General features: G+C 41.6%; 7 protein-coding genes and 1 long non-coding RNA gene across 18 annotated transcripts in view; 4 read left to right on the top strand and 4 right to left on the bottom strand.

Annotated features, from left to right (window-relative positions):
• The window catches only part of LOC121283481 (coronin-6-like), a 304,125-nt gene extending 234,182 nt beyond the window's left edge, over window positions 1-69,943 (top strand). Inside the window, exons 4-11 of the mRNA XM_041198102.1 lie at window positions 16,125-16,254; window positions 28,814-28,995; window positions 36,839-36,958; window positions 43,564-43,668; window positions 45,560-45,705; window positions 53,510-53,567; window positions 56,829-57,059; window positions 62,915-69,943. Coding sequence (XP_041054036.1) covers window positions 16,125-16,254; window positions 28,814-28,995; window positions 36,839-36,958; window positions 43,564-43,668; window positions 45,560-45,705; window positions 53,510-53,567; window positions 56,829-57,059; window positions 62,915-63,037 — 1,095 coding nt within the window. The 3' untranslated portion in view covers window positions 63,038-69,943. The remainder of the gene's footprint in view (window positions 1-16,124; window positions 16,255-28,813; window positions 28,996-36,838; window positions 36,959-43,563; window positions 43,669-45,559; window positions 45,706-53,509; window positions 53,568-56,828; window positions 57,060-62,914) is intronic.
• Window positions 69,944-97,131: 27,188 nt separating this feature from the next.
• On the bottom strand, window positions 97,132-441,141 carry ankrd13b (ankyrin repeat domain 13B). 3 transcript variants are annotated; one of them, XM_041198330.1, is made up of 16 exons: window positions 440,945-441,141; window positions 221,181-221,316; window positions 191,855-191,979; window positions 190,628-190,673; window positions 177,245-177,388; window positions 162,604-162,793; window positions 158,588-158,654; window positions 152,823-152,904; window positions 151,206-151,292; window positions 147,410-147,474; window positions 146,224-146,354; window positions 129,639-129,796; window positions 126,915-127,067; window positions 113,244-113,404; window positions 108,697-108,773; window positions 97,132-100,500 (listed from the first exon to the last, which is right to left on the bottom strand). In XM_041198330.1, exons 1-16 carry the CDS (start codon window positions 441,041-441,043, stop codon window positions 100,305-100,307), a joined length of 1,917 nt encoding a protein of 638 aa, XP_041054264.1. In that variant the 5' UTR covers window positions 441,044-441,141; the 3' UTR covers window positions 97,132-100,304. The 3 variants fall into 3 exon arrangements, with proteins under 3 accessions (XP_041054264.1, XP_041054265.1, XP_041054266.1); XM_041198331.1 differs by lacking the exon at window positions 151,206-151,292; XM_041198332.1 differs by lacking the exons at window positions 191,855-191,979; window positions 440,945-441,141 and having other exon boundaries at window positions 221,181-221,300.
• On the top strand, window positions 101,073-125,098 carry LOC121283583. Its single transcript, XR_005944290.1, has 3 exons — window positions 101,073-101,146; window positions 108,721-108,802; window positions 124,873-125,098. It is a non-coding gene; the product is annotated as an uncharacterized LOC121283583 (long non-coding RNA).
• A 978-nt stretch (window positions 441,142-442,119) lies between the features above and the next one.
• Window positions 442,120-646,877, top strand: git1 (G protein-coupled receptor kinase interacting ArfGAP 1). 5 transcript variants are annotated; one of them, XM_041197198.1, is made up of 20 exons: window positions 442,120-442,277; window positions 518,493-518,626; window positions 531,790-531,902; window positions 532,559-532,664; window positions 540,149-540,235; window positions 541,809-541,939; window positions 544,344-544,438; window positions 551,419-551,461; window positions 572,993-573,044; window positions 577,229-577,301; window positions 598,412-598,509; window positions 616,429-616,540; window positions 619,166-619,317; window positions 623,657-623,809; window positions 628,855-629,058; window positions 630,592-630,702; window positions 636,762-636,838; window positions 638,646-638,819; window positions 640,412-640,475; window positions 641,839-646,877. In XM_041197198.1, the coding sequence occupies exons 1-20, from the start codon at window positions 442,226-442,228 to the stop codon at window positions 642,049-642,051; spliced, it is 2,244 nt and encodes a 747-aa protein (XP_041053132.1). In that variant the 5' UTR covers window positions 442,120-442,225; the 3' UTR covers window positions 642,052-646,877. The 5 variants fall into 5 exon arrangements, with proteins under 5 accessions (XP_041053132.1, XP_041053130.1, XP_041053131.1 ...); XM_041197196.1 differs by having other exon boundaries at window positions 442,122-442,277; window positions 628,840-629,058; XM_041197197.1 differs by having other exon boundaries at window positions 442,123-442,277; window positions 572,996-573,044; window positions 628,840-629,058.
• Window positions 646,878-656,881: 10,004 nt separating this feature from the next.
• On the bottom strand, window positions 656,882-693,300 carry tp53i13 (tumor protein p53 inducible protein 13). Of its 3 annotated transcripts, none has more exons than XM_041197974.1 (9): window positions 692,941-693,299; window positions 691,719-691,793; window positions 685,649-685,684; window positions 682,220-682,281; window positions 668,810-668,888; window positions 667,840-667,968; window positions 665,846-666,052; window positions 663,687-665,004; window positions 656,882-659,286 (listed from the first exon to the last, which is right to left on the bottom strand). In XM_041197974.1, the coding sequence occupies exons 1-9, from the start codon at window positions 693,052-693,054 to the stop codon at window positions 659,174-659,176; spliced, it is 2,133 nt and encodes a 710-aa protein (XP_041053908.1). In that variant the 5' UTR covers window positions 693,055-693,299; the 3' UTR covers window positions 656,882-659,173. The 3 variants fall into 3 exon arrangements, with proteins under 3 accessions (XP_041053908.1, XP_041053909.1, XP_041053910.1); XM_041197975.1 differs by having other exon boundaries at window positions 682,220-682,278; XM_041197976.1 differs by lacking the exon at window positions 667,840-667,968 and having other exon boundaries at window positions 692,941-693,300.
• A 13,682-nt stretch (window positions 693,301-706,982) lies between these two features.
• LOC121282910 (armadillo repeat-containing protein 10-like) lies at window positions 706,983-708,152 on the bottom strand. The gene has a single exon (XM_041196721.1). The coding sequence runs from the start codon at window positions 708,150-708,152 to the stop codon at window positions 706,983-706,985; it is 1,170 nt and encodes a 389-aa protein (XP_041052655.1).
• A 56,806-nt stretch (window positions 708,153-764,958) lies between these two features.
• Window positions 764,959-777,115, top strand: LOC121282909 (protein ABHD15-like). The gene is made up of 2 exons (XM_041196720.1): window positions 764,959-765,767; window positions 776,593-777,115. The coding sequence occupies exons 1-2, from the start codon at window positions 764,959-764,961 to the stop codon at window positions 777,113-777,115; spliced, it is 1,332 nt and encodes a 443-aa protein (XP_041052654.1).
• Window positions 777,116-798,061: 20,946 nt separating this feature from the next.
• taok1a (TAO kinase 1a) lies at window positions 798,062-967,452 on the bottom strand. Of its 3 annotated transcripts, none has more exons than XM_041196835.1 (20): window positions 967,232-967,452; window positions 870,671-870,894; window positions 868,220-868,291; window positions 854,988-855,089; window positions 854,383-854,428; window positions 852,607-852,703; window positions 850,972-851,085; window positions 847,306-847,397; window positions 846,993-847,086; window positions 839,308-839,389; window positions 835,495-835,662; window positions 834,809-835,015; window positions 831,793-831,927; window positions 828,617-828,853; window positions 821,167-821,295; window positions 817,353-817,556; window positions 813,305-813,544; window positions 811,803-812,015; window positions 807,344-807,526; window positions 798,062-805,228 (listed from the first exon to the last, which is right to left on the bottom strand). In XM_041196835.1, the coding sequence occupies exons 2-20, from the start codon at window positions 870,800-870,802 to the stop codon at window positions 804,767-804,769; spliced, it is 3,009 nt and encodes a 1,002-aa protein (XP_041052769.1). In that variant the 5' UTR covers window positions 870,803-870,894; window positions 967,232-967,452; the 3' UTR covers window positions 798,062-804,766. The 3 variants fall into 3 exon arrangements, with proteins under 3 accessions (XP_041052769.1, XP_041052768.1, XP_041052771.1); XM_041196834.1 differs by lacking the exon at window positions 967,232-967,452 and adding an exon at window positions 966,993-967,124; XM_041196837.1 differs by lacking the exon at window positions 967,232-967,452 and adding an exon at window positions 961,392-961,411.
• Between the last annotated feature and the right edge of the window lie 74,388 nt (window positions 967,453-1,041,840).

Here is a 1,041,840-nt window from a genome sequence, read left to right as displayed (position 1 = left end):
CCCTAGTTGGCCTTGAGAAGCTGTTGGTGAGCTGACTTCTTAAACCGCTGCAGTCCATGCGGTGTAGGTACACCCACAGTGCTGTTAGGAAGGGAGTTCCAGGATTTTGACCCAGTGAAGGAACAGCGATTAATCCTGATGATTACCATGTACCGTACCCCCCCCCACCAAACTGATGAATAAGTGCTCTTCCATGTTGAACACTACTTGGAGGAAGCACTGAGGATGGCAAGGGCACAGGATGTACTCTGTGTGGGGGACTTCAATATCCATCGCTATGAGTGGCTCGGTAGCACCACTACATTCTGAGCTGATCGAGTCCTAAATGACATAGCTGCTAGACTGGGTCTGTGGTAGTGAGGGATCCAACAAGAGGGATAAACGTACTTAGCCTTATCACCAACCTGCCTGCTGCAGATGTATCTGTCCATGACTGGGTTGGTCGGAGTTACCAACGCATAGTCCTTGTGGAGACCAGGCCCCATCTTCACATTGAGGATACCCTCCATGTTGTGTGGCACTACCACCGTGCTGACTGGGAATGATTTTGAACAGATCTAGCAACTCAAGACTGGGCAACCATGAGGCACTGGGGGCCATCAGCAGCAGCAGCATTGTACTCGACCACTATATGTAATCTCATGGCCCGGCATATCCCCCACTCTACCATTACCATCAAGCCAGGGGATCAACACCAGTTCAATGAAGAGTGCAGGAGGGCATGCCAGGAGCAGCACCAGGCACACCTAAAATTAAGGTATCAACCTGGTGAAGCTACAACACACGACTACTTGCTTGCCAAACAGCATAAGCAGCAAGCGATAGACGGAGCTAAGTGATTCCACAACCAACAGATCAGATCTGAGTCCCGCAGTCCTACCACATCCAGTTGTGAACGGTGGTGGACAATTAAACAACTCACTGGAGGAGGAGGCTCTACAAATATCCCCATCCTCAATGATGGGGGAGCCCAGCACATCAGTGCAAAAGATAAGGCTGAAGCATTCGCTACAATCTTCAGCCAGAAGTGCCGAGTGGATGATCCGTTTTGGCCTCCTCCAGAGGTTCCCAGCACCACAGATGCCAGTCTTCAGTCCATTTGATTCACTCCACGTGATATCAAGAAAGGCTGAAGGCACTGGATATTGCAAAGGCTATGGGGCCATGACAATATTCCAGCAATTGTACTGAAGACTTGTGCTCCAGAACTTGCCATACTCCTAGCCAAGCTGTTCCAGTGCAGCTACAACACTGACACCTACCCGGCTATGTGGAAAATTGCCCAGGTATGTCCTGTACACAAAGAGCAGGACAAATCCAACCTGGCCAATTGCTGCCTCATCAGTCTACTCTCGATACCAGCAGAGTGATGGAGGGGATCATCAACAATGCTATCAAGCAGCACTTGCTTAGCAATGATGCTCAGTTTAGGTTCTGCCAGGGCCATTCAGCTCCTAACCTCATTACAGCCTTGGTTCAAACATGGACAAAAGAGCTGAATTCCAGAGCTGAGATGAGGGGGACTGCCCTTGACATCATTTGACCAAGTGTGATATCAAGGTGCCCTAGCAAAACTGAAGTCAATGGGAATCGGGGGAAAACTCCCCAATGTTTGGAGTCATACCTAGCACAAAGGAAGATGGTTGTGGTTATTGGAGGTCAGTCATCTCAGCTCCAGGACATCACTGCAGGAGTTCCTCAGTTAGTGTCCTAGGCCCAACCATCTTCAGCTGCTTCATCAATGACCTTCCTTCCACCATAAGGTCAGAAGTGGGATGTTCACTGATGATTGCGCAATATTCAGCACCATTCGCGATTCCTCAGATACTGAAGAAGTCAATGTCTAAATGCACCAAGACCTGGACAATATTAGGCTTGGGCTGACAAGTGGCAAGTAGCATTCATTTCACACAAGTGCCAGGCAATGACCATCTCCAACAAGGGAGAATCTAGCCATCGCCCCTTGACATTCACTGGCATTACCATCGCTGTATCCCAACTATCAACATCATGGAGGCCACCATTCACCAGAAGCTGAACTGAACTAGCCATAAAATACTATGGCCACAAGATCAGGGGCTAGGAATCCAATGGCAAGTAACTCACCTCCTGACTCCCCAAAGCCTGTTCACCATCTACAAGGCACAAGTCAAGAGTGTTATGGAATCCTCTCTACTTGCCTGAATGTGTGCAGCTCCAATAACACTCCAGAAGCTCGACACCATCCAGGATAAAGCATCCTGCTGATTGCCACCCCATCCACAAACATCACTCTCTCCACCACTGATGAATAGTTGCAGCAGTGTGTAGCATCTACAAGGTTCGCTGCAGGAACTGACCAAGCTTCCTTAGGCAACACCTTCCAAACCCACGAGCACTGCCATCTTGAAAGACAAAGGCAGCAGACACATAGGAACACCACCACCTGGAAGGTCCTCTCCAAGCCACTCACCATCCTGACTCGGAAATATATCACCGTTCCTTCACTGTCGCTGGGTCAAAATCCTGGAACTCCTTGTCTAACCGCACAGTGGGTGTACCTACACCACATGGACTGCAGGGGTTCAAGATGGCAGCTCACCACCACCTCCTCACAGGCAATTTGGGATGGGCAATAAATGCTGGCCTAACCAGCAATGCGCACATCCTGTGAATGAATAACTTTAAGGGCTTAAGGCAAATTGCAAGTTCTTTTCACTGTTCTGTTATCTCCCACTCTTCTCCCCCTGCCCCAATACCTGTCAGCTTGGTTGCCTCTCTGAGTGATTTCCACGATATGTCGATTATGTGTGGTCTTGTGCTATGGATATATTTGGATGCAGCCTTGAAACAATTCAAATTAATTTCGCTCGGGACACTTGCTGCTGGGAGAGGAGACACTGATCCCATTAGTCTAGACTGAATTCAGACTCAGGTTCCAGGTTTGAAAGGGGAATTGATGAATCAACTATGCCCCAAGGCTCCCTCTGGCATTTATTGGATCCTGATTTAAATTGAGCCCCTGCTTAGTAGGATACTTAAGCAAGCTTTCTTATGTAATAAAATCCAACATTACTGGAAATACTAAGCGGGTCTGGCAGCATCTATGGAGAAAGAAATGACTAAGGTCCAGGTTGGTGATGTGTCTTTTTGAAGTTTTGTTGTGAGTTTGATCTAATGAGTTTTCCTTTTCTTCCTCTTGCCGGAGTTCTCTTGAGGACAAATTGATCTTATCCATCTCATTTTCCTCTGCCTAATCTTTTTGTCTTGTATTATGGATACATTTGGTTGCAGAAATTAAGCTGTTCAAACCCTTTTCACTTGGGACCCTTAGCTGATCTTGTTAAAGTTTGAAATCTCCTAATTACCTGATGAGAGACCAGTTACAAATTACAGCTTTTAGGCTTCCCACTTCTAGAGACACATGAGACAGGCAAACCACATGCTTGTGTCTGTTTTCTGTAGCTTGTTTTGCCTGGGAATAGGTTGCTAGCCCAGAGGCTGTAGCTTGAGGGATCAAACCTAGCTGACCAGGTGCCTCTCTCACTCTTACCACCTGCCATAGGCGTGTTGGAAGGGTTTGCAGGTTGAACCAACATCCTGAGTAAGCTCACTAACACAAAATGGGGAGCAAGCTGGAAAACATTGCAAACCAGCGCACTTGCTCTTTGCTATTCCACTGCCGAATACGCCTGCCCTGCATGGGAAAGATCTACTCATGCTAAGAAGATGGATGCCGTTCTGAATGCAAGCTGCTGACTTATCACAGGTTGTTTAAAACCAACAAACACCAACAGCCTATATATCCTGGCAGGTGTCGCTTCCCCTGATATAAGAAGAACGGTAGCCAGCAAGAAAGAGCAACTCCATCGAACATCAGATGAGAGGCACCCTCTACATGGTCATACACCTACACCCAGCCGCCTAAAGTCAAGGAAGAGCTTCATGAACAGTGTTGTTCCATTACAATCAGCCCCATCTGAAGCCCACCAGTCTCTAACAACCCCCAGCGATGGAAATTCTACCAGATGAAAGCCTTCCCCCAGGAGCTAATTGCAACTGGGCAACCTGGAAGTGCCTGAACAGACTTAGGACTGGTGTAGGTCGCTCAAAGGTGTCACTAAGCAAATGGGGATATACAACCTGCCCGACAACTTGTGAATGTGGAACTGAGCCACAGACTATGCAACATCTCCTGCAGTGCCTGTCGCTAGAGGAACCCTGCACTGTTGCAGATCTTGCCGAATTCAACAACAAGGCGCAGAAAATGTGCCCAGTTCTGGCTGGGCCACGTATAGACTGTCCGTGGACACGATAAGAAGATCAGCCTGTTTGGCTGTGTTATGCACGTACTTCTTGTGGCCATCGAGTCCTAGAGTGGGTCCCAAACCCGAGCTTCTGGCTCAAAGTTGGGGACGCTACCCACTGTGCCATAAGACACTAACCCTGAGGCATTTTGCCAGAATGATAGTTATCTGTGTCAATCTCACAGCCATCCTTCAAAAGATATCCTGACATTCACCCATGAAACAGGCTTTGTAATCTTAAAGTAAACTCATCACAAAATTAATTCTTTTGGAAAAAAAAATTCTTTTTTGAAGTTACTGTGCTTTTTACTTGAAGCCCCTGGGTAATTTAAATATCAAAGTAAATTATTCTGTGCCTTGGATATTTCTTCTGTAATTGAATCTTTCTTTATGCTCCCCTGGTGAATATTATTGACATCTTGTTGTGTTCCTTTTAATGAACATCTCACTCAGAATGTTACATAAAAGCCCTGTTGTCCTGACCAACTTCTAAATCCACCAGTGTGGACAGTGGTGCTTTAATGAGGATGAATTAGTTGGCAGATCATTGTAATGTGCTCTTGGTACTTTTTTGCACAGCCAGTTCCCAGCTGCAGCCCTCAAACTGGCTGACTGCAGGGAGTACATGTGCACTCTTACACTGGCTGAACGGAGGGATTGAACTTGGAGCAGATGTAAAGTACTGGTTCTGATTAGCATATGACGAGTTACATAAGTGATAACTGAATAAGTGCCATTCTTCATGAGGCAGGCTTATATGGTCGCTTTTTTTTAGATACTTTTTGATTAGAAGTGTGGCTCTCAATTTCACCACCTTGCTATTTCTAGTGACGGTGCTGAAACTGAAACAGGGCAAAGTATGGATGCTGCTTGCCTGACTGGTCTGTCTGAGCGTCCGTGTTCCTGCTCCTTACATAAAGAAGCACAACAGTCATGCCTAATGCCACCTGGATCTCGTAGTAGGGAGGGGAGTGAGTTGAGATTTTTCTTTGGATTACATGTACACCCACGCTATGCTCACTCAACATATTGTTTTCTCTAAGAAACTTAAGTTTGTTGGAGGTTCAGAAGAAAGAGTCTCAGTACATGGGGGAAAAGGGGAGCTGGAAGAGTGGTTTCACCAAGAGGTCAGGTGGTTGCCATGGTTTTTTTGAGATGATTCTGTCTGTTGGTAATACTGCCTGCTTTTATAACTGGACAGCTTTTAACTAGTTTGTGAGAGAAAAGCTTGAAAATGCTCTACTGAAACTCAAGTATTGGGCTATAAGAGACTTGCTGCATCATGTTGGGACCGACCATTTGAGGTTAATTATCATGGTTTCTGTAGTCTACAGTGCAGGGTAAGTTATCACCTTATGATTCATGGTCTGTAGGTAGTATATACTCATGAGAAATAAATTAGAATGCACTGAGGAAAAAGGGATTTTTCAAGTCTTCTAAATCCCGTAAAGTTATGGAAAAGATTCCGGATAATTAACCTGTTTCAAGTGCTACTGTTGTCCTTTTGATGCGTTTTCAGGGAAGCAGTCCGCTGTAGGAAGTGCGTCCAAAGGTCACAGCATCAATCAGCAGGACAAGTTAAACTCGAACTTTAAAAAAAAACAAATGGGCAGGGCTGGAAATTCCCACCAAAAGTCAGTGGAATTTTGGCTACCTCTCCAAATCTTCCATCCCACCCGTGACATTTCCCACCACGCGCAGTACTGGCAAATCCCAGCCTATGTATGGGAACTGGTGTGATGACAGACCACAGTGACATGATGCTGCCACCTCTGTTTTGTTGTGATCTCTAGGAAGACCGTGGACTTTTAAAAAGAAAGTCAAAGTCCCAGTTATCAACTGAACGAAACTAAGCCACAAGGCTTCATGTTTTAAACAAAAACTTGTACTGTATAAGGATTAAACAAAATGAGCATTACTAATTTAACACTATATTTTATTCTTTAAAACCAAGTACCTTAGTAGACCACTTTCTGTTTTGTTTTAAATTCAGTTGACAAGTTCTCTATGTTGTCCAGGATCCCAAGTGTTCTTTCACTTCTGCTGGGACCAAACCAAGGTATTGCTGCTGCTTTGAGGAATTCAGTTTGATTCTCCTCCGTATTCCTGCTATTCTCCGAGGTATGAGATTCCCTAGGACCCTTCCGTTAGCATTAGGTTCTCCAACTCTGTTTAAGCATCTAATGATGTGGACACCCCAGCTCAAGCCTGGGTTTCCCTGCCTTCCTGCAGAGAGGTCCACTGCTCCCGGCAGATTTCTCTCTCTGCTTGTCTCAAAGCTGTTTCCAGACCTCTGAAAGAAAAAAAAACGCAGATAACCCCAAAACAAAGGACTATCTCCCTGTACAACCTAACTCCATAGCCATGTGGCATACTTTGGGATGCTCCAAACAAAAATATAAACTAATTAAAAAACCCATTGATTCTGTGACCCACATGAATAATTTATACCTCTTAGGAAAAATAATGCTCCTCTTTCCAGATTTCTTGGCTCCATCAAGAACCTGCCCCTGCTCCCTCTGCCCACCCCAAAGGTACAAAGGTGCTTTTAGCTTCTTTGATCTGGGAACTACATGAAGAAATTCCTTAATGAAATAACTGTAGGCCTCCTGTCCTTATCAAGAGCTCAGGGTCGGGCCATCCATTGTTCAAGCCTTCTCACTCGGACATTATTAAACACAGGTTACCCTTTGAACTGTAATTACCCCAGGTTTGTTTACCCATTTCTCAACCAAGAGTTTCCATTTATTTATGTTTAAATTCGATTCTGAAACCAGAAGTTATTTCCTAAATCAATATTTTTTTAATATAGGTGTGCCTTCACATGCACGTTTTTCCCTTTGAGGAATAGTGGGGAGGTGATGGGAGGATTCCGGGCTGATTATCAGCCGACTGAACTGCTTCATGAACGCTCCTTCCAATGGCCAGCAAGTCCTGGTGTGGGGTTTGAACCTGGAGCTTCTGGTGTAAGTAAGGATGAGGGGATTTTGGACGAGTTTGCTTACTTAGGGTGGAAGATGGGAGGCTGGCTAGGAGACCACAGAGTTAACAAAGGTATGGATGAGGGTTTCAGCAGCAGATGAAATAAGGCAGGGCCAGAGTTAGGCATGGCATAGAAATTAGAGTCAGATCATTCAGGACTGTAAGAAAGAAACACTTATATATGCAAAGGGTAATAGAAATTTGGAACTCTCTTCTATGAAAGGCAATTGATGCTTGATCAGTTGTTAATTTTAAAACTGAGGTGGATAAAGTTTAGTTAAGCAAAGGTATTAAGGGAGCGGGGGCAAAGATGAGCAAATGGATCAGCCATGATTCATGAACAGCGGAACTGGGTTGAGAGGCTGTATGGCCTACTCCTGTTTCTATGCTACAGAAGCATGTGGTCTTGGTGAGGGAGTTGGAAATTCATTTTGGAATTAAATATAACAAAAAAATTGTGAACAATCCTTTAAACCATGTTATAAGCACTGTGCAGATAATACAACGAGAATAATTGTCTCTTTCTTCCCAAACGTACGCCTTTTCAGAGAGAAAAGAGCAATCTACATGAACTCGGGGTGCTGCCATCATAACATTCCTATCTTTACTTGAAGCTTTCTTATCTTTACATATTTTAGCTTCATGTGGTAAAATTTCTGCTTAGCTAAGACAAACACTTGCTTTTCCAGTAGGTTCTCGCTCAACAAGTAAGGACAATGGCCTGGATTTTGCAGACAACAGTTTCTGGCGAGTTAAGCTTAGAAATCGCTGTCCAAGTTCTCCTCTTCTTATTCGTCCATGGGATGTGGCCAATAGTCATTGCCCATCTCTAATTCAGGGGGCATTTTTAAGAGTCAACCACATTGGGGTCTGGAGTGAGGACAGCAGATTTCCTTCCCTGAAGGACATTAGCCAGCAACAGTCGACCATGGTTCCAGATTCTTATTGAATTCAAATTCCACCCTCTGCCGTGGGCGGGATTCGAACCCGGTTCCTGAGATCATTAGACTGGGTCTCTGGATTACTAGTCCAGTGACAACACCACTATGCCATCGCCCCTTTTAGACACTTCACTGTGACAGTATCTCATGGACAGACTTGACACGTAAATACATGGAATGCCATAATGTTGAGGTATTTATGCAATAGAAAACATGCCCAAAAAGTTTAGGGATTGTCCATTTTAGTGTGAGTGAATTTTTAATAAAGCCTTAATTCCTGCCAAATATCAGCTCTGGCACTGAAAATTAACTTTTAAACATGCTCTGTCTCGTTCCTTCAGACTTCAATTATCAGAGATATTTTAAAACTTTAATTTTTAACTTTCCTTCTAGCTCTTCTCTCTCTCTTAACTCCATCTTTCTTGCCCTCTTTATTCTGCTTTCTATACATAACTTTACGTTGAATTCAATATTCTAACTTCCTGTTCAGACTCTGCGTGCTTCAGGAAGGTTTCAAACAGGGATGTGAAATAAGTGCAGCATCCATTACCTGGAGTGAGCTGCTGGGCAGAGCAGTAGACAGACACTATAGTAGGATTTGAGCATCTTTCTAGATGGATGAATAAAGATGGGCCGAATGGCCTTCCTTATCCATAATTATTTAATGACCTTGTAATGGCTATTCATCAAATCTATCTTATTGAAAAAAACAATTGAAAACATTGTCTGTAGCATGGCTCTGCCCTGCCCTCTGCTGTGTGTGACAGTCTGTTGCACTGATTTGTCTCTTTTTTCCATGCTTTTAGTTTATGTGAAATCATGGAGTCGCTCAGAGCGCCTGAAGATTAGATGGTTTCTGCTCCGATCCTGTCACCCTGCACTCTCAACATGATGAACAAAATGTAATCTACAGGAGCTCTGACTAAATGCAGAGTATAAAGGGGGAACAAATTATACAATTGAAAGGAAATTAGCATACAAGATAACCTAATGGGTATCTTGTAGCAGTAAGCAACCATTTATAACCCTTTTATATAACTGTGAAAGATGAGCATTTCATATTGGTACAGACTGATTTTAAGAAGTTAACCAGAGGTTTGTTTACCATAACCTGCTCATTGTGGGTAAGTATGATGAAAGATGGAGCTACACCAAGGTCTGCTCCATTGGTATTTAGAGATGAACCAACAATGAGTTAGATCCCAAACCTCATATATTCCATGACTGAACTACAGCTCCTCTTTAGATTAGCTTCTCTTTAATCCACTTCATTTTATCTCCTTGTTATTTTGGTATATTTTGTCTCTTCAACATTCCTTGGTTGAGGAGATTGCCAGATGATCTCCCCTACTGCAGCCCGCACCCCCTCCCAACGCCAATCCCAGCCCAGCCTCTTTTTTATTTATTCTTTCACGGGATGTGGGCATCACTGGCTAAGCCAACATTTGTTGTCCATCCCTTATTGCCCTTGAGAAGGTAGTGGTGAGCTGCCTTCTTGACCACTGCAGTCCATCCAGTGCAGGTACACTCACAGCGCTGTTAGGAAGGGAGTTCCAGGATTTTGACCCAGCAACAGTGAAGGAACGGTGATGTAATTGGGGTGGTGTGTGACTTGGAGGGGGAATTTCCAGGTGCTGGTATCCCCATGCATCTGCCTTTATTCTTTTAGTTGATAGAGGTTGGGGGTTTGGAAGGTGTTGCTGAAGGAGCCTTGGTGAGTTACTGCAGGTGCATCTTGTAGATGATACACAAGGCTACCACTTTCCATCTGTGATGGAGGCTGTAGGTGTTTGAAATAACTGTTGTCAAATTGTTTGTAAGTAATGGCTAAATAGTGCAAGAGAAGGCCCAGCGGCACTTGTCATATTGAATTTTTGGCTCAGATTAGGTCCCAGTTTGTTTTGTGGCCTTGACCAGTTGAGGAAAGCTAAGCAAACCTTTGCCGTTGAAAGACAATTATCTTAACCCATTGACCAGGTAGTGTGCAATACTGGATTACACTGAGTTACCTGGTAGTTTTCCCTCCCTTAGGAACAATACAGATAAGATGTGAGGTAATATATTTTGGTAGGAAGAAATAGAGAGGTCGCTTATTACTTGAAAGTTGCAAGTCAATGTGGGAAACAGTAACAAATGGATCTTGGGGTACAAATACATCAGTCAATAAGTGTTACTCCATCATTTAGCAAGGCCATAAAAAAGCAAACCAAGCACTAGGCTTTATTTCTAGAGAGATAGAATTGAAAAGTAGGGAAGTTATGACAATCCTACATTGAAGCTTGGTTGTGGTACCGTGTGCCATTCTGGTTGCCATATTATAAAAAGGCAAAAGAGGAACTGGGGAGGTTGCAAAGATTTGCAAGGGTGATACCTGAAATGTGTGGTCATGCATATCAAGAAAGGATTGAAAGGCTGGTTCTATTTTCTCTTGAAAAATAAAAGGCTGAGGGGGTGACCTTTTAGAATTATGAAAGGTTTTGATAGAGATAATGTTTCCTCTTGTGGGGAAGAGCATAACTAGAGGCCGTTAATAATCACCAAGAAGTCCAACAGGGGGCAGAATACAGCGTTCATTGGGCGGGCGCACACTGACCCGAATGAGCGTAAAATGACACGCGATGATGTCAGGGGAGCGTCCCGACGTCATTGTGCACTTGCGCGATATTTCGGTCGGTGGGCGCACACGGTAGTCGGCAACGCGCCCGCCGACAATTAATGAGGCAGCTCTGTGGCTCGGGGAGTTTTTACCAAGCGCGTGCGCACACTTCCGCGCTTGCACTCCTCCCACCCCCACCCCGGCAGGGCCGAACGCTGCAGCGCGCGTTTCTCGCTGGCTGGCCGTTAACTGGACAACCAGCCTGAAAACCACGCCGGGGCCCGATCGCGGCCGGGGTTCGGCTTCCTGACCTCTCCTGGGCCTGTCCACAGCGCCCGCCCAACAAGGGCAAAATTCTGCCCAAGGAGTTCAGTAGAAACTTCTTTACCCAAAGAGTGGTAAAAATGTGGAACTCACTCCTGACAGAGTGTGGCTGAGGTGATTAGTGCAGCTGCATTTAAGGGGAATGTGGACAAGTATCTGGTGGAGAAATTGGATAGAGGTTTACAATGGTAGATTTAGCTGAGGAAAGATGGGAAGAGGCTCAACTGAAGATAAACACCAGCACGGACTGATTGGGCCAATGGCCTGTTTCTGTGCAATATTTCCGACGTAATCCTTATCTTGGCCTTTCCATTTGCACGATAAGTTAAAGAAGGAACTCCACGTAGAAAACATGGCGTAAGCCCATATGGACTTTTCTTGGAGCATTTAATAGTTGCCAACTAGAATGGGCCCCTGGAGTGCATGGAACTAAACATCCAAAATTTCAGATGAATTACAAAAAATAAAAATCTAAAGAAAATCGGGGAGTTCCCATCGAGAAAGGGTCATTGGGATCTGCTGCTCTTAAGTTATGAAGGAAGCTAGTTTTGTTCTTGTCCAGCTCTCATTCACTTCATGGACAACACTTGTTTCCCCTTGTGGTCCTGCGGTGAAACCTTTTGAACAGCCCGACTCTAACAGTGAAATAAATAGGTTCCACCAGTAGCTTGATTGGGTTATAGATTTTTTTTTAAAAAGGACCTGAGTGTTTTGTTTCATTCACAAAATGGCTTCGTTTTACTGAATTACTTCAGACTGATCATAAAGCTGAAGAGTTGCAATCATTTGGGTTCATCAGCTGAACTGCGGCAAGAGACAGTCTAAGTAAATAAAGCTGCATAGGCCAGAACTGGTAACTGGTTAAAGGCAGGTCATTTCACACAAGTCTTCCTTTGTTCTCCCCTCATTTAAGAGATACTGTAGGAATTGTAAATCTTTTAAAAGCCATTTCATTATCTCCTTCCTTTTATAGAGATTGTCTTATCACTTTGTACAGACTGATGCACAGAATAATTGTCTCTAATAAACAGAGGACCATTTTATTACTAAACTCTAATCATGTGTTGTGGATTGCATATTTACAATTAGCATTGACAGCATAATAACTAGTTAGTTGTGTTCAGTCGTAAAATTGCTGTTCTGTTTTTTGACCTACAATGAAAACCATTGTATTCTACTCCAGATAAGTCATTTATCATGCTTAAGGGTTTGAATTATACAATAATTTGAACTGAGTGAATTTGAATTTGAAATAGATGGTACCAGTTAAATGTCCCTTGCACTTATTGTTACTTTGAGTATATTAGAACTATTCTTAAAATGAGGAGCTTGGGTAATATGCATTAAGGATCTTTATCATCAGTGTTATCTCCAAATTTGCAGATGACACAAAGCTGGGTGGGAGGGTGAGCTGTGAGGAGGATGCAGAGATGCTTCAGTGTGATTTGGACAAGCTGAGTGAGTGGGCAAATGCATGGCAGATACAGTATAATGTGGATGAATGTGAGGTTATCCACTTTGGTAGCAAAAACAGGAAGGCAGATTATTATCTGAATGGCTATAAGTTGAGAGAGGGGAATGTGCAATGAGACCTGGGTGTCCTCGCACACCAGTCACTGAAGGTAAGCATGCAGGTGCAGCAGGTGGTAAAGAAGGCAAATGGTATGTTCGCCTTCATAGCGAGAGGAGCAGGGTGTCTTGCTACAATTGTACAGGGCCTTGGTGAGACCACACCTGGAATATTGTGTGCAGTTTTGGTCTCCTTATTTGAGGAAGGATGTTCTTGCTATAGAGGGAGTGCAGCGAAGGTTTACCAGACTGATTCCTGGGATGGCGGGACTGACATATGAGGAGAGATTGAGTCAGTTAGGATTATATTCGCTGGAGTTCAGAAGAATGAGGGGGATCTCATAGGAACCTATAAAATTCTAACAGGACTAGACAGGGTAGATGCAGGAAGGATGTTCCCGATGGTGGGGGAGTCCAGAACCAGGGGTCACAGTCTGAGGATATGGGGTAGACCATTTAGGACTGAGATGAGGAGAAATTTCTTCACCCAGAGAGCGGTGAGCCTGTGGAATTCGTTACACAGAAAGTAGTTGAGGCCAAAACATTGTATATTTCCAAGAAGGAGTTAGATATAGCTCTTGGGGTAAAAGGGATCAAAGGATATGGGGAGAAAGTGGGAGCAGGCTATTGAGTTGGATGATCAGCCATGATCATATTGAATGGCAGAACAGGCTCAAAGGGCTGAATGGCCTACTCCTGCTCCTAGTTTCTATGTTATTTAGAGAAAATAACCTAAGGTAGCAAGTCTCTTTTTGAAGTCATAATGTGATCGTTTGAGATAATTTCAGTGTCCTGGAGGTAAAATGGTCAGATCAGAGACAACCATATAGGAGTGAAAGTGCAAACAATTGCTCAGTACAACATATGAAGCAAAGTTTTACATTGCCTTGTGTAAGGACAATAATCGCCCTTCAAATAATTCATTTGTATGTTTTTAATTCATTCATGGGATGTGTGCGTCGCTGGCTAGGCCAGCATTTATTGCCCATCCCTAATTGCCCTTGTTCAGAGGGCATTTTTTTTAAGAGTCACGTGTAGGTCAGAGCAGGTAAGGACAGCAGATTTCCTTCCCTAATGGGCATTAGTGAACCAGATGGGTTTCATAGTCATCATTAGATTTTTAATTCCAGATTTCTTTTATTGAATTTGAACCCAGATCGATTTCAGGTCCCCAGAGCATTACCCTGGGTCTCCAGATTACTAGTCCAGTGACAATACCACTATGCCACTGCCAATGCTGTGAAGCGGTTTGGAAAGTTTCCCATTCGATATTATGTTAATGCCACATGCTTTCATTCTCTTCTTTCTGCATCAGCATTGATTGGTAACCTCGAAGTGACTGAGCATTTGGATTCCCCTGATCCTTCCAGCTAAATTTGATGTTCCATCTAAGGCTGAAACATTGAGAGCACACTTTGGAAGAGCACATTTTACAACGGCTTCAGAAAGGACTTTGTAGGAAGTGGGACTAGAATAATGGAAAAGACACAGGCAGCTATTTTAAGGTGGAACCTCTAAGGAACAAAAGCACAGCACATTAAGACCAAAAATGCAATTGCTAAATAAGGAGATGAAAATTGACCTCCTAACCACTTACATATAAAAAAATAGTTTAAAAGAATGCAGGAGAACAGGAATGGGAGATCTACAATATCCAGTTGGGGATAATTAAAAGGAAGAAGCAACCAGAAATGTGGATAACAACAGAAGCAGAACATGTTTCTGCTATGAGATAATGCCTGATCTCATGTGGCATTGCTCCCAGACAGTTGGAAGCTATGTTGTCAGTGGGGGAGGTGGTGGGGGTTGGGGGGTTGGGGGGGTGAATTACAGGGATGGTGGTTGGGTGCACATCTCCATGAGAGAATTTGGAAGCAAATTTGTATAGGTACATTTAGACTGTGACCTTGATGTCAATGTGAAGCAGAGGGTTTACGCTATAGTTGCAGCATAAATCTGGAGCCTGGGGCTTGACTGAATCTGGAGAGAAACTGTATGAGGCTATGTGGGGATGTAGTCCCCACACTGCCTGCACTTTAATAACAGATGAAATGCAACTCTAGTGCGGGTGTAATACTGTTATTTTCAGCTAGCATTGGCAAAGAAAGTAGAAGTTCTGTCATTTAAATTTGCGACTGATAGAAAATATAAAGCTAAATGTCCACAAGGTCACTAAGCAGTATTGCATCTATAATAAACTACACCTGGTAACTATTCTTAGGAGTGTTGAATACCTGAAGATGAGCAATATATTCCAATATTCCAGAAAGGAATGAAACCTGAACCAAAACATAATGGATCAATAGCCCAACATCTATAATGGCAAAAATGCTGATATCAGTGTAAATAATGTTACTGATGCTCTTCGAAAGACCACAGAAACCAGGCAAAGCAGTCAGCATGTAACAAGGAAGCTATCACTGATATAATGGAATTCTTTGTAAAAATGTCATGCTAATAGATGAGCGTTTTTTAGTGAATACAATTTACTTGAATTTTTGGGGTAAAGTTCTGCATGAGAGTTTAAGGAAGGAAATCAATGGATCACAAACCTGCTCAGCAGGACAAGGAGTAAAATGATCATGAATATGAAAAGCTCTGTTTGGCAAGGATCTCTTCTCCTGTTCCTACTATTCATAAATTACTTTGGTGAGAGCATCTCTTGTACCATTATAACATTATAACATCAAGTGTCAACTATCAGGGAGATTATAGCATTGGCGTGAAGCAGTTTTCCTTCACATCAGCACTAGAGTTGTATAAATCCAGAGTTAGGCCCCAACCTACCTCTGGAGGAGGGAGTTTCTCCACTTTGCTTCAGTCAAATTAGCTTCTGACCATGGATTTATACCGCAAATCTGGCAGAGTAGTGGAGATCAAAACATCTTCACACAGACTGTAATGTGAACAGGTTATAATGGTAAGTACAGCCTAAGCCTAGATGCTGGGCGAAAAGACATTGTTTTTCAGGATTACTGAGCTGATTTATTAAACTGATCTTATGAGAGAGCTGATGGCGCAGTGACCCTTCAGAAATGACAATTGTCACTCAACAAGCATGACTTTGAAATGCTTCAGCTGCATTTTCACAATGTGTTTCGAGCTGCAAATTGTGCGATTTTTAAATATAACTGAAAGAGCAAGCATTTGTGTAATTTTTCACAGGTAATTTTTATAAATGTTTTGATAAATTATTTCCCATCAATATACCCTCACTGTTTAAAGTATGGTGCAATTTGGGTTTGTTGCCTGATATCTAAAAATAAATTGTTAAACTCTTAAAATATTTGATAATCTGGTTCGACACGGACAGGACACTGAGATTAGGATTTGGTTTTTCTTCAGTCAAATTCACCAGATTCCCCAGCTGATAAATTAAGTGAACTATTTCTAACCAAGTCTTGTTTTGTGCTCATCTTCCCACAGGTTTGGCAGATCCCAGATCACGTAGCACTCCGGTCGATAACAGATCCCATCGTTGTTTTGGAAGGACACTCGAAGAGGGTCGGGATTATTTCATGGCATCCGACTGCCCGGAATATTTTACTTAGTGCAGGTAATATCATCATCATGGACCATTTTGTTCAAGCTGTGATAAATTGAAGTTGCCTGTGGGCAGTGCAAGTGGCCATTAGCTCCCAGTGTTTCTTTAAAGCGTAAGGTGGTCGTGATCCCTTTTCATTTGACACATGGAAAGATTTAACTTTAACTTATCTACAATGGATATTTTTGTTGTTCCTCTCCCCTGGCAGCTTTAGACAATAAGATGTTCCAAAATCTGCTGCTTTAAGAAATAATAATACTGGGGAGGGGTAGGGGGGAGGGGGTGCATTTTGCATGATTCGTGTTTTCACTTAATATGGAGGAACAGCAGGTTGCTACACACAGCTCACTCTGTATGGAAGGAAAGTTACTCCCAAGTAAATGCTACTTCTTAGGGCAGTATTAAACATCAGATTTGCCCCTGAGCCCGAGGAGAGCGGTAAGTGGTATTTCCAAACAAGAAGGCAGCAATTTACAATGTGAGTCCTTTCCGGCTGCGATTGTGCACCTCGGGTTGGTCAGTTTCACAATGGCAGGGAAGCTAACATCCCAGTGTCCCAATGCGGGGGTAGTGCACTGAGTTACTGGGGCAATTTGAACCCCACTAAAGAACAGGCGAATGTGGATCGAGCCGGATGTTCAGATGTTATTTGACTCCCCAATCTGCTTGCTTCTGGTTTTAAAGGGGGAGTGCTGGGGGCAACGGGCAGGCAAACAGCCTGCTCGCAATTGGCAATTTAAGTACTATAAATCTTTCACCTACAACACATGTTCAGCTCACTGGCCTGTGTTTTTGTATGTCACCCCTGCGCCACATTTTAAAGGCTGTTGGTAGGTTAAGTTAGTGTTCAATTTTCAGGCTATGACTCCAGTTTCTCATGATTCTTCAGAAATGCCGGTAAGGATATTATTAATATCATTAACCTTCTGGTTTGAGCTGCTGTTTCTGAAGCCCTCCTTTTACTTGTTGCAGCTTTTCTTCCGTACAGAGCAACCTGCCATTCCTCCGCATTAGGTGAAAACATAAATTACGCAAATGCCCTTTGCTATTATTATTTCTTGAAGCAAATTTCTCAACATTTTACCGTCTGAATCTGCTAGGGAAGGGGAAGAACAAAAATATCTGTTGTAGATAATTACAAGGTTTTTTTGTCTTTAATTTTTTATTAGTGACCACCTTAAGTGAAATTACACTTTCCTTTAGTACTTACCAATTCCCCGCACCCCCGTGCCACCATGGGAATGTTACTTCCAAGTTGGTTGTGTGTCTGGTGGTTAATCAAGGGCACCAGCAGCAAAATGACTGATGGCTGCTGTTCAATTAAGTGGAGCATCACTCTGGAAGGTAAGTGTCGTTCAGAGAACAGGAGAGCTGTTAATTCAAATACGTTCCGAGAAGATTTGTTTTGAATGAAGCAGACTTGACGAATCCAGGGATGCTGTCATTAACAGGGTTTCCATCGCTCTGTGTTTTGCCAGCGACTGTTGTCCTTTCATGTGAAGATATAATAAAACCTCTGTTGAATGTGGTGCATCTACCTGTATCAACAGGTGATTCTGCTGCACAGGATATGCTGGGATGCAGTTGCTTGCATTCACAGCTACAAACATTAGTCTGTTCAATTTTGGTGATCAGCACTAGTTTAGAAGGACTTGCATTGGTGCTGATCTATCCAACAATCAGTGCTGACGTGGAGTATCTCTGCTTTCAGTCAGGGCTGTGGGCACACAAGTTCAATCCATGCCAAACTAGCAGATGAAGACAATAACCCAACTGAAGCTTTACTCACTGTCTGAGGACAAGCAACATGGCAGCTTTTCTATTACTTCTCCAATTTAAGGTTCGATCCTAAGGTGATGAAATCAAGTTAAGAAGATCTGATGATTGCCCCTTATCGACAATTAATGTCTCCAACTGATAAATTAACTTGCAAGACCAATTTAATAAATAAAGAATATGGTGATCTCGAAGAAATGGCGATGGTGCTTATTAGGTTAAAAATGGCTTCACGTTACAAATTAAAAATTAGAATTAAAGCTACGGAGAAGTACTGAAAGCTGTGCGCCAACCTTCAGAATACTGCAGAGATGCAGCATCCACCATCCTGTAGACTTTCCACGACTCTGGCATAATTGGGAGTCTCACCACTGGCTTGTTTCTCGTATTTCAATGGAGTGAGCCTGCCACAATACGGCAGCAAATGATGCCAACAATAACAGCCAATTGCATTTACATGTTACATAGTCTTTACCGCACAGAAACAGGCCATTCAGCCCAGCGGATCCATGGCTTGAACTTTCAGCTTGGCGGGCAGGCGCGATCGGCAGGCCCAGGAGTAGCCGAGAAACGGACCACTGACCGCGATCGGCCTCTGACCATGAATAGCTCAGCGCTGCCGGTGTGGGGGACGGGTAGAGGGTGGGCGATGACGTTTCTGCGGGCGAGCGCTGAGAGAAAGCTCCCTGGAGGCCGAGAGCTGCCTCCGGGAGCTGCAGACCCGAAAACCATGAAATAAAGTTTAGAAAGTCAGGAAAAGAAAAAAAATGCCCAAGCATCACAATCAGACACCCGAACATACAGATGATAAAAGTGCTGTCCACAGGTTTTTATTTTATTTAATAACGGAAACCTCATCCCACCCTTGGACGAGGCTTGATGAAAAATGCAAAGGCTGCCTGGCCGATTAGCCCATCAGCCTCCTTCTACCCTTCTTCATCTAACCCTGTCAATGTATCCTTCAAGCTTTTCTCCCTCGCATGGTTATCCAGACCCGGCTTAAACCCATCTCTGCTAGTTGCCCCCACTACCACTTGTGAGCGAGGGTTCTACGCTTGTAATGACTTGACGTACTGGACAGGTTTCTGCTAGAAACAGATAACTTTATCGCAGAGAGCTTTTCAGATGCTGCGTGCATGAACCAGGGCCTTGACGAGAAAGCCCCAACCACCCGGATTACCCATGCTTGGTCCTCATTGGTCGGAGCCTCCAAGAGCAATCATGTGACCTCCTGATAGGCAGCAGGAAAGGCTGTATCTTCAGTTACTACCTCTCCTCCCCTCTTTGGTTATTTTTTTACTGTTTCTATTTACAGAGAATATTTGAATATTCCACAACATATGTGTATATATCCAGCTCAGGTGATTAAAAATGAAGTCTCTGAGGTGCTTTTTCTTATTTGCTTAGAGCGATGTAGCTCTACCACTTGAGGTTCTTCCACTGGATCGACATGTTAATGAACTGCAGCACCAGCCACATCATTAGAAGGTGGAATTTCAGGGTTTGGCAACTCTACGGAGACATCGGGCCTGTCTGTTCTAGCGTAATCTGTCACCACAGGGATTAATGGTTCAATGTTAATCACAGACGGAACAGCTGGTTGTTGGAATGTCTCTCTATTCCGAAGATGATCCACATGTTTGCAAATAATTCGGTCTTCCACTTCCACCTGGAAAGACAAAGGACCAGTCCCTGAGACAATTGTACAAGGGACTCAACAAGATCCCCTTCTAAAATTCTGCATGAAAACTGTGTCTCCTACAGTGAACCTTTGAGCTTTGCTATGAATATCGTGATTCAATTTTTGATTACTCTGATTCTTCTCTGCCTTCCCCTCTTAAGTTTGGAACAACCAGATTTAACCTTGTACATTTCGTCAATAATTCAGACGGCATTGAACCTGTAGTTGAATGAGGCATTATACGATAATTGAGAAGAAAGCGGAAAAGTCAAGTTTCTAGAGTAGCTTCTGATAACCTCTTCATTCCAGATTTGGAAGTTTGCGCAGCTGTCTCAGCTAAACCATTTGATGAGGGATGGTATGGGGCTGTTTTAATATGTCTGATTCCATTTAAACCCATGAATCTCTGAAACACTGTGCTGGTAAAGACTGTACCGTTATCAGAAATGATGACTTCCAGTAAGCTTTCCGACATGTGCGCTCAATGTCAGTGATCTGACTTCATTCCCATCCATCTATTTAGAGTGCGCATCTCCGATCAATAAAAACATGGTACTTAAGAATGATCCTACATAATCAATATGTAGTCTACCAGGGTCGACCAGGCCACTCCCACGGATGCAGTGGAGCTGAAACAGGCAACTTCTGTTGCTGCTGGCAATGGAGACAGTGCTTGGCCATGCTTTGAATGTCACTGTCTATGCCTGGACACCAGAAAATGCGTGAGCATTTTCATCTTTGATATACCTGGATGCACACTGTGAAGCCCTGTCAAGAATGATTCCCTCCCTTGTGAAGGGATGACAACTTGCGATCCCTACAGCAAGATTCCGTCTTCACAACTCGACCCTGCTTTTTGGGCATGGAATGGTGTCAACTCTTCAGACACTGGTGAATTTGACCACCCTTGTAATACAAAGCCTCTGACTTTTGACAAAATTGGATCTCTGTTCGCCCAATTCCTAATTTGCTTCATGCACACAAGCAAAGAATCCAAGAAATTCAGCACAAGCACAGCTACTTGTGGCACTGGAGTATGTACTATGCTATCTGGTAACACGAGATTACTGAGTGCAACCGCATTTGCAATATACAAGCCAGGACGGTGCATAAAGGTATACTCATACACAGATAATATCAAAGCCCAACATTGAATTCTTGCTGATGCTATTGGTGGAATGGCCTTATCCTCACTGAATAAGCCCATTAGGGTCCATGGTTTAGGGTCCAACACAAAGGTGAAATGTCATCCATGCAGGTACTGTTGGAATTTATTCACTCCAAATATCACCAATAAACCTTCCTTTTCTAGTTGGGAATAATCCTTGTTGGCTGTGGAGAGTGTTTTGGAGACACAGTCAATTATCCTTTCGGATCCATCTTCCATTCTATGTGATAACAGCCTCCACACCATAAGGAGATGCATCACGTGTTAATACCAATTCTTTCGATAGGTCATAGTGTACTGATATACGTGATGAATGTAATAGCTTCTTAACTTTCACAAAGGCTTCTTCTTGTTGTGAATTCCACAACCAAAACAAAAGCAAAAATACCTGGAAAAACTCAGCAGATCTGACAGCATCTGCGGAGAGGAATACAGTTAACATTTTGAGTCCGTATGACGTTCTGATGAAGGGTCATATGGACTCGAAACGTTAACTGCATTCCTCTCTGCAGTTGCTGTCAGACCTGCTGAGTTTTTCCAGGATATTTATCTAGTTTGGCTGCCTTGCTCACGGTTAATATATAGTCCCCACAAATGCAAATAGTTTGATCAGGTTTCGCCACTGGGACTATGGGCCCTATTGGACTGGCTGGATGATGTCCAGCTTTTCTAACTGGCACAGTTCTGCATCCACCTTCTCCTCTAAGGCATAAGGCACAGGTCTGGCCTTAGAGAAACGGGGAGTTGCCTGAGAATGCACATATATTTTTGCTAGCAAGCCTTTTAACTTCCCTAGTTCATCAAGAAATACACTGGCATATTTCCTTAGCAGCTCAGGAACTCCACCTGTTCTCAAGTGAAATATTTCCAGTTGAGCTTGATGTTTTGTAAGACTAGGTCCTTCACCTGTCCCTATGGTCACTGAAAGCTGGGCTGTCTGTTGCCTATAGGACACAAGTACTGTGGCGATGCCTTTTACCTATTTGGATTCTCCAGTTTATGTCTTCAATTGAGCCGTTGTTCGCTCCAGATTCAGTGACTGGGTACCTTCATTAACTTGGATTGTGACAGTAATGGGTTTGGTGTTTACCGCTGTGACATTGTACAGGGAACAAATGTTGGTATTGGCAGCTTCAGGTTCTGTTGCATTATTCAGTTGCATCATATTGGGTAGCTGCCTTATAGGGCTGTTTCAATTTTGCCCTGCATTGCTTTATTACATGAACTTTTTAATGGCAGTAATGGCATTCTGCCTCCTTGAATCTGCAGGTGTCCGGTATGTGGTCACCCCAAATATATAACAGATTAACCTTGGAGTCGCTGCTGAAATGTACCTACTAGGCCTTTCTCAATTTCTAACAGCAGAGACTGCCTCTCACTTTGCTGCTGTGTCTCTGGTTTTTGCGCCACGCCCGGCGATAGGCTCCCGGCCCACATGAAGGACAGCGCCATGTTGTACATGTTGTAAAGCCTGCGAGTCTCTCGCAGCACTTGCCATAGCTAGCGCTATTTCCATGACGCACTTCAAATTGATGTTGACTTTGAGTAAATGGCGCCGAACTCCCCAAACTGCGGCATGTTACTGTGTGTGTCTCCAAAGTCTCAGTGCTCTGTCAACTGCTTCGACTTCACGATATAAGTTGTGATGGAATCTCCTGGGCCCTTGCTCTGGAATTAAACTTAAACTTCTGCATTATTACGGATGGTTTTAGCTGGTAATGCGTTTTTACGAGGTCTACAAATTCATTAAAGGACTTGGAATTAGGCGCGTTCAGGGCCATCAGGCTGCAGATGAGATTGTATGTCTTGCTACCATGTAAGCACAAAAGGATTGCCTTCTGCTTCTCCTCTGTGGTAACTTTGTTTGCTATGAAATAAAAATCAAGGAGCTTGACATACTGGCTCCAAAGCCGCATTGCAAGGATTAATTCTGCCAAAGAGTGACGTGACTGGTGAGTGTTCTTTTCTTTTCTCCTAAGATTTGATGTATGTTATGACACAGCAGTTGGTAAAGCTGAATTATTTAAAAATCTCAGAGGGAAACTTTAAACAACTGTCATAACCGATAATTTGAAGTGGTATGTTTGAGATGCGGTTCTAAATTTAGGAATCCGACCGCCAGTCCTCAAGAGGATTTATATTAAACTAAATGAAACGTTTTATTAAGTTATAACACATTAAACACATACACATGGCTACAAATTACTACTATCATAACTTTTAACAAATTCCCAGACTAATCTCCACTAAGATAACAGCAGCCCATAGACTTTGAGCAGACACCAGGCAAAGCAATTTTACCTTACAAATTCGCATTGGTTCCTTGCAGATACACTGGTAGGCTTAGAGGCTTTGAACTTACATTGTCTCTACCCTGCACATACACAGCTGCTTTCAGTTATACCTAGCACATCACATTGAATGTAAACTCTCATTGTATCACCGGCCTCTTTGAACTCCACCTCTTCTAACAATAAAACCCCTTACATAGTGCCAATTTTATTAGTACTATAAACATTGCTTGGCCTCTGCTAGCTAGGTGCCAGAATTCACTCCCCTTCTTGAATGCTCTATTCAACAAAATGGAAATGTACTCTATCTCTCATACATCTCAAAAATAGTATACATCAAAGCACCCAGACTAGCTGCCTTTAATCCAATTAGCATACACCCACAGACTCAACCTCTATTTTAAAAGAAAAATATTTTCCAATAATATTAATAGCTTCATGACAATGTACTCACATTAACAAGGTGAGGTGCAGTGTTGGAACTATTCCATCCTCATCGCCAAATGTAATGACTTGACGTACCGGACAAGTTTTCTACTAGAAACAGATAACTTTATTACAGAGAGCTTTTCAGATGCTACATGCTTGGACCAGGTCCTTGACAAGAAAGCCCCACCCTCCCAAATTACCCACGCTTAGGCCTCATTGGTTGGAGCCTCCAAGAGCAATCACGTGACCCCTGACAGGCAATACGAGAGGCTACACCTTCAGTTACTACAACATTCTAACCACTCTCCTGTACTTATGGCCCCTACTTCTGTGTTCCCCTTCGCTCCCCCTAGTCTATCAAACCTTTTCATAATTTTAAAGGCCTCTGTCAGGTACCCCTCAGCCTTCTCTCTTCTAAAGATAAGAGCCTGTCCTGATCAATCATTAACATAGAAAAGTATCCCAAGATGGTTCACAGAAATATAATGAAGCAATAATTAATGCCGAGCCAAAGCAGGAGATATTAGGGGATTAAAAACGTGGTCAAAGGGTTGGGCTTTGAGAAAGGGTCTTTAAGGAGGAGCGTGATGGAGGGTTACAGGGTGGAAATTCCAGAGTTTGGGCCGTTGTGGTCAATGGTGAGGCAGCTAAAGTGGTTTCAGGATATCCAAGAGGCCAGAGTTGGAAGAACACAGAACTCTTAGGGTCTTATAGGTTGAGGAATGTTCCAGTGAAAGATATTTGAATGTGAGAATCAGAGCTTGAACCTGGCTGAGCAGCACAACGGGTCACAATGGGTAGGGGAAAGCTTTCGTCCATCAATATTAAACCAGTAGCTTCAATTTCCTTTAGCCACTCTAGTCTTGGTTGCTCAGTGAGATGAATAGCCAAATAATCTCCATTTTGTGATGGTGGTTGGGGGCTGCATGTTGAGTTGGATACTGGGAGAACTTCCTATCCTAGCTCTTTTGGCTCCTGAGCAGGTAGATATGGTCCCTGTTTCGTGCCTGATTTGAAATACCTTCCCTTGTGTTGGGGTTGGTTAGCTCATGGCCTAGGTGGCTAGAGTCTGATTCAGAATGACGCCAATGGCACATGTTCAATGTCCATTCATGGAGCTCTGCCTCCTCATCTTGCCCCATGATTGCGGAGTGGGGCCCCTCACGCTATATATAACCAATTGTTACTCTTTAAGAAAAAGAGTGGACCAGGGTGAATTACCTTGCCTCCCTTCTTCTGTACTGCATTGCAGTATCAACCTGGATTATACGTTCAAATCTTGAACCTTCAGACCCTGTTGCTAATGTGCTATTGCTGGGCTGAGCCGACTCTTGTTACTGACAGCAACAAAGACTCTAAAACTAATTTGAAGCTAGATTTTCAGTCTCGATTTGGGGGAGAGAAGGGTGTTGTTGTGTTCAATGGTAAATCCCATGTGTTCTACGACAGCTGTGGAAATAAGTTTCAAGAGACAGAAGTGACTTGTAATCTGTGCTCCTGTAACTGTATTACATAAATGGCTGCTGAATGAAGAGAACGAGGAGAATTCAGCCATATGAACATATATTACTCATGTACAATCCTGTCAATTTACTCCTGTGCCACCTCAAGTCTGTTAAAACCTTCTCAATATCAAATCTTTCCATGTTGGCTAGTGAATTCTCATCTCATTTTCTATCTGCAGGAGTGGGTAAGTAAATATCCTTGGCTTATCAATCAGTACATCTGTTAAGAGCAGCTACCTTCTTCAGTGACAATACAATGTCCCTAAAATAACAGAGGTTCCCCACGTCCCTTCCCGTAACTCCAGAAGAAATGGCTGTCTTCAGCTACAGAAGCAGGAGTAGGCCATTCAACCCTTCCATCCTGTTGTGCCATTCAGCTGGATCACCAACACCTCAATGCCATTTAACTGCCTTTACCCCCCACCCTTGATGCCCTTAACCAACAAAAAAACCGACCAACCTCAGGTCTTGAAATTTTCAATTATTCCAACATGAGAAGTGTGCAGATTTACAATGATTTGCTCAACATGTGCCCAGATTTCCTGAACCAGGCAGTTTGTTCTGGGTCTTTATGACAATGCATGAAAATCAGGAAAATGGCTTACATCACTTCCTGTTTGGGGTGAAGCAGTGCCTCATAGTCGCGTAATACATTTCTGTAAGTCATGGGAAATGATGTAAAGGGAAGTGTTTGTGTGTGGATGTTGGTGAGGATGGGATCAGGCTTGATTTGGGATGTTCTCCCTGCTAGTATGAGCTGCCAATGTCAGCTTTCTCTGTCCGCCTAGCAGAAATGCCGCCCTGGGCGAGAATTGCTGGCATTGAAGGCAATATATTTACTCCGACAAAGAGCTTCTCCTTTTCAGGTGCTAGAACTGGCCAGGAAGCAAATTAGGAAGAAAGTTAAATATGATCCAACTGGCCTTTACAACACACATCCCCTGGGCTTGTCTAAAGCTCTTGTCAAATGTGTGAACACTGGTCGAACCACGGGAAGGCTGAGACCCAAGTAGAGGGAGTGCTTTGCCAATGCCAGAAGTCTGAAGTAAGTGGCAGACACGTTTCTGACAAATCCCTCATTTGAGTTGGACACAGTGTCCTTTTCATATCACCTTCAACGGTTCTGCTGCTGTGAGACTGTTAGTGTTGAAGACTGCCAGTCCCACCTGTTAAATACTAGCAGCTGGCATCCAAACAGAATGAGACAAGTGGCTGCATTTTCTCCCCTGACAGCTGCTGGGACACTTTAGACTGGTTTCAACTCTAAGAGAAAATGTGCAGGGACAAACAACAGAAGTACCCAAAGGGCTTTTACTCTGTCATTCAAATTCTACATCTACAGCGGAATCACTTATTCAGATCCAGAGGTATGTTTAGCTTAGTTTTAATAAACTGAGCAATCTGTCCATCTAGAACAGATGTAGACTAGGTTTTATAAAAAAAAAATGTATAAAATATATTTTGTTCTTTTCAAACTGTATCCTTCTCCTCTACTCCTCATGTAAACTGAATACTGACTACCAGTGCAGCCAAATGGTCATAGATATCTCTACCAGTTCTGCCTGTCAGCTAGCAGTCATCTGGATACATCAGTATTAATGGTATGTTAATTATACTGTTAAGATACACCGGTGAAGAGCATTGTTTAATTAAGTACATAGAGCACTTATAAAGAAAGACTGCTGGGACGCTGTGGGTGATAGGTAGGGAGCAGATGTATGTAACGCCGCATTCTGTAAATAAACCTATTATCAAGAAAAGTATCAGTGTCTAGTTCCATACTTCACCAACTGGCTTGCGTGTGAATTAACAATCAGAATTATAGTCCTGTGAGCATTTACGTTCTCCTGGGATTTGAAAGTACCCCTTGTCCATTTCATGGGAAAAGTCAGTTGAAATGCAAATTAAAGAGAAATTTCAGCTGATTTCCCCTGTTTCCTGCCAGCAAGTGGCACCTTGTCTCCATTTAATTTTTGTTGACACGTCAAATTGTTATCAGTAACCATGGCGCCATACACACTTTCTATACTGTTCTGATTTCTATAAAAATACACACTTAGTGTTAACTCCGTCTGCTTTTTTGTGAATTGAGACATGTCTTTGTAAGGAGGGAAAGATTTCACTTGACACTCTCACACTGCACACAAATGCATTCTAGCCTTTCGTTTTTCCTTGTTTGATTAATGTTCAAATGCACCGGCATTTTACAGATCACTCCTATACCCTTCCAGATTTCTTCCTGCTTCATCAAATTCAATCATCCCATTTATAATCAACGCATCATTGTGTATTGAGTGTTCTCAGATTATGAGTACTATTTCTCAACCATTATCACAGCTACTGCAGCTCCCCAAACCTTGTGAACAGATTCTATTTCTCTTGTACATTCTGCTGCTGTTCCACAACAAATATATAGATCGTGTGTTACGACCGGGATGGGAGAAGTACATGAATTATTGAGCCCCAATACTCCGCAGGCTGTACCATTAATTTAAATGTTTAGGTTTCTCACTAAAATGGTCAGTTGTGTTCCTGTACCTCTAGTATCAAGAAGAAAAGAGACTCTGACCAGACTTCTTTAATTTATTTTAAAAACAAACCTTTTAATAGGTTGCAAGTACTAGTTAATACACCATTGCAATTGGGGAGTATAACTATCTATCTCTTCCTAAAGAGTTCCCCCAGCACATGCACACACACACACACAAAGGACAAACAGATAGAGTCTCTCTGCAGAGATGGGCTTTGGAGGATGGGCATTCTAAAATAAAGGATAAAGTTCACAGGGTCTCGACGCTGTCGAGCTGGAGTGCTCTCGTGTGAAGATGGGCTGCTAGTCCCGGTGGATGTCTGCATGTTCTCACCACTGGTCTCAGCTTTGCAGGTTCAAATGCAGACGGGTTACATGTAGATGAGGGTTCTCTGGCTACAGGTTGATAGCCAAACACAATTTTAGGCAAGGTAGAGAGAGAGAGGGAACAAGCCAAGGTAACCTTCTTTCCTCTGCTTATTTTCCCACAAGACTGCCTTCAAAACAAGCAGGTTCACAACTTCCCTCTCTCTCATGTGACTGCCTCTTTTGTCTCCCAGCTTTTCATTAAGTGTTTTGCAGTTCAAACAAACAACTCCTTCTCAAGCACCATATAGGCCAGGTGATTTCTTGGAAGAGGCCTGCTTGTTGACAGGTGAACTGATGGCCTTTGTTTTTTAAAAAAAAGCCCCAGGTTAGCTTCCAGGTCATGCCAGGCCCTTCCACTTTGTAAAGGAATACTTCAGTCTTGAGAGATATGATACTAACGCCTGACAGCTCTTGCAGCCAGTTGCTAGGCATGGACATGCTACTGGAATAAAGGGAATCAGGATGCAAGCAGTGGTGCAACATCTTAAGACTCCTGTTTGCTGTGTAATTAACCCTGGTGGAAAGTACATTTGTGTGAATGTGGAGAAGAGGAGAGTGGGCTTAACGATGATGCCTTCCGTGGTTTAATAGCTTGCCTGCCCTCACTGTCTAGACTCACACATGAAGAATGTTGGGGGAGTAACTGAATGACTGGCAGTGCCTATGCAACTGTAGTCTAAGGAATAAGTTCCTTCAAGAACTGAGAGGAAATGCTAAATAAAACGATCGCACAAAGAAATGATTGATTCCTTTAGAATTCGGCCCTTCAGAAGTTGATGCTGAGTATTGACGTTTTACAATATCTGGTTGTTTCTGTTGCAGGCAGTGATAATATGATAATCATTTGGAATGTGGGGACAGGGGAGCCCCTGATAACTCTCGATGACCTGCACAGTGACCTGATTTACAATGTCTGCTGGAACCGCAATGGCAGCCTCATCTGCACCACATGCAAGGACAAGAAAGTGCGCGTCATTGATCCAAGGGAGCAACGCATCATTGCTGTAAGGTTTCCCACCGGTTTGGGACATGTTTGTGCTGCACGGAGTTTGAAGTTCCAGTATTTGATTTTGCCTATTGAGCCTCTACTCAAATGCACACTAAATTGCATCATTTGGAAAGCTCACCAGTGCTATTATAAGCTGCGATCCCCTAATTCAAATGAGTTTTGTCATGATGAGGTAGAGGCCTGTTAACACCCTGGGAACCTTTTGAAAATAGTATAGAACATTAAGATCGGGAAATTGTTGGATACAACAACAAAAGAAAAGGTTAAATGAAGGTAGATAAAAATTAATAGATTATTGGTGAGAAAAAGAGACATGCTATTGAAGTCCTTCACCTTGCACGCATCAGGACAGACACAAAAATGCCTAATTTCCAAGGGAGTAACAATTTATACTGCATGAGGTAAGAGTGCTGATTGGTTGGCAAGTTGATTCTGATTGGTTGAGGCATTGCCATGGCGAATGCACCAGGGAACTATTGCCCCCCACACTTTTGTTTAATTGGGAAAAGGCACAATGCCTGGACATGTTTCTTTTGCTTGCAGAGGACAGGTCCCTGCTTATGAATATAAGTAGCTTTTAGCAAATGCAAATGAGTTACATTGTGAGCCTGACTGATGATTTTATAGGGAACAGCCTAGCGCGCTCCCTTTCCTCGATGTGCTAGTTGAGAAATCCCCTAATGGATTCTCTACTACTGACTACCACAAGCCTACCTTCACTGGTCAATATACACGTTTGGATTCTATATCCACGCACTATATGATTGGCCTTCACAGCAGTATCATAAGTAGGGCCCGAGCCATTTCTTCACTCTGCAAAAATAGGACACATCAAAGCTATCCTGTGGGATAATGGCTAATTCAATCATCTCATTGCCCAATGTGTATCGTGCAAGCTTATGAATGGGCCTAAGGCCGCCACTTTCAGACCTGAAAAGTGCCCAGTCCACCTCCAATTACCCTGGAATGGCAAGGTATCTCGAGCAATTTGAGCAATAGGTGAAGCCAGCTGTTTCACACTGCTACTGTGCAGTAGCAACAGGAGTGGTATTTTCCACTAACAGGATGCTGCCATCAAGTCAAAAAGACATTCTGCCACACAAATGAGTAATGTGGTATATGGATTTCAGTGCTGGTGCGAAGGCTGGTACGTAAGCCATACTCCCTGATGACTGGCAGTTCCTATCAATAGCACATCCCTTCAACGGTTTGCAAAAAGACAGAATACTGACCATACTCAATCAGCACGTGCTTGCAAACCTCAGAACACAATGTCTTACGTTAAATATGATTCTGCGATTCAGTAGCACTTGCTGAACAATCCCGAGTGTGCTAAGAATTACACTAAAAACCAATTTAAGATTATCTTTTGGGCTCACTTATGCTTGTTAGAAGCTACATATATTCTCACACAGGGCCCTGTCCTTTGCAAACAGAAGCAAAATGTGCACACTTTGCATTTTTTTTTATCTAAACAAAAGCTTATGGAACAGTCATTCCTTGGTTCATTCCCAAGGGCAATGCATTGGCCAGTCAGAATTGACCTGCCTGGTTTGAATTTGAAGAAAGCTGCAGAGCTCACTGCTCCATCCTGCATTCTGCATGGCAATGCCTCCACCTATCAGAGTCTACTTGCCGACTAATCAGTGCTCTCTTCGCATGCAGTATAAATTGTTGTTCCCCTGTTACAGTTTGTGAATTTCTTGCGAGCTATTCTGATGAGTGCAAGACAAAATGTTTATATAGCCTGTCTCTTTTCTCAGCATTACTAAAGCTCTGTACTACTAAACAACCAATTAAAAGATTGAACTGGCTAATATTTCTAGTGAAGAATATCTCATCTCTATGTGAACATTCAGTTTAGAAGAATTAAGCAAAGTAACTGAAAGGTGGTATACAGTGTGTTAGAGTGATAGGTTTTTAATTTTTTTAAAAATTTCATTCATGGGATGTGGGCTAGGCCAGCATTTATTGCCCATCCCTAATTACCCTTGAGAAAGTGGTGGTGAACTGCCTTCTTAAACCGTTGCAGTGTAGGTACATCCACAGTGCTGTTAAGGGGGTAGTTCCAGGACTTTGACCCAATGAGAGTGAAGGAATGGCCATATATTTCCAAATCAGGAAGGTGTGTGACTTGGAAGGGAACTTCCAAATGGTGTCTGCTGCCCTTGTCCTTCTAGATGGTAGCGAGCGTGGCTTTGAGAGGATCTGCCTAAGGAGCCTTGGTGAGTTCCTGCAATGCACCTTGTAGATGGTACACACAGTTGCTACTGTGCATCAGTGGTGGAGGGAGTGGATGGGGCGCCAATCAAGTGGGCTGCTTTGTCCTGGATGGTGTCAAGCTTCTTGAGTGTTGTTGCAGCTGCACTCATCCAGGCAAGTGGGAAGTATTCCATCACAGTCCTGACTTATGCCTTGTAGATGGTGGACATGCTTTGGGGAATCAGGAGGTGAGTTACTCACTGCAGGATTCCTAGCTTCTGATCTGCTCTTGTGGCCACAGTATTTATGTAGCTAATCCATTTCAGTTTCTAGTCAATGGTAACCCCGAGGATGTTGATAGCGAGGGATTCAGTGATGGTAATGCCATTGAATGTCAAGGAGCGATAGTTAGATTCTCTTTTGTTGGAAATACTCATTGTCTGGCACTTGCTTGGATCAAATGTTACTTGCCACTTGTCAGCGCAAGCCTGGATATTGTCCAGGTCTTGCTGAACTTGGACATGGACTGCTTCAGTACCTGAGGAGTCATGAATGGTGTTAAACATTGTACAATCATCAGCAAACATCCCCACTTCTGACCTTATGATAGAAGGAAGGTCACTGATGAAGCAGCTGAAGTTGGTTGGGTCTAGGACACTCCTGCAGTGATGTCCTGGAGCAAAAATGATTGACCTCCAACAACCACAACCATTTTGCTCTGTGCTATGTATGAATCCAACCAGTGGAGAGTTTTCCCCCTGATTCCCATTGACTCTACTTTTGCTAGGGCTCCTTAATGCCATAATTCTCTATTAATAAATTCCTGATTTGAATGGCACTGCTGTAGAGAAATGCTGAACAAGGACCACACAGCAGCCCATGGGAGATATTGATCCAGCTTATAGCAGCTATGTTACTGGGTGAGCTCCTAGTCACGTACCCATTTAGTCCAGAGAACAGGAGAGGAGAAAAGTGCACTTACACTCTAACAGCAGCTTGGGCCTGTAGAAGCCTGTGCTTTTCCCAATGTTATAAACTGAACCATCTTTATCATTTCAGTTGAAGTCAGCTTCATTATTATGCAGGTTGGAAACCCCCAGTTGGTGTCCTCTACTGAATCTTCTGTACCTGTGGCTATAGTATGGTAGGGAAAATAGGATAGTCCCTGCAACTTGACCTGCAGGTTTCTAGTCCAAAATGCTTTGAATTTTAGTGCAGTGTGGTGTAATGTTAACACCACATTGACATTCCTCAGAATTCGGCACTCTGGCACCACTGGTGAGACTATCATGATCAGGTGGCCTTCCGATCTTGGTGCTGCATGTTGTTGGCAGAACAAGTGATGTGGATTTTTTTTAAACCTGTAAGTTTAAAGTTTAATGAGAGTTTACTGGTGTGTTGAATACATTTCTAATAGGGAAAGAAAGAGCCTGCATTAACATAATGACTTAACCTTGCTCTCAGGACATTTCAAAACACCTTACAAACAATTTGTCATTTTTGAAGTTGACCAGTGGGCAAAAATGGAAGCTGATTTGCCCAGAAATGTTGAAGTGGGAAATGGTAATCAAAAGAAGAGGATTCCATGTTCTCCTTTGAACATATCAAACCACCGTGAAATCTTTTACATCCACCTGGATGATAAAAGGGCCTCATTTAGCATCTCATCAAATAAAGAGCACATCTGACAGGAGCATTTGAGAGGGAAAAGACAGTTATATGACTGAGAAATCATGAAAACAAATCCTTCATTCAATGATGAGGCTCTTTAGGTAATATCAAATATTGGTACTTTATTGAATATAGAAGCTACGAATGTCATAATAGGGAGGGTGCATGGATGAATATTTGCTGTTTTAGGACAAATGCCCACATCTAAATTTGACATTCAGAGTTAAAAATAGTTGCCTCCTAATGTTAGCTCAGATGCTGGTATTTTTTTTTCCCAGTGGGTGCAGATTAGTTTAAGCTGCTGAAAAATATCAGAAAAACATATGATTAAGAACGGTTCCAGTTGCACTGTGCAGTGACATAGCAAGTGCATCACTATTTCCTCTGATATTTCTTGTGAAATGGTAGATTTGTTTGTGTAGAATGTGTTTGCAATGTTGCCACACATTGTGACTGGAAGTGTTCATAGCACCCACCCCCTCATAAATTTGGAATCTGCAGAGGAAAAGTGAAATCCTTTCAAATATTCACAGATGATTTACATACCTGTTTTCTTTGTGATGGTGGGTTAACGTTTTGAGACATGAGGGAAGGTTCTTGGCTATGGGCGAACAGGCATGGATTTATACACGTTTGGATTTTTGTTTGTGAACTTTGTGTTCCTACAGTTCCCAAGTCTAGTTATATAACTTCTATCTTCAGAGATAATGCTAATTCTTCAGTACTTAGCTCAACAGTGAAACTTAGTTCACTGTTGTGCCTGGCAATGTTGGTAGCTTTGCATTGTTTATAAATCAGTGAAGATTGTGCACTTGAAGTGAGATTGAAAATGAGACATATTCCTGGCATAGAGGGCTCCAACTTTAGTTGCCGAGTTGTTAAATCCATAGCTGCGTTTAAGGGAAAGCCAAATGCACAGATGAAGGAGAAAGGAATAGAGGGATATTGATAAGGTTAGAGAAAGAAAAGTGAGAGGAAGCTTATGCAGAGCATAAACACCAGCATAGACAAATTGGGCTGAATGGCCTATTTTTGTGCTGTAAATTCAATGTAATTCTATGTTTTTCTTTATTCTTTCATGGGATGTGGGCGTCACTGGCAAGACCAGCATTTGTTGCTCATCCCTAATTGCCCTTGAACTAAACAGCTTGCTAGGCCACTTTGTGGTGTCTCAAAGCGCTTTACAGCTATTGGAGGAAATGTGGCAGCCAACTTACGCACAGCAAGCCCCCACAAACTGTAACATGATACTGACCAGATAATCGGTTTGTGTGATGTTGATTGAGGGATAAATATTGGTCAGGGCACTGGGGATAGCTCACCTGCTCTCCTTTGAAATAGTGCCATGGAATCTTTTACCTCCACCTGAGAGGGCAGACACCTCATCTCATCCGAAAGACAACACCTCAGAGTGCAGCACTCAGTACTGCACTGGAGTGTCAACCTTGATTTCTGCGCTCAAATCCTAGAATGGGACTCAAAGGCATGACCTGAACCATAGTTAATGCACAATAAAAAATAACAACTGCCATCCAAACAGTTCAGATTGCAGACAAAAACCAATCACTGTTGTTGGATTTAACACGCTGTGTAGCTGTGCTGATTACGGTACAGGGAATAAATGATCAGTAATAACTACAAAACCAGATGCCTCACAGCTCAGCTGATCCAAAGTTGATCAGTGCATGCCAGGGTTCATATCACTCCTCATAAAGATCTTGTAGCAAAGTTCTCTCTCAGTTGGATAGCCTGCCAATGCTGAATGTCAGGCAGATACATGGAAAATTGCCATGGGCACTGTTATTGCTCTTCACATTGAGGAAATCAACACAATCATTTCTACAAGTATGATCTTTACAATGAAGTAATGAAGCATTACTGTTCAGTGACCTGCTGAGAGGTGCATGATAGCAGCTTGTCAACAATTCTCCATCTGGGTTCTCTACCTTCTTTGAGGATGCAGCTTCCTTGTTCATCAAGCCTAATGTTCCTTACCAGGAACCCTTGCTCAAGAGTTTGGTAATTATACTTAACTAGAGAATACATCTGGACCGTTTATTACCTTGGAACAAAAACAGAGCATATTGAGCTGATGTCCCATCAGCCAATTGCAATCCACTGCTGAGAGTGAAGTCTACAAACTCAGTTAAACGTCTAGAGCATCCTTACTGACAAAGCACAAAATGGGTTAAAAATTCAAAACTAGTGAGTCTTACTTGGAATGAATGTGGCTTAGCAGTGGTAATTTCCACCACAATTCTATCTGACCATTTTAGGGACTAGTTATAGAACGGTGACTGAAACCTGGCTAGGATTAACCTTAAGTGGATATTTTCCAAGGATGCGAGGGCCCAACTCCCCTTTTACCAAGGATTATTAAACAGATATCTTGCCCATTGGCTTGTGTTCAGGAAGGCTCAGTTCTCAAATCTCTGAAATGTCTCTCAGCATTGGCTGCCGGTGTAAACCTATGCTGCAGCGTGAAGTTTTGTCCATTTGGGTATTTTTGGTATTTTTGATCACCCATTCCTTAGGTGTTCCATGACGGTTTCCCTTGGCGACTCAGTTGTGGATCTGAAGTCGCAGAATCTACCTCTGATCATTCCTCCGGTTCAAAACCCGGTAAAAGTGTCCTTCAGGACATGTCAATGCACACCAGAGTATACCTTTTAAATTTGCAAAAGTTGTGAATCTATTGCAGTACAGGACATCTCCTTACAGCTCCCTTCGCTGACCACAGAGACCATACTGTGCAATTTACTGCAAATCCAGGGACAATTCCATACAAATTTACATAGTATTTTATGAGAACCTTTCTGATTACAGATTTCTTAGGTCCTACTTGCACAGGCATCAGAAGAACAGCAAAGAAAAGTAGCTACCATTCACAGACACCATTTTCCTCCCAGTAGTTAAACCAGATGAAGCTTATTATTATTTTGCAGGTATGTTGTCCTATTTTCCCCTGATTTGCTCCCCTTTCTTTTGTAGGTGGGAAGGGGGAGAATGGCCAGGCACAAAATTCTCCCACGTGGCTGTCCGCTAGTTAGCAGTTACCAGGAGATACCTAATAGCAGCCTGGTTAAAAACTCTCCATTCAACTTTGCCTGGCCTTGAGGGAGACATTGTGGTGTGGGCACAGGGTGAGCCTGTGTCCTAACCCTGCTTGGTGCAGTGCCCTGATACTCCAGTGACACACAGCCCTGCGCACGCCCCCAAGAGAACTCTAATATTAAAGCCATATGTCAGTCCTACATATGGTCACTGATCAAGTAACATCCCTTTTTTTTTATCTGTTTTTGTTGACTTGAGAAATGGTTTAAATGATGATTACATCATCGAGGGAACTAGTTTTAAGGGAAGTGCAGGCCTTGCCAGAAATAGACAGAAAACTACTGCAGAATTAATCAGAATTCCCTGTAACTTGGACTGCGATGCCTTCTTGTGGGATAGGTGTGCTCCACTCTTAAGTTCAACTCATCTGTTGTGGGACACATTAACCAGACAACCGGCACATCAGAATTTGAGCAGGGTGCCCTAGTCTCTTAAGCCGAGACAGGTTTGGACACTCCATAAGCCATCAGAGCCCCACCTATTAAGGCAAAATGCTTACGTGTAGGAAGTTGTCAGCACAAGTTTGAGTCCAGGGCTCAGATACGGAGAGGCAAAAATCCAATTTGATTCCATCTTCAGCAAGTGATGGGGCTACTTCTGCATCATGTTGGAACGTTACAGCTGGTGTTACAGGTCGGTTGTGTTTGTTTTGCAAAAGGTAATTCTGGACTGGGGAGGGGAGTGGGGGGTGGGTGGTGGGTGTGGGGTGATGACGCGTTCTGTGCAATGGGTGCTTTCGGGATTGATGTGATGCATGTTGTGTGTGGTGACTGCATGTTCCTTTTTTTTTCTTCCTGAATGCATTTTGCTCTTGTGTTCCTGTGTTGCTTTCTACTAACCAACCAAATAAGGAAAAGAACAAAGCGCATGAAGGCGCTCGCCCAATGAGGGCCGTCTTCATGTCCAACGGTAAAATCTTCACCACCGGATTCAGCAAAATGAGCGAACGGCAGCTGGCCCTCTGGGACCCGGTAGGAGGTGTTTCACCATCGGGTGGTGGGGTGGGGGGTGTGGGGTGGGTTTTTGGGGGAGCAGGTGACAGCCTGGTGCACAACACAAGCGAGGGGCAAAGCTAAACATGTCAAAGTGGCCACTCAGCAAAACGAGAGAGAGAGAGAGAGAGCTGAATATGATCAGACTCCCTGAGCGGAATCTCTTGTATGGTTTTAATTTCACTTCTGAGAATGAAGGCTGGGGGTAAGGAGTGTCACTGTATTGATTAGTGAAATAAAATCAACATTTTGGTTACCAGCAGACCTATTGTGACTTTGGTTGGTTTAATTCTTCCCGTTTTTGCCTTCATTGATCCACTATGCAACCTTTGATGCAGAATTCTTGATCTATTTTCTTCACCCCTAATCCCTGCCCATCCCTCCCACCCAACCCCATTCCCTTCCCCACCTTCCTAGCTAATGGTGGAATGCAACCACTTGGAATGAAGAGGCCCACAGCCTCTGGCTGGAATACTATTTGGATACATCCCAATCCAAACCAGTGATGTTAATCCTCATCTGGGACTGTGAATTCTCGCTCCCCTTTCCTGGAGGCTTGCTTGACGCACCTGCTCCAGGAAGGGAAAGCTGACTGATGCCGCAGAGCAACTAAGCCAGCAACATTGTCCTGCATTAAGCCAGATAACGACGGTGACTCCAACAAGACCTGGAACCATAGAAATTTGCAACACAGAAACAGGCCACACAGTCGTTCCTTGTTTCAGCAATCCTCCTTGAAATTAAATTTCTCCTAACTTCTCTTCATGGTCTCTTAATGACTGTGTTTTAAATTGATGATCCCTTGTCACTGATTCCTCAACCAGAGAAAATATTCTCTTCATATTCACTCCACCAGAACCATTTCGCAATTTTGAAAACCTCTTAATTCTCCCCCTCACCTCTGCTGCTGCAGTGGAGATGGTCCCAGTGTGTCAAACCGTATCCCATAACTACTTTTCATTTCTAAGCATAGCAACCAGTTGATGTAAGCAGCGCTACTTGTATCTAATCTCCAGGGACCAAAGTAGATTGCTTCAACACTTACGCAATCATTGCTTCCAATACACACACGTGCATAGCAACAATCCCTATATACAAAAATACTCGAAAGCCATCACTGTGCAGGCAAAGTACAAAATAACTGCACAAGACACGTATGTGCATGCATTAAAATTCTTGAAAATAGGAAGTTTTTCTCATTCTTAACAATTTATGCTAAGATATAAGCCTGAGGCAAAGTATGCCAGGCAGCCATTTGGCAACCATTGCGATGGTTCTTTGAGATGAGGTAGGACATTTTGATCTTTGAAGTTACAGAGAGCAGTAAAGGAAATCATCAAAAGAAAATTCTCTGGAAAAACATAAAATATGCTTTCCATATTTAATGTGTTGATCACTTCCAGTTATAATCACTGCTCTCAAATTAACACAAAAGCCAATTTTTATGGGTGTCTTTTTTTCAATTACTGGTGTGCAGATTTACCCAGTCAAAATGGATATTGGAAATTTGGGTTTGCACATCACAGGGAGCACAAAGTCAAGAAACTCCCCGTGTAATTTCTGGGGTGGCTTCATGTGTGGGAGCATCAGAGATTTCAGAGCTGGGGTCTCCAGGATCTGGGTTATCTGAACACTGTCACCGATTGCGTCCATCTCCTGGCAATTGTCTGAGGCTGAACCAGATTGCTTGCAATCTTAGTGTTTTACTTGGCCCTGAGGTGAGGTTCTGACCACCTAACCCCACCATCACTGATGTTCCCTCTTCCGTGACATTGCTGGACTATTTTCGCCCAGGTCTCAGCTCATCTGCTGCTTATCCATGCTTTTTTTTTAAACCTTGGCTTGACTGTATCAACCCACTGCTGGATGGCCTCTCATTTACCACCTCCCATAAACTTGAGGTCATCCAAAACTGCCCATTTCCTCACTTGCGCCAAGTCCTGTCTGCCCTGTGCTCACGGACCTACATTGGCTCCTGACTAAGTAATGCCTTGTTTTAAAATTCTCATCCAGGTTTCCAAATTCCTCCTAGGCCTTGCCCCTCCTTACCCCTTCCACCTCTTCCAGCTCTGCGACCCTCTGCGCTCCAATTCTGACCACTTGAGCACCCATGATTTTAATCACTCCACCACAGCAGCCATGCCTTCAGCTGCTGGGACCCTAAGCACTGGAATTTCCTCCCTAAACCTTTCCACCTTTCCATCTCCTCTTTTGTCCTTCAAGACACTCCTTAAAACTTATGTCTTTGACCAAGCTTTTGGCCATCTGGCCTAATATCTCCTTATTTTGCTCCTGTGCCAAAATTTGTTTGAAAATGCTCCCACTTTGGGGCATTTTACTATCTAAAGCCGCTATATAAATACAATTTGTTGTTGCTGATTACATTCTGATAAATGTTGAGCGATTTTGGAACCTGACTCTAAAGGAGGTCAGTTTGACTCGGAGGTCAGTGTGTGTGCGATAGGGTCCTCCATATCACCAGTTATAATCTTCTCAATGCAGTGGCCAAGCCTTGCCTCACAAAAATCTACCTCACTGAGATAATGATGGCTTTCAGTGAAAGTAATGTCATGGGATTTATTTGACCAACCAATGAAATGTACAATTGTTTCAAACCTTTGGCATCATGAAAACATTTCTATAATTTATCCTAATGGTTAATAGCTCTTTAAAACAGAAAATCACTGTGCTACAGATACAGACCAAATTGGCTATCCCTTGTAGACCCATTCTGTAGCTTCTTATTGGTGGAATAGCTACTGTGAAGGTTGCTTCCTTCTTATTGACCCATGGTCTGATGATATAAGTTTGATCATATTCAGGATTTATTTTGGCAGACTCCTCAAAACCAGGTTGTACTGCTAAAGAAACATTAATGAATAAGTAATTTGTTATCGGATCAGACAGTTTGGCCATCAATGTGGTAAGAGATCTGTGTTATGTGCCAACTAGCCACCTTGCAAAGAGAAAGTGTTTAAACGGGAAAGGAAGAGACTATATCTGTTTCTATCCCAACCAGAATTCCTCTCCACAGAAAAACAATGCAAACAGGCCAACTAATCCACTTTGTTTAAAAGAATAAAATTGATCGCAAGCAAATTTCTATACATTGGGTTGTATGCACTGTGTACTTCTCCGTCACAGTTCACTCATATCAACATATAAGGTAAAAACAAAAAAACTGCGGATGCTGGAAATCCAAAACAAAAACAGAATTACCTGGAAAAACTCAGCAGGTCTGGCAGCATCGGCGGAGAAGAAAAGAGTTGACGTTTCGAGTCCTCATGACCCTTCGACGCAAGTTCTGTCGAAGGGTCATGAGGACTCGAAACGTCAACTCTTTTCTTCTCCGCCGATGCTGCCAGACCTGCTGAGTTTTTCCAGGTAATTCTGTTTTTGTTCAACATATAAGGTGGTATTCTTATGGTTGGCCAGGAGGAGGAGTTCTAGGCCTTTCTCACTTCTCACAATGGAAATATTTGCTTCAGACCTTCCTAAGGATGTAGTGTTGAAAATTAATCCTTTGACTTAGTCTGAAATGAATATTCCCCATGTGGAATTCACTTGTTCTCTTGTCTTTTAACTATTGCTTTCTCCTTCAGGAAAAACTGGCCCCCCATGAAGGCATGAGGCCGATGAGGGCAGTTTTTACACGGGAGGGAAACATCTTTACCACAGGATTCACCCGAATGAGTCAGAGGGAGCTGGGTTTATGGGACCCGGTAGTATTCAACTACAGCATAGACTCTAGGCCAACGTGCATCATCCATTAGCAACTTACTTAAAATATGAATACTCAATAATAAATGTTTGAAAATTATACCATTTTTAAGCACAACCGCAAAACCAGTGAGGGACTGAGGTGAACGTATGTGATGGAAGATAAGACAAATGTTGATTAAACATCATTAACTGTGCATTGTACTTTGCTAATTAAACCAAATTTTGGTGTCGTACAGAGTGGAGTAGATACAATGAAACTAAGAACTGAAAGGTTCGGCGGGGGGTGGGGGGGGATGATTGATGTGTCTCGCTCTGGTGCCCCTTCTAGTATAATCGGGAAATGCTGTGATTTGTCTTAGGAAATTCATCAAAAGAAAATCCAGACGTTTCTTTTTTAAATTGTGCTGGGCATAAGAATAACTTTGGTGTTGAAATGTGCTCCTGTGCTAGCGCGCTGAGTCCTTTCTCCTTTAAAATCTGCTGACAGCCGATACTTTTGTTAAGTTGTGCCCTTGAAGCTTAAACCTGACCACACGGAACCTGCTGGAGTCTCAAGAGCAGGGCACTGCACTAGAAAGTGTCTGTCAAATTAACATAAATTAATATTAATTAGGGAGCACTTGATATCATCAAATTAAATAGAAGCCTCACGCACTGGCACTCGGTAGCATTGACACAAGTAGGAAAAGCTGTGCCTGTTAAGCTGTTAAATTTCACAGCTGATTTTGCTGGGACTGAGTTTGTGTTGCTGTTCTAGTCCAATGTTCCCTTCCAGGGTTGTTGCTACCTGCAGATTGAACATGGTCCCATAGGCTTCAAGGCAGAAAGTACTTTATCACCTCAGTTTCTTCCACTGAACAGCCATTTTGCCAGCGCAGGGTTTTCATAACCACAGGATTGGACCCTATTTTCATATGACAATCTTTTTTAATAAAGTGCAAGATGTTGGATGCCTCAGAAGCTCTTTTCATAAAGAGCACGCACGCACACACACACACACACCTTTTACTTAATCCTAGCCTTTCTAACAAAAAATAGCTGGTATGGTCAGGCTATACCTGCTCTTGCAGTTCAGATGAATCAGAAAGTGTTAATGGTGAATTGCTATATGGGTGATGCAAAGGCTTAGTCTCTACAGTGAAGTGTGGATTGCATGGGTGTGCTTCTCTTGAGAAAGGGTAAACTGGCACAGGAGTATGAGGGTAAAGCGGTACATTACCACCTCTAACATAATGGTAATATCAAAGAAATAATATTTCAGCTAAACCATGTTTTTATGCAGTCAATTGCAAACTAAAGAATGCAGCTAAAGTATTCATATGCTTTGTTTAACAAAACTCATGATTCAATAGGTAGCATGGAGTGGTCTAGAGTTAAACCTTTGATATTCTCCTTGAGAGAGGTGGGCAACCAGCTTGGTATGAAGAGTTATCAGCCCTGGGCTCCATCCCCCAACCCCTTGCACCTTCTAGTATATGATGTCCAATGAGAGTTGCTGGGAAGAGACTACCTGACCCCTCTGGCATGGGTGCATCACCTTCAAAAATAACAAATCATGATTAAAATCCTTCTGTAAAGTTGAGACACTCATCTAATTAATAATAAGGCAAGCAGTTTTGTTAGACGAGGTCAGCTGAGTGGTTTTCCATCGAGCTGACCAGCAATCTGCCATTGTGAATACCATTTATTTCGAAACTACACATTATTAAGAAACAAAAACTTAGCATGCAAAAAAGAGCTTAGAACAAAAGACAATATAGAACTGGTGCTGGGGCTGTCAATATGGTGCAGTGATGGTGCACCACTGCTTATTGCCATAGTCCAGGGATATCACTTCAAATCTCACTCCATTCTGAGCCTTGTTAAATAGGGATGCATTGAACAGAGAATATGATATCTCACAACTGGAAAGGAAATGGGCCGCGTGTATTGCGGATGGCCAATGGTTCCCACAGCCTAGCTCCTGGCTACACAGGGAGGTTGAGGAGGGTGGGCAGGGTATCGGTGGATGGGGTGTTTGTGGCACTCTGGGGGAATTGGCCATGAAGCCGCCTGTCAAGTGCAGGGAGTGTCCTGGGCAGCTATAGAAAAAGGAGTAATACAGAAAAAAAATAGGCGGCAATTTGGTCCGATCACTCAATGAAACTGGCGCTCAGTCAGTTTGAAACCAAGTCATTGCACCCATGTGCCTAGTGGAATTCTCTCCACTTGGCTGCACTAATGACCGGCTGTGCTCCACACAATAAAGTGAGAGCTTTTTTGGGTTCTGCAGCTGAGCTGGTCAATGTGTAAATATACCCCAGTGTCATCACTCGATTTACTGGTGTGACGCCTCACCTGCCAAGACTGTTCCATCTTTTCCCACCTGTTTATTTTAATGGATGAGAAAATGACTGAGAGCCCACATCCCCTGATTGAAATTGGGCTCGTGGTGGGTGAGGCTCTGCACCAGGAAAGGGCATCACATAAAACTCCCCCTTGACGCAGAGGCAGCTAAATTGGAGTCAGGTCCAGCTCCAATTCCAGATACTCACTACACAAGTTTACCGTAAGTGATGAGTGGAGGCTGCTTTGAACCAGTACCATAATCATAATGAGACATGACTGCAGGAGCCTTCTAATCTGCATGTACTTATTTAGTATGTCAAAAACTGCCAAATGATTTTTATAGATTATTAGATGTCAGAAAGGCAGTCATATTCACTGGATAACACACACAAGTGTTGACCACATCTCCCCTCCCAACTCTCTTGCCTGTTTTGTAGTGAACGGTTTACACTAATAACTTGTTGCATGCAGTACTGGACAATCAGCGTGGACAGAGTTAAAATTTAATATATTTCTCCCCCTATCCCATGTAGAAAAACTTTGATGAACCAATAGCACTTCAGGAAATGGACACCAGTAACGGAGTGCTTCTGCCATTTTATGATCCAGACACCAACATAGTGTACCTCTGCGGAAAGGTGAGACACTACTGATGTGTTAGTAGTTCATTCCAATGATTTGATATAAACAATTAATTGAGCAGATTAGCTGATTGCTCATCTCATTGCTATTTGTGCTGTGCTATCTTGCTGTGTGCAAAAAGCTTGCCATAAGAAAGTAAGACTTGCATTTATCTAGCACCTTTCATGACCTCATGACATCCCAAAGCACTTTATAGCCAAAGAAGTGCTTTTGAAGTCGCAGCAAGCCCCTCCGAGTCATTCAGGTCAATGTTGCCGCGCTTCAGAGTGTCTTTGAAGCATTTTCTTTGCCCTCCTCTGGAACACTGGCCATCTGAGAGTTGGGAGAACAGGACCTGATGGGGTAGAAAGTTTTTGGTCATCCAGACACAGTGTCCAAGTGTCCAGTGACGACAACTTGTCCATCAAACTGCATCTCGCTTTGAGCCACAACACCTTAATGATTGAGGCAGAGCAGCAGAAGAGAAAGAAAGAAAAGGAAGCAAATCCTGCACTCTGGATCCCCCTGCCCCACGTGCCCAAAGAACAGTGTGTCGAGAATCGGCCTATTCAGTCACAGGAAGGCCATGGCAAAAACTCACAACCCTGAGTAGATGTCAACCTTGAATAGAGGGACAGCTAACACTGACTTTTGAAATGTAATCATAAATGTGATGTAATAAACATTAATTAATGGAAGAACAGTCATTGCATTTCAAAGCAATTAATTGTGTAGAAAGCATTTTGAACCCTATCTGAAAGTGTGCTAAAGCTTTACTGGAAATTGTTGCTGTTTTAAAAATAGTTCCGCCTGTACTTTAGCAAAAATACTTCCTTTTAAAAAGCATATTGCCTTCATGATAATTGATTTGCTAACGTTTATGAGTCAGCATATTGACTCTTAGTGCATTAAACACATCACTGGTACAGGATGTTGCCTTGATGGAAATGGCCCTCAAATAAACTAAGGTTTGCTAATGTTTTGAGTGGAGTCATCTCCCTTTTAATGCCCTCTCCATGGGTGGAATTTTACAGCCCTCTTGCAGTGCCGAGCCACTCAAAAGCCCATTGACTTCGACAGGACTGGAAAATCCCAATGGCAGGAGGGACTGTAAAATCCCGCCCCATCATTCTGACGGTCCTGTGTATGGGTGGGTCTTTAAGATCGCATCAGATTGTTATTTTGTAGATGTGCATTTATTTTCATCACCCAGGTAACGGTGGAATATCTTCTTCATGCAGTGGATCCTTTGACCATAAATATTGTTTATTTTATGTTTCGTATACAGGAATGGGTTCATAATATTTTATACTGGAAGTTTCCCTAAATGTAGATGAAGAAAACTGGATAGTCCATCTTGCCTCCTCTATCCCCAGGAGAACCTAGTTTCCTCATCGCTGTATCCAACTGTGCTTTAAATAAATCTCAGGATTCATGACCCCGTGATCCCACTTGCAAGTCCACTCCATGTTTTACTTGCATTTTGTGAAGACCTTCCTGACCCCTCATTTTAATAAAACAGTTTTTGCACTTTCTCCTGCTGATGTGTAGCGCTATTTAATAGTGCTTATAGCATGGCTACGATAGATGCACTCCATTGCCAAGGGGAAAAACCCAAAAAATAATTATCTGAACTGAAATAGTGCTTGTCGATTCCAGTCTGGGAACTTTCACCCCCTGAATTAGAAAGGTCACCACTGAGTGTTTTTTCCCTTCTATCATGCTGTTTATTCTGCATTAGATCTTGAGCCGAAGTCTTGAGATACTATTCCTAAAACCTATCTATTGAATGGTGAAGTTTACTACAATAAAACCACAAGACATGCTTTGGAAAAGCGAAATTCTTTTTTTTTTACTGTAGTCAGCCTTCTGTGCTTTCTCCTTCGAGACTAATTTCTCTGTGCGCAGGGCGATAGCAGTATTCGATATTTTGAAATCACAGATGAAGCTCCATTTGTTCATTACATCAGCACATTCAGCAGTAAGGAGCCACAGAGGGGAATGGGCTTCATGACAAAGAGAGGCTTGGATGTCAGCAGATGTGAAATTGCAAGGTGAGCGTTTACTTTCTGCCTTAATAAGGGAATTAGAGGCAAGTTAGCAAGATTACGACTGACAGTGTTGAAAATGATGTTGTTTTTAAAAATGTGCTCCTCAGGTAAAGACCTATCTATCACTGAAGGCAACCAGTATACTCCCTCCATGCTCAAGCATGTTGGTTCATAGCCATAATTACCCGCCTACACTGAGTCACTGGTCTATGGTGTCGCATCAAGCAGTGGCACTAGTGAACTTTACGCTGAGAGGGAGAGGAAAATGGGCTGCAAAGCTAATCCAAAGTTAAGTTTACCTTTTCTGGCGGTGCATTTGAAAGATCCAATGGCATTATTCAAAAAAGAGTAGGGATCTCTACTGGCCAACATTTTCCCCTCAAACAACAAAACCAAAGAATGGGATTGACTTATCATTGTGGGATGTTGCTGGTGAATAATGGTTGTCGCATTTGCCTCTGTGACCATGGATAAAATCAACTTGGTAATTTATTGTGTGAAGCATAGGAAGTCCTTGCTTAACACTATGTCGCTTTGCATTAACCGTCACCGTCCAATTAGAACCCTGTATTCGCATTGCATTGCTGCTGTTTTGCATTAATGTTGCCCTATACCTGGGCATTCTTGTGTAACTCCCACCTTGAGTGATTAAGGTGGGGAGCAGCTTATGAGGCTCAGACAGACTGGAAGCAGCCCAGATTTTTATTTGTGCTGGGTCAGGATTGTCCTGTAATGGTCTCCAAACACTGATCACATACTTTTTTTTAATTAAGACTAAGGTGGAAGTTCAAACATAGAGAACCATGTTTGGTCATGGGTGGTTTGCAAGGTATAAAAAATGTGCTAACTTGCATAACATTGTTGTAAGTGGGGGAAGTTGCCAGTATAATGTCAATGTATATGTTTGCATGGAAATAAATTTTCCAAAAGCCTTCCCCCAGGAACCTAACCCCTGTTTATTAAATTGCTGTCTAGACTTTGCATAACATCATGTTTTCCAAGAGCCAATTAACTATGTTAAGCACGGACTTTCTGTGCTTTGAAAATGTTGAGGTATAATAAAATACTTCATAAACATGGTTATTATGGTTGGTTTCAATGGAGAGCAAATTTGATTTTGATCATAGTAGATCAATGACACGGCAATCAATAATCCTGCAAGTGTCACCGAAGCTCAACATGCAGATAAAAATAGCGATATCAGTAGTAGCTATCGCTATCTGGTAAATCCACTCCACCAAATTAATAATATAAAGCCTTGCAGTTCCTCTTTTGGCATAATCCGTGCCAGAGTGGCGACTTACGAGTTTTTGAGAGACTGAAATAGAGAGGGCATGTTTGTACCCATTTTCTACGTCAGCTCAATAATTCTGTATAACTTCAGGTGTATAATTTTGCAGGGTATGGAGAAACACTCGTGTTGGTGTTTGCCGGGGGCTGGTGATTGCAATAGTATTGTATGTAAGTGAAATGTAAATAAATGGTGACACTTTAAGGGGAATGTCACAATAAGGGGAGAAAAATATTGAAAAACTTTCCAGTGGCTTAAATGGCTGCTCAACCTTTATGAAAACTGGATGGGTAAGAGTGAAAAAAAGACCTGCAAAATGAATGGAAAGGGAGAGCAAAGTGCAAGCATTGAATTTGGATTGGACAGTCCAGTACCTGACATCTTGCATGATAACTACTGAAGTTGAAGTAATGCTGCATAAGGTGTAACTCCAGGACATCATCCCCATAGGTCTGCATTATAGGAGAGGGAGCCGAGTTTCAGTCCACAACGATTGTTACTGTCACTGAATGTTGCAGTATAAGGGACTGGCACATATAGGGCTAATGTAAGACTGAGTATAGTACCGCCCACACAGTGATGTAGAGATCACGTGACCAGCACCTAGGGTTCAGTTTAGTGTTGGACAGAGCAGCATGCAGATCTAAGAATAGAGACAACTCCTAGCTTGTATCCTTTACTGTATATTTGTAAATAGTTCTAGTAGTTAGTAAAGACCCACAGTTAACCTGCTAAAGACTACAAAGACTTCCTCAAATCTACTGAGATGTAACCAACACCCCACAACATGGTGGCAGCAGAAGGTTAAGAATCTAGAACCTCACTAAAGTACAGAGACAAACTGAAACACTGGAAGACTGATAAAAATTCAACAAAGCATTCTGACCTGAAAAGAAGCTCCAGAAACAGAGGTGCAGAGGACAAATTGCCAGGGATAAGCTCCATAGAGAGGCTTTGAAGCTGAAGACAGAGATTTGAAATTCCTTACGGCAGTGTAAGAGAAGACTCCATGGAATCTGCTTTGGAAGTGTAGCTTCCGAGTGCAGAGTCAGCAGATGCAAGGTGAGCTAAATCTTTTAAAATTCCAGGCTGCAGCAAGCCCTGAGAAATCTTTAAAGTAATTTTGTGTCAGAAGTGTAGTTTGAAAAAAAACCCATTGCCAAAACCCAATTCCCAAGTTGAAGCATGGAAATCCCTTTGCCTCTAAGTGAATGGTGATGCCATCTTGAAATCCATAAAACTCTTAAAACAGAATATACTTTTAACATTTTGAACATGGATCAAACTTCCACACTTCCAAGTCAATTCGGAATAATCCAAGGCCCAGATCAATCACAAAATTAGGGACTTTGGAAGAAAAGCTTCTTAAGATACCGTATTGTTTCAGGTTTAAATAAAACATCAGAAGAAGAACAGGTGAACACGCAGTTTTACTCAGTAGGCCTTATTGCAGATTACATTTATTGCATGACAGGGAATTAATGCATCCTCTGCAAAATTTGAAGAAGTACTAAATTCACTCTTCATTTATTTTAATCTAAGCAATAAAATACTCAAAAGAGCTAAATTCAATAAGAGAGTTTAACAACCAGACAAAACTGTTGGTTCATTCATTAATGATCTGGCAAGGGTTGCAAGTATGGGGATTTAATATCAAACTGATCAGAGTCAGAATAGTGGTAGGAATAGCAGATGACACACTCTCTGACCTCATGCAAGCAAAGGAAGATCTAACCCTGGAAAAGGCAATCCAGATAGTTAGGCAGTCAGAACTCCGTGAGCAGCACAGAACTATTTTAAGGGGAGAAAATAAACCATGGTGCAGAGGGCCACCCACAGTTCAGCTAGTTAAGCAACAAGACACCGGAACACTCCAGGCCAGGGAAAGCAATACACAAACCGGCCAGCAGAGTGACCATGCCAAAGCTATGGAGCAAAGCGCCCCCACTGGTGAGACCAATAGACTGCAATTTTAGCCCAATATTTCAGTGCAACAGGATTGGACCATATGGCAAACTGTGCAGGACTAAAACTCTGAAACATGCAGATGGCCCAAAGATTATCCACAAAGTTGAGTTTGCAAACTTGGAAGAAACACAGCCATGCTTCTTGGGTGAGGTCAAAGATGATGAGGTCAAAGATCTTGGTTTCTCATTTTGGAATGTGGACATTTCAATCAATGGCCATTTAACAAATTTTAAATTAGACACAGGAGCTGGGGTAACAAAAAGGCATGGCTAAAAGACCTCTGGCTTTGAACAACAGACATACCGCATTATGGGTCTGGAGGAATCCGGTTTCCAGTCAGTGCTATGACTGGAACCATTAACGTACTGTGGCAAACAAATCATCGAGCTGATGTACGACATCCATAACAGGCTTTTCTCTCTCCTAAGCAGGGATGTCCACATTGCCTTGGATCTCCTCAAAATGGCAGATGATTTCAAAACAGCTACTGTCTTTAACCAAGCTGAACTGCAACTTCCTGAGCACTGGAACAAAAAGTGTCCAGACTAGGACTTCAGCTCTGAACTGTCTTCTCTCTTTGTGGAGCAGAATTGTTCATTCCTGTTACAGGTGCTGGAAAACCTACAATGGTCAGTCCAGCCAACCACCCAGGAGGTAACCACAACGCCTCCAGTGGAGGATGTAAAAGAAGTGACCAGCAGTCCGATGAGCCTCACACCCTGGCTCTGACGACAGTACAGCAGGTCAGCGTTGCAACCACTGAACATGCTCTGCAGCTCCCAGCCAGCATGCCAAAGCCACAGAAGATGCTGGAATCTGGTAGCAACTGTCCTTGGCTGATAGCATGTGTGTGCCACATTCTCCTCACCGCAATTCTCTTCCTCAGCCGCAGAGGACATCGGGACAACCCACATGACGATGGAAGAAGCGAGAGATGCTACAAGCAGACAAGCACAATGTTTATCCATCCCGCAGGAAAGAGTTAGAGTAGCAACCACCGATCAACGCAACAGCTAAACCGACCAAGGGCAGCCAATACAAAGGAATAGAAGAAAAGGATGGAAAGGCACCCAGACGCCAGCTGAGCCTCCAAACCAACAAAAAGAACCAGCAAAGACAGAACCTACTGTTATGATCCCAGCTGATGTTAATACTGGGCAAGTCAGGTCCCACAGTGAAACCTGGCTTGATAGATCCAAACTTTTTTTTAGAAACTGTGGAGGAAAATTACTGAACAAGCTCACAGAAGCCTAATGAAAACTTTTAATACAAAGAATAAAATATTTATTAAAGCAAGAAAAGTGAACTATATTACGCTAGACAAGAAGGTTAGAAAGATCTCAATACAAACACAAGAAGACGATTCAAATTTCCATTATGCAGTTACCCCAGAAATCATTTTATAGAGACACAAACCATTGAAGAGTTACCGCTAGCTTGACACAAATGCTTCTCGCTTGGGATTGGCACAGTTGCAAATGATTTTCTTTTTCTGGTGAATTCCTGAGCATTCACCTGATGCTTCTCACCCAACTCCTATCTCTCCCTGAGACAGCCAAAAATCGTACTCTAATCTCACTGTTTCTTCAACTGCAGAGCAAAAACACCTCAGCCTGAGTCCCATAAATTGGTTATTCAGTTAACTACTCTCCCACTAACCTTGCATTTATTCTTCTCAGAGATCTTAAAATTTCCTGTCTTCTCTCTCTCTCACACACACTCACTGAACTCCTGTCTTTCCTGTGTCTGTGTCCCTGGATCACTGTTGCTAGGCAACAGTAACGCTTTTCTACTTTGTTTTTTTTTAGAATCACTGAATTTTCAACCCCTCTTAACACATCTCTTCCACTTCAGGGGTTGTAAAACCTCATTTAATATGTAGAAATACAACAACACACTCAAAAGACCTGAAATCTTCAGCCATAAGTCTATCTACACACCCTGGCACCAAGGTTCATAAACAAAACCTAAGTGAAACCAAAACCGTTTTTACCTTTCTTAGCACAAAAATATACATATAAATTCAACTTAAAATTATACATTTTTACATTGTTAATGACTGCCACTCCTCTAGCAACAGTGTGAACGAGATACGAAAGGGTTTTAATAGGGAAGTGTTGTTGCAAATGTGCAAGGCATTGGTGAGACCGCACCTGGAGTACTGTGCACAGATCTGGTCCCCTTACTTGCGGAAGGATGTAGTTGCACTGGAGGCGGTTCAGAGGAGGTTCACTAGATTTATTCCAGAGATGCAGGGCTTGTCTTATGAGGAGAGATTGAGCAGTTTAGGCCTCTACTCGCTAGAGTTTAGAAGGATGAGAGGAGATCTAATTGAGGTATCTAAGATGCTAAAGGGGACAGACAAAGTAGACGTTTCCCCTTGTGGGGCATTCTAGAACGAGAGGCCATAGTTTTAGGCTAAGGGGTGGTAGATTAAAATCAGAGATGAGGAGGAATTACTTTTCTCAAAGGGTCGTGAGTCTGCAGAATTCACTACCATGGAGTGCAGTGCATGCTGGGATGCCGAATAGATTTAAGGAGGGGATAGACAGATTTTTAATTAGCAATGGGTTGAAAGGTTATGGGGAGAGGGCAGGAAATTGGAGTTAATGCCAAAATGAGATCAGCCATGATTGTAATGAATGGCGAGGCAGGCTCGAGGGGCTGAATTGCCTACTCCTGCTCCTAGTTCTTATGTTCTTATAAGGCCTCCGGGCAGCCTGTACCTTTGAATTCAAGGACCTAAGTGGGAGAGATGGGGTAATGATAATGTAATAATAGTGATAACTTATGAGTACTTCAAATGTAGTCATAACAATGTAAGACCTCAAGTAAATTAGTACAGCATTAAATACATGGTATAAAGACTTGTGTAAAGGTGTAGAATAAGGTCTGGCGCATAAAGGGTCAATGCCAGAATGAGTATAGTACTCCCCAGACAGTGATGTAAGAAAACACATGACCCACATCTAGGGTTCAGTGGTGATGTTGGACAGAGCCATGTGCAGATCTAAGCATGGAGACGGTTCCTAGCTTGTATCCGTTACTGTATACTTGTAAGTAGTTACAGTAGTTAGTAAAGACTTACAGTTAACCTGCTAAAGACTATGAAGACTTCATCAAACCTACCAAGACATAACCAATACCCCAGATGTGCCATTCCATTGTGGCACACTAGTAATGATTGTCTCTCTCCACTGACCCTGAGACAATAGTTCCACATGGTCATTGCCAGGCAGGTTTTCCGGGGCCTGCAGTAGTTGTTGGGGACTTCTTGATGGGCATATCCAATCAGGCTATGCTAGCTGTTGATTGCCCCAGGATATCCTGATTTTATACTTTACCTCCCTGCAGTTGGAAGGAAGAAGCATCGAGCATTTTGATAGTTAGGCTTTAACACATACTCATTGTGCCATTAGCTTTCTTTGGCTAGTAGAGCCTGCACCAGAATTATACCTGTTCAAATAAGGGCTGGCTAGCTGTCTCCAGATATGACGGAGCAGGTTATAGAGGCCGGGCATGAAATATCTTCTTGTAGCTTGACCTACCTGGCATCCCACCCTTAATTAAGGTTCTCCTCTTCCAAACGGGCATTCCCTTTGAATAACCCTTTAGTGCCAGTAGTGGTGTTGGGGAAGGAACTTTATAAATTACAGGAACAAATTGAAGGACAACTAAGAAATGGTTGAAACTTTCCTACCTCTACACTGCTGCATTCTTTCCATGTCCTCCAGCACACTTAGTGTTGCCGGCATCCAATATCACCCATTTCAGATGGATGTCATTAAAGCTTGGCACCTGCATGTATTAACGTGCTTGCTTGTTGGAGGTGGGTACTCAGGGTGCTGCTGGACCCAATTACTGGAATATACACACAAGACACAAGAATACGGCCCACTTTCCAACCCTACCTGTTTGCAAATCAGGAAAACTCCTTTCATCTTTAGGAAAATTGTGGAAATTTGGAACTGTCACGGGGTTCAGGTAATTGCTATAAATCACTTGGAAGTTCAGCATTGCCGTCTCTGCCTTCAGCTGAACCTTTGACTTCAACCCAGTCCTTGTTACCGCTCCTAGTTAATTTATTCTTTCATAGGATGGTGCGTCGTTGGCAAGGCCAGCATTTGTTGCCCATCTCTAATTGCCGTTGAACTGAGTGGCTTGCTAGGCCGTTCAGAGTCAGTCGTGTTACTGTGGGGTCTGGATTCACGTGTAACCAGACCAGGTAAGGATGGCCGATTTCCTTCCCTAAAGGGCACTAGCAAACCAGATGGGTTTTTGTGACAACCAATGATGGTGTTAGTAATGGTGATCATGAAGCTAACAGATTTTTATTAATTTAATTCAAATTTAGGCTGCTGCTGCGGTGCAATTTGAACCCATATCCTCAGAACCTGGGCCTCTGGATTACTAGCCCAGTGACATTACCACAACACTATCATCTCGCCTATCACTCCCTGTGTAAAGTTTGTGACAGAACCCATTTTGTTTTGCAGTTTCTTTGCTTGTCTAACAGAAGCTGATTTGTGACTTTTTTTTTATCTTTAGGTTTTTCAAATTACACGAGCGGAAGTGCGAACCTATTACAATGACAGTACCTCGGAAGGTCAGTGCAGTGAAAAAGCCCGTTATGCAAGCAATCAAAAGGGACATGGAGAGAAATGCAGAAGTTGCATCCATAGAACTGCAGAAAAATCAAGGCACAGAAAGAGGCCATTCAGCCCATCGTGTCTGTGTTGGCTGAAAAAGGAACTAGCCACCCGTTCTAGTCCAGCCTGCCAGCTCCCAAACTGTAGCCTTACAGATTACAGCACTTCAGGTGTAGATCCAGGTGCCTTTTAAATGAGTTCAGAGTTTCTGCCTCAACCCATATGGCCTCATTCGATGATTCATTTAGTATGTCACCCTCCTCGCAGCTGTAATTAATTCTTTAACCAATAATGCTACACCCTCACTTTTTTTTAGCCCCTTCTCTATCCTGTCTGAACACCTTGTATTCAAGGATGTTGAGCTGCCAATTTTGCCCAGTTATAGCAATGCTATCATGCTGCCACGTGTCTATCTATGCCCTCAGCTCATTGGCTTTGTTTGCTATACTCCGTGCATTTAAATATGTACCTTTTAATGCTGCCAAATCCCTGCGTTGTACACTCTTTAACTTTTGCTTCTTCTGTTTTGCAGAGTCATTCGCTAATTTTCTGTCACCCACTCCGTGCTCTGAATTTGTCCAATAATCTGCTATCCGGTTCCTATCCCCCTGCCAATCTAGTTTAAACCCTCCCCAACAACACTAGAAAATCTCCCTGCAAGAATATTTGTCCTGGTCTTATTCAGGTGTAGACCGTCCGGCTTGTACAGATTCCACCTTCCCCAGAACTGGTCCCAATGTCCCAGAAATCTTAAACCCTCCCTCTTGCACCATCTCTCCAGTCACACATTCATCTGGTCTATTCTCCTATTTCCAAACTCACTAGCACGTGGTCTTGAGAGTAATCTGGAGATGACCACCTTTGAGGTCGTGCTCATTGATCTCTTTCCTAACTCTCTAAGCTCAGCCTGCAGGACCTCATCCCTTTTTCTACCTATATCATTGGTACCAATGTGGACCACAACCTCTGGCTGTGCACCCTCACCCTCCAGAATGCTCTGTAACCGTTTCGTTATATCCATGACCCTGGCACCAGGGAGGCAACATACCACCCTGGAATCATGTCTGCAACAACAGAAGTGCCTGTCAGTTTCTCAAACTAACGAATCCCCTACCACTGCTCTTTGCCTCTTCTTCCTCCCCTCCTGTACAGCTGAGCCACTCGTGGTGCCACAAACTTGGCTCAGACTGCACTCCTCCTAGGAACCAACATTGTCCAGCATCCAAAACAGAAAATCAATTAGCGAGCTGGACCTCAGGGGACTCCTGTGCTACCTGCCTGGTTCTCTTGGTCACCCATTCCCTTTCTGCCTCCATGCTCCTAGCCTGCAGTGTGACCACCTCTCTGAATGTGCTATCCACATAGCTCTCAGCCTCGCAATGCACCACAGTGACTCTAGCTGCCGCTCAAGCTCTGAAGCCCGGAGCTCAAGTTTCTGCAGCTAGTGACCCTTACTGCACATGTGTTCATCTAGGTCACTGGTAGCGTCCACAACTTCCTACGTACTACAGAACACGCATTCCGCGCAACCGAGCTGCCCTGCCACATCTTAACTTTACTTCATTCACTTTAACTTTATTTCACTTTGGTTTACCTATATTAATCTTACTTGGCCTTAACTTCATAAAACTTACAACTATTGATAAATCTTACGAGCAAACCTTACAATAAACTTTAATAAATCTTACAATAAACCTTACTTAAAGCATCAACAATTATCATCCAAAGGTTAGTCAGTGTTTGGAAACTAAACCCAGATTTGGCTCAGTGGGTGATTTGATAGCCGGAATAATATTTTGACAATTGAAAAGTTGCTGAATGATTCCAGTGGATGATATCTTGCCTGCATGTGAGTTCTTTTAATGATTGAAGTAACAGCGCTTGGAAATGCACATTAGATCAATCAGCTTCTGCCAGAATAAAAATAGATCAAGGTTTGAGCTTAGAGCCCTTCATTACACTTGGCATCCTGAGTCTGGGAAAATCATATCTGACAAAAACAGAGAGTAGAAGGCAGAACAGCCAGTCCCTGGCAGTGCTGATTTTTGACATTTATTCTTACCCATATTTAACCACGTGTTAACTTCTGGGTGCAAAGAATAAATTGAAGCCAACACATTCCTTTTAAGTTAAAAGGTCTGTTCACCTTTGAAGTACTAAAAAGAGCTTGCTGTGATTTTTAAATGGTTTTGTTCAGCATCTCTCTCATCTTTGGTTGCAAAGATTAAATGCTGATCCCTGTGCTGTGCTGTTTGTGCCGTTTACTAAAGCAGAACTCTGCAGTATTTCCATAGCAGCGCATCTCAAGACAGTGCACGATCTAAAAGGCATGGGAACTTTTTGTTAAAAGCTCTAAGGTTCAGAGCAGAAATTTAAAGAGCTCCAGTGTAGTATTATGAAATTGTGCTCCTTGTGTGGAAGCATACGAACGTACAAACACATCTGAATTAGGAGGAGGAGTAGGCCACTCAGCCCCTCGAGCCTGCTCCGCCATTCAGTAAGATAACGACTGATCTGCTGACCACGGCTGGCTTGTGCGGCCCGAGCGCAACCAATGAATTTGGGCACATGTGGCATGCCACTATCCATCCGTTAATCTTAATGCACATGAAATTGAGGGAGGGGCAGGCCATGCTTCTTGATATGTGCTTCCAATGTGAGAGGCTGTACTTAGGGAGTGTGGTCTCCTATAATTCCCCTTGTGGTCTTTGAGCAAGAAATTTATTTGCTTCCATGTGTGCATCGGGTATCCTGTGATCCATTGTACAGACAAGATGGGCCAAATGACCTCCTCCTAAAGGCCTTAAAATTTCAATGTTTCTATGTGTGGAAAGGACTTTTGTACATCTAGACCATCAAGAGGCAAAAGTACTTGAGAATGGCTATCAAAATTAATCTGAGGAATGTAAAAAGGCAGGAAAGGGTAGGAGTATTATTTATTTAAAAAAAAAACTCAACATTTTAAAGTCCTTTGTAATTGATCATTCAGGACAGATGTACAATGCTGGGACTGAACTACACCTTCTAAACTTGATTCTTTCTTAAAATGAAGGCCACTAAAACAATTGGTTCATATCCCTGACACCAAGTAACTGGTCACACTGGCCAAAGGTTTCAATACTGTGGAATTGAATAAGGAGCATTTTATGACTTGAATATAAATCTCTCGTGGTCACTACAACTGAAAATATATCTTCTTTCTCCTGTGCATTTTGTAGTCAGATCTTTTCCAAGACGACTTATACCCAGACACACAAGGCCCTGAAGCAGCATTAGACCCTGAGGAGTGGATGTCAGGGAAGAACGCTGATCCCATCCTCATCTCATTGAAAGACGGCTACATTCCGCCTAAAAACAGGGAACTTAAATTTGCCAAGAAGAACATTCTGGACAACAAGCCACCTCTTGGACCTCGACGAAGTTACTCCACTTGCGAATCAAATTTTTCTGTACGTGTGCTTAAAGCATCATTGCCTTTCCAACCTTTCTAGTATAAGGTCTGTCTATCCCCCTGCTTCCCACCCCATCCACCACACACACACACACACACACACACTGCTGCTATTGAAGTTGTGTGTTAAAGCCGATATTCCAGTCTATGAAATATCATAGGCCTGTAATCCATTTCAAACGGATACAAATAGTGTCAACTGTCTTAGCCTAAGCCTGTTAGCCAAGGTGACTGCATTCACTTTGCAAAGAAGCAGAAGTAGATGCCTTTGAGCTTGTACCCCAAGGGAGAGGAAGAGGTGCCTAGTTTCTTGTCAGAATCACTGTTGGTGGGCCTTGGTGAGAACATCAGAGTCACAACCCTCCCGGTGAACAGGAACGCAGAGAGCAAAAATTGAGCAGGCGGGCACTCAGTCAGCTTATTAAATAAGAAGCCGAAAGCTGCAAGTTTGGAGGTGGAAGCTGAAATGCAGCAAGTGAATTTTTTGCAGTTAGAGGAGTTGTGTAGAAAGCAAGATCAGGTAAAAAAAATAACAATGGCACATCCTCCAACTGGAATAAGACACCTGGTTTATTATTTTTCCTATTCTTCAAAAAGCAAAACGAAATTGAGTAACACAAGCAGAGTTAGCTTTGATTCTGCATTCTGTAAAATAAAATTTAAATTCCAGACTGGTGTTGCCTCATTGTGTTTTGGTCCATCTTTAGACAGTTTGGAGAAGTACACATGTAGACATGAAAGTCACAATATCCAGTTCAGGTCACAACTGAATTCTATTATTATACCCCTGGGTTACACTGTCATATAATTAGATATTGTACAGGCCAGGAATTCTCCTGGATGCAAGATGGGAATCGCTAACACTGATGTGTCTGAGAATATCTAAGACAAACTAGCTCACAAACAAAATCCACATCCACGACTTGTAGAATGAATGTGGTGTTGCCGGTTGTACATTAGATAAGATTCAGATGGTCTAACACCAGCTGTAAGGTCTGAAAGGACTTCCGAGGGTACTTTAGATTGCTGGAAAGGTGTAGAAAGAGTAATTACGTAGAAAGAGTAATTCTGACATTAGGTTTGATAATTCAGATAATTTAATTCAACCTGAAAGAAGACACTGACCCTAAATCAAATTAACTCACTATCGTGGTCTACCAATGCTCTGATATCTAATGTTGTGATAAACTTGGAATGCAGGGCTGATTTCTTGTAAGAAACAGTAAACTTTATTTACCGACTCCAGTTTATGTTACATGCTTGTTCCAAGGCCAAGGCTAAAAGCTCCACCCCTAAGATTCCCCATGCTTAGGGCTGATTCGTCTGTACAGTCACGTGATTCCCATAACAGTAAGAAAAGGTTTAACTTAGAAGTACTACATTCCCTCCCCCTTTAATTTTGTTTTACCCTCTTATTTACAAAACGTCTTAACCCATATCTTATACAATTATAAACAGTTCACACAATTATAAATTTAGTCTTTGAGGAGGTTTTTGGATTCAGGTAGAGCGGCGCAACTGTACAACTGGAGGATCTCCCATTGGATCAACTTGAATAGGAACTGCAGCTTCGGGGACATCCCTAGACAATGGCAGTTCAGAATTATTTACTTCGATAGGGACATCAGGTATGTTTATTCTTTGTCCATCTGGCACTTCAGGTGTCGAAGTTTTGACTTTGATTTCAGGTGGATTAACTGGATGTTGGAGGGTTTCTCGACTTCTGAGATGATCCATGTGTTTCCTAACAACCTGTTTTCCAATTCTACTTGATAAAATAAAAGTCCTGTTTCAGAGACGATTGTACCAGGGACCCACCTCGGTCCACTTGCAAAATTTCATACAAAAAACTATCTCTCACACAGTAAACTCTCAACCTTTACTGTGAACATCATGATTCACTTTCTGACTCCCCTGGTTTCTCTCCACCTTCCCCTCTAAATTAGGGAACACTAGACTCAATCCTGTATGAAGTCAGCGCTTCATTAACAATTCTGAAGGTGTTAAACCAGTGGTCACATGAGGAGTTGTGCGATAGCTGAACAGGAATCTTGAAATTCGTGTTTCTCATGTTCCCGTTTGTACTGCTCTTTCTGCTAACCCGTTGGATGAGGGATGGTACGGTGCTGTTCTGACATGTTTAATCCCATTTACGTTCACAAATCTTTGGAATTCAACACTAGTGAAAGCAGTACCATTGTCTGACACAGCAACTTCAGGTAAACCATGAACAATGAAACTCTGGAGCATTTTTTCAACGGTTGCAGATGAAGTGGGTGATCTCACTTCAAACACATCCATCCATTTGGAACGTACGTCGATAATCACAAGAAACATGGTACCAAGAGATAGACCTACATAAACTATATGTAGTCTAACCCAGAGATGACCAGGCCACCCCCAGGGAGGCTGTGGAGCTGAAATGGGCAACTTCTGCTGTTGCTGGCACTGCAGATGGTGTTTAACCATTTTTTCTATATCACTGTCTATACCTGGCCATCAGATATAACTTCGTGTGAGTATCTTCATTTTCTAAATACCAGGATGCGCACTATGAAGTTCTTCCAATAATGGTTCTCTTCCTTGCACAGGGATGATGACTCTTGATCCCCATAATAAGATACCATTTTTAACAACTCAACTCAGATCTACAGGCAAAGAACAGTTTTAATTCTTCAGAGACTTGTGTATTTGACCATCCTTGTAACAGTTGTTTGCGGACTCTTGCTAAAATTGGATCCTGATTTGTCCAATTCTTTATTTGTCTCACAGACTGGTGAGGAGTCCAAGAAATTCAAAACAAGTACTACCTCTTGAGGTACTGGTACTTGTGTAATACTATCAGACAAAGGGAGACAGTTGAGGGCATTTGCGTTTGCCATGTGCACACCCGGAAGGTGCATAAAAATGTACATGAATGCCAACAAAATTAAAGCCCATCTTTGAACTCTAGCAGAAGCTATCGATGCGATTCTTATCTTCACTAAACAAACCTAACGGGTTTGTGATCTGACCCTATGGTGAAGTGTCGACCATGCAAATATTGATGGAACTTCTTCACTCCAAATACGATAGATAAGCCCTCTTTTTGAATTTAAGAGCAACCTTCCTGGGCTGCAGACAGGGTTCTGGATATATATCCTATCGGCCTTTCAGATCCATCTTCCATCTTGTGTGATTATACTGCTCCCACTCCATAGGGAGATGCATCGCAAGTGAGTATGAATTCCTTAGACGGATCATAGAGCACTAGCAGACACGATGAATGTAAAAGCATCTTGACTCTTGTGAAAGCTTATTCTTGCTGTGCCTTCTAGGACCATCTATGGTTCTCTTAAATAATAAGTGTAAAGGCGCTAACACTGCAGATAGATTAGGCAAGAATTGACTGTAATAGTTTACCATGCCCAAAAAAAAACTTGAGCTCCATGACGTTAGTAGGAGAGGGCACTTCCTTGATTGCCCTGACCTTCTCCTTTAATGGATACAACACTTGGGCATCCACTCGATGACCCCGATATGCAAATTCCTTTGCTTGGAAAGGTGCACTTTTTTTTTAAAACAAACCCCAGCCTCTAAAAATCTCTTCAGAGCCTCTTCCAGGTTTGCCACCTGCTCTGAATGGGGGTCCTGTGATTAGAGGTCATCCAGGAGACTATAGCTCGGGGAAATCCTTGTAATAAGCTTTCCATGGTTCTTTGGAAAATCGCACAGACGAGGACTCACCAAAGGGTAGGTGTGTACATTGGTACAGGCCCTTGTGCTTGTTTATGCTGACTAACTTCTTCATGTGTTGTTCAGCTCGAGTTGCTGATACACATGACTATGCCCAATTTAGTACAGGGCCTCCCTCCAGCCAGTTTAACATAACAGACCTTCAATCTTTGGGATTAGGTATTTGTCTAATTTCGCAGCCTGTTCACCATTAATTTATAATCGCCGCAGATTGAATGGTTTGGTCTGGTTTTAGCACAGGGACAATGGGTGCTGCCCATTCTGAAAATTGGACTGACTATTATTCCTAATTTTTCCAAATGGCATAATTCCGCATCTACCTTTTCTCTCAGAGCGTAAGGCACAGACCTTAAAAAACCAGGCTGTTGCATCAGGTCCATGTATACTTTAGCTTGCAGATTTTCCCTAACTCATCTTGGAATACCCTGTCATACTATTTCAGCAGCTCTGGAATTCCTCCTGTCCTGACCTGAAAAAATTCTGACCAATGTGGTTTGATTTACTTCAGCCAATCACAGCCCCAAAAGGCTAGGTCCTTGTCCAGTTATAACAATTATTGGCAGCTGAGCTGCCTGTTGTCTGTATGATACAGGTACAGAGGTGATGCCTTTCAACTGTATTGCATTTCCTGTATATGCTTTTAAAAAGCAGCTGTTTTCTCCAAACTTAATGGCTGGGTGCCTTCTCTGAGGTATTTAAACATGTGTTCTCCCACCACTATGGCTGATGCTCTTGTGCCAACTTCCATGAGTAGAGGTTTTCCATTTACTTGAAGTGTAACAGTGATTGGTTCAAATTTTCTGGCCTTCAGATTGTGTAGGGAATAAACATCAGTCTCAGTAACTCCTGGCTCTTCGATTTTGTGTGCTTCATTTAACTTCATTTAACTTGACCTGATGTCTGAATGGCTGCCTTGATCTAGCCCTGCACTGTTTAACAACATGCCCCTTTTTGTGGCAGTAGTGGCGTCCTGCCTCTTTAAATCTACAGACTGCGAGTGCATGATTTCCTCCACAACGGTAACACTTTAACTTCTGGGTTACTGGTGAGCTGCTTCCGGTATTTCTTTTTATTTTTCTAGTGGTAGGGACCCTGACCTGCTTTGCGTTAGCCTCCCTGGTCTTTGTGCCAAGCCCGGTGGTAGGTTCCCTCCTTAACTGCAGAACGGCGCCATGTTGCACACTCTGCAGAGCCTGTGAGTCCCTCTCAGCGCTCTCCATTGCTAGCGCAGTCTCCATGGCGCGCTCCAGGTCTACCTCAACTTCTGCAAGCTAACGGCGCTTAATAGTGTCGTCGTTTATGCTATAAACCAAATGACCTCGCAACATCTCGTTTAAAGTATCACCGAAGTCACAGTGCCCTGTTAACTGTTTCAACTTCATGATGTACATTGCGATCGATTCACCTGGGGCCCTTACTCGAGAGTTAAGTTTGAATCTCTGCATAATCTCTGAGGGTTTAAGCTGAAAATGGCCTTCCTGAGGTTGACTAGCTCGGTGAAGGATCTGGAAATCTGGCGTGTTCAGAGTCATCAAGCTACAGATCAGGTTATAAGTTTTACTCCTGCAGACGTTTAGGAGAATTGCCTTCTGTTTCTTCTCCGTTGTTATTTCGTTAACCACAAAGTAGAAACCTAATTGCTCATTGTACTGACTCCAGTTCTCAACGGATGAGTCGTACGGGTCAGTTCTGCCAAAGAGAGGCATTGCTGGTAAATGTACTTCTTTTCTTCCCTTAAAATATCAAAATACTCACAATCATGAGGCGAGGTGGCATTATTTATCCTCATCGCCAATTGGAATGCAGGGCTGGTTTCTTGTAAGAAGCAGCAAACTTTATTTACAGACTCCTGGTGAGGCTACAAGCTTGTTCTAAGGCCAAGGCTAAAACACTCTGCCCCTAAGATTCCCCACGCTTAGGGCTGATTCATCTGCACAGTCACATAATCCCCATAACTGTAAGAAAAGGGTTAGCTTACAATTACCACAGTTGACTACACAACAGGGTTGACATTCGATTTGGGCGTTCATTGTTCTTTACGGGAGACTGATCTTCTGTAAGCAGGCTTCTCTTTAACTTATATAAGCTTGTTATTGATTTTCTTTTCTTTTCTTTCAGCGTGTAACCATGGAAGAACTAATGGATGAAATTAAATCACTGAAGGTGGTTGTCCAGTCCCAGGAGAGACGCATTACTGAGTTAGAGAACAAGCTCTCAAAGTTCACCAATGGCACTGCTTAATTCGATCTTCTGCTCTAGCATGCACTCCAAGGTATCCTGCCAAGCCAATTCAACTCATCATTGCCCACCCTGAGAACTCTGGTGGCAAATGATAGTAGCTTTTATAACAATCTACATAAAAGTATGCGCATTCTCAACTCCAGTGAGACAAGATCATGTGGAAGTATTTAATGTTTTGTTCTGGAGTTTAATTGAAGAATTCACAGGAAATATTAAACGATGTTTGGGAACTACAGCGAACTAAAGTCGAGCCACACCTGATCAGTGTTCCTACACATGGTCGTGGACTACTATTGTTAGTGAGCATTAAGGTCTCCATGAGCAGATATCCTCAACGTAAATGCCAGGACTTCTCTTTGGACTGAGGGAGGGGGAGGGGAAAGGAATGACCTCAACATGACCTCTGGTAGACCAGTAGGTCATGTCAAGGGCATCGGCTGGATTGTGGGATAGTCTGAACTGCAATTTTTTCAAGTATATGATTCGTAAAACAAAGTAACTTTTAAACAATCTCCAGGCTAATATTCTTACAAAGCTCTTCAGCTTGTGGCTGCATTGTTTTTTGGCAAATGAGTTCCGCTGAGGTGTAATAAAACACTATTTAATACATCTAATTTTAAGCTAATGATTTGCACTGTATAAAGTTGTGGCAGTATTTGGCACTTGGCAAAATTGATATTTTATAGCATCCGAAGATAGACACAGGTTAAAACGAGTGGATGATGTGGCTTCTATGGTCCATTGTAAGGCCAGTGTACTCATTCTGAGTCAGTTCTGAAACAGTGACATACAATGCTAGCAAACTCCTAGGGTGTTCTCTGCTATTTTCTTTACTTTTATAAATAAAATGGTTTGTTTCAAGAACTTTTCACCTATCAGAAATGGAAACCTTTAAACATGATGACTTATAAGTGTGAAATTTGGCGTATGCGCTGTGTATTCTGGTAAAATAAGTGCTATTTTAGTTTTGTTGTGAGTTTATGTCAATTTTTTTCTATATCCCAGCTCTAAATTACAATTGTTGCCCAGTGCTAGGATTCCTTTAAATGAGTTTCTTTTTTGATCAGTGATGAGCACCATGTGTATAATACTGAGTCTTGTACCAAGAGTAGTGACTTCATAGTGTCTTTAGGCATTTTTGCTGTATGAAAATGCAGATGATGCAAACGTGCACTTCTCCCATCATTGGCCGCACTAGGAAATATAACATGGGTGCTTAATCATGTTTCAATATCAGAAGAGATTTATTTTCCCATGGGACTTATTGAATATGGTTGCTGTCACAGTCCCTGCTTCTATCTGGCCTATAGCATTGGTGAAAAAAATAAATTGAGTTGGGAAGGAGACAAAGCGCAAGGGTAACAGGGTGACCCAGCAGCACTCTTCCCCAGTGTCTGTGCCGTGCCTAATGTTCATTGTAATTCTCCACATATAGAGAGAAAGAGAGTGAGGACTGATGGATCTCATGGCTGTTGAGACCTCAGCCACTGAGCCAACTAACAGACTGCTATAGTATCTCTGTGTTTTCCTCTGCTAAGAATGAGATTCAAGTCAAAGCTGCAAGTGTACACAACACACAAGTAAGAGGGAAACTACACACAGTACACAGTGAACAACACAATCCTGTTTACAATGATAGTCAAACCTCCTCTAAGGAGATTCTGTGTAGAGCTCAATGGTTGACTAACAGTAGTAGTCTACCACCTTAAGACGTTTCCAACTCTTGTGCCCTTTCCACATTAAGCAGAGTTCACTGTAAGAATTCATGAGCGTGTATGCCAAATTAACTGTTCTGTCAATCTGTTTGTGCCATGTTCTGTGCTCATTCGTGCTGTTTTAAATTTTTTCTGTGCACCGTAACACCAATCGTAAATATATTAGTGTATCGTAGTCCAAAGGTAAACCTGTTTTCTTTTTAATGCAGTGTTGGTGTGCTAAAGAAAAGTAACCATCTGGGAGCTGAATTTTTTTTTAAAAGTTCTAAATGCAGTATGTTCAAAGACTTGATGTTAATAACCTGCTTCTTGTTGTTTGTTTTATTGGAGCCATGTTAAGTAAAAGTCAAAAAGTTACACAGCAGCCTTTTGAAGAACAGCAGTGCATATTATTTAAGAACCTGAATCATTGCTTTGCCTTATATCATATCAAACTACCAGACTCCTCACAGAGTTGAAGATAAGAGAAACATAGAAACTAACTGAAGCAAAATACAACTTTATTCAGTTTCTGGACATGTTGGTTCACAGGTAGTTATTAGCAACTTTTGATCATCTGCTCAAAGATTTTTAATACCGCCAATCCAAATCTCTTCAAATCTCTCAAAACATTGTGGCCTTGTTTAAATAGTAACAGATCTCTGTAACAGAGGCAATGCCGACATATGTTTAAAGAACAGGAGGCTCACTAGAAATATAAATAATGTTGTGATGCAGGGGGGCATTTATCTTATGGACTAATTGGCTGTGCCTTTTAGAGTCTTAATGACAGATGAAAATTAGTATTGAAAGGACATTAACTTCACAAAACTATGTGGTCTGAAGAGGCTAATGGAGCTGTCCAGGAATATGAGACTATTTTGTCCTTGGGCATAATATATGAAAATGTCTGGAGATGTCATTGTGCCTTGTGTGTAACAGGCAGTTGAAGGTTAGATGTGTATTTTAATTTTTGTTTTCACCTTAATAGAATCAGAGGAAGCTATATTCAGCTGATTTTCTGACATCCCTCATCTATTATCTAACATCTGTGTTTGGTTGCAGAGTCAGGCTTGGTTTTAGTCTCACACTTGGGGCCACTGAAATGGAACAGTTAATAGAAAAGTAAGGCACTAGGGAAGCAGAATGAAATGTCTGCCAAACGTGAATTTTTCGACAAAGGTCTTTGTCTACAACCATGGCATGTTCAGTAGCTTTTACTACAGAACATTTTGTGCTTTCCTCTGCTCTCGCCACCTCCACCCCCCACCCTGCTCTACCGCTGTGGACCTGATGCTCTCAATTGAAGTCAAGCTTGATGACTCTTCAGTGTTTATAGCAGCAGTAATAGAATCCATCGTCATAGGAAGAAACATTGTCTAAACCTTTCTTTTGAGAGAATCTTAGGCCTCCAATCCCCATGCTACTTTTAGTTTTCATTTGAGAGCTAGTTTAGCTCACTTTCCTAATAGGGGTAGCTATAAAGACTTTTGGCTGATAAGTAATACTTTCTTGGCCATGGGAAAGACCTAAGACAATCTGGCTGACTTTTCTTCTGCAGCCAATGTGATATAAGTGAAGACATTTTCTTCAGCTGCTATTTATTTGATTGCATGACTTAGTGAAATGGTTTCCATCATACTTGAAGCTTTTGTTCAGGTAATTGGTTCCCTTCCTTGAAGAGATTCACTTTTTTTACCCAAGTGCAGCTTTGACTTCCTTTAAATGTTGCTTATTGCACCATTTGACCACTTAGTGTTACACAATATTCAAACATATTTTGAATGGTTTCTTTGAATATAATGTCACATATCTGAGGAATGTATCTGGTTTAGAAATAGGATAAGGAAGTTTAAAGATAAAAAGGAAAAAATTGGAAATCTGAAGTAAAACCGCAAAATGCTAGAGATGCATAGTTGGTGAGTCAGTATCTGAAAAGACAGTTTAATATTTCAAGTGGATACTGCAGAAAACAGAAGATGGTAGCAGGTGATCATTCTTCATTCTGGTGATCAAAGCACAGAGGGGAAATGGAAGAACTGTATATGAATCAAATCATTCTGGTAGTTCTGCAAAGAATGGTTTAAAAATTGTGAACACATTATTGTTGTTTGAAATGTCAGAGTGCTGGATGATACACAGATGGCATTTCAATCAGATCGTGCAAAAGAATTAGACAAAAAGGGAGAAAATTGGCAAGGGAACAAAGTGGAATGTGGATGAAAGACCCTGATAGAAAAATCAAGAAGAGATGAGTGTCCAAATAATCAAATATGACAGTTTGTTAGATTAAAAGTTATTTCTGTTTAAATGAGCCAAATAAGCAAAAGGAGATTGCTAGTTATATTTTAAATTGATGGGATTAATGGGAGGGGTGTGCTGGTAGATGAGATCAAGTTGGCTGAATGATTTTTTTTTTGGCTTTAGTTACCTACTAAAGTAACAGAACCAAATTGTAATTCTTTTCTGATCCACTTAAAAACTGAAAAGTAATGGAAAATGATTGCAGCTTGAAATATTCCAACTTGCAAAAGAATTTTCAATTTCTTAACACAACCTGGGTTGTAACATAATGTTGGCATCTCAAAACAGACAAGAACTGAAGTGCTAATACAGAATTATTAATTAATTTATAGATATGAATATTGTGCATCCTGATTATTTTTAAACATTGGTTTTATGTCTTACTATCAATTCATTTAAGCTTTTAAATATGTTATACATTATCAGCATCACAGATTTTTTAGCTCAAATTTGCTATTGTTTTCTTGCCACGGTAGGTTTGTTGTTTGAAGCTCATTATATCCAGGGTTAAAAAGAGGCTTTTGACCTCACCTATAGTTTAAACCAATCTGTCCTATTTATATATCTACTGACGGATCAACTAACGGTGAGTTTGAAATAAGAGTCTGGAATTTCTTCTATTCGTGTAATGATGTTTCAGCAATTTGTCATCGATTGTAACTAAAACAAAAAATAGTTGCTGTCAAAAGATATTTAAGATATCCTTTGCACAGGCCCCTCATGTCCCTTCCTCAGATATGAAACACATCTGCCAAGCTTCGAATTTTTGGATTCCACTTCATGATGGCTATTATTGATGGTGGTTTTCACAGTGACCCTTCTAGCGGATGAAAACTGATGAAGAAATCTAACGTATTTAGTTAGATTTACGGGATGCTTAATAGCTGCGAGTGTAGCACTAATGTAAAAGCTCAAATTCCTCTTGTTTTGCAGCAGCCAGTGGACAAATTTATCTTTATTGAACTCAGTGACCTACTTTAAGAGGCATCCCAAGTAGACATATATGGCATGATTGGGAGCTGCTTACCAGCAAGAATACAATTTTACAAGACACAAGCGCTGTCTTAGGTCATGATCTCGACAAAGACCATTTTTAAATATCACAGGCTGGTTATCATGTCACTTGTATAATATGCACAGTGTGTTCCAAAATGTCCGAAAACGAAATGCCTATATGTCTACAATTAGTGTAGGTGATCTGAAATTACTTGGCGCATTGTAAAGACTTCACTGGCATTTTACATTTATCGCTATCTATATAGTTATTCCTGTAACCGTATAAGCTGACTTGGTTGGGGGTGTGGCCTGTGAGAAATACTTCCCACCTCCCAAAAAAATAAATGACCAGAAAGTGTGGCCTCTTTACCAGTTAATACATTAACCCTTCGATGACCGAAGGACTTTAAACCAACATCTTTCATCATATTTTTCTAAAATGACAGAGCAAATTTTGGGTAACAGAATACAGTGAGATGGTATAGACACATTAATCTGGGCTCCCTCTATCCTGGATATAACCTTAAGTAAATGGACAGCTCTAACCAGCTGACTGGGGCAATGATAGCACAATCTTCAAAAGGTGCTGTGGTTTATTTTCAGAAATCGTGAAATCTTTAAAAATGAATGTGTATGTGTGTTTCTGTGCATTTTTAAAACTTATTCCACTGTAATTTAAAAGAATGACTTATCATATCCCTACTGGACAGTAAATACCTGCTCTTCAGTTACTACTCTTTAGCACTACAGTCCAGCCCAAAGTCCATGATACTAGTACTGTGTAAGAATTTGATGTAATACAGTTACCTTTTGCATGAGAAACATCACAAATGTAATCTGCCATCACTGTAAGCAATCTGTAACAATTGTGACATATAAAGGTTGCCAGGCCATGCATTGTATTGTATTATAAAAGTAATGTAAACGTTGCTCAGCTATTGAATGTCACCTCACTTGCCACATTAAAGGTGACATCTACGCATTTTGTTAGCCTAAATAAGGCGCATCAATATTCAAATCAGCAAGAGCGCAATATGTTTAATGTCTCTCTTCTCAATAGGCCTGTGGCCAGTGAGTTCAATCAGTGAAGATCAACTCAACAGATTTGTAAAATAAAAATTTATATTGGTTCTGACTTTTTGTTTAAAAAAACCCTTTATTGAAACCGAACAGTTTTTGCCGAGAGATTTGATATACAATATATTAGTTATGTATATGTAGTCTTTGATTTCGATTTATTAGAGGGCTAAATGCCTTGAGCAGGTTTTAAGAGATTTATCTGGATAAAAATTCATGCAATACTGATTTACGACCAGTAGGTATTGATAATGGCTTTATAACAGTAATAGTAGGCTGTGAAAGCATGCATGCTAGAGACACCTACTAGTATTAAATAGACTTTGCAAGGGAGCAGATACTGAAGACATCAGATGGATGTGTTGAGCAGCCTCTGCATGTTGGGAAGGACAGAAATTAACATTAAATGAGCATGGATGAAAAAAATTAAAATCCAAAATTTGACCACAAATATGATTTGATGATTGTGTTGTGGCAAAAGAATAGCTTTGGGCCTCACTAAACAGGGCTTGATTTTAACAGAGTGGATCTTAAGAGGATTCCAATGTATAGCCTGTGTGGGTTGACGAGCAAGATTACTTTTTCTTCCAATTAATTAAAAATGTAAGTGGAATCAATCATAATGTGATGCTTTGCAAGTCTTCTAATGATCTTTAAAGAATTTTCCATTTGAGTTTTTTTAGGCAGTATCACTTTCCAGCATCCTTTCCACCAAATCGATTGCCTCATAGCTACACATGTATGTCATACATGATGGACAATCCAATACTGAGGCCTGCATCTAATCATTGGCATTGACCTGTATTTTCAGAAGGCAATATAAAAACAAAAATTACATACGTGTGTGACTTGGTTTATTTTCCGTTCAGAGGTCTGGTTCTAAGCTAACCAGGGAGGACTGCAAACCAGGTTTACTAAGACAGTATAGTGCCACTGAATTTTAGTGCGCTTAGCACCAAAGTGGGAAAAGAATGCTGGATGTGAGTTATGAGGAGAAGCTTATGAAACTGAGGATGTAGCATATCCTAGCCAAAAAGAGGAAAAATTGGAGGCGAGAAGCATACATGGCTTTTCTATTATGGCTACTAGTGGTGAGCTAAGGACGCTGGTGGGGGGAATGGGGTGTGGACCTGTTCTCTAATTTACAGAAGTGTGATTCCAGGTTAATAAGAAAAGATCACAGAAAAAATGAAGCTTGTCGCTTCAAAATATGCTGTCTATATATCCCTATTACAGTTAACTGGACCCATAAAGTTCCAGTGTGAATTTTATAGCATGTGACAGATGCGTCGATCGCAATCAGCACAATGTGTTGGATGGTTTTTCAACTAAGCAATGGCTGAATAAGGCAGTGCTCAAAAGCACAGGTTTGTTCCAGTAACACACTCTGACATCAGAACATGAAAACTACGGTTTGAGAATAGGAATATCTGATGAGGTTTTTCAAAAACTTTTCTCCCCACCCTTGCCCTTTACTCCCCAAAGCTAATACCTTCCCCAGTCACACTGTTGGTCAGGAAAGTGCATTGCACATCTGTTCCTGCGCACACACACACATAGTGTTGTTCCTTGAGCCAACATGTCTTGAGATGCACTTAGATGATACGAGGAAGAAAGAACTTCTTGCCTCTCCCTCATTAAGATGAGGGGCCATGGCAGAGGTGGGGGGGGGGATGGATTGGTGGGGTGAGACTTGATGGAAATAGTAGGTGAGATTCAATCTCTAAAACAGGAGTCTCCAGAGCTGCTGTGCAAGTGCACTAAATGGTTGTCAAAAGAAACTCCTCTTCTGGCATGTCACTTTGTAATATTTAGGGACTCTATGTTAAAGGAGGCCTTTAGTAGGGCCATTAATAGACGCAAGGGAATAGTGCACTACAAAGGCACAATATTTAAGAAATAACCTCATCAGTCAAAAGTCCACTGAACATATTGAACTCAAGTTGCACAAAGACATTTGCATTAAAAAATGTTACCCCCTGTCTAATTTGTAACAATTTATTTGACAGGAATTATATATATTTGTACAAAAAGCTTATATGATCACAATGGCTAATGCTATGCCTTATATTCTGCCAATTATTATACCTGAGTAGGAGATGATGGATACCAATGTCCTGTTTCACCCAAAAATGGGATGCTTACACTTAAAGACTCAGTTTCAAGACTTCTGTAATTTTTCTGTGTGAATTAGGAATAATCATTTGAATAGGTTGTAGTGGAGCTTCTAACACCCAAATCTAAAGTAATATCAACAAGATCCTTGATCAAAATGGGAGATATTAAATGTAGTGCAGCTAGAAGGTAGCTGAGCTAATCGAGAGAGTATGGATTACAACATTATAGCACCAGTTCTCCGATCAGTGATCCCGTTGAGTGCATCTCTATGCTGGAATACTGATTTCCAAATTTGTCCTATGCTTCCAGGTGAAAAAGATCAATTCAATGTATTGATGGACTTATCCTGTCACTTTTAAATAGTATATTACTATATTAAAATGTATATTTGAAAAAAATTACCTGTAGAGCCTTGTAACAAAATTAGCTTTGGTCATTTTTCTCAACGGGAGAATGCACTGCTTCATTATAGGAGCACTCAAAACTTTCTCCCACCTGAAGAATATTGGTCTGGCCCCATGTTGCTTTTGGTTTGCAAGGGGAATTTGGAAATTATTGCAATCCTGAAAAGAGGGATTTAGCAGTGTAAAGGGTCTGTCATGTAACATTTTTATGGCTTGGAAAGTACTAACTGAACTAAGTTATTTTGGATATATGGAAAGTGGTAATGTCAATTCATGCAACACATCCTGAAAGATTAAGCTTGCATTTCTTTGTAAACTGTAAGTACTATATTGGTCTGGTGGTTGTTTTGTAAGTACACAATAGATTAGGCAGTTATTTATACATTGCCATACATGAATCGGTTTTTGTTCTATGAAAATATATAATTTGAGAATAAAATAAATCAAAACTTACATATGTCTTTTAATACATTTATTCATTGATTCTGATGTGACTTAGCACATTCAGCAATCACTGGTATGTCTTTAAGGCTTAAGGTGGGCTTTAATGTATGGTACTGGAGTAGGTCAGGTGACCAAAGGTTTGGTCAAAGTGGTAGGTATTAAGAAATGTCTTGAGTATTGCTGAAAAGAGAGATGTTGCCAAGGCTTTTGGTCTTGCAGACATCAAGGCAAAAGCAAGAATGCCAAATTTGAAACAATCACAACAATTTATACTACAGGAGAAAAGGGTGCTGATTGGTTGGCAAGTAGACTTTGGCTGAGGGGTTGCCGTTGAGAAAGCAACAATCAAACATCATGTTCCTTCGGTTGTTGTAATAGAGAGATTACAGACTGTACTCAACCAGCCCGCGCTTGCAAAACCCAAAACAAATGTCTATTGTTAGAGGTGATTCCACAATTGGGCAGCACTTGCTGAACAATGCTGAGTGCGATTATAGGCTGTGCTAACAACCAATTTAAGATAATCAGTCATGCTCATAACATGGCTCATTTACACTTGCTAGAAGTGACATACATTCACACACAGGTCACATTCTCTGCAAACAAAGAAATATGTTCAAGCCTTGCATCTTTTTTTGAATTACCCAAGAGCGTGGGGAGCCAAGAGTTCCCCACTGGTTTCTCCATGGCAACACCTTGGCCAATCAGACTTGACTTACCAACCAATCAGCACCATTTTCTCCTGTAGTATAAATTGTTGTGATCATTTGAAATTTGGCATTTTTGCTTTCTTTGCGATGAGTGCAAGATGAAAAGCTTCAGCAACATGTCTCTCTTTTCAGCAATTTTTAAGTTCTATTCTGCCAATTGTCTTAAAGGAAGGAAAGCGAAGTAGAGACAGGGATGTAGGGAGGGAATTCCAGAGCTTGGGGCCTAGGCAATTGAAGGCACTGCCACCAAAAGTGGAGCAATTATAGTGACATCAGTGGTGGGAGAAGCCACATTTGTGCCGGTGGACAGAGTAGGGGAGCTGTCTTCCTATTCAGTGGCTGGAGTTAGTGTTGGGCATTCATGTCATTCTTCATATTAACCAACAGCATTGAACCTTCCTTCTAATTTTCTCTTCTGTGAGTGCAAACAGAATTCACCTAAAGGAAGCTGAACCATGTTTAAACTTGTATTATGATTTAATTCACAAAAAAATCAGCAGATGCAACAACTGCAGGTTTCTCGAAATTAATGCTTGGCACCTTTTCCCTCTTCTGCTATCTCAGGATTGTTTCCTACTCAATGTCATTTAAACTACTCATAACAAAGAGACCACCTGGGCTCTGAGAATACATCTGAGATAACACAATCAGTTCTAGGGCTACAATTATTAATTATAGTTCTCTGGCCCTCTAGAGAGCTTTGTGAAATTCAAACAGCTTGACATTTGGTGCAGCCGAGCAGAATGCCTGTGTCCAAACTAAAGTTTCAACCATCTGCATTTAAATATAGATAAAAGGAGGAGGCAAAAACAAAAATACCTGGAAAAACTCAGCAGGTCTGACAGCATCTGCGGAGAGGAACACAGTTAACGTTTCGAGTCCGTATGACTCTTCATCAGAACTAAGAAATATAGAAATGAGGTGGAATATAAGCTGGTAGAGGGGGGTGGGACAGGTAGAGCTGCCCACATGTCTGTCCTTGGCTTGCTGCATTGTTCCAGTGAAGCCCAACGCAAACTGGAGGAACAACACCTCATCTTCCGAGTAGGCACTTTACAGCCATCCGGACTGAATATTGAATTCAACAACCTTAGGTCGTGAGCTCCCTCCCCCATCCCCACCCCCTTTCTGTTTCCCCCTTCCTTTTCTTTTTTTTCCAATAAATTATATAGATTTTCCTTTTCCCACCTATTTCCATTATATATTTTTTTTTACATCTTTTATGCTCTCCCCACCCCCACTAGAGCTATACCTTGAGTGCCCTACCATCCATTCTTAATTAGCACATTCGTTTAGATAATATCACCAACTTTAACTTTAACACCTATGTGTTCTTTTGTACTATTGTTGTTGACATCTTTTGATGATCTGCTTCTATCACTGCTTGTTTGTCCCTACACCCGCACCCCCACTCCACCTCTCTCTCTCTCTCTCTCTCTCTGCCCCCCCACACACACACCTTAAATCAGCTTATATTTCAACTCTTTCTTGGACTCGAACTCAAGTTCTGTCGAAGGGTCATGAGGACTCGAAACGTCAACTCTTTTCTTCTCTGCTGATGCTGCCAGACCTGCTGAGTTTTTCCAGGTAATTCTGTTTTTGTTTTTGTTTTTGGATTTCCAGCATCCGCAGTTTTTTTGTTTTTATTAGAGCTGGATAGAGGGCCAGTGATAGGTGGAGGCAGAGAAGAGATTGCCAAAGATGTCACAGGCAAAAGGACAAAGGGGTGTTGACGGTGGTGATATTAGCTAAGGAATGTGCTAATGGTGACATTAAGGGTAGAAAGCAGGACGAACAAGGTACAGATAGACCTAGTGGAGGTGGGGTGGGGGGAAGGGGTCGAAATAGGCTAAAAGTTCGAGATAAAACAATGGGTGGAAATACATTTAAAAATAATGGAAATAGCTGGGAAAAGAAAAATCTATATAAAAAATATATATATAAAAAAATATATACATAAAAAATTATAAGCTATTGGAAAAAAGGGGATCAGTAAGGGGATGGGGATGGAGGAGAGAGTTCATGATCTAAAGTTGCTGAACTTAATATTAAGTCCAGAAGGCTGTAAAGTGCCTAGTCGGAAGATGAGGTGCTGTTCCTCCAGGAGGAGGAGGCATACTTGTCTGCAATTATGTTTTTAAAACAAAGAAAGAACTTGCATTCTCAGGACATCCAAAACCACTTTAATAGATTACTTTTGAAATGCAGCCACCAGATAGTGCTTCAGATTCACACTGGGGATTATTTTCATACAGGCGATGATTTGAAAAGGGTGATAATGACTTGACAGCTCATACAACATCTCCCCTGATTTATATTTCCAGTGAAGACATGGGCTGCTATTTCACTATTACCTGTTCTACACTAAAGTCAGAATTGCCCAAATATGCCTAAGAAGCTTTAATTCACTGGTGAAGATGGGTGAGGGGTAGCAGGAGATGAGTTTCACAAAAATATTCAATGGTTTGATATGATAATGTGAGTAGACCCTCGTAATGTGTTGGGATTTCCAAGCACAGTAGTGCTGGAGGTCCATTATTGCTGAAATGGGTCCCTATTGTAACTCAAATTCAGTGAATGGACAAGACAAAAAAGTAACTAGAAATGTGACAGTATTGAATGCACATCCACATGGACTCCAGTGAAGTAGACAGAGCTCTGACAAAATGATCCAAAAGTTAGGTGCAAGAGACAACAACAGCTGACCAACTAATACACCGACAGTCTTTATTCTTACTCGTACGCTGTGCAATGAGAATATTTCACTCTCCATTTAAGGGATGGGTGTATGTTTGTTCTGATCTTTGTACGTCTGATGTTTTGGAACTATTGTTGGGGCTTTGTGTATTCTTGTATTTACATAGCCGAGAAAGTACTAAGTCGCTTCTGTAAAAGCATTGTGCAGCTTGACATTAGCCACTAGACGTTGAGCATTCCAATTGGGTGTAGTGTTATGACTCTCTGAGTTTTCCAAGCATAATTCCTGCAGAACACTGCAGGAAATTCCTCATGGAGCCACTCCACTAGATACCCATTGACCTCTGTCACTTCCATGACTTACTGAGGGAAATGATGAGGGGCATAATACACGCACTCAAATATAGGTGGGCAGATGGCAATGGCATGCAAATAGTGTACAGCTTGCAATGCATTTCCTGTGATTTGTATCCTCTGCAGAGTTGCTGTAGCAACAGTGAGATTTAAAAATTAAACAGCAACCTTAGTATGTAAAATCAATTTATGTTGAAAGGGTTAAAGCCCTAAACTAATCTCCTTGATCTTCGTTTTCACCATCGGATTTATGATGATCCTCCTTGACATATGTTCCACGAATGACATGGATTAATTTTAACCATTCCTGCAGCACTATCTATGACCCACAAAGAAAGGGAATGAGCCAGACCCCTCTCATCACACCAACATCTTCCATACCCCCAACTAAAAAAGGACAAGAACAAGACTCTTTTTCTTTTGCTTAAAATTGCTAGATCGAATTGCATTATAAGTGAGAAGATATCAAACCTCACTATCAGAGTAATTTGATATGTAAAACTGAAGTTGGGGCAGGGGGGTGGTGGTTGGCACTGGGAAAATTAACATCCAATGCAACATCCCCAGTGAGATCCATCACCACATTAGTCATTGAATGCACAGAATACAGGAAAACTGACATCAAACCTATTGTTACATCAAAAAAGGAACAAAAGAAATCACAAGAACACCTTGGAAAACAGACCAAACAATCAGATAATGACAGGAATGGCCCAATTTGTATTAAATGACTAGCAGAAGATACCTGAAAAAGAGAAGTAATGCAGCTTTTGAAAGAGGAATTTTGAAAATGTCCACAGTTTACAAAATGGAGCCACACAGCAGACAGTGGTGCACATTAGCAAAGTGGCTGTGCATGCATGATGCTTTTTACTTTAATGGAGTCCAACTCTGATCAGAATTAATATATATCTTTCAGAAATGCATTTCGGTCTCATCGTTTTAGCTCCAGACCTCACGTTGCTCTTTCCTTTGATGAGGAAAGCATTTTTAACTGCTATTTTGGGAACAATTACTTTGGATAAATCTGTCAATGGTTTGGAGGTGGATCTTCACCCTGGGGAGAGATTTCTGTGAGGAAGGTGGCAGGTTTATTGCAAGATTTATGCCCTAATTTCAATTCTTCATTTTCAGATACTAATGGTGATTAACTCATTCTCAATTATCCATTTCCTTGATGCACGGCCTAACGGTGGAAAAATTCAATTCGCAAATTGTAATTTTTCACTGAGGGCCAGGATTATTACTTTAAGTTAATGGGGGTGCTATATAAACATGAGCTTCATATTGGAATATGATGCTATTTTCAATGGATAATTTATATTTATATTTTTAAAATCTAGAAAAAGAATATAACCGGGCTTTTACTGTTAATTTGTGAAGCAAATTGACTTACACAAAGATGAAAGCAAAATACTGCGGATGCTGGAAACCTGAAATAAAAACAGAAAACGCTGGAAAAGCCCAGCAGGTCAGACAGCAACTGTGCAGAGAGAGAAAGAAACAGAGTTAACGTTTTGAGTCCGTATGACTCCTCTTCAGACTTGCACGAATCACTGCACTTTTACCACTAGCCTCAAATACAACAGAAGCTGGAATTAATTTCCACCCTAAAGAAGTGTTGAATTGTTTGATCATAAGCAGTTGATTCTTTCTCCCCCTGGAAACTGAACATGGGATAGGACCTTTTGGAGGCACGTTTGAAAGCACTGAAGGCATCCTATCTTAGATGGACACTTCAGATGAAATGGTACCAGATATAAAAGCCTGTTTAACTGGTTGCACTTGGTCTTGCCAAGTATTGGGTATATATTGGCTCGGTGATATGCTGCATGGTGGAGTATATGGACTTGGGCTCTACACATGTGCTTGCAATCTTGGTTTGGTTGTAAGGAGGGACTAATGAGTCAGAACAGGAACAGGCCATTCAACCCCTCAAGCCTGTTCCGCCATACAACTGTGATCATGTCCGATATGCGCCTTAATTCCATTTATCTGCCCTTGCTCCATAATCCTTAATACCCTTAAGGCAGGATTCTCCCCTTGGCGAACGGGCCCCACCTCCCGATCGCTGACGCCTAAAATGACACGCGGTGACATCGGGGAGGAACTCTCGATGTCACCGCGCCCCACTTAAATTTTCCAGTAGACAGGGGTGCAGCAAAATCAGCTGAGGTCGTTGACAGAGTCATTAAACTAATTAAAGGACCTGCCCGTCCAACCTTAAGGTCAGCGGACAGGCCAGGAGCCCCGGCAGGAACTAGAAAAAGCATGTAGGTTTTTAAAAGTGTAATTAAGGTTTTTTTAAAAAAGTATGGACATGTCCCAACTCATGACTCAGTGTCACATGAGGGGACATGTCAGGGAATTTTTTTTTTCTCTATTTGTAATATTTTTGACAATGGAGCCGATCTCCCTGAGGCAGCACTTAGCCTCAGGGGGATGAGTGCGCTCTTTTGTGCGCATGTGTGAAAGATCGTACTCTCGGGTTTAGGGATTCCCCCAGCGCCCGCAAAGGGGTTGCATAGCACTTCTGTGCAGACGCCTCTGCGCGCCCACACTTCAACTTTGCCCCTGATGGGGGGCATAATCCTGCCTTTTAAGTAACAAAAATCTGTCAGTCTCAGTTTTCAATGGATGTAGCCTCAATAGTTTTTTTGGGGTAAGATAGTACTGATTTCCGCTACCATTTGTGTTAAAAATGTTTGTTGATCTCATCCCTGAATAGCCTCGCTTTAAGTCTAAGGCTATGCTGCCTTGTTTTGGGCTTCCCTACCAGAGGACTACAAGGACTAGGGGACACAGACTTGAGGTTTTTGGACAAGAGACACAGGTGTGACAAAGAACAAATTTACACAGCGAGTGATAATAACCTGGAACTCGATGTCTATGATGGTGGTGGGAGTGGAGACAATGAATGACTCCGAAAGAAAAATGCATGGGCCTGAGGGAAAACAACTTACAGGGCTATAGGTTGAGAGCAGGGCAACAGCCGCATTTGACCGAGTGTGGCATCAAGGAGCCCTAGCAAAACTGGAGTCAATGGGAATTAGGGGGAAAACTCTACATTAGTTGGAGTCATACCGAGCACAAAGGAAGATGGTTGTGATTGTTGGAGGTCAGTCATCTCAGTTCCAGGACATCACTGCAGGAGTTCCTCAGGGTAGTGTCCTAGGCCCAACCAACTTCAGCTGCTTCATCAATGACCTTCCTTCCATCATAAGGTCAGAAATGGGGATGTTAACTGATGATTGCACAATGTTCAGCACCATTCGTGAGTACTGTCCACCATCTTCAAGGCACATCAGGAGTGTGATGGAATACTCTCCACTTGCCTGGTTGAGTGCAGCTCTAACAACACTCAAGCTTGATACCATCCTGGACAAAGCAGCTCCGCTAGCACCCCATCCACAAACATTCATTCCCTCCACCACCGACGCACAGTAGAAGCAGTGTGTGCCATCTACAAGATGTACTGCAGGAATTCACTAAGTGTCCTTAGACAGCACCGTCCAAACCCACAACCACTACCATCTAGAAGGCCAAGGTCAGCAGATAGATGGGAACACCACCACCTGGAAGTTCCCCTCCAAGTCACTCACCATCCTGACTTAGAAATATATCACTGTTCCTTTACCGTTGCTGAGTCAAAACTCTGGAACTCCCTCCCTAACAGCACTGTGGGTGTACTTACACCACATGGACTGCAGCAGTTCAAGAAGATATTTCACCACCACCTTCTCAAGGGCAATTAGGGATGGGCAATGCTGGCCCAGCCAGCAAAGCCCACACCAGTGAATCAATAAAAAAATGGGACTGATTGGATAGCTTCACAGAGAGCGGGAGTTAACTTGATAGGCTGAATGGACTCCTTCTTTGCTGTTATGACTGTATGACTCTATAAAATCCTTTAATTATCTTAAAGACTTCAATCAGATTGCCCCTTAATCTTCTATACTCAAGGAAATGCAAACCCAGTCCGTACAGCCCAGTTCTCATAATTTGACCCTCGTAGCCCTGGGATCATTAAGGTGAATCTGCCTTACGCCTGACCCCTGCCATGCACCCCTCACCCCCAACCAACCTTCAGGCCAATATATCTTTCCAGAGGTGTGGTGCCAAGAACTGAATGCAGTAATCCAGTACTCTCTCTTACCATGCTGCTGCTCTGCACAATGCAACTAAGCATGAATATACAAAACAATGAATGAGAAAAGACACAGCCTAGCCTTTGCAGTCAGTGACAACCTCATACATCATTCCTGAACCATGCTACCATCTGGGAGAAGCAAAATGCTAGACCATTCAAGAAATTTGCTGCCAAGTTGCTTTCTGATTCCCACGAGATGACAAAACAGCAACTTGCATTGATATAGCACCTTTAACAGAGCAAAACGCCCCAAGGCACTTCACAGAAACAATATCAAACACAATCTGACAGACAGCTGCAAGAGATATTAGACAAGCTGACCAAGAGCTTGGACAAAAAGTTAGGTTTTTAAGAGTGCCTTAAAGGAAGAGAGAGAGAGAGGTGGAGAGGTTTAAGAAGGGAATTTCAGAGCTGAGGCCTTAGGCAGCTAAAGGCAGACTGCCATGAAGCAAAGAAACTTGGATATGGGAAAGAGGCCAGAATTAGAGGACGGGGAGTGATCGCAGATGGTTATGGGCTGGAGCAAGTTAGATCTAGGGGAAAGGTTATGGAGAGATTTGAAAACCAGGATAAGAAGAAAAAAATCAAGAGGTTGCCAGGCCAGTAGCCGATGTAGATCAACGAGAAGAGATGATGGATGCATGGGACTTGGTGTGATTTAGCATATGGGCAACTGAGATGTGGATCAACTCAAGTTTACAGTATGCATAAGATGGGAAGCTGGACAGGTCAGCAGCAGATTAACTGAGATAGGGGAGGAGACCTGCAGGATTGGGAGTAGGTGGTCTTGGTGGTTATGGAGATATAGGTTCAGATGCTCTGCTGAGGTTACCAACAGACAGGGGCCAGGAAGAAGGATTGAGACAGTGGCTAGAGAAAAGAATTTGCGGTAGGGGCTGAAGGTAATGGCTTTTAGTCTTCCAATATTTAATTAAGGAAAATTTTTGTTGAATGAATAATGTGACAAATTAGAGTCAGTGAAGGAGTGGAACAGAGGCTGGTGAGGTAGAACTGGGTGCCATCGACATACATACAGAACATGACATTGGCCTGGATTTTGTAGTCAGTGGCAAAGTGATGGTGCTCAACATTCACCTTGCTGACAGCTCCCCGTAAACTTTTTAGGGGCTTCACAGTGGAAATTTGTGCTCTCCACAGAGGAACCTTTGGCATCTGTGGGTTGGTCAAGAATCAGTGAAGCTCTTCGGATTGAAGAATCCTCATTGCGATGTGCAGAGTCTAAACCAGGAAGATATAATAGGAAATATAAATTAAATTATAATCACATATAGAAGGCAAAATAAAGATTGAGGCAGACAATTGAGTTTGAGAGGAAAGATAAAAGTAACGCAGAAAAAGTAAAAAATAAAAATATCCAACATTTATTCACTTCTGAATGAATGAGACTCCACCATTTGTAAAACAATTCTTTCAGGGTCAGAATATTTATTCAAAGGTAAGTATCACTTATCGTACTATTAAAAATTCACTTAATATTGTATGCACTGGCTTTAACTTTTCCAGCTATCTTTAGTGCAATAGCAGTAGGCAAGCACAGTAATTTCTTGTTATTGCATTGATTTCACTGCTGGATCTATCAATGAGAACTGCTACCCTGGGAGGAGCAGGGAATTTCTGACAGCAACCTCGGATTTTTGACTGTGCATGTCATTTATGTCACTGAAACGTCCAAGATTCTAAAGAGGCTTTGATAGGGTGGGTGCTGAGAGATTGTCCCCACTGGCTGGGAAATCTAAAACACAGGGACACAGTCTCAGAATAAGGGGCCGATTATTTAGGACTGAGATGAGGAGAAATTACTTCACTCAAACGGTTGTGAATCTTTGGAATTCTCTGTCCCAGAGGGCTGTGGATGAGCCATTGTTGAATACATTTAAGGCTGGGATAGACAGCCTTTTGGTCTCTCAGGGAATCAAAGGATGTGGGGAATGGCCAGGGAAATGGAGTTGAATTCCAAGATCAACCATGATCGTTGAATGGCAGGGCAGGCTTGATGGTCTGCTCCTGCTACTTGTATTCTTGTGTTAATGTCTGGATGCCTCAAGTTGCTGTCTGGTTTATTCTATAATAACAGTGAGTGTTGTTAGCCTCACCCTTATCATTAATACAAAATCCAGGTCAAAGCGTTTTCAGATGATGTCACCCAGGGCACCATGACGATGAGAAAGAGGAGGCAGCCAAGGACAGGTCCTTGAAGGACTCCTGAGATATTGGTGTGGGAGTGGGAAGAGAAAGCATTATAAGAGATGGAAATCGAACAGGGTGAGGACACTCCCACCCAGCTGAACAATGGAGGAGAGGCATTTGATGGATATCTTATGGTCAATTGTACCATGGGCTGCTGAAAGGTCGAGAAAGGTTAGTTGGGGGATAGTTTATGATGGTCATAATCATATGGGATGTCAGTTGCGATTATGATGAGTGCCATTTCAGAGCTAAGGCAGGGACAGAAACCTGATTGGAAGGGTTCAAATCTGGACTTCAGGGAAAGGTGGACACAGAATTGTTTAAGGACTTTGGAGAGAAAATGGAGGTTGAAGCAGGGGGCAGCTTGCAAGGACTCCATATAATCGCAACAAACTAGGAACTTACCCTCTATAACTGAAAAGTACTTCTTCCTCAGGAACTTGTCAAATTCCCTTTTAAATTATTCTGGCAATTCCATAATCAGTGTCTCAGCATTTATTTTCCCAGAAAGGACAATGAACCTTAGCAAAAGGAAGCACGTCCTGACATCAAACCAGACTCATACATTCATATTTATTAGCATGAACTCTAGGCCTGTTACCTCTATCCAACTTAAATAACCTATCTAATTGGAACAAATCCAATCTGTTCACCGTTGTGTATTTTTGTCAATCACATCCCACTTAGCTGACTTCTCCAAAGTAAATAACACTAACTCTTGCAGCTTTTCCTCATAACAAAGAACTCTAAAGTTAGGCATCTTGCTGGCTGTTCTTTCCTGCATCCTCTTAATATCGTTGACCCAGTGTTGAAGCATCAATTCTTATATAAGAGATTTATAGTACTCGTTGTTTTGGAATCAATGGTCCCTGTCGTTTTAAGGCTGAAGGGAAAATTTAATTGCTCATTAGCTTTCTAGTGAAATTCCTCCCTTATTAATTTATTGAGAACTCAGATTGAATGCACAAGATCCAGAGACTTGACATGGCTGAAAGGAAGAGAGAATCACAGCTAAAATAATCCACAAGCATTTTTATTTTTATGAAATTTGACTGAAACCTTTGGAGTTAAAATAGCAGAAAGAACTATTTAACACCTTATTAAACAATTACACTATATCACGATGCACAGTCACTTCCAGGCTCATGTCCTTCCTAAACCATGGGGATTATAAAATTCATAGCACTTAGCTCATCGTATGAGATAAGATGATTTCAGCCAGAACTGTAAGGAACAGAATCCCTGTTAACTTAAACTTAAAGTGAATTGAAACTCAACTGTTACACTGACTCAGTGTGGGGGACTGACTGGTGGAGACATATTCCAATCGTCACTGTTGGGGGCAGTTGCAAGGAAAGACTGGTGGGGGGTTGAGAAACTGGATCGAGAACACAATCATGAGTTTTGGAGCAAGAGTTTTTTCCTGAGTTACATAATCTGCTGCAATTATGATTTTACACGATAATTCCAATGGGGACACAGTTATTTCTGAAACATTTGGAGCCAGATGGATTATTACACTTTAGGACAAATGTCTGAATCTGTGATAGTTTAGATAACAATATGGGCTGAATTTTCCCTTTGGCGTGCAGGGGCTGGCCTTCAGGAAGCCTTCCTTTAGCCTGGGAATGGGAGCTGAACTGTCCACTGGAGGCAGCTCCTCTGAGGAGGAAGGGTGGGCTAGAAGGGGGAGGAGGCCAAGAGTTCACATTCAGCCTCCGGGCAGCCACCTTTGGGAGGTCAGGTGCAGGCACAAGGGGCGCAGAGCCAAGAGGTAGTCCAAGGTGGAAGGGGCTGCAGAAAACGTCACCATCCTGCTGCCAGTGTATACAGGTGGTGAAGCAGCTACCTCAATATGTCTGAGGTGCAGTGCCGAAGGAGGCTCTGTCTCTCAAGGGCGACAGTCAACTATATCTGTCAGATGATTGGGCCTGAGATCTCCATGAACTGTGTGGGTGGACACCCCATGCCAGTGGCTCTAAAGGTCACAACTGACCTCAACTTCTATGCCTCTGGCTTCTTCCAGGGCTCGGTGGGTGATCTTTGCGGTGTCTCCCAATCAGCTGTCCACACTTGTGTCAAGCAGGTCACTGACGCTCTGTTCAGACGGGCATTGACCTTCATCCACTTCCGCTGGGACGAGGCCAGCCAGACACAGTGAGCCAGAGGCTTTGCGGCCATTGCTGGCTTCCCCTGTGTCCAGGGTGCTATAGACTGTACACATGTGGCCATCAAGGCACCAGCAGGTGAACCCGGTGCCTTCATCAACAGGAAGGGCTTCCACTCCATGAACGTGCAGATAGTGTGTGACCACAGGATGCTGATTCTACAAGTCTGTGCAAGGTACCCAGGCAGCTCCCGTGACGCCTACATCCTCAGACACTCCCAGGTGCCGGGGCTCTTCAGTGCTCCAGCCCGGCTGGATGGATGGCTGCTGGGTGACAAGGTCTATCCCCTCAGAAGGTGGCTCATGACGCCTCTCCACCATCCAAGAACAGAAGCTGAGCAGCGGTACAATAGGAGCCACATCTCCACAAGGGCTGTGGTGGAGAGAGTCATCGGTCTTCTCAAGATACACTTCTGATGCCTGGACCACTCAGGGGGCGCACTCCAATACCCCCCAGATCGTGGGTCGCTGATAGTGGTTGCATGCTGCGCTTTCCACAGTCTGGTGTTGGAAAGGGGGGACGCAGTGGACGATGAAGATGTAGATCCACATATGGATCTCCAGGACAAGCCTGGGCTGTATGCTCAATGCTCGACACCTAAGTGCAAAATCTGCCAGGTTAGGAACAGTAACTAAGGGCCTTGTTAATAAAGCTGAAAGTCCAACCAAGCACTCATTACAGTTTTGGAAACCATACACATGCAGAAGAAGCACCCTCAGTATTGGTGATATATCTGAATTTATTCTGTCAAGCAAACCAACTTATTCCTAAATAAAAAGAGAACAGTGTTATCAAACAAAACAAATCACAAAGACTTCATCTTGGGCTAACACAAAAGCACCAGCGAGAAACCCGTGGGTGCCTAAGGTGCCTCATGTTTATGTTTCCGGGTGCTGTGTCTTGGTGCTGCCCCATCGCTGGGAGTGGTATCTGAGACAGCCTGCTGACTCTGCTGTCCTGTAGGCCTCGATGACCTTGGCGGGCATCCTCTGACCCGTGGAGCCTGTGCTGGCCCCGCCTGGGAGGGAGCGGCCAGTGCCACAGCTGGCACCTCCCCAATCGCTGCAGCATCATCGGATCCCACGGTCACTGGGAGAGGGGTGGAGGGGTTGCTGCCCTCATCCGGAGCGCCCTGAGAGGTACCAGGCAGCTGCTGCGCAGACAGGAGGTCACTTTGGACCTCCCTCCTCACCGGGGATGGATGGGCACTGAGCTAGGAAACTTGGCGCCCAGACCATCTTCCACACTGGCACTGACCAGCCGAGGTCAATGCTGATGTGAGGGCTTGCTGGTCAGAGCACATCCCCAGGGAGCCCTGATTGTTCTCCTGGAGGAGCCTCTCCAAGAGAGTCACCACTCTCTCCTTGGAGGATGCATGGCGCTTGGACATGAGGCTCACTGCTTCGGCGATCGTCCGCGTAGACTCCTCCACCATGGAGACCATGCCAGACAGAGCCTCATGTATCTCCCCCAGATGGTCCCACACACCCGGCCACATTTCCTGTCTCTGCTGCATCGCAGACGACTCCAGAGGGACATCATCAGGCACCGACTGAGCATGTACCTGGCACCTTGCAGCCCTCCATCTGCTGGCGCCATGGGCACTCTCTGTCTCTGCCAGCTCCTCCAGGGACTGTGAAGTGCCCTCACCGCTGTGCCCCGGGACACTAGCTGATCCCATTGAGGTGCAAGTATCTGTGCTGGTGCCTGCCTGGCACAGGTAGTGTGACGCTGGTGAGACTTCAGGTCCTTCAGGTGTGAGAGGGGGGTCTCTGCTGCTCCTCCTCCCAGCCCTGCTCCAGGGATGGCGGGGAGGAGGGTGGGGGGGAGGGGGTTGGTGACGGAGGTGGGTGGCAGCAATGACAGCAGTGGGGTAGGCCGACCTGCTGGGTATCATGACTAACGCTGACATTTTCCTTACCCTGCCAGAGTGCAACAAGTGGTTGAAGTGTTTGTGACACTGGATCCAGGTGCGCTGCATCTCATCACAGGAGCTCACCACCTCCACCACCTCCTCCCAGGCACGTTTCGTCATGTGGGGGTGGGGGGTGCCCTCCTCCTCCTCCCATCCTGGTTAACCACCACCTCCCCCCGTGCTGTCACCTCCTCGAGGAGGGCAGCAAGGCACTCATCAGAAAAATGAGGGTCACACTGACCCCCCCCACCCATCGGCCTGGCCTGTCCCCCTGCCCTACCCTCCGGCCTGGCCTGCCCCACTGCCCTACCCTCCTGACAGGCCTGCTGACAGAAGCCCTCTGGTGAGCCCTCCTACTTGACATTGTGAGCCACCTTGCAAAGGCGCTTCTGATAAACAGGCTGCCGGGTCGCTACTGGTCTCGGTGGCCAATGCACTCCCACCGCTGCCCGCCCACTCCTGCTATCCTCGGGAGTCGGGCATTATGCTGGGCGGGCCTTAATTGGCGGCGATCGGGTCTGCGCCCAACCACTCCCTACCCCCGGGCCAAACAGAAAATTTAGCCCTATATGTTTCCTTCCCATCACTTGTTGTGATAATTCCTGTTTGGTAGCCCACTGTTCATGCATGACCAGAGGTGCACTTTCCTTGGGATATCTGAGTTAAACACAGGATATATTTCACTTGAGACAGTCACAGATTTTATACCCTCCCCATGATTTAACAGGGAGAGAGTTAACAAGTATTGGGCTCGACACTTTGCTCACCTTCTTGATTATAGTACAGAGCAGAAACTGGCACAGGCTTGCTCTTGCCATGTGTTCTGTTGCATAAAGCAACACACCCCATGTGAGTCCTTGTAAATAGCAGCTGCCGCCTTTAAGAGCTGTAGCTGTGTGTTATGTTACTACCCAACCCTGTCAACAAGTTCCCAGCCATCTGAGAGAGTGTCTGATCAGCATTGATAATAATATGATTTACTTGGGAAACTTCCCTTTGCTGTTGTTGGGACTTGTTGCTCCTATTGATACCTTTTGGTTTAGATGACCATCTTAAACCATGGGCTGAGTTTTACAGCAGCAGGATTTTACCTTCCTGCCGAAATCAATGGAGTTTAGAATGGCTCACCGCATTGTACCCCCCACCCCCATCCCCACCATGATGGAATATGTTTCTTTCCCATATTAGTGCTGCCCTTAAAAAAAAAAGGGGGTCACTTGTTTCGATGATTCCTGTTTGGCGGCTCAAGAACCAACTCATTGCCACTATATTGGCCCATCAAAAAAGGCCCAGTCACCTGGTCCTGGGATCTGTCTTTGCAGCATGAATGGGTTGCTTTTGGAAGATCCCACAACGGTTGGGTCATTGCGCTGCTGGTGAGTAACCTCGGAGGTCCTGCTGCTTGAGGACTGGGATCAGAAGATTCACCCTTGGGAACGCACATTAAAAATGACCTCAAACTTCCCCCGGAAGACGAGTCTGTAAGGGTTTTTCTACAAAAGTGGAAGGTAGTGACATGCCCTGATTTTCTTTTTGTTTTAAATATTTGCTGTTGGTCGTTATTGAATGCAGTAGCTCTGTACTGGAATGTGATATAGCACTGTAGCGCTACAACCTTTCACCTGCACTAATAATGTACAGCCTTCGGTCAATATTCTGCTATTGTGCATCTCACAGGATTTAAATCTTCACCCTCGAACCTGATTTGCAAAGACTTGGGCCTGGGGCCTGAAAACGCTTACTGGTGTTGAAGTAGGCAAGATCAGCAGGCAGTCACTCGTATCGTTTAAATATGAATGGTGGACGGCTGCGCCATTATAGTTCATCAGGATGCCCCAAAATGTATCCTTAAGTGTCCAGGTGGCGAGAGGAGGAGGCTGTCTGCTCCCCCAACAAGGAAACACTTATTTTCAGCTGCTCTCTTTGTAAAGGGGGCTGTGTTAAGCATTGGAAAATAATCACATGGATCTTTGTGAGTCCAGGCCACTGCCCAGGCTTGGACACGTTATATAATTCCCATATCCATTGTGGAAAACACGGGCGTGCCTTTCCTCTCTGTGTGTGTACCCACCTCCGAAAAAGCTCTCACTTCCATTTTAGGTTGAGGCCATGGAAACTCCAAATTGGAGGGTGGAGGGGTGGGGGGGGAGGGGGGTGGTGGGGGGGAGGGTAAAAGTGTGTCTTGGGCAGCGATTGCCCAAGCAGCATTGCATTGGCTGCTCATTATATACAGTGCCTGATATTCTATATTGCAATGGCATTGAATATCAGGTGCTGTGCGTAGTGGGCAGCTGATCTGATGCCGCCTAATTTGCACCACCATCTGAGACAATTTCCTATCCCGGAGAGTCCCTGTTCGCTCCACATCTCCGGCTCTGTATGTTTACAAGACTGAGCAGAAATTCCTGTGTGAATCCAGGAAATGCCATTTCCATATTCCAAAGGAGTTTGCAGTAATTGCACCAGATTCCCACCATAGTTATCATGGAGGTCTGTCAAGGCAGACGGGCAGTTTGGTGGCTCAGTAATTTCAGAGCCCAACAACCCATATGTTGTTAAAATATCTTAAAATTTTATTACATGCAATAGATTCAGATAAGTAAATTATTACAAGATTGTGACTTGGTAACAATTGGTAGAGATCGGGACAATGACAAGAATGTGCTTTGATCCTGGTTGTATAGGGTGTGCCAGAGTGTGAATTTAGCCACATATTAGACATCCAGAGAAATAAAAACTTTGCTCCGATATAAAATTGTATTTCAAATTTTATTCAACAGCACCATAAAGATTACACTAAAACCTTAGCTAGTTGGTCTCCTGTCAGCCAGAAACATTGGTTATCAAATAATAACTCAAACTCAACAAATCATGTAAACATCTCAATTTGATAACTTACATGTAAAAATGTTATTGGTTGTTAAGAACATGAACAGAAATATCACACACAATAAATGAACAGTTTTGGGGCCTGTTGTTGTATTCGAGTAAATCAATCTCCACATTCACCAAACATTAAAAAAGTTGCATTCTTTAGAAAGTAGGCTGTAACTGCAAATACCTCTACTGAAGAGTTGAGAGTATGAGTGTTGCCTTGCTCGTGTGCAGTTTACCTGCCAAGTTGTTGGCAATTTACTGGGGTCTCATTTATTTATGTTCTTCCGTGTCTCTGGTGTTGCAGATAAAAACTGCATGAAGTGCAGTCCAAACCATGCACTGCAGTTGTACCCTACTCATTAGAGTGTTGTACTTAAAATACCAGGCAAATGGACACTGGTTTCTCTCAAATGGCTGCACCACTGGCTTGTGGCCATATAATTTATCCAGTTTACAACACACAGGTACGAGAGACAAAATTGGGACATACTTAAGCCATACAGTGTCAGATTAGGATTAATTGACAGAATTTACTTGTTTATGCCAGCCCCTCACTATAGCAATCTTGAGATACTGATCATCATTAGCACAGCACAGACTGTTTATGGCTGCCTTCCTAATAAAGAAATGCCCTTCTGGAAGGCCCAGTGGTGATAGAGGTAGAGTACTGGACTCACATGCAGGGGGAACTAGCATTGAACTCTAACCCTCAGTGACAATCAGGCCTGACTATCCATTGGGCTGGGCTTCAAAATGGGGGGTGGGGGGTGGGGGGAAGCAGACACTTCACTTGGAAGCTAACAGGCTCCATAAAATACCAACTTGCATAACCCCATGTTGACAGCAACCATGGAAAATCCATGACTGATGCTGTCCTGGTGCCCTCAGTGCCACAGGGGTAATGTGGAGGCACAAAAGCAGCAGAGGTGTGCTATGACGTTTAATGATATTAACAACAAACCCCTCCAGCACAGCCAGACAATTACAATAGCACACCGTATCGCTTCTCAGTGCTTTACAGAAAGTCGAGTGTATGTTATTTTGCCATCAGTCCAGTACAAACAATAATGAATGGCACTGGAGCTTACTGACCTTTTCTCAGCAGCCTGTACCTTTGTATAAACTTAAAAATTAAACAGCTTCGAAACGCAACACCATGTTCAATCCTCACAGCCTGAGGGACTTAGTCATTGTTAACATTGAAACAAAAAGTGGGGACGCCATTATATTTTTACAAGAAATGTTGGTGGGTGATCAAATATTTGGAGATGATGTAAGGCCCTTTGGCCCATCCTTAGCTCATGCATCTAGAAAGAACCTTTAGTTTCTCATTCGTCTGTCGCTCTGTAGGAATTCATAGTTTTTACCCCAATGCCCTATCTAGACAACTCTGACATTGGTGAGAAAGTTAAAGCAATTTTGTTTATGGTTTCAAAGTTTGAACTAAGCACCATTTTCGGGATGAGCACGGGGGGTAGCACATAGGCTGAACCAATTAAGTCAGATTTACACCTTTCTTAGTGAATAGGAACAAAATCTGTGGAGTTACCTCATACACAAAATGCAGTAAACCTCTTTATTACAAACGCATGGGTATATTGTGCTTTGGAGATCAGGGCACATCTCAGTTCATAACAGAGTTTCTTCTGGGGCCGGGAAACAGGTAAGTTATTTAACAAGAACCTTTTAATGACAAGATTGTTCTCTGGAGTCAAATGCTTATTTTCTCAACGGGAATAAGATTTCTAGTCGCTAAACAGTTGCCATGGGCATTATTAATCAGGATCTCAAAATGGTATTTATTGGAACCAGATGCAGTGCCAATATTCTTGAAGAGAAAATGTTAAGAACATTACAAATTAATAGCATAACAATGTATTTGTTTAGAAAAAATGTTATTATACTTAGAAAGCACCGATCAAATCACAATTTTAGTCATGGCTTAAAGCTCCTTTAAGTGGTTAGGGGTATCCAAATTGTTAATGCTAGAAAAAAAAAGTTATGAATACAAGTTGAGGAAAAACATAAATTTATAATCACACTAATTTTCTAGCTAATTTTAGTGAGTGGAAAATATAGCTATAAGTAATTGGGTTCGAAATTGGCAAGTTCAGGTTGTGCATGGAAGGCACAGCTATCAATATTTCCTGCGTGTTAACAGTAACAAATCTGTAGATATGTTGTTTGCTTTAATTTTAATATTTGTCAACATCTTTACATAGAGGGACCTTTGGAAACTTAACCCAGCAGTAAATGTGTCAAAGTTTTTTTTTTCTCATCAATAGAAATGATTGGACATAGAATCCACTTTTGCTTGAAATTGATGTAGAAATGCCATTTCAAAGCTGTATTCCAGGGTGGTGAAGAATGAACCAGTGACCCCTTTCAGGTTTGTCAATTATTGCACTGAATAGCCACAGACTGCAACCCTGTAAGGACAACAAGCCTCATCTGACCTACAGCATGGCCACATTTCTATATGTGAATGGAAACTCTTCCTCAAATTATCTGCACCTAACCATGAGTTTTGCTGACTGGCTGCTGGAGGTGGTGGGGTTGTTGGGGGTGTTAAGAACATCTGGGTATATAAATAGCATTGGCAGCCATGCTATACAATGATCTAACTGAGGTACTTAAGATCGTAACAGGTGGGGTATGAGGCACCTATGGCACCGGTTTGATGAATAGTAATGGTCTTGTTTGTCAGTAATGGGCCAGTTGGTAGAACTTTCGCCACTGGGTCACGAGGTTCTGAGTTCAAGTTCCACTCCAGGACCTGAGCTCAGGAATTAAAATCGACACTCCGGTACAGTACTGAGGGAGTCCTGCACTGTCAGAGGTGCTGCATTTTGGATGATGAGATGTCAAAACAAGGCCCCATCTGACCTCACAGGTGGATGAAAAAGATCCCATGGCACCTATTTCAAAGAGGAGCAGGGGGGTTATCTCTGATATATTAGCTAATTTTTATCCCTCAATCAACCAGGTTATCTGGTCATTATCACGTTGCTGTTTGTGAGAGCTTGCCGCATGAAAATTGGTTACCATATTTCCTACATTACCACAGTGACTACTCTTCAAAAAAGCACTTCGTTGGCTATAAAGCACTTTGAGGCATACAGTGGTTGTAGAAAACGCTATATATGTGCTTTTTTTTTACCATCCATGTTCGTAAGGACAACAGTTCATAATGGAGGGGGAGAGGGATGTTAGTTGACCATGGCTGGGATTTTACAGCCCCGCTGTGGGGATGCGGTGGGCCAGCCAACAGTCCGTGGACTTTCTGTGGGACTGAACGATCCCAGTAGTGGGCAGGGCCGAAAAATCCCGCCTCATGTCTTGTGCTGGATCATGTGCAACTACAATGGTTTGCTTTATGGCACCAGGTATTCAATTCCAGGGGTTAACATTCCTTGTGAGTGGGTTGAGGGGTGTGCAAGGTTCCACTGTCAAATCGGAAGAGCATCACTGGGCCTCATAAACTTTTCTTTTTTTCATATGTATTCAGAAATAACATCAGTTTCAGGGTGGAAAAACCCTACATGGTGATCATTCCTTAAAACCGTGAAGAACAGAAAGTATTAACTTTGATTGACCTGAATGTGATGGCAGATCGATAACACTGAGATAGCAGGGTGTTTGTGTTTGTACACCTGTACTTGTGCTATAAAAGATTTTTCAGTGAGAGAATGTATATTGTAAACATTAGTTAAAGGGTAAAAAGTGCTTGGAAATACAATGTATAAAATGAAGGCATGCTTCTAAAAAAGTAGGAAAACCGAGAATTTGAAGTCCCGGACACTGACGTGCCACCAATGTTCAAGAGATCAACCACTGGACTTCCAAAACATTTGATAATTGCATGGCTCAGGTAATCTTTATAATGCTAATAGCAGAACAAGATAACAAAAAGAGTTTTGGGGACTCTTTACACTAAAATTCATTAACTGTAGTGAACCACTCTTCACACACACAAACTCAGTGCTGGACCTAAAGGACAGCATAATGTTGCACTTTCCCTTTAGCACTGTGAAAGCTCCCTCTGGTTTACAGAAACAAAACTAGAGGAGATTCGGGAAATGGTTCCACTCAATAGTTAATAAACTGGGCCAGAATAGTTTAGTAATCAGCAGCATTGGGTGGGACATTTTAACTAGAGTTTCCACTTATAGACACTCGTTTTTTTAGTGGATTGTCCAGAGCTCTCACTAATGTAACCTGGACACACACAGTTTTTAAAAAAGTCCATTTTTTTTCCCCTCTGGCTTTTGAGTCTTCTGGTTGGACTTATCAACGTTTTTGGTAAATTCTGATCAACAGCAAACAAAAACGCTTGGAATATGCAAGCTCTTATCACAGTACCTGTTCTAAACATCAATCCGCCTCGCAGATTTTGATGTTGAAAACCCAGACATTGAACCCTTGTGAGCTTTGCTCTGTAATTTTTAAAACAGTTGTGTATTCTGCTATGCAATGTCAACTTTAACACAAGATTTTAGTTGTGCTGTGTTTGCACACTTAGCAGGTAAGTATTTTAATTTCTATTTGTGTTTTAGGTTCTCCTACTCCTAGACACACATTGATGAGCCGGTATTGGGTGAGTGACTTTTTCTTTGCTGATGCCGTTGTGTGTTTGGTTATCAGGTGGTATTTGAGAACAGCTGGGGGTAACCTGACAATAATTTACTTCCCTTCCTGGGGGAAAGGGCCAAACTCCCCCAGTTACAGAGGCACGACCACCCACAAAGAATTGGCTGCGGGTGAAGGGAGGTGGACCCTAATCAGAGGGAGTTCTAGGATTTGACATGAAAGGGAGTGGAAGCAAAGGGTCACAACCAGCAACAAAAAAATTGTTCGGGATGGAGACATGGCTCTCTCATCCTCCGCTGATGTATGTGCCCGTGCCAGATGACATGGCTGTGATCTGGAAGTCAATATGTGAGGAATGCCTGGCTTAAACTCCTATTCCACCACTATGCATTGAGGTATCGCCTCATCAAACTACCATATTTGGATAAAAGCAAAGTACTGCGGACACTGGGAACCTGAAATTAGGACAGAAAATGCTGGAGAAACTCAGCAGGTCTGGCAGCATCAGTGGAGAGAGAAACAGAGTTAGTGGGCCAGCATTTTATGACCCCGACCACCTGGCGGGATATTACAGTCCCGCCGAACTGAATGGAGATTTAAATGGCTCACGCCGCCTCAACCGGGCAGAGACACACTATGGTGAGGCCGTAAAATCCTGGCCAGATGGTGCCAGGCCCGCTGAGTTTTTCCAGCATTTTCTGTTTTTATATCATATTTGGAATTATGTTCTGTTTGTGCTAGCAGCTAAAAATGTTGTCTATGTTATTCAACAATTTCTATAAACTTGCTCTTTAATGTCAAATATTTTTCAACCTAAATGCCAACTTTGAAATAACATTTTGGAACTTATTGTATTAATTTTCTAACATTACTTTACTGAAGTGAATGACATTCAAAAATATTTAGTTAGACCTCTCCATCGTTCAGTGAAATGAATAGAACCTTCTTTACTTGGCAAAGCTGAAACCTCAAGGAACAATATTTCTGATACCTGCTCCACTTTACTGAATTATATGTTCTAGAGAAAACTCTATGCTCATAAATAATAATATGCCAACAATGGTGACTAGTGAAAATATCCCTTCAAACCCGAAAGCATTACAGGCATTAGGTGTTCCATTCATATAATGAATCCTTGCATCAAAAATGTGATTCCTCAGGATTGTTGTATAGTTTCCTCGAGATATCTGCATCAGTTAGACTAGTGCTTATTGCAGCTTTAAATCCCAATGGATGTAAAGTACCAAATAATATACTCCACATAAATCTGGCAACCCAAAGCCTATTCATTCTCAAATGGCAGATATAACTAGGATTCTCTTATTTTCAGAATTAATGCTTGTTGCGTTGATTGACACTGAGTGCTTGATTGACAGTGTCATTACTTAGAGCACTCTACTCAATACCCATGTCCTTCTTCCTTAACTCCTTTGAAATTTGCATATAGAATTGCTCTCTCGCACTTGCTTGGGCATGTTCATTTGTCTCGCAATATTAAAAGAGTGATGTCTTTTCTGAAGAAAAATGTTTGTAGAAATCTCTCATGAAAACAATCCTAATTTAAAGTTCTAATTGTACAAGTGTAGTGTTGCTGCTGCACACGCTATGATGTGGAAAGGTTAAGGCCAAGCAGTCCTCACCTTATGATTCCCTACTTGGGCAGAGAGGTGAAAGAATTGCTCTGGTCATCATGTAAGAGTTTTGTGATGATTTTGAAATGTTTTGTAATGTTCTTCCAGATATTTTACGAATAAGGTATATTTTTCAAAAAAAAGTGTAAATGCATTCTTTTTGAATTGGTTTACAATGTCATTACATATAGCAACCAGAATAATTCTTCCTACCCCCCTGCATGATGAAACTACTGATTGCAACTGTATTATTTAATAGGATAAGAAGATACTGCATGCTAAAAGTGTTGGAGGCAGAAGGCTTTTTTGGGCCTAGGTAAGAAGCATAAGCCTACAGATTCGGAGCCCTCCACACTGCATTTTCTAGCCTAAAATGCCTCATTTACATTTTTAATGTAACACTGCCGCATAACTGCAATTGCACTGTAACTGCTTTAGGCTTTGTGCCCCTTCCATTAGGTATAAATCAAATTGTGGTCTCAAAGCGTTAATGAACATTGTCTATCTACATCCATCATTGTGCAGATATCCATCAAGCTAGTCTTTCACACTGACATCTTCAATTGGGAAGTGACACTTTGAAGCACATCAACAGGAGTACCTCAGGGACAACATGAAGAAGGTATGAGTTGCAAAGTATTCCTTGGGGCCCTATGCCGAGGATTCATCACGCAGTTATTGTATTTTGCCTCCTTTGTGGAATTTGAGCATTTCAACTAAAGAGGTTTTGTTTCTTCTGTTAAGAGACATTGGCCTTGAAATTGGATCACAGAAAACTAATGGCACTAACAGCTTGCTGGTATTATCCTAGTGAGGCTGGTCGATCATTTTTTTTTTGTATTTCTGCCACCTGTCTCATTGGTTTGCATGGAGTACATCCCAACTTAGGCATAATCAAATTTCTAGGCCAGTCTCTCCAAATTCCAAATAAGTTCAGGTCATATTTACTCAGCACTGTTACTCGACATAGAATAAGAGATTCATCATCCGAAATGGCAAAGAAACAGGTATGAATACAGACTTAAGAAAACAATTAAATATAACCCTTTGAGTACTGATTGTCTATTGCGGCTTTCAGAATGTTTTTTTTTAATTATACGGTATCTGCAGAAATGAGTTTCTGTAAATGATGATCCTTTTGTAAAGGAGATTTAACACTATGCCACCATGGGACCTCTCTCCAACTGCAGCATTCCCTGAATCAGTGAAAATGCTGCATTATCATGGAGCAGCTGTGAAATAGATCCAAAACAGAAGCTGCAAATGGAGATATTCACTGGAACATCAAAGGGCTTTTTTAAGAGGTGGAAGCACGCATCATTTAAATCAGCACAACTCAAAACCATATATTAATTAGGATGCAACTTTATTCCACTGTCTTGTTTTAAGATGAAATTTAGTAAGTTAAATTCTGTCCAATTTTATGTATCAAACAATGAACATCTGGAGTAATTATATCAATTTTGCTGCAAATTTAGGATTTTGAGAAGAGCTTTGGTTCCAACTAACCTGTTCCTTTCTAATATATCCCTAATCCATCTACTCAATTTCTCAACAGATCTAGAAACATTCCTAAAATCTTCTTAAATATTCTTAAATCTTCTTTTTAAGGTTTCTCCACAAGTGTAAAAACATGGCGCCTTCCTTTCCTACTGCTAATTGGCATATTTTTCACATGTGTCTCCCCTGCTGATCATGGCACAAAAGTTTACAGCCATTCTTCACTAGACTCTGAGAAGAGATAACAGCCTTGAAATCACTTCCATTGAGCATTTATTCCAACTGGGTCATTTTCTTGCAGTCCAGGTGTCATGCAGATGTTGATGGGCAGTGCATCAACGGTCACTGATAAAAGTGTTCACATCCTTGTTAGTTATGATTCGATCACTGCAACCTTATGATGCGTATTTAGAAGTTTATTATTGGGAGGTGCCAGTCACTCGATGCCACAGTCAGCACACCACTGGTTGATTAAACTCTTTGAATCTTGCAGTGATATCATCATTAATTTAACTTTTCACAGAGGATTTTATCATGCATTAACAGATTGAACATTCTGTGTCACCCATGGCATCCATTGCTAAAAAATAACACATCCTTCATAGCAACTCTAGATAAGACTCCTTATTCTGATGGTTAAAATAACACTGCAATAAATGTACTATAAAAATAATAGTGCATGGTGAGTTCAAATGACAAAATAAACTATGATATTTATTCTTATATTTTATATTATCTGAGCTCCCTCAATGAAATGTTCATCCATTGTTCTCTATTTAGTTGACAACATGTTCCAGAACTATACGATAATATTCAAAGAGACACAGGAATATGAGCTGGAGTAGGCTATTTAGCTCCCTAAGTTTGATCCATCATTCAATGAGACCATGACTACTCTGCACCATAACTCCATATATCCACCTTTGCCCCGTCTCCCTTGATATCTTTGGCTAAAAAAAATCTGTCAACCTCTGTTTTAAAATTAACAATTGATCCAGCATCAATTACCAATTGCAGAAGAGAGTTCCAAACTTATACCACTCCATGTGTGAAAAGTGTTTCTTAATTTCAATCCTAAAAGATCTGGCTCTACTGTTTTGACTATACTCCTGAGTCCTAGATGCCACAAACTGCAGAAATAGTTTCTCTATAGTCCATCCTATCTATTCCTCTTAATATCTTGAAAACTTTGATAAAATCACCCCTGAACCTTCTAAATTCTAGCGAATACAATGCTAATTTGCATAATTTTTCCTCATAATTTACCCCTTGGAGACCAACTATCATTCTGGTAAATCTATGCTGCACTCCCTCCATGGACAATCTATCCTTCCTAAGGTGCCCTGTGGAGAGCTGTGCACAGTACTCTAGGTCTGGTTTAATCAGGGCTTTGCATGGCTGAAACATGACTTCTAATCCTTGTATTCTATTCCTCTAGTTATAAAGGTCAGCAAGCAATGAGCCTTTATGATTATTTTGTCTACCTGTTTTTGAAATATTAAAAGATCCCATGTAACTGGGCCCTAAAGTCTCTTTGAACCTCCACTGTTTCTAGCTTTTCAGTGTTTAGAAACTATTGTGTTCTATTCCTTTTAGGTCCAAAGCGGGTGACCTTAGGTTTGCCTGAGTGAAAATCCATTTACCACAGTTCTGTCCGTTCACTCAATCTATTATCTCTTTTTGTAATTTGATGTCACACTGCTTACAATGCCGCCTAGCTTTGTGTCATCCGTCAAATGGGAAGATTCAAAAAATCTCCAACGGATAAGACCAACTGCTTTCCTGTCCTCTTTTACTTTCTGTTGCTGTGTATTATTCCCATAGATTCACTCAGTCTGCAGAGCTGACAATACAGCTCTCAGCATTTTCCTAATGAGCAAAGTTGTGATTAGCTAGCAAAACCACACTTTTCAGATACCATGTTCCTTTGCTGTTAACAAAATCATCTAGTGGCCCTGCCAAGAACTGCTGAGGCCAAAGTGTCAGTCAAAGCCAGGTCTGATACTCAGTGACCTTCTGAGGTGCGAATGAACTCACCACTATGAAAGCTACATGGCACCATGCCTCTAAATGCTTCTTTGAGAATGAAGAATCAATATTGCTGGATGAGATCTGATGATCAGCAGGAATAGTTTACGTTTTAGTGTTAATATAGTTAGTGTCTATTTGTGCAGTAGATCAGATGCCACAACAGGAACATATGTTCCAACAATTAGGAAAACCAACATGAGCAGCAAAGGTGGCTGAAAAAAAAAATCTTACATCTGCTCATCGTGCGCAATACAATCTGGAGGCTTCGGTATGTAAATTTAGAAATTTAGAATTAAAGAATAGAATTATGGAACATTTAACCTAAATTATTATGAAAATTGATATTTGTAGTGTTGGAGCTAAGATGTTTTAATATTTGGTTCATTTTATCATCAGTGACTTATGGAAACCAATTTCTCTCTGCAGCACAGGTTCAGTAATTTACCCCTACAGCACGTAACCATTCCAAGCAAGTCTATTACTTTCTGGTTTGTCAATGCTGGAAAGCCTAAGTTATTGTTCACTGAATCAAGGCATGGCTAACATAATAGGCTGGACATTCCTCTTCAAATCTGATATAAATCTAGTTCTTAAAAGGTTCATTGGTCCAGTGGTCTACATAGGACTTTGAACTCACTGCTTTAGTGTTAATATAAATTAAGATATGGTCCACTTTATAACCAACAGTTACATAAAGCTGTTTTCAATCAGGTCTTCCCAGTATGATGTGTAGTACACAGATTCTATACTATCCTGATAATGTGCATGAATGCCAACCACAGTAGCATCCTCCTCTACTGCACCACTGTAGCATTTCCTATCACATCTGAGAGTTTCCTTGGCAGAAAATGTGCTATACAGTTTTGTATGTAGCTGCTGGAAATTGGATTCAGACTACCTATTGTTTTATTAGAGACTCTTATTAACTGGCGAGTGAGATAGAGGGGATCTTAAAGCTTTTTATGAGTTCAGCTCAATTCTAAGCCCTAGAGGTGAAAGAACAATATTCCAATATAGTAGGCCAGTTCCCTGTAACAACTCAAATTTAAGTAACCAAGAATCTACTTGCCTTTTTTCACTGAGAGAAAATTTAGCTGTCAGCATCTACCAATCAATATTGGAAACAAAGGAACCTGTGGTTACTATTATTCTTGAGCCAAGTGCAAGAGTTATGTGAAAGACAGTAGAATAAAGTATGGGCTGTTCAGGTATTTTTCAATGGTGCACTTTCAATGCACAATCATGTGGCTTTAAATCAGCCTTGCATTCTGATTTACTGTTGACACTCTTTCATGCCCAATAGTAATGCATGGACTGGTGACCTTACATATTGTCTTTTACTTTTAACTTTTATATCGAAAAAAAAATTCTGTTGTGAAAGAACGTTTGAGTGGTGATATTATTTCTCAGTGAGTGAAAGTTGAATAATGCGTTCCAGTTCCTCCTCCTCCTGCCTTTTACGTTTCTCTACTTCCTCTTGCTCCTTTGTAGAGAGTTCCATAGCCAGTCGCAGCTGCTCATCATAGTTGGGGTACAGTTGGTTGCTGGGTATGTGCTGGGTGCTGGGCTGACTGAGGATGTTGTGTTGTGGTGTTCTGAAACAATTATTGTGCACAGAGTTAGAAACAAATGATAAATAACTGCATGTGAACTCTCTTCTGGAACATCCTAACTGGAGGCAGACCTCTTATACTGTTAATATTATGTTCTCTGAGTCTAAGAAAACCTTTCAGGAACCTGACAATATTATGCAATCATTGGAATGCTAATAAAATGCAATATTACAAACATAGGCCATTCTTTCTCATGTTTTTGGTATTTTTAGTTCCCTTATTTCACTGCAGGTCCAGTATAGCATTTGGAGGCAAGGAGGAGGGGTATAATTTTTTTTTTGAACAATGGATCAATCCTATGATAAAAACAAAAAAACTGCGGATGCTGGAAATCCAAAACAAAAACAGAATTACCTGGAAAAACTCAGCAGGTCTGGCAGCATCGGCGGAGAAGAATGCTGCCAGACCTGCTGAGTTTTTCCAATGGATCAATCCTGTCTGAAGTCACTTCCTGTACCATTGTAGTCAGCTACCTATAACCGAGGAAGCACTCGCAACAAGAGCCTCCAATCTTAAGTTTTATTTGCTCCACTTGCAGTGTCAAAGGGCATAATCCTAAAGGGGGTAGGTAACTGGAAACTGTTTTGTGATCCTTCTTCAAAGAGAAACAAGACAAAATACAAAACAGGTATTTTAAAGGTGCCTAAAATTTAACTAATACTTTAAACTCAAGGAACCAGTCATTTTAAAAGTGTTGCAAACCACTGAACGTGTACAGGCAAGATAACATCGACAATGGAATGTTTATCAATTTACTGCACTTAAAAATCTGGCGTAGAAAAAAATGTTGGTGATTTTGGGTGTCAGTCTGTTTATAAGTAGTATTTAACATTCACAAATAATGTGAGATAACATGGGCTGTAATACCAGGAAAAAGAGCGTATTTCGGGCAACATACAGCATGCATACTCCTTGAAGCCAAGTGTGACAGAGCTAGGAAATGGAATCTTCTTCCAACCATCACCGATTATTATATCAAATAATCCCAGTCTTAAAGTGAGTTACAGAGCTTAGAGCCTTCTGCAATTCTGTGACAAAAAGAGTTGTTTGGGAAAATGATAGATTACTCCAGCCTTAAATTTTCAGGCAGTGTTTTTTTTTGGAACTTGTAAAATGGACTAGTGTATTTGAAGTTGCATTGAAATGCAACTGATTATGAGTTTTAACAGTTAGTCATCATATGAAAATTAAAACCAATAGCAATAAGAATATTATCAAGTTATGTAACCAAATTGTGGGTGGGATTTTCCACACTCACTCACCGCAGTGATCTTCTGGTCCCGCCGCAAGTCAATGGACTTCTGGCTGGGGCACCACCTCACCCACAACAAGGCCGGAAAATCCGGGCCTATAGGTTAAACTAATTTAGCCATAGTTACTGGTTGTACCTTTGTTTCAATGTATGTCCATTGTTATAGAAACAGTTTGATCAATCACTAAAACTAAAACCCAAGTGTACGCAAGACTCAATTATGCCAATAACATTAGCAAGAAGACGTGGAAGACTTAAAAGAGGTACCATCAGAATACAGGTTCAAAGCCACCTCAACCCATCATGACAAAGCACCCACAGAGTGTAGAAAATCAGGACTACAGTGCTGTGATAGAGAATGGTACTAATAACACCACTTTGATTTGGCAATATGCTTATTACTGGCCTTAAACAGGTGATCCTGTTTACCATTCCTCATTTTACTTGGGGTGCATCATTGGGCCTGTAAAGACCATATTGCCATAGGACATAGTGATGTTACTGCATCTGGCCCCAAGTTTCAGCACCAGTGGCTGAGAGCAAAGGAATCACTTCAGAGCTAGAAAAAGCCAGAGGCTGCCATCTCCATCCTTACCTTTAACCCTTTGAGCACTGAAGGACTTTATTTTATCTTCTGAAAAACAAACATGTTTACCATCATATGTACCGATAAGCTCACATTGCTATCGCAAGAATGAGAATTCTGGCGGGTGAAATATATCGAAAAACATTGAAGCAAAAGTACAGCAAGTGTCAAACAGGTCTCTCTTTACAGGATATGCGAAAGCATTGGAAAGTTGTACCATTGTATCTTTTTTGGATATCTTGCAGTCCTGGTCCCTTACAGTCCTGAATGAGCAGATGCAAGTGGAGGCTATTACTGAATATACCTTATATATTCCTTGGAAATCTGTTGCCAGAAAAACTAATATTACTATATTCCCAGACACATGACACTGTTTGCCTTCAGGGCCTGTGTCACAATAAACTCCATTTTATCTCAAACAGCTGCTCAATCCTTTTGTTTGTTGAAGAGTGAGAAAATCCCATATTGATGACTTTTAAAAAAAAAAATTAAGTAAACTATGCAATGTAAACACCAGCAAATCTCTGGCACTGTTTAAATTGAGCAGCTTGTGTGCTTTTCTTTCAAGAGTTACGATGCAATTTGAACTGCCTAATTCAATTGCTGCCTTGTACCTCACTGTTAGATATCTATTAACTGCTTTATCTGACAGCCTCAGCACAGACTGCAATCAATCTGCAGCAGACTGCTCACCATGCTGCATCTGTATAAGGCAGGTTAGCTCACAGGCTCACCAGAATGCATAGTAAGAGGGTAGCAGGCTTCCATTATATGATTTGTCCAAACCAATTGCAAGGATAAGCAGAAGTGCCATCACAGTACATGATACCGCACTGCTCACAATTCATCAGCGGGGCCACATCAGCTAAAATTCTGCCTGAATTGCAGCTCAACAATAAAGCACAGCAAACGATCAAAAGGCACCTAAATTAATTATTGAACCAGCATCACAGCTAAAAAGCAGCATCAGCACTTATACACTGACAGCAGTCAACTAAATGTGGACTCTGCCCCTACTGTTGGCGTACTCTGGCTAAGATGAAATGCTGCACTGACCTAAATAGTACAGGAGACAAGGCTACTGGATAGCTTTTTTCTAGCTCTGAATCACTGCAGAAGTGATGTGATAAATTAGCACTGTCTACTATTGCATAATCCAGATCTGGGAGCAAACAACAGCTTTAAAATGTGTAACCTTCCTGTTTTGCTATTCAGTCCAATACTCCATACACATAGATCAATTTTAGCTATGCTACCTTGTGGGCTTTTGATTTGTATGATCTGATTTAAGACTTTATCACATATATATTTCATTTATATTTATCCTCCTGATAAATGACTCACTCTTTCATCTAACTCTTTGTGTGAAAATCCCTATTTTCTCATGAATAATTTAAAAGCAATGTGCCGATTTTATGCTAAGAGGGCTGACAAGATTTAACCATGTTTCCAAAATATGGATACTTAGGCAGATGTCATGGACTCTGCATCCCAAGCCAACCTGAGTACAGGAGAGGGCCATTCAGCCCCTCAAGCCTGCCCCGCCATTGAATAAGATCAGGGCTAATCTGCCCCGGGGCTCAACTCCTCTTTCATGCCACCTCCTCATATCCCTCAACTCCCTGATATTTCAAAAATCTATCTACCTGCTCTTTAAATACTTCCAGAGATCTAGCCTCCACAACTCTCTGGGATAGAGATTTCCAGACATTCGCTACCCTCTGAGAGAAGAAATTCCTTCGCATCTCAGTTTTAAATGAGTGTCCCCTTATTCCGCAACTATGGGCAACATTTTCTCCCCATCGGGGGGGGGGGGGGGGGGGGTGGTAAGCGTAGGAGCGGCCTTCCAATTGGTGCCCCCAATCGGGGTTGGTGGGGGGGGGGGGGGGGGGGGGTGGGGGGGTTGCCGCCATTTTGTGTGGGCGGGGCCGATTAAGTTAAACTTTTGTGGATGCTGGGAATCCAATATGAAAACAGAAAACGCTGGAAATATTTAGAGGACCAGCCAGTTCCTGTGGAGAGAGAAATAAAGTTAGCTTTTCAGATTGACGAGCTTTTCAAAGACCTGAAATGTTAACTTTGTTTCTTTCTCCACAAGTAGCTGTTTTGACCAGCTGAGTATTTCCAGAATTTTCTGTTTTTATTACTCCGTTAAATTTATCTTGTGATGGAGAAAATTTGGGTGACTTAATGGTACATTCGCACTAAAAGTTTGAAAAGAATCAAGCTATATGGGGATAGGGTATCGAAGCTGAGTTGAGGTAGATCAGTCGAAATCTTATTCAATGGTGCAGCACGTTAATAGGCTGAATGGCCTAACCCCGCTGCTATTTCTTAAGCCATAATTGGCATTGGTGAAAAGTAGTTTCAACACCAAAATAATTCCAAAGCGAAGTACAGTGCAACGTCTTCCACCAAGTATGATTCAGAGGTTTTGGTATGGGTTTGAATGAATTGTAAAATCTCTGCGCGGCTATTCACTTATTTTGGGAGATGCAGACCCAACAGCAGGGTAATTTTGTAATCACCATTATCACCTTGTGAAGTTATTTGGGAGGTGAATACATTGGTGTGAAGGGAGATGCAATGACATTTCTTGTGGCACCAGGTCTGACTGCCTTCTTCCAATTCCGATCTAGCAAGAAAAAGTAATGCATTTAACCCCTGCTTCTGTATAATCCCAATACAGCAGTTAACATGTTTGAAGTTCAGTTAATCTTCCAAAGCAGGCTATTTTTGATCGTTACATGTGCCTTAACATAGCCAAACATTCACTAAACCAGTAACATGAGGCTTGTTAAAGGCTGTATATAATTTCTGAGAGAGCTTTGGTACCCTAGAGTTGTTTCTGAAGCATCCGTGAGTAGCACAGTATTGGTAAGCTAACATCCACACTGGACACCAATCTTACTGCATCATAAGCGCATTATCTGCTGTAGTGTACTGCCTTATGAATGAAGAGATGTAAGACACCTTCGCAAATGATTTAAGCCCTTCATAACGTGCTAATATGTGCTTTAACAAATATTAACTCCCACCTTTTTATTGCAAATGATTCCCACTTTAAAGTTTTAATGTTCATGAATGAGGCGTAGAGATTTGTCAGATATTAATAGAAATTGTAGAAACATTTTGGGAATTCCCCAATGTGTCGTATTAAAGAGAATAACCTGAATTCATGATGTTGGGATAAATAATTCATTTTATGACTAACTTTAATGAATTTAACAAGGTAAATAAATTGGGTTTGTGGTTATAGTAGCAGGGGATTTTTTTTTTAAAAAAAGGCCTCCAGTTGTACATAATAAATGCTTTAAATTAAAGCCAATTTACAGTTACGAATCATAAAGCAACATACTGCATTGTGGAAATATTAATATAAAAGGATAAAGTTAGCAAGTAGATTGTTAACCCTTTGTAGACTGCCAGCACTTTCCTGCACTATGTCCAAAAATAGCCCAAGAATTCTCCATTTCCACTTAGAGTGAACTGCAGCATATGTAATGATACTTACAATATATTCAAAATTAGATTGTCTAAGTCTCATTTTTGGGAAGACAGGTGACTGAAAATGTATGTTTCTCTGAAATATTGAATAAAAAGGAAAACAAAATAAGTCCTTCAGCCCTCAAAGGATTAATTATAAAGGGGTGGGGAGCAGTGGTGGAAAAAATTGCTGCCTTTACAGCAATTCTGTTTTTATTCTCTGCCTTTCTCTGCTCTGAAATTTGAACAATGGACCAGATTTGGGCAATATCAGTGGAGGTTTACAAACACTCATTCAGTTTTGCAAATTCAACCCCGTACAAGATAATCAAGTGTCAGATTCAATCAGTAAGATGCAATATTTCATTTAATCAGTGTTTGCAGTTAGGTGCAATACAGTGAAGCACTTACAAGTGACTTGAAACGACGAGCCTTGCCTTGACCATAACTTGGTGTTAAACCAGGGGTTGTTTGACAGGGGACTGGGGTGGGGTTGGCGAATGGTGGGGTTGGGGGGGGGCAGGGAATGCTGTCTGATCTTTAGATTTTCTCCTAACTTATTAACTTGCGATGGATGTAAAGCACCCTAAGTTGCCTCTATTTTGTGCACGTTTGCTTTTGGCTAATCAATTGCCAGCATCAATGTGATGCCAACTCCCAGCCAGTGGCATTAAAGCAACCATTTCAATATTACCGGAGTTACAATGGAACGAAATGCACAGTCAGTGATGTTATTAGAAGTGTCACCTTGGATGTTTACCTTGGTGGTTTGAGCTCCCACAGGCAACTATGTAAATGTTAGACGATTTAAAATTTTAAGGTATTATTATATTTGCCTACACTTTAATTATTACTGACATTTAGTCTATGCTTACAGTAGGATTCTAGAATTCATATACTGTAAAAGCTTTACTGGGTGTCGCTCACACAGAGAATGAACATGCCCTCAAAGGATATCATTCTTTTAATTCTTGACATCTCAAATTAACTCACAAGACGGGTTGGGGGCTGCATTGGAGCTCTTTAAATCTTCACTAACTGCAGAATCAATGAGATCTTAACTGTCACCCAGATCAAACTGGTAAACCTGCCAAAAGATTTTGGAACAGCTGCCCTTGTTCAAATTGCCTCCATCAGGAATCCTGGCAGCAAATGTGATAGTTATCCATTTTATCAAAACTCCCTTCTGTAAGAAACAGACAGCTTTTCGAGAATCAGCTGGCCACAGCAATCTGGGAAATATCCAAATGTCCACTCAAACCTTCCAAAGCCCATTGTTAGGTTGGCATCATCGACATAAAGAGAATTATTTTGTTATTTATGTAGCCTTCCAACAAATAAATATGATTGACAACTATATGTTTATCTTTTCTATGTATGTAAGGGGACAAGAGGTTTTTTTTATTATGTCCTGCGATCTATTATGGAACTTCCACCTGCCACTTGTTCCTGTGATAGCATAGAAGTCAACTATTCTGTAGAGTGATGTGCTGGAATAGGTTAGTATAAAGCAAGGGTAAAGGTCCTGGGAGAGGTTTGATGTACTGGCCTTTCAAGTGAAGGATGGAGACCATTGTAGCACTAAGTTCGGGAGCTAATCACCTGCCTGAGCTCAGCAACTGGTAGGTCTCTTACAAACTTCACATTGCATTGTCTGTATCATTTATTCTATTTAATCTGTTAGTAAGTGAGGGGCTCAACATCTAGAACTTTTGTTCCTGATACAGAGGCAACATGCTCCAAGTTTTGTCTCCAGCTGTATTTATCAACAGTAATACTTCTGTTGGAGGAGCAGGTGAGTGTGTTACAGTTTTCTTGCATTGAAACTGGGAGTATTTAGAAGTAACAGATAGCAAACCACATTTGGAATGGCTTTCTGTGGAGTCAATATGACGTTTTGATCAGGAGGAAGGCGAAATCAGCTGTATATTTTATTTATCCTAGGCTGGGATTTTTGTTTAGATTTCCGCACTGTGTATTAATGGGAACAATGCAATTTGCTTCGAAGTTCAGCTTTAAATTTTACTTTGCATGTCCCAAGTTTCGGTTTTCATGGTGTCCTCGCTCACGTTCTTTAGTTCTTTAGACATAAATCAGCTCGTAACCTACTCAAGAAAGTATGAATAAGCGTAGCCACTATTGTACATTGCATTCCATGATCATTTAGGTGTACTACTGCCCAGTGTCATCCAACCCTTAGATGATCAGGTGCACAGTCCACTGGAAATATGATCTATGCTCCTGCCTTCCAGACATGTAGCAACAAACAGGTAAGGTGTTATTTTGACCTTGAAAAATAAAAGGCACTCGAGCCTCCTCCTTTTTTTTTCAGTCATCCCATCATTCCTGCTTGATGTGAGTCAGGCAGTGAATGTGGGGATTCTGAACATCTCTGGCATGTTATTGGATCTTCTAGTTAAGCACTGAGCCAAATTCATAAAATGAGTGAACCAACAAAAAGTATGCGGTAGGTTAGCTATATTTTAAAAGTTAACCTGTTTTAGGTTGATACACCAATGCCAAGGGTTAGGCCACATGTTGTAAAGTCTTTGCAAATCCATCAGATATAAATGCTGCCCTTCACGCTGCCAATTGAACATAACTTACCAGAAGTTATTTATGACTATTTTTCTGAATTGTTTCTCTGTGGTTGATCTATAAAATGATGCTTTGACATAGTTCATTGAGGACATTTGCAATAATGTCCTCTGACAGGTTTGTTCCATCTAATGAATGTGTTACACTAGAAATGCACTTATAACAGTAAACAATGAAATGCCTGTAATCCAGGTGTTATCTAAGATCCTGAGGTACTATATACCAGAGTTAATGAATCTCTCCAAATCTGCACTACCTTTCTCCTTTCCTATCCTCACAGGTCATCGGGCGTGTTCCTGGCTTGCTGTTTGTCAATGCTTCCCAGATGGTCACCTGGAAAGAAAATATGAATAGTAACATAGGTGAATACCATTGAAAGCATGGTAGCTATCCATAATGTCATTAATTTAAGTTTCTTGTGATTAATGGAAACAAGGCAAAACTCCAAATGTAGTTCCAGGCCCGAACTGGTCTGAAACAGGCAAGTTGCATCTGTTTTTTTTTAAGATTCTCCTCTACCCACGTGTCGGTGTAGACTCGATGGGCCGAAGGGCCTCTTCTGCACTGTGATTCTGTGATTCCCTCCTGCCACCCTACTCCTTTGTGCATCCTAGATAAATGTAGTAACCAGAGTTATAACAGCGGCGACACCTCAACCCACTGATAAAATTAACCAAAGTCCTTCTCCTGGTGAGTGATCAATGTGTGAAGTGGTCTTTTAAGTGGAGGCAAAACTTTGTAGTCATTTAAGAGGTGGTTGGCTGGTGTGAATGGAGGCCTGCATTAGGCTTTGTCTGGAGGAATGAACTGGGATGGGCTGATTGGACTTTTGCTCCTTTGCAGCAATTTTTTGATTAAGAAAAGCGAATGACTTAGGCTTGGGCAATTGAAAAAACAACACATTGGAAAAATCAAAAGTCAAGATTCTGAAAGTTCAAAGATGATAAGGCTGATATTAGATGTGCTAAACCTTTGCATATCGTGAAACCCAAAGTAGCAATTGCCTCAGAATTTCCCTCATCACCCTGCGTCTTGAAGGCCCACCATTGGCTCTGATTGAAAATAGTGTTACAAAATGCACTGCTCCTTGACATGAGAAAAATCCTGGTCCTAGATCAGGATGAGGTTGATGGAAAATGTACCACTTGTGTACACAAAAATACTGTTAGGAACTAGAGATAGATTAAGTAAGTTATATTTGTATTTGTGGCTGTTAGGAATGAGTTTTAGCTTTAAGTTTAATTTGTGTTTCTGTATTGAGGGGGGAACTTGAGTTTTAGATTCGCTTTAAAAGATGCCTGCATTCTAATGAGGCTTTATGACTCCTGGAGGGGAGTTAGAACAAACACAAGGTAGAAAAAAAACTGTGTTGTTGACTAGGAACAGGGGTCCAGAGAGAGTGAGACAGAGAAAAACAGAAATGCAGTTTCAGTTCAGTTGAAAGGAGTTGCCAGCAGAAGTAGCATTGGAGAGGGACAAATAGCAAGTCCCAAACTAAAGTTGAAGCCAGGAGAGGCTGGACATAGCAGAGGGAACTGTAGAGAGAGCAGATTTCCCATAAGAACAGGAGATAGTCCCAGAAATCAGGGAGCTGGTCCTAAAGGAAAAGAGAAAGTCCCAAGAAGACCTTCTAGTCAAAGGAAGAACTGGAGTCTGGAAAAGGCCCTGTTCAGTGGAAGTGGAAGTAAGGAGCAGAGAGAAAGACTCCAAGCTTAATAGGAGAAAGCTGCAGGACTCAGACTTAAAGCAAAATAGGCTCGCGAGAAGCCAGAAGATCCGAGGAGACAGTCAAGGTTGGTGACTCCTTACTATGGGCATGTGAAGCAGTGGGTGCTCTGTTGGCATGGCTGGGTATCTGAGTGTGTGTGGAAGGCAAAGCTTAAATGCAGGTGGCGATCCAGGGGAGAGGAACATCGGAAGGAGAGTTTGAAACTCTGGAGGTGGACCCTTATGGAAGGCCTCCAAGAGAAAATGTCATTTGGGGGAAGAATCCAAAGCAGGTTCTTTGAGAGTGGAGATTGGAAACCCTCGTGTGAAAGAAGGAGTTCAGTGAGACTGGTTGGCTCACGGTGTAACAAGTGCCTGAGGGGAGTTGAGGAGAGATCCATAGCATCTGTTTGGGGTGGCATCTGTCACTTGGTTTCAGAGTGTGGTGTGTCTGACTACAGGTCGCCTATTGGTTTACATGGACCGTGTACTTACTGTGAACAGGCAAGTTTTTGTAACTTGTGTTACCCTTACGAATCTGTATATATCTGTAAAGGTATAGTTGTGGGTGAAGGAGTACTGTAATATAGTTAATCTTTTCTTGTCTAATAAATGTTTTTGTTGGTTAAAAATTCATCAGATGACTCCTGTGACACTGTTCAGTAGCCACCCTCCACGTTTCTAAACAAAAAGTAAAAGTTAGGATCTATCAAGCCGGATTCCAACCTGGGATCTGAATTGTCCAGTAGTAATATCAGCTGAGATCATAACAATACTTTGATAAGTATTTTTTGATTTAAGGCTGACAGCTCCAGGAGTTAATCCCTGAAACAGAGTTTGGAAAGTCGGGATTAATGGGAACATTGATGTTTTGTTCTGAGAACATAGGAAAAAGATTTGTTTTGTTCAATACTTGTAACCGGACCATAAATATGCATTTAAGAAAAATCAACATATTGTTAGCTATACTAATTGAAACACAGTAAACCCACTTCTAAAATTGCCATTACACCACTGATAGTAAGGTCATTTAAAAACAGAAAGAACTTTGAGCTACATCACAAGCTTTAAAAAGACAAAGCTGATGGGATGTTTCTGAAGAAAATGCAGCTTTGCAGAATGCAACCTTGGTTTGTGAAATAGTGTACAAATGAAATAAGTTGTCTGAATCTAACTGAGATTACTCAACACTGTTTAGTAAAATTAAATTACAATTATTGTAAAAGGATACCGAGACACTGGAGGAAATGCAGAAAGGTTTCGCAAGTATGATAGCAGAACCAGAGATTATAACTATCAGGAACGACTGAACAGACCAAGTCTCTTTTCTTTAGGAAAGAAAAGGCAGAAGGATGGCCGAACAGAAGTCTTAAAGATGTGGAAGTGGTTTGATGGGGTAGATTTAGACATGTTTTCACTTAGGGGAGTCCAAACCTAATGTCATAAATATAAGATAGTGACTAATATATCCAATAAGGAATTCAAGGGAAACTTATTTATCCAGAGAATGATTAGGATGTGGAATTTGCTACCACATAGAGTAGTTGAGGGAACAACATAGATGGATTTAAGGGAAAGCTACTTTAGTACATGTCAGATAAAGGAGTAGAAGGAGATGCTCATACGGTTAGACAAAGTAGGGTGGGAGGAGGCTTGTGCAGAGATTGAATATCCCCTAGACTGGATGGCCAAATGGCCTATTTCTCTGTAACTTCTATGTAATTCTATGAAGCGTGAAGAAGGGATGTAAATACTATTTGCAATAATGACCAGATGTGCTGGGGTTTGATGATGGATTACCTTATAAGGAATTAAAAGGATGTATTGATGAGACATCCCTTTAAACTTGACTTCACAAAGGCTCAAGCTAATTTTTCATTTGTTGCTGATGATCAATTCAGGCAAATGCTCCTTGAGATTATTACACTCTATTGGGATTATAATACAGCATCATAGTTAAGTCCAGTAATTTCTAACAATCACACCTGAAAGATTGAATTCCAAAATTGGGATAAAACTCAGGAGCACTAGCACACTGCAGTTTGTGTGATGCATTCAACTACTATCTTTGATGTTAGGAAGCATTTCACATCCTCCCTGTTCCTGTATTCATGAAGACCACTCCCACCTCCCTATTCATAGTCCCCAACATCGTCCTGGTGGAGGAAATGCACACTGTACTGTAATGAGCTCTAACACTGTAATGAGCTCCTTTCAATATTATACCTTGTGAAGACAACTGTGAGCATTTATTTATTTGGGGCTGGTGGAGGTATGGTGGCAGGGAGGGAGCACCTCTAGGGAAATTCTCGGCTCAAGTATTTCATATTTCTTTGTCCTGCCTTCTAATTATGAATCTTTTAGCCAAAAAGTAGTTCACACAGAATTGTTTTTTGATCCGGATTCAGGAATAAATTAATTCAAGATTTACAAGACCTAATCAATTTATTATTATTATTATTATTATTATTATTATTATTATTATTTTTATCTAATCAATCATATTGTGCTGTGGACTAAAAAATGCATTTACATAGGATAAGGCACTATCGTCAGGATATTCTGGATGTAAAATTATTTCCCAAGTAATCAATTCAAATAATTATGTGGCAATAAGATCCCAGCATTCAATCCTCTTGTACGAATTCACTGTACATCAGTAACACTTTGACCTTTGGGAATTATTATTGCACTGACACCAGCTGTCAGCGCAAGTATTAACCGTATGCAGAATAAATTCACATCTAAAATTGAACTAATGGACAATATCAGCTTTCGTAGTCACAGGAAGTGATTTCAAGGCTATACCCTCATTTTGGGGATTTAAATAACAGTTACTAACAGCTCAAGCTTCAATCTTATGGCATTATTTGATTTGCTCAATTAGGTTACTTCTAATCACATCCAGATTTTCATTATTCTTTACATAATTTATTATTATAGCACATCTGAAGCTTCAACTGAAGGTCCCAGAGGATGTACAGATATCCTCACTCTTATTCGGTACTCAGTCTTTAACTTATTTTAAACCCTGCGTGAATTTAACATGCAGTTCCTGTCCCCAGCACCAGAGGGGAGCTCTTTCCTTCCCCCTACCTGATCATATTCAGTGCCTGCTTCCAGCAAACTCTGCTGAATAGCAAACTGCAAAAGGTCGTCATCCTCCTCCCGCAAGGAATCCCGGTTGCTGCCAACTACAGTGTAGCCTCTGGGCACTTCAAAGAGCGCCGGGTCCATATCACAGCCACGACACGAAGCTGCCAAGAGAAACTTGAAAATTTAACTGAAGTTTCCTTGTAAAACAAATTCCATCAGCCATTTTATTACCTTAGAAAAATACTACAGCTGTCAGCACCCATCAGTCAATAGTTATGTATGGAATAGTTAGGCATGGAACTTAATCATGGAAACTATAAGGCTTCTATTACAAGTTTTTTTTTAAGGGATGCTGCTTTTGTACAAGGGAGGTTAGAAGCTGGCTAAATTCAAAGATTTGGCAAAGACATGAAGGGTCAAATGGCATGAAGCTTTCCTGTACGATTGTATGATTCCAAGTTCATTGGAAACTAAGTAAGTACTGTTTCAGGGACTGAGCTAAAGATCTGTTGTGCAAGCGCAACATCCTTTGCAAACGTATTTAATTGAAATAGGAAATTCTCCATAGACTGGTAGAATTAGTGGTGTTGATAACCTAATGACTCCATTGATTACACTATCACATAAATCTCAATCAACAGTCCAATATAAGCATTTTATAAAGACACTTCGTTGATTGCAGAGTTAAAATCATACAGCACTGAAAATGTCAACTCAGCTCATCATACCTATGGTGGTTCTTTGAAAGAAGTATCCATTCAACTCATTCCCCTACTTTTTCCCCTAGACCTGATTTTACTTTTGTTTTCAAGTGTATATGTAATCCCTTTTGAAAGTTGTTGTTAAATCTGCTTCCATGACCCTTTCAGGCAGCACATTCCCGATCATAACAACTCAATGCACAAAAAAATTCTCCTCATCTCCACTCTAGTTCTTTTGCCAGTCTTCTGTGTGCCCTCTGGAGTCTTGGGGTGGGGGGGAAGGAGTCCCAAGAGGGGAAGGAGCCCCAGGGAAGGGGGGGAGGAAGGAGTCCCGAGAGGGAGATAAGTCCTGGGAGGGGGAGGAGTCCCGAGAGGGGGAGGAGTCTGGGGGGGTAGGGAGGAGTCTCAGGGGGAGGGGGATGAATCTGGGGGAGAGGGAGGAGTCCAGGAGGGAGGAGGAAGAAGGAGTAAACTTGGAGGAAGAAGTAAGGCTGAGGGAAGGAGTCAGGAAGAGGGAAGGACTAAGTTTGGGATCTCTGGGGATTGGTGGGTGGGTGGAAGTAGTTCCAAGGGGGCAAGGAGTCCATAGGCGGGGTGGGGATGTCCGGGTGAACATGCAAGGGAGGGCTCTGCTGAGTCCACGACTGCCTCCTGGGGATCGAACTGGGGACAGGCGTGGGAAGAGAGAATAGTGAGAATAACTGAGGGCAGAATGAGATGGTAGGGTGGGAGGGTCAGGATGTGATGGTATTGGTAGAAGGGACGGTGAAGGTGGTAGGTGAGGACTCGGAGGCAGGCACAGATCCTGGAGGTGGGAAGGCGGAGGTCGGGGAAGTTAATGTGAACGGGGGTGGGATTTTCGGGAAGAAAGGGAATGTGTTCATCTGGGCATCCCCCGAAGGAAAAGGGTTGCGGCTGGTAGGTCAAGGAGGGGAGGTGGAAGGTGATGCCTGGGGGGGTCAACAGTGAGGGAAGAAAGGAAATGGGTGACTGGGGGAGAGGAAAGGATGGGGAAGTGCAAGAAAAACAGTAGCACTGCCATGCTGGCTAAATTGTGAAACGAGAGTCGTGGTGGGTGAGATCAGGTGCTGCATGGAAATGTGAACAGTGGGTGGGCGGAGATACAGGTCAGCTCAGATGGACAACTGAAAGCAAACCCCAGCAGGCAGCATTGAGAATGCTCAGGACATTGAGATGAGTGTGATGAGGGAAGGTTGCGTGTGCATGGGAGAGTGCTTACACTCGAGAGCCCTCCGCACACACACTTCCCGCTTTAGAATCACTCGTGGACCAGCGGTGTGCAGCTGGACTGTTAGTTGGCAGGAGGTGGGATGCAGGGGGAGGGCTCGTGAGGCCTCTCAATGAAGCTGAAAGACACCATTATACATTATTCAGTGCAAGCGAATATATTTTCAGATTGTAAAGTGACAAAATGTGTTCACCCGTGCAGCCAACTGTGATCAGAATTTGTTAGCTTTTGAACGCCTTAGACTTCCAGGTGTTCCCCTGACAGACACAGCAGGGGTGGAGACAGCTTGTGCAATGGTTAGCCCTGTTGCCTCTGATGGCTTCGGTGTGGGTCCTCTGGAGAGCCGAGGCCTTGGGGGCGGTGGCTTACTTTGGCTGTCCTCCTGCGGGTCATCTGCTCCCTGTATGCTGACAGAGGATGAGGTTGAGCAGGACAGCCTCTGAGATTCCTGGCTGGATGACCCAGGGGTGACCAGCTGTCGCTCCTCCTCCCTTCGGGTGCCCAAAGGCCCCTGGCCTGACTCTGAGCAGAAGGAGCACCTGGAGGGACATCAAGGTGCCCCGTTTCCCTCTCGAGTTGCCACTGCAGGAATTTACCCATGGCCAAGGCAATGGAGTGCAGTGTGCGCACATCTCTGTGTTCTGCTGGACAAGGGTCTCCATGGTGTCCGCCATCCTCCTCATGGAGACCTCCATACGCACATATGTGGGCACCACTTTATGAGAGAGCAGGCAGATGTACTCCTCTAGCTCATGTGTCACACTATTGAGGGTTTCCAACACCTCTGCGTGATGTTCCCCTGTCTTCTGCTGACTCTGCGATGAGTTGGGAGGCCAAATCCAGCAGCTCATCATCTGGCTTGTGGCCCTCACAGATGCTTCTTTCCCAGCAGTCCTCTGAGTGCCAGGAAGCTTGGCTGAACCTGTCTCTTCCTGCTGCAGACATGTGTCTCTGTGGTGATCACCAAATTGTGAACCCGAGTCTGCTCTAGATCTAGATCCCACCCAGGTGTGTGTCTCTGCGCTGCTGGAGGGTGTGGGTAAGCACTGTGATGGGTCTTCCAGGTTGCTTATTTCCAGCTTTTCATTGGATGAGGTGTCCTCTTGGCTGGGCTGAGGACGCGGATGGAGCTGAGGGACTGGCTGATTGAGGGTGTCAGTCACTTGGCAGAGCTCCCTGTGAACTAGAGTAGAGATAATTAGTGCATGGCAGCAGAGTCAAAAGCAGGAGAGAGAGAACTCACAGTTGCGTTGAGAGAGGGATGATGTGGCGCAGGATCCTCACGACAGTGTTTGCTGCCGACCTTACCGTCATCCTCATCGATCACGCTCCTCAAAGTGAGTGAGGGGCCTAATGTGGGCCACTCCACCCCCTGGTCTGAGACCTCTTCCTGCTGTTGTGAGCCAGCTTCTCCTGCATGAAAACAGATGGAGAGATTGTGACCAGGACACATGGCACTGAGTGGGGTGTCTGTGTGGTGAGCGGAGCCATGGACAGAATGAAGATGTGAGCTCGAGAGGAGATGTGAGGGTGTGTGTGGGAGTTAGTGGTGTTGTCCCTTGAGGTGCGAGATCCCTGTGGATGTGTGATGGGCTTGTCAGCGTGCAAATTGAGGGCGATGAGAAGAGTGACTTACCCTGGCGGAACGGATAAGACCATTCATCCCGCTGTGTCCTCTTTTACAGGGCATTGGTGCTGACCACCACTGCCACCACCTCTCATCCCCTCTGCTGGATTAGTGCCACTGCTGCCCACCCTGCAGTCAGAGTGGGGGGGTAGACGACATCATGGCAGGCCTCCATTGTGTCCAAAAGGCATCAATAAATTGGGGTTTGGGGTGGGGTGGGGGACGCGGCTGCTGTCTTCTTGCCTTTTGGGGCCATACCTTCATTGCAGCAGTCGTGAGCCGGAAGCACTGAAGGGTGTGCGTGCGGCTGCACTTTTTAAATATGGCGCCCAGCGTGAGGAAGCGGTGAGGTGTTGGCGCGGCGGGCGAACGAGAGCCGGCCTGCTATTGAAACGGCGTGTTTCTTGGGAATGCATAATGAACGAGGCTGTATGGGGACGACACAGGCTGACACAATGGAAAAGCCCCCATTGCAGCCGGCGGGTAAAAGGTCCTTTTTAGCGTCCGCTACCCCACTAAGTGTAAATCTGGAACGATTCCACCCAGTTTCTTTGTATTTATTCTACCAGACCCTCTTTAAGCTCCTTAAAAACTTCTCTGCTTTAGGGACTGACTATGTCCAGGTTGTGGGTCCACAAACACCATCAGTTCTCTAGCACTCACCCAATTGTACATTGCTCCCATTGTGGCCTCAGCATAGCATTCAGCTATCATCACATCCCAAGCTTGTTCTAACCCAATGTCTACGCATATTCGCTTTCTAGAATGGGAATACTGCCTGATTCCACCCCCCACCCCCACCCCCACCCCCACCCCAACCCCCCGCCTTCCCGGCCAGACCAGAATCTTCCAGTCCTGCCAGCAGCAGCAGGTAGCTTGGCAGGTGGGGGAGCTTAACTTGGCGGAGTTCAAAAGTCAGTTTCCCGACAGTGGGATGAACTTTCGGAATTAAGTTCTCGAGAACACAAAAGCGGATTTAAAGGCGGGCTGAGCTTCCCGACAGACAATGCCAGGGAGCCCTTTTGCATGCATTAGCATGCTCATTATAAGGCCACCTCACTGGAATTAAGTCAAATTAAGGGCCCTGACAGCGAGTAATTGGAACGTTCACATTCACAACGGCACCTAAGCGGCGTGCACCTGGCGAGGTAGACTTCTCCCACGATTAACGGCGAGTTGCTGCCGAATTGTCCTCTTTGGAGAGTGTCTGTCAATGCCAGCCTATGCTCAAGACCACCCCCCCCCACAACCCCCCAACAAAACCCAGGCGGCAGCTCTGCAAGTTGTGTGGAGGATGACTAAGGAAGAGGGGAATGGTTAGTGGGGATGGGTGGAGCAGTGCTCGGCCAAAGATGAAAGGGATAGTGCAGGTCTGTCCGGGTGCCCATTAGATACGGTGCCCAGACTTTCAACCCTGTGAGGTAACGACTTCCTAGTCTGTCCCCTGCCATGAGAATCGGTGAGCTCCTCCTGGATGCACGTATAATGAGTCGACCAGCGCAAGATCGTGTGTGGTCAGTCAAGCTGCAGGAATCACTCCCACTTCCTTGCCTGACCAATCTTAGACTCCAGAACAGAAGAGATTCAGCCCCAGGAGCATTAAGGCCAACTGCAGTGGCCTAATTGTTGTGACCAGCCATTACTTAAGCGAACCTTGTAGAATTTATAAATGCAACAATGGATAAGCATGCATTCACTTTAAGTGAAGTTTTTCAATAACAGACATCTGATTAGCTGCTTTTATTAATTTGCCTTAGTGCTGTGTTAGTGCCACTGGCTTCCGATAATGTGAATGTTGCTCAGCTGTTGGCAATGCGAAAGTAAAGTGGTCAGATTTGCGATGGTTTATGGTCAGGAAGATCCAGTTACTTAAATGAAAGGGTTTCTCCCACCACAAGCCTTAAAGAATCCAGCACATCTATGCTGGTGTCACCACTAACTGTTTAAAACCCACAAGCTAGGAGCTAGCAGGAGGATCACTCACTGGAAGCCAGCTGTACCATTACAATGTAAGAGCAGCAATTATATATCACCACATGATAAAGCCAGTGTAATTATACTGTATCGCCTGTGCCCAATTTAAAGCTAATTCATTTATTTTACTTACATGGTTACTAAAATGAAAAAAGAGATTTTGTGAATTCATAACCCCATGACTGTCTATAAAACTGTAGCTCAGTGGATCGCACTCTTACTTCTGAATCAGCAGGTGTGGGTTCAAGTCCCACTACAGAGATTTGAATACAAAAATACAGGCTGACACTACTGTGCATTACTGAAGGAGTGCTACACTGTCACTGGTATGGTCTGTCAGATGAGATGTTAATACCAAGGCCCTGTCTATCCTCTCAGATCCCATGGTACTATATTGAAGAACAGGGGAGTTATCCCAGTGTCTTGACCAATCTTTATCCCACAATCTATATCACAAAGTCAGATTAACTGGTCATTATCACATTATTGTTTGTGGGAGTTCACTGTGCGCACATTGGCTATTGAGTTTCCGATATAACAACTGTGACAATACTTCATTGGCTGTACAGCCCCTTTGGATCATGGTGAATGGCACTATATAAATCCGTCTTTTTTCCCCTTGGTGAATCACATATAATTTCTACATTTTCAGAGAATGAAGATTAATTAAAATGACAGCATACAGCTCAAGTCATATAGGTTCTCTAATTAAACACCCACATTTTATGGCGTCAATGTTAGGTTAGACTTTAAGTATAGTAATAACCTAAGAATGACTGATATTAGTGTTGACTTTTCTGGGTTTAACATGTAGTGATAAATCACTGCCACTGTTATTATTGCTGTAGTTCAGTTTCCCTCAGATGCATGACTCTTCTGAACAACCAGCCTGTAAATCAGACAAGTTTATTTTGCTGTCGCCACTGACTGTGCAAGACACAGAGCAGAAGGCAGTTGAACAATGCGAAGCAATTACTTATTTGCTTCCTGTTGATGCAAACTTGTATTTAAATGTGTATTGTGCTCATTCTGGTTTATTTTCTGAAAAACAGCACTTCATATTTCAACTAAGGTGTTAACCCATTTAAAGTGAACAACTTCATAAACCTATTAAATTATTGGAAAAAATAATCATAGCAACAGATTAATTGTTCATGAGAAAATAAGTCACATGACAAATATCTAACAACTTCCAGCAACGCGGTGCTAAATATTTCCTCTGCCTCTGCTTTTAGAGTGTTAGGGGTCCAATCACCAGCAACTTTGGATTTAAGATAGCATTACATGCAATAGAAGAGTGGTATCCACTAATGGGGCTTATAGAAGGTTATCTTTTACAATAAAATAACACCTCATTCTAAAAGAATCATGCAAAGCCCTCCATTGCTGTTTTCTGTTTTTTTAAGGGCTCCATATCTGAATGAGAGGTGCCTAGTTTAAATAAGAGTCTATTTTTTTATATCTCTTTGTGTTTCTAACCGTCTGCCAGTATTTTTATCTGTCTTTGTCTGGCCTTATCTCTCTCAGTTCCACCCCTCCATTCCTGAATGTGCTGCTATGATATCAGTTACATTGAGCAACACCACACAATGTTTATACTCACTTAGTCAGTGGAAAAGGGGCAAAATAACCAACCCATTCAGCCTGTTGCTATCACGTCATGGATTAAGAGAACTCAAATCCAGTAGGCAAAGGAAAAGTTGTAATGACTTTGAATAACACAATGAAGGTTTCAGGATTCATTCGTGAGTGTTGACGTGATTTACATCACTGGCATCGAGCATATTGGGACAAATGAATAGCCAAAAAGACCCTTTTCCTTAAGGATCTCAGCTAATAATATAAAAAACAGCTACTTATGTTTACTCTCCAAATGCATTACAATCCTCACATCTTTTGATAAGAAAATTTGTCAGCGTTCTTTAAAATAGCCCCATTCATTGAATTTGTCTATTCTCCCCCACCCCCACACCCAATCCTTTAAGGTTCTGGATTATGCAATGCGCCATTACCTTGGTGAGAAGCTACAAGAGGCAAGTTCCTTGAATTGCCCAATACCCTAGCAGAGCCCCAAAACTTGCTCTCTCAGATACCATGTCTGTCATTCCTGCCAAACTGTGGTCCTCAATCAATATTTTACAAGGAAAATGCACTTTTGTTTACACAGAATTCGGGAAGCAAAACATAGGGATCAAAATATGCAGTGTAGTTATTATTGAATCATTATATTTTATTACTGTTGCTGCCAACAATTACTTCGCCTGGGTTCCGATTCCACAGTCAGAAATGGCGCCAGCTTTCCTATTAATTTATATTTCTCTTTAGTGGTACTCTTTGGAATTTTTGCACTGGACTCTTGGTAATCAGGAATCAAGCTTTCCTGCAACATTAATAGTAAGTCAGAAGCACAGCCAAAACAAATCTGCAATACATCAATTACTAACATCCCATAATTACAGTAGGTCTATCAAAATAATTACTGCAGCCTACTCTATATGAAGCATTCATAAATCCTAATAATGCAATCACTCCTTATTTATAGTATAAGGTTATATTTAAAGGTAAGCTCTTTTCCCTCCTCCTCTTCTGACTTGTGTCAGGGCATGGTTTACAACTGCCAACAGGCCTTAGCCCAAGGGCATATACCCAAGTTGGCAATAATTCGACTGGAAGCATAGACAGGAACAGGCTACAACCTACACAACTGTATAGGAAACATCATAGTCCCATCCTGTTGTCACTCAATGATGCAGGATAGCAATCAAGAACAGGAGTCCTGGCTGTGCTTTTTACCGTAACCTAGCAATGATGAGGCTAACTGTAAAATCCTATCAACTGTCTTTGCTGTGATCAGTTTTTAAAAGACGTCCCAGTAACAACAATTTCTAAAAGCTAATTTTCATAGATTTGAGTGTGCTAGGTGTCTTCAGTGGGTGCAGTTGTCAAGGCGGCTAAACATTCTGTATCTTAGAGCCACACACCGTAATCTTCAGACATTCGAGAGCCACAAGATACGGACAAACTTTACAGACATGTTTTTATTACTATTGCACACACTTCTGTGAGGAAACCTTCAGCTTTTTCCTCCCTTCTCTCCCAAACTTCCTTTACACACAATTCAGATCGTGGCAAAAACAAGTCTGCTTCACTGACACGTATCAGAACAAGCACATGCTCACTGCTTAACTGATGTTGGCAGCCTTGCTCTTCCAATGTGGAAAACCAGTCCAGAGGTTAAAAATAGATTTATTTTACTTGGGGGAAAAAAAAGTTGTAACCACCGATTGATGAGAAATTTGAATCAGAGTACCTGTGTCCCAGTACAGTAGATTCTTACGTTCCTCTTCTGTATTAAGCTGTTTCCTCTCTTTCCAGACAGAGGTTCAAGTTGGAGGTTCAGCAGCGAGAGGGTGGGTTACGGATAGGGTTGCCAACCCCCGTGGAATGACTGGGAGACCTCCAGATTCACCCTCAATCTCCCAGCGGCTATTAAAAGCAGTCTGAGAGATTTTAAAACTGTAAGATTCCATCAGCCAACTCTGGTGACCAGAGAGTCCATTTAACTGAATGGTAATGGATGATTGCTTTTGTGCAGCATGATAACATAGAACGTTTATGTCACACCCATGCCCAAGCACTCACGAATGTTGCTGCTTGCTGCCCAGTCTGTTGTTTTCTCTCACTAGCCACAGGCGCTGAGCCTGAGAGCGAGTGAGCCTTGAGTCGAGACAGAGTGTTATAGATTTGATTTTACAAACATGTTTCTCATGAGAAACAGTGAACTTTATTTACAGGTCTTCAGCAGCAGTTAAATGCTTTCATCAAAAATCGCAACAAAAAGGCACAAACACCACCCCTAAGGTTCCCTGCGCTTAGGGCTGATTCATTCACACTGTCACATGATACTACTCAGTACAATAAGTCTTAAAGCTACAGTCACTCCATTCCTTAAAGCTCCAGTTACTACATTCCACCCCCTTTAAATTTTTTTTACAATTTGTGTTTTCAAGAACAACTACATTCCTGACATTAGGAATATATACACGGGTTATGAAATTATAAGCTCAGTCCCTCAGGTGGTTTCCTGATCTGGGTGGAATGTTGTAGCTCCATGGCTTCAGAATCTTTAATGAATCTTCATTTTCTGGAACTGCAGCAGCACCAGGTACCTCCTTAGGCCCAGGTAGTTCGGTGTTATCCACTCCGACAGGGACATCTGGTATGTCTACCTTTGGCTGATCAATCACAAGGGGGACCAATGATTACAGGTGAAGCATTGGTTTGTTGGGGTACCTCCCTTCTTCTAAAATGATCCATGTGTTTTCGGGTGGATCCAGCCCTCTACTCCTATGCAGTACGACAATGGTCCAGTCACAGAAACTATTACACCAGTAACCAACTAGATACACCACTGAAGTTTTGCACAACTACTGTTTCACCAACAGTAAATTCTCACTCTCGACAATGCAAATCATGAGTCACTTTTTGATTCCCTTGGCTGTTCTCTACCTTCCCCTCCAAGTTGGGAAGTACCAGGCTTAATCTTGTATGAAGGCAGCGCTTCATAAGTAATTCTGAAGGTGTTGAACCTGTAGCAGTGTGGAGCGGTCGTTCTATAGTGAAACATTGAACGTGAAATTTAGTCTCCAATGATCCTCCCAATAATTTGTTTATCCCAACTTTAAAAGTTTGGACTGCTCTCTTGGCCATTCTGTTAGAGGGCGAATGATCCGATGCTGCCTTTAAGTGTTTGATACCATTTAGGCACATGAATCTTTGAAATTCAGCATTAGTAAATGCAGTATCATTGTCTGAGACAATGACTTCTGTAATCCGTGTATTGAAAAACTTTGGTGTAACCTTTCTATAGTCGCACCTGATGTTGGAAATCTAACTTTGTACGTGTCTAACCATTTGGAATATGCATCAATTATTAGTAGAAAAATGTTCCCTAGAAATAGACCTACATCATCTATATGCCCGGGGTCGACCAGGCCATTTACACGGGTGTACTGGAGCTGTAACAGACAACTTCTATAGTTACTAGCACTGGAGACTGTGTCTAACCATTTTTTCTATATCGCTGTCTGTACCTGGCCACCAGATATAGCTCTTTGCAAGCATTTTCATTTTGGAGATTCCAGGATGTGTGCTATTCAGTTGTGAAGGAACAACAACTCGTGCACCCCATCATAGGATACCATCATGACTACTCGATTCATTCTTCTGAGTGAAGAATGGCTTCATTTCTTCGGGGACTGGTTCCTGGGACCATCCTTTCAACACTCAGTCTCGTATTCTAGATAAGACAGGATCACGGTTTGTCCAGTTTCTTATTTGTCCTGTGCAGACTGGTGAAGAATCCAGGACATTCATTGCTAATATGATCTTTTGAGGAGTTGGAGCACATTCAATGCTCTCCCACAAAGGAAGGCGACTTAGGGCATCTACATTGGCTCTATGCATCCCTGGTCTGTGCATAAAATTGTATTCATATGGTGATAAAATCAAAGCCCTTCTTTGAATTCTTGTGGAAGCTATGGGAGGGATAGCTTTTTCTTTGCTAAACAGACCCAAGAGTGGTTTGTGATCAGATACCATACTATACTATGGAACATGTAGGCCACGCATATACTGATGAAATTTTTTTACTCCAAAAGTAATAGATAATACTTCTTCCTTGATTTGTGAATAACCCTTCTCAGCCATTGAGAGGGTTCTGGATACATAGCCTCCTGGCCTTTCTGAACTGTTGTTCATCTTGTGAGATAGTCCCGCTCCCACACCATAGAGAGGAGACATTGCAAGTTAGCACCAATTCTTTTGTCAGGTCGTAGTGTACTAACTGGTTCGAAGAGTGCAAGAGCTGTTTAACTTTCGTGAAGGCTTCTTCCTGAGGTTACTTCCAAGGCCAACCTTGGTTTTTCTTTAATAATGGGTGTAGAGGGGCTAGGGGACCGTTGAAAAGTTGGGTAGGAATTGACCATAATAATTTACCATACCCGAGAATGACTTGAGCTCTAAGACACTTGTAGGTGAAGGTGCCGCCTTAATAACTTTAACTTTTTCTCCTACCAGATGTAACCCTTGGGCATCCACCCAGTGGCCCAAGTAAATGACTTCGCTTGCCTGAAAGATACACTTTTCCTTTTTCAAGTGCACTCCTGCTTCCAAGAACCATTTTAAGACTTCTTCCAAGTTAGTCAAGTGTTCCGCTTCTGTTAACCCAGTTATTAGGACATTGTCCAGATAGAACACAACTTGAGGTGGTCCTTGCAGCAAGGTCCCCATCATCCTCTGGAAAATCGCACAGTCTGAAGAAACACTGAAAGGTAGGCACGTGTATTGATGCAACACTTTGTGTGTGTTTATGGTTACAAATCCTCTAGGTGTATCATCCAGTTCCAGCTGCTGATATGTGTGACTCATATCTAATTTAGTGTAAGTTCTCCCTCCTGCTAATTTGGCATACATATCCTCAATCCTGGGGATATACTTGTCCAACTTGGCAACCTTGGCAACTTGTTTACTATTAACTTGTAATCCCCATAAATACAGATGGTCTGATCCGGTTTCAAGACAGGGACTATGGGTGCTGCCCATTCTGGAAATGGAACCTGCTAAATAACACCCAGCTTCTCTAAATGGCTTAATTCAGAGTAAATATTCTCTCTCGGGGCAGAAGGCACAGGCCTGGCATTAAAAAAATGAGTTGTTGCTTCAGAGTCAACATAGATCTTGGCCTGCAGGCCCTTGATTTCCCCAGTTCCTTGCAAGAGACCTTGTTATTTTTTTTAGCAGCTCTGGCAGTTCTCCAACTCTTAGCTGGAAAATTTCAGACCCATTTGGTTTAATTCCTTTTGACCAATCATGACCTAGAAGGCTTGGTCCTTCACCTTCCATTACAATCACAGGGGGCTGTAATACCTTCCACTTGTATGGCTTCACCAGTATACATTTTCAATTTGGCTGAAGTCTGCTCCATATTCAATTGTTGAATCGCCTTGTTTAAATATTTGAATATGTGCTCCCCCACTATAGTGGCTGATGCACCAGTGTCCACTTCCATAATCAAAGGCTTTCCATCGGCCTGCAGAGTAACAGTGGTTGGCTCTGTTTTCCCTTCTTTCACATTAAATAGAAAATAAACATTGGGATTAGTGGTTTCTGGTTCTTCCACATTACGTACTCTTATTGGTAGAGCTGTTGTCATGGAAAATGCGCCAGGGAACAGTGAACTACCATGCGTTTGTTTAAATTCAAACCAGGCAGGTCAATGCAGTGCCTTGACCAATCAGAGCCCACTTGCCAACCAATCAGCACCCTCTTCTCATGCAGTACAAATTGTTGTTCCCTTTGAGATTTGGTATTCTTGTGAATCTGTCCTGATGAGTGCAATTCGAAAAGCTTCGATAGCATATTTCTTTTTCAGTAAATGCAATTTTGTTTTTATATTACAGTAATGCAACCAACAAAAGACACACAGGTCCCCATAGTAACCCTGGGAGCCCACAGCCTAATAGACCTTCACATTATGTCTACAAATATGTTGCCTGGTTCGGAAAGCCAGTTTCATTTATGTGGGGAAGGGAGTCAGTCCCCTTACTTACACCCTATTAAGTAACTGGGTCTTCACATTGTACACTGGAACCTAATACAAATGGCAGCCAATTCAAATGAAAAGATGGAGAGGTCTGCACAAAGATCACTCTGCAAATGGAAAAGGTGGGAAACTGAAACATTTTAAAACGTGGATCAGATTTCCATAGACTTATTATGATAAAAGGATACAGTTAAGTATTTGCTTTCATGAAATATGAAATATGTCCGTGTTTTAACACAATGGGGTAAATTTGAATTTACACAATAGTGTAAAATGGCAAATTGGTAACTTGTTTTACATCTCCTGATTTTTATTTCCATTGCCTTTAATAGGAATGCAAATCGGGAGAGATGTAAAATGGTTTTGCAGTTGTTCATTTTATGTTATTGCACAACATCAAAATGACTCTGATGTGAGTTAGTGAGCAATGTTTAACACTGGAATATCATGTGTTTATCTGCAGTTAACTGTACTCACTATAGATAATTAATCACAGACTGGGACTCTTAACACATACTCATGGAGCTGGAGCTGCTCACACTGGACGTATCACTGCTGGGAGATGGGGCCTCACTGGTAGGACTGTTCCTGATGGAATTCACTGGTTCATCGCTGCCATTCAGATTCACAAAGGTGATTCGAGCATTCAGGATGTGAAAAATTGGAATTTCTGCAGAGAAGATTTAAACATTGCTGAGGTCTCCAATGCAAGGCTAAAGACAATGCAAGTTCAAACCAACACGAGAATCTAAGAGACCTTTAAAGTATGTTGAAATAATTGGATTCAAAAAAAAGAAATAGTTCATCCAACACCCTGTCACACTCTCAAAGGATCTTAAAAGCTGTGACTATTGTGGATCAGTTGTCAGGTAAGCCATGCTAAACCAGAAAAATCCAAGTTCATCTGGTTTATTTTGCTAACACTAGCTGAGGGACATTAACTAGGATAATTTCCTTCTCTTCCTTGTTATTGGGGCAGATCTGTTACATTTTAGGACTTTTAAGCCAACACACAGAAAGCATTTGATACGATTTATGTTAATTTGTTGCTTTTAGAGTGAAATCCCAGCTAGATAAGTTTAAAATTCACTTGCTGGAGGCACTTGGCCAAAGAGGAAGTTAATATATTGATAAACTCCCTCTTGAGAGAGAGCGGCCATTGAAAGTTGTGTTCATGACATACATCAGTTAGACTGTGGTTTGTTAGAAACTAATTGTCAAAGGTCTTTAAATAAAATATTTCTCTGGGCTCCCAGCAAACATTTTACAATTATTGGACTCTGCAATCAAAGCCATTTTGAAGGCAGAGGATGCAGTAGCTACTGACCAATTCTTGGAGGGGGGAGGGATCACGAATCAAGGCTTCAACTTCCTGTTGGACAGATGACAAAGAAAAGATGTACGTGTTTCCTCTCCCTCAGAACATTGCATCAACTGATATGCAAGTAAGGCCTAGGCAGTTTACGTTAAGAATATCGCTAACCAAACCCAAAGTTAAGCCTTGATCTGATGCAATCGGAAAAAAAATCAAATATATTTAGTCTGTCCCAATATGGGGGTGGGTCTTATATTTCTTATCTATGAGGGGGTTCTGTTGTGAAAGCTTTGAGTCGTGCTGTTGCATTACTTGGCATTCAGCAAACTCCTGAGCATTAGGGAGTGACAGCGACCGGTGTCGCTGAACTTCAAAGATGCCTAAAACTACCTCAAAACTTGTAATAAGGGGCAGGATTTTGCCCCTGGCGGGGGCGGTCAGGAGGTTGGCTGTCACCCGCGATCGGCATCACACTGCGATTCCACGCTGGCCGGCCAATTCAGGTCCGCTCAGCGTAAAACGCAAGCGGCGGCGCTGGACACTGCCTGTGGCCGGGGTGGGCTGGGGTGGGTGGGGGGTGGGGGGAGTGCGAGCAGGCTCAGCGTGAACTTTGTGCATGTGCTGCCTCAGGGAGATGAAGTGCAGTTAAGAAAAGAAGATGAAAAAAGTACAAAGTGTAATAAAACGTCCCCTCGTGTGACTCTGTCACATGAGCAGGGGTCATGTTATTGAATCAATCTTAAAAAAATTTTATTTTTAATTTGCTTTTGGAAACCTCATCCCGCCCGTGGATGAGGTTTCCAAAAGAAGGCGAAGGCTGCTCGGCCTTTTTGTCTGAGGGCAGCGAAAAACTTTGAGTTAGTTGATTAATTAACGGCCTTAATAGGGCCTTTTAATTGTTGGTGGGTGTGCTGCTGGCTCCAGTGCACGCCCGCCGACTGAACTATCGTGTGATTGCGCGTAAATATCGACATGATCGGCCGACACTGACGCCCGTCATTTCACTCTCCAGCAGGTGGGGTGCACACTTGCCTGCCGAGTGAAAATTTCTGCCCCAGGTCTTTATCGTTTACCGGAACAGGCAGAAAGGATCTCAATCCCCAAAGGGTGACAACTCTGACAATGCAGCATTCCTTCAGCACAGCACAGAAGCATCAACCCAGGTTAACCATGTAAGGCCCAGTCGGGGTGACAACCTCAAAATCTATTTGACTGGAAGCAAGAATACTAACTGAATTATACTGTCAAAAGGTCACATGGTTATATATAATGGCTCTGAGCTTTCGGGGTTTCCATAACGCTTGAAGTCTTGTTGAAGCCATTAGAAAATGGCAGCGACCTGGCTGTGTCTACGCAAACTCTGGTGGGATCAATGTTGGGAGAACCGCTGCAAGTGACCCCAGTGTAACCACTGAGATCGTGGTCCAGGCAATTTTGGGGACAACAAGAGAACATCTAGCATTTCAGATGTCAAAGTGTCAAAAAGATTATTTTAAAAGGGAAAGGAATTCAATCATTTTCTGCTGTTTTTTGTTTACCTTGATACTCTGAACTTTCCTGAGGTGAAGAATTGGAAATTAATATCAGTTGCTGATCTACTGGACATCTCCAAGCAATTTACCTCTACCCGGCCTCAGGGTATGCCTGTTTTGGCCTCTTTCCCAGAGGGAATGCCTGGACAATGGCCTTAAAGAGACAGGCTATGTTAAATGCAGTTCCATCTTAGCAGTTGTGTTGCATGTCCCAAACTACCGTAAGCAATAATTCAGGAACTAGGCTAGTTTTTTTGTAAAAGGGCAACGCTAAGCTCTTAGGAATTTACAATTCACTATTCTCCTTAATATAATAGAGTTTGGTTGTCTTTGGATGCGACATGCAGAAGGCAAAGTGCATGTGAAAACGCAGAGCTTCTTTTCGGTTGCTTACCTATTTTGACTGGAAATCCTGGTGGGAGCCGTAGAGTGATGAAGTCCCTAAGTTTAGCAAAAAGTGCGTTGCTTATTGCCATGAGGTCAATGATGGGAGCTACCTGCTCAGAGAGGGACAGTGGGTGGTCCTCACACAGCCAGAGTTTTGCTTTAAACCTTGTCAGAGAGATAAGGAAATACACAGTTAGCGTGTCAACATTTATTTCCCATCACATGTACTGTAGAAGCAGCTTTAATGGGAAGAGCCTTGTGAAAAGAAAAATCTTGCTTCTATTGAACTGGTCTTAAAAAAGCAAACTCTATGGAATGAATAAATCCCTTGGTTAATATTCAGATTAACAAAGTACTTATTATTTGGAATTGAATGAATCATATGCGTTATTGACATATGGAAAAATCTATTCTTCCACTGTAGAGTTACACCTAATGTAGAAATGTTACAGCATTGAATATAAATTAGTGCACATTTGTATAATCATACTTCAGATATATTTGAATAATGTAAAATATCTAGTTACATTCCACAGGTCCACAGACATCAATTGATGCAGTGTGTCAACCTTAATTACTCACAAGGGGAGCGAACCTTAACCAGTCTGTAAAATGCCAGTACCATAGACTCAAGCACCTGAAGTGACCTACCAGTGAAACTTATAGGAGAGAAACAAAAACATCAATAGGTGTTACTGTTCTTTCCATTTTAAAAAAAAATTGCAGATATTTTGTGTTTATTAAAATGAGATAATACAATGAAAGGGAATAAAATACTACTGACCAGTCAGTGCCGGCCTCAATCTACCTAGGGTAACGTAAGTGAAGAGAAAGCTCTCCCTTCAAAGTGACAAAACCAATACTAGAACAGCAATACATTCTTCAGCTGTATAACAGTTTCCATTTTTGGTACAAGTCACTTTTGTGACCTTTGATTGCTGACCTTGTGCTTGTTACTGATGAATTTGCCTGAACCTTTGCCCACCAGCAATGAAGTTGAAACTTCTCAGCTTCGGTTCGGTTAAGACCCTTATGGTGGTTGGCAGACAGGAGACTTTCCACCAAAGTGTCTGGCAAGCCAAGAGGTGAGACTATAGTGCTGGCCTATAGTGTGACGCATATAAACCTAAAAGGGAGGGAAAATCCACAGGGTTGATTTTTTTAAATCAAAGGGCATCCTTATAAGAGAAAATCATAAACTTTTTTAAAACCTTACCCCAGAAAGTTAACTTATTCAAGCTTGTCATGATAATAGCCAATTGTGGTTGTGTACTCCAGTATTAGATACTATACAGTACTCTGTGCGCTTATATGGGGTCACCTGACCTGGAGGTTGAAGGTCAGATAGTACATGTTTGAGCCTGACTTGATAGACTTCAGACACTGCAGATATGTGTTCATGTTAGGAAAATGTGTTATCAATAAAGTTAGCTCAGCTACAATGTCGATGGCCTGTGTGCATCATTAAGAAATAAGAAACAAGACATGGTGTCAGAAGTAAACTAAATGCGACAATGGAGATTCTGAAACCACTGACAGAGCTCAGTTTGAAGGGAAGTCTCGCAAAAACTGGAGGTGGTTCTGGCAGCAATTCAAGCTGTAACTCACAGCGAAGTGATAAAAAAGACCCTCAGGTACAGTCTTCCACCTTTCTTCATGTAACAGGGGAAGAAGCACTAGAAGTCTATAACACATTCACATTTGAAAGTGATGAGAATCAAAATGACTTGAAAGAAATGATGGAAATCTTTGAAGCCTACTGCAGCCTGAAGAAAACATTATGTATGAAAGATATTGATTTTTTAAAACATGCACGCAAGGCAGTGACAGCATTAGTCAGTACGTAACTGAGTTGAGAAAACGAGCTAAATCGTGTGAATTTGGAGAGTTTGAAGAATCACTCATCTGAGATAGAATAATTTGTGGGATTGTAAATGACTCTCTGAGAGAATGGCTTTTCAGAGAAGTTGATCTCACGCCGGAGAAAGCAATAAATATCTGCAGAGCAGCAGAGACAACGAAATGCCAGATTAAACAGATGACAGAAGATGGTAAGCCACACACGGTCAAGCATTTTAGATGCAGTTAAACAGAAACAGCCCCGGGAAAGAACAAATAGACAACCTGAAGGTAAAAAGAACAAAACTGCGATTAAAATATTTAAATACAGCTAATGCGAAACAGTGCATTTACCACGTTGTTGTCCAGCCTATGGAAAGCAGTGTAAGAATTGTGATAAACTAAATCTCTTTGCTAAGATGTTTAAATCGAAGAAAGTGCACACAGACAAGGAAACTGAACTTTTCGTTGGTGCAGTAACAACAAATTCCAAAGTGGAAGGTTCATTTAAAAATTGCCAAAGTATGGTGAGTTTCAAGCTTGACACAGGTGCACAAGCAAATGTCATTCCTATACACCTGTATCGTAAGATAAGCAAAGAAAAACAACTAATTAAAACAAAAGTGAAGCTGTCCACTTATACAGGTAAAAAAATTGCAGTAGAAGGCACACTTAAAGTGAACTACAATAAACAGTCTCAAGTACTTCCATTCACAGTGGTGAAAACTGATACATAACCCATTGTTGGAATTAAAGTTCATGAAAGTCTGAAGCTAATCAAGAGAATAATGACTGTCACCACTGATGACCCCCTGAGCGAGTTTAAAGATGTGTTCCAGAGAATTGGTTGCCTAAAAGGAGAACACACCATCAAGGCTGACAAAACTGTGACACCCAAAATACACTGACCCAGGAAAATACCAGTATTGCTGAGAGACCGACTGAAAGCAGAGATGGACAGAATCATCAAGAAAACTGAAGAACCGACAAAGTGGGTTAATCCAGTTGTAACTGTAGAAAAATCAGATGGGAATCTGTGAATCTGTCTGGGTCCCAGATACCTAAACCAGGCAGTGCAAAGAGAGCATTAGCAGCTGCCCACAGTACAAGAGATCATGTGTAAGCTAGCTGATGCTGAATACTATTCAGACTTGGATGTGAGTTCAGACATCTGGCAGGTCAAGCTAGATGAACGCAGCTCCTATCTCTGTAGCTTCAACACACCATATGGGCGATGCAGGTTTTTATGCTTACCTTTTGGTGTTAATTTGATTCCGGAGGTGTTCTACAGAACAGTGGAGCAGTTGTTTGAAGGGTTAGAGAAAGCTATATCAATGATGTACTGGTCTGGGGAGCCTCACAAGAAGAACGTGACCACAGAATGAGGCAGGTACTGGCCAGAGCTAGAGAATTGAAGCAGTCGCGAACGTGCCACTTACCACCCCCCCCAAGAATGTAAGAAAGACTTGGAGAAGTTTTTGGGAATGGTGACCTATCTTGGGAAATTCATTCCGAACATGTCAGATCGGACAGCAGCTATCTACAAAATGATATGGAATGGGACTGGGAATAAAGTCACCAGGAAGCTGTGACCAGTCTGAAGAGAACACTGACCCAGATACCAGTGTTAAAGCATTACCATGTCAGTCAGCTGGTCAAGATCTCAGTAGATGCTCCAAAGACTGGCCTGGGAGCTACTCTCCTGCAAAGTAAGGCAGCAATGGCATACGGTTCAAAGGCAATGACTGAAACATAGCAGCCGCATATCCAAATAGAGAAAAAAATGCTAGCAATTGTGTTTGGCCGAGAATGTTTCCACCCGTTTGTCTATGGCAAAAGCATGGAGGTACAGTCTGAACATAAACCTTTGCAGCTATACTTAAAAAGCCCCTGAACTGTGCACCACCAAGAATCCAAAGATTACTAATGAGTCTGCAGAAGTATCAGGTCAGAGTTAAATACAAACCGGGCAAGGAAATGTACATCACAGACACTCTGTCATGTCCATACCTACCCATCACAGAGGAAGAGGATAAAGAAACCCAAGCACAGGTCCACATGCTGACAAAGAACTTACCTGTGGCTGTAACCAAACTGGATGAGATCAGGGAAGCGACCAAGAACGACCCCACCCTGAGAAAGCTGCAGCAGATTGTGCAAACTGGCTGTCCCACACACCGGAGCGGAGCCCCTTCTGCTGTACAAGAGAACTGGAACTTTCATGAGGAACTTCATGTAGCAGAAGGAATACTTTTCAAGGGAGAAAAGATCATAATTCCTGCAACACTGAGGAAAGAAATGCTGCAGCGCGTACATGAAAGTCACCTCAATGTACAGACATGCAGGAGAAGAGCCCGAGATGTAATGTGTTGGCCTGGAATGGGAGCACAAATCGGGGAAATGGTGAATGCATGTGCAGTGTGCCAAAAGTACAGTAAATCACAACAAAAAGAACTACTTCAACCACACAGTGTTCCAGAGAGACCTTGACAGAAAATTGGAGTGGACTTGTTCACATTTGACAACAGTGAGTTACCTACTAACAGTAGATTATTACTCAAAGTTTTTTGAGCCTTTGCTGATGAGAAATGATAGTAGGAGCATCACTGTAATAAATTATTTAAAACCAATTTTTGCCCACCATGGCACACCTGAAGTGATCATCACAGGCAACGGTCCATAATTCTCAGGCACTGAGTTTCACAAATTTGCACAGGACTTGGGAGTTTTTCCCACACTATGTCCCAAATATCCACAATCCAATGGAATGGTAGAATGTACCGTGCAGACCCTAAGACACCTGTTGAAGAAGGCAAAGGTGGACGGAAGAGACCCCTACCTAGCTCTGCTGGATTTCAGGAATACTCCATTAGAGGGCTTTGGATCATCTCCAGCACATGTCCCGATGGGGAGAAGACTAAGAACTAAGCTTCCAACGGTGCCCCAACTGTTATTTCCACAGCCAGTGAGCTACAGTGTTCAGGACCTGCTCAAACTGAGACAGCAGAAGCAGAAACAGTACTTTGATCGAGGCCCCTGAACTCTGCTTGACCTGAACATGGGAGAGACGGTGAGGATTCAGCATGTAGGGATCTGCAATCCTGCTGTTATCACAGGAATCACAGGAGAACCAAGGGGTCTTACATAGTGCAGACGCCAAACGGACAACAGTACCGGAGAAACTGGAAAGATCAGATAGCACACGTTGGAGCCTGTCTTGATAGAGTTCAGAGACTGCAGATATGCGATCATGTTAGGAAATGTGTTATCAATAAAGTTAGCTCAGCTACAACGTTGGGTGCAGCATTAAGCAACAAGAAACAAGACAAGCTCTATACTTTAATAGTTTTATTATTTCATTTTCATTGTTTCTAATTTGGATGACTTTTAAATTTCCCAACGCCATCCCACCAAAAAACGAGTTTATTTCCTACCCACTTCAAGTTCCCTCAGGCTAAGAGCATAGACTTGCGTATAGACGTATACCAACACCAGCTCAAGCTGGGCGCTCGGGAACCACCTGAGAGAGGCCGGTAAAGGTTTCTCTCTCTGCCTTCTGGAGAGTTTCCAGGGTTCCCCTTAGCACCTTGCCAATGGCATCACTTGCCCTTGAACTAAGATTTTTCTTTTGGTCCATGGAGCCTCAGTGGTATAGTTTGTCCCACCTGTATATTCTCCTGTTTCGGAACTCCTTTTCTATCTAGGCAGAACAGTAGAACACTTGGATCATTCATTCGCTGCCAGTAAAAATGCCTCCTCGCAACATGTGCTTCAAATGATGAATGGCTTTGTGTGCAGTGACTGTTAGGCATACAACATGTTGCTCCAGTTGAGGAGCCAGTACCAGTACAGGCACAATGGCTGAATGGCCTCCCTGTGCACTGTAAATTCTATGGTGCTGTAATGTTGAAAATGCTAAAATGGACCAGCAAATACATTTAATAATATATTCCAAAAAGCTAAATCTATCTGCCTAACTAATGAATATGTATTTAACAAGGAGCACGACAAGGGTAGTGCTACATTGTTAGAATATGACATGAATTTATTCATAGTTGTAGTCATTACTAGTTGAATTTTAATTTACCTGACGTTGGTTCCTTGTGGACTTATTTATGCAGATGCCAGGGTACAGACATGCTACCTGCTGTTCAATAAACATTCTCTATTAATTGAGTAAAATAAACATGGTTTAAAGAGGCAATCAATCATTCACCAGGATTGACTGAAATTACTCACGTGCTGTTATGATTAACTGCCTTTGGTCATTGTTCAATAGCCAAGTAAACAAAAAGCGGCCACTATGCAATAAATAATTGCACCAACAATGCCCACAAACAGCAATGATACAACTGCCCAGTTAAACTACCTTTGTGTAACATAACTGAGGAACAAATATTGGCCAAGGCATTATTCGAATTTCCTGCTCTTTATCAAATAGAGCATACCATAAACATCCTCATTATGCACTAAAGTACTATTGAACCAGAGCTAGAAAGGCATAAAATTGGCCAAACTGACGTGGGCGCAAACAAGATTTTACTGATCAATTATCCTATTATGATTTTTGGATATTGTGGTGGAAGCCACAGTTGGCAGGCCAAGCAGGAATCATGTGCAAGCTGTTGTCTTAACAGATGACTGGTTGAACGTACTGACCATGGTTTCAAAACTTGATTTTTGTTTCTTTTGTCAGTACCTAACTGAAGGGAAAACTGCAACTTCAGGTTCCCGGGAAATGAAGCTGTGACTTCTGGATTCTAGGAAATGAGGCTGTGACCTCAGGTTTCAAAGGAAAAGGAAACTAGTTGAAAACAGCCAAAGGCACAGAGCCATAAAAAAGTTTAGACTGCCCATGGGTGCAGTGCAGGCAGGATGTGGAGTGCTGTGTGTAGGAGCTTACAGAAAGAAACCTGAAGGCTGAATCCAGGAGTGGGGATAGGAAAGTAAAATTACTGCCACTGTGTCAGTTTTATTAAAGGAATGGATTAACTGGACCCAGCCATTTTGGTGAAAACTATGCCCATGGGACTTGGGTTGGTTGGAAGTAGCCAAATGAATCAATGGACATTTCCCTACACTAACACGTATGATAATTGCAGTGGGTTAATTGAAATAATTCAATATTAAGATTGATATTAAAACGTGCATTAACAGCTTTAAAAGTAGACAAGTGTCATTATGAGAGCTCTTTCCAGGCATGATGGGAAATATAGCCAATACTGTGGGAGCCCGCTAAGAATCACAAACCGTAAACCTAATGGCCTTCACAGCTTGGGTAAACAAGGTGTTAACGGGTTAAGGAAACAGGCAGGGTGTCATTAAGACCCAGGCACGAACAAACTCCTGCAGAGGCCAAATGCTGAAACTGTTGAGATAACAGGGAACATCTGCAGAATGAAGTATCCCTACTCTTGGGTGATGTGCGTGTTAAGGCAATGCCAGTGATGGGTGATGAGTGATGTAACAAACTGTTTTGCTATGTGAGAACCAAGGACTATAAAATCGTGACACTGACTTTATATTGGGGAGAGATCCTTGGGAAAGGAGCCAAGATGATCTCTCCAGCAAATGCTTGAATAAAACCTTTGCTGACTGGAAACTCACAGACTTGAGCGGTCTCATCTTTTTACCACAACACAATCTAACTCATCAACTGCCTTGATGATTGGGTGACCTGGTGGAAGGGAAATTGGTATGGCATGTTGGATGACAGTGCAAGATACCATTAGAGAGGCTCAATATTGCAGGACTTAGTACAGTCACCTACTCCACCATTGTGAGAGCTGAAAGGGTATTCTAAACTGCCATAGAATATAACCACAGTAACAGCAAGATTAGCCCCTTGATCCATTTGGCCTGCTTAGCCACAATATTTGCTGGGTGTATTTCTAATGCTCCTGAATACTATTTGTTGACAAACTCGTTCAGTTTCTTTGTGAAGGTATCTTGTTCTATCACGGTTGGTAATCCGTTCCACATACTTACCATCTGTTTTAGTTAAAGAGAATAATTTGTCATGCTCTCTAAGGGCATGTACAATGATAGAAATGATGGCAAGCCTGTTGTGTCATTCACACAGTCAGAAAGGCAGGAGGGGTGGGGAGTTGTGGGGAGCGATTTAGTCGCACCGACAGGTGCAAGTCTATGATTGTGGACGTTTTTTGTTTGTTCTTTTATGGGATCTGAGCGTCCCTGGCAAGGTTAGCGTAGCTCACATTCCATGGTGGAATAAAAGAAAAACATTCACAATCCTAAGGCTGCACCTGTTGGCAGTCAGAGCTCAAAATAAAGGAGAATAGGGCTGAACGAAAAATTGGTTTTAGTAAAAGGCCATTTTCGTGCAATCTTTTCAAATGTCCCTCACTCGTATCGTGTCAGTGTCGTATTTTCAAAACATGAATGCCTTTGAAAGCGGTGGTTTTCATGCCCTTTCCTGAGCTGCAGCTTAAAACAAATTCCCCCCTATGGGGCACAAGGGAGGAGCAAACACAGGGCAACTTACCGTATTACTGAAGGAAGAAACAACATGAGAACAGAGGCCACGGTCGCAGTGAGAATGGGACCATTGAATGTTATTTATTATTAGTCTTATCTATAACTGCCTTTTAAATGGATGTAAAAATATCTCATTGTACTCTTAGAAGAGGAGTCAGGAGCTCTGGTGTCCTGGCCAACAGTCATCTCTCCACCGAAGCCACTAGATCATCTGGCCATCCATCTCATTTGCTGATGACCACATCTTGTGTGTACATTGATGGCTGCACCTGCCTATTTAACAACAGTGGTTATGCTTCAAAAGTCATTACTTAGCTATGAAGTGCTTTGGGACATTGCGAAGATGTGAAAGGCTCTGTATCAGTGCAAATCTATTTGTTTTCATCTGTCTTATTGGTGGATTAACAGAGTCCAATTCACCAGCCATTATGAATAATGCAGATTCAAAGAACATAGCAAATACATGCTGTGAACTTACATAAAAGATGCAAAGCTTGTTGAATTCTTTGATTACAGGACTCATTAATACTTTTTTTTGAACTAAATCCACTTCACTAGCAAATTCTGCATTTTTTTTGTCTGTGAGATAAACTGAAAGCATCTGTGCCAAAAATGGAGATTAATCTATACTGCGGGCATTTAATTTAAGGTGAAATATACTTTGTATAAAAAGTTTAATCATTAACTTCATTATTCCAAATGCTTTAATGTAGGGACTATTCTAAATTTGAAAGGAAGCACCTTTAATGCAGTGTATTTGTTTTTACCCTTCATTAAAAAAAATTATGGATATCAAGTAGACTTTTTAAAAAGTGATGATTCATTTTGGTAGAGTAAACTCAGTCAATTTGTTCTCACAAAATAAAGTGTCCAGTGGTTGAAAAGCAGCTAGACAGCAAAACACAAAAATGAGCAAAATGCTGCTAAACTCCTTCGGAAACGCTTCCTATTATTATGATGCATTTAATGCATTTGGAGAAAACAGCTAAAGTGAATATTCAGCGTAGATAAAAACAAAAAAACTGCGGATGCTGGAAATCCAAAGCAAAAATAAAAATACCTGGTAAAACTCAGCAGGTCTGACAGCATCTGCGAGTCCGTATGACTCTTCAACAGATGAGGAGACTCAAAACGTTAACTGTGTTCCTCTCCGCAGATGCTGTCAGACCTGCTGAGTTTTACCAGGTATTTTTATTTTTGTTTTGAATATTCAGCATATTGTTTATTGAAGTTTGGGTAAGAATTGGGGATTAATTGACGATTGACTGAGTAAACCCTTAGGGGAATAAAAAACTCTAAACACAGAGCACTTGTGAGATGTAAAAGAAAAAGAACTTGCATTCATATAGCACATTGCATGACCTCAGGATGTCCCAAAGCGCTTTACAGTCAACTAAGTACTTTTGAAGTATAGAAAACATGGCAGCCAATTTTCTCACGGCAAACTCCCATAAACAGCAATATGATAATTGCCACAGAATCTGTCTTTTCACTGAGGTTGATTGAAGGATAATATTCGTCAGGACACCAGAGAGAGCTTCCCTGGTCTCCTTTAAAATAGTGACATGGAATTTTTTACATCCACCTGAGAGGACAGACGGGGCTTTGGCCTATTGCCGCATCTGAAAGAAATCACCTCCAGCACTCCCTCATTCGTACGCTGCAATATCAAACAGATCAGCGGCTCCCAAACTGTGGGTCACAACCCCCAATGGGGTCACGAGCCCCTTCTCCTCTGAAGCTGCAATAGTGATTATGGAGAGGAGACGACCCAGTCGAGAGGCACTGCCGGGACAGCCCTGGACCCACTGGATCAATTCTACCAAAGACAACAGGGTGGATCATGAGCCCAAAGTGCTCTTTAGCTTCAGAAAACACTTTTAGTGGCAAGGTCAAGTGGGCCGGAGATGTTTGTGGGCCAAATTGGTGTCGACCCTGAGTGTGACCAGAGTGTGGGAGAATCCGGGAGGTAATGCAGGTGAGTTGAGAAGGTTAACGACGGCTTCAGTCTTTACTATATTTCTGCTCCTGCCTGCCTGTTGCACAGGCTTCTTAACCTGGCTCAACGACTCTGCTACACAGGCAGTGGCAACTTGACCCAAAGCGGGGGAAGGGTAGAGGGGCTGATGAGTGAGTGAATGAATAGGGTGAGGGGCTAGTTGTTAGGAAGAGGGGCTGCTAAGTGAGTAAGTGAGGGGGGGGGGAATTGGGAAAGGGGCTGGTGTGTGTGTGTGAGGGGGAGGGGTTTTGGGAATGTGTTTGTGTGTGTGTGTTTGTGCGATTACAATGTGTGATTACAATGTGTGTGTGGGCGTGGAGGGAAGGGAGAAATCACTGAGTCTTCTTTCACCAGGGAATATGGAGAACTTGGCTGAATCCTACAGCAGTACATAATAAAAGTAATAGTTTTACAAATACTCTAAAATAAGATATTCATATTTATATGATGTATTATTATAATAGTAATATGCAAACTTCAATAATTATACACTGGATATTACAATATACTGCTTTATTACTGTTTTGTTTTTGCTGGCATCTGGGGTCACATTAATGTTCAAGTGTAAAAAAGGGCTCACATTGGAAAATAGTTTGGGAAGCACTGGCTGAGAATTTGTGCTCAGTCTTTGGAGTAGGGTTTGAACACTCAACCTACTGACTCATTGACACGTCCCATAATTAAGTCCACGAACAGCCCAGAAGTGGCTGATAAGGACAATGCCTTCCTGAGATCTAATAAAGCTGTTAAGATATTGCAAAGCACTAACATTCCTTGTTCCAGTCCAACTCCGGCCCCCCTCCACAACTCTTTCTCCGGTACATCGATGATTACTTCGGTGCCGCTTCATGCTCTCATCGGAACTTGGAAAAATTTATTAATTTTGCTTCCAATCTCCACCCCTCCATCATTTTCACGTGGTCCATCTCTGACACTTCCCTTCCCTTACTTGACCTCTCTGTCTCAATCTCTGGTGATAGACTGTCCACCAATATCCATTACAAACCCACCGACTCCCACAGCTATCTCGACTATAGCTCCTCACACCCCACTTCCTGTAAGGACTCCATCCCATTCTCTCAGTTCCTTCGCCTCCGTCTCATATGTTCCGATGATGCTACCTTCAAAAACAGTTCCTCTGACATGTCCTCCTTCTTCCTTAACCGAGGTTTTCCACCCACGGTTGTTGACAGGGCCCTCAACCATGTCCGGCCCATCTCCCGCGCATCCGCCCTCACGCCTTCTCCTCCCTCCCAGAAACATGATAGGGTCCCCCTTGTCCTCACTTATCACCCCACCAGCCTCTGCATTCAAAGGATCATCCTCCGCCATTTCCACCAACTCCAGCATGATGCTACCACCAAACACATCTTCCCTTCACCCCCCCTATCGGCATTCCGTAGGGATCGCTCCCTCCGGGACACCCTGGTCCACTCCTCCATCACCCCCTACTCCTCAACCCCCTCCTATGGCACCACCCCACGCCCACGCAAAAGATGCAATACCTGCCCCTTCACTTCCTCTCTCCTCACCGTCCAAGGACCCAAACACTCCTTTCAAGTGAAGCAGCATTTCACTTGCATTTCCCCCAACTTAGTCTACTGCATTCGTTGATCCCAATGTGGTCTCCTCTACATTGGAGAGACCAAACGTAAACTGGGCGACCGCTTTGCAGAACACCTGCGGTCTGTCTGCAAGAATGACCCAAACATCCCTGTCGCTTGCCATTTTAACACTCCACCCTGCTCTCTTGCTCACATGTCTGTCCTTGGCTTGCTGCATTGTTCCAGTGAAGCCCAACGCAAACTGGAGGAACAACACCTCATCTTCCGACTAGGCACTTTACAGCCTTCCGGACTCAATATTGAATTCAACAACTTTAGGTCGTGAGCTCCCTCCCCCATCCCCACCCCCTTTCTGATTCCCCCTTCCTTTTCTTTTTTTTCCAATAAATTATATAGATTTTCCTTTTCCCACCTATTTCCATTATAAAAAGAGAAAAAGGAAAAAAAAATTTAAAAATTATTTATTTATTTATTTTATTTATTTATTTTTTTTTACATCTTTTATGCTCTCCCCACCCCCACTAGAGCTATACCTTGAGTGCCCTACCATCCATTCTTAATTAGCACATTCGTTTAGATAATATCACCAACTTTAACTTTAACACCTATGTGTTCTTTTGTATTATTGTTGTTGACATCTTTTGATGATCTGCTTCTATCACTGCTTGTTTGTCCCTACAACCACACCCCCCTCCCTCCACCTCTCTCTCTCTCTCTCTCTCTCTCTCTGCCCCCCTCCACACGCCTTAAACCAGTTTATATTTCAACTCTTTCTTGGACTCGAACTCAAGTTCTGTCGAAGGGTCATGAGGACTCGAAAAGTCAACTCTTTTCTTCTCCGCCGATGCTGCCAGACCTGCTGAGTTTTTCCAGGTAATTCTGTTTTTGTTTAGCATTTCCTTCTGGTTGAGGGTTTAGATCTGGCAAATGTTGGGGTGGCTTTGGTGAGGAGAGGTGCTCCAAATTGAGCAATGAAAAATCAGCAGTTCAGTCAAGCTTTGTCTCAGAAGGAACGCATTATGGATCATTATAGGCAGCAGCATCTCATTAGCACTCAGTATATGCCTACAAATTGCTAAGTGATGGACTCTTTCCATTTGAAAAATGCTAATCATTGGAGTTGATTTTAGCACACACTACTTCAGAATTTAGCAATTTGTGAAACATGGTTGTCTGACAGAACAGTACATTCCCAGATAACATGAACAAAACTGTAATATCCTACTTATGTCTCATCATCATAGTACTGATTTTATAATTAACTCCATTATATGCCATTTGCTTTGCTTTCTGCTCTGTTTCCTACCCCATTTTGTGTGCATCTCACTGCCCAGAAGGGAAAAACAGTAAAAACTGGGAAATAAGAGTTACTGGTCCAAATTGTTCTTGTATACCTTAAAATGGAATACCAGTAAAAACTGGGAAATAAGAGTTACTGGTCCAAATTGTTTTTTTCCTTCTGGGTAATGAGTCCTGAGTTTTTTTTGTTATATTTATACTGCATTACAACCACGACGACACACCAGAAGTACTTAATTAGCTGTAAAGCACTTTGGGATATCTGGAAATCATGAAAGGTTTTATATAACTGTTAGGTTTTTTTTAAATTTGATTTGTGCAGTGTTGCCTTCTATCCACTAGTGTTCACTGGCATGGATAGCGAATGTTATATCATACATTAAGAAAGTGTTGCAAACATAAATAACTGGACAAAGGGACAGCTGCTATCTTCCTTTTAGTGTTAAATGAACTCTGTATCTCACTGTGAAAAAGACTTGTTGGATTACAAGCCTACACCAAGGATTTTGTTTTAATAACTTTCTCTCCTCTTTCTTTTCTGAAGGTTTTGATTTCCAATGGGGTAAAATTCCATGAGTGCAGGTCACAATCGAGTGGATTATGGCCCCGTGGAAAGTCTGGCAGCTTTAGTTACATTGGCTGGTGTTGGGCCAGAGGAGTGGGCCACTTTTGGGGGCTACCTGGGCCCATCTCAGGCACTTCCTGTAAGATCATTCTGCCCCCCACACCCCCCCCCCCCTCCCCACTTTAACACTCCACCCTGGCCTCTTGAACTCGGCACCCCCACCTGCCTCACTCACCCCCTCATCGAGACTCCCGACCCCAGACTTACCTGTCAGTCTGGGCTCCTCAGCACTGGGGACTGCTTGTAATCCCAACAGTGGCAACTGCTCCCAACTGGTGCTACTGGGACTTTGAGATGCCAAAATCATCCAGGACTTCCTCCCGAGAAAGGGGCGGAAAATTGCTGCAGGGTAGCGGTGGGAATCATGGGTAGGCCCTGCCCCCGAATTTTTATCCAGGGTGGGGAGACTACGGCACCCTGTAAAATTTAGATGTACGCTGTGGATTATTATTCTAAGTCTCTGGATTACTGGCATAGCAACATAACTACGACTACACCATCATATCTCCTACACAATCAAGTTGGATAAATGTTTATTTCTCTAACATGAGGACAATAGGGATTTTTGTAATATTACTGTCAGCCACATGGGCTGAGATCAGACATAATACAAACAGAAAATGCTGGAAATGCTCAGCTGGTCATCGACAGACCTGAAACGTTAACTCCGTTTCTCTCTCCACCTTCTTGCCTGACCTGCTGGGCATTTCCGGCACTTTCTGTTTTTATTTCAGATTTTCAGCACATGCAGTATTTTGCTTTTATACTAATGCTGAGATCAACTAACTCAGGAATTAAACCTAAGGACTCTTGGTCTTAATGGTGTAATTGTTCATTGCCCTTTATCATGTCAGACTTTATGGGAGCCTTAGTTCTATCACCAACGTATACACATGGAAGATCATTAACGCAGTAACCCTTTTTCTTCATTTTGAATCATTAAACACAATATTGACCCCTGGAGATTTGCTCATGAGAGTCTAAATGAACTCACTGATCTTGGAATCGTAGATCTAATGTTCCTTGGAAATGAGTTACAAAGTTGCACTCTAAAATCATGGTTCCGATATTGTCTTAAACCATGATGACAGAGATTGAGACTGCCTACAACACCTCCATACCATGTCTTGTCTCCATACCTAGCTCATCCCATCTGCTGCTGAAACCCTGAACCATGCCTTTCTCACCTCCAAACTCATCCATAGCCTTCCGGTTAATCCAAACACTGCCACCCTAACCCTGACCCGTCACTTCTCTGCTTCCTGACCTACATCGCCTCCGGATTTCCTAATTCCTTCAATTTATAATTCCCATCCTCATGTCCAAATCCTTCCTTAATCTTGCCCCTCCCTATCTCCAACTCCTTGTAGCCCTGAAACTCTCTGCGAACTCTGTGTTCCTCCAACTCTGACCTCTTGAGCTTCCACAACTCCCTTGACCCAGCCACTTGCTACCATGCCTTCAGCCTTCTAAGTTCCAAACTCTGGAATTTCCTCCCTAATTCTCTCTGGTTTTCTAACTCCTGTTCTCCTATCTTCCTTAAAACATATCTCCTTCACCAAGTTTTCAGTCACTTCATCCAATATCTTTTTCTTTTGATTAGTGTCAATTTTTCTCCAATTATATGGAGGGACAGAAACAGGCTATTCGGCCCAACTAGTCTGTGCTGATATTTATGCTCTAACTTTGCTGCATTTCAGCCTTACTCCATTTTGCTGCATTTCAGCCTTTCAGCATATCTTTCTAATCCTTTTCTGTCATGTCCTGATCTAGTTTCCTTGCAAAAGCATCCAAGCTATTTGTCTCACTCACTTTTTGTGGTGGTGAGTTCCACTCTAAGTTAAGGAGAGGATGAGAACTGTGTGGGCTGACCAGGGTCCTATCTGAATTTAATATAACTTTGTTACTTTTGAATTCCATACCCTTTGAAATAAATCCCAGTGCTTTTGAAGCACTTTTGATTGCTTTGCTAACCTGCGGTGTTCCTTTTAATAATTTTTTCACTTGTATCCCTACATCCCTTTGCTCTTCTATCCCATTCAATTTCTTATTTTCTAAGGTATAGATAATGTTTCCATTTTCCCTACAGAAGTTCACCGCCTCACATTTATCAATGTTAAAGTTCACTTGCACTTAACTGCTAAGTGGACAAGTTTTCTAATGTCTTCTTGTTTTATGTTGCATTCATCCTCAGTCTATAGCACCCAGTTCGTAGCATCTGTAAATTCTGGTGTTGAGAGTCTAAATCCAAATTATTAATGTGAATTATGAGTTATATTGGTTCCAGCATGATGTTTGTGGAATAACCTGCTCTACTTTCCTTCAATTTGTATCATTCCCCTTAACCTCAACTTTCTGCTTTCTTTTTTAACCAATTTGTTGTCCATGAAGCAACTTGACTCCACATACCCTAACCTCTGCCATGAGATTACCATGCACATCCTTATTGAAGGCCTTTTAGTTACTGTGTAGCAACTAGGGATGTTTTCCTATGTCAAAGGCACTATGTAAATGCAAGTTGGTGCTGCTGCTTATAAACCTAATCCCAAACCTGAGGTTAGATTTAACCTGTCTGCCTACTTGAATCTGAGATTTCAGCTTTGGTGTGTTTCGTTGTAGGAAGAACATGGCATTTCAGTTTGTTACATCTACTTAAGAGGATCAGGGTCCTTCTTATGCATTCGCCGTGTTAAGACCACAGCAGGATACAGGAAATTACATCATATTTATTAGCAATCACAGACAACGAAAGAGGCTTTTAGCTTACTTCTGTGTTTTTGTGGTGAGCTCCATGGGGCGTCCAATATCTCGGCTTCCCAGCTCAAAGTTCGAGTTGAAGTACTCCTCTGGAGTAATAGATGTTGGGTTTGTATTGCTGAATGTCTGAGTAATGAATGCCTAGATCACAAAATGATATGACCTAATTACAGCAGTTCTAAAATATGTTACAAAGGGTTGGGTTTAACAGCAACGAAACAGCAATTCATTATAACTCAGTCTTGTTGAATCAATCCGAAGTACAGTCAGATCATAATATAGGGCCACTGATTTGCAGTTTTCATGGGAAAATGAGAGAATCGGGGCTGTTACCCACTGAAACAGTGAAATCCCGAGTCCCAGGTGAAACAGAATGTGACTTATTTGGTCACTGTAAGCCAGTGGTCCTCAGTATAAATAGACAGAGTCACAGAACATGACTTGCAAAACTCCAGTGAAAATCCTTGAAACCCCTGTAATAGAAACAAAATCAATCACTGCGAACAAGTGGGCCTTCATATAGTCTAATACAAACTGGAGGGCAGGCAGGTTTTTGAGAGCCTGAGTGTTCGACTCATTTGCTAATCCATTGGCACTGCTTTCTATAAATGGTTACATTTTCATTGGCCAGTCAAAGTTTGGTGAATTGGGCACCCAATTAGGGTCAGTGAGTTGAATTTTCACAGGGGTTTTCCCAAAAGTCCAGCATAGATGTGGTGGATGGTCAGCAAAAATCTTGGATGCTGCTTATGCTGCTTATTGAGGATTTCCACTGAAGGTATGATCAGGAGAACCTCCAATCCTTTCTCTTCTTTAATCATCCTTGTCCTGGTTATAAATTGCATTCAGTTCTTAAATACTGGGCATGGCAAAATGCAAACCCAAACTCAGCACCACTTAATCACTACTTGATTTAGCTCATCTTCTTTCCTATCTTTCAAACTTGGATAGTGTTCTGCACTTCATTGAATGCATTTTAAAACAAAACATCTTTCCAGCATTTGTGTTTCACCAGGAATGACAGATTAAGAAGCACTTTGATGCAATATACTTCTGAAACACTGTAAGCATGAACAAAAAGTCAGTTTATAGTATCCTGTGACAGAGAGCAGACTTGAACTGAGTTAATATCACGTGATCTATAAGCTATAACAAAGTTCTGACTGAGGTAACAGAACAAAATTTCCAATACAAACCCCATTGTGTGGTCCAACATGTTGCTCTGCAATGCCCAGGAAGGACTGGAGAGGCGTTTTACTGCCTGCAAAAGACAAGTGGTGCTTTTTCACTACAGTGTTGGTTCTAAGGTAAGTGTGTTTACAATGATTGATCTCTTCATTAAAGATGTAAACCTGCTGAGTTAGAACTGTTTGAATTTAATTCATTCTTTTGAGAGGCAAAATCTCTAATGAGATTGCCTTCCTTAAAAATTAACAAAAATGATCAATGAGAGATTCCGTTTCTACTTTATTCAGAATGAAGCTATCATGGAGAAATGTATGCAGAACATTTTGATCTATTGCCTTAAGTCTTCAGATTTTGGTTCTGTTAATTAAGCTATCACATTCAACTTAGTTTTTCCTGTGTATGAGCTATTCATTTTATCATCATCCCCGCCTCAACCTGGTGAATAGTTTTGTCACCAATTTCCACTACCTGTGCTCTAAGTACAATGATTTGAGCTGCACATGATCCTAGTCACAGACTGATTACTGTTTAGCATATTCATGATGAACTTCAAGGTCGGTCCAATTGACTAGTCATTAAATATGAATTTGTACTGATTTATACTGATTGCTCTATGGAATTATTAAGTGTCAAATTGCTTTATTTTTACACTGCTAATATATTTTTCAGAAGTAATGTCACTTTTTTATGTCTCCTTTCACTCAGTTTATAGATGAAAGTTCTATAGCTTGAATGAGTTTAACCATCTGCCAAAAATTGCATCTAGCTAGAAATGGCATCAGAGGAAACCTCTTCAGTCCCAGGGATCATGGTTACAGTTACAATAGCCATCTTAGATTTACAAGTACAGACCCAACTGCATATAATCCCCAAACTTGTCAATCACTAACTGGACCATAAAGCAATTCTATGCAAAATGCATTACATTAAGGATTGAAAGTGTGAATTGGGAATGGTAATGATTTCAGCTGCTCATATTTGAATTGTATTTCTTTCAATGATTAGTTGAACCACAGTGATGTCACACACAAGGGAGTCAAGACTGACTGATGTGGGGTTAGAAGGCCGGGAAAAATTGGATAAAAGCAAAATACTCTGAAGAAGAGTATTTTAGAGCTTTGAAGAAGAGTCATATGGACTCGAAACAAAAGCAAAATACTCTGAAGAAGACTCAAAACATTAACTCAGTTTCTCTCTCCACTGATGCTGCCAGAACTGCTGAGTTTTTCCAGCATTTTCTGTTTTTGCTGAGGAAAAACTGGACCAGGGTGAGCCCATGTAATTTGCTCCCCATTTTAAAAGTCATGCATTCTGTCCATAGAACTAAATAATCCCTTCATTTTATCATAATTATAGTTAAATATCAAAATGTGTTGCAATTTGAAAAGCAGCGATGGGTGAAGCAAAAGAGTTTCTTTGCAGTGGAGCCTAAGGAATACAAAACTAAAGATCTACTGGTTGGAGGGTATCATTACGTGGTAAGTTTACATTTTCCATTATAGAAGTTGACATGGACACCTAGGATGGAAGAAGGTAACATAAAAAGTGACAAAGTAGCAAGAGGATGTAAGATACAGAATTTTTAACAGGTTTATAGTTATGACCAGGTAGAGCAGGAACACTTTGTTTTAAAATGTATTTATCTTTTTTTATTATGTTGGGAGTATGCACTCCCATTCAGAATAAAATATACTTTTCCCATCTGTAAAGGGCACCATCATCAAGAGTACCTAACCAGATATTCCTGCTTTTAAAGAGTGGTGTGTTATCAATGGGCTAAATTTCTTCACCCCCGCCCCCTCGCCCCCCACCTCCAATTTTTTTTCTACCTCTCTTGAAGGTTCTTAGTTCAGCTGTGGTATGGCTGTATCAGTGCAAGCCTGCTCTGTTAACCCCTGAAGTAATCGTTCTTCATCAATAAGGGGAGCAGTCCTGTTGACACATAAACACACACACACACATGCACACGCACATACACACACCTTCCTAGCAGGTATCACTGATGTAAGAATCCAGGCTGATGTTTCCTTTCACTAATTGAGGTCAAATGTCACTCCGCCCCCCCACTGCCACCATGGCTGGGATTTTCCAGACCGCCGTGATGGGACCCCCCGCGGGGGATGCGCCGGCCAGGCCAAAAGTCCATTGGCCTTCGGTGGGACCAGACGATCCTGGCGGAGGGCGGGACCGGAAAATCCACTGAGATCAGGAATTGAATTTTTTTGTGGCTCAGTTCTAAACTGCATATTATATTTACCAACTGGAATGTGCAAGAGCTTTCCAGGATGACTACTCATCTGTAAATGCCTCCCTTATTATGAAGAAGCATCTGGCCTTTGTTAGGTGCATGAGGTATTTTTAAAAAGTTAAGCAGTTCTCTTAACTTCTGAATTTAAGTCGGGAGACCAATTTGGGAGCCTTGCCACCCAGTAGGACTCTGAATATGTTGAAATTCATTGTAAAGTTCTACGCCTGGAATTTCCACAGGATTTCCCCAGCTGGAGGTCAGATGAGTGACCTGAGAACACGTTAATGGCTATAAACAGCTGCACATGCTTTGTCGCCAAGGCTTTTGCCAACCCTTTGCTGAAAATATGGCAAAAGATTTGAAGAGCCCCATGGAAATTCTCCCCTTTATGTTGTACTCCAATTTTACTCATACTGGCAAAATTATTGCCAATTGGTTCTGTACACTTGCCACTCTTCTGCAGACTAATTTGATTGCTTACATTCCATTTAAATGCAATTTCAGACATACCAATGAACCCTATATGGTTGCCTTCAATATCAACAGCACCATTGCAGAGTGTACTGCAGTATAAATGTCCTTGGTCTTCTTATGCCAGAGACAGTGATACTATCCTGAAATGGGATTTCAATCTTTGATGAAAACTATTGATGGTAGAACACCTAAACGGTGTGCTCCAATAGCATCTAGCATTAGCTTCCCATATTGTGACTGTTCAAAGCCCCACAGGCCAACAGTGCACATTTAGCATTGCTAGCCTATATAGACCTCTCCGCAGCACCAGGGATGGTCCTGGTCAGGCTAGTAAAGTCTCCAGATTTGTATACACACCACAGTATTAAAGTAGCATTTGCAATATAATGACAAATTTTAGCACAGCAGAGATCAAAACACGTTAGTGAACCATTCCCAATGAAAGATATTCAGTAATATAGAACAACATAAACACCAAAGTTGTAATTTTGTGGTCTGTGATGAGCAGCAATGGCACTGAGGGACATTGTTAAATTATAATCAGCCTACTTTTCCTTTGTTCCATAGTTCTTCCCTCCCATTTTCAATTAAAACCCATTGAGACAATGGTGTCTTTTACTGAAACTTAGTTCTTAGGCTGCCAACGGCTTCAGGGAACTCCAGGTCTCCCAGGTTATCAATTTTTCATATAGCTGAACGAAATGCTATGGAAGTACAAAGGAAACTCCATTATCCACCAGATGGAGTGGATTATGGAAATTGGTGAGTAATTGAGAGTCTCCAAATCTGATCTTCTAACAGCACAGCAATACCCTAGGCACAGGAATGAAGAGAAGCACGATACAATTAACAATAAGTGTACTTTGATTCGGTAACAAAAGGAGATGAAATACAAGCAACAAAAGGGGCAGGGTAACCTGGTGACATCTTACATAAAGTTTTTGTCCTGTGAAATATCCAGCGGATAATTGGCATGAAAAGCTAATTGGAATATGGATAATGGAGGTTCCACTGTAATAAGCTTACTCAGAGGTCACTAAAATGAACACGTTGAAATTTAAACAAATATAAAAACACTTTACTTCTGATCTTCTGGCTGCTCGATGGGGTAACTCGTTGGTGGACCAACAGAGTGGACGCTGGTGAAACGGGTTTGTGTCGTCGGTGCCCTAGAGGTTGAAACAATTTAAAAAAAACACAATCTGGGGTTGAGAAATGCAAATGGGTGGTGTAGCACCAGCTCTTTGCCCCCAGATAGCAAATCCTAACAACATCAGCATGTAACACAATTATGGTGCTGACTTTGAGAAAGCCCAGAGCTGTCACGACTGCCTCAATCACGGCATTACACAAAAAAATATTTCCATTGCAAATATTTAGTTTTGAGTTGGAAATCATTTTGCCCTGACATTAGATCTCTGTTAAGTCATTCAAATTGAGTGTCTAGCTTCACCCAACTCACTGGTCCACCTATAGGGAGCCCAAATAACACATTATTAAGAGGCTTACCAGCCCTTATCTCAAATGATCACCCAAAAGTCTGTCTTTTTAGTCAGATTGCTTTGCAACTCCATATTAAATACCACAACTAATTAACCTCGAAATGGGCATGCTTACATTAGAGTCTTTATAAGCCATTTATTTTAAAGAAACTCATTTACAATATTTGTACCGCAGTTAATTAAATTATTGCGAAAGCAAGTGAATCTAAATTAAATCTTTAGCTGAGTGTTCTTAGTCTAGTGAAGATAACTGGCACGTGTTGGGTTGAATGCACTCAGTATTCCCAATAATGAACGTATAAATATTTTAATCTTTAATATTATTCTACTGTAAGATAAAGTCGTAATTTTCCAGGAGATGAATCAACTGGTATTACTATTGGATCAGTCATGTGATGCTACACATGTTTAGCTCCTACACCATTAGTTTCTTTTTTAAGCTCCTACGTATTTCATGATTCATCTACTATCTCACTGTGGTTTGCTTTTTAGCACTGCAGAAAGGTTTCATAACCAGGCTAGCCATCAATACCTCAAAGCTTTGCCATTTTGTTATCCTAAGGTAGTCTCCAGATGAAGGTAAAATAATGTTGCCAGTATAATACCTGCTTGACATTTTGAGTTTTAACCTTTTGGTTTATAATCTCATTAAAGCCTCCCAATTGGATTGTAGCTTTCAAAGCCCTGTCAAGCACCTAATTATCATATATTTAATGCTGTGCCTGCCATGTGAAATCTGTACCCTAAGAATAAATGAGCAGTGATATAATATACAGGAACTGGCATTGAAGCTGGTATGAAATTCATCTTGTGTCAATTATATTTTTACTGGAGTGAGAACCATGTATTCAACAACAGGGTGTGAATATGGGGAGAGAAGCTTTCCCAGATTAACATTATCCCCCCACCCCCCACTCTGCCACCCCCAACAGATGTTCCACAGACAGAAGATATTGGGTATATTTAAAGATTTATTAACTCTTTTCAAAACTAACGTTTACCTCCCCACTTACTGCTCACCTTGAGAGACTACCCCTGCTCCTGGCACATTTGCAGTTACTATTGTCTATAAGGAATAGAATGCTTCAGCCCCTTTTCATTGTTCCTTTTTTTCCAGTGTCGGTGTTAATGAGCTGTCACTGTTCTACCTGTTTACACATGCTCAACGCAGGCCCAGTAATGCACTCCTTTACTTACCTTTGCTTTTACTCTTGTTCTGGTCCGAGAGGTGCTCTGTTCTTGTCCTAGTAACTAGTTCCACATTTGAAGCTCCATAAACCTATGAGGATGCATGAGAGGGATTTTTATTTTGCAAGAAAACCATTGAGTTACATAGAAAGTACACTGAAATGGGCCACTGAGTCCAACTTGTACATGCCATCATTTATTCTGCACATGAGCATCCTCTCACCCTACTCCCTATCACATTTACTTCTGTTGCTTTCTCTCTCACGTGTCATTTTCCCCTTAGATACTCTGGTTCTATTTGCCTCAATTACTCCTTGGGGTAGCCCATTCCCCATTTCTTACCACTCGTTGGATAAAGAGTTTCTCCTGAATTCCCTTTTGGATGTATTAATGACTGTATTAAGCTCTGTCTAGTTTTGGACATCCCCTCAAGTGGAATCATCTTCTCTGCACCTATACTATCAAACACTTTCATTATCTTAAAGACCTTTATCAGGTTTCTGCTCAGCCTTCTATTTTCAGAGAAAAGAACACCAGCTTGTTCAGGCTTTGCTGACAAGTGCATTCTCTCAGTTCTGGTATCATCTTTGTGTATCTTGTTTGTGTAACTTCTCCAGCGCCTGTATGTCATTTTTATAATATGGAGACCAGAATTGTGCATAGTACTCAAAAGAGTGTACTAACCAAGGTCCAAGGCAAGTTTAATATAACTTCTCTATTTTTCAATTTTAATCCTCTAGAAATAAAATCCTTTGCTTTCTTGTACGATCGTATTAACCCGTGTTGCTTTTTCTAGTGGTTTGTGTATCTGTACCCCGTGATTCTTTTGCTCCAATATCCTCTTTAGACTCATTTTTTTTAAATTATCCATTCACAGGATGTGGGTGTCATTGGCAAGGCCAGTTTTATTTCCCCTTCCTAATTGCCCTTGAGGAGGCTGTCGCCTTGCCAGGGCCGCTTCAGGGATTTTGAACTCGTGGGCAGAATTCTTCGCCCTGCATGTTGGGCGTCCGCCCGACCCGAACGGAAGTGAAATAGCGCGCGACGATGTCAGGCGAGCATCCCGAAGTCTCGCGACCTTTTGGTCGGCAAATGCGGTGCCTGCTGCCTCTCTTATTAATTAGAGTCCCCGGTTGTGAACGATACTGATCCTCTGTGGAACACCACTTCCTACCTTTTAGCAGCCGGAGTACTGCAGCTACCCTTAACTCTTACTCTCTGTTTTCTGTTTTGTAGCCAGCCCCGCTATCTGTTCCCTGATTCCCCCACGCTTTGGCCTTAGTTATGGTTCTACTATACGGTACCCTGCATGTGATCTTGCCTAAAGCAAGAAGTATAAAACATGGTACCAAAATACTTAATCATAGTATCCCTGAAATTAACACAGAAGATTAGAAATTCCATTAATGATATTATCAATACTTGTTTTTTAACCAAAACTGCTTGGAAAAACAAAAAGTCAGAAATAAAACTATAAGAGATGTAGAGTTAGCTTTTAGAAAGAGCAACGAATGTTGTTGTGCCAATTCACAAAGCAGCTATACAAATGATCAAGTTGGGATCCAAAGAGACAAAATGAAGGCGATGATCATCAAATAATATACTTGACACAATGTCTTCTGTGCTACTTAGACTGGGAAGGAAGGGTAGGTGGGGACATGAGGGTGGATAAATGTTCTAAATTTTTCCTTGATTCATCTTTGAAGTTATGCAGGACGTTCTCCTGGGAGATTAAGTAGGGGCATGACAGGATAGGTTTTATCTGGCTAATGAAGTAACAAGTCTAATGAGCAGAAGGTCCTTTTCTTGCACCATACTTTGTTGTGTCCTTGTAAGCTCATAAGGTGCGTTGGGTTGCTAGCTGTGATTAAATGTATTCCTGGAGGTTTCATCACAAGACTTGTCCCCACACTTATCACAGAATCACAGAATTTTAGTGGCACAGAAGGAGGCCATTTGGCCCATTGTGTGCCTGCACCAGAAGTTGACCAACATGTCCATCCTTGTGATACTTTGCCTTCCTACACAGATTGGAAAGCAAAAAGACTCATTATTCAACTGGATGATACTTTACTGTCAGCCAAACAGCCCTTTCCACGCCCCCCCCCCCCACAACCCCCACCATTTTCAATATCCTTTGGGCAGAATTCCGAGTTTAGCGGGCTGGTACGATCGGCAGGCCTGGGAGCAGCTGTGTTCGGCCCCCCTCCCCCCACTGCGATTTCACACTGGCCGGCCAGCGTGAAAAGTGGCTCCATTGGTCGGGAAGGGCGAATGGAGGCTGAGGCCTGCCGGCCACCGGGTCCAATGGCAGCCCAGCGGCCGGTTTAAAAACAGCCCAGGCAGCCCCTTGGAGGGCGGCCAGCCAAGGGGACACCTTCCGTGTTGTCAACAGGGAATTATGGCTCCCAGTGCGGCTGCAGACGCCAGGCGGGAGGGCAGATCAGGTGGGCACTCGGGCCCTCTGGTTTGCTGATGCCTCGTGGTCTTCCTGGAAGAGGTGGCTGCCAGCCGGAACATTCCCCAGGGTTGGAAGGAGGAGGCCATTGCACTTTACAAAAAGAGCTTGGGAGGAGGTGGCAGTGCTGGTCAGCAGCCATGATGTTGTGTGGCGCATCTGGGTCCAGCGCTGCAAGAGGTTAAATGACCTACTGCGCTCAGGAAGTGTGAGTACTGTGTTGGCATGGATCTGCGTGTTGAAGTGTTAAGGGCTGGGCGCGTCCCTGTGGAGCTCAGGGGTGTTAGAGCCTGTGTGCTAACTGTCACTGACGCTGGAGCTGGCCAAGGGGGTAAGCCCTAGCTGCTTGGACTGAGTGCCTTGTGGCTCGAGATCCATAACTCAGATATGCCCGGCCAGGTGCTCCTCAGGTGGGGTTGGCCAGAATGCAATGGCGCTGCAGGTTGTGGATGGACTAATCAATGCTCCTCCATCCTTTCAGGAGAAGACAGCCCATAGCAACATTGAAAGGTTGTGGGCCGGTGGAGGCCCCATAAGCCTCCTAATCCTAACCAGATATGAACCAGGATGCCTTGGAGCTGGGGAGGCATTGTGCACCTCAGTCAACCGGCAGAGGAGGGGCTGGGATATCAGACGAAGGTAACAGTGCAAATGCACAAAGTTGAGAGTTTCGGATGGTGCAAACATTCTTGTGTAGCCTCATCCATTGATGGGAGCCTCAAAACTGGATTCCCCATTGATCATTGAAAGACGAAGCTGGTGCCAGCGAGGGGGGAGCACCAAGACGGACCACTGGCAAACGTAAGTTTAAGGCACCATGAGCACAAGAGGGACTGGTCACAGGTGATCTCCTGATGTGCAATATTTTGTTTATGTTTGCTGGTCTGGGGTTGAAGACCAGGGAAGGTTCTGTTAATTTGTTTTGACTGTCAACATGAGATAAATTTTCTTTTGTTGTAATGGCCTGGGTATGCTTCACCTTTTTTATTTAATGGGGTGCAGGGTACGCCAGTATGTAACGCTGGACGCGGGTGGCTCGAGACTTTATTGCGCAGGCACTGAGTAGACTTTGGGGTCAAAGGAAAGGGTCACTGCAGATATCTGGGATGGAGGTGGCAGCCCTAGCATGAGCTGGTAGCGCTTATTTAGTTGAAGGAGTGTTGGATCAAGGTGACCCTGGTGTCCCTGCCTCCTTGGAGGTTACAGAGGTCTGGCTCCATGCCCTTAGTGTTCTCCTCACCGTGCTCCTCTTCTTACTCACTACTGGACTCATCATCTGTGGTTTGTTGAACTGCCTCAAGATCCTCTTCCTCCAGTGAGTCCCCCCTTGCCAGTGCCAGATTGTGGAGTGTGCAGCACATGATGACTATCAGTGACACCCGCTCTGGGGGGTACTGTAGTGCACCTCCTGAACAGTCCAGGCATTGCAAGCGAATCTTCAGAAGATCTATGATCTTCTCTATCACCGCCCTTGTGGAGGCATGACTCCTATTATACCGCTGCTCTGCCTCTGTTCTTGGGTGGCCGAGAGGCACCTTTTCAAGGGATAGCCCTTGTCACCCAGCAGCCAACCATCCAGCCGGGCTGGAGCACTGAAGAGCCTCGGCACCTGGGAGTGTCTTAGGATGTACACGTCATGGGAGCTGCCTGGGTACCTTGCACAGACTTGTAGAATCAGCATCCTGTGGTCACACACTATCTGCACGTTCATGGAGTGGAAGCCCTTCCTGTTGACGAAGGCACCGGGCTCACCTGCTGGCACCTTGATGGCCACATGTGTACAGTCTATAGCACCCTGGACACGGGGGTCCCCAGCAATCATGGGCAAAGCCTCTGGCTCACTCAGCTTGGCTGGCATCGTCCGTACGGTAATGAATGAAAGTCAATACCCACCTGAACAGAGCTTCTGTCACCAGCTTGATGCAAATGTGGACAGCTGATTGGGATACTCCCACACAGATCCCCCACTGACCCCTGGAAAGAGCTGGAGGCATAGAGGTTGAGGGCCACTGTGACCTTCAGGGCCACTGGCATGGGGTGTCCACACACACAGTCGGAGCTGACCCACCCACCTGCTTAGTGAAAAGTTCTGGCTTTAGAGAAATGTACAGAGAAATGTTCCAAGAAAATGTCCCAACAATTTCCTCTAGGACTGTACACAGCAATTCTTGGAGACTCCAGGCCAATCCTTGTGGGTTGACAACCCTCACCTCATATCCCCAGCAAATCCAAATGACAGCTGGGGATCAGGGAAATCATGGTCATAAATCTGCACAAGCCATTGCCGTAATACTGGGCTACCAAGTTATCTAGGGACAAATGTTAACATTTAGTGAGTTGCTGGCACAGAGATTCACATGGCAAAACACATACTGGGAATTTGGATGCAGAGGTCAATAATATCATTTTCCAACTATTAAAATTAGGCTGTCAATCAAATGCATTAACCTCCAAGCTTCCAGTTCCTGATGTGTGGTAATGTCACACAAAGTTTCATATTGGGAATGCTAAATTATAAATGATACTCTCTCTTGTTTGCATAAGAACATAAGGAAGTGGACTAGGCCATTCAGCTCTTTGAATCTGCACCTTCATTCAATAAGATCATAACTGATCTACATCTTTTATTCTTTCATGTAATGTGGGCATCGCTGGCAAGGCCAGCATTTGTTGCCAATCCTGAATTGCCCTTGAACTTAGTAGCTTCTTAGGTCATTTCAGAGGGTAGAGTCAACGACATTGCTGTGGGTCTGGAGTCACATTTGGGCCAGACCAGGTAAGGATGGCAGATTTCCTTCCCTAAAGGACATTAGTGAACCAGATGGGATTTTACAACAATTGAAGATAGTTTCATGGCCACTATTACTGAGACTAGCTTCATATTCCAGATTTTTCTAAATTAACTGAATTCAAATTCCACCAGCTGCCATGGTGGGAGTTGAACTCATGTCCCTGGGGCGTTAGCCTGGGTTTCTGGATTACTAGTCCAACGAAATTACCACTAAACCATTATCTCCCCATATACTCATCACCCACCCCCACACCCCACCCCGCATCCTGCCATCTCTCCTTCAAAACCATTTTCCTGCACTATCCCTTGATGTTTTTAATATTTAGAAATTTATCAATCTGAGTCTTGAACATCCTCAATGACTGAGCCTCAACAGCCCTCTGGAGCAGAGAATTCCAAAGATTCGCCACCCTCTGAGTGAAGAAATTCCTCCTCCTTTCAGTCCTGCATGGACTGTCCCTTATGCTGAGAATAATCTTGCAGCACATAATAGGGCACCCTTGAGTCGTTAGCACTTTCCTTTACCTTGGACTCATATCCGTTAATTATCTCAGTCTTCTCACTCCTCCAACCCAGGATTCCAGATTTATTTCTGAGAAAGGTAAATTGAAAAAGAAAATAGCAGTGAAGGCATCTTCAACACATTCCAATTACTGAAAGCTGTCAGACCCGATACATTATTCAGTGTTGTGCAACAAATCAGTTCAAATCATGTTACTTGGGGCATTTAAAATTAGCACACATGAAGGCTACTTCAAGGAATGGTGGGAGAAGAAAGCAGTATTTGTGAACCATTTTTTATTTTAGCTTATAGTTTAATGTTTGTTTTATGCCCTATCTACTTGGTAAAAGCAGATACATTTTGCTCAACAATAATTATTAACTGAGTAAAGTAATCAAAACAAAGATGTGCCACTTTGTCAAACTCCAGCTATTAGGTTCTCAATATGTTGGCTAGTCAAAGCTGGGAAGGCTGTAAGGTGATAAGTTTCCTTGTAGGAGTTTGGAAGGGATAACAGGACCCCTTGGACATGAACCTGAATCCAGGAATGATGGGATGAAGATAAGAATTTTACGTTAAATATTTGAGCAATTTCACCTTGATTCCTAATGGGTGTGCAAAAATTGGCCATCTTACTTAGAAAAGTTGCAAAGATGTCTAGTGTGGGGAATGGAAAATAAATCATAATGGTACAGTAGAGGTTGTTCTTCCCAGGCAAGATTAAGGCATATTGTTGTGGCTGATCTGAATACAATGAGCTGTATTCCACATCAAGTATTAGTGCTGACATTGGACTAAAATGTAGGCAACTTCCCATTCTCCAGCTTCACCTCTATGTCAAATGCTCAGATGTTGAATTTGGATCCCAAATTCATACCTCCCACACTTTGGGCCCAATTTTAACCCTGGTAATTGAATGGATTTTGAGTGAGTTAAAATTTCACCCAAATGTATTCCTGGACGTCCAGTGGTTTCTGCCTTGTCCTTTCGAGTTTGATGCACACAAACCATTTTGTGTTCCCTTTGCGTTAGCTCAACTGCCAAGGAATGTCATGAACTGGGCTTAATAATTAACCTTCATCACCAACATGCTGTTAATAAATAAATATTCATGTGGCATTGTAACGTAGGATAGTTGCAGGCTGCAGGCAGCTTGTCTGAGTTCAGTAGAGTCCATCAAAAATGCAATTGAGCAACTGGATCACCCCTACATGGTTGAGATCCGTTAAGTCCACACAGGCTAGAGAAAGAACCTGAGATCTTCCTGGTCAATATAGTTCAGTACATTTATCTACTTAGCCTCTGAAGGCAGCAAGAATAATATTAGAGCTGTGATATATTGTGTAATTTTAACTGTTTCAATTTAGCAAGTCATCTGTACTTAATTTAATATTTGTCTTGCCACCACTTTTATTTTTTACTTAGCACTAAAATGCACTTTTGTATTTTAGCAAAAACCTGTGTATTTTAGCACATTTAGATAATATTCAAAGAAGTGCTCCTAAAGCATTGTGTACATTGCTTCACCCTTCATACTATAACTCACTGCGTATCAAACATCACCCAGTATATGCAATGCTATCTATATCATTAAATACTACTGTTGGCTTTGACCCGTAGAGTACTGAAAAATTTGCCTGCTATTATATCTAACCAGAAGTGTGTAAAGACCTGACAACTGTTGCAATGTATTGTCAAATATGTTCAAGTTAAATGAGTTTTTGGGAGCTATAGTTAAAGCAAGTGTTGAAAAATATCTATTCTGTCAAAAATATTAATTTAACATTCTGATACAATTGAATTAGATAGTGATTAGGTTACTATGCAAACTAGTATAGGAATGCCAACTGGAAATAATACACAAAGAATCTACTGTAAACCTGCTAGTTAGGTTATGGTAGGAATTATGGTTATTGTACAGAATTGGAAGAGGCAGCAAATAACGAGGATTGATCTGTCAAGAAAGAGATGACAGAAATATCTGGCATGGAGAGGATATTTTGGAAACTAAGCATCTTATGCCTTTCAAATAGAGGCTGTAAGATGGAGCATGATCATTTATTGAAAAATGAATTACTGTGTGATTCATTCACATGACTCACATCAAATGTTACGCCAGAAAACCTCACAGTCATATATATTTTGTGTTACATATATGTTACTTATGTTGTCTACCAATTATCGAATTTAATGATTCTTTGTTCAATTCTTGGCACTGTAGAGAGAGGAGGGTGCATTACACAAGCCTAAGGTCAAGTGACACAACCAAAGAGAAACACTAATGAGATGAAGCCTTGGTTCCATGTAGCTTCCTATAGCCTTTGTAGTTTGAAGACAGATCCAAATAGGAAAGAAAGGAAGAGGAGTCAACATGGAGGGAAGGAAAGAGGTTGTATGTCTGTAATGGAATTTGCATTTGTGCACCCGAGAACTTTGAGGAGAGAAAGAAAAAAGCAACAGAGAGGTAGATTGTGAGAAGAAGATGACAAGAGGCATAAGGCTGAGCAGAATGGCGCCAAGATACAGATAAGAACATAAACAAAAGTAGAAAATCAAGCAAAGAGTGAGCAAAGCAGAAATAATTTCAAGAGATGTTGTTAGTCAGCCCTTTAATGTAAAACCAGGGGAAAAAAAACTTCCATTCAAAAATAACAAGAATAGTACAGAAGACCTTTGAGAAATCAATATTTGTAAAATAAAGAGTTAGAGTGAATTTCTTCAGGGGGATCTGTGACTAACTTTGGCAGAAGGCCAAGGAAACTCTGTTTAGTGCATAACAATCCTCCAACAAAGTTACTGTGGCCAATCAGGATGACCGACAAGAAAATGCCTTGCATAGAAATCAGGATGGGTTCCGTGTTTTAGAGATAAAAGCAAAGAACTGCGGATACTGGAAATCCAAAACAAAAACAAAAACAGAAATACCTGGAAAAACTCAGCAGGTCTGGCAGCATCGGTTGATGCTGAGTTTTTCCAGGTATTTCTGTTTTTGTTTCTGTATTTTAGAGCATCAGTTCTGGGGGGAGGTGAAAGACTAGTGGAAGAATCTCACAAATACAACAGTAATATTGGTGCTGCTAATATTCGTGTTCCTCATAAACCTTAGTAAAAATAAATTCCTATCCCATGTATCCATGAGCTTGCTACTATAATTCATTTACCCGCTTGCAGATATGTAAGGAAACATTTTCATGGTTTTCATTTTTCCTTACTTTGCCTTTTGACCCAAGTATTGGGAACATCAATTTTAATTAAAATGGTAAGATTGTTGAAGGGAGGGGGACCTGAGTTGCGGTGGTAGCATCCCTACTTTTCGGCCAGAAGCTCTGAGTTCAAATGTCACTTCAGGACTAAATGTCCATGAAAGCTGCGTGCATAATGTGGCCATACACAGTGATTATCAGCCTGTAAACCCTTCCAATACCTGATGGCAGGTGGAAAGACCAGGAGAGTTTCCTGGTCAGCCATACTGCAGAGGACTAAGGCAAACCACTGTGGTATTTTGCCAAGCATAATCATGCACCAATCCAATGGGAGTCCATGGTTGCCAATGCCCTCTTAGGGCAGGGGACTTGGAGGAGGAGGAAGATTGTTGAATGTAAACAAAGCATTTCAAACTTGTCCAGAAAATAAACCCTAGGTTTGGGTTTGGATTCAGATCTCAGATCAAAGGGAATGACCAGACTCAAGAATTTGATCCAAACATTAGATTTTTTTTTTGCTTTTCTTAGAATTTTAGAACAAGATTTCAGATCCAAGAAAGGTCTGAAGGATTTCTACTTCAACCTCTGTGAATTCAAATCCAAAATTCTGAAGCTTAGTCCTGGGAAGCACAAATGATCCTACCGGGACCTTTGCCCCATAGTGCCTACCTCTTTGGCCAAGTGGCCGTGTTTCTTTATGTCTCTTATCTCTTTATGTTGCCTGGTGCCAAATGCTGGTTGATAGTGCTCCTGTGATGTGCCTTGGGACTTCTTATTACATAACAGATGCTAAATAAATGGAAGTGGTCGTTCAGCTGGAACCCAGCGACTGTTACCTTTCAAATGAGATGTTCTTGGTATCTAGTTGGGTGGTAACGATGGGAGTGGTGAGACGACTCGCCACCTGCTCTTCTGAGGGCTGCATGGCAGCCAACAGCATGTCACGGTCAAAATTAGCCAGTGACAGAGTTTCTGAATATACCATTTGACGATCATGGTCAATCTCCATTACAACTGCGCAGTTGTCTAGTGGAAACAAAGAAATGACAGAACATTAATAGTACCATCTCCTTCATTTAAATGATGTGAATATTCCTCCTGTGGCTTCAGTGTACCAAAATCATAAACACATTGAAAAGGAATTGTTGGTGAATTTGCTACATCTAATACACAATTTCAGTAAAAAAAAAATAAAGAGCAACATGGAATCTCCATGGAGATCCTTTGACTATGGTGTTCAGTATTTTCAATATTACTTCATCATAACTCAACAGTACATAACAGTATAATAGGTGCTCTGTTTATAATTTAAAAACCCTATATATATAAAATACCTACTTGGATATTACACCGTTGATGTAAGGCTGTCAAAGATAGTCATTGGGTCTTCTTAAATGTAGCTGTAACTCAGTGGTAGCACTCATGCCTCAAGATCAGAAGGTTGTGGGTTAATGTCCCATTGCTGACTGGACTACAAAACCTATGCTGACATTCTGCTCGGTGAGAGTGCTGCACTGCCAGAGGGGCCATCTTTTGAATGTGACATTAAATGAAGACCCTAATTACCCCAAGTGGACATAAAAGACTCAATGCCACTATTCACTGAAGAATTGGGAATTCCCTGAGTCCTGGCCAACATTTATCAGTAAAACAAATTATAGGAACATAGGAAGCAGAAGCAGGAGGAGGCCATTTGGCCATTCAAGCTTGTTCTATCACTCAACTAGATCATGGCTGATCTTCTACCTCAATGCAATTTTCTGCACTATCCTCATACCCCTTGATATCTTTAATAACTAGAAATCCATCTCAGTCTTGAACATACTCAAAGACTAAGCCTCCACAGCCCTCTGGGGTAGAAAATTCCAAAGATTCAGTACCCTCTCAGTGAAGACATTTCTCCTCATCTCGGTCCTAAATGGCCTACCTCATATTCTGAGACTGTTTCCCTGGTTCTAGACCACCACCCCCCCCTACAAAAGAGAATTACCTAGTAATTATCAGATTATTGTTCCTAAGACCTTATTGTGTGCATATTGGTTGACACTTTACCAACATTTACAACAGGGACTATACTTCAAAAGTACTTAATTGGTTTTAGAGCACTTTAGGATGTCCTGAGGTCATGGAAGGTGCCATATGAGTACAAGTCTTTCATTTCCTTTCTGCAGCACTTAGGAAAAGGGCACAGGATCTGTACCTACATGTTTCGTTCCTTTGGGGCACCCAATCCTGGCAGGCCAGTTAGCAATATATATCTGGCCCTTGCCAGTGTAGCGCCAGGCTTTACATCTGGTGAGCAACATGTATATGTATCAGTGCCTGGCTGTTACTTGCAGAAAAAAAACATTTAATGGTTAGTGAGAGATGTGTCCACATTCTCTTCTGGTCTGTATGCAGCCAATTGATTTTCTTGGCTCTGCTATAAACCACTGAAAGCTAGGTCCCTCTGTTGGTGTATGGCATTGCTGTGTAGCTGTGGCCCTCAATTCAAAAGTCACTATGTTATTGCATTATCTTTTATTTCCTTTGGGTTTTTTGTTCTGCCTATGATTCCTGGCATGACACTGCCTTTAGTGCACTCCTTTATCTTTACATTCATTTTCAGATGGGTGTCTGCTAGCTACATTCTTTACAAGAGGTCAGTACTTTTGTATGGAGTTGCCAATGGGGCTGCCAGCTAGATACGTAAATTGTCCAGCAAGCACAGGACAAAAACAAGCGAATATCCGAGTCTTAGGGCAGAATCTTGCAGTCCTGCCAGCAGCGGGAAGCTTAGCGGGGTGGGGGGACTTAATTTGCCAGCAGGCCAAAAACCAGTTTCCTGATGACAGGACAAACTTAATTCCTAAAGTTCTCGGGACTTTAAAAGCAGGTCAAGCTTCCCGATGAACAACGTCGGGGAGCTCTTTTGCATGCAGTTTCCTGTCAGTGAGAAATTAGAATATTTACTTTTACCACTGCACATAAATGGTGTGCACCTGGCAAGGGAGACTTCTCCCATGACTAACAGTGAGTTGCTGCTGCATTGCCCTCTTTGGGGAGCGTCTGTAGATGCCGGCCTATGCTCAAGACCCGGTGCCGGCAGTGTAAGTTGCGTGGAAGCTGACCGAGGAAGGGTTAGCAGGAAAGGGCAGAGCAGTGGCTGGGCAAAGGTGGAAGGGATAGTGCAGGCTGTCCATGGGGCCTATTAAATATGGCACCCAGAGCTTCGACTCCCCCCGCCCGCCATGAAATAACAGCAGGGACAGTAACTTCCTGCCTGCACCCCCATCATAAGAATCGGCAAGCTCCTCGCAGATGCATATTTAATGAGCTGAACAGTGTAAGATCACGCATGGTCAGCCCTCCTGCACCCCCACCACCGCACCCCCCACCCCCCCCCACTACCCCAGCAGAAACCACTCCCACTTCCACATCCAACACCAAACTTAGATTACAGGATGGGGGGATTCCACATTCAGTAATCCCACTGCTTGTTGCAAGCAAGAGGTGGTGACTGTGAAACTCTGTTTTGGGCTTAAGCCTCGGCCTTCAGTTACGCTGCCTGTTGATGAGACCGTTCCGCTGGTCGGCGTAAAAATGCGGAGCGTTTGCAGTTGTGAGTCAGAAAGAGTTCATTAAAAGTCCAGTTACTGGTGACCTAATGGTGGCCTGGGTTTATCTTCAAATTTCCTGCAGAGCTTGAAATTTTGCCCTGCCAAGGCCTTAATGATTTGGATTACTTATAATGTCAGCTTTATATCAGCCAAACAAATCGCATTCCTTCAAAACGCACACACATATAACCAAAAATCCAATAAACGAAGCACATTACGGCATGGGTGAGTAAATTCAATTACTGTGAGCCCACATTTCAATTAAAGTGACAATAAGTTAATAGCGTTCTGCTTTATTCAATGATCATTCTTTTATTGCACTGTCCGTCTAATCAATTACTGGATAATCAGCGGCTCCATTAATAAAATATATGGACAAATTGATTTGCCCAAGTTGGGAACCCATCTAACAAGTTGCATTAATTAATCACCAAATGATTTAGGGGTGTTAAGCTGAATGGTACAGGCTATTTGGTGGATCACACACAGGGCTAAGGGATGCAGCCAGATAATATGCATCCCAGGCACACTTAACATAGAACTGTAATTCCTCCCTTTGCTAATTTTTGGAAAACTAAATTGGTAACAATTGTGGCCGGAGTTTAACAAAGCGATGAGTGGTACCCATTGTAGATGGGGCATTATGTTATCATCATTATTATATTATATTATCAGATTCCATCTGATCTTCTGCCCTATTCTCAAACTCAGACCTCAAGGCACTGTCTATAATCTGCTTAAAATTGGTGCTTTCAATTAAAATGGTGCCGTGGTGAGTGCTAGAAGCGTTTGTAGCAAATAGCAAATGATAGCCATCCCACCCCCACCTTATGCAGGACAGGCAAGAAGGTTCCAGTTTTAATCTGCGACTTGTGTGGAATTAGCTGATTTTAGCCAGAGGAGCACCATAACTAGCCTCGCAGTCCAAGGAGAAGAAGAAAACCAATTAGCTCGGGTTCCGGCTTCCATACAGTGATGGCTGTTCAAACTAATTGTGTGTGGACAATGGGTAAGGGCAGCGATGGGCTTAGTTGTGATGTTTCTGCCCTGACTCTCAGTCGTTAAAAACACCAGCTGACACACAGTCTCATTCACAAATCAAGAATAGTCACTTGGGGATGAGCTTCAAAAGGGCAGCCAATCTACTTATTCCTCCTTGGGAATCAGCACTTTCAGGGAATTATTTATAGATATTTATAGACATTTCACTTCCAGCCTTTTACTTGCTACTTTTTTTGCAATGGACCATGGTCATTGGTAGCAATCAGCTTGAGAATTATTAATTATCATTTGTCCATACTCTTTTTTTTTACTAAATTCCTATTTGCTTCAAATTCATTATAAAGGAAAAATCATATTTTGAGAGCAAATTGAAGCAATAATTTTCAGCTTGGCATTTAAACAGCTTTTTTTGCACATTCCTCTTTAGGCTGACTAGCTCCTTGACAGCACATAATGAATTGACAAGTGGCATGCACTCAGTATTAAGCTTATTATTGTACCTGACATAGAAATGACAACAACTCACCAGGAAACCAAACAGATCAACAGTGTGCAATTGCACCACTATTAAAACTGAATTTAAAAAAAAATCTTTTCCAATTCTCTCTCCTAGATCTGTCAGCTCACACTGGGCTCCAGTTCAATAAAATATTCGGAGGTGGTCCCTTAGCCAGAGTGGAACTAAGAGTAAATTAGCTCTAGTCAACAGGATGACCACCTTCCCCAGTTTCTGCCACAGTGGTGGGTGGGAACATAGTGGTGGTCCCAGCAGTGGTAAATGGAGGGAAATTGCTGCAGATGGAAGCAGTCCCAGTTCCCTCTCTCCAGAAGCTTTTTCATTGACTTTGCTTCTAAACAAATCTGTAAATGTGGACCGGTTCACTCAGGGTTACAAGTTCGTGTTTCAACTTGATGAAGGCACTGCAGGTCACACATTCCAGAATACTGCCTGCACTGTTGAAATGTTGCTGCAGAAGAAAGGGTCCCTTTAGAGATAATCTGTAGCTGCCCACTTGCCAGAAAACAGTCTGACTTTTGGTGAGTTTATATATGCTTTGGCCTTATTGATTTTGCATATGCAAACTGTTCTGTGAGATAGCAGTGCATGGAGAAATCTGATGTTAAATAAACAATTATTTTGCCTAATTTATTTATTGATGTGGTTAACTCTACACAATCCCCTCAGTTTTGCTCATCACAGATAATGGTTAGTAGGGAGCTACTTGAGATAGACATTCTCAGGTCTCAAACCTCCCTGCCATGTCAAAATTCTGACAGGCACAAAGATGCACCAAACAGAAGGACTCAGAACCTCATTCTCTCCTCTGTAATCCAGACCAATTTCAGGCAGGAGAATCCCACAGAGTTTGATAGCATTTTGGCTAAGATCAAGTGTAGTATCTGTTCTTATCAGTTTTTAGCTGGCTAGGGAGAGACCATGGTCATGGTTGCTTCTGAATGTGTGTAAGTGTTGTTTTTGTGGGTATCATTTCTTTTACTGGGGGGGTTTCAGCAAAGGCTTTGGCCTTTTTGCCCTTTGGTATTGGAAGCTCTTCTGTGGTTACGTGAAGGGGCTTCAGTGCCTAACATCGGGAGCTTAAAGAGGTGATGGCTGGAACCAGTGGAGCCCCAAACCAGGGGTATGTAACACTGTTAGGCTGGCGGTGAAAGACAGCAAAGGAGTTACACCCATTGACTGTGTCTTCTTCATTAAGAGAATCCTTTTGGAGTCCTGTGGATTCAAAGTTGCAGAGATCTACTGTCCGCAGGACTTCCCGAGCGCTGGATACTTTGATGTGACCTGCAAGAATGTTGCTGCCTGCATCAAGTTCCTGAAGGTGTTCAAGGAGAAGAGAGACCAGTCATGGATGAGAATCCTCATGGCGGAGCCACTGTTTACTTTGCCATCACAGCGGGACCATGTGGTGACCATGTACATCTTCAACCCCCATGTTCCTGTCATTGATGTGCTCACCTTCCTCGCCAAGTATGTCGACAAGGTTGGGAACTGCAGAGAGGTCAAAAATGCCTTTGGGATTTGGACTAGCAAATGCCAGGTCAAGGTCACACTCAAGATGGATGGTAAAGGACGAATTCTCCACTCTCCTTCCAGCTTCACTGTCGGGTGAAGCCGTGGCTACTTTTTCTACGCTGGGCAGCCCAAAGCTTGTTGCTCATGAGGTAAGTCTGGTCATGTGGCGGCCAACTGCAGGGCCATCCTCTGCAAAAACTGCAAACAGGAAGGGCACCAGACAAAGGACTGCAAACAGACTAAGTGCTGCAACCTGTGTGGCGAGGCAGGTCACCTCTACAGGACCTGCCCCAAACGCTGCCCACTTATGCACAAGTGGCCAAAACCAACGAGGGGGGAAGCAGACAAAATGGTCAGTGTTACAATCGCCAAGGACACTAGCAAACCTCCACCACCAAGGCCTCCAGCGAACACAATGGGACAAAGAAGGACACAGAGAGAGACAAGATGAAGGAAAAGATTGAAGCAGCAGACAGCCAAACGACTGCACCGCCACCCCCTGAACCTCCCACTCCTCAGCAGAGCGAATCAATGGAGGAGGAACCAGCAGACAATCAACCGGGTGAGTGGCAGCTGATTAAGACGGCCAAAAAGAAGAACGGGCTAAGAAGGGACCACACCATTTCCCAGACGAGTGGCAAGAGGCTACTCCCATCTGAAAAGGTTGACAAGCGCTGCTGTTCATTGGATGAAGACGAGCAAGGGCGGCATCAGCAGAGAAAGTGGCAAAGCTCTAGGGAGCTGGGGGAGGAGACACCAGAGCACTAGAACACTGGAGTCAATGAAGAGGCCAGCGCACTCCAGCCCCAGGAAGCTGGGAGAAGTGAAGCACTCAGTGCACCCCAGCTCCGGGAAGCTGGAGGGGGAATGGATCGGAGACACTTCTCCAACAGAGAACAATTCAAACCTCGCTCCTTACACGAACCCCCAGATGCCACCTGAGTGGAACATCGCCAATGGGGAGGTTCAGGACAGTTTCCTCAGCCCATCCAAAGTGAGACAATTTGTGAACACTATGGGTCTGCAGGAGCAGACCAAAGGACTGGAATCTTAGAGACAACAGGTTTGGTAAGCGACAAAATGCTTTAAAAATGGGGATAAAGATTGCATCCATAAATGTGCGTAGCATTAAATCTACTACGCGATGTGTTGTGACCTTGGATTACCTTGCCAAGGTCAAAGCTGACCTGTTGTTTCTGCAGGGGTGTGCGATACCGCACCTCAGCTCCTACAGGCAATGGTCACGATGGTGATCCCATGGGCCATCGATCTGGTTGGGAGGAAATGACTCTCGTTCCTCCGGCCTGGGGATTCTGCTGCGGGGAGGCAGCTTCACCGTCTCCCAGGTTAAGGAGGTGGTGGGCGGGCGCCTCCTCGTAGCAGACGTAATGTACAAGAACGATCCACTCCGGGTAATTAACGTGTACGCCCCGGCACAAAAGGCGAGCGGCTGGAGGTTTTACAGCAGCTCCCACTGCTGCTGGCGACCTCCAGGCCGGTCATTCTGGGCGGTGACTTCAACTGCATCATCGATGCAGCTGGACGATCCGGCAGGGCCGACTGCAGATTGGACACTACGTCCAGATCCCTGATGGAAACAGTAAAGGATGCCAAGCTGCACGACGACTTCAGCAACCCTGCAGACAGAGCGCAGTGTAGATACACCTGGTCGCGGCCTGACGGGTCCATCTGTTCCAGGATAGACTTCCCGTTTGTGTCCCGTGCATTCACAGTCAGATCCACCGACGTCAAGCCGGTGTTCTTGTCTGACCACTGCCTCCTACTGGCTGACTGTCACTTAGAGGAAGACCAGAGGGCGGGCAGGGGGACATGGGAGCTGAATGTGCAACTGCTGACCCCAGAGAGCACTGAGGAGCTCAAGAGGGATTACAAAGGTTGGAGAACTGTGAAACCCCTCTTTGAGTCCCTGACTAACTGGTGGGAAATGATCCAGGAGAACATCAAAAGGCTTTTCATCCTCACAGGTATCCAGAAAGCTAGAAAGGAAGAGAAAGAAATGTCCAACTCCAGAAAAACATGCAGAAACTGCTCTGGCTACAGTAGATGGGGATCGATGTCAAGGAGGATCTCCAAGAGGTGAAGAGTCAGCAAGCCTCACTCTTTGCCTCAGAGGCCTCCAAAATCATCTTCTGTTCCAGAATCCGCTCCTTGGAGCAGGATGAGACGTGCTCACGTTTCTTCTTCCAAAAGGTACACAGAGAGAGCTCTGTGATCAGCAGCCTGAAGGAAGAAGACGGTTCAGTAAAATCATCACAGTCCGACATTTTGAGGATCAGCAAATCCTTTTATGCCGGATTGTATGACATGAAGCCCACAGACAGCACGGCCTCCCAGTTCTTCCTGTCCTCTATCACGGAGGTCTTAGACAACAGTACATGGGAGAGCCTGGACAAACCGCTAACTCCTGACGAACTGACTAAAGCCCTTGAGTCCTTCGAGAAGAGTAAAACTCCCGGAAGCGATGGTTTAGCGGCTGAGCTGTATTCAGCTCTGTGGGGTTGGATTGGCTCAGACCTACTAGAAGTGTATGAGGGTACGGTCTGGCAGCATGTCAGAATCCATGAGGAAAGCCATCATCACCCTCATCTACAATTAGAAGTGGGAAAGGGGAGAAATTAGGAATTGGTGACCCATTTCACTGTTGAATGTGGACTATAAGATTCTGTCCAAGGTCATCGCCAATCGGGTCAAGTCTGCTCTGGAATTGGTGATCCACCCTGACCAGACCTGCACTGTGCCCGGCAGGAAGGTCTCTGACAGCCTTGCGCTACTCAGGGATACGATTGCCTATGTACAGGACAGGGGTGTGGACACCTGCCTCATCAGCCTGGACCAGGAGAAGGCCTTTGACAGAATATCGCACACCTACATGGTGGATGTACTCTCCAAAATGGGGTTTGGGGAGAGAATCTGCAACTGGATCCAACTGCTCTACAGAAACATCAATAGCACAGTTTCAATCAATGGGTTGGAATCAGAAAGCTTTCCAATTAAATCTGCAGTCAGGCAGGGCTGCCCTCTCTCCCCTGTCCTGTTTGTGTGTTGCATAGAACCCTTTGCTGAGTCCATCAGGAAGGATCCAGGCATAAGAGGAGTGATGATCCCAGACAGTGGAGGCACTCAGATCAAAGTCTCCCTGTACATGGACGATGTCATTGTCTTCTGCTCGGATCCGCTGTCGGTGCACAGACTGATCAATATCTGTAACCAATTTGAACTGGCCTCAGGAGCCAAGGTAAATCGTGGCAAGAGTGAGGCCATGTTCTTCGGGGGCTGGGCTGACCGATCCTTTGTCCCCTTCACTGTCAGGTCAGATGGCCTGAAGGTGCTGGGGATATGGTTCGGAGGGACCAGGGCATGTGTTAGAAACTGGAAGGAGCGAGTGGCTATGGTGGAAAAGAAACTGGGCATGTGGGAGCGACGCTCCCTCTCCATTGTGAGTAAGAACCTGGTCATCAGGTGTGAGGCACTCTCGCTGTTGCTGTACATGGCGCAGGTCTGGCCCATTCCAGACTCCTGCGTGATGGTGATTACCTGAGCCATCTTTCGCTTTATCTGGAGATCGAAAATGGATCGTGTTTGCAGGGCCACAATGTGCAAACCTCTGGATAAAGGGGGCAAAAAGCCTGCCCAACATCACCCTCATCCTGATGGTCATGCTTCTATGTGGCTGCATCAAGCGGTGCGTAGACCCTCGGTACACAATCACCAAGTGTCACTACGTGCTGAGGTTCTACCTGTCCCCAGTGTTGCAAAGGATGGGTCTGGCCAAGCTGCTGCGGAACGCTTCAAGTAGTTGCACCATGCTACACCACCTGTCCATTGTGGAAAAATTTATGCAGAGAAACACCTTTGACCACAAGTCCATCAGGTAGTGGTCAGCATGTAATGTCCTAGAGGCCCTGTGGGAAAAGGAGGGGGTGGACCCGGTGGGATGGTTCCCTGAGCAGACTGTCAAAGTCATTTGGCAGAATGCCTCATCGCCAGAACTTTCCAACAAGCACCAAGACGTAGCTTGGTGAAGCTCCCTATCAGATCCGTCCTACACGCCAGGAGTCTCACCCCCTCTGCAGGTTGCCCTCGAGGTGGCTGTGGTGGGGAGGAGACTGTTGTTCACCTCCTTGTGGATTGTGTCCTTGCAAAGAAGGTCTGGAGAGAGATGCAGTGGTTTCTGTCGAGGTTCATCCCGAGCAGAGCTGTGACACAGGACTCTGTGCTCTACGGACTGTTCCCAGGGACACACACCGAGACAAACATCAACTGCAGCTGGAGGATCATCAACTCAGTTAAAAATTGCTCTTTGGTCTGCCCGAAATTTGTTGGTCTCCCAGCGCAAAGAGTTGTCCCCGACTGAGTGTTGCAGACTGGCACATTCTAAGGTCCAGGACTACGTGCTGAGGGACGCACTAAAGCTTGGGGCAGCTGTTGCAAAGGCGCAATGGGGAGGGGTCGCTGTCTAAGACCTTCCTGCCATAGTGCACTGAGAGGCTGGGAACTGTATAGACCCCTCGGGCTGCATGACCCACACTGAATGTATGCAATGAATATTACATGTGTCACAATTGTATTGAAGCACCTCACAGTGCAACATGATCAATGTAGATAACTTGAATACCACTGCATTGTCTGACTGTTTTGTAATGACCATGTTGAAATGTCTGTAATGTTTATTGATTGTATTGAAGCACCTCATGATCTATGTGGAAAACTTGAATATGATTTCACTTTTTGTGATGGCCATTTTGAAATGTCTTGTAATGTTCTTTCAGATATTTTATGAATAAAGTGTATTTTTCCAAAAAAAATGCATGATTAGGGATAACTGTTGATTCCATGACACACTATCTCACTAATTGAATGCATAAAGGTCAGTTCACAGGAGAGTCAGTCCGCCTGTGTAAATTGCATCCTTACTACAAGCCAATGCTGCTGTGGTGAGAAAGACAATGAACTGTAACAAATGTGTAACTTTTTTGAAAGTTTTTTTCAGCAACCTTCGTGCCACACAGAGGCAATGACTATCTCCAACAAAAGAGAAGCTAACCACCTGCCCTTGACATTCAATGGCATTACCATCGCTGAATCCCCCACTATCAACAACCTGGGTGTTACTCATTGACCAGAAACTGAACTGGACCAGTCATATAAACATTGTGGCTACAAGAGCAGGTCAGAGGCTGGGGATTCTGCGGCGAGTAACTCACCTCCTGATTCGCCAAAACCTGTCCACTACCTACAAGGCACAAGTCAGGAGTGTGATGGAATACTCTCCACTTGCCTGGATGAGTGCAGCTCCAATGGTACTCAAGAAGCTCGACACCACCCAGGACAAAGCAGCCCACGTGATTGGCATCCCATCCACTACCTTAAACATTCAGTCCCTCCACCATCAAAGCACAGCGGCAGCAGTGTGTACCATTTACAAGATGCACTGCCACAACTCACCAAGGATCCTTTAACAGCATCTTCCAAACCCGCAGTCTCTACTGCCTAGAAGGACAAAGGGTAGCAGATGCATGGGAACACCACGCAAGTTCCCTTCCAAGTCATACACATCCTGACTTGGAACTGTATTGCCCTTCCTTCATTGTCATTGGTCAAAATCCTGGAACTCCCTCCCTAACAGCAGTGGGGTGTACCTACACCACATGGACTGCAGCAGTTCAAGAAGGTGACTCACCATCACCTTCTCAAGGGCAATTAGGGATGGGCAATGAATGCTGGCCAAGCCAGTGACACCCTTATCCTGCGAATGAATAAATAAAAACACTCTTACACTGGATGGGAATGTCACTGGAAAGGCCAGCATTTATTGCCCATCTCTAGTTGCCCACCAATAAGAGGTGGTTAGACACGTTCTTCAACAGCTGCTGTCTGTATGGGTAAGGTACAGCCAAGTGCTTTCAAGGAGGAAGGTTCAAGATTTTGATCCAGCGATGATGTAGGAATGGCGATGTATTTCTAAGTCAGGAGAGCTCGAAGTTGGTGGTGTTCCCATGTGTTTGCTGGACTTATCCTTCTAGGTGGTAGAGGGCATGGGTTTGGGAGGTTATGTAGAAGAAGTCACTGCAGTGCGTCTTGTAGATGGTGCACACTGGTCCTGAAGAGAGTTTAAAGTGTTGGTTTGATCAATCATAAGGCTGCTTGGTCCTAGATGATTTCAATCTTCTTGAGTGTAGTTGGAGCTGCACTCATCATGGAAAGCAGAGGACGTTCCATCACACTCCTGGCTAATGCCTTGTATCAGGTGGAAAGACTTTGGTGAGTCAGGAAGTGAGTCATTCACTGCAGAGTACCTTTGCCAAGTGGTCTGGCCAAATTCAGCAACTTGTTGCAGCAGGTGTTAGGCATGTCAATGACAGCTGGTCCCCCTGGCAGATGGTGCAATGCTTCAGTGCATTTTTAGCAGTAAGTTACTCGCATTTGTTCCATTTTAAGATTGATCTTAAAATCTCCTAAAAGACCAAGCAAAAGGAAAGCTACAATTTTACTGAGTAAGTTCAATGAATTCCAATGAGCGTGCTCACTTGATTACCATGACAGCGACATATCATGTTGCTCTATCTCCCTTTAGGTTAATGCACAGTCATTTCTGGGGATAGCTTGATGACTTTCTTTGACATAATATTATGAGTTGACCATGAAACAAAAAGCAGCGATACATTATGTCACTGACAGATACCCTCTTAGACAATAAAGGAGCCAACTCACTGTTTTTATTTGTGTTTACTGACTGATTTGCAGTTATAGATTCCACACTCATACAGAGCTTCGGAATGTGTTGAGTGACAATGAAACAACAAGTCACTAAGAGTTACTAATGAAAAGAATGAAGAATGGTCTTCAAGCTTGGTGATAACTATTTTCTAAGAAACAAAAGGATTGACTTTGATTAGCAACAAAGATGGCCACTGGTTAAAGTTCCAAAAGGAGCCTTTCCAAGGCAAAGAAAATTGAATCAACTGAGATTTCATTTTGGTCCATTGGTTTATATTAGTTTTCTATTGTAAAGATAAAAAAAAGAAAGACTTGCATTTATACAGCACCTTTCACAACCTCAAGTCATCCAAAGCTCTTTATAGCCAATGACGTACTTTGGGGCACTGAAGAAGAAAATTGGCCAAGTCAGTGGGAGAGCTCCTTTGCTGTTCTTTGAATAGTGCTGTGGGATATTTTACATGAATAGACAGATGAGGCTTTGGTTTAATGTCTCATTGAATGGCGGCACACCTTCAACAACAATAACTTGCATTTATATAGCCCATTTAACTTAGGAAAACTTCCCAAGATGCTTCACAGAAACAGAAAAAAATGGATGTCAAGCTAAAGAAGGAGAAATTAGAAGGCTTGATGAACACTCTCTTCTAAGGAAAGAAGGAGAGGGAAGTAGAGAGTTGGAGAGATTTCGGGATTGAGTTCTGAAGTATGGGCCTAAATAGTATAGACATATAATGTTGGGAGGTTGGGGAAATGCTCGAGGTCAAATTGGAGGAGTGCAGTTCACAGAGGTTTGTGAGGCACAAGTGCCAGTCTAAATTTTACTGTTCAATGCTTGCATGGACCTTGACCCCACAGCTCCTCAATGTGGATATGGGAGTTGGGTCTACATTGTTTTAAAACATGAATAGTTTTCCCTTTCTAAGACCGATTGGTTGTTTTACTCGCCGTCCTGTTTGTGGGATCTCAGTTGAGATTTTCTGTTTTTGCTTCAGTTTTCTTTCTGCGATAAGTCTCAAACCAATGAATTTCGAGTTCAAACTGAGAGTGTCAATCTTGTGTAAACCTCCCTGTGGTGCTTGTACGGTAGTTAGGGACAGCAGAACTGTACGTATCTTCAGGGGACTGACAAGGAGATTGGCAAGGAGAACGCAAATGTGTATAAAATAAAATAAAGGGTACAATTTTAAAGGGGATGCAGGTGTAGGAGTACCTGGGGTATATGTGTGCAAAATGTTTGAAGTGGCAGAACAGGTTGAGAAAGCAGTCAATAAGCTATACGAGATCCTGGGCATAGAGTACAAAAGCAAGGAGGTTAATGGTGAACCTTTATAAAACACTGGTTTGGGCTCAACTGGAGTATTATGTTTAATTCTGGGCACCACACTTTAGGAAGGATGTGAAGTTATTGGAGGGGGTGTGGAAAAAATATATGAGCTCCAGTGATAAGGGACTTCTGTTTTGAGGATAGATAAGGGAAGCTGGAGTTGTTCTCTTGAAAAGAGAACGTTGAGGGGAAATTGGAAGAGGTATTCATGATCTTGGGACGTCTGGGCAGATTAGATCGGTAGAAACTGTTCCCACTGATGGAAGGATCGAGAACTAGCGAACACTGATTTAAGGTGACTGACAAAAGGAGGAAAAGCTTTTTGCGCAGTGAGCATTTAGGATCTGGAATGCATTACCCAAGAGTGTGGTGATGGCAGATTTAATCACGGTTTTCAAAAGGAAATTGGATAATTATCTGAAGAGAAAGAAATTGCAGTGCTACAGGGACAAGACAGGGAAGTGGGATTAGCTGAGTAGCTCCTACAGAGAGCTGTGTGAGTAAACATCCTATGATTCTATGAATAACTCCAGACTCTATTATTTGACCTTTCCTTAGAGCTTATAAAAAGACCAAATATTAAGAGCAGGGAGCATGTTAAATGATTCTATGTTGAAAGAGGTAATCTATGTGTGTGGTAATCCCTTACAGAAGCACACCATGTTGAAGGGCTACCGTATCTACTCCTGAAGTGATTTTTTAGAACTAAGAAATTGCCCACATTTAATGGCTCATAAATATTAAGCCAACACGGTAAGATGAATTTTATTTAAACTGACCTTGTCCTCTGAAGACAAAGCTGCGGCTCCCCCGCTGCCAGGTCATGTGATCAAAGCCGAGCAGTGTCGTGTCAACCCGCAGATTCTGTCCACTTTTCCAAACCCTGTAAGTGTCACTTGGGCAGATTTTGGAGACTAGGGGCACTGCAACAATCAGGCGAGAAAATCATTAGCATTCGGACTGGTGTAGACAATTCGCTCCCGCAAAAAAATTGACGTTTAAGCACCCAGTTAGGATGCCAGCAATACAGGCAACTTTGTATGTTGAAATGACATAGATAATTGGATCCAGTAGTATTATTCATGTTATGTCACATGATCACCAGCACAATGGATCACATCTGGTATCTCAAGCCTGGTATAGCCTGATAGGTTAATTGAATAATCTTTCTTCTACATCCTTAACATTAAAATTGCAATTATTTAAAAACAATTTTTGATAAATATTGACATTCAAGGTAAATGAAGCTCACCGGCACAACAGAAAATTGCCAGTTTGCGCACAGTAGGAACCGGCAGCCCAACAGGCTAAACATTTATAATCACGCATCATTGGCCCAGATTTTGCAGTCAGCAGCCAAGCAAGGGCACCTCTTGCTGGCCTCGAAGACAGCTTCACTGAGAGGTCTACCAATCTGTGGTGAGAACTTTAACCCTTCCAATGTGTCTTTAATTGTAGCATGGTTTAATGGGGATTTCCAACGTCGAGCTGCGGTAATACCACTGAGCTGTTTAAGTAACCTATCACATTAAAGAATTCTCATAGATAGCCCATCAGGAATTAGAGAACACTAATAACCAAATCACTGTTTAAAATTTTATAGGCAGTGAAATAAAGATTGGGATAGATACATGGCATGAAAATAGCAGCTGAAGTATCCTGAAAAATCTCGTAATTTTTTTTTCAGTTATATTAAAAAATCTAATAACTAATCATAATGGAGACATTTAACAGCACTCCATATATTATTCAGGGCTGGGTCAGTTGTTCAGCAGTAGTTAATATTCAAAGTACCATTAAAAACCTAGTTATACCTCACTATGCAGGACTTAACTTTTTATGGGGTTTCTATTAGTGACATGAGAGTTCCCACCAGATCAATTGATTTCGCTGAATGCCAGCTCTGGGTAGGAGTCCATATCATAGCCAGTGGCAGTGGTGTGAATGAAAACCACAACTTCAGGATTTCTGTTTTAATCTGGGCTTGTGCTAAACATTGAAGTTGAGGTCAGATTCAGAGGGATAATCACAGTGCACGCTGACAATTGTCAATCAAAAACACCACAAATTCCGAGCCATTATATACAGATGTTGTTCACAATGCTTCTCCTACTTGATGGGGAATTGCAATCTTCTTCTGCTCTCGTGGATACTATTTAGTCATTGCAATGTTTGCAGAATAATGTCGTAGGTAACCTGAAGGGATTTGCATCATTATCTTCCATATATCCACCTATTGATGGATGGATAAATGAGAATTCATAACTGTGCTGACAGTATGTCTCCAGAAAGCACTTTGCACAGCAGCAACAATTTGCACTTATTTGGTGCCTATTATTTAGAAAGATATCCCACTGAGAGAGACGGTGAGATTAGTCTAGGTGACTTATGTGGAGTCAAATTCGAGCCAGCTGATGGACCACATGGCTATTCCAGTGCTGTAATATTCAACGCTTCTACACACTGGGAGGTTCCCTCGCCAAGGAGTTCATTTTGACTTCCTTCTCCTGGAATTAACGGAATGTTAACAACCTGAAACTGAGGTTGTAACCTTACCAATGCAATTTCACTGGCGATGCAGTCAGTTCCATTTTGAAAGGGCCTGCCACTGAACATCCAAAATGCTTTGGGCAACATGTTAATCGGAGTTCTGTGATGTAAATAGAACTTCGATTGGCCATTCTTGGTTGGAACTGGTTGGAGCCCAGGCCGTGCACTTCCACAATCGATGGAACCAAAGAGACTTCTTTGTGAAGCTAACCAAGGATGGCAGTGTACCAGATTGTATTTGTGGACCCCGGGACAAACCCTCCGCACAACACCCCCTCCCCACTAACAAATGTTGATGGAGGCTGCCCCACCCATTCTTAAGGTCTCACTCCAGCAAGCTGCCTCTGAGATGTATGCCAAATTTAAATGAGGACAAGGCCTCAAAAGTGAGGAAACCTTTTCAACCCCAGAACAGACATCGAGTCAACACTTCCATTGGTCGCCCAAAAGTTAAAATCACAGTGCATGAGCATTTTGACCCCAGCTGATGTTGAGCATACACTATACCAATGTTTTAGTCCTGGATGAAGTAGAGTCAATATTGGAGTTCACAATATCAGTGTACGTTTAGGGACCAGATGAGATTTGAGTATCTGCGTCAAGGAAGTTTTGGCAGCAGGTGAAGTTGGCTGTGTTTGTGTTGCTCCACCTAAGGTGAACGTTTTGGCATTGATAAGGTTGAGTCTACATCAGGGTTTATTATGTCAGTGAATGTTTTAGCTTGAAAACTCCTGCCTCACTTTCTCTTCTTTATGACTCTTAGATGTTCCTTCTTAACCTAGTACGATAAAAATGATAAACAAAATCAGGTAAATGAGATCCATGAGCTGGCTTTAAATCTGTAATAGCCGTCAGCCACAGTAGATCTATTTTACATCCAGAAATGCAGGCCCCATTTCAGTTCAGTCTATAGGCTTTTTTCTTAATGGAATTGGTGGGATGAATAAAGTTGCTTCAGGCTCTTATCACATTTCATACAGCTCCAATGAACAATCCAGCTCTGACACGCTCCCAATTTGCAGCCCAGAGTTACTGAAGCAATAGCATCCCATCATTCAAACCCAATCCACTGCTACAACCTGTTCCAATCCTGCAAATTGATTCCTCTTCACATTGTCAGCACAGAATTGGTTTCAAATACTGCTTAGAATTCACACTTCTCAACGTGCTGAGCCTTGCTCCATGGCAGGCAGAGCCTCCTGTTACTTAAGACATTATTAGCATCCACTTATTAAACTTTTGGGCAAGGATGCGTAACTATTAAGATGTTCACTTCTCACAGATGTTACCTCCAGAGCCCTGGGCACTCTGAGCTGTCAGTTTAAATTCCAAACTGCTTGATGGGGAGTAGTGGTGTGTAGAAAACTGTGACAGCAGGTTAAATAATTTTCGAGTATCACAGGCATTAATATCCTAGATCTCTGATGTGCTGCTCACAATGTAATTGCTCCTTATCTAATGTACCTCATCTATTGTTTTGTTATGGCATTTAATTTGTATATGGATAGATAATACTCAACATCTGTAAAAGATATAGAGTTACTAATCATTGAATAAATGTGACCTTCCATGACCATCAAAATTCATTATCTTTCCATGATTTACTTCCCCTGAAAGTTTTTAATTAACTCTTGTGCAGTCCCACTGGTGCCTAGTTGGGAGATCATTAAGTGTCCATTCTTAGCAGTACACTGGATGTCAGCAGATATTTTAAGATGGGGGTCATGAAACAATGCCTACATATATGTATTTTTCAAGAGAGGCCATTGGACAGCAACCTGCGGGCTTCTGAACCCCACTGTCAGGCTGAAATATCAGTTAAAAAAATCACACTGTGAGAAGCAGTCATTTATTGCAATTTTCCCTGGGGTGACCAATTAATGGCCAGTGGGTTGGCTCAGCGTCCAATTAATGGCCAGTGGGTTGACTTGCCATCCAATTAATGGCCAGTGGGTTGGCTCAACGTCCAATTAATGGCCAGTGGGTTGGCTCGCCATCCAATTAATGGCCAGTGGGTTGGCTCACCATCCAATTAATGGCCAGTGGGTTGGCTCGCCATCCAATTAATGGCCAGTGGGTTGGCTCACCGTCCAATTAATGGCCAGTGGGTTGGCTCGCCATCCAATTAATGGCCAGTGGGTTGGCTCGCCATCCAATTAATGGCCAGTGGGTTGGCTCACCGTCCAATTAATGGCCAGTGGGTTGGCTCACCGTCCAATTATGGACAGTGGGAGGGCTCTCGAAGCTGGAGGGCCAATCAGAGGACTTCCAGCTTCAAAGCAGCAGCAGATGCAATGGAAAGTAAGTGAGGGAGAGGGAACTTCAAAATGGCGGTGCCCTCTCGCTAACCTTTTTAAAATTAAACTAAAAATTGGATTTAGCAGCTAGGCCGCCACAGTGAGTGGGAGCCCCCTCTACACGGTGGCCTGCACCCAGACAGGCGAGGCCCTGTAGGCAGCTAAATTGGCCCTTCTTGCCTGCAGGAAAATGGAGGGAGACTGGGATTTTCCAGTCTGTTACCGGGGCTCAATATGCCTTTAATCACTTGTATTGGCTGCTACCCAAGTGACTCAGCTGCCTGTTCTGCCACCCAATTCCAGCCTCTGCAAAAAAAGGTGGGACAGAACCAAGGAAACATCATGCTGGCTGGTGGTGTTGCCCACCCACCTCCAATCCTGGACCCGGCAGGGCCTAAAAATCAAGCCATTGGGTTGGAAATATTAGCTGTCTTTTCCTCCTCTCTAGCCTCAAGATATTGGGTGACATTTTTACTCACTGAAAACGCATCCACCTTTACAACATTAAAATTGGGCCCATTGGGCCTGAAATGCCAGTAGGACTTAAATGGTCAACACAGGGGATCACCTAGAGGGGCTGGAATTTGTGCCAGAATTTGGTTCTGCTAGGATGTGTTGCTTCGAAGTCTGGCATTTCTTCATTGCAAATGTTTCTACGAGCAAGTTTCTGGGCCAGATTTTTGTCTCCAAGTGGAGGCGGGGATCAGTTTGCAAAATGCTGACAGTAGTTTTTTTTAGGCAGGAGAAACAATTTTCCTCTGACCTCCTGATCCTGTGCCATTTTCACCTGGCCTTTTTGCAGGCCAGGAAGGCTTTGGGTGGCAAACGCATACGCACCTCTTCTTCAGTTGGAGGCGCCATTGTGAGGACCACAGGAAAATTGCATGTCCTTCCGCACACTATGTTCATGTACTGGTGCAGGTTTTGGAAGCCCTAAAAAATGGATCTCCTTGGAGAGTTCATGACCACTGCGGGGGGTGGGGGGGGGGGGGGGAACCTGTTGAGGATTTGGGAACACTCTGATAGGTAAGTGTAAAATGTTTTGACACTTTCAAATGGCACTGTTGGATGCTGTATTGTAATGTAGAGGTGTTTTTAATGCAGTGATTAATCATAGGGATCTATCCTGCAAAGGTAAGTTGACCATTAAATTGACCAACATTGTATAAGTGTTGACATGCATTACAGTACATTTTCCATGAAGAAAGTGTCATAATGCATTCTAAACTATAGAAAAATATGCTGGGAAGCTTTCTTGTCATGTTTGGTACTGTAATTTGCCTTTGAAAAAAGTCCCCTGCTGTTGAAAGTTTAAGGAAATCTAACCACCTGCCCCCCTTCCATTCATTGACAGACAATCTGCTTTGTAATAGAATTGTGGCACCATCTGTTCTTTCAGTTTCAGAGCTAATGTTTTGACAACTGTGGTCATTGTGAATGCTTGGCTGAGTTCCAAAATCTACATTTATGCCTTGATCTCTGCAGATACTCCAAAATATGGTAATGTCTTGAGCTCAGCAGGTATTGACATAGCAGCTCAAGGGAATGATTGACAGTTTTTAGAGGCTGTAATAACATAATCCGCCTTTGATGTGGTCTCTGACTACATAGTTGTTTGTTTGCACAACTTAATGACCACTTACATGACTGAGCTTTTTTCAATAGGAGTATGTTTTCTTTTCTTTGCAGTATCAATGACAAATGTTTGAATGAAAGTCTTATTAGTTTTTTCCAGGTTTAATTTTTTTACACCTGCATTTAAATAATTTACATTGCTATTGTTTGGTTCCTGAGGACAGTGTGTAGTTCATAATGGGTGAATGACTCTGGGGAAATATATGGAGGGCATCAAGTGGGCATGGGGTGGTGTGGGAGATTTGAAGGGGTATGGGGCTCTGAGGAGGCATGGGGGGGCATTGGGTTTGGGCGGGTGGGTGAGTAGGGGGTGAAATTCGGGGGGCATTTGAATAGTATTGGGAGTGGAGCTGCTGGGTGGCCTTCTAACCCACGTTCCTCCTGCATTCCATCGCGGCAAACTGCACCGCAAACCCAAACCCTGCAGGAGAAAACAAAAATCCCAGGCAAAGTCAGTCATGAGTTGTGTGTGTTTTGGAGGTCAGGTCCCAACTTGCATTTTGCACACCCCTTACAAAAGTCCAGCCCTCTAGCTCCACGTATGTGAATACCAGCCGATAATAAACGTCCCTTGTAAGGTTTTCCTGAAGGTAAACCCTACTCATCCTAACCTAAAAATTCAAGTTCAGCCTTCACCTTGCTCGCAGAATTGTTCTCTCGATCTTCTGCCCAAAATAAAACATCTAACAAGTCAATTTAATTGAAGGTCAGATCAAACAAGTTAGGCTGTCAGGACAATTATCCCATCATCAATATACTCCTTTAGGCTCTACTGGGAGCGCAAATGAGTTGACAAGATGAACTCTCATGGTCAAGTTATGCTGCAGTCTGTGTATTGATGAATGTAGCTTTTTGTTATGAAGGCAAATACCACAGGCTAGCTGGGGAGTGATCTAACAGTGCGTTGGATTTTGTCAAGCAATTAAAGATCTTTGCTTTCACGTCCACTGTTCAATGTTAGCCAAGGGTCAAATACATGCAATGGCTTTTTGCCACTATTGAAGAAATATGGTGGTGGACTTACCATAGTTTTCCCCACACAGATAGGACAAGGTGTTGCATAAGAGAGCATTGTGATGTCATAGATATGGAGAGAGGGATCTGCAGTGTCGGAAGCTCTAAATTGTGGTAGAATTGTGCAACTGCAGATATGACTATGCATCACAGAATGATACTCCCCAAATAAAAAATGCCACAACTTACATGGCAAATTTAATGTATTACTAGTTAATCTATCATGATGTTGCACATGGCAAGTGAAGGTCAACTGTAGCCTTCAAGGAAAGCTGGGTTAATTGCTTAAATGGTGGGGATAACAGAGCACAAATGTAATTTAGTTTCCGTTTTAAATTAAATATTCTGTCCTTATTTTATATTTCCATCTAAATTTCCTATGTCCACTTTTAAAACGGGAATTGCTTATGTAGGACTGTCATGCTGAATTTACACCCTGCTATCAGTCACGGTGTGGCAGTGCCTTAAATAGGTTAAGGGTGGGGGGCTAGTAATTACAGCAGGACAAGTGTATTTAAGACCGAGATAGATGGGTTCTTGGTTGGTAAGGGGATCAAAGGTTACGGGGAGAAGACGGGAGAATGGGGTTGAGAAACTTATCAGCCGTGATTGAATGGTGGAGCAGACTCGATTGGCCAAAAGGCCTAATTTCTGCTCCTACGTCTTATGGTCTTATGGACAAGTTGATTGTTGCCATTATGAATATAAATATAGGAATTGATAGTCCAGAGAGATGGCAGCATACAAACTGATATAAGATGCTTAATATCGAAAGAAAAGAAAAACTTGCATTTATGTAGCACGTTCCTTGCCTCCAGACATCTCAAAGTGCTTCACAATCAATGAAGTGCTTTTTTGCAGTGTGGTCACTATTGAAATGTGAGAAATGCAGCGGACAATTTGCACACAGCAAACTCTCACAAACAGCTCTTGGGACGTAGGATGATCTTGGAGTAGTAGATTATTTTGGCAGAGAGTGCGAGATCCATCAGCATTTGGGGTGATCAAACCAGACCTGGTGCTGAATGGCTAAACCAGTTGTCTGCCAGATAGTCTCTCAAGTTTGCACCCCTGGTGGGAGTAAAGATTAATGCAATACCATGGCACGACCAGGATTGGGCAGAGGTCTTTGCTCAGGATGAGGCTTTCAAAGGTAGAAGTGAGCAAATGGTTGAGCAAATTGGCAGTAAAAGCATGGAAGGTCAAAAGCTATGCAATTGGGAGTTTGAAAGTGACTTGTGGAAGACCTTTCCAGGGTTGAATGAAGAAGGAAATGAGGTTGGAAGGTAGGGAGGTGTGGGTAATAAGGCCTGGATGGAAATGGCTGAAGATGATTATGTCATCTACTTTTTGCTTAGTCAGTAAGGACTGCTCTCTAAATCAATGGCCAGGATTTTCCATGTCCGCTGGCTTTGGGCGTGAGTGGACAATAGGGTGAGAAGGCCAAAAATTGGTTTCATAACGTTGTGAAACCAATTTGCGATCGTCCAATCAGCCCATCGATGGCGGGGTCACATTCCCTGCCACTGGGTGTCAGGAACCTCATAGTAATACATCGGCATTTTATTCTAAAGCCAGGCTGCTGGACTCATCCAGCCCCCCCCCACCCAGCGCTGGATCGTCCGCCCACGTCGGCGGAAAAACACGCCAATGTGTTTTCACAATAACATATATAAGGCTTGCACTTTGGCGGGCTTCACTTTGCTCGGGACTTCAAGGTTTGTTTTCCTACCTTGCTTCAGTCAACACTCACAGTCATCAGTGCCAGGCTTCACAGACAGCACCACATCACTTTTAGAAGGGCTCACGGGCAGGTCTCTACCTACCAGACCAGCCATTTATGGGTGGCTTTTCAACGGCTGCAGGGCTAGGGCTTGCTTAGGGAAGGGCAAGAAGTGGCCTCAGGCTGCAGGATGAGGGTTAAACTGCGGAGAGAGGGGATCCCAGGGTGTGTGGGGGGGGGCACATGTTGATCTGTGCAAGTGGCCTCAAGATGGTGAGGGCTGAGGAGGCAGTCTCCAGGGGAGATGAGGCCAGATGGACATGTGAGGGTATGTGTGTGAGAATGGGGTGTTGATTTCCCTTGAGCTGGCAGTGAGTGAGATGCCAGTAAATGTGTGATGGGTTTGAGTACATGAGTTTAGAGTGATGAGATGGTTGCCTTACCCTGGCAGCATGGATGAGATCATTCATCCTCTTTCTGCACTGGATGACCAACCTCTTCTGTGCGACATTGGCACTGACCACCACTGCCATCGCCTACCAAGCGGGCGTGGTAATATTGCTGCCATTCCTGTAGCCAGAGCAGGGGTAGTGGACATCACAGCGGACCTCCATGGTGTCGAAAAGGCACTCGAAGGATGCAGTCTTCTTGCTTTTCGTGACCATATCTTCCCTGCAGCAGTCCCTGGGCTGGAAGCACTGAGCGCTGCTGTACTTTAAACATGCTGCCTGGCGTGATGAAGCAGCGAGGTGATGGCATGACAGGCGAATCAGAGCCCACCCGCTATGGACACGGCGTGTATCCTGGCAATGCATAATTAACGCGGTGGGTTTGGGAATGGTATGGCGTGAAAAGCCGCCATTGCGGCCGACGGGTAAAGCGTTGCTTTTCCTGCCCGCTACCCACAGCGCGTGCAAATCTGGGACAATTCCGCTCGATATCAATGCTTTACTCTGCATGTGACTCTTGACTCAGGAGGAGGTGCTAATCTCTGGGCCATGCTGATGTCAGGAGTCTGTAAACACATCAATAACAATTTTTTTTTTCCACTGAGGGATGATTTGGTTTGTGCAGTTAGTTAATTGGATTGATTTTTACAACTACTCAGCTTTCAAGGTCAGCATGTAAACAATTGTTCCAAAGCGAGCTGTCAGTGGAGTTCCTGGCAGTTTGAAGTCTCAACAACGCCAAGGGGAAAGTGTGTCACAGGTGTGTTGTGAAGTTCAGCACTTTGGAATGTGTCGTGTATACCGAGCGGCCTCAGCAGAATGACAGAGATCTCTCACCGAAGGTGCGGGTTGGCAGCTCTGTGTAATCAGAGTACAAAATGAGCTCTCCAGACACCTGCCCACACCCTTAGGATGTTTTAATTCCCTGCTCCTTTACCTCGATTTTGGCTGAACTGAAGTAACAGATTGCTCATCTCCAGGAGTCTCTCGGAATAGCCAAGTTACATTATTAAAAGCTAGTGGGGGCTAATGGAAAACTGTTATTCTTATCTTCAGCACGTTTTATCAATATTTGAATTATTTCGCCAATCGCAATCAATCTTTTAAGTCTAAATAAATTCTATTGAACAAAAATGACTTTTTGAGGAATTTGTTTTTACTCTGTTCGCCCAGCTGAGAGATGCTGAGATGTTAGAGTGCTGAGTTTTATAGTGCTCTTGTAGATTCTTGCTGTTGAATGCTCAAACACTTTTAATCTACACTCTTGGCAGGGCTTTCTGCTTCTGTATGCCTTAGCCCATGATTTACCAACAGTTATTTTAATGCCTTGGGAAATTGTGGGCTGGTGAGAGCAGGAGCGTTAAAAAGAACCTCAGTTCCTGTCTCTTCTCATTGAAAGATTTCCACCCATTCAGACTGGATGAGAATTTAAACCCGGATTCCAGGGGTGAGACATCATTGTGGCACACCCCTATTCTATACAGGTGGATGTAAGAGCTCCCATGACACTGTTTGGAAGAAGAGCAGGGCACTTAGCCCTGGTTTCCTGGGTAAAATATATCCCTCAACCAACATCGCAAAAAAAAAACTCTATCTGGTCATTACTACATTTCTGTTTGTTGGGAGCTTGCTGTGTGTAAATTGCTGCTGCTTTTCCCACATCACACCAGTGACTACACTTCAAAAGAATTTCATTGGCTGTAAAGTGCTCTGAGATGACTGGAGGCCTTGAAAGATGTTATATAAATGCAAGTTCTTCCTTCCTCTCACTAGAAGCCGACCATTTTGTTTTGGATCCTTGCGCTGTAGAATGTGCCAATTTACATTGTTAATCTTCTCATTGGCGACAAAAAGGAAGTAACTGCAGTTTTTGGGCTCAGTTTATTTATTTTGATGGGGATAGGAATGAGAGGGTTGTCCCATGGAGAGAGATTAAACAGAATAGGCCTAAATTCTCTTCCATTTAGAAGAATGAGAGGTAATCTCCTTGAACCATGTAAAGTTCTTAGAGGAGTTTACAGGGTAGATGCTGCGAGGTTGTTTCCCTTGGCTAGAGAGTCTAGAATTAGGGGACTGGGGTGACCAATTTCTTCACTCGGTGGAATTTGGATCTTTGGAGTTCTCTACTTTCTGGAAGTTCAGTCGTTAAGTATATTCAAAACTGAGATCAATATATTTTTGGATGCCAAGGGAATTGGGGCATGTGGGGATGGGCAGGAAAATGCAGTTAAGATAGAAGATCAACCATGATCTTATTGGATGGCAGAGTAGCCTTGAGGGACCACGTGATCCTGTTTCTTATATCCTTATGATAGAGCAAGGAAGGAGAAAACTGTTTCTGATGGCAGGAGGACCGGTAACCAGAGGACACAAGTTGAAGAAAAGTGGAGATATGGGGAGAATCTGTTTATGCAGTGAGTTGTTATCATCCGGAATGCACTGCCTTAAAGGGTCCAGGAAGAAGATTCAATACCAATTTTCAAAAGGAAATTAGATATATATTTGAAAAGGAAAGTTTGCATGCGTGTGGGAATGAGTGGGCGGACAGTGGCGGAGGGGAGGAAGTTTGCATCAATTGGACACCTAGCTCTTTCAACGAGTGTATCCATTTAAAATAAACAAGTTAAGGATTAGTCCATGAATATCCCTATGTCAGGCCAATATTTTTAGCAGCATTCAGTAACAGAATGGGATACCCACTCACAACCCAACCAGGTCAGACAAAATCTGAGGCAAGTCTAAAATTATTCATTAGGCTGACACAAAAGGCCATAACACATAGGAATGGCAGGACCTTGAAAATCTATTGCCTTACAGGGATTGTAAAACTTTGATGCACACTAATTTTAAAAATTACCATTTTAAGGATAAGAACTCTCCTAATAGATTAGGGATAAGGGCTGTTACTTTGAAGAAAGTTTGACTCTCCTGTCAATGAGTTTAAATTTGCCTTCATTATCATTGCCAAATGATGCTGGATCTACAAGGTCAGAAAACAAAATCACAGGATAAATATAGAACAGGGAACTCATCAATCTCGAGAAAAAAACATTACTGTCCCCCACTGCATCATTTAATTGGATCTTGAGTGATGTTTTCTCCTCCACTCTCTACGCAAAACACCATTCTCAATGTCAATTCCTTTTTTGATGAAGAAATTCCTGACTTTGACAATGAATTTTTACTGAATTAAAAATAGGGCCTTCCTTCTTCTGATTTTTATACTTGCTGGACTAGTCATATGTTCCTTTAAACAACTTTTGTGGACTTGTCTGTCACAGTGGCATAAAATATCTCTTGTTACGTCCTTAATTCCTTTTCACCTTTTCAGCCTGCCCGTGTAATGTATCACACCTGGCAGAGAGGAAAGTTCTGGAACAAATTATTATTACATAAGGCTGCCATCTCAGAGATCACATGATAAACATAGACAAGGATGGTTCTTAGCTTATAAGTTTAGGGAAACAAATCTAAGGGGATAATTTTCCCGGGAACATGCCGGCAGGAGGGAACTTTGCCTGCCCAGCCGCATGGCTCAACGAAACAAGAGTCCAAAAATCTGCATTACCCTGCTGGTGAGTGGTGTTCCTAGCACGCAGAAAATGACTGCATTAGTCGTCCCAGGAACTGCATTGTGAACAACTCCAAGGCATATATATCTACGGCTTAGTGAGTAGCTTTCCTGCCTCAGAGGTAGCAGGTGGTGTGTTCAAGACAGGGAGTTGAATGCAAAAACCTAGCACTGAGGGAATGGTGCACTGACGGATGTCCCAGCTTTGAGCTGCACTGTTAAACTGAGACCCCCATCTGCCCTTTCAGATTAACATAAAAGGTCCCACGGTGTTACTTTGGAAAAGAGCATGGGAGATGTCCAGGTCAATGTTTGTCTCCCAATCAACATCACAGAAACAGATTATCTGGTCATGGTCATATTGCTGCCTGTGGGAGTTTGCAGCAAGCAAATTGGCTGCTGTGTTTCCTACATCAGTGACTGCACTTCAAAAATACTTAATTGTCTATGAAGTGATTTTGGGTGTCCTGTGGCTATGAAAGTCTCTCTATAAATGCGAGCTATGAAAGTCTCTCTATAAATGCGAGATCTTTCTTTCACCTCTACTACACTACATGGGAGACCATTCTAAGTATCCTCTTTGACATCAGCCCTGACCTTGGCTAGGATTAGCCTTGTTCTACCATTCTGGCCTACCTTGCAACAGTGCTCTAATACTGTCTAGTAACTGACATACCTCTTTAAGATCTACTCTGCGTCATCTCCTATTAGGGATAAAGAGCTGTACTTTTTCAGTCTTTCTTGATTCCTCACTGTAAGGGTATAAATATTAAAATGCATCAGCCCTCTAAAAAGGTAAGGTGCAACCAGGAAACATTGCTGCCCATGTGTTTTTAAGGTTTCTAAAAACCCGAATGTGGTCAAAATGATACTTTGGCAAAAACTTCTCAAAACCTCCACAGAGCAGATTGGATTGAACTTACCCCAGCTTGTAAACTCCCATTTCATTTCAACATAAAAGTCTTGTGCCTGTTGGATACAAAAGATTGAGGGTTATAGAGATATTAACAGAAATGCTGGATTTTTTTCAAAGGCTGGAGGGAAAGGAGATTACCTATCCTTGAAGAAATGTTTGAGTAAATGGTGAGAATGCAGGGGTCTATATTGGAATAATCATTCATAGATCCAGGGTAGAATAGATTTGATGAGCTGAATGGCTTATTCTGGCTTTAGACTTCCTTGCATTTTCATGATTGCATTCAAAGCCTCTACTTTTCAAGCTACCAATGTATTCAATCAACCAAAGGCCTCTTACTGTTGACTTCTGAGCTGTCTCTTTCTTCAGTAAGGATGCGATTGGCAATTGTTTTCTTATGTTCTTGCACAAGCGCTCAAACATATGCTTTGCGAATGTGTGAATTTCTTTTCAATTTTATGTTTTATAAAAGAAAAGTGCACATTATTTACTTTCCTTTCACTGTCTCCCCACGATAGTTACCTTCCCCAGTATGAAGGAGAGTTTGGAGGAGGACTGGTCCCAGACCATTGCCAGCGGCAGTTTGCATGTATAGGTTTGGAGGGTGAATGGCCCAGAGTAACCAGGCCTCTGATCTTCCCTTCAGTGTGGAGACGCACATGTAACTGCCAATGATGGCACAGCTAGGGCCTCAAAGTATGAGTATTCAATGGTGTGAGCACATATCCTGCAACACAGGCGGTGGTGGTGTAGTGGTAGTGTCACTGGACTGATAACCCAGAGACCCAGGGTAGTACTCTGGTGACCCGAGTTTGAGTCCCACCACAGCAGATGGTGGAATTTGAATTCAATAAAAAATCTAGAACTTAAAAAAAAGTCTAATGATGACCTTGAACCCACTGCTGATTGTTGTAAAAACCCATCTGGCTCACTCATGAAATTCTGCCAGCCTTACCTGGTCTGGCCTACATGTCACTCCAGCAGTGTGGTTGACTCTTAAAAAACGCCCTCTGAAGGACAATTAGGGATCGGCAATAAATGCTGGCTTAGCCAGCGATGCCCACATCCCATGAACGAATATTAAAAACACATGCTATGTCACCATTCACCCAGGGAAGGTGGAACACAAAAACAAACACAATATAAATGCCTTTTCCCCCAAAATTCAGCATGAGAAATTTCTACAACAAGCCTCACTGACAACAGAAATGTTCCGAGAATGCTGCTGCTTTACCTGACGGAGTTTTTCTAATAGGCATGGGATCCCTGACAGTCGTTTAATAGATCTTTGGTAATCGCGATATCGAAGAACAAGTTGCACCAGCTCCAGGTCCCCTGTACTTATAGCCTCCTGGAGACCTGTAAGTCGAAAAGGATGAGCTCATAGATGAAAAGACCAACAACTGCTGAATTCTGTCGGTGAAAGCAAGTGATTCATTTCCAAAGTGCCTTCATAAAAATTTCATTCAGATTTTGATAGCTGCTTTAACAAAAAGTATTTGCCACAATTTACAGAAAGCTGTGTCTGAAGAAAGTGACATGGCCCCCTGCCAAAACACTGCTGTAATTGGATCAATTGGTACATTGTTGAGACAAATGGGAAGAATTATCCTGAGATTCTACTGCACCCCCACCACTCATACACAGTGGAAAATCACAGGGGCATTGCCCATGGATTGTCCAACCATTGATACAGCCCGAAACACAGTTGCAATATTTAGCTGCTTTTTCCCTTTTAAGATCACCACTTCAAATATTCCCGATGGGAAAGTGGCAAGCCGAAATAATTGAAGCTGCTTTTAACGTCTAGGGAGTCAATCACAGGGTGATTGTAATGGTTTTTACAGCTCTGGTTCCAGGTCAGTAAAACTGATTGTAAAATAAATGTCAGAGATCACATATAAAATTTAAATCCATATCCTATTATTTTGCAGGCATCTCATGTTGTCAACACTAATAGGTCTTAGATCTCATTCATGCCTTTTTTAAAGGCTCAACTATTCTGACACCCTCCTGGCTGGTCTCCCACATTCTATCCTTTGTAAACTATAGGTTATGCCCATGTCTTAAATCCTACTCACCTATCACCTCACTGATCTACATTGGCTCTCAGTAAAGCAACGTCTTGATTTTAAAATTCTCAACCTTATTTACAAATCCCTCATTGGCCATTTCCTGCCTTTCCTCTGTAATCTCCTCCAGCACCACAACCTCTGAGATCTCTGTGTTCCTCTAATTCTAACCCCTTGCGCATCCCTAATTTTAATCACTCTCCCATTGTTGGCCATGCCTTCAGTTGCCTAGGTTATGGAATTCCCTCTCTACATTTCTCCACCTATCTACCTCACTTTCCCCCTTTAAGACACTTCTTAAAACCTGCCTCTGTGACAAAGCTTTTGGTCATTTGACCTAATATTTCCTTATGCAGCTCAGTGTCATACTTTGTTTTATAATGCTCCCGTGAAACACCATGGGAAGTTTCATTACGTTAGAGGTACTATATAAATATAAGTTGTTGCTGTTCTGATTTCGAACTTGTATAGCAACCAGTGCAACCATGTTTTCTGGAAAAGTCTTTCCAAATCAGAAAATAAGAACAAAAAGTGTAGCTTTTCTTTGACTTCAAGGGCCAGATTCCTGGATGCAGCAGCCTTTGACCCTGGGACTTCCGGTCAGATATGTCCAATGCAATAAGCAATGTATTATTCCGCTACAGTGAAGCTGTGCCCCTTTAAGCTAACAAAGCATCTTTGCTGTTAAGTAAGCACATACTCAGGTAAACAGAAGTGTAATTTGTCGGAAAACTGTTATTTCGAATACCTGGTCAGTTTCAGGCTGAAGTTCAGAAACCGATCATTTTTGCACCTAACGTGGTTCTCAGTGGCTTGCTCACAAAGTGTATCATTTGAAATGTAATACTTGGGAGTGTGACATCTGAACGCTTAAAACGTATGTGATTGCAGATAGTGCGATTGATTTTTGTCTTCATGACCAGGAAGTATTTTATGTTGCTGGTTTTCTCCATGTGCCTCATCCTCTTTTTCTGCCCCTTCCTTTTTTTTCTATTTGTCATTCCTCACTTTTTGTTTCTCTCTTTTTCCCATCTTCTCTCCTTCCTGATGGGTGATGAGGGAGTGATATGGCTTGGCATGGTGGGGAAAGGAGCTACCAATGTCTGCAGGCTGCACTGAGGTGGAAGTTTTGTGTGGGGGGAGGGGAGAGAAAGGGGGGAAGGGGAATGGTTCTCAGTGGCTCTCTTCCTATCTCCTCCCTTAATCATATGCACCTTCCTTCACCCACTTACTCTTATTTTGGTCCCCACCCTTGTATTTACCTACTGCCTGCTCCCTTTCTACAATCCTCTCACTCCCATCACTACTCCTACACTCTATCACTTTGAGCCATTGGCTTAACACCTGCATCCTTGGTCCATTCTCACTCACTTGGCTCTTGACTCTTTATCTGCCCTCTTCTAACCCCACACGCTCCCCAAGAGGTCAGAGATTAAAGGCCACCATCTGACCTAATCAAATGAATTACTGTCAGCTACCTTTTTATCTATATCAAATCTGATTAAACCTTGCATGGGTTTAGGTGGTACTTCTAGGTACATATTGAGTATTAGCATTTTTTATGTCAGAAGATTTGTTCCAAATCATTTCACTTCAGTAGATGTTGGTTCTATAGGTCCCAGTGTAATCAGTGATAGGACTGCAACACCGGAGCCCTGATTCTCTGTCCTCTACTCGTGACAGCGAGAGTTTCTTCCCACTGTTAGCACAGGATCACAGCTCATATTCGCACCGAAAACCACATGCCTGATTCAGAACTCCACCAGACAGATGTTGAGTGGTCCTCATTGTGTAAAAGTAAAGCAATGTTTGCAGTCCTGTCAATGTTTACTGCAAACACTGAACATTATCGAACAAAGCATTATTGGAATAGCTACATATCTAGACCTTGAAATGCAAATGCTTATTAGATTACAGGCGTGAATTGGGTTTTTGACCATTACTATGAACGGCTGTGACAATGTGAGAGGTAATTACAACCCTGTAAGTTATAAGCAACTTAATGTGAGAAAAATAGCAGGAATCTCAAGCCTGCAATGCTTTCTTCATTTAACTGCAAAAATCTGAAATTAAGTTTGATTATAATTGATTTTGCAGCATAATAGAAAGTTGAAAAGTGTCCCTACATATAGAGTCAGGTCCTCCAGCACTTCCTGCACTGCCTAAATATGATCACATTATTGTACTGTCAATATCCAATTGATATATTAATGTCACCTCAGCTGTACTCACTCAACAAAGTGATTCCGCTGCAGAATTGTGGGAGGGGAGGAAGGTGGGGGTGGGGGTGGGGGTGGGGGTGGGGCGCTGGTTGTAAAGGGAAGATGGCGGTGAAGTGGTAATGCTAATGGTTAATGCTCTGGGGGACATGGGTTCAAATCCCACCACGGCAGCTGGTGGAATTTAAATTCAATTAATTTTTAAACATCTGTAATATAAAGCTGGTCTCACATCCCAGTGACAGACATCATTGATTGTTGTAAAAACCCATCTGGTTCACTAATGTCCTTTAGAGAAGGAAATTTGCCACCCTTACCTTGGTCTGGCCTACATGTGATTCCAGACCCACAGTAATGTGGTTGTCTCTTAGCTGCCCTTGAAATGGCTTAACAAGCCACTCAGCTCAAGAGCAATTTGGGATGGGCAACAAATGCTGGCCTTGCCAATGACACCCACAACACATGAAAGAACAGAGAGGAAAGAAAATGAGTTAGGCCAAAAGGTGACTTTGCTGTTATAATTTAATATAACTTGCTTCATTAAAAAATGAGTTTCTTGTCAGTTTAAACCTTTAGCATTTCAATATTAGGTCATAAGAGGCGCAAGAATTGAGAACAAAGTAATATAACATAACCAGGCTTTGAAATGTTCGAGGCTCAATGCCCAGAGATAGAAAACAGGAATTATTTGACCCGGAGTTTGGTCTCTGTGACTTTAGAAAGTTGGGGATGAGAAACAGACTGAATTATTCTTTATTGGAAAACAAAAGACTTCTAATGCTAGTTCCTACTGAAATCATTTAGATGTACACTGTTGCTGCTCTGCAACTGTTGCATATATTCTGTTTGTTTCACTGATTCTGTGAAAAGTAATGTAACCTGTTCCTGCATGAAAAGTTATTTAGTCATCAGATTTCATTTGATTTGCAATCTGTCTCCCAGTTTTTTCTCCTAAAATATGCTGTTGGAATTTCCAATTTTCCTGGTAATTGTCTGACCTTAGGAGCTACGTGGAATGCATACGCACTGAACAGATCCTTTCAGCAGTAGGATAGCTATTGTTTGGGAACAATCTAACCAGAAATTATAAGCATTATCCTTCATCACAATGGTTTGCATAACTATAGTATATGTAAGCAAAACAATTACACGGCTGAATGTGTTCGTTGAAGAATTGGATGTTGAGTGGGTTTGATTTGTCTCCTCTTTCTTGTGGGCTAGGCATGCCTGTGCATGAATCCATAGCACAACACCAGCCCATGAATTAGCACTAATGGGACCTGAAGTGGTCCCACACACTGGTGTTGAAAGGGGTTTTCTTCTGAGAGTGATATTATGGGATGTTTTTGGGACAGTGATCGAGACATTTTTTGCACTGGCATTCTTTACCAAGAGGCTGAATTTCTGCTGTACGTTTAGCAAAATCGATAATGATTTCAAAAGGAAATTGGATAGGTAATTGAGGGAAATAAACTTGTGGGACTACAGTGGTAGAGGGGTTGGGTGGAGGTGGGTAGGGGAGGGTGGGAGGTGAGTGGACCTAGTGGATTGCTCCACAGAGAGCTGACATGGACTTGATGGGCTGAGTGGCTTTCCTCTGTGCTGTCATGACTCCTGACTCTATAAGGAACAATTTTAGAAGCTTATCACAAATACTGCAGTAAAATTCCATGGGGTAAATCATGATTTTTGTGTGATCATGTAAGAATAGGCTGCCTACATCCTAACCTAGTCATATTTCCATTGGCTTTACCTGTATCCATTAGCAACAACTGAACAGCTCTACCAATGCCTGTGGAAGCTATGAACTTAGCAAAGATTGCAAACAGATGAAAATGAAAGGGGATGTAGTTGCAGAGAGCCTTGTCTGTCAGCAATGTAATTCAAGAATTCAGGCACATATTACTCATATTGTTTGACCACAGGGCTGAATATTGTGGGCAGTATGTGCCCAAATTTATGCTGATAATGCAAAAGGCTCCTTGTTGGCACCAAGGATTCCTAAACTTCTGCTCTTTTTTTCATTCATGGGATGTGGGCATCACTGGCTGTGCCAGCATTTACTGCCTATCCCTGGTTGCCCTTGAGAAGGTGGCGATGAGCTGCTTCCTTGAACCGCTATAGTCCATATAGTGTAGGAACTCCCACAGTGCTGTTAGGGAGGAAGTTCCAGGATTTTGACCCAGCGACAGTGAAGGAACGGCCGATATATTCCCAAGTCAGTATGGTAACTGACTTGGAGGAGAACTTCCAGGTGGTGGTGTTCCCATGTGTCTGCTGCCCTTGTCCATCCAGATGGTAGTGGTCATGGGTTTAGAAGGTGCTGTCGATGGAGGCTTGTTGAGTTCCTGCAGTGTGTCTTATAGGTGGCATACACTGCTGCATTGGCAGTGGAGGGAGTGAATATTTGTGAATGGGGTGCCAATTAAGTGGGCTGCATTGTCCTGGATGATGTCAAGCTTCTTGAATGTTGTAGGAGCTGCACTCATCTAGGCAAGTGGAGATTATTCCATCATACTCCTGACTTGTGCCTTGTGGATGGTGGGCAGGCTTTGGGGAGTCAGAAAGTGAGTCATTCACCACAGAATTCCTAGCTTCTGACCTGCTCTTGTAGCCACAGTATTTACATAGCTTGTCCAGTTCAGTTTCGGGTCCATGGTAACCCCCAGGCTCTTGATAGTGGGGGATTCAGTGATGGTAATGCTATTGAATGTCATGGGGCGAAGGTTGGTTTCTCGCTTGTTGGAGATGGTCATTGCCTGGCACTTGTGTGGGACGAATGTTATTTGCCAATTGTCAGTCCAAGCCTGGATATTATCCAGGTCTTGCTGCATTCGTACATGAACTGCTTCAGTATCTGAGGAGTCGCAAATGGTGTTGAACATTGTGCGATCATCAGCAAACATCCCACTTCTGACCTTATGATGGAAGGATGATCATTGATGAAGCAGCTGAAGATGGTTGGGCTGAGGGCACTACCCTGAGATGAAACAATCCAAACCTAGTCCATATGTTCTAAACTTACACCATATTCCCAGCTATTTGATATTTTTCTTATAATGGGCTATATAATTAGATTTGCTTACACCAAAATATAATTTGGCAAAAAATGTGACATAAAGAAATAAAATCTGGCATCTCCAATCTTTCAAGGACTCTGAAGAAAGAAGTTCAATTTTCATATTTAATACTGTACACGCTTCATTAATTGCATTTTAAAATCCTCTAAGCAACCTGAATTCAATAAGATTAAAAGTTTAACAACTTCCTCAATGATTCAGTGAATTTATCCTCAGTAACTGATTCCAGGTTTTCAAGGTATTGATGCCAGGTTCAAACATCAGTCTGTATTGAGTTACCTTATCTAGATGGGCCAGTGGAAGAGTTACTATAGTTAAACTCAATGTCAGTGGATTAGGAACAAAGAAGGGAAGAGACCCCTGATGGAAGTTGGATAATGAAGGGATCATGCTCAGCAGTAATGCCCCCATGGTTAGATAGCCTCCTGACACTCACTGTAAAAGCTAACACATGGATCATGATCACAAGGGTATGGTAGTAGAGGGCAATAAATGCCGATGAAACTAACTCAGTAAGGAGTCAACACTTCCAGGAGAGGAGCTAGGGAGCAGGAGAAAACAGTGAAAATCTTGAACAAGGAGCCTGTAGTCTTTATCGTTAAAGACTATCATTAAATTATATTATTAATGTAATAAAAGCAAAATATTGCGCATGCTGGAAATCTGAAATAAAAACAGAAAATGCTGGAAAAACTCAGCAGGTCTGGCAGCCTCTGTGGAGAGAGAAACAGAGTTAACGTTTCGAGTCCAATACGAATCTTCTTTGCTTCCAAGAGGCTGCCAGGCTTGCTGAGCTTTTCCAGCACTTTCTGTTTTTATTTCAGTACAACGTAACATTGGCGACAAGCTAAAATGGAGCATAGATTTTACAGCATTCCGAAATCACGCGTGTGTGTTAGGGGAATAGGTCCTTCAACCCTTGTCCTTGAATGTATCCAAAACCGGCTCATGCTAGTCTATGGTGGATCAAACAGTAGTTTTGACGTATTTTGGGAGAGGAGGAACTTTGACATTCAGTTAACAAAGAATTGTAATTAAATATTGATTTAAGGAGGGGATGTGTTAAAAAAAAAATGTTCAATTTGTTGGGCAAAGTATTCTGAGTAGCCAAATGCCTTGAATTCAGTGGATTGGGCTAAATCAGAGCTGACCAGCAATACTATTACAGGACATGCTAATCTATAGGTGGGTGTCAACCAACTTCCCCTTCCGCGCACATGCAGCAATGGCGGCCAAATTTGTTATGGTTTCAGCACTGACAACTCTTAAAACAAATTGTAAAACAATTCAAGGACTTTGGCCTCTTTTTATTGCGATTGGTGAAGGAGAATGCCTCCATGTTGAAGGTGTGAGAGACGGGCGGGAGATGGTATGATAACTTTTCCCCTTTCTCCTCACCCGTTGGTTGTCCGCAACAAGATATGTATTTTAGACGGAGTGTTTTAAATCTTTTGAGTATCGTGACTTTTAATAACAGACACAAGACGGGCTTTCGGGTAAGTTTAAATCAGAAGAAAAAATAAACATTTATTCACACAATATCCCGAAAGGTAAATGCAATAAAAGCATACACTCCCTCAAGCACACAGACATGCGTATGCAGGTACAGGTGCATTCTAGAGACGGGGCATGCATTTAGGCTGTTAACAGAATAACAAGAAACAAATCACATGTTCAAAATAGTCCTTTAAGATGCATACATTCCAGGCCTGGATGGGTTCTCTCTCGTGGTTCTTTGGAGATAAATGGAAGTTGGAAATCTCTGGGTTTCCAGATGAACTTGTAGCCAAGTTTCTGCAGAGATGAATCCTTGCAGTTGTGGACAAATTTGCCCCCTCTCACTGTCTGCACTGACTGGTTGTTTAGACAGGGTTCTGTTCTTCTTCCTGAAGGTATGGTCCCTCTTGTCCTGTTGGTTTCCAGACTGACTGGTTGATTCTTGGAGGAACAAAGTTTGTTATCCGAAGTCAGTTTAGATCTTGTGACTATTTGATTGCTACTTCTATGGTCCACACAAATGAAGCCATTGCTACACACTGGGTGATGAATGGCAGCAGTTCACACCTGCTTGTGATGAACTGGTTTCTTCGCACTTCTCTTTGTTATGTTTCAAGCTTGCAGACACTGAGTATGGGGGAACCACTGAATTTGAGTATCAGAAAGTACCCAGACAGTGCATAGGAGGTATAAATTCACAAGTGGTCACACATTTTAAACATCTTTTCAAAGGAGGGTCTTCCACCTATGGACATTTACATTTTAATGACTTTCTAGAAGCATTTTTGGACATGAGTTAATCCTTGTCAATCTAGAAACCACAAAAGTTGACCTGAACTTTGGAAACCGTCTTTGCAGCGCATTGTCCACATTTAAAGTCAATTTCAATAAGTTCACATTGAATAAAATCTGTAACTCGAAAGTTAGGAATATGATGTCTTTACTGGGCATGACAAAGTGCCCTCTCAGTTACTTAGCTTTTTTTCCAGCCTGCTGATCTTCTCAAGCCAGAAGGCCCTCTATTTCGAGAGCCCATTGCCCATCATTAATTGGACAGTGAACCTGGTTCCATGCCAGTCAAGGGGGCATCTCAGTCAAAATTTCAAGGAACAAGTGTTCCCCACTACCCACTCACCACCTCTCCCCGACACCCCCCCCCCACCCCCTGCCACCCCCAGGGGAGGGCTGGAATCTGGAAACAGACCCAACACCTGTTTCCCACCCTCAGAGCAAAAATTCAACCCTATATTTCACAGGAAAGCAATATCAGGGCAGATTTAGTGAAGTCTTTAGCAGAACCTTGCTGGACAGAAGTGCAAGTTGAAGATAGAGTTATAGGATCGCAGGAATTGCTTGGTAAGAAAAGGCCAAGGACCATCCAGCTTGCCTTCTACCATCTTGGTGGCTACTTTTTTTCCTTCCATGGATGTGGGCATCTCTGGCAAGGCCAGCATTTACTGCCATCCCTAATTGCCCTTCAACTGAATGGCCTGCCAAGTCATTTCAAAGGGCAGTTAAGAGCCAACCAAATTGCTGTGGGTCCAGAGTTACATGTAGGCCAGACCAGGTAAGGATGGCAGGTTTCTTTCTCTAAAGGGCATTAGTGAACCTGATGGGTTTTTACAACCATCAATGATAGCTGTCATGTCTAAGACTAACTCTATATTCCAGATTTATTGATTGAATTTAAACTCCACCATCCGCCATGGTGGGATTTGAAGGCATGTTTCCAGAGCATTGCCTGGGCCTCTGGGTTACAGGCCCAGTGATTTCACTATTACATCACCATCTCCCCACTTGCTACAACAATAATGGAGTAGTTGACTAATGTTAGCAATCAGTCTCTATCGATGAGTCCACAGCAGATCTGGTTATGACCTGAGGTAAAGCTCCTGAGTTGGAGAGCTTTGGAAACCATAAATCCAAAGCTGCCTTTCTTCCCAAGCAAACTTCACTTACCAAATGCCTGTTTCAAATTACTCATGTACTGTACTAACCTGATTCTTCAATTCATGTACCCATCTCATGAGGAGTGCGGCCACCCTGATGCGTATCAAACATAAACACAGCATTGTATTCCAATTTTGGGATTTTAGCCAGTCAGAGTCATTTTCTAGAAGGCACAAGCATTCAGCACCCAAATTGAACTGTCCCTTCATGGAGATGAACTGGTAGTCTCATTCAGAGCGGTCACAACGTGGGTTTAGCGTCATAGTCTTGGGGTCATGCATATCAAAGGTCCCCTGGTTTAATTCCCTCCCTGTGCTGACTTAACTGATTTCCCCTGATACAGTAGCTACAATTAGCTACAGCACCTTTGAGCTCAGGAGAAGTGAAAATCAGCCTGGCTGATTGCTCTTCAGTGACCTCTGCGGGAGAGTGTTCGTGTATGGACATCAAGAAACAACTTGTCTGTGACGCCGTTCACTGCCAAAAAGCTTATTAACAGCTCATGTTTCGGCTCTTGCATGGTGACTAACCGATAGGGTCATGGCAGCAGCTGTAGTAGCACTACCCCAGAAATAGCCTTTTCAATACAAATTGGAGGAAAAACTGAAAGTTAAATAATTGGATCCCCACACAGTCGTGCCATGCATATGTAGCGTGTGTTTCTGTAAATGCACAAAACAATCATAATTACACCTATGGGTTGCTCCACTGGGTGGCTAGCAGCAGAAGTGAAACAGCTTCACTCGATCCACCTACACACACTAACATCCTTTGCCATGGTTATAGCAGTGTGGTTGAGTATAAGTACTTAACGTTGTGCTCACTATCCATACGACATAAAAGCGATTCAGTCTTAAAATAAGATGAGTCCCAAAGGTGGTCATTATTGGCAGCTCTGTCTCTCTCTAGCTCATTGCTGAACAATTAGACATGGGTTTTATTTACTCATATAAAAAATGTTTTCATTACAATATGCAGCAGAATCAGAATGGTCCTGTAATGGTGCAGAGTATTTAGTGATGATTTAATGATATTGTTTTACATTCAAATTAGAATCTTCCACTCAAGACCACACTGAAATACATCAATTAACTATTGGTAAAAGAGAATTTAAAAATAATAGAAATTGGTAAAAAAAAATACTTTATATTAATCTCCAGTGCTCTTAACTTGCTTTACTTGTTAGAAATTTACAACTTATTCTTTCTAATGACCCAATTATTTGTACTGTAATTTATAAAATTTGCACTGCCAAATAAACCTCACCATATTCTTACAGGTGCTCACAATGCTGTATTTTATTTGACAGCACTAAATTCTCAATTTACCTTAAATTACTGAATACATTGAGATCTGGATAAAATCCTGTTTCCGTTTTGTCCACAACAGTATTATTGCCCTGAGCTGTAACAGGTTTGTAGCAATGTTTATGAAGTAGTCCAGAATTGGCTGAGAGGCAGGAAGCAGAGTGTGATGGTAAAGAGATGTTTCTGTGACAGGAAGCCTATTTCCAGTGGGGTTCTGCAGGGCTCGGTGCTGGGGGGTGGCCCTTGCTGTTTGTGGTGTACATAAATTATTTGGACTTAAATATAGGGGGTATGATAAAGAAGCTCGCAGATGACATGAAAATTGCTGGAGTGGTAAATAGTGAGGAGGGTAGCCGTAAACTGCAGGAGGATATCAAAGGACTGGTCAGGTGGGCAGAGCAGTGGCAAATGGAATTCAACCCAGAAAAGTGTGAGATAATACACTTGGGGAGAGCTAACAAGACATGGGATTACACTAAAAATGGTAGGACCCTGGAAAGTACTGTAGATCATAGGGACATTGTTGTGCATATCCATAGATCCCTGAAGGTAGCAGGGCAGGTGGATAATGTGGTTAAGATGGCATATGGGATACTTGCCTTTATTACCCGAGGCGTAGAATACAAGAGCAGGGAGGTAATGCTGGAACTGTATAAAACGCTGGTTAGGCCACAGGGGAGTACTGTATGCAGTTCTGGTCACCATGTTACAGGAAGGATATGATTGCACTGGAGAAGGTGCATAGGAGATTCACCAGGATGCTGCCTGGGCTGGAAGGTCTGAGCTATGAGGAAAGATTGGATAGGCTGGGGTTGTTTTTCTTGGAGCAACAAAAGTTGAGATGGAACCTGATAGAGGCGTATAAGATTACGAAGGGCATAGATAGGGTAGATAGGAAAGCACTTTTTCCATTAGTAGAGGAGTCAATAACCATGGGCCATAGATTTAAGGTAAGAGGTAGAAGGCTAAGAGAGGAGTTGAGGAGAAATTTTTTCACCCAGCATGTTGTGGGAACCTAGAACTCACTGCCTGAAAGGGTGATTGAGTCAGAAACCCTCATAACATTTAAGAAGTATTTAGATATTCACTTGCGTTACTGTTGCCTCCAGGGCTATGGGCTAAGCGCTGGAAAATGGGATTAGTGCAGTCAGATCTTTGTTGACCCAAGCAGACACAATGGACTGAATGCCCTCCTTCTGTGCTGTAGATGTCTATTAGTCTAGAGCTGTTAGTAAAGGAATCAACCTCTATTCAGATTAATGACCCCACGTATCAGTTACAGAAAAAACAGGAAAAACTTGTACCTCAAAAGAAAATGTCTAAAAAAAAGACCTGGTGGAGGCAAGTAAGATGGTAAAGGGACCTGGAAATATTTATTAATTTTGCTTCCAATCTCCACCCCTCCATCATTTTCACATGGTCCATCTCTGACACTTCCCTTCCTTTCCTTGACCTCTCTGTCTCAATTTCTGGTGATAGACTGTCCACTAATATCCATTACAAGCCTACCGACTCCCACAGCTACCTCGACTACAGCTCCTCACAACCTGCTTCCTGTAAGGACTCCATCCCATTCTCTCAGTTCCTTTGCCTCCGTCACATCTGTTCTGATGATGCTAGCTTCAAAAACAGTTCCTCTGACATGTCTTCCTTCTTCCTTAACCAAGGGTTTCCACCCACGGTCGTTGACAGGGCCCTCAACCATGTCCGGCCCATCTCCCGCGCATCCGCCCTCATGCCTTCTCCTCCCTCCCAGAAACATGATAGGGTCCTCCTTATCCTCACTTATCACCCCACCAGCCTCCGCATTCAAAGGATCATCCTCCGCCATTTCCGCCAACTCCAGCATGATGCCACCATCGTCCCTTCACCCCCCCCCCGGCAGCATTCCATACAGATTGTTCCCTCCGGGACACCCTGGTCCACTCCTCCATCACCCCCTACTCCTCAACCCCCACCTATGGAACCTCCTCATGCCCACACAAAAGATGCAACACCTGCCCCTTCACTTCCTCTCTCCTCACCGTCCAAGGGCCCAAACACTCCTTTCAAGTGAAGCAGCATTTCACTTGCATTTCCCCTAAATTAGTCTAACGCATTCATTGCTCCCAATGCGGTCTCCTCTACACTGGGGAGACCAAACGTAAACTGGGCAACCGCTTTGCAGAACACCTGCGGTCTGTCCACAAGACTGACCCAAACCTCCCTGTCGCTTGCTATTTTAACACTCCACCCTGCTCTCTTGCCCACATGTCTGTCCTTGGCTTGCTGCATTGTTCCAGTGAAGCCCAACGCAAACTGGAGGAACAACACCTCATCTTCCGACTAGCACTTTACAGCCTTCCAGACTGAATATTGAATTCAACAACTTTAGGTCTTGAACTCCCTCCTCCATCCCCACCCCCTTTCTGTTTCTTCCCCCTTCCTTTTGTTTTTTCCAATAATTTATATAGATTTTTCTCTTCCCACTTATTTCTATTATTTTTAAATCTATACCTTTTATGCCCTGTTAGTCTTTCTGCCCCACTCCCACTAGAGCTGTACCTTGTGTGTCCTGCCATCCCTTCTTAATTAGCACATTTGTTTAGATAATATCACCACCTTCAACACCTCTTTGTTCTTCTGTCTATTTGACATCTTTTAATTATCTGCTCCTATCACTGCTTGCTTGTCCCTACAACCACCCCCCCGCACTTCTCTCTCCCCACACCCCCCCACCTTAAACCAGCTTATATTTCACCCCTCACCTAATATTCACTCAGTTCTGTTGAAGGGTTATGAGGACTCAAAACGTCAACTCTTTTCTTCTCCGCTGATGCTGCCAGACCTGCTGAGTTTTTCCAGGTAATTCTGTTTTTGTTTAAGATGGTAAAGCATGTTTAAAAAGGCAAATTCAGAGCATTGTCATGACAGCAGGTCAAAGATTCAAACTGCCAAAGGCCTAATGTAGGTCCGATAGCAGGGAGTTCCTCTTCAAGCAAAGACTGAGCAGTACACGGACTTCAGGGCAGAGGTGAGGAGTAAATGCAATGATTACAGACTCAGTTTTCTCTTGAGATGTGAACGAAAGTTGGCTAAATGACTTTATCCTCTACACCTTTCCTACAATCCTGCAAACTCTATGTGGTTAAATTTGCGACATTCCCACGTTGTGATTTGGCACCCCTTGCCAACTGCGTGTGAGGCCCGAATTCGGCTGCATAAAGCTTACCCTTGTGTATTGGAGGGATAAGATTAAACAGATTCCATCTAAAATCCTTTCAAATATGCATCTGTTTCCTCTTGATTGTAGGTACAAGATGCAGACTGACGTGTGAGACATCTGTGAGTGCAGCTGAATAAATGGGTGAAACCTCAAAGCTTCCAAATAATTTTTGCTGCTGCAAAGTTCATCCATAGCAAGAGGCATGATTTAAAGAAATTCAAGAGTGTCCAAGAGTGCTGGCAGCCTCAGGCGATGTGGAAGGGTCTTTGTCCGGTATTCCATTTTGCATTATACTTCAATAGTAATAGAAATATAAGATGGATCTTCATAATAATACTGTGAGCAAGCTTTAGAGTTCATTTTTTCTGGAAATAGAATTGTAGAGTGATGCAGCACGCAAGGGAGGCATTTGACTCATTGTTGCCTGGGCACAGTCTTTAAATTGTTATCCAACTAGTCCAGCTCCCTTAATCTTTCCCCAGAGCTCAGCAATTTTGGTTTCCTTTTCAAGTAGTTCAAGGTGCAGCCTCCAGCACACACTTCAGTCCCTAACCACTGAGTCCATCCCTCTCTCTAGCAACCATCTGAGGCTGAACTAGACTGTACACAACACTGGTGTCACATTTGTCCCCACGATGAGCTTCCAACTGCCATCTGTTATGATATGGCAGGTGGTATTTGCCAGGCTGACCAAATCCACAAGGGAAACTTGGCCAAGCTTTCACAACGATTTTGCTATTTGTATTTATTACGAGAAGGCTTGTGCACTGAAGTCAGAAGTAATGAGTCCACCACTACCACCTTTAGAGATTTTAAAGATTAAATTAAAACATTTATTAACAAAAGAAGAAAAAACTTAAACACACACAAGATTACAGTTACACAGTTATAACACGTTCCCAGAATTTCTACCTAAACAGCCTCCCGACTACCCACTTTAAGGCAACAGTCCAAATAGTTTCCAAATTTATTGTCATCCAGCAATTTTACCATAAGCACCCGTTGGACAATGGACTTCCAAAGGCTTTTAACACAACTTTGGTCACTGGAACAGCAAACTTCTGCAGGGTGGCTTTTCCCCAAGTCTGTTTCACACACCTTTCAATATCTCACATAGCCACCCCTCACACAGCATTCCATCCTTCTTTAAATATATTTCTCCCTTTTTGATATGTAATTCCCATGGTTTCAACTTGTCTTTAGAAGTTACTTTTCCCAGAACATAAATATCTTTTATGTTCTCATTATGGCCAGCACTTTTGGGAAAAATTAAGGTAATAACCTTGCCTTATTTATCTTGTAAGTTGTAAACATTCTCCACGTCCCTTTGAAAATCAAACGCTTCTCCACTTATCTAAAAATGCAAATTTCATTCACACCTAACTGCTGACCTCACTCTAGCTTTAGTCATCTCCATTTCAAATGCTTGTTTTATGCCTTATTCCTTTGGTAATTTAAACTTTGCAATCTAATCATCGCTATTTTAATTAAATTAGCCCCAGGCATAGAACCATACACCCAGACACATGTGTAAGCCTGCTTTAAAATATCACACAATAATATTAGGAAAAATACTATAGTTTCCTGACAATCACCATGATTGCCTATTGCTCCAGCCTCAGGTCACTTGCTGCTGAAATCCTCATCCATGCCTTTGTAACATCGATACATGATTTTTCCAAAACACTCCTGGCTGGTCTCCCATATTCTACCCTCCTTAAATTTGAATTCATCCAAAACTCTGCTGCCCATGTCCAAACTCACACCCGTGTCCAAACTCACAATTCACCTATCACCCCTGTGCTTGCTGATTTACATGGGCTCCCAGTTCAGTAACTGCTCAATTTTTACATTCCCATCCTTGCTTTCAAATTCCTCCAAGGCCTTGACCCACCCTATGGGCAGAATTTTGCCCTTGATGGGCGGGCGGGCCCAACCAACTCGGCGGTAGGCAAGCAGGCAGCCAATTGCCACCGCCGAAAGGGACCCCGCCCCCATTTTAAGTAGACGGGCCAATTAAGGCCCATCCAGCAGGCACGAAAGAGCGCACATCGCCCTGAGGCTAAGTGCAGCTTCAGGGAGATCGCTGAAAGGCTGGCAAATATAAAAAATAGAACAATAAAAAATTCATTAACATGTCCCCCTTATGTAAAAATGTCACACGAGATGGGGCATGTTAATGAAATGAACAAAAACTTTATTAAACGTTTTTAAAACTGCTATCAAACCTCATCCCGCCACTGGATGAGGTTTGTAAAAAAAAAATCACCTACCCGCCTGTCCATTGGGCCTGTGCGCCGAGCCGAAGTTCGCACGGGCCCCTCAAAATCGTCCACGATTGGCAAGATAAGGGCCTTAACGAGGCCTTTAATTAATGGCGGGCGCGCATCCTGCTGCATTGTGCGCCCGCCAACCGAAATATCACGATGCCGCGCGCTGATGTCAGGATGCTCGCGCAACGCCAGCGCGCGACATTTTAAGCACTGCGTGTGGGCTCCCCTACCCTCACACCAACCACAAGATTGTGCCCCATATGTGTAATCTCCTCGAGTCCGAGATATCTGCAGTCCTCTAATTCTGGCCTCTGGAGCATCCATGATTTTAATCACTCTATCATTGGTGACCGTGCCTTCAGCTACCAAGGCCCAAAGCCCAGGAATTCTCTGTCTAAACTTCTCCACCTCTCAACCTCAGACTCCTCCTTTAAGATGCTCCTTAAAACCTGCCTCTTTGACCAAGCCTTGGGTCATCTGCAGTAATATCTCTCTATTTGGTTCAATGTCAAATTTTGTTTAATAATGCTCCTGCGAAGTGTCTTGGCACATTTTATTAAAACAAAGGCACTACAAAATATAAGCTTTTGTTTTTATCCAATTCCATTTCAAAAGCTATTATTGAATCTGTGTTCACCATTCTTTCAGGCAATGCATTCCAGTTCTGAACAATTCACTGGCTAAACATTTTTTTCTTCATTTCATCTCTGGTTCGTTTATCAATTACCTTAAACCTGTGTCCTCTTACCAATTGTTGTAATATGCCTTTAAGGGATAGCAGCATGACATCACTAGAAGGGAAATGTGCCATGTGATCCAGTCTTAGTTTCACTTTTGATTTGAGCAGAGAGCACACACACAGCACTGATATCTTTAAGCTTTATACCTGTGTATATCTGTTCTCATGTGCCTAGTCTTAATAAATGAACTCACAATGTGTTTACCCAATCCTGTATGAGTGATTGGTGCCATGTGTCTTGTGCACTAAATAAGCCCAAGGTATTATATCATTATAATAATATGACACCAGCCCTTATGCCATTGGAAACAGCTTCTCTTTATTTACTTTATCAAAAACCTTTAAGATTTTGAATATCTCTATCAAATCTCCACTTCACATAACCCATCAAATCACCCCTTCATTGAGCTAAAGAGAACTATTCCCTTTTCTCTATATCCCCACATAACTGAAGTCTTTCATCTTGATCCCATTCTAATAAATTTCCTCTGCAGCTTCTCTAAGATCCAAGAAGATGATATCTCCCACCACTTGCCCCATCAAAACTGTTGCAGTGCTCTTTTGGCATTTATCTCCAAATCACAACTTGACCTGACCTGCTACTCCTCTGACAGTTTCTCTTCCTTTGAGCATCTCACCTCGTTCCATCCCTCTCACCTCTCTTTCAAAATCATCATTCTGCACCGTGCCTTCTCAAAAGATTATCACCGAGATATCTTCACTGCTTTCCTCCCTTGGCGTCTGCACCAAATGACTTTTCTCTCTTCAGGTGTTGTCCTTCTCTCTTTTTAAATCTGTCATCATCATCTCTTTCCTCAAAAACCAACCCCTGATTCCACATCCATGCAAACTATCATCCCATCTTCAACCTCCCTTTCCTCTCCAAAGTCCTCGAACATGCAGTCATCTCTCAAATCCATTTCTATCTTTCTCGGAAGTCTATGTTTAAATCCCTCCAATTATTATTCTATCCCTCCATAGTGAAACAATCAATGTCACAAATTACATCCTGTGTAACTGTGACAAAGGTAAATAGTTCCTCCTCATCCTTCTCGACCTGCCCTTGACACTGTTGACCACACCATCCTCCTCCAACCCCTCTCCACTGTTGTCCAACTGGGTGAGACACCTCTCACCTGGTTCCATCCTTATCTATCTAATCATAGCCAGGGAGTTACTTGCAATGGCTCACTGCTCCTGCACTGTTACCTCTGATGTCCCCCAGGACCTATCTTGCCTGGTCTCCCACATTCTGTCCTCTGTAAACTTGTGGTCATCCAAAATTCTTGTGCCCGTATCTTACCTCGCAGCAACTTCTGTTTCCCTTTCAACCCTCTTCTCGCTGTCCTACATTGGCTCCCAGTCATGCAATATCTAGATTTTAAAATTCTCATCCTTGTTTTCAAATCCCTCACCACTCCCTATCGCTGTAATCTCCTCCAGCCTCACAACCCTTCAAGATATTTGCGTTCCTCTAATTCTGGCTTCTTGTGCATCCCTGATTTTAATTGCTTCACCATTGGTGGCCATGTAATCAGTTGCCTATGCCCCAATCCCTGGAGTTCTTTCCCTATACATCTCCACCTATCCAACTCACTTTCCTCCTTTAAAACACTCCTTAAAAACTCTTTGTCCTAGTTTTTGGTGATCGAATTCTCCTTATGTGGCTCAGTCTCAAACATAATGCTCCCATGTAACACCTTGGGACATTTTATCATGTTAACGACACTATATGGAGGGAGGTCACTTGACGGGAATGGAGCAAGGCGTGGCTGAAGACCACTCCCACGATTTCTGTAATTTATCCCTATAAAAATTCCTGATGTTGGGTTAAAAGTTTCAGCTTTTTGACTGTCAGTGTTTTGGGGTTTACTCTGATGCTCAACATACGTTTGAAATGTCTAAACCCAGAGACAAACGCAATCTGAATGAAACTGGGCCTGGTGCTTTACCAGCTGCCGTGTCTGATATTACAACTGGTAACAACATGGTGGTTTCCTATGCCGAATTTAATTCTGTCAGCTCACTTACTGACTTACAAAGCACTATTCTTGCTGTGTTTTCTGGACTCTGTTTGGAACTCAGTTGCTGTTCTACAAGCCTCTGTCACCTCCTTCAATCATAGGCTGGGGGACGTGGAACAATCAGCTACTGACTCGAGTGACAGAATTGCAGCTCGGGAACCCCTCTGCACCCACCTGGAAGGCCAAAGCACTAAATTATTGGCGAAGTAGGTGACCTGGAGAATCGCAGCAGAAGACAAAAATTTAAGGATTCTCTCATTGCCAGAGGGTGCGGAACAGGGAAACCCTACAATTTTTACTGAAGCACTTCTTTTGCAGGTTTTCGTCAAGGAGAGTTTCGATTCACCGCCGGCAGTGGATCGAGCCCATTGTTCTTTGGTGTTGTGGCCACAGCATGACAAACCCCCAAGGCTGATACAACTAAGAATACATCACTATAGAGTGAAAGAGCAAATTATACATCTGTCTAGAGAAAACGGTCAACTGTTCTTTTGTGGAAGCAAGATATCCATCTACCCTGACCTCAGCGTGGAGCTCGCCTGGCATCATGGAGAATACAAATCTGTTAAAGTCCAACCTTGTGAAGCCAGGCTTAAGGATGACCTTCTCCACCCTGCTGGCCTGTGTGTAACTTTCAGCAGAGTGAATTAGATTTCCAACATGCCACAAGGAACTTCAGCCTTTATCAAGGACACAATTGGATCTTCTCTTAATAAGTCATATCGTAACTTCACTCAGGACAAAATGGTGCTCAATGCTTAATTAGGTAACTATGCCTGATGGTTCTGTTACATGATAAGTTGTATTGCTTATAACAATCTTTGTATCTTACGTCCAAACCCCGCACTAATCGCGGGAAGTTTTACATAAATCCTATAGGTGTTTATTTTTTACCTTTTACCACATGTGCAGTTGAACTCTTTGAGAGTTGAATCTCTCTCTCTATATTCTCCCTCTCTTGTTGAGTACTGTATTACAAAACTGCTGCTTCTGGACAGATTCTGTACCTTGTTTAGCATATGCTGAGCTTTACAATGCTTTTGTTTGGGATATTTGATTGTATATTGCTTTAATGTGGGCTGTCTTTTCAAGACACACTGGTAAGATAGGTTTGAATAGTAGACTAGCTGTGAGGGGTAGTTTGGGGAGGTGATATAAGCTTTTCTTTCCTTCTCCGCCTCTTCTATTTTTTCTCCCTTTTCTTCTCTTTTTCTTGTTCCTTTTCAAATATAAATATATACTTTCCTTTTGGTCAGTTTTTACCATTCTGCAGGTAGATGAGCGCTGGTCCAAAAGTATTTAATCTTTTATTTGCAATGGTTAACATATGGAGGCCATATGCTTAGATATGCTTTTATTATAATAATGTCCACTAATATTAAAGCCTCACAGGGTGGTTGTCCAATCCATTTTATCACCTGGAATGCGAAAGGTCTAAATCACCCAGTTAAAAGAAGTGAAGTTCTCTCTCATTTACATAATTTAAAAGTGGGCGTTGCCTTCCTGCAGGAAACTCACTTTCGTACATCCGACTACTTTCCAATGCGGAAGGATTGAGCAGGGCAGATATTGCATTCTAATTTTCATAGCAAAGTGAGAGGTGTGGCAATTCTAATCCATAAAGACATTCCCTTTGTTCACTCTCAGGTTATAGCTGACCCTAATAGCCATTATGTTATAGGGCAAGGCAGACTTTTTAACTGTCCTTTGAGCCTAGTTAATGCATATGCACCCACCTGGGATGATCACCATTTCATTTCAAGCTTCTTATTTTCCATACCTAATTTAGACTCATATCATTTACTTCTTGGAGGAGAATTTAACTGTGTTCTTAACCCAAATTTAGATCACTCATCCCCAAAATCTGTTCCAATATCAAAATCAGTGTCAGCCATCAGCTCTTTTCTGGATACACATGGATTGGTAGACTCATGGCATTTTATATACCCATCAGCAAGACTACTCCTTTTTCTCTCCTGTTCACGCAACCACTCATGTTTTGGCTACTTTTTCTTGACAAGAGGCTGCTCCCATTTATTCAACCTTGCACAAACAATAGTTTTGTGATCTCTGATCATGCTCCCTTAATTTTAGCAATATGATTTCCATGATCAACCTGTTTGTCGTCCACTATCTTCTTCTGGCAGTGCCAGAGTTAAATAAATTCATTTGCTTGCAACTAGAGCCTATTCCACTCTTTATATCTCAGACTCCTTTTCAGGTCCTGGTTTATTTCACCATTTTTTCGATAACATTGACATCCCATCTCTAACGTCTGACTCTATGCATGTGTTAGAAGCACTCCTTTCCCAAGATGAAATACTAAAGGCAATTAAATCCACGCAAAGTAATAGGGCACCAGGACTGGATGGATTTCCAATAGAATTTTATAAAAAATTCCCATCACAACTTTCTCCATTATTACTGTCTCTGTCTTCAGAATGGTTTTTCTTTAAAATGCTCCATCCTCATCTTTGTCTATTCTTTTAAAGAGGAATAAGGATCCTCTGCATTGCAGTTCATACCATCCTATTTCCCTTTTAAATGCGGGTGTCAAGATACTAGCTAAAGCCTTGGCTCGCCGTCTTGAACCTGTCCTTCCACCTATTATCTCTCCCGACCAGGCAGGTTTTATACAGGGCAGGCAATCCTTCTCTAATTTAAGATGTCTTTTCAATATTATTTATGTGCATTCAACTACTCCTCTCCCTGAGGTTCTGATAACTATGGATGCAGAAAAGGCTTTTGTTAGAATGAATGGGACTGACTATTCTTCACTCTTCAAAAATTTGGATTTGGACACTATTTTATAAAATAGATAAAACTATTGTATTCCTCAATGGTTACTTCAGTACATATAAATAATATCCACTCCAAACTCTTTGACCTCCATCGAGGTACCAGGCAGGACTGTCCCCTTCCCCTGCTACTTTTTGCTATTGCTATTGAATCCCTGGCAATTTCACTGCAGATCTGTGGAGATATACAGGGTGTTATACGGGGTGGAGTCGAGCAGAAACTCTCCCTATATGCTGATGACCTGCTTCTTTACATCTCTGATCCGGCCTCATCTCTCCCACATATTTTCTCTATTCTTGAGCGATTTGGTCATATTTCAGGTTTTAAAATTAGTTCGCAAAGGAATGAAATTTTTCCTATTAACTCTAATGCAAAGAATTACCACCTTTCTTCCCTCCCTTTCAATGTCTCAGTAAACAGTTTTAAATATCTAGGAATTTTAATTACTCGATCCCTTGGAGACCGTTTTAAGCTCAACTTTGACCCTTTGTTAGAATGTACGAAGCAGGACTTAATGCAGGATCTAGCTTATCCCTTTCTTTAGTTGGTCCCATAAATTCTGTAAAGATGAATATTTTGCCAAAATTTCTATACTTATTTCAGTGCATTGCACTGTTTATCCACATTAAGGATTTTTTTGTTGCAACAGACAAATTAATTTCTTCCTTTATTTAGAATTAGAAAACACCCAGAGTTCATGAAGTTTTTCTGCAAAGACCCAATCATTTGGGTGGTTTGGAACTTCCAAGTTTTCAGTTTTATTTTTGGTCTGCACATATCCATAATATTTCTTTTTGTCTTCAGTTGGACTGGGCTAATTTAGCATGGGTGCAATTGGAGGCAGCCTCCTGTTAATTTACATCTCTGCCCGCTCTGTTGTGCTCCTCCATTCCTTCCTCAACCAGTCACTTTTCTTCAAGCCCTCTCATTGGACAGTCACTTAAGATTTGGACCACCCAGTTCAGAACACACTTTGGGTTCAATCTCTGTTTATGCAGCCCTATTGATGCAAACCATTTATTTCCACCTTCTATACATTGATAATATTTTTGCTTCTTTTGACTCTCTAACTTGGAAGTACAATCTACTACAATCCACACACACTACTTTTGCTACTTACAAATCAGAGATTTTGCATGCAAAATAAATCGCTCAGTTTCCCTTATTGCCCCTTAAATCACCAATAGATACTATGTTAGAACTAAATCTTTCTGTTAGGGAGTTTATTTCCAAACTGTATTCTCCAATTTTTTCACTACACTGCTCTTTGCTATCCACCTTTGACTCAGACTTATCAGAAGATAACTGGAAGTCTATTCTCTCTCATGTACATTTCCCATCTGTTTGTGCAAGGCATGTGTTGCTACAATTTAAAATCTTACATCGTCTCCATCTATCCAAAGTGAAATTATCTAAGATTTATTCAAATTTTGATCCAAGCTGTGATAAATGTCATACTGCCCCAGCCAGTCTAATTCATGTGCACTTGTTGTGTCCTAAATTGGCTTTATTTTGGGCAAAAGCTTTTAGAACATTCTCCCATATTTTTACTAGCAACATTGAACCTTCCCCTATTACAGCATTCTTTGGAGTGGAACCAAATGGCTTCCCTCTTAGAAAAATTCAGACTAGCGCACTCGCCTTTTCAACATTATTTGCTCGACGCATTATTCTATTAAATTGGAAACAGTCTGCCCGCCTTCTTTTATAAATTGGATACGTGATCTTATGCAGAATCTTAAACTTGAGACAATAAAGTACACTATAAGAGGCTCCACTGATGGATTTTATGTAGCTTGGCAACATTTCTTAGATTATTTTGAGGAACTACAGCTCTCTACTTTCATACAACTAACCCTAATTAGATGGTTTGTATGATATCTGACCTATGATTGTTGTTGATTTTCTTCTTATTTATTTTTGGGGGGAGCGGCTGGGGTGGGTTTCTTTCTTTTTCTTTCTCCTACTTCTCTTTCTCTCTCCCTTTCCTTTCTCTTTCTCTTCCAAGTGTAAGTGTATTAAATTATTGCTGTCCTGTAAGCTTTTCTTGTACTCATTATGATTGTCGTTAAAGCGTAATAAACAGAAATTTTTAAAAATGCTATATAAATATATTTGTTGGCATTGTCATCTTGTCAACCTTCCTAAAGTGCGTTGCTCAGAATTAGCTGCAATATTCCGACTGGGGCCTAACCATGTGTCTTATAAAGGCTTAGCATAGCTTGTTTTTGTACGCCTTTTAACAACCTTCTCAACTTCTCCTGACACCAGCAAAATCCTGTGGACCCCTCAGATCTTTCTGACTCTGCATCCACCCTTTAATACCTGAAGCACAATGGACTGAGTTCATGAAATGTGAGAATGTCGGATTTCTGATGTTGAGGTGAGGTACACAGGCCTTTGGGGATGTAGGGTTAAATGAGAGTGCCATAATGGAAGGAATTTGATTTGCCTTCTCAACCTTTTATTGAAAGCAATGACCAAAACATTGCTGCCTCCTCCCTTTGGCTATGTTCTATTTTATACCTTGTTTCCATCCTGCGCAATCTCCTCCTGATGTTAGGATGGAAGTTCATCACTCTCTCTCTCTCTCTCTCTCTCTTTCACACACACACACACATCATCAGCTCCTACAGCTTTAGAAAGGACATTATGCAGCAAGCTAACATAATTCTGGATGTGCTTCCTGTGCTACATTGCAAGGCACTGCCAGATTTGTCCAGGCACCAAAAGCAAGATTTCATAATGCTATTGGTCTCCTCCAACAAACCTCTTGTGGTCCCAAGGGCCTCATCCTATTAGTCCTCTCCCTGTGTGTGTCGAAGGCATACTAATGTCATCAGCCATGACTTCAGGAGATATACTGGATCACTAGTTGACTACCGAGAGGCAGAGTTTGAGGTCGTCTAGGCTGGTATGGTGGATTGCCACTTGGTAATAGTATCCAGGCAGATTCCTGGGAGCAAGCATTCAGTTGCAGCATAAGGTGATGGGCATCACACACTCGCTTTATCAATGAAATCCATTCCTGATAATGAAATTGAGAGGGTTGTTGCTTGGATCTTTCAGGGCCATGTACATTCTGTTAATTATTCCCTGTTCCTGTGGGAACTCTGCAAGACAATAGAATTGGGTGTCTATAGAATGCATGACTATAGAATTGGGATCTGGGTGCCCTCGTGCATGAATCACAAAAGGCTAGTATACAGTAGAGCAAGTAAATAAGAAAGCTAATAGAATGTTATGATTTATTGTGAGGGGATTTGAATACAAAAGTAGGGAGGCTATGCTTCAACTGTACAGGGCACTGGTGAGTCCACATCTGGAGTACAGTGTACCGTGTTGGTCTCCTTATTTAAGGAAAGATGTAAACGCGTTAGAAGCAGTTCAGAGGAAACTTACTAGACTAATACCAGGAACGTGAAGCTGTTTTATGAGGAAAGGTTGGATAGGCTAGGTTTGTATCTACTGGAGTTTAGAAAAGTAAGAGGTGACTTGATCAAAACCTTTAAAATCCTGAGAGGTCTTGACAGTGTGGATGTGGAGAGGATGTTTCCTCTTGTGGGAGAATCTAGAACTAGGGGGGGGTCACTGTTTAAAAATAAGACGTTGCTCATTGAAGGCAGGGATGAGGAGAAATATTTTCTCTCAGATGGCCGTGAGTCTTTGCAACTCACTTTCTCAAAAGGCAGTGAAAGCAGAGTCTTTGAATATTCTTAAGGCAGAGCCAGATAGATTCTTGATTAACAAGGGGCTGAAAGGTTACTGGGGGTAGGTGGGAAATTACAATCAGATCAGCCATGATCTTATTGAATGGTGGAGCAGGCTTGAAGGGCTGAGTGGCCTGCGCCTGCTCCTAGTTCATATGTTAATATGTAATTGGTTTACTTACTCTCTTTGTTTTTCAGATAAGACTGAGAACATGATGAACTATGAGGCCCATCCAAGTAGAGCATCAGTTACTTTTTTTAAAACAGTGTTGAAGTGTTAGTTGACAAAGTAACCACCACCTATGCGAGAACAATTAGGGATGAGCAATAAATGCTGGCCTTGCCAGCAACACTTGGACCCCAATGTTTTGAATGTGAGATAATTTTGCACTTTTTCTCACCTCTTGACTGAACACAGCAAGATGTATTTTTTTATGAAAGAGTGTTTTAGCCCTTTTGAGTGCTGTGACTTTAAAGAACAGATAGGAAAAGCTTTCTTGTAAGTTTAGGTCAAAGGAAAGAATAAATGTTTATTTCCACAAAACCCAAAATGTAAACACAACAAATACCCACTCTTCAGACACACATTTACACACATAAGAAAAGATGATTTCTGCTGATGTAACATGCACTTAGATTACTAGTAGGGTAAAACAGAAACAGTTTACTTCTTTACACTGTCCTTGAAATGGTGGTTGAAAACGTTACAGGCTTGAAGGATTCTTTCTTGGTTCCCTAAAGACAAATGGAGGTTGGAAGTTTCTGGCTTCTCAGTCAAAATTGTGGTCAAGCCTCTGTAGTGAAGAAATACAATATTGCAGGCAAAATAAATTAGCCCATCTTCACTGCCTGAGATGAATTTCTTTTCAAGGCAGGGTTTTTTCCTTCCTCTGGATGAGATCTTTCCCCCTAGGCGCTGGTCCCAAACTGCCTTGCTTGGTTGTCCTTGTGGATAAATAAGGTTTTGGCTCCCCCTCCAGCCAGTTTCTGTCATCTGGTGACAGTATTGATGTATTACATTACCCACACAAGGGGTTGAAGTTGATGTGATTGACACACAATGGGGAAATACTTGTTTTCCCACCAACATTCCAGCTATGATCATTCTCACTGAGTGGCTTTATTTGAAATCCCATCTTCGTGGGGCTGGCAGGTCTAGTAGCCATTGTTGTTATAAGCTTCTTCCATTAAAAATGATGAGGGGTAATCAATCAGCAGCTAGGAGGGCCATTTGCATTTAAGTAGCTTCCCAGAGATGTGTTCAGACCTGTCTCTCTCTGTCTGTACCGAACCCACAAAAGAAATCACCTGATTTTCTGCAGTCCATTTTGTGAAGCTGCAGTGTCCATATTTCATGTTATTTTTTTTCAAAGTAAAGCATCCATCTCCCAAGAGCATTAAGGGCATATGATGTGACCATGACACCAAGGGCGAATAGAGACAAAATGATAAGGATTTCTTAGGGCCACTTAGAAGGCAAAGTTTTGGTGGGTCAGTTTTTGGGCCGAGATTTTGGTAGTCACCACACTGCCCAATTTCAATTTTAGTGCTTCACGGTAAAATAAAGATTCAGCCCAGTATGTCACAAATGCATGGATTTGCTTCTAGCAGTTTTAGTCAAAGGTCAAACAGTGCTTATTATTCAAGCTCCTTCGCCCCTTGATAAGATTAGTTTGTTGTTTTAAATTGATAAACAGATGGTAGCCACAATGGTATCTGTTTTGCTCTCAGTTAAATAAATGAATGGTTTATCCACTATGTCTAGACATTTGAATATTAAGCAAAAGCTTTCTGCACAGAAATAGATGATTTTATGGTGGCTTGCCTCTCAGTACAAAGCAGTACTGCTGTTTGGATCAGTAAAATTCTCTTGAGTTAACAATGTGGATATATTAGGATTACTGAAAGGATCATTTTTCTACCTTGAATTTGAATCTCATCAAGTTTGACTAATAAGATGAACATAAAGGAAAATAACTGGATAAGAACAGAAACCTGTTGCAGTTCTTCCCCATTCTGAGATTTGGGGACAGGAGCCCCATAATATGACGCTTGGGTTACACATATTATGATTGAAGGTCAATTGACACAGGCCAAAGGGGTACAGATCATCAAAGATGGGCAGAATTTCACAAATCAGACTGTGGCATTTTCCAAAAAGTTTTTTTTTTAAAAAGCTAGCTATCCACTTTGCTCATCTTTTCTGCCATTAACATCTGTATGTTGCATTATTTGATTACATTTGATCATGTTTCCACTTCCTCCTGAATTGTGAATTATTATTTTAGTTGCTTTGACTTTATGATCTCTGTAGAGACTAATAACTTTTAAAGAGCAATTTGAACTTCCAGTTATTAGCTGAAAGGAGGACACACAAGATTTCACATTTTAAAAGTTTTACTGAGACAAATGCAAAAAGAACACTATGAACTAAACACTATTTTTATTTTGTAAGCAATGTATACTTTCAATTAGTGAACAGACTGTGTTCCTTTGTAATTTTAGTTACAACTGAAAACCCCAATTTTGTTACATTATTGCTATCTTAGGTAGATATTTAATTTTCTTGAAACCAGTGATTCACAGCTCCCAAGGGTTTACTTCTGTTCTGTTCCTTTTGCAATACTATCTTCCACAGTGAACGTTTTCCTGGTGATTCTTCCTCTAGCTCCAGCTAGGAAAATCCTCCAGCCTTGTTTTAACTTCTCACGAACTTGGTTTTCAAACTGCGTGCAGACTCCCACCCATGTTCTGCACGATGAACTATAGAGTCAGCATTTTCTCTGCTTAAGACGCACGCCTGACTAAATTCTATCTTTTCCTTGCTCTCCTCTCAGTTGGCTGCAGTTTACAGGCTACACAAGACTAAAAAAACTGCAACTGCCGTCAGCTTGTGATTTTTCTGGGTTTATAGGGAAGCCGGAAACCTGATCTCAAAATGGCTTCCTCCATCTCCTTCTTCATGGCAACAAGAAACACATTAGCTTTGTATCCAAGTAGAAAGGCTAATCAGTTACCTCTAGTCACATCTGCCTTTCATCTTAGAGATAAAGTGACAAGTTCCAGCAACTTGATATTGATAACTCTTTTCTGAATCTTAGGATACTTAGGGTCTTCTCACTGTGGACTTAGAAACAGTTGCCATTATCCCCAAACGTAAATAACTAGCACCTCCCTCTCAACAAAATAATCTGAGTCTTCCATTTGATCTTCAGCAATTAAACCACCCAGGTTTACATGCCTGGCAGACTTTAGCACATCACATGATCCCTTTCATTTACCTGAAATTTAAAGATACTGTCCCAAATTTTAACACTGCTATAAACCAAAAGATATGGTCCTAAAACATAATAATCCTATAAACCACACAATTGTAACAATTTGTACAAATGCTGGTTCAACAATTTTCTGTTGCTGAAGAGAGTGGAATAGTTGCTTGAGATTATAGTTAATCCAATACAGGGACAGCAATAGGTTAAACATGAATCACACAATTCTGAAAGAGCAAATTATGGAAAAGGTCTAAGGTCCTCTCACAAGGGGGCAAGGCCCATTCATGGAGACCAGTGGGAGTCTATGGACAGCGAAATGTTTCCACAAAAGCCTAAATTAAAACATGGTAAAATTCAACAGTACTTCAATAGAAAATTTGAGTCTACCAATGGTGAGTAAGGGATTACTGTACCTGTCCATCCATTACGATTCTCTTTACTAACATCAGCGCCATGCTTTAGCAAAACTCTTGTGCACTCCAGGTATCCAAGCGTGACCGCAAGGTGCAATGAAGTCCGACCTCGTGGGTCAAGCTGTTCAATGTCAACCTGCCAATCAAAGGACATGTTCAGCAGTTGTTTTATTTCACCTGTTTGCTACTTGGATTTATATATAAGTATGGAAAAGCAAAATTGGTCACATCAATGACAGGGTCATCTCCAATGGAACTTACGGTTTGGACATTTCTGTTAAAATCTGAGCTAGTAGCAATTTTAAGCCAGGATTTTGCCGCATTGTGTGAGATATCTGAGCCGACAAACCTTCGACTGGGCTCAATTCTCTTTTTGCTCCCAATTATTTCCTTTCCTTTTCTCAAGCCACTTGACTTGCACTGGGTGTTCATCCACCACCTCACTAAATGCCCACTTTTCATGTGTGAGACTAGACAATGGATATTCAACTGTGAGAAGCATCACATTACAATCTCACCTAAAGTGCAAATAAACCCACTTTCCAAAAGTCTGCCAGCAGCTCGCAAGAGAAGCATGACTGAACCTGTTGTTGTCACGGTGATTCTCAGCTAATGGAAGCAGAGGAGAAACTGGGAAGGGGGGCAGCCAGACTGGGGAGTAGGCCTGACCAGAGGGTGGAGGTGACCAGGCAGAGAGGGTGGTGGCGATGTTGATTGGGTGGGGAAGTAATGGTTAAGAGGTGGGAAGGTATTAGCGATGATCAGATGGGGAGGCAGTGGCGATGATCAGATGGAAAGGTTTTGTGGTGATCGGGTGTGGAGGTAGCAGTGATGACCAGGTGGGGAGATAGTGCTGGTGAACACATTGGGCAGTGGTAGCAATGATTGGGTACGTTTGTTGTAGATCTGATTTTCCTACTGCTGCCTGCCTTAGGATAAATCAGTCTTTGAGTGGGGGCCTCAAACAGGTGTTCGGCTCCTTATTTACATTTTCAAAGGGCCTTCCTCCTCTTTGAGGCATGGGACCTGCAATGATCTGCTGGTCTTTCCCACTATAGTGGGTGTGCTTTTTTTGGATCCTATTGAACTTAGACTACCTGGTCTCCATATTAGAGGCTTAGTGGGCTGTTTGGCCTCTGGTAGTGCTACATGACTGGATTTATAAGCCTTGCCCTTTCAGTTACACTGTTCGTGGCATTACCCCTCCTGCCTCTTGTGACTCCGACTAGCTGTGATAACAGGCATGTGTCCGTCACCTAAAATTGTAAAAGTTATGACTGCAAGGGGCCACACTGGCATGGAATAAGCCATACCTTAAGCTCGAACAACAGGTCTGGATTTGCTGCATATATTTCCGCTAACTGGGTAGATTTCAAATCTATTATATCGATTCAGAAAACCACAGCAAAACTTGAGATTCATCTGTGTCAGAACATAATTTAATAACTAGGTATGATTAGGAACTAATGCTTTATGATTGCAATCTTTATTCATGCGTTATTGTTTAGTGAAATAGTTGAAATAACTGGTCTTTAGTATCTAGGAAATGAATGTTCCCTTGAAAAATTGGCCTGTCAGATACTTGTGTTTCAAAGCGAGAAGCTATATGTGCGACATTTATTGGCTGCACTGATGAAGCTTTTACTACAGATATTATTAAGCATAATTGAACTGTTATAATGGATCAAAATGCTCACTATCAGAACCTTAATAACCTTTGTCTTGTAGCCAAGCCCCTACAAATACTGCAGAAATTCCATAAAGGAGATAGGGAAGACCAACTTTTGGTTTTGTTTCGAAGTGCAATATATCTGGCGCTGAGCTATAAAGTCTTTGGCATTTACTCCATTGGTGCTGACTAGACGGTCTCATCATGACTATTTATCAGTTCATTGAAATAAAATGAGTCACCACAAAATGCTTGGCAGCTCTTTTCATTATGATATATAATTTTCAAGCTGCAGTTTCTTTAAGAGGCGCACCTTCTGTTACACGGAGGGAGAAATCCAGAGGACGAATGTACCATTTTCACTATAATGTCACAAGTGACACAATATGGTTTGCATAATTGCCTGTCCTTCGTGAAACCAAGTAAGCAGACATTATAGGGCGAATAAGCTCAAGGCTACTCCCCCAGTGGCTGAGATGGACCAGAGGTTTGGCCTCATACAGGCCATCCATCTTTGCTCTTGCTTGCAGTTGGTGCGTGGCCTGTGCTAAGGGGACAACACTCTTGGGGAAAGGATAGAAAGAATGGGAAGGAAGGAAGGAAGGAAGGAGGGGAGGGAGGGAGGGAGGGAGGTAACTTGCACTTATATAACTTTTTTCATGTCTTAAAGTACTTTCCTACCAATTAGATATTTTTGAAGTGAAGTCACTATTGTAATGCAGGTGATGCAGTGGTCAATTTGCTCACGGCAAGCTCCCACAAACAGTGATGTGATAATAACCAGATAAATTGTTTTTGTGATGTTGATGGAGGGATGAATATTGGGCAGAACACCAGGGATAAGTCCCCTGCTTTTCTTTGAACAGGGCTATGGGATCTTTTACTGAGAGGGCAGGCAGGCCCTCACAATTAATCCAAAACAGCAAAATTTTATTTTATTCTCATCATTCAATGATAGATGGAGCCTCCAGGGATGAATCACAGCCTACCATAAACCCTTGGGAGGCATGTCTGAGTACAATGGGCAGAGTTGGTGCCAGCACGAGTATAGGGCCACCTGCCCAGATATCTAACTTCAAGATGTTATGTTTGAAGACAAAACCAGAAAGGCTGTAAAAGAACCATTTTCTTGCAGCAGAGAAGAAGAACAAATATTAAACATTTCCACGGTTTCAATAAATGATCATAAAGTAAACGTTGACAGGAAAACAGATGTGTTCCCAAGGTATATTGTCTTTCCTGGAGTTAGATTAGAGGGGGTATCAGGATGGTGTATGTTGCGCCAACCACCAAGGTATTGGCTCTGAAGAAGAGACATACAGACTCGGAATGTTAACTCTGTTTCTCTCTCCACAGATGCTGTCAGACCTGCTGAGTTTTTCCAGCATTTTCTGTTTTCATACCAAGGTATTCAAGCTACTTAATCTGGACTCAGGAAGAAATCATTAAAAAAACTTACAGCATATCAAAAAATGGAATAAGTGAGTTACATTCTAATATGAGTATTTTTAACTGATTTTTTTCCACATGCCTTTAAGTGATGATAGCTTCTCAGCAGCTTCATTTGTACCAAAGAAGGTGATGTGTACAAAAGTTCACAGGTCTTGTGGATAATGTTAGCACTGGTTCTAACTTTCTAACTTCTATTTAGGTGTTATGTGGCTATGGGAAAGCACTGGGGTTGCTGGGGATAAACTGCCACTGCCATTTTAACTGCCTATTTAATTATTCCTGCCACAGGCGAGCAGGTTAAAACCTTCTTTATAATTCAGAGATGCCTGAATCTGGACAGCTGAGAGTCTGGAACTGCCACCATCGAAAGGACATTCACAAGAAGTATGTTTAATTACCATTCTCCTGTATCTTGTATACCAATCACTGAAATTTATATTGGTATTTTTGCTCCTTTGTATGTCCTGAAACAACTGTCTGCCTCTTGATCTACATATTATTTAAGCCCAGGGAGCTACCCTAGACAAATACTCTTACAGTAATCATTTAAAAAGAGGGTACTAGGCCAGTGACTGTGATTTACAAGGCTATAATTCAATTGAATGATATTGTTGATTATATCACAAATGCTATGGGGAAGTGTGTTGAGACTGAATTACAGCCTTAAACTGGAGCATGATAATACTATACTTTGAGTATATTATGAAGTAACAGGATGTTAATATAAGAAACTTAAATACTTGACATAATAGAATCACATGTTTTCAACTCTAAAATAGTGAAAGATACACTGCACGCTATACAAAGTGCGCCATTGAGGGATTACTATTCAGCAGTGACTCAGTTTAATACAGTTCATTACTAAATTACATGGTTTAAAAACATACCATGATTAAAACGGGAAACTGTGACTCAGTGGCAGCACTCTCACCTCTGAAGCAGAAGGCTGAGGATGTAAACCCCATTCCAGTGACTTCAGCAAGTAATCCAGACTGATACTGCAGTGCTGCATTTTGGAGGTGCTGTCTCTGGGATGAGATGACCTCTCAGGCAGACGTAAAAGATCCCATGACACTATTTCAAAGAAGGATGTGCTGGCCAATATTTATCCCTTATCAGTAAAAAGTACATCAACTCGTCATTATCACATTACTGTTTGAAGGAACTTGCCTGGGTGCAAATTAGATGCCACATTTCCTACACAATCACTGCAGTCCAAAAGTACTAATTCACAGTAGGCTGCATTGAGACATCCTGAGGTCATGAAAGGCATCATTCTCTCTTCATAGCTTGAAAACAAAGGGTGCAAATGATCCATGTGTATATTTCCACTGTTTTTTCTCTTATGATTGTCAAAGTAGGTTTGATGGTTGTGCTGTCAAGAAAGTGTAGCTTCTACATTCCTTTGAATAAGATCTTCTCAGTACAATATAGTTAACGTGAAGAGCCGTTCTCAACTAACAGCGAGGTTTGAGGTGAAACTTGTTTTAAAATGAAAGGGGTGTTCTCTTAAAGTAAGTCTGGCGAATTTTGTGAAGGAAGTAATGTAGAAACAATAATAACCATGGACTTGGAAGCTTGCTTTGCAAGTCGAGCTATTTCATAGCTCGCCAACTGCGCACTCAACTGACATGTGGTTTTGCCCAGATTTTTTGTCTTTCCCCACAGGGTTCAGGTTTGCACTGCAGTTTGTGAGCCATGAACCAGTGTGGGAGGGATGCAAGTGCTGAGGCAGGCTGGTAGGAAGGCCTATCTCAGTTCTCGGTGACAGCAGCATGACTCCTAACATTGTTTAAAGGCCCCTTAAACCTCGCTTCTCACCCCCTCACTCCTCTTATCCCCACCCCTACACCCTATGTTCCCTCCATGAGCCCTTATGTATCCTCCATACCCAGAATCCACCATCTACAATCATGAAATTGCGTGAAATATCAATTTAAAATATTTTACATTCCTTGGGAAAAATATAAACTCCTCACCATCTAATAAAAGTTTCCATCAAACAGCTGTTATTAATACTGAGAAACAAACGCATTTTGCCATGTGAAGAAACCCTTCAGATACTTGTATTATTTTGTGTTAGCAAACCAGAAACCACATCAAAGGCACAATCTGTTATTACAACCACTTAAAACTGGCATTTGTCCTCAGCTGAATGGAACACCTACTGTGCTGAAACCCATCAACTGAAACTCAGCCAAGCATTCATAATGGCCACTCTGTAGTTGGACAACTGCTGGGAAGATCTGAACAAGGAAAGGGAGAAAATAAGTTTTAAAAAGAAAGAAAGCGTGTATCTTCCCCAAAGAGAACTGAGGCCTAGGACCAGATTATTGTCCAATAAGTGAAACTATAAACCTTAGAAATAAGGGACTAGGAGGGGATCAATTCCTTGGCTGTATTGTGATAACAACATTATAAATATAGTGACAAGGTTTCTAAAAACAATTAAATTATTTCAGAAAGATGCAATTAGAATTTTGTAAAAGTAACAATGAGGGAAAGACACCCCACTGGATGTACAATGGTTGGACTTGCTCTGAGGGTGAGTGGGTGGGGGAGGGGAGACGAATGAATGGCACTCACTGATCACTATAGTTACACTTGCCGACAGACTTTCTATGGACTATTGTACTGGAGCTTATTGTAAATTAGAGAGCCAAACTGGCAATGTGGGTTCTGCAGGGGATCAGAGACCTGTGTGAACAGGGCAAACAATTGTGCATTTCTTCAACCAATCAGACTGAGGAGCCATTAATGAGCAGCGCAGTCAGAACCAGGAAAAGTCATTTAGAATGGTGAATTTGATGCCAGATCATGTACAGAAAGCGTAACAAAGGCCAGAATCTCACCAAAATCCAGCTTGTCCTGCTGCCGGGACCGAAAGCAGGCCTCAAGCCTGCATGGATGGGCAGTGGGACCCCAGGCAGGGTATTATCAGTGGCAGTCAATTGAAGATGCCACCACTGGGACTACCATCCAATTGAGGATAGCAGTCCCGCCTCTCGCAGCTGCTTTCCCAATTGAATGACAACCAAGCCAGCTAGCTGTTTTCCCTCACGTTGTTTTTAAACTGTGCCAGGGCCCTGATTGGAGGGGTGAAACCTCCAGTGGTGTCATCGGAGCCGGGGGCTGGGGCAGCCATTACCATTCCGTAGGGTTGGGGGGGCACTCCCATGTGCTGTGGGAGTGCCCATTACGGAATCTGCCCAGGACCTGCTGAGAGGCCATGCTCAGCGTGGCCCCTCCCAATGCTGGTCAAAGTTTGGCAGGGGTGGAAAGAAGCTGTTCATTGGCCAATCGGTGGAGTCGGTGGGCAGTCCACTGCGGACGTTCCCACCGTTGAGAATATGGGAAGGCACGAGCCCCCCTCACAACGCCTCCTGCCATCATTTTACAAGCCCTCACATCTCCCAACCCATCTCCAGGCGGTTGGTAAAATTCAGCACAGAGGGAAGGGGAAGAAAGGTTGCATTAAGGGAGGGAGGTAAACCTACAGGAAGTTAAAAAAAAAATGCATTTTCTTTATTTTCCTATTAAAACTTCCACCAATGATTAAAATCTGTGGGAGTGTGACTTCACATTTGTAGAAGATAATTTTCAGTGCCAGAGAGGTTGTTGGTAGTAAGCAGGACTTAGCATGACGTTAAATAGCTGTATATACTGAAATGGACAAGCCCTAATTTTTTCTGATGCATTTAGTCCTTTTCTCTGCAACGTCACGCCATTCCCTGTATTTGAATGCCGAGTCTCTCAGCAAGATCCTATCATTGGGCAGCTTTTGGAGCAGCACGCTGTTTTTAACTGCACATGTGTGGGCGCTGACAGTTAGCTGCCTGATACCCACACAGATCACAGCAAGCGCTTCTAGACTCACTGGTATTTCTAACCTCAAAATCTGGCCCAACGTGTTTGCTAAACACTCAGGGGAAATCTTTCTCCTACATTTTTAACATTACTTAATGAAATCCAATAAACAACAAGTGAATTCATCATTATAAAGCACAGCAACACAAAACACCACAACATTGAACATCGATCTGCTCCCGTTGATTTGGTTGGGATTAATGCTGCAACTTACACAATGAGAAAAAATGGTTCTAAATAGATGCCGGGAATGTTCTGAGAGCAAAATTTTACAAGTGGAGTCGTAAATCTTAATAGTATTAATGTGTACACGCAGCAGCTCTTTGACCTGACATCTCTTGAAACTTATATTGGAATATTGAATGATTGGGCTCAATCTGCTGAATGTATTCTTTTAAAGTAACTATGATGCTCAAGCAATGTTCTCTGAATGAGAAATATGTCTGCCAAAGCAATAAAGAGCTCTGGAATTGATTTTTTAAAGATTTAAATGAAGTCATTTTTTTCATCAATTGGGAAAAACTAATCTCAGCCTAAGTTCCGATTTCCAGCGCACAGCTATTGCCTGCAGATGGCCCTATTTCAATTATTGTCAGACCGTGTACCACAGCACTGATTCTCACCAATGCCATTGAGTTCCTGACCTCGGTCATATCATTGAAAAGAGGCAAAGCAGTGATCCTGGCTAGCTGCTCAAACTTAACGGATGGCTCAAGGCACATCATTCACCTCAATGTGCTGTCATTGAACAGTATAAGGAAACCAAAGCTAGAAACACACAGGTAGTTATGCTGGGGGAATAAATTAGAAGAGATGGTCTGGTTTGGAAAATGACATGCCCAAAATTGTCATTTTAATAATATGCAGTGAGAAAAAAAGGAGCTGGGGGCAGGCAACGAACCAGGAGAACCTCTCTTATCATTCATGTGTGGACTCAAGATGAATATCTCCATTGAAGAAGAGTTATTGCATTCCATATTGATAACAAGAACTCTAAGCGACCCTGAAAGCGATCTTCTGCAGCAGTGCTGTGTGACATGACCCCACTCCGACCAATCTTGGAGTGAATCTGGACTGCATGCAAACCTCCTGCTGCCACTTTGAAGAAGGTCATCACCAAGTCGGAGACAAGAGTTAGCCTGGTCCAGAAGCTGGAGACTCCAGGCTGGTGCATATCAGCATCAGTGCTTCGGACATCGGTGATGGTCCTTGTGTACACTGTAGCTGAGTGCAGTGCTCTGGTATGGAATGGAAGTAGCCAGACTCGACTTGTTACTGTCCAACAATGCGTTGTAACACTGAGGCACTCATGTCGACCCCAACACTCTGACTGTGCTGTCGCACGTCACTCCCCTTTTCATTCACCTCTGGAAAATCCAGCAAATCGAGGAAGTGAACTTCTCCCCACACACCAGCACCTCAACAACATTCCTGTACAGTGCCTGAAGTCACGCAAGGCCTTTTGGACCCAAGTGCCTAATCTTTAACAGTGCAATTTCAACCTTCCTGATGAAGCTTGGAAAGTAGAACATAGTTCACAGGAAGTTACAAACGAATCATTCGTGAAAGATCCAACTCAGGAGACCCCTAGCTGTGATCTTTTGCAAAGCTCATGGTCAACCCTAAACCGCAACTTCACAAACCATGACAGATACAGATGCTTGATGCACAAATGGAGACCTAAAAACTCTCCAGACCGTTGGTACCCAGAACAGACCATGGAACATATAACAACTCCACTGCCCACTCACAATTATGAAGGAGGCATCACAATGATATATACTTCGTTGGCCACTGCCATAATTATCTGAATTAAGAACTGAATGCAAAAGATACAGTCATTGCCATATACCAGCCATAAGAAAGGGGTTTTTCATGGAAAACAAAACATTTCTAAATTCTTGATCCATCCTAAATGAACCTGAACTTGATAGATTAGCCCAGTGATCTGATATGTGTATGGTACTGCAATGCTGCAATACAATCTTTGCACGAAAGGGCCTTTATATCTATCTCATTCAAAACTTCATTGAGACCAAATGTTTCTGTGAAGTTTGCTGTTTAATAGCGATGGGTGATCAACTCCCTGGCATCACAGATAATATCTGTGGGACTTAAATGAGCATTTGAAATATTCCCTGATCAACGATGAGTGTTTCATAGTACAGCGTGGAATTGGAATAAATGACACTTACCAACACAGCCCATCTATATTTTTATTGGAATTGCTTGAAATTTGTTCAGATAGATGGGCTACAATGCAAGATGAAGTCACAGGGCCTCCATGTTACTCAGATCCCTTGTGGCTTTTTGGTAGGACACAAAGCTTCTTCTAAAGAATACTGCAAGGTAAAAGTCGCTCCTTGTTGCAGACATCTGCCAGGTGGAAAAAGGCTGCACAGAAAAATAATAATTTCACAGGGCTTTGTCCCTCTCCCCAAGCCCCTCTGTAATAAGTCTAGCCCTGTATTGGTCTGGTTACCTTAGTGACCAGGCATCAAGCACCTTGTTCAATTATTGCATGTCCCAACATTGTTTTAATATTGATTTCCAGCTTTCACACAGTTTTGTCTGTGAGGTGAGGTCAACAATTTTGCCTTAGAATAAAAGGAAAATTTCCAACCAATGGAGGAAACTGTAAATTGCACTATTTGCTGTGGTCTAGTATATTTCTCCAGTTTGCATAACAATACCTAACAGTAAAATTCCCTCGGATATCATTTAGCTGTAAAGAGTTCAACAAATGGGGATTCACTGCCTGTTTGATGTAGAAAGAATCTGTCCACACGCCAGGAAAATCGTCTTAATAGCATTCATGCGTCTGAGCCAGGTATGCCTATTGCTGAGTTAATTAGTATTCTATCTGATGATGGACACTAACAGAGCTCCATATAGTGACACCACTATTCCTGGTCATTACGCCTGCAAATTGTACTGCTATAAATAACTGGGATTAATTTTATGCACATAGAATCATAGAAATTTACAGCACAGAAGGAGGCCATTCAGCCCATCTTGTCTGTTGCAACCAAAAAAGAGCTATGCTGCCTAATTCCTCTTTCCAGCTCTTAGTTCATAGGTTACAGCACTTCAAGTGCATATACAAGTACTCTTTAAATGTGATGAGATTTTCTGCCACCACCAGCAGTCAGTCTCAGATCCCCATGGCTTCCCGGATTTTTATCCCAGGCCGGAAATTTCCAGCCCCATCGACGCCAGGTGGGTGTCGGGAGGGGCAATATGGCAAGAAAGTCAAAAATCGGTTACACTCCGTCATGAAAACCAGTTTGCGATTGTCTGTGCCACCTGTCAATGCCGCACGCCAGGAACCTGATTTCAATACTTTAGCATCGCATTATAAGCCCCCCTCGCTGTGATCATGCTCCCTCCCCCCCAACACTGGATCCTCTGGGCATCACACCAACTGCACATAAGCGACGTGCACTTGATGAGCTGCACTTTGCTCAGGACTTCGAGGTTTGTTTGCCTGCCTTGCTTTATGCAGCACTCAGTCATCAGCACCAGGCTTCACAGGCAGCACCACATCACTTATAGAGGGGCTCATGGGCAGCTCTCTACCTACCAGACCGGTCATAAGGCTGAGGTGGTTTTCAATGGCTGCAGGGCTAGGGTTTACTCAGGGAAGGGGGAGAAGTGGCCTTGGGCAAGGGAAGAAGCTGTACTGGGAAAGGAGTGTATCCCAGGGCATGGGCAAGGGCACAAGTTGATCTATGCAAGTGGCCTCAAGGTGGTGAGGGCTGAGGAGGCAGTCTCCAGAGGAGATGAGGCCAGATGGAGATGTGAGGGTTTGTGTGAGAAAGTGAGTGGTGATGTCCCTTGAGCTGGCAGTGAGTGAGATGCCAGTGAAAGTGTGAAGGCCTTGTGAGTGTGTGAGTTTTGAGTGAAGAGATGGTTGCCTTATCTGGGCAAGTGGAGAGTATTCCATCACACTCCTGACTTATGCCTTGTAGATGGTGGACAGGCTTTGGGGAGTCAGGAGGTGAGTTACTTAAGCTCACCTATTCCCTTTGGGGAATAGTAGGGAGACGGTAGAGGATTCTTGGGCTGATTATCGGGTACTACTACAGTGCCACAAGACCTCCCTACTTATTGGGGTGAAAAACCTTCTCCCCAGGTCACCTCAAATTCTTCTGCCAATTAACTTAAATCTTTGTCACATGGTTATTGATCTGTTTATTAAGGGAATCCTTCCAATCCACCCTGTCTCAGCATTTCATGATTTTATACACTTCAAGTAAATCTCTCCTCTTTCAAATACGACAATGCCAGCCTATCCAATTTCCCCTCATAGTTAAAATTCTCCAGTCCTGGCAACATTCTTGTGAAAAAATATATCATGGCAGCAGGTGCCCAGAGCTCATCCACCATCCACAATGCACAAGTCAGGAGTGTGATGGAATACTCCCCACTTGCCTGGATGAGTGCAGCTCCCACAACACTCAAGGAGCTTGAAACTATCCAGGACAAAGCAGCCTGCTTGATTGGCACCACATCCACAAACATTCACTCCCTCCACCACCCTCACACAGTGGCAGCAGTGTGTACCATCTACAAGATGCACTGCAGGGGAACTCTCCAAGGCTCCTTTGACAGCATCTTCCAAACTCACGACCTCTACCATCCAGAAGGACAAGGGCAGGGCATGGGAACATCACCATCTGCAAGTTCCTCTCCAAGCCCCAAACCATCCTGACTTGGAACTATATCACTGTTTGATCACTGTCTGGGTCCAAATCCTGGGACAGCCTGCTGAAGAGCTGTGGGTTACCTACCCCACAAAGGCTGCAGCGCTTCAAGAAGGTGGCTCACCACCACCTTCTCAAGGGCAATTAGGGATGGGCAATAAAAATGCTGGCCTAGCCAGTGAGCCCCATGAATAAAAAAAGTGCGTGTGTATGAAGAGACACTAGGGCTAGAATCTTAGGGTTGACGAGCAGTGGTGGGGCCTGCTCACCGATGCATAACATGATGCGTGGTGATGTCGGGTGTGCATCCCAATGTCACCGCGCGTCATTCGGATCTTCCAGCTCATCCACCATCCACAATGCACAAGTCAGGAGTGTGATGGAATACTCCCCACTTGCCTGGATGAGTGCAGCTCATTCTTGGCGGGAACGCACTAGAGTCAGCTGCGCACCCACCGAACTGTCAAAGGCCTGTTAAGGCCATTTAGATAGTGATTGAAATACTTCACAGAGCTGCTCGCCCAACGTTAAGGTTGGCGGGGTGGGGGGGGGAGGGCAGGCAAAGAGCCCAGGCGGCCTTGGCATTTATCATGAAACCTCATCCACGGGCGGGATGAGATTTCATGAAGTGTTTAGAAATTGAATGAAAGTTTTAATTAAAGTTCATTGACATTGTCACATGGGGGGACATGACTTAAAAATTTTCTTTTTCTTTATTATGATCTCCCTGAGGCAGCTCTGTGCCCCGACTCAGCCTACTCCCTCCGCCCCCGCCCACGCCCACGCCCACGCCCACATAGGGAGTGCTCAGTGCTTCCAGGTGTGTGTCACGCTGGGCGGGGCTTAATTGGCCCGCCCACGTAAAATGTCGGCGCTCAGCTATTGGCTGCGCCTGCCCACACCCGCTCCTGTCCAAACCCCTCCCCCACCCCCCCCCCACCACCGGGAGAAAATTCTCCCCTAGGAGCTGGATTCGTCCCAGATTTGCACTGCGTAATTTTCTTTTTTGACATTTCACAGCATTTCTATTAATGCACTTCATTTTTTTTATTGCAGTATGCATTTCCACAAGGCCGGTCTGTGCATTTTGACATCTTCTTTTAAAAGCAAGAGAAAAAAAAAAACAATCTTTGAGCGAAATAAACCTGCACAATGGCGAGGCAGGATTGGTACACAATCTGAATTATGCAGATTTTTTTTGTTAGATACATAAAACCTTCACTCCACTGGGCTTGTGATAGCGGGCGGGGAGAAAAGCCATTTTTACCCGCCGGCCGAAAAGGCAGGTCTTTGCACCGTATCATCCCATTCCCGCCTCATTTATTACGCAGCCATAGGAAACATGCCATCTCCAGTTTTCCTGCTAACTCAGGGAGGGCGCCATATTTAAACTGCAGCCACACGCACACTTCTCAATCCTTCCACTCCAGGACTGCTCCACTGAAGACATGGCCCCTAAAGCCAAGAAGAGTGCATCCAGCCCCAACGATTCAGTGATGGCAATACAAATAAAACAAGTCATCATAATTCACAACCTAGTTGTAGACAGTCATTCAAATAAAATAAAATAGAAAATACTGAAACAATTGTACGATTATGAACATTTAATTATACAAGTAATTACAATTCGTTGCAAAATGCAGGTCTCTTTAATTTGCAATAGAAAAATGAAAGATCTGCTGTAATCTGCATTTTGTACTTAAGTCCATAAATCAAATGTTGTCAGCTTGAGTTCATTAACTTCTCAATTATTTGCATACTATTTATGAGTTTCATAGAGGGAATTGGGCTGTCGCATGTTCTATTCATTCTATATCTTATTTGCAGAATGGTGACTTCCTGTAATACATCCTTCCTGTAATAATATATATTATGCAGCCATCCTCCACTCATTATATTTTGCTGAAGAAGTAAGTCTGCTTTTACTGTAAGATGCTGCTGTAGTTCTGGTTATGAGTTCTGTTTGCTGGTGGTTCATGGAGAATCTTTTCAAGTAGACTCTGTAGACTGTTTTCTGTACTGTGCTGTTTAAACAGAATTTGTTTGCTGACTTCGCTGTTTCCTATTGGTGATGCTGTTCAGACAACAATGTTTCAACCTGATGTACAAATTGGACTGAGAGTTGGTTACTGCTGTTTGCACCAGATATGTCATTTAGTTACAGCTCAGCTCTGATCAACACTTCTGCACTCTAAATCCCAGCATAGACACCAGTATAGACTGGTTCATCTGAATAGCCTATTTCTGTTCTGTAAATTCAATGTAAAAATAGTCTGATTCCAATCTTTGTGATGTCAGGATTTTGAACCTTCTTTAAATCAGTTGGTGAGAATATTTCAATCCTGGGTCAAGAAAACAAGAAAGTAATATTTTTCTTCTGGTAATAACACTGTCATATTTCTTATGTACTGGAAGATAGGCTGTTGGGGGTTGTGAATGTGGTAATTGGAGTAAGAGCCAGAGTGACTGCAAGAGTTTAAAACCTATAGTAAGGAATGGTTTTGATATGTTAATGAACCAAGAGGAACTGCAATCAGAATTTTACATAAAGCAATAAGAGTAGTTTTGAATTGAGTTGCTTTAGTTCAAAGACGGATATATGCAGGTTGTAAAAGGTGTAAGTAAGTAAGGTAAAGATAGGGTAAGTTTGTTTTTGTTAAGTCTAAGAGCTAGGGTAAGAAACAAATTTCATCAATTCTGGGAAGAAAGCATTTCTGAAGAGACTGGTTGAGACAATAGAGATCAAAGGGAAGGGTAATTGTGGGTATTTTGTTTTGCTTTTTTAAAAAAAAATAAACATTTAATCTACTATAAAATCATCACAAGTAGCCAGAGACATCATTTCTTGATTTCAGAACCTCTCATCATAACATACAAATTGCAAAAACCATTTTGGCAGCTGTTCCAAGTATCCCTATGGGATTTGGATAGCTCAGCATTTACCATCAGCTGTGCCATAACAGTTACTAAGTTTGTGAAAGATGATCCTTTTTGTTAATTTCCATTATTTGGTTTTCGCACAAATGATCTCCATGTAGTTTGCATTTGTAACTGGTGATTCAGCAATGGTCCAGTCCGTATAGAGAGAGTGGGTTGACAATAGAGCGACAATATGATCATCCTGATGCTCTGACCCATGCTCCCTGTGATTATGACTTTCCATTGGAAGAGTGGAATCGCTCTTTAAACATATTATATGTACATTTCACAGGTGGTGTCCCTTGCACTTCAAGGAGGTTCCAGGCTTGAACCCCAACTCGTCCTAGGCTGGTTGTTGTCAAGTTGGTCAGCAGAGAGAGCACCACAATTTATCTCAGGATCCCATGACCTGAATGGGGAAAGTTAATCAGCATTGATACCCTAGTTGCTAATTTAGTTGCTCCTGTTGAGTGTGTGTGAACATCAGGGAGGACAGGTTCAGGTTTGGTTGCTAGGCTACATATGGTGGAATGTCACCTGCCTAGGCTCAAACATGAAGAACTGACACTGGGCTAGTTTCTAGAAGGTTGCTGGTGTCTATTGAATCACAGTCCTGTATCAGACAGGGGATGGGGGGGAAACATATCTTACAATTGAAGGACAACAGTATTAGCAACAAAATTAAATATGTTTATGGAGAAAGTGAAGAAATAGCCTAAATTCTCCTCAATAGAGTGTATAATCATAAACAAGTTTAACAGGAAATAACTTTTGCATGATTTTAAGAAGAGATACCATTGGGTTATATGAGAAAATCTGGTGCATCGTTAATCCCCGATTTGTAATGTAGTGCAAAAGGCAGACTGTCAGCTGTGATCTGCCTGATATCTAAAGGAGAACAGAAGGCAACAGTGTCATGGGCTTTAGGTTTCTAGAATGACTTTGACTCATAAGCAGTGTATACAGCTGCTGTGAACTCAGATTTATTGCAGACTCACAGCCATTTGGATTTAGTCCTCCAGCCTAACTTACAAGCAGCCAAGGCAACCAGACAATTCTCTCAGTGCATGCGGATCTGAAATAAAAGCAAAAAACTGCGGATGCTGGAAATCGAAAACAAAAACAAAAATACCTGGAAAAACTCAGCAGGTCTGGCAGCATCTGTGGAAGGGAGCACAGTTAACGTTTCGAGTCCGCATGACTCTTCAACAGAACTGAATCTGAAGATCTGAAACTGTATTGTCAGAACTGCTTTGCATTAGCTGAGAAAATTGCTCTTGTACTGCCACATAAACTCTAGGCCTGGGCTGGTGATCCAGAAAATATAGGTTCAAATCCCACCGTGATTTGAATTCACTTTAAAAGATTTGAAAATTTAAAAACTGGTATCAGTAAAAGTGAAGCTGTTGAAAAATTGTAAAAAAAAAAAATCCTCAAGTGGTTTATTAATGTCCTTTAGGGAAAGAAACCTTCCACCTTTACCTGTTTATGGTCCTATGTGTGACTCCAGTCTCACACCAATGTGGTTGACTCTTAACTGCCCCTTGCAGTGACTTGGCTAGACACTCAACTTATCAGCAGTGACAGCAGTTCAAGAAGGCCTGCCACTTTCTAAGGGCATCGAGGGAGCCGCAATAAATGCCAACACTGCAGGCGATGTCCACTCCCTGAGAATGAAAGAAAATGTATTGACGATGAAAAAAGGGTAACCTGGGCCCTGTCAGCTAATTCCATCTCCACATACTGGCCTCCCCTCTCACCCCGTCTCCCAGGGGCTAAACAACAGGGACCTGTGGCCAATTCAGGATCCTCTGTCAGAATCTACTCTACAAACCCACATGAATAAGCAGGCAGGTCTGCTAATAACCTCAGCCTCGTCAATCCAAATATCCAGCATTTTGTGCGTGGGTGAAAAACTGATTGATATTCTGATTATTCTCAGGTTCTTAAATTGAAATTTGAGGCTGATTTATCAAATGAACTGCATATAGGTTTGGGTAAATCTGTGATATTTAAACTCTGTGCTGGCTTCCTGAACCAGTGCGGGGGGGGGGGGGGGTGCCGGGGAGAAAAAACATGGCTACCATTATCTCAAATTCCCCCAGCCTCCTAAAAATTAGGAACAGAAGCAAATATAGAAGAAGGCTACCAGATCCTTTCGTTCCACAGAACATGTACAATTTATCCTATCTCAGGTTCTATCCAATCTACACAAACTTTTGTGGGAGAGCACAGGCAAACTGCTAAGGGGTATGTTAAACTAATGGGTTGAAGGTCTTTTCTTTCTGCCCAGCTGTGAGGGTCCCAGTTGACCTGTGGCCGCACATTTTCAAGGGGACATTCGCCTGCAGCACCAGACAGGTAATGCAACATAACCTGACACAATAATCTCACTCACGGAGACTATGGTGCTAAATGAGCAAGCAGAAAAAGCCACGAGGACGGATTAGGTGATATTCTTCTCGGGTTGAGGCTAGGATACATTAACCAGAACTTCAGGTGCCAGCTAGCAGTGCAAACCCTGCTCGGGGAGTGTGTGCCCAGAGAGCCAACAATGGAAAAAGTGCCCCCTTCCCCAGCACTGGCTTCCTTTACCTTGACAAGCTTTCAATTCCTCGCACACCGACACACTGCCCCTAACACTTTTGACGCATAAGCTTCAAATAAATACTCAAGCCTTGAGGTTGCGCCAGCAATGTTTGTCAGAACACCTTGATGCAATTCAAGATATCAACAAATTTGAATTTTAGTTTGTGGAAAAAAAAATTGACTATGACCACAAGGTGTCATCAGTGAACACGTGTAGCTTACACGGGCAGTTCACACGCTCGGAGATACATAAAGCGAGAGTGAAGTGCCAGAATAGGAACAACATTGTAATTATGTGTGGCTGAGGCAGTCATCTATTCATAATATATTAATCTGTCCAACTAGATCAGTTGAGCACTGTATGACAGTAACACTACCAAACCAAGCTGTGAACTACCCTGATTCTCTTGAAATTCCATCAATTCTTCCACTAGAGTTGCAGACTTCTGTAAAAGAACATTTGCTAAAAAAGACTTACTCAAAGGGTAATTTTTCAACTTCGCATTCCCAGCAGGGACCCCTGCCAGGAGCGTACATCAAAAAAATCTTGGCCCAGCAATGCCCAGGATTTTCCAACTGTTAACAAATTTCTGGTGTGCAAGGCTCATTCATCTCATTAATACTTTATGGGATGATTCAGAAAGTTACTGTCTCCTCCACCCTCAGCTATTATCACACTTAAAAAAGATACAGTAGTAGAGCAGTGCATTGCCATGGTCCATAGATTGATAGGGGATGGGTTTTTTTACTAGCCCCAAATTGGTTTAGTATCTACTCCTCCATGCTCCTGACCTTTGCCTTCCCTGCAAATGTGGAAGGAGTCCCTGTGACAAGTCTCCGAGTCCTGACAGACTTCAACCTAGGGTCTTAAAAGACATGGCTAACGAGATAATAGATGTGTTGGTGTTAATTTTCCAAATTTCGCTAGATTTTGGAAAGGTTCCATCAGACTGGAAAGTAGCTAATATAACCCCTCTATTCAAGAAGGGAGGGAGACAGAAAACAGGAAACTATAGGCCAGTTGGCTTGATGTCTGACATGTGGAAGGTGTTAGAATCAATCATTAAGGAGGTTATAGCTGAGCACCTGGAGAAATTCGAGTTGATCAGGAAGAGTCAGCATGCTTTTGTGAAAGGGAAGTCATGTTTAACCAATTTATTAGAGTTCTTTGACGGGGTAACATGTGCTATGGATAACGGGAGCCTGCAGACATGCTGTAATTGAATTTCCAGAAGGCATTTTATAAGGTGCTGCATCAAAGGTTATTGTGGAAAATAAAAACCCATGGCATATTAGCATGGATAGAAGATTGGCTGGCTGGCAAAAAACAGAGAGTATGCATAAATGGGTCTTTTTCAGATTGTTAGGATGTGATGGGTGGAGTCCCACAAGGGTTTTTGCTGAGGCCTCAACTTTTTACAATTTAATTCAAATACTCAGATGAGGAGAGTGAAGGCAAGATAGCTACATTTGCAGATGACACAAAGATAGGTAGGAAAGTAAGTTTTGAAGAGGACATAAGGAGGTTGTAGATGGATATGGACAGGTTGAGTGGGTGGATTGATGGAATATAATGTGAGAAAATGTGAAGTTGTTCACTTTGGCAGGAAGAATATAAAAGCAGAGTGTTATTTAAGCAGAGAATTCTGAGTTCCGAACTGCAGAGGGATCTAGATGTTTTAGAGCATGAGTCACAAAAAGTTAGTATGCAGGTACAGCAAGTGATTAAGACTAATGGAATGCTATCCTTTACTACAAGAGGAATTGAACATAAAAGTGAGGATGTTATGCTTCAGTCATACAGGGCATTGGTGAAACCACATCTTGAATATTGTGTGCCGTTTTGGTCTCCTTATTTAAGGAAGGATGTAAATGTGTTGGAGGCGATTCAGAGGGGGTTTACTAGATTGATACCTGGAATGAATGGGTTGTCTTATGGGGAAAGGTTAGACAGACTGGGCTTGTTTCCACTGGAGCTTAGAATGAGGGGTGACTGGATTGTAGTACATAAGATCTTGAACAGCATTGACAAGGTGGACATGGAAAGGATGTTTCCTCTGGTGGGTGAGTCCAGAACAAGGGTCCATTCTTTTAAAATTAGGGGTCACCCTTTTAGGACAGAGAGGAGGAGAATTTTCCTCTCTCAGAGGGTTGTGTGACTTTGGAACTCTCTGCCTCTGAAGGCAGTGGAGTGGGACCATTGAATATTTTTAAGCCTGAGGTAAATAGATTTGCGTTATGCAAGGGAATCAAAGGTTATCGGGGTAGATGGGAATGTGGAATTTGAAACACAGACAAATCAGCCATAATCTTAATGAATGGCAGAACAGGCTTGAGGAACCAAATGGTCTACTTCTGCTCCTATTTCGTATGTTCATATGCACATTAGGGAAGTTCTACAATCTTAGCAAGACTGAAAGCGAAGATAAAAACACACCGTGTCCTGACCAGGGAACTCCTCTACACTGACGATGCTGCACTAGTCGCCCACGTGTCAACTCAGCTAAAAAGAGTCATGGACTGTCTCTCTCCTATGCCTGTAACTTGTTCTCTCAAGAAAACCACAGCCATGGAACAAGCTGTTGCATCTCTGCCCCTGATCGTACTAAATAACACCCTGCTGGAAGTAATTAGCAAATTCTACTACCTTAGGTTCACGGTGACAGAGAATCTATCCCTTGATGCAAAGCTTGATACACATATAGGAAAGGTGACTATCACCTTTGGCCAATTTGTGAAACCTGCATGGAGTAACACTAAGCTGACCCATAGGACAAAGCTGATGATTTATAAGGTTACTTTTCCAACACCTTGACATGTGGTTGTGAAACATGGGCAACTCAAGGCTATCAATAATTTCTATCTTCACTGTCGGTGCTGCATTATGGTATATCCTGTCGGGACAAAGCAATGAATACAGCAGTCCTCTCAAAGGCAGAGCTCCCAAGTGTGTTGGCCATAATCAAACAGAGGTGGCTTCATTGGCTCAGGCACACCTGCAGGATGGAAGATGGTCACATACCCAAGGACCTTTTGCAATGGTGAGGTGGCTGGAGCTACACGACCAGCGCGGAGCCCAATGCTCCACTTCAAGCGTGGCATGAAGGCTGTAACCATCGACTATCACATCCAGGAGTCACTCCCTGGTGAAAGAGGGAAGTGGCGACACCTCCTGTGGGCTGACATGTATCATCATGACAACCAGTGGGCTACAGTAGCTTGGCAAAAGGCACCAATACCAAAAAACAAACCAACAACATGATTTGGCAGCTTCAGGTGGCACAAACAGCCTCTCAAGGATTGACCTTGACAGCCATCAGCAAAGGTGGACCAAATGAAGACGCCCCACCTAAATGGATTGTTTGCTGTGTGCCCATTATCTCTCACAGATTGGCGGGGGGTCTTTCTTCATAGACCATCATGAGGTAAGGTTCAGAGTGTGGGGTTGCTGCTTTCATACCATTAATGGTTCCCTCGAGGAAGCCCTTGAGAAAGAGCCTTGCAATAAGGTTCTTGCCTGACCTTTCGGCCTGTGGAAAACTGCATAACAAAGTGGGGGGGGACCTGAACCGCTCACCATCCTGACTTGGAACTACATCGGCCGTTCCTTCACTGTCGCTGGGTCAAAACCCTGGAACTCCCTCCCTAACAGCACTGTGGGTGTACCTACACCACACGGACTGCAGCGGTTCAAGAAGGCAGCTCACCACCACCTTCTCAAGGGCAATGCAGGAATTGCCAAAAAAATCTGGCCTTCCATCGATGCTCACGTCGCAATAACAGATTAAAAAACAAACATAGTTTTTGTCAGAATAATTTGCACGATACTTGAAATATTACCTGGAAGTGAACCAACTGTGTATCAGTGTGGCTATAAAACCCAGGCCTTTTTCTTTTGAGGGTAAACTACAAGGGGCGGATTTTATGCCACACATCCCCAAACCTCACCTAGCTGGGTGTGTTTTTGGCTGGGGCGCATGTAAAATATAAGTAGCTAGCCCACTGCCTTCCCACCCATCCCTAACCCGATCTCCATAATATAGTAAGAGAGTAAGCCTGCCCACCCTGAGGTTGATTGAGGCCTTTAACAGCCCAATTAAGGGGCAATTAAAAGCCTAATTCCGTCTCTACCATCGTTACATGGTTGCTGGTGGAAGGCAGGTGTCTGCCCCATTCCCCCCACCCCAAGCCTCCCAAACCTGACCCCTTCCCCACCAAACACCCAACTGGTCCAAGGGTGCCCAATCCCTCCCCATCCAAAAATCCCAGACTTACTTGAGTCCGGTATCCATGCTGTCTTCTTTGTGGGACTGTTTGCTGTCCCAGAACCATCCACTACTGGTGCTGCTGGGACTGCAAGAGCTTCTAGCCAATCTGATCAGGCCAACAGCTCTCGAGGGCAAGACCTACTTCCACTAAGGGGTGTAAGTCACATGCTGAACCTGTTAAGATCACCCGCAGCATACTATCGCTGCAATACAGCCTTTTTGCAAGTCGATCGGTTCACGGCTGACTTTTCTAACAAAGAAGGGGACCTGGGACGACCAATATACTCCCGCCATAAAATTCACTCCCAAGCCTGTGTGCCTGCTACCTTGTGTGAAACAGCCCTTTCACCGCCATAAGGAATGCTTCCAAACTCTGTGGTATAGGCAAGATATTCTCTGGTTCATGTTTTCCCTGTTTTCGCCTTGTTTATATTTGTCTCAGTTGGTTCTGTTCCCAGCCCCTTTTCAGCATAGAGGATGATTAGGGGCATTTCCATGACAACCAACAGTGCTGGTCCATTTCTACACAAAGAAACCACTAATGGTGATGTGGTTCAGGTCTAATTTGTCCTCTCTCACTTCCTCTTGTAACCTAGCACCTTAACCTCAGCATAATCAGCTGCTTCCTCCATCAGCTTGACCAAGAGATGCCAGAATTCGTCTGCTATGCATTGTGGCAGGTGTAGCTGACTGGCAGTATTGACACAGAGACATGCAGCTTGCTATCCCCCCCCCACCCATTTGATGCTGATATTTTTGCATATTTCTATTCATTAAAAAAAAACTTAAGTATTCGATATCTTCCAATAATTATGAAAATTTAGGGAGGGAATTCCATTCCCCTTTGGGATCAGATTCCTAGCTGTAGGTAAATGCTAGTTTCATAGAATTGTTGTGACGTACAAGGAGGCGTATTTAGCCCATGGCGCCTGCACCGGCTCTCTGAATGAGCAACTTGCCCAGTGCCATTCCCCATTCTTTTGATTGAACTAAGTGCTTTGACTCTATCCTCAGAAATCACCCCATACTGCACTAATGTGACACTTTCCCCTTCCCCGTGCAGCACTTTGGGGGCTGCTTGTGCAGAAATGGTCAAATCAGCGCTGATTTAGAGCTGGTTTGGCACTGGCCACATTCAGACAACACAAGCTAATGTCACGGAGGATCCTTACAGTGGAGCCTTTCATCCTGCCTGTCTGGATTTAGACTCAGAAGTAAAAGGCCCTCCTGTCCTGCCCTGTCCCCTCGATTGGTTTCTGATAATGAGTGACCTGCTTCATGGATTTGAAGCCATGTTGACAAATCAATTCAACCTTGGATCGTTGTTGGGTCAGGAGCGCTGTCACTATCCCGATGCTTTAAGAATAATTTCTTTTTTAAATTCCTGTATCATACCAACAGGTAGCACAAGAAAATATTTCAACTCATAACCTTAGAAAACCTACAGGATCAACGTCTTCATAATCTTCCTAAGAGACTTTTTCCTGCCTTCCTTATTCTCCTGAACACTCTGACTCCGTACAATGGCCCAGATAAAATGGCGAGGCCATCAGTGCTTACCGGTACCGAGGAGTAAATCTGACAGCAACAGTCACTAAAAACAGGGGAAAATTGGATGATGCGTAAGAAGGAGCCTGTACCTTTAATACTGTTCATTGCTCATCTGTAGGCTTTTTAGTCCCGGAGTAAATCAAACAGATTTGTCACGCTTTATTGACCTTCTTAATTAATGCCTGTTGATTCTGGCAGCCTTCATCAAATAGCACGGAAGTTCAATGATAGCCGTGATTACCTGGAATGTCTTGTCAAGCCTACTTAACATTGGATTACTAAGCAAGTCATTCTGAGTCCCACCACTGTCACCAGCAGCATCCAGGCCTCAAAGTTTTACATTCGCAATTCAGTCAAATTTGCTTATTACAGATGTATGATTGTATAATGCTCAGCAGCAGCTAATGTATTATAAAAGACAGCCTGTTAAATACTTATTTTTCAATAATGAGCAGATTATTCTCTCTCTGTCAATCACAGGCCTGGAGGGTGCTTTAGGGATATGAGCTGTGTAAGGCTAAGATGGAAATTCGTATGAGGGGAGATTGGTAGTGAATGAAAAGCTGGGGCATTCAAATTCCTTTCTTGAGCAGCGTAGGGAGCCTGGGAATATTTGACTCATGGCAGAATCTGAGTTCCACTGTCACTTTGGGCCAAATACCATGGCCGTTATTTAACGCAGTGGTCAGAGGTCTCGCCCACTGGCTCAAGAACCGGCAAGAGCCCCGTATCGCCCCCTTTTGGGAAGGTCAACTCTATTTAGAGACCATCGCGCACTTAAATGGCCAGCGGGCTTTCCCCTGGATCAAGGGCCCTAAGGGTGGAAATCCAGCCCCCTGCCCCCGAGAACTGCTGACCAATCGGAGGCCGACAGCTGTGCACTGGAGGTAGCGCCAGTCAGAGCAGCAGCAGCTGCCGGCAATGCACCCAGCAGAGTCGCCGAGATCGCTGAGCGACACCAGAGCAAATGCGAGCGAGGGCAGGATTGGGGTTGCAGGGGAAGGGGTCGGCTGCAAGGGCATGAGGATGCTTCTCCCCACCCCCCCTTCCCAATGCCAAATCTCTCGATCGGGCACTGAAGGCCTTTGAACGATGGGTGCCACCCGCCCCCTCCTCAGGAGCCTGTGAGAAGGATTTGCTTTTTGGGCTCCCTGCTGCTGGTTGAATACCAGCGGAGACAGAGTGAGTGGGCATTAGTTGCCCACTTCAGGGCTACAATTGGTGGTGGGACAGGAAGGTCATCCATAGTCCTTCGTGATGGAGTCAAGGAGATGGTGGGTTCCCCAACTGCCACCCTCCTTCCCAAATAAGTAACACCCGGCCTCCAAAATTACCTTGGCAAGGGAATTAAATTTACCCCTTTGAACTGCTGGTGTAAGGACACATTTGCACTGTTTTCTCATTACCATATGGGCACCGCCCTGGCAGCACACTTTACTTGCTCACAAAGGCAAGGGAGTGGTGAAATTTCTGGAAAGACTCTTGAAAGTACCTCAAAACTGCACAAACACTTCTTTTTTAACCTAGAGTGGTGTAGCCGTTTGTTCTGGAAACGAAAAACATCCAGCCACCTTATCCAGTTCCAGCAATTTGGCCCATCCTGATTTGGACAGCAGCTTTGGGGAAAGCGTTGTAAAAATGAGTACTAATTCTGGCAATTCCCAGGGTACAAGCAGGAATGTTGCCTGAATGAGTCTGCCTGGGAAGTCATGTTAAGGACAGGCAAGGAGCCACCTCATCTTTGGATGTGAGGGACATCCCCTTCGCCAAATATAGTCACAGCTAAATACGATGAGGTGGCAGAGCAGTTTTCTGCAGTTTACAGTTGGGAGGACAGCCTTCTAGATGAAGGAGAAAGTTTCTCAAGAAGCCGGCCAGGTACATCGGTCTTCCACTTATCTCTTTGAAGTACACTGCAGAGTCATGCCTGAAAAAAGCACATGCATTTTCACTTCCTCAGCTGCTTGCTTACATGGACCATTATTTGCCTTTCTAATCCCTGGCAAGGAGTCTTCAATAGGTCTGGAGACTCCCTCACTACCATTTTATGGTCCCAAACTGGTTTTGCAGGAACCAATGCCCTTTGAAGGGAAGCAGGTTTTGGATTAATCTTTGCGCCGCTGTTCAAGCAATGCCAACACTTCCACATGCTGTACATCACGTTCTGGTCCCTTTCCCCTTTATCTTTCACCTCAAGAAAAACAGAACACCTAAAGGGATGTCCATGGTGTGGACCAATTTATGTTGGCCAGATAAAAAGACTGGATGCTTATTAGGGGAGGCAAAGTCATATTCCCAAATAAATTGCTGCTCCGCTCCACAATAAAAAAAGAACAAGCTCAGCAGAATGGGACACCGAGATCTGAGCGCTGGATTCTACCCATTGCAGAGATCGCCTGCAAAAGTTAAGGCAGGACTTCAATGGTTGTGAATGTTGAAGCCTACGAATTCACCCTTAAGAGATCTTGTGATCTGCTGCACTGGAAGACCCAGTCTCTGCTTCAACGTTGCTTTGGCAGACCAGGATGGTAGCATAATTTCTGGTGAAGCCTGCATTCTCCACTGGAATGCCTCTGAAGCATAGAACAATGATTCTTGGACGTGGGACAGTGCAAGTCACTTGTTCCCCCTGCACAAAGACCCAGCCTAAAATCCAGGCCATTGTTTATCCAGCTCATGTGTTTTCCTCCCTCTGCTCGATCACGCAGATTAGCAGCACAAAGAATCACAATTTCAAGCCCCTTATTTTGATCCTCGGTTTCAATTGGTTAATAAAGGTGCAGCACAGTTATGGTTCCTGTTGGTATTCAAGTTGATATTGCCAATTTTCTCCCTTCCTGAAATTGATGGGTCTTTGCTGAGGCACTGATGTCAAGCCAACATTCTCTGGCATTCATCTGGGCTCTTTCATATGAGGTTCTAATCACCCAGCTGCTCACCACAGGATTGTGATCTCTCCATCTCTGGACGCTGCTGCCATAAGCAATAACCCTGTGTAGCTGAAGCATCCCTTCACTGCAAAATCCATTTATGGCAATGAGTGACAAGCTGCCTAGATTGCGTTGGACTGTAGACAATGTGTAGGTGGTATTAATGTATTCTTCTCTCCTCTATTCATAGCCTTTTTCTCTCTTTATTATTGTTCTCTCTCCTCAAGAGATTTACAAGTATCTCTCTTTATCACAATGGAAAGTGAAGGAAATTGTTATTGAGGTGAGGCTATGAAAATTGTTGGGTCTTTATTCTTGTGTATATTTTTATGTACAAAACCTAGATACTCTCAGAGGTGCCAGAATCAACTCTCAGCAGACTGCTCAGCACAGCAACAGTCAATATTGGTTGAAACTCTGAAACAGCACACAATCTGCTGCTGAATCTGAGGATGCTAGAGGGATGTATGAAGGAATCAAGAGAGCAACAGGCCCAGCAGCATCCAAATCAGCCCCCTTGAAGACAAAGGCGGGGTGACTATCACTGAACCGAGCAAGCAGAAAGGTGGATGCAGCACTATCTCCAACTCCAAGCAATGGGGAACGTTGTCAATGAAGAAGCTCTCAGCGCCATTCCAGGCTTTCCTGTCACGGGAGAGCTGAATAGCGAGCCCGCCATAGTAGAGCTCAACACCACTTTCTCAACGGCAACCAGGGATGGGCAATAAATGCTGGCCCAGCCAATGAAGCCCACATCCCATGAATGAATAAAAAACCGCCATTGACAGTCTTGCTAGTCATAAAGCCCCAGGCATTCCAACTGAAATCATCAGACATGGAAACCCAGCATTGCTGCAGCATCTCCATGAACATCTCTGTTGGAAGGAAAGATTTGTGCCTCAAGACATGCATGCTGCAAAAATAGTCAGCTTGTTCAAAAATAAAGTGGATCACTGAGACTGCAACAATGACCAAGGTTTGTTAAGTGTTGTGGAGAAGGTCTTTGCCCATGTTGCTCTGACCAGATTGCAGCCCCTGGCATTATACATCTACCCTGAGTCTAAATGAAGCTTCAGAACTGGCAGATCAACAGTTGTCAGGATGTTCTCACTTCGGCAGTTACAGGAGAAGAGCAGTGAACAGCACAGACCGCTCTGCATTGCCTTCATAGACCTCACCAAGGCCTCCACCTTGTCAGCAGAGATGGACTCTTTAAATTGCTGCAGAAAATAAGCTGCCCGCCTGGACTCCTGGACATCATTTCCGTCCACGAGAACTGGCACCGTTTAATCAGTTACAATGGGGGGTCATCGGAGACTTTCAAGATTGGCAGTGGGGTAAAGCAGGGACCAACTCTCTTTGGCATATTTTTCTCCATGAGGCTATAGTGCGCATTCGGTGACTCAAATGAAGTTGTCTACCTGAATGCCAGACCTGACAGCGAGCTGCTCAACTTGGCGAGTCTGCACACCAAGACCAAAGTGCATAATGTCCCGGTCGGTGAGTTGCTGTTTGTTGATGATGCCGTGTTGGCATCCCAAACAGAAGTTCACTTATGACAGCTTGTAGATCGGTCCTCCTGGGCCTGCAAGGAGTTTGGACTGACAATCAGTGTCAGGAAGGCCAAAATGAAAGGCCAGGACGTAAAGTCCCCAAATCCCATCAACATTGACAGCCTCACTCTGGAGATTGTTGACAGCTGCACATACCTTAGATCAGCAATTACCAGCAACCTGTCTCTTGATGCCAAAATCAGCACCAGGATTGCCAAAGCCGCAGTCATCATGTTAAAGTCGAGAGGTTGAGCGTGGACTGTTATGAAACACAACTTACCTTAACCTTGAGCGTGGAGGTTGGGAAATCCAAATCCCAGCCGGCCTCAGACCCCCTGCGTATGCTCAGTGGGAGGGGGCTGCACATGGGCAGATCAGCACTTACATCTTCGTTGGGGCCCAGTGCATTTGTGCCTAGAAAAACAGTGCAAAAAACCCAGATCAAGTAACTGGGTGCAGAGTGCCACAGCCAGCAAGTGTCCCAGATGGGGGACAAGGGAGAGGGGACAAGAAGAGGTCCCAAAAAGAAGTCCCAGGTATGGGACAGAGACAGGGGACAGCAACAGGTTCAAATTAAGCTAGGGAAAAAGAGAAGAGCAAAGAAACAGGCTCCAAATTTGAGAAAGGCCGACGGGGAGCAGACTTTAAGTAATGAGAGCTCAGGAGTAGCCTCGGTAATTGAAGGGGGTCACTGGGGCAAAAGTTCTCCTCTGGGGCATTGGCCTTCTGTTTGATGCAGTCGAAAATCTGAACTTGTGTCTGCAATTAGTCCTTGGGGAATCCAAGGGAATGAAATCTTGGAAGGCGAGATTGAAACTCTGCGAGGTGGGCCGTTGTTGATGCCATCTGAGTCTGGCAAGTGGAGGGGGCTCAAGAGCAGCCCTGAATATCCAAGAAGGCAACCAAAGGTTGGTGAATCCATGCTGCAGGCCGTTGGAGCAAAGGTATTCCCATTGGGGCAGTAGTGTTCTGCTCAGCGTGGCTATAGAGCTGAAGCTGTGCTTGTGAGTTAGCGCTTGGGTGATTGCACAGGAATCCTGGGGAAGAAATCTTGGGAGATGCGATTGAAACCCTGCCACCCGAGTTGGAGCGATTTTGGAGTGGATTCCAAGGTGAAAGCTTCAAAGGTGAAGATTGGAAACCCTCGTCAGAGAGACAGAGTTTCAGTGAGACTGGCTGACTCACAGTGTTACAGGCATCGGGGTGGGCTGTTGAGAAATCCATGGAATCTGTCTTGGTCGCATTTGTCATTTATTGTGTAATGTGTTGTATTTGACCAAGGTTTGCCCGTTAATTCACATGTACCTTACACTTACCCTGAATGTCAGAAAATAAGATAGATATTATAAACTGTTTTCTCTTTCTGGCCATGTACAGTAAAGTTTATTTTTGTTTGTTCAAAATCCATAGAGTCTCTTCACTGAGCAGGTGCCCAGAATCTCAAACTTTGTCTACTTTAACCAACATGTCATTGGTCCCAAACCGGATCTCGCCAGCGACTTTGGGGTCTGGCCGTGGATCATAACAGGACCAACAGCAAACTAACTGAAAATACCAAGCTCCGTGTGTACCAGTCTTATGTTCTCAGCCTCCTCTTTTACAGCAGCAAGGCACAAAAAGAGGCTGAACAGCTTCCACCTCCGCTACCTCAGATGAATATTGAGCATCTCCTGGCAAGACAGAGTGCCAGCGTGCAGGGATCTCCCAGCATGTTTGCCCTCTTGTGTCAGTGGTGGATCCGTTGACTGGGTCATGCCAGCCGAATGGCTGACGGCCGCATCCCAAAGGACATTCTCGATGGTGAGCTTGTTGCTGGCGTGAGGCTAACAGGTCACCCATGTCTGCAATACCAGGATGCCTGCAAGTTGACCGAGATCGGAGTCGGTGCTTGAGGAGTCCTTGCCGCTGACGGTGTGCCTGGAATCGAGCAGTCAGGGAAGGGTGTGAAAAAAAGCAGAGGACAAAAGAAATGACCAGATGGCAGAAAAGCGAGCCTGCCACAAGGGAAAAACATCAGTTGACCTCAGGCCAATGCTATTCATCTGTGCCAGAAGGAACTGCTACTCACGAATCAGCCTCTACAGCCACAACAGATGATGTTCGATACACCCTGGGTGTCAACGGAAATGGATTAATGCCAATATACATCCTTATCACCCTGATTCTGGGAGACTGTCGAATTACCTTGCCACACAATTTACATGACAATCACTCAAACTCCTTGAGTTAATGATCCTGTGTTGACTCAGCTCTCATACAATTTTCATTTTTTGTTGATCTCTCTATTTTGTATTATCTCCATGTAGCTTTCATAATTGGCATAATTTAGTGTTGTGTGTTGTTCCAATTAGGTTATAACCGAAAGGCAACCATTTAGGATCACTGATGGGCCCTTAATTCTATTATATTTGGCCGCAGTGTTTTTTTTCCACACCAGTCAAACTGCAGATTGACAGGGAAAGCTTCTGAGGTTACTTTTGAAAAATGAGACTGTGGGAGGATTCTCTACTCCTGGCAGGATAATGATGCTATAGTGTAGGCCTAGATTCAGCACAGGTCCAGGGCTTCATTTATCAACACTGATGAATTTAGCACTTAATGGTCAGAAGGGATCAAAGAGGCTAATGGCTCAGAAATATCAGGGACATGAGAGAACAGTTAACCTGTCTTTTTATGATATCTTAATGGAATTATCATCGATTATTGAGATTCACTCAGTGAATAACATAACCACAGCAATTCCAAATGTAAATGTGCAGTGATATATTGGTAGCTTTATAGCTGCTGTGAACTTATAAAGCTGTGTTTCAACCTTAACAAGAATCTTTGCAGAACTTAATTTTCTAGACAGAATTATGATTAACCTTGACACCATATTCCTTTATTATTTCTCTCGACTGTTTCAAAAGTATTCTTGGCACCTGCAGCAGAGCTGGTGTAGAGGGGACACATGAATGGGATCAACTTTTACCTTAACTATAGTTGCAAACAGAGGTGAACAAATGGCTCAAACTCTCTTGTGGCGTGTTTGGAGGTGGGGAAAACATTTAATCAGGTGGGAGACAGGCCTGTGAGCACCACAGTACCTTCCCACGTCTGCCAAAATTAAGCCCAGGGCAGGAAAGCCCACGGTCAGCCTCCCCGCACTGCTGCCAATGGAGGCCCTAATGACCACTAACGGGCCTCATCCCACTGCCATTAGTATTAACCCACCTCGTCACCACACAGGGAGCATGGGAAGCAAACCTGTGTGGGCTGTTTGTGGTCTTCTAGGGGTAGGGGTTGGTGCCTGACTGAGGGTCCCGGCATCAGGATGGGGGAGGGACCCGCAGTGAACCACCCTCTCTGGCCGTGCTGCCGACCCACCTACACCCTCTTCCCCGCGAAACCCCTCCCACCATTATTTACCTGTGGTCACGAGTCTCTCCTCACTCTTGGGCCTTCAGCGGCTGTCATTCCAACAACAGCCACCACAACCCCCGCCAGTGACACTGCTGAGCATAAGAACCGCCAGCCTCTGATTGGCTGAAAGCTCTCGGCGAGCAGGACTTTTGCCCCTGAACTCGAGGCACTTAATAACGGCAGGTCTTCCCAAAGGGGGCAACATGAGTCTCCCGCTGGCTGTGCAGCTGGCAGGCGACATTCCCAATGCCTCCATAAATCCTTCCCCGAGGCTCTGCTCGATGTAGCTTCAATGATTTCCCAAAGGTAGAATCGGCAACAGCAGCATCAGCAAAAACAAGGGCAGCCCACTAAACATGGCAGCAATGTGTCTGACTGCTCCGCTGCTCACTGTGCCGCTTCATGAAGCAAAAGGCCAGCTTGGCATTGTTGTCAGTACTTTCCACCATCCCCCACCACCCCCCCCCACGCGCGCGCTTCACATTGTAGGTTCCAGCCCCATTTCAGCACCTGCGCACACAATCTAGGCTGACACACTGCAGGATTGTTGCACGTGCTGTCTTTTGCATGTGACAAAGTCCCAGCTGCCTGTTCAGGTGGATGCAGAAGAACTAGGGTGGCCAACTGTGACTAAACGTATTCCCAGAGCTTTCATCACATGACTTGCCCCACATTCTAGCCGCTCGTCAGCCAACAGATCCACCCTTGTGGTGCACCGCCTTCCTACGCCAATTAGAAAGCAAAAACACTCATCAGCCAGTTGGATGATGCATTACTTAGCCAAACAGCCTTTGACCCCCATTTTCATTAGTTTTATATCTGCTAAAGAGAAATGTTCAAATAAAATAACGGAAAAAACAATCCTTTTTTAATGCCCTGATGGTTTTTCTCCAGGGTTGCACACAACAGTGTCCTGGGGACAATCTTCAATCCCTGGAGACTTCAGGCAACCCTAAAATAAAACCCATGGCACCTTTCAAAGAAGCGTAGCTGTCATGGTCAATATATTTCCCTTAAGCCACATCACCAAGAAAAAACACGTTAACTGGTCATTCACCTCACCTGCTGTCTGTGGTACCTTGGTGTGTCCAATTAGCTTCCATATTTGTCTACGAAATAACAATAGTGATTGCACTTTGCAAATAATTTAGAAACATAGAAACTAGGAGCAGGAGTAGACCATTCAGCCCTTCGAGCCTGCTTCGCCATTCATTATGATCATGGCTGATCATCCAACTCAATAGCCTGCTCCCGCTTTCTCCCCATATCCTTTGATCCCTTTCGCCCCAAGAGTTATATCCAACTCCTTCTTGAAAACAAACAATGTTTTGGTCTCAACTACTTTCAGTGGTAGTGAATTTTACAGGCTCACCACTCTCTGGGTGAAGAAATTTCCCCTTTATTGGCCGTGTTGTGCTGGAGATAGCCTGAGGACATCAGTAACATCTTCAACAGTTTGGACTTGTTCGGCCGACTGTTTCTGAGCTGTAAGTACTTTGCAGGTGTTTTCTATGGGGCGTACCTACACCACATGGGCTGCAGTGGTTCAAATAGGCAGCTCACCACCACCTTCTCAAGGGCAATTAGGGAAGGGCAATAAATGCTGGCCTAGCCAGCGACGCCCACATCCCGTGAATGAATATTTTTAAAAGTCTTCACAGTTGTACAATAAAAATATGTAACTTAAAAAAAATAGTAATCTCCCCTCAACTCTCTTCATTGAACACTTCCAGCAAATGACAGTACTGGCATCAGCGGCTACTACTGGAGTGTTAATAGCTCAGAGAGGAGTGAAAAGGTTGAAGGCAGGATCATCCCAGATAAGGGCAGTGGCAGGGGGGTAAAATAACGTTTTACTTGCCAGCTGCAATGGTGGGCTTTCATGCTGTATTATCCCAAACCCACCGGATTATTCATGCATTCCCGGGAAACATGCTGTTTCCATGGTGGGTGGGGTCTTATTCGCTCGCCACGCCATCACCTCGCTGCTTCATCACACCGGGCGCCATATTTAAAGTCCAGCCACATACACACATCTCAGCGTTTCCAGCTCATAACTACTGCAGGAAAGATGTCCACAAAAGGCAAAAAGACTGCACCCCCCCAGGTTTAGTGACGCATCACTAGAACGCCCTTTGGACACCATGAAGGCTCGCCGTGATGTCCTTTACCCCCACTCTGGCCACAGGGTGGGCAGCGGAGTGACCAACCAGGCTTGGTAGGCAATAGTAGAAGATGGTCGATCTCATCCATTCAGCTAGGGAACAGCAACCATCTCATCACTGCAAGCTCTCACACTCAAGCCCATCACACATTCACTGGCATCTCACTCGCTGACCGCTCAAGGGACATCACCACTCCCTCTCTCACACACACACCCTCACATCTCCATCTGGCCTCATGTCCTCTGGAGACTGCCTCCTCAGCCCTCACCACCTTGAGGCCACTTGCACAGATCGACATGTGCCCCCAACACACATACGCACCCTGGGTTATCCTCCTTCCCCGGTACAGCCCTCATCCTGCAGTCTCTTCCGCCCCACCCCCCTTCGCCAAGCAAGCCCTAGCCCTGCAGCCATTGAAAAGCCACCCACATGTGGCTGATCTGCAAGGTTGAGACCTGCTGTGAGCCCCCCTAAAAGCGGGCGGCGATCCAGCGGGGGAGAGGGACAATCCCAACGGGCAGGCCTCGTAATGATATGCTGGTGCATTACAATGAGGTTCCCGACATCCGATGGTGGAGAACGTGACCCGCCATCAGCAGGCTGAGCGAACGATCACAAACTGGCTTTACGCCGTCAAGAAATCGATGGCGCCATATTGTCCGCTCACGCCACTAAACATGCCCAATACCAGCGGGCATGGAAAATCCCAGCCTGAGTTACATATTTGTTTCTGACTAATGGTAGAGGTGAAATGAAACTTCCAGGACTGGAAGGATGTAGCAAGTGAAGTCCCTCAGTGAAATGTGTTGTGCTACCTATATTTACTATAAATATAATACAGGGGTAATCAATGGCAGTCAGCACAGGTTCCTAAAAGGCAAGTTGCACCTTAAAGAATTCCTTCCGTTACAGAAGGGACAGTTCAAGGCAATGCAGTGAATGTGGCTCATCTGGATTTTTCAAAATGTATTTGGTAATGTACCGTGTAAGAGATTTATGGCAAATGCAATGGCAAAAAGAATTAAGGTGAATGGTTAGAGAACCTTTGGAGAGCAGGAAGTAAAGGGTATGAGACTGTCTCAAAACATTTCGCACACAATGAACTTCTTAGGGAGGGCAGACCCATTACAAATGCTCCATGTTTTATGGAACTGTATCGACGATTTTACGTCAATCTCTGGAAATTGATGTTGCCTCCTGAGATGTGGAACCTATATCCAGCCAGTGATTTTCCCATCACGCAGGTGTCTGCTCCATTGTATTAACAGTTGTTCTATTCGCAATTATCTGTATTATGGATTCTCATGCTGCTGGACCACTGCTTTCAAACTGCTGGATTATTAAACTCCAATCAGATTGCCATGTTAACACAACTAATTCACAGTTAAATTAGATGAAGTGAAGCATAAGTATGTGGCAGCAGTGCAATAATTGAACATCGAAAACACAAGTAAAGGATCGCTGTGGGTTAATTACCCTTTTTAACAAATGTTGCTGGGAAGTAATAAGTTTAGGTTTGGCAATATCTGCCGCCATTCATCTTAAGTCCATTTCTGATATTGTTGTCGAATAGAAATTGGATTGTGACGTGCATATAGCGGTATCCAAGCATCGCAAAATCAATCTTTCCAGCATGAGCTCAGAATTACAGCAAAAGTCCAGATTTTATCCACTTATTTTCCATCCAACTGGATGCGATTATCATTTATAAATAAACTACGACAGTACAACCAACACATATACAACTGCAAGTCTGGAGCATAATCTAGTTCACATATATTATGGCAGAAAACAGATTTGTACAGCTGCCATTGCTGTTGCATTTTTTCCAGATAAAATAGTTTCACAGCTGGGTGTAGCAAGCAACTTTCTCTTACAGTGCAGGAGCTCCTACTATTTTCATGAAATGTCACTTAAAAAGCAATTCTTTGTTTTTATTCGTTCGTGGGATGTGGGCTTCGCTGGCTGAGCCAGCATTTATTGCCCATCTGTAGTTGCCCTTGAGAAGGTGGTGGTGAGCTGCCTTCTTGAACCGCTGCAGTCCATGTGGTGCAGGTACACCCAGAGTTAGGAAGGAAGTTCCAGGATTTTGACCCAGTGACAGGAAAAGAACGGTGATATATTTCCAAGTCAGGATGGTGAGTGGCTTGAAAGGGAACTTCCAGGTGGTGGTGTTCCCATGTATCTGCTGCCCTTATCCTTCCAGGTGGTAGTGGTCGTGGGTTTGGAAGGTGCTGTCTGAGGAGCCTTGGTGAGTTCCTGCAGTGCATCTTGTAGATGGCACACACTGCTGCTCCTGTACTTCAGTGGTGGAGGGAGTGAATGTTTGTGGATGTGGTGCCACATCCTGTTCCTATAACAAAGACCATTTTGGATGCCAAGACCTGTTGGCACCATGTTTCGTCTTAGATTTTGAAAGACGATGAAATGCCTTCAACATTCATTGCAAGCCCTCCAGAAGCTCTTAAACTGAGCTCCAACTGAAGCACGGTCCTCCAGCTTTCCCTTCCAAGTGGGAGTGAAGATGAGGGATACATAATCGTTGAACAATTGCTCACACAATGCTTTCTACAGCCGCTGCTCATAGGCTGATGAGAATACGAAGGAAACCAGAAACTTGCCTTGAAATAAACGCTTGCAGTGTTAAGAATTCAAAGAGTTTTGGGAAAATTTAGGGCCAAAATTGGTAACGCCTAAAGAGACGGGATGGTACACAGTGAAATATTAAATCTTAAACATAGATGCACCTGTCCGCATAAACGTAGCTGTGGCAAAACCACACTTGTATTATGTTTGGTCAGGTCTGCTCAATGTTTCAACATGATGTCACACGTACAGGTTTAAGCTTACGAAAGGCAAATTTAGGACTGATGTATGATGATCACACACAGGGGCCGTCTGAGTTTCCTCAAAATTGCTGCCAACCTGCCTTGGAAACTTCACTGGAAATGGTGACACAGTAATCGTGCATCATTGACTCCCCAATCCAGTGGGAGTCACTGGATTATGATCCAAAGCGAGACCCCCCTAGTTGGTTTTTCATTTCCCAGCTCAAGGAATCTGAGACCAATTGCAGTGTTTCTGCTTCCAATTTGCCTGAGCACAGCTAACTCAGCATAGACAGGGGATGCCATTGGGGAACTTTTTGTCTGCACAGCTCAGATTTTGAAAATCCCACTGGTCAAACATTAGGTGGGTGTTGAATGTAGGTTTGAATTAAAATGCCTGACTCTCTAGATTCAGATAAGAGAGGGTTGTAACTTGTCATTGCAACTTTCCTGAGATGTCACTTTGAGACATTATTTATGGTGTAACCTTTCCATGTCCCATCTCTATTTAATTTGTGTATCTATTTGTTATAGTTCATGTAGGAGAGCTGGAGTTGCTAATGGCAATGCAAATGGGATATAAGCCAATGATAATATTTCATGTATAAGGACAGCAGTGCTTTGTCAGTATCTGTCTCAGTGAGAGGCTTTATTGAAATGAAGAGAAATGGCAGCCTACAGTCAGCTTACTTCATGGCAGAGCCACATCACTATGACAGGCCAGGTAGTGTATTTAGTAAAGATTGCATTTCCAAAACTCCAACACCCCCTTTTTCCTAGTAAACAGAAGACACATTTTCATGCATGATCCTGTGTGATTGTGAGTTACCCAAGTTACCCGCTATATACCCATTGTTACTAGTCAGTCTCTGCACATGCTATGCACACATAGTCTTTAAACCATGCAGGTCTCTTGAATGTGTGCATTTATATTGGCTGTACATCTGGGTGATGTGCCTTGTTCAGACAGTGTCATTCCTGTGGCCCTTGTTTCCTTGGTGACTGTTGTTGTTTCACTGCAGTTGTTGGGGACAGGTGGACCTCTGGGATTGATGGTAGTTTTGTACTCAGTACAGCTGACCAGCTGATTGTGGTGAAGGAGCAGCTTCTCTAGTTGATCACATATGCCTGCAGTTGCGCCTGTAGATCTGGCTGAGTTTTTTCAACTCCTGCTTTGAGTTGCCAGCTGTGGAATTGAGGGTCATTATTTCCTCCTGGTCCCTTTGTGCTGTGTCTGACATTTGAGATCATGCACAGCTTGGTTCATTGAAGTCTTCAGTGTATTGTGAGTGCTCAAAGGTGTATATTCAGCTAGAATCTTGCCCTTCAAATCTTCCAGTTTAGGTTTGATGTGAACACTTTCCTGTAGAACGGCTTCTCTTACCTTTGACTTGTGTGCTTCATTGCACCAATGTGGTCGGCAACCATTTTGTGGCTTACCTCACTCTGGAATCTTTTGTTTCCCTCACTCTGGGGTCTTTTGTTACCCTTTCTCGGTTGGCATGTTCAGGGTTACCAGCCCAAGCTGTAGGCTTGCTCCAGTTGAGTGGCCGTTGCGTCCCATCTATGATCTGGAACTCGAGATCTTCCTTCTTGCCATTGCATTGGGCTCACAGGCTAATTTGCCCTCTTGGTCAGGCCATCATATGGCCTGAATCTTACTTTCGAGGGCTTCAATTTTGGATCGCCGTGTTTCTATAAATTCATTCACAGAATGTGGGAGTCACGTACTAGGCCAGCATTTATTGCCCATCACTAATTGCCCTTGAGAAGCTGGCGGTGAGCTGTCTTCTTGAACCGCTGTTGTCCCTGTGGCATAGGTACATCTGCAGTGCTGTTAGGGAGCGTGTTCCAGGATTTTGACCCAGCAACCATGAAGGAACGGCGATATATTTCCGAGCCAGGGTGGTGAGTGGCTTAGAGGGGAAATTCCAGATGGTGGTGTTCCCAATTACCTGCTGCCCTTGTCCTTCTAGATGATAGCAGTCGTTGAGCCACTTCACACAGGCCTGTGAAGGTCGTTATGCTGCATGATGCACTATTGTCTATTTGGCATTTCTTGTTGGCTTGATACTCTCCCTTTGTGGTCCTCATTGTAACAGTCACAAACCATTCATCTCCTATAGGTTTGACTGAACCAACCAGTTGTATTGTGAATAGTTCTTCATCAGACTCTTCTGCTGATATCTGTCCCGTGGCCATCTGTGTAGGTTGTTTTCTTCTTTCTAGCCAAACACTTGTATGCAAAATGATTCTGCTTCTTTCATGAAAACACTTCTTTCCCCATGCTGGACAATCCTTAATTTCCTTTGTATGCTGCCCTCCTCAGTATTTGCATCTTAGCCTTTGTCTGTGATTGCTCTGCTCTTTTGGCTTGGACTGTGTCTCAGCATAATGTACCTCCTGAACTTCTCTGCCATACCTATGCTCTAGTTGACGTTTCACAACTTCCGCATTTTGACATATGTCTTTCTTTAGCATCAGTTCCTCATCTTTCAGTAGGCTTGCTCTCACCGAGGGGTCCCGTCTAAGACTAATCTATCTTCAATCAGGTCATCTTTTACCTGTGTGAATTCACATGATTCTGCTAACCATATTATTGCAGTCATGTACTGTTCAATGGTTTCTTGTGCTCTACTGCTGAGTACATAAAAAACATTCACTCAGAGTTCAAAGCATTTGTTCAAGGCTTTAAAAATCCCCGTCATCTTTTATCTTTGTTCATTGGTTAGATTTAGGGTGGTATAGACTTTGTAACAGTCCCTCCCCAGCTGTGTTAGGAGTGTAGCTACTCTTATTTGTTCTGGCTTTTTAATTAAGTCCATTGCAATCTCATAGTTTTGCCATTGTAAGTGGAAAAACTGCCAATTCTGCCACGTATCACCGTTCATTTTGACTGGACCTGGGTTTGGAAAGTTTCCAAAGTTGGCCTTGTATTTACTTGCAGCCTTTGATGTGTGTTTGCTTGCCTTCTGTCCTTTTGTGTTTGCTTTTCCTTTGTCAATATGTGTTTGCTTGTCTTTTGTCCTTGTTCTGCAGCTTAGTGCTTTTCTGGAACTCCTTTTTCAGCAGCTTCTTTCTTTCAGATTTCAACATTTTTGTGCGCCTTTCTGGGCTGCATCTTCTTTGCACCATTTCCAGAGTTCAAAAATCTACTTTTCTTCACTTGCTGACACCATGCGTCATGTATAAGCACAGCAGTGCTTCTTCAGTGTCTGTCTCAGTGAGAGGCTTCATTGAACTGAAGAGAAATGGCAGCCTATAGTCAGCTTGCCCCATGGCAGAGTCACATGACTATGGCAACCCAGGTAGTGCACTTAATAATGATTGCATTTCCAAAACCCAAACAGATAATGCACAACCTCGGAAAGAAATTAATTTTATTCCTCAAGTAGAAGAATTTGTGCATTAAATAGTTTAACTTTATGTCTTGGCTGGTTCTTTATTTTTAATTAATTCACAAGAAGAAAATTCAATATTTTCTTACAGTTCAAAGGGAGCCCATTATCACCCCAATAATCGATATTTTAGCTCCATCGTAAATACAAATGAGCACTGTCCATTGCTTTTAACATTACATGTGGAATAAGTGCTGAGAATTCTTATTTAAATGGACTAACAAGCGTCTCTGCATTTATACGAGTTGTTAAATCAGCACTTTACATTTAATCAAATGTTTCCTTCATAAAAAGGCAGAATTATTTAGGGGATACCAGAATGATTGAAGGGATTGGATAATGAGAAGTGATTATGTAAATTGGATATGTTCTCACTGGAAAAGAGAGGGTTGACTGGTTTGATAAGATTGTTGCTTTTAGGATTCTAAAGGGGCAAGTTAATGTAGACCATGACCAACTACTTCACTTTGTCTGCAACAGGAGAACAATTGGACATCATCTGCGTTCGAAGAGTGAATTTGAAACTAATCTGCCCCAATTGTCACTCTCTTCTTATTCCCCACTTAACCCCAATCCAGAGCTCCCCTTCCCACAATGCTAATTCTCTGCCCTCACATAAAATTGTTAAGGGACTTATGGGGTAGATGGGACTTGCTGGGAGGATGGTTCCCTTGGCTGGGGAGTCTAGAACTAGGGGCACAGTCCCAGAATGGGTCAGCCATTTAGGACTGAGATGAGGAGACACTTTTTCACTCTTTGGCATTCCCTAGGTGGTAGGAAATTGATAGCTAAGGGGATCAAGGGATACGGGGATAGTGCAGGAAGGTGGTAGAAGATCAGCTATCATTTTAGTGAATGCCTAGAGCAAGCCCAAAAGGCCAAAAGGCTTATTCCTGCTATTTCTTGTGCTCTTATGACAGAGATTCCGGGGGTGGTGGGAGGGTGAAGTTTAAGAATCTTAAGAGGGCAGTGTATCCCCATCCTGCCACATTAACAACCAGGTGTGTGTAGTATGACATATGAGGTTTCTGCCCTACCACAGTGCAAGAGCCATTGCTTGGTAATGCAGAAGATGAATATTACTGAAAAGAGAGACATGTTGCTGGAGCTTTTTGTCTTGCACTCATCCGAACAAATGCAAGAACACCAAATTTTGAATAATCACAACAATGGTGTGAGATATAATTCCAGGATTGGGCTGCACTTGCTGCCCAATCCTGAGTGTGCTAATAGCTACATTAACAAGCAATTTAAGATAATTGGGCTAATAATGTGGTTCATTTATGCTTGCTAGAAGTGAAATTCATTCATACACATCCGTTCTCTGCAAACAAAAGGAATATGTTCAAGCCTTGCACCTTTTTTGAATTACCCAGGAACTTCAGGAGCCTATAGTTCCCTGTTGCTTTCTCCATGGCAATGCCTTGGCCAATCAGTGAAGAGTGCAGGAGGGAATACCAGGAGCTGCATCAGGCATTCCTAAAAATAAGGTGTCAGCCTGGTGAAGCTACAACACAGGACTACTTGTATGCCAAACAGCAGACGCAGTATGCAATAAGCAGAGCCAAGCAATCCCACAACTAACTGATCAGATCTAAGCTTTGCAGTCCTGCCACATCAGTCATGAATGGTGGTGGACAATTAAACAACTAACAGGAGGAGGAGGGTCCACAAACATCCCCATCCTCAATTATTGGGTGAGCCCAGAACATCAGTGTAAAAGACAAGGCTGAAGCATTTGCAACCATCTTCAGCCAGAAGTGGCAAGTGGATGATCCATCTTGGCCTCCTCCTGAGGTCCCCAGCATCACAGATACCATTCTTCACCAATTCGAGTTACTCCACGTGATTTCAAGAAACAGCTGCAGGCACTGGATGTTGCAAAGGCTATGGGGCCTGGCAATATTCCAGCAATAGTACTGAAGGCATCAAGACTCTTTGGCTATGGTAAACCGGAAAAGGTTTATCAATGTGTAATACACTAAAGGTCCTTTTTGTGCCTTCATGTATAATATTTACTTCCTGGAACATTTTGTCAGTGATTCTTTTCTGAAACACAATTGCCCTTTCTATTCTATCACACTTCAATATTACATAAGGCTGTGATGCAGTTTCCCAGCTACGTCTCCAAAATAGGGGGCGCTGTGATGCTTTTCTCTTGGCTTCCACTTGCCCGAATTGACTGACTGGATCATATGATCAAGTACAGCCATAGTCTTCCCAGCCCCAGCACCAACCCTTTTTCTTAATTCAGTATAGCACTTGGGCCTGCTGAAGAAGTTAAGGGACTGACAGGTACTTTATTTTAAAGAAAATTTACTCCCGTGTGGTGTCCCTGGCTCTTGATGCAGGAAAAATGGTTTTGGCCAAAAACAGTATTTAGAGATTGTCTTTTTAAAATATGTATAATTAATCAGTCAGCTTCCCGTCCGTGTGACACTGCATAAATACATACCTGAGATTGGTTATGTTAAATGTAATGGTTATTTTATGCTCAAATTTGCACTGATTCCCCTCTTGCACAAGCCAAATTGCTTCACTCCAATATCAATGCATCTGTTTCTGGATTTGTAACAAGAGTAAAGCGCTGAGTGGCTAGAGGAGTTGCATTGGAACACGTTTTGTTAGGGCCTTCTCCCTATCAATGTTACCAGACCATTTTTTGCCCAATTACTTCCAACCTCTCCAAAAGTGCCAACCCCAATCCCTTCCTGGCATCTTCAAGACTCTTTTTCTCTCCCCCCATGAGTACTAAGTCCAGGTTTCCAGAAATCACACTGCCACACCACCCCCACCGGAAATGCAACAGGAGTTACATTTCCAATCATCAAAGAATCTGGTACCAATCCCACTACTCTAAGATAGAAGCTGAAAATACCAGAAATACGGGGCACTCCAGTCCACATCTGTAAAGGTAAAAGAAAAGTTATAATGTTTTGGATCTGTACCTTCATCAGACCTCATGGCTCCAAGAATCTGGCATATTTCCCTCCCACACTGATTGACTACTTCCCCATTCATTCAAGATTATGATGCTAGTCCCATTATTCCCACATCCAGGAGCCTTATTCCCAATCCTCGGAACTACCCATTGATCACTGAAGGACCCCCAAATGTTGCACCTCTGTCAGACCCTGATATACCCAACAATTCTCACATCTCGCATGATCCCACGCTTATTATTTCCATTTTCATGCCTTGTTAACTGCTTATTCATGTAGACCTAGGAATCACCTTCCCTATTGCTTGCACGATACAAACACCTGTACCTCATTCTTCCAATGTCTGGATCACTATCACTTTATTTTTTTTTTAAATGTTAATATTTAATTTATATGGATATGTATTAATTATTTACACAGATGATGATTCAAATCTGATGCCTTTGGATTGCTATTACAAAGATACATACAGGGTGGTGTCTTTTGCATTCTGCCAAAAGGAACACAATCTATCAGGTATTTAAAACATAAAATTTCAATTCTAAAGAAAAATAGGTAACCAGGGTCAATGTCATGGGTGACATGTTATCTGATTGTGCAACTTACTGAAGTGGAACTTACTGAAGTGAGGTTGCTGGTGCACGATGGTACAGAATTGAATAGCGATAAAGAGGACAGCTCTGAGAGATAATAGCCAAGTTTAATTATCCCTACACAGCTTGGATTAAAGTAACGTGTGAGGTAAAAGTGGAGAATAATCCAAGTCTAATCAGTATGAGAATGAGGAGAGATATTAGGAGAAATTTCTTGGCATTGTTGGTGCTTCACCAGAAGTAGGTGGTTGAAGCATAAATCCTGCAACGTGAGAAATGTAGAAATACTAAAAGCAGAGGAAGGTACAGGGCTTATGTGATATCTCATGGAATATCTGAGCTTCAGCTCGGCTGCATTGCTCAGTGAAGAACTGACAGTGAAAAGATGGGCTGAATGGCCTAATTGCACTGTAACCACCCATGTTTCTGTGGTTCCGTAGTTACTTTGTGTTCTCAGTCTGGATTTACTGAGCCTGCAAGAATTTAGTCACTTCATTATGAAATAGTATAATTGTGCCATAACTCTGAAAGTGCATTACCATACTACTTTCTTCATTACTTCAGCTTCGATTTTTTTAAATATTTAATATTTGGCTTTGATTCTCATTATTAATTGCTTATATCCCACACTTTTTAAGGCTTTATTAATGTAAGCAGTTTCAATTCCATCATTGGTTTTTACACTTAACATTAAATCTGGATATTTCAGAATTTACTTCAGCAAAATTATGTGCCTCTCTGCAAAGTCTTATAGATATATTGGGAAAGAACTGTGCAGATATCGCCATTTTAAAATGGACATATGAGTCCGTTTACAGCTGCCTTAGGAATAATATTCTGGGGGCTAGATTTTTAGGTTCTGCCAGGGCCAGGGACAGAGGTGGACAGGCGCTGACCTTTGCATTCCTAGCTCCGCCCAGACTCCACACCATTTTCCTGGGGGTATGATGGAGGCAGCAGAGTTACTCGCCAACGCATGGCATGAGACGATGGAGCACGAAGGGACCCAAGGTCCTTAAGGTCAGAGGCCGACTGAAATTTTCCAGTTTGCCTCCGGGTCCCTATAGGAGGTGGGTTGGCTGCTGGGAGGCTGCACACTGTACATGGGGCTAGCCCCCCAGACCTGCCTTGGAGGCCTGGGCTCAGCAGCAGCCATAAGACACCCTGTTGGAGGGGGGGGAGGGGGTGGGGAGGTGCCGTTTCGCACATCCCCACTCCCTCAATCACAGTTCCCTCGTGATCGAGCAGCATGTGCCACACAGCAGCGAGAGCTGCCCCTGCCAAAGGCCCTCTACACTAAACCATCCTCCCCACCCCCCCACCTCTGATTCGGCCCCAGCAAGCCAAAATTTGCAAGAATGTGACAGTGGAAAACAAATTTAAAGTGAACACCATGTCATTGGCATGGAAATGGTAAATGTGTGGCACTGATGGCACGCGCACTGGGATTGAATGGAAGTCCCTTTATCCGGTCTCCATGAATGATGTTGGTCTTGGCAGCAATCCCGGTCTTACACCGGCTGCATTGGTCAGAACCCTGGTTTTGCTATTGAACCGAGAGCCGCTTTCCTCCTGAGCAATGTTATATGGGATGTAAATATTTGGGCAATAAAGGTCTGGCTATGCTCACCACATGATCCGGTCTTCTCGGATGTCAAGTAGTAATGATTCACTCGCTCTCCTCTCGGCCTCCAGCAGTGCTCCTGGCCCTGGGCCTAGTGCAGTACCAGTGGTGGCCACCGCTCCTTATGGCGCTATGAAACCGAAGAGCTGCCGGTCCTCTGATTGACCGACAACGCCTTAGAAACAGGCTCTTCGCTTCCAGAGGGCCAGGGATCCCATAGGCAGGCACTTAACTGACTGACATTTAATTCTGTCGGGAATCTCGGAAATAGTCACGGCAGGATCGCCACTGGTGGATGGGGCCACTGCTGCACCTATTAACATCAGCCTAGTGTGGGCTTCTGACACCCCCTTTTGAGCCTGAAGATGGGGTTCAGAAGCCCACAGGAAAATCCTGCCTTGAGATTCTGTCCATTTGTATGCATAAAGTGTGAACGCTGTGTAAATCAGTGGTGTTGAACTGAGTTGAATTTTTTACTGTCTGTTACAATAACTTGTTATATTGGGATGGGAAGAGATAAAGAAAACTTTCGTACCACGCATTCATAATAACAAACTTTTATGTTCTAGTGCCCACCTAAGTCCCAAGATAATTACTTATTCTCTGTTCAGTTGACTGAATTTGGTAAATATTCATATACTCCATATTCCAAGTACCTACATACAAGTATTCAGATTTTTACGTCCAGGACATTCACAGAGTAACTCGTATGTTGCCTTGCGGACTATCATTAAAATACAAGTCCTACTGTCGAGGGAATAGGGTTCACCTTAAATGGAAATGGTGGCTGAAAATTGTACCCGATGTGAAAATAAATAATACTTGAGACTGATCCGTTGGCCAAAATGTTAAAATAAATAAATGTGCTGTAGCTACCAATTGATTAATCGGCTCTCACTGACTAATTTGTGCTAGTTTGCCACAGAAGTTTTTAAATAAGGTCCAAGCTATGTAAAGGCAACATGACTCACTCACACAAAATTAAATGTTAATTGTTCTGCAGGTGTCAATCAAATTATGAAATTGTGAAAAGCTCAATGTTTCTGCTACCATATAATTCGCTTCACATTGAAATGCTGACGTGAAAATAATTAATTAGTTTAGGCAGATGCCTGACCTGGTGGCCAAACCAATGGGTACTTTTTCTTTCTGCGTTATCCTTTGTCCAAGTCCTGGTTCCTGCTCTGTTTTGCTTTTAACTCTAACCTTTGTTTTCCATGTCCTGTTATTTTCCTCAGTCCTTTTTTTAAACAAAATATCACAGTTGTTTTTAAAAGCCAGATCCCCAGCCTTTCTTCCCCACCACCCTTTTTCTTTTCAATTCCTTTATCTTTTTCTGCAGACATCAACCAAAAACCCTAATATTTCAGTCTGCGCAGCCAATTCCTCACTAATTCAGTCCCTCAGCTACTCACTTGCCCTCTTACACTCCCCACCTGACAAAGCACTAGATCTCTTCCTTCTCCTTCACTACAATACCCCAGCTATTAACTATCTTCAAAAGTACTCAATTGTCTCCTACCCAATATTCCCTATCCACTCCCCCTCACAAGTCCTCAATTTTGCAAATCCAATTGGTTATTCCTGCTCTGTTGTCAAATCTTTGCAAACCAAACAATAAGCTCTCACAAGCCACTTGGGCTCGCCCAGCGTCGTAAAACCTTCTCTTATAAAGGAGTGTATGTTCTTGCTTCCCAAGAACAACATTGGAGATAAAATATATTATATATATATAAAAAAGTCTCCCATCTAGTGCGTGCTTGTATCTGACACACCTTGGGTGTCACATTTGTCATGCAAATTATTGGTTTTACATATGCATTTGATTAGTAAGTTGCCATAAAACATGATAGCCTTGATAAATTTAGTAACTTCAGACTGAAATGAAACAGTAGCACACACAAAATAATGCAAAGTGTAATATTAAAACATACCATCTTTTAGTAATATATTTGCATTTTAATTTCAACAAAATTATCTACCAATTTCAATATGTAGCGTTGTCAAAATATGACGTGTTTTATTATGGAATAAATTAAATGTCACAAGTCATTCTCCTGAATTATTTCATTTCACAGCAGCTTGTTCCTGCAATGCCCAGCAAAAACATTACATTTACAGCATAACTCCTTGCAATCTTCCAGCTTTCAAAATCTGTAAGTGGCTTTTTCCAGCCTTGCAGAATAAATGAATGCACAAACATTATAATCAAGCCTGCTTATTAACATATTGCTTCATGATATAATCTATATATTATCATAAACTGTCAACCTGACAAAACAGATGCATTTGATTTTCTGTATTTGTGTGTTCTGTAATATAATGTCTATATTATAGTTATCAGACCTGAACAAATTTAAAATTCAGCCCAACAGGGTTAAGGGAGAATTTGCTTGCTTTGTTTTTTGCAAGTTCTTCTTTCTATCTTACATTGAGAAAAAGAAGCTCCACTGGAAAAGAGGGCCAACTGTATCTAAATGAAGAGGTTAAGAATAGTAGAATATTGGATTAAAAGAATAAGCTTATAATATTGCAATGGAAAATAGTACGTCTGAAGATTGGTCTTCAAAGATTGCCCAAGAAATTGATGAAGAGGGAGAAAATAGAGTATGAGCGTAAACTAGCCAGAGGTATAAAAACAGATTGTAAGAATATGTAGAAAGAAAGTGAGTAGTGAAGATAAACATAGGTCCCTTAGAGGCAGAGACAGGAGAAATTATAGTGGAGAATAAGGAAATGACAGAGACAATAAACACATGTTTCGTGCCTGTCTTCACAGCAGACGACACAAAAAATACCAAAAATAGTGGAGAACCAAGAGCCTAAAAAGAGCTCTTGAAAAGAGTGAAGAACTTAAAGTTATTAACATTAGTAAAGAAAAAGCATCATGGAACACAGGACATGATGGCCTATATCCGAGCGTTCTAAAGGAGGCGGCACTGGGGATAGCTAGTGGTGCACTGGTTGTGATCTTCCAAAATTCCTTAGATTCTGGAATGGTCCAGTGGATTGGATAGAGTATCCATTCATCTGACTTTTAGCTGGTCTGTCTGGCCACTGTGTGGTACTGGATGGCTTTATGTCTGGTGTTTTGTGCCTTAGTAGTAGTGAAGCCTCAGCAGGGGCCTAGGCTCTCTCTTTTCCTTGCCTGCAGCAGCCTCAAAGAGTCTGGGACACAGAAAACAGGCTGGTTTACTTTTTTTTTCCGCCAAATACCCACCCCCACCCTCCAACCCGCACCCCCCCATAAACACACACACACACACACACACACACCCCTCACCATCTCTCACTTGCAATTGGCCGTTTTCCATCTTGAACCGCGAAGGGTCACCATACCTGATGACATCATCTCCATACGCAATTATGTCATCTCCATGCATGATGAGGTCTTTGTGTGTGATGATGTCATCCCCATGCCAAAGCAGTGATCAGAATTCGTGGCCTCCAGCAGAATGGCCACCCTACGATTGGAAGCTGGCAAATGTAACACTGCTATTCAAGAAAGGAGGGACAGAGAAAACAGGAAACTACTGGCCAGTTAGTCTGACGTTAGTCTTTCCCATAACCTATAATACTCATAATAAGGTCCATGGAACAATTAATACCAACTTCCCCTACAATTTTGACCTTGACAGAATTGCTGCTTCACATGCTTAAGGGCCTTCATTCATTGGCCTGCCTAACTGTGGCATGTTGATCAAGTTGGGATTCAGTGTTGTTCCTCTTTTCTTCTTTCTCTTCGGAAAATGAAGTTGAGAGTATGTTATTACCAGGTAACTTTACCCTTACCAAGTCAAAAAGTCAATCAAATACTTTTGGAAGGAAGCATAATCCCATCAGGTCAATATTTAAAAAATGAACAATTCAGTTGAACTGCTTCTGGTGAGGAGAATTGCCTGTTATTCAGCTGGTAACTGTCTGCAATGCTTGAGTTAATCAAGATCTCATCGTTTGGAGAAACTTGGGTGCACACCTAACCCTAACCCTAACCCTAACCCTAGTCCTTCACTCCGTGGTAGAACATGTTTGCAGCTTTCCACATAACAGTAGCTTTTGAACGGGATGTTAATGGAAATTCTGGCTGTCAGAAATTAGTTAGGAGCTGTGCTACTACAACCTTTGCAGGAAGTAGAAACAATGGGCAAAGGCAAGATCAAACCTGGCTATAATCCCAATCGTTGATTAGTTCACCAAGTTACTTGGGGGGCTTAATGGCCTTCTCCAGTTCTTATGTTCCTAACCTTCACTGATCAGTCTTCAATACATGAAGAATAAACAGTGGGTGAGGAACAAATTGGGCATCAATACCTGCAGAACTGAATCTTGCCTAAATCACCACCTTCAGAAGAGGGTGAATAGAGGAGAACATTGCCGAGACCTAGATGGAAAAATTAAATGCTTAATCTTTGTGTAAGTTGGCAATTGAATTGGATAGTGGAGCTACCTTTTCTCTGCCCTCTCCTTGATAGAAAAGAGCAGAAAATATCCCTTGGTTGGTGCAAAAAAAAAGTCAGCTAGGATTTTCTCTTGGGGACAATAGTTGTTTGCAGGATCGTGGCTTGTCTCATTGTCATGCTTGAAAAATTGACTAAATGTTGAGTTATTTTGATCTAATTTTTTAAAAATATGCTTCAAGGGTAATGTAATTGGGAATCAGCTGTAGAAGGGAATACTGTCATTGACACACCTTTCATCCAAAAACTCTTGTCAATTTTGCTGTCAGACTTGGATGTGTCTAAAACTCCCTTCAAACTTCCCAATTATTGTGAAAATGGCAGATACTTGGGATTGGTATCAAAAGCAATGTTGAAATGGGTTACAGTGCCATCTGAAACCTTCATTGAGAATTATACTGTGTTATCATTCATGGTAATGTGTTATTCTCTCTCTAATGTAATGGCAGTCACCCAGCATCAATGTTTACAGTCTCTTGTTTTATTTATGGTTAACACAATGGCTCCAGTCACTTTATGTTGGACTTGGCATGCTTCAAGTAAAGTCAACCTCACACAAGGCAAAATACTAGAAAGCTCTATCACAAAGGATAAATGTACTCATCATGGTTTGAAAATGTTACTCATAGCTCTACCAAGCATGAGTGATGACCACCTTTCCACTGCTTCACTTCCATGTGATCTATGGTCCCCAATCAGCAGTTGGCAACTGTAATCTAGCTCATGAATACTTATGTGCAAGTCCTTAATGTCATTTCAAGGCTCTCTTTCACCATGTGTAGTTAATACTTTATGCTGTCATATACAACCTCAGCCAAAGCAAGTACACTATTATTTAACTCATCCAGGCTAATCAACATTTTATATTTTGGTAGTGCCTTCAATGTAAAAAAGAAAGTCTCAATCTGATTCACAGAGGTGGAGGAGGAAAAATAATAAATAGGAATACACGAAGAAGCACACATTGATTCATGGAGGAAGCAATTAGGAGAGAGAGGAGGAGGGCTGGTGACGTTCTAAAAAATAGGACCATTTTATTGTTCCAGAGCACTAAGGTTCACTCTTACACTGCCAACTGCTGGCCCAACTGAGATTGGTTGACAACGCAAGGCATCCTGAGCTATTTGCCTCAGTTCCACACAATGAGTCAGATTTTTATCGTTGAGCCATCAGGATCATCCCTCTGTTATTTGCTAATCCATGGAGACTCCACTTATGTCAATATGAATGGATCTTTGACCCTGCTGTACAAACACACTGACGTTACAACTTTATGATCTAAATATGAATTCCAATAACACCCAAAAATTGATCTCTTAAAGGCCAGTCCTTAAGCTGTGAACATGATTGACTAAATGAGGGACTGACCATGACTATAACTCTTTAGAAATAAGCCCATTTCAATACTCATGTTGCAGTTTCTTGCCATCATAATTTTATCCAATCACGTCCTGTCCTTGATGTCCTAATATTGTCTATAAGGCCCCATCAAGCTAGGATGCCTGTACTTGGTGAAACATGATGCTTATCTGCACAGGGGTATTTCCTATCTGCTGGTGCACACGCACGGCACTGCTGCTGCAGGACTGAGAGGGTCAAGGTACAAACAAGTTTCAAAGTAGATCACAATATATCGTACTCAAGCAGCTACACTGGGTCCAAGGAAGCAGGCTCACCAACTGTGAATTGCTCTCTACAAATATGAGTCTACCACAGTGAGTACCATCTGGAAACATTAAAGTACATTTTTTCTTTTTTATGATAAACGTAGAGTACCATTAATTATTGAAATGTCCATTTGCAGTCGACCCACAGGTGGATTGTATATGTACACAGCCAACTGCAGATGAATGCATAACTGCTTCAAGGATAGTATTCCAAAGCAACTGCCACCTCCATTTCACTCTCCTTCTCAAAAATTCCAATTCCACCCACTCAATATTTTTCCTTCCCTCTTGTGAGGGCGCTGACTCTCATTGAAATGACGGCTCTCCTGTGCCTCATTTTATTGCCTAGGCAACATGGTGCAGACTTTGCACTGCTGAGGCGCCTACCTTTCTGTGGATCTCGAGCAGGCAGGGGCAGAAATGAGTTGCACGCTGGCACATCCCACCACTGTGCAGCTCCTCTTTTTCTCTCTGTAATATCCCCCAAGGTTCCCGGTTTTCATGTGGGCAGGAGTATGTAAGAATGGTGCTAATAACAGAAATAGGTCTTCTGCTTTGTATTGTCAGGAAGCTAGACACAAAGGCCCAGGTGCTCAGCACTCGGTGGTAGGGAGGGAAAGTTGTCAGGAAAGATGGGACCTGTCTAAGTGCTCGCAGAAGGTGATCCTGCATAGGCTGCAGAGTGAGGAGTTCACTATTTTAAAAATCAATTCTAATGTGTTATTGGATCGGAGTATACTGTTAAGTGGGCAAAGTCATTGCATTACATTATCACTCCAAATGTCAGACTTGTGAGATAGTTAGTCCATGGTCAGCATTCCCACAGCTGATGAACAAAATGGCAGTGGTTAAATCCATGGCATAAAGCATCACCTTCAAGTGTGGTTAAAAGTAAATAAATAATTTGTAAAGGTACAGCTTCCAAAACCTGCACCAGACTATCCTTTGTTACTTTTGAATTTTGAAAGTCTTCTTTAAAGGCTTGCTCTTAGAGAATCTTTCAAAGAATCAACTTGGAACCATTGTTAATGGGTCAGTGAAGCTCCTGCCTGTTTCTGACGGTATCTTCCTGTCCCTATTTCAATAGTCATCAGAAACACAAGTCAGGGAACCAGCGGCACTGACCTCTGTCCAGTTTTATTCTCTGTAACACCTCCTGTGCATGTCGACTGCAATGGAGAAGGGGACTCATCTCCAGGTTCTGCATACACAATCCTTGATTCTGCTTGCCTAATTTAGCTGAGTTCAGGACTCAAAAGCTGCTTTTTTATATTGTTTTTCCTTCAGTTTGGATTCTGGGAGCCAGCTTTTCTTGCTGTATGGTTGAAATCATTCTTTTGTAATCCAGCAGTAGACTTGCTGGACCCAGGTCAGTGAACATCACCATTATTTCCAAGACTTCATGTCAATACTGCTATTAAGAATAGCCTGTCAGAGTAGCCTCTATATTATCACATGAATAAAGCATTGTGTATAGGCTGGTTACAGCAATTAGACCTATAAATAGAACCATGGTTTTCTTGTTCACAGGCAAACATAAACTTTGACTTGACAGATAATCCTTGTCGCCTTTTCATTCTCCACATATTTCATTTGCCGTTCATGCAGTTGCGTTTTATTATCCTTTGGTTTAAATTTAACTCTTTCTGCTTATACAAGAAGGAAGTACCTTTCGGCTTGTTTCCCACTCCCGAATTCTTCCCATGTCTCTTTTCCAGGGTAATTCTGAATTATCTTGCCTGTTACGAGAATGCATTGGCAATAGGCAAGCTCATGTGTCTGGATCCAGGAAGAATAGTTTGAAACCTGGTGCCATTGATCTGAGTTTGTCTTTAACCCTTATGTGGGTTACGCATTGGCAGTGGGGAACAAAGTACTGATAATTTGCATAATCGGAAAAATCACAGGAGAGAAAATCATCCTTGTTTTCAAAACCCTCTGTAGCCTGGCTCCTCCGCCTCTGTAAACATGTCCGACCCGCAACCCTACGAGACATCTGCGCTTCTCTAATTCTGGCCTCATAAGCATCCCTGCATCTTAATTCTTCCACCAATATGATGGCTGGTCCTTCTGCTACCTGGGCCCAAGTTGCTGTTATTGTACAGGAGAGATCCCAATGCACCAAGCTGGACTATGAAAATTAACAAGTTCGATTCATGTAGCACCTTTAACGTAGTAAGACATTCGAAGAATTCCAGAGTTTAGGTCCATGACAGCTGCCAATGATGGAGTGATGAAAATCAGGGATGTGCAAGGGGCTGGAATTGGAGAGGGACAGAAATCTCAGAGTGCCATTAAGCTTTTCTGCTCCCAGTGTATTCTGATATACTGTCAAATTCCACCGCCATAATGCCATTAGTTCAACTTAATTAGAGCACAAGATTTGACTACTTTTGCTCCTGCAATGCTGTAGATGAATTAATTTCAAATCCTCATTACACATCACAAAGTTTATCATCAAATTCTCTGATGATAGGATATGATTCAATCTAATCTATCAAACATAGGTCAATGAAGTGTTAACAATGCAATCTGAGCAGGTGCTGTTCCCCAGTCACTGAAGTGTGCTGACCTCCATCTCATTCGAGTGAAGCATCCAGAGAAAATCAGGGACGGAAGAGAAGCGAGAGGCTCCTCAGCCTCTTTCCACACACCAGGCAGCAGCTGGATAGGGAGTGGGCAAAGGAGGAGGAATCTTGCCTGTCACCTAGGCTGAGGATTTAGGCATGGTAAAAAAAATCCTAAAGCAGGAAGATAGATAAATGCACTGCTGGTATATCGATGAGTCATTTCGACTGAGAAGTTTGCAGGTACATTCTGAGGGAGCTGATCTCGGCTGAGGTGACAGAAGGGGTTCTGCAGGTGACCTCAAGAAGGGAAAAATCAGCCAGGGCGTCTGTTCCTGTTTGCAGTCCAAGTGAGGTGTGTGGCTGTGCAGTGAATTTAGAGATGATTTCCTTGCACTCCCAACTGAATATCCTACTGACATTCACAGTAAACATTTGCACACAAAAAAATAAACATCGGACCATCCTTATCTCAAAAGCCACTCAAGCCGATTAAGGAAGGTGGGAGGAATCCAGTGTTGCTATGGCACCAGAAAGGGTCAAGGCAGGCTATTTTGCATCTGCAACAATTGGCTCAATGCAGTTTCTGAGACTTGTGCTTCTTCAAGGTACTGAATATGTAAATTTAAAAATTCTTTAGTTGAGCTCACTGTCTGCATGCTAACAAAAAAGAATTCAACTTGTAGATTCTGTGAAGATGGATTTTTCTTAATATTTTGGGAATATGATGGTATTCTAAAAAGAAGGGTCTGTGTGTGTGTCCATGATTAAGTAAACTGGGGGAAGGTTAATAAAGACAGCTTGACTTTGAGAGGTGGGAGATAAAAAGGTAAAGGTGCTAGATGAATGCATTTGCGATGAGAGGCTACGGTGAAGTTGGATTTATAAGTAAATAGGTTGGGTTTTTTAAATTTGCATTTGGAGATAAGTAGGGACTTGGCTTTTCAGCTGTTAAATTTTAAGGGGGAGGTTAAGGGACTTTGACAACTTGCAATGGTTTCATAAGTAAACAAGGGAAGATTATTACATTTTATTTAATAGTGGAGGCAATAGGAAAACATGAAAGATTTTTATATTTTGGAAAAGTTCAGTTCAAAGAGGTGCTGAGGGCAATGGAATCTGAGATGAAAGGGGAAAAGGCTATTTAAAGAAAGATGTTCAACTGATTGTGGTGGCTGTATGGGGGAGATGTCTTGAGACCAGCTCTGTGCTGAGAAAAGGTGTGAAATCTGAAACAGCCATCTGGTCAAACCAGAAAAATCTTTAATTCAGAAAGCAGTTTGGGTGCTGAACTGTCTTGGATTTACACAGCAGAGTAGAGGAATTTGAGAAGTCATGCAGTATACCTTTATTAAAATGACAGCAGTTTTGCCTAGGGGTAATATTACTGGATTTTTCTAGCTAAAAATCTATAGAGGGAGTTGTTGCTAAGTAGTGCTTTCTGACCAAGTGGATTTTTTGGATGAATTTTTTGTAAGATTGTTTCAACTTTGTAACTTCAGCATTTTAAAATCCTAAAGGCGTTATTGGAGTTCTATGATTCTGGGATCAGTAATGTTTCCTCCTCATTTTCAAAATACCAAAAAAAAAGGTTATGATCAGTAAGACAGGCTGCCCTCAGGGATTTGGCTTGCTCAGCAAATTACATTGGCTGTGGTTGTAACACTTCCAAGGAGCAGAGGTCCATGATCCATTCCCATAGAAAGAGGTAGCCTTGGCAGTTAATGAAGGAAGACCAACGGAGATGTCATTCCCATCTGCCAGATTCTCTTTTTAAAAAAGAGCAGTTTGTTTAAAAACAAAGCCCTTTCAAGAGACCTTTTTTAACATTCTTGTAAATACTTTTAAACTCCTAAGAAAAACTTTTTAAAACTTAAGGAACGTTATTAACATGTTGCAAAGCTCTTTAAATGCTAAAAGCTCATGAAGAAACAAATAATACATTTTTAAGATTTCCTATCAGGCTACTCTGGGTCCGATCTCTCCTTTAAAATGAAGCCTCATACAAGCAATCCCACAATGCCCTTTCGCTTGGTATGTTGACCACTGCTGGAAGCTGGGAGATAGACGAGGGAACAATGGCTTTCAGTGAATCTTGTCCAGCTGCCGCCATTTGCCTGTGGTGGATCCTCAGTGAAGTTGGATGAAAATCTACTCGTATGTCCATGCATGCAGACCTACCACAGGCTTCAATCCCTTCCAATACAGCCAAAAATTGGCTGCCAAATGGAGTCAATGCCCTGTATCCAGCAGCTTTTGACTGCTCTGAACATTATCAATAAAACGGGTATCCCCTGTTGATAAAATATATTCCCACTTTATTGCTTGTATTCCCATTTGATAGAATATATTCTCATTTTATCCCATCAATCTCCATGTTACAATACACTCTGATCCTATGCAATTCCCAGTTGATACAATCCATGCCAATTCCAAATGAATTCCTACTTAAATGGTTTCATGTAAACCTTCAAATATATTCACAATGGAAAGAAGGTATCTGCCAGATTATTCGGATCCAAGGCTTATTCACCATGCTGGTGAAATGTGTTACTGCAAGGGCATAAATCCAGAACATCAGGACCGAAGGGCACAGTGGATTAGAAAGCAGCTTTTCATTACTGGAATTCAAACCTAGCCCAGACAGATGGAACATCAGTGTCCTCTGTTAGTTGCAAGGTACAGACTAGAGGGAGCCTCATCTGCAATCTAGCTATACTGTACCAGACCTAGGAGCACTTGACGCTGACATTAGGACCCTCAAATGGAAAAGTGCTCCATCGCTCAGGGACAGCTACCCCCCACTTTAATGAGCATCAATAATGTTACACTGAAGGAGAAACCAGGTAAGAATGCTGGGCAGCACAGAGCTTATCCTTAAGGTTCTAATCAAATTTCCGTTTGATTGTACAACTGTTTCCCAAAGGTGTCATTACAGCGATATAAAACCAGAATAATAGCTGTTGATGTTTTAAAACATCTGTTCTGTGTCACATACATGTAGCATCCCTGGAGAGAAATCTGATCAACGTGGCATCTGAAACAATTCATTGGTGTTCCTCACTAATGAGGACTTTAGCGGGAGATACTAATTGTTATGACCCTGAGACGGCTTTCCTTTTCCCTGTGGTTTCGCAGTTGAAAAGTCGTCTAAATGCCAGCCTTCACTCTAGAGCACATAAACAAATGAAATTAGAAGAGCAAATTTTGGCTTCTCTCACATTTTCATCTTGTAGTGGCTGGTTGTTTCTGTCAGGTTTGAAGCATATTTTTCAAGAAATGCAAATTAGTTAGTATTCTATGGCTATGCCTTTTAAGTCATTAATCCTGATAATTTGAGTATATTATCTGTCTTCACCGCATTAACATATTGAGTGGGTAAGCTGTACACAAACATTCTACTCTGTCATTTAAAGCACTGTGACTTCATCTCAGTTATATTAAAATAAAGCCAGTTAAGGGCCTACTCGGTAAATGATGCAGAATTTGAACTTAAAAGGCAGGCATTTAAGAGTTGGCCTGTTCAACATGAATATTTGAAGGATTTTAGAATAATCTATATTATATTAGGACATGTTACTTCATCAAATGGAAAAGATTATCATGCATCGATGAATAATCAAGCATGGTAACTAAAGGCATAATAAGTGGCCATCAGTCAGGATGGAAACATATTTATTTTGTGATTGGTATGCCAATATAGCTGAATCCAAAATTCTGTTAAATCAAAGTTCCTTGGCCATCAGCATTCACACAGCTCTCTTTAGCTCTGTGCATGCCTGAAATGTTGAGTGAATACTGCTTCTTTCTCCTTCCCCCAAACATAGTGGAATAAATGGAGTTGGGAGGGAAGGGGTTGTCAAGTGGAACAATGATACAGGATTCCAAGCCAGAACCGTACTGTATTCATATGTGCAGCAGAATAGTTTGCTGGCAGTGTGTTGTAAAGTGTAATTCAATCCAGGACTAATGACAACCGATGCTCAAATACATTGTGTCAGGCCGCAGGGCCATGGGATTGAGCTCTTGCCTTGAAGCCACTGCTATCTATTCCTTGCACTTTATACCATAGCCCTATTTAGAAATTGTGTGTGTTCTTGCACATCTCTCACTGTTAAGTGCCATTTTGTTGAGATCACTGGGGACAACATGAGATGGATGATCAAAGATAAAATGCAGAGCCCAAACATATATGGGGCTTGTTCAACTGGTACTGATGTGTTTTACAGGAACCGGTTAATCTATTATAAACAAGGCATAATTTTTGCACTCTCTTACATCACTTATCAAGTTGCATCTATGTGTTTTGGAGTACTTTCTGTGCTCTATGATGGTTTAAAGCTGCTCAGGTTGGGTTCGTTAGTCTCAAAGACTAGATGCCCATCTTACTGGCACCTTGGTCATATATCTGTACAAATCCTTGAAGGTTGCAGGACATATTGAGAGACTAGTTAGGCTTCATAAATGGAGGTTTTGAGTACAAAAGCATGGAAGTTATGTTAAACCTTAGTAAAGCTCTGTTTAGGTCACAAATAGAGTATGTGTCCATTTCCGGTCACCACGCTTTAGGAAGGTCCCTGAGAGAGAGGTTTACCACAATGGTTCCAGGGATGAGGGATTTTAGTTCCAAGTTTAGGTTGGAGGAGCTGGAGTTGTTTTCCTTGGAGCCAAGGAGATTAAGGGGAGATTTGATAGAGGTGTACAAGATTATGACAAGTTTAGATAAGATAGACAAAGAAAAGCTGTTCCCATTAGTTGGTTGTACAAGGACTAGGGGACACAGATTTAAGGTTTTGGGCAAGAGGAGCAGGTGAGATGTAAAGAAGATTTTTATGCAGCAAGTGATAAGCTAGAATGTGGTACCGATGAGGGTGGTAGAAGTAAAGATGAGGAATGATGTCAAAAGAAAATTGGATGTACACTTGAGAGGAATAAACCTATGGGACCCTGGGCGTACAGCAGGGCAATGGGACTGAACGGATTGCTCCAAAGAGAGCTGGCATGGACTCAAAGGGGTGATTGGACTCCTTCGATGTATGCCTTTATGACTGTATGACCTGGGGCCACAATAGTGTTAATAAAGTGCTTTATAAAAGTTGTTTTAAATTCATTAAAATAAATCTTTAGCTTACTAAAGATCTGTCATCAGTAGATCACTGAGGCGACTGATTATTAAATTTAGTAAAAGAATGTAAAAGAGTAGTCTACAATAATTATAGCAAGTTAGCGTTTTAGTGTGCAACCTGAGCACTGCAGTTTGGGGAGGTAACCAGTAGGGAAGCGTCAGTCGGTAAGTGAGGAAATAACGTTGTGCAGGTCAGCTGGGGGTGGAACTGGGACATCCTATCCTTCGAGACAAGCCAACCAAACCTGAGCGGATTTGAAGCTCTATAGGGCACCGAAAATACTTCAAACCACATGGATCCAACCTGGTAGGGAATATAAGGGATGTTATGAAAACTAAACTTAACCTCGCTGAGAGTGGAGGTCAGGAACTTCAACTCCCCATGGACCTCGGAGCTTTAACATATACATAGACCGGGAGTGAGCTGCACGTGTGCAGTTCTGCAATTTTTACGTTCTTTGGGCCCAGTGCAAGGAGGAAAGGAACGACGTGACCAACAGTGTCAAGTGGCCAAAAGAGGATCGGCATAGAAGACCAGTGCCCCAGTCAGGGAACAGGGAGAGATCCCAAAGGGAGAGGGGGCAGGGAGAAGTTCCAAATGAAGAGTCCCAGAGAGGGGAACAGGGACAGGAAAAGGACCCAGTTCCATTAAAAAGAGAGGAGCAGAGCAACAGGCTCCAAACAGGAAAAGGGCTGCAGGGAGCAGACTTTAATTGAAGAAGGCATCCGAAGGTTGGTGACTATGTGCGGTGGGGGGGGCGCTGTAGGGGCAAAGGTACCACTTTGGAGCAGCAGTGTTCTGCTTGGCATGGCCGAAGAGCTGAAGTTGTGAGTTGGTGCTTGGGTGCATACTTGGGAATCCAGGAGAAGGGAATTTCAGGAGACGAGAGTGAAACCCTGTGAAGTGAGCTGCCATAGATGCCGTCTGAGTCGGGTAATTGGAGAGGGCTCAGGAGATGCCCTGAAAATTTAAGAAGGCAGCCGAAGGGTGCTGTGGGCTGTTGGATCAAAGTTACTGCTTTGAAGCAGCAGTGTTCTGCCTGGTGCAGCTGAAGAGCCGAAGTGGTGCTTGTGAGTTGGTGCTGGAGTGTATCCTAGGGAATCCAGGGGAAGGGACTCTCAGGAGATGAGATTGAAACTCTGTGAGGTGGGCTCTTGTTGATGCTGTCCAAGTTAGAGCGACTTTTGGAGAGAATTCCCAGGTTAGATCTTTGTAGGTGAAGATAGAGAAAGAAGTTCAGTGAGATTGGTTAACTCAGTGTTACTGACATCTGGATGGGTCGTTGAGAAATCCATGGTCTCTGCTTTGGTCATATCTGCATTTATTATGCAATGTGCTGTTTGACCACAGTTTGCTTGTCAATTCACACGTACCTCATACTTACCCTGAATGTTAGAATGTAAGATAGATATTGTAAATTGTTTTATCTTTCTGACCTTGTAGTAAAATTTATTTTTGTTTGTTCAAAACTCGTGAAATCTTGTGGCTTTATTCTCTTATCAAGTGTCTTGATTCTCAAACGTTGTCTACTTTAAACAAATCGTTATGGGTCCCTAACCAGATCTTACCAACTTGGGGGTCTGGTCTAGGATCATTACAGGGAAGACACAAGTTATGCCTTGTTTATAATAGGTTAACCTGTCATAGTCAAAAAAAACAACAGTACCAATTGGACTAGCCCCATATATTTGAGCTCTGTATTTTAACTTTGTTACTCTATCTCATTTTCACCACTGATCTCAAGAAAATGGCACTCAACAGTGAGAGAAGTTTCAAATATTTTCCCTTCCCACTGAAAACACTGACCTCTTGCCTGTCTTTGGTTCAGAAGGTACCAGTCACCTCTCAGTGACTCACTCAATAGAGGCCATGATTCATGTGTGAGGCTTGACAGTGTTCCTAGGCTATTCGTCAGTGCAGGGCACCGCAACCTAATTATCCTGTCCCCATCCGTGATCCATTCACAAATGGTCTGAGTACAAGTCACTCGAAATCAATCAGGAGCTTGGAGTCTTGCATGACCCCAACTCCTCAGGTTTGGTGATGCCACCAATGGTGCCCTTGTCGCTGTCCCACCACAGATCAGGAATCTAACCTGGGACTTTCCCAGTTTGTATGATTCAAGTCGTCATTATGTAAACCTGCTGATCTATTGGGTAGCTAAGAAACAGAAAGAACTAATGCCACATTTATCCGACATGGTGACAGTTCCAACTGTCCAGGAAATGCTCCAAGGTAATACTGAGGCAGCTGTGACTGCTGGCAGGGGGCCACCAGGTCCAGTGGTGGGTGACCCCTTGTAGCCGATAACATTAACATAAATGGTTCACGCGTGCATTGTTGCTTTTATATTGTCGCCAGTGCCCTGAAATCTAATCTGCCTTGTGAAAGCAGCAGCCAAGAGAAAATAGGTGTGTATAATAACATAAGCCTACTAATGTGAACTACTGTGATTAAAAGGACAGCAACACTCCAACAGCCAGCTAGGGGGTACAATGCCAGTTTCCACTTCCAGACTCAGTTGGTGACATTCTGTTGCTGGCGATGGCAGCAAGTGCATGCTTCTTTAGCATGTCCTTTAAAAACTCTGTCTTAGTTTCCATTAAAACTGATGAGGCCAGAAGGAACGATAGCAGGCACGATCAGATTGTGTCATCACTCTGGTTGTCGGGAGGCACTTTTATTTATTAACAGGAAGAAGATCTTTCATCATCCAAGCTCTCAGGATTCAAAACTATCTCTGGACTGACTCATAAAAAGACCAAAGATTGCCTGAGGGAACTCATGTAGAATACTGACAAGCTTCTATAAATGCACTCTCTGTGAGAAGGAATAAAAACATGCAGACATTTGATTTCAGGATGAACTCGCTGTTGAACATAGTTTGAATTTAAGTAAAAAGAAAAAAAATGTTCGCGTTTTCTCACATCTCTGAGAAATGTCTCGAAGTACTTCACATCTGATTTTGAAGTACACTGGCTATTGTGTGGAAAACCAGCAGTCACATTATGCAGAGCGCAATTCCACATCCATCAATGAGGTGAACAAGCAATTAAATTATCATTAGCATTGTTGGCTGAGGGAGATAATATTGACCCGAACCATCAGAACAAACAGATGAATCTTCATTTTAATGTTTCACCCACACTATGACACTTCAGACACTGCAGCATGTTACAAACACTGGACTTTATAAGATGGTTATGTTTTAAACTGTCTCCTTTAATTCAAGGTAAAATGGAGTAGTTTGGAGAGGGGGATGTGACCTCCTGCACAATCTGCTCGAGATAAGCCCATGCGACCAGGTTGCCAAGGTGAAAACTCATTGAAATATGGTACAAGTTTTAACACTTTGACACAAAGGGGGTTTGGCAGCTGGCCTTGCCATGCAATCACGCCAACGTGAGCGGGTGATCCCGCGTGGGTGGGAGGATTCTGGTGAGCTGGGCTTATAATGATATGCAGATGTATTACAATGAAGTTCCCAACGTGTGGCGGTGAGTCCGCCATTGATGGGCACAGTGAAGGATTGCAAACGTGTTTCACGACGTTGCGAGTTTTGCCCTTCCCACCAGGTTGTCCGCTCATGCCCACCATGACTCCTGATGCCAATGGGTACAGAAAATTCTGCCCAATGTCTTTCGCAAATCCGCAGCTTCAAAGAGTAAAGATTATGTGCTTGTGATGCACCTGGCTGATCACGTTTCACACAGAAAAGACTGATGCTGTTTTTACAATGTGAAATGAAGAACCGAGAGCCAGAGTGAGAAAGAATAAAATAGAGTCAGAACTGATGTAATTAAGTCTTGATTTCAATCTGGAAAGGATGTAAAATTGGCAAAAGAACGAGATGCTTTGAGGAAGCTTTGAGGAACAGGGAGAAGACTTCACTGAAATGTAGAGATAAAAGAAAGTTTGCAGCAAGGAGAAAGTTATTTTGGATTTGGATCTGTGAGATGGGAAGAGCCTCCAAAATATGGGAGCAGTATTTAAGGATTGAGATGATCTTTACTTTAGGAATTCAGGGTTGTTGAGTGGATCAGCGTCTTGTCCTTTACATCTGGAACCTGAGTTTGAACACAGGACAGGCTGAGAGATCTTTTTGGTTTGCTGGCTGCAGAGATCCTGAATGAGATGAATTTGAATGTTCGCAATAACAATCTTAGGGGAGAATTTTCTCCCCATCAGGCGGGTCAGTTGGGAGCGAGCACAGGCGGGCGCAGAGCCGATCGCCGCCCGTGATTGGCTGCGCACCACTATTTTATGTGGGCGGGCCAATTAAGGCCCACCCAGCATGACATGCGCCCGGTAGAGCTCAGCGCTACCTATGTGGGTGGGGGGAGGAGTCGGGGCCTGTGCTCTTTCACGCATGGAGATGCCTCAGGGAGATTAAGTTGAATTTGAAAGTTGAAAATAAAAAAAAGTTAAAAATCATTTACACACGTCCCCTCATGTGACAGAGTCACATGAGCTGGGACATGTTTATCAAATGTTTAATAAATATTTATTAATTAATTTAATAAACCCTTCATGAAACCTCATCCCGCCCGTGGATGAGGTTTCATGAAAAATGCAAAGGCCGCCTGGACTCTTCGCCTGCCCTCCCCCCCCCCACCCACAACCTTAGGGTTGGACGGGCAGCCCTGTCAAATTGGTTAATTACTTCAATAACGGTCTTAACAGGATTTTGACAGTTTGGCGGGTGCCCAACTCACTCGGGCGTGCGCCCGCTGAACTGAAAATCCGAATGATGCGTGGTGACATCAGAACGCACGCCCGATGTCACCGCGCGTCATTTTACGTGTTGACCAGTGGGCCCCGCTCACCAAGCCGAAGATTCTGGCCTTAGTGAACGGAAGGTATCATTATTGCTCCATTCGATGTTTTAAATTTGGGTAAAAAAATTATGACCTTGTTTATTTTTGACTGGTGCTAAAATATCACTGAAGCTTTTTAAGAGTTTACTCCCGGCTAAACAAATTGATTCGTGCTGATTTCAGGTCATTATGTTATCAGGCCTTTGTTTGCAGTCAGCTGATTCTGAATAGCGATTCCCTCCAGGGAGAAACAATCCTACAGTGCACCTTAATCTCAACCCAACTGCATATACTGATAACATTGGGATTGGGAAAATTTTAGAAACCAGAAAAGGAAGACTTAAAAAAAAAAGAGGGATAAATTGGAATATGAAAGAAAACCAGTAAGAAATATAAGAACTGACAGTAAAAGCTTTTACAAGTGTATAAAAAGGAAAAGGATAGCTAAAGGAAGTATGAATTCCTTAGTGAGTAAGACTGAGGAATTAAAAATGGGAAATGAGGAAATGGCAGAGACTTTGAACTATGCTTTGTATCTGTCTTCACAGTAGAAGACACAAAAAGCTATGATCTTATTGAATGGTGGAGCAGGCTCAATGGGCCTGCTTAGTCCTGCTCCTATTTCTTATGACCTTATGATCTGAACAAATATTGCACAATCTTATTTGATCATTGAAGTACAAACCAAAGGTTCTTATCCTTAGCAATGTAAGTGTATTTACCCCCTCTCCTTTAGTTTTATTCACAGAAGTTATCTTCCTAGAATATTTATGTGAGTGTACTCATTCTTTTCATATGTCTGTGTGTACACTTTTTGAGAATGCAATTTAAAAAGCAGAAAGAAAATGTACCATCCTTCACCTAAGACAACCTGCTTCCAGGCCTCTATAAGCAGCTTAGGGTACATGGCATTGGGCTTTACCTCCTTTTCCATGAGGAACCCACAACTTCCATTTTCCATATTTCCCTCACAACAGGGTCAAGACTGTAAACTTTTACTGTACCAATTGTGCCAATTCCTAAGATAGTAACATGTTGTATGTCAGTGCAGCAGCAACAGGTTGCCAAGGAACACTGTGCTCCTACTTAAAGGGTCCCTGATTCCCATGTTAAACTTTTCAGGAAATTTCAAATCGAGAGAGGAAAATCAGGTTCAAAAAATGTGCTCAGTGCAAAATTCAGCTTTAGTGTCTTTGCAAGCACAGACCAGTTGAGCCAAATGGCCCACTTCTGTACTGTAAATTCTATGTACGGAAGTATCCCTATGAGAAGTTTGCATGTATATTTCTATTCTGTTGTCCTGTGATGTGCTCACAGTATCCAATTAACTTAAACTTGGAAGCTATCTTAAGAAAAATAAAAGAAAACTGATAGGCTGAAGCTCTATAATCTATTTTCAATGGGAATCATAATGATCGTTCATACCCAGTTGAAATGCAAGAGAAAAATTCTTTGTAAAAATTAAATGTTTGGTTTTGATTGTTCTTTAATACTTTTTGAGTAGAAGTGTTTACTGTCCAACTTTACATTAACCATGCAATGCCTGTGCAGTTAAGAAGATAATTTGTTGCTTCATATGGTATCGATCAAGATGAGGTCACACACAATGAGATGAGATTTTGTGATCTCATTCTGATCAGAATCAGCATAAATAATGCTATTACAATGTGAATTAAATGTACTCAGATTGTTTACAAAACAGAAGAAATAACATTAAGTTACAGAAATGATGACCATTGCAGCTGGAGTATTACAGCAGCTCTGAGCAGAAATTGTTTGGGGGTGAAATGTAGTTCTTTGTTGTGTTCTGAGATAGCCAAAGTCAATATGTAGCATCATCAGATAAAAAACCGGATAATGAAGACTCAAACTGTTGTGCTGGGTAAATCAACTGCTTTAAATGCATCATCTAGAAATCTACAATAACATAGCTGTCTCCAATCACATCCTCAGTGCACACACGTAGGACTGCTGGATTAGGATGCCAAGCAGGATGTGTTGATGGGGTTTAAATGGCTGTTAGGATCAATCTAGATTGCAATTATTCTGAAAGTGAAGAAAGGGAAGACAGATCTCTAGAAAATGTGCAATTTATCATTCAGCCATCCTATTGTTCTCTCAACAGTTTGTCATCCCAGGGCTGCATTCAACCAATACAAAGTAAAGGGAGTTGTTTGAGCTAAATATTTGCAAAATTATCATGATCAAATTGTTTGTCCTGAAAAACACCCATTATTACAGACACAATATATCCTGTCTCAAGCATACTCTGAACTGGGTCTGGAAGGGATTGTCCATTGCTGTGATTATCCCCACTGCTAAATAACTTGCTGCCTCTTATTATCTGGGCTCATGCACCAATACTTGGGGGAGCTGCTGGAGACTGAACGGTACCTATGAAAATAGCTTCACGGAGAAAGCACACAGTTTCAGCTTTCCAGTATATATCATGCTGCTGCCTGTATTTATTATATCTTCACATACACCAATTCATCTGAATAATCTTATCCACGTAATTGATTTTAAGTGTTCATTAATTGCAGCCACAGAACATTCTTTCTTTCAAAGATGCACAAAACCACACAGACCAAAGTGATGAAGCCTGCCTTATGTTAAAAATACAAAATGTATAACATTGTTACGCTTTGGGACTGTCTCTTTAATTTAAGATAAAGATGGAGGAATGAAGGGGGTCATGTGACCTGTTCTAAATTCTGCCTCACAACAAGCCTGGTTGGCTTGGTTATTAAAAGTTAAAGGGGGCCCAGGCTATTGTACTGGGAAGAAGGTGCGAGATGTTTACACCAGTAGACAATACCAGAGTAGTTGTGCTGACTGTGTGGGCTTTTAGTCTCCAAGTTTCACAGGGAGGTATTAGGAGTGTCAGGTTTTATAAACGGTTATGCTTTGAACTGTCTGTGTATTCCTGGATAGAAAGGAATAAGGGATCTAGAGAATAGCTAATTAGCGCTTCTACCCAGACACAGGGTGCATGTAATTCACTTTGCCATCAAGATGGGCTTGGCGAAGGGAAGAGTCCAGAGGAAGCCATTGTAGTACGGAGTTACGGGGTTTCTAAGAGATCCCTGAACCTCTCAGACCCAAGTCAATGTGCAAGAATCTGACAGAAAGCAGGAGATGGAGGCAGGTGCTCTTGCACCTGAACCAGAGAGATGCTAACCCTATTGTGGAAATTCATGCTCAAATTGAAGAGACCGAGTTTGTGAGAATTTAAAGGAGGCTGGAAGATTTGCCTAGCCTGGGCTAGAGTGAAGGAATCTCCAGTGTAACCCTCACAGTGAAAATCAGTTCTGGGATTAGAAATTACTCAGCTGGGAAAGGAAAAAGGAAGCAGACTGTCAAGAGCTTTGGACTAGTTCTGGAAGAATAAAGTTTAAGGGACAGCATAAAGTATAAACCTTGTGGGGGATGGTCAGTTGTGCTAAAAGTTACATGGGGGATCTTTTCTATAATTTAAAGTAAAAGTTGCCTGCTAAATAGTGGTTAATCAAAGTTGCTTTTAGTTTGTTAATATAAACTTGAAAACTTGATAAAACTTGAAAACTTGTTCTGTCAGTCTTCTAGTCAGTCACTGGAAATTCAAATATATTTGAAAAGCTCGTGGTGTGTATGAGGATTATAACACTTCCAATGCACTGAGTTTGTTCAGCAGGAGATCCATGCTGTCATTAGGCACAGCACAACACATGGAAGCGGGGAGACACTGAGCATAGGACCAGATGGTTTGTCATGGGAGGGAAAGAATATCTGAGTGCAAGTAAATTTGATGAACATTCCTATGTATCTCATCCTCTTTTTGCCCCCTGTTTTTGCGTCAGCCAACTCACTCTTGCTGTACCAGTCAGATCAGCCAAGCCTGACCCTGTTCTCATTCACACATACACAGAACACGGGTTACAGAATGGTGTTCAGCACTGACAATCCCGATTGATTTGTCCCTCCATCCCTTAAGGATGCTGAGATGAATTGTAGCAAAACTGCAGGTCTGCTCTGTTCGGCCACCACAGTGCAGACTGGGAAACAAAGCTGGGATCTTCTAGCCTGTATAGCTTAAGGTTGCAGTGTGTAATATTGCTAGGTCACCAGGAACTCCATGGAAATATATTAACTTGGTACTGAACAGTAGATGCCATCCAATTAACCTATTAACTGGGGAATAGTGGATGCTGTGAGGGTGGGCGGGCGGAACAAAAATAATTGATAATCTATTTTAAAGTGTGTTTGTGGGGAAGGAGAGAATGTAACTTTGAAAAAATTAACTTATAGGTAGTGACTACATCCACCTTTAAAATATACTTTGATAGGCATTAATCTTCATGGAGGTTAAGGTTTCACAAATATCCTGTCAGAAGCATAAGTCATTTGATAATTTACCTTTGTTCATCTGTATCATTTCTGAGCCTGGTCTTTGAGTGTGAAATTGTGTGACAGTCCTCTATAATCATGATTATGTTGGATATTTGTCATACACAGTTTATGGTCATAAATATTTAACTCCCCTCAAGAATAAAAGCTAAATATAGCCTACAGTCATATGCTTCAATATCTGTCAGTTTAATGAGAAAAACAAGTCTCCAATCAAATCAATCCTCATTTCCGAGCTAAATGAGCAGCCCCCTGTCTGGACACTTGGGATGAATCCTATAGTGAACAATCATGTTTCTTATTTTAGATGTTATTCACCATGCATGTGGCTGCAAATATTGGCAAAAGAAAGCAAATCACATAATGTGCTTTCCCTCTCCCGTGCCCCCTCCCCACTCTCCCCAGCTACCTGCCCCCCTCCCCCCAGCCACATCCCACCAAAGAAACACGTTTTCAAGTGGTTCACAAACAGGGGTCTGAGGACCCTTGGGGATCCATAGAGACTTTTCAGGGCAAAATGATGTAAAAATGCTTAAGTTGATGGCCGGAGCAGACTTGTGTAAGAAGCAGAGAGCCGCTGTACATCTCACCTAGGAGGCTGGGGAGCATGCATGGGACAGCATGAATATCTCTACACCTGTAAGAATCATTAAAACAGTCTTTGCATATAGCACTTTCATATTATGACTATCATATAGTACTATAATTTAAATGGGGGGGGTCCATGATTACTAATCCATTTGAAAAGGGGTTCTTCAACCCAAAATGTTTGAGAGCCACTGCTGTAAGTGGTAATTTTCTTGTAGTCAAGAGTCATTGTTCTTAAAATTAACATTTAACACTATATTTGAGATCTGAAATGAAATATGGATACTGAACTATACAGGCATTCTAAACTAGTTGCAAACAACTGGCTGTATATTTTCAAAAATGTTCTTTTTTTATTTATACTGTTAGATTTACTCACACTTCTTTCAGGAATGCCAGCCTTGAAGACATTATATTGACCAGCGCTCCAAATACTCCTTCCATTGAAGACAGCAACTTACAACTACTTCCTCCAATTATCTAGTACACTGTACGCATTGTTCACAGTGTGGTGTCCTCCATGTTAGGGGAGAACAAACATAGATGGTGCCTGCTTTGCTGAACAGCTCTTTCTGCCCAGAAGTCTAACCCTCAGCTCCTTCTGGCTCACCACTTACATTATATTTCAGTTTTCAGTTCTGAAGAAAAACCCGACCCAAAACAATAGCTTGTCTTTCCTCTCAACAATTTTCATTTATGTAGCACCTTTAACTCATAAAAATATCCTGTGACATTGCACAGAGGAGCGAGGTGAAAATACATACTGAGCTGTAGAATAAATTAGGACCAGGTGACCAAAAGGTAGGGCAAAAGTTGGGCTTTCAAGCGGGACTTCAAGAAGTGGAGGGGTTTCAGAATTCCAGAGCGTAAAGCCTAAGTAGCTGTAAGCCCCCCAGCCACTAAAAGTGCGGTGATGGGAGGGAGGCATAAGAGGCCCAAGTCAGAAAATAGAGAGTCCAAATGAGGTGTTGATGAGTCACAAGGGAGGGGAAAAACGGAAGGATTTAAATACAAGGGAGCATTTAAATTTGAGTCTTTGGGGGACTGGGAACCAATATAGGCAACAAAAATAGAGTGAAAGTGAGTGGAAATCAAGTGGGTTGGGATACAAGCAGTGGAATGTTGGATGAGCTGAGATTTCTAGATGGAGTTGCACAGCAGGTCAGTCCTTAACTCAACAGGTACTGACTGACCCTTTTGTGTATTGCCTAGATATCCTGTTGTTCGTTTCAGGAATATGGATGTAGATAAAACTTTTTATGTAGGAAGGTTCATGTCGTGGTGAGCCATTTAATTCCATAAATATCTCGCAAATAATTGGATGATGTCATCAGCAAATGGCAAATGGATAGATTATACTGATAGATCATGAGCAGGGTCTGAACAAGATGTGTGTTTTTTTCTTAGAAAAGCTGGCAAATTGCTTAATGCAACCCACAGAACCCTGGGAATGCTGGAATCCCATGTGATTAAAAACAGGATTTGACTTCTGCCATTATGCAATCCAGTGCCTTTAACAGTAACCGGACAGTCTTGCAGAATGCAATCTTCAAAACACTTGCGAACTCAGAAGCCCATGAAAATAGAATTTAAACTAATTCGTTCACCATAGACAACGAGTCATGAGTTGACATTGGTATTCATCAGCTTCCACCACATAGTCTATCAATGTCATTGAAATACAGGCCAATGTCAACATGTTTCATATTAATCGGGGGCCTTCCTCATCTATGTGTTGAACTACTCACTGAATGAACTCACTGAGCCACCAGGGAAGCTCTAGGCTTCTTCAGGCTAACAGCTCGTTTATCTCATTTGTCGTCTGCGGAACTGTGTTGTGCACAAATCGGCTGTTATGCTTGCCTTCAAAATAAGTGACTACATTTCAAAAGCAATTCCGTGGCTGCAAAGTACTTTGGGATGCCCCGCAGGTCACGAAAAGCACAATAAAAATGCAAGTCTTTTTCCTGCCCTTTGCCACATATTTTTGAAAAAAGAATTCTAATGTAGCTGGAAGGTGGAAAGGATTTAATATCCAAATGGTTAATGAATAACGAATGATGAATTAAGTGACATAATTTCAACATTTAAACAACAATTGAGATCCTGGCCAAATCACAACCCAGAAAGCTGAAATTTAATAGATAGGTTGAAGGAAACGATAATGTCATCCTTTGGGAATAGCAGATTCCGACAGCAATTGAACTTCAGTGACATTCTTTGACACACGGTGCTTTTGAATTCTTAATGTTGGTCAAACGTGACTTTGGACCTGTGTGTCTTCATCTTGCTGCAAAAATTCAGCCAATTTACCACAGCTGAAAAGAGTAGTTTTCAACTCGTGTCTGGCAACTGCATCTTTGTTGGCTCCATAAACATCTGAAACTGCTAAAAACTGTTTTAACTCATAAGAGACGTTCTGTTTAATTCTAATACCAGCACGATGTCGGTGGTAGGAAGTACCACCAACAAAATTCTTAAAAGGACCTGGTCCTTTAAAAATTTTGAGAGAAAAAAATAATGTATTTTTAATGCACTTTATACTCTATCTCTAATTTGTAATTTTATTGTATGACAGAAGCAAATACAGTTATATATAGAGTCTTGTTATTAATAGGCATTCAACAGTCTGACAACATGAAACCAGTGTTTCAAGAATGTCTGACAGCATCTGAGTAAAGAAACTATGAAAGGTATAATTTTGTGGAAGCATTTAACCTATCGCATTGTAGATGCAAGCACTTGAGCAGAAATCTAGGCATTTACTCATGTACTTTCTGTACATGGTTTAAGTTGAGTTTGGTAAGGGATCAATTTTATAGTTATAGAAATAACAACAGGGTTGGAGGCCATTCAGCCCATTCTTTCAATAGCCCATATATCAGCATTGTATTCAACTGAGGGGTACACCAGTGCAAAGCTCAAGCTAACGAGGGTCAATTGAAATATAGAAGCTTCAGAACAAAAGGGCACATTAATCATAATAGTGACAGGAGACATCATTGGGAATTCTGACTGATTTTCCCCTTCAGTTATGTGGTTCAGTTGAAATCAGGTAACTCAGCGCTGTCCAAGGATTAAACCTGGAACTTTCCGGTTTTTATAATTTAACAACACAGTAATGCCTTTACCTACTGGGCCACCAGCAGATTTAGCACAGACTTCTGAACACCGTAGTCAGCCTCAAATGGGGGGTCAGAAGCCTGCACCGTCTGAGAAACAGTCACTTACCTGTGGTTTTCCCTGTGGATCAACCGATTAATGACCAAAGGGCAGTCTCAAAAACTGCAGAGCCAAGCAGAAGCTTTCCAACTTGAGAGCAGCAACAAGATGCCGTGGCAGGTTAGTGAGGGAGGGGGTGCTCCAAAATGAAGGCACCTTCTCTCCAACCTTTTCAAACTTAAAGTAAAAGACAGATTCAACAGCCTGGCCACCATTGTCGGTAGGGGAGAGGTGTGGGGGTGCGGTGGTCTCTCTATCCACAGGGAGACCTGCAGATGCAGCTAGGGAGGGACTGTAAGCTTGCCTGGAGCACTTCCCGACCTCCCCACACCCACAACCCCATCCCCTCGCACCAACGCACCCCCCGCCCCATGGTCTGCTACAGGAAGGACGCCCCCCCAGACAATTGAACCATTCCCCATCGCCTGTGGGGGAGGGGACCTGGATGCCAAATGGTGAATCTTAGTCAGTGTCTGACAATTGGCCGTAAGTGGTCCTTAATGAGCTCAGTTGGCTATCCTGTCTGCTGCCGCTCCATCCTGCCTCCGGAACCTGACCCAGGGGAGAGATGGATCTGGGAAACAGGCACATTGACTGGTGGCACAAAATTCCACACCCACCCACCCACCTCTGTTCCTGGTCCTACCGGGGCCAAAAGTCCCCTTTAGTTTCATTGAAGAAAAGGCACTTTGAAGGTATCACCAGATATTAAAACACTGCCAGCTAATGTGGATTATCCACATTAAACCATAATGTAAAGCTCACTTTGCTATCATGATGCATCATGTGTATGCATTTTAATGGTAATGCAGTTGAACCAAGCAACAATGGTAATCCATTTATGTGACCATTATGTAAGCTTCCATCACACTTCAAAGACCAACAAATCCCAACTGAATATTTGTTAAAAATACAAAAGCCAAAAGGAACCCAGTTTTTTCCCACTGTTTCTTTTCACAACCCAGGAAAGTTGCTGAGATGAGCAGAGAAGCCAAATAATGACCAATCTACTAAAATTTCCAACAACAACGATAATTAGCTTCTAACTGATCTCGGGGTATTATTGCCCAGGACGTACCTAAGAAGAGTCATTTTATAGGGAAAGGGCAGATTAGCAGCTAAGTATTACAACCATACCCGAAACCACAAACTAAAATGCGAGCCATGATATTCAGCTAGTGTTTTTTTTGGAATTGAGGGCAGTGTAATATTTTCTTACAATTATATCATCTCTCAGGGCCATGAACCAACTATGCTGAAGATGGGAGGTAAGGTAGTATAGTGGTTCACCTCATTTCTATATTTCGTCCGTTCTGATGAAGAGTCATACGGACTCAAAACGTTAACTGTGCTCCTCTCCGCAGATGCTGTCAAACCGGCTGAGTTTTTCCAGCTGTTTTTATTTTTGTGAATGGTTATGTGGCCGGATTAATACTTCAGAGGCCTTGACTGTTCTGGAGACATGAGTACAAATTCTGTCATGGAAGCTGGGGAACTTAAATTTAATTAATTAAATAAATATGGGATGAAAAGCTAGCATCTGTAATGCTGACCATGAAACTACTAGATTGCAATAAAAATTAATGTGGTTCACTAAAGTCCTTTCGGGAAAGAAATCTGCCATCCTTACCTGCTCTGGCCTACTTGTGGTCTCAGGCCCACTGCAATGTGGCTGACTCTTAAATGCCCTCTTGAGTTAGCTTAGGCAGCCACTTAATTTTATTCAAGGTGGCAGCTCGCCACCACCTTCTCAAGGGCAATTAGGGATGGGCAATAATGTCAGCCTTGCCAGCAACACCCAGGTCCCCCTGAATGAATTAAAAGCCAGTTTCCAACTCCATTGTTACCACTCTGAGCATCGTCACTAAGGGATGTGGATTGACTTTTGCTCTGTGTTTCCCTCCCTATGATAATGCCTGGTTTCTGCCCATCACCTGACCACAATCACATAGCTGAGCCCAGCCATGAACCAGGAAAGGGGATTACTAACCTTTCACTGCGAACCAAATCACAGTTCAACAAGACAAGGGCCATCAATGTTCACCATGGCCATGCCTATCAGCTTCAAGTTCGAGTGAGCTTACGGAGTTAAGAGTATCAACTTATAACAAAAAATGAATCCCCTGGATGATCACAACACTGCAAATTCAGATTGGGATTCCAATAAGGATTAGAAACAGTTCAAACTTTGCTTTTGCAGTTTGCAATATCTTCCGCAAAAGTTGTACTCTGACTGGTAGAGATGTTGCCATAGAGAATGCACCAGTGATGGTGACTGACAGTTAACTGCCAAGCATTGTTTGAAATTTTAAATAGGCAAACAATGCTTGGCAGTTAACTGTCAGTCACCATCACTGGTGCATTCACCATGGCAATGCCTCTACCAATCAGAGTCCAATTGCCAACCAATCAGCACTTTCTTCTCATACAGTATAAACTGTTGTTTCCCCCTTTTATTCATATTCTTGCAAAGTGTCTTTGATATGTCTCTTTTTGCAGCGATACTCAGGTTCTGTGCTACCAAGCGACTATCTTCCTAACCCTGAAGCTGGGATGATATCACTGTAGGTGTTGCTATTCTGTATTTAGTTTAAGACACTGAAGTAATACTTTTAGTTTATTAGAATTATTTATTCTTTTTGCTCTTTTACTTTGTATTTTATGTTTGAATTTCACAGGCAGGGATTTGGAAAATTCTGTTCTCAATACTATTTCCTCGTTGGTTTTCAAGGTCAAAACCTGAACATTTTACAGCCTGGGAGAGACGTAAATCAATAAAAACATAATTTTAAACTTGTATATCTTGCAGACCTCTAGTGGTACTTGTGCAAAGATTTTACAGAATAAAATGTCCCAAAGTACTTCATAGCAATAAAAAGCAACCAGAAACTGAGAAATGAAGGATGAAGGACTGGGGCCTTGACCATTTGCAAGCAGAAAGTAGGATTTGAGGAAATTTTGAAAGTAGAGGAGAAAGATTTTAAGGCCTTAGGGAGATCGGAGTGCCAGCTTGATGTTTCTGCAGATGATAGTTGAGTAGTGGAACAAGGAACAGAAAAGGAGGCCGATCAAAAGAATGGAGGGCATATTTAGGAACAGGAATGTAGAACTGGAGGAAGTCGTGGAGTTGGGGAGAGGCAAGGCAAGGTAGATGAGGGAAGGACTTTGAAATTGGTGCATCGTTTAATAGTGAATTAGTGAGAGTCAATGAGAATGGGGCAATGGGGACCAAACCAGGATATGATACTGTCAACAGAATTTTGTAAGAGATGTAGTTTGTAATGGCTTGGATTCAAGAGGTCAGCAAGATCACTGGAGTAATTCAGTGTCAAGGTGATAATGGGCATGGAGAAACATTTCAGCAGCAGCAGTTAGAGAAAAGGGCAGAGGTAGGAAGGGAAGTTTTTGTGGGTAGCGTCCCTGCCTCTGTGCCAGAAGCTCCAGGTTCAAATCCCAGTCCAGGACTTGATAGCCAAGGAAGGTGTGTTCACAACTTGGCCAAGCAGGTTGATTATCAACCTGCAATTCCTTCCAACATTCCTATGGCAGACGATAAGAATGGGGGAGACTCCTGGTCAGCCATACTTGATGCAGAATGGCTCCCCTCAAGCTTTAGACTCTGCCCTCAGGCTAGCGATCTTTTCCCGAAAATGTGACCTATGGAAACAGACACAAGCGTGTGGTTCATCTGCCTTATGCGTCCCTAGATATGGGAAGCCTTGTAAGTTAGCGGTGGGAAGGGTTGCGGAGGTGGTCTTCGAGGTAACAAAGACGTAGGGATTGAAGATCATCTCGAGTCAAGTAGGACTGACAAATATCCAGGATTGTTCTGGAACCTCCTGGAAATTAACAATAATCTCCTGGTCACTACTACAAGCAACCCAGGAGAAAAACCCAGGAGAACATTTTTTAAAAATGGGGTTTTCTTAGAACAGTGTTGTTTTAGTTGTAAAAAAAATATTGGGAGATGGGGTGAGATTATTTGGCTAGAATCATCTAACATCCCCAAAGTTCAAGAGAGTCGGGGGGCAGAGGTGAGTATGGTGGCCATTGCCAAGGAGAAGGTGCTAGGAAAACTGAAAGGTCTGAAGGTGGATATATCACCTGGACCAGATGGATTACACCCCAGAGTTCTGAAGGAGATAGCTGAAGAGATAGTGGGGGTGTTTGTGGTGATCTTTCAGGAATTACTGGAGTCAGGGAGGGTCCCAGAGGACTGGAAAATCACTAATGTAACCTTCCTGTTTAAGAAGGGAGTGAGGCAAAAGACGGGAAATTACAGGCCAATTAGCCTGACCTCAGTCGTTGGTAAGATTTTAGAGTCCATTATTAAGGATGAGATTTCAGAATATTTGGAAGTGCATGGGAAAATAGTGCAAAGTCAGCATGGTTTCATCAAGGGGAGGTCATGCCTGACAAATCTGTTAGAATTCTTTGAGGAGGTAATGAGTAGGTTAGACAAAGGAGAGCCAATGGATGTTATCTCCTTGGACTTCCAGAAGGCCTTTGACAAGATGCCGCACAGGAGGCTGCTCAGTAAGATAAGAGCCCATGGTGTTAGAGGCAAGGTACTAGCATGGATAGAAGATTGGCTGTCTGGCAGGAGGCAGAGAGTGGGGATAAGGGGGTCCTTCTCAGGATGGCGACCGGTGACTATTGGAGTTCCACAGGGGTCAGTGTTGGGACCACAACTTTTCACTTTATACATTAATGATCTAGATGAAGGAACTGAGGGCATTTTGGTAAAGTTTGCAGATGATACAAAGATAGGTGGAGGGACAGGTAGTATTGAGGAGGCAGGGAGGCTGCAGAAGGATTTGGACAGGTTAGGAGAATGGGCAAAGAAGTGGCAGATGGATTACAATGTGGGGAAGTGTGAGGTCATGCACTTTGGTAGGAAGAATAGAGGCATAGACTATTTTCTAAATGGGGAAAGAATTCAGAAATCTGGAGTGCAAAGGGACTTGGGAGTCCTAGTCCAGGATTCTCTTAAGGTTAACTTGCAGTCGGTAGTTAGGAAGGCAAATGCAATGTTGGCATTTATTTCAAGAGGACTAGAATATAAAAGCAGGGATGTGCTACTGAGGCTTTATAAGGCTCTGGTCAGACCACATTTAGAATATTGTGAGCAATTTTGGGTTCCGAATCTCAGGAAGGACATGCTGGCCCTGGAGTGGGTCCAGAGGAGGTTCACGAGAATGATCCCAGGAATGAAAGGCTTAACTTATGAGGACCGTTTGAAGACTCTGAATCTATATTCGATGGAGTTTAGAAGGATGAGGGGGGATCTGATTGAAACTTACAGAATACTGAAAGGCCTGGATAGAGTGGACATGGGGAAGATGTTTCCATTAGTAGGAGAGACTAGGACCCGAGGGCACAGCCTCAGAATAAAGGGAAGACCTTTTAGAAAAGAGATGAGGAGAAACTTCTTTAGCCAGAGAGTGGTGAATCTATGGAATTCATTGCCACAGAAGGCTGTGGAGGCCAGGTCATTGAGTATATTTAAGACCGAGATAGATAGGTTCTTGATTGATAAGAGGATCAAAGGTTACGGGGAGAAGGCAGGAGAATGGGGTTGAGAAACTTATCAACCATGATTGAATGGTGGAGCAGACTTGATGGGCCGAATGGCCTAATTTCTGCTCCTATGTCTTATGGTCTTATACAGAAGGAATGACTGGAGATCAGATGATGCAGCCACTAAGAAATTATCCACCCAGTGTTGGTAACCTTAGATTCTAGCGAGTCAGAGGCTTTGCACGTTCTTGATCTAACTCATTCAAAATTTGCAACCAAAACTTGCACTTAAATAGTTCATTTAAATTAGTAAAATGTTTCAACATGTTTCCTAAAGGTGAGGAACGGACATTCAGCAAGATTAGGAATAGGACGGAAGTGATTGCCGAACAAATAAATGTTGAGAAAGTTCTTGAAGCTGGTGGTGTTGTACAATAAAATTCATAATTTAGAAACACTTTTAGTAATAAGTTGGTACAGTATTTAGTTCTGAGTATAGGGTTCTGATCCATATGTCAGAAAGGGCTAGCATGCTAATTCACCGGGGATTTTCATTTATGTTTCATTTCAATTTAAAGCTTGTGCTGATTGAGCTAGTCAAAGTAGCTTGGAGCCATTTTACGTGACAAGCTAGGTGATATTGATTAATCAACATTTGAGGTTAGAATATTCTCCGTGCTATATTTAACAAATTGGTTAACATGTTCAATTGGAATTCTTCTGTTCACGAAGCTTTTATCAAAAGCTTTATTTATTAAAAATAAATAAACTTTTAAAATATCTCTCGGAGTGAGACGTTGTTACCCCTTGATTTGAAATTGCGACTCTCTCTCTCAAAAGGCAATGATTTTTGACTAGAGCAGTTTGCTTTCCAATTCTCTCCTCTCCTCTCCCTAAGCTGTTGACAAGGTAAGTGCGAAGGAAATTCACTGTTCTCCAAACCTTGTAAAGGACCATAAAGATGGAACAAAAATCCTATTGGAAATCGGGTTTTGCCTTCATCAATTTCGCAACCTTCCTTTACAATGAAGTAAATTCTCTGAGCATTGCAACAACCAAGATCCTAACCACTGTTTTCCTATCTTCTTCTGTTGGTTTACCAGTCTAGTGTGATGGTACAAATTGGTCCTAATTGGTAGCAGAGCATCACATGAATCAAATTGTGTTGCACAAAAAGCGACATTTGGCTCTTCCCTGTCTCAAACGATTTTCCATTGAAAAAAAATGCCCCTTTAAACATAATGATAATGCCTCCTTGCCCCTGTAACCGTTTGTGCTGTAATGCTGAAATGTACCACATCGGGCTCTAAGTGACAGTGCTAATGTGAAATCCTTTTACTTGGGAGGGAAAAATGAGTCTACGGGTTGGAAAAAATGAATGTGATGTGAGAGAAATGAAGTGCTGTCTTAGGTAATTATATACGTCAGAAAGTAATTGGTCTGAGGCCAGCTGGAATATCGTGAACTTTTCCAAAATCTATTATTTAACCTTTTGAGAACTGTGGGAACAATCCTACACTAGAGCTCTTTAAGTTTCCCACTTAGGGTAAGGGTAAAATGTTTGGTTGATTAACAGGACTGGTTTTTGCTCCATTCATTGGTTCTGATAGTTTAGATAGCAAGTGGCTGAGCAATGTCCACTAGAGCTTTCCGTCAGAGGTCACTTTGAATAATTGCCACTTGGACACCCTGCCAGAGGGAGCCTGGCACCCTTAAAACTGCACCCCCAGCAAAAAAATTAAAGGTGGTTGGCTCATCAAGTGGCTGCAGAACTGAGAGATGCGAAATTGAGTTGTTACATACCATTGATCGCAAGGTGCAGTTACAACATGACCAGTTTACATGCCCAGTTTCCATTATGAATGCGAACATAGGAATTTCTGATGGGGAATACTGACTGAAAAATATGACAATGGGGAGTATGTTTGTAGATATGATGTGCCCCCAGTGGCTTGGGCCATTTATTTGAACATCTTGCACTAGACTCAAATTGTCATTTTGCAAAGATTGCATCTTAATTAAAATACTTAGCAAACAAAAAAACACCTAGTAAACAACAAGACTTATAGTTGGATATTTATGGCGGAATTATAATTATGCAAAACATGATGTCACTGCAATGACCAAATAGAAGTCTAAGACAGTGCGAGCTGTAAAAACCCAACTTGAAATCTTAGACAGCAATATTCGAGAAAACTAGAAGGGCTTATTTTATTGAAATAGGATCCTGTTTTAGAGTGTTACTTTGTTTTTCAATTAATGTGCATTCACAGAATCACACAGTGCAGAAGACGCCCTTCAGCCCATCGAGACTCCACCGACACATGAGAAACACCTGACCTACCTACTTAACCCCATTTACCAGCACTTGGCCCATAGCCTTGAATGTTATGACGTGCCAAGTGCTCATCCAGGTACTTTTTAAAGGATGTGAGGCAACCCGCCTCCACCACCCTCCCAGGCAGCACATTCCAGACCATCACCACCCTCTGGGTAAAAAAAGATTTTCTTCACATCCCCCCTAAACCTCCTGCCCCTCACCTTGAACTTATGTCCCCCTTGTGACTGACCCTTCAACTAGGGGAACAGCTGCTCCCTATCCACCCTGTCCATGCCCCTCATAATCTTGTACACCTCGATCAGGTCGCCCCTCAGTCTTCTCTGCTCCAACGAAAACAACCCAAGTCTATCCAACCTCTCTTCATAACTTAAATGTTTCATCCCAGGCAACATCCTGGTGAATATCCTCTGCACCCCCTCCAGTGCAATCACATCCTTCCTATAATGTGGTGACCAGAACTGCACACAGTACTCCAGCTGTGGCCTCACCAAGGTTCTATGCAACTCCAGCATGATCTCCCTACTTTTGTAATCTATGCCTCGATTGATAAAGGCAAGTGTCCCATATGCCTTTTTCACCACCCCACTAACATGCCCCTCCACCTTCAGAGATCTATGGACACACACACCAAGGTCCCTTTGTTCCTTAGAACTTCCTAGTGTCATGCCGTTCACTGAATACTTCCTTGTCAAATAACTCCTTCCAAAGTGTATCACCTCACACTTTTCAGGGTTAAATTCCATCTGCCACTTATCTTCCAATTTGATCATCCCGTCTATATCTTTCTGTAGCCCAAGACACTCAACCTCACTATTAACCACCCAGCCAATCTTTGTGTCATCCACAAATTTACTAATCCTACCCCCCACCATTTACAACTGGATTGTTAATGTATTCAAAGTTATTTGTTGTATAATTTTGGCCAACATAGATGGTGGATGAAAGAAATGGATGAGAAGCCAGAGAATGGAAAGTCTGCTGTACTATATCAAAGGGAGATGAGTTCATTTGCCACATTAAAAAGTCTGAATTGTTTGTTCCAAGTTAGTTCCAGAATAAACATGACGCACCAACAGTATGGCCTCATTATGCTGTAGTTGGGAGCATTTCCCATCATTAGCATTAGGAAGCCTTGATCCTAGCCTCACCTGCTGTCACCTCCTGTAGAAAGACTGGCCCATTTCCCCTTTACGCGTTTGGTATTAAGTATGACAAATTATCTTTGATGAAAATTGCATAGCTGAGCACCAACTAAGGACTGAAGCTGGGCCACTCCTAATCTGCATGATTCAGGAACCACGCTGTGAGCACTCAGACATATGGGAAGCTGCCTTCCTCTGCCATTCATCAAGATGTTTCTGTTTCCGGACATTTTCTACATTCACCATAATTACATAATGCACTTTGCATTTCTGCTCTTTAATTCTTATATCAATCCTTTCAGGTGATAAACTGAAAAAACATGATCATTTCCAACTGTTGACTGACTTGGGAAAAAAAGCTCAATGATGCCAATAGATAGATACATTTAGCCAGGACAATTCTTTCATGTTACAAGGCCCCCTCTGACACCAATGGAAGCAGCTGTCACAACTGACTCAACCATACAGTAGGTTTAATGTGGAAGCAGTTTTCTTAGGGTTATTATTTGGGATGCAGGATGTTAGTTAAAAAAAATGACCTTGTGAACAAAATTTAATAGATTGTTGGTTAATAGGGACATCCGTCCATGAAAATAAACAGAAGGCATTGGTTAGCAATGAGATTTATATTCAAGGATTGAACCTAAAATCTGCTTCACACAACTGCCTTAATGTATCATTTTTATTTCATTGAGTTTACTCAAGGATTGCTGCCCTTATCATTTATTCATCTTCATACTGAGCTCTGCCACTGACTGGGCCTCTGGCTAAATCAGGTCTGCACACATCATTTACAACTTATTAAAAAATCGTACATTGGCTTCTATTCCAATCAGCAAACCTTAGATCTGTCACCATATTTTTCTCTCACTCCACATCAACTTTTCCCAACAATGTACGATGTTAATTTCAATGTCATGCCGCACATCACACCATTTGGCTAGTTGTGGTGTGATGTGTGATATGGCATCATTTTGAGCCGCCCGGTTTCAATTAAATCTACTCCCTGCTTCCAGAATTGCTGTACCTCTTGCAGGTAGTTGTCGAAATACCAAACGAAAATAGGTAAAAATAAGGATAGAATGTATGATGATATTATGTATTATGTAAAAATGTGGAAGCAGTCTGAATAAAAATTTTCAAAGGGAAACTAGATAAATACTTGAAGGGGAACAACAGGCAAGGGAGTTATGCTACAGGGAATGGGAAGGGAGTGGGATTAATTGGATAATTCTTTTAAAGAGCTATCACAGGCATGATAGCCCAGATTCCGTTCCATATCACTCTATGACTTTAAAATAAAAACTGAGTTACACCTGCTCATTCTGGTCCAATCATCTCCCCCCCCCCACCCCAACCATTGTCTAACCCTGCCTTGCCTGAACACCACACTTGATCTTGACTCTCCACGTGTAACACCATCGGAGAATTACGAGTTGGTTCATTCAAGCAGCAAATATACAATAGGTCTGTCAGGATCTAAAATGAAAGAAGATGGGTGAACATTTTTGTAGGAACTATTCATTAGAACTAGAAGTGGACAGTAGTGAGTCACGTTAGCAGGCTGATCAAAACAGAGGCGTGACAAAAGATAAGTGCCATGAACTAACATAGGCTAGGCCATTTTTATATCTAAACTGTGTTCAGATATTTTTTTTTTTAAATGAATGGATTACTTCCCCCACAGGTATGGTTGGCCAACCTTCCTGGTTGTGTCATTGTCTACTGTCTCAAAAATTAGCTCTCGCCCACAGAATGCCTTTACAGAATACAGACATGTAAAATCCTCACCACTGCCTCCTTCGTTGCATCAGTGCAGAATACCATGAGCAGTCCACCTGAGGGTCTTCCCACATGATGCCAGCACTTTAGCTGATAAATATTCCAGCTGATTCGTATTAATTAACTGTGCAGCTGCATGGACTCGCAACCTCACGGTGGTGGTGGTGGGGGGGGGCGCAACTCGTGGAGTACAAGACAACTGCTCATTTAAGCAAAGGAGGTTTTAAATTTTAAAACAGATAGGCTGGTGATTGTCCAGCACAATCCGCATTTAGGCTCTGGGCATGCTGCAGCTACCTTTTTGGCACCTTTAAACTTGTGCAGCTTTTCGGTGAGGCAAAGTGAATTTGAAGTGACATTTAACGTAGTTGGTTAATGATTTGTGATGAGGCTGGCACTTTTTGTCAGAACAAGGCTGGGTATGGAACGAAACGATAAAAGTGTCTAAAATTACGAAAGGATGGCAAAGCGTGGTTAGAAGTAGACTGTTTCCAGTAGTTGAGGGGTGGAATGAGGGACCATCAACACATGGTTAAATGCCCTTCCAAGTTTTGTTGCAGAGCAGGAGGCAGAAGGATGCTCGGGCATACAGTGCTATTGGGGAGGGAGTTCCAGGGTTTTCACCCAGTTGCCATTTTGTACTCTTGCACCCTATTGCCTGAGTGTCAGTCCCATTGGCAGGGGACACCCCCACCCACTTGTGAATGGGCATATGCAAATTTATAGATGTCCAGCTATTTGTGCTATTTGGAATGTCGGACGCAAGGGCAGCCCGTGATCCAGTGTTCATTACGTGGCAGAAGAAGGTGGAAAAACACTCCTGGCAACTAAGGCCTGTACTCACAGAGTGTATGTTCAGTGAGATCAAAAGGAGTAAACATTTTTCATCAAAAATCCTTTTTTAGCAGGCATTACGGGGGATTTTTAAAATTCATTTATGGGATGTTGGCATCACTGGTTAGACCAGCATTTCTTGCCCATCCCTAGTTGCCTTTGAGAAGGTGGTGGTGAGCTGCCTTCTTGAACCGCTGCAGTCCAAGTGGTGTAGGTACACCCACAGTGCTGTTACGAAGGGAGTTCCAGGATTTTGATCCAGTGACAGTGAAGGAACGGCGATATATTCCCAAGTCAGGATGGTGAGTGGCTTGGAGGGGAACTTGCAGGTGGTGGTGTTCCTTGTCCTTCCAGGTGGTGGAGGTTGCAGGTTTGGAAAGTGCAGTCAAAGGAGCCTTGGTGAATTCTTGCAGTGCATCTTGGAGACAGTACACACTGCTGCTACTGTGAGTCAGCGGTGGAAGAAGTGGATGTTTAAGGTGGTGGATGGGATGCCAATCAAGTTAGACAAGTGTATCAGGAAGAAATGAATAGAAGGATATGTAGATCATGTTAGCTGAAATTGAGTGGGCGGATGCTCATGTGGAACATATATCAGTCAGGCCAAATGGCTTGCTTCTGTGCTATAAATTCTCAGTAAAGGCAGTATATAAATGCAAGTTGTTGAGGCTGAGGGTGGGGGTAATTTCAATGGAAGGTAGTCACGCTGTCCTTCTCCCTCCCCACTTGAAATGTGCCCTAACAGCTGGATGTACTGGGGGAATCGGAAAGCTGAGGCCAGCGTTGTTAGGAGAGGAGAGTGAAAATTGGGTGAGGGCAGAAATTCAAATGCAAATTACAATGAAATTGGCAGGAGCTATTTATTACATTTCATGATATTTAAAGAGGCAATAATTCTCATGAAAAGCTATTTGTTTATAAATATCCAATGCAGTGGCAAAAATTACCTCAAAAAAATCACCATGTTACTTGCGTGTGCTGCGTTGTGTCAAAAATCATTCTGGTCCTTTTGATTCGCTCGGGCAAACTGTGCTTTGCCAGCACCTTTCTCATGCCGATGATAGCTCTTTAAATTAGTTCTGTTGAAGGGTCATGAGGACTCGAAACGTCAACTCTTTTCTTCTCCGCCGATGCTGCCAGACCTGCTGAGTTTTTCCAGGTAATTCTGTTCTTGTTTTGGATTTCCAGCATCCGCAGTTTTTTTTTAGCTCTTTAAATTACCTGTTGCACATTAGCAAACGTTCTAGTCCATGACATGCAGGTAATTTTTTTGTAGTGAACTTTGTGTAGAATTCCCAGGGCTAAGATAATGGGACACAGGCTTTCTTAAGCTAGCGCTTGTCACTTCGGCCCCTGGCTCCAAGCAGGTTTCCTGCTGTTTCTCTCTCTCTGCTTGATTCTGTGCCCAAGTAAACCTCCAAGATTAGTAACCTGTTATCTGGGGGAGGCCCGAGTGCCTCACATTAACTATCAATTTCACCCACGCTTTCAGGGGAGGTACTGAGATAAGGCTAGATATTGACTCACGGTCAGGATGCGACACACCATAAGGTAAGCTGATCTGAGGCGCTCTCATTGTACTTTTAATGGATGTATAGGCGATGGTCTGGGAACAGCCTAATTGCCCATCTGCTCTCTCAGCTAAGGAAAAGTGCCTGACACAAGATAAGGTTGAGAAGATGAAAAGAGTAAGTTGTGAAGAAAAAGCCTCTTCACGATCCCACTGCAGTGTGTGAGACAACCATGCTTGAAATTAGTTTTGAAAGTTTAGGAATGGGCATATGAGAAGTCAGCCAAACAAGGAGCTTATGTGCACTGAAATCAAAGAGAGCGTGGCCTTCTTATCTCTTCTACTCAGGGAAGAATGAAAGGAGCTCAGAGTTTTAGGAACTAACAAGGAGGCGGAATGCACAGAAGTGCAAACAAAACAAGTTTGCCATCCCTCCAATAATCCCTCTAGAATCCTCCATCTATCGCAGGCTCCATCAATCGATCGTATTTTTATTATACTCTAAGAATTGCAGAACAATATTCTGTACTTTAAATCAATATCCAAACAGATTTCAACCCTAATATATACCCAAATATACAGTGAACTAAAAACGTAGATGCCAATGTAGACATTTCTCGGCCGCCATTTTGAGAATGATATAGAACATTAGTTTATTGTTTTCTTTGAGACTCAGTTGCAATGCTGGTGAGGCAGACAGACCAGGAGGTTTTCGGGTTCAGTCCCTGGGCTGTGTTATGTTAACTCATTTCACCTGTGTGGGTGGCACAGGTATGAACCCCCAACAACGGCATAAACACCAACAAAATGATGTCCGGGCACAGGTCACCTGGTCAGGTGTTCGCATCTGGGACAACCATCTCACCTTATTGTAACAAGGTATTTTAAAATATTTCTTGATGCCCTTCCTGAACACTGTTACTGAATTTTGTGGAATCTCTATTACTTCGCTTCCATGGAAACATATTATAGAATCAATATTTAGTTGCTTTTGAAGAGTGGTTTCTGAACATCATTTTGATTTGAGACCATTTTATTAACATTCCTCACAATTATTACAGACGTGGTTGACATTTATTCACTTCTTGTGCTTTACACTGAACAGTGATCGCTTGGCTAATGCATTTTGCTTCTTAATTTCAATACAGAGAAAATAATTTCATGCAGGCTTATGCAATCTGTCGCACCCACTGAAACCATTGAATTCTGATATTGATTTAACCCCAGATTCACCACATCACACCTGCATACTCTACCACCTAGACCGGAGGTGGGCAACCTGTGGTTCTGGGGCTGCCCGCAACCCATTAAGGACTCGTGCTGCTCTTGACCTCGATCGATCAAACCCATTTTTTCTCATCGTCAATTTTCAGAAAAAAGCTATCTAAATGTGCTTCTAATTTAAAAAGATTATCAGAGATCTAAAAATCTCCTTGGTCATGAATAACAGATAACGAGTGGAACTTGTGAAATATTTAACCACAAAAATATGAAATTCTTTTGAAAACTTGCTGGATCAAAAGTCATAAGTTACAGTTGTACTGTTTGGCCAACCAAAATGATGTTGTGCACCAGTGCATTAATGGTTTACCTACCATCCACTAGGCGATCACGCGTCGCTCGCAGACATAAACGTATACATCAATAAAATAAATAATTGTGACTAAAAGCAAAATGCTGCAGATGCTGGAAATCTGAAACAAAAACAAAAACAGCTGGAAAAGCTCAGCAGGCCTGACAGCATCTGCGGAGAGGGACACAGTTAATCCTGCGGACTACAACTGTTATTCATCTCCGCAGATGCTGTCAGACCTGCTGAGTTTTTCCAAATAATTGTGGCTCTTGTTTTGCTGCAAAAAAAATTTAATTCATCACAGGAAATAGCAGTTAATGACATTCATCAAAAGTACTGTGTGAAATATTAAGATACACAGGGTTTTTAAAAAAAACCTCATTAGCATTTGGATTTAATTTGAAAAGATTGACACAATTGGAGGGGTTGAAATGGCTACAATGACTTTGAGGGGCAGAATGATGAAGCTAGCCACAGATATCACCATTCAGCAGATTAAGGATATAAATTTATCTCCAGGCTTCTCCCTTGCTTGTGTGATGTTGATGACATTGCACAGATTTCTCTTCTCTGCAGGAATGTGAATGAGTTTCAATAAAAAGATTTTACATAGAAATCCATAAATGTGTCTGTCTTATTTTTCATTATTATTGGCATTTGAAGAACAACATTGTGACCCTTAAGATATTGCATCTTTGGCTAAATCTTTTAAATGGCTCTTATTATTAAGGTTGCTGACTCCTGGCTTAGATTAACAACGGCAATACCAAGTTACCTGCCAAGCACATTCTGACTTGCATATATATTGCTATTCCATTATTTTGTTGGGTCTAATACCTGAAACTTCTTCCCTATCAACATTGTGGAAGTATCTTCACCAGAAGGACTGCAGCGCATTGCAGAGGGAGTTTCATTTAAACAGTCCTGATTTATCCTCTCACCACCTGTCCGTAAACAGAAATGTGTTTGATTTTGATTTCCCCCTTTATAAGCAGCGGCGTACTTCCCAACCCCTCAGTTTTGGTGTGATCCGATTTCTATTAATAACTGCAAAGCAAACTTGAGATAGGATAAACTCAGAGGGTTAGCTTATTTGCACGCACTCAAAACACAGGAGGAGGGTCGCTAAGTAGCCCCATGTGTATTCATACAATAAAAGAGGGATAGAGGAAGAAACATTTATAGGGAAAAGACCACAGAGCAAAGAATTCTTGTTTCACCTGAGTCCAGAGTCTAGAATCAAAGTCCAATGCTTTATTCCTTCAAAAATTCATTCTGCCCTTAAGTAATTCGTGGCTGCAATCGGATTTTCATGACAAATGTCACATGACCCCCACCTCTCTAATTTGGCTTTAACGAAGGGTGAATATCCCTTAGTCTGGGTTCCTAAGATTGTTAATGTTCCAACCATTAAATCTTAATGGGAGGTTGCAGGATCCTTTGTCCTAGCAGATGACTCTGCTCCAGTTGGCCAGGCGTGGCCTATGAAGTATAGATGGCCTTTGTATAATTCCCTTTGAATTTGATCTCTACAGCCCACAGGGGTATCTCTTCAGAAATAACAAGTCACAAGTTTCTGCAATACTGTCAAAGAGCTTATATTATATCCATGATTAAACATTGTTGGAAAATGCCAAGCATTTAGTGGACTGTCTCATCTCCCTGACTGACAGGATAGTGACTATTCCAAGGTGTGAAGTGGACAGGGTAGTCAATCTTCCCCTAAGGACACTATCCTGATATCCTGCTTCTCCCATTCCATTAACATAAGAAACACAGTCTCTTCCCGGTTTTCTTAGCTAAATGTGTTCAAAATAAAGGAGGAACTCTCAGAAAAATGATTCCAAAACCGAGAAGTTTGTAAAGGTGAAATGAATTTTGTAAGGTTAAGCTTTGGTAATTAAGGCCTATAAATGGTAATTGAATCTCTAAAAGCTCCTGTACATTAGCGCTGACTAATGAATGTGCTGCCGGCTTTAGACACCGTAGCTTCTTTATACTGGGCAAGATCTCTAGCGATGTGGCACACAGAGACTGCATCACATCCTGGTTAAGTCTGCAGTTTGCATTCTGTTGGTATCGCTTGGCCTCTTATTTTAGGTAGATGTGTGCATCAGTTGTCGGAGTGACCAATTCTGCGTTTCAGTTTATGGCCATTCAAATAACGTTGACCCTGTTTGCTGGAACAGGGCTGGAGATCCTGAGTCAGATATGTCAAGGACACTGGGCATTCCCTTCCCATAGTGCTATCCTGCCTAAAGGGCATTTCAATATGCGTTTGATTCTTCATTTCAATGCAGGTCGGGTCAGATTCATGACTTTGTTTCAGATATTTTTCTGCCAATCTTATCAACAGTTAAAAACATGACTTGCTGTGTCCACTTGATAATTAAAACTATCTACGTTATTAATAGTTTTTGGAGGGGGGAGGGATTAACCGTTTGTCACATGGATGGATAGTAAAGACTAACTAGGCTATAACAGGGTTCAATCAGCTGGTAATTAGTCATGAGGCAATTATCAAAGGTATTCAAGTCCTCATAAAAACAAAAAAACTGCGGATGCTGGAAATCCAAAACAAAAACAGAATTACCTGGAAAAACTCAGCAGGTCTGGCAGCATCGGCGGAGAAGAAAAGAGTTGACGTTTCGAGTCCTCATGACCCTTCGACAGAACTTGCGTTCGAGTCCGAGAAAGAGTTGAAATATAAGCTGGTTTAAGGTGTGTGTGTGGGGGGCGGAGAGATAGAGAGACAAAGAGGTGGGGTGGGGGGGGGGTGTGGTTGTAGGGACAAACAAGCAGTGATAGAAGCAGATCATCAAAAGATGTCAACGACAATAGTACAATAGAACACATAGGTGTTAAAATTAAAGTTGGTGATATTATCTAAACGAATGTGCTAATTAAGAATGGATGGTAGGGCACTCAAGGTATAGCTCTAGTGGGTTTTTTTTTTATATAATGGAAGTAAGTCCTCTACTGTCTTCAATGATGTGTGATATTCAACGTGAGACCAGAGATAAACGCGCTTGAAGTATACCATGACTATGGTTTTCCAATGCTCTGCTGATATGTCATTACTAAAACTAACATTAAAACAGAAACACCATTTGCAATAATCAAAAGACAGATTAAATGATGATTGGGTTCTTGAGAGGACCTGAGGGGACAAAGAGAAGAATGGAAGTCAGGTCAAGAAGGTCAATGACCCACCCCCATGGATATTTGATGATAATCCTTTAACCATTGCGACGGCACGCTGCTTTAGTGAAGAAGGCTCATGAGATTAGAGTTTCGATTGGTGTGTGCATACATGGCTCATGTGGAGAGGTCAACCCCAGGTCCCAACTCCCTCATCCTGCAGTGCTGTCATTTTGCCACTTGCACTGTTTTATTGCTGCATCTGCGATGTGTTTGTCACTGCAGGGCACCTCCTATTGAATTCCAGCGAAGTATTGACAGCTTGCGCCTGCAGGACTTGTAGGGCTTAAAATTACTCTCATAAATCTATCGCTAATTGGTTTTCTCCCACTGTCTTAATTATAAGGTTGAGATTCCCTCCTCTAAATTAACAGATCCCAGATCAAAAATGGGGGATTGATCTCAGATTTAAGAAACAAGAGTCGTTAGTGTGTAGCACTGTGTGTCCCCCATCTTACTGTAGTGCACACTTTGCTTCAGAATTGAATTCTTCCTACTCGCACAGCTTGAGGTCCATTGTATTGACATGTTTGCATCATGACATCTCCCTGCTGGTCTCCAATCCACTCACCAACTACCCATTGACTGGATCCTATGCTGTCTATTTTAAATTAAAAAGAGAGCAGCGTTGTAATACTTTACAGTATATATCACACTTCCTTCCACTTGCATATCATGCATTAGAAATGTATCCCATAACTGAATAACAATGTGAAGCCACAAATCTTCGCACTGGATTTTGTTCAAGAATAAAGCCCCTGCCTCCTCCTGCATTGCACTGACCTGCAGTATTTTGCTTTTGTTTGATTAATAGAGTTCCTGTTAAAATTATACAGAGGGCAGTAAAATGGGGGAGGGGAGAGAGTGGGTGGTGGTGGAGGGGAGGGACAATGTGGCGGGAGGGCGTGTTGGGGGATGGGGGGAGGGGGTATTGGGGGATAGGGTGAAAGGGGGAGGGGGTGTGGTTGTGGGAAGGGAGGAGAGGGGGTGGTGGGGAGGCAGGAGCGGGGTGGTGGTGGGGAGGAGGGGGTAGCGATGGTGGGGGTGAGGGGTGGGGAGGGCGGCAGTGGTGAGGGGGAAGGGGTAGTGGTGGGGAGGGAGGGGCTGGTGGTGGTGGGGAGGGAGGAGGGAGGGAGGAAGGCAGGAGGTGGTAATAGTGGGGATGGAGAGGGGAGCGGTGATGGTGGGGGGGAGGGGGAGGGGGTGGCGGTGGGGAGGAGGGGGGAGGTGCTGATGGTGGGAGGGAGGGGGATGGGGGGTGGTGATGGTGGGTGGGTGGGGAGGGAGGGGGAGGGGGTGGTGATGGTGGGTGGGTGGGGAGGGAGGGGGAGGGGGTGGCGGTGGCAGTGGGGAGGGAGGGGGAGGGGGTGGTGATGGTGGGTGGGTGGGGAGGGAGGGGGAGGGGGTGGCGGTGGCAGTGGGGAGGGAGGGGGAGGGGGTGGTGGTGGCAGTGGGGAGGGAGGGGGAGGGGGTGGTGATGGTGGGTGGGTGGGGAGGGAGGGGGAGGGGGTGGTGATGGTGGGTGGGGAGGGAGGGGGAGGGGGTGGTGATGGTGGGTGGGTGGGGAGGGAGGGGGAGGGGGTGGTGGTGGCAGTGGGGAGGGAGGGGGAGGGGGTGGTGGTGGCAGTGGGGAGGGAGGGGGAGGGGGTGGTGGTGATGGTGGGTGGGGAGGGAGGGGGAGGGGGTGGCGGTGGGAGGGAGGGGGATGGGGGTGTGGTGATGGTGGGAGGAGGGGGAGGGGGTGGCGGTGGGGAGGAGGGGGGAGGTGCTGATGGTGGGAGGGAGGGGGATGGGGGTGTGGTGATGGTGGGAGGAGGGGGAGGGGGTGGTGGTGATGGTGGGAGGGGAGGAGGGGGAGGGGGTGGTGGTGATGGTGGGAGGGGAGGGAGGGGGAGGGGGTGGTGGGTGGGTGGGGAGGAAGGGGGAGGGGGTGGTGATGGTGGGTGGGGGGGAGGGGGAGGGGGTGGTGATGGTGGGTGGGTGGGGGGGAGGGGGAGGGGGTGGCGGTGGGGAGGAGGGGGGAGGTGCTGATGGTGGGAGGGAGGGGGATGGGGGTGTGGTGATGGTGGGAGGGGAGGGAGGGGGAGGGGGTGGTGATGGTGGGTGGGTGGGGAGGGAGGGGGAGGGGGGTGGCGGTGGCAGTGGGGAGGGAGGGGGAGGGGGTGGTGATGGTGGGTGGGTGGGGAGGGAGGGAGGGGGTTGGTGATGGTGGGTGGGTGGGGAGGGAGGGGGAGGGGGTGGCGGTGGCAGTGGGGAGGGAGGGGGAGGGGGTGGTGGTGATGGTGGGAGGGGAGGGAGGGGGAGGGGGTGGTGATGGTGGGTGGGTGGGGAGGGAGGGGGAGGGGGTGGTGGTGGCAGTGGGGAGGGAGGGGGAGGGGGTGGTGGTGATGGTGGGAGGGGAGGGAGGGGGAGGGGGTGGTGATGGTGGGTGGGTGGGGAGGGAGGGAGGGGGTTGGTGATGGTGGGTGGGTGGGGAGGGAGGGGGAGGGGGTGGTGGTGATGGTGGGAGGGGAGGGAGGGGGAGGGGGTGGTGATGGTGGGTGGGTGGGGAGGGAGGGGGAGGGGGTGGTGATGGTGGGTGGGGAGGGAGGGGGAGGGGGTGGCGGTGGCAGTGGGGAGGGAGGGGGAGGGGGGTGGCGGTGGCAGTGGGGAGGGAGGGGGAGGGGGGTGGTGATGGTGGGTGGGTGGGGAGGGAGGGGGAGGGGGTGGCGGTGGCAGTGGGGAGGGAGGGGGAGGGGGTGGTGATGGTGGGTGGGTGGGGAGGGAGGGGGAGGGGGGTGGCGGTGGCAGTGGGGAGGGAGGGGGAGGGGGGTGGTGATGGTGGGTGGGTGGGGAGGGAGGGGGAGGGGGTGGCGGTGGCAGTGGGGAGGGAGGGGGAGGGGGTGGTGATGGTGGGTGGGTGGGGAGGGAGGGGGAGGGGGTGGCGGTGGCAGTGGGGAGGGAGGGGGAGGGGGTGGTGATGGTGGGTGGGTGGGGAGGGAGGGGGAGGGGGTGGCGGTGGCAGTGGGGAGGGAGGGGGAGGGGGTGGTGATGGTGGGTGGGTGGGGAGGGAGGGGGAGGGGGTGGCGGTGGCAGTGGGGAGGGAGGGGGTTGGTGGTGGTGGGGAGGGAGGGAGAGGGAGGGGGAGGGGGGTGGGGTCCACGTGGTTAAAATTCTGTTTCAGTAGAGGCGTAACAGTGGTGGTAGCCAATCTGCTGCTTGTTATAAAAACAGAAAATGCTGGAAAAACTCAGCAGGTCTGGCAGCATCTGTGGAGAGAGAAACAGAGTTAACATTTCAATTCTGTATAATCCTTCTTCAGAGCGGATTCAAAACATTTACTCTGTTTCTCTCTCTGCACAGATGCTGTCAGACACGCTGAGTTTATCCAGCATTTTCTGTTTTTGTTCCAGATTTCCAGCATTTGCAGTATTTTGCTCTTATCTTCTTGTTTGTTACACATTGCTGGGTTTACCATTCCATTGACTTCACCTGATTGTATCTGTTATCGTACAAGTCTTATATCTTAGTACAGTAAAATCTTTATTATCCGGCATCCATAGGGAATGGGTGGTGCCAATTAACCAAAAATGCCAGTTAACGGAGAGTTCCATTTACCAATAGAATGCAGCACAATTAATAATTGTAGCTTGAATTAGTATGCAAGTAGGCAGTATTCCTTTTACTTTTAATCTTTAACAGTACATTAAAACATAAATTAAAATATAAAGTAATACACTATACAGGTATGGGTTCCAGAGAACTTCATAATTGCTTCCGGTTGGGATTCATATTAAGGGGAACATCCCCAGAAATTCTGGTCACAAAGAATTCCAGTTGGTGGAGTGCCAGATAACACAAATTGAACTGTACTATGTTAGGCTACTGGTAAAACAAGATTTTGACCAAAAGCATTTTCAAAAAATGTTTTTGAATGATTTCTGTGGTTTTTTTGTCCCGGTTAGTTGTTTTGTTAATATTCCTTTGCTGGCTGTTCATCCATGTTTGGTAGCTTCTTAAGTGTCAGTGTCCATCAGAAGGTTCTTTACCTATTTGGTGATATTCCAAATTTATATGTGCAGTTAAATTATGTTTCTTTTTAATTATTCATTCATAGGATGTGAGCATCGCTGGCTGGGCCAGCATTTATTGCTCATGCCTAATTGTCCTCAAGAAGGTGGTGGTGAGCTGCCTTCTTGAACCGCTGTAGTCCATGTGGTGTAGGTACACCCACAGTGCTGTTAGGGAGGGTGTTCCAGGATTTTGATCCAGTGACAGTGAAGGAATGGCGATATATTTCCCAAGTCAGGATGGTGTGTGACTTGGAGAGGAACTTGCAGGTGGTGGTGTTCCTTGTCTTTCCAGATGGTGGAGGTTGCAGGTTTGGAAAGTGCAGTCAAAGGAGCCTTGGTGAATTCCTGCAGTGCATCTTGTGGATGGTACACACACTGCTGTTACTGTGAGTCAGTGGTGGAAGAAGTGGACGTTTAAGGTGGTGTATGGGATGCCAATCAAGCAACTGCTTTGTCCTGGCTGGTGTCGAGCTTCTTGAGTTTTGTTGGAGCTGCACTTATCCAGGCAAGTGGAGAGTATTCCATCACACTCCTGACTTGTGCCTTGTAGATGGTGGACAGGCTGTGGAGTGTTAGAAGGTGGGTTACTTGCCACAGAATTCCCAGCCTCTGACCTGCTCTTGTAGCCACAGTGTTTATTTGGCTGGTCTAGTTCAGTTTCTGGCCAATGGTAATAACACCAAGGATGTTGGTAGTGGATGGCCATTGCCTGGCACTTGTGTGACACAAATGTTACTTGGCACTTATCAGCCCAAGCCAGAATATTGTCCAGGTCTTGCTGCATATGGACTTCAATATTTGAGGAGTCACGAATGGTGCTGAACATTGTGCAATCATCAATGAACCTTATGATGGAGGGAACATCATTGATGAAGCAGCTGAAAATGATTGGACCTAGGGCACTACCCTAAGGAACTCCCGCAGTGATGTCTCAGAACTGAGATGATTGACCTCCAACAACCATAACCATCTTCCTTTGTGCTGGGTATGACTTCAACTAGCGGATAGTTTTCCCCCTGATTCCCATTGACCCAGGTTTGCTAGGGCTCCTTGATGTCATGCTCAGTCAAATGCTGCCTTGATGTCAAGGGCAGTCACTCTCACCTCACCTCTTGAGTTCAGCTCTTTAGTCCATGTTTGGACTAAAGCTGTAATGAGGTCAGGAGTTGAGTAGCCTTGACGGAACTCAAACGGAATGTCAGTGAGCTGATTATTGCTGAGTAAGTGCCACTTGATAGCACTGTCAACAACACCTTCCATCACTTTGCTGATGATTGAGAGTTGACTGCTGGGACATTAATTGGCCAGGTTGGATTTGTCCTGCTTTTTGTAGACAGGACATACCTTGGCAATTTTCCACATTGTTGGGTAGATGCTAGTATTGTAGCTGTACTGGAACAGCTTGGCTAGGGGCATGACCAGTACTATTGCCAGAATGTTGTCAGGTTCTATAGTCTTTGCAGTATCCAGTGCCTTCAGCTGTTTCTTGATATCATGTGGAGCGAGTCAAATTGGCTGAAGACTGGCATCTGTGATGCTGGGGACTTCAGGAGGAGGTTGAGATGAATCATTCACTTGGCACTTCTGACTGAAGATGGTTGCAAGTGCTTCAGCCATGTCTTTTGAACTGATGTGCTGGACCTTGCCATCATTGAGGATGGGGATATTTGTGCAGCCTGCTCCTCTTGTTAATTGTTTCAATGTCCACCACCATTCACAACTGGATGTGGGAGGACTGCACAGCTTAGATCTGATCATTCGGTTGTGGGATTACTTAGCCATCTATCACATACTGCTTCTGTTGTCTGGCATGCAAATAGTCCTGTGTTGTAGCTTCATCAGGTTATTACCTCATTTTTAGGTAAGCCTGGTGCTGCTTCTGAAAATGCCCTCCTGCACTCTTTATTGAACCAGGGTTGATCCCCCAGTTTGATGGTAATGGTAAATTGGGGAATATTCCAGGCCATGAGATTACAGATTGTGGTTGAGTACAATTTAGCTGCTACTGATGGCCCACAGCGTCTCATGGATGCCCAGATTTGAGTTGCTAGATCTGTTCGAAATCTATCCATGGTGGCAGTGCCACCCGACACGATGGAAGGTATCCTTAATGAGAAGGATTAATGTGAAGCATCTCCACAAGGAATGTGCGGTAGTCACCCCTACCAATACTGTCATGGACAGATGTATCTACACCTGGTAGGTTGGTGAGGACGAAGTCAAGTAGTTTCTTCCTTCTTGTTGGTTTGCTCGTCTAGCAGCTATGTCCTTTAGCACTTGGCCAGCTTAGTCAGTTGTGATGCTACCAAGCCATTCTTGGTGATGGACATTGAAGCTCCCCCACCCAGAGTACATTCTGTGCCCTTGCCACTCTCAGTGCTTCAACATGGAGGGGTAGTCATTCATCAGCGGCAGGGAAGCGGTAGGTGGTAATCAGCAGGAGGTTTCCTTGACCATGTTTGGACTGATGCCATGAGACTTCACGGGGTCCAGAGTCAACATTGATGAGTCCCAGGACAACTCGAAATAGTTGTCTCTTGACTGTATATCATTGTGCCACCACTTCTACTGGATCTGTCCTGCCAGTGGGACAGGACATACCCAGGGATGGTAGTGGTCGTGTCTGGGACATTATCTATAAGGTGTGACTCTGTCAGCCTGCTGCTTGACTAGTCTGTCGGACAGTTCTCCCAACTTTGGCACAGGCCCCCAGATATTAGTAAGGAGAACTTTGCAGTGTAGACGGAGTTGGGTTTGCCATTGTTGTTTCTGGCGCCTAGGTCGACGCCAAGTGGCTGTCCAAGTTAATTCCTTTTAGACTTCGTCGCATACATTCCAGAGGAATTTTAAGAGTCAATCACATTGCTGTGGGTCTGCAGTCATATGTAGGCCAGACCAGGTGAGGATGGTAGATTTCCTTCCTTAAAGGACATTCTTGAATGAGATGGGTTTTCATGGTATTCAACAATGGTTTCACAGTCCTCATCACAGAGGCTAATTTCTAATTTGAGATTTTTATTAACTGAATTTAAGTTCACCGGCTGCCATGATGGGATTTGCACTCATGTCCCCAGAACATTAGCTTGTGCCTCTGGATTAGTAGTTGAGTGACATTAGCAGTACGCCATTGCCTCACTCTTTTTATAGCTAAGTTATTAAGTAGAAAGAAGTGTGGTATATACTTGGCTTTTGAGATGGCTTTGAGATGTGATAGATGTTTGACATTTTAAAATGGACTGCACATCGATTCAAGACTTATAATTCTACAGATAGCAAAGTGTCCCCTAGTTAAGAAGGGACCTTGAAGAGGTTCGCAAGACATCTCATTTGCAAGCAGAGAAACCATCAATTTAAGCAGAATTTGAATTCATCGCAAGTTACCTTGAGTGGTCTCTAGTACAGCGATCTGAAATCAATTCAGACAATATTAAGAATGGAAGTAACATATTGCAATATATCCAGCTTCCTCTCTGCAACACTGTCCAGCATTAAATCCAATACCACAGGATATGAGGGCAACAACTTTTGTGATATGCTAGAAAACTTCAAGAAAATTCCAAACTGTTCCGAGCACAATAAGTGCACAGGAAATTGCACTTCAACTAATCATCAGGAAAATTAGCACAGGCACCGAGGGTTGTTATAGCTTGACACACATGAGACTGGAGCAGATGGCTTCCATCTACAAGTGACTTTTGTCCTAGAAATCTGCATTTCCCTTCATATTTTTAAGTGGGCACTTTTAAAAATGATTATATTGTCAATTCTTGTGGCTGGAATGATTTTGTTTTTACTTTTCTGAAATACTCTCACTTAGTCAGGGATGCATTTCTATTGTCGTCATGAACTCTGCTTTTTGCCTCAGACTCAATGGTGCTAGTCTTGAAAAGAGCAGTTAAACATTCTTCAAACATATTAAAAGTAACTGTACTCAAATGGTATCTCACTTCATCATCACAGCAGCACTAGAGGATGCCATTCAGCCCATTGAGTCCATACTGGCTCTCTATGGAACAATCTAGTCAGCCCCGTTTCCCCTAGAGTTGTTAGGTGTTTTTGAATTATTACTGAAGTATATGGTACACCTTTGTGCATCATGTAAACCATGCAGTAAGTAACCCTGGGGATGATTATTTTACACGAGTTCATATTTGACTTTCATGAACAGAATATGCCTCTATGCAACCATGAAGAACTTTAACACATACAGTGCCAAAACTGACTGGGGCTAGAACATAAAGCTACCCCTTATGCAATCAAGGACTTAGGAATATGCCCTTGTAGTATGTGGGAACTAAACCGACCTGAATTCCCTAAGTGGACCGAGTTGGGCACCTTAAATCATTTTACACATTCTGTACCAGGCCACAAATATAAACAATGGAAGCTAAATCTGAACCGATAATTAGAACTGATCTTAAATTGGGAGTTAGTTTAAATTTAATTTTAAATAAAGTCTGCATTTAGGTCCTTTTTGAGTCTGGATATAGAAAGCCCATGATCTCAAATGTTGCAGCAGAAGTGGAAAGAGCCATGAACGTCTCTATATCTCTGCGTAGCCAGTTCATCCTTTCCACTTGAAGTTTCCTAACAGCCGTCAGAGGACGAGTTGTTCCCCGCTGTAATAAAAACTGCAGCAGCAGAGAAGCATTTTGGCATAAGTCTAGATTTTGCTGAGAGACAACCTGATCTTTAATGCTGTAGAGGAGAAGAGTGCTCATTTTCCCTTGTCGACTGAAGCTGTCACATTTGATCTTTGATAGCCTGGAATCTATCCCATTTCACCAGAGTCTCGTGGAATATCTGACATTTGAAGCATGCATCTAATTTATTTTTGCAGTACGCTACAGGATTAGAGATCCATGGGTTCAGCTTTGCACATAACCTGATTTTGACTTCTGAAGTTAAATTCAAAGCTAAACCCAGAGCAAAATTTTGAGTTTGCCCAGAATCTAGGCCTCTCTGAATCTAAATATAAAGAAAGAGCTAATTCAGGATCAAATATTTAAAATTAAATTTAAATTACTTCCTAGTTTAAGGAAGTTCCAATTACCAGTTCAGATTTAGCATTCATCGCTTATATTTGTGAACTGTTACAGTATGGGGAAAATATAAAACAGGCAATACAAACAGTTGCTTGGTAGTATAGAACTTGAGTAATACTGAAAAGAGAGACATATTGCTGAAGCTTTACGTCTTGCACTCAATAAGACAAAAGCAAGAATGCCAAATTTCAAATGATCACAACAATTTATACTAGAGACAAGGGTGCTGATTTTTTAAAAAATTATTCTTTCAGCGGTTGTGGGTGTCACTGGCTAGGCCAACATTTATTGCCCATCCCTAATTGCCCTTGAGAAGGTGGTGGTGAGCTGTTTTCTTGAACTGCTGCAGTCCATGTGGTGCAAGTACGCCCACAGTGTTAGGAATGGAGTTCCAGGATTTTGACCCAGCAACAGTGAACGAACAGTGATATATTTCCAAGTCTGGATGGTGAACTTGCAGGTGGCAGTGTTCCCATGCACCTACTGCCCTTGTCCTTCTGGAAGCTAAAGGTCGTATGTTTGGAATGTGCTGTTGAGGGAGCCTTGGTGAGTTGCTGCAGTGCATCTTGTAGATTGTAAACACTGCTGACACTGAGAATTGGTGGTGGAGGGAGTGAATGTTGAAGGTGGTGGATGGGGTGTCAGTCAAGTGGGCTGCTTTGTCCTGGATGTTGTTGAGCTTCTTGAGTACTGTTGGAGCTGCACTCATCCAGGCAAGTGGAGAATATTCCATCATACTCCTGACTTGAGCCTTGTGGATGGTGGACAGGCTTTGGGGAGTTGCCACAGAATTCCCAACCTCTGACCTGCTCTTATAGCCACAGTATTTACACGGCCATTCCAGTTCAAATTCTGGTCAATAGTAACCCCCAGGATACTGATAGTGGGGCTTTCAAGGGGAGATGGTTGGATTCTCTTTTTTTGGAGATGATCATTGTCTGGAACTTCTGTGGCGCGAATCTTACTTGCCACTTATCAGCCCAAGCCTGAATGTTGTCCAGGTCTTGCTGCATTTGGACATGGACTGCTTCAATATCTGAGGGGTCATGAATGGTGCTGAACATTGTGCAATCATCAGCCAATCAGAGTTTACTTGCCATCCAATCAACACCCTTTTCTCCTGTGGTAAAAATTGTCATGGTCTTTTGAAATTTGGCATTCTTGAATTTGTCCTGATGAATGTAAGATGAAAAGCTTAAGCAAAACATCTCTCTTTTCAGCAATGTCACAGAGTCAATATGATAATTATCATGGAGGAACGGAAAAGTGAGAGGAGGAAACTACAACAAAACTGCTCTTGAATAAATCACATTACAGAAAAGACTCATTAAAAAAGATAAAAATGCAACATCTCTTGACAAAAACAGAGAGGCAAGAATCCAGAGGAAAGGAAAATAATTTCCACCCTCAGTACACAAATGGTAGTTTATTTCAAATTTCAGTTTTCTTGTCTCTGCTCTTGAAGGTGCTGGGATACGTTTTCCCGGGTGCTAGCTAGCTACCAGTATGCCACCCAAATGGACCCACTTCATATCTGAGCCAAGCAGAGCTTTTCTGTTGACAGTGAGTAAGCCATTATTTAATACACTAATAGAGCACCCCAGATTCATCACAATTAAAGACACTCAAGGATTGATCAGATTTGAGGAGTCCGTGTAACACATTTTACATCCACAGTCCTGCACCTGTAGCTCAGCTTTTCTCCTTGCACATGACTGAATGTTATGCTGCAGCAAAACTTCCATCTCTGAAGCTAGCCTCCAAGGAATTGAAAGCAGGTTTTCCAAGTGCTTTAACCTGCTGCTTGACTTTTTGTGCTGGATTGATAAGTGCATCTTTTCCATGTACATTCTGAAACTGGTGGAGAACCAGATGATAACACATTTCAGTGACCTTGGGGAGGAATGAGAAGTTGGAAATGGGGTGGTAGTTTGTAAGGACACAGGAATCAAGGTTTAGTTTTTTTTTGAGGAGGGAGGTAAAGATGACAGATTTGAAGGAGAGAGGGCCAGAACCTAAGGAGAAAGAACCATTAACAATCCCAGCTAACTTGTGAGACAGAAAGGAAAGTTGCGTAGTTAGCAGTTTAGTGGGAATAGCATCGAGAAAGCAAGAGTGGGTCTCATGAACAAGGTGAGCTCAGAAAAGGCATGAGGGAAGATAGAAGAGAAAGTAGAGAATGACACACATTCAGGGCTAGTATGAGGGCAGCCTTAGAAGATGTTTGGCCAGTGGGCTAGAAGAAGGGAGGAAAGTGATAGAGGCAGTTTATGTAACCTTTGGAATTAAGGGAGCAGAAATGAGGACTGTACCAGGGGAAAACAGCCAGAGTGAGAGAATGTAATAGTTTTAATATGAATGAGGGCATCAAAAGTGGAGTTGAGGGTCTGGTCGAGCAGATTGGTAACCACAAAAATGTCAGGGTCAACAGAAAGCCAAAGGTTAGAAAATTGAGATTTTGAAAGTACAGTTGTCAATAAATTGGGGGATAATTGCTTACAGGGGCAGATACAGAAGGAAGTAAGGTTTGAAGAAGGAAACAGGATTTGCATGGAGTGTGATACAAGGAAGGGATCAGAGTTGGTCTTACCTGTGATTGATATTATGGGACATGTGAGATGCCAAGGTCAAAGGGGTGGTCATGAATGTGGATTGAGGAGTTTACATGGAGAGAGAAATTAATGATGGAAACAGTGAACTCAGAGGAGAGACAAAATGGTTTGAGATAAAGGTTAAATTCACCTAAGATGAGGAGTCACATGATGCAGAGGCTGAGGGAGGAATGCAGTGAAGATATCTTAGTGAGAAAATTGTCACGGCACCTTTATGGGGACAAGGATTTTAAATGAGAGCGGAGAGGAGTGAAAGAAGGTAAGATGCTCAAAGGAAGCGTTATGGCCCCCAGTGGGTGGTAAATGCTGAGCTGCTCAAATCCCAGAGGGAAACTTGAAACAGCTGTCACAACTATTTTGCAATTTGTATTTTTATTTCGAGATGCGTGCCTTAACTTCAGTAGTAATAGGCTCACCAAGTCTTAGAGATTTTTTACAAAACTAAATTAAACCTTTATTAATAAAAAAAATGATTTAAGCACATACATAAGTCTACAAATTACTACTGTGATAACTCCTACCTCCCCTAATTAATCTAACTCCCAGTTACAGCCCATTAAGGCAACAGTAAAACAAAATAGATTTCAACAGACCCAGGCCAAGCACACAATACCATGGACAGTGATATTCAAAGTGAATTCTCTTAGCTTCAGTTCCTGGACACAGCAACTTGATACCTTGAGGCTGGAGGCTTTTCACACTTGTTAGATCTTGGAATGCCTTCTCCTTACACATAACCTCATCTCCTTTACACAGGTTTCTCAGTTTTTAATGTAAATTCCATTGTCCCAATATGTCTTTGCAACTTTACTTTTTCCATAATATAAATCTTCCGTGGCACTCGTATTATCAGTAATCTTTGGGAAAAATAAACACACTGTTTGGCTTAGCTTCTTATGGCTAGGTGTAACACCTCACCATCTCTTTGAAATTAATGAGTCTGGTTTATCAAAAAACACAAATGTGCTTCACACCTCACAACTAAAGCTTCAGCCATGTTTACACATTTAGCATTTCAAACCTAGTTTCCCTTCTGATACATCAAAGCACCCAGACTAGCTGTCTGAAATTCAGTTAAAACCCCCACACACACCCCGCTACACACAGAAACTAATCTAAACCCCACTATTAACCTACCTTTACAATAAACAACAATGATATTATGAAAATTATGATATTTTCATGACAGAGAAGGAAGTGCCAGAGGTATCAAAGCAAGGTGTAATTTGGTCATAATAGCCAGGCTGCCACCTTGACAGTCTGGATGAGGCAAGTAGTGGAAGGGAAGGAGGCGTCAGTTAGTGGGGTGGTGTTATGACCCCTCAGCTAGGTTTCCAACAAGACCATCATGTTGATGCAATCGTCCATAACCAGTTCATGGATTGCAAGTGCTTTGGTCACAAGTAAACGGACACTCTGGAGGGAGATGCAGAGAGATCTGGTGAGAGCTGATCAGCTGGACGAGTCCACAAGATCAACATTGGGAAGGGTGAGTTGGAATAGACAGGAGATTGGCATGATCAGGCCCCTCCCACTGTGCTGGGTGAGAAGTTCAGCGAGGGAGTAGGATGGGGTAATTGCGGTTGCTGCTCATAAAAAGGCAATGACAAGTGCCTCAATGGTCCCTCAGGAGGATGCCAAGAAAGGCACCGAGGGAGGCTGTTGGCTTATTTCAAAGGGAGGTGAAGCCTGGGATGGTGGCAGGAGAGTAGAAAGGTTGAGGGGCACTGAAAGGGTGGGGTAGGGATTTGGGGGAGCAGAGTACTTCAAAAGGGAGAAATGAAAACAATAAACAATATAATGAAATACACAGAGTGTTTCACATTATCAATGGCAACTTTGTAATGGATTACAATGGAAATGGGAAATGGTTAATGTCAATTAGTCGATTTTAACAATTGCCTAGTTTAAATAATAGTCTGGTTTCAATACAGGCATCTTAAGTGGTAGAGGCTGTATTGGAAAAATGTGAGGTTGTCGGTACTTTACTCATGACTAGTGCAGGCATTTTAGATTTTATAGGAAAATCTATAGTGATATTTTTTGGTAACAGCCAAAGTATTTTCAATATATCTTGCAAACAATTCAGGCCAAGGCACTCTTGAGGAAATTCCACTCACCAGGTACCAGCAGAAAGCCTGAAAATCAAAACAATTCACCAGCGCTTACCTCACTCTCTTTCTGATTGGTCACTGCTTATCCCGGTGCCACTTTCCTATCACATTACAACTATTCTCTTCTACTGCCTGATTTCCACTTCCTGCCAAAGGTCTAGTTTGTCATTTATGAAAGAACTTCTGTCAAAGCAGCACTGTTGACATTTTGGGATGGAAAGATCACAAAAGGGTTGTGCAACATTCTCCTAGCATTTATTGTAAGTAACGCAATGTTTTCCACTTCAAATGGCATGGTCAAATTGCCTGTTTATAAAAAGTGTTACAGGAAGTGACAATACCACTAAAGAATGGGTGAAGTAACGTCTTGCCGATTAACAATAACTTCTACAAACAAAGTCAAGTGGCAGGTGAAGTTCAATGCATGAGAAGTATGAGGTAATGAAGAACTGTGGCTATGAGGATAGATTGGAGAGGTTGAGACTGTTTCTCCTTGGAGAAAAGAAGGCTGCGACGAAACTTAATATAAGTATTCAAGATCCTGAGGGGTATGGACAGGGTAAGTAGTGAGAAACCATTCCCACTAAAGAGAACATCAAGAACTAGAGGGCACAGATTCAAAATACTTGGCAGGAGGAGTAACAGTGATGTGCGGGAAAAAAATTTCACCCAGAGGGTGGTTGAAGTCTGGAACGAACTTCCTGAGAGGGTGGTGGAGGCAGGTTCGATCAAGGTATTCAAAATGGAATTGGATTGCTACCTGAAAAGAAAAAATGTGCAAGGTTATGGGGATAAGAAAGGGGAGAGGAACTAGGTAGAATGGTTTTTCAGAGAACCAGTGCAGACTCGATGGGCTGAATAGCCTCCTCCTGCACTGTAAAGATTCTGTGATTCAGATGAATTTAATGAAATACGATTCTCTAAACTTCGTTCAGAAGATTTCTTCAAGGCGGCTCTCATACTGGGAGCCACTCAATTATTCAACCACCGCTGTGCTCCCATTCATCGCTCACTAATTGACGTCCGCATGTAATTTTCCTTGGTGAGCAAAATCAGTAGGCTGTAATCTTTAGTCAGTGACATTAACAAGCAAAAATCAGCCAGCGCTGCCCACTGACTTTATAAAACAAGTCAAAAGCTTCTTTAACATTTGAATGTCAGTGATAGGATATTGTGATAAAAAATATTGACAGCACTTCTTTGACAGTCAGCTAAACTATTTTATTGTTCATTCACAGGGTAAGGGCAAGGCCAGCATTTATTGCCATAACTAATTGCCCTTGATAAGGCGGTGGTGAGCTGCCTTCTTGAACCACTACAGTCCATGTGGCAAAGGTACTTCCAGAATGCTGTTAGGTAGGCAGTTCCAGCGATGATAATTTCCAAATTAGGATGGCGTGCTAATTGAAGGGGTACTTGGAGGTGGTGAAGTTTCCATGCACCTGCTGTCCTTGTTCTCCTAGGTGATAGAAAGGAGTTGCTGTCAAACAAGCCTTGGTGAGTTGCTGCAATCTTCTTGTAAATGGTATACACTGCTGCCACATCGTGTCAGCGGTGGAGGCTCAGTTGCACTCAACTTGTATGCAAGTGAATAGCAGTTTATCTATGGACACTGCATTTCAGCAACTGTGGATTTCTTCCTTGAGTGCTCAATTTGTGTTGCTGTAAATTTGGGTTGCAGTTAAGCTGTAATAGACTGTAATAGACTTTCAGGTGCATTTTAGATGAATTAAGACTTTAACAACGCCATCATTTTACAGCATTGCAGAAGTGAATAAGGTGATGAGACACCTTTTTGAGCCACTGTAGTTTCGATAGTGAAGGCTCTCCCACAGTGTTGCTAAGGAGGCAGTTCCAGGCTTGTAATCCAGTGATGATAAAGGTATGGCAATATATTTCCAACTCAGCAAACGTAAAGGTGGCGATGTTCCCATGTATCCGCTACCCTTGCCCTTCTAGGTGGTAGAGGTTTCTGGTTTGACAGAATATAATTTGCTGTATCTTTTTTAAAAACTTATTCTATCACATGATGTGGGCATCGCTGACAAGGCCAGCATTTGTCACCCATTGAACTTGAACTGAGTGACTTGCTCGGCCATTTCAGAGGGTAGTTAAGAATCAACCACATTACTGTGGGTCTGGAGTCACGTGTAGGCCAGACCAGGTAAGGACTGCAGGATATTAGTGAACCAGATGCATTTTTATGACAATCATTGATATTTCATGGTCACCGTTACTTAATGCTTTCAATTCCAGATGTTATTAATTTAATTCAATTTTTCAAAAATTGTTAATTCCAAATGTTAATTTAATTTAAATTACACCAGCTGCCAGGTGGGATTTGAACCTGTGTCCCCAGAGCATTAGCCTCTGGATTACTAGCCCAATGATGCTACCACTCTGTCACCACCTTCCCGGCACCATCTGCTGCACAGCTGAAGCTGAATAGCCTTTGTAATGCACAGAATCTGAAAGACCCTTGTTTTTTTCTCTTTAAGGAGACAACCGGATTTGGCTTGGGAGGTTCACAATGCTGCCTCTCAGTCAAGGTTGTGGATTTGTAATCTAGGCCAAGATTCCTTGCAGTACTGAAGAAGCGCTGCATTGTCTGTCGGTTGAGACATCAAGGTTGATGGCCTTTCTGGCAGTTTAGGTGGGCTTTAAAAATCCCATGGCATCACTCAGAGAAGAACAGGGAGTTCTTCCAGTGTCCTGGCTAGCATTGCTCCTTCAAGCAACATCACTAAAGCTGATTCATTTACAGCTCATTCATAGTATTGCTGTTTGTGAGACACGGCCGTACATAAAATGGCTTCCGCTTAGCTCAAGCAAACAAAATTCTCTGCAGTTTGTTGTGTGTGAAGTGTTTGGACATGTTTCAGAATGCTTCATAACATCAAAGTAAAAGCAAAATACCACGGATGCTGGAAACCTGAAACAAGAACAAAAATTGCTGGAAAAACTCAGTAGGTCTGACAGCATCTATGGAAAGGAACCTAACAGCCACTTTCATACACTTGCCAGCAGAGATCACTGACCAGTGATCAGGAGCAGGACCACTTCACTTAGTTTTGTGAATGGGTAAGGGATCGAGGGCAACCAGCATGTACAGGGCCTTTTGGAGAAGAGGGGAGAAAAGAGGGCAAATATGCCATTTGGGGGTGGAGTCACTAAGATATGCAGCTATGTGAAAGAGTTGGACACAGAAATGGATTTGAATCTCTTTTACTCTGCAAACACCTCGTAGAAAAATAGATTGATGCTTTCGTTTAGACTGTTGGGTTTCTGATTATGCCCTGCCCAGTGTAGTAGGGGCGTGGAGGGTGAGGTTTTTGGAAGATAAGGTGTGTCATGTGTTTTTTTGCTCTTAAAGTTCTTCCTTAATTTCTGATAGCGTCTAGAGAATCTGATGAAGCGTCCTGATGAAGAGTCATACGGACTCAAAACTTTCACTCTGTCTTCCTCTCCACAGATGCTGTCAGACCTACTGAGTTTTTCCAGCAATTTTTGTTTTTTGCTTCATAACATCAACTCTTTTCTTCGTCAGTGTTCAGTTTACTATCCAGATAAATAAATGAACGAAACTTCCCTCCCCCATTTCCCCCTAAACGCTTCTGCCCTCCACTTCTGAAGGCTCACGCTGGTGTAGGGTTCAATGATAGGGTGACCAGGACAATCAGGGGTTTTCGTTAAATGTCCCAGAGCACCAACAGTTTCCTAAAAATAGTCCAAATGTCCTGGTTTTCACCTTTTTCCTTTATTGTCAAATATAAACTGGGCCTGGAGGAAGGAAATCTGTGTGAAATTTTGTCCTTCTTCCTGTTAACACCTATCACATCACATTGCATTGCATGCAGCAGTTCTGTATGCTCCCTGCTCCTTGATGTCGCCAAAGAAGTTGTCACTACCTTTTTGATGCCGACGGCTTGATTGCTGATGACACCTTTTAAATGAGCTATGGAATAGGGCTGCCAACTCTGACTGGACATATTCTGGGAGGTATAATCACACGGTGTCCTACCTTCAATTGACCCTCCCCCTGACTCCTGCCATTGGTTGCCCAACATGTCAATCATCATGGAGCCCGTCCTTCCCATAGCTTTTCATTGTGTCCCAGATTTTGACTTTTGAAAATCTGGTCACCCTGTTCAGTGACTCCCAGTGCACTTTTCTACCATACCCAAATAACTAACCTTTATATGAGCCTAGACATTGAGTTGGCAGACCATTGAGTTGTATGGTATTAAATCTGTGCCTGATGCAGTCCTCATCTAACAACTTCCATGTACTTGTCAGCAGAGGTCACTAACCAGTGATCAGGAGCAGGACCATTTCACTTAGTCTTGTGAATGGGTAAGGGATTGAGGGCATTCAGCATGTACAGGGCCTTTTGGAGAAGAGGGGAGAAAAGAGGGCAAATATGCCATTTGGGGGTGGAGTCACTAAGATATGCAGCTATGTGAAAGAGTTGGACTCAGAAATGGATTTGAATCTCTTTTACTCTGCAAACACCTCCTATAAAATAGATTGATGCTTTTGTTTAGAAAGATTCGGTTCATTGACTGTTGGGTTTCTGATTATGCCCTTGCCCAGTGAAGGAGGTGCGAGAGCTTGTAGGAGGGGCATGGAGGGTGAGGTCTTTGGAGGATGAGGTGTGTCATTTTTTTCTCTTAAAGTTTTTCCTTAATTTCTGATAGTGTCTACAGAATTATTAATACTGTGAACTTATCATAAATACGCCAATGTCAGTCAGTGCAACATCTGATCTCTGTCGGTGTTAATCTAATGGTGTTAATCTATATCTGGCCACAATGTAGCTGACAATGGCCTGATAACACAGCATTCTATCTGATTCCCAATTATCAGTGGACTGCACACATGTGATGCCTGACCACTGGCGAGAGCCTAAAGGCTGTGCAAGCATCTGATGCTTGGTTATCTTATAATGGATTTTATATTGATTGCAATCAAATAGGCTCACATACTAATTGATATCAGTGGGATAGGCTTCTAGTTTGTGTATATCCACATTTTAGGAATTCTGTTCATATACACCCCTCACTAACATTCATCGATAATTATTGTATAAACACAATAAGGGTTTCATTAGATTATCTCTAAGGAGTTTTCACCTTGTGAGACTGTACAGATCTGCAGTTAAACAAAATATTCCTTTTGCCATTACAAAAACTGCACAGAAAGCCGCAGATAACAGATTTTCCATTTCCACTGCCAGTTTTCATTGAAAAAAAATACATAAATGCATTCAATTTTATTTTAAATAAATAAAAATCAGGTCAGATGCTCCAAGTAGGTTAATCCTATATCAATGTCTTTCTTTCATTGGGTCTGTTAATTTTAAAAGGTTTCACAGTGGAAAAGGGCAGCTAAAGAAATCATGCGTTCAATCAGCAACACAGTTACCTGATCCATTTTGCAAAAGGAATTTAAGTATTTTTCAGACAGCAGTGCCAAATCAAAATCCAGTAGCGAGCTCTAAAGTTTATTAATTTTCTGTTCCTTCCTAATTTACTTGTCTCCTTTCCTGAAGGCCTGCGCTCCTGCTAAGCTTTGGTTTCAGAGTAGCTGCCGGTTGTGGATAGGTTGCTCATTTATTAAACGCAAGGCTGGACATGTCAGGCTATTCATCCATCAGGAGCATCACAGCCAAGCCTCATCCTGCAATCAGGAATGGGAAATCTGACTCATTTTTCCCCCTTCTAGACCGGGCCAATGATAACACCATACTTCCAGCCCTGACTGAGATAAATTAACTCTCCACAGACAGAAAATTAATCCTGGGACCTTCTGGCTTGCTATTACACTGGGGAATGTTTTTACCGATACACTATCAGGATAGCTCCCTGTTCCCTGGATGTGAATCAATCAAAGTTCCAGAACATTCACCAAACCTCATAACACACAGTATTTAACCCTTAACAGTTGCCTATGAAGAAAGAAAACTTGCATTTATATGGCGCCTTTCACAACCTCAGGACATCACAAAGCTTTTTACAGTCAATTAAGTATTTTCAAAGTGTATTCATGTTGCTATGTAAGAAATGCAGCAGCTAATTTGCATGCAGAAGAGTTCCTCAAGCAGCAATAAGTTATTGACCAGATGATCTGTTTCTAGTGGTGTTTGCAGAGGGATAAATACGACAACACTGGGTGGTGGGGAGAGAGCCACACCGCTCACCTTTGAAATAGTACCATGGGATTTTTTTATATCCAATTGAGGTGGCAGATGGAGCTTTGGTTTAACATCTTATCTGACGGACAGCACCTCTCAGCACTGCACTGCGAGCGTGAGCCCATATTGTGTGCTGGAGTGGGAGATGAACCCACAAACTTTTAACTTGCAGGTAAAGTTGCTGCCAAAGACACTAAGGGTGGAATCGGCTCAGATTTGCACTAAGTGTGGTAGCAGGCGGGAAAAAGAACGTTTACCCACTGGCCACAATGGCAGCTTTACACACCGTATCATCCCAACCCCACACCATTAATCATGAATTCCCGGGAAGCACGCCATGTTGATGGCGGGCGGGCTTGTATTCGCCCACCACGCCGTCACCTCGTGCCAGGCACCACGCACACACCTCTCAGTATTTCCAGCCAATGACAGCTGCACGGAAGACATGGCACTGAAAGGCAAGAAAATTGCAGCCCCCTCCCCCCCCCCACCCCCCAAGTTTATTGACGCATCTCTTGAGCACCTTTTTGACAATGTGAAGGCCCATCATGTTGTCCTCTACCCCTGCTCTGGCTGCAGGAGAGGGAGCAACATCAACAATCTGGCTTGAGAGTTGGTGGCAGTGGTGGTCAGTCCAACGCCCTGCAAAAGAGGACAGCCACCCAGTACCGCAAGAGGATGAATGATCTTCGTTCCGCCAGGGTAAGTCAGTCATCCCACGACTCTCAACTCTCACACTCAGAAACCCGTCAGACGTCCACAGGGGGATCTCACTCACTGCCAGTTCAAGGGACATCACCATTCACTCTCTCACACATACTCATTGTCCTCATCCCATCCATGGCACCACTCACCAACCACATATGCCAGCCATACTTATCATCTGGACTGGCAGCATTCCACTTATACACTGTAATCATGATCTGTAATCATGCAGGACAAGCTGGCTCACAACAAAAGGGAGAGGTCACAGACTGGTGGAGGAATGCCTGACATCAAGCTCCTCACAGACTTTGAAAACAGAGCCATCCAGCTGGCCGGTGATGACTGGGTCTGGTCCTGTGCCATCGATGAGGTCAGCGCTGCTCTACCAAGTGAGAGTCCAACAGTGCAACATCCATCAGACACCATGCTGTGAGTGATACGTCCTGTTTCACAGGCCACTGCCATGCACTAATCATCTCTCCTTGCTTTCGTAGGCACATCTGCCAAACAGCTGAGGGAGTCCACGACACACAACCTCCAGTCAAGCCCCGAAGACACCTTGGAAGAGGAATCTGAAGGCACCCTCACTGAAGACCCATCACAGCGCTCACCCACACCCTCCACCAGTGCAGAGACACTCACCTCGGTGGGACCTAGTTCTAGAGTAGCCTCGGAATCACAACCTGGTGAGCACACCGCACTGTCTGATCCAGAGCAGGCTGGGGCAGGGACTCCCCGGGTTTCCGGCATTCAGAGCGCTGCTGGCGATCAGAAATCTGCTGAGCCTGAGTCAGATGATGAACCTCTGGACTCAGTCATGCCTCAGTTGCTTGAACTGCAAATGCAAGCTTGAAAACACCAGGAAGGGATGTCCACTGTACTTCTCAGATTGCAAGGCACGATGGAGGAGTTCATCTACCCTCAGTCTGAGGTGATAGTGCCGGCACGCTAATGCACTGGGGTCAACACTGGTAGGATGGCAACCACCATGGAGACCTTGGTCCAGGACTTCTGTCCTGCTCTGCTGAACTTCATTGCTGACGCCATAGTTGGCCTCCAACAGTGTGTGTGCGAGAGTGGTGCAGGGCAGCTCGATCTCACTCCAGCTTCCCCTTCTCCTCAAGGTGTCAGCCAGGAGTCCTCTGGCACCCATAGGGAGGGAGGATCAGCAGGTGCACACCACGGGGCCATCCACCCAGGTTAATCCGGGAGTGTCCGGCCCATCCAAATCCCCTCTTCCTGTGACCCAACAGTTCCAGATCCACAGGCCGAGGAGGGAGCCACTGCCACACAGCAGGACCCCAAAAGCAGGTCGTGACCCTCGAGGTCTTGGTCGTCCAGAGGATGCCCGCCAAGATCATCACAGGCAGGGCTTGGCAGTCAGCAGCTGCCTCCACCTCAGCTGTGGATGTTGGGGGAGCACCAAGACAAAGCGGCAGGATTAGTAAGGTTAAGAAGGTGTAATTCTTTTGAGTCAAAACCAATTGAACTAAATTAACAAATCAGGGGCAAAGTAAAAGGCAGCCCCTTAAAGGGAAACTGCAAAAACGTTGCACAGCCTGGAACATGGGTGTTAATCACTTGTACAAAATCTTCACTATTGTAAATAAGCTCCCAAGAATGTCTCCCTGCCTATGGCTCCTTGTTCTGATGAACAGTGTTTGTGTCAGTCTGAAGTGAAAGGTGGTTCCTGCACAAGATAACGGCAGGTGTCTCAGTCCAGGGCCTCTTCCCTGTGCTCTGTGCAGCCTTTGGACCAAAGGGATGGTCCGGCCTCACACTCCCTGGACACATTATCGATGCCTGTACCTCATCGGTGCTTGTTGTGGCTGTCCGAATGTCATGGACAGATGTCACAGAGTTCCATCATTCTCTCTGTGTGCTCTCAGCACTTTTGAGCTGGGGCCAGCCCCCATCGCTTCAGCATGTGTGACCGGTGACACTGTGCTCCTGAAGGGCTCAGGTGCTGAAGCTGACAAAGGATCAGTCGCATTTCAAGTTTCATGGCTGTGTCTCCATGTTATGACCCTGATCACAGAGCGCAAGTGAGCTTCCCCCGGCCGGACAGGAGTCAGACATTTGCAGAGGCAGTGTGAAGTCTATGGAGTGTCCTCACTGCATGTTGTCATCATCCTCCTGCAATCGAGTGACTATTAGAAACTCCACTGCATCTCCATGACAGGAGCATTATCACAGAGGGTATAGCCAGACTGGAGTCAAGTGTTCACAGATGCAATGTGAGGATCTATGGTGTCTCCTCATTGCATGTCGTCATCATCCTCCATGAATACGACAGTTATGAGGGTCTCCCAAGCACGCGTGCCTCGTCTGGTCAGTGCGATGACCTCATCGCCATCATCCTCGCCTCCTCCCCCTCATCCCCATTGACATCCTTCTCATCAGAGGAAACCTCCAGCTCCTCCATCTCCTCCTCAGCCAGCTCCTCTCCCCACTGCAGCGCCAGGTTGTAAAGGGCACAACAGGCGATGACAATCCGTGAACTATATTGTGGATTCTCTGCGGACTATGTTGCAGGGCTCTGCCAGACTGGTCCAGGCACCAGAACCTCATTTTCATATTCTGATGGTCTGCTCCTTTCAGCTGCGAGTTGCATCATGAGCCTTGCTGAACCTTTGCCATCAGCTAAGTCCTCTGCGGATAATGCTTGTCCCCGAGGACCCATCCCTGCAGCCTCTCTGGACCATGGAAGATGCCAGGGATCTGAGACCGACTGAGAATGTAAGAGTCATGGACTCTCCATGGGAACCGGGTGCTGACCTGCAGGATGTGTTTGTGGTGGTCACAGACCAACTGCACATTCAGCGAATGCAAGTCCTTGCGGTTAACATAGTTGACCACTTGTTGCGACAGGGATCTGAGCGCCACGTGAGTGCAGTTGAGGGCACCCTGCACCTGTGGGAAACCTGAGATCTGGGCAAACCCCAGCGCTCTTGCATCTTGGCTTTCCTGGTCCTGGGCATAATTCAGAAAGTTGTGTACCTTCGAGAAGGTGGCATCAGTGGCCTCATGGATACATTTGTGGTTGGTGGTTTGCGATGTCCCACAGAGGTCACGTGTGGAGCCCTGAAAGGAGCCACTGGCGTAAAAATTGAGCGCCATGGTCACTTTCACAGTCATGGGCAGTGGATGTCCTCCATGCTTCTGTGGCTCGAAATCCTGCAGCAGCTGGCAGATGTGACTGACCAGTTCCCTAGACTGGTTCTTGGTCATCTGCAGGAATGAAAGCCGGCGTCTATAGATCCTGGGTCTAGCTAGGAGCCAACCAGCAACAGCTCGCTGTGGCTCATTAGCAATGTGTGCAGGATCCCCAGCTGTCCCTACTTCCTGAAGGTGCTGCTCCTCCATCTGTCCTGCCAGGTGCTTCCGTCACTCTCTTCTCCTTCATCCATGCTCTCTGTAAGCCATGAGGCATACAGTTACATCACCAGGGTCCATGCAGGATGAAGGAAAGAGACGCATGGGTTAGCTTGGGTGTTCTAAGAACCTCTCTTGGTTAAGTCTGAAGGTTCCTTAATGCATCCAGAGGGTGCTGGCCACCACTTGGATGCCAGAGGTTAGTGCACTGCATGGCTGCCCGAAACCCCACCCACCTCTGCCCCACTCCACTTGACCGATTGGCAGCAGCTTTGCCCATTGGACTGCAGGCTGTGCTCTCAGCTCAGGCGCAGGCATTCTCCTAACCCGCACTGCAAGGCTGTGCTGTTCATTTGAACCATGGGGAAGACTGGTCCAAACCAGGATGCTGACTTTGCAAGGGGCTGTGAGCACCTCCACCAGTGACTGCTCTAAGGCCAGCTTTAGCAAGGAGATTGTACAATGTGCCCAGTCGTCCAACTGTTCTGCAGCCCACTAAAATACTCATTAGTTTGCAGTCTGTGCCTGAGGGTGAAAAAATCTGGAGCACTTGGTGGTACTTTCATGCCTCTGTGTTGCTTGAGTGGGCAGACAAGCTAGAGGCCCAACCCCAAGCATGTCAATGTGGCTGCGTCTGCACTGTCTCAGCTGCAGAGGAATGGTCACTTCATACAAGGTTTCCCTGATGTGTGGCCACTTCCCTCCCCACGACCCTGCATGTGCTTGTGCACCGCTATCAACCGCAGGGCAGCCCTTACCCTCTCCCCACCAACCACCCCCTCCCCCCCAACTCGCCTCAACCACGGGGCAGCCCTTGTGACCCCACCACCAACTCACCCCAGCTGCAGTGCAGCCCTTGCCCCTGCACCGCACTGTCAGCCAGCCGGATAAAAAGGACCGGGCCTGTGCCCTTGCCTGAATGCGCGACGCCTCAACCTTGAGGTCCAGCGGGTAACCCTCACGAGCGCTGCGCAACATTACTGCGCACTCGCCTCCCAGTTCCTCTCGAAGTGCAGCTGACCAGCGGCAAGCCTTATATGCTCTGCGGTGAAACATATCGGCGCGCAATCCTGCCGACGAGCTCAGATGAGCCAGTGTTCGGGGGGAATGATTCCGGCGAGCTGGGCTTATAGTGATATGCGGATGGATTACAACGAAGTCCCCAATGTCCGACAGCGAGGAACCCAGCCCGCCACTGATGGGCAGAGTGGACGATTGCAAAGGTGTTTCACAACGTCGCGAAAGTGATTTTTGGCCTTCCTGCCAAATTGTCCGCTCATGCCACCCCGCACCCCCCCCCCCAACCAACCCCACGCCATCATGGAAAATTCCACCCTAGATCTCAATGCTCTCAACGACCATGAGGAGCTACTTCTATTCCTCGTTACAGTCACTAACATCTGCACCTTGTTGTTTTTGCCCCCTAAATGCGCTAGAAAAACACCATCAACACCGAGGGAGTTTTAAAATTCCCCTGATTAAAGCTGTTGGTTTCCAAGAGCCGTAAACTAGGTGAAAGAAACCAATGTCTTAACACCCAGGTTGAGGTGGGTTGTTTACACTTACAGCACCGTCAACCTGGGCTTGATTTTCCCCAAGGGCTTCAGGACCTCAAAGTCAAGGTCAAATGAATGTCGGAAAACCGGATTGTGCGGGAAACTGTTACCTGGCATCGATTTTCCCTGAATTGGTCAAGTGACAGCCAGAGGGCGGGGCTCACTGTAACATTACTTACAGCAGGCAGGCTTCCGGCCCTGGAGGGTCAATAGGAACCCCCCCCGCCCCCAACCCAGTACTGAAGAATCAGAAGCTTGCCTTTCCAGGTAAGAGAGAGTGGCGGGGGTGGGGGGGCACCTCGAGATGGAGACGCCCTCCTCTCCAGCCTTTTAAACTTTTATATTTGAAAAAAATCTCCTCAGCAGCTGGACCACCATCATAGAAGGGGTGCCTGGGGCTGCAGCTGAGGTCTCAGAGCCTGTCTGGAACACTGTCAGAGCCGATTAATGCCGGACACCAAAAATATGAAACTGAACTGTGCGTTCAGTGTGCCAGTTGTTCTGAGGCTGCTGCAGATGGGGAAAGGGGTGAACACAGACCCCCCTGCCGGTGCTACACTGAGGTAAGTGTGCTAATGTACAAAATACAAAGCCTAAAGCCACTAAGCACCCCGATAGCGGCCAGACTGACAAAAAACCCAACTGCCCAGTACAAAACTACAACAACTTATATTTATATGTAAATTACGAATGGCACTCCTTGAATTGGAAGTAAGAAGAGAGGCAGTCCCAGTCATGAATACTTGTGTGAGGTAGCGAGGGTGCCTAGTGTTTCTGGACCTCAACTCCCAACTGAAAATCTATCTGTAAAGAAGAAACATGCCTTTATATAGCATTCCTCTGGAAGTCTTATAGTACTTTACAGCCAATGAATTACATTTAAATGGTAATAATTTTTCTAAAGTAGGGTAGGTAAAAGCCAACTTGCACATACTTAGATCTGTCAAACAGCAAACAAAGTGATTAACTAATCTGCTTTGGTGGTGGTAGCTGTAAGATGCCACAGGAATAATGGGGCGAATAGTCTCCTTCTGTGCTCATATCATTCTACGAATGTAGGCCAGAACACTGGCAGAACTTCCCTGCTCTTCCTCACATAGTGTCATTGGTGGTTGAACATCCAGCTGAATAAGATCAGACCTCAGTTTAATATGTAATCTGAAAGATAGCATCTCCAACAATGTGGCATTCCCTCAGAAATACACTGAATTTGATGCCAAGCTGAGGCGTTCAGGTCCTAGACTGGGACCTAAAACCATGGTCTGGGAGATGGTGATGTAGTGGTAATGCCACTGGACTAGTAATTAGTGGCCCCAGGCTAATGCCCAGTGGACATGGGTTCAAATCCCACCACCACAGCAGCTGGTGAAATTTAAATTTAATTAATAAAATCTGGAATTGAAAGCTGCACTCAGTGACGGTGACCATGAAACTATCATCGATTGTTATAAAAACCCATCTGGTTCACTTATGTCCTTTAGGGAAGGAAATCTGCTGTCCTTACCTGGTCTGGCCTACATGTGACTCTGGACTCAGAGCAATGTGGTTGGCTCTTAAATGCCCTCTGAATGGCCTAGCAAGCCATTTTGTCCAAGGGCAATTAGGGATGGGAAACAAGTGCTGGCCTTAGCAGTGACGCAAATATCCCATGAAAGAATAAAGAAAAACATTAACAAGTTTACATAGGTATCTGCCAGTGATACCGTTCAAAGTTGTTCCTCTATACACCCGGTTTTTTCAGTGTACAGTCCCTTTAAATTGTTTTGCACAGCCTCACATACAAATATTTATCATGGGATAAGGCCTGTGCAATACCTTCCAGGCTCCTGTGGGTCCCACACATGTGTACAGCTTAGCCAATACATAGGTAGCTACCGTTATAAATGTGAGCAAAGGTGTTTATACAACAGCATTTATATAGCACCTTTAACAGGGAATGATGTCCTAAAGTGGTGGACAGAAATATCTGTAGATAAAAATGGGTAAAGAATTATGAGCGATTAAAAGTTTGCTCAACAGGTTAGTTTCACTGAGGCTCTTAAAAGCAGAAGCTGAAGAAATGGAGGGAATTAGAGGGTGGGACCTAGAGAGCTGAAGGCACGCCCGCCAATTGGGCAAACTGAGGATGGAATGCAGCAGAAGTTTTGAAACACAGTCTGGAGGGTAGCAGATGGCTACAAAGATAGGAAGGTGTGAGACCAAGGATAAGAATCTTAAATTGGAGGTGTTGGGGGACCAGGAGTCAATCAGTGTAAGTGATGGGTGAGCAGGACCTGATACGGATAAGACACAAGGATCAGAGTTTCCATTCACCCATCACAAGTGTGTTCAGTGACCTACATTGGTCCTGGTCTGGCAATACTCAGTTTAAGAATTTTCATTCTGGTCCTCCCCCGCTTCCTTATTTCTGGAACCTCCTCCAATCCTCCAAGGTCTATGTGCTTCATCAATTCTGGCCTCTTGTGCATCCCCAAATTTAGCAGTGCACCATGCTTTCAGTCACCTCGGCCTGGATCTCTGGAATTCCTTCCCTAAACTTCTTTGCCTCTCTATCTCTTTTTCTTCCTTTGAGATGCTCCTTCAAACCTACCTCTAACCTAATATTTCCTTATGTGGCTCAGCGTCAAATTTTGTTTCATGCTCCTGTGAGGAGCCTTGGGCTGTTTGCTGTGTTAGTGGCACTATACAAATGTAAGTGTTGTTCTGTAAGCATTTCCCTTTTCCTTTATCTGACACCTTTGTGTTTTATTTGGTGATACAGATGAGAACAGCAGTATGTGAACATTATCATTATTCACTGTTCCTTTGCTTCTGGAAAGCTGGCTTAAATCCAAGGAGGTGAAAATATGTTCACTGGAAAAGCTGTCAAGGATATTGAGTGAAATGGAGTTGGACAGTCTATATACAGTCCCTGGTGGGCATACGTCCGCAGCCTAGCAGCTGCTGTGAACAATTCACCAACAGCAACCTCACCTAAAGTGTCACAGTATGGGAAATGAAATGGTTCTGTTAGTGTTGTTTTCTGTTGCAATGGAGATGAATTGAATGAGGAACTTTGCATTACTAAGTGAATGTGTCACACATGACCTGTTAGCAGAGATTGTAATTACTTCTAAAATCACAGGGCTGAGTGCGCTGAATAGTCACTGAAAAATGAAAAGTTTAATTCATCAATATTGTCTCCCCTTAATCATTTGTGATTACATCCACAAATCCACACTGATTCTAGAAACCCTGATATCTACAGTTCTGTTGGAACTATTGTTCCTTTGGAATTTTTACAGTTTTATTTTTCTGATTTCCTCCCCTCTCTCCTGAAAGCAAAGACTTTCACTGTTGTACAGCTCAATGCACGAGGGACAATTTTCCAAGTTTGTGCAGTCGGGAAAATACTGGGAAGCAGATTTCCTGATGCCCACAGCTGGCTGGCTCCCTCCCCACCCCCCACCATCAGTAGAGCCAACTCAGAACCAACTCACCCTATGAGGAGCCAGCATTAATGTCCCAATAACCATCTCTATCCTCCTCCTTCAGTTCTCTGTCCAATGACAGCCCCAACCCACAGCTCCACAGCCTTCACCACGGGTAAGGCAAGGAGGCAGACCCCAAATCACCCCAGCCGGGACAGGGATCAAAGCCCGCGCAGTGGCACCAACCTGATCCAGACTGACTGTCAGCCAGCCGCTCCCCCACTCTCCCAAGGAGTCTAAGTTGCTGTGGCAACCTACACTTTTACATGCATGTTGTATTCTGGAGCTATGGAGAGTGATGGCAAAGGCTCCAATTTCCTTCCATCACATGGCTGATCAGGAATCTCCCCCACTCTTACTGAGTGTTCAAAGGCAGGGACGCTACCCACTGTGTCACAAGACTTCCGGCTCCATTCTCTATATATGAATTTAAACTGTAAAGATCAGAGCACTACCTGATGATGGAGAGGATGTCAGTCCTTGTCTCTCCCAACATCTACACACCGTACACTGCCCAGCAAGATGAGATCAATGATCAAAGTGCTGATTTCCCCAGCCCCAAGACTTTAATGACCTGGATTTTGGGATCAACAACGGTCCTAAACACTGACCTTTTGGTTAGGTGTAAACTTAGCTAACAATGGTGGAGGCAAGAATTTCACTTGCAAGGAGGGAGGAATCCCTCATATCATGGGTCTCACTGTGGCTCTTGAACCCCTAAAAGGCCACATCACACAGTGCAGTCAATACAAGGCAGGGCCACAGAATCTCTCAATAAATGGCTGCAGTATAGAATCACGTCAAAAAGCCATGAGAACAATGGAATAAATTTGAGCAGAATCGTTTACAAGAATCAAATTTATACATTTGTTAAAGGCCAGATAAATGTCAGTCATTTAAAAAAAATCATGCTTATATTTTTAAAAAGTTAGACTAATGATAGTTATTAAATCATAAATGTATACGTATTTTAAAGATCAGATAAATCTACCTGGTCAATAAATCAGGTATCAGAACAATATTTAAAAAGCCTTCAAATCAATTTAAAAGTCAGATCCCAGAGCCATTTTGAAAGTTGAGATGCTTTCCAGTGCTAGGGTTGCCAAGCCTCCAGGTTGAGTCTCTAATGCATGCAGTAACCTTGGAGAAAATCATTAGGACGTTAAAAAATGATTTTTTTTGTCATTTTCTTTGAATATTTCTCTTTACCAGATATAAAAATATTGAAAATGGAGGGGCGTGGAAAAGCTGTTTGGCTGATAACCGAGCATCATTCGGACATACGAGCAAGGAGCAGAAGTAGGCCATTTGGCCCCTCAAGCCTGCTCCACCATTCAAAAATATCATAGCTGATCTGATAGTAACCTCAAATCTACATCCAGCCTACCCCCGATAACCTATCACCCCCTTGCTTACCAAGAATCTATCCACCGCTGCCTTAAAAATATTCAAAGACTCTGCTTCCACCACCTTTTCAGGAACAGAGTTCCAAAGAGTCACGACCCTCTGAGAGAAAAAATTTTGCCTCATCTTCGTTTTAAATGGGCGACCCCTTATTTTTAAATGGTGACTCCTAGTTCTAGATTCTCCCATAAGAGGAAACATCCTCTCCACATCCACCCTGTCAAGACTCCTCGGGATCTTATATGTTTCAATCAAATTGCCTCCTACTCTTCTAAACTCCAATGAATACAAGCCTAGCTTGTCCAACTTTTCCACATCAAATAAGCTGCCCATTCCAGGTGTTAGTCTGGTAAACCTTCTCTGAACTTCCTCCAACACATTTACATCCTTCCTTAAATAAGGTGACCAATACTGTAGACAGTACTCCAGATGTGGCCTCACGAGCGCTCTGTATAACTGAAACATAACCTCCCTACTCGCAATAAATAATAACATTCTATTAGTTTTCCTAATTACTTGCTGGACTTGCATACTAGCCTTTTGCGATTCATGCACTAAAACACCCAGATCCCTCTGCATCTCAGAGCTCTACAGTCTTACGCCATTTAGATAATATGCTTCTGTTTTATTCTTCCTGCCAAAATAGACAATTTCACACTTTCCCACATTATACTCCATTTTCTCAATCTTTACCCACGCACTTAACCTATCAATATCTTTTTGTAACCTCCTTATGTCCTCTTCACAACTTACTTTCCTACCCATCTTTGTGCCTTCAGAAAATTTGGCAACCATTCCATCCATCCCTTCACCCAGATTTAGACGCTCTGAATATTTACTCAGCTATGTTGTTTGTTGTATCAGGGCAGCCTCTAAATGTGGAGTTACAATTCGCCTAAACATTTTCTCTTCAACATGTAATGTACCCTTTAGCCTGACAAAAAAACCCGTCAGTCTCTCACCAATGGAATATTCCTCTCCTGTCCTAACCAGTAAACCTCTAGAAATTCAAAGTCACGTGCCTCCGGTTTCCCAAGGGAGAAGAATTATTGCACTCCTATACCCAATATCAAATAACTGCACAGGTAGTCACGTTCTGCAGGGGACCTGATTATAGGGAATTAGATTAAAGGACTCAACCAAACATGCTTCAATCTCGGTTGAATTCCCCAGTAGAGATTCTTAATGATTAATTAATGACACACATAAGCGCTCTGCAGTGCCGTATTGCCGAATCTTACAATCAAATAATAGGCACCTGTAATTAACATAAATGGCCACAGATGTGTTCATGGAACATATAATTCTGGAGCACATTAAGCTTCATGAAAGCTGCCTATTTTTAGCAAACAGCAGCTTAATTCATGATAAGAACAATACACATCAACAGAACACTGTGGAGGCTGGAAATCTGAAATAAAAAAAACACTGGAAATATTCAGCTGGTCACGCAGTCTCTGTGGAGAGAAACAGAATTAACATTTCAGGTCGATGACCCTTCATCAGAACTGAAGAAAGATATAAATGCAAGAGTTTCGGAGCCGTTAGAAGGGGGTAGGTGCAAGAATCATGGGTATAGTGATGAAACAAAGATGAGGTGTGATTGGCTACGTAGCAGTCATCTGAATGCAACATGAAGGGATAAAGAAAGAAACAAGCCAGTAACAAAATAACACATGGAACAAGATGGAGACAGAAGTTATGATCTATACGGCTATACAGAAAAGCCAATCTTCCTGGATTTTACAGGATCATATCATAATTGAGGCGATTGTCCCTTGTCCCAGGCCGTGTGTTGTCAGGTCGCTCTTTTTCCCTTGTTCCACCCTTATATTTTAAAATAGGCATTTACGCGTTTCCACTACTTTGACAGGTTCACCAGTAACTCCCAACCCCTCACAGCTTCACCAGTAACCCCCAACCCCTCACAGCTTCACCAGTAACCCCCAACCCCTCACAGGTTCACAACTCCCAACCCCTCACAGATTCACCAGTAACTCCCAATCCCTCACAGCTTCACCAGTAACTCCCAACCCCTCACAGCTTCACCAGTAACCCCCAACCCCTGACAGGTTCACCAGTAACTCCCAACCCCTGACAGGTTCACCAGTAACCCCCAACCCCTCACAGCTTCACCAGTAACCCCCAACCCCTCACAGGTTCACAACTCCCAACCCCTCACAGGTTCACCAGTAACCCCCAACCCCTCACAGATTCACCAGTAACCCCCAAACCCTCACAGGTTCACCAGTAACTCCCAACCCCTCACAGGTTCACCAGTAACTCCCAACGCCTCAAAGGTTCTCCAGTAACCCCCAACCCCTCAAAGGTTCACCAGTAACTCCCAACCCCTCACAGGTTCACCAGTAACCCCCAATCCCTCAAAGGTTCACCAGTAACCCCCAACCCCTCACAGGTTCACCAGTAACCCCAACCCCTCACAGGTTCACCAGTAACCCCCAACCCCTCACAGGTTCACCAGTAACCCCCAACCCCTCACAGGTTCACCACCAACCCCTGTCTACTCATACAGTCCACCCACGACAAAGCACCCCTTCATTCTTTCCCCGAGAGTTGATCACCCTGGACTATGAGGTTATGACAATACACTTCAAATTATGTTTGACTTTAAATACAGGATAAAACTGAAGCAAGATAACTGCTGCACTTAGTATGCATATCTCAATGAGCTCTCATTTGACAGGCAGAAGCTGGATGACAATGAGCCTTCAGAACAGGTGTGTTCAGACTCAGCTGGGAATATGACCCTTGCAGCCCAGGTAACGCTGTTCTGTTTGATTTTATAACTCTTATTTGCTGGCTTGTCCTGTTTGAATTTTCTCAGCCTGGGAACTTGAAAAGGGTTATTATTCTGCACTTTTGGACATTTGTCATAACGCAAGCTTTAAAACAAAAAGTGTGTTTGACTTTGAAACTGTGCCAACTCGTTAGGTGTTTTCCCCCCCTCAGATTGGTGGCTGTAGGAAAATAGACCCACAAGTGCCATGCTAAACAGCATTGACTGTTAAGCTTCTATTGGTTCAGTTACTGATGGAGGAAGCCCAGCAGAATATGGGCATGTCATTGTCACTGCACTACTGTCAATACCAACGTGTTGGCATTTTCATAATACATTCTAATATACTTAGCATCAATTATATTATAATAACTGGAGTGAGCCTCAGTAGAAGTATTCCCTCTGAATTAGAAGGTGTACGATTCAAACCTCAGTCTAGACAATCCCAGTAAGTGGAGACTGTAACTTTGTCTTTACATTCTGGGTTGACATCCAGTGGGATACTTGCTCCTGGCAGATGTGGGTGCTTACCCCCGCCCCTCCCCCTCCTCCTCCTCCCCCACAACCCCCCCCAACCCCGCCCCACCCCCCACCACCACCCATCATTGTTTGGGTTGTGGAAGCCCATAATCTCTCCAACGGTATAAGACTAACCAATTTATTCATTAGTATGAAGCTGGTTATGGCTGTGGAGGGAATGGTCATGCTATGCCCAGCTAATCAGCCTGCAAATCTTTCCATTACTTCACACAAGGGGAGAGTGTGAAGGTATTCCAGAATGCATCGCATGGAATCAAAAGAATTGCAGTCTCGCTGGGGGTTAAAAAAATGCAACATTGCAAGTGGTCCCTGTAAGCTCAAAGTAGATGGGCCAGTATATGTGCCATGGAATTGTGTAAATTTTTAAAACAATTTTATAAGTGTGATTAATGATGCTTCATCTATAAAAGGTGAGTTTTTGATCCAAGTAACTCCATTGAGGCTTGAAATGATTTAATTGTGTTGTTTTCCATGCCTCTCAATTTATTTTTACTGACTTCCCCACTGGGGGTATGACACCGCTGAACCATTCATTTTGCAGTACCTCAACCAAATGAGCAGATTTTATGTATGAGCTTAGACTGTACTTGCATGTTAACTCAGAAAGCTAACATGCAGGTTAGGCAAGCAATTAGGAAGAGAACTTGTTTGTTTCTCTTTATTATGAGGAGGGTTGGGATATGAGAGCAAGGAAGTCTTACTGAAATTATGTCAGGCTTTGGGGCAATCACATCTCCTAGAATGCTCGGTGCAGTTTTGGTCTCCTTTCCTAAGGAAAGGAATATTTGCTTTGGAGAGGGCGCAACAAAGGTTCATTGGATTGATTCCCAGCATGAGAAGATGGTCCTCGAGGAGAGATTGCATCAAATGGGCCTATGTTCTTAGGAAAAGAAGAAGTGATCTCACTGATACATAAAATTCTTAGCGGGGATGTGACAGGTTAGACACTGAGAGGCTGTTTCCCCCGGCTGGAGAACCCTGAACTAGGGATCACAGTCTCAGGATAAATGGTCGGCCATTTAGGACTGAATTGAGGAGAAACTTATTTGCTCCGAGGTTTGGAAATCTTCAGAATTCTCTACGCCTGAGGGCTGTGGACACTCAATTGTTGAGTAAATGCCAGACTGAGACTGACAGAATTTTAGGCACTAAGGGAATGGAAGGATATGGGGATAGGGTGGGAAGGAGTCGAAGACCAACCATGATCTTGCTGAATGGCAGCAAAAGCTGGAGGGTCTTTATGGCCTCCTCCTGCTCCTATTTCATATGTGAGTCTCAGTGGGCGATTTAGCTCTCACAACAAACTTGACCCGTTTTTACTCCATATCTGCACACGCGCCCACATTCATGTACACACACAAATACATATTTTTCTATAGGGATCGCTGGATCTCCCCTCTCCTGCAGAGTCATTTGGTCCAGCTGTGAGAACAATTCACTATCAGACTATGGAATGAAGCTGGAACCTCTGTAGTCCATATGATTCAGGATGAAGACTTTACTAGCTGTGCTTGTGGAAGGGGGTGAGGGGACATAGGAACGAGAGAAGGCCATTCAGCCCATCGAGCCTGCTCCGCCATTGAATACGATCATGGCTGATTGAACACATCAATGCCTTTTACCCACACTATCCCCATAACCCTTTTAAGTTATTGTTGATCAGAAATCTATCAATCTCTACCTTAAACATACCCAATGAATGAGCTTCCTCTGGGGTAGAGAATTCTAAAGATTCACATCCCTCTGAGTAAAGAAATTTCTCCTCATTTCAGTCCTGAGTGGCTTCCCCCTTATTTTGAAATTGTGTCCCCTGGTTCTAACATCTTACCTGCATCTACCCTGTCTATTCCTTTAAGTATTTAATAGGTTTCAATGAGACCACCTCTCATTCTTTGAAATTTTAGAGATTACAGGCCCAGTTTCCCCAATCTATCTTCACTCCCTCTATGGCAATAATATCCTTTCTGAGGTAAGGGAACCAAAACTGCACACGGTACTCCAGGTGTGGTCTAACCAAGTTTCTATACAATTGAAGCAAGACTTCACTACTCTATACTCAAATCCTCTTGCGATAAAGGCTAACATTCCATTAGCTTACTAATTACATGCTGCACCTGCATGTTAGCTTTCAGTGACTTATAGACAAGGACATCCAGGTCCCTTTGTACATCTACACTTTCTAATCTCTTACCATTTAGGAAATACTCTGCACATCTGTTCCTTCTACCAAAGCGGATAACCTCACATTTTTCCACATTATATTCCATCTGCCATGTTCTTGCCCACTCACTAAGTCTGTCCAAATCCTCCTGTAGCCGCTTTACATCTTCCTCAAAACACACATTCCCACCTAGCTTTGTATCATCCACGAACTTGGAAATATTGCATTTGGTCCCCACGTCCAAATCATTGATATGTATTGACCCAAGTACTGACCTTGCGGTACCCCACTAGTCACAGCCTGCCAACATGAGAATGATCTGTTTATTCCTACTTTCTGTTTTCTGCCTGTTAATCCATGCCAGTATACTGCCACCTATCTCATGTGCTTTTATTTTGCTAATCAACCTCCTGTGGGGGACTTTATCAAAAGCCAACTGAAAATCCAAGTATACTACATCCATCGACTCTCCTTTACCAATTTTGTTAGTAACATCTTCAAAAACTCCAACAAGTTCATCAAACATGATTTCCCATTCACAAATCTATGCTGACTATGCCCAGTGGGATCTTGATTATCCAAGTATCCATTTATCACATTCTTTATAATAGATTCTAACATTTTCCCTACTACTGATGTAAAGCTAACAGGTCTGTAGTTCCCTGCTTTCACTCCCCTCCCTTCTTAAGTAGTGGGGTGACATTTGCTACTTTCCAATCTTCACGAACCATTCCAGAATCTATGGAATTTTGGAAAATGAACACCAATGTATCCATTATCTCTATAGCAACCTCCTTCAACACACTGGGATGCAGAATATCAGGTCCTGGGGATTTATTAACTTTCAGTCCCATTAATTTCTCCAATACAACCTTCTTAATCATACTAATTTTTTTCAACTCCTCATTCTCCCTAGTCCATTGGATCGCTAAATCTTCCTCAGTGAAAGTAGACACAAAGTGATCATTTAGCTTCTCTGCCATTTCTCTATTCCTCATTATGAATTCTCCTGACTCTGCCTGCAATGGACCCACATTTATCTCAGCCAAATGCTTCCTTTTTACATATCTTTAGAAGCTTTTACAGTCCGTTTTTATGATTTTTGCATATTCTTCCTTTACCAGTTTCTTGGTCTTCCTTTGCTGTATTCTAAAAACCTCCCAATCTTCAGGTTTACTACTGCTTCTGGCAACTTTATAAGCCTTTTCTTTCATTCTTATACAATCCTTAACTTACCTTGTCAGCCACGGTTCACTGACTTTTTTGGGGGTTTTTGCACCTTGAAGGAATGTATAGGTGCTGTAAGCTATGTAATAGTTCTTTGAAGACTATCCATTGCCAATGTATGGTCATACCTTTTAATGTATTTTCCCAATCCACCTCAGCCAATTTGTCCCTCAGGCCTTCATAATTTCCTTTATTCAACTTTAGCACCCTTGCTTCAGAGTGAACTACCTCACTTTCAAACATAAAGTAAAATTCTATCATTTTGTGGTCACTCGTCCCTAAAGGTTCTTTTACAACAAGGTTATTAATTAGCCCTTTTTCATTACACAATACTAGATCTAAAATAGCCTGTCCTGTAGTCGGCTCTTCGGCATACAGCTCTAGAAAACCATCCCTAACACACTCCAGAAACACGTCTTCCACAGCATTAGTGCACGATTGTTTTACCCAGCCTATATGCAGATTGAAGTCACCCATTTTTACTGTATTGCCCATGCTACATGCTTCTCTCATCTCCTGATTAATACCATACCCCATGTTACCACTACTGTTTGGTGGCTGATAAACAACTCCAACCAATGTCTGCTGCCCTTTGTTGTTTCTCAGCTCCACCCAAACAGATTCCACGCATTGTTCTTCCAATCTGAGATCCTCCCTTACTAATGCACTCACTCTATCCCTTATTATCAACGCAACTCCACCTCCTTTCTCTTCATGTCTGTCCTTCCTAAACGTCGAATATCCTTGAATATTCAGTTCCCAGTCTTGGTCACCAAGCAGCCATGTTTCCGTAATGGCAATTATATCATACCCAGTTACCTCTATTTGTGCCTTTAGATCATCTACCTTATTGCAAATGCTGCGCACATTCAGGTAGAGTGCCCTTAACTTTGACATCATTCCACTTTCGAAGCATACTCAATGCTCTGTTTTGTTTCTCCTGCCTTCTAGTCTCACTAATACTTCCTGTGGCCAACTTTACGTTCTTCCAATTTGGGTCACCCCTCAGGTTCCCATCCCACTGACAAGCTAATTTAACCCCACCCCAACAACACCAGCAAATCTCCCTGTGAGTATATCAGTCCCAGCCCTGTTAAGATGTAACCTGTCCAGCTTGTACAGGTGCCACCTGTCCCAGAACCGGTCCCAATGCCTCAGAAATCTGATGGCCCTTCATCCTACATCAGTTCTCCAGTCACGTATCTAATCAATCTATCCTCCTATTCCTGTTGCTCACTAGCATGTGGCACTGGGAGTAATCCTGAGATTACTACTCTTAAGGTCCTTTTTCATTTCCTTCCTAACTCCCTAAAATCTGCTTTTAGGACCTCATCCACCTTCTTCCGTAGGTCATTGATACCAATGTGCACCATGACTTCTGAGTGATCCCCCTCCAGCCAAAGGATGTCCAGCAGCTGCTCCATGACATCCTTGACCCTGGTGCCAGGGAGACAACACACCATCCTGGGGTCACGTTTACTGCCGCAGAAATGCCTGTCTGATCCCCTGACTATGGAAGGCCTATCGCTTTTGCCCTTCTATCCTTCTGCCTCCCCACCAAACACTGCCCCCACCGACCCCCTCTCCCCCCCCGCCACCAACACCCCCACCCCACCCCCACCGCCCCCCCACCCGCCACCACCCATACAACTGAGCCGCCAGAGACTGTTAAAAGGAGTTTATCAGATTTTGTTTCAAGTAACTTCCTCACATTTACCGAAACTTTCAAACGAGGCATTTGTGGCTCATCTTAGAAAGAACAGAAATTTACAACATGGCCGGAGACCCATTGCACCAGCTGGTAAGGAGCCATCCAGCCTGATCCCACTTTCCTGGGATCGCTTTTCTTGGTCCGTAGCCTCGTAGGTTACAGCACTTCAAGAACATTTTCAAGCACGCAATCCCTGGGTCAGAGATTCTCACAAATGTCAAGTTGCATCTGTCATTGCTACCTTCCTCCTTCCTGCACTTGTAGATTTACTTAAAAGGTTATCAGTCAAAACAAACCAACCTCAGCAGGGAAAGAAAGCTAATTGGAATGAGTGAATGGCAGATAGAGCACCTTAACCAATTACTGATTATCTGAGAAAGGTCACCTTGGCATTGACCAGACCTCCTGGGAGAGGAATTCAGCCAGTACATTCAATGACCAAGGAAGAAAAGGGGTCAGAACGAGGCATGTTGCCAGTGAACATTATTTTATCGAATGCATGCTATGCATTGCAAATGGCACGGCTGAAATTACTGTTTCTCTTTCAACAAATATGTTGATACAATGGACCATGATCCTGTTTCACTGGCTAATGTTCGTGAAAACGTTGTAATTTAACCTGCGTTATACTGACCTTTCACTAATCTTTGTAAATCTTCCACTGAAAATTTCAAACTGGGATAATGGAGCAAGGAAGAATAACTGAGGGCCAAAACTCTCCTGAACATGCCACCTCATAATTGGTGTTAATTTTAAGAGTTTAGGGAATCCCTCAGTATCTTGTCCATGGCCATGCTGCATGTCTGAGCCTGGACTAGGTGTACCACTCTGTTCGACTATAGGAACCTACACAGCCCTGACTAATCATGTCCTCACCCACACTACAAGCTCTTGCAGTAAGGAGTATAGGATTAAGAGCAGAAGCAGCAAGTCATGACTGATTCTTATTTTTCCATTCCAAGGCCAGAAGGAATTAAGCCAATCGTGTTGCCCACAGATGTCATCAGTGAGATTAGACCAACCAGCACAGAGCAGTGAAGAAATCTGAGACCGCTGAAGTGCCTCGATCACTCTTGTACTGCACAATGTATTTACCCATTGAGGTGTTGGGTTTTACAGTGCGTTATGTTATGTTCTTAAATAGGAACAATTCACATGGACTGAGCTAACCATACAATACTGTTGTACACTATTATTTGGTGGTGATCTGAAAGTCATTAAGGAACCTCAATGATATGAAACTTGTTACAGATTTCTGTTAACCAGAAATTCCAGTTGTTTTATTCAAATGTTTTAACAGGACAAAAGGGAATTGAATAAATACTTGAGGGGGAAAGAGTTATGAAGCAGGAGAAGAGAAACGGGGCTGATTAGATCGCTCTTTCAAAGAAGCAGCATAGGCTTGATGGATTAAATGGTCACCTTCCATGTTATAATTACCATTTTATTAAAAATGAGGCAGGCATATTTAATTTTGTGGACGAGTTGGCCATTTGATGATATGAACAAGGCATCTATATTTTAGAAGTAAAGGGTTTAACAACATTCATTCCTGTGTTCCTTATATGTTCTTTATAGCTGCGGCTGAACATTCATATTATAAGAAAGCTTTTGCAGCAGTCAACTCTGAGAATTCAATGAAACCATTTTCACTGAAGAATTACTTCCAGACACCTAATAACTTGAGATGTTGATACAACTTGGAGTGCAATTCATTATTCTACCCAGCTGGGCAGCAAAATTAATGCAGCAAAGGCATTAATCTCAAAAAATCGATTAATTATAGGTTTTTATTAAAGTAAAGGAAATAAATGAAACAGAAAATAAGAGATTCTGAACTACTGTGGTATTGTAAAAGTACTGCAGTATTGTAATATAAATCAGCATGGGCATACAATATATTGCCCTGTACCAAATGTTCTGAGCATTTAATTAATGCTTCCATTTTCCCCAAGCAGGATTTTAATGGGCTCTGAGATTTGTTCAATTTGTGCTGAATTACCAAATACCTGTATTTAGATCAATTTCGACACCATTTTTCCCTCACTCACGTTCTTTCACCAGAAACACATTAGTTTCCACATGTATGCTGACAGCATCAAGCTCTCCCTTGCTACCAACTTGCTCTACTCCTCCAATGTCTCTAAATTATCGGACTGCTTGTCTGACGTTCAGTCCAAGCTGATTAGAAATTTCTACAAATTAAATATTGGGAAGACTGAAGCAATTATTCAGTCTCCACCACAAAATTTGAACTCAATCTCCCTCCCTGGCAACTGTCTCAGGCAGAATCAGACTCTTTAGCAACCATGGCGTCATATGCGACCCTAAGAAGAGCTTTCAACCACATACTTGCACCATCACTGCAGTAATTATGGTTTATTTAGTGTGTAATGTACCTTTAAAAATAATACTTGTTAAGGAAGATCACATGATCTGTAGTAATCAATAGGAGAGTAACGTGGGCTACCTCAGCAGTCAGTGTAGAGATAGAGTTGGAGTTGAAAGCGTGTGTGTAGTAACTGCTGAGTGTATAGTAAATATACTCAATTTCTCCACCCCAAGAAGTGTCTACAGATCAACTCTATCATTAATAGTACAACTTGGCCACCCTACAGCAATCACTAAAACCACATATTTCCACCTCCATAGCATCAACTCCATCCATGCCATGGCTCATCTGCTCCTGAAACTCTAATCCATGCCTTTGTTACCCCTAGACATGATTATTCTGTTGCACTCCTGGCCGGCCTACAATGTTCTACCCTCCATAAACTTGAGCTCATCCAAAATTCTGCTACCCGCCTCCTAACTCGCACCAATTCCTGTTTATCCATCAACCCTTTGTTCGTTGACCTACACTGGCTCCCATATAAGGAATGCTTCAATGTTAAAATTCTCACCCTTGCTTTCAAATCCCTCCATGGCTGTGCCCCTCCCTATCTCTGTAATTATCTCCAGCCCCAAAGCCTTCCGAGATATCTGCATTCCTCTAATTCTGGCCTCTTGAGCATCGCTGGTTTGAATTGCTTCAGCTGCCTCAGCCCTAAGCTCTGGGATTCTCAGCCTGAACCTCTCTGCCTCTCTACCTTGCTTTCCTCCATTAAGACACTCTTTGACCAAGCTTTTGATCATCTGTCCTAATGTCTCCTAATGAGTCAATTTTTTTATTAGTATCGTTCTTTTTTAATCGTTCTTGGGACATGAGCATCACGGGCAAGGCCAACATTTATTACTGATCCCTAATTGCCCTTGAGAAGGTGGTGGTGAGCTGCCTTCTCGAACTGTAGCAATCCATGTGGTGTTGGTACAATACACCCACAGTACTGTTAGGGAGGGAGTTCTAGGTTTTTGACCCAGCGATAGTGAACGAATGGCAATGTAGTTCCAATCATGATGATGTGTGGCTTGGATGGGAGCTTGCAGGTGGTGGTTTTCCCAAGTGTCTGCTGCCCTTGTCCTTCTAGACGGAAGAGGTCACGGGTTTGGAAGGTGCTGTCAAAGGAACCTTGGTAAGTTGATGCAGTGCATCTTGCTACCACTGTGCACTGGTGCTGGAGGGAGTGAATGTTTAAGTTGGTGGATGGGATGTCAATAAAGGAGGCTGCTTTGTCCTGAATGGTGTCGAGCTTCTTGAGTGTTGTTGGAGCTGCACACATCCAAGCAAGTGGAGAATGTTCCATCGCACTTCTGACTTGTGCCTTAGAGGTAGTGGACAGGCTTTGGGGAGTCAGGAGCTGAGTTGCTCACCACAGAATTCTGAGCCTCTGACCTTCTCCTGTAGTCACATTATTTAAACAGCTGGTCCAGTTCAATTTCTGATCAAAGGTAACCCCCAGGATGTTGCTGGTGGGGGATTCAGCAATGGAAATGCTGTTGAATGTCCACAGGTGATGGTTAGGTTCTGTCTTGTTAGAGATGGTCATTGCCTGGCACCGGCGAATGTTACTAGCTACTTTTCAAACCTGAATGTTGTCCAGATCTTGCTGTGTGCATGCACAAACTGCTTCAGTATCTGCGAAATTGTAAATGGTACTGAAAATTCAGCAGCGACATCCCCAATTCTGACCTTATATTAGAGAGAAGGTCATTGATGAAGTAGCTGAAGATGGCTAGGCTGAGGACACTCCTGCAGCGATATCTTAGGGCCCCTGTGAAGCATTTTGGGATATTTTATTATGTTAAAGATGTTATATAAATGCAAGTTGTAGTTTCTGGCTGAAGAGGTAGTTGTTTTTTCTAACGTTGTCTCATAACATGACTCACTAAGATGAGGGTTTGCCTCATGGCTTTGCTTTGCATTGCTTCCAGAATTTAGATGGTTCCCTTGGTGACTAGAGCTGAGCACATAACTCAAGGTATAGCCTGAGCAGACCACTACACCACTTCAGCGTAATGGCCTCAAACTTGCGCTCTACTGACGTTGTCAGCTTAACTAAGCATTCTGTTTGTTTTCGGTTCCTCGCTGCTGCCAAAGTGCCCATTATTCAGGAGGGAGAATAGGGAGCCTCTTGTGGCTCAGCTGGTAGTGCTCCTGCCTCTAACCCAGAAACTCCAGGTTCAAGCCTGACTCCAGGAATTGTTGGCCAGAGGAGAATTAGCTCAACAGATTGGTCATCAGCCTGCTAATGCTTCCAACACTTCCCCCACTATTCCCAAAAGGAAAGGGTACGTGACAATATGAATCAAGGAGATGGGGGATTGCCAGCTGATTCTTTCCTCCAGAACTCAAAAGGAGCTGAGATAACTAGCAACAACCAATGACTGTTCTAGTTGAGATCAGCTGATTCAGCCCAAACTATTTTTGAATCTATTTAGTATGATTTTTCTCCCATTTTTACAATCCCCTGCATCATGCATCATTGAAGAGGGACAAGGGCCTTGGATCCATTTCTCTTCTGTTGTTACTCTTCGTACAGTCACTATCAGTGGTGAGACAATGCCCATGCAGACAGATTCATCTGCTCATTTGTCTTTAATTGAAATTAAGAATTCTTTTGGGATTGTCAAACAACTCAACTAAAGAAATAATCTAGTGTAGCAAAAAAAGTATTCTAATGACCTGGATGAAAGGACTGACTATAATGTAGCCAAATTCCCAGATGATACAAAGAGAGGTAGAAAAGCAAGTTGTGAGGAGGACACAAAGAGTCCGCAGAGGGATATAGACAGGTTAAGTGAGTGAGCAAGAATTTTGGCAAATGGAGTATAGTGTGGGAAAATGTGAGGTTGTCCACTTTGTCAGGAAGAATAGAAACTTAAATGGAGAGAGACTATAGAATGCTGCAGTACATGGATCCTCAGATCACTCTGTACATGAATCACAAAATGTTGGCATAGGGTACAGCAAGTAATTAGGAAGGCAGATAGGATGTCAAGTTTTATTGCAAGGAAATAGAATAATAGGGAGGTCTTGCTACAACTGTACAGGGCATTGGTGAGACTGCACCGGAATTATTGTGTACAGTTTTGGTCTCGTAACTTAAGGAGAGATATACTTGCACTGAACGCAGTTCAGAGAAAATTCACAAGGCTGATTCTTGGAGTAAAGGGGCTGTCTTATGAGGAAAGGTTGAGCTGGTTGGGCTTATACTCTTGGAGTTTAGAAGAATGAGAGGTGGTCTCATTGAATCATAAGTTTTTAGGGGGCTTGACAGGGTAGATACTGAGAGGTTGTTTCCTCTCATGGGGGAGCACTGAACTAGGGGGCCCAGTTTAAAGATAAGAGATCTCTTATTTAAAAGGGAGATAAGGAGGAAATTCTTCTCCCAAAGGGTCACTAGAATTTGGAATTCTCTTCCACAGAGAGCAGTGAAGGCTGGATCATTGAATATATTCAAGGCCGAGTTAGACGGATTGTTGGTTGACAATGGAATCAAGGGTTATGAGGAACAGGCATGAACTTGGAGTTAAGGCCACAGTCCGATCAGCCATGATCTAACTGAATGCCAGGCCAGGCTCACTGGGCCGAATGGCCTACTCCTACTCCTATTTCTTATGATCTTACAATCTGTTTTATCTGATTAAGATTGGTACTTGTTTCTTTTTATTTCTGTCTTGCTATGTAGAAGTGAAAAAAAATCAGCTTCACACACAGAAGAATGGCCCACATCTTCCAGTCAGCACTGGGACGCTGTGTCCAACACTGATCAGACAGAAAACTACCCACTTACCTGCACACGATTGTTCTGTCCAAACTTCCATTGGAGGGTCCTGCAGAACTGTCTCAGCACAGGGATCCACAGAAAGAGCAGCAAAGAGAGTCTGTGTTGAAGCCTTTTTTTTAACGGCACTAGCTGCCATATTCTAGTAAGTGTTTAAATGACCCAGAGCTTCTCAGTGTGTTAATGTATGAGTTAATGGGTAAGTGGGTGGGGTGGCAGCTGAGTGGGGTGGTAGATGGGTGGGGTGGTAGGTGGGTAGAGTGGGTAGATGGGAGGAAAGTCAGGGGTTCAAGGGGGTAGTCAGGGGTTGGAAGGGAGTCAAAGGTGGATCAGTGTGAGTGATTGGGAGTTCAGCTGTGCAGTTACCAAGCAGTTAGACTAGGATTTTTCTGTCTCATATTTCCTGGTTTACTATTCAGGTAAGTAAGTCGGAACTGTCTGAAGTGTCCAACTCTAATTCTGAGTCAGAGTCTTTTTCAGAGGGTCCTGGCGATCAGGAGCCCACTGAAGGCTCAAACTTCCTGGGCAATTCCCATGGAGTCAGTACGTCGGGACTTCCGCAGGATCTCAAAGTGCATCTTAGGTCATACATCCAATCTCTGATGATTCAGGGGCCAGAAGATCTGAGTCATTGTACCAGGTCGTTTTGTTGCAATAATTAGTTTGTCTGAAAACATATCTGGGGCGGAGTGAAGCCTTCCTATTCAAATCAAATCCTGTGTGATTTTGTTCAAGTATAATTGGCAGCCCCTTTTTAAATTCAACATATTCCTTAAAGTCCTGGTAACCTTTTTGAAGATATTTACTTGTACGCATTCTGCCCTTTTCAAATTAATAAGTCTATCTGATGCTTTCGAAAAGACAAGCGTCCATCTGTAGCCTCAAGATAGTGTAGCTAGAGCCTCTAGAGTTAATTAAGAAAAATAGCTTCCATTGTGCTGAAAGCATAATAAGAGAAACCTGAAAGGACCTGACAGGAAAGTTTTGACATGTCTTACATGCTTCAAGCTTAAAACGGCATTGAAATGTTGCTGTCGTTGAAGAAAGAAGAGAGATGCTACTGAGTCCTTATCCCCACCTTTGTGACCTAAAGTTAGACTGTCCAGTAAGATCCAGAATATCAATATTAATCAACTGTGAAGACTGACATTCTTTGAATCTTCCATTCTACATTCTTCTGAATGATCTCCAATGATTTGACAATGTTATTACAATTTAATACATCAGCAAGACTTATTAAAGTTACATGAAATTGTATTCAATTAAATGAAACAGCAGCTATTTATTTAAGTAAACTCATCAAAGTAACACAAAATATTTTATTTTAATGGAAGAATAACATGTTAGATCAAAAACAACTACAGAACAAATGAGGGAAATGGAAACATAATCTACAAACTCTAACTGAACCCACTTCGAATGCTCACTTTATATTAAACTCAAATGCAATTTTCAGACATGTATTTAGCTTTGATTACAGTTGATTAACACCCTCAGCATTACATCCAAACGCACAACAGAAATACTGCAGTAAATGAAATATGGGGAGGGATAAAAAGTCATCAACTGGGAGAGTGGTAAGGTTAGTGATGTTTGCATTTATTTAAAATTCAAAAAACTAAATAATATTTCCTTCTCAATTTGTCCTTCGTAGTAACATCTGATTATAAGGCACTTTGTGCTTCAAGGGTGCTCCATGAACATAACCACTTGCAAGATCTACTGCATTACACCTCACAGGATATACAGTGCACTCCATTGATGGTACTTCTAGGAAGTCTGGGTTAGTTCATTATTCATGATTCTCCTTATCACCACCAGCTTTCTGTAAGGTGCTCAGTTATCTCATTTACTATAAAATTTATTGTGATTGAGGAAATTTTGATAGGCCTTGTGCTTTTGGTGTCTGTGATTCTATGACATGTGAGATTGCCTCCCAAAATTTATCATGTTAGATAATCTTATTTCGTTCCCATGCTTTGTCTATTTTTCTTCTCTCCCTACTCTCCTGAAGGAATTTGGACAAATAAGAGATGATCAGAGAATGCCAGCATGGATTTGTTAAGGACAGGTCATGTCTAGCACACTAACCTGAATTTTTTGAGGGTAACCAAGACAATGGCGTGTCCATCATTCTTATTTACATGCACTTCCAGAAGGCATTCGAAAGGTTCCACATAAAAGTCTGTTAACAAAACTGAGCATGCATGGAATTGGAAGCAACCTATTGGCTTGGATAGGGAATTGACCAGGAGGTAGGAAGGACAAGGAAGGGTAATGGGTATATATTCAAATTGGCAGGATGCCGCTATTGCTGTTTCCCAGGGGTCTGCCCTTGGGCCTCAGTTTTTCATGATGTGAAGGAATAAAGAACTGTATAATCTAAGTTTACTGACAACACCAGGTTAGATGGCACAGTACATAGTGCAGATAGGAGGAAAAAGTTGAAAACAGAACCAAGTCAGTAGATGGAGTTAAGCTACAGATCATCATCTAATTTAATGGCAGAAGAGACTCGAGGGAGTTGACTGGTCTTTTCCTGTTCCTATATTTCTGTGGGTGCCAAGTACCAAGAAACTGTTATTCATGTGTAAGTCCTGACGCTTAGAATTAGAAAACAATTTGATTGTTTGGGAAAATCAGAGTCAGGCCTAACTTTTATGGAATTCTGGGGTGGCTGATCAACATGGAGGTCATCACAGCTGAGCCTGCTCCTATTCTCATCAGGGAACATTTGCATTTTCCAGCAGACATCACAGAATTGTGATCAGGTCTCGCAACCCAAGCTGATTTTTTTTACACGCTATCCACTTAAGATCAACTAACACCATACCTAACGAGGTTCAAGCCTGAAATCTGATCTGTATTGCTTACTTTTTTGCTGCCTTTGACAGTTGAGGTATTGGCTGAGTTTACAATGAGTGATGTTGAATCTATAAGCATCACCAGATTTGTCTCATTTTTGAGAGTGGATGTAAATCCATGTGCATTCTGGAACACTACCATAATACCCATTCTGTCAGGGTGCCAAAATGTGATGTGAGTTTGGGTCTGTTGGTAACCCCTCTGTCTCAAATCGGAAGGTTGGTTGATCAACCCCACTTTAAGACTGGAGATCCGAACGTAGGCTGGCAATTCAATGCAGTACTGAGAGTGCTTCAGAGATACTCTCTTTCAGAAGAAATGTTAAACATAAAGCCACCTGTGCCTGATGTAAAAGATCTCGTTAGATCTATTCAAAGAACTGGGGGAGTGTCTTAAGTCAACATTTATCCCTCAGCCAACATCATCAAAACATACAGATGAGGTGTTTGGATGGTTGTTTGTGAGAACCTGCTGTTTCTCAGATTAGCTGTCAACTAAGAACACTTCAAAAAGTAATTATTAGATGTGAAGTTGTGTCATGAGGGCTTGGAAGTAACTATTTAAATGCAAGTTCTTTATTTCTGTAATAAAAAAACACATTTACATGGTAAAACCAGTAAGTGTGTTGCCCATTTATTTTGTAGCGAAGTTTCTATCAAAACTTATGAAAACAACTGCACATTTCCAAGATTGTGCACTTACGGTTGTTTCACCGCTGTGTAACAGGCCTGGGGATGGGGAAGGTTGGGCTCTGCTGGTCTGTGCCATGGGATAAATGGCTCAGGCTGATGGCTGTCAAAAAGTAAAGCTACCTCCATACACAAGCCTGCTTGTGTATTTTTTTAAATTTATTAATTCATGGGATGTGGGCATCACTAGCTAGGCCAGCATTTACTGCCCATCCCTAATTGCCCTTGAGAAGGTGGTGGTGAGCTGCCTTCTTGAACCGCTGCAGTCCATGTGGTGTAGGTACACCCACAGTGCTGTTAGGAAGGGAGTTCCAGGACTTGCCCCAGCGACAGTGATGAACAGTGGTATATCTCCAAGTCAGGATGGTGTGTGGTTTGGAGGGGAACCTGCAGGTGACGGTGTTCACATGTATCCGCTGCCCTTGTCCTTCTAGGTGGTAGAGGTCGCGGGTTTGGAAGGTCTTGTCGAAGGAGCCTTGGTGAGTTGCTGTGGTGCATCTTGTAGATTGTACACACGGCTGCCACTGTGTGTCGGTGGTGGAGAGGGTGAACATTGAAGATGGTGGATGGGGTGGCAATCAAGCTTGTCCTGGATGGTGTTGAGCTTCTTGAGTGTTGTTGGAGCTGCATTCATCCAGACGTGGAGAGTATTCCATCACACTCCTGACTTGTGCCTTGTAGATGGTGGACAGGATTTGGAGAGTTAGGAGGTGAGTTACTTGCCACAGAATTCCCAGCCTCTTACCTGCTCTTGTATTCACAGTATTAATATGGCTGATCCAGTTTAGTTTCTGGGTATTGTCAAATGGGGTAAGTGCTAGCTGCACTAATGGAAAACATTTTGTTGCTGTCCATGCCACCTCATCCCACCTTCTTTGCCTCAGTGCTTATTTCTCTCACTTCTCCGTGGAGTACCTCGGGTCTCTTTGTATGTTAATGATGCTATATAAATGCAAGTTGTCATCATTGTTGTTTATCACCTGCTCCAGCAGCATCAATGACACCTTGTTTATGTTGTACAGGTACAAAAATTGCAAACTGGCAATGCACAGTCAGCACAGTTAGTGGTAAAACTGGTTTGGGCTGTTAAATGTACAGGGTGAATGAAGTAGGGTGTTTGTTTGATAGGAACGTCTTTATAAACAAAGTTTACTGCTGTTTACTTTTCACAGAGGTGGATCTGAAGACATATTCCTCAGTGTTAGATGTTTTGTTTGGACATAACCAGTTTCACTGAGGTTTTTCCCAAGTTGCTTTCATACCATTGGCACCATACATACAAGTCCCATGGAGCTAACAGCAGCACCAAAATTGCCTTATTCTCTAAGACTGGGCAGAACAATGTTTGTAATGTTGTACTATGCACAATTCAAAAGCAGCTCAAATATCATCACAATCTTATCAATGCAGACCTCAGCACAGTCAGGAGGTTTGCCCATTTAGATCAGGGTCATTGTATCTTATGACTTTAATGCAGCTGAATATTTCCGATGAGGGAGGTGTATAAAGCAGCAACAGCCCTTGACATCAGGCGTCACTGTACTTAAAGTTCAGAATTAAGTGAATAAGTTCTCACATGTGCAATCAAGAACTTTAATTAGGTCATTTATCTCCAAATGCCTGTTCTGCCCTAGAGCTGGAAAAGATCGAGTGTTTCAGAAACACCAGTGACATTTGAATAGTGGGAGGTGAAAATATCCTCTTTTCACAATAACTGGAAGAATGACTGTTTTTCTCCTTAGTTATTTACCTACCAATAAAATCACGTTCTCAGCTGTTGCTTTGCAGCTGTGGACTGCCATGGTTTTGTTAGCTGATCATTTATGATTGAGGAAAAACCTCTTCATTAACATGAATAAAGCCCACTTGATTGGTACCTCATCCACCAGCTTAAACATTTATTCTCTTCACCATGAGCATACAGTGGCAGCAGTGTGCATCATCCATAAGATACACTGCAGCAGCTCATCAAGCCTCATTCAACGGCACCTTCCAAACTCATGACCATATCATGACCATAAACATACTTTTTTTTTAAAATGGTCTTTGCTGGATCAAAAACATGGTCGTGACAGGTCACATGATTTGCAAGTTGGCTACAGCTCTTGAAACTTCCAATAGTAATTGCAGGACAAAGCTCAACCCTCATCCTTGCGAAATCTCACACCTATCATTGTGTGGACCCATTTTAATCAATGAAAAAAAGGGAGCAGCAGACAGCCTTTCTCGCCAGCCTGGATTTATAACTAAAAGCCACTGAAACTCGTTATACCCATGGAGGCGCTAACAGCCACCATGTATTTTGTAAGTTGAACAATGGATTTTGATCAGAGACTTAGAAACTGATTGTTTACCTGAAACTGACTCATCACATGACCTAAACTTCTCTGGCTTTGGAAAGTTTTCATGTTACACTCCTGGACTCCCAGAGCAGTCTGCTGTTTAACATCCAGCCTGTCAACACCAAAGCAGGAATCCAGGCTGACAACAAAGCCTGCCTCAAGTCTAAGCCTCCCCAAATCCTGGTTCTCAAGAAGATTCCTGCTATCACCTGTAGAGCAGACCAAGTCTCTGTATACCAATCTCATCTTGCTACATCATCTTTAAAGGAATTCTGCAACTCATGATTTCAGCTAGCTGAACCGGCTTAACTTTAGCTCCTACATGAAGGAACACTCACTGGATTCTAACATTCACATGAATTAATATCCATATCTTTGATTTTTTAAAGTTATTCCTACTTGTAAAACTCTTTTCCTTCCTTATGTGCTTGTGTGTGTGCATGTAGTTGCGACAACCATCTCCTGGATTTGAATGTATGAATAAACAATACTTCTGATTTAATCCTATATGCAATTTGTGGTGAGTCACTTTAAAATTGATTTCACAGATAGACGGTCTGGGGAAACACACTACAGCCTATTTCAAAAATGTAAACACCTCTGCTTATGGACAGATTGCAAGAAGAACAAAGGAGTTCAGTTTGCCTCTCTCCCCTGTCTGTAACAACTCATACCATCCAGAAGAACAAGGGCAACCGACATGTAGGAACACCGCCACCTACAAGTTCCCCTCCCATCACACGCCATCCTGACTCGGAAATATATTGCTGCTGTTCCTTCGTCACTGGTTCAAAAGCCTGGAATCCCCTCCCAAACTGCACTGTAAGCAGACCTATACCACACAGATTGTAGTGATTTAAGAAGGCAGCTCACCAGCACCTTCTCAAGGGCATTTAGGGTTGGGCAATAAATGTCATGACATCATCCCATGACAAATAAAACGATTGACCCCATTGTGTGTTCAAGGCCTCGATTTCATTGGGGACTCGATTAAATTGCTAGTGTCATTTTTGACAAGCCATTCCTTTAATTCTTAACTTTAAAGTTGCTGTCAACTTGAACTATTGCAGCTGTCAGGACAATGCAATTAAAAAGAAATTTGCACCAGCTTTATTTCCTCCATATTCCCCCATACAATGTCTTCAGTGTGGAAACCCTGGTGTCTATGCCACAATCATTTCTCTAATAATGTTTCTATCGGAGTCAGTCTCTGTGGCAACTGTCCAAATGATTCTGAAATTTTGTCAACTTGAATTAAATAGCTACTGTGATCTTCATTAAATTTTGATGCTGTATACCTATTTAAGGAGGATCTCTCGTTCACCATTGAAAACTTATTATTGCATTAAAGGTATTGTAAATCCTTTGAAAATTTTTACCCCTTGTCTTTAGCTTTTTATTGGTTCACTAGCGTTACTGACAGATAAATGTTTTGCTACTTTTTAGTGCATTTCAAATAAATGATAATTTCAGTCCCTTGTGTGCAGACCTTTTAATAGTAAGAAGAGATTCATTGCTGGAGCTTACCCTGTTTGACTACGGTAGGGGAGTAAGTGTAGCTTTGCTCATCTTCAAAATATTGGCTCTTCTTTTCTCTCCTGCTTGGCCTAACAGCGCTGACTTAAACTGGGATATTGTGCCAACCACCTATCAGAACCTCAGCCAAGTAGCAGTTCCTCAAGAACAATTATTCATTTCTAATGACCGTGGAGTCCCACGGCTCAAGATTCTGCTGTTAGCAATGTGTGCACATTAATAGCTATCTGGATGATCTGGCTGAGAATTTTAATACACATTGATTGCCTTCAGCTGCAAAATTGCCTGTTTGTTAATTATTGATGCAAACCAGAATAAGATCTTAAAGGGAACACACATAAACATAAACCAATACTTGAGTGCAACAAACTATTTGAGTCACAAACAAATCTTCACAATCTACATTGTGTGCAAGTCTATTAAATATAACATTTCTATATATGTTGTGCGGTCTTTATTTAGACATGATGCACTCCCGGCTGACCTCCCAAATTCTACCCTCCGTAAACTTGAGATTATCCAAAATTCTGCTGCCCATGTCTTACCTTGCATCAAGGCACGCACACCTTTCACTCTTTGATGACCTACATTGGATCCCAGTTAGGCAACATCTTGATTTTAAAATTCCAACTCTTGTTTACCTATGCCTTCATGGCCTCACCCCTCCCTCTCTCTGTAATCTCCTCCAGCCCCACAATCTTTCAAGATTTCTGCACTTCTCTAATACTGACCTCTGGTCCATCCCAGATTCACTCCATTATTGGTAGCCACACCTTCAGCTGCCTAGGCCCTAAACCCTGGAACACCCTCCCTACATCTCTCCACCTCTCTTTCCTCCTTTAAGTTCACCTCTTTGGCCAAGCCCTTGGTCTTCTGATGTAATATCTCCTTATGTGGCTCTTTGTTTTATGATATGAGCCTGTGAAACACCTTGGTGCATTCCATTGCGCTAAATGCACCATAAGCATAAGTTGCTTTTGTTGTTGACGGTCGCATCTCCAATTTCAGAATCTTGACAGTAGAGGGAGCTTCATAAGCATCAGAAGCTGCGGTACCTATAACCAAAGCATCACCGGTGAACTCTGAAGGAAGTTCATGTAGTCTGGGCTATCATCACCAAAGCCACAAGAGATCCAATGGTTGATTTTAAAAGGGCATAAAGTATAGAGCTAATGGGGAATTTGATCAACTTTTGGATATTCTCCAGTCCTTGACTGTTCTTCCCTTAACATATTCACATCAATTCAAACTAATTTGGGGCATGTATCAATGCAAGAGGTGCAATGTAACATTTGTAGTCAGGCTCCAATCTAGCATTTGGGTGCAGGGACGCTGAGACATGTCAGATCACTCGTGTAGGTAGACTGACACCATTTGGGTCTTTTACTGGGTAAAGTGCAGTTATTGCCCACTATGGACCATTGTTTAAAAGTACTCAGCGAATCCATTAGTATTCTTGGAAACTTGGCAGAGAGTCATCTTAACATTACACCATAGCTGCCACTCCTGCCAGTCTTACTTGGCGCTAAAAATGATCGAGTGTGGAAGCACAGCTTTGCATATTTGTCCAATGTTTTCTAATTGAATCTACTGCAACCAAGCTACACATCATGCTGTAGAACAATTAATCTGAGTCACTGAGCTTAAACTCCAAAGAGAGAGAGAGAGAGAGAAAAGGAGCACTGGAGAAAAAAGCTCTGCAATTAAATTCATTAAGCCAGGTTTTCCAGTGATTACACCGATGGTAACCTGTACATTTTAGTAAGACCAATAGACATAGGAGCAGAAATTAGGCCATTCGGCCCATCGAGTCTGCTCCACCATTCAATCATGGCTGATAAATTTCTCAACCCTATTCTCCCACCTTCTCCCCATAACCTTTGATCCCCTTACCAATCAAGAACCTATCTATCTCGGTCTTAAATACACTCAATGACCTGGCCTCCACAGCCTTCTGGGGCAATGAATTCCATAGATTCACCACTCTCTGGCTAAAGAAGTTTCTCCTCATCTCTGTTCTAAAAGGTCTTCCCTTTATTCTGAGACTGTTCTCTCAGGTCCTAGTCTCTCCTACTAATGGAAACAGCTTCCCCACATCCACTCTATCCAGACCTTTCAGTATTCTGTAAGTTTCAATCAGATCCCCCCTCATCCTTCTAAACTCCATCGGGTATATAATGGATTGTTATTAGCAATTCTTTATCGAATATTTTCACACAATCCCTTGGATCAGTTAAATTTTTTGGGGGTTTTGTGGTGGCATACAAAAGAATCCATCTCAGATCATTTATCTTTCCGTATCACAACAACACTGTGCCAGCATCTATTAATAATTCCTTTAAGTATAGGAGGAATTTCGGTTCAGTGATGGAAATAAGTTATTTAGGAACAACTGATCATTATTGGTAACAAAAGGATGAGTAAAGTGGAACAGTACATGCATCAGACTCTTTGGGAAACCTATGGGGGAAAAAATATTGTAGTCTTTACTTTGACTCAGGTCAGCCACATGTGTACCTCTGCAAGTAGGCTATATCTGAAGAGGCTGCCTAGAAGTCTTTCATCAGTGCATACTGGTAAGGTTTATTAAAGTCAAACACTGCTGGTTGGCAAACCCACACTGCCTGTATTTATATAGTGAAATTAATATTTAATTTCAAATGAATTTAAATATAATTACATTTGGCAATGCAGTTGGTATGTATGATTGATATACCAGAAAGATTAATTTTGTGCAGAGTATTGCTGCGTAATAACCACTTTTTAAAATTCTCATGACTTTTAGTTGTGAAAAATGGAGTGCCATCTGAATTGATATTTGTTATTGTAGTTTGGACTGGGGAATACTTTCTACATAAAATCGATAATATTCCATCAAGAGTAAATTCTTTTTCGCAAACCTTTATTACTACATCAAATTGTTAGAAAAAAAGTGGGTTGATATTGGAAGTGAAATTCTTCGTGGATTGTTATCATAGTGCTCACACTGTACTGACAGGAGTTCCTAATGATGGATCTAAATTTCAAGGCTGTTAGCTTAGAGCACAGTTTCCTTCTGACAATTTTCTTTTAAATGCTATTGTGTCTGTGAAGGCATTGTTTATGGGAAGTCAGCTTTACAACTACAGGAGGGTTATTATCATGGATTATCCTGCTTTTTAAGGACCTCAGTGTAATCTTTTAGAGCGGGCACATCCTTAGGTCAGTTGAGGATTAATTGCATTTAGATACTTTCTCAAATCAATAAGAGATTAATCACATGTAGGAAGGTTCTGAGATCAGTAAGAGAGTATGTTCTTTGCCGAGCTTATTTTTCTGAATCAAGAGGGAAATAATTTTTCTTAAATGCTTTTCTAATATGACACAGTTGTGACTAAGTCTAACACTGAACTGTGCAAGATGTGTCTCACAAACTTGCATATAGAATGTGATGGATAATTTTATATCAACCTAGTGTCTGTCAGTTCCAGTGATCCTGACTTTAGTTCCTTGCTGCTATGTAATGAGGCAATGCTTTTGTCTCTCGAGGTTTGTTGATCCACATGAAAAAGTGACTTCCCCAGGTGCCTTTAGAGGTAGCAGCTTTTAAGCATCAAGATGCCATTATTTCTAGCTATGATCTGGCTCGCTAATGTTTTTTCCCGACCTTAAACGGAAGCAGATCTACCATATATATGTCATGTAAATTGCAGATGAAAGTCAAGGCTGTTGGGTTAACAAGGTCAAGACTGAGCAGTGTAATTTCAGGAAAAATGCAGCAAATTGTGTGTACTGCAGCAAACCTGAATGCTCAGGGTAGTGGCTATTTTAGGTATTCAATCATTTTATTAGGGTGTTAAATTGCCTAGACATCACAGGACTAATGTGAACACTGGCCTGTGGACACTGCAGATTCAGAGCAATAACAATTACTTTTACAACAGAATGGTGTCCCAACCCATTTCAAACGTAACAGCCTGATACACATCACTATACATCCTGACTCGGCAGGCTTTTATGACAACCATGGAGGCGGCCTTATTTTCATTTGCAGACGCATTTGCAGTTAGACATTTTAATGTGCTGTCTCCAGCAGAATTCAAATAACTGCAGCACTATCTTCTCCTGACTTGCACCCTCTGCACTTGCACCAAATCAATGAGCCTTGTGACTGTTAGCAAAAGCATCTCCACAGAGAAAAATCTGTGTTGCATCTGACTACACTTCTGTACAGAGTTGAAACAAATGATTTGACGTCAGGGAGGATAGCTCAGGAATCCAGGCAAAAATTGAAGTCAGTTCTCTGATGGTGTAAAATACACCTGGCATTGCAGGTTTAATGATTGCAAATTATACATTCGTGGCTTGCTGAAAGGAGAAGGACATTCACTTCTCTCAACCTCACTCACCCTTCACTTCATTTCTGCTGCTATAGGATTATAGGCATTGATAGTATAAGGCCCATATACAAATAAGGCCACCTTTATTTTTGCTCCTCTCAGCTTCCCTCTGATTTCCTTACTATCACATCCTGCTTTCCTTTCCTCCTCTGAAGGTAACAACTCATCAGATAGAGTCCCATTGGTGGCAGTCTGCTGGCATCACACACAACTCTCCGTCTTTCATGCGACTGCTATTGAAGTAACTGAAGCTGCATTTCTTAGTGATATTAATAAGTATACAACTAATCTCAATGTGATTTTGGAATCAGTACAGGTAAGGTCCAACACCTGTAAATACAGTCCAGCAAGGTCAGGATCAAAGATATGAAGGAAGAACTAAAATGGAGATAAAAACAAAAAAAACTGCGGATGCTGGAAATCCAAAACAAAAACAAAAACAGAATTACCTGGAAAAACTCAGCAGGTCTGGCAGCATCGGCGGAGAAGAGAAGAGTTGACGTTTCGAGTCCTCATGACCCTTCGACAGAACTCAAGTTCTATCGAAGGGTCATGAGGACTCGAAACGTCAACTCTTTTCTTCTCCGCCGATGCTGCCAGACCTGCTGAGTTTTTCCAGGTAATTCTGTTTTTGTCCTGGTAATAAACTCAGAGACTGCAGGCCAAGTTCTTTGTTAACAGTGAATTTTATGAACAGACTCCAGATGAAACTACAAGACCAAGGCTAAAAAGCTCCGCCCCTAATATTCCTTGTGCTGATTGGTCTATATAGACACATGATCCCCATAACAGCAAGAAAAGGTTTAACTTACAATCATTACATTCCTCCCCCTTTACTTTTGTTTTATCTTATTTACAAAACATCTTAACCTATATTATACACAAATATAAATTCAGTCTTTGAGGAGGTTTTTGGGTTCTGGTAGAGTGACACAACTCTAGAACTGGAGGTTTTTCCATTGGATCAACTTGAACAGTGAAGCCCAACGTAAACTGGAGGAACAACACCTCATCTTCCGACTAGGGACTTTACAGTCTTCCGGACTGAATATTGAATTCAACAACTTTAGGTCGTGAGCTCCCTCCCCCATCCCCACCCCCTTTCTGTTTCCCCCTTCCTTTTTTTTCCAATAAATTATAAAGATTTTCCTTTTCCCACCTATTTCCATTATGTAAAAAAAACACCCCCACTAGAGCTATACCTTGAGTGCCCTACCATCCATTCTTAATTAGCACATTCGTTTAGATAATATCACCAACTTTAACTTTAACACCTATGTGTTCTATTGTACTAGTGTCGTTGACATCTTTTGATGATCTGCTTCTATCACTGCTTGTTTGTCCCTACAACCACACCACCACCCCCTCCACCTCTCTCTCTGTCTCTCTATCTCTCCGCCCCCCACACACACACACCTTAAACCAGCTTATATTTCAACTCTTTCTTGGACTCGAACTCAAGTTCTGTCGAAGGGTCATGAGGACTCGAAACGTCAACTCTTTTCTTCTCCGCCGATGCTGCCAGACCTGCTGAGTTTTTCCAGCTAATTCTGTTTTTGTTTTTGTTTAAGAACTAAAATGGGTTGACCGAATAGAATGATCTGTTTAACGCCTTAATTTAGGATGCACCGAGCAGCCCTAGCAAGCCTAAGATTAAGAAGTGCATCTGCTTAAGATATTACCTCAAATGGGTCAAGAAGACAATCAGAAACAAGATATGAAAGAGAAATGAGTTTCACAAGGCTTACAGTGTAGGTGAAGGACTGGCTGTGAGGGGAAAAAGGCACATGCTGGGGGGGAGTGAAGTCAGAGTGGGTGAAATTAGTAATCACTACTCTCTCCTTCGATAGCGCCTTCCAAACCTGTAACCTCTACCACCTCGAAGGACCAAGGGCAGCAGATGCAACGGCACACCACCACCTGCAAGCCACACACCATCCTGATTTGGAAATATATCGGCCGTTCCTTCACTGTCGCTGGGTCAAAATCCTGGAACTCCCTCCCTAACAGCACGGTGGGTGTACCTACACCACATGGACTGCAGCGGTTCAAGAAAGCAGGTCAGCACCACCTTCTCAAGGGCAACTGGGGATGGGTAATAAATGCTGACCTAGCCAGCAAAACCCACATCCCGTGAAAGAATTTTTAAAAATCAACTCTACCTGTATCCCATGCATAATATAGAAGTAGCAAAAAGGAAAAACAGAAAGGGAACTTAAAATGATATTAAGTTTGACAGTTAACATGTCACATATTTGTGTAACAATAAATAAACAGAAGCTGAATGCTTAATTATATTTTGAGATCCTTTGTATTTAAGTAGAAGAAGCTATGAGTAAATTGTACAGTGATGTGGTCAGACTGCAGTGTTCAGGCTTGGTCAACACAATGGAAATATTGAAACCAGAGCACAGGTCCCAGGCAACTGAAGGTATAAGTGTCTGTGGAGGGGTGAAAGCAGAGGAGAAATGCACAAGGTTGATGCATTGCTCCAAAGATTTTAGAAAAGACTGAGAACCTAGGACTCTTCTTTTTTAATATATTGTTTACACTGATGGGAAGTTTTATAGATGCTAAAAAGCAGAGCTAAGATTCATTTGGTACACAAATTCAGGATCCATCTCGATAAGGAAAGGGCATAGGTTGAAACTGCTGAATTGCAAGTTCAGGATAGATATTGGCAAGGACTTCCCTACACACAGTTTATCAACCCTTGGAATGAATTCCAGATAGGAGATTGGGGTTGAAAATCTTACATGAGCCAATTTGCTGATGTGATGGATGGAATGTAATTCTATTAAATAAATGAGTTATCTTTTGAATCCAATTTTACTGTCATCTGGTATCTGCACATTACTATTTGGGTGTAACTAGTTCATTTTTTGCCCTACCTTCTTTACCCTAATACCAGCCTGGCTGAGATTTACACTAGTTATGGGTTCTGAATGATCGGTATGGCAGCTGCTTCCTTTAACTTCTTTGTTGGGTAGAGGTGGAAAGGAGTGCTGCAAATGGCCCTTTAAATTGCCATGGGACAATGTTGTCACTCGCCCTCCCCCATTCCCATGTGGTCTGATGGGAAAAAAATAGCACAACAAGAACTTATGTAATTTCCTAATTACCATATTCATCCAGCACCAGTCACTACCACATCACCCCACTGTATGACATGTTCCTTTTACACCATGAGATCACTGTGTCATTACTGCTCTCAATAACAAATAAAGAATTGGGCACCTGTAACTTATTGCCCTAACACATGTCAAGCCATCTCTACTTAAGGGTTATTTTTCAGGCAAACCTAAAGGACAGGTAATAGGCCTACTTTATATTGTAATGTACGTATATAAATGACTGCAAATTCTGTCTCTTTTTATAAATTATTTATTTTGCTCTTCTCGTGTCTGTAAAAACTTCTTCCTGCTGCAGAATAGCAATTCTTTCCTGGGGCAGTCTATGAAGCGGATCAGCTGTCTGTTTCACAGAGGTGGGCAGTCAATTAACATTGTTAAGGCCAAAGTTAGGGGCAATTTTGCTGCCCCACCAGCATTTTGCCAGTGGCAGAGCAGCCCCCACCCCACGCAGATGCCACAGGCGCAAGGAGGTTGCCTCCTTGTGGCAGTTGGGGGACCACTGGAGCCTGAGGCTCCAGGCCCCAATGACGGGGCCACAAGTAGGAGAGGCCACGATCCACCCAGGGGGCCTTTCGCCTCTGCTCCAAGGTGTCAATCAGTTTCGCCCCTCAGAATTTGTATTTGTTTCCATGTCTCTCAGTGTGCCCTCGCTGTCACCGACACGCAGCAGCCACCCCTCCCTTGGGCCTGTCAAGAATCTAGAGCTGCTGGCCTCTGATTGGCCAGCAGCATTAGGAGCCTACCTATCCTTAATCATGAGCACACACAGTCTTTAATCAGACGGCCAGCGTGGAGGCTGTCATGAATTAAGTCCTGACATCAGGGACCCTACAGGTCCAGAGCCCGCGGCAGGAGGGCAGCAGTACCATGATAGCACTCTTCTCGGTGGCAGGCTCTTAATCAAGGATGGCCGGCTGGCTCTTCATGCTGCGGGCCCAATTGGAGAGCCAGCAACTCTACACCTCTGCAGTGCCACTGATAGAGGCTGCAGCTACTGGGGCTGCAAGGGGGACAAAGAGGGCACCTCTGTTTTGAGCTGCCTTCGCAAGCAAGTTGAGAAATTTATTTCCGTGCTGGGGCCAGGCAGGCAGGCTCCAGGGATCAGAGGGGTAAACCCTCCAGTGGCAGCATCGGGGCTGCAAGGGTGACCACTGCCACCAGGGGACCCCTTCTCAGGGCACGAAGCCTCTGCAAACCACAACCTCCGTGGGAAGCCGCCTCCATGCATTTGGCGGCTTCCGTACTTGGCAAGGGGCCGTGCCTCCACTGGCAAAATACCAGTTGCCTGGGAAAAGGGCAGTCAATTGCCTTTTAATTATGTAAATTGGTTGCCCACCTCTGGTTGGTGGACAGCCAAGTGCTGCTGGTTCCCCCACTGGGAATATCTCCTAGCAGTGTAAGCACATTGGGCTTCACTCCCGGTGCCTTTCGTTGCCATTTTCCTGCCCTCGCCCAGCTCCTAGCGCCTCTCCAATGGGTGGGTAAGAGCCCGATTGTAGCACCATAGAACAGTTACAGCACAGAAGGAGGGTATTCACCCCATCATGGTGGCGCCAGCTCTCGGCAAGAGTTATTATCATTCATTTGTGAATACTTAAATTTTATTGTAACTATCTGTCATTATAAATAATAAATATAAATATTAGTTGCAAGTTACAAACGTCCAATTGTACTTGAATTCAAGTAGCAAGGGCATCGATAATTTAGCACTCAACCGGGATAGCAAAAATGACTTGTCTGTGATTCTGTACTTGATGAAGTATCCCTGCTGTAGCAAATAAATCCGTGCCCTAACACCGCTTACAGTGCCCATTTCAGCCTTTCAGATAATCCCTTGTGTAATCCATACATTTCCTCTACAATTCATATTGTTGAATTCTCCTGTCCTGATTTTGGCTAACTTTAAACACTTCCATCTGTTCTCATATCCTCCAATATCCTGTCCAAAGTGTCCATTCTTTGTTTGTGATTTTAACCATGAATATCTGCAGGTTATCACTGGGGTAGAGGGAAATCATAGCCAATTCTGGCTGCTCTGTCACCAAAGCCCACACATGTTCACTGACAACAGGGTCCTAGTTAATGATCAGGAATATAGCCAGTCGTTCCCCAGCTGGGGGGACAATAATTCTAAACGCTAACCGCCATCACAAGATTCAGAAGCTGTTCTTCGTGGTGGTTCTCCTTGTATTAGCAAGTCCTGGAAGTTTTGCATTTGGCTCGCAGCCTGCACTTGGGGAATCAGCAGAAATAACACAATATGAAAGAGCCTATTGTCTGCCAGGGGAAGTGGAGTGTGCTGCTGGATAGGAAAGAAGCTAACACAATATTTATATTTTACAGAGAAGTGACAACCTAATCCAGCAAACGGCAAACCCATTAGTCTTACATCAGTAACAGGTAAAACAATGCAATCAATCACCAGGACCAGGCTGGAGGACCTTGGAACTGAGGTTGTAAATAACATACAAAAAGGCTTCAGGAGGGAAAAGTCCTGGCAGACCAATTCATTTGTTTAGAGGAGGTGGCATTGCAAGTGGACTATGCAAAACCTTATAATGTCCGATATCGGGACATTTAGGAAGACTTATGTAAAGCTCCTCATAATAAGCTGCTATACATAAACATGAAAGTAGAGGATATTCAGATAAATCCAGGAAGTGAAAGAAAGACTTGCATTTATATAGCACTTTTCATGAGATGTGGGGAGATGGTGACATAATATCACTCGACTAGTAATCCAGAGGCCCAGGTTAATGCTCTGGGGACATGGGTTCAAATCCCAGCGCAGCAGCCGGTGGAATTTAAATTCAATTGATAAAATCTTGCCTCAGTAACGTTGACTATGTAACTATCATGAATTGTTGTTAAAAACCCATCTGGTTCCCCTTACGGAAGGAAATCTGCTGTCCTTACCCAGTCTGCTTACCCAGTCTGGCCTACATGTGACTGCAGACCCATTGCAATGGGGTTGACTCTTAAATGCCCTCTGAAATGGCTGGGTAAGTTACTCAGTTTAAGAGCATTTAGGGAAGGGCAATCCAGCGATGCCCACATCCCATGAAAGAATAAAAACAACTGATCACTGGACATCTCAAAGTGCTTTGCAGCCAATGAGATACTTTTGAAGTGTAGTCACTGTTGTATTGTAGGGAATGTGAAAGCTCAATTGTGCACAGCAAACTCCCACAAACAGTAATATGAGAATGATCAGATAAACCTGTTCTTGTGATGTTAATTGAGAGAAATATTGACCAGGACATCAGGGATAACTCCCCTGCTCTTCTTCAAATTAGTGCCACCTGATCTACAAATCATTCACCTGAGCAGGCAGATGGGGCACCATTTTGACATCTCATCCAGAAGAAGGCACTTCCAACATAGCAGCGCTCCCTCAGTACTGAGAAGCTCAGCGCTCCCTCAGTGCTGCACTGAGATGTCAGCTTGGACTTTTGTACTCAAGCCCTGGAGTGGGACTTGAACCTAGAACCTTGCGACTCAGGCGAGAGTGCTACAAATCAAGCCACAACTGACACAATGGATAAGAAACTGTAGCTGGCATAAGGTCGGTGCAAGGTCATCCATCACAAGTCTCATCTGAGGTTTATTTCCCTCTGTACCAAAATGAAATTTACCAGAAATAAGTTAGAAGAGAAATTATGGGATATACATTCTCTATGAATGATGGAGAACAACCTGCCAGTTTGAACGATTAAATTCACTGGTCCTGCCTGATATAATATGAGCTCTTTAGATGGTCTCAATGATGAGATCTTGAGACTCATATTTAAACATGAACCCTTTATTGTTAATCTTTAACTATTTACAGATCCCAGGTTACTGCCACGCATGGTGCTGTTTCCTCCATGCAGGCTGGTTCCAGGATGTTCTTTCTAGACTGTTCTCTCTGATTCTATGCATCATACCATGGGCGGTGCTATGCTCTACTCCCACGTTATTCCTTGCTCTGCTGAGCACCTTGACATTACAATGGCATGCAGGCACATACTACAACAGTGTCTGCAGCAAGCAGCCACATTCACAGGGATTAGGGTTTAACATTGCAGTACCCACTGCATGACCCATACTCCTTTCGAAAGCAAGGCCACGCTAATATGTCAAGTTAATGTGTGCAAAAATGGTTGAAAAGAAAGCAGATCTAAAAATGCAGATGCTGGTTCATAGGACTGAAATTAAATGGCACCAGCATAAGAGGAGCTAATGACTAATTCAATACGGCTCAGGGATTAAACATGAGACAGGACTCAGTAACTCATCTTTCCTAATTTAACGTCCCTAAAATATTTTGCTGTTTCTCATGGAGATTGCTCATCTTTCCCTTGATGCATAATGTTAATCAGATTCACCAGAAAACTACAGCAGTAGTGACTGGAAGAAGTGGTTTATTTCATGGAAGTTTCATCACAAATAACTCTTCTTGAATATGGTTTTGAGGGCAATTTCAGGCCTATTACCATTATTTCATGCTCCTGTTATCTTTTATTTGACAATGATTAAGAAACTCAATGAGCAATTTTAAAGTGTGATTCTGAATTGAGTTCTTAAATATTTTAAGGGATTCTTGCACCAAGATGATTTTTGTAGAGTTCTCTTTGATCATCTCTGGCATTGCAAATGGGTAGTCAAGGTGCAGTGTAGTCATCAGTTAAAACAGGAATTGGGCATCATGCAACCACAGCATGCAGATACAGTATAGCTCAGTCAATATTTTACAATTATACATTCTGTATTTATTTTGATAGCTTTACTATAAATTTGGATGTTCACATTTATAATGGAAAGTATCCAAGTAAACTTGTCACTTAATCACAGAATTGTTACAGTGTAGGAGACCATTGGGCCCATCATGTCTGCACCAGATCCTGGAGCATTTTAACTTAGTGCCAATCTCTTCCTTTTCCCCGTAACCCTGCACGTTGTTTCTATTTAAATAATATTCCAACGCCCTCTTGAATGCCTCAGTTGAACCTGCCTCCACCACACTTTCAGGCAGTGCATTCCAAACCCTAACTACTCGCTGTGTGTAAAAGCATATTGTAATTACACTCTCCTGCCAGTCAAGGTTCTGCAGCACCACCATTGAGGGGAGGCCAGAGTTACAACATGACAAGTTTACATTTAGCAGTTTCCATGTGCAAAAGGCTCTTAACAATGGAAAAGTTGGCAGGAATTGCGTGCAAAGATCAGATTGTTGATATGCTGCAGATAAAAGGGCTCTGTTCTTTGGGCAGGGTGTATTGAAGTGTTTGTATATCTCGACTATAGGCTGGTAGTCATTCTGTTGGTTTTTTGTAACTTGTCGAAATATTTTTCAATGGCATTTTCCTTTTATTTGAGTGTACCAAGGTGAGGGATTATTCATCAGTTCCCACTACTTGAGCCCATGTACAGAAAATAGACATTGGTTGAAGTCCTAGAGAGACAAGTGCAACCCAGCAGGAGTTAGCATCTTCAGAAGTTTAGAGGAGAAAACTGAGAGGAAGAGAAGAGACAACTGAGGTGGCTTAATGGAGGACAAAGAGTACAATATAACCTCAGCAGCTTTCACTTTGTGGCCAATGTTTTAAAAAAATCACTTTCATAAAATAAATGTTTGGCAACCTTTTTTTCATTTTTTGACAAAGGTTAAGACAGGATGGCATCAGTCAAGTCACCTGTTCAACTGCACCAGAAAGTGGCAAGTGATAATGCATAATCGCCACCAAAACAAATTAGTTTGTTTGTGCAGTGAGGAATTGATTTCTCCAAGTTTTGTGTTCAGAAAATTAAACAGAAGATCCACGTTTTGTCATCACCCTTCAATTTGTTTTAAGGCAGCAAAAGGCTCCCAAAATAACAGCGTTTGAATTTTGTGCATGTAGTTAAAGCTTCAATTAAAAAAAAACAAGCTGTATATTTAAAAGCGCAATACAGTTTATGGGTCAGAAGGCACTCACTGCCTTATTCATAGATGAATAACTGACGGAAGAATATGTTAAAAGTAGAGAAATAAGTGTCACTGACCCACAGGTTGTGCATTTTATGTAGTGCCTGTAATACAGTACCGTTTTGTAAATAAAATTACACTCAACATTATACAACATAATAGCCTATCACTGAAATAGACAAAGGGTAATGTTAGCTTTTAAATAAGCTAAACTTAGAAATTACCATTGCTGATATCTGTGGACGAATCTTTAACAGGTCTGTGTTGCAATCTTCTGTCCACTATTTTAGCATGAGTGTTAAGCAATTTAAAATAAATAGTTTAATATATGTAATATAAATCCTAAAATAATGGAGCAAGAATATCTTTCAAAGGTATTAAACACTTGTCAGCTGAGTTGATTAACTTTTCCACATGTGCATTCATCTAACCAGGGTATTGTATTCACTTAAACAATTCTTCACTCTGCCTGTTTTTTCTTCAAACTACTCACTCAACGTACAGTAAAAATGTCTGCAGCAAAGAACACACTCAGTAATGGAGAAATTAATGATTAGGTATGAGACAGATGGATGTAATTGATGCAGACGTTTTCCAAAAGCTAGCAAAATCAATAAGAATCAAAAACACCCAAGTTTCAATGAAATTCACTCAGGGTTTCCCCACAGAAGCTGCTAATAGCTTTACAGCTAAAATTCTACTACCTCTCAAACTCATTGGAGATCAGTTTGACTTTCAGTGACGGCAGAAAATTGTCATTTCAAATATGTATGGAAAGCTGAAATAAAAACAGAAAATGCTTGAAATGCTCAGCAGGTCAGGCGGTATCTGTAGAGAGAGAAACAGGGTTAACGTTTCAGGTTAGTGACCAAAACGTTCATTGACCTGAAATGTTAACTTTGTTTCTCTTTCCAAAGATGCTGAAAGTATTTCCGACATTTTCTGTTATCAATTCAAATATAGTTATTCATCTTTCCAAATTTTCACTGACTTTACTGACTTGAACTAAAAATCGGAAGAGATGTAAAATGGGTGGCTGAGTTGATATCATCTGATTTACACTGTCAACTAAAGTCAAAATTATCCCCAGTATAGCTTTGACTTAATGCTGCTATTTAAAAATTGCACATTCAAAACACATTATCAATAAGCAGACCCATATGTATAAGATACCTTGTCATCTCAAATTGCGAGACATGATCTATAAAACAAAATGATCAATACGTAACTCAAGATTATAGCAGCAGCTATTATAGAAGGTAATGGGGTATCAAGGGATGAGAGTCCAGTGACCATCGTCTTCTGGAACTTAAGTGGTCACTTTTGAGGGTTAGGAAAGAATTTCCCAGAGTATTTTTTCTTAAATTGCCTGTCGCAGGAGATTAAATAACTCGTGTGTGTCTAAGTGTGTTTGTGTGAGAGTGTGTATGGAGAGGAGAAGGGGGAGTGGAGGGAGGACAGATGGCAGTGATGGTTTACAGGAGTTGCACTATGACAATGCTGGACTGGCTCACTGCACCACCTGGTCTTTTCCTGCCCTTAATTTTTGTAATTGGATTATGTAAGGTAATGAAATGGTGATATTTAAAGGAAAAGAGGGGAGATACTCCATTCAGCTTGCCTGCTGCTGTCTCCTCACTTTGAACTTTCATTACTTAATCAATGAACATTGCAATCTTGTTCTCCCAGCCATCCCAATCAAGGCTGTATTTTCTCTGCACTAACTATTCCAGTCATGACTGGCCTAGTTGTGCCATTACAAGTTATTTGATAGCACGTTACAAACCAAGCAGCTTGTGCTTTTTGGTTAGGTGACCCTTTGGGAAATCAACTCATTTCCCAATGGATTCCAGCAGGTGATGCCATAATACATACTTGTCTGCAGCTGATGGTATTCTAGTTTATGTTGCTCAAACTCACCAGCTGAGTTCTTTATGCATGGGCTCCCTGGGTTATTAGGTAGTTGAAAAACTGTTCATACATTATACACAAAAGCAATGGATCCATGAAGTGCTCATCAATTTCCAGGGTAAGGTACAACGACTCCCCGACACAAGGTTTAGTGTTTTTGTTTCTGATGCACTCTATAATTGTATGCAGAGTATCAATGAACAGCCATCCCATTTTATCAACCTAATGCATACATTGTGACTGGTCTCCTGTATAAAGAATGGCAACTTAACAGGTCATAGCAAAGGACAAACAGAAAACTTGAGTGAAATGCTGCTGAGAGCATGAATTTTCTTGTTTAAAATATTGGCCTGGATTTTGCAATGAGTGATGGCACTTGCTGCTGGCCTCAAGAAAGCTGCCCTCAAAGATCTTGTGAGCTCTGGTGTGGATTTCACCTTTTCCAATGTTCTTTTCATCCTGGTTCCAACTCAAGGCCATCTCTAAAGGTGTCTAGCAGTGATGTCATCAAGAAAAATAAGCAGCCAATCACATTGAAGAATTCTCATAGACCAGCAAACCAGGAAATTTTCAGCAGATTTTATCATTCACTTTTAGGAATATTAGAAAAAGCAAATTAAAGATTGGGACTTACATATGGGATTAAGGTAGAATCTGAAATATAATTATCTTTTGTTAAAAAATATATTTTCATTATAAATATCAATGGAATTTTTATCACAGAATGGAGAGATTTGACATTCTACAAATACAAAATTAGTTTCTCAGGGCCAGACATGTTGTTCAGTAGTAATTAAGACATAGAATGTTTTTAAAAACTCAATTACATTTCATTTATCAAGGCATAACCCTCATCAAGTGTTTGCCAAATGATGATAGTGTAAAAAAAGTCAACATTCCTATCAATTTCCAACCGCGAGGGCTTCAGCAGTGCACTCCATAGAGGAACATGGACATATCAATGACAACTTAAGGATTTCTGCACATGTGCAAGACGCCAGGAATTCCTGTCGGTTTCATAGAACGATGATGCCGAACACTGACAGTTTCACTGGCATTACAACGACAGAATCAAGGCCATTAAGTGTTCAATACTAGTAAAAGAAAACTCTTCTCAATGTTTATTCTGCACATAATGGCAGTAAAATCAATTTTCAGTTAATTATGCGCAGGGACATGTGCATCCCACAGCTCCCATAGACATTTACAGCACAGGGGGGCATTTGATACATCCTACTATGCTAGTCCTTTGCTAGAGGAATTCAAAACTATTCCCAACACCCTATATTTCCTCTGCTCCAAGAGTTTATTTACTTTTCCCCTGAAAAGATGGAATGGCCTCTACTCCCACTTCCCTCAAGCCAAAGCATTTCATTGGCTAACAACTCTGTGCAAAGGAATTTTTCCTGACCTTGCTCCTTGATTAATTTTAAGAGTGTGCTGCAAGTCTGTCAAATTAATTAGTAATTCACATGTTGTGTTACGTAGATTCAAAATGCCTTTAAGTCAAGCCAAATAAGAAGTTCGGGTCCAAGGTTACCTGGTCCTTCAATCCCTCCAACGGAAATGTGTATCTGGTTTATGAATATTATGTCAGACTCTGTTTGATGCAAAATACCACAAAAAATCGATTTTTGTTTTCAAACAAGCAAGTCCATGTTTTCTATTTCTGTGCAATTAGAGGGTCTCAGCCTGAAGGATTAAACTGCATCTATTCACCTGGCGTTTTATGGAGTTGGGGGATCTTTCTTGCTGCTGAATGTGCGTCAAGAGATGGCATTGACTGGAACATTGTGCTCTAAAATGACACCACTGATGCCAAATCAGCATTGCACACTGATTGAACAAACGGCATATTCTGCAAGCTTCCGGCAGATGTTTACTGCAATCGCACTAATGCCTGCACCAACATAGCATCCAGTGCAATTACAAACATACGAACATATGAATCAGGAGCAGGAGTAGGCCATCCTTGGGCCTGCACCACCATTAAAAAGATCATGGCCGATCTGATTGTGGCCTCAACTCCACATTCCTGTCTACCCCCGATATCCTTTGATGCCCTTGTTAGTCAAGAATCTATCTACCTCTGCCTTCAAAAAAAATCAATGATCCTGCCTCCATTGCTCTCTGGGGAAGAGAGCTCTAAAGACTAATGACCCTCTGAGAGGAGAAATTGCTCCTCATATCAGTCTTAAATGGGAGACCTCTTATTTTTAAACTGTGCCCCCTAATTCTAGTCTCTCCCACAAGGGGAAACATCCTCTCAGCATCTACCCTGTCAAGTCCCCTCAGGATCTGATGGGTTTCAATAAGATTGCCTCTCATTCTTCTAAACTCCAATGGATACATGGCCAACCTCTCCCACCTTTCATCATAAGATAAACCCCCCATCCCAGGAATCAGTCCAGTGAACCTTCTCTGAACTGCTCCTAATGTATTTATATCCTTTCTTAAATAAGGAGACCAAAACTGTACACAGTATTCCAGATAGCCCCATACATGGGTGTGTGTGTGTACACTGTGGACCCCATTTTGGAGTCCTAGGGGTACTTGTGCTACACAAAAATCGGCACTATTGAGCCAAATTTCTCGCCCACTCCATTTAAACACATTGGTCTGGTACTTTGCCATCTGGGTTGCCCTTTCAGTAATTCTTTTTTTTTAACTGGTGTCCACCTTTTTCGGAGTATTGTATGATGATATTCCGCTACTTCCTTGCACCTTGTCGATTGTTTCATTTTTATTTTCCAGGTCCACGAGGCAGACCAACGGCGCATTTGCTTTACAGCGCCGTTGTCTATAGTAACGGTGACTTCAGCAGCAGGATTGCTGGGTGACTGAGGTGCTGATACCTCCAGAAAGAGCTGACTTTCACTGAAGCCTGCAGAGGAAGTGGTACAGCAGCTGCAGTGTAAAGACAGTGTCCGAAGCTGCAGCGGGCCATCTTTTCTGCCATTGTCACACTAAATAATGAATCCACCTGTGAGATTTTTTTTCTGAAGGCTAGTAATCAGAAAATAAGACAATTGTGGCTTTTGAGCAACACAGCATCGGTGTTCGTTGCTCCAGGACTGTAAAATCTGATGAGAACAGGATCCATTCCGTCTTAAGGAGAGCCCCCGAGAATTACAGAAATACTCCTTTTTTAGTTACTATATAATACAAATCCTTACTAATGGCCCCTCACCTCTGTTCAGTGGCTGGAGGCTTTAGCCATTAGTAAAATAATGTCCACTAGGATTGCCCCAACTTTTATGTGAAAGTATTTGTTTTCCATGTTATGTTGGCTGCTCATATGCCTGAGTTTGTTTGTGAGGTTAACCAGATGAGTTGACTGTCAGCAATCCTTGCTGGAGAATGATGTATTTGATCTTACTACTGGTTTTGTACATCTTTCTCCCAATTTCCTCCCCTTCTCTCCCAAAAGTAGCGTCTTATATTGGATTTGCAGTGCTGCAGCTGTCGTCCCATTTCTGAGGTTAGACAGTGGGCTTGGGTATTTTTGGGTGTAGATTGGTTGGGCACTAGGTGCGGCCATTGCTCTGCCTTGCCTGTTCAATGAGGACAGCAAGAGACCGGATCAGATTTGGCGAGTGGCCTTCATTTAAATTTAGTGGGCTGTCAGTGAAAGGGGTGTGTGGAGGTGGTGGGGGGGGTGGGGGGGGGTGGGGGGGGGGGGGGGGGGGGGGGGGGGGGCTGGGGAGGAGGAGGAGGAGGATGAGGAGGAGGAGGAGGAGGTAGAAAATCCAGCAGCCCCTTTGCAAGATCAAACAGGCGCATTCAATCAAGGGGAGGGGACAGGCAATCAGAGGGGGGTTTGGCTAATAGTTTTTCTGAGGGGAACCCCACACTTACTGAACTGCCTCCAGCAACATTTACTAGGTCGCTAGTTGGGCCATTCTACACTGAACTCCACAGTTCGGGGCTTGCTCAGCATGCCTGGTGTCAACCGGAGCACCAAAACAGCACTGGGGTCTTATGTATCTCATACATAGCTAGATTAATGAAGTTCCTGTATGTTTATAGCAGGAGGGGTACCTGCCCAAATCAGAAAAACTTAGGCAGCCAATTACCAGTTAACTTTTTTTCTATTTTCACCTCATTCCTGCGCCAATCGATCTGATAAACATGGCGATAGTGAGGCATGTCACTCCCAGGGATTGCTGGAAGGCTATTCTGTTGGGAGGAGAAACATCACAGCTGAGCCCAATCTTGTCTCCACTCTTAACCATTCTTTCCAGCCTGAGTCATGAGATAAAATCATGAACATAAACCTTGGCTGATTATTTTTCCCATCCTATCTCCATTGTCAATCTGCTCAAGATCAAACTCACTTGCCACAGAGATTGGGACCTCAGATCTTGATTCTGCTCTGTTTGAGTTCAGTGATACACTTGGTTGTATAGTTAGCCACTGAGATATCTCGATGCGGCAGTGTATTTAGATCTGAGTTTAGATATCAATTTTAGACAGGTTAGATCCTGTGAAATGAAGAGAGCTCACAGAAAACAACTAGCATGCTGTATGGCCGAATCTGGAACATGATGTCTCATCATCTTTTGTGCTGATTAGTGTAGTTCCAGTGATGTCTTGGCAGTCTCCCGAGACCTGGTCTTGTATCCAGATATTTCCTGCTGTTTTGGAATTTTAGTTAACATTTCCTTAAGTCAGAAGATAAAGGAAATTCACAGCCACTCCACACATTTGCAACTGAACTTTTGGGTTCACTTTGACATAGTCACTGCCACTTTGTATTTTAAATGGACTTTTATTTTCTTGCATTCACAGCATTGCACATCTAGCTTTTAATAGAAACGTAACCATAATGTTACCATTTAATTCTCCCAGATTAATAATTAAAGTGCAACTCACTTTCAGAAGAAAAACAGCTATAGACTGCTTCAGTGGTCAGACTGACTGATTATACGAATGGTTAGTGTCTTTCATGAAATTGCTTTCAGTCACCTCAGGCCTACACTTTGGAACTCCCTCCTTAAATCATTCCATCTCGCTATGCTCCATCCTTTAAAACTTATCTTTTAACCTAGGTTCAGGGGGGTGACTGAAAACTTTCTCTGTGGTTTGTCGTCTGTTCCTCTTCATGTTTCCCTGTGAAGCACTTCACCAGTGGGCTGTTTTTACTTTCAGACTGGCACTTGCACAATACCAACCGTGTTGAGATGAAAATGTTGAACTTCGTGGAGCCACCAAAACAACAGTGCAATACAATGAGACAAGATGGCCACACCCACTAGGAGCCTCAGGCTCCCAGCCTCCAGAGAGCAATAACCTATAGTGCCAGGAGACTTGTGCTCCGGAACTTGCCTTGCCCCTAGCCAAGCTGTGCCAGTACAGCTACAACACTGGCATCTACCCAGCAATGTGGAAAATTGCCCAGGTATGGTACTGTACACAAAAAGCAGGACAAATCCAACTTGGCCAATTACCACCCCATCAGTCTACTCTTGATCATCAGTTAAGTGATGGAAGGGGTCATGAACAGTGCTATCAAGCGACTTTTGCTTAGAAATAACCTGCTCACTGAAGCCCAGTTTGGGTTCAGTCAGAGCCACTCAGCTTCTGACCTCATTACAGCCTTGGTTCAAACATGGACAAAAGAGCTGAACTCCCAAGGTGAGGTGAGAATGACTGCCCTTGACATCAAGGCCGCGTTTGACCAAGTGTGGCATCAAGGAGCCCTAGCAAAAATTGGAGTCAATGGGAATCAGGGGGAAATCTCTCTGCTGGTTGGAATCACACCTAGCACAAAGGAAGGTGGTTGTGGTTGTTGGAGGTCAGTCATTTCACCTCCAGGACATCACTGCAGGAGTAACTCAGGGTAGTGTCCTCAGCCCAATCATCTTCAGCTGCTTCATCACTGACCTTCCTTCCATCATAAGGTCAGAAGTGGGGATGTTTGCTGATGATTGCACAATGTTCAGCACCATTCACAATTCCTCAGACATTGAAGCAGTCCATGGCCAAATGCAGCAAGACCTGGACAACATCCAGGCTTGGGCTGACAAGTGGCATGCAACATTTGCGCCATACAAGTGCCAGGCAATGACCATCTCCAACAAGAGGGAATCCAACCATAGCCCCTTGATATTCAATGGCATTACCATCACTGAACCCCCTACTTTCAACACCCTAGGGGTTACCATTGACCAGAAATTGAACTGGACTAAGCAATATAAATACAGTGGCTACAAGAGCGGGTCAGAGGCTAGGAATCGTGTGACGAGTAACTCACCTCCTGACTCCCCAAAGCCTGTCCATCATCTACAAGGCACAAGTCAGGAGTGTGATGGAATACTCTCCACTAGCCTGGATGAGTGCAGCTCCCACAATACTCAAGAAGCTTAACACCATCCAGAACAAAGCAGCCCACTTGTTTGGCACCACATCCACAAACATTCACTCCCTCCACCACCGACGCACAGTAGCAGCATCTACAAGATATACTGTAGGAATTCATCAAGGCTCCTTCGACAGCACCTTCCAAACCCACAACCACTACCATGTAAAAGGACAAGGGCAGCAGATAGATGGGAACACCACCACCTGGAAGTTCCCCTCCAAGTCACTCACCATTCTGGCTTGGAAATATATCACCGTTCTTTCACTGTCTTTGGGTCAAAGTCCTGGAACTTCCTTCCTAACAGCACTGTGGGGGTGCCTACACCACATGGACTGCAGCAGGTCAAGAAGGCAGCCCACCACTACCTTTTCAAGGGCAATTAGGGATGGGCAATAAATGCTGGCCCAGCCAGCGAAGCCCACACCCCATGAATGAGAAAGAAACCTATATTGGTGCTTCGGGATGCTTTGTATGTTAAAGGTGCTGGATAAATGCAGTTGTTGATGGTGGTGGTCAAGTGAATCCACCTCACCTTGCAAGGAGGGCAAATTCAGAGCAAAGGCAGACTCACCACAAAGTAGGTGGTGGGCTTTTTCTTGTCGTGACATCATATAAATTGGAACAAAGGGACTCAGTTCACAGCAGGAAACAGGCCATTATCAGATCAGCATTGCTCCACTCATTTTCATATAGTGCATCATAGAGACTTACTGTGCAAGTCTGGACCATTACTCAAGAAAGTATTTCGTAAGCAATGTTTCACATAAAATCTCTACCTTTATTTCAATTAAATCCTTCAAACCTATTCATGATAAAATAACAAATCTTGAATCACGCATTAAATGTTCAATACTCTACATTAATATGTATTCTCCTTACAATTAGTTACCGTGGTTGGCAACCAGCTCTGTCAGAAAGTAAGGGTTCTGTGTACATGGGTAGCCAGGCAGTTCTTGCATCAGCTCGATGGGATGGTAACTAAAAGCGTAGAACATTTGAATGTTATCCCCAATTGGCGTTCATACCTGACTCATAGCACCAAACAGGGGCTGAATGAACTTGATTCAGCTCCCATTAGCCCTATTTACAGTGGAAATCGAAAAAGAATGAAGTTCCAAAGGCCATCTTCCTATACAGGTCTTGATTTGAAGACTGTGATGAACAAAAGCTTTTGATTGAAATGAAAATCTAACTTCTTTGGCAGCAAAGGAAACTTCTGAAGCATAAAAAAAAGCAATCTCATCACTGCACGGTCAGGCTGCAACACAGTAAACACCTATATATACTTCAATTTGAGGGCATAATATAAGTTTGATTCTTGCTCTTCCCATTATATACTGTATCAGTTTAAAGCAATATACTTACTGCAATGTACTTAAAACAAATAACATTGGACATCCCCCAAAGACTCAGGGAGTAAACGTATTGTCTGGTATGCTGCCACCTATTGCAAGGGTGTCCAATGCGTTATGTCTTTATGCACTGCAAAATTATGTACCATGTGATCTCGTGAGCTACACATACGGCTAGAGTTACCCCTGGGATTCTCTAGTGGGAGATTGATGGAATTCTTGGAGAAATGGTGCCAATGGCTGAAACAGTTGTGTGTGGCATTTCTCCTGGGGTTTCACTGCTTTGCAATTAAAGTTGGAGCAGGAGATTGGGAGAACCCTTTGGAAATTTAAATCAATGTTCCCATTAATGTGCATAAATCACAAATTATGGATGTTAACAGATTTTGCAGTCCTGATTTCATGGTTATTCACCAAGAGGGCAACTGTTAAGACAGTTTCATTAATAAAACAGGTGATGGGCATTGGCTCACCCATAATCCATACAGCTGTAACACTCCTGGGGTGGGGGTGGGGGGAGTGGGGGGGGAGGCAAAGGGCAGAGGAGGAACTGGGAATCTGTCACTCTGTTGAGCTGGCTAAAGAATAAACCTGCTTGAAGTAAAGGACCATTTTCAGACTCATTCTTCCCTTATATACAATTATTGGAGTTAACATCCATGACCAGAACATTCACTTTCAAACAGAAAGAACTAGCCTTCTAAGAAATATAAACACAAATAGAACTTTGTTTGGTCTTCATGGACTGGATTGTCCTTTTGACATTGTTTGGATTCCTTGGAGCTATTGAGATGTACAGACCAGGAAAGCCTCAAGCTTGATCCTCCCCGTGCCTTAACTCGTCTAGCCAGGTTGGTAGTGGAAAGTGACAACTGTTCCAGTGAAGGCTGGGGAAAAAAATCAATACTGTTGTTTCTTCTTTAATCCCACTGGATGCAAGGTGCGTGGATTTTGGCTGAGGTCAGGATATGGCTCAGCCCCTACTAGTTAACCTGACAACACTCAATGTCTCAGTTGCAAGGCTGTTAGCATCATACCTCATTATGAGTGACTGTATTCAGTAAAGGGCAAGGTGAAGGAAAATAACTGGGAGGAAAAGCATGGCCTAGTCTTGTCCATGTATATGTAGAGGGCCCCTTAGCCATCTTCATCACTACTTATGTATCATGTAGAAATTAATGTTGACAATAATTGTAATAATTAATGTTGGCCTGGGGAGGCAGTGGCATAGTATTCCAGAGACCCAGGGTAATGCTCTGGGGACCCAGGTTCCAATCCCACCATGGCAAATGGTGAAATTTGAATTAGATAAAATTAATCTGGAATTAAAAGTCTTGAGGATGACCATGAAACCGTTGCTAATTGTTGTAAAAACCCACCTGGTTCACTAATGCCTTTTAAGGAAGGAAATCTGCCATCCTTACCTGGTTTGGCCTACATGTGACTCCAGACCCACAGCAATGTGGTTGACTCTTAACTGTCCTCTAAATAAGGGCAGAAAGGGATGGGCAATAAATGCTAGCCTAGCCAGCGATGCCCAGATCCCCATGAACAAACAAACAAAAATAAATGTTTGCAGGTGAATATCGAATTCATTTATATGATGTTCCCCCTGTCCACTTTAGCAGTGATTTAGCAGTTGTTTAAAATAATTTCTCGCTTAACATTGCTTCAGTTTGTTCACAAGCAGTTGTGCCAAATTAAGGAAGTGGATCCTCTGATGAATGTATTTTTCTGGTGATTTTTCCAAGACCGGATGTGCCTCCTGACAACCCAAGAGGATGTGATTTTCCTTCCCCTAGTTAGCAATGGCTCCACTTTGTTCTCATTGTGGTTGCACTCCTGTGTAATGTGTTAAGTAATTAACTGAATGCACATCTTTAAAGAGAACGTATTAACATTAGTGCTTCTGAAAAAAATAACAAATGGAAAGAATTGTGATTATTTTTAATATATTTTGGAGATTTTTTTTCCTCTACCACTGATTTAAAAGGACATCATCATTATGATAAGTAGACAACAAATTTAAATTTAGTTTGCAAAGGTGATTATATGAATCATGCCAAAGAATGCCATTTCTTCACTGATGCTTCATGTTTTATGTGTTTTCTTCAGATAAAAAACAAAATTGCCATTTGCAAATCACCTTACACAAATATGGTATACTAATAAAAAAAATCAGCAGCACACAAGGGGGCTAGCAGTTAAAAGTGAGTTTAATCAACGATACAAAGAGGCCAAATTAATGGGACCTTACATTACCTAAAAAGATGAGTCATCTCCATGTGGAAGCCTTTCCATTTAAATATTCCATTCCGTAACAGTCCCTGTCACCCTGCTGGACTCTGCTGCAACATCTTTGCTTAAATTTAGGAGGAATTGAATTGTTGGGCTGAATGCCCTTCCTTTTCTGTAATAATCTCATTGACTTGTGAAATGGAATGTGAAAACAGGCACCAGCCTTTAAAAACCACCAGACCCATCTGTAGCTCCTCTTTCATCTCCAAGACCCTTGAGCATAATGTCACCTGATGAAAATGTGCTCAACTTTCCTGCAATATGATATTTGAATCTCTCCAATCAGAGTGTCTGCCCGGCCATAGCACCTGAAACAGACATAATCGAAGCCACAAATGACATCTCTGGGGTTTTTTGACCTTGTCCTTCTTAATCTTTTTCAGCTTTTGACACAGTCAACCCCACTATCCTCTTCCAAAGCCTCCCATGCAATGTTGAACTCAACCCTTACTTCATTCTGCTATTATCTATCCAATTATAGCCAAAACATCTCCCACAATGCCTTTTCTCCCTGCCCCTGCACCACACCCTCAGTAGAAATATTATCATATTTTACAACACACAAGGAGGCCATTCAGCCCAACATGCCTGTGCAGGCTCTCTGAAACAGTTCTCCAAATAAACCCATTCTTCCACTCCTGCCTTGTAGATTTTAAAATGCTTCTTTGTGAAATATAATCCCCCTTAAACGCAATTCTGAATTCTGTTATCCCATCTGATTTTCGTTTGGAATTCCTATGATCTAACAACCCTCCAATTAAATAAAGTTCCCCTTACCTCTCCAATGATGCCTTTAAATTGATGCCCTTGCATTACCAACCCACCAAAAGAGTAAGGAATAGTTTTCCCAGCCTCCCATTTACCTCATCAAAACCCAATTCCAAAGCATTTGCAAGAACAGCAACTTGCATTTGCAACGCCTTTAATGTAGCAAAATGCCCCAACGTGCATCACACCAAGTTTTTAATCAGACGAAAATTGACACCAGGTCTCATTAGGAGATATTGGGACCAATGACCAAATGCTTGGTCAAAAACGTAGATTTTATGGAGTGAGATAAAGAAAGTACAGAAGTGCAGAGGTTTAGGGAGGGAATTCCAGAGCTTAGAACCTAGGCAGATGTAGGCATGGCTGTCAATGGAGGAGGAACAAAAATCAGGGATGTGCAAGAGGCCAGAATTGGAGCAGCACAGCCCTCTTGGAGCACTGTAAGACTGGAGGCTACATAGATTGGGATTCATCCCCTGACATGGATTTGCCATTCCACATTTACTATAATGGGGGTAATTGTGATCATTGGCATTGGGTGCATTGATGTACAAAGGGACCTGGGTGTCCTTGTACACCAATCACTGAAAGCAAGCATGCAGACGCAGCAAGCAGTTAAGAAGGCAAATAGTATGTTGGCCCTCATTGCGAGAGGACTTGCGTACAGGAGCAAGGATGTCTTACTGCATCTGTACAGGGACTTGGTGAGAGCACACCTGGAATATTGTGTGCAGTTTTGGTCTCCTTACCTAAGAAAGGATATACTTGCCATAGAGGGAGTGCAGCGAAGGTTCACCAGACTGATTCCTGGGATGGCAGGATTGTCGTATTTGAAGAGATTGGGGCAACTAGGCCTGTATTCACTGGAGTTTAGAAGAATGAGAGGGGATTTTATTTGAAACATATAAAATTCTGACAGGGCTGGACAGACGGGATGCCGGGATGATGCTTCCTCTGCCTGGGGGGTGGGGTCTAGAACAAGGGCCTGAATTTTTCCCTCGTTGGGCGGGCTCGGCAGGGGAGGTCAGGAAGCTGACCGCCGCCCACGATTGGCTCTGCAATGCGCTTTCACGCAGACGGGCCAATTAAGGCCCTCCCTGCGTGTATCGCGAGCAGCAGTGCTGAGCGCTGCCTGTGTGGGCGGAGGGAGAGCCAGGTCTGGTGTGCAGGTCACGCATGCGTGTGAAAGAGCGCTTCAGTCTTCCCTGACGCACGGAGCTGCTTCACGGAGATTGAAGCACTTTTAAAAAAAATTAATAAAGACAGCTAAAAAAAAATTAATAAAACATGTCTCCTCATGTGACTCTATCAAGTGAGATGAGACATGTTTTTAATTGCAAAATAAAGTTTTAGCTTTAGGAAACCTCATCCCGCTCGTGGATGAGGTTTCCTAAAAAATGTAAAAGCCGCCAACCATTACTCTCAAGTTAATGAGGTTGTTAATTTTAATAGGCCTTTTACTTATCGGCGAGTGCGCAGCTGACTCCGGCTTGCGTTCGCCAAATGAAACATCGCGAGACTGTGCAATGACATCGGGACGCACGCCCGACATCATTGCATGTCATTTCACGCTCAGGCGTGTCGGACGTGCACCTGCACGCCCAGTGTAATATTCTGGCCAAGGGGTCACAATCTCAGGATACAGGGTGGGTTATTTAAGACCGAGATGAGGGGAAACTTCTTCACTCAGAGGGTGGTGAACCTGTGGAATTCTCTGCCACAGGGGTCTGTGGAGGCCAAGTCACTGAATATATTTAAGAAGGAAATAGATTCATTTCTACACTCTAAAGGCATCGAGAGACATGGGAAGAGAGCGGGTGTATGGCATTGACATAGAGGATCAGCCTCTATGGAGCAGGCTGAAAGGGCTGAATGGCCCACTCCTTCTATTTTTCTATGTTTCATTTTGTCTGCAAAGGCAGGATATGAAAAAATACAGCTATATTGTCTCCTCACAGGGACTGATTGGAAACCAGAGAGGGAAAAACGATTTTAAAAGTATTAAAGGTATGTTGTAATTGGAACAGATAAAAAAAATATATTTTTCTATAATGACATTTTCAAAAAGCACACTTTTCAAAATTGTTCATCTGCATTTTATTACTGAGCTGCAAAACTAGCATTTCTCCCATTTTTCGTTATAGAATTAAGGAAAGTCTTGCCCCTAGACAGCATTCCAGTGGGTTATCCAACTGTGCAGGCTAACAGCATCAAACCTGATAACGTCTTATGTGATGAACTTTCCATCAGAGGTCAATCATGGAAAACCCTGTCTGATTTTTTTTCCAGTTGCCAGCCCTGGGACTTTGGGACCAATTACAATGTACCAGCTGCTCTGTAGCAAAGATGAAGTGAAACTAGGCAGAAAGTAAGAATAAAAGCCTCAGGATCTTCCTTGTGTGTATTTCTTAGCACCACCTTGGGTGTTGCCTCCATCCACACAAGGCACTGGGGGAACATCTGGGAATCACTTGCCTTTGTCTTACTTGTTACCTGTCTTTACATTTGCAAATGAGGAACACAAAATAGAATGGTGTAATTAGGTTTCTCCAGTGTTGAAGAGGGCAATACATATGTGTGATAATTTATCTATACAGAGCCATTATTTTTATAGCTGTGCATAAAATCGAAATCATTTTCTTACATTCCTGCCAAGCTGCTTCAAATAAATTTATGTGAAGGTATGCCCCCCACAATTCAATTTCAATGTAATTACAGACATTTGATTAAACTTTTAGAGGAACACAGTGTCAGAGGTAAGTGCAAGGTAAAAATATATCACTTTAAACAATTTTAATATGGAGACCCATGAAAGATGCATTGTTCACCTCTAATAAGCAGTGCCAAGAGACCAGCTAGGGCTGCTTCCAAGTTAACTCAATAGCTCAGTCCATGCACTTTTAACGCTCAATTGCATCAATAAGAGAATTAACACATGTTACTTAAGGTGAGTCTGAAGGATATTAGCCAAGCTGGTGCCAGCAGAAATGCTGTTATGACCTCAAGGGAGACTATTAACTTTTAGAAAAAGAAATCCAAACTCCCAGTTATTAACTGAAAGAATTACGCCGCAAGGTTTCACATTTTAATTTATTTTCCAAACAAGAGTTAAACAAAGCAAGTACCTTAACATTATACTCAGTAAACATTTATCCTTCAAGCCTGAAAATCACAACAGAACACTTTCTGTTCTACTGTTATTCCCACCCTCTAGCTCCCCTATACTTTCCAGGATCTTGAATGTTCTTTCATTTCTCCTGGGACCAATCCAAGGTGTGCCACAGCTTTTAGGAATTCACTTTGATCCTTCTTAGTGGTTCCTGCTATTCCACTGAGGTATAAGATTTCCACTTCCATCATTTTAAGCAATCCTCCAATTCTCTTTGAGCACCTCGTGCTTATGGACACCCCGACTCAAGCATGGGCCTCACTGCACTCTTGCTCAGTGACTGCAAAATCAGGCAACACCCTTTATTTCTGACAGCCCTTTTGCTACTGGTTGGCAGTTTCTGGCTAATTCTATCTCTGGAATTCTCTACTCCAGAGGGCTGTGGGTGCCCCATCGTTGAATACATTTAATTACAAACTTCAATCCCCAAACTAAAAGTTATATTCCTACAACGTAGGAATTGTTAAATTAGACATTTTCACAACAATACGTTCAAAGTGCTACTAATTTAAATATTGTTTTATCAGATTCAGGAGTTGCCATTGCTGAAACTCCCCACCCCTCCCAAACAACACCCTCGACACAGGAAACAGTTTAAGTTTTGTGGAACAATCACCTAGAAATTTGACATTAAACAAATAAGAGGTTTGTGAATCTCTTTACCTTATCTTTAGTACAGGCTCTCTGTTTGGTGTTCCAATGATGGTTTAGAATAACAATAATATTTAGTGAAAGGCAACAGAAAAGGCCATTACAGCATTATGAAAAATACAAATTCATGTTTTGATTTTAATTAAACAGCAGACTGGAGGATGAGGGGTAAATAATTTATTTCTGAGGATTTACTCACTTAATCCTCACCGCAAAATTTATAAGATGAAAGTAGTCTTAAAGTCCAGACACCAGCAAACTGCCTTTAGTTGGAGAGTTTATTTCTGCATGTTTCCCAAATGCATATGTTTAATTTTTCAAGTCCATCTCTCATCTGGAAAAACTGCTCACTGCATCCCAGGATCAGCCTGGAATAAAGGTAACACCCAGCTGCTCTTCTCTACCGCAAGCCATTTTCTTAAATCCCTCTCCCCTGTCTCCTCCCTCCTTGCCTCCAACAGCAAGTGCAAGGGGCTCATGCACTTCTTTGTCACCAACATTGAGACCATTTGATCAGCTGGCCTCTGCCACTTCCCTCCCCCCAGTCCCCCAGGCCAAACCTCCTCTGAGCTCCCCCGTCCCACCTCTGAACTTGCATTTTTCTCTAGTTTCTCTCCTATTCTCCACCATACCCTCCACAAGTTCACCTTGTCCATGAGACCCACCTCCTGCTTTCTCAACCCTATTCCTACTAAACTACTGACCACCCAACTTCCCTTCCTGTCTCACATTTTTGCTTGCATTGCTAATGGTTCCCTCTTCTCCAGATCGCTCCCTCTCTCCATCAGGAGTTCAGCCTTCAGGAGAGAATGAAGGAAAGTGCAGAGGGAAAAGTCAACAAATAGTATAAAGCTACTAGGTTCATCTATGTTCTGCCATGTTCCCATTCAATTCCACATCACTCAGTTCCTCGTAAATATCAGCATTCAGCTGTAAACTACTGAAGTGATATGAGTACTCGGAGCCTTTGTGTTTCTTACCCCATTCCATTCCCCTTCTATTAATGGCCCTTAATCACATATGAAAAACCTGAGGTTGTGTCTTAGAAGGATTTTCTTAAAAAAAACAAATTGCATTGAATGTAATTTTGGGTTTTTTTCAGTGTGCAACTGCATTGCAAATATAATCTGAGCATGGTCCTAAAAAATATTCTTGATGCTGTTTTTGTACAGGGTCTTCTGCATGAGCACAGTGCTTTACAAAAATAACTTCTATGTCCATATTTTTTATCCTCACAAACACCAATGGTGTGCTATCCAGTGAGGAGAGCCAAAGGCTCCAGTCCAGAGACAACTCTATGGATGCTGTCAAAGTTGATCCCTTAGAAACTGTCAAGAGGCAGTCAAGCAATGACAAAGGCCTATCTCTGAGGCTTATTTTCCCTGCCGCTAGCAGAGAGAACAGCTGAGGCTGTCAAACCTATCCACAAGGCTGTATAGATGCCAGGCTTGGATCCAAATCCCTGAGCACCAATCCATTTTATTTTAGTTTGCAGATATCCCAAAGTTTTGAAAAGTATTACAATGTTTAGCTATGCATCTTGTACTTATTTATACACTTTATTTAATGTCAATCTGGAATGTAATCTCTAGCTGATTTTTTAAAAAAATACATTCATGGGGTGTGGATGCTGCTGCCGAGGTCTGCATATATTGCCCATCCCTAATTGCCCTTAAGAAGATAGTGGGGTGAGCCAATTTCTTGAGTACAACTGAAGGGTTATCTAGGCCATTTCAGACAGCAGTTAAGGAGGGGCTAAGAGTTACATGTAGGCCAGACCAGGTAAGGACAGAAAATTTCCTTCCTTAGAGGACATTAATGAGCCTGATGGGTTTGTACAGCAATCCAGTAGTTTCATGGTCACCATTACTGATGCTAGGTGTTTATTCCAGATTTATTTAATTAAGTAAATTTAAATTTGACAGCTGCTGTGGTGGGAATTGAACTCATGTCTCTAAATTATTAGTCCAGTAAAATAGCCTCAATGATACGAAACCCATTTCGTGGGTTTCCCTTCTTTGCTAACCCAGACGAAATAAGATCAGCTATTATGTCCCAACTGGAGCTTTAATTAAGATTAGCTAATTCAACACAGGTCAGGGCTCAAAACGGGTGCACTTCCAGTTTGTATAGTTCAGGTACACACTAAAAAAACCTCGCTCTGCTACTGGTAAATTGAATTTTTTAAAAATTGCTAAATAAGCACATCGTTGTTTTAAGAGCAATAAACCTCCCTGCGAATGACAATGAGCCTCATTTCAATTTGTTGTTCACTGTTTCCTTGACAACATTTCAACTCTTCAAGCAGTACAGCAGTTATTTATATTTTCAAAAAATGATATGAATTTGAATGTTATAAAATAACAGAGTATGTGAAAAATAACTACGTAATAAACCAGGATTATTTTGATGTTTACAACAGAATAAATTAAATGATGTGACCTATACTCCAGCATTCAGCACAATCATTTCACGATAAATCCAATCATTTTGCTTTTTAAAAAAAAAGTCTTTTATTGACAATCAAAAATGAAAGCAAATCCCTATCGTGCAACCACAAAGGCTAATATGGGTGAAAGAGAAGAAAAAGTAAATTTGGAAGTTGTCATTAATGGATGCCACATTTGGGTTTTAAAGGCCTGCAGTTTGCAAGAGGAAACAGAGCCTAAGGACATTTTGAAGTCTTGGCAAAACCTGGAGCAGAAGATTGGGTGTCTTGATTTCAATGTAGTGGGAAGATTGGGAGATTGTATGTATTTATCAAAGTATGTTTGGAGAACATCAGGAACAAAAGAAGGTTGAATGAAAAAAAGAACAACAACTTGTATTTATATACCATCCTTAACACAGAAAAATATGCAGGGATATAAAAACCCACATTAGCAGCAGGAGATATCTGAAGGCATAATAGACAAGATAGGCTTTGAAGCTGGGGTGAGAGGAGTGTGTTGAGTTTAGAGGAGATTTTCAAAGTGTAGGACTGAACACAATAGAGCAGAAAGAAAGGGACATGCACATACAGTCCGAGCTGGAAGAGCTAAGGGCACATGGAAAGCTGAAGGACATTCCAAAGGTAAGATAGGGTAAGGTCACTGGCTTGCAAATGAGAACAAACATCTAGGCCGAGGTTTTCTGGCCCCATCGCGGTTGGCGCCCAAGGAAGAAGCCCATTGGCTTGTGGCGGGACCAGAAGATCCCGGCGATGGGTGGGTGCAGAAAATCCCGCCCTTAGAGTTTGGTGCATTGGGATACAGAGAGGTCGTGGAAGTCTGAAAATAGAGAGTGATAATTAAACAAGTGTTAATGAAATGTATGTTGCAGGCAGTAGAGTCTTATGTAGGATGGAACTTAGTGGACTGTTGTGAATTGTGCAGCAGCTGGGTGTAGAGGTAGCAAAGGAGAGTGGTGGTGAGGGCAGAGATGAGCAATGTTGCTGATGCAGAAATGGATGATCTTGATCTCAGGGTTAAATACAACACCAAAAAATTGCACATCGATGGGGGTTTAGTTTCAGTGAGCCCCCAAAAGGAGGGTAGGATCAGCAGCCAGGGTGAGGAGTTTTAAAAGAAAGACAAATAAATTATTTCACTTCCAAATATTAAATCGAAAAAGCTGTAGCTCAAATATCATGATGATAGGCAGTTGATGCTGTGGAATCTAAGGTGGTGGAGAAAGACGTTGTTGGGTATGGTCAACAAGTATGCAGAGAAAAGCTCACCATGGCCATATCGATGAAAAATAAAGACACATAAGGTTGCAGTGCAGGGAGAGTTTGGAGGTTAAGAGCTGAGTAATGGACCCCCTGTTAGGTGATAAGCTGTTTACTCCACAGTGCCCAGGTATTAGGGAGAGATCCTTGAAGAACCTCCCACATGTGAGATCTATTCAGGCAGGAGGTGATGGTGTAGTGGTATTGTCACTGGTCTAGTAATCCAGAGACCCAGGTTCAAATCCCACCATGGCAGACAGTAGAAATTGAATTCAATAAAAACCTGGAATTAAAAGTCATTAGAAACCAATGTTGATTGTGGTAAAAACCCATCTGGTTGACTAATGCCCCTTTAGGGAAGGAAATCTGCTGGCCTGGCTTACATGTGACTCCAGACCAACAGCAATGTGGTTGACTTATAAATGTCCTCTGAACAAGGGCAGTTAGGGATGGGCAATAAATGCTGGCCTAGCCAGTGATGCCCTAAAAAAATATTCAAACTAGCAACACCCTAGTTGCTATTGTGTGGGAGCTATCAATTTTGGCAGAGTTTATCGAGTTCTGAGCCACCCAAGGGAAAAGAGTGGAAATTTGGAGACAATGCAGGTGATATAGAAGTTCCATTTAAATTCAGAGGAGATGGTGGAGCCAAGAATTTCCACAGATGAAGGAAGATTAAGAGTTGGATTATCAAAAAGAGTGGTATTTGTTAGAATTGTGAGAAGCTAAGGAACTTTATCTTTTATTAAATAAACAAGCTTTTCATTCCTCCACTGAAAGGAATGATGGAAATTTAGATGCATAGTTTCAACCACTGCATTTAAAAAGACATGGAGATAGAGAGTACCAAGGGAACACGGTGTGAAGGAAATTTATGAATGTAGAGTCAATTTTCAGTATGAATAATAGGATGACTAATAATTGGAGATCAGTGATCTGAAGAAGGAACAGAAAGCACTCTTGAGTCAATGGGAAAATAGACATCAACTACAGCAGAGAGAGTGTTTTCAGAACAATAGCCCTGATGCTCGTTTCAGTGGGAGGCTGTAGAAAGTGTACACTCTTCGACCCCAGAAAGGTTTTGGAAATATACAAGACAGTGGTGGATGACCAACTTAAGTGTTCAATAATATAAATTCAGAGGTGTGAACTCTAGTTTACAAGAGGAAAGGCCAAGCCAAAAACCAAACTGTTGATTGTGGTTTAAACTGGAACTTTTCCAGAGTTTTCAAATTTACCAAATTACTTAATTTATTCTTGTAATAGATGACATTAAGATATAAAATTATTTTTCATTCACCTCTATCATCCAGAACACTGAAACCTAAGAAGCAGTTTGAATTTTTTTCTACTATTCCCTCCTTCATGTCTTTCTCTTTTCTCCTGATGTCAGTGAATCATGCTAGGGTGGTGTAAATTTCTCTTTTGGTATTGTTTGAAGGCATCACAGTTGAATACAATCCTGGCTTCACTTGATAAAAACAAGACCAGGAAACCTGGCCGGTTTCCCCTTTCCTTGATATCAGACTGCTAGTTCTTATGCTCCCATTGCTCCCTTAGCTGAGATCAATTAACTCAAACCAGATGAGGGATTAGCACTTAGTTCTGTGTGTCTGAGATTCATCTAGCCAGCACAGACACAATGTGCTGAATGGCCTCTTTCTGTGCCATAACTTTTCTATGGTTCTATGAGAGCATGATAGTTAGCATTTTGAGAGTGTAGCCCTTGTATGACCCTCTGGTCAGCTTGGCACACTAGTAGCACTCTTGCCTCTGAATCAAGCTGCAGGTTAAAGCCCTCTTCCTGGGATTTGTGTGTATAAACTAGATTAACACTTTAGTGTGGTAGCGAGGGAATATTGCATTGATGAAGGTGTTGCCTTTCAGATGAGAGATGAACCAAGGTCCTGCCTACAGCTGGATGTAAAAGATCCTATGGTACTATTTGACAAAGAGGAAGAGGGGAGTTCTCCTGGTATCCTGGCCAGTGTTTACAATCAACATTGTTTAGTTTGTTGGGTTTATATTATTCAGTACTTACCTTTGTTCCTGTGCATACAGTTATGCTGTAGTTTAAGTGTAAGACACAAATTTTGGGACTTTCAACTACTAGCACATTTCTCTTAAATATTTGGAGGATCTGGACACAGAATAAACTACAGGTGGACATTATGTTAACTGCAATGACAACGACTCGCACTTATATCACAGCTTGAACATAGTAAAAAATCCCAAGGTGCTTCACAGGAAGATTAAATAGATTTGGCCTTTATTCTCTGAAGTTTAGAATAATGAGAGGTGATCTAATTCAAATGTACAAAATTCTTACAGGGCTCGACAGGGTAGATGCAGGAAAGGATATTTCCCTTGGCTGGGCGGGTGGCAGACGACACAGTCTCAGAATAAGAGGCAGGCCATTTAGGGCTGAGGTGAGGAAGAATTTCTTCACTCAGAGGGCGGGGAATCTTTGGCATTCTCTGCTCCAGAGGGCTGTGAAGGCTCAGTCGTTGAGTTTGTGCAAGACTGAAATCAATAGATTTCTACATCAACCGATATGAGGATAATGCAGGAAAATGGTGTTGAAATAGATCAGCCGTGATCTCAGTGAATGATGGAGCAGGCTCGAAGCACTGAATGACCCACACCAGCTCCTATTTCTTATGTTCTTATAATCAGACAAAATCTGACACTGAGCATAAAGGCGGAGGAAGAGTCTAAAACTCACTGATTTACAACCAATGGGGTTACTTTCTATCCGATATCAACCAGGTACAGTGTGACAGATTGAGTCCTGCCTCCTTTGTCTCTCATTACTGATACTCTGCGTGCCAAATGTTGGTGGGTATTGTGGGATAACAATAGAGCATCTAGGTGTGTAGTGTACTTCCACTATTTTTAGCCAAAAGAGTAGGTATGTGTACAAGAAGTAGAACGCAAGAATATTACTTTACATTTTTTAACTGAAGCAGTAGCCAGAGGAAAGTACATCTCCTTGGGATTTTATAAAGCAAATTAAAATCTAGAGTATTCCTTCAAGCTGAAAGATGATTGCTTTTTTCAACCAGTATATTTGTAATTTGGTGATGTGGAATTGCACGTTCACATAGGTGCATCGTATTTTCTACCATCGGGCAAGCTCCACAAGATTTTCTGCAGAGAAAAATTGAACCATACACGTTGGAAATCTGAAATTAAAATAGAACATGTTGGAAGTGCACAGCAGGTCTGACAGCAGCTGTGAAGAAAAGGCAGGTTACCATTTTGTTACCTGTCTTTCTCTTTCTGATGCTGACTGGCCTGCTGTGTGTCTGCACTGTTTATTTCTTGTCTTCACTACCTGACTTTGTGCCTTTATTGTCAGTTATGCACATACACAGCGTGTGATGTGGGTGACTGTTCGGGAGGAATGGGAGAGAGGGGAATGGACCCCTCTGTTTAGTCAGTGTCGATTTATACTTCTTTTGCACAGCTTTTGTTATCCATGTCAGACTGTACACAGCCACTTTGAAATGCTCACTGTTTTAACTGCTGAACTAACTGCGTGTCTGTCCATCAGCAACAGGGCCTATAATATGGAAACTCGAAATTAATAATACAACTGAGGAATAATGAATTATTGAGGAATTGCTGCACACATTCATTCTTCTTGTTTGCATAAACAAAGCACACTCCAATGCACACACACCTCATTTGCATGTCTGTTTAATATTCATTAGCACCAAGCAATCATTAGAAAAATGTATATTTCAAAGTTATTTATTGGATCATTTGTTTTGACCCCTATTTACAAGATGAACATTCAATCCACAAATTTCAAACTGCTACTATCTTGCTTTCTATTTGATGTCATCCACATCAGATCTTATATTGCAATGTCATCCTATCTACCAGCCTTCCATCATTACAGTCTACAAATAAATGTTGGCAGTATTAGTAGACCCTCCGCAGCTGTTTTAATGCAAACAATAACCCATTTATTTTAAAGCAGCTAATGCTTCTTCTAAAGTAATAGATAGAGGAATGTCATATAAATATGTTAAATGTTTGGCTACAACATCCCCAACAATGGACCAGAATTTGCTGTCAAAATAATGGCAAAGCAAATGGCACTCACCTTACGTATGGGTAAATGCTACAGAAACTTCAGGTGTGTGGTTAAATCTGAATATACAAAGATTGCTGTCCAAGTTGCACCTCTCCACCATTAGTTTCACAAAAACAGCATCTTACCCTTAGTGTCCCCTTTTTTAGGAACTTGCTCGATTTGTCCATTAATAGCCCATTAAACTTGCCACAGAAAGTTCAGATTTGACATTTCAAACATATTAGCCCTTTAAATGACATGTTAATTGGTAATGATCATCGGTCAACCTCTGTGGCACTGAAAATTATTACAACCAAGATGGGCTTCCTGTCTTACATCTGGAAAAAAAGGGATGAAAGTTAAAAATTATATTTGCAAAATAAGATAAAGACATTTTTTTAATGAAGTAATAAGCTGAGATAGTCACCCTATAACATACAGACTGAATGGGATTGGTATTAAAGCTGAAAATCAGACAAAAATAATTCTATTAAGTAATTTATTTGAAGCATTCTTATATCCAATAGATTTCATTCAAAATTCACTTATCACCTTCTTTCACACAATTATTTTAATTAATAATTTTAATCCCACAAAAATGAAACACAAAAGCCTAAATTCACACAAAATTATTATTATACTCAAAAATATTTGACAAAAATATTTCTTTTCACAATTAATTTATCTTTATTTGCTTTACTTGGCTTGACTCGAGTTTAATTAGATTTAAAATTTTTACTTTTTTGCAAATCATTCTCTACTCACTGTGGCATTCTGAAAACCCTCAGGATCAAAATTTACATTGACACCTATTTCCTCAATGCCTGTTATTACTCTGAGTATTTCATCATCAGTGTCAAAGGCATCATCTGTAGTTTCACTCTCTACATTCTCAGTATCACTGTCTGCATTTTCAGTGTTTAGTAACACATTAAATATTTCATGACAACCCACGTTAGAAGCTCTTCCTTCATGAGCCAAAATAAAGATATTTCTTGGTGATCCCACTCAGCTGTTATATTTTCTGATCATTTTCAGGAAGTGTTTTGATTGGGTCAAGTGGCTCACTTAAGGGTGGCAATCACACCTTATCATTTGTGTAATACATTGGAAGTGGTTCTATTTTTGTTGCTCCATAATATTCCCATATTTCTGAACCACAGCCAATATCATATATTGAATCTGACTCATAATTATGATGAGGATCACATATGAAAGCTTCCTTAAAGAGTAAAAGAAAGCTTCTCTTACTTGCAGCATTTGTTCTTCTTGCATTCTGCTGCTCTCTGTCAACTTCTCGCCCCTTGCTCTAGCCTCTTCATCTTCCTGTTCTCTAATTGCTGCCTGTTGCTTTCCCTTACCAAATAATAATGTGTAGCTTTTCAGAACATAACTTGAAACAAATGGAACATGAGAAAAAAAACAAATGAAATATGCAAGAAAGTTGGGGATTTATGACATAAATTCATCTCATTCTTTCTTGGAACAGATGGTTAAGGTTAGTTAAAGCATGTCTGAGTTACTTGTCAGTGGGGACACAGTGTAGGTAGGGCAGTGGGATCCCCTGCTAGAAAGCCAAAGCCCCCCTCAGTGGGGATGGTTAGGTGTCAACTTTCCTACTACATGCCTTCTTGATCCAAAGTGTCATCGGAAATTTTAAACTTGATTATATTTTCTATCTGTCTCTTTCTGCTCTCTCCCTTAATGCAATCTTTCTTTCCTGCTTTTTATTTCTCTTTCGGAGCCTGATTTGGCTTTGAATTCAACTCCTCCCCAGTCCTTCCTGTGTTTATTCTCCAATCCTTAAATCCCATTGGTTAAGGAGATACATTTGTGTGCCCTGGTTCCCTCACTGCACCGTTATCAGTTACACTTTCGGCAACTTAGTGGGCATTTATTTTTTGATCTGAAGGGCGCAGAGACAAGCCTAACTAATGACAGACATGCTGTTAAATGCTCTGCTGCAGCAAAATCTGGCCCAATAATTTCTAGGTTTATATACTGTTTAGTATTGCCTCAGTAACTCTATGGGACATGGGTAACGGGATATCTGTATGTGAAAAGTAGTGCGAGGATTGTAAGTTTCTTTCATTAGTATCTGCGCTAAAGTCCAGATGTCAAGCTACCGTGACAAAAATTGGCACAAAAACTGCATACCATTTTTTTCATTTGAATAATTAGTGTAAGATTCCAGCACAGTGTTTGCCTAGCCTTGATGGCTAGTTTAGTGGTAATATGGAAAATCTGATTTTCAGCTCAAATTGAATGGAATATAGCGATTAAGCACTAATATAAATTAAATATAACTTGTAGGTATAATAAGGTTTGCAACAGAACTTCCAAGCTGGCATTTTTCTTCACTGATCTGTATGCTTGACTTTCTGAGCTGTGCTCAGCCTTAGTGGGGCTCAGTTTCTCATGCCGGAGCCTTATAAAATTGGGAGTGCAAAGGACTGCAGTTAATTTGGGTTGTAAATGTAAATGTGCATTATAATTATCACGGGCGGATTGCCATTCTCACAGTTTGATAGCACTCCCACCTCAGAGTCTGAAGTTTATGCAATCAAGTCCCACTCAGGAGACTTGAGCACAAAAATTTAGTACTGAGGGAGTGCTGCACTGTTGGAGATGCTGTCTTTCATATTGGAGGTTAAACTAAGGCACTGTCTGTGTTCTTAGTGGAAGTAGGGAATCCCAGTGTACTTTTTCAAAGAGCAGGGGAGTTATACCTGGTGTCCTAGCCAACATTTACATCAACATCACAAACAAAGGTTATGTGGTCATTATCACTTTGCTGTTTGTGTGCAAATGGCTGCTGTATTTCTTACATTACAACAGTGAATACCTTTCAAAAATACTTCATTGACTGTGAAGGACTTCGGGATGTACTGAGATTGTGAACAGCGCTATAGAAGTCCAAGTCTTTCCTTTTCCTTTTCCATCTTCTAACAAACCACCAGAAGCCTATTGAACTAAATATTTATAATTCATCCATTTTCTGTGGACAAAATGTATGATAGTCACACCAAATTTACTCACTCCCAGCATAAGAAGCATGAATGCTGGGGAAAAAAAAAACAGAAAATACAGTAAATGTACAGGATCTAAAAGAGGGAAATTAACCTCCCCTTACACTCTCAGACAGAGTGTTTTGATGAAGTAGCACACATAAGATGAGAACTCATCTTTAACTTTAGGTGTCAGCTGACCTGCTGTGCAATTCCAGCGCTTTTTACTTTTATTTCATTACTTATCCATTCTTTACATTGAGCATAACTTGGGGGAACTGCTATCTACGCGGGGCTCCCACGTGCAACAGATCAGATCAGTCCTGTAACACATTCACATGACTATGAAAACTGGCTATACAGTTAGAAACTTTGGATTGAACATATCAGAAAATTGACATTACACAAATCCACAAAGACTCTTAATTTCCACGTGAGGCATTATTGATTTATCTGAAGGCAAAAGCTTACGACTGTAGAGCATTTTGAGGCATTTATCACAGTGCTATTGAAACTCCCAGGAACAACCTGGAGTGTTTCTAATAGCAACCGTGTCTTTTTTATGTCAATCGGAACACAAAGATGCATTTGCCCATGTATTAGCACAATATGGTGACATTGACATTTTGAGTTGTTGAATGACTTGATAATTAATAACATTTAACAAGGCTCATATGACTGCATTATCACGAAGTCAGAGTATGTACACCTTTGTTCTTTATTTTTGTGAACATAAGAAAATATAGAATCAGGGAAGGATCATCTCTTCTACCCCTTCCAAAATGAGGAACAACCAATGATGGTGGAATGTACTAATTTCACTGTATATTATCAGAGCACCATGAAAATCACTAGTTTTTAAAACATTTTCATAGGATGTGGGCATCGTTGGTTAGGCTAGCATTTATTGCCCATCCCTATTTTTGCTTGAGAAGGTGATGGTGTGTTGCCTCCTTGAACCGCTGCAGCCCTTGTGTTGTACGGACATACGCAGTGCTGTTAGGAAGGGAGCTCCAGAATTGTGACCCAGAGACAGTGAAGGAATGGCAATATATTTCCAAGTCAGGATGCTTGTGACTTGGAGGGGAACTTGCAGGTGGTGGTGTTCCCGTGCATCTGCTGCCCTTGGCCGGAATTTTCCCTGAATTGCACTAAGTGTAGTGGCAGGCGTGAAAAAATACATTTTTTTCCGTCAGCTGCAAGGGCAGGCTTTTGCCCAGCGTGGGTGGGGGGAATGGTTCCAGCAAACAGGGCTTATAATGAGATGCTTAAACCATTGAAATCACCTTCCCAACGTGCTGCTGTGGGGAACGCAGCCCGCCATTGACGGGTGGCGCAGACGATCGCAAACTGGTTTGACGACAACGTGAAACTGATTTTTGCAATCTCCCGATATTTCCCGTTCCCGCCCACTTATGACGCCCGTTGCAAATGGGAGAGGAAAATCCCGGCTCTTGTCTTTCTAGGTGGTAGAGGTTGTGGTTTTGGATGATGAAGGAGCCTTGGTGGAAAAGAGTTGAAATATAATCCTGCGACCTGACAAGTACTAAGGCTGCAGTTATACTGACACTATCGTGTCAATGCATAGTGACTTTCCACCCACAGTTCATGTCGCACTGTCCTTTCTCTTCCACCCTCTTCCTTACTTAAAGCTTCTCGTTCCATGCCAGTATTAGCTGCAGTCTCCTTTCTTTATCTCCCACCTTGCTTAATGTGGAACTTTCTATGCTCCCTCTTCCCATGCCCCGCCCCCACCTCCAAGTTAATGCTGGCGGTGTTTTTCCCCATTCACCGTCCTTCCTCATTCCCAACTGAGTCAATGCTTACATTTCCGATCTTCCCCCTCCATTAGTGAACGCTGACATTCTCCTCCCTTCCCTTCTGCCAATTACTGCTAGCACTGCTCTCCCCCTCCAAGTTTCATTCCCAAAGTTCTGCTCTCACCTTCTCCCACTTTATTGCCCAAATAAAAACTCCTTACAGCTTATCCCTCCCCTGCCCCCATTTATTCTCCCTCCCAAAACACCACATCTGGCTTCCACCCTCCACATCAAAGTGCTGCTCCTGGTTAATTCCTTCCTTCCCTGAAAGTGTCACTCTGACTTTTCTTCCCTAATGTGTTGCTCTACAAGCTGAGGGGAAACTGGAGCGGGCATCCTTTACTCGGAACGCCTCTCCCAATGGGGAAGGTGCCCTGGTACAGGGAGAAACCAAAGAAATCCCCCTTATGATACACATAACAGACAAGGGTGTCACAGAAATTCATAGGAGCTGGGGGGTTTTGAAAGCCATAAATTAAAACTTACTTTTTTGTACAAAAAAGGCTATTGTGGTATTATTTAAACACAAATTTCTCTCACAGGCACTACTGATCTTAAAGCTGTTTTGTTCTTCCTCTGTGCTTTTGTTCTTTGATCATTAATCTGCACATTTAAATTGTTACCTCTGGTTGCAGCAGCAGAACAAACTGACAAGCTGAACTGAAGCTTCATCTATTAAACTGGCATGTAAGAGGCTTGAATTTAATGATTAAATGCATAACTGGTTACCAAAGTTACCAATTACTTTTTAGCTATAAATGGTAAATGAAAGAGGCTTACTATATCCAAAAAATAGTGTACCACACTATTGTGTAGTCCCTGGTGACAAATGAGCCCTGTGTTACTGTAATTTAACCCTGATAAAGTTTGGTGCTACATCAATGATTTTTTTGCCCTCATTGGCACTGTGTCTGTTCATACTGCAGAGACACTTCCAAGCAACGATTCTGCAGTACCAGCCCTGGATCTTGATAATGTGGAAAATGTTCCCTTTATAGTATAAAGAGCATTCCACAACACTGGAACAAAAAATCCATATCCGCACACACCCAGTCGCTTTACCATCACAATATTTGAGTTTGTATGTGACAATGAATGATGCCTTCATCAATCACTCAAGTTGTTTGGTTCACAGTGAGTGAAAGGCACTGGTGGAATCTACCACTTAGGAGGGACAATGAGCCTCTGCAGGCAGCAACACCACCTTGTTTCCTTTGCTATGGCAGCTGCAAAGTAAGGGCTGCCATCTGCAGCAACACAGCAAATTAGCTGACGTTCAAATGAGCTCTCTGTGCACTGCCACATAAGAAGAAGGGTGCATGACTGCAAGCACAGCATCGCATGGCACATTTACCAAACAAGCCATTGGGAGAACTGAGCACAGTAATTTTGCACAGGATTCAGATGTCATTTGCCCCTGAGCCACAAGCGAATATTCTTCCCCAAACATAAAGCTAGCTGAATGCTTATTAAAAGTTACTTAGTGCAGAAAGAGTAGCAATGAAAATATAATCACTCAAAGGAGCGGCAGGGCCAATTGTATTTGACAGAAATTGTTTCCTGTGATTTATAAACAGCTGATCTGTGACTAGGTTTGCAAATATATCTTCTATATTTTTGTCACTGTAATTACTCATTCCAGTCATTAAAAATGACCACTTGTTACTGAGATCATGATCTGAAAGAAAATCTGTTGAAACTCATGGTCCTAATGCAGTGGCTTCCCTCTTGTAGTCTGATTGACTGTCTGATCATCGTTAATGAATACCAGTGAAGTCGTCAGCAATCTCCACGATGATTGTTACTAGAATGGCACTCATTTTCTTGCAAAGTTTATAAATGGACAGAGTCATATTTGTCATATTATTCAATGGGAGAGTGGGTACTTGCACCTGAACCCATCTGCATCATAAAAAAATGTCTAGGCATGTCCACACGTTACAGTAAAGTGTTCCAAATGGGAACAAAGTTTGTGGATTGACTCAAATATCGTATTAATAAAAACCAATTAAAAATCACTATCTACAAATTGCCTGAGACTTCCTGTTTGTCATGCTACTTCCTCCCATCACAATTTAGTGGTGTAACTTGAAGTTAGTTCCTGAAGTATAATGGTGACACTAGATCCTATTATTTTAATAGATAATATTTAAAAATTACTAATCAGCTCTCTGGCTACTGGTGACACTAACTTGCTCTGGTCCACCCATCAATCTACCCTGTTACAGGAAGCTAAAAGATGTATCAATTGCTTAAAACTGTGAGCAAGGCCACAAGGGAATCACTAGTCTGTAAAAAGAATTCACTCTTTTCACAGTATCTGGTTATTTAATTGTTATCTTATTATTAAAAGAATTCACTCACACATAACCAAGCCTTGAGCCAATCCTTCGAAATGTTGCTGGGCCCAGCCATTTCCTCTAGGTCCTTGATGGCCCATTGCTCTCCCAAATCCTGCCTGAGCCCCAGCCTGCCCATTCCATCCTGCCCTCCATTCTCTCCCATCAAAAAAAAGAGAACACAAATGGAAATTTGAAATTTACAGAAAAACACACCATGTTCTTTAAAGTCAACCTTATTTCCCGGAGCTGAAGGGTGAGTGTACGCTATTTTACAGGTGGGAGAATGCCATTTGAGGACATGCATTATCTCATTACACTCAAGATTAAATGAAAGAAGTGCATTTTCTGAAAAGTTGAGCAGATTTCTAAAAAGATACTGTAAACCATCCTATAGATAACATACATTCCGAATTTCAATAATTCAGCAATCTCTAGACAATTGCTACCTATACATAGGAGCAGTGTGCCTGCGGGGGCCTCATGTCAAAGTTTGTTTTGGGCCCTTAAGCACCAGACAATGACCCTAAGTACTATCTAAGTAAACTGATCAATTTGATCATGATCATGAAAAGGCATGTTTGCAATAAGTAATATAAAAATAGTTGACAAGATGCTCTGGGACCAGCTAATATAATTATATCAATGTCATATCTCTGGATCCGTTTGGAGGCCCTGAATGGCTCAGGACTTAATGTAGTAATATGGTCCAAAAAGTTGCTAATTAGTAATCCAGAGACCAGGACTAATGCTCCATAGATGTGAGTTCGAACCCCACTGGGGCAGCTGAGGGAATTTAAATTCAATTAATTAATAAATCTGGAATAAAATGCTTGTCTCATTAATAATAACCATGAAACTACTGGACTGCTGTAAAAACCCAGGTTCACTAAGTACCTTCAGGGGAGGAATGCCATCCTTACCTGTCCTGGCCTACACTTGACTTCAGATCCACAACAATGTGGTTGGCTCCTGACTGCCCTCTGAAATGACCTCACAAGTCACTCAGTTGTTTCAAACCACTACAGAAAAAAGCACGGTGGATGTATTTACATCACATGGACGGCAGTGGTTCAATAAGACGACTCATCATCACCTTCTCAAGGGCAACTGGGCAATAAATGCTGGTCTTGCCAGCAGTGCTCACATCCCATGAATGATTGAGAAAAAGTAACATACCATCTTATTGGATCAATTCATTGTTATTCAGGGAATGTCATCTAATAATTTGCTCTTCTTTCCTATCAGGCGCCAGCCTCCACTAATGTTATATTTCCATCATCATTTTCTTTCCAAAATACAAAACATCAATTTTTTTCAAAGGAGGGATGAAGCATGAACAAGTATCTTGAATAAGGTCCTTCATACCAAATTGGGTTCTGATATTATATACATCAGCATTACAGGTAGTATTTAATTAGGTTGATCAAGTTTAAACAGTCCCTATACAATCACATTCATCATTTCTTTGTAGCTATTTGACAAGGACATGTAAGTGATGACAATCTTTTTCACTAAATGAAAACATACACCTTTATTACCACAAATTAAACCTTCTTGGCTCCTTTAGTCTTCAAACAATACAAAATCCCAGGCAAATAGTTGACGACAACAAAGACTGCAGAAATTAAGTACAAGTTATGCAAGACTTAAGAATCAGACTAAAATTTCTATGTCTACATTGTGACAATCTTGAGGGGAAAAAAATTCTCTGCTTATGCAAACTTTGTTACACCATCAAGGGATTGGGATTCAGGATAGATGGCAATGGGAGAGTATCTTAGGGAGGCAGAGGACTGGCATATTAACACTGCACCATGTGGTGGTAGGATGAAGTTATTTCCCTGCAAGTCAGCAATCTTAACCCAAAAATCTGGGTAGGGGCCAAGTGGAGATGTTTCCCAAGGAAATGAAGAAGGAAAAACTTATAGCACAATAGAGGACAAAAATAAAACATTTAAAAATATATACTTACATTTAATTCCATTTTTTGATATCACATTTCATGACACAAAGTTACATTTATTTGAAGGGAAAGACAGATTTGAGAAGTTCAAGTTATGCATGACCTAACTTATATGTCCTGATTTACCTTATCACCTCTCCAATCCTTTCACCCTTGGTGGTGTTGTTGCACCTAAATCTTTATCTACAGTTGCCAATCATCTCATATGTGAGATGCTGTGTATTTGAGTCTAAGAAGTTAACTGGAGAATTTACATAAAACTTGTACTGAGGACATGAAGTACCTAGATGCCTTTACCCGGGGATATGCTAAATTATACCAATTAAATGTATTGCTTATTCACTTTCATCTGACATCAAACATGAAATTCCTGATTAAAACTGAACTGGAGGCAAATAGCCTTTGTCTGAAAATACTGGTTAAAATTACACCGAATATGTTTAACTGAATAGCTTTCTATGTTAAGATTTGCTTCCAGTTAAAGTTTATATTGTTTAAGGTTTCTTCAAGCAAAAGTTATTTTTTTTAAATATATACCAATAATAAATAATGCTATGATTAATGAAGATCATTTTATATCATAATCATTCTGTTGTCCCTGGCCACATAAGTCACATTATAAATCCCCAGGCACTCTGGTACAGCCTTTGTGAGAATCTTTAATACATGGAAAGCATGAGTAAAGTCTTTTTTGGATTGACTTTCATATAATTGCTGGATCAGATAAACAGAGGTATACACCTTACTCAGCTGGGTATACTCCAAATCCCAAGATTCAGTGTCCTCTGTGGCCAAAACCTTGTTTACAATTCATCTCCATTTACTGAATTGTTAGACACTAATTCAGCTCTGAATTAGGTAATGTTGCAAGGACCTAAAGATCACTTTGTTCTCCATAATAAAAGGGCTAACCGTTTCTATTCTTCTGGATCTATGCTACTTGCTTGGATTATCTCAACTCCCCTTCCATACTTTATGACCAAGGCAGTATTCAGCTGGATTTTCCACTTAGAGAAAACGATAAACATGGCCCTATCACAGCACCCAGAACTAAAGTAATCTTTGTTTTATTTTGCAAAGAAATGTATTTAAGTCTGACCTCATGGTCTTTGACTGTGAATGTGGCAGTCACAAATGGAACTTCAATGTGGCAAACTGGTCATACCTACGGCACCTCCCCATGCACACGCAAAAGATGCAACACCTGCTCCTTCACTTCCTCTCTCCTCACCGTCCAAGGGCCCAAACACTCCTTTCAAGTGAAGCAGCATTTCACTTGCATTCCCCCAACTTAGTCTACTGCATTCCTTGCTCCCAATGCGGTCTCCTCTACATTGGAGAGACCAAACGCAAACTGGGCGACCGCTTTGCAGAACACCTGCGGTCTGTCTGCAAGAATGACCCAAACCTCCCTGTCGCTTGCCATTTTAACACTCCACCCTGCTCTCTTGCCCACATGTCTGCCCTTGGCTTGCTGCATTGTTCCAGTGAAGCTCAACGCAAACTGGAGGAACAACACCTCATCTTCCGACTAGGCACTTTACAGCCTTCCGGACTGAATATTGAATTCAACAACTTTAGATCTTGAACTCCCTCCTCCATCCCCACCCCCTTTCTGTTTATTCCCCATCCCTTTTGTTTTTTCCAATAACTTATATCGATTTTTCTTTTCCCACCTATTTCCATTATTTTTAAATCTATACCTTTTATGCCCCGTTAGTCTTATTTCACCCCACCCCCCACTAGAGCTGTACCTTGTGTGTCCTGCCATCCATTCTTAATTAGCACATTCTCTTAGATAATATCACCACCTTCAACACCTCTTTGTTCTTTTGTCTGTGACATCTTTTGATTATCTGCTCCTATCACTGCTCGCTTGTCCCTACAACCAACCCCGACCCCCCCCACTTCTCTCCCCTCCCACCACCCCCCCCTGCCCCACCCCCCACCTTAAACCAGCTTATATTTCACCCCTCTCCTAATTTTACTCAGTTCTGTCGAAGGGTCATGAGGACTCGAAGCGTCAACTCTTTTCTTCTCCGCCGATGCTGCCAGACCTGCTGAGTTTTTCCAGGTAATTCTGCTTTTGTTTTGGTCATAGCTTTCATCAGAGCAGATGTTACACCTCCCCGTGATGCATTGGCAAGCCTTGGACCATATGCAATAACAAAAATTAAAACCTTGTCAACCTTTTGCTCATCAAAATACTCTTAAAGCTTTCCCCAAGTTCCCGTCATTTTTTAAGCTGGTAGCTGGAGCAATTTTTTCACATGATTTTGGTTTGAACTACAGTATATCATGGGTACACAAGGCAGGAAAATTTAAAGAAACTAATATTCCTAGTTGCAAATCTTAAAAAAAATGAGTAAATTAATGCGAACATTAGAGGTTTAGGGTTAGGAACAGGATCATGCCCAAACTGAGCAGCAGTGCCAGTGTAGTCTGTTCTTTTAAGGACTAGCTTGATGTGGTGAGCCACAAACAAATTTCACAAAGGGCCTAAGGCCTCTGAATTGCATATACAATTGTCCAAATGCCAGTTCCAGACAGATGCCCTGACAGGGCAACTTAGCCAATATGTTGTGGTGTATTTATGACTTAGAATAAGCAGGCACATTCTGCCCACCGTATTAGGCTGTTATGCCTCTCCTTTACGCCTGTAAAATGGATGCAGTGAGATCGAATATCGAGGCCTTAATCTATTTTGATATATGCTATGTTGTTAATCATGACTCTGTTGCACTCTTGCCTCTGAATAGGTTCAAGTCCACTCCAGGACATCAGCACAAACGTTAGAGCTGACAATCCGGTGCAGCACTGAGGGAGCGAAAGATGGTGTGACATTATTTCAAAGAAGATCAGGGGAGCGGTCCCTGATGTCCTAGATAGTCAATTTTTCTCCCTCAATATCACACAAACAAATGATCTGATGGCTGTCACATTGCTGTCTGAGGGAGCTTGCTGCCAACTTGCCTATCTTACAGCAGTGACTGCACTTCAGAAGTACTTAAAAACAAAAAAACTGCGGATGCTGGAAATCCAAAACAAAAACAGAATTACCTGGAAAAACTCAGCAGGTCTGGCAGCATCGGCGGAGAAGAAAAGAGTTGACGTTTCGAGTCCTCATGACCCTTCAACACATCTTCCCTTCACCCCCCCCCCTATCGGCATTCCGTAGGGATCGCTCCCTCCAGGACACCCTGGTCCACTCCTCCATCACCCCCTACTCCTCAACCCCCTCCTATGGCACCACCCCATGCCCACGCAAAAGATGCAACACCTGCCCCTTCACTCCCTCTCTCCTCACCGTCCAAGGGCCCAAACACTCCTTTCAAGTGAAGCAGCATTTCACTTGCATTTCCCCCAACTTAGTCTACTGCATTCGTTGCTCCCAATGCGGTCTCCTCTACATTGGAGAGACCAAACGTAAACTGGGCGACCGCTTTGCAGAACACCTGCGGTCTGTCCGCAAGAATGACCCAAACCTCCCTGTCGCTTGCCATTTTAACACTCCACCCTGCTCTCTTGCCCACATGTCTGTCCTTGGCTTGCTGCATTGTTCCAGTGAAGCCCAACGCAAACTGGAGGAACAACACCTCATCTTCCGACTAGGCACTTTACAGCCTTCCGGACTGAATATTGAATTCAACAACTTTAGGTCATGAGCTCCCTCCCCCATCCCCACCCCCTTTCTGTTTCCCCCTTCCTTTTGTTTTTTTCCAATAAATTATATAGATTTTTCTTTTCCTACCAATTTCCATTATTTTTAAATATTTTAAAATCTTTTATGCTCTCCCCACCCCCACTAGAGCTATACCTTGAGTGCCCTACCATCCATTCTTAATTAGCATATTCGTTTAGATAATATCACCAACTTTAACACCTATGTGTTCTTTTGTTCTATTGTTGGTGACATCTTTTGATGATCTGCTTCTATCACTGCTCGTTTGTCCCTACAACCACACCAACCCCCTCCACTTCTCTCTCTCTGCCCCCACCCAAACACCACCCCCCCCCCAACACACCTTAAACCAGCTTATATTTCAACTCTTTCTTGGACTCGAACTCAAGTTCTGTCGAAGGGTCATGAGGACTCGAAACGTCAACTCTTTTCTTCTCCGCCGATGCTGCCAGACCTGCTGAGTTTTTCCAGGTAATTCTGTTTTTGCTTCAGAAGTACTTTGTGGGCTGTACAGTGCTAGATGACGTCCTGAAATTGTGAAAGGCGCTACTTAAATGAAAGTCTCTTTTCTTTTCAAAATGTAGGTTACTGGTTCATAAGGATGGAAAATTCTGCTTCATGTCTTTTCATCCACTGCTCTTGAGCAAGGTGCTAAGAGGCAAATCTGCTTCTGATTTCCTTTACTACCCCCTACTCAGCACTTCCTCTGATGGAAGATCTATATTTCATTCGCTAAGATAGAGAAATATCCAGCATTCCATCAAACTAAAGACACTCTGAAGCAACACTGGGCATGATATTAAGGGTAATCACAGCTATACTCACAGATATAAGTATCATTCACCAGATATAACTGCCAGTATCATCTTATACATGTGCATTATTTTTCACACTGCACTGTGGAAATAACCATTAGCTAGGTGCAAATTCACATTGATCATATCCTAGCAAGGCCTGATGGAGTAGGCTGCTTTGCCATATTGTCTCCAGAATACACTTAATTTACTGTAATAGCGCAGTAGCAAATTGTGATGTTCTAGGAAATGTAATATTTTATTATGGATCAAATTAATTCTTTGCCTAACTACTATCCTCGCCTGACAGAGAGACTGCTATTGTGCACAATGCTATGTGAGTGCCAGGTCATTAAAAACAAGGCAGGGATGTTTCCTAGCCAACTATGATTTAATGGGAGATGTTGTCCTGTGGTCCCAGCAGAATGTTAGAGAGCCTACAGCAGGGTATTGTGTACAATTATGTACATCCTCTGAACAAGGTTCCTGGCCAAAAAAAAAAATCTATTCAAAAGTTTTTAAAAAATCCAGCACAACATTAATCGATGTCTAATGTATTGCCTCCTGGGTCTTCTCATAGTGATTACCCCCATGGTGATGAGCAAGTGCTAGGCAGTGCATTGAAGTGGCAGCAACTAGAAATCTCCTCCCCCACTCTATTTAGATCATTGAATCACGATATAAAATCATCTAATCTGAAAACATCATGTACACACTGAGGTTAAAACACAAGAACTTCTCCAAAACATGGTCCTTGCTTCTGGCTTTCTACCAAGAATATTCTGGCATATCAGCAACCCTTCCACTCCTCCATATTTCAAGCAGCATAGAGGAACACACTGCAAGCCATCTGATGGAACTCCAGAACAACACCAGGCATTGGTACTGTGGGCAATCTCAACCATACATTCAGATATAACTACCAGTTATGAGATATAATGGCCAGGATTGTTCACCATCCTGTTTCCAAAGGTGTTGGCCCCTTCATTGATCATTGTTCCACAAGCACTGGGGTGTCCTTCAGAATTCCTTCCAAGCGACCACCTTCCTGTGTGCCCCTAAAGAGTGAATGTCGGTGTGCCATTTACCATGAGAAATATTGCAGCCTAGTCCTATAGGAGCAGGAAATCTGGTTTTCTTCCCCACCTCTCCCTCAGCACCACGATTGAGGAGTACAGTGACAATAGCTAACTCGGTACAGATCAAGATTCCAATAAAGGACCTTCTGTTTTGTATTGTTTTGTGTCATATTATGATGCATTTCCCCAGTAAGTTATCAAGGGAACTTGTGGAGTGGTTCTTAATAGAAAAATTGTAAAATGCCTCTCAAAAGTCTGACATGACACAATATCTGATAGATCCGATATTTATGCTGCTCTCATTAACAGAGAACACTTTCTGTTGGGCTTCCAATTGCAGCATTGTGTCAAACCTCAGAAAACAAATGTCATTTTGATGTATGAGTGACGCTATATGAGCTGGCACTAAGCAAAAATTCATGGAAGCTCCTCTTTTCCAGGCACTTGAAGAATTACCAGTCTGGATCCTTACAGATCTATTTATCAGAATACGTAAGCTCCTCTTTCAGTACCTTTTGCTGCCAATGTGAACCATGGGTGGAATTTTACACCAACAGGATTTTATGGTCCCACCAAAGTCAATGGACATTTGAACGGCTCACTGCATTTTACAGCTTCATCCTCACTGCGGCAGGTGTGTAAAATTCCACCCCCCCGCCCCACCCCCCACCAATATTTTACTATTGCTGCTGTGAATGGAGTATTGACCCTTTAAGGGAGCAGGAAAGAAAGAGAATTCCTTTTCGAATGATGCCCCTACTGCATCATTTTTGAGGTGATGTTTCTCAGAATTATTCCAGGCAGAGCAATATCCTATTTGCCGTTGTTGTTCACAATTCGGCAGTGTACAGGGGGTTTTACTTCTGCCAGGGTTTCACTGACACAGGCATTTATAAATGTATTTTTCTTAGATTTGTTTCTAAAAGAAATGTGCACTTTCCTACATGAGCCCACTTTTTATTCATTGTGATAAATGCCACCTCTGTGAAACAGATGGCAGCATTTTACTGTGAAATTTGAGACTAAACAGGGATCCAGAGTCCACACTGGCTAGCAGCGAGACCAACTTGGTGACTTTCCCAGAGGCAGCCTCCTGATTTGGCCACCTTTGCGCTCACCAACTTGTTAAGCTTGGCGGGCAGGCTCCTAATGCAGCCGGCACTATCAGATGGCCGGTAGCTCCACTATGAGAGGTGGGCGCTGCTGTAGGCGGGTCGACCTCGAGGGCAACACACAATGGAGGCACCCTCAGGGGGGGCAAAGTTAAATGAATTAATCAGAGGGCCAAGCCAGTATGCCTCTCGGGGTGGAGGGAAAACCCCACGGGATGCATCGTTGGGGCCGCTGCCTTTCGTGGCCACAACCCCATCTTTGGAGCGTGGGGGAGCTTCAAAGATCCCCCAAATTGCCACGGGGAGGCTGCCTCCATTAAGCTGGCAGCTTCCACATGCCACAGGCCACCTCTCCACCAGTACAATGCCAGTGAGGGTCCAAATTGCCCCCATTGGCGACTTAAATGTACAAATTGGCTGCCCGCCCTCTTTGGTACAGACAGCTGACCTGTTTCCTAGGCTAACCCCGGGAAACTTCCCTGGCGGCGGGACTGCCTTGGGGGCCTGTCCCACATGGCTTTTGGCTCCCCAATTTTTCCTAGCACCACCCCTCCCCCAACCTCAAAGACCACCACCTTGGGGCCAGTGAAATTCAGCCCAGGGTGCAGAACTCTTAGTGAGATCTCTTTTGTTAGCTGACCCTATTTTAACCTTCGTTTGGTGTCACTGCATTGTAAATCACTCTTCACATAACAGAGCTCCACTGAACAGCTTACCATCCATAATTGTCATGGTTGACAGGAATGTGAAATACAAACTTCAACTGGAAAGCTTCAAAAGGTTTTTAAAAGTTAAATTTTATATCTAATTCAAAAAGCAATCTTTGGGAGTCTGTCCAAGGCTGTAACATTCATTATGTATTTGAAGTCTGCGAGAGATGCTTCCAGCTTTGCTCTTGTGGTTTAAGAAATCCAAACAATGTGAATATATAAAACCATTGTACATTACCTATATTACATTGCATCTCAATCTGCAAAATAAGAGAAAACAAGTTGTTTATGGGTCTTTTTAGTTGTAGTGAATATATCTGGCAAATCTAGTGGATCTCCTGTTGCAATGTTTATCATAAGTGAGGATTGTGAAAACCCCCAACATCAGCAGGGAAGCAGTCTGCAAGAAAAGGTTGTAGAAGGAGAAACCCAGAGGCTTATATAGGAAAATAATGCTTGCACAGAGATCATAAATCCTGTGGCTACAGGAGCAGGTCAGAGGCTAAAAATCCTGTGACAAGTAACTCACCACCTGACTCCCCAAAGCCTATCTATCATCTACAAGGCACAAGTCAGGAGTGTGATGGAATACTCTCCAATTGCATAGATGAGTACAGCTCCAACAACACTCAAGGAGCTTGACACCATCCAGGACAGAGCAGCCCGCTTGATTGGCACCCTATCCACAAACACTCACTCCCTCCATCGCTGGCACACAGTGGCAGTAGTGTGTACCATCTACAAGATTTACTGCAGAAACTCACCAAGGCTCCTTAGGCAGCACCTTCCAAACCCACGACTGCTATGATCTAGAAGGACACGAGCAGCAGGAACATAGGAACACCACCACCTGGAAGTTCCCCTCCAAGCTATTCACCATCCTGGCTTGGAAATATATCACCGTTCTTTCACAGTTGCTGGGTAAAGATCCTGGAACTCCCTCCCAAATAGCACTGTGGGTGTACCTACACCACATGGACTGCAACGGTTCAAGAAGGCAGCTCATCACCACCATCTCAAGGGCAACTATAGGGATGGGCAATAAATGCTGGCCTATCCAGCGATTCCATATCCCATCGATGAATGAAACAAAAATTGTAGCAGAGAATTAGCATAGCAGTGTAACAATAAAGCTCTCCTAAAACAGAGCAGAAGACAAAGTCAAGGCTGCTTAGAAATGGAAGACTTTGAAGATGAAAGTTTCCTGAAGGTATGGTAAAATGTTGTGGGTAACTGTATTTGTAAGTTATGCATTTATTATTTTGGAATTCTTTAATGTTGTATGTTTTATATAATCTGTTAAACTATCGGTGGTGTGGCCCACAGTCAGTTCTTAAATTTAAGGTTTTTACATACAAGATAGCAACAAAGATGAGAGAGATTTCAATAACTCACTCCCAAGAGCTATCTAGTGACCAGATCCTGAACCTACGCTGTGACAGTAAAACGGGATGAAAAATGTTTACGTTGCAATTGCAAATGCGAGTAAAACAACTAAAAATGCTGACAAGAGGAAGTAAGGTGCATGGACAGAATTGGATGTCTTACATAAGATTATTACTAATGCACAGATATATTTTGAAGGTCATTTGTAGTGGTATGTAGAATAGTAGGTGAGAAAAAACGTGGCCGTCACCATTGGTGTATTTTCTTACCTGTATGGATGAGCAAATCACTGAATTTCTGAAGTGGTAGAAGGATGGGGACAAGAGGCGGCAAAGATTGTCCCATTTGAGGATGCTGTCCTGGAGAATTGGTGGCACTGGAATGAATTTCTAATATCACATAAATCTTGGTGGTTGCAGTCACAAAGCACATTGCCACCTGAGGATACTTTCATGCTATTTTTGCATGCATTCTCAGAAGGTGCCATATAGGTTGGGTACTGGTCTTTCAGATCATAACACCCGCATGTTTTGTAACTGCTTATGTGAAAAGTTTGCACAAAATAGACAGGAACAAGTTTTAACATTTGCCTCCACAAATCTTTGGCTAAAAGACCATAGTCAGAAAGGACATAAAAGTGTTGGAAGCTATTGCAAAACTCACGACTAATAGCACCCTTTTCTTCTTTTCCTCCTACTAGCCATTCACCAACAGAGACATAGATTATTCATCAACTACATGTCACAAAGCATTTCAACATGTCCCCTCTGTTGGAACAGATTCCTTTCTTTCGCAGTGCTTCTTTACCTTTTCTGAAAATAAAGTGTCAGCTCTGGTGTCAGCAAACAAACTAGTACCTGACAGCAGCATCCAACTGTAAGCTACAGCTCAATGAAAAACACTTTTGCCTCTGAATTAGAAGGCCATGTGTTCACACACCCCTCCAGAGACTTGAGCACGTAATCCAGGCTGACACTCCATTACAGTACTGAGGGATTGCTACAATGTTGGAGGTGCCATCTTACAGATGAGACATTAAACCGAGGCCCTGCCTACAGCCCCATCTGCTCTCTCAGATGGATGCAAAAGACCCCATGGCATTATGTTGAAACAGCAGGGAAATTATCCCTTCATCAATATTTACTCTTTAAACAATATCACCAAAAAGAACAGATTATGTCTGATCAAATATCATATTGCTGTTTATGGGGGCTTGATGTGTACAAACTGGCTACCATGTTAACTATAAAACACTTTGGGACATCCTGAGGTCATGAAAGGCAATATATATGAGAAGGTCTCATTCATTCCATCAGATGCAGGCAACAGCACGTTTACATTCACCCTGGAGGATTTATCATCCCCAGTTGAGAAAAGTATATTAGGTTCATCAGGAGGAGCAACTGGAACCAAGTGACCAGAGGAAAAGCTTAAGCTGTTCCTTTGTTGCTGAGGCCAGGATTTGGCACTGTAGATCTGTATAAATAGTGAGGCTGTTGGCTGAACACCAAAGTTTCAAGTCATTTAATAATGTTCAAAACTGCTTGCAAGGTGACAAAGTCTACTAGTGACATCTGTGGTGTGTTTTTTGATGGTTTTTCCAAGGTCACCATGGAGCACAAACAACTCCATAGCCAGGGACAAGCAGTCAAGTTTCTTTCCTGAATCAATTACAGCTTTTGACACTTTGGGCTCCAATATACATGAGGTAGTCAGAGGGTAAACCCTAATTTAGATCTTCACCCTCCTCAGTGCGAGGCAACCATCTGTTCTCATGCATGTCCCTGGAGATGACCAACATCTGGTCTAAGGCATGAGGCACAGATGAGGTTTGATCTCCTTCCTTTGATACTTCTCTTCCTCATCAAAATCTCAGAGTGACAAAGGAATTCTAAAATATAGTTCTCATCTCAGAGATGGCAATAACAGGCTTATGACAAAAGGGGTGGGGTGGAGGATTACTGAAAATGCCATTAGAAAACACAAAAACAATGAACACAATTGATCAATTTTTTTTTGAAAGGGCTCTAGAAAGCCCTAGAGCAAACGACTCCTAATGCATCAGCAAAAAAATGTTAATGCTTCTTCAATAATACAATACTCAAAGGTCAGAATATGCCTTTGTTCCAATGTGGATTTTATATGGACTCATGACCCTGTCAGTACGTTCCCGGTGGAAAGGACAGGAACTCATCCATGATAGCTATAGAAAGAAATTTAGATGAGATTTGTCCCCTTACTTAGCCTCTCGGATCATTCCTGCAAAAGTTCACACAGAGGGAGGATTTTATGGAGCCCACATCAGTGGGAAACTTGGCAGGCTGGGTGATTTAATGAGGCAGGATGTGAAATTTCGATTTCCCAATGGTGGGCTGAAATGTGGCGATAAAGTCAGTGGCAGGTTTACAGCATGTTTGGTATAATGCCCACCTGTGGTTGGTTCATACTCATAATACGTCTGCATGCTATGAACATATATTAGGATGAAACAGTTTTTAATAAAGTCCTACTCTTGGGATAAAGTCAGTGGAACACGAGTGTCAGCTTTGTACAGCTGTGTGTAAGGTCAGTGGTCTTCCTTGTTTAATTCTACAGCACAAGGGAGGGGAGAGGGAGAATGGCAGATTGCATGGAGGCTTGGGACTGGTAAGGGTAAATCAGTGATGAGAGGGATTGTGGAGTTGGGTCAGGAGCATGGGGGAGTGGAAGAGGAATCTAGGGCCGAACAGAGGGTGGGGTGGGGCATGGAGGAGTGAAGTGGGAACGGCCTGGCGTCTTGGCTGTTGTGCAGTGTGTGCTGGGGACAGTCAGTCAAGGAAAGAAAATGTGTGCCCATCTCAGGTTGTTGGCTGATAGAGTTCTTGCAGAGTTTGAGTTCACCTACAACATTTCATTTTTCCCCGCTGAGAGTGATTGAGGACAATGTCCTTCACAATGCATAGAAGGGTGGGCCAGTTGAACCTGTAACTTCAGCCATGTCTGACAGAGTGGCCAGTACAACACTGGACACTAACATGAACTTTCAATAAAGAGTGAACAAAAGAAACACACCATTGTTTCTTCCACAATAAAGGACGTGTTCCTAACTCCACTCTAACCATCAACCATGAGGTGTGCCAGTCCATTTAGCGCTCTGACTAAGCTGGTCTCAACAAATAATGATGATACATACATGAATAAAGTGAAACCAATACAATGTGAAATATTTTCAAATGAATTTTAAATTTGAAAAACAACTTTGTGCTCTAGTCTTCTGTTAATGGCAGTGCAGTTGGACAGGAGGATTGTGACTGTGATGCAAATCCTCCCTGTTCGACCAGGAGGCTCTTTTATAGCCCATCTTAATCTGCTATATTGGTGAAACCCACCATCAGCTGACAATGAAAAGCTTCCCCCCTCTGCTGAATCACATGTATTTTCCATGCACATCACCAGCACTTCAAAATGTAATTGTTATCACATGGGAAAATGGAAAAAAGAGAGCGTAAGAGGCATACAATTCTAATTACAATATGAGCAATGGCACACTGTTGACAAAATCCTGGCCAGTAAGTCCCACCAGAAAAGATTGCAAGATTGGAAGCAGGTGAGCTGCAGATCTATAAATATTTGTCTGATTCCTGGCACTTCTGCAGCAATCATTATATCCAACCTAACAGACCAATTCTACAACAAGAGTTCATGCACAGCAATTAGGAATGGGGATCCTGCTAATGTTTCCCTTACCTAAAAGGTTTTCCAGTGAGAAACAATCCCATGCCTGTACTGAGTTAATGATCTTGGCCAAGGTTTGATATGGATACTGCAATTAATCTCACTAATTGGGTTATAGATTGGTCAAAATCAGCTAGGGTTTCTACTCCTAATTGTTATCCAGTGAACCTTACTAGAAGTGCATGTGTGGATGTTGGATAAGTATAGGATCAGATTCAAATTTTGACCTCATGTTTAAATAACCTGCTAACGCTCACTGTCTCGGTTCACACATGAATAATAGATTCATGTGATTGAGCTCAGCTAACTCAATGCAAATCAGGAATCAAACCAGGGACCTTCCAGTTTGCATAGCTCAGCTACACACTGGGGCAACAATGTAAGTTAAAGAGTTTTAGGCAGCTTTTTGTTTAAATGCATTCAATTCATGTAAGAAATGTTATTTAAAAGAGAGTTTGCTAAAATCACTCTTTTATTACATTCTTGAGTCCATTGTGAACATTCAAAATATTATCTGAAAATTAAGGAATTCATACCTGATAGCAATGTTAGTTTTTTTTTAATTCTCAAGAAGTGGACAATACTGGCAAAGTTATATTTCTACTTTATTTACCAAAATGTCTTTAGCATGGGGAAGCTCAAGATGTTGGTTTATGAACTTTTCTAGAATTTTACATTAAAACAACTGCAATGACTAAATTGAAATGATGGCAATAATACCATTTAACATCTGAGTTTAACACCTGTTTCTGGTAAATCTAAACACAATCTCCACTAATATTCTTCGATTTAAATAGTTAATAAAACAACCTTTCATTTATTCAGCAACAATGTGCTGTTTAATATCTTAAGTCTGAATTATCAAAATAATTTGCAGATCTCCCATAGCCCGACTTACAGATATGCTGGTACCTGAAATAGTTACTGATGTTTATTATGATTCCACAGCAGCCATATAACAACAGCAATTTTACCATCACAAATGCAAAGAAAGAAGATTGACTGAAGGCCAAAACATTGCCTTATTAATACGCAAAGTTGCACATTTTCACAGATACAATATTTGAAAAATCAGTTTTATAAAAAGTGCAAGTGACTTTCTTTCTTTCTCCCAGAAACAGCTTAATCCCAGTATTTTGAATTATGTCAGTTACATAGAGACCAGTAAAATTATTAACCCTTTGAGTGCCTAATTTTCTTTAGTAGCTGTATTTTTATATTTCACTTAAGATTTAGACCTCAATAACTTGATTGTGAGTGAGTTATTTAATCTAATGTTACTTCCACACTGTTGTGAATCCTCTACCTATTGGAATAGGCACAGGGCCAAAGTGTTCAGTTGAATTCAGCATGTGTCAGGCACTCAGCTGGGGCAGGTCCAAGGGAGTAAGCTGATTTCCAAACACATCTGTCTATGCAACGTTATTTACTGTGCTTGTTTTTTTCACAAAGATTCCCTGCAGAGCTCTTGTGGTTGTGATTTATTTTAAACATTGGCTCCCCTGAGGGTTTTGTGGCTGAAATTACCACTATGGATGGTACTGACCAGGCAAAATAAGAAAGGCCTAAGATTAGCCAAGGGCGCTATGATTGTTCCCAAAATTATTGTGGTGAAGATCAGGGCTGCCAGTCCCAATTGGCGTCCAGTGACTCCAATAAAAAATGTCTGTTGATCAGGTGAGGACAGGGTTGAGTTTGACTCTGACATCTCCGGTAGGTGGAATAGCTTTACTCACAGTTTGGGTTTGTACGTGAGTGAGGTATTGAGTCAAACTCCACCAAGAAAATCACCATTAAGAGAAGAGTTCAATCTTTTAAAGAAATGAAATCAATCAAAGCAACTTTGCAGTATTACCTTACCAATGTGACGTCACACCAAAATACATACATTTTATCATTTCTCCGACGTTTCTCCATAGAAGTGCTTTAATCATGATTAGCAGTTGTAATTTAAGATGTATTGTAATTTTATTTAATGTAATAGCAAATCACCACCTAATGATAAGACTGAATATCCTTTCAATGTTGACTGAGGGAAATTTGGTGAACAACCCATGTGACCCTGGTACCAGCCAACTACATTTCAGTCAGGAGCACCATTTATTTTTTAAGGGTAGGGATGATTTTCTGCCAAGACACCTTGCTCATTTTTCATGTTATTTAATATGCTGCTAAGAAGCATATTTTTGTTATGCCTTTGTCTTATTTCCCATTTTTCATCACTGATTAGAAGATAATGGGGGTGAAATTCAATAGCCCCAAAAGCAGGGAAATGCTGTGCACGATTAAATTGCTCCCATTGACTACAATGCAGGAAGTGCCTCATGCTGCCTGCTTTTTCAAACAATTTTAGCATCCAGCCGGTGCTAACCGTGCTGTTAGATGGTTGGATGCCTGAGCAGGGAGCTAATACTGTGAGTGGCCAGTATCAGTAAAAGTTAGCCTATAATTCTTAAAAGAGAGGTGTACTGTGGCTGCAGGTGCTGGCAGTTGTGCAGTGTGAATCCAGCCTGTGAAACAGTGAAGAATTGCACAACATGGGGGAAAGTGAGCTCCAAGGTTCTTAAATGCTGCTCTAGAGACCTTGGTGGAGGGGGTGGAAAGCGGAAGAGATGTCCTGTATCCACTGGGTCCAGGAGGCCCTCCATATATGTGATCAGAAGGCAGTGGGTGTTGTACACTGGTTGTGACTGGCTAAGGAATGATTGCAGAGACATAGATATGTCTGAACAATAATTGGTAAACATTGTTATTCCTCTCTTTCATTAATGGCCTTGTGTGCGAAGATTCTCTTGTTATCTTCCGTGTATCTAGAGATTTTCGTTCTGCACACCTTTTCAAAGAATCCAAACCTTTTACAATGTAAGCATTTTGCAGTGCTTGCAGGACACTGTTCATGCCTGTGGGCTTTTTAGTGTCACAGTGCTGGCATGATTTAGCAGCATCTAGAGCTTTTGTATCATAAGGTGTCTTTTCCCCTGGAGTGCCGGTGACATTCTTTTATTTAATAAGTTGCACTGTCATTGGGGCTTTTTTGATCCACAGTTTGCCTTCTCTTAGTACGTCTCTATTTTATGTACAAACCTCCATTTGTCTCACCAACTGTATCGCCTTCTCCAAAGTTAAGTCTTCTTTGGATTGCATAGGTCAGATAGGGGGTCATCACTGCCACCAACTATGATGGGGTCTCAGATTAGCTCAGTTTTAAGATCACCATATTTGCAACCTTCAGCCAGTTGATACAGGTCATTGATAAAGGTATCTACTGGTTCACCTGGTTTCTGGATTCTTTTGCTGAACTTGGCTCTTGCTAATATCATGTTACTCTGTAAATAAAAACAATTATCAAAGGCTTTTAAGACTTCTTCGAATTTGTCTGATGTTTCATTGCCAAAATGTCTTGCTATAATGTCATCAGCAATTGCTCCAATAGCATACAATAATGTATTGACTTGCTTAGCCTCAGACTTGTTCAATCCGGATGCAATTCTGAATCTTAAAAATGTTTTCCTCCATAGTGCCCAATTCTGTGTTTGGTCTGGCCCTTCAATGTGCCCTAAACAATCAGGCAAGGTGAATTTGGAATCCATAGCTTTTTAAAGCTTTTTTAGAAGGTTTGCCTTGATTTTTTAAAATTCTGTTGTAGTAGTGGAGTTTCCCATGCTGATCAGCCTTTCACTGATACCCTCCGTGGTCACTCATCATTTTTTGGTAATTATTCCTAAACTTCACAGAATTTTTGAAATCATCGCTGAAGTTACGGTTAAGTTTTGTTAACTGCTTTCCTGCCATTGGAAAATCATGTTTAAGCAGCTGAAATTTTTTATTTCCATTTTTATTCTATTTTATTTCCACTGCTGCCTCGTGGTCGCTATATGTAACAGTGCCATTCTCGGATCCAGACTGTGGAGTGTATTGAAACCCATACTTGCTAAAAATGGACTTTTCCCAGTGATGCCTGCTTACTGTGCCATTAATTTGAGTATTTTGTGTCTTCTTCAGGGTTTGCTCACCCTTTCTCAATTGTCACTAGGTTCTTTGGCTCTGCTGTTGGATTGGGGTTTTTCCACGGATCAACACGTGCTACAGTGTCACCTTTGGTAAACCGAACAGTTGATTTTTTTTTTTTCTGCCTCCATGTCTTCAATGGAGCTCTTTTGGAGATTTTTAAACTGTCTTACCGAAGTCTTCAGTTTTGGCACCTTTTCTCAGGTCAGACTTACAAACTTATTTAAAGTTGATTTTTTTTAGAGATTTTGTTCACAGCTGCCACCATGTTGTTTGTTGGTTGTGACAGGCTAAGGAATGTTTGCAGAGACATAGATACGTCTGAACAATAACTGCTTTATTGGATGAACATAACTATATACAGATATACAAGACTACAGGTGTTACTCAGTCTAAGCCATAAGCTTTCTCCTTCTCGACTCTTGGTCATGTATCTCTCTCTCACACCATCATGTGGGCAGTACATTAACTCTTTCAGCCCTGAACACCCTAATACTACAGTGGGAGATAGCCATAGAGATCAGTGACAGGGGTCATGGCACGAGGAACTGGATGCAGTGCTGCGTGAGGTTCAATGGCCTCACTACAAGTGGTCAGGTCAGTGAATGTTTCTTCAAATGCCATATCCTACAAAGTGCACCACTAGCCTCACACACTGACCAATTCACTCTCCATCGCTCACCTACCAATAATCTCTATGAATCCGGACTCATGCCTGATATTCATATGCTCCACCACACCATCACATACTCAGCACTGCTGAAAGCCCCTCACCCAAATTTCACAGCATGCACACACTAGCAACTATTCAACCATGACAACTTACAGGTTCTGATGAAGAGTCATACGGACTTGAAACGTTAACTCTATCTTCCTCTCCACAGGTGCTGTCAGACCGGCTGAGTTTTTCCAGCTATTTTTGTTTTTGTTTCAGATTTCCAGCATCCGCAGTATTTTGCTTTTACAACTTACAAATCTTAGTTCAAGTCTTCACCCTCCTCAGTGCTGGGCAACTATCCGTTCTCATGCAGATCCCTGGAGATGTCCAACAGCTGGTGCATGGCAGGAGGCACAAATAATTTTGCAGCTTTCTATTATTCTTTTGATACTCCTCTTCCCCGATACTCCTTTTTCTTGTACATAATCCTATCTCTCATGTCCCACCTCTCCCTCATCTCACACTCTCCTTTCATTTACAAGTTGCAGATAGTGTAAGCATGCACCTCTTACTTCTCCCCTCCCATCATGCACCACAACCTTACCCTTTCTCCTTTCAGATACCCATGAAGTGCAACCTGGCCCAGCAGTGAAGATGTTGATGATGAAGACAAGCCATAACTTGATTTCACACTTGCAGCTACCAGCACAGATACTAACAATGCACATAATTTCAAGGATAGCATACAGGCAGGATCTGCATGTGGTGAGACAATGGGCATGAGTGGGCTGCATCCAGAATAGGGTACAAGGATAAAACAGATGCCAGCTCACAGGAGGGCAAGGTCATGGCATGAGTTCTGCAGCAAAGGATTCAGATGAACACTTGAATGGGATAGCCTACAGAGAATGCTGATGAGTATGCATAACAAAATGCTTTGAGAAGCCTGCCAGAGGGTCTGCAATCAATGTCAAGGAGTATCAAAGAGTCCTGCACCAATTTGACACAGGAGTTTGCAGCCCAGTCTTTTTCAGCGTGGAAATAATGGCCAAGTCCATCAGCACAACTATGGGCCTAACCATGTGCAATGCCTGATGGTTAATGTCTCAGCCTCCATTGCAGCACAAACCGCTTCCACCAGACAGCTGAGTGCTGCAATGGAAACTGAAACTGAAGTCATGCAAGCTCAGACAACTGCCATCATGGCGAGGGGTTACAGTGTTCAAAGGGACCTCCCAGCAGTCCAGAAATCCGTTCTCCAACAGATTACTAGGATTGCTTGAGGCCCCATTGCGGGGGGAGTGGCTCCATGTAGCACAAACCTGCTGTCTTCTCTCAGGAAGACGGCATTTGTCCATTCACCCCTCCCACCCCATTGCCATGCTGTTGCCTGTCAGCCAGCTAGCCCAGGTTGCTGCTGAGATGATGTAGTCCACAACCAGGCCTCTGAGGCTCAGCTGCTTGATGTCATCCTACAAGGCATTCAGCAGTCTCCTCCACTGAAAGTCAGCAGCCTTCCACTTGCCAAGCTGCAGGAACTGGGGTAACACCGAGTAGGAGCACCACGACATGCAAAGACACATGGCAAAAAGGTATATAGGGAATGGACCAAGGTGATTAGTTGACTTTTGTATATGGCATGACTTCATCTATGAATTTGGTATGGATTGTTTATTTTGTGGTAGCTTTTGCTTTTGCATTGTGACCGAGCCGTGGTGGCCAGTGTCAGAAGAAATGTAAGGAATTGGGACCGTTAGTGAGTGGGAAATTGGAATTGTGCACAAAAGCGTGTCTAGGTTGCCTTCTTCCACCTCCTACTGCTCCTCCCCTTCATGCTCCGGTTCCTTACTGCTCACCATATAGCTGGGACAAGGGCTGTACCCTGCTAATGACAAGGTTGTGCTACACACAGCAGATCACCATAAACCTTGGTACCCACTGTACCAAGTGCTGCAGGGCTCCTCCAGATTGGTCCAGGCAGTGCAAGGACTGCCTCAGCACATCAATGTTCTGCTCTATCACGTTTCACGTAGAAGTATGGCTTTCATTGTGCGCATGATGTGTACATGTGTGTGGGCTGCATCCGGGGGACATCAGTCATGTCTTCAATGATTAGTCCTTGATGTCCAATAGTCATCCAATGATTTGCCACAAAGCTCAAATGCAGCCGGTACAATGGATTGCCATAGAATTAAGGTATTATGATTGCTGCTATGATCCCAGGCATTGACCAACATGACTCAGCGCCTATGGACACACCAATTGGATCTTGAGGAATTGGATGTTGCTGATACCTCCAGCTCCAGCCTGGAAGGAGCCGGTGGCAAAAAGTTATTCAGCACCAGCACCATCACCTTCACAGCCGCTGGAAATGTTGTACTTTCCCTGCTCTGATGTTGCAATTTTGGCGACAGCAGGGACAGATTTCAGTGAAGTATTCTTATTGAACGGCAGATGTCTCACTGATTGTCCCCCATAAACGCTCAGGTATGAGAATTCTCCCTGAACTCCCTGGGAAGATATGCCCTCCTCCTTAGAGCCCTTCTCCCCCTCCCCCTCCCCCTCCCTTTTCAAGCAGCTTGTCCTGCCCTGAGTGTCCTCTCCCTCCACTCAAAGTCACACTTCATTCAAAGAGGAATGACTACAACTGCACCCATGTCTGGGAGCAAATGGTTTGTGCAGAAACTTTGAAGTCAACAATAAGTCCTTCAGCACCTGCCACACCACTTCCTGGAGACTTCTGCAACTTTAAACTACTGTATAAAGAACCAAACATTTGCGGAATCAAACCAACAAGCAGAAGAAATCAGCCTGTGACAGTTGATGGTCCCTTTAAATAGCACCATCATGTCACATGCAATTTCACAGTCAAGGTGTAGATCTTGATGTAGCTGTACATCTACAGCTGTGCAAGCTAAAGAGAGGGTGTTAGCTGAAACACCATCACCAAATTAGCAATGCATGCTGATTGGTGTCATCATCTGCCTGCTCCAGCAGCTATTCACTGTGCATAATGATAACCCCTCCACCAATATGGTGCCCGGCATGACTCATCCCAAAAGTATGCTTGCGTGCTGCAGACACCAATTTGTTCCCCTAACGACACCTATAGTGTCCAAACAATAGGCACTACCAACCCCAATTCCACACCAAGAAGCTACTGAAGCTACCTCTTTTGTTTGGTTATTCTATGTAAGAATACAAAAGTTGGAGTAAAGTGAGTGCAGCAGTCTTTTGGGATTTCAGTGCAGGAACAGATTTTGATAATGATGCTCGTTTTTTTCCCCTTTGAAATGATTTATGGTGTTCTGGTTTTGCATGAAATTCTAATAACTATGGCGAACAATGAGTGGATAAGATTGATTGCAAGAAAATAACCTTGTTAAGTTTTCAGACCGTATCACAAATCCAAACCTCCAGCAAACATTGACCGATTTATTACAACCCGAGGCCTGAGATGGGGTTATTTTCATTGAAATCATTCCCATCTATTATCCTTAGGAAATAATCCTTAGGCATTATAAATAACATCATTGAATCTTCCATGGCAATGCTGAAGGATAAAGAAAATTGAGCAGATAACTATCAAGTGTATTGCACACCAGCCACAGGGAACTAAATGAATGTGTGACCATCACATACTTCAGTGATCCACAAGTAAATAAATCTTTGCATGTAAAATGGTGAGTTATGTTTGAAGTCAGTTTATTAATATAAGTTAACCTTGTATTCTGTAACTATGAGAAGTTGATATCAACGAAATGTGTCCTTCCATTCTTAACTCTCTACAATGTTATTTTGTGAACTTATTTTTATCATTCCCAGTTTGCTTTCCTGGTTTGCACCTTTCACGGATTGTTGGGAATGAGGCCAGGAGAGCAGAGCAGATGTGTGGACCCATACCAGGAAGAGCCAAGGAAAGGTAAGCCTTTGAAAATAGTGTACAACAGGTGCGGGCCTATGGGCAGAGAATGTGACAGAAGCAGGATTACAGTTGGGAGAACCAGGCACATAGGCTGTAGAATAGAAGTTAAAGACAGCAAAAAGCCAAGGTCAGAAGTGCCTTTATCTGCTGGATCAATCTGTGAAACCTGAGTCCACAGCAATGATAGCGGTGGGAGCAACAATGTCAAAATCCCAGTGTTGACGGGGACTCTGTAATTATTGCTGATGACAGTGGTCAAAATCATTAAGCTGGTTGATAATTTGGGGTTGTAGCAGTTTGCACCTGTCACACAATGCCTTAGAACAGAGCCCACACTGAGACCAGAGCTATCATTGATGTATAAATCAAAAGCTACCAAGCCTCTGCCTGTTTCTCTGCTGCCCATACCAGCTTGATACTCGCATCATCCAATAACCACAAATGCCATTTTCTGGCAGGGTCACTCGATAGGAATAGGATGTGGTATTCTCTCCCTCTTCACTCAAAAGGGTCTCTTTCTATCCCACACCCTTGAGGAGGTCTCTCTACCTTTCTTTATTTTCTCTCCCTCACTACAGTATTTCTCCACCCCCCTCTCTATCCCATCCCCTGAACAAGATTTTGGTCTCCTCTCTTCCTCCCCTGTCCATAGTAGGGTTTTCTCTCTGCCTCCTTCATTCTATCTCTCCCGCAAACCGCCCCCCCCCACCCCCCCACCACCACCAACCCTTCCCCTACCTTCACAGACCCCCAATTAACAGCTTTTCTGCATTTCTTCTACCTCTCTCAACAGCAGAGTTTCCGTCTACAAAGATTTACACAGTGGAATTGAATGCTACATGACCTCAGGAGCTTCTTCTGGATCATACCTGAGCATCCTGCAGCACTGAGCTGCCAGGGTATACAGGTTACTGGAGGAACACCTCATCTGCGGGGGGCTGACAGAGGCATGCCCTACTATAGTCACATCTCAAGGACCTGCCTCCCCCATGCTGCCAGACATTCCAGGGCTTGGCTGCCTCATAGGCAATAGGAACGTCCAGGCTCCATTCCATTCCTTTTGTGCTACTGTGTGTAATTGGGTCAATACAAATATTTCTGAATGTTTTCCCCATCTTCTGGATGATTTCCCTAGCTCGAATGCTCCTATTGGAGTCCAGTTCCTGTAGATAATAAGCCTAATCTCATCAGGTGCACTGGACTCCAGTCTCATGTTATGACTTGGAGAAATAGGATAAAGGAATTCCTTCCCCTTGGTTTCACTTCCTCAGACATAGCCGGCCTCATAAGAGTTGGACAGAGACTCCACCCATTAAAAGCCCAACTGTGAATTCGCAATCCTTTTTTTAACAAATCATTCTGCCAGACTCCCACTGCGGTTCTGGTGGAACAGTGAGGGCATCCCAGTCACCTATCCTTGTCCTTCAACCTGTCCAGCAACTGGTTTCCAATCCCTGTGTGAGCCTTTAAATAAATAAATAATGGCAGGCAAATTGTTATATATAGAACTAACTGTTCCATTGTCTTTAGTTGTTTGAATCATTTTATGGTGAATGAATGATGTGTGATGTCAACGTTATTATAATGATACATTGTGCTAACGACGTGATGTAGGTTTTAAGACATGTTCATCTGAAAGGAGAGACATCGGCCTGACCTTGGATTTGGGCATTGTACAAGCAAATGTTTTGAAAATGACTTTCCAAATAGTAGTAAAACATTTGCCAGCAAAACATTTAACAAGTATGTAATTTATTCATTTTGAAGAGAATTTGCTGTGTTTTAATTGTTGTTAATTCACTCAGCAATTTATTGTAAGCAAGATAAAAAGTTCACTCTCCTCTCTTCTTCTGAAGGTAATGATTCATACAGCATAGATTGATGGTCGATGGCAGACCTCCAGTAACTCATCTACACAACCATTCTTCATGCATGAGACTAAACATTAAATGCTGGCAGATAGTTCAACTGTGGGAGGTATTTCAGTCAAGCCCAAACCCATTGAGTTTCTTCTTCAAACATAGAACCATACAACACAGAAGGAAACCATTCAGCCCATCAGGTCTGAACTGGCTCTTTGAAAGAGCTATCCAAGTAGTCCCACTGCTCTGCTTTTTCCTTATTGCCCTGTAAATTATTTCTTTTCAAGTGTATGTCCAATTCCCACCCACAACAGGGACCAGTAGATAAACAATCAGAAGCAGAAACCTTTATTGTTCTTGCCTCTTTAGTTCAGAGTCCAGTCATGTTACCTATTGCATCTTTTCCACTAACATCAACTCACAAAGCAAAAGGTATGAATTGAAATGGGGCCTTGCTCATCTGAAAGGCTCTGTACTTCACCATAAAATGTATTTACATGCTGAACTAATAGTGAAAACCAGTGTCTGTGTTACAAAAAACAGCTCTGGATCTTGTATTATAACAGGACTGCAGCAGTGAAGTGATTAGGTTGTACTCAGAGTAGAATTACCTGAATAGCAGTTACTGTGAAAAAGCTTGAGAGAGGGACTGTTTGTGACACTATGTATGAAAGACAGAACTATATAGGAGTATACCACTTACATATAATTAATTTCTATTAAAGAGCAATGTAATGTTCATATTTTATAAATTATCTTGAATTAGTTATTCTGCAAACAAAAACACTAATTGTCATCTTTTAGATAAGGTATTACAATTTTGAGTTTTTGTGGAACCATGTTCTCTGTACAGATTCATAACAGGTCTTGTGTGGCAGCATTGTTTCAACTGAGCCAGAACATATAATTGCAGCTAACAGAGTAATGTGACCTGTGAATTTATGATTTCCTTGTTTGCAATAATCTGGTTACTGGATTAAATTTTGTCTTGCGCACTATACTGCGCACATACTTTAGATACATAGATGTTACTCACCAATTAAGAATTTCTTTTAGCTAAAACTATTATATTTACAACTCAATTTATAACAAATATACTATAAAGTTTAATATTCAAAAATTAATATGATCTAACTCCATAATATTTAATGATACTTTTAAAGAACAAGAATACAAGTAATAGTCTTTTCTATTTGAAAATCAAAGTTGGTGTTACTAGTAAGGGGAGTTTAATAGATTTCATCTTGTACTACCTTGCCGATTGGAATCTAAATATAATGAACATAATATAGGCTTTAGGTAACGGAATATTTTATCTAGCTAAATTCCAGAGTTTAGAATGGTTTAAAGAACTGTAGAAAACTTCTATTTTCACCCATTTCGTTTTTTGAAACTAAATTACCAACCGAACACAATATTGATGTTTTGAAATTAAAACAATATCACAAGCACTCGTATCTAATAAATATGTTTATGTATCTATTTATGGAACTTGGCTAAATTTTCACATGATACATCTGAAAACATACTCCTGTCTGCACACTTACCTATTCTATCACGTTTTTCCGGGTATGCAAGTTTGCTAGTCAAGTATAACAAAAGCTCTTGAATGGTGGACAACAAGCTCATTCTGGGTGAAAGAAGTTCCGCTGTTTACATCAAATTCTACACTTCACCATCTTAAACCAGGATTTCCAATTCCAACTAGAATCAAAGCCCACTTCCACTTGTTCAACTCAGATATTTCATCTCTCAAACAACGTTGCCTGTTCTTTTGGTAGAAGCAATCTGCAATATATGATGGCAAGTAGAAAGGAGATGATGCATAGCAACTGCTTCAGGCAGACTAAATTCTCAGCATTACAAAAAGAAACCAGAGATGTGTATAAAAGACTATGGAAATAGAAAATTATTACCATCTTAAAGAATAATGTCCCTGTAGAAAATAAAAGTGTAACCTTCCTCAAAAATAATTACATTAAACCACTCCATAAACATTGGCTGCAAGGCTTGTTCATTCACGGCCATCTTGAATATTAAAACTTTTGTTCATTTGCATACACTCTTGTTAGATGTAAAAAAAAAGCCCCAATGGCACGCGATTAATATTTGAACTTCAATTCTTTAAATGAATCAGAATCACTACATTTGCATCCAATGAATTTAGCATGAAGGTAAGAACTCTCACAGTTACATTGTCTGGGCTTCAAGACTGGATGAACAATGGATATGTGATGATGAATAATTACCATTTGTAAAGGTGAAAATCAGAAACAATTTAATTCCCTGCTTCATTAATGCATTGTGTGCAGAATATAAAACAGCATACCTTTATACCCTTATAGGGAAAAGCATACCGGGCAAGGACAGTTCTGCTTCCAAACCATAATGCTGTAAGCACAGTACATGGTTAATGGGAGCAAGTAACTAATTTCATATCATAGAATCGTAGAATGGTTATAGCACTGAAGGAGGCCTTTTGGCCGATCATGTCTTTGCGGCTTCTCTGCAAGAACAACTTGGCTGATCCCACTGCCTCTGCCCTTTTGTGTAGCTGTGCACTTTTTTTTCCTTCCGATGCTTATTCAATTCCCTTTGAAAGCCACAATTGAATTTGCCTCCATCAAATTCTCAAGTAGTGCATTCCAGTTCCTAACTACTCGCTGCATAAAAATACTCCTCCTTATGTCACTGTTGATCCTTTTGCCAATCAGCTTAAACCTGCTTCCTCTGGTTCTGACACTTCTGCTGTAAATGGGAATTATTTCTCTCTATCTACTCTGCCTAGATCCCTCATGATTCTGAATATCTCTATCAAATCTCCTCTCAACCTTCTTTTCTGTTAGGAAAACAACCTCAGCTTCTTCAATCTGTTCACTTAACTGAAGTCCTCCAAACCTGGAACCATTCTTGGTAATCTTTTCTGCACCCTCTCGAAAGCCTTCACGTCATTCCTAAAGTGGAGTGCCCAGGATTGAACACAATACTCCAGTTGAAGTTGGAACTTTATAAAGATTCAACATAATTTCCTTGCTTTTGTACTCCATGCCTTAGGATCCTGTGTTTTAGCCACTTTCTCAACCCGCCCTGCCACCTTCAACAATTTGTGTACAAATACCCCAATGTCTCTCTATTCCTGCACCCCCTTCAGAATTGTATCCTTTACCTCAGATTGCTTTTCCTCATCCACACTTCTCTGCATTTTAAATTTCATCTGTCATATGTCCATATTCCACCAGTTTGCCTATGTCCTCTTGAAATCTATTACCATCCTCCTCACAGCTCACATTACTTCCAATCTGCAAATATTGAAATTGTGCCTTGTACACCCAAGCCTTGGTCATTAATATAGATCATGAAAAGCAGTGGTCCTAGTACCTATGCCTGGGGAACCCCACTATATACTTTTCTCCAGTCTGAAAAACAACTGTTCACCATGACTCTATTTCCTGTCACTCACCCAACTTTCCTTAATTAATCCATACTTGTCCAAGTAAATGTTAATTTTGTCCCAGATTATCAGTTTGAAAAGTTTTCCCACCATTGAAGTTAAACTGACTGAGTTGTAGTTGCTGGGTTATCCTTACATCCTTTTTTGAACGAAGGTGTAACATTTACAATTCTTTGGCACCACGCTGCTTCTAAGGAGAATTGGAAGATTATGGCCGGCACCTCTGCAATTTCCACCTTTACCTCCCCTAGTGTTCTTGGATGCATCCCATCCAGTCCTGGTGACTTTTCAACTTTAAATACAGCCAGCCTTTCTAATACCTCCTCCTGATCAATTTTTAGCCCATCAGGTATTATATCTCCCTGCTTTTTCATTACAACTTTAATAACATCTTTTGCCTTGGGAAAGACAGATGTTAAATACTCATTTAGTACCTTAGCCCTGACCTCTGCCTTCAGACAGATATCCCCCTTTTGATTACTAATCAGTCCCACCCTTGCTCCTACTACCTTTTTACTATTTATGTGCCAATAAAAGACTTTACATACCGATTATGTTAGTTTCCTGTCTTTTCTCATACTCTCTCTGTGCCTTTTTTATTCTACATTCAACTTAGCTATTACTCGTATTGTCAACCTGACACCTGTGATCTACACCCTTTTTGCTGTTTCATTTTGCTCTCTATCTCTTTCATCATCCAAGAAGCGCTGGCTTTGGTTGCCTCTATATCTTTCCCACAAGTTTATACTTAGAATATACCTAGTAATCTAATGGCACCTCTGTTGTTGCTTTATTCTAACCAAGTAGATTCTGTCCTTTACCCCCTCCATGACATCCTCTGCCTACTGTAACATAACATTCTCCTTAATCAATATTGTCACCCCTGCTCCTTCCTACCTTCCCTAACTTTCCTGAAGACTGAATCTAGGAATATTTATGACCAGTCCTGCATTTTGGTGAGTCGTTATTTCCACAACATCATATTTCCATGTGGCTATCTGCACCTACAGCTCATCAACCTTATTTATTGCATCTTCAGTAAAAATGTGAATTAATTATTCCAATAAAATATCTTGGGTATATAACTAAAATGATAGAACTACTTAATGCATTATTAATTCCTATTAATAAAGAGGGAATTAGATAAAAATCACAATATGCTCTGTTGCAACAGAAATACACTATTAGAAATAAAAACAGGAAGTGCTGGGAATACTCAGCAGGTCTGGCAGCATCTGTGGAGAGAGAAACAGAGTTAACGTTTCGAGTCCAATATGACTAAGCGTGCATGGGGGAACAATAGCTCTCTGGTGCATTTACCATGGCAACATCTTGACCAATCAGAGCTGACTTGCCAACCAATCAGCACACTTTTTCTCACGCAGTATTAATTGTTGTTCCCTTTGAAATTTGGCATTCTTGCATCTGTCCTGATGAGTGCAAGATGAAAAGCTTCGACTGCATGTCTCTTTTCTCAGCAATGTTATTACATCTTGAAGTAATTTGCAAATTTACTGTAACTTGAAACAGCAAAGCCCTAATTTCCTTTAAATATTTGGGAATATACTGCACAAGAATATATAAAGTTTGATATGGATTTACAGTGCTGTGCATTAATCTCTCTGGTATCCATTTTCCCCTTCCCTGCAAGCAACACTTGCATTGGCAGAAAAAGTCCCACCCCACCTCATCAATGTCAGCTCCATGTAATCTATGCTAATGAATAATGCCCACTTCATTTATCCTGTTTGGGTGATATGTTATTCTTTGTTTCCTTCAGAGCTATGGGTTAGATGGGCGGGGGAGGGCAATTTAGACCACAGGTTGCTGGATCCTGTTACTTTATGGCTAAGCCAAAGCTGAAACGGACAGCAAACTTTACACAATACCTTAGTAATGGGAACAGGCGGCTGCGTATGTTTTACATTAGAGGCAATTCGGAATATATTTTGAAATTATACATGAAACCTGACGTTGCACACAGCTCGATTGAGTTGTCCAAAGACGCTATCTATTGTGCATGGCCAGTAGAATGATTTTTCTAACGGCCTGGTGTGGGAAGGGGAAGAAACGACAGGATTGTTGGCAGAGGGAGAAACACAGAACGATGCCCGGTCTAATCCCTTAGATCCAGCCCTTTCATCGCCAGCCGAGATGAATGTAGCGGATTCCCCCACCATCTGAAACTCCGCAGTCACTAGATTAGCTGGAATCTCAGTGCACCCAATTCCTGACATGTTAATCGTCCGATCTAGTTCCGAATAATTGACTGTAATATTTCAGATGCTCTCGGACGACATGGAACGTTTGGAGCGTTTCTCTGTTTCCGGGTTCGAGGTGAAGCCACATTCACCCACAGTCACAGGCTGCCCTTTCCTACCATTCACAAAGAGATGCTAGAAATGTATCTTGCTCCGTTTACTGCATTTCCGGTCCAGAGTTGTGCTTATCTATTCTCTCTGGATATTTTCACCTGTCAGTGGCGGATTGTGGCGGGGGCCCAGCTCAGTAAACTATTATCACCCAATTATGAAGTGGTGCGGTACGTGAAACGCTGCTTCGCTCAAATTTACACACTGCAACGGGCGTTTGTGCGCTGGCGCAAATTTCCACAAAATGGATCCAAAGAATTCATTTGCAGTTCATCCCATGTACGGAAACACCCCAGGGGTTCAGCTGGTTGTGGGGTGGGATAGTTTTGGTGCTTCCCTCTAAAGAGATCAAAGCTGATTCTTGGAAATCCCGGGGCCATATTGTAGCGGATCTAACACCAAATTATTACCGCGCCTCAAGTTAAATATGGGCAGAAGCTAACGCTGGTTGCAGCGGCCTGGGAATTCAGGCAAGTTTAATATTAGCACAGATCCTGGGTGGAAAAGGTTGTATTTTGTGATGTAAACATTTATTCCGACCCGGCCTTATTGTAAATCTGAACTGTCGTTGAAGTTGCAGAGATCTAGACGAAACTGGAATGTTTCTAAACCTAATTCGGAACCGCTGTGCTGCAAGTTCTTGTCAAAATCAACTTGTAAATGAGAATATGAAAATTCTCTTGAAAAATATAATGGGCTCCAGCCGTTGCTTGTGTCCCCCAATCCCTGCCAGCCTTTAATTCCAGACGTCGCCTCCACAGTTCTTTCGAAAATAGTAACTGCACAAACCCAAGAATCTATTCATTCAGATGCATTCATTTTGTGGGAATTACTTATGTTTTATCAACTCGTTGCATCCAATCAATTAAAAACAAGCTGCGATTTAGCCCATGTTGGACGAAATCGACCCTGGGGCACCTTATAGACCGAGCTATGTAGATACGGACAATTCCGGGATTCGGTTTGTATTCCTGCAGGCGTTATCTTGCGAGCATCTGTCAAATGTTATTTAATGTGGTAGGAAATGGCCATTTCTAATGATCAGTTGAAATGATGGTTAAAAAGAAAACGATATTGACACTAATTAATGGAAGAATTTTCCCTGTTGCCTATGTTACATTTATGCCATATCTCAAGCAATTTACACCGTCTCAAAATCGGCTTTGACTGTTACAGAGACCATGCTCAGTAAAGCGATGTTACAGCTGGATAGTACAGTAGTGGAGGGAGCGGAGTGGCGCCTGCGCGATTAACTGTGCATCGAGCTCTTTAAACCGTGCAGCTGTGGAACGACAGCCGATACTGAGACTACAGCCCTCCATCGCCCACCCCCCGCCCCCAACCCCACCCCCCCAGACCTTTTTTTTGGTTCTTGTATCAAGTGTGTATCGGAGGCATTGTACACCAGAGAAACTGTGTCAAAACGACACCCAAAGATTTCTTGCAGTTGTTCATCAAACGTGACTTGATTCTAGCCAGAAAGCTACATCAGACAGTACGTCAGAAAATTAAACGATATTTATCACTATGATAGGAAACAGGTACAACACCATGGGAAAATAGTTTTTGTCTCTGCATAGTTTAGAAATAAATTGAAATGCCGGATCTTCGCAAGGAATAATTATTTTAAATGGACTTTTGTTGTACAAACCAGCCTCATTTAGTTTGTGGCTTATTTTGAATGCAGGTGCAGTTAGTTGCAAGCTTTTTGTTGTTTTTAATTCCGCAGAACGCTTAATTTGCTAAAACAACAATGCTTATTTTTTCATTTGCCACACTATAACAACTTCCTCCCTTTGAAGAATTCCTGAAATTTGAAACCATTTCGATTGTGGAAAGTTAAATGTGCAGCAGAGTTTACGGGGATATTTCAAAGCACTTGGCGTAATCTCCTTTCCACAACACATTTGGTTCCCGTTTTACTATGGATGCCTCATTTCCATATAAGATAGTAAAGCGGAGAATAGTAAACCTCACATTTCGTTTTTAAGTGGCCGAAGAGAATTCAGACTAAAAGTAAATACATAGTGGAAGCGTCGCGATCGGGATTTTTTCCTTATTGGGAGAAACACATTGAGACAATACCTAACCCAACGAAGGAATCAACTCATTATACAACACGAGCACAATTCCGTCAACCCAACGCCTGCTCACGGACATTGTCACAATTCGAGTTCAAGAGTATTTTTAATGTAGAAAGAATAAATAATCTCCAATCTTTCTTCTAAATGACAGCATTTAATTTCCGATACATAATTAAAGAGCGATTTGCCGGGTGCCACTGCATCTGACAGCATTTAGATAATTCCACTTGCATTGCACCACCCCAGTCTCACACACACACACATACACACACATGACCCACCTGCTTGGTGCTAAGTTCCTTTTCCAGCTCCTTGTATTTATTATGCCAAACCAAATAATGCAACGGATATTTTTCTGCCACCCTTCTCGCAGAAATCATTCTGATATCATTCTTCTCTTCCAAATATCATACAAACTACCTTTGCAGCAGACAGTCAAACCCCTGGCAACAGGCACCAATCCTATATTGCTCGGCTACTGAATATCAGACGATAGGAAGCGCTGTAATTCTTGCTTTCCCTGTATTGGAAAAGAGGAAGTGGGAGAGAATCGAAGGGTGAGGAATTACCACCTTACTGTAGGGGAAACTTACATATTGAAAATATGTATGGAGCGCAGACTACGAATAGTATAAGGAAAAATCTACAAGGTGGCCATCTTAAATAAACCATGATTTTTTGTGCATTCAGCCTGGATACTGATTGGGGGAAATATACAATAATTATGCATTTAATTTTTTGGTCAACCCCATTACCTACAATATTGGAGGTGCGTGGTTGTAAAACCTCTTGGGAGCTGTAGTTCATCCGCTGAGGTTGGGATTATTGATGACAATTTATAATTTAAAATGAGCTACAGTTTCTTAACCAACTCCGAGGCAATAATTCTCATATTTATAAATATTGCCATGCAAGTCGATGTGCTCCAGTCTGCCCAATGACATCACGCTGGCCCCAGCTGTCCCGGGAGAACTACAAATCCCAGCGCCCCTTGCGGTCGTGGCCCCGCCCCCCAGAACGGGCGGGGGGGGGGGGGGGGGGGTGGGGGTGTGGGGGTGTCTATATTCGGAGTCGACCAAACTTTGGGGGAGGAAGGGAGGAGGCCGATTGGCGACCAATGACGTAATGCAGGCTGGCCCGCCTGCCCATTGGTGGGGCCGAGCTGTCAATCGGTTGACGGCGCGTGGGAATTCCACCAGCAGGTTGAGCTGCGCGCGGGGCCCGTGTCGTCATTTCCCGCTGGCTCTGCTAATGGGGGCGGGTGCGGGGAAAGCTGCGGTTTTCCAGCAACTTGTCTCGAACCGGATGCGTCTGCGCTAAACACACCGGCCCTGGGAGATTTAGAGACTTGGTGGTGTCGGGTGGGTGTGTATGTGTATGTGTATGTGTATGTGTATGTGTATGTGTGTGAGTGTGAGTGTGTTGGGGGGGGGGGGTGGTGGGAAGGGGGGAAAGAAGGGGGTCAAGTGCTGGATATAAATAAACAGAGAAGGGAGTGAGAATAATAATTATCCCCAAAAAAAATAAAACCCCTTTCCTTCCCCCCCCCCCCAAAAAAAAAAATGTCCCGAAAGCTGAGGCCCAACGAAGTGTGCGCCGACTGCAGCGCCTCAGGTACGTGACTTAGTGAATATGTGTGTGTGGGGGTGGGGGGTGGGGGGTGGGGGAGTGGTCGGTGGTCGGAGAGCCCGGGCATCAGGGCCGCCTCTGGCTTTTGGTGGGTCGCGAGGGCCGGGCGGCGACGTTGGGGTTGGGGTTGGGGTGGGGGTGGGGGTGGGGGTGGTGGGGGAGGGGAGACGGGGTGTGTTGGTTCGAATGGGGTTTGACTTGGGGTGGGGGTGGGGGTGGGGGTGGGGGGGGGGGCGGCCTGTCAATTTAACTGGTCAGTAGCCAAACACCCCCTTCACCCACCACCCCCCCACCTCACCTCACCTCACCTCACCTCACCCCAGCAGCAACGGCTGGAAGGCGGTGGGTTTACGGTTGAGCCACTTGTGGAAAATAAGCTGAAGTGGAAACCACCACCCCCCCCCCCCCCCCCACCCCACCGTTTGTCGTTGCATGTGGAGAAGATGGGTCCCGTTGCGCCCGGTGGTTTATCTTCTCAGTGCCGGCGGCCGGTTTTTTATATATATATATATATATATATATGTGTGTGTGTGTGTAAAAAAAAAAAAGTCTTTTTATTTTGGAAACGTCAAGTTGCCCTGAGTGTGGTCCTGGCCATTGTCCCAAGGCTGGGCAGTGGATGCATTCGATGCTGCAATCTGTTTTGACGAATTAAACCCCCCCCCCCCCCCCCCCTCAACACACACACACACACACACACACACACCAGAAACCCGTTAAGAAACCTGTCTTTCTTTGTGACCCACGTTCCTGATATGCAACGCGACTCCGATTCTGTTGATCCCACCCCCACCGAGAGCCTTTTAATGGGATGGACGAAACTTTTCATTGGTGTCGCCGTTTGTAGATTTCAAACCTCGAACCGCGGCGTCTTACCGGGGAGAGCCCGCTGTTTGTTCGACCTTTTTGTGTTTTTTTTTAAAAAAATTGAGGTGGTGGAGCGTTAAATATTCGTCATTTTTTTTTTAAAAAAAAAGAGACCCAGTTCGTTTAAAATGTTCTATTTTGTCATAGTCACTCCGGTTACATAACAGCTGAGGCACAAATGCGAGTTGGTTTTCTGCCAGTTGGGCTGTGATTTTAAGTCTGATGTAGGAGATATCAGATCTGATTTAGCAGATATCAGATTTGTTGGAGCGAAATCCATGCTTATTTTTTTTTAAAAAAGTAGGAGTTTGCAGTAATTAAGGGATTATGCCATTGGAATGCTTTAGTTATGTTACCTTCAAATTTTGAATTATATTTAAGTTTATGCAGTATGGTATACTCAGTAAAATGCATTGTTGGTTTTCTTGTGGCTTAATTTGGGATTCTTATCTATCTTGTAGTTTTTGTCACACTTTTGACATTTGAGTGTTGTTCCTGCTTTCAAGTGTGTGAAGAAAACGTAGACATTTTTATTTCTTGAGATTTCTTCTATGCTTGGCATCCTCTCTGTGCATATTTGTATTTAAAAAATAAAATGCACCTTTGAATGGTCTTCCTGCCAGCCACTGCATTCGTCCAGGGTCAAGCAGAGAGTCTCTTGTTGTGGTAAGCAGGTTGCACATGTCTCTACTCAAGGTCCCGAGAGAGTACTTGGGTCTAACTGCATGGGGAGGATTGTACAGCTTGGACTCCCTTTGTGCGCTTGTAAAATGTTGGGTTGGTGCTCTTGGTGTTGCCTCAAGATTTCTAAAAGGCCAATTCTTGATAGCATAATTTCTACTGTTCAGAGCTTTGTATACATGGGTGGTGAACCTTTTAACTATATTTACAGTCACTGTCGCTACATTTGTGAGGCTCAGATAATCGAGAACAATATTGTGAAATGTTTTTTTCGTGATTTTTTTTAGAACTAAGGATTATGTCATGTTCTATATACCCAAAAACTAAATTTCTGTACATCTTGAAGCTGCCTTTTCTTTCTCCAAATTAAAAGGTGTGCGCTTTTAAATATGGACTAATACTGCTAGAAATTGGTCAATTTTGCATGTCACGTATTTATATTTGTAGCAATGTATGTCTTTTGGATGGTGGAAGAGAATATTTGTATGATTCAGTCTAAAATCAGGGTAGGGTTGGTGGGGGGAGGGGGGGGGTGCAAAAAAGTTATCGATGCAAGTTTACTGCACTATTAGTGCCACCAACTGAACAAAGTTCCAGATCATTGACAGAGATGGGATAATCTATTAAAAAAAACTCTGAATTGAAATATTGGTAATGTCAAACAAAGAAAGTTTACATAGATTGGCCAATTTACCAAAATGTCAGATATCAGTTAAGATCTCCAGCTGAGGTTATCCCTAGACAAGCCTGATCCCAGAGTGGAACACAGCTTGATAGATCCTAATATTTAATTTGTTTGTTTAGATCTGTGCACAGTAGCTATTGAACAGAGTCACAGGAGTCAGCTGGTGAACTTTTAACAAAAGAATAAAACATTTATTCAACAAGAAAAGATGAACTTTATTACAATGCTCCTTCACCCACAGCTATACCTTTACAGATATATACAGATTTGTAAGAAAAACATTAGCTTTAAGATAGCTTTTGTAACTTATGTCCACAAAGTACACAGTCCACGTACCAATAGGCGCCCTTGGTCAGACACACCGCACTCAGAAACCAAGTGACAGATGCCACCTCAACCTATGCTATGGATCTCTCCTCAACTACCCCCCCCCCCCCCCGCCACCGACGCTTGTCACACTGAGCCAACCAGTCTCACTGCACTCTATCATGCACACAAGGGTGAATCTCCACTCTCCAATCTCCACTTATCAAGAGCTCTCCTTGGAATCTTCTCCCAAATCAACGCTTTCTCTCAGACACCTTCCGCAAGGGTTCACCTCCAGGGTTTCGAACTCTTCTTCTCCCAGGGTCACCACATTCGTTCAAGTTGTCTTCCATACACCCTCTTTCATTGACTCAGCTGTCAACAGTACAGCACTGCTTCACATGGCCATAGCCAAGAGTTAGAGTTTCAGTTGTCTCTTTGGACCTTCTTGCCTCTGTTCTTGCTTTAAATGTTTTCTGCAGCTTTTGTCTCTTTAAATCTGAAGTTTGGGGTCTTTCTCTCTGCCCCTCACAATTAACTTAATTAATAGGACTTCTCCAGGTTCCTGTCCTTCCTTTGACTAGAAGGTCTTTTTGTACTTTCACCCCTTCACTCCCCTGGATTTTTGGGGTTTTTCTTTAGCTTGGGACCGGCTATCTGTCCCCTTTGTTCCAGCCTCTCCTGGCAGCAACTCCAAAACCAGCTGAACTCCAACAGTTTCCAAAACAAACTGCTGTCTTTCGCTTTTGTGTGTGTCTGTGGGGAGGGACCAGCCTCTCTGGCCCCACTGTTGCTAGGCAACTGCCCAATTCTTCTACCCTTTGTTTAACTTAGCTTAGCATAAAAAACCTCGTTAGAAATGCAAGCACTCTTTTAAAGTGAAACTAAAACTCAATTTGACCTTTCTTAATGCAACAATACAGAAATAAAAATCAAACTTAAATCTTAAAGCTAAAACTCATTCCTAACACCTACAAGTGCCAATATAACTTAAACTATCTCTATTTCCTAACACAATTTCTCTAGAAATCAAAACCTTCTAACTCTCCAAGAGGAAGAAGTAAATCGGAGAACGCCCAAACCGTATGTGTTAAGCCAGAGACATAAACGCACACCTACACAAATAGATATTGAATTTGAAAGCACACAGCAATGGACTGTGCTGTTTACAATAGACGCCGAAGAGGGAAATGTTAGCAGATTGCACTAGCTGATTGATCTCAAGGTATTGAAGTTTGTTTCCAAAGATCACTAAAGTACATTTGCTTTCTGGACAACCAATTTGTAAATCTTTTACCATTGGTTATAATTTAGGATTGTTCACACAATCCAGTGAAGCATTTTCAAATGGGTAAAGGCTATAGGTCGCAGTCATGGTATGAAAAGTAATCCCAGCCTTTACCAAAATAAATGAAGTCCAAATCCTCAGTGCCTGAGAAATTGATCTATTGATTCTCTTAAACCATCGTCAAGAGTGTAATGAAATGCAAACTTCCATTCTGCGAAGCATGCTTAAAATCTTAGAAAGTTATAGCATAGGCTATTTAGTCAATCAGGTCTGTCCTGGTACTCTTGTTACATAAACCATTGGTCTAATCCTACTCACCTACTTGCTCCTGTACCCTGAAATATTCCCCTCTTTCAAGCAGCTCTCTAATTTTAAAATAATTTACTGTGCTTCAACAATGGTTTGTGGCACAATTCGGATGAGGTCAGTGAAGGACCAACTTATGCAGGAAGAATAGAAAAACTTGGGCTTTTCAGCCTCAGAAGGAGATGAATGGGATAGGCCCTTGTTGAGATATGAGGGAGTGTTTTGGATCCTTATTTTTTTTGAAAAGATAGATCTTCAAACAGCTTTAAACCATAACACAGGACATGGGTTCATAGCAAAAAGGCAAATGTAGGACTTTTGCCAAGAAGCTTTTTGCAAAATGACCGTCTGGAATGGGAAGTTGGGGACCTATGAAATGATTTAGGAAATATAATTGAATGTCATGGACGAGTGAAATGTTGCGTCGTTCTTGGTGGATAATTTAAGATGTGTTGACTGATCTATATACAATTGTAGAACGGTACAGCAGTAATGGAAGCCATTCAGCCTATCAAGTCTGTGCTGGCACTTTCATAGAGGGATTCAGTTAGTTCATTTCCTCATATCTCCACTATTTTTTTCTCCAACTATTTTCCAGTTTCCTTTTGAAGGCTGCTATGGATCTGTATCCACCTCCCCAAATGGCATTGCATTCCAAATCCTAATCACTCTTGCATAAAGTTTTCCCTGATATCACATCTGGTTCTTTTGGCAATCACCATTCTATATCCGTCTTGATAACAATCATGAGGTGGAACCCTGGCTAATTTCTTTTCTTATCCCATCTCTACCCAGAGATGCTAAAATTTTGTGCCTCAGTGGTTCTTTGGCTGACATTAGGTAACCACACAATGTGGCACATTTACTATCGGGAGTTTAAAAAAAAACACAATTAGTTCTGTATTTAAAGTAGATTTGTAAAATTTGTCAGATGTCAACAACAAAGACTATTCAATGTCTTGAGAATATTTTCCCAATTGGCTGCTTGAAAATAAACCAATTGATCCAGTTTTTTTTTGCGATGTTAATTCATTTTGTGATGTCAATTTTTTTGGCAAAAGCTTTCTTGAAAGTTTTTTTACTTGGTTTTTGTGGCAAACTTTAAATCTTGCTCCTTCAATATGCTAGTAAGAGGTAATAAATACACTGCTCAGTGTGACTTGCACAATTCTGTTCACAAGATCCTAGCCTTGATGTGTGGTTGGCTGATCTAAATGAAACAGTACAGGGTCAGTAGAGACGTGTCCCTGGGTTAGGAAAGGGAAAAATTGGCCAGGGTGCGGTTCTTGCTCTTTTTCTATTGATCATTGCTTTGAAGTGTTTGTGAGAGAGTGTCAGGTGAAGACTAGATTTGATCATCTTTCAGGATTGAAGAGCTTATCACTAGGCTTTACGGATTTTATAAAATTATAGCAGTTCATTATCTCTGCTCGGTCAACTTCTATTTTAATCAGTCAAAATTTTTAAAAATTTAAATTTAGTTTCTTCATGTATGCGTCGTGGTAATTTATGTAGGTTAGTTTATAATTGGGTGGATTTGCTTTTGAATCCACTTAATCATGGCTGCTTTGAAAACTACATGTTATGGATGGCCTTTGGAGCAAGTTGGAGAATGTGGTCTTGCTGCATTTACTTCTAACCCCTCACATTTACCTCAAACACCATTGGTCATCGACTTACATTCAATGCAATGTTCTCCCTTAACTTTCCATGATTGTGGTACAGGGATTGCTTAAGAAAAGTAAGAACCATAGAGCCATAGAAAAGTTACAGCACAGAAGGAGGCCATTCGGCCCATCTTGTCCATGCCTGCTCGAGGACACCCAGGTGCCCTTTCTAATCCCACCTTCCTGCACCCAGCCCACAGCCCTGCAGTTTACAGCACTTTAGGTGCAGATCCAGATACTTTTTAAAGGAGTTTAAAGTTTCTGCCTCTACCACCAACTTGGGCAGCGAATTCCAGACACCCACTACCCTCTGCATAAAAAAAGTTCTTCCTCATGTCCCCTCTACACCTTCTGCCACTTATCTCAAATCTATGTCTCCTGGTTCTAGGATTCTCCATCAATTTTATTCTGTCCACTCTATCTATTCCCCTCATAATTTTGTACACCTCAATCAAGTCACCTCTCAGCCTTCTGTGTTCCAAGGAAAATAACCCCAGCCTATCCAATCTCTCCTCGTAGCTACACTTTTCTAACCCTGGCAACATTCTTGTAAACCTCCTCTGTGGTCTCTCCAGAGCTATTACGTCCTTCCTGTAACGTGGTGACCAGAACTGCACACAATACTCCAGTTGTGGCCTCACCAGTATTTTATACAATTCCAATATTAGATCCTTACTTTTATATTCTATACCTCTGCCAATGAAGGAGAGCATTCTATATGCCTTCTTTACAACCTTGTCTACTTGAACTGTTGCCTTCAGGGACCTGTGTACTTGTACGCCAAGATCTCTCACTTCATCCACCCCTCTTAGTATATTCCCATTTATTTTGTAATCCCTGTAACTGTTTGACCTCCCTAAATGTATGACCTCACACTTCTCTTTGTTAAAATCCATCTGCCACTTTACTGCCCACTCCACCAACCCATCTATATCGTTTTGGAGATTATGGCTATCCTCTACACTATCCACTACTCGGCCAATCTTTGTGTCATCTGCAAATTTCCCAACCGTGCCCCCCACGTTCACGTCCAAATCGTTAATATATAACACAAACATCAAGGGTCCCAACACTGAGCCCTGTGGAACACCACTTGAGACAACTTTCCATTCGCAAGGGCATCCATCGACCATTACCCTTTGTTTCCTGAGGGAGATGTTTTTTAAAAGTCGATGCAAGTGCCAAATTTAATCTCAACTATATACTTGCATTTTTAGACTTGTTGGTTGTTTCTTTGCTATTGTTATTCTCTTGCTGCTAATGCAAAAGATCATAGTTTGATGAAAGGTCACCAACTTGAAACATTAACTCTGTTTTTGTCTCCGCAGATGTTGCTGGACCCGTTTCATATTTTTAGTACTAATATTTTCTGTCTTTATTACCTTTTGAGGTGTGTTGAGACCAAACTTTCATTTTTCCCAATTATATCTATATATAATGGATTTGACATCATTTTAAAGCCCCATACCTCACAAATGTGCAAATACATGTATATTGTTTGCACTTTTATTAGAGTTCAATTTTACCCTGCAGAAAAATGATCACTGGCATTGTAAGTGCTCTTCTGAGAATTGGCATCATGACCGGTGGAAATGGCTGGAGGGGCTGAATGGCCTGCTCCTGTTCCTGTGTTCTTGATCCTGTGAAACAGAATCAGACGCTTTGCATTGTATTTTGGAATAAATGTACCACCGAAGCAAACTGAATTAGTTTTGAGCAACTTCACCCTGATTGTCATTGCAAGGTAAGTGATCTTGCAATTTTTAGCATAATTGTGAATTTCTTAAAAAAAAAAATCTTGTTAGGTCCCCTATCTTATACACAGTTCCCTACACAATAGAATGGGAAGGCAACTTTCTAATAAGTTTATTTTGCTCTGTAACTGGGCCCCTGGAGTTGACTGGTACTAAATCATCAACAATGGCTTCTCTTGCCACACCTGCACTGTTTGTTACCTCTGGTGTCACCCAAGGATCTATCCTTGGCGCCTTCCCATTTTATATCCACATATGGCTTCTCAGTGGCATCATCTGAAAACACATTGTCAGCATATATGTGGAAACTGATAGCACACCTCTCCAATTAAAGATTAGGAAGACCAAAGCTATTATCTTTGGTCCCCACCCTATTCTCTGCTCCCTAGCACTGATTCCATCCCTCTTCCTGGAAACTCTGAGGCTGAACCAGACTGTTTGCAAAGTTGGTGCCATATTTAGCCATGAGATGAGGATAGATCCTTGGGTGACACCAGAGGTAACAAACAGTGCAGGTGTGGCAAGAGAAGCCATTGTGGATGATTTAGTACCAGTCAACTCCAGGGGCCCAGTTACAAAGCAAAAGAAACTTATTAGAAAGTTGTCTTCCCATTCTATTGTCTAGGGAATTGTGTATAAGATGGGGGACCTAACAAATTTTTTTTTTAAGAAATACACAATTATGCTAAAAATTGCAAGATCACTTACCTTGCAATGACAATCAGGGTGATGTTGCTCAAAACTAATTCAGTTTGCTTCAGTGGTACATTTATTCCCAAATACAATGCAAAGCGTCTGATTCTGTTTCACAGGATCAAGAACACAGGAACAGGAGTAGGCCATTCAACCCCTCTAGCCGTTTCCACTGGTCATGATGCCAATTCTCAGAAGAGCACTTACAATGCCAGTGATCGTTCTTCTGCAAGGTAAAATTGAACCCTAATAAAATGCAAACAATATACATGTATTTGCATATTTGTCAGGTATGGGGCTTTAAAATGATAAAATTATAGCTGTACCAACTGAAGAAGAAGAAGGGTTCCGAAGAAGAGTTATACGGGCTTGAAACGTTAACTCTGTCTTCCTTTCCACAGATGCTGTCAGACCTACTGAGTTTTTCTAGCAATTTTTGTTTTTGTTTCAGATTTCCAGCATCCGCAGTATTTTGCTTTTATGTAACTGTACTATAACTAAGATTGCCTATTTTTAACTTTGTAACATTGCCCAACACTTCCTTTGTCGCAGCTCATATGCTGAAAGCCCCCCTTCCATGTCTTTATCTCAGCTTGGCTAGTCCAATGCACTCTGGGTTGGTCTCTACCCTCCGTAAGCTTGAGGCATCCAAACTCTGTCTGTGCCCTAAGTTACACCCATCACCTCTGTTCTCACTGACCGACATTGGCTCCCAGCATAGCAATGTGTTTTTTAAATTTTCATCCTTGTTTTCAAATCCCTCCATGGCCTCGACCTTTATCATCTCTGTGACCTCCTTCCCAGTCCTACAACCCTCAGATCTTAGATCTCTACATTCCTACAGTTCTGGATTCTTGTACATTCCTGATTTTAATCGCTTTACCACTGGCAGCAGTGCCTTCAGCAGCCAAGGCCCTAAGCTCTGGAACTCCCTCCGTAAATGTCTCTGCTTATTATCTGTCTTTCATCGTGTAAGGCACTCCTTAAAAACCTACCCCTTTGACAATGCTTTTGATCATCTGCCCATACATCTTATGCAGCTTAGTGTCAAGTTTTGTTAGATAATGCTCCTGTGAATCTCTTAGGGATATTCTACTACAGTAAAGGCACTATGGAAATGCAAGTTGCTGTTGCTTTTGCTTGCCAATTATAGTGACAGTCTGGGAGTGAATATTATTGAACACATGGATTTTGTTTGTTGCCCTATTTCTCCCAAATGAATTATTTTCTTGTATCAGTGAGAGAGAAAAAAATCATCCAAGTCATGTTCACTCATGAAGTAATTTGTTATCCCCCTTGATTTCCAACCATTCATTTACCAGTTTAAACCTGGGTATTTTTACCTTGAATATTCATCAACTGAAGAAGTGAGAGAATTTATAATTTATTCACACATTCCTGACTAATCCACTGCCTATTTACTGTGTGGGATGAGTTGAAAGAATACTCTTCTGAATATAGCCTGTATCCCATAGGAAAAGTAGTCATAGAGATCTACAGTACAGAAAAAGGCCCTTTGGCCCATTGAGTCTGCGCCGGTCAAACAAATGCCTTAACTATTCTAATCCCATTTTCCAGCACTAGGCCCATAGCCTTGTATGCCATGTCATCACAAATGCACATCCAAATACTTCTTAAATGTTATGGGGGTTTCAGCCTCTACCACCCTTTCAGGCAGTGAGTTCCAGATTCCCACCACCCTCTGGGTGAAAAAATTCTTCCTCACATCCCCTCTAAACCTCCTGCCCCTTACCTTAAATTTATGCTCCCTGCTTATTGATCTCTCAATAAGGGGGAAAGCGCCTTCCTGTCTACCCTATCTATGCCCCTCATAATTTTATACACCTCAATCATGTCCCCCCTCAACCTCCTCTGCTTCAGGGTAAAGAATAACAGTCTATCCAATCTCTCCTCATAACTAAAACTCTCCAGCACAGGCAACATCCTGGTAAATCTCCTCTGCACTCTCTCTAGTGTAAACACATCCTATAATGTGGATTCCAGAACTGCATGCAATACTCTAGCTGTGGCCTAACCAACATTTTATACAGTTCCAGCATACCTTCCCTGCTCTTATATTCTATGCCTCGGCTAATGAAGGCAAGTATCCCATATGCCTTCTTAACCGCCTTATCCACCTGTCCTGCTTTCTCAAGGGACTGGTGGACATGCTGACCAAGCTTCCTCTGATCCTTGGTACTTCCTAGGGTCCTACCATTCGTCGTGTATTCCTGTGACTTGTTTGCCCTGCCCAAGTAAAATCTACATTTTCAGCTTTTGGGCTTCAGCAGTAGAATGCTGTATATTATTATCAGTAAATGCCAATTCAACTATCATTGATTAATGGATGGGGATGCTTTTATCATAAATTTTGTAATATGATTTCTGAACCTGGGACCAGGGTTCGAATCTCGTCACAGCAGATATTGGAATTTGAATTTAATAAAAAAATAGTCTGGAATTAAAAATCTAAATGATGACCATGAAACCATTGTCGATTACTGTAAAAACCCATCTGGTTCACTAATGTCCTTTAGGGAAGGAAATCTGTTGTCCTTATCTGGCCTGGCCTACATGTGACTCCATGTGGCAGCAATGTGCTTGACTCTTAAGTGCCCCTGAACAAGGGCAATGAAGGATGAGCAATAAATGCCGGCTCAGCCATTGAAGCCCACATCCTGTGAATGAATAAAAAAATATTCCTAGCATTACCTGCAACTCAGATTTCGATGACCTGAATTTTTTCCGGGTGGGCTCGTTGGGGGTGGCCACCCGCGAACAGCTCGGCACCACGATTTCATGCCTTGTTTGGCGTGTATCGCGAGCAGTAGTGCTGAGCTCTACCAGTTGCAGGCAGAGGGTGGTTCAGCCGGGTCCAGCGCTCTTTCACGCATGCACACGAAAGAGCGCTTCAATCTCCCTTAGGCATTGAGCTGCCTCAGGGAGATTGAAGCACTTTTTAAATAAATTATTAAAAACATAAAAAATTTAATGAAACATCCCCTCATGGGACTGTGCCACGTGAGATGGGCCGTGTTTTAATTTTTCAAGAAAAGTTTTTATTCAATTTGTAAAAGCTTTAGGAAACCTCATCCCGCTTGTGGATGAAGCTTCCTAAAAATTGTGAAGGTTGCTTGGCCTTTTCGCCTGCCTGCCAACTGCTAGATTGGACAGGTAGAATACATTCCAAGTTAATGAGGTTGCTAATGACCTTAATAGGCCTTTTAGTTATCGGCGGGCGTGCAGCCAACTCCACGCGCCTGACAAACGATACGTGGCGAGACTGCACGCCCGATGTCATCGCGCACCGTTTTACATTCCAGTGTGTTGGGCCTGCCCCCGCTTACCGAATGTAAAATCCTGGCTCATGTGATATAGCACTTGCTGGGTGGAGTTATTCTGGATCAACCAGATGTTTAATAAATAATGTTATAATGTTCAGTAAGCTAAAGTTTTCCAAGGTTGTTGAGTAGTTTAAAATAATTCTGATTTTATACAGTACTGGAAGTTTGATGTCCTGTTATCTATATTTCAGTGGTTTTAAGATTCTGGATGTAGGTATACACAATAGGTGCAGATTTTGGAATGAGATTTTAGGAGCTGCTGGGCATCTGGAACTGAAATTTTGGTGGTATTCATTAATATCTTTTCAAAGTGTAACTAGATTTGCCATGCTACTATATGCTCCGATCAGAAAATTAATAAGCTGCCTATTCTTCCTGTAATGTTCTAATATTGCTCATTTCTTATTACTACAACCAATGGAAACAATCTTTCATTGTTCACCCCCTCCAAAGCTTTTATAATTTAAAAAATCCATTGGAGCTCTCTTACCATTCTCAGTTCCAGTTAAAGTTATGAACTTTATGCACCTTCATAACCATTAATTTTCATTCTTGATATGATTCTAGCATTCTGGGATGCATACCACCCAGTTTTGTTTAGTACTTTTTAGCCAGGAGTATTTTTAGTTAGGAAGAGTTAGGCCCTCATCAAAAACTTGTTTTTTATTCGGCATCTTTGTTTTAGTAAAACATCCTAAGATGCTTCTTAAAGGCTGGATGGTGAGGGTGGAAAGAAATCTAACACCAGGAAAGGTGTGGATTGAAGGTGTGGTCGAAGAGGACTGTTTTGAAGATCAAAATGCACACAACAGATGTGTTTAAGAACTGAATCCAAGTGTGCTGGGAAGTGATGATCACAGGTTTCACCATCTGTGGTGAAATGTAGGCAATGAAAGCCAGTCAATTATAATTGGCCAAGAGTGGAGGAAGTAATTTGGAATATGGGCTGGTAGAGATTGGATATGGACTGAAAGTTTGTGGAGGTAGGATGGGGCGAGGCAAATTAATTTGTAAATGATTTCAAAATCCTTTTCCTCCGTGAACTAGAGGATCGTGAGGCAGTGTGAACAAGGATTGAAGAGCAGAAAATAATAACACCATGTGAAACTCTGGGTATATTAGTGCTTGTGTGGGTTGGAACTGAGGAGCCTGGTGCACAGGCTTTAGAGATGAGACAATTGGGGCCAAGATGCAGATTTGTGTGTTGGGCATATAAGTACTTTCCTCATCTGCTTTCTCTCTTTCCAACTCATCTTTTGTGTGTGGTATTTATTGTTCTTCCAGCTCCTATGTTTTTTTGTTATCTCCCTTTTGTATCCTCTTGCCATTTCCCTTGTGAGTTCCACTGATCTTTTCTAGGCCCTATTCTGATTTGTTTGGAGCATTGATGATATGAAATAGAATTTTGTACAGGACTAAGTTGGAAGATATACCCCAATAAAGCTAGCAGATCTTTGTGGGAATTAGTGTGGGAAAGTGGCAGAATGAGGCCGGGTGCGAAAAACAAGAGGATTTGAGGCCAGGGAAAGGAAGCTGGTTAAGTTGTTGCTGTGCTGGGAGCTAGCTGCAGATCTGGTATCTGATTGGTCCCTAAAGAGACAGACCAATCAGGTTGGACAGGTTTATCAGGATGGATTGGATCCCAGAAAGTGGGGCTTCAGCTGGAAAATTGATTTTTCAGTTGATTGAACAAATGCTTGCACTGTAAAGTAAAAGCAAACTCTGCAGCTCCTTTCCTGTACAGTGTTGGGGACAATATTGTACTTGGTTTACTCGGTGTATGGCCAAGATACACACATTTTGAACAATGGCACTGAAGTAAGAAACTAGATATTTAACAGTTTCTCTGTTCCTATGCCTTGAATATGTTCCATTCCCTGTGGTTTTGTGGCTGTTAGTTACTATGAGGCACACATTTCTAAAAGCAGCTTTCAAACTTAATAGGCATCTGGAATATAAATGCTTTAAAATGATAAATGCTTACATTTAGAATTTTTTGACCATGTTTAATAGGCTAATGCCACAAAACAAGCATTGAAGTCTGAGATTGACTTGGTGCTCCACTGCAATGAGTGAACAATAAATTGCTTTTAATGCTTTTTATATTGGGAATATTATATGAGAGCCTGCTTTGCTTCCTATAAAATCTTCCTTGAAAGATTTCACATTCTGAGAATCTGTCTCTGTGCCTCCAAGGTCAGTAGATTTGTGCTGGTAACTGGACTAGACAGAAGAAAAAGGTTCCACACTGAGTGCTCAGTTTTGGACAGTGTAAATAAGGGCATTTAAGCATGTTATATGGTAAAGTTTTTTTAAATTCTCCCTTTCAATAATTATGTAGTGATTCCTATAAACTACTTGGGCCTTTCTGAATCTACTTGGTATTTTAAATAGCGCGATGCATTGACTAATGCATCTGAATCTAATAGTTAACTCACTGTGGTAAATTCTACAATGAAAATCACTTACAATGGCTTTGCTTCCTGCTGCTGCAGCAATACTTTTTTATATTTATTTATGGGATGTGGGCTTTGCTGGCTCAGCCAGCATTTATTGCCCATCCCTTGTGGCCATTGAGAAGGTGGTGGTGAGCTGCCTTCTTGAACCGCTGTAGCCCATATAGGGTAGGTACATCCATGGTGTTGTTAGGAAGGGAGTTCCAGGATTTTGACCCAGGATCTTGCGTCCACCTTAGCCCCCTCCTATTTTTCATCTGTAAACTACCCTTCAGCAGTATCTTTGAAGGCACAGCATTAGTTTTCATTTGTATGTTGACAACACCCTTTCTACCTCACTATCATCTTTCTTGACTCCTCTACTGTTGCTAAATTATTGGACTGCTTGTCTGATGAGAAGTGATCTTATTGAAGCATATAAGATCCTATAGGACTTGACAGGGTAGATACTGAATGGATGTTTCCCCTTTTGGGGGAGACTAGAACTAGGGCACAGTTTATGAATAAGAAGTCTTCCTTTCAAGACTGACATGAGAATTTTTTTCTCTTGGAGAGTCGGTAGTGTGTGGAATTCTCTTTCCCCAGAGAGCAGTGGAGGCTAATTGAAGTTATTCAAAGCAGAATTAGATTTTTGATAGACAAGGAAGGCAGGGGTGATAGGGAACAGACAGGAAAGGAGTTGAGACTACAACCAGATCAGCCATGATCTTTCTTAATGGTGGAGCAGGCTCGATGGGCTGACTGGCCTACTCCTGCTCCCAAGTCCTATTTCTTATGTTCCATTATTCCTGACATACAGTACCGGATCAGCAGAATTTTCCCCCAATTAAATATTGGAATGACCGAAGCCATTGTTTCTGGTCTCTCTTCAAACTCCATTGCCTAGCCGGTGACTCCATCCCTCTCCCTGACAACAATCTGAAATTAAACTAGCTTGTTTGCAACCTTGGTGTCATATTTGATCCTGAGGTAAATTTCCAACTGTATATTCATGACGTTACTAAGACCGCTTGTTTTCATCTTTTTCAGATTGCCCAATTTTGTCCTGTCTTGGCTTGTCTGCTGAAACCCTCATTCGTGCCTTTGTTACCCTCTAGACTTACTCCTGGCTGCTCTTCCACATTCTACACTCTGTAAACTTGAGGTCATCCAAAACTCTACTGCCCATGTCTTAACTCGCAGCAAGTCCCATTCCTCTATTATCTCTGTGCTCACTGACCTACATTGTCTCCTGGTCAAGCAATGTATTAATTTTAAAATTATCATCCTAATTTTCAAATTCCTTCATGGCCTTACTCCTCCCTTTATCTGTAATCTCCTCCAGTCCCACAACCTTCTGAGATATCTGCACTCCTCTCATTCTGGCCTCTTGTGCATCCCTAATTTTAATTGCTTCGTCATTGCCTTCAGTTGTCTAGGCTCCAAGCTCTCAAATACCATCCTTCTCTACATCGTTTCCCCATTTAAAACCTACCTCTTTGACCAAAATTTTGCACATTTGACCTAACATCTCCCTATGTGGCTTGGTGTTATACCTTGCTTTATAATGTTCCTGTGAAATGCCTTGGGGTGTTTCATTATGTTAAGGGCGCAATATAAATATAAGTTGCTGCTGTTCTAGTTCAATCTACTTGGGTAAGCTGGAAATTTCAGAAGCAGGGCCAGACTATTGCAAAACAACAGCCATATTTATTTTCACGTATTTCACATGTGCAGTATCTTAATTTAATATTATACACCATATTTAAATACCACAGGAAAGCTTTTAACACACTCAGCCTCTAGTCTAAGAAACAAATCCATACCAGTTTCAATGGCTCAATCAACCCAATAAAATCCACACCAGTGTTTTAGTTTCTTGAGGCTGTAATGTTAGCTTGTGTTAGAGTTCTTCTTTCCTTCTGACTTGCTTAGATTAAGGAATAAACTGCTGATGGCTCAGTTTTAGGGAAGGATTTATTTGATTTATTACGAAGGGCTAATTGCTGTAAATTGCTGGTGGATCTTTTACAGTACCAGTGGTCTGCCTTGCTAAGCAATACTGAAATGCATCTTATAGTAGAAAAAGGGTGCATTTACTCTACAAGTTTAAGATTGGTTCCAAAGTGCAGCCTAAATCGGATATTATGACCAGAATGAACCTGAGCTGAAATAGTAAGCGATTCCCTCTTCAGGAATTCTCTTTTTACTTCATTTCTTCATCATTTCCCTGACTTGGAATTTAGCTGCATTTACACGATAATGTAGCATCGGTATTAAGCAAAACCGCTTCATGGTGGTGTCAGTGAGCCCTTGGTGTTTGCTGAGATGCTGCCACTGTAACCTTCGTCTGCATTTTAAATACACCAGTCAATCACATTCAGATCAAAAGGTTTTTATTTTAACCAGAATAATGATCAAAGAATCTTCCTGCATTCTTTTAAATTTGGGGGGAAAGCAGCATCCATCTTAATTTGGGTTACATTCTTAAAACTTAAAAGGCAAAATTTCTAATTTTGATAGTGTCACCTGGAATAACATGATAGGTTCCTGTGAAAGGGTGTTGATGTTTAATTCAAGTCCTATTTTATTCCAAGATACTAGTTTGCTACTTGCTTACAACAAACATGTAGTGACATTTCCATAACTCATTTAATTCCTGTCATTTTTAAATGGGTCACTACTTGATGGTTTTCGTCAGATGTAGCTGAGTTTGGCTGATTTTAGAAGAAGCCAATTTGGATGGATGTGTTTGGACTTGGAATAATGATGACTAGTGTGACTAGACAGTGCTAAATGTTGAACCAGCATTGTTAATTCTATCAAACGTACAATGATCTGTGTAAATCCTATTCCTATCACATTTTAACTTTTTAAATGACTTCCAAAACACTATTGATTTTGTTTCTTAATTTGTGACAAGGTTTTTCCTCCTGCTGCCCCCCTCCCCCAAACCCAACCATTCTACTTGGCAGTTTTTATTTATTCCTTTGCAATGGAGTTATCTATTCTCATCGTGTTTCCTGATATATCCTGTACTCTTTAATATTTGATACTTATGTTTATCCAATTCCCTCTTATATGCTGTGCTTCAGTAGGTACTTATTGCTGTGTTCCATATTCCAGTGACACTGTGGAACACCCTTAAATCCATTTCCCCATTTTTGATTCACCAATTGCTGGAAATATTTCTCTAAAACAAACGCAAAAGAAATGAATGCTGGAAATCTGAAATAAAAATAATTTTGAAAGACAGCATCATGTGAAGGGAAGAATCGAGATTGTGCAGTTAAAAACAGTCAGGGGAAAGGGCGGCTAGGGAGGAAAGTACATAAGGAAATGTCTGTGATAGGGTGGAAGGCAAGAGAATTAGATTGCAGAAGTTGACGATTGCGCAAGGCAAAATGGCATGGTAATATGACAATTAAATAAATAAAAAGATGAGTACAGAGGGGGTGTAAATGTTCACAATTGAGTAGCATAAGGAGAGAGACATGGAAAACCTGGCAAAGAGAAGACTGTCATGGCCCAGGAATGTGGCGCAAGAAAGATAGGTGCACCATGAGGGGCACCTCGCCCACTATGTGCCAAGCGGGGATCCCAACTTCAAGCACTAACCCTCCCCTTCCTGTAGCCCTGCTGAAGCTTATCTTCATATAATTCACTGTTGTCTTAAACTCTGACATTTTGAAAGCTTTTACATTTGCATGTAACAATTTGTGTTGTATCGAATGAGTCCCTAGTTTGTCAACTCTCACACCTATATTCGATGGCCTTGTATATTAAAAAAAATACCCATGCATGCATCCAGAAAGTTTTGTGCTACGGCTGACTTCATGACCATGTCTGGAAGCGGCATGGCATTAAGCTGAAGACTAAAATCTCACAACCTGACTGTTGTCCTTACCATCCTGCTGTATGGCACAGAATCCTGGGTCTACTGTAGGCACCACGTAAAACTTTGGAACACTTCCACCAAAGGTCATGAATAGGAGCAGGAGTAGGATCCCTGAGGTCCATCATGAGAATTCGATGGCAGGACAAAATCTCAAGCAATGGGGTCCTTCGTCATGCCGGGCTCAACAGCATAGAAGCCACGCTCCAGCTTATATGTTTATGCCACATCTCCTATATGGATGACTACAGAATCCCCAATCGGATCTTCTATAGCGCACTGTCTCAGGGCAAACGACATCAAGGTGGTCAGTAGAAACAAGATAAGGACACTCTTTAAACAAAAAAGAGCCTTACAAGCTTCTGCATTGAAACCCCCTCTCTTGTGAAAACATTGCAGCTGACCAGCCCATGTGGATTCAAACACTGAAATTTCAAGTGAAAACAAAAAATGCTGGAAAAACTCAGCAGGTCTGACAGCATCTGTGGAGAGAGACAGAGATAACGTTTCGAGTCCACATGACTCTTCAGATCTAAAGGGAGGTAGAAATGTGGTGAAATATATACTGATTAAGTGGGGTGGAATGACGCTGGATAGAAGGCCAGTGATAGGTGAAGGCAAAAAAGAGATGGCAAAAGGTGTCAAACAAAAGGTCAGGGTTGTTAATGGTGGTTGTACTGGCTAAATGAGGTGCTAATGGTGACATTAAGAAAGCAAAATGTGATGATGGCCGGACCAGGGTAGGCACTGTAGAAAGTGACAGGTGGCCCTAGTGGGGGTGGGGTGAGGGAAGAAAGATCAAAAATAGGCTAAAAGTTGGGGATAAAATAATGAATGAAAATGGAAATAAAGTTTAAAAAATAATAATGAAAACAAGTGGGGAAAAAAAATTAATAAATTTTAAAAATAAATAAAAATGAATATGGAAAAAGGGGGTTGGGGATGGAGAGTTTTATGCCCCTTTTCCAGAGACTTCCAGGACTACTGTAACTCTAGGGTCATGCTCTTCTCTCATGGAGCTATGTACAAGCACATCGTCCAAATGGCATATTACTCCTCTCGTGTCTTCTAGGGTTTGAGACATTGTTCTCTGGAAAATTTCAGGAATGGGCGCAATTCTGAATGGTAATCTATTAAAGTAATAATGAGCGAATAGTGTTACAAAAGTGGTCAGCAACTGGGATTCTTCTGAAGATAAGCATGCAGGTGCAGCAAGCGGTAAAGAAGGCAAATGGTAAGTTGGCTTTCATAGCCAGAGGATTCGAGTATAGGAACAGGGATGTCTTGCTGCAATTGTACTGGGCCTTGGTGAGACTACACCTGGAATATTGTGCACAGTTTTGGTCTCCTTATCTGAGGAAGGATGTACTTGCTATCGAGGGAATGCAGCGAAAGTTTACCCGACTGTTTCCTGGGATGGCGGGACTGACATATGAGGAGCGATTGAGTTAATTAGGACAATATTTGTTGGAGTTCAGAAGAATGAGGGGGGAATCTCATAGAAACCTATAAAATTCTAACAAGACTAGACAGAGTAGATGCAGGGAGGATGTTCCTGATGGTGGGGGAGTCCAGAACCAGTGGTCACAGTCTGAGGCTATAGGGTAGACCATTTAGGACTGAGATGAGAAATTTCTTCACCCAGAGAGTGGTGAGCCTGTGGAATTCATTGCCGCAGAAAGTAGTTGAGACCAAAACATTGTATGCTTTCAAGAAGGAGTTAGATATAGCTCTTGGGACGAAAGGGATCAAAGGGTATGGGGAGAAAGCGTGAGCAGGCTGTTGAGTTGGATGATCAGCCATGATCATAATGAATGGTGGAGCAGGCTCGAAGGGCTGAATGGCCTACACCTGCTCCTAGTTTCTATATTTGTCCAGATGCAACTGCCAAAATCTACTGTTTGCATCTAATTTGGTGAATAGAGTACCCGTGGCCAATTAGACAATACTCTTATCCACTGAGGCACACATATTGTAACTCAGCCATTTGGCTTTGGGACCATGGCCATTGCTGAACACCATTTTGTGGCATGGTTACTGGTGAGACTTGCTATCGCGTATTGTCAGTTTCATCCTTGACTTGCCCAAGAGTGGATGAGGGACTTTCTTTGGTGTAAAGAGGCAAATTGTTTACATTTGTTTAGCATTAGCTCTTATGTTAAAATGGCACTGGGTCTTCAGTCTTCCCAAGCCTGTAAATAATCTTGGAAGTTTATTCCTGAATGTATTTCTGTAATGCTCATCAGCAACGTCATTAACTTTGTAGATCAGCTTCAATAAACAAGCCTTCCTGCTTAGTGAAGAAGGTCCTTGATTCTGGATCGCATGTAGAGGTTCAAAAATTTCTCTATATTTGTACTTCATTTTTGCCATGTGTTGGCCTATGACTTTCAGCATGGCCTCACTCGGACCCTGTAAGGTGATAGTTGAAGGCTGTAGTGTAATGCGCTTAAGCCACTTCGTCTGATAATACAGAAACTCCTGCCCCGGTGTCTAATTTAAACTGTTGGGTGTTCATCCACTTCAAGTTTGATATTCCAGTATTTATTTTCTGTTTCATTTAATTCCCCTAGGAAAGTTATTTCCTATTTCTGTGGTTCTTTCACTTCTTGTATTTGGCTTGGCTTTAATATTTTTTCCTCCTTTTTGCAGGCTCTGTGTTTTAGGTTGGCAGACAATTTTAAAATGTCCTCTTTTTCCACAGTTGAGGCACTTTGTTCTCCCTGCTGGGCAGTCGGCTTGCTTATGCAGGTTTTTCCCCACCACACCAAGAACATTTCAAGATGGCGATTGGCACACTTTTCCCTGTTTTTATGGACTTCTGCTTTCCCTCTTCTGGCCTACGCACTGAACAGCCTCACTCATTTGTTTCTATGAGGTCTTACCTTCCCCGTAAACACTCTTTTCCTTTCTTAACTCACCTTGTCTTGTAAGTTTTACTACCTTAATTTGAGTCAAGTCTTCTCTCATTTGCAAGAGATCTGATAAGAGTTTCACCTCAACTCTTAAGACCCTAACTACTGTTTGATCATGAATCAAATCTTCCCTCAATATTCTGTTGTCACAGTTTTCTGCCAGTCTGTGTAGATCATTGATGAACGAATCCATGCTCTCGTATGGTCTTTGTTTTCACTTGCTAAATTCTGCCCTTTCATTTAAATTTTTGCAAACACTGAAATATGAATCAAATGCTTGAAGGGCTTCTTCATGAGAATTTATGCAATAGTGAGGCAGGGAATTGTTGGCAATAGCTCTAACTACATAGATTAAAGCACTGACCTGATCCTTTCGCCGTTATTTGTGCAAACCAGAAGTGGTTCTACATCTAAACCTCTTTTTCTAGTTGCCCCAGTATTGAGCTGTGTTGCATGCCTCAGGACTGCAGATTGGTTCTGGGAGTTGTAATGTGGATTCCATGCTTGTACCAAGCCCTGGAATCGTTGCTACTTCACTGGTGTTATTCATTGATTTTGGTCTGCCTTCACTGCTGTCCGGACTCTGGGTCTGTGTCTCAGCTTGCATCTGCTGCACCTGCAATGCTCCAACATTTTTGTGAGTTTTGAATGCTTTCCTTTCATCCTTTTAAGGATCTCTTGACTTGCCAGGTCTGTAGCTGCTTCATGGAGCTTTTCCTGGATCTTTTACTTAATATCTGCTGCCACTATATTTTGTCATGTGTTCAGAGTCTAGACCGAGTTCTTTGGAGTTTGTCTGTTTTTCCATAGTAAGCTGCTTCAGACTATCGTTTGTTAAAACCATTAGTCTTTATTTATAGCTACAATATACATATTCAGTACTCTGCATGAGGTTGGAACTTCTGCTCCCCCCAGATCTCTGTTACACAATCATATGGTGTTACGTCATCATAGCATTTGCATCATGCCTCTGAACCCTTAACATGGTCCACCTAAACAGTCCTTAGATTGCTGTAGCTAATGTCACAGCTGTTACCAGTATGTTTGTGCTGTGGTGTTATACTTGTGTTAAGTGTAATGGTGAGCATTTGAAATTTTCATACTTAGCCCACTGGAACTTCAAGTACTAGCCAGCAGTTTAGATTCTAATACTTCAGACTTGGACAGTGAGTAGACAGAACATTTAATATTTGCATTTACAGATTTTGCAAGTGTGAGCCATATGAGTAAGGATATTTCATATTAGCTAAGGTACACAGGCTTGTGTGTTCCATTGCCCTATGTTCTTCCTCCCAGCTTTCCCTCCTTAAGAGATAAAGTCCTGGTAGCCACATTTATAGCAGCCACATTGTAAGAAATGCTGTGCATGTTGCGGATGCAAATGAGAACCAAGATGTTGAAAATGGCTCCTTTTGTTTCATGTAGCCCCTTACCAAAAACCTTTTGCAAGCAAAATGTTTTGTGTTTGACCTACAGAAGTCTTCCGGATCATAGCCATACTGTCATGGTACTTTTCGAGGAATTTGTTGCTAAGCAAATCATTAATAATACTTGCAGTTGCTGGTGCAAGCTCAGTTGGCACTAACTAGTTGATTCTTGTTTTAAAAGTCTTTTGAATTATGTTGATATCAGCTAGCTTTCATAGTGCTATTTTTATTAGCAGTAATCCTTGACTGTGAAGTCATGTGGTAATCTAGGTGTCATAGCAGCCCGAAACCTGTGATATCTGCTTTATAGGATGACTTGACAAAACTTGGCATTTTACCAAGAAAAATTTGGACTTGGTAATTGTCAAGCTTAAGGTGTGAGTGGGGATCGTTAGTCAGTTTTTGCTGTCAATTTAAAAACCCCAGATTTTATCTTTGTTTTATTTAAAGGACAACATTAACGAGGAAAACTAAATTAAATGCAAATAAATCCATTTTTAATTTAAAAAATGAACATCACTAAAATTCAAAACAAGGAAGTGACAAGTGTAGTCAAGCTAAATGATAACCCACAATTACTTACAGCTCATAGACATTTCAATGGGGTTCATCATCAAATTCTTGCTAAAATCCTACATTTAATTTAACAAAAATATTGAATGCATATTGTTCCTCCAGCCACTTACTGTTGTGATGACGACGGAATAAAATTTGTTGGACGTTATGCATAGGGAACCATTATGATCATGCTTATAGTAAGCAGCTTTGCATTGTCACCTGAATCAGCCTCTGGTTTAATGATGTTTTTTCAGGGGATTACTATCAGTGTGGTAATTATTTAGTGTATTGCAGTCCTTAACTAACTAGGAGTAAATGACTGATGTCTGCTGCAGTAAAAAGAATATTGTTCTTAGAGCAATACCCAGATGGTCTAGGTCCTCTTTTTCATATATCAAAAAAGCATGCAAATTGCACAGCTTCAGTTTATTTCCCCATGAAAATTGAGTCCAGAGTGCGTGGCCATTGTAATTTCTTCAACATGATATCAGATGAACATAGTTTTTCTTTGCCATGCTGCAGGTTTTGGCATAGTTGGAGTGTTGGAAGAATAAATTATGAAGGCTGTTGGATGAAAATGTCTCATATACTGGATATTGGTGTCCAGTTAACATACATATTCGTGGGTGCCTTGCTGGGAGACTGCAGAATGGGGACAATAAGCTCATTCGAGTAAGAAATGGGCAAACCTGGATTGATGCAATGTTTTCAGAGAGTAACCAATAGACAAATTAATTTCCCGGTTTAAAGTAAGTGTGTGGAATGAAATCTGTTGTTCAGTGTCCTGAATTTAGTCGCGTTCTTTCAGATTTTCCATTAGCACACTGTTTATAGGTTTTCAAACTGTGGTCTGAAGAACTGTAGTGAGTCAGTGTGGGGGTCCTCAAGGGTAGTAGATTTCTTCACAGCTCATCAAATTTCTGAATTTTTGACATTGCTAATATATTGCTTTGGTAGCTGGCATTCTTTTTAAAAATTCTGACAAGAGGTCAAGGAGTACGTCAGTATTTATTTCATATGGTGTCAGGGTTGGATATGGGTCTTGCCCCATACAAAATCATTGCTGTATTGCCCTGTGGCTGCAAATAAAATCTGTTGTGAGTTTGCAGCACAATTGTAGCAACCAATTGTATCAGCATGGAGCTATTTACTACTGTTCAGTATCAGAAATTAAAAATGCTAACTGAATTACCCAGGGCTATGTAGAATTTGAGTCGTGTGGTTGGTGTATACATAAGGTAGGAAATTTAATTTTTTAAAAATTGTAACATCTTATGGACAGGTCTGACTTTCATGTAAATGCTGAACATTGATTGCAGTCTGGGTCATCCTGACTTTGATTCTATGACTGAGGTAAAAATTTTCACTGGACTTGAAAGTGAACTGATATCAGCTATTGCTTTGACATGAATTTTTCCTAAGTATTACTCATCACTGTTCTTGCCAACACTGGAATCGCAAGTGCAGTGTAATAACTTGGTGTGATTTTCAGCCTTGCAATGGGTTTGCACCCCAATTTGCTGTTTTAAGTACAAAGTTACGTCTGTATGCTTTGATTAAATAAATGATTTGTTGTCTTACCAGCCCTGCAGATTATGCTATTTGGCTTAAGTGCTTTGGAGTTCAAGATTGCATGATAGAGATGAAAAAGGTCCTTTGGCCTATCGTAGCTAAATAACCCAAAAGGATTCCAGTTTTTTTTTTCTTTCCCTTCTCCCATCATAACATGTAATTGTTTCTTAAATGATTCTATTTATTTGTCTCCAGTACTCTACCCAGCAGTCATTCCACAAGTTGCTCATAGTTTGTTTGAAGAGCCTTGTGATATGAGTCCTGAATTTGTCTTTCACCTGTTGAAACTCGTACTCACTCTGTCTGATTAATACTTAATTTGAAGTAGTTTCTTGTACCAATTATATGAGCATGGAGCTGTTTACTGCTGTTTAATTTCAAAAATTAAAAATGCCACCTGAATTGTCCAGGGCTCTGTAGAATGAGTCAAGTTCAGCAGTAGAAATTGCCAAATAGCCCTCGCTCTGGCTAGTGTGATGCGTTTTGACTACATGCACCAATTTTGGCAGAAAACACCTGACGTACAGATAAATGTACTTGACACACACGATTACTTAGCAAGCATCTATTAAAATTCAGTCACCTGAGAAATAAAACATTCAGAATGAGAAAGTAAATACTCTCACCTGTCTTTCGTCTTACTGTTCTGTGACTAAATGCATAAAGAGATGAAAATATGCATGACTATGCCATACTAATACGCAGATCGACACACCTGGATTTTTAGTCTGCTATATGTGGTTAATGGCTAACATATTGGAAAATGCTCCTATCCAAGTTTTCTTAGATTGAAACCCAAGTTGTTTCACTCTTAGCATTGATTCAAGGGATTATTAGTCTTCTATGCAACATTTCTGAAGTTTGAATCTGTCCATAGTTTTTTTTGAGCAGGGTTGGAGACTATACTCAAGCAGTGGTCTGGCTAGGGCTTTGTATGGCCTAAACATACCTTTGTACACCTTGGGTTTCTTCCACATTGGCTATTTGCCATTCTAATTTCTTTAATGATTGCTGCTTTGTGGTGATTAGACATATTCAGTGATTAGTCTACCCACATTCCTAGGCCCTGATCAGCTTCACAGTTTTGCTGTTCAGTATCATTCGGTGATAACTTCTGTGGCTTCCTGTTCTTATGTGTTTATATTTCATATTTATCCATATAACTTCCTCTGACCACTTAGATAATGTTCCTCAGCTGCTGCCTCAGATTCAACTACACTCTCCTAATCTGGTACAGTGACTGAATTTGACCAGTTTGAATTGAGTTTCCTATCCATTTTCATGATTTTCCCTTGAGCATCCATTAGTATAATTTTCTATAGAACTTCATCTGTTGTTGGTTCCCAATGCTGGTGCTGTTAGATGGATATCCTCTTTTGCAGACTCTGTCAAGTAGGAAATTATACCGTGTTAATAACACCTTTATTGACACGTTCTTGAATTCAGTAATGGTTATTTTCTAAGATTCTTGTGTACGTGTTCAGCCTGCTGGCAGTGGCTGGAAGCACTTCTAACTAACTTGGGTATGGATTACTATCCAGGTTTGCTTAATAGCTGAAAATAAAGCAAGCTGCCAAATTAACATCAATGTGTTAATATCTTTCTCAAATGTTTCCTTGTGTTTCTGGTCTTCCAAAATCCTAATCCCACTTACCTGAGTACCAAGGTATGTTGTACTTTCTAAAGAATGTTCCTTTAAAGTTCAATGATAGTTGGGCACAGTGATGACATGAGGTAGTGTATCAATGGCATATTTTGTGTTCTGCCTAGGATATTGGGGGCATTCCAAACACAGCCAGATCTTTCATGAGTGAAATTAGAAAAGACATTTATACACACATGTTAGAAGTTTGGAACTTTTTGTAAATAGAACTGGATGCCAGGTCAGTTAATTTTAGATCTGAAATTGATGGATTTTTGTTAACCAAAAGGTATCATCTCTGTCCTATAAGGGGACCCCTAATTTTAAAACAGTGCCCCCTAGTTCTGGACTCAACCACAAGAAGAAACAAACTTTCCATGTCCGCCTTGTCAATACCGTTCGGGATCTTGTGTGCGCTTAGCCGTGCGCTTAGCCGTACATATACTTCAGTCAAGTCACCCAAATTAGCACATAGCACCTATAGCAGGGAAAATTAAAACTCTGGCAAACCTATGACAAATTTATATAGTTTTCTGCAAGCCAGAAATCCACTCACTTTTGAAAGAATAAATAATTTTGAATTGCAGAATTTACACCAGTTTGGCTAATTGTAACCTCACGAGTGAGGGGACAGCTAACAGCTTCAATTTTCATAGGAGCTTTTTTCATGTTTTTAATATTAAAGGTTTAATATCATGACTTTAACCACCATCAGTACCTGGTTTGCCATGCAGTGATGTAAACTCCCGGCAGGTTCCTTTTATCTGTTTGCCCAGGTGATTTTAATTCATGACACAATTACTATTTCATTGTAATGATCTGTTAAGCTCGAGTTCTGAGGTGCTCAGTTTGAGGCTCTGGTCCAGACTTGGTTTTGGTAGGGGCTAGTTACCCTCTTAAACAACACTATTTTAAAAATAACTGACTGCTAGTTAATTATTTGTGTTTTTTTAGATTTCGCTGTGCAAAAATTAACTGCCATCTTTTCAGACAAAATGTTGCTTGTTGACTGTGAAGCACTTTAGAATATTCTGAAGATATGAAAGGCACTTTTGTTAGACGCAAGATATCTTTCTGCAATAACTGGAAATGCATCTGGCCACATCTACACTTCAATCATTTTTTGACTGTACTTGCCCTGAGAAATAATTTTATTAAAGCTAGGATGTTGAGACAGTCTGGATAATAATTACACAAAGTTTGACTGGCTACTTTAAAATCCAGTTGAAGAAAATGAAGATCAACACAAGACTGAAATAAACTATTGTTTTGGCTCTCTTTATATTAGTATATTAACCAAGTTATTGAATTTAGTACATTCTGAAGAAACTATTTTGTAAATTGCAAATGCAATATTTGTAAAATAACAGCTTAGAAACTTGGTGCCGTGCAGTTTTTCGGGCTCAAAATGGGCACCCAAGCACTCTGTAGTGGACAGGACGTGCATGCTTATTAAATGTAGGAAGTGTGCCACTCACGATATTGATATTGACAGATGAAGGGCCTGTGCCTGAAATCAGGTAAAGTGTTTTCACATGCATATAGGGGTCCTAACGCCTGATTGAGGCTCTCCCATTGCAAAGTTGGGCTGTCCAAACACAGGCAGCACAAGGCTGGCTTGGGGTGGTCATTCTTCTGGTTTTAGACCAAACCATCTGGTTTTCAGCTGGTCTGTCCCCTCTCTGGCACCAGATGCCTTATGTCTGGTATTTTCATTTTGGGGTCAGGAACAATGCAAACAGTCGCTGCCCTGAAACGGGATCTTTCCTGTACTTCACACTGACCACTTGGTCATAAGAATAGAGAAGCAAAATATTTTTTTAAAAGGTGTGTAACTTGTAAATGTTGATATTCGGAGAGACTTGGGTGTGCTTGTACAAGGAATGCAGAAAGTTAGCATGTGGGTACAGCAGGCAATTAGGAAATCAAATGGCATGTTGACCTTTATTGCAAGAGGATTGGGGTACAAGAATAAAAAAGTCTTGCTTCCAATGTAGGCTTTGGTAAGACTACATCTAGAATACTGTGCAGTTTTGGTATCCACATTTAAGGAATTATATATTTGCACTGGAGGTGGTACAATAAAGGTTCACTAAATTTAGACCCTGGGATGAGGGTGTTGACCTATGATAAAAAGCTGAGTAAATTGGGTCTGTATTCTCTGGAGCTTAGAAGAACGAGAAGTGATCTCATTGAAAAAAACAAGATTCTGAAGGGGCTTGAGAAGGTAGGGTAGGTGCTGATTGATTGTTTCTGCTGGTTGGGGAATCTAAAACAGAGGCACATTCTCAGGGTAAGAGGCTGATGCTTTAGGACTGAGATGAGGAAAAATTACTTCACTTAAAGGGTTGTGAATCTTTGGAATTCTCTATTCCAGAGGGTTTGGGTGCTATATTGTTGAATACATTTAAGGCTGGGATAGACAGAATTTTGCTCTTTCAGGAAATTGAGGGATATGGGGAGCAGGTAGGAAAATGGAGTTGAAGACTGAGATCAGCCATGATCACACTGAATGGTGGTGCATGCTCGACCAGGCACGTGGTCTTCACCTGCTCCACTTGTGTTCTCTGCCACAGCGAAGCTCTGGCTGATGCCTGAGCTTGTCCTTTCCCAGCCGACCTGCCACACTGAACTCCCTCACCTGTCCGGATCTACAGAGACTTTGCCCTGTTTGTGCTGAAGGCAATCGCTGATGCCTGCTCACCAACCTTCCTTGATCACCTTTCTGCTTTGGATAGTATTTTAAGATGCTCCTCTGATTTTCTTTCCTAATCTCTTGATAGTGTTGGCCTTTGCTGTTCAACCCCAGTCTCTTAGTTCCTCATCCAACTGACTAGTTTTCAGATTGAACCTGACTGGCTAGCTTTTCTGGGAGGGGCACCACAGTTGAACCTGATAAGGCCTCTGGACATGTGCACAAATCTATACTTTTCACCATGAGTGAAAAGAGATTGTGAGAGAACCCTGACAACTTTTATCTCCTCAACCCAAGGGCAATAAAACCATTTGTAGCACCCCTGCTACCATCTTGGCTAAGATTAATTAATTAACAAGGAAGCTGAGACCTACTGTTCTGCACAGCTCTGTTTTACATTGGGCGGTGAGCGTATTAGTTTTGCCACTGGAGAGCTGAGATTAATTCTATTTGATTCCACTTAAATGGTCAGTTCTTCATTTAAGAACAGTATTCACAGCATTATCTGGTCTTAGCAGCCAACCCTATTACCATAAAGTAGAGACTTTAAAAATGGATGAAGCAAGCTGCTAGGTGAGAGTCCAAGCTTATTTTTAATAACCTGTTTGAAATAAGTGCTAATATGTGTTTCAATTTTCAGAACCATCTTTGTTTCTGACTAAATCCAAATGCCTGTTTTTCAGGTGCTGTGTTTGCTGTACTCCATTTGGGTTAGTTCAAAATTGTATCAAAGCTTCATTCAAATCATTTCCGTCATAACCACTTGAATTAAATTTGAGCAATATGGTTCACACCCAGTTTTAAGATTAATCCTGACCAGCTTTCAGGTAGCATGATGTCAAGAAGTTTGGATCATAGTGAGGCTTGCCTGGCACAACTGCAGAGTCTACCAAGATTCCTTATTTCTTTTCTACAGAACACAAATTGTCAATACAAGAACGTTAGTAACTAGCAGAATGGTATTGATATTTTCCAGCTTGTCCTGCAATTTTTGATTATTTTGCTGGACTTGCATGTAGTCCCTTTTGCAACTGTGCTAAGAATGTATGTATCCTTCTATTTGCAACCAAATGGGGAGTCTGTCCTTTTTTATCTTTTTAAGAATGCTTCAGTGGAATCCTTATCCACTACTCTGGTGCGGAGGGTGGGGGTCTTACTCTCGAGAACTGACAAACGTGTTTTAGATGGTGCCTGTCTTAACTATCTTTGGTCTGTTTAAATATCATCATCTTTGATTTTTTTTAAACAAAAGACTAAGCTGGCATGGTGGTATTCCAATGCCCTAATCCATAGTTATGGAAGAATGTGAGTCTGCTTTCACAGTTTACAAACAGCAAGTTTCAATATTTGTTGTGCCAGAGGAAGAAATAAAACACTAATAGCTCCCTACAGAGAAGAGGGAGAACCTAAAGCACTCATTCTTGCTGGCATTGTGACATTGGCAGGTGCTTAAGTAGAGATTGCCTGCTAATCATCACTTTGAACAGTGCAGGATGACCGGTGAAAATGGAGAACAACTTGTCAAAACAAAATAGGCTGTTTTGTTCTGCTTTCAGTGCACAACAAATAATTTCCTATGGAGAAATGATTAAATTCTCTGAGCTCCTTTGTTAATCAATGACTGTGAACAATTGTTATTTTGTGAATTTGTTTCACTGCTTCATATCATTTCTAAAACTGGACAAGTACAATATGCATTGACATCACTTTTTTGAACTTGCCTTTCACCTGCTTGACTTAGTTTTCACAAGTTTCCAAATTAGGATTTCACTTTTTTGAATTAGCTAAAATTCTAAAACAAATTTGAAGTCCAATGAAAATATATAAAACTGTTTTAACAATATTGTTGCCCATAATGGTGCAAAATAATGGGCATCACATTAAGTCATGTTGTTATGTATCTTGTTCTGTGGTGTTAGCATTGCAGGAACTGTTGCACGTTACAGCCAATGCACTGCACATACATGAACATTTAATTAGGTAGTCATTGATCAACATGCAGAAAGCAAGTTGCAGTCAGCTAGAAAAAAAATGTGGTGACTAGTTTCTTGCATTATTATATGTTGCGCTGGTAATCTGACTAAGATGAGTGTGATGTATAAAATACTATGATGAAACTAATCAGATTTATTGCATAAAATGAGTTTCCTTGTTTTGAACTTGATATTAAATTTTACAGAAGGCCTTCTCAGGCCTATGTGAGAGATCCAGGGCCAAGTTCTGGTGGTTTTGTGGCTAAGGGAAGCAGTTGTGGCAAAGAAGTCATGTGTTGCTAAGTACCCTTAAGTGGGGAGTCAGCCTTATGGCTGCATGCCTCTATGCACAGCAATTTACATGAAGTCTTGCATTAAGTGGCATGTGATAAGCAGGTCTAGTACATGGTATTGGGCATCGAGAACATCAAGGTACCACTTATAGGTACTCCCATTATGCTGAAGTTACACACCATATATTTTTTGGGCTTTATGTCTACTAAGGTTGGATTGCAGAGAAATAGACTGAAGCTGAATATCCAGCTGGTAAATTTGCCACCTAATGGAATATGGTGTGTCTGTCTGTCTTCAGGAGCATGCTGACACCACACTTTATGATCGGTTGTGTGGTTCATAAGTAACTTCTGCTACCAGCTGTTTACCTATTCACTGGTCAAACGTGAACTTGGTTCCAGGTGGAATCAGTTGGTGTCCAGGTGACGCCAAGAAAATAGGCTTGGTGATAGGAGTTCAGCAGCAAGTCAATTCCAATCCAGCATTGATAATTTGCTAGCTGAATTGTTGTAAACCCTGTAAGGTAGTGTGGGAGTCTGTTTCAAAATTCCTGTGGTGATCCTGCAGAATTAATTGAGTTAAGTAACAATTTTGAGTTAATGGTTCAAGGAAAGCCATAATAGGGCACAGTACTCCACAATTGAAAAACAAGCAGGACTGGTTTCTTGAAGTGTTTTGGGGATCAGCTCTCTAATTTGTGGAATATAAAGTTTTGTTGTTGGAGAGCAGTGTGGTGACCAAGGAATTAGGAGAATTGCAGCTATTTTTTTTAATAGTATAATGGGATCTTTAATATCTACCAAAATAAGTGTTTTGCCTATCATACTATCCATAGGGCAGCATCTCTGATGATTTGGCAGTTCTTCAATACTGCACCAAAAGTCAGGCTAGATTGTGTACTGAGGTCCAGGAGGGAGACTTGAATTTTGAGTCATAGAGGAGTGTTTTACTAACTGAGCTAAGCTATTTGAATTCTGTTTGAAAAGTGATAAATCGTGTCCAATTCATTTGATTCACTTTTATGCTTTTGCATTAGATATTCTTGAATTGTCTCCTTTTATAATGACCTGGTATCACTTTCCTACAATAGGTGGCTATTAAGCTAATAAAGATGTAGTTGGAAGGAATATACTTAACAGAATGGCATAATCAGTATTTTCAAGTTTTCCAGAAGAGTCTCCATGTTGAAAGATTTACAGATGTATCAAGCACATTGAATAATGCTTCCCTTTCCCTGCCCCCAATTTAATTTTCCTTGGGCGCATGGCGCTAGTTTTGGGACTACTTGGATGTGCAGTTTTCTTGCATTTTACTGATCGATTCAATGGTAAAGGTGGATGCATTACTCAGACCTAAAGCCTCTAGGTTCAGGATGCAGGCACTTATAAAACAAAACCATGTGAAATTTGTGTTCTGAAGCGCATTTTACTTAGAGTATTCATGGCACAAAGCAATCATTAATATCAAAGTGCCATCCAGAAGAGCCCTTACGTTGGAGTTGGCTGCATCGCTCTAAAATGTTTGAAGAGAAGGGAGGTTGAGTTAAATACTAGAAAAACTTTAAAACCTGTTTGGACAGCCACTAACTTACTATAGTATCTAAGTAACTTCCTTTCGTGGTACTTTTTACTTCTTGTATTGGAGTGGTGCAATGCAGTACTGAGGTGTTTTGGATCAGATGTTAAACCCAGTTTCCGTGTGCTCTGTTGGGTGGAGGTAAAAGATCCTATGACTATTTTGAAGAGAAACAGGGGAGTTCTCCCTGCAATATTTACCCCTCCTCCATCATCACTTAAAAAATTCAGATTATCTGGTCATTTTCTTATTGTTATTTGTGGGATATCACTGTGTGCAAATTGGTTGCTGCATTTCCACATTACAACAGTGATTTCACTTCAAAAGTACCGAGTTAGTTATAAAGTGCTTTAGGACATCTTGAGATCATGAAAGGATTTTTTTCCCCTCTTTCGGCTTTACCCCACATTACATGCGATCACCACAGTTGATCAGTCTTCTCCATGTCCATTCATATCAACCATCATTTTTGGGATTTGGCAGTGTATTTTACAGCCAGATGCCCTTTCTGCCTCACCCTGTTTATCTGGGCTGCTGACCAGCACCAATACACGCTGGCTTACCTGAATCAGTGGTTGAGTTGTGAAGGAGCTATATAAATGTAAGTATTTCTTTTCATTCACTGATTCAGTCATGAAGACTATTGGTAGGGTGTTCAGCTGTCCAGCAGTGTATGTTTTCCAGTGGCATCATCTTGATAGAGATTGAGACAAGAGCTCTGATTGATCTTATTTGTTCCTACCCTATTGACCAGTACTGCCCCAAACATGAGCATTTCAATTGGCACAGCACACACTAAAAATTGATCCTGGGAGTTTTGGATCACTGTGGTTCTGTTATATGCTGGCATTTATTAACTCTGTCACTTTGGAAGCTCAGCTTGATTGGAATTGTAATTGGCTAATAAATTTGCAGTTGGTACTTGCAAAGGTATGAGAATCATTTTAGTCCCTATTATATTAACTTAATGGTTTCAGTGTTGTGTAAGGATATGTTTTTCTGCCTAGAAGGATTACTTAACTGGTGAGCAGGCTAGATTTTAGGGATAAAAAGATCTTTTTATTTTAAAAACTTCATTAATCAACCTAGCTATGTCTGTCAGAAATAAGTGCAGATCAGTTGAAGTTGAAATTCAGACCTAAATTATCCTTCCACAGCTAAATGTCAATGGACACTCAGCTGCAGCGCTAGTGAGTAATGGGAATTTTTTTCTGGTTAATCACTGCCCTTGCGTTCCAAATAGTCCTGCTTTGATGTGTGTGTTGTGATAAGGCAGGTGACAGTTTTGCAGATTGGTAACTGAATGAAAAAATTAATTGAAATCCTCCTTCACATCAGACAGTGAGGGGTGCTGGTATATCAAAATTCTCCACTGTTATCATGCCTTTACTCAAGCAGCTGCTATATGGGCACACATTTATTAAATGGCACAGGGTATCAGACAATGACATACTATACAGTAACCCTGAAAACTGGTTGTGCATCTGTCAATTAATTTACAAAAGTGGCTTTGTGATCATATAGTAATACTAGCTGATGCAGCTGCTGGTTAAAGAAAGCAATGTTTGCCTACATTTTGTTTTCTGATTCTAGTGCCCTTTTCCAAAAGGGCAAGATATGTACAGTAACTTGTTTGACATCTGCTACCAGGTTGCCCTGTAATTCAGCATGTTGATGTAATATGTGGTCCTATAATGTAGGGCAGAGCATTTGCTCTGCTGAAAAATATTGCTAAAGCTAATGCAGTTTTTCTGAAGTATTTCAAGGATTCTTTTCATGCAACTCTTTGGATGCTGAGAGCCTCAGGGACTCATCCAGTTTTACTAGGACTGAGGCTGTTTGTGCAGGGGGACAAAACCATTTATCTTGATGACTGAGCTCCTTAACCATGATAGTTGATGCATTTACTCAAATCCTTCAGTTAGATTTTTCAGAAGGGTGTCTGTTCCTCCCCCTCCTTGATTTAAATATTTCCTTTGTGCCAAAGCTAAATTGAAGGCTAGAAACACAAAATTGGTTGACATGGCACAGAAACAAATAATTATCTAAGTCAATTAATGAAGCAAAATGCCCTATTGACTACGCCACGTGCACAGCACATAACATCCTAGGCTAGCAACTTGAGCACTAAAGCGATAGCTGAATGCAAGAGAAAGTGTGCAAGGCCAGGAATAACATAGGCAAGCAGATAGCGATCTCATAGAAGCTTCCACTATCTGGGAAGAGAAACAGCAGTTAGCTGAAGAGGGTGGAGTGCATAGAAGAGACTGATGCTGGTTCTATGCATTTGGCACACTACATGACTAATATAATGGCTAATTGACAGTTGTGGAGATGTGGGCTGGGAGATTCGAAACTAGGAAATTCTTGGCAAACTTTGACAGCATATTCTGATTGCAAAAGGCTGCCTATTCTTTCAGTAGTCAGAAAAAATCCACTTTATGGCACGAAATGCAAATATCAAAGTAATGAAAATTACTGAGGAACTGAGCAGTACATTGGGTAACCACATTGTCCTCTCCATGAGAAGAGGAAACTTTACTCCCCTGACATGCAGTTTGCCTCCTGGGAATGCCAAATGCTAGCACAAGATAACAATAGTGCAAAAGTAACCTAATCCCCAAATGCATCACCTTTTGTCTCAAAATATTAATTTTAAGGATACTGGCAGTCACTTGGTGGTACAGAACTTGAGTATTGCTGGAAAGAGAGACATGTTGCTAAAACTTTTTGTCTTGTACTTATCAGGACAAACACAACAGTGCCAAATTTCAAACAATCATGAGAAAAGGGTGCTGATTATTTTACATTGGTTGTTGGTGAGCAGAATCACATCCAGCAAGTAGACATTTTGTTTGTCTCAACAATTGGCTGATTGTATCCAACGGCATGTTCCCTTGATTGTTCAAAATAGGCAGAGTACGGACCGTACTCAACCAGCTCATGCTTGCAAAAGCCAAAACAAAGATAATCAGTCGTGATTGTGACATGGCTCACTTATGCTTGCTATCTCTGCAAACAAAGGAATATGTTTAAGTCTTGCACATTTTTGAATTACCTCAGAGCTTAAGGAGCGATAGTTTCTTGTTGCTTTCTCTATGGCAACACCTCAACCAACCAGAGTCTGCTTGCCAGCCAACCAACCAGCACCCTTTTCTTCTGTAGTATAAATTGTTATGATCGTCTGATATTTGGCATTCTTGCATTTGTTCTTTAATTGCAAGACATAAAGCTTCAACAACATGTCTCTCTTTTCAGCAATTTTCAAGATACTGGCATTAAGGTCATTATTTTAGGGTGAACTTCAGTTGCCTGCCTATGGCAGCCTGCTGGCTAAATCTATCCAAACCTGTAGCTTCTCTGCTCCCTGACTGTTTAAATACTCATTTTAAGCCGTACAGAATAAGAAGCTCCCAAACTTGATCTTCAGCTCATGCTGTTAGCTGATATAAGCTGGCAAAGCTGAAGAGGTGATGCAATTAATATTTACAGCGCTGGATTAGAGGAGAAAAATATCATGCCAGGACGTTATACCTTATCATGTTATGATCCCCGTGGAGGTTGATGAACTGAAAGAACTAAATTTGATGAACATACTCAATAAAAAACAGATGGACAAGGTTTTACTTTTTCATAACTTTAATTTATGTTGATTTGGGTTTGATTGTTAAACATGAATAACAGGCAAATCATGGTCAATATAAATTATACATTAAGTAGCAGACACAACAAAGATAGGTCTCAGATTTATCAAGCAGCCCACTCAGCATATATGGCACCAATTTCAGCCACAAAGTCCTTCAAGATTTTAATTTTCCTTGGGTAGATTTCCAGCTCGTTTTCTTCAAGGATTTAGCCACTGATTCTCATCTGACAGCAGTTCCCAATCAACTTGAGTTCTGCAGGTATAATCTTTAGCATATTAGTGCACTTCTCCAGAACTGTCTCAGCTACGTGCCAGTTGGCGTTGGTTTTGGTTTTGTGAATCGCCTTTATCTGAACCGTTTGTAAAAGCTTTGTGTGCTGTGTGGCTGATTCTGATTATTCAATGCCTTAACTTAGAAGCAGCAGCAGCAACCTTACTTTGCTTATTGCCCACTCCCGGGTACAGCATTGGGGTTGTCCTTCAACCATATCATATTCTTTCTCACAAAACCTAGTCAACCCGTTTTCACCCCCAGGTAACAGGATTGTGGGTTTTTGAACTTTTTTGCCTTGTTACACCAGGCACTTCACTGTGCTGAACCACGCCAGACCATGCTGTGCCAGCTAGGGTCACACTGGAAGAGGTCACATATATACATGTGGGCTGGTGGACTGTTGGAATCACATGGCATGCACGTGTCCAGCAGCACAATCATGGTGAGCTAAGGAAGGAAGTGCATCCCAAAAGAGGGGCCCAAGCAACATGCTCCATCTCCCTACTCTGCTGCTTGCTGAGCCCTGTACAAGCAGCTTGTACTCATGATGTACCATTACAGCACGCTGCTTCTGCTGACCTGGAAAGGATTTGCCCCCAGTGCTGTTCAGGGCCACCTGGCTGCTAGCAGTTTCACTGTTGGCACAGATGGGCTTACCCCTTGGGTTTCCTTGATTCCTAATGCTCCATTACTGTGGAATCCATCACAATCGCTATCCTGCAACCTCCTCCGAAGCCCATGACTTCAAAATTGAAATTCAAATCAATTCAACTGGCATAAATCAAAACATTTAATGAGTGGTGTGGCTCATCTTGGATAAACTAATGTATATTTTCCCAATGGGAATGTGGTCATCAATAATTATCCAACACATGCTGCAGGAATATTTAAAATAAAAGCAAAATACTACGGTTGCTGGAAATCTGAAACAGAAAGAGCTGGAAAAACTCAGCAGGTCCGACAGCATCTGTGGAGAGCAATACAGTTAACATTTCAAGTCCGTTTGACTCTTCATCAGAATTAAGGAAAAATAGAAATGAGGTGAAATATAATCTGATTGAGGGGGGAAGGACAGGTAGAGCTGGATAGAGAGCCATTGATAGGTGGAGGCAAATAAGAGATTGCCAAAGATGTCATAGACAAAATGACAAAGGGGTGTTTGACAGTGGTGATATTAGCTAAGGATTGTGCTAATGGTGACATTAAGGGCAGAAAGCAGGACGAGCAAGTAACAGATGGCCCTAGTGTGGGTGGGGTGGAGGGAAGGGATCGAAATAGGCTGAAAGGTGGAGATAAAACAATGGATGGAAATAAATTTAAAAATAATAGAAATAGGTGGGAAAAGAAAAATATATAAAATATATATTTTAAAAAATTATAAATTATTGGAAAAGAGGGAGTCAGAAAGGGGGTAGGGATGGAGGAGAGAGTTCATGATCTGAAGTTGTTGAACTCAGTGTTAATTAAGTCCAGAAGGCTGCAAAGTGCCTAATCAGAAGATGAGGTGCTGTCCCTCCAGTTTGCGTTGAGCTTCACTGGAACATTGCAGCAGGCCAAGGATGGACATGGCATGAGAGCAGGGTGGTGAGTTGAAATGGCAAGTGACAGGGATATTTGTTGCTTTACTGTTTTGCTTGTGCCAAAAATTCTAGTTATCAAATTGGTTACATGCTCTGCTTCTATTTGGATTTTGGCTTCACAGGCTTTTGATCAAATTAGATCAATGTTTTTAGCACAAATGAGTGCTATGAGACCTTGAGTTAGATTGAAAATAAATATAGTAACTATCACAGTCTCGTGCACAAAATCATTCAGAACGGGTTGTTTAATTCGGGTAAATCTGTCCCAGTGCTCATCTTTAAAGTGAAGGAACTGAGGTCAGTTTGGCCATATATTAACCAAAATTTCACTATTGTCTTGATCACTGTATACACCTCCTCAAACTGCCATTTACATAAAATCGACCTATCCCTGGGAAGGCATCGAGTGGGTGTCAATTTAGATGCCTGTGAAATAAATGCACCCAGGCCAGATAGGTTGCAAGCCAGTGTCAATGCAGGTGTATGTGAATTAATTGGTAATAGGACTCAGCCTGAATGCTTGGATATGTCATAATCAAATCTACTATATTCCCAGCAGTATAAATTAAAGCAATCTAATGCTGCCCTTGGATTATAGTCCTCTGTTTTATGAAATGTAATTGCTGTGTCAGTCAGCTTGTTTACATTAAGGGAGAGATCACTCCTTCATTTGAGTATACCGAACCAGGTATTTTTTTTAAACATCCAGGTCATGTCTATTTTTACCTATCTGACAGAATCTAAATATATTAGTGTGTTAAGGATAATGTTGTGTAGGCACAAGCATAGATTGCTGGCAAGTAACAAGGTGATGTAATGACATATTAAAATGATCAGCCTAACTTGTCAATTATTTTAATCCTTGAAATTTGGTGGCGAATGCACTACTGCAGCACTCGGTGATGCAAGAGATGAAGAGGGCCTTGGAAAGTGTGCAGAGGGGTTTTTACCAGAATGACACCAGGGATGAAGAACTTCAGTTATGTGGAGAGAGACTAGAGAAGATAGGATCATAAGACTTAGGAGCAGGAGTAGGCCATTCAGCCCTTTGGGCCTGCTCTGCCATTCGATAATATCTGGTTGTGGTCTCAACTTACACTTTCCTGTCAGCACCCCATAATCCTTGACCCCCTTGCCTATCAAAAATCTGTCCAACTCAGCTTTGAATACATTCAATGACCCAGCCTCCGCTGCTTTCTGGGGAAAAGAATTCCACATACTAATGATCTTCTGAGAAAATTTCTCAGGGAGACATCTTATTCTTAAACTATGTCCCATAGTTCGAGTCTCCCCCACAAGAGGAAACATCCTCCCAGTATCCACCTATCAAGTCCCCTCAGGATCTTGTATGTTTCAATAAGACCACCTCTTATTCTTCTAAACTTAAATGGGCATAGGTCCAACCTGTTCAACCATTCTTAAGATAAGCCCTTCATCCCAGGAATGATTCGAGTCAACCTTCTCTGCCCTGCTAACACAATTATATCCTTTTCCAAATAAGGAGACCAAAGCTGTACACAGTATTCCAGATGTGGCCTCACCATTGCCCTGTACAGCTGCTGTAAAACTTGCCTACTTATATATTCCATTCCCTTTGCAATAAATGTCAACATCCCATTTGCTTTTTGAATCAATTACTGTACTTGCACACTAAGTTTTTGTAATTCATGTACCAGGACACCCAAATCTCTCTGTCCAATAGAGTTCTACAATCGCCCTCCTTTTAAATAGTATACTGCTTTTCTATTCTTCTTGCTAAGGTGGACAAATTCACATTTTCCCACATTGTATTCCATCTGCCAAATTTTTGCCCACTCACTTAATCTATCTTTATCTCTTTCAAGACACTCTACCTCCTCTTGACAGCTTACTTTCCTACCTATCTTGGTGTGATGGGCAAATTTAACTACCATACATTCGGTCTCTTCATCCAAGTCATTGATTATAGATTGTAAATATTTGAGGACTCAACACTGATTGCTGTGGCACTCCACTAGTTACAGCTTGCCACCCTGAAAATGACCCATTTGTTCCTACGTTTTACTTCCTGTTAGCTAAGCAATCGTCTGTCTGTGCTAACACGTTGCCCCCTACACAATGAGCTTTTATCTTGTGAAGAAACCTTTGACACGACTCCTTATCAAATGCCTTTTGGAAATCCGAGTACACTGCATCTACAGGTTCCTCTTTATCCATGGTTGCTTGTTATATCATCACATAACTTTAATAGATTAGTTAAACACTATTTCTCTTTCACAAAAGCATGTTGACTCTGCGTGATCACATCGTAATTTTCTAAGTATCCTGTTACAACCTCCTTAATAATGGATTCTAGCAATTTCTCAATGACAAGATGGTAGGCTAACTGGCCTGTAGTTTCCTGCTTTCTGTCTCCTTCCTTTCTTGAAAAAAGGTGTTAGGTTTACTAAGTTCCAATCTGCTTGGACCCTTCCAGAATCAAAGGAATTTTAGAAGATTATAACCAATGTATCTGCAGCCACTTTTAAGATTCTAGGATGCAGGCCATCTGGTCCTGGGGGCTTGTCAGCCTTTAGCCTATTAGCCTTCCCAGCATCTTTTCCCTTGTGATGGTGATAAGTTCCCTTATCAATTCCCCAAACTCTCACTCTAGAGATCCAACACTAGCTTTAATTGCTCTTTTCCTATTTAAATACTTGTAGAAACTCTTATTCTGTTTCTATATTACTAGCTAGTTTTCTCTTATATGCTGCTTTCTCCCTCTGTCATTTTTTTAGTTATTCTTTGGTTCTTAAAGTCAGTCCAATTTTCTGACCTACCACTAATCTTTGCAGATTTGTACAGTGTTTCTTTCAATTTGATTATAATCCTTATTTAGCCACAGATAATGCATTCTTCTTAGAGTCTTTCTTTCTCACTGGGAAAAATCTTTGTGAATTATTAAATAGCTCCTTAAAAGTCTGCCACTGCATCTGTACTATTCAACCTTTTTAACCTAGTTTTCCAGTTCACTTTTGCCAGTTCTGCCTTCATACTTGCACTTCTCCCCTTCAAACTGAACATGAAATTCTATCATGATATGATCGCTGTAACCTAGATGCTCTTTTATCATGAAGCTGTTGATTAATCCAGTCTCATTGCACATTACCAGGTCTGGAATGGCCTGCTATCTGGTTGTCTGTAGAACATACTGCTCTAAGGAATTGTCTCGAGTACATTTTCAGGCTACCTTTCCCAATCTGATTCGTCCAATCTACATGTAGATTAAAGCCACCCAGGATTATTGCAGTACTTTTCCTACACTCCCATTTATTTCTTCCTATATACTCTATCCTACAATGCAACTACTATTGGGGAGCCTATAAACTACTCCCACAATTGACTTAAATAAAAACAAAAAACTGCAGATGCTTTTTCCAGGTAATTCTGTTTTTGTCCCACAATTGACCTCTTACCTACCTTATCATCTCTACTCAAACTGATTCTACATCTTGCCTCTTCAAAGCTAAGGCCACTCCTCGCTACTGTACTAATGACATCTTTGATTAAGAGAGATACCCCAGCACCTTTTTCTAGCTTCCTGCCTCTTCAAAATGTCAAATACCATTTAATATTCAGGTTCTAGCCTTGGTCTCCTTGCAACCAAATCTCTGTGATGGCTATCAGGTCACATATTTATTTCTATCTGTGCTAACAATTTGTTTTGTTATGAATGCTGTGCATGTTCAGAGAGAGCGTCTTTAACTTTTACCATTTTTGCAATCTCTGGCCTTATCTGTAGGTCTGCTGGTGCATTCTTAACTTTGTATGCTCTGACCCTTCCTGCCACATGTTGGTTATCATTACCCAAATTGTTGCCCTGCTCTATTACCTCTTTGCTTCCCTTTGATTTACCAATTCTCCCTTTGATTTACCAATTCTCCCTTTGATTTACCAATTCTCCCTTTGATTTACCAATTCTCCCTTTGATTTACCAATTCTCCCTTTGATTTACCAATTCTCCCTTTGATTTACCAATTCTCCCTTTGATTTACCAATTCTCCCTTTGATTTACCAATTCTCCCTTTGATTTACCAATTCTCCCTTTGATTTACCAATTCTCCCTTTGATTTACCAATTCATTCCTTGCATGACCCTTTCCTCCCTACTATTTAGTTTAAAGCCCTCTCTACTGCCCTAGTTACATGACTCAGCAGTATAATAGTCCCAGTATAGTTCAGGTGAAGACCTTTGATGGAATTGTTCTCCTTGGAGCGGAGAAGATCAAGCAAAGATTTAATAGAAGTCTTCAAAATTATGATTTTTTTTTATAGAGTAAATGCAGGGGAATACTTTCCTTTAGCAAATGGGTTGGTAACATGACACACATTTAAAATATTTGGCAAAACAACCATGGGGAGATGAGAACTTTTTCACATAGAATTATGGTCAGCTGCCTGAAAGGATGTGGGTGGCAGATCTAAAAGTAACTTTCAAAAGGGAATTGGATAAATACTTGAAAAAGAAAAGTTTGCAAGTCTATGGGGAAATAAAGGATACTAATTTGATAGCTCTTTTGACGAGTTGGCACAGGTAGGATGGACGAAATAGCCACCTCCTGTAAGACTCCATGGTTGTGAATGACAAGTTTTATTTCTGGTATCCAGTGCACAAATGAACAGAATATTTTTAGGACCATTGTATTGATGGGCACTACAAATTCCTCTCGGTCAATATTTATGATGTGGTTAATTTATAGCTCTATATTAGTGGAGAAAGGAACAGTGCACCGGTCATGTAGAAATTTGATGGACATTGATAAAGATTATGTTGACTATAGCAACATAAAGCCAAGTTGTCTTCAATCATGTGATTAACCACTAAAATGGTATTGGACGAGTGAACTGACTGTTGAAAATGTATTGCTGCTTGATAAAGTTACCTATTTGAATGGTCCTGCGCATGATGGACCACACTGAGATTTTGCGGAGTATTTTAAAGATGTTTGTTTAACTCTGGGCTGCTTTTATGCGTTTTATCATTAATAGCAGTTGAAAAGAACTGGAAATCATCAATTGTCACTTGTAAAATTGAACATCTCTTTCCCTTTTTGTTGATAGGCATTTATGTAAACAACATTGAATACCTGCATATTTCTGTAAAGGTTTCTGGTTAATGGTTTCTATAAATCATTGAGAAGTAAAATCTCAGTTCAGTTATGCTTACTACCAAAGTAACATACCACATGCTGATTCCTGCAAAGTGCTCTGGTTTTTCCTCCATGTGAGTTGTACTTGTGCTTCTACTTTAACATCTGACATTTTTGATTGCCCCTTCACTTGTCATTTGTAAGAAGTTCCATCCTTATAGCAGCTTGATGGTACCAATCTGAGCCACCACGTCAGTGATAAGTACTAAGAGTATGTGTATGCATTTTAAAGTGGCTTGTGAATACAAAGGCAGAAATTGCTTCCCATGGTTCTGATATTATTATGGTTTGTGGTCTCTTTGGAGGCCCTTGATTCAGCTACTGTCTTGTTTTTTGCTGCTTGGCCATCTGTTATCCTATGGGTAATTTTTATTGCATTCAGGTTACCCTTTAGATGTGTCAGCAGGATTTGCATGGTTGACTGCAACATGTGTTCAGACAGCCTTGTTCTACCCACATTTTTAACAGACAGACACACACACTCGCTGCCAGTGTGTATATTTTTTAAAAAAGTATTAAATGTCTAATTATTTAGTGAAGCTTTGCTGACTGAAAGGAAATAGTTGAAGGATTTTTCTATTCCAGTTGAGGCATGCTACTGAATTGGTGAAAAATCATGACATCGCCAGAGTGTTTCTTGCATTTAAAGGAAAATAAAAGTGGCTTCACACAAGTATGACTGGGCTGAAACCTTGTGGACTTTTGCAATGGAATTTTGAGTGATTAACCCCATTAAGATTTACTGTAATTGCTGATGATTTTACAATGCACTTTCAAAAGAATGCCATTTTAGTGCTAAGGTAGAAGGATGCTTATTTTGAATCTGTTTTGATTGCATAGCCATTATATTTGTACCTGAGGAAAATTAGCTTGGTTTCTTAACTGAAATGCAGCAGAAAGCATAATCTAGCCTGTGACTGTCAGTGGTGTCAGTAACGACAACTTGTATAGCATCTTTAACTGAATGAAATAACCCAAAGCACTTCACAGGAGAATTATAAAATACAGTAATGATGCCAAGCCACATAAGGAGATATTAAGTCAGATGACCAAAAGTTTGGTCAAAGAGGAATGTTTTTAAGGAGTGTTTTAAAGGAGGAAAGTGGGATAGCAAGGTGGAGAAGTGTAGGGAGGGAATTCAGATTAAGGGCCTGGGCAACTAAAGGCATGGCCATCATTGGTAAAAAGAGAGAGAGAGAGTGTAAACTAGTTTTAGCGTTTTGAAGAATGAGTGATGACCTCATTTGAAACAAAACTCTTAAGGAGCTTGACAGGATAGAAGCCGGAAGCATATTTCCCTTGGCTGGGGAGTATAGAGCTAAGTAATGCAGTCTCAGAATAAGCAGTTGGGCATTGTGAACTGAGATGAGAAGAAATTTCTTCATTCAGTTGTGAACCTTTGGAATTTTCTACCCCAAAGAGCTGTGGATACTCAGTTGAGTATATTCAAAACAGATTTTTGGCTACTATGGTAATAAAGCAATATGGGGATGGTGCTGGATGGTGGAGTTGAACCATGATCTTATTGAATGGCAGAGCAGGTATGAAGGGTGCTACGGCTCAATCTTGCTCCAATTTCTTATGATCTTGAGTCTCCACTCCACTCTAGCACATCTGCTGCTGAAACCCTCATCCATAACATTGTTACCTCCAAACTCAACTATTCCAATGCTCTCCCATCTTCCACTGTCCGTAAGCTTGAGCTTATCGAAAACTCTGCTGCCTGTATCCCAACTTGCACCAAGTCCCATTGATCTGCCACCCCTGTGTTCACTGACTTGCATTGAGCAACGCCTCAAATTTTAAATTCTGTGTTCAAATCTTCCATGGCCTCGCCCTATTTCTATAGCCTCCTCCAGCCCCAGCTCTGAGATCTGTGTGTTCCACCACTTCCGGCCCCCTGTGCGTGCCCAATTTCTTTGCCCCACCATTGGTAGGAGTGCCTTTAGCTGTCTGGGCCCCAATTCTGGAATTCCTTCTCAAAGCTTCTCTTCCTTAAAAGATGCTCGTTAAAACCACCTCTTTGACCAAGCTTTTGGCCACCTTTTCTACCATGTCAAGGGATCATATTTTGCCTGTGAAGTGTTTTGGGGTGTTTTACGGTGTTTTATTTTGTTAAATGCAGTATATGAATGTAAGTTGTTGTATAGTGTTGAAGCCTTCCAGACTTGCCATGGTAATGTAGCTCGCCACCTAAAAAGGTAATGAGCTCATTGGTTAAATTTCAGCGTAGAACCTTCTATACATTGAAGGAAATCATGGAATTTCTATCCTCATTATAAAACCTTTTTTCCCTGAAATTAACTACTTTGGAATAGGTTAGCTTTCAGAATGAATAATCTGCTTGCATTTCCATGATGGCATTGAGCTCTGCCCCTGTCATTTTTTTTTTGAAGCATGCTCAGAAAGCTATACAGTATATATCTAGTTACAGGCTGGCATAGTCTTTTCCCTATGTGAATAAAATTGAGCAACATCGCAACACCTGCAAGATGAATTGAAGAGTCTTAACAGTACTGTTCATAACTGTACAAAAACGAAATACTGCAGATGCTGGAAATCTGAAATAAAACACAAAAATGCTTAAAAAAATTCAGGACAGGCAGCATTTGTGGCGAGAAGAAAAGAAAGTTAACCTTTTCAGGTTGATGACCTTTCATCAGAACTGGAAAATGTTAAGCCACATATCAGGTTTTCAGCAATTTCAGAAGCAAGGAGAGGGAGGAAAGAGCAAAAGGAAAGGCCTGTGATAGATTGAAAGGCAGAAGTGATTTAAAGGGATGATGGTGCAAGGCAGAAGAGGGTGGTAATGGAACAAGTGAAACAAAAGGTGGGTCAATAGTTGTAAATCACAACAGAATCATTACAAACAGCTGCTATCATGAAAAAATGGATGCTAATTTGAAATTGTTGAACTTTGTAGAGTTTGGAAGGCTGTAAAACACCTTAATAGAAAAATGAGGTGCTGTTCATTGAGCTTCCACTGAGCTTCATTGGAACTGTAGGAAGCCAAGGATGGAGAGATCAGAGTGGGAGTTAAAATGATGGGCGACCGAAAACCTATAGTCACACCTGCAGACTGAACTGACATGTTCCTCCTCAAAGCAATCATCCAATCCGTCTCCCTAATGTAGTGTAGAACACCTCTGTTAAGTCTGAAAGCATAACCCTGAGCTTCAAATTACTGAAGCAGAAATTGTGTTTTTAGTGATGTTGATTGAGGGATAAATATTGGTCAAGTCATCAGAACATCTCTTTCAAATACTTAAGCAGACAGATGGATGCTCAGTTTAAAATCTCCTCTGCAAATGGTGTCTCCGACAGTGCAGCACTCCCCTGTTATCGCATTGAAGTGTCATCTTAGATTGTGTGCTTGAGTCTCTGGAGTGGGACTTAGAATTTTACAGCATAGGAGGAGAACATTTGGCCCATTGTGCCAGTAGTGGCTTTTTGGTAGAACCCACAGTCTTCTGACACAGGCATGAATGCTACCACTGCATTTTTACAAATGGTTCCATGGCTACTGATCTATATTTTTCAAAGAAAAATGGACAATTTCAGAATGCAGTCATAAAGCATTGGTTAAAAAATCTGTAATTCCATGCAATAGGTACTTTGACTTATTCAGCTGCTACAGATCATTAGCCTAAAATATAAACTGGCAGGATGCAATGACCAGAACACCAGCCATAGCCCCAGAATCCCATGTAATAAAACAAAATTTGACTGACTTGATTTAATCAGTCACTGCAAACCAGTAGCCCTGCTCATGTTCCATCTTGTGGGCTGTTCACCACTTGCCCTCACTTTCCATCTGCTGTGTTGTGCTGCCTAACTGTGTGATCAGCATTAATAGTCAAAGCAGCTGCTTTTTAGGAGTACTGATAATTTGATACATTTATACTTAAGCCAGTGAACTCACTGTACACCTTAATTCTAATAGCAAGAGGCCACCTATTACCAATTTCTGACAAAGTACAGGAGTTTCCCAGATACCTGCAGTCTTTCAGCATCTCTTACATCTTTCTGTTCATCGCATTAGCCTAGTTGAGTGTCACAGCCAAACTTGTCTGTTGTTGCAAGAGAACACCACCATGTTGGGAAGAACAGTCAAGAGCAGGAACAGTTATTTTTTTAACTTTCTCATTGTTCCATTTGTGATTAACTAATTCAAGTTAGATTGGAAATCGTGCCAGGAAACTTCCAGTCTGTATTAATTAATACTACGCTTGCCTGTGTACACTCATGGAGTAGGCAGTCGTAGGTTGAGTGACTTGAAGCTGTAAAGTTAACGGTAAAAGGCAGCTGCTTAATTGACCCTTTTGAGCAGTTTCACCTGGCTAAAATTTAAAATTTCACTTGATTTGAAGAAAGCATAGTTTGGTTAAAACCAGTGGCTATTTAGTAGCCAAAGAGGCAGTTGCAACAATAGGAAGGCTATAAATTAATGGTTAGAAGAACAGTATTTCATTGGCATTTGCACAAATGGCTTTTTCCAACCACGGTTAACAATATATTCATTTTATCTATGGACAAAGGCCTCTTTCATGAAACATAGCTTTATGTTTTATCAAATGAATGTTAAGTAGTTTAGCAAGCTTCAATGCTATGAAGGCCATTCGTTTTGTAAGTTACACTACAGACAGTTTTTGTATTTACAGTCTTCACTGTCAATGGAATACATTTTTGAAAGTGCATACAGTTAATAAACGTGTAAAACAAATTGAACTCTCAGCGCTGATGTGAAATGACTAGCATTAATGTATTTGGTGTTTTACAATCAATGTAAAAGAAAATGAAAAGTTGCAGTAAGTCTAGAGCAGACTATTTTGCAACCTGGGTTGTTATACTCCAATGAGAACATGAAGCAGAGAGAACTGTTAAATTGATGAAATTAGTTAACACTTAGAAAGGCTAATTAGATGCAATCAGCACGGATTTGTAAAAAAAAAATTGTGCTTGACTATTGTAATTGATTTTTTTGAGGAAATCTCAATGCACAGATTGAGCGAATGCAGTGTCTAATATGTTTATAGATTATTTTTAGACTTTTGATTAAAGTGCTACATAAAATTACTTGTTTGGAAAATTAAGTTGCATAATAAATGGTATATAACTGTGGATAAAAACAGTTTAAGGATGGAAAGCAGAGAGTAGAAATAAATTAATGAGTTTTTGGATTGATGTGATGTGGTTATTGATGTGCCACGGGGATTGTGCTGTGATCTTTATTTACCACTTTTTGTATAAAACAAAAATTGGGTGTAGACATTTGCTGCTACCAAATTGGGGGCATTGTAAACTGGGGAAGACTGGAGGGAAATATTGGCAGGAGTGGGCAGGTAATTTTTTTAAAAAAGTGAATGGAAGTATGCCCTAATTGTGATCTAAGTGTTATCTGGTGTACAAATACACAAATTGGGACTTTTTTTCACTGGGTCAGAGGGATGGGGGTGGATGGGGACGTTGGGCAGCCAGGGGCAAGGGAATCTAATGGTTGTTTTTGAAATAATGAAAAGTTTTGAGACAGTAAATATGATTGTTTCTACTGATTGGATTTATGTCCTTTGTTACTGATTCACCAGATGTTGCTAAAAGGATGAAAGGAGCAATTTAAAATTGTTTCATTCAGTGATGAGGATGTGAAATGCTTTAGCACAGATGCCTGTGCTATCATTCCTTTTTTTAAAAAAAGGATTTGGGGCAATAGTTGGAAAGGAAAAATATAAAAGCAGGCAAGGATACCTCCAGTTCAAGAGCCAGCAATGGTATGGGTGTGCGAGGTTGAATGGCTTCTCTCTCTAGCTGCTTAAATTTTATGCAAGTTATTTGAACTAACCGCTAGCTTGTGCTTGTGATGCCATAAACCATTTTGGTGCAATAAATTCCACCTCCATTTAATTCACAGTCTTTCATGGTGAGTAATCTTAATTGGTAAACAAAGTTCAATTACGGTCTTTCGAAACTATTTTATAATATAGACATTTCATCCAAATGATATGTTGGGTGAGGTTAATGAGGTGCTGCTGCTTCCTCATGAAACTAAGCATAGCATAATCAAAGCTGTTCCTAATAAAATAGGAGTGCAACTTCAGATCACAGCTTTCTGTTCACATTTTACAGCAGGAAAGCTTTTGGGATCATAGGGTAGAAAACTAACCTGCCCCAGTTGAAACTACAACCATTTTCTCTGAATTTATACATTGAGACCATATCTTACCTCCCTTTACATATATTGTTGGTAAGCTCACAATTCCATCATTATTTAAATTTGTAAAAATGTTAATAAAACAATAGATAACTCAAATACAAGCAGAGTGAATTTGACTTGGCCCAATTTATTTTTGCTCTTGGGATTTTTAGGAGAATGCTTTTGTTCTGCTAATAGTATGTTGCATGCTATTGCTGTTAAGCAGTTACCCTCATCTTTTAATATAAAAGTCACTTGACAGTATTTCCAGGTCAAATTAAATGTCCAGCCTGGATTATCCATATGGAATTCTAATATCCCACTCATTGTACCAGCTGCTGCAGTGTGATGGTGCATCTTGAACAATTGTGCAACTGGGTAGCACTTTATTAATATTTCCTGTTTGGATTAGTATTGAATAGGAGCCAGGATGCAGCTTTGTGCACAGATTTTCTTAGAACTTCACTCATTGGCTTCAGGCTGCCAATGAATTTTCTAATGATTGATGCAACCATTGCCCTTTTAGCTCTTCATAGTCGGTAAAAATGGGAAGTAATTGTATCAGGCATCTGCTGAGTTTTGATACATGGAATTTGGGTGTAGATCAGCCATAATTTTATTGAATGGCAGGACAGGCTCAATGGGATAAAGGACTACTTCTGTTCTGATTTTCCTACAATATTGTTTAGTGCCAATTATACAGTGGATCTTCCAATTTGTGTCCCTGGGATTATGGGGCAATGTTTTACAAATAGCCTGTTATATGTAGCTATCAGGGATTGTGGTTGATGGAAGATCCTTGCTATGATTCAATTTCCTGGGCAATATTTGATCCCCTTAGTGTTTAATCTAAATATGTGTTAAAATCTCCAGAGAAGCAGTAAAAACAAATTGAGCAGTATGTCAATTTGACAAAATACTGTCTTTAAACTGCTTATAGATTTTTTTAAAAATAAAAATTGGGAAAATTATAACCCTAAATGAATTCCAAGAGCTCACGGTGGCCGTCTTAGCATTTGGCTTTGGTCAATCCAGCTAACTCAAATTTCACACTTGTATCAATTTGAAAGGGGTTCTTATGAATTATGGAGGTAGAGATTCCACTAAGAGGTGGGAATACTGGAGATGAAAACCAATGTTAAGGAAATAATAGTGTATTAACATACCGTTTGACAACTTTGCAAAGAGCCTTGTTTACAGTGCAGCTGCTGTCAATGATAATCACACTTGGTGGAAGAATTGTAAAGAAGGCAGTGTACCTGGATCTGGCTTTGGCTGGGCCTCCATAAGGAATAGCAAACTAGCATCAAATATAAATAATGCCAGAGGAGGGAGTGGCTACTACCTTTTCTATTGAGTTATCCAACCCAAGTGCACTTAGTTGCTCATTGATCTGTTTGGGCCTTCCCAAACCTTTAGGGAAGATTTAGTGACCTGAGAATTCAGTGCTGTGGAATTTGCCTAATTCATCAATTGTAAATGTGGCACAAAAATGCTCTTATAGTGTAGAGGAGGCATAGCATTCGTAAATTCAGTAATGCTCTTCTTAGAACCTGCAATAAACAATGAGTGGTATCCTGGATTTGACATAATGGCAATGAGCCTACTTTGAAAAAAAGAAATGGATTAAGGATTTTTGGCACAGATAGCCCTGCTCCCATGATATCCCCCTGATTAAAAATGACTATGGTCCCAGATTACTGATCCGCTCACCCCCCCACAATAATTGATGTGTAGATTATGGTCACAATTCTACTCTTGCCAGATTATGATGAGCAACCTGATGCAATTACTTAAATTATTTGTATTTGCAGTATACAGCATGTAGGTTTTGTACAGCACAATTTCTGACCCAGAGACCAGATTTGTATTCGATGCACCAATTGCTTTTCCTTTGGCACAGTTTGTCATTTGTCAATCTTGTCCTTTTTACTGACCCCTTGGATGTCTTTGAAGTAGCACGGAAGGGACTGAGTGCTCCCTGACAGCACAAACAGTTTAAAGGAGTTGTATTTAATACTAAGCCCTATAGATGAGTAAAATGCCAGATTAGTTCCCTGGGTTGTGTTCAGTTATCATGCTGCACTTGGTGGTGGCACTATAATTGGTTCTGACATTCCTTAGCCAGGAAAAAGGAGAAAAATGTATACTTTCTGTACCACATTGCTATCCAGTGACTTTCTGGTGGCAAATGTGTGGACAGGGTTGTGTTTGGCTATGGTTGACTAAACTTCTAATCTGTCTAGACTTGTCTTGAAGTATAGTCACTTAGGCAAGGCACCTGAGGGCTACTGGTGCTTTGGAACATTACCCCAGCATTAGCTGCTGCCTTCAGGAGAGGGGAACAATTGATTGGAAGGGAAAGAATGAGCTCAAAGCCATTGATTATAATGTTTCTCTGGAAGAACTGCTTTCTGTTGTAATTAGAGACTTTTCATTTTGTTAGTACTCCTACTGAATTGTAACACTATATTTGAACTTCCACTTACAGGATTATTTGTGATTTCTTAGGAGTACTACAAAGTAGAAAAACTGCTAAGGAAGTTCTAGTTTATTTCCATGTACTTATTTAGAATAAATGTGCCAAATTTGTGATCTAATATAGCTTTAAGCGTGCCAAAGGAAACACCGTGGGCAATTGTGATCAAATTTAGCTCTGGAAGGCTAATTTTAAAAAAAAGTGTGCAAATTCCATCTTCACAAGTGTTTATGAACTGAAGTATGAATGTGCAATTTAACCTTTATGCTTTTCAGCAACGTTATTATAGAGCTAAGATACTGGATTTTATAAAAAAGATTACTTTAAATCTGCAACTGGAAGCAAGACCTAATATGTGTCTAAGTCTCATATTTGGCGTTTTTTTTTTCTTAATGCTAATCTGCTTTGCTATTTAAACTTAATTTGGTGGCAGGCATGTGGCAACATGTACCACAGCATTTCAAATCACTGCTGTTTTCTTTCCCACCACCTGATTGTAGGACCAGCTTAATTCTTGCCTTGACCACAGTTCGTTACTGAATAGAGCTATTTGCACAGCACGTATGTGGCCTAATACTATCAGTACTTGGCAAAATTCTCGAGGCTACCACGGGAATAACAATGGCTAGAATCTTTTACATGGTGGATCTGGATGATTGGGATTGATGTTTGAAATTCAAACTAGTAGAACTCTTAATGTGTTTGCATTACATTCAAAAGGCATGAAATCAGTGAAATTATCTAGCTCATGAAGACTGAGAGACTGGGGTGGTTGTAATGATTACACTTAAAAGTATTAAACTTCTTGTTCTCTTTTAAAATATCCTCCGCAGATGCTATTCAGTGGCAAATCTGTATGCAGCATTTTTAAATGGAATGACAAGCAAATGGAACCTTATAAACTAGATAATCTACAGAACATAACCTTTTCAAGATTTCTGATAGTACTATATAACTAAAATTTGTCTTATCTACCTGGATTTCAAAAGGTTACAGAACATGATGAATGCTGATTTTACTTTATAAACATAGTTAACAATTGCTTTGTAAAAACAGAGAGATATAGATAGACCTTTATAATGTGTAACTGAGTATGGTGTATCAATTGCCAGATTCAATAACTGAAGATTTTTTTAATGCATTCTCAAAATGATGAAGAACAAACTAGGAATTTCAGGTTAGAGATTATCACTGCATGTACAGGAGTAATCCTGTACTTATGTTCATAATCTGCTGCAATATGAATCTAAATGCATCATGGCATCTTTAAGTAATTGTAACCGCTAAAGCAATTAGATTGTCCACAAGAGAGGAGCAATGGCATCTACACAAATACTTCTCACATAGTTTAAATATGAAGAGCAGGCTGATCTGTAACTCTTGCACTGCATTATCATTTGTGAATTCCATTCAATGCTACAAATGAGAGAGAATTCATATGTTATTCATATTCACATTATCATGGTCTCTTTTGAAAGAATGAAAAAGGCTGTAATGCACTTTCCTGTTTTGAGTCACAACAACAACTTGCATTAATATAGTATTTTTAACATTAAAGAAATCCCCAGACACCCACAAACAAATAAATATTGAACTTGCATCGAAATAACCTCCCAGAATTAGGCCATTTCACCCAAACTGGTTTGTGCTCCACAGGATCCCCCTCTCGTTGTACTTTATCTTGCCTGATCAGCAAATCTTTCTATTCCTTTCTCCTTCATGCACTTATTTGGCTCCCCCTCAAATGCATCTGTAGGATTTGCCTCTTCTGCATTTCATAGGAAGGTCCACATGCTAATTACAATCTAGGTAAAGAAATTTCTAATGGATTTTGATAAATGTTTAAAGGATCAGGAAGGCAAGGAGTTTTAGGATGTTTTTTGCATTCAATACAACTAGCTTTACTCAATGAGAGAGAGATATATGTAGGAGCAAACATTTTGCAAAGACATTATGGGTCTTTGTTTTTTGAGGTGGGTAATTTCACTCTGGGAGCGAAACTCAAGGACATGAGGCTTTTGACTATGTCACAAAGGCCTGTTTCTCTGAGCAGTAGTGGGGCTGAATGAGCATAACTATTATCAAATTCTCTTTGAGGTAGTGACTTGAAATTACGCAGACATTAAATTGTAAATATTTGCCACCTATTTCTGATTGAAGGACATACGTATGCTTTTTTCATATCTCTCTCTGAATGATCCTAGTTTTAAACATTTATCGTTTGCCTCAATTTGTTGGGATAGAGGCCAGATAGGCCTTAACTTTGGCAGTTTAATTTCTAAAAATTCATCTCGGAAAGGTCAATGTAAGAGACCAATCAGGGAAAGGGCAAACAAGCTGGGTTACTTTTCTCTTGAAAAGGCTGAAGGGTGACCCAATAGAGGTCTTTATGATTACGAAAAGTTTTGATGGAGTAGATAACGGTATTTCCAATTTTGGGGAAGAGCAAAACTCTAGGCCTTCAATATAAGATAGCAAGAAATCAAATGGGGAATTTGGAAGGAACTTTAACCAGTGAATGGTGAGAATGTGGAACTCAACCACAGGGAGTAGTTAAGGTGAATAGTATATATGCATTTTAGAGGAAGCTGGATAAGCATGTGAAGAAGAAAGGGACGGGTGGTTGTTTTGCTGATAGATGAGGAAAGATGGGAGAAGTTTCGAGTAGAATATAAATGCCAGCAGGGACTGGTTACACTACATGGCTACGCTGTATATTCTGTATAATTTACAATATAAGATTAAGGTCAGTGGATTGTAATTGTTTGACTTGAAACCAAATAAAAATCCCAACAATAAGTGATTTCCTTACAGGGACTGTAGAGTGCCCTGATTATACCTCACGCTAGGTAACAATCAAAAGTTATTAAATATATACATGTGCATTATATTCATTGCCATTGAAATCACTTCAATGATGTGAACTGTCCTTTACTCCCTTGGCATTGTCTGCTCAGCATTAAGACTAGAGATGAATTTCAGCTACATGAAATCATCCTTGATGGAATAATACAGAAATATTCAATAATTTTTCACGGGGAAAATCCATTTAAATACAAAAGCCACTCGTATAAAAGGGCTGGAGCTTCAAATACCCTGACAATTCAAATGCACTTCAAATAAGTAAATTCTCGTTTTGAGTGTCGCTGGCTGGACCTCATTTTATTGTCTCTCCCTAGAGAAGGTATTGATGAGCCAACTTGGATCACTATACTGTAGTCTATATTTCAAGGCTGGAATTGCATTACTGTTAGGTAGGTAGTTCAATAGAGACGGTATGACATTGCATGGGTGCCTGTTTTTATCTTGCTCAAATGGATGCACCAGCAGACGACTATGAATAATTCAGATTTTTGCAGTAAAAAATTTAACTATATGCTTGATTTTAACAAGCATATATAAACACAGTAAGATGGAAATTTAATGCAAATAAATTAAGTAATTTGAATTAAGTGACTTTGAACTAAGAGGATTAAACTGTGATGGCAAACACTGGAGATGCAAACATGCAAGAATCACTGTTTTGTGAACCTGTCTCTAAAATGCTTAACCTCCATAAAATACTATTTTGGATAATGAGTATGTCAGTGAGAAGAATGGAATCATAATGAAATCTATCAATCAAATTAATTCTCTTCAGTGCAGTGCAATGCCAGTAATGTGGCAGCTCTCTTCACATCTGGGACCTTGGTTCAAATTCAGTTTAGATAGATGGGATGCAAGTTTCTTTGACAGCTGTTAAAGGTGCTCTGTGAAATTTATTTTCTTCTGGCTTTGAATCTGCATGGAAAGTTTCCTTTGTGGCACCTTAACTGATATAAGGGGGGAAAGCAGATATCACAATGGTATAATTGGGGGGCACTTGTTTGAGGTTTGGGATTAGACACCTTGGTGGGGTAAAATAGATATGACAATACTGATCTTTAACCCACACTTTTAGCTGACCTGCAAGAAGTAGTAGAAATTGTAACATTCCCTAGATTTTTGAGGAAGACACAATTAAGCAGAAACTCTAAAAGGAAGGAAATGTGTTTAAACCAGAACAATTGTGATCCCATATTTTAAGTATAAGAACCTAAATGTATTCTAAGGATGCTTTATTTTAAACAGCATTTTTTTTTTCAAATTGCTTTGGTTAGGCATGCACACAATCCCTGTGCTGAAATCTGGAATCTTCATTGTGAGGGAAAAAAGCACTAATCCTTAAAACTTGTGACCAGAAGAATTGTGCCTCAGAGATCCATATGCATGTTGCAAGTGGTGTCATTAAGTTAAACTTTTGACAAACATCAGCTTGATTTAGTCTCTGGCACTCTGGTCTCTGATGCAGAAAATTTGTATGGAAGCCCACTGTAGAAACGTCTACATAAGTGCAGGTTTGAGGGAATGCTGCATTTTCAGTGATGCTGTTTTTTCTGAGGAGACACTAAACCTACATGCAAAGATGGATGTGAAAGATACAATGGCACTGTTCAAAGTGAACAGTGTATACCTTAACAAACATTCTTCTTTTAAGCAACACTATAAAAAGCAGATTATCTGGCTGGTCACTCATTTGCTGTTAGCAGAATCTTTCTGTGAAAATTGGGCGCAGCATTTGCTTATGAGTGACTCCACTTCAAAAGTTAACTATTCGAATGTGCTTTGGGAGGTCCTGACAATTTAAGTTGTTATAGAAATGCAGGTTCTTTTTGCTTTCTTTCTTTGTGAATAACTTGGCCAATCTTTGTACTTGAACAGATAATTGTTCACCTTCACTTGTCCCATGATCTAGTTATGCACTGAGAGCAAGAGTAAGGCATTTGTTTCTTTCAAGAATACACGTTCTCTTTATTGGAGAGGGAAGAGCTGAACTCGCCTCCCCTGTTTTCTTCCTTTGTCCCTCACCTGAGCTGAAAAATTGGATATTTTACCCCTACAGCTCCAGCCAGTAATTCCATTCTGAAAGCGGTTTTGTGAAGCATGTTAGAGTAATAGTAATCTTTGAACTGTATCTTAATGTTTGACAGTTGAGCTGAAACCTACTTTCCTGCCCCTGTTCTTTGTTTTTATATGGATCGGAAAAACAAAATTAAAGTTTCTGCAGCAGAGGTCAATCTCAACAATGCAGAGTTTCCATTTTGCAAATCCCCTCCCTTTTGGCTCTGACTAGCGGAAGCAGCATTGCATCAGCGATGTGAGAATTCAAATGATACATTCTTGAATTCGATCAGCACAATTTTTATTTGGGTATTACTAGCAGGGCTAGGGAGAGAAACCATGGGTTCTGATGCTTGGCTGCACCCCCCCCCACAAACTTTTAACCCTTGACAGCTTCTGCCGAGCACCTTTGTGATGTGCCTTAGGTCCTATAGAATAGGATGATGCAGCGCAGAAGGAGGGTTTTCAGCCAAATGAAATCTGCACCAGTTCTTTCAAAAAGAAATCCTGTCAGCCCCACCACCTACGCTGCCCCACCACCACCACCTTTCTTTCCTTTTATTTTTCTTTCCAAGTATTTATACAATTTCTTTTTGAACACCAATTTAAGTCTGTGTTCCCCACAAAATCAGGGAGGGAGTGCACTCTAAATCTTAACTGCACTGTGCAAAAGTATTTCATTGTGTCGCCTCGGGTTCTTTTGCCAATCAACTTGTGAAATTAAATCTGGGCCATCTGATTATCGATCCTTTGGCCATTGGACACTGTGTTTCTTTTTATTTTATCTAAACCCTTCATAATGTTGTACACCTCCGTCAAATCTCCTCAGGCATCTTGGCTCTAAGGAGAACAAACCCATCCTCTTTGTAATCCTATATCCCTGACTCTCGTAAATCTCTTGTGGACCCTCTACAAAGCCTTCACACTCTTCCGGTGCCCAGAATTGGAAACCATTGTCACAGTGGAACTCAATTTTTTTTACATAGGTTCAGCAAAGCTTCTTCACTTTCGTATCCTCTGCCTCTATTTATAAAGCTCATAGTGCAGCTTTCAGTATGATACACTTTACAATCATGGCTTTGTCAGATAATTACACACAACTTGATTGTTCATATTATGCAGCCAACTCTGCTTCTTAACCTGGCCCTATGCAATGTCCAGACAGCACATCCAACAGACCCAAGAACAACAGGCAAATAATCCCATGTACAAATGAGAATATCTTGAACTCAGTGACATACTTGATTGATGCATGACTCCTGGTTTCAGTTCCAAATTTAAAAATAGCCAGAGCTTCCAGTAAATTAGCACCAACCAATTCACCTGCAATAATGTGCTTTTTCTGTCCACACAAGTGGGCTTTAGCAGAAAAATTACTCTTTGCATTGAATGATAAATATTTGCTCATGTTAATTAACACTAACTGTATTTGCAGGTGCCCAGCATAGCGCATATAACAGGAGAGCAAAGTACTGCAGATGCTGGAAATCTGAAATATAAAGAGAAAATGCTGGAAATCAGCATGCCAGGAGGCATCTTTGGAAAGAGAAACAGAATCAACTCAGTTCCATGATCTGCACTAGTTCAGACAAAGGGACACAGACCTCTGTTTCTCTGTACAGATGCTGCTAGACATGCTGAGCATTCCCAACACTTCCCATTTCTATTGGAGCAAAAATAACCCCTTTTGTGAATCACAATCTTTATAGTGCAGAAAGATGCCATTCAGCCTATCAAGTCTGCACTGGCTTGCTGAACAAGCATTCTACCTAATCCCACTCCCCTGCCTTATTCCCGTAACCTTGCACGTTCTTTCTTTTCGGACAGCAATCCAATTCCCTTTTGAATACCTCGATCGAACTGCTTCCACCACTCTTTCAGGATGCTTGTTCAAACTCCAACTGACCTCTGGGTAAAATGATTTTTCCTCACATCACTTCTCCTTTTGCCCATTATTTTGAAGCTGTGCCCTCTAGTTCTTGACCTTCTCAAGTGGGAGCAGTTTCTCAGTATTTCTCTGTCCATACCCCTTAGGATCTTGAATACCTTTATCAAGTCTCCTCTCGGCCTCCTTCTCTCCAAGGAAAACAGACCCAACCTCTCCAATCTATCCTCATGCCTACAGTTGTTTATGCCTCTAATCATTCTTGTGAATCTCCTCTGCAATGCCTTCACAGCCTTCCTCAAGTATGGCGCCCAGAACTGGAGGCTGGACTCCAGATCAGGCCCAACTAGTGTCTTATACCAGTTTAACATGACCTCCTTACTCTTGTACTCAATGCCCCTATTAATAAAACCTAGGATACCATATGCTTTATTAACTGCTGTCTCAACATGCCCTGCCACCTTCAATGATTTATGTACATATACACCGAGGCCCCTTTATTCTTGCACCTCCTTTGAGCTGCCTTGAACTACTGCAGTCCATGTGGTATGGTGCTGTTTGGGAGGGAGTTCCAGGATTCTGATCCAGTGACAGTGAAGAGACAATGATATAGTTCCAATTTAGGATGGTGTGTGGCTTGGAGGGGAGCTTGCAGGTGGTGGTGTTCCCATACACTTGCTGCCCTTGCCATTCTAGGTGGTAGAGATTGTGGGTTTCGAAGGTGCTTTCAAAGGAACCTTGGTCAGTTGTTGCAGTTCTTCTCGTAGATGGGACACACTGCTACCAATGTGCATTGGTGGTTGAGGGAGTGAATGTTGAAAGTGCTGGGTGGGGTGCCAGTCAAGCAGGTTGCTTTGTCCTGCGTGGGTGTTGACTTTGATGAAGCAGCTGAAGATGGTTGGGCCTAGGACATGACCCTGAGGGACTCTAGCAGTAATGTCCTGGGACTGAGATGATTGACCTCCAACAACCACAGCCTTCCTTTAGGTATGACTCCAACCAGTGGAGAGTTTTTCCCCTGATTCCCATTGACTCCAATTTTGCTTGGACTCCTTGATGCCACACTTGTCAAATGAGGCCTTGATATCAAGGGGACTAACTGTCACCTCACCTCTGGAGGCCAGCTCTTTTCTGTCCATGTTTGGATTCAGGCCATAATGAGGTCAGGAGCTGAGTGGTCCTGGTGGAACCCAAACTGAGCATCAGTGAGTAGGTTGTTTAAGTGCTGCTTGATAGCACTGTCAGTGACTCATTCCATCACTTTGCTCATGATCAAGAGTAGACTGATGGGGTAGTAATTGGCTGGATTGGATTTGTTCTGATTTTTGTGGGCAGAACATACTTGGGCAGTTTTCCACATTGCCGGGTAGATGTCAGTGTTGCAGCTGTATTGGAACAGCTTGGCTAAGGATTTGGCTAGTGCTGGAACATGTCTTCAGTACTTCGCTGGGATATTGGCAGGGCCCATAGCCTTTGCAGTATCTAGTGCCTTCAGCTGTTTCTTGATATCACTTGGAGTGAATCAAATTGGCTCAAAGCTGACATCTGTGATGCTGGGGACCTCTGGAGGAGGCTGAGATGAATCATCCACTTGGCATTTCTGGCTGAAGATTGCTGTAAATACTTCAGCTTTGTCTTTTGCACTGATGTGCTGGGCTCCCCCATCATTGAGGATGGGGATATTTGTGGAACCACCCCCTCTTAGTTGTTTAATTGTCCACCACCATTCATAACTAAATGTGGCAGAACTGCAGAGCTTAGATCTGATCCATTGGTTGTGGGATTGTTCAGCTCTTTCTATTGCGTGCTGTTTGGCATGCAAGTAGTTCTGTGTTGTAGCTTCACCAGATTCTCATTTTTAGATATACTTGGTGCTGCATCTGGCATGCCTTTCTGCACTCTTCTTTGAACACGGTTGGTCCCCTGGCTTGGTGGTAATGGCAGAGTGGGGCATATGCCAGGCCATGAGGTTACACATTGTGGTTGAATACAATTTTGCTGCTGCTGATGGTCCACAGCATTCCATGGATGTCCAGTTTTGAGTAGCTAAATCTGTTTGAAATCTATCCCATTTAGCATGGTGGTAGTGCCACACAACATGATGGAGGGTATCCTCAGTGTGAAGATGGGACTTTGTCTCTACAAGGACTGTGCAGTGGGCACTCCTCCCCATTCTGTCATGGAGAGATGCATCTACAACAGGTTGGTAAGGATGAGTTCAAGTAGGTTCTTCCCTCTTGGTCCCTTCATCATCTGCTGCATTTCCAGTCTTAGCAGCTATGTCGTTTAGGACTTGGCTAGCTTGGTCAGTAGTGGCACTATCAAGCTACTCTTGGTGATGGACATTGAAGTTCCCCACCCAGAGAATATTCTGTGCCCTTGCCATCCTCAGTGCTTCCTCCAACTAGTGTTCAACATGGAAGGGCACTGATTCACGAACTAAGGGGGAGATGATCGGTGGTAATCAGGAGGTTTCCTTTACCATGTTTGACCTTATGCCATGAGACTTCATTGGGTCTGGAATCAATGTTGAGAACTCCCGTGGCATCTCCCTCCCAACTGTATACAACTGTACTGCCACCAATGGTGAGTCTGTCCTGTCAGTGGGACAGAACATACCCGGTGATGGTGGTGTCTGGGACATTGTCTGTTAAGGTATGATTCTGTCAGGATGAATGTCATGCTGTTGCTTGACTAGTCTGTTGGCCAGCTCTCCCAATTTTGGCACAACCCCCATATATTAGTGAGGAGGATGTTGCAGCGTTGACCGGCCTGGGCTTGCCGTTGTCATTTCTGGTGCCTAGGCCAATGCTGGGTGGTCCACCCAGTTTCTTTCTTTTTGTAGTGAGTGAATGAGCGCTGCATGCCCAGTTTGATACAACTGAGAGGCTCGCTGGTCCATTTCAGAGGACATTTAAGAGTCAACCACCTTGCTATGGTGTTGCTATTCGTGACCTATCGACACCCATGCAGATCGAGGTGGAGGAGGCCATGCAAATTTTATCTACCCACTTCATCTGCATCATTGACCCAAAGCAGTTGTAATGCTAAATCCTCTTCATCTGAGCTGCTAATTGTGGACTCTCAACATAGCAGGGGAGGGCTGGTGTAGGCTCAAGAGAGGGGATGTACTGGCACTGGTGCACCTTTTAGGTAGATCTCCCTGGAGGTGACCAATTAGGACGCCACATCCAGGAGCTCTGAATTGGCTGGGTTCTGGATGAGGTGAAGCCTGTGGATATGGCCATGTGCCACCTGCAAGAGCTGCAAGTTGTGCTCGGGGGCCCTGGGCACACAGCGCTCATTCACTCACTGCCCCTGGGTTGAGAGTTTAGCCACTTGAGGGAGGGGCAGTGCTGTCTCACTCTGTCTGATGGATTTTATTATTAGAGAAGTATAAGTCCAAAGTACCAATTTTACCAGGAATCTTTGGGGAAAAATAAACGCATTGTTTCTCAACTTCTGGCTGGGTGTCATACTTCACTCCGTCTTTTTGAATTCAAGCTGGTTTATTTAAAAATGCAAATGTTCTCTTTACATCTATGTTTACTTGCTTAACATTTCAAACCTATCTTTTCTTCTGTTACATCGCTGCCTTTAATTAATTTAAGTTTCCAACACCCCGCACTAATACTCTATTTTACAATAAATTCCAACAACATGAACATTATTATATCTTCCTGACATTCCCCCTCCTTATTAAAAAATGAATCGTCATAATTTAAAAAGACTTCTTCATTTTCTGAACCCATCTTATATTACCTCCTATACTTATTACGCTATTACATTACTAGATGCATGCATTGACATACCAAGGATTTTAATGTATATTATCAACAGAAATCATTCCAGTCCAGTGTACAGGTTTTAAATGTCCAATTTTCCCTTTAAGCTTCAAACTCTTGACAATGCATCAGCAATCAAGATTTTATCATTCCATCACATGTATAATCTGTAGATTAAATGGCTGCAGTAATATGCTCCATCTGAATAGCCTTGCACTCTTGTCTCAATTTATCCAGAAACTTTAAAGGATTGTGGTCTGTATAAACAATTGTTTGATGAATTCTAAGATAAAAGCAAAAAACTGCGGATGCTGGAAATCCAAAACAAAAATACCTGGAAAAGCTTTTATCTTAGTGTTTAATTGATTGCCACTTCTCTTCAATGAATGCCTACCATGAAGAAGTATTGCTGTTCTCTATTTTTACTTAGTTCTGTTGAAGGGTCATTCGGACTCGAAACGTTAACTGTGTTCCTCTCCGCAAATGCTGCCAGACTTGCTGAATTTTTCTAGGTATTTTTGTGTTTCTGTTTGATGAATTGTTTGCAATTTAAATGCAATGCTAACACTAAACCCAAAGCCTCCTTTTCAATCATTGAGTATCTCCTCTGTTGTACATTGAACTTGCATGAAAAATACCCTATCGGTTTTTTAATCCCTGTGTCGTCATCTTGTAACAGTACAGCCCTAATGCCTATGTTGCTTGCGTCAACGGCCAACTTAAATTGCTTGGCATAATTGAGTACTACCAAAACTGATGATGTAGTTAATACAGTTTTCAAACTGTCAAATGCCATCTGACATTCCTGTCTCCATTGAAACTTCTTGTTTTTTTTTTAATAGTTTAGTCAATAAAGCAACCACGCTACTAAAATTTGGTACAAATTTCCGATAAAACCCACCCCTGCCCAGAAATCTCAAAACTTCTTGTTTTGTTGTAGGCACGGGGAAATCCACGATAGCCTTGACTTTCACACACCTCTGAGTCACCTCAGCATGTTCAGTCGTCTGGCCTAGATACGTAACTTGCATTTCTACAAATTCATTTTTAGCCAAGTTCATCACCAAATTAGCTTCTTGTAATTGAGTAAATAATTCTTCCAGCTGTAAATACTGCCCCCCATGTCTGAATGAAAACTATCAAGTTGTCAATGTAAACAGCACAATTGCTCAGACGTGCAATTACTTCTTGTCAGTCTTTGAAATGTTGCAGGTGCATTTTTCATACCAAACGGCATGGCTTTAAACTGACGTAGTCCATCTGGCATCACAAAAGCCGATAGTTCCTCTGCTCTCTCTGATAATGGTGCTTGCCAATATCCTCTTAGCAAGTCGATCTTAGTGATAAATTTTGATTGTCCCACTTTCTCAATACAGTCTTCCAACCATGGTATCGGATATGAATCCACTTTTGTCACCGCATTCATCTTTTGATAGTCCCCACACAGTCTGTGTTCCATCCTGTTTCAGTACCAGCACAATAGGCGAACTCCAGTTCCTGCAACTAGACAAGATATCATTTTGAAGCATGAATTCAATTTCTTTCTGCACTTGTGATAACTTTGGTGGATTTAATCTGAAAGGATGTTGCCTTATCGAAGATGAAACTTCTACAGGCACATCATGTATAGCTAAATCTATCCTTTCTAATTTAGTTCCACAAATATCTTTGTGTGACTGCAATAGCTTGTCCAAATCACCTTTGACATTTGCTTGGAAGGCAACTCGATATTTCATTTAAATTTTCAAGCCCCCCCTTCATTATCCAATTTGATTAGAGGAAAATCAATTTGAGTCCTGCACCTCTTTCTCATCATCCACCATCACTAATACCTTTTTGTTCCTCTTCCCTGTCAAAGTACTTTTTGAAGCATATTTACATGACACACCCTCTGCTTCTTTCTTCTATCTGGAGTATTTATTAAATAATTTAATTCACTCAATTTCTTTTCAATCGTGTAAGGCCCACTAAATCTTGCATTTAATGAATCACCTACTACTGGTAACAAAACTAATACTTTCTCTCCAGAAATATAACTGCGAGCTTTAGCTTTCTTGTCTGTCTTCACTTTCATCACTTGCTGCGATATCTTTAAATGTTCCTTAGCTAATCTTTCCCTGAAATTTGATCTGTATTCCAAGAGAGTAGTTTCTGAATTTTGACCCACCCATTTCTCATGATTTAATTTGTGGCCCCCTTACCTCATGACCATAAACTCCTACAAAAGGACTAAAACTAGTCGATGCATTAGGAGTGCCTCTAATAGCAAATAACAAGAACGGAATTCCTCTATCCCATTGCTGTGGATAATCCTGACAGTGTGCTGTCATCGTGGTTTTTTAAGTTTGGTGCCATCTTTCTAAAGATCCTTGTGACTCTGGATGGTAAGCTGTTGACTTAAACTGTTTTATCCCCAAACTGCTTATTACTTCCTTAAACAGCTGTGACATGAAATTTGATGCCTGATCTGATTGTATTTCCTTAGGTAAACCATATCTTGCAAAAAAATTTGATTAACTCCTCCACAATCATCTTAGTTGTAATATTTCTTAAAGGTATCGCATCAGGAAGCCTGGTAGATACATCCATTATTGCCAGCAAGCACTGATTTCCACTTTTAGTCTTAGGGAAGGGTCCTACACAATCAACCGTGACCCTAGTAAAACATTCTTCAAATGCTGGAATGGGAATTAAAGGTGCTGGCTTAATGACTGCTTGTGGTTTCCCTATCACCTGACATTGACGCGTTCTACAGAATTTGACTACATCCCTATGCAATTCAGGCCAAAAAAATGGTTTCGCATTTTCACCTGTGTTTTTCTAATTCCTAGATGTCCCCCCATTGGAATTTCATGAGCTATGCTCAGAGTTTGATTTCTATATCTAAATGGTATTACAGTCTGATGCACCTCCCTCCCAGTTTTCCTTTGCTGAAATATGATAAGGCCTCCATTTTCTCATTAAAACATTACCTGTAAGGTAATAACATTCTGGAATATATTTTAGCTCTGTTTCTGAGAAAGCTCTCTGATATAAATGTTTTATTTGCAAATCCTTTTTCTGTAACTCCACAAAATGTGTTGAGTTAAACACTTCAGCTGCATTGCTTCCTGAACAATGTTATCAAAAACAGTGCCAGTTAATTGGATTTCCACACCTCCTCTCTGCCTTTGAACTTCCTGTTCTTGTTTCAACCTATGAGTCTGTGACCGTATCACAAAATCTGGAAACAATCCAGGATGGTCTTTCTGCAGCACTTCTGTTGAAACCACTTATACAGGCTGCTCGGCTACCATAGGCATCACCCACATCTGGGACCCAGCTATATCATTACCCAAAGTAAATTGAACCTCTGCAATGGGCAATATTTCCACTACAACAATTGCCTCACCTGTTTTCCACTTACTCTTTAAATTTACCTTCCACAATAGAATAGGTTAGCACCTCCATGAACCCCACTTATTATCACCTGTTCCTGCAATACTCTCTCTGAACAACAAAAGTCACTATCCCACAATATTGAGGATTGACTAGCCCCATGTCTCTTTAAAATTTGAACATCTTTACCTATACCACCCTGTATACACAGACCTTCCCTTCACACACAAAATCTTTAAACATTTCTGCAACCTGCTCCTCAATTCTCTTGGGTAAATTGTGAACACATTCCCACTTCTTTACCTATCACTGATTCTTCCTATTTTACCTGTACAAAAACAACTGTTATTTTTCTGTGCCTGAACCTCAGAACCCACTGTACTTTTACTTCCAGAACTTTTCTGCACCCCTATAATTCCAACAGATTTTCCCTGCAAATTTTTCAGCACACTGACTGTGTGCCCCACTTAATTACAATGAAAACACCTCAACTTTTGAATGTCACTTCTACCCTCAGTACCTTCCTTTTTATCCTGAGAAAGAACTTCCTGCAAATTTCCACTTACTCCCCTTCCCTGACTACCCACCTTCCTTTCACCTTCCCATTTTCCATCCTTTTCTGATTTAAAGGGGTGACAATAAAAAAGTTAACCTCTATGAACTAACTCATAATCATCAGCTATGTCTGATGCTTGTCTTACCATTTGAACCACATGTTCCCCCACATGAGTTCTCACTGTCGAAGGAATTGAATCTTTAAATTCTTCCAAAAGAATTGCCTCTCTAAGAGCTGCATATGTCATCTCTATCTTTTAATGCCTGTATCCACTGGTCAAAATTACTTGGATTTATTCTCTCAAACTCTAAGTTTGCCCAGGCTGTTTTCTCATATTCCTAAATTTCTGCCTGAATGCCTCAAGAACCAACTCATCTGCACTCAAAATAGCTTTTAACCACATAGTTCACCAACATTTCTTCTGACAATGAAGCATAAAGCTCATGTGCTCTACCCACCAACCTGGATTGTAATAACAATGTCCAGTTTTCTTGTGGCCATTTCATCTGTTTAACTATCTTCTCAAATGAAATAAAGTATGCTTCCACATCTTTTTCCTCAAACTTTGGGAGAGCTTGTACAAATTTAAACATCTCCCCACTGGGTTAAAGGTTTTTTCATCATCAGAATTTTCCTCAATCTGAGATCTCTTTTTTAACTTCCAGCCTTTTAAGCAGGTATTCCCTTTCTCATTTCTTCTCTCTCTTCCTGGCCTCGCTTCCTTTACCCTTCTCTCTTGCCTGGAATTCCGGTTCCAGCTTCCTTTCTTTCTACTGCTTTTTCGCTTGCTCTCTTTGCAATGCCCGTTTCCTTTTCCTTTTTCTTTTCCGCCCTTTTTTTCCCCCAGCTCAAGTTTTTTCACTTCCTTTGCTTGTTCAAGTTCAAGCTTCTTCATTTCTAACTGAAGTCTCACTACCCCCAGCTGTGATTCACTAGTGTCAGGTATTACTTCCAACTTTAAAGGCTGTGCTATGCCTTCAATTATGTCTGCTTTCTTTGTCCCTGCAGGTAATCCCAATTGTAACTTCTCTGCCAATTCCATTAACTTAACTTTAGTTACCTTTTGTGAACCAGCCAAAGTTATAACCTCAACTCCCAGTCAAGTCTTAGTAACTGCCAAAGCCATATTGTAGTCTCACCACTTAAAAATAAACCTCACAGCAACTCCTGAATTCAAAGTGCTTCTCATACTCGTAATCTTAAGATTCACCAACTCCAAATCAATCAGAAAATCTCAAATATATCCCACAAAGAGCCCCTAATTTCTGTTATGGCAGATGGATGATAAATGCCGAGCTGCTCAAATCCCAAAGGGAAACTTGAAACAACTGCCACAATTGTTCTGCAATTTGTATAAATTTTTGAGATGTATGCCTTGAATTCAGTAGTAATAAGACCACTGAGTCTTAAAGGTTTCTTACAAAACTGAATTAAACCTTTATAATAGAAGAAATGATTTTAAGTGCACACACACACTTACAAATTATTACTAGCATAACTTCTAAATGCCCTAGTTAACCTAACTCCCAGTTACACTTTTGTCAAGGCAACTGTAAGACACAGATTTTAAAAGACCCAGGCAAAGAAACACAAAACTCTGAACAATCCAATTTAAAGTGAGTTTTCTTAACTTCAGTTCTTTGTAGACAGCAGTTTGAGGCTTAGATGCTGGAGGTTTTTCACACTTGTTAGGTCTTAGAATGCCTGCCCTTACACACAGCCTTCTCTCCTTTATATGCATTTTCCCTTTGAAAGCAAATTCCTATTGTTTCACTGTCTTTGGACTTTTAGCTCTCTAATAATAAAATCCATCAAAGTACCAATTTTACCAGTAATCTTTGGGAAAAATAAACACAGTTTCTTAACTTCTCCTGGATAGGTGAAATATTTCACTCCCTTTTGAATTCAAGCTAGTCTGATTTATTTAAACATGCAAATATTCCTTTGCAAGTATGTTTACCTACTTAAAATTTCAAACCTACATTATCTTGATTGTTTTGGAGTTGGTGAAGCTTAAGGTTATGAGTTGCTGTGAGGTTTATTTTAAGTGGTGAGACTGCAATATGGCTTTGGCAGTTGCTAAGACTTGTCCGGGAGTTGAAGTTATAACTTTGGCAGCTTTACAAGAGGTACCTAAAGTTAAGTTAATGGAATTGGTGGAGAAGTTTACCTACTTAATATTTCAAACCTGCCTTTAATTCAATTAAGCACCCCCCCCCCCCCCACACACACACACACACACACACACACACACACACACACACACACACACACACACACACATATATACACACACACACACATATATACACACACACACACACACACACACACACAGACCCCACAATTACTCTACAATAAATTCCAATAACATTATGAAAATTATTATATCTTCCTGACATTGCTGTTTGTAGGAACTTGTGCACAAATGGGCTGCTGTGTTTTCTACATGACAAAAGTGACCACACTTAAAAGTACTTCACTGGCTGTAAAATTAATTTGGACGTCCTGTGTTTGGAAAGTGCTATATAAATGCAAGTTTTTTTTAAGCAATTGAGAGAAACAGCTAAATTTAAACTGAGGCTGAATGGTTACTGCTCCAGGAGAGTAGCTTTTACCAATAATGAGCTTGACCTGAAATGTTAACTCTGTCACTCCAAACATACTGCCAGACCTGCTGAGTATTTCCAGCAGTTTTTTGTTTTTATTTTATATTTCCAGCATCCACAATATTTTGCTTTTACCTTTTACCAACACTTAGAGTAAAATTAAATTTTTGATATTAACAGCAGCAAGAGTAACGTTTGTTCTAATGCCTCAGGGCCAGTATGGACAGAAAATGATTGACCGTGAATCAGATGTGATCATTTGAAGGTGATTTGCTTGATCTGGGATATTGTCTTAAATACTTTTGGCCAAAGTTGTCTTAATCATTTGAGTATGTGGTGGAAAGATATTGTTCTTGAATGGGTGTCAAGATAGTATTGGCGTATGACCTAGTTTTCGGCATTACCCATAGTGGTGAGTTTTGGCGCTTGAAATATTACCGTCACGTAGCCTTAGTTGATTTCTGGTTGTAGTTTGGAAAAGAGCTGCGTTTGAAGTTCTCGTATTAAAGGGGAGTAAAGAAGCGCAAGCATTTTTCTCCTTTATTATTGCACTAATGTAGCACATTCTATCTTTCAACTACCTCAAAGCACATCATGTCCTGTGAATTATCCTGAAGCACAGGCACATAGAGCAGCCATCATCTAATGCTGTAAGATGCCAGGAACAGCAATGGCAGATGACAAGTTTATTTGGTTTTGGCAGTATTAATTGAGGGGGCTGCTAGTTGGGTAGAACATGCCTGGGAGCTCCTGCATGACTGTGTGAATAGTGCAGGTGATCTTGGTCCACCACATCTCACAGGTCGGCGGGACTATGGATTAAAATGCGAATGAGGCAGCTCAAATCTGATATCCAAAATTTGATTGTATTTTCATGCAAAATATTTGTTGAAAATGAATTTTTTTAAAATGGGAAATGGGCCAGTTTCTTTTTAATTCTACGTTTAATGTGCGCTAACCCCAAATGATTTAATTACCCAAACTTGCCACAAGGAAGACAGTCCTTGAGGTTGCTGGACTCTTAAGGGCAGCATATGCTGTAAAATTTCAGGTTAGATCTAGTTGTTGTCCCAGGCCTGAGGATTAATAAGTTGTGATTTATATTGATGCTCTTAGTACAAACAGCTACAGATAGGTCTGTTGTTTGGCTTGCAGAGTACGCATTTCCTTAGTTAGAAATCAAGAGAGTGGTCGTTCAGAATGTTTGATAGAAGTTTGGTGTTGTGACCTGGACTGAATTTCTGTAATGTTTGCAGCCCCCATGTGGCCAATAAATGAAATTGCCATTCACTTCAGAAATGCAGTTAACAGATCTGAGTTTTTTTATTGCCCGAAAAGCTGAAAAGTCATAAATACGATATACATGTGTACGGTTATTTAAGATTTGAATCGAGTACCAAACCTAAACCCGTTATGCAAGGTGAGATGAGATATAAGCGATGAGGAGCAAAATCAACTGATTTTGGCTAAAGACAAGCTCTTGACCTGGCTAAGATGATGTGTGAAGGTGGCCCAATGACTTAGCCATTATTTATTTTCTCTCTCCTCCATTCCACCAGCACCCTCCCTCAACCTCCACTCAATATGGCAGAATATGGCTGATTTGAAAACTGCAATGTATTATACTGTTTTCTAATATAAGACATTGCAGTAGTGAAAATCCCTTTAAGGACCTTATTGAAATTGAGGCAATGCTATAAAGTTGTGTCCCACAGTTGCATTGCAATCTTCTTTTTCCTTCTGATTTACATTTGAGACCTAAAGCAATTCTATCAATTTTTACCAGCACCATCTGTTCTAAGGATATTCAGTTTTTTGCAGCTGTGATAAATTTTAGGAGTGCACAGTTTGTATTTGCAGTTCTACCTTCTGGTCTCTGCTTCGATGCCTGTGCTGGTAATTAGCAGTTTGTCCAGCCGTGGAATTGAACTAGGTTGTTTTGTAGTTGAAATTCCATCAGAGCAGCATTACATGGCTTTTTTTTTATTAATCTTGGAAGTTAATTCTGCAATTTGATTTGTTTGCTGTCACTGTGGGAAACCAGGGTGATGGCCATTTGACTTGGGCAGCATGGCCTCACACCAGGCTTCTATTGTCCAATCTCAAACCATATATCTAAATCTGCCAAATTTGAAATTGATCAAATTTCTTTTTTTAATTAATCAAAAGAGTTATTATTTTCTGCTTGTGGTGATGATCTTCCCAGAAGTTGAATAGGTACAATAGAGTACTAACTTATACCAAGATGGCCTTTACTGCTACGAAGACTAAGGATCTGTATAGACTCATTTTCCTTATGTTGTTAGAACTCCTTAAATTCAGTCATGATCTTAATGAGTGGCAGATCAGACTCGATGGGCCAGTCCTCCTGCTATTTCTTACGTTCCAGATGTTTAAAAAAAAGATTGCCTGCCACTCAGCTGCATAGGTGAAACTTCTCCCTCGCTTTGTGACCAGTTTTTCTGTGTATAACTAACTCCCATGTTGCTGCACCCAAAGTGGGCAAGAGGGGTTAACCTGAAAAACCTTGTCTCTTGTATAGCAATAAGTGCTGAATTTAAAAGGTTTTTATTTTTAAAAGGTGTATTTTTTTTTCAAAAAGCATGGCAATTCTCCAGTGGCACTGCAAATGGTAAGTCAGAGGAGATTCTGCCTCAAGAAAGCTATGCCGTGAAATGCAGAATAAATTGGATAACCTTAGGTGATGGTGCTCATGGGCAAACAGTTTTGTCTTTGGGTTGTTTTTGTGTAGTTCTGTTTATCTTTGTTTTGCCTGTTCCTATTTCTGTTTTTTTAACACTGTGTTTTGGTAACCGGTAAGCTGCAAGTTGAAGGGTGGATATAATCATTTTTATGACTGCTTTCGGAGTATTTGTTTTATTCATTCATGGGCATGGAAGAATCACTGACAAGGCCAGTGTTTATTGCCCCATCCTAAGTTGCCCTTGAGAATCATAGAATGGTAACAGCACAGAAGGCGGCCATTTGGTTCATTGTGTCCATTCCAGCTCTCTGTAAGAGCTATTCAGCTAGCCCCACTCCCCTACCTTTTCCTTTATAGCCCTGAAAATCTTTTTCTCTTCTGATAATATCCAATGCCCTTTCAAAAGCCACGATTGAAGCTGCCTCCATCCTAGGTGGTAGTGAGCTGCTACAATCCACATGGCGAAGTTGCTTCTACAGCAGAGACATTGAACAAATTTTTACATATGTCTTTTACAGTAGAAGATGCAAATTACATACCCTTGGTTACCCTCCATTTCAGGTAATAAGAGTGAGAACCTTTTAAGTAATTAATATCAGCAGAGAATGAGTATTAGAGAAATTTTAAAGGACTAAACACCAACAAATCCCCAGGATCTGATGGCCTACATCCTAGGGTTCTAAAAGAGGCAGATGAAGAGATGGTGGATGCATTGGTTATGATTGTTCAAAATTCCCTAGATTCTAGAATAGTCTCAGAGGATTGAACGATAGTTAATGTAGTTCTGCTATTCAAGGAAAGAAGGCTGCAGGCCTCCCAGACCCAGTGCAGGAAGGTGGAATTAGGTTGGGTAACTTTGCAGGCAAGCATGGATATGATGGGCTGAATGACCTTCTGTATCTTAAATTTTGTATGGAGGAGAGAAAACGGGGATCATCTCGCCAGTTAACCTGTCTTCACTAATCAAAAGCGCTGGAATTTATTAACGAAGTCTTAGTGCATTTAGGAAATCATAGTATGATCAGACAGAGTCAACATGGTTTAACAAAAGGGAAATCGTTTTTGACAAATTTATTAGGGTTTTTTGAGGATGTAATTAGTCGGGTAGATAAAGGGGAGCTAGAAAATGTTGTGTACTTGGATTTCCAAAAGTCATTCGATAAGGTGCCAGATGCAACCCCACTATTTAAAAAAGGAGGGAAGGAGAAAACGGAATTACAGATCGGTTAGCTTAACATCATTGTAGAGAAAATGCTAGAGTCTATGAAAAGCATGTGATAACAGGACACTTAGAAATATCAATGGGATTAGACAAAACATAGATTTTTGAAAGGAAAATTATTTTTGACAAACCTACTGAAGTTTTTTGAGGGCATAACTAGTTGGTTAGTTGAGGGAGAACCAGTGGATGTGGTGTATTTGGATTTTCAGAAAGTTTTTGAGAAAGTCCCATGTAAGATGTTAGTGTGTAAAATCAAAGCACATGGGATTGGGTGTAATATATTAACGTGGATTGAGAATTGATTAACAGATAGGAAACAGAGTAGGAATTAATGGGTCTTTTTCGGAGTGGCAGGTGGTTACTCGTGAGGTACCGCAGGGATCGGTGCTTGGGCCCCAGCTATTCACACTGTATATTAATGATTTAGATGGGGGACATAATATTCCAAGTTTGCTGATGACACAAACTAGATGGGAATGTGAATAGTTAGAAGAATGCTAAGAGGCTTCAAGGCGATTTAGATAAGTTGAGTGAGTGACCAAGTACATGGCAGATGCAGTTTAACGTGGATATGTGTGAAGTTATCCACTTTGATAGGCAAAACAGAATGGCAGAGTATTATTTAAGATTGGGAAATGTTGATGTACAAAGGGACCTGGGTGTCCTTGTACACCAATCACTGAAAGCAAGCATGCAGCTGTAGCAAGCAGTTAGGAAGGCAAATGGCATGTTAGCCTTTGTTGCAAGAGGGTTGAAGTACAGGAACAAGGATGTCCTGCTGCAGCTGTACAGGGCTTTGGTGAGAGCACACCTGGAGTATTGTGTGCAGTTTTGGTCTCCTTACCTAAGAAAAGATATACTTGACGTATAGTGAGGGCAGCAAAGGTTCACCAGACTCATTCCTGGGGTGGCAGGGTGAGGAGAGATTGGGTCGACTAGGCCTATATTCACTGGAGTTTAGAAGAATGAGAGGGGACCTCATTGAAATGTATAAAATTCGGACACGACTGGACAGATTGGATGCAGGGATGGTGTTTCCTGTGGCTGGGGTGGGGGGGGGTTCTGGAAAAAGGGGTCACCGTTTCAGGGCCATTTAGGACTGAGATGATAAACTTCTTCACTGAGGGTGGTGAACCTGTGGAATTCTCTATCACAGAAGGCTGTGGAGGCCAAGACACTGAATATATTTAAGAAGGGAATAGATTTCTAGACTCTAAAGGCATCAAGGGATATGGGGAAAGTGGGGGAATATGGCGTTGAGAGAGAGGATCAGCCATGATCAATCATATTGAATGGTGGAGGGCCAAATGACCTATTCCTCCTCCTTTTCTATGTTTCTAAATGAAAGGTTTATAGGTAAGATAAGGGCTCATTGAGTTGGAGATAATACGTTAACATGGATAGGCAATTTGTTAATAGATGAGAAGCAGAGTAGTGATAAACAGGGCATTTTCAAGTTGGTTGGCTGTAACTAGTGGGAGTCCTGCAAGGATCAGTGCTGTGGCCTCAGCTATTTACAATCTATATTAATGACTTGGGCAAGGAGACCGAGAGTAATTAATCCAAAGCTAGGTGGGAATGTAAGCTGTCAGGAGGGCACAAAGAGATTGCAAAGAAATATAGACAGGTCAAGCGAGTGAGCAGCAATTTGGCAGATGGAATATAATGTGGAGAAGTGTGAAGTTATTCACTTTAGTCATAAGAATAGAAAAGCAGAATTTTTTTTTAAAGGTATGGAATTTGTAAATGATGTTCAGAGGGACATAACTGCACTCGTACAAGGAATACAGAAAATTAGCATGCAGGTACAGCAAGCAAATGGCATGTTGGCTTTTATTGCAAGAGGATTGGAGTACAAGAATAAGGAGGTCTTGCTGTTAAAGTTGTATAGGTCTTTGGTGAGACCACAACTGGAATACTGTGCACCATTTTAAGCTTCATATTTAAGAAGGATATACTTGCATTGGAAGCAGACAGGGGCGATTCACTAGATTAGTTCCTGGGGTGAGATGGGGAGAGACTGAGTAAATTGGATCTTTACTCTCCAGAGTTGAGAAGAATGCGAGAGAATCTTATAGACGTGCAAGGAATGATAGATGCTGAAAAATTGTTTCCCCTGGATAGGGAATCTAGTACAGTGGGTACAATCTCAAAATAAGAGGTCGATCATTTAGAACTGAGATGGTGAGAAATTTCTTCACTCAGGGTTTTGAATCTTTCGAATCCTCTGCTGCAGAGGTTTATGGATGCTTCATCCGTGGCTGAAATAGACAGACTTTTTGTCTGTGAATCAAAGGATATGGGAAAGTTGATTTGAGGCAGAAGATCAGCCATAATCTGAGTAAACTCGAGGGTCCTTATGATGTTGTACTCCTGTTTCTCATATTCTTATGTAGCCCTGTTAGGAAGTGAGTTCCAGGATTTTGACCCAGCAAGATGAAGGCATGGCAATATATTTCCAATTCAGACTTGGAGGGGAGCTTGAAAGTGGTGCAAGTAGAAGTTGCTGCCCTTTTTTTTCCCCAAGTAGTAGAGGGTGCAAGTTTGCAAGCTGCTGTTGAAGAAGACTAGGCAAGTTGCTGCAGTGCATTTTGTAGATCGTACAAACTGCTGCCACAGTGTGCCAGTGGTGGAAAGAATGTTAAGGTGATGGTGGGGTGCCGATCAAGCTGACTGCTTTGTCTTGAATAGTGTCAGGCTTCTTGAATGTTTTTGGAGCTACACTCACCCAGACATGTGGGTAGTATTCCATCACACTCCTGACTTGTGCCTTGTACAGTTGATGATGGAAAGGCTTTGGGGAGTCAGTTGTATAACTTGCTGGAGAATACCCAGCTTTTACTTGTTCTTGTAGCCATAGTGTTTAAATAGCTCAGAGTTAATTTTCTAGTCAATGGTGATGCCCAGGATGTCATTAGTGGGGGAGTCCACGATGGTAATACTCAGAGTTTCCTCAATTAATCGTTCAGTTGTCCACCAACATTCCTGACAGCATGTGGCAGGACTGTAGAGCTTTAATTTGATCCATTGATTGTGGGGTTGCTTAGCTCTGTCTACAGCATGCTGTTTCCAATGATTAGCGTGCATGTAATCCTATAAATTGCTCCTCCTGTAAACCTATTTCAGTTTCACTAGCTCAACAAGGATTAAACATTTACATTTACGTTGTTGTTTAAAAACTGATTCCTTAATTGTAGTGCATATCCACTAACTGCATATTGTAATCTGCACAGATCCTGGTTGGGCATCGATTAACCGTGGAGTACTAGTTTGTGATGAATGTTGCAGTGTTCACCGTAGCCTTGGTCGACACATTTCAATGGTGAAACACCTCCGGCACAGCTCATGGTCTCCAACTCTCTTACATGTGAGTAATGTGTGAAAGTGAGATTTGTCTCAGCTATTCTCACTTATGGGTTTGTAGAGTAAAGATAGTTTTAAAGGGTGTATTTTCTTGAACTTATCTACTCTTAACTTCTCGTAGGATGAAAGGATCTCATGACTTTGATTGTATAACTGAATGCTAAAAGGTTTAACTCTTGTCTTTCAAATATTAATAGATATGTAAAGAGAACAAAATCTTATGGTATCTATTACATTGTTATGCTTGTGTATGAGTGATAGAGCACAAATTAATGTTGGTAATTTTCTCAAATGAGTTAAAAGCAAAATACTGTGGATGCTGGAATTCTGAAACAAAACAAAAATAGCTGGAAAAACTCAGCAGGTCTGACAGCATCTGCAGAGAGAAATGCAGTTAACGTTTTGAGTCTGTATGATTTTTTATCAGAACTAAGGAAAAATAGAAATTATGTGAAATATAAGCTGGTTGAGGGGGGTGGGACAGGTAGAGCTGGATAGAGGGCCAGTGATAGGTGGAGGCAAAGAAGAGATTGCCAAAGATGTCATCGACAAAAGGACAAAGGGGTGTTGACGGTGGTGATATTAGCTAAGGAAGGTGCTAATGGTGACATTAAGGGTAGAAAGCAGGACAAGCAAGTAACAGATGGCCCTGGTGGGATGGAGGGGGAGGGATTGAAATAGGCTAAAAGGTAGAAATAAAACAATGGATGGAAACACATTTAAAAATAATAGAAATAGGTGGGAAAAGAAAAATATATTTTTTAAATTATAAATTATTAGGAAAAGGGGGTGCGGATGGAGGAGGGAGTTCATGATCTGAAGTTGTTGAACTCAATGTTAAGTCCGGAAGGCTGCAAGGTGCCTAATTGAAAGGTGAGGTGTTGTCCCTCCAGTTTGCGTTGAGCTTCACTGGAACAATGCAGCAGGCCAAGGGTGGACCTGTGGGCATGAGAGCAGGGTGGTGTGTTGAAATGGCAAGCGACAGGGAGGTCTGGGGCATGCTTGCGGACAGACTGATGGTGTTCCGCAGAGTGGTCACCCAGTCTGCATTTGGTCTCTCCAATGTAGAGGAGGCAGCATTGGGAGCAGCGAATGCAGTAGACTAAATTGAGGGAAGTGCAAGTGAAGTGCTGCTTCACTTGAAAGAAGTGTTTGGGCCCTTGGATGGTGAGGAGGGGGGAAGCAGGTGTTGCACCTTCTGCGGTTGCATGAGAAGGTGTTGTGGGAGGGGGTTGAGCTGTAGGGGGTGATGGAGGAGTGGATCAGGGAGTGCCGGAGGGAACGGTCCCTACGGAATGCCGACGGTGGGGTGAACGGAAGATGTGTTTGGTGGTGGCAGCATGCTGGAGTTGGCGGAAATGGTGGAGGATGATCATCTGAGGATGACCTTCAAATGAGTCGTTGATTCCAGCAGTGAAGTTAGAACAGCATCCACTTAGCAATGGTCCGGCAGTGTTCCCATAGGAATTCGTAAATTTACTGAGACCAGCTGTGGAACAGAGTGGCAGGTATAAAGCGGGTGGCCATGCTCCATTTTCTTGAATGAGCAATGAAGCGTGGCATATAGAAGTAGTTCAACATCAAGGAAGGGGGCAAACTTTGAGATTTTGTGTACAAGAGCTCAAAGCCCTTCTTCCCCTTCGCATTTTCTCTCAGCTATTGCTTCTTCAATTAAGGACCTCACACCCCATGTTAAAGAGAGCATTTTTTTATGGCTTTTTGGTTGTATAGAAAGGACGGTTAGAACTGCAGAGAGTTGCAGCTTTTATGTATTCAAGGCTCTAGTTTTTTTTAGAAGATGGTGTTCAAATTGTAATTTTATTCTATATAAAGTGTTTAAAAGTAAATACTAGGGGCAAAAGGAAAAAGTTTAATTTCTATTTAAGCATGAACTTGTAAATACTAGGTTATCCACGTAAAGCTCTCTTTTTAGCCCAGAAGGCAAATGACATGTAAATAAAAGTTGGAAAATGATCTATTCCAGAGTATACAGTTTCATTTTTGTTGCTCTAGAAACTCATTGGGCTAAATTTCTCTTATTCTGTCCTGCATTGAATGACCTGAGTGTCCTTTTTCTTGGTGCATGAAAAATGTTCCCTTAAGTGACATTTGAGGGCCACCAGAGCCATATGGCTGTTGCTGTGATTTTCCTGCTTAAGTATTTCCCCTTCCTTTCATGTAATCTTAAGCTTTTTAATTGCTACTTTGCTCTGGCTTCACTCGGAGTGAAGCAGATCTTGTAATGTTGTAACAAGTTGAAAATATGTAGAAATTATTATATTCCTATATATATTATACTCCCCGCCAAATGAGATTAATTGTGTGGATAATGTCAAAGCTCTGTGCTACGTTGCAAGAGACGCTTCAGGGACACACCGATTCAATTGTAGGAAAGGAATAAATAATTAACTAATTTCCCTCTCTGCTAAACCTTTCAATTCTGTTCTCCAGCACAGCAGTTATACTTTAAGAACCTATTGAAATAACAACTTGTATTTATATCACATCCTTAATGTAATAAAATGTCCCAATGCACGTCACGGAGCATTAAAAAACAAAATAAGGCACCAATACTTAGTATTATTAGGGCAGATGAACAAAAGCTTGATCAAAGAGGGAGGTTTTGAATGTCTTAAAGAAGGAAAGCGAGGTAGAGAGGCTTGGAGAAGGAGTTCCAAAGGTTAGGACCTGGTGAAGTGAAGGCAAGGCCACCAGTGTTGGACAGTTAAAATCAGGAATGCTGACGAGACCAGAATTAGAGGAGTGCAGATATCTCTGATGATTGTAGTGGTATATTTTGGCAGATTTTAGAAAAAATCTTTTTTTCAGGAGATTGATTTTGAGAGCTCTTAGTATTTTTTTGTATGAAATAGGTAACTGGTCTGTGAATGTATTGTGCAGAGTACTGAAATTATAAACTGGTTAAATGTGATGCTGCAGTAAAATAAATCTGGCTAAAGGCATAATGGCCTTAGAAATAACATAGCAGCATGTACATGACCTGCTGTGCTGATGGAAAGCTGTATCTTTACTATGGTATTTTGAGTTGCAAGCTCTAAATGGAAATATGCTATTAACACGTCAGCATGTTTGCTATAGAGGTTACTGATAATTAACCAGATGTTTTGGTGGTTGGACCCCAAGTATCTAGTTGGTCCATGAGAGCAGAAAAGGATGCCAACACTCATTAGGTAAAAGGCTGCTGATACACTTCTGTATTTTCATTGATGACTAATGCATTGACCTTTTGACTAACTGATTGTTCATTCTGCAGGAGCCTGTTCCTGTAATATTCTAATTAATTTTTCAGTCAATCTGGTTAGGTTCCTGAGGTTCTGCTGCACTTGACCTCTTCATACATGTACCTTAGTCAGGATCTCAGACTGGGATCATTTTATTTTGCAAGACCACTAGACTGTCTTTATATAGTGAATTGTATTCTATATTTAATTGTCCTAATTAGATTTATTCATATGTTAGTAGCTGAGAGCCCAATGGTCAGTTATAAATTTGGTTTATGGTTTTCAATGAATAATCAGATGTTGAATACCCAAGGCGCCCCCTCCTCTTCCCTCTCAGTCCAATAATTGATCAGAGATGTGAATTTGCAAGCACAAGTTCCCCTATGGCCTCTCTGGGTTGCAACATGTTGGTAAATCAACGGCTGTTACCAATATTATTTTTAACTGTAATTCCTTCCTTGGTCAATTCAATATATTTTTTATTTGTTCATGTTCATGTGGGATGTGGGTGTCACATGTGGTCAAAGCCAGCATTTGTGGCCATCCCTACTTTCCCTTGAAGATGATGCTGAGCTGCCATCTTGAACTGCTGTGGTTAATGTGGCACTGATATGTGCACAGGGAGGGAGTTCTAGGATTTTGATTCCCAATGAAGGAATGGCATGCAATATATTGCACATCAGGATGATCTGTGACTCGAGAGTGAAACGATGGTGGATGGGGTGCCAGTCAAGCCCATGTCCTGATCATGTTAAGCCCATGGAGTGGTGTTGGAACAGCACTCATCCAGCCAAGTGGAAAGTATTCCATCACACTCCTGACATGGGCTTTGTAGATAATGGACAGGTTTTGGGAAGTCGGGCATGACTTCCCACAGGCATCCCAGCCTCTGACCTGCTTTTGTAGCTGCAGTATTTATTTGGCTAGTCCAGTTAAATTTCCAGGCAATGTTGTTGGTGGGGCATTCAGTACTGGTAACGCTATTGAATGTCAAGAGGAACTAGCTGGATTCTCTCATGTTGGCGATGGCCATTGCATGCCATTTGTATGGCATGAATATTATGTTGCACATTATTTTGCAAACAATAATGGATACTGTAGTTAACCCATAGAGGAAACTTAGATTGTAAAATGTATACGTAAAATGTATGCTTTCACTCAATTAAATCTAAATATTCTTTCAAGTAAACCTAAAAATTGAGTTTTTATTCAGTATAGTTAAGTAACTAGTTTTTGGAAAAATAATGAAGTTTATTTAATTATTTACTTCATGTCATGCCTTAAAGTGAGCATCCTGCAACATTAGTGGGAGAAAAATGACATGTGAATTGAATGCTGATGAAGAATCCATGTGTCGGACATCTTGAGTAATTTTTCATTCTCCTGTTTTCAAATAAGGATTTGAGTTATTTTCCTGGGGTTAGATGCTCCTTTTTGATTGATTTGCTTTGTTCGTGCCTACTGGGTGCTGCTTGAATTATCAAAGGGAGTAGCTTTCTTCTTCATTATTCATCCTCTATGACAGTGATCACATTTATTCCAAGTTGAAGCATCGACTGTATAAGAGAAATTAAACATGCAAAGAGACAGTCCTTTATGAAATACAGACTTTATAGAAATATATTGAAGGATTATAGGAAGTTTTGAGATGAGGAAGGAGGTACCAAGATTGTAGTCTGGAAGAGAATGAGGAGGGGTTTGCTAGCTGTAAGATTGGCCTCTAATAAAGCAAAGAATGAATAATGAAGCATTGTCATGGGCAGGTGCATGCAAGGTACATAGTTGAAGATGATCATTTTATTCAATTTATTTTTTTCTTAAAGGAGTTGGCTTATTATGGGACAAGGCTCCACAGGACCCATTGCTACATAATCCAATGGTTACTCCTGAAATATTTCTGTAATGCACTCATTCTCCTAGAATTGTAGAGAGAGGAGAAACGAATGTCAGAAGACCAGCAGGAGCACTACTCTTGAATTAAAAATTGACTTATTGTAGGAGTAGTCATGTAGAATTAAAATGATCTGCTCTGAATAATGTGTAATAAAATAACAAATGATCCTCCTTCACTATTCTGGAGTCCAAAGTAAGGAAGACAAATTGAACAAAGTAAATCATTAGAGATGTTTATTGATGGTGCAGATTAATTCTAATGTCTTGGTTCATATTGACTTACTCGTGGCAACAAGGACACTGCACCAGCAGAGATGGAAGTACTTTTAATATGAAAAAAAAGGCATACTCCAATCTTCCGACATTATCTAGGACTACTTTTCCAGTGTGTTGAGCATGTAGACCCGAGGTGTAGAATGTGAAGACATTCTTCCTATTGGCTCTTCAAAAGGTCTAATAGTGCTCATTAATACAGTGGTGAATGAAAACCAGGAGAGCATGCTCAGAAATGATAAGTCTACAGCTGAGCACTTCTACCTTGGTGCTTTTTGCAGCAATATAAAATTGTTTTAAGAACCAAACCACCTCCCATTATGTGAAGGCCAAGATTGTATTTGAAAGATTGTGTAAAAACAAGTCAACTTCGGCAAACTTTGTTTCAGTTAAACTTTGGGTCAGTTCCTTGTAGTTCATGTCATTTTTGCCCGTAAACAGCTTTATTTATCCTTGAAAGAGAGTTGAGTTAGCAGAGTTCATTCTTTAAAATATCTTTGAAATGTGTACTAGCAGGCATCAGTTATGTGTGTATAGTCAAGTATCTCATTGAAATCAGGTACGTCTTGTGAAAGTAAGCTGTTTGTAATTTCAAGGTGGATCTAAAATGAAATTGTACTTTTGTTGCATGCAAGCACATGTTCACAACTGAAATGGAGTTGCATCAGTTTTAAAAATAACTTGGGTGTGTGATTTTCGGTTCTGCATTATTCCATAACGTGGTAAACTACTAAAAAGAGCAGTGGAGAGAAATAAATTACATTAGATTAGAATTGTTTCACCAAAATTTTAGGATTGGTAGGGAAAAGTAAATAGTTTGTCAGCTCATACTCTTTTTAATGGATTGTAACCTGCTTTATATTCAAGGGCGTTTTTGAAATACCAAAGGCAGGGTTTTGGGGTGCACCTTCATTAGCACCACTAATTAACTATGATGGCTTGTGAGCTGATATATTGAATCCAATCTGCACTTTTTTCCAAACTATTTGTATAAAGCAAAGCTTAAAGTATTATTAGATCTTTACAATTACTATTTGGTAGTGTGCTCCTTGTCTTTGTGAACGTATACTTCTGATGCCTGGTAGAATTTGGATTCCTGGGCAAGCTATTGGTACGTAGTACATAGTAGCCAAAGGTTAACTCGCTGAACCCTGCATTGGCTTGCCTACACCAAAAAAAAATGGAGAAAGGTCCGCCAGCTTTTCAAAAATCCACTTGTTAAAATTGTTTTAGGAAATTGTGGCAGTGCATTTAAGAAGCAAGTCAAATGAGGTTGGGAAAAGTACACCTTGCATTAATTAAGCCCTGCTCAAGCTTTTTAAAAAGTCTGATCAATTGACAAGGCTAAACTGTGAGGACTGATGAGCAGGGGAGGAGACTAAATGTTAGGTGAAAGAGATGAAGGCTTTTAAGAGGCTTGAAGAAAGGTAGAGAAGTAGCAAGGTGGAACAGTTTTTGAAGATAAATCCAGAAAGCAGAAAAACAATGGCTGAAGGGGTTGCCTGCAATGGATTTTTGAGATGATGAACAGAACAAGCAGTAACCTACTGACCCTGGGACAATGTATGGGTTGTGACATGTTGCTGCAGAAATTTCCCAAAAGGGTTGGAGAGGGGCTGTGGATAGATTTGAAAATTAAAATGAGAATTTTGAAACCTATTCACTGAAGAAGAGTCTAGCAGAGATGGACAAGGCCCAGGTCATAATGCAGAATTTCATGCAGTGAAGCCTGGGGCGGCAAAGTTGAGTTAGCAGAACAAAAACAAAAATACCTGGAAAAACTCAGCAGGTCTGGCAGCATCTGTGGAGAGGCATACAGTTAACGTTTCGAGTTCGAATGACCCTTCAACAGAACTAAGTAAAAATAGAATAGAGGTGAAATATAAGCTAGTTTAAGGGGGTGGGGGGGGGGGGTGTGGTGGGACAAGTAGAGCTGGATTGCAGAAGTTTGTGATGGCTGGGTTTGGGGAAATTGTGGAGAAAAGCTTTTCAGAAATCCCATCTTGGTGAATTTTTGCATCAGACTGGAGGAGGAAGGGACGGAATTTGGTGGTATTGGCAATGGTAGGCTTGAAATCTAGTTTCATACTTAAGTAGAATGCAATACTTGTGCACTTCTGAGTAAGCAACACTGGAGGTCAATGGGAGTTGGTCATAGAGCCATGGATGGCTTCAAGGCTTCCTGATAGATAATTGGATAGTACACTGGAAACCAGCCTTTGTGTTTTGAGAAATGACATTGGCCTATGTGCAGACCGGAAAATCTATTCAAGTTATGCCTGCTTATTGTAGTCAAATGTTCTTGACAAATTTATAATGAGGAAGATATGACATTAACAACTTCCTAAGGGCTTTTAAAAACTCTGAGCGATCATCAAAATGCAAGAATAAGAACAAGAATGGAAGAGGAGTAAATAATTCATCACAGTAGCATGAGGAATTTATTGAAGCATTGTAGAATTCAATTCCAAGAAGCATTTGAAAGAAGGGAAGCTGAGGAAAAATTCACCCACCTGCTTGTTCTTTGTAACCTTTACTATATATTTAATGGTCTTGTTGGCTTACTATGTTGTCTTACTGATTAGACATTCTGTTCGCATTGTGTGAAGACAATTCCTAACTTTTTGAGCATATGTTAGAAAAGATTTATGGAATAATTAATAGTGGAAATTAATTGAAGAAAAGAAAATGTTCCAGTGACTTGTGCTTTAGGTTGGAATTTTTGATGAAATGCCCTTTTGTAACCTCATTTAAAAATATAACTTCTATGATTTGAGGATTTTTATACAATATTGATCTTCTAAACTGCATTTGCATATAAGCTGCACATTTAAATTACAGCACTTCCAAAGGCCATGGGGGAAGAAAGAAAATTAGTTTGTATGCGCACTGAAAATATACTTTAGAAAATGTCCTCCTTGTACATTTGATTTAATATAAGATAGGCATACTTTTTGCCTTTGCATTCTTTGAATGTTTCTTCTTCGAACAATGAATAGAGATGAACTTAATAAAGAACCTACAGCTTAAGAGCCTAAAACAGTTTCTGTTTGAAATGAAGCACTTTGGCTAGATGAGGCTCTCCAGATAAATTTAATGAATTCTCTCCTTCCCTTGTATTCCTCCCCCATCAAACCCGTGCTGGGCTGGGGACACCAGTTGCCCTCTATTCCTTACTCAAGCAACTGCTATTCACATTTAAACTTTAACAGGAAGTGTCAGGCTATTTTTAGATTGCAAGAGCATAAGAAATAGGAGCAAGAGTAGACTATAAGGCCCCTTGAGCCTGCTCCACCATTGAATACGATCATGGCTGATCTTCTGGCTCAGCTCCTCTTTTCTGACTGCTCCCCATATTGCTTGATTCCTTAAGGGACTAAAAATCTATCCACCTCTCCCTTAAATTATACTCAACAATGGGGCATCCATAACCCTCTGAGGCAGAGAATTCCAAAGACTTACAACCCCTGAGTGAAGAAAATTCCCTTCCTCTTAGTCGCAAATGGCCAGCCCCATTTGGTGAGACTGTGCCCGGTTTATGTTTACGCATATTTAATATGCAGCTTATATGCAAATGCAGCTTAGAAGATCAATATTGTATAGAAATCCTCAAAGCAGGAGTTATATTTTTAAAAGAGGCTACAAAAGGACATTTCATCAGAAATTCCAGCCTAAAGCACAAGTCACTGAAATGTTTTCTTTTCATCAATTAATTTCCACTGTTAATTATTCCATAAATCTTTGGGCTGCTTTTCTTGAATCACCAGCTATGGGAAACAACCTCTTTGTGTCTACCTTGCCAAGCCCCTTTAAAGTATTATGCATTTCAACTAAATTGCCTCTCATTCTTCAAATTCCAAAGAGTAGAGGATGAATTTACTCGTTTCTCATCATAGGCTGACCCTCATCCCAGGAACCAATCAAGTGAATCTTTGTTGTACAGCCTCTAATACAAGGATATCCTTCCTTTGATGTGGAGATTAAAAAAAAACTGGGCACAATACTCCAGGTGTGGCCTTACCAAAGCTCAATACAATTGTACTTGGGACAAACCATCCCCACCCCGATTTCACCTCATGTCCATGGTTGCATACTTCCATTGGAGGGTTGCTTAATGGTGGTCAGAACTGGGATTTGTTCCTGTTTTTTTTTTTACCCTCTTCCCTCAGTTGAGGTACTGAATCTGATGGTAGACTTATTGCCTTTCTAGCTGAGATCTAATTCAGCACAGATCTCCAGGTATGTTTGGCTGAATGGCCTCCTTTTGTGCTGTCATTTTATGATCTGGGAATTTCTTGTCTCTGCAAATCAATTGCTCGTTGGGTAAATTTGCTTAACTAAAAAAACTGTACTGTCATTTTGGCTTTGTCAGTGAAATCCTTGACAAAGCAGCCAGCCAGTACCTGCTGTTGAGTCTCATGTGAATAATGGTCACTGAGTGAGGTAGCAAAGTGTGACCATTGCATAATGAAACTCTAGCCCAGCAAGGGGATGATGCCTTCAGGAAGGGAGAGTAGAAATTTGGTGAGGGCCTGTAAAATAAACTGGAAAGCATCTCTTGTGTTGTATTTATGCTATTCTGTCCTTACAAATAAAGCATCGTCACTGCTGGTTATGGCAAATACAAATGAGCTGCTGGTGATGTGATTGGTTTGTTTGCTTTCATTTGTCTCCGGTGAGCTAAGAGCTCAGCCCTCTTGCCTAGGGTAACAATGTACTTCATTTTATGAAGAATTACCTGCATCTCCCAGCACCTGGAGGTTCTGTGATTGGAAAATTTAATGTTGCAATTTTAACTTTGAATCAGCTGCCCTTGTATTTCAGATGCAAGTGCCATCGATGCTCTGAAACCCTCCACACAATGTAGATGTAAATGGACTGAATTCTAGAACATGAAGTACCAGCAAATTACAGTACTGCTTCAAATAGAAACGTTTCAGCATTTAAGGGGAGACGAGGCAAGCATATGAGGGACAAGGGAATAGATTATTATGATGGTAGATTTAGATGAGAAAAGATGGGAGGGGTCTCAGGTAGAGCATAAACACTAGCATGGACTGTTTCAGCTGAAAAGCCTGTTTCTGTGCCCTATGCACTAAGTATGTAATGCAATGTGAAGTGGATATCATTCAAATATACTTATAGGGTTTCCCCATCTATTTTAAATTATTCTATCCTTGATAACCCTGATCCTGTTTATTTCCCTTTGCTGGAAAGGAGTTCTTCATCAGTTTTAAATATAGTGTAAACTTTGAGTTGTACCTAATGTGTTGAAGACATTTTTGCTTCACCATAATTGCATAATTAAAGTGGTCTGCTGTATTTTCTAATTTTCAAATGGGATAGATTTAACTAACCAGATTAGTAAATCTAATTTCTTGTATCAATCTGCTATTTTGTTTGGTTTCCTCTTCTCTCTTCTAGTGGATCTTTTCCAAAACAAAGCCTTGTTTTTTTCAGGGGGAGAGGGGAATTGGAATACAATTGATTTGAGCAGACTACTTGCAGGGACTGGCAAAGATTTTGATTCATGATTCGATAAGTAGGGATATGAGATTCTTCCTTCTTCCATCCATCCTAAAATCAGCAAGGTGTTGTCCTTTATGATGTGGCTGTGTGTATGTGTATGTGTGTGTATATGTATGTGTGTGTGTGTATATAGTATATACATACTATCATAAATTTTAACAAATTCCCAAACTAATCTCCATTAAGGCAACAGCAACCTATATACTTAACCAAAAACCAGGCAAAGCATTTTCACCTTACGAATTCAAAATGAGGTTCTTTTCACTTTGGCTCCTGTGGAGCCAGTTTTATTTTTGCAAAAATATACTTTATTCATAAAATATCTTCAACCACATTCCAATCCATTTCAAAATCACCATTACAAAGGTATAATCAGGTTCAACTTTTACAACATGTATCACAAGGTGGAGCCAGTTAGAAGCTTGAAGCTTGCCTTTTGATCTCACATTGCCTCTGTTCTGCACACCCGAAAAACTGCTAAAGTTATATCTACCTCTGCCCATTGAATGTTAATTCTCATTGTATCACCAACCTCTGAACTAAACCTCTTTAACAATAAAAACCCCTCTCATTGTACCAATTTTATTAGTAATATAAACATATGGCTTGGTAGCTGCTAGATAAGCATCAGTTTTCACCCCACTTCTTGAATGCTCTATTCAAAAAATGCAAATGCACTCTACCTCTCTGTTTACATCTCAAACCTAGTACATATCAAAGCACCCAAACTAGCTGGCTTTAATCCAACTACCACACCCACAGACTAAACCTCTATTTTAAAAGAAAAATATTTTCCGATAATATATATAGCTTCATGACATTCTGTGAATGAAATTAGCATTCTCTCTTTCTCTCTCTTTCCATCTCTGAATTTCCTAGTTATATATCATTCCCCACTTAGATGCATTCAGCTTTTATATACCAGTGCTGCTCTATAGCTTAAATATATATATAAAAAAAACAAAAAACTGCGGATGCTGGAAATCCAAAACAAAAACAGAATTACCTGGAAAAACTCAGCAGGTCTGGCAGCATCAGCGGAGAAGAAAAGAGTTGACATTTCGAGTCCTCATGACCCTTCAACAGAACTGAGTGAATATTAGGAGAGGAGTGAAATATAAGCTGGTTTAAGTTGGTGGGGGGGGGCGGTGGGGGGTGATGGTGTGGTTGTAGGGACAAGCAAGCAGCGATAGGAGCAGAAAATCAAAAGGTGTCACAGACAAAAGAACAAAGAGGTGTTGAAGGTGGTGATATTATCTAAACAAATATGCTAATTAAGAATGGATGGCAGGACACTCAAGGTACAGCTCTAGTGGGGATAGGGTGGAAAGACTAGCAGGGCATAAAAGATTTAGAAATAATGAAAATAGATGGGAAAAGAAAAATCTATATAAATTATTGGAAAACTCAAAAGGAAGAGGGAAGAAACAGAAAGGGGGTGGGGATGGAGGAGGGAGTTCAAGATCTAAAGTTGTTGAATTCAATATTCAGTCGGGAAGGCTGTAAAGTGCCTAGTCGGAAGATGAGGTGCTGTTCCTCCAGTTTGCGTTGGGCTTCACTGGAACAATGCAGCAAGCCAAGGACAGACGTGGGCAAGAGAGCAGGGTGGAGTGTTAAAATGGCAAGCGACAGAGAGGTTTGGGTCTTTCTTACGGACAGACCGCAGGTGTTCAGCAAAGCGGTCGCCCAGTTTACGTTTGGTCTCTCCAATGTAGAGGAGACCACATTGGGAGCAAGGAATGCAATAGACTAAGTTGAGGGAAATGCAAGTGAAATGCTGTTTCACTTGAAAGGAGTGTTTGGGCCCTTGGACGGTGAGGAGAGAGGTAGTGAAGGGGCAGGTGTTGCATCTTTTCCGTGGGCATGGGGAGGTGCCATAGGTGGGGGTTGAAGAGTAGGGGGTGATGGAGGAGTGGACCAGGGTGTCCTGGAGGGAACGATCCCGGATGCAGGATGTTTTGACAAGTTGGGGTGCACTGATCTTAGGAATTTACTGTGTGGTGACAAAATTTGTGGGTGAAACTTCTTGTTCCTTCACTCCATTCCAGCATGTTGTATTATTGGCACTCCTATGCCTGGCTATTTACAAAGTTTCTAACACGGGTAACATTATCCATCATCAGACAAAAGTACTTCAGCTTAAAAGTTAATGGAATATCTGGCCACAAACATATAATCTTTATCTTTAGAAGCAATTTTAAATGGTCATCTTTATTTCACCTTGTTTTAGATGGTGCAGACCTTAGCAAGTAATGGAGCCAACTCAATCTGGGAACACTCACTGCTTGATCCAGCCCAAGTGCAAAGTGGACGGCGCAAACCAAACCCTCAGGATAAAGTACAGTGAGTTCCATTTACCTTAAAAATGCAAGGCTGCTGTATTGGAATTATATGTAACTCTTTCGAGTACAAACACTTTTCCATCTGTTCCTATTCAGATGAAGTTACATTGTTTCATAGTTTGCCATTGTGAGATTTGAACTCTTGATCTTGGGGTTACAAACCCAGTACCATAACCACTTGGCTATTTAGGCACATCATCCTCTTTTCAGTGAAACCTGTGCTCTTTTTCACTTTTCTCATCTAAGTAATAGTCTCTAGTAGATGGTTTGGTTTCAAAAAACCACTGAAGTGATTAGTCCATTCAACAATTTATTCTTAAACAAACAATCCAGGATGTGTACAATTTACATAGAAGCTTCATCTTGTCAAGCCTCAGATTTCATTATTACATCTAAACTATTGGAAATCATAGTTTTGGAATTATAACTAATAGATAAATAAGATTATAAAAACAAAAAAAACTGAGATAAAAACAAAGATAAAAGCTGGTGATCTTTTTCCCATTGTCCTTGAAATAGTGATTGCCAGGGTGTACAGTTATTATTGTGGTAGTGATAGGTCTGACGTTGTAATTGACTGTGAAATTGTTGTAGACTTAGTGAGACTGCAATTATTTGGTTATTAAAATGTGCCTTTTTATGTTTGTTAAACTGCAGCCCTACCAAGGCAGAATTCATACGAGCCAAGTATCAGATGTTGGCATTTGTCCACAAACTGCCTTGTCGTGATGACGATGGTGTTACCACAAAGGACCTGAGTAAGGTGAGATATCTTGAACAAGTTTTATTTACAGCTGTGATAGCACAGTGATGACAAAGTTAAATCTGTTTTTTTGAATTTAAACTAATTTGAATATTAGAGGAGATTTGCAGTTTGATATTGTCAGTTAAGATATCAGATCACTTTTCTTGGTTGAACAATTCTCTTTTTTTTCTTTGCAAATCTTTGTTGGCACAAGCTTTCTGGAGTGACCTATGAATAACTTGGGAACGAGCATTTTTGTTCTCTATGATGATTCCTGCCTGCATAAGAATCCCATTTAATCACTTATGACTTCATTAAAGCACTTGCTGGTTTTATCCAAAATGCAAGTTAATTATCTCAGGTTCCATAAATGCAAAGAAAACCAGTCATTTAGAGTTTGTGTAACAGGCTCCCATGGCTTTTAATGTAGTAATCTAGCCTTTGAGTGAGCAGGTTTAAAATATAAAATTCTGGCCTTCTGCAATGTTTTCACCCAAACGTACACAAAATCACTTTTAGTTATTTTCAGTACTGGGCAATTGCCACTTCACCAGTATTCGATTACAGTATATTCACTCTGTTTCCTTTTTAAAATGTCATCATACAAATTTAACTCTTTCAAGGCCATTTTAACTTGGGTTTAAAATTGAGTAGGCTTGTACTAATACCATGCTTTTTGTAATACTGCTTTGCCTCAAATGCCACAAATGGTCCAGTGGCATTTATCGCCCAATGATTTCACGCATAAAGCATGTCATCATGCTGTACGCGCTGTCTCGGTGCAGTTATTGGAACGATATAGTCACTAGCAAAACACACAGAAACCCAATAAAAAGTTGATAGCCTCCTGACATCCATCTTTATCACCTTTATATGCAGTACTTCAGTTTCACATTCAGATCTTTGGGAGACTTTTCACAGCATCAGGATTGCAAGCTGAAGTATTGCAGTGGTATATCGTACCCTGGGGCATTGTAAGAAAATTGCATTGTCACTCTGCACAAACTCATGGGAGTAGACCTTGTTGAATGCTGAAAATCTCATTAAAATGTCATTATTCGGCAATGAGAACATCTTGACCAATTTGTGAGGCACAGGAAAATACCTTCATTTACAGGAGAAGATTTTCTTAGCCTTTAAATAATAGCCCTATAACTAGTGTAACTACTGCGCTAGTGAAGGTTTAATGTGATGTGTACATCGGGTATGCAAAATGTATTGTTTTTATTTACAGTTCAGTGGTGAGGATAATCTCTTAAACTCACCTAATAATCTCTGATCCTTATCAGCAAAATATAAAGGAATTGTATATTTTTAAATATAAATTGGAGGGAATGCAGCATCTGAATTTTAAACACTTCGGTCATCAGGGAATTGTGAAGAGTGAAATTTTGGCTGTGTATGTGTGCATGTAGGAAATGTGTATGGATCTTCTATCCTGTTGCATGGTGTGATTCATGACAAAAAGGAGACAGTTCTCTAAAGGGTGGGTAAACTGTGCCCCCAGATAAAAAAGCAAAAGTGAGCTATCAGATACAGTAATTTTTAAATAAAAATTATGGCTTCAAATTTGAAAGTGAAAGTAGTTATCCAAATAGAATATATAGATGTTTCACCATTGTAAATATTTCTTGACTAAAATAGATCTGTAAATGGTATCGTCAGAGAATTCTGAAAATAGTGTAAAAGCAAAAATAAAAGCAAAATATTGTGGATGCTGGAAATCTGAAACAAAAACAAAAATAGCTGGAAAAATTGAGCAGGTCTGACAGCATCTGCAGAGAGGAATATGACTCCTTATGACTCTTCGTCAGAACTATGAAATATAGAAATGAGGTGGAATAAAAGCTGGTTGAAGGGGGGTGGGACAGGTAGAGCTGGATAGAGGGCCAGTGATAGGTGGAGGCAAAGATGAGATTGCCAAAGCTGTCATAGACAAAAGGACAAAGGAGTGTTGAAAGTAGTGATATTAGCTGAGGAATGTGCTAATGATGACATTAACGGTAGAAAGCTTGACGAGCAAGTGACAGCCCAAGTGGGGTGGGGGGGGAGGGATCAAAATAGGCTAAAAGGTAGAGATAAAACAGGGATGGAAATACATTTAGAAATAATGGATACAGGTGGGAAAAGAAATCATTTTTTTAAAAAATTATTGGAAAAGGGGGGATTAGAAAGGGGGTGGGGATGGAGGAGAGAGTTCATGATCTGAAGTTGTTGAACTCAATATTAAGTCTGGAAGGCTGTAAAGTGCCTAGTCGGAAGATGAGGTGCTGTTCCTCCAGTTTGCGTTGAGCTTCACTGGGACATTGCAGCAGGCCAAGGACGGACATGTGGGCATGAGAGCAGGGTGGTGTGTTGAAATGGCAAGCGACAGGGAGGTTTGGGTCATGCTTGCGGACAGACTGAAGGTGTTCCGCAAAGCAGTCACCCAGCCTGCGCTTGGCCTCTCTAGTGTAAAGGAGACTGCATTGGGAGCAGCGAATGCAGTAGACTAAATTGAGGGAAGTGCAAGTGAAGTGCTGCTTCACTTGAAAGGAGTGTTTGGGCCCTTGGATGGTGAGGAGGGTGGAAGTAAAGAGGCAGGTGTTGCACCTTCTGCGGTTGCATGGGAAAGTGCCGTGGGAGGGGGTTGAGTTGTAGAGGGGGTGATATAGTGTATTTCTTTATTTTCTTTTGTGAAGAAAGCATTTAACCTGTACTGTGCACCTTCTCTCAACTAAGATCAGGACTTGTTCATGGGGAAACATGAGTTGTATAAATCCACATTTGCCATTCTGGAGTAATACCCTGTTTTGTTATCATCCATTGTTGGCAAGGTCAGCATCTATTGCCCATCCCTGATTGCCCGTGAGAAGGTGGTGGTGAGCTGCCATCTTGAACTGTTGCAATCCGTGTGGTGTAGCTACACCCATAGTGCTGTTAGGAAGGGTGCTCCAGGGTTTTGACCCAGCAACCGTGAAGGAACGGCAATATATTTCCAAGTCAGGATGGTGGATGGCTTGGAGGGGAACTTCCAGGTGGTGGTGGTTCCATGTACCTGCTGCCCTGGTCCTTCTAGATGGTGGCAGTCATGGGTTTGGAAGGTGCTGCTTAAGGAGCCTTGGTGAGTTTCTGCAGTGCATCTTGTAGATAGTACACTCTGCTGCCACTGTTTGTAGGTGGTGGAGGGAGTGAATGTTTGTGGGTGGGTGCCAATCAAGCGGGCTGCTTTGCCCTGGATTTTGTCAAGCTTCTTGAGTGTTATTGGAGCTGCACTCATCCAGGCAAGTGGAGAGCATTCCATCACACTCCTGACTTGCTTTGTAGACAGGCTCTGGGGGGGCAAGTTATTCACTGCAAGATTCCTTGCCTCTGACCTACTCTTGTAGCCACAGTATTTATATGTCTAGTCCAGTTCAGTATCTGGCCAATGGTAACCCCCGGTGAAGGATTCAGTGATGGTAATGCCATTGAATGCCAAGGAGTGATGGATAGATTCTCTCTTGTTGGAGATGGTCACTGCCTGGCACTATTGTGGTGCAAATGTTACTTGCCACTTGTCTGCCCAAGCCTGGATGTTGTGCAGGTCTTGCTGCATTTGAACATGGACTGTTTCAGTATCTGAGGCGTCTACAATTGGTGCTGACAATTGTGCAATCATCAGCAAACATCCCCACTTCTGACCTTATGGAAGGAATGTCATTGATGAAGTAGCTGAGATGGTTGGGTCTAGGACACTATGCTGAGGAACTCTTGCAGTGATGTCCTGGAACTGAGATTATTGACTTCCAATGACCACAACTACCTTCCAGCGATGAGTTTTCCCCTGATTCGCATTGACTCCAGCTTTGCTGGGGCTCTTTGATGTCATACTTGGTCAAATGCTACCTTGATGTCAAGGGCAGTCACTCCCACCTCACGGCTGAAGTTCAGCTGTTTTGTTCATATTTGAACAAGGCTGTAATGAGGTCAGAAGTTGAGTGACCTTGGTGGAACCCAAACTGAGCGTCAGTGAGCAAGTTTTTGCTAAGCAGGTGCTGCTTGATAGCACTGTTGATGACCCCTTCCATCACTTTACTGATAATCGAGAATGGCCTGATGGGGCAGTAATTGGCCGGCTTGGATTTGTCCTGCTTTGTGTACAGGACGTCCCTGGGCATTTTTCCACATAGCCGGGTAGATGTCAGTATTGTAGCTGTACTGGAACAGCTTGGCTATGTGCGCATCAAGTTCTGGAGCACAAATCTTCAGTACTATTGCTGGAGTGTTGTCAGGACCCATAGCCTTTGCAGTATCCAGTGCCTTGAGCTCTTTCCTTATCATAGAGTGAATCGAATTGGCTAAAGATTGGCATCTGTGACACTGGCGACCTCCAGAGGAGGCCAAGATGGATCATCCACTCGGCACTTCTGACTGAAGATTGTAGCAAATACCTCAGCTTTATCTTTTGCACTGATGTGCTGGGCTGCTCCATCTTTGGGGATGGGGATATTTGTGGAGCCACCTCCTCCAGTGAGTTTAATTGTCCACCACCATTCACGACTGGATGTGGCAGGACTGCAGAGCTTAGATCTGATCTGTTGGTTGTGGAATTGCTTAGCTCTGTCCATCACTTGCTGTTCTTGCTGTAGTGTGTGCAAGTAGTCTTGTATTATAGCTTCACCAGGTTGGCACCTCATTTTTAGGAATGCCTAGTGTTGCTTTTGGTATGCCCTCCTGCACTCTTCATTGAACCAGGGCTGATCCTCTGGCTTGGTGGTAATGGTACACGGCTGGATCTGCCAGGCAGTGAGGTTACAGATTGTGGTTGAGTACAATTCTGCTGCCCATAGACCCCATGGATGCCCAGTTTTGAGTTGCTAGATTGCTTAAAACCTATCCCGTTTAGCACAATAGTCATGTCACACAACGTGATGGAGGGTATCCTCACTGTGAAGATATGATTTCGTTTCCACAAGGACCCTGCGATGGTCACTCCTACCAATACTGTCATTGACAGATGCATCTGCAACAGGTAGGTTGGTGAGGATGAGGCTTGTTCCCTCATCACCTGCTGTAGACCCAGTCTAGCAGCTACGTCCTTTAGGACTCAGCCAACTCAGTCTGTGGTGGTGCTACCGAGCCACTCTTGGTGATGGACATCAAAACCTACACCCAAAATACATTCTGCGCCCTTGCACCCTCAGTGCTTCCTCCAAGTGGTATTCAACATGGAGGAGTACTGATTCGTTAGCTGAGGGAGGGTGGTATGTGGTAATCAGGTTTCCTTGCCCATTTTTGACCTGATGCCATGAGACTTCATGGAGGCTGGAGTCGATGTTGAGGACTCCCAGGGCAACTCCCTCCTGACTGTATACCGCTGTGCCACTGCCTCTGCTGGGTCTGTCCTGCCAGTGGGACATGACATACTCCGCAATGCTGACGGTGGTGTCTGGGATATGATCTGTAAGGTATGATTTCTGTGAGTATGACTGTGTCAGGCTGTTGTTTGACTAATCTATGAGACAGCACTCTCAATTTTGGCATAAGCCTCCAAGTGGACTTTGCAGGCTCGAGAGGGCTGGGGTTGTCAGTTCTGGTGCCTAAGTCGATGCCGGATGGTATGTCCAGTTTCATTCCTTTATTTTGACTTTTTTGTGGTTTGAGACAACTGGTTGCTAGGCCATTTCAGAGGGCCTGGAGTCACATGTAAGTGAGATCAGGTGAGAATGGCAGATTTCTCTCCCTGAAGGACATTAGTGAACCAGATGGGGTTTTTATGACCATCAGCAACGGTCCCATGGTCATCATTGGACTTTTAATTCCAGATTTTTATTGAATTCAAATTCTACCATCTGCCCTGATGGGATTCAAACCTGGGTTCCCAGAGTTTTACCTTGGGTCTCTGGATTACCAGTCCGATGACAATGCCACCACGCCACAGCCTCACCCTGTTGGCCTTTTTTAAGAGTTGTTGACTCTTTCAATTTTTGAGTCGGATATTTCTTGCAATTAATCTGATTTAATATCTATGCTCGGGAATGACTTGTATTTTTTGTATATTTGTTTATGGGATGTGGGGGTTGCTGGCTGGGCCAGCATTTATTGCCCATCCCTAATTCCCCTTGAGAAGGTGGTCGTGTGCTGCTTTCTTAAACCATTGCAGTCCATATGTTGTAGGAACACCCACAGTACTGTTAGGAAGGCAGTTCCAGGAAGTGGGGATGGACAACATTCAGGCTTGTGCTGGTAAGTGGCAAGTAACATTCACACCACACAAGTGCCAGGCAATGACCATCTCCAATAAGAGATAATCTAATCATTTCCATCTGTCATTGAATTCCCCACCCTCAACATGCTGTGTTTAGTACTGACCAGAAACTGGATTGGACCAGCCATATAAACACTGGCTACAAGGACAGGTCAGAGGCTGGGAATTCTGCAGCAAGTAACTCACCACCTGACTCCCCAAAGCCTGTCTACCATTACAAGGCTCAAGTCAGGAGTGTGATGGAATACTCTCCACTTGCCTGGATAAGTGCAGCTCCAACAACACTGAAACTCAACACCATCCAGGACAAAGCAGCCTGCTTGGTTGGCACCCCATCCACCATAACAAACATTCACTCCCTCCACCACCAATGCACAGCAGCAGCAGTGTGTACCATCTACAAGATGGAACTACAGTGAAGGAGCAGTGATATTTTTCCAAGGCAGGATGGTGAGTGACTTGGGGAACTTGCAGGTGGTGGTATTCCATGTATCTGCTGCCCTTGTCCCTTTAAGTGGTAGAGGTCGGGGGTTTGGAAAGTGCTGTTGAAGGAGCCTTAGTTGCTGCAGTGGGTCAAGGGCAGTTACCCTTACCTCATCGTTTGGGTTCAACTCTTTTGTCCACGTTTGGGTCAAGGCTGTAATGAGGTCGGGAGCTGAGTGGCCCTGGCAGACCCGAAACTATTTCCTGTGGCACACAGTTCTGTCATTTGGAACACCCAAGGTAGAAAGCAAGGCTCCCTCTTCTCTGCCCCAATTGACACACTCCCCATGTCAAAAGCACCACCTGCTGTAGCAGAGTAATATCTTCCACAAAGGCTTTATGGTCTCTGCTCCAGTGACTAATTGAGTTGCAACAACTATCAAATTACAAGTAGCCTTGTGTGTGACCTGTGCCCACTGGAAGTTTGGAATTGAAACTGCTTATACTAATTTCAAGTAGCACCTTTGCAGCCATTGACGGAATTCATAGATGTTTCAGTCTGAGCTGGAATTAAGCAAAATTCTTAGTGTTAAAGCTGGAATGGTTGTGGGAAACTAGGCCAATTCACCATTGCCTAGTTCCATTGCTCCTTCCTCACTTTAAAACCACATTTCAAGGTCCATTCAAACATTTGATAGAATTGGAGACATAAGTAAAAGTCGCAATATAAGACATTGAGGAATACATCGCACATGCCATCTGACTGTTCCAAAATGTATGAAATATTATCATTGAATTGTATTAATTTTATAATTTTAGCTAACATTTATATTCTCTTTTCTTACAACAGCAACTGCACTCCAGTGTCCGCACAGGGAATCTGGAGACATGTCTCAGGCTACTGTCCCTGGGGGCACAGGCCAATTTCTTTCACCCGGTAAAGTATCATGGAAAAGTTTTCCATAATTTGGAGCGTTTCATAATCTATTTTAATTAAATAGGCCAGTCAGTAGTACCAGCGAGAGAGCCATTCTGATGACCTTTCTCTTTCAGATGCTGACTAACCTGCTTCACATTTTTTTTTGTTTCTACTGTGTTCAGTTATCACACCTCCAGTATCTGGATTTTAGGGGAGAGAGAACAGGAAAATTGAGATATTCTTTCATATCAACAAACTCAATTCCTATTTTCCAAATTGAAAGTTGATTACAGCAGGTATCTTAAGATTTTCAAATGCAATTATGCAGATTATACACACTGCCATTCTGTGCTATTTTATTTTTCAATAAAAGTCATCAGTGCACAGTATTTTAATCCCAGCCGAGCAGCATAGTCTGAGTTACATTGTATAAAAACTGTGATCAGACAGCAGAAAAAGCTATTCTGTTGTGAACAAAATCTGAACAAAAATTTGCCTGCTCACTGGCGCCATTATATAATGAATTAAAAAATAGATGCATGTTCAAGGCTGCCACGTACTCAAGTCTTGGATCATAATTAGTCGAACTCTGCTCCCAGCTCAAGGTGTTGACCAAAGTTTTTTTTAAGGCATTGTACTCTCCCACCCATCTGTTTGTTCTGTCATATTATTCAGTGTACAAACACTTCATTTTCATGATTCCATTTTCTGGACGTTCTACATTACCTTCACGCACCACCATGTCAAATATATTCTGAAACTGTGAACTGAGAGATTAAAATAATAAGCTGGAAAGCATTTAATGCCATGGAATACAATTAAAATGGAGTAGTTTTAGTTTGCATTCCAAAGGTCAAATTCATCTGAATCTAGATGATATTTATAAATGGCTTACAGCACTGAAATGTCTTAAGTGTTTGTCATTGTAACACCTGAAAACTGGGCTATTGGTTATTCAATGTATATACACTCCCACTCATTTCTTCCCTTTTTTTCTCATCATTCCTTTCCAAAAAGTGTTTGCATGCAGTTCCACAGGTTTGCTGTTTTTTTTAAGACAATGAAGATTGGTGGGCAGTTCTACCATCAGAGGGCATCACAGCTAAATTTGATCCTGTCCTTAGCAGATGTCCACAAATAGAACTCTCAGGCTTCTAGATTGAGGTGAAATATAACCATAAAGTCAGAGAATGATAAGCACAGAAGGAAGCCATTCAACCCATCATTCCTGTGTCGGTTCTTTGAAAGAGCTCCCAGTACTCCATTTCCTGTAGCCCTACAAATTGATTTTGCCCATGAGTATTTATCCAAGTCCATTTTGAAGTGTATTATTCAATCATCTTCTACCTTTTCAGGCTTTGCATCCCCCCCAACACTGCCACACTGTTTCACCCTACTTCTTTTCATAGATTCACTATTGCACCTACCAGTGCTCCAGCTAAGACTGGTTAACATAATGCCCAAGATTGACTCTGCCACTTGCTTGTGAAGTGCTACTGCATCATAAATTGAGTTCTGTAAGTAAGCTAGTGCACTAGGGTACATGTAATTTGCTGGGTTTATTGAATGTTTTATATTTTCCATTCATCAGGAAAAAGGTACCACTCCCTTGCACGTAGCTGCTAAAGCGGGACAAATACACCAGGCTGAACTTCTGGTTGTCTATGGTGCAGATCCTGGAGCACCTGATGTTAATGGCAGAACTCCCATAGATTATGCCAGGTTAGTGGGGGAGGAAAGACCCTAAGTCATTTTGTACATTTTTGTTTCATTTATATTACTGCTGCAAATCATTGCACTCTTTGTGGTTACAGCCATTATTATGGTAGCTGACCTTAAAATGTGTGGGCAAGTAATAGATCTAGATTGTTTCATAAAAATGCATATCTTTGTTAAGGGCATGTACTGTTGTGTATATTTTGATATTTGTTTTGTTTAATGTTTTTGCTATTGAAATAGTTAAGCAAAATTAAAGCATTACAACAAAAGATTGATGCAAGCTTTTCTTATGAAATGTTTAAATCTCTGAAGTTTTTGCCCTTGGCACAACATGTTCAGAGAAATGCATATTGTTTTGATATGATAAAACTATGCATGTCAGCAATACAAGCTCATCTGAAGAAGTAATTTTGTGTTATAAAAAAGAAACCAATGCCATGGGCATCCAGTTAGTCATTCACACTTAATATAGCCATCAGTATTTTCTTTTAAAAAGCCAATGTTTAATGCAACAGACCTTCAACATACATGGAGAAAGTGGCAACAAGTGAGAATCTATTTAGTGTAGTCACTAAGTTTTCCGGAGTGAGAGTTCAATGTTTTGTCCAAAGAGATCTCGTGTTAATCATTTTTTTTTAAACTTACATTTACATAGAATTTTACAGCACAAAAACTGGCCATGCATCCCAACAAGCCAAAGCATGTCATCATGCTCCACATGAGCTTCCTTACACCATTCAAGGAATGAAGGCCTCGCTGGCTCAGTCAGCATTTTTTGCTCATCCTTAATGCCTCTTGTGAAGATGGGGGTGAGCCACCTTCTTGCTGCAGTCCTTGTGGTGTAGGTACACCCACAGTGCTGTTAGGAAGAACATTCCAGGATTTTGACCCAGTGCCAGTGAAGGAACAGTGATATAGTTCCAAGTCAGAATGGTGAGTGGCTTGGAGGGGAGCTTGCAGGTGCTGGTGTTCGCATGCATCTGCTTCCCTTGCCCCGACAATAGACATCACAGGTTTGGATGGTACTGTCTGACCCCTTGGGGGTTAGAGTCATGCAGAAAAAAAGCTGTTTTCATTAAGCAACATTCCAAAAAGATGACACAAATTTGTGTTTGCAAACCTTCTCTTGGGAACACCAAGTTGGAAAACAAAATTTGGACCTTCCTTCACAAAGTTGTTTTATTTTTTAAATAAACCAGCATCTTTCCCGCTTGGGGCATCTGCAAACACGACCTAACTGGGTTCATTTTCAGAACGCTCGAGAACTCCAAAATGACACTAGTTCCGAACTTGAAACAGTTACTTCCCAGCTCCAGTGCTGAATGCCATTAATGTTTGACTGAGAGTGCACTGCCCTTCTAGCAGGCAACCATTACCAAAAATGCCTAGAAATATTTCCTGTTGATAGGGCATGTGCTCCCACAATAAAATGCTGTAGGAGTTATATCATGAAAATGTGGTTGTACAATTCTACCAACTGGATGAGAGCCAGCTTAAGTTAGTAAAAAGTTGTGAATTGTTATACATAGATCTCCAATTAAAAATAGGGCCCGATCACTTAGTGACCTCTGCTGATGCTAATGAGAGCACTGCACAAAGGCCTCCATTCAAACTATAAAAGCATCTTGGAAAGATCACATCCCAAGTCTTGCAAGGAGTGGCAATCACGGTCGGATTGCTGTCCACTCCTACTTTTCTGGTCCACATTCCTTCCGATCTTCTTCAGAAATGTGGAGCAGCTTTCCATTGAACTGCTTCCTCATAGCGCTGGATTGTCGGGGGAAGAGAAGTTACATCCCCTTTTTACAGCACTAGCTGCTATATTCTGCCAAGTATTCACTAAAACTGAAAAGCTTCCAAATATTTAAACAGCTTTTCAGTGTGTTAGTGAATGGGTGTATGTGTGAATGGGTGAATGAATGGGTAGGTGTGTAAATGCGTAGGGTGGGTGATGTAAGTGGGTAGCGTGGCACCTGGTCGGGTTTTGGGGAGTCCCAGGGAGCAAGGGAATTGCCCATTGGAAGTTCAAACATCCCATGCAATTCTCAGTCAGTGCGTCAGGACTTCTGCAGGGTCCCAAAGTGTATCTTGGGAGGTATGTTCGGTCTCCAATGATTGGAAGTCCGGAAGATCTGGGCTAATATGTCATCAGATACCTTTCACGTGACAGTAGGAATCAAATTTGCCTATCAGCCCACAACTGAATAAAGAAGCCGGGATGGTTTGATTAGTGTTTTGTGACTATTCTGCTAGTTATCTAAATGCAATTTTTATTTTTAGTGTCTAAAATTAAAGACACAAATATTTTGTGTTACTAGAAGGGACTGAATCTAGAATTAAGTGATTGCGAGATGGGTTAATTTTTTGTTCTCACCTCCATGCAATCTTTATTCTTTAATCTTGGCAGGCAAGCAAATCACCATGATCTCGCTGACAGGCTGGTGGAGTGTCAATATGAACTTACAGATAGATTGGCATTTTACCTTTGTGGACGGAGGCCAGGTAAGTGTTTTCTGCCAAGGCACCTGAAGTATATTTCTGTTCATACTTTGAATATGGCCATTGGATAAATGCAAGCGTGATAGAAAAGGATCACTGCTATTAACTATATAGAGGCTCAATTACTTGTATTCAGTGAGATGGCCAAATTCTCCCTCTTTCCCAAACCTAAAAATTAATAATGAATACAATTTTTAAGCGTGAGCTTTTAGTTGAAGCTTTTTCAAAATAGATGTAATTGTCAATAGCACTATTCGAGGAGGGAATTGAATATGAATGCTATTGTGTAAATGTCCTCCTCTTGGTGGTCTACTTGTGAAGTTGTGATCATGTAATTTCAGTTGTATTTTTCACACTCCTGCAATTTATCCTGTGTATTTTTCACACTCCTGCAATTTATCCTGTGTAACTACTTTATTTTTTCATGGGATGAGAGTACCGTTAGCAAGTCTGTATTTATCGCCCATCCCTCATTGCCCTTGAGAAGGTGGTAGTGAGCTGCTTTCTTGCATCGCTGCAGTCCATCTGATATAGGTACACCAACAGTACTGTTAGAGAGTGAGTTCCAGGATTTTGGCCCATCAACAGTGAAGTAACAGCAATATAGTTCGATGATGTGTGGCTTGGAGGGGTACCTACAGGTGGTGGTGTTTCCATGCATCTGCTACCCTTGGCCTTCTGGGTGTTGGAGGTTTGTGATGAAAGTATAATAATTCGCACATTTTTCTGATTTAATGTGAAGTAGGTTTATATGAGTAAGTATAGTTGAGTCTGTGTGTGATTTAATTACATCTTGTAGTCAAGTAGATTGCAAGCCTTAAATCATCAAAAGAAGCTAGCTGCTTGACATGATAATGGATGCTTGACATGGATGCTGGTATAGCATGTAAGGTGTGAAGGGAATTTGCATTTTTAGATAAATGAAGGAGTATTTGGATTTCAAAGGGATCTTAGTCTGTTTATAACTAGCCAGATAAGCAAGGCTAAGGAATGTGTTTATTATCCCAAAGGTTACTGACAATATATAGTGGCAACATGAAAGTTTTAATATTATGAGGGAGATACAGTTTCAAAGACATATATGGAACAATAGAATTTACATATTAAAAAGAGAAAAACATATATAAGAGACAATGAAAGGCTATGTGGCAGAAGGCATGTAAGATCTAATAGGTGTGTGTGAAATAGCCTTAATGAGGCCTCCAGCATTCATGCATAAGTCTGCTATCTAATGAAACTGAAGTTGGGGAAAAGCCATTTGGAATTCCACTGTCTAAGGTGTTGTGTTAACTTGCTGAGCTTATTTTAAATTTAAAATCTATTTCGGACCATTGCTTTAAAGGGAGTGTAACTGGAGCTCAGGTTAAATAGGAATTTTAGGAGTTGTTATAGTAGTAAGTAATTTGTAGTCTTATGTATGTGCTTGAAATCATTTGTTAATAAATACTTGAATTTTTAAAAATCCCTAAAGGCCTTGGTGGACTTAATATTTCTGAATTCAGTGCATACATCTCATAATAAATACAAATTGTGAAACTGTTGTGATAGTGCAGCCAATTTTCCCTCGTGGATTTGGTCCGCCTGGAGCATAACATCTGCCACGTCATAACAGGCTATGGGTTTGGGAGATGCTGTTGGAGAAAGCTTGGCGAGTTGCTGCAGTACATCTTATGGATGGTACACACTGCTTCCTTTTGTGAACCAGTGATTTGAAGGAGTAAATATTTAAGGTGGCTGATGGGGTGTGAATCAAGCAAGCTGCTCTGTCCTGGATGGTGCCGTGTTTCAAGTGTTGGAGCTGTACTCATCCAGGCATATTCCATCACATTCCTGACTTGTGCCTTGTAGATGGTGGACAGGCTTTGCGGAATCAAGAGGTGATGGTTTATAGATGATTCTCAAGTTGGCATCATAGCCCATGTATGTTTTCAAGCTAACACGTTGTTCTAAGTTTCAAAACACCCTCCATGTTTGGCTAAAACATAATACCTGGTTTTATGCTGCCAGCTTGGAATGGAGCTTCATTTGGTTGACTGCTTCAGGATTAGTATCCCAGACTTAACATACTACTGTTCCTTTTTAGTGCCAGCAACTTTCTATAAACATTTTTTTTATACCACTTTATCTTGCCATCCTCCCTCCAGCCAACAGAAATATTGGTTATCAAAGAACTAAGCTACCATAACTGTTCATATCTCTTGTCCAAACCTTATTTCCCAATTCAAGAGATTCTAAGCCAGCCAGAGCCATATTGCAATACTGCAACATGAACAAAGGATTTCATGACTTGAGCAGTGTAGGCAAAAACTTTCCAATTCCAGAATTTTATTACAGCCTTATGTTCCTCAGCATTCACTTTGAGGAATACTTGGTTTCTTTATCCGTTAAGTTCCCATTTTGGCATTCAAATGTTCATGTTTGCTGAATTGTGCCAATGACCTATTCATTATCTCATTGTAACATAGTGACAATAATAGAAGATAGGGACACAGAGCTGTGCAGATGCAACTAATGGGTGAGACTTAGTGAATAAAGATGAACACCTCATGCAAGAGACTTTTATTTTCCCCCACAGTTACTAGTCCTGTTCATTGTTGTGGTACTACATCCTGTACCCATATCAGGACTTGGCATCAATTTTTTTCCTCTGGTGCTTCTCAATCTTAAAATAATAGGAGAAAATAATGGGATAATATGTAACAGTAAAATGCTAGAAATGGAGAGGACAGGGTAATACAGTGGATTAGCCCACTATTTTTTTTCCAAGCAATGCTCAAATTAAAGAGATATGTTGTCGAAGCCTTTCATCTTGCACTCATCTGGACAGATGCAAGAATGCCAAATTTCAAAGAGAACAGCAATTTATACTGCATGAGAAAAGGGGTGCTGGTTGGTTGGTAAGTTGGCTTTAATTAGTCAAGATGTTGACATGGCAATCGTAAAAGAGTCAGGGCGCCAGGATTTCTGCAGAAGTTTGTCTTGGTGGTGGGTGCGGGTGCAGGGGTACGTCCAGTCTCCTCAGATCTGGAGACCAGAAGATCTAAGCCAGTATGTCATAAGAGATCTTTCAGGTCACAACGGGAACCTAGTTTGCCTATTAGTCCAAAAGTGAATAAAGAAGCAGAGCGTTGCTATGACATGACAGATGATGTGTGCCAGGCGGATCAAACCCATGAGGGAAACTTGATCACACTTTAAAAAGGTTTTACAATTTGTATTTATTTTGAGCTCCGTGCCCTGAATTCAGAAGTAATAAGTCCACCAAGATTTCAGAGGTTATTTTTAAAAAATTAAATTAAGCACTTATTAACAAAAAAGATTTCCAGCACATACATAGGTCTACAAATTGCTACTATAATAATGCCTAAAACCCCTAATTAATCTGGCTTCCAGTTACACCCCTGTTAAGGCATCGGTAAAAAAAAATAGATTTTAAACAGATCCAGGCAAGTCAACACAATACCCTGGACAGTAGAATTCAAAGTGGCTTTTCCCAGCTTTAGTTTCTTTAGACAGCAGCTTAATGCACAAATACTGGAGGCTTTTCACACTTCTGGCAGATCTTACAATGCCTTCTCTGATATGTAGCCTCATTCTCCTTTATAAATGTTTCCCCCTTTTAATGTAAATTCTATTGTTCCCATATGTCTTTGGGACTTTAACTTTCTCATAATATAAACATTTTCATGGTGCTAATATTGTCAGTAACCTTTGGGAAGAATAAACACACTGCTTAGCCTTGCTTCTCTGGCTTGTGTAAACATCCTACCAGTTCTTTGAAATTCACACTGCCCTGATTTATCAAAAAATGCAAATTTTCCTCATCTTATATTCTAAGACTTCAGCCACGTTTACATATGCAGCATTTCAACCCCAGCTTCTTTCGATGAATCAAAGCCTGCAGACCAGTTGTCTCCAATTCAATTTAATTCACCCCCACACACGCAGAGAAACTATCCAAACCCTACTTTTACAATAAATCACAGTAATACTATGAGAATTATGATACTTTCATGACAAGCATGAAATTCACGACAGGTCTATCAGCATCTGAGAAAAGATAGATTAACATTACATGCTAGATCTGATATTAACCTATCTTTTAGATTCTGACTCTGCATTTCCAGCATTTTATTGTTTCAGATTTTCAGCATTCATGCTATTTTTGTATAAAAGGTGGTTTGATTAGTGCTTTGTGACTATTTAAAGTGATGCCTTATTATGCCCTATCCTCCCCATGACTGGTTCTGCACAACATGAATTGGCCAAATGGCTGAGCGAGTTGCTACAGCCAGTTCTGAGTGAGTATTCCACATATATGATGAAGGATCCCTTCACTTTCACAAAGACTTTACATGAAATGCATTTCGGCAGCAATGCAGTGTCTGTGCTTATTTGACAAGCCTATTCACTAATGTGCCACTCAAGGAAGTCATGGACATTTGTGTCACATCACTATATCTTGACAATCTAGATGTGCTGCCATATTCTGAATCTGTATTCAGTGAAGTTATGAACTTAGCAACTTGAGCAGTTGAATTCAGCTTTAATGACACCACTTATTTCCAAATAGATGTGTTGCCATGGTTTCCCCTCTAAGGCCAGCTCTCATTAACATTTTCGTTGGCTTTCACAGAACACATGTTTTCAGTGGAATGACCGCTGGCCATCTACCCATTGCATATTTCTTATACGCAGATGAATCTGCAGCTGTGTGTAGGAACTTCCTTACACACCTTACTGCACTCCATTTCATGCCCAAATTCATCTTTGAAATGAAGCAGTCTATAACTCCCTTGAAGTGCTAGTTGAGAAATCTCTAAATGGGTTCTCTACTACTTGCAGGATAACGGGTAGCCTGATCAAATCATTGCTCGTTGTCTATCATGCAAATTCATGAATGGGCCTAAGGCTACCACTTTCGGATCGGAAAAGTGGCCAATCTACCTCAAACCACCTGGAAGGGCTAAGTATCTCAAAAATTTGAGCAACAGGTGAAACTAGCTGTTTCACACTGCTTCTCTGTCGTGGCAACGTACATGGTGTTTTCGACTAACAGGTTGCTCCCACCAAGCTAGAAAGACGCTCTGCTCTGTCTGCCACACAAATGAGTAATGTAGTATATGAATTTCAGTACTGGTGCGATGCCAGGTGGATTGTATGGAACAGCATGCCCCTTTGGCAGTTTGCAATAGGCAGAGTACTAACTGTACTCAACCAACCCGTATCTGCAAAACTCAGAGCATAATGTCTAACCTTAGACATGATTCCGTGATTGGGCAACATTTGCTGAAGAATCCTGAGAGTGCAATTCTTAGCACACTAAGACTTGCTAGAAGTTGGAAATATTCATAAGCAGGGACTTAACCTTTGCAGGCAAAAGAAAAATGTCCAGACATTGTATCTTTTTTGAACAAACAAAAGCACAGGGGACAATAGCTCCCTGATGCATCCACCATGGCAACATCTCGACCAATCAGGGCTAATTGCCAACCAATCAGCACCCCTTTTCTCATGCAGTATAAATTGTTGTTCCCTTGAAATTTGGCATTCATACATCTGTCCTGATGAACGCAAGACGAAAAGCTTCAAAGCATGTCTTTTTTCAGTAATATATAATTTCCTGGCACTGCATTTAATTTATTCCAGGCTCTTGAACATAGTATCTGCTGGTTGTAGAAAGTACTAAATTTGGCAGATGATTTCAGCAGACTCAGTGCAGTTCCTCATGAGGATTGAGCTGTAATTACCAAACTTTTGTAAGTCGGTGCTAAATTAATTGGCCTCACTTAGACTATAGGATGCAAAGTATGTCTAATGCCTAGTTTATAATGGAAAATTAGCTATTTATGAATACAACAGCGGTACAGCAGATACTCTGTAACATGTCCTGACCCTCTAAAGCTGCTTCACAAGGATCATGAAGAGTGTGACGGAAGACTTGCCAGTCATCACCATTTTGTAACAGCAGCAACATTCTAAAAGCTTGCACCATCTTGGGCATCAGTTTACGTCACTGAGATAACTGCTGCTAGACTTGAGATTCCCACCATCACTACCATTGGTTGACTGTGGCTGGAGTACATATTATCTGCAAAAGGCACTGCAGCAATTTGTCATGGTCACTTTAACAGCACTCACCAACCTCACAACATCTACCACTAAGAACGATAAAATCAGCAATATCATAGGAATTTCATTACTTCCGTGGTCCCCATCAGTTTGCCATTCTGGTTTAAGCTTGCCCTGCTGTTCCCTATTGACATTGGCTCAATATCCTGGAATACTCTGCATAATGCCCATTGTGGGTGCACCATTAGCACAAGGACTGCAGCAGTTCAAGGAGAGAGTCTATCAGTGACTTTTTCATGGCATGATGAGCAGTACTTGTAGCTTTGCCTGCATTGCCCACATCCATATTAGAACAATTTTTAAAAAAAAATCAAACTTTGATCATTTGGCTTCTGTTTACTGCAGTAAGCTTGGCTAATGTATCCATATATAGTGAAACTTGCTTAATTGCATCCACTCAGGACATTCCTCACATTGCGATTAAAACTGGAATTTTTATAAAGCAGGAAACAATAATAGCAACATGAATCAAGGCTTGCTTGGTGCATGACAGCCTTTATTTGCCTAAATTTTTCCAATACCAGGCAGCAAGTGTGAATACAATGTACTAAAAATTGTAACATTTGCATTATCTTCAGGTAAATACAGTAGAAAACATTAAAAAATATATAATTTACTGTAGCTGCAATTTTTAAAAATGTATTTAATATCTAATAGTATATGTATTGGGCAGACTCCTTTTACAGCACTGGGAAATGCTGATTGCTTTCCACTGAATCTGAAGCCTGGAATGTTCCTCTAAGGATTGTTCACTTGAGTTAAGAGCCACAGAGTCTCCCTTCTGATGTAAGCCATGCCCCTTTGTGGTTTATTAGCATTACACTGATGTTTTTATTCTCCTCCTTCCACAGATCACAAAAATGGGCATTATGTCATTCCCCAGATGGCTGACAGGTGAGACTCCACCTTGTTTCACATCAAAGCTGAGGGATTAACAAGTTAATAAACCAGTATATTTATGTTTGGTTTAACTGATACAGATTTGCTCATTTTCATTGTGCTGAGAATGCATTTCTGTTTGAAAGGTGGTTCTTTTCCCAATTCTCTAATTTGTACTTTAGTTACAGTGATGTTCTTGCTTTAGAACTTCACAATACAAAAATCTGTTCCAAATCTTAACTTTACTTTCATTCTAGTCCTAAAAGTGGGTTTCTCAAATATACGTTGTGACTGATGCAGGTAATCTATTTGTAGAATTGCAGTAAATTAAAAACTTTTTGTCCAAATTGGTTTATGTTGGAGTCTGCAAGACCACATGGTTGTTGGTCAATACAATAATCACTTTTCGACGAGTGCTGAGAAGTTTGAGAATCAGTCCTCTTGATTTTGGCATGATGATTGCATCTTTTTTCAAAAATTGGGAAACATATATTTGTTGTATTCTGAAGTTAGTGGTGGTAGTAGAAGGTTTTTATTTTCTGCATTTTAAAAATTCTGGTGGTTGGCCATATTTCAAACATATTTCTTACCATGCTGATAATAGAAAGAAAAGGGTGTCTAATAAGCACAGAATTAAATCTCCAATGTTGTTTTGTAAGTGAACTCATTGGTGGGTTCGACTGTTTTTAAGATTCATTTGAATGGTGTTCTCCATTTAATGTTGTATTTGATTGACTTGTTAGGACAATAAACTATAACAATAGCATGTTTTAAAACTTTCTAATTGTGTAGTAGATATTGGGTACAATTATGAATTCAAATTTATAATATACACCCTCTTTGGATTCCATTTTTGAAGGGTGAATAAAAAGTGATATTTCAATGCTTGCAATATATAACTGTGAAAGTACCTAGTTGAACTTCATTTTTCCAACTGTACTCCAAGCTTTAAGGAATTGTGTGTCATCAGTGACAGCCAAAATATAAGCGGACGTTTATCACAAATACAACTTTACATCTCCACTTAGCATTCATTCTGGATCATCTGTGTGCATTTGTAATGAATTTTATCTCTATTGATAATACCAGTGGTTCTCTATTCAGTCCCACTCTGACTATTCTCAATATGAGTGCTACACTGCCTTCCATTCTTATTGCTTTGCTGCTCCTTCATCCCTTTAAACACTTAGATATGCAATTTTTAGTTATGTAACTATACAAATACCTCTAATTTGTCAGTGGCTCTCTTAACAATTTGGGGCAGTTTATTCACCTCACTCAAGTGTTCAGATGTTTTAGAAATACCTTTTCACATGTTTTCTGTGCTTTTTCAGAGCATGCAAATTATACATATTTGCTAGAACACTGGAAGGAGATGACTTCTGTAACTACATAATGGTCTCTCCTGCAAAGTGGGACTTGATGTGTTAGACAATTTTTCACTTCACAAGTACAAAAGCAAACACTGCTGGAAATCAAATGGAAACAGAATGCTGGAAATACTTAGGAATTTGCGCACCCCCCCCCCCCCCCCCCCCCCCACAAAAAAATCATACAGTGGATTTTTTTTTAAACCCATCTCCAGTATTATTGCTCCACCTGGATTCCTCCCTCTGCCCTCCTACCACCTCTCGAGTTCTCCTTTGAGAAGTGGCAGTGTGATATTGCCATCTTAATTTCTCTGTTCCCCTCACTCACTCTAACCTATCTCCCCTCTGAACTTGCCGAACTCTTCTCTTCGATCCAACCTTGACATTGTCATCAAACCTGCTCACAAGGGTAGTGCTGCTGTTGTCTTACGAACTGATCTCTACCCTGCAGAGGCCAAATGCCAACTCTGTCACTTCCTGGCTTTTGATAAGGTCTCACATAAGAGGCTAGTGGGCAAAATTAAAGCACATGGGATTGGGGATAATACACTGTCATGGATTAAGAATTGGTTGTCAGACCGGAAACAGAGTGGGTATAAATGGGTCTTTCTCCAGGTGCCAGGCAGTGACTAGTGGTGTTCCGCAGGTATCAGTGCTTGGGCCCCAGCTATTCACGATATATATAAATGACTTGGATGAGGGAACCAAAAGCAATATTCCCAAATTTGCTGACGACACAAAACTGGGTGGGAATGTGAGGAGGGATCAAGGAGGCTTCAGGGCATTTTAGACAAGTTGTGTGTGTGGGCAAGCACATGGCAGATGCAGTAATAATGTGGATTAATGTGAAGTGATATGCTTCGGTGTGAAAAGCAGAAAGGCAGAGTATTATTTAAATGGTGATATATTGGGAAATGTGGATGTACCAAGGGACCTGGGAGTCCTTGTACACCAGTCAATGCAAGTAAATAGGGAGGTGCAGCAAGCAATTAGGAAGGCAAATGGTATATTGGCCTTCATTGCAAGAGGATTTGAGTTCAGAAGTAGGAATGTCTTACTGCAGTTATACAGGGCCATACCTGGAGCATTGTGCACGGTTTTGAGGTCCCTACCTAAGGAAGAGGATGTACTTGCCATTGAGGGAGTGCAGCAAAGGTTCACTAGGCTGATACCGGGGATGGCAGGATTGCTGTATGAGGAGAGTTTGGTTCGACTGGGCCTGTATTCACTAGAGTTTAGAAGAATGAGAGGGGATCTGATTGAAACATATAAAATTTTAACAGTGCTGGATGCAGGGAGGATGCTTCCCCTGGTTGGGAAGTCTAGAACCAGGGGCCGCAGTCTCAGGATATGGGGCAGGCCATGAAATGAGGAAAGATTTCTTCACTCAGAGAGTGGTCAACCTGTGGAATTCTCTCCCACAGAAGGCTATGGAATATACTGAGTATATTCAAGAAAGAAATAGATAAATTTCTGGATATTAGGGGCATCAAAGGGCATGGAGAGAAAGCGGGAATATGGAGTTGAGATATAGGATCAGCCATGATCGTATTGAATGGCAGAGCAGGCTCGAAGGACCGAGTGGCCCACTGCTCCTAGTTTCTATGCTACCTGGGCCTTGACCTCACTACCAAGCATCAAGCTATTGTCTCCAGGACTGACAGTGACCTCATCTCTTCTGGCCCACCATGATCCAAACTTATAATCCCCCAACTCCCAACAGCTTGCTTCTATCTCCTTCCAAAAATCCACAAGCACAACTGGCCTGGTAGACCTATTGTTACAGGCTGTTCTTGCCTGTTGAACTGATCACTTCCTATCTCAATTTTAACTTTTCTCCCCTTGTGTTAAGACTGCTGGACTTTATAAGATAGTTCTGTTTCAAACTGTCATCTTTAATTCAAGGTAAAATGGAGTCGTTTGGTTAAAGGGGGGATGTGACCTTCTAAGAAATCTGCCTGGAGACAAGCACACGTGACCTGGTTGTCATAGGTACAGTGGTCCAGGCCCAAATATATTGAAAATAAGGCACAAGTTTTAACACCTGGGCACAGAAGAATTGATTTTGCTGCACACAGACTCAGGCTGCCAGAGTCAGTGAGACAGAGATTTGGGGAAAAAGACTGAAAACAGGTTGTGTTAAACAAAGAAAAGAACTGTTTTCTGGTTAACCACCAAACAGAGAGCTGATGAGGACTGATTCCCTGTTTGAGGAGATGAGGCTTGTAGAGACTTAAAGACTGAGGAATCGTCAGAGGGTGCCTTGCTGCTAGAAGTCCATTAGATTATGCTCAGAAGATTGAGTAGAGGGAATCTTTTTTGAAAAGGCGTTGGATGATTCACTCTGGTGGGACAGGAAGAAGGGATCCTATTGATGCCATGAGGAGTTTGGGATTTTATAAAGAGGACTAAACCTCTTCTGAGAGTGCAATGTAATGTACAAATGTGGTGTGGGTTTATTGGTTATGTTGATAAATTAATAGAGTACTTTTTCTGTAGTTTAGTGTATTAGTTTCTGCTAAGCTTTGTTTAGTCTATGTTGATTTTAGTTTTTGCTAAAGTCAAAGTCTTAAAATGTGAAATCTTGTGCCAGTCTTTGCACGGTCAATGGGAAATTCATATATTTATCGGCCTTTAAGGGGATCATAAAACCTTGTACAGTCTCTTCCTACCTACATCTGTGACTCTTTAGGTGCCTCTGTCACTTTAACAGTTTCAAATTTCTTGAACCTAATCATCTCTTCATCATGGACATCCCCTTCCAGGACATTCAAAGTGCTCTCCGCTTTTTCCTTGAACAGAGGTCCAACCAGTCTATCATCAATTACCGCCCTACTCTGTCTGGATGGACTTGTTTGTGCAACGAACAACTTCACCTTTTAACTCCACTCACTTGCTCCAAAAAAAAATGTTGCTGTGGGCACCCATATATGTCCCGGCTATGCCTGCATTTTTGTATGGTATGTAGAACATTCTTTGTTCTAGTCTGGTTCAAGTCAGCTCCCTCACTACTTTTTCTGTTACATTGATGCATATTTTGGTGCATTTCTGCTCTCTCACTGAACTGGAAATTTTTTTTATCAACTTTGCTTTCAATTTCCACCCTTCACATGGCCAATCTCTGACTCTTCCCTTATTTGACTTCTGTCCAATTCTGGGAATAGGCTATCAACAAATCACCATAAACCCACCAACTCCCACAGCTACCTCAACTACACTTCCTCTCACCCCGCTTCCTGTAGGGAAACCATTCCATTCTCCCAATTCTCTGTCTCCCCATCTGTTTTGATGATGCAACTTTCCAACTGATATATCTTCCTCTTTCCTCAACAAAGGCCACAGGGCCCACGACCGGGTGTACTGATTTCCCAAACTTCTGCTCTCATACGTAGGAACATACGAATTAGGAGCAGGAATAGGCCACTCGGCCCCTTGAGCCAGCTCTGCCATTCAATAAGATCACGGCTGAGCTGATTGTAACCTCAACTCCACATTCCCACTTACCCCTGATGACCTTTAACCCCTTACTTATAAAGAATCTGCCTCTGTGTTAAAGATATTCAAAGACTCTGCTTCCACTGCCTTTTGAGGAAGTGTTCCAAAGACTCTCAACACCACCCCCCCCACCCCCGAGAAAAAAATTCTCCTCATCTCTGTCTTAACTGAGCAAGCCCTTATTTTTAAATAGTGACCCCTAGTTCTAGATTTTCCCACAAGAGGAAACATCCTCAGGATCTTAAAGGTTTTGATCAAGTCACCTCTTACCAGATACAAGCCTGCCCAACCTTTCCTCAACTCTCCCATTCCTGGTGTTAGTCTACTAAACTCCTCTGAACTTTTTTTTTAATATATTCAATCATGGGAAGTGGGCATCGCTGGCTAGGCCAGCATTTATTGCCCATCCCTAATCCATTTAAGAGTCAACCACATTGCTGTGGGTCTGGAGTCACATGTAGGCCAGACCAGGTAAGTACACCAGTTAGTTAGTGAATCAGATGGGTTTTTACAACAATCGACAATGGTTTCATGGTCATCAGACTTTTTTAATTCCATTATCTACTGCGGCGGGATTCGAACCCTGGTCCCCAGACCATTACCCTAGGTCTCTAGTCCAGCGAGAATACCACTACGCCATCGCCTCCCCATGCTTCCAATGCATTTACATCTTTCCTTAAGTAAGGAGACCAGTACTGTACACAGTACTTCAGATATGATCTCACCAATGCCCTACTGAACTGATGCATAACCTCCCTACTTTTATATTCAGTTTGCCTCGCAATAAACGATAACATTTATTAGCTTTCCTAATTACTTGCACCTGCATACTAACCTTTTGTAATTCATTCACTAGGACACCAAGATCCCTCTGAATCTCAGAGCTCTGCAATCTCTCACCATTTAGATAATATGCTTTTTTATTCTTCATGCCAAAATGGACAACTTTGTTTTCCCACATTATATTCTATTTGCCAGATCTTTACCCACTCACTTAACCTATATATGTTCCTTTGTGGCCTCCTTACATCCTCTTTATATATTTTTGTCCTACCTATCTTTGTCATCTGCAAATTTAGCAACCACACCTTCTATTCCTTCATCCAGGTCATTTATGCCCTTCCCTTCCCCTCCCCTCCCTCCCAGACACATGATGAGTGACACCACCACTAAACACATCTTCCACTCTCCTCCTCTTTCAGCATTCCAAAGGAACCATTCCCTCTGTGATACCCTAGTCCACTCCTCAATTAGCCAAACGTATCATATCCACCCCTTCCCACAGCACCATTCCATGAAAGCACAGGAGATGTAATACCTGCCTTCTTACCTCCTCAGTCCTGACCACCCCAAACACTTCCCAGGTGAAACAACAATTTGTGCTCTTCTTTCAATTTAATATGCCGTGTTTGCTGCTGTATGCAGTCTGACCTACACTGGGGAGACCAAACAGGGTGACTGCTTTGGTGAACTCTGCTGTTCAGTTTGCAAGCATGACCCCAGCTTCCAGGCCCCTGTTATTTTAATTCTCCACCCTTGCTCTCAGCTGACCTTTCTGGAGCACTGTACAAGGCAGAGGACAGTGAAGTTCAACATAAGCTCGAGGAACAGCACCTCATCTTTCGATTAGGCATTTTACAGCCTTTCGGACTCAACAATGGGTTCAACAATTTCACACTGTAACCACTGCCCCCATTTTGTTTTTGTTTTCTTTTACTTTGCAGATTTTGCTTTTAACTCATGTTTCTCTTATTTTGGCTTTTGGATGGCAGCTCTTCATCATTCTGCCATTCACACTTCCTCCAGATACATCTTGTGTTTCTTGTTGCGTTACCACACCATCAACACTTTTATCATTTAACCTGTCCTGCCTTCCACCCTATTACAGATCTTCCCTTTTGTTCTTTTACCCTCCCTCCCTGTCTTTCACTTGCTTAAAACCTATTACTCTTCTAACTTTTCCCAGTTCTGGTGAAAGGTCATCGACTTGAGGCGTGAACTCTTGTTTCTCTCTCCACAGATGCTACCTGGCCTGCTGAGTATATCCAGCATTTTCTGTTTTTATTCTCAGTTGACAACCTTGTTTGACCTCCTATGTGATCTTACAAAGTAATAGGCCATTTCGCCCAGCAAGTTTATGTCATTTATATTCCAAACAAGCCTCATCCCACCAATTTTCATCTAATTTCATAAATGTAACCCTTCTATTGCTTTCTCCCTTGTGTATTTATCTCCCTTTTCCATAAATGTATCTGTGCTGGTTACCTCAGCTACTCCTTGTAGGAACAAGTTCCAAATTCTAACCACTCTTTGGGTAAAGAGGTTTATTCTGAATTCCCTTTTGGATTTATGAATGACTATCTTGTGAGGGAGACCTGACTAGGGATCATAAATACAAACATCAAATTTCTGTCTACTCTACAAACCTTTTCATGATTTTTTATCGAGTCACCGCCATTATTACACCCCTCGGCCCCTAGCTTCAGCCCCCAGACTTCTCATTTTTAGAGGAGTGTCCCAACCTGTACAATCTTTCCTGATAGTTATAACCTCTCGGCTCTGGTGTCATTCTGGTAGTTTTTTTTTGTATCTTTTCCAGTGCTCCTCTTTCATTTTCTTTTTTTATTATGGAGACCAGCATGCTTCACAGTAGTAGTCCAAGTGAAATCTAGCCAAGGCACCATGCTGGTTTAACATAACTTATGTGCTCTTCAATTCTGTACTCTAGAAATAAACCTACTTATTTTACTATTATTTATTTACCATTATTTATTTACCTTTTATTTAGTTATTTTACCTTTTTAATGACCTTACTGTATTTCTAAATTGTGATTTGTGCATCTGAATTTGAAAATGCGTTTTATTTTGATGTATTTTGTGTGATGAAAGCTTAGTGTGTCCTTGGTCGCTTAGACTGGCCACTTCCTGCTTTCACCTTATTTGATGGTAGGCTTGGTGCCAGTCATGTTGTTTGGGTTGGGAAGTCTTTTGCAGGAGGGACGACATCAGGGAGAGCTGTCCTGAACTGTTGTCCCTGCCGAGTAGCTGTCTCAAAAACCACATTGCCAATGCCCTGGGACAGAGAGTCTGCTGATGAGATAGGGATTAAAGTCCATCATGGAAAGGCATAAAACATTAGAATAAGATTAATTAAAAGTAAGGTCTAAAACACCGAATACAGATTCTCTTACTTAATCTGAGTCACCGTCTCCTCTCCAGCATGGCAGTTTATTTATCGGCATACCAAAAGCTTCATTCAATCTTGTCCCATCTGCAGTTGTGATGGCCGGATTCCAAAAAAGAAATGCATTGGTTTATTATGGTTCAGCTACAGGGTACACGGATCTTTTCAAAACACATCCCAACAGCTTGCAAGCACTGTTCAACATGGAAATTACAGTGATTAAATTTGTAACACTGTAACCTCTGACTCTCCTGGCCTCGTTTACTGGAGCTCAGGTAATGCAATGCTTCAGCTTTTGCAATGCCACTTATGGTATCTAATCTTGTAAACTTGCCTCCCACAGCATTAACCTTTATATTCTCCCCATTTTATCACTTTCTCACGTTTGGACTGTTGAGAACATTCTCTGCAATTATATCATCAGGAGGAAGCTAGAACAGCAATCATTTCCTTTCATCCTGTTGTTTGTCTTACAACAGACTACTATTCACTGGTTCTTCTTTCCTTGTCAGGCTGGTACTGTATAAAATTCTGTGGAGTTATTGTGGTGGAAATATTTAATATATAAGTCTCCTTTTAAAGGCGCATTCACATAAAGTAGTTGAATTAAGTTCTGAAGATGTTGTAACTATCTATTATAGCTATCTAAGTTGATATATGGAACATGTTTCATTATTCCTGACAGGCTTTTTCAATGTTAAAGGTGTTACACTAAGTGACACAATAGCTGTTATTTTATGGTGGGAGTATATCACTGTGATTTGTGCAGTTTGGTTACTTGGTCTTTAGACTGCTCAAATTGCTCTCTGCAGTTATTTTTCAGTTGCATTTTTTATTCTCTAAATGAAGTTCCTAATGTCCAGTTTGAGGATTCAAGTTAAGTTTAAAAAATAAGTTACCCATTGCATTACCTTTGTCTTTTAATATCCTTATTAAATATTTTATTTGAAGGCCTCAGCCATTTGCCCCCCCCCCCCCCCACCCCAAAAAAAAAAGTCGGTGAGTATTTTTGCTAAAAGCTGGGATCCTTGAGCTGAATTGGATTGTGCAGTCTAAACATGTATAGTGCTCCTAACTTCCCTGGACCTAACAGTATTGTATAGTCACCTGCAACAATGGAATATTATTCCTCAGCTTCTAACCAATGTTTCCAGTTGCTTTTCAAATCGTTTTGAAGATGCAAAATTATATTGAGTGAGTTTTTAAAAAAACACACTTGAGAGGCTGTGTGAGAGAGCAAGAACTTTGAAGCCAGCTAATTATCTCCACCTGACTGTTAGAAAAGGCCAGTCTTAATCTCTGCTTTTGTCTCATAGGTGTTAGAATCTGGCATTGATTTATCTCATCTGATTTAATTTGGAAAGATTGAGTTAATAATACGTCAAGCTTCTTTGAGGAAAACAGGGGAGAAGAGGAACTCACTTATTTTCCATGTTACTATTGTGGTTAAGTAGTTGTGGTTAGGGTTATATTGGTTAAATGTAATAAAATTAGTTTCATCTAAAGCTTGCTAAATTATGGACCAAGGTTTAAGTATTATTCCACGTGTAATAGATCTGTGGATATATGAATATAGCTATTATATATTTAAAAGATCTCAGCAGTTTTAAGGTGAGGGGGGTGGAGAAACCCATTTGAATTGGAAACAAGTTCTTGTGGGAACACAGCTAAATGTGTCAGTGGAAAGGATGACACTATTAACTGCACATGTGAATGAGGAACAGAAGTAGAAGAGAACAAAGTTCAGTAAAATGCAAATAACAAGGGCCACTGTACTTAAAGGCCAAGAACTGAATGGGTGTGGGCCCAAAAATGAACAACAAAGAAAGATAGAAAACTAACGCAGAAGTAGCTTACACAGGTGCTGGCATGTGACTGAAGCAGGCTGAAAGTGCAACTATAAGAAATCCCCACCACCACTCCCATGTACCAATAGGAGCCAAATGAAATAACCCTCTTCCCAGCAGAGATACAAAGTGGTAACTGGAGCCCACCCCTCCACTCCCAGTGGTTGGCAGATGAGCACCACTTGTGCCTGAAGGAATAAGACCTATTCTCTCTGTTGAGTCATGTTTTGGTGACCAAGACTATCTTTTCCCTATTTCCTCTGCCATCTGAAACACACAACCCCAAACGCATTCCCTTCCTCTTGCTACTTCGCCTCCCTTCAAATCCATCCTTTTGTCTCCCCTCCTTTCTCCTTTCTGCTCCTCCTCACCTCCCTAATTTTTTTTATTCATTCATGAGATGTGGGCATCTCTTGCTAGGCCAGCATGTATTGCCCACCCCTAATTGCCTTTGAGAGTCTGACGGTGAGCTGCTGCCTTGCACAACTGCAACTGGAAACTTTGGCTAGAAGCTGAGGAATAATATTCCATCATTGCAGGTGATTATATGTGGTGCAAGGAGGGAGTTCCAGGATTTTGACCCAGTGACAGTGCAGGAATGGCATTATACTTCCAAGTCATGATGGGAAGGGAGCTTCCAGGTGGTGTTGTTCCCATGTATCTGCTGCGCTCGTCCTTCAAGAAATTAGTGGTCATGAGTTTGGAAGGTGCTGTCAAGGAGCCTTGGTGAGTTCCTGCAACTCCTGCCACTGTGTGTTAGTGGTGACGGGAGTGAATGTTTGTGGTTGTGGTGCTACTCAACTGGGCTGCTTTGTGCTGGATGGTGTCAAGCTTCTTGAGTGTTGTTGGAGCTGCACACATCCAGGCAAGTGGAGAGCATTCCATCACACTCCTGACATGCTTTGTAGACGAGCTTTGGGGTGTCCTAGCCTCTGATCTGCTCTTGTAGCTACAGTATTTATATGGCTAGTCCAGTTCAGTTTCTGGTCAATGGTAACCCTCCAGGATGTTGGTAATGGGATGTTCAGCGATGGTAATGCCATTGAATGTCATGGGGAGATGGTTAAATTTTCTTGTCTGAGATGGTCGTTGACCGGCACTTGTATGGCACGAACTTTACTTTCCACTTGTCAGCCCAAGCCTGGATATTGTCCAGGTATTGCTGCATTATACATGGACTGCTTCAGCATTTGAGGAGTCGTGAATGGTGCTGAACATTGTGTAATCATCAATGAACATCCCCATCTCTGATCTTATGATAGATGGAAGTACTTGATGAAGGAACTAAAATGGTTGCGTCTAGGGCACTACCTTGAGGAACTCCCGCAGTGATGTCCTGGAACTGAGATGATTGGCCTCCAACAATCATAACCATCTTCCTTTGCTAGGTATGACACCACCCAGTGGAGAGGTTTCCTTCTGATTACCATTGACTCCAGTTTTTTTTTAGGATTCCTTGATGCCACACTTGGTCAAGTGCTACCTTGATGTCAAGGGCAATCAGTCTCACCTCACCTCTAGAGTTCAGTTGTTTCATTCATGTTTGAACCAAGGCTGTAATGAGGCCAGGTGCTGACCAATCCTGGCAGAACCCAAACTGAGTGTCAGTGAGCAGGTTATTGATCCACAAATACCACTTGATAGCACCGTTGATGACCCCTTCCATCACTTTACTGATGATCGAGAGTAGACTGATGGGGGTGGGTTGTAATTGGCTGGATTGGATTTGTCCCGCTTTTGTGTACAGGACGTAGCTAAGTAATATTCCACTTTGCCGGGTAGATGTCAGTGTTGTAGCTGTACTGGAGCACAAGTCTCCAGTACTATTGCCGGAATGTTGTCAAGATCCATAGCGTTTGCAGTCTCCAGTGCCTTCAGCTCTTCCTTGATATAATGTGGAGTGAATTGAATTGACTGAAACTGACATCTGTGAAGCTGGGGACCTCTGGAGGATGCTGAGATGGATCATGCACAGCACTTCTGGCTGAAAATTGTTGCAAATGCTTAAGCCTTATCTAATGGTACCTTTTTATCTTGACTCCTTGTGTGAAATGGTGCAGGCCAATGGTGATATTGACTATTACATCCATTAAAAATGGAGAACGGTTGTAACATTTTACTGGTATTATTCCCATTGACCATCAAACTTGTTTTTTCGACAATGTCTGTTCTCCTACTCCTTCACTCCCTGTTCCTCCGTTGTTCCATATTTCATCCCATCCTTCTCCCCTTCCTCACTACTCCTGCCCCCTTTGCCCCTTCCTGCCTGTTTGCCACCTCCCACCATCACTTCCCTCTTCTGTGAAAACACTTTTTTTTTGTTTTCCCCGCATGCTTGCTTTCTTTCCAAGTGCTCAATAGAATCTATCATCAGTTTGAGTCATACTTTCTTTATGGGTAAAAGAACCAAGTTCGAGATTAAAAATCAAGATCAGTTTAAAAAGTACTCTCCAAAACCATCAAAATAAAAACCTATGGTTTTATTTTAAAAGTGTCCCAGTAGATTGCTGTTTCAGAGACTCAACGTGAGCATGATGGATCAAATTACCTCCTAATGTGTTGTCAGATTCTAATTCCAAAGAAGCATGATCTTTCATTTGGAGAATTGACTTAAATGAAAACTCACCCCTGTTTATTTGATGTTGAAGAATTGATTGAACATGTTAGGAAAAGGTGGGCAGTTTGGAGCAGATCCTAAAGCAAATAGCTGCAGATGTTGGAAATCCAAAGGAAAAATATTTCTAGTATTTACTTTTTTTGGAGGCTGAACTGCTTGAGCGAAAGACTCAACCATTCTCCTGTCTGATGGCTAACTGCAGTAGAGGCATGGAATGAGGTACTAGAATGCTCAGGTTGTGGAAGTGACATTATTACCCAGTTTTAGCTAGTCATCTAATATGGTTTTCGCTGTTTTCTGCAAATTCTAATGAATCACTTATTTTGCGGTAACAAGGGTATAATAAATTTTAGAACTACATTCACACCATGTTGTCTACAATTGGACCCCCTTCAGTTACTTAAAGTTATCCACTTGTAAGCAACCACAAGGTGAAATATATACATGCATTAAATTAGCAATGGCAGTAACTTTTGTGGAAGACCGGTACATCACAATCCTGACTAGATCCTCCATTTCCTGAAGCCGTTCAAAAATCCAGTGAAATTAGTGAAACCAGTAAACTCCTTTGGGCTTATATTTTCATTTGTACCTTAGTGGGTTAATAATTCTAGAAAGCTAAACTTCAGATCAAAACCATAATTTTCTATTGCCATGCTAAGTCACTAGAGATCAAGATGTTTGTAGCTGCAAACACTGTTTGATGGCTTGAGAGAAATTTTCCACTCCTGTAGTCTGTAAATTTATGTCCACCCCTTGCTTGCAAGTAAAATCACAGGCTGGCAAACAAAATTCAAAATTCTCAGCCAATGTCTGAACATAAATGCCTCAATTGGATTTGGAAAAACATAGTTGACCTACAAAACAGCATTTGGTGCTTTTAGCACGATTTGAACTATTCTATAATTGTATTTATAGAGCAAGGTAATATTGAGTAGTATGCACAAAATTTCTGAGTATTGCATTAAGAAAGCTATGCCATATATCGCAATCACCATATAGACTGATAATTTGTAAAAGATATTTCAATTTCTAGTGACTGATTGAAAGGATCACACAACAAGATTTCAAGTTTTACGACTTTGCCTGTAACAAACAAACTAAAAGCAACAATGTCTAAACACTATTCGGTAGGCAATTTATACTCTAAACGACAGTAAAGTTTCCCCAATTTAACTTTTAAAATGACCGAAAATACCCCACCCCACAGCTATATTTTACTCTGTCCCTTAAGTAGACACTTTATTCCCCTGGAACCAATCCAAAACTATTCTCCGCTCCCACTGGCCTGCGTTTTTCCTTTCCCAGCTGAGTAACTTCTAATCTCTGAACTGACGTTCATAGCGAGGTTACTCTGGAGATTGCTGACTGCAACCAAAGCTAGGCACATCTTCCAGCCTTGTTTAAGTTCTCACAAACTTGGTCTCTTCAATCTGAGCTTGAGCTCCCACTCACATTCTGCACAGTGAATAATAGAGTCAGCATTTTCTCTGCATCGGTTGCTCCGCTCTCTCCCTTTCTGATTCTTATAGACTAATCTGCCTGAGGGGTTCGGGGTACCTTAAGAAATCTGTAGCTGGTACTATACTGGCTTGCTATGGACTTTTTCCTTCCCAAAGCTCATATCCATTTCATCATAGAATCACATGGGTCTATCAAGGTAGAAATGTTTTAACGTAAGTAAAGCTATAATTTTCCTACGCAGTATGTGTCCTGTATGTGGCTTGAAAAGGATCTTTGAGATGGCTGGGCAACTGAAATTTCCCCAAGGTCAATAAAGTATCCTGTACTTGAGACTACTTGTAAAGAGAAGGGCTGGTGTGAACATCCAAAAGTTGCTGTCTTTGTTGTGTTGCTTGGCCATTAGCCTTGCAAATACTCTGTCTGCCTCGACATTGAAATACATTGATCAGTGTGAAGTTGCTGTATTTACACAGTAGATAAGAACTCAATTTGCCACAAAGTTATGTCTTGTCCATACAAGTCTAAGTACCCTTTTAATTACATAAATGTTAATTACTGCCACTCAATCTCTTGCACTAAAACATGTTACAATTGTGGACTTTATTCTTTCAGATAATAATTGATGGAGATTTTAAATGTCAAATTTAAAAGTAAACTTTTTTCACTACTTGTTTCTCTCTATACCTGATTTAACACTGAATTCTTCCACTCTAATTTTCACTTCCTTTTCAATCTGCACTGTTTACTTTATAACCCTTCAAACTGGCTAAGGAATACCCAGTTGCATGCCCTGCTCACTCCGATTCCACATCCTGTTTCTCTCACTGCCACATTGCAGTCTAAAGCTGCTACAGAAAAAATTGAAAACCTAAAAGTGCAAGGGCAAGTGTGTCTAATGGCAGACATTGTGACAGCAAAATATAGATCACTGTGAGAGAAGATTTTTCTACCCCTTTTAAGAAGTCCCATTTACACTAATTAATTTCTTTATGAACTAAAACACATCAAGTAACAATTAGTATTTTGGAATTGGCAAAAGAGATGTATGCCATGCACAAGTTTTGATTGTTTTTCTAACTTGATGCAGATTTAATTTAACTCCTGGAGTTATTGCTGCAGAAAAAAGTTGAGTTTTATAATCTTGTCATTCTTATGCTTCATTATTTGTAATGTTGGCCACAGTTTCCTATGAATCATAAATTTCTCTGTCTGACTGTTAAAAGCTTTATTCATTTAAATAGCTTTGAAAATCTCTATACTGTAGTCTGACCTTGGGAGCACATTGCTACAGTATACTTGAGTTGCTTATAAACTTGAGCCCCATGCAAATGGTTTGAGAGTGGGTGACTACAATTGAGTGAGTCTATATTGCACTTCATTGACCTGGGGTATAGTTGCAATGGATGATGAGCTCTGAGTATATTTGTGTATTATTTTTAAAACTTGAAGCATTGATACAACAAATCAGACAGTTATTCTTTATTGAAGTTCACTATAACTTACACCCTTATTGTTTTCAGCATTAATGCAACATTATTGTATTGATTAAACCATTTTTTATTGTAATCTGTCATTGCCTCATGAGAAAGGGTTGTCTTAGGCATGAAAGTTTCAAAGTAGCCACATATATTCAAAGTCTGGTGGCATCTTAGCTTATTAGGTTGCTTGTTCTAACAAATTTTCCTGTTTTTCCTCCTTTGCATTCCTTGGAAAATAGAACACGGCAAAAATGCATGACTCAGAGGTATTTTTTCATTTAGATCTTCCATTTGTTCACAAATTATACCAATATTATCTCCACTTAGAACTGTACTTCTCTGTATTTCATACCTGTAATTTGTTTGACAAAGTACAGCATACAGAGGTCAACTGGAGCCACATTAGCAATCGTTCAAATGCTCATGTTTGAATTGATTTACTGTAACTAGATAACCTAGTAATCTGAAGTACACAAGTGCATTGTACTGCCTCCTAACTTTGACAGTTGCTTCCTCTTCCATTTTTCATTACCTCACACAAAATGATCATAATATCTTTATAGATATTGTTGCATTGTGTTCATCCTGTTAGAATGTGAGATTCATAAGCTAATATCTGCCATTTCTTGTGACGTTAAACAAAAGTTTGTTCAGTAGAAAAATTAGGTCCCTTGAACACATTTGCCTTTTGGTAATTTTTTTAAGCAAAACTGCAGTTAAAATTATATTCAAGTCCTCCAGCTAATTCTCAGGAATCCCTCCACTGTTTTCTTTCCTGCTCACCCCTTAAAAATAAACAAATTATATTCACTTTCTGTCCTTTTTTTTAATGCCTCCATGGCCTCTGGATGCATTTGTTTCTTTAGCTGGAAAATTTGGTAAAATGTTGAGTTCACCTATATTTTGGCACCAATGATTCTACGTGCTTTGAGTGATAACATGCATACTTTTCCTACTTGGAGGAAGGACACTGAAGCGCTGTCAATGATCTTGTGTGTGGTTGGTGTCAAAGAATTGGGCAGTGGTAGGATTTGAACTTGTGTCCACAGGCTGTGAAATGTAGACTTGTAAAATCTACTGCAATAGCAGCTAATACAGATTGTGCAACTGAAATAGAGCAGTGGTTGTCTTTTGTCCACAGACTTCCCTGAATGCCTATGCAGGCTACCAGTGCAAAAATTGTCATCCATATTCAGGAAACCAATGATAGCTGCTAACGTTGCTATTTAGCAATGGAAAGGGAGAGATGGCATCTCTTGAAATGATGCTCTGCCGTTGCTGTCTGCAAAGCCATCTCCTTAGCATTGTTACTGCTCAAAGAATAACTGCTGAAGGTGACAGAAACATAAATTTAAATGCATACTCTAATGTTCATTTAAATGTGAGAGCATAAACTTTTTGCATTTTGAGTGTAAAAACCATCACTTGATTAGGAAGCATAATTGAACTTACACCAAAATCTGCTAAATTCAAAATGAAGTGTGTGGAACTTTCAAAGCTGCAACTTGGCCCTTTTTTATATAATGGGATGTGATACGGCAGTGGTAGCCATTTTAGTGACAAATCTTTTAGCAGCTTTTAAACAAACCTAAGTGCCTTCCTTATTAATTTTGAAAAATACTTTCTTTGCAGGTATGCTTCACATCTTCAATTTATACTAGTAAAATAGCCACAATAACATTTGGAGTGAAGATGCAGGGTTGGAAAGAATCTCTTAATTTTTTTGCCACATTTCCTTAATCACTCTGATTGGTAGAAGTAACATTTGGTGAATTTAAAAAAAATTAATCTACAAACAAGTGAAGGTTTAGGGTTGATCAACTTAGTGAAGTAAATTGTATTACTTGACATTAAATTAAAGTAAATAAGAACTGAATTTGGAAATAGTAATTTGGTAGTACAGAACTTGAGTATTGCTGAAAAAAGGCATGTCTAAGCTTTTCATCTTGCACTCGTCAGGATACTTTGCAAGAATACCAATCTAAGAGGAAAACAACAGTTTATACTATGTGAAGTGACTGCTGATTGGTTGTCAAGTGGCGTTGCCATGGAGAATGCACCAGTGATGGTGACTGACAGTTAACTGCCAAGCATTGTTTGAAATTTGCACTGACAGCCAATTTCAGTCAGGCTCGCAGTCTGGCACACTTAAGTGTACTGGAAGCTACATGTATCAATACAGAGGACCCTGTTCTTTGCAGACAAAGAACACACATACACATTGCACCTAAACAAAATAAGTGACAGCCACTCGTTGACTCGTTCCTCGGCAATGCCTTGACCAATCAAGGTCAAGCCTGGTTTAAATTTCAAACAATGCTTGGCAGTTAACTGTCAGTCACCATCACTGATGCATTCTCCATGGCAATGCCACTTGCCAACCAGTCACTCTCTTCGCAGACAGTATAAATTGTTGTTTTCCCCCTTGGATTGGTATTCTTACGAAGTGTCCTGATGAGTGCAAGACAAAAAGCTTAGACATGTCTCTTTTTTTCAGCAATACTTGCATTTAGAAATGTTATGGCAAATATGTATGATTGGGAGAGAGTGCAGGAGTGTGTGGTCAGGAGAGGAAAGAAATGCACCAATTTAAATGTGATTGCGTTGCAATCTATCTAGGGGGAAGCAAGAGTTGTAAATGATGCAGTAGGTACCAGTGCTGTATTACCTGACATAATGTTGGAATAGATTGTAACCTGGCCAAAGCTCTTTGGAAGAATGTTTTTTTTAACGATAAGCGTTAACGTATAATGTTAATTTTAACTTGAGAATGTGCTGTTGAAGGGTTAAGTCAGTATATTAAAGCTAAGTGGTCACTATGTAAACAACAGTATAATCACTGTAAAGGGTTGCTATGTCATTAGTGGATGCTGCTCATTGCTATTGTTGGCCCCTACCAGCAGCTGGTCTACTAGTAACAGGACCAGTATGTGGGCTCACTTTTGAAGGCTGGTGGAGCAACTCGGAGCTCTGTGAGCTGCCCCCTGTATATCTTCCTCAGACATTGGGGAAGATACAGCTCCCAGCCTGTATTTCAGATTCAGGCTTCAAGATGGAACCTCTGTACAAACCATGGTGCAATATAAATGCTACTTTTTACAGCATCCAGAAATCAGAGTTGTTGCAATTCCATTTCTCTAAAGGAGTATGCATTATAAACGGGCAGCTTTCCTAGAAAAATTGATTTCCTGGGTTCACTACTTTTTAAAAAAGAATTGGAATTATTTTCAAATAACCACAGAACACTGAAAAATATTTAACATTGAGTTTTTTAAATTTAAGATATTAACTTCAAAAATCTTAACACTTAAGATCAATTATGTAAATATTGGACAGATTTATTTGACCTTCAAAAATAGATCAAATTTTTAAAGACTGAACTTGACTATAACTGTATATATTTTTAAATGTTGATATTTTACAGCTGAGAACGTGGAATGTGATGCATTTTGGAGTTCCGCTACAACATTCCTTAACTACAATTCCTTAATTAAAATCATTTTCGCTGTTAGATCACCCTTCTAGTTTTGAGTGCTTGATACATTAGGAACCTATAACGCACTCTGATGCTTACCCCGAGTTTAGATCAGGGGTTTGGGTCTTCTGCGCATGTGCTGGCTGGGAAAGGGCTGCAAATGTGCAGCCCATCCGCTTTCACATCTTCAGGAACCAGCCCTGCACACATGCACAGAAGTAGAAGAAAATTGAAACCCTGCTAAACTGCAGTCAGGTGACCTGAAGAGCACCATTTGGCAGGTGTCACAGGGATCAGGGCACGGGGAGGGGGACAGGGAGAAGGTCCCAAGCAAAAAGGAAAATCCCAAACCAGGGAGTGGGGCAGAAACAGGTCCCAGAAGGTGGTTCCAGATAAGGGATGAAGACAGAGATAAGAAACATATGCTGTTAAGTAAAGTTGAGACAAAGGAGGCATAGGCTCTGAATTAAAGAGCGCGCGCTGCGGGGTGCACATTTGAAGCAAAGTTGGCTTGAGAGAAGCCTGAAGACCTGAGACAGCAGCCAAAGGTTGGTAACTCCTTACTGCGGTCCTTTGGAGCAGTGGTGTTCTGCTTGGCATGGCCAAAGATCTAAAATTGTGCTTGGTAGGTGAAGCTTGAGTGTATGTGGTGAACCATGAGAAAAGACTCTCCAGAAGATGGGATTGAAACCCTGGTGGTGAATCCTGGTTGAAACCATCCAAGTGAGAGCGACAAATGGAAGAGAATTCCCAGGCAAATTTCAAATGTGGAGATTGGAGAAAGACAGTTTCATTGAGACTGGTTGGCTCACATTGTGGCAAGCACCTGGGTAGATTGTTGGGAAATCCATAGAATCTGCTTTGGTCGCATCTGCCATTTTGGAGTGTGGTATGTCTGTCTGCGATTCACCAGTTGGTTCACATGTACTGCATACTTACCCTGAATATTTTATGATTAATTATTTTATCTTTCTGAATTTGTACGTGTCTGTAAAGAGATGGCTAGCTGGGGTGAACGAGTTGTGAACAGTTATGATTTTCTTGTTTTTGTATTAAGATCATTCCAACCTTTTTGCCAAGTGTAATACAGCTCATTTTTCTTGTTTATTAAATGTTTTATTCTTTGTGTTAAAAATTCATCAGCAGACTCCTGTGAACTTGTTCAGTAACTTAGCTCCACAGTTTAAAAAAAATAAACTTTAAGATCTATCAAGCCAGATTTCACTCTGGGATGTGACTTGTCCAGTTTTAACATCAGCCGGGGGTTGTAATAAATCTGATCGGGTCCTTCCATAATCCTCCAAATCCTTGCAGTCTCAACTTCAGATTCTTCTCGCCTTTTCAGTTGTACCCTTAATGCACAGTTATTCTCTGCCTTCTCTGGCAACCACCCAGACTGCTGCTCAGATTAACAAGGAAAGATTTCCTAGTCAAGTAAACAAAACTCTGAACTAAAGTGGAATGAAAACTGAAAAAACTACTCATTTCAGTTTTTTATTTGAAACATCTTCTTTCAACAATTCCATTTGGTATATAATTATTTTTGTTACACTTGTGTGCATGTTGCCCTATAATTCACCAAGGATACCACCTGGATACTTCAATGGAAAATAAACACAGACCAGTATTAAAGTAATTCCTTTAATTATTTCATCCCATTTAATTTTGTTCTGATTTGTTTTTTTCCCTCTTGGTTAGAACACTGTGTTCATTGTTTTGGCAATCAGGATTACTGTGGCATATTTTCCAGTTAAGAGTTGCACTAAATTGGATAGCAGATCAACATAGCTTGTTTACAGAATAATCTATTTCCCTCCCTTTTTCTTTCCCCTTCTCTGGAAGAATTGAGCAATACATGACAACTTGGACACGGCTTTATTACGAGTCTTTGCCTTGTATAATTTACTAACATTTGTACAAAAATACTCTCAGTAGCCCAACTGTTTTAAAATAATAAACACTTTGGATAAAGAATAACAATTGCACAAGAAGGTTCACAATGAAAGAAAATGCTTTACCACCTGGATATATATCCCTGTTGCCTCAGCATTGTATTTACACAAAAGCTAATTGAATCTTGGACACCACTAACTAAATGCACAGGAAATTCATAGTACTTTAAAAAATATATATTCATAATTACAAACTGTTTCTCATTTCAGTAAGTATAAAGTTGATCAATTCAATTGGGCATCAAACCAGTGGATATTTAGCGGGATATTATTGATAGCTGCTGTTCTGATGATACATTGTTGTTGGTTATCATTTAAGTAACGTTACTAGGGAGTAGCACTATTTCACAGTTAATTTCTACAACCATGTGGTAACAATACTACACCTCTGTTTTAAGTTACATACTTTATAATGACCATTTAAACTGCTCCACCACAAAACTCGCGTTTTATGTGGTTTTAGGATGTTGCTGTACTTTAACATGTTTTCAGTCATTTTCCTTGTATGCTAAATTTATAAAAGCAGTGATAAACAGAATTATGGAAACATCAGTTCTTCAAGGGTGTTTTTACCAAGCTCCATGTGAAAGTGAGAATATTTTTCTTATGCATGCTTTCTTTGATCTGGTGCCTGAGTTATGGTTTCTTTCATGTTTCTCTTCAGTAGTTTGGACTTGTCAGAACTGGCTAAGGCTGCCAAAAAGAAACTTCAAGCAGTAAGTTATGAATAAACAATTGCTTTGGTATTGTTACAGATAACATTTTTTATTCCAGAGAATTGAAGTTCCCTTGTAAATATGCAGATTGAGTTGCCTTTATGTATTGCAATTACCTCTACGCATAGATAAATATAGAAAGCGGAAATAAACTCAGAAAATGCTGGAAATACAAAACATATCGGTCAGCATCTGAGAAGCCAAATTAACATTTCAACCACAGACTGCCTTGTCACAACTGTTGTATTTCCATAACTTTAACCTTTTAAACATGCGAATGCCTTTCTTGGCCACAATGTAAACTCCCAGTGTTTGCTAAATTAGCTGCAGCAATTTATTTCATTAACCTGAATTAATATTCAATAATGAAGTAATGGTATAATATGTTAAAAAAATAAATTTGGAAAAAGCTGCAGTGAATATTAGCTTGCTAAAACCAAGAAATCTTTAGAATAAAGAAGTTTGTGTAAAATCTAGTTCAGCTTGATGCAATATACTTCATTTGGACATATGTCACAAAGTATTGCATGATGCCACAAGCTTCTTTTCAGCCTCTATGAAAATTAAATATTGTGTTCTTCTATTACGCTTGAACTGTTTTGTGCAGTGTTGTTTCTTCATTGAATTTTATATTGTGTGCTATTTGCTGCCTTTTGGTAATGTAGTTCAAATAGTTGTCTTAACAGAAAACCCTAAAGGGATCTGTGATAAATTTGACTGCCTTTTGTATTCATTTGAATCTAAGTATTTGCACAGTAAAAACTTTGCCTTTCACTTGGTCATTGTCACGGAGTTTAGGAACCAACTTTAGTGGCTGCAATGTTTGAGTTTCAAAGGCCACAGTTTCTTCTGAAATGATCTAGAACCTTGAGTTTTAGCCGATCCTAGCCTCTCAAGATTCACCTGCTTTTCTGGTAGGGGCCCACTCGAGTGTGACCAGGAACCTTAGAACCACACATTGAGGTGCAGAGGCAAATGGTATAGCATCTTTACCACCACAAGAGATGAACATATGAACAGTGATAAGTGCTTTCGGTCCCACTAATCTGATTTGTAATCATCAACTTTTTGAAAAGCATTAAAATTTAGAAGACAAACTGAATATCTCATATAGCTCTGAATGTTAAATTAACTTAAATCATGAAAATACCTGTAAAACGTTTTTGAAAAAATTCTTTATTCATGGAGGACTAAATGAAGCGATTTATGGTAGTAAATTCTTATGCTTATTTGATTTTAAGATATGATTGAATCATAGGTTGAAATAACAGGATAGTTTTGATGGCTAGGTGATTGTTGCAATTTTTAATGAAAAATTAAATTGACATATGAAACAGAGGAAGATGCATAGAAATTAGATCAACTCTGATATTTCCTGTCAAAAAGCCAATGTGCACTGAATGCTGTGCTATGAACTTCTATTGCTTTTCATGGGCTATTCCTGTCTTTTATTCTTGCTTTCTCTTTTTGGTGCATCCCCTGTTGATAGTTTCATTGGGTAGCTTGGCATAAGAGGAAAAAGTGGATACATCTGTGCTGTACTTTCCATAGCACAGTACGATGGTACATGATGCTACCTATTGGCTAAATATTAGGTTCTTTGTAAATTTATTCAAAAACTTGTAACAAGTTTTGCCTTGTAAAAAGTTTTGCCTTTTAAAATGTACCAGAATCATGATTCTGTACAAACCTTTTGAGGTAGAAGGCCAGATCCATGTTCCATAACAAATACATGGACCACAATACCCTTTTCAAGTCCAAAACAATTATGGCCATAGGTCTACAATGATTAAATCAGTTAGCTTCCCTTTTCATTGCATGAGATTCAGTGGATTTTACTGGAGATCTGTAAATTTCACTCTGGGATTCTCTTAATTATTCTGTGAAGCCAGTGGTTCTTGTTCAACTCCTGGTCTATCCTGTGCTTTGAGTGATTGAGCCACACCATTTCCAACTCCTTTTTCTGTGTGTCTGCACATGAATCTGTCTATATCTTTTCTAACTACTTTTCACTTTCCCTTTCTCTTATTCCTCTTTCTTTTCTGTTTTTACTCTTTGTATCTGCAACCACAGGGGGAGGGAGACAGGAGAGGCACCAGCATGGAAATTCAGGCAGGTGGGTTAGAGGCAACAGAACTGGGACTTAGGCAAATCCCTATTAGGAGATGCAGGCAAAGTGCTGGCATATTCATGCTCTGTGTGAGCCTATGTTAGGCCTGTTGTGCATTCCTTCAACAGCAACTAAAAGCAAATTGTGACAAAACCTGTATATCTGAAACTAAATAAAGCTGCAAACACACAGCAACCTGGCAGCAACCATCTTCTAGCTCTCTGCACCAATCCACAGCTGAGGGAGCACAAATGAAAAACACTCCCTTTGTGAAACCTACTGGCAGACAGACTAATCTTTGGAAGAAATGGAATAATAACATAGCTTTCACAGTGGGAGGTGAAATGCAACCCAACCCACTGCAGCAGTATCTGTTTTTAGCTCCCCTACCAGCAGATCAGTTATGTCTTTCAATGAGCAATTGAAACCATAAACTGGAATTGGACAACCCCAACATAGAGCATTTTCCAAAAAAAATGCTGGAAATACTCAACAGGTTACGGAAGCATCTGTGGAGAGGAACAGAGATTATGTTTCAGGCCTGTGACCTTATCTTAGAATGGGGAAAAAGTTAGAAACTGCAAGCCTGTGGTTCTTGTTCAGCTGCCAGTCAATTTTGTGCTCTGAGTTATTGAACCACGCCATTTCTAACGCGTATGTGTGTGTGTGGGGTGGGGGGGTGTGTTTTGAGCAAGGAGTATTAGGGCAAAAGGGCAAAAGGAAGGTCTGATAGGATGAAAGACAGGAGAGATTGAATGACAGAAGACTTAGTCTTCCAGGGCCGAAATATGGACACTGAGATTATGGTCAACAGGGTTTCCCTTGTCCTTGCCTTCCAGCCTCCATATTCAATGTATAATTTTCTGCCACCTGCAGTAAACACCTCTTCTCTTACCCTCCCCTTTTAGCAGTCCAAAGGGACTGTTCCCTGTGTGTTATCCTGTTTCACTTCGCAGTCACCACCAACACCACCTTCCCCTCCCATGGCACCTTTCCATACAAACGCAAGAGATGTAACACCTGCCATTTTACCTCTTCTCTCTCCACTATCCAATGTCCCAAACACTCCTTCCAGATGAAGCAGTGATTTATGTGAACTTTTTCAATCTAGTCCACTGCTTACAATGTGATCTCCTCTACATTGGAGAGACCAAATGCAGATTGGGTGACCACTTTGAGGAACACCTCCGTTCAGTCTGTAAGCATGGTGCCAAGCTTCCAGAGGCCTATCATTTTTATTCTCCACCTTGCTCTCTCACTGATATTTCTGTCCTACTGCACTGTTCCAGTGAAGCTCAACATAAGCTTGAGAAACAGCACCTCATCTTTCAATTAGACACTTTACTACCTTCAGGACTTAACAGCAAGTTTAGTTATTTCAGACCATAATCTCGGTGCCCAGTTCATTTCCTTTTCTTTGCATGATTTGGTTTTTCTCTCATTTTTTGCTTGAAGTCAGCAGCACACCCACTTTTTCCTTGCCCCATCACCATTTACTTTGGCCCTGGAAAACTGGTTCTTCTGTCATTCAATCATTCCTGTTTTTCATCTTGTCACCCTTTTGTCCTTGCACCCCTTGCTCAAAATCTATTACAGTCCTGATGAAAGGTCACAGGCCTGTAACGTTAACTCTGCTTCTCTTCATTGATGTTGCTGAGTATTTCCAGCATTTTCTGTTTTTATTTCAGATTTCCAGTATTCTGCTTTTCAATAAAGTATTTCCAGTTGCTCCTGAATTATGAACTAGAAAACATTGTCTAATATCTTTCAGACCTTTGTGGCAAAGTTAAATACAGTAATTAAAATGTGGCCTGTACACACAGGAAAAAAGATGTTGTGATTTTTAATTTTCCCAAACAGAAATGGTGTACACCTAACACTTTTTTTATGTATGTTTTCCCTCAGTTAATTATGTGTTAGCACATGGCTTTTTTAGCATAAAGATAATACAGGTCTGTGCAAGCCTGCCTTTCAGCTGCATCAATGAAGTACAAACCTACTTGCTTTCAGTTTGGACAATACAAAAGATGCTTGAAGTTTATAAATTGATGTGCATTCCATTTTCTATGCGCAGCTGAATAACCGCCTTTTTGAAGAACTTGCAATGGACGTTTATGATGAAGTTGATCGACGTGAGAATGATGCAGGTATGTGGAAAGCTCATGCATTTTTGCTTTAAATATGAAACTATGGCCCTTTTTCATACTTATGAACGGTATGAAGAATGGTGTTTGTAACCTGCTTGCTAGAAAGATTCTACACGTAATGAGGCTTAGCATTTTCACCTCATTTCCTACTAGGAGCTCAAACTACCCATAATTTAATACATTGCATTGAATTAGCAAATTTACTGAAGACAATAAGCATGGCTAGTATCAAAAGTGGAATTATTGTACTAACAAGTTCTATCTGAACTTGAGTTTAAGATGCACTGTTGCAGCTGAAATTTACCTCAGTTTACGATGCAGAATCTAATTGTTAGAGAAGTGTTTCTTTCTGCATTGTTCCCATCCCCCCCCCCCCCCCCCCCCCCCCCCTTTTGCAAACACTCAAAGTGGAGTGTGAAGCAAAGCAACTACAGAAACCTTGTGTGAATCTTGCAATCTCGATCCGTAATCCCACTGTAACCTTTACTGTTATAAATACAGATATTCTTTTGTCTACCTTGATGTGGGTGAGAGGATCATAAAGTAACTCTTGAAGTTAGGCCTGTTATTGACAATTGAAAATGTGAGAGTAGTTTCCTGGTCAATTTTCTTCTGTTATTTTGAAAGCATGGCCTCATTATTGGGTTATGGTTCTCTGCCAGCATCATGGTCACCTCTGTCCCCCAGTGATATCTGGATGTGATCTTCCAACAGGGGTTACTGAGTAGCCATTCAGAATGGAAACGTACATTGTGGCAAAAAGTGTCTTTGTTTTTGTGAAATATTTGTAATAGTTGCTATTTCAAAGTATGACCTACATTTCCTGTCCAATTAGTTTCTCACAGAAATATGTCTTCAAAACTGAAATATTTTTACTAGCCAAATTGCAGCAAATTTAATGTATTGAAGTCTGAATTGAATTGCTATATATATATATTTAAATAACAACACTGAGCATTCCATTTCCTTAATGCTTCACAATATTTAGCTGTAGAATCATCTACAGGATGGCCTGCAGACAGGAGGCCCTTGTCCCATCATATCCTTGCTGGCTCAAGATCTACCCAGTTTGTCCATAGTCCTGCAGAATTGGATTGGTTATCTGACAGTGAGGCATTACTTTGGCCCTAACTTGTCACAGAATAGCCTCCCCATGCCTCTCTTTGTGCCGCATGTTTTCTTCACTGATGTGGACAGTTTTTATGTCCAGTTTTTGTTAAATCTAGAGGAGGCAGCAAGGTGGCTGCCAACTGACAACAAGATCTGGTGAGGACAGGCTTTGCAGAAGCTGGTGCAACAGATGAGAGCCAAACTGGGCTTCATCGTTTTATTGCTGCAGAAGTTAAAATTTGAAGTTTATTAAAGGAGCAAGTAACATAAGCTGAATGTTTTAAGTATCTGTAAAATGAACATGCAAAAGTTTTGTTTTGACAGTCTGCAAGTGTTAATTTTCTCTTCGGGCCTTTAATCAAATATGTCAAAATAAAAAATATTTCATAGAGGTATCAACATCTCAGTTTTCAGCCCAGCAGTAAAATCTGTTCTCCCTCTGAATTTTTGGCTGTGTGACATGCAGTTAACAATCTTGAGAGCCCATGGGAACAGCTTGGAATTTTGTGTTGACAAAAAGATGCAAGATTGCAATACAAGGTCATATTAGTTTCAGCAGGAGATACATTTTAACCTCTCAAACGAGCAAGTGAAAATTGAGATCTTTCCAGCTCTATACCATCTGGTATACGCTATAGATAGATTTTAGCCCTGTGTTTTTGCTCTTTTAATTCAGTATTTTTAGTTAATAGCCCATACTTGCTGCTTATGCAGAACACAGTCAATATCTAGATAAATAGCTTATACTTTTTAAATAATTGATGGCTGTACAATAACGATTGCTTCATCATGGAAGGCATTTTTCCAGATTCCTATCTTTCCCCATTCTCCTTTTCTCTTCCCTCCTTCCTTGTACTAATCCCCTCCAAAACTACTATTCTTGTGTGAATATTTCAAGCTACTCATGTAGGAAGGATGTCACCCAGTACAGCTTGAAATTGTCCTCTCAGAGGATCTGTACGTCTGTACGTACACACATTCAGCTATTTGGTTATCTTGCAGGGTGTAGGAAGAAGAAATGTTGACAGCTGCCATCTCCATGTCATAGCCCACAGGTTCTGAGGCCAATTGCAACATCTTTTCCCCCAGTCACATAGGCCAGTGAATGAACTTGGGATCTTTAGGTCTCTGCTATTCACACAAGTCACTAGCCAGCCCACTCACTAAACAAGCCATCAGAACTCCTGTAATGCACCATTGAATATTATTTTTGAGCAGTATTACCAAATTCTTTAGGATTGAGTTATTGAAAAGTTTACAATCTTCTATTTTTTTCAGAAATGTCAGAACAGATCAGCAATTGTTTAAAATCACTTTTGTCTCAAATTAATCTCTTGAAGAAAGTGAATAATGTAGTGTAATATTGGAACCAATTGCATGATAGCCAACAAACACAATTATACAATTTCAGTAAGGAAATGTGATTGGAATGTGCTTACTGTGGGGAGTGCATGTTATTGCAGCCAGCAGACTTTCAGTGACTGAAAAACCTATCCATTTTTGGAAAAGTTTTTGGTTGTAGCGCTTTCCCATTATCTGATGAGGATAAAGAACATGTGGGTATTTAACTGTGTGTATACTGCAGGGAAGGGGATTGACCGTGCAAGAGTAGAAAATGTGCTGTTTATCTCTGCCAAATATGGACCAGGTTCAATTCATTTGTTGGTCATCATCCTATTGGTTCTTTTGACACATTTCCTAAACGTAGTTGCTAGCTACCAAGACAGGAAAAAAGATTTAATACCAAAGCTTATTCCAGTTTCATGCTTGAGAGCAGGAGGTACAAACAACGCACAAGTGCTTTAGCTTGCTACCTGAACTGCAATACATAGAAAAGTTTAATATCAAAGAAGGTAAGAATCATTTTTAATTTTTATTGTGGCTACTTGTGTTAACTGTGTTTGGTCTTGTTTCAGCTAGTTGATCTAATTTCACAGCCATGAAGATGCATTGAACTGTGTTTGAGACAAGGGCTGTTTAATTTCCCATCAAATTTGGTTGTTTTACTTTGTGCTGGTTCTTAAACATCCTTTTCAAGAGTGCTAATTATTTGGTATATCGAGTGCTCAGAATCTGGCCTATTTTAATTTGGAATTGAGGTCTTTGTTTAAAAAGTGGATATCTCCTAAGCATGATTGTTGATTACTGGGTGCCTGGTCTTTTGTTGTTTTTAACTGAATTTTAAAAGGTGAGATGAAAATTTGAGGTGACTTGTGAAAGCTGGCTAGATTGGAACAGAAAATTAAATGAAAAAGTTGCCTTTTGTATAAAATAATCATATTGTTAATGTTTATTTCCAGAATTTCTCCCCTTCCCCACTTCAAAGTGCCCTTACAGTGTTGCAGTTTTGCAGATGCTCAGCTATCTTATGACCCAAATGGCCAATTTACACCTCTGAGCTTAGACAATGAATGTTGGTAGGCTACATTGCAACTGGGCCTAATCTTTATTTTCCCTGATGTGCATGCTTTCCTGCAGGGGCCTCTGGATAGCTAATAGAAATAAGAATACTGGCTTTTTAAAATTCTTCCTAGCTCAGTGCAGTGAATATTAGTTGTACATCTTGACTAACTCGGCACAGACTGGGTGTCGAACCTGGGGCCTTCCTGCTCTGTATGTTTCGGTGTCACACTGGACAGTGTGATTATTCACTAACCCACTGGGAGATCTGTTGAAACGCAGTAAGATTTGTAGCACCCTGATGTTTGAGAGACACCTCGCTAAATTCAGTGAAATGCTGGTGGCAAACTCAGTTGCAGAGAAGAAAATTGAAACTTATCATGTATAGTTCTAGTTAAGTACTGTGGAATCTTAAGCAATTGATATTTTACAAAGAGCTATAATTTAAGAACATAAAAAATAGAAGCATGAGTAGAGCATAAGGCCCCTTGAGCCTTCTGCACCATTCAGAAAATCATGACTGTTTCTGCCTCAATTCCACTTTCCTGCCTGATCTCCACTTCCTCTGGGTCCTTGAGAGATTAAAAATCTACCTATTCCAGCCTTGAATATAGAAATTGAGTATGGCTGAAAAAGGAGACATGTTGAAGCTTTTTATCTTGCACTCATCAGGACACTTGCAAGAATACCAATCTAAAGGGAAAACGATTTATACTGTATGTGAAGAGAGTGCTGATTGGTTGGCAAGTGGATTCTGATAGAGACGTTGCCATGAAGAATGCACCAATGATGATGACTGACAGTTAACTGCCAAGCTTTGTTTAAAATTTTGAACACAGGGCCTTGTTCTGTGCTGCACCTGTTTGCGCTAAACAAAATAAGTGAGAACCATTCGCTGACTCATTCCTCAGGGCAATGCCTTGACCAATCAGGATCAAGCTGCTTGGTTTAAATTTCAAACAATGCTTGGCAATTAACTGTTAGTCACCATCACTGGTGCATTCTCCATGGCAATGCCATTTGCCAACCAATCAGCACTCTCTTCACGCACAGTATAAATTGTTTTTTTCCCCTTAATAATGCTATTCTTGTGAAGTGCCCTGATGAGTGCAAGACAAAAAGCTTCGACATGTCGCTTTTTTCGTCAATACTCAAGTTCTGTACTGCCAAACTAATATTGAAATAGGTCTTTCAGCCCACCCGACCCATTTTGGTGCTTATCCTCTATTCAAGCAGAAGTCCTAGTTTCAAGGGCTTGCACTGTTCCCATGTTCCATCATTCTCTTTACTTTCAACCACTGACCTAACCTTATTCTTAAATGGTCTCTGCTTCAATCACTAACTTCAGTAGTGAATTCCTTAGCCTCACAACTGTTTTGGTTTTTAAAAAATTCTCCTTCCCTTGTTCTAAATCTAGCATAATGTTCCCCTGTTCTGGGCCCCTCAGCCTCTCAAACAAGCCTGTTACTATATATTCTGTCCCATCTTTTCATAACATTAAACAGCTCTACCAAACACATCATAACCTTTGTTTTCACAAAAACAATCTTTCAAGTCTTCCTTTATAGTTGTAGTGCTCATTCTAAGCCAAGAATGTGAATCTGCACTATATCCTCTATTGCTTCAGCACCCATCCCATTGCACGGGGCTCAATCTGCACACGCTTCAGGTGTAATCTTACTATGGTTAAATTCATATGAAACATTGCAGCTTGATTTTAGTATTTTATATCTTTTTTAAAACCTACTTCTTGTAACCATGTGCCCCTCATTCTTTTTTCTTTCACACCCAGACTGTCCCCATGCCAAGTATAATTTTATTTTTTTAACAAATATGTACCATCTTGCATTTATTGGCATTATTGACATCTGCAATTGTTTTTTCCTATTTCACAATTTTATCAATTTCCCCTTATAACTTCCTTTGCTCAATGGTTTAATATGTCTCTTATTTTTGTAACTGTAAATTTAGCCACTACTCTCTAATCCTATATCAAATCAATGATGTATGCAGTGAACAAAACCCTGCGGGATACACTGCTATATGCAACCATCTTGAGAAATTGCTTTCAACTCCTAATTTGTTTCCTCCGTTCTAACCAGTTTTTAAAGAAACATTTGATATCGCTTAAATGTTCTTCACCAGTCTCCTGTTCAATGCTTTCTGAAAGACTGGATTTTACCTCATCTACATTTGTCACCTCACCAAAGAACTTTTTCAAGGTTTTTCAAGTATGGTCTTATCTTTCTAAATCATGCTGAATTTCCAGTGTGTCCTGGAAACTCTTTGGAGCAATGCTTTATCTGAAAACATAACCAAAGTTAATTTGAAACAAAAACAGAAAGTGCTGGAAAAACTCAGGTCTAACAGCATCTGTGGAGTGAAAGACAGTTAACGTTTCGAGTCCGTATGACGACTCTTCAGAGTCATGTGGACTCAAAATGTTAAATCTTGTCTTTCTCACCACGGATACTGTTAAACCTGCTGAGATTTTCCAGCATTTTCTATTTTTGTTTAAGATTTCCAGCATCTACAGTATTTTGCTTTTATCAAAGTTAATTTGTTCATATCGTTTTATTCTGCAAGTTTTCTTTGGTGTGGGGGAAGGGGTTGCAGGCATTGGTCTTGTTTTCCTATATGCTCTTCGCCTTCAACTTATTTTCAACTAATCATTTGTTCGTGCAATCATGTGTTACAAATGAGGTAGGCTACAAAACCTGCATTGTAATTTGGCCTATATTTTATCCAGAACAAGTATATCACTATCAAAACACAATTAGATTTGCTTCAGAAATTCGAGTATATTGTATGTGCATTTATCGGAGTTTGTGGCATCCAGTCAGAAACTGTCTGAAATACTTGCACTAACCAGTTGCAGATTGATTTATATCAGAGGATAAAGGATAATGCCATAAGTAATGGTCACTTTGAATAGTATAGATTCTGAATGATGTACGTTTCCCTCTTTCATGCATGCTATACAAATAAGCAAATATTGCTATGTCAATAGGATTAAGAGCCTTGATATATTCATCAAATGTAGCTTTATACCTGACAGCTGCATTTGTCAAGTGCCTGCAAGTCTAAATGAGCAAAACATTCAAAGAGCTGTTTCATTTTTTTCAGAATATCTTCTCTGAAAATGCTTTAGTGATGTGAGCACATGTATTGGTAATTGGACCAAGGCTGACTAAACTTGTAATTCATGGGGACTTTTTAATAGTGCAGGGAAAGGAACTGCTTCACTCCCCTTTCTGTCTATCAAATCTGGATTCAGATCAGAATGCAGAAATGAATAGATAGTGTTTGACCAAATTCTGCCATGTTATTGTCAGTAGCACAATTTTTGGTGAGGGTGTCTAACTGAAAAGAAAATGACAAGACTTTTATTGGATTTGTATGCTATCTTAAACCACGAGTCAAGTGCGAATGGTCACTTGAACTGAAGTTGTATTACATCTGTGCTATTCATTTCAGACTAACAAATGAGCCCTTCTTTTGCTTCCACCCCTACCCTAATAACAGTCTAATTATCAATATCTATAACATCTGAATTGCACATTAGTGCAATGAAGGTATGTTGTGGAAAATGCGGTTACAAGGGTATTCGTGGAACTAAGTCCTATGCTAAGACGACGCTCCTACATCCTGTATTTCTATGAATAAGCCATGGATTAAGCCATTTGGACCTTTGGGCCCGCTCCACCATTCACTATGGTCATGGCTGATCTAGTTGTGGTCTCGGCTTCACTTCCCGGACTGAACCCTGTGACCCTTGACTCCCTTGTCTAACAAAAAATCTATCTAACTGAGCCTTGAATAAATTTAAAGACCCAGACTTCACTACCTTCTGGGGAAGAGAATTCCACACCCTACTGACCCTCAAAGAAAATTTCTCTTCCGCTGTTTTAAAAGAGAGGCATCTTATTCTTAAACTATGTCCCGGTGTTCTAGTTTCCTCCAGAAGAGGAAACATCCTCCCGCTATCCAGCTTATCCAGTCCCCTCAAAATCTTATGTTTCAATAAGATCGCCTCTCATCCTTCTAAACTTCAATGGATTTAGGCCTAACCTGTTCAATGTTTCTTCATAAGGTAAGCCCTTCATCCCAGGAATGAGCCAAGTGAGCCTCCTATGAACTGCTTCTAAAGCAATTGTATCTTTTTATCAAATTAGGAGACCAAAACTGTACACAGTACTCCGGATGTGGTCTCACCAAGTCCCTGTGCAGCTGCAGTAAAACTTCCCTACTTTTGTGTTCCATTTCTCTTGCAATAAATGCCAATATTCCATTTGCCTTCCTATATCACTTGTACCTGAATACTAACTTTGTGATTCATGTACCAGGTCACCCAGATCCCTCTGCACCACCAGGTTCTGCAATTTCTCTCCTTTTAAATAGTATACTGCATGTCCATTTTGGCTGCAAGTACCCAAGTTATACTCCATTTGCCAGATTTTTGCCCACTCACTTAACCTGTCTTTATCCCTTTGCAGACACTCTCTATCTTCTTAACAACTTACTTTCTTGCCTATCTTGGTGTCATAGGCAAATTTAGCTACCATATATTTAATCCTTTCCAAGCCATTGATATAGATTGTAAATAGTTGAGGACCCAGCACTGAGCCTTGTGACACTCCTCTAGTTACAACTTGCCATCCCAAAAAAAGACCCCATTTATCCCTACACTCTGCTTCCGGTTAGCTCACCAATCCTTCATCCATGCTAATAATTACCCCTACACCATGAGCTCTTATCTTGTGTATAAAGCTTTGATGTGGCACCTTATCAAGTGCCTTTTGGAAATCCAGTTATTCCACGTCTACCAGTTCCCCTTTATCCACCTGGAACATACTTAGTCAAAAAATTCTAATAGATTTGTTAAACACTATTTCCTTCTCACAAAGCCATGTTGGCGCTGCCTGATCACATTGTGATTTCCTAAGTATCCTTCCATAACCCCCTCAATAATAGATTCTAGCACTTTTGCTATGACAGATGTTAGGTTATCCGGCCTATAGTTTCCTACTTTCTGCCTCCCTCCTTTCTTGAATAAAGGTGCTATATTAGCTATTTTCCAATCTGCTTGGACCTATCCAGAATCGAAGAAATTTTGGAAGATGCATCTACTATCTGTATCGACACTTCTCTTAAGACCCTAGGATTCAGGCCATCCTGTCCTGGTGACTTGTCTGCCTTTAGGTGTAATAGTTTTTCTAGGACCTTTACTCTGGTGATGGTGAGATCAGAACCAGCGCAAGTGTGGGGAAGCTTCAAAAAGTGATGTCAGCACAAAGGTGAGAGCTGATTGGTGAGTAGTGGGTAAATGTTTTTCTCCGGTTTGAAACAGATTAAGCTAAGGAAAGGTAAGAATTCTAGTTTTTATTTAAAGTTCATAAATTTTTTTACTGTATTTAACTTTAAGGTTTTTTTTCAACTAGAGGCATGGCAGGGCAGCTCAATCCTGTGTTATGTACCACCTGCAACATGTGGGAAGCCCTAGATACGCCTTGTGCTCTGACCGACCACGTGTGCACTTCTGGTGCCATGCGCTAGCGAGTATAGAAATAGGAGGTTAGTCCAGATGAATGCATGGCTGGAGAGATGGTGCAGGAGGGAGGGCTTTAGATTTCTGGGACATTGGGGGCGGTGGGACCTGTATAAGACGAACAGGTTGCACCTGAACTGGAATGGGACCAACATCCTTGTGGGGATGTTTGCTAGTGCTGTTGGGGAGGGTTTAAACTAACTTGGCAGGGGAATGGGATCCTGAGAGGAGGTTCAGCAAGGGGAGATGCACAGCCAAAATTAGAAGAGAGAGCAAATGAGCCTGGAGGGCGTAGCAATTATAGACCAGTTAAGGCACAAGGGAGTTTGACAAGGTTGAATGGTATTTATTTTAATGCAATGAGTCTGATGAATAAGACAGATGAGTTGATGGCATAAATTAACACATGGAAGTATGATGTAATTGCTGTCACAGAGACATGGTTGAGAGAGGGGCAGGATTGGCAGCTCAATATTCCAGGATATAGGGTCTTCAGGTGAGACAGGGAAGGAGGTAAAAGAGGAGGAGGTATTGCAATATTGATCAAGGAATCAATTACAGCAGTAAGGATGGGTGACATCTTAGAAGGCTCCTCAAATGAATATGGATAGAACTTAAAAACAAAAAAATGAGCAATCACATTGCTTGGAGTACACTATCGGCCCCCAAACAGTCAGAGAAACAGAAGAGCAGATATGTAGGCAAATTTCAGAGAAGTGTAAAAATAATAGGGTAGTAATAGTGGGGGATTTCAACTTCCCCAACATTAACTGGGTTAGTCATAGTGTGATAGGTTTAGAGGGAGCGGAATTCTTAAAATGGATCCAGGACAGCTTTTTAAGCCAGTACGTAGAAGGCCCAACAAGAGAGGGGGTGGTCCTGGACTTAATTTTAGGGAATGAAGCGGCAAGTGGTAGAGGTATCAATGGGGGAGTATTTTGCAAATAGTGATCATAACTCTGTTAGATTCCATTGTTGTGGAAAAGGGCAAGGATGGGCAAGAAAACATAGTTCTAAATTGGGGGAAGGCCGACTTTAATAAAATCAGATATGATTTGGCCAGAGTGGACTAGGAGCAGCTACTTTTAGGTAAAACTGCATCAGAGCAGTGGGACTCATTCAAGAAGGAAATAGGGAAGAGTACAGGGCCAACAAATTCCAGTAAAGATAACGGGTGGGACCAACAAATCCAGGGAACCCTGGATGTCGAGGGATATACAGGATTGGATAAAGAGAAAAAGGGAGGCTTATGCCAGATACTGAGGGCTCAAAACAACGGAAGCCCTAGAAGAGTATATAATGTGTAGGGGAGAACTTAAAAAGGAAAGGCAGGATAGAGAGGGATGTAGAAGAGGTGGGGGAGTTGCACTGCTGGTTAAGGAGAATATCACAGCTGTACAACAGGAGGACACCTCGGCGGGCTCATGCAGCGAGGCAATATGGGTAGAGCTCCGGAATAGGAAGGGTGCAGTCACAATGTTGGGAGTTTACTCCCAATTGCCGGTGGGAGATTGAGGAACAATTATGTAGGCAGATTTTGGAAAGATGTAAAAGCAATAGGGTTGTTGTGGTGGGTGATTTTAACTTTCCCTATATTGACTAGGAATCACTTAGTGCTCGGGGTTTGGATGGTGCAGAATTTGTAAGGTGCATCCAGGAGGGCTTCCTGAGACAATATATAGATAGTCCAACTAGGGAAGGGACAATACTGGACCTGGTATTAGGCAATGAACCCGACCAGGTGGTCGAAGTTTCAGTAGGGGAACATTTCGGGAAAAGTGACCATGATTCAGTAAGTTTCAAGGTACTGGTGGATAAGGATAACAGGAGTCCTCGGGTTAAGGTGCTTAATCGGGGAGAGGCTAATTATAACAATATTAGGCAGGAACTGAGGAATCTAGATTGGAGTCGGATGTTTGAGGGCAAGTCAACAACTGACATGTGGGGGGGCTTTCAAACGTCAGTTGATAAGAATTCAGGACCGGCATGTTCCTGCTAGGATGAAGGATAAGTATGGCAAGTTTCAGGAACCTTGGATATTGAAGGATATTGTGAGATTAGTCAAAAAGAAAAGGGAAGCATTCATAAGGGCTAGAAGGCTAGGAACAGATGAAGCCCGTGGAGAATATAAAGAAAGTAGGAAGAAACTTAAGCAAGGAGTCAGGAGGGCTATAAGGGGTCATGAAAAGTCATTAGCAACCAGGATTAAGGAAAACCTCAAGGCCTTTTATACATATGTAAAAAGCAAGAGGGTAGCTAGGGAAAGGGTAGGCCCACTCAGGGACAAAGGTGGGAATCTATGTGTGGAGCCAGAAGAAATGGGAGAGATACTAAATGAGTACTTCTCATCAGTATTCACCAAAGAGAAGGACTTAGCGATCGATTTGTCTAGGAAAGAGTGTATAGATGGCCTGGATCATGTTGAGATCAAAAAAGAGGAGTTGTTAGGCGTCTTGAAGAATATTAAGATGGGTAAGTTCCCAAGGCCAGATGGGATCTACCCCAGAGTACTGAGGGAGGCAAGGGAGGAGATTGCTGGGGTCTTGACAGAAATCTTTGAATCCTCACTGGCTATGGGTGAGTCCCAGAGGACTGGAGAATGGCCAATGTTGTTCCATTGTTTAAGAAGGGTAGCAGGGATAATCCAGGAAATTACAGGCTGGTGAGCCTTATGTCAGTGGTGGGGAAATTATTGGAGAAGATTCTTCGTAACAGGATTTATTACCATTTGGAAGCAAATGGACGTATTAAGTGAGAAGCAGCATGGTTTTGTGAAGGGGAGGTCATGTCTCACTGACTTGAGCGAGTTTTTTGAGGAAGTGACAAAGATGACTGATGATGGAAGGGCAGTGGATGTTATCTACATGGATTTCAGTACAAGGTTCCTCATGGCAGACTGATACAGAAGGTAAAGTGGCACGGGATCAGAGGTGAACTGGGAAGATGGATACAGAATTGGGTAGCAGTGGATGGGCGCTTTTCTGAATGGAGAGCTATGACTAGTGTTCCGCAGGGATCAGTGCTGGGACCTTTGCTGTTTGTGGGATACATAAATGATTTGGAGGAAAATGTAACTGGGCTAATTAGTAAGTTTGCAGACGACACTAAGGTTAGAGGAGTTGCAGATAGTGAAGAGGATTGTCAAAGGATACAACAGGGTATAGATCGGTTGGAGACTTGGGCGAAGAAATGGCAGATGGAGTTTAATCCGGACGAATGCGAGGTAATGCATTTTGGAAGGTCTAATACAGGTAGGAATTATACAGTAAATGGCAGAACTCTTAAGTGCATTGACAGGCAGAGGGATCTGGGTGTGCAGATCCACAAGTCACTGAAAGTGGCAACGCAGGTGGATAAGGTAGTCAGGAAGGCATATGGCATACTTGCCTTCATCGGCAGGGGTATTGAGTATAAAAGCTGGGAAGTTATGCTGCAGCTGTATAGAACCTTGGTTAGGCCACACTTGGAATATTGCGTGCAATTCTGATCGCCACATTACCAGAAGGATATGGAGGCTTTGGAGAGGGTGCAGAGGAGGTTCACCAGGATGCTGCCTGGTCCGGAGGTTATTAGCTATGAAGAGAGGTTGGAGAAACTCTGATTGTTCTCACTAGACGGAGATTGAGAGGTGACTTGATAGAAGTTTACAAAATTATGAGTGGCATGGACAGAGTAGATAGAAGCTTTTTCCCAGGGTGGAAGAGCCAATTACTCGGGGACATAGATTTAAGGTGAGAAGAGAAAACTATAGAGGAGATGTGCAGGGCAAATTTTTTACGCAGAGGGTAGTAAGTGTCTGGAATTCGCTGCCAGAGGAGGTGGTGGAAGCAGGTACAATAATTGTGTTTAAGAGGCAGCTTGACAAATACATAAATAGGATAGGAATAGAGAGCTACAGATCCCAGAAGTGCAAAATGTTTTAGTTTGACAGGCAATATGATCGGCACAGGCTTGGAGGGCAGAAGGGCCTGTCCTGTGCTGTATTTTTCTTCTTTGTTCTTGAAATTAGGAGAGCAAAAAGGGGGCATGATAAAGCATTGGCAGGTAAAATAAAGGAAAATCCAAAGTTATTTTACAAGTACATTAAGAGTAAGAGGATAACTAGAGAAAGAGTAAGGCCCATTAAGGACCATAGTGGAGCTGGAAGATGTAGATAGGGTTCTAAATGAGTACTTTGTGTCAGTGTTCACAAGGGAGAGGGACGATGTAGGTATGGAAATCAGGCAGAAGAACTGTGATATAATTAAAGAAATTAGCATAGAAAGGAAGGAGGTTCTAAATGGTCTGGCAGGCTTAGAAGTAGATAAATCTCCAGGCCTGGATGAACTGTATTCCAGACTGTTGTGAGTCAAGGGAGGAGTTGGAAGGGGCGCTGGCAATAATTTTCAATACCTCTATGGCCACAGGAGAGGTGCCAGAGGACTGGAGGACAGCCAATGTGGCACTTTTATTCAAGAAAGGAGAAAGGGATAAACCAGGGAACTACAGGCCAGTCAGACTAACCTCAGTGGCGGGGAAACTATTGGAAGCAATTCTGAGGGACAATATTAATCTAAGCTTGGAGAGGCAGGGATTAATCAAGGATAGTCAGCATGGTTTTGTTAAGGGGAGGTCATGTCTGACCAATTTGATTAAATTTTTCGAAGAGGTGACCAGGTGTGTAGATGAGGGCAGTGCATTTGACGTAGTCTACTTGGACTTCAGCAAGGCTTTTGATAAGGTCACGCATGGGGAGACTGATAACGAAGCTAAGAGCCCATGGGATCCAAGGCAATTTGGATCCAGAATTGGCTGAGTGATAGGGAGCAGAGGGTGATGGTCGAGGGGTGCTTTTGTGACTGGATGCCTGTGTCCAATGGGGTTCCACAGGGATTGATGTTGGGTCCCTTGCTGTCTGTGGCATATATAAACGATTTAGACTTGAATGTAGGAGGGTTGATCGGTAATTTTGCAGATGACATGAAAATTGGTGGGATGGTAAATAGTGAGGAGGAGAGCCTTAGATTGCAGGAGGATATAGAAGGGCTGGTCAAATGGGCTGATCAGTGGCAAATGGAATTTAATCCGGATAAGTGTGAGGTGATGCACTTGGGCAGGACAAACAAGGCATGGGAATACATGATGAATGGTAGGACCCTGGGAAGTACCAAGGATCAGAGGGACCTTGGTGTGCACGTCCACCGGTCCCTTAAGGTAGCGGGACAGTTAGGTAAAGTGGTTAAGAAGGCACATGGGATACTTGCCTTTATTAGCTGAGGCATAGAATTTAAGAGCAAGGAGGTCATGCTGGAACTGTATAAAACACTGGTTAGGCCACAGTTAGAATATTGCATGCAGTTCTGGAATCCGCATTATAGGAAGGATATGATTGCACTAGAGAGCGTGCAGAGGAGATTTATCAGGATGTTGCCTGGGCTGAAGAGTTTTAGTTATGAGGAGAGATTGGATAGACTGGGGTTATTTTCCCTGGAGCAGAGGAGATTGAGGGGGGACATGATTGAGGTGTATAAAATTATGAGGGGCATAGGTAGGATAGACAGGAAGAAACTTTTCCCCTTGGTGGAGGGATCAATAACCAGAGGGCATAGATTTAAGTATGGGGCAGGAGGTTTCAAGGGGAAGTAAGAAAGAATTTTTTCACCCAGAGGGTGGTTGGAATCTAGAATTCACTGCCTGAAAGAGTGATAGAGGCAGAAACCCTCATAACATTTAAGAAGTATTTGGATGTGCACTTGCGATGCCATGGCATACAAGGCTATGGGCCTAGTTCTGGAAAATGGGGTTAGAATAGCTAGGTACTTGTTTGACTGGTGCAAACTTGATGGGCCGAAGGGCCTTTTTCTGTGCTGTAGACCTCTATGATTCACTATCACCTCTTGATTTTCAATGACCTTTGGGAAATTTTTTAAGTCTTCTACCATGAAGCCAGACACACAATACCTGTTCAATACCTCTGCCATTTCTTTGTTTTGCATTATCAGTTCCCTAGACACTCTCTAGAGGACCATTGCAAGCTAGCTTTCGCTTATACTCTGCTTTCTTCCTCTTTATTACCATTTTAGCCATTCTTTAGTTCTTGAAGTCTGTCCAATCCTCTGACCTACCACTTATTAACAGATTTGTAGTGTTTCTTTGAATTTAATGCTATCCTTGGCTTCCTTATTTAGCCCTGGATGATACACCCTTCTCAAAGAGCCTTTCTTTCTCACTGAGATAAATCTTTGAGAGTTATTTAAAAAGCTCCTTAAAAGCTTGTCGCTGCGAGTCTACTGTCCTACCTTTTAACCTAGTTTTCCAGTTCATCTTTGCCAGCTCTGCCCTTCATACCCTCATAGTTACCATTATTTGTTTAAAACTCTAGTCATAGACCCACACTTCTTACTTTCAAACTGAAGATGAAATTCTATCATCTTGTGATCGTTGTCAATTAGAGGCTCGTTTACCATGAGGTTATTGATTAATTGTTGCATATTACCAAGTCTAGGATACCCAGCCATGATAAAAGCAAAATACTGTGGATGCTATAAACCTGAAATAAAAACAGAAAATGTTGGGAAAATCCAGCAGTTCCAGCAACATCTGTGGAGAGAGAAGCAGAGTTAACATTTCGCGTTCTGAAGAAGAGTCAGACGGACTCTAAATGTTAACTCTCTCTCCACAGATGCTACCAGACCTGCTGAATTTTTCCAGTATTTCCTGTTTTTTTTTTGGGATACCCAGCTCTCTGACCCTAGATTGTTTTGCTTTAAGTAGTTATCCCGAAAGCACACTATGAAGTCATTTTCCAGGCCGCCTTGGCCAATCTGATTCTCCCAATCTACATGTGGATTAAAGTCACCCATGATTATTGCAGTTGCTATTGGAGGACATGTATATGGCTCATTATTCATTCACTTCATGGTAATTGGACATGTTGTCAGAAATAAAAAAAATATTTTTTAATTTTAATTTTTAGGCAAGTTAGGTACTGTGGCTTTGCATACTTGCAATCTGGGTTCAAATCCAGCTAAGACTAAAGGAATAGAAGTCTGCGCTGTCTATGTAAGCCCTGCTAAGTGCTACCAAGCTGCAGTCTTAGTAAGTTTAGCTACATAGTGCAAAATCACCCACGTTTTGGCTAAATTGGCATCCCCACTCAGACCAGGAGAATGGTTGCTGTGGGAAATTGAAACCCTCGCAATGATGCAGAAGAGGGAGTGGGTTTGAAAAATTGATTTTGTGGCAGATTAGAGCAGGGGACAATAGAACCTGAATTATTGCTAGTTTTGGAGTGGTGAATGGTGATTGGGAACAAAAGTGCAAGGTTTTTCTATTTTCCAGCACTCATGGCCCTTACCATATAAACACTTTAATGAATTTAAAAATGAAAATACATAAGTTTTGATTGTTGCAATGCTGTAACTTTTAAAGTATTTTCCTCCTTAAGAAGCAGGAGAATTTCATTCTATAATATGGCAGGTGAAAATGTGTAATTACACACTTAATCATCCTGTGATTGAATATCATATGGATTAAAACATTTTTTTAAAATTATGTTTCTACTTTAGTGTGTGATTAAAATGTTCATTAGTTTGGCACATTATACAGTATTTGTAGTACTAAGTACAGCCATTACCTGTTCCATGCTCTCATTTGTGAGCCATTGAATATTCAGAAGACACTTCTGTAAATGCTTTAATACATTCCATTATTGAGCTTAATGTACCCCACAGAGCCTTCTTGACCTTTCAAATTTACAACAGAATAAAGATGCCTTTCCAATAATGTGTATAGATCGGTAATCTATTGATTACTTGTTGTATTTAAAGCTACCATTGATAAAGGTTCTATTTTTGGCTTTCACTGATTTTAATAAAAATTAAAAACATTGATTTGGCAATGTAGCAGAAAGCAAATTCTGAAATTGAATACCCAGTGTTCATTATGCAGCATGAAAAGGGTCCATAACTAGTTCCGTTAATATAATTTCTAATTTTTTAAAAATCAAATTATTTCTTTAAAAAAGTGCCTGTCTTCTCCTTTCTAAATATTTTTCATGTAAATGTGATGTCATCCCAAGAAGGCTGTTTAGGGAGAGATGATTGAACCTGATGTGTAAGAATTTAATTAATACTGAAAGATACTGTCACCAGCTGAATTGCTTTTGACTGTCTTTTTTCTTGTTGTCACAAAGTATGATTTGACAGTTGCATAGTATTGGATACCATGTCTGCCCTAAATTAGACCATTCCCCACGTCCTCATTACTGTCTGTTCAAACGAAACTTGATTAAAACAGATTTGTCATTATTAACTTTATGCAGAGGTAATGGTGAAATGCTAAGTGTTTATAAACCCAGCAATTTGTTAGCAAGAAATAATATGGTTACTTTATATGCATAAACTTGCAAAAATAATAGCTTTATTATTTAATAGCATAAATTGTTACTTTTTGTCCCTTTCCACAAAGGAATATATATATAAAAACTGACAAAGCATGTAGACAAAAATGATTATTTGAATTCTGGAGTTTTAAATAAAAATAGGATTAATTAAATTTCATGTCTTTATATGTATATTTTATATCGTATAGTTCCATACAAGTTCACATTATAAACTGAAAGCACATAATCATTCTTGGAATCAATTGTGGATTCGATGACTAGGATGTAGAGCTAGAGCTTTGCCTAATGGAGGAATTAAGTAGATGAGTGGCAGTGCGGTTTTAACTTGTGCACTTGCATTTCAGTTATACTGAGTTTGTCATGAAGTACTAATCTGGAATGTTTCGCACTTGGTCAGTCAATGCTACTGAATAAATATTCGGATGCAATTATTAAAACGTTGGTATAGTTTATGTATTTTCAGTTATTAGAACTCCATGAACTCTCTAGGCTTTCAATGTAGTGTAATCATGGGCCTGTGACATTTTGTGGCATTTATATTTACACTTGAGAAACAGAACAGCGCAGGTGGACTTATTTTCCAAATCTAAGCTTTTAAGTACTTTCAGCTGCAGAACACCAGGATAAATTCCTGTTGATGAGACAAGTTCAAAACAATGGGGCCATGTTGCTCAAAAGCATTGAAGTAAATCAGCTTATAGGTTATTTCTCCGATATGGTAGTGTTAGCAATGTGTTAAATCCAGTGACAGCACTCAACTGGTGAGACAGCAACTGATTCATGTGCAAAATATATTAAAGCTTTCAACTGTGTAACTTGTTTTGATGCTTTTGATTCAAGCAAGCTAGTCAGGTTGAATGAACAACCTACTAAAATGCAGATAAGACCAGGATTCTTAATAAATCTCTCATTTGATTTTTAGGTTCTCAAAGTACATTTTCACATTCAATTTAGCTATTGTACTTTTGTGTACATGCACATTATATTTAAACATGAATTCACCTATTTGATGAGGCTATTGTACACCTATTGTTTTAAATCATAGCACAATTGCAATATGTAGCTATACTCTTGAGTTAGTAACTTGAGTGTATAAATTTAAATTCATCGCCAAAAAAACTGAAGGATTGATTAGGAGAAACATTTTTTATACATTGTTAGGACATCCCATAACATGAAAAGGGAAATGGACAAACACTTGGAAAATAAATATTTCTAAAAGTGAAGGGGATGTCTCTAAATGGATAACTCTTCGAGAACTAGCACTGACACGATGAGCCAAATTACATCTGTTTTGTAAGATTGTGTTTCTAGTTAAAATCCCAAGTTTCTACTCTAGTGGCACTACATGAGCCTAAATTTGAGAGGAATACATCTGAAAGAATGTCAAATATCCACAATGCCTTTGCATTTGTCATTTTAAGGTTCACTGTGCTTTTCACCTATAACACATTGTAAAACTTTTTAGTTATTTATAAACAAGGTTTTGCATTCAGACACAGACCAGGATTTTGCTGTGGTACTGACAGTGAAACTGTCAGTGCTAGCAGAAACAGCAACATCTGGAGTCCACACATCAGCTAATTATGGAAATTCAGAAGTTGCTGTCAGTGATTCTACGCTTTGCCATAGGGTGTGTTGTTGATGTCCCCCCACAACAAACCTTGACTGTAGTCTAACAGAAACCCCGAACCACCTGATGAGAATTTTCCCTTTTGTGCTCTTAGTCTCACTGTATAAACTGTTGAAAAAGTTGCATATTGTTGAATGAGGTGTAACTAGGTTTTTAATGGTATATGCAGTTAATCATTACTGCTGAACAACTTCACTTGCCCTGAAAAACTAAGTTTATATTGGCAGAATGTCAAATTTTTCCAATGTGACTAAATAAAACCCCATTTTAAAACTTGTTTTATAAAAATTTGTGCATTTCAGCTTCCACCTTAATCCCATGTGTATGTCTGGATCATTTATTTTGCTCTCTTTAACAATTTTAATTAAAGGAGAGACAGTGACACATTGGATTATTAGTCCAGTGACATTGCCCAAGGCTCAAGCTAATGTTCTGGGGGCACGGGTTCAAATCCCATCACAGCAGCTGGTGGAATTTAAATTCAATTAATGAAAAAAATCTGGAATTGAAAGCTAACATCCGAAGTGGTGCCATGAAACTATCATTGATTGTCATGAAAACCCGTCTGGTTCACTAATGTCCTTTAGAGAAGGAAATCTGCCATCCTTACCTGGTCTGGCCTACATGTAGTTCAAGATCCACAGCACAGCAATTTGGTTGACTCTTAAGTGCCGTCTGAAATGGAATAGTAGGCCATTCAGGTCGGGGCCAATTAGGGACGGACAACAAATGCTGGCCTCGCCAGTGACACCCACATCCCATCAAAGTATTTTTAAAAATTATGAATGAAAAATTCAGTGCATTTTGCTTCCTGGTTTAACATCTGAGAATATATCAATCAGTGTAATTGGCTGCTTACCCTGAATGATGAAATCACTGTTGCTGGATGACTTGGTGCCAGATTTAAACTGATGTTGGGAAAAGTGAAATGCACGCTACAGAAATCGCTAGATACATGTGGGCAGCTTTCTTTAAGGTCAGTAGTCAGCACCTCACTTCGCCACTAACTGCAAAACCTGGGTCAGGATCATTGAGGAAGGGGGGGGGGAATCATAAAGTTTGTCTTTTTGTAAAAAGTCAAATTAAAAGACGATTTAACACGTCTGATACATAACATTGTGAATTATGAACAAATTAAAGCTATTGACAACTTTTGATAGCTCTGCTACAAAGTGGATTTTCAGCATGGGCTGCTTTAAGCATCTGCTTTAAATCTCTGCAGGGAAGGCAAATTACCAGGCTGGTAATTTCATGGTCCACTATCTTCTAAATTATATTTTGTGAAAGCCCCAGTTAGAGTAAATGTGGAATAACGTGATGAGATGCATTGTATGTTTTTCACCACTAGAGGATGCTGAAAATGCTGGAGGATCTGAATGTTTGACCACAAAGTACCAAGTGTTTGCAAGAAATTGAGTACAGATGGGCTGGATTGCTAGGCTCATGGCTTCCAATGTACAATACACTCTGTATATTGGTTCTCATAGTAAATCAGTAAATTATAGAAAAAAATATATTTTTACCTTCCACCAAATAACTTGAGTGTTTTTGGAAGGCCTAATTACATAAATGCAACAGTGTGTAAATTTAACCTTATAAGTCTGTATTTGAGTCCCTCTAGATAATTGCATTTATTAACCTATTGATTTAAGAAAGTCATAACTTGCACAGTTCCATGCTATGCTCAGGACAAAACTAGCATTGTTAGCTTGCAATTATGATAGTTTGTTTTTTTAGCTTGCACCTTACTAGACCAAAATCTACTCTTGTTCCATAGTAGCACCCTTTAATGGGGAGGGAAATCACGAAGTTTTAGGGTTAATCTAAGATAGTAAAATGAAATGATCTCCACAGTTGGGTCATATTGTTCAGAGTAGCTTGGTGTAGGACAGTAGAAGCATGAATTAGCCAGTTAACAACTCCTCTGGCAAGCTTCTTTGCTTAAAAAATACACACTGGTCACAGGAACTTGTAAAATGTTATTTTCAATGAACAGTTTCATGCTCACTAATACTATCATCTTGCTGTATCTGCAGTGTGGCTGGCCACCCAGAATCATAGCACATTAGTGACTGAGCGCAGTGCTGTGCCCTTTCTTCCAGTCAATCCAGAATATTCTGCAACTAGGAACCAGGTATGTTGAAATACAAGTGTCTATTAAATGTTTTTGCTTGTGTTTATTATGCCTGAGGTAATGTGTGTGTGTAAAAGTTTTATATTTATATCAAAACATTGTATATATTTTGTGCACATTATAATGTGTTAAGCATAACAGGAAAAAAATGAATGTTGGGTAAAAGAGAAGCTTGTTCAAGTCTTCAAATATTTGATGGGGTGGTTTCTTTGAGTTTTGCCCATCCTGCAGCATACTGTTACAGTGAAACTGGCCATAATGAAGGTGCCTGAGAGTGAGGTCTTGAGATTTTGATAATGTTTGCTCGGCCCTCCTGTCAGTACAGTTGAGATTAGGGATGTTCCTCTGTTCAGAATCACAGGCTTAAAGCTATATGTTATAGCAAACTGGACCGCTTGCTCTCCTTAATGAGGCTGCTTCAGACTATATTTTATCTTGATGCCGCCAAACTTGGTTGAGTGCCTTTGCCTAAATTCATCTTTCTAGGAGGAAGTGAGATGGTACTGTACTGAAAATGTTCTCAACATGGTGACTGTACAGGCCCACTGTGTTAATGGGCAATCAATGACTACAACCACCGTTAAGATGCAGTTCTTGTTTATAACCAAAAAAATTGTCCCTAATGTTTCAGTTGAATATTAAAGCAGTTACAATAGGATGCATATACATATATCTCAATCTTCATTTTGTTTTTCCACTTACTTACTTACATCTACTTGAATATGAAATATTTCATGCTGTAAAGGTGTCATTTTTAGCTGTTCTCCAGATTTGATACCCAGCTTTGAGTTTTTTTCTATATAAACCTACTTTGTAAGTTATATCACCGTTGTCTGGTATCTGACAGCATTTCTACCTAAGTGTATTGCTGCTAAATTCTTAACAGGAAGTAGACCGTGAGAAATTAATATGTTGTGTGCTTGACCTTTGTGCTGCTTCAGATATACTGCAGCAAAGTAGAGTTTCCTTTCATTCTTCGAATCGATTGCATATCTTTCCCACAAGAATTCAAGCCATTGGGCTCTTGTCACTTCATTTCACACATAGCTGCAGAAATGTGCTGATGTTTGAACTTGATTAGCCTTTTTAAAAAAAATAGGCTTGGCTCCGGAATGCTTAAAACAGTAAAATATGAGCGACCTAATCGTCAAAAGAAAGATAAATCCAACAAGTGTGCACAGGTGTTTTTGCGTTCTATTTGAGTCTAATTAAATTCCAATAGAAGCTAGAAGTTGAAGGTTAAAGGACTCAAAAGTAGCTCCTTCAGTATTGTGTCACCCTCTACTGAAAAATGGAGTCTAATTGTTCTATTTTGAAGCTACAAGTATCTCATATGTCTATTCTGTTTAACACACATTTTTGTTGTTTTGTGGGAGAGGGAAATGAGGGAATTTGGGGAGGAAGGATGAGTGAGGAAATTTCACTCTCATACCAGAGTTTATTTCCTAAGATTATGGTTAGGAGGTAGAGTGGTTGGGTGGATAGGGCGTAAAATCTGTTATCCACCATGGCTGTTGTCATCTCAATTTAGAATCTTCCACGAAGTGTCTCAATCTTGATGACCACACTATAATTTTGGGATGTGGTGCATGTCCTAGCAAAGAACATAAAGAAAGCCATCCACTTCTCTGTAGCAAAGAGCGAGAGTCCAGGTGGCTGTGTTGCCTGCCCAGAGCCAGGGCTCGGGACATCTGCTCAGGGCTGGAGAGGGAGGATCCCGTTGTCATGGTCCGTGTAAGTACCAATGACATAGGTGGGAAAGCGGTTCTGTGCAGAGAGCAAGAGTAGCTTGGCACTACGTTGAAAAGCAGAACCTCAAAGGTCATAATCTCAGGATTATTACCTGAGCCGCATGCAAATTGGCATAGCGTGCATAAAATTAGAGAGATGAATATGTGGCTCAAAGACTGGTGTGGGAGAAGTGGGTTCTGGTTTGTATGGCACTGGCACCTATACTGGGGAAAACGGGGGCTATATCGTTGAGTGTCTACACCTGAACTAGGCTGAGACCAGTGTTCTTGTGAACCACATAACTAGGGAAATAGAGAGGGTTTTAAGCTAAATACTGGAGGCAAGGAATCAAATGTGGAAAGGTGTGGTATTTCAAAGAGTAGAGACAAGGTAAGTGAGGAAAATAATCATATAGGAAATGAGGGTCGGAGAATGGCAGGAAGGGACAGAAAAAAAACTAAGAATGCACAAAGAATCAAGACCAGATGCCACAAAGGTAATAAAAAAACTAAACTATAGGCTCTGTATCTGAATGCGCATAGCATTCATAACAAGTAAACAAATTGATAGTGCACATTGAAGTAAATAAATATGATCTGATGGCCATTACGGAGATCTGGCTACAAGATGACAAGGATTAGGTCCTGAATATTGACAGGTATATGACCTTCAAGAAGAATAGGAAGCTAGTTAAAGGTGGAGGAGTAGCACTTGTTAATCAAGGCTGGTATTTGTGCAATAGTTGGTTCAGGAGATCAGGATGTAGGATTGGTTTGGGTGGAGATGAGGAATGGTAGGGGAAAGAAAGAAGTCAAATGTAAGGGAAAGCATATAACTGCAGAAAGATATGTGGCAGGTCAGATGATTGGTCAGAATATAAAGAATAACTAAAAGTTTAACCAGGAGATAGAAATTAGAGTATAAGAGGAAGCTAGCTAGAAATGTAAAAACAGATAGCAAGAATTTCTACAGGTATTTAAAGTGGGTATTGGTCCTCCAGACAGTGAGAGTTAATAGTAAATAATAAGGAAATGGCAGATGAAATGAACAAATATTTTGCTCCTGTCTTCACTATCGAGGATACCAAAACATTCCAGTAATGGCTGCAAATCAGCAGGAGAGGAACTTGGTGAAATTACAATCACTAGAGAAGTCGTCATGAGCAAACTGATGGAACTGCAGGCTGACAAGTCTCCGGGTCCAGATGGATTTCGTCCTAAGGTCTTAAAAGAGGTGAATAATGAGCTAGTAGATGCGTTAGTATTAATTTTCCAAAATTCCCTAGATTCTGGAAAGATTCCATCAGACTGGAAAGTAGCAAACATAACCCCTCTGTTCAAGAAGGGAGGGAGGCAGAAAATAGGAAACTATAGGCCAGTTAGCTTGATGCCAGTTGTGGGGAAGGTATTCAAGTCAATCATTAAAGAGAATATAGGTGGGCACTTAGAAAAGCTCAAGGTAATTGGGAAGAGTCAGCATGGTTTTGTGAAAAGAAAATCGTGTTTAACCAATTTATTAAAGTTTTTTTGAAGGAGTAACATGTGTGGATAGAGCCTGTAGACATAATGTCCTTGGATTTCCAGAAAGCATTTGATAAGGTGCCACATTAAAGGTTATTACGGAAAATAAAAGCTCATAGCATAAGGGGTAACATATTAGCATGGATAAAAGATTGGCTGGCTGGCTGGCAGAAAACAGAATGCATAAATGGGTCTTTGTCTGATTGGCAGGATGTGACAAGTGGAGTCCCACAGGTGTCTGTGCTGGGGCCTCAACATTTCACAATTTACATCAATGGCTTAGGTAAAAGGAGAGAAGGCATGGTAGCTGAATTTGCAGATGACGCAATGATAGGTAGGAAAGTATGTTGTGAAGAAGGCATGAGCTTGCAGATGGGTATAGATAAATTGAGTGAGAGGGCAAAAATCTGGCAGATGGAGTATAATATGGGAAATTGTGAAGTTGTTCACTTTGGCAGGAAGAATAAAAAAGGAGAGTGTTACTTAAACAGAGAACGACTGCAGAATTCTGAGGTGCAGAGGGATCTAGATGTTCTCGTGCATGAGCCACAAAAAGTTAGTATGCAAGTATAGCATGTAATCAAGAAGGCTAATGAAATGCTATCCTTTATTATGAGAGGAATTGAACATAAAAGTGAGGTTGTTATGCTTCAGTTATACAGAGCATTGGTGAGACCCCATCTCGAATACTCTGTGCAGTTTTGGTCTCCTTTTTTAAGGTGGGATGTGAATGCGTTGGAGGCAGTTCAGAGGAGGTTTACTACATTGATACCTGGAATGAGTGGGTTTGAGGATAGGTTGGACAGACTGGGCTTGTTGCCGCTGGCGTTTAGAAGAGTGAGGGGTGACTTGATTGAAATGTTTAAGATCCTGAATGGCCTTTATAAGGTGAGAGTGGAAAGGATGTTTCCTCTTGTGGGTGAGTCCAGAGGTAGGGGGCACTGTTTTAAAATTAGGGGTCGCCCTTATAGGACAGAGATGAGGAGAAATTTCTTTAAAGTTTGTGCAACTTTGGAACTCTCTGCCTCAGAAGGCAATGGAAGCAGGGTCGCTGAATATTTTTAAGGCAGAGGTAGATAGATTCTTGTAAGGCAAGGGAATCAAAGGTTATTGGGGGTAGATGGGAATGTGGAACTCGAAACATAAACCGATCAGCCCTGATCTTATTGAATGACAGAGCAGGCCTGAGGGGCAGAATGGCATATTTCTGCTCCTATTTTGTATGTTCTTATCATGTCATCTTTTGAACTATCTCAAAGCATTCATGCATGATTGATTACTTATGAATTTCAGCCACTTAGGTAAGTAAACACAACGGCCAATTTTATTACAGCAAGAATCCACACAGAGCAGCATATCAACAGACCTATTTATCTGTGGAATTTAAGATCACTTCATGGATAAATACACATTGATACTGAGTGAGATTGATGTTCAGGTTTGATGTCTAGTTTTTACTAAGTTACATAAGATCAGAGAACACTGGTGGGGGTAGTTTTATAGATCCCCTAACAATCCAGTAAGAGTATAAATCAAATTAGAGGACCATAAAACAAGAGTCATGCTGTAATTGAGCAACTTTAATTTTCATATAAAATGGGCAAAAGTAGCTTGGGGGATGAGGTTGTTGAATACATTCAAAACAGTTTTTGAGAACAATACATTGAGGAGCCAAATAAGGAATGGACTATCTTCTATCTAGTGCTGTGATGAGACAGGGTGAATCTGCAATCTTGTAGTAAAGCACCCTGTTATGATCTCCGTGGGGAAACTGTAAATCAAAACAACTAAATTTACTGAATGACCCCCAAATGAAGAAATTACTGATAAGATTCCACTTTTTGTAGCTTTTAGTTTAACGTGAATCGGAACCAACACAAATTAAACGTGAATTAACAGGTAAATGATACTTCAAATAAAAGGATAAATTTCACTTTAAATAGTCAACACAGCAAAGATATATCTTCGACCAGCACAAACATCACTCCCTCCATAAATGTGACACTACGTGTAATCTCAGTCCTTACGACTGAATCAGTTCGGCCAGTGAGTTGCACTCACTGGCAGGCATATTCCACCTGAGGTTTCTGGATACAGTTGCCACCCAAACAGCGCACTCCAGCAGAATCCCTTTGGTCAGGTTCACAACAGTCTTGATGGCAGAGATTCGCCAAGGGCTCCTTTTATCATTATCCTTTAATAAACCCCATTAAACGGTTTAGTTGGCTCTGGCAAAACTGAAGCAGCAGCAGTAAAATTGCCCGATTCACAATCCCTGCTCTAATCCTGTCTTCAGCTTTCTGCCTTGTTTAACTATATCACACACAGCTCTTTGTAGATGTGCCTTCTCTGTGCTCTCCTTTGCTGGACTTCCTTTGTTCTTTACAGCAGTAGGTTCTTTGTCTTCTCTGTGTCTGGCCACACTGTTTCTTTTTCTATCCTAACATCCTTTCTGTCAAAAGTCCAGGTCAAAAGTTGCCAGATAACATGGACCAGTGTTCCTTCTTGGGTAATAAAATTGTAATTGATCCATTTATAATTGATGCAAAAGCCCTTTTCAGATATTCTTAAAAACATTTGCAGATTCCACAGACATTTTAAAGAAATTACAAATGTTCCTTACTATACAGCTTCTAAGTCGAAATTTGTCACAATCCCCTGGGGAAAAGTAATCATTATATGAAAATTCATAAGTTTCAGAGTGATGTGATTTAAGTCCGGAACCTGATTCTTAAATTTGAACAGGGTCAATTGTGGAGGTATGACAAGCAAGTTGGCTGAGGTAGAGTGGGAGATTAGATTAAAAGTTTGATGCTAGATAAGCTATGGCAAAAAATTAAATAATAAATATGCATCCCCTTGAATAAAACGCCATAGAAAAACTGATATGACTGTGGCTGACTATGGAAAATAGGGATAATATTAGATGAAAAAAGGCTTACAATGTTGCCTAAAAGAATATTAGCTTTAGGATTGAGCTAGTTTTAAAAAGCATCTGAGGCTAACCAACGAGTAGAAGGAGAAAATATAGTGAGAGTAAACTACTGTCACAAAACTATCATTTTTCATAATGTTATTGGAGGTTATTGTAAAGTAGGCTTATGTTTGTGTGTGGATGGTTCTTTCTACTGTGGCTGATTTATTTGAATTATAGTTGGATAGACTGCCATCTTGAAATTATCAAGAGTTAGGTGTAAAAATATTTAAAATGCTCATGAGTGAGCTAGGGTAAAGTCAGTAGGTAGGGTGTGAATTAAATTTGCATTTTAAGATAAGTGGAGAAGTGTTTGGTTTTCAAAGTAACATAATAAAGCTTTACAACTGACAGGATAAATAGGGCAAGATTATTACGTTTATTTTTCCCAAAAGGGAAAAGCCATATTGACAACATGAATGATTTTTATAGCATGAGAAAAGTAAGTTCCAAAGACATATGGACACAATGGGATTTACAGGTTAGAGGGGAGGGAATATATTTAAAGAAGGATAGAAGGCTATATCAGGGGTGGCCGTGTAAGAGCGGAGAACCTAAAGCTGCTCCTTGGGGACAAAGGCTGCCCCCGTGCACATGGCTAATGATCCCTCCCCCCAACTCAACCCCCCCCCCCCCCCCCCCCCCATGCCACTGTGATCAATTCAATGATCATAATAATGAAATAGTTAACTTTGATCTGCCAGGCCTCATAGGGAGTGACTGGTCAGGCTATATTTTGACAAATATGTCCTGAAACCTGCCACAGAGGGGGGAAAAAGTGCCTCAGATTGACACAATTTGACTACGTGAGGGCAGGGGCCCTATAATAGCCACAAGAAACAATGTGAAGCAGACATTCAACCTGCTTAAACAATGGTTCCACTGCCTTGACCACCCTTTATTGCATCAGGATTTCTGAACTGCTAGAATTAAGACTGAAGTTTTGGAAGGATTTGGCATGGTCTGGACATGTGGATGCTAATCTGGGATTTTTTTTTTGAAAAGGTCAAGTTTGCCTTGGAACTGTACACAAGCAGGGCTCTTCCAAGAAATCACTTGACCTATATGGTACTTGAGAAGGAATTTTGTTTGTGTTGAGCTGCAAAGCACTTTACTTAGTGAAAAGCTGGGAGACAAAAAAAAGCAGTCACATGGGAGAGAGGGGAAAAAACTTAAGTTGTGAACCTGCTTGCTTGGAAGGCAGTCTTGTTGGAGAATATGCTGAGCAAAGAAGGCTACCTTGACAGGCTCCCTCTCTTTCTACCTTGCCTAAGATTGTGTGGCTATCAACCTGTAGCCTGACAATCCTCATCTGAGTGTAACCAGTCTGCATTTGGACCTGTGCTGATATCATCCAGGCATCCACCGGGACCAACGGCCTGTCTTCACACGAGAGCACTCCAGGTCGACAGCGTCAAGACCCTGCAGACTTTATCCTTTATTTTATAACGCCCATCCTCCAAAGCCCATCTCTGCAGAGAAACTCTCTATTTGTTTGTCGTTTGTTTGTCTGTGTGTGCTGGGGGAATTCTTTAGGAAGTGATAGATAGTTATACTTCCCGATTACAATTGTGTGTTAACCAGTACTTGCAACTTGTTCAAAGAAGTTTTCTTTTAAAATAAATTAATTGTTCTGAGTTTTTGAAAGAAGCCTGGTCAGAGTCTCTATTCCTCTGGGCACTAGAGATATAGGTACACAATTGGCCATTTTGTTGAGAAAATTAAACAAATTAATGGTATGGCCTGTGGAGTAGTCGGCCTTGATAATTCGCGTACTTCTCCCATTCCGGTCGTAACAGTCATAATATACATTCTCCGTAACATTGAGGCACAGCCATTGCCTCCGGGAACCTGAAAGCGGAGGAAGAGGCAAAGGGGATGCACCCTGACTCCCTTCGCTCTGAATGGGCTGTCAGAGTGCCCAGACTCTGCTTTCAATAAATTTAGCTCCTTTGACCACTATCGATCCACCATTACATCCCATCATAGTGTCCCCTTAGCCACTATCCAAGAATATAAACTGTGAAAATCTTGTCATTAACATCTTTATTCAACAGCATATCCAATTATACAAACAGAAATTAACTGTCCACCCTTTTACGTTCCCTTAGTGCCCATCTTGGGTGAGCCTTTGCCTTTGCCCTGCTTGTACACAGTGCTCCCCAGTGGCTGCAGCATTACTGGTGGAAGGTTGTTGACTTACACTGCACATGGCCTTGTGGGATACCTTGGAGCAACCCAGGACCATGAGTGCCTGGCTTCAGACAGGAGCACCTCAGTGTAGATCACAGAAGTCTGGGCTTGGCGGTTGAGAGGCAACAGCAAAGGCACTGGTGGAGTGGTAGTAAAGGGAGCATGAATGCTGTCATCCTGAGAGAGGACAGCAGGCTCAGGCTCACTTCCATTCCCATGGGGAGGCATCTCAGCAATCCTACTAATCTGTTGGAGGACAGGTTGCTGGACTGCTGTGAAAGCCTGCAAATCCCTTTTGAGCACAGATTCACAGCCATGACGGCGGAAGTCTGAACCTGCATGGCAGCAAGCATGGATCTCATGACCTCCATCTGTACTTCCATTACAGCACTCACTGGGTGACTTTCACCTGTGCTGCAGTGGAAACTGAGACAGCGGCCACCAGACACTATATCATGGCTGAATCCACTAGTGTGGTCATGGAATTGGCCACCATTTCTACAATGGAAAAGATAGGCTTCAAGCTCTGCGTGATGCACTCTGCCACATGAGACTCCACATGGCCTTTCGGGATGCCTTTGAGCAGCTCTGGGCCTTGAGTGCCTGGCTTCAGACTGCACCACCTCAACATAGACAGCATAAGTCTGGGCTTACTGGCTAAGAGGCAACAGCAAGGGCACTGGTCAAGTGACAGTGATGGGAGCTGGACTCCTCCATGCTCCTTGAGAATGACTGTCTGAAATTTGCCATTGCACTAAATGTTTCAGTGTGCATAGTCGTCCACATTCTCCTGAATGCCATCCTGCTCAGGACCTCATTAGAATCCTCTGTAGCCTCCCCCGCATCCCCAGCCTGATGACTGCCCACATGCTTGGTGATTCATGCGTTTTACCTGTAGCTTACTTTTCCCATTTCTTATGCTCTTATCCTGTTTCTTATGTTTTTTATGATCTCAGCTGATGAGGCTGAGGAGCTGCAACCAGCCTCAACAAAGCAAAGTCAGAGAGGATGAAGGCTGGGGTGAAAGTTAGTGTTTCCCCTCTCTTCAGAGCGTGCTTACGCCACAATCCAGTGCAGCACATAGCTTCCTTTTCAAGTGGCCTGCCGATACTCACCTATGAAGGATAAATGTTTACTGGAAGCTCCTCTGCTGCCTATTGAACAATACACCAGCATGAGGAGATGAGAGTGCAGGTAGAAAGTTAGGGAAGATTTTTTATTTTCCAAACCAAACCACTATCTCATCCAGCTGTTGGGAGTATACCGTGTTGGTAGCAGATAACTTCACAACAGTTATTGGTGGTGGGCAAGATAGTAGTGTCCCTGGGAATGTTAATGACAGTTTTGAGGAGGTAAATAACCAACCTGGATGGAGGAAGGGAGTACAAGTAACCAACTGGAGGGAGGAAGGAAGCACAGTTATAATAGCTAACTATTGGAGTGAGGCATTGGTGTATTAGTGGCATGAGGGGGATATGCTGTAGCTGCCCTGTTATTGAACCTTAGTATATTGTTACTGACAGCACACCATATCATTTATTCTATGATAAAAACAAAAAAACTGCGGATGCTGGAAGTCCAAAACAAAAACAGAATTACCTGGAAAAACTCAGCAGGTCTGGCAGCATCGGCGGAGAAGAAAAGAGTTGACGTTTCGAGTCCTCATGACCCTTCGACAGAACTTGAGTTCGAGTCCAGGAAAGAGCTGAAATATAAGCTGGTTTAAGGTGTGTGTGTGGGGGGCGGAGAGATAGAGAGACAGAGAGGTGGAGGGGGTTGGTGTGGTTGTAGGGACAAACAAGCAGTGATAGCACTGCTTGTTTGTCCCTACAACCACACCAACCCCCTCCACCTCTCTGTCTCTCTATCTCTCCGCCCCCCACACACACACCTTAAACCAGCTTATATTTCAGCTCTTTCCTGGACTCGAACTCAAGTTCTGTCGAAGGGTCATGAGGACTCGAAACGTCAACTCTTTTCTTCTCCGCCGATGCTGCCAGACCTGCTGAGTTTTTCCAGGTAATATCATTTATTCTGTTCATCATTTTGGTGGTCGTTGATGTTGCTTCCAAAATTTCTGTTTCTAAGTAATAAGTTACAGTGAAGGGCTAAACATTTGTGGGTGACTCCCAGTAGATGATTTCTAAAACATTTGAATGCACAATGCGGTGTAGGAATAAACAGTGAAGTGACATGCAACAAACGCTACAGCGTTTATATATCCTGTTTATAACTCTCTTCAAAATGAAAGTCGTAACTCTGTGCTTTAGAAAAACAAGTTTCTTTCATGAAACTTTAATATTCTTTAAGCTTCATGGTTTCTGCTTTCAATATATTTAGATTTGATATTTAATTTTTTCCTCAGTCATGGAGTATTCCATGACCTTCACAGCTTTCAAAATGTATATGTTTTTTAGAACCCTAAGACTACAAAAATGATTTTACCCAAAGTAGTAAATTTTAATAATGAAATGCTGTTCTAAAACTAATAATAAAGAAGCTCCTCAAAGTAAAACCAGCTGCAAGTGAGGATTTTCTATTTTTAATAGAAATCAGCTGATTCGGTTTTATAACATTATTGCTGATTGCTTTTAATTAGCCGAGATACAAATATTGTTGAAGATAGATAGAAATATTGGGCATTCAGCTTTCATAAAACCACAAGAAATATGTGCAGGAGTAGGCCATTCAGCCCATTAAGCCAGCTTTGCGGTTCATAGCATCATAGCTGATCGGATTGTGCCTTAATTCCACTTTTTGCCTGTCCCCCATAATCCTTTTAACTCTCTTGTCAAAAATATGTACGTTTTGAAAAATGTGTCTCACTCTGCCTTGAATATACTCAATGACCCAGCCTCCACTGCTTTCTGGAAGAGAATTCCAAAGGCTAACAATCCTCAGAGAAGAAACTCCTCCTCGTTTCCATCTTGAATGGGAGGCCCCTTATTTTTAAACTGTGTCTGCTAGTTCTAGATTCCCCCATGAGGGGAAACATCATCTCAGCATCTACCCTGTCAAGCCCACTCGGAATTTTACGTGTTTCAATACTATACACAGTCCAAAACTATACAGAGCCCTTCAGATGTAGTCACACCAATGACCACAGTTTTAGCAAGACTTTCCTTGTTTTATGCTCCAACCCCCTTGCAATAAAGACCAACATTCCATTTGCCTTCCTAATTGCTTGCTGTAACTGCATGCTACCTTTTTGTGATTTCATGTACAAGGGCAGCCAGATCCCATTGTACTATAGCATTCTGCAGTTTCTCCCTATTTAAATAATATTCTGCTTTTTCTATTCTTCATGCCAAAGTGGACCACCTGACATTTTCCCACATTGTACTCCATTTACCAAATCTTTGCCCACATCTATCATCCCCAACACCATGAGCTGTTATCTTGTGTAGCAATCTTCTATGTGGCAAATCCAAATACACTACATCTACTGGTTCTCCTTTTATCCATACTGCTTGTTACATCCTCAAAGAACTCTAATAAATTTGTCAAACACAATTCCCCTTTCACAAAACTATGTTGACTCTGCCTCATTGTATTATGATTTTTTTATTAATGCCCTGCTGCTTCCTCCTTAATAATGGATTCTAGCATTTTCCTAATGGCAGATGTGAGGTTAACTGGTCTGTAGCCTGCTTTCGGTCTCCTGCCTGACTTGAATAGAAGCATTACATTTACAGTTTTCCAATTCGTTGGGAACTTTCCAGAATCTAGGGAATTTTGGAAGATTACAACCAGTGCATCCACTATTTCTTCAGCCACTTTTTTTTTAAGACCTGAGGATGCAGGCCATCAGCCTACAGCCTTTGTCCCACTGGTTTTCCTCTAGTAATGTGATTATTTTAAGTTCCTCCCACCCTTTTGCCTCTTGCTTTTCTACTTCTTCACTAATGTCCTCAGCCCATCTACTTTAATTAGGTGGGATCAGTTGGAGAGAAAAACAAGCATCTTGAGTTCTTTCCGTGTCCATCTGTTCACTTACTCGTAGTTTCAGAACATTCTGCATTGCAGTGTGATGAATGTCTGACACATGTTGTACAACTTTATGGTGTAAACTAACTGGGTAATTTGTTATTTCACAGAAAAAATGCAGTTTTTTAGTGTCCAGCTATGCGAAATTGCAAGATAAAAACAATTGAGGGAGACTATTCAGCTCATCTATCCAGAATGTTTTCAAACTTGGCCTTTCCCCATTACATCCTCTAACCATATTTTGAATGAATCTAGGTTTATGTCTACTCGACACAATCCAAATGACTGCTGCAATGTTGATTGTTCTGTGCTTGAAGTTCTTGCGAAGATTTGTCTTGTCTTTTCACCACATTTAGGGTGTCCTATTTTATGTCCTATCCCAGCTTCTTGTAATGTTCTAGATTTGCCGAATATAAGGTAATATTTTGCATTTTTCTATAAGATCATCAATCTGTCTTCTTTCAAACAGTGTCCGACTTTTCTCATCTTTCCTCTTAACTGAGTCCTTTGCACCAAGAGACTAATTTATTGCACCATGGCTTTGATGTGATTAAAACTAAACTAAGTGTTTGCTCAAAGTGCAGTCTGACCAAAACGGCATGCAATTCCTGACTTGTACTGTTCTGATCTAGTAATATTTTTCCGTATTCTGTTCATCCATTGTTGCTCTGCAGCAATTTGATGTTATCAAGACTTGAATCTATCACCACCTTCAGTTTCCCTTCTATATCTTTAACTAGCCTTGCATTATTCGGAGCGTACTTCTGTCAGCATTTTTTGCTGTAATGTATGGTACCTCTCACTTTTGTGTTTAATTCCCTGGGCATTTATTCATATGCAGATTCTAACTCCTTATGGCAGCTGTAACTTAATAGCCTTTCTTTCCTTCACTACTCTTCTCCACCCCACCCTACCCCACCCATTCCACCTCTGTTTAGTACCTTCTGCTGATGTAATCATTTTGCGTTGGATTTCTGAATCCAAGTTATTTAATGTTGTTCAAGTACTGAACGAGCTCCAGGACCAAACCTTGACACCCACCACTCGATGTGCACATTCCCATCAGTTCTCCCCTCTGCCAATTGCTGATTCGTGTCTTACCTTGAATTCCTTCTGCTGTTTCTATGGCAGTCCCTTATGAGGAACCGTATTGCAAACTTCCTGAAGATATGAACTATCTAGTTTTCCTTTGTCTTTCTAGGATTACAACTTTGAAATGCCTTGGGGCATATCTCCACATTAAGAGCAGTGTATAAATGTAAATTATTGTCCACTTGGGATTTCACTTACTTGAGCATAATCTGTAAGTTTAGGGCCCGGCATATCACTTACTCTGCCATTATCATCAAACCAGGGGACCAATCCTGGTTCAATTGAGGAATGTAGGAAAGAAGCCAGGACCAGCACGAGGCAGATCTAAATAATGAGGTCCCAGCCTGGTGAAACTGCAACACAGGACTAAATGCATGCTAAAAAGTGAAAGCATGTGGTGGACAGAGCTAAGTGATCCCACAACCAGTGAATCAGATCAAAGCTTTTGCCCTGAACCTGAATTTTTTTCCTCTGAGCTTGTTTTGTGCCTGAGGCTCACTCTGTCGTCTCTGAATGCATTCCATCAAGACAGCTGACCTACAACTTCCCTTCCCCAGGCCCCATGCTAACAGATATTGTAAATGGCTCCCTCTCCCCAAGTGCTATTTTCCGCACCCTCACTTTCAAAACTGCTGTCATCATACCCTCCTCAAAAAAAAACTTGACTTCAATCTATGTCTTTGCACATTACCCTTTCCCCTCAAATGTTGCCAACTCCCAAATCTGCATCCATGTTTGAATCTCTCTGATTAGTTTCCCACCCTGTTGCAGAACCAAATTAATAAAGGCCAAAGTCACAGATTATATTAAAGCAAAAAAACTGCAGATACTGGAAATCCAAAACAAAAACAAAAATACCTGGAAAAACTCAGCAGGTCTGGCAGCATCTGCGGAGAGGAACACAGTTAACGTTTCTAGTCCGAATCAGATCAAAGCTTTTGCCCTGAACTTGATTTTTTTTTTTCTCTGAGTTTGTTTTGTGCCTGTCGTCTCTGAACACATTCCATCAAGACAGCTGACCTGCAACTTCCCTTCCCCAGGCCCTCCAGGACATCCTGGTCCACTCCTCCATTACCCCCGACACCTCAACCTCCTCCCATGGCACCTTCCCCTGCAACCGCAGAAGGTGCACTACCTGCCCCTTTACTTCCCCTTTCCTCACCGTCCAAGGGCCCAAACACTCCTTTCAAGTGAAGCAGCATTTCACTTGCACTTCCCTCAATTTAGTCTACTGCATTCGCTGCTCCCAATGCTGCCTCCTCTACATTGGAGAGACCAAACGCAGACTGGGTGACCGCTTTGCAGAACACCTTCGGTCTGTCTGCAAGCATGACCCAGACTTCCCTGTTGCTTGCTGCATTGTTCCAGTGAAGCTCAACGCAAACTGGAGGAACAGCACCTCATCTTCCGACTAGGCACTTTACAGCCTTCCGGACTGAATATTGAGTTCAACAATTTTAGATCATGAACTCTCTCCTCCATCCCCAACCCCTTTCCAATTCCACCCCCCCCCCCTTCCAATAATTTATATAGATTTTTCTTTTCCCACCTACTTCCATTATTTTTAAATGTATTTATTGTTTTATCTCTACCTTTTAGCCTTTTTTGATTCCTTCACCCCACCCCACCCCACCCCCACTAGGGCTATCTGTACCTTGTTTGTCCTGCTTTCTACCCTTAATTAGCACATTCCTCAGATAATATCACCACCTTCAACACCTCTATGTCCTTTTGTCTGTGACATCTTTTGGTTATCTCCACCCATCACTGGCCCTCTATCCAGCTCTACTTGTCCTCCCCCCCCCCCCCCCCCCTTAAACCAGCTTATACTTCACCTCTCTTCTATTTTTACTTAGTTCTGTTGAAGGGTCATTCGGACTCGAAACGTTAACTGTGCTCCTCTCCGCAGATGCTGCCAGACCTGCTGAGTTTTTCCAGGAATTTTTGTTCTTGTTTCACAAATTATATTCTCCATGATGCATTTTCTTCCTTCGTCCTGCACAACTACTAGGCAGCTTTTGAGGTCAATCACACCATCCTCCTCCTGCAGTGTCTATGCCTCAGGACCACTGTCCTCATTTGGTTCATAGCCAAGCATATCCAGCTATGGCTGCTCTTCCATCCCCTTGCCATTATCCATATACGCTGGTGGAACCCAACTTTACTTCTCCATTACGTGACTCCGCTGCCTCTGTTTTGTCGGACTGCTCATCAGGAGTCTAGTCATAGATGATCCACAATTTCCTCTGTTTAAACACTGAGAAGTCTGAAGCCAGCATCTTTAGCCTCCTGCTGCAAATCTTGTACCTTTGCCACTAATTCCAGCCTCGTTCCCAGCCATTGCCTCGGGTCGGCCCAGGCGGCTTGCAGTCTTGCCATTTTATTTGAACCTGTATTGCATCCTTTCCATGTTAAAGACTGCCTACTTCTACCTCTGTAATGTCATAACTTGGTGCCTCTATCGCAACTTATCTGCTGCTGCAACCATCATCCATGCTTTTGTCACCTCCAGTTGTGACAATACCAGTGCTCCCCTGGCTACCTACAATCCCTCCACACACTGTAAACTTCAATTATCCTCAACTCTGTTGCCTGTATTGTATCCCGCACCAAATGCCACTCTCTCACCATCCATTCCTGGCCTCAGTGACTGACTTTGGCTCCTCGTCCCCAGCACCAGCATATAAACACGCATCCTCAGGTTTAAGTGCCTTCATGGGCTCACCATCACTGCCACCCGCACCCTTCCCAACCATCTGTATACATTCCACCTTTGGATAGTTGTGCCATCAAAGTTGTTAGGCCCCACGCTCTTAAATTTCCTTTCTTAAACACCTCTGCCTTTCTACCTCCCTCTAATTTAACACCCTCCTTAGAACTCACTTTCTTGATCAGCCATTTGTTTACCCCTCCTCTATCTCTAGCCAGGCTCGGTGTCCATTATTTTCGGACTACCATGGGGACTTCTATCAAAAATACCATATAAAAGCAATTTCTTGTTTTGAAGCAGAGTAATTCCAGGTTCCTATCATCTGAAAACAATTGTGTAGCTTGGAATTCAGGTGGCCACTGATTGTATTTTCAAGAATGACAATTGATATCTGACAGTGAAAAAGATGGTTGCCATTTTGCCATTTTGATTTTATACTTAAGTATTACTCAGAGCTACATTTCAGAAATTTCCTGATGGTCCTGGGCACTTCATACACTTATTTTTCATTACTTTAATAATGGGAGACAGTGGATACTGCTGCCCAAACTCTCAACAGTAAACATTAGCTGGCTAGAGTGCAGAGCTCAGCACATGTTCAAGCACAAGCATGGAGCTGCTCATTGTTGAAATCAATGTAAGATGAACTGACAGTAGAACCTGGATCTGTCAGCTGAAGATTGTACTTCGCATATGTGTAGGACCTGGATCTGTCAGCTGAAGATTGTACTTTGCATCTGTGTCTGAATCTGGTGGTTGCACTAAAACTGCAACACTAGAGTATTATCCCTGTCCTGTCAGTTAACTCCGGCTATTATATTTATTTATGCACATTTTGGATGTACCAGGTTGAAGTTGGTTTGCGTTTCTCTGGGTCCTGCGCTTCTATGACAGCCTTGCCTAAATCCACATCACAGGCAGCTGTCAGTGTAAATTGCTTAAGGTAACAATATTCTTCCACTTGCATTTTGATGTGTCATTTTTTTTGTGTTTAAAAGCTTTGTTCGTACCAGATGCCGTATATTACTTTTTGAATGCTTCTAGGCAGCTCATATGTGCAAATTAAGTGCTGCTGTGGTAGAATATGGAGGATGGTTTTTATCTAGTGTCTGCAAAGATGTTTTAAAACTGAGGTCATATTTTTTTTAAAGATTTTGATACAAGGAGAAATGGTCCTGTTACTGTTCTGATTGGAATTGTATTGACATAATGAATAGCAGCAGGTCAGCAAAACCTGTGGAAGATTACCGTGACTGTGCGTTCCGTTTTCTGTCCACATTCCTCTCTATGCCTGTATGCTGTAAATGAGGAAAAATCTGATCTATTTTTAACAATGAACAGTTTATTCCTTGGCGTGTTCTGGCCCTGTGGTCTCTGTCGAATTTTTGGTATTTTTTTTCCCTGCTTTGAAATCTTTTCAGTGTCTTTTGATTGGCTTAGTTGCTGGCACGCCTTGCATATTTCCCCAGCTGGGTTCAAGTGATCCCAGTGATCATTGGTTACTTTGGCTGTGTGGTTTAAAAACTATTTGAAAGTGGGTCAGCAGACTGTGGCCAGACAAGGGGCAAGAGAAAAACATTAGCAGAGAAGAAAGCCTCTGTCTTCAATTCGAGCCGAAGGACTTGTAACAAAGAAGACCTCTTGTCAATAGCCTTGCAAATCTCACAATTGACCATTGATAAATTCACAATCTTCGTTATTATTATTTTCAGGGACGACAAAAACTTGCCAGGTTTAATGCCCGGGAGTTTGCAACCCTGATTATTGACATTCTTAGTGATGCAAAGAGAAGGCAGCATGGAAAGACACTAGGTAGTCCAATTGGTAAGTGAATTTTTAAAAAAAAACTTTCAAGGTAATATAAGTTAATTTTTTAAACTGTTAAAGTTTATATATCTATATAATGGCTTGATCACTAATTAGCTTAGATTTCATGCTGTCAATAATTACATCGTGTAACACAAAAATAGGTATGTTTAAAGCTTGTTAATGGTGGCACTTAACTGGATAGGACAAAATAGAAAAGTTTTGTGAAGATGCGAGTATTAACCAGCCTAGGATATTTTCTTTGACCCGGTATATTTAGTGAGGAGTGAAGGAATAATGATGTAATTTGTTTGGTATTTCTGCTGCTATTCCGGTATCTTGAAAGGTTTACTCAAGTTATTTGTTTTTTCAGCCTATTCAGTTTAAAATCATTTCAGATGCTGTAATAGATTGTAATGCGGTGAGACACTTATTCACTACGCTTTTATGTAGCACATTTCCAATCTTCAGAATATCTTTGTGGGGTGCTGTGGGGGGGGAAGCGTTGCCAAGTTAGATGACAACCTTTGAGCCCCCTAGTGGCCACATAGTGACCTTCTCCTCATGCCCCTAGTCCAAGAGAATTAATGTAAGCTTTAAATATAAGTATGACACAGTTCATAAATATTTAGGCATATTGGACACAAAGGAGCCTAAATGGCATTGATTTTGTATATTAATGCTAAGCTAAGACACTATTTTAAGGGTACTTAATTCCCTCACCTCTCTCGTTTTTGCTCTCTGACTCAAAAAAGGCAGATACAGTGGACAAATCATGTTCTGCAGCACTGAAAATCCTTCTTTAAACAAGATGCCTGTAGGCATGTATAAATACCCTAAAGATGACTCTGTTCTCTGCCTTCCCCACACAGTACGTTTCCACACTAATTCATCTGATGTTCGGAACTCAGTGGTATACTGTGAATTGCAAATATGAGAACCTTTGAGTATGAGGCCAAAAGTTTATAATCGGAGGCAGCTGTTCATGAAGTCAATCACCGTATTTCCATGCAAACAAAAAGCTACAAATTGAAAAGTTGGAAATGCTACATGAGCAATTTTTATTCCACGGTATCATACATCAGTATTCTGAGTAATTCATTGTGTGGCATTTTGTTTATAAAATATGTAGCTGTTGCTAGCTCTTGACCTTTTTAGATATCCTTGCATGTTCATCCAGCAGTGCCACTCTAGAAAATGGCCAAAAATAGGAGCAAAACTTATTTCAAGATTCTTCTTCCCACCCCACCCCTGCCATACATCTCCCTTCCTCCCTGTCCTGCTGACCACTCGCAAAGACCAGGAATACTGAGGCCAAAAATATGCATGAAGAATGTGTCTTTCCCAAAAAGAAAAGCTGAGCCATCACCACCACTTCAGTGATACCACCACTGCTGTGTCACCTAACATCTTCAGCATCACCATTAACTAGAAACTTTACTACACCTGCATATCAACACCATGGCAAGACAGGCTAGGCACTCTGAGCGGCTTACCCCCGAATCCTCAAAAGACTCTCCACAGGTCACAAGTTAAGACTGTGACAAGATACTCCCTGCTAGCCTAAATAGGTGCAGCAACAACACTCAAAGGTCAACACCATTCAGGATACAGCCTAGTATGCTTGACTGACACCCTGCCGTTGGGCTTGATATTCAACCCTCCACTACATTGTAGCTTGAGCATGTGCTAACAAATGATCCACTGCAGCACCTCTCCACTTTACTTTAGCAGCACCTCATAATTTTGTCTCCTAGCCACAAGCCTTAGCCACTGAGAAGAGCAAGAGCAACAAGGTCAGGGAGTATTTTCCTCTGCAAGTTGCGCACCATTCTGATCTGGACAAATATCATTGTTCCTGCATGGAAATCTAATTCTCTACCAAGCAGCATTGTGGGAGCACCATCGCCACAAGGACTGCAGTGATTCAAGAAGGACACCCAGCCACCACCATCAAATAGGCAATAAATATGCCCTTAACCACATCCTGAGAGCAAATTTTAAAGAAAATGGAGAAATTCACTTTTAACGATGTCTTAAGTGCTGAGGGAAGATATTTTGTATTGAAAGTAGCTCTTGCCCCATGCCACTCCAAAAAACTGAAGAGCATGCAGTCATCATAAATCACACTGCTGCTTTTGACCAAAGATTGTCAAGATTTAACATTTTTAAACTTTAAGAGATTTTTGTGTTGCTTTCTTTTCTGACAGCCTCTTTCTAACTTTTGTACAATTTGTTAGAAGAAAACTTAATGTTTGTTTTAAAACAACCATAATTTCTCACCAGACTTAGGTATTTTGTTGTTCTGTTGCTCCCCTATGTTCTTTGAGAAGGCCACTAACAACTACCATTGCCTTGCATCCTGTGTACATTTTAGATTCTCTCAAATCATTCCCCAGATTTGTGAATTGCTAATGTGTTGCTGGACCTGTGTAATGGGTTGCTTGAGGAGCATTGACTGGAGCGGATAGACTGACAGATTTTCCCATTCTGCCTGTGGGACATGTCTACTCAACACCTCCAGTAGTACAATGCCAATTTTTCTTGTACGCATCTGTGTGTGATTATTAACTTAGCCATTTAAACACAAGTCAAATAATTAATGCTGTAAATACAAGCCTAAGCTCCCTTGTTTTAATCCAGAAAATATTGACTATCTTCTGCGGAACCAAAATGATCGTCCTGACAGTGACTTTGGTGATGATCAGCATGATTACGATAGTGTAGCTTCTGATGAGGACACAGACGCTGAGTTGCACCGAAACGCATCATCAGCCAGAAACAACCGGGCAAAGGTGAGAAGTGTGATCTTAGCAGCTTGCATGATTTTAAATTGGATAAGTTAATGGGGGACTTGAATTTTAAAATTGTGTTTTGTACATTTAGTTTGTTTCTCGATTGTGAACAACAGCAGCAATATATTTTTAGCCACATCTATTCCCAATGCCTTTACATGCTCGTTACTTTTCAGAAGAATGAACTGGACGCCTGATTGGATATCCTTGCTATTGCAGCTGTTGTTGCAGCGACTGGCCTTTCAATGTGTGTACTCTTGACCCTTCATAGCATAGCTGAGATAAAATCACATTTTGGACAATCTCTGCAAGTCTATGCCCTCCCATTATGACTTAGCTCATGATACTCCTACTTTCTACCTCAGTATGCTATCTTGTAACACGTGCATCAAGTGAATTGTTGGGGAAAAACCAAGGGAGGCGACTGAATAGTATAATGTATATGGCTGTTTTGTTAGTCAGTGATCGATTCATTCATAATCAAATTTTATAGCCTCTTTTTCTTGTCAAGAATTTTCATTGTTTTTTGAGCAAGGAGCTTCATACAGACTCAATAAATACCCCTTGTTACATAGTTCGGTTTAATGTTTAGTTTCTGATACTGTACAACCTAAAAGTGTTGGCACAGTCTTCATTCTGTTTATGTTGGAACTAAATGTCGGCAAACTAAATGTTGGCAAACTAATGCAACTTTGATTTTATATGATATAGATTTAAAGTAAAGTTTGGGTCATGCATGTCTTACTTTTCAAACCTCAGTTAAATTATTTTGATGCAAGAGCTGAAAGATTGCCTGTTAGATTTAATACATACCTTTGCACAATTTGTTAATTTAATTTTCAAGTTGCAGAACCTAGAACAACTTTTCCTCAAATTTAGTTGATGCACGTTCTAAATTTGCATTAATTAGATGAGTTATATATCAGCAGATCTGCTGGAACTAAGTTTATAAAAAAACAAGATTGGCATGAATGGTGATTTATACCAACTTACTTTCAACTGCATTTCGCCTCAAACCTTCTGATCCTGAGTATCTAAAGAAATCTGCAATGAATTCCTTCATTCCTAGTAAAGAATGTCACTTCTATCACTGAACATCTATTACAAATCTTCAGAAATTTTGCTTTCCATCAAATATTCTTTTCTATTTTAAATTTTGTAACAGCAGCTGAGATGCAGTGGCAGGTTTCCCTGTGGACTTACTGCACTTTGTATTACAGTTGGAAGCAAGTTGTAGCCTATCTGAGTACTGGTAGCATAACTTTGTCTCCAGTTGATTAGTCTTGAACAAAGTGGAAGTTTCCAAATTGGGTCACTTTTCTAGATGAACCAATACTTTGAATTAACATTTGTGTTAAAAACTTAGAATAATTAAACTGGATTGTGGCACATATATAAGTCAGCACCACTTATTCTACCCATTTTTATTTTGAACACTAAGGCCCTTTGACCCTACCTTCCTCATCAAAATATTGATCTGTTGTGCTATGGTGCTCATAGAATAGGAGTAATTTAAATCTTCTGTTGTTGGAAACTTCAAGTTTTCAGATTGATCCCAGAACAAATAGTGCATGTATATAGCAACGTATTTCTGCTGAGAGTCAAAAATCTTGCAAAACGACAGGAAATACCATAGAGCTTGCCAGCACAAAAGACTGTAGTTTAGGTCTCAACCACACTTTTTTTTTTAAGTGTCATTTTTGCATTCTGGTGTGCAGCCAAGGTCTAAATTGGAGATTAAGAAACTGATGCAAAACAGTATGGCCTTTCATTGCTCCTCTATTGTGCATGGTTGCAAGGGCTTTGTACTTGCTCCATTTAATTGTTTTGGTGCATTGCATATTCTAGTTGCTAGGTGCTAAATAGCATTTGCCTCTCAAGCCTCTTGTCAGGATACCTAGGTGCTGTCATTACATTTTAGCTGTAACACTTTTATATTTGTACCTCCCCTCTAAATATTCTATCTGAAGAAAATTTGATGGAAAATTTTAAATCACTTTTATGCTTTATAGGCTTTTGTTCACTTGTAGCTGAATTGAGATTGTCCCCAAATTCTTAGTGTTCTTAATCACTGAAAAGAGAGAGCTCATGCCCCAACTGCTTGAGCTGATTTAGCCTATTTCCCAGAAACAGAGTTCTGTTGTGTTATATTGCCTGGCCTTTCCATTAGTATTTTTGGTGCATGTTCAGTAACGAGCATATAGGAGGAGGCTTTCAAATGACAAGCTATAATGTGTGGAATGTATTAAATATGTACTCAAAGCTAATTCTGTTTCAATCATGAGTGTGATTACACTATGCTGTTTTGTATATTCCTTGCATTACTTTGGAACAGTGGTTGTCAAATTTTATGCTCCCTTCCAGAACTATCAGCTCCCCATGTACCCCGCTAGCACACAGATTTAATAATTTAATCCCTTTAATGCTCAAGCATTGTACAAAATATACAAATTATAATACGCAACAATGGCTTAAAAGTAATACTTGCCATTACTGTAACATATGAGCTTGTTTATTCAAGCATAATCACATGATGCCTGTAGTGAGAAGTGATGGTTTGAGTTGAAAGTTTACTGAACAAAGGTGCTGACAGTACTTTGACTTAATTCCAGTGATTGGTGAAAAATCAACCTACACACTGGTAAGTTGGAGCAAATGGGTGCACAACCTTGATAGCACCTCCAACAAGCATTAACTAACCTCAGCTCCCACAATAAGCACCAATTATCCCCATCCTCCTATTCCCCTCCCAAACAATCAACTGCACCACCAGTCCTCCCCTCCCTCTCAGGGCCTGCTGTCACAGTGTCTAGAGTTGTACATGTGGTCCACATGAGGCGGCTAATGCTTAATGAGTCATTTGGAAGCTTCCACTGTGACTGGGTTACTTCTAAAAGCAGCCCACGGCATGATTTCACAACAAACCTGCCCATGTCTATAGTACATCTCAGGATTTCAGAGCTCTCACAAGATCATGAGAAGCTTCACCTTAATGAAGAGTCCCATGCTGTGAGATATGTATGGGAGAGAACACAAAGGGGAAATGGAATAGGATCCAGTGCTGTTGCACCTTCTCCTGGGTAAACCCACCCCCCACCAGGATGTGTCTCATACTTCCAGGGTGCAAATACCAAGTACCACAGTTTGGGACCGCTGAACTCAAATAATTTGCCCATGTTGTGAAAATTCTTCTAAAATCAGTAATTATGGACAAGTGCTGTCTTTTTTTAAAATCGGCTTTAACAGTATCAAAAACCCTGTTTTGTTTTAAAGAAGTTTTATTATGGGTTCCATGATGTTATCTGTGATCTAATTGCTTTGATCATGATTGATAGTACCATCTTCAATGGGAATTTACCTTTTATAAGTTTGAACTTTTGCTTCTCAGCTTGAGTGTATGACCTGATCCGCTAAGATTCCAGCAAGCCCTGCAAGAGGAAATTTGGAGGAAATATTTTTAAATATCAGGGAACTGATTACTTCTCTAAGCTTCACAAGTAGCGACTATCACCCTTTGTGAACATTTTTGAAAAACTCGAAATAGCAGCTGTTTCTACACTGATGCATTTATTGAAATATGCTTTTTCTGAGGAAAGATGGACCTTAACTAGGAAACTAACTCTGTCCCAGCAGTTAGCAGCTAAATGAAGTCATAAATATAAGACTGTAGAACAAACCTGCTCAATAATTTACCACCATACATCATATCAACTGAATGACATTTGCTCATGGAGACTATCTTTATTGTATTTCCTGTGTAAAATATCACTGCTAACCTCCACTCCATTTACTCCTTTACCTCTACAGCTGGGCTACTCAAATGTGAGGAAATGGTGGGCACCACCCACATCTAGATTGTATACCATTACACCTGGACCACGTATCTGCCATTATAAAAAGATATTAGTATTGCATCAAGAATTGACACCCATAGCATGGAGCTGACTTGGATTCTTCTCCCCCCCCCGCCCCCCCCCCCCCACCTCAAAAAAGCAGTACCACAGAATGAGTTGCAAGCACTATTCTGTGGCTGATCAAGTAGAGAGAGGTGCCTCCATAATGTGGATGTGTAAAAATATCTCCATGAATTAAGAGGTGGACACAAAGGATTTAGAAAGGCAGGGGATCAGCACAAGAGGGGACAAGCGGCTAATTAGAAAAGAGTGTTGTGAATTGAGATGGCAGTTTTTCTTTCCCTTGTGCGAATGTGCATAATTGCCTGCTTCAGCAGTGGCCTGACTACTTTTACAGCCATGTTTTAGTGATGTTAAAAGCCCTAAGTTACTGAGTGTAGTGGCTCTACCGTTTTTAAAAATATTTTTTTTTTCTTTATATTAAGAGCATGGATTCATCCGACTTATCAGATGGCCCCATAACACTGCAGGAGTATTTGGAGGTGAAAAAAGCTTTGGCTGCATCTGAGGCCAAGGTTCAGCAGCTAATGAAAGTAAATAACAATCTAAGTGAGGAACTGCGCAGACTTCAAATGCAGGTGAGTGAATGGAAACGAGGATTCTGGTAGCTAAACTTGAGTGTTTTCTTTTATTTGAGTAAATTTTGCAGAAGATTAAAAGTATTTTTACATTAGTATTTTTTTAATTTACACTCCCAAGTGCCAAGGGTTTGATTCTGCACTTTTGTTTTTAAATTTTTGATATATTGAAGAGCCAGTTGTTTTTGGGGTGGTGGCATTAAACATTTACCATAAAGGTAAAGGGAAAACTAAATAAAAACGGAAGATTCAAATTTATGGCCAGTATCGCACTGAGAACTGATAAGTTAATATTTTGTCTAAGTCTTCATCTAATTACATACAAAAGATGGTATTGTTTTGTCATTTGCATTTCCATAAAAACTGGTATGTCAAATTAATTGGAAAGTACTTTATTCCTTCAATAATTCTGCACAAGTAGTCTTTAACCCTGTGTGTCAATGGTTTCACTAGTACTTCCATCAGAAAAAGATTATTGACTGCAACACAATATACCTTGGTGACCAGAACTAGACATAGCACTCAGGGTGTGGTCTGACCAATAGTTTGAACTTGACTTTCTCTGACTAGTATTTAATTGATTTGGCAATGCAGGTAAACATTTGATTTACTTGTTATTTGCTGTCCTCCATTGGTTAGACATATTCTGCACCAAATCTGCTAAAACTCAGCTCTCTTTCCACTTCACCTTTAGCTATGTCAACATCATTCAGAGAGTATCTGTGTATGTTGATTATTTTTCCATCCTATGTCCGCTACTTGCCCGCATTAAATTTAATCTGCCCTCTTGTATTTTGTCTAATTTACTGTGCTGCTTCCTCCATTAGACTCCCTCCCAGTTTGGTTTTAAGTTCAAGCAAATAAAATCACTTTGATGAAACCAAGGCACTATTTCTCTGTGCCTGGATAATGTAGCCCACAAACCCCATAACCCTCCACCCCAAATGCATTCAGCTTCTGAAGCCCAACTTGGGCAGTTCATGGTCATCACTGGATGCTGCTGGCTCTCACCCTGCGGCCTGAGCCTGATGAGTGGCCAAATTGACTTGGTGCACTCTGCTGGAACTCAAAGCACTAGCTACAGTTCTTGCCATATTTCAGAGTTGGTCATCGAAAGGAAAAGTTGCTTGAGGCCCTTTGACCATTAACATAAACTGCTGATCTCCTGCTGGCCCCTGCAGATTATTCTCCTGCAAACTCTTCCCTTGTTCTTCAGTTTTCCCACTCGTTTGACTCTCTCTCTCTCTCTCTCTCTCTGCGCCCTGGTCTTTCTACTTTGTCCCATTAATACCAGGTGCATTGGGTTTTTTTTGCCATATGGACATATCAGCTACTTGCATGCAAGCTTGTTAAATTTAAGGCCAATGCATGCTGCTAGCCCTTTGGATGTCTTCCTGTTGACATCATTTGCTCCATTTTGGTTCTATAACTTTCACAGTGTTTGATGTTGACAGGAAGTGCTTGATGTGAAGCAGGAATTACTTGGCCAGCTACATTGAGCCTTTTCCAGCTGTGGCAGCCCTCCTAACATTAAGTTAATGTGCATTTTCAATGATAAACAATTAGTCTGGCACTGTCAGACCATTTTACAAAAATCAATTTAAGAAAAAAGTGTCTATTTACTTATTGTCTTTCATTATGAAGCATGAAAGTTAATAAATTGATAGCTTGCTTTCCTGAGCTATGTTTAGAGTATCGATAGGAAATCTCAATTGCCTTAAAGAGATCCTTTTTATGAGCAAGGATCTTTCTAAAATAGATCTATGCACTTAAGATTAGAGCTTCACCACTGTCATGACAAAAAAAGCTTTGGCTTCAAAGGCAAAATAAAATAGAATTGCTGTAGTCTAGCAGTCATGAGAATAATGCCTTTGTACTGTTGTAGTCCTTGGTTTGTTTTGTGTTACCAACTTTCCAACCCATTTACAGCACTTTTTAATTAGTCAGTTGGTAACTGGGCTTCTAGGTTGTAGCAAAAATCTAACTAAGACTTGTAGCTGAATTGTAGTCGGTAGAAAAATTATGGAAGTTCGGCCCACAGAAATGTGTGCCTTCTGTTAATTTACATGGCAGCATTGGTTTGTCCACTGTGCAGGACTTCGGACTTTTTTCCACTTCCATTAGTTGGGGAAAGATGGTGTTAGTGATGAGTATTGTTCAAGTTTTCATTTTGTTTTGTTGTGGTCTGTTGTAGTGAAAAATGAACCAGATTTACTTTTCATATAAAAGTCTAATATACCATTATTTTTAGTGCAAGCCTATAACGTTTAAGGAAATCTATTTTGTGTATGCATTACAGATTATTTAGCTCTGCTTTGAAGAGTTTTTGCTAAAATCACCTGTTTGATACAAATGAAATCTGTTAAAATAATTTGCTCCCTCCATTCATACCAGCAAAGTTAGCTCAGCAGCACACTACGTTCTCCTGTTTACTGTAAAATTTAAGCATCACTGCGCATGTGCTAGAGGTTATACTTAAAAGCATAACAGTCTGAAGGGCATAGTATTTTCTATGAGGAAAAAGTTAAGAGGAAAGCAGCTTGTGCACTAAATCATCTTTTTGGCATTGCTCTATGAATAGATCAATTATATTTGCCTGTATTTTTGATTTTTGTGAGGTTAATTGTTTCCAGCACCATAGCACTGCTGATCCCTGAGCTGCCTCCTGGGCAGGATCTTTAAGATTATGTAGGGGTTAACTTAGTTGGCTAGATGACTAGTGCGTGGTTCAGAAAAACACTAATAGCGCAGGTTTAATTCCCATTCTGGCTGAGGTAGTCTGCATCCTCACCCTGCCCCTGAGAGTGCAAGGCAATGATGGACCACCACTGACAACAAAAAAATCTGCCAAGAAAAACAGCTCGAGCTAAAGTATCAGCAGACAATGAGCCAAGCATCTGTCTTTGGGCAGAACAGACGTGAATGAATGTGATGAAATGTTATATTGCAGCTTTTATTATATTAGCCTTAAAGATGTATTTTGAGTACATTGTGGGGAGTTTTTTTTCAGCAAACTGTGTTTGAGCAGCAAAAACGTACTACCTCATCCCAGCATCTTGACCACATGCCACATCTGTTTTTTAATGAAAGTAGCTGTCATTGCGTTCAGCAATATGACGATGTAATGGTGCACCCCATGCCTTTTCACACGACTAGGTATGCAAATATGGTGAAGCATAGAGTACAAAGCGAAGAAACTATGGTGAATCCTTATACAACACTGGTTTAGCCTCACCTATAGTATTGTGTACAATTCCAACACTTCAGAAAGGATGTGGCGGCATTGGAGGGGGTGCAGAAGAGATTTACGTGAATGGTTCCAGGGATGAAAGATTTCAGTTATGTGGATGGATATTTGAGATCGTGCTCCTTCGAGAAGAGAAAGCTGGAGGAAATTTGATGGAGATGTTCAAAATCAGGGGTCTGGACAAAGAAGATGGGGTAAAGCTGTTCCCATTGGTGAATGGGTCGAGAACCAGAGGACACCAGTTTAGTGATTGGCAAAAGAACCAAAGGTGACATGAGGAAAAACCTCTTTGTGCAGCAAATGGTTAGGATCTGGAATGCATTGCCTGCAAGTATGTTAGAGGCAGATTCAGTTGTAGTTTTCAAAAGGGCATGGGATAATTATTTGAGAAAAACATTGCAGGGAGAAGGCAGGGGACTAGAACTAGCTGAGTAGCCCTTGCAGAGAGTTGGCACAAATGCAATTGGCCAAATTGCCTGCCTTTGTGCTGTAACCATTCTGTGATTCTATTTCTGCCAAGGATATTGGTCATTTTAAGTGTTAGTCATAGTATTTGCACAGTATCTGCAGACTAACTTGAATTTGGTATTTTTACTGAACGATAATACCGTAAAAACTACTTAAGCTTAAAACCTTTAGTCAAAGCAGTGTATGACTGTGGTCCATAGACTTTGAAATCATTCATCAAAGTTAATGTTCACTTTGGAGAATTCGGTTGCACAATCTCTAAGCTTTAATGTAAATGAACTATGCCACATTAACGTTATCAAGTAAGCCAACTTAACAGCAAAGAATATTTAGGCAGGAACACTAATGCTGCTTACACTAGTAACTTGGAATTGAATTTGTCCTAATTTCACGCTAAATTATTCGTTTCTGCCCAAATCATTTTTATACAGCATCCTAATTAATGTTGCTATACATTTGTTTACTGTCTTACATTGTTATAATAGTCTCAACCATCTGTAGAGAATATGGTTAGTCTTTATATAAATAGACTTATTAAATTAGCAAGTCAGTGATCAAATTTCAGACCTAAAATTTAATTCTTTTATGGCTGTTTTATTAAATTGCCTCTATGTTAGGCATTCTATATTTTTTTTGTTATTTTGCACCAGAAACAATGATAGAAACAGAATACCTAATAGCTATTAAAAAGGAAATGGATGAATATTTGAGAAGTCATCCATAAAATGGCATGGGAAAAAGGCAAGGGACTGGGGCTAAGTTTATAGCCATTTAAGAGTTACGAGCAAAAATGGCCTTCTGTGTTTTAAATAAAATGATTTCCTGGACAGTCAATGGCAACCAATTTTATTTTATTTCTTGCCTGCAATGACCACCTGTGCTGATAACATGCCCTAAATTGCCAATTTTCCATATGGGAAATTGAGGATGCAAACTTGTGTCCACCTTACCACAGCATTCTGCACTGATATCTTTAATGCTTTCATTTTGCCGTACTGAATGCTGCCTTCACTTTCTTCAGATGTTTTCAGGCATCCTATTTGGCTTGTTGCACTGGACAAAGTTGAAATATTTGTACAAAGCCACATGAATATTTAGTTATCATTGCTAATGATGGAAATATAGATATGAAATATAAAATAATTTAGTCACATCTGAAATGTGTAATCCAAGCCCTCTACACCCTCCTATATTATGTTGCTGTCAGTAATTTTTGATAAAGCAAATGTTTAAACTGTGCAATGAAGATGGGTCCTTAATAGATATTAAATTATTATTTTAAGGTGTTGTGGATTCCTTTTTGATTACATTTCAGATTAATAAATTGCAGACAGAGAATGCACAAATGAAACAACAAACTCCTAGTCTGCATCCGTCACCAACTACCAGTGACCGCCAGGACCTTGCCCCCCATGCAAGTGCAAGTAGGCGTGATCGGCAAGCCGTGTCCATGTATGAAACCAGATCTGGACAGAAATCCTTTGGACAAACTACTGATGACATTGCCACAAGACCTCAGCCTTTGGATTGCAATGTGAGTTAATGCTTTACGATATGGGTTTCATTTCAAACAAAGTGCATTGACCTTTTCAGCTTGTTGTCCTGCTTAATCAACATTAATAAAGCTATGATATCTGTTTAATATAGGAATTGTAAAACAGTAATGCAGTAACCCCATGTCTCTCATTTTCCAGATTCCAAATTCTAATGGAGAAAAATATTTTTAATATTTATTAATGAAGTGTTTTATCTTCTAACCTTAGCTGCAGTGCAGAGTTCTGGTTATAATTTGCAAGAGAGCTGTTGTCGTATTCAGATGTACTATTAAGCAATTCATGCTCAGCATTCAGTTTTGAATAAAATTATCATTTGTATGATCAAGTGCCCATAGCTAATAAACATGGGAGTTGTAAACTGTTCCATCAGTTACACACGATCAGAGATTTGTAAAGACTTGTGGCACAGAGAAATCATAAAACACAGACAATTGCTGCATGTAGCTCTGCTCCTGGTCCTTGTTTTTGTGCTCAATTTGCAGTATTGAACGTTTCCTCATTTTAGTGATCCTGACTTTAAAACTATAAAGTGAAAATATATTCCATGTAGCTGCGCTAATTAAGTTCTTTTTCAGTTGAATAAATTCAGTTACTTTCTCAAATTATAAACAATTCCGTTCCCTAATACTGGGTTGACCAAAAGAGTTGGAGACAGGTATAATTATCATGAAAGGTTCGCTCTAAAGTCCTTGAATTGGCCCTCCCCTCCCCTAACTACCAGAGAAAAATAAATGTTCCAAATTTGGAAAATGAACAAAGCCCAAGTCCAATCAGGCTTCATTAATTAACCTACTTGGAAATCTGCATTATGGCTGTACTCAATCTAATGAAAAACAAAATCTAATGGAGTCTATCACAAATATACTGATGAGCAGATGTGAGAGTCGGTCACTTTAAGATTGACGCACTCAGTGAGATGAGAAAACAAAACTTGCACTAAGAACTGTATGCTGTGGGTGCATAAATATTTTAATGTGTATATGTACGTATGTATTAAAACTGAGTCGTGTTGATATTAAAACATTTGAAACCATGTATTTCGTATTTGCACACGCGTTAGATGTGCCAACAATTTTTGAAAAAGCATTTTCATCTGATTGCTGATGACTCTAGTGCATCTAGAAAAATTATCAAGTTTAATTAAACAAATCATGAGAATTTAATTAAATGAGTTAATCTACAGTATAATTCAGTGAACATCATTTTTGAGAATAGTTAAATAAGGGAATCACATTGGTTCAATGCAAAGTTTTATGTGAATGTTGCTTCATTTGTGCTATTTTGTTTTATTAATTCAGTATGCACGTTACATTAACAGAATTCACAATCTACTAGTAAATCTGACAAAATACTGCTTTTATATGACTTCTTCAGCATGAGACTGTTTAACCAATATTTATCTACATAATGCAAGTTGCTTATAACAAGTTACGTGCATGGTTTGTTTTTTCGTCAAGTTCATTAATATCAATGTGCATGCCATTGTTTACACTGTCCCTTCCATGTTACAGATTCGCAGGGGTGTCTCCGTGACCTCTGTACCTTTTCCCTTCTCTCCGCTGCACTCCTGTTCACAGGACTGCGGCAGATCCGTGGTTAAGTACCATCTCAGTTGGGCTCAAGTAAGAAGGGGCAGAAAGGATTCCAGCAAGTGTTCTAGGAGTGTCCATGCCTTTTGCATGGATATTATTTCTTCTATAATCTTTGCTTCTCTTTTCCCCTCAAAGATGGGAGTTTCATTTTTGGAATGCCTAGTTGAATATGTCAAACCAACTTTCAAACAATATTTTTCTTGAATTTCAGAATGAACCATAAAATTGAATGTGAAACTGCACATTGTAAATAAGTTTCAGGGCAATGCAGACAGGTTCATGAATATAACAATAGTCTTTTCTCATTATACCACGGTTGTAATTATTAATTTAACAATGAAATCTTGGCACAGAAGGAGCTATTTGACTTGTCATGTAGTGCTTGCTTTCTTGTGGAAGGACTTATGGAAATCCACCATTTGCAGACCTCCAGTGTGTTTATAATAGAATTTATACAATCAGTAATTTGTGCCTCAGCCATATTGTCAAGTTGACCTGAACAAAGTATGTTGTCTTACATTGGCAATCTTGCATTAAGTCAACTTAGCTCATCGTACAGTTTTTAAAAAATGTAAACTTGGGCACTTAAAAAAAGACAGCGGAATCTTTATGCTTACTAAACATCACTGAAGCTGGCCCAAAAAAGTACTGTCCTTAATCCTCTTCTACAATGGTATGTATTGAAAAAAATCATTAGATGCATATGGCCCCTTTTTCTGAAAGATGTTCTTGCCATTTCATACCAATTTTACCAGTTCAGTTATTTGCCGAATAAGATGACCAGCCTCTTCAAAGATGAAGCAATAAAACTTTTTTCCTCCCGGTATCTTCAGAATTAATTCTCAATCTTAAATGGCCTCACATTTGTTTTAGGCAGAGAAACTACTTAGTTTGACAGCTGAGTACAGGATAAGGGGTCAACTGACATTTTCGAGGCAGATTTTTGTTGGGTAAGAGGGTCAAAAGAATAGGCGCAAAGGCGGCTAAATGAATTGAGGTTCAGATGTGCCATGATCCAGTAGAAGGCTGAAACTGACACAAGGGGCTGAATGGTCTATTGTTTTATGCATCCCTACATACTGTATGGGTGGATAAGTTATCGTTAGACACTAATTTACATACTATATTAATTTTTTTCTTTACAAAACTTGAAATAAATGAAATAGATCATTGCTGCAACCATTTTTTAATCTCAAAAGTGTGGACATTTTCTAATTTGTCACGGTTTTGTTTATTTTGATATGTGCCCTCACAAGTGAAGTTTTTCCATGGCATTAATATACCTGGTATAGAGTAGCCTGAAGGGAAATTAAGGATTATTTACAAATAAACTGAAAAAGCTGTATAATGAAACATGATGGGAAAAGAATCAGCTGATTTGAAACGGTTATGCAGTGTGCATTCCAAAAGATAAACCCCTCTTTCTCAGCTGTTACTATCAGCACTGCTCAGCTAAATAATGCTTCCCTTTTAACAGTCTAAACATCTTTCCCCTCTTGAATAACATAATGACCTTCGGTGATCATGTATTTGTCAAGAAAGGCCATTTGCCATTCAAGTATTCCACTTCTTTCTGCTGACTGTTCCTGTTTTTCCACACGTTAACCCTTTGAGCACTGCTTTCCTCCCTCTTTCAGTCGAATTGAGACACAGGTTTTGTAAATTTAAGTAAAAGCAGCTGATAAATTGCTATGTTTTAATAGCAGGTATGGAAACTATTAACTGAAGCATTATAAAACTTAAACATCTGTTTTTTTATAGTCTAATTTATACAAAGTCTTTGGGGGTGCAGTAGATCAATGGTAACGTGGCTGACCAAAATCAGCAGAGGGCCAAACTATTGAGGGAAAATATTCACGAACTTCTACTCTTGTCCACGGAAACTAGGGGCACCTTTCTATTCATCAAACTTGTTTTACTTTCCCTGTGAATGGCTTTCTTTTGTTGTGTTGTGGATAAATTCTTGATTGTCAATTTTTTAACTGAGTTAATAGCAGTTATTGCAGGTAGTTGTCTTTCCCTCAACTACTACCATCCATATTAGATTTACAAAAACTGAGTCAAAATTCCAGTAGATTTTCTCAAGGGAAATGCAGAACTGTTCTCCTCCTAACCCCCGGTGCCTGCTGAAATGGTTGGTACCTGTTTGTTACCATTAGTGGGATTTATTGTAAATTCCCGCTAAATATTATAGAACCAAGGGCACCATAATGTGCGATTAAGGGAAGACTTTGTTTACGGCTCACCACCACCTTTTCAGGGCAATAAATGCTGACCCTGCCAGCGACACCCACGTCCCATGAATGAATAAAAATATAAATTTTTGTAAACTTGAAATGCCATAGTCAACTGCTACTGTAGTCCTCAAAGGGTTAAATTCGGAACATTTAGTCAAGATTACTATTTTTGAATGAGAATATTGCAACCAAAGACTCTGATATTGTCCATGTAAAGTAAAAGGAGAATATTTTTATAATTAAGCTGCATGAAGAAGACATCATGCATAATGGCAGATGATTCTGAGATCTCACCGTTCAGGATATTCATAGTTAATCCTTGCTTGCAAGGTTTTCTTGAATCAAGATTTAGTTGCAGTTTGTTTAATAAAAAATGTCTTGTCCTTTAGATTATAGTTGAGGATAACAAAGGAAACCTGGGCAGGAGAGCAAAATACTGTGGATGCTGGAAATCTGAAAAAGAAACAAAAAAAATGCTGCAAATATTCAAAGGACCTGGTAGCATCTGTGCAGAGAAAAACAGAGTTCATGTTTCAGGTTGATGACCTTTCATCAGAACTCCTGAAGAGGTCATCGATCTGATACTTTTAATTTTTTTTTCTCTTTTCACAGATGCTGCCAGATCCGCTGAGCGTGTCCAGCATTTTCTGTAATGATTTGAAATCTGGATAGAGCCCAGTTTGGATTCTTGTTTTTATTTTCATGTTTGTACTTGAATTCATGGTAGTCTTAGCCAACTGTATTTCTTCCAAAGGAGTGGAATTACTAACGTGTATCGATATAGTTTGTGTTATCAATCAACACATTCACAAATCTCTTACTTTAATGAAGTCTTACAGTTTGCATAAAGTAAATGTAAAATGCACTGAGCATACAGGGGAGCAAGTTTGCTATTGCAGGAAACTGGCAAAATTTAATTTAAAAGGAAGTTACTGTTGAATGGCTACAGAAAAAAATCATTTGGTAATAGTGTTTACAGAAGCCATCTAACAGAAATATTTGATAAGTTATGTTATTTGCAATCTCCCCTTTGTGTGAAATTGCATTAATGAAAGTTCTACGGGTGTTATGTGCACTTTCCTTGTGTTTTCCACTTGCCTCACTTTGGGAAGGGAAATACAAGACCAGTGCTAGGAAGACAGCATCTGGATATTGTGTCTTCCATCGATGCCATCAGAAGTCAAATTTGAACAAATCTTTAAGGTTTGGTGAAGTTTTGTAGATTTCTGTGAAACAGCTACCCATTTGATTGTAGCCATGCACTATTTGTCTATCTTCAAATGCATTAATTTGAATATTATTACAAAGCTGATGAGCTTGAGAATTTGGAATTTTGTTCCTTCCTCCCTTCCCCTCCCCCTCTCCACATTATTGTGTATGGGTCTTTCTGTCTTAGATATGCAGACTGCTAGTACAGTCATAGCACATTAACACTTGTGTTATTTGAGACCAGTCTGGCTTTGCATTATGAAACTATAGTGGTGAAGACAGAATTTGATTTTACATTTAGATTTCAACACTTGATTAATATATTTCCAGTTCTCACATTTAAAGGTGAAAAAATGTTTTGCTTAAAATCCTCTTGTATGGGATTCTCAGTAATGAGAAAAAGGAAAATGTTCAAATCTGTAAACAGCTAGTTATGCAGCATTGGAAAGATGCTTTTGAAACAGGAGAGCTGTGATATATTGGAACCATCTGCCGTAATGTAGGTATTAACAAAAAAAGTTAACCTCTTCTGAAGAATTGCATGCACTTTTATTACTTTACCTTTTCTGTTAACCGCATAACTGCTGATTCTTTGGGTGCAGGGACAAGGGAATGTCAAGAAGTTGAAAATATTTAAACTGTTGTTCAATGTGTATGTCAGTAAGAATCTAATTAAAACTAATTGTAAAACTTGTGATTCAGAACATTCAAAGGGTTCAAAAAGTCTTGGGTTTTAGAGCAAACTTTGTGTTGTTTTGCTAACCAGTGAATTTAATGTATATTGCGAGGGTATTCTTATGGTGTCAGAGCTGTTAGGAATTGAAACAACCATCCAAAAAATGCAGTTAAGATTTGGATGTTCTGAAGTCACATCTAGTCCAGGTTTCCAAAGCAAAATTTGTAAACTCTACAGTTGGTCAGATCCACACCATCCTTTTAAAGGATTCTATGGAATGCTAGTAATACAGCTGACTGAATTGCACTTCACAAATAGCACTTTAATTCCTCACTTTAAAAAAATAATTGAAACTGATCTTTCCCTTTTGAAAGTATATTATTGGCAGAGGGTGAGAGAATTTGCAAAACCCCTGACCTAGTTACACTCTGTGACCTCTGTGACACCCCACATCCAAGCCAGTGCACCCACCAACTTGTGTTCAAAGCTGTGTTCTAAGCCAGATCCACTGTGATGTGTGCCCATTAATTTAAGTTGTGGTCTCATTGATGCAAACTGGTGTTGCAGTAGGAATCTTGAGGCTGGTCTTGGAATTATACTCCTTTGACTTGTACAACAACCTCTTTGAACCTCTGATATTTTGATTTTAATATTGAACTCGTGTTCTGAAGATTATGGTTTTTCCTGCTAATTATTTGGAATAGTTTTAGATTTTACAAATTTTGCTTTAAATGTGAACCTGATATCCAGTTTGGCGAAGCCTTGTGTTTTTACCCTTTTGTACAGTTCCTGGTTATAATTTCATTAGGTGATGAAATTAACTTTGAGAAAGTGATAAATTAAGGAATCCTCCTATTGGGCATTTGAAAATGCTGTTGCAAAAGAAGTATATGCTTGATCCTGCTCTTTATCCCAGGTGAAAATATGGAGTTCACTTAAGTATAGAATGATCAAGTTTTTTGATGTGTGCAAAGTTTTCAAACAGTGTCTGAGTCGGGGGCATGGTGAATAATTGGTTTGTTGTTTTTGTTTGTTCCAGCTACTGAAATGTGGCAGTTGACAATGGAACTCTTTCTAAGCATACCAACACTGTATTGAGTCATTACAGTTCTGTGATTGACTTTTGCTCTTCAGCAATCTAATTTTAATTGAGATATAAGGAAAGGGAGGTTGGAGATGGGGCAATAATTGTCAAAGATAGAGTTGTTTTTTTGGTGAAGGAATAATGACTGTATTGAAAAGCAGAAGAATCATGCTTGAGGCGCTGGGGCAACTATTTCTAATATTGGCTAAATTACAAGCCCGGACAGGAAGTTGCATGATCAGGCATTTAGTAGGGTTGGCATTAAAGGAGCAGAAGGCTCCCTACTCCGAGGAATCAAACAAATGATATTCCATTTAGAGTTTGTGCTCATTGAGTTCTACAATTTCTACACTCAGAAGTAAGGCCTGAAACAACATTAGAAAGTTTAAGGGCCTAATGGAGATGCCAGTTCCAAGTTGGTGTGAGTAGTGCAGCAGAACATTGAGTGGGGAATGGGAGGGGGATGTCCTTTCTCAAGATGCAAGTTCTGCTTATATATTCAAAGCATTGACTCTGTTTGTGGGGAAGGATTAGAATCCACCACTATTGAATCCAACCACCCTGTAACTTCCTGGAAAGCTTAAAATAATTTTAACTTGCTTTTTATCTTGAGCAAACAAGATTATTTGGCACTCAGCTATTTCATAACCAAAATGCAGAATTATGGAATCTGAATGTTAAATTTAATCACTGAATGACAAATTTGATCTGGCACAGTTATTCTCAAAGTTGCTTTCATGTTTTATCATCGGAAATTGGGGTAACCTCTCCTACTTATCTGCCTGTAATGTTCTTTAATAATTACTAATGAACAGTGCTTTAACAATAAAATCTATGCATCAGTACACCATATTGTTTGCTCATATTTTATTTTCACTTATAGGTCTCCAAACTGGACAAACGTGGCAGTGGAACAGACAGTGATTATGACAATACCCAGACCAATGAGCTGCCACTGGGGTGAGTAAACCCTGATTGGAGATTGTAATGCCTTGTTGATCTGAGTTTAATAGAACTCAACATGGCAGAATTTCTGCACTATGTATATTCTGGAATTATTTTCTAAATCAGATTTTGGTGGTTTGTTTCTCTGTTCTTCCTGCACAGTGCCAAATCTGTAGAATTGGGCACATGCCATGACAATCCTTGAGTTAATAATGGAGATGTGCTAGTTGTTTCTGTTTTAACAATTGTTCCTTTTTGCCTCTATGTTCTTAATAACAGTGTAGCTTTTACAATGCTAAGAGAAGGAAGTGTGCGCCATAGGTGCTTAGTTTAATTCTGCAGAATAGAACATCACTGATGCACTAGAGGGTAGACACAAGTTTTGCAGTCCTGTCCTGTATTATTGTATACATTGTGAAAAAAGCAATAGCATATTTGGTTTCTGTCAGGTTATCAAAGCCATCGCATATCTAAAAGTTTTAAAATTTAATTTTTTATATTTTTATGAAGCAACTTGCACAGTAACTCAGGTTATCGCCTCTCCAATTTTCCTCACTAGTTTACTGAAGATGGTGACTCATGCAAAGGTATTATTGCCTGAGGAGGGAACTCCCTTCCTGATAGCACTGTTGGTGTGCCTACACCACATGGTGCAGCATTTTAAAAAGGCAACTGATTACGACCCTTGAGGGTAGATGGGATGGGCAGTAAAAGCTATACTTGCCAGTGACACCCATGTTCTATGAATAAATAAATAAAATATACCTTTTCAAAAGAGCCTTTTTTCATATGCAAAGACTGCTGATTTGCCTATGGAAAGCCTCATAGCCTACGTGCTATCTACGTGCGTGCACATTCAATCAAGAGTCACTTGACAGCAATCAGGACCTGGCTGCAAATTTTAAATTTAGATTATTCTCTCCATTACTTTTTCAAAGCACAGGGATACCGAGGAAAATTGTAGTGTTCCCATGACTGTTAGCTACAGTGACCAGTAAGTGTCTGAACTTAATTTTTATGGTTCGTTGACATGTCACTTGATGCATTTATCTACCTATTGGAGAGTCCTGATTTTTATATTATTGTTACCAAAATCGTTTACAGATTGTTGAACTGATCCATTCTGCATATCCGATATGGGTGCAGTGATATTTTATTTGCGCAGATAGAGTTATGCTCAGGCATCTCATCCAGGCCCAATTGGGTACAGTCTAACCTGAGGACTTTTGCATCTTATTATTAAGATGTTTGTTATATTAATATTTGAACTGGTAGACGTAATTGCCAACAAGGTAGTCATATACTCCTTTTGCAAGCCTGAAGTGTCGTAGATTACATTGCACAGTGACAATGCTGCTTTTGTGTTGAACTACAAGACTTCTTGGTAGACATAATTGTAAGAATGAAAAGTAATTGATTATTTTCTGGAAATTCTAGCATCGACCAGTTCCTGACTGATGAAGGCAAGTATAAATTTGCCAGTGCAAGATGAATTTCTTCACACCTTTGCAGCCTCCTGAAATTTAATCTGAGGTATCCAGAAGTCTCTGGTCATTGACACTTGCTCATGTATGTACTTGCTCACCCAACAGCTTGCAGCCACCACCTATTAAATGCTATAGCCTAGGCCTTTTGGGGTTCAGGTGACTCATTACCATTTATGGTATGATCTGAATGCTCAATCTGGTTACAGCCTTTGTAACACACTCTCAGGCATCTGATTTCTATATGCACGTGGTAATGTGCTGAAAATTCACTGTAGGCATCGTATTGGTTGCTATTCTATATTGTGTTTATGTTCACTCTTGTTTTCCCTTAATAGTATTGCTGATGGGAAGATGGGAAGGGATGATGACTTCCACCTAGAGTATGATGAGCATGAGGGCGAGCTAGATCCAAGCCTTCCTAGTACAGAGGATGTAATCCTTAAAACAGAACAGGTCACCAAAAACATCCAGGAGCTTCTGCGAGCTGCACAGGAGTGTAAGCATGAAAGGTTAGTATGAAAATCACTAGCATCAACCAGTGTAAGCTGTAGGTTATGAGTAATGCCTGTGAGTTAGAAATGATTAAAGATTATGTTGAAGAAGCTCTTTTTTGGCTATACTGGCTACCAGACAGCTAAAATAATCTAACAGTTTCTAGGGCTTGAGACTTTATTTATTTGTTAAATACTTATATGGCATGTTAAAACATATTTAGTATAGAATTTCAGTAGCTTTAAACAACTCTCTCTCTGCTAATTGTAACTATACAGTAGTAAATCAACCATCAGACTGCAACTAATGATGTCTCACCAATCCTAAATCAAGACCCTGCAATCTGGCACCTGCTACCACTTGCAACACTGACCATATTGGTCAAACTCAGAAATATCTGTGGCTTTTTGTTTCTCTTAAACCCTTTGAGAACTCCCTGCTGCCTTGTTTTTTTTTCTGTTCTCTCCCCGTATCTCTGCAACTGCCTCAGTGACACTGTTTTTATCTGGTTGCACTCATACCCAACACCGGGTTTCTCGGCTTGCAGAGTAAACTTTGATGGACCTTCTGTTCATTCTCAATCCCATCCTCATTTGATGTCTGTATCCTAACTAATAATAAAAGCATCAGGAATCATGGAATTAGCTTCCATATGTCCTGTAAATATCCAGCTCCACAACTCTGTATCTCCTTCACTGATTCAAAGACTGTCGCTACAGTCTTGAAACACCTGTCCACGATCAAGATCTGATGAGTCAAGCTTCATTCTAGTTCAGTATTGCCAAAACTAAAGCAATCCTTTTTGGCTGCCATCAACACCTTCATGTCTCTGTCCTTGATTTCAATAGCCTCCTTGGATATATTTAAGGCTGCATCGGGGAACTTCAGTATACTATTCGATCCCATACTTCCTTGCCCTCAGACCTGTTCTTGACAGATTTCTTCAGCTTCAACATTGCCAGCCTCTACCCTTACTCCATCCACCATCGCTTTGATGTTTGACTTTTCTAATCTTTTCCTAGCTGGCCTTCCAGCCTGCATCTTCAATAAGCTTCAACTCCATTAAAAAGTTACAGCCTGTGCACTCGCCTGCAAAAATACCACGTTCCCATCACTCACCTGCCCTCTTCAAAGCCCACTGGCTTTCCTCACTCCAGCGGGTTGACTTCAAAATTTTTATCATCCCTCCACAGCCTAAACTTGCCCCATTGTACTTTGGTCTCCTTCCTTACTTTACTGGCACAGAATGTCGTCTTGACACCCGTGCCCTTTCTTCGGCCATTGGTTAACACTTATTCAATCACTGTGCTACAACTACTGTTCTGGAACTACCTTTCCAGTTCCCTCTGCCTTGCAGCCTTTTTGCCTGTTGTAAAAAAAAAACCATCACAAGCCCCTCATGTTTAATATGGATTTAGTATTTTTCAGCCCCATCCATTTCCAATTTTTCCTTTTTGTTCTCCCCAGTGTATAATATTTTGTTTTCCTGATTCTAGTCCCTATGCATTGGTAGAAATATAAATTAATTTAAGGCATATGGTATGTTACTATCCAACTATTCTAACTGTGTGTCAATGACGGAATCCTAACCTGTCTATTTCATTGACAGTTTTGTGCCGTGTTCTGAAAAGATTCACTCGGCAGTCACTGAAATGGCTTCTCTCTTTCCGAAGGTAAGGCTTAATTAGAATACACCTGAGTTAGAAACAGTTATCAATCCTTAGGCATGTTGGTAAAATTCTGGTCCTCTGGTAAGTGAGTGCAGAATTCGAATTTTGGCTTTGATTAGGAATATTAGTTACTATTTACTCAGCTGTGAAAAGATAGGGCAGTGGAAAGGGAGGCTTCCTGAAAGAATGGATTTCCTGGATAATGCTGGAATTAACTGCAGGACTGAATTTGCCTAGTGCTGTCATGTAGTAGTTTTGGTTACTCCAGTTAATTAAATGCTAAAATTACAGACTAATAAACAGTCCTTGCATTTAACATTATTAAATGACATTTACTAGTTTTTGGAGCACTCTTGCTCCTCTCAGCTCAGCTCTACATTCAGAAAAGTTCTGTACCTTGGCAGGCAGTCCTGAGGCTTAGAGACGTTGAGTGCAGCCAATGATGGTGCTGGCTGCCTCGGGGCAAACCAATCTTGGAGAGGGGTCTTCAAATAGACAATAAGCCACTTTATTTGCATATACAAAGAGACCAATGCACGCTTCAGACGTGAGTCAAGGACATCTTGCTTATCCTTACCTAAATGGTGGACAACACTCTTACGGTCAGAAATGTGTGAATGCTTCCTGCCTGCCATATCGGAACTTTAATCTTAATTCTTTTCAACCAGTTCAAATTGACAGGCTCATTGTTCGGTAGGAAGGGCAGCCGGGGAATGGATGCAGAATAATTAGGAGATTGCAGGAGGGGTGGTCTGAGATAACAGGGTGATTATTTGAAGGTTAAAGTTCCAATATGGCAGGCAGGAAGAATGTACACATTTCAGACCGTAAGAGTGTTGTCCACTATATTAGGTAAGGATAAGCAAGAGGTGTCCTTGACATGTTGGAAGCGTGCATTGGTCTCTTTGTATATGCAAATAAAGGGGCTTAATGTCTGTTTGAAGCCCCCTCTCCAAGATTGGTTTGTCCTGAGGCAGCCAGCACCATCACTGGCTGTACCCGGACTCTAAGCCTCAGGAATGCCTGCCAATCTCAAAGGTACAGAACTTTTCTGAATGTGGAGCTGAGCTGAGCGGAGCAGGAATGCTCCAAAAGCTAGTAAATGTAGTTTAATAATGTTAAATGCAAGGACTGTTTATTAGTCTGTAATTTTAGCATTTAATAAATTAACTGGAGTAGCCAAAACTACTACATGACAGCACTAGGCAAATTCAGTCGCTGAATTCAGTTTGCATTAAATGTAAAAGCAAACTAATTAGTTCTGGCTCAATTAAGAGCGTTTAGGTTTGTAAACTTCTAGCAGCGAAGCTAATGTTGATCTTGCAATTTAAAGGTTCCTAACTTATATATTTTCTAAAATGATCAGAAGCCTGCCCTGGACACAGTTCGGTGCTCTTTGAGATTGCTAAACGCGAGTGCCTTCCGACTGCAATGTGAGTGCAGGAAAACAATTCCACCGGAGCCGGGTGCACCTGTTGACATACAGTTGCTCACACAGCAAGTCATCCAATGTGCCTATGACATTGCCAAGGCAGCCAAGCAACTGGTTACCATAACAACCCGTGAGAAAAAACAATGATAAAGCACTTCATTCACATTCCTTTTTTGGAGTACGTTTGGGAGATTAAAACATGCATCTTTCTTCAAAAGCAAACTGAAATCCCTGTACATATTCTGATTGAAGTACTGTGGATTTTTTTTTTCTCTGCAATAGATTGTATTAGCTTTCACAATAGATGAAAGCTCCTGGAAAGTTTAAACTTCCAGTTTTGTGGTAGAACTCACCAGTAATAGTTAATCAGAATTGCTACCACTATATAATGACACGGCCAAAACACAAAGTTGCAATGTGGTGATAGCCAATGATCTTCGACTTTTGACGTTTCAGCAAGATGTGAATATTTACTTTCTCGACCATCGGGTTATGTTACACTGGAATTCTTGACTCTTCTACAAATAAGTTGTTTTGCGAACGTACCAAGTACTACATTATTGGTGAACACTATGATGTAAAATTTCAGTGCAACAAAGGCTTCATGCATCCAGTAACTGTTATATGAAAAAGAACTGCAAGTAAAGCCACACCTTGAAGATTGTTGATAGTTCCTGTATGAGACCACTTAAGTTTAATATGGACTATCAATGAGTTACTCACTGATCCATTATGCCATCATCTGAGGCTGAAGAACAGTAGATGTTCTAAAAACCATTAGAGAAAATACAAGTAGTGGGGTGCCTTTTTTGTATAGAATACTGTGAACCTGTGACTGTAACTGGCAACCATCAGTACCATTGCATCTATGTGCATTGTGTGCCTTATAACAGTTGAATCTTGTTAAACAGTTGTATCTCATAATGATGTAGTCTTCACGCTTTGCTTTAGTAGTGGCACTGTTTTTCACATTGACCAGTCCAAGTATCATGAATCTGTGTCAAAGTGAGTTCATTGATAGTTTACTAAAGTACAGTAATTACTGTGCAATTGCTCAAAATGCTATTTGACCATGTATTGGATGTTCTTCATAGTTTGAATGCTGTCCTCTAACACCCAATGTACATCAATATTTTCTTGGGCCATATTACAGGAACTGATGGGTGCAGCAATAGTCCCTTTAACACATGATTCATATTACTTTGGGCACAGAATGTTGGAGGCATTTTCAGTTTCCAACATTCTTATTGTTTCAGCCTGCTGAAGATAATTGTCATTAGAGTGAGTAGAGAAGACTGGCCTTTACTACACAAGACTTGAGCCTGATTTATATGACACTTGTTCTCACTCTTGGGATAAGAATAATATCCGTTGTTTCATTTTATTTATGAAAATTAAATGGCCATATATTTGCTTCCAAAAAACATTTTACAAAGAAAAAAACATCTCCAGCATTTGTCTTGAATTGACTTGACATTTAATACTGTACAGTAAAAGAAATACCATATAGTAACTGTAAATGTTTTAATTGCTGATTAGTTTGGGCAATGTGGCCTGGTGAATTGATTTAACTTAATGATTTCAGCACCCTTATATTAACTACCCGCTTGCCATGTATTTGTGAGCCACAGACATGAGGCTTTATGGTCATGGAAAAATTATCAATAAGAAAATTCTAAGTGCAAAGTAGTTAAAGTTGCAGTCTTTATTTTGTGAGCTGAACAAAAATCATATTACGAAAAGAAAACGGTGAAAATTGCTCTATGCAGTTACAGGGAGATGGAAATCACATTGGGATGCTAGTATTGCAATGTTTTCAAATGCTGGAAAACTGATTTGATTAAAAGGGAATGATAATTAGGGAAGGATTTTGCAGCCCATAGATTGGAAGAAACTTGGATAAACGAGAATCTTCTGAAGTATGAGGTATGCACACTTGCACAGCTTTTTTTTATTTTTTCCAGCCTTAATTGAAGTCCTGGGTATACAGTATTGGGGTGCTGTTTTGTATAGAAAAAAAAGTAAATGTGCATAGTTTAATAATGTTAAACAAAAGGACTTTTTATCACTAATCTTGCAAGTTAATGATGTAGCTGGTGTAACCAAAACCATTACGTTGGCACTGGCAGACTCAGTTGCTGAATTCAGCTTGTGCTAAATGTAAGAGACAAAGTTGTTTGTCGAATGAACATGGAAGCTTTGTGAATCTTTTTACTTGTTCTTCATTTGATAAAGTACTCATCAAAGTACCGAAAGATATACTGACATTTTAAAATGTGTTGATTGTTTTTTCGAACATTCGGTGAAACACAAATGAACACTATGATAGTTCAATGAGAAAAATATAAAATTCTGAAAAAGCTGTTGCAGGGTACAATGCAGGCAAGGCATGCTGTGCAGTCAGACGGAATTGAACTTCATTCCTGGATACTGTCTCAAATGCCTTGTAAACTTGACACGATACTTTAGTATTTACTGTGGCCTAGGGCATTTATAAAAGGATGGCTCAGAATGGGTAGGGAGGTATTAAATGACATAATAAATGGCAAGATTCAATCTGGTGTAATAGCCTTTTGTTACTATGTGAAAACTGCCGCTGGGAAATTTGCAGAAAGCAAGGGAAAGGATCAAGTGTCATAGCCTTGTGATTGCTTCTCATTGCCCAATTCAGACTCTTAGTTTGCAATGCTAATATTCTATGGATAGCTAACACATTGTACAACATTGCCTTCGCTCCATTCAGTTTTTATTTGATTCTGTAAGTATCAAGTCTTGTTTACAACAGAAGTTATGAAATGGAGAATTTTGAAATGAAAGTTTCATATAATCCATAGGTTTTCTCCTAGAACATTACTACTTAGAATGCCTTAACCCACTTTACGGCTTTTTTAAATACACAAAATGACTATCAAGTTATCAAATGGGCAGTTAACAGTGGTGAAAGAAACTAATTTCATTTGTAATTTCCATGCACCATTTAGCGCATCCATTGTTGAAAAAATTACACCTTCCTCAGTCATAGGTGCATTTCAGAACTGAGGGTCAGAAATCTTCACTGTCACAACCTTAAAGATAGGATTAAATAAGATGCATCCTGGACAGCATGGATTTATTTGTTCCTTGTTCTATGTTGAACAGGGACACTAAGCAGTAAGTTGTCAGTATTGCATGCTTGATGCAGGGGAGAAAGTTTGACAACCAGATAGTCATGCTGATGCAGTACAGAGGAGTCAGACTGGGACAGAAGCTGCAGGTGCATTTGCTGTCTCTTTTTTTAAAAAAAAGTCTGTTAACTGACAAAGTCAAAGTAGTTTGGAAGATTGGTTAAATATATTTTCTGTTCAGTGATGTAATGCACTCATTTCCTTTGGCTTCTCTGGTGTTGGTGCACTCTGCCTGCAGGGATTTGTGAAATTGGTCTCTTGTACACACAAATAACTGTGCAACCTTCGGGTAAGATTAGAATCGCATGTAATATAGCAACCCCTTATCTCACTGAAGAAAGTTGTGATTTTATATACTCACTGACATGACTTTACAAGGATTTGAGGCAGCTCTGAATGCTGGGAAGTCACAGGAACGTACAACTGTCACCAAGAAAATCTATATATGGTAAAATGGGGGTTGGGGGGGGTGCTAAAAGCAGTAATGTGATTTGTAGGTTCAGGTAGTAGCTGATAACTTACATAGAAGGTTTCCTCTCCACATTAGCTGAGCTCCTTCACTGCATAATCGCCTTGGAATTCCCTCCTACCATTCCACAATTGACATTTGTTTTTGGATGGGGAACTGGGTGGATGGAACAGAGGCAGTGGATTAAATTTTATATCTGTGTTCTGGGAATGAAGAATGTATCAAATAAGTTGTACACACTAAAATAAAACTTTTTTTAAAAAAGGAATCTTATCATGGAAAAATTAACATTATTTTTTAACGCAGTAATAGCGGATTTGCCATAAAAGGTATTCAAATGAGGCTAGTAATTGTTAATTCAGAATACATCTAAAGGAAGTGTGTGCTATACTAATGTCGACCATCCCATCCAAATTACAAGTATAATCAGTATTACACCTTGGCATTGGTTTAAAAAGAACTTGTATACCAACACATCGAATTTTCCTATAATCTCCTAAAAGTTACACTCAAGCGACATAGTAGGAACATGCTAGAAGAGATTAGTTCCTACTTGTAACATTGCAGCACATGATTCTAAGGCACTAGAACTCTACCTACAGCAATTTAAAATATTAATTTTACACTCACCAAAACAAGTTGTATATATTAGAAAATAAATCAATACCTTGGAGTGAGTTCAGTTACAATCTAATCCTCTGGGTTCAGATGCTGTTTATAAACTGTATTTCACACAGTTTTAGAATGTCTTCTGATGTGACCCCTTTGGGGTCCAGCTTTGTAACTCACTCTTATTTTGTATATTCCATGACTAAGCCCCAATGTGTGGTTAAAAAAATGTTTTTTAAATCCAAATGTCTGATATCTCAAACAATTGGTATTGAGCATGCACTTTTGAACAATTGAGTGCTAAAAGTTATATTTAACACGACCGTCACTGACCTGCTTATTGTTTATGTTGTGCAATGAATGCTAACTGTAACTAATTCCATTTAGAAATGCACTCTATTGTAGCTGGTAGTGGAAATGTGGTGGTGGGCTTCCTTGTAAACTCATCTATTGTACATTTGTATTGAAATAAATACATTCAGTTGTGCACAATGCTTGTTGTAAACTGACTTCTTAATTTAATGGGTTAAACATTATTCAAACAAAAGTGGATTTTATTAGAATGTGGAGAAATACTAAACAATGTATACTAATTATATACATCTTAGATTCATCTAATTATGTTGAGAAAAAATATTGAAGGCTGGTGTTAAGAACATAAAATTTCTGATCAATTTTCTATTGGAATGATGAAATGTCTTGAATAAAAGTTTCTGGATTGTAAAGAGGTATTTGAGGATTTGATTGTCCATTTGTGCTGTGATTCTAATACTCTCATTGGGTATATAAATGTAACTCCACTTTAACAGACATTTAACTATATAATAATTGGTTAGTTATATAACTTTCGTGTTAGATGTGGAGCTGATATTTGAAAGTTCAAGGAAAAAAATTTAATCAAGATATATAAAATTTGACCCTGTGATTTGATGTTGTGCCATGATCAGAATATTTGGAATTTATTTTTCAAAGTGTATGTCCATTTTCAAGCCCATTTTTAAAGAAATAAAAGCATGGCCATTTCAATTCTGCTTGTATGAATTTTAGAATATAGTATGGTTTGTGTCAAGTAGTAAGGAAGACATTATTATACTGTGCTTCACAACTTAAAGCAGTGAAATGATGCAAGTTTATGGCAAATTGGGCACATGCTCATTTCGAAAATGCGATTATATTGTTAAAATCTGACACTAATGCGAGGAAAGATATTTTCTCCCACTGAAATTTGTTCTTCTACAGGGACAAAGATTCCCAGTTTCTTTCATTTCGGTGGAATGGATTGCGTCTGCTTTATTAACACTTGGGGTTAGTTTTGAATATGTGTTATTACATTTCCTTGTAATACAATTAGCCAGATTTTGCTGTAACAGGGCATTGAACTGCATCTGCTGTTTATTAGACTTGCCCTGCACCCTTCAGCTCAAAACATTTTTTGCCCACAAAGTTGCTGGCACTGCAAGCTGGAAAAAACAAAGGAAATATTTTTTTTAAATAATTTAATGTTTTAGAATTTCCAGCAATGATTCATACCTAAAGGAATGGGACATTACACTTGTAATAGTTTACACTGCCAGAGGGGTCAGTTGGATCATTAGATATATGTTTACACTTGAAATGATAAGTCTTAACTGTGGTGAGTTAACTTTCTATCACTATACAAATTGAGCAACTTCACAACATTCAGTGCATTTCAGTGGTGACGCAGACAGCAATGTATCATTTTTGCAAAGCTAACAATGAAGTGGCACAACTTGGGCATCAACATTTGGACGTTCACATTTAACCATGCATCGCTTCTCACCTCAAGTTGCTGTACCATTTAACCACACAGCAGTGGATGCCATTAACGTTATTTTGACAGCAGTACCTGGCTCGATCACTTGGGTCAAATCCAATGCAATATCACTATAGTCATCCTAGAAGAAACGAAAGCCTTGATTTTATAAAATACCTTCATGACTTCGCAAAAACTGCATAGTGAATTAAGCACTTTTGAAGTGTAGTCACTATAGACAAAAACAGGAACCAATGTGTGTACAAGGTCTCACAAGCAGTGATGAGAAAATAAACATAACCTGCTGCCCTGTTTGAGAGAGAAATGTCAGCCAAGGCACCAGGAGAACTCCCCTGCTCATCGTGTTATAATGCCATATGTTGAGTTTGATGGGGACTTTGTTTAACGCATCATTTGAAGAACGCTAACTCCACCAGTGCAATGCTGAGGAACTATCACTGGAGTATCAGTCTAGTTTGTGCTCTTCAATACTTGAATGGCTCTTGAACCAGTAACCTTCTGACTCTGGCAAAAGAGCTACCACTGAGCTAAGGCTGACACTGATTTGACCACAGAAGCCTGGTTTCCAGCAAGTTCCACCTTTACATGTCCTACAGAATTATATTTAAAAAGGCTTAATGCATTTTAGGGCCCACATGGTTTGGCTTTGCTATTTTTTAAATTATCTGTTCTTGAAATGTGTGTTGCTGGCAAAGAGAGCATGAATTGCCCATGAGAAGGTGGTAGTGTGTTGCCCTCTCGAACCTCTGCAGCCTATGTGGTATAGGTACACCCACAATACTGTTAAGGAGGGAGTTCCAATTTCTGACCCGAGGACTGTGAAGAAATGGTGGCATAGTTCCAAGTCAGGATGGTGTGTGACTTGGAGGGCAACTTGCAAGTGATGACGTTCCATCTCTCTGCTGCCCTGGTCCGTCGAGATGGTGGAAATCGGAGGCTTGGAAGGTGCTGTCAAAGGGGTTTTGGCAATTTGCTGCCGTGCAGCTTGCAGATTAGGCTGCCACTGTGTGCCAGTGGTGGAGGGAGTGAGATGGTGAATGGGATAACAGTCAAGTGGGCTGCTTTTTCATGGATGACTTGAGTGTGACATCAGGGAGCCTTAGCAAAACTGGAGCCAATGGGGATCGAGGAGAAAACTTTCTATTGATTAGAGTCATACCTAGCACTACGGAAGATGGTTGTGGTTGTTGGAGATCAATCATCTCAGTTCCAGGGCATCACTGCAGGAGTTCCTCAGAGTAATGTCCTAGGCCCAACCATCTTCAGCTGCTTTATCAATGACCTTCCTTCCATCATAAACTCAAAATGGGAATGTTCGCTGATGATTGCAATGTTCGACGCCATTCGCATCTCCTCATACTGAAGCAGTCCATGCCCAAATGCAGCAAGATCTAGACAATATCCAGGTTTAGGCTGACAAGTGGAAAGTAACATTTGTGCCATACAAGTGTCAGGCAATGACCGTTGGGAAGATAGATGTTATTTATTTTAATAGTTTGGGAATATGGTGATATTCTGTAAAGGATGTGTGTGTCCATGATTAATTAAACTGGGGGCAAGGTTCATAGAGACAGCTTGTAAGTGAGAATTGAGAGATAAAAGGGTAAAGGAGCTAGATGTGTGCTTTTGTAATGCAGGCTGTGGTGAAGTTGGATTTACAGGTAATTATGTTGGGTTTGAAATTTTCATTGAGAAGTAAAAAGCACACAGATACTTCATTTTGAAAAAGAGCACTGAGAGCAGGAAGACATCATTTATAAAGACTGAGGAGACTTTATAAAGAGCGCGGAGAGCGAGGAGACTTTATTTTTAAAGAGCGAGGAGACTTTATTTTTAAAGAGCGAGGAGACTTTATTTTTAAAGAGTGAGGAGACTTTATTTTTAAAGAGTGAGGAGACTTTATTTTTAAAGAGTGAGGAGACTTTATTTTTAAAGAGCGAGGAGACTTTATTTTTAAAGAGCGAGGAGACTTTATTTTTAAAGAGCGAGGAGACTTTATTTTTAAAGAGCGAGGAGACTTTATTTTTAAAGAGCGAGGAGACTTTATTTTTAAAGAGCGAGGAGACTTCATTTTTAAAGAGCGAGGAGACTTCATTTTTAAAGAGCGAGGAGACTTTATTTTTAAAGAGCGAGGAGACTTTATTTTTAAAGAGCGAGGAGACTTTATTTTTAAAGAGCGAGGAGACTTTATTTTTAAAGAGCGAGGAGACTTTATTTTTAAAGAGCGAGGAGACTTTATTTTTAAAGAGCGAGGAGACTTTATTTTTAAAGAGCGAGGAGACTTTATTTTTAAAGAGCGAGGAGACTTTATTTTTAAAGAGCGAGGAGACTTTATTTTTAAAGAGCGAGGAGACTTTATTTTTAAAGAGCGAGGAGACTTTATTTTTAAAGAGCGAGGAGACTTTATTTTTAAAGAGCGAGGAGACTTTATTTTTAAAGAGCGAGGAGACTTTATTTTTAAAGAGCGAGGAGACTTTATTTTTAAAGAGCGAGGAGACTTTATTTTTAAAGAGCGAGGAGACTTTATTTTTAAAGAGCGAGGAGACTTTATTTTTAAAGAGCGAGGAGACTTTATTTTTAAAGAGCGAGGAGACTTTATTTTTAAAGAGCGAGGAGACTTCATTTTTAAAGAGCGAGGAGACTTCATTTTTAAAGAGCGAGGAGACTTCATTTTTAAAGAGCGAGGAGACTTCATTTTTAAAGAGCGAGGAGACTTCATTTTTAAAGAGCGAGGAGACTTCATTTTTAAAGAGCGAGGAGACTTCATTTTTAAAGAGCGAGGAGACTTCATTTTTAAAGAGCGAGGAGACTTCATTTTTAAAGAGCGAGGAGACTTCATTTTTAAAGAGCGAGGAGACTTCATTTTTAAAGAGCGAGGAGACTTCATTTTTAAAGAGCGAGGAGACTTCATTTTTAAAGAGCGAGGAGACTTCATTTTTAAAGAGCGAGGAGACTTCATTTTTAAAGAGCGAGGAGACTTCATTTTTAAAGAGCGAGGAGACTTCATTTTTAAAGAGCGAGGAGACTTCATTTTTAAAGAGCGAGGAGACTTCATTTTTAAAGAGCGAGGAGACTTCATTTTTAAAGAGCGAGGAGACTTCATTTTTAAAGAGCGAGGAGACTTCATTTTTAAAGAGCGAGGAGACTTTATTTTTAAAGAGCGAGGAGACTTTATTTTTAAAGAGCGAGGAGACTTTATTTTTAAAGAGCGAGGAGACTTCATTTTTAAAGAGCGAGGAGACTTCATTTTTAAAGAGCGAGGAGACTTCATTTTTAAAGAGCGAGGAGACTTCATTTTTAAAGAGCGAGGAGACTTCATTTTTAAAGAGCGAGGAGACTTCATTTTTAAAGAGCGAGGAGACTTCATTTTTAAAGAGCGAGGAGACTTCATTTTTAAAGAGCAGAGAGCAAGGTGACTTCGTTTTAAAGGAGAGCGAGGAGGCTTCATTTTCAACAAGAGCATGGAGAACAGGCAGACTTCATTTAAATGAAGAGCGAGACTTCATAAAGAGCATGAGAGGGAGAGAACAGCAAGACTTCATAAAGAGGAGAGGAGACAACGGTTGGTGAGTGACAGGTGAGCAAACACTATATAAAGTTTAAGATATGTCAGTGCAACTCGGCCATGTGGAATGGGCATCCTGCAAGATGTGGAAAGTCATGCAGGCACAAAATGCTGTCGATGACTGCATCTGCAGGAAATGTCATCAGCTGCAGGAACTTGAGCTACGGGTTGAGTGGCAGCTGGAGTCATTGTGTGTTTCAAGGCTAAGAATTACGTAGACAGCATGTTTAGAGAGGTGGCCACACCACAGCTAAGTAGTATACAGGTAGAGAGGGAATGGGTGACCACCAGAGTATCGAAGAGAAACAGGCAGGTAGCGCAGGAATCTCCTGAGGCTACCTCGCTGTCTAGCTGCTTTGCCATTTTGGATACCAGTAAGCAAGATGGTTCCTCAGAGGACTGAAGCATGAGCCAAGTTTGTGGCACCACAGGTGGCTCAGCTGCACAGGAGGGGAGGTGGAAGAGTGGAAGTGCTATAATAGTTGGGGATTCCAAAGTTAGAGGAGCTGACGGGCATTTCTGCAGCTGTAGATGTGACTCCTGGATGGTATGTTGCCTCCCTGGTGCCAGTGTCAAGGATGTCACAGAGCGGCTGTAGGATATTCTTTTGGGGAGGGCGAACATCCAGAGATCGTCGTCGACATTGAAGCCAATGACATAGGCAGGAAAAGGGACGAGGCCCTGAAAGCAAATTTTAGAGAATTAGGAAGGAAATTGAAAAGCAGCACCTCGAGGTGTAATCTGAAGATTACTCCCAGTGCCACATGCTAGTGAGCATAAGATTGGAAGATTGAGCAGTTCAATTTGTGGCTGGAGAAATGGAGTAAGAGGGAGGGCTTTAGATTTCTGAGGCTTTAGGATCGGTTCTGGGGCAAGTGGGACCTGTGCAAGGAGGATGGGTTACACCTGAATAGGATTGGGACTAATGTTCTCATGGGGAGGTTTGCTTGTGCTGTTGGGGAGGGTTTAAACTAGATTGGCAAGGGGATGGAAACCTGAGGGGAAATTCAGGGGCGGGGGGGGAGAAAAACTGGCAATGGGAAATAGAGAAATATCAGAGAGTAGTATCAAGGTAAATAGAATACTTGGAGAGTTTGATAGAATTAGAGTAGGCTATAGTAAGTCATTAAGCAAGGGGGAAAGTTTAAACAGCCTAAATCTAGATTAATGTGCATGATTGTGAATGCACAGAGTGTGGTTCATAAGATTGGTAGACTACAGGCACAGGTTAACAAATGAAACTATGATATTATTGCTATTACAGAGACCTGGCTCAAGGGCAGGAGTGGGCGTTAAATATTCCTGGGTTCAGGGTATTTTGGAGAGACAGAAAAGGAAGGGCAAGGGGAGTGGCAGTATTGATTAAGGATGGTATTACAGTTCTGAAGAGAGATGATGTTCTGGGGGGGGTCAAGGATGGAATCTCTCTGGCTAGAGGTAAGGAATGAAAAAGGTGCAATAACATTGATCAGTGTAGTGTATAGACCACCAACTAGAGGAAGGGATATAGAGAAACAAATTTGCAAAGAAATTACAGAGAGGTGCAAGAATTATAGAACAGTTATAATGGGGGACTTCAAATATCCAAATATAGACTGGGATAGGAATAATGCAAAGCGATAAGAATAGTAGAGTTTCTGGAGTGTGTTCAAGATAATTTTCTGTAACAATATATTTCCTGTCCAACGAGCGGGCAGGCACTGTTGGACCTGGTTCTGGGGAATGATTTGGCACAGTGGGAAAGCATTTTCGGGCCAGTGACCATTGTATCATAAGGTTTAGATTGGTTATGGAGAACAAGGAGCTATCCAGAGCAGGGATAATTTGTTGGAGGAAAACCAACTTTGATGGGATGAGAATCCATCTGAGTCAAGTGAATTGGAATCAAATGTTGGCAGAAAAGACAAATAGCTGAGATAGTATTACAGGTAATGTCAAGGCATATATCCTGGAAGGGGAAAGGTAGGACAAATAAATCTAGAACACCCTGGATGACGAGAGAAATAGAGGGAAAAAGTACATGTATGACAGATGTCAGGTAGAAAATACAATAGAGAATCAGGCTGAATATAGAAGGACCAGAGGATAAGTGAAAAAACTAATCAAACGCAAGGAGGGAGCATGAAAAGAGTCCAGCACATAACATAAAAGGGAATCCCAAGGTTGTCTTTAAGCATGTACATAATAAAAGGGTGGTAAAGGAAAGGGTAGGGCCAATTATGCATAAAAGAGGAGGTTTGCATATGGAGGCAGGAGAAGTAGTGGAGGTATTAAACGAGTACTTTGCATCTGTCTTTACAAAGGATGAGGATGCTACCCAGGCCGAGGTGAGAGAGGAGGTAATTGGTTCAAGGAATTTACAATTGAGGTGGTAGGCTATCTTTACTTAAAATTGATAAGGTACCAGAACAGGATGAGATACATCCGAGGATATTGAGGGAGATGAGTGTGGAAATTTGAGGCATTGGTGATAATCTTCAAGTCTTCCTTGGACAAAGGGGTGCTGCCAGAGGACTGGAGAATTGTGAATGTTACGCCCTTGTTCAAAAAGGGGTGCAAGAATAATGCCGGCAACTACAGACCAGTCAGTTTGACTTCAGTGGTAAGAAACGTCTGGAAATTATAGTTTGATACGAAATCAGTTGTCATTTAGACAGGTGCGTGATAATTAAGGAAAGTCAGCATGGATTCATTAAGGGAAAATCATGTTTAACTTGCTGGAGTTTCTTGAAGTAACAGAGAAAGTTGATAAGGGCAATGCTGTTGATGTGTATATGGATTTTCAAAAGGCATTTGATACAGCGCCACACCATAGACTTGAACAAAATTCTAGCTCATGAAATAAAAGGGAAAGTAGGCACTTGGCTAAGAAATTGGCTGACTGACGGTAAACAGAGTAGTGATAAATGGTTGTATTTCAGATTGGAAAAAAGTCTGTAGTGGAGTTCCCCAGGGGTCAATGCTGGGACCCTTGCTGCTCTTGATACATATTAATGACGTAGGCTGTGGTGTGCAGGGCATGATTTCAAGATTTGAGGACAATTCGAAGATTGAAATCATTGTTAACTGAGAGGAGGATGGTCTTGAACTTCAAAAGTACATAGACATATTGGTGGGTTGGGCAGATGAAGTTCAATGCAGAAAAGTGAGGTGATTCATTTTGGCAGGAAGAATGTGGAGAGACTATAAAATAAAAGGAGAAACTCTAAAGGAGGTGCAGGAACAAAGAGGCCTCGGTGTATATGTACATAAGTTATTGAAGGTGGCAGGGCATGTTGAGAGAGCAGTCAATAAAGCATATGGTATCCTAGGTTTTACTAATAGGGGCATTGAGTACAAGACTAAGGAAGTCATGTTAAACCTGTATAAGACACTAGTTAGGACTCATCTGGAGTACTTTTTAAAAATTCATTCACAGGATGTGGGCTTTGCTGGCTGGGCCAGCATTTATTTCCAATCCCTAGTTGTCCTTGACAAGGTGGTGGTGATTTGCCTCCTTGAAACGCTGCAGTCCATATGGTGTAGGTACATCCACAGTGCTGTTAGGAAGTGGGTTCCAGGATTTTGACCCAGCGACAGTGAAGGAACGGTGACATGTTTCCAAGTCAGGACGGTGAGTGACTTGGAGGGGAACTTCCAGGTGGTGGTGTTCCCATCTATCTGCTGCCCTTGTCCTTCTAGACAGTAATGGATTATGGGTTTGGAAGATGCTGTTGAAGGAGCCTTGGTGAGTTCCTGCAGTGCATCTTGCAGATGGTACACACTGCTGCTACTGTGCTTCAGCGGTGGAGGGAGTGAATGTGATGCCAATCAAGCGAGCTGCTTTGTCCTGGACAGTATCAAGCTCCTTGTGTTGTGGGAGCTGTACTCATCCAGGCAAGTGGAGTGTATTCCAACACACTCCTGACTTCTCTCTTGTTGGAGGTGGCCGTTACCTGGCGTGAATGTTATTTGCCACTTGTCAGCCCAAGCCTGGATATCGTCCAGGTCTTGCTGCATTTGGACATTGACTGCTTCAGTATCTGAGGAGTCGCAAATGGTGCTGAACATTGTGCGATCATCAGCAAACATCCCCACTTCTGACCTAACAATGGAAGGGAGGTTTTTGATGAAGCAGCTGAAGATGGTTGGGCCTAGGACACTACCCTGAGGAACTCCTGCAGTGATGTCCTGGAACTGAGATGACTGACCTCCAACAATCACAACCATCTTCCTTTGTGTTAGGTATGACTCCAACCAGCAGAGAGTTTTCCCCCTGATTCCCATTGACTCCAATTTTACTAGGGTTCCTTGATGGCACATTCGGTCAAATGCTGCCTTGATGTCAAGGGCAGTCACTCTCACCTCACTTTGGGAGTTCAGCTCTTTTGTCCATGTTTGAACCAAGGCTGTAATGAGGTCAGCAGCTGAGTGGCCGTGGCAGAACCCAAACTGGGCGTCAGTGAGCAGGTTATTGCTGTGCAAGTGCCGCTTGTTAGCACTGTTGATGACCCCTTCCATTACTTTACTGATTGAGAGTAGGCTGATGGGGTGGTAATTGGCCAGGATGGATTTGTCCTGCTTTTTGTGTACAGGACATACCTGGGCAATTTTCCACATAACCAGGTAGATGCCAGTGTTGTAGCTGTACTGGAACAGCTTGGCTAGGGGTGCTGCGCATTCTGGAGTACATCTTCTGTACTATTGCCAGAATATTATCAGGGCCCATAGCCTTTGCCCTGTCCAGTACCTTCAGCCGTTTCTTGATACCACGTGGTATCTGTGATGCTGGGGATCTCTGTAGGAGGCCAAGATGGATCATCCATTCGGCACTTCCAGTTGGATTGTAGCAAATGCTTCAGCCTTATCTTTTGCACTGATGTGCTGGGCTCCTCCATCATTGAGGATGAGGATATCTTTGGAGCCGCCCCCTCTGTTAGTTTAATTGTCCACCACCATTCACAACTGATGTGGCAGGACTACAGAGCTTAGATCTGATCCGTTGGTAGTGGGATCGCTTAGCTCTGTCTATCACTTGCTGCTTATGCTGCTTGGCATGCAATCGTCCTGTGTTATAGCTTCACAAGGTTGACACCTCATTTTTAGGTATGCCTGGTGCTGCATTGAACCAGGGTTGATCCCCTGGCTTGATGGTAATGATAGAGTGGGGGATATGCTGGGCTATGAGGTTACAGATTGAGTTCGAGTGCAATTATGCTGCTGCTGATGATGGCCGACAGTGCCTCCTGGATGCCCAGTCTTGAGTTGCAAGATCTGTTCAAATTCTATCCCAATTAGCAGTGCCACACAACATGGAGGGTATCCTCAATGTGAAGGCAGGACTTCATCTCCACAATGACTGTGCGGATTGGGTGTCAGGAAGGGAAACCATTTGATAAAGTAAATTCCAAAAGTTTAATAATTTCTGAAAAATAAATCACGTATCATACAGAAATATCACAAGCATTTATTTGAAACTCTTTTCTTGATTACTAAGGAAAGTGACTTGATGTGGTGTGACACTCCATGACCAATTCTGTGAATTTTACACATATTGTTCCCTGGTCACCACAGTTTGCATAAAAATTCCCAACAGCTGAAAAATGCCTGTTTCTACACGGAACTGGGCAATGAATCACCTCCCTGTTCGCCAACATTTAAGGAAATAATTGACTTTCACTTCTGCTAAATGCCTTTATAAGGTAACTGAAAGCTGCAGAATTTGTTTCGAGCCTTGCACCACTTAAACCTGGCAGATGAGACATAAGGGTATAACTGAAAAATGAATCACAGCCGACACAAATCAACGTTTGTGTAATGCAACTGTGTTAAACTGATAAATCACTGCCCGCTTAAAAGTACTCTGAAAACCATTTCCAATAGGTTCGTCTCAATACAAAATCAGTAACATAATGCTCTACTCGTCTTGTATTAAACATGAATAAGACTGCACACCTATCGATATGAATATTCTATTCTGCAGAAAAACCCCTGTGCAATCACTCCCACGCCACTGCAGCTTTCAATTTAGCCCTTTACATACAATAATACAAAAATAATTCACTCTACAAATATAAATGTGTTTGCAGCCAGAGTTTCTTCATAGTGAGTTGGCAGTGCTTTGTGCTTGATAAGTAGTTTAGTTTTTTTTACGTTGCCACCTCAAGTTGCAGTGTTTGAAAAGTCTGTTTTCTGGAGATTTTTTTGTGTGTCAGGAAAATGAGACCTTGTGTGTGTTTTTTTTTAAGTGTAGCAGCAATTGTTTAGCAGGAGACGAAAACAAGTACAACAAAGATCTCCGAAGAAGCGTCATACCGACTCAAAACGTTAACTCTTGTTTCTCTCTCCACAGATGCCACCAGACCTGCTGAGTTTTTCCAGCATTTTCCCGTTTTCGTTACAGCAAAAAAATCTGGCCGGCAGCCAACAAATGACTTTCTGATTGCCACTTAATTCTTTTTCTAAGATCACTGCGTTTGATCTGGTTGCTCCATTACGCTCAGTAACGCAACAACCAGTTCTGAGGTTAAATTGAAGTCCTTAATAAATGATAATCCAGAACCGATCGCTGGGGGCAACTGAGTTAATGGACTTGGGCAAAAATTTTTTTTTTTTTCTTTTTCAAACTATCAGAACTTTAAAGGGTTGGTGTTTAATTTTGTGCTTTTTGAAGGTTTCACTTTCATTTAGGAGTTTGGACAAAACTAGGTAGTGCGGTTGGCTCAGTTGTTAATGTCTGAAGGCCAAGCACAGCGAAAAAGAAGCAATTCTAGTTTATGCCTTTATTGTAAGGAACAGATTGCTGCTGCAATCATTTCTCTGCTCCCTGGCTATCAAATTATTTAATTAAAAAAAAACTTGCGCTCAAGGTTGTCAGGCGTACAATCAGGAATTGATTATACAGTAACCTGCCTGTACAGCAGGCCTCTCCCCAACTCTCAAAGCTAATAAAATCTACAGCACAAAAACTGCTCTCTGGCTGGCATTTATTCTACAGATGAACATCTTCCTACTCTGCTGCCATATCCCTCTGTCCCTTTTATCTTGTTTAAGTCCAGTTACATTGGACAGGTTTAGAACCGAAGAAATTGAAGTTAATGGTTTATTTTATGCTAAACCTGACGATGGAGCTTAGCAGTTTATTTTTAATACCTTAATTGTTGAAGTTTTAACATTGCTCCAAACTAAAGGGCTGCAAATCTGCTGTGAATCTTGGATATTGTAGGTTCAGAAGGGGTATGATTTGACATTTGCTACAAATTGTAATCCTTTGACGTCTATCACTCCATAAAAATATTTAATTGGGTATATTTAAACTCTACAGGCAGGGATCATGTAAATTTGTGCTTTGTAGTATTGCAGTGAAATTGCAAGAGTTACAAAACAGAACACTGCTAAAGTCTCTCGTCATCTGTGCAGTTTTCCAGAATGAAATTTGACAATGTGATTTACATGTTAAACAAAGTATTTGTGTCACAAGTCTTTAGTAAAATATATAATTTCAAACTATTTGTAATATAATTTCTCTGCCATCTTTCGCATTTTTTTTTCCAGCTTCATTATTTTTACAGAGATATAGTTCCACCTCTCAACTGCAGTAAATGTCTACTTTTAAGAGGCTGGATCAGAGAGCACTGAAGTCACCTCATCTAATGGGATGTTAGCCCCAGTGAATATCTTTGGTAGCATTAGTCACTGTTGTCACTTGGAAGAACATCATAGGGTGAAATGGATTTCTTTTTGTATGGTAGTCTTTTTTTCCTCCTTTTGCCAGACCTGGTAAGTCTTCTCTTTACGATATCTATGAGACCAAATAACAATTTAATATTGTTAGTAGAACATTTAAAATTATACACCTCATGATGCAATGGGTCCTGGGGTGGGGGTACTGACTAAATGGATTTGCAAACGGTAGGTCACAAATGCCTAATTGTATTGAACTTTTTTAAGGAAATTGCTGATTGCTAAGGTTGGTGAGTCATGTTGAAACTTTATATTAAAAAAAGTTTGCAAAACAGGATGTGTTGCAAATATAACGCATAGATGGCATATTGGCTGATGTGTAGAAAGCAGACACTGGATAGCAAATGGATGTTTCTCAATTGGCAACTGTAATCAGTGATGCACCTCAGAGTCTGGGGCTGGGAATTATACTGACATTTTATGAAGAATTAGGAAGGAGGCCACAAACAGGTTAAGGGAGTGGACAGATATATGCACTTGACTATAAATATTTCTGTATTACTCTCTTGCCCGACAGCTCTCCAAGATATCTGTGCACCCTCTAATTCTGGTTTCTTAAGCATCCCCTATTTTAATTGACCTGCCTGACAGCAGTGGTTGTGCATTCAGCTGGCAAGGCCAAAGCTCTGGAATTCCCTCCCTACACCTCTCTGTCTCTACCTCTCTTTCCTCCTTTGAGACGCTCCTTAAAACCTACCTCTTTAGGTTTCACCAAGCTAACGTCTCTCTTTCTGTGGCTCATCAAATTTTGTCCTATAAGGCTCCTGTGAAGCACCTTGGGACAATTTACTATGTTAAAGGTGCCATATAAATAAAAAGTTGTTCTTGTACTAATGCAACAGCCTCAAGTGCAGACATCTTATTGCTCATGTTTCCAGCGTTCATCTAAATACATTGTGGCCAGAATTCTTCACCCATCGGGCAGGGGTGCACCCGACCCGAATGAGCGTAAAATAGCGCGCGGTGACATCAGGCGAGCGTCCCAATGTTGTTGCATCCTCACGCGATATTTCGGTCGGCAGCGCACCTGCCAACAATTAAAAGACCTGTTAAGGCCGTTAGAGTAATAATTAAGTTCAATTTTCCGCTGCCCATCCAACCTTACGGTTGCCGGGCAGGTGAAAAGGCCAAGCGGATTTTTTAGGAAACCTCATCCACGGGGAAGGGGGGGGATGAGGTTTCCAAATGCAAATAAAAAAATTAAATAAAAATGTTTAAATTTCATTCATAACATGTCCCTGCCCATGTGACAGTCACGAGGGGACATTTTTTTTTTAACATTTCAAAATTCTCTACTTTTAAATTATTTTTAAAATTCTTCAGCTCCCTGAGGTAGCTCCGTGCCTCAAGGAGTTTTCACTGCGCGCACTTGCACCCTAATCGGCTCATCAGCGTGAAACCGCGGTCATGGCCCCATTGCGGGCGGTGGTCGGCTTCCCTACCCCCACCCCCACCCAGCCCACCCAACGAGGGCAAAATTCCGGCCTGTACGTTAGATCTGACTCTCTTATTTAGGCCCGGAGTGTCTGCCTTTTCTGATAACTGAGGTGTACAGGAAGCCCAGTTATTATTCAGAGCACATCCAGTCTTTGATAGCATTTTCCTGGGATTTAATTTATTCCCTGTATATCTAGTTTAAATGGTTTTCAGTAGGTGCTTTGTAAGTCTTACTGCTCCTGGTGTGTTTAATTGCACTAGGTCTCTCTTTCTCCTTTTATCCTGAAAATATTCTGAGTTCTGAATAAAAAATTGCCTCATTATTCGTGTATCTGCCTGCCTCACTAATTCACTTAATTTTCTTTGTAAATGTTCCCCCTTTTCCAAACATCTGCATTCCTCATCTTCAAGGCTATCCTCAGATACATGACTTTTCAGGTCTCTGTTATTTCTTAATACGGCTATCCACCATAACTGGATGATCTTCTGTCATCTTTTTTATATTTCCCTCAATATACACTGCTCTAGCTCAAAGTAAACAATTCCTATGGGTGTTGTCTTTATGGCAAACATGCCTGTGCTGCTTGAGAAAAAAGTTCCCTCTAATTACAAACTCCGAGCCTTTTTTAAGTCTATCGCCACAGGCTTCCGATCTAACATTTCCTCTTTGACCTGGTTTCCTTTTCATTTTAAGGGATACTGCTTGGTCTGTTCACTGTTGCAATTTAATGAATTACTTCTCAAGTTCACGTAAGGAAAAAGATTGAGGTCATCCAAAGCTCTGCTGTCCATGTCTTAACTCGCAGCAAGCCGCGTTCCCCTATCAGCCCTGTTGTGCTCACTGACTTACGTTGCTTGACTGAGAACCAATGTCTTGATTTTGAAATTCTCATCCTCGGTTGCAAATCCCTCCATGGCTATGCCCTTCCCTCTCTCTGTAGTCTCCTCCAACCCCCAAACATCCAGGATATCAGCACTCCTCGAATCCTGGCCTCTTGCGCATTCCCAATTATAATTGCTCCACCATGGGGTCCTGCCTTCAGTTGCCTTGGCCCTAACTCTGGAATTACCTCCCTGCCCCGCTTTCCTCCCTCAAGACGCTCCTTAAAACCTACCTCTTTGTCATCTGGCCCAACATCTCCTCCTGTGGTTTGGCGTCACACTTTGTTTCATAATGCTCCCATGAAGCACCTTTGGAAGTTTTTCATTCCATTAAAGGGGCTATATAAATATAAGTTGTTGTTGCACTTTCCCTGTATAGAGGCGGTGTTCCTATTTTCTTAGTTTACCTCAATGTGTGCCTCCTTTGGTTGTCATTCCTGCATCAGTTTCCACCTTCGATCCTCAATCTTGAGCTCCAGGCCTAGCCTATCTATCTCATTGACCTGTGATAGTTCATGAGTCTAATTTTACCCATTCACCCTCTCTATTGCCTCACTTATATCTGGTGCTGGACCACACACTCGATGACAATAACCCTTCCCTCGAGTTTTGCTATTGAGACCAACTATTATTGGTGGGCTTCCTACTACATAATTATCTCACAGCAAACAAACCCTCAGTATCTATAACAACTGCGCACGATGTTTTACAGGAGGATAAAAGAACAGATGCTGAGTTAAAGGTGGGATATTAGGGATTCAGCTCATGGTTGAATTGGATACTAAGGTTGCAAACTGCCTGATTTAGTCCACGACAGTAGTCAAAGTGGGGAACAGAGTCGGATGTGAGATAAGATTTTTGAAACAGGGCCTGACAACTATGTTCAGACTTCTAATTTCTTGATGGAGGAACTTGCACCTTATTCAAGACTAAATGCCAAATAACTAGTGTATGGGATCTTGGGTTTCATCAGTAAAGGAATTGAGTATGAAAGCAGGGAAGTTATGCTCAACCTTTATAAAGTTCTGGTTAGGCATCCAGTTCCGGTCACCACACTTTAGAAAGCATGCGCGGGTCCTTAAGAAGGTACACAGGAGATTTACCAGAATGGGTTCCAGGGATGTGGGAATTTAGCTAAAGGTTTGATGGGAGAAGCTGAGATTGTTCTCCTTAGAGCAAAGATTGAGAGGAGATTTGCTAACAGGATACAAGATTATGGCAAAGAAGCAACGAAAATAGGAGCAGGAGCAGGCCATTCGGCACTTTGAGACTGCTCCGCCATTCAATATGGTCATGGCTGATCCTCCATCTCAACGCTGTACTCCCTGTGCTCTCCCCATACCATATAAGGTGGAAAAAGAACCGTTCCCATTAGCTGATTGTACAAGACTAGGGACACAGCTTTAAGGATTTGTGCAAGAGATGTAGGGGTGATTTGAGGAAGAAATTAGTTTATGCAGAGAGTGGTAACGACCTGGACATCACTGTCTACGAGGGTGATGGAAGCCAAGACGACCAATGATTTCAAAAGGAAATTGAATGGGCACTTGAGGGAAGCAAACTTACAGGGCTACAGGGGGGGACTGAATTGACTCTACAGAGAGCAGGCATAAACTCAATCGACGATAGGCCACCTCTTGTACCGTATCTAGGTAGCTTTGGTAACACAATTAGAATGATATTTAGTTAGGGCTATTAAAGTGCTGAATTGGTAGTTTCCTTGAGCGTAAATTCTACAAGTAGATTTTTTTAATAGTTTTAATGAGGGTGAATGCCCCTAACTCCATCAAACTGTTTCTAAGAAGGCAGGTGCAGTTGTAGGCTTCTTGCTGCTCCCATAACTCTTATCAATTATTTCCATTCTAAATTTGTGGACAGGTAACATTTTAAATAGCCACCTTTCACCTGCTATTCTTTTGCCCAGCTGTCACTTGTGACTGATGGCCAGTAAATTAGCGTTGGCTAACTCACTCCTCCTGAAGATGCCAACACTGCCAGTTGAGTAATGCCACCAATTGTGAGGATATTTTTATCTCAAGACATTGCATCTTATTTTCTCTTCCTTCTCTACCAAATGTTTCACATTCTAAATTTGTGGATAGGAAACCTTTATATATCTTTTTTTTTAAAAAGTTTCACCTGCTACACTTTCTTGCCCATCAATGCCTGGAACTGGTGCCCAGTATAAACTGTCACTCTTCATGAATTTTCTGTACAGCCTAGTGTACAATACTGCCAGTGTAAGGAACACTAAGATAAATGCGAGTGCAGCAGCAGCCCAGGTTGCTTCCTCTGTTCGTGGTGTGGGGATGTACGATGTCCTGTCTTCCACATAGTGCTGGGTTTTCTTAAGAGCCTTTAAGTTATTTGAACCTGCAACATCAGGCGCAGTCTGTACATTCTGAGATGCCCCATCTTCACATTTGCACTTCACGTTCTCAGACCCCACTGCTGCGGTTTCATTGCGACCATCCTGAGAATTCAGGATCACGGTCTCGTTGGTCTTGGAGGTATCTGTTTCCTCCACCGTGACTTTTTGAACGGTTCCGTCACTGCCCATCTCTCCAGGGTAGCTTTTATCACTATCCTCGTTTCCCTTAGTGCCAACATCATTTTTGGAAGAGATTTCTGAAGTATGCAGAGGTATTACGTTTTTCCCCCTCACTTTGCTCCCATTCTGAAGTATTTGACCTGTGTCCCCATTGACAGCCGGACTGTCTGGAACATGGTTGATATTAGCAATGATTTTAGCTATCTGCTGTTCTTTAATGGCAGAGTTCTTGACCATTTGGCTGTTGGCTTTGCCAATAATACTTCCACCACTTTTGATTTGTTCTTGTGAAGAATGAGCTTCACTATTAGTCTGCTGAGCTTTCACTTGCGAATGCGATGAAGAATCTGAAGTGTCGTGTGTCTGGTGCTGCTGAGGAGAATTTGGCTGTTTAACAGTCAAGTCACCTGGTTTCAACTGTTTAGCACCGTTGCTGTCCAGAAAGGTCTGTTGGTGGGCTTCATTTACAGGAGGCTCTTTTAAAGTGGGTGTGGTGGACTCCAATTCATTGCTCCTTCTGTTCTGTTCGCCTCCAATTGCGGAGTTTCCCTCCTTTGTCCCTTGGTTTTCAGAAGTCCTGCTTTCCACTGCTTCCTCAGAATCTCCAGAAATGACTGCTGGCACAGTGGGCTGTCTCCTTACTACTGCTAATGACATAACATTCGCTGATGGTTTGTCAAAGGATGCATTCTTTGCAGAATCCTTATCTTGCTTCTGTGCAGATATCCTGGTAAAGGGAGAAGCCCCTTCTACCTGTTTGCTGGTTTGAGGAGCTCCTCTGGTCTCAGGGCTTCTCTTCCTCCTCAGAATCCACTGCAATCCTTTGCTGAGCACGTTCACTCCAACTTTATTCCATTCTCTTATGGCTGACTGAAGTTTGCTTTTCTTAAAGTGGCGTTGCAGTTCCTGTCAAAGAAAGCGGCAATTTTGAAATTTTATTTGTTAGAAACAAAACACTATATGTGTTTAACTCCTGCGTTGTGAGTGAAAGAACAAATTTGCATTTTACACCATGCCCTTCATAGCCCAAGTATGTCCCAAAGCGTTTTAAAGCCATTTAACCAGTTTTGAGGTCACTAAGTACTAAAAACTATTTATAGATGAGGTGCAGCATAACACGTAGAGCCCTAATCTGTCTTCACCTGACAGTCATGTTTTCAAATAACATCATAATAGCTGAGTGTGTTCTGGCTGATATTCCACCCTTTAACACCCCAGGTTGCTTGAGGCTAATATAGCATCCCATCTGTTGCCTCGACTAATACAGCACATACCTGGACACGTTGTTCTGTATAGCTTTAAACCAGACTCCTCTTAATGTGCCTACAATAGGCTTTTCAGGTCTTATTAATTGTTAACGTAATTTATTTAACATAGGCAGCGTCTGACCATCTATGAATCCTGATTAAAATTTTTAAAATCCTCTCACGTTAAAATTTTTTTAAAAACTAAGAATCATCTGTAAAAACAATTAAATTGTACGTTTGTGATTATAAAACAAAAAATCAAGGCCCGTTTATGAATTTTGAGCTCTAACCTGGAGTGAGTCCAGAGTGTGTCCTAGCAACCATGAATAATTAATTCCTGCTTTGTCTGCTTCAGTAGCTCCCTTAGTGTGTTAGCTTTTAAAAAGGTTTCACTGCTTAGGTAGCAACTCTGAAGCAAGCAAAACGGACAGGGTGAATCCATCTATGGGTGTTTCCTTCAGCAGGAACTTGAATTTTACCCTTTCAGCAGGTCAGTTTACCTTCACTTGGTTGTCAGGGCAAACAACCCGATCACTATTATCTGAAGCCGGCTTTGCTTTACAGACCAGCAGGTAATTGTAAGCACCATCATCCTTCACTTCCGAGTTACGGCCCAGGTTTACACTCTCCCTCAGCCAGGTAACAGCTTCTGCTAGGTTAATCCTTGACATTTCCAGACTTGTACCCCATGCAACCAGGGCCAGAGGCTGTAAAAGTAGAACAGGAAAATTAAACGAACTTAGTTAAAAGGAGAGTGTTATAGTAAGGTGGACTCATTCTATTAAAGGAACACTTCCTCGTGTAAAAATATCGATGCATTTGTTTCCTCTTAGCGAGACAGGGCCCTTTGGGTACTTGGCATTCAAAGAGGGGAAGATAAAAGGGATCAGAACAGCCTGACACCTCCACGTTAAAATTAAAAACTAAGAACCATCTGCAAAAACAATTAAATTGTACATTTGCGATTTTAAAAAAAAATCAAGGCCCATTTATGAATTTTGAGTCCTAACCTGGAGTGAGTCCAGAGTTTGTCTTTCATGTAGGCCAGATGTGTCCTAGCAACCGTGAATGATTAATTCCTGCTTTTTCTGCTGGAAAGTAGGAAGTCAAATCAACCTAATGTTCTCCTCTTTCATCATATTCCAATTCTCCGCCAGCTCCAGTTTCTCCTATGGTACCTGAAGATCACTAGACGTCTCCATGCTTTCAGCCATGCTAGAAAGTACTCAATTCCTTTCAAGCTTTTAGGGTTGGATTTTTGGAGTCGGGCTATTTCCGGAGATCCTTAGAAATCACAGGAGGGACTGAGGTGTAGAAGTCCCGCCCCCCTTTCTTACTCATCCCATTTTTGCCGACAGGCGAAGGGGGTGGGGGCTCTAACTCTGTTGGGCCATTTGAAATTAATGCTAAGTTCAAACAGAACCCATTTCCACTGTTCCAAAGGCCCTAACCTGCAGCGTGAGAGTCATGAATTTATGGAGTAAACTCTTGTGACGGGCAGATAAGCTCTTTTAAGTGTCATGATCTGTAGTTTTTTTAAATCTCTAGGAGCGAAAAAAAAGGCTGAAGCAAAGTAAAAAAAAATCCTCTGTAGAACTGTTTTGACAGGTCATCTGGTATATGGTTACATTATTGAAACTGCAGGAACAGATGGTAGAGTTCTTTGTTGACATTCCCCAAGGGCTCTTATTACACATGAGGTCCAATTATGAATGCTTGGCTGAGTTTTAGAAGCTAGAAATGGGTGCCACGTTCACATTTTGAAAGTTTAAAGTTATTACTGAATAGAACTTTGTTTTTACAACACATTTAAAATCTTTGTATTTCACGCATAGGAGTTTCTTTCAGTATCAAGTGCGTATGAGTGAGAGCTTTATTAGGTTGTTAGAAGTTTTTTTTTTCATCTCCACATGGCTGCTGAGGTCTGCCCACGGTGGATACTGGGTGAGAGGCTATGGAGATGGCAAGATAGTATGAGGAAGCATAGAGGCATGAAGTGGGTGAAGGCTAGAGGGCCTAACAGCTTCTAAGACAACTGAGGTGAAGTCCCATAGAACCAAGATGGGCCTTCAGGCCTGTCCCATGGTGCCTACTATCTGCTTTGGGTCAGCAGACCTGACTCTATCCTGCTGCCAACTGCCCGGAATCAAAATTGGGCGTAAAGGAGCCATTTAAACCAAGGTGAATCTGCCTCAGGCATGTAAATATAGGTCCACAGCACAAAACTGCCCTATTAGTTCACACTGACTGCAATGCTGTGCTGTAAATTGGGTTTCAGATCATTTTTACTCCAAATCTCTCCTACTGCATGCAAACTACATCCAGCTGTACCCTGGCACTTTTGGTAATTGGCATGCAGAGTAAAGTTATCTGGTTCTATACAACATCAATCGAAATTATACAGTAATTAAAAACTTTATCAATAGATCATGGGTAGATAATACATCTTGTAGCCTCAACACCTTTTGCAGTGTTAGCCGAAAGAGCTGCTTACCCACTGCTGACTGAGATTGAGATGCGGCGTGATGATGTGCTTGTACATGCATGCTCTCGCCAGTAGGGAGAGCTCCTCCTTCAATTTGGGATGCACACACGGATCATAAAGGAAAGCAATCCCACCTCGCTGGACAAGAAAACAGAGCAGTTTAAACTACCATGAAAGTGAGTTAACGCGAATTTGAGGAACATTAACCAAAAATGCAAAATTATGGGTGAGATCTTCTGTGACAGGTGGAAAAGCTACTATAAATGAAAGCTTGAGGAGGACGTGAGGGCTGAATGAAAGTGTCAGCTTTCTGACACCTAACCACCAGATGTGGCAGATTAATTTATCACTATTAGTCCAAAGTCCCACCAATTTAATGAGGCAGCCATGTGTTTAATAACAGCCAATACGATTACTAGAAATCAACGTTAATAGATGGTTAATATCTAGAGCCAATGAAAGCATCCAGGAAGCAGGGTGAGGTCAAATTTATCAGTTTTTTTTAACGTGGTTGAATGAAGAAACTGACCAAAAATGTTGTTCTAACTCTGGAAATCACGGCGCAAAATAAAAAGTCTCCAGTTGCTTAAAAACTGATTGATTGATTCAAGTTACTTGGTTTTACTAGAATGTGTTTCACACATGCTGCCAATAAAAGATGGTCAGCCTACACTGTGGCATAATCACTGCCTTTGCAGAGGTTCTCCGTTATCCACTGGCAGAGCTAGTATATTATCTATACAGCCTCACTCATACAGATACTCATCAACTTACATGACTGCCTCACCTCTTTTTATATACTAGGCTAGTGCCTGCAGCCTGGTAGTCCATGATTTTTCCATTACTCGCCTGCTAAACAACACTATAACACCAAAGTTGTACCCCCCTACCCTCCCATTTGTACATAATAAATACTTGTGTGGCTGAAGTTCCGTTTGGAACAAAGCAAGCTTAAGCATATCAATAAATAATGCGATACCTGCAAGTTGTGGACCCAGCGCTGTGGTGGGACATACAAGTATTCTCCATACGTGGCCCAGATGGGTCGATACATGCCACTATCCAGTTCAAAATGAAAAAGAGAAAGGATTAAGTAAGCAATAAGGTGGGTTACTTCCCTCACACATGGCCGGCTGGTTTGCTGACAACTTGCAATTTGATACAGTTCATCCAAAGGATCGGGACTTCACTCAAGAATGAGAAACAATGCCAAAATGCAAAATGTCACTTTATCCACATGACCTTGCCCTCTGTGGAAGGTGCAAATCCAGAAGAATTCACCAGCACACACTACCAGTGGATTAGATTTAATAAAGTTACTGACTGTTTAACAAAAGGTCTTTAACAAGATGTGAGTAAGACATAACTGTTCCATTAACCACATTATTAAATAAAGACAAGATGCCAGATGGCTCCGACAGAAGGTCATTGATCTGAAACTTTTGTTTTCTCTCTGCAGATGTTTCTGAACCTGTTAAATATTTCCAGTGTGTTCTATTTTTTTAAATTTCAGATTTCCGATATACGCAGTATTTTGCATTAACCGCATTGTTAATGTGCCTTTTGGTCAAAATAAATAGAAACTTGAAAGATCTGCGATGCTCTAGTGAGACATTTAGCCATGCTGCCTTGTCATCTCCAAGTTTTAATAAAATGTCCACAAAACAAATATATTATGAAAGGGAAAATGTTGGTCCATTGCCTTTGTGAAACTTGGTTTAATAGACAGATTTTTGTGTTCTTTTTAGGGAACCAAGGGACATGGAGGGGAGGTGGGGGGGGGGGGCAGAAAAATGTAGTTGAGGCAGAGGTTCAGCCAAGATGGTATTGAATGACACAACAGGCATGAGAGGCCATGAGCTCCTCGTTCCCATGTTTGGTCAGAGTCTCTGCCGCTGTGCGGTTCCGGACAGATACAATGGACTGGAATTTGCAGTTTGTAATGATGAGGAAACTGTGAGTGGGGCCCAATCTTTAGTTTGCCTTCTGCAAAATGGTTTTAAAAAAATGATAGTTGGCAAAATGTATCGATTGTCTGGTTCAGTGAGATTGGCTGCTTACCCTGTTTGGCAACATCAGTTGCTGGATGCCTGAAGACCCCTTTTATTTGGCACCCGAATCAAACCAACATCAGGAAAGGGGCATTTCAATTACAGAAATTGCTCGATCTCTGAGGGGTGGGGGGGGGGGGGTGGAGAGCAGCTTTCATCAAGGAGAGTGGTAAGCGCTATCGCTTCACTGGTGACTGCAAAATCCAGGCTCATAAATCACTGAGTCTCAATGAGAAAATAACTTTAGGGCCCAAATAGAGCAATATTTAATTGTGTGCTATTATAAACCCTTAAGGTTTTCACTAAATGACTTAAACAGGATTTTTTTTTTTTTAAATGTTGGCATAATTCTTCAAATTTGCCCTGGTCCCCATCCATCTTCCTCAAGTTGGGGCAGATTACATAAGCAAGACGGACTCCCAGTGTGATTCCCGCCATGAAAATGGGAGCCTACCAGGAGTGACCAAGGGAATTCTGGCGAAGAGCAAGTCCTCAAAGAAAATGGGCGCGGGGGAGGGTGGGGGGGGTGGTGTGGTTGAACAGAGGTAGGAGAGATCACTGCCAGGATTGGGCCAGGGAACGCTGAACCTTTACGCCTCTTTGCAAAGCCTATTGTCAATTATCACACAGCAGCCTGGGAACAGGAAAAAATCCACTGCAAACCCAGGCCCTGGACCGTAGCTTTCAATGGCGTATGAAGCAAAGAGTTGCAAAGAGCAGTGAAGGTTGGGGGAGAGGAGGGAAGTGAGTAAGGAAATCATAGTCCGGGCAATGAGATGGCAATAGGCATCCATTCACCACCTCATTTATGGGTGGGATCAAAGAGGGCAGTCATTCCAAATGTCACCAACAGGTTAGCTAAAACAGTGTGGCAACCTGTACAGGAGATCTGTAACCTGTTTGAATAGGCTCAGCAACAGAGCAGCTCTCAATCTGTCCTCACAGAGACACGCAGAGTTTAAACCAGGAAGTGTCAATTAGAATGTTTAATTCAATGTAAAATTATGATATAAAGAGGGGGAAGGAAAGAAGGGATTGAGGGATAAGAAGCAGAAAGAAAAAGTTGGAAAAAAACTTTAAGTTTCCAATAATTAAAGACTGAAGGAATGTGATTAAAGTTTTCAAGAACTAGAGAGTTTGATTCTTCATAATTAAGATGTTCATGTGCATGCCGCTAACAATTCATTTACACCCCTGAATGGAGAAGCTTCGACTTTGTCTGGTACGTTTAGTGGGCATGTGTTTGAACGCCGAGCCCCTCAATAAGATACCAGTGTAGTGAATCTTGTGGAGGAGCAGGAAAACTCAGACCAACATACTGATTTCCAAGTTTATCGACAAATGTGGAGTCTCCAGCAGTTCCTGCCCGATTTACACCTCAATAACTGTGAGCACTGATAGCCTCACCCTTATTTCTCTTGCAAAATCCAGGCCAATATACAAGAGCACAGAGATGTGCAGGTTATTCCTCTGACAGATGTGCTGGACATACACTGATGGTGTGACTCCAATGATATCATTCTCACCAATTCATTTAAAACACAAATAATGCTCATCCTGCACCTAAAAACAGTATAACTCTGATCTAGCCACATTGGCCAAACTTAGTGTTGTAATGATGTTGCATTTGGAGTTGGGTTGTTAATTTAGGGTAAAATGAAGGGGATCATATGATCTGGTTGAAGTCTGCCTGACAAACAGGCCTGGGTGACGTGGCTGTTAAAGATTAAAGGAAAGCTCATGTTGTTTTGCTGGTAAGGTGTGAGATGTTCGCATTAGGAGACAATGGCAGTAGCATCTGTGTTTACAGTGGTTAGACTAGAAGTCTCCAAAGTCCCAGGAAGGTGTTGAGAATGCATGGTTGTAAACACTTATGCTTTAAATTGTCCATTTGATTCCAAGATAGAATAGCTAATCAGCATTTCTACCTGGATACAAGGCTCATGCAATTCATGTTGCCATGGAGATGGGTTTTGAATGGGGAAGAGTGCAAAGGAAGCCATGGTCAGATAGGGTTACACAGTTACAGATTTTTCTAAAATATCACTGAATACAACTGGAGGCCATGCAGAAATGTGGGTGGGAGCTCACATTCATGAGGATTTGAAAAAAGGCTGGAAAATTAACCTAGCTTGCACTACAGGAAGAATTTCCAGGAAAGACCCTCACTATTAAGGACTATTAAAGCTCCAGGGTTAAGAGTTGCCAAGCTGGGAAAGAAAAGAACTGTAGGTAAATCCTCAGGAGCTAAGAATCACATTGGTCAGGGTCCAGGAAAATTGAGTAACTACTTAAGGGACCACTGTAAAGTATACCTGCAAAGTGGGTTTTTTAGCTGTGTTAAAAGTAAAAAGGAAAAGTTCTGTTCTATAGTTCAAAAGTATAAATGGCCTAAAAAAAAGTGTTTAGTCAAAGTGCTTTTAGGATCTTTTAGTTACAGTAAAAGTCTTAAAACACGGGGTGGAATTTTACAGCGGCATCATGGTGGGGGAGGGGCAGTAAAGTTCTGTCCATGAAATCTTGTCTTGTCATCCTTTCAGCTATCACTGGAAGCTTGAATTTTTTTTAATGACAGCGGACTCTACGTGGATTATAATGTTAGCAAAACACACTTTCTGCCATTCCATTATTTATCTCAATATGTTACACATTTCTAAACACATTCATATAACATATTATTTTATAATAAACAATGAAGGAAATGTAAGACAATGCCCCTTTGCCAGAACCTTAACCCACAACCTCTACCACCTAGAAGGACAAGAGCAACAGATGCATGGGCGCCACCATCATCTGCAAGTTCGCCTCCAAGCCACACATCATCCTGACTGGGAACTATCGTTGCTGCTCCTTCACTGTTGTCAAGTCAAAATCCTGGAACTCCCTTCCAAACAACACTGACACCAGATGGACTGCAGCAGCTCAAGGCGTCAGCTCACCATCACCTTCACAAGGGCAATTAGGGGTTGGCCGATGCCCACATCCCAGGAACAAGTAATAAAAATGAACACTCTCCTCTGACTTTATATTCTGCAGGACTTTTGACCCTGGTAATGCATTTTGAAGGTCAACAAAAATTAGTTCAAACTGCTCCTTGATGTCACTTTGTCATTCTGATGTTACGTTTGTGAGACTGTAAGGCACCATTGAAGAGCGATTAGCACAAAGCAATGACTTTACAGTTATTGATCATACACACTAGTTACAGCATTCAACACAGAAAACAGCTATATGGCTATCAGAAACTAATGAGCCATTGCTGTATAAACAGAAACCTGCCCAGCTGCTACCTTTCCCCCAAACATGAACTGCCTCCACTGGTATTGATTCAGACACAGAATAATTGTGAGATGCGATCAGCTACATTCAATGGATTGCTAGAAAACAACATGTGAAGTCAATTACACAAGTAGTATTGTACCAAGAGAATGTTTACATTCATTGTTAAACTTGAAAGCTTGTGATCACTTCTGGCTGATGGGATTTTAATATATTTTATATAAAATCATGGCTATGAATACTGCACAGCCAACATATGAACAAATAGCAATTTGCTCATTTGTACTAAGCTTTATTTTAAATGCCTACCAAAAGCACAAGTGCATTCTTTAGAAAATAAAGGCATCTCAGCAGTTCAGTATAGACAGAGCTGAGCGATCCCAAAATCAACGGCAAAGCTCTGTAGACCTGCCACATCCAGTCGTGAATGGTGATGGACAATTAAACAACTAACAGGAGGAGGCAGCTCCATTAATATCCCCATCCTCAATGATGGAGACGTCCAGCACATCAGTGCAAAAGAAAATGGTGAAGCATTTGCAAACATCTTCAGCCAGAAGTGCCGAGTGAATGATCCATCTCAGTCTCCTCCTGAGGTCCCCAGCATCAGAGATGCCAATCATTAGCTGCCAATGTGAATCATTCCACTTGATAAAGAAATAGCTGAAGGAATTGGATACTGCAAAGGCTATGGGCCCTGACAACATTCCAGCAGAGCGAGAGAGAAACAGCGGGGTCATTTACAGGGAGCTAGTGCAAGAGAAACAGCGTGGTCACTTACAGCAAGAGTGTGTGAGAGAAACAGCGGGGCCATTTACAGGGTGAGAGTGCGAGAGAAACAGCGAGGTCATTTACAGCAAGAGTGTGTGAGAGAAACAACATGGTCATTTACAGCAAGAGTGTGTGAGAGAAACAGCGTGGTCATTTACAGCAAGAGTGTGTGAGAGAAACAGCGGGGCCATTTACAGGGAGCGAGTGCAAGAGAAACAGCGTGGTCATCTACATCAAGAAATTGTGAGAGAAACAGCATGGTCACTTACAACAAGAAAGAGAGAGGGAGGAGCAGGGTCATTTACAGGGAGCAAGTGTGAGAGAAACAGAGGGGTCATTTACAGGGTGAGAGTGTGAGAGAAACAGCGTGGTCATTTACAGGGTGAGAGTGTGAGAGAAACAGTGTGGTCATTTACAGGGTGAGAGTGAGAGAGAAACAGTGTGGTCATTTACAGGGTGAGAGTGAGAGAGAAACAGTGTGGTCATTTACAGGGTGAGAGAGAAACAGTGTGGTCATTTACAGGGTGAGAGTGAGAGAGGAACAGCATGGTCATTTACAGGATGAGAGTGAGAGAGGAACAGTGTGGTCATTTACAGGGTGAGAGTGAGAGAGGAATAGTGTGGTCATTTACAGGGTGAGAGTGAGAGAGAAACAGTGTGGTCATTTACAGGGTGAGAGTGAGAGAGAAACAGTGTGGTCATTTACAGGGTGAGAGTGAGAGAGAAACAGTGTGGTCATTTACAGGGTGAGAGTGTGAGAGAAACAGTGTGGTCATTTACAGGGTGAGAGTGAGAGAGAAACAGTGTGGTCATTTACAGGGTGAGAGTGAGAGAGAAACAGTGTGGTCATTTACAGGGTGAGAGTGTGAGAGAAACAGTGTGGTCATTTACAGGGTGAGAGTGAAAGAGAAACAGTGTGGTCATTTACAGGATGTGAGTGAGAGAGAAACAGTGTGGTCATTTACAGGGTGTGAGTGAGAGAGAAACAGTGTGGTCATTTACAGGGTGTGAGTGAGAGAGAAACAGTGTGGTCATTTACAGGGTGTGAGTGAGAGAGAAACAGTGTGGTCATTTACAGGGTGTGAGTGTGAGAGAAACAGCGTGGGAGTGAGAGAGAAACAACGTGGTCATTTACAGCGAGAGAGAGAGAGGAGTGGGGTCTTTAACAGTGAGAGTGTGAGAGAAGAGTGAGACCATTACCATTAAAGAGCATGAGGGGGAAAACAGCGCAGAGAGCAGCTGATTGGTGAGTAGGACTGCTAAGTATTTCTAGTCTTTAAAGTAAAGTAAGGTCTTTGTTTATGTTTAGATCTTTAGTCTTTTCTCTTTTTCTTAAAGATAGCTTAAACATAAGATCGATACTGGCATGTATAAAAAATAATTATAATAAAGTCTAAAGAGTGGGGATATTAGAGTAATTAATTAATAAATTGAATAAAATACGATGGTGATGGCAGGACTGGTGATGTGTTGCTGCTGCAGCATGTGGGGACTGCTGGACACCAAGGTGATCCAGAGTGAACACATCTGTACCAAGTGTTTGCAGCTTGTGGAACTTCGGATTCGAGTCAAGGAGCTGGAGTCTGAGCTGCAGACATTGTGCCACATCAGGGAGGGGGAAAGTTACCTGGACACTTTGTTCCAGGAGGCGGTCACACCCCTCAGATTAGGTAATTCAAATTTGGTCTGTGATCAGGGACTGGATGGTGTGACTGCAGGTGAGGCAGGCTTGGGTACCCATATGGGGTAGCATTCGAGGAGCCTTGGCCCCTGCAACTGTCCAACAGCTACAAGGTTCTTGCAAGCTGTGTGGACGAGAGTGGGGACTGCAGAGAGGATGAGCGAACTGACCACGGTACCATGGTACAGGGAGTCATTCAAGTTGGGGAGAGGAAATGGGAACATAGTAGTGGTAGGGGAAAGTATAATTGGGGGATAGATACTGTTCTCTGTAGCCGTGAGCCTGAGTCACGAAGACTGTGTTGCCTGCCCGGTGCCAGGGTTAAGGACATCTCCCCAGGGCTGGAGAGGAACTTGGAGTTAGAGGGGAGGGGTCCAGTTGACGTCATCCATGTTGGTACCAATGACATCGATAGGACTCAAAATGAGGTTCTGCTGAAAGAATTTGAACAGTTAGGAGCTAAATTAAAAAAGCAGAACCTCCAAGGTAATAATCTCAGGATTACTACCTGAGCCACAGGCAAACTGGCATACGGTAAAAAAAGTTAAGGAGTTAAATCTGTGGCTCGGGGCTTGGTGTGGAAGGAATGGGTTTCAGTTCATGGGGCACTGGCATCCGTACTGGGGTAGAAGGGAGCTGTTCTGGTAGGGTGGGCTTCACTTGAACCGTGCTGGGACCAGTGTCCTGGCGAACTGAATAACTAGGGCTGTAGAGAGGGCTTTAAACTAAATAGAGGTGAGCAAGGGTTTTGGAAAGGAGGTACGTAGGCTTACAAAGCAAAAGGATATGGCAGCCTTGCAGGGAAGCTATTTAGGTAATGACACCCAGATTGTGACAGGAAGGGACAGAACGTATAAACATTTTTAAAAAGCAGCAAATTGGGTCAAAAAGGGAAAAAAATGGTCAAGAGGCATAATTAATGGCTCTTTACTTAAATGCACGAGTATTCAGAACAAAACAAATGAATTAAAGGCACAAATAGAGGTTAATGGGTGTGATCTTATAGCCATTATGGAGACGTGGTTACAAGGAGATCAAAGCTGGGAACTAAATATTCAGGGATGTGTGATTTTTCGAAAGGGCAGGTAGAAAGCAAAGGTTGGTGGAGTAACTTTGTTGGTACGAGATGGAATAAGTACGATAGCAAGAAAGGACCTTGGATCGGAAGATGTAGAATCCATATGGGTGGAGGTAAGAAATAACAAGGGGAAGACGACACTGGTGGGAGTAGTCCACTGGCCCCCTGACAGTAGCTATACTGTAGGACAGAGAATAAATCAGGAGATAATGAGGGCATGTAAAAAAGGCAGCACATTAATCATGGGTGACTTTAATCTAATGTAGATTGGGAAAATCAAATTGGCAGAGGTAGACACCAGCAAGAATTCATAGAGCGTATTCGGGACAGTTCCTTAGAACAATATGTTTTGAATCTAACCAGGGATCAGGCGATCAGGCTATTTTGGATCTGGTAATGAGGCAGGTTTAATAAACGATCTCAGAGTAAAGGATCCTGAGGAAAGAATGACGATAATACATTAGAATTTAGCATTCAGTTTGAAAGTGAGAAACTTGGGTCGGAAACAACAGTGCTAAACTTAAATAAGGGTAATTACAATGGAACGAGGGCAGAGTTGGCTGGAGTGGACTGGGAAAGCAGTTTAGCAGAAAAGATGGTTGATGAACAATGGCAGACGTTTAAGAAAATAGTCCATGACTATCAACAAAGCTATATTCCAGTGAGGAAGAAGGATTCAAGGAAGGGGATAAACCAACCATGGTTAACCAAGGAAGGTAAGGACAGAATCAAATTGAAAGAAAAAACATATAATGTGACAAAAATGAGTGGTAAGCCAGAGGATTGGAAAAGTTTTAAAAACCAACAAAAGATGACCAAAAAATAACAAAGAGGGAGAAAATCAACTTTGGAGGGTAAACTAGCAAGTAATTTAAAAATGGACATTAAGACCTTCTTTAAATATATAAAGAGGAAGAGAAAGAGGCCAAAGTGAACATGGGCCCCTCAGAGAATGAAACTGGGGAAGTAATTATGGAAAACCAGGAAATGGCGGAGGAGTTGAATAAATACTTTGCTTCAGTCTTCACAGTAGAAGATACTAATAGCATTCCAAAAATACTAAATAATCAAGGGGCAAAAGGTTAGGAGGGGGGGTGGGGAGAGAAATAAGTACAATAACAATAACAAGAGAAAATGTACCAGGGAAACTAATGGGGCTGAAGGCCGATAAGTCCCCTGGACCTGATGGGTTGCATCCTAGGATATTAAAGGAAGTAGCTGCAGAGATAGTGGATGCACTGGATTCCTTAGATTCTGGAAAAGTCCCAGAGGATTGGAGAACGGCCAATGTAACACCCTTATTCAAAAAGGGAGACTATAGGCCTGTTAGCTTAACATGTGTCATTGGGAAAATGTTAGAGACTATTATAAAGAATGTAATAGCAGAGCATTTAGAAATACATAACCTAAACAAGCAGAGTCAGCGTGGCTTCATGAAGGGGAAATCATGTCTATCAAATTTATTAGGATTCTTTGAGGGGATAACAAGCAGGATAGATAAAGGGGAACCAGTAGACATAGGGAAAAATTGTTCCCTCGTTGGGGGGAGGGGAGAGGCGGGGGAGGGGGGGGGCGGGGTAGTGCAGGAGTGGGTGTGGTCAGGCATGCCTCCATTGGGGGCGCACCACCATTTTAAGTGGGCGGGCCAATTAAGGCCTGCCCAGCGTGACAACCACCAGGAAGCGCTATGCGGGGGGGGTGGGGGGGGTGGTGGCAGGGAGGTGACTCTCTCAGCCAGGAGTGTGCTCTTTCGCGCCTGCGTGTGAAAGAGCGCATGGACCTCCCTGAGGCTAAGTGCTGCCTCAGGGAGATCGCCTCAGAATTAAAATTTTTAAGACAAATGTTTAAAAAATTTCCCTGGCATATCCCCTCATGCCACATGAGTTGGGACGTGTCCATCACTATTACTGAAACCTTCATTAAATATTTAAAAACCCTCATGAAACCTCATCCCGCCCATGGATGAGGTTTGATGTTTTTTCTTAAGCGCACCAGGGCTCCTGGCCTGTCCACCAACCCTAAGGTTAGACGGGCAGCCCTGTCCATAACCTAAATTGGTTTATTAGCGGCCTCAGTGGGACAGCTGACCTGGCTATGCCCCCAGCGACCTGAAAATGGAAATGACGCAGGGTGACATTGGTCGTGAGCAGGCCCCACCCCCGCTCGCCGACCGGAAGATCCTCCCCATAAGATATTTGGATTTCCAAAGGCGTTTGATAGGGTACCGCACATAAGGCTACTTAATTAGATCAGAGCCCATAGTGTTGGGGATAGTGTATTAGCATTGATAGAGGATTGGCTGACTAATAGAAGACAGAGAGTTGGGATAAGGGTGTTATTTCAGGATGGCAACCTGTAACTAATGGAGTGCCACAGGGATCAGTGCTGGGGCTTCAGTTATTTACAATACATATTAATGACTTAGATGAGGGAAGTGAATGACCTATCACCAAATTTGCGGATGACACAAAAATAGGTGGGGTGGCAAGTGGTGAGGGTAACACAAGGAGTCTACAGAGGGATGTAGACAGGTTAAGTGAGCGGGTAAAAACTTGACAGATGGAATATAGTGTGGGAAAACGAGAGGTTATGCACTTTGGCAGGAAGAATAGAGGAGCTGAATATTATTTAAATGGAGAAAGACTGCAGAAAGGCTGGAGCACAGAGGGAGTCCTTGTTTATGAATCCCAAAAAGCTAACATACAAGTTCAACAGGTAATAGGGAAGGCAAATGGAAAGTTGGCCTTTATTTCAAAGGAGTGGAGTATAAAAACAGGGAAATCTTGCTAAAACTATACAAGGCACTAGTTAAACTACATGTAGAATACCGTGAACAATCATGGTCCCCTTATCTAAGGAAAGATATACTGGCATTGGAGGCAGTCTCAAGAAGGTTCACTAGGTTGATCCCAGGTATGGAGGGATTTTCGTACGAGGAGAGGTTCTGTAGGTTGGGCCTATACTCATTGAAGCTTAGAAGAATGAGAGGTGATCTTATTGAAACAAATAAGATTCTTAGGGGGTTTGACAGGGTAGATGTGGAGAGTTGTTTCCTCTTGTGGGAGAGTCTAGGACAAGAGGGTATATTCTGAGAGTGAGGGGGCGCCCATTTAAAACAGAGATGAGGAGGAATTTCTTCTCTCAGAGGGTAGTGAATCAGTGGAATTCTTTATTGCAGAGGGCTGCAGAGGCTGGATCGTTAAGTACATTGAAGGCTGAGATAGACATTTTTATTCAGTAAGGGAATCAAGGGTTTTGGGGAAAAAGGCAAGAAAGTGGAGTCGAGGATTATCAGATCAGCCATGATCTCATTGAATGGCAGAAAAACTTGATGGGCTGAATGGCCTACTTCTGCCCTTACGTTTTATGGTCTTATTGCTCTGAAGTCTTATGCTCAAGAACTAGTCAAGCTGTGCCAGTACAGCTACAACACTGGCGTCTACCTGGCAATGTGGAAAATTGCCCAGGTATGTCCTATACACAAAGTAGAAGGCATATCTGATTCAGCCGAGTATTGCCCCATCAGTCTACTCTCGATCATCAGCAAAGTGATGGAAGGTGTGGGCGATACTGCTATCAAGTTGATGCTTACTCAGCAATAACCTGCTCACTGATGCTCAGTTTGGATTTCATCAGGGCCACTCAGCTCCTGACCTCAATACAGAGCTGGTCCAAACATGGACAAAAGAGCTGAATTCCAGAGGTGAGATACGAGTGACTGCCCCTTACATCAAGGCAGTACTTGACCGAGTGTGGCATCATGGAGCCCTGGCAAAACTGGAGTGAACAGGAATCGGGGGAAAGCTCTCTGCAGATTGGAGTCATGCCTAGCACGAAGGAAGATGGTTGTAGTTGTTGGAGGCCAATCATCTCAGTCCCAGGACATCACTGCAGGAGGTCCTCAGGGTAGTGTCCTAGGCCCAACCATCTTCATCAATGACCTTTACTCCAATATGAGGTCAGAAGTGGGGATATTCACTGATGATTGCACAATGTTCAGCACCATTCACAACTCTTCAGATACTGTAACAGTCCATGTCCGTATGCAGAAAGACCTGGACAATATTCAGGCTTGGATTGATAAGTGGCAAGTAACATTCACATCACACAAGTGCCAGGCAATGACCTTCTCCAACAACAGAGATTCCAACCATCTCCCCTTGACATTCAATGGCATTACCATCACTGAATCCCCCACTATCAACATCCTGGGGGTTACCAGTGACCAGAAACTTAACTGGAACAGCCAAATCAAATCCTGTGGCTGTAAATGCTGGTCAGAGGCTGGGAATTCCATGGTAACTCACCTCCTGACTCCCCAAAGCCTGTCCACAAGGCCCAAGTCAGGAGTGTGATGGAATACTCTCCACTTGCCTGGATGTGAGCAGCTCCAACAACACTCAAGAAGCTTGACACCATCCAAGTCAAAGCAGCTTGCTTAATCGGCTTCTCACCTATCACCTTAAACATTCACTCCTACCACCACAGTGGCAGCAGTGTGTACCATCTACAAGATGCACTGCCACAATTCACTAAGACTCCTTTCTGTAGCAGATGGAATATAATGTGGGAAAATGTGAGGTTGTGCACTTTGGCAAGAAGAATAGAGGAGCTGAATATTATTTAAATGGAGAAAGACTGCAGCACAGAAGGGTTTGGGAGTCCTTGTTTATGAATCCCAAAAAGCTAACATACAAGTTCAACAAGTAATAGGGAAGGCAAATGAAAAAGTTGGCCTTTATTTCAAAGGAGTGGAGTATAGCCAGCAACACTTGCAAATCATGAAGGAATTTTTTTTTAATTCATGGAAACTGTTTCTTTTGGTTATATATTTATAATACAAAGTTTTCCTTTAGTCGTGCTGTTGTTCTGTGGGCCTCAGTGGCTTAGTTGGCAGGAATCAAGTGCATAATCAAGGCTGATACTGCAGTGGAATTCTGGAGGAGTACTGCATTAGCAGAGGTGCTGTTTTTTAGATCACATCAAAGCAGTCCGCTTGATCTGGGTAATTCAGATCCGATAAACAGCAGTCACAGTCTCTATGGTTTCACAGGCCACCATAAACAGATTAACCAATTGCATCTCTCACATGTTGCATGTCAATTAACTGTCAATGTTTTGCCTATGTAACAACCGTGACTGCACTTCGAGCTAATTCATGGTATATGAGTCACTTTGAGATTTTACTGATCAACGTTATATTGGACACAAGAAATGCTTTTTTTTTTAAAAAAAGCTGATGTTCCAGAGAATCGGTCTGTAACCAATTCTGCACTTACATGGAGAAGGTGGTGGCGAGCAAATTAAGGATGGGCAACAAGTGCTAGCCCTGCCAGTGATGCTCAAATCCCAGAACGAAAATTAAAATATATGTTACTTGCCAATGGTGCAGATTTTACGCTAAATTTAATGCTTGGAACATTCTGCAACACACCCTAAACTATTCTGATGTTTCCAGGTTTAAACAAAAGCAATTTTTAAAAAATGAAATGATTGTGGTCTTTATTATGTGTCATAATTTCCCAATACCTGTTTGGAATTTGCTTATCGTATTCAATCCGTTCACCCATACACACTCGAGCAGACTCCTGCTAAGAAAGAAAACAGCGGATGTCAGACAGTGATTTTTCTGCTTCTTTAACACCCTTGTCAAAGTAACCAAAGCTGTCTCACAGGCAAAGCTGGGGCTGAAAAACCAGCCAGCTTGAGTTAACCCACATCAATCAAGAACGTGATTAAATAGCCAGATATCTGATTGTTTGGGCGGGGTAGTACATTATCCTTTCACACCTACACGCTGGATGTAAAAGCAGCTGAGACGAATGAGTCAGAGATTTTCTCTGCTGTCTGTAAAGATGGTATTGGGATTGTGCCTGGGGACATTTCCATTCTGTACCTGTCAGCTGCATAAAAGCACTGCCCAAAATTGAAAAGTTGTCAGTCTGGTTTACAGAAACAGAATGGTTTCATGATGTGTTCCAGCATTGCCCGCCTTGTCGAAATGTGTTACTTCTCTCCAATGGGACTACTTTTCGTCTCTTTGCTTTCTGTATCATTTCTCGTGTTTGATCAGGTATCTAAACCTCACTTTCTCAGCCACTTCCTCGGGCCTCTGACCTATCCCACATGGATTCCAAATTAAGTTCCACCCTTCGTATTTCAGATCCACCCATAATTACAAATATCTCCAATACTTGTACATCTTCCAACTGAGTTTCCCGTATTCACTGCTCTCAGTGCACTCGCCTCACCATCGGGGTGACCAAGCAAGATTGGACAGCCGCTTTGCAAAGGCCTCCTCTCAGTCCGCAGGCATGAGTCTGAGTTTCTGATCACACGTCATTTTCATTTGCAGACTCAGTCCAACTTTGACCTGTGCCTTTAGCCTCCTACACTGTTCCAGTCAAGCTCAACGCGAGCTCGAGGAACAGCAGTCCATCTTTCGATTAAGCACTTTACAACCTTCCAGGCTCAAAACTGAGTTCAACAATCTCAGATCACAACCACCTGCCCCTCAATATTTTGAACGGCAGCTATTGGAAAGGGTACAGCTCTTGCAATTTACACCTCCTCTAAACCCATCTTTTGTTTATTTTCTTATTCTCGTACTGCCCCTCATTTGCCTTGCACCATCATCCTTGTGTCATTTAATCTCTCCTGCTTTCCAACTAATCACTGACTTCCCTCCTCCTCTTCCTCCCCTCCGACATCTTTCTCTGCCCCTGCACTTGCTTAAAAGTTGCTATGTCTCTAACGTTTTCTAATTCTGATGCAGGTTTAATTTGCCTGAAATGCTAACACTCTCCACAGATTTTAACAGACCTGCCTTTTCTGTTTTTTCTTGAGATTCACAGTGTCGGCAATACTTTGCTTCCATTCATTGTGTATGTAAAATTTTGTTTCTATGGGAAACGATTGACTTATTACGGATGTTTTAAGCAGTGGCTCATCGTCCTCTCATCACTTGCAAGGACGAGAATTTGCATTTGGAAAGTGACTTTCATGACCTCACATCCCCTAAAGTGCTTTCCAGCTAATTAAACATGTTTTGAAGTGTCGTCACTGTTGCAATGTAGGAAGTGCAGCAGTCAATATATACACACAGCAAACACTTCCAAAACTGCAATATGATAATGATCAGATATCTAGCGCGGGTTACATGTTGATCAGGGTGTTGCCTATTCTTTAATTAGTGTGACAAAATCTTTTATTTGCACTTGAGCAGGCAGGTCACCAGGTTTTATTATTTTAAAAGGTGCTAAATGTTTTAAATTTAAATACTTATCTGAAGCACCTTTGACATTGCAGCACTTCTTCACTACTGTATCGGCCGAGATAATGCACTAAAGGTGGGGTTTCAACCCATAGTCGTCTGACAGGAGCGTCAAGGCTGAAATTGCTACAATAGGATATGATTACTTAAGATTGGGTTCAGCAAATGGTGCTGAGGCAGTGCAGATGGGACAATACTCTGCATCTAATTATGCTGTAAATAACCCAGGAAGGCTCGATGCTTTCACTGGGTGTCTAAGGTGTTCTCCAGCACAAACATTTCCACCTTTGATATGCATAAGAACAATTCACCATAAAGGTAGGCCTCAGAGTCCACTGTAGGGGAGGGGGACATCCCAGCAACCATGAACTTTGTGCCATCTTAATTTTGGCAGAACCACTGCAGATTAATGGGGGCCATAAATTGTGCCAGCTCACTGCAGTAGGCCAACAACACTGATCAGGATAACCGTTCAAACCTGCCCTCAAAATATATTTGATTTGATTTTATACCAAAAGTAAATGCAACCATAGAATGGGCACCAAATTTGAGAACTGGTTCTGCTCGCTGGCAGCACATTCCATATGAATCACATTTAACTACTTGAGACACAAGTCAGGGTTACAAGAATGCTGCACTGTGACTCCAGGGACTGGAATAATTTGAAACAAAACACATCAGATTAGATTGCTCTATGTGAAGACCAATACTTTAAACAACACAGTACACTATTGTGAATTCTATAAGAGCATTATATTAAACATTCCCAATGGGACATACACCACAGCTCATTGAGGTATGCATTAAACTACCGTATAAGGTTAGCAGATCCAATAAGATTTATATATGAGCCACTACGAAGAAGATATTTCTTGGCAAATTAAATTTGTTTCAAGCAGGTTTCCTGTAGTTTGAGATTTAGAATTACTGGTTAAGCAAGATTCTTTGATCTGTACTATTAGTTTGAAAACTGCTCAGTCAAGGCTGCCTTGTGTGTTATATCTTGATTAAACTTTGGTCATGGGAAGTAAAACATTGTCTCTGTCGAAACGTAGTGTGGTTCCACAGGTGCCAACCACATCCTGGTACATTGCACACGTGGCCGTCATCCAAGTGTCAGGCCAGAAAGTGATCTGACTTTGAGAGATGACACAGCCAAATCCAATCATTGTGTTTTCAACCATTGCTGGTCTTAGGGAGTTGGTGGGGGGCTTGGGGGCTTGTTGGGGGTGGGGGGAGGTTGGGGGGGCGGGGGTAAAGAGAGCAGCTGAGAGCAGGCGGTGGTCAGGTGAAGCTCGTTAGGTCTGGAGAAAACACTCCTGCTCCTCCTGGCCCACAATCTGTGCAGCGAAGGGACTTTAAATTTACGGATTTAACCCGTCTCACTTCCTGCCAGCTGCCGGTTTTCCAAGGCCTGTGAAACTCAGCTGAAAATGAGTTAGAAACAGAACGATGGCTCAAAGTAAAACCTCACTGTGACATGTGAACGGCCAGCCCACTTTCTGCAAGCCCGCTGGTTACCCCACCCCTCATCCTGCCTCCGTTACAACTGCAAGGGGGCAGAATTCAGCCATTTGGGTTCCCGCTTCTGATATATTTGCCTTCTAACCTCAGACGTAACCCCGCCCCATCCGTTTTTAGGAGATTAGGGCTCAGCCCAATGTGTCAGTAGTATTTAATCATACCTGTTCAGGATATACTTTGGCCACACTTGGAATTACCTGATAGATGCAGAAAACACAAATCAAAAGACGTTACAGAAGCAACATAGTTACTATGGTTTATTTAACAAAAAAAAAGCTTCCAAATTGTTTCACTGGTGGACCAGATTTTTTTTGTTGCCCCCCCCCCCCGCAAACTATATAAACCAATGATGGGCAACCTAGGCTAGTGGGTGGGCTGCAGAAGTGGCCCTTCTTCATCTCAATGGGCCGCAAGATTGAAATCGGGAACGTGCACTAACCGTGACCCCATAAATAAAATTAAATGCATTTAATACAGGCCGAATATTTCATAACGAGTCATAGAAAATGCTTAATCGTTCATACACGAATAGAGCTGTCATCAACTTCAAATAGCAAAAGCAAAAGAAATATTTATGTTAGCTTTACACACATACTCAGTGCGACTTCTGGTTGGGTCTGTCCTCCACAAGCTTTGTTAGATTAGGACTCAGGGACACACAGCGCTTTGCAGTTCTCGGCAGCTCGTCTACTGAACTTGACAAGTCCCACAGCAGAAAATGTCTGCTCGCATGCAGCACTTTGACTGGGCACAGGGGGAGCACGCAGCTCTCACAGTCCAAGGTTGTGTGCAATCGGCACGCCCCACTTCACGGGCCCTTGCTTTACGTGTCTATCACTTTAGTAATACCGGTAGGAAAAAAACTAGGCAGACGGAAACCAGCAGAACCTGGCAACCCTGCACGTGGGCAAGAGTCAACAAAATGTCTCGCAGGCCGCACTCAGAACCCTGGTGGGCCGCATGCAACTAGTTGCCCATCACTGCTATATTCCAAGTGACTGAAAGTCTGCTTACTTTTACAGGCAAACAGCTTCCTAGATCAAGCAAGGAAACTGAATGCCCCCATCACATGGTGTGGCATAAAGGAAATTCATGGGGTTTAGCCCTAGTTTTGAATTGGTCTGTCAGGGGATAATCATTAGGTGTAGTCAGGTTGAGTCCCAACATCAGTAGATTTAAGTATCATTATGTTTTACGGTCTAGGGTGTTCATTTGGTTTCAGTAAGAGAAAAACAAGCTTGTTGCTGGATGTCATTGGCATCCTCTGACTGCATGGTACCCCAGTTGATGAGATGTCAGACACCTGGTATAGTACTTTCGACAATGGGCTCCACAGAAGCTAAAACTTTTGTTCATTATATTAATTAACCAAAAGAACATAAGAAATAGGAGCAGTAGGCCATTTGGCCCTTCGAGCCTGTCTTGCTGTTCAACAAGATCATGGCGGACTTCGATATCAACTCCATTTCCAGCCAGATCCCCAAATCTTTTGATTTCCTTAGTGTCCAAAAATCTAATGGTCTCAGTCTCACATAAATTCATTGACTGAGCATCCAAAATCTTCTGTGGCAGAGAACGCCCCCTGAGTGACTGAGTGAAAAAATGTCTCTTCATCTCAGTCCTAAATGGTTGATCCCTTATCCTCAGACTATGATCCACTAGTTCTAGGTTCTCCAGTCAAGGGAAACAGCCTCTCAGAATCTACTGTCAAGCCCTCAAAAAAAAAGTATATTTTTCCATGTAATTGACTCTTATTCTTCCAAACGCTAGATAATTTAGGCCCATTGTACTCAATCACTCCTCACAGAGGAACCCTCTCATCCCAGGACCCAATCTTCATGGCAAGTATCTCCGTCCTTATGTAAGGAGATTAAAACTGTACACAGTGCTCCAGGTGTGGTCTCACCAAGACCCTATATCATTGCAGCAAGCGAGACCTTCTTACTCTTTCTTATACTCCAACCTCCTTGCACTAGAGGCAAACATACGATGTGCCTTCCTAATTGCTTGCTCTAGCTGCACGCTGGGGGACCGTTTGGCTCAGCTGGCTAGACAGCGGGTGTGTTAATCAGGTTAACGGACTGGGTTCAATCCCTGCACCAGCTGAGATAGACCAACTCCTTACCCCTACCGGTGGTAAAAACTCATGGTACCTTTAGTGTGGCTAAGCAAATAATCGCCAAGGACCTGTCCTGAGGTGGAAAACTCAAGGAGAAGGAGGAACAAGCTGCAGGCTAACTTTCTGTAATTCGCATACAAGGACACCCAAATCGCTCTGAATCCTAACATATATTAATCTCACCTTTTAAAAAATATTCTTCTTTTTCATTCTTCCTACCAAAGTGGATAATTTCACACTTCCCCATATTATACTCCATCTGAAAGCTCCTTACCTAATCACTTAAAGAGAAAGACTTGCATTTATATAGCGCTTTTCACAACCACTGGATGCCTTCAAGCACTTTACAGCTGATGGAGTACTTATTGAAGTGTCGTCACTGTTGTGATGGAGGGGAATCGCAGCAACTAATTTGCTCTCAGCAAACTCCCACCAACAGCAACTTGAGAATGACCAGATAATCTGTTATCTCTGATGTTGATTGAGGGATAAATATTGGTCTGGACACCAGTGAGAACTCCCTCACTCTTCTTTGAAATAGTGCCATGGGATCTTTTATGTCCATCTGGGCAGGCAGATGAGGCCTTGGTTTAATGCCTCATCCAAAAGTACTCCCTCAGTACTGCACTTGAATTTTGTGCTTGATTTTAACCAATCTGTATCCCTTTGCTTCCTCCTCACAGCTTCTTTTCACACCTAGCCTTGTGTCACCAGCAAACTTGAATACATTACACTTGATCTCCTTATCTAAATCATTGACATAGATTGTAACTAGCGGAGGCCCAATCGCCGTTTCTTGCCGCATTCTGCTGGTTACAACCTGCCGTCCCATGAATGGCCTGTTTATTCCTACTCTGTTTTCTATCTGTCAACCAATCCTTAATCCATGCTAATATCTTGCTCCAAAATCCATGAACCTTAACCTTGTGGAACAACCTCTTTTGTGGCATCTTATTGAATGTCTTCTGAAAACCCATACATACACCACCTCTGGTTCCTCTCAACTACACTGCTAGTCACACCCTCAGAAAAAAAACCACCTCTACTAGAATGCCATCAATTGAAGATAGTCACCAAAAGAAATCCAATAGAGGTAAAAGAGCTTCTTCTGAATTCCAAAGAATGCTGAGTATGTGGAATTTGCTACCACAGGGCATGATTGAAGCTACATGAGGGAGAAAGGGATGGAGGGTTATAATAGATTTAAATGAGGAAAAGATGGGAGGATGCTCGAGTGGAGCGTAAGACCATAAGACATAGGAGCAGAAATTAGGCCATTCGGCCCATCGAGTCAGCTCTGCCATTCAATCATGGCTGATAAGTTTCTCAATCCCATTCTCCTGCCTTCTCCCCGTAACCTTTGATCCCCTTACCAATCAAGAACCTATCTATCTCGGTCTTAAATACACTCAATGACTTGGCCTCCACGGCCTTCTGTGGCAATGAATTCCATAGATTCACCACTCTTTGGCTAAAGAAGTTTCTCCTTATCTCTGTTCTAAAAGGACTTCCCTTTACTCTCAGGCTTTGCCCTCAGGTTCTAGTCTCTCCTACTAATGGAAACATCTTCCCCACGTCCACTCTATCCAGGCCTTTCAGTATTCTGTAAGTTTCAATCAAATCCCCCCCTCATCCTTCTAAACTCCATCAAGTATAGACCCAGAGTCCTCAAACGTTCCTCATATGTTAAGCCTTTCATTCCTGGGATCATTCTCGTGAACCTCCTCTGGACCCTCTCCAGGGCCAGCACATCCTTCCTGAGATACGGGGCCCAAAATTGCTCACAATATTCTAAATGTGGTCTGACCAGAGTCTTATAAAGCCTCAGCAGTACATCCCTGCTTTTATATTCTAGTCCTCAAAATAAATGCCAACATTGCATTTGCCTTCCTAACAACCAACCTGCAAGTTAACATTAAGAGAATCCTGGACTAGGACTCCCAAGTCCCTTTGCACTCCAGACTTCTGAATTCATAAACACTGAATTCATAAACACTGGCATGGACTGGCCTGTTTCTATATCTTATATCCAATGTAATTCTATGCAAGATTTGTCAAACATAACTTTCCTTTTGTAAAATCATGTTACCTCTGCCTAATCACATTGGGATTTGCTGCATGCCCTGCTACAATGTCCTTCCTAATAGATTCTAGCATTTTCCCTACTATTGATATCAGGCTAACTGGCCTATAATTCCTTGTTTCCTTTCTCTCTCCTTTCTTGAATAGCGGGGTTACATTTGCTACCTTCCAATCTATGGAGACGGATCTAGAATCTAGGGAATTCTGGAAGCTCACAACTAATGCATTCACTATCTCTGCAGCCACCACTTTTAAAATCCTAGAGTTTACCCCAAGGAATTTGTTAGTTTTTCATCCCATTAATTTTTCCAGTGCTTTCTCTTTATTAATATTAATTATTTTATGTTCCTCACTCTCATTAGACCCTTGGTTTTCCACAATTTCTAACATGTTCCCCTAGTGCCTTCTATTATGATGACAGACAGAAAATATTTATTCAACATCTGTCATTTCCTTATTTCCCATTATAATGTCTTCTATCTCTGCCTCAAAGGGATCCATGTGTACTTTCTCTAATCTCTTCCTTTCCATATACTTTAAGAAGTTCCTACAATCTGTTTTTATATTTCTTGCTAGTTCACTCTCACATTCTAATTTCTCCCTCTTTATCAATTTTTTGGTCATCCTTTGCTGATTTTTAAACCCCTCTCAATCCTACTCATTACTACTCATTTTGGCAACACTGTAAGCTTCTTCAATAATGCCTTTAGCATAAAAATATCCCACAGGAATATTATAACACAAAATATGACTGAGTCACACAAGGAGATATTAGGCTTTTTGACAGAAGGCTTGGTCAAAGAGGTAGGTTTTAAGGAATGTCTGAAAGGGAGAAAGTGAGATAGGGATGTACAGAGGGAATTCTACAGTGTAGAGCTCAGGCAACTGAAGGTGCAGCCACCAATGGTGGAGCGATTCAAATCAGAAATGCTAAAGAGGTGAGGATTAGAGGAACACAGATATCGCAAAGGGCTGTGGGGTTGGAGGAGGTTACAGAGATAGGGAGGAGTCAGATCATGGAGGGATTTGAAAAGGATGAGAATTTTAAAGTCAAGATTTTGCTTGGCCAGGAGCCAATGTGGGTCAGTGAAACAGGGATGATAGGGAAACAAGACTAGCTACCAGTTAAGTCTTGGGCAGCAGAGTTTTGGATGACCTCCAAGTTTATGATGGATAGAATGTGGAGACCAGCTAGGAATGCATTGGAATAGTTAAGCCTAGAGGTAGCAGAGAACTGAATAAGCGTTTCAGCAGCAGATGAGTTAAGACAGGGTGAAGTTGGGGTGATGTTATGGAAGTGGAAATTGGCAGTCATAGCAGAGGTGCAAATATGAGGTCAAAAGTTCATCTTGTGGCCAAATGTGACATCAAGTTTGTGGTTTTGACAGTTGCTAGGGAGAGAGATGGAGTCGGTAACTAGGGAATTGAGTTTGGAGTGGGGGGCTAAAACAATGGCTTTGGTCTTCTCAGTATTTAATTGGAGGAAATTTCTACTCATCCAGTAACAGATGGGAGGTAAGCCGCTGACAATTTAGCAACAGTGGAGAAGTCGGCAGAGGCGATGGTGAGATAGAGCTGGGTGTTGTCAGCATTCATGGAAATTAATGCTGTGCCTTCAGATAATGTCACCGAGGGGCAGGGTCTGGATGAGAAATAGGAGGGGAACAAGGATAGATCCTTGCAGACACCAGAGGTAACAGTGTGGGAACAGGAAGCGAAGCCACTGGAGGTGCTATTCAGGCTACAATTAGGTGGATAAGAATGGAACCAGATGAGAGCAGCCTGAGACAGCAGGAAGACAGTGCAGAGGTGCTGGAGGATGGTGTGGTCGACAGTGTCAAAGGCGGCTGACAGGTCGAAAAGGACAAGGAGGAAAACTGTCACAGTCACATAGGATTTTATTCTTCTTTTAATCTAATGCACTCCCTAATTCCAAAAGTTAGCTATGGCTCCACTTTTTCAGTGGAGATTTAAATCCACAATAGAATGTATGTTCATTGTGTATCATGGAGAGAAACTTTATACCTTACCACTTCTGGAAGTGGCCAAGTGGGTCCAGGACAGACAAACTCTTCTGCTGGTGGTAAATCCATTTGAAGATTAATCTGAAAAAAAGGGGGCATCATAAATATGAAGTGATTTCAAGCAAGCAACGCAACCTAACTATTGTCAGCAATTCAAACCCGAGCAGTGCTATCGAACCAATCATCGTTCAGGAGAATAGAGGCTTTTCATTGACAATGCCCAGCAGACAAACCATTGAAGGACAAGAACAAGACAGCATCCGTCAACTCATTCCTAGAAGAATTTAATTACCCAGTTAAATTGACCCTTCAATTGTGCTAAAAGCAGAATACTGAGGATGCTGGAAATCTGAAATAAAAATAGAAAATGTCGGGAAAGCTCAGCAGGTCTGACAACATCTGCGGAGAGAGACACAGAGTTAACGTTTCAAGTCCATATGACCCTTCTTCAGGGGCTTCTGAAGATCCTTCAATTATGCTGACCAGCAACTCCACTGGAATGGAATATTATTCCAAATCCTGGATTTTTATGTAATCAGGAATGGAATATTATTCCAAATCCTGGATTTTTATGTAACCAGGAATGGAATATTATTCCAAATCCTGGATATTTATGTAACCTGGAATGGAATATCATTCCAAATCCTGGATTTTTATGTAACCTGGAATTGAATATCATTCCAAATCCTGGATATTTATGTAACCTGGAATTGAATATCATTCCAAATCCTGGATTTTTATGTAACCTGGAATGGAATATCATTCCAAATCCTGGATTTTTATGTAACCTGGAATGGAATATCATTCCAAATCCTGGATTTTTATGTAACCTGGAACGGAATATTATTCCAAATCCTGGATTTTTACGTAATAGTTTCCATCATCTGGCCGGTATGAATTAAGTCAGATAAAAGCAAAAATACCGCGGATGCTGGAAATCTGAAACAAAAACAGAAAAGGCTGGAAAAACTGGGCAGGTCTGACAGTCTCTGTGGAGAGAGAAACGTTCCAGTCCAATATGACTCTTCCTCAAGAGCTAGAGAGAGGTGGAAATGGGAAGGAAGAAATAAGTCAGGATCTTCAGCAGTTTAAGGAAATAAGTAATTCAAATCCACTTGAAAGATTAAATCGGGAACCACAATGAAGCCGGTTTTTGTTTTTTGCAGTTTGCATTAATTTTAAGAGGGAGAGACAGTGTCAAAGCTCCACTTCCATTGCACTCACTCACCTTGCCATTATCACAGGGAGTCCGGGACGCCCTCGCCTCCGCAAGAGACAAACAGAAGAGGAGCAGCAACCCCGCTCCGAGCTCCAGCAAACCCCCGCACCCACCGCGAACCATCACCGCTCCCCTTTGGCTGGCTGGCTGGCAGGCTAACCCCGGCAGCCGCTTCTCAGTGAGAGAGCGGCGGCAGCCTCGCCAGGGAAGCCCGAGGCCGCCCCGCTTCCCTCTGCTGCTTCTGCTGCTGCTGCTGCTGCTGCTGCTGCGGCTTCGGCAGCGGCTTCCCAGGGACGGCCAGCTCCGGCCGCAGGAGCCCAGCCATCGCTGCCAACCAACCCGCCCGCCTGCCCCAGGACAAACTGCTGGGCGGCACTGATCCGCGTCCCTCCCTCCCTCCCTGTCTGTCTGCCTCCCCTGAACTCTTTATTAAAACGCGATTTAAATGCTGACAGGATCAGAGAGACCCGGCTGCAAACTAGATACAAGCGCCAATGTAACAAAAAAAAAATCCCCGTCTCAGCTGCTACGGGGCCCCAACAACACCAAACAAACAAACAAACAAACAAACACACACACACACACACACACAAACTGCGCATCAACTGCATCGAAATGTCCCTTCAGCCTCATCCCATCCACTTCCAGCTCCGGTCAAAACCTTTAGAAAGCGCACAGATAAAAGCAAAATACTGCGGATGCTGGAAATCCGGAACAAAGATAAAAAAAATAGCTGGAAAAACTCAGCAGGTCTGACAGCTTCTGCGGAGAGGAACACGGTTAATGTTTCGATTCTGTATGACTCTTCATCAGATGAGTTAACGTTTCGAGTCCATATGACTCTTCATCATCTGAGTTAACGTTTCGAGTCCATATGACTCTTCATCATCTGAGTTAACGTTTCGAGTCCATATGACTCTTCATCATCTGAGTTAACGTTTCGAGTCCATATGACTCTTCATCATCTGAGTTAACGTTTCGAGTCCATATGACACTTCATCATCTGAGTTAACATTTCGAGTCCGTATGACTCTTCATCATCTGAGTTAACGTTTCGAGTCCATATGACACTTCATCATCTGAGTTAACATTTCGAGTCCATATGACTCTTCATCATCTGAGTTAACGTTTCGAGTCCATATGACACTTCATCATCTGAGTTAACATTTCAAGTCTGTATGACTCTTCACCAGATGAGTTAACATTTCGAGTCCATATGACTCTTCATCTGAGTTAACATTTCAAGTCTGTATGACTCTTCATCATCTGAGTTAACATTTCGAGTCTGTATGACTCTTCATCATCTGTGGGTTATCAATAAAAGGCCATCAACCTGAAAGATTGGGCTAACTCTGCCCGGACCCCATGGTGCCAGGGTTTGGGGGGGGGGGGGTGGTGGAGGAGCAAGAAAATAGCAGGGAGCTGCATTGGGACGGGCTCCTGAAGGGTTCCCACCGCAAGGGAACTTTCCCAGGGTCAAGTGAAATTAGAATCAGCTATACCGCTCCACAGAGGCAGCCAATTAACTATTAAGGACCCAATTCATGGTAATTTTGCAGCCTCCCCAATTTTGCCAGTGGTGGAGCGTTCCCCCCCACCCCACCGCGCACCCCCACCGCCCCCCCCCCCCCCACCCCACCCCCAGCCTGTGTAGAAGCCACCAGCTCAGTGGAGGTGGCCTCCCTATGACAGAAGGCAACGATTCGGGCTAGAGATTTGCACCAATGATGGTGCCACGAGCAGGAAACGCTGCACCCAGCCCAAACAATCTACCCTGAGGGATTCCCCCACCCCCCCCAATGAGGAGTGAGCAGTCATACACTGGATCTCAGAAGTTCTCAAAAGCCAACAACAATGTGCTTAATATGATCGAGTACTGCCAATTGGATGTGCTACATGCTGGGGTACCACAAGGAACCAAATTAGGCCCTATTATATTTTTAGCCATTATAAACAATGCCTGTATAGATATCACCAGACCTATCCATCACTGTAAATACGTGCATGACCTGACCTTCATGGATTGTCATTATCAAGGTGATGCATCTCACATGCACAAGGCAAGCACTTCATTCAGTGAATGGGTAACAGTGAATCACATGAAACTGAACCCCCAAATGTGCAACACTATGGAATTGTATTTCATGTGCAACCCCCAACCCAACCCACAACCCAACCCCACCACCCCGATCCCACTTTTATCAATTTAGGCAATGAGGTTGCACAACAAGCATTCATTGAATTATTGGGAATCTACATTAGAACTAATCTCATATGGGATTACCAATTGTGCGAAATGTTTAAGAAAGCAAAGGTAAGACTTCACATGTCATGTCTTCTCAAGCATCACAATGTATCTCAAACTGACATACTCACTGCGTTTAATAGTTACATAAGACCCATTGTTGAATATTCAGTGCCTGTTTGCAGTGCTGTACTTACCAAACAGTATTTGTTCAGATCTGGATCCTCTTCTGATGTGACTGCTGCTGCTTGGTTCTCTTCTATGATCCTCTCTCGATCCTGTTCTGCTGCTCTCCGGCCTAACTCTTGTAAGTTACTTAGACATAGTTCCTTCAGTCCCATGTGGGACAATGGGCAGCAAGGCTCCGCCACTGGCTCCAGTCCATCACAATCTCCTTCACTCCAGGTGGTGCCTGGTTCTTGAAAGTCCTCCTTAACAGTATTTCATCAGGTCTTCTTTGGCCAGCTCCGTCTTCTTCTTCCATCTGCTGGTATCCACTCTACTGCCACTCAGATGGGACATACGTCCAGGAGGTGAAATTCATGTCCTATCAGCTTCAGTTGTTTCTCCATCATGATTTCCTGCAGGCACCTCTGAGCAGTTCTCTGTAGTTCTTCTTCATTGGTGATGCTCAGAATGTTACAGAGGCAGCGCTGGTGAGAAACACCCAACTTACATGACACCTTTGCTGTTCTTTTCCATGTGTCGCTGGCATAGACTGTAGATGGTACTACTATGGACTGTTGATGGTGTTGATGGTGTTGGATGCCCAGACCCGTGTGGAGTCACTGGAAGACCAATGCTTCTTTGCCAATTCTTTTGTGACCATTGATCTCTACATCACTCTCACTGAAGATGTTGCTCCATGGGGAGGGGAAGCGGTTGACTCCCTTGATGTTCTGTTGCCCGATGGTGATGAGGGGGCCTTGTTGTGTCCAGTTGTCATTGACTTGGTCTTCTTGCAGCTGATGAGTAGACCAGCATTGGCATGGCTACTAACTGACTTGTCTTTGATGCCACTTTTGAGGGCAGCTATAAAGAGGTGATTATGGTGCAAGTATTTGCTCTATTGGGGTCTTTCCAAAGGGTGGGGTGGCCAATGAGGCATTGCTGTCTTCTAAACATGAAATATCACCATACCATATTGAAGTCATGTCAATAATTGGAAAGATGTAAATATATCGAAGCATTGCGCACCATCTTGGAGGCACTGCAAAAGATGTCAGAAAGCACGATCAGACCAGTAGAGCCTCAGATAAATTCTTACTTTTTAAAATTTTCATAAAGTTTCCTGTGGGTCAGGAGGAGCAGGTGTGTCCCTCCTGCTGTAATCATCAAACCTTTTCAGACTCCTCTGTCTGAGCTTCCCCCCACCACCCCCAGCCACAATCCTCTTGGAACGCCATTCCTTACTTATCTCGATAATGCCCATTTCTTGGCTCCCCCAGCCACCTGGAGCTGCACAATATTCCACAGTCGTTCACCGGGTCTCTGCGCCAGCCCCATTAGATTTGGTGGGGAAGGGAGATCAAACTGAGACCTGGGAATTCTAAATGCCGCGGAATCACTGACCTTGCTTCAGCTGCCATGATTCTCACCTTAGGTTAAAACTCAGGTTCACTTTGGCTCTTTCTCTCTCTCTCACTCTCTAACACTTTTCACTATTACATTGCAAGTTGTCCCACAGATATCATGTCCAGGAAACTGGATCATACAGGGGGTTAGGACTGTGTCTTTTGTCTGTGTTTGAACCTGGTCTGAAGAATGATGGAAAGAGAGTATCCCACCACTACTGGCCTGACATGTCTATGTGAATTGAATCCATGTAAACTGACCACTGAAATTGATTCATGGGGAATTAGCGGGTAAAAATTCAGAAACTATTCTCCTGGATCATGTGACAAACTTCAGAGAAAGACTGAACAGAGCATGAGAGTTAGCTAGAAAACATTTAAAGATATTGCAGCAAGTGATGAAAATGAAGGCAGATAGGAGAGCCACAGATTGTAGTTCTGTTACCGAGGGGAAAGTGTTAGTTTTGTTATCGGTACTGGGTGAATCATTAAAGGCAAGGTTTAGTGTGCTTTACAGGATTGTTAAGAAATTCAGTGAAGTAAATTATTTAATAAATACTCCAGATAGAAGAAAGAAGCAGAGGGTGTGTCATATAAATAAGCTTAAAAAGTACTTTGACAGGGAAGAGGACCAAAAGGAGATATTAGTGGTGGTAGATAAGGAGAAAGAGGTAGAAATGAAAGATTCTGAAATTGAGTTTCCTCTAATCAAATTAGATAATGAGGGGGAAACTTAAAAGTTTAAATGTAATATTGAGCTACCTTCCAGACAAGTGTCAAAGTGATTTGGAGAAGCTATTGCAGTCACACAAAGATATTTGTGGGAATAAGCTGGGAAGGGCATGTTTAGCTACACATGATGTAAGTGTAGGGGATTTATTTTCAATAAGGCAACACCCTTATAGATTAAGCCCAGAAAGGTTATCACAAGTACAGGTAGAAATTGAATTCATGTCTCAGAATGACATAATTGAGTTTAGTTGCAGTAACTGGAGTTCGCCTATTGTGATGCAACTGAAACCAGATGGAACACAAAGACTGTTTGTGGATTAATGAAACGTGAATACAGTGACAAAAGTGGATTCATATCCTGTACCACAGTTGGAAGATTGCATTGAGAAAGTGGGACAATCAAAGTTTATCACAAAGATTGACTTGCTGAGAGGATATTGGCAAATGCGTTATCGGAGAGTGCAAAGGAAATATCGGCTTTTGTTACACTAGATGGACTTTCTCAGTTTAAAGTTATGCCATTTGGTATGAAAATTGCACCAGCAACATTTCAAGGACTGACAAACAAAGTAATTGTAGGACTGAGCAATTGTGCTATTTATATTGATGACTTGATAGTTTTCTGTCAAACGTGGGAAGAGCATTTATAATATCTGGAAGAATTATTTAATTATAATGACACAGCCGATGGTAAAGGCTGAGTTGTTCAAATCCCAGAGGGAAACTTGAAACAACTGTCATGACCCATTTTTGCAATTTGCATATTTCGAGATGCAGACTTTGAATTCAGTAGTAATAAGACCACTGAGTCTTGAGAGATTTTTTTAATAAAATTAAATTAACCATTTATTAATACAAAGCAGATTGTAAACACATACATATGTCTACAAAATTACTACTGTAATAACTACAAAAATCCCCTAATTAATGTGACTCTCAGTTACATCCCCATTAAGGCAATAGTAAATCTTATAGATTTAACAGACCTTTGGCAAAGCAAACCCTGGACAGTCATATTCAAAATGAGTTTCTTTCAGCTCTGGATCCTTGCAGACAGAATTAAGGCTTATAGGCTGGAGGCTTCTCACACTTGTTTGGATCTTAAAATGCCTCTACCTTACACACAATCTCCTTTCTCCTATATATATATCTTTGTCGTTGAATATAGATTTTCCATTGTATCACTAGGATTTTAGCTTTACCTCTTCTAATAATAATATCCTTTCATCCCACCAACTTTATTAGTAAGCTGAAAAAAAAACACATTTCTTGGCATCTTCTAGCTAGGTATAAGATTTCACCCACAATCTTGAATGGTTTCTTTTAACAAATGCAAATTTACACCTTACCTTCCACCCTCCTTACATTTATCTCATTAACATCTCAAAACTACTATACATCAAAGCACCTAGACTTGCTGTCTTTAATCCAATTAAGACACACACATAGACACAGACCTCACTAGGATTCTATTTAAAAATAATTTTGAATAACATTATTATATCTTCTTGACATTAATCAACTGCAAGAAGCTAATTTGGTGATGAACTTGGCTAAAAGTGAGTTTGCAAAGCACAAGTGACATATCTGGGCCAAACCATTGAACATGGTAAGGTGGCTCCAAGAAATGTGAAAGTCAAAGCCGTCATGGATTTCCCTGTGCCTACGACAAAACAAGAAGTTTTTGAGATTTCTGGGCATGAGTGGATTTTACCAGAAATTTGGACCAAATTGTAGCTCCATTGTCTGAACTATTAAAAAAGAACAAGAAATTTTGATGGACACTGGAGTGTCAGAATGTTTTTGACAGTTTCAAAACAGTATTGACTACGATACCAGTTTTGACAGTACCCAATTATGCCAAGTAATTTAAGTTGGCCATTGACACAAGTGATGTAGGCATTGGTGCTTTACTGTTACAAAAAGATGAAACTGGAATTGAGAAACTGATGAACAGTTTTCATGAAAACTGAATGTACAACATAGAAAATATTCAACGATTGAAAAGGAGACTCTGGGTCTGGTGTTAGCTTTGCAGCATTTCGAGGTTTATGTTGCAAGCAATTCAGAAACAATTGTTTATACAGACCACAATCTTTTAAAGTCTCTGGACAAATTTTGAGACCAAAGTTCAAGGCTGTTCAGATAGAGTTTATTACAGCATTTACTTAATTTACACATTTTACGTGTGGCTGGATGAGAAAACCTAATTTCAGATGCATTGTCAAGAGTTTAAAGCTCAAAGGGAAATTGGACACTGGACTGAAATGACATCTGCTAATACCAAGGATTTGTATATACTTTGTTGCGTTAATGTATGCATCTGGTAATGTAATAGCTTGGGTATATAGATAAGTAGAGTAGGTAGTGTAAGATGGGTTAGGAAAATGAAGCCATCTTTTAAAATTATGATGGTTCATTTTCCCATAAGGATGGAGGTGTGATGAAAGTATAATAATTTTCATAATCTGTGCAAGCTTGAAATCATCAAAAGAAACTAGGTGCTTGACATAGCATGTAATGTGTGAAGGGAATTTGCATTTTTAGATAAGTGAAGGGACTTGGATTTCAAAGGGATCTTAGTCTGTTTACAACTAGCCAGATAGGCAGGGCTAAGGAATGTGTTTATTTTTCCTAAAGATTACTGATAATAATGGTAACATGAAAGTTTTTATATTATGAGGAAGATACGGTTTCAAAGACATATAGAACAATAGAACTTACATATTAAAAAGATAGAAACATATATAAAGGAGAACAAAAGGCTATGTGTAAAAGAAAGCCATGCAAGATCTAACAGGAGTGTGTGAAATAGCCTTAGTGGAGCCTTCAGCATTTGTGCATAAGTCTGCTATACAACAAAACTAAAGTTGGGGAAAATCCATTTAGAATTCCATTGTCAAGTGGGTATTGTGTTAACTTACTGATTTTGTTTTCAATCTAAAACCTATTTTGGAGCATTGCCATAAAGGGAGGTGTAACTGGGAGTCAGGTTAATTAGGTATTTTAGGAGTTATTATAGTAGTAAGTAATTTGTAGTCTTATGTATGTGCTTGAAATCTTTTATATTTTGTTAATAAATATTTTAATTTCATTTTTTAAATCTCTAAAGGTCTTGGTGGATTTATTACTTCTGAATTCAGTACACACATCTCCTTGTAATAAATATAAATTGCAAAACCATTGTGATAGCTCGACGAAGTTGCCGTTGTGGATTTGGTCTGTCTGGCACATATCATCTGCCATGTAATAACAGGGACTTTGTGGACCCTCCTTTTCGCAATCTTTCAATGTGAGCAATAAACTAACATTTGAGTACACCCTACCTCGGGCTTGCTGTGGGGTTATTAGTAGGAATTGTATCACACAAAAACCAAGGGGTTGGGAAATACACCACTGCTTATTAAAAAGGGAACAGGTCAAAACACCTTTCTGCTTATGGACAGGAGACGAGAGGAAAAATGAGTGCGAGTTGAATGGAACCCCCCACCTCCTGTCTGTAATAGATTATTTGTTTTATTATTAGCGCCGCCCGTTTTGCCAGACTCTATTTAAAATGTTTGTTCATCTGAAGCAGGTTCTGTCAATATGTCGGTCTCCCTGTTTTCTCCTCTGATGTTGACTGACCCAAAGTGCGTTATCAATATTTTCAGGTTTTGTGTCCTAGCCACTTGCACATCCTGTTACTAGTTCCCCGGCAGCATAAAACTCCCTGCAATTCCATTCACTTCATTCCTCGACAGGAGCAACCGAAAGGACAGCTAACACAAGGAGTGGAATATTGTTAGGGATAATGATACACAGGAGGAGGGTAGGTGCATATTTGAAACAGATTTTACTGCACAATGTATGAGATATAGACAGCGAGCTTCTAGATTGGGAAAGCTTTTTTTCTCAAGCAATGACATTCCATGCTGACATGAGCATAAGGCCTTGTTGATCAATGATATTTTTGGGAAAAGTCATATCCAGTAGTTGCACCAGTGAACAGAACTATGGTTGAAACCCAAAGCTTCTCATAATTTAACAACAGATGGTTATAATTCTCTTCCAGTCTGTTGTAGCAGATGCGCTAAAGGAACAGGCAAAGATTATGAAAATGACTTTAAAAAAACACAGAGCATGCAAGAAAACAGGGAGAACTAAGGTCAGGACAATTCTGCAAATTTGCTCCGTGGCTATCTGTTGCTAACTAATTGTAGTCATTCCACAAAAACCTCAGATTTTACTTTGAAAGATTAAAGCTGCAGCAACAAGGCTAGATCAGCAAAAAAAAATCTCAAAGCTGCGATTGATAGATTCTTGTTCAGTGAAGTATTGGGTGTTTCCAACAGGTTGCACATCTAGTGTGTGCCTGAAGCGAGTTAGCATGCTGTGTGCTGGTTTGACTGCTCATTTTCAGCTTGCACCACCGGCTAACAGCAACGCAAAAAAGCAATGTGGAAACTGGGCCCTCGTATCCCCAGACTAAAGCTTCTGGTGAACCCAGATGAGGTTTGCCACCCCACACCGCCACCCCCACCCCCCCACCCCCACCTCCCCCCACCAGACAAACAGCGTGCAGGCTCACTGGTGTATGGACATGCCCCTGATGCTCATGAACCAACCTCCAGAGGGTGAATAGCTCCCCTGCCTTGTGGATACCTCCGGGGAGTTTAAGGTTAAGGCAGTAAACCCTGACAGAAAATCTGGAGTGGAACCCAAAGGCAGACTGATGTCCAAATATTTCCGACACCTGCAACCAAGCTGGTGCCAAATGTAATGCTTTGCATTCATCTGGATCCAACTGGGGGGGTTGAGAGGGGGACCTTGACATTTGGGCAGCCCAGGGTCTCGATAGGTTTTGTCTAGGCTTGTGCCCTGGAGAGTGCACTGCAGAGTGTTAACACACAACACTGGAGCAAGCAGTTACAAGTGATAAGCCCAACTTAACTGGCACGGAGACTGGGTGCTACAGGTGTCGCCGATGGCTGGAGGGACCATCGCGTCCCACTGGTCAGCCACCTCCCGCCTCGAGTGGGGTAACCCCTGACCATAAGGTGCTGACCCACCATGGCCCACCTGCTTCAACAGTTGTTTGAAGCTTAAAGTCTCTGCTTAACAAGTGGACCAAATCCATTGCACTAAGCAAACAAACAAAAAGAAAGAAGATGCCACCTCTTCAACTGGCCAGTGGAAACATCAGGACCAAGCGTAAGGGACTGACAGACGACCTGCTGCTGGTTGAGAACATGCGCAAGACAGCTATGATCAACATGGTAGGCTGAACATTGACGTAGCTTCCCCACAAGAGACCAGACTCGGCGAGAGCAGATCGCTGAAAGAAAGAAACCTTACACATTTACACGTTCATCTGGCAGGGGAAGAGTTCATGTGTGAGCAAGGCGAAGGCTTCACTGTGAGGTACTCACTGATCTCTGACAAATAGTTCAGAGTGTATTCTCTCCATCTGCTACTCAACTCCAAACAGGGCCTGTTAACCCCGTGAGTATCTACGCTCCAAAGTTGTGCTCCACGACAGAGGCAAAGGCCAGTTCTATGAGGAGCTTCACACTGCTATCAGCAGAATCTCTAAGTCAGAACACTACCACCTACCGAGGGATTTCAATGCAAGAGTGGGTGTGGACCACATTTGCATTCATTTGGATCCAACTGGGGGGGTTGGCCTTCCAGCCTTAGACATCATGGCCTGGAAAAGATGAATGAGAACGGACAGAGGCTACTTGAGCTTTGCTGCTACTTCGAGCTTTGTATAACCGACACTTTCTTTCGGAACAAACCATGCCACAAGGTGTCCTTGAGACATCCAAGATCAGGACATTGGCACCAGCTGGACCTGATTCCCGCCAGATGTGAACAGCGTTCTCAACACACACAGCTGCCTCAGCACTGACTTGAGAAAACAGAGGCCAGTGTTCCGTGCAAGTTCCCGGCCCCGCTGACTTCCTCTGCAGCAAACATGACAGAGACGACCATGTCAGAGTGGGGCTCCTGAGCCACACCAGGTGATCCTTAACACAGAGTGGACCACCACAGCACAAACTCTCCATCTCTTCAGATGGAAAACGGCCTGTGGTGTGTTCAGACAGAAAACATTCTGAGTAATGAAGTTTTGGTGAAGGGTCCGACCTGAAATGTTAGCTTTTGCAGCCCCCAACCACCCCCCCCCCACCCCCACCCCATCGTGACCTGCTGAATGCATCCACCATCTTCTGTCTAAGTTTGAGAAATTCTGTTTGTATAAAAACTCATTTGCTGTCATCATTAATATGCTGCAACATGTAAATTAGATTTCAAGCCCGAAGAGACATTAAAGGGGGAGTGCATTCTTTTCAGTGTCTCAGTCTTCCGGTGTTTTGTGTTGGATCCTGTGGAATGTAGTGTCACATCACTCTGAGCATCTCGAGATGTTCCCTGAAGCACTCGTGTTTCAGTTAAATAACAGATTGGAGAAGTCAGTCAGTTGGCAGGATGGAGGTTGTAAGCAGAGAGAAAGTTGTTGAATATGTGAGTTCTTCATCTTCTATGCTTTATTATAATCTTTTTGTCCTTTCCAGCATTCACTGTAATACATTTGGCAACTCACAAGGATACACACCTTCACAAATGCTCTAACCACTTCCCAGACACTGGCTGACCTGTTGCGCCGTTTCCATTTCAATAAATGTTTCAGAGGCTACTGGCTGGATGGTGCCACCTAGTGTCCAAACCCATTAGTGTGTGAAATCTCGAAATGATGTGCTGCTTGAACCAAAAACAGAAGAACAAGTGGTAAATGTATAATGAAATTCAAATGATCATCTCCTGCTGCTGGATGGCTAATTGGCTTGTCATTGCTCATGTTATATCACTACCTTTAGTTGAGAAAAATCAGTTTTGTCACTCTATTCATCACATCATACAAGGCACAGGGCATGAATTCACAGGCGGCATGAGAAATTAGAATGTCTGAGCTATTGTCTTTGTACAGCACCCTGTTTGTGCTCTCAAATTCTACCTTTTCCACAGGATAGGAAGAAACCTACATCCAGAAATATCAGGTAGTCCTCTGGTTCCAGTTAAACAGTATCCTTCATCATCCTAGCCAAGCTTTCCTGAATTTTAAATTGATCTTTTTGGTCAATGGATAGATCAGACCCTTCTCTGTCCCACTGCTATTATTTTACTGAGGGAGTGCTGCACTATCGGAGGTGTTGTCTTTCAGAGGTGATATTAAACTGAGGTCTTAATTGTCCTCCCAGGTCAAAGATTCAGTGGGTCCTATCTCATTTGAAGAAGAGCAGGGGAGTCCTGTCTGCGTCCTGGCCAATGCTGATCTTTCAACCAACACTGAAAACATATTACCTGATCATTTATCTCATTGCTGTTTGTGGATACCTGCTGCACACAATCTGGCTGCAACTTCAAACACAATGCTTTATTAGCTGTAAAGCACTTTGGGATGTCCTAAGGTTTTGAAAGGCGCTAGATAAATTCAAGTTCTTTCCTTACTATCCCAAAAAGTTTTTAAGATCGTTGATAGTTTTGTTTCTTATGGGAACTATAGCTTTGATCCTGACATAAGACAAAAGCACAGCTGATGCTGACTGGATCGAATGTTTGGCAAGTTGCAATAGATTCAAACACAGGCCTGACTGAGGCCAGTCCAAATCTTTACTGATTTGGGTGAAATGTTACTAATGGCGACTCTTTCGTTGTCAGCCAATGAAACTGAAAATTTGCATTTCTTTTCCTAATCAGGGTGAGGGAACAGTTTTAAGATATTAGGGTATTTCCTGCCTCTTTTGTGCTCCCTGCAGGCCAACAACTTGTTCCCAAGGCCTTGGCTGATGCCTCTCCCCGGGGCACTGTGTCTGTGCCTCATCTCCTTCCCTACAAGAAAGCTCCTCACTATGCACAGCCTCATTGCTGAGCTTAATACCAATGTGTGGAAAACCCTGGCTTGGGCTTCCTTTCTATCACCAAGCAGAACTCGCCATTGTGATCACAGGCTAGAACTTGGCTGAACTTGGTCTCCGTCATCCCCAACACTGGATTTTTTTTTCAATTCTGCTCTGAAGGAGGCAAAATGATTCACTTAGGCTCAGGTAGAGATCAAATGTCATGGTAAGTTGCATAGGGCCTCAGTCTGGTGGCCCTGATGTGTGGTCAGGCAAGAGGAGACAGTGTAAGAAATTACAATTGGATTATTTCTCCTATATACAGCTTCTCAATGCCACTTACAATTGGACTCAATGGTTGAACTAGAACAAGGTTGGCATCCGGCCTCATACCATTATCATTGTCATTCAAAGGTTAAGGGAGAAGGCGGGAGAATGGGGTTGAGAAATTTATCAGCCATGATTTAATGGCGGAGCAGACTTGATGGGCTGAATGGCCTAATTTCTGCTCCTATGTCTTATGGTCTTATGGTCAAACAAACACTCAAAGGAGGAAAAAGTTGAGGAGTCTCAAACTGCAAGAGGTTGGAAAGATTCTTGCCTTCAGGGGATGAGAGAACAGAATTTGCATGAATATTTTTTGGGGTGGAATTTTATCCATTTGTTTTCTTTGCGATTATTTTATCACTTTCTTCTCCTGGTATGTTATTTCACCCTCCCCTCCTCCACGCCATCCAACAGTCTTTCTTTGGGAGGCACAAAGAACAGAGCAGCTTGGGAAGCAGTCTTCCCTATATCATCCATCAATGCCAATTGGACATTCCAGGTGGGTCCAGCTGGTATGTTGGCCTTCATCGCAAGGAGATTTGAGCACAGCAGTAAAGGTATCTTGCTGTAATTGTATAGAGCCTTAGTGAGACCGCACCTGGAATATTGTGTACTGTTTCGTTCTCCTTATCTAAGGAACAATATACTGGCCATAGAGGAGGCACAAGCAGAGACTGATCACTGGGTTGGTGGGATTGTCCTATGAGGAGAGATTGAGGAGACTGGGCCTGTATTCTCCAGAGCAATGTGGTCATCACATTGAAACTTACAAAATTCTTACAGGGCTCGATAGGGTAGATACAGGAAGGATGTTTCCCCTAGCTGGGAATGTTTGGGGGGCTTAGAACCAGGGGACACAGTCTCAGAATAAGGGGTAGGCCATTTAAGATTGCGATGAGGAGGAATTCATTCACTCAGTGGTTGATGAGTCATTGGAATTGTCTATCCCAGAGGACTGTGGAGGCTTAGTACTGATTATGTTCAAGACAGAGATTGATATATTTCTAGATATTAAAGACATCAAGGGATATGGGGATAGTATGGGAAAATTGCACTGAGATAGAAGATCAGCCATGATCCAGTAGCAGAGCAGGATCGAGGGGCCAAATGGTCTACTCCTGCTCTGATTTCCTATGTATGTTCCTATGTCTCCCATCCCACCCTTCCAAGCATTCTTCCTCTAAGCCCATGAACTCTCAAAATTGGCATTTATGAAGAAAAATTACACTTCCAGTTGATGCTTGTTTTTGTTAAAATATATACAAGTCTCAATACTTTCTCGTACCCTTTACTTCACCCTAAGTTTGTGACTATCCGGGCAGCCTGCAGTTTAATTCTGTCATCGGGGAAAGCCATTAAATAGATAAGCCTGCTTGAAAACTGTGAGTTGGGTCCAAACAACAGGACAAAAATCGAGTCCTCGCAGTATTCACGGTTGCCAGACCTGTAGGGGAGGCTCCTCCTGACGTCGTTCAGGTTGCTAATGAACAAGAGGAGGTCGTTCAGGACATCCTGCCGTTGGAAATAGTTGAACAGGAAAAGGAATGAAGCTTGAACCGGGACATTGAGCATGTCAAACGTCAGCTCCAAATTGGTGGAGAAGTTGATGAGGATCTGGAGCACCTGGAATTTGATGCTGGACGATCCCGTTTGCAGCAGGTGGAAGAAGTGTGGGGTGACATGTTTCAGCATGAAATGGCTCCGGTGATTGTGGGACATCTTGGTGAGGAACCTCAGGCACGGCAGCTGTTCGAACTCTTGGAATGTGGAGGTGGTCAGTTTCAGAACCTGGGGGATGTATTTCACCAGCAAGTCACGATTTACAGGGTCGTTACCGAGGAAGTTGAAAACTGTCACAGCGCTGGCCTTGATGTAGCTGAGGGGATCATCCAGCGATTCGGCGATGATGGAAATTCCGCCTTCGGACCGGAATAGCTCCTGGTTAGCGGAAAAGCCAGGGATGCGATAAATACTGGTTAAGATCGTTCCTCTAATCACAGGATCTTTACTTTCATGAAGGATAGTCAAAATGCTCTTCAGGTCCTGAAGAGTCATCTTGACAGAGTTTGATGAAACAGAACTTGGTGGAACGGAGTGATCTCCCAGAGCACCAATACTGTCCAAGGTACTATTCCCACACTTGTCAATAAGCAGGTCTTCATCCTCCTCCTGCGGAGTGACCAGACCTGATCGGATAGCTCTGTATAGTAAATATACAGCCCCTGCACCTGTTAGAATCCCTATTAACTTCTTCCTGCATGTCTCATCAAAGAGTTCCCCCATTTTAAATTGGTATTGCTTCCCCCTGTTGCCAGATTGACCAAATTTGGCATCGATCTGTTGCAAGCTCTGCACTGCCAAATGCATATTGTTCCAACTGAATTTTCCATTCTGTATATGCTTTGAAAGTTTTGCAGTAGTTGTGTCATAATGATCCCTGACATCATAATAGTGGACACACATGACACAGCAATGACAAGTTGGTGGGATAGTTTGACAGTTAATACTGGTCCTGTAACCAATGCAGCATCACCACCACAGAGAAACAGATAAATCATAGGCACAAGCCTTTAGCAACGGTGGTGCTTCATAATCCTTGACTCATTGTTTAATCTCCATGGAAATTAGTAACAACACTTCAAAGGATTGTTCATGTTCTTTGTCTCCACAGCAGTTTTTAAAAACACAAAATTTTTATGCAATGTGATTTCTGTAATATACGGGTCTGGTACATGCAGGGTTAATTGGGACTGAGTACAGTACTGCTCACTCAGTGGTGTAAGAAGCCACGTGACCTAGACCCAGGAGTCAGTGTGATGTTGAGCAGAGATGGGTTAAGACCTAAGCATGGATTTAGCTCCTAGCCTGAACCCTTTACTGTACATGTGTAAGTAGTTCTACTTGTTAGTAAAGATTTACAGTTAATCTACTGAAGACTACAAAGGCTTCTTTAATGGGCACCATTCTGTAACCAACACCCTCCCAACATGGTGGCAGCAGTGGATTAAAACCCACAACTTTGCTAAAATGCGGAAACAAACTGAAATGCTGGAAGGCTAAGATAAACTTTAACAAAGCATTCTGACCTGAAAGAAGCTCCCAAAAGAAGCAAAGGGCACAAAGGAAAGATTGCCAAAAAACACTCCAGAGAAAAGGCCTGGAAGCTGAAGGCAGAGATTTTTACTGCAGCAGAGGACACCTTAGAATCTCCCTTGGAAGTCCAGCTTCAGAGTGCAGAGTTGACAGAATCTGCAAGGGTAAGCTAAATACTGTAAGGTTCCTGGCTGCACCTAGTCCTGGGAACCCTTTAACTAATTCAATATCAGAAGCGCCATTTAAAGGAAACCCATCGCTAAAACCCTATCTCCAAACCGGAGACTCAACATGTGGCCCTCTGAGCTCACCAGAGAAAAAAAAGATAAATAAATAAATAAATAAATAAATATCTTGGGATCATCGCGACTGCAAGCATCAGTTTGAATTAGACTGCCTCATTACTAGGCAAAGCAAACTGCTGAACAAACAGAGTCAGCATACAGCCGATCCAGGCAGCCATTGTTTAAAAATGTTCTTCTTCAAAATGTGTGCCATCACCAATTCGCAGAGCCCACCAAACTAGCAAGCCCTTTGTTTCCAAGTGACCAGTAATGTCATCTTGAAATCCGGGAGAACTTCCAGAGAAAGTGTTTTAAAAGACACAGAAGGTAGAGTAAGAAATCACCTTCTGGCACAAATCTCCAATTTAAAACCTCTGGATGGCCCAAACTTCTTGTTTTGAAGCTTTCCTGCAGAGTGAAAAAGTTGGAAAGAAAACAGCGCAATGGGAGCCTGTTGAAACCCGAAAATCATGCGAAGAAGAGCAGAGAAGAATAATGGTTACTGATCAGCCATCCTTAAAAGGGCAACAACATTTAAAGCTGTAACTGCAGAAAAATATTAAATGACCTTGCATCTAAAATCCAACCTGGCAGATCAGTTTGGACTCATCCCAAGGTCAAACCTAACAAAAAATTGGGTGTCCAGGAGAGGGGAAATTTTAAATTATTGAAGTGCATCAGGTCTAAGCACAAATTCTGAAGAAGTCCTGATTAATACCTTTTAACACTGGTTTGGTGAACTCGCTGACGAAGTAATCCTAATGCAGTACATTGCTGAGTCCTCAACCAGCTTCAATGAAATACTAAATGTCTTTGACAAATATTCTAATCTTCAAATGGAGGAGCCTGCAGGGCTTGAACAGAGCCGGGGAAAACTCCCAACAAAGTGACGAGAGGACAAAAGACAGTACCTGAACAAACCACACAAGGGCAGCAGAGAGGCAGGGAACTTTCCACAAGTCCCAAAGGCACACCTTTTTGAACACCCCAACATGTTTCCGGAACTGTACCAGCAGCTGGTAGTGAGTGACAAGGAAAAAGTCCTGCGGCAGGCAGGGTGAAAAAAAGCAGAAGTAAAATCAGAAAATGTTCATATCAAAGTTGGACTGGAAGATTTGAACCGCAGGATTGAAGTTGAGTATATACCTTTGAAAACGCACAATAAACCAAAGTCTTCAATGAATCAAACTGTTCGAGATCTGAAGAAACAAATTTCAGAGACGTCAGAATAGGACCAGGAGGAAAGAAAGACCCTCAATTCCATGGCTGGCAAATCAAAGTGGGAGTTAGGAAAACTCAACCAGCTGTACAGCCAGGCACAACAGCAGGCAGGAAAGGTACTCAAAGAAGCTGCAGCCTTGAAAGACTCTTTGAAGAATGAATACGTGGCCCTGGAAAAACACGAGGACTTAAAAAAGACGTTGAACGCTGCTTCGGAGAGCTTTTCTCCCTCAGGCACAGATTGCAAACTAATAAGCATTTTAGAGGACTGCAGAACAGTTGGACGACTGGGCACATTGTACAATCTCCTTGCTAAAGCTGGCCTTAGAGCAGTCACTGGTGGAGGTGCTCACAGCCCCTTGCAAAGTCATCATTCCGGTTTGGACCAGTCTCCCCTATTGTTCAAGCTAACAGGGCAGCCTTGCAGTGCAGGTTGGGAGAATGCCTGAGCTGAGAGCACAGCATGGAGTCCAATGGGCAAAGCTGCTGCCAATCAATCAGGTGGAGTGCAGCAGAGGATGGTGGGGTCTCAGGCAGCCATGCAGCGCACTAATCTCTGGCCATCCAAGTGGTGGCCAGCACTCCCTGGGATGCGTTAAGGGGCCTTTAGACTTAACCAAGAGAGGTTCTTAAAACACCCAAGCTAACCCATGTATCTCTCTCTTTCATCCTGCAGGAGGAGTACATCAGGAACATGGAGCCTGGTGAACTAGCTGTATGCCCCATGGCTTACAGGGAGCGAAGATGATGGAGAAGTGAGTGACGGAGGCTCCTGGCTGCACAGAGGGAGGAGCAGCACCCTCAGGAAGAAGGGGTGGCTGGGCTCCTGAATACGCCACTGAGGAGCCACAGCAAGCTGTCGTTGGTCAGCGTCTAGCTAGACTCAGGGTCTATAGACACTGCCTTTCATTCCTGCAGGTGACCGAGAGCCAGTGTCGCTGAAGACTGCGAATGTCTAGGGAATTGGTCAGTCACATCTGCCAGTTACTGCAGGATTTGATGCCACAGGGACATGGAGGGAATCCACTGTCAATGGCTGTGAAAGTGACAATGGCGCTCAATTTTTATGCCAGTGGCTCCTTTCAGGGCTCCACAGGTGACCTCTGTGGGATATCACAAGCCTCCACCCACAAATGCATCCATGAGGTCACGGATGCCATCTTCACAAGGGCACACAACTTTGTGCTTTTCGTCCAGGACCAAAGGAGCCTGGATGTAAGAGTGATTGGATTTGCCCAGATCTCGGGTTTCCCGCAGGTTCAAGGTGCGATCAACTGTACTCATGTGGTGCTCATCTCCATGGCAACAAGCAGTCAACTATGTCAACCGCAAGGGCTTCCATTCGCTGAATGTGTAGCTGGTGTGTGACCACCACAAACGCATCTTGCTGGCCTGTACACCGGAGGCCCTCATTGCTGCTAGGTTTATAGAGGATGAAGACAACATCCAGTGAGGTGGCCCCATAGATCCTCACACTGTATCAATGAATGTTTGAATCTAGTCTGGCTTATGATAGTGCATATGCCCTCTGAAATAATGCTCCCATAATGGAGACACAGCGGAGGCTCTAACAGTCACTCGATTGCAGGAGGATGATGATGACATGCAGTGAGGACACTCCATAGATCTTCACACAGCCTTTGAGAATGTCTGACTCCTGTCTGGCTGAGGGCAGCTCGCTTGTGCTCTGTGATCAGGGTCATATCATAGAGATGCAGCCATGAAATTTTAAAAGCACCTAATCCTTTGTCCACCTTCGGCACCTGAGTCCTTTCGGAGGTCAGCGTCACTGGTCACAGATGCTGAAAAGATGGGGGCCAGCCCCACCTTAAAGGTGCTGAGAGCACACAGAGAGAATGTTGGAACTCAGCGGCGCCTGCCCACGACATTCTGGCAGCAATGACAAGCACTGTCAAGATGCACTAACATGTCCAGGGAGTGGGAGGCCAGACCACCACTTTGGTACGAAGGCTGCACAAAGCACAGGGAAGAAGCCCTGGACTAAGACACCTGCCTTTACCTTGTGCAGGAACCAAAGATTCAAATCTGAGTGACATGAACACTGCACATCATAATAAGGTGCCATAGGCAGGGAGACATTCTTGGGAGTTTATTTACAATAGTGAACATTATGTACAAGTGATTAACACCCATACCTAGACTGTGCTAATACAGTTCCTTAACTTTCTTAACCCTACCGCTATGTCTTGGTGCTCCCTGGACATCCACAGTGGAGGTGGAGACAGCCTACTGACTGCTACGTCCTGTCTGTGATGACTTTCATGCGACGTATGAGGAGGGCAGAGATCTGGTGTGCCCTGGCCTGCTTTCGGGTCCTGCTGTGTAACAGTGGCATCCTCCTTGGCCTGTGGAACCGGATGTGCCAGACACTCCCGGGGTCACCTGGATGTATGGCCCCGGGGGGACACCTGCTGACTCTCCTATGGGAGCTATGGGTGCCCAAGGCCCCTGGTTGACTTCTTGAGGAGAAGGGGAAGCTGGAGTGAGATCAGGCTGCCCTGCACCCCTCTCATGTATACACTATTGGAGGCAAACTAAGGTGTTGATGATGGAGCCTGCGCAGCAGTGCAGGACCGGTGTCCTGGACCAAGGTCTCCATGGTGGCCACCATTCTTCAGTGTTGACCGCAGTGTGTTGGCATGCCGGCGCTATCACCTCAGCCTCAAGGCGGACGGACTCCTCAATCGTGCCTTGCAACCTGAGGAGTGCAGTGGACATCCCTTCCTGTTGTTCCCGAGCTTGCCTTTGCAGCTCCAGCAACTGTAACATGACCGAGTCCAGAGGCTCCTCATCTGACTTGGACTCAGCAAGGTTCTGGCCTCCATTAGCCATCCGAGTGCCGGACACCTGGAAAGTCCCTGCCTCCGCCTGTTGTGGATCAGAAAGTGCAATGTGCTCACCAGATTGTGATCCCGAGGCTACTCTAAAGCTCGGTCCAACAAGGTGTGTCGCTGTGCTGGCGGAGGGTGCGGGTGAGCGCTGTGATGGGACTTCAGGGAAGGTGCCTTCAGATTCCTCTTCAGGGGTTTCTTCGGGTCTCAATTAAAGGCCCTGGGTCATGGACTCCATCTGCGACCTCTCTCTCTCTTGCTGTTTGCCAGCTTGTCCTGCATGGATAGAGATGGAGAAAGTGTAAGCAGGACACCTGCCAGGTCAGATGACAAGTATGCCCGGCCAACGTGGGTGTTGAGTGGTCCCAAGGATGGGATGAGGACAATGAAGGTGTGTGTGTGAGAGTGAATGGTGATGTCCCTTGAACTGGCAGTGAGTGAGGGCCCGGTGGGTGTATGATGGGTTTGTGAATGTGTGAGTTGGGAGTGATGAGAAGAGTGACTTACCCTGGCGGACGGAGGAGATCATTCATCCTCTTGTGGCACTGGGTGGCTGTCCTCTTTTGCAGGACGTTGTCGCTGACCACTGTCACCACCACCCATGCTGGATTAGTGATGTTGCTGCCCATCCTGCGGCCAGAGTGGGGGTACAGAACATCACGATGGGCCTCCATGGTGTCCAAAAGATACTCGAGGGACGCTTCATTGAACCTGGGGGTGCTGCAATCTTTCTGCCTTTCAGGGCCAGGTCTTCCATGCAGTAGTCCTGAGCTGGAAGCACTGAGAGGTGCGCGCGCAGCTACACTTTTAATATGGCGGCCGGCGTGATGAAGCAGCGAGGTGATGGCGTGGCGGGCAAATGAGATCTCGTCCGCCATGGAAGCGTGTTTCCCTTGAATGCATAATTAACGTGGTGGGTTTGGGACAATATGGAGTGAGAATCCACCATTGCGGCTGGCAGGTAAAACATCATTTCACCCTCCTGCAAATCTGGGACTATTCCGCCCTATGTTTCCAAAGAGATATACAAAGGGATGAAAATCAAGAACATAGAATGGCAAGCGGGAGTATAGGTTTTCACTAAGGAGCATGAGGTGTCTCAAAAACAATTGGCACAAGTGCAATTATAGAATGTGAGCATGAAGGACAGCACAAAGGAATTATATTCTGCCAAGGGAAATCTGATCAGTGACAAGAACCAACTTTCAGGTATGAAAGAAAAGTTTGTTAAGAAAAACCAAGAACTGCTCAGAACATGGAGTGTTGTTAACAGGAAGTAGAACACTTGAAAAAGGAAATGCTTAAATGATGAACTTATACAAACAAATTCAACCCAGATAGGTCTTCAGTTAAAACTTCATGGACTCCAAACATCAAATATCTCTCGTAAACAACAGGAAAAATGCCTGAAACAGGAAAAGGGATTGCTAATGAACCAGAACAGTTGGTTGAAAGCAGAATTAACAATCAAAACTGATGAAATTGTTGAACTTCAATCCAACCTGAAGAGCATGAAAGATGAGATGTACAGTATGGAAGAATAAATCCAGACTTAGAAAGCAGAGAAAGAAAATTCTGAGAAACACATTGAGGATCTAACGCGTGAACTGAAAGAGTCAGTGACCAGGCAACAAATATTTCAAACAGAACTGAATGCCCAGGCGAAGTGGTCAAACTTACACAAGAGTTCCGCATATAACTCTGAAACAAAAGGCCCCTACACTTACCTGTGTGGTTGCTGAGTCAAATGAAAAGATTCATAAGCTCAAAAATCAACTGGAAAGGAAGAAAGTAATCAACAATTTGACTAAAATTGTTAAACAAGTGTGAATGAAGGTTCCAGTGTTGAAACGTGAACATCCATATACATTGAAACGGCTCACACAATGAAAGAAGTAGAATTTGAAGCACTGAGGAGACAAATACAATGTTCACCCGCCCTGCAAGAAATGAGTTAGAGCAGCAGCAAGAACTGATCAATGCAACAGCAGAACTGACTGAGTGCGGTTCAACATGAAAGAGTGGTAGGAAAGAATGAAAACACACCCAAATGCTAGTCCAACCTTCAAGCCATCAGGAACAACCAGAACTAGCAGAGCCTGCCCCTCCTCCAAGAGAGCGGTGAATGAGATGTGGAAAAGTTGTAGGGCCCAAACCTGTAGATTCAGGGGCTTGAGGTGGGGAGATGGGATAGTGAGAATGTCGTAATAACGCTAATACAGTAATAGCAGTTAAGTAGTAACGACAACGTAAATTCATAAGACAAGGCAAGGTAAGACATGAAGTATAGCTCCACATACATTGGATAAAGATTTGTGGGAGGCGCAATATAAGGCTCTGGCACATACAGGGTTAATATGGGACTGAGTACAGTACTGCCCACACAGTGATGTAAGAAGGCACATGACCCAGACCCCGGGGTCAGTGTGGTGTTGAGCAGAGAAGCATGGAGATAGCTCCTAGCCTGTATTCTCTACTGTGCATGTGTGAATAGTTCTACTTTTTAATAAAGACTGACAGTGAACCTACTGAAGACAATGAAGATTTCTTTAAGACACACCGTTCCATAACCAACACCCTCCCAACACTGACAGTTTTTAAAATACAAAGGACGTTGTATTACATCTTGGGTTATATGCTCAAATCTCTGGAATGGGGATGTTTAGCTGGAGTAGGTGAGGAATGTGATTGAATGGGTCAAATCACCTCTTTTTACTCATGACGTTTCTGAGATTGAAATAGGGCTGATGGTAGATTACTGCCACCGCCAAGTAAATCAGGAGCGAATGTAACATTACCCTACAGAGTTGTGAAAAAAATCCCACAAAATTACACTAAAGAAAAATTGTCCATGGAATAGCACAAATGAAGAATATTCTGAATACTTTATCTAAATGATCCACAATATCCAGAGTCAGAAACAGACAAAAGACACAACTGCACAATTCATTCTCTAAAGGTTAAAGTCCTGAATTTTTCATTTTAGAATGTAAATGAAAGAAACCAAAGCACTGCAAGGAAATCACTGGACTGAAAGGAATTGCACTTTGATTCAAAACTAGGCCAGATGCATTTGGGGAGCATAAATTTTTAATTTCCTTTAGGGCTTGCTACCTCCTGTTTAGAAGAAAAATGCTTAATTCGTACTTGGTTGAAACAAATCCTGTTTTATTAATGAATGATACTTGGCTTTACTTGTGGCTTTCATTATGTTCACTGCAAAAGAAATCAACTTTTGCAATCAAAGTGCACCCTACATATTAATCAGATAGCTGAAGCTCATCTTATCTCTGTTTCCAGTCTCTACGAATAACGCCAATGCCATATTTATATGATTTAGCACATCCCCCACCCTTTCAATTAAGCATCCACATATCCTGCCCCTGTTAAAACCATTGAGCCCATCCAGGCAAAGGTCATTTAATGCCATTATGGTAATGTTAGTCCGTGGACTGACAGACAGTAGTGGATAGATGTATCTTGTTGCTTTGTCTCCAAGAAAGCATTAATTTCTACCAAATAAATGATGAAACATACGGGCCTTGAAATTGTAATGAACAAATATTAGTGTCGCTTGGTAGTACAGAACTTGAATATTGCTAAAAAAAGAGACATGTTGTTGAAGCTTTTCATCATGCACGCATCAGGACAGAATCACAAGAATATCAAATCTCAAAGGGAACAACAATTTATACTGCATGAGAGGAGGATGCAGTATGGTTGGCAAGTGAACTTTAATTGGTAGAGGCATTGCCAAGCTTTCGTTTAAATTTAAACCAGACAAGCCAACTCTAATTTGTCAAGGCATTGCCATGGGGAAAGAATCAGGGAATGGCTGTCCCCCAAGCTTTTGTTTAGTTGAAAAAGGCGTAATGCAGCGACAATTCTGTTTGCAAAGAACAGGGCCCTGTGTGTGAATACAGGTAGTTTCTAGCACATATAAGTAGTCACACTGTGGTAATGTGGTATATAAATTTCAGTGCTGGTTTGATGCCAGGCGCTTAGGCCATTTGTCCCAAGGACTGGTGGATCGCATCAAATAGCATGTCCCTTCAGCTGTTTGTAACTGGCAAAGTGCTGACTGTACTCAACCAGCCTGTGCTTTCAAAACTCAGAACATAGTGTCCAACATTAGATGTGATTTTGTGATTGGACAACACCTGCTTAACAATCCCAATTATGCTAAGAATGATACTATCAACAATTTATGACCAGCAGTCAAGCTCGTAGTATGCTCACTTATGCATGCTAGAAGCTACATATATTCACACACAGAACCATGTCTTTGTAAACAAAAAGAACATGTCCACGCATTGTACCCTTTTCAACTAAACAAAAGCTTGGGGCAGCCATTCCCTGGTTCATTCCCCATGGCAATGCCTTGACAGATCAGAGTTAACTTGTCTGGTGTGAATTTAAACAAAAGCTTGGCAATTAATTGTTTTCTGGTGCATTCTCCATAGCAACACCTCTACCAATCAGAGTCCACTCGCCAATTAACCAGTATTATTTTCTCATTCAGTATAAATTATTGTTCCTTTTGAGATTTGATATTCTTGTGATTCTGTCCTGATGATTGCAAAATGAAAAGCTTTGATAGCATGTCTCTTTTTTCAGCAATACTCAAATATTAGCGTATGGAACTCCAAAGGTCTTATCTAACAGTTAGATTTTGAAATGTTTAGAGAGCTGTGAGCAGAAATTCAACACCTTCTAAACATTTAAACTGAGGTCAGGTAGGATCCCCTGAGGATCTTGACACAACATTGGGCTAACACTCCACGCAGTGTCAAACTGAATTTTATATTGTGGGTTAAGTTTTGGTGCAAAGTGAAAATTGCTTACACCAACACTAAACATGGTGCAAATGCAGCCTAAGAATGCTCAGATTTCTAATCTTCCACCAAACAGAAAATTTCAACATTTATGTCAGGAAACTAAAGTATAATGAAGTGTGCACTGTCCGCTTGGGTGGATAAACACTGTAAGAGACAATTGTTTAAGATGGGAGATGCTGAGAGTGACAGTTGGAAAGGCACTGAGCCATGAGTGAACAATTTTTCCATGAAAACACAGCATCGTATCAGTGATCCTTCAGTCTGCATAGATAAGAGTTTGGAAGTAGCTTGAGATCCTCTGCAATTAAATGGCTCATTCCATTGTCAGGCTGTACAATTGATACTGACTGTGCCAGGATCTATCTGCCACCGCTCGTTAATACTGCATTTTAGTTGCTTCATTAGCCTATCCTGCATTGACATACCACCTCCCCCATCCTGCGCTCCCGACTCCAATACCATCCCAGATTAAGGAGAGTGTGTGTTAGTTTTTCTCCAGGCAAAAACAAATAAAATTGTTTTTCCACACAAGAGCTTCAAAGGGATCCACTTGCAACGTCAGCACCCCCCAGGGAAAAGTTCCTTCCTCCAAGTATTAAGGACAACAACTGTGCTTCTTCTGGAATTAATGAGAAGTTAGTGTCACTACCCAAAACTGCCAAAATCTCTGCAGCAAGGCATGAAAAATGAAGTCACTTAAGGTGGAGGAAACCATAATGATAAATAATCTTATACTGTGGATTTGTTAACTGCTGAAAAGATTTTAGTACTCCTGAGATCATCATTCTGCACTAAGCAGTGAAAAAAAGAATGATTCACATTTTTATAGCACCTTTCATGGTCTTCAGGATGTCTCAAAGCACTGTACAGTCAATCAAGGACTTTTGAATTGTAGCCACTTGTGTAATGTCGGAAGCGTGGCCTCCAAATTGCACAGCAAGCTCCCACAAACAGCAATGTGATAATGATCGATGAAATTATTTTGTGACGTTGATCAGGGGAAAATATTGGCCAGGACACCAGGGATAGATTCCCAGCTCTTCTTTGAAATAGAGCCATGGGATTTTTTACCTTCACTTGAGATAGCAGACGGGACCTCCATTTAACCCCTCATCTGGAAGATGACATCTCCAACAGTGCAGCACTCCCTCAGTACTGGAGTGGAGAGTCAGCCTGCATTTTTGTACTAAAGGCTCTGCAGTGGGACTTGAATCCGCAACATTTTGACTCAGAGGCATGAGTGCTACCAACTGAGTCTCAGCTGACACGCGAAAGAGGAAATGGAAATTCAGGCGGGTAGATGGGGAGGATGATACAGATAGGTGGAAGAAGATAGAAAGTCAGGGAGTTAATCCAAAGACAGTCTGAGGAACATTTAATAGGTGCACACAGATGGACAGTCAGCAACACACATGAAAAGAGAGGAACAGAGACAGACAGAACCTTGATTATTCTCTCTGCAGGTAATGTTGTAGCATGTCAATGGTCTCAATCTCTTTTTGTGCTACCAAATTTACATCAACTGGCATACAAAGTATAATGGACAGGAAAAGACTTATTGACCCACCCAGCCTTGCCTTCTTGGTTTTTTTTATTCATTCATGGGATGTGGGCTTCGCTGGCTGGGCCAGCATTCATTGCCCATCCCTAACTGCCCTTGAGAAGGTGGTGGTGAGCTGCCTTCTTGAACCGCTGCAGTCCATGAGGTATAGGTACACCCACAGTGCTGTTAGGAAGGGGCTTCCAGGATTTTGACCCAGCGACAGTGAAGGAACGGTGATATATTTCTAAGGCAGGATGGCAAGTGACTTGGAGGGGAACTTCTAGGTGGTGGTGTTCCCATCTATCTGCTGCCCTTGTCCTTCTGGTTGGCAGCGGTCATGGGTTTGGAAGGTGTTGTCCAAGGAGCCTTGGTGAATTCCTGCAGTGCATCTTGTAGATGGTACACACTGCTGCCACTCTGTGTCGGTGGTGGAGGGAGTGAATGTTTGTGGATGTGGTGACAATCAAATGGGCTGTTTTGTCTTGGATGCTGTCCAGCTTCTTCAGTATTGTAGGAGCTGCACTCATCCAGGCAAGTGGGGAGTAATCCATCACATTCCTGACTTGTGCCTTGGGGAGTCAGGAGGCGAGTTACTCGTAGCACAATTCCTAGCCTCTGACCTGCTCTTGTAGCCACAGTGTTTATATGGCTTGTCCAGTTCAGTTTCTGGTCAATGGTAACCCCCAGGATGTTGAAAGTGGAGCATTCAGTGATGGTAATGCCATTGAACATCAAAGAGTGATGGTTGGATCCTCTCTTGTTGGAGATGGTCATTGCCTGACACATGTGTGGCGTGAATGTTACTTGCCACTTGTCAGCCCAAGCCTGGATATTGTCCCAATGCAGCAAGACCTGGATATGGATTGCTTCAGTACCTGAGGAGTCATGAATGGTGCTGAACATTGTGCAAACATCAGCAAACACCCCCACATCTGACCTTATGAAGAAAGGAAGGCCATTGATGAAGCAGCTGAAGATGGCTGGGCCAAGGACACTAAACTGAGGAACTTCTGCAGTGATGTCCTGGAGCTGAGATGACATCTCCAACAACCACAACCTTCCCTTGTGCTAGTATGACTCCAACCAGTAGAGAGTTTCCCCTGATTCCCATTGCCTCCAGTTTTGCTAGGGCTCCTTGATGCCTCACTCAGTCAAATGCTGCCTTGATGTCAAGGGCAGTCACTCCCACCTCACCTCAGCTCTTTTGTCCATGTTTGAACCAAGGCCGGGAGCTGAGTGGCCCTGATGGAACCCAAACCAGGCAACAGTGAGCAGGTTGTTGCTAAGCAAGTGCCGCTTAATAGCACTATTGATGACCCCTTCCATTACTTTACTGATAATTGAGAATAGACTGATGGGGTGGTAATTGGCCAGGTTGGATTTGTCCTGCTTTTTGTATACAGGACATACCTGGGCAATTTTCCACATAGATTTGCCAGTGTTGTAGCATTGTAGCTGTACTGGAACAGCTTGGCTCGGGGAGTGGCAAGTTTTTGAGCACAAGTCTTCAGTACTATTGCCGGAATATTGTCAGGGCCCATAGCCAGTGCAGTATCCAGTGTCTTCAGCCTTTTCTTGACATCATGTGGAATGAATCAATTTGGCTGAAGGTGGGCACCTGTGATGCTGGGGACCTATGGAGGAGGCCAAGATGGATCATCCACTTGGCACTTCTGGCTGAAGATTGTTGCGAATGCTTCAGCCTTATCTTTTGCACTGATGTGCTGGGCTCCCCCATCATTGAGGATGGGGATATCTGTGGAGCCATCTCCTCCAGTGAGTTGTTCAATTGTCCACCACTGAATGTAGCAGGACTGCAGAGCTTAGATCTGATCCACTGGTTGTGGGATTGCTTAGCTCTGTCTATCACTTGCTGCTTGTGCTGTTTGGCATGCAAGTAGTCCTGTTTTATAGCTTCACCAGGTTGACACCTCATTTTTAGGTATGCCTGGTGCTGCTTCTGCTTCTGGCATGCCCTCCTGTACTCTTCATTGAGCCAGGCTTGATGATAATGGCAGAGTGGGGGAGATGCCGGGCCATGAGGTTACAGAGCGTGTTTGAGTACAATTCTGCTGCTGCTCACAGTGCCTCATGGATGCCCAGTCTTGAGTTGCTAGATCTGTTTGAAATCTATCCCATTTAGCACGGTGTTAGTGCCACACAACAGGATGGAGGGTATCCTCAATGTGAAGGTGGGACTTCATCTCCATAATGATTGTGCAGTGGTCACAAGTACAGATACTGTCACAGACAGATGCATCCGCGGCAGGCAGGTTGATGAGGATGAGGTCAAGTATGTCATTCCCTCACCACCTACTGCAGGCCCAATCTAGCAGCTATGTCCTTTAGGACTCGGCCAGTAGTGGTGCTACCAAACCTCTCTTGATGATAGACATTGAAGTCCACCACCCAGAGTACATTCTGTGCCCTTGCCACCCTCAACATGGGGGAGTACTGATTCATCAGCTGAGGGGCGGCGGTATGTGGTAATCAGCAGGAGGTTTCCTTGTCCATGTTTGGCCTGATGCCATGAGACTTCATCGGGTCCGGAGTCGATGTTTAGGATTCCCAGGGCAACTCCCTCCTGAGTCTATACCACTGTGCCACCACCTCTGCTGGGCCTGTCCTGCCAATGGGACAGGACATACCCCAGGATGGTGATGGTGGAGTCTAAGGTATGATTCCATGAGGATGACTATGTCAAGCTGTTGCTTGACTAGTCTATGAGACAGCTCTCCCAATTTTGGCACTAGCAACTCCCCCCTCCTGATGTTAGCAAGGAGGACTTTGCAGGGTCAACATTCCATTGCCTAAGTTGATGTCAGGTGGTCTGGCCAGTTTCATTCCTTTTTGTGTCTTTGTAGCGGTTTGTTACAACTGAGTGGTTTGCTAAGCCATTTCAGAGGGCACTGTGGGTCTGGAGTCACATGTAGGCCAGACCAGGTAAGGACAACAGATTTCCTTCCCTAAAGGGCATTAGTGAACCAGACAATTGTTTCATGGTCATCATTGGACTTTTAATTCCAGATTTTTATTGAATTCAAATTTCACCATCTGCTGTGGCAGGATTTGAACCCTGGCATTTTCCTGGGTCTCTGGATTACCATTCCAACGACAATACCACTACGCCATCACTGCCCCCAAATGTTGTCACATTTCTGTTTATATGGAAAGGTAGCTAAATTCTTGCTCAATATGTCAACAAGAGGCGTCTCCCTATCTATATTGTCGGCATATTAAATGTGTTCTGCAGACCTATCACTCTTTAGAACCTTTTGGATAAATTAAGTGAATTCTTTCTTGAGCCAAAAGCCACAGGTTAATGTTTTTGAATGAGATGTGCCTCCAGTCCTCCCGTCTGCATTGCAGAAGTTTGTCATATTTATGTCAAAGTATTTTAGTGCTGGTGCTTAAGGAACAATCTGCTTAATCTCACTCAGACACTTCTTCAGACAGTCCCAAAAAAAAGTCTTTTTCTCTTCTTTGGGCAATGAGGAGCCTGAATCATTGATGATTTTGGAATAGCTTGATGAACATAATCAGTCATCCCAAAAATTTTTTGAACATCTCGTTTCCTTACAAGGGTTGTTAAACTAAGTCCAACTTTAATTTTAGTAGAATCTGAGTTTTTGTTTATCTACAGCACACATATTCCACTTGCATTCCATGAACTTCATTTTAATCTTGTTCAGTTTGAAACAGTATTTGTTGGCATCATTGTAATAGAGCCTAAGATTTTCCAGGCCTTTTGGTGATGGGCTGGGAAGCAGGAAGGTTGGCAAAATGGTGGGGGAAGATGTCGGGAGGGGTGCCTGGTGTCTTCCCACCACTATGCCATAATGCCAGCAGTGGGAAAGTTGACAAATTGGCTGCCCATCAAGAACCCACTTCAACCACTCGAGCAGCCAGTTAAGGGCCACTTCCCGCCCCCCCACAGGAAAGTTGCCCATGTTGGGAAGGTTTGTTGCATCATGGGAGAGACTGCCTCTGGAGTGTCCTCTTTTACGGGCACTCCATAGCCCATGGAACACCCCTCCTCAGCAATAACCACCCTACAGCACCGGCAGTGCTGGTGCTCCAGGACAACCCTCACCCCTCACCCTGATTGCTGGCTGCCAATCCCCGGCTTCCCTCAATCTAACTGAAATCTCTTTGAGGGCGCTCAGGCATTGAGGTGGCTCTCTCGCTTGGCAGCTGCAACCTCAGCAATGGCCACCATTAGAAGTGGCGCTGCTGAGCTGCTGGCCCTCTGATTGGTTGGATGACAACCCTGGTGACGGCCTCTTAATTGGCCACTGCTGGCGATATGCCACCTGACAAAGCAGGGTCGCCTCCCACTTTCAGTGATACTTCTGCTGGCTCAGGAAAATTCACCCTGGAACCTCTAGTTTCAATCAGAATCCTAATGACCTGTGCTTTAGATTAAAATGTCATCTGCTATGGTGCGCAATGCTTCCAGATGTTCAAGCACCTCAGGAGTTGTGGAAATGCTGAAAGGCACACAAAACGACCTGCACCTCCCGAATGGTGTTGAAAAAGTAGTTGAGTAATTATTCATCTATTATGGCAGGCAAAAACCCATTCTTCAACAATTATGAATGGTTTAAATTTGAGAAGCCCAGCCAGAAACTCCAAAGTGGCTAGAGGTGATCTTTGAGGGCTCTGTTAAATGGTCTTAGATTGATGTACAGCTGAAATTTATCATTCCTTTTAATCACAGCCCCATATTCCCAGTTGGCTGGGACACTGAGTGCAAACACATTCTTATCAACAAGTTCTCAACAAGTCATTTTACAGATGGTAGTAGCTTTCTGGCTGGAAATTATGTAAGTGAGATCAATTTGAAGGTTCACAGTGCTTTTTAATTTCCCTTATCCTTTGATAATATTCAGGGCCACCATCGCTTATCCTGTAAACTGCGATGAATCCTCTGTCGTTATCAGATGTAAGACATCAGTAGCAGAGCTGTGTATACAAGTTGTATATGTTGAATGGCTAGTACCTAGAGTAGGTCTACATCCACTTGACACAGTTTGAAACTCAGCTTTAGTTCATGTCGTTCTTGTGGTTTTGAAATTCTGACCACTTGCCATTTGGATCATCGAGCAGGCTCCAGTATCCATTCACGGGTCAAACATCAGCTGTAGCTTGCTTTTTATGGTTTGCTGTTTATGAACATGCTTACATATCATTTGTTGGTACACGACATTGTACATGTCCAACAACTTCAGCTGAGAGACTTCAACCTTCATCTGAGTTGTAGTTAGCTTCACATGAGTTTTTCTACTAACCCTTGGGCTTCAGACATATGGCTGAGAAAATGGTTTGGTTCTCTACCTGTAAGAAACCTCCAAACTCAAGCAAGCCAGGCTTCTTTCTTTCTGACTTGGCACTGTCTTGTATTCAGAAAAACTTCACAAAATTTGTTGAACTTCTCCTTACTAAATTAAGCCTAAATTACTAAATTAAGCCTAAATTTAATTAAATTCCTTTCAGCTCCAATGCTCTTTTTTCATTACCTCTATTAGTAGAGTGTCATTGCAAGCTTTCAATATCAATTCTGGTTTCTTTAAAAGGATGCCATTCTGTCATGAGGAATGACGTTAACTTCAATCAGGCTTTCCTTTAGATCATCTGAAATACCCATTGCAACTAAAGTGCAGAGACTTGCTATTTATAAATCTATTGCCTCATCAGGCTCTTTGGTCCATTATTGAATAGATGGTACTCATTAAGACTCTCAAACATAAAACTATTTTAACTTGCTAAGCACAATCTCTATCCATTTCAAACCAAAGACCATGGCTCTCTGATTCTGCAGAGAATTAGGGCAGGAGTTCTGACATCATTTGATTGTTTAATGAGCTGCAATATGACTCCCTAAATTCTTTTAAAATACCTGTCTGCTCAAGTTTCGTTGGGGATACATTTTAAATAATAGATTCAGAACAGCTGTACAGTGTCTACATTTTCTGTTGTAATATGCCTTTAAGGGATAGCAGCATGCCACCAGTAGAAGGGAAGTGTGTCATGTGATGCAGTCACAGTTTCACTTTGGCCTGTGAGCAGAACACAGTACACACAGCTCTGCTACTGATGTCTTCAAGCTTTGTACTTTTGCACAATGTTCTTATGTGCCTAGTCTAAACAAATGAACCCACAATGTCCTTACTCAATCCCTCATGAGTGATTGGTGCCTTTATATCATTATAAAATATGACATTTTGCAGTACTTAACATTTTAATTTGACATTTTAAATTACTTTGCAGTCAAGCAAAAACAGTATCTAATCAGTCTTTGGGTGCTTATTTGTTGAAAATTACATGGATTAACAGGAAACTGACTTTCATGACTTAAATGGTCTTTTGTTCTGTATGCTTTTAAAATATTCTGGTGGGTTCATAGCGTTCCTTACAATTCTGACACCATCTAATCTTTCTTGTTTCAAGCTTTTGTCCTTTTGCACTAATATCGCTGTGTGGCTCAATGTCTCATTTTGCTTTATAACAATCCTGTGAAGCACCTTGGGCTGTTTTATTATATTAAAGGTACTAAAATGTTGTTATTGCTGTTAAGCTGAGTTAGAAGCAAATGGGAATAAAAACCTTGGAGCATTAAAGAAGTGGAGTATTTACTAATCAGTTCTTCTGTCAATCATACCAGCATCGGCGGGTCAGGAGAATCAGGCGTCTTTCTGCACTTTATTATTGCTGAGGCAAATAAACACATGAGCTCATGGCTCTGTACCCAGGGACCCTGTACGAATATGCAATTCCTGATCAAGCTTACCATAATGCAGGGAAAAAAAACTGCTTTAAACCACTGGATCAAAATATTTTAGCATTTAAAATTAGTCAGAAGTGGCAAGTAGTCAGATAAGGCAAGATTAGGGCGTGGGGATGTTTGTGCAGGAGCGCAAAAGGACTCTAAAACGTCCCGGATGCTAAGGATCCCAAGAATTCATAATGTGGCTCTGAAATATGGCGGCAAAGTGAAAAGTGAAGGTGAAGCCAAGCCTGGGCTTTGTTAATTGTTACGATCTCTGGCCAGACTTCCGGGTTGTTGGTGAGAACCAGTTTGGGACCAAGAACGCTTTGCTTAAAACAGACAAAGTTTGAGATCCAAGACATTTATTAAGTGAAGAAAGCCACAAGATTCGAGGGGTTTTGAACAAACAAAATAAACTTTAGTATACAATGTTCGAAAGATAAAACAATTTACAATATCTATCTTATACTTTAACATTCAGTATGAGGTACATGTGAATTAAAAGAAGTCAACGTTAGTCGAACATATCACACTACACAATAAATGTTAAATGCAACCAAGACAGATTCCTTGGATTTCACAATTGCCCACCCAGATAGCTGTCACACTGTGAGTCAACCAATCTCACTGAAACGCCGTCTCTCTCACAAGTGTTTGCAAATGTCACCTTCAAAGATCTTGCCTTGGGATTCTCTCTACATGTCGCTCCAACTCTTCAGGCTTCATTGATGGCCTATCTTGCAGGGTTTTAATCTCACCTAGCGAGATTCCGTTCCCCTGGATTCCTGAGTATATTCAAACGCCAATTTACAGATGCAAATTCAGCTCTTCAGCCATGCCAGGCAGAACACGACTGCTCCAATGGAGTGCTTTTGCCCCAACGGCCTACAGAGTCACCAACTGTTGGCTGCCATCTTGGATCTTCAGGACTTCTCTTAAGCCCACTTCAATTAACGCCTGCTCCCTGCAGCCCTTTCTCTAATTGGACCCTGTTTCTCTGCTCCTCTCATTTTATTAACTTAACTTGGACCTGTTTCTCTGCACTGCTTTTGTCCCTTACCTGGGCCTTTCTTTTCAGACCTCTCCCGGTCCCACTCCTTTGGCCCTCTCTCTGGTACACTTCTTGGGACCTCTTCCTGTCCTCCTCCCTTGTCCCTCTCTCTGAGACAATTCTTGACTCTTCTAATTAAAACTGACTGACTAAAAACTGACTCCCCAAGAACAGTTCAAGAGTGCTTGAACTGGTCTGGTGACCTATCGCAACATTCCAAGAGGGTCCCAACCTTGTTACTAGGCAGGAACATAAGCAGCGGAACATCCTATGCCTTAAATGTTACAATGTCCATAGCCTCCAAGCTTACATAGCACACAGAGACACAGAAAGAATGGATTTCATAACATAATGTAGGAAAATGGTTACATAGGATTATATGGCACAGAAACAGGCCATTCAACCCAACTAATCCATTCCAGTGGTTATGCTTTCCTCAAACCTCCTCCCATCTTTTCTTACCTAAATCTACCATCATAACTATTGATTCCCTTCTCCCTCATATGCTTGTCTAGTTTTCTTTAGATGCATCTATACCAACAGTTCCCAGCCAGTGTGCCATGAATGTCACCCCAGTGTGCTGGGAAATTAGTTTCAAAATTATTAATATGTGCATGTTATTAAGAAATCCAACTTACCTTAGTTTTGAGCACAGAGGTTGGGATCTCCAAGTCCCGATCAACCTCAGGCCTCCTGCGCATGCATAGGCTGGGAATGGGCCACACTTGCACGGTTCAGATTCTTTATGTGCAGGCGCATGGGGCTACCAATGTAGAGAGAAAAATGAAGACCTTGGGACAAGCAAGGGGGACAGGGAGAGGTCCCAAACAGGGGAGAGAGGACAGAGATGAGTTCCCAGTAAGGGAAGAAGTCAGGGTCAGAAACCGTAATCAATGAAGTTAAGAAAAGGAGAAACAGGCTCCAATTACCAGGGCTATGGGGAGCAGACCTTAAGTGAAGTGGGCTCGGGAGAAGCCCTAGTGGTCAAAGAGGCCACAAAAGAAGTCCCGAATATCCGAGAGGGCAACTGAATGTTGGTAACTCCATGCTGCGGGGCCTTGAGGCAAGGGTACACCTTTGGAGCAGTGGTATTCTGCTTGGCGTGGCTGAGGGGTGAAATTGTGCTTGTAAATTGATGCTTGAGGGCATTTATTGTGTAGTGTGCTGTGCATAACCACACAGTTTGCTGGTTAATTTACATGCACCTCATACTGATCCTGAATGAACCGTTGGCATATGGTATATGATATACAAAGTCATGGACAAGTTCTTGAAGAGGAAAAGTGAAGAATCCCACTCTGATTCAAATGTGAACAAAACCACAGAACCTCAATGAAAAAAGCTAGGTTTGTACACAGACAGGGCAGCAACAGCTACATGGCCTTTGGATTTTTGTGGACTGTTGATGCCTCTTGCCCTGTCCTGGAATGCCTAATTTGGAGGGGGATGTTCTCAAATGCTGCAATGGTACCAAATAAGTTCAAGCGCCATTTGAGTACAAAACACCGTTTGCTCTCCAGCAGCAAGGATATACAGCACTTCAAGCACCTGAGACAGCAGAAGGTAAAGGTCTCAGGTAATGCACAGGAGGCAAATTACCTGTTGGCTGAGGTCATAGCAAAATCAAAGAGGCCGCACACAAGTGCCACAACCCTAACTGTGCCGGCATGCAAAGCTATTGTGAGAGTAATGTTGGGAGCTGATACCAGTCAAAGAAATCGGCAAAGTTCCTTTTTCTGATAACACAATCGAACAGCGTCTTGACTGAATGTCAGTTGATATTGAACAGGTGCTTCAAGAGAAACTAGAACTGAATGGAAAATTTGCCCCGAAGATTGATGACCCTCAGACATTAGCAGACGCTGCCAGCTCTTAGCCAATGTCAGGTCTGTTGACGGGGATTCTACCAAAGAGAATTTCTTCTTTTGCAAAGAATTGCCTGGTCATGTGAACGGAGAGGGAATCTTTCACGTCACAACTGCTCATTTGGAGGAAAACGATCTTAACTGGACCAAGTGCAATAGCATCTGCACTGATGGAGCAGCTTCCCTGATGGGAAAATTCAAAGGGTTTGTGAGTAAGGTGAAAGGACAGATCCTGACATCCAGGTCAGCCGGTGTATCCTGCACTGCGAAGTTCTTGGCTGGGATTTTCCGTTCCACATCAGCAGGAAAACACGCAGATGTATTTCATAACAGCACATAAGCGATGTGCACCTGGTGAGCCGCACTTCGCTTGGGATTTCAAGGTTTGTTTGCCTAAATTGCTTTGGTCTTCACTCACAGTCATCAGCACCAGGCTTCACAGGCAACACCTCATCACTTTTAAGGGGGCTCACGGGCAGGTCTCTACCTACCAGATCAGCCAAGTGTGGGTGGCTTTTCAGTGGCTGCAGGGCAAGGTCTTGCTTGGGGAAAGGGGAGAAGTGGCCTCAGGCAAGGGAAGAGGAGGCAGGACAAGAGCTGCACTGGGGAAGGAGGGTATTCCAGGGTGTGTGTGTGGGGGCACATGTTAACCTGTGCAAGTGAGGAGTGAGGAGGAAGTCTCCAGAGGAGATGAGGCCAGATGTAGATGTGAGGGAGTGTGAGAGAGAGTGAGTGGTGATGTCCCTTGAGCTGGCAGTGAATGAGATGCCAGTGAATGTGTGATGGGCTTGAGTGTGTGAGTTTAGAGTGATGAGATGGTTGCCATACCCTGGCATGAGATCATTCATCCTCTATCTGCATTGGATGGCCAACATCTGTGCAGCCTTGGCACTGACCATTGCTACCACCGCCTGCCATGCTGGATTGGTGATGCCGCTGCCTGTCCAGTGGCCAGAGCGGGAGTAGAGGACATCACTGCAGGTCTCCACGGCATCTAAAAAGCATTCCAGTGACGCGTCAAACCTGGCGGGCTGCAGTCTTTTTGCCTTTTGTGGACATCTTTCCTGCAGTAGTTGGGGTCTGGAACCACTGGGATGTGTGGGCGTGGCTGGACTTAAAATATGGCGCCCGGTGTGATGAAGCGGCGAGGTCATGGCGGGCGGGCGAGTGAGAGCCCACCCACCGTGGAAACGGCATGTTTCCCAGGAACGCATAAATAATGTGGGGGGTTTGGGACGATACAGCGTGAAAACCCACCATCGCGGCCGGCAGGTAAAATGTCGTTTTACCGGCCCACTACCACACTTCGTGCAAATCTGGGATGATTCTGCCCCTTGTTGCCAAAACAATGCCGGCTGAGCTAACTGCGGTATTAGACCAAAGAGTGAAAATGGTGAATTACATAAAATCGCGTCCTTTGAAAGCACGCTTGTTTACTATTTTGTGTGAAGAGATGGGAGCCGACAACCAAGGAAAGGTCCTCCCCTGTGTTTCTGAGCTCCATAGCGCTGAAAGAGTTTTCGGCTCTGCATGAGTTGCCACACAGGGATTTAATATGTGATTTTGGTGTGCTAAGCTTGCATATCTTTCAGATATATTCAGCCATCTGAATGAGCTGAAGGTTAAAATTCAGGCGAAAAGCGAGAGCATTCTGACTCGCTACAGATAAACTTCAAGGCTTCAGATCAAAACAGGCCCTTCGGCAGGAAAAAGTGGCAAGTGGGTTGACTGAAATGTTTAAGCTGATATCAGTGAGTCCTGCTGGGCAAAACCATACTCAACCTCATCTCCACACATCTTCAAACACCACAAGAGAAGTTCGAATGCGACTTCCTTTCTGCGAGTATGGAAGACTTTGACTGGATACGTGATCCGTTTAGTGCCACTTCCTTTAGAATCGTCAAAGAAGTTGTCATTCAGAGAACGAGATGAATTTGCAGAGCTCATACATTGGAAGTGAAGTTTGCAGAAATGCCTCTGGATGCATTTTGATTGCTTGCAAGACAAGAATATCCATCTATTTCAGACCGCACTGTAGCAGTGCTCTTACTGTTTCCCAGAACCTACCTGTGCGAGTTGGCTTCTCAACACTGTCTTATGTAAAAAACAAAAGGAGAGAGCACCTGTCAGTGGAGCAAGACCTGTGAGTTGCCCTGTCAGCAGTTCCTCCCCGGATAGAGAGACTCTAACCACAGAGACAGGCCCAGGTGTCACACTAACGTCTGTAAGATGCTGCTCATAGTATTTCCTTCATTTGTGTTTTGCTCTGATTCATATACTTTTAATTTCAATATTATTTTTAAAACTGAACTGTTTTTCATTGTATTACAAATATGAACTTCCATATTGAAAAATGCAGGCTTAAAATGGTGAAAAGAATTGAAATCTTTAATGGGAAATGTTTTTAAATTGTGTACATTTGCTATGAAAATATTGTATTTGATATGCAACTAGTGATAGGGCTTTCATTGTCAACTGCTTAAACTAATGAACATTGTATTAGATGGTGGCTTCATGTTTTTATAGGAGGTTTTGGAGATAAAAAGGCTTTTGCTAGAGGGAAGTTCAGATGGAGAAAATAGGAGATGTGCCCCAAATTCTTTTACTGTATAAAGGTGCACCGTGACATACAAAAGGTTGGAAACCACTGATCTATATGTTCTCTTCATCCACTCCCTGTGGTAGTGAGTTCTCCATTCACGATGATGGAAAATGGCCTTATCTACAGCTCAAGAAGAATGAAAAAATGAAACTTCAGAGGCAATTTTGATAAATTCGTGAGAAACAAAAAATATTATGGGTGGAAGTGAAGAGGTAGACATCAAAGGCTTGAGTTAGGGGAAGGTGTATTGGGGAAAAAAATCTCTCGTATTCTGCCAAGAACATAAGAGATGTTAGAAGAACCTCTCCAGATTTGGGAGCAATAGTTATTTCTAGGATGAACAAAGCTAATGATGTAAAGGAGCTAAATGTTATTGAAAGGTAAAAGAGTGTTAGGTGTGAAAAATGAAACCAAGCTTATTATCAGCAATCGAGCAGACATGGGAATTCCATTCAAGGTCAGGAGAGTTAGTTATTTTACTTTACCTTGTGCAATTTCTTCATCATTTAACTGAAGTTAAATCAGTAAACAGAATATTGCTACATCTTCATTGTCCATGGTCCCTAGAAGAAATAAAATGCATCACACGGTGCATAACTTGCGCTGAGAGAATCGAGGAGTTGCTTGATATGTTGGTTATTATCTTATTGAAGTGTGAAAATTTGCAGCACATTTTAATGATAGCCTTTCATGTTTGAAAATTTGATGAATCACAGGGCAAGAAGAATAACAAGGGAAGCAAAGGCGCTAAAAAGACCAACCATGGTGAAAAGGTCAAATAAGCCCACTCAGGGAAAAACTCAAATTGGTGAAGACGAGAGAGACGAGCTAAAGTTCTATATAATTTTTTTAAATCTATTTTAACATTGTAGAGATCACTATAGAAGAGATTTTACAATAAAATCTATCAGCACTTGCCATTATTAAGGGATAATTTGGACAACTTCTGCTGACCGGACATGTGCAGTTTAAAGCTGAAATCAAGATGTTATTGATTGGGTTTCTCTGCTTCTGCAGAAGCTTTGCTATACCATACCTCACCAAGAGATTTGGCATTGAAACACATTGAGGTTCTGAGATTGAGGTGCTAACGTGATAAGTTCCCACTAAACATTCCAGAAGAAAGTAACAACTTGTCCACCAAAGTGTAAGTGAATTTTGGACGACATTATAAATTTTAATTACTGAAAAACAACCTCTCTGGCACTGAAAATGAACTTTTTATAAATGTGGAGTCTCATTCTTTCAGGCTTTATTTATTGTTGTAGACTTTTAAAATGGCAAAATTTATATTATTTGTTTTTAATTTTCCTTTCTGCCTCTTTTATCTCATCATCTTTCTTGCCCTCTTTATTCTGCTTTCTGTACATGGTTTGATATTGAATTCAATATTCTAACTACCCTTTCTGGTTCAGACCCTGTGTTTTTCAGTGAGAATTCTTCAATCTGATTGGCTAAGTATATGCACAGTTGCTTGTCCCATTCAGGCTAATCCTAGGTCACCATGCTGTTTGGATTTCTAATAGCTGCAGATTCCAATGGAAAAACCCATAGAAAGCACTGAGAGAAAAACCTGGGCCATTTTAAATAGCTGAGGTGAAACTTAGCTTGACACATAGGACTAAAGCTTTCATATGATACTTTTCATTGAGCTGCCTTCTTGAACCACTGCAGTCCATGGATGTAGGACACCCACAGTGCTATTAGGGAGGGAGTTCCAGGATTTTGACCCAGCGACCATGAAGGAATGGTGATATATTTCCAAGTCAGGTTGGTGTGTGGCTTGGAGGGGAACTTCCAGGTGGTGGTGTTTTCCCATGTGTCCCCTGCCCTTGTCCTTCAGGGTGGTAGAAGTTGCGGGTTTGGAAAAGTGCAGTTGAAAGAGGCTTGTTGCTGCGGTACATCTTGTAGATGGTACACGCTGCTGCCATTGTACGCTGGTGGTGGAGGGAGTGAATGTGTAAGGTGGTGGATGGGCTGCCACTTATGCTGACTGCTTTGTCCTGAACGGTGTAGAGCTTCTTGAGTGTTGTTGGAGCCATACATATCCAAGCAAGTGGGGAGTATTCTGAGCTTGTGCCTTGTGGATGGTGGACAGGCTTTGGGGAGTCAGGAGCTGAGTTACTTTCTGTAGAATTCCCAGCACCTGGCCTGCCCTTGTAGCCACAGTACTTACATGGTTTGTCCAGTTAAATTTCTATTCAAGGGTGATCCCCAGAGTATTGAAAGTGGAGCTTCAGCAATGGTAATGTCATTGAGTGTCAAGGGGCGATGGTTAGATTGTCTATTGATGAAAATGGTCATTGCCCGGCACTTGTGTGGTGCGAATGTTACTTGCCACTTATAAATCCAAGCCTGAGCATTTCCAGGTCTTGCTGCACATGGACATAGGCTGCTTCAGTATTTGAGGAGTTGTGAATGATACTGAACACTGCGCATTCATCTCTGATCATCCCACTTCTGACCTTATGTTGGAGAGAAGGTTATTAATGAAGCAACTGAAGATAGTTTGGCCTAGGGCACTACCCTGAGGAGCTTCTGCATTTCCTCCAAATGTCATGACTTTAAAGATTTATGCAATGTTATAACATATAAGTATCCTCAATATCTCTTAGCAGGATAAAGTCACCAACTCAGAGGCTCTGAAGCATGCTAGTTCCATCAGCATAGATCCATCGCTAAGACAACACTCGGCCACATTCATTGGATGGATGATGGCCACGTAGGCAAACGCATTCTGCATGGTGAACTGGCCACTGGGTCACAGCTTGCTGGGAGTCCATACCTCCACTGCAAGAACTTCTGCAAGTGAGATTTGAAAATGCTGGACATTGACACTGACAACTGGGAGACAGGGCCGACGGCTATGACCTCTGGAGGCTAATGTTTAGAGGGGAAATGGAAGAGGTGAGCAGAAACTGGAAGCTCAGCTGGCCGAGAGGAAGGCCCAGAGGAAATAGAGGCCAGCAAATCCAACACTTTCTGAGTCCATTGTTTGCCTCTGTAGAAAATGCGGCAGAGACTGTCATGTCAGAGTGGGACTCCTGAGCCACACCAGGCGATGTTTAACACAGAGTTGACAACGATGGTGCAACTATTGTCTCACATGATGGAAAGTTGCCAAAACATGATATACACACTATGAGCACAGTAAGGCTAAATATTTTCAAAATGGATACAACAACTTAATCTTTCATACCTATGATGACTTTATCCACTTGGAATTTAATAATAAAGAAGGGATTGCAGTGTATTTCAAATATTACCCAGTAATAGCATTAAAAACTCAGAAGTCAAGGTTACTACAAGAGTCCAATGCAATTACAATCCATTTGGAGCATTTCTTTCTCAACATGACTTCTGGTTAAGCCTGTCTTGTTATAAAGCTGCCTTGTCAGAGAGGCTAATTCTGATTGAAAGACCCTTTACCTGCATTCCAACAATATCTAAAGTTTCAATAGTCTGACAACATAGGAAAAATCAGATCAATTCAATGCTGAATTCCAAATCACTCAATTCACATTGATATGAATTTTTAGCTCTGGCTGTAATTGTCTGGGTAGAGAACAGCATAGGATATTTTGAGCATTGTCCATATGATGGGAAAAAGTGTTTTTGGCATAAAAACATTGAATTTACCATTGCTGCTATTCCTGATTCTTACGGCCCCCGCTCTTAATCCTGTTTTATTTCAGTAAGTTTAATGTACACAATGACGGTTCTGATTGCACTAATTTAATTTGAACAGTACCATTATCTTTCAGCAATAATACAAAATAAAGAACATGCCATGCTTTCCCATATTAGTCGGTTCTCTTACAGAACTTAAACTTGTTTAATATTTTACCATTCTCTACTACAACATGCTTTTGTCCTGTTTTTAAGCTGACTGACTGCATCGCACTATTTTCTCTCCAAACACCATTAACTTTCAAAATACCTCCTGCTTGACCTATCTATGTTTGTGTGTTTTATCTCTTGTAGCTCACAGCCAGAAATTGGAAACCTCCTCCTTGGCACCCAGGGCCTACAACTCCCCAAGCAACTGGGTGACCGTGATGCAGAACAACTTCGGTCTGTCCGCAAGCATGACCCAGACCTCCCTGTCGCTTGCCATTTCAACACACCACCCTGCTCTCATGCCCACATGTCCGTCCTTGGCCTGCTGCATTGTTCCAGTGAAGCTCAATGCAAACTGGAGGAACAGCACCTCATCTTCTGACTAGGCACTGAATATTGAGTTCAACAATTTTAGATCATGAACTCTCTTCTCCATCCCCACCCCCTTTCCGATTCCCCCCCCCCGCCTTTTTTTTCCAATGATTTACATAGATTTTTCTTTTCCCACCTATTTCCATTATTTTTAAATGTATTTCCATCCTTTGTTTTATCTCTACCTTTTAGCCTTTTTTGATCCCTTCCCCCCACCCCACCCCCACTAGGGCTATCTGTACCTTGCTTGTCCTGCTTTCTACCCTTAATGTCACCTATTATCACATTCCTTAGATAATATCACCACCTTCAACACCTCTTTGTACTTTTGTCAATGACATTTTTTGGCAATCTCCACCTATCACTGGCTCTCTATCCAGCTCTAACTGGCCCACCCCTCCTTAAACCAGCTTATATTTCACCTCTTTTCTATTTATCCTTAGTTCTGTTGAGGAGTCATAAAGACTCAAAACGTTAACTGTATTCCTCTCCGCAGATGCTGTCAGACCTGCTGAGTTTTTCCAGGCATTTTTGTTTTTGTTGTGAGGTTGACTTGTTAATTTCTTACAACCTATGATGAGGCAACATCAAAGCAAGCTCCTGAGATCACCTCAGACCCATTTCTTTTTAAGTTATGTCATCTTTTAAAACATAACACTTAAATATTTTTCCAAATCTTTTCTGTGGACAAAATAAGCAAAATATCACGAAACATCAAGCTGTTATAAATTTCTGTACCTGGAATTCTGGTAACTTCCCAGGGAATTTATCTATTTTATTCACCCTTACCGTTATGCCATCGGCTAGGGAAGATGATGGTGTAATAGTAATGTTGCTGGACTAGTAATCCAGAGTCTCTGGGAACCTGGCTTCAAATCCCATCATGGCGGCTGGTGGAATTTTAATGGTGACCATGAAACTATCATTGAAACCCATCTGTTTCACTAATGTCCTTTAGGGAAGGAAATCTGCCTTCCTGGCCTTGTCAGGCCTACATGTGACTCCAGACCCACAGCGAAGTGGTTAACTGTTAACTGCCCTCTGAAATGGCCTGGCAAGCCACTCAGTTCAAGGGCAATTAGGGATGGGCAACAAATGCTGGCCTTGCCCAGTGACACCTGCCCACCTTGAAAGAAAAAATTGTTTGGCAGATTTTGATTCCTCAGGGTGAGTGCGTGACCGCTCTTCCGAAACAGGCAGTCTTAAAGGGCTACAGCACCCATGCATGCTGCCTTACACCAGCCGTCCACAGTCGCACCTTTATTTTGCTTTATTCTTTCACGGGATGTGGGCGTCACTGGCAAGATCAGCATTTGTTGCCCATCCCTAATTACCCTTGAACTGAGGGGCTTGCCAGGCCAATGCAGGGGGCAGTTAAGAGTCAACCACATTGTGGTGGGTAAAAATCAAAGTGCTTCAGATGCTAGAAATCTGAAATTTTAAAAACTCAGTGGGTCTGACAGCATCTGTGGAGAGAGAAACAGAGCTAATGTTTCAAGTCTGTATGACTCGTGTTCTGAGCTAAAGATAGGTAGAAATGTGATGGATCTTATACCGTTTAAGAGGGAGTGGAGCATGCGGAGCAGAATAGAAGGTCAGGGATAGGTGAGAGCTAAGGAGAGATTTGACAAAAATGTCATGGACACAGGACAAAGGGAGTGTTAATTGTAGTGTCAAAGACTAAAGAAGGTGCTGATAGTGGCATAAAGGTAAGATAGCAGAATGCATTAATAACAGAATAAGGGTCAGCGCTCTGCGAAAGCACAATATGGAAACAAGTGACAGGTGACCCTGTTGGGGGTTGTGGGGGATGGTGGTGGGGAGAAAGGATAAAAATTATATATATATAAAAAGTAAAAGTAAGAATAAATAAAATAATGTTGGATAAAAATTTTAAAAAGAGATTAAAAAAGGGGTCAAGATGGAGGAGAGAGTTCATGGTCTGAAGTTGTTGAGCTCAATGTTAAGTCTGTAAGGCTGTAAGGTGCCTAATTGGAAAATGAGGTGCTGTTCCTCCAGTTTGCGTTGAGCTTCACTGGAGCATTGCAGCAGGCCAAGGACAGACATGTGGGCATGAGAGCAGGGTGGAGTGTTGAAATGGCGAGCGTCAGGAACATCAGGTTCATGTTGCTGTGGGTCTGGAGTCACACGTAGGCCAGACCAGATACAGAGGGCAGATTTCCTTCTCTAAAGTATCTTCAAGAACCAGATGAGTTTTTACAACAGCAATTGATAGTTGTCATAGTCACCATTTCTGACACTAGCTTTATATCACAGACTTTTTTTTTAAATTAATTTAAATTCCACCAGCTGCCACAGTGGGATTTGAACCCATGCCCCCAGGAAATTAGCCTGGGCCTCTGGATTACTAGTCCAGTGATATTACCACTACACCACAATCTCCCCACTTTTAGCCTTTTATATTCTTGAAAATAATGGGACCTTCCTAAAGTTGTACCGTGATCTGAAAGCGGGATCAGGAAGCTAAACAAAAAGCGATAAAACTAAAGGAGAAATTGAAAAGCAGCGGAGATGGCAGCAGAAGACAGGAGACTGCGAGTGCAAGAGAGAGGGTATGGAAAAGGAGAGTTAAAGTTCCAAGAGAAGACGGTTCAAAAAAGACAGAGGAAGAATGAGAAGAGGAGAAGGGAAGTATGAGTGGGAAAGGAGAATAGGACCTTGCATCATCTCCCTTAATCATGTCTGATTACAGTATGGTTGGATGGATTGAAATGGTCTGAATATGTATATTCCTATATTCCAGGTTCAGAGAGTGACAAAGACTTACTGACTCTTTTGCCACCCCTGCAGGGAAAAGGTGCTTTACAATTTACCCAGTCATGATTTGGAAAGGTAGAAGTATTTATAATAATGACAGGGCTTCACTGCAAATACTCAGTCACTGGGGAGTGATTAAAAAAGAACAACCCTCCTCTTTAAAGCTATCTGGTATATTGTTAAGGCTAACATTTATTTCACCAATTTTTAATGAATTCTATTAACATTCCACCAGGGTAACGGAAAACAAATTTTCGGGGAAGTCCAGTTTTGATAAACTTAGAAATTAAAATGATTCACTTCAAGAAACTATATCTGAAGGCCATTACTGTCAAGGATGGGAATATAGTTCATCCACATCGCTGTGCAAAGCAACACTCTCCAATGCTTCACATGCTGTTTCATCCACAAAGGAGCTGATAAAAGACTCTGCAACACATTCTTGTTTCCAGGAGTCATTACCATGTTACTTCCATTAGCAGGTCAGTAATTTGAAATAGAAAATTAAAACTGTGAGAGGCACATTCTTTGTTCTAACCAGTAGTTCAAATGCATCACCACAATTTATTGCTCTCACCCTGGTGGCTGTCGTAATCATTCACATTAGACAACAAGGCATTTATTTACAGGTTAGGTAATTACACAGGTCAGTGAGGCTTTCCGTTGCAGAAACTGTTTCCTCACTTTCAATTGTTTAATAAAATGCTTACAAATTAGACTGCAGACAATAACAATTATTTTTAAAAACTCATTATAGCTAATTGGGATCCAATAATCTAAGCAGTCCAATGCATCTATCCTGAATCCCAGTGCGGTTGCAGAACTGGAAGATCTACAATCGACATGAACTTCTCAACCCGGCGGCTGCAAGTGAAATGCCGTGAACAAAGGAGACCACGATATATTGCCCTCATTGACCCCACCAAACATTTGATCTTGTGAGCAGAGTGGGGTCTGTTTGAGCTGCTGAAGAAAATTAGCTGCTCAGTGTGATTTCCTGCTTCAATGACAACATGGTGGGTAAGGTCAGCTATGAAACGGCAACATGAGAACCCTTTGGGATCTGCAGTGGGGTCAACAGTTCTGCACTCTGGCACTGCCACTGTTTGGCATATTCTTCTCTTTGCTTTCAGGTGATCTACAGAGAATGTCTACTTACTCACTTGAATGATGGAAAGCTGTTTGGCCTGGCCCACCTGAGATTCAAGACAGATTTCTGCCAAGTCCTCATCAGAGAGTTCCTCTATGTTAATGGTGCCGCAGTAGCATTGCATACCAAGGAACACCTTCAGTGGCAATGGACAGAGTTTCTCACGCCCATAAAGTGATTGGTTAGATCATCAACATCACGAAGACAAATGGCATGGTCCAAAATATGGTCGATGCTGATTGATGGTGGTATGTGATGCTGGAGGTTGTTGATAGCTTCACATACCTTGGATGCTGGAGGTTGTTGATAGCTTCACATACCTTGGATGCTGGAGGTTGTTGATAGCTTCACATACCTTGGATGCTGGAGGTTGTTGATAGCTTCACATACCTTGGCTCCACAATCACTAACAATCAGTTACAATGCTGGAATTAACATGAGCATTGCTGTAATGTCCAAGCTGAGTGAAGAGAATGTGGAACAACAGCAACATGACTGAGAACACCAAACTGTGAGTCTAGCAAGCCTGTGTCCTCAGTGCACTCCTCCATATTAGAGAGACCTGGGACAACATATGCTAGGCAGGAGAAAAGGTTGAATATTTTCCACTTTCACTGTCTCAGATATATCCTTGGCATTTCTTGGTGGGGCAAGGTCACCAATTCAGAAGTCCTGGAGCATGCTAATTCTGTCAGTGAACACTCCTTATTAGGCTAACAACGTCTGCGCTGGCTTGGCCAGTTCATCAGGTCGATGACAGCTGTATACCCAAGAGCTTTCTGTCCAATGAACTGGCCGGTGGGTCATGACCTCCTGGGCATTCATACCTTTGCTATAAGGACACCAGGAGGGGATTTATGAAGATGGCCCACATTGGCACAGGCAACTGGGTGACAGTCACTGAAGTGACCAAGGCCTCTAGAGGCGCTCTGTCCTGGAGTGACATTGGAAGAGGTGAGAAGAAAAAGAAAGCTCAACTGACCAGGAAGAGGACCAAGAGAGATCAGAGGCCAGCAAATGGTGTACCTGCCCAGCCCACTGTCTTCTTCCTCTGCAGCAAATCTGGCAAAGGCTGTCATGCCAGAGTGGGGCACCTGAGCCACACCAGGTGATGCTTAACACTGAATGGACCACCACAGCACAAACCATGACCTCACAAGATAGGAGACTGCTAGAAGAATTAGTGCAGCCTAATTATCATCTCTGAAATCTTCCATAAGGTGGCACCTTCCAATACTGCTGCTTCAATAAAATAACTTTTTGCCTTTTTGGCCATTATGGTAGCCAACAGGCACAATGTTATTATCAAGAATCACTAACACCATATATAAGCCATTCTTGGGAATTGACGTTTGTGATGCAGCCTCTGTAAATTCTTTGTTTATCTACTTTTGAAGAAGAAACCCAATAGAAATTTATCCCTCAATGCAATTGTTTACTTTTGGGCACTGAATTATCCTTCAACCAATGATTGAATTATAGTCATTCTGAAAACTCTCATCTGGTTTCACAATGTATTGAATGTTATTTTCTATTGCACAGATATACAATCACAAGAATTCCACAATTCTCTAAAGTCCTGTCTAGGTTAATTTTATGAAATAGTTACTGTATATACACTTGGGGCTGCGTCTTCCAGTCGGCGAATGGGGGGGCGGGGACAGTTCGTCAATGGATAAAATGACGCAGCGTGACACTGAGTGTGCATCCCACGTCACCCCGCGTCATTTAGATTTTCAGTTTGGCAGGTGCACTGAACTGTCAACAGCCACTTAAGGCCTTTAAGAAAATAATTAAGCCAATTAATGGACCTGCCCGTCCAACCTTGAGGTTGGCGGGCAGGCAAAGAGCCCAGGTGGCCCTCATCAATGGGCGGGATGAGTTTTCATGAGGGATTTAAAATGTTTATAAAATGTTGAATAAAAGAAATTGACATGTCCCAGCTCATGTGGCAGTGTCACATGAGGCGAAATGTCAGGAATTTTTTTTGTACACTTCCAAAAATTTTTAGAACTTCCACCGATCTCCCTGAGGCGGCACTTAGCCTCAGGGAGATCTGTGCGCTTTTTTGCAGGCATGTGTGAAGGAGCGCAGTCCCGGCTCAGCGAACCTCCCTTCCCCGCCCGCACAGGGAGCGCTCAGCACTTCCAAGCGGACGTCACGCTGGGCGGGCCTTAATTGGCCCACCCACGTAAAATGGTGGCATGCTCCCAATTGGGGGCGCCGATCGGGAACCTGCCTGCCTGCGCTCACTCCCGCACATCCCCCCGATGGGGGGAAAATGTTGCCCTTGATCTATTTACTTTGTTTATGTAAGAAACTATCATAGTTTACTATTACAGTTCAGGTACAAAAATGTTTATTAATAAGAACAACTGTTGTCACTATTTGACTACTAATAGTTGCAGCCTTCTCCTTAAGGAGATCAATCCTGTATTTGTTTCGATTCAGGAAATTACATTCCATTTATTTCAATATCTCAGGTTTCTTGTTCTTGTGATTTATAGGCCAGGTACTTTATGCAGGTATAAAAGATCAGTCATTCATTTGAATACTTCATTTATGAATGATTATTACCAGTGTAGATGAGGAGATTGGCAGATTATAGATCCAATTCCCGCTTTGGTTAATTTCCTTTAAAACTCCGAGTTGGGCATTTGTTGTAAACCAGATTGAGAGAACACACTGAATTTTCAACTAATCCCAAGTTCAAATTCTGAGACCAATTGATCCATGGTTCCAATTTCCATCCATTCCTCACCTTCACAGGGTCTATCTCGAGTTCTCCCCTCTCCTCGCTTCTCTCTGGCGATGGGCATTCTACTGATGTTACGAGCCCACTGACCCCGACAACTTCCTGCAGTTCACTTCTGCTCACTACATATCCAGTTCTCCTGCTTTCTCTATCTCGGCCTCACACACCATTCCTATGAAGCTTAATACAGGTTGCACAACAATACTTCAACTTTCTCTTAACATGTTCTAATCCTTTGATCTGACTATTGACTTCAGTAACTTCACATTAACTGTATCTTCATTTTCAATTTAATTTTTGACCAATAGTTTTTCCATCTTTCCCACTTCCACGGGCTCCCCAATCCTTTATTTATTCACACATCCTTCCTTTCTTTGAATGTCTTGATATTTCTGTTTATTATCTGACTGAAGTAGCATCATTCATGATTGTTCTCTGGATTTGCCTGTCTTTTGCCACATGTATTTCCTCATCCCCCTTTTCACGATTGCTTTAATGTAGACATCAGGATCTTACATTTTAGAACTGGAAAAGGTCCACACCTGAAACACTAACTTATCTGTTCTCTTCAAAGATGCTGTCTGGCCTACCATGCATTTTCAGTTTTTGTTCAGATTTCTAGTATTTATTTATTTTTTTTGCATTAATGTGGTGCCTTTTATATCCTCAGGACACCACAAAGCATTTGAAAGCCCAATGAGGTCATGACTGAAGTGTCATCATTCTTTTGCAAGGCAAGGATCAGATTTATTGAATCTTGGCTGAGGCAGATTTGAAAGGAAAACACACTCGGCTATATCCAACAAATTCCCATATGTATCTTCCCCCTGGTGCAACATCACAACGTTCTTCGCAAAAAAAGTGACTCCTCATGAGCATTGCCACAGTATATTTTTATAACTATGTCACAAAACATTTGCCGCTTTCATTAACTTGAGATGATTTTAACAGTTTCAGTCATTAGTAAACAAGGACCCATCTTAAAATTGTGCCGCATTTGATTTTTCCTGGACTCGCTCTATTGCTGCCAACAACCGTGCAATATTTTTGACCAAAATTTGTGGAGGTGCAGCAACATAGGTTTGGGGATTGAACAAGGATTTCTATCCTGTTGTATGTTTTTGTTACCCACAATGTGAAATAACTTGCCTCGCTCACAGTCACATCACCAAATACATTATTTTGCTCAAATCAAAAAGCCAAGCTAATTTGGTCCTGCATTTAATTATCGCATTTCGCTTCTTTCACGAGGAATGCAACACATGTCAACGTGAAGAGGTGTTATCACATTCTGAGTGTGAACAGCCTGCGGAGAGGCATATAAACCTATCACCTCAAACGTCATCACCTTTCGGATGCTGTAACTGAAATTGTCTCTGATTATAAATGAAGTTAAAAAAAATCTTGTAAAAGTACTCATTGTGCGATCAGTGCTGAAAATTAATAAATCCAATCTGATTAACATGGCAGCTCAGTTTAGATTTCTAACCTCACCTCTGGTTGACACGCACACAACTGATGCAATTATATTTTTGCAGTGAAGTGAAGGCTTGATGGTATGAATGCTGTCACAGTTTATGAGCAAAGGGAAGGCTTTGCCAGCCACCAATTTACCTTGATTAGACCACACTTAGAGTACTGTGTGCAGTTCTGGTCACCATATTATTAAAAGGATTTAGAGGCACTGGAGAGGGCGCAGAGAAAATTTACAAGGATGAAACCAGAAGTGGGTGGGTATCCATAATCAGGAAAGGATTGACAGACTGGGCCTATTTTAACTTGAAAAAGGAAGGCTGAGGGGTTGGCCTAATTGAGGTATTTAAAATTCTGAAAGGTTTTGATGGAGCAGATACAGAATGTTTCCTCTTGTGGGGAAGAGCACAACCAGAGGCCATCAAAATAAGATAGTCACCGAGAAATCCGATAGGGAATTCAGAAGAAACCTCCTTACCCAAAGAGCGGTGAGAATGTGGAACTCACTGCCATAGGGAGTGGTTGAAGGGAATAGTATGGATGCATTTAAAGGGGAAACAAGACAAGCATATGAGGGAGAAGGAAATAGAAAGTTATGATAATAGATTTAGATGAGATAAGATGGGAAGAGACTCAAGTGGATCATAAACACTGGAAGGGACTGGTCGTGAACGCTGAACTTTAAAAGATGATTATATTTTAAAAAGCCCCTTTAACTGATAGTGAAGCAGAGCATTCTGAAAAGGGGGGATGGTGAATTCCTGATAAACACCTCAGTTTGGAGAAATGCCCCTGTGGCTTCAGGTTGTCATGGGGAGGAAATTTCAAATACAAACCCATTGCACTGTTGGGTAGCAGTTTTACAATAGTTAGCATCTCACAGAAAAAGGTTTTCCTGGTCCTGGGTGAAATGTGTAAAGTTGTGTGCCCTCTTGAAGATGACATCCATCACCTTATGGTTGCATTTGTGGGTGAAGGCTCGTGAGATCCCACACAGGTCACCTGTGGAGTCTTGAAAGGAGCCACTGGCGTAAAAGTTGAGCGCCTCAGTCACTTTCATAGCCTCGGGCAGTGGATGTCCAACATGACCCCGTGACGCCAAATCCTGCAGCAGCTGGCATATGTGACCGGCCAGTTCCCTAGACACGTGCAGTCTTCAGCAACACTGGTTTTCAGTCATTGCAGGAATGAAAGGCGGAGTCTATAACCCTGAGTCTAGCGAGGTGCCAAACAGCGTTGGCTCGCTGTAGCCCTTCAATTGTGTGTGCAGAGCCCCAACTGCCCCTTCTTCCTGAGGGTGCTGCTCCTTCCTCTGCACAGCCAGGCACCTCCATCGCTGTCTTCCCCATCATCTTCGCTCTCTGTACACCACAAGGCATATAGCTAGTTCAGCTCCTGATGCACTCCTCCCGCAGGAGGAGAGAGACACGTGTGTTCTAAGAACCTGTCCTGGTTAATTCTGAAGGTCCCTTAACACATTCAGAGAGTGCTGACCACCACTTGGATGGCCAGAGTTTAGTGCGCTGCATGGCTGACCGAAACCTCACCCTCCTCCGCTCCCCCTCCACCTGACCAATTGGCTGCAGCTTCGGCCATTGGACTCCATGCCGTGCTCTCAGCTCAGGCACAGACATTCTCCTAACCCGCACTGCAAGGCTGCCCTGTTAGCGTGAACCATGGGGGAGACTGGTCCAAGCCGAAATGATGACATTGCAAGGGGCTGTGAGCTCCTGCAGCAGTGACTGCTCTAAGGCCAGCTTTAGCAAGGAGATTGTACAATGTGCCCAGTCGTCCAACTGTTCTGCAGTCCACTAAAATGCTCATTAGTTTGCAGTCTGTGCCCAGAGGTGAAAAGTTCTGGAGCACTTGGTGGTACTTTCATGACTCTGTGTTGTTTGAGTGGGCAGATAAGCTAGAAGCCCAACTCCGTGCATGTCAATGTGGCTGCGTCTGCACTGTCTCAGCTGTGGAGGAAAGGTCAATTTATATAAGGTTTCCCTGTTGCGTGGCCACTTCCCTCTCCCTGACCCTGCATGTGCTTGTGCACCACTATCAACCGCAGGGCAGCCCTTACCCTCTCCCCACAACGCACCTCAACCTTGAAGTCCAACAGGCGACCCTCGCAAGTACTGCGCAACGTTAATGTGCACTCACCTCTGAATTCCCCTCAAAATGCAGCCCGCCAAGTGCATGCCTCACATATGCTGTCGTGAAACAATATTGTCGATGTGATGTGGGTAGACGATCCAGCTGGTGGAGGGGAGCAGGGGGGATGATATGCAGCTGGCCTCATAATGATATGCAGAAGTATTACTTTGAGGTTCCTGATGTCCGATGGCGGGAAATGCAGCTCACCATTGACGGGCTGAGCGAACAATCGCAAACTGGTTTCACACGTCATGAAAATGATTTTTGGCCTACTCGCCATCTTGTCTGTTTAAGCCGCCGGACACGCCCAACACCAGCAGGCAGGGAAAATTCCACCCCATTGTCTTTTATACATTTAGTCCTGTCCTTTCGTGTCTGAGAATGTGTTCTTGGTCACATAAGCTCACAATATATCACAATAGGTGCAAAGTGTTTCACATCAACCATTCGGTTTTGCTGTGTATCTTAGCATTCCAGTGACTGACACCTTGTTATCAGCTATCGCTGCCACAATCTATCACAGTAAGTGCTAAGTTTTGTAGACCAACTGTCTCATTTTGCTTAGCATCCTAGTGACTGACACCCATCCACCTGTAATCATTGGGTTCACACCTGCTTCGGGCTAGTCCGGGCTAGTTTTTGCTGTGTCCTTTGTCTAGGCTATATGTCAACTATCCCAGCAGCCTTTGCTTTACAGGCTCCTTCCTGATACTTTCTCATGGCTAAAACTACTACGGCTGTCATGCTGTGCTACTGCTGGCCTAGGTTATCTTTGCTAATAAATGACAAACACCTTGCATATTCTAACAATTCCCTCTGACCTTCTCCTCTCCGACCCTTAGTAAAGGGTTCAGCTTCATCCCTTTACGCCCTCACCTCAGTGAAAGCTGAGATCAGCATGATGCTGAATTCTTCCATCACCTTATACCCCGGGCTCACTTCTTTTGCTAGGAGTCTCTCCCCACTAACCCACCCCCAACCCGCGCCCCCCACCCCCCCCAAACCCGCCCACACCCCCCCCCCCACCACCCCCCCACCCCCCCCACCTCCAGCCCCCAACCCCCCGCTACACAGTGGACCCTTTTACCCATCTTTAAAATTCACATCCTCCTGGATCCCTCCCTCTGGCTTCTCACCCCCTCTAGATCTTTCCACTGAGAACTGCTGGCATGACACCGCCCATTGCCATTTCTCTGCTCCCCCTCCTCAGTCTAACCCACCTCCCTCTGAACTTGCAGCATCCTATTCTCTTTGGTCCGACCCTAACATTGTCTGCTGGGAGAGGTGATTCGGTTGTTGTTTGGCATACCAACCTCGGCCTAGCTAACTCTCTGACACATCGTCCTCCCTGCCCCAGACCGTGACTCCACCACTGAACATCAAGCTATCGTTTTTAAGTCCAATTCTGTTGAAAGGTCATTGACCTGAACTCTGTTTTGCTCCTTCATTGATACAGCCAGACCTGCTGAGTATTTCCAGCATTTTCTGTTCTTATCCCAGATTTGTAACCCCCTTTATCCTGCAATTGTGATTTAACTTGAAATAATGGTAAAGATTTATCTTTTCTCTTTAACTTAGTATCTTATATACCTCTAGAAAGATCTGCCTTGAATGAGCTCCCTTCAGGCTGAAACATCACATTTTGTCTAATCTTTTCTCAACTCAATGCTTTGACATTGAGAGAGCTTGGATTTATTGACCAGAGTTAAATGCAGTATTTAAGTGGTAGGTGACCAACGCACCAGTCTGAAACTTGTACAGTACTGATTTGACAACATAGATCCGCATCTGCGTGTGATGTTCAATATTAACCTGCAAGTTCTGGACTGGACAGGGTCAGTGTAGAGTCCACTGTCAAACTCATATCCCTTTCAACCTCTAATTGACACAAGAATATTCAAGTCCTCATTTTTTCTTCCAATGTGCAACATTGTGTTAAGTATCACATGCCATAGTTCTGCTTCATGAATAATATCTAAGTTCTTTTTTATTCATTCAAAGGATGTGGGCTTCACTGGCTGGGCCAGCATTTATTGCCCATCCCTAGTTGCCCTTGAGAGGTGGTGAGCTGCATTCTTGAAATGCTGTAGTCTATGTGGTGTAGGTACACCCACAATTCCTGCCCTAGCCCTAACTCGTATCCTTCTCTAGTGTCTCTCTTAGCTCTCCTCATGCCTTCTCTGAGCTCATCTTGTCCACGAGACCCACCTCCTGCTCCCTCAACCCTATTCCCACTCAACTGTTGACCACCCAACTTCCCCTACTGGTTCCCATATTAGCTGATATTGTTAACAGTTCTCTCTCTTCAGGTGTTGTCCCTCTCTCCTTTAAATCTGCCCATCATCATCCCTTTCCTCAAAAAAGCAACCCTTGACCCCACTCTCCCCACAAACTATTGCTCCATTTTCAACCTCCCTTTCATCTCCAAAGTCCTTAAACAATTTGTTGCCTCGAAAATCAGGTCCCCCCACCCTGCCACAGTATCCTTATCAAAGTTACAAACGGCATCCAGTGACTGTGACAAAGGTAAATTTTCCCTCCTTATCCTTCTCGAACTTTGTGCAGTCTTTGACATGGTTGACCACACCATCCTCCTTCAACGCCTCTCCATAGCTGTCCAGATGGATGGGACTGGTCTCTCTTAGTTCCATTTTTATCTTTCTAATCTTATTCACAGAATTACTTGCAATGGCTTCTCTTCCTGCTCCCACATTGTCACTCTGGTGTGCCCCCCACCCCAATGATCTATCCTTGGCCCCCTCCTATTTCTCACTTACACACTGCCCCTCATGACATCTTCTGAAAGCACAGTGGTAATTTACATAAGTAAGTTGATGGCCAGGTGTACCATGCCACCATCTCTTGCCTCCTCCGATGTTGCTAAATTCTCAGGTTGCTTGTCTGACATCCAGTACTGGATGGGCAGAAATTTCCTACCACTAAACATTAGGAAGACTGAAGTCACTGTCTTTAGTCCCTGCTCTAAACTCCATTCCTTAGCTACTGACTCCCTGGCAATGGTCTGGGAAGGAACCAGATTGTTTGCAACTTTGGTGTCACATTTGATGCTGAGGTAAGCTTCCAATTACATATCTCCATCATCACTAAGGTTTGTTTCCACCTCCAGAGCATTGTTCAACTTCATTGGTCCCTGCCTCAGCTCATCTGCTGCCAAAACTCTCATCCATGCCTTTGCTACCTCTCGACTCGATTATTCCAACACACTGCTGGCTGGTCTCCCACATTCTATCCTGCATAATCCTGAAGTCATTCCCAAAACCTTGCTGCCTGTTTGCTTACTCGCAGCAAAGTCCCATTCACCTAGCACCCCTGTGCCCTTTGACCTGCATCAGGCTATCAGTTAAGCAACACCTTGGTTTTAAAAATTCATATTCTTGTTTTCACATCCCTCATAGCCTGACCCCTCCCTTTGTATGTATTCTGCTCCAGCCCCAAAGCCCTTCAAGATATCTGCACTCATCTAATTCTGGTCTCTTGAGTATTGTTAGGAAATGGAGACAGTTTAAGTAAGTTATATTTGTATTTGTTGGTGTTAGGAATGAGTTTTAGAATTAATGTTTAAGTTTGATTTGTATTTCTATCTCTGTGTGTTAAGAAAGGTCAAATTAAGTTTTAGTTTCACTTTAAAAGGTGCCTGCATTTCTAACAAGAGTTTTACAACTGTGGTAGCCAGATTAAACAAAGAGTAAAAACAGTGCTGTCCTAACAACAGGGGTCCAGAGAGACAGGTCCATCTCACAGACACACACAGAAGAACTAAAGAAACTGTAGTTTTGAATTCAGTTTGAAGACAGGACTCCAGAGAGAAGGGACACTGGGAGAGGGAACTGCAGAGTTAGAGCAGATTTCGCAAAAGACCCAAAAGGTCCCAAGGTCAAAGGAGTGAGACAGAAACAGGAGAAAGTCACAAGCAGACCTTCTTCTTGTCAAAGGAAGGACAGGAAACAAAAAGGTCCTGTTAGTGAAATTCAGAGTGAGAGGCTGAGAGAAAGGCTCCAAGCTTCAGATTTAAAGAGATAAAACCTGCAGAAAGCAGATTTAAAGTGAGAACAGCTTGCAAGAGGCAATGAGGTCCAAAGAGGCAACTGAAGGTTTGTAACTCTTTGCTATGGGTATGTGAAGCATTCGTGTACTGTTGACAGCTGAGTGTGTGGAATAAAGCTTGAATGCATGTAGTGACCCAGTGGCAAGAGATATTGGAAGGAGATTTTGAAACTCAGGAGGTGAACCCTTGCAGAAGACTTCTGAGGGAAAGTGTTAGATTGGGAGAAGATTCCAAGGTGAGTTCTTGGAGAGTGGAGAGTGGAAACCCTCGTGTGAAAGACGGAGTGCAGAGAGACTGGTTGGCTCACGGTGTAACACGTGTCTGGGGAGAGTTGAGGGCAGATCCATAGCATCTGTCTGGGGTGGCATCTGTCACTTGGTTTCAGAGTGTGGTGTGTCTGACCATAGGGTTAACAACTGGTTTACAAGGACTGAACTTAATGTGAACATTAAAGTATAAGATAGCTTTTGTAACTTGTGTTATCCTTACAAATCTGTATGTATCTGTAAAGGTATAGTTGTGGGTGGAGTATTGTAATATAGTTAATCTTTTCTTGTTCAATAAATGTTTTCTTATTTTGTTCAATGTTCATTAGCTGACTCCAGTGACTCTGTTCAGTGGCCACTCTCCATGTATCTAAACAAACGAATTAAAAGTTAAGATCTAACAAGCTGGGTTCCATTCTGGAACATCACTGCTTCACATGCCTATAGCACAAAGTTACAGGCCTTCAGCAGTCTCTTTAGACCTTCTTGCCTTTTGCAAGCTGTTCTCACTTTAAATCTGCTTTCTGCTGCTTTTGTCTCTAAATCTGAAGCTTGGAGTCTGTTTCTCTGCCCCTCACTCTTAGCTTCATTAACAAGACATTTGCCAGGTTCCTGTTCTTCCTTTGGCTAGAAGGTCTGCTTGGGACTTTCCCCTGTTTCTGCCTCACTCTTTTGGCTTGGGGCCTTTTGGTTCTTTTGGAAAATCTGCTCTTACTCTGCAGTTCCTCTCCTAATGTCCAGTCTCTCTGGAGCCCTGGTTTCAAATTGAACTCAAAACTGTTGTTTCTAGTTTCTTCTGTGTAAATGTGGGAGGGGCCTGCCTCTCTGGACCCCTGTTGCTAGACAACAGCACTGTCTTTTCTACTCTTGTTTGGTTACCTTCACTGCCACAGTTGTAAAACTCTCATTAGAAATGCAGGCACCTTTTAAAGTGAAACTAAAACTCAATTTGACTATAACACACTGATACAGGAATATAATTCAAACAAACTAAAGCTCATTCCTAACACCCAAAAATACAAATATAACATACTCAAACTGTCTTCATTTCCTAACGACATCCCTGATTTTACTTATGCCAGCATTGGTGGCTGTGCTTCAGCTGCTTACGCCCTAAGCTCTGGAACCCCTTTCCTACACCTCTCAGGTTCTTTACCTCTATTTCCTCTTAAACAATGCTTCTTAAAACCTACTCCTTGATTAAGCTTTTGGCCAACTACCCTAAAATTGCCTTATTTGGCTTGGTGTTTAATTTTGCTTTACAATGCTTCTGTGAAGCACCTTAAGATATTTTATTAAGGTGAAGGCAGTATATAAATGTAAGTTTACACCAATCAAAGCCTCTAGGGATTCATTTGCATGGCGACATTGTTCAAGTAGATAGAACTTTGATTCCAGTTCTGATGAAGGGTCTGTATCAGAGTCATTAACCTGACTTTCCCCTTTTCAGATGCTTAAAGGATTTACCTGTTTTCATTTTTTACTTACAATCGTGATAAGCAAACCTTACTTGATTAATTTCAACTGCAGGACAAAACATCACCTGTACCAAACATTATCATCACCTCAATTCCATGTCATTGCAGGACGATGGAAATAATGTGTGGCTCACACTGACAATTTCTCCTTCGCAAACAAAAAATGGTTTGCCAAACATTTTTTCATGAAAGTGGCACTTTTTTAAGAGAGGCAGCTTAGATTCCTGGAACCTTCAAATGTTTTGTGCCACTGATTTTTGTGAAAGTGCAGCAGACTCACATTGCTGTCATGCAGTTCAAATCCTACCCCACCCCCACCCCCACCACACACAATCGACCTTATGTTTCGGACCATGAGCTTATGTCTTCATCAAGAGAAATGGATGACGACAATGGCCTTTCAAGGGCCAGGTCACAAACTCTACATTTCAAATGGTTCTACCTCTTATCTCTTGATATGAATGCAGTCAATGTTCTGAAAGCCAGTGTTATTTTGCGTGTTTGAAGGACCTTGCAAGGTCAGACTGATTTACGCAGTACCCCACAACATAATATTTAACCTCATGTTTACACACAAGTCCACAAGCCAGAATCTCAACTGCAGTGTACAGTCCCCGTCACTCACACCATCTGTGATTATTGTTGGCAACTGGTAATTTGAACCAGGTAGGCTTTTGCCATTTCCATGGATGTTAACGACGAGATATCTCAAACAAAAACAAAAAAATGTCGGAAAAACTCAGCAGAGCCGGCATCATCTGTGGAGGAAGAAACAGAGCCAATGTTTCGAGTCCTTTTGACTCTTCTTTGAAGCTCCGAAGAGACAAACAGATTCAAAGTGTTGGCTCTGTTTCTCTCTCCACGGATGATGCCGGCCCTGCTGAGCTTTTCCGGCATTTTTTGGTTTTGTTTCAGATTTCCAGCATCCGCAGTATTTTGCTTTCATCATGAGATGTCTCAACGAGCCTATATTTCGTCAGTTTCAGCATGTGGAACACAGTTCGAAATGTTCACTGTTTAGTCATCCTCAATGCATTGAATAGATTGAGTGAAAGATATTCGGCCTTTCCTCTCTATTTTTCTCACTCTCTAGTCTATTCAAACTAGTTCTAGCAACAAGGAGCGTTTTTTTCTTAGTTAAGTCCACCCTACAGTGTAAACAACCAATAGTGTAACTGGAATCGTTGGAATTTGGTAGCAGGAAATACCAGCAAGGCATTGCACGCTACAGGAGTGAAACACCTCAGAACACAGAATTAATCAAATTCTGTCAAATTCATATTAAGAAGGGCCACTCTGATAGAACAAATAAAAGATGAGAATTACAATTTTGTAAACCAGTGATTATTTCAAACCTCATTACACAATTTTCACCATATGAAGAGCTAAACAACAATAGACTTGTTGGTAGCTAGATACAGATTAGCTATATACTCTCTATGAGGTATAAATTGCAGCATTTAAAGCATAGTTGCAGTTATAAAACCATCCTGAAATAATGTCAAAAGTATACCTATTTTGTTTGGGTTTCGATTTTTGATTGAATATTCGTGAATGAATATTTGTGAATATAAGTGTTACAGATAATGTGAATGAATATACATTATGGTTAAAATGTTTCCCTCCCCAAAACCGATATCGTCTGGCTTGATTCACAGTAAAGGAGTAACTGCAACACAAAAAAACAAAGGAATGTTTGAACTCTCATTGACTATCTTTCCTAGCTAACAAAATATAAAAACATTTTCTATTACATTTACAAAATAATTCTTTACAAATGTCATTGGTTACAAAATAAAACGAAAAATGAAATTGATTAGAAAACAAAATGAGAAATGGAACATTTTAAAATGTATATTTTCCATTCCTGTTGGATATGTAATGCCACAGGCTATTCTTCCGCCAATTTACTTTGAGACTTTTGTTAATGCCACTCTGTTGGGCGAATACGACCAGAGTGGTGCAGGTTAACTTATATTCTGATTGTGCCTCCTTGTAGATCATCTGCCAGGCACCTTCTGGACATTCATGACTTGCTGCAGCAAGTGATTGATTGGCCATCCCTCAGTTGTTGACACTTGTGATGCCTCTGGAACATTTGGAATATTCAGGGACCGAATAACACCATATGAGATAAATGTCAAACTTTGTAGGCTTTGCTGAGGAATGTAATTAAATGACTTCTCCCAAATTACAGACCTGGGTTTTCAACTCAACCTCTCAGTTTAAAAAGAGGACAAAAAAGGCTCATCCTAGGGAGAGAACCCAGATTTCACCATACTCCTTAGCAATGCATTGTCAGACGAGCACACTCCATGGCAGATACCCTCAAACTTTTCTCACTTCACCATTCTCTGTATAAATGTAAATTGTGCAAACATTTTCTCTGTGGTCATGAACTGACTGCAATCTTAAAAAGTTATTGTTGATATATTGCTAGCAAGAAGGCAGATTTTGACTCACATATCCTTGAAAGCTGAATATTTCACATAATCTTTATTAGATGACTTATAGTTCTTGAAACAAGCAGTCCTTCAGCCTTATTAAAGAAAGTGTTACTACATCAGGAATTGAGGAACACATCAGCATGACACCTTAGCATAAACTATTATTGTTTCATTACTAAAAGAGTAATATACCATCAAACTTTGTTTGACCTTTATAGGGATAACTATAAAAATATAACTACATTTACGCAGATTTATTGCAATCAGGTTTGGATTAGCACAGTGCCAAGAAGTGTTAAGCTTAGGCAATAACATGCCTATAATCAGAGTTAAAGGTTATTCAGAGCAATTCAAGGCTTGGAATCAGGTGTGTGCGGACCCAAATTCTAACTTAAATTTGTAAAATGTTCCCACTGACTTTAGTGTTGTATAAATCAACCCTCTGATAAATTGACAAACAATCTTTTTAAGCCCATTCACTCCCATGTGGGGCCCTCAGATCCAGTAGTGGGTTTTTATTCAGACCTTGTTCATGCTGATCTATTATGGTCGGAAATAAGTGATGAAATTTGACCTTTTTGTCAGATCTTTCTTTTTGGGTAAAGAAATACTTTACATCATCTGATTCTAAGACACTTATCGAGGTGTTTTCTGGGATGAATAGCCTACCATGTATGAAATCTTGGCTGTGAACCTCAGGCCCATACTCTCAACTTGGGTCCATGACTGCAAACGAGCTTATTGTGTTAATGAAAGAGAATGTATATAATAGATTACATTTAAAGCAAGCCAAGAAGCTGAGTGTTTGATGTCCAAATTTAAGGCTGTAAACCTGAAACTTAGCCTGTCTGGCAGACGCTCAGCAACAGGATGCCAATTTTTAAATCCCTCTGATTCAGTTGTGCTTCTTGACAGTCCATTTCAGAGCATATAAGTGGAGATATATTTGCAAGTGCAAATTACTTTGGCCTCCCAGTAGGAGAGCCATTGGTTGCAAACAGCCTGAATGAGAAATAAAAATTAGAACATTGAAAAAAAATGGACACAGCAATGTACTGAAAGTACAATACCTAAACTCATGAAGATAGAAAATCCAAAAGGAATAAAATACCCTTTTCAAATTATACCCTTACACAGCTTGTTAAGTGACAGGATCTTTAAATGAAAGAACCCTTTTGTAAACTTTTACAGTATGAAGTGGTGCATGCAAGTTCATGCCAAGGAGCACAGATCTCAGATCTAATTAATGCTGAATAACTAGACCTGTGATTTAGTGACATGGAAACCTTTCAAGTTTCGGTCATGCTTTTGAAGTTCATAGACAACACAAAACAAAACCCTGCATGCAAATTGCCATTGATTTATTTACAAACCAAGGTTGTGCCAAAAATGTTTAATCTATTACTCCAAGGCCGGAATTTTACGGTCCCGTTGTAGCAGGGATGAGGCTGTAAAATGCAGCGAGCCATTTTGAACTCCATTGACTTCGGTGGGACTGTAAAATCCCACTGCTGTAATTTTCCACCCCATATATCACTGAGTCCTCTCACCTTTATGTTACTGCGTTCATTTTCAGTACTGGTGAACCCGTTGTGGACTTTTGTCCAGTTGGAATGGAAAAGTAATGTTGATTTCTAATCCTTATCCCTGCAAATATTTTTTTAAAAAATTGGTGTGTGTGGTTCATCAATTTTCAGGTTAAGTTGTCAATAAATAACTTCGATAGTTGCCTTCTTACCTAACATATTTTATACAATACTGACAATATATTTAATGTACTATATATTTTGATTATATTCACTAACTCTTGTTTATACCGAAATAGCACAAATAAATTGCTCACCAGGTGAAACTTTTCATAAAAAGTTCTGTGTTATTTCCCGATATTGTCATGACAGCTTGTTACTCCATTTGACTCCAATTTCAAATATAAATGTAATCTTGGTTGCCAGTTACTTTACAATTAAATATTTAGGAAAAATGAACATCTTAATGTAGTAACAAGTCTGTCGAGGATCACTTGGAAATAACGGACCAGAATTTTCTGCCAAAATAGTGCAGGCTTAATGCACTCACCATTATTACTGTGTAATCGTCCATAAACTTGTGGTAAGGAAAAGATAACCCGTGAGCTGGGAATCATCGCAAGCTAGTGGACAATTTGCACCTTCCTATGAGTTTCAGAAAAACACTACATTTGCACGTTAATTGCCAATTAAACTCTCTGCAGAACGTTAGCACTACCGCTTATTAGCGTGCGTACCTTTACAATGATAAAAATTATATTCCTACAATGCCACTCAACCGCTTTGGCCCGGAAAGGGAACAATTTATACATTTGAGTTTCATCCTTGTTTGCAGTACATTTTTTGAGATTTTAAAAGATGAATTAATTTTTTTTCTTTTACATTCAATTTCCTTTTCCCTTTTTAATCCAACCTTTCTTCCCATCTATAGTAAAAACAGAAATATTGGAAACACTCAGAAACTGTGAAGACAGAAAGTGTTAATCTTTCAGCTGACGACCTTCCATCAGGACTCTTTCCTTCACTTTATTTCTTTCTCTTTATCTAATTTGACTCTATTAATTCTGATTCCTTCATTCCTCTGTTTCTTTCTCAATCTTTAAATCACATTGATGAAGGAGATTGATAGTTGGTCCCATCATTCAACAAACATCCTAAATGAACATAAACATTTCAGTTCCTTCACCTCCGCCATACCTGTTCTGATGATGCCACTTTCAAAAACAGTTCCTCTGACATGTCTTCCTTCTTCCTTAACAGAGGATTTCCACCCACGGTGGTTGACAGGGCCCTCAACCGTGTCTGGCCCATCTCCTGTGCATCCGCCCTCACATGTTCCTCTCCCTCCCAGAACCATGATAGGGTTCCCCTTGTCCTCACTTATCACCCCACCAGCCTCCGCATTCAAAGGATCATCCTCCGCCATTTCCGCCAAATCCAGCATGATGCCACCAAACACATCTTCCCTTCACCACCGCCATTTCAACACACCACCCTGCTCTCATGCCCACATGCCCATCCTTGGCCTGCTGCATTGCTCCAGTGAAGCTCAACACAAACTGGAGGAACAGCACCTCATCTTCAGACTAGGCAATTTACAGCATTCCGGACTGAATATTTTCAACAATTTTAGATCATGAACTCTCTCCTCCATCCCCACCCCCTTTCTGATCCCCCCCTTTTTTCCCCAATAATTTATATAGATTTTTCTTTACCCACCTATTTCCATTATTTTTAAATATATTTCCATCCATTGTTTTATCTCTACCTTTTAGCCTATTTTGATCCCTTCCCTTCCCCCCACCCCACACCCACTAGGGCTATCTGTACCTTGCTCATCCTGCTTTCTACCCTTAAAGTCACCTATTATCACATTCCTTAGATAATATCATCACCTTCAACACCTGTTTCTCCTTTTGTCTATGACATCTTTTGGTTACCTCCACCTATCATTGGCCCTCTATCCAGCTCTACTTGTCCTACCACGCCCCCCCCCCCCCCCCCCCCCCCCCTTAAACCAGCTTATATTTCACCTCTTTTCTACTTTTCCTTAGTTCTGTTGAAGAGTCATACGGACTCGAAACGTTAACTGTGTTCCTCTCCGCAGATGCTGTCAGACCTGCTGAGTTTTTCCAGGTATTTTTGTTTTTGTTTTGGATTTCCAGCATCCGCAGTTTTTTGCTTTTATCCTAAATGACCTTGCATTGCTGGTATCAACTTGTACTTCCAGCAATTTGCAGCACAAATATCTTTTGAGTTGAAGGGTGAGGGAAATGTCTAATTAATATGGCACACTTGCAGCAATAATTGGACCAATAATACTGACAAGAGAATGTATAACAGAAAATATCACATCATCAGTTAGACAACCTAAATATTATGTAAGTGCATAAGAAATAGAAGCAGGAGCAAACCACACGGCCATCAAGCCTGCTCTATCATTCAATATAATCATGAATAATCTTAGGCTTCATCTCCACTTTCCTACTTGTTTCCCATATCCCTTTATTCCACAAGAGGCCAAAAATCTGTTTATCCCAGCCTAAAATATATATAACTCACAACCCTCTGGGATAGAGAATTCCAAATATTCAGAACCCTCTGAGTGAAGAAGTTTCTCCTCATCTCAGTCCTAAATGATCACCCCCTTATCCTTAGACTCTGCCCCTATGTTCTAGATTCCCCAACCAGGGGAACCAACCTTTCAGTGTTTACCCTGTCAATCCCTTTCAGATCATGTATGGTTCAATGAGATCACCTCTCATTCTTCTAAACTCCAGGGAGTATAGGCTCAATTTACTCAGCCTCTGATCATTAGACAACCTTCTCATCCCAGGGACCAATCTAGTGAACATTCGCTGTTCTGCCTCCAATGTAAGTATATCTTTCCTTAAATGTGGAGACCAAAACTGCACACAGTATTCCAGGTGTGGTCTTTCCAAAGCTGTATACAATTGTAGCAAGACTTCCTTATTCTTGCACTCCAGACCCCTTGCAATAAAGTCCAACATGCCATTTGCCTTCCTAATTGCTTGCCATACCTGCATGCTGCTGCAGGTCAGTGCAAGAGGTATGTCATTAAATTTTTTCTTGCACCCTTCAGCTTGAAGTGCAGCTTGTGTTTATAGAGAGGATGCTTCTCTTACATGTTTGTTGTTTGTTGGAGGGTGCTGCATAGCAAATAGCTGTTACATTGTTATATTACTGGGCCATTATTTAAAGTTATTCATTGTCCATGAAACATTGAGGTATTTTCAATAATCTTGATAAAGGGCTATTTAAAAGCCCAGTCTTCCTTTCCTTCATATGTTATATTAATTAGGAACTGCTGTACAAAAAATTTGCCGTTTATAGATGTTATGATTCATCACAGTGAGGACTGTCACTTCTGCAGTTCAACAGTTTTACTAAAACTCTATTGCATTCATAATGAATTGGAGCAGGGTTATGATTTTTTTTCCTCTTGACCTAATCTGCACTATCGCCACCAATTTATATCATCATTAAAAATTCACTCTGTTAAATAACACTCTTCTTTTTAAGAGAGTGCAAATCATTTACCAACTTCCTCTTTGACACTTAGTTCTAGGGTTTGCCAATTTGACAATGATGACCTCTCTTTTATTCCACTGTATTGTATCTCAGTTATTGAGAAGTCCAAAATTTATTTATAATGAAAAAGATTATCGATGCAGCAGAGTTGTTTAAAGCATAATGCTTCTTAAATTCTCCTTTTGACACGCTTCTCTTTTAAAGTACTATTATGCCACATAAGCATAAGGAATATACATTAAGCATAACTTCAGTGCAGTGTCATGTTTGGTTTGAACATTGCTCAAAAATCCTGTTTAAAAACTTACATAGAGTTGTTTAAAAGTCCAAGCAGTTAGTAGCTTCCCCCACACTCTCAAAATATTTTCAATTAACCAAACTGGTAGAACTCTGGACTTGCACTCAATCATACAGGTCCTGGGAGTTCAATTTGGAGCCTGCTACTTAGTAATGTAATGCCTGGCTGGAATTGATTCTCTGGATACAGATCTCAGACTATGCCTAATTTACTGAGAAGGAATCCTTCAAATATGGACACCTTCACGCAAATATTAACATACCCTTGGTGACACCATAAAAAATGTTGCTTGTATACAACAACAGAACTAATCAGTAAGTCAACAATGCAGGGAGACACAGAAAGCAGATGGATTTGCATAACTACCTGCCCACCCAACCCCGAGATTCACTCCCTTCCCCTAAACCCCATATGCTGTCGGGACTGTAACTTGAAAACTTCTGGTATAAAAGAATAGCTGTAGAATTATAGCATTATACAGCACAGGAAGAGGTAATTTGGTCCATCATGCCTGTTGGTTGTTTGAAAAAAAAGCTATCCAATTAGTTGCATTCCTTGGCTCTTATCTCCATAACCCTGACATTTCCTTTTCAAGTAACCAATTCCCTTTTGAATTACCAATGAATCTGCTTCCACCACCTGAGCAGGCAGCGCATTCCAGATTGGAACGACATAAAAGTCATAATTTTATATATATATATATATGTAATCTATCCATATGCATCACCCAAACCTTAACTGAAAAACTGGAAATACCATTATATATGGAAGATATTTCCTGTGATAATCAACCTTTTAATATCTGGAAGCCTGCGTACATTAACCAGGCTGGATAATTTAAATATCGGTATTAGCACGTATGTTTAAAAGCTTACAAACAATAACTGTTGCGAAAAAGTCTCTGGTCTATCTAGACTGTCCCACACAACTATGATAACTCGTGTATCACAATATAGACACCCCCAACTCCACATACACACACAATGCGCTGCTTGGAATATTTGTCTGAGGGTAAATATTTTGCGTGTCAAGTATAATAACAAAATGGCAGACCTTCTAGTTTCATGTTTTCTCACCAAACAATTGAAAACTAGTAAAAGTTACTATTTTAAATCCATCGTGTTTCATTTTCTACCTAATAGGCGATATTGTGGCGCACAGCAAATTTATTGCCAAAACCACTTTAATAAAGCATTTTAAATAGTAATTTTTGGGGGCAAGATTCGAACCTTTTCTATAGGACGAGGATGAGAAGAAAAAAACACGCCAGAATTCTGCGCACTTTGCCCAACAATCTCACTGCAATTTACTTGCAGAATTTTGCAGACATGCTTTTGAAGATTATTTAGGGTGCGTTAGAATGCCTCTTACATATCAATGAAAAGTGATTTTGGGTGTACATCATTATAATGTAACAGTATGACTCATCCAACACCAATGCCTGAAGAGTATGAACTTTCTGGAATGCTGTTAAACATCGGCTTGAGTTTGCATTAAGTCCAGTATGGTTCTAGCCTCTAGGTCATTTTGCTGCAATAGCTCGAAGAGACTAAAAAGTCTCATAGTACCATGAGAAGAGCAAGGGGATATCCTGGCTAATATTTATTTCTCAACCACAAAAAAAACTTATACTTCTAAGTGAACAGCGAAGTGGATAGCGATTGGCTTCAGAAGTACATAGACCAGCTGGTGGAAAGGGCAGACACATGGAAGATGAAATTTAATGCAGTGTGAGGTGATACAATTTGGCAAGAAGAACACAAGGAGAGGCAATATAATCTAAATGGGACAATTCTAAAGGGGATGCAGGAACAGAGCAACAGGAACAGAGGGGAACACAAATCTTTGAAGGTGGCAGAGCAGGTAGAGAAAATGATTTAAAAGGCATAATGGGATTCTGTATTTTATAAACAGAGGCATAAAATACAAAGTCAAGGAAGTTATGAAGAATCTTTATAAAACACTGAATTGAGCCCAACTAGAGTATTGTGTCCAACTGAGCACCACACTTTAGGAAGGATGTGAAGGTTTTAGAAATGGTGCAGGAAAGATTTATGAGAATTCTTCCAAGGATGAGGAAGTTCAGTCATTGAAAGATTTGAGGTTTTTTTTAATTCATTCATGAGATGTGAGCATTGCTGTTGGCAGCATTTATTTCCCATCCTAACTGCCCTTGCTCAGAGGGCACTTAAGTGTCAACCACATTGCTGTGGGTCTGGAGTCACATGTAGGCCAGACCAGCAGATTTTCTTCCCTAAAGGGCATTAGCGAACCAGATGGGGTTTTTTTTACAACCATCAACAATGGTTTCACTGTCATCATTAGCCTTTTAAATCCAAGTTCTTATTGAATTCAAATTCCACTATCTGCCATGGTAGGATTCGAACGTAGGGTCCCGAGAGCATTACCCTGGGTCTCTGGATTATTAGTCCAGCAGCAATAGCCCTACACCATCACCTCCCCTCAGAATATGTCAGGGTTGTTTATACCTGAGATAGCTTTAAGTTAGGCATATGTTTTTCAGTGAGCTATAGTGAAGATCTTTGTAATTCTAGCAAACACAACTGGAATTTTCAGCTGCTGTTATACAGCTAACAATGAAATGGGTTCCTGTGCTGAAGGCTCATGGGTGTAATTTTCACTTTCACCACTTGAGTAGTCAACTGGCAAAGTAGATTGCCCACGTGTTATAGAGCCTACCCAATATTAATTTCAATGGACACTGGAACATGAGAGATAGGAGTAGGCCATTGAGCCTTCTCAGCCAGTCAGTAAGGTCATGGCTGAACTTCACATCAATTCCAGTTTCCCACCCTATCCTTGTATCCCTTGGTTCCTTTATTGTCTAAAAATCTATTGATCTCAGGCTTGGAATCACTCAGACAATGATCACTCACAGCCCTTTGGAGCAGATAATTCAAAAAATTTAAACCCTCTTAGTTAAGAAGGTTTTCATCATCTCAGTCCTAAAGGGCTAATTCCTTATCCTGAGACTATGACTCCTAATTGCAGACTATCCAGCCAGGCAAAACAATCTCCCAGCATCTACCTTCCAACCCTTTTAAGTAATATATATGTTTCAGTCAGATCAACACTCATTTTTCTAAACTCCAGGGAGCGTAGGTCCATTGTACGCAATCTTTCCTCATTGAACAACGCTGTCATCCCAAGAACCAACCTAGCAAACCTTTGTTTCACCTCTTCCAAGGCAAATATATCCTTCCTCAGGTAAATACCTGTAACCGTACATAGTAAACCAGGTGTGGTTTCACCAAAGCCCTATATTATTGCAGTAAGACCTCTTTATTCTTATAGTCCAAAACCCATGCATACTATTTCCTTCCTAATTGCTTGCTGTACTTACCTGCATGTTAACTTTCTGTAATTCGTGTGCAAGGGCCCCCAAATCCATCTGAATTCTAACATTTACTAGTATCTCATCTTTTTAAAAAGAAAATTCTGCTATCTAAGTCATTGATATTAATTGTAATTAATTGGGGCCCAAGAATGGATATTTGAAGCATTCCACTAGTTAAATCCTGCCATCTCGAAAATGATGTGTTTATTCTTTACTCTGGTTGTGTCTGTTAACCAATCTTCTATCAATTCTGATATATTACCTCCAATCCCATGAGCACTAATCTTTTGTAACAACCTTTTGTGTGGCCTTTCATCGCATGCCTTCAATGCTGAAAATCTAGTATATATTACAGTTACTGGTTCCCCTTTATCTGCCCTGCTAGTTACGCCCTCAAAAAAACTCCAATATATTTGACACAATTTCCTTTCCATAAAGATATGTTAACACTGTCTGATTTGCCAAGTGCCCTATTCCCATGTCCTTATTAATAGCTTCTAGCATCTTTCCGATGACTGATGTCAGATTAAATGATCAACTGATGATGCGTATTGACTGGATAAGCTGAGGTTGTTGTCCTTAGAGAAGAGAAGGTTGAGAGCAGAGGTGGTCGGGGTGTTCAGAATCATGAAGACTCTAGACAGAGTAAATAGAAAGCGTTCCCATTAGCCGACGGGGCCAGAACCAGAGGATCCCAATTTAAGGTTATTGGCATAAGAGCCAAAGGCGACATGAAGAAAAGTGTTTTTACACAGCGAGTAGTTGCAATCTGGAATGTGTGGTCTGAGAGTGTGGTGGAGGCAGATTCAGTCTTGGCTTTCGAAAGGGAATTGGCAAGCGTAGGATGAGGGGGAAACAAGCAGAACTAAAGGAAAAGTTGAGGAAGCAGGACTATCTTATTTTTCACTTGCAGAGACCTGGCACAGACTCGACTGGTAGAATTGCCCCCCTTTCTACGATTCTATTCTAAAATCAACATCGCCTAAAACAGATTGTACATTCATCTTACTGCGATGTGTGTGATCCTGCTGTGTGCAATTGGCTGTCATATTTACGTCCTGAACACTTGACTGCACTTCCCAAAGTAACTGGATTGTGAAGCCACTCGGGTCATTGTGAGGGCGCGATAAGTGACAGTCCTTTGGACGTTGCTAAGGTCTAACACCTTCCTACACGCGGCCGCTGATACTGAAAGTGAAAGGTGACATTTATTGGGAAATAAATCTTCAAAGGTAAATTCCCACCGATCGAAACTACACGGAGGTAAAGCAAAGACGCGGAACAAATGCCCTCGGGGTGATTTACCCCCACCACGGCAGCCCATGCGGCCAAACGGAGAGACGCAAGGGAGATGTTTACACTCGAGTTACCAAACTGATTTCGAGATATTTTGATGAACTTCTGCAGAGAGAGAGAGAGAGAGAGGGGGAGAGGGGGAGAGAAATAACTGAACTTCAACCAACTGTTGCAATTGTCCCCAGTGTGTGTATTCACCCTGCAATAAGAACGCTGCTGGGTCGCCAGGGTTAGGAGCTAAGAATAAACATCCTCAAGTTTTAAGTTTGTGGACGGAGGAGGCAATTGAGATTTGCTCTCGCTGGCGACCTGTGTCCTGCTCCGGTGAGGTGGGAGCGAGTGTGTGAAATGCCAGGGTGGGACACTGCTCTTTGGCTGTTGCTGGTCGCCCTCCTCTGCCTCTTGCTCGGACGGGGCTTGGTTGCTGCTACTGCTGCTGCTGCTGCTGCTTCCCCGGCCCCCTGCGCCCCCCGGGAACAGGGGGGAAGGGGCCCGAGGCTGATCTGCAAACCTTCGGCTCTGGCCAGCCACCTGGTGCGGACCTGCCGGACCTTTTCCCTGGATTGCCGGCTGGCCTGGGAGGAGTGGCCGCACGTCCAGACGGTCTACAGCGGGATGCGGGAGGCGGCCGGCGAGCTGGGCTTCGTGCGGGAGCACCTGCAGCTGGCGGACCAGGGGCTGGTCGCCCTGGACTGGGCGGTGAGCCGGGCGGCGGGCCGGCGGCGCGCCGGCGGCGGGCCGGCGGCGCCCATCCTGCTGCTGGTCCCCAACGCCCTGGGCAGGGTGAGCCGGGGCGCCTCGCTGCTCTGCCTCTCCGCCCTCCGCCGGGGCTACCGGCCCGTCGTCTTCAACCGGCGCCTGCACAACGCCGTCCCGCTCACCACCCGCAAGCTGCTGCCCGCCGGCGACCCCTCGGACCTGCGGGAGGCCGTGGGCTACATCAGGCACAAGCACCCGCTGGCCCAGCTGTTCGCGGCCAGCGAGAGCAGCGGCTCGACCCTCCTGCTCTCCTACCTGGGCGAGTGCGGCTCTTCCAGCTACATCACGGCGGCCGCCTGCATCTCCCCCATCTTCCGCTACCAGGAGTGGCTCGAAGCGGGGGCGCCCGCCTTCTACCGCTGGATCATGCTCTTGTATGAGAAAACCAACCTGAGCAGGTAAACGAAAGCCAAAACACTGCGGATGCTGCAGCGGAAACGAAACAAGCAATATATATATATATACATATATATATACATATTAAACAAGAAACAAACAATATATATATACATATATATATACATATTAAACAAGAAACAAGCAATATATATATACATATATATATACATATTAAACAAGAAACAAGCAATATATATATACATATATATACATATTAAACAAGAAACAAGCAATATATATACATATATATATACATATTAAACAAGAAACAAGCAATATATATATACATATATATACATATTAAACAAGAAACAAACAATATATATATATATACATATATACATATTAAACAAGAAACAAGCAATATATATATACATATATATATACACATATTAAACAAGAAACAAGCAATATATATATACATATATATACACATATTAAACAAGAAACAAGCAATATATATATACATATATATACACATATTAAACAAGAAACAAGCAATATATATATACATATATATACACATATTAAACAAGAAACAAGCAATATATATATACATATATATATATACACATATTAAACAAGAAACAAGCAATATATATATACATATATATACACATATTAAACAAGAAACAAGCAATATATATACACATATATATACACATATTAAACAAGAAACAAACAATATATACATATATATACACATATTAAACAAGAAACAAGCAATATATATACATATATACACATATTAAACAAGAAACAAGCAATATATATATACATATATATACACATATTAAACAAGAAACAAGCAATATATATACATATATATATACACATATTAAACAAGAAACAAGCAATATATATACATATATATATACACATATTAAACAAGAAACAAGCAATATATATATACACATATTAAACAAGAAACAAGCAATATATATACATATATTAAACAAGAAACAAGCAATAAATATATATACATATATTAAACAAGAAACAAGCAATATATATATACATATATATACATATTAAACAAGAAACAAGCAATATATATATACATATATACACATATTAAACAAGAAACAAGCAATATATATATACATATATATATACACATATTAAACAAGAAACAAGCAATATATATACATATATATATACACATATTAAACAAGAAACAAGCAATATATATATACATATATATACACATATTAAACAAGAAACAAGCAATATATATATACATATCTATATACACATATTAAACAAGAAACAAGCAATATATATACACATATATATATACACATATTAAACAAGAAACAAGCAATATATATACACATATTAAACAAGAAACAAGCAATATATATATACATATATATACACATATTAAACAAGAAACAAGCAATATATGTATACACATATTAAACAAGAAACAAGCAATATATATATACATATATATATACACATATTAAACAAGAAACGTCACTGGGAAGACTCAGCAGGTCTGACAGCATCTGTGGAAAGGACAAGAGTTCAATGTTTCGACTCTTCTTCAGAGTTCTGAACGTTAACTCTCTCTCTGTCTCTCTCTCTCTCTCCACAGATGCTGTCAGACCTGCTGAGTCTTCCCAGCATTTTTTTTTTTTTTGTTGTTGTTGTTGTGTTTCTGAGCAGGTAAATCCATAGGAGCTGGTGTCTCCCCACAAGGTTTGGGGTTTTTTTTGTGGGGGGTGGGGGGGTGTCTCGAAGGACTTCCTGGAGACACTGAAGCAGAGACAGATTTTTTAATCAGTAAAGGAATCAAGGGTTATTTGGGAAGGAAAGGGCAGGAAAGTGGAGATTATCAGATCAGCCATGATCTCATTGAAAGGTGGAGCAGACTCAGTGAGCCGAATGGTCTACTTCTGCCCCATAGTCTTAGGCTACTCATGATACCCTCCCGGGGAGAGTCCCTGTCCTAACTTCCCAAAGACCCCCCCCCCCAACTACCCTCAAAAAACTCAGCAGGTCTGACAGCATCTGTGGAAAGGACAAGAGTTCAATGTTTCGACTCTTCTTCAGAGTTCTGAACGTTAACTCTCTCTCTGTCTCTCTCTCTCTCTCTCTCCACAGATGCTGTCTTCCCAGCAGTTTTTTTTTTGTCGTTGTGTTTCTGAGCAGGTAAATCCATAGGAGCTGGTGTCTCCCCACAAGATTTGGGGTTTTTTTTTTGTTGGGGGGGGAGTCTCAAAGGACTTCCTGGAGACACTGAAGCAGAGACAGATTTTTAATCAGTAAGGGAATCAAGGGTTATGGGGGGTGGGGGTGGGGGTTGGGGGTAGGGGAAAGGGCAGGAAAGTGGAGATTATCAGATCAGCCATAATCTCATTGAAAGGTGGAGCAGACTCAGTGAGCCGAATGGTCTACTTCTGCCCCATAGCCTTAGGCTACTTATGATACCCTCCCGGGGAGAGTCCCTGTCCTAACTTCCCAAAGACCCCCCCCAACTACCCTCAAAAAACTCAGCAGGTCTGGCAGCATCGGCGGAGAAGAGCAAAGTTGACGTTTCGAGTCCTCATGACACTTCCACAGAACCGTTCTGTTGAGAAGTCATGAGGGCTCGAATCATCAACTTTGCTCTTCTCCGCCGATGCTGTCAGACCTGCTGAGTTTTTTCCAGGTATTTCTGTTTTTGTTTTGGATTTCCTGCATCTGCAATTTTTTGTTCTTACCCCCTCTACCCTGTCTCACCTTGAGAGGAAAGCTCAATTCAGATGTTTACAGGTACACAGTAACAACACAGACACACAAATACATCAAAGACACATATACAACAAAGATACATATACAGAGAACATACACACATGTGAATAAGGAGCAGGAGTAGGCCATTCAGCCCCTCGAGACTGCTCAGCCATTTAATAAGATTATGGCTGATCTGATAGAAACCCGAAATCTGCATCCCAATTACCCACAAACAACAATGGCTTGCTGCCAGGAATAGACAGCAGTTGGGTACAGTCTAAACAACACTGAGGCAAAAGGAAATAAATAGGGGAGCAGTTATGTTAAATATCTAAATAAAGTGTAACTGCCCACTTGAAATGGGACAGTGCCATTATAGAACACAGTAAAAGCACAACTATTCAACAGTAAGAGCAACGATATAACTTCAGCTCAATTTGATCACAGCAACACCTGGGGAAATGGTGCCAGAATCAACTTTATTTTTATATTCATTCATGGGATGTGGATACTGCTGGCCAGGACAGCATTTATTGCCCATTCCTAATCATGCTTGAGAAGGTAGTGGTGACCTGTCTTCTTGAACCACTACAGTCCATGTGGTGTAAGTACATCCACAGTGTTTTTCAGGAGAGAGTTCTAGGTAATATAGTTCCCAGTCAGGATGGTGTGTGGCTTGGAGGGGAACTTGCAGTTGGTGGTCTTTCCCTGCATCTGTTGCCTTTGCCTTTCTAGGTGGCAGAGGTTAATAGTTTGGAGGGTGCTGTTGAATGACTCTTGGTGAGTTTCTGCAGTGCAGTTTGTAGATGGTACACACTGCTGCCACTGTATGCTGGTCACAGAGGGTGGGAATGTTAAAATAGTGGAGGGGATAGTGCCAAGCTTCCTGAGAGTTGTTGGACCTGCACTCATCCAGGTAAGTGCAGAGTATTCCATCACACTTCTGAATTGTGCCTTGTAGATGGTGGAGTTACTTGCCACAGACTTCCCAACCTCTGATCTGCTCTAGCAGCCCAGTATTTATATGGCTGGTCCAGTTAAGAGGTGATGAATCAAAAGACATGAACACTTATTGATATCATTGCTCTAAGCATATCCAGTGAGAACACAGGAAGAAAGGTGAAGGTAAATATTACAATTTATTTATAATTTTTCATTTGTAACACCACCAGTTTGTTTTTGGGTTCTTATATGGTCGCATCTCCAAATTGTCCCATGTTAGAAATTTGACTGTTCATGTACACCCCATAGCGTCTCTGTTTGAGAAGGCTCATGTACTTTTAGGATGAGATAAAATCCCACTTATTCTTAAGAAGCCAAGTTATCTGAAGTCAGTAAAACCATTGGGGTAACCTACACAATCATTAAAAGAACCTAAGCCTGAATCTGTTCTCAGCTGATGGCCATAATCATATACTTTCCAGCAGAAGGTAATTTATCTTTCCCTCCCTTGGGATAATGAGACATAAGTTTGCTTCTTCAAAGGTTGATCATTTAATTCAAGAGACTGGGAATCACACGGGGTGAGGGTGGGGGTGGGGTACTTTTATGACCTTTGTGATTCAGGGCTACAGTAGGTGGTGTTTTTGGTGGCTGGATCACCAGGGATACATAAATGGTCAGGATTTTTGACAAAGATTGCATGAATACATCCCAAATGCATTGGTTCACGTTTCTGATGCCAGCAACCATCGAGCCAAAATTAAAATTAGTTAAACCATCCTCAGGTAGTAGGCATGTGCTTCCTAGTGGCCAATAGCAAGTGCAACGTGCATGCCACCTAAGGAGACCAGAAACAAACAGATCTTATTTGTTCCATCTTGTTGCTGTCAGTATTTCGTAACATTGTCCATGGGGAGCCAAGAATAAATGTAGTCTTCAGGTGAAATGAAGTTAGAGGGTAGGGAGATAATTGGACCAATTTTAAAGCCATACAACTGTCCTACTTGTATATAATACTTGAAAAATTAAAAAAAAATTAGTAGGAAACTTGAAACTTACCCCAACAATATTAATAGCATCTAGTAGCATGGCATCTCAAATCTCTGTGCCTACAACCTCCAGTCAGAACATTTTCAGTTCTAAGTAGGGAGGTTGCTTCATATTCGCACTGTACATGCCTTATATAGGAAAGATTTTGTAGTACTAAACTGGGTTACCAGATGGGGTATTACTTAGTTGCATGGTTTCAATCTTATATAATATTCCATGTAGACTGAATTTGGTTATGCAGCAAGAAGGAATATTGGGAAGCAAGGAATTAATTAAAGAGTTACAGCATGTTACAAGCTGGTGACATGGTGGTTCTGATATTTAGGGGATCTTTTTCACCCTCTTCCCTTGGGCATTAAACCACAGGAGTTGTAGATCATTGAAGAACATCTCTGATTTTCATTTCCACCCAACTAGGCTATTTTAAATATATTATTAAATAATGAGACAGGGTTAATTAATAATCTTATAATAAAGCATCCTCTGGGGAAGGGTGATCAAAATATTTTCATACTAAGCTTATCCTGATAACGAGGGGGAAACACTATTGTATTAGGAAATGTTGGACTTTAAAAATAATACCTGAGTTTTAAAAAATTGCTCACAAGCCACTGGCTGAAATGACCCTAAAAGGTAATGGAACCCATCCTATTGCCAGACAAGGTACATCTGAAGACATCCAGAAACTAATTGCTCCCTCCGGTAGAGACAATGGGGCATAATGGGAGGTAAGTATCATCTCATCAAGAAATCCTGTGAGCAATGCCCAGACAGATTTGCGAATTCACTTCCCACTTGGAATATACAAAAGAAGGGTCTAAAAGTGAGCTGAAAAGCTACCCTGGTATCTGTCTGTTGGTGGGTGTTCTGAGAGAGAGCAAGGGCTGGAAGTTTGATTCAGAAGTAACAGACACACACAGTACCCCCGCCACCCCCCCCTGCAAATCATCATTTTGTAGGAATCCTGATCTCTCTCCCTCTCTACCAAATTCAACACTACTGGAACATCGAAACTGACTATTCATCTACTGGAGTCAACTCTCAAAACCAACTATTCATCTACTGGAGTCAATTCTACTGGAACCTCGAATCAGGCTATTCATCTACCAGAGTCAATTCTACTGGAATCTTGAATCGCAATGGCCACAACACTCAATCACCTACTCCCTATGAGTCAAGGACTGTTCTGTATACCTTTTTAAAATTTATATATATATATTCACTTACTTCAAGCTAAATTCTTACTTTTAACCTGTATGATCATGTATGGACATGTTTTATCCTTTTTTGCCTTTAGTAGTTAATAAACTTACTCTTACCTTTAACTCAAAAAAAAAGTCTGATCAAATTGGCTCCTACAAAACCAGTACAATTGGATCTGGGAGAAAGTTATCCATGAAAGGGGTCCTTTGTACATTAAATCTTGTTGTGACCAACGGGGGGGTGGGGGGGGGGGTTTCCTGAAGAGAGACAGGGAGCCAGCTCATCCCTCCTCACTCGGGGCATAACAATCTGGGCGTGTCCCAGCCAGGTGGTGACAAATTGAGGGGATTCGCCTGGATCAACAACTTTGGGGAACCTCACCTTGGGGCGGGTCATAACAAGTTTGAATAGTGATGTGGTTGAGGCTGAAACTAGGGTCTTGAATTTAAAGAAAGCCAATTATGAAAGTATGGTGGGTGAGTTGGCTGAGGTCGATTTGGAAATTGGATTAATATAAGGGTAGATAATCTATGACAAATATTTCAAAAAATAATTCATAATTCTCAATGAATTTACATTCCTTCAGCAATTAAAAGCACCACTGGAAAGGTGGTACAATCATGGCCAATTAGAGAAATTAAAGACAATGTTAGATTAAAAGAGTAGACTTACAATGTTGCCAAAACGAGTATTAATCCTAAGGACTAGAAGAATTTTAAAAACAAGCAAAGGATGAACAAAAAATTGATAGAGGGAGAAAACAGTAAAAGAAATGAGCAAGAAATATAAAAGCAGATTGTAGGAGCTTTTACACATATGTACAGGCAGAGACCGTAGGAATTATAATGGGAAATAAGGAAATGGCAGAGACATTGAACACATATTTTGTGCCTGTTTTCATGGTGGAAGACACAAAGAACATGCTGGAAATTGTGGAGAACTATAGGTCTAATGAGAATGAAAAATTTAAAGTAATTATTAGCAATGAAAAAGCATTGGAGAAATTAATCGTACTAAACTCAAACAAAGCTGGATATGATGATCTGCATCTTAGGATTTTAAACAAGTTGGCTGCAGAGAAAGTGAACATGGCTTTGGCTTCCATAATTCTCTAGATTCTAGAACAGCTCTTGTGGAGTGGAAGGTAGCAAATGTAACCCTGTTGTTCAAGAGAGGAAAGAGGGAGAAAATGGGAAATGATAGGCCAGTTAGCTTGACATCAGTCATCGGAAAGATGCTAGAATCTATTAATAAGGACATGGTAATAGGGCACTTGGCAAATCAGACAGTGTTAACATATTTTTATGGAAAGGAAATTGTGTCAAATATATTGGAGTTTTTTTTGAGGGCGTAACTAGCAGGGCAGATAATGGGGAACCAGTAACTGTAATATATACTAGATTTTCAGCATTGAAGTCATGCGATGAGAGGCCACACAAGAGGTTGTTACAAAAGATTAGTGCTCATGGGATTGGAGGTAATATATCAGAATTGATAGAAGATTGGTTAACAGATACAACCAGAGTGAAGAATAAACACATCATTTTCGAGATGGCAGGATTTAACTAGTGGAATGCTTCAAATATCCATTCTTGGGCCCCAATTAATTACAATTAATATCAATGATTTAGATAGCAGAATTTTCTTTTTAAAAAGATGAGATGCTAGTAAATGTTAGAATTCAGATGGATTTGGGGGCACTTGCACACGAATCACAGAAAGTTAACATGCAGGTAAGTACAGCAAGCAATTAGGAAGGAAATAGTATGCATGGGTTTTGGACTATAAGAATAAAGAGGTCTTATTGCAATAATATAGGGCTCTGGTGAAACCACACCTGGTTTACTATGTACGGTTACAGGTATTTACCTGAGGAAGGATATATTTGCCTTGGAAGAGGTGAAACAAAGGTTTGCTAGTTTGGTTCTTGGGATGATAGTGTTGTCCAATGAGGAAAGATTGTGTAGAATGGACCTACGCTCCCTAGAGTTTAGAAAAATGAGTGGTGATCTGACTGAAACATATATATTACTTAAAAGGGTTGGAAGGTAGATGCTGGGAGATTGTTTTGCCTGGCTGGATAGTCTGCAATTAGGGGTCATAGTCTCAGGATAAGGGATTAGCCATTTAGAACTGAGATGATGAAAACCTTCTTCTAAGAGGGTTTAAATTTTTAGAATTATCTGCTCCAAAGGGCTGTGAGTGATCATTGTTTGAGTGATTCCAAGCCTGAGGTCAATAGATTTTTAGACAATAAAGGAACCAAGGGATACAAGGATAGGGTGGGAAACTGGAATTGATGTGAAGTTCAGCCATGACCTTACTGACTGGCTGAGAAGGCTCAATGGCCTACTCCTATCTCTCATGTTCCAGTGTCCATTGAAATTAATATTGGGTAGGCTCTATAACACGTGGGCAATCTACTTTGCCAGTTGACTACTCAAGTGGTGAAAGTGAAAATTACACCCATGAGCCTTCAGCACAGGAACCAATTTCATTGTTAGCTGTATAACAGCAGTTGAAAATTCCAGTTGTGTTTGCTAGAATTACAAAGATCTTCACTATAGCTCACTGAAAAACATATGCCTAACTTAAAGCTTTCTCAGGTATAAACAACCCTGACACATTCTGAGGGGAGGTGATGGTGTAGGGCTATTGCTGCTGGACTAATAATCCAGAGACCCAGGGTAATGCTCTCGGGACCCTACGTTCGAATCCTACCATGGCAGACGGTGGAATTTGAATTCAATAAGAACCTGGATTTAAGAGGTTAATGATGACAGCGAAACCATTGTTGATGGTTGTAAAAAAACCCATCTGGTTCGCTAATGCCCTTTAGGGAAGAAAATCTGCTGGTCTGGCCTACATGTGACTCCAGACCCACAGCAATGTGGTTGACACTTAAGTACCTTCTGAGCAAGGGCAATTAGGATGGGAAATAAATGCTGGCCTAGCCAGCGATGCTCACATCTTATGAATGAATAAAAAAAATACCTCAAATCTTTCAACTTTTACTTCAGTCACTACTTTCAACCTTTGGAATAGTTGGGGAAGTGGTGGTATTATCACTGGACTATTAATCCAGGGGGACCTGGGTTTGAATCCCACCAAGGCAGGAGGTGAAATTTGAAATCCAATTCAAAAATTATTGAATTTTTCAATAAATTGAAAATAATTCAAATGAAAAAAATTCTGGAATGAATGATTAAAAGTCTAACGATGACCATGAATCAATTGTCATCTGTTTCACTAAGCCCTTTAAGAAAGGAAATCTACCATCCTTAGCTGGCCTGAATCCAGACCCAAAGCAATGCGGTTGACTCTTAAATGGCCTAGAAAGCCACTCAGTTCTCCAGGGCAATTAGGGATGAGCAGTAAATACTGGCCTTGCTAGCAATGCCCCCATCCCAAGAACAAATACAAAAATGTTAATATATTAACTCAAATAAATATTGAGCTTGGATTAAGGTGGATTAGATAATCTGATGCAGTTTGAGATAAATTTACGCTGCAGAAAATCTCCTCTCAACTGAGAGATATGTAGTTACAAAAACAATTTAATGTGTATCCGTGCCTAAATATAGCTATTTTTTGGTAGAAGACTAAATAAAATCTGGGGAATCTGTCACCACTTTTAAATAGGAGGTTCAGCTATTGCAAACAAAATTTATATCACTGAAATGTATGACAGAGCATAGAACATTGCAGAACATTATAATGGGTAATTAATTATTTGGGTATTAAATTTGTCAAAATTATTAAATGTTAATCAGTTGATAAAATCCTCAATTGCGGACCACAAAGTTGTGGTCAAGCTCCACATTAGGGTTTGAGCTCACAATTGAGCCTGTTACTCCAATACAAGCACTGAGAAAATTCACAAGATGAAACATGAAGTCCCATCTCTTTGTTTTGATTTATATTAAAGATTCCTTGCACTAACCGAAGAATGGTGAATACTCCTAGGTGAAAGCCAGTGCTTCCCTCTCAAAAATACGATTTTAAAAAAAGCAATTGGTTATCGATTTGACGACTTTGGATACTGTCAGCATGAAATGGTTGCAGTGTTTATGTACTTTAGAGTTGCTGCATTTCAAAGTAATGTGAAACATCTTGAGGTACTATGTGGTAGGATACTAAAGAAATTCAAATATTAACATATTTCTCCTGCTAGAACTTAAACTAGAGTCATATTGCTATCCGAAGACAGAGAGCAATAACATGCACTTAAATACCCTCAAAGGTCAAAACGGACAAGGTGCATTTCAGCCATTCCATCTGGTACCTTTCCAAATATTGAAAGCATCCCCACTCCCCAACCCTGATGCTTTGCCAAATGTTGATTGTTATTTACCTGAAGAAATTCACCAGTGTTAACCTATACCTTTTTGTTCTTTTATACGTACTTTTTTTAAATACTCTTTCACAGGATGTGGGCGTCGAGGGCTGGACCAGCATTTATTGCCCTTCCCCAATTGCCTTGAGAAGGTGGTGGTGTGCTGCCTTCTTGAACCACTATGGTTCATGTGTCGTCAGAACACCCACAGTGCTGTTAAGAAGGGAGTTCCAGGACCTTGTGACAGGAGATCAGCTTCCTAATGCTGCCTCCATGATTTGGATGTTGCTCCTATGTCCTGGTGGCCTAAACTCTCCATGGTAACAGAGAAGCAATCTGACAAGGATGCCAGTTTAATATTTCATGTAACTTATATCAAGCTGGTGTAGTAAAATAATCTAGCATTCAGTTGTTGGCTTTGTGAACTGCTGATTCACAGTTATTTAATCTGCCTTCCCAAATCCCTTTCCAATTGACCTTTATCTAAAATCAAACACAGTAATTTTAAATGCCCACAAAAGGCATCAATCCTTTCACATGAATTTCACAGTTATATTGCTCTATATTTCTAGATATGCCACTGTTCTTGGAGAAATAATAGATACAGAGAAGTTATTCGGAAGCTGCACTCTGAGGGAGTTGGAGGAAGCGCTATTTTGCCAGTCAAAGATCAGTAATTTGAGTTGGGCTTCCTATTGGGAAAAGAATGATCCATTGAGGGATGTGGATGAGGTCGCAGTTCCTCTTCTGTGTATCTGCAGCAATGATGATCCATGCAGAGGCAACCCCGAGATCACACTGCCTTTTGAGTTATTTGAAACCAACCCCTATTTCTTCCTTTTGTTAACCAAACACGGAGGACATTGTGGCTTTTTTACAAGCAAATCTTCCTCATGGAGCCATGAAGCTTTACTGGAATTCTTCAAGTCAGTCAGTGAATTTTTCAGGGCTGAGGAAAGGACAAAGAAAGTTTACAGAAAAAAAGTGTCAATGATATCCTACAAACGGAGGGGAGCTGCTACTCACAAAAAGGAATCTGTTTGCCCTCATAATATTCATGAAATTTTTAACTGGCAAAGATCTTATACAAGGTGAATAATAAGCTTTTTGTCTTTGGTGGCAATCCTCAAATGTAAAATAGGTCAACAAGAATAGAATTATTAGATCCAGCTTCTACACATATGTAAAAACAGATCTATTGCGACATTGTTTAGCTTTTGGTATGCCTGTTAATTTTGAATACATTTCCATTGTGTAACATTTCATAACTTTAGTGTTACATTTTATGTTACTTAGGGTGGAATGTAAAGTACTTTACAAAAATATAACTATGGACAATTATAAAGTTATACAAGTGCTCTTCAAGAGAGTATTTTTTATGAATATATTTGTACTGTATAAAAGCATACTAATTTGTACATGCTGTACTAACAACTTAACTGCAAAATATTTTCTATTGTATATCATTGCACCTTACCCCAGCCACTTTTGATGTAAAACATCAAGTTTTGTCAATTCGAAATTAAAACTGAAATTGTTGGAAATATACATAAACACAAGCATACGAATTAGGAGGAGTAGGCTATTCGGCCTCTCGAGTCTGTTCTGCCATTCAATAAGATCATGGTTGATCTGACTGTGGCCTCAATGCCACATTCCCACCTATCCCCAACATCCTTTGACTCCTGCGGTAGTCAAGCATCTATTTATCTCTCCCTTAAAAACATTCAGTGACCCTGCCTCTACCACTCCCTGGGGAAGGGAGCTCCACAAACTCACAACTCTGCGACAGAAAAAGATTTCTCCTCACCTCCATGTTACATGGGAGATCCCTTATTCTTAAACTGTGTCCCCTAGTTTTGGTCTCTCCCACAAGGGGAAACATCATTTCAACATCCACCCTGTCAAGTCCCGTCAGGGTCTTGTGTGTTTCAATAGGATTACCTCTCATTCTTCTAAACTCCAATGGATACAGGCCCAACCCGTCCAAACTTTCCTCATAAGATAAGCCCCTCATCCCAGGAATCAGTCGAGTGAACCTTCTCTGAACTGCTTCTAATACAATTATGTCCTTACTTAAATAAGAAGACCAAAACTACACAGTGCTCCTGATGTGGTCTCACCAATGTCCTTTACAACTGTAGCAAAACTTCCTTATTTTTATATTCCATTCCCCTTGCAATAACAACATTCCATTTGTTCTCCTAATCACTTGCTGTACCTGCATACTAACTTTTTGTGATTCATGTACCAGGGCACCCAGATCCCTCTGTACCTCAGAGTTCTGCAATCTCTCTCCATTTAGATAATACTCTGCTTTTCTACTCTTCCTGCCAAAGTGGACAAGTTCACATTTTCCCACATTATACTCCAGCTGACAAATTTATGTCCACTCAACCTATCTGTAACTCTTTACAAATCCATTATGTCCTCTTCAGAACTTACTAATCTACCCATCTTTGTGTCATCAGCAAAGTTAGCAACCATACATTTCAGTTCCATCATCCAAATCATTGATATAAATTGTAAATAGTTGAGGCCTCAGCTTGATCCCCGTGGCAATCCATTCGACACATTGTGCCAACCCAAAAATGACCCATTTATGCATACTCTCTGTTTCCTGTTAGCAAACCAATCATGTACCCATGCTAATATATTACCCCCCTACACCACGAGCTCTTGTTTGATGTAGCATCTTGTTAAATGCTTTCTTGAAGTCTAAGTACAGCACATCCACAGGTTTCCCTTTATCCACATTGTTTGTTACTTCCTCAAAGAACTCCAATAAATTAGTCAAACATGGATTTTCCTTTCAAAAAACCATGTTGATCGCATTGAGATTTTCTAAGTGCCTAACTATAACGTCATTAAAAATAGATTACAGCATTTTCCTTTTGACAAATGTTAAGCTAACTGACTTGTAGCTTCCTGCTCTGTGTCTCCCTCTTTTCTTGAATGGAGGAGTTACGTTCACTATTTTCCAATCTGGTGGGACCTTTCCAGAATCTAGGGAATTTTGGAAAATTAAAACAAATATATCTACTATTTCAGCAACCACTTCTTTTAAGACCCTAGGATGAAGTCATTCAGGACTTGGGGATTTACCAGCTTTTAATTCTAATAGTTTTCTCACTACCCTTTTCCTGGTGATTGTTGTTTTTTTTAAGTTCCTCCCTCACTTTCACCTCGAATCACACTTATTTCTGAAATGTTTATGTATGCTCTACAATGAACATAGGTGCAAAATATCTATTCAATTCATCTGCCGTTTCCTTATTTTCCATTATTAATCTCCCCTGACTCACTCTCTAGTGGACCTATGCTCATTTGAGTTACTCTTTTCCTTTTTATGTATATGTAGAAACTCTTATCTATTTTTATATTTCCAGCTAGCTTTCTCTTGTACTCTAATTTCTCCCTCATTATTCTTTTAGTTATTCTTTGCTGTTTTTTATATTCTGTCCAATCTTCTGACCTGCCACTCATCTTTGCAGAATTGTACACATTTTCTTTCAATTCGACACTACCTTTAACTTCCTTAGTTAGCCACTGCTGGTGCATCCTTTCCCTAGAGTCTTTCTTTCTTATTGGAATGTATCTTTTCTGAGTTTTCTAGAATATCTCCTTAAATATCTATCCCTTAATCAAATTTCCCAGTTCACTTTAGCTAGCTCTGTCTTCATACTCTCATAATTGCCCTTATTTAAATTTTATCTCTCCCCCAAACTGAATGTGAAATTCAATCATATTATGATCACTGCTACTTAGGGGCTCCTTTACTATGAAGTCATTAATTAATTCTGTCTTGTTGCACATTACCAGATCTAGAACAGCCTGCTCTCTGGTTGGTTCTAGCATGTGCCGTTCTAAGAAACCATCGCAAAAACATTCAATGAACTCATCTCCCAGGCTGCCCTTGTCAAGTGAAGACCATCCTGATGGTACAGCTCCCATTTTTCCCAGTATTGATGCCAGTGCCCCACGAATCAAATTTCCCCCATATCAATCTTTCAACTATGCATTTAACTCTCTAATCCAATTTATCCTATGCCAATTTGCTTGTGGCTCAGGTAATAGTCCAGAGATTATGATCTTAACGTTCTTTTTTTAAAATTTAGCCCCTAGTTGCTTGTACTCCCTAAGCGGAAACAATTTCCTAGTCCTACCTATGTTGTTGGTACCAATGCGGACCATGACCACTGGATCAGCACCCCCCCCACCCCGCCCCCCTCCACCCCCCACCCCCCACTGTACTGTAACTCTCAGCTGCAGAAAACTGTCTACAGCTCTCTGACTATAGTGTCACCTGCTACCATTATATTCCTATTAACTCCCCCTGCTTGAATGGCTTCTTGTATTACTATGCCATGGTCAGTTTGCTCATCCACCCTGCAGCTCATGCTTTCATCCATACAAGTTGCAAGCACCTGGCACCTGTTGGACATTTGCAATTGCTGAGGCTCTTCTACTTTCCAGATCCCCTTACCTGTCTCCATCTCCCTCTCAGTCATACCTTCCTGTCCCTGATCACTGACCAAATCAGAAGACCCTACTCTAAGGGGGTGACTGGCTCCTGGAATAAAGTGTCCAAGTAATTTTCCCCCTCCCTGATGCATGGCAGTGTCTGCAGCTCAGCCTCCAGCTCAATTACTCTGAGTTGAAATTCCTAGAGCTGCAGACACTTACTACAAACATGTTTGTCTTGGATCACACTGGTATCCAGGAATCCCCACTTTCTGCAGTGGCAACACATCACCTGCCCTACCACCTTTATCATAGGTTAATGAATTAATTATTTTTCTTAATGAATTTATCATTAATAAATCTTACCACTCCGAATAAATGTTACTATTGCTAGTAAACCTTACTACTACTAATTGGAGGGTAGAAGATGGGAGGCTGGCCAAGAATGTGTTGGAATAGACCATAGAGTCATAGAGGTCTACAGCACAGAAAAAGGCCCTTCGGCCCATCAAATCTGCGCTGGTCAAACAAGTACCTAACTATTCTACTCCCATTTTCCAGCACTAAGCCCATAGTCTTATATGCCATGGGCATCGCAAGTGCAGATCCAAATACTTCTTAAATGTTATGAGGGTTTCTGCCTCTACCACCCTTTCAGGCAGTGAGTTCCAGATTCCCACCACCCTCTGGGTCAAAAAATTCTTCCTCACATCCCCTCTAAACCTCCTGCCTCTTACTTTAAATCTATGCCCCCTGGTTATTGCTCCCTCCACCAAGGGGAAAAGTTCCTTCCTGTCTTCCCTATCTATGCCCCTCATAATTTTATACACCTCAATCATGTTCCCCCTCAACCTCCTCTGTTCCAGGGAAAATAACCCCAGTCTATCCAATCTCTCCTCATAACTCAAACTCTCCAGCCCAGGCAACATCTTGGTAAATCTCCTCTGCACGCTCTCGAGTACAATCACATCCTGCCTATAACACAGATTCCAGAACTGCACGCAGTGCTGTAGCTGTGGCCTAACCAGCATTTTATACAGTTCTAGCACAACCTCCCTGCTCTTATCTTCTATGCCTCGGCTGATAAAGGCAAGTATCCCATTAGCCTTCTTAACCACCTTATCTACTTGTCTCGCTACTTAAGGGACTGGTGGACGTGCACACCAAGGTCTCTCTGATCCTTGGTACTTCCCAGGGTCCTACCATTCATCATGTATTCCTGTGCCTTGTTTGTCCTGCCCAAGTGCATCACCTCACATGTTTAGTATAAACATAACAAAGGCATCAGAATCTTGATAATTCTTTAATGATCATGGACAATGAAAATAGATCTGTAGTTTACTTTTTTGGAAATAAAAATCACTTATTTTTCAAATATTAGAACTGTTTGTACTTTGATTTCACCTTTACTCACTAGTTCATGGAAAGAAGTGTAATTTGAGCAACAGAGTGTATTGCAGGTCTTTACACTTCATTGAATCAATTGTTAAACATTTCCTGTCCACAAATTTGATCTTGAGGAACAAATCCATGTATTATAAAAGCCTAATGACTCAATTAGTGAGACTTCATTTCTAGTTACTCAATTGGAAGCATTTCATTCACGAAAATAATGTCTTCCTCTCCCCCCTCCCATTTCCTGGTTAGAAAAAGTGAGCCAGTGAGTTGGAAACGACCCCTGCTCAGTTACCAATGTAACTCTGTAACCAATATGTGGCAGGGAATGGTCAAATATCATTCATCCACAAAGATGTGCAACTTTTGCCAGAAAATGACTGTAATTTGCTTCAAAGCATCTGTTTCATTCATTCCTACCTGAAGATGAACCCCAAACTAATTTTGCCATCGTAGTTTAAAAAGAGAGAAAAATAAAAACATTGGGCCGATTGGCCCAAGTTTGCACTAAGTGTGGTCGTGGGCGTGAAAAAGGTCGTTTTATCCTCTGGCCGCAATGGCAGCTTTTCATGCTTACCGTCACGTTCCCAGCACGTCCTGCCTCATTAATAATACATGCAGGGGAAACATACCGGATTGCTGGAGGGACAGCCTCTGATTCGCCCGCCCCAGTGTCACCACAGGCCTTCATGAATCAGGGCGCCATACTTAAAGGGTGCCCCTTGCACAGAGCTAGCTCTCTCTAAAGGATCTAAAGCTGCTGCAAAATCACGACTGCCAAAGGGAGGAAACATGCTGCCCCCAAATTTAGCGAAGACTCCCTCAGGTGCCTACTGGGCGCAGTGGTCTCGAGGCCTGCCATGAAGTCCTCTACCCTCCGCTCTGGGTGAAGTCCAGCCAGCAAGGCCCACCAACCCAGCATGAGAGGCGGTGAAAGTCGTGGTCAGCGCCAATGCCCTACAAAAAAGTTCAGTCACCCAGTGCTGAAAGACCATGAATGATCTCCCCCATTCTGCCAGGGTAAGTCACTCTTCTCATCACTCTCAACTCACACGCACACACAAACCCATCACACATCCACAGGGATCTCACTCACTGCCAGTCCAAGGGACATCACCCATTCACTCTCTCACCCATGCCTTCATCTGCCCTGTGGATCATGTCCTCATCCTGTCCATGGCACCACTCAGCACTTACACATGCCAGGCATCCTTCTCATCTGGCCTGACAGGCATCCTGCTTACACCCTCTCCATCTGTCTTCATGCAGGACAAACTGGCACACAATAAAAGGGAGAGGTCACAGACCGGTGGAGGAATGCCCAACATCAAGGTCCTCACAGACTTTGAAAATGGAGCCACCTAACTGGTCGGTGATGACCGGGACCATTCTTGTGCTGACGGTGAGGTTGGCGCTGCTCTACCAAGTGAGGATCCAGCTGTGCAACATCCGTCAGACAACCATGCTGAGTGAGTTCCCCTTTTCCGCAGTGCCCTGCCATGCACTAATTATCTCTCCTTGCATTCGCAGGCACATCTGGGAAGCAGCTGAGGGGGTCCACGAGCCAGGTCCTCAACTCAGGCCCTGAAGACACGGAGAAGAAGAATCTGATGACTCCCTAACTGAAGACCCATTACAGCACTCACCCACACCCTTCACCAGCGGAAGGACACACATCTTGGTGGGACCTAATGCTAGAGTAGCCTCGGGGTCACAATCTGGTGAGCACATTGCAGGCAAAGGCAAGGACTCCCAGGTCTCCGGCACTCTGAGGTCTGCTGGAGGCCAGAAAGCTGCTGAGCCAGATGAGGAGGCTCTGGACTCGGTCAAACCTTAGTTGCTGGAGCTGCAAAGGCAAGCTCGGGAACATCAGGAAGGGATGTCCGCTGCACTCCTCAAATTGCAAGACACAATGAAGGAACCTATCCACCTTCAGTGTGGGGTGATGGCACAGGCATGCCAACACACCGATGTCCACAATGGCATGATAGCAGCTGTCATGGAGATGTTGGTCCAGGACATCGGTCTTACTCTGCTATGCGGCTGATCCCCATCGCTGACGCCATAGTTGGCCTCCAACAGTGTCAACGTAAGAGGGGTCCGGGGCAGCTTGATCTCACTCCAATTGCCCCTTCTCCTGAAGGAGTCACCCACGGGCCTTTGGGCAGCCATAGGGAGGAGGACCAGCAGCTCAACTGGTGCTGGTCCTCCTCCCTAAGGGTACCAGGGCCAGGTAACTCTGGGAATGTCCAGCGGATCCAAATCCCCTCTTCCTGTGACCCCATCATCTCCAGATCCACAGGCCGAGGAGGGTGCACCTGGCCCACAGCAGGACACCCAAACCAGGCCGGGGCCCTCCAGGTCTTGGCCCTCCAGAGGACAGCCTTCAAGGTCATCACAGGCAGGGTGTAGCTATCAGCAGGCTGCCTCCACCACTGCTGTGGATGTCGAGGGAGGACCAAGACATAGCGGCAGGGTTAGGAAGGTTAAGAAGGTGTAATTGCACAGCCTGGGCACGGGTGTTAATCACCTGTACATAATGTTTATTATTGTAAATAAACTCCCAAGAATGTCTCCTTGCCTATGGCTCCTTCTTATGATAAGCAGTGTTCGTGTCCCCCAGATGTGAGAATCTTTGTTTCCTGCACAAGATAAAGGCAAGTATCTCAGTCCAGGGCCTCTTCCCTGTGCAGTGTGTAATCTTCAGACCAAAGTGATGGTCCAGCTTCACACCCACTGGACACATTAGTGATGCCTGCACCTCGACGGTGCTTGAACTTGCTGCCAGAATGTCGTGGGCAGGCGTCACAGAGTTTCATCATTCTCTCTGTGTGCTCTCAGCACCTTTGAGATGGGGCTGGTCCTCCCCACCTCTTCAGCCTCTGTGACCTGTGATGCTGGGTTCCCGAAGGCTTAAAAAGGATCAGGAGCATTTAAAGTTTCCTGGCTGCCTCTCCAGGATATGACCTTGATCACAGAGCGCAAGTGAGCCACCCTCAGCCAGACAGGAGTCAGACGTTCTCAGAGGCTGTGTGAAGATCTATGGAGTGTCCTCACTGCATATCGTCATCATCCTCCTGGAATCTAGCGACTATTAGAGCCTCCGCTGTGTCTCCATGACATGGGCCTGAGCACTGAGGGTACGTGCGCTGCCAGCAGCCTCACAGGAGTCAAACGTTCACAAATGCAGGTGAGGATGTCAGGACTGTCCTCACTACATCTCACTGCTCTGCCAAAGTCCGGGTCGTGGCATGAGTCTCGTTGTACCGTTGCTCTTCTGCAGTCTGAGGCCGCCACACAGGTATCATCAGCCATGTCCTCTGTGGGTAGCCCTTGTCCCCAGGGAACCAATCCTGCAGCCTCTGTGGACCCTGGAAGATGTCAGGGATCTGAGGCCTGCTAAGGATGTAGGAGTCGTGGGCACTCCCTGGGAATCATCAGTAGACCTGCAGGATGCATTTGTGGTGATTGCAGAGCAGCTGAACATCCATTGAGTGGAAGCCCTTGCAGTTGATGTAGTTGACTGCTTGTTGACATAGAGATCTAAGTGCCACATGAGTGCCGTCGATGGCATCCAGATTCTATGGAAAACCCGAGATCTACATAAATCCCAGCATTCTTGTTTCTTGGTTTTCCTGATCCTGGGTGAAATGTACAAACTTCTGTGCCTTCCCTGACCTCCTGGACACACTTATGCATGGAGTCTCGTGAGATCCCACACAGGTTACCTATGCAGCCCTGGAAGGAGCCACTGGCGTAAAAATTGAGCACAGCGATCACTTTCACGGCCACTGGCAGTGGATGCCCTCCATGTCCCCGTGGTGCCAAATCCTGCAGCAGGTGGCATTTGTGACTGACCAGTTCCCTGGACATGCAGAGTCTTCGGTGACACTGGTTCTCAGTCATCTGCAGGAATGACAAGCGCTGTCTATGGACCCAGGGTCTAGCGAGGCACCTTTGAGTGATGGCTCCATGTGGATCTCCAGCTGCATGCGCAAGAGGCCTTGATGCCCCTTCACCTTGAGGAGGGGGGTATGGTGGGGGGTGCCTTTCCCTTTGCTGAGCCAGGCACCTCTGCCGCTCTCTTCTTCTTCTTCTCTGGTCTCTGTAAGCCATGAGGCGTTCCACTAAATCACCAGGGTCCATGATCCTGATGTTCTCCTCCTGCAGGATCAAAGAGGGAGATGTGTGGGTTCATATATGTATCCTAAGAACCTCTCTTGGTTAAGTCTGAAGGCCCCTTCATGCATCCAGGACAGTGCTGGCCACCCCTTGGATGGCCAGTGTGTAGTGCAATTCATGGCTGTCTGAAATTCCACCCACCTCCGCCCCACTCCACTGGACTGATTGGCAGCAGCTTTGCCCATTGGACTTCATACTGTGCTCTCAGCTCAGACGCAGGGAGTCTCCTGACCCGCACTGCAAGGCTGCGCTGTTGGCTTGAACAATGAGGGATACTGGTCCAAACTATAATAAAGACATTACAAGGGGCTGTGACGCCTCCACCAGTGAGTGCACTATGACCACCTTTCGCACGGGGATTGTACAATTTTCCCAGTCACCAATTGTTCTGCTGCCCCCTAATACACACATTACTTTGCAGTCTGCACCCAAGGGGTGAAAAGTTCTGGCATATTTAATGGCACTTTCATGCTTGAGTGGACAGAAAAGCTTCAGAGATCCAATTCCATGCATGTCAATGGAGCTGCAGCTGAACGGTCCCAGCTGTGGAAGAATGTTCACTTTTGACAAGCCAAGTTTCCAAATTATAAAATAAGTGGTACAATTCTTAACAGGGTGCAGGAGCAGAGGGACTGGGTGTACGTGCGCATAGATCATTGAAGGTGGCAGGACAGGTGGAGAAAGCAGTTAATAAAGCACATAGTATCCTGTATTGTTATTTATTAATAGGGCAAGGAAGTTATGCTGAATTTATATAAGACACTAGTTAGACCTCAGCTGGAGTATTGTATGCAGTTCTGGGTGCCACACTATAGGAAAGATGCGAACACATTGGAGAGAGTGCAGAAGAGGTTTACAAGCATGGTTCCAGGGATGAGAAACGTCAGTTATGAAGATAGTTTGGAGAGATTGGGACTGCTCTCCTTGGAGTGGAGAAAGTTAAGAGGAGATTTGATAGAGATGTTCAGAATCATGAGGGGGCTTGATGGACTAGATAGAGAGAAACTGATCCCACTCGTAAAAGGATCGAGAACAAGAAGGCACAGATTTAAAGTGACTTGCAAAAGAAGCAAATGCAATGTGAGAAAAAACTTTTTCACACACTGAGTGGTTCGAGTCTGGAATGTACTGCCTCGTGCTGAAGGCAGGTTCAATCGAGGCACTCAAGGCAGCACTGTTTCTATTCAAAAGATCATCCAATGTGCAAGGGTACGGGGAAAAGGCAGGAGAATGGCGTTAAGTCATAATGCTCATTTGGAGAGATGGTGCGGACATGATGGGCTGAATGGCCTCCTTCTGCATCGTAACAATTCTGTGATTCTGTGCGGCCGCTTATCCCACCCCATCCCCTCACCCGCCACCCCTGGCACATCCTCGAGTACTTGCTTCAGCCTGTGCTGCCTTGCCACCCCCATCTCTGCCAGACCCACACTGGAACCCTTGTCCCGGCAACACACCGAAAGCCAGCTAGGAAAAGGCGATATGCCTGTGCCCCCTGCCCCCCCAACCTCGAACATGCTTGATGTCCTGCTTGCGAGCACTGTGCAAGGTTGTGTGCACTCACCTCCTAGTTCCCCTCAGAAGTTCAGCGCACCGGGTACATACCTTTTAAAGGCAATTGTGAAGCGCGCCGACGTGGGTGGTAAATTTGCTGTGAGGGGACGATTCTGGCGAGCAATGAGATGCTATGGTGTTGAGATTAGGTTTCCCTTGTGCAGCGGTGGGAAACGCAGCCCGCCATTGACAGGTGGAGCGGACGATCGCAAACTGGTTTCACAACAGCGTGAAACTGATTTTTAGCTTTTGTGTCGTGTTATTCCCCCTCCGTCCGCCACAACGCCTCACGCCCAGCGGGCCGGAAAATTCCAGCCAGCCTTTTAAAATTTGGATCGTCAAGTCTGTATTCATCCCTGACGTTAAAGATACCACATGATTGGAAAGATTTCGGTGATTGGCTTTGCCAGAAAATAAAACATATGTTAAAAACTACAATTTTTATTTATATAGCACCTTTAATGAAATGTGATGAAAGGCACTTCACAGGAGCATCATAAACCAAGGAATGATGCCAAGGCACGTAAGGAGCTTTTAGGTCAGAGTTTGATCAAAGAGGTAGGTTTTCAGGAGTGTCTTAAAGGAGGAAAGTGAGATAGAGAGTCAGGGAGGTGTAGGGAGGATATTTCAGAGCTTGGGGCCCCAAGCAACTGAAGGCATGGCCACCAATGGTGAAGCAATTAAAACTGGGGGTGCACAAGAGGCTAGAATTAGAGGAACACAAATATCTGAGAGTTGTGGTGCTGGAGGAGATTATAGAAATTGGGATGGCCGGGGTCACTCAAAGATTTGGAAATGAGGATTTTTAAGATCAAGACATTGCTTGACCAGGAGCCAATGTAGGTCAGCGAGCAGAACGCACAGGGTGATAGGTGAACAGAACTTGCTGCAAGTTAAGATACGGGCAGGAGAGTTTTGGATGAGTTCAAGTTTATGGAGGGTAGGATGTGGGAGACTAGCCAGCAGGGCACTGGCAGAGTCACATCGAAAGGTGATAAAGGCATGGGTGAGGATTTCAGCTGTGGATGAGCTGAGACAAGGGCGATTTCAGGCAATGTTACAGAGGTGCAAATAGGCAGTCTTGGCGATGGCAGGAATATGAGGCTGGAAAGCTTATCTCAGAATCAAATGTGACGCTGATGTTGCAGACTCGCTTAATCTCAGACTGTTGTCAGGAAAAGGGGTGGAGTCAGTAGCTAAAGAATGGAATGTAGAGTGGGGTTTGAAAACAATGGCTTCAGCCTTTCCTATTTTTAAACTAGGAAATTTCTGCTCTTCCAGCACTAGATGTCAGATAAGCAGTCTGACAGGAGCATAGGAAATAGTAGCAGGAGCGAACTATTCAGCCCATCAAGCCTGCTCTGCCATTCAAACAGATCATGGCTGATCAGCTACCTCAATGCCATTTTTCCCCACTATCCCCCATATCCCTTGATGTCATTGGTATCCAGAAATCTATCAATTTCTGTCATGAACATGCTCAATGATTGAGCTTCCACAGCCCACAGGGGTACAGAATTCCAAAGATTCACCACACTCTAAGTGAAGGAATTCCTCCTGATGACCTGCCCCTTATGCGGAGGCTATCCCCCCTTGTTCTAGACTCACCAGCCAGGGGAAGCATCCTATCCACATCTACCCTGTCACACCCTTTTGTAGGTTTCAATGAGATCACCTCTCATTCTTCAAAACTCTAGAGAATACAGGCCCAGTTTCCTCAATCCTTTCTCATAAGACAATCCTGCCATCCCAGGGATTAGTCTAGTGAACCTCCGTTGCACTCCCTTTATGTCAAATATATCCTTCCTTAGATAAGGAGACCAAAACTGTATATAGTGCTCTCACAGGATTCTATAGAATTGCAGCAAGATATCTTTACTCCTGTACTCAAATCCCCTTGCAATGGAGGCCAGCACAAAATTTGTTTTCTGCACTTGCATGCTAGCTTGTAGTGATTCATGAACAAGGACACCCAGGTCTCTTTGGACATCAACATATACCAACCTTTTATCTGTCTGTTCTTTTTCTCCCAAAGTGGAGAAAACTCATTCACAATTTATTCCAACTCCATGTCCTTGCCCATTCATTTAGCCTATCCAAATCCTGTTGAAGCTTCCTTGCATCATCCTCACGGCTCACGTTCCCACCTAGTTTTGAGTCATCAGCGAATTTGGAAATATTACATTTGGTCCCTGCATCCAAATCATTGATATAGTTTGTGAACAGCTGTGGCCCAAGCACTGTTCCTTGAAGTACCCCACTAGTATGAGCCTTCAGTCCTGAGAATGACCAATGTATTCCTACTCTCTTGTTTTCTGTCTGTTAACCAATTCTTAATCCATACCAGTACATTACCCCCAATCCCATGTGCTCTAATTATGTTTACTAACCTCCTGTGTGGGACCTATCGAAAGCCTTCTGAAAATTCAAACACACCACATCCACAGGTTTCCCCTTTATCTATGCTACAAGTAACATCGACAAAAAAAAAAACCCCAACAGGTTTGTCAAACATGATTTCCCTTTCATAAATCTCTATTAATAACTTCTTTCAGTTCCTCATTTTCTCAAGCCCTTTGGTTCAGGGAGATTTTTCTGTATCTTCCTCCATGAAGACAGGCGCAAGTGTTAAGACCACGGCCGATGTTATTTACTGAGCAAGCCAGATCACACCTGTCCTACTGATCATAACTTTTTTCATCTTTTGAAAATGAGCAGGAAAAGTTACTGACCCCAGAAGCATAGAATTCTAGTAACACAGTCAGGAAGATATAATAATATTCATAATGTTATTGGGGTTTATTGTAGAGTAATAATGGGGTCTGTAAGGGTACTGATCTCATCCCTTAATAACAGTGTTATCCATTCTCTTCCCCACCATCTATCCTTCCTAAATGACCAATACCCCTGAATATTCAGTTCCCAGTAACCACATCTCTACAATGGCAATTAAATCATACCCATTTACCTCTATTTGCCCCTTCAAATCGTCTACCTTGTCGTGAATGCTGCATACATTCAGAAAGAGTGCCCTTAACTTTGTCGTCTTAACATTATTCCACATTGAGTCTATTTGGTGTTTCATCTTCTTTCTAATTTTGCTTACTACTTTTCTACTTCCTGTTACCATTTTGCTTTCTTCCAACCTGAGCTACCTCTCAGGTTCCCAAACCCTTGCCAATCTAGTCTATACCCTCCCAAACAGCACTAACAAATCTCCCTGTGAGGATTTAGTCCTGGTCCTGCTAAGGTGCAACTCATCCATCTTGTACAAGTCCCACCTGCTACAGAACTACTCCCAATGCCTCAGAAATCTGGTGCCTCCCTCCTACACCAATTGACCAGCCATGTGTTAAATCGCTCAATCCTCCGATTCCTATACCCACTAGCACATGGCACTGAGTGTAATCTGAGATTATTGCCTTTGGGGCCCTGCTCTTTAATTTCTTTCCTAACTCCCTAAAATCTGTTTTCAGGACGTCATCCCTTTTCTGACCTGTCGTTAGTAATGTGGACCATGATCTCTAGCAGTTCACCCTTCACCAGAAGAATGCCCTGCAGCCACTGTGACATTTTGATCCTGGCACTAGTGAGACAATACACCATCCTGGAGCCACATCTACTTTTTAAAAAAATTTGTTCATGGGATGTGGGCATTGCTGGCTGGGCCAGCATTTATTACCCACTCCAGGTTGCCCTTGAGAAGGTGGTGAGCTGCCTTCTTGAACAGCTGCAGACAACTGTGGTGTAGGTACGCCCACGGTGCTGTTAGGAAGGGAGTTCCAGGATTTTAACCCAGCAACAGTGAAGAATGGTGATATATATTCCAAGTTAGGATGGAGTGACTTGGAGGGGAACTTCCAGGTGATGGTGTTCCCATCTATCTGTTGCCCTTGTCCTTCTAAATGGTAGTGGCCGTGGGTTTGGAAGGTGCTGTCGAAGGAGCCTTAGTGAATTCCTGCAGTGCATCTTGTAGATGGTACATACTGCTGCTACTGCGTCGGTGGATGAGGGAGTGAATGTTTGGGGATGTGGTGCCAATCAAGTGGGCTGCTTTGTCCTGGATGGTATCAGGCTTCTACATTTTGTGGGAGCTTCACTCATCCAAGCAAGTGGAGAGTATTCCATCACATTCCTGACCTGTGCCTTGTGGATAGTGGACAGACTTTAGGGAGTCAGGAGGTGAGTTACTCGTCGCACAATTCCTAGCCTCGGACCTGCTCTTGTAGTAGTATTTATAAAGCTAGTTCAGTTTCTGGTCAATGGTAACCTGAGGATGTTGATAGTGGTGGATTCAGTGGGCAATCCCATTGAATGTCAAGGGGCGATGTTTGGATTCTCTCTTGTTGGAGATGGTCATTGCCTGACACTTGTGTGGTGCAAATGTTACTTGCCACTTGTCAGCCCAAGCCTGGATATTGTCCAGGTCCTGCTGCATTTGGACATCAGCTGCTTCAGTATCTGAGTCATCGTGAATAGTGAACGTTGTGCAATCATCAGCGAACATCCCCACTTTTGACCTTATAATAGAGGGAAAGTCATTGATGAAGCAGCTGAAGATGGTTGGCCAAGGACACGACCCTGAGGAACTCCTGCAGTGTTGTCCTGGAGCTGAGATGACTGACATCCAACAACCACAACCATCTTCCTTGACTCCAACCAGCAGAGAGATTCCCCCAATTCCCACTGACCCCAATTTTCCTTGGGCTCCTTGATGCCACACTCGGCCAAATGAAGCCTTGATACCAAGGGCAGTCACTCTCACCTCACCTCAGGAGTTCAGCTCTTTTGTCCATGTTTGAACCAAGGCTGTAATGAGGTCAGGAGCTGAGTGGCCCTGGCAGAACCCAAACTGGGTGTCAGTAAGCAGGTTAGTGCTAAGCAAGTGCTGCTTGAAAGCACTGTTGATGACCCATTCCATTACCTTACTGATGATTGAGAGTAGACCAATGGGATGGTAATTGGCCAGATTGGATGAGTCCTGCTTTTTGCGTACAGGACATACCTGGGCAATTTTCCACATAGCCGGGTAGATGCCAGTGTTGTAGGTTTACTGGAACAGTTTGGCTAGGAGCACAGGAAGTTCTGAAGCACAAGTCTTCAGTGTTATTGTCAAAATATTGTCAGGCCCCATAGCCTTTGCAGTATCCAGTGCCTTCGGCTGTTTATTGATATCACGTGGAGTGAATTGAATTGGCTGAAAACTGGCACCTGTGATGCTGGGGACCTCTGGAGGAGGCTGAGATAGATCATACATTTGGCACTACTGGCTGAAGATTGTAGCAAATGCTTCGGCCTTATCTTTTGCACTGCTGTGCTGGGTTCTCCAGTCATTGAGGAAGGTGATATTTGTGGAGCCTCCTCCTCGTGAATTGTTTAATTGTCCACCACCATTCACGACTGGATGAGGCAGGGCTGCAGAGCTGAGATCTGATCCGTTGGTTGTGGGATCGCTTGTCTCTGTTGCTGTTTATGCTGTTTGGCACGTAAGTGTTATAGCTTCACCAGGTTGACACCTTATTTTTAGATGTGTCTGGTGCTGCTTCTGGCATGTCCTCCTGCACTCTTCATTGAACCAGGGTTGATCCCCTGGCTCGATATTAATGGTAGGGTGAGGGATATGCTGGGCCATGAGGTTACAGATTGTGTTTGAGTACAATTCTGCTGCTGATGTGGTCCACAGCACCTCATGGATGCCCAGTCTTGAGTTGCTAGATCTCTTTGAAATTTATCCCATTTTGCACAGCGGTAGTGCCACAAAACACAATGGAGGGTATCCTCAATGTGAAGGCGGGACTTCATCTCCACGACTGTGTGGTGGTCAGTCCTACTGATATTTTCATGGACAGATGCATCTGTGGCAGGCAGGTTGGTGAGGATGAGGTCAAGTATGTTTTTCCCTCTTGTTGGCTCTCTCACCACCTGCTGCAGACCCAGTATAGCAGTTATGTCCTTTAGGACTCAGCCAGCTCGATCAGTAGTGGTGCTACCGAGCCACTCGTTAATGGACATTGAAATCCTCCACTCACAGTATATTTTGCATCCTTGCCACACTCAATGCTTCCTCCAAGTGGTGTCCAACATGGAGGAGCACTGATTCATCAGCTGAAGGAGGGCGGTACATGGTAATCAGCAGGAGGCTTCCTTGCCCATGTTCCCCTAACAAATGCCCTATCACAAGTGCCTTTTCCACTCTCCTTTCTCTCCTCCTGTGCAGCTGAGTTACCTATGGGGCCACAGACTTGGCTCTTACTGCACTCCTCTGAGGAACCATCACGCTCACCACCATGGAAAAACCAGTTAGCAAGCAAGATCAACCCGGGGACTCCTGCACTATCTGCCTAGTTCTCTTAAGACTGTCTGACAGTCACCCATCCCCTCTGCCTGCGTGCCGCTAACATATGGAATGACCATTTCCTGGAATGTGCTATCCACGTAGTTCTCTGCCTCACAGATGCACCAGTGATTCCAGCCACCACTTGAGTTCCAGAACCCGGAGCTCAAGCTTAATGCCAACTCCCCCCACCACCCCTCTTTCCCCACTCACCACCGCCCCCCCCACCCCCCGCCCCCCGCCTATGCTTAAATTCTCATGTATGCCTAGTTTCTCTCCTATCTCCCTCAGACCCTCTGAGCTTGCCTTGGCTGTGAGACCCTCCTCTTCTCTCGATCCTATTGCAGCTGGTGACACTTCCTGCAGATGTGTTTGTCTAGGACACATGGTGCGTCCACAACTTCCCACATTCTACAGAATGCACAATCCACTTGGCTGAGCTGCCCTGCCATACCTTAACGTTAAAACTATTTATAAGTAGAATAACTTAGTTACTCAACAATCAGCTGCTTCCACTGCACCAATTTAAGAACTAATTAGTAGATTGTAAAAAAGGTAGAAAAAGGAGTACTTCCTTCCTTCCTTCACTGAACTCCCTCACTCACTGAACTCCAACTTCTTACTCAGTTCAAGCTGCACTCTGTTTTGATAATTTAGCAACAGTGGAAGAGTCAGCAGAGGTGATGGAGATAGAGCTGGGTTTCATCAGCATGTATGAAAATTAATGCTGTGCCTTCATATGGTTGTTGCCAAAGGGCAATGTCTAGGTGAGAAATGGGGTGAGGGGGGCAAGGATTGATCTTGGGGGAACACCAGAGGTAACAGTGTGGGAGCAGGAAGAGAAATCATTGCAAGTAATTCTCTGCCTACAATTAGAATGATAATAGAACCACATGAACAGCAGTCTCATCCAGCTCGATGACAGTGGAGAGACATTGAAGGAGGATGACATGGTAAACTGTGTCAAAGGCTGCAGACTGATTGAGAAAGACGAGGAAGGAAAATGTATTTTTGTCACAGTCACATAGGACTTCATTTGTGACTTTGATAAGAGCTGTTTCGGTAATGTGGTGGGGCAGAAACCATTTTGGAGGGATTCAAGCATGGAGTTCTGGGAATGGATTTGGGAGAAGACACAACATTCAAGGGCTTTGGTGAGGAAGGAGATGTTGCAGATGGGACAGTAGTTTTCAAGGAGTGGGGTTAAGGGTTTTGTTTTTGAGGGAGGTAATGATGGTAGATTTAAGAAAGAGAGACAACACCTGAAAAGAGAGAACTGTTTACAATATTGGTTAACATGTGGGAGCCAGAGGGGAAGTTGCATGATTAGCAGTCTAGTGGCAATAGGATCAATAGAAGAGGAGGAGGGACTCACGTCCAAGGCAAGCTCAGAGGGTCTGAGGGAGATAGGAGAGAAACTAGGCATAGATGAGAATTTAAGCTTAGGCTGGGGGCGGGTGGGGGCGCACGGAGTGGGGAAAGAGGGGTGGTGGGGGGAGTTGGCATTAAGGGAACTTTGGTCAGGTGGACCATTGGAAGCAAGGGACACAGCAGAGGCAGCTGACTGGATTGTCTTGATCTTGGTGACGAAGTCATCCATGAGCTCCTCATGCTTCGGGGGAAGATGGTGGCATAGTGATAATGTTGCTGGACTAGTAATGCTCTGGTGACATCGGTTAAATCCCACCACGGTAGAATGCTCTGAGGAATAGGTTCAACTCCCACCACAGCAGCTGGTGGAAATGGAATTCATTTAATAAATATGGAATATAAAGCTAGTCTCAGTAATGGTGACTATGAAACTATCATCAATTGTTGTAAAAACCCATCTTGTTCACTAATGCCCTTTAGGGAAGGAAATCTGCCATCCTTACCTTGTCTGGCCTATATGTGACTCCAGACCCACAAATGTGGTTGACTCTGAACTGCCTCTTCAATTGTCTCACAAACCACTCAGCTCAAAGGCAATTAGGGATGGGCAAATCTTGGTCTTGGCGGCCATGCCCACATCCCACGAAAGAATAAAAAAAACTTAGAGGTAAAGAGGAGGGAACAGGTGAGAGGTGCTTAAGATAACAATTTGCATTAGAGAAAAGCTGGGGTCATTTTTGCATTTCAGGATGATATTGGAATAGAGAGCAGTTTTAACAGACAAGAGCAAGACCTTAGTGTTCTAAGTGATGGCAACCTTCTGTCCCCTAAGACAGCGGTTGGCGCCATGGTGATCAACTCTGTGTTAAGCATCACCTGGTGTGGCTCAAGAGCCCCACTCTGGCATGGCCGTCGCTGCTGCGTCTGCTCCAGAAGATGAAAGCAGGCCGAGAAGATGCACAACTCATTGGCCTATTTTCCCTGGGCCTTCTTCTCAGCCAGCTGAGCTATTCATTTCTTGCCTCTTCCATTGCCCCTCCAGTCAGCTTCCGGAGGTTACAGCTGTCGGTGACTGGCTCCCAGTTGTCAGTGTCTGTCATCCTCATATCTGACTTGCAGGTGTCTTTGCAGTGGAGGTATGGACACCCATGTAATCGTTACCCAGTGCCTAATTCATTGTATATAAGGTCTTTGGGTATGTGGCTTTCATCCAACGAACGTGGCCAAGTCAGCACAGATACCATTGGCTTAGCAATGATTGTATGCTGATGAAATTAGCACACCCCAGGGCCTCCGAGTCGGTGACCTTGTCCTACCAAGAAGTGCTGAGGATATGACTGAGACAGCAAAGGTGAAAACTGTTGAACATCAACTCTTTACTTCTCCGCCGATGCTGCCAGACCTGCCGAGTTTTTCCAGGTAATTCTGTTTTTGTTTTGGATTTCCAGCGTCCGCAGTTTTTTGTTTTTATATTTGAGTCTTTTCTCCTGCCTACCATATGTTGTCCAGGTCTCATCGCTGTAGCAGAGTGCACTGAGGACGCAGGCTTGATAGACTTGCAGTTTGGTGTTCTCAGTCAGGTTGCACACTCCTTTACTCAACTTGGTGTTTTAAGCGGTCCATTCAGATCTGGCAGTGGATCTCTAAACCAGCAGATTACCATTTCCTTTCAAGGTTGCACCTACAAAGCTTTGAAATTATTCTCTTCAAAAAGATCCTAAGTGAAATAATTTTGGACAGTCTCAATTCAGTTATTATCAGTATGGACACAACATAAAATTGTCCCAACAGAATTTCTGGTTTGGGAAATAAAATGCATATCACTGATGTAGTAGGAGTTAATCTTCTAAGATTAAGGCTGAGTAGCATAACTGCAACAAAGGAGATGTAGCTTTACGATGCATCTAGCCAACATTAGATTTGTTTAATGCTGATGATAGCTGTTTAAAATAGGAGTTAGGATAAAGATCAAGCCATCATCTCACTGAATGATGCAACAAGCTTGAGGGGCTGAATGGCCTACCCCTGATCCTAGGAAAGTGTTCCATTCTCTAGCACTAACATTCTTCATTTTGCCGAGTACAAAATTCACATGCAAGATTTTAAAAAATTCTATCCAAAGTTGGGTATTTTCAGGGAAGTTTGGCCAGCAATTTTAATTCGTTTTGCTATGTCTGCAAGTATATGTACCACTGCTATATACAGTTACTATCAAGCTAGGATTTAATTGTAACTAAAAAATTGGGACAAAGTCCCAAGCCCTATACTTTACAATAGGTGGCATCCAAACACTATAAATCACCACCTATAAAATGCAGTTTGATCATCCAGCATTTAAGAAGGCACATCTCACTTTTGTAAATTAAAAATAAATATTTGGGTGCGAACAAAAGTTTTGAAAAACAAGTGTATACACTAAAAGTCAAATGTGCAAATTCTTTTGCATATCTTCTGGTTTAATTTTTTATTAAATTTATCTTATCTTCAAGTTGACTGTCGCAATTAATCCTAAATTGCTTTTTTCAGTAATTAGGATGATGGAAAATTAGTCAATTTTCTTTTCAAAGTTCCCAGTTCTATTCAATGGATTCAACCTCAGCGATTTCAGCATGGCAACATTTATATCAAACCATATACTATGTCAAATGATGTAGCTGTCTATATAGGTAAAAACAAAATCAAACTATTTAATAACATGGCAGTCATCTGAAATAACATAAATGAGCAAAAGATACACAAGCTGTACTAAAATTACTTTATTACAGTTGATTTTAACATCTCCTTTGTAACAATACAAAGGATAATTACAAACAAAATATTACATGACCCTATTTCTCTTTCTCTGACACTTGGTAACAGCTTAACTTCACAATCTATACAATTAATACAGGTTATATGAGCTAATGTATGTTGAACCAGAAGTTACCAGAATACTGACATTTTTACTGTACAATTTTAAAAGAAATACCAGTAAGTGAAGGAACTTATTGGTAACCAGCTATGAACAACTGGAATAACAATTGCTAAAAAAAATGATTAAAGTAGATTTGGTTGTTAAAATTTAAAATTCAGATTTTCTACCATACATGTGCAAATAAAATTCAGAATTATGCCGAGAACATAGAAACTCCAAATTAGAATAGAAATGTAAAGATAAAAGTTGAAGAAGCTCAAACATGCTGTCTGATTTGTTAAAACCAGCCAGTTGCTCTAGGTTAGATTAGGTTATACATTCATGATGTGTTGTCTTCACCCCATGGGACTAGTGTTAAAACATTTTTAATGTTTATGTTAGAAATCTCAAGTTTTTGTCACAATTCCTGCAAGCTATTTAAAATGTACAATATTAACATTTCTCACAGTCCCTCATTCATTACTAATGCACATTAAACTATCTTTTTTTTGTTGCATACTAAAACAAAAGGGATTCTGATAGTAGCATAGTTAGTAATGAACATCTGTATTTTAGTACAAATACTCTTTTCAAGTACTGTGTGGGTTTAGTGGTTTTCTTTAACCCTTTACACCATATAAATATCTTACTGCAAAGAAATTGTTAATAAAATTATGCATTTACAAGATGTCAAGTCATTAGGCCATTTTTCATTATATGCACTCTATATTATATTTTTTAAAACTGGAACTGCGTTAATTTATTCAGAATCCCCAGTAAGAGCTGTGATTTTTCTTTGTTCAGAGCCAGCGACAACTATAGCAGAGAAAAGGGATTTTGTATAACTAAGGACATTAGATTAGCTTACCAAACAGCATGTAGTCATTCCCTACCTCAACGGTGGGTAAAGCTCAGTACTACACGTTAACAGATTACTACTATACCATAATAACCTACTGTTGAATATTCCACAATTTTTAGCACTAGGTTGATCTTGGTGAGCTCCCTTTCCTCCTGTACTGACTGCTGGGCAGCAGTATGGGCCAATCATTGTTCATCTAACAGTGAACCTAGATAAAGGGCATTCCAAAGTTTAAGCAAAGCTCATTTGGAACAGTTTGGAAAACAGTACAAGAGCCCTAGATGAAATAAATTCTGTGGCATTTGCTGTTGGACAATGAATACAGCTAGATGTTAATTTTTTTATTCCCCTCCCAAACCTACTTCATTTATGATTGTTCATCATCACATTGCTATCTTTGAGTGCAGATAAATAATCTATATCCATATTGTCAAATACATTAGCCACTAGCCATAGAGGGCTGATTGGGAATCTCTTTGTTGTGACTAATTGCATTTTTGATTAGTAAATAAAGAGTAATAGACACATTGAGCATATGATCTCAACATTCATTTGCACAGTGTATGCATGTGTTCTTTAACCTTTAATACACATGTAAATCTGCATTGTGTAGGTATATGCAAGATGCTTTCCACTAAAATCAGAACATTCAGCTAAAATAGTTTCACTGTAGCCATGCCAGTATCTCAACAGTGATTTTAACTGGACAACACTGATCTATAGGATCTTGATACAATCTTGTTCTTATGTTCAACAGCCATATAAGGATGACCTAATGTTTCCACCCAACCTGTATGAAAACTAACAAAACTAATCTCAAGCAATGCAGTAAAAAGAAACTGCAAATAAATCTAGATTGTGAAGTCACTGTGTAAACTGCACTAATACTATGCCACCTCACTCACTGTAGCATTCTTAATTGGCAACTATGTAATCTCTTCAAAAAGTGTAATTATCAAAGTCAATTATAAAGAGCAACATTGTTGGCACATTTTTAATAGTTGCTTCTTAAAACAAATGACATACATGGTAATTTGACAGCATTGACAACCTGTTTTCTTTGCACTCAATGACTTTGTGGATTTTACACTAGCTATCTTCCTGTATTCTCCCTAAAATGTGCATTGTTGTTGTTATTTTGGGGGATTTTTACTTTGGAGTGGAATATTCTAGTTTAGTGCAGTTTTTTTCACTAGACGCATTCATATAAATTAATGGAGGAGAGTTAAACAAAAACAGTTGTCTATTTACCTGTCCCCCATGTAGCAGCTACCTGAACAGCAGGTTTAAATTGAAGAATGGGAGAATTTTAATTTTGACTTAAAACTGCACTTGAGCAGTCAGACTCTGTCTTTTTTGAACTAATTAAAAAATGGAAAACAAAGCAAGTTAACTAATATTATCACCCGGCAAATAGAAAATCCCACAGAATTATGGGTTATCATTGACTAACTTCTATGAGTACTGGGAAATGCTTTTTTTCTTTGCAAACCTATATAACTCAGTATTACATGTTGATATTAAAATGATTAGCCACAATAGCACACTCTCCTACAAGTTCAGGTTCCAAAGCAAAGTCAGGGAAAACCTTGCATTGCTACTCGTCTCACCATACATTATGATTGGCAGTACATTTCTTCCATTCAGAAATTTTTTTAATATAAAGATTTACAAAAAAATTAAATTCTTGGCACCTTCCTTCATTTTCAACTCCTTTACCTGTCACCTTAATTACAAGCTGGAAAAAAAGCTTTCACGGCCTTAATATTAAATATGGTGATAACCACAGCTATAAAACATGCTTTAAACCAATGTTTTGTGGCAGAGTTATGCATTCCAGCCATTGGCACAAGTGGTGAGGTGCCTACTTCAAAACTGAGCAGTCAGGAAGAGATGCTGAATGGAGGCAAAATTAGAATGTATGGGAGTGACAGAAGGAGTACCAGGATTTGAAGGGGATGCTTCTCTTTTGTAATTCTTACTAAAATGGTACTCGAAATATTTTTAATATAAACCTTATAGAAGATGGAGGCAGCCTAAATGATCAGAATTCCTGATAAATACAGTAAATTCAGTGGAACTAATAAATTATAATTAGACCATATAAAGTGTATTGTAATTACTGGGGATGTAACAGTAGAACACCACAGGTTCCAATGATTACTTTGTTGCCCACTTGAGTGAGTGCAACTCCCTAATGGACAAAGTTAGCATTTATATCTGGAGAGGTTCAGCATTGTATAAATATGGTCCCCCCCCCACCGACCCCACAAACGATCATGTGGCATCCTGTTTACACAATGGAAGTGTTGATAATACCAGCAATTAGATTGTATAAATTGCTAAGTTGTTGTTACGTTTTAATATGGGTATTCAACTACACAGGCCCAGGGGAGCAAACAGAATCCAGTGACAGAATGTGATGTGCATCATCGCTGAAATTCACTCTTGCAGGAGTTAAAGTATCACAATTGAGACAATTTTACAAGAGCACTCATGGAATTAGAAACATTTTCAGTTTCACCAATGCCATTATAGTTATTTTCTGTCAATTCTTGCTCACTGTTTAAGTTTCTAACTTTCATCTCATATCTTGTACAGAGGTAGCATGACTGAGAAAATGGAACGATCATTCTTGTTGATCTCAATATGCTAAAAAAAAAATCACAGTTTTGATAGCATGATGACAATGTGTGTTGAATTTCAACTTGCTGTATAATGCAATGGTAGGTTGTCAGTTAATCTCTCCAAGGTGACTTTCTGACCACCACTATATAATCAGGGAGAGTCTTAAGTGGGAACCAGGTATTTCTAGCTTGGGGTGGAGAAAAAAAAACAAAATAGGAGTTGAGTCACTCTGACACAGATTCATGAGTCGCCTAGAAGCTGGACACAGAGCAGCATTGGTAGGGGAATTAAGCAGATCATGCACCCAACTTTGTACAACAGGCAAGATTCTCAAAAGGATTTGCACCAAAAATTAACATTTACAGGTCTATAAACAGAAGTAGCCATAAGTAGATCATTTTTAAAAAATATGGGACACTGCATTTACTAAAAATAATGGAAACTGATAAATTAAAATAATTTTGTAACAAATTCTAAACAAAAACTATATTTAAAAAATGTTACAGTTGTAGAAGTTTTAAATTGTAGTTAAACTTTCACTTTAAATCCAAGTTACACAAAATAATCATTTCTCAGCTTTAAAAAAATATCAATAACTAAAAGCCAATAAGCCTGTGACAGAGTAGCAAGTTCTGCTTTTAAGCCATTTTGCCTAAATTGTTGTTGTATGTCTTCTTTCATAATGTAACCAATCACAGAACAGAGGAGATGCCTCAAAATCTTAACTCACCAATGTCCTCCAATGGAATAGGTACGCATAAGAGTCAGTTAATCATTTTATCTCAGCTAATGTAAAAAGATATTTGAACCAGCGAGATTATCACACCAGATTGCTTGCTCGCTCTCAAATATCAAAGTAGGCTACGCCTATGCACTGCTATTATCTAAGCAGTGTTAATTACAAGTCCGTAATTTAGAAATTAGAATATCCACCGACCAAAAATTATTCAAGCATCCTGCATAAATGATCACTGTACCATCACTCAAATGCAAAGTTGAAAAGTGTTCTGTTCTCAGCACTTAGTTCTCCCCTTATTTTTTTAATAAAATAATTATAATTCGGAATTACTTAGAGAAGAGTGCAGGCAACAAGATACTGGGCCTGAAAATCTAGTGTTAAAATTACAACCAACAGGAGAAACAAACCAATCACATGGGGTGGGGTGGGGTGGGGTGGGAGGGAAAATTCAAATCATGCCAAAGTAACAGTGAAGTTAAACATGTGAAAACGCTTAACTAGCCCTTCCTTCCTACCTACATTGATGATTTTGGCAAAGAAATGACAACTAAATTCGTGACAAGTTGCACAATACAGCATGAAATAACAAGTTTGACTATTGGCAAGATTCAATGTCATCTCAGCATAAGTTTATACCAAAAGTAGTTCTTATATGGAATGCAGTATATAAAGGGAATTTTCTACTGCCCAGTCAGTCAGTACTGGAAGGATGGGAAGCAAGCATAGCTTTCAGATGTATTTTCTTGTCTGTATAACACATTTAAGACTTGTTACATTATACTACAGCGTAGTAATAGTGATACATAGAAAGCTAAAAAGTCATAGGCATGCTCATTGGTGCTAATAATGGCACTAAGTTCTTTCTTTAGTTGACAGAACCTAAATTCAGTATAAAAAGAGTCAGGAACTAGGCCAGCAGCTCAGCAATTCCAATTTACTACATATTTACAGATACATACATTCTTCAATTTTTAAAAAAAACTTTTCCAATGTAACCTGAATTTTAGGGAAGTGTTTTACTTACTGCAGCGTACTTTGTGAAGGGACAATAATGTTCACAGTATAGTGGCAATAGATTATTGTACAACTCATAGACCATGCACAATGTAAAGTCCTTATTGAAATGTGCGAAAGGTCAGAACACATTGTACAACAGCCTATTACAAAAACACTCTGTAATTTTTACTTATTAAAAAATAAAATTATACTATCTGTATAATTTAAAAATAGTGTTCTGTATCGAAACTGTTTTAAGAACAATATATGTGGTTTTCAGTAATGGTAATGCGTTGTTAATTCTCACACGTAGAGTTTAAAACTGCTTTCTATGGTAGTTTGTAAACACCTTAGATTTGGAGCATGTTCTTTATGGTGCAGTATCACCATTTTGGAGACACATAGCATGCTCAACAGGTAGTTGGAAGGAGTATGCTGCACATAATGGATAAATTTGAAAATTATGGAGTGGGGAAAGTCAAAACAATTAGCAAAAGGCAGTTTTTCTTTAATCAATTATTTGGTGAATTACTTATGGCATCGTTATGCATTAGTTAAAATTAATATCCTTCCTATTAACTAGTTCCATACTCTAGGCATGTTAGTGGCTAAATAATTCACAGATAATGTAGCAAAAAGTTAATGCCAGATGAGTAACTGACCAGTACACAAATGCAGGCTTGTGGCTGTACATAAATACCAAATGCTTGTACCAGACTTTAATTCGGTCCCACTTTCAAAACAGCCCAACTTCCAGTCTGTTCACTATATACTCTTTCTGCTTGAGGAATAGAATCTAAACTTTTTTTCATATAATACCTATTTCAGCAGATAAATGCCTCAGGCAAACAAATATAAGGTTGGTTAGCAGCTGGTGAGATTACTGGTTCAGCCCTTGAAAAAGTAAAATGATGTGATGGCCAGGATAATGAAACTGATGACAACCAAATGTGTTTTTTAAATGAAGAAAATTTTCAATACAACTTGGAAAATAGACTGCTAAGTAAGGGCAAGAAAAGGGATGTTATGGTGCCACAACGCCACCAGCTGGAGAGAACAAGGCTCAGCAAGAATTTTCTTTTGGCCTTCCTTCACATTTTTTCTCAAGGGCTGATCAAACAGATAATGAATGGTGTAATGACAAATGAAAAAAAATCCATATTAACATAAAAGACCTGTTTTTCCTGAAAGGCTAGACAAACATGCCTGCACTCTGAAACCCAACCACAGTACCAATAGAAGGCTTTCAAAATGATGCATAATGAGCAGTTTTTGCAGAGCATGGAGGCAAGACAGCAGTAACACAACTGTTCCCCAACCTATTAAAATTATGTATAGGACATGTGTGAACCATTTGAAATTTGTGATGTGACACTTGTGCTCCTGCTCATGCCTTGCTCAGATCTGCCTCCGGAAGCTGTCCGCCTGAGAGCTTGGGGACTGTTGCGGACCCCCATACTACCTCCTCTGGGCACAGCAACAACAGGGCCAGCAGGATGTCCCCAAGGTTGGGACCCACCTGACATAGGGTGACCCCAGGCTGGAGGGTGGCCACCCATGGGGTGACCCCAATGATGCCCTGCTCCTCCAGAAGGGTGATGAGACCAACTGGTAGCTCCAGGGTAACTATGGCTGAAAGCCTCTGGAGACAGATTAGAAAGAACCATGTTGCTAAAGCCAAGTCTCATGCTTTCAGAGTCAAAAGCTTCTATTTCTCTGGCTTGACGTTCCAGTAAGCTTCGTATTCTTTCAGTGCGTTCATTCTGTAGTGCCAGCATCTCCTCTTCGATCTGAAAATGGAAAATAGAAATGGTAGATTTGAAACTATAATCAGTTTACAATATGATATTTAATGCATACAAACATCCGGATTTATGAGATTGCCAGGAAACCCACTGCATAATTGATGTGTGATATATACCTAAGTGATATAATACCGTAAATCTATTTTACAAATACTGCCTGTTTCAAGATTAAATTTTATATTTTACTAACATGCAGCATAGGAAAATAATCTTGCAACATTGTTTATGCAACGGACATAATTTATAGCCTCCAAATTGTCATGAACTGTTCAGCTGATTCTGAATAGTTCTTCTGCCTGAATCATGAACAGGAAGCAATGCTGTAACAAATGCCATTAGAATGTAACTGCTTGTGCAGTACCAGTACCATCTGCTTATTGATGGAAGAAGGAAGTGCAGTAATATTGCTACCAACAAATATTTAGAAGAACAGCATCACAAAGCTTCTACTGATCAGCTAGAGTATTTGGGGCAACTGAGTCTTTTGAGTCAGAAAACTGAACTGTTTTCTGAACTGAAAACTGAACAACTAATGGCATGCGCTCTTAACTGGTTGATCTTTGAGTATTGCTGAAAAAGGGGGCATGTCTAAGCTTTTCATCTTGCACTCATCAGGATGCTCGCAAGAATATAAGGGTAAGACAACAATTTATACTGTATGTGAAGAGAGTGCTAATTGGTTGGCAAGTGGCTTTGTCATGGGTGGTGACTGACAGTTAACTGCCAAGTATTGTTTGAAACTTAAACTTGACCCCGATTGGTCAAGGCATTGCCCTGAGGAATGAGTCAGCGAACGGCTGTCACTTAGTTTGTTTAGCTGAAACAGGCGCAATCTATGTACATGTTCTTTCTGTCTGCAAAGAGTAGGGCCCTGTGTATTAATATATGCAGCTTCCATTACTTGCAAATGCGCCACACTCTGAGCCTGACTGACAATCTTAAATTGGTTGTCAGCATAATTCTTAGCACATTGATTATTCAGCAAATGTTGACCTAGCATCACACTGGCACTGACATTCATAAATCACATTACTCATTTGTGTGATAGGCAGAACATTTTTTTTGGCTTGACAGCAGCATCCTGTTAGTGGCGAATACCACTCTTTGTTCTCTGAAGTTTAGAAGAATAAGAGGTGATCTCATTCAAACATACAAAATTATTACAGGGCTTGACAGAGTAGATGCAGGAAGGATGTTTCCCCTGGCTGGGATGTCTAGAACCAGGGACACAGTCTCAGAAAAAGGGGCATGTCATATAGGACTGAGATGAGCAGGAACTTTTTATTCAGAGGGTGTTGAACTGTCACAATTCTCTGTCCCAGAGGGCTGCGGAGGCTCAGTCATCGAGTATGTTCGAGACTGAGATCGATAGGTTTCAACATAGGTTTAACATCAAGGGATACCGGGATAATGCAGGAAAATGGTGTCTAAGTAAAGATCAGCCATGATCTCACTGAACGGTGGAGCGGGCACAAAGGGCTGAATGGCCTACCCCGCTCCTATTTCTTATGTTCTTATGCAGCATAAAAACTGAAACTTCATCACTGATGCAACAGTAGAGATCCCTGGATTCAATCTCCCTTAAAGACAGTGGAGAAAGTCAACTGAATCCATGCAGGACATGGGACGATGTGCGCACCTGCTCCAGAAGAGGAAGATGAGGAATGACCCAGAGTGTGATTGTGGACATTAGCCCCAAACACATCACATCAACTTGCCCATCAAATGAATAGCAAAACTAGACACTAGGCATTGTAAGGTGTCCATAAGAGAAAGCTTTTAAAAGGCCAATGCAGGAGAGCTACTGATCAGTATTATGGTGTTCAAGGAATGTGTGTTGTAGACAGGCTAGCAGAAGAAATTCTTCACTTAACAGTCCTTTAACAAATTAAAGAGAAACTGCTAAAGCTTTGTGAAATTTTAAAACTTTTAAAATACAAATATGACAACAATGTTTACAGATGAATCAAGGACAGACTCAGCTTGCAAGTAGTAGTTAACTGGAAGAGTTTCCTTCTGCAGCTTATTTAAAACATTTCACTATATTTGAAGCTCTGGAGATGAGCATTTTAGTATTCACAGATAGTGTGTCAGCTGTACCTTTTGCTCTAGTAGGGCTCTGCGTAATGAGACTCTTTGCTCTAATTCTTTGCGTTCACGCTCATGTTGCGCCTCAGTCTGCATTTTTATTTTGCTCTGGTATGCATTAAGCAGCTCAAGCTCCTGCTGCAACTGCATTTTTAGAACCTGGCATTCAGCCTCCTGAGCTTCATCTAGGCGTAACTGTAAAAAGTGCAAAAGAAAATCAAGAATTAATATTTGGAATTAAGACAAATTGACTGCTCAGATCTGCTACAAGTATATACAAACGTGAGACATATCCTGAAATGATCATCACCGCTATAATATTACACTGTTCAGTTTGGTTTATTGATACTTATGAAAAATGAAATTAAAGCCAGCTAAGACCCTGACATTGCATCATCCTGTAGGCTTGAGAGTTTTCTGTGTAACTACAAATTATTGGTCCAGATTTTTCTGTAGAGAGGCTTGGCCTTATTACTGGATAAATCTGACAGCACCTTCAGGCGCCTGCATATGTGCAATTAAACACAGAAATTCAAAAGTTACTGTCAGAGATAGCCTGGTCCTTGCTGATAGATTCAGTACTGAAATCACTGCAAAGGTGTGAACATTGGGTACCTACCCATAACTTCGGTGAAAAATGACTGAAAGGATAGGGCTGGTACATTTGGGAATAATTAGTTTTCAAAGACATAATGTGATAATTATTGAACAATCTGCGGTCTTGAAAATTTAATTTTACAAGTGTGGAGCCTCTATTCCTCAGAAAAAAAATGAAGAAGATTTTCTCTCTCTCCCTTAATCTCATCTGCAAACCCCAACTTTTATTCCAGTTCCTGTTCATGATTTAAATGCAACTTATATTTCCTTTTTTAAAAAAACACTTTCTGGCTCAGACTTTTCACAGCTTCTAAGAATTCTTCAATCTGACTAATTGAAGAGCAATGCTATTGCTGTCCCTGCTCAAAGATGGCACAGATCCTTATGAGCGTGCATTGAAACAGATGCTGGGTGATTGGGATCGCTGCTGACAAGCCCACAAAAAGTCTATCGGCAACTGTACAGAAGGTGAATGGGAAAAACCTTTCCTTTGTCACCAAGAGGAAAATCTGGGCCAGCACCTGCAGGACACCTCAGTGACTTGGAAATGTGCTGTGTACTTGATCCAGTAATTTGATTTTCATTCTCAATTTCTGCTACATTAGAAACTATTCTTTTTTCCACAAATTTACAGATGCTAACTTCACAAATTGGAGAAGGAACCTCTGAATCAAATACTTATTAGCACCAACATGATCTGTGAGAAATATCTGTAGTACTAAATTCAATTCATAAATTTAGTTTAAGATATTATTTTACAGTTACAGGTAAACACAATCCACATTAAAATACATTATAAAGTGCTAATGCAAATCAAATAGTTACAAAATTCTACCACAAATTACACGTATACAGATTGCAAATGCAAAGTTAAATATCACAATTGAGATAATCAGTCTGAACACGGAATTTTCACATATAGACAGACCTTTTACCAACAAGATTATTTTCAAAAAGATTACAGTTGAAGACACTGTGTAATAATACTGCCATCTACTGGTTATGATAAATACTGACAAAATCTACGACCATCAATGAAAAGGTAAAATGTAAATACAAACATTCATAATAGTATTGCCATTCTAAACTGAAAGTCAAAAAATGTAGCATAATCACTAAACTGTAATAGCTTTTCAGCTGTGAGATGGTACACTCCCATAAATTGAATGTTCCTAAATATTTTCAGTTAATTAGGTATCAGCTTTAAGGTTGAAGAACCCAAGTACAGCATTAACTCACAAGTAGATATTCCTAAAGCCCATTTTTAAATGCTTTGACAAAAAAGACCCCAATTAATGTTTGGAAACAAGGTGGGTTAGCTATGTTGAGTAGCTAATAACAGAACAGAATGTGTGTCAGCGAGTGATGTGAGAAACCTAGAAGAGTGGTAGGATCAGTTCTGTATAACTTACAGCATGCATTTCCCCTTCATTATAAGCTTATGTATATAGTTACTGTTGCTGTCAAAATTACTTTGAATATATTTTAAAAGTTGGCAACATACTCCCATTTGTATAAGTTTCTTAGTCTTCATCCACCCTAACCCTGGATTTTCATTCTAACTGTCCTTTACCATCTTTGGGCAGGGAATTTAATAGGAAATTTTGTTTCACCACTTTGTCCACTGCAACATTTGCATCATCATGGGGCATAATTAGAGCAAATAGGAAGGAACTTACATACTTACATGTAGAAAGCACATTTCATGTCTTCAGGACAACCTATTACACTTTACAACAAATACACCTATAATTTCGTATATGAACGTGACAGTTAATTATGCACAACGTCCCATAGACAGCAAGAAGACAAATGACCATTTAATTTTATCTTGGTGGTACTAGTTAGGGCTGGATATTGCCCAGGACACTGTTAATTCTTTGAAAAAGAATTGTTCTGTTCTTCTTTGAAAAAGATGCCATGGAATTTCCTGCATCAACCTGAACACATAGACAGGGCCTGGGTTTAACATCTCGTCCAAAAGACAGATGAGACATTAAACTGGCATAAAAGAACTACTATTTTTTTGTTATTGATACCAAGTCTGTCCATTTAAAGGTCATGTTGCAGTTGTAAGTGCCACCCTTTTGCCCATCAGACTGAGGAAGTGTAAGTTCCAAGCTTTACCCTAGGAGTCATAATCTATAACAAATTTGCACAGATTGCTTTGTGCATTCAGGGAGTTGTAGCCTCTTTATTAAGGGATGCTGCAAACATGCAATTAATGGAGAGGGGTTTCAACTGCTGTGCTTCATTATGATCATTTGTATGTCTATTATTATGGTATTTCTTGAACAAAATGCAATTGAACATCACCCTTTATTATCAGAAATTAATTCATAATTTTTTGCAATGGCAAACATTAGCTTTAAAGATTCATTTAAAATAAGTTTTTTTATTTTATTTATCAGTTACAAAATAGGATGTGGCAGCCCAATACTAAAGTACAAGTTGAGAGGATCACTAATAAAATAATTAGTAATAATAATGGGAATAGCTGCACATCCAGATATAAAGCACTCCCATATTCTACTTGCAGCCAAACTCTGCCAATTACATAACATACTTTTCAAAAAATGACTAAACTCACGTGTTCGCAAAATGGAATAATGGACTTTAGTAACATTGAAGCATTTATTTGTGCGTGTAAATTATGTACAAGGGTCCAGGAATTTTCTTGTTGTTACCATTCCATACTTAACTTGCATTTCTTTCCATTAGTGAATTGTATTTCCGCTTTTTGGTCAATAAAAATTCCTTTGCCATTATCATTACTACTGGACAAATATATCTAATGAAACAAAGTTGGCTTAAATCAAAGATGCAAGTAATTTCTGTATCCTGGGACAAACTACCATCTGCAGTTTTCCAGAATTCCTGAGGATGTATAAAGCATTCCTCCTGGCAAACATCAATTCTCTAAGTCATAAAAATAGGGACATGAAGTGAACTACTCAAAAAGTCAGACTGAAATTAATTTTTTACATCACTGCACTTCAAAATTACTTCTTTTGTATATCTTTTCATTCTAGTCTTATCAAAAGTATTAGAACCAAAGATCATATGGAATAGAGTTTGTGTGCTGTTGGTAACTTAAGGGTCAATCTCTACATCACTATCAAAAATGAGTGACTGAATATGTCTCCACATAGTGCTTTTGAGTTCAAAACTATTTCTGGCATTTTGCTGTCAAGTCTTCTATGCTTATAAAATTACTATCTTTCAGAACAGACCATATTGAAGCCATTTCCAAACAACCAAATGACACTTTGAACCAAGAAATTATTTTTTAAAAATCAAAGTAGTTAACAATAAAAAGTTAAAATTCTAGGTGATTCTCCATTGGCTAACACAAGTGTGAATAACCACACTTGGCTCTTTAGGAATACACAATATTCTACTTTCAGCAGCCTTTTCAATGTGCCAAAGATTCTAACAGTCATGTGCATTTCTTGATAGAAAAGCCAATGCTTTGGCATGGTTTATCTTTGTGTGCAAGCAAGTTAAATATCCTGTCTTGAGTACACAAACAGTTGGCACTGATACCAAAGTAGGAGTTAGATTGCCTTAATATTAATTTGCTCTACAACAGTCTTGCTTCAAACTAAAATATAAAGGAAGATAACAGTGCTTTTCAGTTGGGAGAAACATTGATATATTGCTTGCATCTGTACTAGAGCAATATTCTGAGACAATATTAGTTCAGAATGCATCAGCTGCATGGTCATGTTCACTAAACTTTTCCCTCTGGATCCAATTTTTAATAGGTTACTTCAGCTTGATAACTAATTGTCTTCACCAAACAAAACTAAGCGAAGGAGCTGTTCACTCGATTGAATGAAATTTGATCATTAAAATTCAAATATATACTTACTGCCTGTGTTGACAGCATTTCGTTAATGCTGTGATCGTACTGTTCAGCAAGTATGGCCAGTTTTCTTGTCTGTTCGTCCTTCAGTCGTTTCAGCACTGCTTTATGTTCACTCTTGGGGGTAGTTTCTAACAGGTGGTTGCGAAGTGCCTTGTACTGTCGTGTCTGAATCTTGCAAGTGTCCTGGAATTGTTTCTTGATTTGCAACTCTTTTGACTAGAACATACACAAAACTTGTTTTAAGCGATTTATCCCAGAGGTCAATACTTTTAAGTTGCCACAGAACAGAATTACAAACTTTCAAGATTGGACTGGAGCAGTTTCTGCAGTAGAAAAGCAATCTGAGTTGATTAGATACACATGGTTTCAAAAATACATATTTATGTTTTGCAGTTTATTTTTACATAATTTTAAAATGAACCATCCACTACAATTTAAATACAAAAATTCTTTCAATTCAAATAAATCAACTGTCTTTCTTAGGCAAAGAATTTTTAAAGGCCTGTTTTGTTTGGAACAAATTTACAATGATTGTCAAAATTAAAGAATGAAGTACTGTCAATACAAAACATTACCCATTACAAGTTAAGAAAAATCACCAAGATACTTGACATTTCTCTGTTCCACTAGTTTTGTTGTTCTCTTTCATCAGAAACCTAGCTAATATCAGCACCAGGACCATCAGTGAGTGGCCTATTGAAAATGGTATTACTCAGCAATTTGTCTTTTCCTGGATGCTGACAGTCAGGGATTGAGTTTAAATCAGTGATTTTACCAGGTTTGGATCCCTCCTAAGGAATATTTAGAGGTAAAAGATGCTGTTTTCAATGGCACCACCAAGGTAACCAAGAGTTGGGGAATGCTTTATTTAACATATAATTTATATGGGCTATATTTGGTGGCACTCACGTGAGCACAGGGTGTTTTAAGTGGTAACTTGGTTACTGCAACCCTATATCTGGAAATAGGAAGGCCCCACTTAGTTGATAACCCCTGGAGAATTACAGAAATACTATGCATACCCTCCTGAACAAACCAAACATAATGACAAAAATAACATGTAAAACAAGTAACTGAAAATTGGAAAATAAATAATTCTTAAATAATTACAGCTAAACCAATGATAAGAAGGCAAATCAATTCTCAGTTATATAACCTTATACAAAATGCATGTTGATTGACGAGTCCGCAAAAAAAGTATAGTCTAGGCAGCATTGCACCATGGCTAGACAGATATTTATCTCCACCACACCATAGAAAGTTTCCAGCTTTAGCTGTGCCTTCTAGGAAATGAGTTTAAGAGTGAAGGAAGAAAAATGCTCACTGGCCCAACTTTGCAGCAGCTCGAATGATAACTGAGGAGACTTAAGTGTACGTCACACAGTCACCCTCTTAGATGCATGAAAGGGAGATAGGGGGTTCAATTTGGATCCAAAAGGGGCAAAGAAATATCTTAAAAAAGAAACAAGTCTATTTTAATCTTTTTGCTTCATAACCATTTGTACCTTCAGACTCTTGGGTTGCTGCCGGACCTCCATTCCATGTTTCCTCCGTAGCTCTCGCTCTCGCCGTTTGTTGTACTCCAGTTGATTGGTGAGTTCAGTTTGGTGCTGCAGCCTAATTAGCTCACTGCGCATTCTCTGAATAGTATTGAGGTGGCGGAATTCCAGCTCCTGCATGGACTCATGATGGCGCAGCAACATTGCATGCTCCAGATCCTTTTGTGTTTGCTTCTTATTTAGCTCCTAAGACAGAAAGGATACCATATCATAAAACACGAGGGGCACCATATAAATGGTCTGTTCAATTTGGTGAGATATGAAATCCAATATTATGCATATTTTTCTTTTTACACTCTTCATTAAAGTTTCTCTGCATTGCAAATCTTCACCATCTTTAGATCTATTCCTAAGCCCTGCCATTTAACTGGGTGCTATGGAAATGCACAGAAAAAGCTCCAAAGTGAACTGCCTTGATTTTTCCTCCATCCATCAGATGGAAGAACCTGGCCTCTTCACACCAGGCAACCAGAAGATGATCAATTCACTGTGGTAAATTACAGCCTAAATCTGCATACTCCTGATCTGTGGCATTGTTCATTTCAGTACCAATATCATGCTACCATTCAATTTTACACTTTTGTTTTACATGTTGGCATGTCAACCATCTGCATTTTAACTGTAAGAATCTTCAAAATTAAATAAAAGGATATGTTCAAAATTATACTTTTTTCTTATGAGGAAAAAACTATTACACAGATATTCTTGCCAAACGCACCTCAGCTGATAAAATGTATTTCCAAATGAAATTAAATCACACATTTAGGACTGGATAGCCCAGGGGATGAACTTAGACTTTCTACATCCAGTATCGTTTGAATCCAGGAGATGGAGAAGTGTATCTCCTTTCCCAAGGCTGCTGGACATTCTAAGTGAAATTAATCTGGGTTGTGTTAGTATAAATTTCAGTACAAATTAATCCATAAAGGTGACCAAAATGGGTGTTTCTATAAAGGTCAGTACAATAATGGTGCTCTGTTAGAGAAGAGTTTTACTGTGGTGTGAAAAGACACAAAAGGGAGAATGGGTTCTGTTCTTCAATATCAAAATTCCTGAGCACAACACACAATTAGGAGCCGTGTCGTACACCTGTTTTAGAAGTAAAGATGGCTAAACAAAATTAGTACCTCTATTCAAAGCTGGAAGTTCATGGTCAGTACGATTTGAAAGGAAATCAAAGAATGTGTTCTTTAACTATATTGGCACAAATAAAACATTCCTAAAAGGATATGCAGCATAAACACTAGGATGAGCTAGTTGGACTAAACTAGGCATTTCTGTTTTTTTTCACTCAATGGGCCGACGAACAAATTTCAGATAGGGCAGAATTTTGCTGTCGGCGAGCAGGGGGCGGAGCCCACTCGCCGGTGGGTAAAATGACGCGGGGATGAAATCGGGAGGAGCCCCCGAAGTCATCCTGCCCCATTTAAATTTTCAGGAAGGCGGGGGCACAGCCAAATCAGCCGTGTGCCCGACAACCTGTCAATGGCCAATTGAGACCATTGACAGGGTCATTAAAACAATTGAAGGACTTGCCCGTCCAACCTTAAGGTTAGCGGGCAGGCCAGGAGCCCCGGCAGGCAATAGAGAAAACATGAAACCTCACCCAGCGGCAGGATGAGGTTTCATGCAGGGTTTTAAACATTGTTATAAAGTTAGTATGTATATTATGAACACGTTTCATCTCATGTGACATTGTCATGAGGGGGACATGTTAGGGAATTTTTTTTAAAACATTTTTCAGAGTGTAAGCGATCTCCCTGAGGCAGCACTTAGCCTCAGGGAGATGTGCGCTCTTGCGTGCGCATGCGTGGAAGAGTGCCCTCTCGCTTTTGGGGAACCTCCCCCACCCCGCCCGCACAGGAAGCGCATAGCGCTTCCCACCAGACTTAATTGGCCCGCCCACATAAAATGGTGGCGGGGCCCACTTCTCAGGCATTGGATTGGCTCCCTGCCCACCGGAGATTGGGTCAGACCCGCCCGCCCGACAGGCAGAAAATTCTGCTCGTAAGGTTTGCCACTTTAAACTGTATTTCAAAAAAAGGCTGAGGTATTAAGAAACAATTGCTAAGCAAAAATAAAACAATGTCATAGCAATGGATTAAGTTAAAAAAAACAAAAACAACCAGAATGCGAGAGGGTCAGAGTGTGTGCGCACCTTGTTCACTCCCAGGCTCAGGGTGCTCACTCACTGGTGTGTGTTTCTGTTGGTGTGTGGTGGTGAGAGTGAATGAAAAACCCAAACATGGGAATACAGCAGACCACACATACACTCCAGTCACCTCTTCCTCACCCCACCCTTCCACCGACCTGGGGCTCTGCAGTGTCTGGGCCCTGACACTCGCAGTCCCACTCACTGGGGCCCTGGCATGCAAAAGAAAACCTCTTCCACTGGTGTTTGCTGCCTCTCCAATCAGACTGTTTCTCTCCCACATTTGCTACTGATTGTTTCGCTCATAGTGAGCCAATCAGCAGCAAATGTGGGACAGAAACAGTCTGTGATTGGAGGAGCAGCTGCTTACAGAATCTTCCACTTCAACTTACCTGTTTGACCACCATTTTGAAAACTGTCTCTGGGGGCTGCATTAAATGGCTTTAGGGGACAGACACGGCCTGCAGGCTGGATAAGCCTGAATTTCTGGGCTGTATATTCTGTAGTTATCTCCATTGTTTAATTCAACTTAAAATTCACTTTAAATATAAAAACCTGATAATTATCAGTAGCTTGCATATTGAGCTCTGTTAAATCAAAGAGTATAATCAATAAATGTGAAGTCTTGTCACTGTGGCTTTGTATCAAACAGTAGCAAATCCGCACACATCCAGTTCTCACAAACAGCAATAAAACAAATGAGCAGTTTATTGGTGGAGAGTCCTTCCCTGCCTTTTTTTCAAATAGGGCTTTTTACATCCTGAAAAGCCATATCTCACCTAAAAGACATATCTCCAACAAAGCGTATTCTTTCAGGGCTGCACTGTAGTGTCAAGAAGCCTAGATTATGTACCTAAGTCTTGGAGTGGGTTTTCAAAGACTGATACTATTGACCCAAGGCTAACACCATTTTTCACATATTTTCAATTAAGCTTGTAGAACAAACAGGAAAACCTTTTTTAACATAAAAAAGTCTATTGCGTTTTTATCTGAAGTTGTCTTATATTAAACTAAAGGGAGAGGGAAATGCTTAAAAGAAAATTATTTAGCATTTGATGCATTTTACTGCAACTTCAGAACAGATTACTACACTAATGCATGCAAATCTCCAGTGGATCTAGGAAACAGTCCTAACCTTGATGATCAATTTGCTTTAAAAGCCATTCAAGTTTTCGTGGAATCCATTAGGAATAATTGCTCATGTGAACCAAACAGCAATGAAATGAATGAATGTTTTATTGGTAGAAAGTCCTTCCCTGTTCTTTTTCAAATAGTGCCATTGGGCTTTTCGCATCCGCCTTAAAGGGCATATGTCATCCAAAAGAGACATCTCCGAAAGGGAAGTTTTTCCTCAGGACTACACTGAAGTGTCAAGCTTAGATTATGTACCCAAGACCTAGAGTGGTGTTTGAATCCATAGTCTTCTAGAGGCAAGACTTATACTATTGACCCAAGGCTTGTTTGGGAAGTGAGTTGGTAGCAGAAACATTGGCACCCTAAAAACAGTCAATACAAATTTCTCGAGGAGTCGCTCAATCCTCAAGACTTGGAAATCCTGATCAGCTAATATTAAGCCAAGACAGAGAAGTGAAGATACCCGCTCACCTTGATCTTGGGAACTTGTGCTCCTTTTTCCAATACTGCCTTTACCCACAGATAGCAACTGTTTTATTTCAAGCCAATTTTCTATTTTTTATCTCTAACAAGTACACGATTTATAATATGTAGAGACAGTTGACATATCAGGACTGAACTTGAGTAAATACAATGATTATACTCAAATAATTATATTTCACAGTCATACTCGCTATTCATTTTGAGGACATTCAGTTAACAACATACCTCCCGTACTAGATCCTGCTCAAGGTTATGACGTGAAAGCAACATCCTCCGTTTGAAACGTCGACATTCCAGTTCCAGGTACTGACGCTGGCGCCGCAGCAAGTTAGCTTCTTCTTCAGCCTGGAAATGCTGGAAATTTTCCTTCTGCTTTGACAACCATTCTTGCTTCTCCTTCTTTGGAGTACTCTGATTTTCATTCAGCTCCTGTCAATTGTAAAAATATTACAAAAAATGTTATGTAATATATTCTATGGCAACAGTTAAACTTATTCAAATTATCACATTATCTATCATTCTTTACTCTCTCAATTTGACCCTTGCAGCTATGTTTATACAGCTCATGTTAGAAACGAGCAATCAGATTTGCGCATTTTATTGGTGAAGTCTACATACATACCACATTCAAGTTTCTGCAATCAAAGCCTGCATTGAGTTAAGTGAATGATCTGTATACTTTCAATCCAAAGTAGTATGTCAACATACAAAATTTAGGTTATGAATTTCTCAGTAAGTTTATATCCTGGCCTTGGAAAAAGCCTAAAGGAGGGCAACTAATTTGATAGGCTACCTGAGCTATGAGGAAAGAGTAAAAGGGATGTTTACACTATAGATAGGTTAATTTAAAGTCATTATACTAAGGCACTTAGGATCTTCAATATTTTCAGAAGCTCTTTGCACTTAAACTCAAGATGAGAAACTAAAATACAGAATTAAGATACAGCTTGTTCATGGAGAGAATATTATATGGAACAATCTAACGATTTGGAAAAAGAGTACCCTATAAATTTTAGGAGGAAGATGGGAAAATCTTTAGGCACTGAAGGTTAAAAGACACCAAGTGGGATAGTCAACCTTAATGGTGGCCAAATGGATGAAGATGGTACTTTACAATCTTATAACTTGAAGGAGGGGAAACATGCAGTGGCTAATTTAAGCACGAATATAAATGCAATGGTGAGCACCAGCGCTCACTTTATTGCTCTCGGAAGCTGTAGAGGAGATTTCTATAATCATGAATTAAGTTCTAAAAGCTGACCACTATTTTTTTCACATCCCACTAGAGTTAGCAGTAGCTGGGGAGCGTGATGTACCTTCAGATACACAGGATGAGCATGGATGAGCTCGATGGTCTTCTGTCATTTTTTTTTTTTAACTTAGATGGAAATTTACATGAACCATTATTTGTGAAATAGGCATCTATGGTTTAGTTAACTTTTTAAAATTTAATGTCCATTTTCTGAAAATCTGAACCAACGTAATTTTTGCTTAGACTAATTAACTAATGATAAAATAATCTGTGTGTGCTGACATATAGCATAAATGTTCCACTTAGAAAGCAATGATTGCTGAGGTTATAAAATGGCCATAATGAGTGCTGCTCAGTTTACATTTTATTTTTGAAAAACTGAGAAGACTTTTGGCAGCAATGAAAACAATTTTCCTAGCTTTCACCCTCTTCTGCATCTCTTAACAGCTGGAATAGACCATCAACTCCGGTGGCCCGGGGTAGGCTACTTCAATGAATTTGGTGTACAACCCAATGAAAAGTAAAAATAATAAAAGGAAAATAGGACATATGAAAACTTACAATCAAATATGAAATAAATGCAATATAAAGGTTTGCACTACATGTTTACATTAAAGGAAATTATAATATCAATTTTAGATTTTGGTACAAGTACATCACAGTTTTTAACAGTGCATTATAGGAAAATACACAATGGTGCTCATTTTGTAAAACGTCGTTAATGATACTAAGTCATCAAACAGTTTAGGGATAATTCATGCAATGACCTGGTCCACAGTTAAGTTTTCAATAAATATAAGCCTTAGATAGAGCTTCACAGAATCACAGAATGGTTACAGCACAACAGTTGTCATGAGAACAGACCATTGCCTGAATTACTTATGGACATATTGAATTTTTAAGTAAGACCTATGTTTTTTTTAAAAAAAGGACGTACAAACAAAAGCTGGCTGAGACTATAACCACTTACTGGAAAATTCCTATATGGATTACACTTGACCAACTAGCCCAGAGAACGGAATGTTGCACCTAAAAAGGTGTCAAGGCCTACTTCAGACAGACACAATTCAAAGGAAAAGATGCAATGCAAAAACTGAACGGTAATCTCCTGTGGCTGCGAAGATAATGAAGGCTGACTACCATCTTAGCAGAAACCATCTCCTGTGAGCTTTTACCTGACTGTGGACATAATATGAGTTGAAAAGAAAGCAGATCTGGGCAAAAGTCATGTTTGTTTTTTCTCTTCCAGGAATATACAAGGGGTTAAAAAAGCCAACTGCAACTATATATGCTAGTTTTGTTGTTCCAGGCCTGGTGTGCAAGGGCGTATCGTGAAGATCACAGCTGAAGATCAACTAAGCGTCCCTGTGCCTGCAGGTGAAAAAAGTCCTCTTTCTCTGATTGCTGGAAGCAAGTCACAAGTCAACAAAGCCACAGTCGAAAAGGAAACAGGACAATTCCTTTCAGCCAACCTGCAGAACCAAGAATCTCCAAACCAACTGCTCGACTACCAAAGTCAGCTCTATCGGAATCATCCAACTTAACAGCCACAACGTTTCATCATCTACTCCTCATGGACTAGCCATTCACTGATTCATATACCTATTCAACTTTTATTTCTGGACTCACTTCTCATTTTTAATTTGTGTGTATACGCGTTGCATTTTTATTTATTTTTCTCTCATGTTTAGTAACTAATAAGCCCACTCTAACTTAAGAAAGCCTGTTAAATTGGCTCTTTTTAAAACATAAATATATTTGGACTGGGAAAAAGAATCCATGAGGGAAGGGATCCTTTTTAAATTAACCTTGTTGCGACCAACCGAGGGGATTGAATAAAGAAGGGAAGCCAGTTCATCCCTCTTCACCCGGGAGCATAACAATTTGGGGTACCTCATTCGGGATCATAGCAAATTGGGAGAACCTCACCCGGGGAACGGCCGTAACACAGCCCATGATGTCTATGCTGGCTGTCTGAAAAAGTAATACACCTCATGTCATTCCACTGCTTTCTCCCTGTAGCCCTGCACAATCGTGCTTTACAGATAATAATCTAATTCCTTCTTGAATGCCTTGATTGAACCTACCTCCACTATACTCCCATGTTGTACATTCCAGATCCTAGCCACTTGCGTGAAAAAGTTCTCCCTCATGTCGTTATTGCTTCCTTTGCCAATTGCCTTAAATCTGTGTCGTCTAGTTCTCATTCCTTCCATCAATGGGAACAGTTTCTCCCTATCTACTCTATCCAGACCCCTCCGTCAAATTTCCTGTCAACCTTTTCTTCTTCAAGGAAGAAGTCCCAACTTCTCCAATCTATCTACGTTACTGAAGATCCTCATCCCTGGAACCATTCTCTAATGCCTTCACATCCTTCCTAAAGTGTGGCACCCAGAACTGGATGCAATATTCCAGCTGAGGCCGTACAAGTATTTTACACAACTTCTTTGCTTTTGTGCTTCATGTCTCTATTAATAAAGCCTAGGATGCTATATGCTTTATTAACCACTCTTGTAACGCATCCTGCCACGTTCAATGATATGTGCACATATACACTCAGATCCTTCTGTTTCTGTGCCTCATTTACAATTAATATCATATTCTACTTATGTATACATATTTCTTACTTAATAGAGCCACAAGCCAGATTAAGCACTATATGAAGAACTTATTCCTAACATAATGAATACTTTAAGTGACTCCCGCAAACAATTTTAAGTTCAACAGCAGATCCAAAAAAATTAGCACCAATCATTAAGAGAACAGAGAAGATAAGCATCTTTTCACCTCTTTTAGTTGTTCTTTACGTAGCTTGTATTCTCTCTTTTGAGATTCCAAGAAGCTATTTAATTCCTTCTTCTGCTGTGCCTGTATGTGCTGCTGAAATTTCTTTTCTTCAGTAGAAACTGCTTTGGTCTAACAAAATAAAAGAAAAACAAACAAGTTTTGGAGATTAAAGAAAAGATTCCTTACTAGAGCTACCATTTCTAAAGAAAACCATATTCCTATCCCTCTTCCAGGATGGACTTTTTGCACATTGCATCATCTAGCTGCATGAATGCATATCATATATACACAGCTGGGCAAGAAAGTGTATGAAAAGTTGAAACAATCAAGGAGCTTTGACAATGTCATTCACCATAAAATTAATGTCTTTTTGCTTCATAAAACCAACCTCTACCATTGCTCCTCCCTCCCCAATGACAAATACCTCACCAAAATCACAGTAATTAAAGTGAGAGCTGTTTTTCTGGAGTTAAGAAAATTTGTCAGTTAATAGCAAAATTAATTGTCAAAATAACACCAATTTAAACATTATCAGAAACTTCAATCATTGATTATTTTCTATTCTTTCATGGTATGTGGGCATTGCTGGCAAGGCATTTGTTGCCCATTCCCAACTGGCCTTGGGAAGGTGCTGATGAGCTGCCTTCTTGAACCACTGGAGTCCATCTGGTGTGGTCTACCCACCGTGCCGTTTGGAAGGGAGTTCCAGGTTTTTGATCCAATGACTGTGGAAGAACAACAATATTTTTCAGTCAGGATGGTGTGTGGCTTGGAGGGGAACTTGCAGGTAGCAGTGTTCCCATGTGTTTCCTGCCCTTGTCCTTCTAGGTTGTACAGGTTGCAGGTTTGGAAGATACTGTTGGAGGAGGCTTGATGAGCTGCTGCAGTGCATTTTGTGCTAGGTACACACTGTGCACCAGTGGTGAATGGAGTGAATGTTTAAGGTGGTGAATGGAGTGATCAAGCAGGTTGCTTTGCTTTCAGTGTTGTTGCACTCATCCAGGGAAGTCAGAGCATTTGATCATAATACTTTAGATGGAGGACAGGTTTTGGGGAGTCAGGAGGTGAGTTACTCACCACAGAATTCCCAGCCTTTGACCTGCCCTTGTAGCCATCGCATTTATAGGGTTGGTCCAGTTAAGTTTTGGTCCATGCAATCCCCAGGATGTTGATAATGGGGGATTATAATTAGCCCAATGTTGTCCAGACACAGATTGCTTCAGTATCTGAGGAGTCGTGAAGGGCACTGAACACTGAGCAATCATCAGCGAACATCCCCACTTCTGACCTGATGGGCCATATAAAGCAGCTGAAGTTGTTTGGGCCTTAGGCACTATCCAAATCAACTCCTGCAATGATGTCATGGGCCTTCAACAGCCACAACCACCTTCTTTTGTGCTAGGTATGTTTCCAATAAATGGAGAGTTTTCCCCAAATTCCCATTGACTTCAATTTGCTAAGGCTCCTCGATGTCACACTCTGTCAAACGCTGTCTTGATTTCAAGAGCAGTCACTCTCATTTCACTTCTTGAATTTAGTTATTTTGTAAATCTTTGGATCCAAGCTGTAATGAGTTCATGGGATGTGAGAGTCGTTGGCAAAGCGAACATTTGTTGTACATCCCCAATTGCCCTTGAACTGAGTAGCTCACTAGGCATTTCAGAGGGTAGTTAAGAGTCAACCACATTGTTGTGGGTCTAGGGTTACATGAGATTTCCTTCCCGAAAGGACATTAGTGAACCAGATGGGTTTTTACAATAATGATGGTTGTCATAGTTACCATTACTGAAAATAATTTATATTCCAGATTTATTCATTTAATTTAAATTTTACCAGCTGCCATGGAGGGATTTGAACCCATGTCCCAAGAGCATTAGCCTGGGTCTCTAGGTTACTGGTTCAATGACATTACCACTACACCCCCATCGCTCCATAGATGCCAGTGTTGTAACTGGAACAGTTAAGCTTGGGTGCAGCTAGTTCCGGAGCACCCATTTTTAGGGCTTCTGCTCTGCACAGTGCTTTTACCCATGTTTTGGTATCATGTGGAGTGAATCAACTTTGCTGAAGACTGACATCTGTGATGTTTGGAACCTCAGGAGGATGACAAGGTGGATCATTGCTCAGGATTTCTGGTTGAAAATGGTTGCAAAAGCTTCAGTCTTGTCTTTTGCGCTTGTGCTGGGCTCCCTCTCATTGAGGATTGGGATATTTGTGGAGCCGCCTCCTCCATTTACTTGTTAAATTGTCCACCACCATTCATGCCTGGATGTAGGACTGCAGAGCTTTGGTCTGATCCGTTGGTTGTGGGATCATTTAGCTTTGCCTAGCTGATTCTGCAGTTTAACATTCATGTATACTTGTGTTGTAGCTTCAGCAGGTTGGCACCTTGTTTTTAGGTGTGCCTGGTTCTGCTCCTGGCATGCTCCCCTACATTCCTCAAGAAAAAACAGGGTTGATTCCTTGGCTTCATGATAATGGTAGAGTGAGGGATATGCTGGGCCATGAGGTTATAGATTGTGGTTGAATACAATTCTACTGCTACTGATAGCCCACAGCACCTCATGTATGCCCAGTTTTGAGCTGCTGAATCCATTCTGAATCTATTCCATTTGGCATGATGGTAGTGCCACACAACACATCCTCATTGTGACAGGACTTCATTGCCACAAGGGCTGTGCAGTGGTCACTCTTACGAATACTGTCATAGACAGATGCATCTGTGACAGGGAGATTGGTGAGAGCAAGGTCAAGCAGATTTTTCCCTCTTGCTGATTCCCTCACCACCTGCCGCAGATCTCCTTCCCTAAAGGACATTAGTGAACCAGATGGGTTTTTACGACAATCTGGTAGTTATATTGATATTTCATGCACAATGAAATACAGTAATAAAAATCTAAGGTTTTAGAATGTCACATGACACATGCCTGAGAGGCAAGTTTTTTAAAAAAACTGCATTACTGAGGAATTCTGTATTTACCTTCTTAAAATATGGTGCTGTAGAGGCTACATTACTCACTCAGCATAGCTGTGGCTGATATTAAGCTGCTAAGTATGCAGGAAACAAATTTAGTTAATTTAGAATTGCATGGGGCAGTTTACTCCAATGGAAAACCAGCATTCCATTTGACGTGTTTTGTGCATCTCCAACCTCTTGGCTATGCCACAGAACTGGCTTGATGCCATAAATGAGCCTACTATTAACTCAGTTGTCTCTACCCTCCCCAACACTCCCATTTGATAGAAGGGGACATTAAAATTATGCAGGTGAAAATCAGGAAGCAGTAAGAAGGAGATCAAGACAAATATTAGAACTTTTTGGACCAAATTATTAATTCAAAAATGATTGGAGGTGTCAAAATGTAAAATGATAACCATCTTAAACATAAACACAAATGCACTATTAGATGCCTTCCTTTGTCATCTTCCGACTTGACTATTCCAATGCAATTATGGACATAGTCTTCTATCCTCTACCTTCCATGTCAGCTCATTCAAAACTCTGCTGATCGTATCTTATTCCACACCAAGTCCATATCCACGCACCTATCACCACTATGCTCACTAATCTACATTGCCTCTAATTTAAAATTCTCATCCTTGTGTTTCAATCCTTTCATGGCCTTGCTCTCTCTCCATCTCCAAAATCCTTGATCATTTTCAGAACTCTCCATTGCACAGGCCTTTTGTGCTTACCTGCTCCACTTGCCCTACCCTGATAGTTGTGGTTCTATACTCTGGAATTCCTTTCCTAAACCTCTACTTGAATCTCCACCGTTAGTAACCTCTTCAAAACCCACCCATTTGTCAAAGTTTTCAATCATCCCTCCTCACATCCCTTTCATTGGCTCGGGGACTATTTTGCTGCATCACACTATTGTGAAGGGCTGTAGGGTATTTTTCAACATTAAAGATACTATAAATGGATAAATGCAAAATACTGCGGATGCTGGAAATCTGAAACAAAAGCAAAAATTGCTGGAAAAACTCAGCAGGTCTGACAGCATCTGTGGAGAGAAAATCAAGGTTAACGTTTTGAGCCCGTATGACTTTTCTTCAGGACTAAAGAGAAGTAAAAATGTGGTGAAAAATATATTGTTTAAAGGGGTTGGGACAGGTGAAGCTGGATAAAAGGCCAGTGATAGGTGAAGGCAAAGGAGAGATTGCAAAAGATGTCATAGACAAAAGGTTGAAGGGGTGTTGTTGGTGGTGGTACTGGCTAAAGGAAGTGCTAATGGTGACATTAAGAGTAGAAAGCAGAATGAGCAAGGTTTTAGTGAGGGTGGGGTGGGGTGTGGGGAGGGGGGCAGTTTGGGAGAGAAAAGGTCAAAATAAGCTAAAAGGTGGGGATAAAACAATGAATGGAAATACATTTTAAAAATAATAATATTAGAAATAGGTGGGATATATATGTATAAAAAAAATAAATATTTGTAAAAAGGGGATCAAAAAAGAGTGAGGGTGGAGGAGAGAGTTCATGATCTGAAGTTGTTGAACTCAATGTTAAGTCCAGAAGGCTGTAAAATGCCTAATCGGAAGATGAGGTGCTGTTCCTCCAGTTTGTGTTTAGCTTCACTGGAACATTGCAGCAGGCCAAGGATGTACATGTGGGCATGAGAGCAGGGTGGTGTGTTGAAATGGTAAGTGACAGAAAGGTCTGGGTCATGCTTGAGGACAGAGCAAAGCAGTCACCCAGTCTGCATTTGGTCTCTCCAATGTAGAGGAGACTGCATTAGGAGCAACGAATGCAGAAGACCAAATTGAAGGAAGTGCAAGTGAAGTTGAAAGGAGCCTTTGAACCCTTGGGCGGTGAGGAAGGGGGGAAGTAAAGGGGCAGGTGTTGCACCTTCTGTGATTACATGGAAAGGTGCCGTGGGAGGGGGTTGGGGTGATGGAGGAGTGGACCAGGGTGTCCCAGAAGGAACGGTCCCTACAGAATGCCGTCAGGGGGGTGGTGAAGGGAAGATGTGCTTGGTGGCGGCATCATGCTGGAGTTGGAGGAAATGGCAGAGGATCATCCTTTGAATGCGGAGGCTGGAGGGGTGAAAAGTGAGGGCAAGGGGGACCCTATCATGGTTCTGGGAGGGAGAGGAAGGTGTGAGGGCAGAGGCGTGGGAGATGGGTCAGATACGGTTGAGGGCCCTGTCAACCACCTTGGGTGGGAAGCCTTGGTTAAGGAAGAAGGAAGACATGTCAGAAGCACTATTTTGGAAAGTGGCATCATCGGAACAGATGCGACGGAGGCGAAGGAACTGAAAGAATGGGACAGAATCCTTACAGGAAGCAGTGTTTGAGGAGTTGTAGCTGAGGTAACTGTGGGAGTTGGTGGGCTTGTAATGAATATTGGTGAACAGTCTATCACCAGAAATTGAGGCAGAGAGGTCAAGGGAGGGAAGGGAAGTGTCAGAGATGGGCCATGTGAAAAAATGATGGAGGGGTGGAAATTGGAAGCAAAATTAATAAACTTTTCCAGGTCCAGACGAGAGCCTCAAGCAGCACCGAAACAGTCATCGATGTACCGGAGAAAGAGTTGTGTGAGGGGGCCAGAGTAGGACTGGAACAAGGAATGTTCCTATATAAATGGAAGTTGTTTTTGCTGCTTAACAAATCTGCTTTTCCAACACTTTTCCATTGTTGGCACAACATTGTAGCTGGGAATTTCATCAAAGTGTCTCCCCACCACCACCGTAACGCAGCAGAAATCTTTTTAAAATTTTTTCACAGGATTTGGGTGTCGCTGGCTAGGCCAGCATTTACTGGCCATCCCAAATGACCTCAAGATGGTGGTAAGCCCCCTTCTTGAACTACTGCAGGTCATGTTGCGTAGGGAGTTCCAAGATTTTGACCTAGTGATGGTGAATGAACTGCAACATAGTTCCAAGTTAAGATGGTGAGGGGCTTGGGGAGGGGGTGGATCTTGCAGGTGGTGGTGCTCCCATACATCTGCTTCCCTTGGCCTTCTTGGATGGTAGAGGCTGCTGTTGGAGGAGCCTTGGTGAGTTGCTGCAGTCCATCTTGTAGATGGTACACACTACTGCCACTGTATGCTGGTGGTGGAGGGACTGAATGTTGAAGGTGGTGTATGAGGTGCCAATCAAGTGGGCTGCTTTGTACTGGATGGCATCAAGATTCTTGTTGTTGGAGCTGCACTCATCCAGGCAAGTGAAGCGTATTCCATCACACTCCTGGTTTGTGCCTTGTGGTGGTGGATAGGTTTTGGGGAATCGGGTGAGTTACTTGCTGCAGAATTCCTAGTCTCTGATGTACTCTTGTAGACACCGTATAAATACGGCTGGTCCACTTAAGTTTCTGGTCAATGGTAGCCTCTAGGATGTTGACAGTGGGCATTCACGAATGGTAATGCCACTGAATGTCAAGGGGAGATGGCTGGATTCTCTCATATTGGAGATGGTCATTGCCTGGCACGAATGCAACTTGCTACTTGTCAGCCCAAGCTTGAACGTTGTCCTGGTCTTGCTGCATTTAGGCACGGACTGCTTCAATATCTGAGGAGTTTGGGATAGTGCTGAACATTGCGCAATCATCAGCGAACATCCCCACTTCTGACCTTATGATGGAGGGATGGTCATTGATGAAGCATCTGAAGATGGTTGAGCCTAGGCACTATTCTGAGGAACTCCTGCAGTGATGTCCTGGGACCGAGATGACTGACATCCAACAACAACCATCTTCCTTTGTGTTATGACTCCAACCAATGAAGAGTTTTCTCCTGATTCCCAATGACTCCAGGTTTCCTTGATGCCACACTCAGTCAAATGCTGCCTGTGTGTCAAGGACAGTCATTCTCACCTCACCTTTGGAATCCAGCTCTTTTGTATGTGTTTGGACCAAGGCTGTAATGAGGTCAGGAGCTGAGTGGCCCTGGCAGAACCCAACTGAGCATCAGCGAGCAGGTTAACCAACTGGTGTTGCAAGCAATACATCTATCACACTACTACCAAAGTTATATAGTGAAGCAGGACCAGTTCTGAAAAAGGCTCTCTCTGTTAATGAATACTGTCAGCATTCTTGTTTTCCCTTGAATCTCAATGAAAAACTGCATGCACAGTCGTTTGAAGATGAAGAAACTGCAATGCTCATTGTTTGCACCTGGATGTATATACATTGAGTCTGGATAACCAACAGTTTCAGGTTATGGGAGTGTGGGAAGTTTCTTTGGCTTGCTCCAATAAATAGGTTGACCATGTCAGCTTCAACTATTCAACTAGAACCGACATGAAGGTGCATGCACAATCCACATTTTTTGTAGTTTTGTTGAAAAGCCAAAAATCAATGTAAAGCTACATTTACAGACACTGGTACATTAGTAATTGTGCCCCAGGTCGCAATATCAATCATACTATTAATCCACTTAATGAACTTAAACAAAACCTCCTCAATCAGTAGAGACATTGCACATAGTTACCAGACCAGTATTTATGCAAGGTACCTCTTTTTCCATAATACCCAGATGTTTCTTAATAAGTTTCTCCATCTCTGCAGCAAAGCTGTTGCGTTGCGTTTCTAGCTCCTTGTCAAGCCGAAGCCGATGTTCATCCATCTCTGCTTTTAGCTTGTTTTCCAGCGCCATTAGCTGCTTCTGATGCTGACGTCGCATGCGCTTATAACCAGACATCTGCTCCCGCAGCTCAGAATCTTGTTCATGCTCTTGGATTTGCCTTGTGACCTGAACAATATGAAAACATAAAGTGATGTACTAACTTAATAGCTACAAACCACTAATTATAAATATAAGCTCAAACTGTCTTCTGAAAATTCTTGATTACATGGTCTGGAAAGACACTATCTGCAGCAAAGTTTTCCACTGAAGTAACCGACATTTTACCCAAATTTAAGGTGCATACAATTTTTAAACTGCAGAATGAGCCAGAACCTTCAGTAACTATCTTAAATTATGATATATAAACAAAGGTCACTCAGTTCTCCTTTATGCCAACAGGAGCACTTTGCATCTTTGTTGTGTTCTACTAGAATAAATTTGGCATGCAACGTAAAATTCCTCATACAAATATAAAAACAACAAGTTCAAAGATAATTTCACAGCAAGAGCAGTGAGGTGCAATGGCTTTACAGCAAACAAGGCAGGATGAACAGATTGATCTATTATGTGTACCGAAAGCACAAGGTTTTATTGAAAACAAACTGGTCAACTGCCTTAAATCTATAGACGGCATTCCAATCTATATTAAAATTCTTAGGTCAGTGCAAATTTCTTGTCCACAAACCTTATGTGCTGTTGTCAAGCTCTTGTCATACTTTCGTGTCAACAATTTCTATTATAAAAGCTTATGCTGACATTTTGTAATGGAAATTGCCTATGTAAGGGCATCAATCTGACTGCACAATCTGGCTACGGCGTTCCCCCAATTATTTCAAAATTCTTTCTGAAAATTATTTTTCATCCACCACTTTTTCCTCGGCAATTGAAATTTCTAAAATCTCAAATAACTTTTAAACAAAATTTTAAAAAATACTTATTTCACAGCAATTTGCTTACTTTTATCCACTGTTTTGACTTTTATTGCTTTATTTGTTTATAGTGGAAAGATTCAGACTTTCCTGAAAGCCTAGGTTTGGAACTAATACCTTCGTGCAGAGCTGTCTCACTTTGAGCTAAATTTGGATTGTGCAGTCTAAGGAAGCAGAGGTTATCTAAATTAGGGGACATTAATACTGCTCAGCCAGCTATATTGAGGAATATTTTTCTTTTAGTATCTGGCAATTTTTGTTCAAATGTTTTTCAAAATTATTTTGAAGAAAAGCTAGAGAACAAATTTGAAAAGCATTGAGGTAAGATTCATAGTTATTTTTGTAAAAAATGTTCATCCACCTGTTTTGCCTTTGTTTTGTTTTCTATAAACTTTGGTAAGTGGAACAGGGAGACAAACAACAGGATCAGAAAGACAGAAAAAGAGAGCGAGTGTGCCTTTCTTTGTGTAACATTACTCCAATCTTCAAAGCTGATGTTTTCATGCAGGCTAAAGAATCTCAACTGTGCTTTGTTCAGTTAGAAGGGATCAAATATAATGGCTTACTTCCATGACACAGAGATACACCTAAAAGCAAGGAGGGGTGGGCGAGAAGAAACAATGAGAATGCAGAGAGAGAGAGAGAGAGACACACACACACAATTATTCTCTTTATTCTAATTTGAGTTATTTTTTTCATAAACGACTTGAATTTTGAAAGCAAAGCCTGTTTGAGAGCAATCAGTTAGAAAGGGAGGCCAGGAAGGGATGAGGAGGATGGAAAGTGGTTAAGGTGAGCAGGCCTCAGACTGCTCTTCACCTTGTGGGTAGAGTGTGACATTTGAGGGCTGGGGGAGGAAGTGGAAGGATGGTTAAGGTGAACTGAATGAAAGCAGAGCAAAGGAAGACTGGGTGTGAGTTCGAAATACAGGGGTGAGCAGATAGTTGTAAAGGAAAGAGTTAGGACAGTAATGAAAATAGAGTTGTAGGAAGAGCTAGGGAAGGAAGGTTGTGTTATCAGAGAACATGAAGGGTGAGGTGAAAATATGAGTGATTGGAGAGGGATAGGGGAGGGATTTGTTTTGGAACACATTCTCCTTGCAACACGTACCCTAAATTTAGTTGGCAATTTTTGTTGGATCTATTCCCCATCATACTACTCAACCAAAGAGCAAGATTAAAAAGGTAGAGAGAAGACAGAGAGCGAGAACCAAAAATGGAACGAGAAAAACAGCAGAGAGGCAATGTTACAGCAACACAAAGACAACAGAGATAGTTACGAAAGTGATCCTAATTTCCAATTCATTGTATGTAGTGCAATAGGAGATCAAGTAGCATTATATTAAAAAAATGCATCACATTAAAATGAGGAATGAATTGCATTTGGAAGCCGTGATCATATGCCTGGTTCTCAAACTTTGCTTTATCTGAAGAAGTCTGTGTGTGGTCTTGACTCTGCATGTAGAGATCATGTAGACCTACATGGGAGATCAACTAATGCATTATTAAAAATTGGCACTTTTCTATCTGACTTCTTCGTGTGTCGTTATCAAGTCACATTCTTTTGTTAAAATTTTGTTAAAAATTTTTATTAAAATTGTCGATTTAAAATGGAAATCCTGCAAAATGTAGTTTCTGGTCATGACCAGTAGATGGTGCAGTGGAGTGAGTTTCTGGAATCTCTTCCTAACTCATTGATCTCTCAAAAAATTACATTCATTAACTGTCCATGAGTAGTAAGTACATGGGCAATTTACCAGTGATCTGCTAAGGATTTTAAACCTGTCCATTAAGAAATCATACAGGCTTACTTTCCAAAGTGAAGGGAAGACCACTTTTCAGTTTGCCAATCAGAGAACATTCCCTTTATTTCTGTGTTTTGTCTCATGCCTCAGACACTTACCACCCCAAGTCACAAGATTACCTCCAATTTTGCTCACTCATTTTTGCAAATAATCTCCATATGGAAACTTATTAATTGACTTCTGGAGGTTCATGTAGGCAACATCCACGGATATCCCCCCATCCATCATGTGAACAAACTCTTCAAAAAAATTCAACTACTTTAGCACACCAATACTTTTCACAGGCGGAACCTCATAAATACCGTGGCCAGCTTTCAAACAAAACTACTCACCAAGGAAGCTGTACGTATTGTGGCAAAATGTTCCCGATTTCGGTAGTGCGATTTATGGCGCGAAACTGGAGGTGGCGACTGTGGTTCTGAGCCCCTGGGTCTGTGATCAACTTCTTCACCATAGTGATCATGGTCCTGATAAGTAGAGTGTGAAAAGTAAGTGACCGAACATCTGTAAAAGTACATTTTAATTGTACAATTTTTTTCAATTTCCAAACCTCAAAGTGGAACTCATCCACAGAGGGTACACACCCCTGACTCTTTGCGACCATATCACCCATAATTTTCCAACCTAGGCCAATCAGCACAAAATTAGCTACCCATCTGTGGGTGTATTAATAGAAAGGACATGCAAATGAAGGAGATATGGTGCACTCAAGGGACTCCTGTTACACCCAAACATCCAGCGTTCAAAGGTGAGCAAGCAGGAAGCACAAACATTTTTCCTATACATGGCCTGTGAATTGCTCTTACAGGGCTGCCTTACACAGAACCTTGGAGGATCAGAAATGTTTCAAATTCATTTTAGCACTTTTATCAGTCAACACTGAGGGTGGTGACAATCTTATGCTGTAAGGCTCCAACCCCAGTTACAGCAAAGCCCCAACTCAGTTTAGACTGTACTCTTTAGCAAAGCGTATGGAGCCAACTTCCAGTGTAGATGTCCAGTGATGCAATCCAATTAAAAGGAACCAGAAAATCAAGGTCCATGCTTGGAACTTACACCAGCTTTCACAATACCTTGTATTGTTAAACTTAAAAATATTCTATCTCAACAAATGTCACTATGAAGTAAAAAAGAAACGATGGGAAGGGCAAGGACAGGATTTTGAAAGGGAAAATTGGTGAATCCTGACAGTCTAGTGCACATTAGTGCCCAGCTGTTGAGTTCATTGAGGGGAAATCCAAAAGCTTCTTTTTATTTGTTGATAACTGTCTTATCATGGGCCAATGTGTGTTGGTTTGGGCGCAGTACCTTTATTTTTCTTGCATAGTCACTTTTCTCCACGTTAATACTGCTGGGCCTCTGAGAAGCTGTTTGTTTTATTTGGGTAGGCAGTGACAGGCCCCACCATGGCTGCCATCTGCCTTTGCCACTGGCACCAAGACGACAGCTCCTGCCTCCTGGAGGCTCTTGGCACCATTAATTGGGTGCCGAGCTTGCCTCCTGCCCAATTATGGCATTTACATTTAAAAATAGCATTGCATGAGTGACACAGTTGAGGTGTGGGGTTGGGACCAGATGTCAGTGTTCCCAAACCAGCTGAGAGAACCTGGCCCCAGATTGCTGATTCTCAGAGAATAGTGGGAGAGGTGGATGTATCATTCTGCAGCCACATTGCATTCCATGACTTGGGAGGGACAGAATGGCCATTTTCTTTTCTAAAATGGCAAGGGTTTATGGAGGCTGGGGCTGGCTTGATAAGATTAGCAAGCTGTTGATAGGATGTTGAGCCATAGGCTGTGGGAGTGAAGCTCAGTAAATAGTTGGCTTTAGAGATACGATTACCCTGGTAAAGAAAAGTTGATGGGAGGAAAACTATGAAATAAAGATGGGGTGAGAATAATTCAGAAAAAGGAAATAGCAAGGAATTGTTATCAGAGGAAGAAGCAGAGGTGCAACTGCAGGTGAGATCATATATGGACCTCCAAGTAGTTCACCAGTCTGCCTCATTTATAGTATGGAGAGAGGATGAAGTAAGTCGGTGGGAAGGAATGGAGGTTGGAAGATGGTTGTAGTGGAGAATAGGAGTTTGAAATTGTGTTAGCTTGTGGAGATAATTTTATTCTATGAGGAAGATTGAGTTAGCAGGAGTGTGAGCAAGTTTTCAGGTGTTGAAGATTTTGGAGTGACTGTAAGGCTGATCACAAGCTGGGCTTATTGAACCAATGGCCCAGATCTTTGGCTATGGGAGGAACTAGAGGTACTGCACCAAGGCAGTAATAAGAGTAACACAGTTCCTGACATACTTTGAGGACAATGTCATGAAAGGTATGGAAGACCAACAGAGGCATCAATATGCTTCATTGGACAAAGCCTCATACTGAAATATACCTTCAGTTATTTGATCAGAGAAAGCAGTTTCGAGACCAAGAATGAAACACATACAGAATGACAATCAGCTACAATCAATTCCAAGTGAGAAAGAGCACTGAGCAGCAGATTTAACTGGAGTTTGGTAGTTCAAGTTACATTTTTTGTAAAGGCGGCAGGGGTCATATCTATAATTAGGCAAGAACAGTTTTCATTTGTTTTGACCTCTAAGTAATATCATAACAATGGTGGGATTCTAAGTTACCACATCTTCAGGTTGGTTTTGCATATTACAAACAAACTTTCGCCATTCTGATAAGTGAGATGAAGGCAGTAACGTTCAGCAAAAGTAGTTTTCTCGTCTTACAGATAACTTCAAAAGGAACCTTTGCATTTTGACCAAGAGGTGAGGAAAGACCTATCCCACTGCATGCTGTCCACTCAATGAATAACAATAGAATACATTGTTACATAATTTACTGCCATCTCTTGGTGAAAACAAACAATCAGCTAAATTGTGGTAAAATTTTGAACTTATTTGCACAAAAGCATAAGTATGTATCACGTTATTGACATGCACAAAGAAATATGAGGATGCAGTTGTAACTTTGGTAAAATAAAGCCATGGTTCAAAATAGAACATGGAATCACATAACCAAAATTATAGTACATTACAATGTCTATTAATGATTTTGCCCTTTCCTATGCGACATTAATTCTTATTTATATGTGGAGGTTAACTGAAAGAAGAAACATCTCTTCAAAATCAAATACCACATTTTTTGAAAAAAAATTTTAAACTTGTTTTTAAAAAAGGTTTTCAATATTCTAGACATTTGCAGAAAGATACAAAACTGGATTTTTTAGGGACATCAACAAATTTAGGTTTCCACTGCACGCAATATCAAGGCTATGTAGTACAATATATTTACATGCATTCTAAATGAAGTAAATGAAAGAAAAAGGTATTGAGAGGCTTACTGGCTTTAGGTGGATAACAGAGCTATTTGACATCACTGTATGATCTCCCTCCTGCATCATGGCAATCTCACTATTATCATCCGAAGCATCTGGAAGACTATTGACGCTACTGCTTTGGCTACTAGCACTGATAGACATGCTTGGTATAGATTGATTACTGCCCACGCTGTTAACAGTGCCTGTCCTACCGACACTGTGTTCAGGCTCCTTTCAAGTAGAACAAAAATATTAGAACACAATAACCATTACAGCTTTAAGAAAGTGTTTTATGAGTTCATAACAGATTAAAGAGAATAATCAAATTATATCCGTAACAAAGCATGACTTGTTAAATACAGTTCAATTACATTAACTAGGAACATATAATATTTGTTGAAATAAATTAAATCTGAAGTCATGTACACTTTTTTTTCTGTACTTTAGCAAAGTAAAACAAATCCAAAGGATAATTTCATAATCTAGAATTGATATAACACTAATTTAATGTGTAGTTAAAAGTATTCAGATTAAGGCCGCAAATAGCCTTCCAGTCTTTGTGAACTGAAATAGGAAGGTACTGTAAAGGCAAAAAAAAAAATTCAAGGAAATAAATTACTTCTTTCCTCAAGTTAAGGTGCAGAAGTTTTCTCACTTAATTGAACTATTCAAAATAAAAGAATAATTATGATCACAGACAGCTGTCCTACCTCCTCTTCCTCTTGGGCCTCAACTGCAGGTCCATTATGCGCTTCCTGAAAAAGGATTTTTTTCATCTTTCTATACTGGAGGTTATCAAGCTCTCTGACAGCATCTTTCGTCCTCTGGATCAAATCTATTAACACTGTTTCGGGGCGCTCTCTAACAACAAAAGCGTGCTACAAATTGAACAAAAGAGGCAAATTACAATAGAATGTCACAGGCTGATCATTTTTACAAGCCTTCCAAGTATAATTAGTCATTTTTTTGCATAATTCCTGCATTTATGTTTAAAGCAAAACATACAGAAGAAATTTTAAAGAATGACCCCATCCAATAATTTCAGAACTGAAATTCAGGAACATGAACACATATGTCAATTAGAAGAATGCCCCACCTAAGATCAGGAGTAGCATTATTCCCAAATTGTTCTAATTTATTTTTCTGATACTTATTAAGTTCTACTCCCTTTGATGTCTGCTTTTCCCTGTTTGGCTGGATTGGAACAACTGCCTCTCCTCCGAACCATCGTTTGCTGTCAGGGCTGAGACATTCCTGGTAACACTCCATTCCCCTAGAAGATGACCTCTCAAGCTGAGCTGCCTGTTGCCTGTGCTGTTCATAGCTTGCTCACAGACAATAAAATTTGCTTGGTTTGATTTCACTTTTGCTTTAAAGATACTTAAACCGAACCGAGGTATTATTTAATTATCCCAAACAAAAGCTAGGAATTAAAAATTAAAGACTTTAAAAAATCTCAGTTTATTTACCATTGATTGTATTCTAATTCAGAGTATTATTCATAAGAATAGCTAAATAAGGATATTATAAAAAATGTTTCAGTTAAGCTATATTCACAAGAAAGGTAGAATACCAAGCTGAGAAAACGTCAAAGTATATTCTCAGAGTATATTTTTAAACTGCCACAGTCAACAGTATTACTTTCTACACCAAAACATACAATTATTATTCATTTAAGCAAAAAAAAACAATTTAAGACTTGGCACCTTATTTCAGTTACAGTTCATAATTTTGAACAGAAAACAATTCACTGAATGAAGTATAGAGAAAAGTTAATATTTTAAAAGTCAACAATAAAACTTCAGCACTGATGAGGAATTGGAAGTTTTCAGAATTAGTTGTTAACATTTCACAGCAGGTCATAAGTGAGAAGTTAACAGTTTCCCTCATGAATCAGGCAAGCTTCATTTGACTCTCTCTCCTTTATAAAGAGGACTTTTATCATTCAAACACAAAGAACAATTATACCACTAACAACAAACGTTTGAACAAATAATCTAATTAATAATAAAGTAAATTGTGTGTTATCTGGCACTCTACCAACCAGAGTTCTCTAACTGGAATTTCTGATGTTCCCCTAATATGAATTACCACTTTATCAACCAAATGCAATTACATAGTTATCCAGAACCCGTACCTGTATATTGTATTATTTTCTACTTTATGTTTTAATGTACCATTGATTATAAGTAAAAACAATACTGTTATTTACTTCTTGCCCAACTGCATGTTAGTTCATGCTACAAGTGTTGCACTATATTCCATTGGTAAATGAAATTCCATTAACCAACATTTTTGATTAGCTGGCACCATCCATACCCTGCGCATGCTGGACAAAAAGATTTTACTGTAATTAAAAATTACAATGATAAATCTACAAACCTCTTCAACTTTTCACTTTTTTTCAGTTCAGTAGTATACTTTTAGAAGTATTAATTCAATAAAACAATCTAAATCCACTTTGTGAGAAATTAAACATGAAAATCTGCCAGAGTGTGATATATTTATTCTCACTTTTGGAATTAATCTCTCAATTAACTCTTGTGGCCTTTTTCCCGTTGTCAGTGCAACACTTTTATTTACTTGTTCTTTAAAATGCTTCTTACACAAAACGTAAAATAAAACATTTGAGAAGATTAATTGCTCAAAGGAAGAGAACCAGTGACAGCAGATAAAAGTAAAACACTGCAGAACACTGCTTTTAAAAAAAAGTAAGAAATCAAAAGCTATGAAGAGAACCACACGTGGATTAAAGAATCCAGTGATCTAGACACGGCTGAGAAAAAGTGATACCTGTTTTGGAACCAAAGTTAGCTGCTATAGCAATCTTTTGTGACCTTCTCAAACTTTTTGTTTTAATTGGGGTGAAGTAGTTTCGAACCAAGAAAGTGTTAAATAGGGGAAGGAGCAACATCCATTACTAAGAAAGAAAGACTAGGAAATTTAGCAATATCAAGGATATCTTAACTAGTAAACCATTACCCATTCGATCATATTATACTCATATTGAAAGCGTTGACTTTATATTGAAGGCAACCACAGTGCTAGTTTTCAAATACAGCTTAAGGGGGCATTTATATTGAAGCTACGGTAGCTGTCGTATGGGTCCCAGTTAAGCAATATTTTGTTTATACTGTCTGGTCCCAACAGGAATTCTTCCACTCAAGGGAGCTCTGTGCGAGCATGCTTACATTGTGAGCTTCACTTTCTACTCAGTTTCATTTTAAGTATGCTGAAAGTGCAGCTGGGAATGTCCACACTCTCCATTTAAAATCAACTCCAGGCAAATTTAAAAAGGGCATAGGATGGTCAGAGCGTACTCCTTGTTACATCAAACTCAAGAAGTGTGAGACTGCTTCCTCCAGGGTATCTTCACACTATGAGAGCCAGATTCAGGTTTATACAGGTACTTTAATTTTAGAAAGCAACAATGCTAAATTTGCAGAATAATACACCTCAATATTTGTTGTTAATAAATGTCAGTTTTGTTATTATTACAAATTAGTTTGTAAGCAAATAAAGGCTGGACAAAAGCCTCCAGCAAAATGATCAGAACAGGATTTAATTTGGAAGTCCGTCAGAACTAGTAGGGTTATTCAAAATTGCAGCCAAAGGTTTTATGGAAATGCAGCGCAGTTGTTTAGGGCCAAAAACAAAAACATTTCCATACTCTGGTCTCCATACAACCACAAATTTTCACAGGCTGCTTTATATATTTTTGCAAGTTGTAAGTCTTCAGTTCCACAGATTGCTGCTTTTTTTTTTAAAAATGGCCTCTTCCAGGATGGCAAAAAAAAATCAGTTTTTATGTTGCAAGAAATCAGTACACACTAATGGAACAAAGAATATAATGTACAGTACTTTGTCCAGATAAGACAAAACAAAACATTACTTGGTGAAAATCTAGTTTCTGAACAAAACATAGGCAATTTTGTGACAACTGCATTACACAAGTTTTCAAGAGTGAACAGTAGGACCTGAAATGCTACTTAATTTGTGTTACACAGTGAAAATAAACTAAGGACTTGAGATGTAAAAACAGATCACAACTGTATCAAAACTTTTCCTTTTTGTTAGATGCCCAAAAAGTTAACTAACATCCTTCATTTCTGTGTTTCAGACTTGCAATCTAGGTCTCTCAAGCCTTCTTTGAGAAGAATCTTAAGAAAACTCAACAGAATGACAAAAACTAATTCCATGGGAAACCCTTGACTGCTGATACAATAAAAGGTGATTTTTCCAGTTACATTCTTCAGGGACAGATTAGGGTTTTAGACTACAGAGGAGGAAGCCTGTAATTCAATTGTTAGCATCCTGTACAGTTCTGCTCCAATGCAAAAACTTGGTATAGATTTTGCGTAACTTCAAATATGCAACTTGGTCAAATTACATTTCTGCAGGATAAATCATGTCATCAAATTTTTTAAAAAAGCTAAAAATAATCAAATTCAATATTCTATAAACCATAAATTACGCTTAAGGAATTAAGAATATATCTGCACTGAATAGAGAATCCTACTGACTTTCAGAAGTTCCTCTGAAGTGGGTCTGTCTTGAGGAATCTTCTGAAGGCAGGAGTCTACAAAGTTTCGAAAATAGTCAGACCTGCGAAAATTATAAAAAAAAATTCAGTACGTACCAAACCTTCACAAAATATGTTCAGTAAAATTCTACAGTTTTGCAATAGAGTTAGCCCATGATTCTATGGCCTGTAATTGGCATTGATAATTTGTGTGTTTTGTACAAACATTCATATTTATTATCACTAAAGGTACTGGCATTGATTTTTTTAAAAATCCTATCGTGGCACAAGTCCCAAATGTTTGGCATACCATAAAAACTGGGGCAGTATAGATGCTTTGTACTCCAGATAGTTTCCTTTGAATATCACTCAGTTAATCTTGTGGAAAATTAAGAGTTGCTTATGATCAGAGTAATTTTCTCATGTCAGGTTTGCTGTGTATTTTGCTATTCAATTTTGATGAAAAGATGTACAAGTTCACAGGTTTGCAAATTTCTCCACAGTGGAAGAATGTAAAATGTAGCTGGAACCTGTTAAGAATTTCGATCTATTTAAAATGACTATTTTTTAGGTAGCAATTTCACCTCTGAGTAGGAAGATTGCAACTCAGGTCCCACCTGAGACACCTGACCCCAAAATTTAGGCTGATATTTCAATGCAGTACTAAGCAAGTGCTATATGAGAGATATCAATATCTTTTAAGACCATTCAAGTTTTTATGACATAAAGCACTTCTACTTTATGATGCTTGCACAAAAAAGATGTACAATATTCAGATTTTGGAAAGGACTTACAGTGGCATTCATCACTTGGATGGAATTTGAAAACACTATTGCCACATATTTAAAAACCACTAAAATGTAAAAGAAAACCTGTGAAAATTACTGTCTTTTAATTTTGTTTCAAAACTAGCAAATCATTCAAAAAGCAAAATAGGTGAAAGGCTCAATGTCTTCTACACTGAAACAAAAATTGCACCAAACTGAAAAAATAACAAGTATTGCCTGGGTTTGTGAATTATTAACCAGAAACACAGATGGTTTTGCACTGTCAAAACCAAACAAAGAGTATCATAGTCAAACTTAAGAAAAATTTACAGAAGTGACAAATTGTTTTTAAAAAAAATCAAAATCAGTATCAAACAGGAGTATAATTTTGCTGACCTAGGTATTTTTTTTATCTTTTATACCTGAAGCACATGGAACATCACTTTTTCTAAATGATCTTTTTAAAGAACAGTTCATATGGGCCATTTCTGTGCAGCAAAAATACTGCACAAGTGATGGACCACTGAGTGCACTTTATAAAAATGCATGCTTAAAAACACTGATCTTAGTCTAGGCATGCCATAAGAGAGTGCATTATATAAAATTCAAGTAAAATTTGCTCTGTGTGGAACCTGAAGAGCTTTTAAAAACCTAATATCTGTATTGCCTCCATATACATGCAACATACAAAATATACAATGCTCCTGTATAATTAAGAAACCCTACAAAATATTTGTCCATTCCTTTGACATGTTTCAAAGGGCTCCGAAAACAGCACTAGCAATACCTACTCCAGTTGTAATGAAAATGAAGTATCATGCACCAATTAGACAAACTGCTTGCAGAGAATGCAAAACTATGATAAACAAAAGTAATTAACGGTTGATAACAAATGTTGAACTGAAGGAAATAAACTGTGTTACCAAAACCATGCATAGAAGGTGAAGACGATTGAAGAAGAAACAAAGGTCTCACAAGTGATTACACAAATTCATGCACAAACTTGTGAAGGTAAAATATTTCAAGTGAAGTGCTTGAAGCAATCTGTTCAAATGATATTCAGAAGAATAAAGTTAAGTAAACCAGACCCTAACCTCAAAATTATACAAATTATAAAAGTCAGAATCTATGAACTTAAGTTAATAAGATTTCAACATGGAATCAGGCCTCCAACAAGTTCCAATTTGGTTAAAATAAATAACTGCAGCTATGCAGTATGATCCTGACATGTTCATTTGAAAAGAAAACTATCTGATAAAAAAGTAAATCATCTAGTCATCTTATCTAAATCAAATTTTAGGTTACGACTTGGAAATTAACACTGAAAATTCTATCAAAGCACCAACCACAGCTATCAAGAAGGATGGTTACAGGTTGATTCGGACACATTTAACATGAAATCCATAGAAGATCATTCACAAAGGACTTTACAACATGTGGTTTTTATATCTCTTACACACACATATCTTAGTTTGCTGATGATACAAAGCTAGGTGGGGATTTAAGTTGTCACGAAGACAGGCTGCAAAGAAATATAGACAGATTAAGTGAGTGGGCAACAAGATGGTAGATGGTATATAATGTGAGGAAGTGTGAGGTTATTCACTTTTGCTTAATAGAAAAGCCATTTTTTTAAAGCCATGTTAACATGTAAATGTTGATGTACAGAGAGACTTGGGTGTGCTTCTAAAAGGAATTCAAAGTCAGCTTGCAGGTACAGCAAGCAATTAGGAAGGCAGTTGGCATGTTGGCCTTTATTGCAAGGGGATTGGAGTACAAGAATAAATAAATCATGCTACAATTGTACAGGGCTTTGGTGAGACCACACCTGAATATTGTGTGCAGTTTTGGTCTCCATGTTTAAGGAAGAATATATTTGAATTGGAGGCAAGGTTCAGTAGATTGATCCCTGGGATGAGAGGGTTGTCCTATGATGAGAAGCTGAGCAAAATACTCTCTGGATCTCAGAAGAATGAGAAGTGATCTCACTGAAACATACATGATTCTGAAGGAGCTTGACAGGGTAGACACAGAGGTTGTTTCTGCTGGATAGGGAATCTGGAACATGCAGACACAATCTCAGGATAAGGGATCAATCATTTAGAACTGAGATGAGGAGAAATTTCTTCACTCAAAGAGTTGTGAATCTTTGGGATGCTGTATCCAAGAGGGTTGTGGGTCCTCAACAATCACCAAGTACATTTAAGTCTGGAACAGACAGATTTTTGATCTCTAAAGGAATCACGAGATATGGGAAGAGACAGAAAAGTGAAGTCAAAGCTCAAGATCAGCCACAATTGCACTGAATGGCAGAATAGGCTCAACGAGCTGTTTCGTCCACTCCTGCTCCTGTCTTGTGGTGCTGTGTGTACACACACAAAGAAACACCATTTTATATATATCTTTTATATATAAAATATTATATCATTATATACGCATATTATATATGTGTATTATATACACACACATATTTCGGCAATTCATTCCTCGATACCTACACCAGCCAGGATAGGCAATTTCAGAGCTCATACTACTGTGATAAAATCATATGAATTACTTGTAACTGAATGTTTCCCAAACTAATTTCACCTACACAATGCTTGCAACATTTTGAACTCCTGTATTTTATATATGGTATGAAACTTTCATACTTTCCTTCTGTGATTTAAATGTTTTACAGCCTTGTACTACATTACTAGTTCTGTTCCAGAATATGTACTGAATAACTTTATTTCATTCCAACAAATGCAGCTCTTATCGAAACTCAAGTTGCCCCCGAAATTGATTATTAAAATGCCCATCTAGCTAACCTCAAAGCCTCCATAAACTCCAGCTTGTCCAAAACACTGCTGTTAGTATTTATTTTGTCAAATGTTTCATTTGTACGTTCTTGCTAACTTAGTGAGATTTCCTGTCCTCTGCTAACCCTCTCTTTCCCACAACAGTAAATTTGAAACCGTTGCCCTCATTTTCAAATCTCTTCATGGTTTTTCCTCACCTAACCTTTGCAACATCTACCAGCTCTACATCCTCTTCTACTCTGCTTAGTCCACTTACTCCACCTATTTGTGCATCCCTCTTCTGGCAGACCAATCAGCTGTAACCACTGTCTGAAGCTGCTTCCCATATCCCTCTGTCTCACCAGAACTTTAAAAACCTGCTTGGTGTTGAGCTTTTTGAGTGTTGTTGGAGCTATACTCATCCAGAGAAGTGGAGAGTATTCCATCATACTTCTGACTTGTGCCTTCTAGATGGTGAATAGCCTTTGGGGAATCAGATGGTGAGTTATGCACCCCAGAATTCCCAGCATCTGACCTGCTCCAGTAGCCACAGTATTTATTTGGCTGATCCAGTTCAATTCTGATCAATGGTAATGCCAAAGCTGTTGATAGTGGGGGATTCAGTGATGGTAATGCTTTTGAATGTCATGGGGAGAAAGCTGGGATTCTCTCTTGTTTGAGATGGTGATTGCCTGGCACTTGCGTGGCGCAAATGTTACTTGCCACTTATTAGTCCAAGTCTGAATATTGGTCAGGTCTTGCTTCATATAGGCCCAAACTGCTTCAGTATCTGAAGAGCTGCGAATGGTGAACATTGTGCAATCATCAGCAAACATGCCAGTCTGACCTTACGATGGAAGGAAGGTTATTGATGAAGCAGTTGAAGGTGGTTGGGCCGTCTTTAAAATAAATATTTACAGGATGTGGGCATTGCTGGCTAGGCCAGTATTTATTGCCCATCCCTATTTGCCCTTGTGAAGGTGGTGGCGAGCTGCCTTCTTGAACTGCTGCAGTCCATGTGGTGTAGGTACACCCATGGTGCTGTTAGGAAGGGAGTTCCAGGATTTTCACTCAGCAACAGTGAAGGAACAGTGATATATTTCCAAGTCAGGATGGTGAGTGGCTGGAGGGGAACTTCCAGATGGTGGTGTTCCCATGTATCTGCTGCCCTTGTCCTTCTAGATAGTAGCAGTCATGGGTTTGGAAGGTGTTGCCTAAGGAGCCTTGGTGGGTTTCTGCAGTGCACCCTGTAGATGGTTCACACTGCTGCCACTGTTTGTTGGCGGCAGAGAGCCTAGGACACCATCCTGAGGAACTCCTGCAGTGATGCCTTGTGTCTAATATGATTGGCCTCCAACAACCACAGCCATCTCCTTTCATGCTAGGTGTGACTCCAACCAGCAGAGAGTAGACTAATGGGCCAGTAATTGGCCGGGTTGGATTTGCCCTGCTTTTTGTGGACAAAGACATACCGGGGCAATTTTCCATGTTGCCAGGTAGATGCCAGTGCTGCAGCTGTACTGGAACAGCTTTCCTAGGGACGCAGTTAGTTCTGGAAAATAAGTCTTCAATACTATTGTCAGAATGTTGTCAGGGTCCATGAATATCAGGGCTTCAATCTGATTTCAGGGTCTTCACAAACATCCAGAGCTTTAGCAATGGGCAATAAATGCTGGCCTAGCCAGCGAAGACCCAATCCCTTGAATGAATTAAATATTTGAAAGCCCTTCAACTATACAAGATGTAACCATTTCCTTGTGTCCATTATATATTATATCTGCCCATTATACATTACACATACATTTGTTTATCTATGGTATATTCAACAGTTTAATTTAAGTAACACTTGCCTTTAAAAAAGCTAAAGGAACCAAAACAAGTTATTGCTCATTTTCATGCTTTGTAGATATGTGAGATAAAAAGCCAAATGCACAATATTTTCCAGCCACTGTAGCAAATCAGATTTTTCACTTTCGATATTTAACATTCATACAAGCAAATGCTAAATTACAAGATTTAACACCATTACAATTTCAAGACTCAATGGACTTGTGGCACCATTTATACTATTATTTTCTTACTGGAAAGCCATTTAGGGTGTGATTGTATTGCAAATAGGCATCGTAATATCAGCCATTATACTTTTCCTGTTTATACTTAGGAAACAGCAAATGCTTCTACACAAACAAAAAAAGGAATCATCTTCTAAGCAGAGAAATATATTACTGCATTAAGAACATTTAAAACCGAAGCCATTGTAAATTTACTGAATATATCTGAAAATGATAATGGAAGATATTAATACAGTATATTGCAAAGTCAATAAGAAATTTGCTGCAAGAAAAATTAAGCCTGAACATTATTTGGTAATTGGACACATTAATCAACAATGGAGCCATTTGTTTGAAATCTCCCACAGAATAATTAATGACGATATTGGGGTTAATCCACCTAACATTACTGGACTCACCTACGATCAGAAAGAGGGTTGTATTTCCCAAATATAATTTATATGAATTTGTACAGCCTATTTTGATTGTTTCCATTATTCATTGTCCTGCTGCTGAAAAATGATTGAGGCAAACTTCAAATGGATGCATTATAGTTTTGTTGATATACAATAAATATACTTATGTGAGGCGATTGAAATGGACCTCCAAGGAAATTGTCACTTACTGTGCAGCTAAGGTAGAAAACTGAAGTTATGGATGCAATGTTAACAGATTTTAAAAATGTAACTGGGAGTAAAAATATTTCTGTCCACACTTAGCTACACATATTTTAGGAGTTATATAATTTGTACTTAAAATCCCTATGTATACATTTCATACTAAACCACTACAATACTATCTATAATCTATTTGTGAAAGTTATTTAAATCTTCTTTCCCAGCAGTTTTCAGATTTTTCCCCAAATCAAAAGAGAGGAAAGTTTTGAGTTATATAATCAAGCTACTAGCAAGTGGCTCAGAAAACAAGCTCTGATAATAAATAGGTCTTACTTAAGGATTTAAACTAAATTGCAGAAAAATATTGAAGAGGATAATATCTAATAAAGTCAAACCAATAATGATTCCAAAAAAACAGAAATCCCAAAGTGATTTTGATTAACAAAATTTGATACTAGGGCAAAGTTATGATGTAAAAATTTGATATGGTACCAGTGGATGGATATGACATTGTGCATGGATAATCCTGGGTCTGAAGCACAGTTGTAGTAATGTTTAGCTGATAACCTGCTGAGGTCATTTAAGGCCTGCTCTAATTAGACAAATCCAGGTATCTGTAGCTACTTATAAACCTCTGAGGTCAATTAAAGGACAGTTATAGCTGCTTATAAAATAAGGCTGCTTTCTTTCCCTTTATAAAAAGATAGCTTTGTTCAATAATGGTGTGTGATTTCCTGCGGTATGAATGCCTGTGCCTGAACTCAAGATTTTTATATACAGGTGGGACATAAATCGATATATAGACTTAGAAGAGACGCAATGAAGGCTGCATGAACTGGTTATGAGGGGGATTTGGATTTTAAGTGTTACAGCTCATGTCAGTGCAGTATTGATTATGGTACAACATTGTTACAACCACAGCGAAGCACACTGATCAAAAATGGCTTATAATTCAAAGGTCATGTAGCTATATCTTACGGAAAATGGACTGCACATAAAGTTTGAAACTGAAGGTGCCATTAGGGGATTTAATCAACTAGTCTTGCAGGCAACCAAAAATATGGGTGTGTTAAGGTTTTTCTATAACTGGTGTTAATAGTCAAATAAAATATGTACTTTGGAGCTCAGTATGGATTACCACTAAAGCGTTCAAACTCCAACATTTATTACATTGTTGTCATTAGTCTGAATCAATTGAGTGTTTTTAGAAATCATCCTAAATGACACAGAGTTAAGATTTTCAAAGACTAATCTTCTTGGTACAAATACAGCTATTTCAACATTTAGCATCTTCAAAAATATACAAATACTATTTAAAGATTATGCAGTGCATTTTAGGATAATCTGTTTAAACACTCGGGATTAGGGATAAACCTTCATCTACTGACAAGTATTTCTTAAACTGGCAGTTGTTTATGATTTAGAAACATCTGTTTCTACACAAATCTCAGGACTTCAAACGTGTACTCACCATTCATTAGACTGAAGAGCAGGTGACTCATTCTGCGCTATATGGTATAAGGCACTCATTGCATTCATATTAAACAAAGGAGGCTTTCGCTCCGCTGTGGGCAGAGTAGCAGTAATCAGATTTCAGAACTGATAACAATGAAATGGTAATTTTCAGTGTGAGATTTAAGGTTTCACTTAGAATATAATTGCAATAATTCTTAATGCATTGAAAGAAAGAGTTTCAAGCACAACTGATTATACTTTGTGATTATAGCATTTCCCCCAAGCCATTTATAATTATTTCACGTTCTTAGTTAACTGCAGTGATTTACCTAATTCAATGCATGTAATTCCCAAGGACCAGACATCTACTTTGCCATCATACTGTCCTTCATCCATGGCAAGGATTACTTCAGGAGCCATCCTATTTCAATAAAACAGTAGTTTTAGTTTGATAAATTTGTATTGTAACAATGATAATTTTATTGATGTAGCTATCATTATACTATTAATAGAATTATAGTTCTAAAAATTATAATGGAGACATGAGACAGTCATGGTGCAACAAAGTACTGAAACTATTTTCAGCCCAACACCAGCATATTTGAAATACAAGCACTTAAAATAGTATTTATCGGGATACTTTTGTTTAAAAGCCACTGAAATAAAAATCGAACTTCAAAATAACCAGGTTTTCCATTCATCAAAAGATTTAGGGCAGAATTTTATGGCCCTGTCGAGGCAGGGGTGGATCCTTAAAATGCAGTGAGCCACTCAAAAATCCACCAACTTCAGCGGGACCAGAAAATCCTGTCGGTGGAAGTAGCTGCAAAATTCCACCCTCAGTTTGATATTAAAACACAAGCTTTGCTAAATTAATTTAAAATGGTTTGTTTTTAATTTCTGTGCTATTCACGTTCAACTATATCAATTAACCATGATGAAGCAGAGACTCAGCATTCCTGGTTTGATAAGTGGTAAAGTCCGACATTCTCAATTTCTTGCAACCTTGATCAAAAGGACTATTATGCTCAAGTACCAGGTCCTGAGAAAAGAAAATCCTGCTACAAGCATCAGTTTTTCTGTGAATTTTGTAATAATTACATTGATAATTTCACTTAAAAGATATCTGTGTTTTCATTCTAACCCTCTCCGCAATGCTGATTTGTTAGTACATTCAACAAGCATCAGCAGCCCTCTGGCACTCAAACTTCGTGTGGAAGGCTAGAAAATTAATTTTATTTTGGGGAAAGATGCTGTATCAAAGACAAGCTCAATCAAGGACCTAAACAAACTTACACTGTTACCTACCCAAACTCTGCATGTGGATTTTCCAACAGGAGTTAATGATATTGGGCAGGAGTGGAAAGATCAGATGATTTGCCCTCTTTGCCGTATGAAACCAATGTAACAGCCCTATTTTTGGCTCAGCTGGAGCCATTTAAGTCAGGACTGACCAAGAATCTAACCTGGAACTGTACTGTTCAGTATTATGCCAGTTAGTGAATTTAATAATTTAAACAGTGAAAGCTGTATAATCTTATCTAGGTTTATTAGTGACAAAAAAACGAATTTGGCTTTGAAGGTTTAAATATTCTTTAAGTTTTATTTTTATAAACTACATATTGCACTCAATTTACACTCAGAATTGAAATGGGAATCCTTATCTGTGCATTCTATTGTAATTTTAAAAGTTAGCAAAACCATCATGAGTATACATTATGTACTTTCACCAACAAATAGCAATATGACTGGTGAAATGAAACAGCATGCTGCCTCCTAACCTGCTTTTAAACAATTTTAATTCTATTCATGCTATATCAACTCCTATTCTCATTATATGGAATAAATAGGCAAAGCTGGATTCTTTTCCAAACTGCATTCTAAATTAAGATAATGTCTGATGACAATATATCAGGTTGTTAAAGAGATAGAGGAAATTATTTTTTGCTGTTGCAAATGTACTGCAATGTTCAAAATAATAATGCACACTAAAAGCTTCATTTTAGTTTTAATTCAATGTTTATAAATGACATTGTCATTTGCTGCCTCTCAATAGGAGGATGACATCTAGTCAGGGTCGCAAGTTTCTGCCATGGATCTTCATGTGACTGAACAGGCTGATTCTTGACCTGTAGGTCTTTGCGCACATAGGGTAGGCTATTCCATGAGGTAGTGGGATCTGGGGTGCATGGCTTCCTTTTCATCAATGAAATGACATCCAACCTCCTAGCCGTTGCAAATTTCTGAGAAGTAGATGATACATTTGCCATATTTGAATCCACAGCTGCATGTAAGAACTTCCTCACACACCTTAAAGGGCTTCATCCTGCACTCAAAATCACCTTTGAAATGGAACAGTCAAACTGAGTTCCCTTTCCTCGACGTGCTAGTTGAGAAATTTGCCAATGGGTTCTCTACTACTGACTACCACAAGACTACCTTTGTTGGTCAATATATGTGTTGGGATTCTTACACTTCCATGGACTATAAGATTGGCCTGATCAGCAACCTCGTAAATAGGGCCCAAGCCTTTTGCGCACTATGCAAGCTTGATGCTGAAGTACGGCACATCAAAGCCATCCTGCAGGATAATGGCTCTCTTGGTCAGATCATCACTTACTATATATCATGCAAAATCATGATTGGACCCAAGACTGCCACTTTCGGTCCTGAGAAGTGCCCAGTCTACCTCAAATTACCCTGGGGTAATGCATCTCAAAAATTTGAGCAACAGGCGAACCTACCTGCTGCACATTGTTACTCTGATGTAGCAACATGAGTTGTATTCTCCACTAACAGGATGCTGTTGTCAAGCCAAAAAAATGTTCCGCCTATCACATAAATGAGCAATATGGTATATGAATTTCAGTGCCGCTGTGACGCTGGGTATATAGGTCATACGTCCCAACAATTGGTGGACTGTAGCAAACAGCAAACAACCTTTGCCTGCTCATGACAAGCAAAGTACTGACCATACCCAAACAGCCCATGCTTGCAAAACTCAAAACTTAATGTCCAACATTAAATGGGATTCTACAATTGGACAACACCTGCTAAACAATCCTCACCGTGTGAAAAATTACACTAAAAACCAATTAAGATTACCAGTCAAGCTCGCAGTGAGGCTCACTTATACATGCTAGAAGCCACATATATTCACACACAGGGCCCTGTCCTTTGCAGGCAAAGGAACATGTCCACAAATTGCGCCTTTTTCAAACAAACAAAAACTTAGGGAACAGTCATTCTTGGGTTCATTCCCCAGGGCAATGCCTTGACCAGAGTCGATCTGCCTGGTTTGAATTTGAACAAAGCTGGGCAGTTAACTGTTCCATGCGGCATTCTCCATGGCAATGCCCCCTTCAGATTCCACCTCCAACCAATCAGCACTCTCCTCTCATGCAATTAAATTGTTGTTCTCCCATTACTGTTGGAAGATTCTTGCAAGCTATCCTGATTAGTGCAAGACCAAAAGCTTTTACAGCTCTTTCATTCAGCAATACTCATTTTCTTTCCTTCTCTGTCAGCACTCTGCCTCATTCTAACTGTTGGTAGAAGTCTGTGCATGACTTTGTTTAACGTGGGGACCTTGGGATGCCGTCATTGTCCACAAGATCATGTTGGGTTAGTGATCAGACACAGGAGACGTGTCAAATCATGATGACCAGGACCACATTGCCGCTGTAGCCTTTTTCCGCCTTCACAGTCGGTGAGACACACTGTCTTCCTTTGCTTTTTCTGCCATTGAGCATATTTTGAACCGTGCTTTGTCTGGCACCTCCCTCTGACCTTGCCGCCATGGATGGCCATACAGGAGAAAGGAGCTCCCAACGGCATCACTCAAGGGGTTATTGAAATGCACGTCAAGGTGGTGATTAAAACTGTGAATGACAGCCAGATTGCTTCCTTTGATTTGGCTTCCTGCTTATGACTATAAATTATTCATTAAAGACAAATGATCATGCATGGCTTTTGGTTGAAGAAATGTTTCTTACCAATATGGTGTTCCCACAAATGAATTGGCAGGAGATACTATGGAAGCAGATCCAAAATCAGCTAGTTTCACTTGGCCTGGTTCCGTCAGGAGGATATTACCTGCTTTTATGTCTCTGGTTACCAAACAAGTAAAAATACAATGAAGCAACAGTCAACAAATTCAGCAGTCAACTCAAAATATTGTTCATGTAAGCTGCATCAAATAATATAATCATCATACATGCTTTATCAATATAATTTTCTTTATATTAACACTTGTGGCTTTAACAAATTTATTAAAATGGTATATACTCAAAATGCGAACCAGGAAAGACCCTATAAAGTAATTTTGAGGTGCTTTATAGAAGATGTATTGCTAAGACACTATTTCTGGACAAGCATTTAAAAAATAAGAACAACTTCCCCAATGGTTCAGTGATATAGACGGTAGGTAGGATCTGATAACACTACAATTGGCTTCAGCACCTAGGTTATGGCTGGGGAAAAGAATCAGCCACTAACCCTGCTCCTTAACATAATCCAGCAACTGCTGTTGGAAATACATCCAAGCGGATGTTTTGTGATGGTTAGGATCAAGTTCAGCTGTGATACCCACTTCCTCAGGCCAAAACAGTCAAGTGTCAGACATGGGTAACAGTTACTTGGGCAGTCATGCAAACTGGAAATCAATGAATGCAAGAAGAGCGAGAAGAAAATTAGTGATAACGCTTCTTTGAACAAAATAATAAGCTTTTGGTCATCTAACCTAAAATCTTCTTATGTGATTTGATGTGATATCATATTTTATAATGCTCCTGTGAAGCACCTTGGGATGTTTTATTACACGAAAGTTGCTATATAAACATAAGTTGTTAAATACATTCAAAATGTTTGCATGTGGGTGAATGTGTGGTCAGAAGCTCATCTCGAGATCAAATATTCATCCTTTTCATGTCAAATGGAATCTCATACTAGAAACCATTTCCCATCTGAATGTCAAAAAAGAGAAATTTCTGCCTGCTATGCTTAAACCTTATTTTACTAGCTTTCTTTGGTAACCGGCAGCTAATAATGGTAAATATCTACTACAGAACCAAAGGTTACTAAATTGTGGGATTACTGCAAATTTATGGGTAATTTACACCAGTATATAAAATTGTTTGAACATTCTACAATTTCCATGTTTTGCATCTTTGTTTTCTTCATTTACAAAATGATTATTTGCTAATGCTCCACATTTGCAGCGGAATTGGACAAACAGAAGAGCATTTATTGATTCTCAGTGCTCTCAGTAAATTTAATCTTGTTATTGTTAATTTATTGAAAATTGCAATCCTTTAGCAGATAGAAGTACAACCGTAATTGTGAGAAATCAAAAAACATGCATCGGTATGCACAAAGTGCTTGCTAAAATATAAAACTCTATTTTCAATCTCCAATTTTTTCCTTGTTAAATCTGTAAATTGAATTTAATTGATATGGGTTTCAGACCAGTATTGGTACAGTACAGTTTACACATAGCAGCCTCTAGTTATGCTGCCTCTGAACCACATGTTGAACTTTCACTGTTGCAAACTTGGTATTCAAATCTTAGCCCAAATGCTACTTATTAAAATATTGTCATCCTGATCCAGTGTTCCACTGCATAGGCTTACCTGTGAATCATGTTGTGGGAATGCAAGTAGGCTAATCCCTGGAGGGCACCATGAGTAATGGCTGCTATCTCAATTTCCTGAAGTGGTTTCTTATGAACTGAAATTAAACAAAACCTAATAAACGTGCTATTGGAGGAACATTTTGGTATCCCTTCATTATTAAAAGCAGTGAAGAAGAAATTCACAAAACATTTTCCTCAACCTCAAATTTTGAGCAAGATTATTTTTTATTATTAATTAAATCTCAATTGTTCAGGTTCAAGGACTAACCTCTGCTAAGTGTTCTATGACAATCTAAGGTTTCAAATAAATATTAAAGATTTTCTTAAATGTGCCTGGTAGGAAGGATAAACTGGCTCTATTATATCAGATATGCTTGAGAGAGAGAGAGAGAGAGAGAATGTCAAAAGAAGGGATAGAGTACTAGCATCTCAAAATCTGCTATGCTCCGGAGAATTACAAGATAATAAACATTTATTTAAGCATGAGCATCGACATTCATGGAAAGTTAGGAAACTGAACTGTTTGAATATGTACGTTTGAATCAAAGCACTAAGAAAATGCACAGAGTAATAGCGCAAGACAAATATAGAACTATATTTTCACCTTTTTGTTAATGAGATATATGCTCTTGATTGGTAAGGGGATCAAAAGTTACGAGGAGAAGGCGGGAGAATGGGGTTGAGAAACTTATCAGCCATGTTTGAATGGCGGAGCAGACTCAATGGGCCGAATGGCCTAATTTCTGCTCCTATGTATTATGGTCTAACTATGAAAACATACAAGCTGCCTTTTATTTTCTCCATGTAGGTAGTAAGAGTGGAATTACACACAGGTAGAAAAATGTTTTAAAAAAGTAATTTTCAAATGGGGGTAGATAGGAATCGAATTTTCTCTGTATAACTATTACTTTCATTGAATTGAAAGGTTTAAAGAATTTATTAGAAAACATTTTACATTTATTTTAAAAAGAATCAAAGTTATATATGAATTCAATAAAATATGGTGAACTCGATGACGTAGTATAGTACCGAACAATCCTTGTTTGGAGACCTCAACTTCAATGTTTTGTGTGCACTGAATTAGCTCATTTCAACTTTAATTATATATAAAAACAGAAAATGCTGGAAATACTCAGAAGACCAGGTAGCATCTGTCTACAGAGGATCATTGGCCTGAAATGATGTTTTTATTTCAGGTTTCCAGCGTCCGCAGTGCTCATCTCAACCATGACCAGAGTCACTCCTGCTGAAACGTTGTGTATGGGCAATAGATGAGCATCCCTAGCTGTGGATGCCACATATAGCAGTTGAATAGCTTAACAAAATTTAAGTTGAAGCTTTATTACCATTAATGCCATTATTGTAATGATGCAGGAAGGAAGGGAGAATAAGAATGAAACTGGAAGTAAAAAAAAACATATTACAAAATACTTAAGCCAATATACAAGATGGGTCTTCTTGTGTAACTAAGTTCATTGCTCAGGGTATACTGGACCATTCTGAATTCACTGTTTGTAAATACAAGTTATTTTGGAAACGTTGAACAGAAATATCAGGTTAAGAAAACCATTTGAGATACTTTAGATCATAAGAAATAGGGCGAGTAGGCTATATGACCCATCAAGCAGCCTTTTCTATGTTCTATTTAGACATGTAGAGATTGAAAAATTGAGATTAATGTATCAATTTCTTGAATATTTTCCAAAATATACACAATGTTTTCTGCATGTACTTGAAAGGAACAACTTCCAAGAAGAAAATGGAAAATTTTTACCTTCTAGAAGGTCTGAAGCGGACCCTAAACAGTACTCCATGACCAGCTGCAAAAAGAGCAAAACAGCTGATAAAACTATGTTTAAAACAGCTTAACTATGTTAAGCAATCTTTGCATATCCACAGGTCTCATATTAGAAAGAAAATTGGGTTGCCACAGCTATAATCATACAGCAAAGAATGTACACTGGATACATGTTTGATGAAACTGAAGTGCACCTTGATTTTCATTGATTGAAAATCACCATGCTTCAGACTCATTGGATAGGCGTGTAATTTAAAAGCAAGAGAGTTTCATCTTGATCACTGTTAGAAATCAATGTTATAAAATAAATAGGCTAAGGTGTTATGTACATGAAGATTTACTTTTTTTATATTGACCACTTGTAACCAAGTTTGTCCTTCTGAACAAACAGGTCCAGTATCAAAATTGCAGTTCTCAGATCTTGAAGCCTGAATAAATAGATTTTTTTTCCATTGGCTCCAAGATTTGAGGGCTGAAACAACATTCTGGATAAAATTACTAAGGGCTCTTTGATACTTCATTAACAATATACACAGTGATGCAGTCAGTTCACATATTAATAAATAAATTAAATTTCTTACCCAGGCTGTATGTTCCCTTAGATAACAACCTTTGTATTCAATGCTATTTGGATGTCTTAGCTTCTGTAGAAATTTGACTTCTTTGATAATATCCTGCCATTTCTGTAAGAAATTTTTGTATTTGTTTAGCAAAATTGAAAACATACTTTTGAAGCAAGTTAAAAACAAATTTGCCCAAAAGGATATAAGATATTACATTGGATTTTGCAGTAAAAGTACCAGACAGGCTATCAACACTTATTATTGAACAGTTTATCTGTCAGCCACTTCTGGAAACTGCGCACAAGCAGTTAAATGTAGAAATCAGGCTATTGCCCTGCTCCTCGAGAAGCTTCACTGTACTGGTATTTTGCCCAGGGACTCACCAGCGGATCACATGAAGAGTATGAAGTTCCTGTATTACCCACCTGATACCCACTAAAGTTGCCAGAAATGAAAGGGCTTGCCCATTTTAGTGCGTGAATTTTTAACTGTGCAGTTAATCTTAATTACAGCCAATAACCGCTTCAGCACTGAAAGTCTTGATTCTCATCTTTCTTTGCACATCTTTATTTTACTTTCTGTCCATGATTTGCCATGGGATTAAATATTCTAAATTATACTTCCTGGTTTAGACCCTGCATCCCTTGCTAAGAAATCTTCAATCTGACTGGTTAAGTAGATACACAGTTGCTTGTCTGTTCACACAGATCTCAGACCCTCAGGAGAGGGCACTCTGCTGAAATGGATTTCTAATCACCGCAAGATCCAGTGCAAAGCCCACATAAAGTCTGCAGGCAAGTATAAGTGCAATGAGCTTGCCAGTGACTGTTCAGTGACAAAGCAATGGCACTGACCTCGAAAAAAACTGTCCGCAGCGATCTCCGTGGCACAAAGTCAGTTTAAATTGATGCCAAGTCAAGTGGACTCCATGAATCTAGCAACAGTGATGTTCTGCAAGCAACTAATTAGCTGAAATAGCCAATCACACCAAAATATTCTCATGGACAGCAAACCAATAGGTTAAAAACCTCTGAATCCGTTCACTTTTAATTTTAAATTTTACAGATAGTGAAAGACATGATTGGGGCATATGTATGGGATTAATGTTGAAACTAAAATACCATAAGAAACTTCAAAAAGTATTTTAAAGATCTGGAATTTATCATAATGGACAAATTTGATATTCAACAAATATAAAATTACTCTTTCAGCACCAGCGAGACTGTTCAACAGTAATTACGAACTTAGCACACCATTAAAAAGCCAGTTACAATTTTTCAACAAGCGAGACTAAGAATTTAGGAGCTCTAGTCAGTTCAATGACTTCTAATTGACTGCATTCTGGGTAGGACCTCACCAGCACAACTGATGGAGCAACACAAAATCAGTGATAGCAATTTCACATTTAATTGCATGTGTGTGGAGTCAGTTTCAGAAGAACAATATATACTTTTTAAGGGGGATGGGACAGGTAAAGCTGGATAGAAGGCCAGTGATAGGTGGAGGCAAAGAAGAGATTGTAAAAGATGTCATAAACAAAGGGTTGAAGGGGTATTGATGGTGGTGCTACTGGCTAAAGGAAGTGCTAATGGTGACATTAAGAGTAGAAAGCAAGATGAGCAAGTGACAGATGGTCCTAGTGGGAGTGGGGTGGAGACAGTGTGGATTAAAGATCAAAAGAGGCTAAAAGGTGGGAATAAAACAATGAATGGAAATAAATTTTAAAAATAATAGAAATAGTAGGCAAAAATATAGATATATATATAAAAATTAAATATTTGAAAAATGTGGATAAAAAGAGTGAGGATGGAGGAGAGAGTTCGTGATCTGAAGCTGTTGAACTCAATGTTAAGTCCGGAAAGCTGTAAAGTGCCTAATCGGAAGATGAGGTGCTGTTCCTCCGGTTTGCGTTGAGCTTCACTGGAACATTGCAGCAGGCCAAGGTTGGACATGTGGGCATGACAGCAGGGTTGTGTGTTGAAACGGCAAGTGACAGGAAGCTCTGGGTCATGCTTGCGGACAGACCGAAAGTGTTCTGAAAAACGGTCACCCAGTCTGCGTTTGGTCTCTCCTCTGGAGACTGCCTCCTCAGCCCTCATCATCTTGAGGCCACTTGCACAGATGAATAGTTCCACACACACCCTGGGATACCCCCTTTCTGCAGGCCAGCCCTCGCCATGCAGCCTCTTCCCTTGCCTGAGGCCATTTCTTCCCCTTTCCCCCAAAAATTGACCCCGGTAATCAATGTGGTAAATGTAGATAAAACAGGTAATCAATATTGACTAGGACACCAAGGAGAGCTCCCATTACCGTAATCAATTAAAAAAAAAAATTATTCGCGGGATGTGAGCATTGCTAGCGAGGCCAAGCATTTATTGCTCCCTAATTGCCCTGGAGAACGCGATGGTCTTTCTTGAATTGCTGTAGGAACATGCAGTGCTGCTAGGTAGGAAGTTCCAGGAATTTGATCTGAGTGAAGGAATAGCAGTAGAGGCCACTGATTTGGATGGTGCTGTTGGTGAGCTGCTGCAGTATATTTTGTAGGTGGTACAGACTGTAGTCAGTGTGTTTGTAATGGAGGCATTGAATGTTCAAATGGTGGATGGAGTACCAATTAAGTGGGCTGCTTCGTGCTGGATGGTGTTAAGCTTCTTTAATGTTATTCTTTAATGTGCATTCATTCAGGTAAGTAGAGAACATTCCATCACACTCCTGACTTCTAGATGGTGTAAAGGCTTTGAGGAGTTAGGAGATTAGTTACTCGCCACAGAATACCCAGCCTATGGGTCAGTCCAGTTACGTTTATGGTCAATCATATGCCCAAGACTATTGATGGTGGGGTATTCAGCAATAGTAATGCTGATGAAAGCAAAGGGAAGGTTGTTAGAATCGATAGTGAATGTCCAACATGTGTGACACAAATGTTACTTGCCACTTATTAGTTCAAGCCCGAATGTCATCCAGGTCTTGTCCCATGCAGGTAGAGACTATTTTAGTAGGTGAGAAGTTACGAATGGAACGGAATGCGGCAAACATTTCCACTTCTGATCTTATGATGGAGGGAGGATAACTGATAAAGCAGCTAAAGATGGTTGGGCTTAGACACCAGCCAGCAGCAATGTCCTGGGCTGAGATGGTCGGCCTTAAACAACCATAACCATCTTATTTTGTAAGAGGTATGACTCCAACTAGTACATAGTTTTCCCCTAATACCTACTGACTTCAATTTTGTCAGGGCTCCTAGATGCCATACTTTTAACAATAATATAGATAGATATAGTTAACAGACAGTATCCAAAGTTTAACTCCTGTTGATGCCATTTCAAGATGATAAAATGTTATCTATTACCTTATTAAGAACAGAAACCACATCAAATAAAGTAAATAATAAAGTTCATTACCCTAATACTTGTAATAGTCCAATCTAAGATATTTTAAAGCCACATTCCCACTTGTAAATAGAATAATACTGTTGCTACACTGCCTTTCAGGTCATGTTTTTTCTTTGCTGAGGTGACTTATAACATAAGTGAGGTGCAGGTCCAGGATTTCACTCAATCCTCATTTCAAGATACTACTATGTTTTTCTGAATATCGCACTTCAATGTTTAATAATTTCCAAAGATTCTCAGGAGTTGTTAATTATTCCAAGTAGATTTAGGTAACAACACTTGCAACGATAGTGGAATCCAAAATCACAGAAGTCAGCATTTGTGAATTGCAAGAAAGATCATTTTCAGCAGCATGTTGATGTTACTGCCGCAGAAGCATCAAGTCTATTGTCAGATCATGTGCAATAATTTGGCACAAATTGTAAATTCTGATGTAAGGGTTGTTACTCAAAGGATACCACAGTAATCTGGGAAAGAATCCTACTATTGTAATTGAAAGGACAACTATCCTAGATGCACAGTGAATCTTGTTCATCAGCTATACTCAAGCAACAATGAATTCCTTTGGTGTGAATTGGTATTGATAGTTACTCAAAAGTAAAAAATAATCAGCAAGTACCTTTCAGTGACAGTTAACTACTACATTAATACACTTCAATCTAAACATTTTAAATTGAATTCCAATTAATATTTAAGGATGCTACACTTTATTTTTGGATGTGCATGACCTGGACAACTTACTTGAGCGTGCATCTTTTGCAATTTCTCAGCTTAGTGTTCCATATACTATAGCTGTGTCTTGTATTCCTCCGCAATCCTACAGTTTAACATGCAAGAATCATCCATTTACGTTACTCATTTCAAGGGAGATATGATTGGTGTCACAACAACCACCATAGCAGTCAGTTCAAATTTGTCTTAGTGTTGGTACTAACATACTCAATCCAAGGTTAACATGATGATACTACAGCAAAGCCCAATTATAGGAACTTCCTGCTTGTGAAACATATAAGATCCTGAGGGGTTCTGACAGGGTGGATGTGGAGAGGCTGTTTCCTCTTGTGGGAGCATCCAGAAGCCAGGGTCATTGTTTAAAACTAAGGGGTCACACATTTAAAATGGAGAGGAGGTGAAATACTTTTCCCTCAGAGGGTCATGAGTCTTTGGAACTCTCTCCATGAGTCTTTGAACATTTTTAGGGCAGAGGTGGATAGATTCTTGATTAACAAGGGGGTGATAGGCTATCGGGGGTGGGTGGGATGCAGATTTGAGGTGACCATCAGATCAGCCATGAACTTATTGAATGGCGGACCAGACAATGGCCTATTCCTGCTCCTTGTTCGTATGTTTATAAAATAGAAATAAAAGCATGCTATAATTCGTTTGAAATATTCCTTCCACAGCTGTTAGGAAATCTTCATTATACAGAGATTTTTTTCTACACTAGCCTGCATTTTGCTTATATAGCAATTTTAACTCTTTCCGCATCCTTGAAAAGAAAACTGCATCAGCCTTTATAGCAGAGCTTCTCGATTGTAAAATTTTAACCTCTGGTTAAAAACCTGTTTAAAAGCCAGTTAGCTTATTTAAATTGGTCCCATCTGCAAAGTAGATGGTGAAACCTAGTATTCGTTAAAAAAGTAACAACTTGTATTATTTGTGCCTTTAGTGTAATGAGTCCCAAGGCACTTCGTAGGAGCATTATAAAAAGTATGACACTGAACCACAGACAATGATATTGGTCAGATAACCAAAAGGTTGTTCAAAAGAGGAAGGTTTTAAGAATTATCTTAAAAGGAGGAAAGCGAAGTTTAAAGACAAAGAGGTGTAGAGAGGGAATTCCAGAGCTTGGGGCCGAGACAACAGAAGACATGGCCAATGATGAGGCAATTATTATTGGGAATACATAAGAGGCCAGACTTGTAGAAATGCAGATTTCTCAGAGGCTTGTAGGTTGGAGGGGGGATTTGAAAACAAGAATGAGAATTTTAAAATCAAAACGTTGCTTAACCGGGAGGCAATGCAGGCCACTGAGCACAGGGGTGATAGGGGAACAGACTTGCTACAATTTAAGACATGGGCAGCAGAGTTTCGGATTACCTCAAGTTTACAGAGGGTAGAATGTGGAAGACCAGCCAGAAGTGTTGAATAGTCGAGTCTAGAGGTAATGAAAGCATGGATATGTGTTTCAGCAGCAAATGAGCTGAGACAAGGCCAAAGCTAAATGATGTTAGAGGTGGAAATAAGAATAAGTGGAAATAAATGACATGAATCCTTAAAAATAAAAGTTAAACGGCTATATGTGGAAAAAAATAAAACAGTCAGCCTAAGTATGGGCAAAAGTTGCAGAAGCAGAAATGTTTGACAATTATTTTAGTTAAGTTTAATGTTGCAATAATAAAGCGCTTCCTGACATCTCAGACTGCAATTCAAATGTAATTACGTGCAGCATTTTGAAACATGATCAAACTCTGTATAAATAGAAGTGTATAATATTGGTCGGGATTTTGCGGCCAGCAGCAAAGCAAGGGTGTTTGCTACTGACCTCAAAGAAAACTGTGCTGAGGAATCTAGCAATCACTGTGGCAAGAACTTTAACTCTCTTGCAATGGACAATAATTGTAGCATTGTGCAATGGAGATTTCCAGCATTGAACATTAGTGATGTCATCAAACTGTTGAAGCAGCCAAACACATTAAAGAATTCTCACAGACAGCAAACAGGAATGAAAAGAACTAATAATCAAATCACGTTTAAAAAATTTTAGAGGGCAAAATAAAGATTAGGACATACACATGGGGTTAAGGTAGAAGCTGAATTATCAATAAAACGTTAAAAATCTAGTTTAAAAAATCTAGTCATTTATTGAGAGACAGTTAACAATGTTCCACAAATATAAAATTACTTTAACGCCAGATGGATTGTTCAGCAGTAGTTATTATTCAGATCATCATTTAAAAACCCAATTACACCTCATTGAACAAGGTTCAACTTTTTATGGGGCTTAAAACAGCAATATGAGAGCAAGAAGGGGGAAAATCAATCAACTCAGGTGATTTCACTGATCGTTGGCTCTGACAGTTCACTGTCAAAAACTTCTCAAACTCTGGGTCATTGTTATTTGCTTAAGTCTTATACATTGTTGGAATGGAAATATAACCAGTTGAGCCTGAAATTTCCCAGAACAGTCAGCAGTCTAGCCTAGCCATTAAAAAAATTAAGCCATCCTGACACAGCAATTTTTAGAAAAAAAAAATCACTGGATTGCAAAATGACTTGACCAGCATCTTAAAACACCCACTGCCCAACTTCTTTTCAGTATCAAAAACCTTCCGAGTGTTGTTGGTGGATTAATAGATAAGGAACAGGGTTCTCAATATTCATGCATGTGAAGAATGAAATGCTTCCTAGCCTTTGACCATGCATTCTCTATTTAAACAGTGCCCAAGTCAATTAATTTTCGTTTCATGTTTACACATTTTCTTTGCTTCTGGCAAGTCAGAGGTTAGGCTGTTTTATAACAATATGGGAGGTCATGACATGTAAAGCGTAGCATCAAGAATTTTGATTTACAATGACTGAACAAGTAAAATAGCCTGTTTAACTAATATTTTCACTGCACTGTGGGAATTATTATTCTAATCATTATTTGTTTTTTTTTAAATAAGTACCTCAAATAACTTTTTAAAAATTTGTCTCCTAGCTTTTCTTCAAATAATATTGAAGAAGCAACATATCAAAGCTGCTGCCAACAGAGGGAAAAACATCTAATTTGGTTATGTTAAATGCTACTACTGCATTCTGGGAGACTGTGCACTTCACATTTTTTTAATCTGCTATCATTTGCAAAGTCACTACATTACAATAGTGATTACACTTCAAAAAAGTACATCACTGGTTGAAAAGCGCTTTATGATGTCCGGTGGTCAAAAAAGACACTATTTAAATGCAAGTCTTTCTCTTTTTTTCACTGCACTGGATAACTATATGAAGTCCAAAATTTTGGAAAACATTTGAGGCATTTAAGCAAAAACTAAAGAGAGATGATTAAAGGATGTAAAAACCAAGTGATAACTTTAACATTATTGTGAAATACATAATTCTTGTATTTATACTATTTAAATCTTTATTAGAAATGTCATTTACAAGGAAAAATGGCTGACCTTTCTTTCAAAGTGTATTGAGAGATGTATTCAATTTGCTCATCAAACCATTCTTAAAATGTTTAGACATATTTTTCCAATTATAAAATGTCTGTTTAATTATTTAGACACATAATCCATTGGAGGCTGGTTAGCTCTGTTAGCTAGATGGCTAGTGAGTATTTCGGACTAAGCCAACAGCATGGATTTGATTCCTGTTCCGGCTGAGGTAGACTCGGGACCTGTCTTCTCACCCTACCCAAGACTGCATGTCAATGGCAAACCACCACTGACAAAAAATAGCTCAGGATGAAGCATTGACAGATAATGAGCCAAGGACCTGCTGTCAGGCAAAGCACATACATGAAGAAAGAATAATCTCATAATGAATACTAAAATAAAAAGTGCTGCAAGAAGAGGCAGTTATAAACAGGTAGTACATAGCAAATGAAAACTTTTAAAAATATATTTGCATCATGTGTTAATATAAAAACGTGCACATACACCACTGATAACTTGGGTGGGGGAGGGGAATAATAGTTGGTATATTTGCTGTTAATGATATACTGTCATGCTCTAAGCACCATTAATACTTTGGTTGATTTAATTAATCATGAAGTAAATCTCACACAAGGAGCAATAAATATATTATTGGATTCAAGTGAAAACCATGAGAATGTAGAGCTACTGGAAAACCTTTAGCAAAGTTCTGAAGTTACATTCCTCCATTAATTTTGGAAACATTTTGCCTAGACAATAGCAAAGTACATGCTTGAATTAAAAATTATTAAAACACATTCATTTTTTAAATATAGAAAGCTGAACTTGTTCAAGTCAATTTGAAGATTGGTCACTCTGATAAAATTTTCTATCTAAAATTTTAAAAATGCTTCCTTTTGTTTCAGTGCTCTTCTCTAACTTAGTCTTTCACCTCCCTTTTCCACAGATCTTCCAGCTCTGCTATCAATAGAGCCACATACATGTTACAAGTTGCTTTTAACTATGAGTGCTATTTGTTTTGACATTTTTAAAACTTCATTCTACCACTGTATAAAATGGCTGAACCAAACGATTATACTTTTACCTAGATGAGTTAGGTTTTCCAACAAATTATTTGCTTAATAAATGTGATCTGAAATTTTATACAGTTATGTATAACAGATTTGGAAAAATAACACTTTTATACCTGAATCAATTACAGAGCTGTGTCTTGGACAAAGAGCACATTCAACTCTGTTCCTTTCCTCATTCAGCTTACTTTTTGGAGGCTGTGCCAAAATCTCAGCTCTGTGCACTCAATAATTAGGTACTTAACTATGTAGTTTGTGTTCTCACTTTCAGCAGAAGCTGAGCTTCTTATTTTAGCCAGAACATTCAGTGGCAATGCTACAGTAGTGAGATGCTGCCCCAAAGGAAGGTAGCTTTAAATAAAGTAACCAGCTGATCAAACACCAACACAAATCAAGACCATGGAGCAATTTGTCAACTCAGGGATAGTCAAATCTAAAGGTGACCGAGGCAAGAATGAGGGTTTCAGCAGCAGGTGAGCTGAGATGGGGCAGAGTTACAAAAGTGGAAATAGTTGGTCTTAGTGATGGTGCAAATACACAAATAATGAAGAGTCTATTTGGGAACAGAATATACCCTCCCAAATAAGAAGTGGGTAATGTCCTGATTTCAAAAGAGATAAAAAAATTGTGTCAGATAAGGTAATATGATAAAGCAACCAACATCAGATGATGATGATGAGGGTCTATGGAAGTAATTTGTACTGCATTAGTCTATTTTTTGTATGTACACCAATAGCTGAGAAAAGGCATTGAATAAAGAGTAAAAAAAAACATACAACCATATGAACCAGGAGGAGTAGGCCACTTGGCCCTTCAAGCCTGCTCTTCCATTCAATAAGATCATGGCTGATCTGATTGTAACATCCCAACTACCCCCGATAATTTTCACCCCTTTATTAATCAAGAATCTATCTAGCTCTGCCTTAAAAATATTCTAAGATGCTACTTCCACCGCCTTCTGAGGAAGAGTGTTCCAATGACTCACGACCCTCTTATCTGCCTTAAATGAAAGGCCCCTTATTCTTAAATCGTAACCTCTAGTTCTAGATTCTCCAACAACAGGAATCATCCTCTCCACATCCACTCTGTCAAGACCCCTCAGGATCTTAAAGGTTTTGATCAAGTCACCCCTTACCCTTCTAAACTCCAGTGGATACAAGCCTAACCTGTCCAACCTTTCCTCATAAGACAACCCACGCATTCCTGATATTAGTCTATTAAACCTTCTCTGAACTGCTTCTATCACATTTACATCTTTCCTTAAATAAAGAGACCAATACTGTACAAAATACTCTAGATGTGGTCTCACCAGTGCCCTATATAACTGAAGTATAACTTCCTTATAATTCCTCTTGCAAAAAACAATAACATTCTATTAGCTTTCCTAATTACTTGCTGTACCTACATGCTAGCGTTTTGTGATTCATGCATTAGGACACCCAGATCCCTCTGAATCTCAGAGCTCTGTAATCTCGCACCATTTAGATAATATGATTTTTTTTTTATTCTCCCAACCAAAATGGACAATTTCACATTTGTCCACATTATACTCCATTTGCCCGGTCTTTTCCCACTCACTTAACTGTGTAGCCTACTTACGTCCTCTTCACAACTTACTTTCCTACCCACCTTTGTGTCCTCAGCAAATTTAGCAACCATACCATCTGTCTCTTCATCCAGGTCATTTATATAAATTGTAAAAAGTTGAGGCCATAGCACAGATCCCTGTGACACATCAGTCATTACATCCCACCAACCAGAAAAATACCTATTTATGGCTGCTACTCTGCTTCCTGTTAGCTAGCCAATCTTCTATCCATGCCAATATGTCACCCCTCCCGCCCCCAATACCATGAGCTTTTATTTTCTGCAATAACCTTTGATGTGGCACCTTATCAAATGCCTTCTGGAGAAGTAAGTACAGTATATCCACTGGTTCACCTTTATCCACAGCACGTGACTCCTTCAAAGAATTCCAATAAATTGGTTAAACACGATTTCCCTGTCACAAAACCATGTTGACACTGTCTGATTGTCTTAACATTTTCTAAGAGCTTGCTATTAACATTTTTAATAATAGTTTCTGACATTTTCCCTATGATAGGTGTTAAGCCAACTGGTCTGTAGTTTCCTGCTTTCCGTCTCCCAATGAATGTTTCCGGAGGATGGAAAATTATCCTGGGTCCCCTATAAAAAAAAATCCAATGTTTGATGGGCAGTATACCCACACTCACATTTTATTCACTGTATGCATTTCCTTGAAGTGGTTGTGAATCATATATAACATGGGAAGACCACAGGACAATAAGAATATGTATTGATATTGCATTGTGGGTTACAGAAATTAGGATTATGGATTTATAGAAGCTACAGGCCTAATATAAATTTCTATGAATTTTCAATAAACTCCATCATAGAAAGGATAGTTTTGTTCACCTCAGTTCTTCCCAGTAGTAGCACCCTCACCCAATCTGAAGATCATGGCTTCAAGCATCAGTCCAAGACTTGAGCTCATAATGTAGAATGACAGTTCAATGTAGTATTCAGGGAGTATGGCATTGTTGGGGAGCATTGATTTCTTGACTCAATGTTAAACCGACTTTGCCAGTTCAAGTGGATGCAAAAGATCCCATGGCATTAAGTCAAACAAAAGCAATGTTGCCTCCTGTCTTGGTCAGGGTTTATTTCTCAAGCATCACCAGATTAATTGGCCATTTATCTCATTTGCTGAGTACAGACTGGAAGGTGTGTTTGCCTCCATAACAACACTACACTTCAGCTAATTGAATACAAGGTACAGTGCAATATCCTGACGATGTGAAATGCTTTTTGTAAATGCAAGCTCTTTTTAATCAGTATTATGTCCATGCTTAGTACCTAGATGTCACCTTAATGCAAGCCGATGAGAAAGTTAAAGAAAATCTGTGACATATTATTAAATCAAAAATAGATGGAATAATTAGTCTGAAAGATTAAGTGGAGTTTGGTAAATTTTACTGCTAAGATAAAGAAGAACTTTAATTTCAATCGAAAAATTACTTTGAATGCAGGATTGGTAAGCTATCATTTGCTCTAAGCATGTGGCTAAATACTTTAAAATAAATGTGTATATATTATATATGTATACAATCTTTTCTTAATTACTACAAAAATTCCACATATTTCAAAGCATAGTAGACAAGTAACTAGCATTTATAATTTTTTATATTCCTAGAAGTAACTCTGATAAGCAGCTTTCTTGATTTAAAAATATACTTTAAATTCCTACTTTTAATGGAATCTCAGCAAGGCACTATAGAAAAAGTATATTAGGTTTACAGTCAAATTTACTACATATTTTACACACAAATATTGCATTTGACATGCTTTTTGTCTGTCGCATTTCAAGTATTGTATTACATACATACATTTCTGTCACATCGGTATTTGATTCCATATTCATGAAACAGCAACAGGTAGGAAAGATACCATTCAGCAAGCAGAATTATAGCCATGGAGAAAATTCAAAAAAGAATAGAAATCTAAAAAAAAACAGGCAGTCAGCAATAGCTACCAATTAAAAAAGGATGAACCAATCAAATTGCTCAAAAATCCTTTCAAACACAAATTGGGATTCTCCATGAAGCAACTACTAATGGGAATAAGGGGTAGGATTTTCGGGTTTTTGCGTGGGCCCAGGAGCAGCCGGGAAATGGCCCGCTACCCGCAATCAGCCCCCAACCACAGTTTCATGTTGGCTGGCTAATTAACGACCAGCCAATGTGAAAGGCATGCGGAGAAGCTCAGCGTTGCCAGGGTGGGGGCAGGAGAAGGGTGAGCGCAAAAGTCTGCACATGCGCGGGGGAGCGCACACTCAAAGCTCCCTGAAGGCAGGGAGTTTCCTCAGGGAGCAAAGAATTTTAAAAATAAAGATTTTGAAAATCCAAAAAATAGTTCCCACATAGGACTCTCTCACATGAGCAGAAACATATTTTAAAAATTATGTCAAAACATTTTTTTAAAAATTAATATCGGAAACCTCATCCTGCCCATGGATGAGGTTTCCTCAAAAATGCAAAGGCCGCCTGGCCAATTCGCCTGCCCGCCAACCGTAAGTTTGGATGGGCAACGAAAAATCGCTGTTAATTAAAATACTTAATGGCCTTAATAGGCCTCTTAATTGTTGGCGGGCGCATTGCCAACTCTCGTGCGGACCCACTGGACAAAATATCACGCGACTGCACGATGACATTGGGACCAGTCAGGCGCATGTCCGCTTGCAGGACATAAAATTCTGCCCTAGGTTTGCAACATTATAAAGACATTTAAAAATGCAATGATAACAAAATTAATCGAGCTTAGCTAACAAATACAAATTTCTATCTAGGCACATGTCTAGCAACATTTCCCATTAATGGCCTATGCATGAAACCCGAGCCCAAACTCATGCAGGTACTCAGATATATTACTGTCAGCTGAATATACAAAACAAGTTACCAGCCTAAATCCCCCATCTGTACATACAACTTCTAGAAACACTTATGATCGACTTCACGATTCTACAGACTTCAAGTTTCTTTATTCCTTGATTGCAAGTGACCGCACAATCAGGCACACACACAAAACGTATCCTTATTTCCTTCATGCATATTTTAGAATATACGCACCTCATTGGACTGTTTGCCACTATATGACATTTTCTTGATAGCCACCACTTCATTAGTGCGAACATCTCGTGCCTATAAGATTTAATACCAGATATTACCAAGTTTAAGAAACTAAATTGAAAATTAAACCAAAAGTAACAGAGCAGTGCAGAATACAAAAATAACACAACCTGAATGAAATAGCGTTGGCCAGACATGGGTTGACCTTTGAAATTCCAAGAATAACACTTACTACCAATTTTCTTTGAACCATTTAAAAACTAAAAACTAATCCATAGTAAAATCAGTCTCAATGGATTACTCACTTCATTCTTCATGGAATAGAACATTCTCAATTGCGTTTTTCTTCCTTGGTTAGAATAATTTTGGACTTCTTAAATGTTATTTTGTAATCTAGGGTCTGGAATTTCAGATGTACCTACCTGCAAGAGTTAGCTGCACTATATTGTAAATTTTACTACTTCAAACAGTGGTTTCACACAACTAAACCAACCTGCTGCCACAGTAGTTTATTGGAAGTGGGGCAGGTCCACACCATGCAGGAAGCCCGACAGCTTTAGCTGCACATGCTGGTATTGGGCAAAAGGAAGGAGGAGGGAGAGGGCCCGCCTTTGGAAGTCCCTCGGCCCACTGAAGACACCCCGCTGCAAGTCATCCATCCTTTAACCATCCCCCCCACCGGCCTGTTTAACCTCCCTCTCACTGAGACCAATGACCCCGGAATTACCTGGTCACCTTCGTGTCATGGGACTGCCTGAAATCCCAGCAATGGTCACTGCTGCTGGGATTAAAGGGCTGCTATCCATCCAATTGGCCAGCAGCTCTCTAAGGCAGGACTTCCTCCCAAGAAAGGGTGGAAGTCTTGCATTAAAACAATTAGTGCTGCTCCCAGCATTAAATTGCTGCAGGGCAGCTGTTGGGATTGTGGATTGGTTACCCACCGCCCACCAACCCAAGGCAGAGAGGGAACTGCAGCGCCCTATAAAATTCAACCCATTACGTCAGCAAAGTCTGCATACAGGCCACCAAAATTGCTCGCCTTCACACCCAATTAAGAATTAACATTAAATAATGTAATTATATATTCTCTTTGACAAACATCATTAAATATTGGGATGATGCTGGCAGATATTATCTAAAGTGCACCTATGTAAACACAAACTGCTACTGAAACTCCAAGCTTCCAGCTGGCGAAACTAACACTTGATGGTACCTGATGGAGACAATAAACTTAGACATTTGTACTAGCAGCGATGCTGTGTAAAAGATCCCATGGCATTATTTAAAAAGTGGGAGAGTTGACACAGTATTTTGGTTAATATTGACCAACATCACATTGCTGGTTGTGGGACCTTGCAAAAATTTGCTACCTTCAAAAAGTACTTTTTTGGCTGTGAAGCACCCGAGGATTCCCTGAGGTTGCAGCCTTATCTCAGAAAAAATTCTTCTACATGAAATCCATGATCACCTTTTGCATTTCATATGAGAAAAATAAAGAATTTATCTGCAGTTTTAAATGCTGCCCTTGCCATCTGAGCAGTTACTCCAAATTACAGTATTGTAATGTGGGAGCCTTCACAAAATACTTCAGGCAGGTTGATATACTGATTTTTTTTTACAACCAAGGCCTTTCATTGAGGTCTGAATTCTAACATGTGTTGGCGGCCTATACAATGAAGTATTTGGTATCAGTCGACTGTCAGCCTCTAGACCTTCTATGCTACATACAGTTAATAAAAGGCTTAAAATTTCACTGGGTTTTCTACAAAAATAAAAAAAAATGGCTAGGAGGAAAAGGTTCTGCAATAACAACCAGATTCTTAACAGAACTTACTTATTGAAAGCTAACAAGGATATGGGGCTAAAATCCAACAAAGAGAAAGGATTTCAGAGGCAGGACAAATTACATACCACAAAAAAAGAAACAAAATCCTACTGCAAAATATGCTTTAGTAATTTGAAATGAAAATGCCTACTGGTGTGAGGACATTAAGGCCTTTTGGGAGCTAGACACTTCATAGGATTCTTTTTGCTTCTATGAAAATAGATGCAATTCTAATCATTTTAACTCAAATTACAAAGACGTACTTGGTACAATTATAGCCACTTTAGTATAGGCATTCATCCAATTTTAGTATTTAATTGCCATAAACATAGATACAGTAAGGCAAAATAATTAAAATGGCAAGACTATATAAGAGCTTATCCTTAAAATATGAAGCATAAGGTGGTAATTTAAAAAAATTGAAAGCTTCACTAAAGTTTTTATTTCAATTGCAGTTATGCCCAGAATGATAAACAGGGGAGTGGCACAAGGTGCATTACTCATTTGGAGAGCCAGCACAGAAACAATGGACTGAATGGCCTCCTTCTGTGCTGTAACAACTCTGCAATTCTCTGATTCAAATAACTGGCTGAATTTATGTATTTATTTTTAAAAAGCATACTTACAAAATAAACTGCTCCAAAGCTGCCATGGCCAATTTCTCGCAAATCCACAAACAGCTTTTCAGGATCTTCTCTGTAGAACAGCTCTGCTATTTCTGGGTCCTTTAGGCTTCCTGCTCGGTTGGTTGACGGCATCCTACTGTGCGGTTAGCCGTCTGACTATCTGGGTTCACACTGTCTTAATTCTTGCTGCATCTGCATCAATGAGGCCTCTTGAACATGGACAACTGAAAAAGAAAAAAATGTTAATTATTGAATTTGTAAATCCTCTGATCAAGAATGCTCTTAAGATGAAGTTGTGAATTAAACTAATGGTATATGCAATGATTAAACTAACTGAAATCTGATTTTTTTTCCCTGGAAACATTTCAAAATGATGATACTTAATAAAATTCCAGCCATAAAATAGTAACATACTTGCAACATGGCAGCAATGGTAGATTCCCAACCAGGGGACGCAAATCTGAATCAGACTCTTGATTGTCATGTGACAATATATGTTCTAACATGAATAGCTCATATTCTACTTTCCAACCAAGCACAGAACAAATCAACTTTTTCTTTGGATTCAAGGTGGAAAGAGGGAAAGAAAATATGTGTCAAACAGAAAGACAACTGAAATTTAGTAGTCTGTTTTACTTGCAGCAAATAAAACTAATAAAGAGAAAAAAAAAATTCTTCACAGTTGTGATGAATTAACAAGTTAACCAGAATGTGAATTACGCAGGATCTGGTAATTTAGAAATTCCATAAACATGGATAACACTGTGGGTTTTGTCTGAATATATAACTCAATAATTTAGTCAAACAGGAACATTAGAGCAGAAGTAGGCTCTTAAGTCCATTCCACCATTCAAAAAGATCATGGCAGATCTGTAACCTATTTCCATATATCCACCTTTGCCCTAAATCCCTTAATACCTTTGGATAACAAAAATCTATCAATCTCGGATTTAAAATTCACAACTGATAAACCATCAATTGTAATTTGCAAAAGAGTATTCTGAACTTCTATCAGCCATTTGTGTGTCAAAGTATTTCCTAATTTCACTCCTGAAGTCTAGTTCTAATTTTTGGACCACACCAAGACTCAAGGTCAAGGCTCACAAACCAGCAAAAACAGTTTCTATCTGATCCTCCTAATATCTAGACAACTTTGCTCAAAACACTCCTTTAACCTTATAAACTCCAGGGAACACAATTTGACTTTGTCTAATCTCTCCTTGTAATTTAAGCCTTAAAATCCAGTTATCATTCTGGTAAAAGTACGCTACACGTCTGCCAAGACCAAATATTTGCTCCTGAAGGTTTGATGTCCGGAACTGCTCAAAGTACTGTTTATGTGATTTAACCAGGGCTTTACATAGTTGAAGTTTAACTTCTACCCCTTTGTATTCTAATCTTCTAGATACAAACCATTCAATGAGCCTTCTTGATTATTCTCAGTACCTATTCATGACAAATATACATTTACAGTATAAACCACTGCTGTATAAGATTTAGGATTGCCTCTAAGAGCATTATACATATTTTACAGTCTGTTAATCAGCACAATCAGCATATTCATATTGAAAAGCAATTACTGAGGAGCACAGGGACGGGTGGCGGCCATTCAGCCGATCAAGCATTTCTGGCCTTCTATATCGCTTTCCTTTCAAACACTTCAACTGATTTTGGTCTCAGACTTCTGGGGCAGTTCCACATTCTTACTACTTCTTGTATGAAAAGTTTTAACTGATTTTATTTCCGTGGTTTAGCTCACATTCTAAAATTACACTCTGGAATACTCTATCAGAGCAGAGTCCTAGCCTACCTACCCCATCAGTTTAAATATCATCTGCAAATCATTTAACCTTATCTGCAGAAAATATAACCCAATTGCACCAGTCTCTTCAATCCCTTCATTCTAGATATCATTACAGTGAATTGCTTCTGTACTTTCTCCAAGGCCAAAATATCTTTTTGAAGATGGGATATTCAAAACTGTTGGGAAGAGGTGATAGCATAGCGGTATCATCACTGGACTAGTAATCCAGAGACCCAGGGTAATACTCTGGGGACCTGGGCTTGAATCCCGCCATGGCAGATGGCGGAATTTGAATTCAATAAAAATCTGGAATTAAAAGCCTAATGGTAACCACAAAATCTTTGTTGATTGTTGTAAAAACCCATCTGGTTCACTAATGTCCTTTAAGGAAGGAAACCTGCTGTCCTTACCTGGTCTGGCCTACGTGTGACTCCAGACCCACAGCAATGTGGTTGGCTCTTAAATGCTCTCTGAACAAGGGCAATTAGGGATGGGCAAAAATTGCAGACCTAGTCAGCATGCCACAGCCCATTAATGAATATTAAAAAAATTGTAAACTGTAGTAGCACTTCCTTTATTTTAGATTCGATACAGAATCAAGCCTCTGTGATATGTCAACACATTTATTTTTGATCACTTTCTTGGCACTTGTGAACTAGCTTTTAATAACCTTGGATACCTAAAGCCCTTTTTTACCCCCAACCCCTAATGATTTCCCATTTAGATTGTACTCCCATCTGCTCACCAAAACATTTCTGGAGAGAAGGCAATTAGAAAGTTATGGTGAGCATGGAAATAGTTAAGATGGATCAAAATGCGCTAGCTTATACCAACATACAAATTGGGAAGAGTAGCCCATTCAGCCCCCTCGAGCCTGTTCAACCATTCAATAAAATCGTGGCTGATCTGATTGTGCCCTCAACTCCACATTCTGCCTACCCCCAATACCCTTTGACTCCCTTGTTAGTCAAGAATCTACCTACTTACCTCTGCCTTAAAAATGTTCAGTGATCCTGCCTCCACTGTTCTCCAGGGAAGAGAGTTCCAAAGACTCTCAACCCACAGAAAAAAATTCTTATAATCTCGGTGTTAAATGGGAGACCCGTTATTTTTAAATTGTGTCGAGTTTTCGTCTCTCTCACAATGGGAAACATCCACCCTGTCAAGTCCCCTCAGGATCTCATGTTTCAATAAGACCACCACTCATTCTTCTGAACTCCAGTGGATACAGGCCCAGCCTGTCCAACCTTTCCTCATAAGATAATCCCTCCCATCCCAGGTATCAGTCCAGTGAATCTTCTCTGAACTCTCTCTAACACATTTATATCCTATGTTAAATAAAGAGATCAAAACTGTACACAGTTCTTCAGATGGGGTCTCACCAATGTCCTATACAACTGTAGCAAAATATCCCTACTTTTATATTCCATTGCCCTTGCAATAAATGTCAATATTACATTTGCCTTCCTAATCACTTGCTGTACCTGCATACTAACATTTTGTGATGAATGCACCAGGACACACACATATGTCTGTACCTCAGAGTTCTGCAATCTGTCTCCATTTATTTTTCCTGCCAAATTGGACAAGTTCAGATGTACACACATTATACTCCATCTGCCAAATTTGTGCCCACTCACTTAATCTATGTCCCTTTGCAGAATCCTTATGTCCTCTACTTTCCTACCTATCTTTGTGTCAATTTAGCAACCATGCATTCAGTCCCTTCATCCAGGTCACTGATATAAATTGTAAATAGTTGAGGTCCCACTGATCCCTGTGGTACTCCACTCGTCATATCTTGCCAACCCAAAAATGGCCATTTATGCCTACTCTCTGCTTCCTGTTATCTAACCAATCCTCCATCCATGTTAATATGTTACACCGCAAGCTCTTATTTTGCATTGTAACTTATGTGACACCTTGTTAAATGCCTTCTGGAAATCTAAGTACAGCACATCCACAGGTTCCCCTTCTTCCATGTTGCTTGTTACTTCCTCAAAGGGATCCAATAAATTATTCAAACATGATTTCCCTTTCACAAAGCCATGGTGACTCTGCCTGATTGCTTTGAGATTTTCTAAGTTCCCCACTATAACCTTCTTAATAGCAGATTCCAGCAATTTCCCAAGAAAACAAGCTAACTGGCCTGTGGTTTCCTGCTTTTTAACTCCCTCCATTCTTCAATGGAGGAGTCATAATCACTATTTTCAATCTAATGGGACCTTTCCAGAGTCTAGGGAATCTTCGAAAATTAAAACCAATGCATCTACTACCTCAGCAGCAACTACTTTTAAAACTCTAGGTGAAGTGCATCAGGAGCTGGGGACTTGTCAGCTTATAGTTGAAATAATTTTCTGAGCACCCTTTCCTGGTGATTGTAATTGTTTTAAGTTCCTCCTTCTCTTTCACCTCCTGAATCACAATTATTTCTGGGATGTTATTTGTATCCTTTACAGTGAAGACAGATGCAAAATACCTGTTCAATTCATCCACCATTTCTTTATTTTCAATTAATTCCCCAAACACTCTCTCTAGAGGACCAACACTCAATTTACTTACTCTTCCTTTTTAAATGCCTGTAGAAACTCTTACATGTTTTTATATTTCTAGCTAGTTTTCTTTTGTACTCAGATTTCTCCCTCCTTCCTTTGCTGTTCTTTACATTCCATCCAATCTTCTGACCTGCCACTAATCTCGGCGCAATTATACACTTCTTCTTTCAATTTGATACTGCCTTTAACTTCTTTAGTTAGCCACAGCTGGTGCTTAAGAGTCTTTCACACTGGAATGTATCTTTTCTGAGTATTTGGAAATGTCTCCTTAAATGTCTGCCATTGCATCTCTATTGACCTATTCCTCAAACGAATTTGCTAGTTCATTTTTTGCCAGCTGCCTTCATGCCCTCATAATTGCCCTTATTTAAGTTTAAAATACCAGTCTTAGATCCACTCCTCTCTCCCTCAACAGAATGTGAAATTCAATCATATTATAATCACTGCCACCCAGGGGTGCCTTCACCTTGAGGTCATTAATTAATTCTGCCTCAATACACATTACCAGATCTTATATAGCCTGCTCCTGGTTGGTGCTAAAACACACTTATGAACTCATCATCCAAGCTACCTTTGCCAATTTGATTCAACCAATCCATGCATAGATTAAAATCATCCATGATTATCACCATACTTTTCGCACAAACCCCCATTACTTCATCCTGTATACACCATCCAATAAAGTGTGGTTACTGTTAGAGGGCCTTTATAAAACTCCCAGAAGTGACTTCTTACCTTTACCATTTCTCATCTCTACCCAAACTGATTCTACATCGTGATCTCCAGAACTAAGGTCATCTCTCTACTGTACCAATGTCATCCTTAAATAATAGAGCTACTCGTCCACCTTTTCATAGCTTCCTGTTCCTCCTAAATGTCATGTACCCTTGAATATTCAGGTTACAGTCTGTCATTGTACAGCCAAGTCTCTGTAATGACTATCAGGTCATACATACATATTTATTTTTGCACTAAGGACTTTTTCCCTGTTCCTGAATATTTTTGCTTATTTCACAGTGATGTTTCCCCTTGAGGCAAATAGAGAATGGTACTGGTAACTCAAGGAGATAACCTAAATATAAACCTTCAGTTAATTGTTCTTTTGTGGGTGGGTGGCAGTGCTAGATCCTTTAATGTGAAATGAGAGCGCAATCTCAAGGTAAGAAAGACTGCAATGAGAAATAATCGAAAAAAGAAATAAAAAGCAAAACCATAGTTTTGAACAAGAGAAAATTCTTTACTTCCCTCTTTTCCAATTCTGAGTATCTTCTGCTGACATCACAGGTTGCTCTGATTCAATTGCACTGCTGGCAGATTTCTAGTAGCTCCCTCAAACAACTATTGTTTGTGTGTGTGTGTGTGTGTGTCTCTGTGTGTGTGTGTGTGTGTGTGTGTGTGTCAGTGTTACAAAATCACACCTTGTGTAAATATCTTCTCTGATTTAATTACATCAGTTGCTCCTGTAACCGTTGCTCCTGTAAACAGGCTGAATGTCTTACTTTTATGAAAGCTGCCTCATACTGGCCTACATTTGCATAGGAGTATAACCCAGGGGTATAACACTAGTCTGTAATTTATAACCTGAACTACGTTTGTGCTTCTCATGCAGTTTCTTCAATCTCACTAAAGAGGAGCCAAGCAAAAACGGTGAGGTGGGTTAAGCTGGTTTATTTCACAGCAAAGTGAACATATAGAATCACTTACTTAACTGGATTCTCTCAATTCAATCCATTCATCAATGACACAGATAGGTGGAATTGTAAGCAGTGTAGATGGAAGCATAAAATCACAAAGATATTGATAGATTAGGTGAATTGGCAAGTGTGGGAAATAGATTTCAATGTAGGCACGTGTGAGATCATTCACTTTGGACCTATGAAGGTTAGATCATAATGCTTTCTAAATGGTGAAAAGCTTGGTGGAGGTCCAAGACATGGGGCCCAGGTATATAGATTGGTAAAATATCATGGACAAGTACAAAAAACCAATTACTACAATGATAATTTGACCCTTGGAGTCCAGCTAAGAGAAAAGATAACATGAACTAGTGTTGTATTCATTGAAAATTAAGAATTGATTTGTTTGAAGTTTTCAAGATATTAAGGGGTACTGATGAGATAGAAAGGAGATAAAAACAAAAAAACTGCGGATGCTGGAAATCCAAAACAAAAACAAAAACAGAAATACTTGGAAAAACTCGCAGGTCTGGCAGCATCGGCGGAGAAGAAAAGAGTTGACGTTTCGAGTCCTCATGACCCTTCGAGAGAACTGTCGAAGGGTCATGAGGACTCGAAACGTCAACTCTTTTCTTCTCCGCTGATGCTGCCAGACCTGCTGAGATAGAAAGGAGAAACTGGTTGGTGCCGGGGTGGGGGGCAATGTCGTAGTGGTATCTAGGACTAGTGAAATTGCCTAAATATTACAGCCAGGCCTTTCAGAAGTGAAGTTAGAAAATAGTTCTACACGTATTTGTTCTCTTCCACAAAACGGTAGTGGTACTAGATTAATTTTAAACCTGAGATTGATAAATTTCTGTTAACCAAAGTAATTAAGGGGTATGGAGCAACGGGAAATAGGTCAATGCTGTTAGGTCACACATTAGCCATGCAATAAGGTCTAAGTTAGGTTTTACAGTGCACGTGTGTAAATGCATAGAGCTTAATAATTTGAGCTGGTGACCTACAGCGCAAATAGCCACATGGTAGTATGATGTGTGGCGATAACAGAGACTTGGCTCAACAGAAAAAGGCAGGACTGGGCATTAAATATTCCTAAATACAAGGTATTCAGGAAAGCTGGGATTGAAAGAGGAGAGGAGGCTGCAATGATTAACAATATTACAGTCCTGGAGAGGGAGGATGCCCTGGAGGAGTCAAGGACAGAAACTATTTGCTTAGCTAAGAAACAATATAGGTGCCATGACACTATTGGAGTGTATTCTATACACAACCTTCTAGTGAAAAAGATATAGAGGAGCAAAATGGCAGGGAAATTATAGAGGGGTGCAAAAGCTATAGAATAGTGATAATGGGGCACTTTAATGATCCTAATATAGACAGGGATAATAACAGTACAAAGGCCAAGAAAGTGGAAAGAATATCTAAAATATGTTTAGGAGAACTTTATTGATTAGTATGTTTGCAGTCCAACAAGGAGGGAGGCACTGCTGCATCTGGTTCTAGGGAATGAGGTTCATAGGAACATAGGACCTAGGAACAGGAGTAGGCCACTCGGCCCTTTGAGCTTGCTCCACCATTCAGTATGATCATGGCTAACCATGAATTGTGACCTCAACTCCTGTCCTATCTGGACCCCACAGCCCTGGACTCCCTTGTCCATCAAAAATTTATCTAACTCAACCTTGAATCAATTCAATGACCCAGCCTCCATGGCTTTCTGGGGAAGGTGGGTCAAGTGCAGCAAGTGTCAGTATAAGGACATTTAGGGAACAGTGATCATCGCGTCATAGGATTAGATTAGTTTAGTTATAGAAAAGGTAAAGCAGCATTCTGGAGTAAAAATACTTATTTGGCAGAGGGCCAATTTATGTAAATTGAGAATGCTTCAGAGCGCTGAAGAGGAGTCATATGGACTCGAAATGTTAACTCTGTTTCTGTATCCATAGATCCTGTCAGACCTGATGAGATTTTCCCGCATTTTCTGTTTTTATTTCATGGTTAACTAACTTGATTATTTCTCAAGTTGATGGTTGATGTGCTGTATGTGGACTTTCAAATGGCATTTTGATAAGTACCACAAAGCAAATTTGAATAAAAGCAGAACTATAGCACGGAAATGAGGTTGGCTGAGTAACAGGAAATTTATGGAGAGTAGTGGTACAGCTGTTTTTCCAAACTGGAGGAAGATATACAGTGGTGTGAGTACTCGGACCTCTGCTTTCCTTGATATATATTAATGATCTGGACTTGGGTATGCAGGGCACAATTTCAAAATTTGCGGATGACACAAAAATTGGCAGTATTCTGAGCTATGATGAGGGTAGCGATAGACTTCAAGAGGACATGAGGCTGTTGGTGGAATGGTTGGACACATGGCAGATGAAATTTAGTGCACAGAAGTGTGAAGTGATACATTTTGCTAGGCAAAACAAGGAGAACAAATATAATTTCAAAGGGAGTGCAAGAACAAAGACACCTGGGGATTTATGGGCAAAAATCATTGAAGACGGCAAGACAGAAAAGAAGGTTAAAAAGGCATATCAGATCTGACCTTTAAAGATAGAAGCATAGAGGACAAAAGCAAAGAAGTTATGATGAATTTTTATAAAACTCTGGTTTAGCCCTCTGCCGGAATAGTATGTCCAGTTCTAGGCACCACCTTTAGGAAGGATATGACTGCTTTAGAGACGGTGCAGGAAAGGTTTACAAGACTGGTTCCAGGACAAGGGACCTCAGTTATGTGGATAGATTGAAGAAGCTGGAGTTGCTCTCCTTATAGAAGGTTGAGAGTAGAATTGATAGGAATCATGAAGGGTCCAGGCAGAATAGATAGAGAGAAACTGTTCCCATTGGCATAAGGGTTGAGAACCAGAGGACACCGATTTAAGGTGGTTGGCCAGAGAACCATTGGCAACACAAGGAAAACATTTTCACTTATAGTGGGTGCTTAGGATCTGGAATGCATTATCTGAGGGTCTGGAGGAGGCATATACAATTGGAGCTTTCAAAAGGAAATTGGATAGTCACTTGAAGAAAACAAATTGCAGACCTACAGGGAAAGGGGAGTTTAACTGACTGAGTTGCTCTTGCAGAGAGCTGCCACAGACAACAGGCTGAATAGCCTTCTTCTGTGCTGTGACCATTCTATAGTCTCACTGAATAGCAGAACAGGCACAAGGGGCTAAATGGCCTACTCCTCCCCTTATATTCCTACAGAATATCTATGTCATAATACCAAATAGAGACACTTTTTTCAACCCCAGAGTGTGGCCAAAATAAGATGGCTTCTAATTATCCATAATTTCTAACTTCTTTGCCTCATCTATGATCAAAAGCATTCACAGCATATTCTTTAACAAAGCCAACTATTTTTGCAGCCTTCCTGTTTCAAAAAGACCCACCTCCTCCACCGTGACCTCAAGCCTATGTGTCACAGTCTGTCCTGTCTCCCTCACTACTCAACAAAAAGGGTCAAATGTTTTCCAGTAGAACAGGTGCAAGATGTTTTTGGTTACTGACACTCTGATGAATTGATTATTTACAGTTTATAAAGATTTCTCAGCGTGAGCTCATTAGCATTTTCCCAATCTAATACCTCAGCCTTTTCCACACACTTGTCTGAATATATTCAGCTTATAAAAACCCAATATTAAAAGCTTTTTCACTTCCTATCTGTGGAAAAAATATAAGGAAATCTTGAAACATGACAATTAGCTTACACAGCAAATTCTGGCAGTCTATCTGACAATAAGGGAAGCATCACAACCAAGGTCAACAACTTCTCACGCTATATACATGCACAAGCATCTCCAACAAGAATCAATGGATGAGTTCAATGATTTTCCCCTTTCCTGGTCCAGGCCGCCAATGCCAACTGTAATGCTTCCAATGAACCAGTTTTGCCTAGCTCACGGCAAACCAGGGAAACTTCTTGTGTGCATACAGCTCAGTTCTGTATCAATCCAGCATTTAACCACTGAACCACTAAGGAATTTTCAACCTTTTCTACTTAATTCAAAGTAACTGCACCTTTAGTATTTATTAAGTTTAATCAAATTATGCTATCTGGATCAGCTATTCATGTAGTTAAGTAAAGCTCACCAGTGTATTAGACCACTATTAAGGCAAATCTTCTATCACTTCCTCCCCTTGACAAACATAAAACAGATCAATCAATAGCACATTGTAATGTGTTTTTTGTATACATCTCAAAAAAGCTTTCTAAAAAAATGGTCTAACATGCATGGACCCAAGTCAAAATATCAAAATTTGCATTACATCCAACTTCTGCAGCAGAAACAATGCAAGAAAGTTAACTGGTTCCTTAAATGGCCTACAAATTTATCGACGCCAATGATTTTTTAGTTATATTTAATATTCAATTATCTTAAACCATTTACATAAAACATTCTAAAGCCTAATTAATAATTTATCCTCATTATTCTTCACACACATATGCCATTACATGATAGTCACTGGAATTTATTTCTAGAGAGCAACCTTTTCTCTCAAACTAATAATTTGCTATATGGCATTCACCAGACTGCACAACTCTGCACGACAAAATGCTCACGAATCAGGGAGTATAAGAGTTGCACTCACTGGTTCTATTAATAAAAATAAATACAGTAAATACTTCAGGGCATTTTGCTGAACAATAGACAATATGATCATAGTTTGGATTTTGAACGATGGGGGAGGAGCGGTTTTAAACACAGTAAAACAAGAACAGTAAAGGAATGTTCTTAGGATAAGATGATGATGTCACATTGTTGCATCCTTTCGCAGTGTGGCTTTTTACAAAAAGGACACTGTTGTTTAAGAACAACTGCTGCTATCCCAACATGCAGTTCTCCATACATCTGTTGATTTGGCTAGTAGGGTGAGCTGCCAGTATGACATAAAGTCACATGGCACAATCAGGAAGACAGCTGAGGAGATTATTCTTTGGCTTCCTTAGTGACTTCACTTCTGTTTGGTTTTATTGTTTGGCAAATGTCATCAGTAAGTGTAAGCTTTACTCACAGAAGAATGCTGGCAATGCTGATCCTGCATTTGCACAGCAGGAGGCTCCAGATGGCCCACTGCACTTCGTTGCATTAATGCTAATTTCTTTAAAAATCCTCTGGACTGTGGTCACAAAACTATGAGAAGCTGGCACTTCCATTACCCTTTTCAATTTATTGACTTCTGTGGGAACTTATATCTATTTATAACATTATTAGATGTTTAGAAAAAAACTAAACATGTTACATGTATAGTATGAACATAATCTAAATTCAAGTGTCATTTCTTTCGATACTAAAGCACCACTAACTGGTAAACAGTTAGAAACCAAAACCAAGATATTTGATAATAGCGAAACAAAAAGCACCTCTTTTTAGTTTACACATATTAATCAGGTATTGTACAAATCACATCAGACTCACTGATATTTTTCTCTGCAAGTTTATCAAGGGACGGTTTGCAATTGATTAACAGTACTGTTGCCAATCCTACAGTTTGAAATCACTTACTAGCAACAAGGAGCTCAAATAGGCAGTTTTGAGATGAGGGGAGGAGAAAGTAAAGCTGGGCTAGCAATAACTTCATTCTTTCAAATTTGGCAGCATAAAAAAAGCTAAGGTTCACAGCATTATAATAACCTAAAACTGAGATTACGCGACAACTATAAACTGAACTTTAGCTCTTGTACTTTGTAAAGCCATCTAAGGATGTTGATAAATTTCTTCTGGGGAGGCAGTGACGTAGTGGTATTGTCATTGGATTAGTAATCTAAAGGCCCAGGGTAATGCTCCAGGGTTCAAATTCCACCATGGCAGATGGTGAAATTTGAATTCAATAAAAATCTAGAATTAAAAGTCTAATTATCACCATGAAATCATTGTCAATTATCATAAAAATCCATCTGGTTCACTATTCTCCTTTAGGGCAGGAAATCTGCCTAGTCTGGCCTACGTGTGATTCCAGAGCCACAGCAATGTGGTTGACTCTTAAACACCCTCTGAAATGGCCTAGCAAGCCACTAAAAAAGTCTCAATGATGGGGGAGCCCAGCATGTCATTGCAAAAGATCAGCTGAAGGACTTGCTACAATCTTCAGAAAGGCCTAGTGGATGATCCATTTCAGCCTCCTACAGAGGTCCCCAACTTCAAGGTTGCTAGTCTTCAGCCAATTCGATTCACTCCACGTGATATCAAGAAACGGCTGAAGACACTGGATAGTGTAAAGGCTCTGGGCCCTGACAATATTCTGGCAATAGTACCGAAGGCCTACGCTCCAGAACTTACTGTGCCCCCTAACCAAGTTGTTTCAGTACAGCTTGAACACTAGCATCTAGCCGGCAATATGAAATTTTGCCCAGGTATATCCTGTACACAAAAAGCAGGACCAAATCCAACCCGGCCAATTACCATCCCATCAGTCTACTCTCAATCATCAGTGAAGTAATGGAAGGAGTCATCAAGTGTTATCAAGCGGTACTTGCTTAGCAATAACCTACTCACTGACACTCCGTTTGGGGCTCCACCAGAACCACTCAACTCCTGATCTCATTACCTTGGTTCAAAAGAGCTGAACTCCCGAGATAAGATGAGAGTGACTGGCCTTGACATAAAGGCAGCATTTGACCGAGTGTGGCATCAGGGAGCTCTAGCAAAACTGGAGTCAATGGGAATCAGTGGAAAACCGGCCGCTGGTTGGAGTCATACTTAGCACAAAGGAAGATGGTTGTGATTGTTGGAGGTCAGTCATCTCAGTTCCAGGACATCACTGCAAGAATTCCTCAGGGTAGTGTCCTAGGCCCAACCATCTTCAGCTGCTTCATCAATGACCTTCCATCATAAGGTCAGAAGTGGGGATGTTCGCTGATGATTGCGCAATGTTCAGCACCATTCACGATTCCTCAGATACTGAAGCAGTCCATGTCCAAATGCAGCAAGGTCTGGAAAATGTCCAGACTTGGGCTGACAAGTGGCAAGTAGCATTCACGCCATACGTGCTGGATAATGACCATTTCCAACAAGAGAGAATCTAACCATCGCCCCATGACATTAAATGGCATTACCATCAGTGAATCCCCCACTATCAAAATCCTGGGAATTACCCCAGGAACTGAACTGGACTAGCTATATAAATACTGTGGCTACAAGAGCAGGTCAGAGGCTAGGAATCCTGCAGAGAGTAACTCACCTCCCTACTCCCCAAAGCCTATCCACCATCTACAAGGCACAAGTCAGGAGTGTGATGGAATACTCTCCACTTGCCTGGATGTGTGCAGCTCCAACAACACTCAAGAAGCTTGACACCATCCAGGACAAAGCAGCCCGCTTGACTGGCACCTCACCCACAAACATTCACTCCCTCAACACCAATGCACAGTAACAACAATGTGTGCCGTCTACAAGATGCACTGTAGGAACTCATCAAGGCTCCTTAAACAGCACCTTCCAAACCTATGACCACTACCATTTAGAAGGACAAGGGCAACAGATATATGGGAACGCCATCACCTAGAAGTTCCCCCTCCCCCGCAAGCCACTCATTTTCCTGACTTGGAAATATATCGCCTTTCCTTCACTGCTGCTGGGTCAAAATCCTAGAACTGCCCCTCTGGCAGCACTGTAGGTGCAGCTACACCACATGGACTGCAGTGGTTCAAGAAGACAGTTTGCCACCACCTTCTTAAGAGCACTTAGGGAGGGGCAATAAATGCCAGCCTAGCCAACGAAGCCCACATCCCTTGAATGAGTAATAAAAAAAAATTCTCCAATGTTTTCCAAAATCATGGTTCTTGAGTTATAAAATCGCACCTCCTTTTTTTTGGCTATTATTTGAATACAGATAATATATCTACTAATCATGCCTTATCATCCATTATTCTTTACCTCTTAAGCAACAAACACATTTACAAATTCAATTTCCTAAATCCAAGACACACATTTAGAAGTCTTTATTTTCAACTTCCTTCCTTATATGTTTTATTTGCTAAATTTCCTCCCCTCAAATTCTAATAATCTCTGTTAATTTGGATAAAAGGAAGTTAAGGAGGCAAGGGAGGAGATTGCTGGGGCCTTGACAGAAATCTTTGTATCCTCACTGGCTATGGGTGAGGTCCCAGAGGACTGGAGAATGGCCAATGTTGTTCCATTGTTCAAGAAGGGTAGCAGGGATAATCCAGGAAATTACAGGCCGGTGAGCCTTACGTCAGTGGTAGGGAAATTATTGGAGAAGATTCTTCGTGACAGGATTTACTACCATTTGGAAGCAAATGGGTGTATTAAATGAGAGGCAGCATGGTTTTGTGAAGGAGAGGTCATGTCTCACTAACACGATTGAGTTTTTCGAGGAAGTGACAAAGATGATCGACGAAGGAAGGGCAGTGGATGTTATCTACATGGATTTCAGTAAGGCCTTTGACAAGGTCCCTCATGGCAGACTGTACAGAAGGTAAAGTCGCATGGGATCAGAGGTGAGCTGGCAAGATGGATACAGAATTGGCTTGGTCATAGAAGACAGAGGGTAGCAGTGGAAGGGTGCTTTTCTGAATGGAGAGCTGTGTCTAGTGGTGTTCCGCAGGGATCAGTGCTGGGACCTTTGCTGTTTGTAGTATGCGTAAATGATTTGGAGGAAAATGTAACTGGGTTAATTAGTAAGTTTGCAGACGACACTAAGGTTGGAGGAGTTGCAGATAGTGAAGAGGATTGTCAAAGGATACAACGGGATATAGATCGGTTGGAGACTTGGGCGGAAAAATGGCAGATGGAGTTTAATCCAGACAAATGCAAGGTAATGCATTTTGGAAGTCTAATACAGGTAGGAATTATACAGTAAATGGCAGAACCCTTAAGTGCATCGACGGACAGAGGGATCTGGGTGTACAGGTCCACAGGTCACTGAAAAGTGGATAAGGTAGTCAGTAAGGCATACGGCATGCTTGCCTTCATCGGCAGGGGTATTGAGTATAAAAGCTGGGAAGTCATGCTGCAGCTGTATAGAACCTTGATTAAGCCACACTTGGAATACTGCGTGCAATTCTGGTCACCACATTACCAGAAGGATATGGAGGTGTTGGAGAGGGTGCAGAGGAGGTTTACCAAGATGCTGCCTGGTCTGGAGGTTATTAGCTATGAGGAGAGGTTGGAGAAACTCGGATTGTTCTCACTAGAGCGACGGAGATTGAGGGGTGACTTGATAGAAGTTTACAAAATTATGAGTGGCATGAACAGAGTAGATAATCAGAAGCTTTCTCTCAGGGTGGAAGAGTCAATTACTAGGGGACATAGATTTAAGGTGAGAGGAGAAAACTTTAGAGGAGATGTTAGGGGCAAGTTTTTTTATGTAGAGGATAGTGAGTGTCTGGAATTCGCTGCCAGAGGAGGTGGTGGAAGCAGGTACGATAGTGTTGTTTAAGAGGCAGCTTGACAAATAAATGAATAGGATGGGAACAGAGGAATACGGACTCCGGAAGTGCAAAATGTTTTAGTATGACAGGCAATATGATCGGCGCAGGCTTGGAAGGCCAAAGGGCCTGTTCCTGTGCTGTACTTTTCTTTGTTTCTTTTGCTTAACATTTTTCATTTTTTGTGAATACTTTTCATAGCCCAATTTGCTACTTTTTGCATAGCATCTGGAATTATTTTATATTGTTACAATCCTCTGAATTCAAATGTTTTAATGCAAATTTCTAACATGTTATTAAACATTTGTAAAAAGCTTATATACTGCAAGTACTTTAAATGGAAGCCCAAAAAGACATTCATTTTTGAGCCAAACTCAAGCTATAGCGTACTAACTGAAAAACTTGCTAGCCTTTAGCTTTCTGCCTTTTGGAATACTGGGTTACAGTCTACTTGCACCCAATGGGTATAACCACCCATCGCCACCACCCGCCTCCCCCAAAACAGAAAAGGATAGGTGAGACTCATTAGCCTTGGTTGCAGCCCACCTAGAAACCGTGAAGAAGAAATACAGAACTAACTCAGCTACTCTTGCCAAGTATGTGGCTCAAGAATTCTGCGTATGAGTCACGATCTGCTATAAGGCAGAACCCAATTGATGGTCAGGTTATACTAGGAGAATGTTCCATATAAACACTTGCTGACTCTTATGAAGGCATTAACAATTTCAAGTATAAGAAAGAAGATATTAAACAAATCCAGTATTTTCCTTTAATTCCACTGTAATAAAAGGACTTTTTTAAAAAACAGAAACTGTTATGTTAACAATTTTACCAAATTGAATTTCCAGCAATTTTTTTCAATGTTTGAGGGGCCAGCCAATGCTTCAGACTCACATAAGCTGCTAGATGAGCATTCCATAATTTTAGGGAATTTTTAAAAATTTGACTTTTAAAGTTTAAAAAGTTTGCAGTAAATCCTATTCTTGCACATTTATATTACAAATTTTGCTTATCTGCAAAGCAAAATGTGTAGTATAACTTGTCTATTGTGAAATGCATGTTCAAGTAATCATGGAGACTAGTAATTGGATGGGATCAGTACATTCAACAAGAACTGCTAGATTTTGTTGAGTTTACAGTAATGAATTTCAGTTAACTTAGGGTCACATTTCCTTTCCAAAGTGTGTCTGCATTTCTGTAGAAATCCACATCTGCCACTATACACAGATGACATCTTGGTTTCAATTTCCTTTTAAATAAGGCCCTTTTTTAAATTTAATGTTACAACTTGCATTCTGTTATCTCAATGTTTCAGCAATGTACTTGCACATGGCAGATTGGGACAAAAATTGCATCACAAATATTTTGCATTTTGTGTTAAAAGTGAAGTGTCATCTATTATGCAATTGCACAATACCCTACATATATTTCAGTTCTCCCTGAAAATTTCCAAATAATCAATGTAGTTAAAATTTGGGCAAACAGTACCAATTTTTTTCACTTATAGGAAGTTTCCAATTTATCATGTAATCAGGTAATATTTTCAAAAAACTCTGTCAATCAGTACAACAGCTGTGAATTTTAATTGGGAAAATTAAATCTAAAGTTGACTTAACAGATAAATACTTTAGAAAGTCCCTTTCAATATCAACATTTTACATTCCATGCTTGGATTTTAAAACAATATACACGTTCAATTAATTCCCTGAAGCCACAAGAGGCCTATGCAGCTCAAAAATGCAATTTTCATGCAGATTTTGTCTGTGGATACTGTTCAATATTTTCACAACCTACACAAAATACTTCACACCAAGAAAAATTAAATTATATGTACCTCTGACTAACAACAGTCAACCCTTTGTCCTCATCACAATGTGTTACCTTTCGTCTCTACTTTCATTTTCTCCCCCCACTACACATCAATTTTTCCTTTCAGCCCCATCTTGTCTTTTAATTTAGTTCAATTCTTTTCTCTGCGATTCAGATATGGACTGGGTTTAACGTGCAATATATACCAGGAAAATCTATTTGCTTTTTGAAACCTTTCAATTATAGCTTTATCCTAGCAAATACAAGTATAGAAAAGTAGGTCGAAAAGTAACAATTATAAATTTTTAAAGAAACGTACAGTCAACTTAGCACACAGTTCAGTCTTTACAAACATGACAATCTAAAACTAAAACAGAGCAACTTGCCTGAACAGCTCACAAGTCCTTATAAAAATGTAATTAATATAAATTTTACATTAACTGAATATTCCATCTTCAAAAAGAAATCTAGATTTCGTGTCACATCGAATTAGATTTCAATTTGTGAATTAAGCAATTTCTGCGGTGGTATAGTTCCTTTAATTAAAAGTATAAAGTTGTTGTTACAATTAATTTTGAATCATTTAGCATAATAAAGAACTAGATATATATAGTATGCTTCAATGAAGAGTTCGCCAAGTGTCTTCAATCATGTAACAATAAAGCAATAAAGACCTTGCCCAGTAAATAAATACTGTGGCACTTAAAAATTGATCACTAAATAATTCCTATTATAGGATTCATCAGCTAAGTGTACCAATAATAGAAAGGGAGAGAAGGAATGAAGAAAATATCGAAATGAGGCTCTTGAGGTTCTTCTGCTGGCGTTGCCATAAACTGGTACAAAAGCGAGCACTAAAGAATGACCATTTTCCAATGCATTCAATATACAAAAATCTTAATCTTCTACTGTATAACTATCTCAGTGAATCATCAAGTGCAGTAAAGAGTTATCTTTCGTGCCCTGGTGAAAGAAAATTGTCTTACTGAAAAAGATACATTACATCTTCAAGACCTTGTTTACCTTACTACTGCACAGTACTTCCCACAACACATTTGTATGAAACACCCAAGGGCCACATCTCAATCGAATAGAACCTCTACATCTTCCATTGCAGGTTTGAGAAGTAAAATTATGGAACCAACCATTTAACAAAGGCAGGTGTGAATGCACTGCAACAAGTGCTCTGCATCACCAGAGAGACTGAAGCTAAATTAAATGGGTCATCTCTCTATTGGTGGTGTATTCCCTCAAAATTGATCCTCGTACTTTCAGTGAGAGCTTTTGCCCAAATTAAGAGCAGTTTTATTGGCTGAAGGGAACTTTCTCTGGATAAGGTAAAAACAGAATTTTGATTTATTTCTTGGCTCAGAGAGGTGATAGAGATAGCAGCTCATTGGATATTGTCAATATCAGACAAAAAAACATGAGCTCCTCAAACTTGACATGGGGGGGGGCGGGTGGTAAAGAGAGCGGGGTTGAAGAGTAAGTTGGAATAAGTCTGTTATCGCGCCTGTTTTACAAGGTTATCATTCTATATGTTTAAGAATAGAAATCAGTCGTGTTTGCTTTGTGTGTGTTCCTGTTATTCTGCACTATATGCTAAACACACATTTTGAGACCTGCCATCTTCTCAGCAAATTTATCAAGGCGTATGTAAAAATGTTATTTGGGTCTCAGCTCTTGATGCAATATAGTGAAATCAGCAAATACTTAATAGATGTCAACCAATTTTTAATACATTCAAATATTTGATCAACACACACTTAAATTGGCATTTAATGATTTCATAGGTAAGCTACCATAGTGATTATGTTACTGGACTAGTAATCCAGAGACTAATGACGGAGAGATACGAGTTCAATCCCATCACAGTAGCTGGAGAATTAACATTAAATAAAATTTGGAATTAAAAAAAAGCTGTTATCAGCAATGGTGACCATGAAACAACTTACTGTTGTAAAAATCTATTTATTTCAATTTCCCACAGGGAAGGAAATCTCCTGTCTGTACCTGGTCTGGCTTATATGTGACTCCAGACCAACAGAGATGTGGTTGGCTCTTAGCTGCCCTGCAACATGGTCCAGCAAGCCACTCAGTTGTATCTGATCACTATGAGAAAGGATAATGAGAATAAAACCAGACGGGCCACCTGGCATTGACCAAGACACTGAACACGACAAAGGCATACCCAACCTAGTCGATGCTGCAAAATCCTACTCACTAGCATCAGAGATGTGTCTCCAAATTGGAGGAGATAGCCCACAGACTATTCAAGCAACTGCCTGACAAAGTCATACTCACAGAATCATACCTTTAATCAATGTCCCAGACTCCTCCCATTACCATCCCTGGATCTGCCCTGTCCCACTGGACGGACAAACCCAACTGAGGTGGAGACACAGTGGTGTACAAGTCAGGACACAGTGGTTCTGGAAGTCAACATTGACTCTGGACCCCATGAAGGTCATGGCATCAGATCAAACATGGGCAAGGAATCCTCCAGTTAATTATCATCTACGACCTACCCTCAGTTGATGAATCAGTACTCCTCCATGTTGAACACCATTTGAAAGAAGCAGTGAGGGTAGCAAAGGCTCAGAATGTACTTTGAATGTGAGATTTCAATGCCTATCACCAGAACTGGTATGGTGGTGCCACTACTGACCGAGTCCTGAAGGACATAGCTGCCATACTGGGCCTTTGGTAGGTGATAAGGGAACTGAGGGGGAAATACCTCCTTGACCTCACCCTCAGTCTGTCACAGAGGCATCTATCCATGTCAGTATTGGTAGGAATGACTACTGTAAAGGAGCCTCTTTGCAACTGAGGACACTCTCCACTGTTATGTGGCACTACAACTATGCTAAATGGAATAGACTCAAACAGATTCGGGAGCTCAAACTGGACATCCATTAGGCACCAAGCGGCATCAATGGTAGCTAAACTGTATTCCATCACAATTTGTAAGCACTTGTGGCTGGCCATAACCCTCACTGTACCATGACCACCAAGCCACGTGATCAACCTTAATTCAATGAGTACAGAAGAGCTGCCAGGAGCAGCACTGGACTTACTTAAGATTGAGGTGTCACCCTGGTGAAGCTACAACACGGGACTGCTTGCATGCTAAACAGTAGAAGCTGCATGCTATGGACAGGATCAGATCAAAGTACTGCAGTCCTGTCATATCCAGCCGTGAATTGTAATAAACTAACCAGGGGAGCTGGTTCCACAAAAGTCCCCAGACTTAAATGAAAGCAGAGCCCAGCATGAGTGCAAAAGACAAGGCTGAAGCATCTGAAACAATCTTCAGCCAGAAATGCTGAGCGGATGATCCATCTTGGCCTTCTCCTGAGACCCCATCATCACTGCTGCCGGTCTTCAGCCAATTTGATTCATTTCACCTGATGTCAAGAAAATGCTGCGCGCACAGAATACAGCAAAGGGTATGGCCCCGACAACAACACAGCTACCGTGTTGATGACTTGCACTCCAGAGCTAACCAGGCCTCTAGCCAAGCAATTCCAGTTCAAATACACCACTGGCATTTAACTGAAAAATGGAAAATTGCTCAGGTATGCCCTGTCCATATAAAACAGGACAAATCCAATCCCGTCAAATTACTGTCCATCTGTCTACTCTCACTCATCAGCAAAGTGATGGAAGGTGCCATCGACTGCCCTATAAAGGGGCAACTTTTCACCAATAACCTGCTCAACAGTGCTGTTTCAACTCTGCCAGGATCACATGGCTCCAGGCTTCATTACAGCTTCCAAACATGGACAAAAAAGCTGAATTCCAGAAGTGACTGCCCTTGACATCAAGGTTGCATTTGACCGAGTGTGGCATCAAGGGCCCTAGTAAAACTAAAGTCAATGGAAATCGGGACAAATTCTCCAAAGTTTGGAGACAGCACAAAGGAAGATGGTTGTGATTGTTGGAGGCCAATCATCTCAGCCCCAAAACAGTGCTGCAGGAGTGCCTCAGGGCAGTCTCCAAGGCCCCAACCAGCTTCAGCTGTTTCAACGATTATGAAATCAGAAGTAGGGATGCTCTGTAATAATTGCGCAATGTCCAGTTTCATTCACAACTCTTAAAATAGTGAAGCAGTTTGTACCCACATGCAATAAGACCTGGGCAATTTTCAGTGATGGACTGATAGATGGCAAGTAACATTCATGCCAACAAGTGTGAGGCAATGACCATCACCAACAGGATTGTCATTACCATCACTGAATCCCCCACCACTGGTCAGAAGCCTAACATGGATATTAGCATAGACAGAGGGCTGGTTAGCTAACAGGAAGCAGAGAGTATGGATACTTGGGTCATTTTTGGATTGGCAAGCTATAATTAGTGGAGTGCCACAGAGATCAGTGCTAGGGTCTGAAAATTTTACAATCCATAGTTTATATCAATGACTTGGAAAGGGCTGAAGACATGATAGCCAAATTTACTGATAGGTAGGAAAGTTGTCAAGGGTCTACAGAAGGATTTGGATAGGTTAAGTGAGTGAGCAAAAACTTGGCAGGTGGCGTATAATGTGGGAAATGGGAACTTGTCCATTTTGGAAGGAAGAATTGAAAAATAGTACATTATTTGAATGGAGGTAGACTGCAGAACTCTACAGTAGAGAGGGTTCTGAATGTCCTAGTACACGAACCACAAAAAGTTAGTATGCAGGTTCAGCAAGTGATTGGAAAGGCAAGTGGAACGTTGGTGTTCATTTCAAAAGGAATCAAGTATAAAGGTAGGGATGTTTTGCCACAGTTGTACTGGGTGTTGGGGAGACCACATCTGCGAGTAGTGCGTTCAGTTTTGATCTCCTTACTTAAAAGATATAGTTGGATTAGAAGCAGTACAGAGAACGTTCACTCAACTGATTCCTGGGATAGAGGATAAATCTTATGAGGAAAGGTTGAACAGGTTGGGCTTATATCCACTGGAGTTTAGAAGAATAAGAGGTGATCTTATTGAAACATACAAAATCCTGAGGGGACTTCACAGGGTGGATACTGAGGGGATGCTTCTCCTTCTGGGAAATCTAGAACCAGTGGACACAGTTTAAAAATTAGGAGTCTCCCATTTAAAATTGAGGTAATGAGAAATTTTCTCTCTCAGAGGGCTGCTAGTTTGTGTTCTCTTTCTAGAGAACAGTGGAGGCTGGGTCATTGAATATTTTCAAGGCTGAGTTAGATAGATTTTTGTTCAGTAAGGGAGTCAAGGGTTATTAGGGAGAGAGGTGAGGGCAGACAGAAAAGTGGAGTTGAGGCCACAATCACATCAGCCATTGCAGTGCAGGCTTTAGGGGCTGAATGGCCTACTCCTGCTCCTAATTCTTGTGGTCAATGCACATAAATACTGTGGCTACAAGAGCATGTCAGAGGTTTGATATTCAGTGGCAATTAATTCATCTTCTGATTTCCCAAATAATTTCCATCATCTACAAGGCGTAAGTCAGGAGGGTGTTGAAATATGCTCCACCACTTGCCTAAATGAGTACAGCTCCAACAACACAAGAATTTTGAACCATCCAGGGCAAAGCAGCCCACCTACCGTCTTAAACATGTACTCCCTCCACCACCAGCACACAATGGCAAAAATGGACATCATTTACAAGATACAATGCAGCAACTCATCTAGGCTTCTTCAACAGTAATTGCAAAACCTGTGACCTCTGCCGCCAGGAACAACGACAACAAGTGCATGGGAATGCCTCCTGAAAGTTCCCCTCCATGTCATACATTATCCTATCTTGGAACTATATCACCACTCCTTCATCGCTGATTCAAAATTTTGGAATTCACCATCTAACAATATTGTGGGTCTACCGACACTACCAGAACCGCAGCAGTTCAAGAAGGCAGTTCACCACTAATTTCTCAAGGGTAAAACAATACATACACACACAATTTTACATGGCTAGGCAAGTAGTGTAACAAATTTACAATGGGCTTCTGTTGTTAATTCTAAGTTAAGTGTCTACAGGTGGGGGAGGGCACTCATTGGGTAATCGCTTGCGCACATATAAAGAAATACTCATTGACACTGGGTGGTGGATTGTAGTTAGGAGCTATACATTTGTAACGTCTCACTGTAAATAAATCTAAAACTGAGTAAAGATTTACTTCTGGTCGTTTCCCTTCAACTGGCTGTATGACGTTTAACATCTGTCAGCAGCGTGTGTGTGTGTGTGTGTGTGTGTGTGTGTGTGTGTGTGTGTGTGTGTGTGTGTGCTTGAGAAAGGGAGGTGAAAATTACACAAATCTACCTGCTTGAGAAGGGAAACAATTGTCCTCAGTTCATGACTGCTTTCTTGTAAATAATCATGTGTGAAAATGTATTTAAGTGAAATTGACCAGGTTGTGTGTTTGTTGAAAGTGTTTTATCTGTCATTGAAATGTGAGCTGCAGTGGAACAGATTTTATTAATTAGATGGATAGCTTTTGATTTTATGTTGCACCAGACTCTGAGAAATGAGACATAACCAACATACCTTCTAATTTTCTGAGTTTGTAAGCAATTTAAGTGCACAGCCAATTTAAATTCTTTTACCCAGCTGTTAAAGGGACCAGCTTGGTCGGTGCCTGTGCGGAAACTCTTGGGCTGTTACGTGACCTAGAAGGAGCACTGGATATGACAAGGCAATTGTTGCATGATTCTTCAGTTTCTTGTTTTGCTGTACTGTTATACAAGATGGGTCAACAGTGACTCAGTTGGTTTAAAACTCGCCTCTAAATCACAAGGTTCCGAATTCAAGTCCCAATCCAGGGCTTGAGCAAAAAAAAATCAAGACTGACATGCCAGTGCAATACTGAAGGAGGATTGCACTGTCAGCGGTGCCATCTTTCAGATCAGATATTAAACCCAGGCCCCAACTGCCCGATCAGGTGGATTGTAAAAGATCCCATGGCACTAGTTTGAAGAGCAGGAAGTCACCTGTGTCCTGGCCAATATTTATCTCTCAATAAATGACACAAAAACAGATTAACTGGTAATTATCACATTGTTGTTTGTGGGAGTTTTGCTGAGTGCAAATTAGCTATCAAGTTTCCTACATCACAACAGTGACTATACTTCAAAAAGTACTTCATTGGCTGTAAAGCGCTTTGCGACATCTGGTGACCATGAAAAGCAGCAAATACATGCAAATCTTTCTTTCTTTAAGATAGGAGCTAATTGAGTCGCAATGAGTTAACTTCCCATCTTCAACCTTTCATCAGTGTTTCATTCATCGTTCACTGAGGAAAACTAAGAAGATTCTGAACATCTATTATAATTCAGGGACAGATGGAATATTTATCATGGGTATCGGCTGATTTATTCTTGCTTCTGTATAATTTTACTTCTTGAAACAAACTTGCTTAGTAGTTTCTAGCTTAAACAGTAAGGTCTGTCAGTGCTGTCATCTGCCAACTCTGAGGCCTTCAGAACAAAGTAGAAAAACTGCACTATTTCTGGTGACTATCACAACAGTTTCAGGGTTCACTACTTCCCCTTGCCTTAATACTTGAAGTACATAAGAAAGCCAAAGTTTCAGTTTAATGCAAGTGCGAATTTGTCAATAAGAGCTGACCTTTTGCAAGCATGAGTAAAATGCATTGTTAAGCTGAACCTTAACACCTAGATAGAAGTTATACTGCCTTTAAGTGCCTGGTTGCTCTGAGATATAAAACCGGCTGGATCTATATTATACAGATTTATACTGAAAATTTATCTGTTAAACAAAGTGTCTGGTATATACAGCACTCTTATACAATCATCACCGATCTACACAATGTAGGAGCTATCAAGTCTGCCAACTTATTTTTAATTCGTTCATAGGATGTGGGTGCCACTGGCTAGGTCAGCATTTATTGCCCATCCCTAATCGCTCTACTTGAACCACTTTACTCCCATGCTGTGTAGGTACATCCACAGTGCTCCAAAGAGGGAGTTCCAGGATTCTGACCCACTGAAGGAATGGTGATATAGTTCCAAGTTAACATTAAGAATTATATTTAGTTATGAAATTTCCCAAATGTTAATTCTAGACTTGGGTAATCAAATACCTCAAAAAAGGCTCTCCGTGGCTAATGTGTCTCAAGAATTTCAAACTTGAGAGAATGGGTACATTCGTACATACGTAAGAAAAGTGGCATTTTTATTTCCTCTTGAAGCAAAAATAATTATATACTTGGAAATCCAAACTCAACCCTATTTTACTGGATACTTTTATTGGGTGAAGAGAGATTATTTTTTTCCCAAATAGGTCACATTATTTCCCAAGAGGCTTCTAACAGGATTAAAGAAATGAGAGGATCGAGTTCAGACAATTAGCAGTAATCTTTCCAACTGGGAATGAACAGGGGAAAACGACTTCACTTCAAATGAATGTCACTTCAAAGTTAAAATCTGACACTTTTTTCTGTTTCCTTCATCTTTTCGCTTCCCCCTCAATGTAAGTAATATTTATATCAATATTCTTTTACTTTGTACACATCAAAGGCAAATTGTTTATCTTTACCTAACAGTTTCCACGAGCTTCTCAGATTCTGCCTCAACAGGCCTTCAAAATGTTTGACTGTAGGTCAAAAGAGGGAGCACCTTCTTAGCCAAATAATCTCTGATTGTAAATTAACAGGGAAACTAGATTCTTGCAGTATATGCCCAATAAAGGGACATCAATTACAAAGACTTTACGGTCTATATAACACATTAGGGAAATAAAATGTCCTTGAGATTTTCACTCCGACAACACCAATTGGTGATTAAAATTGGCCGAGAGGATCGTGATAGGTCATTATCCTTTTGTGAAAGCTAAGCTGGGCATACATTGATCTCCATTCCCCTCCTCTCTCTTCCCCCCCGCCCCCTGCTTCTTATCCAAACTTTGAACTTTATTCAGAGACATAAGGACAGGCAACAAACATATGACTCAGGATAAGAAGTTCCATAAATGAAATGACTAGCGGCCAGCAGTAGGACCTTGGTGCAACCCACGAGCCCTGCCAGGCTGTGAAGGCTATTCAGTTTCGGTGCATTGTGAGCATATCAGAATGAAATTTGGAACTGGAATGCATCCATCTGCTTCAGATTCAGAGGATACAAAAAGCTCCTTGAATGGGAGACCGAGCAATGTACTTATTTTAAGAATCACTTTAAAACATTTTGCATTCCATTAACAATCTTGGAGAATTTATAATAGAGTTTGCACTTCAAAATCTACACAATAAACAAAGACAATGTAAGCACCATTGAAGATAGTCTATGGTTGGAGGGGCTAGTGTTGATAGCGCAATTTTTAAATTCAATGGCCAACATCAACATACCTGGTGTGAACCAGCATAACTTGCCCATGAATGACAACAGAAAAAAACTGAAGTACAAACCTAGAACAAGTTTCTTATATTAAGCATAGCTGATGTCTCTAACAAGAGGGAATCTAACCATCTCCTGTTGACATTCAATGGCATTACCACTGCTGAATTCTTTACCATCAACATCCTGGGGGATTACCACAGACAAGAAACTTCACTGGACCAACCATATAATAGGTCAGAGGTTGGAAATTCTGCATCGAGTAACTCAACTCCTGACTCCCTAAAGTCTGTCCATCATCTGCAAGGTACAAGTCAAGAGTGTGATAGAATGCTTCCCACTGGTCCGGATGAGTGGAGCTCCAACAACCATTTCTCTCCCGGTGTTTGACAAGGTGTTTACTAAAACCCGCTTTCATAGCCATATCTCCTTTCTCAGTGAATGTCTCCGTCTCCGACTTACCCCACGTGGATTTCAACTGAAATTCCATCCCTCTAAGAAATTCAACCCCCCACCCCCAGCTTAAACCAGCTTATATTTCACCTCTCCTTATATTGCTCAGTTCTGTGGAAGGGTCATGAGGACTCGAAATGTCAATTCTTTTCTTCTCCGCCGATGCTGCCAGATCTGCTGAGTTTTTCCAGGTAATTCTGTTTTTGTTTTGACACAACACTGTGCTTCGGTGAAGGGAATGAACGTTTAAGGTGGTAGGATAGGGTGCTGATCAAGTGGGCTGCTTTGTCCTGGATGATGTCAAACTTCATTTTTTATTCGTTCACAGGATGTGGGCTTTGCTAGCTAGGCCAGCATTTATTGCTCACCCCAAGGGGCTCTGGTCAGAAGAACTCCAGTGGGGGCCCTGGGGAAAGAGCAGAGGAGTTGAGACTAACTGTATAGCTCTTTCAAAGAGCCCACATTGGCACAAAGGGCCAAATGGCACTTTATTGCATTGTAAACTTATACGATGTATGGAGGATGTTTATTTATTTGAATATAAACATTGAATGACCAAGAGTTACACTATATTTATCAAAATACGAACGAATTAAAAACAAATTAGGACCCTTGAGCCTGCTCCATCATTCAATAAGATCATGGCTTAACGCCCCTTTCCTGCCCAACCCCAATACTCTCTGGTTCCTTTGTTAGTCAAGAATCTATCTGCCTCTACCTTAAAAATGTTCATTGACTCTCCCTCTACTCATCTCTGGAAAAGAGAGTGTCCCACAGACTCAAGACCCTCAGAGAAAAAAATTTGCATCTCCATCTTAAATAGGAGACCCCTTATTTTTAAACTGTGTCCCTAGTTCTGGTCTCTCCCACAAGGGGAAACATCCTTTCAGCACCACCCTGTCAAGTCCCCTTAGGATATTATGTGTTTCAATGAGATCACCTCTCATTTTTCTAAAGTACAATGGATACAGGCCCAATATGCATTGCTTTATATATTTCTGTAATTTGATCTTTTACATAACTAGCACAATTAAAGACAATGTATTCATACATATCCAATATATTTCATATAGTCTATGCAAAAATGTAGAATATGTGCTATTTCATCTAGATATAGCTGGCTAACTGCTGAGTCCTGTCTGAATGCAAAATGGTTCTCAACTAAATTTCTTGTAAATTTAATTAACTGTTGGTGACTGCACAGAGTATGGCATGCTCCTAAAACAGGAAAATAAAAACTGGAATGGTCCAATACTAAGCATTTTAGAATAAGATTCCATTTACAGCATACATTCTATATAATTAAGTTGCCAGAGAGTCAAGAATTGAGATGATCACTAAATTCTACAAACTATATAAATCATTTGAACACAGAGAAGGCAGACATCTTCATTCAAGATTAAAAACAGGAGACTGCTCTTTTTCCTGCTGTATCTTGAAAGCCATTTTTAAGCATATGGTTTTATGGATAAAAACAGGCATTCTCCCAAATATTTTTGTTCATAGAAATTTTAGGACCTCGATGCCAATGGAAGACTTTGCTAAGACATGAAAAATAAAAAGCAAATTACACTCTAATTACATTGTTCTATACCATATTATCTGTATAATTCTATGCGTTGGAACAGAACTGCAAAAAAAATTGTCAGAACTCAAAATAAAATAATTTCCTTTGGATGTGCATAACAGGCAGAGTACATATACTCAATCAGCTACCGCTTACAAAACCCAAAGCAAAATGTCTACTGTTAGATGTGATTCTACGTTTGGGCAGCACTTTCTGAACAATCCTGAGTGTGCTAACAGCTGCACTAATAACCAATGTAAGATAATCAGTCAAGTTCGTAAAGTGGCTCATTTACTCTTGATAAAAGTGACATACATTCATACACAGGGACCAGTTCCCCCAACAAAACAGGAAAATCAATAAAATTTCACTGTGTAGCAGCATTTTGGTATTCGGATGCTCTGCATTATTAGTAGGAGACATGTTTATGTCGCAACTTTGTGCAAAGTAAATTGCTGAAATGTTTAGGATAAAATATCATTACACTTTTAACTGATGTCTTAGAGCCTTTATTTGATCATGTAACAATTTGTAATAGGTATACATTATATATTTGTAATTAAAACTAACAACTTAACTGATAATACTGCCAAACAGATAGTTTTACGTCAATATTAAATGTTTTGATGGATTAGTGGTGAATACATCATGGAAGATAACAATAGGTCCACAAATCAGAAGTCCAGTCATCCATCTGAAACTTTATCCCTACCTTCCTTTCTCTGCAGATGCTGACTGACCTGCTGGGTGTTTCCAGCATGTTCCATTTTTTATTTCAGCATCTGAAGTATTTTTCAAGTTTGGTTCCTGGTATGTATTCAGTTAGAGGGACTTCTAGAGTATCTCAAAGACTTAAGGCCGGGTAGGGGAGAAAAGCAGCTTTGGTTCATGCCCTTCATTATTACCCAAAACATGCCTTGTAAATCTGACAGACTGTATACCATACCTACATTAATAAAGTCCTCTGGGTGAATTTGACCATTATGACAAGGCTCACATATTGACAATTGTGCATCTCACCAAGAACTAAGTCAACAACATTTTCTATTTGAGTCTTACTGATCCATTGCATAGCTTTGGCTATATTTTAGAAAATTTAAATCTTGTGTTGTGGAGTTGAACAAACAGCTTGAACTTTTTTTGCTCATAATATCCTCAATGCCTCTACTTCACATTTTAAAACATCCTCCAGCACAAGTACGTTATTTTACTATTCACTTTCTTGACCTTTATGTACAATTTAAATTTGATACCATTGAGTATCATATTTCAAAGCATGAAAAGTTGTTTTATAGTGAGGATAGCAAACTCATTGGGCATTTTGTTTTTAAAGTTCCTCATCAATTGGTTCTATAAATAACGATTGATGCCATGGGCTTTCAATACTGATGGTGAATGCTAAAATATATTTGAAGCAGGTTATACATCATTACTTCCAAGGCAGAAATTCAGGAGAACTCATGTACATATCAAATTAAGACAGTAAGGATTTGAGTATTGTTGAAAAAAAAGTGCCTCTGAAGCTTTTCATCTTGCACTCATCAGGACAGATTCACAAGAATACCAATTGTCAAAGGGAACAACAATTTATATTGCATGAGAACAGAGTGCTGATTGGCTGGCAAGTGGACTCTGATTGGCAGCGAAGTTATCATGGAGAATGCACCAGAGAACAAAGAGCTGCCAAGCTTTTGTTTAAATTCAAACCAGGCATGTCAACTCTGGTCAAGTCATTGCCATGGGGAATGAACCTGGGAATGGCTGTCCTCCAAGCTTCTGTTTAGTTGAAAAAATGCAATGCATGGACATGCTCCTTCTGTCTGCAAAGGACAGGGCCCTGTATATGAATATACATAGTTCCTAGTATGCGCAAGTGAGCCATACTGCGAGCTTAACTGAATCTTAAATTGGTTGTTAGTGTAATTCTTGGCACTGTTGTTCTCAGTCAATTTGCTGTTGTTCCACACTCTCTTACTCAGCTTGGGCGTAACAGCTGCAGCTTTTGCGATGCGTATAAAGAGTTTGGTTTGACCGTCAGCACCAGGAAGACAAATGTCATGGTCCAGGATGTTGCCATATCATCATTTATCAGCACTGACATGTGATGCTGGAAGTTGTTGATAGCTTCACATATCAAGCCTCCACAATCACCAGCAATCTGTCATTTGATGCTGAATCATTTGACTTTAGTGGTGTTTAACATGTGCAAAACGTTTACCATGCTAAATAATGGCTACACTTCAAAAGTGGCTATAAAATACTGAGGATATAAAAGGTCTTTCTTTGTAATGCAATTTTTCTAATAAATTTGCTTGTAGAAAGTGTGGGTCAGGAAGCACAGTGTGGCTGCAAAAGAGGCATCAAGTGGGACATCTGAAGAGGGATGTTGTAGACAAGAACTGAGGCTAAAGTCAATGAGGGAAATGAAATATTCCGAACAGGGGTGGTACTGGGACATAGCCAGATTATAGCAGATTATAGTAAAATAACAGGTGAATCTGCTCGTCTTGTTGTTAATTGGGCAGACTGAGCTAGAGAAAAAAAATGGGGAATGGTGGGGCAGGGAGGCTAGGAAAAGAACTGCTGTATTAGGTATCCAGAGAGTAATGAAGCAATGCAGCCTGTGTGCTGAACCAAGCCCAGCAGAAGAGGCTAGAGCTGTTAGAAGCCGGATGAAGTCAGTTCTGTTACAGCATTTGCCTCCAACTCAGGATTAAAAACTCCCAAGAAAACAATAAAAATTGAAGTGACTTCAAACTCAAGAATATCTTGAGAATTTCTAAGCCTTAAGAAAAGAGAAAAAGGAAAACTAACAATATCCATTCTGTGTTCTGGATGGGTTGAATTTGTACAGTACACTGGCAGTTTTCTGCTACTTAAAATACTGAAATCATTTTTAGTTTACCTTATTTTGGGTATATTCTTTTCAATTGATGGAATTTTATGCAATTTTATATGAGTTTAGATGCATTTTTCTTCAGAACAGACAGAACGAGTTCACGTCAGTGAGTGAGTACACAGAGTACACAAAGAGACTCTGAGCCCACACAAATCAATGATGGGATTATACGAAGTTAAAGAGGTCGGCAGCAGTGTGAGGGGGAATAGGAGGAGGAACTGGGCATGCACACTGCAATGGATGTTCTATAAGAAACTGAACTTGCAGTCTGTAAACAGTAGGTTGTGTCTGACTAAGCCAGTTGAACTTTTGGAGATGGTCACTGAGACGGCGGCTAGGAAAATATCTATGCATACTATGTGGACATTCAGAAGGCACTCGATAAGATTCCACACAAGAGATTAATAAAAATTAAAATGCACAGATTTAGAGGTAATCTTATGACATGGGTTGGTAATTGTTTGCAAGGTAAGAGGCAGACAGTGGTGATAATGGGAATGTTCTCTGATTGGCAGGATGTGATAGTTGGTGTTTCCCAAAGATCTGTACTGGAGTTTCACCTCTTCACACCTGGATGCCTTAAATGAAGGAAAAGAATTGCAAATTCAGAGTTTCAGATTACACTAAATTAGAAGGCACTGGTTTGGAGGGGAGCAGGATGCTATAACAACACAGTGGGCAGCAATATGTACCATCTACAAGGTGGGTTACAGCAACTCAGCAAGCCTCCTACAACAGCACCTTCCAAACCAGCGACCGCTACCAGCTAGAAGGACAAGGGCACAGATGCACAGGAACACCGCCACCTGTAGGGGCCCCTCTATGTCACAAACCATCCTGACTTGGAACTATATCATGGGGCAACGACATAAGTGACTGGAAAAACATGAAGGCAGGTAGAGGTCTGTTTGGGAAGTGCTTTGTTTAATTTTTAATGGGATGTGGGCATCGCTGGCTAGGCCAGCATTTACTACCCAGGCCAGCATTTACTGCCCACCCCTAATTGACCTCAAGAAGGTGTTGGTAAGCTGTCTTCTTGAACCGCTGCAGTCTATGTGGTGAAGGTACACCCACAGTGCTGTTAGGGAGGAAGTTCCAAGATTTTGACTTAGTGTGAGGTCATCTATCTTGGATCGAAAGAAACAAATCATAGTATTTTCCTAATGATGAGAATAGGAGCTGTGGAGGAGCAATGGGATTTCGGTGTCCATGTACACAGACCTTTTTGCTGTCAGTCTTTGGTTCCATTTTACCCTGGCTAGATTGTTTCTAATCCCATTTGAAATTAGCCCTCTTCCAATTCAGATGTTCTACTTTACAGTATTCCTTGCTCTTCTGCATTACTTGTCTAAATTAAGTGCTTCCCCATCTCATTCCCCAGCACCAGATCAAGCAATGCCTCTTTTCCAGTTGCAATCAGAACATACTGGTCAAGGAAATTCTCCTGAACACACATTTCATTAATTCCTCCCCTACCCTTTACTCTAATACTATCCCAATCTATATCAAATCAAAAGTCTAATCAAAAAGGCTAATGGAATGTTGTCTTTTATCCCAAAAAGTTTGGAATACAAAAGGGGGAAAAGTTATGTTTCAATTCAGGGAGGTTCTCTAGTGTGGCTGGGGAGGGTTTAAACAAAATTGACAGGGGTGGGGGGTGACTACCAGCTTACAGAAGTAAATAAAAGAAATAAGGTGCATAAAGTGTGTGTTGAACAGTACTAGGGGAGGGACTATTACCATACTAGAAAGCAGAGGACCGAGAGGACCACAAGGAATACAAAAACAGGTTTACAATGCATATAAGTAAACACACAAAGTGTGGTGAATAAAGTTTGTGGAACTACAAACACAAATAGCTGTGTAGGAATATGATGAATTCCTTCACGGGATGTGGGTGTTGCCGGCTAGGCCAGCACTTATATTGTTCATTCCTAATTTCCCATTGAGAAGGTGGTGGTAAGCCGTCCTCTTGAACCGCTGCAGTCCATGTGACACAGGAACACCCACAATGCTATTAGGGAGGGGGTTCTAGGATTTGGACCCAATGACAGTGAAGGACCCATGATATAGTTCCAAGTCAGGATGGTCTGTGTCATGGAGGGCACCTTTGCAGGTTGTGGTGCTCACATGCATCTGCTGCCCTTGTCCTTCTAGGTGGTACAGGTCACTGGCTTGGAAGGTGTTGTCAAAGGAGCCTTGTTGAGTTGCTATAGTCTATCTTGTAGACAGTTCACAATGTCGCCCACTGTGCATCAGTGGAGGAGGAAGGAAATGTTGAAGGTGGTGGATAGGGTGCGAATCAAACAGGCTTTGGCCTGGATGGTGTTGAACTTCTTGAATGTTGTTGGAGCTGCACTCATCCAGGCAAGTGGAGAATGCTGGCAACTGGGCACATATCTGCAGGGAAATCAGAGACATACAAGATTGGCAGATTGGTAATACAGGGGGACTTGAAATACCCAAATATAGATTGGGATAGTATCAGAGTAAAGGGTAGGGGAGGAATTAATGAAATGTGTGTTCAGGAGAATTTCCTTGACCAGTATGTTCTGATTGCAACTGGAAAAGAGGCATTGCTTGATCTGGTGCTGGGGAATGAGATGGGGAAGCACTTAATTTAGACAAGTAATGCAGAAGAGCAAGGAATACTGTAAAGTAGAACATCTGAATTGGAAGAGGGCTAATTTCAAATGGGATTAGAAACAATCCAGCCAGGGTAAAATGGAACCAAAGACTGAGAGCAAAAAGCTGTAATGGAACACTGGGTGATCTTTAAGGAGGACATCCTTCAGGTACAGGCTTGAGACATTCCAACAGGGAGAAAAGTAGAGGAACCAAAGCCAGAGTCCCTTGAATGACAAGGGAGATAACGAATATGATGAAACAGAAGAAAGTGTATGCATCATGTTAAGTGAATTCTTCAAGTAAGAATCAAGTTAAATATAATAGATGGAGAAGGGAAGTTTAGAGGAAAGCAAGACTGATGAAGAATATGAGAGTAGGATGGCAGCCAACATAAAAGGGAACCCAAAAATCTTCTAGCGGCATGTAAATAGTCAGCAAGTGATATGAGGTGCAGTAGGTCCTATTAGGGATATTAAGTGATATATATGCTTAGAGCCGCCAGGCAAGGCTAGAATACTTAATGAACGCTTTCTGTCAGTGCTTAGGAAGGAAGAAGCAGCTGGCAAAATATTGGTAGATGATAGATAATTAATGGTGTGAAAATCGAGAGGCAGGAGGGACTGGAAAGGCTGCATATGCATAGAGTGGATAAAACACCTAGTCAGATGGCTTGCATCCCAGGTTGCTGCAGGAAGTGGTGGTGGGAATTACCCAGGAAATTGCCATAATCTTCCAATTTTCCCTAGATAAGAGGGTGGTGCCAGAGGATTGGAATGTGCTAAATGTGACACCCTTATTCAAGAAAGGATGTAAGGACCGTCCTAATAACTACAAGAAAACAAAAAATGGAAAAAATTTAAAGGCAGGCAAAGAAGAAACAACACAGTTAACATTTCAGGTTGACTGACCTTTCATCAGAACTACAACCTAGTAATAGACCTTAATAACTACAGACAAGTTAGTTTATCATCAGTGGTGGACAGTTTTAGAAATGGGGCAATAAAATCAACAGAAACTTTTGAGTGGTTTGAGTTAATTAAGCATAGCTAGCACAGATTTGCAAAAGGCAGATTTCTTGCTTGAATAATCTAATTTAATTTTTTGATGAAGTAAAAGAAAAGGTTGATGATGGGATTGCAAAGGATATATAGATTTTACTAAAGCGTTTGACAAAGTATCACACAAATGGCTGGTTAACAAAATTGTAGCTCATGGAATAAGAGGGTCAGCATCAGCTTGGATAAAAATTTGGCTTAAGGTAAGAAAACAGCAACCTGTGGTTAATGGTTAGTTTTCAGCGTGGAGGATGGTAGACAATGGTAGACAGTTCCCCAAAGGTCAGTGCCAGGACCATGTTTAGTTTGTTAGATATATAGAAATGGCTTGGACATTGGAATACAGAGCAAAATTCCAAATTTATGATACCAAACTTGGAGGAGTGGGAAACAGTGAGGATGTTACAAATCGACTGCAACAGGATGTAGCTAGGCTGGCAGAATGGGCAGACAGGTGACAGATGGAATTTAATAAACAGAAGTGTGAGGTGATGCATTTTGGCAGAAGGGATAGAGAAAGGCAATATAGACTTAATGGCAGAGTTCTGAGCGTGCAGGGACAGAAAATACCTCAGGCTGTATATGCACAGATCTTTGAAGGTGGCAGGACATAAATAGAGTGGTTAGCAAAGCATATGGAACCTTGGGCTTCATAAATAGAAGCATAGAATACAGAAGAACCTTTATAAACCTCTGGTTAGGCCAAAACCAGGTTATTGCATCTAATTCTGGTCGGCACATTTCCTGGAAAGATACGAGGGTCCTTGAGAGAGAGGGGAGGAGATTTACCAGAATGATTCCAGGGGTGGGGGATTTTAGCTGCAAGGTTAGGTTAGAGAAGGTGGATCTGTTCTCCTTGGACTAAAGGAGAGGTGTACAAGATTTTGATAGTTTTGGATAAAGTGGACAAGGAAAGGCTGTTCCCACTAGCAGATAATAGAAGGACCAGGAGGCAGAGATGTACGGTTTTGAGAAGAAATGGAGGGGGGAACGTGAGGAAGAAATTTTTAGGCAGAACATGGTAATGGCCTGGACACCTCTAACCACAGGGGTGGTGGAAGCAGAGACGATCAATGATTTGAAAGAGAAATTGGATGAGCACTTGACAGAAATAAACTTGCAGAGCGATAGGGATAGAACAAGAGAATGGGATTGACTGGTTTGCTCTGTAGAGAGCCAGCATGGACTCGATGGGCAAAGTGGCCTCCTTCTGTCATAAGTTTATGACTCTTGAGTAGTACAGAGCCTTGGTCAGACCCCACATGGAGTGTTCAGACTTGGGCACCAACCCTGAGAAAGTGATAAAAATTGCAGGAAAAAATGAAAAGAAATGAAATGATGAAAATGCATGTACAGACCATTAAACAAACAGAAAGGGCATGCACAATTTGGAGGAGGAGTCAGGAAAGTTGAACTGAAAGTAGAAGTTGCAGCTAATTTACTAATTTAGATTCCCAGCTGCCAACATAACAGTGGTCCTCCTAGAGAAAAATATTTTCCAGAAATTCACAATAGCCTACGACAGAGACAACTGGAGGATAAACTTTAAATTCAAAATGAATGATTGTTTAATTGGGTTAAATTTCAAAATTACAACTTAAATTATCAAAGAGTGTTAGTTTGAACAGGTCAGCTCTTTACTATTCGTGGCACACTCACTTTGGGGGAGTAGGGGATGTTTATAGTCACCCTGATGCCAAGTTATCTGGCTGGAACAAAACACAATATTGTAAAGCCTTAAGATAGCAACGGAATTTTGACCTTGTCTGCTCCAACTCTAGGTCTGGTGATTTGCTCTGACAAGCTACTAGTATTTACTACTTTTAGAGAATAATAATACTTTTATTCCTGAACATTTGCAACACTAGTGATTTTCAGACTCCTGTTCTTACTCTAATGTTTGTTGCTTTCCTCTCCCAAACTCTAAGTCATAAGATTTTGGGTCTCTGTCTTTACTCAACATCCCACATGTCACAAGACTAAGTGATCAAATGTCACAGGTTTAGGCATGATGTGCTTAAATTTCCAAGAATACATACAACCAAGTTGTCACCCCTACCTCTAAAGACGATCGAAAACAGATACAGAAAACTAAGTGCGTATGTGTTCTGATTAACATTTCTTTTTAAGAACAAACGCCTGTATGTTGACTATGCATACATAGTCAATATCAGCCAATCATTAAAAATGATCAAAATGTTCAAGTTTTAAAACAATTCCACACAGGAACATAGGACAAAGAAGCAGGAGTAGGCCATTTGGCCCTTCGAACCTGCACCACCATTTGATATGATCATGGCTGATCTGGTTGTGGTCTCAGTTCCACTTTCCTGTCTGCTCCCCATAATCATCAACTCCCTTATCTATCAAAAATCTATCTAACTCAACCTTGAATAAATTTAAAGACCCAGCCCCCAATACTTTCCGGGAAAAAGAATTCCAGACTAACTACCCTCTGAAAAAATTACTCTCCATCTCTGTCTTAAAAGGTAGACTTCTTATTCTTAAACTATGTCCCCTAGTTTTAGTCTCCCGGACAAGAAAAAACATGCACCCGGTATCTACCCTATCAAATGCCCTCAAGATCTTGTGTTTCAATAAGGTCATCTCTCATTCTTCAAAACTCCAATGGGTATAGGGCCAACTTGTTCAACCTTTCTTCATAGGATATGCCCTTCATCCCAGGAATGAGTCAAGTAAACCTCCTCTGAACTGCTTCTAACACAGTTATATCTTTTTTTCAAATAAGGAGACCAAACCTGTACACAGTACTCCAGATGTAGTCTCACCAAGGCCCTGTACAGCTGCAGAAAAATGTTCCTACTTTTTTATTCCATTCTTCTTGCAATAAATGCCAACATTTCATATGCCTTCCTAATCTTGCTATACTTGCATGCTAACTTCATATGATTCATGTACCAGGACACCTAGATCCTTCTCTACCACTGAGTTCTGCAATCTTTCTCCATTTAAATAGTATACTGCTTTTCTATTCTTCCTGCTAAAGTGAAGTAGTTCATATATACTCAACATTATACTCCATCTGCCAACTTTTTGCCCACTTACTTAACCTGGCTATATCCCTTTGCAGACTCTACTTCCTCTTGACAACTTACTTTCTATCTACCTTGGTGTCATCGGCAAATTTAGCTACCCTTCATCCAAATCATTGATAAGTTACAACCTTAGTTTCCCATTAAGCTGGGAACTTCTTAAAGTTTTTAAATAAAAATTTAAAAATACAGAATTTTCTTCATGTCCTGATACCTCTCTGGGCATCGCATTATTCAACAGCTGTTCAGATATCATATGGACGTACACACTCACAAACCACTTTCCCCACAGCTGCTTGAAACCTTCCTCTACTTAAAGTTGGTAATTGAATTAAAAAATGATACATACCTATGGTGGGTACTTGTGGTGCATACATGAACCCAAACGTAGCCTCTGTATAAAACAGTCAAGATTGTTTTTGTAAGATGATCTTTTCTAATGACTTTTTGCCCTTCCTCTCCTGAAGACATCTTAACATTTGTTAGGGTACATGCATCAACTGCTCTCCAATACTTCACCCAAGTATCCCTTGACCATGTTTTATTCTTGACTGCAGACGCTCTTGGCATCCACTTACACTTTGAACAAGCATTGCTACATTGTAATCAGGAAAGAGAACCCAGGGTTATTTCTCTTGCCTAACCCAGTGGTGCTGGGGCAACTCAAATAGTTGTACAACTGTACAGCTGGAGATCACTTAAAAGAACCCAGGTTAGATTATCTTGGTATATATTGCATAAAACATGTAACAAGTTAAAAAAAAATTCCACATTCTAAACATTTTTGCATAAGAGGAATCATCTAATTCTCATTTGTGAATATTTCTAAGTAAAGAAAACATGGTACTTTTACAGAACAGATATCTTTAGGAACAACTTATCCAACTTGTCCTTGGGACTGGTAAGGGGGACTCACTCGTCCTAGTTAACTTTCATCTGGCCCAGATTCAATCCAATTGAGGTCAGACATGAATAGGGAACATACAAGCTTGATGCCTTTTCAAGTCGTAATAAAAAAGATACACACTTTCTGCATGTTATGCATTACAATGTTATTAAGGAGGGCATCTCACCTTTAAAAAAAATTAAACTCTCAACTATGATCAAAGTTGCATACGTTTATTTGTTGCATGTCACAGGGAATTAACTTAGAGGAGTTACTTAACACCGTTAAGATAAGTGAATTAATAGTTAAATGCCCTGATGAATAGGTGCAAGATGAGCTGAAAAATTTGGCCATAATTTGGACTACATTAATGGCAAAACTGCACATGCTAAACTAGGGACACCAAACATCATAACCCTCTTGAAGGGGAGATTTGTCATTGATCTGGAATTTTTAAAATGAAAACCTAACAAAGTCTTGCTTTTAAAATATGACTATTAATTTTGATTTAGCTTTGCCTTTAATGACTAATGACAATAACATGATAAAGTTGGTAAGATTTGCAGTATTTAAAAAAATCAGAAGCAAAAATGTCACAATTTGATCTACAATCCCGCTGCCTGCTGTGCTCCCATTCTGTTCCATCAAACTTTGCAAAAAGTGGTAACCCTACTAAGGATGGTTTCATACCACCACCCATTTGGATTGCGAATGAAGGTGAATTGGATGAACATAAAGAACAATTGGTACAAATAACTGTGGAAAAACAATTGGTTTTGGAAAAACAAATTAGCAGAATTCAAGCCAAATTAGTCACCAGGCCCTGATGCGATGAACCCCAGGCTGCTGGCATTCCGAGTAGAAAGTAGCGGTTCCAACCACAGATTTTTAATCCACAATTACACAGAATGTGCATTTGGACTGGACAGTGGCCAATGTAACACCTCTGTTCAAGGTGATGAGAAAGCAGGCAATTATAGGTTAATGGGCAATCTTGATGATTTTATCCCATTGTGAATTCAATGAGTATTTAAAACTGCATATGTTAATCATCAACTGTCAACACAATTATTAAAGGCAAGTTACATTTGACAAATTTCATAGCTTTTTGAAGGAGTAACTGTCAGGTAGAAAAGAGATGCAGAATATATTGTATATGGATTTTCAGATGACATTCAATAAGATGCCTCACAAGAACCATGTTAGAAATTTTTTCCCACATGAAAAAGGAGTAATATGGATATGAGGTTAGTTGATGGTTGGGAGCCAAAGTTAAAATAAATGGGTATACCTTGAATTGGAGAAGTATTCAAAATGGTGGACAAGGGGGTCAGTGGTAGGTCTGCTTATGTTATTTTGGACAGCATAGAGAGCACAATTATTAAGTTTGATATTGTCAAAAGTATGGCAAACAACAAGGATTGCAAAAGACTTCAGGAAGACACACAGAGATTAGCATAATGAGCATACAGGTGGCAGAAGCAATGTAATATTGAGATAATACACTTTCATTTCTTGCTCTTCATCTCAAAATGTAACTCAGTGCAAAGATACTGAAGGGTGTTGTTAAGAGACTACAAAGGATTTCATTTCCCAATTTCCTGGACATGTGTGTGAAGGTAGATAAAGCTATATAAAAAAAAAGGAACAGAATTTTTGGGTTTTAAATGTAGAGACACATAATACAATAGTCAAGTAGTAGTGATAAATATCAATATAAATTATTATGCAAAATATCAATTAGGCCAAAGTTAAAGAGTTATGTGCTCAAAAAGGAGTGTTGGAGTATGGAATGCTTGCTACAAAGCGAGGTTGAGGCAGAGACTAATTCACTTTTTAAGGAAAAAATGCTGGAAACAGAGGAAGCTCAATTTTGAATTACTCTTGCAACAAGTTGACACTGACATCAAAAGCCAAATGGCTACCTGCCACTTTTACCTCTCATTTCGCTTTCTCCTATTAGAGTCTACAGTGTGAAAACCTTACCTGCTTGGTACATCTAACTCAACATCAAAACAATGCAAGTGCATGGTGTTGCTTTCCCCAAGTTACAACATAAGCTTTAAATCAAAGTTAATTTCAATAATATTGAGCCTGGAATACAGCACATCATAGTAAAACCAGAGCTGAAAGTACAGGATCACTAAACAGTACAGGCGAATGACCATATCCCCTAATGTTCTCAGCTCTATCACACCGATATATGTTCCTAGCTAATTCCTTCAAAGGGATCAGCATGCACTGTTTAAAAAAAGCCATTTCAGTAAGCACAGCATAAAGGGGCAGAAACATGATGTTAATCATGTGGTTTTGAAGGTTGATGGTTGGAACATCAACATTATAAAACTTGACTAACCTGTTCTTGGAACATATACACACTTGCCTAAATTTTCTTGCATACAAATAAATGTCATCATTTTGTTTTGCGATAAACTAGGCTGATTCAAATTAAACATTTCCCACCTACATCTGAAAATAAACATAACGTAAGATGACTATGTGGATTCCAGCTAAGTTTTCAACTCTTTCAAATATGAACTAGAATGATTTTCAGTTATTAAACGCAATGTAAACACCAAACAAAATAATTTGTTTGCATTTTAGAAGCTTTGAAAAATAAGCAACCTTAGTTTATTTTGTAGAATTGAATTCAGAATTGTTTTGGAAACAGAAGATATACCACTTCATTCACTTAAGTGTGTCCAAAACACAATTATTTCAATTTGGGTCTGTTGATGCAAGTGATGCTTTTCACAACATAACAAATCTCTCCTCACAATCACCCAATCCCGCGCCCACCATCAACCCAGCACCATCATACCCTGCCAGGTTAAGCCACTTCTGGCTGAATCACTTTGCCCATCTGAAGGAAAACAAGAACAGACAGACAGAAGTATAGAGCAGAGTTGAGGGAGAAAGAAAAACTGAAGAAACAAAAGAGGCAAGCACAAGCAAATGAAGGAGAGTATAAATAAAATAGATAAAGCAAGTAGTAACATGAAACCAAACAGGTCTGGGCGAGGGGAGAAACATGAACCAGATGAGTAAAACAGGCTGGATATTGCTGGAAAAATAACGGCGCGTTAATGATGCATGCCATTATTAGTGTGCAAATCTGCCAGCAAATTCAAGGGATTAAGAGATAGACTGTAAATCCTGAATCTCCAGAATTTTCTGATCAATTTATGCTGCTCTGTCGTTTGCTTTGCGCAAATGCCATCTCACCCTTAGCTTCTCCATCATTGTAAGAACATGCTGGATTTGCACAGTAAATGCTCATTAAACTCACCGCAGAAAGTTACAACTGGAGCTGGAAATTAACATCTTTCATACCTTTATAACATGATCATCGTTAATACAATGCCAATGCATCTCTCTGGACCAGAAAGTGAACGAATTAACTTGCTCAATCTCATTCTTCCAAGTTGAAGCTGAAGATTTTAAAAATGACAATTTTTATTTTTTCCTTATCTTCCTTTCTCTCTGAACCAATCTCTTTCCTTTTTATTTCTTTTGCTGTACCTGATTTGACCCTTCATTTACCCACTCCAATTTTCACTTCTTCTCGGTTTCTTTTTCAATGCAGTCCCATCGGTCAAGGAGGAATATTATTGGTCCTGTCATTCATCGAGGTCCAAGATGACCAGTTGCCTTCAAGCCATCATCAGCTTGCACTTCCAGCAAATTACAGCACAAAAAAAATTCAAGTTGAAGGGTGCAGAAAAGAGCTTATCTAATGACACATGATGAGATACCCTACTCCAGTAAACTCCAGATCTATGAAGTAGAAGTTGAACGGGAAATGGAAGCAGCAATATAAATTGAACACAGTGAGGAAAGCCGGCAGAGACAGATAAGGGAAAGACTTCTCTGGCTCGCTTTAAGCATTCCAGAGGAGATCCAATTACTTCTGAGCTTTTGCTCAGTAATTAGATGCATCTTAATATCTACAGGTTAAAACTGTCACTGGCATATTTGAGAAATATGCAAAAATATCCAAAAACTATTTAAAAACCTTGAAAATAATCAAGATTCGAAAACTTGCTATTCAATTTTACGTTAGGGTTTCACTTGAAAATAATCACTTTGTATGTCCCTCAGAAGCAAAATGAATCGTGTACCGTAAGGGGTTGCAAAATTACTCTTGCTACTGTGTTACACTCATGTAGCTCTGATCAAAATCAGAAATTTGTCATTCTTGAAAGTACTGTATCTTAAAACGGAAGATGATCATATGTTCAGTTTTCACAACATATTCCCAACCCAAGAGAATGATGCTGTCACCATCTTCAAGTATATGTCAAAGTTGTCCTCAATAAAAAAAAACCAGTAACCGAGGGAAACGGATGCAATCAAGGTTAATCAAACTAAATGCATTCTGTTTGAACAATTAAAAATTGGGTTAGATCCCCATTAAGTATTAAAACTTATCCACGTGCCTCAGTTTTGAGCTAGAGAGGGGAACACCTACCACCTCCAAACCTTCTGAGTTAGACTCAAAAGCAGAAGTCAAAGCTGCACCTTTACAGCCATCCAAGAAGACCCATGTGATTCTCACATTCTCATCAATTAACATAATTGACATGCTTTCTTCCCATTTTATTTTCAACCTAATCCTGCAGCTGACTGCATTTTAGGAACTTTAAATGCAGTCCTTTAAACTTGCATCAAAGTTACCAAGAGAATATTAATGTAGGCCCAAGGAATACTTGTTAAACAATGAATTTCTCACCTCCCCCACCCCTACCACCCATGGTAAACATCATACATGAACAATAATGAAGTGAACAAAATATTGGGGAGCAATCAGTGCCCTTGGGCATGATAACCAATTTCTACCACAAAATCCAGGCCAATGCCTCCTTCCATGAGTGTGTTACAAATGATATAGAATTTTACTCTTAGAAATTCAGATACAGGTCAAACCTGTAGGTAGCAATTTGAGCAGATGCTGTTCAATGACACCTGTTGCACGGTTTGCTTCCTGGCCCCTCTGCAATTTATTTCTGATCCCACTCCCATGTCCAGAGTGCTGTCCACGGCTGAGTTCAATACCACTGGAAAATAAATTTTAAGCAGCTGCCTATGTTTTGTATGATTTCCTTCACCTCCAATTATTCTCAAATTAAATCTGAGAACTGAAAACCTATATGGTGTACTTACTCTATATTATGCACACTCATTAAATGCATTTCTGGAATGTACATGTAAGGCCTAGAATGTTTTAACAGATTATATACTGATCAGATCAGCAGTGATATATTGCATTTCAAAACAATTTGAGTGTCTCAGATAACATTTAAAGTAACGTATTTTGTAGCATTCAAAATATAATAGAAATTGGAAGGAACATTCTGCTAAAACAAATTCTTTAAAATTCAGGAGTTAAAAGTTGCACAAATTGAAGAAAGTGCAGCTTTACGTCGATGAAATACAAACATGGCTTAACACTGTCCAAGGACTTTGTTCCATTTTGCTTCAGAGGTACCAGTGGATATGAAGAAAGACTTGCATTCAAATAGCGCTTTCTACGACCATCCAACATCCCGAAGTGCTTTACAGCCAATTAAGTCGTTTTGCAGCATAGTCGCACTTGTAATGAGGAAACATGGCGGTTAATTTGCACACAGCAAAGTCCCACAAACAGCAATGTGATAATGCTGAGAATATCTGCTTTTTGTGATGTTGATTGAGGGATAATTACTGGCCAGGACACTGGAGATAATACCCTGGTCTACTTGGAAATAGTACCACAGGATCTTTTACATCTACTTGAGGGGGCAGACGGTTCATCTGAAAGAATGCATCTCCAACAGTACAGCACTACCTCAGTACCACACCGGAATGTAAATCTTGATTTTTGTGCTTAAGTTCTGGAAATGCAGCTTGAACCCACAAGTTTGTGACTCAGACACAAGAATGCTACCAACTGAGCCAGAGCAGACATGCATATGGAAAATATTCCATTTTTTAAAAATTGAAAATTCCCATACAATAGCAATATAATGCATGTATTTATCTAATTTCTACTGAAAAGACCTGTTTTGATATAGCTTCCTTCATTTCAGATAAAACAGTTACATCATGTGAAAAACATAACCTTATCCTTAGACTTTTGTCTAGGAACACAGGAACAGGAGTGGGCCATTTAGTCCTTCAAACTCATTCTGCCATTCAATTAGATCACCTAACTCCATATACCTGCCTTTGCCTTATATCACTTAATATTTTGGTTACCAGAACTCTGTTCACCTCAATTTTAAAATTAACTGATCTAGCATAAATTCCCCATTTGTGGAAGACAGTACCAAACTTCTAGCACCTTTTTTGTGTAGAAGTGTTTCCCAATTTCACTCCCAAAAAGTCTGGCTTTAATTTTTAGACCATGCCCCCTAAGCCTAAACTCCTCAACCAGTACAAATAGCTTCTCTCTCTTTCTACATCGTCAGTTCCCTTTAATATCTTAAAAACTTTGATCACTCCTTAATCACCTAAATTCCAGGGAATACAACCCTAGTTTGTATAATCTCTCTTCTGTGGAATCCAGGTAGCATTCTGTAAACTTACTCTGCACTCCCTCCAATGCCAATATGTCCTTCCTAAGGTATGGTGCACCAAACTATTCTCATTACGTCTGGTGCAGTCTAAACAGGGATTTGTATAGCTGCAGCATGCCTTCAAACCCCTTGTAATCTAGAAAGGCCAGGATTCTATTGGTGGTCTTGATTATTTTCTGTCCTTGTTCATAACATTTTAATATAAAATAAAAACAAAAAATGCCAGAAAAACTCAGCAGGTCTAGCAGCATCTGTGGAGAGAGATACAGAGTTAACATTGAGTCTGTATAACCCTACTTGGAGTCTGTATGACTCTACAATGACATTTTAATGATCTGCATATCTGGACCCCTGTTTGGATCTTCACTATTTCTAACTTTTCACCATTTAGAAATACCCTGTTCTATCATTTTCAGATCCAAAGTGGATGACCTCACATTTGTCTACACTGAAATCCATTTGCCACAGTTTGTCCATTTAGCTAATCTATTACCAACGCTTTGTAATGCTACGCTTCCATATTACTGCTTACAATGCTATGCATCCTTGAGCATTGGTAAACTTGGATATTTGGATTCCATTCCAAAGTCATTAATAAACACTGAACAGTTAGGCCCCAATTTCCAAAAGGCATTCAATAAGGTACCACACATAAGGCTACTTAATAAGATAAGAGGCCATGGTGTTGGGGGTAGTATATTAGCATGGATAAAGGACTGACTAACTAATAGAAGACAGAGAGTTGGGATAAGGGTGTTATTTTCAGGATGACAACCTGTAACTAGTGGAGTACCACAGGGATCAGTGCTGGGGCCTCAGTTTCTTACAATATATATTAATGACTTAGATGGGGGAACTGAGTGTACTATCACCAAGTTTGCAGATGACACAAAAATAGGTGGGAAGGCAAGTGGTAAGGATGACACAATGGGTCGAATTTTGCCATTGGCGAGCAGGGGGTGGGGACCGCTCGCCAACACGCAAAATGACGTAGGATGACATTGGGGGGAACCCCCGACATCACCACGCTCCATTTAAATTTTCAGGAAGGCGGGCCCACTGCAAAATCAGCTGTGTGCCCACCGACCTGTCAATGGCCAACTGAGGCCATTGACAGGATCATTAAAACAATTAAAGGACCTTCCCGTCCAACCTTAAGGTTGTCAGGCAGGCCAGGAGCCCTGGCAGGGAATAGAAAAAGCATGAAACCTCATCCACCGGCGGTTTGAGGTTTCATGTAGGGATTTAAAAACTTTAATAAAGTTTTAGTGAAATTTATGAACATGTCCCATCTCATGTGACATTGTCACATGAGGGGGACATGTTAAGGATTTTTTTTTTCTATTTTTAATGTTTGAACAACTGTCAGCGATCTCCCTGAGGCAGCACTCAGCCTCAGGGAGATATGTGTTCTTTTGTGCACATGTGCGAAAGAGCGCACTCTCGCATTTGGGGAACCCACCCCCGCCTGCACAGGAAGCGCATAGCGGTTCTCGCCGGGTGTCACGCTGGGCGGGCCTTAAAATGGCGGTGGGGTCCTCTTCTTAGGTGGGGATCGGCTCCCTGCCCGCCAGAGATTGAGTCAGGCCCGCCCGCCCAGTAGGCAGAAAATTCTGCTCAAGGAGTCTACAGAGGGATATAGACTGGTTAAGTGAGTGGGGAAAAAACTTGGCAGGTGGAATATAATGTAGGAAAATGTGAGGTTATGCCCTTTGGCAGGAAGAATAGAGGAGCTGAATATTATTTAAATGGAAAAAGGCTGCAGAAGGCTGCAGCACAAAGGGGTTTGGGAGTCCTTGTGCATGAATCCCAAAAAGCTAGCATACAATTTCAACAGGTAATAGGGAAGGCAAATGGAATGTTGGCCTTTATTTCAAAGGGAATGGAGTATAAAAATGGGAAGTCTTGCTAAAACTATACAAGGCACCAGTTAGATCACACCTAGAATACTGTGAACAATTTTGGTCCCCTTATCTAAGGAAAGATATACTGGCATTGGAGGCAGTCCAGAGAAGGCTCACTAGGTTGTTTCTGGGTATGGAGGAATTTTCTTACGAGGAGAGGTTCAGTAGGTTGGGCGTGTACTCATAGGAGTTTAGAAGAATGAAAGGCAACCTTATTGAAACATACAAGATTTTTAGGGGGCTTGACAGGATAGTTGCTGAGGGGTTGTTTCCCCTTGGGGGAGAGTCTAGGACCAGAGGGCATAATCTCAGAATAAGAGGGCATCCATTTAGCAGAGAGATGAGGAGGAATTTCTTCTCTCAGAGGGTAGTCAATCGGTGGAATTCTTTACCGCAGAGGGCTGTAGAGGCTGGGTTAAGTATCTTCAAAGCTGAGATAAACAGATTTTTAATCAGTAAGGGAATCAAGGGTTATGGGAAAAGGCAGGAAAGTGGAATTGAGGATTATCAGATCAGCCATGGTCACATTGAATGGTGGAGCTGACACAATGGGTCAAATGGCCTACTTCTGCTCCTACGTCTTATGGCCTTACAAATCTTTGCAGGGCACAGTAGTCACATCTTGTCAATTGAGTACCTATCCATTATCCCTACTCTCTGTATTCTACCACATAGCCACTTTCCTAATCAGGGCAATAATTTGCTTTCGGTTCCATGAGCTTCAACTTTAGCTAGCAGTCCCTTATGAGGGATTTCATCAAATGCCTTTTGGAAGTTCAAATAAATAACATCCATTGGCCTTCCCCGTCCACTATTTTAGTCACCTTTTCAAAATATTGAATCAGGTTCATCAGCCAGATTACCCTTTACAACTCAGTGCTGATGCACACTGATCAGCTGAAGATTTAAGGTGTTCAATCACCCTATGCTTAATTATATAGATTCTAGTAGTTTTCCAACCAAGACTAACCTGGTCTATCATTCCTTGGGTTCTCTCTCACCTTCCATTAATAGTGGAGTGACATACAGACTTTCCCAATCTAAAGAAATTGCTCCGAATCAAAAGAACTTTGAAAGATAATACTTAGGGTATCTGCAATGTTCACACCCGACTTCCTTTAAAACCCTGAGGTAAAAAGCATCTGATCCTGGGTGTTTATTGCTCTTTAGTGCCATTATTTTCTTCATTATTGTTATTGGCATCTATTAGTTAATGATACATTTGATCCACACAAATCAAGGTGCACCTATTTGAACCGTTAACTGGAACATAACCCTGTTTTGGTAGCAGAACCAAGATCATTTATCCACATAGTACACTTTGTGGGTGTTTCACGTTAAACCCGCTTCCTGAAGAAAATTAGGAATGCAACATGGCAAATGCCCTACAATGATGAAACCATCAGTGAATTTAGATGCAACTCATGCTTTTAATAAAAGAACATAATTTTAATACACTAAACTGGTTTTGGAACCTTTTGTTTCTTGCAATATGTTAATTCTTCTGGTGCTTTTTCACATATTAAAAGGGTGCAAACATTGATAAAAATTGTTTTGGAAATATACATGCCATTATCTAATTTTCTTTTGCTTTATTTTAAATTTACAAAACCTCAATGGAAAATAGCTTTGCAGGTGCAGCATGCTGAAATAGTTTTGATATATTCTCTGAATTACAGCATAAGTAGTATGTAGTAGTAGTTTAAAACAATTTCAGATCAAAACGATAAAAATTAAATACAAAAGAGTGTTGTGAAGTTCTTAAAGCAGTAAAGTTGTTGGTTCATATTTTAAATTTTGTAGTACTGACTATTACACTATGTTCAACCAGCAAAGATCAAAGACCAGAAATGCATTACTGTTCCTCAATTTTTCGTTAACTTCCACTCCAGGTAAACTTACAGATCAGAACAAATAGATGAGGTAAAATAAATACAGCTCTCAGTTTCTGACTACCAGTCCAAGAACCAGTCAAATAAAGTTGCCGAATGAAGTAATTCAGGAAACCCAAATTGGCAATGAGAAATCCTAATATCAAGTTCGGAAACATTTATAGAATGATGTTGAGCATCGTTTATGTTCAAAAAGATCTATTTGTGGCATTTGAAATAAGTCATGATAATCTCCCAAGAATTGCCAGGCAATACACTGGCATTATGAAACTTGCAAATAACACTAAGCACAACTTAATGCTACCATTTAAAGTTTTGAGTGCTTGAACAATCCTTTTGTTTTAATTCTTTCACAGGATGTGGGTGTTGCTGGCTAGGCTAGCATTTGTTGCTCATCCCTAATTGCCCTTGAGGAGGTGGTGGTGAGCCACCTTCTTGAACCGCTGCAGCCTATGTGGAGTAGGCACAGCAACAGTGCTGTTAGGAAGGGAGTTCCAGGATTTTGACTCAGCAACAGCGAAGGTACAGCGATATAGTTCCAAATCAGGATGGTATGAAGCTTGGAGTGGAACTTGCAAGTAGTGGTGTTCCTTTGTGTCAGTTGCCCTTGTCCTTCTAGGTGTTAGAGGCCACAGGTTTAGAAGGTGCTTTGAAGGAGCACTGCTGAGTTGCTGCAGTGCATCTTGTAGATGGTGCACGTGACTGTGTGTCAGTGGTGGAGGGAGTGAATGTTTACAGCGGTGGACAGGATACCAAATGGTATCACTTGCTTGTCCTGCTTTCTATCCTTAATGTCACCACTGGCACATCCCTTAGATAGTATCACCACCGTCTCCACCCCTTTGTCCTTTTGTCTATGACACCTTTGGCAATCTCTTCTTTACCTCCACCTATCACTGGCCCTCTATCCAGCTCTACCTGTCCCACCCCCCTCAACCAGCTTATATTTCACCACATTTCTACATTTCCTTAGTTATGATGAAGTCAAACGGACTCGAAATGTTAACTGTATTCCTCTCCGCAGATGCTGTCAGACCTGCTGAGTTTTTCCAGCTATTTTTGTTTTTGTTTCAGATTTCCAGCATCCACAGTATTTTGCTTTTATCTTAGAATACCAAACAGGCTGCTTTGTCCTGGATATTGTCAAGCTTCTTGAACATTGGAGTATTCCATCACATTCCTGACATGTGCTTTGTAGATGGTGCATAGGCTTTGGAGAGTCAAGAGCTGAGTTACTTGCTACAGAATTCCCAGCCTCTGACCTGCTGCTGTAGCCACAGTATTTATATGGCTGGTCCAGTTAAGTTTCTGGTCAACGGTGACCCCAGGATGTTGCCGGTGGGGGGACTTAGCAATGGTAATCCTGTTGAGTGACATGGGGAGATGTCTAGATTCTCCCTTGTTGGATATGGTCATGCCTAGCACTTGTGTGGCACAAAAGCTGCTTACCAAGCCTGAAAGCTGTCCAGGCCTTGGATGACATATGGATACAGACGACGTCCGTATCTGAGGAGTGGTAATGGTACTGAACACTGCAATCATCAGCAAACATCCCCACTTTTAGCTTTATGATGGAGAGAAGATCATTAATGAAGCAGTTGAAGATGGTTGAGCCAAGAGCACTGCCCTGAGGAACGCTTGCAGCGATGTCCCAGGGCTGAGATGATTGGCCTCCAATATGCATTTCTTGACTTGAATATTTACCTCGCAGCTCAGGAAGTACAGTTCCTGGTGGGCCTTGGGACTTCTGCGCCTGCCCCGGCTGGGAAGCGGCCGCACATGCGCAGTTCGAGTTTTTTTTACGCTCTTCAGCCAGGAACTGGCACAGGTGCAGAAGCAAAGGAAGAAAAAAAGAATGGTGTGAAAGGCAGGTCAGGTGATAAGGAACAGGAGCGCCATGAGAGAGAAGGTATCTCGTGGTGCAGGACACAGGGAAGGGGACAGCAAGAGGTCCCTGAAGCAGGTCTGAAGCATGGACAAAGACAAGGATCAGAAACTGATCCTGTTAAGTAAGTTTGAGAGAAAGGAGCAGAGCAATAGGCTCCAAATTAAAGAGAGAGCTGCAGGGAGCAGACTTGAAGCAAAGTGGGCTCGAGAGATGCCCCAAGGATCCAAGAGAACAGCCGAAGGTTGGCGACTCTATACTGTGGGCTATAAGGGCAAAGATATCTTTGGAGCAGTGGCATTCTGCTTGGCATGGCTGAAGATCTGAAATTGTGCTTGGAAGGTGAATCTTGTGTTCACGTGGAGGTCCAAAGGAAAGGAAACGCAGAATACGAGATTGAAACCCCGGAGGTGGATTCTTGTTGAAGCCGTTCGAGTGGGAGTGAGGTTTACATAGAATTCCAAGATAAGTTCTTTGAACGTGGAGATTGGAAACCCTTGTGAGAAAGATAAGAGTTTCAGTGAGACAGGCTGACTCACAGTGTAACAAGCGTTGGGGTGGTTTGTTGTGAAGTCAACAAGCTTTAGTAGCATCAGTCATTTATTTTGGAGTGCAGTATGTCTGTCCACAGTTCACCAGTTGGTTCAAATGTACTGCATACTTACCCTGAATATAAGGCTATGAGATAGATATGGTAAATTTGATCTTTCCAAATTTGTATGGGCCTGTAAAGAGATAGCTGGGATGGAGGAATAGTGAATATTTGAATCATTTTCTTGTGTTGTTTCGAGATCTTCCCAACCTTTTTGTCTGGTGTAATATAGTTCATTTATCTTGTTAAATAAATAGGAACATGGGACTTAGGAGTACAAGTAGGTCAATTAGCCCTTTGAGCCTGCACCACCATTAGATATGATCATGGTTGATCTGGTTGCGGTCTCAGCTCCACTTTCTTGCCTGCCCCTCATAACCCTCGATTTCCCTGTCTATCAAAAATCTATCTAACTCAGCCTTGAAGAAACTTAAAGACCCAGACCCAATACTTTATGGGGAAAAGAATTCCAGGCTAACTACCGTCAGAAAAAATTTCTCCTCATTTCTGTCTTAAAAGTTAGACTTCTTATTCTTAAACTATGTCCCCTAGTTTTACTCTCCCTGACAAGGGGTAACATCCTCCGGGTATCCACCCTATCAAGTCCCCTCAAGACCTTACATGTTTCAATAAGATCATCTCTCATTCTTCTAAACTCCTATGGGTATAGGCCCAACTTGTTCAACCTTTCTTCATAGGATATGCCCTTCATCCCTGGAATTAATCCAGTAAACCTTCTCTGAACTGCTTCTAAAGCAGTTATATCTTTTTTCAAATAAGAAGACCAAAGCATTACACAGTATTCCAGATGTCTCAGGCCCTGTACAGCTACAGTAAAACTTCGCTACTTTTATATTCCATTCCTCTTGCAATAAATGCCAGCATTTCATTTGCCTTCCCAATCACTTGCTGTTCCTGCATACTAACTTTGAGATTCATGTACCAGGACACCCAGATCCCTCTATACCACAGAGTTCTGCAATCTTTCTCAATTTAAATAGTATACTGCTTTTCTATTCTTCCTGCCAAAGTGAAAAAAATTTTGTCCACTCACTTTACCTGCCCGTATCCTTTGCACTCTCTACCTCCTCTTAACAACTTACTTTCCTAGCTATCATCAGCAAGTTTAGCTACCATACACTTGGTCCCTTCATCCAAGTCATTGATATAGACATTGACAAGTCACTGCCTCAGCTTCCCATTAAGCTGGGAACTTCTGAGTTAAAGTTGTTAAATAAAATTTTAAAAATACAATATACAGAATTCTCTTCATTGTCATGAACAATTTAATCACAGAAAATAGAAACTTAGGGCAGAATTTTCTGGGCCCGATCCAATCTCCAGCAGGTGGAGAGCCGATCCCCACCGGAGAAGCGGGCCCCGCCACCATTTTACGTGGCCCAGCGTGACATCCAGCGGGAAGTGCTATGTGCTTCCTGTGCAGGCAGGGACGGGGGGGAATGGGGAATTCCCCAAAAGCGAGAGTGCGCTCTTTCACGCGTGCGCACGAAAGAACGCACATCTTCCTGAGGCTAAGTGCTGCTTCAGGGAGATCGTTTACACTTCTAAAATTATAAAAATTAGAAAAAGAAATTCCCTAACAAGTCCCCTCATGTGACAATGTCATGAGATGGGACATGTTCATAATTTACATTATTATAAGTTTATTAAAGTTTTTAAATCCTTACACGAAACCTCATCCCACCGGTAGATGAGGTTTCATGTTTTCGCTATTGCCTGCCGGGGCTCCTGGCCTGCCCGCCAATCTTAAGGTTGGACGGGCAGGTCCTTTAATTGTTTAAATGATCCTGTCAATGGCTTCAATTGACCACTGACAAGTCGGTGGGCACACAGCTGATTTGGTTGTGCCCCCGTCTTCCTGAAAATTTAAATGATGATGTCAGGGGTTCCCCCCAACATTATCCCGCGTCATTTCACGCATCGGCGAGCGGGCCCTGCCTCCTGCTCGCCAACAGCAAAACTCCGCCCATAGAAACTAGGTGCAGGTCATTCGGACCTTTGAGCCTACTCCACAATTCAATATGATCATGGCTGATCCTCTATCTCAATGCCGTATTCCCTCGCTCTCCCCATATACCTTGATGCTTTTAAGGTCCAGAAATCTATTTCCTTCTTAAATATATTCAGTGACTTGGCCTCCACAGCGTTCTGTGGTAAAGAATTCCATAGGTTCACCACCCTCTCAGTGAAGAAGTTTCTCCTCACCTTAGACCTAAATGGCTACCCTGTATCCTGAGACTGTGACCCTTGGTTTTGGACACCCCCAAGCCAGAGGGAACATCATCCCTGCATTCAATGTGTCCAGCCATGTCAGAATTTTATATGCTTCAATGAGATCCCCTCTCATTCTTCTAAACTCCAGTGAATACAGGCCTAATCGGTTCAATCTCTCCTCATATGACAATCCTGCCATCCCAGGAATCAGTCTGGTGAACCTTCGCTGCACTCCCTCCATGACAACATAGTCTTTCTTAGGTAAGGTCATCAAAACTGCATACAATAGTTCAGGTGTGGTCTCACCGAGGCTCTGTATAGCCGCAGTAAGACATCCTTGCTCCTGTACTCAAGTCCTTTCGCAATGAGGGCCAACATGCTATTTGCCTTCTGAACTGCTTGCTGCACCTGCATGCTTGCTTTTAGTGACTGTGCAACAAGGACATCCAGGTCACTTTGTACAACATTTCCCAATCTATTGCCATTTAAATAACTCTGCCATTGTTCTTCCTACCAAAGTGGATAACTTCACACTTATCTATGTTATGCTGCATCTGTCATGTATTTGCCACTCACTCAACCTGTCTAAATTGCCTTGAAGCCTCTTAACACTGACCTCATCGCTCACATTCCCATCAAGTTTTCTGCTGTCAGCAAACTTTGAAATATTACATTTCGTTCTCTCATTGATATATATTGTGAATAGCTGGGGCCTAAGCACTGATCCCTGTGGTACCCCAATAGTTACTGCCTGGCGCTGCAAAAAAATACCATTTATTCCTACTCAGTTTACTGCCTGTTCTAACCAATTCTCATACCATGCCAATATATTACCTCAATCCCATGTGCTTTAATTTTATATACTAACCTCTTATGTGACACTTTATCAAAAGCTTCCTGAAAAACCAAATACACTGGTTTTCTCTCATCCATTCTGCCAATTATGTTCTCAAAAATCTCCAGTATGTTTATCAAACATGATTTCCCTTTCATAAATCCATATTGACTTTGTCTAATCCTGTTGATACTTTCTAAGTGTCCTGTTATCAGATCCTTTACAATAGATGCTAGGATTTTCCCTACTACTAATTCTAGACTATGGGTCTGTAATTCACTGTTTTCTCCCTCCCTCCTTTTTTAAATAGTGGGGTTACATGTGCCACCCTCCAATCTGCCAGGACTGTTCCAGGATCCACAGATTTTTGGAAGATGACAACATACTGGTCCCAAAAATTGGTTCACCTTTATTTCCATGGCGCGGCATGACTCCAACCAGTGGAGAGTATGAATATGCAATTTATTTTCCAAGCAACCATTCCAGTACAAAATCACACTGTGGAGGAGGAGGCTATTTTACATCCCAATTTGTTTCGTCATCCAGAATTCCAGCTTTGGATGCCCTTCCTTTCCACCACTGCCCCGCAACCCGTAGGAACATGTCCAGTTTGCACCTTTAAAGCACAGTACCTTTTAAGCAAGTACCACCAAAATAACTTGAATAAAATAAAAAAATGTTCCATACACTTAAAAACAAGTCATTTTTAACAAAATATAAAGAGAATTATGCAAAATACATTCCGGGAAAGGGTCAAGCACAGATCTTTTTTTAAGGTCATAGCTTTAAGAATATGATTTGGTTTTTCTCTTCATCCATAAGGTTTTTAAGTTTTATTCCAGCCTAGTTCTCACATACTGTTCCCAAAAATTGGTTCACCAATCCAGTTCTTCCATCCTGACTGTTTATAAAAAGATCAGAATTTTATCTGATCCAATACCTTACCTGGCTTGCCCATCATCCTTGTCCTTATTGACCTATGTTGGCTTCTGGTCTCAATGCCTCAGAATAAAAATTCTCATCCAAATGCTAAATCCCGTCGCTGTTTCACCACTCACTCGCACTGGAACCTGCTGTATCACCAACAATTCTCACAGAATTCGTTTTTCCTTTGATTCTGATTTCGTGTATCTGCACCCACTTTGCCCAAAGAATGGCAACTGTGACTTCAGCTACCTGGGCTTATGTTCCACAATTAACTCCCTAAACTGCTGTGCCCTACAATTTTCTGACTGCCCAACCCTGCTATTGAAACCAACCCTTCTAAGATCTCATTCCGATCAAGTCATATTAGGCTTGAAACATTAACTCTGTTTCTCTCTCTGCAGATGGTCCCAGACCTGCTGTTGAAGCACTTTGGAAATTATTTTCCAAGATGTATGTAAATTGTGTTAAATTAAGGTATGTTTAAAGCTAAAAGCATAAAGCAAACCAATAAATTCATACATTCCACCAGTGAACTGTGATCAGGTGCAAGAAACTAAAATAGAGAAATAAATTGAATTACAATAGTGAAAACAATGGACAAATGTCAACTACATATGCACCTGCAGTGGATTTTACTCTTGATTTATTTCAATCATCATTATATAGAATCCAGTTTAGAATCACCTTTTCAAGGTGTGTCTTATGGTCTTAAATGAGTAAATGGGAACGCCAATTGATGCTTTTAGGTGGGAAAACCTTGAGATTACTGTACGTACAAGGAGTTATAAGATTACAATACAATAAAGGAACTGTGAAAAGAAAAAAAATTAAATGCCATTGCTTGAATTCCACAATTGTATTTCTCTGCTCTGGTAGTGCTCCAAAAATCTTCATAAAATTTAATGGTTTCAACTAAGAATTTTAAAAAATGGTAGTGGCAGTGAGAGGGAGTGCAGGCTAATACAGAAATTTTACTTTTGCCCACTAATACTTTGGGAGTCTCCAAATATGTTGTGGGTGGCAGAGTAAATTGTATGTAGTTCTTTACTGAATTTGTAATACTGCAATTAGCAACAATGGGAACAGGCAATACTAAGCAGCTCAGCTGTCTAATTTTACTCGTGTTAAGTCAGTGTCGTCCAATACATAGCCACTGGCCACGCGTGACTGATTGGGAATCCAGGAGTTGCTGAATGCAACTTTGATTAGTTAATAAAATAAGGGATGGAAATAGTAATTGCAAATGGGGTCTCAACACATATTTGCAAGATGTATGCATTTGTATTTTAATCTTTTTATGTTGGTAAAATGGTAATATAAAAAGCAAATATTGCAAGTGTTTTTGCTCATTATGTGTTCTACACTTCGATGGTTATTGTTTCTCTTGTTACTTGTTACGATATTGTGCAATACTGGTGAAAATGCAAGACTTCAGCACCATGGAAATACCAGCCACACCACATGGAGAGATGTTATCAATGCAGTCAGCATGACCGATCAGAATGTCTGCTTCAGTCCAGCAGAAGAAAGCAAACCCAACCTGTAACAAGCAGCTCTAACTGAGCAGGACATAGCAAAAAGAAAGCAGCATGCAACTAGATAGAGTGCAGAGGTGGTTCTGGAGGGTTTTATGCATATGAATATTCTCTCCAATCACAATGATGAAGTCAAAGTATTATTCGCAACTACTAGGCAAAACCCTAAAAGCTGAGTGATGACGTACTATGATACTGAGCTTTGGTTTTTGTCTCAAATTGAGTGGCTGTAGATGTTAAAGTAAATATACATGTGAAATATTTTTACTTAGATTGTGCTGATGGCAATTTCTCTTGGATAACACTGCTGTAGGCAGATCTTATGGTATGACCTAATAATGCAACAAAAGCTTAGCCCATTGCCATACTGTAGGAGGGCACATCAAGGTTTTTTTGGCAATATGTTATTCAATCTTATCTTTGTGAGGCAGCAGACCAGTATGTACTTGAGAAATTTTTAAAAATTGTATCTGTTCATGTCTTAAATGAAAAGTAACATTTCTAAATAATATTTTTTTTTTGATTGGTCAACAGAAAATGTAATTATATAAGCAGTCCTGCAGTAATTGGCTACTGATGACACTTAACCAAGTTAGAGGAAAAAGTGGCTTTCCAATTGGCTTCATTGAAATATTTTAAAATTGTAACTACAAAAATTATAGCTACAATCCAAACTTCAAATTACATTTGGTATTAATATTTTGTTCTTGAAAAAAGTATTATTCATAACCAACCTCTGACCCAAGAAAACGTGAAAGGACACATAATACTGGCAAAGCAGAAGGACAAAAAGGAACAGTTAAATATTTGGATTTCGTCTGAAAATACCAGCCTATTAAATGTAATGATCTATTGTAAGGTTGCATTATGACGCCATACTGATTTTCCCAAAAATACCAAAACATATGCCAATTTGGGTCATAGAAAACATGCAAAAAGGTTTACTGTCATTCAATTCATTATCTCTACTGAGTGAACAGCATCTCAGAACACCACCAAGCTCACTGCCCCGAGCTGCCCCGAGGGTTTTTTTTTTAAAAAGATGGGGGAACCAATAAAACAGTATGCCAAAGGCCTTTGACATCAAGGCAGCATTTGACCAAGTGTGGCAACAGGGAGCCCTAGCAAAACTGGAGTCAAAGGGAAGGGCAGGGGGACTCTCCGCTGGTAGCAGTCATACCGAGCACAAAGGAAAATGGTTGTGGTTGTTGGAGGACAATCATCTCAGTTCCAGGGTGTCAATGCAGGGATTCCTCAGGCTAGTGCCCCAGGCCCAACCATCAGCAGCTGCTTCATCAATGACCGTCCTCCCATCATAAGATCAAAAGTGGGGATGTTCGTTAATGATTATACAATGTTCAGCACCATTCGTGACTCCTCAGATACTGAAGCAGTCCATGTCCAAATGCAGCAAAACTTAGACAATATCTGGGCTGACAAGTGGCAAGTAACATTTGCACCACACATGTGCCAGACAATGGCCATCTCCAACAAGAAAGAATCTAACCATCACCTCTTGACATTCAATGGCACTAGCCCCCACTAACAACATCCTGGGAGTTACCATCGACCAAAAACTGAACTGGGTTAGCCATATAAATGCTGTGGCTACAAGAGGTTAGAGGCTAGGAATTCTGTGGCGAGTAACTCACCTCCTGACTCCCCAAAGCCTGTCCACCATCTAAAAGGCGGAAGTCAGGAGTGTAATGGGATACTTTCCACTTGCTTGGATGAGTGCAGCTCCAACAACACTCCCAGAAGCTTGACACCATCCTGAACAAAGCAGCCCACTTGATTGGCACCCCATCCACATGCATTCATTCCTTCCACCACTGACTCGCAGTGGCAGTAGTGTACCATCTGCAAAATGCACTGCAGGAACACACCAAGGCTCTTTAGACAGCAAACCCTTGATCGCTATCACCTAGAAGGAGAAGGATAGCAGATAGACGGGGACACCATCACTTGCAAGATCCCCTCCAGGCCACTCCCCATCCCGACTTGGAAATAGATCACTAATCCTTCACTGTCGCTGGAAAATCCTGGAACTCCCTCCATAATAGCACTATGGGTGCACCTAGCTGACATGGATTGCAGCAGTTCAAGGCAGCTATTCACCCTCACCTTCTCAAGGGCAATTAGGGATGGACAACGAATGCCAACCTAGCCAGTGACACCTATATCCCATGAATGAATAAAAAAAAGGCTCTTTTTCCCCTATATTTCCAAGGGCTAAACTAAGATCTCAAGATTCATGATTGGGATGCAGGTGTCACTGGCTGATACAGCATTTATTGCCCATCCCTAATTGCCCCTGAGAAGATGGTGGTAAGCTGCCTTCTTAAACTGCTGCAGTCCATGTCGTGTAGGTACACCCACTGTACTGTTATGGAGGGAGTTCCAAGATTTTGACCCAGCGACAGTGAAGGAACGGTGACATATTTCCAAGTCGGGATGGTGAGTGGTTTGCAGGGGATCTTACAGATAGTGGTGTTCCCATGTGTCCTGGGAGGATTTCCCCCTGCACCCCTCTCCCCCATAACCATGGAGGAATAGAACATGCATATTTTGGTTTGTTACCAGTCCTCGACCTGCCATTTTTCTCCCTCATTTTTTGTGCTAATTGTTTGCCCTTCTCTCTGCTGAGTGTATTGACTTCTTGGGACAGTAGAGTTCCAGCAGCACCAGGTGCCATCTGGTACCCTCATAGAAGTGGTCACTGTTATCACATGAGCTAAACAGTAAGTGATGCTTACCTACTCAACTGTGAAATGTTACAATCAAACCTTATTTTCTGTCCTCATCTGATGTCCAAGCATGCATCACTTGCAGTTGTCAAATGGATAATAACTACAAGTATGAACCTTTGCCGATTTTCACCTCCTTAAGCATATATGCTGAGGCCTATTATAATCACCCTTATCTTCACCCAAACTTAGATCAACTAAGTCATTGCAGGCCAGAGATCAAACTTGGATCCTCCCTCCCTACATGGCTTAGATATTCCCTGTATTTAATCAGCTGAGCCGCTATGAATGAAGCATTTTTTTTTTCTGAATGTCAGAGTAAATACTGGATACTATCACAAAGTGCCTTTAAACACCAGGAAATACAAATATGAACAAATTATACTACTGCATTTTTTTGTGAAAAGCAGGATAAGGACAAAGCACAACACTTCTTTCTATATGAAAAGCCCACTATAACACAAGGCAAATTCCAGTAATGCTATCCAACGTTTTATCTATAATCTCCAGTCAACAGTCAAACCTTAAGCTCCTATTATGGTGGTAATGCAGTGAAAAACCCAAAAGTAAAAAAGGCAACAGAATAGATTAAAACTTCCTTACACCCTTTAACAAATTGACTATATCAGTTAGCCTATTTTTTTGCTGTGCAAAAGAGCAGCCACAGAGGTCAGGGTGTACGGGAAGCATGGCAATCTTAAGTGAAGGTGCTGAACAGCTGTTGGAGTACTCACCGAAATGAAAATCATACATGTATGGATGAGGAGGGCCTTGTATCACACCAGAGCATGTGCCTGGGCAATAATGTGTGTATATTAGTTAGATGTATGTATATTACACACACACACACACACACACACACACGCGCTTATGTACATGTATGTTACACACACACATTAAAATGTACACATTACTGTTATGGTACAGGAGGGGGCCATTCAGCCCTAAAAGTCTATGGTGGCCCACTACAGAGCAATCCAGTCAGTCCCATTCCCCCACTCTATCCCTGTAGCTCTACAAATTTATTTCCCTAGAGTGCCTATCCAATTTCCTTTCAAACTCATCACCACACACATAGGTAATGAGTTCCAGGTCATTACCACACACTATATAAAAAAATTCTTTCTCACGTCCCCCCATATATATTTATTTATAAGGTAACTCAGCAGACTTAAGTCAAAATTGGAGGTCTGGGTGTCAGCCTAGGCTCACTCATAACACTTCTGCCTCAGAGTCAAGTTGCTTTTTTATTATTATTTTGTGGGATGTACCACTTAGATCTTGGCATATAAGATGACTCCATTTTTCTGGCTCCAAAGATCGTGTTTTTGCATATACTCAATGTACAGGTCAACCCTCCCTTTTCAGCCATGACGTGCTATACCTGTATTAGTAGTCTGCCTAAATTTTTCACTCCACAAAAGACTGTAATTTATATCTGGATGAAAGGATTGAGCAGGCAGTACAGACTCGGTTGCAAAAACGCTTGTGAGTTTAAGACATGCCCACATAGAGCAGACGCCACTTGGTGAGTGATTAAGAGAACTGAGACATCCAACGAAACAAATAAATTATGAAGCTGGTTTCAAGCTAAAGGTGATAACATGTGTCAGTTCATCAAATAATTGTGCTGCAGCGAGGGAATTCAGTGTTAGTGAAAAACGGTTGTGAGAATGGAAGAAAGAAATCTTCTTCCTGGCAGATTCCAAGACCAAATTGGGTAGGACTTGAAAATAGCAAAAGGGGGGAGAGACCGGCAAGAGTTGAAAAGAGGCATGAGAGGGAGACCAGCAAGACTTGAAAAGAGGCTGAGTCAAGTCAGTGGACCAACCACGTTCTGAAAAAAAATCAAAACCTGGTGTCACAGGGAAACAGGTAAATGATTGGTTGGTGAATATTTAGCTTGTTATTCTTTGAAAACGTGTGCAATTTATTAGTAATGTTCGATTAATAGTAGTAAAGCTAACTAACAGTAGTAAAGCTTATTGGGAGTAATAGGGTATAATAATTTAAATTAATTTAGAAAACAAATTAACACATAATACAAATGGCAGGACAAGTGATGTTCTGCAACTGCAGAATGTGGGAGCTCCTGAACACCAGTGCGATCCAAGTCAAACACATCTGCAGTAAGTATCTGTGGCTTGATGGCCTTCAATTCAGAGTCAGAGAGCTAGAGGCTGAGCTGCAGATGCTGCAATGCATCAAAAAGGGGGGAAAAGTTACCTGGGGTGGCTTATTCCAGGAGGTGGTCACACCCCTTAGGATAGGGCCTGATTTGGTCACTGGTAAGGGACAGGAGGGCATGACTGCAAGCGAGGCAGGTATTGGGATTGAGAAGGTAAAAGTGGAGGAGCCTCAACCCTTGCAATTGTCCAATAGCTTTAAGGTTCTTGCAACCTATATGGATGAAAGCAAGAGCTACAAGGTGGATGAGCAAACTGACGATGGCACCATGGTACAGGAAGTCATTCAAGTGGGGGTGTGGGGGGGGGATTAATCAGAATGTAGTGGAAGTAGGGGACAGTATAGTCAGAGGGATAGACACAGTTCTCTGCAACCCAGAGTGAGAGTCCAGATGGCTGTGTTGCCTGCTCAGTGACAGGGTTCGGGACATCTGCTTGGGGTTGGAGAGGAACTTGCAGTGGGAGGGGGAGAATCCAGTTGTTGTGGTCCATGTAGGTACCAATGTCATAGATAGGATTAGGACTGAGGTTCTGCTAAAGGATTATGAGCAGCTAGGGGCCAAATTAAAAAGCAGAACCTCAAAGGTAAAATAATCTCTGGATTATTACCTGAGCCACAAGTAAACTGATGTAGGGCAAATAAGATTAGAGAGATGAATGTATGGCTCAAATCAGTTCTGACTGGGGCACTGGCACCAGTACTGGGGAAAGTGGGAGCTGTGTCATTGGGACAGTCTTCACCTGAACCGTGCTGGGACCAGTATTCTGGCAAGTGATATAACAAGGGTGGTCGAGAGGGCTTCAAACTAAATAGTGGGGGAAGGGATCATGCGAGAGGAGATGCAGCAAATCAAAGCAAAACAACGAGGTAACAGCAGAGTAGCAATTTGCGTAATGATAACCAGAGTGTGGCAGGGAGAGGAGTACAAATCAGTGCACCAGCAGATAAGGTTAGTATGCAAAAATGGTAAAAAAAAGACAGTTAAAGGCTCTGTATCTGAATGCATGCAACATTTGTAGCAAAATGGATGAACTGTCAGCACAAATAGAAATAAACAGGTATAACCGGATAGCCACTACAGAGACATGGCTGCAGGATGACCAAGGCTGGGGCCTGAATATTGAAGTGTATTCGACATTTTGAAAAGACAAAGCCAGGAAAAGGTGGTAGGGTAGCTCTGTTTATTAATGATGTCATTGAATTTATTCAAGGCAGTTAGATTTTTGATAGACAAGGGAGTCAAGGGTTATGAGGGGGCAGGTGACAAAGTAGAGTTGAGACCACAACCAGGTCAGCCATGATCTTACGGAATGGCGGAGCAGGCTCGAATGGCTGCATGGTCTACTCCTCTTCCTAAGTCCTGTGTTCCTATGTCCTAAATGCACCATGAGAACAGAGATCAGCCATTAGCCTGATCTTGTGAAGCACATATCAGAAAGGATCCTTGAAAATGATCAGAATGGTTTTATTGTCACCAGAAATGCAAAGCATATATACAAACACTTAAATGGGCCAAATCAAACCCTGAGCCCAGCAAAGATTTCAGAACAACAGCTAATTGGTGTAAAAACAAAAAAACTGCGGATGCTGGAAATCCAAAACAAAAACAGAATTACCTGGAAAAACTCAGTAGGTCTGGCAGCATCGGCGGAGAAGAAAAGAGTTGACGTTTCGAGTCCTCACGACCCTTCGACAGAACTTGAGTTCGAGTCCAGGAAAGAGCTGAAATATAAGCTGGTTTAAGGTGTGTGTGTGGGGGGCGGAGAGATAGAGAGACAGAGAGGTGGAGGGGGGGGTGTGGTTGTAGAGACAAACAAGCAGTGATAGAAGCAGATCATCAAAAGATGTCAACGACAATAATACAATAGAACACATAGGTGTTAAAGTTAAAGTTGGTGATATTATCTAAACGAATGTGCTAATTAAGAATGGATGGTAGGGCACTCAACGTATAGCTCTAGTGGGGTTTTTTTTTATAATGGAAATAGGTGGAAAAGGAAAATCTTTATAATTTATTGGAAAAAAAAAAGGAAGGGGGAAACAGAAAGGGGGTGGGGATGGGGGAGGGAGCTCACGACCTAAAGTTGTTGAATTCAATATTCAGTCCGGAAGGCTGTAAAGTCCCTAGTCGGAAGATGAGGTGTTGTTCCTCCAGTTTGCGTTGGGCTTCACTGGAACAATGCAGCAAGCCAAGGACAGACATGTGGGCAAGAGAGCAGGGTGGAGTGTTAAAATGGCAAGCGACAGGGAGGTTTGGGTCATTCTTGCAGACAGACCGCAGGTGTTCTGCAAAGCAGTCGCCCAGTTTACGTTTGGTCTCTCCAATGTAGAGGAGACCACATTGGGAGCAACGAATGCAGTAGACTAAGTTGGGGGAAATGGAAGTGAAATGCTGCTTCACTTGAAAGGAGTGTTTGGGTCCTTGGACGGTGAGGAGAGAGGAAGTGAAGGGGCAGGTGTTGCATCTTTTGCGTGGGCATGGGGTTGTGCCATAGGAGGGGGTTGAGGAGTAGGGGGTGATGGAGGAGTGGACCAGGGTGTCCCGGAGGGAACGATCCCTACGGAATGCCGATAAGGGGGGTGAAGGGAAGATGTGTTTGGTGGTGGCATCGTGCTGGAGTTGGCGGAAATGGCGGAGGATGATCCTTTGAATGCGGAGGCTGGTGGGGTGATAAGTGAGGACAAGGGGGACCCTATCATGTTTCTGGGAGGGAGGAGAAGGCGTGAGGGCGGATGCACGGGAGATGGGCCGGACACGGTTGAGGGCCCTGTCAACGACCGTAGGTGGAAAACCTCGGCTAAGGAAGAAGGAGGACACGTCAGTGGAACTGTTTTTGAATGTAGCATCATCGGAACAGATGCGACGGAGGCGAAGGAACTGAGAGAATGGGATGGAGTCCTTACAGGAAGCGGGGTGTGAGGAGCTGTAGTCGAGATAGCTGTGGGAGTCGGTGGGTTTGTAATGGATATTGGTGGACAGTCTATCACCAGAGATTGAGACAGAGAGGTCAAGGAAGGGAAGGGAAGTGTCAGAGATGGACCACGTGAAAATGATGGAGGGGTGGAGATTGAAAGCAAAATTAATAAATTTTTCCAAGTCCTGACGAGAGCATGAAGTGGCACCGAAGTAATCATCGATGTACCGGAGAAAGAGTTGTGGAAGGGGGCCGGAGTAGGACTGCAACAAGGAATATTCCACATACCCCATAAAGAGACAGGCATAGCTGGGGCCCATGCGGGTACCCATAGCCACACTTTTTATTTGGAGGAAGTGAGAGGAGTTGAAGGAGAAATTGTTCAGCGTGAGAACAAGTTCAGCCAGACGGAGGAGAGTAGTGGTGGATGGGGATTGTTCGGGCCTCTGTTCGAGGAAGAAGCTAAGGGCCCTCAGACCATCCTGGTGGGGGATGGAGGTGTAGAGGGATTGGACGTCCATGGTGAAGAGGAAGCGGTTGGGGCCAGGGAACTAGAAATTGTTGATGTGACGTAAGGTGTCAGAGGAATCACGGATGTAGGTGGGAAGGGACTGGACAAGGGGAGTGAAAAGGGAGTCAAGATAACGAGAAATGAGTTCTGTGGGGCAGGAGCAAGCTGAGACAATCGGTCTACCGGGGCAGTTCTGTTTGTGGATTTTGGGTAGGAGATAGAAGCGGGCCATCCGAGGTTGGGCGACTATCAGGTTGGAAGCTGTGGGAGGGAGATCCCCAGAGGAGATGAGGTCAGTGACAGTCCTGGAAACAGTGGCTTGATGTTCAGTGGTGGGGTCATGGTCCAGGGAGAGGTAGGAGGAAGTGTCTGCGAGTTGACGCTCAGCCTCCGCGAGGTAGAGGTGAGTGCGCCAGACAACAGCACCACCCTTGTCAGCGGGTTTGATGACAATGTCAGGGTTGGACCTGAGAGAATGGAGTGCAGTAAGTTCAGAGAGAGACAGGTTAGAATGGGTGAGAGGAGCAGAGAAATTGAGACGACTAATGTCGCACCGACAGTTCTCAATGAAAAGATCGAGAGAAGGTAAGAATCCAGAGGGAGGGGTCCAGGTGGAGGGAGAATATTGGAGATGGGTAAAAGGATCCGTTGAACTGGGAGAGGACTCCTGCCCAAAGAAGTGAGCCCGGAGACGAAGACAGCGGAAGAAGAGTTCAGTATCATGCCGAGCCCGAAATTCATTGAGGTGAGGGCGTAAGGGTATGAAACTAAGTCCTTTGCTGAGCACTGAACGTTCAGCATCCGAGAGGGGAGGGTCAGGGGGTATAGTGAATACACGGCTGGGGTTGGGACTGGAAGAAAGGGTGGGGACGGAGGGACAGGCAGGGGTGGAGGGTCCTAGATGGGTGTTGGTGTCGATGAGTTGTTGGAGCTTGCGTTCCTTAGCACTTGAGAGAAAGAGAAAAAGTTTCTTGTTGAGGCGTCGGATGAGCCGAAGGATAAAATGAAACTGGGGGCACGCGCAGCTTTGAAAAAGGGTACGGCGGTGCTGCTGGAGGGAGAGGTCGAGTGTGTTCATATGGCGGCGCATGGCACTGAGAGTGGATTTCAGAATGTGATGGGAACAGCAGTCCGAGAAACGTTTTATGTCCCGGAGATACCTGTAATCCTGGGTGGGTTCGAAACATGAGGGGTGGAATTTCAGTTGAAATCCACGTGGGGTAAGTCGGAGACGGAGACAGTCACTGAGAAAGGAGATATGGCTGTGAAAGCGGGTTTTAGTAAACACCTTGTCAAACACTAGGAGGGAAATGGAAAGCAATGAAGGTGAACAAGGCAACAGGGAGATACGGAAATCTTGTCGCAGAGAGGAACAGAACTTCTTCAAGGAGGTAGGCATTTCTTGAAGAGCAGTGGCAGTCAATTAAACACAGAGATAAAAACAAAAAAACTGCGGATGCTGGAAATCCAAAACAAAAACAGAATTACCTGGAAAAACTCAGTAGGTCTGGCAGCATCGCCATCATTTTCACGTGGTCCATCTCTGACACTTCCCTTCCCTTCCTTGACATCACTGTCTCAATCTCTGGTGATAGACTGTCCACCAATATCCATTACAAACCCACCGACTCCCACAGCTATCTCGACTACAGCTCCTCACACCCCGCTTCCTGTAAGGACTCCATCCCATTCTCTCAGTTCCTTCGCCTCCGTCGCATCTGTTCCGATGATGCTACATTCAAAAACAGTTCCTCTGACATGCCCTCCTTCTTCCTTAACCGAGGTTTTCCACCTACGGTCGTTGACAGGGCCCTCAACCGTGTCCGGCCCATCTCCTGCGCATCCGCCCTCACGCCTTCTCCTCATTCCCAGAAACATGATAGGGTCCCCCTTGTCCTCACTTATCACCCCACCAGCCTCCGCATTCAAAGGATCATCCTCCGCCATTTCCGCCAACTCCAGCACGATGCCACCACCAAACACATCTTCCCTTCACCCCCCTTATCGGCATTCCGTAGGGATCGCTCCCTCCGGGACACCCTGGTCCACTCCGCCATCACCCCCTACTCCTCAACCCCCTCCTATGGCACAACCCCATGCCCACGCAAAAGATGCAACACCTGCCCCTTCACTTCCTCTCTCCTCACCGTCCAAGGACCCAAACACTTCTTTCAAGTGAAGCAGCATTTCACTTGCATTTCCCCCAACTTAGTCTACTGCATTCGTTGCTCCCAATGTGGTCTCCTCTACATTGGAGAGACCAAACGTAAACTGGGCGACCGCTTTGCAGAACACCTGCGGTCTGTCCGCAAGAATGACCCAAACCTCCCTGTCGCTTGCCATTTTAACACTCCACCCTGCTCTCTTGCCCACATGTCTGTCCTTGGCTTGCTGCATTGTTCCAGTGAAGCCCAACGCAAACTGGAGGAACAACACCTCATCTTCCGACTAGGGACTTTACAGCCTTCCGGACTGAATATTGAATTCAACAACTTTAGGTCGTGAGCTCCCTCCCCCATCCCCACCCCCTTTCTGTTTCCCCCTTCCTTTTTTTTTCCAATAAATTATAAAGATTTTCCTTTTCCCACCTATTTCCATTATAAAAAAAAAACCCACTAGAGCTATACGTTGAGTGCCCTACCATCCATTCTTAATTAGCACATTCGTTTAGATAATATCACCAACTTTAACACCTATGTGTTCTATTGTACTATTGTTGTTGACATCTTTTGATGATCTGCTTCTATCACTGCTTGTTTGTCCCTACAACCACACCCCCCCCCCCACCCCCTCCACCTCTCTGTCTCTCTATCTCTCCGCCCCCCACACACACACCTTAAACCAGCTTATATTTCAGCTCTTTCCTGGACTCGAACTCAAGTTCTGTCGAAGGGTCATGAGGACTCGAAACGTCAACTCTTTTCTTCTCCGCCGATGCTGCCAGACCTACTGAGTTTTTCCAGGTAATTCAGCTAATTGGTGTAGCCGCTTTATGGAATGTAAATGCTTAGTGTTGCAACAGAAGACCAAGATTGCTCAGAAACTACCAAGAAACCTTGATGCCAAAATGACCAGTTTCCAGCAATTCATCAGACAGCTGCAAAAACATGAGTGCCCATTATGCCACATGCCAACATGGATGAAATGCCCATGAATTTCAATATACCCAGCAACCGAACTGTGAAGTGGGAAGGTTCAAAACAGGTCCTGTGAAAACCACAGGACATGAGAAGATAAGTTTCAGTGGTACTAGCCTGCATGGCCAACAGAACAAAATTAAAGTCTAGGGCAATTTTCAAAGTAAAATAATTTAAAAATCAAGCCCCTGTAGAAAATTTTGTGCCTATTCATGATGATGGTTGGATGGATGAGGGCGGAGTGAAGTTATAGGTCGATAACATGTGGAATAAGTGTCCTGGTGGCCTATGTAAAGAATGCAGCTTATTAGTATGGGCCATGTTCAGATCCCATATAACTGAGGAGATGAAGAGGTGCAGGTGAATAAACATCCACATTGCAGTTATCTTAGCAGATGGTAGACAGGTTTTGTGGAGTCAGGAGGCGAGTTACTCACCATAGAATTCCCAGCCTCCAACCTGCTCTTGTATTTATATGGCTAGTCCAGGTCAGTTCCTGGTCAATGGTAACCCCCAGGATGTTGATAGTGGGGGATTCAGCGATGGTAATGCCATTGAATGTCAAGGGTGATGGTTAGATTTTCTTCTAACCTGGACGACTGGATGTGGCAGGACTGCAAAGATTTGGTCTGATCTGTTGGTTGTGGAATCACTTAGCTCTGTCCATCGCACGCTGCTTCCAATTCTTAGCGTGCATGTGTTGTACCTTTAATAAGGTTGGCACCACACTCTGGTGCTGCTCCAGGCATGCTCTCCTACACTCCTTGTTGATCACCTGGTTTTATGGTAATGGTAAAGTGAGGGATATGTTGGGCCACAAGATTACAAATTGTGTTTGAATACAATTTTGTTGCGGCTGATGGTTCATAGAGCCTCATTGAGCAGCTCAAAACTGGTGATCTGTTTTGAATCCATCCCATTTAGCACAGTGGTAATGCCACACAATACGATGAAGTGTATCAGTGTGAAGACAGGACGTCATCTCCAGGTGGACTGTGTGATGTTCACTCCTACCAATATTTTCATAGACAGATGCTTCCGTGATTGGTAGATTGGTAAGAATGGTGTCAAGTAGGTTTTTCGCTCCTTGGTTTTCTCACTACCTGCCACAGGTCCAGTCTGGCAGATATTTCTTCAGGACTCGGCCAGCTCAGTTAGTAGGGATGCTACCGAGCCATTTTGGCAATGGATATTAAACTTCCCCACTCAGTACATTCCTCCAATTGCTATAAATTGGCCTGGCCTTCCCATTTCACCACTGCTACTGCTGCACACTGTACCTACAACCTTTCTACCCTCAAGTGCTTCTTCCAAGTGGCATCCAACTTGGAGGAGCATTGATTCATCAACTGAGGAGGGCGGTGGGTGGCAATCAACAAATGGTTCCCTTGTCCACATTTGACGGATGCCAAGAGACTTCATGGGGTCCGAAGTCAATGTTGAAGGCTCTCAGGGCAACTCCCTCCCAACGACATACTACAACGTTGCCAGCTCTGGTGGGTCTGCCTCGTCGGTGGGACACGACATGCCCAGGGACAGTGAAGGAGAGGTCTGGGACTTAGGTCATACTCACCAGTTCATATCTCACAGACAATGTCAGGCTGTGCAACAACTCTCCTAGTCCCCAGATATTACGAAGGAGGACTCTGCAAGGTCAACTGGACAGGATGTACCTTCATCATTTCTGGTATCTCGGCAGATGCCAGGTGGTTATTAAGTGGGCTGTATGAACAACGTGCAACAGTTGGTGGTGAATTGTGAAGGCCAAATCAGTTTTAGAACCATAGAAAAGTTACAGTGCAGAGAGGGGTCATTCAGCCCACCGTGTCTGCAACTGCCAAAAGAGAAAAAAGAAACTAGCCACTCATTTTAATCTTGCTTTCCAGCACCTAGTCTGTAGCCTCGCAGGTTACAGCACTTCAGATGCAGATCCAAGTACCTTTTAAATGAATTGAGCATTTCAGCATCAACCACCAACTTAGGCCATGAATTCCAAACGTCCACCACCCTCCGGGTGAAAAGGTTTTTTTTCATGTCTCCTCCAATCTCTCTACCAATCACCTTAAATCTATGCCCCCTGGTAATTAACCCTTCAGCTATGGGAAACAAGTCTTTCCTGGCTATCCTATCTAGGGCTTTCAATTTTGTACACTTCAATTAGGTCACCCCTTAGCCCCCTCTGTTCTAAGGAAAACAACTCTAGCCTGTCCAATCGCTCATTATAGTTGCAATTTTCAAACGCTGGAAACTTCCTTGTAAATATCCTTTGCATTCTCTCCAGAGCAATTACGTCCTTCCTGTAATGTGGTAAGCAGAACTGTACACAAAATTCCAGCTGTGGCCTAACCAGTGTTTTATACAGTTCCATCGTTACACCCCTGTTTTTGTACTGAATACCTCACCCAATAAAGGAAAGTATTTCATATGCTTTCTTGACTACCTTGTCCACCTGTCCTGCCACCTTCAAGAGCCTGTGGACATGCCCTCCAAGGTCTCAATTCCTCAACCACTTTCAATAACCTCCTGTTTATTGAGCATCCCCTTGCTTTGTTTGCCCTCCCCAAATGCATTAGCTCACGCTTTTCCGGACTGAATTCCATTTGCCACTTCTCCACCCACTCAACCAAACCATTGATATCATTCTGTAGTCGACAGCTATCTTCTTCACAGCCAATTTTTGTGTCATCCACAGATTTCCAAATCATGCCTCCCACATTTAAGTCTAAATCATTAACACATACAACAAACAGCAAGGGCCCCAACACTGAGCCCTGTGGAACACCACTGGAAACCATTTTCCATTTGCAAGAACATCCATCGACCATTGCCCTTTGTTTCCTGTCACTGAGCCAATTTTGGATCCAACCTGCCACCTTACCCTGTATTCCATGAGATCTCACTTTCCTGACCAGTCTGCCACGTGGGACCTTGTCAAATGCCTTACTGAAATACATGTAGACAACATCCACAGCACACTACCCTCATCAATCCTCCTTGTTACTTCCTCAAAAAATTCTATTACTAGTAAGACACGATCTTCCCCTAAAAGGCCATGCTGACTATCCCTGATCACTCCGTGCCTTTCTAAGTGACAGTTCATTCTGTCTCTCAGAATTGTTTCCAATAATTTGCCCACTACTGAAGTCAGACTGACCAGCCTATAATTAATGGTGCAACATGTGCAGACCTTCCAATCCTCTAGGATCTCACCTGCATCTCATGAGAATTGGAAAATGATCCTCAGAGCATCTGCTATTTCCTCCCAGGCTTCCTTCAACAGACTGGGATGCAATCCAACTGGCCCTGGTGATTTACCCACCTTCAAGGATGCCAGTCCCTCTAGTACCTCCTCTCTCACTATGCTCATTGTATCTAATATTTCACATGCCTTTTTAACAAGAATGTCTGCATCATTCCTCAGTGAAGACAGAGACAAAGTACTCATTGAGAACCCTGCCCATATCATCTGCATCAACCCACAAGTTACCATGTACATCTCTGATAGACCCTGGCTTTTCCTTAGTTATTCTCTTGCTCTTAATGTACTGGTAAAACATCTTGGGATTTTCTTTGATTTTTTTCTGTCATTATATTTTCATATCCTCTCTTTACTTTCCTAATTTCCATTTTTACTTCACCCCTGTACTTTCTGTACTCCTCTAGGCTTTCTGCTGTCTTTTGTGACAGTCATAAGCTGTCTTTTTCTGATTTATCTTGGCCTGTATGCTTCTGGATAAGCAGGGGGCTCTAGGTTTGGCAGTACCACCTTTTTTCTTTGTGGGGACATGTCTACACTGTGCCCACAGAATCTCACCTTTGAATGCCTCCCACTGATTTGACACAATTTTTCCTTCTAATAGCTGTATCCAGTCCACTCTCGCCAGCTCATCTCACAGCTCTGTAAAATTTGTCTTCCCCCAATTTAGAACTTTTACTTCTGTTCTTTGTCCTTTTCCATAATGATGCTAAATCTAATTATATTATGGTCATTATGTCCAAAATGGTCATGCCCAAAATGGTCCCCCACTGCTCCTTCATCCACTTGCCCAGCTTCATTTGCTAAGATGAAATCTAGAATTAAACCCCCTCTCGTTGGGCTTCTCACGTGCTGGCTAAAAAAGTTCTCTTCAATGCAGTTCAAGAATTTTGTGCCCTCTTCACATTTTTCGTATCCCACTTGATATTAGGGTAGTTGAAATCCCCAACAATTACTACACTACTTTTTTGCACTCAGAAATCTGTCTATATATTTGCTCTTCTAACACTTCCTTTATTTGGGGGTCTATAGTACAGTCCTAGCAATGTGGTTGCCTCTTTTATATGTCAGAACTCAACCCATATGGCTTCACTAGATGCTTCATTCAGTACATCATCCCTCCTCACAGCTGTAATTGATTATTTAACCAATAATACTACACACCCAACATTTTTATTCCCCGGAAAAACTCAGCAGGTCTGGCAGCATCGGCGGAGAAGAAAACAGTTGACGTTTCGAGTCCTCATGACCCTTCAACAGAACTTTTGTTTTCCAGCATCCGCAATTTTTTGTTTTTATCTCTGTTTTTATTCCCCTCCCTGAAAACTACCTGAAAACTCTATCCAGGGATGTTGAGCTGCCATTTTTTTCCCTTCCTTAAGCCAAGATTTCATTATAGCAATATCATCATGCTGCCATGTGTCCATCTGTACCCTCAGCTCATCGGCTTCATTTACTATGCTCCTTGCATTCACATATATATCTTTTAACACTGCCAAATTCCTGTGCTGTACACTTTTTAACCTGTGCTGCTTCCGTCTTTCAGAGTCATTCGCTAATTCCCCATCTCCCGTTCCCTGCTCTGAATTTGCCCTCAGGTTCCCACCCCCCGCCTGCCAATCTAGTTTAACCGCACCCCCCTCAACAGCATGAGGATATTCGTCCCAGTCTTGTTCAAGTGTAGACAGTCCAGCTTGTACAGGTCCCACCTTCCCCAGAGCTGGTCCCAATGCCTCAGAAATCTGATGCCCACTCTCCTACACCAGCTTTCCAGCCACGTGTTTAATTGCTCAATTCTCCCTTTTCTATACTCAATTGCACATGGGATGGGAGTAATTGTGAGATTACTGCTTTACAAGTCCTGCTTTTCAATCTCCTTCTTAACTCCTTAAAGTCTGCTTTCAGGACCTCATCCCCTTTCCTACCTGTCACTGGTACCAACGTGGACCATGATCTCTGGCTGATCACTCTCTCTTAGAAGAATGTCCTGCAGTTACTCCATGACATCCTTGACCCTGGCACCAGTGATACAACATACCATCCTGGCATCACGTCTACAGCCACAGAAACGCCTGTCTGTTCCCCCAAATAACGAATCCCCTATTACTACTGCTCTTCCCCTCTTCTTTCTCCCTTACGGTACATCAGAGCTGCCTGTGGTGCCACAAACTTGACTCTGACTACACTCCTCCGAGGAACCTCAGTGGCATCCAAAAACGGAAAACCAGTTGATGAGAGGGACCCCAGGGACTCCTGCATTAGTTGCCTAATTTTTTTGGGCGGTCACACATTCCCTTTCTGCCTCCAGGATCCTAAGCTGTGATGTGACCACCTCTCTGAACGTGCTATCAATGTAGCTCTCAGCCTCGCAGATGCACCACAGTGACTCTAGCAGAGATAAAGGTTCTGCAGCTTCCTGCCCATCTGGTTGCCTAAGTCGCATGGTAGCATCCAGAATTTCCCACATATTACAAGACACGCATTCCACACAACCGAGCTGTCCTGCCGTGGCTTCAATTTATTTTCCTTGCATTAACTTTATTTTACTTCGGTTTACTTATGCAACTTTATTTTACCTGGCCTTGACTTAACTTTATTTCCTTATTGCTCGTGTTTCTTACTTAAATGTAAGCAGCCCTTTCTTTTGAAAAGAATATGTTTTTCTAATTCTCAGCTACTTGATGACACTCCCTAACAGCAGTTTCCTATCAATCAATGAACTTATGTTTCTCCCGTGACCTTAGGTGCTGCTGACTGCCTGTCCCAGGGTCCTCCTCTCTCACTCTCCTCTAGGTGCTGCTGACTGCCTGTCTAAGAGTCCTCCTCTCGCTCCTTTCTCATTGGGAGGATGATCCTGTGCTTCGAGAGTGAGAATAAAAAATTGTGTGGCAGCGATGAGACCATGGAGATAGGAGAGGGAAAAAGGTCTGGACAGAACAGCCAATTGCAGTGGAGCATAGTTTCAGAAAAAAATATTCCCAAGTGATCTGGAAAAAGTTGAATTTTTTAAAACAAATATTGACATTTAACGTAACTAGCAATTAAATCATAAATTGCAGTTTTGCCCAGGAAAAACACACTTAAAGAAATCCCTCGTCTAGCCACTTCCATAATCTAGCTCCAATCCACCTTTGAGAACAAGAAATGAACGACCGAGTTTAATTATTATAGAAAAGCATGGCAAGCATCCACAGCCATTGAATAATTACAGTGAGGAAGATCTTAATTCATCCATTTGGAATGCTTTATCTAATTTTCTCAAAGAAATACAGAGCTTGTGCCTCCATTTCTCTATCCAGCACTCCAATTCTGATGAAGGGTCATGCGGACTCGAAACATCAACTGTATTTCTCTCCGCAGATGCTGTCAGACCTGGTGAGTTTTTCCAACTATTTTTGTTTTTGTACTCCATTTCATGGGTTTAGCACTTCGTCTGTGAAGAAAAGCTTCCTGGCATCTACTTTATATTTACATTTTAATATGTAGCCTCTTGTCCTATACGCTGAAAAATTACATCAAATCAAACAGATTCATCTTTGCCGTGCCACTTACAACCCTGTAAGATCACCTCACAGGCATCTTCGTGCAAAGCTGGAGAATGCAAGTTTCTTCAGTTTTTCCTCATTTTCATGTCTTTAAAATTGGGAATCATCTTTGCAGCTTTCTCTAATTGGTATTATTCAATATTACATTAGCTTTGCTGATTGCTGCTCTGCATTGTTTGAACATTTTGAACATCAACTCAACTAAGATTCCCAGTTCTTTTTCAACTTCTTCCTTAGTGATTTCAACACTAGGGAATGCATATGTTGCCCATTATCCTTCCATATGTAGTACTTATAATTGACTGCCATTGCTCTGCTCTCTCAAATATTTGCCCCGCTCATTTTATAATTTATAGTTGTTTTCTCTATTTCCACTGTCCCTCCTAGTTTGGCATCATTTGCAAATTTGATCAATATGTACTGGGTTTCTAAGAAAGTGTGCCTTCCAGGAAAACAACAATGCACAAGACTTAATATATTTATGGATTTCAATGGCCTCTCATTCATTGTTCCCTCTAACAAAGATTCCTGCACAGCTCATGTCCTTTAAGTTATGGTGCAGCTACGCAAAAAAACTGAACACTTAAACAAATCACTCACACACTTCCAAAATAAAATAGGTACGTGGCTCCCAACACAGTAAGTCAAAACTCTTATTTCTCTGCCAATGCAGCTTTCAATTTGAGTTCACATGCACAGAATAATGAAAAAAGTTAAGTTCTTGTTTTTATACACAAAATGTTATAGCAGCTATTTGTTATTAACTGGATTTTTCTGCTTTCTTCTGCTTCGGAAATTTTATGATTGCATTTGGAAATTGTTTAATGTCAGGCTCCCTTTATTTTAAGTTTTGAAATGATGCACAAGTTGAATGCACCGTGACATGTTTTATGTAAGCCACACAGGTGATCCCAATTATGCCAAAATAGGTGACTGCAGCTAGGATGGCATTTGGGACACTACACCTGGGGGTGGGGCTGAAGAGATAGAGAAGGAAAGAATGAAGGAATTAAATTGAACATTCAATAGGCTTTCTGATCAGGATGAGGCCAATGGAGTAGATCCTGAATAAGGACAAATTCAGGTCAGGCTTCCCCCCTTTTCCTCCCATTCCCAAAATAGCCTGCTAACTACATGTGGGAACTAGGAGCACAAACATAGTGTACCAGAGGATGACGTATCCCCATATTGTATCACAGAAGGCAGGGTGAGGGAAGAAAAGTCAAGTTAATTAGCAGCAGTTTAAAATTCAAAAATATCACTCTAAACTAAATCAAGAATAGAGAAAGCTAACTAAAACTTGATAGATAAAATGGCAGATTAAATACTCAATCTTTCATAACTCTAATTTCTTAATGGCATATCATTGGCTAATGGATATCCAACTATAATAAACTCAGGTTAAAATCTACATGATTTTGTTGGTTACAATCCAGAAACAACAGAACTCAACACTTCCTTCAGCAATTGAACAACTTTAAAGAGAACATTCCACAGGTGAATATCATTGCTACTTGTGCAGGTCACATAAGACTCTTAAGAATATTACTGTAACATAATTTACTCTAAAATGGCAAACTTGTTTTTGTGCTACAAACAGCTCAAAATTTACTCCTCCAGAGATTGCTACAGTTGTAACAGCATGGATTTTTTAACTAATGTACAACCAATTTCTCTTTCACTGTATCATTCATATGGTTAGCTGCCCACAATGAAACAGACAACTTTTTTTCATATAAATACAGCAATGATATTACACAACCGCAAAATGATAGGATGGATAGGATGAAACCTCGCACAACAGCTTTGGGCTTTCTGTATTTGCCTGGGCCAGAGCTGATAAACATTCACATCTCACAAACTGGAAAACAATATCAATGCAATAAAAAGACAAAATGCTACGGATGCTGGAAATGTGGAAAAAAAAAGAAAATATTCAGTAAGTTGGGCAACATCTCTGGAGACAGAAACAGAGTCCTTGTTTGGTTTTTCGTCCAAACTGGAAAATGTTACATATATATCAGGTTTTAAACCAGAAGAGGGAATCAATATCTCGTGATATCAAATTTAGGACTCAGTGCACATGTATAATTTTATATATCTATCTCCTGGTTTTTAGAAAGAGGCATGCTAATTTTTAAGACAGAAAACAAAACTAGTGCAAAATAATAGAAAAAAGCAAAATGACTTCTGGCTAATGGTGACTGCTGTTACAATGGATTGTTGGGACAGTTTGTTTTATTTGATTTATCAAGTTCCGTCTAGCTTTAACATCACTTTTGAAATCATATATATAATAGCTACAAATCAACTGTAATAGTGCCAGCTTTTATTTATTTTTATTTTATATATATATAAAAAAAATATACACACACATATGCTCAAGGAGTCTCCAATTTTTTTCCACTGTTGACTTATATGCAGCATTACTAGAACTCGAGGCTGCTGCTGGAGTAGGGAACTATGCCGTAGAGCAGGGGTTCCTATACCAGGGATGAGATTTTGGGGTTGTGAGCTCCAAGGTCATAATGGCAACTGTGAAGCAGAGACTCTGTCAAAGTCCTGGGAGTGGCTCTGAGGTCCCAAGATACACACACGATTTTTCTTTCCCTGCTCGCAGTTCACTGGGAGGGGAGTGAACAAGTTTTGCATAGGCAGTCTCAATGCCTGCCTTCAAGACACCCGATTTTCTTTTAGGCATACTGGCCTGCTTCAAACCTCTATATTGATTAAGCCTGGATATCACATCAAAAATTAGATATGCACCATCAACTACAGTGCCAGATTTTGAGGCCCCGAGTCACAATAGCCTGCCCATGTATCTCATTAGGTCCAGTAATATAATATTCTTACGAAATAGTTTAAAACTTAAAAACACACAATTTTCACATATTTAAAGTTAGTGCACGCTTTAATAGTTAAACAGTGAAGGTCACTATCCTGCAGCTGTGTTTTATTTTGGCACTTCTCCCCACAACTCTCATATCCCCCAAATTTTCACTCTGGGTCACACCACGTCAGAGGCATTAAAATGGGGTCATACCAGGAAAAGGTTTGGGAAACACTGCATAGTGGGAAAAACAGAAACATGGCTAAATCCAGAGGATGAAAATGAACACAAATTTCAGGGTTAAAATGTCTTTCGAAATGACAGTGGACAGAAAGGGGGTAGTGTAGTGCTCTGTCAGAGACACTTGAGGGGCAAACAAAAAGAGTCAATCTCTAATCCTAAAATAAATCTAAGGCATACAAGGGCTGTGCTATACATTTCCAAGTCAACATAAGGAGGAAGATAGTTTGCTCTATGAAGAGATACAAAAGATACAGAAAATTATTTTAATGACACACTTCAATCAACTAAATATAAGCTAGGAAAACCCAAGTGGTTGGTAGGTATGGTGCATGAAGGTTCTTAATCCATTTCATCAAGGAAACTATGAGAGCAATGCTCAATGATTATTTGTTAATGACCCAGAAAATGTACAAGAAGTCATAGCACCCCTGGAGAATAGTAACAATAGAGGGATAAGGTGTAACAATATCTGGGAGTCAGAAATACCTGAAACCAGGAGCATGGTACAAAATAAAATCAAGATGTAAATAAGGAATATTACACCTGTTTGAGGACCCCCACAAATGCCTCAGCTCAAACCAAATGGTTTGCAGCCTAACTTGGTCTTTCAAGGGACTGCTGCAGGCCACAAGCAACAAGGCACCTGGGCACCTCCTAGTCTCACATTCAAAGAACAATGGTCACTCCAGTGTTGGCTGCTAATCCATACCGCCGATCGCCACTATAGCCTGCCCTTTCTTTGGTGGCCTTTGGTTTCTCACTTGCGGGCCAAATTTTAACTGTGCCTTACCTGCAAACTGCCTATTACTCTGGGCAGGCTCAATGGGAATGAGGCTCAATTTACAATACTGGAGACACCTCATGCCTCACCATTCAGACAAGGACCAGTCACTGTGCCCTGCATGCCCAAAAATGTACATGACCAAATTTCTAGATCAAAAGAGTGTACTTTTCTCTGGGGGTTCTCTGGCTCATCTGCCATAATTTTGTCCAAAGAGTTGCAGAAAACTTGGAAAATTGGTGTAAATAGCAAAATTCACCTCATGCAAGGTCAATCAAAACTCAGGCTAAGCGGTCAAACTCAGACTAAGCAAGCATGATCCTAAGCAATTTACACATTAAAAGGTGAGGTGAGGAAGAAATGCTTGTACAAGTATTGTAAGGAGAACAAGGGGCTCACTTGAATTAATTGAAGAAAGTGCAAAAATACTTTTAAGTAGAGATCAAAGGGCAGAGACCTGGAAAAAGACAAAGCAGCTTGTGGCAAAAATAACGGTCAAAATGTCTGTCAGTGCCACAATAAGGGCAGCCAGAGAAGGGGTGAAAACCATGAGACACACAAATGAGTGTGAAACTGAGGATGAGCTTAAAATAGTAAATACTCAATGAATAAATCCTTCATGAAGTGACACATGAACAACATTCCTGCTCTAAACAAAATTTCCCAAGTAAAATCAATGTCTTCATTATAAATGAGATGGAAGTCCTAGACAGTCAAAGTAGGTTGAAAACAAACAAATATCCAGAAAGAATTATCCCAGCACACTAAGAAAGACAAGGGAGACAATATAGGGAGGCACTGACAATTATTATAATTATGGTTATTGGTATGTATATTCAAAAAGGGTAACAACATGGACACAAGTGGTCCATTAGCCTTATTCCATCCCATGTAAAATAATGGAAGCAATTGTCAGGAATAAACAGGGATCATCTGTACAATATCTAGTTAAAATCAATCATCATGGATTCTAAAGGAGAAAAATCTGCCTGGCCAACCTTTATGACTTCTTTAATAAAAATGGCAATCCAAGTGGATTGTGGTAAACTCTAAGATATTGTGCACTTAGATTTTCAAAAGGCTATTTCCACACAGAAGACTATTAATTAAACTCAAACTTGTGGGATTCAGAGTAAACTATGGGGCTGGATAAGAAATTGGCTGAACAGTAGCAAACAAGGAAATACATAGAGTGCGGAAGGGAGTACCAAGTTGAGTGCCAGGATCACTGCGGTTCCTAATTTGCATAAATGGCCTTGAAACCTAACACAAAGTGCTCATATTTGCAGATGATACCAAATTAGAAGCAACATCTCAGAAATTACAGAACAAATTAGACAAAATATCTAAGTGGGTAGAAGACAAGTGTGAAGTATTACATGTAGGAAATAAAAATGGACAACACACATACTTCATGAATTATGTTTAAATAGCTTAGAATTAAGCTGGTGGGGGCCTAGAACCTTAGATTCTATGCTCCTCTACATGCCCAACCAATGCAACTCAGCACCCAACAAAGAGATTAGGAAGTTGAAACATGCAGCCAAAACAATACAGCACAAGTTCAAAGAGATAGTTATCAACCTTTATACAAAACAAAAACAGAACTACATGAAAAAACTCAGCAGGTCTGGCAGCATCGGCAGAGAAGAAAAGAGTTGACGTTTCGAGTCCTCATGACCCTTCAACAGAACTGAGTGAATATTAGGAGAGGGGTGAAATATAAGCTGGTTTAAGGTGGGGGGAGAGAAGTGGGGGGGAGGGGGGGTTTGTAGGGACAAGCAAGCAGTGATAGGAGCAGATAATCAAAAGATGTCACAGCCTTTATACAACTCTGATCAAACTGTAGCTTGAATACTGCACTGGCCATAAAGCAATGAGACATTTCAAAGCTGAAGGCAGTGCAGAGAAGAGCTATGATGCTGATCTCCAGCATCATGGGTGAGAGTTAGGAAGAAAAAAAAAACACAGAAATTTAGCATTTCTAGTCCAGAAAGAAGACAATAAAAGTGACCCTATGCAAAATTCAGGAATTCAATCTAAACTATAAAAGGAAAATTATGGGATCGAGCTTTAAACCAGTAAAAGGTAATGTTAAGATTAATAGAAGGAAGTTATCTTCACAGAAAATGTGATTGTGTGGAATAATCTTCCAGGTAAGACAAATGAAGGCCCATATCCTACAAATATTTAAGGGACAATTGGATGCTACGATGGGACAGGGCAACATTAGCTTCTCTGGATGCAGGAATAAAGATGGGTTGAATGGCCTTCCTTCATTTATTTTGTGATCTTCTGAATAACATACCACAATTATATTCTGTACGTTGTTAGTTACCAAGTTGCTTCTTTTAACAAGAAACATGCATGCCCATTTTCATATATGGAATTTTTTTTTTTCAATTTTTCTCCTAACAGGGCGAAAAATATCAATACTGGGAAATGGTTGCACCAAGTCAGTATCAAATATCCAGAGATCTGTATCTTTGTTTTCCATTTATCTATATACACAAGAGGAATTATACAATTTCAATTAATTTGAAATCCCACAGAATTTCAATCTTCAATATCACAGAATCTGAGACTATAGCCCGAAGTTATTACATAAATGTATATATTATAATGAAGTGTGTGCTATAATGAGGATGTTTATTTATGGTTTCTCTTATTACAGAGCAGTCATAAGCAATGAATTACATTTGTGGTTTGGCAGAGTTCATATATCTACTTTTGACATGGGAAAATATTTTACAGAACCTACCCAGTGACCTCTGCTGGGTTTGTGCATGTGGACCTAATGCTCAGCTATGCTCCCTTCCCCCAAAGTTGAATGAAGTGCTGCCACTCACCATTAAGGCTCTCTTATGAATAATGGCCTTTGAAAGATAAAGGATAGAAAACAACCAGTACAAGTAGAGCCATTCCTAGCAAGGGCAAAACACTGAAGGAAAAAATGTACATTTTTGTGCTTATCAAAACAAAGCAAGTTAACACTGGGGAAAATAATATTCTCTCAAACACCCAGCATCAAAATCAAGAATTTCCCTCTGCAGGTTACAGAGCGGCTAGATGAAAATGAAGTCTCCCTCTGCCAACAGTGTGCCTTCAAACTGCTCTCGGATGCTGCACCACTGACATTTCACATATCCTACACCAGCCATAGTTGAGGCCTCGCAGTACCAATTTTGTGGACCCACTCCCAGTTCGAGTTGGGTCAAGACTGCGTAATTTTACATAGGACTCCAATAGCAAAAGGACAGATTTTTTTCTCAATTGTATCTGGCTGCATTCAAGTCCAAAAGAAAATATTTTCAAGCCACTGCATCACACCAATTAAATGCAACGAAGGGCAACCAGTGCAACATAATAACTAATTATTTTTTAGCTAGACATTTTCTAGTTACAATATTTGACAGCAATGAAAGAAATGGCAAATTACATTGGAAAAATAACTGCTCACTGTTGAAAAAAGCTTCTAGTTTACCCTGAGTTTTTAGTTCAGTATCTTCTGTTGATCCTGTTGTGAAGACTTCAGCCAAGTAGTATTTCTCTGCAGCTGTACCAACAGGACTGTAAGTTGTCAGTTTCTGATTTGATACTTGCAAATTTTTGAGTGTTACTCCTGTACTGAATATATCTGTGCAATTTTTATGAAAACACTTAGGAATCCCTGATAATGGCAAAGAAGAATTTAGAATATGCCCCCTAAACCCCAAGTGCAAAACCCCTCAAGTGAAATCAGTCCTGTCCATTTTGCTTCACAGGCCAAAGTGATATTGCTTGTTTAGCCCTCCATTCTCTACCCAAGGGAAAGGGCTAGAAATATGGCTCCATAGTTAGACAGCAGAGACAAATGAAATACAGCTGTGCATCCACACCCTAGAAAGCTCCAAGTTTGTAGTTCATGTTGATCCCTGAGGATGTAACGAAAAGTTTTACAGGAAGTAGTGACAAGCTCTCCGTGAAAGTTTCTTTTACCCATTGAGCAATTAAAAATCATTTGGATCATTTCACTTACTGAAATTTCATTATTGTGCTGCAATTTCATTTGAATTTTACAAAACACACTATTGTAATAAATACCTATTATGCTTGCACATGCAAATTTATAGGCTAAGAAATTTTTATTTTTCTATGCTACTAAGGAGTTTGAAGTTAGTTGAATGCTCTTGTTGCTTGTCAAGTTTTATTTCACCATCAGTAATAGGAATGACTGACTACCAATTTAATATAATATTCAAAGGCATTAAATGTCAAACAAATCCACATAATTACTTAATTTTCCCACTATATACATGGAAGCCTGTACAGTGTATAACTGAATAAAAATCTTGCATCCTTTCAGCCAGTAAGCCAGATGTCATGTTTAAAAGTAACTGTGCAATTCAACTTGATGGGAAATGAAGAATTTCAGCCAAGTGAAATTTTATGCCTAGATGAGGAACTAACTATGTAGGACCACAACATTCAGAAACAGTGTTCTCAAACAAAATACTCAGAAATCAAATCAAATTAGAAGTCAGTGAGAATCTCTCTCTTTCACTCACTGACCACGGCTTTAGCACAAAAATCTTCAACTCTTTAACAAATGAGTCACCGCACACATCGCCTGGTACAAATACACTGTTGCCTGCTCACGGTAATCATGTTAAAAGTAGCTTCCTTGGTTTCTCTGACTGCAATAATGAAAGTTATTTTAATCACATGACACCTTTCTAAATCCGCTAAATAAATAACATTGAAAGAACATTTTAACCATCTGCACTCATCATTCTCATCGTAAACCCATTTTAACAAACTCCGTTGCAAGAATATTGATTTTCAACTGTTGAATTTGCACATTATACATTATCCAACATAATGGACGATTCATCCTATCGCACACCTAAAAACATACCAAACACTCTTCACTGGAGATTATGCATTGCAGGATCAAAGAGTTGTGTTGAAGATATAATAACTTGTTTGCATTTCTTTTTAAATCAGTCCAAAGCATGCCACGTTGCACAGTGATAGTGAGAGTGGAGCCTCCGTTTGAAGGTTCTTTTATTTAATTTGCGTGTGTGTGCGTGTGTGTGTGTCTGTGTGTGTGTGTGTGTGTGTGTGTGTGTATTTGCTGACAGAAGCAGGCAGTTCAGTTTGGATTTTGAGGGGGAAAAGCAACTGGAAGATTTGCTCTAGTGGAAGAAATATACAGAGGCCTCACAGAGCCTTAAGGCAGAAAACAGTCAGCTTGAATATAGCTTGGAAAGAACTGTACAGTAGCTTTTCAAAAATTCTTTCATGGGATGCGGATATCAATGGCTAGGCCAGCATTTACTGCCCATCCCTAATTGCCTTTGAGTTGGTGGCGGTTAGCCACCTTCTTGAACCACTTGATAGTGAAGGAACAGCAACATAGTTCCAAGTCAGGGTGCTGTGTGGCTTGGAGGGGAGCTTTAAGGTAGTGGTGTTAGCACACATCTGCTGCTCTTGTCCTTCTAGGTGGTAGAGGTCGCGGGTTTGGAAGTGCTTTGAAGGAACCTTGGTGAGTTGCTGCAGTGCATCTTCTGGCTAGTGCACAGTGCTGCCTTTGTGCATTGTGGTGGAGGGAACAAATGTTTAAGACAGTGGATGGGGTGCCAGTCAAGTGGGCTGCTTTATCCTGGATAGCGTCATGTTTCTTGAGTGCTGTTGGAGCTGATTTCATCCAGGCAAGTGGAGAGTATTCCATCCTACTCCTGACTTGTGCCTTATAGAAGGTGGACAGGCTTCAGGGGGTGGGGGATGGTCAGGAGGTGAGTTACTCACCATAGAATTCCCAGCCTCTGACCTGCTCTTATAGCCACATTATTTATATGATTATTCAAGTTCAGTTTCTGGTCAATAGGAGCTGTGGGAGAAGACGAGGAAAAAGCAGCCTACGCACGTCCAAAGCCAGGGCAAATAGCTGAAGAGTCCAGTCATGAGGTCTTTCAAGAAAATTGGAGGATTGCTTAGCCAAAAGCTAATGGAAGGATGCCCATGTAATTTGTACATCAAGGAATACCTGGAATACCCAGGAGAATTAAAGTAAATTCCTGAGGGCTGTGACATACCTTTTGAGTTGGTCCCAGGAAAAATGAATGAACCTTCAAAATTTCTAAGATAAGGGAATCCAGGGGGAAGTAAAAATAGAACTGAGTTTAGAGCGTAAGTCTTTCTCAGCAATAGTGTTAAGTTAGTGGTGCTTGCTTTGTTTTTTTTTTAAATTGAATCTTATGGCGTAGTTCTGTCAGTTAATTATTGGTGTTCGGATTTCTCTTTAAACGTCAACGATCCTTAACACAAGTGAACATTGTGTGTGTGTGAACCTAATGGAGTACAAGTCAACAGGCAACTTGACTGTGGAGGGCATCAAAGCCCAACTTATTCAAGAACTATGCAAGCACACTTACTAGCAGGGTCTTACCATTCAGCAATGAACCTGGCTGATTTTACCTCTTCCAAGCCCAAGGGCATGGAGACAAATTACAGCACCTCAACTGGTACTTTGAAAATGTCCAACTAAATTAACCCAGAATGTGAATCATATCTGGGACCTCAAATGGTTTGGTGATGAATTTATCCATCATCGCCAATGATTCATCTCTAATTTAATACACACTGTGGGTTTTTATAACTACAAAATCCAATTTTTCCAAGGAATATTTTCTCACATTCAAAACATCAGGTTGAGCTTTGGGCTCTCTTTTTTTGGCTAGCTGGATATGACCTGCTTCAGGATTTGATGACACAATGACCCCATAAAATTTGAATAGTTTTAGAATTACACCAGTGGCTGCACCCAATAAGCCACTTGTGCAGACTTCTTGAAGACAATTCGAATTAATAAGCATTTTTCGAAGTTTATAAAGTGGTTAGTGAAACCTTTAAAAATGTTTGTCCTAACATTCAATGAAGCAATTTGTTAAAGTTCTTCATTTATCCCATTTTACAAGAATGAGATATCTGTGCTATGTAAAAAGCCTTTCTCTTACAAAGAAAAATTGTTCTTGACTACTATACTCAGAGTTAACATGTAACAGAAATCAATGAAAAATTAAACATTTGACAGACTGCAAACCTTCTATTTACACAAAAAGAGTTAGACCAATATTCTGCACTAGGTCCTCCTTTTTCTGTGGATGAGTATGTTAATAGGCAGTCAGTAGTCATTTAGCTACTTGCACCAACAGCTTTTAAAAACTGTACAAAAAACATATTGTAACAGTTTAAAAATTTTGTAAACCATAGCTTGAATTGAATTTTTCTGCTTTGCAGCTGTTACTGGCTCTGATCATGATCCTTGCAGCCCAATCAGCATCCTATGCTCCTCCCGCTCCTCAAAAGTATTGCAAATGCCAGACTCTGATGTTAGAAACTTTGAAACAAATATAATCTGTTAACAGTTCTAACTTTCTAAAACAATGACAAATCATCTTAGTCAAATTAACAGCAATATAATTATATTACCTACAGAAAAGACAATAAAATACAAGTTGAAGTGCAGCAACTCCAGAAGCATAGCTAAATATGCATATCATTCATAAACTATGACTGGTATAAATCCAACACTTTTTGATATGCATGATTGCTAACGGAAAAAAAACTTCAATCTAACCACATGGACACAGACTGATCCCAAGGCCAACTCAACTGAGATGATGCCACACAATTACTGGGTTTAAAGAAAGGTAAATGGTAATTACTTTTCCAGCATGGTTTTACTGAGTAACTAAACGATAATGTTAGTGTCAAAAGCTACGTTTACATTTGAAAATTTGGCATTTAATATGCAAACACCAGCAATAGGTCCAGAGTATTAACCAACTAAACAAATAAAGGAAATTTGAGCCAAATGAATTCTTTGGGTACAAAAAGAAAACTGGGAGGAGACATTACAAAGTCATATCTGGCATAAAAATAAATATTAGAAGTACCGAATTCTCAACTGAAGATGACCAAACTCTTTCAGAGCTTTTAATGGGACATAATCAAGGCCACCTATACCAATACTATACTGTACATAAACACTTTGAACTGAAAATAAAAGTGACAATTTTACACTTGTAAGCTGTTAAATTACTTTACCCAGTTACACAAAGTTCACTCTTGTTACCACAGCATAGTTTGATTTCATCACAAAAGGGGTGTTGATACATTCCACAGATTTAAAAAGATAGATTTTATTTTGTGAAACATTAAAACATGTATGACCTTGACTAAATAATTCACATATTAGAAAGCTTTATTTCTTCCTTGTAACACAGCAAACTGCCACCTCCCAAATGGATGACGTGCAGAAGGGTGTTATACTGAAGCAGCATCAGTAAAAAAACATTCAAGTCATTTCTATGTTTACAAAAAGCCTTCGCATCAACCAGGAACTCACTGTCCACTGGCAACATGCAAGTCCATGGTTTTCCAATTAGAAATGTTCTCTAGACTATGAAAACAGATAACCGATTCTTTTGACTTCAAGAGTCATAGCACTTGAGGTCACAGAATACCGTTAAAATAATGAACTGCTAAAATAATTAGAGTCATTTATGGCATGAGTCCATTCCCACTGAGTCCATGCTTACTCTCTTTAGAGCAAACTAGTCAGTCCCATTCTCCCACTCTATTCCTGTAGCCCTGAAAGTTTATTTCCTTCAAGTGCCCATACAATTTCCTTTTGAAATCATTGATCGTCTCTCCACTATCACTCAATTTGCCTTGTAGTGTAGTATACCAATTGAAAGGCTTACTTCAAAATAAATATTCACATGTTGAAGTCCCAACAGACCCCAGACTAATGACCTGATGGAAAATAAAACCAAGCATAAAGAGGTAACAGCATAATTAATGTTAATACACTGCTGGAAAAGTTATGGGAAAAGATCAGTGTGTTGAATAGCTCTTTCAACTGAAAGAAAATGTATGTGAGGAGAGAAAATATAAAGTAACACACTTCTTAAAGAAACTAAATTTGTACACCATGAAATGCACAGATCAATTAGCTTAATTGATAGTTTGGTTTCTTCAAAAGATTTGCCAAAGATTTCACAATATTTCCGATGCACTACCATAATAATATAACCATCCTCCAATTCACAAGTCAACGATGATAGTTTAAGCAGCAAACCCAAGTGAGGTTAAGATACTACAGCACAGTTGAGAAATCAGGGTATTGCATAACTGTTTGTTAATTATAGAAATTTATGAACATGGTCAAACTATAGTTTGCAACCATAAAACAAAAATATGTAAATTTAAGAATTTTTTTACATTTTACATTAGTTTACTATATAAATGCAAAAAGCCCTATGGCACTTTATAAAATAAAACATGAATGGATGAACATATCCCATGTCAGAGAGGCATTGTTAGGGGTGAGCAAAAGTTTGGTTGAAAAGATAGGCTTTTAAGAAGAATTTTAAAAGAAAAACATAGAGTTTGCATTTGATAGTGTCCTTCACAACAAAGGGATGATTCAAAAGTACTAATAAGTAACTTGTTTTGAAGTGAAGTCACTATTGTTTCTTAGGCAAGTGCTGCACCACAGGTCTCACAAAGAGCACTGAAACGAATGAACATGTTCATCTGTTGTTGGTGATTTTGAGGGTAGACCAGAATATTGGGCAAAATTCCTGCGAAATTGTGCCACTGGATCTTTTGTACCAATGTAGGCAGAGCTTTGATTTAATCTCTCACTTGAAAAACAGACAAGGCAATACACTTTTTTTGTGATTGACAGAAAGCTGTCCATTTACAGAGTGTGTCACTGTTTCTTGCTTGTAAGCGCTGCCGTTTTGCCCATTATTAGACTAAGGCGGTGGAAGCATTAAGCTCCATCCTAGGAACTGTACTCTACAGATTGCCTTGAGTTCAGGGATTTGAAAAAGTGCCATGGGAGAGTATACATCCACCTAAATGGGGAAATGGAGCATTGGTTTAACATTTCAAATTAAAGGCAACACTTCCACAATACATCAATTAGGTGTGAGCCTATATTATGTGCTCATGTCCTGGGGTAGGGATCGAATCTAAAACTTTCTGATGGGCAAAATTGGTGTCAATGAGCCAACTGGACATGAGAGAAGTGTGGATTTAGGAACAGTGTTCCAGAAAGGAAAGCTGAGAGGACTGAAGGCTCTGCCATTGATGGGAAAATGAGGGGGATGAAATAAGGGAGACGTGCACACAAACCAAAGCGCCAAAGGGAATCAAGATTGAAAAGGTAGAGTAAAAGAGGCCATGCAGCAATTTGAAGGTAAAGATGAGGCTCTTGAATTTAATATATTGAGAAACGGAAAACCAAAGAGTCAATGAAGATAGGAGTGATAAGCAAGCTGGACACATTTTGCACATGTTAGAGTTTATTGAGAATAGAAAGCCAGCAATGAGAGCATTGGAGCAGTCAAGTCTAGAGGTCACAACAGCATCAGTAAATGGTTTCAGCAGTGGCACATACCCAGCAATCTGGATAATAAGAAATACCCCAGGGAAAACAAGCAAGGTGCAAAGGTCCAGAAAGTGGAGAGCCCAAAAAAATGCTTCTAGAGTCCTGCAAGACAGAGAGCTGATAGGCCCCGACATATGCAGAAATAATTCCACAAAACAAACCATTCAATCCAATCTGCACCTGTTCATAACCCACACAAGCAGTAGCACTAACCCAGTGTGTTTACTCAGTTCCCATATCTCTATCTGCCTTTCCTTCAACCAACTTTCAAAGTTAGCATGCTCTGCTTCAATTGTTAATTCCTGTATATTACAGTAATGCATGTCCTCTGCATGTCCTCCAATTACTCACTCTGCATCCTGTCTCAGTCCTGCACTGCTGCACACTCTAGAATCACTCAGCTCTTGGATTTAGTTATGTTTTTACTCTATTTCTATTAGTGCTGCAGAAAGGAAGCAGAATTATTGAGTATGTAATGAATACAATGAAAACAATCAGAAAGCCAAACCTTTGAGTTATAAATAAAATAAAATGTCTATACAGGTAGATGTGAGACATACATAACTGTAGATTTACAAACAAGGCTTAATGCTAGTAGTAATTTTAATTTTTTAATATTTCATAGTATTAATCAGCCAAATACTAATTTTTCCCATTTGAGCAACTCACCTCCTAACTTCCCAAAGGCTGTCAATCTACAAGGCATAACTCGGGTGTGTGATGGAATATTCTCCACTGGCTGGATGAGTGCAGCTCCAACAACACTCCAGACACTTGACACCATCCAGGACAAAGCAGCCTATTTGATTGGTACCCCATCCACCACAATGTACATTCTCACTCCCTCCACCACCTACATACAGGGGTAGCAGTGTATACCATCTACAAGATGCACTGCTGCAACACACCAAGGCTACTTCGACAACACCTTCCAAACCTGCAACCTCTACTACCAAGAAGGAAAAGGGCAACAGATACATACAGGGCAGCACCATCTCTTGCAAGTTTTCGTCCAAGCCACTCACCATCCTGACTTGGAACCATTCCTTCACTGTCGCTGGGTCAAAATCCTGAACATCCTTCCCAACAGCACTGTGGATGTTTTTAAAACACACAGACTGCAGCGGTTCAAGAAGGCAGCACACCACCACCTTCTCAAGGGCAATTAGGGACTGCAATGAATGCTGGTCTAGCTAGCAACACCCACATCCTATGAATGAATTTTTAAAATTTCACTTTGGCAAACACAAAGCAAGAACTAATATTGCATCTCAAACCCAAAAGTGATCAACTTTGAAGTCTCAATAATTCATAATATGGATTAATTTTCAAGCCAAACCAATCTATCTGTTCAATTAAAGACCCACCAGATGGAGTTACACATTTTTAAAAAGCATTGTTCAGCTTCATACTTAATTAAGTCAAACACCAACATTGTCCTAATGTTAACCATATTACATTATGATCCAGCTTCTAACTTGAATATACTTCAAGTATTAAATAATATGCCATTGCAATCTATTAATTCCCTGTGCAAGCCTACTGTAACATCAAATATTACAATACATAAATCTTGACTACATTTTGTATGACATTTCAACCAAACAAACATTAAAATTGTAGCACGTTACTAAAAAACAGAAACAGAGTATACAAATTTGGTTTTAAAAAATCTTACAAACTGATATTGCTTGTAAGCAATAGCAAATACTAAAAAAAAATCAAAATTGAAACAATGTGATCAGAAGTCAAACATGACATGAAAAATGCTTCAAAATTCATGACTTCTTGCTTTTAAGTCTTTTGACAAGCAAAATAGTTCCATTAGAGTCCATTTAGCCAAGGACGCACAAATAGTTTTGACCCGGTAAAAATTACCACAAAATTGACCATAATTTTTAAGCAACTAAATAACCCCTACTCCCCACAACCCTGCCCATAGAGAAAGTGTTTCCTTTTCTCCTTTACTGAAAATATAGGTTTTTGCTGGTGTACAATTGAAAGGCATTGCCAGCCCAAGCGCTCATTCTTCATGCGCAAATACATTGGCAAGCTAGTCAACTGTGAAGAGTATCATCATCAAGCCTGATCATATCTTCATCCAACACCCACATAGGCACATCTTCCAGCAACTGTTACTGCATAGCAGTTAGGACAAAAACCTTGGCTGATTTTTTTTTGTCCCTCCCTAAATGAGGAGTGCTAAAACAAACTCAGTGCCCCAACCTGTTACCCCTGTTAAGATCAGCTCATCATCACAAATCAGAAACTGAACTTTTGACCTTCAAGCATGTATAGTTTAGTGCTACAATTGGTGTGTCTTTATCATTCAGTTATCAACAAATCTCTTGGATAACAAATATAATCTAAAAGCAAAGGAGAATTAAGAAACTAAAAGCAAGATAAGGAAAAAAAAGTTAAAAATCTAAATTAAATTCAAAAGAAATCAGAACACTAAGGTATTGGTTGCCGTAAGAGAAAACAATAACTTTTTCCATCTGGATCAGTAAATATGAAATCAAGGCAGACAATTCTCCATGAAAATACATTTTTACTTCATAGAATATTTGCTAATTTCTCACTACTTACAATGCAGTGAATGTTTAAAAATGAAAATGAGAAACTTGCTTGTCAAGGTCAAAAGTTATCTTTTGATCAAGATCATATGTTTTCTCTTCTGAAATAATATTTAACAGCACTTGCTATTGTTTGAGCTATATTTCTGCAATTTGGAATGGAAATTTGACATTTCTGCAACATCATACTTCCAAAGCTTGAAATTAAGCCTCCATAACCAATGAACAGCAATTCACCGGGTTGCAGTATAGAAATTTTTTAAAACTGCACCTTGACATATGCAAACTACCTGCAGTAAATGACAAATAAAAATTGCAAATAGTCTTTACAAACTGAGGTATAGTGCAGTAAACGGATATTAGTAGTTTCAATCACTCTTCTATCAGGCAACATTATACTTCCACTGATCCATTGTTAATGATCCTTGTCCACAGGATCTATGATAATTTGCGCCTGCACATCATAGGATTTTACAATGTGATGCAATTGATTTAATCGTTCTTCCCTCCCCATGAACATATGATAAGAAATTATGAAAACATTTGATATGGAAATATAAAAAAAAAGCCCATCCCATATTGCAAACTGCACAAAAGTGGGAGATTTTGATGAGAACTTCATACTCATACCGATATCATTTAAAAAGAATCTGCCAGACAACCTCTGCTTTGCAACTGCTGTGACATTTGAGACAAAAATTTTTGAAGTCCAAAACGGTCATTATTAAAATTAATTATTTGGGAAACTTGTTATGCCATATCTTCTATTCAATAAGTAAATGTATTTTAACGAAAGTATACAGTTTATCTTTTCAAATACAGTGGTTTGAATGTGAGTAATGACTTTAGGAAGGATGATTCATAATATTAAATAATCCTATATAACACAATAAATGAGGGGAGAAAAGAACACCTATTTGAACATGCACGAGAAAAAGTGCCATCTAGAATTATAGAATGTAATCCATACATAGACTAAAATGAATTAGAATATAGAAATATTAATTTACTAATTATAGAAAATTCCTTCAACGTATCCCAATGGATTGAATTTAGAATTCACCTATGTTAAATTACCAGCACAATTACCTCTTTAGTAAAGATGCAACATTATTGCTTAAAAGCTAAAATTTAATTCATTAAACTCCACATGTAAATTCTACGTTCAGGTATTTTTCAACTGCAAATACCATGAAACCTTGTATGCTGGTTTCGCTGGTTTAATGTCACACACACTTTTTACAAATGCCTGATAGAAATTCTTCCATGCTCCAATTTTAAGGTATTTTAAGGTTTAAAATTTTGAGGGTGTAACCTACACACTGTAATTAACAGCAAGTTTTCCATGAACTTAAAAGTTATCAAATGCACAGTAAATTTAATGAGTAACAAAGTACAATACAAGCCTGCATCTACAGTCAAGGTCCATGCTAATGAAAAAGGAAAACTAAACAAAAAGATAACCTCATTGAATAAAAACAAAGAAATGTCATGGCACTTAACTAATTGAGGGGTTCAGATGATAGAAAAGCTTAACCATTTTATACCTATCATCTGAAGTCCTCGATCCCAGGTACTCCCAGGTATCTATTATTCACTGTATACACACACATGCTGGTTTTCCCTCATTTCCTGCCATAATGTATAACTATGGTTTTGGAAGCTTATATGTAGGATTAAACACATAAAGCCACCAGAATATCATCACTATTTATCACAGGTTGCACAAACACTTTACAAGCTCAGGAGGTGAAAAACATCTCAATAGGAGTCAGCTAGTATCAACAAAACATTCACTACCTTATTACTTTGTTGAAGCATGTCAAAAGCCTCGAATGAAATCACAGCCTGTACTTTTATTTAGTATAGTCAAAGTTTTCCCCAAAATAGGTTCAAGTCATTAACAATTTGCACAGAGAATTTATGGCAGTTTACATGTATAAGAATGCATAATCTTGCTTAACTTTCTGATAAAAGCTATATTTCCCCTGCCAATCTCCTTAAACTTTTTAAAAATGTTATTTTCTCATGGAATGTGGGGATCGCTGGCAAGGTCAGCATTAACTGCCGATCCCTAATTGCCATTGAGAAAGTGTGGTAAGCCCCATTCTTGAACCACTGGAATCCATCTGGTATCCATAGCAGTCTGGTACAACTGAATAGCTTGCTAGGCCATTTCAGAGGGCAATTAGGAGTCAACCACATTACTGTGAATCTGGAGTCACATGTAGGCCAAACCAGGTAAGGATCGTAGATTTCCTTTCTCAAGGAATCAGTGAACCAGATGGGTTTTTATAACAATTGTTGATAGTTTCATGGCACAATTACTGAGACCAGCTTTCAATTCCAGATTTATTAATTCATTGAATTTAAATTCCACCAACTGCCATGTTGGGATTTGAATCCATATCCCCAGAACACTAATTATCACTATGCCACCATCTCCCCATACAGCAACTTTTATAGTCAATCACCTTTTCAGTTACACTTGACATTAAAGCAAAACATACTTGACATTAAATGAATTCAAATTACTGCAGGGCAACTTAAGTTTAAGCAAAAAAACTATTATTCATACACACACATTATATATTATAGTTTACAGCATTCCAGCACCAAATATGTTCATATTTGCATTTACATAGACTAACAACACATTAACAAACATCCAGGGCTGAAGGTGTATTTTCTTTAGCAAAATGTCAGGCAATGCACAAGTTAAAAGTCTAGTTATGACACTAAATGCTTTTATCTTACTCAAAACGATGGCTGCAGTTCCGTAAAGTGAGAGTACCCCATTTCATACAGCATGATATTGGACCACCCCCCCCCCCCACCCCCCAACCTATATTGGGACTTTTAAATCTGACTCCCAATGAAACGCCGCAACATTCATCAATACTTAGAACTGACAGGACCTGGAGGGGGGTGGGGGCAGACTTGTTTTTTCGTAAATGAAAAAGGACGAATCTCTCATTTACATGGTCCATTAGAGAGAGAGAGAAAAAGAGGGAGGGGGCCCGGAAAAACCTCTGGGAAGAAAAAAAAAAACGATCGTAAACACCAACCTTCGAAAATGCTGTCACGACTCTTTACAGCTTTGTAAACATTCCGGGGGGGGGGGGGGGGGGGGGTGGGGGGGGAACTAAAATGTGCAACTAATATCCTAGTGAAAACCGTGTTGCGTTTGTTTTGGGGTGGGGGTGGGGGTGGGGGTGGGGGGGGGTAGGGTGAAGGAAAAATGTGATCAAAAAACACAGCTCCTGCCTTTCTAAAAAAGCCTTTCTTTATCCTAATGTTCCCCCCGCCCCCCCACCCCCACCCCCACCCCCACCTCCTCTCTGACAAACAGACATGACGGATGTACGCAAGCTCGTAGCAGCATTGCAGTCAGAGCAGAGAGAGGGAGAGAGGGGGAGAGGGGGAGAGGGAGGGAGGAATTTAGGGCAGCGGAATCCTGCATTTCTCTCCCCTCCCCCTTCCCCTCTCCCCCCCCCCCCCCAAAAAAAAAAATCAAAATCATAATATACACAGGAATTGAGGAGAAATTATGGGCAGGGAGGGAAGGGGGTAATGTGGAGGAGGAGGGGGGGGGGGGAGAAGGAGGTTGGGGTTTTGGTGGGGGTGGGTGGGTGAGGGGGTGAGGGAGGGAGGGGGGGGGGGAGGGATAGGAGAGGAAAACTCACACACTCACCCCCGTGTAACGCGGCTGCCCTTCACACCAATCCAGCCAGAAACCGAGGAGGAGAAAATTAATGTCAGAAAAGTGGAGCAAAACTCCTCCCAATTTTTTTCTCTCTCTCTCTCTCTCTCTCCTCCTCTCCCTCTCTCTCTCTCTCTCCACACACACACACACACACACACTCTCTCTCTCTCTCTCTCTCTCCCTCTCAAGATGGCGGAAGTGAAGGGACGGATTATGCGCACATTTACCTCACGGTCTCGGCCCCCCCGTCTCCGGCCGTCGCCGCCGCCGTCGTCGTCGTCGTCGTCGTCGCCGCCGCCGCCACCCCCGCTTCCAGCATCCGCCCGATCTCCCGATCCCCCGAGTTCCCGGTGCAGGGAGAACGGGCCAAAAGCTCGGCAGCTTTCCCCCAGCCCGCACTTGTCCCGCCTTCGCTCCTCTCTCCAACTCTCTCTCTCTCTCTCTCTCTCTGTCTCTCTTTTTTTTTTGGTGGTTGTTTTTTATTTTAAAAAAACAAAATATATCTTTTTTTTTAAAAAAAAAAAGAATCGAGGGTTTTTCGCTGCCGCGTGGGGAAAGGAAGGGATTTTTGTTGTTGTTATTGTTGTTGTTGTTGTTGTTGTTAATGGGGTATTTTTTTTTTGGGGGGGGGGGGGGGGGTTTGTTTCTGCTCTCCTCCCCCCACCTTCCCTTTCTCTCCCTCTCTCTCTCTCTCTCTCTCTCGCTCTCGCTCTCCCCGTCTCCGCTGTCGCTCCAACCGCAGCCCAACGGGAAGCCCCGCAAATCCCGTGCACCCGCCCCGCGCGCTGCCATCGCGAGATTCCTCCTCCTCCTGCTCCTGCTCCTACTCTCTCCCCCCCCCCCCCCCCCCTCCTCCCCCCCCTTCTCTTCCTTCCCCGGCGCGCGTGCTCCAGGACACAGCCTCTTGCAACTTTCACTGCAAACTTTTCCTCTCCCTCCCGCCTCCCCCTTCACTGCAGGCAGATGTCTTATTATTAACCAGGAAGGGTCAAATTACACTGATTGCACCTCTACTGGAAACGACTGCCAACCGATTGCACCTCTACTGCCAAACCTCATACTGTTTCTCTCCCTTTCCCCCCACCCCTCCTTTTTATTTTGCTTTGAAGGTACTTGGCTAAAACTGGAACAGATTCCACACAGCCACAGTGAGCATTCTTGCCTTAAGGCCAGCTAGTTGAGTGTCAGCAGCAGGCTGTACAGTATATTAAAAGAGGCATCAAATCACGTCCAAGCACCCCTCCTCCTCCACCCCCCCCCCCCCCCCCCCCCCCCATCGCCATATCTGCCACCACCCAACAGATCAAGCTGTGATCAGCAGATAGTGGAAATCCTAACTCAGTTTTTCCTCCTTTCTAGCCGAGGACTGCTGAGGCCAATTGTTATATCCACCCACTGCCCAGTTGAGAGCAGATAACTCAGTACAGACTGAATCAAGCTGAGAACTCAGTAGTGTATATGACTTAATGCTGCACTTGGCACCACTTTTAAACCATAGGGAACTATCTTCCCAATTTAAGTTCATTTTATGCTTCTTATTGCTGTGGTTGAATATTCAATCTAGTAGTTTGCATTTTCTCTACTATTTTGTTTTAATGTATAATTTACATCCATTTCCCTGCACAAATAAAATCCAATAAAATAAAAAATATTTCTTCAGTGCTATGGTGTTTGTTCCATTGTCCAGGAATCTCACTCAGTCATATATAACATTGGTTCAATTTGTAATACATTGCCTAAAGCAGAACTAAACTAAAGAGATCATGAAGATTTCGTTTCAATTCCCATTCTTTACTAATCTCAACTGAGGTGTTTGCATACACACTAAAATTGATGTCAGTGCCCCTGGATGAGGTTGACGAATCAGATAAGGTTGTTGTTCCTGATCACTATCCACTGACCCCTGCTGGAAAATGCACATATGTGGAAGTCAAGTGAAAACATCAAAAACTGAGCGAGAGCATTTAAACTAGAGAGTAAAATAGAATATCGATGTTTCAGGCACAAAGCTGTCATCCTTAAGAGTAGCATGTGGAGTCCTAGTCACCAAGTCGCACTCTGGCATCTGTAAACAAGAGCCTCAAGATGGGATCCATGTATCAGAGATCTTCAATACAAGCAAAGATTACAAAAAATTGGGCTTAAGATGATGTGACTAAATGATGACTATACAGAGATATCCAAAATAACATAAAATCAGAACACTACTCCAAACTAAACAGGTGTAGGACCACAAGCCACAGATTCAAATTGGCAAAAGCAAATTTAGGAATGATATATGAATTTTCTTCACGCAGAGTGATCAACATGTTGAATGGATCCCTCACATGGATGGAAAAAAAATGAAATAATTTAAGAAATATGCTGTGGTAAAAAGAATGTACACTCTTTCTGGAATAACAAGCTATGATAAGTCAAATGGTCTTCCTCAAATGACTACCTTGTGATTCTATATGAAAGGAGGAGAAACATTTAAAAGTACCTATTCTCCCTCATTTTACTAAGTTTTGGAAAAACATCTCATTATGGAGACCTACAAGCCTACAAAAGAGTACTTTTTGTTGAGCCTCTCTGGTGACGTTCAATCCCAGGGAACTACGTTATAGGCTTGAAAACTGCATCAGCTGAGTCCAGAAGCCTAATTCACACACTGATCACACTGTGTGGAGAGCCTTCTGATATTGATCCTGAATTTTCCTTTTTCAGTACATCTTCTGCAGACACAGCATAATTAAACAATGTGTTTGTCATATACCCTTTCCCTACTATTAGCTATATAAATAGTTTCAACGTCCATTTCTTTCTTTGGCTCGTCATTGTTTCTGTGGCGATTTTAAAGGTGACTCCCATTGCATTCAGATCACTACTTTCACAAAACTTGAAATGGTTACTAAATTTTTAGGCATATCTAGCCTGATAAAGCAAACAAAGGCATAGGTTTTGTGGTAGTAGCTATGCCAAAACTGTCAGCATTTGCCGCTGTTACTCTTCTGAAACTAACAACTCATGAAGTGCAGTTACACACGAAAATTCAAAAATTGCTGTCATGGTTCAATACTTCTCCATTGGGTGTGTTGTTGAAGTGGTTGTAGACTGTTCAATTGGAAATCATCGAACTGATGAGAAATACCACTTTACCGCTATGAGTTCCACTGTAAAAATCCTTGAAAAGTTACACCTTATTGAATGAGGTATAACTAAGTTTTTAATGGCATATGAAGTACATATTTACTGCTGAACAACCTCTCTGGCCCTGAAAAAGTAATTTTATATTTACCCTTTTTTTTAAAAAAAAGTTTGTATATAGTATTTCCACCTTAATTCTTATGTATTTAATATTTATTTCACCCTCTGTAAAATGGTATTAAAAAGTGAAGAATAATCAGTGCTTTTAATTTTCAGGTTTCTTGTATGAGTATCCTTCAATTGGCTGCTTGCCATGCTCAGTGACATCACTGTTGCTAGATGATTGGAGATCCCCTTGGCTTGATGCCAGATTCAAATTAACATTAGGAAAGATAAAATCCACATCACAAATATCATCAGATCTTTTGGGGCAACTTTCTTTGAGGTCAACGGTGAGTGCCATCATTTTGCTGCTGACCACAACATCTAGGCTATTGCTTTTCTATATTCTGAAAATGCTGAACAAAGACAATTGGGGTAATCTGCCATGAGCCTGTATAGGTCCAATATTAATATCTTAATACTAAATCTGGTGAATCAACAAAGGAATCAATGAGAGGCAATTTATTTGCAGGAACTTAAAGATAAAGGAAACAAGTGTGACATGTAAATTTTTATTTCATTCTGCTGTACATCTACTATGTTGTGTACATTTAATAGGTAGGTTAATAACCAAACAAGGTTTCTTAAACCTACCATTTCAAGCTTTGGGAGTTCCAAAAATAATGTTGTCAAACTGCAATTGTGCTGTCATATCCTACCTTTATCATAACTGAAATTGTAACTGCACATCTTGTGTGCAACATTTTATTTGTTGAAAAATTAATGGTGCCACTTAAAATGTCATAATAGTTGTATCAAACTACAATGTCAAAACAGCATCAAAAATTAAGTTTGCTATCTGTGCTGCACGTTAAAGCTCTTCTTGATAAAAAGAGAGAATTGCCTTTAAGTGTGGTCACATGCCGTGTCTTAAATAAATATTGGAATTTTATCTGCCTTTTCCTACCACATTGATGCACAAGGGGAAAGTCATTTCAGCCCAATATGTTATAACACATCGACAGTTCTTCCTGTTCTTAGTAAATACTTCCTTATAATGAGTTCTTCATTTTAGATTGAGAGCCAATTTAAAAATACAAGTATGATACTACAGATTCCAGCTGATGGAATGAAACACTTGTCCAATTTCTCAAAAACAAATTAAGTCTTTTCAAAATTGTTAGTTTATTTAATAAACATATAGAGTAGAAATAATAATGTAAGTTTTGAAATGGTATAAAATATTGTATAAAACTTTGGCTTAAAACTACAGATTTCTTTGTGTCTAGCATACTTTAGAATACAAATGATTTACAATCCTCAAAATGAAAATATTTATCAGTAATGGTGAGGCTCAAAGCAAATGTTTGAAATTAAATTTCTTGCCTAAGGGGAGTGCATAGCTTAATATGCTGTTGTACAATGATACAATGATGAAATTCAATGTTACGTTGCCACCCTATATAAAAGAAAAAAAATCAAGCCTTCACTCAAAATTAAGGACAACATATGCCTGTCAAAAAGTCTCAACTAAATATCTAAGACTGTGATTTATTTTGTTCATTTAAAATGTGACTGTAGATAAGATCTACATATGTAAAAATTGTTTGTTAATCTTTGCCTCTTTTCAGACCAGAGTCTGCTTATCAAGATTATAAAATAACCACTCAGACAACTGGACTTTGCGGTTTGGTGTTGATTAAACTTCAGAATCAAACCACAAAATAAGATTTTCACAAATCTACACCATTGTTGCAAGGCATTTAAAATGGCTACAATTAGCTTATGTGAGTGAGAATCCTTGTAACTATCTTTCTTTGTGTGCTAGTTTTCCAAATCCTTACGTGACAATTTCCAATGACTCATTTCCTTTACAAGGTCACATATGTTCAGTTCTTTTTTTCAGTTCTATTTCAATATATTAGGTATAAGACTAAAGAAATTCAGTATGGCATATTTTGAAAGAGAGTAAACATTTTCAAATGGTTAAGAAAATTGAGTGTACACATAATTTGCCAGGCAAATTTCTATTGTCCAGGTTAACTTGAGTTCAAGAAATAGTGAGCAGCTTAGGTGATTTTAGTTGGTATGAATTATGATGATAAACTTAGCAAGTATCTTTCCATGCTATTGATAACACATTTTGCTAGGTGTGCTTTTCCAAGCAAGTATTTGTACTATAGATGCAGCTCAGAGGCCAGAAGCACTTTATGAAAAATAAACTTAACAACTTTCTATTGGTGCTGAATTATGTTAGATTAGAATTAAAAATAATTAAGAAACAGCACAAGCAGGGCACACTTGCAGATCATTACTTTGATCCAGCACTTACATATAATTAACTTCCTTTGGAGCACAAATAAATAACTAGTTTATTGAATAATAATACACTGCAGTGAAATATTTCAAGTTGTGATGAAAGGTGATACCTGATGGGACCTTATGATAATAACACTGGCATAACTTTCCTATGTTCTCTTAGTCAGATGTCACTGCGAACAGTTTCTGTCTCTTTTTTCCCAACATAGTTTAAAATTGTCAAAATGATCTTCAGGTTTCTTACAATGAGAATTTATGGCTCAACAATATTTTTAAATTATTTCTTGCTTTTAGACAAAATTTCCCATTGCATTACAAAGTAATAAGAAGTATTTCACCTTATGATGAGATACACTTCATGTCAAACGTTGTTAAACCCTATTATTAATCTATTAAAATAAGAAAATGAGAAATGGCAGCAGACATAGGCCATACAGCCCTTGAAGCCTGAGCTACCGTTCATGGCTGATCTTCTAAAATGAATGCAAAATACTGCAAATGCTGGAGATCTGAAATAAAACAGAAAGTGCTGGAAGAACTCAGCAACCTGCCGAATTCTTCCAGCATTTTCTGTTTTTATTTATGACTGATCTTCTATCTCAAATTCAACTTCCTTCCCGATCCCTTGCTTCCATTCAAGTTCAAAAACCTATCGATCTTGGTCTTGGATATATTCAACAACTGAGTATTCATAGCCTCTGAGGTATAGAATTCCAAAGGCTCACTTTGGACTGAAATTAGAATGAAGGAATTTCTTCTAATTTCAGTCCAAAATGGCCATCCCATTATCCTGAAACCATGCTCCTCGTTCTAGACCCTTCAGCCGGGGCAAACAGCCTCGCAGCATCTGCCCTGCCAAGCCCCTTTGAGAATAATATATGTTTCATTGAGGTCTCCTCTCAGTTTTCTAAACTCCAGACAATATAGACCCATCTCTCCTCATGGATCAGCCCTTTCATCCCAGCAACCCAGATGACTGAACCTGTGTTGCACCTTCTCTAAGGCCAGTTTATGCTTCCTTAGGTACAGTGACCAAAGCTGTGCTCAGTACACCAAGTAGATAAAAATAAATCCAACTGAGCAAACCCAGTTGTAATAATGTTCGTGGGGCATGATACTTGTATTAGAATGTGGCTTCCATATTTATTTCTTTTTAAATTACATGCTATATCATGACATATACATATATATGTATTTTTACATATATATATATATGTTTGAGTTGGTGCCATATTTGACCTCGGAGTCAGCTTCCAATCACATATGCCTATTTCCACGTCAGTAACGTCACCCAACTTCGCCCCTGTCTTAACTCATCTGCTACTGAAACCTTAATTCATGCTTTTGTTACCTCTGGACTTGACTATTCCAATGCATGCCTGAGTGGTCTCCCACTTTCTACGCTTCATAAGCTCAGAATTATTCAAAACTCTGCAGTCGATGTCTTACCTTGCACCAAATCCCATTCACTATCACCCATATGCTCGCTGACCAACATTAGCTCCCAGTCAAGCATTGTCTTGAATTTAAAATTCTCACCCTTGTTTTCAAATCCCTCTATGTCCTCGACCTCCCTACCTCAGTAATCTCCTCCAGCTCTACAACACTTTGAAATATCTGCATTCATCTAATTCTAACCTTTTGAACATCCCTGATTTTAATTGTTCCACTATTGGTGGCTGTAAGTTCAGTTGCTTAGACCCTAAGCGCTGGAATTCCCTCCTGACACCTCTCTGCCTCTCTATCTCACTTTCGTCCTTTAAGACACTTCTTAAAACTTACCTCTTTGACCCAGCTTTTAGTCATCTGATCTAATATCTCCTTAAGTGGCTTTGTGTCATGATTTGTTTTACAATGCTTCTGTGAAGCACCTTGGGATGTTTTATTATGTTAAAGGTGCCATATAAATATATGTTGTTGTTGTTATATGTTATATATATTTGTATGCTTGGCTGGCAATCAGCACCACAGCTCGCAATGAAGGTTGTTAGAATAGGCTCCAATATTTCACATATAAGCAGAGTTTAAAGGAGTGAATCAATAGAATTTTTAAAATTCACCTGCAAAAACAGAGAAGTTCAGGTTTTTTGTAAATACTGATTGAGCATTTGCCTCCCACCCAATTTGAATATGTGTGAACTTTCCTCAGGGTCAAGTAGAAATTTACCACCAATAATTATTTAGGCCAGCATTTATTGCCCATCCCTAAATGACCATGAGAAGGTGGTGGTGAGCTGCCTTCTTGAACCACTGCAGTCCATGTGGTGTAGGTACACCCACAGTGTTGTTAGGGAAAGAGCTCCAGGATTTTGACCCAGCGACAGTGAAGGAACGGTGATATATTTCCAAGTCAGGATGGCGAGTGACTTGGAGGGGAACTTCCATGCTGATGGTGTTCCCATGTATCTGCTGCCCTTGTCCTTCTAGATGGTAGCAGTCATGGGTTTGGAAGGTGCTGTCTAAGGCGCCTTGGTGAGTTCCTGCAGTGCATCTTGTAAATGGTTCACACTGCTGCTACTGTGCATCCGTGGTGGAGGGAGTGAATGTTTGTGGATGGGGTGCCAATCAAGCGGGCTGCTTTGTCCTGGATGGTGTTGAGCTTCTTGAGTGTTTTTGGAACTGCACTCATCCAAACAAGTGGAGAGTATTCCATCACACTCCTGACTTGTGTCTTGTAGAAGATGGACATGCTTTGGGGAGTCAGGAGGTGAGTTACTTGTGAATGTTGGCATGGAGAGTATGAGGGACTATTGGGGGGTGGGCAGAGAGGATAGGTTGGCATGGAGGGTATGAGAGGCCATGAAGGTGGGCAAAGGGCATAGGTTGACATGGAGGGTTTGAGGGGCCATGGTGATTGATTGAAGCATAGGTTGGCATAGCTGAGGCTTGGGCAGTGTGTGGGAGGGATGAGGAGGTGTGAGGGTTGAGAGATGGAGAGCTGTTTTATGTTTTTCTGTGTTTTTTTAAACTTTGATATAGTGCTGGTGCACAGAGATAGGCCTTCTACCCAATCCACCTCTACGCCTGGCATCCTCCACACTCATTCCACACAGCCTGGCTCCTAAAAAAGCCCACTACCCAGGAATGAAAGTCTGACAATCAGTCAGACATTTTTAATAGTCAGTTCACAGAGCCAGGAATTCTCCTGACTGCGCACCCGATGTGCAGATGGAAATATAGGCCCCAATTAGCAAACACCCCTTTGCTACCTGACTTACAATGGATCCCAGTTAAGCAACACCTTGACCTTAAAATTCTCATCTTCTTTCCAAACCCCTGCATGGCCTCACCTTTCCTTATCCTTGTAATATCCTTCAGCGCTACAACCCTCCAAGATATCTTACTCCACCGTTCTGTCCTCCTGAGAATCCCCGATTTTAATCATTCCACCATTGCTGGCTGTTCCTTCAGCTGCCAAGGGCCTAAGGAGGGGCTGGCAACCTTTTTTTTACCTGAAGAGCCTTTTAGAAAAAAATTGCCTAAAATATAAACTATTGGGACCGCAAAACAACAATTTGGCATTTTTAAACCAAATATTTGTCAAATTCCCAAGTGTCACTTGTAGAATGCATCATTTAAATATATAATAAATAAAATACATTGAATTTATGTAACAAAAGAAAAAAAATCACAATTAAATTAGGTCTAACTCTGAATTATTGTGTTTTTGACTTTAACTATGGGCTGAATTTTCTGGCTGGTGGGGGGTCACGGGATGGTGGAGTGGGAGCGGGCGCGGACACAATCACTGCCCACGATCAGGTCCGCACCACCATTTTACACCGGCGGGGCAATTAAGGCCTGTGCAGCATGAATCGCAGCTCCCGAGGACAGGTGGGCAGGCAGGGGCAGGTCTGCACTGACCGCTGAATCCACTGGTGACCCGGCCGCCTGTTTAAAAAAGTTGCTGCAGTCATTCCAAGGCTGCAAATCACGGCCACTGGAAGGGCTTCCCAGAGCGCTGCTGCTGAGCAGGCCAGGGAGGAGAGTGGGGGGGGGGGTGGGGGGAGGCACTGTGCCCCTCGTTTTTCTGATGATTGCCTTGCTGCCCTCCTCGAGGAGGTGGCAGCACGGCTGGGGTTCCAGGTCCTGGCCTGGAACGAGGTCTTTATGAGTTGGTGTGATTTTTAACACCTTTTTTTTTTCATTTTGTTTCATTAAATTTCTTTGGTTGCAATATTAAATTCAGACATGTCACCGTGGCTGAGGGTGCCTCTTTTGTTCTGCAGGCGGATGGTTACCAATAATGTTATGAGTGACTTGTGGGACATTCAGCTTTATTAAAGAGGACCTTAGTTAATGTTCCTAATCAGGTAGATTTTGCTCTTAGGTATCGAGTGTGGAGCCCACAGCCCAGGCTTGTCCTGGAGGTCCATCTGTGGTGTGCTAGCTGAAGGTTCGTTGGATTAATGCCTCCCAGGTGTCCCTGCCTCCCTGGAGTATGCCCGGGTCAGCATCTACCCCCTCAGCATTTCCCTGTGTGTGCTCATCCTCGGACTCACTGCTGGACTCACCGTGAGCAGCCACAGCCATTGCGTCGACATCTTCATCGTCCACAGCGTCCCACCTTTCCAGTGCAAGATTGTGGAGAGCGCAGCAGGCAACCACTGTCAGTGACACACGATCTGGGGGGTACTGGAGTGCACCCCCTGAGCGGTCCAGACATCGGAAGCGCATCTTGAGAAGACCGATGGCTCTTATCACCACCGCCCTTATGGAGATGTGGCTCCTGTTGTACCACTGCTCAGCTTCTGTTCTTGGATGGTGGAGAGGCGTCATGAGCCACCTTCTGAGGGGATAGCCCTTGTCACCCAGCAGCCATCCATCCAGCCGGGCTGGAGCACTGAAGAGCCCTGGCACCTGGGAGTGTCTGAGGATGTAGGCGTCGCGGGAGCTGCCTGGGTACCTTGCACAGACTTGTAGAATCAGCATCCTGTGATCACACACTATCTGCACGTTCATTGAGTGGAAGCCCTTCCTGTTGATGAAGGCACCGGGCTCACCTGCTGGTGCCTTGATGGCCACATGTGTACAGTCTATAGCACCCTGGACACAGGGGAAGCCAGCAATGGCCGCAAAGCCTCTGGCTCACTATGTCTGGCTGGCCTCGTCCCAGCGGAAGTGGATGAAGGTCAATGCCCGTCTGAACAGAGCGTCAGTGACCTGCTTGACACAAGTGTGGACAGCTGATTGGGAGACACTGCAAAGATCACCCACTGAGCCCTGGAAGGAGCCAGAAGCATAGAAGTTGAGGGCAGCTGTGACCTTTAGAGCCACTGGCATGGGGTGTCCACCCACACAGTACACAGAGATCTCAGGCCCAATCATCTGACAGATATAATTGACTGTCTCCCTTGAGAGACGGAGCCTCCTTTGGCACTGCACCTCAGACACACTGAGGTAGCTGCTTCACCGCCTGTATACCCTGGCAGCAGGATAGTGACTTCTGCTGCAGCCCCTTCTGCCTTGGACTACCTCTTGGCTCTGCGCCCCTTGTGCCTACACCTGACCTCCCAAAGGTGGCTCCCCTGGAGGCTGAATGTGCACTCCTGGCCTCTTCCCCCTTCTAGCCCACCCTTCCTCCTCAGAGGAGCTGCCTCCAGTTGACAGTTCAGCTCCCATTCCCAGGCTAAGGGAAGGCTTCCTGAAACCTGCAGGCCCAAAAAAGACTCCTCACTGCAGAGTGCTGAACTAAAGGCTGTGAGTCCAGACCAAGCGGCTGGTGTGTGTTTTGAAGTATTGCAGATCACACAGGCAAGTATTAATAACTTTGAAACATCAATATTTGATAGAGCACACTCGTGATCCCACTGAGCCCTCTTATCCCGCCTGTGGATGAGGTTTATACAAATGTGTCCTACCCGCCTGCCCATTGCGCCCGTGCGCTGACCCGAAGATTACACAGGTGCCGAAAAATCGTGGTCGATTAAGTGGCCCGTTAATTAATGGCAGGCGTGTATCAGGCAGCATCGAGCACCTAGCCCAACGAAATATCGCAATGGCACACAGTGACATTGGGACGCTCGCCCGAAGTCACTATGTGTCATTTTATGCGTGTGTCTGTGGGTCCCGGCCTCCACACGCCAACTGGAAAATTCTGCCCTATAATTTTGTCAGTAGTCATCACTAAAACAAATTTTAACAAAAAAAAAACTGCCTGCAGTAGATACTTGGAACTTTATTTTATTTAATCTCAGCAATGGGGCCTGAGGCCTTCCTGCTGTGCATGCTGGGTGAGTTGGCATGGTTGGTATAAGGGCAAAGGGTGGTGCGTGGGGGTCAACTATTGATTCCTATCATCAAAAAATTGCTTTTAATAGCACATTCAGAATAATTTTTCATCTCAGTTATATTAGAAACAATAATGGTCACAACCATAAAACCTTTTTCCTTGAACCAACGTATTATCTATAAGCATGGTGTAGCTAAAGCACATGACAGGTTTATTTAGAGCACAATGATTTTTTTCACTAAAATAATCAAAGTAAAGTGCAGCATAATGCTTAACCTTTTATCCCCATGATAAAAACATTGCTCTTACTTTTCTTGACTTAATTTTTTCTAGGCTTTTTTCATGTTAATGCGATCCAACTCCCCAAGGGTGGTAGCTGCAAATAAGATGTAAAAGAGCTGAGCCACATGCGGCCTTGGAGATGGAGGCTGCAGATACCTGGCCAAAGATCTAGAATTCCCTTACTAAACCTATCTGTCTCATTTACCTTCTTTAAGATGGTCCTTCAAACATACCTATTTGACCAAAACCAAGCCCCAATATCTCCTTATGTGGCTCAGTGTCAAGTTTTCTTTGAAAATGCTACGGTGAAGCACCTTGGAAGTTTTACTACATTAGAGCCACATTATATAACTACAAGTTGTTGTAAAGTACAGAGGAGATTTAGGTATATTGTACTTGGGTGCAAAACTCACTTGCACCCCAAAATCCTTTAGGCCACAACTCGACTTGTGTCTTGATTGTGCATACCCGGGTGCAAAAACACAATGAATCGCAGGCCCTGGTAGTCATTATGCTTTCCTTTTAAGGTTCTTCTAGTTACTTTGGTTTCTCAAGGTGATAGCTTTGACAGGCAGCCTTCATTTCTACCCAAGGCTTGCACTCCACCCTTGGTGATAGCTACAATTTGTCTGGGCACTTTTCATCAATGGGCAAAGTCACAGTAAGCCCGTTCTACCACAATAAACAACCTGTTATACAGCAGAATGACATGGATTGAGACATTGAAGGGTAGAGACAGAGGCCAGGATTTTGCCCTTTGGGTTAGGAGCCCTTCGTCGGAATCTGAGTAAGAAACAATCACTTGGCAGCAATTTCCCCGGAATTGGCAAGAGGGTGGGTTTGCCATCCAATTAAGGATGGTGGGTGAGCTCTCAAAGCTGGAGGGATAATAGGAGGCCCTCTAAATCAGAAGGAGCTGCAATCTACAGTATAGGGGGCACTTCCATCTTGAGCTATCCTGTCAGTGCATTTTCAAAGTTTTATCTTAAAAAATGGCCTCAGCAGCTAGGCCACCGTTGTGGAGAGGGAACACTCCACTGGGTGATCTGTGACTACATCTGTGGTGGGGAGGGCCCCAAAGCTTGTCTGGAGCACTGGCAGGTGGTCTCCAGGCAGATGGCCTATTTCCCGGGCGAGTGGAAACATCCAGTCAGCCTCTGACAAAAGGCCATTTTATCCCCTTATACCATCGCCAGGAAACTGGCATGGGGGCAGCACCATGGTGTTGGCAGACTGGCACACTGGCCGGCGGCACCCATTTTCATGCAAACCTCCCCCACAGCTTCTTCATACTTAGCCCCAGAAGCGGACGGAAATCCTGCCTAGCGTTTGACTGTGATCCTTTTCACTCAGCAGCCCAGGTAAACAATGTGAAGTACACTCAGCAATGACAGGTAAGTTCTAATGTCAGGTCATTCAGTTATTTATTTGAACGTAACACCCTTGTTATGGTAAACTTCAGTGTATTAAATCCTCTTGGTATTCCTGCAAAACCTTACTAACGATGTAAGTGGCTGCATGAATGTAATCTGCAAAACCAGGGGTTATTGGTAAAGGAGTTTTAGCCAACCATATGTTGATGTTAGCGCCTTAAGTTACCACTCTTTTGGACACAATAATGTTCGAACTGATTAGTACCTATTCTTTAAGTGAAGCTGCCACCATTAGTATAGAGTGAATCAGATGTCTGGTATGGCACAATCGCAAGTGTTGCTTAATTTGTAAAATAAACATAGGCATATTGCCAATCAAAAATTCTTTCATAAGCTTCAATTTATAGATGGGAATTTACTATACAAACAGTGCTCAAGCTTAATCTCCGGAAGGCAGTCCAATCCGTACAGAGTATTTTTTATTGGTTCCTTATTATCCACCAATGAGACAGCAGGACTCCTCTCTGTATCCAAGCAGAGTGGAAACTATCTGAAATGAACATTTCAGCAACTGATCTCCAAGCTCTTACAAACTCTTTACTGTATCACACAAGACAATAGATCCTCTCTGAGTAACTAACTGGTCAGCAATATTTTTTCCTGTTAGATGAACACTTACTGCTTTATGCCGATTTAGATAAAAACATGTTTTCACATTTCTTTCAGTTTCATTTTCCTATATTTTTTAAGGAAAATAATTTATAGTTATGATGCATGTGGTGGTAAATTAATGTAGAACTGGTCTGGTAGTTAAAAACAGGATTCGTTTTACAGTAAAGCACAGCAATATTATCCAGTTAACAGCAATAAATACAAATCGCAAATGCATCAGTTTTGTATATACAGAATGGACGGTGTAATTAAAGTAAACAACATACAGGTTACCAACATTATGGAAATGTAGGAATAGTATAATTATACTTTTTTGTTTTAACAGGCATAACAAAGGGGATACTTGAAACATTTACCAATCAAATGATTTATTGTTTTAAGCAAAATAAAAACAGAAGGTGCTTGTAATATTCGGCAGTCAGGCAGCATTTATGGAGGAAGAAACAGAGTTAACGTTTCAGGGTTAATGTTTCCAGCATGTTGCTCTACCCCCTTTCCCAGAACCATTATAGGGGCTGCCCTTATGCTCTCCTGCCACCTTGCCAGCCTCTACATTTGACGAATCATCCTCCACCATTTTCACTGCCTCCATTATGATGCTCCCACCAAACACATCTTCCCCTCCTTTACGCTTTCAGCATTCCCAAAGGACCATTCTATAAGCAATACCCTTGTCCACTCCTCAATCTTACATCAACCCCTCCCCTTCCCACAGTGCCTTTTTCATGCAAGCACAGGAGATGCAAACCTACCCTTTTTCCTCCTCCATTCCCACTATCCAAGGCCCCAAACATTCCTTCCAGGTGAAAGTGATTCACTTGTATTTCTTTCAGTTTAGTATATCGTATTCGCAGTTCACAATGTGGTCTCCTCTAGAGTGGGGAGACCAAACGCAAATTGAGTGACCACTTTGTGGAACGCCTAAGTTCAGTGAAAAGAAGAATTGCTTTATCAATCATCCAAAAAAATGGGGGCAGAGATTACAATTTGAACTCAATGCCGAGTCGAGCAGGCTGTAAAATGCTAATCAAAAGGTGAGATGAGGTTAATTGGAACAATGCAGGGAGGTCAGAGTGGGAGAGGGTCAGGAATTAAAATGGCATGTGACAAGAAGCACAGGATCACGATCAAATCCTGGATTTCATATCAGTCCATACCAATTTACTTACCCATACATTATATAACCAAGATGTATATATTTGAAAAACTCCTTTTTAAAATTCTTTTGTAGGGTTTGAGTGTCGCTGGCACTTGTTGCCCATCCCACATTGCCCTTACAGAGTAGACACAATGCCCATGCATGTATTTTTTTAAAGGTCAATTAACAAAGAAATCACTTTCAGGTTGAAAATATTGGCTATCTTACTGTATCATTTCTACACTCCCTACAACCAGCTTCAACCTGTTCTCACTCGTTAAGCATTTAAGGAGAGCAGGTAGATGCCGTTGTGACAGCCAACGGCACAATATTCCCATAAATTTCTTAGGCAAGAGGGTGTCTCACAGTGGGCTGCAAGCCAAATGTAGAATTGTTGGGACTTGCTAAGACTGTTGGTGAGGGCCTGTTCTACGACAGTTACTAATGTTAGCAAGCCCTGACAGTCTTGTTGCCAGCTGCTGGAGATGTATGCTCCCCAGCACTCACTAGCACAGTGGACCTTGTACAAACCAAAAGCAGCTAGGAAAACAATATTACTGTTTGTTGGATAATACACATGAAACAGCTGTTGGATATTTACCATAGTTAACCGTAAATTGGACTGAGTCACGATGAGTAATCTTTTCAGTAAAGTTTATTTCCTCTTGGAGATCTAAACACGTGGATTTCTTTATGTTTACTGTACATACGATTCAGTGTCATTAATTCTATAAGGGTATTTATATATGAATAGTCCTGAACCTTGAACTGTCATAAAGACATTAGCACATAAACAACCACAACCTTTGTGGTAATCCTTTAATCCATTCTTAAAAGTTTAACACTCTGACAGCCCTTGCTTTCTCATGTTTGTTTTCCTCCCTTCAATTCACACACCTTCCATCTATTTTCAACTCAGTTGTCAAAGCATGAATGTAAGAGCAGTAACTTCTCCAAGTTACGCCAACACTTTGATATCCTGTTGTAGTGACAACAGCCAGATTTTTAATTTAAGTATCTCTCTGAAGTACAAGATACACAAGTAATGTGCCATTTATAATTGTGTTGTCTGTGTTATTAAAACAAATCAACATTTCACAAAGGTACAAAGGATCAGTCAATAAGTTGAATTTTGGTAACCCCTAATGTTGGAAGGAATGGCCATTTATGTTTGTCTGAAGCCTGCAGATGTCACACCAAATAAAGGTTTGATAGTTATGTCATCATTTATTTGCTGACGAACATTCCAGCGTGTTTTACACTGCAATAGAAATCTTTCGGCTGAATAAAGCACTTGCTTCTCTAACCCTCTCGAAGCATGCTGGAACATTGATTATAACCAACTCTGCAGCAAATCAGTGACTGGTTTGTTGTGACAGAATCAAAACCCTTCTTACTACCATTTGTAACTATGTCAAGGTTATGCAGACACTAACAAGATCTGGTAATCTGGGTGCTGCCAGTATAAGTGGTTCAGGGCAGCTTGCTGCAGTTGTATTTGGGTAACTATGAAATTCATGAATAAATCAACATACGAATCAATATATGCAAGAACACAAATATTTTGATCGAGAGATCTTTTGAAGCAAAAATCACACATTTTATTTCCGTGAACCATTGCTTATGTTTGCTTGTCCACCATTGAAAGAAAAGTTGGCATAATCTTTTCTGCTACCGTGACTGGCATTTTACCATTACAGAGGCAGCACCTTTGGGAACTCAGACATTTTTTCCTGCCAAGATACGTTGTGGGAAATTTTCTTTGCTTAATCATGACTGAGTAATGTTACTCATCCTTATTACAAATCAATACAGTAACTTACTGAGGCAGCTGCCTGTGTTACCTCAATGCGGTCTATTGCATTAGGGATGGGTCTAGGGCTAGGCTTTTGTACGTCTGGTACCCCTCTTACTAAGGAAAAGGGTGCAGCCCTATCCAACTGGAGGGAGTTTATGATCTTACAGAAAAATATGTGGAGAAATCACTTAAAATTACTAACTTAAAAGTGTGAGCAGTTGGTGATTCAGTGTATTAATGTTATTATTTCAGTGGAAAGGAGTGAAAATTTGATCAGATGGGGGAGGGGTGGCATAGTGGTATTGTCACTGGACTAGTATTCCAGAGACCCTGGCTACCTGGGTTTGAATCCCACCATGGCAGATGGTGAAATTTGAATTCAATAAGAATCTGGAATTAAAAGTCTGATGATGACCATGAAGCCATTGTCGATTGTTGTAAAAACCCATCTGGTTCACTAATGTCCTTTAGGGAAGGAAACCTGCTGTCCTTACCTGGTCTGGCCTACATGTCACTCCAGACCCAGAGCAATGTGGTTGACTCTTAACTGCTCTCTGAACAAGGGCAGTTAAGGACGGGCAATAAATGTGCTGGCCTAGCCAGTGACGCCCACATCCCATGAATGAATAAAAAAAGAAACTGCTTTCAAAGACAGACAAATTCCTTCCATTTTACTATACAAAAGAGAACTTCAAAAAAATCATTGTCGTGATTTATTTACTAGTGGATGTTCCAGTTTGATTTATGATGTGACACAGAACCTCAGGCTGAATAAAGCACATTATTTCAGAATCTCTGTCTACATACCGGAAGATTCGCTTTAACCTTACTGTGCAGCAAATTTTAAGATGATAGGACCTTTCTTATGGTCATCTGACAGATTCAAAATCCATCTGGTGATCAGGTCATAAACCTACTCATGTTCCACTACCTGCATGGTTAAACATCCTATTTGTTGTAGTACCGAGGTACAGAGGCTACCAAGTATTCAATACTAGTCTGTGCCAAACCTACTAATCTCAACAGCACTAGTGATGGGATAATGCCACTCAGGCTCCATGCTCACTGGCTGAGGAAGATAAAAATCAGCCAGTATACCTACTTTTGAATGCTCTCTGGAACATTTTATAATGGTACAGCTATAATTGGAAGACATATAGACCTATGAAAAATTATGATCTATTACAGTTGCTAAATAGATCATTTACATGCTTTGTTATGCATATGAATAGGCATAATTTTGATGTGTTGAATGTGTGAAGTTACATGTATTCAGATATAAGCTTCCCGAAAGCAACTAAGGATGGGCAAATAATGACCTAGACCTTGGGTTTACAGGGCACAATTTCAAAGTTTGCAGATGATACAAAGCTTGGAAGGACTGTGAACTGTGAGAAGGACAGTATAGAATTTCAAAAGGACATAGACAAGTTGGTGGAATGGGTGGATTAGTGGTAGGTGCAGAGAAATGTGTAGCGATTCATTTTGGTAGGAAGAACATGGACAGGCAATATAAAATAAAGGGTACAACTCTAAAGGGAGTACAGGAGCAGAGGGACCTGGATGTTTATGTGCATAAGTCATTAAAGGTGGCAGGACAGGTTGTGAGAGCAGTCAATAAAACATACAGTATCCTGGGCTTTATTAATGGGTGCCTAGAGTACAAAAGCAAGGAGGTTATGTTGAACTTGTATAAGTCACTAGTTTGACCTCAGCTGGAATATTGCACCCAGTTCTGGGCACCACACTTTAGGAAGGATGTGAAGGCATTGGAGGGAGTGCAGAAAAGATTCACAAAAATGGTTCCAGGGATGAGGAACTTCAATTATGAAGGTAGGTTGGAGAAGTTAGGACGGTTTTCCTTGGAGAAAAGAAGTCTGGAAGGAGATCTGATGGAGGTATTCAAAATCATTGGGGGTCTGGACTAAGTAGGTAGGGAGAAATGGTTCCCACTCGTGAAAGGATTAAGAATGAGAGGGAACAGATTTAAAGTAATTAGCAACAGAAGTAAAAGTAAGATGAGGAAAAGCTTTTTCATGCAGCAAGCGGTTAGGGTTAGCAATGCCTTAGAGTGTGCTGGAGGCAGGTTCAATCGAAGCATTCAAAAACGAATTAGACTGTTCTCTGAAAAGTAAGAACGTGCAGGGTAATGGGGAGAAGCAGGAGGATGAAACTAGGTGAGTTGCTCAGTCAGCAAGCTGATGCAGACAGCTCCTTCTGCTCTGTAACAATTCTGTGATTCTGTGAAATGCCACCTTCACCAATGACACCATATCCAGAGAATGAATTTTAACAAAAGTAACTTTTACACTATTGTTTACTTGGATTGGATCCTGGATGAATGGTGGCTATAAACTGATTCTCAACATTTACATTACCCAATTTGAACCTCTTACTTTGGTCACAAAACTACAGGTCCATGAAAAATAATAAATAATATAAATGCTGAGCTATCGCTTTCGTGGTTATGAGAGTTCTGGAATCTGAATTAAACAAGACTCAGTGTAAATGTGGCTACAAAGCAATGAGTGTACTGCGAATAAAAAAACATCATTACAAGCCCTGTTAGAATATATGGAAAACAAAAACAAAAATACCTGGAAAAACTCAGCAGGTCTGGCAGCATCTCCGGAGTGGAACACAGTTAACGTTTCGAGTCCAAATGACCCTTCAACAGAACCAAGTAAAAATAGAAGAGAGGTGAAATATAAGCTGGTTTAAGGGTGGGGGTGGGGGGTGTTGGTGGGGGGTGGGGGGGGGAGACACAAGTAGAGCCAGTGATAGGTGGAGATAATCAAAAAGATGTCACAGACAAAAGGATAAAGAGGTGTTGAAGGTGGTGATATTATCTAAGGAATGTGCTAATTAAGGGTAGAAAGCAGGACAAACAAGGTACAGATAGCCCTCATGGGGGTGGGTTGGGGTGAAGGAATCGAAAAAGGCTAAAAGGTAGAGATAAAACAATGGTTGGATATACATTTAAAAATAATGGAAATAGGTGGGAAAAGAAAAATCTATATAAATTATTGGGAAAAAAAGGGGGGGATCAAAAAGGGAGTGGGGATGGAGGAGAGAGTTCATGATCTAAAATTGTTGAACTCAATATTCAGTCCAGAAGGCTGTAAAGTGCCTAGTCGGAAGATGAGGTGCTGTTCTTCCAGTTTGCATTGAGCTTCACTGGAACAATGCAGCAAGCCAAGGACAGACATGTGGGCATGAGAGCAGGGTGGAGTGTTGAAATGGCAAGCGACAGGGAGGTCTGGGTCCATGCTTGCGGACAGACCGAAGTTGTTCTGTAAAGCGGTCACCTAGTCTGCGTTTGGTCTCTCCAGTGTAGAGGAAACCACATTGGGAGCAACGAATGCCGTAGACTAAATTGAGGGAAGCGCAAGTGAAATGCTGCTTCACTTGAAAGAAGTGTTTGGGCCCTTGGACGGTGAGGAGAGGGGAAGTGAAGGGGCTGGTGTTGCGTCTTCTGCGGTTGCATGGGAAGGTGCCGTGGGAGGGAGTTGAGGTGTAGGGGGTGATGGATGAGTGGACCAGGGTGTCCGGGAGGGAACCATCCCTGTGGAATGCCGCTGGGGGGGGTGAAGGGAAGATGTGTTTGGTGGTGGCATCATGCTGGAGTTGGCAGAAATGGCGGAGGATGATCCTTTGAATGCGGAGGCTGCTGAGGTGATAAGTGAGGACAAGGGGGACCCTATCATGTTTCTGGGAGGGAGGAGAAGGCGTGAGGGCGGATGCGCGGGAGATGGGCCGGACACGGTTGAGGGCCCTGTCAATGACCGTGGATGGAAAACCTTGGTTAAGGAAGAAGGAAGACATGTCAGAGGAACTGTTTTTGAAAGTGGCATCATCAGAACAGATGCATCAGAGATGAAGGAACTAAGGGAATGGGATGGAGTCCTTACAGGAAGCGGGGTGTGAGGAGCTGTAGTTGAGGTAGCTGTGGGAGTCGGTAGGCTTGTAATGGATATTGGTGGACAGTCTATCACCAGAGATTGAGACAGAGAGGTCAGGGAAGGGAAGGGATGTGTCAGAGATGGACCATGTGAAAATGATGGAGGGGTGGAAATTGGAAGCAAAATTAATACATTTTTCCAAGTCCCGATGAGAGCATGAAGCAGCACCGAAGTAATCATCGATGTACCGGAGAAAGAGTTGTGGGAGGGGGCCGGAGTAGGACTGGAACAAGGAATATTCCACATACCCCATAAAGAGACAGGCATAGCTGGGGCCCATGTGGGTACCCATAGCCACACCTTTTATTTGGAGGAAGTGAGAGGAGTTTAAGGAGAAATTGTTCAGCGTGAGAACAAGTTCAGCCAGATGGAGGAGAGTAGTGGTGGATGGGGATTGTTCGGGCCTCTGTTCGAGGAAGAAGCGGAGAGCCCTCAGACCACCCTGGTGGGGGATGGAGGTGTAGATGAATTGGACATCCATGGTGAAGAGGAGGCGGTTGGGACCAGGGAACTGGAAATTGTTGATATGATGTAGGGTGTCAGAGGAATCACAGATGTAGGTGGGAAGGGACTGGACAAGGGGAGAGAGAATGGAGTCAAGATAGGAAGAAATGAGTTCTGTGGGGCAGGAACAGGCTGACACGATCGGTCTGCTGGGACAGTCCTGTTTGTGGATTTTGGGTAGGGGGTAGAAGTGGGCCGTCCAAGGTTGGGAGACTATGAGGTTAGAAGCTGTGGAAGGAAGATCTCCAGAGGAGATGAGGTCAGTAACAGTCCTGGAAACAATGGCTTGATGTTCAGTGGTGGGCTCATGGTCCAGGGGGATTTAGGAGGAAGTGTCTGTGAGTTGACGCTCAGCCTCTGCGAGGTAGACGTCAGTGCGCCAGACAACAACGGCACCACCCTTGTCAGCGGGTTTGATGACAATGTCAGGGTTGGACCTGAGAGAACGGAGTGCTGCAAGTTCAGCGAGAGACAGGTTAGAGTGGGTGAGAGGAGCAGAGAAATTGAGACGACTAATGTCACGCCGACAAATCTCAATGAAAAGATCAAGAGAAAGTAAGAATCTAGAGGGAGGGGTCCAGGTGGAGGGAGAATATTGGAGGTGGGTAAAAGGATCCGTTGAACGGGGAGAGGACTCCTGCCCAAAGAAGTGAGCCCGGAGACGAAGACGGCGGAAGAAGAGTTCAGCATCGTGCCGAGCCTGAAATTCATTGAGATGAGGGCATAAGGGTATGAAACTAATCCTTTGCTGAGCACTGAACGTTCAGCGTCGGAGAGGGGAAGGTCAGGGGGTATAGTGAATACACGGCCGGGGCTGGGATTGGAAGACGGGATGGGGACAGAGGGACAGGCAGGGGTGGAGGATCCTGGATGGGTGTTGGTGTCGATGAGTTGTTGGAGCAAATATACGGATGTGGATATATGGGTATTGGGCTTGCACGTGTTTGGGCTTCCACTGAGGTGAGTGATTTGAGTTGGGGAGTTTCATGACTCATTGGACCCACCTCTGAAAAAAGTACCTGAATTGTGCAATTTTCACTCGGTGGGGTTGGGTGTGAGATGGAGTTGGGTCCACCGACCCTGGAAGCAGAGCGTAGGTGGCCATGGGGGTGGGTGCCAAGGGAGGCTGATCAGAAGGCCTGCTTTGATTCGCTGGGACTTCATTCCAGTTGTTTCAGAAGCTGTTAGTCCCCCTAGCCCTCACCCTTCAAGACCCTTCAACCACCAACCCCACCCCACAGACCCTCATACCGTCCATGCCAAGTCATGCCCCCACCCATCCCTCATAATCCCTTATATCCTTCATGCTAACTTAATGCAACTCATGCCCCCACCTATCCCCATAACCCCTCATACCTTCCATAGCCACTCACCGAGTACCCACCATGGGCAGACCTCAGGAATCACGGGAGATAAAAAAATAAATAAACTTCTAACAATCTGCTACAGCTCTCACTCCTAAACACTTGACAGTGAAAAGAATTTGCATTCATAGAACCCATTCAAAGCTTTTAAACCTCAGATGGTTAACCCCTTATAAAAACAAACTTCTATTCAGACCCCACATTAAATACAGCCAATCCTTTAATAGCCTCCTTAAATTGTCAATCAAATTGTGAACTCAGAATCCCCTGCTAAGATAATTGTAGCTTTTGAAGCAACCATTCATAATAATGTAAGCCCTTGGAGAAATATCAACAAAGACCTCTATTGAAACTGCATGAACAAATGCTACTGTTTTTTTTCTAACTCACAGCAGATGCCCTGTCAATCAGAATTTTTTTTGTAACTCTCTATGACAGCCGCAGCCTGCCTTTTCTTTTAGGAGTTTAAAGAGCAGGGGATTTAAAAAAAACTTCAGATCATGACATTTATACAGACCTTATCCATCCCTCAAAAATGTTTTATGTCTACTTCACCAATTTGTGACTCCCACACTGTGGGCAGGATTTTAGGGTAAAGGGATTTTACGCTCCAGCTGAAATCAGTGGGGATTATAATGGCTCGCTGAATTTTACAGCTGGAACAGGGCCATAAAATTCTACCCTGTGGGTCAAGGCCCTTGCAACAGCCAAAATTGGTCTGTTTAAACTAAGCACTGAGTTCAAATGACCCTTCTGAGTTTGGGTTCATGACAACTGGTAACTTTCATAATGATTGTTCTGTAGCTTGCCCACATTTAATTTCACAATTTACCAACGTTGGGATTTGAATTTGCAATGTCTGGGTTAGTAGTCCAGTAACTTACCCCATGACATGACCATACTTGTGGTTTGAAGATCGCTTTACCTATGTTGCTCAAGCAGCATGTTGTGTTTCTGCTTACTGTCAGCGAGATTGCTTTCTCATAATGTGTGGCCATTCCATCAATGAGAAGAAAAAAAAAAACATGGTGGTGACAACAGTGAAGAAACAACATCCTTAGTTGTTACTTGTAGGTTTCACCTTTTGGCATTCTATTTTTCTTGAAGTAGGAAAGCTTGTTCAAGTAACAATGTGCAATATGCAAAGGGGCTTACACGTGCAGGTATTCCCTCCATGCCAATTTTATTTTGTTCATCAAATGATGCAATATCTGAAAGGGTAAGGACCAATGGAAACATCCAAAAGGAGGTCGTTGGCTCGTGGAGACCACATTTTTTTAACACACATAAAAATAAAGAAGTTTTAAGAAGAAACCAGGTCACTTGGCACAACCAGTCCTCACAAACAAGTAACCCTAACCACATTTACTTACCCAGCTCCCAAATCACTTCAATCTCTTTTCCTCCATCTACAAATCCAATGTAATCTTGGATGTTGTTTCTTCCTCAATGACTAACCCTTGTAAGTGGATTCCACACCCTCACAATTCTCTCTGCAAAGAAGCACTTCAGTGCTTGGTTATAAATCTTTTATTTACGTCCCCTCAATGTTGACTCTTTGGGCTGAATAATATGGGGGTTGGGGGGGTGCAGCAGTGCTGGACAGCATGCAGCGCTGCGGGGTGGACTAATAAGGGTCGGGTGGAACTTCTGCCCCTCATAGGGGAGGAAGTCCCACCCTCTGGTGCTGCCAGCCAGTCCGATTGGGCTGGGAGGGTTTGGATAGGTTAGGGAAAGGGGCGGTGGGAGTTGTTGGTGTGTTTTAGGGAGGGAATGGGTAGGAAGGAAGGGGGGTATTGAACTAAGGGGGACTGCCCTACAATTGGCAAAGGGCAGCCCCTGGCATCCTACCCACCCTTTAAGGGTTTGATTTAAAATATTGAGATTCCCATTCCTGCCCAGCTGCCCATGCCAAACAATTTATGACGTGGGCAGCGTATTATCAGGATCAATTGGCTTGATAACAAAGCCTCATTGACCCTTAATTATTCATTTAAATATGGCGGACAGACTGGCGACCGGCACCCGCCAACCCCGAATTTTGGGGAGTTCTCAGTGTTGGGCGGGCAGTTGGTCTATTTTATGAGGGCCCCCCTTTCCCTCTGTGGGAAACATGCCCACCGGGAGTAGGGGGGGGGCAGGTAAAATTCAACCCCTCAACCACAAGAAATATCTGCTTCCAGTTCACTTGTCACAACCTTCCATCATTCGCCAGCACTTATATTGACAGCAATTTTGCATTTTAAAAATTCAGAATACAATAAACTCAACAAGGAGAGTGACACTAGGGATTCCTTAAATGTTTGTAGTAGCAAATAGAAGTTACATCACTTGTATCGTCCTGTGATTCAGATGCCATTTGCAACTTTAAACAAGGGGTGATCCAAAGTCTGTAATGGTTACTGTAACTTGCTGGCCCATTTATGACAGACAAGTCACTTCCTGCACAGACACTGCTGTTTTAACGTCTCAGTTTGATCCCATTTCCTATAGTGCAGTACCTACTGTGATAGTCAGACCTGGAAAAGTCCATCCAGGCCACTGACAGTAAAACTGATTTGATTCAGACAACCATGTTCTTTGGCTAATTTAACCAATATTGTAACACTTACATTGGAGGCACAGACAAATTTACCCTTGGAGGTATGGAAGAAATCTACTTCAATTGTACAGGTTGTACCATCTATTAACATTTTTAACTGGTTGCTTTTGTCAGGCGTACCCCAGTGAACATAAAGAGGCCAAATGTTGCCCCATGAAATTTAGTGTAGACAAAATGTATTTATATCTGTCCAGCCTAGTTCATTAATGTTTCTGGAGGGTTGAGCCTGTTGCTGAATCTTGGCTTTGCCAAACTCCACTGAAGTTCTCTGGACTTAAATACATGGGTGGATCTATCTGTGAAAGGAATATGCACTCCATATAAAGCAAACAGAAATTCTACTAGTGTGGATGCCTTGAAAGCCTTGTATCAAGATTCTTATATAACTTTCTTTGATATTGGTGCTCATTTAAGTCAGACTCTGGAAGATTGACATTTCTGAGCTAGGATCATTATATTGAATTCAGTTATTCACATGTTAAAATACCAAAACTGACTTCCTTATCAGAGTGGAATAAATTAATGAATTTGTCTTTACTACCAGTGAAGTATGCAGGAACATTTTTGGTAATCACCTGTAAGTGGATCAAGGATGTCAGTCTATATACATGAACGGCAGTGTAAAAACAGTTTTAGGCATGGTCATGGGTTTCAAGTAATTTCAGATGCCCAGCTGACCAAAATGGGGAGAATTTCCTCTCCGTTGGGAGCAGGCGCGGAGCTGATTGCTGCCTGTGATCGGCTGTATTGCCATTTAATTCGGGCAGACCAATTAAGGCCCACCTAGTGTGACACATGCCCGCTGTGCAAGCAGTGGAGGGGGGGTGGGGTGGGAGGGAGAATGAGGGCCTGTGCTCTTTCGCGCATGCACGCTGAGGCACAAAGCTGCCTCAGGGAGATTAAGATCAAAATGAAACATTGAAAAAAAGAAAAAAGAAAATTATTCGGATATGTCCCCTCATGTGACAGTGTCATGTGAGCTGAGACATGTTTATGAATTTTCATTTAAAAAATTTATTTAATTAATAAAACCTTCATGGTACATCATCCCGCCCGTGGATGAGGTTTCATGAAAAGTGTGAAGGCAGCCTGGGCTCTTCGCCTGCACCCCCCAACTTTAAGGTTAGACAGGCAGCCCTATCCAATTGGTTAGTTAGATTATTAATGGCCTTAACATGCCTTTGACAATTCAGCAGGCTCACAGCCAACCCCGGTGCGCACCCGATGAACAAAAGATCAGAATGACACGTGGTGATGTCGGGACACACGCCGAACAGATGATTCCGCCCAATAAAAACATTTGGATACCAAAACAAATACATAATAAAAAGGACCCTATTATTTTTTTCAAATTTGAATATGAAAGAATCTTTATAACCTTTTTGCTGTCTACTTCTACCCAACACATCAACAGAGTGGAATTTACAAGCTGAATAATAATTAACAGCACTGTTTACTGAAGGCAAAGGCTGGTAGTTGAATGTGCCACTGATTTTCTGATGTGAAAGTTCACTTGAGTAGAAGAACAAGAAAGTTTTGTTGATTTATACAACTGTCACCCATTTATGCTGATACCTGCAATTGCTGAGTTGGTGCCAAGAAATCTTATCTTAAGCATTCACCCCATTTACATTACAGCACATCAGCATGCACAGGGAAGCTATTAAAAGTTAATTTAAGGATTGTCATGATAGCAGTCCATAGCCCAAATTACTTAAGGGCATCCTCGAGTTTGAAGTAAGACGTGTTTTTTTTAAAGAAAGGACCAACAAGCAAAAGCTGGCTGAGACTATAAAGTAACCACTTGCTGGAAAATTCCTATGTGGATTACAGTTGACCAACTAGTCCAGAGAATGGAATGTCAAGGCCTACTTCACTTCAAAGGAAAAGATGCAATGCAAAAACTGAACAATAATCTCCTGTGGTTGTGGAGATAATGAAGGCTGCTTATCTTCTTAGCAGAAACCATCTCCTGTGAGTTATATCCCAAAGTGTGGACATAATGTGAGTTGAAAAGAAAGTAGATGTGGGTGAAAGTCATGTTTGATTTTCCCTTCCAGGAATACACAAGAAAAAGGGTTAAAAAAGCCAACTCCAACTCTAGTTGTGCATGCTAGTTTTGGTGTTCCAGGCCTGGTGTGCAAGGGTATGCTGTGAAGGTCACAGCTAAAGAACATCAACCAGGTACCCCTGAACTTGCAGGTAAAAAAAGGTCCTATCTCTCTGATTGATGGAGGCAAGTCACAAGTCAGCAAAGCTACAGTTGAAAAGGAAACAGGATAACCCCTTTCAGCTAACTTGCAGAACCAAGAATCTCCAAACCAACTGCTCAACTGCTAAAGTCAGCACTACCAGAACATCCCAACTTAACAGCCACAACGTTTCACCATCTACTCTTCACGGACAAGCCAAAAGATTGATTTGTATACATCTTTTTAAACTTTTATTTCTGGACTCACTTCTCGTTACTAATCTGTGTGTATGTATGTTGTGTTTTTATGATTTTTTAGTAACTAATAAACTCACTCTTTCTTTGACTCAAGAAAGCCTGGTTAAATTGGCTCCTTTTAAAAACATAAATACGTTTGGACTGGGAAAAGGTATCTATGAGGGGAGGGATTTTAAATTAAACTTGTTGCAACCAACCAAGGCGGTTGAATAAAAAAGGGGAGCCAGTTCATCCCTCCTTGCCCAGGAGTATAACAATTTGGGGTACTTCCTCCGGGATCATAACAGATCGAGGGAACCTCACCCAGGGACCAGTCGTAAAAGGATGCAAAAAGGACCGTTGCAAAAAAAATCTCGATAACTGCTTCATACTATTGCATTTGTGCCTAAAGCCCTGACACTGTTTAACAGCCAAGGAAACCGTTTAGTTTGTTTAATGGAATATGTTACTGGACTAGTGATCCAGAGGTCTCAACTAATGATCCATACAATCACCACTGAAGCTGGGAAATTTAGGGCAGAATCGCCTGTGCCGCTGGCGTTGTCCGTATTCAGTGGTGTGAGTGGACAATATGGTGAGAAGGCCAAAAATCGGTTTCACGACATTGTGAAACCAATTTGCGATCGTCCGCTTAGCCCATCGATGGTGGGTCGCGTCTTCCATCATCAGACGTCGGGAACCTCATTGTAATACATCTGCATATCATGATAAGGCTAGCCTGCTGGACTCATTCCCTCATGCTAGATTGTCCACCCACATGGGCGTGATTATGTGCTGACATGTTTCACAACAACACGTAAGTGATGTGCACCTGGCGAGCTGCACTTCGCTTGGGACTTCGAGGTTTGTTTGCCTACCTTGCTTCGGGCAGCACTCGCAGTCATCAGCGCCAGGCTTCACAAACAGCACCACATCACTTTTAGGGGGGCTCACATGCAGGTCTTTACCTACCAGATCAGCCATAAGGCGGGGGTGGCTTTGTGCAGCTGCAGGGCTAGGACTTGCTTCAGGAAGGGGGGAGAAGTGGCCTCAGGCAAGGGAAGAGGCTGCAGAGTAAGGGCTGTACTGGGGAAGGGGGGTATCCCATTGTGTGTGTGGGGCACAATTTGGTCTGTACAAGTGGCCTCAAGATGATGAGGACTGAGGAAGCAGCCTCCAGAGATGAGGCCAAATGAGATGTGAGGGTATGACAAAAGTACAATAACTTTCATATTATTTTCTGGTTTACTGTGAAGAGGTTTATGGGAGTAAGTATAATTGGGTAAGTCTTTGTGATTTAATTACATTTGGAGTCAACCAGACTACAAGCTTGAAATCATCAAAATAAGCTAGGTGCTTAACATGCTAATGAGTAAACATGTGTTCTGGCTTAGCATGTAAGTTGTGAAGGGAATTTGCATTTTTAGATAAATGAAGGGATTTTTGGATTTCAAAGTCTGTTTACAACTAGCCAGATAAGCAAGGCTAAGGAGTGTGTTTATTTTTCTCAAAGGTTACCAACAATATTGGCAATATGAAAGTTTTCATATTATGAGGAAGCTACAGTTTCAAAGACATATGGAACAATAGAATTTACATATTAAAAAGAGAGAAACATATATAAAGGTGAATGAAAGGCTATGTGAGGGAAGGGCATATAAGACCTAACAGGAGTGAGTGAAACAGCCTTCAAGACGCCTGCAACCAATTGTGCATAAGTGTGCTACGTCAAGCAACTGAAATTGGAGACACCCATTTGGAATTCCACTGTCAAGTAGGTACTTTGTTAACTTGCTGATTTTGTTTTTAATCTAATTTTGGACTGTTGATTTTAAGGGAGTGTGTAGCTGAGAGTCAGGTTAATTAGGAATTTTAGGAGTTGTTGTAGTAGTATGTAATTGTAGTCTTATGTGTGTGCTTGAAATCTTTTATTTTGTTAATAAATATTTTAAAATCTCTAAAGGTCTTGGTAGACTTATTACTTCTGAATTCAGTGCACACATCTTGTAATAAATACAAATTGCAAAACCGTTGTGATAGCGTGACCAAGTTTCCATCGTGGATTTGGTCTGCTGGGCGCACATCAACTGCCATTTTATAACAGAGGATGTGTGTGAAAGAGTGAATGGTGATGTCCCTTGAGCTGGCAGTGAGTAAGATGCCAGTGCATGTGTGATCCTCTATCTGCATTGGATGGCCAGCCTCCTCTGTACAGCAATGGCACTGTTCACCACTGCCATCGCCAACCAAGCCAGACTGGTAATGTTGCTGCCCCTCCTGTAGCCAGAGAGGGGGTAGATGACATCATGGCGGGCCTCCGCATCATCCAAAAGGTGCTTGAAGATTGCGTCATTAAACCTGGGGGCTGCAGTCTTTTTGCCTTTTGGGGCCGTCCGGTCTTCTTTGCAACAGTCGTGGACAGGAAGCACTGAGAGGTGTTTGCGTGGCTGCACTTTAAATATGGTGCCTGGCATGAGAAAGCGGCGAGGTGATGGCGTGGCGGACGAATGAGAGCCCGCCTGTTATGGGAATGCATAACTAATACGGCGGGTTTGGGACAATGCGGTGTGAAAAGCCACCATTGCAGCCGGCAGGTAAAATGTCGTTTTAACCGCCCACTACCGCATTTAGTGCAAATGTGGAATGATTCTGCCCTTAAATTCACTTCATTAAATAAATCTGGAATAAAAAGCTAGTAATGGCAATGGAGGCCATGAAACTGCTGGATTGTCATTAAACCCCACTGGGCTCATTAATGGAAGGAAATCTGTCATGCTTACCTCGTCTGGCCTATTTGTGACTCCAGACCCACATCACTGTGGTTGGCTCTTAATTGCCCTTTGAAATGGCCTAGCAAGGCTCTCAGCTGTACTCAAGAAGGCTCAGCTCATCACTTCTCAAGGGCAATTGGGGCTGGATTGTAAAATGCTTGCCTTGCTAGTGATGCCTACACCCTATGAATGAATTTTTTAAAAATTAAGCTAACCTTAGGTGGGTTGTTGGGGTGGATGCTTCATGTAGACATTGGGTTGGATTGAGGGAAGAAGCTACTTACTTATTTCATGCTACTACAGATAAATCAGTCATCCTCAGTAGCTACATATTCTGAAAGGGAGAAGTGTGGTTGAAAAGTATATAGATGGTCTCGGATTAATAGCTGGAAATGTAAATCAGGGAAAAGCCCATAAATCCTCCCATAATGGAATGAAACTAAGCCGAAAATTGGTGACTTTCACCCAGTGCTGGCAGGACAGTAGTAATAGAAAGTCTAGGATTCAATTCACTTCTTGTCGGTGGAGCTACAACTATTTCCTCATCCTTCAGCTAAATACTATGGATGCTAGAAATCTGAGATTTGAAAAAAAACCCAGAAAATACTAGGAATGCTCAACAAGTCAGCCAGCATCTGTGGATAGAGAAACAGAGTTAACTTAACTCTATTTCTCTCTCCACAGATTGTGCCTGACCTGCTGAGCATTTCCAACATTTTCGGTCTGTATTCCTCATCTTTTGTTTTTGCTCCCATATTTTGCCCCTTTTTAATCAGTTGCCAACAAACACCGACTAAACGCTCCAACTCTTCAAAACAGAGAAGGTCAGACAGCTTTCTATAGCCAAGGTTATTGCCACAAAAATGTGATCCAAGCAGGACGAGATAAATAAGTTGGTGCTCCCTCTAAATGAAACGCAGTGCTTCACTACAATGGATAATTCCATGCGCTATGGTCCATGAAGCTTTGAAGCATGTGGACAATAAAAGGCATGTCTGGCACTCAACTTTACCATTTTTTGGCCAAGATATAGCTGGCCAAGTTCTGGGCCACCAAATTACTGGATAAAATAAAATTTACAACAGTTCTTTTCACCCTTCATTGTAGAAGCTTTCTAATGGTGGGAAGCTTTTCGAGATTAGCATATTCAGTTAAATAGCATACACTTTGTACTCTTTTGCCAACCTGTAAATACCCAGCTGACTATTATAATTATACACAAGCACACTAGCTGATTGTATTGGCAACGGTGAGTCAGAGGATTTAAGTATGACATCTGAAGTGCAGCAGCTAAAATACAACAGGATGTGAGTTTGACGGGATGCAAATGTGACATTTTCAGGAGGATTGCAATACACACAGGACTTTGAATATCTTATTGATGCAAACTATCAGATCCCCATGGTGCTGCTCATGGTGAGTCAGAGGGCTGATTGGATCGGCTTTTGCAACATATAGGCCCCCACTTTGCTCCTCCCCCTCCCAGCCTGTCATGATGTTGAATTGGCAGACGGGCTTTCAATGCCAAGGTACTTTTGAATTTGGTGAATCATGACCCTGGCGTTATGAGTTGCACCAGGATTCAGGGGGTGGAAATAACAGTACAGCCGCAGTTCTAATCAGTGGTCTAACGGATTTTTTGCCTGTTAATGGAGAACACAAGACAGACAGAATCCTCTCCCTCATTTCAGTTGTTTCATTTATATCTTTATTTCCCCCACATCCAGTGTAGTAACTGACATTTTGAACTACTGCACAATTAAATATCTATTTATTTCCCAAGCTAATTACTATTTTGTACTATCATGTCGCCCTACAATTTGAAATGTCTGAACTTAGTCCCACTGTGTGCACCGGACAGATGACATGCTGAGACTTCACTCTAACAAATTGATCCTCATGCAGTTTGTTCTCCCTGTTGGCAAAGTCATGACAGATCAACAAGTATATCTATCTATATGTCTATAGTGTATTAAATACCTTTTGTTTGTTTGCACTTCCTGTCTGTGCTACTGGACACCCTAGTGCCAAATTTTACTTGAACGTTTATGTGCCAAGTGTCTCCTTCATAAATTCCTAAGTCCACATTTAATGTGGATTTTTCTTACATAACCTCATTAATTTGTGAGATGCTTTCTGATGGCTTTCTTTTCTGCTACAATATTTTTTCTCAGCATTTGAAATTTCTAATGTCCAAAATAAGGCTTTGAACAAAATTCCCAAAAACATTTCACTATAACCTCATGACATTTATCCACCGAAGGTTTTTTTTTGCATCCTTTCATTCCTTCACTAATTTTTTTTACTTGAAGACCTTAACTTCTCTCAAAGACCTGGCCCTGGTCTCGATAACTTTTGCTGCAAATAGAAGTCAGGTTGTTTAAGCACCTAATTTTCCAGGATGCAACAGTTTTCAGTTAGCTGTACTAATGTAATATTTTCTTTGTAAATTCTGGCAATTTTTACCCAGTAGCTTATTTTCCAAGTAATTTTAAAACAAGAGGGGCAATTTTAAAAGCTCAGTTGAAGTAAAACAAAATTCTGAAAATGTGCAGTGAAAACAATGATCAAGTACCAATGATACACTAACTATAGCTTTTGTGTTATATAAAATTCATAAAAGTAGAGCTGACAGAAACAAAGGGTCAGCGTTCATGCAAATGTTCCATTAAAACAAGAACTTTGAATCCAGCCAATAATCTCACCTGTTTTTTTGTTGATGTTTAGCCATGGGAAATGTTCATTTTTATCTCAGATGTGAACATGTGAATCTTTAACATGTACAATGGGCGGAATTTTCCATGCCCATCGGTGGCGGGCGTGATAGGCGGTGTGAGCAGACAAAATGGCGCAATCGGTTTCTTGACGGCAGGAAGGCAGGTTGTGATTGTCCGCTCAGCACCCCCAGTGGTGGGTCTTGTTTCTCATCGGTCGTCGGGAACCTCATTGTAATACATCAGCATATCATTATCAGGCCATCCCACCAGGGTCTCGCACACCCGCTGGATCATCCGTCCACATTGGCAGGAAAGCACGTCGATTTGTTTCACAACAGCACAGAGGCCACATGCACTTGGCGGTCTCCGCTTTGGGTGAACTTGAGGTGAGTGCACAGCCATGTTCTGCAGAGTTCACCAAGGTCACCTGCTGCTTTGCAGGCTTCAAGAGCACTGGGGCGGGGTGGGGGGGCGGGTGGTGGTAGTGGGGGGTTGTTGGGGTTAAGTGCTGCCCTGCCCAACTGGTGGTGCTGGGGGGATCAGGGGGCAAGTGCAGCCCTGCCTCTGAGACAACCTTTGAGGTTGTGGGTGAGCGCTGTGATGGGACTTCAGGGAGGGCGCCTTCAGATCGATTGATTGGAGGTCCTGGGTCATGGACCATGTTGGCTGTTTGGCGAAAGCAAGGGGAGATAATTAGTGCATGGCAGTGGCCTGTGAAAGAGGGCACATCACTCACGGCATGGTTGTCTGATGGATGTTGTACTGCTGGATCCTCACTTGGTAAAGCAGTGCTAACCTCATCATCAGCACAGGACCGGTCCCAGTATTCGCCAGCCAGCTGGATGGCTCTGTTTTCAAAGTCCGTGAGGACCTTGATTTTGGGCGTTCCACCACCAGTCTGCGACCTTTCTCTTCTTGTTGTGTGCCAGCTTGTCCTACATGGATAGAAACATAGAAAGTGTAAGCAGTACACCTGCCAGGCCAGTAGACAAGTATGCCTGGCCTAAAGGGGCACTGAGACGTCCCATGGATGGGATAAGGACAATAACAATGAGTGAGAGAGAGTGAATCGTGATATCCCTTGAACCGGTAGTGAGTGAGGTCCCTGTGGATGTGTGATAGGTTTGTGAGTGTGTGAGTTGAGTGATAAGATGATGACTTACCCTGGCGGAATGGAGGAGATCATTCATCCTCTTGTGGCACTGGGTGGCCGTCCTCTTTTGAAGGGCGTTGGCGCTGACCATCGCTGCCACCGCCTCCCAAGCCAGGTTAGTGCTGTTGGTGCCCATCCTGCTCCCAGGGCAGGGGTGGAGGATATCCCGGCGGGCCTCCAGAGCATCCAAAAATCACTCGAGAGATGAGTCACTGAACCTGGGGGCTGCAGTCCTCTTCAGTTTCAGGGCCATGTCTTCCATGCAGCAGTGGTGAGCTGGAAACACTGAGATGTGTGCTTGTGGCTGGACTTTAAGCATGGTGCCCAGCGTGATGCAGCGGCATGGTGATGGCGAGTGGGTGAATGAGAGCCCGCCACCATGGAAACGGTGTGTTTTCTGGGAGTGCATAAATAATGAGGCGGGTTCGGGATGATCCGACATGAAAACCCACCATCACGGCTGGGATGGGGTGAAACATGGTATAACCCACCCACTACTGCACTTAGTGCAAATTTGGGAAAATTCTGTCCAATGAGGGCGAAAGATTCCTTTCTCATTCCAATTTGCTTTTAAGTTCAATGTTGAAAAAGAGGCCCTCTTCAAGGAAAAGAATAGAAAGAGAAAGAAGAAGAAATTGGGTCAGGAGAGTTGAAGGAGAGAAAGGTGGCTTGAGAGGGCGGGGATCAGAGACAAAGGGAGAAAAAGGGGAAGAGAAAGAGACCTTGGAGAGGGGGATAAGGAGTGTATTAAAAGGGGTTTCAAAGATAGTGTACACTTTATGTCCATCATACTTCTGACATCATAGGCTGAGATTTTTCTCTCCAGGAGAGGGAAACTGAGCTTTCCGGGTCCCGAACCCACTCCCAAAGGGGAACAGTTGCATTGAAACTTCCATGGGGGTGCCCCCTTAATTGGCCTGGAGACAGGTTGGCCATCCAATTTAGGGCGGCAAGAGCGCTCTTGAAGAGGCCTTCCAGTTTGAGAGAAGCAGCAGGATGCAGTGGTAGGTAAGTAAGAAAGAGCGTCCTTCAAGGTGGAATCTTCAATTCGGAAAGAGATGTGACAACCAGGCCATGCTGTGGGACAAGGGTGGGGAAGCCTTCTACAGGGCTGTGGGGGGATTCTGGCTGCTTCTGAACCACGGAATGCTGGTTAGCAGTCCCAAGTGTGTATAGTTGCACAATTTCACAGCATGCATCAGTGGGGATAAAACTCACTGCAAATGGAAGTGTATTACGGTATCTCATACAGGGACAAGGTCATAGAATTATTTTGTTTTTCAAGATGAGATTGAGGAAACATTTACATCCTTCATGTCATTTTTTTATTTGATGTGTTCTGCTATCATCTATTTAATCTATAACAAACTAATTTTACTTCAGAGGCAGCCAGGGAGAGATAAACAGTTGATTAATAGCACTTATATTTTCTTTCATTTATGTTTCAAAATTCAAAACAATGGTCGCATCTATATTTTTTCTCTCAATGGAAAGGGTAAGTCTCCAATCGTACATCAGGTTGCGTTTCCAAGGAGCTGAATGATGAATTATTCATTACTGGGGGTGGACTATGCTGACCAATTGCCTTGCCTCCTCCTGATTGGCTGTCAGATATGACAAACCACTCTGCCCTTCACTTGGGTTCCAAATGCCAATTGGGGATCTTTTGCTTCAGAGCTGAATGGGTAGCGCTTGCTTTTTGTAAGCTTCATCTCTTTGCAATCAAGTAGAAAAAGCTGAAATAGGTGACACAAGTAAATCCATTTTCAGTAAAAAGCTACGGACCCCCAATGGAAAGCACGTAATTTATGACTTTGCTCTGAGGTCAAGTGTCAAACAGCCAAGATTCCCAGGGAGGACAAAGAAAATGCTTCAAGGGCACTCCAAAGCTCACCTTGAAGTGCGGCAGCATTGACCTTACTGACTGGGAGAAGGTTGCTAGCAATCATCCAGAATGGAGACAATTTGTACGTTAAGCTGCACCACGCTTTGAATACGAACGTCGTACTAATGAGGCAGAGCGACAGCAGAGAAGGAAAGAAAAGGAAGCAAATCCTGCACTCTGGATCCCACTACCTCATGGGTCATTCTGCCCAAGGTGTCCACAGATCTGCGGGTCAAGAATCAGCCTGCTCTGTCATACGAAGAACCATGGCTAAATCTCATGGCCCTGAGTGGACGTCATCCTCGAATCAACGGGTAACTGATGATTTTCTCAGATGTTTTTTATGAGAAACAGGAAGATTGATCATTTGTAGAGGAAAGTTGTCACTGAGCCGTGTCACCTGCTATAGTAACAACTGGAGACCTAAATTGGGGCATAGACAACACTTAGAGAGGGAGATGGCAACATCGTGGTAATGTCACTAGACTAGTAATCCAGCGGCCCAGGCTAATGTGCTGGGGTAAAAGCAAAAATAAAAGCAAATTACTGGGGATGCTGGAAATCTGAAACAAAAACAGAAAATGCTGGAAAAACTCAGCAGGTCTAACATCATCTGTGGAGAGAAAAACAAAGTTAACGTTTTGAGTCCGTAGGACTCTTCTTCAGAGCTAAAGAGAAGTAAAAATGTGATGAAATTTATACTGTTTAAGTGGGGGGTGGAGCAGGTGAAGCTGGATAGAAGGCCCACAATAGATGGGGGCAAAGCAGAGATTGACAAAGATGTCATGAGCAAAAGGACAAAGGGGATGTGAATGGTATTGCTAAAGGAGGTGCTGATGGTTGCATCAAGGTAAGAAAGCAGGACAAGGGTAAGCACTCTGGAAAGAACTACTTGAACAAGTGACAGATGGCCCTTGTGGGGGTGAGGTGGGGGGAGGGGACGGTGGTGGGAAAAAAGATTGAAAATAGGATAAAAGATCGGGATAAAACAATGAATAAAAATGAAAATAAATGGTCCCCAGTTATGCCTGTCTCTTTATGGTGTATGTGGAACATTCCTTGTTCCAGTCCTACTCAGGCCCCCTTCCACAACTTTTTCTCTGGTACATCGATGACTGTTTCAGTGCTGCTTCATACTCTCGTCTGGACCTGGAAAAAATTATTAAATTTGCTTCCAATTTCCACTTCTCCATCATTTTCACATGGTCCATCACTGACACTTTCCTTTCCTTCCTTGAGCTCCCTGTCTCAATTTCTGGTGATAGAATGTCCACCAATCTTCATTACAAGCCTACCGACTCCCACAGCCACCTCGACTACAGCTCCTCACACCCCGCTTCCTGTAAGAACTCCATCCCATTCTCTCAGTTCCTTCACCTCCGTCGCCTCTGTTCTGATGATGCCACTTTCCAAAACAGTTCCTCTGACGTGTCTTCCTTCTTCCTTAACCAAGGTTTCTCACCCAGGTATGGTTGACAGGGCCCTCAGTCATGTCCGAACCATCTCCCGCACCTCTCCCCTCACACTTTCTTCTCTCTCCTGGAACCATGATAGGGTCCCCCTTGTCCTCATTTTTCACCCCACCAGCCTCCACCATTTCCGCCAACTTCAGCATGATGCCACCACCAAACACATCTTCCCCGCACCGCGACCATTCCCTCTGGGACTCCCTGGTCCACACCTCCATCACCACCAACACCTCATCCCCCTCCCATGGCACCTTCCCATGCAAACGCAGAAGGTGCAACACCTGCCCCTTTACCTCCTCCCTCCTCACCATCCAAGGGCCCAAACACTCCTTTCAGGTGAAGCAGTGTTTCACTTGCACGTCCTTCAATTTAGTCTACTGCATTCGCTGCTCCCAATGCGGTTTCCTCTACATTGGAGGGACCAAATGCCAACTGGGTGACCACTTTGTGGGACACCTTTGGTCTGTCCGCAAGCATTACCCAGACCTTCCTGTCACTTGCCATTTCAACACACCACCCTGCTCTCATGCCCACCTGTCCATCCTTGGCCTGCTGCAATGTTCCAGTGAAGCTCAATGCAAACTGGAGGAACAGCACCTCATCTTCCGACTAGGCACTTTACAGCCTTCGGACTTAACATTGAGTTCAACAACTTCAGATCATGAACTCTCTCCTCCATTCTCACTCCTTTTTTATCCCCTTTTTTCAAAATTCATTTTTAATTTTTAGTTCTTATTTTTTTATCCACTTATTTTTATTTTTATTTATTTTTTATTCATTGTTTTATCCCCACCTTTTATCCCATTTTCAATCCTTTTTCCCACTCTAACCCCACAAGGGCCATCTGTCACTTGTTCATGTTGTTCTTTCCAGAGTGCTTACCCTTGTCCTGCTATTATCACATTCTGCTTTCTTACCTTAATGCCACCATCAGCACCTCCTTTAGCCCTTACCATTACCATTAACACCCGCTTTGTCCTTTTGTTCATGGCATCTTTGTCAATCTCTCCTTTGTCCCCATCTATTGCTGGCCTTCTATCCAGCTTCGCCTGCTCCACTCTTAAACAGTATAAATTTCATCACATTTTTACTTCTTCTTAGCTCTGAAGAAGAGTCATACAGGCTCAAAACGTTAACTATGTTCTTCTCTCCACAGATAATGTGCTGGGGACATGGGTTCAAATCACACCATGGCAAAGAATTGCAGAACTGGAAGTTAGTCTCAGTAATGGTGACCATTATTGTCATCAATTGCTGTAAAAACCCAACTGGTTCACTAATATCCCTTTGGGATATTATTATCCTCCCCTTTAGGGAAGGGAATCTGCCATCCTTACCTGGTCTGGCCAACATATGCCCACATCCCATGAAGGAACTGTTAAGGTAGCAGTGACCATTAACCTCTAGAACACCTGGTAATTTCAAGCTGCAAAAGTGGCACAAGCAACATCATGCAGCTGGATGTCCTTTACTGCCATTGTTCCACCCCTGACGCATTTTACTTCAAGAGGGACTAATTCATTGCCTTCCCCATGGAGACAGCAAAGCAAGTGGGCAGAGCTTCGAGCTTTGCCACGATGGTTGGCAAGGCATCACAGACTGCATGAGCAGTGCCTTCCATGCTCCACATGTAAACCCAGGGCTGGCACAGATGTGAGGTGATGTGAAAGTGATAGTGAGGACAGAAGCAGAAGGAAGTGTATTGGAAGAAAGCGATGGTAAGTGGAAGAGAGCAGGGCTCCCGGTGTTTGTGCTATAGGTATTGAAGACTCAGCAGAGAGTAATGAGACAAGATGAGAATTTTACCTTGATAGTAGGCTGATCCATATTTGAAAGACACACAGGCCAGTGCTAGCTTACCCTGAACCACTGCTCTGCCAAAGATTAGCTAATTCAGCACAGACCAGGAATTGAAGACGAGACCTTCTTTCCTATTTACTGCATAAACTCGCTGAACTATCAAGGGGGCTTTCAGAATGATCTGCTGAGTAACTTTACATAGGAGGCAGTATTTCTTCAGTAGTACATTTATCTCACAGTACCATTGTCAGTGGAGAAGCCATACGGTAAAAGAGACAGTGCTACTGCCTACAGAGATGCAACCAGAAAAATGGCTTTCCAGGTGCTGGTGGAGTAAGGAGCACTGGCAGCAATGTTGAAGCTGCCCTTAGCAGCGCCAGGTGTTGAGTTCTTTGGCTACAGACCTACGCAGAACTCCACACCCCCCTCCCCCTCCCCCCAGCCATCCGAAAATGTTAACTCTCAGGCCTCTCATCAGCACAGCAAAAGTCAGTCTGCCATCCAAAATCTGAAGCGGCAGCTGGCCTGTGGGCAGAGGCACAAGGGTAAGTGACAGGAGGCCAAGCGAAGCAAAGATCTTACATCATTCAAGTCAGTCATGAGGAGGTGGTTCGGGAGGTGCTCACAATCAAGCCCAGGGCAGAGGGGGACTACAAGGAAAGTAATAAAGGAACATCAAACGTTGCCTTTTGAGTCTTTTCTTGTCCCAACTCCTCCTCCTGCTAAGTTCGCCTGGCCAAGAAACCCTAACAGAGTCCCTGCACAGACTGCTCCGGTTAAAATAGCAGTCGGACCCCCAGGAGACCATTGGAGCCTGATCTTCATTATTAAAGTGCCACGCATTAGTTTCTGGTGGGAGTTCCTCTCACTAATTCAGAAGAACTGGTTAAAATTATAACCAGTTGGGTTGTCATGGCTCATTGGCAGATTGTCTCATGGGTGATTTTGACCGCTGGTTAAATATTAATTCTTGACTGACAAGGGAGTCAAAGGGTATAGGGGGTTGATGGGAAAGTTAGAGGCCACAATTAGATCAGCCGTGGCCTTATCAAATGGCAAAGCAGGCTCGAGGGGCCAAATGGCCTGCTCCTCCTCCTGACTCGTATAATCATATGCATGTTACAGGTTTGAAGTAGCCTGGAATCAGGAGCTTTGTGCAGAATCTTCTCCAATAACATAAACAATTAAAAGTTCTTTCACAAGCCATGTTAATGATATCAAATAATCTACAATGTATTTGGCCCATCACACAAAACGAGAATTTCAGCAGACGCTACAGTGCATGAGGAGAGACTCCCAAAAGTTCAATGTCAAGATGACAAAAATCATGTAAACCGGCAATCATTGTGGCAAATGGTGAAATGCTTAATTTTCTTGACAGCTTTAAGTATCTTGTGTTCATCCAAACTCTGCTGCCTGTACCTTAACTTAGGTCAAGTCTCATTCACCCATTGCTCTATGCTTGCTGATGTACATTGGCTTCTAGTCTGACACCACTATAATCTTAAAACTCTCATCTGGGTTTACAAATCCTTTGATGGCCTTGCCCCTCCTGCTGTTTGTTAGAGGTGCTATATAAATGCAAGTTGTTGTTATTGTCCATTCCCTAAAGACCTCTTTGTTATTGTTGAAAGAGTAATTGAAACAGGAATTGTGAGAGCAAGGGACATTCCTACATTTCTAGAAGAAGCGACATGGAAATGGAAATAAAGAAAATTATTTATATGGAGCTCTCTTCTGTATGACGCAGATGGACAAGGAACATTAATGAGGGTAAGAAAATCAGGGCATTTGAAAACTGATGATATCATTTACTTCTCAAGATATCCTATGTTAATGGTAAATCAATTGTATTATCAAGGTTAAGAGTATACAGGTGAGGGGTATTGATTGATTGAGAACATATAAAGAAAGAGTCCTGGGGGAATGACAGTGTTCTGGTGATATTGTCACTGGAATGAGACCCCAAGTAGTATGCTGGGGAAAGGGGTTCAAATTCCATCAGGGCAGCTGGTGGAATTTAAATTCAATTAATAAATCTGGAATATAAAGCTAGATTCAGTAATGGTGTGACTATTGATCACTATCAATAATTGTGTAGGAGGCAGACATATGTAATGCTGTATTCTGCAAATAAACCAACTATGAAGAAAAGGAATTGGGTTTAGTGTCATACTTCACCATCTGGCTTGGGATCCACTTAACAAATTGGACGTCTAGACACACCAAAAGTCTAATTCTTTAAGGGTGTGGAAATGGAGTTGATGGTTGAATTATGAAGGCAAAGATACCCTTGTTGTGGTAAAGAGTTTACACACACCATTTAGGATTGACTATTCAATGGAAATGAAAGAAGGGTTACATATGCAGTCATAGTTTGATAAAATCAGGAAATAGTGTGACAAAAAGATTTTGACCTGTATATTTACAGCTCACAATAAAGGAGATAGGGGAAAACTTGTTTGGATTTATGTAGTTACACTTTGCAACCTTCCTGATAGAGGGTGGATTAATGACAGATGGGATGTCAGAGCAGATTGAATCTTATAATAGGTCTGCTCACAGGGTGTCCTGAGCAACTGTTTTAAAGCATAAACATGAAGAATTGAGATATCGATAAGTGTACAGGTGTTCCTTTTTATAACAGTTAGAATTTTGTAACAATTCATATTAATACACTTCCTTTTAAACCTTATTGTTTTCTCATTTCAACAACATTCTGTGAATGTAATATTTAAGTTTATGCTTGAAACAGCAGGACAAGCTTGTGAATACTAAGCAGCCTGGTCTGAATGTGATTGATGGACTGATAACTACTACTTACTGTTAAAGAGTCAATACTAAATATTTCGTACTCACCACATACACAGCAGGCAGTGTTCACAGAGTGCAAACCTCACAGGCTTACTCACCAACTGTGTCCTGTGGAGGCATCATTAAAACCCTTTCTGGTATTTTAGCAGACACGCCCTGGATATATTGATGGAATTTTTGTTGCAATTTTGGGCAGTGTTTTCACTAACAGCAGAGAATAAATGTTATTGCAACACGGCGTGGCTTAAAATTCAATTTTGCTAACTCACTTGGCGTATGGCATGAATAACAGGGAGTGATATGAAAATGAAGGAAATCTGATGTTGAACATTGAAAAAAAGTGTCTTTGCAAATCGTAATGCCGTTGGCTGATTTCTGAGTTTGTGACGTGAGCTGCACTTTTAACTGGAGCCTGCGGGCCACCGATCAGAGACTAAACAGGCTCCCAATGGGAGGAAGTGATCTGAAGCTCCCCTGTGAGTGATACACAATCCTGACTGAATATACATCATCATTCTGATATCATTGCTGTGTTATCCTGGTATCCCCTATCTAAGAGCGTTATGGGAGTTGCCATCACCACAAAGATTCAGGCAGAGGTCCCAGCACCGTTTCATTAGAGCGTCCAGAGTTGAGCATTAAATGTGGCCTTATTGACGACATGAGAACAAATAATAAAACAAACAGAAGATATCAGCTGAAAGCGTTCTTGCATGTCACCTACTATCCATTCATAAACGATTCTGGCAAAGGTCCTGGGACAGGTTGTCTATTTGTTTTCTGGGTGTAGGAATGGCAATGGGGAGACTAACTAAGGAGGGGGAAACATGAAAATTACCGAGAAAACTTGAGCCAATAAGTATTTAAATAGTCACTCTATATTTTTTCATTCCAAAGTTCTGTTTTCCTTTGGGGTTTGGACTTTATTTTTGAACGCATGTTTTGATTGCTGCTTGGGTAGTTTCCTGAACAGGGTGTGTTCAAGCAGGGTTTGTAAACAGTGTCAAATAGCAGCTCACAGTCCAGAGTTAGAAGCTCCTTAAGATTTGATTTGTTTGTATCAAAACTGGGGTAGCACAAGGCCTCTTCATCCACTTAGAAATCTGCAGTAGTTTAGAGAATGTAACCCCAGTATTTTATTAATTTATTTTACATAGTGGTTGGAAAGATACAGCCAGTGAGTCATTCCACAAGCAAACTGAACTGAACTGAATTAAGAAACAAGGGGAACAGGATTGGTCTGCAAGAGAATGCTCATCCTCCTCATACACCCTCTGCACCATACATACTGGTGAAGTCTATGACTGAAGCAGCTGGCATAGATAATGAGGTAGCTAGAACACTTAGGTACAAAACTATTCAACACACAGGCTTAGCAATTAACTGCACTCTAGCATCAGTCTCTGTTGAGGCTGGGGGAACAGTAAGCAGGCAATGAGTCAGCGGTGCTGTTATTGTAAACTACATGAATCAGAGAGGTAAAACATATTCTACCTCAGACATCAAGTGGCTATAAATGGCAGGCACTAGAGTATTGTGTACAATTCTGGGCACCATAGAAAGGTGTCAAGGCCTTGAAGAGTGTACAGAGGAGGTTTAGCAGGATGATGCCAGGGATGAGGGACTTCAGTTTCAGGAGGGAATGGAGAAGCTGGGATCATTCTTCTCACACCAAAGGAGGTTGAGGGAGGCTGAATTGAGGTAATCAAAAGGTTGAGGGGTTTTGATAGTGAAAGTAAGGGTAACTTGTTTCCTCTGGCAAGTGGTCAGTAACCAGAGGCCATACATTTAAAATAATTGGCAAAAGAACTAGTGGGGATTTTTTTCACATGGTGAGGGGGGTGGGGGGAAGATCTGGAATAGACTACCTGAAAGGTGGAATCAGATTCCATAGGAACTTTCAAAAGGTATTTGGACATGTAAACATAGAAACTAGGAGCAGGAGTAGGTCATTTGGCCCTTCAAGCCTGCTCCACCATTCATCATGATCATCATCCAACTCCCCCTGTTCCCGCTTTCTCCCCGTATCCTTTGACCCCTTTCGCCCCAAGAGCTATATCTAACTCCTTCATGAAAACATACAATGTTTTGGCCTCAACAACTTTCTGCGGTAATGAATTCCACAGACTCACCACTCTCTGGACGAAGAAATTTCTCCTCATCTCATTCCTAAATGGTCTATCCTGTAACCTCAGTCTGTGGCCCCTGGACTTGAAGAGGTCTCATTTGCAGGGTTATAGGGAAAAGGCTGGGGTGTGGGATTAAACTGGACAGCTCTTTCAAAGGCTTGGCAAGGCATAAGAGATCAAATGGTCTTCATTCCGTGTTAAATTATGCTATCTTTTACTTTATAACTAGCTCTGACTAGGGGGTGGGGGCTCCACAGTCAAAGCACTTTTATACCCAAAAGAATTGTGAGAATGTGGAACTCTCTCCCCCACAGAGCGATGGATGCTGAATCAATGGGAATTTTCCAGACTGAGATCGACAGAGTCATATTAGGTAAGAATAACAAGGGATATACATCGAAAGAGGTATAAATGGAGTTGAGGTACAGATCAGACGATTTGATTAACCTGATAATCTGAAAGTCAATAAGCAGGTTGGATTCTGCCAACATCAACTCAATTGAAACAATTAATGTTAACCTCAGGTTTCAGATCTCCAAGTTGTGCAGCAAACATAATGTGAGCACACGTCACACCATCTCTGCTGCACAAATGGAAATTGGAGATGTTCAGGATGGATGGTGGACATAGAGATTCAATGATGCCTCCTTGGAATTAGGGCTGGGTGCAGATGGGAACAGGAGAAACATACTTATCCCCAGCAATGGGGAAAAAAGAAACCTGTTGCACTCACCAAATAGGTTGACTGGAGGTAACTGAGGAGATGAACAGCAAGAGTTAAAAACAAAAAACTGCGAATGCTGGAAATCCAAAACAAAAACAGAATTACTTGGAAAAACTCAGCAGGTCTGTCAGCATCGGTGGAGAAGAACAAAGTTGACGTTTCGAGTCCTCATGACCCTTCAACAGAACTAAGTAAAAATAGGAGAGGGGTGAAATATAAGCTGGTTTAAGGCGGGGTGGGGGGGAGGCGGGTAGAGAAGTGGGGGGGAGCAGTGATAGGAGCAGATAATCAAAAGACGTCACAGATAAAAGAACAAAGAGGTGTTGAAGGTGGTGATATTAACTAAAAGAATGTGCTAATTAAGAATGGATGGCAGGACACGCAAGGTACAGATAGCTCTAGTGGGGGTGGGGTGAAGAGTGCTGTGCCCAAGTCATGGATGCAATGTATGAAGCAGTTTAATGATCTCACCAGGTCAGAAGTCAGTTCATTGCTGATTTAAATAAATGTTGTGTTTTGATCCTCCCCACCCTCCTCCCACTATGTCTGGTGAAGCATTCTCTGTATAACTCCTCAACTCCTACTATTACTACTCAAATTTCAACAGCCCCCCTGCACTTTTTACGTGCTTCCTCACATCACAATTTATCGATCCATCATTGCCACTCACTCCAATTCATTTGCAATGTGATGCAGCCATCTCAGTCACCCACACTGAATGCACTGCATTCATCAGGTGAATACCTCATCTTCCTTCACTCACGGGTCTGTTTCTTCACCCCTTGTGGAAGAGAGTTCAAACCTCAAGGGATAGGGACAGGTTCTAAGATGGATTGTCACAAATAGTCCAGCTCACTGATGCAGATCTGCCCCGGAGATGAGTAGCACAACTGAATGCCTCCCAATCACAGATGGAGCTACAGCAGCTGATGACAGAATTATGAATATTCTAGCTCATTCCTTCTGAGGATACACCATCACCATCACAGGATGTGCACCAGCATAAATACTTGCAATTTGGTGGGTCCACTTAGTTAGTGCATCAGTTAATTACATTGAGTGATTCACACCTCAAAAGTAAGCACAAGCAGGCTTAGCACAAGCTAGCTAGTAAAAGCCATGCCAAGCACACTCTGCACAATTGTGGAGAGGTGGAGCAGATTAATTTTATCACTGGTATATTGGTGTAGCGAATTGTGAGAATATCTGCCATGAAGAGAGTGGCCACTTCCATGGAACTTCAAGCATTGCTCCCAAATGAGTCCATGCAGACCATGACCACGCCCATGCTTTAAACAGGGCGACGCATACTATTAGTGAGACCCTATAACATGTCACTGATCTCCATCAAGCTGGTCTTCAGTGTGGTAGAAGTGACATGGTGCTTGTCCAGGAGATGGATAATGGCAAAAACAATATATGAAGATGGGAACTCAAAGTGCTTTACATCGCATTCCCTCACAGGTACAGGTGATGCAATCTCTGGCAGGAGCCTTAAGGACTCCAAAACACAAGAGGGCATCTCAACAGCCAGGACAGGAATCTGAGCAGCCTGCCTCTATCTCTACTGAAGCCACACAGGATGCATGTAGAAGCAATATCAAACGCATAGTCACAAGATTACAATTAACCACGGGAATGCACATGGTTGTTTGACAAAACGGTACAACATTCACTCACTTTTCCAGAACCACTTTATCCAATTCAGGATCGCAGGGAATCAGAGCCTATCCCAAAAGGCAATGGGCACAATGTGCAGTACACCCAGGACAGGACACCAGTCCATCACAGGGGACAATTTACCATAGCCAATCCACCTAACTAGCACATCTTTGGACAGTGGGAGGAAACCAGAGTGCCCAGCAGAAACCCATGCGGACATGCGAAGAAGGTGCAAACTCCACAGACAGATACCTGAGGTCAGGATCAAACCCAGGTCCCTAGAGCTGTGAGGCAGCAGCACTAACCACTGCGCCATCATGCCACCCACGTATTATGATGTTACTTTTTTCATAATACCACGTAAAGTTGACTGATAAGCACCACTTCCATATCTTGTCCATTACTACGCCTCAAGTGCCAACTTGCTGTTTCACTTGTTTCATGTTGAATATCAATGCACAACGGAACCCAATGGGCAGATGTGCAATGGATGGATGAGCGCATGATGGGAACATGATCCTGGTGTAAACAGCAGACCCCAGGATTCCCTTTTTTATGTTTCACACTCAGTGAGCCTTTGCGACATTAGTGAATCCCTGGCAGCAATGCACACAACTGATTTGGCAATGGGTTCCCAGATTCACCTCCACTGTACCTCTCTGCTACACAATGTTGTACAGGACACGGCACACCATTATTATCCTGGACACCTTTGCTGGTGAGTTCCCCTCCAGACCTATCCGGAGACCTGAAGTGCATTTTCAACATTCCAATAGCTTGTTTGATGACACATTTGGTGGTCATGTGGCTCTGGCTGCAGCATTCCTGCAGCTCATTGGTGAGTTTCCTCACAACAGTAATGAACCAGGCTTGAAGTTGCAAACCGCAGCCTCCTAGGACACAGCCCTTAAAAGTCTGCTTCCAGAAAGGAAAAGGAAGGCTGCACACATTATGACGACATCATGACAGCTCACAGCTTGCCTGAATGAGTGCAGCTCCAACAACACTCAATAAGCTGGACACCATCCAGGACAAAGCAGCCTGCTTGATTGGCAACCCATCCACAAACATTCACTCTCTCCACCACTGATGAACAGTGGCAGCAGTGTGTACCATCTATAAGATGCACTGCAGCAACTCACTAAGGCTCCTTAGGAGTACCTTCCAAACCCATGACTGCTGTCATCTGGAAGGACAAGGGCAGCAGACACATGGGAACACCACCACCTCGAAGTTCCCCTCCAAGTCACTCACCATCCTGAATTGGAAATATATCGCCGTTCCTTCACTGTCGCTGGGTCAAAATCCTGGAACTGCCTCCCTGACAGCACTGTTGGTTTTCCCACACCACATGGACCGCAGCGGTTCAAGAAGGCAGCTCACCACCACCTTCTCAAGGGCAACTAGGGATGGGCAATAAATGCCGGCCCAGCCAGCGAAGCCCTCACCCCGTGAACAAATTTTTAGAAATCTAGCAATCACCTGCATGAACCTCTTCTTGCACACCAGCTGCACATTGATGCACCAGTTTTACTGTGACCACCATCCATTGATGCCCTTTCTGGAATGCACAGAGGCGTAGGTGACAGATGCGGGACAGATCAGGCTAGATCCTCATGAACCTGGCCTGTCCAAAGCTGCTGCCTGGCTCAAGTATGAAGAATGACCATTTATGTGGAGAAAGGTATGAGGTAACAGTACCAGTACATGATTCACTGACTCTAAGAGAAAGGAAGGGTAATGGGGCAGGGTGGGTGGGTGGGGGGGGGGCGGTGGTGGGGGGGGGAGTACAGAGCAAAGTTTTTGTTAGCCAAAGCTATTAAGGGATATGGGACAAAGGGGGTCGTATGGAGTTAGGTTGCAGATTGTTGAAGGGCAGAACAAGCTCGCAGGGCTAAAAGGCCTACCTTTGTTCCTATGGTATCTGTGCTCTTGGAGTTGGCAGCCCGAGCATAAGACCATAAGACATAGGAGCAGAAATTAGGCCAATCGGCCCATCGAGTCTGCTCCACCATTCAATCATGGCTGATAAGTTTCTCAACCCGATTCTCCTGCTTCTCCCCGTAACCTTTGGTCCCCTTACCAATCAATAACCTATCTATCTTGGTCTTAAATACACTCAATGACCTGGCCTCCACAGCCTTCTGTGGCAATGAATTCCAGAGATTCACCACTCTCTGGCTAAAGAAGTTTCTCCTCATCTCTGTTCTAAAAGGTCTTCCCTTTACTCTCAGGCTGTGCCCTCAGGTCCTAGTCTCTCCTACTAATGGAAACATCTTCCCCACGTCCACTCTATACAGGCCTTTCAGTATTCTATAAGTTTCAATCAGATCCCCCCTCATCCTTCTAAACTCCATTGAGTGTAGACCCAGCGTTCTCAAATGTTCCTCATATGTTAAGCCTTTCATTCCTGGGATCATTCTCGTGAACCTTCTTTGGACCCTTTCCAGGGCCAGCACATCCTTCCTGAGATACGGGGCCCAAAATTGCTCACAATATTCTAAATGTGGTCTGACCAGAGCCTTATAAAGACTCAGCAGCACATCCCTGCTTTTATATTCTAGTCCTCTCGAAATAAATGCCAACATTGCATTTGCCTTCCTAACTACCGACTGCAAGTTAACCTTAAGAGAATCCTGGACTAGGACTCCCAAGTCCCTTTGCACTCCAGATTTCTGCATTCTCTCCCCATTTAGAAAATAGTCCATGCCTCTATTCTTCCTACCAAAGTGCACGACCTCACACTTCCCCATGTTGTATTCCATCTGCCACTTCTTCGCCCATTCGCCCAACCTGTCCAAATCCTTCTGCAGCCTCCCTGCCTCCTCAATACTACCTGTCCCTCCACCTACCTTTGTATCATCTGCGAACTTAGCAAGGATGCCCTCAGTTCCTTCATCTAGATCATTAATGTATAAAGTGAAAAGTTGCGGTCCCAACACTGACCCCTGCGGAACTCCACTAGTCACCGGCCGCTATCCTGAGAAGGACCCCCTTATCCCCACTCTCTGCCTCCTGCCAGACAGCCAATCTTCTATCCATGCTAGTACCTTGCCTCTAACACCATCGGCTCTTATCTTACTGAGCAGCCTCCTGTGCGGCACCTTGTCAAAGGCCTTCTGGAAGTCCAAGTAGATAACATCCATTGGCTCTCCTTTGTCTAACCTACTCGTTACCTCCTTAAAGAATTCTCACAGATTTGTCAGGCATGACCTCCCCTTGATGAAACCATGCTGACTTTGCCCGATTTTACCATGCACTTCCAAGTATTCTGAAATCTCATCCTTAATAATTGACTCTAAAATCTTACCAACGACTAAGATCAGACTAATCGGCCTGTAATTTCCCGTCTTTTGCCTCACTGCCTTCATAAACAGGGGGGTTACATTAGTGATTTTCCAGTCCTCTGGGACCCTCCCTGACTCGAGTGATTCCTGAAAGATCACCACTAACGCCTCCACTATCTCTTCAACTAACTCCTTCAGAACTCTGGGTTGTAATCCGTCTGGTCCAGGTGATTTATCCACCTTCAGACCTTTCAGTTTTCCTAGCACCTTCTCCTTGGTAATGGCCACCATACTCATCTCTGCCCCCTGACTCTCTTGATCTTTGGGGATGTCACTCGTGTCTTCCACTGTGAAGACTGATGCAAAGTACCTATTCAGTTCCTCTGCCATTTCTTTGTTCCTCACAACTACTTCTCCAGCGTCATTTTCCAGCAGCCCAATGTCCACTTTTGCCTCTCTCTTACCCGTTATGTATCTAAAAAAAACTCTTGCAATCTTCTTTTATATTACTGGCTAATTTACCCTCATATTTAATCTTCTCCCTCCTTATTTCTTTTTTAGTTGTCCTCTGTTGGTCTTAGTAGGCTTCCCAATCCCCTGGTTTCCCACTGCTCTTCGCCGCATTGTATGCTTTCTCTTTAGCTATTATGCTGTCCCTGAATTCCCTTGTCAGCCATGGTTGCCTCGTCCTCCCTTTAGTATGCTTCTTCTTCCTAGGGATGAATTTTTGCTATGTCTCCCAAATTACTCCCAGAAACTCCTGCCATTGCTGTTCCACTGTCTTTCCTGCTAGGCTCGTCTCCCAGTCAATTCTGGCCAGTTCCTCCCTCATGCCTCTGTAGTTGGCTTTATTCAACTGTAATACCATTACATCTGATTCCAGCTTTTTCCTCTCAAATTGCAGGGTAAATTCTATCATATTATGGTCACTTCCTCCTAAGGGTTCCTTCACCTTAAGCTCCCTTAGCAAATCTGCCTCATTACACATCACTAAATCTAGAATTGCCTGCATCCCACTAACTCCAAATGAGAAACAAGTTATAAACAGGATAGGATTTGTTGCACATCTGGACTCTTCCCAGAAAAAATAACCACATTATCTCTGCGTCACAATCATGTTAGAACACATGAACATTTGCTTGAATTGCTTTTTCATTATCAAACCAATAGCTCCCACTGCTGGTGAAAGACAATTAGTTGTAGTTGTATAATGTGCTTCGAGTATTCATGACAATCTCCTGCCCTCACATTAATTGCTATCTCTGTCCTAGAGGAGCTTGACCTGATTAAGTCTGGATGGCAATAATCTGACTACAGTTCATACCTTCAATTGGATCGCGCAACTTCCTCAGATTTTCTTTTACATATTTCCATAGTAATCACCAGTTCCTAATCATTGTCAAGGCCCTCCGTGTAGTGTCTTCCATGTGAAGCAGCAGTCTATATGAAATTCCTCCATTTACTGTGCTGCATCCACTCACTGTCCAGTGTGACCTTTATAAGCTCAAGGATGGATTTGGTGGGTATTTAGTCAAGCCTCTCTATTCTGTCTATAAATATAACTCTGAATTTCTGATTGCCTCCACTTCAACATTCAACATAAAGTTCAGAATGAAATTGTTATTTTTTTCTGCTTTGCACTTGTGCATGAACATTGACATTTGTGATTTCGGACCATGGTTGTTTCCTCCAATTTCCTGGCTGGTTCCTTTGCTCACCTTCCATTTTGTTACCACCCATTTTGAAATTACTCACAGCCATTAACTTCTTGAGCTGTTCTCATTTCTCAATTACCCTCTATCTAGTCTAATGCCTTTTCACCATCTGACCGTGATGATCTTACTATGATCATCCAATATTTACCACCTGATGCAAGATTTCTAAAAAAAAATTTGAAAGGCTATTAAATCAGCATAGATTTTTTTTGTGACATTAACTATCACAGGCAATTCTGGACTTCAACCAGTTCTTTTTCTTAGCTCTACAAGTGGCTCACTCATCTCCCAGTTCTAATGAATTGCATCCAAAACATTAATCTATCTTTTCTCTGTCCCTATGGACCTGTTGTGCATTTCCGGTACTTTGAGTTTTGTCAGAACTTCAAACATTGCAAATTGGGCAAATCTGAACCAAGACTTTAATAATGCTGCCACCTGATGATGTGAATAGGAATTGCACTACAAATATTAAACAGCTGATATTCTACTCTCTGTAAAAATTAGTAAACTGCACAGAAATGTCAAAGTGGCTTTTATACACTTTATTAAAAATAAAAGTGTGACACAGAAATCTTGTGTGTGACAAGGTGCCAATGTTTGAAGTGTCGCATATCTCAAGACATTAATATGAAGAAATATTCTAATAATTTGTTCCAGCTTTCTCCTTTTTCTTTCGAAACTCATGCTGAAGCATGGTCTATGGCCATGGTCTTCCCTCTAGAAGCTCAATCAACTGGTCATTTTTCATTAGTTCCTGACTTGGAACTATATCGTTGTTTCTTCACTGTTGCTGGGTCAAAATCCTGGAACTCCCCTCTCTAACAGCACTGTTGCTGTACCTATGCCACAGTGACTGCAGCGGCTCAAGAAGGTGGCTTACCACACCTTCTCAAGGGCAATTAGGGGTGGGCAATAAATGTTGACCTAGCCAGCAATGCCTACATCCCATAAAATATTTTTTTAAAGAGTAAGTGATTGAGTTATGGCAGGCATTGCAGCTAAGTCCACACCTGGTCATTCCTCACTCCATATCCACACTTGCAAACATTTCAGCAGGAATCATCAGAAAAAAGACCAGGAGCAGGAATTCTGGCTGATTTTTCCCCACTCTACCCCAGGACACTGAGGCCAATTGGCATTTTGGCTGCCACCATGTAGCTCAACACAGACTCGGGACTTTCTAGCTCCAGGTCAATATCCTGGAACTCCCTTCCTAACAGCAGTGTGAATGTTCCTAAACCACATGATCTGCAGCAGTTCAAGAAGGGCAACTCACCACCACACCAAGGCTATCAGAGATGGGCAATAAAAATGTTGGCCTAAACCTCACATCCCATGAGCGAATAAAATTTTAAAAAAGTTTTTAGTCGTTTCTTTTTCTAATTTCATTAAACTTGGGCTAAGTGGCGGATATGGTCAATAGTTTGTTAGTGCTGGACATGAAGTACTCACAGTACTGGCAGCATCAGGATTCCCTTCACTTCAGTTTGGTAAATTGAAACATTAGTGGTGTTATATCAGAAACAGCTTCAAACACTTTTCTTGGCGATGAATCATAATTCCCCGGCTATTTGAGATCTGATCACAAAATCACCCAAAATGACGCCACAACTTCTTAAGCCACCCTGTATCCCTTTATGGGTTTATTCCAGGGAGCTTTGTGGGACTGAAATCGAATTTTATCACAGATATCCTCAGTGCCTCTTCATCCATTTCTTCCTACAGTCTGCAACAAGGCTCGGTATTATGCCACAGTAATTTCTTGGTTTGTTTTGGATCTGATTTTAACTCTGAATAGATTGAGAAGAAGTCACACCCGGGCTATTTTAACCCCCCCACCCCCGCAAGCCTCATTAACATGCAGCCAGTCCACTTAATGCCCATAACAAGGTGGAAAACAAGCTCTTGGCTGTCCACCGACATCGAGACAGGTAGAACGGGGAAGGGATTGCAGGAAGCCAGCGGGAGGGGCGAGGGGTGTCCAACTTAAACTTTTCTTGTGGGATCTGGATGAGGGGCACATCTGCTCCTCCTGAAACCACAAGGAAGAGAGAAAAAAACTTGCCTTTTGGGGGACCTATTTAGCATATCCTTCCTCTTCTGACCGGCTTCAGCCTGGCTTGAAAGGCACAGCGGATTCTGCACTCAAGTCCGAATTAAAATTGCAGTCAGGGCATATTTAAAGGAGGTTTCAGGCGAGAGCCGTCCAAGCAGGAAGACAGCAATTGTGGTAGACGACAGTCCCTTCCTTTCCTTGCTCAAACTCAACTTCAGACGGCTGGCGATGAAGGCAGGGAGAGCCACTGAACGAGGAAAGAAACATAATATGTCAAAGGAATCTGTCAAAAAGGTGTTTCTCAGTTTCTTGGAAACTGAACTGTTACGTGCAAGAAATTAAAAATGTATTTTCCAGTACCCGGTGCCCGATATTCTGAAGTCATGTGAACAGGCACACAGTGGGGCTTTTGTTGGGCAGACTGCAATACTTTCACTGAATTTCTACCAAATCTACACTAAAATATTTATTTACAAAATCCATACTATTTTAATAAGGCACTAAGATTTTTTTTTAAAGTTTATGCTATCCTACTGGCTCAGAGCTATTCAGTTATTCAATCTCAAATTAAACCATTTCCCTTTTTCTGTAATAGTTTAAGTTAAAAGTACAGCGCACGCCTTAACTCTACACTGAGGAGGGTTTTTTTTCTGTGTGTCTTTTCATTCCCCACATTTTGTCCATTTGGCCTGAAGCCGGGCAGTCACGCAATCGATTGCCAGATCACCATCTAGATCTTTTCATACCAGCCAGCCACCAGGAGGCAGAGATGTCCAGTGCTAACCCTGCCATGTGATTTTCTAACACCCGCGATGCAGCAACTGCAGCATATCTTAAAGCTTTGCAAATTAAGAACTGTGTAGAGCAGCACTTGAGTCTGCACTTTTCCACCCTCCATGCCAGTCACTGTTACTTCGAACATGAGCAAGATTAATATCACGGATACAGATTTGAGAACAAGCCTGTTTAATAGACTGGCTTTATTCCTTAGCTAATATTCTTTAGTAAGCGACCACCAGTTGCAGAGGTTAAAGTGAATCTTTTCAGCAAACGAACAAACTTCTAATTTAGAAAATACAGATCGAGTTTTCTAAACAACTTTCAGGTATGATGACTCTTCCTTTCCTAAGCAACAAATTGGTTTTAAAGACTTATAGATTCTTTCAATCTCCAGTCCACAATAGTCACTCCCTTTTGCAAAAATACTGATCCAGTTGTCTGCCTAATATTTCTCTTTACTAGATATAAAAATATTGAAAATGGGGAAAAAAGGCTGATTGGCCAACAGTCATGCATCATCCAATTGAGTAATGAACCGACCCCTCCCTCTGGATTCTTACCTTCTCTTGATCTTTTCATTGAGAACTGTCAGCGCGACATTAGTCGTCTCAATTTCTCTGCTCCTCTCACCCATTCTAATATCTCTCTCGCTGAACTTACTGCACTCCATTCTCTCAGGTCCAACCCTGACATCGTCATCAAACCCGCTGACAAGGGTGGTGCTGTTGTTGTCTGGCGCACTGACCTCTACCTCGCGGAGGCTAAGCGTCAACTCACAGACACTTCCTCCTACCTCTCCCTGGACCATGACCCCACCACTGAACATCAAGCCATTGTTTCCAGGACTGTCACTGACCTCATCTCCTCTGGAGATCTTCCTCCCACAGCTTCCAACCTGATAGTCGCCCAACCTCGGACGGCCCGCTTCTACCTCCTACCCAAAATCCACAAACAGAACTGTCCCGGTAGACCGATCGTGTCAGCTTGCTCCTGCCCCACGGAACTCATTTCTCGTTATCTTGACTCCCTTCTCTCTCCCCTTGTCCAGTCCCTTCCCACCTACATCCGTGATTCCTCTGACATCTTATGTCACATCAACAATTTCCAGTTCCCTGCCCCAACCGCTTCCTCTTCACCATGGACGTCCAATCCCTCTACACCTCCATCCCCCACCAGGATGGTCTGAGGGCTCTCCGCTTCTTCCTCGAACAGAGGCCCGAACAATCCCCATCCACCACTACTCTCCTCCGTCTGGCTGAACTTGTTCTCACACTGAACAATTTCTCCTTCAACTCCTCTCACTTCCTCCAAATAAAAGGTGTGACTATGGGTACCCGCATGGGCCCCAGCTATGCCTGTCTCTTTATGGGGTATGTGGAACATTCCTTGTTCCAGTCCTACTCTGGCCCCCTCCCACAACTCTTTCTCCGGTACATCGATGATTACTTCGGTGCTGCTTCGTGCTCAGTTGGGACTTGGAAAAATTTATTAATTTTGCTTCCAATCTCCACCCCTCCATCATTTTCACGTGGTCCATCTCTGACACTTCCCTTCCCTTCCTTGACATCACTGTCTCAATCTCTGGTGATAGACTGTCCACCAATATCCATTACAAGCCTACCGACTCCCACAGCTACCTTGACTACAGCTCCTCACACCCCGCTTCCTGTAAGGACTCCATCCCATTCTCTCAGTTCCTTTGCCTCTGTCGCATCTGTTCCGATGATGCTACCTTCAAAAACAGTTCCTCTGACATGTCCTCCTTCTTCCTTAACCGAGGTTTTCCACCAACGGTTGTTGACAGGGCCCTCAACCGTGTCCGGCCCATCTCCGGCGCATCCGCCCTCACGCCTTCTCCTCATTCCCAGAAACATGATAAGGTCCCCCTTGTCCTCACTTATCACCCCACCAGTCTCCGCATTCAAAGGATCATCCTCCGCCATTTCCGCCAACTCCAGCATGATGCCACTACCAAACACATCTTCCCTTCACCCCCCGTCAGCATTCCATAGGGATCGTTCCCTCCGGGACACCCTGGTCCACTCCTCCATCACCCCCTACTCCACAACCCCCACCTATGGCACCACCCCATGCCCACGCAAAAGATGTAACACCTGTCCCTTCACTTCCTCTCTCCACACCGTCCAAGGGCCCAAACACTCCTTTCAAGTGAAGCAACATTTCATTTGCATTTTCCCCAACTTAGTCTACTGCATTCGTTGCTCCCAATGCGGTCTCCTCTACATTGGAGAGACCAAACGTAAACTGGGCGACTGCTTTGCAGAACACCTGCGGTCTGTCCGCAAGAATGACCCAAACCTCCCTGTCGCTTGCCATTTTAACACTCCACCCTGCTCTCTTGCCCACATGTCTGTCCTTGGCTTGCTGCATTGTTCCAGTGAAGCCCAACGCAAACTGGAGGAACAACACCTCATCTTCCGACTAGGCACTTTACAGCCTTCTGGACTGAATATTGAATTCAACAACTTTAGGTCTTGACCTCCCTCCTCCATCCCCACCCCCTTTCTGTTTCTTCCCCTTTCCTTTTGTTTTTTTTTCCAATAAATTATATAGATTTTTCTTTTTCCCACCTATTTCCATTATTTTAAAATATTTTTAAATCTTTTATGCTCCCCCACCCCCACTAGAGCTATACCTTGAGTGCCCTACCATCCATTCTTAATTAGCACATTCGTTTAGATAATATCACCAACTTCGACACCTATGTGTTCTTTTGTTCTGCTGTCTGTGACATCTTTTGATGATCTGCTTCTATCACTGCTTTTGCCTGCAACCACTCCACCCCCCTCCACTTCCCTCCCCCCACCACCTTAAACCAGCTTATATTTCACCCATTCCTATGATTCACCTAGTTCTGTCGAAGGGTCATGAGGACTCGAAACGTCAACTCTTTTCTTCTCCGCCGATGCTGCCACACCTGCTGAGTTTTTCCAGGTAATTCTGTTTTGTTTTGAGTAATGAATCTTTTTGCTTTCTAATTGGCGTAGGAAGGCAGTACGTCACAAGAATGGGTGTGTTGGCCGACTAATGACTGAAGCATGGGGGGCAAGTCATGTGATGAAACCTCTAGGGATACACCTAATCACAGTTGGCAACCTTATCCCTGCAGGATGCTGAAGGTCTGAAAAAAATTACAGAGATAAGGAGGGGCAAGACCACAAAGGGATCGAAACTCGAGCATAATTTTAAACATGAGCTGTTGGGAGAATGGAGTCTATTGTAGGTCAGTGAGGTTAGGAGCAATGAGAGGGCAGGACTCAATGCAGAGTTTTGGATGACTTGAAGTTTACAGAGGGTGGAGAATGGGAGTCTGTCCAAGGAAGCACTAGAATAGTTGAATCTAGAAGTGAAAAGCATGGATAAGGGTTTCAGCAGCAGATGAGTGGAGGCAATTGATATTAGAAGGTGGAAGTAGGATTTTGTGATGGACAGGATAGGGGACCAGAAACTCATCTTGGGGCTGAACAGAAAGGAGAGAATGCAAGCAGTCTGCTTCAGCCTCGGACAGTGGTCAGGAAGGGCATGGAGTCAATGGTGAAGGTGGTGGCAGAGGCCAAAGACATGACCAGTCAATAGCTGAAATATTGAGATCAGTGCTCAACTTGAAAACACAAAAAATGGATTTTTTCTGAAAGTAGGTACAAATTGATACTTTTAAGGGAGATATTAAAATTAAATCCAGAATTCAATGTACAGTATTGTGTTGATTTCATCTTGTGAGCTATACATTGGAAAGGTTTCCATTATTATCTGTGCAGCAGTATTGCCTCTGTATAGTCTCTCTCTAATCTGGACAACACTACCACTATATATTTTTTGGATTATCCAATGCATCAGACCAGCAAATTCCAAGGTAGCCACCCAAATGCCAAGATGGGTGCCCAGTGCAGGTGTGCGTTAGACTATAGTTTTCGTTCATAAGGACTTGAAACGTCAACTCTTTTCTTCTCCGCCGATGCTGCCAGACCTGCTGAGTTTTTCCAGGTAATTCTGTTTTTGTTTTACAGTTTTCATTACTGTAATTAAAAACACCTAGAAAGAAAGTACAATTGCATTAACCAGATATGCCATTTAATGAACAATTAATTAATTACAATTTTATATCCCATCACTTTGAATATTTCACTAATGTGTGAAAATGTTGACTGCCATTTTCATTCCCAATGTCTTTCCTGCAAATGCAGACAGGATCATCTGTGCTAATGAGATTTCCTGTCTCTTTCACAAGATTGCCTCATTTTTTTATGGTGTAAACGCCATCTGTTTGGACATTCTCAACTTTCAGCAAGCTTCTTCAATGCAAGGAAATGCTTACTAGCCAAGACTAGTTTGTTTCCAGATCGAAGTGTTGGGAGGTAGGTTCTCAGCTTTCTGGGTAATCTTTAGATAAACGTACTGCTCTGACGCATTCGCTTATCAGCAGTCAGATGAGAACTATGTGTAAGAAAGTCCTGGTTTAAATTGTGTGGGTTGATGATACCTGCAAAACAACAAGCAGATCTCATGTGAGAAATGGAACTCTTGAAATATTGTCATGTTCATGAAAAAAATAAATTTATGGCCTCCTAAACACAGGTGAAAAATGTAGCTGAGTTTTGGAAGATCAGGTAAGTAGTACTGCACATCACTTGGTGCCTTTGACCTTCCTGTCAGTGACAGAAGTTAGATTAGCCTGGATGAATTGGTAAATCAGTACTCAGTGTACAAACAAGGGATCATTCTCATAGCAGAAGATGCACAGAAAAACTTCAAAGTCAGCTTTCACTGATGAAACAGGTGAGGAGCTAGTGTTATTTGCTCATGACTGTTGTTGATATCTGTTCAATCCACATTTTAATTGGCACATCTCCAATGACCATTCACTATGTTGAAAAATTAGATGTCAAAAGGTAAAGAGAGGGAGTAAAATTAGATCAGTGAATTATCATCACATAGTGAAATTAGCAATATCCTTACAAATGCAAACATTGTTCCTATAGTGTCAGCAATCATTTTAAGAATGAGGATGAACTCCTGAGAATGAGAATGCCAATGAACTCAGGAGATAGAATATTTATATAGTGGGGTGCTACACACAGAATGAACATTAGTAACTGTAAGTGGAAAACAAAGTTGTATTTATATAGAATCTTTCCCAACCTCCAAACATCCCAATGCACTTCACAGCCAATGAACTGTACTTGAAGTGTAGTCACTTTTATAATGTAGGAGGTCAATTTGCGTGCAACAAGGTTCCACAAACAGCAAGAGCCAAATGATCAGATTATCCATTTTAGGGATGTTGGCCAGAGAGAACTCCCTTGTTCTTCTTTAAATATTTGCATCTACTTTATCTTATCATTGTATGTGGTTATGATAGGTATTGCATTATAAGCAAAACAGCAGACTCTTTATGGAGTCAGAAATGGAATCTGTAAAAATACACAAATGACTAGTTAATAGAATTCATGGGTCAAAAATTGTTTTTTTGAATCAATAATTAAATGATTAACAACTACTTTCCCACATATTCTCTTCACAGCAATTTTATTTTTTCAAGAATAACATTAATTATGCAGGAAATATGAATGAAAATCAAGATGGTGGCAGTGTGCCATTTTGCTTTTGCACTATCTGAACTATTAGTGTTAAAGCCATAAATGCATCTCACCTGTCAGGTGCTTCTTTCATACTTCCTGATTGCTAATCGGTATCCAGGTGCAAAGATCATGGAGAAAATAGATCAAAGTACTCTTAAAACTGTTGGATTGTTCGAGATTTGTGTTGACAGCCTTCAGTTGCAACAGACTGCAGTTTTGGTCTGGGCAAATGATCTAGCAACATCTAAATGTTTGCTATTTTGAGAATCCTGACATCATTATGTTTGACCTTTGCTAGAGTATAGGGATTATGTAGAGCTTTCATCAGCATTGGTTTCACGTCTTAGAGAAGGGAGGCCTCTATTTTCCTTTCTTCTGTAAAAGAGTTGTACACCACTAGATTGGCTCAATCAAAGCACAGTGCATGGGCCATCGAAAATATACATTGATGTGCATAATTGTCTGACATTGGTTGCTTGCCATTTGCACAGCGATGGAAGAAGTCTTCCTGTATATATATTCTAAAGGTCTAATGGTAGGCACAGAATTATAGCTGCTTCTTTTGTTGTTGCTAATAGTCTTTGCTGAAAGGTCAAGGGTAAGTGAACAGCAAAACTGAGCTGAAGTTATATCCTTAATGGAATAGGGGAGAGTGTAATGAACAACTCCTATGATACCCTAAATGGATGTCTGAAAGGACCTGAAGAGATAACAATTCAATTGAGTCACATCAGTGAAAGGACCTTCCACCCATACCTCAGTTTGGCCTGTGTGCAACTCAAGCCCCACAGATACATGGTTAACTCTTTAAAAAAAGCAGAGATTGTCAATAAATGCTGCCTTACCAAATGCTAAGGACCAATAAAATAGAAATTCAATGAATTGGTGACTTTCACGAGCAATGCATGTAGATAGCAGGCCACTGCTGATCACTAGCTATACAGAAGCAATAACCTTCTCTAAGAGGCAAGTTTTACCATGCACGTAAGCCCACCTGGATGGAGAAAATGGAAAAAAGTGCTGAAACTGAAAGGAATAATCTATAAAACCGTTGTGAAACTGGCCTTGTTAGACAGTACAGAGAAACTTGGGCATCAAGAAGAAAGGAACAATGACTGGTTAGGAGATGCGGATGCTGGGATGGATGCATGGAGTAACAAGAAAGGACATTACCACCAGTACATCATCAGTGAAGATAGTGGGAGCATCCAAGAAAATAGTCAAGAAGAGATTGAAATGGTATGGTCATCTGTGCGGAAAGAGGAAATGTGGTGAGGTAAGTGAGGGAGATGGGACTGCCAAGAAGAAAAGGAAGGCCTAAGACCTGATGAATAGATGTGGTGGTGAGAGACTTAAATGCAGTGGGATTGGAATGGAGAAAGTTCTGGTAGCTACCAGCTAATTGGGTGACTGACTGGGAGATGGAGAAGGGTAATCAGCCAGCAGTGGTGACCCCAAGTAAGTGTGAGTAACTGAAAGAAGGAGGAATAAAAACAAAAAACTGCGGATGCTGGAAATCCAAAACAAAAACAGAATTACCTGGAAAAACTCAGCAGGTCTGGCAGCATCAGCGGAGAAGAAAAGAGTTGACGTTTCGAGTCCTCATGACCCTTCAACAGAACTAGGTGAATTCGAGGAAGGGGTGAAGTATAAGCTGGTTTAAGGTGTGTGTGTGTTGCGGTGGGGGTGGGGGGGTGGGGGGGGGGCGTGGTGGAGGGGGGGGTGGAGAGAGAAGTGGAGGGGGGTGTGGCTGTAGGGACAAGCAAGCAGTGATAGAAGCAGATCATCAAAAGATATCACAGACAAAAGAACAAAAGAACACATAGGTGTTGAAGATGGTGATATTATCTAAACGAATGTGCTAATTAAGAATGGATGGTAGGGCACTCAAGGTATAGCTCTAGTGGGGGTGGGGGGAGCATAAAAGATTTAAAAATAATTAAAAATAATGGAAATAGGTGGGAAAAGAAAAATCTATATAATTTATTGGAAAAAACAAAAGGAAGGGGGAGAAAAGGATCATCCTCCGCCATTTCCGCCAACTCCAGCATGATGCCACCGCCAAACACATCTTCCCTTCACCCCCCCGTCGGCATTCCGTCGGGATCATTCCCTCCGGGACACCCTGGTCCACTCCTCCATCACCCCCTACTCCTCAACCCCTACCTATGGCAACTCTCCATGCCCACGCAAAAGATGTAACACCTGCCCCTTCACTCCCTCTCTCCTCCCCGTCCAAGGGCCCAAACACTCCTTTCAAGTGAAGCAGCATTTCACTTGCATTTCCCCCAACTTAGTCTACTGTATTTGTTGCTCCCAATGCGGTCTCCTTTACATTGGAGACACCAAATGTAAACTGGGCGACCGCTTTGCAGAACACCTGCGGTCTGTCTGCAAGAATGACCCAAACCTCTCTGGCGCTTGCCATTTTAACACTCCACCCTGCTCTCTTGCCCACATGTCTGTCCTTGGCTTGCTGCATTGTTCCAGTGAAGCCCAACGCAAACTGGAGGAACAGCACCTCATCTTCCGACTAGGCACTTTACAGTCTTCCAGACCGAATATTGAATTCAACAACCTTAGATCTTGACCTCCCTCCTCCATCCCCACCCCCTTTCTGTTTCTTCCCCCTTCCTTTTGTTTTTTCCAATAAATTATATAGATTTTTCTTTTCCCACCTATTTCCAATATTTTTAAATATTTTTAAATCTTTTATGCTCCCCCCACCCCCACTAGAGCTATACCTTGAGTGCCCTACCATCCATTCTTAATTAGCACATTCGTTTAGATAATATCACCAACTTCAACACCTATGTGTTCTTTTGTTTGTGACATCTTTTGATGATCTGCTTCTAACACTGCTTGCTTGTCCCTACAACCACCCCCCTCCACTTCTCTCCCCCCACCCAACAACCACACCGCCCCCCCCCCCCCCCACCAAACACGCACACACACACACACACACACTCACACTTTAAACCAGCTTATATTTCACCTCTTCCTTGGATTCACCTAGTTCTGCTGAAGGGTCATGAGGACTCGAAACGTCAACTCTTTTCTTCTCCGCCGATGCTGCCAGACCTGCTGAGCTTTTCCAGGTAATTCTGTTTTTGTTTTGAAAGAAGGAGGAAACGCAGAAAGATATAACAATTGTAGGAGGTCCATTACACTTCATTTTGTGAATGGTAGATTTTCTAAATGGTCTTTGCATCCTTGGGACATGAGCTCTCTAAATAACAATTGACCAGTGTGTGAAATGCTGTGGAAATGAAAACAATGCACTACTGGCAGTGCTTTGATGAACCATTGAAATCCTTTCCTTTGTTTGAATTGCAAATCTCTCAGGTGTAATTACAATGTGTGAACCCAGTCTTCATACTTAACCCATTGTGGATAAAGCTACAAGAGTTTGTCTTGATTGATCTTTAACACGAGCTCAACAGTGCTTAAAAAGGGTTTTCTTTTCCACGAATGATTTATACAAATGTACTTTTCAGATTATATAAGTACAAGAGGCGAAAGTAATCAAAGAAATGGTGTTATCACCTACGATCAGATTTTTCTCACTCAAATACTCACATCCACTTTCTTCATTAAAACTTCACTCAGGAAGAAAACACTAAGCTGTCTGTATTTTTGTGTTCAGATCATTATCACGGCCCCAAGGTGCCCTCAGTGCAAACATTTCCACCTCCCCTCCCCCCCCAACCCCGCCAACCCCCCAGCACCCCTCAACACCTTGACAAGGGATACAGAAATCCCAGAGGATACGGCATGGCAAGCAGATGACTGGTTTAAACTGCTCTCTGTGTGCATTTTCCTCTGCTTTGTGCCCATAAACTAAACAAGGCCAAATAGCCATTCTCCAATAGTAACCTTGAAGCACACAAGCAGAGTTTCTGTTCATATGCCTAGATATTTAAATCAATGGGCTTTGCAATTTGCATCCTTTTTGTATCAGATACTGAGAAACGAAAATATTCAGTGTTGACAAATTTGAAGAGCCAATGTTGAGTTTGACAATGAGCGTCACAGAGGCATCACAACAAGCCACAGAAATTATTTACTTGCGTGTAAAAGCTATGGATGGACAATAGTGAGTACAAATAATTCAGCTGTTTATTATAACTGTCAAATTCGATAAGATTCAATATTTACTGCTGTGGAAATATAAATCTAAAAGTCAAGACTGATATAAAAAACTGAACTGCAATAGCTCCCATCTGAGTCCTGCTATGTTGAAAGCCAGCATTGGAGTTTTGGCACATAGCAAATTCAAATGAACAAAATCTAAATATTATACCGGCAACAACCATAAAATTTACTGTTTATCCACATCATATTATACCTGTTTTCAAATCATTAACCATTTAATTTGCTGTTCAGGGAAACAAACCTCCAGTGAAGATAACACGCCTTTCATAAATAATTCACTCATTTCCATTACTTTCTTGTAATGTGTCACGAACAACAACAAGCAGCTTGCGGTCCGGTCGCGACTCGTTTCCCCTTCTTAAATGTTTTCTTAAAGTCTTCTTAAGCTCGTAGGCGTAAAATTAATAACATGTTTGAAATTAAAAGGTACATTTGCAAAGGCTGCAGCAGACTTAGAAAGCACAATTCAAATGACCGTGCCTCCAGTCCACAGGGTCAACAAAATATAAACTAGGGAAGTACAATATATATTGACACTGAAGTGATGTACATCAGGAATTTGTTTAGATTAGATGCAATAAATTTTGAAACACAATGAAAATTGATTGAGTCCATAGTTTCTGATTCCAGGTGAGGATTTCTTCTATGCGCAGAAAGTCAAGACCTGTTCCTTAGAAAGTCACTACCAATCTTTTCATACCCTGAAGCAAATCTCTTTCATCCCATCACCAACCACCTTTGCGCTTGCTGACATTCACTGGCTCCCATGCAACAATGCCTCAATTTTAACTCCTTACCCTTGTTTTCAAATTCCTCCATGGCTTTGCCTCTCCCAATTTGTGTAGCCCCCTTCCGCTCTACAAGCCTTCAGGATCTCTCCATGCCTCTTATTCTTGCCTCCTGTATGTCCTGCACTATAGCAGCCAAGCCCTGGCTCGAAGCTCTGGAATTTCCTTCCCAATTCTCTCTCCTCAAAGATGCTCCTAAGAACCTATCTCTGTGATCAAGCTTTTGGTTATCTTTCCTGATTTCCCCATCAACGGCTTGGAGCCAAACATGTTTTAATTGACATAACTCTTGTTCAACTTCTTGAGTTTTTTTACTACGTCAAATGTGCTACAGAAATGTAAGTTGTTGTTGCTGGGAGACGATCTGAAGCAGTTGCAGTGTTTACAAAATCCAATGTAGACATTATTAGTTGGATTAGTGTAAGTCCTGAATTAATCAGCAAAGTCCTGTATTATTTCTGCATGTTGCTGTTATTTTTGGTTTTGCTAAATAAGGGACTTGTTTGAATAGGCCTCTCAGCTTACAGTAGTTCCATATCCATCTGCTTTATATAATATTGTAATTTGATTACTGCAGTAGGCTATGTCAGGCTGACACTTAATGTTACTCAGCACTGGGTTGACAGGTCAGGCAGGAGGTCAGATAGTGATCCAGGCAGGCCTGTACTTGAGATGCAATGGAATTATGTCTACTGGCAAGGAAATGTTTTAGTAACTCTCAGCCAATTGGGATCCAACTAGCGGAGGAAATGAGCACATGTACAATGTTTCAGACATCGACAATTGTCTCTTATACTAAGTAACATTTTTACGTGAAATCTTTTTTAAAAAAAATCGTACCCAAAGGAAAATTAGCGCACTGCCCTATGCTTCTCGTATCTTGACTTCTGGACAGCTTTATGTTAATGTTATGTTAGCACATGGCGCAATACAGTGTACACACACCAGTTATCTAAAGTGCACTGTAATGCAAAGTCAAAAAATCAGGACAGAACGTTACAGGGAACTGGTCTATAAATTTTTATTTATGTCCTAATTTTATTGTGTATTTTGGCTGACTCCTATATAGTTCTGTAAATTGAGCTATTTTATGTGGTACTACTAAAAAAGAACATCAGTTTTCGGTTAGTGTAGTCTAAACACATTAATAGAGGACTGCTCAAAGGCTAAGGAATTTTTTTGTAACAGATAGCAGCAAGGACAATAGAAGCAGTCAGAAGAGCTAACTGTGCAACACATGTAACTTTACCTGCTGGAACACAAATGAAAGTTCAAAAATCACTTGCGTCTGTTAGTCAAATTACAATCCCTGGAAGCTGCTCGTGCCAGTGGAGCAGAGTATAGTGTTATAAAAGCACTGTAACTTCCTAAAATCTTAAGCAGTCCTCTATATCGAGTCTAGACTGCACTAACCATCAGCCATCTAAGGAAAGAAGTTGAATAGCTGGAACTGGAGGAGAAATGGTTGAAAATAAGTGAAAAGCAAAGTGTGAAATAAATAAAGGAATTGGAAAAAAAATCAGAGTGCAAAAAAATAAAAGTGTTAGGGGGAAAAAAGGAAGTTACTCAACATTATTGATAGATCTCACTAAAACAAAATGTTATTTTGAGTAGCCAACACAAACTCAGCACTTGTGGGACTCAAAATGTTGGCACTGAACCAATAACATAGCAAAATAATGCACCAATTAAGAGATGAATTAATATCTGTTAGGGAGTAAAGGGACACAGCCTTTTGTTTATTTTCCTGTCAGATAATAGCAGGAAACAAATCAAAGGCAGAAAACTAACGTAAATAAAATTCATAATTAGGAAAAGGGTTAGCAGTTTTAACCTCATTTTCATGAAGTCATACTTCCTACCAACTATCACCAAAACTCATTAATACCTGCTGACTGTTACTTCCTGGCGCACAATGTACTGTGGTCTGCAGAGGAATGCCACTCTAAAATTGCATTCAGAGAATCAATGATTGTACTGTTAAGTTTACAAACTTGAATTCCAGAAAGATCTACAAAGGTCCTGTGAGATCAGCTTCTACAATTTTGTTTGTTGACTTATCCAATGAAAAGATTGGATTCTTAACTATACATGAAGCCAGAACAAAAAAGCATTCCATTGAAAACAATAAAGTTGTATTATTTATATTTAAAGGCAAACATGACTGAAATACCAGGGGGTAGAAGTCATGCTTCAGCTATGCAAAGCCCTGGAGTACTGAGAACAGTTCTGGACGCCACACCTTAGGAAGGATAAACTAGCCCAGGAGGGAAAGCAGTGTAGATTTATTAGGATGATAGCTGGACACCAAGGGTTAAGTTACAAGGAGAGATCTCACAAACTAGGGTTGAATTTCTTGGAATTTAGAAGGTTAAGGGGTGATGTGATTGAAGTTTTCAAGATATTAAGAGAAACAGATGGGGTAGATAGAGAGAAACAATTTCTGCTGGTTGGGGTGTCAAGGACTAGGGGGTCATAGTCTAAAAATAAGACCCAGATTTTTCAGAACTGAAATTAGGAGACACTTAAAAGGATGGTGTAAGTTTGGAATTCTCTTCTGCAAATTGAAATTGATGGTAGATCAAGTGTAAATTTTAAATTTGAGATGGATTTTTGTTACTCAAAGGAATTAAGGAAGACGGAGTTAGGTCACAGATTTAATGAATGGCAGAACAGGCTCGAGGGTTTAAATAGCCTAATGCTGTTTGTTTCAGACTGCTCCTTTACCATTTTTGGGTTATTTGAATTGAATTAAGAATTTAATTCCTTCTTTTACATCTATAATTCAAAAGAGTTTCAAAGTGATTGGCAACAGCTCCCTTTACATAGAATAAGCATTCCTTTAGGAATTTGGGGGATCAGGAGAAGCTCCTGAGGCAGGTATGGTGAGAAAGCACATTAGGCTTCTGCTTGTTCAAGAGGCTGTGTGCATTCGCACAGATAACCCTACAGCTACTTGGATATGCAACTGCTGCTTGCCCTTCACCAGGAAGTCAGTCGCAGAACTTCCCTCCCTATCTTCTAGATCTGGACCTCAAAAACTCCTCCAGGACTGTGACTTTTCACCCCATGGCTGTGAAAATCATAACTGCCCCAAATTTCTACGCCACTGGCTCCTTTCAAGATTGCCTTGGTTGACATAATCAGATAAGCCGGTCTGCTGCACACCAAACAACAGGAACTGTTCTCCGTTTCAGGTTGGTTGTTTCCCAAAAGCAAATAGCCTCACTGATTTAATTGATTAACGCATATAATAGATTCCTGCAATAACTCAAAGGGCATGTATGAACACAGCAAGGGGTTCTATTCCATCAGTGTAGACTATGACCATCAAAACTACTAGATGCAGACAGCTGGTAGGTTTCCTAAAAGTTGTTGTAGTGCAATGTATTCTTGCCCAGCTGAAATCTCATCAATATTTCAAGGTACTTTCATCCGAGCTGGGTGGATGGAACCTTGGCAATCAGGGATGCCCGCTCAAGTTGTAACTCATGACAAGAGCAGAATCAGAGAACTGTAGCAGAAAGAAGTGATGTGTAGAAAAGTTTAAAAGCATGATACCGGAAGCTAAGAACCCAAGTATACAAAAAAGTGATCTCCTCTGAACTAAACAAACTAGCAAGCCGCCAACTTTCATTCCTGTCTGTGTGGAGTTGACAAATCTCAACAAAGCAAAGTAGGGATGATACAATTGGCTATAACACCCTAGAGTAGGAACGAGAAGAACAAATAATGATCCTTTTCATGGACTCCTGCTGGAAGAATGAGGCGTCCGTACATATATGCACACGTCAGGGAACCACTAATTTGGAGTGACTATGATGCCCCAGTGGTCAAACAGCCTGTTGGTGTGCTATCAGAACTTTCAAATGAATAGTCATTTGAGTTAGGCTGTGATGGGTTACTGCTTTCCATTGAACTGTTTTCCAGCAAGGATGTTGACACCTTGAAGAAAGGGGGGAAAGGAGAAAATTAGGGAGACAAAAAATTAAGTCTTTCCTATTTCTCACTCAAAGCAATTGGAAATCAAACAAGATCAAAGCAGCATGCATAGAGGCAGAAGAAGAACTGATGGGAGTTACAAATACTCTGAAATGCAGCTGGTTAACTGCCCCTTCCCAGTAACACCAGTTATAACTCTGGTTACATTAGTGCTGGAGGAATCCATTAAACATGAACAGGTGAAGAGCAAAAAGGATTCAAATAATTCCTGAATGAAGAGGTTCAGCAAAAATTGACCTGATTTATTAGCTAATGACAAAATACTGATGGAAATTATTTATTTGCTACACACTTAGCGGCAGGATCATACAAGAATGGATTTTGGATTCTGCTATTTCATATATTTAGGCATTCAGAATTGAAGTGGAGTGGATTTTAATACTTCATTATATTCACACATGATACACTGCTTCTCATAAATATTCAAAACCTCTCTGTCTCTTCAACAAAGCTGAACTCACCTGGTGCCCACCACCACTTGGCACCATTGAGGCTACCTGTCAATCTTCATGCCACTGTCAGCGCTTCTCCACCTGTGAGCCAACCAGTCCAATCTGCAGTTCACTCACGTCTCACACCGAGCCCACCTCTGGCTGAAGCTCAATTATCGTGCAGTCCCCATGGAATGTCTCTACCGACCCCAGTTGGAGAACCACTGATTTACAAAGCAACTTGTTATATATATTTTTTTTAAAGTGACTATTGTGGCCCATTAAGTTACTGCTAAAAATTGTGGTTACTTACCTGGAAAGTACACTGAAAACAAATACGTCTATCCCAATTGAAAAATAATAAGTCGTATAAGATTTGTGCCTCATTAGAAATGCTCTCAATGATCTGTAACCTGGCAACCAGAGACACTGAAGGGGAAAAAAATTGTTTCATGATTCCAGCGTAAAGACAGAAATTAGGAGCTGTTAAATATATTCTCTCAGTTTAGGTCCACACACTCCTCAGTTCTGTGGCACAGAAAAATGCTGAGAATATTCCAAAACAGAAGAGAGCATTGTACCTCCAATCAGAACAATATTACTAAAAGGTGACTTGGTGAATGAGGTCAGGACCCACCCCAAAATATCATTTCTTCAGTTCTTTCCACATGTGGTCTTACCTGCTGAGTGCTTCAAGCATTCTAGTCATAGAGTTCTACAGCACAGAAACAGGCCCATTGTGTCCCTGCCAGCCATCAAGCCATCTATTCTAATCCCGTTTTCCAGCACTTGGCCCGTAGCCTGTACTTGGCCCATACTTTTGTATCAAGTCCAAAAGGGTTCACAGAGTTGTAAACCGGTGTGGAATCTAGAGTAATTTTCTCATTCCTAATCCCTGGGTTACAACGGCAACATCCATCTACCACCATAAGATCATCCAACTCAGCATTCTGGATTAACCTGGGACTTTACTGACCCATACACCCCAGTACTACTCAGCGAATGAACTTGCAAAGACATTGCTTGGTCCACTTTTCTACCAAGTAAATGGCAGATGAGGTAGATGGAATGGGAGCAGACTAGTGTGGAGTATGAATATCAGACTAGATGGGTCCGAAGGCCTGCTTTGTGCTGTTTATTCTATGCAAAGGTGCATAGGCCTGAATCTCCCGAGCAGTGAGAATGTGTGGAGATTCCCTCGACCGAACGCTGCTGTACATTTCTTCCAGGATCTTCCGACCTCAGCTGTCAAAGAAATTTGCAGCACATCATCTGTCGGGAATTCCGTCAGAACAGAGTCGGGGGAAGACAGTACACAGTCCCTTCTTACCGCACTAGCTGCCGTATTGTGGTAAGTATAAAGGTCCAGCCTTTTAATGAATATTAGTGAATGGATGAATGTATGGGTGAGGTGGGTAATGGGTGAGGTGGGTAATGGGTGGGGGGGTGGGGGGGATGTTCAGGTGGTCGGAGGTTGACTGGGGAATCAATTCTGGAGTTATCTAGGTGTTAGACCAGGTTTAAACTGTCTAACATTTCCTGGGTAACCATAAAGGGAAGTCGCACAGGTCAGTCCCAGGTCTCTGGTCCTAACTCAGAGTGGGGGACACTTGTGCAGATTCCCGGGCAGCAGGGAATCAGCCCATCAGAAGTTTAAACTTCCGGGGCGATTCCCTCGTTGGTCTGCATGTCAGGACTTCTGCAGGGTCCAGAGACTAGAAGATTTGAGCCATACTGTATAAATGGAAAGTTGCTCTAGCGCCTAATAGCTTATCTGCAATATGAACATTTGAAAATGACAGGCTGGAAAACATCAGCTGCTCTAGCAAGCTTTCCCCGCACTAATGATGGCTGCAGCATTCTGAGTAAACATTGCATGGCTGTGACAATCTCCTGGGAAAGGCAAAGAGAGAAAAACCCAGGTCTAAAACTAGGAAAAGGAAATTCTCTAGAAAATTCATCTATGATCGCAAGTAGTTTAAGGTCTTTTTGTGGTTTATAGTTTGTACATTCTATAGTAATGAAGATCAGGAAAGAAGGGCCCTAGAGTAATTGATTTAAAAGGTTTAATTTAAAGGGATATGTCATGTCAGGAGAGCTCAAAGCCATGACGTGCTCCTCCTGCTCCATGTGGGAAGCTGAGGATATTTCCAGTGCCCAGGATCAGCATGTGTGCAGGAAGTGTGTCCAGCTGCAGCTCCTGGAAGCTCGGGTTTCAGAGCTGGAACAGCGGATGGGGACACTGTGGAGCATCCGTGTGTCTGAGAGCATCATGGATAGCACATTCAGAGAGGTGGTCACACCACAGCTGAAGGGACTTGAGGAAGGAAGGGAATGGGTGACCAGGCAGCCCATGAGAAACAGGCAGGTAGTTCAGGAGTCCCCTAGGGTCCCATTCACAAATCGCTATTCCATTTTGGAGGCTGGTTCCTCCAGGGAGTGCAGACAGAGCCAAGCTTCTGGCACCACAAGCAGCCTGTCTGTACAGGAGGGGAGGAAGAGAGGAAGAGCAATAGTAATAGGGGATTCTATAGTCAGGGGAACAGATAGGCACTACCGTGGCCATCAACATGACTCCAGGATGGTGTGTTGCCTCCCTGGTGCCAGGTTCCAGGATGTCACTGAACGGCTGCAGGGCATCCTGAAGGGGGAGGGTGATAAGGCAGAGGTCATGGTACATGTTGGTACCAATGACATAGGTAGAAAGAGGTACGAGGTCTTGCATCAAGAATTCAGGGAGTTAGGCAGTAGACTAAAAGGCAAGGCTTCTCAGGTTGCAATCTCTGGATTACTCCCAGTGCCATATGCTAGCGAGCTCAGAAATAGGAGAATAGCGCAGATGAATATGTGGCTTAAGAGTTGGTGCAGAAGGGAGGGTTTTAGATTCCTGGATCACTGGGACCGTTTCTGGGGAAGGTGGGACCTGTACAAGTGGGACGGTCTACATCTGAACCAGAGTGGGACTAACATCCTTGAGGGCGGGTTTGCTAGTGCTGTTGGGAGGAGTTTAAACTAATTCGGCAGGGGGAGAGGACACAGGATGTTAGCAGAATATGGACACATCATAATACAGTAAAACAATCAAGTTAGAGGGAGTATAGTTGCATTAAGTTTCAAGGGAGTAAGGCAAGGCTGGATGGCCTACACTTTAATGCCAGGAGTATTACAGGTAAAACGGATGAGTTACGGGTGAGGATTGACATGTGGAATTGTGATAGAGTGGCCATCACTGAGACATGGTTGAGGGAGGGGCAGGATTGGCAGCTCAACATTCCGGGATATAGAATCTTCAGGTGAGACAGGGGAGGGAGTAAAAGAGGAGGAGGCATTGCATTATTAGTTAAGGAGTCAGTTACTGCAGTAAGGAGAGATGATATCTTGGAGCTTTGTGGGTAGAGCTTAGGAATAAAAAAGGGGCAGCCACATTGTTAGGTGTTTATTATAGACCCCCAGATAGTTAGCGAGAAATTGAGGAGCAAATATGTGCACAATTTGCAGAGGTGTGTAAAAACAATAACAAAAGGATAATTATATTAGGTGATTTCAACTTTCCCAACATTAATTGGGATAGACAAAGTGTTAAGAGCTTGGATGGAGTGGATTCTTGAAATGTGTACAGGAGAACTTTTTAGGTCAATATGTAGAGGATCCAACAAAGGACGGTGCATTGCTGGACCTAATTCTGGGGAATGAAGCCGGACAGGTGGCTGAGGTGGTGGTGGGAGAGCATTTTAGTGATAGCAACCACAACATGGTACAGTTTAAGTTTGTTATGGACAAAGAAATTGACAAGTTGCGAAAAAATGTTTTGCATTGGGGGAGAGTGGATTTTAATAAAATAAGACAGGATCTGGCCAAGGTAGACTGGGAACAGTACTTTTGGGGAAATCTACAGAGGAGCAGTGGGGGGTGTTCAAAAAGGAAATGGGGAGAGTACAGGCTCAACATGTTCCCTCTAGGGTGATAGGAAGGAGTAACAAGCCCAGAGAACCATGGATGACCAGAGATATTCAGGTTACGATGAGAAGGAAGAGAGAGGCTTTTAGCAGGTACAAGGGAAGCAAATCAGCAGTGGAGTACAGAAAGTGCAGGGTGGAGCTTAAGAAAGAAATTAGGAGAGCAAAGAGGAGATATGAGAAAGCTCTGGCTGGTAGAAGTAGGCAAAATCCCAAGATATTCTATAAGTATATCAATGGGAAGATGAAACCAGGGAAAGAGTAGGGTCCATAAGGGACCAAGAGGGCAATCTATGGGTGGAGCCAGATGACATCTGTGTTGAATGAATACTTCACATCCATCTTCACCCAAGAGAATGAGGATGAAGGTATTGAACTCGGGGAGAGAGACTGCAAGGTTCTTAAGCAAATTGATATCGGGAATGACAAGGTATTGGAGGTGTTGGCAGGCTTAAAAGTGGACAAATCTCCAGGTCCGGGTGATTTGTGTCCCAGACCGCTGAGGGAGGGAAGGGAGGAGATCGCAGGGGCTCTGACCCAAATTTTTAATTCCTCTGTGGCCACAGGGGAGGTGCCAGAGGATTGGAGAACAGCTAATGTGGTTCCGCTATTTAAGAAGGGTCGTAGAGATAGGCCAGTGAGTCTCATGTCAGTGGTAGGGAAACTATTGGAGAAAATTCTGAAGGAAAGAATCTATCTCCACTTGCAGAGGCAAGGTTTGATCAGGGATAGTCAGCATGGCTTTGTCAGAGGGAGGTCATGCCTAACAAATTTGATTTAATTTTTTGAGGTGACCAGGTGTGTAGATGAGGGTAGTGCGGTTGATGTAGTTTATATGGATTTCAGCAAAGCCTTTGACAAGGTCCTACATGGGAGACTTATAAAGAAGGCAAATGCACATGGGATACAGGTTAATTTGATAAGGTGGATTTAAAATTGGCTTAGTTGTAGGAGGCAGAGGGTGATGATAGAAGGATGCTTTAGTGACTGGAAGCCAGTGTCCAGTGGCGTACCACAGGAATCTGTGCTGGGTCACT

This window comes from Carcharodon carcharias, chromosome 10, assembly GCF_017639515.1.
Source record: "Carcharodon carcharias isolate sCarCar2 chromosome 10, sCarCar2.pri, whole genome shotgun sequence".
In the NCBI taxonomy this organism is placed as follows: Eukaryota; Metazoa; Chordata; class Chondrichthyes; order Lamniformes; family Lamnidae; genus Carcharodon; species Carcharodon carcharias.
Note: the sequence above shows the minus strand (reverse complement) of the source record. Positions and strands in the feature narration are given on the sequence as shown.

Excerpts from the sequence above, each read along its gene's own strand:
- ankrd13b (XM_041198330.1), bottom strand. The coding sequence starts at position 441,043 with ATGATTTCTGCGAGAAGGGTGGCAGAAAAATATCCGTTGCATTATTTG. Across the intron at positions 162,794-177,244 it reads CTTTGTCTTCAGAGGACAAG|ACAACTGCGCAGTTGTAATG; the intron begins GTCAGTTTAAAT and ends TGTTTCCACTAG. Across the intron at positions 151,293-152,822 it reads GAACAAGAGTAAAAGCAAAG|GGCACCGACGACACAAACCC; the intron begins GTAAGTAAAGGA and ends TTCAACCTCTAG.
- git1 (XM_041197196.1), top strand. The coding sequence starts at position 442,226 with ATGTCCCGAAAGCTGAGGCCCAACGAAGTGTGCGCCGACTGCAGCGCC. Across the intron at positions 616,541-619,165 it reads GACACTAGGTAGTCCAATTG|AAAATATTGACTATCTTCTG; the intron begins GTAAGTGAATTT and ends GTTTTAATCCAG. Across the intron at positions 619,318-623,656 it reads CCAGAAACAACCGGGCAAAG|AGCATGGATTCATCCGACTT; the intron begins GTGAGAAGTGTG and ends CTTTATATTAAG.
- taok1a (XM_041196835.1), bottom strand. The coding sequence starts at position 870,802 with ATGCCGTCAACCAACCGAGCAGGAAGCCTAAAGGACCCAGAAATAGCA. Across the intron at positions 854,429-854,987 it reads TAAGGGAACATACAGCCTGG|CTGGTCATGGAGTACTGTTT; the intron begins GTAAGAAATTTA and ends CTCTTTTTGCAG. Across the intron at positions 831,928-834,808 it reads CTGTTATCCACCTAAAGCCA|GACCATGATCACTATGGTGA; the intron begins GTAAGCCTCTCA and ends TCTACTTATCAG.
- LOC121282909 (XM_041196720.1), top strand. The coding sequence starts at position 764,959 with ATGCCAGGGTGGGACACTGCTCTTTGGCTGTTGCTGGTCGCCCTCCTC. Across the intron at positions 765,768-776,592 it reads GAGAAAACCAACCTGAGCAG|ATATGCCACTGTTCTTGGAG; the intron begins GTAAACGAAAGC and ends CTATATTTCTAG.
- tp53i13 (XM_041197974.1), bottom strand. The coding sequence starts at position 693,054 with ATGGTTCGCGGTGGGTGCGGGGGTTTGCTGGAGCTCGGAGCGGGGTTG. Across the intron at positions 668,889-682,219 it reads GATAAGCAAATTCCAAACAG|TGGCATGTATCGACCCATCT; the intron begins GTATTGGGAAAT and ends TGAACTGGATAG. Across the intron at positions 665,005-665,845 it reads GCCCTGACAACCAAGTGAAG|GAACTGCAACGCCACTTTAA; the intron begins GTAAACTGACCT and ends TTTCTTTGACAG.
- LOC121282910 (XM_041196721.1), bottom strand. The coding sequence starts at position 708,152 with ATGTGTGTCCACTATTATGATGTCAGGGATCATTATGACACAACTACT.